The sequence below is a fragment of the Apus apus genome, chromosome 8, assembly GCF_020740795.1.
Source record: "Apus apus isolate bApuApu2 chromosome 8, bApuApu2.pri.cur, whole genome shotgun sequence".
Lineage (NCBI taxonomy): Eukaryota > Metazoa > Chordata > Aves > Apodiformes > Apodidae > Apus > Apus apus.
The window spans coordinates 6009525-7064329 of record NC_067289.1 but is presented as its reverse complement, the minus strand read 5'-3'; the positions used below and the strand labels follow the sequence as shown (position 1 = coordinate 7064329).

At 38.0% G+C, this 1054805-nt stretch overlaps 8 protein-coding genes across 24 annotated transcripts; 6 read left to right on the top strand and 2 right to left on the bottom strand.

Moving 5' to 3' along the window:
- Positions 1 to 203790: 203790 nt before the first annotated feature.
- Positions 203791 to 735196, bottom strand: CLSTN2 (calsyntenin 2). Of its 4 annotated transcripts, XM_051627052.1 has the most exons (18): positions 735155 to 735196; positions 650572 to 650630; positions 408339 to 408461; positions 291578 to 291773; positions 289682 to 289890; positions 283481 to 283630; positions 270023 to 270208; positions 264757 to 265005; positions 264056 to 264177; positions 239161 to 239323; positions 226473 to 226639; positions 222882 to 223030; positions 221288 to 221508; positions 219329 to 219499; positions 218585 to 218730; positions 217018 to 217135; positions 215266 to 215450; positions 203791 to 214642 (listed from the first exon to the last, which is right to left on the bottom strand). In XM_051627052.1, exons 1-18 carry the CDS (start codon positions 735175 to 735177, stop codon positions 214439 to 214441), a joined length of 2841 nt encoding a protein of 946 aa, XP_051483012.1. In that variant the 5' UTR covers positions 735178 to 735196; the 3' UTR covers positions 203791 to 214438. The 4 variants fall into 4 exon arrangements, with proteins under 4 accessions (XP_051483012.1, XP_051483015.1, XP_051483013.1 ...); XM_051627055.1 differs by lacking the exons at positions 650572 to 650630; positions 735155 to 735196 and adding an exon at positions 549622 to 549640 and having other exon boundaries at positions 203803 to 214642; XM_051627053.1 differs by lacking the exons at positions 650572 to 650630; positions 735155 to 735196 and adding an exon at positions 548812 to 548885 and having other exon boundaries at positions 203803 to 214642.
- Positions 657921 to 682430, top strand: NMNAT3 (nicotinamide nucleotide adenylyltransferase 3). 4 transcript variants are annotated; one of them, XM_051627056.1, is made up of 7 exons: positions 658223 to 658310; positions 664219 to 664290; positions 665405 to 665567; positions 666525 to 666661; positions 674859 to 675042; positions 678300 to 678409; positions 681671 to 682430. In XM_051627056.1, the coding sequence occupies exons 4-7, from the start codon at positions 666553 to 666555 to the stop codon at positions 682078 to 682080; spliced, it is 813 nt and encodes a 270-aa protein (XP_051483016.1). In that variant the 5' UTR covers positions 658223 to 658310; positions 664219 to 664290; positions 665405 to 665567; positions 666525 to 666552; the 3' UTR covers positions 682081 to 682430. The 4 variants fall into 4 exon arrangements, with proteins under 4 accessions (XP_051483018.1, XP_051483016.1, XP_051483017.1 ...); XM_051627058.1 differs by lacking the exons at positions 658223 to 658310; positions 664219 to 664290 and adding an exon at positions 657921 to 658102; XM_051627057.1 differs by lacking the exon at positions 664219 to 664290 and having other exon boundaries at positions 658225 to 658310.
- RBP1 (retinol binding protein 1) lies at positions 682329 to 697110 on the top strand. Of its 2 annotated transcripts, none has more exons than XM_051627061.1 (4): positions 682329 to 682416; positions 684255 to 684433; positions 693492 to 693593; positions 696834 to 697110. In XM_051627061.1, exons 1-4 carry the CDS (start codon positions 682410 to 682412, stop codon positions 696885 to 696887), a joined length of 342 nt encoding a protein of 113 aa, XP_051483021.1. In that variant the 5' UTR covers positions 682329 to 682409; the 3' UTR covers positions 696888 to 697110. The 2 variants fall into 2 exon arrangements, with proteins under 2 accessions (XP_051483021.1, XP_051483020.1); XM_051627060.1 differs by lacking the exon at positions 682329 to 682416 and adding an exon at positions 682433 to 683646.
- RBP2 (retinol binding protein 2) lies at positions 714884 to 724869 on the top strand. Its single transcript, XM_051627062.1, has 4 exons — positions 714884 to 715008; positions 719812 to 719990; positions 722992 to 723093; positions 724788 to 724869. Exons 1-4 carry the CDS (start codon positions 714936 to 714938, stop codon positions 724839 to 724841), a joined length of 408 nt encoding a protein of 135 aa, XP_051483022.1. The 5' UTR covers positions 714884 to 714935; the 3' UTR covers positions 724842 to 724869.
- Positions 735197 to 741315: 6119 nt separating the features above from the next.
- Positions 741316 to 756687, top strand: COPB2 (COPI coat complex subunit beta 2). Its single transcript, XM_051626385.1, has 22 exons — positions 741316 to 741450; positions 742937 to 743074; positions 743710 to 743796; positions 744210 to 744336; positions 745404 to 745552; positions 746662 to 746808; positions 748067 to 748166; positions 748321 to 748463; positions 748689 to 748888; positions 749452 to 749562; positions 750034 to 750122; positions 750204 to 750310; positions 750612 to 750755; positions 751453 to 751583; positions 751878 to 752085; positions 752313 to 752423; positions 753220 to 753434; positions 753696 to 753788; positions 753868 to 754048; positions 754167 to 754235; positions 755826 to 755912; positions 756337 to 756687. Exons 1-22 carry the CDS (start codon positions 741448 to 741450, stop codon positions 756430 to 756432), a joined length of 2736 nt encoding a protein of 911 aa, XP_051482345.1. The 5' UTR covers positions 741316 to 741447; the 3' UTR covers positions 756433 to 756687.
- Positions 756688 to 757124: 437 nt separating this feature from the next.
- On the bottom strand, positions 757125 to 762575 carry MRPS22 (mitochondrial ribosomal protein S22). Its single transcript, XM_051626880.1, has 8 exons — positions 762459 to 762575; positions 761937 to 762091; positions 761031 to 761195; positions 759571 to 759714; positions 758995 to 759078; positions 758203 to 758348; positions 757571 to 757679; positions 757125 to 757299 (listed from the first exon to the last, which is right to left on the bottom strand). Exons 1-8 carry the CDS (start codon positions 762568 to 762570, stop codon positions 757207 to 757209), a joined length of 1008 nt encoding a protein of 335 aa, XP_051482840.1. The 5' UTR covers positions 762571 to 762575; the 3' UTR covers positions 757125 to 757206.
- A 168057-nt stretch (positions 762576 to 930632) lies between these two features.
- On the top strand, positions 930633 to 932708 carry FOXL2 (forkhead box L2). The gene has a single exon (XM_051626266.1). It carries the CDS (start codon positions 930662 to 930664, stop codon positions 931577 to 931579), a length of 918 nt encoding a protein of 305 aa, XP_051482226.1. The 5' UTR covers positions 930633 to 930661; the 3' UTR covers positions 931580 to 932708.
- A 15536-nt stretch (positions 932709 to 948244) lies between these two features.
- Positions 948245 to 1054155, top strand: PIK3CB (phosphatidylinositol-4,5-bisphosphate 3-kinase catalytic subunit beta). 10 transcript variants are annotated; one of them, XM_051626256.1, is made up of 27 exons: positions 948245 to 948315; positions 953831 to 953988; positions 955856 to 955953; positions 982099 to 982272; positions 1002903 to 1003022; positions 1015795 to 1015980; positions 1017315 to 1017540; positions 1018941 to 1019164; positions 1021831 to 1022013; positions 1022273 to 1022443; positions 1023332 to 1023409; positions 1025940 to 1026191; positions 1026747 to 1026843; positions 1027203 to 1027333; positions 1029195 to 1029248; positions 1031151 to 1031339; positions 1035823 to 1035944; positions 1037767 to 1037910; positions 1038833 to 1038932; positions 1041385 to 1041563; positions 1042171 to 1042280; positions 1042591 to 1042669; positions 1048478 to 1048645; positions 1049122 to 1049245; positions 1050314 to 1050459; positions 1052014 to 1052146; positions 1052614 to 1054155. In XM_051626256.1, exons 6-27 carry the CDS (start codon positions 1015828 to 1015830, stop codon positions 1052749 to 1052751), a joined length of 3201 nt encoding a protein of 1066 aa, XP_051482216.1. In that variant the 5' UTR covers positions 948245 to 948315; positions 953831 to 953988; positions 955856 to 955953; positions 982099 to 982272; positions 1002903 to 1003022; positions 1015795 to 1015827; the 3' UTR covers positions 1052752 to 1054155. The 10 variants fall into 10 exon arrangements, with proteins under 10 accessions (XP_051482216.1, XP_051482223.1, XP_051482215.1 ...); XM_051626263.1 differs by lacking the exon at positions 948245 to 948315 and adding an exon at positions 951019 to 951241 and having other exon boundaries at positions 1035841 to 1035944; XM_051626255.1 differs by lacking the exon at positions 948245 to 948315 and adding an exon at positions 951020 to 951241 and having other exon boundaries at positions 982103 to 982272.
- The last annotated feature ends 650 nt before the right edge of the window (positions 1054156 to 1054805 follow it).

The window sequence follows — 1054805 nt, the reverse complement described above, 5'->3', positions numbered from 1 at the left end:
CTTGAAGGTATTGGGGTGCTTACAGTTGAGGCAGCTATGCTTTTGTATTTTAATATATTGTTTCTCTGACTTGTGAAAGCTGCAGCACAAAAGGCAGATGTCTTCAGACCTCTAAGGAAAAGCAAACAAAACCCTTTAGGTATAACAGTTGGCTCTTTTTTTTTGTACAGAGATACAGTTTAATCCACGGGCTACCTCCTAGTCTGTAATAAAGACTGGTGAAAGCCCTGAAACATGGTTTCAGAATTGTTGCAATTTTTCTTTGTCCCTAAGTTTTCATGATACAAATAAGTGTCTAATTCATTTATTAATTGTTTTTAATCTTACTGCATCTTACCTTGCTGATATTTGGGAATCTAACTGTTTTCCAAGCTAAGCTTCATGAATATATAATTTCTTGTAAAATCTGTGATGTTTCCCAGTGGCAGTGTGTGCATGCCATGTTTGAAGCAAAGTGTTTCTCTTTGTTTATTTTGATTTTTCTGCCTTGTAATTTCATTCCTTTCTTCACTGTCCACCTTGGGCAGAACCTCTTTACTGTTGAACTTAACTGTTCATGACCCCAGGGCCTACTCAAAAGCATGTTGAGGTGTGTGTCATGTTAGTGCCTTTCTGTTGAACTGACCTTGTTTGTTTTTAATTTAATGACTTCCCAATTATTAAGTCCGGTGCCCCTGAATGGCCTCATTCTGCACATATACACAAATAGACAAGACACCACTGCTAGTTTGCAGATTGCCTTTTTTCTTATGTGTCTTGTTTGCCTGTTAGAAGCAACTTCTCTTGGTGGTTCTACTGGGATCTCACTCTGGGAAAACCAGTGTGGATGCTTTATCCTTTAGTGTGCTTAGTTTAATCTGTCTTCTCAGAAGAATCAGCAGTATTTCAAATAAAAATTTGTTTTAGATCAAAGTTATTTGAGCTGTCACAAGAACATTTCAGAAGATTGGAATAATTATGAATTTTAATAATAGAGCTGCTTATTGTTGAAATAAAAAATTTCACACTTCAGTTCCTCTCACATTTTTAACTCTTGCCCGCTAAGAAGTGTTATATAGAACTATACTATCAGTGATCACACTGACATAAAATTATTAAATCTGTAATTGTAATTCAGAAACCTCTTCCTCTCTGAGATCCGTGACCTCTACAGCTTCCTACTGAATCTGAGCTGGAAAACAAGATCTGGAGAGCCTGGTTTCTTGCATTACTTGGTATTCCCATCCCCTACAGAAGTGGGAACAAAGGTATTTATTTGTTGAATAGTGGATGATAAATGGACAGCAGGGATAGAAAGCTCTCCTAGGATGTTGTGTCTTCTTTGTCGAAAGCTGAAATGAGTGATTTATTTCTTTTTTTTTTTCCTTTGTTTTTGTTGTTCAAAAACTATCTCTCCAGAAAGATCTCCTAAGCATTTGTCTTCTAAACATGTGCATCTCATTGAGCATAAGGAGTCGCTCCTAATAATTTTTAAATACTTGCCTTTTGGATCAGGAAACTTTCTGACTTGGAAAAAGAAAGGACATATTAGATCATGCCCTCTTCTTATTTCTTTGTTTTTTTTAATTAAGGCTTTAAAGTTCTGCTTGTTTTCTGGTTTTGGAATTTACTTGTAGAAATAATACTCTTCTTTTGTTTCCTTACTGAACCTATATGTTTTTGTGGTCTTGCTATAATTAAGAAATCCAGAGGGACAACTTGTGTCTTTTATGAGACCAACTGATTGAAATTCAACACAGGAGACACTTTTAGTCATGTGAACTATTCTTCTCCACTGAAATACAAATGCAAATTTTCAGTTAAATTCAGATCGAGAACTGTTGCTGCATAGAAATTTTAGATTCAATAACTATATTGGTTCTCTGCCCTCTTGTAATTTTTCACGTTCCTGAACCACCAGCAGTTCCTCTCTTTCTGATGAACCTGCCTTTCCCCTCTGTAAGAGGAACTAGTGACCTACTGAGTTTCTTCTTAGTGTTCTTCCCCTCTGTACTTGGAGGTACAAACTGCTTTGATGATACAATTGATTAAAATGCATAAGTTAAGCTTGTATAACTAGTTTCAAGTTGTAATTTGCTTTGAGGATCAAAGCTTCAGCCTGCATACCCTCAAAGCTGGTCTGGTTTTTAGAGTACAGCATTATTCTCATTAAAGATATTATCTTTCTCTGTGAATTGCCTCCTGTTTATATCCTTCAGTAATCATGCCTACGTTCACACCATCACTTCTACATAGAATATAACTATAAAGAGCAGATGTCATATATTTAATCAAGATCTTTCTCTTTCATGATTTTTCTGTTTAAAGAAAACCAAGATAAATGAGGTCTGAGAATTTAAATTCTTTGCTGTTTGCACAGAGCTCCCTTTTGAACGTTTCACTAGGCCTACACTTACTCTGCTGTCATGGAAAAACATGGTAGAAACTTCCTGTGAATTTCTATAATGGAGTAAAAAGAAGAGAAAATATTACCCAAGTTTTCTTTTACATACAGTAAAGAGAAGGAAAAAGCAGACAAGGCAAAATTGTTCCTTTTCTTTTTTTACCAGTTAGAAGGCTAATAGTGAACTTCCAATTTCAGTGCAATAGTTTTATTTTCTCTTCTGCCAGCCATTGCATCCAAACACAATTATTTTTTTGTCACGCAGCTCCCTAGTTTGCCCATAGATTTAAAACCAGTCAGATAAAGGCTCTTGTCTACGTAGCAGTCAGTCTTCTTCCTGCTAAAGCACAATCTGAACTCTTGGCTTCCCTTAGCCTACGTAGGCAAACACCAAAACCTGTGACTATGTTTCTTGGCTGAAAGCTCTCTCTCTTGGTCTGTAGTGGAAACAGGAGCCCTCTGCCCACAGGTCCTTGTGACTAGAGGTAATTTCTAACTCTATGAAGTCTCCAAAATCTGTGTCAAAAGTTCAGCTGGGAGGTACTTCTAGATTTATGTTTTTTCATTAGAACATGCAATACTGCAAGCAGCCTTTCCATCAGTTTGACAAGGGTCTCTAGAAAGTTACTCCTTTCTTTGGGTAGCACAAAAATGGTGTAGAGACAGACAAAAGAATTTATTAGTTAGGTGTGTTTCCAGGCTTTACTTTCCTTCCCATCTTCAACTGTGAATAGGGGTTTTTCTTAACGATTTTTGGCTGGAGTGTTTAGGATGCCATCACTTGTGCACATCACAGCTTTTATTTCAAATTGCAGATTTTTTTGGTCACTTTTCTTTAGCCAGCATCTTAGCTTTTAGACAGAAACTGTCTCCTGGCACAGTATTATGCCCTTTATGTTCCTCTTTTTTTTTTCCTTTTTTTTTTTTTCCTGTCAGTTCTTGGAATTTAGAAGTTATTTCACAATTACTTGTTTTCTTTTATTGTGGAGAAACTCCTTTGCTCTAATCCTTTTCTGCAAGAAAGCAGTACAAAACTATTGCCTTGAGGCTTGTCTGGAAGTGCTGCTCCCTCTCTTAGCAGAAGAGGTGTGGAATGGTAAGGAGAATGCAAATAAACCAAAATTTACAAGTTGCAGAGATGGGTTCATCAAATCTAAAAATCTACGTCTTGGCAGGCTAAGTTGGATCAAAAGTCCAGTTTCACTCTTAATAGGAATTGCTAAGCAATGCATGGGAAACACAGCTCCAACACATGTCTCTGAGTTCCTCTGTCAAACTCAAAGCAGATTTTCAGCTGTCAGTGGTTCCTAACACAAGAAATTCTAGGCAAGTGAAGCTGCTTTTGGCACCTGTAGCTCTCCCAGGGTCCCTATGCCAGATGTTTGCTCTGTCTCTGCAGCACAAGCAGAGCAAGGAGGTCCCAGAATATTGTTGTCTGCAATACACATTAAGGAACACAAAGAAAATTTGTGTCTTTGGCAGTCTGTGCTGCCTGCCCTTAGTGGTGAAGGGAGGGAAAATTGTGAAGGAAGGTTTTCTCAAGAACAGGTTTGTTCCGTAGCATCCACATGAGAATATAAGAATAGAAGGGGGAAAGAAATCAGATGTTTTCACAGATTTTTAAGTCTGGAAGAAATTAGCCCATTTAATAGTTTTATAAAAAGGTGACAACTTCTTAATTCAGCAAGTCAGACCCCTTCTTATTGGACTATGATGCTTAGCTAGAAGACAATAAATGTGTTTCTCATTCACCATTTCTTATTATAGCTTGTTCCAATTGTGCATACCAAACAACAATTATTGCTGAGATTTTTTTTCACTACCTAGGATTACCTAACTTGAGCTGCTACCCACTGGTAGCTCTTTTTGTATAAAATTAAAGAACTACATAGCACTCAGTATAGTCTTAACAGGCTGATACATACGCATTATAAATGAGTCACAACTTGATCAGCTTTTGGTAATCTAACCATACAGTTAAATATTAATAAGGAATTAATAGGTGAAAACAGTTTTTCTAAAGGTTTGTCAACCCTTGGTGCCGCATAAGTACTTCGAAATACGAAAAGATGGCTGGTTGATATGATGACAATGTACTTGAGGTTGCAAAACATTTCTGGGGTAGCTTCCATTAAGCATCAGTTTCTTCTTCCTACAGAGGCTGATCCTACCGTGCTAAAGGATTTATAGTAATGTCTGTGTATCAAGACACTGTATGAATTTACAGGTATGATGCTATGACTGACTTCTGTGCACACAGGTTCTTGGAAGATGCCTAGTTCTCACAGCTGGCAGCCTCACACGTATCTGTTCAGGACAAAAGGTTACATGTTTTAGCACCTTGGCAGGGTTACCCGAGGCTTTGTTAGTAGCACAAATTGAAAATGTGCTTGGCCAGATGAAGTTTGGCTCAGCACAGGTGATGAGGGAGGGCTCATGGAGCAATGCTGTGTGAATCACTGCATGCCAGCTGGCCACAGGCTCGCAGGCCTGCCTGCCACAGTGGGAGGCAGGAGGCAGTGGAGGTGGGCTTGGGATCATACACATCTCCACAGCAGCTACAGGCAAAGCTGCCTGCCCTTCTGTATTAGCACTTTCATGATTTAATTTATGTAACTACCATCTAAAAATTAAGCAGGAAATGCAAAACCAAAAGCATCATTATCATTACTTCCTCTTAGACTCTTTGATGATAAGCGTAAAAACTACATCTTTCTTTTCTGTCTTGGAAGTTTCTGCTTAGTTCTGCTTTTATATTTTCTTCCACTCGTTGATACCAAAAACATCAATATGTGTGGCAGGTCACTAGGTAAAACCTTGATCTCTGGTGAATTTTTGGTTTCTGCCTCCATGTCATACAGTAACATGCTGTTCCATAAAAACTAAAAACTGCACTTGTTTTAAAGCTTACAAAAGTGCATTTATATTTGTGTATGCTCACTTTGTTTCAAGGCCAAAAAGTTATTGTTCTGCTGTGTCATTTTCCCATGGTGTGGTTGCAGAGAGCAACTGCATCCCCTCGCCTGTCTGCTGTGTTGCTCACAGGTGATGTTGCTGTGCAGAGGCCCTCCCTGAGTGAGGGACTCTCCTGCCCTCGTGGCCCTTTCTTGGGCTTTGGGCGAAGTCCAGGAAGGCTTGATAAAACCCCCTTTCTAGGTTTGTTTTTAGATTGTACTTGCCTTATTCACAGGTCTGATATACTGGCAACACACAATCACAAATGTGAGTTGTTCCTCGCTCCCTTTTCCCTTTGAGTGTATTTCTATGGATACAAATTGGAGCATAGGAGGTTTAAGGTGAATATCAGAAAAATTTTTTTTACTGTGAGAGTGACAGAGCACTGGAACAGGCTGCCCAGAGAGGTTGTGGAGTCTTCTTCACTGGAGACATTCAAAGCCTGCCTGGACGCATTCCTGTGTGATGTACTCTAGGTGACCCTGCTCTGGCAGATGATCTTTCGAGGTCCCTTCCATCCCCTAGGATTCTATGATTCTAGACTGCCTGAGGGGTGATGGGCTGCAGGGCTGCAGGCCGGGGCTCCAATGCCCTTTGTCTTGCTTGAGGGGAGGTTGTTTTTTTTCTAGTGTGGAGCAACAGACTGGCCAAGCTGAAACTGAACAGCAGCCGTGTCTTTATGGGTCTTTCAGTTGAGAATGCCTGAAAAGATGAGGAGAAGTCCTGGCTTGCAGTGAGGACCCGTGAAGGTGCAGGGCAGTGTGGCCTGGAGGAGCCCAACCTGCAGCAGCGTTGCCCCTGCCTGCTGGAGCCATCCCGGGGGTGCTGCCTCCCAGACCCTGCCCGGGCCTGGCTGGGGGGAGCCGTGCCTAGAGACTGCCGGGCAGGGCACTCCTCGTCTGCAGAGCTGTTGGCGGCAGGAGAGCTCTGCAGCAGCAAACAGCCACAGCGGAGTTCAATGCTGCAGCACGGGGAGAGCAGGCTGTATAGATTGTGAGGTACTCAGATTTGGGAAAGGAATTGCCCCTCAAGGTCGAGCACCCAGAGGGTAAGTGTGCTGGTGGCCTGAGGGGGCCGTGGGCCTCGGGGCTGCAGGCCCGGGCTCAGATGGACTCCACGTTGCTTGAGGGGTGGTTGTTTTTTTTCCCGAAGCAGGGAAAGCTGTTGGAGGTGAAAGGTAGGGAGGAAGGAAGGGTGGGATTTGATTCAGGTGTGTCTGGGGAAGGGGTGGGGCAGCCCCGATGGTGGTGGAAAAGAAGTTGGGCTCGAATCTGGCAAAACACAAACCTGTGGTTTGTTGTAGCCTCCTGAAGTGCCAAATGGCACCTGAGGGGTAATGCAAGTGTTACTGCCTGTGCCAGGGTGAGAAACACAGCTTTTAAGGTGGAGATGAAGAGTAAATGTTTTCCCAGGGAAGAGTAACAGAGCAGATACTCCTGAAGTGGGAATCGTCTGGGATTCCCCTCAGAGGCAGCCATTTTAGTGCCCGTGAGGTGAGAGGCCGCCCCTCACACCTGGGGGGATGAAGATGCCCCTGGAATGTGCTTGGTGATGTTTGGCCTCCCTGGGCAAAATGCACGGTGGCTTTGATGGTCTGTCATGAACCACAGGAAGGTTTTGGCTGAGCAGTGATTCAAGTAGCATAAACTGCTTACAAGTCTTGGATGTAATTTGTCCCTTCCGTCTGTTCGCTCTTGTCAGATGTAAGTTAAAATCGAAGGGGAAACTTAGAAGTCATTCTCTACTGCTCAGCTCCAGCCAGGCACAGTTTTCATTTGCCCTTTTCCACAGCTGTTTTTAACTTCTCCACTCAGCTTTTTCTGGCCTTAACTGCATTGTAGGGAAGTGAGAAATGGGGCAATTGTTCCGGTATATTTCATGTTACTGCTGAACTTTTCTGGCATGTCAGTAGGTGTATAAATAAGGTCAGGAATCCAACTTGGATTGTGGCTGATGGCACTGTCTTCAGACTTTTTTCCTGAGTGAAATAATAAGTTGCTGTTAAATTATTTAAAGCTTATTCAAATTGATCCATTTTAGTGTGTAAGACCTGAAGAGATCATATGATATGGCAACAAGCCATAAGCTCATTGGTTACTACAGAGGGGAGATGCCCAATGTTGACACACCACATCAGCTGTCAGCAGTTCTAATAATCCAGCACAGCCTACTCAGGCAGACTGACAAATATTTTGTTTTTTCTTTTTTATTTATTTTTTTTCTTATGTTGTAATTTTCCAATTTCACTTAAGAGGCTATACTGTGATAATTATGTGTTACTAACTTTTGTTTAGTTGCATCAATATTCTGTATTTTGCTTCATGTTTTATAACACCCTATTTGTAAGTTATTACATCATGATTCATGTCCTGTTAGGTCTGTTGCTTAATTAACTCCAAAGAGTTAAATTCAGCATACATTCGGCATTTTTTGCACAGAAAGGTTGTGAATGCACTGAGCTGCCTGTCTTGGAAGACTGCCTCATAATACTATGTGGATTGTGGTGTGATTCATTTCACCTCTTCTGCTGGGTGTTTCAGGTTTCTCATAATTTGGAGTAATAGGAAATACTAGAAAATGTGGTTATTCTATGATCTTCTTTTCCCAGGTTTACTGTCATAAATCACCCTAAGAGCCTGTAGCTGCTGCTGAAAAGGGCAATCCAATCTTTTCCTCTCATCCCCAGAAATGATTGTACACTGCCTTCCCTGCGTTGGTGCTGGCAGTTGTGTGGGCATGCAGGCAGCAGAAGAGGAGCAAAACAAGTAACTTTCAGCTGTGTCAGCAAGTTGGTTTGACTTGCCACATATCAATGATTGCTGGTGGTGACACAGAAAAGGGCAGGAGCATACAGACATCAGTAGTGTAGGTTCAGATGGGTTTAATTTGAAACGCCATCTTAAGAAGCAGCATAAAGCGGGGAGGTATTAATCTTTTGCGCAGACACACTATATATTGAAAGAGACTTCTTTGTTGCTTTCATCTTTCTGGCCTATGGACTATTGCACCCAGTCATCTGTTACCACCTTTCTCTGTGCAGTGCAACTCAGTGCAACATCTCTTCCTCACTTTTCCATTTAATTAATTTTTCAAATGAGCTATTTGCAAATTTTCTCACTCTCCATGTGCAATTTTTAAAGGTTCCTGTTTTGTTGCTTATCCCACCTTCCTCAAAATAGCAGAGTACTTATTGAGCAGAGGGAAGTGCACAAGTTGAGGAATCAGGAGATTGTGTGTACAATCCTTTTGGTAACACTGGTATTTCATCCTAGTGTGTTTGTTTTCACTCTGACTTCTGTTGATCTTAGCAGGTAAGTAGACAGCTGTTACTAGATTAGCAATGGTAGCCCATTGTGTCTTTTTTGGACTCTCTCAAATCAATCTTAGTGCAAGTACTTACCTACGACCTTGGTTGAAGTTTTCATTTTACTTTGTTTTGGTTTGGGTTTTTTTGGTTTTATTTTGGTTTGAGTGCTCTGGCAGTTTCTGTGGCGATATGGATTTAGTTGAAAGACGACATAGATTTTCACTATGTTTATTTTTGGCTTTGTTTTCCTTACACTGCCACTCAGTGGTCAGTAATGTTGTGTCATATGGAGGTTCTAGTTTATGATAGGTGAGAAATTGCTATCCCAAATGTTCAGCTCTTTGTTTTGGGAAAATTTGGGATCCCACTAGAATCAAGTTTCAGTGTTCAGAGTAAGTCTTGCTACATCATCAGATGAAATCTTATTTAACCACAAAGTTTGCAAGCAATGCAGTTGGATCCTGTGCCAAGAACTGTTCTGCTGTAGAGAAACAGGATTGCACTCCTATTTAAAGAAATAAGAATCATGTAAGAGCAAAAAGGTTTGCTTTTTTCTTTTTAATTCTCCTCCTATTGATGTTGTAGATGTGTCTTAAGATCTTGTGTAACTTGGATGATTCATTTCTCTGAAGGCCAGTAAAAAAATGGGAATATCTAGAGGGCAACTCATCCTAGCCTGTAGTCATTCCAGCGAAATGAAAAAGAAAGATGTTTGGGAGGAGAAGTGAAACACTTTCCACATCCAAAAATTTAGTAAATTAATTTAGAACAGTAGTATTTTAAAATTGGAAAATATTCTAATTACATTTAGGTAATTAATACATTTGAATCCAAAGTATTATTTTAAAGGTAATCTAAGTATTTCAATTTTAATGCTTTCTTAATAGTTTGAATTTTTTTATTAAATTCAATGCAAAATGGTGAATAGTATTAATCAAGTAACAATCTGGAAAATTTTGCTCCTTTTTGTTTTCCAAAACCATCACATCTTCCTCATACGTTCGGTGTGTAGGGGAGTATTTTATGGGATGCTGCTAAACAGACCTAGCACTCCAGTTTTAAGGGAAAAATCACAAATGAGGCGCTGTTCAATCTTTTCTGGGGTTGGATGAAGAGAGTAGTGGGACCTTTGATCAGTTTTTGAGCTGAACATACCTGTATGTCCTCTGGTACTTTTCTACGATTATTTTTCAAGCTCTAAGCTTATTGAGACAGCTGCATTTTGTCATATGAATCCCTCTTCTTTGATTATCTGCATTTCATGAAATCATTTTTCAATCCCTGATTGTATAATAATGGACACATCTTCCAGCATGTAACTTTTTGAGGTAGGTAACTTGAATATCAAACATACATTGCTATAAAATGTTCCTGCAATTCCAGGTGCTTGTAAAAATAAGCACTAGTGAGCACAGGAGACTCATCAGACTGGCGCAAGAGTAGGGCATTCAGCATGCAGAGTCACCAGTGAATTGTGTCAGGACCTAAATTTTGGTAGTATTTTTCAATTATAAAAGTTTATAGATGCTTGGAGATAAGAAAGATTAATCTCTTAATGATAAAAGTGGCAGGAAACTGCTCTCTCCAGAGCTAACCTCTCCAGAGCCCCTAAAGAGGGGCAGTTTGAATGCTTCTTTCTCACTACATGTCCTTTACCAGCTGCATTTTGCTGATGGAGTTTTCAGGGTAGGAATATGAGAGGCTCAATAAACAGATACTTGGAGTGAAATCAGGAGGTAACTTTATGCCTGTGTCCTGGCAGCTGGAAGCACGTGAGGCAGGAAAAGCAGCACAGAAGTAAGGTAGATTTCTCTCCTTTCTAAAAAGAAGAAAAACGTTCAGGAAAGCATAGGAAAAGTAATGGATGTGAAGAACAATCACCACTGACTCTGACCTGGAAGAGAATACAGTTTGTTATAGAAAAAATTGTTCTTATTAGCCTATTTACAGGGTCATGTGTAGGAACGAGGATAAAAGGAAGAAGAAAGGGTGGTGCATTGAGTTATCCTGACAGACATGCAGAGTATGGAGCAGAGGTGGCAGCACTTGACAGTGATGTGCCCTTGTTAAACTGCTTTGGGCTGCTGCCATGCAGTGCTGGCTCCTTCATGACAGGAAGCATGATATCAGTGAGAGGCTGTGATGTTCAGCAGTTAAGATGAAACCCAGTCCCAAGACATCAAATTAAAGGAATGTTTAAGAGAAATGCTTCTTTTTTCATTCCCCTCTAGGCAATATTATCCAGGGGTAAACTGAAGGTTTATGTTTTGGAAGAAGGGGATGAAGCAGGTGGACACAGATGGTTTATGGTGGTTACCAACAGAAATCAAAGAAAAAGCTTGGACCACATATTTCTATGGTGATATAAAAGAACTGAATAAGGCTGCGATTCAGCGAAGCTTTTCAAAATAATCTCAAAATCCAGCCTCATTCAGCAACTGCTTGGTTTTTCAAAAAAGCCAACCTGCAAGTGAGCAACACAGTCTGCTAAATTGCTTGAGTGCTCTTGAAAACATCACACCATAACATGGAAGCACTGATTCAGGAAGACGTCCCAAGCAATGGATCAGTTTGAACAAGGGTTTGTGTCCATTTCTGAATTAGGACTGTAAACATTACCTCTGTGACAAATTTATTTTCACAAAGCTTAAAAACATGTTTAAATTTCAAGGTAATTAATTGTCTCTTGAATTAGGGTCTGGCTTAGCAGAAGGAAACACCCACAGCAAGTATGATACATTAATTGAAAACATCTAGAAATTGTTTTGGGAGAGACATGACTGAAAATCCAGAATATGGGCTTAAACTAAACTGAAAAGGATTGAATTAAAATCAAGAAAATGTTTGTTAGTTCAGGCTTTTTTCTTTACTTTCTCTCATGTGTCATGAACAGCTGTAAAAAAGCCAAATTTTGCACCTATGAGATGGAGAATGCACAGGTCCTGTGGACAATGAGCAGCAGTCATTGGAAAATAAGCTTCTTGAGGCAGGAGTAACTAACAGAGATGAGTGAGTAACAGAGGGATGGTGTTTAGTGTCTTATAATGCTGGTGGTACTCTCTATTTAAAACGTTTTTGGCTATTAATCATCCAAATCAGTGCAAGCTATCTTCTCTCAAAGTTTAAGCTTTCACAGTTCATGAAAATTTCAAGTTAGTCAAGCAAAATAATTCTGTCACCACTCTGTAACAAATCTTTAAGGTTTATTGAACACATTTGAAAATAGTCCAGGAGAACAGCTGCATAAGATTAATCATTCTCAGGGCAAAAGCTGAATTTTCCAGACCTGTGCATACAATTCAGCCTCTCTTTCTCAAATGAAAAGCCTGTTCCTATTAAAAAACTGAAACAAAAAAATGAACAATTAATTAAAAAAAATTGTCTTCCAGACAAAGCAGTGGAATAACAAAAATCTCTGGTAACAAGCAACTAAATTAGGACCCTTTTGAGTGTGAGCTGTGCCCCATCACTCTGCCTTCTGCTGGCTACTCAGTCCCCATTTCACTTAGGTGTTTGGCAGTTGGCATCTCCAAGTATGCACAACTGGTTCTTCTCGTTGTACCTGGTGGTAACCTCAGCCCTCAAGTGTTTGAAGACTGAAAGGGTCCCTGAAGAGGTTTGGAGCATAGTTTCATGGGGTTTTTTAAGAAGCATGCATCATCACTGCTTGCCTTATGCAGTCTGCATTAATTTAACATACCTGCTCTCCATCTTCTGGGTTGCCAACTGAGTGTTTCTTCACAGACTTGCCAAAAACAACAGAAGTTGCAGTTTATTTTTATTTCATCTGGTTTTGTTTTCTTTAAGGAAAGGGAAGCAAAGAAAGAGTTTATTTATGACAGAAGGAAATTATCTTTTTGCGGAAGTTCAGTGGTCCAAGTTACCCATTGGTTTTATCATTTCCACTCCAAGGGAAGGGCTTTCTATCCACTTTTCCCTTGTTTGTAGCTGTATCAGTGTTAGTCAATAGGAACACAAGTGTTGTGTGAGTGAAAGAAAGGTGTCTCTACTGAAAAAGGAAAGCTGGGGAGAGACTTTTTACAAGGGCTTGTAGTGAGAGGACAAGGGGTAATGGATTAAAACTCATAGAGGGGAGATTTAGGTTAGACATTAGGATGAAATTTTTTAGTGTGGGAGTGGTGAGACACTGGAACAGGTTTCCCAGGGAGGTTGCGTTCAAAGGCAGGTTGGATAGGGCTTTGAGCAACCTCGTCTAGTGGGAGGTGTCCCTGCCCATGGCAGTGGGGTTGGAACTAGATGATCTTTAAGGGCCCTTCTAACCCAAACCATTCTGTGATGATTCTATGAAACAGCAGCCTTTGGAAATACTTTTGCAAGTCAGCAATTTCTCCCTATGTATTAATATCAATTATAGGTTCCACTTAAAATCTGGAAAATTCCTTACTTTTTCTCCTTGTAAGAATGGAGCTCCTAATTCTGATCTTGCATGTGCCACTGATCTTCTGGGAATGACTCCAGAAATAAGAAGTATGAGAGCAGGCTGAGAACCCAGGGTGTGCTTGTACCAGAGTTCACTTGGTCTGGAATAATTTCCACTTGTGCAGACAGCGGATCTCTAACGGTGCACAGCTCACCACTTGGCAAGCTACTCTACTGAATTTTCCCTCAGTAAAGATGAGCAACTTTTTTTTTTTTTTTTTTACCTGAGAAATTCATGATGTGTGTGGTGCATCCATATGCAGAGGTACATAAAAATTTTCTGTATTTCAGCTTTCTACCTGCATGAATTATAATGTTTTTTTCGTGGAGGCTTATTCTTTTTGGATATATTCATAAAGACTACCTATTGAGGTGCACTAGTTTCAACAGGTATGAGCTAGCAGTTTGGTGGTTAATAGAATGAATGAGCATTCAGTGGAACGTATTTTACACACAGTTTCTCTTTAGAAAGTTGAAAAGCTGAAAGTATCTGATGAGCCTGAAAGCACAGTGACTCCAATTAAGAACTGGTTGGCTCTTGCCAGGCAAACTTTTTTTGCTGTTTGCTGTAAATAGATACTAAGGTGTCAGTGAGATAAAAAACATGCTGATCACCTGCTGGTGGTGTGTGGTGGTCTGTTATTTTGTAGTGTCATTAATTTTAAAGATATTCAAACTAGAAATGTTTTGCTTGGTTTTTTGTTTTTCTTTTAAATACAGGCCATAAACCTTCAGTATCTGCCTGTATTCTTAATTGCTAATAATTTGATGTGATGGATTTTTCCAGTTTGTTTCAAAGATCAGGAAAAAGAAAGGCATTTAAGTAAGAAATAGCAAGCCTGTGCTAGACTTTTCCAACCCAAGTCCAAGAACAGCAAGAGATCACATAAGAATAAGTATGAATGTCCTGCGTGCCATTCTGGGATTCAGGAACTTCAGTGCACCTGGCGCCAGACAGTGTCTGCATTTTCAGAGTGTTTCTCTGAATAAGAATGATCCAGCTGTCGAACACTGAGTGTGGAGAACTAAAAGATGAGCATGATACAGATGTACAAAACTCTCTTGGCAAAGCATGTTTCTGGAAGAGCAGAGTTTGAAATTAATTAAAAAAAAACCTCTCTAATTTTTCAGGACAAAAATAAACACAATAATTTTGGGGATAAGTCAAATACTTAACAGGAAACAATGGCATATCTTTAGGAGTAAGGAACTGAGCTAAAACAGGGTTGCATGGAACCACACGCAAAAACAAATTATAAAAATGTGTTGCTGCTATTACTCAGATGCTCTGTAGGTCGAATTAAAACTTGCCTTCAAGGAGCTAGACAGGAATTCTTTAACCCTACTGCTGCTGTTTATAGGCTGTGCTCTGTGCTAATGGCTTTTATGTGTGGAAAAGGGATAGAGTGCTTTGGGGGAGGTGCTATATGTAATTTGCTTTGATGGGAACTTGCTCAAATCAATGATAACAAAGCGTATCACTGTAACTTGTTCTTTTTAAATAATGTACTCCGATGTTTTACAAAGAGCAATGTTCTGCTTTCCAGCATCAAGCTCTTTGTATCCTGAATCTTGAGTATTATTATCTCATTATTATATCCTCTGCAGCCCAGCAACAAAATGATGGCAGGAAAGAGTAAGGATCTTTCAGACAGGTCGGTTCATGTGAAGGAGTGGCAAATACTAATGTTCATTCTGATGTAGTAATTTTGCTTTATGGAGCTGATAGTATTTTTCAAGGTAGTTATATTTCTATTATGTGGTTCAGGGTATTGAGGCTGGTTGACTTTCTCAGGGTCACAGCAGCAGGGCCAACAAAAGAACAAAAATCTTTTGACGGATACCTGTTTCCATGCTGTACTTACAGCTGCACAGGGCACAGACCTCTGTGCCTGAAAGGGATCTTTCACGAGCAACTGTGCACATTCATGTTCTTTTCAAAAAAACATTTTTATAGCCATAACAGTAAGAGAAGAAGAGACCAATGTAATCTAGGCAGCTTTAAGTTAATTTCCATTCCCTGTTTATCATTCATTCAAGTAAAATAATTGGCATTTAAAATGAGTGAGATCTGGAAGCACTGTATTCAGAAGCAAATTGAAGTGAATTTCATATAAAGGAGCTCAGAACAAAACATTTTTAAAGGTTTTTCAAACAGGCAAACTTTGCATTAAAGTTCTAATGTATACTAATATGTTTTAAATGTTTGCATCTCAGTGAGACTGCCTTAAATAATTTAGACTAGTGTTTGCTAATGTCTGTGCCAACCAGAATATAAATACATACAATATTCAATGCAGATGTGGTAGCCTTCTTTTCTTACTATAAATCTACTTACAATCAAATAATTTATGAGTTGTGGTGTTCGTAGTATACCTATGGAATAAAGATTCAATACAAGGAGGGAAAATAGAAGTGGCACTATGAAGTAGCAGATTTTTGTGTTAGCCTTTCATAGGTGGAATATATATATATATCTGTATAATGGAGCCCTTATTCATCTAGTTATATGGTGTCCCATTCCTTCCAAATTTACCCTGGCTTTTTTTTGGTCTAAATGTATTGAAGCTCTTTGCCTTGTTAAGTGCTGCTTACCTGTGAAAACCTGAGAATATGAACATCCCCACCAGTGTCATCCACAGCCTCACTGGCTCTCCCAAATAGTCACCTGCTCAGTTTCAGTCCTCTAGACTCCTCTTTAAAGAGTGGAAATAGAAAGATAGTCCAAATGATGACCTATTTAACATACCATAGATACCTTTCTTTAGATGTCAATGTTAGATTATTTTGCATCATCTGACCTCTATTAATGAGCTATGGACCAAAACAATTATTGTAGTTAGGTAGTTTGTAGTTAAGTAATAAGAATAAAATATATTTCAGTATAGTTTCAATGAGCACTATTTAGATCTAGGTCCTGTGCTTAGTTGTACCCTCCATTCTCATCCCTGAGTTATACATTTAAATATGTGATTGCATATAACATTGAGCCTTTGCAATTTCAAGATTCCTATTGTGTCATTCAAGTTAATAGGAATTTCTTGCCATCTCGTGTGACAACTGGACTAGATCCATAATGGCCTAAGTCTGAACTCATGGTGCTTTTGCAAATAGCCTGCCTCCCATTTCTGATGTGAGGGCAGTATTTAAGTGAGGCATTATATTTGATGGGTTTAAGGGTCAGGGTTTTGACTTGTTTTGTGTCAAAGGTAAATATATTTACTTTGCCTGACACAGTATAGTCTCTGATGTAACAAAGTTAGCTTCTAATAGAGATTTCAGCAGGTGTGTAGTCTGTTTTTGTAAGGTGTCTATGAACATGATTTGATGGAAGAAATTGCAGTAGAAAGCCTTTGTGATCCTTTTTCCATATAAATCCATTGTTGCAACTATTTCCTTTATTTCTTTTTGCACCTGGAGTATTGAATCTTCAGTTTATGGTAGTTTCTATAGAGAGATGAGTGACTGCTAGAAGGCAAAGCTGGATTTATGATACCCAGCTTCTATTTCTTACTTTACCTAAGGCCTTCAATGCAACCTTGGGTGAAGTACATAATCTCAGATGTCCAAAGGTACTTCTGAGCACATGAGCAAATCAAGATCAGTCATATTCTACTTCACTTCCCATCTTTCTCATTTATTCCAAGGAGGTCCTGAAGAGAAATAAACAAAATAAAGGCTTTGTGGTGCTCAGATATTACTGTCAGGGCAATTAGAAGAGTACTTAAGACACTGAAATTATAGTTCCATTCTAGGCAGTCCTTGACACAGTCTTAACAATCTCTCTTACAATGTAATTTTGTGTAGTTGATGAGGCTCCTGTAATGCAGAGCAGTCTGCTTTGTTATTTAAAATTCAGGAGCATTCTTCAGCTGCAGCAGCATCACAAGCCTTGCAAGCTGTTATCAACATTAACAAAATGTCACTTTCCTCACATCCGAAGAAAGAGCACGGTCTTTTAGCACAGTCTGCCCACCTGCCAATGGGTTTAGTGCTTTATCTACACAAGTCACTCACTCACTACCTTTCAACATGCTTATACACAGTTGCAGAGATGACTTCCAAGAAAAAGGTATCCTTAGCCTGAGCAGTCAGGTAGAGGCTGGGTATTTGTTGTTGAGTAGCAGGGGGTGTGCTTATTTTAGTACCCCATTTCTAAGTTAATTCTGTAAATGAATTAGAATGATGGCTTAAATGTTACCACAAGCAAATGCTCTCTTATGTATCAAAGAATGTTGTAAATCAAACCAGATTTAAAAATCCAAGAGCTCTTGAGAGCACAACTGGTATAACCGGTACAAAATAGAGTAGCAATAAGTAGGCACTCTTTACTGCAAATGTTTTCTGGTAGCAGAAAAATTATATTTATTTTAAAGTGAATACTAAAGTCAATTAAGCAAAACTCAATCTATTAAAATGACTGTTAACATTGTGGTTGTTTGCTTCTATTTATCCATTTGCAACCATAATTGAAACAGTTACCAGCCCCATCCCTTATAAGGTTGAGCATGGAACCACTTACTAAACACAATAAATAATGAACTCCTGCAGACTTGATAATTATAATTCAAAGGAACAGAGTATTGTAGGAAAAAAAGAGGCAAATCAACAGGAGTTGAAGGAGGCAGAAAATAATGAAAACTTAAATAAATTCTCTTTCCTTTACTTCATTTCTTCCCTTTCCCTATCATTACTATTTTCATCTGATGTGGTAACGATTATCTGAGGGTATATGAGAGTCATACTCTTGAGATTTTGGCAGTATGTTAATTTCCATAGTCATAGACTTCATTTTTCTTGCTATATTACAGAATTGGGTTTGGCAGTCTCTCGAGGAACTTCAGAAATGGAAGTTGGAAATGCATCAACACTGCATCAGTCACATTTTGCACTCTTGCCATGAGAGTAGAGCAGTTTTGGGCTGGGGTCCAGGTTCCAATGCTATAGGTTCTTGTCTTAACAGCTGTAGACGAATCATGTCAGTGTAATATGGTTGCATGAGAACATAAAGTCAAACACCTTAATCTAAGTGCCTGAAATCTCTTATGTATTTACAGGAAATGTCAAAAACATTAGCTGCACTAAGGGTTAGCTAAGACATTATTTCTCTGCCTTGCCTTAGCTGCATTATATTTTTTCTATCAAACAAGAGCAGTTGAAAAGACTGAAAAGTGTTGACTACAAAGCTCTACTGGTTGGTAGCTGTAAATAATCAGCTCTATCAGTATTGCTTCTTTTCTCATTCCAGTCTTTGCTGCTGCTGGACTAATATGCTGCACATTTAAAATATTTCTGGATCACATAGATGTTGTGTAGGCTCAACTCTTTATGAAAGTGGAAAGTTCTTGTTTGTTATGACCTCCTGTGCAGCCAAACTCTCCTGATTTTTATTTGTGAATGAGAATCATGTTGTTTGTGATGACTGAACTGCTTGCTGCCTGATTTGTTATTTTACCCTTTCATGATACAGATGATTTCAGAGCTGCGTGACTTACCTGTGATTTTCCAAACACCAAGCATGCCACTTCATTTTATGATAAATCATGATGGCCATGAAAATTGGTGAGATGGGCACAACAGCAAAAAAACTATTATTTATTTTGAAACTGTTAAACGGATTTTGAACACCTAGCAATGTGTTCAAATGTACAAGGGAGACATCTTGGGAGTAGCTGTAAAGTACAAACCTCATCTCACAACCCTCATCTGCAGTGGCCACTGGGGAAAAGAAATGGAGTTTTCAACTAAAATCATTGTGCAGCATTACAAAAGGAAAGGAAGATAACAGTAAATATTATTATGCCGTTACACAAATTATTTCTGAAATATTGCTTTTACTCCTGGTTTCTAACTTTTTTTTCCTTCCATTTACTTCGAAGTTGTGCTTAGGAATTCTCTTTATAAGACTATATTCCATGAGAGTCCTAAGAACAGCTAAAAACATGACTAAGACTTGTTGTATTAGTAGTCAATTTTATGTGCTTTTCCATGTACTTTTAAGTTCCTGGCTCTCTTCTTACTATAGTACATTTATGCAACAAATTGCTTTTGTCCTTACAAAAAACCCCAAGGATCAGCTTTGACACACAAGGATGTGGGTACCTTCTCAGAAAGACAATCAATACACTAGAAAATAGCTTTATTGAGAAATTTAATGTACAAAATAATCGCTTTGTCCAATTGTGTAGTCTGATAGCACAATGTATGTCTGTGAGAATGGGGAAGTGCTAATGAGCAGGTGTATTTGCTCATGTCAGTGAATGAATGCGGTGTAACAGTGGCCTCAGCTGAGCAGTAAAGAAAAAGAATTACTAACTCAAACCCTATTTTTTATTTTTCTGGAATGGACACAGTGGACTATCCTAATGTATAGCATGGTTAATATTGTATTAGTTCTCAGATTTGAGAAGCTGGGAAAATATGAATACTGGAAAATATGACTCAAAGCCATAGGAAGCAATGATTCTCCTCCATAAGAGATACCAAATTCCCAGTGTGTCATTGGTGTGTATTTTCACACAGGATACCTTTTACAGTTGCTAATTCTTAGCAGAAAACCAAAACTGACCTAGTTAATAAAGGGAATAGTCTTAGGTAGGGATTAGTTTCTATTCTTGCACATCTTGTTGGCCTTAAGATAGGGCAGTTAAGTGCTGAACACCCTCGTTCATCTCAGCTGGTAGGGAAAGATGTGATTTAACCTGCGTATTTCTCTTTGCCATTCCCCATCACTTCTGTGTTTGGTATTGTCTTGTATGTATGATTTCTTGGAAGGGAAAACCTAGTGGTGGTTTTAATTTGTTGTACCAAGAAAGACTCCTTACAGCCAGGTGAGTCTGTACTATGCTGGCCAAAACGAATTAGTCACCACATATAAGAAAATGGACATGGGAAAGGAGATTGAAGAACAATCAGTTTGGTTGAACCTTGCTTGCTATTTGTTCAAAAGTCCAGTGTATTTTCTAGGCATGTAGTCTATGTCTGTTGTAACCAACTGTCTTAGGGTTTGGTACTTCTAAAATGTATGTTTAAAGGCAGATAATGGAGACATTAAAAACAAAAATGATTTTGAACCGATGATTCCTCTGGTTCTGGTTTTGGTTTTGTAGGGATACCTGTTGCATGGTCTGTGCAGTAAAGTCAGTGTTCCCCTTCCTTACCTCCACTACCAACACAGCAAAAGCCAGTCTGTGACTCTGCTGCTATTCCACCTGCACTGCTAAGTAGCAGAAGAAAGTATTTGCTTGTGGACAATCAGTATTTAGTATAGCAAGAAAAGTGTAAGGAAGAAACTATCAACCTGCAAAAAGTTTGGTAGAGCTTAACCATCTGTCAAGCAGCAGGGACTGGTCTTGTACTCAGTGGCATCAGAGTTTGATTCCTGTTTTGCTCATATGCAGACTCAGAAGAGAAATTAATTTCTGTTATGTAACAGTTCTAAACCCCTTGGTGACTATATTGCTAGGTTTTGACATTCTTTTCCATGTAACTTTAACCTTTGCTATTTGTATGCTGTGTCTGCAGTTGCTAGTTGAAGAAAGCTCACTGAAATAAAAAAAAAAGATCAGCAAAAGAAAAACTGGCTTCATTCTGGCTCAAACCAGGACAAGCTGACAGTCCGACTCCTATACCTCTAGCTAGGAAGTGCTTACTGACCTTGACTAATAAAAATATGCCCTGAAGAAGTTATGATACTCCTTTACAGAGCCTGTAATGAATCTGGGGCATAGATTTTCTCCCACAAGTAATCAAGTCAAGTAGGTTAGTGAGACTGAGAAGTGCTTTGGAAGAAAAAGAAAAGTACAGACCTACAGTTCTGTGATGTGAGTGTTCAGACTTTAAATTTCAGGGAGCAATGTGAGTATGTGAGAGTGCAGGGAAGGCATTTATCCCTTCCTAAAAGGTTGCCCAGTTCTGTTGATTGCTAAAATAAGATTGGAAGGAGGCATGAGGTTGCACTAGGGGGATTTTTAATGGATTCTAGAAATCCCAAACTAAACAAAAACAAATTGCAGTTCTTGAATTTGAGCTTTTTTGTATGATTGCATTTATAATCTGGTAATTATCCCTGCCAAAGAGAACTTGTTTGTTTGTAAAAGTACCCGTGTATGTCTCATTGTTTTCAGAACAAGCACACTGATAGCTTAAAAAAGGCCATCTGTCTGATCTCGCACAGGTCCTGAATGCTGCAGAGGAACCATTTTATTCATGTACCTCTAACAGGAGAGGAGTGGAAGTGTCAGCCAGAGCTTTGCCATGTCATGCCTAGAGTATGCTGTGGACGCAGGTCATGAAGCCCTCTCCTGTCTTTGTCATACTAAGCTGTTGAGGAGAGCGGGGGGGGGGGGCACTGTCCCCACCCCCAAGATAGGGTGTTTTTGAGTAAAAGCAGCATATGGCACTACTGCCTGTGAGAGCCACAGTCTACTGGACCCAGTGTGGCTTTCTGCATTTCAGGGATGAACTGATAGTTTCAAGGTAATGCTTTGGACAAACAGTTGTTCATGCCCTGTGGAGCTATGGGAAGAAGTGTGCCCGCTTGGGGTGAGACTTTGTGTCTTGGTGTCTTACTGTGGCAAAAGTGACAGTCCTTTGATTGAATAGCCCTTTTTGTACATTTATGCTTGCTTTGCTAGTCATTCAGCTCTGCGTTTTGCAGTTCTTTCTGTGTATGCTGCAAGTTTTTTGTCGCTGTTTTGGTAATTCTAGAATGTATATTTTCCAAAGGTTTCCAGCTGTTGCTGCCATCTGTCCTCTACCACACCACATAAAATATTTTTTAATCAGCACTAGGTCTCTGTGGCCACAGGAGCCAGGGTGATGCTGATTCAGTATTGCTAGGGACAGGCAGACAAAAATGGGTAGAATGAGGTTACAGATTCTAGTGGAGATGAATTCAGAATGTGTACTATGCCCCTGTCAATCTTAAATCATGTTCCTCTGCATCAGAGATTTGGAATGTGCTATCAGTAACACAGGAGCACACGAGTGAGCCTGGGAGCTAGACATTCATTGTTAGAAATGAAAGATGTTTGACATTCTCTGTAAAGATTTCCTACTAAATTGCCTTTTACAATGCTAAACTTAATTCACACCATGCTAAAAGTGGCCCTGAATGCAGTTGTCCCTGGTGACTCCTTGCCCTGAGTGACCTCTACATCTGTCATTAAATTGAGTTTTCTCTTCAGTACTTTTAATCTTTAGTATTTAGAGTGAAACAGAAAATAATGCTTCAGAGCATGCAAGATCAAAAACTGTTAGATCTAGCGAGATAATCCCTCATGTCATTATACCAAATAGATAAGTATGGTGTAGATTGATCAGATCTCTCTTCACTTTATTTTGAGTTATAGCTTTTTTTTGAACTTTGATGAGAACAGTACTTCCCTCTACTTACCTCAGGTGCAGACCATGGACTACCTGATACAACAATCTCCTAACAGATGGCTGATTTCTTTCTGTGTTTGAATACATTTTCTTTTCATTCTTTGCCAATATTGTGGCATAAGGGATATTTCCACTGAAAGTTGATAAAATTCTCCTTGACTTTTATTGTTACAGTCACCTAAGGGGGTCAATTTATGATTTTCAGTGTTATTCCTTCGGACTTTTTACAACCTTAGCCAAATTCTTCATCATGAAGCTTTCTTGCAGCTATGCTCTTGGCTGACATATATTGCTTTGAATTAGCTTATTTTCAGAATATTAGGTCATTACAATGGCCGAGTGGCCACTGTGGCTTATGGCTCTCAGTTAAGTAGTTAGGTATATTGCCAATGACTTCAGCTTGATTCGGAATCAGAAGACCCTTATTCCAAGATTAAAAATATCCTTTCAAGAAGATAAAAATGCAATCAAATTGTACAAATGAGATTTGAAAAGTAGTGAGCAAAATGTCCCTACTTTTGTTACATATTACCTTGATTTAGCTAAAGCTAAGAATAATAGGTCTCTGGCTGGTTTAATTTCCTCTTAATTAATAGGACAAAGACTATAAAGAATAAATCTCATATCAATCTTGAACTCAGCTGCTCTTTAGTAAAAGCTTGTGGTCAACCACAGAGAAGGAAGAGATAGAAGTGTGAACTACAGGTTAAGGAGTTCATTACGAAAAATGATGTTTGGAAATATGAGTAATTAAATAAGGAGAGATGAGAAATTGTCCAACTCCTTTGACATTATAATATAAAGATTTCCTAAAGATTTCCAGCACAATTCACATTGCCAGGCAGCTGGGCTAAGTATGTAGCTGGGAAGCAGAAGGGATGAAAGGAGCATGCCCTGGAATCTCATGGGGACTTCGCAAAACCTTTCAATCCCATGTGTTGTTGAAAAGGGGCTTACCAAATCAATCTATGTCTTTGCCTCCCTGCCAACCAACAGAGCATCCATTTAGGATGTTTCCAAAGTAGCTTTTCAGGTTTTATAGAGGGGTAGAAGTGATCGTGATGTAAAGCCACTGATTTCCCTTTCTTTGCTCAGTGGTAATTCCACCTCTCCTAGAGGGGCACTCAGTCCTAGAACTATTTCTTTAATGTTTCTGCTTCCACCCAGATTCTTAACAGATGTCTAACGCTGAAGCTACTCTGAAGGGTGAATGAGCCCATGATTCTATTAGCTAGTTGGATTTTTTTATGTATTCCATATGGAAGTAAGAAAAATATTTTAACAACAGTATTTTAATGCTGACAACCATGTCAAGGAGAGCTTAGATTGCAAGGAGAACAGGATTGGTCTGTATGAACTCCTTGGAGGCCTGAAGTTCTGTACTCATGAAAAACATAGGAAACAAACAAAAACCTTTTGAAGAAAAATAACTTTGCTATAGTTCTTTGTTGCTTTGTCAGTTTGGTTGTGCACAAACTGAAGAATGGGAGGAAATGGGGAGATGATGGGTTAAAACAGACTTGTGAGAAAACTGGGTTGATGATAGACTTTAAGCCCACTATATATGTTATTGTCACTGGGAAGGGGATGGCCCTGGAACCTTGTACCTCACTGCCCTCAAGGAGGCAGCCTGCCAGCCACGCTGGGAAAGAGTAGGGGACAGCAAAAGGAACAAGAAGAGTTTTCTGTATAACACATGAGATTTGAAGAAGATTAGAAAACATGGCTAGTTCAGGTATTTTTCCCAACCCTAAAATTTTATTACACTCTTTACAGTTCAAATATATACCCAAACTCAGCCACAGCTGAATTTGTATTTCAGAAGCTACTCTATTGTTTCACTGGAGTCACCAAGAACTACTGTTACATGGTACTTGTTCATGTGGACGTTTGGTTATGTGAAGTGACCTTTCACATTCATTGATACTTAAAGGAATTCTTACTTATCAAGTTTTATATTTTTTTACAATTCTGCATTATAAGTTCATGATGTTTCACTGACTTGTTTGATTTATGTGACCTAAGATGGAAGGAGAAAACTCCACTCTTTATATGCCATGTTATTTTCTTCTGTCATCGAGTTTGCTAGGTGTAGGGCTGCACCATTTTATCCAGAAGCTGCTGTAAATTACACATTTCACACTTTGTTATCAAATCCCTACATTATTTCCTTGATAAGTTGCCACCTATGATTTATACCAATATAAATGGAATCAGAATCAGGTGTCTGTTCACACCTTTTCCTTTGCAGAAGGTGCTGCTGGGAAAACCCCATTTTTTCTAGTGCTCTCAAGTATTCTATATCCAATTAGTTTACATTAATGGATAAAGTTCTATTTAGTTTTTCCATGTTTTAATGCTATCAGATGAAATATTAAAATACTAAGACATCAGAGCACATTTTGTACAATGGTTCTGTATCTGGGATGCTGCCATGATTTTGCCTTCTTACCTGTTTCTACAGGTGAAAAAATGTCACATCAGATTAAATTGGGTTGTGTGTTCTCTGTTATTTTAGTACTTTCCTTTTTTATATATTACTTGTGGGTGGTCTAACTGAAGAATTTTGTTCTTACAGGGTATTTCCACATTTATCTTCAGTCAATTTACGATTAGAATAAGTCATCGGTACTTTGCTAAAATCAACATATATTTTTAAAGTTTTGTATGAATAATGGGACATTGGGAGGATTCTCAGCATCACAGAAGCATTTTGTAACAGCTGTGTTTGAAATCATACTCCGTTGATAAGGGCTTCATATTCACATGTACTTTTGTGGGTTGGGTCCCAGGATGGCACAGCAAGGATACTGTTTGGAGCTCAGCTGGAAAATTAGGTCTGTGATGCATCCTGGGAGATGTAGTCTAGACAGGAAGTTCTGGCTCTGGGCAGAGTGGAAGCCAGATGTGTTCTGGCACCTCTGGTGAATTTTGGCTGTTGCTTAAATGATCCCAAGTGAACTTCAGGTTGAATGCAACAAATAAAAAGTTTTCAGAAGAGGTTCATGTGAGCTGAAAAGTAACCCCTGTATTCTCTTACAGGAAAAAAACCCAAATTAAACAAAACTGTTAAGAAAAGAAAAACTTCATTGTAAAAAAAAAGTCAATTTTGCAGAATTTTCAGTTGAAACTTGGTCGTATTGTACTCTGGAAAGACTCATTTTCTGCAGCACTTTTTATGGTTTTCTTACAGAAAAATCCCCTAATTTGCATTGCCCAGTCTTTGAATTCAGTGATTAAGAACTGTTCCTGTTTTCCTGACACTCTTTGGAAAGTGGAAGGATATTTTTTTTTTTTTTTTGGGAATGGGAGACAGTCTATGTGGTCTATGGAGTCCTGCAGGGATGTAACATGCCATCTTCCAAAGAAGCAAGCATTTCACTGCCAAAGCTCCCTGAAGTGTTCTTCTTCCTGAGCATTGGTCTATCTGATTTCTAATCCAAGGTGTAACATCTGAATATAATTATCTAATATGGTGTATTTAGTCACAAAAATACCCTTTTGAGTCTTGAGAATGAGATTTCCTTCCCAGTGCTTCACAGTTCAATTCTATGATCCTTCTTGTGCAGTGCTTTGCCATGGGAAAGAGTAGAGCTGTGTGCATCAAAGACAGTACCTGCCTCAGCAAGGGTGACAGAATCAGGCCTCCTGTGAGTTCACTGCAGTCACAATCAGTTAATCCCTGTGAAATAAATTTGTAATTATGGAGGGAATGAGGAATTCTGTGGGAATAAAAACTTTCAGCAGTGCCTCAGTTCCTGCAGAGAGCTGAGTTTAATGCTTTGGTGGGAAGGTCACCCACTGTATGTGCCCAAGTGCATACATCAGTTGGTTGTGAAGATAACATATCTCTAATTGTTAGTGACTGTCCTCCTGGCAGGATTAGCTATTCTACAGAGCCCAGCTTGTTCTTCAGTTTGATGTAATTAGTTTATGTTAATTCTATGTCCCACCCATTAGTCTGGTAACTTACAGCACCAATTCATTAAAGTCATAATTGGTCATAATTTTTATTTATCAAGTTATTTTCCATACAGACTGAATATACTTAAACACTTTTGGGAGAGAATTTGTTAATCTTATTAGAAATGGCATATGTTTGAGGCTTATAGACTTACTAGAAATGCATAACAGGTTAAGAAGTAAGCTCTTTTAAAGAAAAAATGTCAAAAAAAGTACATATCCACAGATCATGGGCCACTGGTCCATGCAAACTACAGCTAACTTTGTTTTAACATAGATGAGAAATAAATTATAATTCTTTTATCTAAACATTTCCAGTAGACTGTTCACCCCCTGGTTTTAATTTATAAGAATAGCATTTCCCACTCTTTGTTCTCATGTAGCATCAGGAGTTATTGTCACTTGCCATAAAAAAAGATTCTTTTTATTTATTGAGTGCTTTTTATATAAAAAGTATATAAAACCTTAAATATCTCAGTCATGATATTTTAATTTGGTCAAAAGGGTATCACACTGTAGGAAAGAGACAGTGGTCAAGTTTAACAATATAATGCATTTGGAAACTTCATTTTAGTCTGCAGTTTACACTTTAACGATTCTGTAATGAGTTTGCTTTCCTCAGAATTAAAGCAGCTATTGGGAACCTGATGACATAGTTTCTCCGAGTCTGCCGTAATTGCAATGCTCATTTATTCTGTTCCAGTGCTTCAGCAGGAAACGTTTTAAAGAAAAAGGGGCCGAAGGTTTTCTCATCAGAAAGCACCATCTAGTGTTAGGTTTTAAAACTTCGGCCAAAAATACGAACAATGTAAAAAACAGCAAAACCGAAAAACTTCAGGACGTCACTGTAAAAGAAACTAAAGGTCTTGAAAGGAGAAATGCGCAAGTAATGCTGTTGGTTTACGGGACTGCTATAGTAAAAAAATTTCCTTGGCACTCGGAGTAATAAGTTCACTCTAGGGCCCTTCCAACAGAAGCTCTAGATGTAAAGTCTCTCCATCAATTGCAAAGATATAAAGTACATACTGGTTACTGCTGTAAAAATGCCTTAGATATGGTATAGCAAATGTGACATACAGTTACCTTCTTTGGCAAAATGACAGAATTAAATTTGAGGGTTAGCTAGAAGAAGGAAGTATTGGTATTTAGCTTGCCTGATGTCTTTTGATTCTAAAATGTTTAATACGTAGCAGAATTTTAAATTTCAGTCCCTGGAGACCAGACACATGCATAACAATGAGTATCAAGAATTAGAGCTAAAACCCACTGGAGTCTAGGAAACATTTTCAGTAACTCCTCTGAGAATTTTGGATATGTCCAGAAGAAATATGTGTGATTAATAAAGTAAAGCATGTTCTGAAGAAATTAGAGTCTCATAAATAAAGAACTGGCTAATAGCTAGGGCAGACTTAGCAGAATTCCTCAGTGAATTGATATCTTTTAAAGTTGAAATAAGCTGTAAAGTTTTAGAGAAGAATTTTTCATATGTGGCAAGATTTTGGCTCTGGAAAAGAATGAAACAAATGGATTGATTTCCTATGGATCCTTAGAATTCCAACAAAATAAATAAGGGATAGAAAGAAATTAAATGCAATGGTTTTAGAACTGGCTGCAGGAAAGATGCTATAGATACCATCTGAATCATGTTTATAAGTCTGTACAGTGACTTCAGTTTGGAATTTAATGGGAACATTGAAATTCAAATGTACTGGTGACACTAGTGGTAGATCAATTGCTATTGTTTCCTTTACTGTGATAGCTATTGCTTTAGAATAAGGTGATTTTTACTCTAAAGCAAACCTGGGGAAAAAATTCCGATACATTAAGCATGTAAAAAAGGTTGGGGGAAAAAAAAAAAAGTGAAAGCAATTTGCATTGGTTTAGACCAAAACAAAACTGAACCATAATATTAAAACATAATGTCTCAGAATATTTGGGTTTTTTCAAGTGAAATGTTATCTTATGGGTAAGAGGTGAAAAGGGAAGAATGTTCTTTTTCAGGAAAGTCTTGTTATTTATCCAAATTAGAACACTGAAGATAAGAGGAGAGGTGCTTCCCAGAGTCAAACAGCTTTGATGCCAGGCAGGGCAGAAGTAGGTTTTGTATTCATCAGTCAGTCTGTATTTGCAAACAAACACATACAAAGGGAGAGTTCACAAACAGAGACTGGTTTCTGCACGGGAACAATCTTACCATGTGGTAGTTGATAGAGACGTGATTCATGCACCTCTGTTGTCCTTTCCATTCCTGCTAATATAGTGACAAGGAAAAAGGTCAGAGTAAATTATAATGCAATAAAACACACTCTGATCCTTATTTTAGCATGCTTCCTGAGAACAGGTGAAGTATGGACTGAATGGCAGAGAGAAATCTGGTTGAAATTTGGGATGCAACCTAATTATAAGAGCATAAAATTTATTTAACATAATCTGCACTAATCCATATTGTTTTACATTAAAATATGCATTTAATCCCTCATGTTCTGGAGCCTTCCCTAAAACATTCATCTTAAGAAAGACAAAATGATTGTTTACAAAATTGTAGAATCACTTGGCTTGGAAAAGACCTTTAAGATAATTAAGTCCAAACACCAACCCTACTCTACCAAGTCCAGCACAAAGCCATATTCCCAAGCGCCACATCTAGATGACTTTTAAACACATCCAGAGATGGTGACTCAACCAGCTTCCTGAGCAGCGTGTTCCAATGTCTTGACAACCCTTTCAGTGAAAATGTTCTTCTGTGTGTCTAGTCTAAACCTCCCCTGGCACAGCTTGGAGATAAAATTGGTGAGTTGATCCCAGCTCTCCCAAAACAAAAATCTTTCTTAATGCTTCAGCTTTGTAATAAACAGTTTATATCAGGCTTATAGATGTCTTTTTGTATTTAAGACATTTTAATGACGTTTGTAGCTGGATTTGTACTTTTGGAATATGGGCAGAGTGTGTGTTTTGTGCAGAGGAAAACAGAAGAAATGGTCTGGTTTACATCTGGTTTTCTGCTTGCATGGAAGCTGTATTCTTTGTTTTTATCTCAAGAATGCAGGTTAATTAGAGAGAGGAAGAGATTTACTACAGCTATATAGTGATATATAATCATACAGATGGTATGTATATAGCTGTATATGGGTATGCATACAGTCGTTATCAGTGTTCTTTGATGTTTTGACCTGTAAAATTTTCCTAGAGGAATGGACCGCTGAATTGAAAATTTAAGTCTGCCGGGAAGGAATGTAGTTTATCCTAGAAATAGTCCATGGACCTACAGACGCTTGGGAGTCTGGATTGAGAACTACAGGTTTAAATACAAATACCTGTGGTGACATGATATGAGCACCAGATGGCAATAGAAGGACACTAGAAACATTTCAGTGCTATTACGCTTTTAATTCAGGGAAATAGAAAACGAAGGACAGTAAAACTGCTTTGATTCTGTTGTTTTGAAATGTTGATTAGTAGGAACAGATATCTTGCCACATATTTGGACAGTAGGTTTTGAGCAGAGTATAATTAGAAATTGCTTCAGACGTCAGTTTGTTTAAATCTGAAGGTGCAAAAATAAACTTAAAACTGCATTAGTAGCTTTATTAATACTAACAAGAGCATACAGCCCTTTCTTGTGAGCCACAGCCTCAGGAAAACGTGGAACAACAGGAATCACGTCCTCTCTGTTCATGGGAGTCCAGGGAAGTGCTGCCTTAATGGGCAGTGCCCAGGCTGTGCAAAATAAGCTGCACAGCTTGGAAAAAGGGCACCTGATCAGTTGTTGAGGCAGCAGATATTAGCATGGAAGCATCACTAATGTCACTAGTATGTTTCTGGTTGCATAACGCAGGTATACCCAGCAGTGAGGAAAACTGCTTGTCTCATCAGCCCAAAAGATGCCAGTGTTTTCCAGAGGTGCTCATGGGAATTAGGATGCAAAAGCTCTTGCAGTACAAGGAGAAGGGGTGCACCACTCTCTGGCATCACTCAGGTTGCCATCCTAACCTAGGAAATCTTGCAATAGTGACACCCCACCTCGAGTACTGTGTTTGGTTTTGGGCACCTAAATACAAGAAAGACATCAAGGTGCTCAAGCAGGTGCAGAGAAGAGCAACCAGGCTGGTGACAGACCTAGAGAACAAGACTTATGAAGAGCAGCTGGGGGAACTGGGACTGTTTAGTCTAAAGAAAAGGGGGCTGAGGGGAGACCTTATCACTCTCTACAACTACATGAAAGGACATTGTAGAGAGGTAGATGCTGGTCTCTTCTCACAAGTAAATAGTGATATAGGACAAGAGGAAATGGCTTAAGGCTACACCAGCGGAGGTTTAGGTGAGACATTAGGATTTTTTTTTTCTCTAAAAGGGTTGCCAGACGTAAGCACAGGCTGACTAGAAAGGTGGTTGAGTCACCATCCCTGGATGTGTTCAAAAGTCATACAGATCTGGTGCTTGGGGATATGGTTTAGCAGTATACATGGTAGAGTAGGGTTAAAGGTTGGACTTGATTATCTTAAAGGTCTTTTCCGATGTAAATGATTCTATGATCCTATGAAAAGAGTATTAAGTGTGAAGAACTGGCTAATGGCCATAGAAATTAGTCACTGTTGGTAATATTATTGAAAGAAGGTATGTGTGTAACTGAGATTTGGTTTAAATCTGCAGTTTTGAGGGAATGTGACCTACCATCTGGAGTCTTACTGGATTTTATATCTAAAGCAGCATAGAGTTCAGGAAGCTGAGAGCCCATGGCTCCAGCAATGCACAAGGAGTTTTGAAGTAGGATTCCAAGTGCAACTGGTTTTATCCCCTGTTGAAGCCCCTCCCCAGGATAGCATCAGCATTAGTTTTCACATGATCATCTATTTATAGCCATTTTATTGGATTGAGTGCCAGTTGTTTTGTTCTGAAATAGTAAAAAAGAGATTAACTCTACTGTGTTGACTTTTACATGAGATTTTTGTGTGCGCGCTTCTGCTGGTGAAGTCTGGTGACTCTTGCAGCTGTCTGAAAGAACTAGATTCATTTCAGTCAGCAAGATGCTTTCTGCTTCTGAAAGTCTGAAAAAGCTGAAGTGACACTTGCTAAATCATTCTCACCATTCAGTTGAAAACCATTTTCTCATTAAATATTATTCTCATTTTTTCTTGCAAGGCATACTTCCTTGTGTTAGTCGAAGAAGTGAAAAAGAGGTTGACAAGATTATTTAATTTTTGTCTCAGCTAAAATTATTTTTCCCCTACAGAAGCCTGTGGGGATCTTAAACTGAGAGTGAAGAAATAAGTTTTTCTGTTTATCAAAATCAGTTGCAACTACAAGTTTCAGTCACAATGAGGGTAAAGAATTAGCCTGTTATTGTGTTTAATACTGAAAAAGTAACCAGATATCTTTCAGGTGAATGAGTTAAAGGAGCATAATGGAAGTTTCAGTCAAGCCAAATTTTGATCTTTAATCAGGACAGCATTTTTCACCACAAAGACACACATCAAATATATTGTGTATAAATAAACACAATAATAACACACCCACACACATCTTGATGTGGACAGTTATGATGCATTAGTAGCTAATGTAAAAAAAGTCTGCAGTCTGTAAGGTGTTAAAATAAATCTGGTTGCACCTTAATTGGTAACATCTTTTCAAAGGTGGCATCTGGGTGCAGTAGAAGGTTACCTTGAAACCATAGCAGCATTTAAGATCTCTGGTTTGGTTAACAGATGGCAGATAGAAAGCTGTAAAAGAGTAAGACTGAATTAACAGGCCTGTAAACCATTTTGTTTCCTCTAATAATCTGGAAGACCTTGGTAGAGGTCTGAAAGCTCATTTGATTGCAATAAGACCAGGTGATAGGTTCTCTAAGGTACCATAGGGAAGACATTTTTCGGGATGCTGCAACAATAATATTAAGCAGCAAATAAAAAGTCGAACTCTGAATTTAGCTACTGGTATACAGTTTGTGTGGGATGCTCTGCACTTTTCATACGGCTCTTTTTCTGGCCTAACCTCCAACTGTAGGGAGCTGTGTCTCTGTTTTACTAGCTGTACTGCTACTTTACAGCATTGATACAGTGAGAAAATGAAAACCTTTTCCTTCCTTTCCATTATATGGAATATCCTGTTTACCAGAGGGTGAAAACACCTGACTTCTGATCTCCAGTGAGCCAGTCCCTTTTGCTGATTTAGTTTTTGTGGTAAACAATCAGCTTTTTGTACCTAAGGAATAAGAAAAACTAGAAGGAAGAACCCCTTAGCTTTTCTAAAAAAATAAGTGCTCCTTGTTAGTCTTGCATGGAAACTTGTTCTTAATTTTTTTGCTGACAATTTTTCTAGATTTTTTTGGCGAGTGAGCTGTATCAGCATGTAAACTGGACTCTTGGCTTATACACAACAGGATTTTCTTTCCCTAAAGCCATAAGAAGATTATTCCAAAAAGTGGAGTGGGGTCAGCAACAGTGTTTCAAACTGAAAAGTACATATTTTATCTGCTCTTGTCCATGTGTATACCTATAGAAAATCCATTTGGCCACAAAGGATTCAACATTGAGGCACATAAAGACTGAATGGGAAGGAGAACAGTCAGATTTGCTGCTCAGTTAGCTATATTTCCATTTTGATTTACCACATTTCCACTCTTTCTAGTATGAAAAAGTTTGGCTTAAAGATGGATTATAGATGAAGGCCTATTATTTTCTGACCCCTCTGTTGTTAGAAACATCTATCTTCTTTGTGGCATTCTGAAATATGTATGGTATAGATTTTTTATAATCTTTACTAAATGTGATAAACTGGCTTCAGTTAGAAGAGAGATACTCTGGAACAAGAAGGGTTATTTTGCGGCCTCATCTATGTTTTTGTTCTCCATTTCATGTTCTGAGTTCTGCATTAACTGTCTTCAGTTCAATTTCATGCACCTGCTAGATTATAGGAAAGGACATTAACACGAGAGAGTCATAATAAAAGAGACAATTCAACATAAAGCCCAATGAGAAGAGAAGAATCAGAGATGGACAAATAATAATTTAATAGAGCAGGATTACATACAATGTTATTTCAGATTGACCTTCTCTCTGGTCTGCTTTTGAGTTTGTTTGACTCCAAGTTATTTGTGCAATATGATGAAGACAGGCTAACACACTTAGGAGAACAAGAAAGCCAAAGCACCCTATACACCACAGCAGACTTGAATTCTTACTTTGCTAAATGTTGTTGAATTTACTTGCAATTTGAATATGCAGGGTCCTTTCTTCCTTATTATTTAGAAGATTATTCTGTCAATATGATAATCTGAAAAGCTTTTGTAAACATTTGCTGGTCAGGTCATTATAATCTTCAATAATAGATATTACTTTCATTTTACAGGTGAAGGTTTGAAACAAGTGGTTAGACAGCTTTCCTAAGGTTGCATTAGTCATTGCAAAGCTGGGCCAAAATGTTACATTGAAGCAAATAGCTTTTAATGTATGTAATAGCTGTTTATTTCTCACAGTATGTATCTCTCATTTTAAGCACTTCCAATGATACCAGGAGCTTGACATTATAGCTAAGAAGTTATTTAAGTACCCAAAAAATCATATTGATTTGGATTTACAGAATTGTTTTAGATTTAAGAATGAAGATGGGATTACAATACTTCACAAAAATTTTGCAAGGTTTGCTTATTTTTATCTGCTATTCTGTGTAGCTTTTTTTTTTTTTTTTTTTGTGAAAAGACAATATTTTGTTATAGCTGTACCCAGGATCATAATGAATCACAATATTTGTAAACCACAGTAGTATGGCTCTGCATGATCCACTCTCAGCCTCGTTAGTCAGAGTATAATAGATTTAAGAAAGAAGATATTTGCAAAACTGTTTTTTGATAAAGTATCTAAAGTAAAAAGTGTAAGGGGGTGTAAAACATACAGAATATATTTGAATTATTCATCTATGAAAAGTAAAGCTAACCCCCACCACTTATGCAAGTTTTTGAAGAGAGCATTGGTACTGCTCAACCAGTTGAAATTAGCAATTATTTTGCAAAATGGAAGGGTATTATATTAACAGAATGTATGTTCAGTGTTCAAAGAAGATAAGGACAGATTCATATATGGTGTGAAAACTAATTCCTTGCTTCTGAAGCAGCACATTATACCAGACAAATAGTTGAAGGGAGATTAACCTCTTGACCTCTAGAAAAACTCCAATATTATTTCTTGCTGATTCCTCTATTTCCCTTTACTATAGTTTAGAACAATTCAGGGTTGTAATACTCAGAATAAATATGTGCTTATTTATACAATACCAAAGTAGTACCTTTGTCAGGAAAAAAATAAATAAATTAACATTTCCTTTCAACTGCCATCTTGCTAAGGATCTTTAAATCACTGATCTAAGTTAGACAGGATTACTGACCCATGAGGGCGTATTATAGGAATATAGACACTGTGCAGGAATATTGGCCTCAGGTAAAGCAGAAAAAAAACAGATCATGATAAGGAAGGTGAATTGTGGTGAAACATGAATTTAGGCTACCTCACTTTCTTAGACATAGCTAATCAAAACAGAGAAAGGTGGACTGGCATCTTTCAGTGGGACCTGAGGTCTTTGTAGCCCTCTGCCAAGTTGCCTATGGTTAAACCTGGAGGAGTTTTATAGGGAATTCCCCCTAATCAGCACAGGCCAATGTGTCTCCTGCAAGGAGAGAGTGTCTGAGATGTACAGTTTGATCTTCAGCAATGCCTGCAGTGTCACTATGAAAGGCAGCCTGAGGTGAGCTCTGCACTTCAGATACACACTTTGAATTTTCTGCTAGAGGGAAAAGTCATCACAGGTCTTCCTTGTGAAAATGTATTTCTCTTTTCACATGCTGTTCATGCCTTAGCATGGCAAGGGGCTCCATTGTGCAACGCTTTAAAAATGAGCCACTAGGGCTCTACCTTTTTGTATTCTTTTTTGGGTGGAGCATGTTAGTCATAAACACATTGGTTTCTTGATGCTAAGTCAGTCTTAGGTACTTGACACATTTCTGCCAAGCTCAGTTAAAAATGGGGTGTATTTAGAGCCTTGGACAGGGAACCAGGTATCGTCACCAACTGGAGTGGATAAAAATGGCTTGAAAGGATGTTTTTCCATCTGTTTGCAGTAAAATCTGAAGACAATTATGGATCACCTCCATCACAGTGGAGTGTGCATGTATATCTTTACTGTGTTAAGATGAGTAGGTGAAAGGACTTCTCTAGCTAATGTGACTTGTATTTTTTTAAATATCAGCCCTTACAACTGGGGAAACTGTTCCTGGGTTTTCTCAGTGTCTGTTACTCTTAAGTGTTTGTTGATAAATGAAGGAAATGTGGACAGGTTGTTTTGAGCATTTGATTTTTAGTTTTTGTCAGTTGTTTTTCATTCCAGAGCCCTCCTAGTCCATTACCTACCTTCCCTTGGGAACTCTGAGGTGTTTAGAAAGAAAATAACAAGTGATGTGATTTCTGAGTCAAACATTTTTACAGAGAATGCTAAACATCTGGTAAACTGAGCAACATTTACAGTTTTTAAGTTCTAATATGGTGATCATTCTCATTATATTACAGAATCAATGACATCAAACCACACATAAACATGAAATTATTTTACATTTTTCCTTGATGGCACATTTGCTAATCTAGCTTTTTCTTTGACCAGAACTATTGTGGAAAGGAGGAAAAATATCTCATAGTAAATTCAGCATTTTGTAGCCACTGCCCTTTATATGTGCCCCAGGATTAATTGTACAGTTAGTTGAAAATCAAATTGAAAAATAAGTGAGAAGAATATATTAAGAAACAGTTTCCTAATGTATCCTGCAGCTAAGCTTACAGTGTAAAACAAATACTGTGTATTGATAGCACCTGAGAATAATGCATGTGCTAGAGAAAATTATATTGCAATATGCCTTGATTACCATCTGTTTGATTTTAATTAATTTCCTTAATTGAAGAACAATGCATTTTCTAATTACACATGAAAACACCCCTAACTATTGCAGTCTTTATCTACTGCACAAACTGTCCTGATAGACCCACTGTCTGTCTAATTTATAAAGCTTCATCTCAGTGAATATGGGCTGTTTGGCACACTCTTGACAATTACTCAAATTAATCACATGTGAAGTAACATTCCAAACTTGTAATTTAGGTGCAATAAAATTCTAACTGTGAATAAATCAGCTCATGGAGATACGAGGGTAAAACCTCCACCAGAAATGTAATTAGAAAACAATACAGTTGAAGCTAGAATCAAATTTAAAATGAAATGTACCATCTGAATAAATACTTTGGAGATAATGGCTTTGGTCACAAGAATGGAAATTAGTCTTCTTACTTTAGGCCAAAAAGGCAGTGTAAAATTAACTTATCATCAGGTAAACAATAAAATCCTTAAGTCACACAATCAAAACATCAATCCCAGAGGACAAATTTATTCTACTTCTAGCTCTATTGATATCTAACTAAGTTAAAGCCAAAATAAAATTGGCTCAGTGATTCAAACAAGAATTTTTTCATATTAATGTCCTTCTTTTCTGCAGACTAATGGAATAAATCCATCCAAGTATGCCTATCTTGCAGCTTAATTTTCTTTTGGATATAGTCCATCACAGTTCAGCAAGGTACCCTTTCATAGATTTCCATTTTTCTGGTGGAAGCTTGAGAGTGTCCTGAATAAGAGCAAGGAGGCTTGGCTCTTATCTGACTTATCACCTGCCTCATTTATGCAAGATTAATTCTATGCCAGCTATTTGAGTTTTTATGAAATGGAATCACATTTAGCTTTATTACCTGATCCTGTCTTCAAGGGCAAACTGTAAAACTGGACAGTGCGTGGGTTGGGAAGAGGAAGCAGTGGTTCAAAGCAAAGAACTGCAGAGGTTTTTTGTTCACCTTGAAGGAAAGTAGTTTGCATCACTGCAGCAAAAGAACGCCCTTATGAACACATGCTATTTAGTTATTCATTCTGACACATCCTCTCTATGTTCTTTGAGATCAAATTTTTTAAGTGACACATCTGGAAGTTTGAAATGCACAAATGAAAAAAGAATACAAGTATATGTTCATAGTAGAGTAGAATATCAGTTGATATGTCATTAAGAAGGTCAGTCTGGCACAGAATCCAACAGAACCTTTCCAGTGCATTTGACCAGTGCTTTACTGGGCAAGAGATCAAGTTTCCATGCATTATTTTAATCCTTCATTCTGTAATACTGTGATGAGATTAACAAAACTTGCACAGAATAGGGTTACTGCAGGTAAGAAATAGGAGAAAAAGGTCAAGTTGCAGCATATGCTAGAGCTGGAAGAAGTGTCAGATAGGCAAATTCAGGAAAATAGTCACCCAGAAAGCAATAAAAAAGGGCTTAATTTCTAAGGAGGGTTTGAACAAGGAAGTTGGGAGGAACAGAAAAACTGATGAATGACTGCCACGTACAAAGAGGGGAGGAGAGAGGGGAGAGACTGAGTATTTTATTCTGCATTTCTGTCCCTGTCTGAGATAGGAACTGTTGGAAGAGCTGACCTGTGTCATTACAGCAAAGTATGCGCTAAGTATTTATTTCTACATAGGTTTTTTATTCAAGAAAAAAAAAAACAACGACCACAGCATAAAAAAATGATCTCCAATGCATTCTTAGGATCTCAATCTCTTGTTCCTTGAGTACAATGTGTTTGGAGGCTTCCCATGTAATTCCTGTGCAGGTTTGAATTTATCTCCATTATATGACGTCTTCATTACATGAGGTCTATATGTTTGTTTGAAACCAAGTTTACTTAAATTGAAGCTTATTTTGACTCCCAATGTGCTTTTTATTGCACTTTCAGACTGTAAAACATTTCTTTTAGCAACTTGGAGTTCTTTGAATGTGTAAAAATGTTTTCAGTAACAGTACCAGGAAAGCTCTGAGGACCCAGGAAACTGATCTTCAGAAACAAATTATGTGAATCAGGGAGAAGAACCATTCTGTCTCAGAACTAGCCAGCCAGGTTGGGGTTTTGTGGTGTTCTCTGATAGTCCAGTTACACAATTTGACTAGTTGTCAAACTTTGGTGCTAATCTGAGTTTGCTAAGGAGGAGGGGAAAGGTAACAGGGTTGTGTCATACCCATGGCTGTGCTGGTATCCTGGATATCTGATGTAAAAAACATCTTGTGGCCTGTTGTTTCAAATCTCAGGTTAATAAAATAGTCACGGCCAAATCTTATAGGTTTAGTATGTAGTAGGATGGTAAGGGCATTATGCAATAGCAATGTCTTATTTAGCTGGACCTTATTTTGGCTTTTAAAAGGAAATACAAATGGCTTTGGCATGTATGTGCTGTCCCAGCAGAGAATTGCAGTCAACATAAACATCTTACTTGAAAATGCAAAAATAAAAATAAGGCTATTGGAAAACTACTTAACATTGATAAGCTTCACACTTCTGAGAAGAGAGTGGCTAGATAATTAATATGCAAGAACTTCCATGAAATGTATAATAGTACATCTAGTTGCAGTGGTTTTTTGACCAATAGAACAATAGCCATGCTTTTTGTTTTCTTAGCTGCACAGGAATCTGAAATGTGGCATCACTAAATGCATTTAATTAATCATTAATATTTATTAAAAAGTCCTCATTAAAAATGTTATCATTAACCCTTTTTAGAGACACCTGGATTTGCTCCATGTTTCTGCTGATTTCATTGCTGAACCCAATGAAGTTGCCAGTATCAACCTGAGTATTGTATTACAGCTGCATTGTAAAAGTATGTCCAAGTTTTCCCTTTGTGGCTGTTCACAAAGGATGTACTTGAAGGCTTGCTGGCAAACAATAGCTTCTTTGTATCTGAACTTTTTCAGTTTTAGTTAGTGACTAGAAACTCATTACATACTTCTAGGGTTCTCTGGCAGCTGTTACCAACCCTCCTTATTCTCCTTCCATGCCATAAATGTTCTATTTTAACACTAGTGTTCACAAGAATAATACTGACATTTTTTTCAAAGTGGGAGACCTGACTCCCTATTAGAAATACTATAATGGCCAAAAAATAGAAAGAAGAACCCTTTTATTTAATTCTTCGGTATCTGAAGTACAGAAAACGACTCAGGAGAATTTTATTGTCCTAGTTTTCATCATGTGCCTCATACACCATAAAGAAAGAACTAGGAAGATATTAAATCTGTCTCTTCCTAGGTACTGACTAGAAAGATGGTGGCCCAAATGTGTTACACACAGATTTAAGGAGGGCTTTACTGGGACTGGTAGTTGTTTTAAATGTTTCAGTAACAGTAAATATGACATTTCATTTGATTACTACTGATAATGTAACTTCCAATTATTTTATAACATTTAAACAAAAATTAAAATATTTGAGAAACAGGTAAGTCCTCAAATCTAGACGCAAACAGTCCATTGTCCCTGCATGGAGCAGAGCTTCCTGGGATGTTCCCTGTCACTCTCTGAGCACGTGCTCTTGCGAATTCACAGCTTCTGAACTAGCACATCACACCTCCTGGCTGTAGGTGAGAGTCCTCCCTCCCATGCTGTCTGTGCTTTGCCACTCTCTTGGTGGACACATTGGACACTGGGATCCCTCAGTTCTGTAATTGGAGTGTCAAAACTCTGTTACTCCAGCTCCCTCACTTGCTCTGTGCGTCCTGAGCCTACACAGCTCAGTGAGTGAGTGAGTGCTTGATGATGTCTCACACCAGTATTCGGAGTCTCGCATTCTCCTACATTGGTGTGATATCCTTTATATGTAGGAACAGAAGGAAAGTTAATTTAATTTAAGGGAGTAGACGTTAGTTTCAGGTGGTTTATGTTAGTATGCTGGGTGTCAGTTGATATTATCTGCTTCCAGTCTACAAATTTTTAATTTAGAAGTGTAGCCAATGAGCACGCTGTATATAACAAAATAGTCAAGTCCTTGCTATGTTATGAACAAATACACAGGTTGGACAGCTTTCTGGATCTAAAGAAGTTGGCAGACAATAGAATCCAACCATAGTAATGTGCATCATGCATAAAATTGCTTTAACTACTTCTCAGGAAAGTGACATTGAGGTACTTGGTGTACCAGTGCAAGGTAGCATTAGGGAATCTTTTAACCTCTATATCTAAGAATAAATCTCTAAGAATATTTGAAGACTGTCCTTCCCCATAGGACATTTTAGACAGTGTTTTATGAAATACACAATTTTTTAACCTTCATTTTGCCTTGATGCATTTTTGACAGAATCCTGCTGCTCTTTTGCTGGTGACTGGTGGGAGCTGGATGGGTGTGCTGCCCCAAGGAGGTTAGTGCTGACCTATCTGCTGGGTGGTGCTGAAGCAGCAACCTGCCAGCTGGAGCACTGCTGCTTAGAGCCTTTGTAATTTCCGTGATCTGTGAGCTGTGGTGGGTCAATTTCTTGTCAGATATGTTTGCACAGTTACCAAAACCATGGTAACTTTGTCAGCAAAATTATAAATAAATGTCACTACACTCTTTTTTTATATATGTGCAGATAAAGCCTGGCAGCAATAAGGATGCAGTAAAGCAGACTAACCAGTTCATTTTCAGGATAACTTATCTAATGAGATTTAAACTTAGGAAGATAATTACAGAGAGGCTGTATTTTAAATGGCACAATTCTAAATTATCTTTCAGCAGCTTTTCAAGACTGGTTTTGCAACAATCAGAATATTTATTCACTTTTTTCTCTGATAGTGCCTTGGGTTTTGTTTCCAAGGTCAGTGTCTTTCAAAGATTTGCTCCAAACCATTGAACTTTCTGACTCTTTTCTCTCTGAAGGAACAAAAGACAAAATTCAAGGCTCAACTGTAGAAGGGTTACATTTCTGGAGAGCAAAAAGTAGTGATGAATTGTGTACAAAATGGCTCTGGTACTCCCACTCCCTTCCCTTGGCAATTTCATTCAGCTGTCAGGATGTTACCTCAGTCACCTGAAACCATCCCAATATCAAAAATGAGGAAAACTTTCCAGCCTGGAGGTGTATGATATTTCATGTCAACAACAGAAGAAAATGGATTGACATGATTAACTACCTTTTGTATCCAGCCAGAGTTTGCCAGGAAGATAAAGAATGTTATTGATGACCAATTAATCTTTTCTTTTTGAAAGCCTAGGATGGGAAAAGTCTCTTTAGGGTTGATTTGCAGGAACATATAGGTGCTAAATCTTTTAGATGCCAGGATTTAGATATCACTAGCATTCACAAAAATCTCTACTCAGCTCTTGACTGACCATGGAATCAGCTGTCTCTCAGCAGTGAAGTTTGTGCTGGTGAAGCCCCTGTAAATTTTCTTCTGCTGGGTACATGTGTAATTACCTGATGACGCTGCCGTAGTCCATGCCTGTGGTGTGGCAGGATTCACCAGCAACCTGGTATCCACACAAGAGGCTCTTCATAATTGTTGTGCAATTCCTGCCTCATATAGAGTAGTGTGTCTGGAAAAAAAGAACAGTCCTGCCTTTGGCTAATTTGGAGAGGGGATTTGAGTGTGGATCTTCCACTTCTCCTGACAAGTTCTAGTGCCTGATGCAGAGAATGTCCTGGAAATAATCCCACTTCTCAGTTCTTCCCCTTCCCCTGGTTCTAGTTTATGTATAAAATTAAAAACTTAGAGCTTGCTTTCAGCTAAAGTAATCATAAAACTGTGGAGTCATTCTCTGTTTGCCATTGGCCCAAAGCATGCTTACAAGGGGCAGATTAAATCTACAACTTCTAGCAGTACAGACTGGGTGGGATCAACCAGTCACATCATTGATTTGGGCAAAGAATTTCAGAGAGACAAATAATAGTTTGGTATCCATCTTCTACTGAGGCAATTCAGTTGGACTTGCATTTAAGGGTTTTTTTTAGGTTTTGTAAAAAGGGGACGTATTTTAGCTTTTGATAAAAATCTGTGTTCATATGTGGTTAGCTCTAAAGACTGGTGTGAATAATGTATGTCTGTGGGTTATGGTGGAGCGTATTTGTGCTTCCAGATTATGGTTGGTGAGAATTCATAAACTACTAGCGATAAAATTAGAGCTAGAATACGAACCTTCTGTCTTGAGCTATGATTCAAGGAAAGGGTTCTGAGACTGGTATCTGGCACTAGGGCTGTCATTGAGAAAGCAATTCTGTGGTAGCTCATACAAATACGGTTATTTTTTCTGGCTCGGTTCTCTGGCTTATAATTGAAAGTAGATTTGCCTGTAACTCTCTGCTTATATAATATGAAAGTCAGATATTTGAATACATGGTGGTTTGGAGTTTTTAATCCGGCAGTTCTTACGACATAACAGAAAATACCCTATTCAACAACTCCTTTCTGTATACTCATTTTTTAAAACTGTAAACTCATACTTTTCACATTGTCTATAGCACACTGAATCTTTCAATCATGCTTCCACTATCAACTTATGGTTGAGTTACAGATGCAGTGGAAATGGTAACTATTTTAGAAACTTCACTGTATGTATTTCTGAACAAGAATTATAAAAAAAAATATTCTGTAATAAGAAATACAGTAAAGTGCACAGAAGAATTTGTGTGTAAAGCTTGCGTAATTCAACTATAGTTCCTTTCAGTCTATCCAACTACTCTTAGAGGCTTCTCCAAAACTGGTTTTATCTTCTGGGAGTGATTTTGAAACAAATAGTTTAATTGTTTAATTTAATCTTTGCTTCTAATGGAAAACCTTGCAGGAAGACAGAAATGTGCAGAAGTTGCAGTACTGAAAATGAGCAAGTAAAAATCTCTCATCTGAAGGCTAGTGCTATTGGTAAAATGTTATGCTTTACTACTCCCTGATGCAAGTTTAAGCAAAGGATTAGGCTTCACTTCACTCACTAACATTTCACATTTTATTGTGGAAAAAATGCATTTCCTTTATGAGAAGCACAGATGGCAGTGTTGAATAAATTACTGGAGGTGTTTCTTCACAGGAAAAGTGACAATTTACCTTGCTTGAAGTATAATCTAAATCTCAGTGACTGTCTCTCTCATTATTCAACTAGGTCAGTGACCACCTCATTGTGTTACCTTAAATAATTAAGAGGGTAAAGCTTCCGCTAATACTGGAGGACAGCAAGGATTTTGCACCCTGTATGAATTGAGCATGAGTGAAGTGCTTGCCAGGTAGTTAATCAATGTAAAGGGCTGCATTTTGAATCTAGCTTTTTAGCTAATCTAAAATGGTGCAGTTCTGTTGAATACATCGAAATGATGTATATTACATCAGCTGGGAATTCTTATTTTGAATTTCTTTCTGGAATGAAAATCTCTTCTCTTTTAAACTGAATTATTTCATCATTAGATATTACTGGAGTTTAAAACCATTAAAGGCATTTGCTGCCTTCCCAGATAGTTAAAATTAGGGGCTGACACTGCAATCCTGGATGTTGTGGGCCTGAGCAGTGCTGGTGGCTCTGAGAACAGAGGGGACTGGATGTGAGAGAAACAATCCAGCTCCATGGTGGTCACAGCTCAAGTTTCAGTTACTGTGGCCACCAAGTGCCCTGCAACATTATAGGATGAGTCCTACTGAAAGTTCTGCTCCAGGTTCAAAAGTGCAGCAGAGGACTCAAATGATTTTTTTTTAACTGTGACTGAGTCTGGTTTATTTTGTGCATTGTAGATGATCGCCTGTCGTGTTAAAGAAGCTCTGACTGAACGCTATGCCAGAGTAAAGATACACATGAAGAACTTCATTTTGTGTGCGTTCTCTGGCGTCTAGCAGTGGCTTATTTTTAAGTCTTCTACCATGTGGTTGAGTTTCAGGGAAACTGGCCAATTAATTTATAAGCCACAGGTTGACAAGTTTTCTTACTTGCAGTAGGAAAGACCCGGTTTCCAAAGAAGGACTCTGAATGTTTGTGGGTGAGGAGGAACGCTTGGAGTATGAGAGGGATCAGAACTGCAACAGCTCTGGTGCAGTTGCATGTCTTCTGCTTTGGGGGTAACAGCCAAAGGTATAAGAAGACTAGAAAAGGGACAGACAAGCTTTAAAACAAACATCTGCACAGAAGGGGATGCTTACCTTCAGGTGGCTGAGGATTCCTGTCCTTATCATCACTAGGTAAAATTTCTGCATTACAGCATCATTCTATGGAAATCCTTCTTGCTTATTTTCTCTCTCTTCATGTCATGTGCACACATAGACACAGACAAGAGGCCAGGTAATCTAGAAAATGGAGAATGCCACCTGTAGATTAACATTACCTCTCTTCTTATTCTATACGCTTTGTTCGGTACCACTAAGGTGCCTGCACTTCATTTAATGTTTTCAGCTCCAGGTACTCTACCTTCTTCATAAATCAAGGGAATATCAGGCCTTTCTCTTAAAAACATGTGGTGCTACCATATTCTGTACTCAGTGGCCTAGTATTTAGTGCAGGCATGATTGCTAATTTCTGAGATACAATACTGGGTTCAGAGAGAAGGCAGAGAACAAGAGCAAACCTGACTTTTCTAGAAAGAGGTCCACCAAGGTTTCAGTGAGCTCCAGTGCATTTTCTACCTTAAGCAAGGGTCAAATTATCAGGTATTTAGAAAACCTGATTTTTTTTGCTTATGTCCCAAATAGTGTCCTAAATCTAGGGCTAAATCTCTTCAAATTTGCCTAAATGTTGCAGTTGTGCAGGTGTTGTACTTTCCATTTAAAAAAGAAAAAAAATGCATCAGTTAAAGGAAAATAGATGTATACTTTAGAAATGTCAAATCCTGAACTGTCATGGGTGAAGGGTTTTACCCTGTGAAATCCACAGTCAGACTGAAAGTATGCTAATGCTAGCAGAAATGTAATACTGTAGCTTTTGTTCTTCAGTTTATCTCCTTCTCTCACTTCTCAGCCTCCTCTTATCTGAAGTATCTGGTGAATTGTGCTAGAGTGATTCATGCAGAGATGAAGTCAAGAAAAGTACATAATCCCATCTCTTCGTCAGGTTGTGCCAAAGTCAGTGTACTCATTCTGCACTTTCAAGGAAAAGAGCAGGAAAATGAGCAAAGACAGCAGAGTTATGAAAATGTTTGGCATTTAGTTTTTCTACTGTATGAAATTTTATCGGGCAGGACAAAGAAAGGGTCAATATTTTATGTTTACATGAAGCAATACAGGTAAAACATGAGCCTTTGGATTACTTATCTGTGTCCTATGGAGTACCTGATGGCTGGGGAGACATGCACAGAAGATCAAAGAGCTGTGATTTTTGCTGCAATATTTTCCTAGACAAAGTTCTTGCTTTCCTTAAGAACTGCATTTGTTGGAGAATGCAGTCATGCGTGGGCTGGTTCACCTGCAAACACAATCAGTGCCACTATCAAAGCTGTATAAAAAGGAAAGAGCTTTATTCACATCTACCTCAAAACTTCCTTACTCTTCTCTGTTTTTTTCAAAGTTGCAACAAATGTTCCTCAAGTCTCTTTACACTGCCAGAGTGGATAAAAAGACCTTACTGCACATGAGAGTCTGGATGATCCCCTCAAATACTTACACCTGGGGACAAGTCACATGCATATCAAGAGAATATAATGACAGTATTTTGTTCATCTATATACTGGTGATCTTTACATTCATTTTTATGTATAAATGCCACTTTTTTTTTTTTTTCTCTCAGCTTCTCAGAGAGTAATTGGTGATTTTTTTTCTCCTAAGTCATTGTAACAGAAAGAAATCTGTAGGCTGGCTTCTGAAAAATCAGTGCGTTCGGTGGTCATTCCCTGAATATGTGGCAGCCTGGCTGAAGGGAAGGCATGCATGAATGGAAGCTGATAAATGGGCAGATGAAGCTGCAAGTTATGCCCTTAAAAGTATGCTTGAAAAGATTCACATATTCAAGGTGGTACTCCGGGAACCGTGAGTGTGTGCTGCTTCATTTATTCCTGGAAATTAAAGTAGAAAAGAAGATGCTATGAGCAGCTCAATCTGATTATGATTTGTGATATGCTGTAGGACTTAAAATCACATGTGACTGTGGCCTTAACTGCTAATGAGTAAATGCTTCTCTGGGTTACACCTGTGCTGCTCCACTGACTCCATGGATCTGTTATGGCAAACTGGCAGTGGAACTGTAATAAAGTGCTTCAAATTCACTGTTGTAACTGAGGTGCTGATCACAACAGTAAGTGTTTTTGGAGAAGAAATCATAAGAAATAGGAACCGATATTTTGTTTATATTGCTTTTTTCCAGTTTGCTTTTTTTCCTTCTGTGAATAAACAGTAAAGCTATGAAATGTAGGCTGGATCTTAAAAAAAAATAGTCTGTGAACTAAACATAATAGATTTTGTTCCTTTCTCAAAAGAGTCAAACAATAGGGTGCAAGTACTGCTCAAATATATTCATTCATTTGTGTACACACACAGGAAGTGTGTGTACTCTGGATCACACTGGCTCAGAATCATACTTTGGCTCAGGATCTTGCATTATGGGATTTGAGAGGTTTGAAGCTGAGGCTATGGTAATTTCCTCTATTTACCTGGCTTTATGAGTTACAGGTGTACAACGTCCTGTTTCATCTTCATTTCTTTCAAGAAGCCCTTGATAAAATTCTTGCCAGCTCTGACAATAAGAAGCACTCCAGTGAATGGCATCTTTTAAATTAAACATTTTCGCTTACATCACTTAATAACAAGCTTTATGCCTGACGTTCCCTAGATTTTCCATCTTATATGTATCTTCTGTGTGTTTTGTTTCATTTGAGTCATTCTCATCACCGGAGGTCAGAGACATGTGCAAACCTTCTGCTTTCAACCACTCCATTGAATTCTCAAAGAATAAGCATTGCAGTAACTTAGCTATATGACTACCAGCTCTTTCAGTGGAGTAATACTTAGTCAGTGGGACTGCTAAATTAAGGCAGAATCAGTTTTAATTATGGTGTTATAATAATTAAAAAAATTACCTGCACACAATGGTTAGTACACACATGGGGACTGTATATGTTGATACTAATAATAGTACTCCCTATAGATTACAGAGCTGAATTGATCCCAGTTTAGAAATAGCTGAAGTTGTCTGATATCTGTTGCTTGGTCCCTGCACTACGAATAAGATGGTTTCCAGTGCTAAATATAAAAAAATCTTGATCATTAGTCATAACCACTGTGGCACAGTAAGGTTTTTGTAACGAGTTAATAAGAAATAATATGGTGATGCAACTGTCATATTTAATTAAATATGAATTACTATGGAGGATAAAAAGTTATTCCCAGCCCTGGAAACAGGCATTCCGGAGCTAGACTGAAGCACAGCAATGCACAGTAAATGCTGTTGTTCTTTGCTGTTCTGCTGATAAAAGAGGGACTTGAATTCCAATATCACCAGTCTGGCACTTATCGTAAGGATGAACAACACAAAGTTGGCATGAAGTATGTGGCATATTAAGAGGAGTTTGGTGTATAATGCATTTTACGCAGTTGGTGTAGTGCTTGATAAGAGAGTTACTTGCTGAGTTAATGCACTGTGAACCTATCCTGGATTACTGCTAAGTCCATTTGAGCTGCTGTATCTCCTTATTAGATAATTCCCCACTGAATCAAGTATGTTTTCTGTTGGATTCTAGCTTTAAGATAATGAATCAAAGTTGATTACAGTTAAATGTATTCTGATTAAATCAAATGGTTTGATGGGCAGTGTAATTTTATGATAGAAGTAATACATGTAAAGGAAAACACTCCTGCTTGTGGCACCCTGGCTATTTCCATCTGGGATGAGTGCCAAAGGGACTCATTTTCCTTCAGCAGCACAAAGCTGAGCTGCCTGTAGTTATGAACTCTCATCTACTCTGGGCATTGCTGCCACATTTACATTTTTTATGCTACTCTTTGGTTAATGTTGCAGGAACTGAACCCACTTCTGAGGAAAAGTGTGTAGAAACAGGAGTTATTCTAGAACTGCATTGCTGAAATTTTTGGGTGCAAATTTTGATAGCGAAGCAATGCTGTATTTCCTGACCCTCTATGCTTCACCACATTTGTGGCTTTAGCCCAAGCAGTCTTAGCATAGGAAAGTTTTAAACACAGGTGTCTCTGTGATAGGTAGATTGTTGCAACCAAAATGCCTGGAGGATTATTGCAATTTGGAGTTCTGCAGCAGTAGGAGCTTCAAGTGAGCTGTGGGCATCTGTGCAAGGCAGAGGATGAAGAGCTTCCCTGAGTTCTGAAAGCAGCAGCACCCTCTAATACAGCTTCCTTTGCAAAATCCTGTAAGCAAAGGGTGCAGAAATCTTTCAAGGAAGGAATAAACAGGGAGTTAGACAAGTACTGTGACTGAGTAATAGTAACTACTGATTCCAGCTTTTTTTAATCCTCTATGTTTATAATGGTTATTAAAAAAAAAATAAAATACAGCTAGCAGGCAGGATTCTCAAAGCTGCTCTAGCAAACTCAGTGCTCAGTTGTCATTAACAAAGACCAGGCTTCCATCTGCATTCTGCTCTTTGTAAAATCATCTTCAGAGATTGAAAAAGGATTATTCAGAAAATGTACTGGAAGGCTAAGACTCTTTAACCCTCACCAGAATTTACAACACTTGACCATGGATTATAGTGACTGATCAAAGAAGTTAAATGCTAAGACATGAGCGCACTATAAAGAAGATTTTGAGTATGACTTAAAGTTTTTGTAACAATATTTACCTGCTGACATGGTTTGTCAGGATGGGTGAAAAACCCTCTCCTCAGTGTGTGTGTTTGACTTCTACTTCTGTCTCACTTTTCATAGAAATAATATCCTGTATGAAATTGATTGTCTGAAATTTAATTTCAGAGTTTCTCTTACTGTACGTCCACACAGTAAGAATGCTATTTTTACTGGTCATCATGAAATAAATTTGTGTAAGGTGAATTACTGGATTGACACTGCCTTGAAATGCTCAGATGTTTTCTTTACAAAGTTCTTGTTGGGCAGAACTTTACTACTTCTGAAATGACTGAATTTAATTTTATAGCTGCAACATCTTGAATACATGTTAATGGGGCTATATCAAATAAAATGCTGTATGTCCCTGACCCTCTGTCCTAAGGCCTGTGATTCCCTAATATTTTGTCATTGCTTCAGCAAAATTTTCCAAAATTGCTACAAATACTGCTGGTGATAAAAGGCAGCTTCTTTCAGTACCTTTTTCCAAGTGCCTGGAGTGCTAGTTCATTTGAGCTTAAATTACACAGTTTTAACATGTGGAAGAGAGCAAAGTTACCTTATTGTATTCCCATTGCTTATTCACTTTTATTATTAAAAATTAAATTAATTTGATGATTAGTGCCTAGTTTAATTCAGTTGCTTCTGGTATTTGGACTAAAATATTAAATTGATCTCACCTGGAAACCACAGCAGACATAAAGCTGAAATTAGCATCAGCTCACAGAAGAGATAGGGACAGATGAGCTTCTTGTGAAGAACAGGGATTTTGTAGAAGAACTACTAGAATCATTTTGCAAAATACAGTGGAAGTCTTGTCACGTGCCTTGTCATCTTACTGATGTGAAATATTTTATTTTCCTTCTTTAGGATGTTTGTTGTAACTGGGAAGAGGAGAAAAGCATGAGCAGTCTCTTAGCAGATAGCTGGAGGACACTTGAGACAAGGATGGAACAGATGGTGGAATCAAAAACAACTTGGTCAGTGATATTTTTACAATACTTTTAAATCTGTATCTTTCTGGTGGCTCTAAGTCCCCCAAGGGTATATCTACACACAACAAAGAGCTAGGTGACCTCCCTTTAAACAAGGTGATTTCAGTAAAGGAAGTGGTTTCACTTTTTTATTGTGTTATATGACTTTTATAATGTATTGTGAAGTGTAAGCAACTTCAAAGAGATAATTGCTAGAAAAGCCATGTTTTGTACAACTCTTTGATGAAAGCATTAATGTACACAGGAACACACATGGATGTGGGGTTTTTTTTGCTTTATTAATGCCAGAGTCATCAGCACAAAAGCAATCTTTTACTTCTTTCTATATAGATTTGCCTTTTCAAGTCTCCTTTTTCCCTTTCAATTGAATTGTTTTTTTTGCTTATCTTTCTATTTTTCTTTAGCTGATGGGTATGATTCTAAACCAGTGTTGGCCATATTCTAGGAGTTTACCACCAGTTTCAAAGTTAACTTGAAATATAAAATATGCAGGAAATTAATGAAGACTTGAATTTTGGAAAAAGCCAGTAATCCTTATTTGGATTATGTATCACATGGTAATTTTATTTTTTTTTTTCCAAAAATGCAGAAAAAGAGATAATATGTACTCTTATGATATGCAAAAAGTACATTTTCAGTATCAATTCCATTGTTTTAATGACATTCATCCTTCTCTTTAATGTTGATGAAGTGACTGGTAAGAGGGCCTCAAATAACCTAAACTGTTTTTTCACTGTTTATTAATAAGAGTCTTCCTTCCATTGGGCAGGCACTGTTTTAATAAATTGACTGGCTAGATGCATAATTATTCCTTCACAAAATAGTGTATGGGTGGATCTCAGCAGCAGAGAAGGAGTTTACTTTGTTCAAACTCATCAATTAATGTATTATTATCTACTTATTTGAAGTATGACATTTTTATTTGCTTAAATACATCAGCAAAAGTATTACAAGTAGTGAAATTATTATCTACAAAAGGGTCCATTCTTTAGGAAAACTCTGCTTTCCCTTGCTATAATGAAAGCTTAGGTTTAGCTGAAGTTAAGATTTTACTTAACAAATCCTATTTTTTATTCTTCTATTTTTATAGTAAAATAAGGTTTTCCATTAATACAGAACATTACCACATGGCAGAGGTATTAATTAGTTTCTTGGTATTGTCATTGCTATTGAGATATTGAAGAGTAAGGAAAAAAAACAACAACAAAACAACAAACAAAAAAGACTGTGGTGCATTTACCTGGGTCAGCTGCCAGTTGCCCACCCAGCTGCTCTCTCACGCTCCATCCTCAGTAGGACAGGGGCAGAAAATGGGCAAAAAGCTTGTTGGTCAGGATAAAGATGGGGAGATCACTCACCAAACACCATGATGGGAAAAACAGGTTGGACTAGATTACCATTTTAAGATTAATTGAAACCCACTTTCTAGGAAGAATAATGTATTGTAAACCATGGGTGCATATCCTGTAAACCTGAGGAGAGGGTGCTGTGCACCTAAAAAACCTCTAACTCAGCATATGAAGTATTCTTTTATCTTGAGTTTCCTGTTTTAATTCACATCTTCTCAGGAGAGCACAGGTTAAGGAAAAGGACTTCTCTAAACCTTTAGCAAAACATAATTTAGTGTATAACTGGTTACATGTCCTTGTCTTTTATAATATACTAGATATTAGCTTTTGAGACAATATTGTTAGGGGTGTCAGTGCTTAGATATTGAAAAGGAGATCAGCAGGTTCCTTCAGATTAAATTTTATCATTTTATTTAGAAACAATAAAATAATGCAAGGAGGATTTCTGTAAATGCTTATGTTTTATACCATTTTTGCACATGATGACCCTCCTTGGGTGTTAATTATCTTTATCTATAGTACAGTTAGTCACAGTCATGGTTTGTTAGAAGATGTAGGATGGATCATTTTGGTAGAGTGCACAGTTCCACCTTTTTCTAAGGAAAATACAGAGCAAACATTTCAATATGACCAAAAATCCCAAACTGACAAATTTCAGGAGGGGAATGTGTGCAGTGATCACATTTGTAATGCTTAGGAAGACAGAGTAAAATGTAGCTGTTATTTAAATTTATGATGCAAAGCTGAACAGAGCAATGCTGTATTTAGAAACATAATTGGTTTTGGTGGCAACATGACCAAAGGAATACATGAGGGATTCTGTGGAATAAGAAGTGAAAGCATTGAGTAGAACTACTGCACTCTTTTTCATGCAGTCATCACATCCAGTATTTCATCTTCTTTGGCATTTTTGCTGATGGGGACAGGATGGAATGGATATTTATACCAGGTAGACTACTGATTAAGACTGTGCAAATGAACGGTATGTTTTGTCAGGGTATTAACACTGCTCAAGGTCTCTTGTCAGAAGTGTTTATGATGATGAGACAAATACAGAGCAATTACCATTTGCTGGGTAATAATTTGGCAACATTTAGAAAGTGGTAAACAGAAATGACTGGAGTAATGTATGAGTTGGAGCATTATCCCAAAAACCTATCAATGCTAATTACAGATTTGGTGCACCAGGTGATCATTCAGCAAACAGTTGCAACTCATCCTTTTTTAGTTTGTTTCCATGAGATGCAGTCCTCAGCATGGGACCATAGCTCTTCCCTGCCAGGCTCCCGTACTGTGCTTTCACCACTTTATTTTGCGCATGGATTTGTCTTGGAAAAACAAAATTATGAGAATTTTCTGGGCTTGTAGGAAGCCAGTTGAACTTCATCAGCTATCTTTAAAGGATGAAAACGGTTCTGTTAATAATGTTTGTGTTTCTAATGAGGACAACAAGGGATACTTCTAAAGGGAATTGTCCAGAGGACGCTTGAGATCTGTTCTCAGCTCTGTCAGATTTTCTGTGTTAGAAAATTTTTCTGTGTTATTGGTTAGGCTGTCCATGGTTACATCTCTCACTTCTAAAGAAGAAGATTATTACTGTGTGAGGGTAGTGACTGCGCTTGTTACTGAAGCCAGATACCTCAGTAATAAGGTACTAATAAATACTGACAATAGATGTGGCATTTTCAGGTAACACTGGTTAGGGTTGTGCTTGGGAACTGGTTTATTTTTAAATCATTATATCACAGTACGTAAATACCATGACATATTTATATTCTTAAGGAACAACTGTAGGGTGGGGAACCTCAAAACAACCAAAACCTAAAGAACACAATAAAACCCAACCCACTAAGAATAAAAAAAAATAATAATAAAAAAGCTAAACCAAAAAATACACGAAGATATTGAGTGTGGCAATTCTTACATTAAACTTCTAATGCAAAAAGTTTCCAGGGGACTGAACCATCTCACTTTTTTTACCTGGTTGCTTGCATCCTCCCCCATCCAGAAAAACTCTTAAGTGCACAGTTTGAGCACACCAGGAGAACTGCTGAAGTCAGTGAGAATCTGCATCTGCTCATCTACACAGGCTGGAGCTGTGATGAAGTGGGGACATAATTGTAAATTTATTTTTTTTTTAGTTGTGTGTCATCTCCCCTGCCCACCCCCACGCCCCCCGCCTTGATTTCCTGGCATTCTGAAATGTTTTTAATGACATTCACTGCCCTATGAAATAGAGTGTGTAATGACAATATTTTAACTATTTCAGATTTATATTCTTACATGTGGTTTTAACACAGGGATATTGTAAAAGGAGCCTTCCAAAGGTAGAAGAGATGTGCAGTGAGCTGGATCTCTCTTTATGATTTATTTTAAAAATATTTCTTTTTAATGACTGTGGTACTATACTGTGTGTTCTGATTTCTGAAGGTGGTTTTTGTGCCTTGGTACATTTTTTCTTAAATTATAGGTCTAATGATGCTAGTGGGAAGGTTAGGGCTTGAAGGAGACAAAGTATGTCTCCGGCATGATTAATTTCAAGTCTTGAATTGAAGCCACCCTGGTGGGCTGAGCTTTCAGTGTGACACTTCCTGCTTTCTGTGTTCCAAGGCCAGCCTTTCCCTCTAATAAATGTCACAGACACTTGTTTCTAGGTTGTTCCCCTCATCTGTGACTTTTCTATATCCCTGTAACAGTCTGTAAGAACATGGTTTAACTGACCTCATCAAATGTGATTTGCACAGTCTCATTAAACTTTCTTATGAAGCCCAATCCTGATCAGTGAAGTCTGCAGCACTTGACTGCACACTTTACCAAGGAAGTCGAGGCTGCATAGAAACATTGGAGCATTGAGTCCCAGTGTATGGTTTACTCACAAGTAAATTTGCTACAGGAGGGCTGGCTTGGTTCTTGCTGGAGCTGAAAAAGACCCATAACCAGCAAAATGCTCTCCTAAGTTCAAAAATTTTTTTCATTTATAAAGTGGGTGGATTTTTCAAGGTCAAAGAGTATTAGTTGTGTTATGTGTTAATATTAATGTTCTCAAGTTTCAATCTAAATAGTTGAAAATAGACTTTAATTTTTTTATTTTTTTTTTTTTAATTGCTAAGTATTGTGATTCGTGGTGCAGTAATTTTTTGTGAATTCTGAAGACTTTATCTATCTTGGACTTTTAGACCTAAGGTAGCCTACAAACTACTGGAGAGATTTACTATGTAAAAAAAATATTAGTCCAGTTGGTGGGGGTCCTTGCAATTAATCTAATACTTGTTTAAATAATTGGCTTTGTTACATGTGTAAAAAATGACAGTACTTTACATGCCTGAATTCTTTGCTAATGAGGAGTACAAAGCATACTATTGCCTGGTAAAACCAGAGGTAATCATGCATTCTCAAAATTTGCCCTGAATGTGCCCCTGAGAGCAGAATGACAACAGTGGTAGAGAGGTCCATAGCCAAGTTTGTCGCCAAAGACTACTTCAGAATTATCATCTCTTATGTTTTTTTTAAAGTGAACATAGGAGTTTTGAAGGCTGGGAGGAGAGTTTAAGTATCCTCCAAGAATGAGTGGCCTGGAGGAAAGGAGAGAGGGTGAAAACTGACTTTAAAGAAAGAAGTGAGAATGTGAAGAGAGAGAAGAAAATGCAGCATGCAGAGAAACACAGGAGTCTCTTAGGGCCCCTTTAAGAAGCTTAGAAGTTTTGTTTTGATACACCTTGCTGATTTTGTTAGATTTGCATTACTATTCAGTCATCCCACACATAATCTGGTGTTGCTGTGCTAATTGAAGTTTTAGCTCTCTGGCAGATTAGCCCTATGTACTCCTTGTAAATTGCATGTCATGTCATTGAACTGGAGTAAATGCTGGACAGTTGGCTGCAGACAGTTAATTGTTTTGGCCTTCTCCAGATCGTCGGGGAACCTTGAAGCAAATTATACCCCTTTATCTGTTTTTCAGACTGTAGTCTGCGTTTTATTTTTCTGGTTCTGGTAAGTGTGCATTCTCATGATGTAACCTTTTTGTTTCTGGTACTCTGTGACCATCATAAAATACGTAGCATCAAAATCCATCAAGAGCTAAAGCTGCTAGATTCAGTAAGAGCCCTGTATTGTATTATCAAAAATTGGCTATTAATATTTAATTAGCAGAGATTAATAAAACATTTGAATATTTGAATATTTAATATTATCAATTGCAGCTGATTAGAGAGCTCATGAATAGTGTGTAAAAATATGATAAGTTTAACAGTCTTCAGTGTTGTATGTGATGCTGGAAGGGCAAGCCTATGACTTTAGTAAGTCAAACCTGATTTGGTGCAAATCACACATTCATTTACCAGGTTTGTTCTTTTAACTGAACCCATCATAAATAATTCTAATGCCTCTACTTATCATTAGTGTTTTAATTAATTTAGTTTAGACTTTAACCAATGTGCAGAAAGCTTAATTTTTCAACAGGTTTATTCCTGCATTATTTATTTGGATAATTTTCCTTAAATAATTCTCAAATTGACCTCGAGGGAGTACGTCTGCAGGAAGACAGTATTAATTACATGTGGAAAAATTTTATTCATATATTCTGTCTCCAGAAAACCTGTTTCAGAAGAAGCCTATCTTTATAAAGTATTTATGTGGCAATTACATAGTATTTATTTATGCCTTTATGCGCCAAAATAGGCCAGTTTGTAAAAGTCTTGCTGGAATGGATTTAGCAATAACAGTCTGACACCACTAATGTAACTTCTAAAGTCTCTCCTCCCACTGATGGAGATTTTTCTCCCATCAGTATGTTTTTCCCCTTCTCTCCATTTTAGAGGCTGTGTTCTGGCACTGGGAAAAGTCTAGAAATAAAGAGTTACGTTAATTAAAGCACAAACTCCTCTGAGCTGCATTTTCCCTCCATTTTTAGCGCTGAATTAATGAATTAATCTCCCTAGTTCAGTGTTCTCCCTTCCCTACTTGCTTTCAGTTTTCACTGAGCCAAAAGTAGGTATTTTAGTGGATCATGCATTAAAGCTTATCTATTATGAATTTAAAAGCTTTCAGTCTTCTTTATAGAGTTCACTGTAAGGAAAGAATCTAGGTCTTATTACAGCTTGGCTGACGTGGGAATTCAGCCACTTTTCTGGGATTTGTATGGTCCCGAGTGGCATTCAGTGATCATTCTTTAAGTAGCAATAGATAAATGTCTTCCTCTTCTTTTCCCTGAAGCTAGTCTGTCCTACAATGTTATTCTGTCCTCTTTGCTGGGCAAGTTTCCAGCTTTTGTGAGAGAGGGATGGGTAAAAAAGGTCTTGCTAGAAATTATTATTCTGTTGACCTGCAACAACATGGGGCACAGCAACAGTCTGGGAATCAGTGTGAGGGCTTAGGGGGAGGAAAGCACCTTCAATACAGTTAAAGGTAACTCAGATTCTATCCTTCCTGCTGCCACACGGTGTTTCTGTAGAGATGAGCAATAGTGGTACAATTTGTGCTGAGTGCCCTCAAAAGCAGTTATGTGAAACCTGGGTAGTTGCTGAGCCGTTTAGAGTAAGTAGTGAGGTTTAAACAAGATCCAAGAAGTACTTTAATTTTCTTTATATCTTTCAGACAACTGATACAATGTTAACTTTTATCACAATTCTAATTACTATCCAAATGAGAATTTCAGTACAGATGTTATTTCCCTTTGTTTACTTAAAACTGTGAAAACTGAACTTGACGGGAGTGTAAGAAGTAAAATACCTGAATGTAGTTCTTTCAAAAGCAATCATCTGGGGATATCCAAACTGAACAACTTGTTTGAAAGGGAGGATGAGCAAACATTTACATATGAAATGTAAATTTCATACACAGTAAGAGGAGTCATCTACATTTAGGAGATTACAAGAGAAGAGAAATCATCTTTTACATAGATGAACTACAGTAAGTGCAAACAAAGGACAGAATTTACTGAACTCAGAAGACAGGAAAGGAGAGAGAAAAAACTAACTGGTTTTGAGTCAAGTTACCACAGTCAAGGCCTTTTGATTGTTTTAAGAAAGATGACACTGACCCAGAAGTAAGAGTGAACTCTCATAAAAGCACAACATAGGGAATTTTGTCTGCAGCAAAGGCTGAGACCCCTTTCAGAGGTGAAAATAGAAAATCTTGGTTCTAAGAGATCAGGGTAAAATCCTGGCTGTGTGAAAAAACTAGCAAAACTTGTTATCACTTTGAGAAGGGAGAGGATTTTTCTGTGACCTCTTGGAGTAAGCATTGAACTAAGAACCAAAACATTCTGGATTCCAGACTCCTAAGTATATGTGATGATAAATGCCTTCTTAAGCTCCTGTCCTCACTTCTGAACCTGCATATTGTTTCTCAGCAGCTGCACAGGACAGTTTTTGTTTGGTTTGTTTGTTTTTAATTCTAGGTAATATACAAACATTTTCAGTTGTCTGTGTCTAAATTATATCTCCCTCCATAATGCAAGTACCTTACGGAGAGAGAGACTTCTTCCATTTTTGTGTGTCACACTGAGTATGGATAGTGATTTTCCTTACAGTTCTGAAATTGCTGGTTATCTTGACTGAATGATTTGTCTTATAATAAGAATGCTGTTCTTCTGCACGCATGTCTCTGTTCCTACCTAGCTGGCTGAACCTCATACAAATACGAGAAAGGCCATTAAGGAATGCTGGACCTTAATGTGTCCTAAGGGTACTGTTTGTTTATGAATGTTTGGGGAGCTCACGGGCTGCCTATTATTTATTTGACATTTGAAGGTGAATCTTCTACAGCTGTTGGATAAAACTAGTAGCATTTAGTTGGGAGAACAGAGGTAGGTAGCTATGTACCAACCTGAAATTTGAGCAGCTGCTAAAATTGCATTCAAGGTATGGTGAGTCACATTTCAGAAGCTCTTCTGAATAAAATGAGCAGTAGTTCTGAGGCTTCACATGAGCAGTCTGCTATGGGGATTAAGTGACAAGAAAGCAGAAAAGGAAAGGAAAGGAAACTGGTATTTGCCTGATATTTGCTCTAAAATGAAGCTTTGCTGTAAAATGCAGACAATGCCTACCCAAACAAGTGATGTAGCTGCTTTTTCTTCCTTCCTTGTGCATCAAAATCTGAAATACAGGCCTCCAAGCTTGTATTTGCACATATATAATCTCCTCCCTTCAGATATGTGTCACTGCATACATTTTTTAAAGGTATAAGTGAGGGGAATTTAGGACTGGTTCCACAAGAGATATTGCAATGTTCAGTGTATTCTCCTTAAAACATCTTCATAGTGATACAGAGTTGTGGGCATCTAAGTTTCCTCTAGGTTTAGGGGTAGGCATCCCAAAACAGGGTGCACAGTAGTTGATACCTTGCAATGGAGCTGAATAAAATAAGATTTGTTCTGTAGTAATACCTGTTGCTGTATGTAGTGCCCAACAACTTGAAATAGATTGTTCTGTTAGATTGCAAGTTGGCACCTACTTGTAATTAAGATAACAATATTTCAAAACGCAAATATGGGAGTTGCCTCTTTTTATTCTGGGGCTTGGTGCATCCCACCAGGGATGTAGGAGAAAAACAGACATCCTGTTCCGTGTCATCACACCTCACATGAAGCAGTCCAGGATTTACTGCTTGCAAGTGATCAAGCAAGTGTGAACAGGACTTACCAAGCCAATAATTAGAAGATGAAGCTCTGGTGCCAGAACAAAGGCCCTACAGAATTTTATCTTCTACAGGAGGAGCCCAGTAGTGTTCCCTATCCCACGAGTCTCTCATTGCTTCTTGAAAAATCAGCAGGTACCTGAGCACCCTGTGTACAGAAGGCTGATACATCTCTACTGTGTTGCCCCTACTAAGCAGTCTACAAATTGGCCATACATCTTAAATATAGGAGGGAAAAGAATCTGCGTTTCTCATATGATTCAAAACGCAAGAAGACAGTAATCTTTGCTGTACTATAGTTTTATTCAGTGTACAGCATGTTAAATGAGCTTTAAGGAAACCTAACATGTGAGAATTAGAGAAATTCCTAGTTTATGTGTCACTTGGTACTGGCCACAGTAAAAAACCCCACCTGGTTTATGCAGGTCCTTGAGTGTCCTCATGTAAATATACACACATACAAACATTCACAGTTACACCCATATTGTGAATATAAACACACGTATATATAGAGAAGCCAGCAAGTTTAGGAGACATTTGAAGAAAAGTTTAGAAATTAACAAGAATGGATTTAGGCCTAAAATAAAAATTAATGAAGACTTAGATCCTTTGATTGGCTTTCCAGTCCCAAGTAAACAATTTGAATGACAAGATGATACTGTGTAGGTAATTCTTTCTCTGACTCCTGTTCAGGAAGGCACTTAAATATGTGCATAAATTCCATGAATGTCAGTGTGACTTAGCATGCAGTCATACTCATGCTTTAGTGCCTTTCTGCAATAAGAAGAGTTCTTTCGGTCAGATTTCTGAATGCTTTTGGCTCCCTGATTTACAGATATGACATTTTTACTGGTTATTTTTGGTTAATACACTAATTCAAATGTAAAACAAACCTTAATGAGGTAAATAGTTTTCCTATGGAGTAAAAGTAGTGTTTTTCAACTACCTCATAGTCTGAGTATTCAAATAAGTAATAGTAAACTGGAAAGTACCTGAATATTTTCAAAATAAAAATGTAAGAACTTGTTCAAATTTCTGAAAGGATTTTGAAAATATTTCAGATCATGAAAGCATTTTTAAACCAATTAATGTTTGGGGTTTTTTTCCCCCTTAAATATATCTTTATCAGGATTTAATTAATTTACAGTGATCTTGTGTAAAATTCAGATTTCTCTGTTATATCAAAAGGCAATCACTAGACCTGGTTAGAATTTTCCAGTATTCAAGTTCTCTACCATATTTATATCACATTCAGAATTCTTCTTAAACCTTTTCTATTTCATTCTTATCAGAACTAGAGAAAGGCCTTCATATGGTTATCAAGCATTAATCATTTTCTGGCACTGGCAGCCTGGCTCAGAGTCATACTACGGACCTATAGATGGATGACACCATATCCAGTGCAGCTGGGTAAATATCTGCAAAAATATTAATCATATAAATGATTGATGAATTTTTCTATCCTTCATTGAATAATTTATTTTCATGACAGGTATTCAATAAACTCTGCACCCAGCCTCAAACCTGCTCTAATAACTAGATACTATCTGTCACCTGCCAATGATCCACGCAGCTCCCCTGCCGGTTGGGTCTCATAGTTCTCCACTATAAGAGCAAAAAACCGGAAAGTTCAGTCTCCTTTTCTTCAATCTTTAAAATTTTTCAGAGTTAAAAAATTGGATGCTTATGTTAAGCTTTCTGACAAGTTGCTAGAGTCTGTGTGACAGATTGCATAATTCTGCTTCAATGCAGACATGGCAGTAACGCTGCTTGACAAAATAGATTCTTAGCAGCTGTCAGTAGATGGTGTCACTTGAGACAGAGTGTAGCAAGGAGGTTTCAATGCAGTCCACCTGTAGGCTGATCCTCAGTTACAAGAATCTATAGGTCCGGTTATCTATTATCTTCCTCAGAAAGTGGAATCCTACTTTTGTATGTAGCTCTCCTCTCCCACCCAGATATTTGCCTGAAAAATTGGAAGCGATCTGCAATCCTCATGGGTTCTAATAAGAACTTATCTTTGCACATGTCAGTGATAACCCTCATTTAGGCATTCACTTTTCTGTCTGAGAAAATATTTCATTCACACTTGAGTTCTTCTGTAGAAATTTAGGAAGAAACAGTTTTGAGGGTGATGATTTTTACTCAATTTCATGGCTGCTTCAGTTTATGCTAATTACAGATTCAAAGATTGTTGATCTCCAGAAGGATTCTGACAGATGTAATGTAGTTCATCATGACAGTAGGCTAAATTGTATTTCATTTAGAAGCAAAAAAAATGAAATAAATTATACTCTAATTTTTGTTCTTCTACATCATCATCTCAAACAGCTCTTGAGCCAGTATTCACTAATTTTCTCTTCCTTGAAGTGTTCCAGCTGTTGAAGATGTGCAAGTAGTTTTTTCACACTATGTGTTATTATTAGTTAGTCAAGAGCTGAGTCATCAGCTGGATGAAACCTTCTATGATGAACTTTCTTCTCCACTTTCTCTTTTCTCCTTTGTGCCTGTAAGTTTTGGACTTTCAGACTTGGACATTTTATCATCTTTGTAAAATGATGCACATCCTGAACTGAGAGAGAGCAGATGGGATAGAGTGCCCAAGGGAGTCTCAGTCCATCTGTATGCTTTTAGCTCATGTTTATGTACCTTATTTTAACTCTTCTTCCATATGTGATTTTTAGCGTGTTAGTATATGCTGTTCAGTGATACAAAGATTTGGGACATTCAGACCAAAATGGTGCATTTGAATTAATAAGAAATAGTGTCAGATTTAGCATTTGAATGAATGTTGGTAGTTTGTTGTTGTTGTTGTTTTTAATGAAATTTATTCAATCAAAATTGTGTTCATAGAGTTATACTAAGAAAGTTAGCTTAGATGTTTATTTATCAAGAATAGAAAAGTGATTCCATAACAGTAAGATCATTCATAGAGATGTAATTTCTTGTTATGTGTGTTAAGTTACATAGGTAGGAGAGTTACATGAGGCTGTGAGCAAGCAATTTAAAAGCAGCAAGTGGCTTACAATTATTAGCACAAGAAACTGTTTTCAATCTTCTTGAGATGCAAGCAGGTTTGTGACAGGAATCATCATCTCCTAATGTTTTTTTGAGTTGCTCCTTTTCATGGAAAGAGAGGATAGGTGGTCAAAATCATCATTACATCCCTGCATATGTGGATGTAGGAATAAATTTGATGTTATAGTTTCCCAATGCTAGTAATAACAACTGTAAGTGGATTCTTCTCAGAATGCAAAGTGCTGTTGCAGGACCACTTTCATTTTTATTATCATGTTCTACCTGCATTGGATCAAGACTAGTGAGCAATACAAAAGTGTAGACTTGATGTCCAGTGTTTATCTCACTGCACAATTTGCAGATCTAGGCTCAATTAAATGATTAATTGTGAGTTATTTCCTCTTCTGTCATTTCTTCTCTATGTAACAACAAACACTGGATTAGAGTTTATGCTCATTTTTGGTCTAATAAGCAAAAGATTCAGATTCCAAACCCAGTTTCCATCAAATTAAGTTTAAGAGTTTTATCTTTTTTATATAGTAGCCATTCCAGTTTGTGGCCCTGTGCCTACCTCTTGCACATTCTTTCTGAAATTGTTTTTGAAAAATCTCTCCCATCTTCCTAAAAAAAGTGCAATAACCTCTTCATGTAACTGAAAGCCCTTTAAACCTTATTCTTAATTGCTGAGAGATTGCCTCTATGCCTTTAAGATATATTGAGATTTATAGTTTTATTACTTCTGCACTTGAATAATGCAGTTTTCTCCTATCTGATCTGCCCAAGACATCAGTGAAAATATTTCAATTAATGCAAAATGCCACTGCTGTAGTTATTACTTGCTTGCAAAGCTGAAGTATGCTAGGGCTATTCTGAATTTTTTAATAATGACTCCTGGTTCAAGCTTTTTTGATTTTAAGACTTTTCACTTGACTTATAACAGACACTTTGCTGGACCTGGAGGTGCCATATTTGCATGATTTGTCCATATCTTTTCACTCTTAGTCATGTTTTGTTCTCAGCTTTGCTTCCCTGTATTCCACTGATGTGCAGTTCTGATTTGATGTGATCAGTATAAGGTCTGCATTTAGATTATGCTTCCAGCTCTAGAACTGTCTACAATGCAAAGCAGGCTATAGTGTCATCTCAATTATAGCAGGGCCAACCCAGTATAATTTGTCTAGTTTTTATGTTGCTTGGAATGGGTTTTCATTAGTTATATATCAAATTGACTCTCTGGAATGAGTTTATCAGTTTTATTGCTATTGCATTTGTATATTGATTTGTTCCTCTGAAGTGATGTGTTTGTCACAAAATGTGCAATATCTCCCACACTGTGTAAGGTCATAAACATTTGTAAACTGCTGAGACCAAATGTAGCTAATCTTGGGAGTATATAATAATTCTTTATCACAACGCAAAACCAATTGGAGTTCCTTTTGCTCAACTGAGCTTTGTGAAGGCCATGAAATGTTGGTTGTACACAGGCTCTTCCTGTTTGATCTTTGGACAGCTGGCTAGTTAATATGGGGCTGGTTCTTTTCAGCAGCAGCCTGCTGAGTAGCCATGAAGTGGCTACAAGTTTATGGAATGTTTTCCTAATATTATTTTGTCATGGGAATATTTGCTTGACTTCACAGATGGAAAGGAGGAGTTAAATTTCTGAGACTGCAAAAGCTCCATGAAGGACGGGTCTTCCATGATCCTTCAGTGCTCAAGATAATTAGCAGAGTGTTCTTAGCTTTATAGTGATGCTCATTATCATTAATTGAAAGGCCCAAACCAGAAAATCGATTTCATACCTCAGGAAAAAACTAAAACAAAAATGTCAACACATTTGCATTCTGCTAAGTCAGCTTATTTCTTTTTATCAAATAAAAATACATTATTATTCTAGACATTCAAGTGTTTGTTCTCAAATTTGGAAAATGGGAATTTTACAGGTCAATAGATACACAATAAAATGCCCATCAGTCAGATATAAGGAGCTTAGATGAGCCGCCTGGCCTGCCCAATACCCATGTGAGACATGAGTTTAATGAGAGGAAAGGGCTAACAGGTCTGCTGCCCTTCCTCCTTAAGTACCACCTCGTTTGTTCCTCCAGACCATGGAACACTGGAATAATTGTGTGTCCAACAAAGCCAGAGCAGAGCTGGATTTGACCCCTAGGAGCTCATAGCTACCCTTAATGATAGCTAGCACTGAGAGCTCGTTTTTAAGAAGAGACTCTATGCAGCATTGTCATAAATGATAATATGAAATGAGATAGGACAGCACAGGAAAAAAATTTAGAAAAGGCAGAGCAGTGCCCTGTAAACTGTTTATACTACTCTGTTATTCATGGTATTGAAAAGTGACTTACAAAAAATTCATCAGAATTAATTATGTATTTATCTTAAGCTTTACTTAATAAAGCAGTGATATTATATCATTTAATACATATTCATATTTAAGGAATGCCTAATTATTTCTTCTCATTTGTTTCACATTCACTAAATTAGGGAGGTCTGTTTTCTGTGAACAGAATAGGCTTCCTATATTTTTTCATAGTTTGAACAAAGCTGAAGAAAAACCTTAAACAGAATATTGACTGCTATCATAACCTTGAAGGACAACTCAGATTTGCTTTCCACAATTGCTTCAAATACAAGAAGAATACTTATCACAATTATTTCGGTTATATAAACACTCAGACCAAATATGCAATACAGTATGATTTCATATTACTTTCACAAACCTGGTGCTTTGAATGTGTCTCCAGTCTCAAACAGAACACTTTGCTCATTTTTAGTGCTGGTTAACATACTACTTTTCTCATTCTGCCTGTACAGAACTCATATGGTTCATCTCTGTCCCCTTCAATACATTTTCAACCCAAGTTCCACTCGGGGCGGGGCAAACCCTCAAAGATAACTAAGTTTTACACATACCATAAGTGCAGTTGGATACACGGCAGTAATGGACAATCAGTTTTGTAACTGCAGGGAAAGAATTAACATAGATTTGTTTCCTTTCAACATCAAAAACTCCTACATAAACAGTACTATATATTCATACCTTAATATGTATTAATACCTTACCTGTTGGAAATGCTTCAGTGAGACCTCACACTTTTATAAGAGAATCACAACTGGTTTTTCAAAAAGAGGTCCTCAGTATTTCCATTGCTAATTTATCTTAACGCTTAGAATCAGGACCAAGATGCTAAGAGAGTATATTAAGACAGAAGGAACATCTTAAGGTCATTTGGTCCCACCCATCTTAGAGGAAAAGTTCTATATTTCTGCTACCCAATTTTTAAACACCTTTTCTTCTGCTGATGTAGTCTAAATTTCAAGAAATGACTGAAGGAAAAAGATTTTGATCTTTGAAAGTAACCTTATAAAAAACAATGAAAAAAATAATCAGCATACCCTTTGATTATCTGTATTTAAAGGCTGGAACTTCAGCTGGCATTGTACCCAATTCATCTGCTCTTTCCAATTCATCTGAGTTTCTTGTCATAAGCTTATCTTGCTTTGATCTCCTCTAGCTCCTCAAATTCACGAGTGCAATCACAGCTGCCCGTAACGTAACAGTCTATGTTATCAACCAGATGTTTTTTGTTTAAAAGCAGTTTTATAGCTTGTATATGAGAGGCATGTATATCGCAGAAGTGCTGGGAAGACCTTGTCTTCAGGTATCAGATGGATGAAGATCACAGAAGTTTGCCCCATGGTCACATGCCCAGAGTTTGGCTCCAGAGGCACCAATTGTCAAATGCAATATATGTTCTTCCTTGATTTATGTGTTTTTAATGGCTTCATCTTGTGGTTTCACACTGGCTAATCACATCACAGTCCAAGCACGTTGTAATGCAATTGACTTTTTTTTCCCTGTCTCTGACTACATTAACAATGAAGAAGTATGGAAAATGCTCTACAGAATAGCTTACCCACCTTCACCTTCTCCCCCCCATTTTTAATTTTTTTTTTTTTTAACTTTTGCAAGATTACTTTTGTCTTTCCTTATAACTGAAGAGCTTGCTCCCTTGAGCCATTTCCTCAGGGAATTTTTTTTGTCTTTTTGCCATGCCATTTATCATTATTACTTTCTTCCTTTGCACAGTTTCTTTTGCAATTTATTTTTCTGTTCTATTTGTTCTGTATCTGTTCAGTTTATGGTGTTTCTTTTAGTTTTCAATTTATTCTTATTTAGATTTACACTTTGTGGTTTCAGTTATCTTTGCCAGACACAGAAATACTTTATGATAATCACTCTTTTTTTTCTTCTTCAAGGTGGTTCACTTTAATCCCCCTAGCTCCAATCTCAAGTGACTAATGTTTTGATCACTTATTGAATATGTTTTTATTTTATATTTCATTGTCTGTATCACTTTGTTTTGATTAATTTCACTGTATATCTTTGGTTTGTTTTCTTTTACCTCTTGTAGCTGTATGGTTTACCCCCCCTCTTGTTCATCTCCTAAAAATTCATAAAGTAAAATTACTAACCTGAAGCTTTTAAAAAATATCCCAGATGGTAACAAATGATGAACTCTGAAGTTGGCAGCTGTTAACAAGACCACAATGCCTTCTGCTGTTGTCTGCAGTTTGACACCTCTAAGTGCAGACTGATTTGTCAAACAGGTCAGTCAGTCACATATTCAGGCAAAAATATGCTCAGTGAAAATACTGCTTGAAGATTTTTATGTCTCTGAAATGTTGCTAGAGACTTGAGGAACACATTTGAAAACATTCAGGAATAGAACAGTTTTTATAAAGACCTATTGATGCTATCATATGTTATTAAATTCATATCAACAAGGGCCTCCAAAAAAATAACAAGCAGTCAAGTGCTTTCTAAGATGTGATGAATTTTGTAGCCTTTTCTCAAACTGTTCCTGCAGTAGCTGTGCCATTTTTGGCAGCTGCACTAATTAGTTTTTAAATGTTTGGTTCAGGTACTGCAGAGCTCATTGTACAGGAAATTACATTTGCTTTGTCCCTCATTTTTACCTTTTCGGGCTATTGAAGGGGTTGGAACTGTTTAGGTTAAGTCACTCAATAATCAGTTCTAAAAAATCCAGAATTAATGTTAATTTGTGCCAGACTAACTGGGATTCCCTTGATTTTGCTGATGTAGCTCACAGATTTGTTCCCTCTTTTATGTCTGGATTTCTCATTTCCTCTTCATTTCTCTTCATATTACTCAAGTAGTTATCTTTATAGTTTTTACTTCTAGCCAAACCAGATACTATTATAATTGACAGACATAGTTTTATGTTTTTCTCCCTGTACTTCTGCAGAATTTAATTGTTAAATTAGATACAGGAAGGCAATACATCTGGAAATATCTCTGTGCATTTTCTCCCTGAGTGGTTGAAGGTCTTGTTTTCAATTTGATTAGAAAAGATCAGTAAATGAGGAAAAATGGGAGCTGAATTTGATAGTGACAGAAGTGGAAGAGTTTGATTAAAGATGACCAATGCTTTGTTTTAATTTTCTTTAAACAAAGACAAGGTGACAAGTCACTTTTATTTGTACAAGAATACCCAGTTACCTTATCTATGCCAGCCACAATGATGAGTTTTTAGAACTGTGTGTGACCAGTAGTATCAGAATCTTCAAGAAGTATTACATTGTGATGAAAATGGCAGTGGCTGATATGCAGTGGGCATATGCTGAAGGAGTTATTAAACTAAAATAAATTTTTTATGCTGTATCATGATTATTGCACCAATGCTTCTTAGTATGAAAGTCAAAATTTTACGTGCAGATGGAGGTAACAAAATGAATAGTCTGACGTAGAGGGGCATTCACAGTCTTTTCCACTTGTTTCATAAAGGTAACTAACAACATTTAACTTTAAGCATGTGAAAACTGCAGTGTGGATGCTGATGCCTTCAGTCCTTTTCCAAGTCAGCAGGAACTATCCATGTGCTTCACTTTCCTGCTTAACCAGGACTAGGTGTTTGAATTCTTAAAAATTGATTTAAGTATATACAGCTGGGTATGTAGACCTGATGCCTGAGCTATGTTTGCTTATCACAGATGTATTTCAGTTGCTTATGATCACTAGAGGTAGTATATTTCTGATTAAGTGTCATATATTTTTAAAAGCCTTCTTTCCTTCTTTCATTAGATGTTGTGCAAATGAATCTTGAGTTCACATTGCTGGACATATTTACAAGTTCTCCGTGGCACAAAGGCTCTAAAATTAGACAGAAGTTATATTAAAAGTGGATTGTTGAACACGAATAAAATGTAATGTATGTTCTTTATGATGGTTTTTCCAAATTCCAAAATTTCTCATTTTAGAGTTCAGTCATTGGAACCAGGGACAAATAATTAACCCATTTCCATTTCAGTGGTTTCAATTTCTTTTGTATCAAGCATTCTGCTTTGTCTAGTCTATTGGGTTTGTGTGGCAAGGGTTTGGTAGTGGGAGCACTAGAGGGATGGCTTCTGTGAGAAGCTGCTAGAAGCTTCCCCCATGTCCCTTAAAGTCAATGCCAGCAGGCTCTGGGATGGACCCCATGCTGGCCAATGCTGAGCCCATCACCAATGGTGGTAGCACCTCTGGGAGAACACACTTCAGAAAGGGAAAAAAACTCCAAAGAAACCTGGAGCAGATAGTAGCCAGAGAGAGAATATGTGAGATAAACATCTCTGCAGACACCAAGGTCAGAGAAGGAGGGGAGGAGGTGTTCCAAGTGCCAGCCATAATATATGCACAGCAAAGTTTGTAAACCCTAAAGATGGTAATACTGATTCCTCAGGTTAGAGACTACTCTCTCTCTTTAATATTGCTTCTTAAAACCTACATGTTTTCTTTGGTCAGAAGAAAGCTGTTAAAGTCACTTTGAAGAGTAATCTGTTGCTTATATATTCTCCTAGAAATAATGGATTAGTGACTACTTTTAGATTACTTTTGAGTCATGCCCTCCTTGAAATACTACTGATGGAACTAGTTTTGATTTAATGCAACCTCCAGCCTTTAGAGAGAGATTGGTGGTCCTTCTTGGACTAGTCTGTGTTGCTCAGCCCTGGCACAATTCCCAGTGTGCAAGCTGCACTTGTTCTGAGTAGCTAAGATTTTTCAAGAGCTATTTAAAGAATGTAATGTCATCTTGCTCCTTCCATTGTATTACACTGGGTGTTAGGTAACTTATGTTTCTTTGAAAACATATTTATGTTAATATTAATTTCTGTAACATAATTTTTCAGCTTTGAGGTAAATGTGACTGTGAAGTTCACATCAGAACCTAGGATTTAATTTTTACCCCAGTTTCGTTATCCTTTTTCTCACAGAGTTAGAGCAGTCTAGGTGAGGACTGATCTATCTCTGCATCCCTTTTCTCTCGTATATGCTTAGGAAACCTTTATGACCTTGCTTAAATTTAGTGTCTTGACAAAAGAGTTAGCAACCAATAGCAAGTAAAAGATCTCAGATAAATGAAATAATGATATTCTAAAGAAAAGTGCTTATTCGTTAATCTGTTCCTTTTGTAATGTACATTTGTTTCCATGGGTTAGACATTTAGTGTCTAACTAGGAACTGACATGATAACTGTATAAGAGTTTTTTTTCTGGAGTCCATACTCTACTCAGCTTATTCCATAATCAGAGACTAGTGCCTGGATCATAAATATGAGCAACACAATAATTTAAATAATGTCTCATGTTTTAAAGTCCATACTTTCCATTCAACTTCAGGTTGAATTTTTATTTCTTGTTTTAACTTTTTTTCTTTCACTCAAGCATTACTTCTGTAGTTTCTCATGGATATTTAAATGCCTTTGGAGACTTTGCTAATGTGTACATAGAAGTCAAGGACCTTTGCAAAAGGTGCTTAAGCATATAACTCTCCCTCTCATAAAAATGAGTGCAACTAGGTAACCTCAATATTGCAAACCTGCTTCACTTTGTTCTTGACATAGATCCTATTTGAGACACAATGTCTAGCCCTGCAGATAATTGGTTTATGTCTTTCTGGGCAAGTAGTGAATTCTTCAAGATGACAAAAAGGTTTAGACCTTAAAAAAGAGGAGCTTCAGAAACATTTTCCAGAATGCATTTATGTGTTTGATAGTACCACTATAAAATTCAAATAACTTGAGGCATTTTTATTGTTGGTTTCATATGGCCAGAAAACCATAACAATAAAACTAAGGGTGAAAAAAATCAGGACAGTAAAAAGAAGAAAATTATTGGGAATTATTAAAAGCCATGTATCAAACCAAGTTTCCTTCCTGGAAGTAAAAACAGAAAGAAATTAACTATGGTCAGAACAGAAGAAAAAATTAAGAATCACATCCCAATTTTGATTAATTATTTGCAATTGAACATACTGTTTTGTGCACCCTTCCATCTCAGTAATGTATAGAAGCTGCTGAAAACTGTAGCAAAAGTCATTCTCTGCTTGCAGCAATTTTGCAGAGCCTTATCGCCTCTGATGCATCTGGGCCTGTTTACATTGGTGCTTTTGTAAAGTATTTGCATTAAAAATGATGCGTGCTGTCCATGATAGCATGGCACAGACTTTAGCTTCAGGATTTGGCATGATCAGATGACACAACTACTGATGACCAGCTTTCAGCAATTAAAGCCATATCATTGCCTCCAGCAAGCACTGTGATGTACTGTGGTTCTTTCCCTTTTAAATATAGTGTTAATGAGCAGCCTTACCCTTCATCTGTCTTCTGCCAAAGCAGAGGGATGGGTGAAGTACTTTGATTTTTCTTTTTTTCCCCTGGTTAGCAAAAATGCAGGGCTTCACTGCAAATCTGAATGAACATCCATAATCTTTGTTTTGCAGCTTGCACATATCTCTAGGTGTTAAAAGCCCAGTATCATTTCCAACAATATTAGAAACATTTTTATCTGCATGCTTTTAAAATTTAAGGTTTTTATTTGCTCAGTTGCTTGTAGGGTTGTTTGTTTGTTTCTATTGATATAAATGAAACAAAGTATTTTGTTTAACCGTCCAAATACTTTGTTTCAAACTGCTGCAAGATTCTGTTGCAAAATTTCTTCATCCTCTCCCTACAGCGAGCTGGCTGTGGCAAGCTTTGTTTACCCAGCTGGAGCTGGTTGTGGCACAGCCACGAGGGCTGCACTAACGAGGGGCACCTGTGGCTTCAGGCACAGCTGTGATGGCAAGGGGGGAGGCAGCTCCACGCCCGGGAAGGCCAGAAGGAAGGTGCTCTAGCAGGGAGCTGCTCAGGAACACAAAAGGTAGGAAGCAATTCAACAAAATATAATATAATACAATACATGGTTTGGGGATTATTATAGTACAGGTGCTTTGTTGAGATTGGAAGGGTTTAGGATATAAGTGTTTTCAGAAAAATGGTGACCCTGAGGAGAGCAAGAAAACTGGTAGCAGTTTTGCTGGTTTAGGAACACCTGGGAGAGGAAGGATTTTGCTTTCTGTGTGATAAGGTAGCAGTGATAATCATACAGATATACGACTATTGCTTGTGGTGTTGTTGCAGTGTTTGTGTTCATTTTCAGTTTTCACTTTTGCTAAAATACTTGAGAAATAACAATAGTTTTTCACTCCATTAGCTGGAAAAAGTGTGAGCAATAAAAGCAAGGTGCCTGAATAGGATTTGTCCTCTTCCAACTTGCTTTCCAGAATCATGTTTATTTTATACTTCATAAATAATCTAGCTTATTTGTAAATCACATTTTGTGCATGACTAATAAGTTCATTTTCCGGCCAATAAATTACTGCTATGATATAAACTCAGTTGTGTATTGCAAAAATAAAATAGTAATAAAAAAAAAGCTTAAAGTTTATAATTATTATGATTAAACTTTATTATTTATATATCAGAGCATGACATTATGGGGCACTTGAAAAGTGGAAATCAATGTGTATAAGTCACTCTCTGCCCTCATTCAATACTGTGTTGAACTGTAGAAATGAAAGACAATTGTTAATTCAATAAAAAAGATATGCTGAATATAGAATAAAAAATGCTGGTGACTCCTATAGGCCAGCTAATGGTATATATTTTAATGCTGAGCCAGCTAGACATATATATTTTAATGCTGAGCCAGCTAGAGCAGATACAACCTCTTGAAATTAATTTGTAGGTGTTTTTTTTTTCTTCTTTGCTCAAATTTTTTCTCTAAGCATGGTGTCTGTGTTAGACGCTTTGGGATATATCTTTGAGATATATTCATTTTCTGATCTTTATTTCCTGCAGTGTCTTCTTAATATCATCATACTTCCTTTTCTTCTTGTTCCTTTAGTTATTCTAACTGTGATACTTTCCACTAAAAAGTACTTTATCAGCCTCTCCCAGGTCATAGATTTTTTTTTTTTTAATTAACAAATTCAGGGCTCTCGGTGCCCAGGGCTCTGGCAGTAGCATGTGGCTTCCTGAGTGGCTGAAATGTGCATGTTCAGTGCATGTTCAGCCCTGTTGGCATTTATAGCTCCCAAGGAACAGCTTCAAATGGCACTGTACAAAGTGTAACTGTTGTAAGGAAATCTGATAACATACTGGTTAGTGCCATAATAACATGGCAAACTACTAATAAACAAAAATACACTTAGGAACAGGACTGAGGTATGAAATGTCTCACCAGCCAAGATGTGTACAGCCTTGCCTGGTTGATTTGGAAAAGACACTTTAATTCTGCATAGCTTCAGGTGTGCAGTGCAAGGTGTGGGTGAGGCAGCTGAGGCTAATGAGTGTTACTAAAATACTGCCAGGCATTCACTGAGCTATGGTAACTGTAGCCCCTATCAATTATAAAATAATAGAAATGAGCTTAAGCAGCTTTAACAAACTTTACATTAATCCTATGCAAATTTCATGATGATTTAAGTAAATACATTTCAATTGACAACAGTTTACTGGAAGTGATAAAAATTGTAGCATTTCCTGGCTGCTGTTAGCACTGGGATTTGCTTCACCTAGTTTAGATTAAATTGCCAATTTTTTTTCAGAATTAAGCTTGTTGTCTGTACTTGGTGGTGAGGGATATTTGGGTTATACCAACATCTGTTGGCGTGTGTCTTACAGATTGGTCATCCTCTGGAATTGGAATGTAGAGATAGCCAAAATAAACATCTTCAAGTAGATCTTAACTTTTAGACAGCTAAAGTAGGAGCCCCATTTGAGAGGGGCATGCATTGCTGATATGACTGAAAATGCAAGTTGTAAATAATAGTTTTCTTTTTTAATATCTTTTTCCAGCTTGTTCATCTCAAAGAAGCCTAATGAGAGGAAAAATGTCTCAAAAGATCAAGTTCCTGGAGGAGGTTCACAGTAAGCTCAGTAAAAAAACAACAAACAGCTCTCGGATGTCAGGTAAGGAAATTGGTTAAAAAAATTATTTACAGAAGTGGTTAAATTGTAGGATTGCTCTGAAATTGTTGATCCAAATATAAGGCTTTACAGAAATTGACCTCAAGTGCTATTATGTATTTTTATGATGCACCTGTGTGTGTGTAATGCTACATGCCATGCTTTATTCCCAGCACATTTTCAAGGATTGGATCAACTGCAAAAAGTGTATTTCCAAGTAGCTTTCTGATGGAGAAGAAGACGTGATGTATTGCCTGTTAGAAGAGCTAGTTGACTTAAGTATTAATCAGAAGTGCAATTAGTCTCTAAAGCTTGTATTTAATCATTGAAGCCCAGAAGTTATAATTTATACTAGTTAGTACTAGGAAATGTGCTGATAGCTCTGATAGCTCTCAGAGGGGTCTTCCTAAAGATTTTAAATGACATAAATGTTTGTTGATTTGACAATAGGCATCAGGGTATCTATACAGTTACTTTAAATATGCTTTTAATCACAAATAGTCCACTGTATAGGGGTGTAAAATAAGTTATGATTCAATGCTTTTCTCCCTCCTATATTAATGGAATGAAAAGTTATCAGGACTCTCACAAGGTAAGTGAATTCTGAAGATACTATTTGAAGTAGCAGTGTGTTGTGAGCTGCATATCAAAGTGCATTTTACATTTTTGAGTGGCTGTTTTAAGTGGGCAAGTGAATACAGTTCAGTATTTACAGTCAACACAGGCCTCTAAAAGTAAGGAACAACCCATGGAAAGAAAAAGTAAATTATTCTTCTAAAGTAATAGTAAAAAATGGGTAGTAACAAGCAAGCAGATAGCATATTGATAAATCATGTCGTGCTGAAGTGTGATCCATTCCTTCTCGAACAAAGCTTGCAAGGAACTGCAGTCAGCTTCTGTGTAAGTTAAACTTTGCTTATAATGACAAAACTATTACATGCTCTGCTGGAGTAGAAAATAGCATTTTTCTTTGAGCCTTGTAACTTTTAAAATTATTTTAATAAGGATACATTTATACATCCAAATCAATTTCTTATTAGAGCAAACCCATGCTTTTGAAACAAAGTTGACTTGTATAAAAATGTCTAGTCATGATTTAATTTTATTTTCCCAATTAATAAACACTGTCCAGTCATAGTGTTCAATCCCTAAATTAATTAACATGTCTATAATTCTAATGATGTACTTGTCAATCAAAACTGAAGGAAAAAATATGACAAAGAATCTTCCTGGCAAATAAAAAAAGGCTTATTATGTGAAGTGAAAGTAAACTGAAAACTGAAACAAAGTGTAATTATCTGCAGTAACCAGAAGTTTTTCTTTTTTTTCTCTTCATTTTTTTTTTTTTTTTAAGAAATCACCTTTACATAGTTTTTAAATAATACAGGAACCCTTTTATACTTGTGTTGGCTGTCCATGAGTCCTTCTCTGATACCATGTGCATCGTGCAACATGATCTAGCTACTGATCTCTGTTATAGTAGAGGCATAGTACTCTTGTGTAATAGAGGGTGAAGTAATTCTACTTTTCAAGGGATGAGATTTTTCAAATGTTATTGTGTGATGTAATTGTGTGAACTTTTGTATGCTTTGGGGTAGAGGAGGGAAGAAATATTCCAGAAAGCTTTCCTCATAAATTCTCATAAATTACTTTACAGATGTTTTCAGCAGACTCTTCTGAATGATCTTATCTGAATCTTCTTGTGTCCTAATTTAGTTTTCTATTTAATATAATTTTTTAAAAAAGGTTTTTTTCCTCTTTCTCTGCTCTTACTGTAAGGCTATGTTGAAAATGTGACACCCACCTTAGCAGTGTATCTTGGAGACAACCCTAAACTATCAGGAAAGGAAACCTTGTGTGAACTCATCTGAGTCCATCATGAATATACTACTGTGAGTTCAGAAAGTTACACTTGGAACATGACAGTCTGCTCACTTTGTTCAGACTTAAAATTCTTCCTCCACAAATTGTACAGAAGTGAGAAAGACAGTTTGGGATGAAGGATTTACAAAAAGAGGATGAAAACAAATACATGGCCTCAAGATTAATTGGTATTGTGAAGTATCTTAATGCCTCTGAAAATTGCCTCCTTGCATTATCATATGGCCAATACTAGATTAAATGAAATATTTCAATATACCAGTACAAAAAAATCCCTTGGAGGCTGGAATATGTACTCTCGGTCTTTTTATCATCACTGAGACATTACAGATCTCAAAAGAAATAGGAAAAATTATGGGCAAGGAAGATGACAATTCCATGGTTCATGTGTGTTTTTTCTCATACGTACATCACTATCATAGGCTGTTCTGCAAATTGCCAGAATTAAGTTTAAGTCTGAAGAGTTTAGTCTTGCAGCGTGACAGCTCTTGGTCTCTTCCTGTATCGTGAGTGGGTTGCATAGGCACCCCTCTAGTGTCACTGTATACACAAAATCCTTGGGCAACTCCATTCTGCACTGCCTTCACCCAGGTATTTTGTTTTAAGGATAATTTTAGGTTCAGGAGCAATCTTTGCTATAGCTCCCCTTAGTAATTCTAAATCAAATTTAAGTCTTTTAATATGGATTACGCACTGCTGTGACTGCTTCTATTATTCTGCTATAATGTTATGATCCTTTATACATAAGAAGGTCTGAACAGGTCTGATTAAAAACTGATGATCAGTAGTAGTTAGGAGTAGCCTAGCTACTATTTTGTTTTGATTTGGTATTTGGAAAATGTGACCCAGAGCTCGAAATAATTCCTGTTATGGACAGTTGGAACTTGGTAAATGATCAACAAAAGGAAAAAAGTATGAATATTTCTGAACATTAGAAACTTAATTAAAATAAAATTTGGATTATGGATCTATCAAGGATAAGTTGTCTGTTGAAGGCAGCCACATTTGAGGAAATGGAATGGATGGGAACTTCTTATAGGAAATCCCCATGAGATTTATACAGGTGATGAGATAACGTCAGGATCAACTGGGAATGATATTGAGATATTCTTTGTTCTATACAGATCCCATTTTTTCTTTGCATTCCACGAAGCCCCTTGGGGGTGAAGGGGTGTAAAAATTAGGCAAACATTGCTTCCAATAGTTTCTATAGCAATGTAGTGACCAACAGTTCTTTTCCTATGCAATGTTTGTTACCTGGCAAAATGTACTACCTCCTTTCAAAGTGCACCTTTCCTTGTCATCCTAGAGAGTGAATAAGTTACCTAAAGAAGGTGAGAACTACAAAGTGTGCAAAGGATTGTACTTGCAAGACAAAATTAGACTTTGGGTATGTATGAGGGAGAAGAAGTCTGAAGTTAGAAGTCTGGGAATGCATGCAGTTTAGTGTTAGGCTGAAGGTGCTTCAGTCAAATCAGAAGCTAAGAATTTAACCTACTGCTGTGAGGACAGCTGGTCTTTTATTAGTGATCTATTTAACTGTGTGAATTTGAATTGTGGTAATGAAAATGAATAACTGGCTCAAGTGTCTTACTTTTAAATTTTCTATTTAATGGATCTGTGTTGTACCAAGAAGATACTTATGCAACAAAAGCATTTCACTTGAGAATGAGTACAAGTTGAGTAGAAATACACTGAACTGAGAGGTTTTTTTCCTCCTAATTAAATGAAAACCCCCCAAACTTATTGCAATCTACATATTTCTAGCTTTTCCAGGAACCAAAAAAGTAACCATCATACCAGTACCTTTAAGTAAAAGAGAAATAAAATGTTTCATCACCATGGAACAGCCTGCCTATACAACCTAGTGTTGTCCTGCTGTTTTTAGGATAGCAGATATTATTAATGAAGTAATTCTGTATTCAGGAAAATGTCTGCAGCATTTCTGTAGTTCTAGATTTTAATTCAGTTTCAGCAACTCTTCCAGTCAAGTAACATCATGTTTGAAACAGAAACCAAGCAAAAAATATTTGCTTATCTGTGTTGCTTACTTCAAACCTTGCTGGATCACAACCTCATAACTGCAAGATTGAGGATACATGAGGATACTGGCAAGCAGAGCATTACTTGTTCTACTTGCATTTTTATTCTGTTCTGTCTTTCATAATGTTCAGGGATTTAAAATATTCCATTAGTGTCAGTGCATTACTTGTCTCTTTTAAGAGTACAGGGCTATTGCCACTGGACATGGCTTTGAGAATTAATTTCTAAATACACCAAATAGCTGCTTTCCTGCCCCCCCCCCCCCCCCCCCCCCCCAATAGGCAATGTGAACTTTCAGGGTATTAAAATAAGATAAAAATTAAGAGTGGATCACAGAATTCACAGTTGAAGGGAGCAAAAGTAAGTAATGAGCTTACAGGGTTTTAATGAAACTGTATAAAAATAAAATTGAGTAAGTACTTGAAAACTGATAAACAATTAGCTATCATTCATTAGGGGAAATGAAATCTATTTACATAAATGGAATAATATTCATGTTTAACAAGGAATTGCTCTAGTAAGTAGCTTCCATTTCAGCCTAGGCCTAAAGTTCAGTTGGTGTCAAACTTTTATTTGGTGACATGAATACATTGGATCTTCAACCTGAGTATTTTGGAGTACATTAACATTCAATATAATTCTCAGTTTAAAACAACATGGTGCTAATCCCTGTTTTCCTGCACTGTGCATGTAGACCAGTTTTCTGTGCCTGGCTTCATATGCAGTGCTGGAACTGTAAGAAATGATTGCTGAGATAACATTTGTTCTATGTCTATAAATCTTATCAGAACAAATATAGATGTTGACTGATTTGAATTTATGAAGTGTACTACTATTTATTCTTCCTAATGACAAAGTAGATATTTGCAATAAATAAGAGATGACATTCATTCCCTCTGTGCTTTTATGGGAGTAAAAGAAGCTTACAAGGTACTGGCAAATCCGTAAGATAAGGACATAAAAAACAGCTATTGAACACAAAAGAATCCCCTTGGTCTCTACCACCTGTTCTCAAGCCTTGCAACCAAATACTGAAAAAGTCTAGGCAGTCCAACAAAGCTTAATTGATCCCATTGTGATTGCTTGGTGCTATAGTACAGACCAAGAATAACTTTTCATAATATTTTAACATTTTCCAAGTGTCAATATGAAGAAGCTGCATTTTCTTGCCAAGTATATAGAGTTTGGACCAAAGCTCTTTTATATAAATGTTTTTCAGGGTAGTTGCTTATTAGGCTACATGCATATCCAACCAGGCCTGCCAATTTATTAAGTATTGACCTTGATATTGTGAACATATGTTCACAACATATGAATGAAAGACTGAGTCTATATGAAAGCTTTACATTATTTTCATTGATATTTTATCACCAATTAACATTTATTCTAATGTACTTTTCAAAATAAATGGCATTTACACATCATAGTTCTGTAAATAATATCTTCATCAGTCTTTATCATCTAACAGCTTCATTGTCAGACCTGCAAAAATAGCACTGGCATAATTAGATTCCTTACTTGAAAGGCAGGGTATTTTCAGTTGTGACAAATGATTCAAGGCTGGAAACTGTAATATTTCTTTATAATTTTAAAAATTATGCAGTCGCTGTCTATTCAAGGTGCCTGATACTCCAGAATTTGAATGAAATCTGTCATTATGTATTTGGGGGATTTCTTCACTTCCCTCTGTTTTCCAAAACCTGAATACTTTCTCTGTACTACCATTATCATTTCTTGCCCTCTGGCAGTAAGATCAAAATGAAAGTGGGAATAGAATAAAGAATGCAAAAGGAAGATGGACTGGGAGAAGAGTAGACAAAATGATTAAAGGGAAAATAAAAGGGATGACAGCTGTAAAGCTGATATGTAACAAGGTTAGAAATATTTTCATAGGACTTTTATGGAGGCAACCAAAGGAGTTTATTTCAAGTTACTTGAAATTCTGTGTCCGTGTATTGATTCAACATAATAAGAGTACTGAATTCTTCATTATATCTCAATAAAGCTCACATTCATTCAGTTCTGTGCAGGAAAGTCGTGAACCAGTTTGTCAAGAAATGAGACTGGACTAATGTATGTATGTACTAACCTACCCCTTAAAAGCAGCAAGGAGCCTCTCTCTAACCATCTGTCTGTCGCTGTTGTGCTAGTGAGCTGACATGGTCTTATCAGCCTGAAAGGACGGATGAAGGCAAGGTTCCACAGCAGGGATCAGACTCTTCTTTAACAAGTGGCTGATCCAGCACTACATAGAGAAAAAGGAACCTCTTCTGATCCTCTCTAGAGATACAGACTCTGAATGCAAAATTTGCATTTTGAGAAACCTGTATTTAAGCTATTTGCAAACTCATTTTCTGCATGCTTTTTGAATGGTCAGTCCTAGTCTGACCTTTTGTAAAGACATGAATTAGTCGTTCCTGCCTTTTGAGGAGTATCACTCAAGGAGCCTGGAAGAAGGCCTTATCAGCTGTGCTTATATCCTTATTTTCCTTGTGTTGCTGTCCATCATGTTCAACCTCAAACAGCTCTGCTGAGACTGCTCATAGATAAATTTCTTTCTCTAGAGAGGTAATTCAGGTAAAGTCAGGAGCAAACTTGAGAAAGATGAGTAGAACTGTAGCAACAGTAGAGATAAAATGACATGACTTGGTTGTTTCATTTTTATGTAGAAAACATACTTGAGCTTAAGGCACTAGCTGTCGGCTTCATAAAAGAACTGGGCATTGTAATGCTCCCTGCAGTTAGTTCTGGCAGATCTTTCATAAACTTTTTTCCTTGCTGGTATTTCCTTTGTTTAAGAGGGGACAAGAAATGGAATAAAGTGTTTTAGGTCGTGATGGACACAGGCAAATCTGTGTGCTGAAACCTGAACAGCTTTCACTTGCAACCTGTAATCCTACACAGTAAGAAACACCTTGTTTCCCAGCCCTGTTCTCGAAATAAAACAATAACAGTTGTATTGGTAACATTATTATGCCAGCAATTGCATACTTTTCTTATAAAGAAGAACAAAAGAGTGCAGATTTTTAATATTGATTAGCTGTACCTGTAATCTCAGTATTTCATCATACAGAAAACAATTGGCGACTTGTATATGTATATCTATTAAAAGCATGTGCTTTTAGACATACCTGCCCTAATGAGGCCACAGGGACTTCTTCTGGCTAATGCAAGAAATCGTGCAGTGCACACTATTTAAATTTATTATTTTTTTTTAATTTTTGAAGTCATGTATTATGAGTTCCCCCAGACAAAGGCTTTTTAATTTTGTTTTGCTTTTGTGTTGCTATCTCTTCAATAGAGTGCTGAGGAAAAACTCAGATTTAAGCATCCTTCACAGTCGATGCAGTGCATGTGCTGTGAATTGCCAGCTCTTGTTTGTTTTCCTTGCTTACTTGGACTTTTAAATCCCATGTGACCGTTTTTTCCTGAGTAGAAGGGGAAAAAGTCTTTTGGCAGTAAAAGTTTACTTGTGCTATCAGAACCCATCAGCAATTTTACACATTTCAGTTATTTCAAGAACTTGTCATCCTCTAATCCCTCTCTCCTCCACCACCACTTTCTCTGTGCTCTAAGGCTATGATTCCCTCTGCATCTGCAGCCATTTGTAGTGTTTTGTGGGGAGTACATCTAGACATGTAGGCAGGAGCAAATCCAACAGTTTCATTGGCAGAACTCCAGCAAGCCTGAACTGAATTCTGCAACAGCTGTGTACCTATTACTGATTTCTGCTCAAAATGCTGAGTCCTGAGCTGTATCTTCATGACCAGTAAACAGTAATATATGCACTGCTTGTCATTATCTTCTCATGAAAAATAAACAAACAAAAACAAAAAACACAATTAAAACTACGGAGAGATATTAGATTTCCGTAAACCTGAAGTCCACCTCAGAGAGAATGCACTATTTGAGGGCAAAGGAAGGAGCAGCTATGTCCAGCCCTTTCCTCTAGTCCCCTGGAAGCAGGGAGTTCATAATTGCAGTTAACGAGATACTGCCCTTTCCACTGTAATGATGATCTATTTGCTGTTCTCCTTGTCCATAACACACTGAGAAGGCATTACTGTAATTTCCTCTGTCAGGGGCAATGGTTAAAACACTCAAAATCTACTGTATGTTGCTGTTTTTTAGGATGGTAAAAAAGAGCTTCTTTCTCATTCTTTAATTTTCTGAATTTTGATTTCTCAGTGGTGTGCAGATTTTTGGTAATTATATCCCCATAGAAAACATGGCTAAATAATTACAGAAGCGGTAACATATGAACACCAATATATGAATTCCCAGGGTGTCTCAATACCCTTGATACAGCAGAGAGAGTCTGTCATCAGCACATTTTGAAGTGTTATAACTATCTTGCAATCCAGCTATTGTGTTCTGATGATTCCTAGTTCTGTTTAGGAATGTGCAATGCTCAACAGTGTCACATTTTACCAATGGCAGGGCAAACTGTGCTACTGCTGATATAATTAAAAAATATGCACTGTCACTTTTTTTTTTTTGGTTGTTTTCTGCACAGCTTGGCAAATAGTCTATTACCTGACCAAAGTTTCCTTTTCCACTCAAGATTACTTGGGATTAAAATTATCTAAGCAGTTTTGAGATGCTGCTCTTTGTTACTGAAATTGGTCCTGCTGTGGCAGGGGGGGCTGGACTCGATCTTTGGAGGTCCCTTCCAACCCCTAACATCCTGTGTGTGATTAGATAACATCGAAAGTCAAACTGGTGTGGCAAATAGAAATTGTGCACAACATTCTGACCTCTCAGCAGCTTTGCACATCTTAATATCCCAGCTCCTGTGTAATTTACAGTCATACCAGTGAGTGGAATTTGGGTACTTGATGACCAGCACAGTGCAATTAGCAATGTGACCTTGGAAGGTAGTTTGATTTGTTATCTGCTTCTGCTTTTACTGAGAACAGGGAAACTTGTTTCTGCCAATTTAATACATTAATCTGCTACTCATCAGCTAATAAGAAGCTGAACCCAATTTCCAGAACTGCTGAACTCCTGCAACTGCAGTTGAGGTAATTTACATCTAAAGCACTTAGTGTCTGTGAAAAAAATTAGTATTCAGTTGTTTAACATCACTTTGAGGAAGTCTTTAAAAGTTAGATTCGTTAGACTGGAAATGAACAATCAGACCAATGTCTCAGTGCAAGCACCAGAAGCACTTGCAGAAGCACTCTTGGGGGTGAAGTAGTCATCATGGCTGACCCTTTCAAAGCAGTATTGGATTATTAGAAGAGAAATGAGGTAACCTGAAGTTACTTGGTGTGAATAGTGTAAGTGGACAGCAGAGATGCTTAAGCAGCACAGAACACAGCAGGTATAAAATATGAGGTAGCATTTATTGTAATTTAAATATACTTTATGTAAATCCTAGTGTAGCATTTAGACTGCTCTTCAGAAGATACATTGATCTCAGGAGAGCAACAATAAACATTGGGGTCACAGAAGCAACAGGCTGAAATCCTAGGTAAGATAAGATCATACCATTCACCTGGAGTGCATTTAGAGGTAAAAAGACTTTATTATATGGTTTCTTTACTGGTTGTCTTCCCCCACTGCAGTTTGTGGTAAAAGTTTTGTTGGCTCCAGATGGAACCAGGATCACAGCTCTGCATTACCTGGTAAAAAATAGAATATGGAGGCATTGACCTGTTAAACAGCATAAACCAGGAAGAAATCACATTAGTGTTTTAGCCAATGAAAGCAATGAATTGGAGCTGAGACTGGTTTTAGTCATTTGGTGCCTCATGCTGACAGATGCTATGAAGGGAGTCAGTACAATTGGATCACTCGCATCCTCTCCCCACTCGCCAGCCAAGCTGCCTATGGGCACATCATATAGCCTGAGTGGGAAGCTGGGTGCCCCTTCTTCTAGCTGTTCCTTCTCTCAGCTTATTTCTGCTTTCATATTACATGGCTCATTCTATTGTTCTTGTTACTCATACTGTCAACCTTTTTTTAAAGTAATTATAGCTTGAGGGGGAATGGCTTAAAACCAAAAGGGGGTAGATTTCCAAGAGATAATAGGAAGAAATTCCTTACTGTGAGGACGGTGAGACACTGACACAGATTGCCCAGGGAAGTTGTGGAAGCGCCATCCCTGGAAGTGTTCAAGGTCAGGTTGGATGGGGCTCTGAGCAACCTGATGTAGTGGGAGGTGTCCCTGCCCATGCAGGGGACTAGATGATCTATAAGGTCCCTTCCAATCCAAACCGTTCCACGATTATGGTTTTCATCTTACATAGAAAGAAAAATTCTTTTTTAAAATAATAATTGAGTAACCACTTCAATTTGTAGAATAAATAAACATTTGTGCATTTAGCAATATTCGAAATTGTGTGCTTGTCTTACACGACTATGTTAATGTTATGAACTTTACAGAGAACAGCAAAGATCATTGGTGTAGTTAATAATGTACTTAAAGGTGAGAAGGAAAAATAATTTATTCAATGGAAAGGAAGGGCAAAGCTGATACTCCAGGAATATCAAATATGTTCTTTTTAATAAGGGATATGATAAAAAAACCCACCATCCTAAAGATCAATTCACAAAGAATTAATCTGTACTGATGTATCTTCAACTACTGTAATTTTCATAGAAATACAAATTTAGTACTCATGTCTTTTTTGTTTGCTTTTTTTTTGTTGTTTGTTTGTTTTGTGTTTTTTTTTTTTTTCTCTGGTGTCAAGGCATTTCTGCTATCCTATTAGTTTTAACTTCACTGCTCTGAAAAAGGAACTCAGTCAATACTATGGATAGATTCCATTGTGAGTCATTTGAAATAGGGAAAGTTCCTAAGCCCAAAAAGAGACAAAATTGTGACTCTTTCTAATACCATTTTAACATTTCAAAGTGGGTAATGACTGTTTTAGTGTTGTAGCTGAATTGGGTTAGTCGTGTTTTGCTTACCATTGTCATTAAAGTTTTGCTGAATGAATAGATTCACCTGATACCAGTCCCTGTGCTCATCATCAACTCATGCTGTGAGGAAGTATCAAAATTTCAACACAGGGTTCCTGTTGTGAAGGATAGTGATCTTTTTTTTATTATACTTTGAAATTTAATTTTAAACATTTTTTGGTTTGTCTGGCTGACCATTCTTGTTTGTAACCTGCAGTTCAGCAAGCCTGAGACAGAAGAGCTTAAATAGCCATGGCAGCAAATGAAATCACAGCATACTGAAAAGGCCAGAGCAGCACGGGTCACAATGATAATCTACAAAATACATGAGGCATTCAATTTCAAATACATCATTTTTCTGGCAGAAACTGCAAATAGCATAGCAAATGACAAGAAATGAATCCTTAACTATTGGAACAAAATTGGGGAAAAGATCAGACTAAACGTGTTACAGATAAAAAATTAACTATTTGCGTGTTATTCTCATCAGCTGCACTTGAATTACTGGGAGAGTTGGTTCCCCACAGTAGATCCCACAGTTTTGGTCTTCCCTTCATTGTTAACAGCCTTTCTCCTGTTCTGTAGCGAAGTATTTGGGTAATCACAGAAAGTGTGTGCATCAACGGTCTTTTTATAGGTGGAAGTTGTTCCAGGAACATAGATAACTTTCACAGTAGAACTTGTGTAATCTGGGGGAAAAGTGTTAAACTTTTATTGTTACTAAAAATGAAGAAACTGAGGTCTAATGCCAGGGCTGATGGGGAGAAGCATAGGCCATGCTGTAATGCTGACAGATCCTGTCATTTTGGTGGGATGCCTGTCCCTTATAATATTTGGTATTCTTATTTTCCTTTGCAGCTCATATTTCCATGACTGGTGCAAGCATGAGGTGTAAAATGTTGTTTCCTTTTGGGGACACTTAGATGCTACAAACAGAAAGCCATCAGGTCAGGGAAATACCATGAGTCAAATTGGTACAGAGACGAGAAGCAATGCTGAGTGACTTTGTCATGAGCCATTATGCTTTTATAGAATGTAACATCTCCTGAGACAGTGAACTGAAAGATGTTGCCCAGTAGGTTTACTAACTTTTAAAATATGTAGTGAAAACTATGTGCAAAGGGAGCTCTCTTTTCAGTGTTGACTAATGCAGAAGGACAGAGTGCTTCAAGCAGTAGTAATCTGGCAATCCCTTGTGCTCCTGGTGCTTAAAATGAAGTGGTGCCTTTGAAACAAAGAACACCAAAGCGCACCTTTGCCTTTATTTCACCTCATCAGTCTTGACTGCAGTTGTCAAAATTTTGGTGTCAATGGGGATATGATTTTCAGTTTACTCACTAGTGATGAAAAGAAAGCAATGACAGGTGATGGTTTGTTATCCTTGTCTTCTGCTGATTTCTTTATTTGGTAAGCAATGCCTTCTCTGGAGCTACATGGGCAGGAAGGGTGGTGCCAAGATAGTAAATGTGCCCTTAATATTGCACAACCTTAGTGCATGTTGGTGCTATGCTGGGCATGCTCAGCACTGACTTTTAGAATCACAGGATCATCATGGTTTACAGATTGGTAGGATGTGGTGACTGTTCTGCCAGACTTCTTTCCTCAGGGAAAGATTTCCAGCTTCTTTCTTTTCCTAACAAAAACTTCCCGTTTATCTGTTCTGTAATAAACTTCAAGCCTGCTAGGAAACCAGACTGTTCCTGCTAAGGGATTTCTAGATTTATTCCTGTTCTTACACCAGATGCAAGCATTTGTTAACTTGTGGGGTGGCTTTTGTATGTGAATGATTTATGCTCTGGTCTGTTCTGTGGTTTACTATTTGAGTTTGCCTTCCAAACATTACTTCTTGGAGTTACAGCTAAATGGCATTAACTTGCAAATGTGCATTCTGTAAAGTAATCCACATCAGTTTTGCTTTGATTTCCAGTGTTAAAAGTGGTTTACAGGGATGTAATTTTAGATGTAGGTTACTTCAGCAAACTTGCATTGCTTTTGCTTCTGTGGAGATTCTGATGCTGATGTATTCACACCAGCTCTTCTCTTCCTCTGTCACATGCCCCATTGGGAAATACTGGAACTAATTTTCTGTGTATTTATTAATCTATAGAAGAATTCACATGATAATGTAACATGCAACTTAAAAAATTTCCCTTTATATATTAAAAAATGTGTATTATTAATGAATGTCTATTTTTCACAATAGTTTTTGACCCTTGTTATTCATTATTAAGTAAAATTATCTGTTAAGTTCTGTGAATGTAATTTAATTTTATAAAATTGAGGTTCTCCCATTTTGTACAACATTACATAATGGCCAATATGTGATATTGAAAAGAAGAGGCATTCTGACTCAGAAACTTCTCAGAGGTGGATACATTTCTACTTGGGGCTCCTTTGTTGAGATGGGAAAGAGTAATGTACAACACAATTGTCCAGTATGCCAGCCAACATACTAAAAATAGAGCTCTGGTTTCTGTCTGTCTAATAATGAGCTTTCCATCCTTCTTTCTTCCAATCTAATGTGGGGGCACTAATAGTTTTGGCTTGTTTAAACCAACAAATAGAAATGAAAGAGAAGGTTACTGCACCCTATAAATATCTCAGGAAAACAAACACTAAGCAAGAACTCTTTAAGCTAAGGAATTAATAAGTATAAACTTTCTGAGAGTATGTTGAGGCTGGAAATCAGAACATGCTTTTAATCACCAGACAAATAAGGTTCTGGATCAGCCTTTTAGTTGGGAGGAAAAAGTGTAACTAGTATCTAAGAGGAACTTGATCAGTGTATGAAAGAGATGACCATCACAGATATATCATGTAATAAGACCTTACAGTCAAGGCAGTCTCTTCAAGATCTTCTGTTCCATTAGAAGTATCTCATTAAAAAATGTCCTTACCCAGAATTTTGCTAGGAAAGATGGAGTGCTTTCTGTTGGCTGTTTTAGCCTGGAATCTAAAATCCAAACCTAAAGATTTAACAATGAATAGTTTTGTTGTTATTTCTCACTTGGTCAAAGCTTTTACTTGCATCAAAGGGAGTTGTGCTGAGTGAGAGTATCTGGATATGTTACTGCATAATAAGTTCATGCCCCACTGTGACTGAATTTTCACTGTACATGAAAATAAATTAGAAATTTGTTTTGGGTAGATGAAAAGAATGTGAGATGCAGGTGTTTTGTTAATGTAAGTGGCAGTCACGTTCTTAAAGTGTGTTGTGCTGGAAAATTTACTTTACCAAGCCTTGACATCAAAGTGAATCTTTCTGGTTTTATATCAATATCAGAATGCTAAAGGGTCATTTGAAAGTAAGTCCACTCTGAAACCTGGAAAAGTTTCCACAGATAATTTGGGGGAATTGATATTAAAATCCAAAATTGTTCTGCTAAAATGTTCAGATCCAAATCTTTTTCATGCTCCTTTCCCTGGGAATGGATTTTAAGTGACAGGACTGGAGGTGGGCAGATACACACATTGCAATTTGAGCCTATCTATAGAATAAAAGTAAAGTTGCTTTGCTTTGGAAAGATTTGGGTTACACTGGCAGCTTCTTCTAAGTTTTCATTTGTATGCACAAATGAATTTATTCTAGAGTCACCTAGGAGACCTATACTGTAAAGTTCATCCCTGCGTCTCTTGTTTGTTATGTATGTGTATAACTTTTGGTCATATTTTTTGAGAGAAAACTACAGACCTGTGTGTGGGGGCATTTGTTTCTGTAAGATTGAAGACCTTACTAGTAGGATGTCACAGTGAGCAGTTATACACTTGAATTTAAAAGTAACTTCTTGCAAACTTCTGAAAGTTTCACTCTTCTCCTTTAGTTCACTCCCACCTTCAGACTTGTCAATTCTGATATTTCTGAAAGGAAAAAAAAGTCACAAAGGTTAATTGTTTGAATACTGTTAAGATTGCTCTTTATCGATCTTCCCACCTGGCAAGCTATCAGATCTTCTACAGAACTCAAACACACCAAAGCAAGGAAAGGGAAGAACGTCACATGCTGTTCCTTGCCTACTGAAATCAATGTTATGGGAATCCCTGGCCCTTCTGTCTCAAAGGGTCAGGCTTTCTTGCCATTTGCAATGGCAAAATAATTCAATGACATCAGGGTAAACTAGGGAAGGGGGATGTCAAGAATCTGTACAAATCCATGTCAGGAAAGGTACATAAAACAGGTATTCTGTTAATCAAGTAATATACTCATGGATTTTTATTTAAAAACAATCAGTACATGTTACTGATACATTTACTGCCACATCTATCATTTTAGGATGTAATGTGTCTACATTTGAAGACCACTTAAAGAATTAGCATTAATGTTAATTAAAAACATCAGAGAGATGGAATGCCCATTTATTGATGTTTACTTACTATTAAAACTTTGTTTTGTTATGAACATATTCGGTATTCCTAACTCCGCCTTACTTGATGCACAGATTCATTTTAGAAACAGCATAATGGACAGGAAGGGCAATCAACCATTATTGATTTTGCCCTGTTTAATAATAAGGAAAACAGACATTTAAATTATTTCATTCAAGACTCACTGTGAGTCATTCTGTTCTCTTCACTTAGTATTGCCAGCTCTCCATTACAGAGACCCTAGTTTCCCTTGTCACCCTGCCAAGCCAACATCTCTTCTGCTGCTTAGGGAAGAATATAGTACAAGCAGTCAATAAGCTGATGGAGCTTACGTTGCAGTGTTCAAGGGGGATGGGGAGCTGGAGAGTTCTGCTTTATCAAGTAAGGAAAAGGAAAGTGGAATTCTCCATTTATTTTGCAGTCAAGGGACAAACTCGGCTTTTTCACTTTCCTTGTTACATTACTAACTCTGAATAAATTTTTAATTTTCTCAGTATTTCTGCTATACAAGTTTGGATCCCTGTTGGTGAAGTCATGTCAATCCAGGACTGGCACATGAAGAACAGTGAATTTGTATCTGTCATTTGTTTTGCTTGTCTTATCTATTTGGTTTTGAGAAGCCTCCTGTGAAGGAACAGATTATTTTTTTTATTACATTTACTTATAAGAGTTCTAAGTAGGTATTTTGGGGGTGCTGATTCAGATGAGATTAATCTGACCAGCCTGTCCTTACTTCAGGTGAATTTTATTCAGCCAATGCATTGCTATATGCGGTGGATGTTCTGAGTTAAAGGTACCTAGTTAAAAGTACCTAGGGAGGGCTGCAGAATATAATTTTGTAACTGAGGTATACACTATTTCAAGGTGATACATGTTTGTCCCTCTGAGGCAATCTTTTACCCATGGAGTGATGGCAATGGTGACCCTTTACTTGATCCCCTTGATATAGGCAGGTAATTTCACGTAGCTTAGTGATGAGGAGCACCTTTGGAGCATCTTTTGGAGCTGATGCAGTATCAGTAGGTCTCTCTGGGGATACCATAATGGCAGGGTATTCCAAACTCCATGAGGGCCATTGCAGTTGTCATCTTTCTAATGCACATTTTAGTAGCCCCTAATGCACATTTACTCAATTAAGTCAGTATTAAATTAACTATTAAGTAATTAACTGTTTGCATGTGAGATCATAATGCTTCTCCTAATGGAGTAAAGTAGGTGACATGAGAGTTTTTAAAGTACATGTTAGAGGTTTTTTATATCTTCCTGATATACATGCATACCAGGAATTAAGCAAGAAAGAGACGTAGATACAGCATACGCTAGGAAATGTTTAGAGTGCTTAACTCTGACTTGCGACCTACTAAGTTTACTTCAATACATAAGTGTTGCTAGCAGCTTGCAGATCCTGTGAGGTTGGGTCCTCAAGCCCCTGGAGATGGCTGAAAGCCACTGACCTTTGATCAGGGCTGAGACAAGCTAGGGCTTCTTGTGACTGATTCCCACTCTGCTCTTTGGACATGCAACCATATCTGTCTCCTGTGGGTCAGTTGTCTTCTTGTCTTTTATCAGTGCCACTTCATAGCAGCAGTAAATAACACTTCTCTAAGTTGCTGGAAAGACTCTCTGTGAGACCAAGGAGCTCCTGAGCCCTTTTCCTTTAAATGTAAATAGGGCAAAGCCACCTTCTTCCTAATGTTTGCGTACAGAAATAAATGTTTACATTAAGAAACACATATTGGCTTTTGAAATGGAAAATTATTTCCATAAGCTTTGAATAAAATATTTCACTGAACCTTTAAAAAGTGCCTACTTCATTTTCCCAGCTTGCTTTGCAGAAATATTCTCCTTAATATTCAGTGAAAAGTAAATTATTCCAATTCAGTTTTCCTTGCTTTTAAAAGACTGCATTGTGCTTTTAAAATTATTTTAATATCACTGTTGTGGGTGAATTACTGCATAGGAAGATACAAGGAAAAAATCTCAAGGATTCATAAACCAGAACATGACCAAATTTACGTGACTAATACAAAAATTTTGTTTAGAACTTTCTTCTAATATCTTTAATCCTCTATGGTAGACAATATCACCTGGTGTAATGTTTTCACAAGGCTGAATTGGTGCTAATAGAAGCTGTTGTTTGCTTATCCTTCAAGTCAGCTAAATGACCAGTGTGGGAGCTGAAGTAGTTGAAAAATAATTTAGGTTGTGTTTTCTTTGTGTTTTTTTTTTTTTTTTTTCATAACCTTTGTCTAGTTCAGTCTGTTCACAAGAAAAGGTTTATCTAAACTGGGAAGGCATAAAGAGATAAAAGGAGTTGAACACAATAGTATGAAGAAATAGACACAGGAAGTTTTTAAAATAACTGTTAGCGATAGAGTAATAGTTGTCAAACTGATGTCTGGAACCATGTTTGTGTTGAGGATGTAGCTTAGATGGGCTGCAAGCTGCTCTCTGCTTCGGTGTCCCCTACACTCCAGCCACTGCTTGGGTATTTTGCCTGCCCCTTCCCCATTCTGCTACTTGATGTCTTTGCCAGACTATTGTCCCACATCCTTCTCTCACTCTGTGGCCTGAAACCTGTTTTATAATGCTTTCTTGAACTGGATGCCAGTGTTTCTGAATTTCCTACTCCTATTTAATTTAACAAAAAGAAATAAGAAAAGAGCTAGGGCATGTGCTGCCACTTTTGTATCTTCTTTCAATATTATTAACTATTTGTGCTGTATGAGTGACACAGGTTAACTGATCCTTGAAATCGTTGGATATAATCCATCAATAGGTTACACTGTAGCAACTCATTAGCTGAACTGCATTAACAGCCTGTGTACACACTGCTCCCCTGCTGTCTTTGGCAGTTGCTGTACTAGTGATGGTCAGCAGAGGAGTCCTATCAGCTGCTGTAAATTTGCTTACACTCATAGATTTTGGAGGTTCCAGGAAGAAAACTAAGCCTCTGTGTCCCCCAGTTTTTCTCACCTCCATCTCCCATGTACAGGAGTGCACAGTATATGCTTAAGGGATTCCTTCTTTTGGTAAAAAAATTTGTGCATTTGTAGCCTATATATGCTAACTTGGTGTTGTGTTTCATTTTGCAAAGAACATTCATTACCAAAATGCCAAAGTTCTCACTGCAGTAGCTCCAGTTTCAAGCTGTTCTAGGGACAGAAACTGGGACATGAAGAAAGATGAAAAATGTGCATTATCTTTATTTCACTGACAAGGAATCTTTTAATATTCAGCCACAGTCATAAATGGGATGTAAAAGATGCTTCATGAAAAAGATGCATAAATATTCACTGGAATATGGATGGTAAGTTTTTAAAACATTGCTGCATGTTTTGTATTTGATTTGACACTATTATACAGTTACTATAAGACAGCTCTGATATCACATTAAAATAAACTGCAGCAGTAAATACAGAATGAAAGAAAAATTAAGTCTTTAGTCATAGTTTAAAGTTCAGACTGGATGATAATAATATGAGAAAAAAAATAGGTTTCATTTCAAAGTCTTCACAAAAAATCCTAAACTGGATTGTACAGGACAGGATATTTTGCTAAACACTAATGCTGCAATAATTGATACAATGTTGCCACAATGTTGAGCTGTATTTTCACAGTTCAGTACAGTGCACTGCAGTGTGTTTTTGTGGCACAGGACAAGGCCAGGTAGAGCTGTACACTGGGTCCTGGCAGTGCCTTGTTATTATGATGCTGCAGCTGTAGCTAAAACTGTCTGGTGTAGTTGAGCTGGTGATGTAATTTCACTACTTCCAATTCCACAGCTATGTAGGGAACTTCTGTTCTGAATTCCAGGCCATATTGCAGGCAGGCCTTGGAGCAGAGATAACTTTTTCCAAAAATTCCAGGCAATCTAACAATACACCAAAGCTCCTGGTGGGTTTTCAAAGGAGCGGAGACTACTGATATAAGCAATAAGCTTTTGTCATCAACACTCAGCTCTGACAATGGCTTAGGTGAAACAAAATAGCAGCAATAGCTTAGAGAGGGACTTGTGCGCTATGAGAGCTTTCTGCAGGGACTGAGCTACAATTACAACAAAGGACACAATTGTGGGATAAATGTGTCAGCTAGTTTATTTCCACAGTATCATACATATCTGCAAATAGAAGGTTTCTTAAAGGGATTGTCTCTTAAGTCCCAGTGATACCAGTAAACTAGATAAAGAACTTTGAGATAGTCTCAGTAAAATGGTTGAAAAAATGTAGAGGCTCTGTGGAGAAGCTGCTTTGGTGTATTTAGTGACTGAGGAGAGAGAGGTTCTGGGTCCAAGGCCAAGTGAATTTTGTGGTAACAGGACAGCCAGTGAGTGGTAAGAATGGAACCTTCTCAGGGAAATATGCCTTTTCAGTGTGAGCCTGACAAAAATATGCAATATGCCAATATGCAATATGCAAAGCTAAGGTAAAAGATACACAGGATCATCTGTTCTATTGAGTATCTGCAGTACATTCCCCCACCTAAAATCTCTTGCTCTGAACCATAAGATTTGAGTCTTTGCCACAGAGATTCTGACAGAGAGTGTTATTGCCAAAGACAATTCCAAAAATAAAATTAGACATATGGTACTTGGTAATTATGAATGAGCATCCAAGATTTCAATTTGGTTTCGGTAAGTGCTCAGAAATCTGGGTGTTTATCCAAAATAGAATTAGGCAGATGACAAACGGGCTGGAAGTTTTCCCCAGATCAACTGTATCAGAGATTTGTAATCTTTTCTGGGCCTGCTAGGAAGAGTAATCTTTTTAATTTTGGGTCTTAAATAATTGTCATATAGTCTGTGTTCTATTTTTCATGTCCTTCTGTTGAATTTCAGCAAGTTATTGAACTGCACCTAATCTGTTTTTAAATACATTGTACATTCTTTGTTTCATGGGTTCATTGTTGAAGACAAATCTAAAATCTCTGAGCAGCAGAGTATGGTGGCTTTGTAGAAGAGGTGGACATTTAGCTCAGAATTGATCTGAGTTCCCATGAGGGTGTTGGCATTATCCCTGGTTTTCAAGTGCTAGGTTTTCAAAGAACCTAATTTTATAGAGAGAAGAGAAAGAAATTAAAAGAAAATAAATAGAACAGCTTCTGTTTAAACCTTTGAGATCCTATGGTTTATTCATTACCATCCCTTATTTAATCTAAACTAACTCTTTCACTCCAAATCTTTAGTGAATACCAATCTGGTAATTTTAAAATCTATTTTGTTAGCTTCTTGTACCATACCCTGTACTTGATGAGATTGTTTTTTCTAGGTGATGCTAATGTGTGCTTTTAAAAAACAATTTCATATTGGATCAGAGATTTGTTTATAATAACAAAAATTACAAAGTATGCATACATCTATATATACAGGCATAAAGAAATTTGTGAGTATGAGTAAAGAGGGAAAGAAAATATCAGGTTATAACATCATTTTAGTCTATTTCAGTATGACAGGAATGGATGATTAAGAATAAAAAAATACATGTTGAAATAGTTTTATATGAAGTGAGCACATCAAAGAAACAAACTGAGTTGGAAAAAAAAAATCAAGAAACCAAAGTTAGCAGTTCATCCACAGCATATAGGGAAAAACAAAGGGAATCCTACTGTAAATACATCTTTGATAGTAGTCATCTTCTGCAGTCCTTTTCTGAAGCCAAAATATAATGGTATATAATGGTGTGTCCATCTTCCTGTCCCATTCAACTGATTTCTAAATTGCAATTTTGGGTTCAAGGAGTACTTAAGGAACCCAGTGTGTCTTATTGATGTCAACCTCTTATTGAAATAATTTTAGTACTGTTCTCTAACAAACTGTCTAAATAATGGCACGGGAATTTACAGAGTGTAATCTAAGAGAATTTAGAAGGTAGTGATGAAAGCTTTTTTCTGTTTATTATCTGTCACACCAAACTGTAAACACTGGCAATAAAGTCTTCACCAGGTAGGTCAAACACTCTTACATCCCATCAGATGCTGGTTTTCTTTCTTTCTCTCTCTCTCTCTTTTTTCTTTCCCCTTCCCTTAGTGCTAGTGGAAATTTGCTCTGGAAAGACTCCAAAATACTTCAAGACTAACACTTTGATCTCTGAGATAAGTTAAATATATGGTATCTTCAGGGCTGACATTTCCAAACGCATCTCTATAAATAAATTGCATTGAAACTGACTCCCGTAAATTGTTCTTTACTTTAGTTGTTCTGGAAAAATCTGTTGGTTTAGACAGATCTGGGTTTGTTTTTTTTTTAGTGAGATACCATGACAAAGCCTGCTTTGTGTATAAGATTAACATATCAATATGTTTGCAAGAACAATTATTGTACTCAGTTATTGACAGTCTGAAAACTAATAATTATGTCACAGAGTCCTACAGTATTTTAATCTCATTTTGTATCCTATACTTGTTGCCTGAAATACCTAGTTTTATTGGCTGACCTGGATTAGTAAATCTCATTTTGAGAAATATTCAAATGATAGATGTATATTTGGTTTTTAAAAAATGTTTTCTTATACATGTGGCGTTTGTGAATGAAGAAGCAACTTTTTAAGTAGCTTTGAGAGAAATTGTGCTTTTATCCTATCCTTTTAACAGGGTAAATAACCTGTTATCAATAAAACACCTAAGAGCTGGAAGAGAAGCTGGCTTTTAAGGCAACCATGTTAAGATAAAATGCCAAGGGATTTATTGACATAGTTGAGGCAGATGTTTATAGAAGTGCAATCATTAATTCCTGCAAAGTGATAAGCAGTTATTAAGTTGGGCAGTGACCAATGAACGTGACATAGGCAATGTAAAGAGAAATTAGTTAGAAATGAATTCACATCCCATTTCTCAGCAACGGGCTAAAGCTATTTAGCACAATGTGTAAAAGTATGGATTCTTTTCACTTAGGTATCTAACTTGTGTGCCATATTGAAGACCAGGCAGAATCAATAGAATTTTATTATTTCCATATTTTTATAATCAATGTATTTAAGAATAAGAAGTTTAGACTGTGTCTCATTTGTTAGAGATCACAGGATTTTTTTGTTGTTGTTGTTTTGGTTTTTACCTTCCTCTGTATAATGAGATTCAGTTCACTTTGTAGGTTTACTGTGACATTTTCACTTCAAGTTTCTTTGCAATTACAGTAACTTAGGGCATTGATCATCCCATTGTTTCTCCTGCTAATTTCTTGTGGTACAGTATACTTGCAGTGCAGACATAAAGCTTTGTGGCAAACTTTGTGGCTTGCACATGTGCCTGGTGTGTAGATGATACTTCAGCATTTCTGGTACTTGATTATTTAAAAAAACCTCAAAAATATAGGGTGGGAATGGGATACCTTGGTAAATTTGACTAGGAGACAGTGAATTCAGAAAATGAAAATACAAGCTCCTGGGATGTAATATGTATTTCAAACAGTGAAGGTCTTATTTTAGCTACAGTATTTTATTTACTCCTGTTGCACTCCATCAGTTAAAGGCTTAGTTTAAACATTTTGTATCAGTAGCCATTAAGCTAAGATTTCAGTTGCACAAATGTGATCATTGAGGAAGTTACTTTACCGAAACTGCCAACAGATTATTTGAATTATTTCTTTAAAAATAACAGAGACAGTTGCACTCTCTGTGTGGAAGCAAATCTGATATCTGCCCTTGGCTAACAAAATTTAACACTATTTTTTTTAAGATTAGACTGATTTAATAGTTTGCTTGGGAATGGGTTTGTCGAGAAGAGCAAAAGATGTCTATATTGTGAGCAAATGAGAAGCACTTCAGCACAATTCACTGTGTAGATGTGCTGGGCATTTACCATCATGAGAGAATATACCCATTGGATCAGCTTTTGAAAGAAACAAGTCAGGGGAAATAAAAGATTATGGCACAAAAAGGTTTATTCATGAGAGGCTGTACCCATTGGATCAGCTTTTGAAAGAAACAAGTCGGGGGAAATAAAAGATTATGGCACGAAAAAGTTTATTAAAGCTCATTTGAAATCTTATTTGCAGCACATCCATTGAGATTCACCTAGAGTTGATTGCTTTTTGTTGTTGTTGTGTTGGAAAAGCCACATTTTAGAAGTCATTCTGTGACTGTGGGAAATGTAATCACCGGGTAGATAGCTAAGAATTTCTTAGGATACATTTTAACACTCATGACTGTCAGTAGTAGTGTTTTTCTTTGCTTAATGTGAATAAGTATCCTAGCAAACAACATATACTGCAAATGGAGACCTGATGTTTCAAACAAATAGAGAATGAACTATGAGAAATTTATTTAAATGTCTATAGCTTGTTAATTGGGACAGTTTTCTATTATTTTTTTCTGCTGTTAGCATAAACTTCTTATTTGCTGAGATGTTAAAAAGCACAGAAGAAATAATTGATTAGGTGTTTTCTTGGGCATGTAACAGAATTTCTGCAGCTGAGGGATGAGAAATGAGAGTGACAAGGATCAATCAGGGTAGCCTAATGGTTCCAAAATCCCCATTTTGGAAAATATTTGCTCTGTCTTGCTCAGGTCATCTGACCGTTCAGTGATGTGTCTTAAGGTCTCATTGGATCTTTAGAAAAACTTATTTGCTCCAGACAGAACTGTTACTGGTCAGGGGACAAGGCACCGAATTAGGCAGAGTCTCCACAGAGTCTCTAAGGCTCTAAAGCCTTAGAGCTTTTGCAATCAGGTTCTTGATGACTGCGCTGTCAGTTTTGACAGGTTTCACAGAAAATGGCACCAACAAAGTTCTCTGGTTTTATGAGGTTCAACAAAACCAACACAGAAACATCACTCCCATTTCCCCCAGATTCCCTTTTTCCAAAGTTCTATTTCAATTAATCAAAGTGAGTGTGAGCAATGAACACAAGGGATTAGTCACTGGTGTGTGTGAATACATGATGGGATTCAATTCAGGCTTCTATCTATGGGATCTCTTCCAAATTCAGATTTGGATTCTAAATAAAAATACGCATCTCAGTTCATGGGCATTATGAAATTTGCAAAGGCTTCTGGAATTTATATCAGCAGAGGAATAGTTCATTTCCCTGTAATCTGTTATGCAAAGGTTAAATCATGTGGCAAAATCAAATTGTCACCTTCCAAGGACAGTCACTGTTACATTTTTCTGATGTTGGCTGCTCTGATGTGTCATCAAGGAATTATGCAGTACCCTGCTGAAACCTGCTTTGCTTCTTTCTGGTATGGTCAGCTGTAATGAGGAAATATCAGCTAGAAAGCTGAACAATTACATCTGTAAGTAGTAATAGTAGAACTTGGAAAATGCAGCATTTATAAAACATTGGCAATTATTTATTTTGCAAAACATATACTAGCTCATTATTTGCAAATCACCTTATGCTTGCAGAAATAATAAGGGAAGAAATGCCACTATATGTAATATTTACAAGAATCTGATACTCCTGTTTTGTATTCAGGTTTTTAAGATTCCTCAGTCATATACTTTAAGATTCAGGAAATACTTATTCAGACAAGTTAATGGAAACCAGGTATGGAGCTTTGCCTCTCACACTGCCAAATTGCTATAAGTCAACAGTATTTATGTGCTATTTGCCAATATTTCCCTGACTAATCATCAGCCAACTTTCTCAGGTATAAGATGCCATTAGTTATTAGATCCTCTTTTGTACATCTTGAAATTTTGGCCCATGGGAATTCTGTTCAGAAACAGCTTTTTCCAAAACTCCACTCAAGTGGTATCTGTCAAGATTATATATACCTTGTCACATAGAAAAGGTTAAATTCAAGAAGGTTGCCAAGCACTGCCAAAGGATGTGGCCTTGTCACATGGCAAACTGTTGCATTTCCAAGGAAAGGTTCTTGCCCTCTGGGAAGAAGGGCAGGCTGGCTGCATGGGTAGCTAATGGGTGGCAGCACAGCTGGCTTTGCTTAGGCAAGGATTTACTGGTGTATACATTGCACAGTCATCCACCACACTGGAGGGGGGTGAAACTGATCAAGAATAGAAAGAAAAATCAATTCACATAATAAAGCTGCTGACTCCATGGGTGAATGATGGAATTTTTTTTTCCCTAAAGTTAAAATGCAATTATGCATAATATGGACCACAACAAGCTACACTATAAATTCAGAAACCATAAGTTAATTAGAAGTACAAGCAGAATTTCAAAGATAAATGTCATGACAATTATCTAAAAGTAGGTGAGATTATTCAGCTTTTCATTAAAAATGCTGTTTTTTCTTAGCCAGCATCAGACTAATGACACTTCCATTTGTCATTTTCCAAATGCTTTCTCTCTCTACCCTCTGGATAGGGTTGAGAAGGATCTCTTGCTGCTTATGTTACTCATAGCTGGAAAAAAAAATGTCGATCATGCAGTTACTGGGTGGATTTAGTTAGTGTAGTAATTTAGTTAATTACTAGGGAGAGTTAGGTAGTGTATAAGCTCACTGATCATTACCAGTAGCATTCCTGTTCTTCTCCAAACTTGAGGAAGAACGTTCTCCCTGATTTATGGCTTCTGTTTCTCACACTAAATGGATAATCAAGCTAGAAGACGGGTTGCTGTTGTCTTACAGATTTAGCTGGTCATTTTCTGTTCATGGTCTACTCTTCTCACTGGTTGCAAAGGAGGCGTTTACTTATCCTGAAGATCACCAAGCTTCTGCCCTTCAAATTTCTTGTCATGTAGCTTTTTTAGTTTATCCGCTTGAGGATTCATGACCACAGTAAGGTGGTTAGGTGCCACTGTTAAGATTTGTGACTTTCTGCTCCACAAGCAGCTAACTACCCTCCGATTCACTTGTTGAGAGGAGGGAAAATTAAAAATTCTGGGATATTTTAATTCATACATCCTTAAAGGCAGCTTCAAAATTAGTTCAGTTGTAATTCTACTTCCTTTTGGCCAAAACCCACGTAATGGGGAGCTACAGCCCAGCTTCCGCCCTCTCTTCTCCCCTTGCTGGAGCGGTGTTTGTCCCTCTCTTCTGCACCTTTCCTGGCTCCCCCGCCGGGCCGGGCTGCGCCTCGTGGCGGTACCTGAACCGGCTGGAACCGGCGTTTCCCGCCCAAGGCGGCTCTGGCCTCTCCTCACACAGGAGGCTCCTTCAGCCGCTGTGGCCAGCTCCTCACCACCTACACCCACTGCACAGTCGAAGATGAAAGGCATTTGGGAAGATTTTAGGTATTTTCGTAATACCTGGGAGGCCCAGGCAAGTCCCTTAATCTTGTGGTGCCAGGTGCTGCGTGGGTGATCCTTGCCTCAGCATCTTACAGTGACTTGGAGTGGGTTGAGAGGCTCTGAACACCTGATCTCTGCAGAATTTCTCTGAGGCCTGAGTACTTGCTGCTTCAGGATTTCCAGGACAACAGTCAGTTCTACCTATTTTTGGAAATCAAATTAAAGACGACTCAATGGAATGTTTGACATCTCGGTATGTAATGAAGTCTTTCTTTTGTCTGCAATATCTGGTAATTCATAGGATCATTTAAAGTGCCATAGGAAAAGTGAGAATTGTGCAGCAAAAGAGCTTTGTGGTAGACAGCTTTTAGGCATATATTTCTAGCCACAGGGTGCCACCATCGCACCAGCAGATTGAAATTGTTAAAGGAACAGAAAATCTGTCACCTGGAGATTAATAGGAATATGAACATGAACTACTTCAATCTGGTTTTCGAGCTAATGTTTATGCATTGATGTTATAATCACACAGTAATAATTTGCTACCTTTGAGAAACTCTAAGAGATGTGTAATCTATTTAAATTAGGGAAAGGAGTCTCCAGAGAATTTAACAATTTTCAGAAACCAGTCTTCATACTTACTAGCATCTGTCACGTTGTCTTGAGTTTGCCATTGCACTATGCCTATGTCAACCATAGAAGCCACTAGTTTTTTCACACAAATAAACAGGTAATTAGATTACATGTTCTGTTAAGTGACTGTTGTAAAGAAGCAGGTATGTCTCTGTGTTTAATGGTGTTCTCTGTAGGAATTAATAGCTGCTAGACCTAGAGAAACTAATTTGGAGGTTGTGTGGCAGCTCATCAATGTGATAAGCTGGAAAAACAAAAGTTGAAATATTGCTTTAACAAAAGCAGGACTTCACCTTAGTCAATGGTTTTCTGAAGCAATAACTTGTTTTCAGGTATGCTGACTGAGGGTTGATTGGGTTGTTTTCTGGTTCAGTAATATTAGTTAAGAGTGCCTACTGAAGTTAATGGATCATTCTGAGATTAGCCTGAGAGAGGACAAAAATTTATTCCTTATCTTACGGAACTCAATAAAAATTTGGATATTACATGAAAGAACTGCTGATAACTATAAAACTGAAAAGTTAAGGGAGAGGATGAAGTTTTTATGGATTTCAAGGACTGCTTAGAATTTTTCACTTGAAATTAATTGAATTGTGTGTTGACACAGCATAGGGAGCTGAAGCTAGAAACCAGGCCACTTACCAGGGAAGTCCCTTTCTCACTGGAATACAGAGTTAAGCATTTTATACTTTATATTGGCCCTCCAGGCCTTTTATTCCTGCCTGTCTTCACTTATGGATACTTTGCTGATAAAAATATCCAGGCACTCATTCCATAAGCAGCAAAACTGGTACTTTTTTAGTGTGTGAGACTGAAGGATAAAATCTTCAGCTCTCCAGTTTGATTCCACAGTTGAAGAAAGGATTCTGTGTCTGGGAGAGAGTCTCAGTTCAAACATTTTTAATTGAATGCAAGTCTGGTTTTGCAATAATAAAAATAACACCAAGGCCAATAGGAAAAAAAAAGTGCCACTCCCCACCAATACAGAAAATGTCATCACAATTGTCTGTTTAGTCTGATGGTCTTTCAGGTTTGCTTCAAAATTTCAGGTTGTTTCAGTGGCAGACTGTTGTGTTCCACCCTGCCGACATCCGTTTGGAGGCAGGTTTGGAATCATGAAGGTCTTTATTTGAAAGTTTTTAAAATCCAGGTCTTCCAGTTGCAAGATTGGTAGGTGTGTTTTATACTCTCTGAAATGTACACAGCTCTCTCAGAACCCTGCATTTTCCAATGTATGATTGTGAAACTCAAATAGTGTGTTTGGACCATGGGCACTGTCTTTTCCTACACCAAAGTTATGTTCACGTAAGTGTACATGGAAATTACAGATAATCTGAGAATGGGTCTGGAAAATGATACACTGAGTATTTCATCAATTGCCAACCTGCTGCAACTGATAGTGTTCTGGAATTTCAGCTGAGAAAAAAATAATTTCAGTAATTTCTTCTAATCATCTTAATGTCTGAACTGGATCTTTGACTTTCAGAGAGAACCTGAGTTTGAGCTAAGTCTTCATGGTAAAATTTCAGCCTGAAGGAGTTTTTTTCTGACCAAATTATAAACTGCTGGACAATAAATTTCATTTTGAAAATGTGGATTCACGTTTCAGTGCCTCGGTACTTTGCTTTTCCCTTTAATAACGTAGTGACCTATATGTGCAAAGTTTCTTAAAGTATTTCTTGAGGCAAGGTTTTGTGCCTTGGGTGTGATGGGATTTATTATTTTATGTAACTCACTTGGCTTCAGGAAACTTTTTGATTAAATACCTCTGTAACTGTACAAATGCTCAGAAAAGAGAGTTGATAAAACTAGGAAATTCTAGAATCCCATGAAGTTTAGGTATGGGCACACTACCTATATAAGCTGTAGCATTCCTTTGTGTATTTTTTCAGAATGGCTCTGGGAGTAACTTTATTCTTTATGTAGGAAAAAATAATCTCCAATTGTAGGTAAAATATGAAGTTTTTTTGAGGCTTGCAATGAGGGTGCAAATCACTCCGTGATGTGTTATGTCCTATGAGAAGAGGTCAGGCCAGAACAACTGTTTTTACACAAGCTATTGTATGAAAACAAAAGTTGAATTAGTCATTATCTTCCTTGAGTTAATAGGGACTACAAGAAGACAGAAAAATCTCCATACCCCCACACACTGTCAGTTGCTTATTATGTAGCACCTTTTATATGCGGCTTATTGAAATGAATGTGAATCTTCAAGGAATCAACCTGTTACATATTAAATAAATGTTTATTTGTTTCCTCTAAGGCAAATACAAAATAGTAGGATATGTGCTGTAAGTAGAGGATGATACCATCCTTACAACTAGAGGTTTTGGCTATTTCACTCAGAAAATGATAAATCATGTCAAGAAGGAAAGATCATTTTACTGCTTAAGAATGAAAAGAAAATCTGATTTTAAAATGTCAAGTTTAGGATTTATGAGCAGGATTTCCATAAACAGTCATTCAGAATGAATTGTATTGTTTAGGATCTATTTGCAGGCAGACAAGCTGAAAATATTTTTATGTACCAAGCAAGTTTACGCTATCTCTCATATCTAAATTGCTTTTCCACCCCACGCAGATAGGAACACACATAGAAGCATGTACACACAGATTGTTAGTGCTGAGTTCCCTTATGAATTAGTTACAAACCGTGACAACAGTGCAGAGACCAGAAGGGGACAGAGTTTGTGGGTTTTGCTGTGGTATCAACAGTGGTGCAGCCCACTGAAGATAATGGGAACAAAAAAACCTATTATGGTATTGCCCTACATGACACTTATAGTGACAATACTTGGAGGGCAACCAGGTGTTGGGAACAGGCCCTAAAAAATTTGCATATTTTGAGTCTTATCCTTCAATTATTTGAGAATATGGGATTTTCCACACTAACTTCCACGAGGAGGCAGGAAGAGAAGGAGCTGAGTGAAACTTAACTGGGCAGATGTATTTTTTCAGATTTGCTAAAGTAATTTGATGTTTGAGGAAGGAATTTCCCTTAATTTTGTGTCTTGCATATAATGGTCAGTTATGGCCTGGGGGTTTCTGTGTGTTACTATAGTGTGGGTATAACAACTAAAATGCATGCCATGAAGTAAATATATAAATAAGAGTAAATATACAAATATATGAATAATAGCTGCAAACTGTAAATAACGTATTTGATCCTTTGTTGGGTCATAGATTTTTAAGGTGCTAGAATGTCTACAACTTTATCATCTTTCACAGTATTCTTATAATTTGCTTTTCCTTATCCTTTCATTATTTCTTTTGACTTTTTGACATGGGATTTTTTCCTAAAGAGCATACCCAGCTGTCTGCACTGAGAGGTCCAAAACACCAAGATTTATGCACTTTGGGGGGATAGAAATGAGTATGAGCCAAATCAGTGCATGCAGTGGAATGGCAACTGCACTTTGTAAAAAATCTGTTTCAAAAACTTTTTTCCAACTTGCAAATCTCATTGTAATTGATGATGCAGAGATTTAAGGAAGATCATCCTATACATGTCCTCTGTGTAGTGTGATTCTTACATTGGCACAGGGCTGAAGGTGGTCTGAAGCAGGAGAGCTATGATGTGGTTGTGGTTTCAGAGAGATGTGTGGGGAGACACTGACATGAATTGCTGGTTTGCATAATTAGACATTAAATGCAAGTTCCACATTATGTTAAAGATAAGCCTAGGAAAAGGGAGCTTGTGAATTGGATCTTGATATAAGTCAGGATATAAAATACAAGTAAACAAGGAGGATCATGTTAATTTTTTAAATTTAAGGACTTCTGTTCACCCCTTTCATGCAAAGGAAATCTGTAATATTCCGATAATGTGGCCTGTAGCCTCTTGTGTTACAGCTTTGGTTTTCTGACATGTGCTTTGATCACCTCCTTTTTGAGGCTGTATTTGATCCCTCCTCTCTTTCACTGTGAGATAATTTTAACTTCTGTAGTACTTGTAGCTTTTCCTGAGCTCAAGGAGACTAGAACATCATCATTGACTGTCTCATAGGTCTCACAAAAGAAAAGGGTTTGAGTTCATACATCTTACTTCTATGAGAGGGATGCATTTGACTAAATTTCTTAAGGATGAAACAGAATAGCTACAATGATCTTGCTTGTACCTCTTCTGTCCTGTAGGATATTGTATGCAGTGGGGAGTTAGAAAGACTAGTTTAGATAATTAAATGATAAAGATAATTATTTAGTTACCCAAGCAGTAGTCATGCTTTCAGATGGTCACATACAAGTCCATCTGCAAGTTGGTGAAGGAACTGTGAGGGCTCAATTAAGCAAATAATTCAATAACAAATTCCACCAGTCTTGCTACAGGTTAAAGAACACTGTAAAAACAAAACTGAGTAAAACTCAACACAAAGGAAAAGTGGTAAAAAATCTGCATGCTTCTACAGGGATCAAGAACAGTTTCAGAATTCTAGTGTGCCATAAAATCTGGGGTGGGTTTGAAGCCAACATCTAACAACCACAGTTTTGTTGGTTGCTTTCTTTATGAAGAACATCAACAATATACACATGAATGATGCTATTTAAGTATAGAATTGTGAATAGTATGTGAAACTCTAGGGTATCCTGCCAACTCAGAGGCAGTTTATTTAAGAGTCTGGAAGTATGAGCCTGTGACAGCAGCCTGATGTAGAAGCTCAGTTTGGGTTCATTTATACTAAGGGGCAAAACAGAGAATAACTGCACCTTGATAGAGCCTTCAGCTGTCTGTAGGAGAGAGGCAGCAATCAAGAACTGGATGGGGAGGGGGAAGGAAATGATGGATTTCAAAAGCCTTTTAACCTCTGACTTCAGAGAAGAATGTGTGTCAAATCTAATGAAACAAGGTGAAAGATCTGGAGGAGTCTAATGGTGACACTTTTATAAGACAGAGAATAAAGAAGCTGTCTTTGCTGAATGGAATCTGACAGTAATTTCTCTTTTTACAAAAATGACAACTTGCTGCAGAAGAAAATAAAAATGGTAATGTGTATATATATACACATCAAATTCCCCTGACTCCTACAGCAAAACACTAGAAAATGGTAATGCTTGTGGCTTTCCATCATTTAGAGTCTATCTGCACTTGTACTGTTCCTTTTAACTTTTTTCCTAGCTTACTTATCCCTTTTACTGCAGTACTTCCCTATCATAAGCTAGCAGATCTTCTCATTAAATGGGAGAAACTAAAGTTACAGAATATGTTGCCTGTTTTTTTCCAACTACATCTTTTCATAAAATAGAAGTATGAGTAGGTGATTCCACCTGTAAATAATCAACATTTTTCCTGTCTTTCATTGTCTGGGCTTGATATCCTCTTCACAAGCAATTTTGAAGCTATCAGCCTTAACATAATTGTTTTTGCTGCTCAGTTGTTGTTCTAAAGATGTTGGTTTATTTTTCCCTGGACTGCCAAAGTTTAGTTGATACTGAACAAAAATTTGCCTATGATTAAGTCTATACACATCAGTATCTGTACTGAAGTGTGAGAAACATTTCCCATATAGTAATTTTCAGTGTTCTCCTGATTACTAGACAAACAGCATATTAGATTCTTAGTAATTTTGCCAAAATACTGGCTTTTAAAGGCTTAATGCCTAATAAGTGACATTTTATACGGACTTGGAGGTGGGAAATTGCAATCTAATGTCACAGATGTGGAAAATATTGAATAAGCAAATTCTTGCATATTTTAGTAGCACAGTGGGTACGTAATATGTTTAGAAAAAGTGCTTTCAGTTGGAACTGGTTGAAAATTTTGCAATCAAACAATCAACAGAAAATGCTGTTCTGTAAAACCTGCATTATTTCCTTAGAAACATTTATCCATGACACACTGTCCATGAATCCAAAAGAAGGCTTTAAGGGATCTCTGCGCTTTTAGCTTATTGATTCACCTTAAAATTCTTTGCAGTCACAGGAAACATCAGTTTCTCTGAATAGATTCAAGCTCTGAATAGTTTTGTATTTACTTTGGTTTTATTTTTATTAATAAGCTGCATATACTATCAAAGAATAGTGAGAAAATCCCCTGTGAGCTCAAACCTTTTGAGGGTTGTTTTTTTTTACCTTCTCTGCTCTAGGGAGTTAATACAATCCCATGTAGAAATTAAGATGAAATGGTGTGTGAATAGTTTCAATTATGGCTTTTGATTTTTAGTGAGTGTTTTGAAGCCTTTTCTACATAAAGGGAGACAAAGATGTGAACAAGGGATGTCATCCTTTGTGATACAACCAAAACACTTCATATGTAGAAATTGTTTAGCCAAATTTAATTCAAGAAGGGTGAACCATCTGGTTATTGAAAGAACCTAAGCTGATGCTAGGTTCTTAGAAGGTAAATTCTCATTCTCTGGGGTTTATTTCCCTTAACAGAAATGATAATATGTTGCAACACAAATGGTGTTAGATAACAAGAGCATGCTGAACCAGTCCAGGCTTCACACAGAATTGGAATAATGTTTCTAGCTATTTTATCACAAAAATACAACTGTCCTAAAGTTCGAGGTGTTTGTATTCTCTATACTTTCTGCTGCTGGATAGTCTGTAGAGACACCAAAAAAGTTCTTAGTTTTGTCCTCCTGTAAGTGTGTGAACCAAGTGGAGAAGCTGTTTTTACTAAGATTTATAAGAAATTAATATTAATTTGGATACTATGTCTTTTCTCACCTCCTTGATTACAGTTTCTGAGTTCTATTATAGGAAGCTTAACAAAAGTCAAACAAGAGGAGGCAGATCTTATTGGTACAGAAATGTTATCAAATTATGTGGACTGAGCTGAAGCATCCACATTCTCACAAACAGAAATTGGAAAGGGACCACAAGGCAATAAAGAGTAGTTCACACACAGGTCTTCTGATAGTAACCTTGATTATTTATTTCCCTTATAAGAGCGAGCTGCAATATGAGTGGGATTCATCAGATGCATCTACTGTTGATTTACAGATATTTTTTCTGGAATTCATATTTTAGATCTTGAGGTAAATGATTGTTGCTTATGATATATATTTTGTTGTTGTTGTTGCTTAGTTTTAGAAGCATAATAGAGTAATTTGGTTTCAAGGTACCTCCAAAGGTCTTCTAGTCCACTTACCCACTCAAACAAATACAGTGAGATCAAGTTGTTAATGAGCTTGTCTTGAAACCTCCAAGGATGGAGGTCCTGCATAACTACTCACATGATTAAAATAAATGAATGAATATTTTCTTAGGTCTAATTCGAGTTGTCTAGTTGGAATTTCTAAATTGTGTCCACAGCTTCTGGTCCAATTGTTGTGCACCTTCTAGAAGTCTGGCACTCTCTTCTCTGTACACAGCATATGAGCAGCTCCTTTCAGTCAGGCCTTTATAAACACAGACACTCTGAGTTGCTAAGAGAGGTAGCTTCATCTAACAATTAACAATTGCTCCTTGACTAGTCAACAATTAGATATTAGTGTTGTTACTTCGATCTAGGTTTTTATTTCCTGACTTTGATTCTGTCTCCAGCTGCTTTTCTTGGTCCTCAGTTTCTGTTCTGATGCTTGTTAATGAACTCTTGTCCTGGTACATATGGTTCAAAGTCTTGGATGTTGCTGCACGAGGCAAGTAAATGCAATATTAAAAAAAAACCCAAAATGCAAACAAAAAAACCGACCAACCAAAATATAGTGAAGTGTTATGCTTAAACCAGTAAGTACCTCCATCGATGCTTGATGGATCAAAGCTCTCTAATTTCATTTTAATCTGTAGATGTAATTGAGTTTTTGGTTCATCTTGCTTCTGTAACAAGGAGTTTTCCAGCTAAATGCATGATATTTTTACTATAAGTTTCTTTGTCTTAAAAAACAGCCAAGGTTTAGGAAAAACTGGAGAGAGATTAAACAGTCACCACAGAATTCTGAGAATTATATATGACATAGAAGGAAAACACACTATTTTTTTTAAATTGCTGGAAAAATGTTTTAAGAGAATTGAGAGGACAAATTGTTCTCAATTCAGTATACACCTGTATCAACCCTCAGGAGGCCTTTCTCTGTCTCCAAGTGTTTAATAAGATGTGTTTAAAGGAGTATAGCCTTTACCTAAAAGCACTGGTTAGGGGAAGAGTACCAGATATCCTGTCAGTGAGCAAATAGTTTGAAATCCTGCATCTTTTGATTCATTTGAAGGTAAGCTTTAACTTTTTCCTCTTTTGTTACATATTAGTTTTCTGTAAGCAGAGGGGCATTGTATATGGCAAAAGTAACTGATGGTAGGATGATAGACATGAAAAATTCTTGCACATAATGATAGAGACACTCCTACCTTCTTATAGTGGCAAAGTTCACTGAGGGCTAGGTCTGTCATGAAATCCTGAGGATTTGCAGAGCTACCAAGTGTACATTGAGCATGTGGGGGAAAAAAATGGGATTTTAAACAAAATGTATATATTTATGCATTTTTCAATGGGCTGCTTTTGTGTTTCCAAAATTATTTGATTTCTTGTGGACTAGAAATTGATCACATTAAGACACAAAGTAACCGAGAAAGCTGGCAGTGGAAGTAATGGAGTGCTACATTTGAATTAACTCTCTAGACATTCTATCTATATAAAGACTTGCTGCCACTTCTGTTTATAAAAGTCAGGACATCTCCCCGAGTGATAAGTTATGCATTCCACTAAAAAACAGTTGATAAGATATTTTTTTCCTCCATAATTTTCTTGTTCAATCAAGTTCCAGCAAGTTCACAAACAATAGTTTAAACCAAAGGCAGTCATTGTCACTCATTGATATTTCTTAGTAGCTGTTTTACTAGTTACACAGAGCAAGTTTGGCATGCTGTTTGCAATCTGATGTTATTGTTGCACTGACACTAATTAGTGGAAGCTGCTCTTTAAGAAAATTAAATACTTTTCTGAGTTTAAAGAAAAATCTCATAATCCCAGAATACTTTGTAAAGATAACTTCCTACCAATCTGAAAGAAGTTGTCTCAACACAGTTCTTAATTCTGTGTCTTAATAGAGACACCCATATTCACTTCTAGTTGACCTGTAGTGTACCTTTGCTGTATTCAATACCACTGCTCTCTTCAGCAGTCCCTAGCATTATTAGGAAACTAGCTTCTAGCAAAACTGAGCTGTGAAAGTAATGGCAAACTTAGAAATTGGAAAGAACAAAGCTGACCATAGCAATATTGTTACTCTTTTGGGTAATACAGATTCTTTTCCTTCAATCAGGAAGTGTTTCAGTAATGATCTCCACATTTTCCTGTCTCAAAGGATCTCATCCTACTATGTCTTAGAAGATCTATTTTATCAATCCACTCTTATTCTTACTGCAATTTGCTTGTTTGTTGCTTCTTAATTTTGAAAGAATATTTCACAGAAGCAGGTAGTTTTGGCTCAAAGTTGGAAAATACCCCATGCTATTTTATTGATACTGGACCTCAAAAAAAAAAAAAAAAGAACCCACAACAAAAAAACCTCTCCCATTCATTCCCAATGTGCTTTGGGAATAAAACATCTGTTTGAGTTTTTACCTTAATAATGTAGTATTGGTTAGGTACCTCAAATGCTGCTTTTTCATTGCTGCTTCTGTTGCCTACAGTGGCCCACACTACTTGCAATTCATCAGTGGAGTCTGAAAAAATGTTTTATCAGAATTTTGCCAGAACTTCCTAATTAGATGTAACTAAAATGTTTCATAGCTGAGTTTAAAATGTTCTTTTGTAAGCAACAGAACTAAAGAAGCTTAGTTTTCTGGAGAGTTGTCTCATGTTTTTATGGAAGCAACTTCATTCCTTCATAAATCACTCCATTAAATTCCTATGTTCACCCCATTTCTTTCACAGACCCCTACAAAATTCTCTAGAATATTCCCTGACACTTTGATACTCTCTGAGCCTTCTCATGTCACACACTGTTTTCTGGGCTGAGGACTGCTGTACTTGGGTTATGGAAGTGCTGACAGGCCAGCAAGGAAAATGAACTGAGCAGTTGATCTCACGCTCCGCATTTTCTTTTTTTTAATCTATCAAGAGATTTTCATAAAACTGAAAAATACCCCAACCCACCCAAAAGCAAATCCAAACACCACCACTCTCCCAGCCCCCCCCAAAAAACTCCTCACACCTCAACGCCACCAAAATTCTTTCTGCCTTTGACATTTCTTTCAAAGTTTGTGATTTGGCCAGTAAACTAAGAATGTGTGAGAGTCTGACAGATGAACAGATGATGTGATTGTGTAAGTCTACTTTCATTAAGAAAATGGGGCTGAAAAGTTCTCGTAGAGACTGGCTCATAGCTGACATGCCCTGACACAGTCAGCCTTGGTTTAACAGGCTATGAAGCTTTCAGCCCCCCGGCTCTGTCAGGAATCCTTTTGTGAAGAGGAAGAAAAAGTATTGAATTTTTATTTCAAATGGGAGCAAAACAACTTTTTGAAACCTGTTTTCTACATGCTTCCTGGAATTTTGCTTTCTGTAAATATTGGTGCATTGTTCACAGAAGAGAAAAGATGGAGCGCAAATGGTGAGACTGCCACAGTTTCTAATTTTGAGAAAACAGTAATTAGAAAAAAAAAGTTATTGTTTTGGGTTCAAGATTCACTAAGGTACTCTGGATAGTTTGTCTAAAATCTTGAACAAAAAATAAACATTTGAGGGAGCCAAGAACTAGTACATTTGTTTTCAAGAAAAATCATAGTATGAAAGTTGCATATATTTAAAAGGAAGTTATACATGTATATTATTTTTTGTTTTGAAAATAGATTTAACAGGTTTGTTTTTTTTCTAGGTATTTGTTTAAACCTCATTTTTCTAGATCACATGGCTTCAATCTCAAGCAGCACATTTGTGTATAAGATGTCTTAGAATGGCATCTGGGAGCCTTCATTTAGCTACAGGATCAGATACCACCTTTACGGTCCATCTCTTCTACGCCTTCTCTCTGTTGATAAAACTATTTCATCTTTTAAAGTGTGATTAAGAAAAATTGCAATAGAATGCACCATCTTTACTTCTTACCCTCTAACTGAAATTACCATCCAGTTTCATGTTTATATCTCTAAAAGTTGGTAGCATCTAAAGGAAGGTGAGAACAATCAGTCACACTTATTCTGCTGTTTGTAATTGAGGGGAAGGTTGTGATATTTTAAAAATTATTATACCGATAGACAATGCTATCTAACCAGAAAGTACTTGATAGAGGTGATCCTTACTCACTTTATCTCACCCTGCAGTAGTTATCTTGGGAGAAAAAAGTATTAAAAATTCTAGCTCTGGTATCTATGAGTCACATCTTGCGTAAATTGTGATACATATAGAATCCCTCTGCCATTTCTTGTATTGAAAATTTCATATCTCAGCATCTTAGTTTAAGGTAAGTTTCAAAGAGAGAGCAAAACATCTTCTGTGCAGCTAAAAAGGTTTTTATCTTCCCATAGCTTTACTTGTATTATTTTTTTATCCTCTTCTGTTTCCATATTTCAAGAGCAGTATTGAATAATAATGATGAAAAAATGTAGACTCAGCCAGCACTCTACATTAGGAATGTAGGCACTAAAGTCCTGAGCAGTGTTCTCTGTGTGTGTGTGTGTGCGCGCATGTGCAGAAGGCCAAGGTGCTTTTTTCCGATTATTTACTGGCCTGTTCTTCTTCCTCCTCATTATAAAACTTAAGTCAATTGTTTCTCATTCTTGGTAGCTGGTGGTTAGTCAGCTCTGCTGGTTGGCAAAAAAAAAAAAAAAAAAAAAAAATTATTATTGCTATTATTATTATTATTATTTTTAATTGTACGATAGTGTGTCTTCTATGTCAACTTATATTTATCTATGTAATAGCTCTGGTCTGATAATAATGTGTGTCTTGTTAAGAGAAGCTGAGATAATTTAAAAGTGATCCATTTACACAACTAAAATCACCTTTATAAAACAAAATATATTTTTTTATTTTCCCCTGTATCTATTCTCCCTTTAAAAAAAGTCTTTTTAGATGGTACCTGTGAATCACAAATGGATGGATTTCATTTTTCTTTTAAGAAAACTGTAATTTCAGCACACGAAATTTCAGCATGAGAAACGTTCAGGTCTTACCCCCTTTGCTAATATTGGCATCTTCTGTTTTTCCTCTGCTTTTGCAAGGTACGCAATAATTCAATTACTGCCCAGATGATGCAATTGGGCTTAGTTGAGCAGTTAATGCTAATGATTGCAGTTAATCCTTGCAAATAAGAGCAGAATTTATCCTAGTGTTTGAATAGCTGCATGTGTATTACTTTGATTTTTTTCTGAGTTATAGAGGGCGTGCGTGGTCACTTCAATTGTTACTGCTTGTGAGAGTTGGATAATGCTTTCCATTAAGTCAGAAATGTGAGAAGTATTTGAAAAATAAAATTGAACGAGCATGGGTAGCATTTTTATTTCCTTATCAAACTTCTGATTGTATTGATTAGGCTCTGATTTAATAACATCGTTCCTCAGGGCATAATTATATTTCATTGTATCTTAATCCCCCTGAGTTCTTTCTGGTGTACATAGCAAATAGATTTCTTAGATTGCAGAGAGGGAAAAAAAAAAACTACTGTAAAATATTTGTGCCATGTAAATGGTGTGTGAATTCAATGTCAGGCTGCAATGAAATACCAGTATACTTTGGAAATTGCACATCCCCAGACAGTAGGAAGACCTCTCAAAGAATAAGAAAATAGTAGTGATTATAGAAAAGCTTGGTGCCAAGTACTCTTTAGAAAGCAATCATGACTTTGTCTGGCTTAGAAAACACATTTCATGAGCTACAGTAATGAAATAAAAAAGGAAATGCATAACAATGTGAAGTCACAGCTTCATGTTAAAACCCAAATAATTAAACTAAATTGCTTATACATTTTTGAGGATCATTCTCTGAAGTGCATGTATTAATTTTTAGTCTTAATTGCAGCAGCAAACTGGTCCCAGCATTTTCAAACTCAGCCTGTATTGGTATTACAGATAAAATATAAGAAATTACAAAACGGGTCTGGACAGTTAGTGAAGCATCATTGCATGAAGCATGAGGACATTTGAGGGAAGGTGAAAAGGTGGCAGAGGGCTGCAGTCATTTGAAATTAGAACTGCATGTTGGAAAGAGTTGATGATTTCTCTTGTCACCTCTCTAGCTAGAAATTCAGGACTTCAAAACTCTTCATGCTCACTCTTGGTGATGCTTGCCTTTGATGCTTAAATGAGGGCCGGGTGGTATACATGAATCTGGTTTTCATTTGAATCAGGATTCATGTTTTTGAAGAGAATATCCTAATTATCTCTGGTGCTTTTGTTTCAGAGTATGCCAGCTGGTTAACTCTCAGATAAAACTAAATTAGGGGATGGTACTCAAAGAGCTCACCTGATGTGCCCCAAACACTAATGAGCATTCAGTCCTTAGACTTGGGTTAAAAATATTCTATCATAAAATCCCTAGAACAAAGTGTGGATACTGCATTCTCAGCACCAACAGCTTACCTCTGCAGGCCTTCCGTACTGATCTGCACTAATGTATGCTAGCTGATGTTGGAGAGCTAGCAATGAATTTGTTTGTGAGTGTGCCCGTGCGTGTGTGACATGGAAATGGATCTCTTATTTTTCTTTAAATAAGTATTTCCTCACAAATGAAAAGACTGTGTTTTTACGAAAGGATTTGAAAACTAGAAGCACTTTATGTCTTGCCTTTTGATCAGTTAATATTTGTCTAAACTATGCAGCATAGGCTCTGTGTATTTTATAATTACGGAAGTTTTTACAGTTTCTGTGAAGTTGCACTGAATTATCTCTTCCTTCGAGGAATAAATGCAAAGGGTCAAGGTGTTTTGAGAATTTATCTTACTTCCTGCCCTATTTAAGCAGCCTAAAAATATCACCTTCTTTAAAAATTCTTGGAGCTTCTAAAGTCAACTACTCTTCACCTCAGTTACAAATGAGAGCCTTGGGGTCATGTCTTAATTAGGTTTGAACTGAACTGCAGGCAATTTTCAGAGTTCACACTCGCTAGAGTGCAAAGTATTTTCAAATAGTTTTAAAGCATATCCATACTCACATTTATTGTGTCTTAGTAATAAGAATGAAAAAGGAAGTTAAAGTTTGGTTAAAAGTTTTTCTCATAAGATTTGGCAAGACAAATTTACCACTGTAAGTCACATAAATGTTTCTACTAAATGAAGTTATATCATAAACAAAAAGATTTTTCAGGGTTTTTTTTTTTTAGTTTCCTAAATCTCAAAGAAAAGGCTCAGAAAGACTTAGAGTAGAAAAAAGTTATGAACTATAAAATTAATAAATATTTTTTAGGAAAAAAAGAAAAGGAACTCTTGCTACTTCCTCACAAATCTCTTCCAGAGTAAACCTTTTAAGCAAAGCACCAATCACTATTTCTTAAAATTGCTGAGTGATTACTAAGTGAACTAATAACACCAAATGGAGTAAGAAATGAATCACAGTACATTGCTCTAATTATGCCCTGAACTTTTTTGGCCTGTCTAACAGCATTGAGAAAGCAATGTTCTGTAGATGAGTGTAGCATAAGAGGTTCTTGCAAAGCCAGCTGTCAGCATGTCCTAACCATTGGGGTGCCTTTCCATGGTGGCAGCATTATGGCCATTTTACAGTCTGGAAGAAGCCAGCACATGCAGGGTGAGCTTTCTAGAGATTTATGTTTCACTCATAATGATAATTTCTGAGTGCCCATTAAGCAAATTTGTGAGCTGCTGCAAAAATGTCTAAAACACTCCAAGGCCTAGTCCACCAATATTCACTGATACAGAGATAGGTAGTGCCTATTATTTTTTACACATCCCATCAAGAGACAATATTAACAAAACAAGAATTTGAGGATGGAAAGCAGCCTTCCTGCAATAACCAGATTACATAGCTTTTTACCACTGCCGACAAAGTAATGGCCTGATAATAATTTCTAGTGATATCAAAAATATCAATAAATTATCTAGTTCAACAGTAAGAAAATTTTCTCTCTATTCCTTAATTATTTTACATTACTGTAACTCCAGGCTAATTTTATGAATGATTGCAGAGTGATATCAGTATTAATATTGCAAACCAGATATAAAAGAATCACCCAGGTAACTGTGAAGTAAAAAAATTTTGTGAAGGTCATAACAAAACCAGGCGGCATCTTTTTTTTATTTCTTAATCTCTTCAGTATCAAAGCTGTTATGGCAACAAAAAATAAAATGTGTAGGGAAGCAAAAGTACCTTCTAGATCTTTTAACAATCTGGCACCTCTTTGATAAATCAGATGAATCCTTTGTATCTATTCCACTTACTGTTGAAGACAAGCACAAGGCAGGCTAGCTGAAACTCTCATGTGAACTACAAACAAAACACTGTGTGTTGGTAGCAGGGGTATTCTCAAGGCACTTGAAAACTATAATAATGACTGGAAAAGTGGTCATATTTACCTTAAAGGTTGCAGCAAACAGTCCCAAGGAACACTAAGTATAATTCAGACCACTTATCCATATGACATAGTGGTACCATAATTAGAAATACCCAATTCCAGAGCTTTCTGTGTTTCAGAGGACATCAGAGGTCACTATCATGAGCAACAGCAGGGCTATCTGTAAAATAGGCACTGCCTGTCTGGGCAGCTCTGGGATATGACTGTATTGGGACCCAGAGACTGCAGGACAGCAGTACCTTTAGAGTTTGTGTGTAAATCTCTGTGGGAACAGACAGTTTTGCAGAAATTGCAGTCTTTGGCTTTGCAGACTGCAATATTCAGGCTGCCTGCTGAACTACTAAAGAACAAATCAGTTGCCTGTAGCCAAGATGACTCACTATTATTCGAAGGCACATAATTTTTGAAAAACGTTGACCTCTCTGGAGCTATTCTGTGCCTATTCTCTGTGTTTGTGTAACTCCGGATACTTTTGACAGCTTGTGGTCTCTAAAGATGACAGAAAAAAACCAAATACAGTTTTTTATTATTTTTAAATAGGTTAAGCAGACATTAAAACAAGAAGTGCTGCCAGAATTCAGGCACTTTTCATATCTTAAATGTGTGAAACTACTACAAAGTTTTCATGCCAGAAAAATCTCCAGAGGAGGACAGAACCTTAAGCTCCAAGGAAGCAAGCCAGGAAGGTAGTTTAACCATGCTCTTTTGCTCTTTCTTTCTTAATAGCTTTTGCCCCATTGCCTTCTATTGAAAATACTGAAATTCTTCTTTTCTAGTATTTATTGCTTTTGTCACTAGAAGAAAAACTGTGAACCCAGTACTAAGACAAGCAAATTCTTGAAAGGGTTGGAAGTCAAGCTGCAGCTGTTTTTTTCCTCTGTTTCTTAATGTGAGTCTCTGTGGTTGCTTGCTGTAGTATTAGAGAAATATTTGTCACTACTAGGTCCATGCATTCATTTGCTAGGACCTCAGCCTTGTGGCATCCAGCTCATTGTTGGCTATTTTTTCATGCTTTTTTCTTGTAAGATATTTCATACTATTGTTTTTAGCTCCTAGTACTTTATGGATAGTTGTTTTTCACTGTGGCCAGATGTACTAAAGACTAAAAGAAAACTATCAGTCCCCTGGATGTGCAGGAGAGACCGAGTAGTGAATTAATTTACTGTACTTCTCAGCTCACATTATCTTGCTATAGTTGAGCAAATTCCTCAACCATTTTGCATGAAAGTACCAAAATTTAGAAAGGTGTACAAAGGATGAGTAATCTGCTATAGATCTATAAAAGAGATAGTATTCATTGCTTCTCAATTGAAGTCTGATAAATGACTTCAGAATTGCTTCCACTGTAGTGTAAATCAGATTATTTACCTGTTGTAATCTGAAAAATGCTGTGAAGGTGCAGTCTGCCAAGGGCACTAAAAATATGTGCTACTAGTGTAGCGTTTAAGGAAGAATTTCCAATCATTTGTGACCTGGAAATCTACATTAGTAAAAAGTTTTCATGAAGGAAACCTCAAAAGCTAAAGAATGTTTTTGTAACTGCTGTACACAAGGGAAAGAATTAAGCAGGATTTTTCTCCCTAGTACTCCTGAACAGATTAGCTATTCACATACTGTCTGGCTCCCAGCTTATGCCTGCAATCATTTGCTTTCTCACTCTGAGTATTTACTATGAGTTCCTCTTTCCCAATACCGTCCATTCAACAGTGCTGACAAGAAAAGTGCTCCACCACAGTGGATATCAGTGCCTTAGGAAATATCTTTTTAATTAACCTTTGTCATGTGGGTTGTGTTTATTCTAGAGATAGGTGATCTAATATTGAAGAAAGGCTTTTGAACTATAATTCACAGCAAGAAATGAATGGCTGGGATGTTCTGCATTCAAGCCAGTGTCATACAAATAAAAAAGGAAATGTCTGTACTACAAAAAGTAGGCTGAGCTCTGGGGAAGACTATATATATATATATATTTTTTTTTTTTTTTTCTTCCTTCTCCACTGATTTGTTGATGATTTGAGCAATCACATAACCAAAGAAAGGAAAGCTTACTCACCATGTAGTATAGCTTTCCTCAAATACCATATCCAGTAAGCACTAGACCTGTTTTTCTGTAATATGTTTGGCTCTGAGGATGAAAACATCAGAATTACAGTACTTACCAAGAAGGATCCTCCCTGAGGCTACAATGGCTTCTCAAGCCTAGAAAATGTGGATGGAGATCAGCTGCTTTATAGCTAAGAGTCTTCTGGAGGTGGTCTGGAAATGACAATGAGGTCATGAAGAGCATTGGATGCAAAGGGTGGCAATAAATAAGGACCAGGAAAAATTAGGATATCGGGCTCTTGATGAGCACTTTAACAGATTTATTTCTTGGAGTAGGAGAAGTTAGAATTAGTTTCATAAGTTTTGTAAACTCTTTTAATGACTGTGTTGGTTTTGGGATGTGTAAATTCTAGTGAAGCTTTCTGAGTTTTTAATGAGAAACATCAGAAGTGTCAGTTTCTTTTACTGTAAATAGCATGTGCTCATTGTCCACTTAAAATACAATCTTCATTGTTATTGCTTTCCATTTACATTAGTAAATATAACCCAGACATTCTTTTTCCTTAGTTCTATAAAAACAATTTTGAATAATAAAAAAAATTTAAATAGAGAAACCTGCCAGAAATGCTTCCTGTCTGTATAGTTCCTGTAATAACAATAATAAATGCTTGATGCTAGCACTGGGTTAGAGCAGACACAATGGGTAACCTGTGCTGCACCTTCTTAAAAAATTCTGCATAGAGCTTTATTCCATGCAGATTAAAGCAGAAAATTCTTAGATTTATAAAGCTTGATTTTCCATTTTTAAGGAGCACTTCCCAACTTGTATCTCCTTCCCTGCAGGACTTTTCTTATGTAATCCAGCAGTTTATTTAATATGAAGACTATTTTACAAGACATGTTGAAAATTTTAGATTTTCATTGTTCACTTTGCCTCACATAGTCTTTGTGACCTTATCTTCTCTCCCTAGCTCTGCTGATCAGCATTTTTTTTGCCTGCATCTTACTTTGTTTCTTGTAAGATTGTAACTTTTATGACAATTTCCCCTCTTTCTGTCTTTTTGGTGTAAAAAGAATTGTAGTTGAATTGAAAATTTTTCCCTAAGAGAGATTAATGTAACTTCAGGTTGTGATACAATATTTTACAAGTTGTAGAGAATATTTGAACAGAAAACTAGTATCTTCTTTTCTCTTCTTGTCTCTTGCCACACAGATAGTAATCCTGCTTTCACTGGTTTGCATGTGAAAAAATCCATAGAAAAACTGTGAAGGTATTTATTTTCTTTTTAAATATAGGCAAACTTGCAAAGATGAAATGCCTCCTCTCAGCTTCTTGCAGTGTGGCAAGACAGCAACAGATAGTGCATGTCTTCTACTGTAAGCTCCCATAAGCACACAAAAATTAAATGAGATTATTGCTGTTACTTTAGATAAAAAAAACAAGTAAGTGTGATAGAAAACCAGTATGCTGCTTTCTCTTTATGCAAAGAATACTGCTTTTTGGATGACATTTGATAGTGATTTTTCTTATATTTGTATGATGATAGAAGTTAGTATCTTAATATTACCTTGTCTTTTATTCCAAAATATAATGTTTCAGTATTTGGAATTTCAAATTTCTAATATTTCAAAAGGAATGTAGTATCAATGTTCTTTTCAAAGACTCTGTAGTAAGGTTGTTGGTTACTTATCTATAACTCCTGCCACGGCTTAGAAAGAATTGTGTGGGGTTTTCTAACACAAAATACATCTTTCAAGTCTTAATATCCTTCACACACACACACACACACATTATAATACAGAAACTATCTTAAGAAAAGGAACAGAAATTCTGCACAGGTTATAGTATCTAATATAGTTGGAATTGGTGCCAAATTTTTGTCCTTTTTTGACCAATTGACTTTTTTTTTTTTTTCCATTTCTGAAATGAGAGGAGAAGTACTATAGTATTATTAAGGTACTGCACAAAAATAAGTGCAGCCCTTTCAGGATGTTCAGGGGAAAAAAAAAAAAAGAGTTCCATATTGATTAATATAAATTAAAAAAAATGAATTATTATAAGGCTGTACTTACTCTACTCTTCCTTTAAAATAACTATGTGATGTCCAGAACTTTAAATTATGAGATTATTTCTATCTTAACAAAGATATGTCCTCTGTCCTGTGTTCCTTATAGTCTACAATTTTATTTACATGACTAAAATGGATTAATATAATTAAAAAATCACAGTTTAATTGAATAACAAATCTCACCAAATATGGTGACAGCTTTGGTAAAATGGTAGGACCTGGCATCACTGTATTATCCTTATGCTCCTATAAAGTTTACTGAAAATGCAGAATTACTATAAAGAATTACTTGCTGACAACTTTGTCTGTATAGTTTGTTCTGCATGATATGGAAATGTCCTTTTTTCTTTTGTATATGGATTTTATCGCCTTTAAAGAAAGAAAAAATTAACACATTAGGTTTTTTCATTATGAAAATAACATGGCTTGGTAGGCAGGAGTTTTAGAGAGAACATTTCTGCTGAGCAAATGACATTTTTCAACAGTCACTATATAGGATACACATTCTGTCATCTGCTTCATTTTTAGCCTTGGAAAACCAGCATAGGTGAAAAGAGAGACAGTGACTTCCTTTGTTGAGCAAATTTATCACTATGTGATAACACTTCTGCCATGAATCCTGGCAGTCATGCATAGCCATTTTAAGTCATTGACACTCTTCTTGGACAGCAGGCCACTGTATCTGTGACTGAAGAAAGAAGAGAACCCAGCTTCCCAAAGTTTTCTTTCAAGCATGCTGTTTATAGTTTCTGTGCTTGTTATCTGCAAAGCTTTTTGTGAAAGCAAGGATGTAAGACCTTTCTACCCTAATATATTCAGGCCATTCTACCCTAATATCCAAGTACATTGACTACAAGGAATGCTTGGAGAGGAGGAGAAAAAAGCAATGCATGGAGGGAAAAGAAAGTAGAAGGTTAAGGGAGGGAAAATCTTGCAACCCCCTCAAGAAACTATTCTCAAAGTAGAAGCTTGATTAGTGTAGAAGTTTCTTCACAGAGGTTCTGTGACCTCTGAACCTCATAGGTATTTTCTTCTTATTGAAAAAGAATATTATATTGAGTTGTCCAGCACAGGAGGAAAGCACCCCAGCAGCCAGCTCTCTAGGAATTCTCCTCTGACTGTGCAAGCATTCTTCTTTCTCTTTTTTTTTTTTTAATTTTTTTTTATTTCACACATCATCTAGTGCTCACTGTGTAGTGCTGCAAAATTAGTTTAATACTGATTACAGTGATAAACTGCCCAGAGTTTTCAGTAGAATCTGATTCAAAAAAAAAAAAATTCATAAAAAAAGAGGCAAACCAAACCAAAACATTTATTTTGTGGTATGGATTCTTTTTGGAGAAATTACTCAAATCCAAAAAAGCTTGTATTTAACTGTAATGTACATCAACAGCTCTTTGAATCCAACAGTGGCAGGAGCTCTATTGAATTCCAAACTGGCATTTCCCCCTAGTTATCTCATTTATATCTTGTCTATACCAAGACAAATCACTATGGGTCACATTCACCTGAATTTCCCCTGAAAGATAGACATGAACATCTTCACTCTTGCTTATAAAGAACTTTGGGGATTTGAAGCACACATATACAATAAGAATTTTAACTTCTAGAAGAGTAGTTCTGTTATCCTTTTGCTTAGGCAGACAAAATTAGCTATACTACTTAGGTATTATAGCTATACTATTTCAGTTTAAAAAGGGGAAAAGAGTTTTCAAATAATTTTTCTGATTTGTTTTATTTGTGAATTTTTTTCTTTGTTTTGTATTTTTTTCAGATGTTGACAATTTCAGATCCCAGTTATGTCAGTGAGCTTGCATACACAGTGTGATAGAATAACATGTTCTAAATATTTAAGTGAGTATACAAAGTTCTGTAGTTGGAATCAGGAGACCTCTGGGCTAGACACTGACAAGCCTAAGCCGTAGTGGCTCCCCTCTTTCCCACAATTATTCAGTGAAAGATAGCGTTTGTCTAGTAGCCATTATTAGGCAATATTCATATCACCTCAGTGAACTAATGCTATCTGTTTTTATACCTTTAACTGAAGTTATAATAAATGAAGCTTAATTCTAGGGAGTTGTAGGAAACAGGATCTCCTTCTTTAAAAGAGCTCCATAAATAAAGCTTATCTGCCTTCTAACTCCTTGTTCCTAGTAGTTCCTAGTTTCTCTCTTGTGAGGACTTTTTTATTTTGTTTTCTTGTCTTCTCATTTCCATCCCACAGTACAATTGCAATACAGAATTTTACCATCTGGTCCAGCCCAGAAAATCTATCTGTAGCACAGTGTGCTGCCACTTGCAGGTACTTTGCTTGAGCCAAATTTAGTGGTGTCATAAATGGTGTAAATTACATGCCAGTATATCAGTGTAAGTCAGCATGAAGGCAATTTAGATACTAGAAAGTCTAGGTTATAATAGGAAAGAATCCAATTTAGGTATGTAATATAATGGAATGTCATGTAACTAATCACTTTCATAAGTTATACATTTTGGCTTTAACACCACTGTTAGAAAGGCTCCATTTAATGGCATGCAACATAACATGGGATTTTCTATACAGAACCCCCACAAGCAGAAAAGAAAAACTTTTAAAAATTATTATCACAATGATAGGCACAAAACAAGGGAACACAAAGGGAGCTGGATGCATATTGTCTGAGCTATGCGAAAGAGTAGGGAAGTATTGTTACCTGTGTTATTTTTAAAACTCAGTAGATGGTTTGACGTAACTAATTTGATGAATTCTGATTTTAATTTCCATTTGAGAACTGTCTCAGGATACTGCTTTATGTTCTTAATCCCCCTAATTAAGCCCATTCCTTTTGTGTATACATCTAAACTAAAAAGTTACAAAAAAAATGGGGGGAGGAGGGAGTGGAGGGAGAAGTTGAAGTGGCCAAATGAAGCACACATCTTCTTAGGACTTTGAGACAAAGATCTTAGGTTCTGCAAAATGTGGGTGTGTTTGATCCAACTGTAGGCATCTGTTCCTTCCACAGACTCTGATGGGAAATATGTGCCTCCTGAGGGGTGATTTATCCCTCCTTACTCCAGTTGCCTGAAGCAGGCACTTCCTGTGACTGAACCCAGCTTTCTCTCTCCATTCACTTGAAAAGAAGCTCTGATTGTTACACCTGACTTGTGACACCATAGTGCTTTTTGCTTTTTCAGCCTGCAAAAGCCTATTCTAATCCTCTTGGTGTCATCTATGGCAATCTGTTTTACAGCTGACCTATTCTAGGCTTAACATACTGTTAGATAACCACGCATTAGGAAGTTGGTAGGCTCGAGTCTACTTCCCTGAGACAAGGGTCAGAAGAATGATAGAAGCTGTATCTACATTGGCATGAATGTGGCATAATAAGAGCAGGTCTGTGGAGTGAGGTGAACCTCAAACAGAGTTGATGAGAGGAATGCAGATAATAAGACCAGCCTGACAAGAGAAGTGATGCTGTGATTTGCTTGGTTGTACTTATGAGCAAACCAGAGTAATTGAGCAGGGCTAGAACTTTAAAAACATGGAATGTTGTAAGAGTCCTCTAATGCCATGGAGGCATGCTACGTGGAAGGATGATTTTTGGAAAACACTGCAACTTTGCCTCTCGTACGTGTGATTTAGCACTTAGAAATAAAGATAAAGTCTGGCACTTCTGCCAACCAGCTGGAAAGTCATTCTCATTGACTATACTCTGGGAACTGATAGCATATAGAATCAGCATTTTTTTTTCCTGTTTATTTAATTTTAATGTTAGTTATTCTCATCACTGCTTTATGTTGCTGTAACTAACTACAAGAAATTTACGTTGAGCATTCAGTATTTAACAACTTTTCCAGTCCCCCTCTTTTAAGTGGCACCTTCAGCAAATTGCCAGACAGATACTCTGTTTATGGCAAGATGATGGAAGGGCAACATGGTCAAAGCCAAATAACAGCAGGGGTCCACCTCAAGTGCTATTGCTGTGATATCTGCCCAGGTGCCTAGCCAAATAGACCGATTCATTTTTGGCATTAACTGTTTTTTGTGAAAGGTCTGTATGAGCATTCATGATGAATGAGGCCGAGGTTTAACAAATGTTCACCACAAGGAACAACACAATCTTGTGAGTCAGAGCCCAGCAGCAGGTGAAGGTCAAGGAGGAAATGTGCATTATTCTTAGACCTTTTCATGGGTTGACTCAAAAACGGAATGGTCTGGAGTGGTTCAACTTTGTGATGTCTTATGCATCTTGCCTGCTCTCTTATTACTGTGACTGAAGGTGCTCTAAGTAATTGATTTTCTAGAGAAAATAACACAGCTGAAAAGCATTGCTGCTTAGGGAAAAAAAAAAAGCAGCAAAGAAATGGTAATAAAATGTAATTTCTATTTATATCAACTGGTTCATTTTAAGTCAAAATGAGATTAAAACTGCGGACAATGATAAGGAGAAATACAGTCAAAGTGCTACTGCAGTGATAGTAATACTAGCTCTAACCTCTTGGCCTCTTATTTGTATCTTTACAGTCTTGTTGCCTTCTTCAGTAAACATAGGCCTGATATATCTATGAATAGCTGTATTCATTGCTTCAGTTTAGCTGTTTCTTAGAGAAAAATATCTGCTGCTTTCTCACAAAGCCAAGCTTTTCTGTAAGTTGTATGACTGTTTCAAAGATTTTTTTACAAAATGTTAATATTTTCTTCCATCATATCAATGTTTCTTTTGGTACCTATTTGATACTATGTTTTCCATGTCTTTCTCTTTAACTTGGAGTTAAAATTGCCAGGCAAACTATTGGATTATGAGGACATTTTTTGTTGGTAATTAAAATTTATTTTTATTAATAGAAAAAATACATGAAATTGACTTTCTAGATGTAAAAACAAAAATAAGGCTGCAAATATAAAACATGAGCAGTGATGCTAAAGGAATGAAATAGACTAAGAGACTGAACCCATACTTGCATTCCTATGCTGTCTATACCAGTGAGTGTTGGCTTGAAAGGCTGGCAGCAACTTAAATGATCCAGCTAATATGCCATTGATCATCTCAATGGAAATAGAGTTTGGCTGGAAAGACTATTGCTCTTAATAAATATGTGTTTTTGGTACAATCACAGGCAGAATAGATTTTTTAATATTTTTAACAATAAAACTAGCACTTCTCTCCCAAAATATTGAATAACAGGAGAGAGTCTTAGACCAGAGTCTGTCCTTGCTTGCCAGAGTGCCTAGACTATTAAATCTTCTGTCTTGAATGACTTTTTGTTCCAAATCAGTCTGTCAAAACTGATAATACCTCCTTGAAATACTTGAAATTCAATAAAAAGATATATTTCAGTAATAAAAGTTGTTTTTCAATAGAGCCATCTATTGATGCAGCAGAAACAAACAGGCCAAGGTTGTCATTTATGTTTGCAATCTGAATTTTTTTCCATTTTCAAATGCTATTTACTGATCATTAGGAGGTTAGAGAAGATGGAGCTGATTTTTTTCTCTGTTCCATTTCTGATTTCACCAGTGAAGGGTTTTACTGATTTAAATAAATAGAAGGATTAGCTGAAGGCCTTATACTTCTTCATGAAGCTTCTCTGAGTTACTTGGCATTGATTACTAAAATAATTTAAAATAGGTTGCACTGGCCTTTATCTTCTTCCTTCTGCTGAAAGACTTCTTGAAGTCTTTCAACTAATAAAGAAATTATTTGAGCATTTTCTGAGGGAGGTCATAGCTCCTTGCATTTTAAATGTTACTTTTAGATTTGTCAGTCAGTATTTCAACTGCTGATCAACAGTTGGATATATGACTTGAACTATGTATATACCCTAATACGAATTGCTTTACCATCTCAAGGATAAATTGTAGTTTTCTTCTGTGTGTCAGTAACTTTCCAGTGAGATTTGCTGGAAAATGTTGTGCTCTGTTTATGCAAGATTAAAAATGAAACTCTTGTTGCCGGTCTTCTGCCCATACAGTAAGAAAGTGAGTTGCTACTTCTTTGATCTTACGTGTTCAGAGTTCCTGAGTGCCACATAACAGTTGTGAATAAACTGCATTGTTTTACAGGTCATGGGCCAGGGTTACAGTGCTGAACACTATCTATCTTGTCACCATTTACTTTGCCTTTATTTAAATGTTTCTTGTACTCTTTACAGATTTAGTGTTTGCTTTTTGGCTTATTATTAATTTTTAACTGCTGTGTTGAAAGGCACTGTACTTGGTCCACTCAAACACTGTCAATTATAGAAATGAAGTAAAATAAACAAGCTGATTATGTTTAGCTTATACTCAGAAGGGTACTTTTCCTGAAGAAGATCTAAAAACTTGAGGGTTTTTGTTTATTTTGTATTTTTTATTTGGTTCTCTGAGCAAGAGAAAATGTACCTAGGAATATGTGCATTCTTCAAGCACAAGTTAAACAATACCATTTGGTAGAGACATAGACTTTTTTAATTATTTGAAAATTGTGAAATAGATCGCATCTGACATTCTTCTTTGAAAGCCACATATATTTGCTAGTGTGGGTAAGATGTTACATTGATTCTTTAATATCTCTGAAGGTAGTAAATATTTCAGAAAAATAAAGCTGATAATCCTGTTCTCTTAAGAAATATGAAACTCTAGCACACGCAGAAATGAATTTACAATCTGCTGAGGGAATTAATCTCTTGCTATTCCTGCCACAAATTCTAATGATGAGTCTGATTGACACTTTTTATTTTTTGCTGGATTAGGTTGGTCTCTGCCTCTCCTTATGAAATACATTATATTAGATACTAATGCCTTACATGTTTTTAGTCTTCTAAGTGTTTTTTCATTTCTAGATATTCCATCCAAGGAACCATACACCCATACTGACTGGATGTACATCCCTAGCAGGTTAAATATAAGATGGACACCAAAATTTCCAATACATGGTACTCCCAAACATGCTGAGCACAAGGTCAGAGAGTTTAAGAAAAACGTGATTGCTGTTCTCAGATTTATTTCTGCAATTGCAAACCAGTGAAGAGGAAATGAGAGTTTTCAAGCTCTAAACATTTGAAATGGATTTACTCAGAATTCACATATTCTTCAGTCAGTACTTTCGCACGTACAAATGAGATTCAGGTTTTTTTGACATAGGCAATAGAACTACCCTTATTTAATTAACTCTTTTAGTATGGCTGTCAGTCACAATGCCTATTATGCCTTTGGTTATTGTACTGTATTTATCCAGGAAAGGCACTGAGGTTACTAGTTAATTGTATGTGATAATCACAGAAATCTGGGACAGTTACAGCTGCTGGTTTTTATTTTTATCAAACTCTTCACAGATACATGCTGAAAAGTGTTCTTCCACAAAGAAGCTAAGGATTTTCATTGCTTTAATTTATGGGAAGTGTGAGCTGTCTTGAAGTTTGATTATTTTTCAGCAGGTGGGATACTCTGCAATATTCAGAGACCTACAAGATAAGCATGTGATGATTACTGAAACTGTTGTCTGATGATCAAGATTTTAATAGGGAACTGCTCAACCGAACACACAAGTTATTTTAAAAAAATTCAAAGGCAACCTACCTTTCATGTGTTTGCTCTTTACTGTAGTTCCATATGTTTACCCTCTTGGTCTCATGATCTCTGGATATGCACAGTTTACCTCTGCTTGCAGTTTTGTAACATTCACAACAGCAGCTAATTTATAGTGCAGAGAAACTTCATTAATTAGTTTTCCTTTTTCCAAGGTCCATTAGAACATGACTACGCTGTATATTTGATGCTTCAGTGATGAATCCTTTTCCCTAGTAGGAATTGCAATAGTACCTATTACTGTGTGAGAAATGGGCTAGGTTTGCTAAGATTTATTACTGATCACTTCAACAAAGTCAGATGCTGAACTTTGCCATCAGGATGAGGTGAGCTGAGACTAAGCTCAGTGGCTGTGCTTTGGTCTGAGAGAAAACAATGTAGAAGTAGTAATGTTCTATTAACTGAAATTTTGGAGGTTATAATACCAGAAAATCTTTGGGATGGACACTGGCAACTTGTGTCACACACAAACTATTCTCCATAGATGCCGGAAATGATACTGCTGGAAGAAAGTATATGTAATGTTTTGTTATTTTGGCTCCTTGGATCCCTTAGCAGTAGGTGATCTGTCTGGTTAATAAAGTAATTAAATGTGTCCTGCAACTGTTTGTCAAAATAATTTTGTTCAAGTGACTTAATAGTGTTCAGGTTGTTATTATCAGCAACTGAAATGCACTAACTACTAGATAACTGAATGAGAGTCCTAGCAATTGATTGTCACCTGCCACTGTTCTCAGTGGTACTGTTTTCACTGATAGAGACAATACCACTGCATGTAGGAGAATTTCTTCTGATTTTCTGCAGTAAAGATCAGAGCAGTTTAATGCCCTCAAATTCCAATTAGTGGTTGACATCCCATGCTAGAAAGTTGTCAGTAGCTTCTGTTGTGAAGGTGACTTCATTATCTACAATATAGCTTCTAGAACTGGAGACAATAGCTGTTTGGATAGATCTCTGAGAAAATTTATCTTTAATCTCTGAAGATCTGGTTTGCAAACATCTTGGTTTTGCTGCCTATTGGAAGAGCTGCTTTGTCTGTCTGAGCAACAATCAAATTAGGAAATAAAATACTGCATTGCTAAGGCTTAATGAAGATGTTTTGTGCAAGTTCCAGAAGAATCAGCAAACAACCAGGTTATGTAGCTCAAATCACAAACGAACATATCCGCAAGCGCTGAAAGATTGCTGCTGCCTGGCTTCCCACTGAACAGCTTATTACTTACAGAAATTGCACTTTTACATCACACTTTGATATACTTCTCTTTTCATGTTTGAATAGTGTTTGCTATTCCCTGTTTTCTCAGCTGTGCCTAACCTTGTCTGAAATATTTTATGTGGTAGTTCTCACCTTTCTCAGGAAATATGCCTCTTAGGGTGTTAACTGTTAATTTGCTCAAAGTCCTGGAAACTATCTGTGCTCTCACCTCAGTTTTGTGAATTTTTCTGCCATTATAAGTCAGTAACACTAACACTGCAATCTGTCTGAAGTTGCAAATTTACCAGAGTCATGTAAGACTGAACACCAGCCCGCTCCAGAGTCTCCCAGGAATCTGTGATAAATGAGTGGCTGGTGTAACTCCTATCAGCTTTGATGGTGAGTCACAGACAGGAGCTACATTCCTTGCTAATGCCACCAGCAGTAGTAGTGATTAAATTATTTGTTATTTGTTTATTTATTTTTAGAGCTAAAGTAAGCATGATGTTCTAACATACATAGTTGTAAGCACAATTAACTGCTACACAAAATTCTAGGTAGAATAGACTGAAAACCTTGCTCTGTCATCTACTTTCTGAAAACTCTTCCACTGTATGCCATTTCTTACCAGGTGGACAAGTTTTGCATATCAATCTGAAAATATAGTTTTGCCTCATTGGTTTGTGTATCACTCTGATATCAATCTCGATATATCCTTTATAAGGAAAACTAATAAGCACATGAACAAATGGTTTATACTTTGCTACATAAGGCAGGAAAAGGCCATGAAGTAACTTTTGTTGACTGTTGAGAAATAGACAATTTATAGTTAAATGTGTTGGGCCTTATAAATGGTTCCAGTTACAGGAGATATAAATGAGTTTGACAAAATACTCCATACAGATCCATGACAAAGGGTTCACAAATATCTTCCCTAAAAACCCAGAAAAGTTCAGCTGAATAAGTCATTGGAGTGCACTGACACACAACTCTGCCATCAGAAATTAAGCCTCCTGTGAAGCGTTCAGTAAGCATCCCCTCAGCAAGTTACAACTTTCAGTTTACACACTGCAGCTCTTGAAGAAAGCGTATATTTAGACAGTAACAGAGCAGCAGTTTCAGATAGGCAACTTCATCTTGGTTACTTCCCTGAGGCACCAGATTTGCCAATTTGTTAATGCCCTTTGCCCGTAGCAATTTCATACTTGGTTTGTCAAGCACATTTGTTATGGATGTTCAAGCAAAGACTGTAATAGAGAAAAATATCTTATCCTGCAAGTTCTTCTCTCCCTTCAATTCCAAAAATGAAGCTACAGCTTTTACATACCAGCAGTAATTGATATGTAACTCAGCTTTTTTTCATGTAGAGATATGGGAGAGGCAATATTACTAAAGGAAGGAGACGCAAAAGTATCTAAGCTTAAATGTTACAAAAGTCACAGGAAACGGTACTGTTAGAGGGAAACATACAAAACTAGAAGAGGTAAAAGCAAAAGGATTATGTTCTCAAGCAGTTCCTTTTCTTCTTGAACTGTGGGGCCCAGAACTGGACACAATATTCCAGATGCGACCTCACCAAGGCAGAATAGAGGGGGAGGAGAACCTCCCTTGACCTACTGACCACACCCTTTCTAATGCACCCCAGGATGCCATTGGCCTTCTTGGCCACAAGGGCACATTGCTGGCTCATGGTCATCCTCCTGTCCACCAGGACCCTCAGGTCCCTTTCTCCTATACTGCTCTCCAGCAGGTCAGCCCCCAACCTGTACTAGTACATGGGGTTGTTCTTCCCCAGATGCAAAACTCTACACTTGCCCTTGTTGAATTTCATCAAGTTTCTCCCCACCCAACTCTCCAGCCTGTCCAGGTCTCACTGAATGGCAGCACAGCCTTCTGCTGTGTCAGCCACTCCTCCCAGATTAGTGTCATCGGCAAACTTGCTGAGGTTACACTCTGTTCTCTCATCCAGGTCATTGATGAAAATACTGAACAGTACTGGTCCCAGTACTGACCCCTGAGGGACTCCACTAGTCACAGACCTCCAACCAGATTCTATTCCATTGACTGACCACAATTCTTTGGCTTCTTCCTTTCAACCAGTTCATGATTCACCTCACTACCTGACCATCAAGAGCACACTTCCTCAGTTTATCTACAAGGATGCTGTGGGAGACAGTGTCAAATGCTTTACTGAAATCAAGATAAACCACATCTACTGCCCTACCATCATCTATCCACTTAGTTACTTCCTCATAGAAGGCTGTAAGGTCAAACATGACTTCTCTTTGGTAAAACCATGTTGACTGCTCTTAATGACCCCCTTATCCTTGATATGCCTAGAGACAGTGTCAAGAATAAGTTGTTCCATCACCTTTCCAGGGATGGAGGTGAGGCTGACTGGTCTATAGTTACCCAGGTCCTCCTTCTTGCCCTTCTTGTAGACTCGAGTGACATTTGCTATCCTCCAGTCCTCAGGCACCTCTCCTGTTGCCTATGACTTACCAAAGATGATGGAGAGTGGCCTAGCAAGACCTAGGATGGTGAGTTGGAGCCTGGCAAGCAGCTTTCTCTATCCCTGTCCTAGCAGTAGGCAAGCATTCATAGCAATATATCCTGTTTAGTGTTTTTTATAACATTAGAATATTTGTAACAGTGACAGGATTTTTCTATAACTAGGATTAACCCATCTGACCTGGTTAACACAGACCATTTCTGGAAGTATTTTGCAGTTTGGTTGGGAGCTATGGGCCTAGAGATAAGTTGGAGTAAGTTGAACTAGAGCAAACCTTTTGTCCTTAGTTATCTGAATGTATTATAGAGTATAAATACTGAGCAGAAAAAATCTATATATAAAAAATGGAAACAGACTCTCTACTGTATAAATAGGCCCAGTATGCAGAATAAATCCTTCCTGTTCCTCTCGCTCAGCTATTGCTCCTGTTTTATTCTGTCTATTCCATAACAGTCTCTCTTGAGATACCCTATAAGGAGTGCTAGCTGCTCCCAATATTCAGCACCAATGTACTTTTGCCTTCAGAAAACTGATTTCTGCAGGTAAAAGCATACTTTGGGAGCAGCTATTGTTATTGACTGATGTTAGTGAGTTTAGACTAATAGTCTGTGCTTTAAATGACCCAATAATAGTGCCTCATCTGCAGCAAAGCAGTGTACCAACACTTTGACAATCAATGAGATCCTACAACAAGTAGTTTTTGGAGAAAAATAGGTATTTGAAAAGCTCTTGGTTCTGATTCTCAGCTGGTGTTTTTAAGCTCCATTCCATTGATCTTAATGTTTCAGAGGAGGAATGGAAGCTTTGAGATGCTGACAATACAAATCATGATGTGCACAGAATACTTCAGATGTAGCAGGCATATAAAACAGATACATGAAATATAATGTACGGTTCTGTTTTAATTTTCCATTGTGTCTTACAGGTCTCCTCACAATCATATGTTTAACATGCCTCCCCCCTTCATTCTTGAATTACTTAACATCCTAAAATAAGTCCCTTATTATTTCAGTCTCATGGAATCAGAACAATTGCATGGATCTGTGGTTATGGTTATACTACGTGCAAATAAGAAAGGAAAATGAAAGTGTTAGACAAGTGATTTAATAGTTCACTTTTTATAACTCCCGTTTTATAGCTGTTTCATGTAGCACTGACTGCACTGCACCAGATCAGAGCAACCTCTGAGGGAGGGGAAGGTCTAGAGTGCTGAACTTTATTTCTTAGAACTTGATCAATGGAGGAATATTAAAGCAAACTAGGAGACACAACTGTATAACTGCTTTTTGTGAGGGTTTTTGGTACCATTTCCACAGTCAGAAGACCAGGCAAAATCCTGTTCCTGACACTAACCATATGCTGACTTTTACATATCCTGATTTTGTTGCTGTTTTGTTTTATTACTTTACCCACTTACTTTGACTTTTTTTTTCTTTTTTCTTTCTTTTTTTTTTTTTTTTAATATTGACAGTAATATTAAAACAAACAAAACGTCACAAAAACAAAACCACCAAAAAACCCCCACAAAAAACCTACCACCATCCAGGGTCCACAAAATTCAGTGTAAAGCTTTCTGAGATTTCAGCATGTATTCACACGAGACCCCATTGCAGCTGCCTGGGTATTCAGTGGACTGATCAACTGCTGTTTTTCAATGATACTTGGAAAGTGTTAGGAAAGTAATTCTTTCAGCATGACTACTCCTATGAATATTCTTGTCTACAAATATTACAGGAAGGGGTTAGAAAATAACAGCCCAATCTGTGCAGTTTTCTAATGGAGTATGGTAGTAGTGGTATTTTAGAGAATCAGATGAATGTTGCATGGAGCAATCAATTGTCCAGTCTGCAACTTCATCATTTTTTGGTGTGATGAACTGGTTGTTTCATGGTGCAAGCCCTACATCAAATGCAATTATCACTTAATCAATCTTGAGCAATATAAAGTGTGTAATGGGGTAGTAGATCAATTAGGAAGTTAGATCACTTCATCAATGTAGTTGTACAAGATTATTTTAAAAACAGATCTCCTTCTTTTTATGCAATATGCTTCACATGTCTGCGGCAAAACTGAGCTCAGGTTTAAATTATACACACAACTATTTTATTATCGATATAGCAGTCCTGAAATTGAAGTTCTTTTATTTGACTGACTCAGTACTAACCTACAACATAACACAAATGGTGCATAGTGCCATTCTTTATGCAGTATTTACATCAAGCATTTGTTCTCATTTATAAATACTTTCTAAGCAATTGCTTGGTACCCAAATTCACCTTTATTATCTAGAGCTTCACCCCCTCAATTTGGATAAATGCAGTTTATCAGACAGTGCTAGAGCAGTCCATTACTGTGAAAAAGATCATCAATTGCTGAATTAATTAAAAGAAGACATCTACAATTGCAAAACATATTATGAAAAATTTCAAATTAATATAATAATGCATAATGTGAAAAGATAAGTCATTCTGGAAACGGAGATATTTTAAATTAATGGGATTTTTTGTGGCCTTTGAAATTGCTACAAATAAGTTTTTGAATGGTTTCTGGAATTAATATTGGTGTGGTGTGGTTTTATGTGATGTCTTAACTGTAGTAACTAATCTTATTCTTAAATCCTCTGATAACACTTCTGATAGTTCTTCTCTTTGAAGTAACTGCAAAGACATTTTTTTAATTATTTGAAGTTTCAAATTAAATGCATAGCATATAAAACTAAACAGATGCACAAATAAACTTATGGGAAAGCATTAAAAATTTGACATAAACTAGTAAAAGCAGGGGCAAAAAAAATCAGGCAAGCCAGCAGGAGCTGTCCTTTTGACTAGCAGCACTGAATGAAGTTATGACAAGGGGATCTTAGCATATAGTGTATTGTCCATTGACCTGATTGAAAGCCTATTTATAGGACACTGGGAATCTTTCTATGGATTTCCAGCTGATGTTTAGTCAGATCCAGTAACTTGTGGCATGTTTGTCTTTGATATAAGTGTTCTGTCCTGTGGTAGCTTGTCTGAAGTTTAACATTGTTTTTGCAGTAATCTAGACATTATTCCTATCTAAGTATTATTAGGCCTACAGTGGTGCTAAAATATCTTTGGTGCCACTGAAAAATCTCACAAACCCAAAAATTTACGAACATATGTATTATTGTAGAAATCCATTCTAATTTAAGATCTCTGTGAATTCTAGCACAAATTTCGCAAATGACTCTGTTGTTCTTCTGCCAGTTCAATATATGTGGGATGTAAAAAAGAAATACATACTTGAGTATTTTTATTCTTTGAGTATGTAATGGGTTTTAGTAATAATGTGTGGAATGAAAAAGGAAAGGCTATACACAGAGGTTTGCTTGATTTATCTGGTTTTTCTTCTTTTCCTTTCTACTTTGCAATAATATCTTCCACTCAATAAGTCAAACAGAAATGCTGGATCTCAAAATTGTCCTGAAAGTAGCTCTTTTGTCTGCAATTCCTTTCAAAATCTTTTGGAAATAATAATCGCTTACGTGTTCAAGCCCAATATCATTCTCACATTTTGTAGCTTTTGCTCAGATTGTGATTTTATCCTCTGAAAACTGTCTTTTCCAAGAAGAATTCCCATCGATGTGTTTCTATAAAGCTTCTTCGGTAGGTTCCTGGGTAATTATACAGCTATTAAACTCTTCAGCAGGAGAGCTAAATGGCAAATTAATTTAGAGAGTTTAAATCGTTCCTTTTGCTCTTCTGAATGGCAGGTTTTTAACATAGATTTTGCTATAGCACTTTACCACAGACACTCTGCAGTAAGGGATACATCTAGAGGAACAAGAAAAGTTGCTCTAGAGAGTAGTGCTGTGTGAGTGATAATATGAAAGAGATGACCAACGTAAGAAACTATGTTAACAACTGATATTTTGTAAGACCTGTTTGCTGTCAGGATAGCAAGCCAAATAGAAAATTAGTCTGTAGACAAATAGCAAAAAGTACTTCCAGGAGAGTGCAATTTGTCTTTTATAGCTCCTCTGTCTCCTGAATTATTAGGTTTGAGCTGGGCAGAAGAAATTCTTTGTATATGTAGTTGTAGCATACAAAGGTATTTGTATATACCAATATATATGTACATGTTTATAAAGAAGTAAAAATGACCAGGTTTTAGGAATAATTTAGAAGGTCAGAAGAGTCCAGCAACTCATAGGCCAGGTGATATCGAGGGATACCTGCCTGAGTTGTGTTCGAAAAAAATAGGAATGACCCCTGTTGTCAGATGGAGGTGGCAATTATATTCTTTCTATTACATAAACCAGTCTTTTTTCTTTTTCAGTTTTATATCTAAAAGCCTAAGTTTGAAGTTTGCCAATTCTCATGTCGTTTTTAATCTTAAACCATTCTGCTACTACTGAACTGTCATGATGGATCGGGGCAAATGGACAGATCTGTTCCACTTGCAGGTGTGAATTCAGCCTAGTGGCACCCAGCCACTACCAGTGCAGGGGCAGCAGCATCTGGGCAACTGTGGAAAAGCTGAGGACTGGTAGTGAGGGCTGGTAGTAAGGGCTGGCAAATGCAGTGGCAAGGGTTGACTAGCCAGGCAATGCCTTTTATCTTTTGCAATGATCAGCAAAAGCAGTAATATGTCTTTTGTGCAACAAATAAGTAGAAGTACTTTTTAGTTCCTAGCAAGCCCTGAAGCATCACAGTCCTGAGAAAATATTACTAATTATCAAGAAAGGGAACATTAATTGCAAACATTGGTACATACACTGGGAGCCAGAATTACTGAAAAGTTTAACAAGAAGTAAAGGTAACCCACTACAGTGAATGTGGCATTTAATGTACCAGGTGATTATGGACTGTATAGTGCACCCAACTGTATATGCTTTTTATGTGAAGAATACATTAGACAGCTAGGCAGTTTGGAAAGAAAAATGGAATGACTGTATTAATAAGGAAATCAGAAGGACTATATGTAAATAATAAATACTAATTTTAGCATACAAACAGAATTAATAAAATATTGTCATGTCTGTAATAGAGTTACCCAGCAATGTAATGCTTGTGAAAGATCAGGATCGTTTCTACATGACAGGGGCCAGTTGGATTTAAGGTTTAATAATTATATATACTGATTTAAGCTATTAACCCCATATTTCCAAAAACACAAACCCCTTTTCTGTTCAGATTGCAGTGAAATGAAAATATGACCTGCCATTTAATTTGGAAGATTACTGTAGGAGTAGAATCCTGAAAGTATTAGTATTTGGGAATAAAATATTTCTCTAAAGATTCAAAATGACAGTAGCTTCAGTTTTGAATCATATATTATTCCTGTCAATATAAGTTGATTCATCTGCAGGCTCAGTATTAACAGGAACATTTCAAACAAAGATAAATGGAAAAAAAATAAATAAAAATCTCACTTCTTAAAATGAGATATACTATGTATTACATGTAGTTTGTCAAGAAAATTGTGATAAATCATCCTTAGCTCAAAACAGAGAAGTGTGATTAAGTGATCTTAACAACTAGTGGCAATATCCATCCTAATTACCTCCCCTGTGGTTGTCTAGTATCTTCCAAAAGCATAGCCTAGCTCATAGCAAAACATTAGTACAATAATTGACATTTTCAAGCTAGGGCAGCAGACACCTAGACAAACTGTCTGCTTATAGGCTGCATTACAGTTTTTGTGCACTTGTATACTTTCTTACGTGTGGTGAGGAAATGTATGTTTCATTCTGTCCTTAAAGTAGTCAAGTTCCCAGAGGGGATGATTTTAGAAGAGGGTCCTATACTCACAGGCATCTGTTGAAAAGGCTTTACTTTCTCTTCTCCTCTAATAGAACAGCAGGAAGGGGCAGTAAGGGGCATAATTTTATGTTTAAAATTCACATTTGCCAAACAAAAAAATAGAGATAGAAAATGTTATTGTTTTCAGTAAAAACTTCAGGGCTAAAAGCTGTGGAGGTTGAAGAACTATGTAAAATGATTAATGATGCTGGCATAACAAAAAATGAATATACAGTGCCCCTGAATAAATTTGTGGTGGAAATTAAGGAGAATTGTGAATGGAATGAGGTTCTGGAGCAGCCATCCACAGGAGCAGAGGGGACAGGAGCACATTCGGTGGGAGGATGGATTTTATTATGCCCAGAGTTGTTTGATGTGGTTGTCTGCAATAACTGATTGGATGACTCTGTTATGTCTGATAAGACTTACCCCATCCTTTCAGAGTTTCATTTTACCCGAAGAAAGCAGCTGCCTTGGGAGATGTAAGCCAGGAGACAGTGGCAATTTTTTAGCTAGTCTGAATGTAATGATCGGTACTGTGATGAGGCTTTGAGTTTAATCTAGTACATGATAGGTAGAGGGTGACATGATTTAAGCATCAAAGCCATGCATGCCTTTTCTGACAAGTATTTGTTGACAGGTGTGCTAGAATATCAGTCTCTAGGAAGAAGATGACTTTCATCCTCCTAGATAAAAAATATCTCAAGATCTTGCAGCTAAGCACTGAAACATTATCAAGTTTGCTATCAGTAGTATATGTAATTAAATGCCAGAGATATTTATGAGTCTTTCATGTTTTAGAGTTTATGAATATCATTCTGGGTACTAAAACATGTGTCTGATTTGCTTCCTATTTCTAGAATTTTATGTGGTATTATGACAGTTACATCCCAATTTGAAGAAAGTTGTAAGTTTGAAGATTTATTTTTCCCCAAAACATTTTATTTCTCTTTTTTTCTTTCCTCCCCACCCCCGAATGCAATAAAAAATGTTTCCATGTTTTTAAACATTTTAGTATTTTGACCACCTATTCATGATACAGTTTCATAACTTGTTGTGAAATAATAGTGGAATATCTGAAGTAGATTAATTGAATATACTGACTTGCGGTTTCCTTGAACATTTATAGTGCTGTATCCTCCATTTGGTTCAGAGGCATTATGTCCAGTCTGTAAGTAGTATAGAAGAGAGAATAAGTATCAGTTTAGAAAATATATGGATTGCAAAAAATGCAAGAGGGATGAAATGACAAAGCTCTGGTACTTGGAAAGCCAGGATAGTATTGTCTTCTGGGATATTTTTCTGTAAACCCAAGATTGAAGAAAACCCCAAAATTGAAGAGATCATCCATGCTTATTGTCTTTTACTGAAAGCAAGACTTTCCCTGAAGTGAGATTTATAACTGTATTTCTCTAGTCCTAGTGGTGTAATCCCAACCGCCTCAGTGCAACCATTAATGTGATTTGAACTGTGATGACATATTTATTGGTATTGCATAATGAACTGCAGCATTTATCTGAAATTACAGTTTCTTAAACATCTGAGCTTACACTAAATAGAGTAGTTTAATTAAACAAGATCTCTAAATGACTTAATATCATAATCCAGGGAAGTGCTTGGTGAGGAACGTGTTTTTTGTTTGTGTTTGGTTTGGTGGTTGGTTGGTTGGTTTTTTTTGTGGTGGCAAATGGATCCATTGATTTTAATTCAGTACTATAACTCATTGCCAAAATTTGGTCTATAGTTAATGCAACTGCCATGTTGTATAATCTTTTTCTTCTTATTTTCATGAAAGAACGCTTCCTAAGAGCACACTTAAAGCATATGATTGAGTGCTTTTTGTTGCCTATTATAATTCTGTCCACGACTAGTTCTGAATATCTGATTTCTGGATAAAACTGTAGGTGTTGATTTTAAGTAAAGATCATTACATCTGACATCTTGTGATACTTCAACAGATTAGTCAAACCTCTTCATTCTTGCATTGTCACTGAAGCATTCTTGGCTTTCAGGTTCATTAGCTGGAACCCTGTGTTTGCAAGATTTACTTGTATTTCTGGGTGGAGATGTAACTGAGGTGGTTAAGAGAGTGAGATTGATTGAGAAACTGCAAAGGATTTTATGCAATATATTTAATTTGCAGACTGAAGATAATGCTATGAAAGATACAGCTGGGTTATGGGAACATTGGGAATATTTTTTTGTTATGTTTTTATTTTATTTTCAGGAAATTGGAATTATTTATAAGATATTTAAAATGTGAGAGAGGTAAAATAGAAATAAAGATAAAGAGATCACTATAATGTGTTTAAAATGTATATTCACACTGCCATACATGAATTAAGGTAGAATTTGGATGATTTAATCTATAATCAATGAATTTCTCAAACCTGATTTCAAGGAGAAAGTCCATCTTAGTGGGACTTCTATTTGAGAAAAAGACTAGCAGAAGATATTCCTTAAAAATATAAGATTTAAAAAGATGTTGCAACATGCTCATTGTTACAGTAGATAAACCACTATAAAAAAAGATGCAGTATCTGAAATAAACAGAGATAACTTGCAGGTGGTACTACTTCTAAAGGCAATGTTAAATTGCTAATTGAGGTGGTATAATTTCCAGTTTAAGACAGAAAAAATAAAGAGGGAGAAATATGAGGATATATGACATGTCACCAAAATCTACAGTGTCTGAAAGTCATGAAGTTGTCCTTTCTACTTAAGTAACTATTTCTCAAGACTTAGATACTAAATTGTTAGTTTGTAACAGAACCATGTGTGTAGGCTGTAAAATTAGTCTAGTTGCATGGAATTTACTGCAGAAGTGAATAGTTACTCCCCAGGACTGATTTTTTCTGAGAAAAAAAATTTAAAAGGCAAGAGGTGTTAGTTTCACTAAAATTAGCTGTTCTTGTCCTTGGTTGGCAACTGCCTACTGACAAAACCTACTCTTCTTGATCATATGTTGCTAGATCTTTAGGAATAACTTAAATATTGCTCGGATGTTTGCAAGCCTTGGAATATATAATCGATATCAATTGAAGAGTGGTATAGCCTACTAATGTTAATAATCTATCAAATTTCAAACATATTTAGAGGCTGTGGTTTATGGTGCCTGTAAAACCTAAACAGGTCTTTCCTCCTGCCTGTTTGTTGTGAAACTGTCATGCAAGGACACAGATCCTTGCTCAGGCCATGCCATGTGTGATTCAGTAGCTACAAAGTTAAGTGGCATTTTTGCTGTTAATAGATAGAACTAACTCTTAGCCTAAAGAAGAACAGAAATTCTATCTCCAGCTAATCAGTAGGAGGATTTTACTACAGGGAGCTGGGTGACTCATTGATCTGGTCATTTATATTCAGGGGCCTGTTACTTTAATGCAATTTACCTTTAATGTGCAAGTCCTGTCACCTGCACTGCTGAGTGCTCCGCGGTAGCTTTCCTACCCATCTCTCTTTGCTTTTGGTTCATCGCATCAATGTCATCTGGCAATTGATTGCCTAGCATTTGAAATACCTGTTTCACTGCCTGCTGCTTCAGCCTTAATTGCTGCCAAGTATTGCTCACTGAGGTGCACACTATTGAGCAGCAAGCAGAGCTGAAACTGGTTGGGTATATGTGGAATAGTATGAACTGTACAAGCCCTTCATTAAATTGAACTCTGTCCTATAAAGAGGACTACTGCATGTATATGGTATCTACCCTTTTGGAAGACTTCTTTGGCAAGAAGACTGTTGTTTTCTCTCTAAGACCAACCTATGTAATTAGTCAATGGATTAACTAATTTTAAAAGTTAAGCTATTTATTCCTATTTGATGAGGACTAGTGGAAATTGATTGAATTCTAGCTGAATACTAGCTTGGCAGCTTTGTTTGTTTGTTTTTCATCTGCACTTCTGAAAACAATATTTTTGTAGTATACAGACTACCTTAGGTTTGAAACAAAATTATTCAGCCACTGTAACTGTGAGCCCTGCAGTTCCCTACCAAACAGCAGAATTAAAAGCAACTGGGGATGGGGGCAGAGGGAAGCATATGACTTATTTCTCAGAAACATCGAGAGAGCATAAGATACCTAATTGAACCAGGAGCAAAAGCCAAGGAGGTGTTTGCTTCTGCCAGGCATGAATGAATACTGACTACTGATGAATTTTGTACCTAGGAGTAGTTTGGCACCTTAATTCAGCTTTTGGACAGAAGTCTCTTCAGATGTGCATCTCTGACAAAACATCTTTTCCCCAGTAAACAGTAAGAAGATTAATACAATTGAATTAGTTGTATTGGTTACCAAATACCCATTCTAACTGGTCTTGAGCAGGAATTTCAAACTCAGTATTATGGCACTTTTGAACTGAGAGTAAGGTCTGCCTCACTTATGCAAAGTATCTAGTTGCTACTTTATCTAATAAGACTGATGTTTAACATCATACAGGAATCCCTTTTATGTGGTTGCACAGTTGTGGCTGACAACCTCTGCTTTTACATAGCAATATAGTTTCAGCATCTGAAAATTCCTTCACCTGAGATTTGAATATCCTTCAGACAAAAAAAAAAAAAAAAAAAAAAAAAAAAAAGTTTTTCTTAGATCAGAACTTATACAAAGAAATTAAGAACAGGTAAGTGTTAACAGGGTCTTGTTTCTTAGCTGTATAGAAAATGACTCATTCCTGAGAGGTGCATAAAACACTGCAGAGAGGAAAGGACAGTTATTGATCTGTTAGAAGTGTTAAAACTAACTGCTTGCTAAACTGGAGCTTTAAAAAATCCATAAGGCTGAGAGTAAAGGTTTGAACCGCAAGGAAGATTTGGATACCCCAAACTGAGATCCTTTTCCCATATACAAAGTTCCAGCATGCGGGATTCTGAGCTGTGGACTTTGGGATCTAGGTGTCCTAATAATTTAGTAGCTGGTAACAGGAAGGCATAATTTTTATGAAATGTAAGAAAATATAGAACAAATAATTAAGGTTTTCCTTTTATTTTCTATAAACCTTTTTCTATGTCTATGGTAACAGCATTGTCTATGTTTGGATTGTATCAGTATGTTTTATCTTCATTTTTGTTCTAGATTTTATGTACTGTTTATGTCAGTTTCTGAGATAGCATTTCACTCTAAACCATGCATTGCAGTCAAGATGAGGGTCTGTTCTTACTGTGCCCAGACCAGTAGACACTCCTTGGTGTTACCAAAAAGAGTATTCTTCCAGTGAGGTGCTTAAACAGTGCAATAGTCAGTAATACTGAAGCTGATATGGAATGTGCATCTTCTGGAGATTTACCACAGATTCCTTATTATGCAGTAGGATAGAAGACAGAGCTCTCATTGGTTATGCCTAGCCTCCCAATAACCTAAGAGATATGGGATATTAGGGCAAGCTTTTTGTGCCCATTTTTCTCTTGGTGCTCTTCTTTCTTGTGCAAGTGAAATGATTTTGGTGTATCTTCACTGTTAGTGATTACCTAACAGCAGATTGTAGTTGATCTCTTTTTCTAGATGGAGAAAGGGAGAAGACAGAATAAACACAGAAACTTCTCAGTCCTTGTCAGGTTCATGTTAGATTCTTAGGTCCCAATATATTAGCTTCATTTCATTCTGGACTTCGCCTTATTTGTTTAGGTACCCTTAAATGTCTGCTGACAAAACAGGCACTATATGGCTAAACAAAAGAACATTGAGAGAGGTTTGTGAATAGGATTCAGTTAGAATTAAGGCTTAACAATATGGGTTAACAGAAATAGGAACATTTAAAAAATCCTTGATTGTGTTCAGGTAATGTTGCTTTTCATTGAAGTATTAGTAGAAAAAAATAGTGCAACACTATATTCTGGTATTAGTGTTACTGAAATTTCATATCTTTCCTCAGGGGCCTGAAGTTTGACTTCTAATCTGCATCTAATATTGAGACACAAATGGAATTTAGGTTAAGCCATTTTCGAAATTAGTTTCTAATTAGATGCCTTTGGTTCTGGTGAACATTGAGCATCCAAGCAGTGAGCATTCATTGTGCACTTAAAACTATTCAGAACTGCAGGTTTTGTGTAAAAAAAAAATATTTGTTGGAATAATTGCTCTAATTTAAAAACTAAAGATAATTTATGTGTATACTGAGATGCTCTATACCCACTAATTTTTTTTCTGAGAGTAGTGATATTATTTTAAGTGGAAAATTTGTTTGAAGTCCATTAAGAAAGGTGATTTTGGACAACTAATGATGATGGGGATGTTAATGAAAATCAGTCGCTCAGGTTTCTAGGTGTTAACTATCCTTGCACCTTGTAGGATAATGAAATTGCTAGTATTCATTGATCTATAAGGACATGCATTTTCCTAACCTGTGGCCTGTAATCTCCTTAGGTAGCATTTCACAGAGGGGACTCTGAGCTCAGCCTATGCTGATGTCTAATATACTTTAATGCACATGATGGGATAGAGCTTCTAAGGGAAAGAGTTTTGTCAAAATGTCTATCGATACATTGTCCAGTTAATGTGAAAAAATACATGTTTTCCCAGTGTGGCTTATTTGTTTAGTTAAGTACCATTCTGGCCTTCTGTAGTTTTTATTTTTTTTATAGAGTTTGTTTTCCTTCAAGAGAGATCTTTAGCTTAGCTTCAAAGTTTGCTTTGGCTTAGTATGGCCCTTGTCCTTAACTCCAGGTTTCACAACATAAATCCTATTTTTATGTCCCTGGTGCACTTTGAGATCTGGATAGTTAAATGGGATGAAGAAATTAATGTCAGTGTGAAGTGCTATATTGACCTTTACACTTCCTTTATTTCCTTCTGAAAAACTGTTTTCATCATGTTACTTCTCCAAAGTAGCTAGCACAGTGGATTCTGTGTGCTTGATTATTGACCTGTTGATGTTTCTGAACTGAAATAATCATACTTGCAATCCAATGCAAAATTAATTAGTATCTGTAGAGGAAGGAAATAGAACTGTGAAGGAAATACTTTTTAAAGCTTTTAGGGAAGCTGTTTTTCTAGAAGTTGGAAAGGAAAAGTCTACCAGAAAACATAAAAGAGTAATTTCAAAGAATGAGATGTTCCAAAATAGGATTTGAAGATATTAAGATGGTTCCTGTAACATCATTACCTAGTAAGACACCTTGAGTGCAATGGATTTTCAAGTCACATTCACATTTTATCTCAAGACATACTGAAAATTGGAAGTTTTTGCTCCAACTCATGGATACTAGCAATAACATATTTTTGTGAAATGTTTAATGGGCATGCAAATTCTGATTGAAATGGGAGTTTCCAAAATGAAAGCAACAGGATTTGGATGAAAGCATTTAGCACTTAAAAAATATATGTGTGTGTGTCAAACTGTGATTTTTAGCTTGAGGGAAAAAAAAGATAAGAACTGGATCAGTTATTTTATGACCAAAAGACAGCAAAGTGTAACTCTTTTACTCCAAGTCCATTTATTTACAAAGTGGGAAATTCAGCTTCAAGCTCTGTTCAGTTTGAAAAAGTAGCTGAAATAAATTGTGTTAATCATTGCTGCCTCTGCACTGAGCTGAATTTCTTTTCAGGTAGACATCTTTCAGTTTCCTTTTTTTTTTTTTCCAGGCTTAGTATTTTCATACATGTACAACCTCCTCCATGAGGTTTCTTGCTTTGATTAGTTAATGGTCACCATTTTAGAAGAGTTTTAAAAATAAAACTAGGCAACCCTCCCCATTCCTCTCCTCTCACATATCCATCTGGTATTTTCACATATCCATATCCTCCTCAAAATGTATCCACAAATGCCCCATCTCAAATTCTCTCTAGATCTGTTGGATTTCTCCATTATCTCTGTTGCATCTTTTTCAGAGAACGGAGTTCTGAAGCAGGTATCATAATCATATGAATCAATCTCCTTCAATGAATGCACATTGTTGTATGCCTTGTTGTACTTTTATGAAGGAAGTTCGACATTTAAATAGTAACAATCTTAACAGTCCAAAATTTGTAGCAAATTAGCAACATGTCTTATTGCTGTCATATTTGTCTCTTTCCTTTTTCTTTTCATAAATTGTACTAATCTTATATTTGCAGCTTGTCTGCTTTCATGGAACTCCAAAATTGTTATTTTGGTTTGTGGGTGATAAGAAACCTTTGCACACATCCAAAGAATGACATTTTAGTTAATTCTGCTTTCCTTCCTGTATAATACAATGAGCTGACTTGTTCCATCATATGGCATTTGTTGCCAAATACCTCTCATTTATTCACCTAGATTTTAGCAATGGTTAGAATTCAGTCATGTTTCAATGAAACTTGGGGTTCGAGTTTTAGAAAGAGAAGAAACCTGTGCTAGGCCATATTTAACACATGCATTTCAAAAGAGATAAATAACCTTTAAAATACATACAGAACAATTTTTGAGCAGAAATCTATCTATTTTGTGGGACACTCAAAAATATTTGTTACTAAATTGAGTTTAAGAGCAGTAAATAAGACCTCAGTGAGTACAAATCAGTTTAGTTTCCTTTTATCAGAATGGTGATTCTATTTCTACACTAAAGGTGATCTATTTAGTATTTATTAATAATTTTCAAGCCTTCTGATAGCCCCATGGCAACAGTGGTGTGAGTAAATAAGCTCTGGAGTAGGGGTTTGGCAGGGCTATGTCTTAGACTATGCCATGCTTCTGCAGATTACCTCTAGATTTGGGAGCTCAGAGCAGAAACAAAGCAAAGAAATCCTCCTGGGGGGAAAAAAAGTGGAGGGGTCTCTTTTCCTAGATGCATCCTGAATGACTTTGAGGAGGAATGTAGAATTTCTTTATTCTGCTTCTCAAAATCACAAGACACTAAAAATGGATGTTGCATATTATTAATGAAATGCTCAGGTGGGCTTCTGGGGAGAATTGTTAAGTCCCATGAATTCTAAAAACAAAGATATTGAATAAAAGACAATGACATTTCAAGTACCAAAGAAGGAATTCTTTCCAATGGGAGTGGTGAGACACTGGAACTTGCCAGAGAAGTTGCAGATGCCCATCACTGGGTGTGTTCAAGGTCAGGCTGGATAGAGTTTTGAGCAACATGATCTAGTAAAAGATGTCCCTGCTCACAACAGGATGTTGGAACTAGATGATCTCTAAAGGTCCCTTCCAACCCAAATCATTCTATGATTCTATGCATTTATGGACCTCTCCATTCTTAGCAGTTGTGGAAGGAAGAAGAGAATTTAAACACTGAACTCAGTCCCTTGCAACAGTGAGCAGGATTTGTTAGGGAAATTCCAAGTGCATGTAAATTTTTGTTTGTTTTGCTTCATTTCCTTCCTCTGAGTGCCCCCAATGCTACAAAATGCATTTGGTTTTAATTTAAGGATTTAAACTTAGGTTCAGATACATCACAACTCTTAGAATTACTTTTTTCCTTGAAGTTATGGTAATTTACTTTCTAGAAAGGAATGGCATAATTTGAATTCCAGCATGTGTCACTCTGAAATAATGGTGCATGGTAGATTACTCCTATATATATTTAACAAAGTTGTTACAGATCACACATCCTGGAAAAGAGACTATAACAGGAAGGTTGCAGATGGTAGCCTATTAAAACATATTCTTTAGCAAGCTTGGCTAGCCAATGAAGCTGAGCCAAGCAATGTGTTCTCAGAGGAATTTTCTAAAAGATGTTATTTACCTTCAAAAATACAAAATAATGACAGAAAGTAGGTTATGTTTGCCTCTTGAAAAGAAAGCCACATACACTTTTTTTTTAAACTCATAGCTATCCTGGGTGACAAGTCCAGTCCCTGAGTATGTAACCTGTAGGTAGGAATTTGGAGGCTGAGGAATAGAGGACTGTATAAAGTAGCCAAAAGGAGATAGATATGTTTATTTTTACCTGGTTCTCATCAGGTTTCATGATAAGGAAAATGAAGGGGATTTTGTCCATTCCCTATTTTTAATGAAATATTGAACATATAGTGATTATTTGCTAGATAAGTATAATTAGTCTTCAATTACCATGAAATTGTCATTAATTCCATTTCCAAATCTCTGACACTTTCAGTTTCTCATTCAGTGTCATGCTGACTAAACTCACATTGACAGAAGTTGAGAAAACAGCCCTTAAAGTAGGAATTATTCTTACTTGTTGAGCACCAACATTTACATTTGAAATTAGAGCTGGCTAGAAATTGCCATTATTGAGTGATGAAATGAATGTTATATGATTTATCTGTAGCTCCATCCAGCTCTTTGTGCAAAGCTTTAGTTGTAGGGTTTTTTATGTGATAAGTTGTGGTTAAGGTTGCTGAAACCCTGAAAATGCTTTTCACTGAAATACTGGACTTTGCAAAATGAACTTGGCTTTCCAGTTGCATTTCCATCTAACCAGAGAAGGAAATGGGAATAATGGAAAAGTGATTATACTATGAATAAAATATATTTTTTCCCCTAGTATATTAAAATAATGTACAAATAGACCTGAGTGAAACTTTGAATATACAAGTTGTATGGACTTGCCAGAGGTAATGTAGCTTTTCCAAATTTTAAAAGTTCAGATTAGCTCTGGTCTTTGTGCAGATAGTGACAAGGAAGAATGCAAACCCTCTATTTTTCCTCTGTAATTGTTTGCACAATAAAGTCTTAACAATTATTGCCCTCCTCTGCAACTTTGAAATCTTGAATTGTGAGACTTTCTGATATGTGGGAAAGTAAGAAGGGTCAATACCCTGCCCTCCTTCTGTGTTACTATGAGAGGGACACTAGCACTGTAGATGTTACAGCACTATTTGTACTATAGTAGAAGTATTTAGAAGAATTTATTTATTTATTTATTTAATTTTTTTGGTTTTGACATTATTTATATGCCTGTTGTATCTGTCCATGAGACAGGTTCCAAGCAATTAGAGTTTTCTGGTCTGAACAGACATGACTGAACTCTGCTGTTTCCCATGTAAATAAAATGTTGAATTACTGTGTTAGCATAATAGCAAATTTAGCAAATGCAGTGTAATAGGCTGGTTTCTTAGCCCACTCTCAGTGTTGAATTATTGGTGTGTCTCTGAGGATACCAAAAATAAAAACACCTCTACCCAATCAACAAATTATATACCTCCTCCTCTTAAATGTCCCCTGTTCAACCTTAAACAGGTGCTGTCCTGTACCTCTATTTTGGCAGGCCCTAAAACCTGCCAAAACCTGGGATATGAAAGCTCTGTACTATAGTTCTCCAAAGACCATTTTCAAGTGCTGCATTAAATATCATGGATGTTTCTATTTGTCAAATACATTGGTGCGTAGGGGACAGAAGTCATTTGAGTCTGAGAGAGAGCAAACATTCCTAGCCTTTGGATTTATATTAGCTTGGACTTTTTAAATTGCACTCTCAATCTCCCTTCCTCACTCAGAAAGAAATAATTTTTTACTTCTTCAAAAAAGATTCAGAAGAGGCTAAGGGTAAGAAAACTGTGAACAGAATTTTCTGTCTCTGATGGTCCAAAGAAACTCCATGTGGAAACATAAAACATTTCTGTAGCTGGACAGAATTGCTGGTGGATTTCTGAATAATACACAGTAACCTAACCTGGAACTTTCTGTAGCCCCTGAATTTTCCTGAGCATAGTTGTTCTGTTGTTAATTAAGAGTAAACTTAGCTGAGAGGACATTTTTTTTTCTTGTTTTGTTTTAGCTACTCTTAATGTGTTAACTAACTTAGACAATTAGATGTTTATTTGTTTGACTGGGTAAGCTTGTGATGATTTGATTTCTACTTTCATAACAAAGCTAGGAAATGAACAAGAGGTCATAAGAAGTTTATTTCTCAGTGAGTAATGCACTAGGAGAATACTTGATGAGAAAAGAGCTCTACAAGAGATAATCAGCAGAATTTGTACCAAATTGCTCCACAGTTTGATGCACTCACCCACTTCTAACCTACCACAATGCACCCTTAGGGGCAAAACAGGTTATAGAAGTGCAGAAAATGCAGAACTTCCTTCTGCTTTGCTCCCAGATGCTGTTCTCTGTTTTATCGTCCAGATAGAACTCTGTTTTTCACTGGTGATAATGAGGATGAGAAGTATAATTTACTGAAGTAGTTTTTTTTTGTTTGTTTGTTTCTTTGTTTTTAATTCAGCAGATAGAGATAACTTCCATTGCAGAGTTTTTAAAAGAATTATCTAAAGCATTTTCTTGTCCACAAATCAACTTCAGAATAAATCAACTTCCAGAATAAATCTTGGAACACTTGGGAAGGCATAGCTGCCCAAAAGAAAGTTAGGTAAGGGGTAATATTTTAAAAGAATATCACCTAAGTACATATAGTACATACAGGCAAATAATGGAAAGGCTCAATTCTTGTAATGAATATTATCTTTTTGTTTCAAGTTTCCACATGTTCCCCTCACAGGTTTTTAGAATAGATTTGTCAGGTTCACTTTGCACTTCTGTTAGAAAGTCCCTTTGCAGATGTCTGTCTTTAGTACCCTATGAATTATTTTTGAGAAATATTTTTTTTTACCTGATTGTAGACATTTATGGAAAAGTTAGGCAATGTTAGATACCAAGAAAACACTTGTGGGTTGGGTACCAAGAGACTCTCTGTGGGTGAAAAAACCCTTAAGCCATACCTTACAAAATGTTGGAGAATATCACTGGTTTTATACTCTCCTGTTTTCTGCTGATCACTATTAGAGACAGTAAATAGCATGTGCCAAGCAGAGCTTTTCTCTTACCTGACTCCTCTTACATAGATTATTTTGTAAGCTGTGATACATGACAATTCATTCAGCACAGCTATTGTAAACTCAGTCTAGAGTGCTTAGAATTCATGACAAAAAGCCACTGCTTCTTGAGCTTAAGGTGAGTTCTTGGAGCATCAAGTTCTGCATCATTAGTTTGAATTGTCTTATGAGGTTCAAAAATTGCTTTGAAAAATTGGTTTCTGGATGGTTAGGTTTTCTTATGACCCCTATTTTGACTTCTAACCTTCAGATAAACAGTGTTGGGAGAATAAGAGTAAGCTCATTCAGTGCTGTCTGTGCAAATCAGGTATATATTCAGTGACGTTAGCATGAAGAAATAGTACTTTCTTTGTAGGCTTTCTGTTGAAAAGCTGAACATTTGAAAGCGTGAAATTGCCAGCATATGCAATGTCATTTCTGCTCAAAGTGTTTTTCAGGGGGAGGGGGGGAATAATCTCAGGGAAATCACTATTGTGTCTAAATTATTTTGGGAATACAAGCTTCGAGACTTGAAAAAAAAAAAAATCGGACCTTTTTCCCTTCTGCTTGTTAGTCTTGTGAAACATTCTTACTTTCTTTGTGTTGCAGTACGATTAATGACTTGATCTTAGATTTACTATTCTTTGTTTCCTGTAATGAGCTACTAAAAGTAAACAATTCAAAAATCTTGTATTCACTAACACATTTAAGAATGCAAGGGCAAGTCCTGGAGATTTTTATTTGCAGACTACAATCCCAGAATTTATAGTCTGTCTTAGTTACTATTGTGAAGTGGGTAGGGGAAAAACAGGGCACTCTATTAAAAAGATTGATACATGGCTGGGAGACATCTTGACAATTGAGATTCTCTCTGAAGTGTTGTTTAACTTATGTATCGCAAAAGAAAAGCGGAGGAAGGAAGGAAATGTTCTTACAATTTTTTGAAGTACTGTGAATCTAGCAAAATAACAAAATGATTGAAACACAAATTCTCTTTAGCCATTTTACAGAGCTAGAATTTATGCCTGGAAACAAAATAAAAAATATTTCCTAGGTATTTGAGCTGTAGGTAGGCTATATGGCTACCATAGTTGGGTCTGCTCACTTTTCTTGTTGAGTCACTGGCTGGGACCAGACATTTCTGTTTTGAGTTTCCAAGCTGATAGGTTACGTTTCCTGAGACCTGCACACTCCATTAAATGTCCTTTTAAAGAAAAAGTCTTCCCTCTCTTCCCTAAGCTGAAGTGTACCCTACTGATGATTGTTGTTCTGTGTACTCTCTAAAACTGCTTGGTACATTGGAATCTGTTTTATCCGTTAAAAGGCTTGAGGTCTTCAGTAGCATAAAAGAGCATACTCATGATTAACTTTTCTATGTAAATTAATCCTTTCTGATCTCCAGTAATTTAACTTATGTCTTTAAGTATCCACAGTTTATGATTAAGAGATGTCTAAATTCCGTATTCTGTTCAGTATGTTAGCCAGCTGCATCTCTGACCTGTCTCCTCCCTCTCAGCTAGTTTATGATCTGTCCAGGAAAACAGAGATGCCACTGACCAGAACTCTGTGTTAGACTAATGTTGGTCTTGATTTCATCACTCAACAAAGTGGGTAGCTACCATCTCAATATTTTCTTTCAAATTGTTATTACTTGCTTCAGCCCAGCTGTTTGGTTGGCTGTGGCAGAGGCAGCTAGACAGCCATCTTTATTTTGTGATGTTTTGTTCAGCAAGAGACAAATGGTGGTGAAATTAAAAGATGGCTCATCTAATGTTCAATTACATATATGTCTTTCATTTGTTCATCTTGGCTTCCTGCCAAGCACAAATGGATGCTTATTGTTCCCTAAATAAATTATGCTGGTTCTGTGCTACTCCACAATTTGATACTTAGAAGAGTTCTGTGTTTATTTGCTGGCACAGGCTGCTCTAAAGATACTCAACCTTCTGTGTTTTGGCTTCTGTTACACTCATTAGCTTGAAAAGTAATTTTGCAGATATCACACTGCATTAAATAGAGGCAGGTTTTTATTTATTTATAGACATCCCAAAATTTACATTTCAGGGCATGCAGCTGAAAAAATCCTGCAGAGGGTGAGAGATGATACTGCCTCTCCACCCATTTCTGCAACTGAGCAGCAAGCAGTAGATAAGCAAAATTGTTCCATTCTTTGCCTTGTCTGCTTATTGAATGGAGGAGGGAAGTAAGTTGGGCTATAGACATCCAGTCACCGTGGGATCTGGCTGTGCCGGCACTGCACTGGATGTGAAGAACCTAAAACATTTTTGTCTCCCATGAAAATAAAGAGGCAACCCTGGAGAAAAAAGCAAAGCAAGCTCAGATAGAGATAGCTGAAAGGTAATTTGTTTGAAAAGAAATAGCCTCCAGCAGCCCCACAATAATAAAAATTTTAAAGCTGACAGGGTTGGGCTGATTCTGATCTCTTAGTGGTATTGATAAAATCTTGCTCTATTCAAGTGATCCAAGTTACTGTTTACATGAAATGGGAATTGGAGCTTTGCTTGGCTGTTGCACAGAACTGTGTACTGCAAAGTGCATCCCCTAAGAGCTGCTGGGTACAGAAAGCTGCTATTATCAATGGCTTGCCAGAGGGTGCAAAAGGATTTTGCACAGTTGATCCAAATTACAGTCTTACCCATCTACAGAGAAATATGCTAAAATGAATACCAGGTAGGGGAACTTCTGGGGAACTATAGAGCATGGGCAAAAACTCACATATCCTTGAAATAGGTGTAAAATGTAGCTGTCTGGGGAAGGCATGTTAAAAGCCATGAGTATTGAACTAATAATTAGGGTTTGCTATCTGTGGAGATCAGACCTTTAGACTTCTGCAAAAATCTAACAGAAGTTATAGATCGCAAGTTTCTAACTTCAGTGGGAAACAGGATCATGCATAAGAAAGCAGATATGTATTCCTTTTTTTTTTTTTTTCAAGCAAAAAAGCCTAGATCTCTGGTTTTGTTCTTTATCTAAATTCTATTCTGCTTCTTGACCTCTCTCTTTTTTTTTTTTTTTTTTTTTTTTTTTCATATTCATTTGAAGTGTTTATCTGCAAGTAGAGAACAAGAAGACTTTAAAGTACCAAAGAGGTACATGCATTTATTGTTTTGGGATAGGATTTAATTAGTGTCTGTTTTAAAAAGAACTTACCGCATACAGGTTTATTTTCAAAGCAATGAGACTGCCTTATCTATGCTAAACTTTGGAAAGTCTAAGCACATCTTTTGGAGGCAAAATGCAAATTAAGACCTTTAAATAAACCTTATATTAAAGGCAAGCAATTGTCTGGTGGCAAACATGGCAGTGATTAACAAAATATATAGCCATTAGGCAGCTGGTCATTTGGGGAAAGAGTTTCAGATATGACCACAAGATTTAGAAGCCCACATCATATAAAAAGCCATTTTGCATTTGGCTTCCAAAGTAATTTTTTAAAATCTCCTTACAAAGATTTAATTTACAAGAGTGTGATGAGAAGTTATAAAGCAGCAAAACTGTCATTAGAATTGTCACTGTTTCTGTGGCTGACAATCTGAAAAGACGAGTTAAGGAACACAAAGTCTATACTGGCATTTGTGACAGGCCACTGTGAACAACTGCAGACTGCTGCTGTCAATGAGAAGAAGAGGTGGGGGACCACCTCTTCCAAGAGTGGTAGTACTGGCAGCAGCTAGCATGATGATCGTGGAATTCCAGCATTTTCTTTTCCTGGATTTTTATCTGCATCCTTACTGTTTCTCATTCCTTCTCATATGGAAGACGTAGCCAAATCCTATATCTCTGGGGCAACAAATTTTTGCTTACTCTTTTGAAAGTCTCCAGGGAGCACTGAATTTCATCCTTAAAGGATCTCTTGACCCTTTCCTTGTGGCACAGTTTTATATGGTTTGCCAGGGCTGTTTAATACAGCAGTTTCATTGACAAGGCAACCTTTCTGTCATTCATCTAGGATCTTCCACCACCTAAACATGTACTCAAAAATATCTCCTGTGTTGTTCATTCTCTTATCTAGGGTAGTGCACTGTAATTCCTTCAATTGACTTATAAATTAAGATCCAGTTGCCAAAAATCAAGTTGCCAGTTTAGATGTTTGAGGGTAAGCTGCATTCTTCCTAGTTGCTATTCTAGAAATGCCTCTACCAAGTCTGGTGTGAGCTGTCATCCCTGTGCAGATGTGTGAGATACTTTTGGGTGCTTTCTGGGGCATCAGGAACATATACTGAGTCAACGAGTCAGCTCTTCCTGGGCAAAGGGATCATGCCATCTGTAGCAGGTTCTATGGTCACTTAACAGGGATATAGGTACTTCAGTGGTGTTTCATAGTGACAAATGGTTGAAATGGAGGAAGCTGAGATTCTTCTGTAAGCCAACAATCATGCTGTTGGGCTAAGAGAGAAGTTACCTCACTCCTAAAAAGCAGAGAGAGTACAGTTTTCTATTTTGCTTGTGAGGGCTGTGTGCAGACTTGGGAAATCTGCTTATAGTGTTCAGTAACACCCTATGGTTGAATAATCTTTTGTGGGACTTGAAATTTTGGGATATCTGTGGCTTTAGTTCAAAGAATTGAATAGTAGCTGCTGTCTAACAAAACTTTCTGTCACCTTTGTCCTCTTCATAGCTTGGTGCCGGGGCTCCTGTGACCTGTCACAGCCATTGCAGTTACATTCCCTCATGGAGTTAATAATTGTTGCACATTAATAATGATATTGCTCTAAATCCCCTACTTAAAAGCCTAATGACATATTTGCTTTAAAAAAAAGTTCTTCCAAGCTTTCTGTGATAGTGTAACTGGTAAAATAAAATAGTCTGATATTATGCAGTAGGAAAAGAGGTAGTTATTTTAAAAAATATTTATAAGTCTGCCATAGATGCTGCCTCTCATATGCTATGGAACTGTACTTCTGTAAAGTACAGCAGATGTTAAGTGAGCTTGTTTCTCTGGATTATTAGTATGACTGCTATATGCAGAAAGTACAATTTTCAGAAGAAAAAAAATAATCTATGTAGCATTCCAACATGTTAGATAAACCAAAGAAACTACTATGCTCAGTGTTTTAAGTACAGGAAATGGAGCAGTGCAGGAAGGTGTCGTTTGTCATTAAAACGCACTGAGTGGAGTGTCTGATTGCTGTCTCAAAGTTAAGACTTTACTCTTTAAATGTGACAAGGGACAAGAAGTCTGGAAAGGGGCAGGATTTGGTGCAACTGATAGAGGCAAAGGCTGTGAAATGCCATTGGAATCAGGGAGTAGCACCTACCATATTCATGGAAGGCATCTGCATTTTATGCACTGCAGCTCCTCAGTACACCCTTTACTGAAAATGTAACAAGAAAAAAGCATGAAAAAAGTACGGATTTTTTTCAGCAAGGCATGAAAAAATAAAGGTGGATTCAGCAAGAGATTTGGAACACCTAAAGGGTGTTTGTTAAATGACTTTTTACACCTTTTTGAATACCTTCTATGCCTTTTAACTTTTATCTTTGGAACACTTTTCCTCCTCTTTTGAAACCACAGCAAAGATGACACATGTCCAAAGATGTCAAAGAATACTCTTAATTTTCTCTTTGTTTCCTTTCTTTTAATGGCTGCTGCTTTATTCTAGCTTGAAAGCTTTTCAATCTGACTCTTCCATATTCTTACTCCACGTGTTCAGAGAGATTAGTACAAAGACAGTCTCAGTCCTGAAGGAACAGGAATTACAATTACTTGCCCGATGTAATAATGGCACAGCATCCCTGTTAGAAAAAGTAAGAAACATTCTACATACATCAAGTGGTTGCAAACTGAGCTAGAAAGAACAATGCACAGGAAAATCCAGTGCAGGCATTAGTATCACTTACCTATGTAAGTGAATATCAATATTCCATTTAAACAATCTTCCTCATAAGTGCATATGGTAACAAAACAACTGTGAAGGCAAGAAGGTTAAGGCAACTCTGAAGTACAGGAAGATTCTATAATATCTTCCAGATCTCACTTCATTCTCCTTGACCATTTTTATTCACAGCCTTGACTTAAAATTTTAAGTTATTCTGCATTTTGATCCAGATATTGTATCTCAAGTTTTCACTGCCATATTTTGCTTAGCTGGCAAGCTAGTTGTGTCTGGACAATGTTACCAGGACCAGTACCAGCAACATCATAAAACTCTACCTCAAAGAAACCCTTGTCCAGTTAGTTACAGGTCCAGTTAATCTGCAAAAAGAATTGTGCTACTTAATTGTAGTACACAATTAAGTGCTCTTTATTTTTGCCTACTTTCATTTTTTTTTTTTGCTTTTTTGGAAAGCCCCAGCTTGGCAGTGGGGGGAAATGTTAATTTTGAAGTGCCAGTGCAGCTGAAATTCCTACCCTGGCATGATATATATGTGGAAGAGATGTAATTTGTGGTCTTGCTCTGAAAATGCTGAACTTCCTTCTGGGAAGTTCATAGTACCCTCTTCTAACACACTAAAAGTAATGCAGGCTGACAGCATTTGCAACATGCACTTGGGATTTTATGCAGCTGGCATCCTGATCTCATTAGCATATATTAAAAGTATAATGAGAAAAGTCATGTGGATATGCAAGACCAGGATCAAATGATTTGATTTTCCATACAGATATTTAAATACAAACATAATGCATCTATTGTTTTCTGCATTGGACCTTTCCATGTAACAGATTTATATAACGTCTATAATAATACAACAACCACATTGGCTAGTGTAGGAATGTTATACAATTCCATTTATGCTTTTGTGTCTTTATAGGTCTTGAAAATATTTTTTAACAGGATAACTTCCATTAGATCATTCTCAACTCCTTAGTGTAAAAAATCAAGTCAGTAGTTCCAAATTCATATTAAAGTGTAGTGGTTACAAGAGTTAGAAAGATAGATTTTAGCTTTAAAAAACTGCATGTTTGGCAGAATGCGGGACAAGAATAAAGATTCTGGTGTTATTCTTTCATCTCTGCTGCTGGGGAGCCCTGAGGGAAGTTGTTTGTGTTAAAAGGTTCACATTTGGGTGTATAAAATTTGGCAGTTAATTGCTACTTTATTTCCTCACTTACTCAAATGTTTCTCCCCCAATATGGACTTGCTAATTTTTACTTCATTGCATGAGAAATCCTGAGGCTTTATTTATTGTAGCTCTATATTATCTTTGAAAAGTCACTATGCTAGTATGAAGTTAAAAGAACAGCAGAAAATGCATCTGTCTAGCCCACATTATGTCTGTGGCGGATGGTACATTCCTTTAATGACCATTATGTGAAGGTGTGATTAACTCATCTGACACTATAAATTGTGAGCTGTGAAGGAACAGAATCAAAAATGCCTAAGTCAGATTGTACATTCCAGTGGCATTCAGCTGATATGAGGAAACAATGTCACCTTACAACATCCTGCACAAATATTCTACATCGCTTATTTTCTCAAACTTATGAATGTTTCAGAATTTAAAATGTATTGCTTCCAGCAGTTTCTCAGTGTGCATAGTTCACTTTTACCTTTCTGAATGTTATTTTCCATGCAATTTCATTACATTCCCTGTATTTGTGAAGTTAGGTGCAAAGATGAAAATTGAAAGAAATTGATAAAATCCTAGTCTGTGTTCAGTCCCTTAGTTGCTACGGATCAGGTCTTATTTAAAAGGAGTGACATTGCTGTGTTACCTCAGAAAAAAGTGTGGCTGCTTTGCCTCTTAGTCCACATGGACATAAGCATCAACTGTCAGAAAAGGGACAATTCATAACTGTCCCGCAAGGGAAGAAGCAGTTCCACTTCAAGCATATATTTCTGATGAAAAAATATTCACTACTTTATACTGAAGATGTAATTGGTGTTTATTCCATGCTGTATGAGATAATGTTTCCCTCCCTGTTCATATCCCTTATTCTTTATTCTTATTCTTACTATATTTTAAAAGAGGACTGATCCTTGTTCTCTTCAAGTCTTGATAGTCCTAACCTGATATCTGTGTGGTATATATTCAAGAATACTAACTTTTAATGTTGGCTTTTGTACTGTAGGTAACTAAACTTTCCAAAAATTAGCAATTCAGCTTGTGTTAATGGGTTAATGTATAATTGGGAGTTACTAAAATAGGTCTTGACATAGTTTATTGTAATGGCTCCTTTGAGTCTATTTGCTCAAAGTCTATTCTACCTAGAGAAATTTTAATTCACTGATCCAGAGCCCTACAGACCATAATCACTGTGTCATTATGTGTAACCATTTACATGATCGGCTATAATAGGTTTTTTGGAATGGTTATAGCCTATTGTGTCAATTGGATTTTCATACATAAGTACTAGATTTGTGTGCTGAACAGCTTTCCATAGTATAACCTGACCTTTAATGGATGTTTTTTATTCAATTTATCTTTCCAGTTTAATCAATGGTAATGCTTTTTTATTGTACATATTTAATTTTGGAATGTTGAAAGGCTATTGAATTCAATCATTAGAGAAAATGTATCTTGTGATGCTAGTCCGCTTTTCTTTCGGAAAACATTCATAAATACTTGTGGATGGTTTTGAGGAAGGAAAGGAGGGGGAAGTAAGGAAAGAAAAGAGAAGTATGTCTTGTGTGCCACGTGCTCATACCTGGACTTCGTTTGGACATAATACAGAGGTTATTTGCAACTTCTGCATATGTCGTTCTAAGCAACACATTTCTTTTTCTTGGATTCTCTGTGAATTGTGTTCTTAGACAATTATGTCTTCTGTCCCATATCATTGCCATAACTTATTTCCTGCTATCTCTAGTGCTCCTCTTTTTGTTTTACCAAAACTTTAATCAATAATACTGCTCCCAGTATAGGAGGCCCTCTCTGTAATCCCCTGTAGATGTGCAGACCATTCTAAGATAGGCCTATTACATTCTTATGTTTATTTTCTAACAGATATAGTAAGATCAGAGCAGAGTGGCTGCCAGAGGACCTGTGCTAGATGCAGTAGCTGCAACCAAAATGACAGACTTGTAGTAGTGTATGCAGACATTTCCCCATACCTCTAGTTGTCGTTTGATCTGATTGTAATTTTCATCGTGGTTCTTGTGATAGCCAGGCTGTGATGTGGTTGACTTCACCTGCAAAGTGCTGAGGACTACTGTATGTAGTAACACTATGTAAGCAATGGATTTATTATTTATAAAAGTGCTTTTTCTTTCTGTATTTACACAAGCTGATGACATGCTCAAATTAGAGGGCCAGAAACTGGTGAAAATAAGTCCCAGTTTTTCTCTGTGTTCTGTACTCCTAACATAACGAAGTAATACCTGATTACGTTGTTCTTCTCTATGTCTGCTAATATTATCAAAGATTAGTTTAGTGTGTTCATTCTGTCAGTTACTATGTAGAAAATCAGAAAAAACCTCTGCTGCCTTCAAATGCTCCTAGAGGTATAAGCTTGCAAGTCAAGGAAAGAATGAAGAACTGTTGTCTCCCTTGGGATGGGAATATCCCTTTATAGGACGGAATGACCCTTCTTATAAAACTATGTAGTCCAGCAAAATTCATTCTCTAAAGGATACAGTAGGTCTTTCAATAAATTGCAGTGATTTAAGAGATTAATTGACTGCAGCACATAGAAATGTCTGTTTTGGGGGAAAGGTGTAGAATGAAATATGAGCAGCCTGATATGGTACAACCCAAAGTGGATGCATTCACAGTTGAGAGCTGCTTTTGAAAGCATCATTTCTAGCTAGCTCTGGCTTGCCTACATCAACTAGCAAGAGATGGGAAAAGGTATTGCTGTCTTTTCTTCATATGAAAAATCTCTGTTTCTAGCTCTTCGTTTTCACCATCAGTTTTAGATAGGTTAGCAGGGAATTTCCTAGTGATGGGAATGCCTAGGAAATGGTGAGGTTTACAGTATTCATTTTGTCTCATTTTCATATGCTTCGTTTTCTCCCTTCAACCCTTTGCCTGTAGCTAAATGGTTACCCTTGACTTATGTTTCAAGCAGCAGAAATATTTTGATGGTTTCAAGTGAAAAAAGGCAGAGTTGATGCATCAATCTCCACAGCTGCTCTCCATCTCTTTGAGTAGTAAGTTTGAGATAGCTTAGGTGCTGTGGAGGCACCCTGGAGCCAGCAGCCAGACCAGAGCTGGGATGGTGGTTTGGTATCAAGATTAGCACCTGTTAAAGCAAAAGAGCAATAAACACATGGTAAACTTAAGGCTTCTTCTTTGCTTTAAAGCTGTATAAGAAGTATATCATACTGAACTCCATATGCCTTTACCCACAGATGAAGAAATGGAGGAAACATTTTCTTTCACCACTTTTTGCTTATAGATACAAGAGTATAAACTGGTTTATTTGTGTAGTCTTTCTTGTCTAGGTCATACTAATGTACATTTTATAGTGATTAAAAGTCTCTTTGACTTCAGAAATATTTCTAAAATACTATACACTACAATAATTACAACTGTTATGATTGGCTGGGAATGAGAAATATTGTATACTATTTGAGGCAGAGGGAGAAACTAAAAGTGGATAGTGCCAAAGTAAAGGACTCATTAATGACATTTTGTGTATTTCTTAATTAAAAAGCTTAATTGAAATCACATAGTAACAAAATCCACGACAGAAAGATAAAGCTTTCTAGATTTAAAAAGGAAAAAAAAAAAAAAGCTATATCACACTTAAACCTAATATTTTCAAATTATCACAACCTAATAAAATTCACCCAAGGAATACAGAGAAATGTCTGAAGCATTCACAGTGTTTTTAGAAGAGTTTTATTGAGAACACATAAAAGATGCTCCTGGACTAGATGAAATTTAAGATCACAAAATGTAGAAGAAAATCTAAGAAATCTCATTTTGGACAAGAAATATTTCCTACAGAACAAGAGCTTTCTAGGGCTTGCATACCGGAGAAATCACAACATTTCATGTCCCTTTGCATAGATCTGAGAGTTATTAAATGAATTGCTACAAAATGCTTTGGAGGATCTATTTGTCATAGATATTAAGAAACTGCAACAGCATATTCTGACTATGGGTCTGCATGCACAGTCTTTCACAACCTTTTACTTATTCCAGTTATGTGAAGCCTTGTTGTCTTAGCAATTACTGTCATAGTTACTGTCATAGTGTGAGACCTGTCATTATTTGGAACAAATGAAAGTTTGGGCATTTTACAGAATGACTGGAAATACTAGATATGTTATCTGTCTCTGGCTGATTCCACTCCAGCCTTTCTCTGCTTTATCCTCATTCTGTAGCAAAGTAGTTTAGCATCAAGAAAGAAAACGTTCCAGCTGTTGGTACATTCTGGGGACTATTTTGTCAGAGCAAAATGGTTCTTCAAGACACAGCAATGCTGACCATGTACATAAGCTGGAATCTAAAAACTGAACTTCCATCTCTTGGAAATTACTCATAAATATATATTTTTAAAAAAGCATGTTTTCTGAAAGCTTATTTATGTACCTAGTGTAAATAAACATAGTACACTTTCTATTTAAGAAATTTTACAGAATAAATTCTCTTTTCTTCAGATTAATTTATGAGAATGTGCTGAAAGGCTGTACTGTACCTACAAGCAGTTCCCTTGCATCAGGTGCTGCTTGGGGTAATACACCATGGGTCACTTAAGTTATAGATTTTTCCATCTTCTCAATGAAATAACAATGCTAAAGATAAGGTTTCTTACATGTGTTGACATATTAAGATTATGACAGTGGGATGAATTTGGGTTTCATTTGATCTCAGTACTGTCTACAACATTTTACTATGAGAGCCGTCTGCTCCAAAGGGGGAGGTGAGATGAGATGAGATAGAAGAACAGACAGATGAAAACATCTAACTGGATTAAATCCTTCTTAGGTTAAAAATAACTATATTAAATAATGAGAGAGATAAAGGTGTTTTAAAGCTTCCTGAGCAGAAATAACAATGTATAGCAGAGACATTTAAAAAACACGTACAATAATAATGGCTGGATTATAAATAAGCAACATATTAAACAATGGTCAATGTTTCCTGTATCTTCTTATGGTTTGCAGCTCTGTAGTTCAATGTGAGCAATGGAAAAACAAACTGCAGGTTGATCTAGGGCCCACAGCAAGTACCTTAACTTTGCTGCGCTATTTGGTGAATAACTTTCTCTTAGGATACTGGTTGCAAGGCTTAATTTTTAATTCCTGGGCCTAAGAAGGCTCTATGCATGCAAAGAGTAGTTTAGTAAATTAAGTAATGAGATTTCCTTATGTTAAAGCCTACCTTCCCCGCCTCCCCTACTAAACAATGAAGACTAGAAGCTGATCCATTTAATTACAGTGTTGAGGATTGATCTCACCTCCTGAGATGCACATGCTGTTTTCCAGGGATCCCCGCAGGAGGTTGCAGTGCTTTCTGTGGTACTGGAGCAGCCTGCAACAGCACACTGATGTGGTGCAGGATGCTTTGCTTGAAGTAGTAGACTGAAAATAAGATGTCACAAATCTAGATCTTTCTGCATTGACTGTGTGTATATTGAGTATTGCTTGGCTAGCTCAATGTTTTTCTTTTCATTAACTGTTAGTCTCTTAGAAAGCTGCATCTAATTATTTTGTTATTAATGATGGAAATGTGGCTCAATATTATACTGCAGTGTTTTATAGCTTTACATTATGCTTTTGAAGTGTCATACAAAATTGTGGCTTCACATATTTTTTCTCTGAAATATTTAAAGTTTTCAGACCAAAACACATAGGTGTGGGCCCAAGCCAATTAACTCTGAGTTAAAGAGCTATGTTTTATTCAGTGATATATATCATATATCTCAGTTCCTTTCCATGACCAATATCTCACCTATTTTTTTTCAGCAATAATGATGTCTTCCTTCTGCTGGTTTTTCTTTCAATAATCTTTATCTTGTTGCCATACTATCCTTAGAATTTGGCTGATGACTGGAATCTCAAAGAAGCAGAGTATGAAAGCTCTTTTGAATAGGAAAAAAATTCTGGATGTTTTCTCACTGTTACTTCTGGACCTGCTTCTTCTGTGTTGCACACATAGTAACTGCTGGTCAACTTGTGTACACTGTCTGATCCGAAAAAAGTCAATCAACCAATTAAAATGAGTGGGGATAAAGCAGAAGAGGAGTAATAGCACAAGGCTTTTATATGCTGTAGATAGGCAAGGAAAATCTGTTTTCCTGCTACATGATGTTTGTAATTAAATGAAGAATTCAACCACTTTACTTGCAGACATGATATAAAGCTGGATGTTCAGATCTTTTGAGTAAGATACTACGAGTAGAGTATTTTTTGATAGTCAGTTTCATCCCTAGCACAGTTAGTCCTAGTTGGTAAGTCATATTCTTCCATTTATTTTCAGCTGGATTCTTTCCTCCCAGCTCTGAGAGCACTATAGAACTGTACACCAGAGATCTTTAGTAACTGAAAGTTAGTGGGTTTGTTTGTTTGTTTGTTTTGTGGTTTGTTTGTTTTTTAAGCTGGTTTTATTTTATTGAAGTCCTCCCTATCTTTCCTTGTATAACTTTAATTTTATTAGGTAGGTATAATGCTTTTGGTTTTGGGGAGAATAAAAGTTTGTTCTGCTTAATGGAAAGAAATTCCCTATTAGTTTTAACTGAGTTCCTGCAAACTCCCCAGAGAGTGGGAGAAATATGAAAGACTTCCTTTGTGTTCAGTAAGAATAGCTTGGGCATTAAAGCTGGTAAAATTGAGTCCTTTTTGTGCAAAGTGTAAGCCTGGATATTGTCAAGGTGATACTTCTTTCTGTGTTAAGGGAGTGCTTTATTTTCTATTCACAAGTGAGGGTGAGAAAATGTGATGTTCAACAAGTTACTGCCCCAGAGTTGCAATTTGTGTAGTGCTAGAGCTTGACTAATTAGCAGACGTCAAATCAGGGTTTTGTCTTAATTCTCATTTATTAGCATGTATTTATCCCTAGAAAGAGATTAACATAATTCTTCTTTTATCCTAACCATACTAACTTTTATTAAAATTATCTTATTGAAGTACTGTGAGCTTTGTGATGTAAAATATGGCCTTTCCATATAAATATGTAAATACAGAGCAGAAGAGCGGAGTATTCCTTCTAAATACCAGCAGTTGAAAAATCAGACCAATGTCAATCACACAAACCGATCTTTCATTTATTTTTGCTATGTCTTTCCTTGTTCTTTCATTTTCTGCTGTGGTTTCTCTTGAAAATTCAAAAGCACAGTTTTTCCTACAACACTCAGAAAATTAATCAGGTTTCCCCAAAGAAATAGCTCAGTCACAAGTTGGTGTTTACAAGAATGCTTTTTCCTTGAGTAATCTGTTGAAGGCTTCAGAATATGATTGCCCTCTACTGAACTTAAAAATGGGTAAATGTAAATGTAATTATTTTGTAAATTATTATTTTATTTAAGAAAAACCTGGAATAAAACTGTCAAGTTAACACCAGCTTTGTTTCTGTTCTGTAGACTTGCTATTTGAGTACCTTTGAACAGAAATTAATGGTTTCAGTGGTATCTGCATCTGTCACTGGTTTATACTAGACTGTTTGCCTTAGAAAGCTGAATTGGTATAAACAATCACAGTTTAAAGGAAAGAAACTTGCCTGCTGTTTCTATAAGCTTATTATACTCTACAAGTATATGTAAAAATGTGAGGAGGAAATATTGCATTCTTAGCAAACAGCTGTGAATCTCTGTCATGTTTCTGTTGGGGGAGTGGAAGGCTCTGGCCTCTGGATTCGCACTGAATTAGGCTTCAAGTTCAAACAAACCTGAGCTGAAGAGCTGTTGTGCTGTGTACGGTGTTCCAGCCTATTGTCTGCTCTGAAATACAACTATCACTGTAAAGTGAGGGGTCAAAATGACTGAGCTGCTCAAACTGCAATAGTTTGGAGTACATTGTACAGTCTGCCACTTTTTGTTGGTAAAATGGTTGTGGATTGGAAATTGTGTTGCCGTCTGTAGAGAAGCAGTCAGAAACAGTGTTTTTCAATTCTAGAATTATGTAGGGCAATTTTAAGTTGTTCTGCTGACTATATAATTTCATTTGAAAAAACTAACAAAACCCAACCCAAAAAACCCAACCAAACCCATAGGACAGTGTTTAAGAGAGGTAATTTCCAAATAGCCAATTCTTATTGAATTCTGAGACTAGAAAATGCAGCACAGAATGGTGCCGAGATAGCTGGGCAGTCACTAGCAAAGTCATTTTCCATTATATTGGTGAAATATAAGAAGAAACATAAAATAATCCTAGTGCTATTTTGTTTACTTAACAGAGAATAGCCAGAGATTTAACTGTAACTCTCTTACAGAAATGTATATATTACTCCGGAAAGTCAGACTGAGTTGTTTGGTTTTTTTCAGTACAGTACAGTGCTGCTGATTTCTGTGGAGTTACAGTTCAAGAATATAGATAATTTTATGCTTCACTTCAGAAAGGTCTTTCCTGCTCTCTCAGCTTCCATCTGCAGTTTGGTTTCTCTCTTCTAACTCGTCCTTTTTTTGGTAATATTTCCATTTAATGCATTATTGAAAAATCTGATCTTACTTTATTCCAAGAACAAGCAGATGACCTTTCTTCTGAAGATACCAAATCCTACTTGTATCAGACAGCTTAGCACTCAGTCCCACTTTACAGTAGGATGTATCCTCCAAGGCAGTGTAAGCAACTGTGAAGAACAAAGCAATTTGTTTTATGTAAGTAGCTGTTATACATAATTGTTCGTACTACAAGTGAGTCTAGGAAGCCCAGACATAGACTAGGACATTGTATGAACCTGAAGTTAATTCACTACTGAAAGAAACTGAATTTGGGTAGATAATGAGTTAATATGACACGTCTAGTGTCATCTTTCATATTTATTCTTGATAAATCACTGTTACCTCTTTTCAGCAGTTGTGCTAAATATGCAAAGTTAGGGGATAGATCATGTGATTGATAAATCCTTGATGGCATAAAAAAAAGCCAACAAAAATGAACCCCCCGCCCCCAAAAAAACCAACCAAACAACAAAAAACCGAAACTAAAAACCCCCAAATGCTGTCCACACACTTCTAATACGGCAATACAAGAAAATGAGACTAGAAGAAAAGTTCACCTTGTTTTCAAGAATATTTTGACTTCTTTTTTTGGTTGAAACTTATTTTTCTCAGTTTCTCTTTGGAAGTTCATCATCATAGAATGATGAAAGATGCAGAGAAAACTATTGTGAAGGCTTTTCACCTCAGGAAGCAAATTTGACTGTCTAGATGAGTCTAGGATGGACCACTTTTGTCAGTTTCATTTCTAACAGGAAGGTAGTCCTTTATCCAAATAATTTACAGTCTAAATATAAGTTAATAAACACTACATATGGTAGGCAAATGCAGTGGACCTCAATAAAACTATTTCTTTGCTTCAGTGATGAGACAACTTTTATTTCTGACTCTTCTGATTCCTTGTTTCCTGAATATGGTATCAAGAGTAGGTGAACTGCAGTGGGGTTCATAACATTTATAAAAAACAAGCATAGACCCAGATTCCACAATATCTAAACTGGACTTTTCATTTTGACTGTATTTGGACGGTCATTAGGCACTAAGTTGTCTGTACAGACTGAAGCCTGTTGTAGAAATTTTAGGGAAAGAGATCTACATATGTGGGAATAGCATTGTCAGTCATAATGTGTGGCAAAACAAAAAATGCCTTTTTATCTAAAGGTGGAGACTGGATCTTGGACTACTTACTAATTTCAGGATATTTAACTCCTGTCCTTGCATAGTGGGTGTAGCTGTATTTGCCTAGTAAAATGTGGGGAACTGATCTTTGGAGTGCATATTTGGCGGGGTGGGGAAGGGGGATGTGGCCAGTGTGATGAAACCTCAGTATAAGCCAAAGGCAGGCTTGAAATGTCTTGCAAAAAAGAAACGACGTAAGTTTTTACATTCAAGTTTAAGGTCTACATAGTAACTGCAATCTCTCTTTGCCATGAACAGGGATTTAACTGCTCTGCTGATAGTGGCACTGTCAGGTCTGCTTGTGACTGTAGTGTTAGCTTTATCACAGCCTTTCATTGGAAAGTTCCACCTTTATAAACCCACTTCCTTCTAATGAGTTCTTTATCTGTGTTAAGCTTAATGTACCTTTATTCTTCTGAACATCAATAACCATACACTGAATTCTTCATCTTGTTGCAATATTTTAATTAGTTTTACTTCCAGCTCCTACCCATCCACCCAGGCAGAGCTGTCTCTTATAGAACCAGATTAGGTACCAGCACTTTTCTAGTTCCTCTTTTATAGTGTCTTGAATCACTTCTAGCAATGAACAGTGAGTCTGGGCAATATCACCTCACTGGTATGCCAATAGGACATCTCTCAGTAATGAACAGTCTCTCTTCCTGTCAGTAGGTATCATTCTGAAATACCAAGTTACTGACACCTCTCTTGTGTTCTGGCAGCAAACCTGATACTTTCCAGATTTACTCTTTTGTTATCCCTAATACCTGCCTTAAAACCATACTGTGGTTTGTAGTGAATATGCATTTCACTGGTTTTATACACCTATTTGAGTCTATCAGTTGCTAATTCACTCTAGCTATGGAATTCAAACCTTTGCAGAGAGATGGGCTTGTGTTTTGTTTTGCTTGGTTGGTTTTGTTTTGTTTTTTTTCCTCCATTAAAGTTGGCCATTTTTTTACTTCAGAAGACAAAGGGAAGGAAGGAAATAAAAGCTTCAAGCCACCAAACGAGCGTTTTAATACCTTCACTTTCCTAAGGGAGAGTGGTACAGAAATGGTAAGAAATACTTTAACAAGGATATCATCTACGGATATTAAATTAATAATAATAAAAAAATAAAGCAAAGCCAAGAACATGACCTAGTGAGTAAACTTACTCTGAAGCAATTCTTTGAGGTTGAGAAATAGTTTGGAAGAGCTTTTTATGAGTAGTAAACATTTGTCAACATTGATGCACATAATTAAATGATTTTTCTCTAGGTTATTTCCTCCTACCCTGCATGGTGGACCCTTTCTTAAAAATATTTGGTTGTCCCTATTTGTCTCTTACTGTGTTGTTGTTTTTTTTTAAATAGAAAATGAACTAATTGGTCAAAATTCCTTGAATTAATTCAGTGAATTCCTGTACATCCATAGGTAACTATTTCATGTGCAGCAGAGAACACAGATATAGCCTTGGGTCACTACAGTGGCTAATTGCTTATAAATTGGCAAAGGGCACAATCCTCCAACCTTTTCCCCATGAAAGTTAGTAGCTTTTTATGTGAATGCTATTTGCACAACCTGGAAAATATTTCAGGAGAAGGAGTCAAGATTCAGATATCGGATCCTGTTCCCAAGCTCAAGTAAGGATGATTATGTACATTCCATCAGGTTGTAGCTGCTGAATGTGGAATGTGTGACATGGCCTAACCTGAAGAATATTTTTTGTTTCAAATAAGCCAAAGCTGAGATAAGTGTAAAGAATAAGAGTTTCTCAGCAGAGCATCTTGTCCTAATAGCTAAAAAAATTATCATTCCATTTAGACGAAAAAATGAGGAATAGAAAAAAGGTGGAGAAGGAATAGTTTTGGTAATGTCAAATACAGCAAAATTTGAAATACAGTGAAGGCATTGGCAATTCCATTTCAATATCCCATAATAGACCTCTGAATCTTTCCCAACACATTATTTCTCTTGTTTCCTCTCACTTCTTAGATCATCTTGTCTCTTTACTTTGTAAGATTTCCAATCTTGCCATTTATTCTGTATTTGTACAATGCCTTGTACCATAAATCCTTCACTATGGCTGAGATCACAGCGTACCACTTAATTTGGTTTTGGCACAGAGGAAACACTGCTTTTGTGCTGAATACTGCTAGTGTGTGCTGAGTAGAAATAGACAGTAGCAAAGACATGCTCCATTAAGACCCATGGACTTGCCAAGTGCTTTTTTTCAGGCTTAACAAGAACGTTCAAGTCCTTCTGTCTTGTTAAAAAAATACCACAGACAGTGAAGGTAGCTGGCAGAGACAGAGCTGTATAGCCTGGGGAAAGTAAACGCAAATAGATTATCTAGAGTTGTAATACAGGATATGAGATATTACTTTAAGACTCTGTGGAATTCATAGTTAAAGAAAAAAAAGTGTTTAGTGTTTTTTTGAGGAAATAAACATTTTTTGTTTTGTTTTGTGGGTTTTTTTTTGTTTTGTGTTGTTGTTGTTTTGTTTGTTTGGGTTTTTTGTTTTGTTTTTGTTTTTTTCCTTTGAAAAATAGCAAGAATAAGAGCAGTGAAAGTGTTGACTCTTCTAGCTGTACGTTGTGCAGGCTGTGGCTGCCCACAGTGTGTTCTATCTAGCCCATGCCTTTCTCCTCTCAGCAGCAAATTCTCTGTAACGTTTGTACAGCACAGTAATAAGAAGTGGTTTGGTTTCTTGTGCTTTGATTTGGTTTAGGTTTTTTTGCTTGCCTTGGAACTAACAAATAGTAACAAAAACTTCAACAAAGTAACTAAAAAAAGTTGGTAACAATTTTCAACCCAGTAATCTATATCTAGCTGTAGCCAAACCTTGAGGTGAAAACTGAATTGTCTGCTTCCTCATCTAAATTTTGTAACAGTTGTTTTAGAAAACATTCCCACTTTTTAAAGTTACTTTTGGTAGCTAATCTTTCAGTGGGAGGCCTGCAGACAGAAGGAAGTATAACATCAGCCTTGCTGGGGCATATTCACAAGAAAGGACAGAACTCAGCTTGTGGTTACGGCAGGAGGAGCTGATAGATCACAGAGAGATGCACCTTTTATTCTCTGAGAAAATTGTGTCCTTTTAGCTCTTGCTGTGTATTTCTAACCCTTCTGACCCTTTCTGCTGCCTTGTGCCCCTACTTCTTTCCTACAGTGGCAGTACAACAATAAGGAATGTATAAACAATAGAGTACATTTGCAGACTTTTGTGGAGGGCACAATAGATCTCCTAATCTGTTTTCTTTCCTTACAAGGGGAAGGGCTGCAAAATGTTTTGAATTCAGCACTAGCAGCATAATGTTCTTGATGCAGGAATTCCATTAATTCTGTAATTTCTTTGGAAGGGAATAGTGTGGAGAGCAAAAGACAAAGAAAGAAATCAAAATTATGTCTAACATGTTCTTTGATGACTGCTTTGCTTTGAGGCTTGCACCTTAGATGTAAATTTTAAAAAAAAATCCATCATACCCATTGATGAATTCTTTAAGACTTTCACTCTAATTTGATTTCTACCCATGTAGCATAACTCGATTTCTTACCTGTGTAAAAAAGATCAATGCAAAGTCGCTATTACTAAGATTTATTCACAGGTACACAATAGTTTATATCTGCCAAATTAAATCTATTGTGTCGAAAACAAATTTCAGTTGGTGGAAAGTTTGTGCACTGACTGGCTGGATACAGCTGTATCTGCAGTACCATTTAGTTATGGTAATTTATCAGTGGCATTCCTAAGTGATGAGACTAAGATGTTTCCTTAAATTGACAATGTCATTTCAGATGTGCTTAATGAAAATACAACTTTTTATTATTGTTGTTTGCTAGTTCCTTCAATCCCAGTAATGCCTCTGAGGCTTTTAAAAATAATACAGAACTCAAAAAGTCACACACCATTCTTTGCCTGTTTCTTCACTGCTTTTTTCTCTAAGGAGCTTTGCAAAGGAATAGGGTTTTCCTAAAAAAAACATTAAAGGTTTGTGTACTTGCTTATCTAAAGTTTCATTCAACTTTCAATGAAACAAAGATGAAAGCTCTCCATTTGAAGGACAGCAGCTTTTAAAGATAATTATTGTGATTACATGAGTGTGCGTGTATCTATATAGTGAATAATTTTCTGGGTAAGAGAAAAGATGGATCAGAAACACCAGGTGTCATAGCTCACCAGAACAAAAATGGAAGTAAAATGTGCAAAACTTTTCTTTGTGGGTTTGTTTTTGTTTTTGTTTTGTATTTTTTGTGTGTTTTTGTTTTGTTTTCTCTCTGTATTTCTATGGTATCTAAGTTCAGGTGTGATTAAAGGACTTCACAGCTATTGTCCATGTCCAGTTCAATCATTATTTCTTGAAGGGAGGCAAATGTAGCTAGCAGTTGTATAAAAAGCATCTGTCTGATTTTTCTGTATCACTAAGGTATCACAGATGACCCAGCTACAATGTAAACTGTTACTGGGCTTGTGTGTGTGTTTGTGCTTTTCTGTTGTTGTAGGTTCAAAAACTGTCTTTTCTTTCTTCTCTTGTAGCATATAGCAAGTTAATTCATGCTGGCTAGAAACTAGCATGTGATCTGGTGGGGAGACACTGAAATTGCCTGTAGCTCCCAACTTAGACCCGCATTGTTTGATTTCTGGAGATTGTTTTTGTGTTACTGCTACACTAACATGTCATTGCACTTTTGCCACGAAATTGACTATTTTTGAGTGCAGAATTTCTCATGGTACTGAATGAGTTTGATTGTTTTCTCTGTCAAGCTGTCCCAGTGGAATCTTTCCCTCACACCTCCTGTACTGCATCTGAAGAAGGACAGCTCACAAGCACTTAAGTTAGGAGGTGAACTGAGACCCTATGTTTTAAATGCCCAGATGTCATTGAATTTGGTACAGTAGAAACCTGCAGGTGTTTAGAAGCATTAAGGGGACAAGATACAGAAAATTCTTAGTGACAGCAGAGGAGAACCTAGATAAGTGTAACAAGAGCTGATAGTTTTGGTGGTGTGTTTTTTTTTTGGTGTGTGTGTGTGGTGTTTGTTTGTTTGTTTTTAACCAAGGAGACTACATGAGGAGAAAGAGAAGATGAAACTGATTTGGAAAATATGGTCTTTGGATGAAGTGGTGTAGGATACTTAAGATGGAAAATGCCGTTCAATTAGGTTTTTTACTTATATAGTAAAAAATATTAACTAGAAGAGTAAAAAATGTATTAGTAGGTGAGAAGTCAATTGTAAGAACTATATTTCCAGAAAAAGCCCTTCTTTTTCTATCTTTAGTTTGTTTGTGAATACTAAATCATCAGTGTCTCTCTCATATTTTAAGGCAATTGGGACTCTGAGGCACATGAAGTGAAAGTGTTTCAAAGCCCTGTCTTTCCACTTTTGCCCAAAGCCTTGGGAGATAGTACTGTTGTTGCTATCCCTGTTCTTCAGAGGGATCAATGTACATCTTCATGTATTTGATCAATGATGCAGAGGTGAAGTATTTCATTTTTAGCAAAATATGATGTTGGTGCAGCCACAGGGGTTGTTTGAAGAGAAGGCTCAGGGGATATCTTATTGCTCTCTACAACTACCCAAAGGGAGGTTATAGAGAGGCTGGTCTTGCTCTCTTCTCCCAAGTAACTAGTGATAGGTCAAGAGGAAATGGGTTTAAGTGGTGTCAGGGAAGGTTTAGGTTTGGATATTAGGAAAAATTTCTGTACTGAAAGGGTGGTGAGGCATTGCAACAGACTGCTGAGAGAGGTGGTGGAGTCCCCTGGAGGTATTCAAGAAGCCTTTAGATATGGTGCTTCAGGGTATAGTCTAGTGGTTGTGGTAGCTGGATTACAGCTGGACTTGAAGATCTTGAAGGTCCCTTCCAGCCTTACTGATTCTATGATTTGGTGATTCTGTGAAACCAGAACAAAGGTGTATTTTGTGGCATATGCAGTAATTTTTTGCATTATCCTAATATTTGTGTATCAAAATCTTAATATACTCTCCCAAAAGTGTGTGTATTTTATGTATTTTCTAGAAGTCTTGTAAAGCTTAATCCATTTCCATCTCTTTGTCTATTGGAAAAGAAAACCAATACAAAAGCAACATCTGTGAAAATCTGTGTTTTCATATACGTCTTTGTTCCCATTATCTGTCTGAAACAACAAATTAGTACATTATTTTATCCAGTGCAAATGTTTTGTTGTTCAGATATCCTGCCTGCTCATAAGAATTTAGAAGATGCCTGCAATTGGACCCCACATACATTTTATTCCAGTTTGCTGTCCTAATATATAGAACAGTTCAATTGGAAGGGACCTGCATGACCCTGTAGTCCAACTGTCTGACCATTCCTCTCTTTATTCTCAAAGTCAACAATTACACTTTCTGTAGCTACTGTACCCAGAAGGAACCACAAGAAATTGATTTTAAAAATTCCATTTAATGGAAGTTAGATGTATGAGTATTTGGACTGTTCAGAATTGCCCTTCAGTACATGGCTGCTGCTCCCAAAATAATGCGAGGACAATGTCCACATAGGCTAAGTACTGTATGAATGTGCAGACTGGGCCAGATCTGAAGAGTTCATAATCTAAAGAAGAAGCGAATGGGATGAATGTTTATACTATTGTGTACAGTTCTAGGCTTCCCAGTTCAAGGACAGGGATATGCTGGAAAGAGAGGATGATTAAGGGACTGGAACATCTGTTATAAAAGGAAAGGCTAAGAGACCTGGGGCTGTTTAGTCTTGAGAAAAGAAGACTGAAAGAGGACCTTATTAATGTCTATAAATATCTGAAGGCTGGATGTCAAGAATGGGCCAGTCTCTTTTCAGTGGTGCCCTGTGATAGAACAAGGGGAAACTGCACCAAGCAGCAACACAGAAGTTCCACTTCAACGTGAGGGAAAACTTCTTTACTGTGAGGGTGTCAGAGCGCTGGAACAGGCTGCCTAGGGAAGTCGTGGAGTCTCCTTCTCTGGAGACTTTCCAAACCCATCTGGACATGTTCCTGTGTAATCTGCCCTAGGTGTTGGTGCTGCTGCTGCTGCAGCAGGGAGGTTGAACTCTATGATATTTAGAGGTCCCTTCCAACTCCTATGATTCTATGATTATCTGAATAAAAGTAAGTGGAAAAGCTATACTTAAGAGCTGCCATAGCTTTGAGGACTTTTATATTAAGGGAATACATGGTCTACCCAGTATCTTGAAAGAAGCCAGTTATTGTGGTGATTTTATTCCTTATATCAATGACTTCTGGGTCTGATTAGAATGTTTTATCAATGTTACAAGTCTCTTTCAAAATGGTAGTATTGACTAAAACAGAGATTACTTATTGTTTGAAATTTGTTCTTAAAAAAAAAAAGAAAAAAACCCACCAAACCCTAATTGATTTCCTGCCCAGAGTGCAGCAAATCAAAGCCCTGTCTAAATCATCCCCATCATCAGTTCCAGTTCTAGTTACTAGGATGAAACCTTTCAGTCAAGATGTTTGCAGGACTTTTTTGTTGGTAGTGTTTTGGTAAGCTCTGTATTGATTTAGACAGGTTGCAGTCACAGTGTTTTAAAAAGCAGACACCTTCCTAGACCAAGGATGCTCTGTCGTAATTGCAGGGAACACTGGGATTGCAGGGAACACTGTGATAAAATTATCATCTTACATCAGTCATTTGCCAGAAAAATAAATGTTGGTTGCGTGTGACAGCAGCACAGTGCAGTGGAGTGTCCTGTGTTTCTCCTTTGGATCTAGAGCTCAAGTGCTTTTCAGTCTTCCTGTGCTCTCTCTTCTCCTGGCTTACCCTCCTCACTATTTTCTTTTCCTCACATGTAAAACAAGAATGTATTTCTAGAGCTGGGCACAGCATTGTCCTGTGTGAGTGTAGCTGAGCCTGTGTCAACCTACAGAGGAGTGATTGTGCAAAGTAAGACACGAGGCAGTGATTTGTGCACTGCTGGCAGCAGTAGCTACACTGCTGCAGGAGCAGTACTGAGGTTGTCTGCATGCAGCCACACAGAAACAGGGGATTTTTACTCTACACTGAGCCTAAAGTGAGACAGGACTTACTTGTACATCCATTCCTCTTCTCAAGCAGCAGTATTTGTTAATCTAAAAAGATGCACACAGTTCGAATTAGAATAACTTAGTATTTTGGAGCTTTGTGATATGAAAAGACTTATTATAATAATTGTAAATGTGTAACTGCTCAGGGCAGGTTGAGGGGAGGTGTTTTTTAGCAGTGAGAAGCTGGCAATGGGATTGAAATGAATTTTGTATTTGAGTAAAATCCTATTTGTGGGTGCAAGAGCTCCTGCTCCTTTTTTGAATATATCACTTGGGAGCATAGGAGCTGCCATATTGCATCAAACCTGTCATTTGTCTAGCACAGCATGCCCTTGCCAGCAGTGACCGAGATCAAAGGCTTAAGAAGAAGGCGAGGGAAACTTGTAAGGGTGCCAGGGTGAAAAACACTGATCTAGAGCAAGTGGGTTTTTCTGCCTCCTGATTTTTTGTTTTTAATCTGATGAAATGGATTGAAATAAAGCCCAAAAGCCATCCTCTATTTGTGATGGGATTTTAGGTTTTCCTTTTTAAAAATTCATAATGTCATAAAAAACTAAGGAAACAGCTTAAATAAGAAGGTAAGGGTGAAAAAAGTGTCCAGATGCATTAAAAAGTGCATCTAATACAATGTAGGAAGAAACTATTTTTCTTGTTTATTGTAGCAAGAAAATGTATGTACTGCTGTGTCTGCCTCCCTTCTTCTAGCCTGCAGTCTCTTCAAGCTGACTTTCTCCACAGTTGGTAAATGTGTGTGTGCTTCATTGTGATTTAAATATAGATTTAGATTCTGCTTCCTCTACATTTCTGAAGGGAAGTATCTCCAGAAATGCTTGAAAATTTCCCGAAATCTAGGGGAAATCTAGGAGCTGTATGTAGCCATAAATACTAAACTCATCTTTTGATGCAGAGCCAGCAGAGAAATCAGCAGTTTTCCATCAACAGTGCTGTGCTACACTTGGAAGTTCATGTTGATACTTAGAGTTAAAAAAAACAACCCTTATTTTTCTTGCAAAATTATTTTACTTCCCTCCACTCTGAACCTTTTTTATCAGATTTCTACTTTTTTAGGATACCAAGCAAACCACTGATAGCAGATAATCATGCTCTATACATTGAACCTAAATAACAAAGCATGAACAAATAGCTAATATTTCAAGGAAAAAGTCCCATGAGACTGATTTGTTGATTTGAAAGACAGGGGGAAAAGTGGTTAATATGTCACTCAGGAAAGGAATAGGATCTTTGTGGTTTTGGTAACTACTGTGGGTATTCTTTGAAATTGAATAGTAGTTGTACCTAAAGGTAAATATATTGTTTCTGATCCTAACACATATCCACCATTAGATTACAATATGGAAATAGTTCTAGCTGATATGGTGAGAACTAACCAATCCTTTTCTGCTGAAGTTCCTTAGAATTTGGGTTGAGAACTACTTCTACTAGATATCTTGTCCATTACATCTTAAGCAAGCTTTTTGTATTGGGCACGGAACTGAAGCTCCAACAGCAACAATGGTCTTCACTCATGTGGAATATTCTAAATGAAAGCAAATTTTTTTAATGTGACACCACTCCCTGGGTGGTGACTCCATTTGTAGGTGGCATCCTGGTTCCACACATATTAGGCTGGCATGTTTTACTCTGCTGTAACCAATCTCTGTATTTTATTGGTGAATTCCAAAGGCTTTTCTCTTTTAGACCCTCATTAGAGAGTTGTCTTCATTACTGTCAGTTTAGATTTCCATGAAACACAGTGGATCTTTAAAACAGGAAATAAGTAGTTAAAAGATTGCAGGGTAAACACAAATAGAGAAGAGGGACATGACTGAAAGAAGGAATCACATGTGCAAATATCTGGCAAAGAAGAAAGCAGAGAATGTAATAGGGGTAAGACAGAAATACAATACTGGCAATGAGTTGCATTCCTGCAGCATCTTCCATTCAGAGTTGTCTCCAGACACCTCAGTGATCTATCTCATCATTTATTCACCCAAGCAGTCACCTTCCAGGTGAAGGTGGGGAAAACAGATAAGAAAGATGTGGAGAAGACTGCTAAAATCTAGGGAAGTGAGGGAGAATAGGAAAACCTGGTTTTCAGGATGTTTAACAACACATCTCACACTCAAACAAGTCATGGCTCTGCAATGAAAGCAAATTTATGTTGTGCCTGGGACTTCATCTTGGGACAAACGGTCATTTCAGCTACAATTAAACTGGAAGACCTACCCCCTTTTGAACTGAATTTTGGGACTGGTCCTGCTAATGGGATTCTCAGTGGTGGAACTGCAGATCTAGGAACTTCAGTGTGTCATTGAATTCAGTAATCCAGTTAAAAGCACTGGCAGCTCAATACACATTCATCTGCATAGTGTCATATGCAGCTGTGCTCTGACACATGGTAGGATAAGAAGGGACAAACACTTGATCTTCAGCTACACTGATGTTTTTATTCATCACATGCAGTGTGCTGGGTGTGCATGGGCTGCTGGAGAAAATTCTATCCAAGTTGCTGCTTAGCTGTGTCTGGCTGCTGACTGATTACACCTGCCACATTTCATTTTTAGACAGGTTCATATTAACCTTCTATACTACAAAGTGTAGTCCCCTTCCACAATGCCCCAGACTGGATTTCTGAGAAGACACCTCATGTTCCCTCCTTAAAAAAGGGCAGAAGGACATACACTTTTTAGCAAAGTGATGCCAGATAATTTGAATATTCTCTATGTCTCCATACCTTGTTCCTCTACTGACACTTTTCCACCATCAAGATATTCTGGTGTGTAATTCAATTTTGAGTAGCATACGCTGCATGGTTCTCATGCATCCCCTTCAGATGGTGCATGAATAAAGTTGCATTACACAACCCAGCAGATACATGCATGTCCTTTGCAACTGAGAAAAGCAAATAATTTTTACTTGCCGAATTATTTAAAAATCCTTGCTTTGTCTCCCAGATGTCATTTTACTCAACTCATTCAGATTAAAATACTCCCTTCTTGTTTCTCCTGTTTGCATAACTTCATACTTGGCTTCACAGTTAGATCCACTGCAATTTTTTTTCTTGTGAAGTGGGGGAATCTTTCTGCTTTCACTTCATGTTCTGGTTCTGAGATTTATTTCCATTCTCTCTGTACTTTTTTTTGATAACTGATACTTTACATCATCTGAGCTGACATTCTATCACTTTACTTTGTACCCCATTTTACTTTATTGCTCTCTCACCCATGTGTTTAAATGCTTAACTAAGAATTTCTGTGACAAATTACTGTTTAATTTTCGCTTAATTACATATATAAAAAACCAAACCAACACCAAAATGTGCAATCAAAAAATGTAGGTTCAAGGCATTTGTTTCATAATTTTTTATTGTCTGGTGAAGAGTTAGCTCTAGATTTCACTTTTATAAATATTTCTATCTCTTGAAACTATCTATACAATGTTGTGTTGCGCCTCTGGCAAAACTTCAAGGATTAAAAACATTTCTGCCATTGTCTTAGTTTTTTACAAGCTATGTATGTGGTTGACTGCCCTTTCCATGTTCTGAAGGAAAATCCAGTACAGCTTGTAAGGATCCAGCAGATACTATGCAGCAACCATGAAGCTAAGCTTGTCTGAACCTTGCAATTGGTCAAATTGCATCCTGTGACTTTTGTTGCATACCTGTGTAGCAAGCAGAGCGTGAAAGATCTTTTAGGAAATTCATATCAGGGAATGGAAAAGATTGTTAGAATAAGGCAGAGATTAAAATTTTCCTGATGCAAGCACTATCTCTTTTGCAATCTGGTTAGATTTCAGCACTTGTCTCCTTAATGCATGCATGGAGGAGAAGCAGATAAAATATAATACTGAGGCACCTGTCCTCCAGCACTCCCATTTGTTGCTCCTGTGCTCTGTATAGCCATTTCTTTCTCTCCCCATGCCTGATAACTTCAGTCATCAGTACTTTACCTGAGCAGAGTAATATTTATGATGTATTTGATGAAGTATGAAGGTTCCTAGATGGGAATTACAGTAAAGAGAAAGCTGGAAGAAAAACTGAAATAGTTATTCCTTGCTTGTGCTGGTCTTGAGATACTTCAAACAGCACAATTCCTATTTTTTCCATTACTTGCACCAAATCTTTCGTTCAGTGACTTAGATATTGTCTGGTTTTGTCAATGAGGTTGTACTAAATTAATCTGACTGACAAATTGGCCTGCTATTTTATTTCAGCCAAATGCAAATGCTGCCATGGGAGTTCATAAATGCGTCTGTTACTTGATGTGTAAATTCACTCTCTGATGCAACAAAGATTACTTTTCAATTTTTACTCAACAGTTTTTGCATGGACTAGTGGGTGATATTTTTATTCATCTAGTGGAGAAACTTGTTATAATTCTTGATTAGTTCTTAAATATTAAAGCTTTTATAGTTTTTAGAACTTCATAGTTCACAATTATGTCTTTGCAAGTCTGATAGGGGAGCAGAGCTGAAAAGCTGGTATTTTTACTAGTGCTTACCTGCTGGTATACTGTTTTGGGGATCCATGGAGAGTGGGAAGAAATCAGATTTGAAGCTGCAGTACATTTTACCAGAGCCAATGACAAAGGAAAGCTGCTCAATTCCCAGAGTTTTAATCAAATCAGGTTCAAACTGGTTAATTGATTTATTAATGACAATAATTAACCAACAACCAATGAAGTGTGCGTTCAGGATCAGTACTAGCAATACAGAATAATAAACAATAATGTGAGATACTTAGAGAATGTTAATAAACACAGATTTGTCAATATCCTTCGATAACTAATCCAAGCTATTTACCATGGTGTTAGAAGTTTTGGGGAAAATGACCTCTCAGACAGTTTGGGCTCTCTTTTTTTATGTTTTATGCTCACACTCCTGACTTATTCGCTGTTTTTCCAAAAAGGAGGCTGTGTGAATTTGTTCCCAGTGTGCTGTCAGAGTAAGTGATATCAGCCCTAGAATCAGATTCCGTTCTACCTTCTGGCTCCAGAATAGAAAATGTACCTTGAGCAGAGCTATACAGCCAGATTGGAGCTTTTATTATTTTTATTTATCTAGCTCTATATTTACCAGAAGACTTTTTCCCCCTCCCTTAAGTACATTTTTACTGGCTTTCTCTCTAATTTATTCTATGTCCAAGGCAGAGTATTAGATTTTTTTTGTGTGTCTTTGTGATGTGAACCTTAAAAATTATAGATTATTCTATTTCCTGGATAGATGTTATTCAAGAGTAATAAAGCTCGAACTCATCACTCGTCTGTAAGTGTTCTTGGGGATATGGACATGAATGATGATTCTTTGTTGATGACCCGTAAAATTCCTCCAGATTTGGTACTGGAGATTTATATTCTTGTACATATTTTCTAATTCACTATTGCCAGTAATTCACTGTTCCTGGACATGTGGTCAAATAGCAACACATCTAGAAGCTTTTTCTTCAAAGCAGCAGTCTTTTAAGTCTTTCCTTGTTTACAAAGGCAATTTAATTCAAAAAAGGTCTCAGTGTTATCAGCTTACTAGAATGTCTTCAAATGTGTGTGTTCCTCATAATGAGAAAAGTAGTAGTCTTGTTTGGGGTGTAATTCATTATTAATTACTGTTGCAATATTTATCCATTTTTTATCCATCAACTATCTGAAGTTTCCCTTTATTTGTGATAAGCTTTGGTTTGTTATTCTGCATTTTATAACATGCTGGGATTTTTTTTTTTCTGCATCATATATCATAAGTTCCTTGGTACCAGTGGAAAACAGGAATTTTCTAGAATAAAGACACAAGCCCAGATTTTCAAATTCATGGATTTCAGGTGTCCTACTTAAGCATCCAGTAAAGTCTGATCTCCTGAGAGTACTGAACAGTTAGCCTGTAAGAATCAAGCTCTTTTTCCAGTGACTGTTGATTGTGACATTCCTCGCCCCACATGCTGCCCCACCTGCCCCCGCCCCGTGTATTTCATAATGAGAAATTAAGAAATTAAACACTAAATAATTTCATTTAGTCTTTCTCCCTCTTCATCTCCTCTTCTTAGCAAAATCCAATACTGCCCATATTCAATTTTTAAATTTGGAAATGAAAATGAAATGAAAAACCAAAATGAAACCAAAATTAAATGGAATTTTCTCTGGCCAATATTCTTTTGAACTGATGTGTTATTACTTATTCTTTTACTTATCAATTATTTCACTCTCTAAGCTGCAAATCCATGTTCTGAAATGTTAACAAGGGAAAGGAAAAGCTTCTTTCCATTACTTTTAAAAAGGATAGGCATTTATGGGTCCAGATTTTCAATATTTTGCACAACTAAAAATGCCAATATGCCTCCGCGGTTGAGGGTAATTTGTAGCTGCAGTTAACTAGGCATAAGATAAAAATCATGTTCCAGTCACCATATACATAAAAGTCACCATCTGTACAGGAAATTACCCAAAATCTGTGCAGGTATTTTTCAATTAGTAAAATAGAAGTTTTTTTCCTGTGTTTAAGACAGACAGAAATAATATGTTAGTCTCTGCTGCTGTCTCCATCTTCTTTAGCTAGAGTCCAGGTTTTAAGGAAACTTTTATGAGACAATGTGTCTCAAATGTTGCTCCAGATGTTCCATGTACACCATCGTGTTTATGTTAAACTTTGCAATATTTTTTCTTCTATTATATAAGTAAAGCAACTATTTTGATTTCAGAAAGTTCTAGTACCAAGTTCTAGTGGTTTGCTCACATGAGTAACGATTTTTTTCCTTGGTGGTTCTTACCTTCTTTTTATAATTCACATACCTGGATGAAGGCTGTTCCATATGTTTTCTTCTAGCATGATGGTCAAAATATAACCTTTCTGCATGAAACTTTTTGTAACTGAACTTACATGGAGTTTATATTGTTTACTTTGGTAGTCTGGGGCTCATATACAGTTCTAATATCCCCAGGGCATCAAATTCAGAGTAGATTAGACATAAAAAGACACAAAACCTACAAGTGTAATTGCAAGAATTGCTGTCACCTTTTGTTGGCTTCTATTAATGGGAGAGACTAGCGAGCAAGGTGAAAAAAATTCATGTGCTCAGTGGTGATGGTTAGATGCAATAATGTACATAGGTATTTTGTCTTCACTTAGCTACTCTTCAATGCTGGCAGAACCTGAAAATTGTAGTTAGCTCTTTCTGCATGGTGTGTTTTGAGATAAAAGCAGAGTGTGATAATTCATAAAACTCAAAAAAATTACTTTCCAATCATGGTGTATTATAGGAGCTATATAAAGAACAACAGGAGGATTAAGAATATAAAAAGAAAAAAAAATAGTTGTTATGCACATTTTAAGGTAAATTTGTTTGTGAGATATCAAAGGTCCTGTACAACATAATCAGAGTGGACATTCAGTCCAATGAGTGGAGTAGCATTGTGGACATGCAGCTTGCAGGTGGAATATCCTACTTGCTAGAAGGCACTCACTGCTCTCTGGTGAAGGTGAACAGATCCTTGATGTGTCATTGGTGTCCTTGCTGACTCTGAAACACAGTAAATCTTGGGAAACATCTCTCTGCTAGGACCATGTATCTGTTTGTTAGGCCCATATGAGTAATATTGCAAAGGGTTTCCGGGTCATGACCTGGTCCTGAACAATGTGATCAAAACTGGGTAAAACTCTGTAGGCAACAGAGCTTCTATTTGTTGAAGAAGAAATGTGGTGAGGATGACCTAAAGAAGCAGACAGCCTTAGAAAAGAAGGTAATCTGCAAGTCTAACACAGGTGACAGTGGAGCACTGTCTATATGCTGTCTGCTCCAAGAAACTTGTGAAAAGCCATCAGCCTGGTAGAAGACTCTTAACAGCCTGTCTGCTTTTGTAGCTTTTAGACTAGGTGCTGATTAGAATAAGGGTTCAAATATTCTCTGTCATAAAAACCTCTTTTTACTTGTGGGAATGAAAGTGACTCATGTTTAATCTGGATATACGGGAAACCTGGGATGATAAACTAGATATGTACAACATAAAAAGTGACTATGAATAAAACAATGGCATTCATAGTTTTGTAATTTGGCAAATTGCTATGAAGAATGCAGAAGTCCTGTTACAAAAAAATATGTAATACTAGTGTATGTACTGTGTATATTCTGAACCAGGAATCAAAAGAGGAATTTGATGAATGAGCACATACACTGATTTGTCTGAATGATGACAGATTAGTCTTTTAAAGATAAGCGAGTTAGAAATGCACTAATTTCCCTTATAGTATGGGGTGATATCCTAGGGGATTTAATGTTACACTAGGATGTGTTGAAACCTCCTAGGTGACTTGGGTTCTCACTGTGCAAGCTGCTATGCATGCATGTACTAGAAGTGGTACATGATTCGTTACCATTTGGCTGACACAAGATGAGCAAACAAGACTGCAATCCAGCAGGATGAACTGACAGTCTTGGCATCCTAGAGCAAGGTAGGGCTAGTGTAGTGTATGGATCTTGGCTGCGGGTTCTGTTCCTGCCCCCTTAAACCAACAGCATCAACACCACAGATTGATTCTGTGTTGATGGCTGACTAGGTCTCTGATATATAAGTGAAGTACAGCTGAAGTATAATTTTTACTAATTTGCTAAATAACAGCAACTAGCTAAAATCCTGAAAGTAGTAGAGGAGCACTGGTACATGTGATTCCCAAATAGAGCATTTGAAAGAAATAGCACTGAAATCTGACCTCAATTATATTTGTGTAAAGGTAATGTAAGACACCATTATCAATTGGGAATGGCAGAAGAATCAGAAAAGGAAATGCTTTTTCCAAGTTTCAAGAGCTGTGTCTGACTTTTTTTCCTTGCACAGTGTTGCATATTAAAAAAGTTACAGTCTGTTACTGCTGGAAATAAAAATTCAGGCAGAAGTGCAGGTCCTAAACATACCTATTATTAAAGTAAAACCTTAAAAGAAAATAATCAAAGCTATTGATGGTCCCTTTTCCTGACTACAGAAGAATTTCTGTAAAATGACTCATCTTGCCTTTCATTTAAATGGTTGTTTATCAGTGTCTCACAACACCATTTCATTATCAAATTCCAGCAGACTAGTGTTGGCTCATCAGCATGTCTCTTGGGTATTGCTTGGCCAAGATATCAAACAACTGGTATTTCCCAGCTTAGCTCCTTTGACACCACGAGTGGTATCATTCTTTGAAGTCATATTCTAGGTTGCAAGTCAATGAGAGAAAGGTGTCGGGAGATGCAAAGCAGCATAGGTACTCTGACTTCAGCTTCAAGGATAAGGTGTTGACTTGGAACCATTAAAAAAATGGGCAGTTCTCTCACTGTGCTTATCATGCTGTTTTGTGTGCAGCTTCTGAAGAACACCTCTTAGCTGAGGGGAAGTTCTGGAATTGAAAGTGTAGAAAAAAATCTGAGACTTCTCTCACTATCTACACAGCTGCTAATGAAAATCCACCTTATGGTTATTTTACTCATCATAAATTCTCTTCCCAGAAATGAAAGAAAAAAGTTGACTGTTAAACTTAATGTTATATAGCAGTTTTTATAGCAATTCCAGGGAAGTTGTTAAAACTGTTCCACCTTTCATTCTGGCAAAATTTATGTGTTGATGTGATTATGGTATGTTCTTAGCCATGTTTCTGGGGAAAAAACTGTAGTTCAAGCCATTCTAGATGATGTAGAAACATGGGTTGAACTAATCGGGTATTTTATTTCTGTATAGTGACTTTTTCTACCTAAATGGAACAGATTTCCTTTTCCTTTTCATGCAAGACTATCATGGGTAATGCCTAATAAGCTAAGCAGTGCCTTATAATGATAACCTCCTCATAGAGTTTTCATTCTGTGCATAGCTCAGGTAGTATAGGATCCCCTAAATATTTGCTTGGCATAGAACTTTCAGCAGCTTAACTTAAAAGATGGGGGGGGGGGGAAGGTGTGTATGTGGGTGGAAGGCAAGTCCTAGTTCTTTCTACTGAGATTAGATATAATTTTTCTTAAAAGATCTTCCCATCAATTGTATCCTATTAATGTTTTACAGTGAAGAAGAACATATTGTATTCATGGTTTGCAGTTTCTTGTTTTCTAAGAGTTAATTAGTTCATAGCACTTTGGTGTAGGAGATGATTTGTACATTATTGGAAGAAAAAAATCTAACAAGATTGCTCATTGACTTTAATTAAAAAATAACACCCCGGATATTACATGTCTCTCACTTCATAGGGGAAGTGTCACACAGTTCAAATTATTTCAAAATTTTCTTGCAATTTGCACAAGCAATTACTGTTTGAACATGTTCTTTTTCAAACTATTCAGGAAAGGAGAAAAGAAGGAAAGTATACTTTATCTCTTAGTAATTTGCTTATATTTTCCTAAAAACCACCAAATAAATGTTAAGGCTGCTTCTCCATTTAGACTATTACTGTCAGAAATTTGTTCAGATAGAAATGAATAAAAGCTATACAGTTAAAAGAATATAATTCATATGTTGGTCTTTCTAAATGGTGACTCCAAAGAAGTCACAGGTCCATACATATAGCCCTCAATGGTAGCTTTTGTTTTGTTTTGTTTTCCATCTCTGAAGTAGCTGGAAGAAGCTACCAGAAGTAGCATATTAAAAATAGACCCTAGAAGTAAGTTTTGTCTCCTTTTATCTCTGAGCTGTCTGTAAAAATGTTAGTGAAGCTGTGTGCACTATTATTAAATGACTTATATATTATTCTAGCCTATTAATTTGGGATAACAAAGCAAGATCACTTTTTCAGAAATGCCTTAAACTTCACTGAGTTATATATGCAATAACTCTAAGTATTCTGCTGCAGAAGCAGAGATGAGCTGTATATTCCTTTATGGTTTAACAGTTCCTTCATTTTGATGTATCTGGATTTGCAACTGAGAAAGGAAGCTACATGTAATGCTTCTACTGGCTTCCAAAACCTGGAGTTTGCAGAAGCTATGGACTACAAAGGGAAATGAAGGCATGACTGGATAATGAAACTTAGGCAGAACAGGTAGCAATAGTATGAAAGGACAGAAGACTGTGTATTAGCAATTTTGTCAAAAGCCCTGTACTATACACACTGTGGTTTCCAATTCCACACTTCCTGTTGCTGCATCTGCATTGTTACCATCACACAGACAAAAGCAGCACAAGCAGATGTGTGTTACAATCCATCTTCAGTCTGCTGCGTAGATGTGCTTCCAGCTCAATATTTAGGACCCCGAAATTTAGAACTGCTTTCTGAGTGCAGAAATTCTTAAAGTTTGACCCTACAATCCTTTGGGCTTTTCTTCTGTAAGCAGAGTTAATCATGGCATGTTTTAACCTAGATTTTGCATTTGGTCTTTCTGGCAGTGACTGTCATTAATAGGGTTTCAGTGTCAGTGAAAATGTTGAAATGCCACTTGGTTAGATGTAATGAACAACAATAGCACACTCAATGCAAATACATCTTAAAAATTTCTAATTTTCTTTTTACTTCAGCACTTCTCCCATGTTTCATTAGCTTTTGGGGGTTTTTGCTATTTTTATGGCTTGTTGGCAGGTGAAATTCTATTTTTGTTTTTTTGGCAGATGAGATTTTTTGTTTCTCTAAACAAGGGACATTATTGTTCCACCAAAGGATTTTTTTCTGTTGCTATTTTGTTCACACTAGTGTATGTCAAGCATCTTTTAATTTTTTTTCCATCAGAGGAAAACCAAATCAAATCTACATGTAAGTCAGAGCAAATTGACTGGAAAATATAAGTTACCGCTGTAGTTAAAAGTAATACAATGTTGTTACAGCTGTAAAAAGTAAAAAATCTGCATAGTAACTGAAAAGCATGTCCCATAAAGAGCCCGTAAAGTTACTCTTGCAAATGGCATTCAAAAATGAGTCTGTTCTCTTTCTTCAAATAAATACCTGATTTTCATTACTAACTTTTTATTAAAATGATAACAAATAACTAAAGCCATGACATACTTATTAAAAAGTGACTAGTTTTTGTAAGAAGCTTGAAATTAATTTTTCAATAATGAATTAATAATTAACAGAAGCGTAATTAATTAATGCTTCTGTTATGTGGAATAGAATGTAACTGTAAGAAACAAACATCTTGTGTTCTAATGGAATTGAACAAATATATACAAGAAACATTCATTTTTTGATTATTGTTTTTTCAGTAATAGTTGTCATATGCAGACATAACTTTTATTTGCTTTATTTTCTCTGACAATTTCAGCTCCATGCTTCTGGGGAAATAAGAAATCAGTTCCTTTGGCTTTCTAGCATGAAACATCAACAAAACAAACCATTACAGTACAGAGGGGCCCTCTCCAAGTCTATTCCTTCATGGTCATATTCCTTCATGGTCATTTTTTTTTTTCCACCTGACAGCTTCTGCACTGTTGGTATTAGACACTTTCTGCCTATGTAAATTTCCATCCTCTTTAGATCACAGTGATCAAAACCTCTGGCAGTAAGGACCATAACCTGGGTCTGTTCAGTACTCATAAGGCATGTTCATGGGGTCAGATGCATGAGATGCTCTAGCTCTGCCTGTTCTCTACCTTAGAAGGATGTGAGCCAGGTCCTTCCTCAGAGGAGTATGTAAGTTCACTGGCAGGCATCCCTCAAGCTTACTTAGGAGTCTGATTAATTAGGCTCACAGCTAACAGCTCTAACAGCTTTGGAACAGACTTGTGTCCCTGGCCAGGATGAATCTCTCTCTCAGTCCCCAAGCAGCCAGAAATGTGACTTAAACTGCTGCTTTGCAGATGAGGACTTTTCTGTTTCTGTTCTTATCTGGCCCACATAATCTGCAGAGTATGGTCTTGTTCTACATGTTTCTATTTTTCTGCTCTTGGAGATAGATAATATCAGTATTTCTTGTTTGTTAAGATGGATCTTGTTCAGCCATCTGCTGCAACACTGCTTTTGCTAAACTTCCTGGTGTTCACACAGTGATTTCTTGGCTGACAAATACTCATTATCATTTATTTTTGTTGAATTTTTGCTCTTTAGTGTATACAAGTTAAGAATGTGATACCTGGAGATGGAATCACCATTGAGGTAACTTGCTTTGACAGCTTTTTTAAATTCAGTTATGTAGAACTAATTGTACAGGGCTTTCTCATTCTATAGTAGAAAATAGGCTTGTCTTCATGCATGACAGCTGACAGCATAATGCAAAATGTCAGGATTAATTAGTTAACCTCTGATATCAACCCTTGCTAAAACCTTCCTGAGAGGTCATTGGTCATCCAAAGCAGCCATGCAAGAAAACACATAAGCATATTGCAACTAAGCTTTAGGGAATAATGTGCTAAAGTAAACTACAAAGTACACATTGGCTCTTCTACTATGCATAAGGGATGCCTTTCAGTAACCTCAATTCCCCTAAATCCATTTGTTTCCTGACTTTGTTACACACTTTCAGTCTTATGCGATTAGATTTCTGCCTGTCTACTCCTTTAGCATGGGCTTGTTACAAGCAATCTCTATGCTAAAGCTGTTCTTTTCTCTGGAGTTTTTTTGGGATTTTTTGGAGAATGCATATGGCACTTTTACTATTGCTTGATTGGATTAATGCATTTCTAAGATTTCTAGGGCAAATTTATGCATGTGCAAGTTTAAACTTTGGGTTCTGATCATTCATAACAGTGACATTTCATTCTGTTTGACTTCAGGGAACTCCTATTTTTAACACAAAAACAGAGTGAGAAAATACCAGAAGAGAACTCATTTAAAAGCTGAGATGTATATTGAAGTGCAGTCCTTAACCATTTGTAATTATTGAGCACTAGCTTTGGGTAGTAGGGCTTTACACTTCTGCATTGATAAAAGGATGAATGGCAATTCTGTTTCAATAAATACATTTTAAATACTGAGTTCCACTTGCCAGTTATGAATTTACAGTTGTATGGGTCCACCTGTTGCTATTTTTTTTTTTTCTGGCATCAGAGAAAATTGGAAATTATAGATTCCAGGAAACTAAATATGAGCCAGATCTTTGAACTTGGACTTTTTCCACTGCTTCAGTACCTTAAAGGGAAGATAAAAATAGGTGTATGTCCTTTTTGTATTGTCCTTCATCTTTCACTTTTCTAGTCCTTGCAAAGTAGTTTGAAACCTTAGATGCTGGTACTGTCTCGATTGAGATACTCTCCTAGCTAGGGTTATCTGGAGGAGTTAAGTAATGCCCTTGGATCCCTTGGGCCAAGAGAAACTCTCCTTTGGTTCCTAAAACCAGCCACCTGAAAGGCTGTTCTACAGGACAGAAATGAAGCAATGGAGATGCTATTAAGACCATTTGATTCCATCCACTTTCGAGACTGCAGTGGTAAAATAGTTGGTCAGGAATAGTTTGTTACAGTGACAGCCCTACAGAGCAATCCTGGAACTGCCAAGAGACTAGAACAAAGGGGTGCAGCGCAAAAGATTTTCAGTACATGCAATTTATATCCTAAAATAATTTAAAAAATAAATACAATGAATTGCTTTTCATAGTGCACAATACATTAATATTTTAACAATAGGAACTATAATCCTAACAATTATGCTATTACACAATTAGATTCAAAAGTTCCTGATTTTTAAGACACTTAAACAACTGAAAGTCAATTGCTAGGGAGTTTTCCTTCAGCCAGGATGAAATTAAACAGGTTACACTGGGAGCTAGTTGAAACCACAAGTTTAATTAATTAATGGTTCAGGGCACAAGACTTCTGATAAAGCAGACTCTCTGTGGAAAAGAAAAAAAACACACCAATAATAAAAGGAATTTTTCTTTTCCCAAGAAAATTAATCAAGTACTAGTTGCTTTTAATAGATTTTGCCCCTGCTGCCTTGCCCACCATTACCTGGTTTGCTAATTAGACTACATGTCATCAAGAGATGATCAAGCCTCTTTGTAAAAGGAGTCCTTGCAGAGACTGCATGACTGCCTTAGGCTGCAAGCTTTCAAAGTCAGTTATGGAGAGTGGAGCAAAATAAAAAGAATGGAGCTCAGGAGAAATTAATTAGTACAAAAGGAACATGGATTTTCAAGGAGTTCAGGTACTAAAATGAGGCTATAATTGTAATATTTTATTAAACTTCTTACTATATAGTGAATTTTCTCTCTTCATCCTTGTTAAAGTTACCAGTGTGTTCATGAAAATCAATGGACAAGCATTTATCGGCCAAATTTGTAAAACTGTTTTGACAAACAGATCCTTATTGGAATTAGGCTCCTTGATGCTATTGAAAGTCTCACTAGGTGCTAATCTGCATCCCTAAACAGTTTTAAAAGTCACCATATAATTGTTTTCATTAGGTCTGTGATCAGGTCTTCATCATCCAGGCTAAGGGGAAGAAAAATTTGGATTATTTGAATAAAGCACAGAGCATATGTGATTTAGACAGTAGAAAAACAGTGAGAGTGAAAAGCAGAAAAGAAAAATCCATAACAGTGATGCAAACACCCTTGAGGTTGCAGATCTCCAAGATGTCCCGGTTCATGAGTTCAGCTGTGATGTTAAGTTGGATGATATGTACTGAGACTCTTTGGAACATCAGAATAATTTCATTTCTAAAATAATTCAGTTTCTTTATAACAGTGAAGAACTGGTTGAAAATTAACCTGATCCATAGAAATCCAGCACCCACTGTTTTATTGAACCGTGGTACTGCGATACTTTTTTTCTTTTTAGATCATACCTTAAAATGACAGAAGTTGCAAACATTTTTTTTCTTATGCCCTTCCTCCTTGATTTAGAAACAGTACATAAATTGATTGGTTTATTTATTTATTTTGGTGGAGTGAGGAAGACGAGAGTCCTTTATTGGTAGGGCCAGGTAAATGTATGGTGTGTAGTTTTACCATTCTGTGTGGGAAGTGATCACATTGAGATGTGGGTTGGATATCTGCTGGTCCTGATTCTCTGCACTTTTGTACCTATTTTGTACTGGCAGCTAGTGAGTGGTGCTCTCACACGGTTGGTGGCCCTTCAGGTAGACGTGCTTGAACCCCTACTAACCTCTCATTATTGAGGACAAACTTTTCCTTTAGTGTATATTATTTAAGTTGCCTTGTTCTGCTGGTGACATCACCATGTCAAGCAGTGTCATTTGAATTGAAAGACCATTCCTGATCAAGCCAGTTTGTCAGTTGTTTCCAGTTGCTCCATATTTCATTTCCATTATTGATAAGTCTGTGAACAGAATGATTGCCAATTCTCCACGGTAACATCTGCTTAGGGGTATTCTTGGTTGGTGCTTGTTTGTTTGGTTACTTTTTCTCATCACAATTTGAAAAAAAAAATTATTTCAGCATTAGGGCTGTAACAAACAATTCAATTACCATGGCTTAACAGCTATCTGTCAGCTAAAGAATATTAATGTGTTCAGATGCATGTTTTTAGCAAAAAGCATTCTGATTATTTTACTCTGTGGATGATGAGTTGCAATTTTCTGTTTGTTCTATCTCTTTAGATCATGTGAGTTAACTCCAATAAATCACTTTTACAACTAATTATTAATTGCCAATTAATTATGAAAACTTTAGAACCCTAAAGAAAGCAGGAGTAACTGAGTACCTTGGGAATTTGTATTTGCAGATTTGTCTAGATCTTCATCAACAAGCTGTTTTATTGGCCTATGAAATGTAGCTTCATTTCAAACCTCTCTTCCTTTCTTGGCATGCTTCTGTACCAGGACCTACAAGGAAATAATGGAGCTGGCATCTGGGCTGCCTAGATATTTTGTTTAGATCCAGAACTTCAGACTAGTTTTAGGCAAGTCCTGTCTTTTTATGGACCTATACCAAACTGCAGGGATGTGCTGAGTGTGAGGGTCTGCCGTGTGACTTAAGCAATGTGGATTAGCTGCAGTTTCTTCATCAATGTTAATGTTTGCTTGTCATGAGAAAACGGAAAAAAAAAAATTATTTCCTTTTCAGACCAGAGGAAAGTAGGAAGGGGAAATTTTTATCTTGGTACTTAGCAATAAAGTGGAGGTGTCTGCAAGGTGCAGTTTTCCCTCTCAAAATAAGCAGTTCCAAGCAATGTGTAACAAATATGAGTTTGGGCTGTGAAAATGATGGGAGCACAGTTGAATTAATACTGGTACTTTTTACCTGCAAATTTGTTTCTCTTATGATTTCATTCTTTCAGTTATAAATCACAGGATGTTTGTTACATATTCTCTTACTTCAAGCACAAGTAGTTTAGGAATACCATACATAATGTGGCTATGAGCTGCTTGTGCTGTTTTCTGCATCTGAGGCTTAAAATAAGAAATGTCAACAGAAAAAATGCTTTATGTTAGACTTAGGGCTAGAAATAAAACAGGCTTTCAGTAATGATGCATGACCAGACTTATGCAAACATGATGAAAAGATCTCAGTGGAATTTTGCTCAAAAATGTTTCCCTTATGGGAGCATCCTATGGAACCAATTAAAAGTAAAACCACGAGGCTTCTATTGAATTTGCTCCAAACAGCTACTATAAGCAATAAAGAACAACTGCTCATTTTTGTAGATTTTTTTTTTTTTTAAAATCATCCTTCAGAAGCTAACTAATAATTGAATCTCCACTACCAAATCTCAGATGCTGGTCTTAAAAATCTGTGCAAAATTTTCCACGAGGAATTGATCTCTGTAGGTTTGATGATTCTGATAATATTCTTTATAACAGTTGTTAATTTCTTTTGTGATACATTTAAGAATTGAGTATTTTCACATAAGTTAGCTAAACCTTGATATTAAAGAGCCACATACTTCCAAAATTTTGGTTCCTTAAAATAACTACATGCCTATCCTTTAAAAATCCCCTCTACTATACTAGACACAAAAAACTGTCTGGGTAACAGCTAAGATGGCAATGGGTTACAATTTTTCTTAAATTGCTAAGAATGTCTGGTATATCCCAAAAGTTTGTACTTATCCCACTTGTTTGATATAAATCTTGCATTCCCAGTTCTCTGTCTACAAAAGTTTTACAGGACAAAAGGATTAGATGTTTTGTGATGGTTAATAGCTCTTATCTGGAAATTCAGTCATTGGAAGGAGATACAGTAGCTCCTGGTGGGAGGGCACTTTCCCAAGGTGGTCTATTCCCAAGGGTTAGTTTCTTTCCTAGCATAATTTCTTCCATGGTTTTCCCAACAGTTCTGTTCCTTTCCGTTATATAGAACTTAACATTTTCAGCTTATTACTTCTCTTTGCTGACTGTCCATGTTTCTTGTAAAACCTGTTCTTGATACAGCCTGATGTGGATAAAATGCACTATTAAGGGGCTTCTGACCTTGAGCACCCTATATCATCACATTCTGTTTCAGATTACTTATTTGGAAAGCTTAGGTAACTGCAGAATTTACTTTGGATATCTTAGGACAAGCTGGATGGTAGACTTACTAGAATGAGGGACTTGTCGGATGAGTAACATACTGCTGTTACAAGACTCAAACAACTGAGACTTGAAATATTCCTGGACTACCTACCTCTCTGTTGTACGTTGGGCAAAATAGGTTATGTCTTTGTAAAGTATTTAAGTAGCCAGGGAGCATGACTGGAGATACAAGTGACATTTTTCTAAGAAGAAATTAATAATTAAAGCAGGCATAATTGTAACAAATGTATGATAGAATGAAGACAAAATTAGTCTCAGATGGTTGGATTTGGTATGCAGTAATGAAGCTATGTACCTGTAGCGTACCTCAGAAGATACTGGTCTTTGACCCATTAAGAGTCAACAATCTTGCTACAAAAACAATAAAGTAGGAATGCTTTGAGTTAAGTGTTCCATTAAAGTAGAACATAATTTTTTCCTGGCTCACAAAACCAGAAAGTTAGATGTAACTCAAAGAAGACTCAGTGTTTTTCTCACATTTGTGAAAGCTGAGTAACTGGAAGCAGACTTGGCATTTGAATAGCCTCTTGATGAAACTCCCTAAAACTCAATCACAGCTCCTGTAAAGTACAGTTGCATGAAATGAATGCACTTAAACAAGTGTCTGGTGTCTGCCAACACTAATCAGGCAACATCGATCAGAGTCTTACACTGCACAGCACATGCACCTAATCCATGTGTCAATCACCCGATGGACCCTCCCTTCATATCCTCCTTTTCATCAGCTGCTTCTCCCTCTACTCCCTCAGTGTCCTGCCTCCTTTCCATAACTGTCTTTCCATAAACTGCCACCTCTGTATATGCTCTTATGGTCCCTAATCAAGGTGATACTGAGGGGAGTGTTTCTCTTATCCCACCGGACACGTGAGCTCAGGAATAAATTACGCCAAGGGAATAGCTATTCTGTGCTAACTTCCAAAGGGTGGCAGCTTGTTTGAGCAGTGTTTATACTCTCATAGAGATATAAATCTGACCCCACTTGAAAATGCTTTGGAATCAAGCCAAAACCAAGGCCCACAATTCTTCAAGAGTCTTTCTGTGAACTTTTTTCCTGAGATGAACAGGCTCTACTGCTTTCAGTTACAGCAAAACTTCCTCCCTATTGTAGAAAAGCAATTGCTACTGAGGACGTGACAAACCAGAGCTACCACTGCATCTGTAACTTGATTCTGTGTCAATTTTTAGCCTTAGGTATGAGCCTATAGGTTAGAAAACACTTGAGACATCTGCACTGTCCGTGAAAGAACAGGCCAGGCCAGTGTACAGCCTCCTCACTGCCCCATGGCTGGGCATCTGCATGGCCAGAGAAGGAGGCAGTTGAGCTGCTGGCAGGGGCTGTACCTGTTGTGCAGGCCACAGCACACATCTCTTCCGGGGTGTCTGTCTGACACCAGGCAGCATAATATGACTGCAGGTATAGCCTATGTGGCAATGGGCAAGTGTTTAAAGCAGACCCATTCAAATGAAAGTACCTCAGTTGCTCCTGGAAGTGCAAGGCAAGTTAGAAGGGCTATCTCTTTTAACTAGCAGGTTTTATGCTATGACTTGTAAAACAAAAATTAGTCTAAGTGAGAACAAACATATATTATAGTGCAGCGTTCATTGTGTCTTTTGCCTAAGCCTGAAACAAGATATTTAAAGGAAAAAACAAAACAAAACAAAACAAAAACAAGCAACAAAACAAACCCAAACCAAACAAAAATCCACCTGTGAGGGAATTGTCCTTCTCAAAGAGCCACCTGGTTCTGGGTGGATGAACAGTGGAAACAAGTGTTCTTCACTGTCCTGCTGACACTTCTAGGAATAAAAATAGTTCTGTTTGTCCTTCAGCACTTCATTGAACTGAGGCTTCAGAGCCTGGTTCACTTCGAATTCATGCTTAGTGAAGCATAAATTGTATTAATAGCAGCTATTAAATGTAGATAGCATAATAGAAATTTCAACTTGACACAGAGTCTGACAATGGCTGAAGTAGCTAAGACTGGCAAAGCCCAGTTGTGTTGCACTCCAGAGATTTCAATTCCATTCCTAATGACACTGCCCATGAATCACCACCCACATAAGCAGAAGCCTGTTTCTGGGTAAGAAAACTCCTTTACAAGAGCTGAAGGATGTTTCAACAACAGTATCAGTGAGGCACAATGCACATACACTTTCAGAGAAGCATGCTACAGAATATGGAAGGAAAAATTCCAACAACTGTTAGAGGCCAGTCTGCCAGCTTTGAAAAGCTAGGAGAATATTTTTAACTGTCAGCTGTCTATTTTTGAGGATAATTGAGGGGCTTTGGTATCTTGGATACTCCAGGGGCTTTCAGTATTTGCTAGGGAAAGACAGGAAAGGAAAAGCACCCAAAGGACTCTGAGTGGAGCTGATCCTTGTTTACTACAGACAGCACGGAGTCTGAGCTGTGTGAAACACAAGAGGAGTGTGGTACAGAGATACCCAGCCTGGCTTTATACTTAACCAGCTCAGGCACAGCAGGCTCGACTAGCCTAAATTCTGTGCTCTGCTAGCACATCTGTTCTGCTTCTTGGCAGACCAGGGAGTTAGTGCACCTGCATTTATCTGGCAGTGCACCTAAGTTGCTAAACGCTTTCCAATCAGCTGCCTTTGCATCAAGCCGTCTTGGGAGCTACTTCACCTATGGTGCTGTTTATTCACAGATAACCTGAGCTGATTGTACTTGTCAAGTCAGAGAGGCTAATGAGTGACTTACATCTCATACTCTGTACCGAAAGATCCAAAATACTTTACACAGGTAACTAATCAATGAAGCACATGACACAAGAAACGCATGTATTGTTTAATCTAATTATTGATCTTTGCTTGTTGACTGAATGAGAGCTTTAGTTTAAGGCTAGATACTTACTGAGAACTGTGGGAGAAGAAGAGGAGAATGGTATATAATGAGGCAAAAATTTTACGGATGTGGGTAAGCAGCATCTGATAACCCCAGCTGACAGTGCCTAGTTTGGATTCTTCATGTTTCTAAAGTCCAGAAGTCCAGTATCTTGCTTACTCAAGCTGTAAAATAAAACCAGGAGCAAGTATATTAATAGGTGTAATCTAGATCCCAGGGAAACAGCATGAGTTCTGTCATTCACAGGTTCATGTCCATGCCAGAACTCTCATTAATGTTATCACATTTAAAACTTCATGTTTTAGAAATCTCAAAAAATGTTTTCTCTAAAGCAAAATGGTATTTATTTTTAGAAAGTAAAAATCAGTGTGCAAAAAAAAAATTAATCTGTAATGAATAGAATGCTTTTCTGTGTATAAATGTCACATAAATGCAAACTGATCTCAATTGTCACAGATGCTGTACTGATGTGCACTAATCACTTCTCTTGCTCCATGTGCAGACTTGCACTGCCACTGTACAATCAAACATGTAGCACTCCCTATATTTAAGACTTAATTTTATTATTTTTTTTTGTGATTCCATAAGGGCCTGAGAAAGTAGGAGAGTTTCCCAATACTCAGGCCAACTGGCAAAGGTACTTTTTAACCTATTATTGTTTTTAACATCTGTATTAAGTTGTGCCTAATGTCCAAACCAAGGCCAGCTCTTGTTCTTGGCACTCCAGTGAGTCTCCTAAGCACTTCAGTGGTTCATTCCATCTCTTTCGTCCTCAAGGCTCTGTGACTTATTGTTTGTTACTTCCTTTAATGCTCCCTCATCCATCTCCACATTACAGTCATGTATTCACCATGGTTGCCTCTGATGGTCTGATTGAAGGATTTGTAAGATTTGCTTGCTGATCCTGAGTCTTCCTCCACAACTCACAGTGTTGCAAGTGACTTGGCAAAGTTGAGGCTGTCTTAGTGTTTATTGTTTTACTTCCCCCCCCCCCCCTGTTATTGGTAGGCTTTCCAAGAATGAACAGATTGCCTGTCAGAGTATGTGGCTGAATGTCTATCTGTCCAGTGGGTATTGACTTTCATTACTCAGGGTTTTTGAGTGAATAAGGCTGATGTTTCTGGATGAAATGATCAAATGATGGTCAAAATGTTTTTTAGACTGTGATGTTTCAATGTCCTGTGAAAGCCAACCTACATCGAAGTACCCCAAAATGCAACCACTTCCAGAATGACTAAGTGGACATGTTTCAAAATCCTTGTTAATTTCTTACTGTGTCACCCTTGAATGAAAACAGTAGTTAGGATTATTTTTCCCTGTGATTCCACTTAGAATGAAGGTATTTACAAAATAGTAAAATAAGTATCTGCATGATAAATGAATAATAAATAAAGCATCTTCACTGAAAATCAGCAAGCAAGATAACTTGCATGTACTCTAGACTTTTGATACAGCATAAATCAAATTGATGCTTCCTGCTTTAAATAGGCTTTGCCTCAAGAATTATTTTGGCTAAATGACTCAGCTTTGCCTTGGCATTTACTTAAGCAGCAGAGGACTAATATTCTGTAACAATACCCTGTTCTCTGAAGTGGGTCTCTTAGGTTTTATTCTAAATGGGACTAAAACCAGCTATTCAGGCCAAATGGCATTTATTTATTGTGACAAGAAACCTGAAAACAACAGTGTTACAATTAAACTGGAGGACCATATGGATACAGCCTTTGAACTAAAACTTCTGCTCGTGCTTCTGTCAGGAATTTCTTACAGTACTTTTCCACTTTCAAGTGTCTCACCAGCTATATGGTTATTGTCTTCTAAACATCAGTACAGTGGGAATGCGATGCTGATGGTTTTATGCTTCAACAGGAGCTCTTGTTCTTGCCTTTTAACTGTCTCTGGGACTATCATAGGTCTAATTTGAAAAAATAAATACAGTTGTCACATTCTACTAATCACTGAAATGAGCCCTTTTTTGGCATGAGAATCACCTTGTCAGAGTAAAAGGAGTCATTGGCATTTCGATGTTACTTTATAAAACATAATGTGCTAGAAGAAGCAGCTATGAGAGTTGTCCATTTAGAACTCCTCTTGCTGTTCTGCTGCACCTCATTGCTTGTTACTCTGCTTCGTTTTGTCGTATCGTGAGACGTTTCCCACCAGTATTATATTATTTTCAATTCTTGCTTGTGTAAAACTGAGACCTCCAGTATATACTGTGGAATTTAGGACCATAGAGCTAATTAAATATATGGTAGAAAGTATTTCTAGTTTGGTAAGCATTTTTAGGGAGTTTGTTGCTCCTCTTTACATAAAAGACACTTCATTGACTGAAATGCTTTACTAATACTCAGGTTAATGTTCAGCAAGTGTAGCACAGCTTATTCTGACAAATAATGGTCTTCTAGACCACTTCATTGTCACTACTATAATTATCTGCTTTTCCTGGACATGGCCTTTGGCTCTAAGGCAGCTGGATGTTGCAGTCAGATTGAGTCTGCAAATGAGCAGTGGAAGAACAAGATTTGCTTACAACAGCAATGTTTATGTTCTGCAGTAATCATATTAGTATAGTCACCTTGCTATACAAGCTTTTATGAAGGACTTGGCATGAGCAGGGTTCACACCATATATTAGAAAAGCTAAGTAAAAGTTATTTTAGTTCCATTTCATAGTTGGGGGAAGTGAAGCACAGAGGAGGATGAAGAGTCTTATGAAGATGACAGGCAAAAAGGGTAGGAAAATAGTCTAGGTTAGCATATTTGAGGCTCATCTCTATCTACTCTGACATGCCATGATCCAGGTAGCATTTATAGTTATAACTGTTGTTGCTGTTATCCGTTCTATATCCACTCTAATTATTGTTGTTATTGTTCTTGTTATCCATTCTATATCCATTCTCTATGGTATTGAATCCAAGGGTCTTCTATACTACAGTCTGTAAAATATGCAGTAGAAAAACTACTCTTAAAACCTGACAGGATAAGTATTAAATAGGCCACAACAGGCAGCTAAACATCAAGGAGACAATGGAGAGCAAGGAGACAAAGTTGAGCAGCTTGATAAGGAGCTGTCCTAAAGCAGCAATTTTCTACCTAATCTCCTGCAAATTAAATGAAACTGTGGCAGACAGTGTTTCCCTAAAGAAGAGCATGTGCTCTGAAGTGACTGGCTGCATCCTGGAACAGTCATGGCAGAACATTCTGCAGGTGGCTCAGACTTTTGGGACTGCAGATTAACAGCAAAATTTTGTTTAAAATATATGTAGAAAGGTATTGCAAAGTAAGGCACTGCAAAATCTAGGTCACTTGTTGAGAAATATTTTTACTCTCTTGAATATGTTCTGGAAGCCTGAAACATCCCTTTTTACTTCTCCCTACCTCAATGACCATATATTATCAAGGAGAGACCTCACTACCCTCCAATTAGAAGTGGGAAGCAAATTGTAACCAGGCCACATGGTCACATAGTGCTGTGCCTTTTCAGGGAGGGCTTTGTGAAGCAGATGCACGGGTATGGGAAGATAGTAGCCACCATTTTATTAATTTCAAACTTGAAGGTCTTGAGACAAGTGTGTGACATGCATACAGATGTAAATAGTTTCTTGGGTTACATTTTTGAAACTTCTATCCCCTACAGAATTATTATTTCTGTTTTGAATAATGTTTCACTTATGTGTGACAACAGATGAAAAATTCAGAAAATAAAGGGGCTCTGTTACCTGCAGAAAGAAAGACTATGGTTGTCATTACTGAGGGCTTTTCCAAATATTTAATCTACAAAGAGATTTATTATTTGGTTCTTGCTGGAGTTGCTAATAGTATAGCTAATTGAGATGGTGATTCTTTCTGACATGAGCATGTGCTTGAAGGAGTGAGGCAGAAATGTATTGCAGTTAAAAAGGCAGAAATCTCTCAATAAGGGGGAAGATACAACAATGTATGTAAAATGAAACAGTAACACCAGTTCTCTCCATTAACTGAGCCAACCATCTCTTCAACAGAAAAATACTTTGCTTGTTCAGAGGTTTAACCAAGCTGGAGTAATCACCCTGAAACTCTCAGTCTGAAACACTCAGCATCTCATTCCTCCCTATTTTATGTGGAGACATAAACTTCACAAATGAGATCTGTGGTTCTTGCTTTCTTCAGTAACTGCTGCACTGAAAGACAGCAAGAATACTTCCTTTGCTTCTGAATTGCTACAATCTGCACCCAAGCCTTTGAAAAAAGCAGCTAGTACAGCTAGGAATGGGTAAAAATAAAGCCCTGCTTACAAATTTTTAGTAATCTCAGAAACACTGTTGAACTCTTTCACTAAATGCTAAAGGTTTTGCTTATATTTCTGTATGAACTCTGTTTTAAGGATGACGTTTGCAAAAATGTGCTTAAATATTATCTTCCCATCTTTATCCATGTTTATGTTCAGGGAACTTATAAAATTATATTTTTTTTTTGTAAGGTCCAAATAGGAAGATATTTCAAACCCTCTAATTAAAACCACAGAAGAATATACCTGTTTTTCCTCACTCCAAGTTCTCTAGTCATTTTTGTGTCTAGTACACATCTCTGTCATTGTCTCTTTGTAATGCCATTAACTTGACTCTACGTGGCAATTTTCTAGGTCTTAGGAAATTTTGAGATAGCAGTGTTAATTTTGTTCTACCAAAATCTGTTACACAGATTCATTTTTCTCTCTGAACTTCTGCAGCAAATTTTGTCTTTCGTATGTGTTTATAAATCCTGTTTTGTCTGTAGTTGGTTTCTTTCTTTTTACATTTGAGCAGATATTTCTACTTGAGAAATTAGTGAGATTTGCACAAGTCCCAGCTGAAAAATTTGCTGTCTCTAGGAACTTCCCTGCTAGAAGTCACTCTTTGATTCCATTGCTGAGTTTTCCCCTAAGCCATTTCATGCAGAAGTAGACAGGGAAATTTAAAAACTGTCCATGGTTGTATTTACTAGCCTGTCTCATTTTGATGAAAAGAATCAGACTTCTTGCCTGAGGAGAGGCAGGAAGGCTGTGAATACTGCTGATCCAGTCAGGTAGCATTGTTGAAGCTAGGAGAAAATATTTGGCCATTGCTTTTTGTAAAAAAGCAATGTAAAAGCTGCTGCTGCCATAGTGACTGCAGGTTGCAGCAAACCTCAGAGACTCGAGCTGCTGCTGCTGGTCTACATTGGGCAGCTTCGGTGTAGGGAAACTGGAGTGACTGTACATCACAACCTCTAGACCACTAAGAATTCTATTGGCTGCTGTACTCTGCAGAATCATCTGCATCATGACAGGAAGGCAGATATGAGTCCATTTCTCCTACATCTATTCCTACTTATGTTTTTGTATCTCATATGTGTAATAGTATATAACTTGGCTCAGTTTTGGGCAGGAGTGTTGATCTGTTCAAGGGTAGGAAGGCTCTACAGATGGACCTGGACAGGGTGGATTGATGGGCTGGGGCCAGTTTTTTGAGGTTCAACAAGGCCAAGTGTTGGGTCAACAACATGTGTCACAACAGCCCCATGTAATGCTACAGGCTTGGGGAAGAGTGGCTGGAAAGCTGCCCAGAGGAAAAGGACCTGAAGGTGAAAGGAGGTTGTAGCAAGGTGAGGGTTGATCTCTTCTCCCAGGTAACTAGTGATAGGACGAGAGGAAATGGCCTCAAGTTGCACCAGGGGAGGTTTAGATTGGATATTAGGAAAAAAAATATTTACTTAAAGAGTGGTCAAGCCTTGGAACAGGCTGCCCAGGGCAATAGTGCAGTCACCATCCCTGGAGGTGTTCAAAACATATGTATATGTGGCACTTTGAGACATGGTTTAGTGGGCATGGTGGTGTTGGGTTGATAGTTGGACTTGATTATCTTAGAGGTCTTTTCCAACCTTAATGATTCTATGACCAACTACAACTTTTAAAAAATGTTGAGATCTACAATTGCTTGTCTGTACATGATCCATCAATATATGTCATGTAAGAGCTAAATACTATTTTCTGTTACTGTAATACCTGCTTCCATCTCACCTTCAAACCAGCACCAGCTTCTAGTTTCATGTTTTCATTGTGGTAGAGGACTAATGTTTAAGCAGGGCTATTTGAACTAGATGATCTTTAAGGTCCCTTCCACCCCAAACCATTCTATGATTCTATGAGTTTATGTATATTGTGTGTGGAACTGAGGAAAAAAAAAAAGGTTGAAGTCTTGTGTATCTGTTTTAGGAGGTTTTCAGCTTCCTAAATTGGGGAAGATTTAGCATGGTGTTTGGCTACTTGAGATACCTTTTTAGACAGACTACACCACTATGATTTGTTGAAGGTTTTCTAAAGCCACGAAGGAATTTCATGGAGGTTGTTAAAGAAACTGAAAAGGCAACAAAGGCTTGGAATTATTATTAGAAATTATTTCTATTAATAACATTATACAATAAAAGTATATAATAAGAAATAATTATTTGCAGAGAGTTATAGAAACCATGAAGATGCACTAGCTCATATTACTCCTGATTTTCAAAAGTTCTTCTAGAAATCTCTAAATGAGATGTGTGACAACCTTGTCTTAGTTATTAGCAGACAATGTTTTCTAGTATTTATTTATGGTCACAAAGGGAAGAAAAATACAGGGTGGTAAATTTTAGGTTCTTTTTTCTAGTGCACGCATAACTTGTTTTGATTCTTTCAACCAATGCAATTTCATTGTGATTCATTAGGTCTAGACTCAGGACTTCTGAAATTGCTGATAGGTGCTATAACTCTTTAGTTTGCTAGAAGCAAAATTCATGGTCAAAACCTGCAGTGGTTTGATTCTCTTTTTGGGTCTTTGCATAGTAGACCTCTATTAAGAGAGAGTGCCAGGAGTGAATGGTTACTCTAGTTGGGACTAATATGTGATAAAATTTTATTCTATTTATACAATTTTATTTTATTTGTTCTATTTGTTTTCTTTTAACACACGAAAAAAGCATAAATCCAGGTTGCATGGAAGGATGAAAGGAGAGGAAAGACAGGCAGGAATTGCTCTTTGAGGAGGGAAGGATAATTAGATTTTAAAATGATTTCTTTTTTTTTTTTTTCTTCTATTAATGAAACAAACCTTGGATCTATGCAAACTGATGATAGGCCCAGCCTTGCTTGAGTGGTGCAGCAAGCACAGCTATTCCTAAGTAATAATCCAGACCCTCAGGAAACTTTATTATTATAAAGTGAAAATGACCATATTTAATCACATGTTCCGCTAAAGGGAATAACCTTTCAGAAGTGCAGGAAGGATTATTTAAATACATCTTCTTGGCTCTCCTTAGGTAAAGAGAAAGTGGAACTTTATACCAAAATCAAGTATATATGAATTAGAGTATGAGGGATTTATGAAGTCCCGGCCACTGTAAAACTCACCCCTCCTCTTGGCTGTTAGCGGTGAAAATGAAATTGTGGACCAATAGATCTCAAAAAGGATGGGGTAATACTGCTTAAAGTAAAAGAATGAGGCATTTAGTCAATAAACAGAACCGCAGTAACACTGTAAATTTTTACAGTACAGTCAATTATGTTAGGAGTGACCTCTAGAAGTCATCTGGTCCAATCCCTACTACCTCCCCAGCTCAAAGCAGAGCCAGCTTCAAAGTCAGACCCAACTTTAAAGTCAGATCAGGGCCTCAACTTGGCAAATTTTTTATGTCTCCCTGGATGGAGGTTCCCCAACCACTCTGTGCCAGTGTTTGACCATCCCCATTGTGAATTTCTAATAGCAATTTCTCTTGCTGTGACTTTAATCTGTTGCCTCTTGTCCTTTCAGTTGTCTCTCCAAGAAAAGATTGGCTATTAGGTAGCTGAGAACAGCAATCAGATTAGATTCCTCAGTTCCCCCTACGCTGAGCAATTTCAGCTCTCAGCTCCTCTTCCTCTGTTTGGTACTTACAGTCCTGGTGGCCCTCTACTGCATTATCCATTTTGTCAGTGTTTTGAATGAGACACAAAGTTTTGGATACAGCTTTGCTAATGCCAGATACAGGGAATAATCACTTCTCTTGATCCATTAGTGTGCTCTTACTGATCAAGCCAGTTCACCAATAAAAGGGTACACTGCTGACTCCTGTACACCTTGTCCACCCCCACACCTCAAGTCTTCTTCCAAAAAGATTCATTCTACCCCTTCAGCCCCCAACGTGCACAGTTGCAAAGGGTTATTCTATTCCAGGTGTAGGACTGCACATTTGCAATTGCTAACATTTTGTCAGCCCGTTTCTCCAGTCTGGTGAGGTCTCTGAATGGTAGCTCAGCCCTCCAGTGTGTCAGCTGCTCCTTCTTTTGGTGTCATTTCCATACAATACATCAGTTAAGGCAGAAGTGTGTAACACAGCATGTAATCATCTTTGATATTTTATCATAATTTATCAGACCAAAGTGAAATGTGAAAATAGATGGCTGTTTAATGTAAATACCAACAACTCTTCAAAAGGTTCCCTGTTCCTTGTTTCCCTTTCCATATTCTCGGCAGAAGAATGAAAAGTTATGTAGGTGCTTTAAAACTGTACTGATCTTTTGACACATAGTATGTTCCTCTCTAGTAATTAGCAAACGAGCTAGCAGATACAGAACAAGTATTTAACCTTTGCCACCAGAGGTGTTAATGTTTAAGGGTTTTTGTTCAGAAAATGAGAACACTACATAGATTGGTGAAATAAAGATTATAGAACATTACCTTTTATGTGAAATTTAAAAATTATTTTTATTGGCCAATTCACAAAGTGCCGCAGTGACCACAAAAATGTATCTGGTTTTATACATCTACAGAAGTAGAGGCCAAGTTTTAAAATAACAGTTCTATTTCCATTATGCATTTAATAAGTCGTGTGGGAAACATGGATATTAACAATCTCAAAGTCAGAGATGACTGTGCAAAATGACGTGGCTTTTATGAAATACACCACAATGCCATGGAAGGGGTTTTGTACAGCTTGTTCCCACTGCATGTAGTTAGGTTTTGTGTACTTTATCATGTTTCAAAATTTACCATAGATTTTCGTAAAGAAAATGTTGTTTTTTTAAAAAACCCACCAAAGCAACAGATATTTGTATCTGAGTTCAAAAATAATTTGTATTTTATAGTCACTTTTTAAAGTACATATAGTAATTTACTTAATTATCTGCATAAATTGTATAGATTCATGCTTTCATAGATGCATTTAGCATCTGCAAAAAGACATTTCTAGATGTGTTTTATGATTGTTTCACATATACATTGTTATATATATAGTGAGCATCTCTCCTGGATAGAAGAGTCTGTTATTTTGAGACACACTTAAGGGGTTGCAACGATAGAGGATTTGTTTATTTGAATCCCATCTGGTATATTTTTTATTATAAATAGAAGAGGCCACAACTACACAGAGATTGGACTGCTAGGAAACAATCCCAGGCTGCAAAATACTTGCTACCAACTGCAGTTACTGCTCCTCAACAAGGACTGATGCAGCAACATGGAAGCAAATCTAGGAAATTATGAATTACGTGTGAAAAGCTCTATGCCATTGCAGGCTGATGGAGTATGGAATATGGAATAGAACTGTCCCAGCCTATTAGAGCTCAGAGTGGTTATATTCAACATGATGAAGTTATTTCTCAGCTCTCAGTAACATATATTTTGTAACTATACAGTTAATTCTAACTAGAAACAACCCCTTCCACCAAACTCCAGCAACATTTAAGGTGAATGTCTGATTCCTGCCCTGGTGCTCATCATAACTTAAGTCATGTTTTGCAGTTCCTTGCTCAGGAATTCCTCTTCTTTTTTTCTCTCCCTTTGCAAGCTCACCTTGCAAGGCTGAATCATCTTCCTCCGTAGTATATTAGACTTAATTTACTCAAGATATTTTGGAAAGGTGCACAAAGTGGTGACAGGAAGCTATAATGACACAGAGATTTGCAGAAAGCTGAAGGGTATTTCCACTGGCTTTTCTCATCCATTGTATCAGCCAATGCTTGTTTGACCTGACACCACTGATGGCAATTTGTAATTCCTTCCAATATTATTTATACTGTCTTAGCTGTCATTTATTAGGGACAGAGATATGCTGAGGGAAGTGTATATTACCCTTAAGTCAACACTGGAAGGCTTAGTGTGTCTGTTCTCCCTTTGCATCAATCCATTTAGACAGAGCAAATGAGGAAGACAGTTTTATTTCACTCCGCTCTTAGTGCTGCAGTGGGCCTTTGAGCACAGGGCTTTCAGTTCTGTTTTGGCTGACCAGTACTCAGAAAATATTCAGAAAATTGGCACAATTCTATTTCTTTGCAGCAGTTAAGATACAGCTAGAAATCTTGAGTACCTGCTTTAGAAAGTAGGTGCATTCTACCAGTGAGATTTGAGGAGAAATAGCTGTCTTAAAAGAATGGATTGGTAGTAGGTACTGATCAGTGTAGGGACACTTGAAAGCATTGGCACATGAATAACAATGTCTGTCTTCAAATTAATAATGACAATCTAATTTTTAACAAATTACTACTTTGTATTAGTGTTTGGTTGGCTTCAATGTTTATTGGTTGGCTTTGTTAAATCATACCGACATAGAAGACACTGTCAAATGTACATTATATGAGAACTTATCCATAGATTACAGCAAGGATTTTTTTTTAAAAATCAAATTTCAATATAAATTTATTATTTAACCTTTGACAGCTTACGCAGTGACACACACCAACACAGAACACTTTAACAGAGTGAACTGACCATGTCTAATTTAAGGAAATAGCAGTTTTTTTAGTTTCTGTATTAATGATATTTCATTAAAAGGTAAGAAATGTGAGACTGCAGGAATGAATTGGGAGGAGGAGGGATTCATAGCCTCTGTAATAAATGACCAAAGGCAATGAACTTGATAACTATCTAAAAATATTCAAAGGATATAAATCATGGTTAGAGGAATTATTTAGGGTGGTGCAAAAGGGTATAACTGGGACTAATGAGATAAAAATTACAAAAAAGATTATTTAAATTTATTATCAGGAAAAGCTTCTAATAGACTCTAGAATAGTCTCCCAGGGGAAGCAGTAGAAGCCCCAGGCTTAGAAACGTTTAAGTAGGTTGAAACATCCCCACCCCTACACTAGAAAATATATTCTAGGGAACAGTTCTGCACTGTTAGCATAATACTCTAGCTATACTACTTTTTCTTTCTGACTACTAACCTTTATTTCTATGATTTAATGAGTCTAGCAGCAACTTCTAAACACACTGAAATTTAGCTGGAACAGTTATTAGGAATTCTAACCATAGCATGTATTACTCTACAAAACAGTAACCCACTCTGCTGTATCTTTCCATCCTGGTTGTGATGACCCTTTGAACAGAACTGCCTGTTAATCACAATCAATTATTTACTCAAGATTCTGGTCGTCCAATATTTACAACAGAATGCAAAAAAAATCTTTTAAGATGTAGCTAACACTTTTTGTATCAGTTTGTGGAGAATCTAACAATAATCATGCCAGTGCTTGATTTGAGAATGGAGATAATAGCTTCAGCTCTCAGAATTTTCCAGGGATGATCATTATCCTTAATTTTTTTTCTATGTAGAACTTAAGATTTTAGTTCATGACCACAACAAACACCTCCATACTGGGAAACAGTAGGTGATTTTCTTGTATACATTATTATATACATATATGTATCAATGCACACATGCATGTGTGCATATACACATGGTCATCTCAGAAGCCTTCAACAACCTTCTATTAATTTTTCTTCTTGTTGACTGTGATAGCTGTCCGTTCTGGGCATAAAAGAGCATGTTTCCATTTTCTTACTGTTTGATGCTCCAGCTTTTAATCTCTCTTGATTCTGGAGTATTACATTCTAGCTTTTTTCACATCAACTGGAAAACTTAAATCTTTCTGTCTGCTATTCATGCATTATTCTCTCCCACCTCCCTGTTCACTCTTCCCGAAATAACTCAGTCTTCTAAGAGAACTGACTACAGCTAATCCATTCCACATTCCAAAGACCATGCCCACTTAAAACAACCATCCTCCTTCTCATCTATATGTGTGCACATGAAGCGGATTAAAAAAAAAATAATTTGTTTTCAATTGCAGTACTGAATTGAAATCACAGACTTGGTCAGGGTATTCTGATCAGGTCTTCTGTATCTGTTTATATATTTAGGGGAGGCAGCAGCAGAAAGAAAAAAGATGTAATTAAAAATAATTGGAATTTGTTAGGGTTTTTTGTTGGTTTGTTTTGTTTTTGTTTTTACCCTACAATGTCCTGAAAACTTTAGCCAAAAGTTATTTTATGGGCTAATACACCTAAAGAAATCTGAAAGATCTTTATATCCAGTTAGGAAGTTAAATGCCTCTGAAAACCCAAAAACATATCCAGATTTATAAAAAAACAAATAGGTAGGGCAGCAGAAAGGCCTTTTAATCCCATGAAATTTTCTAGGTTTCTAAAGTTTAAGGATAGAATATGATTGTAAAACCTTTGTCCCCCATTTGGAGACAGCTTCTCTTTGCCTTTGGCAGGCTCTGTGCACCTTGCCTAGTGAAAGCTGCACACTTATCCTACAATGTCCTTAGGTGGGAAAAAAATCCTGTTGTTTTATTCTCAGAACAGGCACAAATACTGACAATATATGACCCTGTAGCTTCGACAGCTGATCTATGCACACAGCTGATCAATGCACAATTTCCAAAAGAGTTAAGAGTTGAAAATAGGAATAAGGGCTTTTTCTGAACTGTTCCAATGTTTGTAACATTTGAAACTATTGTGTTTCTTCATAGGCAATAATAATGAAACTAGAGCTTAAAGGTCTTGACCATTGTGTCATTCATTGTATGTGTGGTGGGGGGGGGTGGGGGTGTTGTTCCACAATGGAGGGCTGTAACTAGAGCTGAACTTTTTGACAGTGCTTTACATGTGCAGGGCTGACAGTACTTTGCCAAGGATGGCAATATAATTATTCCTATTTACAAGCAGAGAAATGGAAACTGTAACTAGTCAATACCTACTTAGAAGGCAGCAAAATGTCTCTAGGGAAAAAAAGGTACCTGACCTGGTAACTGTCTTCTCATCACAGGAAAGAAGTTATGAACATACACCACTCCCTGGATTCATTTTCTTGTGTCATGCTTCAATAACGTGGGTTAGAATTGTTATTTTAAAGCCTTTGTTAGAGTTGTATGAAAGGAAAGCTCTTGCTTCCCTTTCACTTTTTACTCTGCTCAAGCACTGTGAATTTATTTTTTATTATCATGTTGTCTTTAGAGAAAAACAAAAAATCCCACCTTCTTACAAAGGTAATGAAGGATAATTACTTTTTGAGATATCCTCTGTAATAATGGGGTAATTTTCCTGATAGATTTAGCAGAAATATTTATTAGGATTGGATGAGTTAAGCGTATATATTTTACTCAGTTATAGCTTTAGTGATCACCCTTCAAACCTGCCTTTATTCTCCAACCTGATAAAATAAATAGTCTGGACTCCAGGAGAGACTAACCAAAAAACCCAACTCCCAAAGAGAGAAATACCCAAGTGCTAAAGCAAATAGTCTGATTGCCCCAAATGTACAAAGGTTGTGCAGGATCACTGTTGGCTTTTTTGTGCTGTAAACCATATTTATTTTATTTTGCAAAGTGTTGCATGGTTTGGATATAAGCATGGGGAGTGTTGGGGGTTTCTGGCAATGCCTAGATCTTTGAGGGAGGAGAGTGGCTGTAATTGTTGCAGCTGTTTGGAGTGGCACTTTCATACTATGTGTTTGCAGACTGTGGGCAATGAGGAAGTTGCATGAAGAGAGCTTGTCGCCCTTCCAGCTTAGCTGAGGAGGCAGATAATCTAATGTTAATATAATGGCTGGTGATACTAGAAGAAACATGAGGAAGATCTTACTTCTGTAGCACGGCATTATGTACAATTAATAGCAATATTTTTATTCAAGTCAATTTTGCTGTATCTGACAGTCTTTTTTCTTTATTTAATATTTTAAATTTTATTTCTCTCATCTCCTCCTTAGGTTTGTCCAATTGGTGTATGAGAAGTGCCTTATGCAGATACTAAGTGTAAAGGTCAGCAGCTACATGGGTCCTCCAGAGATGCGTTAATCCCAAGGCTTATGGTCAAAAGTAAGTGAAACTTGAAGATGAGTCTACTGCACATCCAGGTTTCTACTTTTATTGGTCAGTAATTTTTATTAGGGCAGACCCAGAGCTCCTTGGCCTTTTGTCTGTGATTTCCAGCTAGCTAGCAAGATGACTAGCATCTGACTAGGATCCTAAAAAGCCATAATTAGCCCATTTTAAGGGCATAGACGGTCTATACTTTGTTTCCAGGATTTCCAGACAATCTCAGAGCAAGTCTGGACATGCTGCCTGAATCCATGCAGCTTCATAGAAAATGACAGATAAAACTAGGGGTGCATTTCTACTCTAGATAATGTATTGTTTTTTATATATATATACATACACACCATATTACATAAAATCTGTATGTAGCCAAACTATTATATATATATATACACACACACACATATAATATTGTGTATCAGTTTGTTTATTTTTTCAAAAATTTGCTCTTATCACCATTATTTCTCAGTCTGGCAACTGTCAATACTTGTCCAAAATGTCTTCTAATGGATTTTATTTTTTTTCAACTCTAGGATTTAATCAAAAACCAATACCCAAGTATATTTAAAATATCTTTTTAGGTACCTCTTTTTTTGCTGGCTTGAAAGACATTTTGTCTAGTCTTATGTGGGGGGGGAGGAGATGGACTGTTCCCCACACAAGCATGACATTTATTTTTCTGCCAAATGAGCAGTTCTCTTGTTGTTAACCTATTGGTGGTTTCTAAGAGTAGTGTATTCAGTGCACACCATGGAAACAGCTGCAATCCAGAGAGGTGAAGCAAATTTGCCCCTCAAAACTAGTCATGATATCAGACACTGAGATTTTTAGCACTTGGTTCCCTTTGCCTACTGCTAGATTTCTGGAAATTATTTATATGGAAATTGCATTTTGCTAGGAGGTTTCATTGTGATTTTTCAATAAACAATACTGGTACTATACTGGTATGGAGATATTTCATCTAGTCAGCATGTGGGAATTAAAGAAAGAGAATTTTGTGAAGATGTTCTCACAGTTTAAGTTCCTTTCCCTAAGTATCCTTATCCTTTTGAAAATGTCCTTAATTTTTGGTATTATAATGTATATTTCAGGATACCAGAAGCAGCTCCTTGGGTCCATCCCAGCAGACCTTTCCGTTCAGTCTCCTCTTCTGCTAACCATGCACGGGGGTGATGAACAAGATGGTGCATGTGCTGGCACCGAAACTTCCAGAAGAGGAAGTCCCAACCTGCTGGGATCCCCACCAGGTAAAAGCATTATTTGCTGCCTCTCTGGTTACAGGTCACCAGTTCAAAAGCAGTTGAACTCCCACTGTGGGGGACTGCTGCTAGTTTGAATGTGCAGGTAGCATTTTAATTAGTATTAAAAACTGTTATGAAGCCTATGCATCTATTTCTAATTTGAACTGGTGTGAGCCAATGCAGTAAATATTGAGATGAAGCTCAACAATGGTGCATTTTAAGGTTTACTTGCAAAGATAAATGCCTGTGGAGACAGTACAAGTGAAAAAGAAATGTGAGCTATTGATCACAAAAAAGCAACTTAAGCAGTTACAGTAATTCAGCTAACAGTGTCTCACCAGCCTCAATTTTATTTGTAGGTTTTGCAGCTTTTTTTTTTTCTTTTCCCCCAGCCTTAGGTTAGAATTTCAAGAATTAAGTCATTTATTGATGTGCTGTCATGTTAGACCTCTAGTGTCACAGATTCCTAATGTCATGTATTATGGTTACCTCTTCAGAGATTTTAATTTTTTTTTGTGCACTTTCGTTTGTGTGTATCTGTGTGTGGGGTGTGGTTTTAAGCAAGTAGTTAGCATTCAAAAATAATTCACAGAGGGGAGAAAAATTGTTAAAAGTGATATTTTATGTTATTCTGCTAGTAGACTTTAGCTGATGAAGTCACTGCTGTCAACTTCTATACAAATACTCTAATTCTAAGGTTCATTTTTTGAAGACACATCTCATTCTCACTAAAATTTTGTGAAATGGATTTTTCTGTTTGAATGAAAAATGCTTCATAATGCACTCAAATGAGTAATCTAAAATAAATACAGTGTGATACATTTCAGTTTGCTGAATATCTTGCTGCAAACCAAATTTTAATGACAACACACATGCCTGTATTACTTTGCTTAGGTTTAAAAATGTAGGTTTATTTACAGTAGAGAAAATACTTTGTTTGCTGCTTGTGTAATATACCAGCAGGACATGAGAAGTTTTGCTTCCAGTAACAAAAAGTTAAAAAAATCTATTAGATGGAGAAATAGACTGATGAAGACATGAACATATAAAAGAATTAAAGGCTGTCAATAAGGTTGTAAATTGCTGTTTTCAGGATGCCCTAATATTTGCTGTGATAACATCAATATTAGTAATCAAGAAACTAAAAAAAAAAAATTAAGTTCATTTTTAAATATGAAATTTACTTTTAAATATGAAATTTACTTTTAAATATCCACTTTTAAATATCTTATTTTTTCTGAGCAGAGAGCTTTGCTGATACGTGATGACAAGCATCACACAGAGAGCCTGCTTCATTTCACTAGGAAAAAAGTAACACTAGGAAATTATTTAGGATGCTAGGAAATGATCTAACATAAAATCTCTGTTCAAGATATCAACAAATTTTAAAATTAATTTCCTGTTTAACAGAGCTTTTATTCCTGCTAAATAAATAATTTGTGTTTATGTGGCCTTGATTCTACAAATATTCTTTTAAGTTGAATACATGTGAGACACCAGAATAAAAATAAAAGAACTGCTCAGATAAGAAAATATCTATATTGCCAGTCTTAATAACAATTGTGTTGGCAATAACAATAATTAATAACAATTAATAATTGTTTTAAACAATAATTAATAACAATAATTGTTATTAATTAATAACAATAATTGTTTTAAACAATAATTAATAATTGTTAATAACAATTGTGTTGGCACAACCAAGAGAAGCATGAAGATCTCTAATTTTAAAAATAACTTGGAGCTCTTTTCATTTACTTTCTAGTTACTAAACTACAAGGTCTAGTTGTTGTCAGGCTTTCCTTGCAATTGTCAGGTGAAGAAACTGGAATTACAAGAATCCTCAAAGCCATAATATATTCTCTGCATTCTGAAGTTTAGGAGCAGCTAAAAATTTAGTATTAAGGAAGGTGGATACCCTCAAGTTTGCTCAAATTAATTTTTGCAATATCAACTCTCATTCATGGGTACTTGGGAAGGTCCTGTTGTGGCAAGACTGCTTATTTTTCTGGGAGAGAGGAAGCAGCTCATTTTAAACAGCAAATTACAAAAGCAAAAACCAAAAGTCAATTATGAAACTGTAAAGAAAAGGAGGTACTTAAAAAAAAATCACAAAACCAACAAAAAACAACAAACAAGCTACTAGGCAGCATTCACGTCCATGCCATTCTGTTTCCTAGTAGAGCAGTTATCCTAGCAAGTGCTGCATCATTTGGTATGCAGAGCATTTGAAGATCCAAAGAGAATTAAGGAAAGGGGACCAAAAACACACCACACAGACTTACCAACACATTGTACGTAGCTTTGCTTTTTCTACTCTTTTTTTTCTTTTTTCCCTTTTTAAACTGTTTAAGAAAAATATGCTGTGTTACCATAACAAACTAAAATACTCTCTCAGCCTCTTAAGAGTATAGTTTTGTTCTCACTTCTTTTGGTTCCAAGTAGGTTTTAATTGTTCCTGTTCTAATTTATAAAACCTTTTCTCAACATTAATGGCTTCAGGAGGAAGAAATAAGGGAGAGTTATAAGCCCAAAAGAAAGCTGACACTTGTGTTATGTTGTCACTTTCTCTTGTGCCAGGTGGGTAAGGGTACAGAAGAAATATGGCACAATGTTTTACAGAATACAGCCAGACAAGAATTCCAGCTGGCATTCACTAAAGGAAAAGGGAATATTTTCCTCAGGTAAAAATCATTGTTTAAATCCCAACCATACATAGCTATGGAATAATGGGGTCACTTATTTTCCACTACTTCAGTAAGATACTGCAGCAAGCTAATGAATTTACAAGACAGACCATTTAAAGCATCGATTTGCTGCAAATTGCTCAATCCATAACTAATGAGCAGCTCTACAGGTCTTCAGTTAAATCAATCCCATTAGAATTTACAGTTTGCATAAGATCATATAACTCAATCTGTGGACACAGAATGATTTTTTTTGTTATTATTATTTTTCCTTTTGTAACTTTCAGCAGCCTGTTGATGTTTTGTTTTGTTTTTTTTTTTAACCTCTCAAGTTTCTGTGTGTGGGCTGGATAAAAATCCCTGCCTTGAGGGTACTGACAGCATGCCTGAAAAAAATACATTGTCCACTTCTACACAGGCACACATGCATCCCGTGTCAAGTCCTAGATATTCCCCTACAGAAGACAGTTAACATCCAAGAAGGCAGGACAAGATGAAAAATGGCATTCAATTTCTGCCACCTGTAGCACTAAAGCTCTGCCCCCATTTGAAGGTGGATTATATTTCATACCTGTAAAACTGTGAAGTCAAATAGCAACTGTTATTTGGACGCACACAAGTGATTCTTCATAACAAGCTGCAGTCTCTTCTGTATGAAAAAAACAGCAAAGGCAAAAACCTCTATGGATGGAGTGACAGGACTTCTGTCACGTATCTGCGTTACAGAAACAGGAAACGGAGAACTACACTTGCTAACAGATCAGGTTCTGGATTACTTTATTACTGGTGCTACCAGTGTGTTTGTACCATGTTCCCTCTGGGCTTTGTAGAAAAGGGTCAGTTCTATCATTATGAATTACTACAACAAGGTCGTTTTAGGCAAAACAGTTATAGGCAAGCAGAAGTTCAAATCCTGTCAATGAATTCATAGACTCTGAAAAGACATTGTATTGGTTGTTACAAAAGAGCAACGTGGCTGGAGGGCGGCTAGTAGGGGAGTGTGGAATCATCCCACTCTAACTGCTCTCTCCTGGTGGCATTCTGTTTGGCTTCCTTTTGGACAATCACTTCCTCTTCCTCCTCCTCTTCCTCTTCACTTTCATCTGATTCAGCACTGGTTGTGTCTTCATCTTCATCTTCTATGTCTTCTTCCTCACTTTCCTCTTCTGTCTGGTGAGGCTTTTCATATTTCTACAGTATATTTAAAGAAATGAGAGAGACAGTAGAAGGAAAGTGCCTTCTTGCTAGCCAGTGGCTGTGAGAATGTGAGCATTTACTCCACAGTTAGAAATGCTGACATGCTGGGAAAAACCTGCTTTTTATCACTATGTGACTATTAGCCATCAAATATGATACAATTCAATAGCAAACATTTAAAAAAACCTACTTTAACAAGAATTTAATGTAAATAAGCCCAAAATTTAAGCCTGCAATATTAATTTATTTAACCTGCTCATCATTCCCCTCCTTTTAGTGTATTAGTGTTTATATTAAAAAGTTAAAAATTAAGTAACAATATTGTCTTGGGTACCTAAGGTGCAAATACAGATGGAGGTGATGTTGCACCCAAGAATTCTTCACCATCCTATGTACTAATTACATATGAGAACAAACACTAAGTGCTCAATTACATATTATCATGGTGTGTGGAGCTGAAACCTGAGATGGGGTCCTGAGTGCACATACCTACGACTGTTCCGCCAGGCCTAAACAAGTGTACTCTGAAAGAGGCTTGAAACTCACTGCTGAGTAAGTTACCAGCCCAGTCAGCACCTCCTGTCAGTATCATGTCAATATCATCCTCAGTTATGTACCTCCATGGGGTTGACAGTGATAGTGAGAGCAGAATCATCCCAATCCATTTCATTCTCTTTACTCCCTTCGCTGTCGGCAGCGCGGCGCTGATGAGCCATCCGGATGCGATAGACGCCCAGGGTCACGATGAAGACGAGAATGCTCACACAGATTATGATAACAACAGTAGCCACACTGGGAATGACTGGAACAAAAAGTGGAAAAGGAATGGGCTTATATTTGTGGAACAAATTACCTACAAAACACTAAATGCTATTTCTATTTTTCCCCTCAGCACCTTTTCTTTCGGCCTGTGAATCTGCTGTGTGCCAGGGACCACTGAGAGTGTTGGTAAGTGCCCACATACTAAGGCAGAGCAAACATGAATGGTGTTTACACATATCTTAAAATGAGCATTATAAATGATAACTAAAAAGTAAATATGCCTACCATTTGTTGTTTAAGCCACATCATTATTACAGAAGACAAGCAGTCAACCAATGCAGAAACAATTAGTTCTAATGTTTTTGCAATAAGGATCAGTTATTTACCTGTGTATTGTCTCCTTTTGATTACAGCTGAGGTGTTAACCTCAGTTGTGAGAAAAAGTGTATCTCACATCTTATCTTTTCAAAGGTTTCAAATAATTTGTACTGTGATTTAAATGTCAATCTCCAATAAATAAAATGACACATTGACACTCTATTTGCCTGTGTTACAACACTCCTTGTTGCACTCTCAGAAGCCTCTGTCTCCACCTTGTCACAGGAAGAAATCTCTCTGAACTACTCTTATATTATCAGGCCCATAATCAGGTTAGTGGAGAAGTGCTGCCTTTTCTGTGTACCTTTGCTACCTAGGTCCTGCAGTTCCAGGAGCTATAGTAGCTCTGTACCCCATCACCTTGCCCTGCCTGTAAGAAGGGAATTATGAAATCAGAACAATATTAAAATAAAGAAGAACAGACTAGATATCAATAGTTAATTTTGTAAGAAAATAAATTTCATTTTAGTAATATGTCTGTATGAGTGTACAGAAAAACAGAGTAATTTTCTAAGCACAACTGTATAAATATCTCATTATAACTATCTATACTTTACATCAGCTTTGCTTCTTTACATATGTATCTTTCAGCTAAAAGGATTTTTAGAATCCAGCAACTGAACAGATGTCTTTGTCCTGGATTTAACTTAGTTCAAAATGTTGCAGATATGGGTATATACTTTAACTCATATAGTCTAAAAAATATATTTCAATTCTTTATTTAATATATACTAATGCCCCTTGCACATAGCTATGTAGACATATCTTCTCTCCAGACAGTTCCTGACTAAGGTCTGGATGGCAGCTAATAGAATCACTGTAGGAATTATATATTTAAAAAATCACACAAACATGAATTCATTTTGCTAAAAAGGGATGGGAAGAAATTAATATGCCATAAAAATACAGATGTATAAAGACAATATAAGCATAAATATAACAGTTCATTACATTTGATACTAAAAACTAGACATTTTCTGAATGATGTGGGTCAGAATACATAATGCAGATTTCAAAAAAGGATACCAGTTTTTTATTAGAAGGTATCTCCTCGACAAGCAAGAAGATAATTCAATGTTACCTTCTTTCGTACCTCTGCACTGATCTCTGTGAGGTTTCACAAGTTTTAACTACTGCCTTCAGGGCTTTACTGGTTGACCAGGCTGAATCATAAGGGAAATACAGACATAGAAGAATCATTATGAGCAGTCTATAAAGTCATCACATACCTGAGTTGCGAACAGCACTTATGCTTCCCTCTTGGTGGTGGACAGATTGGAGAAACTGTGGTTGTACTATCATATGATTTACATGGTCCATGAAGTTGGAGCTGTGTAGAATATTAACCTTGCACAAGAGAAAAATAAGAGATCAGATAATAAAAAGTGCTCTGTATTCCAAGCCTGTTTGCTCCATACCTTACATTCAACTATGAGCTTCATCAGCAAATAGGAACATTATTAGATAGATGTTAAAAGCAAAATAAATTATTTTTTATGCCAGTTAAAAATAGACAGATTAATATATTTTCATTTCTAGCACTAAAAATGAATTCTAACATCTCTAGCTGTAGAATATGAAGTGAAATAGAAAATTTGCTTTTTTAAAAATGTACCTGTAAGTAGAGATTTTTTTTTTCACTATACTAATCAGCTTTGAGGCATTTCCTGAAAGTTTGCAGGAGATTTGTCACTCTGAACACTGACAGAGAATGTATCAAACTTGCTGAGTTTAAAACCAAATCAGTAAGAGAGAATTAGAAGAGGTTTCAGTTTTCCCAATATCTCTACTTCTAGACTGACTTTCTCATATTATAACATATCAGTTCTCTGTCCTACTGACAGTTGTAAGTAAAAGTCCTGAAGTCATGATCAGGGCTGCAGAATGCTAAGTTGAAAAGAATTTTCAATACAACATAAACATGTAAAAAACTTCAGAGCCAATTATTAAGTTTTGAGCTTATTGCTGAGGTCCTGTCCTATCCTGTAGTTATGTGGCACCTGGCTTCTAGGCTGGATAAGATGATATTTCAGAATAGGTCCGTGATTCCTGCTGAGGTATCAGCAGTAATTCCCAGTCCCTGAGTATTGTGCTGCACCAGACTTAGGAGCAGCATACAGAAGGTCACAAGTGCTACCTAAATATTCCTGAGGTAACTGACCATGTCTGCCTAGTGGAGCCAAGAGAATATGACAGATGAAGCCCATCCTTTGTGTTTGTTACCTGCATACTGACCATCCTCCTCAAAGGAATCTGAAATAATGTACATTAATTGGAATCATCTCCACCTGATAGAGAAAAAGTTCTAAAGCTTATTGTAAGGGGGTAGGTGCTTGGCAAAACTGAAAAGGTGAAAGCTGCAGGAAAGAAAAGCATGTCAGGTTAAGTTAAAAAAAAATTAATCTAGGGAAAATAATGAGGCTGTAATGATTTACTTTCAAGCAGTTCTATAAATCTTCAAAAAGACCTGTAGGAGATTTTTACACCATGGAAGAACAATGATGATGATCTTAATCTCCATTCTGCTTGAACAGCAGTAATTATCTTAGTGGAGTTCAAGAGAATGGTGACCTCTTTATAGGTGCAGTGGAACAGAGACACCCACATTGAGGAATGACATCAGGAGGAGTCAGCTTCCCATTTGTGTGGAACTTAGAATTCTTCCTCTATTTGATTATAGTTACCAAAATGTGCCAGTCATTTTACATATTTTAAATAAAACTCAGCATTGCTGAAGAGAAAGCCAGTGCTCAGCCCCAGTGCTGGAAATGAAGACGTGACTAAAAGCTTGCTTACCTCCAAGTTAAATTCATTGCTGGTGTAACGTCCATTTAGCTCTGAGCACTTGACTCTGAACTTCCTGTCCGAGGTGGCAGACGTGCACCAGTTCCGGTAGCGCACCTGCCGAAGAACCTGCTCGTAGCTGTGCATGCTGCCCACACCTGAAATGGTGGTAGAGATGTCATCATCCCAAGGAGATGCTATGTAACAAATGCTCAGTGCAGTACAGGAGACATCAAATGTTCACAGAAAAGACAAAATTTGGCAGAATGGACTGAAAAAGGCAGTGCAGCAGGTATTCCCTGATACAGGCTCCGGCTGGTACTAAATGATGTGAGAATAGTTTTTGGAAATGAATGAAGGTCCATTATGGAAAGGAAAGATTACAGCAGTAAAGTTTTAGAATAAATTATTTAGCAATTGAAAAAAATGGCCAATGAGTTACCAGCACTGTGCAGGAGGACTGAGGGATCTCCTCAGTCCTATGGTCCAACATGATGGTCCAGAAGAACTTCCATATTTAAAGCAGCAACAGGGATGCTGAGATCAAAACAAAGCTGTGCTGTATCCCATAGGACAAACACAGCACATCCAGAGATCAAACAGTGACTGTGCTTTTTGAGACACGATCTCTTCTGGAATATTTTATGGCTGGTACATCACAAATGTCTGTTTAACTTCTTACAAGTTAATCCTTTCATTCCAATAATGCAATTTTTGCTGGGAAGAAATAAAGCAAAGCAAAGTCCATGAACATACCATAGATTGAATATCCTGCTGTGGAATTTGTGGCATCTAGATGTTTTCCTTGAAGTTCCACATGATCTAGTTCTAAACACTCTTGTTCAGGATCTAGTTCTGCACCAATGACCAAAATATCACAGAAATCCAAGTTGTGGAGCATTTCCTCTAGTACCACGGGCTTATTGGCTGTGAACACATGGCATATACCACACACACAAACAAACAAACAAACAAAAAAAAAAGGGAAGAAGAAGAAGAAAGAAATTAAGATAAAGGATGACAGAACAGTGCAGTCATTGGATGTGCTTTGCATCAGGGCTTTCAGTTTTTGCAAAGACAGCTGAATTGTTTTTGCCAATATTAAATACAACACACACTTGAAGTGAATCAGAAGAGCAGTGTCTGCATCTTCAGGTGCTATGATGAAGGCCTGCAAATACCTAGTGAGATAGATAGCAAATACATTGCTCTGTAATAAAGGGCATTCTAGAATACTACCAGAAGGAGAAAACTGAAATTTGATCCTGAAAATAAAGTCATATAAACAGTTCTGTTTTTCAATACTGTACTGATACCAGGTTGGTATCACACATTCATTCTTTTCTCAAGGAAAACTGAACTGGAAAAATACATGTCAGGACAAGCAGCAGCACACCAGCATTTAAGCTTATAATGCAGGAATTTTGAGACTTAGAATTCAATAGTCTTTTGCAAAACATGATTATTCCTAAAGCCAATTAGTATCTATCCATTTTAACTGCCCTTACTGGAAATAAACAAGAGATGGCCCCTTAGAGAGCTGCCTGATTTTCAAGGAATTTAGTAATAGTTTAAGAAATGCTGATATGCTCTTTTTCAAGACCAGGAATCTCAAGGTGAAACTCAGGCTTTTTGGGTTAAAAGGTGCTACAACAGTAATTATGTCAATAATCGTATTGGGAAAAATTGGGTAGGCAAAATTAATGAACTAAACTGGAAGGTAGTAGTTCCTAATTCCCTGAACAGTTTTGGAGGTGTCATAACATTTAGGGACATGGAGCAACATACATAAATTTTATCTGAAGTGATGGATAATGATCTCTTTTTTGTATGCAAGAATTCATTACATGCTGTAATTGCATGCAGTTGATATTATGACATCATCCACTTTCCAGCCTTCAGAGGACAGACGAAGTTTCAGGCAAGTGACAAGCAGCATTATTACAGAGCGTGGCTTCAGGGAATCCAGGCCCCTACACTTGCCATCATTAGTGATTTTATCTTTTTAAGAGAGGTACATCTAGTTGCTGCTCATTCTAGTACAAGAAATATTGTTTAGAGTGATTACTCAGATTACTATTTCATTTACCTTGCACACAAACATCCAAAAGGAAGATTCCTTTATAGGCAATTGTTTAAAACATTATTTTCATTTTTTAACATTCACCTAGTGTCAAATAATAATTCACACATTGCTCAGCATTAAAACAAACTGTCATCATTGAAAAAAATCTTTGCAAATGACTGTATTTACATTATATAGGTGGGAAACTGAGGAACAAGATTACTTCCTCAAGTATCACTCACAAGTCAGTAGCAGAGCTGGAAACAAAAGAAAGAACAGACAAAACTCCAACTATTAGTCAATTACTGCTTTCCACTTTACCAGTACAAAATTCTGTTTCAAATAGTGGGATTCTAATGAAAATGTTATTCAACTGAATATGTGAAGAAGAGTGAAAATTAATTATTTTGAAGTAGGCAAGACACTAAATGGAAAAGCTGCTTTTTTGAAGCACATAGTGATCTATTACCAACTCATTTTCCAATGTGTTAAATATAATGTCTTCAGTACAGCATTGCTGCTGCCTAACATTGCCTGAGTGAATTTGGGTAAAGTGACTTCCTTTGTATTACTTGTTTGCACTATCCTTTAAAAAATGTAAAGGGTCATGTTACAGAGTAAGTAATAATATTTGAAAGAAATCCACAAACCTCTGTCATGTTCTAAGTCCACTGGATGCTCCATTTTAGTAACTGTGCTGACAATCCTGATGTCAGGTAACAAAACAACACCTCTTTCACTTTCAAACTGTGCAGCTGGTCTAGCAAAGTGATCCATCCCACTTATTGTAATCCTGGGCTCATTGGCCCGAAACACCATTACATACGCATCTATATCTGGGACACTGATGCAGACATCTTCACCAAAACACCTGAAAAATATATGATTCATTAAATGCATGTCACACATTGCACATCAGAGGTGTATGGCACCTGCTCTGCCCAAACCCCACCTGATCCTTTTGTATTGTTTCACATCAGTCTATTCCATACTTTGCCACTGCCACACATCAGGACATGCATCTGTACCACTGTGGACGTAGGGCAGCAGGGACAGTATCTCTGCCTCTCATCCCCTCCCACATTCACAGCTACTGAAATCATGTAGCAACAGCTTAACAAACAGATGCACGACAAGCTCAAGCATTAGTTGGGCCACTGTGAGAGTAACATTTTGATGCTTAACTGATATGTAACTAACCAGTCACTGGTTAAAAAAAAATAATTAGATGATAACAACTAACTTTAGTAAACTTAACATCAAATTCCTAAAGCAATATCTAATCAGTATATATCTTGTCCTGTGTGAATAAAAGGGCTTAATTATCTCTTGAAACTGGGCCCATCAGGGACTCATTCTAGCACCCCACAGTACTTTCTGGGGACAAAAGGGGCCTCTATTAGCGTATTCATCTGAATCAGCACTGTGCTTCAGAGGTGAATCTCCTGACACACTCTGCCTACTTCATATTGGCAGCAGGTTTGGGCCACCCTTAGTGTTCAAACTGTTCTGCTTCCAGGGTATCTACATCAGAAGATGCTGTCTCTCTAAATGCTGAGCATGATCAGCCCACAGCACCAGACCAAACCTAGCACTCGGTACTGCTAGTACACTCAGTAGATGAGTGTGCCAAGAACTGGTGTTTCTTTTTCCTCTAAGATCTGCTTTCACTGCACTGTACAACTTGCTGTAACTGAGAACTACTCCAGGGGAGCTCAGGAGTGGCAGATGGCTCTTTGATTATGTAGAACTGTAAACATTATTGTGCAGGTTCTGTCACTATTGTTGCATGAAAATGGAAGGACACAGATTTCTGTTTAACACCCAACACTAGTACTTCAGAATTGACAGACACATAAGGATGCACGCAGACAACGACTATTTCAAGCATAGCTACAAATACAGTTCTTGCAGATAGATCATCTGTTAAGTGTAATAGGCCTGCTTTGTAAAGTCATGGCTCTAGCTATCTAGGAAGAAGCAATAAGTTTGCTCCAAACCATGAAGAGAACACAAGAAAATTACATTAACAAGAAAAGTTTCTTCAAAGGATGATATAAAAAAGAAAACCATGATGGAAATGAGCATAAAAGTAAACAAAATTCATCCTTTAGTCTCAATAACATAAAAGTACAATTTAGCAATGTAATTAAGCCAACATTCTCCTTTTTTACATGTCCAAAGAAAAAAATAATTAATTAAAAACATTCCTAATCTAATCAGTTCAGCTGAAGTGTAACTTACTGGACTTGAGATGAGACTTTCAGACGTCGTATGCCTGCAGTAGGAAACTGTCTGGAGTTGATGTATGAGACCTTTCGGAGAGCTTGATTTATATTCTCGATGTCATCTCCTTCCATGACAAGGACTGACTGGGAAGGGTTGAAGTGATACTAGGAGAAATGCATATAATTAGTATTTAAGGCATCAGGTACAGAGTACAAAATAAGACATTTTTAAGGAATGTTGCACAGACCTAAGTTTAAAATCTAATAACTGAAGAAAAAAAAATTCTTTGTAGCTATTGTTGGCTGAATCCACATGTTGTTCCCTAAAACACACACTTGCATTAGTCATCTACTTAAATCTGAATAACTAATGGTGTAATTGATTCTATATTAAACTAACCCTGATTTGCTGCACTTTGCCTGTCTTACCAACATTGCTGATACTATTTCTGTGGCTGCAGGGCTCAAAACCTTAACTTACTATCATCATTATGATGTGATTTTTTTTAGATAAGACACAACCCCCATTCAAAAATATTGTCTTAAACCAGAGTAGCCTACAGAAGCATTTTTTTCCTGCTTTCTGCTGGATTTTAACCTGGGCTATGTTTCTGAGATATATTTCAACATGAATGAACAAAACAATTATAACATTTGCATCCTGCATCTTCATTAACGTCAGATACAATAGAGGGGCTTCTCCTTTCTCTGTCTCATGATCAATATGGGTGTCATGATTTAAGATGGAGCTTCTGTGTTCACAAACCCAGCTGCTCGTTTAGCCAACAAACCTTGTAAAGTCAATGGCTATTCTTGTAACCCTGATCCTTCCCCAGTCCATTGCATTGGACACGAAACAGTCTTCATGACCAAGGAACTCTGCTACTATATCTACTTAGTAAATGATTGATTTTATCTTCATCATAATTCATCCTGATTCCATTTTTTTTTGGTCTGTTAATTGGTTCAGCAAACCATCTGCATTGCAGAGAAAACCAGATTAACCCCCTTGGCTTTGCACCCTACAGCTGTCAGCACAAAACACAAAGACGTGCACCCTTCCCTCACATGCAGTTTCTTCCCAAAGTTGGACATTGATTATATGAACATGTTCTATTACTTACAGGCAATGGTTGTCTACACTTCCTTACAATGTAAAAAGTTAAAACACAAAAGAGCAAATAGACTGTGAAGATCAGAATGAACTCAGGGTTCTCTGTCGATCACAACACAGAGGACTGGGTTTAAAGTTTGTGCAGGAAGGTCATAAGAGACTGAAGGGTATTTTTTAACAAAGAGGAGGACTAACATGAGTCACAGCCTGCATGCACGTCTTTTCCTTTCCTGAAAGCTAGCAGTAGTAGAGAATAAAATTAGCAAAAGGAGACTCTAGCTAGCTAGTTAATAGCTCAGCTGCCAGAACAGCTGGAGTGCTGCCAGAGGGACTGGAGAAACCCTAATCTGAGCCATTTTTGTCTTTCTCATTAAGTAAGGCTAAAAATAGTGACAGTTTAGACAGGGTTTCTGAGAGCTGTTACAGATATCTGAAAATTAGGCTGCAGACAAAGTCCAACACTACTGTGTCAGAAACTGATTACAGCTGCATTGCTCTTTCGTAGGTGGCTAAAGGGTGAAGCTACAAGAGCCCAAAGTGCCCAGCAGAAACACCTTTCAACATCAGTTTGCCAACACTGAATCTGCTAAGAGCCATGTAAGTAGCCACACAGAACTTGTCATCTCTCCAACTGTCACACATGCTCGTCTGAGATCAGGTATGCTTATTTTTGACACTAGAAACCCTTCCTTTTTTTTCATCTTCTGTTCAAGGTCAGGTGCCAACTGTTCTGCCTTCATCTGAGCTGCTTTCTATCAGCCCTGACAAGAAACCCTCCCACATCTCTCTCACCGCTCCCTTCATTTTTGCCTCCTGCTGTTGCAATGACTGTTGAGCTTGCTAAGGAAGTAAAAATGGAAACAGTAACTTCAAAAAACCACTATGCCTCATCTGTACTTTGGAAAATGAAAGTGTTTTAAACTTTGGTGAAAGAGAGGAAAGGTGGAAAACAAACCCTCATTGTCCCCACTGCACTGCTAGCAGTGAGGAAGCCAAGCACGCATGCTGGAGCAGCAGTGGGTGCTATAACAGGGATTTTTTCTAACCCCATGAGATAAGACCCCTATTGTCAAGTTTCAGCATGTGAAAATAGGGCAGGAATTACTATGCTTTTAAGCACCATGGACCAAGAGTACTCTGCTTCAATTCATGCAAAATCCCAACAAAGAACTTACTCACAGGCACATACACTTGTGTTCCAGAAAGCCCTACCTGCTCTTTGTATGCGTTGCTTAAAAATAACTTGTACTCCTAAGTGTGTCATTTTGCATGTGAAATTCTTAATGATGTAGGATGAAGAAAAAAATTTCTTTGGGTCCTTTTGCTTGTATATAAAAGCTAGAGCTAGCAGAGTTCCTCCTTAACTTTGCACTTTCCATTTTTGGTTTTACTGTTGTTTTCAGGACACATATCAGTGATAATACACCATAGCAACTTATCACCTAGACAGACATTTGAGTGTGTATCAGGTCAGTCTCCTTACCTTGTGCAATGAAAACATTTAGAGCTAATGAAATGTAGTATGTGGCACTTCCTCTGCATGCTCAAGATCAAGTGTTCCAGCACCATCCTCCTCGCCACTGAAAACCAACACACTAAAAAAAAACATCTGTGCAGTTTCACAGGATGCACAGCCTGCACCTAAGCATCCTCCCAGATTGAATCTGAACCTCAGCTCCTCTGGAAGATGATATTGTCATTTGTGTGCTAGGAAACAGATGACAGGTGTTCCTGTGCCTTATGTGTAAACACTGTTAAGCTAATAATGGTATCAGCAAAGGGAAACTGAGAATGTACTTCATGTAAGTATTATAGAAGTTACAGTCAATATCATACATATGTATCCAAAAGAACAGACTTTGTCTTAATGAATGCAAACCAATCTTGCCATTCTGTTAACTGAAATAAGATTTCTCTCTGTCTGTTGTTTTTCAATTTTAGAAAAAGTTTTACATTATCAGTAAAGACAGTCATATGCATAATGAACATGGATAATAAACTAATTTAATTTCTTCACTTTAGGCTTTTTATTGTCCAATTTTCATGTCCCATAACATTGTTTTCCTCTTGGAACACATTTTCAGTACTATTGCATTGTAACTTCTTTTGGAGTTGCCTCTAGATGAAATATATTCCACTTATGTTTTCCATTGCTTTAGAGCTACATGAGATCAAAATTACATAACTCTTTGGAATCATGTCTATTTCTGTAAAACTACCAAAATAAGCATGAAAACATGACCTGGCAATTCTTATGGACTCTGAAATATCAGCAGTGCCTTACTTACTGAGCACCTACCTTTGCAATAATGGAAACATTTTTCTTTGCAGCATCACAGCTCCTCTCTTGTTCTGCTTTTTCTTTGCATGACTTTATGGGAAATTACACTGCTTCTGGAAGTACATTTGTACTGTGTGTACTCTACCTTGGGCTCTCCACTTCATAAATCAGGTCTACATTTTTATCAAAGATTATATCAGTTCATTCCTCACCTTTATTCCTTGGCCGAGACTCTCAAGAGAATTAATATCCAGACCTTCCTTGCAGGCTTGCAAACAGGAAATCACTTTCTGACTCTCAATTTTGCCTGGCCGGATAGTGAGACTAGCCAGGCTGCCATGGAAATACTGAGCAAATCTGGGCTTGGTGACTTCACCTCCTGCAAGAAAGAGAATAAACATTATTATTTATACCAATACACAAAATGCATATCTAATACTTCACTTTGTGATTTACCCCATTTTAATAATTTATATCCATTTTAGCCAAGTATATTTGATGTCCCATTTATTGTGACAAGTGGAATTGCTTTGTGGGTTGTCAGGTGGTACCTGGTAGCAGCCTGTGTTTAAGATTCTTTTCAGTATTTTTCCAGTATTGCATTCAGGTGTCTATGAAGCTGTGATAACACACTATGAAATGAAACACGGTTCACCAACCCTGTGTCCAAGAAAGCAGAGCCCTCAAATTGATGAGGTTATTAAAGTAATCAAATAGGAATTTTTAAAATAATGTTTAAGGTCCAACATTTATTTATACAGAAAATTGTATTTGCAAGTTTTCTACTACAAGATCACTTGCATAGTCCTTGCTTTTCTCCTCCAAAAAACATACTACCTGAAGTCCTCAGGTGTGCTAAGAGCGATGACTTTGTGTAAGCTAATTGCCACACTCTGTACAACTAGTTGTCCCTAAGGCTGTGGTGTAAATTCAGAGCAGTGAATGCAGGCCAAGGCACAGCTTCGAGTGCTCCCCTTACCCAAAGCAGCTCATCTGGTGCCAGATCAGGTCTTGTCGCCACATGCTGCATTTGGCCCACTAGCTATGCTCTCCTCACCTTCACTCTAGGTGGCTTCCAAGCAAGACTGATCTTTAGGAGCTGTCAATACAATGTGATCACGTACCGCCTGCACCAGTGATCATAGCATCTAATTTACTCTGCGGATATTTAGTGATTTACTCATCCTCCTCTAGGAGAATTTTTAGAGCTTGTCTTTTCTGCAAGCATTAGCTGTATCAGTGCATGTGAATTACTGCCCACCTTGAGCCTGAGAGTCACGCAACTGTGCAGCCGTGCAGACTAATTGGATTAGCAGTTGATAAGCTGTTGTAATTGGTAGATAACTCATCTCTACAGTGTCTGTAAGCTTTAATGTCAAACAACCTAGTTCTGCCAGGCAAGCTGGCTCAAGCTTGAACCTGGAGTTAGAGAGGTGTGTGTGGATTTGGGCTAGGCTAGGGACGAAGTGGCAAATTTTCTTTTGGCTGATGTTGCTACTAAAAAGCCTGAAAAACATAATTTATAGTCTCTGCAGTGTAAGCATTATGAAGGAGACTCAAGGTGTTTTATATTGTGAAGAAAATACACACTGCTGTACTTAGAGAAAAGAAGGTGCCTTAGCAGGCTGTTCCTTCACAGAAGTAGACATAGTATTTTGTTCACTTTTGTTAACACTGCAGCACAAACTGCCTCTTTTTACACCAAAGAAAGATCCTTAAGGAGAGATTATTCTTTCATTCATCCATTATACAGAGAATTTCCTCTAGGCAGGTTTCATAGAAACTAATTTATGCAACAGCTAAAGTACAGGATTAGTTTTTACTGTAATTTCAGCCTTTCAGATACTTACCAAGACAATTATTTAGTAAATAGTGCATTGCAGAGACATAAGCTTTCTGGCAAAAATGTTACATGTGTCTGTTTACACTGTCTCAAAAGTATATGTTGCCACTAATACAACAATGACGTATCTGGACAGAAAAAGGTACAACAAATTTAAAAAATAATACTAAAAAAAAAGGTAAACCTCTCTCTAAAAAGGAAACAGAGATAAAAACTTACAGAAGATGAAGGGAACCACATTGTGATTTGAAGTTTCAAACCCCTAACAGAATTCTGAAGACAGCAAGTTCCAACACTAATCCTGGAGCTTTGAAATTTATAAACCTACAGTAAGTCTGCCAGTAGATCTTAACAGTTCTGAGGAGATGCAAAATAAGAAGCAGTATCAGATAAGCTGATGTATTTAAATGTGAAACTAGCTCATTATAGTATATGAAGGAGTAGAGAAGAAGCTAGAAGAAAGAATTCAATGCAGTGGTTATGCCTGAAGAAACAAGCAGGATAAACCAGTTGAACTAAAGCTATAGAACAACACTGGTATTGGATTATTATTTTTTTTAAACTAGTTGTTCTTTCACTTTGGACTAGTTCTTCTCTGGTGTCATCGACAAAGCAATTACAATAACATTGCTAGGTCATTTACAATGATACAGTAATTGCCCATAAACCATATTAAATATACAGAGTATTCACTGTGCCCAAGCTGCACTTCAAAAAATGCTGGTGTACAAGGAGGCATTACCTTGCTGGAGATGTACAATTCTTGTTTAAAGTCATCTCTTCTGTGAGTCTGCCCAACCACTAACATAAAAGCATGGAAGAAAACAGGAGTGTTTCTAGACATAAGCTTTTAAAATGCTCTGCAAATACAGGCCCTACAAAAACAGTGAGAATCTGAAGAACAGGCTTACACATTTATCCTGTCCACAGGACTAAGGTTGGATTTGTGCAGATGTATAGATGGGTTCTGGACTGTGATACGATCTTTCTAATGAAGAGGCTATAAAAAAACCCCACAAGTATTTCAAGAAAATGTGATTGAAAAATAGCTGGCACTACCTAGTCTCATATTGTGTCAGCAGAGAAGATCTGCAAACTATGTCCATGTTTATGACAGGGTGATTCAGGCTGGGCTAAATGCATTAGAACAACTGATAGCAGAGTCTGAAGGGACACTCAGGGATGGTAGTGTCTGTCCCCTAGCACCAAGATCAGAACAGCTGCATTTAATCCATTCTTGAGAATGACCTGAGCTGTTCTAGACAGAGGCTCCCCAAGCAATCCACTCCAATGATCACTGAACCTTAGAGTTGGAAGTTTATTCCTAATAGAAATGTGAGCTGTCAAAATACGGCCATGGCTTCACTCTTCCTTTGTCAAGCTAAATGAGGCCTTTCCTTTACTTCTTCTGCCTAACACTGTAGACTGTGATAATCCCTGTTGCTTTTCCTGCAACTCCTGCTTATCTCATGTACTAACCATAACTGAGTGTTCTCAACATTATATGTTTTACATAGGACATGCCTGTTAATCCAGGGCAGTGTGAATACTAGCTTTTTCCACATGAAAAAACATCAGCATTCAAAGAGAGAATACTGTCTCCCACTATATTAGAAAAAACGAGGCTGCTAAATAAGCTTCCATAAGCACCTCTTACCAGAGTTAAATACAAAATTATATACCTGCCAATTTTAACCCTTGAAGGTGAATAGAAGTTATTATAGCTGACTCTTATCACAGCTGCACCTAATTGCAGCATGTTGATATTTGATATTCTTCTGCCTCAGTATTTTATAATCATCTCAGCTCAGTGGGCCTGTTACCTTGCTGATACATTTCAATTGCCAGTAATTATTAGATTGCGAATGGACAAAATCCATTGCAATAAAATTGGGGAGCAAAACCCAAAGCTCTCACTAAAATTGAAGGAATGGCCTAAAGCCAATCTGCTACAATCCTGTATTGTAGCTTTGATAAAAGGGATTGCTGAGAATATAGTATTTCCAATCTCAAAAATGGTAAGAAAAAAAATTATCAGAAAAATTTTAAAATCCTTAGCAACTGGCTGTTTTACTCCCATCTGTCTCAGTGTTTTATTCACGCTTGGTTCTACTATATTAGACAGTTTGAAAGCTGTCTTTTCCTTCTGCTTCTGCAATCTAATATTAATTATTCGAGCTCAGCTTATCAGTGCAAATTTAGCCCAGGATGGCCAGTCTCCAGGTCCTAGTCACTAAAATTCTTAGGTCCCAAGATTAAATAACTGTTTAATCCAGCATGAAAATGGTAAATCTGTAGCATTTTAAAGTAGAGTGTGCAATTTTAGCTAAAGCTGATAGTAACATTTTAACAGAATATTATCCAAAGTCTTATAAATACCAGTCTTCTCAAATTAAGATCCTTTCAGCCTGAGCATGATACATTTCACGCCTGTGCAGCTCCACACATAGCTGATGGCATCTCAGAGCCACTGACTTCCCTGGCCAGGGGGAATTGCTCAGTTCCAGCATCTGAATTTGGCTCATCCCTGAAATTACCACATGCTAAGAAAAAAGTGAGGAAAAGGCAGAAGCTGCTCCCAACAGCTCGTACTCCTTCCCTGCTACCTTCAGCTGGTGCCTGTGCTCACAAAATCACAGAATCACTGAGGCTGGAAAAGAACTCTAAGATGAGTCCAGCCTCTACCTAACGCCACCACACTGGCTAGACCATGGCACTAAGTGCCTTTGCTTGAACACCTCTCCAGGGATGGTGCCTCCATCACTTCCCTGGGCAGTCCATTCCAATTGTCTTATCACCCTCTCCGTGAGGGTGCAGCTTCAGGCCATGCCCTCCTGTCTTGTCACTAGTTGCCTGGGAGAAAAGCCTGACCCCCACCTGACTACAACCTCCCTTCAGGTAGTTGTGGAGAGTGATAAAAGTCCCCCCTAAGTCTCCTATTCTCCAGGCTAAACAACCCTAACTCCCTCAGCCTACCCCTATAAGACTTTCCCTCACACCAAGCCTCGCAGCACAGAGCCCTGGAGCACAAGTCAGAGGAGGATGCAGACAGCAGAGAAGGCAGAATGCTGCACCCACACAGCAGCCCTCCATGCCAATGGAAGCAAGACTCTACACATCACCGTGTTTGGCACACTCCTGTGTAGCTACAAGCACAGTTATAGCTGGTGCCTGAAACTTCAAACTCAACAGAACGAGCATAGAATTAACCTACTTAGTTATAGGTGAGAACATTGCAGAAACCTGTCCCACTTGTGGGCAGATCAGTCAGGATAACTCTGCCTTATACACATGGCTGAAAACAAATGCTTCTACTATACATGTCACCTTATCATAAACAAGTCATTCAACTCTCAGATGAATGACAACTTATGGGGGTTAAGAACTGTCATCTAGCAAGTGTTTTCTGATCCCAGCCAGGAAGTGGTTCTGTTAAATACAACATTTCAGAGTCCAGGGGAAACTGAAAATTCTCAGGGTTCACACTTTACAGGTTTAGGACACATTCATTAATGAAGCAGAGCCTATTTTCATGAAACCATTTTGATTTGATGTCTGTTTTTTGCTTTATTTTAATTTCACATTGAGTTGATATAAAGTGTGACAGAATTTGATTACCATTGCATTTTATAGTTGTATAGTTTTGACTTCAGAGATATAGAGGGCTGTTTGTATTCACTTACCAATCTCCAAAGAACGATCATGACTTTTGGTCAAAACAAATTTCTTTACTGAGCTCATAGATCGTATTTTAGGCCTTTTGACCTTCCCTAATAATAAGGAAGTAATTATCAGGGCAGTATAAGCACAATGATATTTTCACTGAAAATGATGAATTAAGAGAATTCCCAACTGAGATGTAATTCTTTTTAAGACATTATAGACTCTGGTTATATTGAGCCAGATAATTAAGAAAGGATTGATTGTTCAGGGTCCCAACATAAAAACTGAAATTAATCTGGAAGCAGCTGCAAGATATTAAGGCTCTGAAGTCCTCAGGTCCAAGCTCCAAAAATTATCCTATCTTTTTTATTGCAGCAGTTTAGGGAGCTGGGTTTAATTCCCTGACAAGTAGACTGGCTGTTAAATAGGATGAAACCTAACATAGATTTCAGGAGTAGTCCCAATTAGTGATTCAAGTTTTTATACTCCCAGAGCTTCTCAGCACAAAAAAGTTTTAGTGTTTTTTTTTTTTTTTTATGTCATTCAGACAAAAATTACTCAGAACATTACTTTTCAAACAAGGCACTCTTTAGGGTAGATATCATAACCTAATGACCTCACACAGACAGCTTTAGAATTTAAAGCATTATCTGAAATAAGTTCAAAGAACACTAAGAGCTACCTGATCTTAAGCATGCATAAGCTAATCTATCTCTGTGCAACAGATCCATAGATCAAAAGCATGGTATTATATGCTATTTAAGAAACTTTCTCTCAAGATAAGAAAAGCACTCTATTATCTCACAATTAGGTCAAAACATTTTTGTTATTTCTAGGATAATTGTGGGAAATTACAATAATGGAAAAATGTTACAATCATATATTGTAAATCACAGTCCAAGTGATGCTAATCTTGCCCCCCCCCAACTATATTCCTACTGTACAAATACTGTTCCTGTGTTGGTAAATAGTCTCCAGTGCAGAAATTCAATTAAACAAGGGACATATATCTATGCTGAGCTACTGACAGATTTCAATATAAATTCAGCTCCCCAAGAAAACACCTTCCTCCACTACACAAAGTTCAACAAGCAAAGATTCACTAAGTCCTTTGCAATTCACTCCATCCTGTTTTTGATGAGAAGGGCAATACAGAGAGGACACTGCTGTACTAACCAAAGCATCAGTACTGATCTTGAGCATCACACTATGTTGAACTTTGCCTAGGTGGTCTTGCATCAATTTGTTTGCTTGTATCCCTCCATAGAGGCCTCAGGTTGTCACCTCCAAGTTGTGATCCACTGGTGTCAGAATGCACAGCAGAGGATGGTCTTTATCTATTGAATATTTTAATTCCATTTTAGTAATTTTAATATTTTAATATTTTAATTTCCTACTATGGTTGGGTGCTACACGCTGCTGCTGCTACACTGCCCAAACTGTATTTGCCTCTCAGTGATCTGATTCTTCTCCAACTTTAAACTCTTACCATTATTTTTGCCTTGAACAGTAAGTCAGTTCTCAGCAACTTTGTGATCAATATGTCAGCAGTTGGACTCTATGCAAATATTAGTCTCCAGCCTAGGTTATGGAAACTGAAAAATGACAGGAGAATACAAAAGAAAAAAGCATATAAAACAGAAATTACTCAGAAGACAGGAATTACAACAGCCTTCTGCTATCTCCACAATAACAAAGTTTGCCTGACGACAGGTCTCTCCTAAAGACCTTCCCCTACACCATGTGGCCAGTGCAACTACACTGTGAAGATACAGTGCTCTAGAATGGGTGGCATTATGAGAAATAAATGATAAGCTACAATATAACCTTGTGACAAGTCATTATCTTCTGTCACTACTTTCCTGACAGAACTTTGGGAATGATACATAAAGAAACAACCCATTTTGGGAGGGAAAGAGTATGAACTCAAGACATTACATTTTCAGAGAAACCTGGAGGAAGCCTGTTTGAAGCATTTGGTACAAAAGATGATTAGACTATGAAATCATGTAACTTGCTCCCTTTGCCACAGAATGTTTAGCAATACAGGGATCAGTGTGAACCTATAAACCTTGGTTTAATAGAAGAAATTTCTCACTCTGTACAAGGGTCCATTTGCTATGTCCTCAGATAGACTGATTAAAAATAATGAACTTAGATGAGAACTTACTAGGGTAAGGTCCTGGAAAGTGCAGCTCTAGGGTAAGTTAACCTTAATTTTTTCATATTGTTTAGGATAATGAAACAGGATTGCAGGGAACTGTGTTCCCTCTGGACTGTCTGGAAGGCTCTCTAGAATCTTGAGATGGAAGGGAAAAGCTAGAGTATTTTTATTGCTAGAGAAGAAGAGAAATAGAAATGGGAACTGAATCTGAGCCTTGAGGAGCTCTCTCCTACCTCAATGTACCATGTCTTATAACATCCATTCAGGAAGACAGGGGTTCAGAGACAGTGCCAGGGTCACACTTCCCACATGTTCTCTTTGGTCTCTCTTTTGTTCTAGGAAGCACATGTAGAAGCAAGACAATTTTATCCTCTAGGTACCCATGAGAAATGGTAGATTTGCCTCAAAATTTCTTTCACCATTAGAGACAGAACAGGATTTTGTACTTAAATAACCACGCCTAAATCCAAATCACACCCTTCACAATCATCTAGGAGACCACTGATGTGAACATAAAAGGCCTTTTAAATAAGTTAAAATTAGGTTATAGCCTTAACCCTAAATATCTGCAGAGAAAACTGTCTAACTTTACCAGGGTACATAAGGCCTAATTTCAGGAACAGCTGTACCAGCACTCCAAACTCTTCCTTTCCACCCTCAGTTCACTAAGAGTCTAGTTTGCTCAGCTCTGCAGTCAGTATTCCCCTTCTCCAGGCCTAGTGTCCCTGAAATCACAGCTAAGAAGGAAGTTAGGATTTACTTGCATTCTGTTGGAGATAGGCTGCAACTGGTTAAGTTTCTGTCCCCTGCTGTCACTGCTCCTGGGTCACACGTAACTGAATCAACACAAACAGTTCAGCCTACATAATAACTCCCACCCTCAAATAAGCTAGCGCATGGAAACTACAGCAGTTTTAAACATGAACTACATAAAATAAAAACCTCCATACCAACCATTGCAATAGTACCTTATATCAGTGAGGTAGCTCTGCTTAGATCTTCCCTTTAATGAGCTCCCTGAAGAAAGAACCAGGATTTTTAACTTAAAAAGAGAGATTATAATAGAGTAAGGTCCAGAATAACTAATTTTAAGTAGAGAAAATTCATATTAGTTACGCTAGAATAAAACTTAAATAAGATTATATATATTTTTAATACAACTTCTCTCACGCCCAATGTGCCATTAAAGCTGGAAACTATTCCCAGGCTTGGCTTTAGGTAATTGAGTGACTTCCTGGATTGCAGGCACTTTAGCCAGTGCCTCACAGGCTCTGGAAGGGTTTTCTTCCATCACCTTTAAAGCCTGTCTCTCTGCTCTTCCAGCCCTCTTCACTCTCTGCTTGTCTCCAGGCTCCTCCCCACATACTGAGACTGTAACTTCTGCCTCCAACACCATCCTGACATTTGACAAGACTCTGTTCTTCAGGAAAAGGCTAATTTGTTCTCCTTTTAGGAGAATCCTAGCACTCAACTCACATACTGCATAAAATTAGGAACAAATAAATCAGGCATACTTTATACACTGCCAAGGCAATGGTAAAAATGTAGGAGAGACTTGGCAATTACAACTGGAACGCTGATGTAAAAAAATAAAAAAAGAAAAAAGGCAAATGGTTTTATGCAAATGGCACTGTCAGTACATTATAGGCTAAAGCTGAAATGTACCATGTAGATGTGAGAGATTGCACATTTGGTTTGTTTTCATGTTAGATTCAGGAGAAGAGCACTGAACTTAAACTGTTTTTATATTTCACTTGAACAGCTGAAGGCAGAAATAAAAGCTAACGTAACTTTTCATAATAGCTGCTATAAACAAGGCTGTAAAGTAAAAAAAAAAAAAAAAGAGTCTGGAATTGAAATATTAATAGTAAATATTAATCTCAAAGAAAAGAATTTTCTTCCTGTGCCTGAGACTCCTGCATGACATAACACCAAGAAAGACAAGAGTTTGAGAAAGATGAGAAGTACAAGCATCATCCTTGCTCAGGATGAGTATCAGTGAGGAAAGGACCAGGGCTGAAAGAGTCACTTGTCTCAAAACCTGGAGGATTCTCAGATTTCTAGAGAACTAGCAGAACAATTGACATTTTCCAGACCAGAACTAAAAATTGTCATATATGAAAGGGTAAATCCTTCACAGCAGGAGTGGATTTTCCTATTAGTGCTAGGAGAGTAAACAACAATTATTTTTATTCTTGATTTTTCACTTTGCCCTCTAAATATACTCTTCCTGCTCCCCACCAGTTCTTAAGCTGCCCCACAGTCATCACACCTTCCTTTTTGCTGTGAGCAAGTCAAAATTGCTGTGGTTAGAAAAAGGAATGTTATTTCTTCTGGTTCATTTTGTTGTCCAAGTTGAGATTGTTTTTCAAATAATTTGACTTTGATAAATGTATATTGTGGACTCAGAGCTATAAAATGGTCTAGTAAAGACAGAAAAAGAAGAGTTGTCCTTTCTGAAGAGGTTAGAGCTTGTATTCTTATTCTGCCAGTGCTTTGATGAAAAGGGAAGGACAAATTCTGAGCAAACCTGAGCTAGAAACTCGTCATATCCTCTCAACAATGAGAGAAAACAATAAGAGAATGGTCTGTAACACCAAAATCACTGCATATTTTTAGTTAAATCATAGATGGTTGTAAAGCATTTTTCTAATGCTTTGAAAACATAAAGGTTTAGAATATTCTTATTTCCCAAAACGTATTATCCTAAGTAAACACAGTAAACAGTTTCAATTAAACTTAAAATTGTTTGATAGATGCACTATTTCTTGAAATATATGGATTTTGAAAATGAACATTTTCAGTGGAATAGATTGGTCTTATGTTGAATAATTGCAATTTGACAGACTGGAAAGGAGTGCTGAATCTTACTAACAAAGGGACTTTCCATACTATCCATATAAAATAGTTTGAGGTGATCTAAACAAACTTATCAAATGATAAGCTTTGCCAAAAACAGTATCGTGAAATCTTGTTTCATATAAGTATTAATAGTTCACCTTTTTGCCTGACACACGGTAGTTTATCAGAATCTTTAGCACACTGTCTCAGCTAAATCTTGACATTTTAATGAGATGGAAAATTTCTTTCAACTTTTGGTGAGCTCCAGTTCTCACACTATTAAAACAGCAATAACATAATCTTGCAGTAAATACTGACAGCAGCAATAGGTAAAATTTCAGGTGTTTCACCAAAAAGGAAGAAGAATCTTATCCTGAATAGTTATTAATTAAGCCATCAAATTATTCAGGCAAAGAAAAAATTCTCTGTAAACAACTGCTACTTTCTATTTGTTTTACAGCTTAAATACTAAACATAGGCTGTGGTCTAAACTTATTGGGAGCCTATATGAAAAGTTTTTTACCTTAATCCTGTCTCTTAACAATTTGAGATAAAGAGACAAAGATGCAAATATTATTCTTATTCAGCTGTCTTGGAGGTAGATGAAACCTGCAGATGCAGCACTGTGCCAAAACTGACATAGCTTTTGCTTCTACAGGGCATGTTCCATGGATAAAGTTACTACTCCACAGTTCTCAAAACCTGGCACCTGCATAATGATTAATGTGAGATTGAGGTGAAGGCTGAGGGGACTGGATTCCCACCAATGCTGAGGCTTGTAGGAAAAAAACCAAACCACAAAACCCTAAAGATTGCTACTAGAGAGTGATAAAATCACAATGTATGAATGAAAGAAGCTAAGGGGTAGAAGTAATACAAATAATGCACAAAAATATTTATGTAGACCTATGTAGAAGAACCTCAAAATAATAATGAAGTAAGGGATTAAAATAAGATTTCTTTAGCACAGCTTCCAAGAAATCCTGATTTCTCAGAAGGCAATAAATACACAATCATTATTCACAGTCCCCGTGGCATTTGCTCAAGTCTGGAAAGAACTGAATTTACTCCATTCAGGAATTACATCTGCATTTTTTCACTCTGGAACTAAAACTGCAGCTATTCCTCCCAGTAAACTACCAGCTAAACTGAAGTTCTGATTTCTGAAGAGTTTGGGTATTTCACAATGTAGTTTTAGCTTAAAAGGACTAACATTCCCTTAGAGTAAAATGTATTCTGTTAAATATGTCTTTAATGAAAAATTCTGATACACCTGAAGATCATCCTACAGAGATGGAAGCCTGCACATGCAAATACCAGTTAGACAAGAATCAGTCTATACTTTTACAAAGATTAGTGTCCTGCTGATTAGCTAGCTATCAGAACACCTATCTCAGTAATCAAGATTCAAAACTTATCAATCTTGTTTTTACAAGTAGTGTGGTTTTATTTGCATGTTGTCATCAAAGTAAATACTGGATTTTTACCCCAACATGTTTATAATCTAACAGCTGGATTTGCTTCTAATACTAATTACACTGAACAGCTCTGCCATGCTCAAATGTCTAATTTCTGCAGAGATTAAAATTGGCAATCAAGGTAATAAAAGAGAAAGTGAGAAAACATGACAGAGTGGGGAAGAAACACAATCTGTGTTAAAACATTTTTTCCTATTTATACAGTTTGTTTGACACGTGCTTTGTGTTAAGTGAAAACAAGACAATGCATAAATAGAAAATAAACATGGAATGGTAATGAAGAGAACTTGCATGAGCAGATGAGGAGGAAAGAGGACTACGTGAGAGGTGTAAGGCAAACAGAAACAGTGGCATAAGGACCAGAAAAAAGAATGAGGAGAGCAGGATCACAAAGTGTAGAAAACATTCAAGTACAGCTCTGACTTTAGTTTTTTATTTACCCTGACCTTTACATCTATTCTAAAACAGGGTGAATTGATTAAATTGGTATAATTACTGGTGATACACTTGCAAAGTCATGAGCACAGGATCAGGCCATGAGTTGATCAGGCCAAGAAATTTGAGGCAGAAACTGAAAGTAAAGAGCATGAGTTTTTTAGAGTAATGTTTAGATAGCTTGTCTAAAGCTAGAGAATAAGGGAAACAAAAGAAGCGAAGACAAAAGATAAAGACAATCTTTCACATCAAATACACAAACTGTATTCAGCACTTCTTTAGATGATGGAAACGCAAAGCTTGTCAACATCCCGTCCATTTTATCCTTGGACTTATTAATTATTAGCTTTGGATTTACTTCTTATTTTATACCATCAACCTTTCAGTAATTAATTTCCTATGCAACCAGCAAGACAAGTAAGATTGTTTTGGTCTGAATTCATAATTCTACTCTCTAGTATTTGCTGTCATTTTACCTTGCCAACAAGCTCCAACTGTCAGCTGCATGGCTATGTGGGACGGGTGGATGGGCCAGTCGTTGGTCACCAGGTAAGGGTCATAGGTTGTTCCATCCATGTATAATGTAACAACAGGAAACTCAACATTGACAACATAGTAATGCCATTCTTTATCGCAAATCTGGAAGACAGAACACAAGAGAAAAACATTAAATAGCATTTATTGTCAGGTGACTCATTTTTACATCCCAAAATTTTTAAAAATTGCATTGTTTCTAGATAGAAATCATAGAAAAAAATAACATTATTGCAATTCATATATGACTAATTAATGAAAGTTAAGACAATCTTGATAGATACTTCTGGTATACTTGCAGAATATTTTTGATAAATAGAGGCATCCTAAAACACACTCTTTAAAAACAAGAGATGGATAAAATAGACCAGTCAGACAATTTGGTATTCGCTCTGTATTTTCACATTTGTAATACATAATACTAATTTCTTTAAGTATATATCAACTTTTGAGAATACAAAACTATAGGTAAGAGATACATAATTGGGATGTGTCAGCAAAGTTCCTGGGGATCTCTATGAGCTTCAAATTAAGGAAATATATAGCACTTAGTCACTAGATGGATTAATTATTATCAATTATTTGATTCAATTGTTGCTATTAACTTACTGTATTTGTTCTTAGAACGTTCTTTGCAATGCATCAGGACCTCCACACTGCTAGAAGGACTTCTGTTTTGCTCTGTATACACAGTTGGACAAACAGTTTATATGCCTACCTGATTTGGTCAAGAAACTCAAATCCCATGCTCATTTTTTTGGCCTTGAACTTTTTGCCAGATAGTTGGCAAAATGAGGACCTACACGGTTTCACTGATACACATCAGCATTGAAAAGCAAGAGCCACTGTTACAACACACTTTGAAGATGACACTATTAGTGTCATATCTCATGAATTTCTGAGCTGGACCACCAGGGATTACTGCAAGATGGTCAAATTTGGGTTTAGTTCAGAAACGTCCAGCTACATGAACCAGTGCCCCTGAAGTGTGTAAATATCAATGCCTGCCCAATTATTTTTTTTCTTTTGTTGTATCTCAGATTTAAAAGTTCACAGGAATAAATCACAGCAAATCGGTAGGAGGGGTGGGCTGTTTTTAGAAAGAAAGCAATAGCTACAATCATGCTACTTGCAGTTCTGCAGAGATAGTTGTTTTGATATATTAAGAAATGGAAGTGCTTGAACGCAGATATCCTTGCTGTTTCATACAGGCAAGCAGAAAAGTGATGGTTAAACAGTGCTTTGTCCTTGGCCAGGTTAAGTGCTATCTGCTGCACTATCTGCCCTTTAAAAGCAAAAGCTAATGTTTTGTTGCTGAAGACATTTCAACAGGAACTTAATCACTTCCATTTCAAATGGATACATTTATTACTGCAGACATCATAGCTCCACAGCAAGAGATAAATGCAGCAAGGGGCTGCTAGAGCCTTCCTTTTGTAAGCAGTAGACTGCACAAATGATTTCTGAAGGTTAAATGAACTGAAACCAAAATTGAAAGCAAATAAATTGGAAGACTGAAAACTTTATTGAACAAACAACAATCACAAATAGTATTATTCAGTCCTCCCTTCCAAGGAAAACCAGCTTGCCAAGTTTCCTGACCTAAGCAGCAGACTGCAAAATGCATCACAGCCACATTTGAAATAACCGCGTGCCCGAGACTGAGAGTCCTTGCATGACAAAAACTACAGGCCTCAATACCTGACACGTTTCAGAGAACTGATTTAAAAACCCAACCTGTACCACTTGGGATACCCCAAGTGCTATTAAATGAGTGAGCAGTCCTCCTCATATTTAAGCAAAGGAAGAGCACTTTAATAAAGCAAACACAAACATTTTGGTACATCGTATCCACAGAGCACGATAATGGGTAGCTAGGCCGGTTACTGTATTGCCTGACCAACAAGGCAGTTACATTTTTCAAAGAAAATGCTTTCTGGAAAGTCAAGATCACATACATTCCTTTATTTTTTTCTGGTAAATTTTGAAACATAAGTATAGACACCTTGGTGAAGTCAAACCATCAACTGCACACTTTTCCTTCAATTTCATCACTTTAACACATCAGGCTTTATTTTAAAGGGAATTTAGCCACTTCAAGTCCCAGCTTGGTGCTTCCTGAGATTTCAAGAGCACTCAAGTTGGTCAGGTGCTTAATTGCCATGCAATTTCAATACAGCTTAGGTACACACACTCATGTATATTCCACCAAAAGATCATTAAATATCTGTACTGGGTCCCATTGAAAATACAAGTAGTCTACAAGAACACAATAAAATTATTTTAAAACTCTTAATACACCCCAGTCACTCAGCAGCAGGTAGTATTTCATGCCTGGCCATTTCAAAGGAAACAAAATAATGAAACAAATATTTGTGAAGTGTAATTTGTTATTCTGTCATTTCAGACACCTTCTTCACCTTCTTAACATAGAAAGCCTTTTTTTTTTTCCCCCTCCATGCATTACACAGTGGCAATGGAATGTAATGTGATTGCAGGGAAGCCATAAAAATTAAATTATAGAATATACTAGTTTGGAAAATAAAGACATTTTCATCATCTCAAGTAAGAGCTTTATTTTTAAAAATCTCATTTATATAGCTATCCTAATGAAAAAAAGTTACAAATGAGTAGGCTTGGATTTCAAAGATTTCTGGATGATTAGGTTGGTCTAATCACTCTATCATGTCAGCCTGCCTCTAAAATGTATTAATCAAATCATAGTGAATTAACTAGCTTGAGATCTTAGTGCTGATTACAAGCCATTGCATTGGAATATGCTTTTATGAAACAGATACAAACAGTACAAATCTTCTGAAGTAAGTTTCCCAAGACATTAGAGCACTTAACTTAGCATCTTCTGTTGAAAAATGTCAGATTTTTCTGTTTTCTATTGCAATGTTTAAGAAAGGACTGAAACCAAAGTACTTTGATCTAAGAAGCACAAATGCTTAGAAACAGACTTTGTTGGTCTGCAGAATGTCTCTTTTTATGGCTTTGTACCAAAGGGCCAGGCATGCACACAGAACATGCACTTTGCAGCTTACACTTTTGTCTCTGGGGCATGCTAGTGAAACATGGAACATTCACCTGTTTGGCTGGATACACAGAGAGAACTTGTACCTCAAGATGTGTCCCAGTGCCTCAGTTCAACATGGAAGAGCCAGACCAGACTGGCAGCCCCCTGACTGCCTTCCTGCAAGTCCCTGAAGTAACGTTCAGCAGAGCACTGAGCTTCACCACACAAGAATCTCTGTGCACCCTGTCAATGCTACTGAGTCTGTACTTTTGAGTCTTTCCCTTTGGAGCTGAGAAAGCAGATACTACTTCCATCCTTCTGGTTTCTGTGATGCTGCTGAGGTAGTGTTCTCAGAATATACTCACATCCACAGAAAAAAACATCCATGAAAAAAAAACAGTAGGAAGAAAGAAGAAAAGCCAGGAAAGCTCTCTACTTACTATAAGTAGCACTACTTGGCACAGGTGTGAGACACAACCCCTTTCTTTCTGCCTAAGTGGTCTGAACAGTTATTTTCTAGGTTTGTTTGAAGAAAGCAACTTAATCCAGCTCTAAAAATCAGAACATGCCACTCTATTCACTACTTGAGGCCTTCTGCAGTCAACCAACCAACACCTCCCTCCCCTTACTCAGCATTTTACCACATCTAAAATACTGTGCCTCATTTTGGGCACCTGAATACAAGAAATACTTAGATAAACTGAAGTGAATTCAGTGGAACAAAAACGGCCAGCTCTTGCCACATGAAAAGAGGCTGAGGGAACTAGGCTTGTTTAGCCTGGAGTGGGCCAGCATTAGGGGGACAGTAACAGCAGCTTTCCTGTGCCTAGGGAGCAGCTACCAGGATGACAGAGACTGGGTTTTCAAAGTGGGGCATCCTGTGACAAAGAGACAATGGACATGAATTGAAACAAGACAGGTTCAGACTGGATATAAAGGAAACTTTCATTACACCATGTGGACAGTCAGGCAGTGGAGCAGGCTGCCCAGACAGGTTGCGGGTCCATGTAGATGTTCTATATTTATACCAGCTGTGATGAGAAATAAAAAACTGGAGTCTAGAGAATAAAATCTGTGCATTAACTTCAGAATGACAACTCCTGGCTACTCCAATGGACTACACAAAGTACACACTCAAGTCTGGAGGTGTTTGTAACTACATGATTGCAAGTTCTTTCGTAAATTACCTTCATGGTTTTGGAAAAGCTGTACCTTGGTGGAGGCTGAACAAATTCTGGCTAAGCATGGCCTCTTTGAAAACTTGCTGTGCCCTATTCCACAGACATTGTCACTTGTTTGTTCCACTTCATTACCTACTGCCAGCTTTACAATCCTTCTCTTAATTGCTGACAACTAATGTGGCCTGAGGGCCCCACAAGAGTAAGAACAGAACTGCTTTGCAAAACAGATTTTTGAAAATCCCTTTTTAGAAATAAACAACTCCAAATCCTAGATTCTCTGTGGAAAAAAATCCCAAATTATTTGTTTTAATCAGGCACTGAATTTCAATGTAAACTTACTTAAGACATAAAAGGAAAACAAAATAAAAACCCTCACGAAACAAAGAGGTGAAGTACAAACTGTAACAATTCCATTTTGAAATGCTAAATTGTTCTTTTTAGACTTTTCCTTCACTGGCATTTGGCTAGTATCAGCAGGGTGGTAAACACTTGGAGTGAAGCTAAATTACCTGTTCTGAAAGAATTTTATTTTTCAAGTATTTGAAAGAAGTAATAGAGGAATTTATCCACTCAGTATCTCCCTCATTCTTACATCTCTCTGATATCCTGTGTGTCTTTCAAGTGTTGTTTTTCCAGTACTTCTATTATTATTTTCACTTACTCGGAGTTTTAGCATTTTATCTTTTCACCTACAACATTTAATCTATTATTGCACTTTAAATATCAAACCAATAAATTCAGTACCATTAGAGCTTTAAAAATTATTATTTATTTTTATAATTCTGGTCAATTCCCTTTTCTGTTTTGTTTTTGTTAAAACATTTTGCTAACAAACCAGTCAGCTGACTGGGTCACATTCTTTCACTAACTTCTGCAAATTGGGCTTAATTCAGAAATACACAGAACTTGCAGAGGTGTCCAGATCTCCTCTGCTCTTTTCCTCTTATGGAAACATTCCAAGCATGTTTTTCATTAAACAATAATGTCAAATTAATTCACTCACTTCTGCAATTGAATTCTTATCAAAAGAGGTGACTTAAACTGAAAGAAGAATGTGTGCCTTTCTTTGTTCAACCAGACTTTACAGAATATAAACCATCCTGCCTGAACTGATGTGCATCTGCTGGAATGTCACTCCAGGATGTACTGGTCTTTGCAGAGCTGTAACGCTTTATAAGACCACAGAGCACTTCAGTAGCAATCTCTTCTTCACTGCAGTTGAATCCTCTGTCTTCTCAATAAATCTGTTTTCCACTGTTTGGTATTGTTTCAGTATATAAAATATTTAGGTCACTCTATAATCAAAACTGTAGGGGAGAAGGCTATTATAGTCATTTATAGAAAAATGGGATCATTAGGGAAAGCAGAACCACGTTCACACCGGGATTACAATACTCCAGCAGCTAGAATACTAAATACCTCTGTTTGCAAGGTCAGGAGTACATTTGGGATTCTAAATTGCATATTTTCATATAGTAGTATAATAGAAAATGAGTCATGCTAAGTGTGCTACTCTTTCTGTACAAAAATGTCCTCTGCAATAGTTATGCATGTCTAGGAAAATGCAAAGTCTACAAAATGTGAAGACGACACCGATTCCACTAATAAAGAGTTGCAGTGCATCACATCTTCATTAAGAAGGTGAATTGTCATTACACTTACTAATTAGAAGTTATTATTGTTAATCTTTGTTATGCCTTTATTAACAGCAACACCTTCTATTTGGATCTACATTTACTATATTTATAAAACTACAAGTCCTTCAGCAAGCAAACCATTTACCCCAAATGCTTTGTGTGCTCCTGTAAGAACAGGTACAGAGCTTATACACAAAACTGAATAATGCAGAAGGTTCCTTATTTGCAAGCACATCTGGACAGAGCTGATGGAGGTTGTCACTGTGAAAACTTTGTAAACATGCAGAGACAACCCAGGCTCTCCATTTTTATCTCACTTCACTAAAGAAGGCAACAAATGCAGGGAATCTCCCTTTGATCTTATGCTTAAAGGCACTAGCATTACCCACTGGGTTACAGCACGCAGATCAAACCCTCTGCCCTGTTCTGAAAGCAGCCATGTGCTTTATAAACTTGCAGTTGATATTTGGAGGGCGACAGGGATATTTTTTTGAATTTAAAAAAATACCACGATTTTCTTTCTGTCTCCAAAATAAACCTCTCTGAAAAAGCTTTGTAAAAATTTACAATGTTGGCATTGTTCTTTTCTTAGTGGTGACACTAAATAGACACTTAAATGGCCCCAAATATTTTGATATATCAAAATATTTTTATTATGTGCCTTTGATGTGTTTCTGTAGCATGGAGAGAAAGCACTGTACTGGGTCCAACAAGGAACTCAAAGCCAACAGCCTTAAAGATTCTGAAGGACAGGTTAACTACACCTTTAATATAGACTTAAAGAATAGTGCCACTTAAAGAAAGTGAGCCTGAAAAAGAGATTAATTTGGAGCACTTTGGCAGTGGCCTTGAAGCGGAAAAGTTGCATATATTTCCAATTTTTAAAAGAAAAAAAGTTGCATATTTATATATGCAAAAGGAAAGTAAACCTTCTTAAGGGTTTTAGGCAGTCTAGTCATTATGCATAAGATTGATGAGTTTTGCATGATGGCAAAGCAAAGGTGAGCACAGAAAAGGCTTTCTCCTGTCCCATTCTGGGGGTTTATAACTGTTGTCTCTGATGAATGTGAATTTGAAAGATGTTGAATGAGCTTTTATCTGTTACCTTAGAAAGTAATTTTGTTTCTTAATTGTTTTCCTACTGTCAGTTCTCATCTACAGACTTTTACAATTAAAACAAAAAGAAAAGAATATACCTTAGGGCACTGATTTTTCTCTAACTCTGTTGCTTTGATTTCTTCTAATAAAACTTTGCCTTAAATTGTAGTAGTTGAGCTACCTGCAAAAGCTGATAAAGTGATATAGGGAAATAAGTTACACAGTTGACTTTTTATCTCTTTTTCCCATTATCTATAAGCATCTTATGATTTGTGTTTTGTTGTGTTTTTTTAATTATCCCATCACCACCAAAGAACAAAAGCTATACCACTGAAAATGTCCTAGTGTAGACTGCCAATGTGTACTCTAGTGTGCAGATGCTCAGGATGTGCTTACTTTATTGGTTAGCTTTATGCAGGCTGTAGAGTAAAAATTTACAAATATGCACTTCCAATTGACTTTGTGCTACAAAATAACTTAACACAATATTAGCTTTGTGGAAGAGCTATTGAAAACAAACAAAAACAAAGTGCAAACACAGACTAATCAAATTCAGCCAGTAATATAAATTATGTCTTGTAGTCCCTAAATATCTCCAACTCTAAAATATTTATATTATGCACTGTGCTTTTAAAAAAACAAATCTTTGAGTTTTCCTTTCTACATTTATCCTTTAGAAGCTCCCTCACATGACAGTTGTTTTTTTTTCCCTGTTTGTAAAATCAATCAAATGCCTCTGAAGTGGCAATAGGTATGTAGTAATTAAGGCAGGCTGGAAGAAAAATACACTGTATATGGGAAAAGAAGGAATCAATATGTTCTCACCAGTTAAATTAACAGATGATACATTGAAAGGCATCATCACAATCTACAAACATATATTTGCTGTATCTTAAAAAACAAGTATTTAAATATAAACTCTTCTGTACAACATATTGATTTTCTCATGTTCCTTGCCTAAGTAAATACTATATGCAAATAAGTACATACCTAATCACATTCTTTCCAGACCAATGTTTTCAACTGTTTACTCACTGTCCAGTCCATGTGGTTTTTTTTGTTTCATGTTTATACAATTTAAACTTTTACTTTCCCTTAAAAAAAACAATTTTTCACAGACTGTTTAGGAAACAGCCCTAAGATTTGTTTGATGTTCTTAAGAAAATAGATGTAGAACAAGTTATTAGAATACCTTGAGTTCTGATATTTATTATGTAGTATGGTTCACCTAGTAAGTCAAGCAGGAGTGTGGATGTCCATTAAACAATTGAGAAAATGTGGTGAGGGAAGTACCGTCTTTTAACTTTTTTTCTTGAGAAATACCCCAAGAATACCAATTTGTCCAGAACTAATTCCTGAAAATACATCTATATAGCGTGCTTGCCGAGCATACCTCTTTATAGCTGCTGATGTTCCCATGGGAAGTGCCTTGTTGCATTTTATCAGAAATGCCTATTTCCCTCACAGTAACAAATAAAAGCAAGCCCTTCTCTCTTTCCTCCACCCTTTCCCCTACACGTACACTCAAATAAATGTAGAAGAGCAAGCACCTAGGAGAGCTGATTCTGTATTAGTACCAGACTTAGAGATGTAAGAAACGTTTTGATCTATGATTTTTCTGATATACGGAGATGGATTTTGCAGAGCTCTCTAGTATTTTTTATTTTGAGATTGACTGACACAACAAATGTCTTTCATCTCAAAGAAGAGGGGGAACAAAGACACCACAGTCACCCTGTGGCAACTGGGGCAAATGTTTTATTACTGAGAGTTTTAATCTGATTTGTCGATGTCTTGGTTTAGAAGAGCAAAATTTATTATCTGTTTTAGTCTAAAATATCTGTTCCATATGCTAGTGAGAGGATGTTAATTGTAGCACTGACTTCTTTGCAAGACACTCTCTCGGCCTCCCTAGTGCTGTTGGTGTTCTGCCAGGCAGACTAGATCACTGCCTTTCATTCTGTGCCCTTTTCTAATCACAATATCCATTCTATTACTCCATCATTTAATAAAGCCAACTTTATTCCAACCACATATGACATTTGAGTCATCTGGAAACCAACCTTCAGACTATAAAAACTTATAGGAATTAAAAAATGTAAGAATAAACCTATATTCATTAAAAGCAGGAAAAGAAAGAAGAGGAAAAATAATAATCAAATACATCTCTTAGCTTCTCATATTTGCAGTCCACTGATAAGATCTCCCATTATATTACTGCCGGTCCTTCTCCATCAGAAAACATTCCATTTGAAATATATCTGCCTATTCACCTGGAAAGATTCAGTGTTTCCATACATTCTAGCTTTTAGTAGTGCATATACATGTATAAACGTAAAATATATATAAATAGGCATATGCATATATACACATGCAGACTTTGGGTTTTCTTATTACAGCCTAGAGTGAGATAAATTTGAAAACAGGTTTGCAGAGCAGTTATGGATTTCCAATGTTTTAAAACAAAAAGGGAATGTTGTTTTCAAAATATCAACATGGCATAATTACTAAAATGAATAAACTCCAAAGAGGTCTTAGCAATGTATTTTCTTAGACCAATTTGTAGTATTCTACCAATTTTGAGTCTCTTATTCTAGTTGTAAAGACTTCAGTGTGATTTTACAGCTTGTATGACAATGGATTATAAAAATAAACATACAAGCCACCTATGACTAAAGGAAGGGGCCATGATTTAATTTACTTAATTGAGTTGTTAAAGTGGGGTGTGCATTTCAAATGTGTCTCCTCTTCATAAAATGGGTGGCTAAATTCCCTGTAGGGTCAACAAAAAAAGAGTATTACTGAAGACTGAAAGAGACCTCCAGTCTCCTCAGTTTTCAACAACAGAAAATCTTCAAAAGCTAATTTTGTGACAACTTGAGGCAGTTAAAATGGAAGTCCAAATTTAGCGTCTTGAGCTAAGCTGTAGTAACCCCCGACTGATCTCAGCTCTTGTCAACAGGCATAGTATATGAAAAAATATATTTGCCATCTGTTTATATTCATTGCACACTAACAAAAGCTAACTTCAGAGTTAATGTAGCTGTGTTAAGCATTACACCATTACAAAATTTTGAAATTACATTTCAGCAAAATGGTAAAAATAAAGCCCTGCATTATCTAGGAATACCACGTGCAGTCCTAACAATAACAATAAGCTTTCTCAGCTTCTCACTCTAATACAATGCTTAGCACAATTTTTCAAACTAGCCTCCTCTTTGTCAAACACCAGCAGACAACTGAAGTGGGAAGTTCCCATGTTTGTAGCATTGCTACTGGGAAAATTCACAGAATGCCTTCAGGTCAGAAAAAGAGGAAAGATCAAGTCATCATTAGACAGGAACTCTCTATGTACTGCACAAACCTAAATATAAAATAAAGTATGAGACCACATATTTCCTCTGCAATTCCTGCTCAGAAATACACCAAATAGACTACTGGATGCCACTAAATTTAGGAAAGCCAGGACCCATTTGAAATACCACATACTATAGAAGTTACTACTAAGGCTCATAAATCTCTGTGTAAAAAAACAAGTAAATTATGAAAGGAATACTTACTAAACTCTAACTCTCATTCTCAGTATTTGCTTATAGCTAATTTGTGGTGCTAATCCAGCAATAAAAAAAAAGACATATGCAGAAACCATCCAACTCTTTGCTACTCTATACGTCCATGCTCTAAAAATCACCACTTTCCCATCAGTGAATAATACAAGCTACAGTCTAAAATTAATTTTAACACATGCTTAAATAATGCTAAAACCAGAATGAGGAATGTTAACCTCAGGAAAGAAAGAGGCATTATACCTGCCACCATGAAATAGTGCAGTTTATCAGGCTCAATAAAATATTTCCTCGGTTCTAACAGGGTGGGAAACTGCTTCTTTCTAAAAGGATCAATATGCTGAGAAGCCTGGCCATACTCCTGAAGGGTGCTCAGTAACTGTTCTTGTCTCTCCAAGCATAAGGAGGTTGCACCAAGACAAAACAGGTTGTCACTGTTCAAAATAGGATGATATATCCTTCCCTTGCTACTGGTGTCTGAACAAATATAATGCTTGTTTCAGTCAGTTATTTAGACATGTTATGAAAGTACAGAGAGTGGGATTAATGCAAACTAGGCTCCAGAGACAAAGCAAACAGGCTAGTTGTTGGCTGTTTGCTTTTGAGGAGAAACACTTGGGCTCAGCTCTTAAAAGGAGATGCTGATGAGCCCTCCTCTCTCCTCCTTCCTCTCACACATTCCCACCTACACTCATCACTCACTTTGTTAGATCAAAGCACTAACGTCCCCTTACCTGGCTAAACCCCACAGGAAGGGCTGTGTTTTTCATTCATGAAGTAAGTATCAGTTCTCACTTAGCATCTGGAAAAACCCACAGTCCCTGGGTTGGGTAGAATGCACACAGAAGCAAGCCCACCAGACTGCTCCCCGGGGCTGATGATCTCTAGTGCTGAAGATGGTAGTGCTGGCTCTTTGAAGGCTGCCCATCACCTGGCAAATCCCTCTGCAAAGGCTTGCTGCCTCTGAAGGAAGCACTGGTGCTGCTCGCAGGGGTTGCTTTAAATGCACTCAGCAGAGGAAGGCAGAGCTGCCACAGACATTAAACACCCTTTCACCATTTCCACATTTTGGGAATGGTGATTTACTTGAAAGTAAAAGCATTTGCTGTGTTGCAGGTGCACAGTGCAAATCAGAGATAAAAGAACTCCTGCTCTTACACAGCTCTCACATTAAACTGAATCATGTAGTGTTATTGGCATGGGAGCCCACTACTGCGATAATCTGGAATATTGCTGTAGTCTGAGATGGAGAAAGGTAGCTACAAGGAGCTATACCTGCAGAAAGATATATATAAAGAGACACTCCTTCCCCATACAGATCAGTGTTATGTTTACTTCAGCTCCAGTAGCTAATTAGGACACAATGCAGAGAAAAGCAAATGCTATTTTGTTTTTATTGCAGATAAAAGATGGCATTGAGTCATATTTGGCTACTTTAATAATTTCTGTAAAGTGAAGAATGGTTCTATATCCATGCTTCTGTATTTATTCTCAAAGTCAGGAAATTATACAACCCAAATATTATGCATAGTCTTTTTTACTGAAATGATAACTGCTGAGCCTTAATTACATAGCTGGCATTCTGCAGACAGGCTGATAATATGTTATATACCATACAGAGGTAATTAGTTATCGGCTATATTTGTGACTTTGCCAGAGAATGTTGTTATTTAGTCAGCATATAGCTCTCTTCAGCACTAATCACAATCATGTTCTTAATGCTTTTATGGAAGGAAACAAGTCAGCATTGAGGTTCTGGGTTGACGTTAGAGACATGAAACAGAGACTGTAGGAAGAAATTTTCAATATCAGTGCTGCACAAACCCTAAACGTTTTATGGCTATCATTAAAGTAATTATCTGAAAGTTCAAACATTCATTCACAGTTGAACTGGCTGAAATTTTCCCTGTGAAGCACCATTTTGCTGACTGGAAAATGACTGCTGAATGACAGGCATCGTTCTAAAATAAAATTGCTATTGCTAAAAATGGGACAACTGGTTCTTCAGGAAAAAAAAAGAACACTATAAAACACAGCTTTTTATGTTTGCCAAAATGTGGCAAGAATTGTTCAGGTGTTCTCAAAATTGTGTATCACTTCTTTAAAAAAAAAAAAAAAAAGCAAAACAAATCTGATTATTGAAAGCATATTGATCCAATATGATCCCCTGAAGTATATTATAATAGAACCATTCCAAGTTATATGGACCTCTTAAAAAAAGCAGATACTTCCTCTTAACATCCTAGACCCTTTGGCAGGGTGAGAATGTAATTTGGGATGAAAACTGTCCCTCACAGCAGAATTCTGAAAATAAAAATATCCCTACAAAGTAAACTACCCATCTGATACACTTTTTAAAAAAAATATTATTTATTAAATACCAAAAAGAAAGAAGGTCTTATTTATCTACAGTTTTGCTGCATCTCATTTTGCTCTGACTCTGCCAATAGCAACTTCCCAGGTAAGAGAAGGAATGGCAGATACTACGTGATTCCATCTTCCTCAGGTATCTCAGCAGTTTCCCCCAAATGATCTCATGTGATGCTTTAGTAAAAAGACTTTTGTATGGCAGCATCAACCTCTCTTCTCTCCTTTCCTGTACTAATTTCCTCCTTCTTCCTGTCTATGGTCATCTTTTCCTCCTTTGTCTCATCTCTTCATTCCCCTGCATCTGGTAGTTCTTTCATTTTTATATTTTCTTACCAAGAACTAAAACTCTGTATTTCACCCTTGTACAATTCAGAGATCCTCATATTCAATATATCCTATTGCTTCACTGTTTCTTTTCTCCCTTCCAATACTTGGTCAAACCCAGGAGCCAGCTTTATGCTGTTTGAAAGGTACTCTCCTGATGGAGAGGATTAGATTGAATTTGCATTGCTTCGTTTGTAAAGTACTCATCAATTCATGATCAACAGCATCATTTTGGTGCTTGCTGCTACATTCCATTCTGGGACTAGAAATCACTTGTGCCCTATTCAAATACAGTGTGCTGAACCCTACATTTATAAAAGAGATTAGACATGCACAGGGATAAGGAAACAAAAAGGCTGTGAAATGTTCACGCACCACTAAGCATTCATCAGATTCCACACTAAGAAGTAACTATGACCATGCAGAGGTAAGCCAAGTCAATAGTAAATGTAACTCTTGCCAATAATTTTCCTGTGTACCATGATGTGAACGTGCATACTGTACACCAAAATGCCCCAAGAAGTCCTATTCAGCCTATCCATTGCTGTCAAGCTCATAAATCCCATAAATCATTACAGATAACTCCAAATGATAAGCAGAAACACACAAGGTCCAATTCAAACCTTAGATCTAGAACATCTGTCATTCCCTATATACTACAGATATTAAAATTGGGATTTTTGCATGCATGAGACACATCTTCATTTGTATGACCTTTTCCTTCTAAACAATAAAACTGAGACCAGAATTGGGTTTATGTACGTACAGCATGACATACAAATAGATTACACTCAGCAACTGAAGAATATTTGAAATATTAATGAATGAAATCTGTGTATCATTACTACCTTGGAATTTACTTTACTTGCCCAAGGCTAGTGATTGCTCTGCTTGGTTTATTATTAATATCCACTGCAGCATCACCAAACCTGAGCTACTTTATACCATAGCACAGGAAATAGGAGGACTTGTGTTCTTTCTGAAACCTAACTTTTATGCTGTGAACATAAATTATGTGAGGTGGCTCAGCTTTTCTGATAATTTAGTACAAAAACTTTATAAAAATTAACCTCACATAAAATTGGCTCCCTCTCCCTTTTACTCAGATAAGTAGCAGACTTACAGATATTAATGGGTGGCAAATAAAACCATCACTATAAAATAAGACTTTGCTTAAAAAAAAAAATTCCCAGGTTTGACTTTTATGAAAAAATTAACTTCAAATCACAAGATTACATGCAAAATACTTATTTTGATATCTAACCAAGTAACTATTGTCTATCTCCTCATGGAGGTGTGTGGAAGAGATCAGAATGTCCTTTTGGGATTTGTTTTTCTCTAGTATTTACTCTTACTCTTGAAGTATGACAAAGCATCTTCTGAATCATAATCTTTAAGTGCCTTTTTTTACAAACTTAACACTTTTAATCCTCTCACATTATAGCTCTACAAGAAAAGATACTGAAGCTCCTGAAAGGGCTTATATATCAAGTGCTTTGTGATGATGACTAAACGTATCTGAAGAGCGCGAAGACAAGATGCACTTATTGTGAGAAATCACAGTTACACTATATCTGTCACCCCAAAACCACAGCAGAAAGCACAGCTAATTTATTACCAGAGGAAAGGCAACTCCCTGGGGCAGCCAACTGCCCAAGTGTCTCTTTGAGAGCCACGAGCAGCACGTGCTCCCCTCACGTGTGCACCAGGCGAACACCCGCCCGCCCCACGCAGGAGCTGGGAATTTGTGTGCAGCTCCTGTTGCTGATAAGTTAGGAGGACAGCAGCAGTGACTGTACAAATTAATTATGTACTTTGATTTTGGAGTATGGCATATTGAAAAAAATTACAGATAAGCATTTCTTCTGGCTACTAAAAAAAATACGTTTGAACTCTGATTTTCTAGTTACGGGTATGAGATCAAGACACCACTAATGCCTGAGGTCATGCAGATTTCATACTCTTGCTCTAGACATAAGCTTCACTCCCAACACATACATCAATACATACATCAATAGACTGCATCGATAAGTCAATGTAGTAAAGCTTTCATTTAGTTCTCTGAGCTGATAATTAATACAACCAGCTGTACTGAAATTTGGAAATCATAGAATCAAAAGATATATTTTCAAAATTTCAATTACCTATTTCAAAATATAACTGTGAAAAATAAATTCTGTGCCTTCAGCTCAGACACAGACTCTCAGCAACTGACCTTTGCAGCACTCATCTGTTCTATTAAGCTACCATTTCAGTTTAAAATAAATACTTATTGTAAGATGCCCTTAAACTATAAGCACCTATATAACTATAAGAAATAAGGCACCAAGTTTACATCACTTCAAAGGATGAAGAGATTTTTTTGTGGATTATTCCAGTAAAACTTAGTCCATGTATATGTCCAGAAATGATTAAATGGCTTGAAGGTTTGCAGAAGGCTTCCAAATGCTACTAAGATGGCTAGACACCCAACTGTCAAGGTCCTGAGGAATGTGGCACCTACTTAAAAGTTTTTCACTATTGCTGACAAAAGAGTTCAAGCATGTAAGAAACCAGAGGATTACTTGAGCCTATATGAAAACCTGTGTGGTAAACAATTAAACAGGTTGTACTCTCCTCCTGAAAACTTCTAAGTCAAGCAATTAAAGGCTTTGCAGAAAATCTTCTCTTCTAAGACTCTACCAGGCTAAATGTGTTTCTTTTAGTCCAGGTCAGTTGTGTAACACAGAACTGAAAGGTGGGTGAAAACAGCAGGGTTGTGATTTAATTAGCTGGTGATTAATGTGGGAGCAGTTTGATTTTTGGCCAATTCTTGATGCCTGCATTCGTAAACAAAACTGTTTAACGTGCATGAAAACTGCACGTGAAATTTCAAATTAGAATGGCTTTTATATGTAAGCATGTGGATAGTTTAATGAAAACCACTGTAACTGCTAAAATACTTAGAGATAAATCCAGGGGCAAATTATGTAACAGCTCAGGGCTGTGTAGTTCTGAAAAACACAATTAGTCCACTTGAACTTCCTTGACAGCCAAGGAAGGGAAGAACAGTACTAAAAGGAGTCCAAGTACAACATCCAGAAAGGTCTCTCACGGCAGTTATCTGAAGGAAACTGGACATTTCTTGTTACCTCTGCATATAAAGTAGTACAGTCTCCTACTGCCTACACATGAGTTAGATTAATAAAATAATTTTCTGTTTGAATTATAATACACTTAACTGTGATCCCAGTTCTTCTATTTGCTTTATGCAAGCACTGGGCAGTAAGTTACTGCAAGAATCTTCATTAAATAAGCCACAATCAGTTAAATATTCAGAACATAGAAAACAAAGGCTGAATTTGAAATGAGGATGGCTCAGGAGTGCATCCAAATCCAGTGATGTCAGCAGAGTTGGCCCAGTGAGAGCTTGAGGCCACTTATACACAGAAGAAAAAATGCCATGCGGGCTGTGTATCCAATTACAACAATAACAGTAAATTGCTCTGAACAAACCTGAGTCCTCAGGTTAATTGGAGTACACAAATTGAAAGGGAAAAGGCTGAATTTCTAATAAAACAATCATTGTAAGATTGGAGAATAATTTAGCAAGACCCTGAACTCAGACTAACTGCTTGAAAAAAACAAAGTAAAATTCTTCAGTGCCTTGAACATCATTAATTGTCCATTTGGAAGAACACTAGTGCAGGACTTGGATAATCTGTGCAATAGCAGCCTGGGTTTTTTGTCTGGTTTTGAGCAGATGTGAATAAATTTGGAATAGGAACTTAACTGTCTGCTGTGAGGATACTTTAAAGCCTGGAAGGTATTGCTATTTTATGATAGTGGAACTTTGTGCACCAGATGTATCATAGAGATGTTTCCTTTTGGAAATTTACTTGCTGATGTTGGATTTTTATTACTTCAATATGCAAATACTAAAAATGTCATATTAATAAAAATATTACAGCTATCAATAATATTAAACCATGCCAGTAAATTTCCTGGAATTATGATTCAATAAAGTTGCACATTTTAACATTAAATTTGGGCAGAGAAACTTAGTTTCACTGGAAAAAAAAAACTGCTAGTGGAAGATTCACACGAGGATCCTGCTTTTGCCTGCCTAGGGAGCTTCTGTAGGGTTCATTTCCTGCTTACAAGGGATATGCGTTTCTAAAGTAAAAACTGCTGCTAAGACCTGAAATTATTCATAAGGATTTCCATTTTCTAGCCAACACTAATAAGGCTACTAAACTATAAACGGATTCACAATTATTTGTAATATAATTGGGGCCGAGATGCTGGTGAATGTTAAATTTTGAAGTAATCCTGGCTTTGTCATGCTCTGGCAAAGCTGATGGATCCAAGCACAACTCCAAGTCTTCATTTCTAACTGCTGGTATTGAATTAAAACGCGCACCATTATCCTGACCTTATTTGAAAGCTGCTGACATTCCCTGTACTCTTACAGAGCATATATTTGTTTGGTAAGAAAGCAAAGGTTTAGATTCTCAGCCAGTGCAGTAGCAGCTGCATTGAGAAGAACAGGGCAGATTTGCAGTGGAGGCACTGGCTGATAAGCTTTGCAGATGCTTAATGCAGCCCTCAGGATTTTTTTTTTTTACTTTCTGCAGCAAACAAACCCCTTAATATCATAATAGTTCAATATGGCAAATAGATCTCAGTTCTCCTGAAAGCCTCATGAATACAGAAAGTGTTTTCTACTATGTCTCAAGACAGTCAATATCTTAAAAAAGTAGAGCTCATTGCGAAAAGTGAAATTGATCTTTCACTAAAATCAGGTAAATCAAACATTTGGTTTACTCACCACAGTCATTCCTAACAGTAAGAGTTCAGTAAATAAGAAAACTGGTTTGGATGATCTAGGGAGATAGAATGGTGAGAACTGACAAGTCCATACTAGAGTTAAATGTCTCCTACAGTATTAGGTGTGGAGTTGTTTATCTGGTCACTTTCACATGATAAATTACTGATGCTTCATTAAACCATTTGCAATTATCATAATATATTTTTAAAATCTCAAGTGTTAGAAAGTCACACAGAACAAGGCTGGAAGGAATTTTAAATGGACATAAAAGTCCATCTCTCTTTGTCAAGTTTGCATCAAGTACATCCACTACAATCTGAATGCTAAATATAATAAAATTCATCTGGTAAAATAGAAAAAGGGGAGACTAGTGGATCAACTTCTATTTCTCTTTTTAGTATTTCAGTAGCAAAGAATTACATTTCTGTAAGATTTAGTTTTCTAGTCTAATAAGTTGCATTTATGGACAAAAATATGATAAGAAGATTTCCATTCAGTTTGATAACTCAGTGGTAGACTGAGTTCACCAAAATCTGTCCATAATGGAATCTACCATTTTATTTCATCTGCCAGAATTTCACTTTACTAATAATATTGTGCTCTTCTCAAACCAGCACCTGTTCTTGAGCTTTGCAAATGACTCCTTCTTGCCATTAATTCTGCTTTCGATATTGTCCAGACAAGTTTTCCCTGTAGGACCACACTATTTCCAACTGTCTACCAACCTGTTCCCTAAGAAGAGACTCCACTAACCTCAGAGGAATGCTCACCCCAAGGTGTCTTTCACACAAAGTCACCAACCTGGCCATGCAACCAGCTGCGTGTCCTGTGCCCTGATGGACTTCAGCAATCAATGATGAGCTTCACAAAACTCCTACATGCCATGTCTACCATTCCCACAGTACAATTTAAAAAAATCTTGGAATTAGGACTTTTTTTCCTTGTCTTACTTGGTGCAAGAAAACAACTGCATTAGAAAAGAAGGTATTTGGCTTTCAATAAGAACCTTTCTATAGCACGTATATTCACTGTCACTTTGTGGCAACACTGCAGTGAAGCATAAGAGTTTGCAATCTAATTTGCACGCAAGCTGTGAGCTACTTTTGTAGCCTTGAAACTTGTAATGTGTAATACTTATTTTCACAATAGGTTTAAAAAATAGGGATGGCTTAATTACAGCTTTAAATAGTGAAATTGCTTAATCATACTGACAGATAAAGCACCTGCAAGCCCTGATTTTGTACTGTAGCTGCAGCATGTCTTTGTGCTGTCATGCTGTAACTTCAATGTATCTTAATAAATTAGATCCATAGTTTATTCATGATGAAATAATTTTGTTATAATTCACCATTCTTATTGCTAAATTGCATTAAGCAAGCATGCCAGTTCAGTAATACTTGATGACTACAGTTAGGCAGCACCTTGTGTTTATTTTTTAACTGTGTAACTAGAAAGATTCTCAGTTATGCTGCTTTTTTTTTTTTTTTTTCCCCAATACATGCTTAAATACATGGATTTGTATGGTTTGCTATTGCCAAGAGACTGTCCAAAGGTGAAAAGTAAATCACTGGAAAAACACAGTGCTTTCTTCCTGAACTGCAGACATCCAGAAACCATGGCTCCATGGCATGGAAGGAACAGCTATCTCCTAACCTCAGTCCTACCTTATGAATTTCTTCAAACACCACCTGAATGCTTCAAAGCCAACCTGCTTTTCTTGAAAGATAAACAACACAGAGACCCTAGGAAACTGGCCAAGTACCAGATCTTGCTCTTCAGCCACACTTTCAAACAGTTTGTGCATTCAGAAAAAAGTAAAATATAAATATTATAAATAGCCACTGAATAAGAAAACAAATGTGACTCTTCACCATCACATATGTAGCTTGGTTGGGAATTTCTGTTGCAGGTTTTATATTTTTAGAGTTTCCAGAGTACTGAAGCAACAAGACAAGTTAACAGACACTTTAATCCAGTTTTTTTAGGCATATTAGTAACTCTGTATCAAGGTATTTTCTACATAAGAAATAGCCCTTCCCACAGTATGCTTTAAGAGCATAATACTTTTCATTATTTCATGATGCTACAGCCAGTTTTAAATTCTTTCTCCTTTTCTGCATTTCTTTCCTGTAATGTTGGGTTTTTTTTCTCATCTTAGATTTGATCTAAAAATTATTGTCTTAAGAGTCTAAAGAACTTGCCAGCTGCAGTAGTTCTAATTTCCCTAGGTAACAAGCCTTGCTATATATGTGAATAAGTCAAGATTTTGTTATTAGCAGTAATATTGCAGTTGCATTAACATATATCTATATATTAAACAAGCTTCTTTCAATTGCAACCTGAAATAATATTTTTGGCATTTATCAGCATTGCTGACTTGTCCTGGTGCCAGCACAAGTTGTTTTGAAGCAAGATGCTGAATAAAATTTTAGTCAAAATCACATTTAAAGATGGAAACCTGTAAATAAACTGTCTTAGAATAGAAGAGGCTATAGCGTAAGACAATATGGGTGCCGTGGATGTTGCAAAGACTTAAGTCCTGGAAATGTTTCACCTCTGTTGAAAGATTAGCCTGATGGTTTCTCACATACTGGCTCTGTAGAAAAACACCTTACTTCGTACTGTAGTTTTTACTGAAGATGCATGCATAGTGCAGTGCAGCTCTGCACACCAGTTTGTACCAAGTTATTAGGAGCATAAGAAACTCTTCTGAGGTTCAAGTAAAAATAAACACCTCCCTCCTATAAAGACACCTAACTTCCAATAGTGCATCTATGGAAACTATGGGACTGACAAGCTTGAGATGTTTTACCTCTAGGTGACACTCAGTGCACAGCAGCGACGGAAGCTTGAACCATCCTATCTCCTCCATGTACCCTTAACCCTTTAGGACTGAGAATATGATGTACTTTCCAGAAAAATTCACTCATTTTCATTGTCTCTGAGCATCTCAAGAAGGCTACTTAGAGCTTTCATGATGAGAACAACTGTCTTCTCAAAACTAGGTGCAAACAAGTCACATATTTCTAAATATCCAAAATAAAAGAACAACTGTCCCTCATACATGCTGTAAATTAATGAAAATAGCAAATTTAACTAAGAGAAGGGCCAGAGACCAAATCCCTTTCATTTTTTCCCTCTTACCATCTAACATCCATTTATTCAAAAGTCAGTTCCTGCTGTACCACGTCCTTGCACAAGACTCCTTTCTACAGGTAGAAGAGCCTATCAGGTGTGGTCAGTGCCACGCTTAATGCAAATGGAGGCCTTGCCTTGATCCTTCAGCATCTACGTGCACAGACGGAGTTAGAATGAATTGTGTCCAGATTTATCTAAACTTCTTTCTCTATATCCTGTTATGGAAGTAATTATTTGGGGGTTTTCCACAATGAAAAGCATTGCAGGCCTATTTTGATTCAAGGCACTTTACCTCATCTTAGAAAAGAAACTATTGCTTTCTGCCTATTTATCTATTTTTTGCTGACTTAGAATGACTCCATATCATGCAGTGCATTCCCTGTTTCTTAAGGGAATCAATAAAAATTTTGCCTGTGGGCTAGATGACTATTTTCAGGATGATAACATGAGCATAAAACAGAAAATAATTTCCCATTGTGAATAAAAAAAATAATTACATGAAAGAAATGTTATTCCCTGGCTAAGACCTGTTCTCCCACTCAAAAAAGTTTTCCTGTTCAGTTGATTTAAGGGAAGGAAAATACCTCTTGGCTTGACTATCCTCAATATTAATGGAAGAAATGTAAAATCCATGATGAACAGAGTGAGAAATACACTTTGCATTGGCCTATTTAATGCTATGTTTTCCAATGTCATCAAAGGCTCGAATGCCTTGGTTCATTATTCTAACTACTGTGTTGATTTGGTTTTGCGTGGGCTATAGAAGACAACAATTAAAATCAGCAGAAATTGAGTAAGGGAATTCTCTCTATTCTAACCAGAACTGAGGGGCACACAAGAACTGTCACTTCTTACAGCAGAAATTCAAGGATCAAAAGAGGTTTTTCCTGTGGATGACAATCAGAAGAAGGGGCACTAGTTCAAACCTTTACAACAGCTTTGCTAACAGAGCTCCCTGAAGTGCTTTGGGAAGTAGCTTTGCATTGAAAGAAAAAATAGTGAGATGAGTTAATTTATATCTTTTTAACATCTCCAGGGTGAAATTCTGCCCTTGTTAAAATCAATGAACATGTTCCCAGTGGTTTCAACAGAACTCCATTTCTAACATACATAATCTCACCAACTGTTCTGTTTTGCATTCCTGGTATACTTGTGTCAAGGTATTCGACAAGGCTGGACATAGCACCAGTGGCTGAAGGGAAACGTGATCAGGGATGTAAGTTAGGTTCACCAACTCTAAGCCTCTGAGAGTACTTCTGTGCTGTATGGAGCTCACAAAGCTCAGGCCACTACCTGACCCATCCCATATGCAGTTATTTCCTATGTGCAAGAGGAGGTTGCATAACCTGATCATTTTCTTAAAACTAGTCACATGGTCATGAGATGAGCATATAGGCATTTCAGCCTCCCAGTAGAGGAGAATCTTAGCAGAAATCATCACACCTTTCTAGAAAAGCAAAGAAACAGTTTGTATATTTCATATGTTCCTCTTAGAAGGCACACATTTATATTTGGCTGCCTAAATAATTGACCTTAAAATCACATACGTGTTCCTACACATTTAGGACAATTAGATGATGATTTAGGTGACCGACTTTTACTGTCTTTGGTGACAAATTTTTTTGCAATAGGTTCTCAGGTTAAAGAGTGTCCTATAGTTTAGAATGGAAAAGAAATTATTAAAAAGTTGACAAGCACAAGGCCAGGTCATACTGAAAGTAAAGTCTTAGGTATATGAACTAACTTAAAGGCACGACCTTCCCAGAGCCAGTGTGGCAGCCACTGTTACGTGGAGGCTTCAGCCACTTGCTAGGCATGAGAGCTCTGGTGGCTGCATTGTATTGAGGGCTTCAGATGCAGGCTCAGGTGCAGCTATATGAAATGTTACCTGCCTCCTTGTGTTCGGCCAACAGTGGAATCTGCAACTAAGATGTGTTCCACATCCACCTGCCACAGAAACGAGACCTAGAGAACTTAAATTTGGAATGACAATAAATTCACACTCTTGGTCAGAGCCTTGAAAGAATCAGTCTTATAGACTAGGTAAAGCCCATAGCCACTGGTATAACAAATTTTACTACTCTGCAGTAAGAATGATAAATGATTTCACTAGTTTAAGTTTCACCCTATTCCAAGGTCACCGGATTCTTCTCAGCAAAACCAAGCTATGGATTGTTGGCACCACCATAAAGTGAGCTCAACAATAAAGTACCCTGCCACATTTTACTCTACTCTGGCTGTTCTGTGCTTGGTAGCAACTCTTGAACAGTCTTCCAGAGTAATGTCTGCAATGTTACTTCTCACAGGGCTGTGCAGATGGTGAGAAACTGTACAACAGTTAGGTACAGCCTAATTCCTATGCTTTTCTTGAAAAACCATGGAATCTGAGGATATGCTGCTACAGAACGAATAGTGCTGGAGGTTGTATTTCCAGAGGTATTTCAATATCTAAATATGTAAATAATCAACTGGTAGGATTTTCAGAAATGTTTAGAGAACTAAATCTCCTTTTGAAAATCACAGAATCATCCTGGTTGGAAAAGACTTTGAAGATCATCAAGTCCAGCCATAACCTAAGTCTACCCATTCAGTAGTAGCTAGTCCGAGCTTTCACACTGACACTAAAGGAGTTTGTAGTGAGAGGACATTAATCCTTTCTTATATTAAGGATATAGAAGTTGACTGCATTCAACTTTCAAGGACAACATATTTTGCATAAAATTTGTATTATAATGAATGTAGATGTTTAGTATACAGTTTAGAAATTAAAAAAAAATCCATCTTCAGTGTTCAGAACAGCATTATCTGAGGTGACATCAGTTACTCATGACTTGTAATAATCAGTATGATTTAATGGAAATCTATCCCTTTCTAGACACTAAGATTTCATATCAAGAGCAGCACAAACTGATTCCAAACTGCTTATTGGAAATGAAAAGCAAGTGCTAAGGTTTCTAACCACATTCACCTTATTATAATGAAAAAGATCTCTTTTTATATGCATTTTGAAGGTGAATTAGGAAATTAGCCATTCCTATATCTACATCTTCAATATCGTAGTTTGGACTCAAAGACATGAACAAACTTGCTTTGAGAAAATACTACTTTGCTGAAGTCTGTCTTCTTTCATCCAAATGATCCTTATCCTGCTTAGAATTATTAAATCTATGAAAGGCAGTTCTTATCTCCTTAATAATAATTTCCTTGTGATATACTCTTCAAAATAAGGAGAAACTACATACAGCACAGCAGATGAAAGTAAAAGCCTGCAGATTAGATTTACAGTCTATTACCAATGCCTTTCTGTGTGTCAGCATTCTCTTTATTGAAAAGGTTTTCATCACTTCCATTGTGCAGATAAAGTATAGATTTTTTTTAATGATAAATGGAAAACTTCTAGGGAACTATATGCAATGTCATGTCTCTATCCATTGCCAAAGGATATAAAACTCAACTTACCATTTAAAATTACTCCATTAAAAAACCTACTGTATAAAATGACTCAACCAAATTAACTCATCTATCTCTTTTTATGTGGATCCCAATTAGAGTCAAAACAGTTGCAAGTTACAAAACAATTGCAATAGACATCCCATTTCCCAAAGCAGTTATGCTGGGATTTGGGTTGTTCTCTAGGATTCCTGACGGGGAAGAAGAAAAGGATGGGTTACAGGTAAGAGAATCCCACAAGTACCTGGTCCAGTTTCCAGTGGAACTCCGCGGGACGGAAGGTGTCGGCCTGATCAAAGTCCTTGCGCAGCAGGAACACCAGGCGGCAGTTGTGCACGTACAGGGCGTAGTGGTGCCGGTTCATCTCTGAAAGGAGGGACCACTAGATCAGTGACCTGACCTATCAGCAATTCAGGTGAACATGTTTGAAAGCAATATGCATCTAAAAGAAAAAAAACAACCAACCGGAAAAAAACCCAGCAACTCAACTGACTGTTCTCAGTATCACGGATCGTTCTGGTTCTCAGGGAAGGCATCTGGTCAGTGCCTTCCTGAATTACGCTGTATAGTTTTGTTTACGGAAGTGTTCTGTCCAAGTAAACAAAATCCAAATCAGTATTTAATCTAACTAGCTTCAATTAGGAATTGACTGTTTTTCTCAATATGAATAATATAAAAATTAAACTTAATTATTTTATCAACCAATTCCCATAAAATCTACAGATGTGTTCAGAGACATGATCCAAGAAGAGAACCAGTGCTTGAAACTTAGGTAGAGATTGGTCCCCTCAATAAGCTATCAAGCTGGCACTGCTTAGAGTGGCATCATCCCAGATTAATAACCTTTTTTCCCCCCTGCAGACCAAATTAACTGAGAAGATATGGTCACACTCAACCAACTTTGTTATGCCCCTTGCCAAGCATTTTTTCAATACACAGACTCACCTGTCTTGTCAGAGTTACAGAGAATAGTCTCTTTCTCAGCTCTTAAACCTGGACTAGGTCCATGTTTCATCCACAGAGTGATGGTGAATTGATCAGTTAAATTCTTGGGGACGATTCCATCTGGGATTTTGGCTCCTTGCTTTCCATCAAATTTAAAAATCATGTCATTGTTGTCCATGATAAGCCCAGCTGTCCAGTTCGTTGTTGCACTGGGAGATGGTAACAGGTCAATGGCACCTGAGGAAGCTCCTACAAATTTTACAGAATAAATAACATGATGAGAGACTGAAGAAAAAGATGTGAAGATTTATTTAATATAGGACAGGGTTCTGATTCACACACTTTATATTCCTTTTACTACCCAAATGATCATACTAGCAGCATTGTCAAGTCACATACACATTATATGAGACTGACCATTGTATGCCAGCAAGTATTCTCCAGATTGTGTCGCACGGAAAATGTTGGAAAATATTTTCAAGTTATTTTTCTTGAAACTCCTCTTTATGTTCTAAAATCCATTAGAGACATTTCTTCGGTTATTTCTGGAATTGCTAAGACTAAACCCAAATTCTCTACATTCAGCTGGGAAGCTTTACAGCTTCCCTCCCTGACTGCATGGAGCTAAGTGGTATGTGGGGATGACGTGTTGCAAAATACAGTACAGTGGTGATGAAGGCAGGACAAGTCACCTAATGTCCAGTAGACAGTCATGGATAGTCTCATGTTGGCATGAATGTCAATACATACAGGGTATTCACCTTAAAAGAGACAGTATCTTTTTAATGCCAGCTCAGGCAGATACTCAGTGGTTGTAACTCTGTGCTCTTGTCTAATGATAGATCTAAGACTTTTCAGTGGCAATAACCGTTCAGATTCTCTCCACACCCAAAAGTAAATAAGTAATAAAGTGGTCCCCAGCTACATGGTATTTGCTTGTTAAAAATGAGGAAAAAAAAAACCACACACACACAAAACAGGCATGAAAAACTCTGTGGTGCCAAGACCTGATCAAATAGCACAATTCCTTACAGCTCAGCTTTCTTACAATTAAAAATTCTCACTTGAAAACATGCAGTGAGGTACCTAGAGCCTTTACTTAACTGGTTAAAAAACATTAAGCACAAATGGCGCTTCCCAGAGTAAAAAGCACAACAAAATCTTTGTATTCTTGTTTATGCCTTGTTTAGTAAGAATATAGTGAACAAACTGCAACTGCACAAAAAATCGCAAGGTAAGATATCCCACCCTCTTTCAGCATCCAAGGAGAGAATAAAGATCCCAACTCTCTGCAGAAGTGTAGAATTTTAAACCAAGAATGTGTGTGATTGTGTCCTATGTTTTTTTTTTTTTAAAGTATTATAGTAATGACATGAAAATATTAATATCATTCAATACCTGAACTTCTTAGACAATTGTCCAACATTTGTTACTGTAAAATGAGGTTATTTTCAAGTGACAGTAACATCAAACCTAACATCTTCATATTTAGAATTTGAGCATGAAAACGAAGTCTATTTATTTACAAATTCTAATTCTGGATAATACACCACACTGTGCTGCTTAATACACATAGGTGTTACCAATAAGAATGAATTAAACTCAGTTTATCCAGATGGTACCATTTGGATAAAGTTTTTGGGTTTTGTTTTGCTTTTTGTTTTGTTTTCAATAGGATTACTTTTACTGGACAAAAGTAAAATGGTAAATTTCTCAATCAATTTCCTTTTTGTGTTAGTTTTTATGCTTGTTGTTTAAACTTACAGAAGGATCAGAAATAGCACCAAAGGAAATACTCTTTTAAGTGGGCACATGTATTATATTAGGTAAATTAGGGACTCAAAGAAGAAAAATACCTCACTCTTATCTACTCTGGCCATAAAAATTTGGACAGCTCTGTTTTCTCCACTAGAATGAAACTGTAGGAAAATCCCCAAATGGAAATCTCTCATATTGCTTGTTAGACTCTGATCCAGCAAGGTTCTCAGGTAAACTACCTTATTTTCCCAACTTAAGGTCAGGTTTGTGTAAGAGCATTTAGGTAATCAGTACCAAGCTCAGCAGGTTCTACTTTATCTGCCCATATTTTTATGGAGATTTATGGGTTCCTTTGGAACCTCATCCTGTTAGTGTGTGTAATCCTCTCCTGAGCACAACTACTGGATTACGTGCTTGGGAGATTTAGCTGGAAGAAATCACACTGTTTTGATCCTAATAAATCCAAGCAGTATCCCAAGTGGCTCAGCCATAAATATATACAGACATGGAGCAATACAAACAGGATGCATCTGGAGGTGTTCTCAAAAGAGTCTTATCATGCTACTGGATCAGTGAACATCTGAGCCTCCTGCAAAGCTACACAAACCTTGATACAGGAGAGAGGGCAGGACCCACCCTCCTAGCTGGAGCATGGTCTTGGATCTGACACTCAGTGTTTCCTTATTTCAGTTTTCCATCTGCCATGTATGAGAATTAGCAATCCCATTATTTTCAATTTTATCTACATTTAGAAGGAAAGAAGACAGTACCATAGCCACCCACCACATCTTATGCTCCTTAACTGCTTCTTTTTTTTAGTGAGATTTATTCTGGGTATGTTTTTGCAGTTCAAATTGTCTTTTATACATTCTTTACTTTTTATTATTGTCGGATGAGGAGGTGAAAAAACACTTACTAAAATGCTTTGAGGCACAACACTAATAACTCCTTGACTTTAAAATGAGTCAGGCATAATTCAATCATTTAAACTGCCCACCTTGATCATCAGAGTAAGCACACTCTGGGTTACTGAAAGGCAGACTTAAACCATCAATCATATAAAAAATGAATTTTAATGCACTGTTTTTAACATCTGAATTCTCAAGATTTCCAACAGATAAATGAAGAAATAAGCATAGCATTTATAAACTGGGTTCTCCTAGAGAAACAGTCTTGCATATTATATGGCACAGATGAATATTTGTCTGATTGCTCAGTTCTGCACTCTCTGCAATGGCACAGTGCTTTACTGGTAGAAAAAAAAGAAAATCAGGGTTTTCTTCCTTTTCAAGTAATTTATTCATCCAACCATTAGATACAATAAGGTAATTCAGGGAGAAAACAGATTTTTAGAAATAATTTAACCTGCTTTTCTAAGAATTCTCTCTACATTAAGGATGATAATAAATACTAAATGCTGACGTGTAAGCCAGTCCAAATTGCAGTTCTAACATACAGTTCATGGTCATTTACAACCTTTTTATCTAAGTCCTATTACAAGTTTCTACCCTGTTCTTCTCTATGAAGATATGGAAACCTTGGACAGAAAAATATATTACTTCAGTAGTGAGAATTTCCCCCCATTTACACATACTTTTACTTTTTATCTATTTTCTCAAGTGCTTTATATTCTGTTCCTTCAGAAAAACTGGAAGTTCAGCATTCTCATGAGACAGTCTGTGCCATATAATTGTGCCAGTTCATCTGTGCCATATAATTGTCTGCACATGGTGCAGAAAATTAATTAAGATTGGACTAGTCTTGGGAAGCATCTATTTTATTCAGGAGAAGAAGAGAAAGACTTGAAATCCTTTTTCCTACTGCTGAAGTGTCAGCAGGTAAGCGAGTTGAACCACATTCTGCAAACTGCACCCCTTCGACTTTGCACAACCTTCCTCAATAAGGAATTTTACACCAGCAGAAGGTGCCTACTTTCATTCCTACACTTAAAATAATAATATTAGCTGATATAGTTGCTATTAGTGTTTTATGTCAATGTAATAATTGGTGCTTTAGATCCTGTTCACACACTGCTCTGAACAACTGTGCCTTTTGCAGTTCAGGTCTGTAACAGGCATAAAGCAATGTTCTTTTTGCTGCTAATACAGGTTGTTAGAGGAGGCAACATTACTTGACTTCAGCTATAGCACATTTACTTTTATTAAAATGCTAGAATTTGATGAAATCAAGATCCTGATAGGTCAAACAGTCTTGCTCAACCTCTCAGTTTTAATGTCATTCATGTGATGAAGATACTGAAGTGTTGGCAGATGGGTTTTGTCTTGCTTTTCTAGGATCCCAGTCAGTTGAGTAAAGATACAGGATTAAAATTATTATTTCTGGGTTCTTAACTAAGCAATTTTTTTAGGTTGCAAATATTCAAATTTTATGAAAATGCTACTACTCCCACTCACCTTTACCTAAATTTCCCAGTCTCCACAGGTAACTGGTAGTTGTAACTGCAAACTATTTTTCCCTGGGAGCTGACTCTCCTTTTTTTAATAATTTAGTAACACTGGCTGAAAATTTGTATTTATAAAATTATTTCTTAAAGATTAGTCTATTGATCTTAACATATCTGCAACACTGTTGTGTAGTTATCAAAGCAAACATAAGCCAGAGCACCCCAAACCAAAATCCATGTGTATAAAAATAAAATAAAATAAAATAAAATAAAATAAATAGTATGCTTCCTACTGTATCTGAGACAGGAGCCAGTTAAAGAGAAATTTTGGAGAAGATGAGAATTGTTGTTCCACACTGTCAGGGCTTCAGATGAGGACTCAAAGAAGGATTTTAAAGGAGGAGGATCTCAAAAGGCAAAAGATAAACAGCATAATGTGTGGCCATCGCTTTGACATGCACAAAATCCTTAAGTCACAAAAATAACATCAGGATGCTCAAGTATTTAATCTACCTTGCAACATTAATTTGTATCTTTTAGACAAAGTTATTGAAAAGAAGGAAAAATGAAGGGAAGAATTAGGAAACCTTTCTCCATTAGGATACCTCTTTTCTGAAATTTTTGTTTCTTAACTATTTTTACTCAAATTATTGCCTCAAATGTTCCTTTAGTTTTTGTTTTGTTTTACTCTGGCACAGAACTTAGTAGCAAAACATAAAGCTGAGTCAGGAAGACTGAAACATAAGATGTAGATACAGTTCTCATCAAATGCTATGGTCTTATGATGGCAAATCTATACCTGAAGTCTCACTACACTATCACACCAGTATTAGTAGCAGAGGGAAGAAAGAATGAGAAAGTGGAATAAGGAAAGAGGAAAAAAAAAGAGAAGGGAAGAGGAGAAAGAGAGAGAAAAAAAATAGCCTAGGGAGCAGGTATGAAACAGTGACAATGAATGGAAAAGAAGAATGGAGCACCAGTCAAATATCCCCACTCCCTTAATTTTCATTGCTAGAATCCAAAGTGAACACGCTTACAAGTCAGAAGGAACTGGTGCTTTACTTGGAAAAAAATCACTATATGAACTGAAAGCCATATACATACCACATAATTTCTGCAGAGACTTTTCTGAGTACGTTTCACGATCACAGCCCTTTCCAATGGAACTGGTCTGTAATTCGATGGTGGTATGTATAGAGGAGACTGGTCCATCACATGTTTCTAGATGAATGCTGGGAAACAAAGGTGTGCTGCCAGAGCCAGGCTTGTACTCAATCCGTTTGTTCCAGTCTGGGGAAAAAAACCACAACAACAAAAAGATCCAAGAATGATTAAAAGAGGGAAGGGAGTTACATAATTTTACATGACACATTGTTCTCAAAGGTCATTGTCTAAGATGAAAAGATTTTGAACTTGGCATCACTAAGTTACTGTCTTAAAAAACTCTGGGTTTTGCTCCTCTTTGTAAAAGACTGTCATGATCAATTAAGTAATAGTACTGCTGCTAGAGTCACACAAGCAGGGGGTGCATACATTTCCTGACAGGAAGTGCTAATTGGTGTTGGTCTGGGTCTCCAAGGTCTATGTCTCAGTGACAGACTACAAGCTAGCTCTACAGGGATGAGGCTGGCTGCTGCTCTGAATTTGGGTAGATTTCATAGTTTTGTGATACACAACAAGTATCTCCAAAGACCTGGTTATATACATCAGTCTCACTGGACTGTGACCAAAAGCTAATATAAGACATCTGTAGTGCCACTTCTTGTCTTCAAATGTCTTTTAATACTGTGAAGTATTAATGAAGAAAAGTTACAGTTTAAAGGACTACTCATTCAGCCAGCTCTGACTAATCTGCTTTTGCTTATGCAGATGTCTCACAGCTCATAATATTTAAACAATCACCTGCCTTAGGTAGCCACCTGAACATGCCATAAATACCACTGAAGCATTTAGTTTTTAAATCCAACTAATTATGGCGTTTGCAACCTGCTTCAGAAGAAACCCAAACAAGTAGCATCAATTAAAACCATGGAATTGTTTGGAAAGGACCTTCAAAGATGACTTAGTCCAACCCCCTGCATGGGCAGGGACATCTCCCACTACAGCAGGTTGCTCAAAGCCCCATCCAGTTTGATCTGAAATCTTCCAGTGGTGAGGCATCCACAGCTTCTCTGGGCAACCTGTTCAAGTATTTCACCATCCTTACAGTAAAGAATTGCTTCTTTATATCTAATAGAAATCTACCTTCCTTCAGTTTAAAACTGCTACCCCTTGTCCTGTCACTACAGGCCTCAGTAAATAGTTTCCCTCTGTTTTTCCTTAAAGCCCCCTTAAAGGACTGGAAGGTCCTCCAAGGTCTCCCTGGAGCCTTCTCTTCTCCAGGCTGAACAGCCCAACTCTCTCGGCCTGTCTTCACAAGAGAGGTGCTCCAGCCCTTTGGCCATCTTCATGGCCCTCCTCTGGACATGCAGGTTCATATGTTTCTCATAGATTTTAGCCAACTTCAGCCAAGTTAACATGCAACAAAAACGAGAATGCCGCAATAATACAAAGATGCAAGCAGTTAATTATTTTGAAGTCACAAAACTATTCAGCTCTGCTACCTAATGTGTACATCTGTTCATCTGTAAAATTTGTCAAAAGTACTCTTCCATCTGCAGCTGAGGTTTCTCTGACTTTTTTTTAGTCCTAGATAAAAAAGGATGCCATAAATTCTAGGTCCTGGCAGCATATGAAATCTCTTAAAAAAAAAAAATGGACAGGGATGTTCTCTCTAAATAACAGTAGAAGGAAGCAATTTTATATATATATACACACATATATATGTATTTAGTAGGTCTTCCACTGTCTTGAACTGGATTAAAAATGTATAAAGTAATCTGGAAGTCCATGTGAACATTTTTAAATATAGAGTGAACGCTAATCCAGAGTCCAGGGAAATAAAATAGGATGCTGACAGTCACTGGTCCTCATTTCAAAATTCTCAGATTTCCTTAATGATTTTTAATCCACATGGTAAACATGTAGCATTTTGTTCTCAAGAGGAAGCTCAGATTTAATGGAAATTCTGAAACTATGTTTAGTATCTATTTTACTAAAATCTTTAGGACTGTATATAAGTGACTGAAAGACAACTATGATTACTTTATAGCCTGTACACACATCAGCTGAGTTGTTATTTTAGTAGTAATTCTCAGGTTAATAACATTAATTGCATGTTAATTTAGATTTGATCTGCAGTATTGCAGAATTTCTTGGTAATTGTCAACTGAAACAGTTCCCTTAAAATTTCAAGTATCATCATCAAAGTACATCATTACAATAAGAGATTTCTGTTCCCTATCCATTCCAGAAACTCAAGGTTAACACTTTTCCAATTAAACAGGAGGAGCAAATTCTTTCAGATACCTCAGGTAAAAAAATAAATTGCTGTTTTGTATACAAGATATTAATATATGAATTATTGATCTTTATAGTCTCCTAATTTCCAGTTAAAACATTGTATTTCTCTACCCAGAAAAATAAGGAGAGTCTCATACATATTTTGAACACTTCTGTCTATCTCCACAGCTTTCAGTTTTCAGCCACGTTGTCATTTCTCAACTCTATTAAATTAACTGGCACTCATGCAAAATATTAATTAGTGTGAGATATCACTGCATTATGAACAGTAACCTATCTGCACTGCACACACACCTCCAATTATACAAAAGATGTCCTACAGAAAACATGCTATATAAAATGTCTTTGCTCACAAGGAGGAATAATGGTAGACCTCTGTTTCTGCCACGTAAATGTCCCTTGGATTGGAAGAGATTTTTGTTTCACAGTCACCTTTCACCTTGTCAGAAATGGTAATTTGTACCCAGAGACCATGAACCCTGAATGTTCTAAATCACCTACATTTATCTTAGCTCTAACTTGTATCAACTAGACCTGAATTAGTGTCTTTTTATCTCGGTCCCCCCCTTGCAGAGTCATAGGCCAATCCTCATCCTAAACTCCACTAGCTCTTCTTTCACTGATTTAGTGTAGATGTATGAAATCCACCAAGGAGTCCCTCTTCCTGGTATTCTCAGGCAGGCACGAGGCAATACTGGAGCATGATACAATGCTGTGATAGCAGGACAGGCCTTAGAGGTAGCAACAGTTCTGATACAAATCAACTGGCTTATCAACCTAATAACCTGCCCCCAGGGCACTGCAGCATCCCAGAGATGTTGAAGGTGAGGCCAGAACCCTCTGTATCTCACTACCAGTGCAGTTAGTGATGTTGGAAAGTGCACAGAGCTTGAAAGAGCAGCAAGAAGTGGTGGCAAAGAGCTTATTGTGAGAAAACAACACCTTTCGTTTTGAATGTGGTGAAGATCGATATTTTTCTTTCTCCCAGAATAACAACTGGTATAGGACACATTCAAAAGACCATCACCTTCCCCTCAGGAGTGTGGTGGCACTTGTTCAATTCCCCTAGAACTGACTCAGAGGAAGAATCTTATGTAACCTGAGGCTAGAAAAGCCTCTGAGTTTCAGATATGTAAAAACTGTACCATAAAATGTGACTCATGTCTAGGGTTATGCAAACAGTCAAAAGCTGCCTAGTCCCATCTGAATTGGTAAATTGCACTAGATTAGCTAAACTCAACCAACCTGGTTCCTCCTTTGACACAAACTGTCATGCAACAACACTGTATTACAGTACAAATTTAGAAAGGTATGAACTGCCTGCCTAGTAGGAGAGAAAAACTAATCCCATGGGAAAAGCTGGACTAAAACTAGCCCAGTTTAGGCCTGCAGAAGACAGCATTTGTTTGGACTTTTTCATTAAACACGCTTTTGCTTGCTGCTTGTGGTATAACGCTCTTCCAGACAACATAAAACAGCCCTTGGTTGGATTATACCTACAACGTAACAACTTACAGAGTGTAAACATTACAGTGTTGGGTTTGTGGTTCAGATTTCATAAATTATAAAACAACTGTGTAAACCTGGATTTCAATCTCTGAGATACTCAAACTATTCCCAGATGGAAGTGGATCAAACTTAATTGACAGTTTGAGCCTTTAAAAGTAAATCCCAATGCATTCAATAAATTTTCCTTTTATCAGAAAGAGAATGTAAAGACTTGATCTCTACACTTCACAGTTTCGTACATTACTCTCTTTCCTTGAGATTCATGTATTATATTTTAATTCATTTCTAATGCTTGATGACACCAAAAATGATTTAATCTGATTTTTCCTTGAAGGAGTATGGCATCACATGTACAGAGGAGGTATGACCCGATTCCTATCTTCTACATGTGTTTGGCCATGAATTTTGATATCACCTCATGACATTGTAAATGATGGCAAGGTAATTAAAGACAATTGCAGCACAACTCCTACTATGCCAGTGGAATGCCCAACTTCTCTCATTTTAGACTGAAGATGTGCATCCTGGCAGCTAAATGTAAGATAAAATTTATGTAGTGCTATTAGTGAGTCTCTGCAGCATCTCTAAATAATAGCTGGAACATAAGGTTCCCAGAGCAAGATAACTGGTAAATCTCCTGTTTCCTCTACAGCATCCTCACATCTGTCCTATCTCTGTAGGCTGGATACTTGGATAAAGGTTATTCTGCTCATTTTTTATTATTATGGTTTTTTAAACTTATACACTTCACACCTTTGTTGAAGCCTTTTTTGTTAAACATTTTCCTCTCTATGAATTTGAAAATCTAAACCAATATACAATAGATAAAATTATCAATATAAGCAAAGCATTTCAAACAAAATCAGAAGTGGCTCTATAGTTTTGCCCCAAGTATTTTCACCATTTATGAAACTCCCTTTATCTTAAAAGCAGCAGCCAGGCAGCTCTGTTTGGTGTACATTTGGAAGAGCATTGCACTGTCCTCACAAAACTACAATTTTCTTTCAACATCATTAATTTACTGAAAAGTGTACAAGCTGCCAGAATATCTCATGCTGCAGCCACCTCAAAAAACACCTGCTATACAGTCGAGCATTCTCCACATGTGAAAGGTCAATAAATGGCCGTAAGACATTGCCAAAATATTCATACTTTGGTACTTGAATTTCTACTTTGAACTAAAGAAAGGAATTTTCTCTTTTTTTCCAAAACAAGCACAGAATAACAGTGCCTGTATATTTTCTCTTAGGCAACATCCTTTCTATAGTTATGGACCTATAAATTGTGCCAATCAAAAAAAAAAGCCCAACCCACTAAATATGCCAAAGGATTTTAATTTCAGATTTAGAAAAAACCCACAACAACAAAGCCCCAAGAAAAACTAAGGGATCACCTTATCTGTCCCACTCCCCCATTTTCTGATTAACTTTCCTCAAAACTTCTGAAAAAGGAAAATTTTTACTTGCAAAAAGTGAAATCTCAGCCTTGACCTTTCAGAAAATTCTGAATGGTGTTTCTTGACACAGATGGGAGGTGAACAAAAGTGAGTTAACATTCTTGTTTTAACTTTAAAGTATATAAATAATGTTAAAATGGAACATCTGCTATGCTTTGTCATCCCAGAGGGAAAGTTGGAAAAAGACCTGGTAGTGTATGTGTGCCTGACCCCCTCTTAAATACCTTTGTTTCTGAGAAGATCTGAACTACTTTAAATAACCAGGTCTGTTCAGGTTGTCTAAGCAGTTTCCCATTCGTGAAATTGATCATTTTACAAAACAGTGGATTTAGTGGGATGTCCCTCATTAACTGGCCACAAATCAACTAGTAAGCATCAGCAAAATGCTCCTTCCAGGATCCATCAATGTCACTGTGTGCTACCCAGAATATAATTTTCTAAAAACAATTTGCTAACTTTTAAAGGGTCAAGCAGTCACCACTGACAGAAAAAAATGCTTTTTCTCTTGGGAACCACGTATGGAACTTTACATCAGTTGCCACAACTCCTACCACTGCTAGCAGACATGTATTGTACTAGAGAAGTTATGAAAATTAGAAATTATGCTAAATATGAAACAAGATTTCTGTATCACCTAGGATCATGCTTCTTGTATATGTTTAATGACACACACAAATACCATAAATAACACACTTAAATACCATTTAGGATCTTTTAAATTAAATTGTATTTTCCCCCTGTTTTTAAACTGTGTATATAATATACATATATACTCACATATATATGAATACATATATAAAAATACATACACATACATATGCACGTATACATAAAATATTAATGGCTTTAACCAGCACCGCAAAATAATCCTCCAAGTTTTGGGTTGTGTTTTTGTTTTTTTGTTGGGGTTTTTTGTTTGTTTGTTTTGTTTTTTTAAGGCAGAAAAGACCATTTGTATCCAGCACCCCTAGTCATAGAACAAAATTACAAAACCCCCTAATAATCATTTCCAGGATTGACAACTAATCTACAATCTAGTAACACAGAAACAACAGGCCTGCTAAATCTGATGACACACATAAATTTAAGCATATTAAAGATGGTGAGTGATTTGTTAAGGAAATGATAAGCAGAAAGTCTGACCCAGTTAGGGCCTCTCCATAGCAAAGAGGACACCAACTGACTTCCAAAGCCCTACTAAGGCACCAGTGTTTGCTAAGAGATTTCAGTGCAGATCTCATGACCATTAAGAAACATCCATATACACCTTTTCTTTCTGCAGCATGCTGATAGTTTAAAAAACGAAATCAGAGACAGAAATTTGGAATACTGCAGGACAATGGAAAGTCTACTGTTGCAGGAGGTAGTGACCCATAAGGGAACAGCAGTTGTACCTGAACCAGTGACACTGAACACTCCATTGAGCAGTAAAACCTCCAGCCCTAATGGTGCCTAGTTATGCAGAATGAAAATGCAAGAACCTCAAAGATAGTAAACAGCAGAAGTTAAACTATTAGTTGTTGTGTGTCATTTGTATAATAGTAGGTACTTCCTCCTGGAAACTGGGTGTCAGAGCCCCAAGTGCACTAATGAGCCTCCACAAGCGTCTCTTGGGGCCTCCATTTGCACCCATGTTGGTCTCTCGCTCAGCCACAGCTCTGGCCATAGGGTCCTTTTATCCAGAAGTCAACCCATGAACTAGCTTTCTGGCCTGACAGCCTGGCCACATCACCATGGCACCGCCCAGTGACCCGATTCTAACTCTTATCTATGGATTGAATTCCTGAGATCTGCCTCCTCCCCAGGAATATGCCCGAGGATCTGGGCTCTTGGTTAAACCTAGCCCCATCTCTGAATCTAGCCAGCTTCCCTCAGTGGGGTAAGGGGTTGGCCCTTGATGATGAAAGCCCTGCCAGCTCTGTTATTACAACTGACTCCTGGCTTGCCTTCCTTCAAGCAGTAGCCCTGCTCAGCTGCTCCTTCAGACCAGGTTTAGACGTGGTTAAAGACTTCTAGTGTTTTCAGAAGGATGAACTACCACAAAAATATGTCATTATGGGAAGTGACAGCTTCCTAGTTATGTTGGAGAATGAGGGCTGTGAAAAGTGTTTACATCCTGTTCTTTCAAATAAATTCTCTACTAAGGAATATTTAAACAGCTTCTCAAATTCCAAAAGGCAGACTCTGAAACACTGCGTGGACTACTTACTGAAATCAATGAGTATGTAAAAACTTTTTTTGAAAGTCTGCAATTTCTGAGCCCATGGTGCAAGAGTATGTGGAAGTTCTTGTATGTGGGGCAAAAAAAAAATCATAGGGAAAAGCTCCAAATCTAGCTGGATATCCTGTAGTGCTTTAACTTCAACTTTCGAGCAAAGGAAACATTAATGGAAGTACCTGCTGTCAGCTACATCTCTGAGGTAAGAAATTGCCCCAGTGAAGCTCATGGAGATCTTGCAGTGAAAATTAAAAAAAGGAAGGAGTTTTTTTGTAGTTGTAAATCTAGAAAGTGGAATAAACGAGTGAAATTCCAGAGAGGTGTATGGAATTAAGAGTCTAGTTAAATTGAATTATTTTTTCCATCAGTTAATATGGGTAAGATGGACTTCAGTACTTGAATTCCAACATATATACAGAACTGCCTGAAGAGAGGGCAATAATGGGTTACTCTGAAAATGTAAAGTTCATGGTACACAGGGAAGCAACTAGTAAAGATCCCTGTGAATCTGCCTTGGGACTGTTGATATTTCAAGTAATGGCCTTGGCACAAAACCAGGATGGCGTTAATTACTCCTGCTAGCAACAAAACCAGAAGGCAATTCTACATTGGAAGTCAATACAGAAAGTGGATATCCCAGGCTGAGAGTAAAATGACCTTGGGAAGTGCTGCCATAGGGACATTGCTTTGTAGCAATGGTACAAAGTACCAGTTCATGCTCAGGAACTTCAACAAACTGGTGAATCATCACTGAAAAATGACATATGGAAAAAGAGCTGATTCTGTTAAGTCAATAACAGTCCATGAGCCACCAGCATGATACAGTCAGGCAAAAGAAAAGCAGACTTCAAGACATAAAGCACTGAGTTTCCAGTAAAAGGCTATGGTAAAAGAGAAACACATGGAAACATGCTATCTGGAGTTTCAGGAAATAGGTATTTAGCTGTAATACATACACAGAATTTGCTAAGGAAAGGAAAGGGTATCTTAAAATTCAGACTGAACAGGTACGGCTGCTTTCTTTAAATATGTCTGGTAGTCAAATGAAAAAATAATGCTAATACAAGTACATAAACAAGTATGAACTTAGAATCATAGAATTGTTTAGGTTGGAAAAGACCTTTAAGACAAAAAAAATCCAACTGTTAACCCAGCACTAAACCACGTCCCTCAGCACCACATCTAAATGGCTTTTAAAAGCCTCCAGGGATGGTGACTCCACCAGTTCCCTGGGCAGTCTCTTACCTGACAACCCTTTCGGTGAAGAAATTTCCCTAATATCCAATCTAAACCTCCCCTGGCGCAACTTGAGGCCATTTCTTCTTGTTCTATTGCTTGTTATTTGGGAGGAGAGACTGACCCCCCTACCTCGCTCCAACCTCCATTCAGGTAGAGAGCAAGAAGGTCTCCCCTCAGCCTCCTTTTCTCAGTTCCCTCAGCTGCTCCTTATAAGACTTGTTCTCCTGACCCTTCACCACCTTTGCTGCCCTTCTCTGGACTCATTCCAGCCTCTCAATGTCCTTGCAGTGAGGGGCCCAAAACCAAATACAGGATTGGAGGATGAAGTACAGGGGGACAATCACTGCCCTAGTCCTGCTGGCATCACTCTTGCTGATACAAACCAGGGTCCTTCTTGGCCACCTGGGCACACTGCTGGCTCATACTTAGCTGGCTGTTGAGCAGCACCCCCAGGTCCTTTTACCCTGGGCTGCTTTTCAGGCACTCTTCTCCAAGCCTGTAACTTATGTAAACTTTGAGCTCAAAAATCGAATGTACTTCTGTTAGCAGTTCAACTGCTTTTCAGCTGCTTTTCTGAAATGGGTATTTAAAGAGTGGGTATTCTACCAAAATGGTGCCATTCACATTAATAGCTGAATGTAAGCATTTTGCTATGATTACTTTGTTCTAAAGATTTATGGCAAATGCACGCACAGCAGCTCCAAGACTAGACTGGTATAACAGCTCTCTGCTGTGCAATAATGTAATTAAAAAAAAAAAGGGTAAATATAGTAAGACAACACAAGCATTGCATTTTACACTGAAAGTTATGTAAACAATATGAATAGAAATTGATTTATATTTATTGCAGGAAATATTTAGGCCTTTAAAATTGTTCCTAAAGACTAGGAATATTATTCTCATAAGCAAGGTTTCTGCACTTTACCACCCTCCTCCAAATAACCAATTGCTTTAGTAATCATATTGCTCATTGTTAAAAGCACTGACAGCTCAAAAGCCAATACAGTTTTGGTTTTTCCCTGTAATTGGATTTTACTAGAAAGCCCACACGAATGTCATTCTAAAATCACTCAACATCTACTGCAAATAGCATCTGAGAAGTATGTTGACTCAGAAGTGATCTAAGATCATGTTTCTACTAAAAGAGAAGATCCTGCCCTTCTCTGAACAAAAGAAAGATTACATTTCACCAGGAAAAGCAAGCTGATCTGACCTGTACATGGCCTCTGAACGACTATTCGACATTGAAGAGGTGGTAAGAAGAATGTGCCTTTTGGTGGTAACAAACTCCAAAATCAGTTTAGGAAGCTTTACATGCTTTAAAATAAGAAGTAAGATGCAATACCTCTGATACACTAACTATTGTATGGCACCCTAAATGAGCTAAAGGAAACACGGCCTAGATTATAGGCTCCTTACTCTTTCTTACTTCATGTTTTTTAATGAGCATACTATATGGACTTGCCAAGCATCTGTCAACCCTGCTTTAATAACACAGAAGTAATTTGATAGAAATCAGTATTTGTGACTACTACTGCAGTGAAAAGAACTACACTGGAAGTGAATCTAGAGGAAAAAGTGTATTGTTTGCTCTGTGTCCATAGAACTGAAACAAAGGCAGAGCCCCTTGAGGAATGGACAGAACACCAGGGAATGAGCTGAAGAAATTAGGGTGGGTTTTTTTAGCATGGAAACCTACTAATTGTGTTTTAAAAAAAATGAAACAAAAAATAGAAATAACTTTAATAATTTACCCATGATAGTGTCAGAAATACTAGCACCTATCTTTTCTTTATAATGTAGTCTCTTTAGTTACCTGGCAGTAAGACAGAACAGTCCATTGTTTGAAAATGATGGAAATTAACACATAGATAGCATGAAGATTATTTGTAGCATAGCTGTAAAAGTCAGTTGACAAAACTCACTGGCAGGAATTTCAATTAAAATAAGCGATTAGGAATTAATTCAGTTAATCAATTTACATTTTTAGCTTCCTTTGGATACTATTAACATTTCAGAGTGGTTTGGTGTCAGTTTGGGTCAAGTTTGTTTTACATAAACCTATTCTTCCAAGTCCCAGCCCCACACCATGCAGGTTATATGAAGGGCATCTGCACTGAAATTTATTGCACTGATCTTCTGGATACTGAATTTTCATTAGGCTACTACAATTTCTATTTGTGATAGTCACAGAAGGAACTCAAGTCAGTAACTTCTAAGAACTGCCAATGCTATAATTTGAGCATTTATTCAAGATAACACTGAAGAACAAGAAAAAAAAAAATGTAGTTTGACAACTTGTGTGTTATAATGAAAGCCTCAGAATATTAATATTTTCTGGAAAACCAGAAAGGAAACCATTATTGTGCCACCCTTAATCATCCAATCTTTTAAAATATACCATTTAAAGAAGATGGAGCATACCTGCTGACTGCCTCTTTGTGGGGAAATCACAAAGTGACAGACACAGGGAAGAAAGAATGGTTTAAATATCCTCCATTTCCAGTCTCCAGATTTCCTCTTTAAGTACTAGAAACACTATTAGTTAGCTTTGCTGCTTCCTCCTGCCCCCCAGCAACAGTTAATTTTTACAGATATTGGCTCAAAGTGGAAAATAACATCCCCTATGTGATTATCTTAACCGTTAAAAATAAGTGGGCATTAAAAAAAAGTCTCATTAAGAGAAATGTAGGGATTTCTGGAAGTATTACATTGCATCTCACTTTCAAATTATAATTAATGACTTAGTAATTAGGAACTAAAGTGGTATCTACCCAATTGTTTACCTAAAGACCTTATACTTTGAGTAGGCAAACAGTATCTGCTTGCACTTTGTGCCTGGAACTGTGCCAACAAACTGAAGCAGTCACCTGTTAGACAGATGGGGAGGTACAGTTCCACAAGGATGGCAGCATATAATATGCTAGAGCACATAATATGGAGATTTTTCTTATTTTTACCTTGCCTACAATAAAGACCCGTCTCAAAACCTTATCAGATCAGAAGAAAGTATATTTGTGCCAAGTTGCCACAGATATAAAAAGCATAATGAATGCTATCAAAGCTTATCCTTTCCTGCTCTGGACAAGCTGCCTAAACTTTCTTATGGACTAGATTCTTTTTATAAGGGTTGTTGCTTTATATATGCTGTTTTCTCTATTTTCTCACCATTGCAATAAAAATAACGAGGTGGCAGCCTCTCATTAAGTACCTAATGCTAACCAAACCACAAGCCACATGCAGTTCAGTCTTCTAGAAAAAACAAATTTTGCATGTGTGAAGTAACAATAACTCATTTCCAGCTTTTCATTAAAAACTTAAAATACCTTGTAAATGCTTCACATAATTTAAGATGAACAAAGCACCAAAAAACCCCAAACAACAAACCTTATTTGAGGTTGTTTCTATTATTATTATTCTATTATTGGCTACCTGGTGTCTAAACCCACCTGCTGACCACCTGCCTTATAATTGGTGCTTGAACTATAAAATAAGTATGACAATACTGGACAGTATAAATACACTAATAATAAGGTGTCTCTGCAAAAATTAACCAATACCTCAATAGAAATGAAAAAAATCAACAGTTGCACTCATTTTAATACACTTTCCAAGCTAGAGCATTTGAGATGACTCTATAAAATGGAAACAGATAGAGAGATTATTGGTTTTGTAGAATAGATCAAGGGGTTTTGAATAAAAGATGAGTTAGAAAATTTGGAAATAGTTCATAAGTAGCCCATTTATTTATTTTTTTTTTTAACAAAAATGTTCTTCATAATACTTGAGTGGGTAGGCAACTCGTACGTCCCTGAAAAATTAAAAAGTGGTTCTGCTCTAAGTGAGGACTGTGAAAACGGCATCATGATACTGCACACTTATTTAATTACAAGTCCTCTAGACCAGGGCTTCTCATTTTACAAAAAAAAAAGTTTTTCCTTCTAAGTATCAGTCTGCAAATTTACCTTCAAGTGCAACAGCCTAACTGAATTTTTCCTTCTCACTCATTTTCTTTAAAAATTACAATTACGAAGGTTAGGTTAGTCCTGAATAGCATATGCATAACGTGTTACATCCAGAAGGTTTGTCCCTAATCCAGCCCTCATTTTCATCTCAGCTCATAACAGTTTGTGGCATATCTTTCATCTTACAACATTGCCACCTGGGTTTTTCTCCATTTCAGACAGCCTAGACTGCAGGTCCCTAAAACCTTTGTAAAAAATCAATTCCTGCTGAAATGTCTCAATATGAAGACAGTAATCAGGATAAAAAAATGCCTTTCACTCCCACTGCCAGGTGAGTGTGCCTTGACTCATGCACAGGAAAGGCAATGCTGTACCTGGAGCAAGAGAACAACTCTGGCACACATGGGAAAAGTACCTTATCATGGTGGCTTCAAAAGTTTTATTTAAAGGAGTAGTAGGAGAAAAGCAAATCAGAAGCATTTGTTTAACATTGCAGTATAGTCAGACTGAATTATAACATAGCTTATTAGAATAGAAATTTGTCTTCTTTCTTTTCTAATCTGTTCTTTGTTCTGACTAGAGAAGAAACATGGCAAATGTAAACAAGTATAGCATTATTATCCTTTTTTTTTAATGGGTTTGGAATGATGTAAGAAGTAGCAACAGTTCTCTATTCCACTGCAATAAGCACCCTAGCTTCTTTACTGAGAGGTAGAGGGAAAACACCAAGAGATTTTAATATTAAATAAAAATATAAAACTATTAAGACTTACCTTGCCAGCCTGGTTTGCACACTGGTTTGACATTAACTCGTACCAAGACATCTTCTGTTGCATGTTTTTGTCCACAGTCAAAGGCTGTTACCATTATCTCATACTGGTGCTGTTTATCATAATTTAGCTTCTCAGTGTTTCTGATGTTACCTATAGATTCAACAAAAGATAACATTCAGAAGTTGCTTCATGGCTAATTAAATACAGACTATAAAATTTGGGTTCTGGTTAAACAAGTCCTTTGACTGAAGCACATGAGAAAACCACAGGCAGGACAGTTATTTTCTTTCAATACACCAGAGAAATAAAGAAGTTCTTGGGCAAATATAAGATGCTGGGGATATAACATGGGCAAATCTATATTAGAACAAAATTACTCAACGACACTTTCTAAAGAAAGAATAATTAGCAGTTGTATCCTGAAATGAAATGTATGAGTATGTGCAACCTCATTTTTCAAACCTTCCCAGAATACACTGCTCTGACATGACCCCCCATTCCTGAGATCCACTGCTGAACACCTCCTTAGCCTAAGGCTCTTCCTGTTTTCCTTAAAAAGAGATTTTTAGCCCTTTAACACCCTTTCCTGGGTTTTAAAAATAGGAAAAGCCCCAGAATCACCTTCTACATCAGAGCACTTAGCAGTATTTGGTATGACAGCACAGAGTTATCACATGGAAAATAAATCTCAGCAACCACAGAGATTATCTGCTGAACCTGACACATGAATCAAGGCGACAAATTACCTGTTTCCAGAACAAAGACATTACAACTTTCACAAGGAAACGGAAAGATTTTCTCAGAGTACTTTCTGCAGGACTGGAAGGTTATAGTGCAGAATGTGTGTTTTTGTAATTAACAAGTTCAGCATTTTAATTCTGTCCAATTCCACTGAAACGTAATTCTTGCTCAGATTGAAACTGCAGACTGTTTAATATGTTTCATGCTTACATTCAAGGCTGTTTGTTATAACATCTCTTTGAATGAAAACGTTTGTTCTAGAATTCAAGAAACAAACTTACTCTGGGTCAATCCTACACATAACTGCTTTTAAGCATGGATCTGCAAAAGCAAGTTGTTTAAGCTAAATCTGGAGTTGGGAGCACTCAAATCCTGGAATTTTGTCAAATACAGTGATCTGATTCCCATAGGTGCTTGTCAAAGTACCTGTTGTTAGGTATGCTGGCCTTGGTTAGGGGTTTGGGTGTGAGGTTGGTTTTGTTTGCTTTCATTCAAATGAATGACAGTAAGGGACAAGCAGAAAATTGCAACTTCTTTAAGTTTTCCACTAAACCTACATTAGTTGGACAGGTGAAGACTCCTGGAAGGTTTCTTTCCCTGATGCACACTCCTCTCTGTAAGAGCTCAATACTTTCCTGACAACTACTACGTTACAGCCAGCTTCAGTAGTTTAATTGAAACTGATGCAAAACTTCTCAGGCCAGGCCTGAAGGAAGGCTGCTTTTGCAATCATCAACCACCTTCTGGTCCAAGTTTTGTAGTTTAAATAGACCCTTCCAGCTGCAGCTATAAATTTGGCCTAACACCCTATTTTCTAGTGACTTAATATCTTTCCTCTCCCATTCTGAGCAGGGCACAGAGGGGGAAAAGCCCTATCACTACTTTTATGTCTCAAATGGAGAAGCAGAATGCCGAAGGCTAATATGGAAACAGTACTGTGTCCTACACGTTCCTTCACTCTCTCTCCCAGGCACCTCACCTTGCCAGGCATGGCATGTAGATAGCTCTTCCCATCACAAAAGCAACTTCAATAATGGTATCAACTACTTCATTATTTTTCAGTTAGTAATAGGCAAAACAATTTAATGTACCCATTTTATGATCTTGAGTTGCTTGATTAGTACCTGCCTAAGAATTTAATTAAAAATTGCCACTGTATACTTAATTATTCATTTCATATATTCTCAGTTTCCTTTCTGCATTAAATTATTTCTCACATTAATCTTTATACTTCTCTGTTGAGGTATTATTTTAGTTGATCAGCAGCAGAGATAATTCTTGAGAAACCAAAACTGTCTCAATCTACATCAGCAGACTGCTAGAATTTGTGTGGCACGTTAACTGTCCTCTAAGATTTATAAATCATTATATCATATTTGCATTTCACTAAACCTATCTTGCAAGATTTGTATTTCAAGATGGTCTTTTAAGATTTGGCCTGCAAAAATTCTGACAGGTGTTATTCTGGAAGATCATTTGGCTGGCTTGCAGATGTTAGTCAATAGTGTATTGATTTCCTAATTATTCTGTTCTTCTGTTACCTCTCATGCTTTATGCATCTTTGTTATTTTACCATTTAATCCATGCGATTAAAAAGTATCTATAGGAGAGAAGCACTATAAATACAGGCTAATTAAAGTTTTAGACACAACAGACTGAGAATTTCTATTTATATCTCACTTTTTTAAAAAAAGGTAACCAATAACATTAAAAAAGAAATGTTTAATGGAAGAATGAAATACTTTTCTACACAGTTCCAAACTAGGCCATTAAATTACTTCCCCCCCCCCCCACCTCCTTCTTCTGGTTTATCTGTATGGCTGCCTTTTCCTTGAAACATCCAGAGCTCTCATAGATTTTAACAGAAAACAAGACAAAACAAACAGATAACTGACAACACCAATACAAAAAAATCCCATCTAAGGAGACATTTGTACCTATTTCTTCAGGGTCAGTTTTGTGGATAACCTGATAGAGACCTCCTTCCTGTGTGTATAAAACAATCTCCTAGTTCTTATAAGAGATGAGGGCCAGCACTGTTACTTGAATGGCCTCTGCCTTCAGTCTGCTCATAACAGTGGCAGCTCAAAATTCCCTGCTGCCAAGAGTCCCAGGAGCTGTATTTCACCATAAGTCAATAAAGAACAGAAAGGAGCACTTTTCAATGATAATGGAAATTGTGGTTTAATAAACACATAAATAGCATATGCAAATGCTTAACTATGAAGTTTCACTCCTTTTCTGACTATATGTAGTTTGTACAGCTCCTAATGCAGATCTCAGTGCTGTAAAGGATGACTTTGTGAGATTCTGTCCACATCCATTTTCTATGACATGTAACCTTATAGAACCTGTACTAACCGGACAGACAGGTTAGTAACTCATCTTGATATTGAACTATATGACCATGCATTTCTGAAGTGCTTCCCAATAGTGGGTGGCAAAAATAATGAAACCCATTTTAGAGATGAGGGTAGGTCAGAGCCATGACAGAATCTGTAGTTAAATCTGAATTTGCTGATCATCTGACCATCATCCCTGGCAAATGCATAAAAATGCTGTTTTGCTGGCATTACAACAGGTCTGTGAATTGTGGTTTCATTTTTTTGTTACCTGGAAAACACATAAACAACATTAATATGATAACTGACTTTTTGATGGGGATTCTCTGCTAAGATGACAACTACATAAAACTGCATGCAAAAGTATCTTAAAACATATTCTATCTTATTACTTTAGTCCAAGTTCTTTGCATAGCAAAGCATAAATTTGTCCTTTGCCTGCTCATGATTGTATTTTATGACCAAGTGTTCATCACCTTCCAAGTTCAGCTCATCATATACAAGAGTCAATTTTATTAGTGCCACAGTTTCATAAGGCTAGGTAGTTTTCTTCACAAATAAAGGTCACCAAAGGTCAAAGTTGCCAAATGTAAATGGGAAGCTTTATATTACCTATTTTTAGGTGTCTAATTTACAAAGATCTAGAAGAACTACCCCTGAATGGGGCTCCCTGTGCCAGGGCTGGGTGCCTGTCTACTACACTTGTGCCTCATACAATTCAGTGATTTGAAGTACACTGTGCACTGCTACAGTCTGGGGAGTTTTCTTCCTTTCTTCAAATGTTCCCCAATGTGAAACTTAATTTTTCATGACAAGAAAATGCTCCCTGGATTGATCTACATACAAGAAATAAGTTCTGCTTAAAAATACAACAATCTGCCAAAAAAATGTTGATGGAATAGCATGTTTATCTTTCTAACGGCCTGTGATTGTGGTTAGTTTCATATGTTGGTGGTGAAAAAGTAATCCACCATCTGGCACTGAGAATGGCACATTTTCCTCACAAAATCCCCTAGTTTTGGGGCTGTCTCCAATATTAAGGCTTGATTCTAACCATCTGGTTAAATACTCTTTCTGGGCAATGAAATTCCACTTCTATTTCTGAAAGTTGGAAAAAAATCCTAAGTTGCAGAAGACACAATGACCTGACTCTCCCTAGAAGTAAGACCTACATTTGTTTATCACAATGGGTAAAACCCACTATAAACAAAATCCCAATCCGCAGAGTATTAATAGACAGTCCCAGGCATCTCATACATCTATTTTAATTCTCCCATAGGTAACAAAAACAGGCACAACACTCAAGAATTTGCACCAGAGAAAGTTTATATCCACTGGCACAGAGAGACATTCTCAGCAGTGAAATGAATTGGAACCATTTCTTTCACAAGATAAAAGTGCAACAACCATCTATTCTAACTCTGTCTCTAATGCCAGTGGGTTTAAGCAATTACCATTACCTAAAAAAAATTGCAAATTAGATTGCAATTACTGCTGATTGTGGCAGCACTGTTCTTTTAGTGAATAAATAGATTAAAAAGTATTAATTGAATTCATGACCAAGACACTGCTAGTATTACAACCTTATTCCAGTTATTCACTGCAGGCTTTAAAGTCATGTTTAAATCAATTATTGTCTCATGGTTTTTGCTGGAAAGCAGGTCCTGGGCACAGGAGGACAGAGATGACAATTCACATGCTTTTGATCATGCATCTGACTGTAAGAAACCCATGATCACTCATGAGCACTATGTGTGAGAGGAGCTGGAAAGGCAGAACCAATAGAAATGTCTGCTCTGTATCATGCTAATCTCAGTGTATTATTTATCCATTATATCTGTCACAAACTTGGTATGAGATTATGAAACTACCTGTGACTCTTGTTAGTAACTAGCCCCATACTGGCAAGTCATGTCAAGCTCTGGAAAAATGGTTTCAAACAGAAACATGAAGAATTTCCTTTTACAACAACATGGAAAATCTCACAAGTAGGAAAAAATCCACAAAGTTCTAGGGAACTGCACACAAACATCTACTTGCAAAGACCCACTTCTAGTAAAAAATCCTTTGTGCAGCTGTTCTATTGAAATATCACTGTGCCAGCTGACTCTGTTTACCTAAACACAAGCATACTAATGATTAGTGTACCTCCTACACAGTATACTTGCGTCCTAATTTATTATAACAAGATGGCTTTTTTCACCTATGTCAGTTACAGATTATTGATCCTAACAGGTTATATTATCTTTTGGTGCTCAGCTGTGCATTGTGCAAGAACTGCACAAATAAAGATGAATAATTTTTTAGCTGGGGAAAGGGTTTTAATGAAAAGCATCCCAATGACTGTTTAGAGAAAACAGTAACTCCATGCATGCTTTCAATTTCCAATTTGGCCAAAAATCAGATTTAACTTTTCAAAACGTATTCTCCTCCTACAGACAACATGGATTAAATGCTTCTGTTAGGAAAGATAAATTGGTGCTTTGCTGGGCACGCAGACGTGATCCTTGTTCTGGGGAAACAAGGTGGGTGAGCACTGGAATTTCCATTTTGAACTTCTGCACAAGGGTGCACACGTGAGTATCAATAACAAGGACGCTTAACTACAAAGTGATGCCAATATGGGACTGCTGAAGTACTTGAAAGACAGAGCTAATATATTGTGTTGTCAGAAGCAATCAGAGTATGGGAGGGAGGATCTTCAACACATTTATAATGTAGCCAAGCAGCCTCTCCTAAAATCAGTGTCAAGTTCTGTGCTTTTCCCTGGTAGAAACTTGACTGGGAAAAGCAGGAAGCTGATAGACAGGGCCGCCATGGTCAAAAATTGCTACACATGGAAAACTTTATATATTGTTTATTATTTTCCCTATAATATCATATACTTTAAAAAGGCAACTACAATCTCTTATCTTCCATACTGAAGAATAATGGACCTGCTTCAGGAAGCACCATAAGTGGGTAGATCTGGGGACCCACACCTTAGAAGCTTTAACAATCAATCAATAAAAGTTATATATGAGTTAAAGCTCAAGCCAAGTTATCAGCTAGTATCAAGAGTATCAAAAATTACTGCTATCTGTTTCAGAATTTGCAATTGTTCCTTTTCTATACTCACCATTTCTGTCAATAGCAAAAGGAACATCAGTTGTGACAATTTCATAGTTGCAGATCTGGCTGTACTGGGGGGAACAGTCCTCATCTATGGCTTCTACCTGCAGGATGCTGTCATAGATCTTTCCCTCTGTCACAGTGGCCTTATACACCCTCTCCTTGAAAGCTGGTGAAAACTCATTGACATCCTTTACCTGGATATGGACCACTGCCCTAAAATAGAGAAATAAAGGCAATAAAAATAAAATTTGTCGTGACATATCACCAACAGTTTATTTTCAAAACTCATGAGAAGTCTAAAAAACCATCTAAAAACTGCTAAAAAGAAATATTATTGAATTTCTGTGTTTAATTTGCCCAATTTAAGATTTTAATGTAGCACTACGTAAAAAACCTATTGTCACACTTTGTAGGGAGAGGGCTTCATGGTGCTCTCTATTAATAAAGGACTGCCTCTTAAAACAAACCCCTGCAGAAAGTCAATGACATCATTCTGATGTACAATCCATTAACAAGCAAAAAAAAAATGGGAAGAGAATTACAGTAGTCTTACATATTCATTACCTAAAATGGTCACTTTATGAACAGTTTTTGGCATTAAGTAAGCCTCTCACCTTCTGCTGATTTTAATTAATGGACACATGCAAACCTTTGAGGGTCAAAAATTACAGGCCTTTAGTTTTAGTATTTAAAGAGGCAAATCCAAAGGCGTTCCTATCTAGTTTGATAGGCAAGGTAACAGAAAGGCAGACAAGTGAAGGGACTTTGTAGATCAATGGCAGAGTCAGTGGTAAAGTTTGTGACTCTAGACAGTCTAGCTTAGCGTGTGGTTTATTAGAAAAAACACAATGAGAAAGTGTAACAAAGTCTTGTCCCAATGGGCCAGATTTCATTTGGTCAGGATTAAAACAAAATTTTCCACAAGTGGAACATGCTAGCTTGTCACTCCCAGGAGAGGGAAAAACATGGTAAAATTTAATAACATGAAGCAAAACTGTTTCTGCAGCTTGATGGTTATTTGATATCACAGGCTTCCTTCTAAATGTGTTTCTTCTTAAACATTCTGCAAAAGTTTGATATGCATTATAGAGCTAATTGAATTTTTAATTGTCATGTGTCCTGGCTGAGCAAAAAGAAAAATTATTACTATTAATCATTTGTTTAAATGACTCTCAGCAAAATGAACAATTTGTACAGCAGTGATACATCTATACATGAGTGAAATTAATCTTTAATGACAAATGGTCTGAAGCTTGGTTTCATGATTTGGAGGGGAAAAAAGGCACTGTGCCATTTAAGCTTATGCAGGGAATTAGCTCCAAAGTAAAAAGTACCACCTATTAACCTTCAATAACCCCTCTCTTCAGAGGATGTGAATTTCTCTGAGACTTGCTGTCCAAAAGCTGAGGTCAGAAACACACCATGCAAAGGCAACACTGCTGCAGCTCATATACATGCACACACTATAAGAAAGGGTGATTTTTCTTTTCTTACCATTTGGAATGAGAAGAATAGAGAGAAAACATATTTAGAATTTTTAAGTATCAATTTCAAGGTAGCTTCCATGTCCTGGATGATCTGTGTAATCAATGTATTTAACATGAAAGCAAGAATGGAAAAATAAACAAAAACTGAAACACATTTCTCCACTTGAACAGGGTTCCTATTAAAAGCTTCACCTGGCACCACTGCATAGTGGGTCTATCTGCAGAAGGCAAAAAATAATAATAAAAAAATTCTAAAAGAAAAAAAGGAATAAAAAGTGGATGGATTATTGCAACAATGGTTCATCTTAGTTTTATCTGCCTCCTCTCTAAAAAAAGGAGCTCTTCGATCTGATCAGTACTGTAGAGCAAACTTAGGCTAAAGAAAAATAAAAATTGTCCTAATTTTCACCCACTTGTGAGATTTCTTCCAGTTTGTTCCACCTGGTCCTGATCCACAATCATAGGCCTGGATGATGAAAGTATATTCCTTCTGCAGTTCACAGTCAATAGGACTTCTTGCTCGAAGACGACCTTCTCCAGATGTTTTGTTTAGCACAACAGCTTCAAAGGGCATTTCTTGTCCATGGATTTTAAAAGCACAGATTTCACCTGTGAAAAACAGTATAAAACCATCATAAGCAGAGAGGTCTAAGTCCAATGCACTAGAGTGACACTGAAGAAGTTAGTGCTCATTTGTATCACATGCTGTTATAGAGAGGGAAATGCGTGTTTATCATACTTCCAAAAGGGCCACTGGCCACATGCTCACAACACATGTTGTGATGAGTGCAGCACTGCTCATGCACCTCCCTGCTCCTATGTAATTACTAAATTATGTTTGAATGACATTAAAATGACTGCATTTAGTTAAAAAAAAAAAAAAAAAGGCAGGAAGAAAATTTGAGAATATTTTAGAGGTGGCCTTTCCTAACTGCTCTCACACCTTCCTTGAGCCACGAGGTACCAGGTGGCTGCAGATGTTCAGATTCTTGCAGTTTAATTTCCCAAAGAAAAACACTAATGATGCAGAACATGGGTACATTCAAAATATATCTTGCCTCATTTACAGACATAGATCATATATTTCAAACAGAGGTAGTTGAAGGAACACAGACAAGTGTTCCATTCAGACATCTCAGAACACCCATGTTCATACACTCAGAAATTCTTGGCAACAACTCACTCTGCCTTCAAACTACCTTCCGATACAATAGATCCATAGCTTCTCTCAGAGGATTACTATACAACGAAACACGATATAGCAAGGACTGAAAAAATTGATTTGGACATAAAACACAAAAAAAAGTCTTGTGAGAAGACAAGTCTGGAAGGGGGAAATCCCCCCAGTTTCTGGTGATCCTTTTTTAGCTTTCATACTGATGGCAAGGACTTGCACACTGAATTCATTTTTAGCCACTCACAGAATCCAACTTTAAAAATTAAATATTTATATAAAGACCAATGTGGCTTAAATATTTTTATGACACATTAAACACATGCTCTTTTATGAGCAAGTCAGTCCTGGGACATGCATTATAGATTCGAAGCTGTCTCCCACTCACATAATCCTATTCCATTTATTTCCAGTTTACAGTTGCTTTTAGAAACCTCCTTGCCAATCACATCTGAGTCAACTGCCAAACTCTAAATTACCTCTATGACCTCTAATTCAAGCCTGGCTCCTCTCTCTCTTTTTCTATAAGAATATACTGTTTGTTTTTTGAGAATAGAGAGTGACTTTATAAAAGTTCTGGAGTTGGTTAGTCCCATTATATGTGAGAAAGGAAAACATGGGGTGTGTGGGGAAGGTGGGGATTACATACTCTTAGAGTATTAATAGCAGCTCTTTATGATATTCTCTCAGCTACCACCACACAGGTTTCCCTTGATTATAATGGAAGCTGAGCTGTGCTCTGTACACTGACATTTAGGCAGCTGAGTCCCACACTTAATTGTAATCAACGCTATGAATATTGGAAATGGAAATAGAGCTGTAACAGCTATACCAAAGCAGAAAATTTAAGTACCATCTTATCACTGCAAGACACACACCTTTACAGATACAGAGCACTACTGTCACTAGGAATTATAAATTTCATCTTTAAACTATAACAGATACTATTTTTCATTACTAAAGGGAAATACATGGCTTTATATAAACCCAGCTGAGCTAACTCCAGGCTGACTTGATGCCAACAGGAACTACACCAAGTTTGTATTATTTACAGGGTTTTTTTTTCAAAAAAAGTTTGTTTAGAGATTGCAGTTTCTCTTTGTTTTTTACATCCAGCCTTCTAGGATTAACAACTGTACATAAGTTCCTCTGCTGGAATCCTGGAAGTATCTCCTGTGGAGCAGTGCTGCTGAACTTTTGAATACCTCAGTATCATTGGGACTGTTTACTGCTTCAACAAGTCTTTCTAGCATAAGCTGTAGCTACTGTTTGAATAAATACAAAACTTAAAAGGTTACTTTTTGAGGGAGGAAAGGGTAGTTGTTTGGGAAAAGAAGGCAAAATCATAATTAGAGATGGAAAAATACCTTTAAGACCAGAAAAAAATTAAGTAGGGCAGTAACAACTGGATATGCTTTTCCAGCTCACTGAAGTCCATGCTGTTAAACTCATACTGAAATACTAAATTCCAGGAAGTGATACTGAAAGTGATACTGAAATCATAAACAGAGAGAAGTGTTCATATCTTAATAAAATACAAAAAATATTATTTCCTCATATCTAATTTTATGAGCAACAAGCTCTGCAAAGCAAGAGCATAAATCTACTGCTACCCTTCCTATTCTACTCCTACTGATTTGAAATTGGAAAGCAGAGGAAACTGCACTTGCACTTCAAGTGATTCATTGGTGCCATAAGCTCACACTAAATGAACCAGACCACTCTTCTTCTGAAGCAGGGACCAATTGCTCAGAATGAAAAGATAGTTCTGTTGGTTGCATATATGCAGCAGTCATATCTGGGTTTTTTCCTGGCTCCTCAATAAGCTTCCATGGCAAATCACTTAGGCTGTAAAGGTGCGCAGCACAAAGCAGCTGAAAAACCTATAATTTTGCTTACATAAGCTTGTTTAAAAACTGTAATTTTTATAGACATGCTCTGATTATAGTGAGATACATGACCACCTTGCTTTGTTGGAAATTATACCACCACCGCTCAGATGCACACCACATCGCATTGTCCATTCAGATCTGCATGAGATCAGTGCCCTCAGTTTAAATTATGGAGAATTGATACGTTTATCTTTGAAGACTGCAACAAGCATCAAGACAGTTCAGAAAAATAGGTAAGAAGGAGATAAGGGTTTGTGCATATAAAGATATGCTTAGTTACCCAATGATTATACAGTTCTCAAACATTGCCTATTCCAGAAGCATGAAAATTGTTATTCTTTTCTCCCATGAATGAAACATATATCAAATTAACATTCTACCATAAATACCCTCAAATATTTCATCTTTTCTTATTTCTGAAACCTGCAAGATTGATGAAAGAAAGAAACCAAGAAGGTATGATTTTAAGAACAGTACCAAAAAGGTATAGTATTATAATTGATATATGGAGCTCCATGTCTGCCTGCAACAACGGAAGGCTTTTGTTAACTTCATGCTTCATGTCTGCAAGTCTCCTGTGGACTCAACAGTGCATCTGAGTATCACCCAAACACACTCAACACATAGAAACAGCTGTCCAATTTAGTTAGAATGCTGTAAGGCATAGCACAGTCTCCGTAACAGCTACATGATCACTACTGAGAAATATTTGCCTTGCCAGTTTTTACAATACCACATTACAATGAATTATTTGAAAAATAATCCTGCAACTGTGCAGTTAAACCTGAAAAAAAGCACATCAGTAAAAGGGAACTTCATCCTCCAGGAGCTAAGTGGGACATAATTACTTGGGTTCCAGATTTTTAGAAGGTTTTCTGACCTACGTTTTCACACGTCAATAACCATCATAAACACATGTATGGGCTGTTGTATTCACACACACTTCCTGCATTATTTGATTAGTGATCACTCGAGGCTGCAACACTTGCAAATTAGTGATTCCAGATTTCCTGCTGCTGCAGCAGATTAAACTCCACTTTGCTTCAGACAGTCATCTTTCAGTAAACACAGGAGCCCAGATGCTACCACTGCCCTAATTCCACGTCTGTGTCTGAAAGATGGATCATGAAGCCATTTCACCTCTAGATTAGTGAGGTCTACACTAAGAAAAAAAGATAACTTGGATCATGGAGCCATTTCACGTCTAGATTCATGAGGTCTACAGTGAGAAAAAAAGTAGATAACTTGCCTAGTGAGACACTGACCCATTTTACTCTGTATACTGGTTGAAAAAAGTGAAGCTATTTTTACAAGAGGGAGTTAGAGGTCTCTGCATGTAAGATTGAGAAGATTATTACAATGCTTGCAATGATTTCCAGCTGCTAAGTATTGCTGAGCTGTTAAAGGACAAATGCTAATAAAATACATACAAGTATCTAATGCTGTATAATGTGACAAGTTTCAGCTTAAATAAAGACCTAGGATTAGGAATGTTGGCTAGCAAATATGGACTGCTTACAGAATTCCTTACAGACTGGTAGACAAACCTAACACAAATATTTTCTGCAGCAGGATAGGTGTACTAATATCACCTGCTAGATTTGGATCCCTTGTGAGATATAAGAAAATGAGTAGCACCGTGTCACACTCAGATTAGAAAATCAGCAGCTGTTTAGTCTATTGAGAACTCATCAGACTGACAGAAAAACTTACTTTTTAATTAAACCATTCTCCCTGGGGCCTTATATCAGGGCAGACAATTTCTGAGATAAAGAAGCTTGGAAAATGTTGCATTTATTATTCCCCTGAATAATTTTAAATGTATTGTTTTGGGACATAGTTAGCTAATTCAAAACACATACAATTCATTTCTCTGCTTCATTTACTCAAAAGCATCAGTCAGCTTTGAGATTTTACACCAAGAACTTTGGACTGGCTATGACAAAATGTAAGCAGTGGACTTGACCACAGAAGTCAAAGGAGAGGCAAGTACTAAGAGCTAGGGCTGTCTTGCAAAATTGATAACCATAAAATAATTCCAAATACGTAGAGCAAAACAGAAATGCCTATTGGGCTCTAAAGAAAAGTGAGGCAGAAATAAAGGACTAAATACAGTCTCTAAAGACTTGTGTCCTTCTTCCAGTACACCAACACTGTAAGATAGCCATTCACCCTCTTCTTTCTCAGCTTTGTAACTTGAAAGATCCTGTTGGGGACAACGAATGCCATTAAAAAGTATTACAGAATCACCCAAGAGCAATGGGTGGTCATTTGAGGAGATGTGCAAACGAGTCTTCAGAGGCAGCAGCTCTAAGCTAGAAACCAAATAGTCACACTAGGATGGTGCTGACCTTGAATGAAGAGGTGCTGGTTCCTGGCTGCCTCATGGCTAGCGAGCTGGGATTGAGAGCACTCTGGATGTGTGGATATAAGAAAGGAATGCAAGATCTGCCTGTAATTTTACATTTTCTTTTAAAATGAAATGAGGACAAAGAATTTGTAATGAGAATTTGGATAATTGTGGAATTTTCACTGCACTGGCAGCCTACAAAGTGAGATAAAAGGGAAATAATGCAGTTTTAATCTTTTCACTGGCTCTTAAACTCTTGTTAACATGCACAGTAAAATATGTCAGAGGCACACTAGCTGTCTCAGCACTGCTTCACCTTATGCCAATAAAAACACACATGACAGAGACCACAGTGAGAGGCGAGGAAAGGGGTAAAGTGCTTGCACATAGCAAGTTTTCACTCAACTATTTACTTTGCTGTGGCCTTTTCTTACAGAGGAGATTAAATAAAAAGCTCAGGAACATTAATTCAATCTTGGCACGCAGCCTGGGCACAACGGTTTAATCTGCGCATCCTGCAGACATGTAGTAGAGCACTGAGTTTAATTGTTAAAAGAGTACCATATGGTTCCTCCTCATCACAGCACTTTTTCATTTGTTTTGACTTCCACTTGTCTTGTCTTCAAATAATCAGAAATATTCAGTTCCAAGTGTAAAGTCATACTTTGGATCCCTAGACATGATGAGTTACTTTGGACACAAATGCTTCTACTACAAAGCACCACCACAAATGAAAAATAACATAGTCAAAATTATAGCATATGGCCTTTTATCAGAATGGAAATTATGTAGTGAAGATAAATTAATCAAAAGAAAACACAAATGCAGATCTCTCATAAGAAGATCATTTACACTCTAATTTGTGTGGACAGTTAGAGTTGCTATAATTATTTCTAAAATATATATATATTCAGTTTGTCCTACTCCTACAAGCCTTACAACCTCCTCTTCTTTTTTTCTGTACAGTTTATTTCCTACCATGCGTTTCTAAAGATAAGAAATGGTGCCAGTTTACACTGTGCTGTTTTTAAGCAAATGGTTGCTCCCCCCAGCACTGACCACAGATCAGTCAGTAAACGGCTGCATTTTTATGCAGAAAAGGTTTGCAGGGAACTGTCACCCAGACACAGTTCATAAGAAAGCCTTTTTTTGGGGAATAGAAATCTGGGCAAGACTGCCCACCCACCACAGCTTTGTGTAGGATTGCCTTAGCCTACTCATGCTTAACATTTTACACATTGGAGGTGTGAGGACCTCAGCTGTGAGCTGCCCACCTCACTAGGTCCAGAGCTGCTGCTGAGAAACTGCTACTTGCTACTTTGTTCCTTATTTCCAGCTTTGGATTCTGCTAATAAGAGCACAAACACTTAAGCAGTACAAAATCTCACCTTTTTCTGAAACAATAACTTATACCTACTCAGAATTCAGTAAGATCCCTGCTTTAGAATGCATAAGGGTCAGTCAGAACAGTTCTTGATATATGCAGTGATTCAGGTAGGACTCCAGCCAACAAAATAATTTCAGAAGCACAGACCCTTGGCATAGCATTTCTAATGGCAGGGGGTATTGTGCATTAGTGAATCTTGGGCTGACTGCAAATGTTACTTTTCATGCAATGGTATGAGTAGTAGTAGTATAAAGTAAATTTTTCTAGAATCTTAAATTTAGTTTTTACACTTGCACTGATAGGAAAATAACTGTACTGGATGTTCAAATTGCACCTGCATGGAATCTAATGTTACAGAACAACCATTAAGAACTTCATTGTAAAAATAGGGGCTCTGTCCCTTTTCAGATTTTATAATGGCATATTTTATGTATATTATTTATTCAGTAATGCAAGGGGATTTTTTGCTAAACAGTAAATTCAAAGCCACAATGAGCTCAACACACTGGGTTTTGTGACTATCATCTAACACACCAAAATCCCCCACTTATTTGCTATGTCTCTTAGATGTTATCCTATTTGTTGCCCTCATCTTTCCCCTTGAGCAGGAGCTATACAGAGGACATATATCGTATTGTTCAGCAGCTTTGAAGAGGAGGTTAGCTTTTTTCCCAGTGTGAAATTAAAATGATTTGAAACTTTTCATGAAACCGAGCTGCAGCAAAATAGCTGTTTTCAGAGAAAGGTCAGATTTTCAATTCAATCCTCTCAAAAACCCCATCAGCACTGCAGAAATGACAGAACTATCAAAACATCCACAAAATACTTCTGCTTCAGTAAAACTGTATGTTTGATAAATCATATTTTTACCCACTCCATTATAAATATTTAATGACTTTGCTTTCTCCCTTTGAATTCTGCTCCCTCTCTGCTGCCCATTTCTATGTTAGTCTGAGATCTGTTGGTGACATCCTACCCAGCTGCATTTTGTGCCTTTTGGGTTTTTTTCATATTTTAGAAAAATTACTCTTGTTTCTTTATACTTGTAAGAAACTGTGCCTTATAGCCATGCCCAAAACAGGTAACACTTGTCATAGGTTGTAACAGGTGTGGAATTTCAATCTTGTTTGAAGTTACTACGTTCTAGGAACTTGGATTTCCTAGAAATTTCTAATCACTAGATTTCTTGCCCTCAAAATACACATGATTTTGTAAACATCTATTTGGGAATGTAACAGGGGTTCTTCCCTCACCTACTGCCCTAATTCAGCATCTGAAGGAGAAATTTCCTGTTCATGGAAAACTGTGCACCTGGGAATGAGTAAAACTGGACTAAATTCAATGGGAAGATTCTAATTGATTTCAACATGGAGCAAACCATGCTATGGACATATATTTCAGTTTCATCTCTACATTAAAATACTCCTGGGTTTATTATCTATTACTTTAAGTTACTTTACATTTTTGTTTCTTTTTGCATATTTTGCATGTTTAAGATTTAAGACTTCTGTGGGAGTTTAGAGGTATGAAATGAAGTATAGACGTCTTTGCAGAGCCAACTCTTTAAATGTTTCATAATGTGAACTCCCAAGGACATTTCCGTACCTGGTTTTTCAGCAAATTAGATACCACATTTAAAAAAAACCAAACAAACCAAACCAACAAACAAACAAAACAACCCCACAAAAAATAACACTAAAAACAACCAAAAAACCCCCCAACAAGATTAAGATTACCTGAAAAAAGTTGAAGTAAAAAATACAACCTGAGTCTTAACGATTAGGTACAAAATTTACATTGATTTCAATGGCAAAAGCCAATCCCTTGCTGAATATACTGGTGAAAACCATAACTGCTAAAGGCCGGTTGGTATCCTCGGTTAACTGAGTCACAACAAAGTTAAACCCTGAAGTACAGAAATGGACACAGATTTCTCAGTCACCAGATGCTGTTAAGTATACTGCAGATCTTGCTGAGAGAACAGATTATTTTTCTACTTAGTCTTCTGTATTCCATCCCCACTTTCATTCTAGAATATAAGAACCAAAGCTTATTTTTTATAAGGGGCTATAACTGAACTTTCATTGCAATTTACTGTTTAATTTGAAATTAATGGAATGAAGGATGCAACTATTAAAATACAACTTGTGCAATATAAAGCAATAAAAATGTAACACCATGCAAATTGCACAACAATAAATCATTTCAGCAATTCAGAATGTGAAAATAACTATGAATATACTTTCTATTTAACTGCTCCTTAACAATGTAAAGAAAAAAATAAACTTGCAGTTTCTGAAGTAAATTAAAATATTAACACACCTGGTAGAAAACATAACCAAAGTATTTTATCAATAAAGCCATTTTTTCAGTTAACACTAGACACTCTTTAGTGGTACTTGCATTTATACCACCAGGACTGGACAAGCAGAATGTGACGAGCTGTGGCAGTTCTGCTTTGGGAATGCTTGGCTCCAGCCCTGGGAAGCAAATGCTGTGTCAGCAGTGCTTTTAGAACAGACATTTACAGACTTGAATTTCTGGGTGACAAATGGTTTTCTGGAAGGAAGAATTGACTAAATGCTTGTCAGGGCATTTGCTTAAAACAGCTTAACTGCTAGCTCTGCCGTGAAAAGGCCTACACTTTTTGGAACATTTGGATTTCATTAAAAAACTGGTATTTTCTCTCCGTGAATATAATGCAAAGTTTTCTTGTAGAAATGACCAATAATGGCACTGTTATCTGTACTGGTTTGTTTTCTTTACTCAAAAGTCATACCTGCTTGCTCTCACAACACAAATAACTGCTTATAGTTTGTTCTCCTATTAGCCCTGCAGCACTTAACTAAAACTGAGTGAACTGGATCATGTTTCTGCTTGCACATAATTAACAGACTTGTTTACTAAAAGCCTCATTTCCAGATATATTGAGTAAATGCTGATCCTTTGGGCTTCACTGGAAACTGCAGGTGGATACAAAGCCCAAGTCCAGACCATCTATCACAACCGTACTTGAGAAAAAGAACATCATTGCACACATATTTTTAAGGGCACAGTTTGAAGACAGAGGGATGAGAGCCTGAGGAATCTTTATTCCCAGAAAATCTTAAGATAAAACTGTCTCTGTAAGATGTGGCTGAGCTTATAGATGGAACAGTTAGAAAAAGCTGATGATTTGTTTGCAAATGGCATAGGCGTAGGAAAATAATGAAACACAAAGAGAGACAAACAATACATTTTTTAAGAACTCAGTTACTCTTTCCTTAGCACAGAGCCCTGTTTGCAATGTAGGCTTTTTTTTTTTTTTCAAATTATGCACTTCAACTAATTTCTTACAGATTAAATTGCTCTTCCTGCGGGAAATCCCTTTCTGGCCCCATCTACCCAGTGATCTCTGTCCTACAGGAGCCTTTCCAAGGTCCTTCTGCCACCATGAACAGGCAGGAAATCAGGATAAAAAACCCAATACAACAGAATACAGAAATTAAATAATACAGAGAAGCCACCATGCTTGCGCTAAGGTAGACTGTAGGCTGCCTGTAGGACAGCTACACACTATCAGGTGATGGGGGTCACCTCCACAAAGCCTAGCAAACACCCAGGAACAACTTGGATTTAGAACCCAGAACTGCCCACTCGCCTCCCCTCTTGCTCTGGGCATGAGACTGTCCTGACTGTCCTGACTTGCTTGAGAACACCATGTTCTCAAGCAAGTAAATCTCACCTGATGGGAGTTCTTTGAATAGTCCAAAATGCATTAATATCAGATTTGGGGTTAAGGAAAAATAGGCAGGCTCAACTGGCAGAAAAGCCCAGCAAGAAGCATCATCATCCTCCCAGTATTGCTACATAATAAGTATCTAATGACTCTCAAAATTAATTCTTCAGATACTGTGATAGCTCACTTAGCAGATTCTAACTACTTAAACAGCCATAATTGTAGAGAGAGACACAGCCAAATAACCCTTGAAGAATTTTGTGTATTATAGGTCTGATAAATGAGATGGAATGAAAGGAATGCTATTGAAGCTCTTATCATCTTTGACAAGCTGTGATTTTCAAATTATCAAGTATGTCAACTTTTACATCTATAAACCACATTCTGCAAATGGGGTAAAAAAGCTTCCCAGCTGTGGCACTGGTACAAGTTTGTGTGATCCTATCTGAAAACAACCCGCTTGACATGTTTCAGGTGATGTAGCAGCTCCCTCTCTGCCTCCTCAGAATTCTGGGAATACTCAGATGAGAGCATGTTTGCATACATTTGTACTGCAGAAAGAAGGTAAAAAAATAGTAGGAATTAAAAAAAACCCCCACACATATAAAAAAAAGTCTGTGTGGTTTTCTGGGCTTTATACTAAAAATACTACTAACATGGGAGAACAAAGCCTTGAGTTCCTGCACTCCATCTCTTTTAAAAGCATTATATCCACGTGGAATTGCATCAAGCAAGGGTAGTGCTGCATAAGGCAAAACAAGAAACAAAAAAATTATGAAAACAAGCCTTGCAAAGAAATACCTGAGGTGTCTTTGAATGAACAATGAATAGGTTATCAATGAGATTCCTGCTCCCAGGCAGGGTTAGTGAACCATAACTTCCAGGCTGAGGTCTAAACCAAGATGGCAGTGAAGTTTTGAAAATCCTTGCCCTAAGAACGGAGAAGTCAGTTGTCAGCAGGTCGCTGATGGAGAAAAGGGCAGGAGGCTGATGCATGTGTGGTGTTGTCCTGCTATAGGTTACAGACAGATCTAGTATGACCAGTGATCAGAAAGATTATTATTCTAATCTAACCTTGCAACCTAAGAATAACTAATCTGTGGAATTCCACCACAAGACAGGTTCAACACAGACAGGCACAGTCAAATTCAACTGAGGCAAGAGACTGTAAGGGTCTGATGGGGAAGAGAGGGGCAATGACTAATCCAGATATGTCAAAGCCTCATGGATATAAAAAAATGGTAGTTTATGGTCCTACCTCATGTAAGGTAAATACCAGAATATAAAGCTGTTAGAGAGACCTATCTCCTGGAAGTGGGTAGAGAAACTACAGAACAAGGCCTGTATGCAGCTTATCTCTGACACTTTATGCCATTTTTAAGAAAAAAGCAGAAGTGTCCAGATTTTCAAGAGTCAGAGCCAGCAAAGTGATTTTACCAATCTATCAGGAATATACCAAGGAAGCAAATGTGCAATTTATTCTGTGCATGTCACGATTTCCTGAATTTAGACAGACATTTTTTGAACTAAAAGTTCATAAATATATATACACTTCTTTGAAATTCCATAACATTGTCAGCCCACAGGACATGTGGGGAAGATCTAAAGATGTCATTCATTTTGAATACAACGTGGCCCTTTGTGACCACTGCCATCAAGGGATTACCTGAGGCACAGATTGCAAGATCTGGTCCTGAATGAGATGCAGGTAGAGCCTATTCAGGCTAAAGAATCCATACAACTTAGAGGTCTTTGAATCTGCACTCTCTTCCCTCTAGGGTATCACCAAAAACCTCTTGCTATGAAATGCTCAGAACAATCTACAAAAAAATATTAAACACAAATGCATTGTGCAAGTGTTACAGACATCAGCATCTGCTCCACAGAATCTTTCAGGATAGCAACTTCAAAATTCTAAATGTTTTACTTCTGAAAAAGAATTTTTTTTTTTTTTTTTTTTAACAAGCTATACTGAACATATTGAAAATGGAAACTGCTGAGGCACAATAAACACCGGAGCTCCATCTGCAGTTTTACAGTGTCGTTATTCATGCAATGACTTTCCTTTAAAATACTTTTAAAGAACTACGCAGGTATTATAGCCGTTACATTTCTTAAACCTTTAATTTTTTTCATGTTTAGCTCTGCAGTGACAAGGGGATGATTAAAGGTGAAATGGATTATGTTGCTCATGCTTTGACAAAATTTTCTATTGTTATTTCTATTGTAGGTGAAAGGGACCTGGGGGTCCTGGTAGAAAGGAGGATGACCATGAGACAGCAATGTGCCCTTGTGGCCAAGAAGGCCAATGGCATCCTGGGGTGCATTAGAAAGGGTGTGGTTAGTCGGTCAAGAGAGGTTCTCCTCCCCCTCTATTCTGCATTGGTGAGGCCGCATCTGGAGTATTGTGTCCAGTTCTGGGCCCCTCAGTTCAAGAAGGACAGGGAACTGCTTGAAAGAGTCCAGCACAGAGCTACAAAGATGATTAAGGGAGTGGATCATCTCCCTTATGAGGAAAGGCTGAGGGAGCTGGGTCTCTTTAGCTTGGAGAAAAGGAGACTGAGGGGGGACCTCATCAATGTTTACAAATATGTAAGGGGTGAATGTCAGGGAGATGGAGTTAGGCTTTTCTCAGTGTTGACCAGTGATAGGACAAGGGGTAATGGGATCAAATTGGAGCATAGGAGGTTCAAGGTGAATATTCGAAAAATTTTTTTTACTGTGAGAGTGACAGAGCACTGGAACAGGCTGCCCAGAGAGGTTGTGGAGTGTCCTTCTCTGGAGACATTCAAAACCCACCTGGATGCGTTCCTGTGTGATGTGCTCTAGATGACCCTGCTCTGGCAGGGGGGTTGGACTAGATGATCTTTTGAGGTCCCTTCCAACCCCTAGGATTCTATGATTCTATGATTCTATTTATAAAGAGGGCTTCTAGCCCCCTTTTTGATCCATAGCTGTGTTGTTTGATCTCAGTTTCCCTGCCATGACTTGTAATGTCTCTCTTCTTCAAAAACATCATCACAATTGGTTCTGAGAGACACATAGGTCTGTTAAAAGCAGTCCTGCAACCCCACCTCCCTTTTTTCAGTGTTGTGTTTACATTCAATAGAGGTTTTAAGACAGCATGATTGTCTACACTATCCAAATTTGACCAAGTTTTCATCTTCTAAGGAAATCAGTATTCACACATTTTGAACAAAGTTGGCAGATAAACTCAGTCCCAGGTGCTGAGAGCATGTATTGGCTAAGCAGGACTTCCTGTGAAATTTCTTATCCCAATCTGAATAATTATTTAGGGTCATACTAGACCTGAGAACTGGAATACAGGTTCTCAGTTCTTCCCTGCATGACATTTTCTAATTCAGACATGTTTAAAATTCTTCTAATAACTTTAAATAAAGGAGAGTATTGTGAAAATATAGAAGCTAATGCCTTCTGCTGGACATACTCAGTCACAGGTTTATTGCAGAAGACAGTCCTTCATACCATTTCTTTGTGCAATTGCTGCGGTCAAAGCATTCAATAGGATCTAAAAGTAAGAAGCCAGAATTAATCCCCAAGTTTTAACACAGTGCATCCTATTTTAGGGCTCTCACAGAAGGATGTTGTCATATGGGAAGTTTGGGAGCACATACAAGATCACTCTTTCTTACAGTCTTGCAGTGGAGAAGAAACATATTAATCATATGGACATACTATTCTCTCCTCTGGGTGAAAGGACAATCCAGTGACCTGGCAACCTCACTCCCTGTTAGCAAGTGAAATTTTAATATGGAACTTCCCTTCTTTCTTAAAATCAAAACAGAACCAAAGCTCTTACAATGAGAAGAAGGTTCAGAATAATAGTTTAAATATAGAGAGGGGAAAACTAATCATTGCCACTAGACATATTCTGTCTTAGATTCTTTGTATGACAGATTAAGCAGTCACACCTCCATTCTGTTGGTAATTTTGGTAGTTCTTTTGATATGTTTGATTTATCAGCTCATTCCTCTCTGCTTCAGCTACCTAGTTTTCCATATCTGCCACTCCTTTGTCTGATGTCAGGCAAAAGATCAAAAGACTGAAAACAAAGAATAGAACCAGAGTGGGTGATCACACACAGTGCATTGCATCCAATTATTTCATGAAGCTGCTTAAATTATTAAAGTCCCTCTTCTGTTTATAACCTTGTGAAACTTTCTTTCCAGAATAGTTTTTTGTGGTAGCTGGTTTAAAAGCAGTAAATACAAATAATGGGGTGATGTAGTTTAATTGAGAATTTAGTCTAGGTTGACTTCTTACAGTATTCTATATTCAAACCTCTGAGTTCTGCCTGAATTGAATAGAAACAATGTCTCTCATACCAAGAGTACTAAACCAGGTTGCAGAGGAATTTACTTGCCTGCTCCAAAATGATTTTGTTCTCTGTCAGCATTAACTTAGCAACTGGACCTGACCATTAGTTTTCAATCTGCTCTAGCTGACCAAATTGAAAGGTGCTAATAAAGAAGCAAAAATGAGTGAAGAAAACACACATAAAGCAATCACAGCTGAAAGACTCAGTTTACTCATTTTCTCCTTCAACAAGTCTGTCCTGCTCAGAAGAACTCAAGCACATTAACACTTTGAAAATGAAAAATATAAGTGTTTGTTATCTTCTGAAAAAACAGGAAAGGAAATGTGAACGTGGAAGTAAAAAAAAAATTAAGCATGTATATGTAACATTCATAGCCAAAATGTAATATGGGGACAAGAAATTGCCAATCATTGCAAATGATATGACACTCTCTTTTCAATAGTATTTTTGGGGCTGTTTCCCTCTCCCCCCCCCCCCTTTTTTTTTTTTTTTTAAATTTATATTGCTGTGAATTTGCTATGAAAGGAATTAAAATGGTTCAATGTCCAACTGCCCACTGCTGAATTCACAGTATGGATGAATGTACTTATATATCTGCTTTGAGCCAGCTTCTCAAGTCTAGGCATTATGAATCTGTAGGCCAGAGAAAGATTTCTGCTTAGATTTTCAAATGATTTTTGTTAGGATGCTTTTCAATGACTCAAGAAAATTGCTCCACGGGAACCTCTGTCAGCCCAGCTTTCTATCTCAACACAGCTACCAAATAGGTCCTAATGTAGGAACATTATTATTAAAAAGCTAGGGGTTTTTTTGTGTAATATTCATAGACAGCTCAAACTACATGTAGGTGCAGAACTTGCAAAAAAAAAAATAAAATCCCTAGGAAAAAAGATCCCTCTGAAGATTTCCTTGAAACCAACTTTCAGCTTCCAACTAGTGTGTATTTAATATCCTCTTCAATATTACCCATGGAAGAATGAAATATATCAGGAGTTTTTCTTCAGAGAGAACAGAATCATCTTCTTCAAATAATGATTCAATACTCTGCTCTAAATACAGTTAAACCAGCAGTAAATACATCTTATCAGTCCAGCTACTCTGCATTCATTTTTCAGAATAGATTTCTGCTTATAATAGGATTTATTTTCTGGCAGTTTTGAATTCATTTATCCATACCAATTCCCCATAAAAGACTGTAAGCAATATTTTGCAGAATATGAAGTAAAATACAGCATCAATGACTTAAAATTAAATTAAGCCACTAGTGAAACAGTGAATTTTACCCAAATCACTGCCACCACAACTGAATTTAAAACCTGCTGGTTATTTGCTGTTTCAGAACAGATGTGCTTTTTTACTTTTTTAATCTTGGTGTCACTTGTTGTGCTTTGGAAATCTCTGAAGTCACAGAAAGCTCCCTGGGAAGATACAATCTTTCCTAATCACCAGGCTTCCTTAGACCCCTTATGGGATGTTGACTGGAAAGACAGAAGACAAAGAGATGCTTGTCCAAAAAAGACTGCAGTCCATGTGCAGGCTCATGTACTTCTGAGACTGCCTAATAGACAAACTGAGTCAGAAAGGGAGCCCCAAGTACAATTTTTGAAAGATAGAAAGAAAAAAAAAAAAAAAGGTGGGGGGGAATCCTCAAAATCAATTACAAAATCCAACAGAAAATTAAGACATTTGAGAAAAACTGAAACATAAAAACATGAAACTGCAAACTGGGCATAAACTTATATCAGGAATACTTGCACAGCACGAGGACCAATTGCATACACAAGACTGGGAGCAAGTAAGACTGAGAGCAAGGAAGCCTGGAACAAGCTTACCACAACAGTTACACAGACTATGATCCTCAAAAAAAAAATAAAATTGAAAGTACGCTGATAATTTCTATCACTCAGAGAATTTTTACAAGGTTGTTGTCACACAGCACATGTAATTTAAGACTGTGTATGCTGGGTGCTTATCACACAGATTAAATCAATGCCATTGTCACCTCTTCCAATTCAATATCACAGACATAGCTTGGTCTCCAAGCTGACAATGTATGAGCAAGAACAGGAAACAATCAAAGATTGAAGATTAAAGAAATTAAGAAACTATATCTTAATTGTATGAACTGTGAGCTGCTGAGTGTGGCTCAGCACTTTCAGAAGAGATACCTGCCAGTATGAGGTCCTAGACTGCATCTTCTATCCCTAAAACAAGCACATAGCAAGGAAGGTTCAGACCAGCCTTTGGAATTGGTCTTGAGGCAACATGGTATTTTTTTTTACTCTCAGACTAAAACAAAGCTTAAACTGGAACAGGACCATGTCTCACTGACCCGTTTGCACTTGAGAGTATTGCATCTCCTTGATTGGATGAAATTATCTTGATTGCAATTTATTCAATCTAAGGACATATTTGGACGCAGGCTAGTAAATATACTCAGTTGACTTGAGCATTTCTGTTGTTCTCCCAGTGATAGCTGTAGTTCCCTGAATGTATAATAGCAGACCGGTTTAGCTTTTAAACATTTCGTTTTTTAAGATACATTTACATATAATGGAAGACAGAGATGGTAAAGAATTTTTCATGAAGCAGACTAAATAAGACTTACTAAAGGAAGCAAAATTTCCAAGAAGTGATGGAAACTGAAAGTATGAAATGGGAAGAGAGAAAGTAGGAAATGAAATGTATTTCAAAATAACCATGTATTTTATTTTATCATTTAATTAGCTCCTCCATAATGAAAAAAGTGAGATTAAGTATGCAGTGCATTATGGGAAAACTATCCACAGTTTCAAAATTAAAGAGTGGAAAAATTAAATTTTCTCCATCTCTCTGCAAGTCATTCTGCACTATAACACGTATTTTAATATGCCTCACTATTCAGCTTCAAAGGAGTGTCCTTAACAGCAGAGATTCAGGTTTTTTGGGCAAGACAGATGAGAACTAGATGGAATGGAACCATAATGGAAATTCTATGCCAAAATATATATAATTCAATTAGCACACATGGCTGAAACCTCAAATGAAATTAATGAATTGCATTGTCCAATATGCCTTTGAAACGATATTTAAACTAAGTCATTATTAATGGAATAATTAATGTTCCAAGTAATTGACAGGCCCTGCTTCAATTGCCATTAATTTATTCATTTACATGACTGGCTGTTCTTTAGCATATGGAAACTGATTTTGATATGTCTTTTCCATTAGTCAGGAGAAGCTTAAGCAGCAGATGTATACAGCTCTTTAAAACCAAATTATGTTGCAGAAAGTGAGTCAATATTTGCCAGCTACTGGTTATGTTAACAACTCCCTCCCACAGTTCCACCACAACTGTGCCTTGGTGGATTACATCTTGGAACAATTCACTATATTTTGCAGATGGGAGAATGGGATCTTCATCCTTTTGAAAAGTTGATTCACAGAATTTAATACATTTTAAAAGAAACACTGAAAGGAATATTCATGTGACAGATAAATGGATGGGGAATCATACTTAATTATATTGAATCACAGTTTAAAATTGCTGTCTGCAAATCCTCTGTTGTACTAACATGCTGCAAAACCTTTTCAATAGTTTTTACGTAAGATACTACATAAGGCTTTACATTGCCCAATAACCCACTGAATTGAAGATTAACTGTCACCTCGTGGGCAGCACATAAAGACAAGCACAGTTTAAATACTTGTTGCTTTCTTGCATTTAGCCATTGGAGGGCTCTGAATGCAATGCTGTCATCACAAGATTCGCTCCACAAACCCAGGGAGGGTACAAGGAAAGGATGATCTAGCAGCTCTAATTTTTCAGGGGTTCATTCAGTATTCAAAGTACTATTGTGTTCAGTTGAAAAGGACTCCTTGCAATGTTTTCTCACTTTGCAGTAAGTCCCTGGCATAAGTGCAAAACAAGTTTCTCTATGTAAATGTCAGATTATTTGCTATGGCAAACTCCCACCTATGAAACAGGGAATGCAAATACAAAATTAAATATTTAATTCCATTATATTTAAGACAAATGTTTCTTTCTCCAACCCACCAAACAGAAACCTGGAAGAGCAGCCATCTAAACTGGGATTCATATAAAACTGCACAGTTCACATAGGATGTGAGGACATCCACAAAACACTGCAGTTCATCCTGGGCCATGAAGATCAGTAATTATTTCCCATGGTAATGCCATTTGCTAGAAGGTCCAGTTGAATACATGTAAAATGACACAGCAGAATGGGAAACCAGCCTGATGAGAATTCCCCAACCACTATGTCAACACTTTTGTTTCCATGGAGGAAGGAAGTAGAATATGGCCACTTTTAACTGGATGAAGCTACATATTTAAAACTGTAGCTTCTTTTCAGCATGAGAAAATGAAGTTCAAATGCTAGAAACAAACAAACAAAATAATCAATTTTTGAATTAAGCATACTCATGTATGAATATAATAAATTCCTAGCAGTTGTAATACTGAAAAAGTAGTTTGAAAGTACAGAAATGAACCATGAACTTTCATTATACTCTAACAGAGTCTGAGTTTCACTTTTCATCTTTTATAAACTTGGACTAAATCACTGCTGTCTCCAAAGATGTGCTAGAATTCGCTACGACTCTCACAGACCAGCAAAAAATCCAAAAGCCAGTCAGTGGTTCGGTTCATGGACTTCTCTACTGCAGTGATTTAATGTGCTTATGCACAGGTTAAAAATTCCAGCATGACTTTGGAACAGGTCTGAAGCAGGAAGCTTATTTGATCCATAAGCAATGCTACAGGCTCCATTTGGCTCTAGGGGGCAGCTCACTGCGACACAGAAGTTGATCTGAAGGAAAATCAAACTGAGGTGGCAGAAAGACATCATCCACACATAAATATAGCTGACATAATTAATCAATTCCTTAATTTCAATAAAGATTTGAGCTATATTTAAGTGGGATGTGATCTCAAGAAACTTATGCATTAGGAATAAAGTAATAATTATTTTAGCCAAATTACTTACACTTAGCATTTATTTTTCTCCTTTTATAAAGAATTGTATAAAAAGAATGTAAGGAATGGTAAGAACAGAAACAGATGGGAATAGTCATCACCAAACTACACATCACTAGAAGATCTAAGCAGGCCCCTGCTCTTGGAAAGCTTTTGCTGAGATACAGAATGAACGAGGAATTGCTGGAGATGGAAGGCAAGAGAGGCACAATTTCTCCCCCCTTACCTGAATAAATCAAGAAAGATCTCCAGAGGCTTGTCCAGCAAGAGTTTAAGTTAACTTGTTCTGGCAATTTTGGAAACAAAGCAAGCCTAGAAGAAAGGCAAAGACTTGGAGATGTGAGTTTATTGTCTGTTCCTGGTGGAAGGAAATGCAAATCAGCTTTTGTATTACTGGACTTTACTAGTGTGATTCTTGGCAAAAACTGTGAACGACTAAGACACACATAAATCCACAAACATTTCTCCCAAGCTGCCCAGATATGGAAATACTAGGACCCAAGTTGCCATATTTCTTCAACTACTATTAAAAACAAGCTAGTCATGGGTAACATTTGGAACCGATTCAACCCTATATTTTTAACTCAATAAAAGGGTACAAGCATATGTTAACCTTACTGGGAAAATGGCCACATCCCTACCTAATGACAGAAAATATCTACTTATTAGTAGTGGAAAATGTGTTTTCTTTCCGGTAGGTCTACATAATTAATCATATTGAAATCTAGTTTGCTTTCAAACCATGACAAATCTGCTATATTCCTTCCATGTTGAAATATATCACTAAGAGGTAATTTATCCTGAACAAAATTGTGTGGGAAATTAAGATTATTTTAATACCGCTGGGTATCTTAAAATCAATAAACAAACCCAAAGTATTCAATGCCCAGAAATAAGAACAACATGATTATCAGAAAAGAAATGTCAAGATAAAACCCTACATATCTGGGAAATGTTTTTCATCTGGTATTTACTAGCTCCTGACACACACTACTAGTGTAGTAATTTACATCTCTCTCCAGTTACATAAAGTCTGCAGAAAACACCATGAATACTTTGATTTGCTTTTGTGTTGCCAGCTGAAATTGAACATGAAGAGTACAATTATTTAATGTCACTAAGTTGTTAATTTTAGCCCAGCAGTGCCTGCCTGCAAATGCCTTTTAAAAATCAGAAATTGAACCAGAAAGAATTGTTTTACATTTGTGATTTATGGATTTAACAATAATGGAAATGTTTATATTTACTAGTTAAAAAAATAAAGTGCACAGGCAGTTTGCAAATTGCTAGTATAGTCACACTATGTTTTGTTTAGATATCAGAAAATAATAAAAAATATTCTGAGATGGAGTTTGCATTTTAGTTCATATTTGCTGACAAAAAAGTGACAGGTGAGACCTTTTTTCTCAAAAAGGAGTAAGCATTATTTTCTTTTACTATACAGTTACATTTGTAAGCATAAACCTGCACTAACAGCAATCTTTCCTTGCCACAAAAGGCTTTCCATTATTTCATTACAGAAGAGAACCAAACCAGACTTACTTTAACTTAATGAGAAGATGAGAGAAATATTTTGAACCTATATGAAACACCTGTAAAACAATCTGAGAAAAGAGCAATTTACTACTTGAAAAAACCTCACAGATAAATGTAAAATTATCAATACAATAATTTATTTACCTATAAAATGTGTCTCCTGTATAGAGGATTACTGATTGAGTTACTTTTGTTATTTGCCTGTACAGATTTTCTTTCCCTCTCTTGCATTTAAATTAATATGCAAGTATACTAGCATTTCTTTAATGAGATTGTATTTGTCAGCCCAGCATGTGGGACCACGTTTGACAGCACAGTGAAGTCGCCCCTCCAATTTTACCATCTTATTTGCTGCAAATAAATTTTAAGACCCCAGATTTTATCTCTCAAGTGACAAAGCAAGGCTGAAAGGCTCTTCTTTGATGACACCTAGTTACTGAGCTTGCCAAGTGACACCAACACACGGCCATGGCCCATCCTCACCATTAATTCTCAACCCCATGCTATAATATTCTTCAGTTATTCATAGAAAAATACTCATTGGAGTGTGTTGTGAAATAGATTGTGAATGGAGCAAGGCTAAAAATAACTCTTAAAAAAACAACCTCAAGACTTCATACTTTGACATGACGCTCAGGGGCTTAGCAAAGCCTTTTAAATGCCATTTTCACACCTATAATCAACCCACTCATGCAAATACAAATATTAGTTGGGCTTTGCTTTTAATTCTTATGCTCATTAATGTTCATTTCCCAGAGAACTATTATTTTGGTTTGGAAACTCACTGAAGAATCTGAGAGTATGTCTAAGTACAACGACAGGCATAAATTCATTAGTGACATGTCTTAGAAAGGTTAGAGGGGTTTTTATGTTGTTGTTTTTTAAAATTTGAAGGCATATCTTGCACATTTATTTTTTTTTGTATGAACTTAGGAGATTTGCTGCTGGTGCCAATGGAGCACAGGTTATTTTTTAGAAGAAATCATGGTAAAGAGCTATTTTTCATAAGAGAAATACTGTCTACCTCAGCTGAAGATGGGTTGAATCATTTTACAAGCCAGAAAATGTAACATCCCTTTCTCCTGTTGAAGGAGTGACGAGGTGTTTTCCCTACTTTTCCTACAAGTGTAGTCAAAAGGCAAAGGGAAAATAAATACACATATGCAGCCCTTCTTTGGGAATGGTGTCACGTGACAAGAGGAAGAAGTCATACAGTCAACTACAGTGCAAAGGCTCTTTTGAAATATAACTCACAAAGAAGGAAAGTTACTACTTACAGCAAGTAGTTAGTATAGTTCAAGATTACCTGGATACACCCCCATGAAATTAGATTCCTAGATTAAATGTAACTGAGAAAATATTGTTATTCTCAAACCTCTCTCATTTTTCTCAGTTATAGTTCAATACACAAACAGAAGTTGAAATTACTCAGAAAGCTTTGAATGTGACATGGTGTGATGAAGCACTACCTATGAAGGAAAATCTCCATAAATTAATTCCAAAGGCATTGAAGAAAACAATTTTGGAAACAAAACAGAAATGCACTCAGTTAAGCCCTCTTAAAGCTTTTAACAAGGTTGCTTTACAAATAATTGAAAGTGAAGTACTCAGGTATTAGGCAAAAAGAGGGCAAGTACATAAGAAGGTGGCACAGGAATATTAAGAATACAAGCTCTTAACATAGTCATGGGTCTTATGAATCTTTGTTTTCAAGCACAAAATGGCACATTCACAAAACACAAAATAAATTAAAAACTGGTTAAGAATGGATCCTCATTAACGCACCTTCTATTAAAATGATAAAAGTTATGCTGCTAGGCCAGAATTCATTCTATTGTTCATATACAGGACATTAAAAACATTCCAAGAAATAGAGAGTCAGTAAAATGAAACAAAGCATGAAATGATAACAGCCCAGACAAGCCTTTAGCACTTTGAATTGTTTTTTTGCTGTTTTCTACCTCTCCTCAGGTTAAAAGCATTCACAAATTCTAATTCAAGAACTTCTGAATCGGGAACAACCAGCACCAGGGATGGGTAAACAGGAAAAGAATATTGCTGCAAGGTAACTCATGTGCATTGCTGAAGAGGACTGGTTTTAAGTCCAATAGTTTTTTGCTTATCCTCAGCCATTTGGCTTGGGAGTTCCTGTGTAACTTAGTGGTAGGTGCTGGTGACAGTTGTGCTACATCCCAGTGCTTCCCTCTAGCTCTGCAAACTTCAGAACAGTTTTTCCATTATTATCCTTTTTCAGTCTTTTTTTTCCTTTTCATGTTCATAGAGACACAAAGCAACATTTAATCACAGTGATTCAGCAATCAAAAGTAGGCCTTGTCAAAGGGTCAAATATTTATTTGATTTACAAAGAAACCAAAGATTACTCCTTAGAAGTATTATAAAGCTTAATTGGGTTGTGATGATGGCTTAAAAATTCCTTTCATCCACTTTTACAACAGCAGCTCCTAGCAACCAGAGTCATTTCAGCCTGGCAATCCTACCTGCCAGGGCCCAGATATGGGACACAACCTGTGATAAAACTTGCAATGTCCAAGCAGGAAAATGCAAAATTATGGGCAATTCACTTCCTCTGTGTAAATAGCCCTATTTCCAGCAGCTGTAATTTTGAACTACAGAACTACAGGATGCCAAGTTTGTGTCAATCATAAGTAATCTTGGGATTAAATACATAACAAAGGCCCTTAAGGCAATCGTAGTCTAAAAGCCTAACATAGTTTTGATTTTAAATGTTAAGTCAACCAACATGTAATCAGTGAAAAATTTCAAAAGTATTCTGAAGCAGAGAAATTAAGCTCTTTCTAAAAATGTTGTTTTGTTTATTTTTTTCCTAATGTGCCTTGCTAACGAAAGTCACATTAGAATTATTTGGTTTTGTTTTGTCTTTCTAATCCTACATTCTTAAAACCTAATATTAACATGTCTTGGAGAGAGGCAATCAGTGGTAAAACTTCTCGATTCAACAAGCAAAAGAGACACGTACTGATATATTTCAAAAGGTGTACTGTGCCATTCTAATCTTTCATATCATTCTAATTTTGTTCAGCTTCCCCAATTACATTAATCACCTTTGACACCATCACAATACCTAACACCATTTTCCCATCCATCTCACATATTATCAGGAGAATCTCATAGGCTTCTTAGCCTGTTATTCTTCTGTCCTTGTCCTCTGTCATCAGAGACCACAAAGCAAAGACCTGCTTCTTATCTACTCCTTTTATCAACCTCAGTAACATATCCTTATGTTCCTTGATGAAAATTTTTTGCCCAGCCTGACAAGTCTCCATATTTCCTCTTGCAGTGTAAGCTTACATTATTTTGCTTTGCTTCACACAAAACCCAACCAAACAAAACCAATCTGCATCCTTCCCACCACTCGTGTATCCATACTGTTCCCTAGCTACTTGCCCTGATGATTCAGTATGCTCCTTCTTAAAGCTGAAAGTCTCTTGAAAATTCCACCCCACCCACTCCCAACATTTCCTGAGATCACTTGAAGGCAGTGCATCAGTGACCATTCCAAATCTGTAAGGGTTTGGGCTACAAGTCCTCCTGCCTTGAACAGTTGAGATTTGTCAAGCTTGCAACAATAAGGACTTCCCTAGAATTCACACTACATCACACATTCAGGTTTCATAAACCTGGGAGATTTCTTTTCTTCAAGACATTACTCCCCTACTAACTTTGTTTACAACTGCTCAGAAAACTGATGTTCTAGAAGTTAAAGTAAACCACATTCATTCTGATGTGCATTTTCTATTGCCTCAGTACTGCTTAAATATACAGGATGTAATTTTTAAAAAGCTTTTTAGCTTAAAAGAATACATCAAAAATTAAAAGTTGTATAACACATAGCACAATATTTTCACTTGTGAGCATATATGTGAGCAAACCTGTAAGTAAACTTCAGACAAGTATCTGACTTTGCATTAGAGAAGAGTCAATATTACCTAAATTGCAATTCAAACATTTTCATTTAATAATACATTAGGCAATATTAAAATAGTCATCAGTAACCTCAACTATATTTTAGACAACGGAACAAGTGCTGAGCACCAAATTTTCAACTGAAGCAGACTGTCAGGTTTGGTGCAGCCAGGGCCTGGGTTATGACTACCTGACAATATTTGCAAAATGCCTGATGGAAGTTCTTTTCAGTTTTAGTTAGTTACTTATGAAACTTATTTTCCCTATTGTTGTAAAAGCATGGATGTGGCACTGTTATAAATTTCATGGCATGTCTGAAGGCTGCAAAATCTTCTTGGTTCAACTGGAAACAAAACTACTTTTCTGCATCAAGTGCCATGAAAATTCTGAACACACTCAACAGCCACACAGCTGAAGTGGTTGTTTATTAAAACGGCTTGTGATGCATACTCCATGGCTAAACACAGCCTTCCAGCTCTACAGCACACAATGGCTTCCAGTGCCTGCTGCCAGTTTTTCATGCCTGTACATTGTGTTTCTTCCCTTTTGGTTACTGCACTTATAAATTTAAGTAGCATTTGAGGAGAGAAAGAGAGAGCATACAATTCTTAGCCTAGTTTGCAGGCTTGGCCTGTAAACAGGAAAGACTTCCTAAATCTAGCAAATTACCACTTGCTCTTGTGTAAAGGTGCAGCACTGTGTTAATCACACACTTGCTGCTGCCATTGCTCCTGGTGCTCCATGACTCCTGCCTCTGACACTGCCAGTGGCACAGCAGGACCAGCAGGGAGCTACTGAGGGGGTGTAGGTTCAGTATTGAAAACGCAGCCTTAGTTTCAGGCATCCTTTTCGAAGAGACAAATGTGCGGCTTTGTACAGCTAAGAACATAGCAGTGCTAACCCCAGCATGATACAAAATGTAAGGCTGGGATACATCATAACTATGGAGCTGAAAATTTGTTCCTACTGATGGTGTAGCAGGCAAGTGTTCAGGGGAAATGAAACAGAAAAATATTGCTACAATATAACTGTTCTCATGTGCAGCTGAACGCTAAATACAGATGGGAAGAAAAAATAAAAAGCTAAGAGAAGTGCAGAAACAAGTGAGGCACGTAGCAGCCATTTGACTTCCATCTGTCCTTTCACCTTTATTAAGTACATAGAATTTTACTGAAATTCTTACCAAGAGCATGCACTTCTCTTAACCACTTTTTCCAATTTTTCTTAAAAATGCCTCAAGTTACACATAGATCATACACACAGCAGTTACACTGTAAAAACATTTAAGGCTGGGTTAAGCCAGGCATATAAGTGTCAGTGCTTGATTTAAAGATTAAAATTGCATTGGGAAAATGAATCAATCTCAATAAACAAACAAGCATCATAACGCTAGTCATTAGGCAGATGAAATTAATTAATGGGAGAATGGAACAATTGATGAATAATTCCAATTTGGTACTCAAGATTTGAGATACTTATTTCCTAGGCCACAGAAGGCACTTGAGATTACACTGCACTGTAACTTTTATCATACAGCCTATTTCCTAAGTACAGACAAGGGGAGAGCACATAGATGATGAGACAGACCGCAGGAAGTTTGCACCTCTAAGTTTGGTGATGATACGAAACTGTGACGAATGGCTGAAAAGCAGGAATAAAGCAGGAGTTGGCCTTTGAGAGTTTCAACCACAGCCAGCTGCTCTATTCTGACTTAAATTTTAAAGGCAAAACAAAGTTAAAAGCAATTGTACACAAATCATCCTTCTCCCAATGTCACAACAGAATAGATCTTTTCTTTCAGTCTTGCTCTTAATTTAGGAGCTTTTCACTGTTTTTCTCTGCATTGCAAACAAACCATGTCCAGCCCCTTCAGTAAATCATTTTTTCTTACTCTCATAAAACTGTTTTTTTCCTGATCTTATCAAAGTAGTATCTAGCAATATACATATAGCAATTCCTATAAAATGGAAACACTGCACATACAAAAAGAGCCACAAGCCAGATCATCTTTCATCCTCTAATTGATTAATCTGTTGATGCAAAAGAACTGTGTATCCACCTATATCAAAATAATTTGTGAATTAACAAAACACCTGCAGCAAATGTTGTCTCTTCAGAAGCTTATATTGCTAAAACAGTTCATATCCTCTTTGTCCTTTAAGCCACTATCTGTTCATTCCAAACCAAGATAAAGAATTTGATTTTACCATTTTCATACTTTTGATGTAAAAAATAAGGCAATTTTGTCAACTCTTATGCAAAAGTGTTTCTGATGGGAGGCAAAACTGCACAAAATAGCAAACAGTTTTTGTAGGCAAAAAAACTTCAACAAAACACTTTGAGCAGTTTCACACAGCTCTGATGAATGCCATAATGAAAGAAAACGAAGTCAGGCACTACAGAATTGAGTTATCAAAAATCCGGATGAAAGCATGTGTTGTCTTTTTGTTACTGCTCTCTGAGGAAGCAGAACACTTATTTACTAGAAGAAGGGGTATGAGAGATCCTGCTTTTGGGAGTCAGAAGTAATTTAGAATGACACCAAAAAAGCATGTGTAAAACAAGTAAGATTTCAGAGACTGAGAAATAATAGAAGCACCAGTACACAATGATGTACTTCAAAGTGCTTGGATCAGTAGTAGTGAACAACTATGCATACAGAACAAGGTATCAGTTTTGCAGTTGTCTCCTGGATCTCCACCAAAAAGGTAAAAATGTGGGTTGTGTGTTTTGTTTGGGGTTTTTTGTTTTTTTTCATTTGTTTTTCAAACACACTTCGGGAAAAACATGGTGCCTGCTTTTACTTTTTTTCTATTAAAAATATGCTTAGAACACAATATGTAAGGATGCATTTTGAAGGCATTGCTGGATAATATTGAAAAAGCACAGCCTATACCATTAAAGTTACAGTATTGTTAAAAAATGCTTACTGATAGATTTGAAATCAGTTGAAATGTAGTATGACTTCAGCTACACCATTGCTTCCCTTTTTGTAAAGTGTATCCTTCAATATACATTTTAATGGACTTTTTCATATTGAAAATGCTTGCCTCTGCTCCTCCTCTCTTTGGCATCTCTTTAAGTATTTCCATTAGACAGTTCAGGGAACTCATTCTACTAAATAATTAACACATACCATGCAAAACTACTGTAGCAAAATTACACAGGTTTCTACTCTAACATCACATACATTTTAGTAAGTCCTTCACCTTGTTGGTTATATCACTTTGTATATTATTTTACAGTATGCAAATATAGTAGGGTGCAGGAAAATCAACTGGCTGCTGGATGCTTCCACCTTTATTCTCTACATCCTTTTATTGTGTACTATTTATAGTAAAACAATCATGCTGAAGCATTTTTATTCTTCTGCACTACAAGGAACAGAGCCAGCAACAAACTGCACCTTTTTCTTTTTTCACTGTGAGTGTGCACACATGGCCTTGCTCTTCTACTTATTAAACTTGGACATGGAGTACTGGTCTCCTTGTTTTATTTGTTTTCACAGATACTTAACAAAAGCTTCTTGTTTCTGTCTATCCATAGACATGAAGATGTTTGTTAGGCTGTAAGTCTGAATACTTTGCTACTGTTTCTTAATGGGCTACCAGTAAATACAGGGTATCAAACACTTCTGCGAATGTAATACAACAGATTAGTGTATATGAAGTGATCAATGTATCTCATAAGGAGATGCAGCTTCTCTCTGCACTGAAACCTCAGTAAATTTCGCAGCTTGATTTTCTTATCTCCTATGACAGCAAAGACTTTCATTACAACAATATCATTCCTCATCTTCAGGAGGAACAACAACAAGCTCACTCTTGATGAGAAATACAGATGGATAGACAAATAGTAATACAGACAAATCATTAGGATCAAGGGCTCTAAGGACTATTTGAAGCACTGCTTGGTTATGCACTGACAAACAGATCCAGCCTCTGTGCTTATCTATAGAAACTGCCAGCTACCCTTTCATTTACTACAGTGCATTTACTTAGCTCCCCATTTCAGGAACTCACTTTCAAGACCTCACTCAGTATCTTTTCTCCTTACACTGCTTTGCTGATGATGAAGCCTGTAATCAGTATCTGAGAGCAGAACAGTTAATCGAACTTTATTCACCCACAGCTGAGGACCACTGTTGGCAAAAACCCTCAGGTGCTGGATCCAGGCTGAATACTCCTGATGAATGAAGGCACTAATGTCCAATTGTCCCACTGATTGTGTCTTAAGATGCTGAAGAAATATCTCTCAATTACAGACCCTAATTTAGTTCTGCTGGTTACACTTTAAAATGAATATAATTTGCTTATCTGTAAGACCCACATAATAAAAAAATAGCAGTGAGAAGTCCTTCTTTCCCTTGGACTCTTCGTATGGAAAGTAATTTCTATCCCTACACACTGTACTTCTGTGAAACATGCCAACATCTTCACGATGCAATATATGATTTAATGCAACATATCTATATATGCAAATATTGCCTTGGTCTGTATTATATGCAGGGATCTCTGGGGAAGCACAGTGCTAAAGGTGAAGCTTCATTATGTATAATAACTGGCCAGAGCCATCAGCTCATCCATTCACTACTGCACCTGTCATCTGCCCATTTCTTCTTTCCCTAGCAAAGGACTTCTTTTGGATGGCTGCAGCCTAACTCTGGCTATGACAGCCTGCAAAACAAAACTTGTATGAGATAAGACCTCCACATATGGGGCAGGCCACTGCAGGTTATTCTCTTTGATTTATACACTTATGAGCCATGGAGCTGCGAAGTCCTGTACCACTTCCAAAAGTGACACTTCAGCAAAGGGTGAGGAAGCAGCAAAAAGGCACATTTCCCTCACACTCATTAATAGCTTGTTAAATATACATCAGTCTCTTCCAGTATTTTTTGCTTCAGACTGTTGCTCTGGGGGAGGGAGAAAAAATTACAGAAACAAAAGTAAACCATCTGATAAACACTGGTCTGCTTTCCAGACTGGAAGCCCTCTGGTGTGATAGGCCACACTCCACTCCACTCATTTTTATCTCCTTTTCAGTGCAGTGTTAATATAAGGCATATCTGACTTTTTCATGCACAAAAATAAGTTTCTAGCTTGCTTTAGGCAGTACTTCAAACACCAGTCAGCTGACCTGTCAGGAATGTGGATCAAATGTTGTTCACACTAAACTTAGTAATGTCAGGCAGAGTTGCCTTCTAATATCAGCTGCCAAAACATCTTCTGTTTTTCACCCTACTATCCTGTTATTCAAGTGTCATTTTATAAAATGTGACAGTTTTCAACCAAGCAAGGCTGATTCAACAAGAGTAAACTCGAGCAAAAGTACAGAGAAGACAAACTTGTAGTAAATAATCATACAGAAGAAAAATGTTCTCCAGACAACAGGATTAAATTTACAAATAACTGCTCATTACAGGCTATAACTCAGGATGTCTCCCCCTCTTCCCTCTACCAACTAATTCTTACACAAGAACATGGCATTTTGGATCCTGCTTCAGCACATAAATATCTTACAGTACATCACCTGCAGTCAATCCACTGTATTCTGCATGTTCACTCATCATTTAATTTCCATTACCTTTTTAATGGCTTCTCTATGCAGAAAGAGGAAATTACTCTGTATCAAAAACAAAAGCCTACTTGAACATAAATAATTATTTAATGAAGAAAGAAAAAAAAACATAACCAGAAGTAACAAAAGCAGCTCTAGACAGTCTTGCTTGGTAGATACAGGAGAAAACTAACAAGATTTTGTGAAGACTGATTATGCTTTCACTTCATTTAGCACTGGAGAACCATCCACAACAAATGACACCAATAAAAAAACTGAGAAGGAAGGAAGTCTGTTGCCATTGAGTAAATAAAGCAAAACACTCCCTTACTTAATTTACTAAAAAACACAGGGAACTATAAATTCTATATATGAAACACTGTATTTGAGGCAGGCTGTAATACCTTGCTCCCAGGATTCCTATCAGCAGTACAGAGTTTAAAGTTAAGTCCCTTCTCCATAACGTTTAATACAGTCACATGCCAATTCCTTGTCCAACTCATAATGGTTTGGAGGAAAAACACTGTTACCTTTACAAGCCTTAATGCAGTATTGAAGAAGGAGCAATACCTTTTTCTCATCAATGTCCAAGAGCTACATTTTATAGTCTAGGAATGGATCTATTGTATTCTTTGAGTCAAACACCACCTTCAAAATGTTTGGATCTGTGAGCCAGCTTGCAGCCCAGAAAGCCATGTCCTGGAATGCATCAAAAGAAGCCTGGTCAGCAGGGCCAAAGCAGGTGATGCTCCCCCTCTACTACCCTGAGACCCCTACTATGTCCAGCTCTGGATCCCCCAACATATGAAGGACATGGAGCTGTTGAAGCAAGTCCAGAGGAGGGCCATGAAGATGATCAGAGGGCTGGAATATCTCTCCTATGGAGACAGGATGAAAGAGCTGGGGCTGTTCAGCCTGTAGAAGGCTCTGGAGAGATCTTAGAGCACATTCTAGTACTTGAAAGGGCTACAGGAAAGCTCATGAGAAACTTCTGACAAGGACATGGAGTGATAGGATAAACAGAAATGGTTTCAAGCTGAAAGAGGGTAAATTTAGGTTAGACATGAAGAAATTCTTCACTATGAGGGTGAAGAGGTTTCCCAGGGATGTTGTGGATGCCCCATCCTTGGAAGTGTTCAAGGCCAGGCTGGATGGGGCTTTGAGCAACCTGGTCTAGTGGGAAGTCTCTGTCCATGCAGGGGGGTTGGATCCAGCCCTAAACCATTCTCAGATTCTATGATCTTACAACTGTCCATTCTCAAAAAAACTTCCTTTGTGTCCCTTTACTAACTATGGTAGAATCTGTCAGTTATTTAAGAGATTTACAATTATTTTTTTTTTCTTCTTAAGAATTAAAAGTATATCCAAAAAGTTATGAGTAAACTGTTTTTTGGACGGAGCATCAAATGGACAGGCAGTTGTGTGCAGCAATTGATTCAGAGACAGCAGCATCTTGCCTTGACACTCTTGAACAAATCCTACTTAAAAACAGAGTGGGAAAGACAACATTGTCTCACACAGCAAGATAGTAGGATGTCACCGGATAGATGAGTGAATGAAGACAGGGAAAAGGCCTGTGCTGGTATCTGAGCTCAGATGTCATAGTCTCAATAGGGTACTGAGTAAAAAGTGTGTTAGCACATCAGTGGAGACTCTGAAGGAATAAAACAAAATTAATCCAGCTGTGCTGCCACCAACATGCTGTTGTTATTTCCTGAACAACCCAATTATCAATAAAGTGCTTTTCATGGTCTTAGAGGTAAAAAGGGTCTCTTTATTCAATAGTTTTATTGACAACCTGGATGAGGGGATTGAGTCTACCCTTAGTAAATTTGTGGATGACACCAAGTTGTGGGGGGAGTGTCAAACTGCTGGAGGGTAGGAGGATGTTGGAGAGGGATCTGGACAGGCTGGATCAATGGGCAAAGGCCAGTTGTACAAGGGTTAACAAGACCAAGTGAAGGGTCCTAGACTTTAGCCACAATAACCCCATGCAGTGTTACAGGCTGGGGGAGGAGTGGCTGGAGAGTGGCCCAGCAGAGAGGGACCTGGAAGTACTGGTTGGGAACCAGCTGAACATGAGCCAGTAGTGAGTCCAGGTGGCCTGGAAGGCCAATGGCATCCTGGCTTGTATCAGGAATGGTGTGGCCAGCAGGGTTAGGGATGTGATTTTCTCCCTGTACTCAGCACTGGTGAGGCCTCACCCCAAGTCTTGTGTGCAGTTCTGGGCCCCTCACTTCAAGAAAGACACTGAGATGCTGGAGCGAGTCCAGAGGAGAGCAACGAGGCTGGTGAAGGGACTAGAGGAAAAGTGTTACAAGAGCCTGAGGAACCTGGGGTTGTTTAGCCTGGAAAAGAGGAGACTCAGGGGGGACCTTATCACTCTCCACAACTACCTGAAGGGAGGTTGTAGTCAGGTGGGGGTCAGGCTTTTCTCTCAGGCAACTAGTGACAAGACAGGAGGGCATGGCCTGAACGGGGAGGTTTAGGTTGGATATTAGGAAGCATTTCATCACAGGAATAGTGACCAGACATTGGAATGGACTGCCCTGGGAAGTGGTGGAGCCACCATCCCTGGAGGTGTTTAAGGAAAGACTGGATATGCGCTGAGTGCCATGGTCTAGCTGTTGTGGTGGTGTTAGGTCATAGGTTGGACGTGATGATCTCAGAGGTCTTTTCCAGCCTCAATAATTCTATGATTATTTGACAGTAGTGACAGATAACCTAAAAAATGAACTGTTTATAAACAGAGCTTCTTTCATATCTACTATGGCTTTGGACAAAATTTCACAATTTTAGATATACTTCCCCTTTGTGCAATATTTTTCCTACAAATGCAGTAGACTATTCTCAGTGGGCATGGGGTTCTTGATCTTATTTTTCATTAGTGATGGTGCAGGTGTAAGCTGAGCAAAGATTAAGCCCTGTGGTAACACTTGCTTTGGTCCAGTTGTCTTTCATTGACATCCCAAAGTTAATGGTTTATTTGGAGCAGGGTCCTCTTGCCAGTGAAGTTAACTGAGGGCAACATTAGACCAAAAAAAGAGAGGAAAGAATGGAAGCAAAAGAGGAGCAATGACAAACTCATGCTTTACCACTCTGCAGTGTGTTTAACCACCCTAATCTTTACTCTAGTAGGTGAATGCAAAAGAGACTGGCAAACACACCTTTACAGGAAATTGCATGATCAGTTGAGTGGGGAGGCAGCAGTTGCAGCTCGTAATTAAAAACAGAGTGGAAAGATTTTTTTATTAGTACTTTGAAAGCTAAAACTCAGAAGACAGACATAGTACACAAAGCACAGTTTGAACAAGTCAAATTACACAGACAAAAAGCACATCAAAAGCTATTATAATGGAGAAAACCAACAAACCCATAACATGTTTTTTGTATTCTAAGACTTTTTAAGACATTGAAAACTGCAGTAAAGAAAAAAATCAAGCCTCCACAGCATTTATTTCTAAACCTGAGGATTCGAGCTCTATTCTGTTACTCTACAGGTGACAAATTAAGGTTAGGCAAATAATAAAAGTAATTCTTCATGTTGGAGTGGCAGTACTAGCTATATTTAAAGCCAGGGAGACTGAAATGATTATCTGGAGAGGGATTTTGTTGTGAATTCTGACTGCTTGGGAGAGACGCTTATAAGGCTTTGTACCTGTTATCTTGCAAAATACATCTTACAAGTATATAGGGTCTTACCTAAGAGCTCCTTTTTTAGGCCCTGATGAAGCAAAATATTCTACTCAAGTTTTAGCTCACATATGCAAGTTATCCCATAGTTGCCATTTATTGCAAAGAGAATGTAAATAGTAATAATTTTCTTTCATTAAAAACATATTCTTTTAAATATTTATCGGAAACAAAATCTCATCCTTTCTCTCTATACAAAGTAACCCTGACACAATTTCCTAAATATACTATTATAGCTATTTCTCATGTGGCATTTAAAGTCAAAACATTAATCCCCTTGATAAAACAGCTAATCCTATTAAAATGTGAAGGTTGGAAATTTTAGATCTTATCCCTTATACAATTCAAAACTAGGTCTGAAAAGAAGGAAAGTTTCCAAACAAAAACTAAAAGAGTCAAAAATACCTGAAGAGAAAGGCATGAGGTAAATCCATTATTTGTTTCCCCTGAAATAAGCAGAACACTCTTTTAAAAGAGCGGGAAATGAGAACAGTGATTAGGGTTCTTTGTTAGTGAATGAAACTATATTTTCTTATTTACATTCTCTAATTAATACTCAAATACTACCTTGCATTCTGTGTGTTTCTAATGTTATAATTACTAATCATTGAATATTTAGGCAGAACTGTAAAATGAGAATGAAGATTCATGAGTTATACATATGCAGAATGGAAGTCCCTTTCTGTGGGAATTATCCTACACTTAGATCTGAATCTTTCTTCCTCTTAAATGTCTAAGAAAAACTGGAGCACTCCTAAGAGCTACATCCTTACTAAAACTATATATTATATTCAAGAAGACGAAAATGTAACAGTACTGTTACATTTATTTTACATTTTAGTTCATCAGTAATTCAGGTGCTTAAATTCTTCCATCAAAGGACCTAATAAACCCACTTTAGTCAGTTTCATGGACCTCCCTCACACTCCCCAGCGAAGGGAAAGAAAGCACCAGTCTGTGCCAGCAGTTAACAAGCAGAGGCCAATTTATGTGTGCTTAACCGCAAGGACCATGATACCTTTGTGCTAAGGATACACAGATAATGGTTCCAGGGAGGTAATAATTACTTTGTATTAACTTTTGAAGATGAACTTATGGTAAATCTACATATACGCAGGATGTGGAGATGTGAATGTAAACACACTCAGTGTGGTAAGCTAGTTGATAGTTTCCAACTCCCTGATGGCTCTTTGTTAGAATACAGAACCATTCTGCACATACACAGAGTAAACAGGACTGCCAACATCTCTGAACTTAAAATTATCTTAATGACCTTAAGTTCTGTTTTTACAGGGAGGTTTTGTGCAAGAACCCTACTGTTGCTGTATATTTGCAGAGAGCAGTAATTACAGGTTAGCAATTATCTCTCTCTCAGACAAACACTAATATGTACAAGTTAAAAATACTGTTCATATACATGTTTGTGATCTGGGATGATAAATGAATGACAGCAGACATTGCTAGGCATGATGTGCACAAATCAGGACAAAGAGAAAATGATAACCAGCAATACTAGGGACACATGAAGTTTAGAAGTTCTGAATATAACCCTCCATCTAAGTACAGCCACTTTCATTGCATGCTGGTATAACATTTGATAAGACCACTCTGCAAACAGTTTTCCTTCTTACTAGATGTTTGTATGTGCAGAACAGTACAAAGCTGGACTGTATTTTTCCATTTCTAATGCCTTCATATTGTTTTTACACATCCTCACTACAACTACTCTTACAAGATAATGGATTTTTACACCTGAAACTCTTCAATTATTTATACAATTAAAGAAATGACCTTAAATTGTATTCCCACAGTAAAACATTTAGGTATTTTCTGAGTCTATATATGCATATCCACTGGGGAGTCTCTGGTTAAAAATAAAATAAAAAATAATCCATAAAAGGATGACTGTAAAGAAAGAAAAAACAAACCACCCAGCATCAAACTGATTTAAATAACATTGCACTTTAGATTAAAATCCTCAGCGTAAGGAAATTTATGGAAAGTATTGGCACTACTGCTTCAGGTTAAGTCACTAAATAACCTCTCTGCTTTTTTTTTTTTTAATAGGTTATTTTTTCACTTTTGGCCCAGACATGATAAAACTCACATATTAGATTCTTCTTTTTCCTTTTTAGTGTTTCAGGTAACAGTTGGAGTTATGAAGCCTTTGAAGTATTAATGCACAGCAATCACTACTCACTACCAAAAGTTACCAAAGATGTGAAGATCTTGGGTAGTGGGGAATTCATAAACGTGGCCTGAAAAGCAAAACTGAGCAAACTCCCAGCTTTACTGTTCTAATAAATCACTTACTGGAGCAGAGCATTTTCACAAAATCCTGTTTAAAAAAAAAAATCCACAACAGCATTCAACACAACACACTAACTATGCTGCTAGCAATGCTCTTCCAGCTTATTGCACATACAGTCTATATCCTGGAACTTTGGACCTGAACTCCCCCTCCATCTTTTATAAGTGGGTATCAAAAATGAGAAGGATTACTGACTAGTTACGATGGTGAATTAATTTTATGACTTTTTTTCCTACAGGGGTGTCTTTTTAAGATTCTTCAGTAAAGAGTAACCTTAGAAACACCTTACACACTATGGAGGTTCTAAAGAAGCTTAATAGATAAGGATTAGGTGTGCAGAGAGTTGGGCAGACTCAGAGCTCCCATTTTAGGAAATCTGCTGTTGCCCTCCTGTGCATCTTTGAGAGCATCCTGCAAGTGAACTTCATAGCTTTCCTATAGGCAAATAATAGGAGAGCAATGCATGATATTTCAGTGTGCAGACTGCCCCAGATCAAACCTTTCTACTGCAGCTCTTGCTTTGTCTGCAAAAATCTGAAAATCAAGCCCCAAATGCCATATGACAAGAATCTGAACAATTTATTTGTTCTATCTACTACCCTGATAGCAATGCATAAAATGTATTTATTCCACGTTCTACTATGAACAGGTCAGAAAAGCAACTGTAGTCATTTGTTATAATAAGCACTCCTGGCAAGAAAACTAAGGCTAGAGGTTTGTCTCAGGCTAAAGGACAATATTTTCTTCTCGTGTCTAAATGGAAAGATATAATTGTCCAGAAAAAAAGACAAAAATAAAGAGACAACAACAGGCTCTTTTGAAAAGCACTCACAATAAAGCAAGTTAGAGCTGCACAGAGAGCTGTGCACCAAAAAAAGAAGGCAGGGTGTGTGGCCATATGCCCCGGCTTTGCCCCCAGGTCAGTAAGAGAACATATTTCAGCTTCTGTTTCCCTGTCTGAGATTGATGTCTCTTATAAATGAAGATGAATTAGAGCATCTATAAGTTTGTGTTCCAACAATTTCTGTTCTCCTCTTCTGTGTTTGTTCCAGTCAAAGCTCACCAATTATGTCCCTTTGCTAAATCCTGTGGCTTTTTGTTGTTGTTGGGTTTGGGTTTTTGTTTGTTTGTTGTCTTTTTTTTTTATTCCACTCCCCTTCTCCCCCCAAAGATTTAAACTGCTACACTACATTTAAGTTGTTCTGAATATGTAATCCATAGATCCCAGGTATCCCTGGAAGTGTTCAAGGCCAGGTTGGATGGGGCTTTGAGCAACCTGATCTAGTGGGAGGCGTCCCTGCGCACAGCAGGGGGGTTGGGACTACATGATCTTTAGGTCCCTTCTAACCCAAACAACTCTGTGATTCTATGACCTTGAGTAATAAAAACTAGCTCAGCAAGAATTTTTAAGTGTGCAGTGATGTTTCTTTCAAAAGTTTCTTAACTGTGCCCCTAGAAAACAGTTTTGTCTCTAGAACTCAAACTAACCAAGGTTACAATTATTTAAAAGGTTATTTTGAAAGGTCATAAACCCTCCTAAATATATCCATCAAAATCAGTTAGGCTGTCAAATATAGTAATGAAGAATATATAATTTTTTCAACATGTAACTACAGGCACTTCAGTACACTGCTTGTTGCTATGTAACTAAAGAATTGTATTCTTCACCTCTCTGAAGAAAATTCAGATTTAATAGAAAATACCTCTAGAACAACTTTTTTCTTTTCTTCTTAATTTTCACGAAGCATCTTTCAAGATTTATTTTTGGTTTGTCAGTGATTCTTACCATAGGAATCTTACAACAACCCACATAAACCTTTCCTGAGAAGGATCATCAGAAAGAAACTCTCTGAACATCATGAAATAAAATGCTTCATTTGACACAAAGTAAACAAACCCCATTTTAATAGAAAAGGGAACCTTGAAAAATAATACTATCAGCCTGCACTACAAAGGACAAAGCTGCATGATAAAACTTCTTTAGATATAAGGCAGAAAGGATTATTTCTCCAGGCAGATAAGATTAAGAAGGAAGAAAAAAAGTGAAGGAAAGAAAGCACAGACAGCATGAGGCTGGACTGAAAAGGCTTTACAGTGCCATGTGGGAGGAAGATGGAATGAAGCTTAACACAGCAAAGGAAAAACATCCAGGATACAATTTCTAGCAAGACTATAAATAAATAAATAAATGCTAAGCCACGTTACTAACAGAATTAAAAAGGGCCTTACAGCACCCATCCATATTCTTTCAAAGGTAGAACTTTAGATGTTGCTCACTTATCCTTGTCTACCAAAGACCAGCATTTTCTCTATCATTAACTTTTGAGAATTTTCCTTGAATTCAAACCACAGATGTAAGAAGATGTTGGAAGAAAGCTGTCAAGATGCAACTCCTTAATTCATTATATACTGCAGAAAGACAAAACACTCAACATTTGAAATTACCATATGTCAAAAGGCTCTTCTAATCTAAGCCTGTCATACTGGATGACTGGAACTCAAACTGAGAAAATTAAGCTCCCATTTGAGCATGTGCCCATTTAAATTTTTGTTTTTCAATAATGCTCTTAGTGAGGGATTTTCTCCCTGACTTGTAACAGTGAGAACCTTTGAACCCTCACTCCCAAAACCAAAAAACACAACATGGCAGCACTTGGAGACTTAAAGAGGTACTGTAGGTTTCTTTGACCCTAAGATTATTTACAGAAAGGCTGCAAACAGAGCCATGCTTAGCTAGAGCTTCCTAGTAATATTTTCTGACCATTTGGAAATTCTGGCAAAAAGTATGAAAAAAAACCTGACGACTTCTTATTCCAAAGGAGATTTTCCTTTAGTCACTGGTTTGATGCAACTTAGAAGTACTACTCTACTGAAAAACTTATTGGAACAAGACCCATCCCTTTACATTTCAGTACGACTGGAGCCTAGTTCAATCTAGGGACACTTTTAAAAGGATATTTCCTTTATTAAAAAAAAAAACAACACCAACCAACCAAAAACCAAACACAAACAAACAAAAAAACCCCACAAAAAATCAAAACCACAACCTCCCTCCCCCCCCTAACAAGATCAACCCATTCCATGAGATGGACAAAAACATACACAAATTAGAAGTTTTCTATGCATGGAGAAAAGTAACAGAATTTTAATCTTGCATTAAGGGGGAGAAAAACATCAGCGACAGATAGAATGGAAAGGCTTATTTTGCAGCCTGAGTAAACATACGGTAAATCACATAAAACAACAGTACTTATTTCTTTAAACTCCTTAACAGAATATAAGTGTCTCAGTAAAAAAGGAGTTTAACTGTCTCAGCCACTCTGTATTGACTGAATTAAAAAAAAAAAAACAGAAAAAGAGAAAGAAAAAAGAATCCCAGCTCCTCCAAGCCTTTGGGCAGACTGAAGGCCACACAGACCCACTCAGAAGCAAACAAGGCAGTAAGCAAAGTACTATCTACAAGACAAAGGCTGAGATACACATCCATGAAAGAATACAAGTAATAACAAGAACTGTAGCAACAGGTTTGCAAATGGCAAGATAATACTTTCCTTCCTTCAGGCATGTGAATTGAGTGTACAGAATATCCAGAGGCTATTTTTACAGCTAAAACTACCACCACTGCACCTTGTAGAGAGAGGGAGATATACCAGGAGATCCAATACAGCAGGCTAGAAGCAGCAATGGCTTAGACAAATACTTAAATAGGGCCAGATATTTTCCAGAAACTAGGAAGTTCGTTAATCTCAACTAGGAAAATTTTTCATCTCCCATCTAGATAAAATCTTTGTACCAAGCAGGCACGCAGTAGATGGCTTAGCTATATGGGTATTTACTTTGTTTGCTATATTTCAAATTCTAGATTCTTTAATAAATATGTCAGAGTTGCTTTCCTGTCCTGTACTTTATGCAGAAAAATCCTGCTAGATTGGTATCATAGTTACAGAGTTATAAGGCTAGATTTTGTATACACATTTTCTATACTCAGGATTCTGTTTTTCAGTAATGAGGAAATTCAAGGAATATATTTGGATTATAAAGTTTGGTGAGATTTTTTTTATCTGAACAAGGTCAGAATTACTGCAGAGTAAAGCACTTAATGACCCACCTGAAAGAGAGAACATTTTTCAAAATATGCTCTACAAAGCTGACAAAGGGATTTTCCAAAGCAAAGGCATCAGCTGCACTGGATAAAAAGAGACCTGAAGAGATTAAGAAGTGGAAGGACATATCTTTTTGTATTAAAAGGTTTTACCCTCCTCCTTTTCCATAAACACTAAGCAGTTTACCACAGAGCAAAAGAAACATATGTTAGATAATACAAAGTCAACACAAGAAGAAAAGACCTCAAGTTTCCAGTATGTACTTAACTCTCCTTAAGAAACAGATATAAAGTTTTAAATTTGCTTTCACCTTTTTCCTGTTATCATGTATGGAGCTTAAGCACACAGAAGTTCATTTGCTGAGCTTCAAGGTATTTTATTTCCTTATCTGATAAACAGCTTCCCACAGTTGGAGACAACATAATAACCAAACTCTGTTAAGAGAAAATATTGTATATTTTTACTCCTAAAGTAGCTTTTAGAGCCTGTACTTATGACAGGGTAAAATTAAGGATTTATATTCCTTTTATTTCTGAGGGGTTGATATTGTTACACTTCAGCATTAAACTTAGAACAATTCAACTGATGGGTACCATTTCTTCAGAATCCTCTCCCTCACAAATCACTAGTGGAAACTAGGGAAAAAAAAAAATGAATATCCAGAAAGAAAGGATGATGTGAAAAAGATTTTGTTCAGTAAATTACTGGTACTACAAAAAGAGAATACTCATGTATGAGGGCACTCCTCATTTCTACAAGGTTAAAAAGGGTGGTTCAGCAGCTTCCTTGATGCTTCTCCTTACTCTGGATACACACACTGCTTCCAAGACACTTTAATTCCACAACAAGACTCACTCAGAAAGTTTATAAGAAAAACCATTAGCAATGGTTAGCTCTATTTTTCATCCAGTACCTTAGTATGCAGACTGGATTCATGACACTTAACGAAACTGATACATAGTTGCTCCTCTGGTGCATACCTCAACTTGGAAGAATAAAATGTGCTTGGATCTTTCTCATGTAATACCTTCTTGAAGTTATTTACTGCAGCTTGCTTATCTCTGTAGCACATAGCAGTAAGAAGCTTATGGATTTGGTCCATTAAAAATGTGTTTGATCTATTCTTCTGTATTATATTAACCAGGAGATAAGGATTTAAAATCTGGAGATAGAAACGCAAGCTAAATCATATGTATCACCCAAATTAAAAGGTGAACACCTTATCTAGGTTATCTAGGCCCTGTAAAATTGTATAGGTCCAAAGCTTAACAAGCAACCCTATCTTGTTCTAACAGATCTTAAACACTAACAGCTCTGTAGTATGCATAGGGCCTTTTGCTGCCTTTAATTTTGGTGTAATTTAAGTCAATCAGCATTTTTTCAGCTGTTGTCAGTGCATCAATGGCAGACTTCCAGTAACTTGCCTTAGGGAAATCTATTCTATATATTTATATACATCATGGTGTTAAATCTTAGATGCCACACCTCACATAGACTTCAAACCCAAGTAGCTGTATGGGTACTAATAGTAGGTTGCACTGTAAATGAGTTATGTGTGAATAAACAAGCAAGGTCACCAATGAGCTGAAGACAGAAAACAGAACTGCTGGCTGTCACTCAAGTTTATAGGAATATTCAACTGGATATGTAATACTTGAGACCAGAGAAGCAGATTAGCGTAATAATGAATTCATTGTTTGTTTGAAAGTTGTTCGAAATTTCAAGGATAATATCCTGAATGCAAGAAACTAGAAGATGTGTCCATTCTGTGATCCAGTATTTATCATAGCAAGAGACCTAGAAGCTGCCACTGAGGTCACAATTAGACACACAAATGTGAAGAGGAACCATCTCCACACTAAGAACCACCACACATTAAAATCTATTGTCAATGCATCAGAAACATGTTAATCCATGTGTAAGAAAATTACTTTGATGCCCAGAATTTGTCTTTGCCACCAAGAGGAATTGCAAATGGTGTCCTGATGACATTTGTTTCTGTAAAAAGAAAAATCAGAGGGGAAAAAGACACATGCTCTCTCCAGGGAAAGAAAAATAGCAATTATATAAGCAGAAATGTTGTGACAGATTAATACCATTTCTCTATATCCTGAAGCAGTAATCTTGAAACAAAACCTCCAATTTTTTATTTTATTTTTTCATTATCTACTGGCTAGAGTGGGTATGGAAACATGTAGAGACAACCTTCAGCTTCAGATTTCGGGTTGACAGAGACTACACGTAGATAAACATAATGCAGAGCTGGTAGCTGTTGCCCAGCCCAAACCTAATAGGTTAATAGAAAATAAATACATATTAATTTTTTAGTATGAGCTTGCTCAAAAAAGAGAAGTAATTTGAGATCTCTGCTGAAATCAGACTTTGTTTTCTTTTATTGAATAGCTCACTAAGTCAGTGTATTCCAGTGGGCTTTTTCCAAGAGAAACTTATGATACTGACTTCCAGGAAGTATGAAAAAGATCTCAAAGAAAGCAGAAGAGAGGAGATATTCTATCTCAACTACCTTCTTCTGTGATGGAGAAACACAAACCAACATTTAATTTTCTTTGTGAATCAAAAGACTGAGTCATCCAGTTTGGTGAAGCATATAACAACTTTACATTTCATCTGATAATCTTCTACACAGTACAGGTTGACCCTGTCACCCTTTGCATCATGAGACCTATTTGAAGCAAGACTGTCATTCCTTAAGTCCATCAATATTTAACGTAAGTAGCAATGTGGCCATTGCTATCAGTAACATAGTCTTTCACAGTAGAGACATACTTTTAAAGTTTTATCAGCACTTATGAACAAATACATCTTTTGTCATTTTTTAATTTACAGTGTTATTAAATAAATACCTCAATGTTTAGACAACCAACAGGTAAAGTAGGGCTTACTGTAGTAAAATACAGAGAGCATAAAGGAATCTGTTCTTTAAACTTGACTTGAATATTTCTGCTTATGAATTTCTTTTAAGAGTTCTCCCTTACCACAAAGGTAAAAGGGGATTCAGAACACAATAGTGTTTGACCTGTACTCCAAATGAGGTCTCAGAAATTTAAACTTCCAATGTTCAGGTTATCCTAAAATTGCTACATTACTACTGAAATAGCACTATGTGTTTCGTTAGACTAGCAGTTCCAAACATTGGTTACTTTCAAATAGGCTTAACAAATCCATCTTTTCATATTAGCTATGCAGGCATCACTGAAAATCTAGTGCTACTGTATGTTTTATGTTAAGGCTAATAATGTATGTCTATCGATTCAGAGTACAAACCCAAACATAAGCAGCTGAACTGAAAATTATGTATTTTTCTCAAAATACCCCCTAAAATAGGTGGATTTTAATTTTTTTTAAAAAAAGAAATAAGTGATCTGCTTTATTGCTTTGTTATTTCAAAAGAATTTTAGCAAAGCCATTTCTTTCTGGTCAAGAAATCTTAAGTAAAAATTAATTAAGTATTTGTAAATCAACCTAAGTATTATCACTTGACCAAAAATTAAAACAGAATTGTGTAAGGAGGAAAGTATTTTGAAACCCTTTAGTACTATGCTGGCAACATATTCATATACACCCACATGCAGACATGTACAGCACAGACTGTTCACAGCAGAAGGAATATTACTCAGCAGACAGCACTCATTATAGGTTGCATGCTTTAAACATTAAGACGATCGGGACCAATCTAAAACCTTGACTGAAAACCTGTAAGCAGCAGACTGTGGGCTTGACTTTCACAGCAGAGGTGTATGGCACTACATATATAAGCTCCAGTTAAAAAGATAATGATTGAAGTTGAGAAACTTGCACTAGTAAAAGTGCTGCTGACAACATATCCTTGGAGGGAATGAGGAGCACCCAGGCATGAAGACAGAACAAAAACAGATGACTGGGGAAAAAATTTAATTTTATTAAAGGCCAAAAAGCTTTGAATTTTAGTGCTTTCACAAAATTTACCTTATATATAAGCTATGATTGCTGTCATCCATCCCTAGGAATATCTGAGGTGCATGCCCTCATGCCTGTAGGGCCTTATAAACCTTGAAATTTAAAATTTTGTACTGAAGTACATAAAATTACTTGCCACTTAATTAACCTCAAGATTATATATTCTCATTTAGGCAAAGTTAAATTCTTACAAAGTTGTATAATGCACAAGTTGCAACATCTAATCCTGAGAATCAGTTCTCTAAGTACGAAGCTTATTATTTCAGATGTAGATGTTAGTTGACTCTCTACTAAATAAAGGCTAGAGGTAATGAGCTCAAAATAAGATAAAAACCTCAAAAACACACACTTGCCTGATTATCCTTATATTTCCCCACATATGGCATGTTAAACTTCAAGTTTCAAAGCCGATATTACGCTTAGCTTTAAATCCTTGAAACTAGTTTACAAAAAAAACCTGACAGACCTTGAACAACTGCACCTCTTAATTCCTCCATAATGCAGCCTGACTGCTATTGACTTAAAGCTGCTATGTATTCTACTTAGCTTTGAGTATTTGAGTTTCTTGTATTATCCTCATTAATTAAACTGTTTTTGAGTTAGTGCAGTGACAGCTGAGCAGTACCTTCTGAATACCCAACCACTGTGTCCTCTTTATTGGTTTGTTTCCATGACTGCTAATGATCAAATTTTGCACTGGTGGATACTTCTGCCTCACTCCAGTATGGTTCATGCTGCTGCTTTCAGCACACCCACATAGTGCCTTCAATTGCCATGGAGCAAAACACTGAGGTGCTCACGTGAATTTTATCCTCAATGGAGTTCAGCTTACAATGGTACTTCAGCTATTTTGACATTCAAAAAAATTTTAAATGTTCATAATGGGTTCTATTAACCAGCCTTATAATATAAGCATTGTTTACAATTCCAAGGCATGGCCACAGGAGACACATCACTGCTGGCTGCCCTCACTGACATGACAGATCATCTTTCCATAGCAGAGCACAGACCATGTAACAAGTAATTTATTGGGGTTTATCTAAAAGCTACTTACTCTATTAAACTGATTGTTTTGTCTGTCTTAGTTGCAGAAAGACAGGTTCAACACTTTCCAGCTTGTGCAGTTTGAAGACTTTCCTTCTTGCAGTAAAGATTTAGAATTAACTGATGTAAACAGTGAAACTAGTGCTTGAATGTGGCTTCAAGAGTTGGTAAAGACTTACTTCCAAGCCATTTTTTAAGATCTGAGCACAGTAGCGCAGTGGTTTTCTGTAAGCAACATAGCAGAGTACTGTACACCAAAATTTTATGCATGAATTCATGCAGCTATTTAGACAGAGTACTCAAATGAGCTGCTCAGTTATTCAGAAATTGTGTCAAATTCAGTAGGTGACAGCAGTACAGTATTGAAAAGAAATGTTAGATACTTTTACGTGATACCAGAGAAAACATTCCCATTTAGTAGAGAACTTTCATAGAACCATAGAATGTCCTGGGTTTGAAGGGACCTCTAAAGGTAATCTAGTCCTACAATAAGCAGGGACATCTCGCACTAGAACAGATTGTTCCCATCAAGCCTGACCTTGAATGTCTCCAGGGATGGGGTCCCCACCACCTCTCTAGACAACCCGTTCCAGGCAATTTCAGCAAATGTTTCTTTTCTTTCCTGATGGGAACATCAAGATTCAGAAAATAAAAGGTAGGTTTTAATCCAGACCAGAAAAGAGAACTGAAGAACTCTTTTGCATTACATAAGACTCAGTTCAGTACCTTTATAGAAATATAAAGTAGAAAGCTTTGTTTTACTGCTGCTATGCTACATTTATGAGGGTATGTCAGCAATTGGATCGCTTATTATGGCTTTTAAGCCTTAAAACATGCTTCAGCTGGAAGTGTCAATTTGTGGTGTTTGACTGTCAGTTCAAATGTTCTGTGCCTTTTCAGATTTACAGGCACGTGGAATCAGAGATCAGAACAGGAAAGGTGCCTTCCAATACCCGAGTCCATCTTTAGAATAGAAAGCATGTACTGAATGAGAAGCCTGAAGGAGTGCTGTTGGCTTTTCATTTATTTTCTAGAGAACTGGTAAGCCAGGGACTGCATTTAATCTTTCAGTTTTCTTAATGTTCAGACCTCTTTTCTCATAAAAAATGTGGAAGTTACCTGATGTTCTTCCTACTACTGGGATAACACAAAATTCCACCCAAAATATCAATGCTACTTTTCATATTTTCTTTATTATTATTTTTTAATTCTGGACTAATACTAGATTTCCAAATAGGAAATATTCTGTGACGATAAAATGTTTTATTTTAGCAATCCATGCACCAGTTTACCTGATGCTAGATGACAGTTTAAGGGGTACAAATAATGTTTTCCTAAAATCACTTGGGAAAATAAGTCAGCTTAGGTTACAGCTGCCTATCAGCAAACCATGCTCCTTCACCAGAATGTTCAATACCCATTCCTGATGGAAAGAAACTTTCTGCTTTGTCAAGGAATCAAAAAAGCACACTTTCATCCTAATTCTCTTTCAGAATCACCCATGATTAGTTCAACAGAATTTTTTTTTTCATGAGTTTACTTTTATATCAAAAGATAGGAATCTCTAAAGTGCCATTCAAAGCCAACATGCCCATAAACAAATATAAATATCTAAGTATTTATTCACTGTTTTAAGTTCTAGTGAATCTTCTGTCCACATTAAGTCAAAATGCACAAATTCTCCCCTCCTTTTTTTTTTTCTTCCCCTGGCCAGATGTCATCACAAACCAGCCTGCTTTCACAGAGAATTTCCCACTGCTGTGTTATTCTAAGAATCAGCTTTTACTTGCAAAATGCTCATTATTAAAGTGGTCAAAATTATTCAGGGAAAAATAAAGGGGTACATTATGAACATTTATTTGGAAACTGCCTCTCATACACAGCTTTTGTTCATGAAGACACATGCCTCTGTCACCCTCAATATATTGTCACAATTGAACTCCAGATAAACACAAACTATTCTTTCCAAGATAATAAAGATCACATCAAATAACCTTTATTAGGGTTCAGAACTTAATCACAAATTCAAGCATTTAAATTTTGAATAATCACAAAATTCATATCCAACTATCGAGAAATACACCAAGCTGAAAATTAAAATGCTACAGACTGGAACATGAAACTGTAGATATCCCCGACTTCTCCATGCATATGAGATGTCTTCATAAACCACAGGTGTCAGCTTATAAAAGAGACAGTTTGGCCATACTGTCATTGCTATGGATATGATGTAAGCTAATAAAGCAGAATATAAGAAAAAGGGGAAAGTACAAGTGAAAATCAACCGGGAAAGTTTCTGGCACATGCTTGGCAAAAGCACTGTAAACTAGGTTTCTAAATTTATTATTTATAGTATGGAACTGATTTAATGAAAACTGAAATAAAAGGTTGAATCACTCCAAATACTAATGATTACAGAAGTTACCACATCCAGTGAGACTATTCATACGGCAGGTAGCAAAACTTTAGGCCTAAGCATTACAGATAAGTGCACTAGATTGCTTCACACTTCTCTGTTCCATCACCGCCAAAATATTGTGCAGGTGAGAGAAAAAGACAAAGATGAATCTCACAACACACAGAGAATTCAAAAAATACCCCAAAACCCCAAACTCAACACACACACACAAACACACACTTATAAAAAATCTCTGAAAATTAGAACCAAAGCCTACATGATGTAAGGTGAGCAGAGGGGAGCACCCCACCAAAGGCTGCATGGGGCTGCATCCAACCATACCATCCTATCACTGCTGTCACCACTGCTACAGTCTTCCTCACATCTTCTGTGGAAAACCAAGAGGAGACGTAGGCTCTGAAGCTTGCCACAAAGATGTGGGCTCAATAATAGTTCTCTTAACATCAGTACTTTAATCTCTGACCATCTTAGCAACAAATGGAATAAAAACCCCAAGTCCTGATTGTATTATATCCTGCTGACTGCATCCAGGTGGGTCTTGGATATCTCCAGAGAAGGAGACTCCACAACCTCCCTGGACAGCCTGTCCCAGGGCTCTGTCACCCTCACTGTAAAGAAGTTTTTCCTCATAATTTAAATGCAACTTCCCATGTTCCAGCTTGTGCCCATTGCCCCTCATTCTGACACTGGGAACTACTGAGAAGAGCCTGTTTCTATCTTCCTTGCATCCACCCTTTAGATACTTGTACATATTGATAAGGTCCCCCCTCAGCCTTCTCATCTCCAGGCTAAAGAGTCCCAGTTCTTTCAGCCTTTCAGGACCAAGCGATAAATCTTAGATAAAAGTTACTTTCTGAGTATATTCTTTGGAATCAGTACACTTGCATAAGTCATCAGCAATATCTTAATATCTTCCCTTTTCAACTTCTTACTGTGTGCAATACAATCACCTAATTTTCATAAAAGCTAGAGGACAAAACCACATTTATTTCAAGCTTGTTTACTGGTGCATTGCAAAATTATTATCTCTAAATACGTAGGGACCATCCATAAAATCTCATTGCACAGTTTTAAAAAAAAAATTACTTAAGAGCCAAGTACCGAGGTTTAAATACAGGAATACGTAAATAGACTAACACATTAAAAAAAAAAATACAAACACAACAAACCAAAACCCAAACAACTAATCACAGATAAGTTGTTGCAATATTTTTTGGTAAATGCTACGCTATCAATAGAGACAAAACATCTTTGTACATCCAACATGGTCACAATACTGAAAATCTCAAGTGATTTATACTGTTATGCCACAAATATGATGTACTACAAGATACATTTTAAGCACATATTAAAACAAGGTCATGGCCTTATAAAAGCTTCCAAAACATAGGTATTCATTCACAAAACCAAATAGGAATTTAAAAAAGAGATTTTCTTACTTCCTTGTCTCTTTCTTTAGTTGTAAAATCATTCTATCAAGCCTGCAAGAATAAGCCACAGGTATTTTGGACAGGAGTGAGAAGTTACATACTAGCACTGCTGTGGAAGCATCAGATTTCTGCCCAGTACTGCAACACATCACCCTGCCATACCAAGCTATGTGACACTATTTCAGAACTCAGTATCACACATATTTGTAATGACAAACCCTCAGAGACTAACTGAACAGTGGATTCTCCATCTTTACTTTTAGGCCAGGAAAAGGGGACAATCCAGTACTCCCCTGGTATTCAGAAAAAGGAAAATCTTTTGTCCATACCACTCTGCATTCTCAGATAAAATCAGAGCAGGGTGCTGGGAGCACTAAGCCTCTTTGTAGTCAGTGCTCTGCTTCTGTGTCTGAATTCAAGGGGTGACAAAGTGCTACAGAAGTTTGTGTCACTGGATGCTCATCCCGCCACCTCAACGTCCTCAGATAGCTCTTTGGCTCAGCTGGGAGGGGGATGTACCATATCACTACTTTAACAGTGCTCGTAGTGAGTACCTTTGCTCAGAGCAAATCCTTCACTCCCAGCAGTAAGTCTTGTTAAGTAATCTGCTGTACCAAGCAGTATACATACATCACACTTGAATTTCACACCTAAATCCTCTCTATGGTCTTTTAAAATCTTGCCAGGCAATATTCAATGGAAAATGTACAACCTCACTGTAACTTCACTGCAGAAGTCTTTTTATGTTTTTTTATATGATACATTGCACACTTAGTACATTTAACAGCAGGCCCCAGGAGACAACCTGTTTTGCACAGCTTAAGGTCAAAGTGTCACAAAAGCTCATAATGCAATTTATACCCACCTTATTTTAGCAGATATTTCTGCTGCAATGCAAAATGAGGCTTTGTAAAAATTAAAAGGTGCAGTTTCAGAACCTTCATTTCTGGTTTTCATTGCAGCTGACTTTTACAGACCACTCCCTGTCAGGTTTTGCTACACTCGAAAGATATATAATTTTGAGTCCTAATTATCAATATGCACAATGGTTTAAATACCATTAATAGGAATGGAATTATTTTCATTACTGCCAAACTGTTGTTGCTGCAACATGATGATAGCATTTCAAGGTCTGTGGGTTTTCTTTCCCCCATTAATATGGAAGAATAACAGAGAGAACAAGAGGGGCAGCAAGAGAGTACCTCAGCAATAAACATTCTTCATAATTATTGATCCAATAAAATAAAACAGCTGCTAAAGGATGTGACTTGTACCATATTTTATCACTTTTCTTCACTGCAATGAACACTGGTTTTAGCATTTTTACAATATTAAATTATCCTTCCATGTAATTTTGCTGGTATCAAAATGGGATTTATTATTTCTTCAAAGTCTTTGGAGTTAATTCATTTTTTTAAGTTTAAAATAAATATATATCTCAAAAAATCAGCATGAAAACTCTACAGGACAATAAAATAGCTTGGTTTTATAATCTGGAACTTTCAGAGTATCAGAAGAAAAACGGTGCTTGTCTTCTCCCATGAAACTAGCAGGAAATGAGGATAAAACTTGACTTTTTGCAAGATTTACTGCCAATTAGTCTATTCTGTCTGAGAAGTTTACTAGGTGGAAATGTACCCTAAGAGAGACAAAAATGTCAAGAACAAAATTCCTCAATAAATGCCCTGGCACATTTCAGAAAGTCAAATATTCGTTATATTACAGTGATTTTTTTTTTTTTTTTTACTATTTTAGTTTCATATTAGCATTTCAGTTCAGACCAGGAGTCTGCTTTAGCAGGGAATTTCCCAATGGCCTCATCTTACAACCCCTCAAAATGCTTTTGTCATCTCCTCCATGTCTTTTCTCACATTAATTCTTTCATTCTTTACAGGTAGCAGAAGATTTGCAGTGACTGAGACTCAGGACTGCCCTACAAATATTCACAGCAGGGGGTGCAGAACAACTACTAATTCCAGAAAGCTACATAATAATAGTCATAGTTCAGGTGACCCATTTTTCAGTAGTGTAATCTCAAAGGATACAAAACTAAACTGTCATCTCAAGAAGAATGCTCTTCATTTTAAAGTAATTTCTTATTTTTATTACAATATTTTTTTCTAACTTATTAATATATTTTAATGAAGGATGACAGAGGAGAAAAAGAAATAATAAAATCAGTGCAAATACTAGTCTACTACAAAGACACAGGGCTTTTTAAAGCCACATCATTTCAAAATAAAAGCTGGATTTCATCTGAGTGTCAGGACTCGCTCTCTAATCCTACCATGTGCAGCCTGATGAGGAAAGCTTAGCATTTTGATGCTAAGGAAGATGGCATCCTACATAGCACACCCCAGGGATGGTGCGTGATGGTCCATAATATTCCAACACAAAACTTGTATCACAGGAAAAGGCCCCTTGCCTGCCCACCTGCAGCAACCACAGTCTCTCATGGTTTGGGGGAGGTGAAGACTACTTATAGCACACAGGCAGCAATACAATTTGCCCTACTTTGCTTTATTTAGCCCCAAAGAGATAATCAATGATGTGATCATAATACTGAAAAAAGCCCCAACAAACCAAACCAAACCGAGACAGATGGCAAGATTTAGAATTACAGGAAGGCTTGAAGGAGATGGAGTAGAGATAAAGGAAATAATTTATCCTTTAGTAAGGCAAAAATTGTAATCATTTCAGTAATGTTCCGATTCAGGAAAGCATTTAATCACACATAGTTCTTCAAGGGCACACATGTTATGCTGAACGAGGGGATTCATCTCTGCAGTGTAGCAGATATCACAGCATAAGAGTGAAGTGACAGAATTCATGTCATATAATTTCTTTGTATGTAAAAATTGCTAAAATTGTTAATAGCTTTACAAGCCCTATGATTTTACAGCACTGCAATCTTTCATTGACTTACAAGATGTTCAACAACAACCTGATGAAGATTCTTCCTGTATTCCAGATAACAGTACCATCAGAATCAATGTGCTTCTACAATATAGGGAAGAGATTATGCTTGTAGAACTTGCTGACAGGCACCTGCTTCAGTAAATGTTTTCTGAACCACTCTAACCAGCCTATTGTGCTCCACCTCCTTCTATTCTGTTTCAAGGCCACAATGTGGTATGAGAAGAGCATGCCAGAATGAAAGTGATACCATTGTAGGAGAGGAAATGGTATCCAGTGTAGACCTGTTTGGAGAGCAACAATGATCAGAAGAGCACTTAAAGGGAATCTACCACTGTCAGCATCCTTGGTGCACAGTGTACCTGGGAAGAACACAGCAGTATGGCACCTGGAAGAGGGCATCTGGAAGTTCCTGAAGCAGAAAGGGGAAGAAGCTCCTACTGAGAAGCTGCTTTGTTGGATGTGAAAAGGTGAAGCTGAAGGATTCTTCACCACCTCCACTAAGAGACAGTCTCCCCTCCCTTCTTATGCATGTAGAATCTATGTAGCAGCTTAAATTCCCCAAATGCACAGGCATACGTAACTACCGAACCTACAGTTCAAAAATCCAAACATCTCCAAAATTGAAATAAAACTCATCAAAACTTTTAATCAGTGTTATGACCTGCTGTGGTATATACGATACGTGAGGTCTTAAGGTTTGGCTCTGATGAAGGCAGACTTCTGCTGTTGAGTGCAGAAGAGGATTCCCTTGGTAGAAATGGAACAGGCCCAACTGCCCACAGCTCTCCAGCTCACCCACTGAGAAGCACAGATCATGATACAAGGTTTTGCTGCACAGAATGTGTGTGTGCCCTGGCCTGGATTAAATAATCAGAGAGCAGATTGCTGACTATTCTGTATGTGCTGCTTCCTTCAATCACCCTCACAGTAAACAGAACAAGTGTGAAGGAAAATTTGCACTGAAATCCATGAAAGGACTTCCTACCATGTGGTCCTTCATGCCAAAGGGAGAGATGAGCCCCAGAATTGTGTGTTAGGTATTTTTATTTTATAAAGCTGACCTTTCATTAGTGTAATAGACTTGCCATGGTGAGGGATGCTGGAATAACTAGTAAAGAAAGTGTCCCTATCTAAAATAGGCTTTTATCAAAGAAAGAACAGATGGCTTAATAAAAGAAACCATTATGCAGCACAAGGATTTTCAACAATACTCTAATGATTCTCTTTACTATTGGAATTATTAATTTCCTGGGATATTTGTTATAAAATCTAGTTAAAAAGTTGGCTAGGCTAAGTACTCGTTTCCAAAAAAAAAAAAAAAGCTGCATTTTTTTACTCGACTAATTCAAAGCCTACTGCAAGAATAAAGCTTGGCGATATTGTCTTAGAACACTCTTCCATTTTAATATCATAGTTCTGATATGATTGTAGAAGTAGTAAGGTGGCTATATTCACTACTAACAGATGGAGAACATGGTCTTACAGTAAATTGATTGTAGGTTAACTCTAAGCAATTCCTTGAGAACAGAAAACATTGTTCTTTCTACTGGTTGTGCCTTCTTATGTAACAAGCCTCATTCCTGAAAAATCAAAGTCTTTGGTTCACCACTGAGGCATCAGTTAAAATGTTTAAGAGTTTAAGGTCTTTATTACCACTTCTACTATTGAAGTAACACTCCCACTATTGAAGTAGCACTCCCTAGGATTTAGACACTCAAAATGAAATTTTCCTTATCCCAAAGTGACTATGGGGAAAAAAAAAATAACAAAAATAAAAAGGAGCATGGCATACAGGTTGTCCCAAAATTAAGTTCTATGAAATAGCCTATTAATATTCACACAGAGAAGAAAACACTTTACTAGGAAAAACAACTGTTTTTTTTTAACCATTAACTTTCCTTTTTATCTTTCATTACATTCTTCAAATTCAGCTGAAAAGTCTGAATAAATATCCTAGGAGCTCCATTATGTTTGTTTTAGAAGAAAAACATTTTCTCACACTACTATGAGACCTGAAAAATAACATCATACACACAATAACACCCATGTCTGGGAAAATCTTGAGGTGCCTGACACATAAGTTACCTGGGTAAGTGCTTGCTGCATGATCTGGGAAACATCACCTCTTAAACGTCTCCACTGAAACTTCTGATTGATCCTGTATTTACAGGACATTGACAGTATCAAACTAGATTAGCAACTCTGAGATGTCCCTTTCATTTTCCATCAATAAGCTCCTCTAGGGAACAAAAAAGCAGGATATCTTCTCTCTCATAAACCTTTATTTCCATAGGTATCCAACAGCAAGGAATATTAACCGTACTCCAGTTCCCACTTTCCCAGCTGTTGAGTTTTTATCAGGAATTAAAGTATCCCATGGAGACATAAATAACCATCATATATTGTTCACAGCTAAGGCTAAAAATGACCGTATTTGTAGCAGGTGCACTTAAATAAATTACAGTAGACTGATGCTGTCAATTACTTGCTATCTTTTTCTTTATCTGGATAATCTGCATATACCTAGAACCTTCTAATGTAATTCTTAGAATAGGAATTAACCTGTGGAAGAGCACTGTAGGAGGAAGGAGTCTGACATTGCAGACTTTTCCTTGTCTTGGAAAGGGATGAAATGAAGACCAAACAGATGCTTTGGGGAAAGAAAAAAAAAATAATGGGGGAAGAGAAAAAAAAAAAAAGGTCCTAGTAATAGGGGATATAAATAATTCACTCTCAAGTTTCACCTCTGTTTGACTCAGATGAGAAACTTTGAACTCAACCTTCTGCACTCCATGTGAAATCTCTCAGCACTGGACACAATCTAATTTTCTTTTTCCTATAAATTCTTCTGCTAAAGGTATTTTTTATTTTGTTAATTCTGAGGAGAATGAGAAAGGTTAACACCCTCTACAGTCTACTGCTGAGGGCACTTACTTGGAATAGAGGAAGGGAAGGCTCAGTTTCCTGTTCCAATAAATATTTCATTATTTCTACAAATTACGGCCAGGGAATAAAGTGATTAAAAACTCACTCTGTTGAGCAGAGTACTTGAATAGTGGACACCTTATCCGAGTACTCCACAACAAGCAAGTCTCCTGAACTGCCTCCACAATATACTAAACCCTGCACTAGTCTTCACAATAAGACTCTCTTTGCCCTCTTGTGACTAGGAGGACAAGTCAAGATGGAAGAAACTTTTCCACTGAAAGTAGAGAATTGCCATTAAAATTGTTTAGAATTAATCTGCATTTTCCAATGGTTAAACTAATCTAGAGCTGCTGCATAATTAAACATAGATGGATTAGACTTTGGACTCATTCCATAGTCTGGAAAAACTCTGAAGACTATATTGATTTGATTCTATATTAACTATATCTAAATAAATGACTGATAAGGGAGCTACAGGCTACTTTTTCACGCCTCTTACAGAATACTCCTGCTCTCACAGACACTTAAAAAACCCTTCTATTTCTATTGATTTTATTGTTGCTGTTCCCATGTGTACACATTCTAAAATACAGGATGTACACCATCATCTATTCTCAATTTATATGTAAGTACTGAATTACAATACCCAGTCCTGGACTTGGCTTCTTGGCTCTAAACTATTTCTAGAGGTAAGTCAGAACAAAATTTTTTTTAAATTAACTTTACTATCTATTTCATTAACATGAGCATTTGGTAAACAACTGGCAAAATTGCCTTGAGAACATAAATTGTCTAAGTCAAAGAGAACAAAAAAAATATTATTAAAATTAGAATAAAATAGCCTGAACTGGAAGGGGAACAGCAGTGGAGATTAAGTATAGCGGTTTGCACAGCAAACACAGTTAACTTATACTGAGCTTGCTTTCCAGGCACCCATAAAGAAGAGAAGGTGACAATTCAACTCCTGCCTTTTGATTTCCTTTCAGTTTGCCAATTTCTACATTCTCTATTATATAGTTCTAGAACACATCTGTGCTGGACTTCCTTTGTAAATGGAACACATTAGAAGGAAAATTGAAAGTGTCATGTAAATCAGAAAAACATGCAAGTCTATTATATCAAGAAAAAATAAAAGAATATATGGATATATAAGCAAATATATGGCTGTGTATTTTATATTTTAATTAATAGTCTGGTTGAATAATGAATATATTCATTATCAAGTATCAAGAAAATATATTTGGATTACTATTAGCCTTCACCTATCACTTCTCTTTTTTGGCGCAAAACCACAGAAGAAAACCAAGGTAAGCCTAGTAACTCAATCTTCCTGCAAAATAAATACCTTTCTCTGTATCAAACCAGCAGTGGTCTACAAACTCACTTTCCAAGTGAGTTAAGAGTGTAAATGTTAGCAGCTAAAAATAGTATAAAGGACACTGAATTCTGAGACCCCAAGCAGTCTTCTGGGAAGATAGCTCTCTTTTCCCTTTTTTCTGTTTTCTTTCCAGTAACAGAGATAAACAGAAGTCTTAACATAAGATGCTAAACTTCAGATTCACAACCCTCATCAGACACTGTAAATATTGTCATCTAATCTGTGATTAAGACACGGCCTTGGGAAACAGCAAAATTACAAAAAAGATGAGCTGTTAATGACATTTCCTTAGGAGAAACTGAACAAAAACAGGAATAATGACATGACTCTGAGGTCAAAATACAACTTGTGGTTCAATTGATAGAATTTTACAGACCCAGCATAAGGAAGCTGTACCAATAGTTACAGTATCGTGCTGAAGAACATGTGGATTTTCCAGCTGGTGGTGTTGCACAGGGGTTAGCTGGATTATATCCCAACAAAAATTAAAGCCATAAACAGTCATATGGAAAATGGCAGCTCCGGAGGATTCACTTGAACTATTAAATAACCATCATCCATTATGTATGTAACTGGGTGTAGTTCCTTATAAATTACCACAAACTTGGATGACTACACAAGGTATCAACTACAAACTAACTGGTGTCCAAAGAAGTATAGGAATACCCAACATAATGGAAATGTCTCTAATACAGGCATTTAAGACCATGCAAGTCCGTAACCTTTAGGAGACACATGTAAAAATACTGCCCTATATCAACATGCTCTTTCATGGATAATATGTAGAAGAAAACGTACCTTCTACAGTAACTGAATAGTCTTTAACATGTTGGGTTATTTTCTAACTTATTTTGCCCTAGGCACCTTTTAATGATATGGTGTATTTTTCATGCAAATATTCCAGCTAACTTGATGACAATTCAGCAGTGTCCACTTTAATTTAAGATCAACAGAAAGCCTAGAAATTAAATTCATTATAGTGCACCACCTAAATACATTAATTCTACATTACAGTGTCTCTGAACTTTAGAAGAAAATGTCATTAGTAAAGGTAGAATTCTGTCTTTGATGTTCAAATCAGTTTGGTAAAACACCATTTGTTTTGGTAATTGCAGACATTACAGCTCTTGAGCTTCATTTGATAACAATTTGTTTACTTGTCTTTTAACACAGAGCAAATCAAATGTGAAACTTGTGACCATTATAAAGTACAAGTCCAATGCAATCTGTCACAGTTGGTCTACCCTACCCTCGTTATCTTCTTTGGAGTAACTTTTGCATCCTCAATTTAATCCTCCATACCTGAATTGGATTTTCGTTTTTTAATTCCTAAAGAGTAGTTATCAGATATGTTTCTGCCCAGACTATTCCCCTGAGATCTTCTTTCCAAACTGTATGGTGTTGCATGTCTTTCTATTATTGCTCCTTTAAATTTCAACTCCATGCACACCAGAATATGGTATGTGCCACCAAACATAAAATTCTAGTTGCTTTGAAGCCACTAAGAATATTCCTTAAAGACTTTAGTGGAAGTATTAGTTTCCATGTTTCAGGACTCTGGTGCCACCTTGCTCTGTTCCCACCAAGAAGAAATCCACCTTAGATTTATGATGAGTCTGCTGGTCTGTCTATATCTAACAAAATCTTTCTTACAGACAAGCATGGTAAAAGGCAGAGAACTGCATCAAGTACAGTCCTTTACAATATCACGTAGCCCTAGCACCCCTTCTCTCTCATCAAAAGCACTCCACAGCATTTCTCTGCCTTCACTGCATGTACAAACTAGGGAGCTCAGGTTTTCTTTGAAATGTAAACTGCCAGACACTTCAAGGGTAAGTGAAAATGAAACCCCCACAATGCCAAGAGTGCACCAGGATGGCAGATGTCTTACTGAATCAAACCAATACTCCTACAAATGCCATCAATCAAAAATACAAAAAAGAACAGAACCAGAAGATGATGACACCCTAAGGCTCTTATTACTGAAAGGACATTAACAGAAAGGGGCAGCTAAACAGGCACAGTACAGGATACTTCAATTAAAGACAATAATCTCCAAAACTGTTCTTAGGCTTCAATGTTTAAATGAAGACAGAATCTGGATAATGCTGATTCAACCTACTCAAAAACTTTTTTCAGTAAAAATTGCTAATCAACCATAAACAGAATTTATGAAGCAGAATTACAATCTTAACAAACGAGAGTCCAAAAAAGATTAAAGCTTCAAATGAGTAGAATTCAGCAAAGTCAAGTGACTACAACTACTGGTGTGCCTGTGGGATCCAACTCCATGAGTGCAATAGGCTGAAGGCAGATAATTTGGGGTTGCTGCAGGTAACACTGTACTATTACATGTAGAAACATCCATTCAAATATCCCAAAATACTATAGTCACCCCCATTAATTAAAGTAAGCACACCAAGTAACAAAATACTACCGACATTCAACTATTTCACAAAAGATCACGTCCCACTGCACCAATACTTTTCATCTTAAGCACTAAGAGAATTCATTCTTATTTGTAGAAAACCTAAGAGATCTGTCCCATAGGAGGGACTGTCTTTTTGCTTTCTATGCCCTTTGAGGATGAGGATATAAGAAAAAAAACTGCAGAAAGTTGAACAGTATTATTTCAGGCTTCAATTACTCTTTTTATGCTCTATTTGGGAGTACAAAAATTTCCCTGTCCCCTGTTCTTAATCCTTGTTAACTTTATTCCATTTTTAACTATTTCAATCCAGTATCTATGTATTACATATAACTAACTGCCTACAGATAACTACACATCAATTTTCCTGATATAATAAAACATTGATGATGTTGATTTATAGCCTTAAATAATGAAATGGTTATGTGAGGGGATGGTTGAGTGGCATTTTTATTTTATACAATAAAGAAAACTCTAGGGTGCCACTGGAGGAAAGTTTAATAGAAGAAAATTATTATCAGGCATGGAAAAATGTTACAGTACTGTAGTCATTCACATAACATAGAAATAAGCCTACAAGAAACTTGGTTTCAGTTTTATGCAGGTACAAACAAAACTGATCTTAAAATAAATGTTTAAATTAATTATAAGCATTTTAAAAAGCAGATATCAGGACTGTTCAACGCTGAGGACTCCACACATTGTTTTCCTCAGAACTTGACAAAGGCACTGCAATGAGAAACTGATTTTATTCTGGCTAATGAAGAATATATGTGTAAGCTATAGATAAAATGCTTTTATAAATACATCAAGTCTTCAATTGAAATTCCCACATTGTTCTGACAGAATAAATTCCATGAAAACGTAAGGCCTCTTCTAGTGTTCACTGAAAAGTATTTTAAGCCACAAACCTCAAGAAAATGACCTAATACTCCCATCATTAACCCTTCATAGCAAGGGTGTTACTACAATAACTTCAGAGGGCAAATCTAAATATAGACCTTCACAAAACAGTAATACCAGACTGCTGACCTTATTGTGCTGCCCATAAATGACCACATTGACACATTTTTAAGAGGCTCCTTTCTTCAGGAGTGGTCTGCTAGCTAAAGAAATCTCTTTCAGAGCAACACAGCACAAAGATTGTCTTGACTGATGTTTGCCATCAACCCAGAGACTTCCCAGTTTGCAGTACTAAGGGCTCCGAACCTCACCATAACCACCTTACTCCTACAACTTCCAACTACGTATTCTTGGTGTTTTATGAAAAACCAAAAAACAAAAGCAGACATACAAAAACCTCCACATTCAACCTCCTCTCAGAGAATGTAGCAACAAAACAACTTCCCTAGGCTACTTGACACAACAGTCAGCTGCTGTGGTTATCAGGCCACTCTGAGCCCTCCAAACAGCCCTGGGGAAAACACCAGCAGTGAGAAGGGAGGATGCAGCTTCCACAGACTTTGGGAGGACTCTTGGGGGTGGCTGGCTCAACAGTATTTTCAAGTTCTGCTTGCATTAACAGCAAAAATGCACCTATTTATTGCAATGGCTCTGAAGAATCAGGACCATTACAGAAATGTAATCTGGATTCCATCTCCAAATAACCAGGAAATGCCAGCTCAGTTTCAGTTCCAACAACATTTTATTGGCAATGTTGCATGAACCAGATTGAACACAGCTTGATTTACATCTCAAGCTCAGCTTGGAGCATCGACAAAACAACAATAACAAGAAATCCTGAAGTGTTTTACTTGTAAATTAAACAAGGGTATCCTAGAAGCACTTGCCTGCAACAAATGCTGTAATGAGGCTTCCTCAGTTTCAGGTTATTTAATCTTTAATCTTAACAAGTAATACTCATTTCCCTTATGGAATATGCAGAACTCAAAAGCTGACAACTGACCTACAGTTATGGCCTTTGTACTTTATTTCTGTCCATTGAAGAAAACAACTCAAGTCAAGCAAAAGGAGTTAATCATCCTTTCACACATAAAAAGAATCTCCATTATATTATTAGATACTAAATCTCAGAAAGAGGTAATTTATTGTAGATGGCAAAAATTGATGATGATAAATCCCCCAAGATGTTTTGTTTGAGTCTAAATGGAAATCAGAGGAATTGAAAAATAAATCCAAAATGTGTAATTTCAAGAACTTAAGAAAGAGATGGAAGAGATAATAAAAAAGCAAATTATATTTTCAGTCCACATAAAGCCCAGATCATTGTCTGGCTTAGTATGGAATCTAAACTTGCTCAAGCTTGGATTTTAATGAACTGGTATATGCACAGATAAATTCCACATTGCTCCAAGCACCCTTTCCAGATCACCATCATTGAATTACACGTTTGACTATACCCTTTGGCATGCAGCTTCTCTTTAAGAAAAACAGTTTCCAAAGTGAAAAAAAAAAAAAAAAAGACCACCGGTCTGTGCAAGAGTCTAAAAATATTCAAAAGAACTATTCCATTAATTCAGCTGTGGAGGCAGTAACCTCAGTTGGAAGAGCAATGAGCAAGATCTCAACAGCAACAATATTTTACAGCAATTGTCTGTGTAGCCTGATGAAGAAACAGGAATTGTATTTCATCCAAATGCTGTAACTTCCAGGGATTTGATCTGATTTAGGAGGAGTGAGCCACTTTTCCTCTCTCCCTCCTGAGCAATAAGAATGAGAAGTCTTCCATTTGTCCCTGTAGAGAATGGCAATATTTCTTAAGTCTCACTAAATTTTCCAAGACCCAGCAGTATTGCTTTGCTATTGCAATCTGAGCTGCTCAGGAGGGCTCCAAGCTATGGAGAGATTTCTCATCTCTTTTGCATCCTACGGCTAAAGCATTCACTCTCCTACCAGATTCATCTAATGCTGTTTTTACACTCACTGTGATTCTGTAGCATGGGTAGAAGAACATGTTTTTAAAATGCTATAACACAAATTGTTTCAGCATATAACAACATTACAGGAAAACTACTTTCATTACTTTGGGACACTTCTGTATCATTACAAGACTTATCTTATTATGTTAATGTTTTGCACTGAAGCTCTAATCCATCAAGGATCTCTAGAGCGATACAGAAAGGAATAAACAATTAACTACCAGTTAGAAACACTAAAATATGAGGTAAAATGAGAAGTTCTGGGAAAACAGTATCAACAAGAATTTAACAAATCTATTAATATTGATTGAAGAAATAGAAATGAGAGGTTTTTCTCTGGTCTTCCATAAAATGCAACTTACCCCACTTACAAATATATCATGTGAAGGAGGGGAAAAAACACCTCTGAGGATAAAACATTAGCGATTTTGTACTGTATTTTATAAAACGTTTCACCGTTTCAACACAGATTAGACCAGTAAAACCACCGCAGCATTAATATAAAGCTCTGCATGAAATAGTAGCACAGTTAGTAACTAAGGATTTTGGGGATTATGAGCATTTTTGTCCCCACTAAGCTCCTCAAGCAACAACAAAAAAAGAAATCACAACTTGATTAAGATTAATTTTGCATTTTTCTCCATACTCCTTACAGCAACAAATATTTCAGATTATTTCCCAGCAGCCTAATCTATAAAGGGAACAGAGTTCAAGAAAACACAGAAACATTCACATTTTAAAGACTGCACCACAGTATTTCAGAAACTTGCAAAGGAGAAAACCTGCAGAAGCACTAACAGTTTGTTGGTTTGTTTAGACTTAAAAGTACTAGAACACTTGCCATGATTAGGGTAATAGATGGTTTTAAACTACTGTACACAACATATATGAAAAATACTTAATTTTGACACCAGTTGTTTTGAACTCCACTGAAATGGTGGGTACATGATTATGAGTTGTTTAATTGAATAAAGACTGGTTTATAGGAGCAAAAGAAAACGCAAATAATCATGTTCATTTAATTCATTTGGGATTCAGTTTGTTTTCTGCTTCCTTGATATTAATGAAAAGAAATCCAATTTGTTCTACATGGCAAGATATGTAATTTAGATGCTTATTAATGCACAGTTCTAGTAGCAGCTAAGAAATGTTGTCTTTAAAAATGTTTGTTTTATAAGTCAAAGAAGCTGTAAATGTAACAAAAGAACCTGTTTTACATCAAAGTATAATAAAATTGGAAAAAAATGCTGTTTCTCACTGCGAGCAGGCAGACTTATAGATACTATCTTAACCTGGAAAGAGATCTTTGGCAATGACGTTATTTTTACCACATACACATCAATATAATATTTTTTAAAATTTATTGTAAATCATGCTTATGCTTAAGAAACAAGATTAAAAAGCCCTTTTATAATCTGTAACATTTCATTACATTACACAACCATGACCTCCTTGAAAAAGACATTGCTACTTTAATTTTTTTCATTCCCAATTACTTAAAAACAATTTTGCCTCTTCTAACAAGGACAATACTTCATGACACTGCCTGCATTCTTGCCACCCAAAGAATACTTCAATTGCTTCTAAACTTTTTTGCTGCATGTGTAGAAGTAGTGCTGCAAGCATTCTAATGCAGCTGTTGTGCACTCTTATAACACTAAGTACAAAAACTACTCTTTTGTCAGAACATCTCACCCTAGGATCTCAACAAGCTTTGCTACTTCATGATGTGCACATGTGTTCGGAAAGAAAGGCTGTATTTCACCTCGAGCTGGAATAGTCAGCTCTAGACCAAGGAGTGGAAGGGAACAAGACACCGGCTCCAGCTGAAATGCAGTACAAACTGAAACAGCAGACCAGGATATTGTGCCTTGTGAAAAATGCACTCTTGCAACCAAAAACGCTTAGGATTTATGTCTTGTCCAGTAGATATCTCCATATTGAGCACACTTCCTACTACTATTATGGATTACTGGATCAGAACCATTTGGCATTTGGAGAGCAATTTTCTTTCCTTAGAGAGTGCTCAAGTGTAAGAAATAAAACTGCACTTTGTGGAAGGCTGTGACCAAGATACTAGAAGAAGAAACAAAGTTCTTGATTTGCAATGTTTCCAGTTTCCTGGATTTCAGCTAAAGCATGTGAAAAAGTAGGCAGGACTGAATGGTGCTGCAATTCAGGGTGTGGGGAAGACACTTATGTTACTGGAAGTATTATCTATGCCTGATAATAACCTAAAGCTCAAAGATGTCAACAAACTGTAAGAAACTCTTTCCCCCACTGCTTTTGTCATTGAGGAATCTCCTTTTCATGACTTACACCAGCAATCTGTTTCCAAAGGCATCTCAATCTTCCTCAAAGCTATTTTGTCCCTTTTAGGAACACCACCAAAACACTAGGGTAACTGTGCCCACATTCTAGTCTTGTCAGAGAGCCTCAGAAGACGATGGTCCCTCATTCTGAGGAGTTAAGGACTGCTGATATTCTTTTCCACAAGATTAGCCTGCACAGGTACAAAAGATTAGGTTCCCATATTTCTTAAGGTACAGAGAGTAAGAGTTTGTGGAAGATAGGCAGGCAAAAAAAATAAAAATCAGTTTAGACTAACCTAAAACCTTACATTTTTCTTCATACACATCCTCCATCTCTCTTTGAAGAAATCAACATTAGCTTCATTACTTTTATATTCATTCTTCTACGACTGAGCCACAAGTTATAGCAACACAATTTCAAGCTAGATCCATACAAATGTGAACTGTGTTTTGAGAATGAAAAATAAATGAAGTGGTTGAGATGGAAGACAAAGGAGTTTTTATTTTGTATTAACTAGTCTTTTCATTTTAAACGCCTGTTTTGAGATTCCATCCAACTTCAAATACACTATGCAATAGAGAAATGCAACTGGAAATGTCCCTAAACACGTTTGCAGCACTTGGCCATCCACCTTGTTGATAATGCCTTTAAAATGTAAATCATGCTACAACTATCATTACTTCTTCTAGGGTAAAAATTCTTTTTTCTCTTCACGACATGATCTCACACAGCTCAGCAAGGTTTAATTTATCTCCATCATCATTATAAGCTAAATCACGAGTTTGTAAAATGTGTTGTTCGATCAGTATCTTAGATTATTCATATTATTAGAGTTAGTGCCCGAAACAAGATTCTTAGCATTCCAGTTATGACTTGTTTAGGAAATTGATATTGGCATTTTCTGCATCATTTGCTTTTTCTCCACTGAATCTGTCTTTGTTTCTCCTAAAGAAATTTCAACCTTATGGGAGAATAAAACTAATTAAAAACTGGCAAATTTAACTTCAGGTTAAATCTGAGAGTCTAAGCTTCCTCTTAGAATTTATGTACCCATGGATCTGCTAAAACAATAAACTGAAACCTGCAGTCTATCACAGAAAATAGTAGGGTGTCTGAGGTCAAGCACTGATTTATCCTTTTAGATTAGTATAGGTATAAGCAACCATATGCATTAACCTGACAGTTTTCCAAGACAAGATGGAAAAGAACAAGCAAGAATTAAATCCTATGAAACCCACAAAAAATACAGAACTTTTTTTTCTTTACAGAGACAGGACCCACTTCAATATTACAGAGATGACAAAAAATGCTCATTCTTTTCAGGAATGCATTTTAAACTACCTAGTGACATGCTTTATTTTTTCTTTTTTCCTATGTTAAAGTAGCCTTAACACTGCAATGTATCTGAAGTTTTGTCCTCTTCCTCAATCTTACCTGACTGCACGTGCTACTATTACGTAAGTAGGGAAGAAAATGTCTGCTTTAGATTTTCAATATGAAAGACAAAACAAATAAATTTTAATTTCTCAAGAGATTAAACTGCTGATGCAGAAGATCATTAGATACTATCTGCTCTTCAGTGGCCCTGGAGCTCAGAATCTCACAAATTTATAATCACTGGGAGTGAGAAGATGAAGAGAAAGGAAGAACTTGTATTGGGAAGGGGGGCACCAAAGAAATTAACAAAAGGCATATCCCTCCTTGTTTGTTAATCACATTTTATCAAATATAACCACTGAATTAGTCAGGTGCTACCCCAGTGATGCCATTTCTTCAATATTATAGGAATTTATGACCAAAAACTCCAAAGCAGAATTAATCTTCGCTGTCACATGTCAGCTGTCCTATTATCACTCTGTATCTGACTTCAATTTTAATTTAAAAAAAAAAATAAAATATTTTTGCTTCAACCAATTCAAACATCAGTTTCTCTCTGCTATCTTTTCCTATGGAATCTTTAGTAATTCTCATAGAAACATATTCACAATTATTAGAATTCACTTAAGTTTCATCAACTGAAAGCAAGGAAGGTACTGTATAGACAAAACCACAGAAACAATGCTGAACAGAACATGGAATCTGAAACTGGCATCTGTCCTATATTGGACCACAATCTGCCAAGGCAGCACATAGCAATTTACATGTTAATTCTTTTTTCAATCCTTTAGAAAGTCTTATCAGCATAGCTGCCACTCCCCCAGTCTCCTTGGATTCTTCATAACATCCTTGAACTTTTACTATGCTGATCAAAGGAGCTTGTCTGAAGACTACATATTCATCTCAATATGAAGACAGAAAGACCTAAAAATATTAGTTCGGTTTCCTTCCCGTCTTTGTCCTTTTTGTTTCTCTACCTATTCTCTTGCCGTTTGTTTAGCAAGTGTCATGTTTATCCAGACAAGACCATCTTTCACAACACTGCTCTGAGCCTGTGACCAATGAGGCAGTCAAGAGCACTGACCTAAAAAGTCCAATGTTAATTCAAGTTTGTCAGGTCACAAAGTGTCTGATAAGATGGTGAGCTGAACCTATGTTTCTCCAGCCGCAATACCACAGTTAAAGTTGGAATAAAAAAAACTCAACCACCTAACAAAAAAAGAGATGGATTATTTTCTTTTTTATCATATTCTTCTCCCTTTGCCTGCATTTGTCTTGTTTCCTCATAAAAGGTTTGATTCCAGTAATAGCTCCAGCCCTTCTCCAATAAATGCCTCTATCAACTATCCCTCACCCAACCACCCCTACAAGTAATGGTTGTTACCATCTCAAAATATGTCAAAGCTGGGTGTTATTACACACTGTTATTCCTTCTTTCTCTGGATCTTTTGAATTAATTTAAAATGTCTGTAGTCATGTACTAGCCTTGTGATTAAACTGGCCAAAAGACTGTATACCTGAAACTGCAAGCCATGCTTAGCTGGTTAGTGTCATAAGCAGTAGCACTGTGCAAATTAATTTTCCACATCTACACATTTAAACTGGGTAACCTAGTTAATTTTTCTTACTATATTCTACAGCCTAAACTGGAAATGGATACTCTGTTCACTCTTAATATCCACCATCATCTTATATAAATGCTTTAGCTAGCTCATTAGACATTACACACATTCACTTTCAAAAAAGTGCATGGAAATTGGCGTGTAAATGCCTTGAAAGTGAATTAACTGATTCTCAGATGTGGAACTAATGATAAAAAGAGTATTACCTACACTGCAGTTGTTAACGTTGCTGTAATTAGGATTTTAACAATCAGAGTTATTATCTCAATTTCAAGTCACCTTTTTACAGTTACATTAATTAGGAGAGCATTACAAGGTAAGCAGTAACATATGCTTTCCGTGAATAATTATTTTTTGCAGTTGTATTGCCTTCAGAATATTAGACAATGTGGGAAAGTAGCCTTCCGAAAGTGATCAACCTTATGTAACTTTTTAAGCCTTTAAAAACACAAGAACTTTCGCAGGTCCAATATATAATCAGAATATATTTCTGAAAAGGCATCCTACAGCATTTCTTAGTTTTCTTGAATGAGTGGTACAGAAGAGTGATACTTGCACACCTGCCTTTCCATACAACAAAATATTCTTTAAAGAAATAATTAAACCAACTGTGCAAGTTCTGTAGGCCACCTTGCACATATAACATACCCCTTTTAAAAACACAGAATTAGATATTTCTTTTTTAAAGTTATCCATGGAATGTAAGTATTGCCTGTCTACACCCCTCTGACTGACAGTCCAGCCTTTGAGCATAACAACTTGGTTCCTTTGATTCATCTGCAAACTCCACAGGAGTAAACTCATTAACCTCCACCAGATTACTGCTATGGATGTTGAGGATAGGTCCCACGTGAGACCCTGGCAGTGCTCCACTTGGTGCTTTACCCAGATACAACAGGATGAATTGGTTATCGTGCTCTGGGTCTGGACATACCCACCTATTTGCCCACCCACCCAGGCTGCAGCATGCTAACTTGGATACAGGTGTATTGTGAGAAACAATGCTCAATACCATGCTGAAGTCAAGGTAAATGACATCCGCTACTGTTGTCCCCTTGTCCACAAAGGGGGTTATTATACCATAGAAGGTAATCAGCTTGGTGAGGCATGACTTAAGTCTTGAAAAAACCATACAGATTATTACCAATCGCCTCTTCTCCTACAAAACCTCAGAAATGTTGTTCCCAGAGAACTCACTCTGTGATTTTCCTTGGGACAGAACTTTCCTTCGGACATCAGTGACACAAGCACTTAGACCACACCTTAAGTAGTCCATTTAGCATTATATAGCTGAATATGGGCTGTCCAGCTGTGAAATCAGATTCAGAACTTAAATAGGCTGAAGTGCAACCCATACTTTGCTATAATTTTTCAACAGTAAGTGTGTGCTCAAGCTATTTATAAATTACTGAAAGCTACTACTGAAAGCCTTAAGTGACAGGATATCTTTATTACATGCTACAAATATTTTTGTTAGCCATTAAATAACAAAATTTTTATGCCTCTAGCCATAATTCAATCAGTGTGACAAATATATAAATTTTTAAATTTACAGTATTATGACATATGCAGTAATTTTGAATGGAAAAAAAAAAGCCAATTTGTCCTCCAGGACAATTGGGAAACAATATTTTTCTTATTCTAACTACATATGTGTGATTTGTTTAAAAGACACATGAAGATCAACTGTCATTCTATAATATCAATATCCATCAAAAGACAACATCTTCCATCATCAGCTCTTTGGTACAATGGAAACAGAGCCTCTGGAATACAATGCTTTAGCAGGATAAATGACTCCCATTTTGGTAATAAATGTGTCAGCTTCACTTTAACGTTTATTTCCTATGAATGCCAAGGGGATGCTAAGACATTCATCTAGCAGTGGGAGGACATTATCCTGGTGCAACATTTGATTCTGACATTCCCTCTTAAATCATCCAAAGCCTATTATCAACATCCCTGACCTAATTTCCATAATACTTACACTCACAGCTTAAAGATATGCTTCCTTGGATATAAGATTGTAATTGCTAAATAGCACGCAGGAAGATTCCAAGATAAGAAAAAAAAATAATAATTATGTTTTCCATATTGTTTTGGAAAAAAGACATGCTGAAATGCAAAGCTCCATCTTGCAAGATGGGCACCAAGTACACTTGGATGAATCCTAGAAGATATTCACAGGATGAAGCCTTTTAGAGAATGTGTTACCTCACAAACAAATGATAAAAGAGTATGAAATAAGAAAGCAAGCATCAAATGTGCAACAAAAAAATGGGTCACATTTCTCATTATTAACATGTGATTCAAATAAGGGCCAACATCAAAATTTTGATCAGTTTGGTAAATCTGCTTTTTGAAGGCTGATAACTGCGTGGACTTTTAAGTTAAATCAAGCATTTATTTTAATGCTGCAGAGTTATTTAAACTCTGAAACCATTTATGTGTGCTCATAATGGTGATCCCATCTACAGAGATGAGCAAAAATAAAGTCTTTTGTAGCAGAAAACATTCAGCTGAATGCATTCTTCTGACATAGAATACCACTATGCACAGAATGTTGAAAGTATGCTCAATGTGTACAATAACATCACTTATCATCTGCAAAAAAGGCCCCTGAACTTCCCTTTCACATCTGTCACTTCGAAATTCAGCTTCAAGATGCTTTCAAACATTTAACTTCAAATAATTTTATATAATAAATTTGGAAATTGGTCAACCTGGATTTGGTTTCCAATTAAAAATAAAACAATAATGTGAATTTCATATTCACAATAAGACAGGAAAAATATAGGAAACAGAAAAAAACAGAATAAAACCAAGAAACTTGCTGCCATTGACAATAAAATCAAGATTTCCACCTGACCTAAAAATATTTTAAACATATGCATTTGATTTCGGTCTGTGCAGAAATATCTTCAGTTCTGCAGAATTTCCTTTAAAGTTAGTGTAAAAGTTGGAACTGTTCCTAGGGATGCCAGTTCCTCAGCAGAACATGCCAAAAGTGCATGCAGGAAAATGTTCATATCCCTCTTTCTGCATTTGGCAGGAGGGAGCTGAGTCCTCAAAAACTAGAGCTTGGTAAAAATAAGAAAACTTGATCCAAAGGTTTGATGTTGTTAAAAAGGAAAAAGACATCCTAAAAGCAAAGAGATGTGCTGGTTCATAAAATGTCAATGTCAAACTGACTTCCCAAGTGCTACAAGACAAACAAACTGGACAGTAGAGGTAGCATCTTTTGCTCCATGGATTGAAATACGCAACACCTGTGCCACTAAAAAGTTGTTAAAAATACAGTGACATTTTAAAAACCGCTCCTTTTATAAACTTTATTTTTTTTTCCCCTAAGATATCTATTGGGTTTATACATAAAGTCAACACGTACAGTACTAATATTAATTTCAACATTGTTCACAAATACTTAACACACAAGTAAGGCTATGCACAAAGAGATGTAGAAGATATAATACAAAGAATTTTAAAAATGTTCCCATGATATGTTTGCAGGAGTCTCTCCATCCATATAGACAAAATTCAGTTCTCTTGTACTGTAGAAGTCAAATAAGTCCTTAGTATTTTCTTATTTTACCCCATTATCTATATATATTTTACTATCTATTCAGACATCATACAGCCACAACTACTGTAAATTCATAGCATGGAGTACATGCAGTAACATGTGTTTCAAGAAACAGATTCATTTAAAAAAGGAATACAAGCTTATATATCATTTTTTGTGTTTTAATTCTGATCTGCAACTAAATTTTAGAATCTAAAACAATAAAACTAAGATACAGGAGGATGCAATAAATAAACACTAATCGGGACCACAGGATACTTTAATCTTAGGCATCTCTCAAATAATCTTAAACACCTTAGACTATGCCGCCAAGTATTTCTAAGAGATCATAAAGGACAATGTCATCATCATGATACAATTCATTGAAATGCAGCCACCTCTGGGATAAACACAATAGTACATACTCTCTAAAGTAGTTAAAACCTTTCAAAATTGCAGTGACATGGTAGGCACAAACCAAGCTTGATTTGCCTACCATCCACAACCATGCAAAATTCAGCACTGATAAAGTACAGAAGTCTCAATTTTTTTTTAATGTTAATATGATAGATTGCCATGACAGCAAAAACTAACTAATGCTCTATTGTGGTTTCATCATAAAACACACAGACAAATATTTCTGAAACCAGAAAGGACTGAAACTCACTGATTCCATACCATTGTCAGCATGTTCAGATTTAGTTATGCCCAATAAGGGAGTGCTAATACGATTAGTGAATGTCTGGTTTTCCTTGTGAAAGTCTGCCCCAGGACTTCAAAACAGAATGCATCTATAGATGCCTATATCCAATACTGGAAGCATGTACCGGCACACTTAAATGTAAAGAGCAGGGCTGGAAATAGATACTTTATGATTCCCCATATCACTTATCCCTTACCCTAAAACTAAGCAGAACCCCAAAGGTGGTGTAAATAATCACCTTCCCCTCTGCAACACTGGGAAGCAGCTACCACCCAACTCCCAGCACACCACCATGTTAAGTAGTGATATAAAATTTCATTAGTAATGTAATGAATACAAATTTTTATAGAGATGATTTATAAATATTTACTCTTAATTTTAAAGCACTGCATAGCAATACTATCAGTTATACCAGTAATTTTGTACTATAGCTCAAGGAGAATAGACAACATGTTTGTGTAATTCTGCTCAGATCAATAAGGCTTTAATAATAACTAAACCCAGAAAGACATAAAGAGCCTTCAGGGAACCCATTTTTATTATTAAGGGACTGCTTTTGCACCTAATTTAAACATACAATAGACAAACCATCACATTTCTGAAATCATTGTTAATTGCCTTGTTATGTATCTTACATTTTTAACAACTCTCACAAGTACAAAATTAAGCATTTGTTATCCATTCTCTGGAAAACAATCTGAAGTGTTTGACTAGTATATGTAATTTGCCCATACACATTTATTTTTTTTTTAATGAAGTATTTTCTGAAGTACTACAGAAGCACCTTCATTTTCATGCCCAGCACTTACTGTCTATGAGACTAATAATGAATCACTAAGATTAAAAATTATAGATAAATAATACCTCTTACACTTCCTTCTTGTACTGGCACTGTACTTTTAGGAAAGAAGTATTTTGAAAGGTGTAAGTTACAAATAAAATAATTATCTTTATAATTCACTTATGTATTCCCTTAGGACTCTGTAAAGCATACTTATGTCCATCTATCTGATCTAGACCTAAAACTCCACTCTGCATTAACCTTCTCATTTGCCATGTGATTTTTTTCTTAAAGCAGAGCCAAGGTTAATTTACAGAATAGGATGTGGAGAAAGATACCCACCACCTAAAAGAAAAAAGCATTTGCTGCTACACCTGTGGTGCTCAAATCCTCCAGAGCTCCAGAGACTACAGTCATGATTACAGTTTATTGCACATTATAAAATTGCTTATGTTTTTAAACTTTGGCAACTTGCTAAATTTTGTTGCTTTTCTTTCCACCTCTTCATAAAGATTCTACCTTTTATCCTTCCCTACCTCAAATTAGGTATTTGCTTATACCAATCTAAATATCTGTTTTCATTTTACTTCTGTTTATAAAGTTTTACCTCACTCTTCACTCAGTCACTTCTTCAGTATAGAAAATTTGCTACAGTTTTTGTTGCTTCTGAACAGTTTCTCCCACTCTTCTCTCATTAAAATGTTCTGTCCACTCTGACACTCAGCTAATCACAGAGAAGCAAAACAGATCTCCTGCTACCCAAAGCAATGAACCTGTCCTTTTTTTGGCTATTATTCACTTGAACAGCCAGATGCTGTGGCTGCTTGCACATACTAAGGTTTATTAGAGGAAAACTTTGGGCTTTACTTTTATTATGCATCCCTCTAAGTACTGGTAAACCTTGCTGATAAAATGCAAAGATTTTCTTCCTATATTCCTTCACCAAACTTACTGCCTTTGTGACTGGGAGAGAAGGAAGCCTGCTACTGATGTTTGGGTTCTTGTCCAAGTCCTCCTCCAGCACATCTCACAAGCTCCAACACTGATGGGATTTTTCCAGATAACAGCAGATTGAAGCCAAGGTGATTTCTGCAAGTTCATTTATGCTGACAGAAGTTGCTACAACAGACTTTGTTCAGTTTAACCACAGAAAACTGATGCCGAGTGCAAATCAAAGTCTTACTTCGGGAAGCTTGCTTAGTCCATGCCACAGTTTAGGGATATCAGGCTCCTCATTGTAAAAGAAAGGAAGAGTCTGTGTAAGGGGATGGTGAGTGGGGACACAGCACCTGCCAGGCAACACACACTAACTACCCTTTTCCTTTGTCCACAACAATGCCCAACTTGCCATGTTGGATGTCAGGAACATCCTGTTCCTGACACTTGGCTCCATGTATTTTCTTGGAAGAACTCAGACTCCTCATCAAAAAGGCTGCAAAATTAAATTTTGTGAAATTTTTGAAGGATCATGGGTTAGTTCTAACTTCAGACACACCAGACCTTGACAACTCAATGAGCTACTATGGTGCTGCCTGTCTGCAGACTCAGAAAACATTGCACTGGATACACTCAATTTATCATGTAAATGTTTCTGTTCAACACCATGGACTAAAAAGTTCCTAGTGTTCAAGAAAACCTAAAAGCAGTTGTCAGATTATTCAAAGTATGTAGCAGAGCCTATCTTTTACATAAGCCTCAACACAAATAGCAGGCCATCACATTTCAGAAAAAATCTCAGTAAAAACACACCTGAAGCACATAGTCAAAAGGAACATCAAAGTGCAGAGCAGCAAAAGTTTGCTCTTCTAAAATTACCAGTTTTCATTACTGAAGTACAGTGATGAGAAATACGTAAGACAAAATGTGAGATGCAGTCATGTAAATCGAGAACCATAAGCTATAGGTCTGGGAACCTAACATAGTCAGCTACAAAACACAAATGCTCTAGTTAGCAATAGAGAAGTCTTAGACTGCCAACTTTAATACTAAATTTCTGTCTAGGTCCTTCATTCCAATAGACATCAGGTGCTGGTATTTACTTAAACTTACCACTGCAGGTGTCTATGGCTATTGAGGAAAAAACAAAAATCACCTGCAAGTGTTCAGACTGTGAAATATATTGGCCTGAACTTTGGTTAAGTGTTGACTGAAAAAAGCTAAAGCTTATCATTTTATACACCTGCATTTGCCAACTTTGAGTTTGGTTGGTGAAGCAAAACACAAGCCAGGTCACAGTCTAACAATATTGTCAACCAAATTCTTCACAAACAATCAATTGCAGTGCCCCATGAAGTCAACACATCCAGTCACTATAAGCACAAAAATTATCACAGAGCAATCCAGGGTACTTTCTCACTTAGTGCAAGGTAATTCTTTCCACATTGCTGCATATTATTTGCATCACAAGAGCACAAAATTAAGGCTGTATGAAACTACAAAGAGAATTTCTCTAGGTAGGTGTAAAAGCCAAATACTGCAGTCTTCATAACAGGCTTCTTGTGCAACATCCCAGTGTGAAAACTCCAGTCACTTAGCACCCTACATAGATGAAAATGTGCTTCTGTTGTTGCCTAAATCAACACACTAAATAGGCTGCAAATTACATTAACATTTTTATGACCATTTTATATAGATCTCTCTCCTCCTCCAATTAAAGATAAAAGCATTTAAACTCCACCTCCACCACCAAGCTCTGCTCCTTAAAACATGTTCATCAATAACCTAGGGCTGGGTAAGATGAAGAAAAGCTTGTAGAAAGTGCAAAGTTAGGACACATTTCTCTTTGAAGCTATTCCAAGGTTCAGACATAGCACTTCATCCACTGTAGTAAGAGCTTTAGGAAATTGAAGCAAAAGTGAGCAAAAAGAACCCCTGTGAAACTTACAGAAGTAAACTTTCTGATAACCTACAAAACATCACTATGATACAGCTGTGTTTTTTTTTACAGAACCACTACCTTCCTCCTCTTTTCAGCAACATAAATAAACACAAGAGCAATTATTATATATTAAAAAACCCCAACAAACACAACTGACACACATGAAATTACTAAGGAAAACACAAGAAAAATACATTCCCCTCCCTTTTATTCCTTTTCTACTCAACATACTGCTGCTGACTACTTTCTCATCTTCCAAGAAAAATAGCCTTTTCTTGTCCTTGAAATACCATGTAACAACTATGTTCAATCAAAGCTCCACAAAACACAATGGTAGTTTTTCTCACATATTCTTGGTACAGCTAAGACAATGTACTAGGCCTGATTTTCTCCTCCATTTTAAGGGGTAAATAATCTGGTAAAAGAGCAGATTAAAAGACAGGTTCAGGGGAAATGCTAAGGACAAACATCCATCCTTCACTTCACCTTTACCCAAAGCCAACACAGCTCAGAGGCACAGGCTACGTGGTGGCTGCCCTGCATCTTCCCCCCCCCCAGCTTGATCTTCCCAGAATACTCACAAGCCTGCCTGAAAAGGAGTGTCTGCTGGCACAAACATTAAGCACAAAAGACTCAGATCTGGGTTGGTGCAAGGTGCTCCAGTGCTCATAGCACAAACATTAAGCACAAAACACTCAAATCTGGGTCAGCGCAAGGTGCTCCAGTGCTCAGAGAGGATGTCTTGCCTCCCACCAGCAAACAGAGCCAATGAGCCCCCGGGGGGCTGTGCGGGAGCCAGCACTCACCCCACTCACAGTCCTGGGGCTGCTCTTCCGCACTTCCCACTACACCACCTCCTACCTCCCCACCTCCACATAAGAAAGAAAAGTCTAGAAAATAAACCTGAGGACTCACCCAGCTCAACGTGGTGCACTGAAATCCAGGTTCGAACAACAATGAAGCCAGCTGCACCCTAGTGATTATAAGAGACTCCCACCTGTGCCCAGGCTTGGCCTCATTAGGAGCCAGGTGTTCACCCTGAAAGAGGAGGAGCCCTTGCCTCTTGGAAATCCCCAGCTGAATCTGCCTTACTTGCACCTGGGGCTGCTGAGTCCAAAATCTTCTCCAGAAGTTTTTGTGGCACATTTGTTTCCACTGAAAACACATATGAATACAACCACATTCAACAGCAATCAGACCCAGCAGATGGATGATATGAAATATTAAGAAAGTCTTACTTTACAGTAAATTTAATTACCATAAATGCTGTGTTTGCTTCATTTGCTAGACTAATACTTTACAGCAAAGCCACCAGTGAGAGTTCTTCAAATAACAGATATAAACCTTGCTGTCATTTCCAAGTGGGCAAGGGGTTAAACATTTTTTTTCAAAATTAATAGGGACTAATAATTCAGCATGCACATTTTGCAAAATCCATTATGTTTGACAGCATGAAGTGGGAGGCTACAACTGTCCTATAACAAGTGCAACTGCTCTAGGCTGAGCACAAGGTAAGTGATGCAGTATGTGCCCCAACTTCTTCAGTTCTGCCAGCAACAGGCTGATGGAAAATTCTCACAACCAACTGGCTGTGGGCACACTGGGATGCACCAGTTTCAGACAAGACCCCAAGTTCTGAGGTGGGAACACAACTTAAAGCCTCTTCAACCGATCTATATTTCTACTTTGATGAACCAAGGATCCTATTAGCTTGGGAAGTAATTTGGAACTCAGCATTGGGCCCTCTGGAAACAAAGCTATGAATTTTAACCTATGTTGCTACATGGAGGGAAATACAGTTTGTGAATGCTGCAGTTAATTTGTTAATACTAATTGCTAACCAACTCTTAAGTTAGAGAGAGTTAATATATTGCTACAAATACTTAACTGCTACCTGGAAGAAATAAACTTCTTACTCTTCAAATATCCATATGTCACATATCTTTGGTTCACTCTAAAAAGAGCCAAGTAGACTTTACTGCTCCCAGAAGGGACAGGCACTGGGATTTTTTTTTTATTATTTATTTTTATTTTAAAACTGCAGTGAACAAATGCTAATTATGTAATTCAGGCTTCTTGGAAAAGAAACCAGAATATTCTAAATATTCTTTATGGTTTTAATATTTTTAACTTCTTGCCACTAAGTGGGTGAGAGGGAAAACCCAAGGTGATCACAGCTGTAGTGCATTTTACATCGTCACAGCAAGACTTTGCTAAATGCAATGGACACAGGGAACTTTTAAGGGGGTTTGCATGGCTGGCTGGCCAAGGCAGTTTTATTTCTATATAAATTATCATAAAGGTGTAGATTTCTCGTGGGGTTTTTTTGTTTTGTTTTGTTTTCATTTTTTCTTCTGGAGTGCTTGCCCTCTTGCATGCAGCCTAAGTGCTATCTTGTTCCTGATGCATTTGGCACAGAGCACATCCTGCAGTGCTTCCCCAGCAAACACCTCACAGCATTCACTAGTTTGAATTTTTCAAGACAGACTTCTGCAAGCAGACTGAAGGAAGCCTCAAAAATGTATGTAAGCTTATCTGTAGGCAAAAAAAACAGGTGTGTTTGTAGGATAGAATCTTTAGTGGTTAAAACAATACCTAAAGGTTAGTTCACACATTCACATCCCTCCTTATTCTGGTAGTTTGAATGCAACCAAGAGAAAACAAGGAAAAATATACTCTCAAAGTTGTTCTGCTTTTTTTCCCCTATCCCTAAAAAATACACACTCTTGCTGTAGAAATCTGTTGCTTTTATACAGAGAGCAATTTTATGCATATATAATGTCTGCTTCTCACCACAGCTCTACCTTCAAATCATGCCTTAAAGAAAGGTGGGCAAATTCTTACCTTTGCATTCACTATGTATGGTGGCTAAATGAATTTAGCTTATATACCATTGTGAAGAAAAGACCTCTGAAATACACATTATGTCCTTCAGATGACAAGTAAAGCACTACAGAAAAGCAGCTGTTTTCAACAAATTGCCTATAGAGCAGACAGTTCTGGCACGTATGAAGGAACATACTTCAGTCTCTGATGGAGCTTAATTTGCTTTTGACTACTGCTAACCTGATTTCACAGCAAATGATTTATCTCACACTCTGAAATGCTCTATTGAGGAAAAAACAGGTCTTTTGGATATACACAAAGACATCTGAAAACACCAGTATACCTCTTCTTTACAGGTCTTCCTTCCTCACATTTCCTTATGCAAAGACTAGATAGCTCTCCAGTTTTGAGTTCTGCAACTGCCTTAACTCAAACATGGAATAAACTGGTAAGACTGAATAGCTGATAAGATCTTAGAATCTTAACCTTTAAAATATTACTTATCACATCAGTGACCAGAGGTGTTAGATGTTCAGAGCTCGAAGCAAGATGAAAAGCTTGCCTCCTAGCAATGTTTTGTGACAGCTCTTTCTATCCACAAAAAATTCTCATAACAAACAACCAAAACATCCTAAACCCACAACCACCAGGTTTAAAGGTCAGCGAGACTGGTTATTAAAAGAAACACAAGAAACCACAGGCACATCAGTAACTAACTGATGCATATGCTTTCAAATGCAAGAGCACTCAAGCAGAACTTGAATGTTGGAGTTTAAACTTGCCATCTAACATTAAAGGCTAGGCAACTCTTTGTCAACAATCTTTATTTCCATGTGTTCTAGAAGATACAGTATGACCCAATTCTTAGTTGGAATATTTGATCCTACTCTTTTTCTATACTTCTCTGGCTCCTTGGGAGCACTAAAGTAGGTTAGTATCATGAGACACCATGCTGTCCTTCATGTAGAAAGTTTTGAGCTTTGATTTCTGAAGCACATTTGCAATTGGAGGACAAGCCAGAGTGTTGCTGTGGCAGGTTTCTGATATGACAGGAACCTCTAGTCTAGGAAATTGCCAGTACTCACTGACAGAAATTAATCACTTTTGAGCTGTTAACACAGTACTTACTAGATCTGCCTCTTTCAGTCCAGCACTGAATCATGTTTGTATCCCTACCATGGTCTAACAAATATGAGCTTACACACTCCCAATTAAAGGGGAAAAGCTATTAGGAGAATAAAAACTTATTTAATTTTAATCCTTGCTCCAGCTCATTTAGCAAGCAGTTATGCTGTGCTGAACACATGCCCCAAACTTTGCCTTTCTAGGTTCAACCCATCTAAATTCGTAGATGGGGAACTGTGGCAGCTACACAGTATAGACAAGATCACACAAATACATTTCATTAATTTAGGATTTTTTCACAACCCTTTGTCTAAGGGCTATCTCCATTCTCCAATGTTTTGTAGAGAAAAAAAACACAAACACGGGTGTCATGCAGTACTATTGTGAATCAGGATTTTGTTCTATCTAGCTAAAGATTCCTGCCTTTCCCTGCACTTAGAACTCAAACAACGTCACTCTTTTAATACAGTTTAAGCAACCAAACTCTTACCTTTTAACTGCTGACGAAACGGAAGAAAAAAATGCTTCAAATCTGTTTCCAATAGAGATAGTAAACCTGCTACAAGGTCACTTTCAAGAGGTTCAGCTAACCTTTCACAGCATTAGCTAAATTTGGATTTACTCTTATGACTCAATATAGGAACTTCTCAGCTTGATGCCTTTTCAGCACAGAGTTGCTAGAAACATCATTACAATGACAAAGGCTGAAATTTTCAAATCTACAGAGGAACCTGGACTGAATTTTTTAAAAGCTGCTGTCCCTCAGGATCAGGATAAAAATTATTTCTGAAAGCCAACAGGAGTTGTAATGGATTTAGACACCTCTGGCTCTTACTACTCATTCAAATTAAAATGAAAGAAATCTCATTTAAACCCATAAGACACTGTGATTTTCAGCCTAAGACATGAGTAAGACAACTTATTTTTTTCTGACATGAAGTGTATTGATTTTGCTGTGGTCAGTTTACAAACAGTGCCAAAAAACATTACCTAAGATGGCACAAAGACTGAAAAACTTCAGTATTTCCAAGTTCTCCTTGAGTGGGTTATTTGAACTTTTTTTAATATTCATTAAGTGCAATACCTATTTCTTACTATTATTTATATTAAAAAGTTTCAGGAAATGAGAGCAGATATCTGTATTTTTTTTATGACACTGATATGCATTTCAGTTCTGACTGTCTGCACGCAATTAATTCAAACAAGTCTACTAAAATATAAAAATAATAAAACAATTAAAGAGAAAAAGTGGTACCTTGCCTACAGGCAGATTAAACATAATTTGACTACCTATTTGGGCTGCAAATTGGTCTCCTTCCAGCCCTTATCTTGATAAAAGCAAATAAAAAACTGCTAGAGATACCTCTGTAGAGAAAGTGCAGAATGAGGGAGTAAAGATGCTTGGAAATTAACATCATCAGGAGTTGTAAGAAAATGCTACAAGAAGCAGGAGATGCTGTTTGAATGCACTACAGCCAAAAGATGCACTTCAGATAGGTCTGGATAAGTAAACTTTTCTTTTGTTATCTGTTCTTTCTGCTTGGTATATAACTTTACATGAATTATGTTTAATTTTGAAAAACCTGTGTTTCAAGGCAATTTGGCTGTTTGTCACAGGGTCGAAGGATGGATTAGTGACTGATGTTGCAATTTCCTGTGTTGTTACCTGGGGAAACAGTGATGCAGCCTAGAAACTATGGCTTATTCTTGAAGACCTTTTTAAAAGAGAAAAAAGGTAGTACAGCCAAAACTGGAGGAAATATATTTAAGCCTTCCCAATCCAAAATCACTGCCAGTTATCAATGCAAGAGATGTGGGGGGAACCATGTGGACAGTGTTCTGTAATCCAAGTATCTTTATGATACTATGTCAGAAGACTGTTTACATGTGACAAATGGGAGAGGCAAAGAGTTAGTCACTCTTGCTAGATTTCATAACACACTTTATCATTCCATCTCTTTATTATTCTATTCAAGCACCTATTTTTTGGCTTCTTCATCTCATTCTATACAGTATGTTTCAAGCATGTTCACTGGGATGTGGGACCTGTTATAAAACAGTGAATAGTTTATCCTAAAAAACTGTTCCATGTGACAGAGTAAGCTAGTACTAGTGCAAGTTTAAAACTGCTTCACAAAAACTCCACCTTCTCCACTGGTACACTGAAAACTGAGACTGAATAAAAACAAAAGAGAAGATAAGATTAAATGGAAGTCCTAATGACATTCAGACTTCATGTTACTAAGTCCACGTAAAGTTCAACAAGGCCAAGTCCCATGTCCTGCATATGGGTCAGGGTAATCCCAAGCACAAATACAGGCTGGGCAGAGAATGGGTTAAGAGCAGCCCTGAGGTGAGGGACTTGAAAGTGTCGGTTGATGAGAAGCTCAACATGAGCCAGCAATGTGCTCTTGCAGCCCAAAAAGTCAATAATGTCCTGGCTGCATCAAAGGAAACCTGTTCAGCAGGGTCAAGGGAGGTGATTATCCCCCTCTGCTCCTCTCTCATGAGACCCCACCTGGAATACTGTGTCCAGTTCTGGATACCACAACATGTGAAGGACATGGAGCTGTTGGAGTAAGTCCAGAGGAGGGCCATGAAGATGATCAGAGGGCTGGAATATCTCTCCTATGGAGACAGGATGAAAGAGCTGGGGCTGTTCAGCCTGGAGAAGAGAAGGCTCCAGGGATACCTCAGAGCACCTTCCAGTGCCTGAAGGGGCTATAGGAAAGCTGGAGAAGGACTTTCGACAAGGGCATGGAGTGATAGGAGGAAATGGTAGATTTAGGTTAGACACGAGAAAGAAATTTTTCACTATGAGGGTGGTGAAACACTGGCACGGGTTGCCCAGGGATGTTATAGAAGCCCCATCCCTGGGAGCGTTCAAGGTCAGGTTGGATGGGGCCCTGAGCAACCCGCTCTAGCGGGAGGTCTCTGCCCATGCAGGGGGGTTGAATCTAGATGATCTTTAAGGTCCCTTCCAACCCAAACGTTTCTAGGATTTTATCATTCTAATTCATGCTCTATCTGAAGACATCCTATCAACCTAAAAACTTGTCAGAGTATTAATACTTCTTAAATGACCTCACTGTTGGAGTTTTTACATCATCTTCTAATATTCTTTTTCACTTTCAGTTAATGTCCTCTTGGAAATAGGTCAGCCTGAACAAGAGCACAGTATTGTAATACTCAGTGAGATCTAGCTCAACAAAAACAAGAGAAAAAATCCTTCACTTGATATCCAATGACAAACGTAACAGTGGTTTTCACAACCACTCTACTTAGAATGGTATCAACATTTTCTTTTTCCTATCTAATTTTCATTTCACCATGGTATTGCATCTTGCTATTTCCCACTTCATTGTTCTCCTATTTAAGTTTAATTTCCATTTTGTCTTTCTGTTACATCTATACTTTACATTATTTCATTCCAGAAGCACAATTTCTTCACCTTTCCCTAGTCTCTTCTACAGGTCTACTATTAGAAATCATAAGAAAATGGGAAGGAGTGTAATGACAACAGCAAGCAGATGATTTATAAGATTATAGGCTCATAGGCCAAGTCACAACCTGTAAGAAAATGTATGACATGATCTCTGTGTCAATGTTTCAGTGAGTTCCAAATGTTACGTTTGAAAAATTATGACAGGTGATAATTGACGGAATTAGTATGGTGATAAAGCTTACTGGAAATAGGATGATAGTATCTTTAAAGATTACAAAACAGGAGAAGAGGATTCACACAGAAAATAACCTGGGCTATTTGAGACCTCGCAGCCCACATAGCAGAAATCACTGCAGCAAGCTTCACTAAAAAAGAGGATCCTACATCTGGCATTAGGGCAATTGAACAAGTGAAAACCTACTGGCTCTCTAATGCATGGGAGGGATAGACTGGAAGGAGCTAATAGGGTCAGCTATTTCTCCCTTGAATCCTGAAAGTGTCAGTGTAGGTAGCCTCTACTATCCTTGAAAATACATGCTCTCTGTACTCCTGCCCGCAGTGCCTTCTAAGTGACTTTGTAATACAGCCATTGCCTATGAACAAACAGCTGATTCACACACTTTCAAGAGAAATCTCTCCAAGTTGGTAATTGCCAGTCAGCAATAGGTTATGACTTTTCATCCAGAAAGACTACCTTGCTTGAGTCTCCCAAAAATACAGCTGCTCCTTTTCAGTCTTTTAGGCTCAAGTTTTCTTTATTATTAATTTTTTAACTCTATCCTCTGTATTCAATGCAGAATAGGCCAGGAAAAAACATAGAGATTAGACTTAAGTGTAAAGTCTCTTAACTCTCACAAACCATACAGAGAGGTGCTAGTAGCAGTTTTTCTGAAAGATTTTCCTGAGAGGGAAGAACTCTTCCGATGCTTCAAATAGACCTGAACCAGCCAGTATCTCAAAGTCTCCTACAATGAACTTCAAGTGGGAAATAGGAAATGTTTATCCCTGAACACTATATTGCAGGTGTTTGGCCTTCATCCCCTGATTTTCTGGTGATTCCTAATAGAGGATTATCTGTTTTGTAAACCCAGCTAAATAAACACTGAATACATGAGCAGCTGGAGACTATTTCAGTAGTTTTACTTCATAAATATAATTCTGTTTCAACAAGGGGGAGGAATAGGTCATCCAGGCAGACTTATTGCCATCTACATGAAAGATGCTATGATCTGCTTCTTCATTTTTTCTGAAGCACAAGCTAATAGTTTTACCAAAGAAGCTAGATTGTGTAGAGGAACATCTTACAGGCTCAAAAGCACCAGGTTAATGAGCCTAGCTCACCTCTCTAACACCAGACTACTACTAGATTCAGAGCTTTATCCACTGACAGATTTATCAGAGTCCTGGGAAAAGAACTGAAGAAGTGTTTATCTTCCTCCTTCCACAGCACAGAACAGTATTTTGCTAAGATCACACAGAAAACTCTCCCCTAAACAACAACCTCCCAGTGCAGAAACCCTAAAAGCTGTTAGCATTCCAATCTCTTTTCATGGCATACAAGCAGGATAGCTACCAGAGGACTGCAATGTTTAACTTAGTATTATCACAGGTATCAACATAGGTAAACAAGTGTATCATAAACAATCCAACAGAACCTCTAACACTAATTTTTTTCAGAAAGCCATGAAAACTAGGTCATAAATCAGAAGGGCAAGCCTGCAAAATCAAGCAACTGAATGGAGTTAAGGCCATTGATAGCTATGCATATGTTCAGCCTCCAGTTTGCAGAGCCAGTGGCATTATTGCATTTAAGGGCAAAAATGAGTGTGAAATAGTTCCTCCCTTTATTTACTAGACAGTTCGTTCACTGCAGTCTAGATCCAGATTGCATCCCAGTGTGTTCAACCAGAGGGCTAGGCTTCAGCTTCAGGCTCTGTCTTGTGGCATAAGCGGACTCCAAAGCACATGAAATGGTACTTGTATGAACCCTGTGTAATATTTTTGCAGAAAGAAAGGAAAGAACTGATATTTAATGGTGGTCTGAAAACAGTGCAGATAGGGGTAGTTACATTATAACTTAATTTTCAGCTACCTTAAAAATAAATAACATAAAATTGAACATAACATTATCCACAAACATAAGTAATGCAACTTATTTCTGGGACTCTGCAGTGTCTCTGCTCAATAAAAAAAGGCAGACATGCCTCATTTCTCTAAAGTACAGTAGTTCATCCTTTTTGCTGCTTTCACTTCAAGTACTGTTATTTTGACATTCAGTGCTCACCACCCAGCTTAATGTAAAGGCATTAAGTCTAGGAATATGGTGAAAACCATCAGTCCTCCCACTTATTTTTATTAATTTGTGAAATTAAAATTAATTAAATACTTATTATATTAATTTAATAATCTCATAAAAAGGAATGTAATTGGTTGGGTTTTTTTACGAATGAATTAAACTCCATTGAACTCATCTGCTGACACATCAGCAAGGCTTCAAGAGATCATAAAAGCAGCTGACAGTCCTTGTAAACAGTAGCTGTTGCTAATAAGCCCATATTAAGCTCTCTATTCCACTGAATTAAGAAGTATGACATAATTTTAATGATGAAAGTGAAAACTGAAACAAAAACTATAATGCCAGTATTTTCTCTGCCAGTGGTCTCTCTCACTTGTTTCTGTTCTTACAGTCTGTCTAGCAAATTATGAAGGACCCTTACATTCAAGAGATGTGATATTAAAATGTGTGGCTTAGCAGAAACGAAGAAAGTAGCAAAAAATTCAGTTGCAAATCTAAAAAATAGATTACAGGGAATTAGTTCTCAATAGTTGTTACAATATGGCATTCTAATGATAAAATGAATTATAGATAAACAGCATACATAACAATTACAATCTCTGCCATTAATTCTTTAAAAAGATTTTTTTAAACTGTGTATTCATTGATCAAACAGCTTTGATGAAAAGGAACAGCTAAATCAAGCACTAGGGCTAGCTGCTTAGCACTGAATCTTTAATTGTGGCAATACTGTAAAATATGCCTACATGGCATACTGCTGTAAAGCTTGCCAAGGCTAACCACCATTTTGCCAGGATCCTCCTGCATTCATACAGAAATCCTATTATTTCTGAATTAATCAGTGATAAGAACACCACAAATAAAAAGACAATCCTTATTCTCGAGAGTTTATGAATTAGAAGGCAAACTAAACCTCATTTATTGGAATGAAAAAAAAGTAACAGTAAAAAACAATTACTAGGAGTTTTAATACTAAAGGAGCTCTACATTCCTCACATGTTATGAATGTTTCAGCACTTAATGGTTTAGAAGCACTTATCATCAGGGAGCTAGCAGTCATCAGAATCTCATTACTCAACCCGCCAGCATCCTGATTGCTATCATCCAACAATTTACTAAATCAGATATGAACATTTAGTGAACCACTATCATGTAAGTGGGAGCCCTCAGGGGAAACCACCCTTGCTATTCACTCTATACAGAAGCAATGTTGTGGATTTTTCTTCCCTTGTATAAAATATGCAAAGGTTTCTGAGCTGAGGTTTATAATGCACCATAACTTCTAAGCAATTGGGTTGGCTAGCAGCTGCCAGAAAGATTAGAGAGTTGTAAAATCTAGTCAACTCCCCAGCTAGTATCAATTAATTTCAGGAAGAACTAAGAAAAAATGTAAAGGATAGCCAAAAAACCCAGACATCTAAAGGATGAAATCACATAATGGAACAGTAAGTAAAATATAAAGAACAAAATTATTTAAGTCTATTTATAAGAAATTACTTTAGAAAGTTACAGTTAAGAGATAATTAAATATCTGAATAAAGCACACCTATAAAAGTCATGCTAACAAAGCTTTAGAACATGATATTTAGCTACAGATGATAAAAAGGCCAGAAGTTAGCCTTAGTATTCTGAATGGATTCTGAATCTCGATCTGGACTTTCTCATTGCATGACTTGCACTCAGCTCTGTCTTTACAATTATTCCATTTTCTACCATACTGCATTAGCACTTTAATTGCTCAATAACTGTTTTCCTTCCTGAAATGGGCTAGTGCAATATTCAGCCAGCCCTCATCAGCAGTCTCCCAGTGTCACTCTCCTGTCAGCCATCATCACTTAAACATGCTTCAGCTCTTAGGACAACACATGCATAAAGTAAATGCAATTTTATTTTACTATGTAATTTTAAGTTATTCTAACCAAATACATTTATGCAAACACCACTCTCTGAAACCAAGACAAAGATAAGAATTTCAAGAATAGCCAAGCTCTAATTGCTTTCATAAGGATAATAGCCTGTTACAAAGTGTCTAGTCTATGGTCTTACTGATCTCCATCTTAGAATATGGAATCCAGCTGCTTGCAAGTCTAGCAGGATCTGTTTAAACCTTTCTCTGTTACTCATCAAGTCTCAGGGAATATGCAGAAGAAATTAGCCTCTTCTACTTGCACTGGAAAGCTTTTCAAAAATGCACAGAAATTTAGCTTTTGCCTTGAACACCATCACAGCATTCCGTAACTACCAGTTTTCAAAGCTGATTGAAATGCAAACTGATACTGTGAGAAAGACCAAGATTATCATGTCCTAGAAACACAGATGGACATTTCTTGCATCTCCTTGTTGACTGGCTTGCATACTGAAAAAATCAACTTCTCACATCAGAAGTTGCAAATGCAATCCGTTCTGTCATCAAATGATGGATACTTAATTTCTGGACCAGGGCAAGAGAGGCCTATACTCTAGTCCTTGCCCAAACTATGAGGGAAAAAAGAGTAAATTGAAATTCAGCTAGACATATCAACGCACTAATGTCAGGATGAGTTCTTTGACAGTGACGTCAGAATAAATTATTGCATTTACATGGAGAATCATTTTTAATTGTACAAAAAGAAAAAATAAACACAGATGTCTCTGTGCTCTTTTGCAATCACACTTTGCAAAATAAATCTCAATCATGAATTGCCTTGTCAACTTTAAATGCTTACAGGCAGTAAGCCAGTGCCACCTTTGACAAAGAACTATTATTCTACCCCTCAGAAAAAACACACATCCTAAACAACATATGGGAAGCCAGTGGACCAGGAGTAAAATCAACACCTTTCAAATAGGATAGCAAGCTGTTCCCACAACTGAAAGGCCTAAAAATAAAGACATTTAAAGGTTCTGACACTTCAGGTATCAGCCCAGTGAAGCTGATGCACTCAGTTACACAGGGCAGTAAGACCATGCCACATAGTTAATTTGGACTGCCAGAAGTTTCTCTCTGAATACTGATAAATTCAAGACCTTTCTAAATATTTAAAGACCTCACAGATTTAATTGACTGTACCTAAGAATGATCCAAAGCTCCCAGAGAAAACTACATCTCAGTCAACAGAAAGGAACTTCAGGGTATACCTGAAGATTGCAGATAGAATACAGAGAATGCAACAGTCATAGATCTAATATCAGGGAATTAACACTAAGATGCTTGTAAGTACAAGATTTACTTTTGGAAAACCTAGACATGGCTCAGTGTTCAAAGAAAAAGACATGGTTTTTTTCCTATTTATATTTCTATTAAATTAAAGCATTCCAGGTAGTTTTCGTTCAAAACACAGGCTTCAAAAAGAAAGAAAGAAAAACATTTTGTCTTACAGAATGACACAAGAGGACAAACACAGCAAAGGAAACAAAACACGGCTACATTAGCACTGTTTTTACCATTACATGAAGTGTCTCTAAAAATTGCACCACAGAAAAACAGTGCAGATGGAGATATGCATGACATTCTATAAACATAATTTATAAAGTACATTATGTAAAAGTCTTTTTAACTCATTTGAAAACTTCTTAAAACAGAGGAATTGTATCTATTTTAAGGACAATCAATTAGATGCTGAAGTATCCAAACAGCCTTTTTTTAATGCTTTACATTTTGTGTGTGGTATCTGGGAAACCAGATAAAAAGCTGAGAGATGGCTGCAGTACTTAGGTTTTTTCCATTTCTTGTGATGTACTGACTATACTTTTCCATGGAAAAGGGCTTGTTACAACAGTGAGACTTCAAATTGCCATTTCTATTCTTGTCAAGGAAATTGTATTGCTCAATACCATACAGGAGACATCCTGCCACGTGCTTTTAACTCTTTAATACGATGAATTTCAAATTCTTCATACAATAATCAAAAGCAGGCTGGAAGGTGTCTTAAGAGGTTTTTTATTCCAGCTGTATCTCTAAACAAATGCATTCCTAACACAAGCCTTTTTCAATATCAAGCTAAAAACTTCCAATAATAGAAATGCCACAACGCTCTAACCCATCAAGTCTAGAGTACTTAATAATCTTTAGTGCATCAGAGGTTTTTGTAAAATAAAAATAGTAATAGATCAGAAGTTCCCCTGCTGGCATTTCAAAATACTACTCTTTGCCCTAGTCCCAATAAGCAGAAAAGCATATTTCTACCTTCCTCTTGCTGACCCTTTTTTATATCTGAAAATTCCTTTGTTCCATCAGAGATTAAGTATTCCACATGTTTTCTAAGATCAGATTTCTTGGGATCTCTGCCCATGCTTCTTATTCTCTAGATTCTTGACAAACAGCACATTTATGATGAAACCTAAAACCACAGTTTTATATGATGGTAACAAAGGTCTTATAAAATGTCTCAAAACTGGCAGAAACTTTACACTAGAACAATTTCATTGTGATTTACAAACACAAATCATTGCATTGTTGTAAGATGTGCTTTTTTTTCCCCCAGCTGTTTGCATGTGGTACACGGTACAGTTACTCATTGCACATGCTCATTCTTTTCTCTCCAGCTGTACTTACCATACTGTTCCTAAGAGACACCCTAAGAATGGCTGTAATTCAATCAAAGGAAAGACCTTTCTGACTCAGTATCTTCCTCTAGTTGTAACCAGTAGCAACTGCAAATAAGAACAGGAAATGAACAGAAGAGAGGAAAAGAACTGTGCCAAATCTTCCTGGTCTATAGCAATTTGTTGCTTAGGGACTTACTGGGACAAACACACTAACACTAGCAAGAATTTAGACAGTAGCAATCTGCTATTTTCTTTTTTATTTATTTATTTTATTAGTATTTTCCTATTGATTCTCTACATTTCATTGTCTTTTTTGATCACTGTTTTGAACTGTGTTGACAACGCCATGGAACTCTATCAAATCGCTTTTATAGATGACAACACAGCAGACTTGGTTCCAAATGTGTCTTCAGGTTTCTGACTGGAGACAGGGCTGCAAATCAGAGCTGCTCACTTATGAGAAATAAGGAAATTTTAAAATGTCTCTTAATCTGATGGAGAACTGCCAGGACAGTCAAAAAGAAGAAAATAACTTTTTTGACACTGATACATAACAAAATACACTATGAAGGACAACTGGCTATGGGCACAGTGTCCTGGTTTGAGCCTGAGTAAGGCATTTCACCTCCACTGATAGAAGCTGTCAGATTTCTGTTGCTTTACATGGGAATATTAAAAAAAGGTAAGCAAAAGATACTTTTATAACACTTCAACACTGTTAGTAGAAGATAACTGTTTTAATGTTTTACATGTTTTAATGTCAAAGGGAAAATTATTTTGGCATGGGTGTAGAAAAGTTCCTTGACTAAAACTACTGTAATTAAGTATGATGTAAATTCATCAATAGTATGTCAAAACCTGCAGGTTTTCAACTAAATGAATTAGCCAAAAATCTATTTTTGCTCTACTAAAACATTTCTAGAGTGTATTAATATTACAGCTATTTTTTCGTAAAAGGTTGCAAGGTTAAACACTTCTATTTTGTACTGAGAGGCACTTCATATGCTGAGAACTGACAAAATGGATTTAGAATGTTTATTACTTTTTCACATACCCCATCCATATGCTTTATGAACAAATACCCAATTATATTGATTACTTAATAAAAGCATTCATGTGAATGTTCAGAAATATCCTGAAGAGTAAGGACTTCAACTACACATAATTTCATGAGGATGAATGTGTTTGTTTGCAAATCCAACTGCATAGTCAATAAGTAAAGCTAAAATTACAAACAAATAAAGCAAATAAAATTTGCTATGTCAAATTTATAACAAGAATTAATAGATACATTTAAATAATAATTTCTGCAAATATTTGAAGCAAATAGTTTGATGAAGAGCTAATGCTAAGTGCACTTCCAGAATCAGGTTAGAAAAACTGGAATTCAGTTCATTCTCTGTATGCCTGAGAAGGTCAATGTAAGATTATGAAGGTATGAAGTTTGTTGACTGAGTGAATATGTTGCTTTAAAAAAAAAAAAGAAGAAAGAAAATCCTAATCCACAGACATGCATGTAAACAGCACTACCTAAGTTTAACGATTCTTTTCTTCAGTGCATTTCAAGAAGTGAGTAACCTCACCTTGCCAAACCCCTGAAAGGACTCTGAATAGGGAATTATGAAGATCTGGTTACATAAATTAAGAAACAGGCATCTCAGGCTTTGATATTTATTTCCAGTAAACTGATTCCAATTGGTTCTGAACACTTATTCATATACATATGTCAATATAAAAAACCAGAGAGATCAGCCTACAACAAAGTTAAATACAAGTTGTCTATAGCTTCAACTTCAACACTAAAAGAAACAGTGTTGGAGCAAAACTCTGGATTTCAAAACTTCTATTCTGCTTTAAGGCTTTCATTATTTTAATACTTCATTTATTTCTAGCATCACTGAATATCTTAAGGATATTCACAACCTACTCCTCATATAAAATAAATAATGTTTAATCATACTAAACTTTAATTTATTTCAGGCTTTATTCTGCCGATTGTTGTTTTCATATTTTGGCAGCTGGATAAATATTGCCATGTACACTTAAGGAAGATAATTCACTAAACTGATTTTTCTCCCCTCTGGAAGTAATTTTGTTTGTATGCTTGATCCTCCAAAATCTTAGCCATAACTGGAAACATCCCATTTAACAAAAAGATCGATTACTATAAATTAGAAAATTAAATATTTAGACATCCTTAGTAGAATGGATTATATATTAACTGTGTCATGTAATACAAGCAAATATCTACTCAAAATACATTCAATAGTATTTTCTCCAAATACTAAAAAGCTGTGAAACAAAAATTTCTTAGAATATCACCAAATCAAAAACATGCATAAGTCAGCACTCAAACTTATGCTTACAGAATAACTAACAGAAATCAGTTCTTTGAATCAGTGATAGGAAGATCCCTGAACATCACAGATTCACATCCCAGTTTACAGGATTGTTTAAAGAAATTTTTAAAATATAGCATGAGTAATTCAGGAAACTTTTTACCATAAAAGGCAGCAGAGAACCCCACTGAGACTAAATGGAGGAGGAGCTGAAAGCAGAGCCCACTCATCAGTAGGTGTTGTATTTACCTACTGTACTCTTCCATAACTATGACTACAGCCCTCCCTGCAAACTGGAGGTGACCACCTCTGAGAGTGCCTCCTTTTCACACATCACTGGTCCTAGTAAAACAGTATTTTTCTTTTATATCCACTAAGGACATGAGGGATTCTCAGCCCGAGAACTGTAAGGGGCAATACTTCCAAAACCGCTGCCTTTAGGATTAGTAGAAGGACCAACAAAAAAGCAATCACACAAAAACCACTACAGGTGGTGTCAGCACCAAGAAAGAATCCAGCAGAAAGAACCTAGACTGGTATTTCAGTTGTACTGTGAAAACACAGCATTTCTTCAGAGCTGTAATAACAATGCCCTTCCTAAAACCAGTAATTCATTCTGATTCTGTGACATTAGTCAAACCACCACAGGACAATCCTAGAAAATATATATATATAAGACTATTTGATTAATGAGTAACCCAACACAATAAATTACTGCTTAGTTTGGCTCAACAGATCTACCAGAAGCTGTTTGTAAAAAGGCAGCACCTCACCCCCTTCCAAAGGCTGTAAAAATTCCTGCGTGGCAAAAGACAGTACATAAAAAGAGCTTATTACAAGACACATTTATTATCCTTGTAACGTAAATGTACTCTTTCTTCCTCCTTTCCTCCCTAATTTTCATAACTTGGAAAAAATATTTGTTCTCAGTTCCTTAGCTACTTTTGTAATGGAGCCTTCAACTTATACCCAAAGCCACTTCTCAACATACATTATAAGACTTTAGCAGCAGAGAAGGGTATCTATTGACTTTCTAGTCCAGGTATTCTGTGGGTTCTTCAATGTCCAAGCTAACTGTTTCTACCTGCTGTGTCTTTGGGAAGAACTGTGAAGAGAGTCACTGTCTCACCCAGACTAGCCTGCAGAAGAGAGTGTTAAGGAAAACACTTAAACCCCCTGGTACGCACTGAACAATGAATTTTAAGACCAGGATACCTGCTTGAATTAATACTGTCCAAGAGTTCCAGGCCACATAGTTGCCAGTCATACGGATGCAAATCCCAACCAGATTTTCTTGAATATTACTGCTAGGTTCAGCAGATGGTTACACATTCATAAGAATTAGTCATGGCTTTAACAGAGAAAAAAATAACGGAGTTGGCCAAGAAGATGTTTATTTCTCTTTTACTACTACTTGTGCTCATTCTCAGCCACATTGGAAATATTCTTATCATGGATAAGCTGTACCGCTGCAGTTGTTGATACGTTTTGCTTTTACAGGAATTTGTTTGATACTCAGTTTTTCCCCTCAAGTGCTAGAAATTAGGAAAATTACATATCAGGGAAGTTAACCTCATATTTTCTGAGCACAGGAAGAAGATTATGCATTAGAAATACACTATTTTTACAGAGGAGACTGGGGGTAAAAGCCAAGGAACTGCTTTCTGTGTTTCACTAGAAGAAATGTCAAGTAGATCCAGGCCTTGAGTCATCATTAACAAAGCAGTGGGTTTAAACAGCTCTTTAATATTTAATTTTCTATATATAATTCTAAAGCAATTGCACTTTTGATACTTGCAGATCTATCAGTAATTTATTTGATTCAGTAACATCGCCACAATCATAAAATAGAAGATGCAGTGCTATTCCAGCAAAATTGGGCAGGCAGAGAAGAAGGTTGGGATTTTTTCTCCTCAGATTAAACTTTCGGTTGCATTTTTTTCTCAAGGGCAGTTTGGATGGTCAGTTTTCACCAAACATCCAAACAGCACTGTTCTGCATCACACACTTTGGACAGAACAAAAGGAAACAAAGTGACACATTTTATTATTATTTGCTTTTACTCATTAGTGTTCTAAAGCACTGAAGCTACTTTATTTAACAAGGAAGCAACTACTTCAGCTTGGGAACCAACAGACACATTATTTAAATAGGTCATAGGACTGAGTTTTGCAGCTGTCCACTCCTTCAAACAATCAGAAACATTACCAAAAACAAACACACATTTCCCACCCTTCTCTCTGAAACAAGGATCCACTGAAGTCAGTGTGTGCCTTAATCTTGTCAATTACATACTAAGTATGACAACATTAAACAAATTATTTTCCTGCTAATTAGCAATTCCTGCAAAGGGGCTTTTTGAAACAGGTATTTTCTTGATTAGAAGGGAGAATAAACTAAAAAAATTACTGGGACAGATGCATATGTGTCTTTGGGCCAGATCCATATTGTCTTCAATTTTATCAGTAGCACAACAGTAACTCACGCCAGAGGAGAGTCCAAACTGTTTTAATTTCAAACAGATCATGTAAATTTTAATTTATTTTTTTTTTTTTAATGGAGTTTAACTATTAAATGCACAAATAGCCTCTAGATTACACAAAAGAATGCCAAGAATGCATAGAGAGTTTGTTTCCTTTTCTCTGAACAGGAGTGTCAGTAGGTCTTAAAGAAAAGTCTGCTTTTCTAAAGAACATTCCTGAAGCAAGGAATTGAAAGCATTACAGTGTCAGTAACTGCTAACAGGTGCAATGCTGATAGGAGTAATCCTCTCTAGATATGTCAGTGTAAGTCAAAGGGTCCTGGTTGTATCAGCCCGAGATTCTAATGCTGGCAATGAGGTCACTATTTGATGAGAAAGTCATGACTATTACATTATTTTGAGGCAAGAAAAAAAAACCACCAACAAAACAACAAGCAACCAAAAAAACCCAAACCAAGAAAACAGACCATACATACACACACATATGTATTTCTGGTGTAACAGAAAGAGCAACCCCCATTTAAATTTAAAATCCTACCAAAATAAATGAAAACTACATTTCCATCACTAATGATGGAGACCACTGTAGCCAGAAACAAGCAAAAGACAGAAAAAGTCTTTGTGCATAACCCATTAGACACACACAGTTGTTTAGGCTCAGTGAACAGAAAATGAATAGCTGGGAATACCCTGCCCTTTGCAAAAAGGGCTCCGCACCCAGCAAGATATTATTCTAATTGTAGGAAGAGGAGTAACGCGCAGGCCCTCTAGGTTTTTCCAGGGTGATGGTGTAATGCGTTTCAAGGCACAGGAAACACATAGCACCAGCTTCTGCATAATTTATAACCTTGTTCACCTCCAAAACTTTCTGATCTAAGTGAAAAAACTGGTGTGACAAGGAAGCATAGCAAGTGAGTTCAGGATTATGTTCCTAAGCTAGTGGTCTTTTAATAGCATTTAAAAGAATCATGTAGTAACACTGAAGTCAGAATTACTGTATTGTCTAAATTTAAACAACTTGTTTTATAAGTACACACCATATGCTATGGAATGTTTGTGAAGAAAAACAGCATTCAAAACATTCACAGAAGCACAGAATGTTAGGGATTGGAAAGGACCTTTGGGGATCACAGAGTTCAGCTGTGCCACCAGAGCAGGACCACCAGAGAATCTAGAGCAGGGCACACAGAAGCCTGTCCAGACCAATCTTGAAAGTCTCCAGAGAAAGACTCCACAATCTCTCCAGGCAGCCTGTTCCAGTGCTCCATAACCCTTACTATAAAATACGTTTTCCCCCACTTTCCCTCACAATACACAGGTGCTCACAAAGTTACAAAGCTGCCATTCTTTAGGAGATGTTTTGTTGTTAGCTTCCTTTGGCTGTACATTTGTCCATCCACCACATGGAGCGCAGCAGCTCACATTTTCCTGCTTTGCTCCACTAACTCCTGCTGCTCCCCACACAGTGCAGAAACACAATGAAAGGAAAGAAAAGGGTTGTCTCACTCTGGAAAACTGATGCATTCTCATACTAAAGGACTGATTAGATCTGCAATAATTTGACAGACACCATAGCCTGAGAATTGTGAGTATAAGTTCTATTTCAGTGAGGAAGTTACAAGAATTTATAATTCTTAGGTAAGAACAGGTAAATGAGTGTATGAGAAAACAGGCTGACAGGTGAGGTGTGAGGAGAAAAAGCAAGCTAGCAGATCACAGCCTTTCTTAATTCAAGTTTCTGTTGACAACTATTGGAAGAAAGAGAAGGGTCCTCTCTTTCACTCACTCCTTACTTGCTTCCATTGTCGTCAGCAAAAAAGCATATAATGGCTTGAGTGCAGAAGACTAAAATATTCATTCCTATGCCCTAGATTTTTGCTCTGTGCACCCACCTGAAGTGTGAGAAGTTACTTATTTTGGTTGCCTGATAAAAAATTGATGAATTCTGATCAGTGCAAACCTCTTAAAAAGCCTATTTTTACTCAAGTGGAAACTTTGAAGAAAGCACAACAAAGCAGCTTTGGTACATTCAAAAAGCAGAAAAAGCACAGTGCAGTATCATGAACAAAACAGAGTTCTCCATAAATTATACTGAATTATAGCAGTTCATTCTTTCAATGTAATTCACACAAGACAAAGACTAACTCTGAATAAATACTGCGACTACTACATTCAAAAAACTACCTAAGACATGCAACATCTATTTCCTTTTGTGTATTCACATCTATTTCCTTTTGTGTATTCAGGCTTCTGTTTCAGAGAGTTTACCTAGTGACTTATCATTCTCAAAAATTAATTATGTTAAGATTAGTACAGCTTATTTCAGCAACTTTAATTGTTTTCCATTGGTTTTTGGAATAACAATTACTTAGTTTTCACTTTTTTATTCAAAGCTGAACTTTCATTGTTATATCTGCTTTTACTTCTCTTCTGGTATTTGCAGTTTTGCATCTTTATCATCTGAACAGAGTTCAAATCCTCACATTTCATAATAAAAGTATCTCAAAATTATTTAATTAAAAGTTGTTAGTATTTATAGTTTAGACTTGTAATCTAAAGAGAAGTAATTATCTTCTGTGATTATGAGTCACATTCAAGGCTGAGCATAAGAACTAACTTCATCTTCAGTACAGCAATTTCAAAAAATAGGCTTAGGAACTTATATGTTATTTTAAACAAAGTAGCTGTACTTCGGTCTCTTATTCTGGATCACAGAATAGTTTATACAGAAATTTCACTGTGGCTAAAATATTAGTGATAATTCACATTAAGTTAAAGTGAAAACTTTACTGCAACCTTAATTTCAGCATAGCTGGCAGTGTTGGCCTTCTACAAGACCAGCCCCAAGCTGGACACAGCCTATGGCTCCAGATGCTTCACCTGGTCATCTAGTGCTTTTGTCTTAGTGTTATTTTAAACCTTCACAAACCATCATATGGTGAGTCAGCTTAAAATGCATCAAAAGAACTAAAATATCACCATATTTTAACATAGTCTACGGCTTTTTGACTTAGTAAGATTTTTTTCACAACCTTGACATACATTTTTAGAGTTATTAATGAGTTTTCTTACTCCAAAAATTCTCTTGATGTTTTGAGAAATCAGATCTTTTTTCATTTTTCAGTTCTTAGGAAGCTGAGTCACCACCTCTTCATCTGCATGGTGTCAGGATGAACACTCATGGCTTTGTTCATCCATGGGCAGTTTATTCACTCCTTTCTATGAAGGTATCATGATACTGAGATAAAAACCTTAAGAACACATCAACACAAGAAGGTTTATTACCATACCTAATTCTGCTCAACAAAGCAATAGTAATAGGCAAGGAAAGTTCTAACCAAGATCACTTTTAACTGTACATCAGACCATGGCAAGGGAACAGAGAGAATAGAGAGACTCTAAGAGAAAGTTCTACTTTTTCTGCTGTGCTTCCATATTCAGTATAAAAGCACACTGTACAGTAAAGAGTAGGCAGTGTCTTCCTACTTAAATCTCACAGATTGAAGCATAAGCCTGTTTTGTTTTCAGTGCAGCAGCTGACTGCTGTGTGTTCAGCTCCATTCCCAACAGCATGTGGCTTCTTCAGTGAGACTGATAATAGGACAAGTGCTGTATATCCTATTCTGGCACACCCCTAGAGGGACTGGACCAAGATCAACAATGTATTTTGTAAAGGGCACTGAAAACCTGGCAGATGTCAAGAGGTGGGCCAAATGTGTTTCAAAGAGACACATTTTAATAAAAAATACTATACAATGCTTACAGGGCTTTTCATTGCACATGATTTCTCTTGCCTTTCATGATGCTGTTATAGTAGCAGCGCTCAAACACCAGCGGGTTTCCACAAATAAAGACAGCACGGAGTTAGCATAAATAGGCAAACTTCATGGAAGTCAACAGAGCTGCATGATTTTCCCCTTTTTGGCCCATGTACTCTTTTGGTGAGATACTGCAGGAGTGAAGCACTGGGAGAAGAGTGCATACAGAAACATAGACCCTCACATCCAGTGAAGTTACCAGTTGGGATGTAGATGCTTTGCTGTCCTAAAAAAGGAGTCCCAGTCCAAAATCATCTAGAAGTTGATATTAAACTCCTGTCATCTGAAGACACTTGTTAATATTAGTGTTATATTTAATTTTATTTCTGTACGCTGGATTCCAAATCTAATACATTAGCTGTTCCTGTCTTCATTCATAACTTTTCATTATCACACCTGGAACCTCTCCATGACAAGCATCTCAGTAAGGAGCTGATGTCAGAAATGTCCATTAAATATGTCACATGTACTAACAAATCAATCAAGTACCAAAGTGCTTTTTAATTTTTTTCTTTTCAGCAGCTGGCTAAAAAGGGATCTACCTGACTTGAGAAAAATAAAACACACCAGGCCTGAAATACTGTGGTAATTAGTTATATCCACTGCTGCAGAATAATGGTCACTTAAATATCTTTGTAATATAACAGGAATAAGTTAATTTTAAATGCTCGGATTAATTTTAAATTTAGTGAATTAAATACTTTTGAAATTAATGAATAAAATTTTATTTAAAATACAATTTCCTTATGGAGATTAATTTCTATAGTGGGCTAGTAATTGCTCTCATTCATTAATCCAAAATATTTTTCCTGCTGTTTTAAAACTGATACAAAAATGCAAGTAAATTATAGTACCTTATTAGTTTTAAAAATCAAGGAAAAATTAGAAATTTAAAAATTGAATTCCCTCACATTTTCAAAGATAATGTAAATCTGTTTTTCAGTATTTGTATCACCATGTTAATTGCACACAGATAATCCGGAGTCACACTCCATCAAGTCGTTAAAAATAATCAGTTTGCGGAACTAGCTATTTTTCTTTCAATCTTTGCATTATTTTCTGATCTTAACATATGAGACAAGGCTAAAAAAACCCCTAACTTGTGATATGAATTATTGTATTTCAGAAATAGTGTTTTATCAGTGTTTGTGTATACCAAATGTATACACAAGTTCATTTTGTCCAAAAGATGCTAGTATACAATAGAAATGTTATAAATAATGTGCATCATAAACATATACAATATACTTACCTATATTTTATCTATTCAAATCGTCATGGTTTACCAGTAAGAGCAGAAAGTCTCAAGTTCAGTGTCACGGAAGGACATGAAAAAACAAACCAACTTTTCAATCCACTAGACTGAAACAAGACACTGGGCAGGGGGGGGGAACTGGGGAAGAGGGAGAGTGAGAACCAGAGAGTGAGCAAGCAAGAGAAATCTTTTCCTGAAGAAGGACTGGGATACAAAAAAGAACACTGAAGTTGCCTAGATGGTACTGCCTGGAGATTTCACATTATTTAAAGACACCAGCATGTCCTCTGAACTCAGCTCAGCTGAGCTGATTATTTGGGCAGCTTTAGTGTTTGATACCACAGCAGAGCAGGTGACAACAGGGGCTCTGCGGCACCAGTGAGGTGGCAGAGTGTGTAATACAGTAAAAGACTAACACAAATGATAGTCAGTTTTCTCAAAATATTGTCAAGTCCACTATAATTCTGCACACACACCCCAGCTCATTGTCTCCTGATTAAAGAGCAATAAAATGTCAAAAAGCTGAAATTGTCTCCAATGGGAGCAGAATGAGGACAAGAGAGCACTTCACACAAACTTCTTGGCTGTACTTAGTAAGCAATTTTCTGCCCAAAATACCTCGATGACATGAGTGCAGGGTATCATTCCTGAGCCAACCTCCTACTTCCTTATTTTACCAGTTTATAGTAAATTATTCCTGTTCAACAAAGCTTGAGGTTATGTTACTGCTCCTGCAGTATTATTGTGGAGAAAAGGTTTCCATATTTTCTTTGAATACATAATTATCCTTTTATTTTTTATATGAAATTACTTTGTAATAAGATTTGTGATGTACAAAAAAACTTACATAGAACTTTCCTTCTAACTTCTACACTCCTCACACAAAACGTTCTGGTCTCCACTAGTCCAGCAGAAGAGCCTTTCAGATTAATCAACTGAATGTTTTTAATGCAAATAGCTACTGACTTGAAGCAGGGAAAAAATATGTATTTGTCTTAACATTTGTGTCTATCCCTGCTTAATTAAGCATTTACAAGGCATTTCTAAATCCCTGTTTGACTTTTATAATTTTTTTATTAAAACTTAATTAAATATTCCACGCATGTTAACTATGTAAGATACAGACAGAACAACAAGAAAAAAACTTTACAACAGCTACATATGACCAAATATCATTACTCAGAATAACCTGATCTGTTGCCAAGAAAGTCTGGCAGATGCAAATCTGTGTTTCTAATGGCATAGGATCAATGCTGTGTTTTGCTTGCTCAGAGCAGCAACAATGATACACTTGACTAACTAGAGAAGTAGCTTTTCTGCCCACTGCAGGGCAAATGGGGATATTTGCCCATTACAATGAGCCAATTAACAGTACAAAATAAACTGTAAAGAAAAACCTGCATCTAGTTTCCCTGAAGACCAAACAAAAAACACACAAAAGAGAGCTGAGGATTATGATCAGCAAGGAACTAGTCTTACAATACAAGTAAGCACATTATTGCAAAAAGAATTTAAAAGCTACACATTCAAGCAAGGAACAAAGAAAATCACAAGAACAGATGATGGCTTGGAAGTATGGCAATAATCTATCCATTACAAGAGAATTGCCACATCAATGTCAATTGTGAACAATGAACAATTTCTCTCCTGTAGCTTAAAGTATTCTGAAAGCAGCTTAATTTCAAATACATTAATTTTTTAATTTTACAACTAATTCAAGTAGTTTTGACCCCAATCTTACTGCTTCATGCAAATTATCTTACTAATTTCATGTAGTTAGATAGCAGTAGCTAGATCATTAAAACATGTCATCTGCACTCAAATTCCCAACGCTTCCATGACCAAAGCATTTTTTCTCAATCCAGTCCACCTGCTTCTGAAAACAGTCATGAGGATTCAGAACATTCAATTTAGGTAGCTCATCACTGAAGCTGTCCAGAGCCTGCCTTCTCCACCCAGTTCATGGAGTGGTTTCCAAAGCCCCATTGTCCAAAGACCAACTAAATTTTAGCCCATAAACTGTTCTCTCTACATTGCCCTTCAGCCTGAGAAACAAGAGAGATCCTGACATCAGAGAACATTTAAAATAAAGACTTGATATGTTTAATACAGACATGTCAGGCTTCACTTACAGATGTTACAGCTATTTCCAAATAACTGAACAAAATTCCTATGTGCTAGTCTAGTGTCACTGGCAAATAAGACAATCAGTGAAGATACCAAGAGATCCTCCTGATATCTGGAATTAGATTAGATATTTATAATTGTGCCATTCTTTTGGTTTGGGATTGTTGTTGGTTCGGTTTTTTGTTTGTTTAAATTAAAACTATTTGGTACGAAATTAATATTCACAGACTGCATACAGTTTTATTTCCTTTGGGAACTTTGACACAATCCAATCAGGAAGGTACCTTTAGTGTCATGGTGTAATTTTACTCATACCATTTGAGATGGCATTTTTAACTAGCAACCCTGATCAATGGGCATTTAGATGACATTTGAGTCTCACTGCAATACAAGTATGACACCTTTCAAAAGAAAGGGTTATCCTATTTGACATGGCACCAAGAACAAAGTAGTATATCATCTTTATTCAGAAAAGGACATCATTAGATGTATAAATATGAGCATTTATTTTCATGTATTTTATGTAATAATTACTGTTGTACAATTATTGTCTATGTCTCCATTAGTTCAATAGCATTATTACTGAAGTTCACTCATCCCTCTCCCTAAATGTGTCAGATTAAACATATAATAAGAATGAGAAATAATGACAGCTTGGTATAAGAATATCACTCATAATGAGCCAATAGGATCTATCCAGATCTGTGCAACTTCTCAGTTTTAAACATCTGTGTTTTCGTAAACACAGTGATACAAAAACTACCTCAAAACATCAGGACTGGTTATTTAATGAAAAAGGCTTAAGGTAGGAAGGTCAAAGAAAAAAATAAGGAAGTCGTCAGCAACCTTTAAAGATATTGAACTTTAAATCCCTGACCATAAGTACCTGTGAAATGTTTAGAACACAGTAAATAATATGTTCAGTGAAAAATGCAATTTTAGATTAGCTAACACTGTTCACGCATTTTCTTTCAAACCTGGTAGGTAGTTTTGGACTAGAAGATTCTGTACATTTGGTTTGTTTATGGCTTAAACTTGAAATGAGAGTAAATAAAAATGTATACATGATGATTAGTAAGGAGGAAATTTCAGCATAACACAGTAAGTGTAATAAGATCAAAAAATTCTTCAACCCACTAACTCAAAATATAAGACTCACTTCCCTAAAGAAAAGAGTAGGCATGAAAGCTAGTCTTAACAACTCTGGGAACTAAACTCTTCCGACTGAAGTTAAAAGCTTCATTTTTATTTCTTCTGTTTTTCATTGCAAAAGATAAAAAATAACAAATCAAGTTATAGCCCCAGCAGTAAGATTATCCAGGGTTTGGGGTTTTTTGTTTGTTATGAGAGTGTTTTGGGGATTTAGGTTTGTTGGTTTGGGGGGGGGGGGAGGTTGTTTGTTTGATTTAACTTCTGCTCTTTTATCACTTAAGCTTCTATAATGTCTGAAGATCAAAGCAATACAAAAAAGACAGAAGGGATGGTAGGTTCAGTAAATAGTCCATTTTCTCTGGTAATAAAGTCTTTCTTTTACAAAGCTGTTTAAACTTAAAAGTAAATTAATACATTGCAATAATCTGAAACAAAGACAGATATCCAACAGTGTGGCAATTTTGAATCCCTACCAGTCTCTTTGACAACCTCTCCTCCAAAAATTTGTTCACAACAACAGTTACCCAGAAAATTAAGTCCCAGTGAGAGATAAGGTCTCAAAATTAATCAAGGGCAGACAATAAAGCTTCTTCTTAATGTGGTATTCAACTATTTAAAGACTGCATTTTAAATACTGTAGCACATCTAATGGTATTAATTGCATATATCATAAACTGTCATATTTAAAAATACTAATAGAGGTTTGGTATTAGTGCCTATTTGTTTTTTATACACTCTCTAAAAAATAACTGAGAAAATGACAAATAAAAAGGTATTTACTTGATATATGTGGTCAAGGTTCACAAGGGACATGTGGCCTTTCATGACTATTATGTGATTATAGTCAACACAAAAGTGCTATACAAGATAACACAATCTGGATATGATCACTGCCAAGGTGTTCACTCAATACAATCTGAACATTTTGCCACAAGAGTGAACTGTTAGAGCCAGTCAGCTGCCAACTATCTTCTACACACTTTCTTCTGATTTATATGAGCACAAGACTCATAAAGAGAATTTATAGCTCAGCAGTCAAAGTTAAACAATTGGTGTTAGGAATTTTTACTTATAAGTTATACTTTCCAGACCTCCATTTTCATGTGTATTCTATATAGTCACAGTAGCTAAAAGTGACATAGTATTCTACACAGAAAGCTAAGCCTCCTATTTAGAAAAAAATTATTTTGAAATAAAAGTATAATTCCAATACAAAGAGCAAGGCTTCCACTAAATAGTAAAGCCTATTTGCCTATTTGACTCAGCTTAGAGAAAATAGCCAGATAAAGAAGAACATTGCTAGCTGACTTCAGCCAGGGTACTGCTAAGGAAATCCCCTTTTCCTTTCCCTTTTTGAGTGGTCTTTTCATTGCCAACACAGGCAACCTCTTCAAATCCATAGGAAGCCATCTATCTTTCTGATACAACAAGTTCATGTGTCTTCCCACCCACTGCCTCTTTAGCAATTCAATTTCTGAAAGAAACATCCAAAAATCATAAAATCACAGTATCATAGGACAATGCAGGCTGAGGGGGATCACAGAAGTTCTCTGAGCCAAGAGCCTGCTCAAAGCAGGGGCAGCTATGAACTCAGGTTACTTAGGGCTCTATTCACTTGAGTCTCATAGACCTCTAAGGACTGAAGTGGCATAGTCTCTCTAAGCATTCTAGTCCAATCTTTGACTGTCCTGGTGTAAAAGTTCTGCCTTATGTGCAGTTTGAACCCCTCTTCTTCCAGTTCCTATGTGTTATCTCTCCCACCACGAACTGTGTAGCCCCATCTTCTCAATCTCAACCTCACAGGTTCTGGGTGGCTACTGCTGTGTTCCCCTCAAGTTTTCTATTCCACAGGCTGAACAAGTCCAGTTCCATCAGTTTCTTCTCATGGGCAAGTGTTACAGCTCCCTGACCAGTCTCACTATAATGACTTTTATATAAAAGCAGGTCCATTTGTTTCTGTGAATTAATATTAGGTTCTATTTTCAAAACATATCATAGAATGGTTTGGGTTGGAAGGGACCTCCAAGATCATCTAGTTCCAACCTCCCTACCTTGGGCAGAGACACCTCCCACTAGACTAGTTTGCTCAGAGTCTCATCTACCCATCACTTCCAGGGATGGGGTTTCCACAACTTCTCTGGACAACCTGTTAGTGTCTTACCATCCTCACACTAAATTTTGTAACTTGTGGCTAAATTGTGATTATTATGGCCACAAGTTGACTTGTATTTTGTCTCTGTTCCTTGAATTCTATGTTGTACTAAATATGCGCAGTGCAGCTGCAGAATTGATTTCATTCAGGAAAGATGGAATAAACAGAACAACCTACAAAGAAACCAAGTCTCCAAAGACAAAAATAGTAAAAGAGGAAAGCAAGTATCACCTCAAGAGTCTAGTTATCTACTATAATTTACCAGTAAAGGCTGATTAACTGAATGAGATGGGCATATTTTTTGTGTAGACAAATACCTAATTGAGAGAAGAATTTATTTTTTTTAAACCAGCCTGAAGTGTCTTTTATACAGACAACAAACACAGGATGCAACACCTCAAAAAGTAAGAGGCTAACCATTTAGCAAAAAAAAGGTATCTTATGCCTCCTTTCTGCCAAGCTCCTTCTCATGCACAGTGATTAACAGTAAAGGTGTCTGTGTAACAGCTGAAATAAGGGTGCTGACAACTGAATGTATCAGATGTACTTGACTATGTCTGGTATTTCCACATGCTTTAGCTACATCAAAGCTATCCAGCCTCTCTGGATTAGCAGATATCTGAAAGCCTAGGCAATTAATTTCTTTAAGTCCCTTGAAGCCTGCAATAACAAAATTCCAGAAGAATGAAAACCCAGCAAAACCTGAATGTTATATTAGCCCTGTTGTTCTTAATACATCTCCTTAGAAAACCCAGCAAATCTTACAGTATTTCTCTTAACTCCTCCTCGCTATCTCACTGCATCTCAGTGGGATCAGCACCATTCACAACATCCCAGTGACATTTCTCTATGTGTGTAACATAAGAAAACAATTGGTCTTTACATCATGTATTGGGTTTTCATCATAATAACTGGACATTTTATCTCTTGATATCAAAACTATGAAGGCCCAGAACAAACACAGATCTATTTAATGACAAAAACATCTACCTTATTTCACTTGTTTAGCAAAAAACAGGACACATTTAATTTCTTCTTCACAAAAAGAACCTCAAGACTAAACACTCAAGAAATTATTTTTTAATTTTGAAAAGTAACAACCTTAAACATGTCTATACAATGGATCCTGCATCAACAGTCTTCAGGCTTTCTGTAAGAACGTATTTTTCCCTCTCTTTTCCCCATTGCACTATTTGCCAATAGTTTTCTCTTTGTGGCTCTAACTGCAATGTCTCAGTAATGGCAGCTGCCTTGCTGGTTGGGAGCTGATAGTGCCAGTGATGGCCATGTAGAGAGAGAGTTGTGTGACCATATTGCTGTATACCCAGAAGAAGTGTTAGCTCAGGTTCAACATGCAGACAAATCCAATTGTACAGGTTGCATCTACTGCAAGCTCACTAAATACATATTTCATAAAGTATTGTGGAACAGAAAATAATGACAACTGAGAAGAACAAATCCTTCTGGGGTGTGGTGTTGCACAAGGAGACTGTCCAGCGTTGCTGAGTCATTGAGATAAAAGCACTTAGAAGATTCTTTTTATAGTCTAAACACACAGAAAAAAAGGACAGTGGAGGAAAGCCTAGGCCAAGAGAACAACTTGGTTTGATCCCTTTCACACAGCCAGAAGCAGGAGAATTGAGTAGAAAATTGATGCCCTAAACTACCTGTCCAGAGTTTGATTTCTTTATATTCTCCTCCCCCCTCTTGCTTCATTAAAGTAGTTTCATGTGCATTTTTTTAGGCTGCCCTAGCAACAAAAAGAGCAACAGCACTTACAGGCTATTGAGAGAATTTATTCTGGTCCAGAAAAATATTTTTTCGGTTGTGAGTGGAAAGTAGCAGGTTTAAAAGAAAGTGAGGCTTCTCAACAACTCTCTCTGTAAGATAATTGCTGAACAGCAAGCAAAAGGAACTCTAAAGCTGTTCTTTTAAAAAAGTTTTTAATATTTAGAAAGCATTTCAAGCAAACAAGGTGTCCCTCTGCTGCCTTACACTAAGATAAGTTCCATTCTGAGAACTACATTTTAACATTACATTTTCCCAACTAATTTAGCCTATTGATTTTATTTTTAAAGCAAACTGGAATCCTGTAGTGCCAATTTTATTGCAGTAAACTTTGAAGTGGTGAAAATTCCCAGGTCCACTTGTTATGTTACTAACACTTCATGGTATTATGAATTACTTAAGTCTGCATATATAACACTTCATGCCTCTACAAATTTTATTTTTTTTTTAAATTCATGATCCTTCACCTAAGAATATGACAACACAGGAACACACAAGAAGAAGGAAATACAGAATCATAGAACTATTCAGGTTGGAAAAGACCCTTAGGATCACTGAATCTAACCAACCTCCCTATTCTACAAAGTTCTCCCCTAAACCCTAAACCATATCTACCATATGTGAAGAAGAGAGATGTAATTGAGTTAATGGAAAGACCATGCAAGTAATGAAAGTGTGAAGATAGATATTAAGGGGGAAGTCACACACTTTGACTCAGAATAGTTGTTTATATATTCTTTCACTTGAGTCCTCACACTACTTCTTTCAGCCCTCCCTCTGAAAGTCACTTATGCTACTGCAGCACTGGACATAAAGATGGCCAGAGATTTTGAATGCCCAGGTTGATATACCCATGAAAGCAAAAATGGACAGGTCAAGTTTACTGCTTCTTGAATACCAAATGATGAACACAAACTGCAACAAGGAAAAAAGGTGTGAGGGATATCATTCTGTTTGTTTCAATCTCTTCACTGTCCAGCTTCATGTCTTTGAATTATGCTTGCCGTCACCATTTTTCAAAACAATTTATAACAATTAATATTAAAAAAAGCTTATTTGTACCTGAAAGTTAAGAATTTAAGGGATTATGATAGTCACTGCAAGGACGACAAAGAGATCTAACTACAGCAGGGTTTTGTTACATTTTTTACCTGTTTACACATATTTGGCAAGCACTAATTTTAAGATATGACTGTTCAAACCCAAGGCAGCCCTCAGTGCATCACTTCCACCATAGTAGCAGGATTATTTATCATGCTTTTCATCCCAAAAAAGACGATTCAGTGGCAAATATTTATTTATCTGAATTACACGTGCTGCTAATCAGTATGAGACTGCTATTACCAAACAGTAAGTCTAATAATCTACCTTTAATCACTGAGTTTAGTTCTATGGATTCAAGACTTACCATCTCTTAGAAATGTCTCTAAAAAGGTGTTTATTAGCAATGCTTTATATAGCCTGCATTATTGTCACCATTGTTTGAGATACAGCCCAAAGATTTTTATCAATTAAGAATTGCTGATGAATTAAAAACATCTATTGTCACTTCCATTTCACTTTCTAGTAGTGCCACAATTTTTATTTTATTCTATTTTATAACTAGAAAAGTAATAGTTAGAAGACACTTTGAAATTCCATAACTGAAGCATTAGCAAAAGCTTTTAGAAAAAATTGATCGCTCCTTAATGGATAACTAGTTTTACAAGTGAAAGTAAAATTCGTAGTTCACCCTCAGTGACCACTAAAGAAAAAAAAACATGCATAAAAACTCATTAGAAAGTCATACAAAAAGTAAAATATTTTGAGGTAAAAAACACAGCATCCTTTGCATTAACAGTATAATTTCAAAAAATAAAATGGGAAAGCACAGACACTTTTTTAGTATTATTTTCCTATAAAATTTGCCTGGTATCACAGAATGTTAGGGGTTGGAAGGGACCTCAAAAGAACATCTAGTCCTACACCTCCTGCCAGAGCAAGATCACCTAGAGCAGGTCACACAAGAATGCATCCAGTTGAGTTTTGAATTTCTCCAGAGAAGGAGACTCCACAACCTCTCTGAGCAGCCTGTTCCAGTGTCACCTCACAGTGAAAAAGTTTTTCCTTATGTTTACATAGAATCTTCTGTGCTCCAGCTTGCACCTGCTCCCGCTTGTCCTATCATTGGACATCACTGAGAAGAGCCTGGCTCCATCCTCCTGACATTCGTCCTTTACTTATTTATAAAAATTGATGAGGTCGCCCCTCAATCTCCTCCAAGCTAAAGAGACCCAGCTCCCTCAGCCTTTCCTCATAAGGGAGAAGTTCCACTCCCTTAATCATCTTTGTGGCTCTGCACTGGACTCTTTCAAGCAGTTCCCTGTCCTTCTGGAACTGAGGGGCCCAGAACTGGACACAATATTCTAGATGTGGCCTCACCAGGGCAGAGTAGAGGGGGAGGAGAACCTCTCTTGACGTACTAACCACACCCTTTCTAATACACCCCATTGGCCATTGGCCTTCTTGGCTACAAGGGCACATTGCTGGCTCATGGTCATCCTCCTGTCCACCAGGACCCTCAGGTCCCTTTCCCCTGTGTTGCTTTCCAACAGGTCAGTCCCAAGCCTATAATGTTACATGGGGTTGTTCTTCCCCAGATGCAAGACTCTACACTTGCCCTTGTTATATTTCATTAAATTTCTCCCTGCCCAACTCTCCAACCTGTCTAGGTTATATATACTGGGGTTTTCTCTTTTAGAAAGTCTTGTTTTACTGGATTATTTATCCCCAGCACTAGTTCTGATGATTGTCAAAATTCGTATTTTTAAATTAAATTTTTAATTAAATTTTGTGATCTAGAAGCTTTGCAATTCCAGTCCTTTCCAGTTACATTTCTCAAGTATTCTGAACAGCCCAGTTGTTTAACAGCTGACACTTTTCCTGATAACTTCAGTTATAACCTTTTTCAATTAAAGAGTTTTTTTTAATTAAGGAGTCATTTAGTATGACACTTCAGTACTATAAAATGCCAGATTCTGTTCTGGTCCTCATGTGTAAGTTTGCACATCCACCCTAACTTTCCAAGGATCAAGTCTAATTTATAAAGGAAACTATTAAAAAACAGCTTCAATTTATTTCACATCTGTATTTTCCACAACAAGCCTAAAAGCACAAATAAAAATCATTAAATGACAATCACTTGGTTACTTTATTTACTTCTTTCTGGCTTTGAATAATTGAACATATTTAGGTGTAATAAAATTTATCTAAACATTCTCATTCATTACTTTTTTGTCTGTCAAAAGCAACTTACATTCACTGTCCATGCATTAAAGTCTAATTTTCTTCCTAACCACTTACTCTGCAATGACAGACCATTCAGCAGCTCCATTAGAACAGTCTGAATTCTTGAACCTTTAGTCTTCTTTAGAGACGTTAATGTTGCCTGCTTTTATGTCACTACTGTCAAAATTACTTAGAAAGACAAAGTTAATTGGCAAAAACTTTAAGAATAAAAAAGCCCACAAACCTTCAAACCCCTCATCTCCGAACTACAGGGACTAACCAACAGAGGTCACCGTCAGAGCGATTTTTTTTTTGTGCATTCTTAATCTGAAGCCTGAGTATTTATCACTCTACTGCGTGACAAATGAGCAGCATCCCTTAGGTCAAAACCAGCACCTCTGGAATCGGCTGTGCTATTGCCAATCTCTTATTCCACCTTAGGTTATGATCACTATGAAGGGATTCTTTCCATGCCTGTAAAAGCTACAATTTTAACTAAGTTACATTACGAAATGGAAACTTCAAAAATGTAAGTTTTAAAAGACAGCAGGTGATTTGTTATAAGCAACTGTAGTAGTTCATGGTTTCATTCATACTTCAGCTTTTTTTGATCATGCATCATTTTCAGAGTGAAATATTTAATACCCATTAATTCTGGGCATCCTAAATTCAACAGCATGTTTTAAATCTGGCTGACAGTGAGTTAGAAACATAAGACAGTATATGGATTCACAACTTGCAAAAAAATTTAAATTGTTTTAATATTGTACCAAAAAGATTGTTCTGTTACTAATGCCACTGCCTATCATTAAAATAAGCAAACAAGAAGGCTAGACAGCTTCAGAGTTAGAAGCTGAGAAATGGGATTTTGTGTTCAGCCCCTGGTGTAAACCAACTGACAACTGCTGGATTTGCTGTGGTGCAGCTGAGAATAGACAGTCCTCTGAACTGCTACAACAGCAAAGATGATTTGGGAGATCTTGTGGATGCAGTCTGCAGTGTAATAACTAACCAGACATCCTTGTTGGCTGCTTTTTTTACCTTCTTATCCTTTATTGTGGTTTTAGCACAGCCAAAAATAGTCAGAGACTGGGACTCCATCTGCAAAGGAAGTCTGAATTACAACTGTTTCTGAGATAGAGAGTACCTGCCTGTGTGGAGCCAGGAAGACACACACCTGAGCTTTTTTTCAAAAAGGCTATCTATAAATCTATTAGGCACATAAAAGCAGCTTGAAACTTAATGGGCCCAACTCCCTCTGGGGCCAAAATGACCCAGGTTTTACCTTGGTGCCACACATTGCATTCAAATGCACATGTATCGGCCTTAAAATGGTGGCACGGGGAAGAGTCAGGCTTTTCACTTTCAAGGTGAAAAGGACATTAATCATCTCATTGTTCTGAAAGTTACCACCTATTTCTCTCCTTCATGTCTGTATCAGTAACACAATGAACAGCTGAAGCCCACCCCCATCCCAGTGCTGTTTGAGATGCTCACAATGCTTTCAGGGAGCAACATAAAAGGTTGTTGCTGCAAAAATAGAATGGGAATAATCTGCTCTGCCTAGCCCTGGTGGATAGGACAAAAACTAAAGGGCTAAAATTGCATTAGAGAAAGTTCAGGTTATGCACCATGAAAAACAGTCAGTATGGTGAAGGCTAGAATAGATTGCCCAGGGAAACTGTTGCATCTTTGTCACTGTAGATCTTTAAGATTAGGACAAAAAGCTATTTATCAAGAATGACACAGGTATAATGTGCCTTGGGCAGGAAGATGGACTAGAGACATCCTGAAGTTCCTTTCAAAACTTTTTTTGCACAACATTGCTGATAAAACGGAGTAGCTGTTATGAAAATGCAGACAGGTGTCCTTTCCAAACAGCCTTCCAAAATTCTACAGCATTTTGTGAGGGTTTTTTGCTATCACGCAAATGGAACTTTGTCAAATTGATTCAGTTAATCTCACCTTGTTTCTAGCCAAACCACTCGTAGTCCTGAAAGTCAAATTCTTGAAGTGATTTCCAGCCTCATAACCAGGGTGAGATAGCTGACTGTTGTACGGCTGACCCTACAGGTTTGCGCAAGTCTGATTAAAGTTACAATCCTTCTTACAGGTGGATTTTATTATTATTTTTTAAAGATAAATTCTTCCAAAAATTTTCCTAAATTAGATAAGCTTGTATGTCACCTACAAAATATTATTTGAAGAGAAGGACAACCTGTTTCCACAGTTTCTTCACGTTTTTGGGATGTAAGTTTCTTTTTTCTTTCAGCGATACCATGGAAAATGCTCCAGGCTGCTGTGGTGAGCCTAGGTATTCCAAATATCTTTTGTATCTCAACACCAGTGTGTGTGAAATCCCTCTCAGGTCAGGACTTGAAAACCTGAAGTTTGGAAAACTACTCGCATTAGTTCTGGCTCTTGCCATTCACAATGGTAATTGCAAATCTTTCTTCAAAACTATGGGTCTGAAAAATTACTTACATGGAAAAAAAAAAAGTATGTTCATACCATGATAATTTTAAGAACCATAATTTTACAAATAAGCCAATTATTGCACAATTCATAGTAGATTTATAAGATAAAAAGAGACACCAAAGTCCTTTCATTGCAACCTTGTGAAAGTCTTCATGCTCCAGTTATGAAATAGGCCGATCACATTTGACAGCCAGCATTTTCACAGGCACATTTAGTCCTGTTAGTCCTCCCTGGAAACACTGACCGGTTAAGAGGGTAACTGCACAGAAGATTTTTCTCCTCTCATCACCCTTGATTTTACACATTAGACAGAGGTGAGAAAAAAAAGTGCTGGTTATAGTGATTTTCTCCTATGACCATTCCATGAATAGTGTCTTGACATAATGTGCACTGCTACAAGGGGTTGACAAGACAGTTAATAAAAGTCTTATCTTAGTAGCCATGGAGAGGAAAAAAGGCACAGATATTAGGAATAATATTAACATTTCCAGAAGAGAAAAGAGAAATACTGTTGATAATTTAGAATAGGTCTATGCCACTACTAACATTTAAACTGCAAAAAAAGCGAACTTGAGAATGGGTATAAAAAACAAACCAAAGCACTGTGGACAAATAAGAATCATCAATGAATATTAAATGTGTCTTAATAGCTTAGTTCTGTTTTTTGCTAAGTGACAAAGTAGTTATTAGGTGAAAGATTGTTTGCTTTGGAGAAAAATATGAAATGTATAAACTACTTGCGCACCAGGGCAATCAACAGAAGCAAGATGATCTGTACATTGTTCAAAGCATCCCTGAAAATACCCAGCTAAGAGCTGGGAAACCTGCATGCTTCCAGGCTCCTCTTGCTGAACTCAGAGCTGTTACAGTGAGTGGGCACAAACAGCCCCTTCTGGTTCCTTTAATCCAGGGCTGTACAGCAGACCTGTGCTTTCCTGCAGGAAACAACAGTTCACTCTCGTTATCTGCTGTTATCTGCTATTAGTAGTGCACACCTTGTCATCATTATAATCACAGGGACCACCATGCTTGCCTATCTAGAGGTATCACAGACCTCAACTCCTTGTTTTATTAAGGATAATGTAAACAACTTGGAGAGAAAAACTCAGTGAAGTTTATAGACTTCAATGCATGTCCCCAGCACATTAATTTTGACATGAAACTTTTGGGCTTAACACTAGTGCACCACCACTCTCCTTGCCTTTGCCACAAATCTAAGGACTACCTTCCCTTACTTCCACAAGTAAAGCATGATTCCAAAAGGACTACACTCAACCAAGCAAATTCTAGCAATAAAGAGGGAATAAATAGGTATAATTTACTAAATAAATGCATGAAATAAATACGCATTTCACCTACTGTGATCTGTCACCCCTTGCAATGATAAACTCAGTACCTTTTCTTCAGACTGTCACTAATGGAAGATGAGCACTTAAAAAAAAGGAAAAAATTAAGAAAAGTAGTAAGATTACACTGTCCTCAAAACATCTAGCTATGTAGCTATACAGGCAGTCCCTAGTAACATCAATAAGGTGCTTACTTGAAGATTTTTTATTTCTGTTGTTAGTTCAGTTTGGTTTGTATGGGACTAATGCCCATATGAAAACTGAAAGTATCTATACCAGCTGGGTTGAGGGGTGTTTTTGTTTGGGGTTCTGTTCTTGTTTTGATTTCTTGGAGGAGTTTCTTACATTGTTTGTTTTCTGGGTATTTTTTAAGTCAAATACACACTGCTATTATAGAAAAAAATGTCTGCTTTTATGAGCTAACACAAATACTGATGGAACAGCCAATCTACTGGTAAACTATTTCAGTGACTGTAGCTCCAGAGGAAGAAAGCATGTACTTTCAGTCTTAATAAGCTTGTTCAAGCAGATTTAAGTAGATATCTAAGCACAGGTCAGAAACTGCCCTGATATATTCTTGAATCTGGGCTAATTTAAAAAAAACAGCAGAGAAAAATATTTCAAAACACTATACATTTATAATTCTTTTTTTTTTTTTTTCCTACAGCAGTTTGACTAAATACTGAAAATATTAATAGAGTGATGGGAAAGGAACTGTTGGAGCTCTGATTCTCTGAAAATTGAAGACTCATTATACTGTAGAATGTTTCCCAGACTTATACAAAATGTAGTAATTGAAGAAATTCCACATTAGAGCCCTATTAAATGTATAGCTGCTGAATATTGTTAATGTTGTAGCTGTATCTGTTTTCAGCTTTCTCCTACTAAATGTACAAATTTAATTTTCCTTAAAGACCTATAATAAAATTAATGATATTACAAAGGCAAATAAAATTACATTATATTAAAGCAGAAATTAAAAACAGAAATAAGAAGTTACTCCAACAATTCAAAAAGGCATGTTTTAAAAAGAAGTACATCGTTTTTTTAAAAACAGGTAGGGAACCCAGACCATTCAAGGGAATTAAGGCTTTGATGAGCATTCTAAAACTACATCCAGATTGTAGATCAAGAGCCCAAATGTACAACTTTCCCTGGAGATGAACTATTCATATCAGAGAATGTACACCAAGTATTTTCCCTCCCAGACTCCATAATACTTCTTAAAATACAAAGAATTCAAATTCACATATGAAGAATCTAAATTACAACTACTGTCTAATGTAACCTTTATAACTTAAGCCAGTTTGTGCAAGTTCAGTATTTCAAAGGATGATTTTCTAGAAGAAGAACAAATCACCAAATAATGAAAAATATATCAACTGTCCCAGTTTAAAAACTGTAAATCCCCAGTGAGCAAAGAGTATGTCAATGTATCAGAGGGAACAGCAAGTGTGATTAAAATTCCTCTAAGGATCCCAAGGGAATGCAAGTAAAAGAAGTAAATATGAGATGGAACATTCATAGTAACAGAAAAATCCCCCCAAAATAAAAAGCATCTTTTCACTCAGAATCCATTGTCATTCCTTAATAACTGTACCTGAAGATTCAATATATAGGTTTAGTTTAGCAAGAAGTTTACATCAATGGTTTCCACAACTATTTGTAAGAATGAATTGCACATGTATGTGAAGTTACCATTATAAGAAAAAGTATACTCAAATACATTACTGATAACTGTTTACCATTCGAAGTCTCATTCCACACCTCTTGTTTTAATATATAGTTGCTTGTTGATGAATGCATTAAAAATTTTATTTGGAAACAAGCACTTTTTCCTCTGCTTCAAAAACTAGTATCTGACAGCTTATCCTGAGCACCTTTGTATGAAATCCTGCTCTGATTATAATGAGTACCTCCCAGTTAGAGGCTCTCTACTTATCTCTGAATGGACATTAATTATGCCTCCATTGGCAAGTGTTTCAGTGCTACAGAAACTGATCAACAGACAAAAGTGTTTCATGCTGAGGTTGCTCTATCCATACTTAAATGCTATTTGAGGCTTTAACCTCTGGCTAAATTATAGCTAACTCCCTTCCACTGAACACCCCCACTGTATATATATTGTTAAGGAATAAAAGTGTTCCATGCAATGAAGAACCATAGGGTACCAGAAGTGAAAACCAATCTTGATAATAAAACTGGGTTCAATATATACACTTGTAAATCCCAGTTTTGCAGGGTATGAGTTTATGCCAGTATATGCTTTGGGGAAAATGGTTAATAGCAATTTTTACTAGATGCTGTGAAATGCTGTTTGGGCCAAGTACTTTGACTTACTACTTACTGAAATCAACTGTATTCCATGTGAATAAGGATACTCATCTTTATTAGTTTCTTTCCTTATAAAAGATGAACGTTCTAAAGCAATTTAACGTGTGTAACAACTGCATCTAGGATGTTCATAACAGCTATCAAGCCTTAAAAATCTCCCTTTTCTTAAAAAAATATTTTTAACGAAGAAGGGAATTAAAGAGAAAATTTACTTGACATGCAAAGGTAGTGTTTTATGCTTAGGGAATAAATGTCAGGAAAATTAGAATAATACAAGTAAAAACTACTATATCACATACTTATATCACAGCAAACTGATAAAAAAATCTTCAAAACCCTCACTACATTTTCTGTCCAAGTCTTGGCAGTTACAAAGTACATAACATAACATTCAAGAAACTTTCAATGTTTGTTTGGGCCAGGGAGTGAAATAGAAGAGAGAAAGTAGGGGCTGTTATTACAGAACAAAATGAACTATGTATTACTACTTTAGGCAATTGTAATGATTAAATTCTCTAAAAGCAAATTCAAATTTAATTATATCATTCTAGTGCTTTCATTAAAAAATATGTTGATAGTGGAAGCCTGCTGCATTATGCTCTTTAATATCACTTCTTCAGACACATTCATTGTAAAAGACACCTCATTTCAAGGTTTATGGGCCAACACTCAAGTCTTGAGGATTCAGACACAGCCTCTAAACATATTCTTTAGATTACATTCTCTCTGCACAGCAAATTCATTCCTTATACATGCTAACAACTTCAAAAAGCAATCAATTCGCTCAAATGCTGCTGTTGATACATGTTCCTACCTGCAAATGGAACAGGTGCATCTTTGTCCAAAGCAACAAGAGGAGGATCCAAAATGACAGTGTCATTGTTTTCAGTTATGATTCCATGGTACGATGTCTCAATCCAGGGCTTGTGTTTGTTCACTAGAAAAGAAATAGCATGTCTAATTAGATCTGTGTTTTTTACATTAATTTAGCTCATATTATCTTTAAAGATAAATCATTTAATATACGCCCAATATTAAATTCACTACTCAAAGGCCACTGACAAGATCACAAAGTACTTCACAACTATTTAAATACCAAACCAAAATGATATGCATGTAATATCACAACCTATTGACGAGAAAACCAACACTTAGAGACATCCCTCCAATTAAGACACCAAAATAAAAAGCCACTTTCTAAAATGTGTTCCAAATAATCTGACTGACACTTTTGAAGGAATTGCTCACAGTTACAAAACTCTAATACAAGGGAAAGGATGTCCAGAGAAACACAACTCTTGTCAAGACCCAAAGGCAAGCAGAAGAACAGGTTACTTTTGCTTTCTTTACATTGAGGACCAAAAATAAACTTCTATGTTTTAATCACTTTGCTAAAAGCCACCGCCTCTTTTCCACTCAACCAGCTTTATGTCTCATGCTGAAATGGCTACTGTCATAGAAGCCAATTAAAAATGTTTCTATAAATACATTAGCAACAGAAGGAGAGTTAAAGAGAATGTCCATCCTTTATTGGATGTGGGGAAGCAAAACAGTGATGAAGGATGAGGATTAGGTTGAGGTACTTAACACCTTCTTTGCCTCAGTCTTTAGTAGTTGAACCAGTTGTGCTCCAGGTATCTAACCCTCTGAGCTGGAAGACAGGGACAGGGCAGAGAATGAAGCCCCCAGAATCTAAGGGGAAATAATCAGTTACCCGCTGCACACAAGTCTCTGGGGCCAGATGGGATCCACCCAAGTGTACTGAAGGAGATGGGAGAAGTGCTTACCAAGCTACTTTCCATCATCTATCAGCAGTCTTGGATAACCAGGGAGATCTCAGTTGGCTGGAGTGAATGTGACACTCATCTACAAGAAGGGCTGAAGAGTCTACAAGTACAGGTCTGTCAGCATGACCCAGTGCAGGGAAGGTTACAGAGCAGATAATTTTGAGTGCTATCTCAAAGCACATAGAGGCCAACCAAGCAATCAGGGCCAGTCAACATGGGTTTACAACAGGCAGATCCTGCTTCACTAACCTGATCTTCTCCTTCTATGACAAGATGACCCAATTAGTGGATAAGGGAAGAGACTTTGATACTATTTCCCACAGCATTCTCCTGGAGAAACTGGCTGCTGATGGCTCAGACTGGTGTAACGCTTTGCTGGGTGAAAACCCGGCTATGTGACCAGGTCCAAAGAGGTGTGGTGAATGGAGTTAAACCCAGCTGGTGAATGGTCACAAGTGGTGTTCCCCAGGACTCAGCTTTGCGGGCAGTCTTATTCAGTATCTTTATCAATGATCTAGATGACAGGATTGAATGCTCCCTCCATTTTTCTGAAAGATATGTCCCTCAAATACAGCTGTTGAATACTAGTCTATCACATCTTGAATTACATAATAATTATACAGAAGAAAACATTTTTAAAGTAGGGGATATACCAAGTGTCATCCAATCGTCTTAGTCCTGAACCCTTTCAATATGTGTCTCTCTTATGAACCATCTCCTCTTTACTGGGCAGTATGAAGATGTGTTTCCTTTTCCTTTTTATTTTCTAGGAGGCTTAGCTCTGCTATGCTTATAAATAGCATCTTACTCCTGCATCCACAATCTGAAACTTATGTCTTCGAAACTCCATAAGTAATACAGTGGTGTTAACCTAAACAAATTGCAATTCAAGGAATGTATTACCCCTGGCATGAGGGAGCACTCCACTAAGGAAAATCTGCCATGTTTTTACCAACTCCAGATGCAAGGTAAATTTTGTCCATATTAGTTGGCTGTGTGTACCAGACACTGATGAAAACATCTACTGAGGCTACAGAAATTATCTCAAAGGTCGAGGGCTGACACCAGAAGCAAAACCAAATTGAAGCAGATGGAATTATTTAAAAGAACTTAACTGTAAAAAAAACCAAACCAAACAAAAAAATAACAACAACCAAAACAAAAACAACCAAATATGTTTTCTTCAAGAGGCATCCTTACTTCACAGTGGGTTTACTCATTTTTGCAATAACTAAGCAATGGGAAGAGTAAAATGGGGATGTGTCAGGGAAAGGTGAAATGGAAAAGAGGGAACTGAAATCTCTTCATTGTGTATTGACTGTACAGGCAGAGGAGATAAGGGATAGTAAAGGGATGAAGGCCAAAAGTGTTGATATTGAAATATGAGAAGTGATGGAGGCAATTTCAGAGTTCTGTACAGGATTTGGGAGTCTAGCTTGCTGGGTAGTTGAAATATTCTGTATCTGTATCTGTTATTTGAATGTGAATTGCCTCAACATCCAGACACATAAATATGCTCCACTTGTACTCTGATATGACCCAAAGGCTTTGATTGACACTTGCTGTACAGAAGAAGAAAGGATCCCTTGACTGAAGGCAGATACAATTAAAAAAAAAAGAAACATTAAATAGGAATTTGCATGAAAAGGGAACTCCTTAAGAAAACAGTACCAAAGCCAACTTTTCCTTCCTCCTGGTTGTGCTAATTGTCTGAGCCCTCATAAAAAAACATAAAACCACCAAAAAAACCCAACAAACTCCCAAAAAGTCTTTCCTCGTACAAATGATTCTACAGACTAGTTTTGATGACACTTTTCCTTAAGAAACAGTCTTTGTATTCAGTGACTGCAATTCTACAAGCCTTATCTTTTTGCTATTACTGTCCCATGAGCAATAACAGTCAAAGGAGTGACAGCAACATAATTCCTTAAATTATGTCAGAGTGGGGAGAGAACAAAGTACATTAGGAACAAGTTCTACAATTTAGCCCTAGACTTTGGAGACTAGCACTGGAAGAAGAAAGGAAGAATAAAACAAATGCAAAATACCATAAAAGGTCAAATTATTCACAAGCTCTCCTGAGGTTCATCTCAAAAGGAAAAAAATATGATTATACAAACTATGTGTAAACTGTGGTGTAGCAATTACAATAATGTTAGACTGCTTGAAGTCAGTATTAACCAATAGATTAGCATACCTCCTATAACCCTATGGTAATCTTTGAAACAAGTAAAATTTAAAAATAATAATTTAAAAGTATTTAATCTGTCTCACTCTAGCTACTGATTCATATTTCAAGATACTTGAGAAGTACATATTTTTAAATACAAACTATATATTTTGATAGTTGTGCCTACTTTACGAGTATTTTTTTTTTTCTCCAATTGTCTGCTCTGTCCTTTTATAATATTAAACTATTGAAGTAAAAATATCACCTCCAACTCAGCCACTTACTCATTCCTTTTCGTTAGAGCAGGATGTGCAACTCAAACCTGACTTCCTGTAGCTTAAACAGTACTTCCTTATACCCTTCATTTTTCTAGCTCTAATTTCAAATAATTATTTTTCTTATCATAGAAAAATAATGTAACATGTTTGAGATACACTAACAGGTACTCAGATCCAGGGCTTGGATCCTGAGAGCCAGGCTGTATTCATGTTTAGGGGAACAAGTTGTGTTTTAGACAACATATATAGAATGTTGGTAGAAAATTACTGTAATCCCATGATCTGAGTAGGTTTTTAAAGAGCTTTACTTTATTTGACAGATATCCAAAACCATATCTGAAAAAAATCACTTTTTTCTTTTACATAATTTCTTAGAATTGAAAGATCTTAATGTAAATATATAGTTATCCTTCTTTTGATTCACATTTAGTTTAAAATGTCCCCCAAACTATGCTAAAGGTACATTATTTTCTCAGTTACATCAAAACCAGCTAAATTTGGGGTCAATTTTTCAAAGACTTTGACATGCCACACTGCATTTTTTTTAAACACCAAAAGTTTTACCCATGCTGTCTACTTAAGCTATACAAAAAACTATGTTGAAATAGAAAAAAGCCACTAAAATTCACATTATTTAAGAAATTATGTAGTTGTTACTCTATGTGGTGTGTATGAGAATCTCTTTAAGATTAACATGTACATTTTTGGAATTTTTATAAAAAACTGAAAAAAATTGCATTGTTTTGTCTTTTTTGCAAAATATCTTTTCTGAAAGCATTTATAATTTACTTTTTTCCTTGTATTTGTCTAGCTGGGCAAAAGCTGAGATCAATACAATACTTTCATTAATTCAAACAATCAGTTGAGATGTACAGATGAAATATACCTATGCTGTGGGTTGTTTTTTTAAAAATAAACTTGCCTCCCTCCCTATAATTTATTAGTCACTTATATAAAATCACAATGTAAATAATTATTAGCATCTAGGATGTGGTAATTGATCCTTTTCCTTATTACAGCTAGAGGTCTACTCATTAAAATGTATATGCCCCAATTACACTGCATTTTCATAGTCTGTCCTACCAAAGCTTATTGTTATAATTTAATTAAACAATCTTGCTAGAAAACTGCCACTCTGTGTTCCAGCTGCAAATATCCTTGGCATGTAAAACAATGAAGAAGAAAAAGGCAAAATAAAAAAATGAACTCATTCTGCAGAGTCTGCAGGAAATCTCATGTTGCACCAGTTATGTTGTCTAGGAAGTCAGTTCAATTATAAGCCCCAAAATTTAGTAAAATTAATAGAGAATGGCTGAAGATGCTCACAACCATAAAATATGTCCAACGCCAACATTCTACTTTGGTGCCTTTTCCCCATCCTCTGCAAAGTGCCGTGGGTTTTACCCCTTCCAGACAGCATGCTCAAAAACCCACCCTGCTACTTGGCACGTGATACATGGTTAGAAAAACAACCAAGCCCTCATGCCAACCCCCCTTACAAATTATGATGGCATCTGAATACACCTGCACCGGCTGCAGCAGAGACAGGACAACAACACAAACAGTGACACATCAACACAAGACAAAAAAACATCAACCACCTCTGCCCCCAAGCCCTTCGGCAATCTACTAAGGAACACTTTACTATGAGGATGGCTAAAGGTACACCAAACTTTGTCTGTCATGCCCACAACATTAAAAGACGACTGCCTGCTTTCTCAGACTGCAACACATGCACAGGGCTTTCTGACAGCAATCAAACTCTCTGTAAATTAAACCTTCCCAGTCTCATTCCTGTGAACAGTGCTGCAATTTTTCAGTGCAGAAGTATTATTACAACTGGACCTCAACATGGACAAAATATATGAGGACATTATCTTATGGGGAAGACAATCTTTAACTCAAGACACATGCAGGGTTAGAAACAGCAGGTGTACAAGGAATACAGTGAAAAAGTAATACCAAAATTCAGATGGTTTCTGACTTAAAATGCTTAGAAAATGTAAGTGATGCAAAAACAAGACCTTGAAAGAGAACTATACAAGGAAATGAAGTATTGGAAGCTGTAACTACTGACACAAGGGCAGAGTCAATATTGTCTAGCTGATTTAACTGCTGATTTCCAAACTTTAGGAAGTTAAAACTTCAGGTAGCCAGCGCTAAGAGTTAAGAATTGTTTTAGGAATGCAATTTTCCCCCCCCAAATAGAATAATGGATCTATTTTCCATTTAAATGTAATGATAATATGTTCTCTCATCTCTCTCTCTCTAGCTTAAATAAGTTGAGGATCCCAGTAAAATTGGCAGAAAATTTAGGCTTTCTTACCACTTAGTTCAGCTCTAAATACGTTCCTCTCTTTAACTTCAATGAGCTTCAGCTCAGCTTGTTGGAATCCTGTCTTTCGAAGTGTCAAAGGCCTTCCTCTAAAGAGCAGCCAAATTGAGGATCCTCAGGAAGCCTTTTAAACATATGCACGAAATCCCATTAACTTCTGTAGAATGCAAGAGACTGAAGCTCTTGCCATATGCCATCCGCACTACAAGTGACAAGTCCTTATTCTGTACAGTAAAAGAAAGACTATGCTTCTAATACCCTATTAGGAGGATAGTGTGCAACAAAACTCCTAACAATGCAGATGACACACTGACACCTGCAGTGCCCAACCATTATGGCTGAAAAAACCTCCTCCTCAGATCAGGGTGCTGTTGGTTTGGCAGTTTGCTGCTTCTTCAAGCTGGTACTTTGCTGTGTGAATGCCACAGTAAGACTTGTGGGGTCAACAAGGGCCATATTTCTAGGTCATGGTATCAAGCATCTCAGAGAAAAATGCTACAGAAAGATAAAATTGCTCCATTGTGAAAATCCAGTGGCCTTTCATCTGTATAGTTCTAACAGCCATGGACTTTGGATCAAGAAGTAGAAACTCTAAAAGGAAAGAGGGAGAGGTCAGAAGATAGAATCATAGAATGATGCTGGTTGGAAGACCTTGAAGATCATCAAGTCCAACCAAAGATGATTTTGACTCACAAGTGTGGCTTGTGTCATGTTCACTCTCACACGATCAAGCTGGAAGTTTTGAAAACTCAAATCCTTAAGAGAAAAAGGCTAGAGTCTCCAGTAACTTGTTAATGATAACTAGAGTCTCATAGACTGTGTTTTCAATAAGCAAGACCTGTTCACTGAGTTAAAACACGTGACTGTGTTGTGCACATGTAACACTGTAGCAAAGCAAATTTAATTCCTCCAAGAAACAACCAAACCTGGATTTCCAGCATTGCCTGCTCCAGAATGGACTGGGGCTAGAAACTGCAGATAGAAATGAAATCTAAAATCTCACAGAGTAGCAACTAAGAAGTTTAGAAAATAGGGAGATTTGCGGATTTAGGTCACTGAAGCAATCAGGATTATGAGTTTGGTGAAGGATTTAAGTTTTCCTCAGGAAGGTGGAGAAAACAGGGACATGGAAAAATGCAATTTGAGGGAAAGGACACTAAGCTAGAAGTGGAAACTGAAAATGGCTGGGAAGTAGAAGTAAATGTTTGCATTTTACAGGATTACATCTTTCTCAGTATTAGGAAAAAAAATATTGGTAGCTGTATGAACAGAAACAATGCTACGTTTCCTCACTTACAAAAGAAACTGAAAACTTTCCTGAAACTTTCACTTAAAGACTTTTTACAGGTTTTATCAAACACAAATTGTAAAGAATAAATTCATTATTCTGTCTCACATGTTTAGTTCTCCATGAGATGTCACTGCCTGAATTACTGAAACATGAGGGGTTTTGCTATGGGTTTAACTTCACATAGATAACTTCAAATCACAATGGTTTATGTGCTTTTACATAAAATAATAATGGGAAAATCCTGCCCCAATGAAGGCAATGTGAATTTTTACACTAAGCTCAGTTAAAGCAGAATTTATATGATTTATGATACGTGATTATGGGATGTGAACTCTTTGGAGAACATTTTAACTAAAAAATATAAGCAGTGCATCTCAGCAACGTTAAATTACTCAGCGGAGATTCTACAAAAAAATTTGCTTTGGTCTGATCACACTGCACAGCAAAAACCTATTTTGCACAAAACAAACTGCAGAAGAAAGTCCTCTGCCACTAGCACATTTTCTGCCCCCAAAAGAAGGTCTTTCAATAATGATACTTCCCATTAGTAAAATTTGTTCTTAGATTTAAAAAATGGGAACATTTGAGGTAGAGGACTCCTTTGATAGCAGTTCATTCTTATTACAAGCTTATTTGATCAAAAGCATCAAGTGTCTTCTCTAAGGGACTTAATAATATAAACCAGCAATCTACTGGCTATTTCTAAAGCAAAAACACATTCTGTATTTATTCTGACATGCTTGGAAGCTTACACAGCTATAAATATGCTTGATTCTTATGTAAATTTTTTTTTTTTGCAGTGGAGGAAGGATTTTGTTTTTTTTAACACTGACTAAATCAATATCAAACATTTAACGGGAACCTACTAAATGCTTTGGTCAACCCAAACCTTCACTGTTCAGAAAAAAGTAGTCTAGCTACAAATTTCATAAGACTACTTACAATATTGATATATAAAAGTTCTAGTAGCATTTTTACTTTTGACCTTTATTTCTGAAAAATGCATTTTAAATTTACATATGCATACAAGAATAAACCTTTACATTGTAGCTGTCACCTTTTAGGTAAGGGACAACATGGTTGTGTTCTCATGTTGTTTAACTGCCTCTAAGCCTACAACTTTTTATGAAAACAAAAGAGATTTCCTCTCCTTGATTAATATCAAATCCTTATTAATTAATCTATTGCTATTTGTCATAACAGATAGACTACAGAGAATGCAAACCTGAATTCTGAACCACCAAAGCCTATATGCCTCACTCTTCAGACCAGGAAGTTGCCTGTGTACTATATATAAAGGAAAAAAATTGGAATTACATGAGTCTGTCCCACAACAAGCCATGGGAACTCCAATAGCACAAATCTGATTCAGTTCTCACACATCAGTCTAAACAGTTACAAATCTTGGGAAAAGTACCTAATAGAATAAAAGTGTTTTATTCATGTCGCAAGGACAGAAAAAGGTCCTAAACAGATGAGGTTGTGTCCTCCTATGTATTGAGTTGTACATGAAAAAACATTTATCTTTATTACTAATGCTGATCTTTAATTCAACAGTAATTTCTTATAAGTAGCCCCATTCTCACTTAAAAACACATTAAAATTGTGATTTACAATAATTAACGCCTATATCATTTCATTTAACTTTCTTTAATATTTAATAACTCTAAGTTCGTTGTACGAAGCTGCCTCATTCTTAAATGTTTTTTCTTCTTCTTTCGTTTGGACTGAAAGCTGTTCAGAACAGATTTTTCTTTTATGAGAGTTGACAGAATGCATTTTAAGTAAACCTGAATCCAGTCTTTACTCCTTAAATAAACAATAGTATCCTCAGAATAGTTTTGTCAGATGATGCTATCTGCACAGGGATGCCAGCACAGTTGTTTCATGGACTGGTTATCAATACCTAACAGATAATCCAGATATCTAGAGCAAGGCTGAGCAGCATACAGATCATAGAATCATGGAATGTATTAAGTTGGAAGGGACCTATAAAGGTCATCTAGTTCATCAGTAAACATTTTTAACCAGACATTGTGCTGTTACAGGAAGCAAAAAAGAATTTAGTAATTATGCAGAAAAGCAAGAGTAAATTCCCTCATAGCACCATGTATAAACCTCACTGAGGAGTTACAGATCTTCAGGGTGCCCTGTTTAACTAAAGAATTTGCATGTATAATGCCTCATTGGTTGCCTGAAATATTAAAACCAGGAAATTCCAATTGCTGGTGTTTCTTCCTCTAAATGGTGTTAATTATGACATCTCTAAAATGAACACTATTACTACAACTAGACATTTTAACATTTGCTGAGCCGATTTTCAAATATACTAGTTTTTCAGCACCTTATAATTCAGGATATCAACATTTTTTTCTTTGTAAACAGCAACTTAAGTTTATGTTTTAAAATGGAAATTAAATGAATTTAGGTTTTATGCAGTCATGTCTCATGAACATCAGCAATGCTCTGAAGATAAGAATAGTATTTTGAAAAATTCAAAGTTGAAATCACTATTAGATTGTGAAGCTGAAAAAAAAATATTAAAAAATCTATGTAATTTTGTGCCATGCTATTTTGGTAGCACAGACACTCACTGTGATCCCATGCTTCTATACTTAAGTCTACGTGTTTGCAAATCTTGGAAAATGAGCTAAATCCTAATGCCATGGACTTTAAACAAGTAGTTTATTTCTTTCAAATATAAATACTGATGTTCATCTTTCCATTGTTTGCTCAAAATGACAGATTTCCATACAGCAGGGGCTGAAGGATATTCCAGTGGGGAGAATATTATTACATAAAGGACAGCTAGTGTTTCAAACTACCTGTCCCTTACTTAATCCAGTGAAATGGGATCCAGAGAAACGGGGCCTCAGGCTGTCTTGGAAGACACTAGTGATCTTTTTCTTTATTATAACCACCATTCTTACCAAATTAGCCACATTTTTTTTTTTTAATACTGATTGCATTATCAAAAAGAGATGCTTTATTCCCTAATGAAAACCAAGAAACTCAGATACTTCAAGGGAAGAGGGGAAAAATAGGCAGAGCGCAAGAAACTGACACTAATAAATTCTAGACACATTTATGTGAGCAATACTTGTGAAGCTGAAAGCTTAAGAGAAAGACGTTACCATGCACAGAAATATGGAGCTGAGAACATAAAGAAAACTTACAGTATGTATTTTCTAGATGGTGTACCATTTTAGGATTATAGTCAAACCACAAATGGACAACACATGTCAGAGTCACTTTTACACTGAAACATGCACACATTTGTTATATACAATTCACAGAGTTTCTTTTTAGGACATTCTGTATAATATTCATGTAATAAAATCTACAAATCAAGAATTAGGTGTAAAAATAATTATCAATAGTGTAGGCAGAAGTGCACTACAGAATCAAAGAATAAACTCCATTTGCAAGTATTTCCACATTTTGTGTTCAGATGTCAACTGAAATGTGCCTCAAAATAAATATATTAACTGACTATCCATTTTCACCCCAAACCTCCCTTCAGAATATGCCTTGAAATATTGACATTTATTACATGATTGCATACACTAATAAAGATAGCATGAATGCACAATGCAGATGGTAATTGATGGTGTTTGTCTCAGTCACAAGAGAGAGCAGCAATATAGTAAATAATGCACAGGGAGGATAACAATGATGAGGGAGTGTCTTCTGGTGTGGTATCACTACAGTGGGGTTGTATCCATGATGGTCATTTGTTTCAAATTTTCTGTTCTCTCAACAGTTTTTTGGGACAGGATCCAACCCATTTTCACTTCCGTACAGTGCCTCTTACTAATTTGTGGTCCTTGACTGAAGCTTATACACACTCCAAAACAAATAATAATCTGTCTCCCTCAAAAAAAAAAAAAAAAAGGTGTTTCAGAAATTTGAATAGTCAAGACCAATGTTTTAGCTATGCAAGACAGAAAAATGCATGTAATTACATTAACTATATAATCAGTATGTCAAGCATAAAGACATCCTGCTTTTCATAACAGTACTGCATTTTTCAGCCGTATTCTATTTACGCTTTTTCTCTAGTTAATTTGTTTTCCTTTTTCAGCTTAGTTTAGACCTAGGAACTGCCCCAAATTTTTTTTTTTTTTTAACTTCAAGACTCTTGATTATAAGAAGCTCTGACTTTATAAAACAATGTTTAATTTCTATTGTACGCTCCTCCTTATCAATGCCTTTATTTTTTTCCAAGGCAATCTTCTTTCAGTACTCTTTCTCCAGATGTAAACCTAAAGTTATCACTTATCATGCTTGAACGGTTTATTCTCTCTTCAAAACTCTCACCAATTTCTTCTACATTTCAACCAGAAGATGGCCTCTTACTTTTCTCTCCCTTCTTCCCCCTCAGCTTCCTCAGTGTCTCCTAATTTCTAGAGTATTTGAAACACATAGTTGATTTATGTAGGCATTAGGTTGCCAACAGCCTAGTTTTACAATACCATGCAAGCATCAGCAAAACATTCCCTCCTCATATCCACATTTATGTATTTAAATAGTGAATTTTGAGTGCAGTTGGTGCTCAGACTGAAAATGTGGCAGAACTTGCTGGTATTAGGAATGAGAAATAGCAAGCACTGAGCCCTGTTCCAGGCAGAGCTAGACCATGACATTACACCAAAAATTAATACATTCCTGGACCCATACAGCTCCAACCACAGCTCCAAGAGGCCTTTTAAATTTCAGCCTCTTTAGGAATGACAGAAATCTATCAATTTCCACCATGATTTAAAACAGTTTTCCATCACTGCTCCAAGTAACCTCCCTCGACAATTGCCCCTCTCACTTTAGCCTGATCCTATAAATGAGGAAGGGGATACCCAAATACAGGACAGAAACCTAGAGATCACTTGAATATATGGGTTACCTTTTTTCCCCTTCCTCTGCTTTTAAACACAACTAAAGCCAGCATTCTAGGCTCTGCACAGCCTTTCAGATACAAACATCAATGTTACTCAAATGTTTCTTTAGGTTTTTTCTCTTTCAAAAAAGATTAGTTTCTGTCTGTGTTTCTGCTCTACTCAGACAATACCAAAGTGCTTTCAGACTTGTGGCACACTATACAAGGGACCTCACAGTAAAGAAAAACTATTGCAAGACCGACCAATCTTCCTTTCTCTGCTATGGATGCAGTGTTTTCACATCTGCTACAGTGATTCCTAATTTGCACATCTTCCCAACAGCAGGCATTGAGATTAGCCACCTCCTCATTTTTTAGCACAGCTCCTGCTTGTCAGATGGCACATGCACTCCGGGAACAGGAGTCTCATGAAATCCATGTGGCCCATAAGTCATGGACCAGCCACTAGGGCTGCTGACAGGACTAAAGCATGTCAAGGAAAATAGAATTATAATGGAAAACTGCTGGTTTGCATCTTGACTTAAAATCTCATCCTCTTAGTGGCTATACCAGCAGACTACCAAGCAGACAAACAGAAGTAAAATAATCAATGGCTAAGACACAGGACATTGTCCCTTTGTATTCAGAAGCTGACAACTCAGCTCTGTTTCTCCACCAAAACCAAAATACATGACTCAGCGAAAACATCTGATTTTGAGAAACTCTTCTTCTCCCAGAAAGTTATATATATAATACTCGAATAATGAATTGCTCAGAACAGCTCAACGTGAGTACTCGCATAAGATATTATCTACATATCTATAGGCTCATTCAGCATTCATTTCTGTCTGCCTCATCTTAAAAACAGCTAAGCTTCTACTCATTACTTAGTATTCCTTGATAATTCCACAGATCATTTCTTAATTACTGCTACCTGCTGTAAAGAGAGTTCCCAGGGCTTTGGCCAGTGTAGAAAAACTTGTTTGACAATTGGAAGACAGAATGATAGAAGAAAAATTAAATTGTATCTTCTACATTTTTTGGGGTTTTTTGGGGTTTTTTTTTTAGTTAATTGGTTAATTCATATCTAACTACCAATCACTATTTTTCCATTTTCATCATTTCATCCTTAATTATCAGGTACTTCTATGAGTTGCTAATAAGTAAGATTGATTTTGACCCGTGACATATCAGCTTTTGTCTCAGAATGTTGCAGATGGGACACATTTTATTGCAAATTTCATTTCATGCTTTTTATTGCAAAAGGTATGGAACAATGAATGATAATTATGCATTTTACAGTTCATTCACTTCAAACTGATAATTTTATATTCATTACTCTGGTGACATGTCCTGTCAGTTTTACCCCACATTATGCACGTAATATCTATATTTAAACAAGCAACAGAATTTTGAAAGGGGACTTTAACCAAGTTTCCATTAGGCCACCAGCTTATTTTGCTACATGTGGATGCTGTCAAAGGAACACATGACTAACATCGCATTTCTGAAGTTTCTTACAACCAGCTTGAAAAACTAGGTTTGGGCATTAAAATACACAACTAAATAATTTCTATGAAATCTGAAGAAAAGTTTAAAGCTCCTGGACATATTTTCAAGAAATAAACTTCAATTTTTCCCAATAATTCAAATCTTATAGATTTCATGACACAGAAATCACTCTTTTTGGTATTTCAAAAGGTTGCACTGGTGATAGCCTATGACTACTTGACAAGGCAGGTAACAAAAGAGTACTTTTTCTCTGGACTTCCTAAACCAACAACTCCAGACAGTTTCTCTGTATCAGTTTCAAGTAAGAACTCTCTGGATACTCTTCTTCTGAGGCTCCTTTATTCAGAAATAATTGCTAATAATCAGAATCTTTTGTGTATTGATTGTGTGTTCAATGATATATTTGAAGGACACCGCTCTCACAAAATTTGTGTTGCTAATAGAAAAGCGGTTTGATCTTCTTGCCGCTACATAAATGAAGAGACAACACACTGTCATAAGTGGTAAGGCATCAAAATATGGATTTTTCAGGGGTCAACACTGATGGTTGCTTACTGCCTGATTTAGAGAAGCCATTGCTTGAAAAGTTAAAAAAAGGAATGAAGCAAATAAATAGAAACCCAAAAGACCTTACCCTACATGTACTAGCCCTTGTACAAAGACAGAAAGGTCTGGATATGTACTTTCCTCAGCTGACGTGTACATTTACAAATTTTATCTGAACTAGAGACATACTTGTAACTGTCCAGAGTCTCTCATGGATAAAAAACCTCACATTTAAATCCAGGCTTTTGATTACTTTGAAACATCATTCATTAAAGATCCATGCATAGTAATCCATGCAGTGACACTTAAAAACACTAAAACTGTTATAAATAAAGTATAACAAGAAACAGCAGAGTTAATTAAATGTTTGAAGCAAGCTTGGGAACCCAGGAAAATGCCTGCAGCTGCATAAATGCAGAAAAGACACCACACCATCATGTAAACACACATTAACGAGGCTGATGCAGTGATTTGGCAATTGGCTACGTTTGTATCAGTACATCTTCAACACTGCTCATCAACCTTCACTGATATAGCACAGATTAAAAAAAAAAAACAACACAAAAAACCCCGCACAAAAAACCAACCAAACAACAACAAAAAAAACCCATAAGAAAGCAGCAGAAAAGAAAAAAAAAACAAAACACAACAACAAAAAAGGAACACAAATGAAGGTAGTCCATGTTTCCTAAAATGGAGTGAAAAATACCATCTATATCTTTCCCCTAAGACATCAGACTAAAGGAGAAAAAAGGCTAATTTCACTTTAGGAAAAAAGGATGTTTTACAGAATTTATGTCACTAATAGAATCCACAAGCTCAATTCATTTCGTGTTTCAAGTAACTAAAGCCTCTAAAGGTGAAACTGCAATGGTTGAGCAAGAAGGGGCAAAAGAGGAGCATTTATATTTGACTAGTCTCAGTAGCTCCCAAACACAAAGGAGGAAAAATACTGCCATCAAAAGGGACATGTAATCTAGAGCAGGCTTAGCAACCTATCAAAAGCAACATCTTTTTCAAAGCAAAACTTTGAATGTCTTTACATCAAGGATGCCAACTTGAATATACCAGCAGCAGCAGCTCACTGTTCTACTCCCTTCTGGGTTTGATACAAGCTTGGAAAACAGCACGCTCAGATCATGGAGGGCAAACAGCAGGGTTCACATATGTGAGATCTTAAAGGAGCTCTACAGGAGCAAGGCTTTGGGAGCCACTGCCTCTCACAGACACACATCAGACAAGATTATTCAAATGTATCAAACATATTCATGTATTTTAACAAGATGCAGATGACAGAGAGAAATGATGATAAGCAAGCTGCCCTAACAAATGCTACACATATTTTCACCAATCTTACCACTAATACTATACAGCGCATTTGCATAACAAAGTGGTAAAAATACATGAGCCTTGAGCTCATGTCATTGTGAGGAGGAATGCAGAATAGAAGTCACTACATTTCCTAGGTATGGCTCTTGTTACTTAAACACTACAATAAATAAGCCATGTTAACAAAATAACTCATCTGCTCTCTTCTACCTTACACCAGAATATCTCTTCTTCCCTTCACAACTCTTTATTAAAATAAAATTTAACAAAAAAGAAAATGCTAAGATGACTGTGCAGATCACGTTTTCACTGGAGTAAGAATATGAAAAAACCCATGAGTTTTAGTAACTGATTCAAGGGTGACAGCAAATCTGTAAACACTATAAATTCAAAGGTTTGCTCGATTACAGCCCCATGTTTTTCAAAGGTAACTCTGCTCCCCAGCACAAGGACTTTGTGATCACTTGTGAATTAGGTGATGAACTATTTCAAATTTTCAGCTTGGCGTATCAAGTTAAACAATCTCCCTATAAAGCAGCATCTCAGCTGCTTTCCAGGTTCCTCCCCTTGATTACAACCCATCACTACTATTTAGAGTCTATCAGCATTTTGCTACCTAGGATTGAGGGGAGGGGAGATGATAGTTGGTTACTGGTTGTTTTTTTTTCCGTCTTCTCCATGGAACAAAATTGTTTCGGGTGGGTTTGTTTGTTTGTTAAGCACTGTTCACAGGAGTAGTGCATGTTCAGATAACTTAACAGGGTAGTATATAAGTAGAAGCTCTTCCAGCAGCCTCCATTCTTTCAGTCATCATGATCTTCGATTCTTATGGAGTCAGCTGAGCAGGAAAAGTGCAAGAGTTAAGGGCATGCCCAGTACTTGTGCAGGGAAAGCAATGCAAGAGAAAAGTTCTTCTCTTCTGTAACATCAAGAGGTGATATTGGCACATCATAGTGCAGGCAGCACAGTGCACAGATAGTGCCTTTTTAGTGGAGAGACTATCATCTCATACCAGCATCACGCCCCAAGCAAAGATAAGAAAGGCAACAAATAAGAAAGTGAAATCTTCCCATGCCCTCACCCTCCCCTGTCAACAGTGTCAGTTATCAATCCAACTTCATTTGGAAGATGTTACACATACTTGGAGAATTCTGCAGACTCAGAAAGCTTCTGTGCAACAAACAACACCTCAAATTCCACATCTCAACTCTACGACAGTAATCTGAAATAGTGTCACAGACTTGAATGAGATTACTCTAGTTGTATATATACCAGGGCCAATATACCAGCCCTGGTTGTGTTCTCATACACCTAGGAGCCAGGATTAAAAAAAACTTCGTGAATCAATCCCAATGAGACCTCAAGACTATGTCTATAGTAATTTGAAAATTTGTGATTTCCAGCTTCTGATACTACTTCTAGTTTTATCCTGTGGTCAACTTGCACTGTTTCCAACAGAAACATTAATGAAAAGCAGACATGAACCCTCTCACCAAGTACCCAATATTTCTGCTATATGTCTTCAAAACAGATTGTCATCTTGTTCTACATACATTATGCAGATTGAACAGGAACAGCAGTTCAGCTGCTTCCTCTTCAGAAGAGCAGAAACAGAAATCTGATATCCTCACCTTTTTTTTTATTCTTTCTACAGACCTTTCCTTTGGCAGCTAGACAACATATATGTATCTAGTAAGGACAGACAAGGAAATGGCTTTGCAATTCTTTCTCAGAACTTGCCACTAAATATATTACAGTAATTCTTTTAGTCCTTGGACACGAAATCATTAGGTATGGGCTATTACTTGTATTATCACTACATTACTAGATAATTATGAAAAATAAAAGTTCTAATCAGCATGCATATTGAAGAAGTGCAGTGGTTTGAAACTACCTTCTTTAACAGCCTAAGCATTAGCACTGACTAAAATGAGGTTTCTTCTGAACCAAACAAGGTTAAAATAAAAACCTTTTTTTACACAAGACATTATGACTGCTGATACACGGCTAAGCCAGCGTTCAGTTCCCAAGAGCATCAAAAGGATTTGCAATGTCATTCACAGAAGAACATTTTGCTACCTGAGAGACCAGTACACAGAAAAATATTTCTACCACAATGAGTCTCACAGGACTGGCAGTTTGGTGCATGGCCACAATGAGCTTTGTTATTCATCAGCTTTTACAATACGCAATTACAGAGCAAGTTAAAGTGTAGTAAGATTCATGGGTTGGGGTTATTTTTTTGCTTGTTTTTCTTTGCCTGTGTAACTTTTTTCCTGTACATCTGCCAGTCTTTGCATTCATTTCTCCTTCTCTGCTTCTGATACTGATTGCTGTATATATAGCTCTCTTCCTTACTTTTTAGATCACTATTTTGGTTTTTTATATCAGTTTTGGTATAATTTTATAACAGCAACAATATATACATAAAAATTTCTCCTCCACGTTCAGATGGATTGGGCTGAAGTATATTCAAGACTACATTAAAAAAAGAAAATGGACAGGCAATAGCTACAACTACATTTTATGCTTTTAAATTGTCCCTTATCAATCTTCATGTGGAACAGCAGTTACTACAAGAGGCTGTATGTAGACAGAACAGACCTTTGTAAAGTCCTTCCCTTGTAATTTCCTTTCATAGATCTCTCAGAACACAGGTATATAAGCATAGGTGTATTGTATCAAACTTGCACTGGAAATCTAACACTAAGTACTCTCATGGCAACTGCTGAAGTGAACAAAACTAACCCTAGTTTATGAATAAACATGCTTCTAAATTATAATAATTAAGAGTATATTGCAATCTTCAGAGTACATTACACAATTCACAACATTCAAAAGAAATCACTTGAGCCATAACTGAATTAATGAATGTTCCAAAACCATTCCAGTGAAAAGTCAAAGCTTTACCATCAGTTTGACTTTGCAATGAAACCACAAGTACCCATGAGGTCACTTGTGCCTCAGCAGGGAGGCAGTAACTCCAAGCGAAAAGCAGAAGTCTCTTAACTACCTCCCATCTTTCACAGCCCCAGTTCAGGCAGCTGACAGTACTGGTGTCAACCTGCATAACAAGGAGACGTGCTCTAGGCCCAGCAGAAACAAGCATAAAACCAACCAGACTAAATGCATCTATTGAATGTGGATCTGACAATAGAACAAAATTTGGCAGCCCAACCTGAAACAGGAATATAATTCTGTATGTGACCTCAGATTTCAACAACTTCATTTTCAGACAGGCAAAATCTGGACAAGAAAAAAAAAATCTGCAAGAAACGGAAACCTCAGCTGCCTCACAGCCCTCAGCTGAGGAAACCCCAGAGCGGCTGTCACATCTCACAGAGACGACCAACCTGAGGTAAATTTTGTTTTTAAAGATCTTTAGTTACTTCTAGGTATTCTCTAAGGCCTTAAGTACATCTCCCCAGATTCCAAAGGAATCTGAAAAATGTAAGGTTTATATTTAAGTAGCATGATACACAGATTTTGGATGAAAAACAACTGGACCGTAAACTTCGGAAAATTCGCTTACAAAGCAAACTCCCAAGAAGCAGCACAGTTCCTCCAGACCTCTTCACACCCTACTTTCAGTCCTCAAGCTGATGTTTAATCTCTAAAGAAACACCTCCCAAAGCAGCAATTCGTTGTATATTAAGAAAAAATCTATTAAAATTAAACCACCACAATTCATTACTACATTGTTTCCTTCACACACTGAATGGTGGCGAAAGCTTTCCTTGGAAGACACAGTGGGCATGCTGCTAGGAATTCTAGAGCCACAAAACCTCACCTTAAAAGGCACAAAACAGAGATGCCACAAAGCAGTTACTTACTGGTAAATAACAATCCTCGTTTCTTTCAGCAGAGTATTGAACAGTCCCCAGAGGAAACGATCTTTCTCCTTTTCGCGCTCTCTCAATTTAGACCTGTTTTTCCAAACGTAATTTGCAGGTGCATCCATTCTAATCCCTCAAGAAGCTGAATATTGCTTTTTTTATTAACAATAAATGGAAAAGTAATAGGTAACGGTGCCAGCTGTAGGCAGCAAGGTGTCGGCGACGGGGCTGCAGGGGAGAGAGAGCCCGCCTCTGTGAGGAGAGGAGAGACCGCGGCTGCCCTGCACCGGACACGGCCGGTTCCGGCCGGTTCCAGCCGGTTCTGCCGCACCTGCCCCGTGGGGCACAGCCCAGCCAAGCAGAGGAGCTGCTGCCCCGTGCAAGCGATTGAAGAATGGCCCAAGTGACGTCTGGCAGCAAGGGCTGAGGGCCAAAGGTGCCGACTCCACCCAGACAGGGAAGGAGCGGAAGAGAGGATTTGTTAGAGACTGACGCTGCTCCCCACGTCTCCTCCACCTCAGCAGCAGCTGTGGGGCAGGGGTCCAGGAGGCGGCAGAGGACTCAGGAATGAAAGTGAAATTGAACCTAGGAACATAAAAGGGTTGGGAAGGGAGGGAAGGCATGCTTTTAATTTGTCTTCACTTCTCACTATTCAAATCTATATGAACTGTTAATAAATTGAGTAAGTTTTTCCCAAGTCAAGTCTGTTTTGCCTCTGAAAGTAACTGGTAAGTGATCTTCTTGTCTTTATCTCAAACCACGAGAGTTTTCTGTATTTTTGCCCCCAGTGCTGTTGAGGTCCGGGAGTGAGAGAGTAGTTGGGTGGGTGTCTGGCAGCCAGCCAAGGTGAACCCACCACAGTAACAACCTCCAGAAACAGAGTGAACCAGAAGTCTGCCATTTGATTCTCTCCAATACTGGGATATTCCTCTGGCATCCAAAGCATTCAGCCTACTCAGCTGTGAGAAGACACTTCCCCCTTGGCAATGCAGACAACACATTCTCTTTAAATACACTCAACTTGCAAATTTTGATTTTATGCCCCATATTAAGTTGTCAGTTATTATAGCTATCATTTACCTTATTAATGTGCAGCAACTGCAAGATCAAAAAGTGACAGATGACACAAAGACATGACACAGATATGTGAGACAGAATAGTAATATCAGGCATAAAGGAAACTGAGATGAAATTGAGGAAAATTATAAAATCCCTTATATAGATACACAGTATAGATATCATAAATACTGTATATGTAGAAGAGACAAAACTAGAAAGGATCATGGATTATTTTTGTAACCATTGCTTTGCCACTAGACAAGGAACCTGCCCACTTGTTTTTTGCCATGGACAAATACTTGCCTTTAGGTTTCTCAGGCCACTGACCACAAAAGATAGTGTTATTTCCATTCCCTCTGCAGCAAGGGAACACAGAGAAACTAAACAGACACTTCACCATCCTCAATTATTTCTTGAGAAGCCCAGTCACATTTCCTTATGAAAAAAGAAAATGTTTCTAGATAGCACCATGTATTGAAAACAGGTATAATTATTTCTGGCTGGGAGTTCGAGTCCCTTCTTTTCCTAGATCTGGCTTTGAGGTGGAGGAATAAATGTAAACTGCTTTTCATATGCAAGGTGACAGTCATATGAATTAATTCACAGTAAGTCTCTACTTTCAAAACTGACTTGAAGATTACACAACACACAAGTATACAAATACTATTTTCTCTATTAATCTAATTTAACAACACTTTTAAAATATGTGATTGACAGAAATTAAAAAAAATAAATAACTTGCCTTTGCAGGAACTTTTTAATCGAAGTTAAGAGGCAAGAATAATGGTCTGTCAGTGTTAGGTTTCATCAGCCTCTAAGCTAGATCTTTCTTTAGAAAATGTAATTGAAATGGAATGAAATGTTTAACTGACAGAAAGATCTGACATCCCTTTTTTAAAAGAGGAAACAATGCAGCTAGAGGAAATTATGACCATAGCATTTACTTTCTACTGAAATTAATGTAACAGTCCCAGTCAATTTGAAATTATTAACCACACTGACATTTTAAAATGTATATTTTTTTAGCTTAAAATTAATGCTTTGAAAATTAGCTCCATGCTAAGCTGAAAAATAGTAAAACAACAGGAAAATTCTCATCTCTGCTATACATTCCTAATTGAACTGATAAAACTATAATATCTAGGGGCAATAAGAGTAACATCAATTCTTATCTAGGTTTTATACAACAGCATTTAGTTACAGTTAAAAAAATGAATGTGTGTTTAAACAGTGTTGGCCAAAGACTGTTGAACACACTCAGCACTGAAAGTTCCAGTCTTAAGTCTTTAATATGAGTTCACAGACATGGGCAAACATCTGTAGATTTTCCACATATTAAGACAGATGAATTTGCTGGATCAGTATCCGCATAGATTATCTGCCACGTAAGGTGCCAAACTGCCAACTGCAGAAGATAAGCCTGTCAGAGGCAGCTCTATTTGCATCAAGTAGATACAGAAGTGACATTTGTAAGCCTTCATACTGCTACCCTTTTCACTAGATTTTGTTTTTATCCAAAACTCTGTGCGGAGCACACTGGGATAACTTTTCAAATGGAGAAAGATGAGCATTAAAAAAACCCAGACCAAACGAGTATGTATTTCGAATTGCAGGCAGTACCCTGGAAAAACCAAAAACAATTTCATCATTCTTCTGTATCTGCCATTTGTAGCAAACCACAATTCACACCTGCAGCTGGGCAAACAGCAAATAAAAAACCCCAAATTTGCCAGAAATTAATACTCGCTATATGGTCTATGCACGAGCTACTTCAGTTAGCTCCAGGTGCATAAGACTAGCTGTTCTGATCTTGTCATACTAGATGTGATTTTAGTGATGTACCGATAAAAGCTACTATCATACCCATATGGAAATCAACCTTGCATGTGCTAGGATGGTAATGGGATTATCTGAGTAGGTTTACACAAAATATTTCATTGTAAAAAGGAAGGTTTTATTCTCCCCACTTATTGCCAAACATTGGAAATGTTTTCAGTTATCTATTCAATTATTCAGTTAGTCACAGTCACACTTTATTATTATTTTTCCTCTAGCAGGGTGGTGTTAACTTAGACTAAATCTACCCCACAAACACATATGTTTTCCCCAGTGATAGAATCAAGTACATGTGGCACTCACAGCTTGCTCACCTCTACAAGCATCCATCATTGTATCATGCTATAAGGTCACACTGTAATATGACCATTTAAATTGCATCAGGATTTAAAAAAAAAATAAAAATCCTTTAAATTATATAAAGAAAGACTAGGAAAGTGTCATTTTCACTCACAGTATTTTGAATTCACCCAGAGAATACATAATTGTATGTGTGGGATTTGTAAAACACTGGCTACATAATTAAAGCAAAATTGATATAAGCCTAAACGATGCTGGGCAGAAAAAGTTAAAAATCAGTTCAGTATTGCTACAATAACCCCGCAGCACAATGAGGGCAGTGGAGTAATGCAATGCATAAAGAGGAAGTACCTGTGCATGACAGGAACTTTCTTTGGCTTTACTAGTGATAGAAACATATTACAAAATTATTTCTTGAGAGTGTATGCTGTGCCCTTTCCCCCATCCTGGAGCCCCATTTATATTCAGTTTGAGAAGAACAGATCAATGCAGGCAGTATCTGCAGGCTTTTTAAACTTACACTGCTGAGGTTTTAGTCTGGATCTTTAGCATCCAGGAAAGCCTCTCACACACTAGCCTGTGGCTACTGCACAAACATAAACAGAGAAATCTTCATATTCTTTCACTCCTATTTCAGCACCCTAATGAGAGCTGCTGTGTATCCATGTTCATGACTTCCTTCTTCTCCAGGACAGAGAACAAAAGGAAATTATAGTTATATGTAATTTTAACATACAGCCCATGCATTAGTTTCAGGTAATATTATACTTGATCAGTTGCAATTTCCTAACTAGCTTAATGCCAGTGCTATTTTCACTCAAAAGAGCCAGAGATATCACTAGACATGCAATAGCAGATGTCCACAACCACCTTAGCACCTTGAAGATATATTCCTTATGCGTGTACCTACCACTGTAATGAAAACTCCTTTCTTGGTCAGTCTTGAGGGAAGTCCTCCCTCTCAAATTCCCACTCCTTTATTCTAGTGAATAACTTTCTCTAAAATATTAACTATGACACTTGCCCTTGCTGAGACTGGTTGAGATCTAATGTGCCATTTCAAGCCACCTCTGCAGTCCACACAATTATGTTCTTGTGCTCATATTACTATGACTTAATGCTTTACACACCAAAGCTGCAAAGGCTCAGTGCTCTGGGATTACCTGTATCTAAGAGAAGTCCTTTAAAATAACAGATGCTGTACATCATCACATTGGAAGATCCATAAGGAACTGTCATTCAGAAAAGAACTTAATCTCAGGGGATAGAGATTCACTCTCCTCATGCTTCAGTTACTGCTTACTGTGCTTACCATGAAGACAAGTTTGCCTCTTTTTTTATTTCTTCTTGTGTACAGATTGAATTGTCAGACACATCCATTCCCTTTCATGGCAGAATGACACACCAAGCAGCCCTGAGCACACTGACAAGGGGAAGAGAAGCCCTTCTCCTCCACAGCTGTAGGACGACAGAGGAAAGCAGGCAATGCAGGAAGAGTGTACGAAATAAGAGACATATGCATTTGGCAAAGATAGAGCTTCCTGGCTTTGGAAAACCATCAGAAATATTTTCTAATATTTGTATTAGAACAAAACCAAAGTATTTCAAGAATTTTTTTAAAATGCTTTAAAAAACCCCAACAAAAACAGAGAGAAAAAACAACAGAGCAGATGACATCATGAAGACAGTTTTAGCATGAAGGTACCTCCAAAATAATAATTTGGGATATGACCAATTAATATGAGACTCCAGATTCCACATATAAGGCTAATATACTTATCTCTAGCCTATGGGTTTGATGAGGATCTCTCTTCCAAATTATTACCTTCAGAAGAGATCTGAGGAAATATTCTTGACAAAAAGCTCTGGCAAAATTCCCTGTAAATTTTCAGAGTCGATAAATCAATGTTTCTGACAAAGCACACCATGTTGAAAAAATTATATAATCCACTTTTATGCAACACTTTTAGTGCTTCCCTTTAAGAAAATAATAATTTGTTTCTATAAAAATGTGCTTCCTCTGTAAGGGTTTTTAATTTTCACAGAAGTTTTATTCCATAGGTGCTGAAAGGTACTAAAAAGCTATAGGTGTTACGTCTAGGACTGGTATAACATAAAAGCAGCTGAGTACTGGTTTTGTGAACTGCAAAACAAAGCATTCAGAACACAGAACATTCAAATTCAAAATATATACTGAAAGGTTCAAGCATGTGAAAGACACAGATAACATGGTTTTCCAGGCCCACAATGAAGTATAAATTAACGTGATCGCTCCCCCACTGTATAACCACTGGACTCTAGTAGATGTACTTTATGGATGAGCAAGCTCCAGTTTGACATCATGCTCACCTTTCCATGAGCCCAGAATCTAGAATAGCCACCACAAATGCACTCTGCTAAAAATCCCAAAGCAGTAAAGCTTACTGCTGACAAAGTCTGAGTTATTACCCACCTGCCTGCACTCTTGATTAATGGCTCAACTACAACAGTTAAAAACTGACAATGGAGTTACATGAAAATTGCAAGTGATATTTAAAATGTTTATTGAGAAAGGAGGCTACGTTTGCAAACAGGTAATTTAATTTCCTTGCACTGCCTTGTAAACCTAAGTTTGTCAAATTAAAGTGAGATTTGTTTTTATGCTAGAACCCACTGGGAGGTTGGTTATGCTGAAACACACCACTAAGTGCTGGAGGAACAAAGAGGAATGTAAAGAATGTTTTGATATATGGAAACTGCATATTAAGTAATGCCTTGATTTTCCTAAATGAATATACTACAATGAAGAATATATCTTAGAGAGCCAAATGAAGATTTACCACAGACTAATGGGAAACTGCAAACAAAATTATAGCACTTCAGCCAGCTCACTCTATGTTAGTTTCATTGCTAAATACTTTGAGAGGATTTCGTATGCAAGAATCTTGTTGCTCTCTTTCAATAAGGCAGGTGCAGGTATCCTCATGCTGTAGACCATGAACAAACTCCAAATACATTCTTATCTTCACTCCCACAATGATTTGCTATTACCTTCTGCCAATTCACAGCCCAATGACTGATTTTCTGCTAGTTGCATCCATATATATAAACTATCAAAAACTAGAACAAAAAAGTTCATTTGACTCAAAGACTGTTCATTATCACATTACAAAATGAGTTGTTCTACTTGAAGGTTTCAATCATCTGGGATAAAAATTATTACAAAAAAAATATTGAACCTATATAATGATATATGAATATTCAAATTACTAAATTTCGGAAGTTTCTTCCCTTTTGAACCTCAAGCAAAAACCAGAAAGGGATGTAGAAGACGAAGAAGAAAGCACACGTTTCTCTTGAGCTAAGGTCTTCTCTACTATAAAGGTACTTAAGGTTCTGCCATTAAAGTACAAGATAATAGCAGTTACCATCTTAGCATCCATCTTCAAAACGTTCTGTGTGGAGATCTATACTAAAACAGGTAGCCTGAAATGAAAAAACACGCCAAGAGCAGCACAGTCCCTGAAAGTGAGAAGATGCCTAATTATTGGCACAGAAAGGTTCTTTGCACTTCCCTGTATGACTGTAGTGCTTTTCCTTCAGAGAACCAGCAGTGATTCCCACTCCAAATCAGTTCACTACACTCAAGGCTACCATAAGACATTCTTTACAAGCTGCCAGTCCATTTGATGGCAGGTTTTATGGATGCTTTTGATGAATAGGACATAGTATGAGACTGAAAGGAGCCAACTGAGTCACCAAGCCTAGATCTTCACTGAGCCAGAAGTCTTTTTATGTTACAATAGGACATTTAACAGAAAGTTCCACAAAGCTTCTACTTATTCCACATACCCATACTTAGCTCAAGATAAACAATATTGCCCAGCAGCCTTCAACAGCTGGTAGACCTGACAGAAGACCTCCCATGACAGCTACATTGCAGTACATGAGGATAACAGAGCAGTTCTGAAATCACCATCATGCTACATCACTGTGTGTTGGGAACTTAGTTAGGAAATATGAAAGGAATCCCAGATACTAAGAGGGCTACAGGAGTAAATCCCCACAAGATTCTTTGGTAATCAGACTTAGAGGAAAACTTTCTTGCTGACCCCAAAACATTAATATTATCTGTTAATTCTAAATGAGAAAAATATAACATTTAAGCACCTAGAACACTTTAATAACACTGTCGTAGTGTATTCTCATCTATATCCTGTGTGAAACTATAGTCAGTTTTTGCAATATGATCAAACCCCTAACCCCTCCTGATTGGAGTTCTTTTTGCCATCCCTCTCTCACTTCCTGTCATAGACAGAGCAGGGAAAAAAACCAAAATCCCATCTTTCCCGATATCTCAAAAGCATACACTAAAATCACATCTAAATCAGGGTGTACACATAATAATCCCATATGATATCAAGTTTGCTCACTAATGAAAATTTCAACAAGTACTTTTGGTTAATTTCTATCAATTGGAAATTTTGGGTTTAGTTTTAATATAGTACATTCTGAAATATTTTTCTTGGAAAATCAAAAAAGTCGTCTCAATAAATGCTTCTCGGAGGTTCAATCAAATAGCAGGAATGTCTCATCCTCACAGAGTTGCAAGAGCTTCAGCTGAGGATATTTACTTTAAGAAGTTTTCTAAATCTTAAATGAATTAACTGGAAAATAATGCACACATTAACCCACTGGAATTCTGCACTGCTAGGGTGCTTCCAACAAGTCTGCAAAGACTGCTCTTAGGAATCTTGTCATAGCAGATGGATTTCACTCAAATGGCCCCATCTGACATTTTTCATTCATCTGGTTGCAGTTTGAACTCAGAGAACACATCGGGCACATTTTCATCGAAATGTCTTGCTAAGCAATCCAAGAGATGAAAGAGATAAAGAAGATAATGCTCCAAATTTCACACTGGGCAGAGAATTTGACACAAACAATATTTAAATCTGGCAGATTCATTCAAGTTATGAGCTGGGAATAAAATGTTTTCCCCTCTCCCTCCATCCCATGAGCTGCAGAGGTATTTGGCTGAAGGAATTTTCCCCATCCTGTAATTTTTTATTTTCAAGGGTTTGGCCATCTGTCCACTATCAGGAGCCTTTGAATGAGAAACCAGCCGGGAAGCAGAGAGCCAATTTCACAATCATTCTCTTGCAGGGCACATAAGGATAGAAAGGGATAATTAAAGCTTTTGCTGGTTAACAATAACATAAAGCAGGAGGGGGGAAAAAAGCTCATCTGTCTTGAGAGACAAAAGCTGGTTTCAAACTATTGCCATCTGTAATTAGTCTATCTGGAAGAAAGGTATCTACCCCCCACACTTGGCAGCACAGCAGTTCAATTTTATACTTAAACTACCTGGGTCTATTAAAATACTGTCATTTCAAGCACATCCAGTCAGATGCAGAAGTTCCATTTCCAGTAAGAGCCAGTGAATAATACAGATGATGTGCACAGCTACAAAGGACAAACCTTCATTTTTTCATAAAGAGGCACCTCCCACAGCTTTCTCCTCTTTCAGATGCAATTCAGTATGCTCACACATCATATAGAGCTATTTTTCCCTTTTTCTTTATTTTCTTCTCTCTCTTAAGAGTTTCATCAATATCAGTGGAGTCATTTCTCAAATATAGTAGTAGGGAAGGATAAGTTTTCTGACAAGGCAGTGGTCACACTGTCTGTATGAGGATGGACTCTGGATCACCTATGTGTTCTATTAGCATAATAAAAAAAGCAGATTCCATTTGTGTAGAACAAAGGATTGTGCTTCTCAAGAACACATGAAAAATATAAAATCTGTTGAAAAAGTAACGGTTTTCAGGAAGACATAATTAATTTAGCAATAAAGTTGATGAGCTGCCAGCATTACCTGATCAGACTACAAGTCTTAATAAATTGGAAATAAACATCTATTGTCCAAAAAATGGCACAGAAAGCTGTAAGCTATCTAAATATATCAACTGTTAGGAACTCATTTATGATGTGAGCCAGTCTTACCGGAGCCTTGCTCCCTTCCTTGTGCAATGCAGAAGGGCAGACAAAGACCAAGGAAGGAGCCAGTAGCGTTGAGTGTTCACAAGACAGCAGTGAGCTTCCTCCTGCTGCTTAGTGACTGGTTGGGCATGGCACATTTCAGTTTATTTTTTCCTTACATAGGTCAACAAATAGCAAACAACATCCATGTCTCGTGTTGCCCCAAAGCTCACTCTTTTTTCCTCAGAAAAGGACTGTTCCGAGATGCAAAACATACATTTCGACACCAGTGTCTGCCACTATTTTTCCTTGACCACCTCAGACTAGCATCCTAATCACCACCTCAGATTTGCATCTGCACATTGGAAAAATCTTAGTGCCAGTAGGATGATGCAAGTATAAATTCAGCATTTGTACCATGGTGAGTCTCAAAGACCATAAGATAGTTGCACCCCAGAGTATACACAATGAAAAGAAATGGGTATGAACTATCTCAGAAAGCAATCCCAAATGCTCTGCATTAATGGAAGAATTGCTACCAATAATGACATTTTTGTTGGCATTTTAAAGCCATTTTAAATGTAGGCCATCTTATATAGACAGATACTAGAATATAAGCAAGCCAATGCCAGCAATAGTTTTGTGTGACAAGATCAATCATAGAGATCCAGTAGCTCAGGTAATCATTCTGTTAACTCCAAAGAATTGGAATAACTCAGTGGCTGAACTTTTCTACAACTTTGTATCACTAAGCTACAAAAAGATGCAAAGTATCTTGCAATGCACAGCAGAAATCACTTTTATAAAAATGAAAGAAGTGAGACGAAAAATTGGCAGACCAATAAATTATGAAGGTAAGATCACCAACTACTGCTAGAACTATACAGAAAAGCATGCATAGCACTTGTCTGTAGTAGGCCTAATTCCAGTTAGTAGTATCTCCATTTTGTGAATAGTAAATTCCTCTCATACTTAAAAAAGTATGAACCAATTAAAAATCTAACTCTATACAATGTCTCTCTATATAGACATAGATAACATATGCACATATAAAAGACTACTGTAGAAAGAAAGACGCAAGAGATTCACAACACAGAGTAAGGTGGATCACTTTACAAAATATACTTTTGAAAGCTCACCAGGGAGTACGTAGAGCAGTGGGTAACTGCTTGCTCCCTCAATAGTGCTGAATTTAGAAATGAACCATTCATAACGAAAATCCCTTAACTGTTTAGAGACTGCAAGTCTAGTCATACCATGCACTGACTACTGTATTAGTGATTTTTCATAGGACAGGGAATTTCACAAGCATAATTTTTGTTAGAAAGACTACTGTCTTTAGCCACTTAATGGCTGTTTTCACTTCCTCTTAAAAAGTCAATTCAGACTGGAAGAAAAATCATAAGGAAAGGTTACAATAATCACACAAATTCATTGACCATTGATTTTGTCAGCATACTGACAAACTCCTGGAGTAACCCTCAAGACCGTAGCAGGAAAAGACAAACTGAACAGTTGAGAAGTCTGGGCTAGTACCAAAGCCAAGGGGGAGATTTAAGGTAACACTAATAGTGAGGCAAGGAGAGATTGCAAACAGATTTGCAGACTTTTCTGGAAATTTTAATTTTTACTTTGGATAAAACTCCACACACATATCATGTGGTTCTTGGAATTCAGCCTAGACAAGAAGCTTCTTCCCACTCCACACTCCTATAAAGCAATGCCAGCTTAATTCACCTGCTGTAGGAAGTCGAGCTTGCTGTTAATCTTGAACTTTCTTCATAATTCGAAAATAACAGAGAAAGCTTTTTCCAATTTAGTCAAAACCTTATTTCAATAAGGTAGCTAGGTATGGTTTTAAAATGTTCACCTCTTTTTGGTCTGATTTAAAGCTCACTGCAGTCAAAATCTGCTTTTATGTTGACTTCAACAGAACATAGGTTGGGCCTTCTACCTTGCCCTATTCCAGGGAGCATGAAGGTTTTACAGAGCCCTCGGAGGTCTTTCCAAAAAAAACACAAAGCGTAACAATCTGGAGAGGAAGAAGAGAGAGGAAGGGAAGATGAAGGAAAAGCTGCTTGGATCAACTAACCAGCTATGCTTTGTCTCCTTCCATAGAGAAAACGATATGGCATCAGATTGTTATTTTGTAAGACTTAGGGGAAAAAAAGTAGGAATTATGCACTTCATCATCCACTTAATTTCTAACACTTCTACAGATTCATTTCATACTGCCCAGGAATGGGGGGTGGTGGCAGATACTTGTCCAGCTGCCTGTAGATCCTCTCAGCAACACTAGCATCATCCCACCTGAAAAACCTGTGTCGCATCTGACTTAAAATTCTTTGCCTTTTCTTCTTCAAAGCTGTACATTATCTTTCAGGATTCTGAAGCATAGTTTAAATTATGAGGATCACATCACTCTCAACTAGTACATATATAGTTCGGTATATCAGGATATTGCCCCACAGCATGAGAGAGATTTGTACAAAGAAATAAATGGTGCTCTCAGATCACTCGTTTGTTGTAGAACCCAGCACTGGGATGCTCACACAGATTTTTGAGTTCAGATTCAGACATGACGATCTCGTGCCAATCAAAAACTCAAAAGTTAATTATTTTAATTCCAAGGTTAGCACAGGTCACAAAAACTCAGGTCCAATTGTACTTCCCAAAAAAGATGAATGTAATCTTTTCATTCTTACAGCTTTTTGCTCTTAAGGACTACTTTTTTCTGTAAGTTCAGGTTAATATAGTAAGAAGGACATTGTAATGGCTTTTATCATTCAGAAAAATAAATACATATTAACCATAAGTAATACATGTTTCTGACAATCAATCACACAATAATTTCACCATCAAGTGTGAAAATTACTACTAATTTTGCAATTAAGAAATGCCAGTAACAGTATCCTAAAACAGTATTTTAACAAACAGGATCTCAGTGTGTTACATGGCTCCTAAGTGCTTCAGTTGCAAGAGAAGTCTGCCCAGTAATCACATCACTGTGGAACCAGATGCAGGAAAGATGGTAAAAATTGAATTCTGTCTCATAGTTCCACTACTGACTACTGAAAAAAACAATTTTTTCACAGAATCATAGCAATGATAATGAGGCCGGACCCTTTCACATTCAAATTACAGTATTAAATCACGTAAACGTTATTGCTCCATTTTAAGCATGGGGAAAATGAGACAGATGTACCTGCTAAAGGTCAACACTGTTACAGAATCAAAAGCCATGTGAATTAGGACCAGGCTCTGCCAGCACAAATTTGTTCAAGTACAACCAACTATTTGCACTGGGGTGTAAGGACTAAGCTGGGGGTGAAGGTTGTGGCTGTCTGGTTTTCAGTCCAGTACTCCATGTCCAAAATGACAAAGACAAATAGGTCCAGGCAAGCAGCAGATCAGCATAGTAGGCTTTGAGATACTATGTTTGTTCCAGGAACAGCATGACTTTGTGATCCAGCCTTATTTTGATTTTTTTTTTTATTTTGTACATACTTTTAAGCCTACACAAAAGTTACAGATAAGACAAGGTTCCATGTACAGACACTGAGAAAAGTTCTACAGCCCAACTCAACAGGATACGAAATCTATCATTCAAGACTAGCTGTACACAGTGATATATTGCTATTTCCTTTATCATACTTTGAAAACCACCATTTCAGTCCCTCATGTAAATGTATTTTGATTCTCATTTATCAAACAGCAGCAATGTCCCCTTCTGCTAAACTAAACTGCCTAATGTGCAGTGGATATCAGCTTTCCTCACAGCAGGCTGAACAACTAGGTGAGCATACTTTAAAAGACTTGATCACAAAAAGGATAAAGTGTTTACCTCCTACATTATCAAGATTAGACTGGTTTACATTACAATACCATTGCCAATTTGAGCTATAATAAAATTTCCTTATACCGTTTGTTTCACCTTAATATTTTTTATGGACAAAATGTGGAACAGAAGAGATTAATTGGAACAGAAATTATACAACACTGAGTAACTAAAAAAATTATCTAATTTTAAAGCAGATTAAATTTCACAGATTTCAAGATACAGGTCTAAGTCTTATGTCAATTTCTCTGTATAAGTAAAGGTAATACTGTATTTTTAATGGTCAATATAAAGTATCCTGCAATAATTTTCATTAGCATAATACTAAGCTGCTATCAATACATTTTTTCAATAGACATGTCTTTTATATTCAGTCTTTCAGTCTCAGAAGCATTTAGATAATTTCCTTCATAAAACAATTTCACTTAAAGGATTTTATCCACATTTCACAGTCTGCTCATGACCTACTTCTTTGTATTTGAACTAAAACTAATCATATTTCCCATGCACTTTACAGAATAATAAGATCAGGAACAGCATATTGGAGAGAATTGAAAAACACCAGAGAAGATACTTCCACGCTGCTTCAACAACCATGAGAAAACTCCATCCACGAGACTGAAATACTGTTTCTGCTTTGGTGGCATTTGTAGCTACCCCATCCACCCAGCTCAAGGATACATCTGCCCCCAGTGTTGTACCAGTGATGGCCCAGTCCATGTATAAACACAACGCAGCAGAACTGGCAAGAAACCAGCTTGAGTTTGGAAAAATGGCATAGCTTAATTAACACAGAACCGTGCCTAAGCAAACCAGCCTGGCTGCCCTACGACACTGGGAAGCACTTTGTAAATACCACTGCATGTAACCAAAATGAAGGAAGAAGGCAGAGCCTTGCTAGCCACGTGCAATCCTGGGTCATGCTATGGGCACTCCTCCCGAGGCTAGCTTTGCACTCCTGGCTCCCTCAGTCCCCAGCCCCAACCCTCTGCCCTAGCTGCCTGTGCCCAGCCCCAACACCTCCCAGACCTTGAGCATGGCCTTTCACTTAGCATCAGCTCAGCAACTTGCTGTGAGACTTAGGCCAGATTTTTAACAGTACTTAAAATCAATGAGATCAATGTGCTTCAGGAGGTCTCAGTAGACAATTACCAGCATTCTTAATAATTTCCAAAGGTCTAAAACAAACAAACAAACAAAATCTGTGGATTCTGACAGTCTTTCATTCTACAAAAGGTTCAATATTCACAAACATTCAGAAATTCAGCCTGGCATTGCCATCTATCAAAGAAATGGACAATTTGAGACAAAAAAATTTCAGGGTATGAAACAGCATTTCCCAGTAGAGCATACTGTAATCGCAGTTTTGCTGCTAAATATTTAAGTAAAATAAATTATGCAAGTTTGCTTGGAAAATGTAGCCTACAACACAGGCTTTTTTAAAGAAATAATTCCAGTGGCTAAGCCCAACTGAGCACCTTAGTTTCAGACAGATCAATACACAGCACAGAGATATAAATGCCACTAAACATCTGTCACTTTCAAACTTTTCTCAAATCTTCTTAATGATTTATAAAATACTAGCTTTTTTTAACACATGCCCTTGTTTCTTTAAAGTATATATAATAGGAAGTATAAAATTTTAGACACAGCCTTTGCCAAGTTGATCAGAAAAAACATCCAGTTTGTTGGTGATTAGTACCTGTTTTTCATTGACACTTTGACAGGGTATTGTAAGTACTGAACCAAAGGCTGTCCAAATTCTAGACCTTTTATTATCTTTAAAAAAGAACTATAAGATAGTTAGATCATTACTTACATTTTCAAGGCCAAAATGCAGGACCTTCTAGATTCTCTAAAACTTTTTGCTCATAAAAAGTAAAACTTCTTGCTCATAGAAAGTCAGACTACTAGCTTTTTAGCACTATGCTGATACAAACTACAGTGCATTACCAGAGTGGACTGAATGATTTATTAATACCCCAGGCTCTCTTTTTCTGTCCTGTATCTCACCACAACAGAATCTATACTGGATCGCAAATCATAACGACCTATGACCAAAACCCAAGGGCAAACCTGACACTTGTAAAGATACATAAATGATTAATGACTGAAAAAGGAAAGAAATGCATGCATTATTTGTTATATTAAATCATCTTTCTATGTGTGTTCTGTTTCAGGTTGCAACAGGAAAAATCACAGAGGAATACAAAAATCTTAGCTTGGTGTTTCTGGAAATGCAATATAGAATGATAGTCCACAGAGCAGCAGATTCAATATCACCACTCATGTTCCCATTTTTCACTTTGCCAAAAGAAGAAATCCTTCATTCTCCTTCCTAAGTGCTTTCTCCTGATAAGCAAAATCAAAAATTAACAAGAAACAAAGTATTTCATGAGGTTAAAACATTATTTTCTTAAAATGGATATACCACCTTTTAGCAATGCAAAAAAATACAATGCTCCCCAGCCTGGAATCATTTTTAGCAGTATATGAGCCTGATTTTGTCAGGAAAAGTAAATCAATCTGCTTTATCTAAGACTTGAGGAGCCCCTCTTGCCATTTCAGAACTGTATAGATGAGACAACTATGCTGCTGAAAGTAGTTATACCAAGGCCAAGTGCTCTTTATCACACTGCCTTTTAAAATTTGATATTGTTCACAATTATTTTAAAATTATTTCCTCCTTTGCTACAGTTAATGAACATAAAGTTTGAATAGAACAACCTAGAGCTACATTAAAAGGTTTTTATACTGTGGTACACTACAAGAATGCCTACAAAGCCATACTACTTTTACACTAAGAGCCTGAGCTTTTCATTCAATTTGGCACATTTAATGTTTCAAAGCCACACAGCTTCCATGAAAACATGACTGGAACAAAAACAGGAACACCTTCCATTTTTACTCAGTTCTGTTTGGATGATAACTGACAACAGCCTTTACCACCACTGCAACTGATAACACGGCACTTGCTGGGTACCTAAATACAGTTTTTTCCAACTCAGCCCAGGCTACCTTGTGCAATAAATTCTACAGCCACATCCCACTGCTCACAAGCAGGGGCTGGGGGGAGAAGCATTAACACAGAACACAAGATTCATGAGCTGTCACTCCACTCATCAGTGCAGGAACATCGAATTAATCAAAAGATCAGCAACAAGGCACACATCAGGCAAGCATCCAGATGGCAAAATTTCCAAAATGCATTACTTGTTTACAGGGTGATCTTCCAATATTCTACTCGGACACACAGTTCAGGGAAGATGGGCATATAATTCTATGCCAAGATAGGGCAAAATAAAGTATTTCAGGGAAAATTCTTCTCCCGGAAAGTGGAAAGGTACACATGCAGAACAGTGGATCTGTACTTGTTAGTCCTCCTCTTTCTTCTGCACTTCCCCCAACCCTTCTGTTCTGGGAAAAAAATCAATTTGATCATACTGTGTGCCTTCACCAATCAAGTACTGAGAGATAAGGGCTGTCAAATAGCTTTTTTTTCTAAAGAGCATCACTACCTCTCCATATTAATTAACCTCACTCCAAATTGTAATCCCAAAACAATGAATGTGGCTAAGAAAAGCAGAAAAAAATGAGTAAAGTGGCATAGGTGAAGGAGGGTAGGACAAATGTAAACATACACCACTATCAACCTACACTCAAGTCCCTCAATTTCTAGAGGGTCATCGAAAGGAAGATGATAAAAAAAAAAAAAAAGAAGGGGGGGAGGGTTTAATCCCTACTCAATCACATGACTTCAGGAGCCTCTTTCCTCAAGAGAGCTTGGAAGGTGGGATGCATCTCAGTACTCCTCATCACATGAGGCTTTTGCAGAGCCATGCGACCACTCAGGAAAAATTAGTCACAGTAAGGTTCTGCCTCCTATGAGATTTTGCCTGGTATTGCCAGTCTGCTCAGAAATGCTCTGCAAAGCTGCTATGACTTCTTCAGCAATTGGCATGAGTTTACTCATGCGCCTGTCACAGCCCCTCCTCAGCTGCATCCTCTGTAAACAGTCCTCTTTCAGAAGCATCTTTGTGTCTCAAAAGTGTTTTGCCAATTAACCCTGCCTACTGCGGAGAGACAATGTCACTCTGGTCTTTTGCAGCCATTGACTTCCCAGGACACTGACATTCCACTCAAAAGCCATAATTCTGATTTCAAAGGACTGAAGTTTCAGGGTGCTAGCTTAAGTTTGCAAAATTCAGTCCCAGATATGATACAATCAAGCTGAGCCAAATTACGAAGCTAAACTGGAAATCCATCCAACCATGCCCATGCCAAAATGGAAAGGAAAAAAGAGAATGCATAGGGAAGCACATCCAAATGAAACAGCCTCTCAAGTGAGATTTGTTTCCTGATGACTTCTACATTTATCTCTGCAAAGTAGTGTAAGAGAATCATTCCACTCTTTCCATTTGTGACTGTTAATTTAAAAGAGCATAATGATGATGGCAGGAGGTTCTGCTGGAGACCTCAGGATCAACTAGCAATTACCGGGAGTTTTTGTAGGTGTTAAAGACATCTACTTCCATCACCACCCTTCGCACCACCTCAACACTGCACCAGAACATCATGACACTCTCTTCTGCAAGATGTGGATAAACCATAGCTTTCAGAATAACCACAGGCATATGTTGTGCGAGTGTAATTACTTATGCACTAATATCTCAGATGTTTTTCGAAAGAAAAAAAACCTGTTTCCAGTTACTCAGTGGAAATGGATGAAGTTTCAAAGTGCTGAGGAACAATGCCCTTAAAAACAAACACTTCTCACAAATTTTGCTTTGAACATCAAAATTTCATTCATTCCTCTGAAAATCTGATCTCTTGTGTGTGTGTACCCTTGTCTCTTTTCATTTATTCTAGCTCTCCTAAAGCAAGTACAGCTCATGTGTTACTGTTAAATAAATTGCTTAAAATATACTATGTTAACAGTACTATTTCTTTTATATAAATAAAAACTGAATATGTAGTTTTAAGAGCTCTCTTCCCACATTTACACTTACTAGCCATTCTGTCCGATAAATTCATTAGTCTGTGAAAGTGCTCTAATTGTGCTTTTCTGTGTGTGAACTACTTCTGTGAATGACTAGTACTAAAAACAGTACTAAGAAACTTACCTTTGTACTTGCTTCTATCAATAAAGTTTCAAAAAGAAATCAAAGCAAAACCTAGACACTGACATTCTACCTTTCAATTCAAATAAAATGCTAAGCATTCATCTTAATGAGAATTATTATCTTATTCATACTTAATCAGAAAAGATTGAAGTAATTTAAATTAATGTAGTATAATTCAATAGGAAAACTTGATGGTTAACAAATGAATATTGAGAAAATCTGCTACTTGACCAGCATGTCTGTATTTTCAGGCTATTTAATGCAAACTTCCAGCAGAAGTGAGAAGACAGAGCTGTACATACTTTGCACTTGTAGATCAGGTTCCCACCTAAACAGCTGATGTGGATGAATAGTAGCTGTTTAGAAAAAGAAACAGACTTCTCCTAAGCAGTCACCACAATTTCTGTATGCATAGATATTATATTATTCTGAGGAAAATCATTATGTGTGTAAAAAGTCAAGTTCCTCCTGCACTAAAAGGTCTGGAAAATGAAACTGGGACCTTTAAATGGAACAATGTACTCACATACTGAATGAAGTATCTCTTGTACTCTCCCTGATTTCTTATTTTACACCAATGAATACACACTTCAGACAAGCTGAAAGATGTGGTCACCCTCGGGGAGCACATATGACTGAAGACAAGAGAAAACACCAATAGCTTGTGCATCAACAGTAAAAAACACCCTTTCCATTGCTTTTTGCAGATTCCCCACTAGTATCTCCCAGAACATTCAGAACTAAATACATGGATATCATCACTTTGCAGGAGTTGTAGTCCCTTGCTCTGCTGGGAAAGGGGTCACAGTTAGGTCCTATTCACTTAAAATAATCTGTTTTCTATTGCAGACACTGACATACAGGAGTTAGTCTGGTGTTGTGCTGCCAAAATGCACAAGGAGTGGAAGAACATGACATAGGAGAAGAAACTGAGAGAACTGGGTTTGGTCAGGCTTGAGAAGAGAAGGATGAGGGGAAAGAACATGCAGAAAATACACCTCAGTGCTGTCATTCATGGGCCTCATCCTGACTACAAATAGACTCTTTGCATATGACTTCTACATAAGCTCTATCAATGACTTTAAACACCAACCTACAATGACTATTTTTACATTTATAATTTTTGCAAGAATTAAGATTCATGTAAAACTTCCAAATATGCTGGCCTAATTTAAAAGCTTAAGAACTGAAGAGTTGTGAAATATGTAAATCCACCAAGAGATATTGGAGATTTTTGTAGGTCATGAACATAAGCTCAGAGCTTAATAATTACTTCAAATACACAAATCTCAGTTTTTTTCAGTCTCAATTATTTTGGATTGGTCTCCTGTTCTCTTTTGTTTCTAACTCATGCTTCCAAATCTCTAATAATTTTTAATTCAAAGATGTAAAGTGTGTCAGTCTTAAAATTAGTTTTTGATTTGTAAAGGAGGCTTAGCTCAAAAATACAAAAATGCAGCGTGTGCAATGATTACCACCTTCATTTAGAGTGGAGGTACAGAAATGGAAGTTACCACAAGATTGAAGAACCTTTTATATTGATTAGAGTTTAAAAGGATAGTAAGAAGAAAGAAGCCTGTGAACAGTTATTAGTACAGGGTAATCACCACTAATGAGTAATCATTAGAAAAGGCATTCTAACACCTTGAGGGATCCCAAACATGTAACTACATGAATGGAAGGAGGCAGAAAAATATGGAAAATGGATAATCATAGGAATTAGAAAGTTTACTCATCTCAAGACCAGATTCCTTTTTATAGAATAATTAGGCCATTGCCTTTTCTTTTTCATTTTTATAGTGATTTCAGGACAGTAAGTCTAATGAAAATACAATAAATAGAAACATGTGCCTTTGCAATTTCTCTCATTAATTAGCTTTTAAGTATATATTACAATTTTTGCACACTAAGCAATTGCAACTAACGTTTGTAGAAATTGGATCAATGTTGCCTTAAGGTAAAAATATCTGATCAGCTCCAACATCTGCATTGAGCTGCAATGCAATGCAAGCAGCTTTTATGCAAGTGTCCTTTATATTGTGTGATGCCCTGGGAGGCTTGCATGTCAAAACACACTTGGCTTAATTAAAACCAAGGTCAAATGAACAGTGTTTCTAGTTTATTTTACAAGTTAGTATTTACCTCAACTTTCCTACTATCAGCAAGTTGGGTATCTGAATTTCTGCTGTAAAATTAGTTCTGAACTTCATTTAACTTAATAAGGGTCATGGAGAGGTTAATATCTATTTAAAAGAATGAGATACCAATAGTGGGAGCTACACTTTCTCCTGATCTTCCTACACTATGTCTGAGATTTCACAGCTTCCTCAGCACATTGCACTTTTTCCTTCATTGTAGCAAGAACTGCAGATAATTAACAGGGAATACCCATTTATAGAAAACAGTGACATGTACACAAACCAAAACCAGTGACAGAACAAGAGGTAATGGTCACAAACTGGTACACAGGAGATTTAACCTGAATATGAGTAAATACTTCTTTATTCTGGGGGCAACAGAGCACTCAAACAGGCTGCCCAGGGAGGCTGTGGAGTCTCCATCCCTAGAGACACTCAAAACCCACCTGGACATGTTCCTGTGTGATCTGCTCTAGGGGATCCTGCTCTGGCTGTGGGGTTGGACTAGATGATCTCCAAAGGTGCCTTCCAACCCCTAACATTCTGTGATTCTGTGAAAAAGTAAAATATTTATAGGGGTTTTTATTTTTTTATTTACTATTCTTGCAATAATTAGAAAGTAGAAGGTAAGGAGTGAGAGGTCCAAAAACAGTGTAAGCAAGCTGGCTGGCTTATTTTCCTTACCAGGCATGCTTTAGAGCCTGGTTTAAGCCTGGCTTTACTTCTTATTGTGGGAATAAGAACCTGCAACTCAACTGAAGGTACGCATCGGTGGCCCAATGGCTGTGGCATCACAGCAGCTTTGTTGTGTAGCAGAGAGTCAGACTCCTATGGAAACCACATTGGACGTACCAGAAAAGTAATGACCTTCAGAAGCTAGGGAAAATGTCTCCTTGGAGATATTTTACTTAATCTAGGGAAGCAACATTGTACGGTCATGCCAATTTAAATCTCAGCTTTGCTATGGATATGCCCCTAATCACCTCCATTTTGGTAGACTTGAACCAAACCCCATCAACTAGCTTCACAGCTAAAATGTTGAAAACTGGATCCAGGCAGTATTGCGTAACACATTTAATACTTTTCTTTCATTACTTACATTAGTGATCTCCAGCCAAAATCTCAAGAGTGGCTGCAATTACACGGATTTCAGTAAAATGAGCTTGAAGATTTTTGAGCTATCTGGATATGAGACCATAAAAATGACTTGCTTTCAAATCCAGACTCAATTAAAGAACAAAAAGGATGATAGCCTCTTCTGTTTTTCTAACTCAGGCTTGGATTGTTAGCATTAATGAATGATACTTAAACCAGACATCCACAGAAAGATAAAATCAGTATATTTTTCTCAGATAAAATGGCCTTTAGCTACCTGTGTGGAAAAATCTTCAGATCTTTAACTCAAAATCTGTAATTATAAAAATAATGGTCCTTCAAGGTCCAAAAACCTGCACAATTTATTAAATTTGTACTCAGAAAATGCTCATGATACATTAAAGACTCAAATTACAAAATTACCCACTATCTGCATGCACACAATTTATGTGAGGTCACAGGACTCATGGTTTTTGGGACACCTGAAGACCCTCTTGCTTCCTTCATTGCTTAACCACCATGAAGGGTTGCTCTGGAGGGAGAGTGAGATTCTGCTGCATCTCCTTTTCAGGGGTGGCTGCCCTGTACTCCCACAGAGAAAGGGTAATTGATCAGTCTTCCAATCTGTGATGTTTGCAACTGATAGATTTCTGCCCTTAAATCCTTCTTACCCACCTTCCTTTCTTCCTGCTTCAAAGGTTAGTTTATAGCTTAATGTAATTTTTTTCCCCAAAAAAACCCCACCCAAACAACCCATCCTACAATCCTAAATAAAACCAAACCCAAAACAAAAATAAACACCAGAAACAAAACCACAAAAACCAAATCCAAACCACACCTATAAAATGCCAACCAAAATCAAACAACTGAAGCAAAACTCCAAAAAGCCACCATTTGCTCTCCATGCAGCAACTCTTCTGTGCCTAAGTTCTCTCTCCTACCCCAAAGGTGAAGTCTTAGTTTTAAAATGCTTTTCTTGTTTTCACATTCTTTGCAGAAGCAGGTATTTTTGTTGTCATTCAGTACAATTTACTTCCCTAAATTAACAATCCAAGGCAGACATGGCATAAGAATGCTCGGCTAATTTGTTTTTTAATTAGAAATTCATCATTTCCCAAATCATACTGAAGCCCTCATTCAATTAAAGCCTCTTCATTGACTTAAATTGTACCGGTATTGATCCTGCTTCTTGCCACACAATTCTACCATAATCTGGTTACTGTTCACTGTAGCCATCATATTTCTCTCTTAAATACATAATGCCACAGAAAACTTTCTAAAGATTTCTAACACACAGACTGAGCAATGTTATCCAAATGTTGAAAAAGTAATGAAAGAGAAGTGCAGTGTGGCTGGGCAGATGCAAGCAAAGCTCAGTTCCTCAGTGCCTCTTGGAGGGCTGACTTCAGTTTCCACAGATATGGGACACAGTCATATCAAACACTGTTCTTCCCAAGGATATAAAATGGCAGCCCACTTCAGTAACCATTCTCCATCCCAGTTTACTAGGCATGGCAACAATTACACCAGTAACACATCCATATGCACCACTTGGGACAGACTGCTGGGCCTTAGGCTAATGCACAGCTTTGAAACGAACACAGCATGTCCAGAGACTTTTAAAACAAAACAGTTGGGGCCTCCCAGTGCCCTTCTCCAGCTTCCCAGTTTGTGGGACTCTAGATCCCAACACTACCTACTACACTTAACAACAAAGATTCATTGCTCACAGCTTATTTCCCAGTGCTTTCCCAATATCAGTTTGGATGCTTCAGGTGATAACACTTCCAGCAAGAAACACCTCAGCAGCACTAAGAACATTTAAAATTCTCTTTTCCTCAGTGTTTGTCTTAATGACATCTCTTTACTGTCCCCTCATTGCTGAACACTAAAAAAATATGAGTTCTTTATCTGTGCTTACATACAAATATTATGTTGACAATTAGATTAACTATATTATACCCAAACCGCTTTTCATAGTTCCTTTTTGATCTTTCCTTCAGCTCCTCAAACTTTATGCCCTGCTTGCTTCAATTCTCTGTAAACTTTTACTTATTTTCGCCATGACTCTGGAATTTTTAGGAACATTCCCTGTGTGGCATCAGAACTGCCTATAATCTCATCTCTAAACTAAACTCGTGGTGCACTCTACCTACTAGTTTCTCCAATATTTATCTTAGAAATCCCCACCTTTTCTTCTGTTTTTACCTAACATTACACATGTATCATTTCAGTTCTCCAAATTGTTCCTATCCAACAAATCATTTCCCCCCCACAAGATTTCCATAAATCTATTTTATATCATCTTTTTTCCAGGCAGCAAGTAATTTTGATTTTTACCTCTACAACACAGATACAGCCTCTGCTTTTCATTCACTGAAAGATTCATACTGTGACACACATTTCCTCCTCCTGATGCTTAATAAAGTTAAAAAGTGAAAAATTATCTCATTTAGCACCTCACTGGACATTTCATGAAAAACGTCTAAACTACCTCAATCTGTGTGTGTGTGAGACCTTTCATCTGGTTTTCTAGAAGTGAAGCTGCCAAGTATTGGATCAGAACAAGGGCAAGTGCACGGCTGCAGCCTCAAGAGGCTCATCAGGGACCTAAGGCAATAAAGAGATACTTTTTTGGGACTACGAGAAGAGAAACAAACATAGAAGCAAATTCTGGCAAGCTCATCAATACGAACTTGCATCCAGAAAGCATACAGATTTTTAATATATTTCCAAATGTGGAAAAGAACAATGCAGTACAAAAGAGGATAAAACTTCTTAAAAAGTTGTTTTTACCTTTTTTTCAGCAACATTTAGGTTCTCCTTTTTAATTCTGAAAACTTAAGCTTTTAAGTGGACTTTACAGCTTAAAAATTGCTACTCTTTCTTCAATGGATCTACTGTACATGTTTTAGGCTGCCGGAAAACGATACTTTTCTTCAGCAAAAGTAGAAAGTATCTACCAATCTACATTGACCTTTTCTTCCTGAAAGTTCTTTTCTTACAGTAGTACCTATCATTGCTTGGTTATTTATCATACAAGCTGGTAAGCCTGCACACTCAAGGATGATCCTTTCAATAAAAGTGAAGTCTCATCCTCAATTAGTCCAGCAATTACAGTAATTATAAACAACTGCCACCCTCTAAGGAGGAAGTGATCACACATCCCCTCTGCCTGGGGAAGGACTGTGGCTGTGACCTTCATAGATGGGGAGAGTTTTCTGATGGATTAAGTTTATCTTTGCTTTATTTAGAAAATTTAAAGCATTGACATATAGCTGTTTCTGCACACCTACTGAAAGCAAAACAAGAGCAATTGACAGCATGGTGGGAAAGGCAGATGTCACACCCAGGAGACTTCTTTCCATTTTCTAACCTCAGTCCTTTGTTTGGAACTTGCTGTGTTCAGCGGCAGCGTTCATACTCATTGAGCCAGGGAAGAGGTACAAGTTTAAATTGATTTAGTATCAATTAGTAAAAAGATGTCATAAAGCAGCACTCAAAAGTCCTGCAAAAGCATCTACCTGTAAATTAAACTAAGTGAAGTCATTGGGCAAATTAAACATACGAACACTCAGGACTGCAGTAAGTAATCAATCATCAAGCCAAGCCATACACACTGTGAGCAAGAAGTTACTGGGCAAAAACTCACCCAAGGCAGCCAGCAGTGCTGGAGTGCTCAAATGCTCCCAGCCACAGCAAACACATGAAAATCCCAACAAAGGGATCAATCTAGAATTACTCCATATGTGCTACTGACACACAAGCAGCCACCAGTGACTAGGAAGGTATTTGGATATCTGCAGCCCCCACCCTCGATGACACAACCAAGTGTCAGGGCTCTGAAACATGTTTTTCTCTGTTGAAGGACAAAGACCTGTAGAATCAGTAGTTTGGGTAACTTTGGGCAACAAACATTGCTCCCAGTCATTTGTTTCACTTCTGTTTCATATTGTAACAGATGTTTGAGCAACTGCTGTGAAGGTCTTTTTATTCAGTTCATCAGAATCTACCTTTGAAATTCTAGAATGTAGTAGCCAAATTGCTTCAAAACCACAAAAATAGGTTTATTTGCCAATTTGACCTATTCCTATTTGTAAATCCTCCAATCTAGAGTCTGTAAAGATGTACTCCTTTTTGGTGTAAGTGAATAGTCTCACTGATTTAATGTATAAAGCTAACAAAGCAATGAATCCTTTCTGGAATCACAAAGTCAATTCCAAATTTAGATTTTTCCATTTAAACACTAAAGTACTGTCCTACACAACAGAGATTCAGGGAATATAACCAGATTCAGCATTTACATTCATGTCAAAACAGAGATTCTGTCTTCAAAAGCTTTTGCTTTTAGGTTCTCTGTTATGATCTTGTATTTCTGCAGTTTTATAATTGGATTTATTGACCTGAATTACTAGAGTGTAAAATACGAAGTTGTCTGTGATTGTAACATTTTTCAAAAAGAACAAGTGTTATAAATTAGTTGGTAATAAAATGTGTTTGTACTGTGAAAATTTCAATTAAAAATATTTCAAAACAATAAACACCTACTTCCTCAGTAGACAAGAACCACCAAGAGTAACATAGTATCATCTGGCAGATGTCTATTTCCTGCAGAAAACACAAATTTGGATAAAACAAAAATACTAAACTGGAAAGTTTGTTATGACTACTCACTTAAATGAAACAATCATTTTCCTTTAATGCACCTTCCTCTGGATAGAAGAGGAACACTGTCCCTTCCCAAACACTCCTTTCTCAAAACTTAAACATATGCTTAATTAGCAAGGAAAATATTCAGGATCACTTTGAATTCTGCAAGGCTGCCAGGGAAATGCTGCTCATTTGCATATGCCACAGGGAAACTCCCAGGCATTCCACCTGCTCAGATGGGTACCATTAAAAGTAATGCTATATCAGTTATTTGCTTTATCAACTACTTGCATGCAATCTCAAATACCACATATTAGAAATTAGTCTCTTATAGTGAAGCCCCTCTTCCAGCAGCATCTTTGTTTTCACTACATAGGAGGACAAGGTTTATGAGTTGGAAATAACTTGATATGCCTGTATTGTTTAAGCATCCAATTGTGACATTTTCTGAAAAGGGAAGTTCACTTTTCTATGAGAATGAACATTCAGATTTAACCCAAGACCTGTGTTTCTTTTAAAAGATTTTTTTCCAACTGGATTCTCAAATACTAGAAGGATCTTGTAGATCTCACCAGCTGCCTCAGTTTATACCAGCTGTTCTTCTTATGGAATACACAGAATGCAAGCTGATGTGGTTCTGCTTGTGAACATTACCTTTTGGAATGATCGATACTCAAGGTTTGTAGGGCAACCAAGTACAATTTGCAGGCACTTGTCCTTTACTGCTGTTGGCAATTTAAAACATCATAAGGGACAAAGACAGAGAGCCAGGAAGGATTCCAGTTTACAGGGGTATGCTGGGCTACACAAGGAAAGCATACACTCGTGAAAGCTTCATCTCCTTTAAGGAATAACATAGAACATTGCTCCAGGATACTAAGATGAAAGCCCTGTTACTGACAGACTAGTTTACTGTAGTTGTTTCACAATCTCAGGGAGATTCAGAGGTTGTCAAAAAGATATCATGGAGTTGTTTTCTTTGATAAAGATTTTACAGTTAGTTGAAAGAAATACCAGCCACAAAAGAAGTGAATTGTATTCAATATCAATTTAGTCTCTGGCAGTCTGTTTAGTCCCTAACGACCAAGGTAAGCTGCTTAGCTCATCTTTGAAAGGAATCAATTAAATATTCTTTGGTAATATATTAATTACAAAGATTTAAGCACAATAAAGAATCTATAAGGATACGCAGCCCTAGGAAGTAAGGTATTTTCAAACACTAAGTAGATAATTATTACTTTTATGCTGAGTTCAACCAAAAAAAATACTAGTTACAAATCATGCAAATTGTTTACACTTCCATGCCTATGAAACTTTCCAATATTTAACATCTCCTGGTCAGATGATCATTAAGAAACACACTGTCTGAAAGGAGGAAAATTCTTATAGATTATCTGTGACATTTGATCTATATATGAACTGAGATGCTTGGGCAGTGTATGTATTTAAGAACAAAACTTGATAACTTTACTATAAGTTTTCTTCTATCAAAACCCATATTTATGATTGGAACTTGAGTAAAAATAATTATGTGCTCTCAGCAATTCTGTCTAATATTTGAAGGGGATTTTTTCTTGCTCATTGGGTTGTGTTCACTTTTTACTGACATGTTATAAAACCACAATTCTCAGGAGAGTGGAAACTGGAAGGATATAGCAGAAGAAGTGATCAGTCTACAACCATTGTTTTTTCTTGATTTTTTTTTCCCCAAAGCATAGCTCACCTTGACAGCATGAGAGGCAGGACAGGCCTTTGGAGTGACCCGGCATGTTCTCATTTCAGAGCAGAGTAAGAAATTTCCTCTAAGGAATGAGATGAAACTTCAGTATTTTTGTGAATAGGGAAGCACAGGTTGTCGGTCTTCATATAGACTCCTGAGATACAGGATTGAAGTGCCAGCAGACTTCAAGAGAGAAAAACAAAACCACTCAGCCTAAAGCTATGAGGGCGAGTGTTGGTTCTAACAAATGCATGGGAGGATCATCTCTTTCCTAAAATTAGCTGTTTGAGAACACAGCTGTGAATGGACAAGGAACCTGTATAAGCAGTCTCTGCATAAACACTAATATAAAAATATTAGGAAGTTCGGTGGGGGCCACTTTTGTCAAAGCATTGTATTGGATATTTTCAACTTCTATTTCTTTACACGCAAATTGTTATAAGGGCCCACATTATTAAATCCCCTTCAACTAGAAATGTAAGTTAGATATAAAATAGCAGCCAAATTCAGCAATAATTTAACATAAGAGTTTTTCTGCTGCTAATCTATACAGCATAAGTTCTCAAAAAATAAAACCTGTTTCTGGGGAAAAGCAAGGACAGCAGGTTTATGGCCTGTTCAAGCCAGCACACTTGTTTGATGATCTGAACTTTGTCCTTAAGTGTCATGCAAATGGCCCAGAACTTACCACCCACAACCAGCAATGTGGAGAATATAACCAAAATAGAAACTAATTCTTTCAGCAAGGTAGAAATATCATTTTACTCATTTATTTTTTCTAGTTTCTTAGATAAAACTTAGCTTTATTTTCACATCACGAAGTGGTCTTTCTTTTTTCAGTACCCCCTGCTGAAAAGGTCAGATAGTAAGGATAATTAAGCCATGGAGTCACAGATGAATAGTTGGGAATGCTCTTCTATTTGGGAGGGTCTCCCAGCTTCACACACCTGCTTCTGCCCTACGTGCCCACTTTTGAACAGCCCCAGGAAAGCCAGAGGACCAGTGAGTCACCATACCAGCCCATCCCACAGCTGGCCAAAATATCTCTTGGCCCTCATTGCCACTTCCTCCATCTGGCACCTCTCCCTGAGTATAGGGAGTATCAACTGCCAGATTATTCCTTTCCCTTCATACATGTTATTTCAGTAGCCCTTCTCAAACTTCACGTTCAAATACAGAAAACATGAAACTATTTCACAGTTGTCTCCACAGCTGGACCCTCTCCAGTTTTGGCAACATCCACCTTATACTGGATAGCCCAAGAAGATGCAAGTTCTTACACTGAGATCACTTTTTCACTTACTATTTTGCTTTTTTTTTTCTCTTTGACAGTATCTAAATAATGTTGTAAGTATAAGGTTCCAAATTTACTATTAATTCTTAAACACGTACTAGGAAAATAAAATTAGTCTTTTTGGCATTTATTTTTCTTGCTAAGTGTAGTTTCAGGTATGAAACACAGTAAACTGCTCCACAGCTTTCATCTTATATGAAATTAGGTGTTGACAGAAACCCATTTAGCAGCTTCAAAAGCAGGGAACACAAAAAGCTCTTTGTTCTGACTCATGAGATGTAAATGACAAGAAGAGATGGGCAGACCTTTCAGCCTAGGAGGTGGGAGAGAAAGATTCAAAACCATTAACAGTTTCACAAGTTCAAAAATGAGACATTAACAGTATAAATTGCTTGGGGGTTTTTTTTGTTTTATTGGGTTGTGGGTTTTTTTTATGCTGCTGTTAAAGCAGGCAGGGGATGCTCAAAAGGAGAGGAGAGCTTTCAGAGGGAATTGAAATGTTTTGTAACACTGAAGATGATTTACAAAATGGCTAATCAGAAAATACATGTGTTTTCCTTTCAGAACTTACAGACCAGGTGTCTTGCTAAACTATACCCTACATTAATTACAAATCAGTATTATGAATTTTAAATATTCACATATAACCTACTTGCTTCTTACACAGATTTACATGATTATTAGATGTCTCACAGTGCAGGAATGTTTGGGAAAAACTGTGTTTAAAAGCACATTTAAATCTGTGCACACAAAGAGCTTCAGTTCTCCATATACTAACCACTCACACAAGCCTGAAACCTTCACTTTTAAGCATGATGTATGAAAAATCTCACCTCTGCTACAACATAGCGTGGCTGTTTGTTAGTCAACAGCAGAATCTGTCTGCAAATGCAGTATCTCAGTATTTACCATTGGTAGCTTTACTTAGAAACTGATCCATCAGACAATGGGAAGGAGTCTTCTGAAGAGATTCTTCAACCTTTTGCAAGAAATTAACACTTGACTCAGTGACCTTATGTATTATTTCCTTAACCAATTACAGAATTACTGTTTCTTTTTTTCTTTTCTAATGTACCTTTTTATCTTATGACCTCTGATACACTGAAAAAATGAACTGTGTAAATGTCTCTAAATTTATTTATTCGTTTATTCATCTTCAAGAACCATTGTTTCCTCAATTACCATACTGGAATAACCACAGATAGAACCGAAACGTCCTTTTTAGAAGGAGTACAAAAAGTTACATATTCCATAGAAATTCAGCTTGAACTGTTCAAGACTGAATAGAAGTCTGCTCTTTTTAAGCATTTTTTTTTCAGAGTTTCAAAATTGAGAGCAGGAAGGAATCTAAAATCCCTGCTTACCCAGGGTCTGCACTGCTCTGCCAGCCAGGAAGGAAACTCATAAGGCTTTCAGAAGATGCTTATATGAATAAGCCCTGGCAGAACGCTAGGTTGGTATCTCCCATTGAAAAACATTATAGTAGAGAAATGCTACCTAATTCTATTAACTGGTTCTAGTATAACCTCATTTGAAATTCTGTAACTTCAAATTCTAATAACTAAAACTCATGACTGCTTCTGGTATTTTTGTTAGATTAGGGACCTGCTGACTATCATGAATCTCTCCATCTCTGCCCTATATGAGCACTTCAATTGTCAAGTGACCCCTCAGCTTTCCATACAATAAAAAGCCTGAACAGATTGAGGTTATTATAAGACCCAGTATGAAGGACCTGTCTTACACCTTCCTCCTAACTGAAGGGACTTCAAGATGGGTATATTCTGCTGTACATGATAATTAATAATTTTCTTTAGCTATTGGGAACATATCACTGTTCCTCTTTCCTGCCTCCATTTTCCTTTTTAAAATCAATTTTAAAGAAAAAAGACAGAACACATTGTTTCTGTAACTACATCTGGAATGTCCTTTATCCTGGAAAGGCTGGATTCTTTCCTTCCTTCCTCTCTTCCAAAAAAAAAAAAAAAAGAAAAACATTCATTACATAAAATGCACTTTCTGGAACAATCCATTTTAACTTCACTGAAGTGTAGACAGCTCAGAGCACTAACTCATGTGCAAATGTTGTGGGCCCTGTCCAAAGCAGGATATTGATTTATTATACATTAAATTAGCAATTGAAAGTACACAGACTTCAAAGTAACAATAAGTGGAAGTTGTTTTCTAGGGCTGCAACTTTAATCCCATACCTTGAAAATTAAAAAATACCCTAGTCTTTTCATAGAGCAGTTGCTGGCAAAGCCAGACTAGTGGTAAGGAACTGTTTTCTCTACGGATCAACAGTCATTACTGTCAGAAGTATTTTTAGATTTTGTGGGGGGTTTTGGGGAGATTTTTGTTTATTAGAATTTTTTCTGTAGAGCAATTAAGTCAAAGCTTGATTGTGAGGAAAGCTTAATTTGCAAAGAGAAATACATATTTCTTGAAAGCTGATAAATTGTTTCTAATTGCAGAAAATGTATTATCTCAAAGATGCTGTAAACTCTTTTTGGGAGGAGGGATAGACATTTCTTTATGCTACATTTCCATCCCTATTGAACTAATTGGCTAGTGATGCTTGAAATTAAGATTTCACCTGTCAGGGTGACCTTGTAAAGGTCTTTGTGCAACCTATTTTTTAACACACATTCCAGGATAATTCATCAGAAAGGTCAAAGAACTAGACACAGAGCTAAAAAGCAATTAACAAAGGAACACATACACAGGTGGGGTTTTTTGCAGCTATGTGTTTTTAAACTAGGAATTCATGTCTTGTGCAACCCTCTGTTGGATATTTACTTGTCATACAGCTTTTTGAGATAGAAAGCTATTTAAATATATCTTTAAAAATTTTGCTTTTTAAAAATTCAATATGCCTAAAATACTATACAGTATACTCTATCTAGATCAACTCAACTACCATTTTTTAGAACGAGATCCATGTGGGTAGAAACAAGTCACATTACAGCATCTTGTACTAGCAAACATCAAAAGAGACACAGCTCATACTTCTTTTGGAAATATAAAAAAGGAAATAAACCTAGTGATTGCAACCACAGCACTTGAAGAGGAAAGGAAGCAAGGTAATATAATCTCCATGATTCAAGGTGGCACCTGATTATCTGAGAAGCCTATATTTGGTAGACTGAGATGCTAGAAACACAAAATGTATACTACTTCCCATTTAAATAAGAAATCCTCAGTACAAAAAATAGCTATATTTAGAAACAATAAAAAGCAAATGGCTACTATAAATTTGACTTCAAACAACCAAATATAATAGACAGCTCAACCATCTGACATAATGAACCAAGGTTTTTAATCTAGATCATAATCATTTTTTGCTGGTAGACACAGGAGGCATGATTTTGACAGAACACAAGCAGCCTTTGGTCACAACAGACCTTCTTCACTTTTACAGTATGTTTTCTCCCTTTTCAATGGTTCTGACAGAAACTGTACAATTATTTTTATGTACTTTAAGAGGCTAAGAGTCTCCTATAATTGCAGAGGATATTTCAATGCCATGGGAAAAAAAAAACAACACAGAAAGAATATACATAATCTCTACTTGTCCTTAAAAAAATTAAAGACTCTACAAAAGAAACACAGCCATTTCCAATCATGCACTTTCCTCATAAAGCTTCTGACTTATTGAGTTAAGTAAATGTAAATTGATTTATAAACTAATCAAAGGATGGGAGGGGAAGACAGAAGATAAATAAGCTCTAACCAATATTTATTTATTTTACCATGTCGTCCCCATTTCTCTGCAATATATAATGAATCCTAGCATGTATGCTGCAGCCTGCTTCACTAGGAAGATGAACACCAGTATCCATGACTAACACATAGCTGAATCACCTAACCGGCTTAGCTTAATTCTTGTTACACTCTTAAATTTAAGCTGAAGTTTTCTGAGTGTATGTGATACATGAATAATAGGCAATTACCTACAGTTCTACTCCTAAGACTTAAAGATCCCCATTAAATATCAGCATGTGTTAACTATTATCACAGTATTGTGCTTAAATTATAGTTGCTTTTAAAATGAAGCATTTTCTTGAAGACTTATGTGATAACAAAGTGTAAAGTACTGACATGACAAGTGGACCAGAATACATCTCTTAGGACAGGGAGACTAGTTAGCTCAGCTTTTTGCATTATTATAGTTACGCCTGGAGACTAACAGGATCAAAAAGCCAAGCCTAAGGACACTCTCCTACTCTTAGCTAGTCTGTCAGACAGCTCTTTCTCCCTCAAAGAGAACAGCTCAGAAGGAATATGGGTTGCAGGCTGATGAGCTGGCCATGCCAGAGGGTCCTTCACAATGAAAGATTTCAGCAAACTCTGCAGATGGCCATTAACAGAGCCCTGTCAGAAGTAACTGCAGGAACTTACTTCAACAGTGTATGTCAAGGTTTAACTTCGAACAAAGTAGAATTTATTTTAAGAGAAAACTGGAAAAAAACAGGGCAAAAGTTTTGAGCTGGCTTGATTTCAGTTCAGTACAGACAGAAATGGCAGAATTCTTTTTTTGTGCTAAGAGATTTGAAAACATCGTTGGGCATGTTCATCAACATGTCTTGCTGCTTTCAACTAGCTCCAGATATGCCAAAATGCTATGACCACTAAAATGTTGACTTTATAAAAAAATCTGAGTCTTTGTAATCTTTACAAAACAAAATGGGCATGTAAAAAATTTCACATCAAGAGAAGTTAAATGCCTTTATTTGATTCAAGGTTAATGCGTAATACCTAATGAAATTTCAGAACACCACAGGCATAACAGAAGCCACATTAACTCCTATAAATTCTCATTTTTATTGACTCTTGCAGCACTATCTGTTAAGTACAGGCCCAGAAAGGTGCACAGAAAGCCAGGTTTCCTTATACTGTGCAACTAGAATCGAGAATGTTCTAAACTTCCTATATTTACCCTCAGGCGCTACTAGAAAAATCAAGCCAATTGACTGTTATTATGTGTCCCTCCAACCTCCCTTTACTCTCAGGCAGACTAACACCTAGGCTGGCAGAACAGAGAGCTAAGCAAGTCAAGACTAAATCATAACAGCAGAGAAGTTTTCATTTCAGTATTTTCACATTTTCTTCACATTGAAGAGTATTTGGTTAGGGGAAAAAAAATTAAAATGCTACATTGTCTCCCTCTTAAAAACTATTCCTGTGCAATTTATTTCTCAAGGGGAAAAAAAAAGCTAAATCTGACATGCCATACTCCTTCAAAAGCAATAATTCATTACATTCCAGTAAATTATGACCTTGAGACCACTTGTGTAGTCATTACATTACCAGGCCATATTTATTCTACCCCTTTATGAAATGGAAGAAACACGGAAGCAGGGAAGGGTCTCTCTGTTCAAGCTTCTTCTACACTATTAACAAATAAATGTTTGGTTTGTATTTGGAATTTGATGAAGATCACTGCTGTCATTTTACATGTTTCTAGTGACATGTTAAGAAGAAACTGTTTAAGAGAGAACTAAGCTGACATTTGGCTTGCAAAAGCCCTTGGTTTGATCTAGCAGCTGCATTAATTCCACTGCAAACATCCTAAGCCCACAAAACCTGATGCTATTGTTCCCGAATTATCCATGAGCTTTGAATTAGCACACCAGAGACCTCCAAGAGGGTCACAGAGCATTGATTGTGCCTAGACTGGTCTCCAGTATGCTAATCAATGAAACATAATTGTAATGTCTCAATTAATTGGAAAGTCTCAAATAATTGGAAATTTCAAAGGAGTGCTGCAATTTCTACAACACAAAACTGGTATAGAAGCACACAAAAATGCCAGTCAGATGGGAGTATAAAAAATGCTCTAGCTCCAGCTTTTAAAGGCTTTTTCCTTTCAGAAACATCTTCATCACTGGTAGCTGGCAATTCCACTCATAATTTTCTGAATAAAATTACTTCAGGTTATGAATATTCAAGATTTGAAATTTCTCTTCTAATTTATATTGGAACAGCTCTGTTGACTTCTGGGACAGAAAAAAGGAATAGGAAATATGCTGTATGGATTTTTTTTTTCAGAACTGCAAATTTCAAAGTAAAAACAAATCCATACAATTGAGTTTACACGTTTCATACAAGGTTTAGAGAACATCCTGGTCTTACTGAAGAATAAGAGTTCTAAGAAGAATAAATGTCCTCATCTGTGCTCTCCTGACATTTGAAGTCTATCTAAGCCATGAGTTCAAATGACATATAGGATATGCCATTAGCACCAAAGAAAGCACAGGAGCCAAATCCCCCATCATCAGATGCCACTAACAAAACCACAGGAACGTTAACACAACGGTGGTTTTGATGGAAAAACAAGCTGCCACTGAGTTGCTGCCTGATTTTCAGGACAAGCTTTAAAGCTTGCACCAGTATTGTAAGGATGTACTGTTCCATCCTGCCACGTATCTCTAACACTATTTCTACAGAAGGAAGTAAAAAAACAAGGGGCTGACTATTCCTTTTCTGGACTTACTACTGCTGTCATTTTGACAGGAATAGTATCTCCTGTCTGTCCCACTTTTAAAATGCTGCTATTCAGCATGTTTTGTTGTAGTTCTTAAAGCCCCAATTCTTCCTCAAGAAGATCAGCTACTGTTCGTCATCTGCTTGAACACAGATCTTCATTTGAAGTAGGGATTAATTGCAATGAAAAGACTTCACTTTAAGATGGCTCATTTCAGGGTGCAGTAGTCTGACAAGAGAGAGAAAAAATTTCCAGCAGAGTGCTAAGCAGAGTTCGGATCAGCCACAGGATAACAAGATTCTGGTGCAGGTTTTATGATCTGTTGTGCCGATGAATGAATATTTTATTCTGTCCAGGGGGTTCCATCAGCAGCCAGAGTGCTGAGAACTAGACAAAATACTTCTGTCCTAAAAAAACTTCTTATCCAAGATGATGTTCTCTTTCAAGTGGAAATCCATGCTGGCAGGAAAAGGCAGGAGGTGACACCTGCAGCCAGCCTCACCAGGCAGCGCTGGGCTGACCTCCCTGCTAGGCTGGAACTGTGACAGTGCTCAGGGGCAGCTGTGGGGGGAAATGCTTTACACCTGCACTCGGAGGCACGGAGTAGGAAGACTGCAGGGAACTGTACTTGTTCAGTTCTTTAATTTATACCTTACTGAGCCTGGAGCTTTACAGTAGGTGCAGCACCTGACCAGGTGCAGAATGCGTCCCTGGAAACTGCCTGAAGGCTCTTCCCTGGATCCCACCACAAGAGGCCCTGCAGCTCCAAGCTGTACTTGGGCACAAGAAGGCTTTTACGTAAGGAGGAAAGGAAGGAAAGTCAGCCCTACACACACATAAGAGCACAGGACTGAACTGCCGTGCAGCACACAGCAGTGGCTTAAAGCTCGTGATAAATAAAGCTTTCCACAGCAGTCAGCATGGAGGGCAAACTGTGCTCTGAGCTACGCTATGCACACAAAAGCTGTGTCCTGACTTGACATCCACCACATATTTGGGACTTTGCTCTATCATTCATATTGAAAAATGAATTGCACCCACAATATCATGGATAATATAACAATGCAATGCCAGAGAGCATTAACCTACTTTGCAGTAAATATATTTCCTTTTTTATAAACGACATGAGAGATTACACCAGCTTAATACTATATGCAGTAAAAGGTGTATCCCATGAAGCACGAAACAGCAACCTCAAATAAAAGGTTTGAGTACAGTTTGCAATTGATAGTAAGCACTGATAAAAATACACCTTCTCCAACCATCCTTAACCAGCATTGACCCTAACAATTTAAGCATTCATAAGCATCTAATGTTGTTGTTTGGAGTTTTTTGTAACATACAAAAAGAAAATGCTTTATAATACCAAAGGAAAATGTTGGACTTTCAGTTTGAAAGGTACACATAGGAAGATGAACTTGAACTTCGTCCATACCGTGCATTCAAGGCCACTTAAACTAGGACAAGTTCTCTATGGTAATCACCTCCTACTAAACAATCATGACACATCTCTTCCCACCAAAGCAGATGAGTTCTCCCAAAGCTGGCACATTACAAGAAAAATGAAGTACTGGGAAAACCAGAAGCCCACTACAGAGAGTGAACACCACACATCAGCCCATCCAGCTAAATCATTAACTAAAAAATACCTAATACTGTATCTGGTTCTCAGAACATTCAGTCTATGTCACTCTACAAAACTACATTTTAAATAGCAATGGTGACAACTGCAAGTTGCATTTTATATCTCCATTTGATTTCCCAAAGGTGAATTTTATAGTGGGCATTCAGTTTTGAACTTAACCTTCAAAAGGAGAGAGAGTTAATTGCATGAGCTAAAACAGGGGAGGGGGGAATGTTGTTGGAGTTTTCTGTTTGGCTGTAGTGTTTGTTTGTTTTGGTTTTTTTTAATTTGGCAGTTTCTCCCATTAGTAGAAATTAAATTTGATGATGTCAAACAGTTTTACAGATTGTGACTTCGTTGAAAAATATTTTAAACACTATGTGCCTTCATTCACATCACTCCTATACCTCTTCAAACCACTCAATAACCCATCTGAAAACTTACGTCAAACTAATCACATTTTACCCTGTTCTAGCAATAGGACTCCAACAGAAAAGCAGCCCTGAAACAGACCAGCACTTTCAGTATCTCCAGAAAGAGTAAAAATAATCTTCTGCGAAGTTGTTAAATATTTTGCTTAGTTGCATTTTTTGGCACTTCTGAGAACAGCTTAAAATGCTAAGAACAGGTCCAGAATGAACAGCTTAAAACATAAATCTTGAAACTCACTATTTATTAATGTTTAACCATCCTAAAATATGAAGCAATGAACAACACCAGGTATGTCAGTCTCGCAACAGAAAGGAAAAGAAAATTGGGACCAGGGCCCAAAAAAGTCCAAGGAAATACCATATTTTTAATATGACTGTGATACATTTAAAAATATGTAAAGATACAACATAAAAAATTAAATGGTCCGGTTGTAATTAACTGACTTTGAAGCAACAAACGTAATTTCTATACATTTCCTAACAAACCTTTTATTTAGCCATTTATGTCATTTCACAGCTTCTCTCCCTGAGAGCTGTTAATGCCAAGCTACTTGCTGTGACAGCTGGTGAGGAAGCAGCTTTGAGTTTTCTCATTAAAAGTGCTGCTGCGTTAGTAGCCAAACACTTGAAAACATGACATAGTAAAATTTAATGATGGGGAAAAGACTTGGTTCCAACTTCTTGTTCAAGTCAAAACTTGAAGTTTTTCAGAAAGAGTAGTTTGTTACTATTTAAAATGAAAAAGTTGTAGGTATTAAAAGGTTTATCAGGAGTTAATAAATTGCTAAGAACCTGAAGGTAGAAAGTACACAGAGAAACAAATACACAGTAACCATCTGCAGGACAGCTCAAGTTACCAAAAATTTGTCTGTGCCCTCTCTTAAAATACTTTCTTCTGACCAGTACGTTTTTTCCACTAGCCTCTTACAGTACAGCTTTAAATTTATTGTTCATATTTTGCTTATCCTTTTGAGACAAAGACATATTCACATCACTATTTCCAGGTCCAAGAATTTAATGAATCATCCATCCCAACAGCTCAATTTCCTTATTTATTAATTTATACATTTTCTTTTTACCATTTTCAGTTTGTTCCAGTGATCTATTAAATTCTTGTCATGGACTTAAGATTAACATTCTAGAGAATCAGTTAAGATAGACAAAAATGTTGATTACTTTGATTCAAAATTGATGTGAAATATTTTAATCTCCTAGAAACATTCTAGGATTAAATTTAGTGTTATATAAGTTAAGCTTTTTCTGAATGTGGCAAGAAATAAAGTTTATGGGTTGTTTTGTTTTTATTAAATGTAAGTATCAAAGACCACATGTTGAAAAAATGTGGGGTTTTTAGTTCTTATAAGAATAATTTTACAGCTACACTAATTTGCCATCATCTACTCCTCCACACCCAGGACACAGGCTGAATAAGGGGGTGGGCAGCATGAAAGAGAGTTAGTAAGTAAGAACAGACTTGTACCATGTGGAAATATTACGACAAATTTATGATAAAGAAAGTTGTGTCTAAATACTGGATCTTTTAAAGAAAAGAGTAAGCAACCTTCATTACAGCCAATGCCACAGTCACAGGGCCTGTGCAAGCCGTAGACCTGATCATTACTAGAGCTGCTGCTGTGTCACATTATCTAAAATATAGTAGTTTTCATCCACCAGCTCAGTCTCTTAGGCCATCTCCAGCAACAGCTGGCATCAAGATCTATGCCATTCAATAGTGGAAATTACTTTATAAATGAAATAATCTCTCTCTGCCAAAGTCAATAGATAGTACCATAACCCAGATATCTAAGGTAACGTGAGGATAAAGAAGGGGATCACCTGGGTTGCGGCTCAGAGACAATGTAGTGTCTCTGAGACAATGAGAAAAAAATAAAAAATGTAATCTAGTTATCAATTCTCCATAAAATTAAAATTCTAACAAGTGAAACAAGCACCTTCAGCATGCTAAAAAGGAAAGTAAGGAAAAAAACACAAACCAACACACAACAAAAAACAACAAAACACCAAAGAAGTGAAGCTGATACTTTAATAAAAGACAACATGCTTGTTAACCAACATCTTTCTCTCTGTTTTCAAGAATCTTTGATAAAGCATAATCAAAGAAGCAATGCTTGGACATTGCTATTTATTTTTTAAAATAAACTGCCTTTTGGGAAGGTTTTTAAGTCTGATCAAAACCACCTCTAAACGATCTTTTATCTTGATTCGACAGAAGGTTGAGCTCTACTAGGAACAAGATTAGAAAAGCAAGATTCTGAGGAAAATGTCATAAGAGACATAATAGAGTTCATACAGGTATAAAAAACCCCACAATCTTCAAATATATGCTGGGTAAGAAACTTGTGCACGTAAGCGTGCCTGGAACTCACTGTCTCTCTGTTACCAGAAGATAGCCCATTCTAATGGACATTCACTAAATCTTTCTCTCTTAATGGAAAACGTTGCCTTTGGGGGACACGCTTTTATGACAACACTATTTCTTCGGAAATAAAACTCATCTCATTCTTAATTTAACAATGCAATTTTACTTGTGCCTGGTTTTCTTCAGGGAAAAAGAATAAAAGGCTGTGAATAGGCTACTAAAATATCCCAATCAGCAGTAACAACATGGGGCAATAAGTACTAATTAGACACACTCCAAGCCGTGCAATAATCCTCCTCTACCAACACAAATGAAATCAGCCTGTATTAACTACTGCTGCTGTTCACACAGGCTATACATTTGGTTAAGTTTTATGCAGCCAAAACCGAAGTTTTAAAAGGCTAAACAATAATTACAAGTTGCTTCTGCCTCCTGCATCCAATACTACGAAAGAAAGCACCAAATGAAAGCAGGAAACAGATCAGGAGGCATTAATTCAGGCAACAGAATCAATAGACAATATTTACTGGTCAGCAGAGTATCAGCTGTAGCTTTAGGACAACAATTATTGACAACAGTAATTCAAACAACTTCACCCATCCCAAGAGTTACTGGAACTCACTCTCCTTTTGCATTTATTTCTTTAATGGGAGCTCTGGGAGTTCTCAAACCCAGATGGCTTATTTAGGTGTTCCATTTCAGGCACCTGAACTTGCTGTGGTGCAAGCTTTGAGAGAAATTTATAGATGTTTTCCCCAGTTCACTGAACCTACCCAGAGTAGCAAGCAGGATATTTCCTGTAAATACTTGCTGGAAACAAGCTCAACACATACGTTCTTATTCTGCTGTTGAAAGCTGAAGTCACATATGTACAGCAAGGCCCAGTGCAGCAAGCCCTCATGATGGCAACTCAACTTATAATTAGGATGGTTAACTGAAAGCCAACTGTTAAAGGATTCTTTCTGTCCCATACATGATTTTTTAGTTCTTATTTCAAGAACATCAGTCCTAGTGTAGTTTTACCATGGACGAGCCTTCAGAAAGCTATCAGACATCACACTCACATTGAGTTACTGATGCACGTAATTTCAGCAAATCCATCACTGATACAAAAACCACCCTCAGTTTTCCAGTGACCCTAGTATATCTAGTGCTTCACCTATATGCCTGAAAAAAGATTACTACTTTTTTTCCCTCCCATTCTTATTTTGCTCAGCACTTACCTAGTGACATACCACCCCTGCTCAGAAAGGGCTATTACTTGCAAGAATTCCAGATAAGAGCATTCATTCAGAAGGATTCTGCATTCAGATGCAGATAAAATATCACAAACAGAAAAGTAAGCCTCTACTTTTTTTTTTTTTGCATGAAAATATAACTCTATTTCCTAAAAGGGTCAAGGTTTATCCCACAGTTGCATTTCTCAAAAGAAGCTTTATTACACTAGTCTCTGTACTGTCGTTCCACAGGGAAATGGAGTATTTAAAATAAATATGAAATACATTTTCTTATATTCATAAAATGATTCTGTAATATATTACTTATTTTCAGCTAGAACAGCGTTTTCTTATTTTACCTGCGAAACAGTTTTCAACCAAGGAAATCTATTCATGATCTATAGGAAGGTTTTAAGCTAAATTCTACCATCAACCACAGCCAAGCTCCTCACTATTTCTCCTGCCTCTCAGTCTCTACCCAGTGGGATTGTCCAAGCAACAGAACAATCAAGTCATCCCACCATTTCAAGCCCAGCGTGCTGCAGTAGGCACAACTCAGAAGGAACACAACTAATTGTTCAAACTGAGTTGTCAAGTTTTGGTCAGGTACAGTGCTTTGCTCATATGTGGCACTGGCTCAGATTTATGGGTTGGTTTTTTATTAAGCCCACATGTGAATTCATTATTTTTTGGTCTAGATAACACTGAAATGATTCAAGAAATTTCGTTCCCTTGTTTTATTAAAGGGTATTTATACTCCATGTCAAAAAATCAACAAGTCACTGAGAGGAAGCTGATCCCTGGCATACTAATTGTACAACTTCTAAACTTGGTTTACCCAAGTCTTGAAACAGGAAATACTTTTTTGAAGAATTAATCCCATTCTTCAAGTATTCTACACCACTCTCTCCCTCATAGCACATCCCTCTTCAAAGTGTTTTCAAGTGACTATGTCCTCCCCACACTTCTTACTGTTACTGACTCAGGGGTTAGCAAATACATAAATATACACATATTTAACTAGCTAGCTCTCTTCATTTACTCCTCCAAGGTTTGTTTGGGTTTTTTTATTTTAAGATTTCCACCTAATCCAAGTCACAAATGAATTCTAATAATAAACTATAGATTTCAGAAGCTATTATCTGCCCAGGAATCCTATGTAATAGTATCAGGACACCCATAATTCATTAGCTTCATCATTATCTGTGTTCCAATGTTAACAAAACACAACATTTCCTACAGGAAAAGACAGAATATAACCTGAATTTTATATACTTTACTATTTAACAGCATAACTTTAAACTAACAAAACCTGCATTATGCTACAGAGGAACTCTTGCCCCGCATTGATGTGACTGCAGAGCCCCATAAGAGTAAGTTCAAATAGATAATTATCCAGAATCAGGCCCTGCAGCCCACTGGGGACCACTGGCATGTCCACAGTTAAATACTTTTAATTTGTGTTAGCACTAGATAAATATTTCTTTAAAAACAAAAGACACAAAATAAACCTCATGTTTGGCTAGGGACTAGTAAGTTCTACTGTTGCATTTGGATGTATTCCATACACAGAACTCAATATTGACTACAGTTACATAAAATACATATGATGGAAGCAGGGTGCAATGGACTTCCCTGCAGTTCAAAGGCCTGCAGCAACTCTTCACAGTGCTTCACAAACCTTATTCTTGCCACACAAATGGTTATGGATCCTCAAACTATTAACAGCAATAAACTCCAGTTGATGTTTGAGTTTTGTGGGCCATGGTCTAATTCATTGGTGCTGAGGTAAAATCTAGCCAATAGGCAAAAAGTAGCAAGGCTCACCCTAAAATGCTCAACACTTCTACCACAAGCTCTGTCTTAAGCATCTCTCTTGAGATGGCTTGGATGCTCAGCAAGCCTGTGAAACAAGCTGATGCTTGTTTAAAGAGGGACCATGTATTTGTGCTGGAGCTATTAATAACCTAGACTTCCAGTCTAAAGTTTTAACCATGAGAAAATAGTCCTTGGTACACAGTGCCACAGTTGCTGCTACTTCTGATCATGATTTGCAAGCTTCTTATTGTTAAATTAACACTGTTTTCAGTGTGCCAAATGTGCACACACGGCACTGTAGAAGCTCCAACAGCTTTGAACAGTCTGCACAATTATGAGATGAAGTGCTGATTATGTTTTACTGTAATTGCTCTTTCTAGCAAATGCTTCAGCAACTGCAGTGGTGCAATTACAATATGTTTATGATCAAGTCTTTCACACCAGCCTGACATTTTAGGAAGCTTCACCAGTTTTTATTTTGCAAGGCAAAATATTAATATAATTATTTCTCATCCTTTTGTCATTTCAATACCAAATCAACATTTTACCCCAAAAAGAATATGAGAGAGACCTCTTAAAAATTTACATCTATACATACTGCTTTCCTGTTTTCCCACTCTTGAACTTTGTGAGCCCAAACTGAACTTTGCTTTCAATATTAAGTCCCTATGCCAAAGAAAATGCTTACTGTAACTTAAGCAGCTACCATAAGATGTCACAAAGTCTGAATAATGTGAGCAAGTTAAATTTGTGCTACCTCACATTTTGAATTTACAGTATCACTCAGATCTTTTTACTGATTCTGAGGTGAAGGACTAGATAACTGGATCAGGTTTGATGGGACTATGGAAGGTTGGAAATAATGTCTAGTTTTATTTTATTTCTATTAGTTTGTTAAAAAATACTAAAACTTGATGACAACTCAAAGGCACATTATTAAATAACAGACAGCAAACCAACAAAGAGCCCTGAGTTTTTCAATTCTGAGCTGAACATTGTCCCTTTTTACTTCTCAAGTTAATCTTCAGGCTAGATTAGCCTATACCAAGCTAACAATTTTTATGCACTAGTTTGCCATAGAGGTTGATTACAGCTAGAGCTTATATTAAAATGTAAACACTCAAACTTTTTTTTTTTTTAACACCTCCTCCAAGTACAAGATTCCGAGATCTGCACCACACTTCCACTGTGATGAAACATTCAATAATTATATGCAAAGCCAGGAGCCTCGTTCATGACACATTTTTTTTTTTTCAATAAACCCCAACACTTTCTATATATTTCTCAAACAGCAACAGCACCTAAAATTAATTTGTGAAGTCATCATTAAATTCAAATGCATGAAACAGAATCACTTGATCTTTTCAGATGCATCCTTCTAATTTTATAAAAGCCATTTCCTTTTACCTTGACACAACCAGAACCAGGATTACTATTTTCAGACAGATGATAATCAAGTCTTATAATAGAAAGTTTATTTTCTTTTTCCACTAAGAGTTATTTTTAAAGTTCTAAGTCATAGGGGAAAAAAAACCACAACAAACCTTTGGAAATACTTAAATCCTTCAACTGAATATTTAGATATATACTGGTAAAATAATAAATCACTGAAATGTCTCTCAGCTGAAGTAACTTCTAGTTTGAAAAAAACCTTGAAACATAAATGAATCACCTTCATTATGCAGTTGTACCAGGGTTTTATACATTTGGAGCTCAGTTATTGCAAAGAACGAGGTTCTTCAAAGTCAGTCTTCCACAAGTCATCATTTCTATACATTATATACTCCCTCATGTCAGGAACAACCATCCATGACATATTTGTCTGAATTATTTGGAGCCATTATGAGAAGAACTTCCGTTACACCTGCTTAGCAATACTTTTCCAGGCCATATGCTCTCAAAATAGCCTCTTCTGTGTCAAGACAAGGATAGCACAATGATTCAGTAGAAAGGTGAATTAAAGTCTACTTGAAATTTGTTGTGTAAATGTCCTCACATCATCAGGACCTCTTTATGTTTACATATACTAATTTATAAAAGTTTTGTTACTGGGGCAACAGTGGCCTACAGAGGAGTCCCATTGGAACTAAGTTGTTCAAATATTAGACAACTTAAGAGAAACTTAAGAAAATCAATAGCACTGTTTTCTTTCACATAATGTCATGCACAAAGCCTACAATATTCCTGTTCATATGACCATAGGTAATAAAGGCAAGTCTCATCATTCATGACTCCCAAATCCCAAAGACTATGATTGCTTTTGTAAGAAGATCTCACATACAGCATTTCCTTCAAACTTTTCACTTGGGCAGCATGTGAAGATGCAGGTGAAAAACTGCAACCTCCAACAAAAATCTTAATGAAGGTATTGAATATCTGGACTTGTTATACCAGCATTCTTCCAACCTTTGAAAACCAACAAAATAAAAACCCACAATTCTTCAAGTACAAAAGGTGATGTCTATGACATAGATCATTATCCCTTGTGCTTGATCAGTTGCTGAAATCATTCAGTGTTGGAAACAGGCAGCTAGCACCTGCAGCACTGTTTCAAAATTCCTAAAATTCAAATCATAAGTATGCATTGAGGCTGAGGGCTTTTTCATCATTACAGGAGTGCTGTTTCCTTCTTAAGTAAAAACAAAGAACAAGTCTTACTCATTTGTCAACTCTGAAAATGCTCCCCCTGATGAGAAATGCTAGATTAAAACCTACAGGGTCAGTAGATTTACCTCTAACTCTTCATTTGAAAAGAAAGAAAAAAAAAGAGAAAGCTCATTAGTACTTACTAAAATTCATTTCAGCTATGAGATAAACACTCTATACTTGCCCTTGCCAACTGCAAATTGAGGGCTTTTTGCAATGAAGATGATATATACATAAAAGGTGGCAATAATTACAGTCTTATTTTCATAACTGCTGAGCACATGCCAGATGTGCAAGAGCAAAGTTTTAGGTAGTATAGACTCCTAGAGCCAACATGAAATCAGAGGATTCCTGGCTTAGAGTGAGCAGATAAGCACTGCCATGACTCTCTGCACCTCTCTGTCCCACAATGACCCAAGTGAACTCTCCAGAAAAATTATAGGTTTTTTTCCACACCTGGGTGTAAAAACCAATATAATACAAAATACAGTAAGAAATCACACTTTTCTTGTTGAGACTGGTCTGCCACCCTACCACCCATTCTAGTTTTCTTAAAGCAAATAATCACTTCAGCACTGTAAAGAAAAAGGGTGAGATGAAGGGTGAAAGCAGCATAGGTTCTTTTAATACATGTCTAATGCCCTGTGTAGTCTTTCAGAAATTTAAAAGATGCAAGGTCTGAAAGACTTCTATATGGAAACAAGAAATTTAACTTACTAGAACTAAAAGTATTAGCTAAAGATTACTCCTAAAAGGGACACTCTTCTCCTTCCTAGTAAATCCAAGAGCCAAACTACTTTTAACTTGAGAACACCAGAAGTAATTTTCTGATTTACAGTCTTTAACACAAAGCTGTATCTTTATATTATAGTAATTTCTGCAAATACTTGGTAGATTATACTAAAGGAGGATGATCTCTCCCACCACTGAGCTCCTGCATTAGATTTCCTACAATGATAAACACTTTCATTTTAAATTTGAGCAGTAAATTTGCATTTATAGTTGAGAAACTCCTCCTCATCTTGCTCTAGGATTTCTTTCTCACATAGAATATTATATAAATATGCATTATTGAAAGAATTGCAGTTTGCAAATTCCAAAAGATGGAGCACAGATTATAATAACCATTGAAAGTTTTTTAAAAGACTTGGCACATTCCTAGGCATAAAACTTAATCTCAAAATGAGCAGAGGTGCAATCCCCAAGGAAAAAAAAATGTCATTATCAATTATAGGTAGAACTAAAGAAAAAACCCAGTCATATTAAGCATGTAATTCTGACCCTGCTAAGTACTTCAAACACTTTCCTTACCACTAGGGCTTTCATAAAACATTTTCATAATTCTCCATTTAATAGGAATGATGAAACATTTGTTTTAGGAAGTGCACTGCAGCTAAGCTTAATTCAAATTTCCTAATTTTTCCTTCCCATCAGGTTTCCCATGTCTAATGCACTCACCTTCCTTTTTGTCTGCCAAGTACGATACAACGTGAATTACAAAATGGAGCCTTCAAAAGGGTACGTGAATTCATGTGGTGTCACTGACAGAGGAACCTGACAGGACAGAAGACAAGGCCTCCCAAGAAGGCTAAAAATGCCCTCCTGTGACAGCTCAAGTGCCAAGGCACACTCCCCTTGTAGAAACTTGGCTGGTTGTGTTTGGGGCCAGCTCATGGACAAGAACTGCTATCAGGAAAGCACTGGAAGAGGAGCCTCCTTCCCCCAGGTAGCGCTGCTCCAAGTAGGGGCTTTCCTCTTCTTCACTGAAGAGGTCCCACTGAGCCCCACATGAGCTCTCCTGCCGTTGTGCCTCACCAGGTACCTTTCTGATGCTGAACCTGATGAAGCCATTATTTATTTCCATAGCTTTCAAAGCGAAGGAGGAACTGGCCAACTTTAGATGGCCAGAATATTATTAGGTATGTTTACTTTCCACACTTCACAAACTAATTGCTTGAAGGAGAAGAGAAGAAACAGAAGAGAGGAATAATACCTTTACTGCAGAATTCCTTTAAGGTGTCAAAAAGAAATGGCAAGCAAGCCAAAGACAGACTCAGAACATGTTAATGAGGGAAAACAAATGGAACATTAATATACTGCAGAATACTTTAAAAGTATCTGCAGGAATCTGAAGCCTATTATTTTGGTTACAGATAATATTACTCCCTGACTTACACCATCACTGCAGCAGAAATTATACCTTCAAACAGTAAATAAGAAGAAAGATAAAGATGTCTCAAATATACCAAGGCACCTGAGGCAAGAGCTAGTATGCTACCAGGGAAAGGGGAAAAACAAAAAATAAATGGGAAAAAGTGCCCATATTTTTAATTCTAAGCTAAATCAGTACATCTTGAACAATGACCACTCTCATCTAATAATAGTCAAAGCACATAGCTGTTACTATCTAGCTAGTTATTTTAGAGAATCCTAAATAAATTATTTCACTGTGTTCTTGTGTTTGTCTTAAGTGTTCTCCTGTAAGACAAATTTAAGGATTGTATTTGCCCAAATTTAAGAGTAATGCTGATTTTCAGGTAACACTAATATTCATGGACAGTCCCCCCCCCGCAAAAAAAAAGGTATTCCCAGTACAGAGAAAGGCAAAAAACCCAAGAACACATGTTGGCTCTTATAGTGCCAAAACACAGCTTAATTTACTTTTAAAAGGCATTCCAGTTAAACAGGATTAGTGATTTAAAAATACAGTTTGATCCCAGTAATTATATGGGTGGTATACTTTGTATTTGAAAATTAGCTTGTAACTGCAATGATAATGAGGCACTTCATTATCCTTGTACAGCTTATTTTTAAGGCAGCAAAATACTGCCCACATCTTCTGACCAAGACTGCTCTTGTTAATAAGTTGCTGAAAGTGAAAACCGTAACACAAGGGAACTACCAAATAAATTTTCCTTCAAATCTCCAATTAAAGAGGAAATGTAAATATGACTAATGTGCTCATTAACTTTTCTGAAAATATTATGCAGGTAATCTATTACTGAAATGTGCAACTTTGACACAGGGATGTTTTTACTGGGAGATTGGATATGAAAGGCAGCATCACCATTTTCTAATCTCTTCAGCCTGAACAGAAGACATGAGGCCCCTTCCAGTAAGTAAAAGCATCACACTCATTCATCTCTTCCTAAATGATCTGTCACCTGAACTAATACTCAGTTCCTCCTGAAAAGAAAACTCACATTATTTTGTCAGTTCCCCACTGTGGTATTTCACATAACAGCAAATCAGTTAAAACAAATGCTGTAGGGCAAATCATTACCTGGTAAGCAAAGACCTGCATCAGATCATCAGTTTATCAACAATTTCCATCATTTCTTAAGTTATAAAAGTCTGTTAAAAAAACCACACTTTGCTTACCTGACCTCTTATTTCTAAGGGCAAATTCTTTCAAGATGCCATATGTTTTCCTGACAATTTGCACAGGAAACAGAGGAAGATGACAGCAGCTACACCAGTCCAGCTAAACAGAAGGCCAAATTGAACCACGGCCTCTGCAAATGAGAAGCTGCAATAGCACATACGAGGAATTTGTGGGTCAAAGAAACTGGAAGACTCCTCAATTTCTTCTTAATCAGAATGAACAGATTTGTGTGATTATAACAATTTAAAAAAAAAAGAATTCTTTTACTGCCATATAACAACTTTCTAGATTTTAACATAAATACAAATTGCACTTGGTATTAAAAATATGGGCAACTAGGAAAATAAAGCTTCTCAGAGCTCTAGAAACAGCTGAATACGAATGCATTTGACAGGATGGATTTTGCAATTCCTACCCCACTCTTACAGAATAGAAGCTGTGTTCTACAGCTGACAAACCTAAAAGTGACCTTTTAATTTCATTTGAATATTTCCTTAATACATTCTTCTCATCCTGCTATCATATAGTTTGGTAATACTTTGGAACAGACTTTATGTGGACTATGGTTTAATATAAAGAACTTCTGACTGAATTTAGACAAGTTATGACGTTGCCTTACAAGTTTGACCCTAGAAAATTCAGTTTCATTGAAATTGGATTAATCCTAAATACAAAACAAAAAAATCCCCATAAAAAGGGGAAAAAAACCCAACCAAACAATAAAACCTAATCCAAACCCAAAAAAAAAAACCCAAAACCAAAAAAAGGAACCCAAACAATAAAACACCACACACTTCCCTGAAGTCATGAAGTTTACACAGCAAACAAAGAAAGAGACCTCTCACCTAGAAGTTTGCAGACTAATTAAGTTCAACATAGTGATTAAGGGAGGAATACAGAAGAGACAGAACCCATAGTTTTTGTATGTGAGAAAGAAAAAACTACCTTAGAAAAAAATTTTTGATCTGTAAACAAAGTTGAATTTAACAGAACCATAAATAAAACAAAGCACTGACAGAGTAAGAAATAAGGAACAAAAAATATGGCAAAAGCGATGCACTAAGACCAACTTGTACATTTTCCAAAGCAGCTGATAAACTGAGACCTCAACCCAAGAAAGGTGCAGTATACAAACCCCAAGTGCAATTTTTTTATCATTTTTCTGAGAAACTAACTGCTCTTTTTCAGTAACACTTGGGAATTTAAAATTAAAACAATTTATGTCAGCCGTAAATCAGTATTCTCTTAAATGAATATAATGTGATTTTTATTTTTTTTTTTACTAAATGTTGATTCTAGTGTTAGGCAAAAAATATATTCTTAATTTACATGTCTGTATTTGTCTGGGTAACTGTTGTTGCACAAGAATACTGTTCCCTTACGGAGGGAATGTCAATCTTGCTTTTACATTCACATGAAGATTATTAAAAATTCTAGAGTTCTTCAAATACTGTCTTCAGAATTGTTTTCATTAAAGTTCTCTGGAGGCCAGAATAGGACTACAGACTACTTCACAACTAATTTATCTGTCTTTTAAACAGATCTATACTGAAATAGCTTCTGACACAATACAAACAGAAGAAAATGCATAAACTGAACAGCATTTCTGGCAAAACATTTATTCAGTGTTTGCCTTGGTTTTGCAGGTGCCTTTTATTGATTGTATGAACTATTTTAACAGCTCTGGGCTGGAGCAGCTGAATGAAGGGTGAAAATGTGAGATATGCTACATGAATACTGCGCTAGACATGGAGCACACCAGATTCAATTCCTGCTGTGAAAACAAAGCTCAACATCACTGCTGAGAGGCACAACTAAAAACAATATCATGCATATCCCAGAGACATAGGAGAAGTAGTAGGACAGAAGAGATACTGCAAAATATTTTGGTCTCACTATACAACAACTATGAAATCAGTACAAATCTGTTTTTTTGATTTTTTTTCCTATATAAGTTATTTCATGCTTCTCTTAGAAATAAGGTTTATCTAAAGTATAGAACATAATTCTGAGTAGTTTCCTGCGTTTGAGCAGATCTGCCATATTTCAAGCAAAGTAATCCTTCTGTAGAAACAGGCACACAAAGACAAAATGTGAAAAAGCAGTCAAGCACGTACATCCTTCCCCAGGGCTGGTGGCTGCAGATTGCACACCACAACAGAAAGCATTAGTTTCTAAGTAGAAGGTGACTTCTTGGCAATTATTAAAAAAAAATTACATCCTATCCAGGGATTTAATTACTTCTCTAAATATTACTGGAACCTTGTCCACCTTCCACATTAGTCACAAGTACAGAAATTCATTTGATATCTTGAAAGGAGGCAGCTGGAGGCAGACATGCCAAGAGTCAGCACTGAAAAACTTCCAAGTGTGTGTATCTATTACAGAAGAGCAGGGAGCAATTAGACCAAACCATCAATTCTAAGTGTGTTAATAATACCAGATAAGTAGTCCGAACACAAAGGTGACAAAACCTACATTTCCTGTATATATATGAGCCCACATACAGCTTTTCCAAGAAGACAGAAGAGAAGCTGGTGCCAAAAGTGAGCAGCCCTGAGAACGCTCTTCCCTGGCACTGTAGCCAGGTGCCAGCCCTGCCCCTGCATCCCAGCACCAGCCCTGCCACCTGCCTGTCTTCACAAACTCCCAAAAAGAGTTTGGTGGAGAAATTTCATAAGACTTTTTTTTTTTCTTTTTTTTTTTTTTTTTACCTACAGTAAGATCCTAACCAGCAGGTTCTTAATCAAACTTGAACAAATAAATTAAAAATATAAACAAAGCCATAAAGAGTGCTTCAGCAGCTTATGATTTGTTTCAATATCTGCTTACCTTACAAAATTGTCAGCACGGCCTTTGGCATGAAAAAGCTGCCCAGTGCGGTAAATACCCATCAAAACAAGGAGCTGAAAGTTTACAGAAAAATTGCTAAGTAGGCTCTGCTTTGGCCTTCAAATTAGAAGAAATATGCCTCTAGCAGAGTTGTGCGAGTCTTCAAAGCAAGGTATTTTGCAATATTTTGCAGCACATACTCAGGAACTTTTGATAGGGACAAATGTAGATAACTGTGGTGAGATGTCAATTAAATCTATTAGATTTCAATTGACTTCGGATGATGCAAAGCCTCATCTTAACCATATTACTTAACAGATACCTACTTACTTTAAACAGGACACGAGGCTTCAGAAATATTAAATCTTGCAAATTCTAAGATTCTAGTTAAAAATTACAAAAAAACTTAAGAACTTGAAGTAGCAGATTTCAGTTCTTAGGATGTTTTCTGCAAAGCTGCTTGTCCCAGTGATCTCCAGAAGGTCCTGCAGAGTGCTACCAAGAGTGCTGGCAGCCTGCAGGTTTCTCTTGGCAAATGCAGAGGCAAGCTTTTCAGGATGCTCACAACACTGCTGCCAAGGACCAACTTATCTGCATAAAAAGGTGCTCTTACTAAAATAATATAAAATCAAAGCTACAAGGGACAAAGCAATGGAGGGGTTGGGAAGTGGTGGTGGAATTTCAAAGCGAGAGGGTGCAAATTAGAACATCATGCCACCCCATTTACCCAGGCTTAGCATGGGAGCAAAACCCTACTGCTGTTGTACCCAACACTTGATCTGAATCCCATCATCTCCCAGATTAAGCAAAACTTTGCAACTGTATTGAATATAGTCACACATAAATACTCATATTTATCATCTCATATTCTTTAACAAAACCTAATTTACTTGAGAATGAGCTAATCTCAGTTAAATAAGCTGCTGATGCGTTGTTAAATTCTACAAGAAGAATCACAGAAATAAATCTAATGAAGTATATCTCTATAGGAAGTTTGATTAAGGACGTAGCATTTTTGTTTCCTTGAAGAAGATTGACTGCAGGTAATAAAACCAAGTAGATGTTCTCTTTACCTGGTATTGTTTTTTAATTTGAATTATATATGTTATTCTTGTTAAATATATCAAGTACTTAATTTATTTTACTGTGAACTATTCACTGCCTACATTTGGTGAAACTGCTGCAATCTGTGTGGTACAGCAGAGGTGAAAACAGTATTTAGTATCTGTCTACAAGTAACTTGGAAGGAAGAGGTGAAATGTGTGCTCCATATTGAATATTTTGTGTGCTTCTGTGAACTAACTCTATAGGACTAATTGAACAATAAGTGTTTGAAGGATTTCACCTTTGAAGTGTGGGGTTTATCCTAATGAGAAAATGGAGAAGACAAGTTCCGCTGGTATCACAATATTCCCTTCATGTGCAACAGCATATTTAAAGCAATCCATCTTAATTAGCAACTTTCATCCACATACAGAAAAATGTGGCTATTTGTCTGATCTCAATGGAATAAAAATGTTTCCTTTTCACTGCAGGAAAGGATAAGTCCTTTATACTGGGCATACACTCCAATCATCACAAGACTTGAGTCACAGAAGGGGGAAACCACAAATCCTCCTCAGCTTTTCTTTCTATTGCTATCTATTAAAACCAGCCTAGGACGGTTTGTTATAAAGCAAAGGTTGAGAAAGCTGTTCAGGATTCAGGTTCAGATCTTTTGTTATACTTGTTATCTACAGCAGAAACACAACTAGTAAGAAAAGAACTTGCACAGTAATTTCAAGTTTAAGTCATTTTTTCCAGTAGGTTTTGGTTGTTCGTAATCAAGAGGAGGATGGTGAGAAAATTTGGATGGAATTGAATATGCTGTGTCAATAGACAAATTTAACTCTATTTGATAAATGCACTTTAAAGGAGAAATATTTCAGCTACATTTCTTATTGCATGGGATTTACATGTTATTTGGATGAATCTGTCAAGAACTTGACAAAGCCTGTTTTTATAGTCTTAAAAAGATACAAACAAGTTATTATGAAACAAAAGGGAGAACGTATTAAAAATATTTGTTCATTTATTGGTATTTCAGTAGTGAAAGAGAATGCAGAAATGGCTAACTTAACTGTGAGAGTAGAGGAACTTTGAACAAAATTGAAGATGTGCCTGGAAATATTCCTTTGAAGACAGTTTGTTAAGACAGGGTTAGCAGAACAAAGACCTTAGGATGTTCTTCACCAGTTTCCTGACTGGAGTACACCCTTGCATCAGATGAGTGGAATGCAGAATTCAGTGTTAATTATTTCCCCTTTCTTGTATTTGTCTTCTTGTCCTGTCTGAATTTTGCCAGCTGGTATGTTTTCTTGTGTAAGATCTTATGTAGATCGTTCTTCCTAAGACTGAAGATGCCTCTTTTTTGGAGGGAACCTTTCATGGATAACATGGAATAACAATATAAAGAGGATGTGTTTAGTCCCTCTGGACAACAGCTTAAAACCAAACTTATGTTGTTCTTTGAACTAAATGGTCTGCTCATACCTTCTTTTGATTAAGTGCATCCATGACATACTATGACAAAGATACTGGAACGGTTTTAGCAGATTATCTACAGGTTTCTTTAAGATTAAATACAATTCAATGCCTTTGTGAGAATTCTTCTCTTTGTCCTGAAATGCATTGGTCATTTGCATGAACTCTCTACAGAATTTGAATGTTGAGCTCCACCTGCATATGGCACAGCTGAAATTATACTACATCTTGTGCTAGTTACAGATGCAGGTTCCAAAAGATAATTTTGAGAATAAAATTATGTATTTAATTGGAAAAAGGTTATTTTAAATGAGTAAAGTTTCCTTCATGCTTTCATATAAATTATGTGATAGACCAGCCCTAGTAGATGCTGATTCTTAAGTCATAGAAACATAGTGAATTTATGTACCAGCTTTTCAATGTTGTTGGTATGATTTAAAACCAGAGTGATAAAACCCGTAGGGAATTAGTTGGCATTGTCTCCTTGCTAAGTAAATACACATGCCCTACTATAAGAATATAAACCCAGAGCACAGCTTTGTTCATAGTACGAACTTGTAACAATGCAGCACCACCATGGCCAGACCAGCATGACTATCTCCTTGCATGGAATAACTCTTGGTATAAGCTTAGTGAAACCAAAACATGCAGGTTCTACAAAGGAACAAAATAACAGTGGTAACATTAAATAATGAGAAACTTGCACATAATATCCAATAGGCAGAAAAAAGATACCAATCAAAGCCAGAGCTGGATCAAGACTGCTTCATCTATGGGGGAAAAGTAAAAGTGACAAGGCAGAGAAAGACTACTTATAAAAATGACAGCTTCCCATCTATAAAAGCAAGATACATAAGTACATAAGAAAAACAATTGGAAACAGTGTTACAGGTAGACAAGTTTTGGAGATAATTTTATTTATTAACTACTTGTCATTTATGATACACATGGCTGAAGTGACAGCAAATAATTGTATATAGCAACAAAGACTGCAGATAGTCAAGGAAGACATAATACGTAACATGTCCTAGAGACTGACCAAGCACCAAGGTAACAGGAGATAAAGGGCTTTTTCTTCTTAAAAATAAGTGTCATCCCAGATGAACTTAGGGAAGAAGCATAATGAAGTCCTGGAGGTTCCTTCCTGAACAAGACAACAGCAAGACTATATTTCTGGCTAGTCTAGAAAAGGGCAGATCTGTTCCCTATTACCTTTCTGTGTAATATTTGTAAAAATAAAGAATAAAATGTGTAAATTATAATTGGCTGAAAAGTCATCAAGTCATTGCCATCTTCTCACATATTGATAAGACTTCCCTTTTGGTTTTTAAAATGAGGTCTCTTCCTCCTTTCTCAGCTGATTCCATTGAAGATATTAACTGATTCCAGCAAAAATTTTGAGAATAATGTAGAGGAATTAACTCTTGATTAAGAGTTTATATACCTTAAAATTCCATAATCAGGTATTGCTTCTCCCTATATTTTGATTTATCAGCAATTAAATCCTCAAGCAACTCAAAAAATGGATTTAGGCTTTCATATTTTTCAACATTTTTAATAACCGTCTCAGTTCTAATAACCATACTCTATACTATTTCATTTTACCTCTTTCCTAAGACATCAAGATGGAATCAAGCAGTGTGTCAGCTGAAAAGTAAATTCTGTATGATCTTTTGTAATCTACATATAAATGCAGAACAGCCCTTTACAATCATTTTAGACACTTCCTCAGCTCTCACAGTATATGAGGAAACAGCTGGAAACAGTCTGTTCTACAGGGCAACTTGGCCTGGATATGTCAGAGATATAAAGTAAGAGGATCTAGCTAGTTTATCAGTTTTACCTATCACTTGCTCAACAGCAAGACTAGCAGCTGTGGAGGACACTGAACCAGCATATCATTCACTCAAAAGGACAAAAAAAATCAGTATCAGCTAGACACATTATGAGAAGCTAAAACCAAAAATAAAATAAAGGAGATAAGTAGATTCACATCTGCTTTAGGTATTATCAAGGTGAAAGGCTGGGGAAATACTTTAGAAGATGCTGGGAAAACAGAAAACCTAACTTGCAGTCAAGAGCAAGAAAACATTATATTGATCTAACAGATCTGAGAGTACATCTTGATTTGTTTCTTACGTGTCTTTGTTAAAAAGGAACTATGCAAGACAGAGAAGAACCTTCTCGGTGGTTCCAGCTATCAAATCCTTGGCTTTTTTACAAATCCAAATTAACCTTGGGAAGATGTTCCAATTACATTTTCCAGTAATATAAAGATCCAGAACCCATCCATGTTACAAAGAGATGATTGTCCATAGCTCACACAGAAAATGTCTCAATATGTGATTTTCTCTGTAGCTAAACAGTCCAAGAAGCTTCATTGAGTTTTCTGAAGAAACATCTAACATCACCTGCTTTTATTATGTGAAATAATCTACAGCAAGCACATACTGTGAAGAACTGTGCTCATGAACAAACTGCTGCCTTCGGTATTCTCTGTCATTGTGTTTTTAAGTGGGATTGAAAGAAGACAAGAGACTCAACATGCTATAGGTTTGAATAGCCTCAAGGGTTTGATTGTTAGGATTTATGTTGTGGGCAGAGAGCAGAAGGTAACATTCCAAGCTTGTAAAAACAATAAAAAGGAGGATTGCCCATGACATCAAAATAAGCCAGACCCTTCTCATAGTTCTGTCTATATTTTTTGATCTTAGGTGATATTTCAGTGGTAGGATTTCATTTTGATGTAGCTGATTTTATTGACAAGAAAAATAAATACAGTTGAAGTATGCTACATAGTACAAAGTTCTCCTCTGCTTCCAAGACATCCTAGTATCAAGATGTGCCAGTGATTCTCATGTGAAATACATTTATCCTCCCCAGGATATCAACATATGCTGTTAAGAATTAACTATCACAAGAAAGACAAGATAACTACAACACAAAGGACAGTAGTTTTCTAAACATGTTTTCCACATGTGCCATTACAGCTTAAACTGAGCAAAAACGTTTCTCAAAAATAGTGATTACACTAGAAAAAAAAAGTTTTAAACCACTTGGAGCTACTTACACATTACAAGATTAATATTCCACACAACTGGAAAACAAGAAGTGTGATGGCAGAATATCAGAAAAGTCAAAGTACAGTAGTTTGACATCTTCTGAGATATGCTAAAGGAACTTACAATAAAGCACAGTAACAAAGAACTAAATTTGCAGAACTGGAAATAAACTTTGCTCAAACTGCATTTAGGAGAGGCGAGATGCAAGACTTGCGTTCAGCTTTCCCTCACAGGTTCCACGTCTGCTCCAAAAATTTAAATCTACACATTGTATGAAGTACCATGACACTTTGCAGTAAACTATCCTGGGGCATTAATCACAGAATGCCAGGTTGGAAGGGACCTCAAGGATCATCTTGGTCCAGTCTTTCTAGGTACTACTATAGTTTATATGAGGTGGCTCCACACCCTGTCAAGCTGAGACTTAAAACTGTCCAATGTGAGGGAATCTACCACTTCTCTTGGGAGAATATTCCAATGTTTGATTGTCCTCAAGGTGAAAAATTTACCTCATCCAGTTGGAACTTCCCCAGGAGCAACTTGTGCCCATTGCCCCTGGTCTTTTCCATGTGACTCCTTATAGGGAGGAGTCTTCATCCTTTTGTAGCCACCCTTTAAGTACTGGAACATAGTAATAAGGTCTCCCCTAAGCCTTTTCTTCTCAAGGCTGAACAAACCCAGTTGTCTCAGCCTTTCCTCATATGGCAAGTTCTCCAGTCCTCTGATCATCCTTGTGGCCTCTCCAGCCTGTCTGCATCCTTTTAGAGTGGGGACCAGAACTGAACACAATACCCAGGTGTGGTCTGACAAGCACCAAGTGGGATGATGACTTCTTTATCTCTGCTGGTGATGCCCTTGTTCAACATTCTGTTCTTCATTCTTCTGTTATATGTATTCACATTTGTAAGTGGTCCTTAAAGACTCCATCAGACAGTAAGGAACATTTCAACGTTGTCAAATGTTAAATGACAATACTACAGCTTGCATTGAACTGTGTTAAAAATAAGGGGAACCCTCAAAAAGCCACAAAGACTATTTAAATACTTTATTTTTTTTATTCCCTTCCAGCACTACAGAAAGAAATACCCACAGGTCTTCTGCCTCCAAAAAGGTCCCTAAATGAGCCTTCATACAAATCATACCCTCTGAGATGTTTTATAATGAGACACAACAGAAAAATTATAGTATATAACAGCTTCTGAAATCTAACTACAGTAACTAAAAAGTCAGTAAATGGTTTTGTGCAATTCAGGATATTCAAAACTGAAAAATATAGCCTGAAAATGTTAGCTTAAGACATTTTAGAAATCTATGAGATGACAACAGCATTTGAATAAGATTCATCCTACATTGTTGGCACTCTCACATCATATTACCAGCATTTCCCCTAACGAGCCCTTACCAGAGAAACCTCGTCATGGGTTCCTAGGCAAATTCCACTGTAGAGCATAAGTGAATGAAGGAGCATGTGATTATCAGGAAGAATAATAGGATTTATTTAGAGTTGAACAAGGGCTTTCTTCTTGGAGCTCTGCAATCCCAGCTCTGTACAACCACCAGGGTGTAGTTAACAATTCCAGTGGTAGTGTCTAAGTTCAACAGGGTCATGGTCCAGGATTGCTCCCAGGCAGGGTGTATAATTAGTACCATGAGCCAAACAGCTTTATATTTTTTTTTAATCTGTATACACCTCACCAGAGGATGCTTATGTTGGGACAAGGCTTGCAAGTTCCTACATAAAAAAAATAGTTCTTCATCAGGATAAGCTCTGAACAGAGTCCTCTATCAGCACACATACAGCTTTATTTTGATTGCTGTGATGGCAAAGCATTTATATCCTGATAATATATTCTGTTGCTTTAAATAGATTTTTTTTTTTTAATCTCATTTATTTAAATACACTCATGTTACTATGTAAATACCCATGGTCTTAGTCTTAGGATTTTGTTCTCAGACATTTTCTTTTGTAGATTAATTATGACAGCTTTTCTGCTTCTCCCAACGTTCAAAAATACACTAGAGAAATCAGAAATGTGCACTCAATTTACATCAAAGAAATATGGTATGTAGTTACTGAGAACTTACTAGACCCTATGGAAGAGCTGCACAAACAGCTGTCCCTCAAATTTGCAAAACAAACAGACCTAAGCAAATACAAGCTATACAAGTCTCCACAGATCTCATGCCTTGCCTGAAGTTATCATATCTATTCCCTGATGTCTGTGATCCAGGGACTGTGTGTGACAAATTCATCTTGTCATCACATTGTTTGGAACAAAAACAGGCTTAGTTATTATTTCCCATCTTACTCTGATCTGAGAAGCCCTAAGCCAAGGTTCTTATGCCCACAGAACTACAGAAGTGCTCAAAGACAGCTGTGCACCAACTTACACAGCTCCATTTCTAAATTTAAGCCTTCCAGCTTACTCCTAGCAATGCAATTCAGACATTCAATACTCCATTGTTGTATAACTTCTTGTAGTACAGCTATACATTATTCTTGAGTTTTAACAACAGTTTTGCTCACCTCTACCTGTCACAGCTCTCAAGAGGCCATTCCATGTCCTGAATTTTTGAATTACACACTAACACCACCATCCTGTTTCACTGTGTTGAGTGGATATGGAACGGAGATCTTGCACTTAAACCACATAAATCAATGGGGCATTTCAAAAAGGTAACATGAAAAATTTATTATCCAATTTGCAGAGTTCACATATATTGCTTCCTAACAATAGCTTAACACCAGTGTATAACATACAGCTTTGGAAATAATTCATCATATTCTGAGAGGAATTTAGTTTGCATTCCAGAGTAACTACAATCTCAAGCTTGACTTCATACTGAAGCCTGAACCCTACCCAGCTCTGAAACCCTGCTTCCCACTTTTAACCTTCCGTTCCATACTGTCTCCTCCAGGCTCAACAAATGCTTGAGCCAGCAGCTCCCAGAAAGCTGTCACCAACATCATGGTTGACAAACCACTGGGACCAAGAGCATCCAAAATGAACTGACGTCTAAGATCCTACTTGTGCTAATAGCTGTTGATGTCTCTCAAGAAGGCTTTCCTAGTGACCAATATTATTTGCCTCTGTTCAGACAGGCTCTCCATCCAAACAAGCAGCTCCTTGTGATCCTTTGCATTAAAAGGACAGCAGCTATTATTTTCCTATGACTGCCTAAAGTGAAAGCAACACAACACGCTGGCACAGAAGTGGTAGTAATCGTCCAACATACAACTCCACAGCACTAAGGATCTATCCATCATTCAAAAATCAATTCAAGAGATAGGCCTGCTTTCAAATGAGGTACAAAAGCCACACATGAGCTGCATTAAAGTTTTAAGTAAACAGCTGAAAAGCACTGGATTCTACAAAGCACTTTTTAAAAAATATCTGTATTTTTCTGTTTTGGTTTTAATCAGAGATTAACTTAACCCCAATTACAAACGTATCACCTTTAAAAATCACAACCTGTTAGATGCATTTTAGTTTAAAACTCAAGCAAAGTATACTGTCTCTTCTCACAGCCTTGAAGGTTTCCTGAACTTTTTTTTTTTTTTGGCCAGCCTACTGTGCTGGGCACAATAGGTATTATTCCTTTTCTAATGCAAGAAAAATGGAATTGAGGAAGTAAAAGTCTACCCAGGTCAAACCACTAGAGTATAGTTAAATGAAGAAATTGAGAGATCTATACTCACAGGAAGTATCTGGTGATAGAGAACATACAGAGAATGAAGACTGAATCACTGCACAACCTGGGTGCTTTTTTCTTTTAAGTGAACACTGACCAGGGACTGCATCCTAAACAGCAACGAATGAAAGTTAACACTGGAAATCAGTCTTCAAATACATATCTACACTTTTCATAGATGCTAGCCTTTAATTTCTCTGATAATACTATTCTGCTAATATTGTTATAAAAAGATGCTGCAGTTAAGGTCAGCTTACCTCCTTGATTTTCAGGCACACAAAATTAAATGTGTTGGCCAATACATAAAGGACAAAAAATCTATTATGACATTTTTCCATATGTTGTTACTTTTAGCCAGCAACATATAATTTCTGGCTGGAAAATATATTTGTTATGGTGTGTTCAGTACTTCTCCCCTATAAATCTGTTCCAGTACATGACTAGTGGAAGCACTTCATTACAATACTTCATGCTACCAATATTTTATGGCAATGTATTCTCATGTCAAAAACAGCGAAGATGCACAGCTTGAACTCAAACAGCATCCATCAATACAGCATCTAGGTTAGAAACGTAATTTATTTTGTGCATCTACTGAACACTGATGGGGAAAGGGTTCAACTGTGCAAATAAGGCATTTTGTTGCCCATAAGAAAACAGAGTAACACTTAAGCATAAATGAAAACTATGTATTCCTTTGCTTAGACACTGAATGGACTTCTAGTCCACTGATAAGAAGGGAAGTCCTGCTTCCTCTCCTAAGTCTATGAAAATATAAGCTACCATAACTAAGCTACAAGATGCACAGATTGGTTGCTAAAATATGTTCCAAATTTTCATAGATCTTAATCTGGTAAGAATCATCACTTGTCAGGAAAACATGGGGACTAGTGTTCTACATCATGCAAACAGACCCCTGTAAGTGAGAGTATATCCAAATTTCTGTCACAAGTTCAGGTTGTTGCTAACACAAATATACGAAAGAATTCACCTTGGATTCCAAAGTAGTTAAATACTTTTATCTACACAGACCAAGTTTTTCCTGCAGTGGTGGGGGAGCAAAATACTGCCAACTGCTGGGCCTTCCCTAAAGGGGTGACCCAATAGCTGAGTGCACCCCTCATAACTACACTGTACTACTGTGCTCTCCTGGACTCACACTCTTCTAGCATGGCCCTCCTGCCAGGTGAAGAGGAAGCTGAGCTTCCAGGGAGAGCTGCTGCTTGTTTCCTTCTGCTGGATTACTTCTGTTGTATTTGCAATGTCTGAAGAAAACAAGAATAGATGAAAGCCACTGCAGTGTATCCAAGTTCACCTCATTACACATTTTGAGCTGACAATAGTTTCTCCCCTCCTCTTTCAGTTGAGCCTTAATTGACCAATGCATTTCCATGACAGCATGTGTTAGAGAGAGAAGAAAACTCCACGTACCAGGACAAATCCCCACACATTAGGACAATATGGTCAACAGTCACATCAGATAAATACTGTAAAAACAACAACAAAGCCATCTGCTACTTTCATGAAAACCTATTATTAAAGCAAATAATATTCCAGGGTATATCCCACTTGGGAACTAGCAGAGTCTCTCCTCTGAGACAGTCTCTCTACTCAAGTAAACACAGTGTTACTCAGGCTCAACTGAGCCTGGGGATTGGCAGCTAGAAAAGTGTTCCTGTGTTTCCACTTCATCTTGTACAGTGGCACCTTAAACCAGACAAAATAACAATTAATTCTATTGTTCTAACTACCTGAGGACATACACACAAAATAGGCACAAGAGACATCTGCTCAATAACAGAAAAGCTCAGAAGCATAAATCAAGAAAGCCAGGTTTGAGGCACAGAGGTTAAGATGACCAGGAAATTTATATCTGAACAAAGATGTAAATGAATGCCAAGAATTTTACTCCCTAGTAATAAAATTGGTTCCACTCAGCAGATACTATTTCAGAATACTGAAAAGCTCCCAAGATTTAGAGTAACCTCCTAAATTCACATTTTAGCACTAATTATTTCCCTTATTATTCAATTTCCTGGTTTTTTTTTCAGTAAAATATTTCATAAACTTAATCTTAAAAATTAAAATTTAAGATTAAAAACTCAGGAAGAAAATTTGCTTCAGGAAAGGATGTTTTGCATCACATGGATGTGTGTCAACTTGTCCCTGTATCCTACACTTTCTCTGAACCCAGGTCACATAGGAAATGACTGTAATCTGTCTTCCTTTTTAACTGGACAACCACTGTATGAGCCAATTTTATACTTTTAATTGTCTGTAGTGACTCATCTACCATAGCTTTCTGCTGCAGTAATATATAAATGCACCTATCAAGCAAAGCTGCAGCTACTGGCATACATATATTTTCCCAGAGCTCAAATATAACTTCTTGGGAGTAGCAAAACCAAATAAAAGGTTGAAACTGGAAAAGGGAAAACTTATCATGGATACTGTACCAATCCATGCTTATGGGAATGTTACGCAAGTATTCCCTACTGAGGCAAGACTTACTAACTAAAGTAATTCAGAAGTTTGTTGGAGATTATAAACAGTTACTCAGTTTGATACTTAAAATCCCTTCATTTTCCCCATTCAACCATACTTTCCCTTTTAGTAGCTAACAAGCACCTAGTTCTAATGATACCTAACACTAATGAAGGATTTTTTTTTTTTCCCCCTGGGCTTGAGCTCTGAAATTTGCTTTATCCTGTTAGTTCAGTAAAACAAAGGCAGTGAATATACTGTGCTCTCCAATTTTTCATCTTCTCCAGACTAGTGCCTCCTCTCCACAAACACAATCTGCTGCTTATTCAGTTGTACTTAAGGAAAGCTCCTGTTCATCACTGAATAAACCATACACAATTTCCATGGCAGCAACAGCTGTCAATACAAATAAATTAATTCTACACCTTGATTCCCATGATATTTCAAGCAGATTAGCAATGAAATTCACTACTCTTTTCTACATTAAAGTGATCATTAGTAACACAAAAAATACTTCTCTTGAATTTTCCAGGAGGTAGCAGCAACTAAGTTGTACACTAATTATTGTACATCATCACATCCTTTCTGCAGTGATTCCTTGATTTAAGTAATATTGCTCCTGTCCTCATGATCCCCCAAAAAATCTTTGTACTCAGCTAGAGTGGAAGAGTTCTCCCAACTATTTTCTTCCTGCAGCAGCTCTACAAAGATGAAATGAAATGAACACTTCTCCTAAACTGAATCCAAGTACTGAAAATTGCATAGAGGACCTTGGGATTCTCACCTCTCCTTCACTTCAAGCATTGGCAGTGCTCAACACCAGCATGGTTAAATGCTCCAGTAGCAGCTGACAGCACTCAGACCATGATCTCCAGTATTTCCTAATTTCACAACAACCTATGCAGACAGAGCAACAGCTTCACTTATGCTTCCTTCAGAGTCCAACATGCCATGAAATTTAAAAAAAAAAAAAAAAAATTCCTTTTGATTTTAAAATTGCTTTTTAACTGACACACGTTACCAAATATTAATAAATTTCTTTCAAATCTTTTTTTTTTTTTAATTTAGGCTTTAACTTCCCAATCTTCTTTGGACTACACTTTTTAAAATTGATATGACTCACCAGTGGGCTACAAATCAGCGATAGACAAAAATTTCCTTTGGCTTACCCTGAAATTTACTGCTTTGTCTCCAGGAAATCTTAAAACCTTGCATGACAAATGGTCCATGACTTAATAGCATTTTAGCATACCACAAGGGTTGAAGCTGAAGGTTTTAAGTATTGCTGAGCCAGCCCATGGTTGCATTAAAGACTGCAATTCAGAGCTGTAAACTACAGTTTTCTCATTTCTCAGTCGTAAGCTAAGAACTGATGTCTGAGCTCTGGAGTAAAACAGTCGTGCTAATAATTTTCATTTTATAGTCTGAGCTGTTTATCTGTTGCTTACATGTAAAACTGCAATCAAATCCATTTCAGAAAGGTCAAAGAAATTGAATAAGATAGGGGTGAGCATTCTGCATTTTAAGATGAGTTTGAAAAATCAGCATATTTTCTGGTGAAGTTGAAACCATTTGAGCCTCTCAAAAGGAGTGCATTTTGCTTTGCTTCAAGACCAATAATTAAATTTTCATTTGAGCAAACCTCAAAAATACAGAAATACTTAGCTACAAAGAGCACTCATGGCACTGTGATCCTGCTAGCTACCTACAAATTACTTTGTAGAAGCAGAAAATATGCAACTGGTTTTGGAGCTATGCACACTATTTGGCGTTCTCTTACTGCAAGTGTTTAAAAAACTAAATCTCTACCCAAGCCTACCACCATAGCTGGCTTTTAAAGGTTTTAACACAGCCACCATTCAGATTCTGTGATAAGACAAACCTACTAATACTCCACAGCTAGTACACATGATTCTGGCAATTGCTTCCCACTTCTGTTTCACAACAGCACAATGCTACAGTGCAGACAGAAAGGCTGTAAGATAATAATGGATTTTGATTATGGCATAGGAAACACACAACTCACTTCCCTTTTCTGTCTCAATTGTCTGGACAACTAATTTAGTATCTTGGTATTTCAGATTCCACATATCTCAAAGTGTTTTTGTGTATAAGATGCATGCTGTGAAGACTGATAGAACAGCAGAAGAGAAGCTAGCTCCTATGGTAACAATCTTAAATAAGAATTATTTATCAAATATATTGATATTTAACACTGTTAACATTCTAAAGTTCTGAAAAGAAATTACATATATATAATAACGTCCAAGCTTCCATTGCTCTCTGATTAAGATATAGCAGATGTTACAAAGAAAAAAGATAGGTAAAGACTTGTGGATTATTTTGCTTTATATATATCTTTACAGTCTTTTGTGATTTATAACACTGAGAACAGTCACTAGGTTTTTCAGCAGGGTGTGAAATGAGTAGGAAGTAAATTAATTTAAATCCTTGGGGATATAATATACCTGAAGAAGTCAAATCTTTACTAACTTCAAAATGGTCTAGCAGAACCAAACTGCTATCCAATTCATGTAAGATGCACGAGATTTAGAAAATTTCCTCTATGAAAATTATTCATAAAAGACTTAGATTTAACATTCAACCCCATAAAATTACAAACTCTGCATTTAGCGTGGAGATGTAAGACTTACTGTCACAGTATTTTGTTTAAAGCAATTTTATACTGAAATGTGACTTTACAAATACAACAAGATCTATGAATTTTATCAATTAGAAGACTGTATCTATTTCAAGAAATCAAAACTTGACACGTACCAGTTTAGTAGCAAGTTAACAGTGTGCAACATGCTAATGCATATGAGACCATTACCTTTGATATTTCAAAAAGGCATTTCTGATATAGAATGCACAGCATTTATCAGCTGAAAGGAGTCTGATTTTCCAAGACTTCATCACACATGTGGAGGAACACACTCCAGCATCTATCAACCCACTCATACAAAATTATCCATCATGTTTTTATAAATTTTGAGTCACCTTTTGGCATGCTATATTTCTTGTAGTCATGGAGCTCTCCATAAAAGACAGCTAAAACATCCATTCAGAGACTTCTTAGCTGAAAGACAGCTGGACACATTCCCCCTTCCCCACACAGACCACATCTGACACAAGCACAGCCCTTGTTTGGTTGGAGCCATGATTTTCTGTCATAAAAAAGTAGGAACATGAAGAGAAGAAAACTTAAAAACTTATGAAAAGCATGAAAAACATGAGCCAGGAAGTGTCCATTAAAATAAGCCTGAAAAATCAGTAATAAAAATGGAGACAAGACCAGAAGGTACCCAGAACTAGGTACAGAAGAGACATTTGCCCACTCTTATGTCAGCAATGAGAGAAGTATAAAACCACTAGGCATAGAGTGTGACAAAACATATGCTCAACCTGTAGGAGGGATTAAACATGCAAAAAATCCAAATTGACCAATTGTAAATGGAGATCACCTGCTATTTAGAGAACCATAATACTAGAATTCAAGTGTGTGTGTGTATATATAAACACTTGTTTAAACTCTGCTGAATCTGCCAAGGAACACAGCTTCAACTAAATAGTGGAGAAAAGAAACGGAAAAAAAAACACACCTTGTGAATTAAGGCAGTAAATTAAAAATTTTTAGTCTTGAAAAGAGGCAAACTAGTGTTTAATAACACTAAACAGACCTAAGCTGTCTGTAGGAGACAACACTTCTTACTGAGCACTTGGACAGTTCTGGCTGCATTTTTAGTTGTCGAGATAGTTCTAAAAGGCTGTCATAGACCATACATTGCTGTTCATCATCTTGTTGCAATGAAAAAAAAAAAAGGTTAATTACTTCAGTCTAGAAAGGGTATCAACGTACAAACAGAAAAAGGTCGTTATCTACAAAGGTATCTTAATTTCTAACCATGCTTTAGTGGTTATCATTGGTCACTACAAAGTAATGGAATTGCTGAAGCACGAGGCTGCCCAAGGTTTGCATCCCTAAGGAAGGATGGGCAGCCATGGCAGCCACGTGTAATACTGAGAGAAATCTGCAGTGAAGAAATCAGGTCTGGGATAATAGGGCAAAGGTGGAGCTATAAATTTAGTTCTACCCAGAAACAAGAAATATAGGACAGATAGAAAACAGGTCTGAATACTAAAGATGCTGTGGTAAATGAGGACCACCAGACAGGAAGATTACTAAAAATAGCTCTTGGTGTTATCTTCCAAAAATAGTTTATAATTTAATCATTACTACAATTGAATAAAATTTAGAAGCTTTTCTGATTGAAAATCAAAGGAGGCAAATTAACAGCAACACTGATGAATAATAAAATTACTGTTAACTCAGAAATCAAAAATCACAAAGATCTGGGGATCATCATAGACCTTTCCAAAGTTTCTGCCACCAGTGGTCTCTATAATTCTTTCACTTATGGCATTTGCTGCAAAAAGGCTGAGAGATGCAATAAAACATTATGAAATTCAAGGAACTCTTAGAAGCAGCTCATTTTGCATTATCTCGATCGTAACATGCTGGGAAAGCAGACCATTAATACTCTGCAAATAGGACTGGGTGCTGTTTTATTACAGGATGGTGTTCTAATTGTCCTTGCTGCTATAGCAATCATTCATACTGGAAAGCACTTAGCCCAAGACAAAATAAGAGGCAGTTGCTACACTAAAAGCTGTGAAAAGTTTCTTTAATATGTTTCTTTTAAATGAAGTACTTTGAGGAACTAATGTGAAGCAGATGTTTCTGAATTACTCCAGAGAATATAAAAGGCCTATTTCATCATGATGTGGAATAAGATATTACCCAAGGCAAATGCTGGTAATAAAATTTCCTCCCAGGATTCCTGTTGATATTAGGGATATTATCTTACACTAAATATAACAAGAGCTTAATTTTCATAAACGAAGAAAGTACACAAATTTGCTAGAAGGCAATAGCAAAGACATTAAAGCAACTCTGAAAAATCAACAGGTTTCCTACACAACTTGCAAGTTGCAATGGTTTCCAAAACTCTTCTGAACAATTTCCTCAACTCTAAACAACTCCAAAACTCAAAATCTATTCCAAAACTTTATTGTCTAAGAAACAGGGATTGCTTGGATCCTAGTAATTTCAAAGAAAGTCCCATAAATGTCACATCCTCTTCCACATATTCCTCAAGTTTCTAACTTCCCTGTACTATGATTAAAACTGGTAAATTATTTAGTAAAAAACCAAAGCTATTCGAGGCTTGTGGGAAATCTAATAAGAAGTCGTGGTATGAAAAGGTTGATGTGGATGCTAAGAGGACCACAGAACAAATTCTGAGTCAGCAGGGGGCTGAGGTGGTTGTACATGAACACTTCTACTAAAGTGCTAATTTTTAGTTAAAACATGGTAGTTTCAGGTGAGAGTACAGCCAAGACAGCCACTTCCACTGTAACAGCTCCAATAAATCAATTTGAGAGTTCTGTGTAGGAGAAACTAATCCTCCCTCCTAGCTTGGGTAGCCAAGGAGCCAGGCCCTTCCCTGCGCTTCCCCAGAGGCAGGTTGAGGAAAGTGGGCAGATCATTCATTGTCATTTACAGCCAGAGACATGAGCACCACAGCACTCAGAGCACTGCTCAGACACAAGTGGGCCAGCCTAAGAACTGGGAAGTCACAGTCAGTACCAGGGAAACAATTACCTCACACTTCTTTATGTTGAGCACGTCTGATTCAGCAGACAACCAGACCAAGTAATTATCCTTTAAAGAGGCACAAGGCATAGCAATGAATGAATATATATAGTCCAACTAAATTAGCTATAACAGTTTTTAATTTATACTCAAGAACCTGCAAACAACTGACAGTACCTTTTTGCAATGTCACAGAGGGCACTGCTTCTCATGAAGCTGGGATTCTACATGTTACACAGGTCCAGCATCAGGAAGTAGATTTGGACCAGAGAGCTTCAGTATAGGCTCACTGAAAGTAGTCCCTGCAATCCACTTAAGCTGCTGTTTGGAAAATACAAACACTTAATGATCTGCAAGCCTACCCATGAACCACAGAGCCTAACACCCATCAATACATTCTTTGTAAAGGAGACATACACATACAGTGCTGATTTCTCCTGGGCATCAGACCCCTGACCTACTTTCACACCTCACTTGTTAGTTTATTCTTCCAGCTATTTGCAAAGATAAGTGATAATACAAACTGAGGATTCTGATCCTCGAATCCATCCAAGTAAGTGGAAGCATTTTGAGTCCACAGAACAGGTTCCAGGGGGTTAAAAACATATAAAACCCTAATTCAATAACTAGAACAGAAAACCCTTTCCCTCTGTTTTGTTTTGGGTTTTTTTAAGTAGATACTGCTAATATGGCTTAAATACTTCAGTGCTCTATGTCTGTAAGATAAGATACAATAAAGCAGCAGCAGGTATAAGGTAATGTGAACATGGATGAAAAATAAACTGTTGTCACCTATTGGTGATGCAATATTGTCATACAATTTCAGGGATACTAATGCAACACTGAAGAATGGTTGCTGCTATATTGCTGCAGAAAAGTTTGTATGAAGATCACAAATTTGTTTTAATTTTTCTCTGCTTATTTGAAACAAAAAATATCACTTTTTTCTTTTAGGCACTTTTTTCAGCTAAAAATATTTTTTTAAAAAAATTCCATTCTTAGATTCAGGGCTACAGATTTTTGATCAAACATTTCTGAATTTTAATCTGAATATTTAAATGTAATGAGAAAAGCATTAAAAATCTGGGGAACAAATACAACCACATCAGAACACATGGTATCAAGAGAGTATTCATTATGTTGCAGTGAGAAATTAATGAATGAGTTGGCCTTAAACTAAATAAGTTATAAGCTTTCTTTTAAGGATGACGTAAGTTTATTACAATATAGTCTATGATCCTTTTTCTTGCATACATATATGTTGCTGAGGATCCAACAGAATTTAGTGAGAAACACTGACTGATTGGGTAAAAATTGCTTACATTTTTTATCATCATCTACCTCTTGCACAGTTTATAAAATACCTGCATTTTTATTTCCTCCAGACCTATTTTTTGAAATGCTATGATCCTTTAAATCATTCTTTCTATTGTATCCAAAGGCTTTAAAAATATGCCCATGCAGACACAAAGGTACTTTGTTGCCCTTCCTTTTGAGCTCTCAGCAAAAACCATCACTGGAATCTTTTTACAGCCACCAAGTGACTGACTTTTTACATCCAGTTGCTTGATTATTTTAGTAGGAATGATTAGTTGATATAAATAGAGGTATCTGTGTATTTATTTCCTCCAAATAAAGCTGAATATATATCATCCATAGTCTTGTGAAAAAATAGAAACATGGATTGATATGGTTGAACAAAACTTGAATTTTAGAATTTGATTCTTCAAAATACTCCAAGAAAAAGCACACACATTCAGATTACCTTGGGAACTGCTGTCCTAGCTCAAAAACAGATGCTAAATTAAGAGAGTACTAATTACAGAATAAAGGCCCAGTAAATCAGATTTGATGCTCTGGCACTGTTGTTATTGACATTCCTGTTATTTTATGAGAGAACAGTAAAGTCCTAGCAAGCAAATAATGTTTTGTACATCACGTTCTGGCCCTGCATGGTTGAACTTAACACCTTACTGCCATTCACTAGTAACAAAATCAAAAATTGATGACCCATTCGTCCACTTGTTTATTACTATCTTCAGTATAGTTCCCATGAATGATCACACAGTTACAAAAGCAAAGACATTTATAATTCACGTATTAGGAAATGCTACTTTCTAATAATGAACTAAGTGAATAACAGCTCTCAGTCCAGGTGGTGACATCTTGCTCAAGTGTCACTTTAAGAACCATTATCTCAAAGGTTAACAAGAACGGAGAAGCAAGGGCAAAGAAGGGCAACTACTTAAAACTGTTTCATAAGAAAAAAACATAAACAAAAACAAACAAGAGACGCAAAGAGATAAATTCTTATAATTCTGTTTTAGAAAAAACCTTTCCTGCAGTCCACATAGCTTCACATTGTTTTGCCACTCTTTCTGCTATAAAAAATGATGTCACTATCAGATTTACTAATCCCTCATATAGACACTATAGTTTCTTCCATTCTAAATTCAACCTAAGGATTTCCCACAACAACAGGTCAGACAGTAGTTAACTCACAATTAATTAGGCAACATGTATTCATGTATTACAAATTAAAACCACAGATTTATAGGGAAAAAATCAGCTAACAAATATTAGACAAAAAGCTATGCTCATTTCAGTAGCAGCTCACATCACGCTTCTGTCTTTACATTAATCTATTTTCTGGAAAGCAGCATCTTTAAAAGTATAGTTACACTGTGATAATCCAATATATAGAAGAAAAACAATTATTAAGACAGATCACACCTTTCCATCCCACAGATTCCTAAGATACTTGATAAAAAAAACCAGATACACCACTTGACTGCAATGTATTTTCTTACCTAGAAACTGCACAGTGCAGAACAGTAGAATAGCAAAAGGAGATTCTGGCAGAGGATGTACAGAGCCTGTGATTACACACAGCAGGATTGTTTGGACTCAGGGGTTTGTAACAAAAAAAAAACTGAAAAAAGGCTGTTCTCCCTTAATTTCTCTATGCAGCCTTGTACCGAAAAATAAGTTTTTCACATAACTTCTGTGCAAAATTACAATTAAAGAAGGATTCTAGAACTTTTTTGCAACAACTGTTACAGAATCACAGAATCCTAGGGGTTGGAAGGGACCTCGAAAGATCATCTAGTCCAACCCCCCTGCCAGAGCAGGGTCACCTAGAGCACATCACACAGGTTTTGCCAGGCCACTTTTGTCTGCTGTCCATGGTTACACCTGATCTTTCCCCATTTCTCTGTCAGGATGCAGATGGCTAGAGGGATCATTTGTTATGATTCAATGACATTGCCAACAGGCACAAGCCCCTCAGATCAGTCTCTGTGCTGTTCCCAGCAGTCTGCTTCTTGGGCTGAACCTGTCAAGTGCTGGCACCTGGGGTCCTACCAGACATCTGTTTAAATCAAGAGCCTCAAATTCCTGCTGATTAATTGCCTTTTCCTGTGCATAAACAGGAGTGTCATGAGTTAATCAAGGTACATGCTCAATTAAACTAATTGGTGTCAGGTGCACTACTTATATCAGATGCAAGGAGAGAGAAATGTTTCCCTGCTTTAGGACACAAACAATGCTACATGCAGCTTCATCTAAGTACCTGTTGAGAACAACACTGGGCAAAAATTCTACATACACTTTTGCGAACCACAAAATTAAACAGTCAACATACCTATACTTATCCTATCAATTACTTAAAAACATTTCAAATTAATTTGACTCATCATGAAACCCTGTATTACAAGCAGAAAATTCTAGCTGGCTTCCTGCTTAACATTTCTAAAGATTACTTTTTTTTTTAATATGCATAACTTGAAAACTGAAACTAGTAACTTCAATGTATTAGCTTTGAAGAATTAATACAGAAGTGACAACTGAACTGTTATCTTGTATGAATAATCATGACCTGAACTATTGGGTGGCTCCCAGGCAAGCACATCCTCTGATTACTGGTACTGACCCAGCAAGTCACGCAACAGACAGTTTCAGTCCTACAAGTTCTGCCACTGCTCCATTTGCACAGTCCCTTTGCTGCCCAGGCTTTCCTTCCCACAGCATCTCCAGTACAAATGCTGAATAAGTGATACATATTCCACTCCAAAAAGACATTCTATCCTATTCTACACTGAAGTGTGTCATAACTATTTGGTCAAGATCATCTCTCTTCATTCTGAGCAATATGTTTTTATTGGGTTTTTTTCAAACCTTAATGGGAGTATTGGTCAGTGCTTAGGATCTCAGATTATCACTGGTAATGCCAGAAAATTTATACTTTGGTATGTACCTACTTGTAAAAAAATCATGTTTAGAGTATGCCTGTTCTGCAGCTGATGGAGTTCTGCAGAAAGACATACCTGGGCAGGTTTGAGCTAGCTAACTCAGATGCTGCGAGGACTATATTCAGCACAGTGCTCAGGATGGGTTGCAACAACATGCAAGAAACGGGGTAAATACAGCACTTAGTAAGTGCTGAGCTCTGTGTTGCTGTGCCTGCAGTAGTGGCCAGGTGCAGTTGGCTGTTTCCAAGTGTGTCAAGCCTACACTTCTCAGGCAGTACAGGGCAGACTGAACTACTACTACAGGCTTTTTTCAGTGATGTCTACTGACAGAACAAGGGGCGATGGGTGTAAACTGGAACATAGGAGGTTACACGTAAACATCAGGAAAAACTTCTTTACTGTGAGAGTGACAGAGCACTGGAACAGGCTGCCCAGAGAGACTGTGGAGTCTCCTTCTCTGGAGACATTCAAGACTCACCTGGACAAGTTCCTGTGTGATGTGCTCTAGGTGATCCTGCTCTGGCAGGGGGGTTGGACTAGATGATCTTTCGAGGTCCCTTCCAACCCCTAAGATTCTGTGATTCTTTTATATATATATCTCAGCAATAAATCTACAGTGTTTCTCCAGAAAGCTAACCATTTAAAATATTTTTCAGAGACTTTCATGCAGCATATAAGAAAAGATCAGAAATAGAATATAAACTGAGCATCCAGGGACCCATGTCATACTCACATAAATAAAATAATATCCATTTTTAAACCTGGTCTACTTTTTGTACAAAAACACTTAATTCAGGACTGGAAGCTCATACAGATGTTTACAGATAGGACAGGTATGAATGTCAGACCAAATAAAGTTAGTTTGATAAATAAAAGTTGAATTTTAAGAGCTAGAATAGAAGAGCTTATGAGGTTTATATGTGAGTTTTAGAAGAGGGCATTGTACATTGTTTCAGGATCACTAGGCTAGATTACAGGATTGCAGGTCATCATTTCTACAGCCTGATGTTGCAAACCAGAAGATTATCACTGTCATGTCTACTTGAAGAAAATATGATAAATCAATTTAAAAAGGGCTCAAACCAGAATCCTCAACCCGGAATGCTATCAGTTTCATATCTCTGTAGTCATAAAGGTTTTCAGAATGAAATGCAGGAACATTTTTTATAGTCTTGTGTGCTCTTTAATACAGAGGTTGCTGTTTCAATGTTTTGCATGGAATTTCTTGGCTGCAGCTGGAGATATTTTGTGAAAACATTTTCAAGCTATTGGGCAGCTAATCCAGCTTTTTCTGGGAGTCATTGAAAAAGCCCTGATTAAACTACACATTTTTAACTGGTTTAAGTCAGATCGAGAGTGTTGAGATGACCACAGCCTCCGTTTCAGACATACAAGATGCTGCTGCAGAACCTTTAGCATCTGTTTCATGAAAGCTTTGGAACCCTCTATAGTCTCAATTGCTGTTTGACAGCAAGGTTTGCAAGAATAAACAAAGGTATTGCTCTGAGTACACCAGTTTATGTACCTAAATGGTCTGCCATTAGCATTTCTTACTTAAGAAGTAAGAACTTAGGAACTTGATATCATTATCACCTTTTCATCTTTCTCCTACTCTGCCTTGACTCTGAGTACACCAGTTTATGTACCTAAATGGTCTGCCATTAGCATTTCTTACTTAAGAAGTAAGAACTTAGGAACTTGATATCATTATCACCTTTTCATCTTTCTCCTACTCTGCCTTGACTTTTCTAGAGATCACTCCATCGCTGTAAAAGATAAAAAACCTCCATTCAGAGCCTAACTTTGCGTGAGTGAACACACCACTAGGGGCATCTTTACAGAAAGGAATTGCTTACCTGACCTCCCAGCATTACTGAACTGACTGAGGCAGCAATTACAGCACAGCACTGGTGGCTCCACGGAAAGAGCCTCACAGTTTCATTTACAGCTCATGCCAAAACCTAGGAAGCCCACTGCACGTTATCAGGTACCCTGAACAGCCCCTTTATCTATTCATTAAGAACATCCAGACACAGACATGGAACACTCTAATTGGGAGGAAATCTGGAAATCTACTACAATCACCTTCATTACAAAATATATATATATATCAAATTAAAAGTCTATTTTCCATTACAAAGTTACCACCAAAATGGAATCTTTCAGAAGGGTATTTTTAGAGAAGCAAAATTAATCCATAAAATTGGATAATATGGATTCTTTTCCCTCCTGAAATTTATACATAAAATAGCATTTGGAAGCTTTGTATTCTGCTAAACTTTCCTACTTTTGTCTCATACTTTTTCTCATTATATAATGGCTTAAAGAAAAACAACTTCCAGAAAGTTCACTTATATTTCTCTACATATCTTCTGCATGTGTTACAGCAGCTTATGATAAAATTTACATATTGTAATTTGTCTACTAAACGAGAAACTAAAGCATATTACAGTATTGTCGTCTTTCCAACAACTAGCAGCGAGTGTTGAACCATCCTTGTGAAAACTAAATAGTGTCAATATAAAGATACTTAAAAGCAATTAAGCAATATCATTATGTTCCCCTTTATCAGCAGCAAAGGATTTGCTGTTCTTTTAATTATACACAGCCTGTTTTAAGTTCCTATGTGAAAATAGGTCTTATATTTAAAGCCTGTTAAAGTCAGTCTCTTGCTTCTAGTGATCTTAGTATCTTCCAAATGATCAGCTATAGGTCTACATTTCTAACATATGTATGTGCAAATAAATACTCTCTCTACAACATTTTTTTGTGACACCATGTCATACACTTCAAAGACTCCAAGGACATTTATTGCCCCTTCTTAGAAGGAGTTGTGTCCACCATTCTTCAGTCTTCCCACTTTGCAAGGCAGATGCCTGTCTCTTCCATTACTATTTTTTCTTTCCACTTTCCTCCAGCTACCAACAGCTCTCCTTCTGCCCTCCTTCTGTATTAGCTTCCCATGGCTGCTACTCCTCCAGTCTTTCCAATTATACATCTATCAGCCTCCTCTCTCCCAGAAACAGAGAAAGTTTTTACTACTGCCATAGCCCACTACATCACATCCAAAGTGGCTGAAAAAAGGGTCAAAGGAATCACTACAGTGACATGCTACGTTTAAATCCCAACAAGGAAATACGAAGAGGGAGAAATAAAAAAACAGGTTCCATTGCCAGTGAAAAAGAGAAAAGCATGTTTCTCTCTATCTGTCATACTCCAGGGAGATCCCCATCTTTCTCAAAAAGCAAGTCACATTAGACAGCTTTCTCTCACCCTTATCTTCTTTCTTCAGTTCAAATCACAGACTGAATTTGCCTTCACACCCAACTACCCCAAGGAGAGATCTTGATTTCTGAGCTCCTGAGAAACCCACTGAAGGGCGTACTTGACAGAGGCTACATACACTGTCCTTGATGCACATGGAAAAGAACTCTCTCCAGTATGGTCAGCTGGGCTCCCCACTGCAAGCCCTAGTTCTGACAGCAAAATTAGACATTCACCGAGTTACATTAATATTTACCAGATGAACTGAACTTCATGAATTGAAATGAAAATGAACTGAACTCAGGGAATAACCAACTGTTTTTAAACAGGAAATTCTCATCTTTTCAATGACAAAATCAGGATTGCCTTCAAAAATTTATATTTTCTATTGAACATCTGCTGCCTTTACATGTCAGATGGCTTTCAACAGTATTGAGAGTTAAAGCCCTGATTAGCTGAAAGCTGAATTATGAATAAATAAATCCAAATGTTAATCTTTAAAGAGCATTACTGCTTCCTAAATCCTAGTCTGGGCTACTAAATCCCTTTATTTCAAATATAATTTCTGTAAATACCTTATGAAGAGATGCTTAAAAATACAAGTATATTTACAAGTTATGCACAAGTGTATACAAATTGTGCACAAAAATTCGCAACACCTGTTTATGCACTTAATCTTGTTAATTTCTAGCAAAAGAGAGGGAAATTCTGTTCATCTGAAGACAAGAAAATACTTCTTGAAAAGTCTTTTGATTACTTTAGTAATTTGGGGGTATTAAAAAACCTTACATTTGAAAAAACTGCACCTACTAATTATTTAAGAAGAAAAATACTATGTATATAAAAACCAGGCAATTCAGACAAAGCTCTGCTTCTAAAAACCCACAGAATTCAGTAGGTATCAGCCATAATGTATACGCTGATTGAAGTACAGAAACATACACATTTAGCTATTTCTGGCTCTTTAGCCATCTCAAGGTTTTGGAGAGAACATGGTTGAACAGAACTTAAATCTGTTTTTCAGGAACTATCAGCAATTGCAAACATATTTCTGTTGTAGTTTCAAAACTTTTTCCTTTCTTCTCAATTACCTTTTACTTCCTTTTGGGGAGATAAAGAAAGAAGCATAATGGAATGTGTGTAAATTTCCCCAAGATTTTATTTCCTCAAGTACACTATCACAGAAGATAAACTCCACTGTACATATAAAATACTTCAGTTTTACTATATGAAGGAGTTGCAAAAGAGCAGACAACAGCCAACAGAAAGTTTTCATCTAGTAACACTGAAAAAATAGTAACATTTTCAAGAGTGGCTTCACACCATGTCATCTTATGCAGCAGTATCATCATATCTTTCTCCTTGAGTGATACAATAGCTCATGTATTTTTCCAGATGCTCTTAATCAAGAATCAATTTAATTTGAGGGAAAAAAAGTGGATTTTGTTCTGCCTCAGGTACATTCATACACATTAATCATGTTTCTGTTGCACAAATAAATTAAATTTTTGTGTACTCTGTTGCATTTTCACAAATGCAATTAAAGGCAGGATATTTGAGAACAAAAGATGATGGATTTGATAACCACACCTTTAGGAAAAATACATATTTATGCCTTTTTATTCCCATGTTAAGAAACTTTTCTTCAAAATCCATGCAGGCAAAGGAAATAATTTTAAAGTAAGTCTCTAAAGTGGCACTATTCTTTAGCTCTCCAACTTTTGTACTAATAGTGCTGTTTGAAAGCATTCGGTTACCCTGAAGAGTGTCAAACCTGTATACCTAAGTGAATAACAATGAGAAGTAGTGAAGATTACCCTGAATTTTAAAAAATTGCAGGAGAAAAGATCACACAGAGGCCAAAAGGATTCAGGAGTCTCTTGATTGACACAGGAACATAAGGGCTCTCTCAGGGGCAAGACGGAGGTCATTGTGGACTCCAGAAGGCAGTTCAGAAATCTAGTCTAACACATCCTTGTTATTCCCCAGGGCCAAGCTGTGAAGCATTTCTTAGTAGTTCTTGATAAAATATGCAATTTTTGCTAATCCACCTGAAACCCATTATTTCATTTTGACTGTAGAAGATGCTTTTAAGTTTCACTTTTCCCCCACCGTATGAGAGGGGAAAAGACACGTAAATCTTCCTAAGAAAAGGATATACAGATTCCTCCTTTAACTGAGAAGAAAATACCATAATTTTCCCATGCAACTACGATACATAGGCCCCAAATCCTTCAATAAAGAAACAAAGAACACGCTTTAGAGTGTATCTCTCAAAGATAGTTGGGTAGGTGAGAACTAAGATTGAATTTGTGGATAGAGGAATTTATGCTACATCTTTCTTAACATGGTGAGCTCCTTTAACTGCCTGGACAAGCTTAATGTCTGAGTGGGAGGCTGCAAAATCCAGCGCTTTTCAAACCAACTGTCCCCAGTGGAATTTAAGTCTTTCAGGCAGATTCTAAAGCCTATTCAAAGAAATACATCTCAGCTCCTTGAAGTGTGCAAGGTGGCATTCAAACACTTGAAGAGCAAATTATGTTCTTTCTTCCTCCAAAATTAATGTGAAGAAATTCAAAAGGCTTCTAAAACAAGTATCTGCTTCAAGCTTCCAAGTACAACAATGGGATATAGCTACAAAGCAGGAAAGAGCAGGCACATAAAAAAACTGAAGAGCAGCAAAATGCAAATGAGTGCTCCATTTTTTATCCTAAACATGCAGGTCAGACTCAAGCAACTGAAACAAAAGCAAAATAGAAGTTCAGTAGTCCATGACACAGGGAAATGTGAACATCGATGATAATGTAAGCAAGTCCCCGAAAACTCAGCAGAAAACAGTGTTAAATAAAAGCGGCAATAAAAAAATTTAGGTATGAAGTGTAGCAGATGAAACAACAAGCTGTGCTTGTAACTCTATCACATGCATGCACATGTGTAGCATACAAGTACTCGCTCATAGGAAGACAGACCACATACAGAAATCACTCCCGGTATATGTCACCTCCAAATGTTACCTCCAAATTACTCCTCACTATAAGAGGGAAGAAGAAATTAAGAAAGATTGGAGTTGCCTACAGGATATGGTAAACTCAGTCTAGCTGATAGAAGAATCAGGCTTATGCTGAATGTTTCTATAACTGTTTAATAGGCCCATAATGTTTGGGACACCAGGGTAGGAAGTATTTAGGATAAGCTAACCAGTAACAGAAAGGCTGACTTGAAAGTTACTACACTGATTTTTTTAATCTCTTCTTTTAGATAAAAGTGAATAAAATTGTAGGTAAGTTTGAAAATTTAGTAACAGTAACTAGAAAGTAAGAGAAAGAAATAGTAGTTCAAAAAAGTAGATATACCAACAGAAGAACCAGTAATCAATGTTCAGTACCACCACCAATAATAAAAATGGGGTTTTAGAGCACCATGTAGGAAATGCTTCTCACACAGTAACAGACACAGAGCCCTGGAATTATAAAATTTTAAACAAAATAGAAAGATAATATAGTTAGCAGAAGAGATAATGCATTTAAAGTCAGGTGATAAAAGGCCTCAAATGCAATTAAAAACATAGTATTCTATTTTTCCTTAGCAAAACAAGTTAAAGTGGGACAAGAGCTGTTTTTTCTAGCACTCTTTTTCTACTTAAGCTTAAAAAAAATCCATATCAGATCCTTTCTCCATTTCCATCCTCACAAGATTTCAGTTGGGGTTTTTTGTTTTGTTGTTTTTGTGGTGTTTTTTAACAAAGAAAGAATAGTAAGAAAAATACTTCTCCAGCATGCTTATAAACAAAGCAGAAGCAGCAATTTAACAGCCTCTTCTAGATCAGACAAATGAGTAAAAAATCTAATTTGGAATGAAGACCTCTCAGAATTGACTGAAATAATCCTCAGGACATGGAGCATGCACTATTTTATTTGACATCCCTACCCAAGAAACTCCTCTGATTTACACTTTACTGTCTGAACAGGTGTGCAGCACAGAGGCAGTGCTAAGAATACTCATATTGCCAGACTTTATTCTTGATTTGCCTACCAAAAAGTCTCGGTCAAAATATCATGCAGTCTTCAAAGTTTATTTTAGAATCCCTAGAATAACATCTCTGGAAAAAACAAACAAACAAACACACAAACAAATACAAACAAAAAAAAGCAACAAAACAAAACACACACAAAAAAAACCACAACAAAAACCCCAAATAACTAGATATGAGGACAAGAACGTTATCTACTTTCAATGTAATAAAGCTAACATTAAAAATGAAGTGCACTGGTTACACATAGATGGCAGAGATAATTTACTCAGTAGAATTTTCCAATTTAAAAAGAAAAGGAAAGCAAGAGAAAAATTAAAATAATCTATCTTTAGAAGACAATGTATAGGCAAGCCAGTTACACAAAGAAAATAATCCAAAGCATAATTTCAAACAATTTAAACAGAAGAGAGAAGTTAAATATCTGATAAATAATTTTCCAGCCACCTCAAAATACCTGAAGCAGAAGTATTATAAGGAAGGACAAAATGGACAATTGAAATCAGTGTTTCCTGGGAGATGAAACGACAAGTAATTAGCACAAAGCTGTGGTGCAGCCAAGGAAACAAGTACTCTAGAGCCCTAATACCATTCATTCACCTTCAGCTATCCAATAATTCTAAAACTCAGAGGAGCACAGTGGACTCTTTCAGCAGAGCCTAGAGTTACCCTCTGTCCACTGGAGTTAGTAAACACTGATATGAGCAGAAGTAGTAAACCAGCAATGACCAAATTCTGAAACTCCTAAATCTGGTTGAGGAGAAAGGAAAGGGAGACATAATCCTTACCCATGTCCTTTGAAACACACTGAATTTCATAATATAAAATTAAATACGCTTATTTTATGAAGGATAAGGAGTACAAAATGATAGAAGAATGCTAAGGGATTATCCATCAAAGTAAATTAAAGGAAGGCTTATGTATTTTGTTAAATAGATGTATAAAGAAAATTCTGTGAAGTAGAAGAGAATACTTGCATGAAATGCTTTGAATAATACAGAAGTGGACATAATTGTTTCAGATGGATAAAGTCTTCCATAACGGAAAAAAGGCATTACTATTTTTTTAGGGGGTAGAAGGGCATACAAACACTGCTGCACACAAGGCCTACATAGTACTTAGGGCTGGAAATTAATGGACAGATTCTGCAGCTATAAAGCTAAAAAAACATATTACTTTGAACACTCACAGCAAAACTGCAATCTGTGGTACTTGAATTGTTAAGATCTCATTTGACTTTCATAGTTTGCATAAAGAAACAACTCACTCGGTTTGGGATTAAGGCAGGATATGTTTAATCCAGCTGTGACTGAAATAGCGGGTACAACTCTCAGAAGTTGTAAAAATTAAGTATACACCATACCCTGAATTACACTTCATTCTAGTTAAAAGTTTTATTAGATACAAACAGAGGTGCACACATCCATATGCAAGATCTTTATCTCATTACAGAAACAATTTTAAAACCACAAATACAGGTGCACAAATCTATACATAAGATCTTTATCTCACTATAAAAACAAGCTCAAAACAATGCAGAAAAACAAAGGGCTGTTTAAGAACAAAACAGCAACCAGAATGAGCCTTCTAGTGTTGTCAAATCGGACACAGTCAGAAAAGCAGTCATGTGCTGAAGACCCTCTAAAATTCTATTACACCTTTCTGCCGGTTCTTATCTGACTGACATTAAGCTTTTCATGAAATATGGCATTTCAGTTTCACATGCTATGCATGACAATAGAGAAGTGGGTATGAAGAGGTTAGCAAATGCACACCATAAGCCATAAGCAAAAGAGAAGATACCAAAGATACTTCGCATTATCTTGCGTAATTACCTTGCTAATGTGTAATACCACCATTAGCAGCTAACACAGGGCTGCCTATCAGAGAATGAAGGAACCTTATAAATAGTAAAGAGGGTCTGGGATTACTGGAAAGAAACACAAGTAGCTGAGCACAACACCTGCCCATGAACTACATGAAAAAAACCTGAGCTTTTCCTACTCATGCTTGACTGTCAGCTCAGACACCTCAGACCAAATACAATGCCATGCTTGTCAGGGAGGAGACAAAGGGAACAGAAGAGAGAGTAGCAGATTGGAAGATGCAAGACTGGACCCTAGAAGGGAATAATTCTTTTTTTTGGGACTGAGAAGACAACAAGAAGGTAGTGAATTGTCCTTAGAGATTTTACCTCCAATAATATGATAGGCAATTGATGCAGTTCACTAGCCATTAAACATCTATTCTCAGTTTAGAGACAAAGGGGGCTTTCAATAATCTTGCTCTTTGTCTCTGGCTTTTATCCAAGCTGAATAAAAGCAAATGAGCAACCCTCCCTTTCTTCTTACAGGCAAGTAAACAAATGTCAATTGAGAACTGCAAATAAAACATTAATCTTCAAAAATATTAAGTATTGCACAGCTTTATGTACTGTAGAAACCATCTACTTAATAACTTTAATCACTTTTTCTTTTTCTGTTTCAGAAATTTTTAAAACCTAATTACTATATTGTATCCTGAAAACATTCTGCAATAAGTCTTTCATATGCTGTGTATTAGTTATTTAGATAGAATTTATAGAAACATGTTGTACGAACATATACCCTTACATCACATGTAAATAATAATGAAAATTAAGAGATACAATTAATCTGTACTCTGCATTGTAACCAACACAATTGGTGGGTAATCACAGTGTATGTCTGCAGCTGGTATCACTGCAGTGATTTCAGCTCAAGTGGAAATACCCAACCTCACTTCAGAACAGTCCCCTGCAGCTTGATAGAACAACCTCCCAGCAGGCAGCCAGGGCTGCCCGAGATGCCCACAGCATCCAAGATGTCCACATAGTGGTGGCTAATGGGATAATGGGTCTAAGGGATAATGGCAGCAGAAGGATAGGAGAGATTCACTACATGTTAGATGACAGTCTTGTCCCTAAAAACATCTAAAGCAGCTTTAAGATATTAAATACCATTCAAAAACTGAGAGGTCATTTCACCTGTGAAAATCAATTTAACAGTTCAAGTACATGTTCAGGCAGTTACCCATGCTGAGTTCAGCACTGTCACAGCTTCACTCCTACTATTTTAGAGGTACTGCAGACAGAGCTGCACAAGTTGCAGTAACAACAGCAACAGAAGTCCACAGCCCCCCCGCCCGGGCTGCACTGAGCCACATGCTGCTGCAGAAAAGAGCATCTTCCCCAACCTGCATCAGCTGCTCCCGGGTCTCTCACAGGAGACCAGAAAACATAGCTGCCTTGTCCAGCTTGTAGTCTTCTCAGAAGATCTGGTGAAGAGCCAAGAGAAAAACAAGGTAAACCTACCTGGAGTTATTTTTATCCCTCATTTGTTCCTCACTAGAAATAGATACAGTTTCAGATGTTTCTTTTATGTCTGCCTTATGGCTTAGATAAATTTGTTTTCTTAAGCATTCCTAAGAATGAAGTAAACATAGCACTTCTTCCCTGCTTTACACTGACAGACCATTCACAACACCACACATTTCCTCTGGGTCCCAAGATACATATTAAAGTTAAGATCCCCTGAATTAAAGAAGTGTCAGCTTGTAGTCTTTAATATTAATAAAGTTAATTAAGCAGAAAAAAGACTTAGAGCACATTAAGGAAATAAAAATTGGCTCTACTGGTATATTTTCTCTGCAAATCCAAGCTAACCTTTCACATTCTGTGTGAAAAACTTTTTTTCATGTGTATATTCAGGGACTTTGGTAGCCGAATATTGCAAATGTGATAAAGACAGTGATAAATTTGTAGGGATAAATCAAAAGCAATCTAATTGTGTTGTTTCAACTAAAGCCAGCTCAATGACTAAGCTCTCTAAGGACATGGAATATAAAGTCTATTTCTTTAATGACTGTTTTCTATTTCTGCCACTCTTGGTCACCTAAGGAAATCCCAAATTTTATAGATTTTCCCATTCCAGAGATAATGGAATAAAAGATTTACCTTACTTGAGCAAAAATTACAATAATACTGAAATTAGGTTTTTCAAAATTTGGCTAAAGAAATTAAATATGTTGTTATTTCTAGTTGGTTGGTTTCAATTTTCCGTGGTTCCACAACAGCCATTGCAGCCAGGGCCCTGTACCCAAATGTTCCAAGTGATAAGGTACTAGATATGGAACCTAAATCTGATCCAGGACCTACTGTTGGAAGACATGGCTTTTTTCCAGCTTTTACAAGAATCAGCTTTGGTCCAAATGGACCAAAAGTGTTTATCATATATAATATTTATTACTTGATAAATTTCAATAGTAAAAATATTAAATAATCGCATAGAATCATAGAATGTCTTGAGTTGAAAGGGACTTCTAAAGGTCATCTAGTCCAACCCCCCTACAATAAGCAGGGACATCTCACACTAGAACAGATTGCTCAGAGTCCCATCAAGCCTGACCTTGAATGTTCCCAGAGACAGGGCCTCCACCAACACTCTAGGCAACCTGTTCCAGTGATCCACCACCCTCATATTAAAGAACTTTTTCCCATGTCCGACCTAAATCTACCCTTCTCTAGCTTGAAACCATTACTCCTTGCCCTACTGTTATATGCCCTAGTGAACAGGTCTTACCCAGCCTTCTTATAGGCCCCTTTCAGGTATTGGAAGGTCACTTTAAAGTCAACCTGGAGTCTTCTTCAGGCTGAACAACCTGATCTTCTCCCTACACAACCCAGCAACATCACTATACTCTTCCCAGGATACCTGTCCCCTCTTCCACTGCCTGTATAGTTCCATCTTGTCTTTTATTTTGACCAGCAGATCTCAATTTAGCCATGGTGGTCTTTGCCTTCCTTGCCTGATTTCCTACACCTGAGGATTGAGACCTCTTGCACTCTACAGAAAGCATCCTTAAAGATTTGCCAGCTCTATTCTGCTTTCTTGTCCCTGAGGGACATTTCCCATGGGGTCCCTACTTATTAATTCCTTGAAGAGCTGGAAGTTTGCTTTCTTAAAACGTAGAGTACTGGCTATGCTTTTCATCTGCCTGATACCCCTTAGGACAGTAACTGTACTCGTGCACGATCACTGCAGACCAGGCTGTCTTCAACTTTGATATTCCTGATGAGTTCACTTGCATTTGTGACCAATAACGTACCCCCTCAAGTAGGGCTGTCAATGTCTTTAGAAGTGTCATCGAGGCACTTCAGGAGTCTCCTAGATTGCCTACAGCTTACTGTGCTACTTTTCCAACATGAAGCACTCTCAACCATTAACTAACCTTTCATTTGAACCAGTATGCAAATACAGAGTTGTTTTTTTCCAAACCTATAACATATTCATAGTTCAAAACACCACTAATTAGCAAGCACATTATTCTATTTAAATAGGTTTAGGAGATGTGCAAAGTGACTTTTTCTTAATATATTCTCCCAGCCTTTTTGCCTAAAGACATCTATTGAGCATTAATTACTGAGTTTTGTTCATACATGACAGCTTAGTAACACTCAAAAGGTTCTGAGAAGGTATATCAGTTTATGTAATCTTTCAGTAATTTATAATCTTGCAAACACATTTGATATTTTTTAAAATTTTTTTTTTTTAATTCTATATGAATTAAAAAATTCTCTATGAATTCTACAATGCAATGGATTATTAAGCGACAGAATACAGACAAATGATTACACTTTCACACAATAACTGAAGAAACTGTGCACCTTTACGTCCTCCTGTCAGTGAGAATTCTTCATTTTTTATACTTTCTATCCGCATTACTCATGTTTTATATCCCTGCTCTAAAACTGATTTCTTTAAAGGACCTGTCCTCAATGCCTCCAAAATGTAATTTGTGATTGGCTACAGATCACTTAGGTTCCATCATGACCTATTTTATGAGGTTATTCCTTTTTGCAAGTTTCAGCAGGATTTGTAACCTCAATGATATTCAAGCAATACAGGTTTCAAGCAAAATTTTCTAGTATAAAGGATCTCCCACCTACTAATAAATTATGCTCCATCTCAGATTTGACCATGAAATCTTTTCTTTTCCAGGAGACTAAACAGGTTTTCAGAACTCTTTAAGGACTAGGCCAGAAAGGATATTTCCCAAACCAAAAAGAATTCAACAACCTGACCTGAATTTGCCCATGATAAGTTTGCAGATGTGAAAATGGACTTTAAGTCTTATAATTAACTGAAATTGTCAAAATACAACTTTCAGGTTTTATCTAAAGCATTTTTCAGAATTATATACACACTCAGAATACACACACACAAAATGAATTACTAATGTTTGTTGCAACACCTCATGCTCAAGTCTTCCAACTAAATCCTGGCAGATACTATTTATTCTCTGTACATAGTCCACAGGAATATTGATTCTGAAACAATGAACTTCATTTATGTTCACTCTTAAATTCAACAAGGGAGCAAACAAAGAAAAGTAAAGCCCATCTCTAACAAAGCTTTCTTCATCACAGGTTATTGATATTTGGAAACCATTATGCTGATCATATCTTACGCTAGTGTTAACTGAACACCCTTAAATGAGTTTACATAAACAACCAGCAGAAAAAAATTGCTTGTGATTCTTCAGTGACAACCAAGCAAGGTTCACAATACTGCTCTACCAAACATACGAGTATGTGGCAAAATAGTGTAGTATGTGGTGACCCATTTGTTTTCACTTGAGTCCATTTGTATTGTACAAAGGCCATAAGTAATTTCTGTTGGGCATGTCCCAGTAACAGATGGTCTCTGCATAGCTCAGAAGTCAGTCTCTCTCTCCCATAATACTGTTTCTCTTAAATTTTATTTGCTTTCACACAGGATGCACAGACATCTGGCATTCTGGTCTGGAGGTAACAACCAATCATTGCTTTGTTTAGAAAACATGTTTTGTACCTGAAAATATCTTCATTAAGTCAGTTTCACGGCACAAATCCTTCCCATAACACAGCAGCAGGTCTGGATGTACAGCACAGCTGCATTAGGAATCCTGGCATCAAGTGTAATGCCCAGCAGAGCAGCAGAATCAGTCACAGCAACAAAAACTTCCTAAGTCTGGAGAACACCAACTAAATCATTTGGAAAAGTTTTCATTGGCAAAACCTCCCAAATTTGTAAGCTCCATTGTTAAAATTATTACTTCAGACACACAGGCAATAGCTATGTTTTTTATCTGTTGTTTTTTTTTTTGACACGGGAAGTTAAGTACAAATTTGCTAGCTTTATTGGCTTGGGACTCCTTACCTCAACAGCTTTGCATATTCCTGTCAATTACTCCCTCTTCCATAATGTATATCTCATTAGGTAAGTTCCCCTTCTGTATTTGGAAAACAAGAGTCAACAGCTGTGCTTTACCAACCCAGACCACTCTTAAAAAAATTCCCCCACACACCAGGAGAACACACACTATCAGTTCCTCTTTAGAACCATAGAATCATTAAGGTTGGAAGGGACCTTAAAGATCATCAAGTTCCAAACCCGCTGCCATGAGCAGGGAACCCTACCACAAGATCAGGTTGCACAAAAACTCATCCAACCTAGCCTTAAAAACCTCCAGGGATGGGGCATTAACAACCTCCCTGGGCAACCCATTACTTATGCTGGAGTGAAAATTTATCCCAAATAATTTAACTAAGAATGCCTTAATATTTATCATCTTCTAGAATGTAAAAAAATCAATATATTTTGATTTTTAATTTTTTTTTTTAAGCAGTACCTCCACATTTGTGATGGGCTAAACCTGAGGATTTGAGAGGCACAAGAGTGCCTCATGAAGAACCCAAGTATCCACAGAATCAAATTCCTCTAATGTAGGAATCTACTGTAGTACAAGTGTAACTCAGTTGTGTAAGAAAATCCACTTCAGAAGTTGCAGTAAGATTTTCTTTTTCATCTCTTCTCTTTTGGTACTAAGCCAAAAATACACTGAAAACTTCATTCAAATTCTGCAACAGCCAGTGTCCCTCCAGCAGAGCTTGTAAATGGTGGGGAAAATAAAGGAGCTTGCAAGAACCAAAGATGTAACTAACTGCACTACTTGCTAACATAGACACAGTGTCTACAAACAGGCACTGATTACGTCTGTGTCGGCAAGTGGTATTGCACCATAGGAGACATCCAACCAGAGTAACAGTTCAGTCGAAGGACCAGAAATGAATTTTGCACTTGTCCCAGAGGACTTGAATTTAGACTAACATTAGCCAGACCCAAGAGGTAAAGCACCCACCAGCAGCTGGAAGCACTGGTTGTGCTTCTGAAGCACACCTTTCCCCTTAGGTTCACCCAAAAGAACATAACTGGCGAAGAGCAAGATCATTATGAAGGAAAGTCCAGTAAACAATCTCCTTATAATGATTCACTTTGAAAGTTCACCTCGCCCAAACAGAGCATTTCCCAGAGCAAGCAGATCCCATTACCTGGGGACCTCTTTTGGGACCAGTATCTTAGGCTTCATCCCTATGTACAGCATGTGGCTAGAGTAATCTGTAACTTGCCACATGTTAAAGTCATGAAGAATAGAAGAGGGGCTTTGGTTCATTAAAGAAAAATTTCTGAACATAGAAAAGTCATGCCTCAAAGGTAAAACAGAAACTTTTTTTTTTTTTAACTTTGAAACAGAATCAGATACATAGTATTCAACGAGGTTTTTCTCCTTAGCTCACGCAATGTCCTCTGAGCCAAACAGGAATCGTTTTATCTGTTCTATAGATAAGCTCTGTATGTCAAATTTCCTCCTCTTTTACTGGGAGAAATAGTTAGATTTTCATTGTTCTATTTTTCCAGTAGCATTGCTGTGAAACTGTTAGTCCTCATGAGTTTTCAAACACACCTTCAAGCCTAATACTCCTTAATTTACCACTCTAGCTCTACTTATTACCTCCTCAAATATAGTATCAACACTTACTATGTTCTTCTACCTATTCAAACTCTTTTTAGGCCAGCTGGGAATTTCTACATATTAGCTATTTAGAACTGGATTCTGCATAAAGCAGAGGAACCCAGAATATATCAGAAAACTTTTTCCTTAATTTCTCCCTCTTAAATTTTCTCATTTTTAATCCTGACTCTAGCAGCACTATCTCATGCTAGTGCTTAAGAATCAGAGAGCCCTTCCCTAACAACATGGCTTACCAACTGCAAAAAAAAAAAAAGTTTTGATATGCTGAATCAAATCTTAAAAACAGTTTCTAAGTAGCAGTTTTGCACTTGCAACAAATCTTAGACATTACTATGTATTACTTCTTTGTACAAGGTAACAGTACCAGCCTGTGTTTTCCTTAGGCTACTTTGCTCATTCAGAATCTAGAAGGATGAGTGCTGAGACCAGAGGGGAGCACAGCTCCCAGGAGGCTGTTGGCAGTGTAAGAACCCCAGTCAGCTCAGTCTGGACAAGCTAGTTAGCCTTTTCAGTAGTACCTGTCTGCTACCAAGAGCTAGGTTTGCATTCCTCACTACCTCTGCATGGAGTTGTACTTCAGATGTTTGCTATGAAAGTAATTATTCTCCTCAGAGAAATGATGTAATCATAAAGCAAAGTGCAAGATGGGAAACATTACCCATCATTAACTGTTTCCCTGCATGCAAATATGACACTTTATAAAATACAGCAAATCAACAGTTTCATATCCTGATTTGAACCAGCTACATTCCTTCCCTCCCCATTATAAAGGAACTAAGTGGTCCTTGAGAGGATTATTAAATAGACAATATATCTCCTAAAAGCATTATTAAAATTTTTATTTAGCAAAGTAATAGAACAGTAACACTGAAGGTACAGCAACAGACATTAATTTGATTCTACAATACAGTTCTATGCCAAAATTACAGACAATCACAAATGAAGTAATACCACTGAAATATGGCACAAAGACCCACCTAAATACCACAGCCTTTATTCCTTCCCATAGTATTTTTGCTGCTTTGCAAAAACGTTTCTGTCACTTGGTCAAATTTGAAGTCAGCAAGACTGCTCTCACATGGAAAGTTAGAAAAAGAGGAAAATTCTCACATCCATTAAGAGCTCAAGGAAAATCCTGCAAATCCAAACAGGCTAAAATTCATATAAAACGTTTTATTCTTTACCTTTCATACAGTGCCATTAGGGGATAGGCCCACCCATATATGTAGACACTCAGCTAAAATCCATATCATCTGCGTTACCTGTAAACTGTTTATTCAGATTTTCTTGCTTCTGTTGTGGTTTTGGGGCTGTGAGTGGAACTTGGTGTAAAACACAGCTGATAGCCCTGTTGTCAACACACAAAGTTATAGAACTCACTTTGTTATTCAGCAGTTCTGAATTTGATTCTCAGATCAGTGAAGTATCCTTGTTTCAATCACCATTCCAAGTTATTATTAGCTCCAACGCAGTGCATCTAGATGCAGTAGCTGACAACCACTACAAAATCTAAATCTCTTAGATTTGGTTTTGACTTTTTTTTTTTCTAGATTACAGTGTCAGCAAGAGATTGGCAGACAGCACAGTTGGAACAGACCTGCATCATTACATTGTGATCACAAGTAAAATACTAAAAGAACTTTGAAGTTATGCAAATAGTTCTTATATCACTGGAAAAATAAAAAGTAAAAAAAAACCAAACAAACAATACTTGAAACATAGCACTTAGGAAGGGTCAGATGCTTATTTCTCAGCCATTGCCTTGCATGGGGTTGTTGTGTTTGTTCTTGTTGAATCTCATACAATTAGCCCATCAATCCAGACTGTCCAAGTCCCTCTGTAGAGCTTTCCCACTCTCAAGCATATCCTGCCCAACTTGGAGTCATCTTTAAGAGAATAATTCTTTCCAGCTACTTTTAGATCTCCACAGAGCACCCAGAGCTCATACTAAGGGCTTCCTGGAAAGTGTTCACTTCTGCAGCAGACTAAAAGAATGAGGTGCTTCCTTTGCATCTCTAGATGTTGTCAGAAATCAGAACAAGTCTGTTGCAACATAAATGGATTGCAGCAGTTGGTATAATAATAAAACCTGCTAATTATGCAATCAAACTGTATCACAGGCAAATGCCTGCCTATTAAAGTCTTGCCAGCTTCCTATCTTTGGCACTTTACGTGTCCTACTCAGACTCCTTTTTCATCTTGCTGACTGGTAAAACAAATGCTCATTTTGGTTATACATCTTCCCATCAGTTTTAGTCATCTGATAGTACTCTACTTGATTACAATCTACAAGGCTATTAAAAAAAACCATCCATGTTATACAACAGTACCAGAAAAAAAGCTTCTTTATCTCTATAGGCTCAGCTAGCTTGTTTGAGATACAGTGTTCTTAAGGAAGGTGTAACTTGACTGAATAGCACCTAAATAAACTCCAGCCACATTTCATCTCTCATTTAAAAAAACACAACCCTCAGAGTTGTACTTCAGAGAAACCACATATCTTTGTGAATGCAATTAAAACTGAATTACCAAATGCAAGGTCACCATTTGAAAGAGCGAAATAACGGTGTTCCTTTCATTTAGTCTCTCTAAGCTCACTAACCATTTAGGTCTAATTAGATAAGGAAAGAGAATTTAACTGCAAGTCATTGACATTTTGCTAATTTCTGGTGTTCCCTTAGCAGAAGAAGAAAGCTAAAGTTATAGAATGTTAAGCTTACACCTTTCTAGAACAGCAACAAATTAACTATTATAGAAACTTAGCAGACATTTCAAATTATTATAAATATAGGAATAATAATAAGTTTTACCAACAATTGAATTCACTCTACTCAAAGATTTAACTTGGCAACTTTTCCTCAACTCTTTTTGATTTTGTAGACTACAGCAGCCACTTCACAGCTGTGGTCAGTCATGGAATAATTTTGTTCTCTTGCTACAGGATCCTCACAGCCTATTCTCATTTTGGAAGGGAAAGTAGCCTTGAAGACACTAACTTCATGACCTCAGGTGGTGGCATCATCCCCACACACTAAGAAAATATAAAACCAGTATTTGTTTGTAGGAAACATCCAAAGCCAATGCAGCAATTTAAATACGATGCTCTGGAGATCTAGGGACATACTGTCACATTCTATTAATATATTATGTTCTTACACCTATAAGTTATATAGCTGGAAGCAGTTTTGCTTTAAGATGATACTCCATAAATTCAAATGTAAACAATTTGCCACTGTTTTAGACTCTTTCTACTCACAAGTTATTGGGAAGGTAGATACAATTCTCAAAAAGAGGAGTTTTCATTCAAAAATCTTAATTACTTTATTGTTTGTGTCTTAGTTGTTGCATTTTCCTAGATAAGAACTTAGTAATGAATTACTCAAGAGACCCATTTCATGCACTGCTGGCATTGCCACCGATTGACATGATACAACATGAATTTCTGCACTATCTCCAGGTGATCCTGGCAAGTCTCAGTTGGACCTGCCTAGAGTATAACTGTGCAGTCAAGAATTTCCTTACAAATACTGACCCTCTCCTGCCTGACTGTAAATCCAGGGCAGAGCTCTGTTTGTCAGCAAGCCTCCTGGTGTTCACTGACACAACAGCATTCCTTTTGATTCTAATCTCCAAACAGTATATTTCCTTTCATTTGTCAATAATTTTTCCAAGGACAGGTAGACAACCCAATGCAGGTGCAAGCTTTAGGCTGTCTTCATTATTTTAATAACACCAAAATGACCTTTAACAAAGAATGCAGGGAGTCATTTGTGAACAGGGTTTTCAGGGTCTAGTAACTAATGCGTATATAATGGTGAATGATAATAAAGCCTTTATACTTTTTTCACAGCACTCTCACAGGAACAGTGAATAAGTAGATTGTTAATATGCAGTTTTATGACAAATTTCAAAAGAATTCCTAATGAGTGTACACCCAACATTAACCGAACTCCTTAGGCAGGAACTGTGTTACAAAAAGACATTTTTGCTGGCATATAATAAATAATAAAAAAGCTTGTACTGAACATTTATCTTTCACCTCTGTTAAATTTTTCATTATGGAAAAGGTAATACCTAGAAGTTAAGATCTTGAACTGCAGCAAAACACACTCACAAAAAACCTTTCAGAAATACAGACATATTAGACTATTTGTTTCAAATCTATTAAATTAGAAGAATCTTTCATTAGAAAATTAGAAAACTATTTTCATAAGGGTCCTTAAGTGAATACTATCTGATTATTGTAAATAAAGTATTTCCCCTCCCCCCTTTAAAATGCAGATCTTGTATCCAGAAATAATAAACATAAGCCACATGGTTTCTTATAGACCAATCAGTGAGAAAGGGTTTGTCACAGTTTCATTGACTACACACTTCAAAAGTATTCAGCTTATGGTATGTGTATACAAGTTTTACTTCCAACCACCTTCTTGGTCCTCTCTTTCTTCTCCCCCATCATCCCCCCCACCGTAAGATATGCTACCAGATCTTCCTGAAACACAGGTGGCTCCTCCTGTTTGGGCAGAAGGAAGAACTCATTTCCAGTTTAAAACCCACTTTAGGAAGTGAAACACAAGGTTCATAACATTTCCAACTCTAGATATATGGGGAACCATATTAATTTCTATTTAATTTGATCAAGTTTGACCTAGTCTCCCACAGCACGCCCACCTTCATTTGACCAAATTGAAATAAAGATGTGAACAGCTATAGATCAGTAAAAGAAATAAGGATAGGGTTACCTAGTATTCTCCTGCTCACCTAGGAAAGCTCTCCATGTAGTCTGGTGTCTATCAGAATGGGCCTGACTTTCTGATGTATCAAAACTTCACTGCTGCCATCACACTTCCAGCTGGGTCTTGTCTGTTCTAGTTATTAAAAGAAGTAATATTGTCATACAGGGACTAGAACATATACAGACAACCCAATATAGAACACCAAGTATTTATACAAGGAGGCTGTAACTGTAATATAAGTCCCAATTTCTGCTGCTGTAGTAGCAAACAATCTATCGTCTTCAAAGGCCTACATCATTAATGCTTCAAGAGAGTTTTAGGTAACAGATGTCAACTAATACTGAAATCAAACACTTGAATCTGAAGTGATGTGAAAGTCTTGCTTTGATTTCTCAGGCCTGAATTCCCAAATAGCGCTGAAATCCAAAAAACATATAAACACTTTCTGCAAATTCAAGAGAACAGTCACCAGTACCACTCCTGCTTCACACTGTTCAGTTCTTTGGAACTTGTACTTCTTTAGGCTACTGAACATGTTGAATGGGTCATGTTCTTCCACCAATTTGCTTCAGAACAGTATACACAAAAGTGTTAAACAGTTATTTCTAAGCTCTTGAGGACACAGTGATCAAGAATCAGTTCTGCTAATACCAATCCCATCTTAACAATGATCATAAGAAACACTTCAAAGACTGACTTCAATTTTATACCACTTATCTCAGTAACACTAAGACACAAAACAGTTGTGCTTATTTCCTTGAGTCAAAAAAGCTGTTGGAATTTTTCTACTGCATCACCCAGTAAAACCAACAGGAGATATGACACAACTAATGTTTTATCCAGTAACCATCAATCATGCATTAATGAGTATTGGAACTAAAAAACTGGTCCTAGCATAGGGTTTTAATGGTGACAGTAGCTCCAAGGACTAACCTAGCAACCTTCTACAAAGCTCATTTCCTCTCCTGTAACTTACAAGACAACACTTATGATACAACCTTACAGAATGACAAAACCAGAGGAGAAAGCTATAGGGCACCTGAGCCGTCTTCAAAGATTAATTGTATCTACTCTGAAATAAAAGCTTGCAGAGCAGTACTCATTTGTTTGCCTTCAACTTATTATCACCCCTTCATGACTTGCTGTGATATGACAGGAAATTGTTCAGACAAAATAAACATCTCCAATTTATCCTGTTTCCAGCCCACTACAGAAAGTATAATAACATTTTTAAGATCAATCTTAAGTTACAAGAATGAACTCAAAATAATTTAAGTATCAAAATTTTAATAAAAAGTTACAGAAATCATTTCCACTCGCATCTTTTCAGCAAGAGGATGGTGACTCTGCTTTAACAACTGAATTTTGGCACAAAAGCCACAAGCAGTCTAAAAGCTTATTTCAGTCTCCTGGTTATGCTGAGCAATTTTGGCAGCCAAGGTTTGTTAAATTATTCCGTTGCTAATAATTAACACTTAAAATTGTTGATACTATACAAAAAGTAAAACAAGGGATACAGGCAACTTGTGAATAGACTACATAGTACTGAAAGGTCAGACCAGTGATCTTGGCCTGCAAGCTCCTGTGCTGCTAGAGTGATCTACAACACAAACTCTGGTGTTTGAACAGGGTTTTTGCCCTTTCTTTGCAAAGAACACTTCAGTCTCTCATACCTAAAGCTAGATTTATTCAGCTCAGCTATCAAAGCTGCAGTTACAGATTTCTTCAGGTGGATCTAAAGGTCAAAACCAAGACTCTTCAGCATAGGTCACCCTTACTGCTCTTTTACTGTAAATCAAGGTCAAGAAACTTAATTTCCTGTCATGCAAGAATAGGAAACGGTTAATGTCACAGCTGACAACAATACTAGAGTAACAAAAATAGCAGCCATTGAGCAAATCTGGCAGTCACTTCCCTCCCCAAAGATAAATTTCTGGTGGTAAAAAATACTTGATATCAAGCTACCTTCTTATGCCACATAACCAAGACTGATATTATTTGAGATGAACTGAAACTATCCTTGTTTAGGGAAAATATTTATCAACATTATATTAAAATATTTCCATGTTTTCTAACACAGTCTTTCCCTACAGCACTTCAATTTGTTTGCCTATGATTATAAATTATAAACAAGTAGTGCATGTGAATTAAGCTCCCCTTCCCTCTTAGAGAAAATCAACCGGAATAATTAATTACCCAAAACATACCCCGTTGTTTCTGCAACAGTAGCACACTGAAAAGTTCAAAATTTTTCAAAATCACTATTTCAGAATCCAAACTTAAGCCAGGATCCAACTCTGCCTATTTAATCTTCTAATTAATAAAGAACAATTTATTCAATCTTCGAGATGAGCCTTCCTCTCTGTATAAATACTGATTAGGAAAAACAGTTCAGAGAATTTCTAGACAGTTCATAAAAGAGGTTCCTGCTACAAAGCACACACACTTGACACATCACCCAAGATTCACTGAGAAGCAGGCTTAAAGACATTTAGGCCTTGTATTCATGGTTCATAACTGGGAAAATTGATGGAAAATCAACTGAAGTTGAGATTTTAAAGCACACTGGTATAAAAACTGGAATTTGGGTCTGTTAGTTCTGATGTACTGTGTGTGGGAGTCACTCACTTAAATCCCTTTTTAGGCTCTGTGTCACTCTAGAAGTCCTGCTTACTAGACAAGTGCCATGGGGCATTGTTTTCCGTGTTAGCCAGTGTACCACAGGCAGCTGGTAGGGAAACTCCTCCACTGGGAGGAAAGGTGTGGTATTTCAGGAGTTTCAATAGGTATCCCTAGCTATGGATATCAATCACCAGACATAACATGGGACTGGATAGAACACTACTTCCCCACTTTTCCAGCATTTCAGGTTCAGTGGTTGCATAAGCAGCTGCAAGAACAAAGCAAACAGAAGGTCACTGCCAGCAACACCAAAGATGGCCCACAAACTAAGTGTAAGCCACCCCAGCAGACTGCAACCACATCTCTGTCAACTCATTTCAAAACAGAAGCATTGATGGTGTGCACAAACATGTATAAATACATTATAAAAGTAGACTGGTATTAGATTACATTTTGAAGTGGACATAGAAATGTATGTAATAAAACTATTAAACTACTCCCATTCCCCGTCCATCCCAATAATACATCATCATATTAAAATGAACCTCTTGTGCAAAAACTTGTAAAAAACCTAGATTAATCCAAAATGACAAGACAACCAATATTCACTGGGGAAAAAAAACAGAACCAAAAAAAAACAACAACTTGAAATTTTAATAAAAAAAGTTTTGCTCAGTGCAGCAACATTACAGTTTTTAATTAATCTTATCCTTACATTCTTCTGTTCCTTTTGATCATGTCATAGTGAAATCATTTCAGATCAATATATTGCCCAAGAGATCAAAACAACTCAAAGCAAAGGGTTATTTAGACATCCTATGTACTATTATTAATCTTCAGAACAAACTACTGCTCTGTGCACAAGACAGATATAATACAGGAACAGCCAGAACAAAATTGAAAGATATCTCTTAGTCCTTAATAGCTTCTCAGGACTTTCTGGTTTCTTTGCTACTACAGCTGACCATGGAAGGCCTCCATTATTTCACATTATTAGAAACAGTATTTAATTTCATGAACACTTTATTTAGTAGTGATTGAAAGTTGTGGTTTATGTCTATTCTTCTACTTTGTTTTAAGAAGGTTTTGAGAAGACTAATGTTCACCCTTGCAAATAACTATCTGTCCAGGGAAGGGGAAAAGAATTTCATGACTGAGAAAAGGAGAAAGATGAGACAGAAGGAGAATTCCTGAAATAACCAAACTGGAGCTAAACCTCTGTATGTCTCCCAAGAATGCCAGTTCTTACCTAGGTTTCTAATAAATCCCATAATAGTGAAGCTTGTCATTACAAAAACCTGCAAGTCTGCAAAGCATCTCAGTGTCCTTAGTATTTCTGCAGAAATCTATTTAAGTTATGACTTAAAAGTTCAAGTATATATATATTTTCTCAGTAGCAAACTGGCAATATAAAAACCCCTGTTTCAATACCAGAATTCAGTCTTGATTCTTTCCCCAAAACAGGTTGACGTTACTTTCTCAAATAATAATTAAAAAATCATTTGCTACAAAAAAAGTAGCTAGTTTGGATCAGTAAACCAGGACAGAGGCAATTCACAGTTTCTGGAACTAAGATCAGCATATCCAGAAGACCTGAACCCCAAGAATGCTTCAGAAAAGTAGAAGATTCAGAGAAAATTCCATGGAAGCTTTTTAAAAGACAGCTGTGTCAAGGAAACCAAAAAGCTACAAGAGAAAACCAACCCGATCAAACCATGTCAAACACAAGATAGAGCACTTCATATGGTTCACTTTAAAACTGTATTTACTTTTCCAGATTCAGTCACGTGTCTTGGTGCATTGCATAGTAACATCAGAGCTTATGACTGGGGGACAGACAGCAAACAATCAGAAGCAGACCACAGTGACTGGAACAGAGAAAGCTACATCAGTTAGGTCAGCCTTGTTACCTAAAGCAAGAACTGACCCTAAATGCCTTTCACTAGTTTCTCTATAATATTCAGTCCCCAAAATCAGACTAAGATTATCTTAACATTCACAGCAGTATCCTTTTTTTTTTCCCCTCCATGCTTAGTGTATATCATTATCCTAATCACAGTCTGTGCCCTCTCATCTGCTTGTGTCCTTCTTCTGCATTGCCCATGCAAAACATGAAAGCCTGTGCTTATTTGTGCTTTATAATGTAGGCATTTGTGCAGCAAGGTTCAACAGCTGTCATCTAATGTAACCTAGAATGTCCCTTGAGAAAGACAAGAACAATTCCATGCTGATAGTCTTGATATATTTTCCATAACCTCTACTTATGCCATCCTATCCAAGGAACTCACAAAATTTCTTACAATTTCTTGAAACAAAAGGCCTCCACACACATCTAAACAAAAGTACCAACAAATATAACCATGGAAACTTACATAAAAATACAGAAACCATGGACATAGAATAGGCCTCTGCTCTGGAATAGCTCATACATCGCCTGTTTTACTCAAATCATTCAAATTGAAGTGCAAATCATCCAGGCTAATTACAGAGCAGAAATACATACAGTGTAGAGAGCAAATGGTTCTTTTTCTTTCTATTATGAAACCACACCTCCTTTGCCACACAGATTTCTCCAGAAACTACAAATTTCATTGCTCTTTTCTAGTACCTTTCTGCCCCCGCATACCATGTATTTACACCTTAGCACATCTTCCACACTGAAGACACTGATACTGTTACTGTTTTTACAGCAGGACTTCAACCACTGGCAAGAAATTGAGTGTTTCTCAGAGGCTTTCCATTCTGATCCACAACAAACTTCTCTGCTGAAATTAAACTCTTCCTTCAGAAACCGCAAGTCCTACTTGAATGAGGACTACAAGTAATCCCCTACTATATAAAATGATATAATATAGGGCACACAGTACCTCTACATAACTGCAGGGCAGGATACAAATTAAGACTAATAATTTTCACTTTGACATGAAGCAAACAACAGCTGGGGGTTTAAATTATATCATCAAATTTACTAAGATGTTAGAAGCTTAACAGTATTAAGACTGATTTTCAATTTTTAAGTAAAAGAGTACGTATTTACTAAGGCACTACCAGATTTTAACAATTTAGGGAGAGATGTCAAAACTAAATGGCAATTGCCCCTGCTCTCACCCCTTCTCAAAAGTATTGTTATGCTGCAGGAAATGGTTCACTGATGGCAGTTTGTTAAGCAGAACACCTAAAATACATAGATTGATACTGGGAAAGTAGCTAAACAATTACATGGGAATTTTGATTACCATAGATATTTACTTTTATTAAAACCATTATTCAAATTTGGACATGGACTCAGCATTTCACACTGTGTTCAGACAACAGAAATGTTTTTACCTCCCAGCGGGCTACAAGCTAAGCTGCAGTTTTGTGGCACCGTGTGTGGCACAAGAATCTAACCACAGAACTATCCTGCTTATCATCCTAATCATGCCCCAGAAGCTGCTGCATTAACATCAATATCTGCATCAAACTCCAATTGTCTCTACAAATTCTCAGGCAATGAGCAATGTCAGCATGAGTAAGACAGAACTGCCCTGGCAGAAACCTATGGATTGTTACTTTGTTCCTCTTTTTCAAGATCCTGATCATATGAAGAAATACCTGTGTTTGATCCTTACATTTAAGGTGGGCCCCAGCTGACAGCACATGCAACTCCACAGAGCTGCTCACAGAACCCTGAGAACAACCCAGATCAGTAATTTATACTTTCTCATGGGTGCAAACAAACAAACAAAAAGTTTAAAAGAGACATTGGAGTCACGGAAGGTTCCCTAACATAACAAGTATATTTAGACAGCTAAAAGAAAAAGCAGTAACATGTTCTGTAAGATATGCTATGGAAACATGCAAATACTCATGAAACACTCTAAAACACAGCTACTTGTGAGCAGTGCAAAAGGAAGACATCATGAAAAGGTCAGTGTTGAGCGGCTGCCCATGAGGCTGGAACCACCTATCATCATGATAAGAAGCAGACAAGGGTAAGAAAAGATTCACAGGAAAGCTGTCCCACAAAATTCACTTGAAAGCAGCCCCAAATCCACTTGTGGGTGTATAGTTTTGAATTTACAGTGTTGTTACATACACACCTGCAAAGAAAAAGTTATTCAAACTAAACTTGCCCATCATCTAATTAAAGAATAGCTACAGTGACTGCAAAGAGTACAAATATTGCCCCATACTCTTCAATGAAATAATCTATTTTCCCACCTACTGTCAACGCTATCAAGGTAAAATCCCCTAGTTTTTTGCAACACAGCTACAAACACCCGAAGCAGCAAAAATGGGAAATTAGAACCTTTAACAAATTATTTTTTCTAAAGAGGAAAATGTATTTCTGTCCCACAGATTAAATAAATTCTGTGATTCAGATCTGTGAGAGCAATGGACTTTTCATTGCATTTATACAAAAATTCTCAGACAGGAAGCTTTGCTGATTAACCATTCAATGCAGTTGAATACTACTACAGCCTTATTATCCTGTGGTGGTGTCTGAAAATGAATCAGTTCTAGCCCACCAGTAAAGCCTGTAAATTTTTTTCAATTTAATGTGCTACTCCATACTTGTACAAATGACTAACACTTCTCTGCCCACTGTAATAAGAAAAAAAAACACAATACAAAAGCCACAGCCAATTTAATCAAAAGTAGCATGTCTTAAAGGTCATAAAATGAGTAGGGAGCTATAGGAAAGTGACTGGAAATAGAGACAGAAGCTTTCCCTTTTTGTTTATATACTCTGTTCAGATTTGTTTACTTTGGATGCTTCGTTACAATTTAGTACTTTACTTGAATAGTTATTTGAACCATGACAACACTTGATAGAAAGATGTTGGAAATGCATTAAGTTCTTACCAGAACATTACCAAATCATTTGGAAACAGTTACCTAAAAGAAGGACCACATTAAATGCAGCACTATCTGACTGGCAAACCACTACCAATCTTGATTGTATTTAATTAACTAATTCAAAATTAACTTGGTCTTTCGTTTAGTAGTATTTATTCTTAATAAAAGCTAAACTCGACAGTAGCATTCTGACTGCAAAAAAATTGTCTAACTGGAAACCAAGAAATATTATTGTGCTGACGTTGGAAGTAGGCAGGACAGAAGAATAGATCCCCCTAAGTCATAACAGAACAATCACCTCTAACTTCATGCTATATGAAACACTGCATGCTAATTAGCAAATAAAGAATCTACAAAGAGAGCAAATCTACAAATAAGAGCTGTAATTTAAGGTAAAAACAGTCTGTTCACAGATTTATACCAAAAGAAACTTGCAAGAGAAAGAATCTTCTTGCAGCAAACTGAAAAAGAGTAATTTACAATTTAAATGTATACTGCATTTTGAAAACAAGAAACATACAAGATGGGAAAAATCTTCTAAATTATTTTTTAGAGAATTAATTTTACTCTTACGAAGACTAAAATAAAGCTTTGTTTTAACCTCGTTCTGAGACCTTTTCTCAAACAAGGAGGAATCCCTACTGTTGCACTCATTGCTATATTACTCCCCCCTGTATTTTATGAAAAAAAAAATAAATTAAATTGGTTCACATATCATCTTAGACCCCCCCCATTTATCCTGCTAAAATTTTACCCACCAAATTTGATTTCACAAAGGGACATCAAGGGAGGTAAAAAGAAAGGAAACATTATACTGGGTCTTATTTCATACATCAATGCAAACAATTACTTATATTTCATGTTTTATCTGTCAGATACTCCTTATAAAGCAATATGGTACTTCTATCTGAGCAGTATTTACTGCCACTAACTGCTTTTTCTGTCACTTAGTGCTTTTTCTGTATTAATATTTCATGATATTTTAAGAAAACAAAACAAGAACAAAGTCAGCAGTAAAATAAGAGAGAGACTGAAGAGTAATGTCTGGCCTCATTTTATATTCATGGCATGTAGTTTAAGAAATAATGTGTCTGTGTTTCATTTTATTATGTTACTGTGTGACCTGCAGAATCTCAGGAGACTGGCTAAGAAGAGAGATTAACATTATTCCATTAGTGAGAAAAATCAATAATCGTAGTTACATGCTTTACGTAGGCTTTTCTAAAAGTTCTGGTTTTATGAAACCTTAATTCATACTAAATTTTTAGGGAGAAGAATGCAAAAAAAAAAAAAAATCTTTAGCTTTAACTAGCCAAAAAAAGGGAAAGAAAATTATGTTCCATTCAGAATCAAGGCCAAGAGTCTTGCTTTTATGCATAAATACATGAAATAAAGTAAACAGCATCTGTATTACAATACAGGTTGCCGTTGGGGGTTGGTGGGTGTTTGGTTTTTCACCCTTCATACACTCCTTATCTCTAAATTCATGTGTTTTGGGAATAACATCCATATTTTACACTATCTAGAAATGCTCAACTCTGAAAGCCTACACAAATGGGAAGGAGAGATAAAAAGAGCCAAGTGTTCTGCCAGGAAAAAAAATTAAAATAAATAAATAAATAAATAAAAATATTAGCCTGTAAGCCTTTCTCTCATTTTTGTTTTCTCAGGCTCCTTTAGCTTTTTTGGTAGAAGATAAACTTAACCATAAATTGGGGTGACAGGAAAACTAGAAAACCCTAAGAAAAATAAATATTCTTAAAGCTCTGAACTCCAGTTTCCAACCACTGAATAATCATTCTATGGTAAAATGCACTTTCATACCTCAGTAATGACCTGACACCCCAATCACCAACTGAGCTCCTACTGTGCCAGCTGAGTACTAGTGTATTTTAATGACATTGTAAGGGTATAATACACAAACACAAAAGGAAGTTACCTTGACATATATTGCAAGAGTAACTCAACAACCAAAAATTACCAGCAATTTTTACCATTTTTTTTTAAATTATGTTTCAAATGCACACTAATATTGCAATTAAGTTTATGGAAGAGAGTGAAACTACTTATAGCAGAGTATAAACAAAAAAAACCAAACAGTAATTTCTCAGATGGTGAGGGAATGCCTAGATTAACAAAACTCCCATCCTCTATTAAATACTGCAAAGCAAAGTCATGTAAGTTTGAAGAAAAACCACTGCGCCAAGCGTTGAGAAATCACTCACATATTGCACTGCTCTATTTCCCTAATTATTATTCTTTCATGTCCAGTTCCATTCATAAACAGAGTGCAAAGAACTTGCTTCTTACCCATCGGTTGCTATGGCACTATGTAAGAAAGCTGACAGAGGCCTTTTTCTTTGTTGAACACAGATGAGAGCACAGACCTGCGAGAGAGAAGCTGCAAAACCACACACTCCAGGAGGAGCTTTCATCCTTTGGACCATCTGGAGACCAAGTCAGTACACTGCTCAGATCTTTTGGCCAAGGCAGTAAACATGCCTCTCAGCCCCGGCTCTGTCAGGGTCTGTGAGGGGGAACTGGCTCTGGAGACCACTGCAGGAAGGCTGCAACCACTGCTATTAACTGCCCGAATGCTGGGTACAGAGCTGGCACTCCCTCCTCTCCAGTGGAGGGATGCAAGGTACAAACACTCTTTTTTTGAGATGATAAAAAAACAACAACAACAAAAAAAAAAAAAAAAAAAAAAAAAAAAAAAAAACACCAAAACCCAAAAAACTTTCTCAGATCTACCTGTGTCAATAAAACACAATGAATGAGGAAAATAATAATTTAAAAGCTACCAGAGTCAAAAAAGAAAAAAAACAACCAATATTGAACAAAAAAAACCACAACAACACACAAAATTGTTTTCAGGGATAGTACTAAATCCTGAGGGAAACAGTGGGAAGAACTTTTGAATGGGACTAAAAAAACCCATAGTGCCAGTATCGCTGGTACAGTCTCCACATCAGTGTTTGGAAATGCAATCTGATTTATTGTACTTAAAAGGCAAAGTCTCCAATATGCGCCATGAAGGACAGCTCCAGATTCTAATACAGCAAGGGTACAGAAAACAGAAATTAAGCAACCAGCTATCAAAGAGCCAACTACTTTGAGTGCCTTCAGCTAACTAAACCTCTCAGGATGGGTCATGTGGGCTGTGGAAGCTGTTTTCTTAAAAACGTTAGTTAAAAATAACAAAATTTTCATCTCTCTACTCTATAAATCAAGGTACTTTTTCATATTCGCTTTAACAGCTGAGCTGAGAATGAATGAATGACAATGTACTCCTTCTGCCACCATCACCCAGTTAATTTATGACAGAATTTAGGTAAGATTTTGACCTTTCACAAGAACAAAAGGAGCCAGATAAAGTCCATGTCCTGGCTCCATGTAAGAAAGCATGCATTGCTTGTTTTCCTTATCTCTCATCCCTCACTCCACCAGCTACATGAAGTTAAAGCATCCAAAGAAATGGCCTGGTGGAATATAGCAAATGACAAGCAGATATTCACTGAATGTAGCTCCTGTTTTAACACAGTGCACTATTTAAAATGGAAAGTGCATCACCTCTTTTATAAAGAATAAGCAGTAAAAGAAAATAAACTTCAAGCAGGATCCTGCCTGCAGAACATTACACAACCAAGAAGGAAGTGTGAGGACCATGGTCTCTCATGAGTGATGTCTTAGCCCTATACCCAGAGACACCTTTCCAGTGCCACATTTTCAGACAAATTCTAATGCAAAGACATCTTATTAAGAAATAGAGGTTTTAAAACCCCTTGAGAAACCCACATAATACTGTTTTCTATGGCCTTGGACCATAGTTTTGATTTGTAGAACATGCACTATTGTGATTTTCCAATTGAAAGCCCAGCTTCGATCCCTTTACTTTCAACTTCATTCACAAGCCACCCCACTGACTTCAACAAGGAAAAAAAAACAGGAACAGACATTAGCCATTGTAATTAATGAGATTAGAATCTGATGCATGTTAATCCCAAGAGCCATCTGATTACAGAAGAAACTAAAAATATTGTATAGCAAAAAGGAAGGCATGACTTGATGTTAAAAAGCTTGCTTTTTTACCAGCTCATCAAGAAATATGCATATATAAAATGCATAAGGCATATCTGGATTCTCCACACTTCAAACTATTTCTACATTGTGCCTGTAAGAACATCAAATTAAATATTAACAGACTATCAAATCCATCATTCTCATCTGCAAAAACAGTTTCCAAAAGCTAATCAATCCATTGCTCTAGGGATCCACCTGATCTACTTCTAAATGGAAATGGAACAGCAAATATGAACTTAATATACAACGATATATTCAGAATATGCAAAGTATGTCCATACACAGAAATAATATGGGGTATGTAGTAATATTTCACAATGTTTTCATTGAGTGCTTAAATCAGTCTTCTTCACCCTTCCTAAGACAGCAAACACTTCCATGAGTCACTCTTCCAAATGTATTATAAAGGAGCTAAGAGTACGAAAATCCTTTATTAGAGTAGAATTTGTACAAAAGACTTTGGGAAAAAAAACACATTTAAATTCTCATCAGTAATATATACACCTTAACTAAGCCTAAGCCTTGAATTGACTAATATCCCTCAGTTACTAGTGCAACATTTTGTATGAGACCACACAAAACGCATGCAGTGAATTTCCTCCTGTTATCAGCCGCATTCAGATGTATTAGTGACAAAACACTTTTAAACTCATCTTCTCTTCAGAAGGGAGAACCATACTGAGAAACAACCTTGTCCACTAAACAAATAGTAAGCATCTTATGCTCATAGTGTTGAAGAAAACACCAACTGCATTTTTTGTTTTCTAATAACACAATTTTTCTTCTGCAAAAGCTATTTTCATAAATCCCACTTCTAATTCTAATATCCTTGCCAATTGCCTCATGATATTAATACTTTTGTGAGGATGCAATCAAAAGTTCACTGGGTTGAGTTAGGAGTGACAACAATGATCTCCTGCGCAAAATGCTTTATAGCTTCATTTCACTGAACTCCATAAATAGTCAAAGATTCTATCACTGACTGAAAGGACCTGGCAATTAAACAGATAACCTAAAGAGGTTGTTAGCATCTTAAGTACAAGAGAACAACAAAAGGTCTAGGTAGGCTAAACAATTTTTTTTCCAGAAACACAGGAAAAATTTCAGCCTAGGACAAGCATAAAACAATACTCCATGGCACACTCTCCCATCCTCAAATAATATTAATCTCAAAGACCTCTTAAACCAGGACAATATAACCATTTTTGTCTTACTCTCCTGCGCATTACAATATATTTGCTAAACTAAGGGGTGGCTACAACTAATGCAATAATGACACTTCCCAACACACTAGAAACCACATTACTTGGCCAGGTACTAATTTGACCAATATAAGATTTGCAATCAGATTTATAATCTTGACTCATAAAAGATAAATTTCTTAAATAAAACAAACTCTTTGTTCTTCTCTACTTTTCTAAAATTTTAAAATATTTTACTCTCTAATCTTCAGAAGCCATCAAATATGCATACACCTCCCATTACACTTACCTGAGTTACAAAGAGGGCATAAACAAGCCCCAGGAGACATCAGCCCACCTACCCTGACTTTTCGTGTGCACAATTCACTATGAGGCTGCCAAGTTCTCTTGACAGTGCAGAAATCAGGGTATTTTTTAAAAATAAAGTAAAAACCAACTTGACAATTTGATAGGAAAGAGAAACATTAACTAGAGAAAGAGGAATAAAGTAAATTATAATTTCTATTTAGCTTTCCAAGCTATTCAGTTAATGTTGGTACTCAGGAATAGCAATCAATAGTGCATTCTAATAATTTGTTATGCAAATTAAACACTTCAGCCGTATTATCCCATCCAAAGTTAATACCCTTAACAAAAACTCAAATATATATATATATTTGCCCCTTTTTTTAAAGGAGAAGGAAAGAAATAACAGTGAATTGTACTGGAATTTGACCTAGTTCTACAAAGGTATTTAATTACATTCAGGAACAACTCCCACATATTGAAATAGAAGATTCTGATACTTAGATGCTTTTGACACACCAAGTTCAAATTCACAACAGTTTGTTCAAGAATTATGGCAAACTGAGTGAATATTATATGTAAAACGAGCTTATAGTCTTAGTATAATAAGAATGAAGCAAATATCTCCACTTTTAATTAAAAAAAGCTCTGAAAAATATCAGGAATACAAGATGGGCCATGAGTTCTTAGCTATTTCATATTTGTTACATAAGCAAAGAGTAAGAGCTGCTAGGGCTGCTGGTTCACTTTTCTGAACATAGGCAGGATTTCAAATACAGTCACATATAAATGAACAAAGCAAAATTTTACCCTTGCATGTTATTTCCACTGATATTTGAAAATATCACATACACAGCTGCATGTTAAATTTACAATACACAGCAATTTGTAAGTAGCATCAAGCTAGCCCTAAGGTATTGCAGTCGGAAGCTGATGAGAATATATTTTAAAATAACCCCATCAAAAGCATTCTTTTTTTCTCTGCTGTTCAGCTGAAGTCCATACTAATAACAGAACACGTTTATCTCCAGCAGCTGCCAGGAGTTTTACTGGTCAGGATACCCAGACATAAAATATTGCAAACATGACTGGTAAATCTTCAGCATTTCTGCAAACACATAGGAGCATGAGATCCCACATTCTTTGCTTGATTTTCAATCATATTACCTACTGTATTCCTATTTCAGGTCACAAAAAGTGCAGAACATTGTTTCCTGAAAAGGCTATGAAACATGTCCAACCTATCAACACAATGTCTCGTTCTACATTTATTTACATTCTGAATTTCTGTGTGCAAACTTGCAGATTAACAAGTGTCTGCACACAGAGCCTGATGCAACTCTTTCATAGTTAGCAGAAGGATCCACTGATTTCAATGTGAGCTGACATACCACTGAAGTAAATCTGCACTTCAGAATAACACTTTGCCCTTCCAGAAAAATCAGCATTTATTCCCATTTGTTATAAAACACTATTGAAGTTCCCCTGAAGCAAGTGTCTTCAATTACATTACTGCAGTGAGTAGTACAGAAAATGTTCAGTCACACTTCATAGAAACCATTTGGATACATCAGCTAACAATGACATATCCACTCCCTTTCTGCAACTTGGTGATCATGTTCACTCTCCATCAAACCCATCTTTAAAAGAAAATGCTGGTTTGAGTACATGACCCTGGAGCCCATGTGCAATTTGACAACCAATTTTAGGGGGACTAGGGGAACTCATCCTCCCAGCATAGGTCTGATTATTGTTCCGAGACACCTATCTTGAAAAAAAGCACATGAAGTGCCTTCCAGCTGAAGGACTGAAGTCACCCTCAAAGTTTCACTATGTACAACTCCAAAGTCTAGAACATAGCATATTACCCAGCTGCTGGGTCATAAAAAGCTGCTGGGAATTAGTTCCATTTAATAATGGGAAAACCAAATGTAAGATGACTTATGACTACTGGAATTAAAATTGTTACCAACTGTTCTACCACACATTTCAGATGAAATTCCTGCAACAAGCACCAAGTTCAGAGCAAAGCCCTACCTCACAGAACATGAACTTCATTATGTTTGAGAACACAAAAGGCTACAGGCTCCATTTAATTTTCTTCCTACTTCTTGGATCTCATACAGTTGACAAGGTGATGAATTTTGATAGACTTACTATATACAATAATATGCATTAGGAAAATATTGCCCAATTTAGAAAGTTCTCACTAATTTTTACATTTAGACCTGTGATTGGGATTTAATTTGTAGTAGCAAACATGAAGCCAGCCAAAGTATTACATGCCAACCAGGAAGAAATTTCTTTTTCTGTAACTGCAAAGGTCTTCAGTGCAAAGTTGCACAGCTTTTGTTGTATAAAGTATCCTATAAGGTACTATGACATCTCAGGATGCAGAGCAAGAAGCAAGAGTAGAATATGACACACAACATGCTGCTATCTCCTTTCTCCCTATGTTAGGAAGGACTATCAGAGCTCTTACTGCTGCCCAGGAACAAGGCAAAATAATTCACAAGCAGCAGCCCACTGGTGCTGCTCTTCCAAAAGTTGCTACTACACATTTCCTTGCTTGCCTGCCCTTCCATCATCAAATTTCTCCTACTGTGCATGCAACAACAGCTGAGAAAGAAAGTTGCTCATGATAAACACAAAGAGACTGCAAACAGCTCCCTTTACACAGATTACAGCCAGTGTTCTCCAGGTCCCTGGTGATTCAAATCCCCTGTATCATGTTTGGCCTTCAGTTTCTTCCTATGCTCAACACAGTCATTGCACTTATTGCTGCAGCAAAGTTAAAAGGTCAAAAGTGTTTTCTGGGATGATCAAAATTTATATCAGAGTAATTGCTAATGTGGAATGCTAGTTAAATCTCTAATGCAGAGTTAGCCTAAAAGAACCAAGTCAGACAAGATCGGGAGAAAGACACCCAAGGAACGTTTTGTGAGGATAAATTAAAAATCCTTTATGATGATGCTACAGTCTGCACTTTGTAGAAGGTATATAGAAATAGCTAAACTAATATTAAGTTTCCTTCTGTGTCCCAGTTTACCCCTCAGCTATTCTCAAGGTTTCATAAATCAAATCATTACCAATATTGGTAAGTTTTGCAATAATACATTGGGCTTCACTAGCTTCCAATGAAACAGAAGCTGGTCTATAATTAAGTTTCAATAACACACCTTCTTCCCTTGTTCTAATTTAGGATTTATGGACCTCAGCGAGAACCGCTCCTTGAAATATAGTCAAAGCAAGATTCCCTTAAGTCTACAGAATTTCAGTGTCTTCCCATAAATCTGAAGCCTTTGGAGACAGCTTAAGAACATCAAGCTCCTGGCTCCCAGCTCTAACACTAACCAGTGTTAGGGTTTGCAGTGCTGCAAGTGCTGAAGCCTTAGGAATCACAGAACTTGAATTGCCAATGCCTGCTTATCAAATTACCAAGCTTTTTTTTCTTCCTCTGTTGATCTCACTGTAACTAAATGCTCTCTTTTGTACAAAATAAGATTTATTTGGAACAATTATTGTGAAAAGACTTCCTCATCTACAGCCTTATTCTGTACAGAAAACATTTCTAGTGTTCAGTTTCATATACACCCCAAAAATACCAGATCAGTCTCATGAGCTGTTCTGGCAAATATTGAGTCCAGAAATGAGAAAAACTACACAGAACACTTTGCTGGACACTTCTGAGAAGTTAAAACAAACAAATTCCTGTATTCAATCATATCCTTAACACAGGACCACAGCCCCAGTTCATTTAAAATGGCACTGCTGATTTATACCACCTGAAATTTTATCCCCTCTTTTTAAAGGTGTACTTTTCCAGTTTGTCACTGAAAACATTGAAACTTACCATACTAATTTAAGAGGCTTCAGGCACTGAGACTTTTTAAAAAATTACAAACATTTGAAAGCATGCAGAGAGCCATTTAAGTTTGCAACTTGATAGTGATTTCAAACTAATTTGTATTTACTGACATTTTGGATTCTATACTTATCTTTATTTTATATTCAGATCAAGTTATAAAAGAAGCAATTCATATTGGACAGAATATTTACATATTATTATTAGAAACAGTCCCATATCTAGCTGACTGACACTTGAGGTCACATTGTTTCCACAAAAAATATTCTCTCATAGATATTTTTGCTAATCTTCACATGCAGCTCCAATACTTTTTGATTTGCAGATCTCTATAAATTTAGAGATGGACAGCTGAATGGTAATACAAGCATACTGAAAATAGACTTGCTTTTCTTGATTTATTTTATTTTTGCAGTCATTGGAAGGCATCTACAGACCCCACAACACCCAAAGACCACAGCTAAAGAAGGAGTGAAGAGGAAAGTGAAAAATAGTAAGCCTTAAAATATTAGTCTTCCAAGTATTTTTTTCTCAGGAACTATTTGTCTTATCTTGTGCCTTTTGTTTCAGCTAAACACTGAAATAATTGCACTTTGATCTTTCCATTCTATACATCTATACTGTTTACACACTGTTCTTCAGGAAGAAAAAGATGGAAGCCAACTAGAGTGCCCAGCACTTTTCCATTTATGACACTAAATCAACAGTTTATGAGCCTACCTTAGATAGATTTATAGGCCACTATGATAATGCAGACTTTTTAAAACAGCTTAGTATAAATCACACTGATTTGCATCTCTCTGGGTTTTATTTCTCAACACAAATTTAAAATTCTGTTAACCAGGATCTTAAAAGTTCATTGTTTTTGTGTCAGACTGACAACAATGGCAAATGCCATCTGTTCAGCTGTAGTTCAGAAATTATTGAAGTAGCTTGGAAAAGGGAAAAATAGTCCTTCAAACATGATTGCCATACAGTTTCTTCAGAAATACCTCAAATATTCTTGCCAATGCATATATTGACCTCTGCTTTAAGCCTTCATGAAACTAACTCCAAAAACAGATTTTAGAAACCAACAATGTTTATCACACAGAAAACTCAGACCATTTGTTTCACGAACCTGTATTTTGCAGGCTTGCTTATAACCAAGAAATTCAACCCAATTACCACAGTTTTGCAACCCAGCATAGACAAGGTGGAATGATGTTTACCAGCTAGTCAGATTTTTATTGCATCTCAAACAATCAGGTATAAGAAAAAACAAAACACAAAGTTAAAAGGGAAATGCTCATTGCTTCATTTGTGCTTGTAACCTTTTGTGACATTCCTGCATTATCTTTTCACTTCTCTGTCATATTACATGAAGGGCTTTTTATCTTCTAAGGAATGAAAGATTACATTTCTTTAGTCTTTTTCTTTCAGAAGCTAAGGTCTGAAGGGAAAAATATCTTGAAAGTCAATAAAAACATCACAAGTCATTAAATCCTTGTAGGCTGACAACAGTCACAGACACATGTAGCACATATATAAACATATACACCTACATATAGTATTTATAAGCATGGGCATATTTTAGTTTGAGGAGAATCTACTCAAGTCAGAAAACAAGAAATGTATCTCAAAATCAGTGAAGTCCTATTTTTCTCACCTCTTTTACTCACTTTAATCTGCTAGCAAATGGGTGATGGATGAATGCTGATCACAAAACACAGTCTTAATATTTAAATTTGATTACCATTTTATTCAACCAAATAAAGGTGTTCCACTGCATTTTAAGATATGTATAGGAAAGTATCAGTAAGGTAAATAAAATGTCATTCTTAATAGTTGGTAGAAAACCAGACAAGTATTATCCATATTTGGGATACATTACTTCAAGTGATTAGTCCGACTTAAAACAGCAACAAAAAAAAGTTTGACAGAATGAATAACATGGAAACCCTAGGAAACTGTAGCATTGTCTTTACTATACTCATGGCATTTAACTAGTAACAGACAGGAATCATGGGGATGGGATGAAGATAGTCAATGTGGAAACAAGAGGAAAGCAGACTGCTTCATTATAGGTATTTTGAAAGTCAACATAGCAAAGAATGACCATATTTAACTCTGCAGAATAGCCATCTTGGTCAACACTTCACTTAATAGTTTTAAGTTGAATGAAAACCACTTGGAAAACAACAAAAAACCAGGAACTGTTCTATTGACTCAGTGAAAGCAGTTATACCACAGGAAGCCATAAGGTAAAAGAGATTAAATCAAACATTCCTCCTGATTTGGATAAAGGCAACTATCAGCAGAAGAACATTAAAAGCTTTGAAAGACTGTTTACACTTATACTAAAATACACAAAGGATGAAACCTTGATTCTACCAAGAAACACTGCAAATCTCACATTGATTTAATGAGGGTCAAGATTTCCTGTACAAAGACCACACATCTAAATAACAGCATCAGCTGCTAGGAAACTGCAGTTCCATGCAAAACCATCTTTACAATCAATACAAAGAGAAGTCACATTAAAATGAATTGTAATTCAGCACATACACTTATTTTATCCAATTAAAGAAAATGCTTTTAGATAATAGGCAAAATCTTCTTTCATAGTCCATTAGTCCTAAATGATATATTGGTCAACCTGCACTCCCGGCTGAATGAATTTGAGGATACCTAGTCCCATAAGGGCCAAAAAAACCGGAACAATTTTACAGTGCTTCTCATTACTGCCAACTTTGAACATCTCAGCAAAAGCCACAGCAAAAAGCCCAAATAGGGATATTTCACCACCAAACATCAGAACATAAACAACTGTTATATTAAACCCAGCATTTTCTTAAAAGGCAGATCCCATCCATCTCCAAATCTTCTCCATCTCTCACATGATTTCAGGGGCTGGGGGGGGGGCGTGTAATTTAGCCCAATTTGTAAATTGTGTTTTACACATAGAACTTTTCTTTTTAAATGTCAGTTGAAAATGAGAAATGTCAAATTAACAGATGTAGTTTGATACATATATCCATATTTTAGTAATTAGAGCATTTACGCTGATTTTATCAAGAAGTCACTTGTAGCTTTAATGCCATATTATACTGTGTAATGTTTTAACAACTTACTCAGCTTACTCTTAATAACTCCCTTACTCAACAGCTACAAGCAGTCATCATATTCATTTAGAATGAGCTCTCCTAAAGTACACTTTATAAATCTACATTTAAACATTAAAAATATTTTAATTCCTCTCATTAATCTAGTAAACTAGCAGTTCATAAAAGAACACAAGACACAGAAGCATTACAGGCAACCTGTCAATGTCTGCTCAAAGCCCCACAGCAAACATGCACAATTCTCTCCAATGGGTCTAGTTGTTGGCACACTTAAAACCTTGATTAATATAAAACTAAAACAAATTGTCACTCTACAGTTCCATAGCCATTCAGAGGAAGCCAGACTACATGAACAAAACTCACGAAGATGTAAACAACATGGAAATGAAGGCTCAGTTTCTTTCAACAGCAGAGTTTACTGAAGAAATAATTGCACCAAAGCATGCTCAGCAAGTCTGCACATCCTAGTCAAGAATTTTGGCACACTCCAATCTTACACTCCAACCTCACGAGACATGGAACACAAAATGAATTGTGTCGTTTTCTTTCAGGTTTGTATCATTTCTTATACCCAACAGTTAAGTATGTAGGCACAGATGTATGTATACAAAATTAAAACTGTCTAAAATAAAGACAGAGTATATATAGAATGTGCTTTTATATACGTATTTTCTGAACGCTACATAAGTCATACTCCAGATATCTTGTCCTGCTGTTCTGCAAGAAGTAACTTGGAGTACAGGAAAGTGTGTGATGCTACAAAAAAACCTGTACATATTACATCATAAAGTGACAGACAAGTAACCCTGCCGCTACATACAGAGACAGATTTATCAACTATTAAAATCATGCCATATGCATCTCTTGCAAAATTCCTTCTAAATTATTTTTACGAACACCCTTTCCTAATCATGACAACTCCTCCATTTTTTAAATAACCACAACATAGTGAACTCATAGATAAACACCTAACAAGATCACACCGCAAACTTTAACTTTAGTCAGAGATTATTTTCTTTCGGTATTACAAAAGCCTTCCTCAAGTTTGACATTAGGCTTCTTTTTCTCACCTCTAGTTCTTTACAAACTGTCTTTTCTTTTTCACATACAACTTTGGCTCATGTTTTTCAAACTTGTCAACAAGGTTCACCTGCTCTCTGATTCTAAAGTTTAACAGACTCAGATTCCAGATTCCTAGTCACCCTCCTCTCTACCACAGCTGCCATTAGGAATGGTACCAATATGACATTTAATATGGGCTTGCTGGTGTGCTACTTAAAACCTACATTTGAGGAAATAAAAAAGTGTGCCGAGTCCCAAATAAACTAGGATGTTCTTTAAAATCCAGCATTAATCCCAAAAAAAACCACCACAAATTTATGTTCAGCAAGTAAGCCAGTTTGGTAAGGCACAACCCCCCACATTTACTGGGCGGTCTGGAGAAGACCACAGGAAGAATCATCCTGTAGAAGAACAAGGACAGTTGAAGCCAGTTTCCCTGTCTTTGACAATGGCCAACTGCAAGCACCCATGGAAAAAAAACCACACAAACAATACTGGTGTGGGATAGTCTATCCCAGGCTCCAGACATTGGTTGCATAAGAGCACTTCAACAAGAGGTTGTGCCTTTGTATGTTATGCACATCATAATTTTTTTTTTCCTTTCATGAAGCTACACAATCATTTGATGAATCCATCTGAAGGTTTAGTGTCTACAACACCCTGTAGCTTCTCCCACAGAGAAGAATTTGGATAGAAGCTGATGTGGCAGGTTGACCCTGGCTTGATGCCAGGTGACCACCAAAGCTGCTCTATCACTGCCCTCCTCAGCTGGACAAGAGAAAATATGTTCACGGGTCAAGATAAGGACAGGGAGATCACTCAGCAGTTATGACAAAGGCAAAAGTGACTTGACTTGGGGAAATTAATGTATTGACAATCAGAGTAGGGTAATGAAAAATAAAGCCAGATCTTCGAAAATACCCCTCTTCTTTTTCTAGACCTACCAATCTCACAGTTCTCTGTTGGAACCAACTCCAGCTGGTCCACATTCCCCAGCTGAATCTTGAATAAGGAATCTATCTTCTGCTTTGAAAAATATTTTTCCTCTTTATTTCTGTGTAATAAATCCAAATGGGTATGTTTAAGAGACTGAGAAACTGTCATTTGAGTACAGTCATTAGGGAAGGCAGAGGTAAGTCAAAGATCCCTTTGTATGTATCCCTGAACCACTATTTTCAGACTGCTCTTTTTTAAGGATACCAGAGGGGAGAAAAAAAGCAAGCCCCTGAGAAGAGCTGCACTTAGTTTATGGTCTTCTCCACAAACTACAAATTTGAGCCAATCCAAGTCTCAGCGGTACTGGGTTTTAAAATTTGTCTTTTAAAATTGCACTTACACAGCATTAAGTAATATTAAACATGTTTTCAATGTCAGGACTTTATTATTTGCCATATTTGTGAAAACAGCCTATGGACAACAGGAACTACACCTGCCACTAGCAATTAACTTGGTATAGAAACAATGCGTTTTATCTTCCATTTTCTCATTACTTATTTCACAGGAGGGAAGCTCTCTCTACTAAATGAAGTGCTAGCTACGCTACTCAGACACTCTACAGGAGCCAAGTAAGCTATTTGCCACCTTCTAATATAACCTTCTTGGAAACAAAAAAAAAACAGAAACAAATCACTTTGCAGTAACTAAGTCAAATTGAGGATCAAGAGCAAACCAAGACCATAAGCCTGAGAGTAAAGAATATAAGAGAGGAAGTGTTATTGAAGCTGCAATTAGACCTTTAAAATTACTTTCCCAAAATGTCCTGTCAATCTGACATAGAAAATCTGATACACAAAAAGTGTATGAGAAAATTTACCCTCTAACATTTTTATCAGATATGAAAGAACATCATCATGAATCTTTATTTTCAAGAGCCCTAGAAACAACAGCTGTTTCATAACACACACCAAGCTGTAACTATTTAAAACTGGCAATTTTCACTCTGCTTTTTTAATGCCTAATAGATACACAAGAGAACTGGATCATCAATAATTTTTTCCAGTTAATCAGTAAATAATCAAAACAAGGGGACAATGTCTCTGACATCTTGTAATCAGCTTTCACACACTCCTACAAATCTTCAAAAGGCAGAGAAAGAAAACTGAGGCTGCTTTCAAGTGTGCAATTTCTCCATGAGAAGGTCTATCCAGATACAGATATTGCTCTTGAACTCCAAGGGCTGTCACAACAACAACAAACCACACAACACCAAAACTGACTCCACACTGCTCCCACACTACTTAATGTTTCATGACAAAAGACATGCCTTCCAGAGTGTTTTATAAACAGCACACACTTGGCTTACAATTGAAAGATGCTTTGAAAGCTCTGAAGGTCTTCAGTTTCCAGTTTTGGGAGCCTTACAAATAACGCTATTAAAATTGCTAACAATACGATTATGGCTGGCAAACATTCTCTAGCTTCCTAATGACAACTTAAATACAGTTGTCAGTCTTCTATGCAGAAATACCTGAATACTAAAGCAGTTATCAAATAATCCAATTTTTGTCTTTCGAGACCTCTGAATCATCTCATTATCTTGAAACCCAGACTTCATTATCAGAAGAATCTTTTTTTCTATGAGACAGAAAAGATAGTTTTCATTAGTTGCTTTTCAATCAAAACACTTAAATAAAAAAAAGTGTATTCCTGAAAAGGAATATTCCCATCTCCTTTTATTGATGGGAACATGTAAATGGTTTAATAATTCCATGTCTTTTCCAGGATTTCTTAGTGAGCTATAGAAATTACAATTGCTTCATCCCTCATCTGCCAAACAACTTCTCATCTATTTTGGATAAGTTTGAAAAGAAGGTTATTATTTTTTTATCTCTCTCCTTTGAACTGCTATGAAAAAGTATTCCATTATTATTTACTGCAAAAAAACCCCTAGTGTTATGCAGAAAAATTCAGACACTGGGACCTGTCTTGCATGTTCTCAGAGATTTTCCTTCAATTTCTTCCCCCCAGGCTTTAAGCTTTCTTTTCACACAGGATATGCTGGCTCTGTTTCCCCGGGTGAGCTGTTTTTCTGTGGCTGATAGTCATATCAGATGTATTCACATAACAGGCTTGCCAAGTGGGACTGAGTGTTCCATTGATTTGGAAACATCCTGAATGACTAAGATTTCAAATTTTGCCCATGTAATTAATTTAATTGGAATAATATATTCGAAGTTGCTCATATCATCGAGATGCTTTCAGCAGTACTTAAAAATAATTTAAAAAAAAAAATATGTTTATGTTAATGATGAAGTTCAAAGACAGTCAAACTTAAAAGATTGAGTAACTGAGTCTCACAAAGAATCTAGATATGACAACCTTTTAAGGACTTCACTGAGTAGTTGAATAGTACATAGTAGAATAAGATATTAAATAACTTAAGAGCTCAACCTTTTATACAGATTTCTGAAGAGACAGGAAGGGAAAGTGAAATACTGCAGGTAGTATTTCTCCCTGCCTGCGGCCACATGCACCTATGAATTTTGAGTGTGCTGGGAAAAAAATCTTTCAGCATATGCTGCTTTACAGAACCGAAGACCATGAAAGACTGTCCACTCAGTTTCCAGACATCATTAATGCACTTCCAATAGTCCCGGGAAGTGTGCTTCTCCATCTCATTGAAACTATTTTTAAGAAACTATTTTTTCTGGACAAAACAGCAATTTTATTGGAACTGATGACAAAGATCCTAGGGTTAACAACCTACTAGAAAGCTAACAAAACCAGGAGTTACGTAAGGATGCTTAATACACAGATTAAGTTCTATAACTGACCATCTACTAAACATTCTGGCATTATGTCTTATGTTTGTTTTTCTGTGGAAAACTTCAGAGTCTTATTTCTTCCCTTCTATGGAGAGTAAACCATTTTTGCAACCTGGAGATACTTTGTGAAAAAAATAGAATATTTTTACAGAGTGATCAGTGAAAACCAGGACTGCTTCTCTCCTGGTCCTCAAAAACATTTGGGGAAAGAAGGAAGTGGGGATCATGGTTTTGCTTTTAAAACAAAGAGCAGCAGAGCACAGCATAGCAGATGAGATAGAATGAGATTTGGAATCATTATCTTCGATTGCCTTTGCTACTTTCTACAACAGGATGCTTAAAGCTTTGGACACTACATCCTACCTGCATCTCCAACCAGAAAGCATCCACCTTTAAGCTAAAAGTCAAGTTTATGGTTACAGTACCGAGCTTCCCAGTTCAGTGTGTGAGATACCTGCCAAAATGCCTTCTGTGGAATCCTATGGAAAAATACAGAGCAAGGACAAAGCAGCACCGAATTCTTACTGAAATAAACTTTTTTTCTTGCCTCTACTCATCAGGTAGGGGGGAAATAATGGAAGAGGACACAGAAGTACATTTATCAGATACTAACTGCATACAGTGCCAAGATATGTCAATTCATTTATTAAGCCTGCATTATAACATTTTATTATATATAATTTTAAGAAATAAGGTAAAGTAGTAAGTGAAAATTTAAAGCACTTAAATATCGGTATAAATGCGTTAAAACGTATGTTTTTAAATACTAAGTACTGGTAAACTGTGGCTACTGCTACCCAAAAATGCTCTCTGCAGCCCTCCAGTGGTCAAATACAAAAGTTGAACCCAACAAGAAAACAACTCCGATTTATCAGGTGAACTACCTGCAGCATTTAAAAAGGCATCTCTCACGAACTAAAAACTCTCATGCTTGTCTAAAGAAAATATCCATACAAAGGAGACAATCACCTCAAAATACAAAAGAAAGTAAACAACAGAAAAATAATTCCCCTCCATCCAAATGTCCCGTGTTATTTGCTGTATCACACACCGACCCAGAAAACACTGTATCCCACCAGGACCTCAAGGTCTACTTCGGGTTAATAACAAAAGTAGCAATTAATTTCCTGTAGTTACTCTGTACTAATCATACCGTGTAATCGAAATTTAAGGTAACGCTTGGTGGAAACAATCAATTTCCTCTCAAAGTTAGGACTCACGCGGTTGTATTTTTTTCAAAACAAACACCAAAACCCAAGCAAAAACTGAAGTTTTCCCTGCACTCTCCCTCTCACACACATACACAAATAAAGTTAAAGGACCATATAAAAGTAAAAAAAAGCGTTTTAAAAAATACATTAACTGAGACAGAGCTCTCAAAGCTAAGTTTTAAAAAAAAAAAAAAAACTTGGGGCTAGAAAGTCAGCCCAGACCTGAGAGAAAGCAACGTCAAGGGAAAAGAAGAGCCCGAAAGGCCAGCAGACCCCGAGCCGCCGCGCAGGGCCGGAGCCGTGCGGACCCGCCACAGCCCGGGGAGCGCCCGCAGAGCGGCCGGGCCATGGGGATGCTCTGCACGACCTGCGGCCCCGCAGACAAGTTGCTCATCGCTGTCTTCTCCCGATTTCCTCCCTTTAATCCCGTCTACTGGGAGGCAGGGGACCCCCAACCCGTGCGCCATCCTTGCCCTCCACCCGCGCCGGACTCCCGGAGAGATTCCGCAGCACCAGCCCCTCCCAGTGTCCCCCTCCCCCGGCCGACGGGCACGCCCGAAAAAGTAGGGGGCAACGAGTTGCGGGGAAGCGGCTGAGCGGCGGCTGAGCGGCGGCTGCCCGCCGAGGACGCGGCCCCGGCACCCCGCGCTCTCCCGCTCCCCCTCGAACTTTCCGCTCGACCGCGTCTGCGGGAGGAGCCCCTGCCCGTCCGCGCCCCGCGGTGACCGCCCCGCCCGGCCCCGCAGCACAGCGGCCACCCGACCCCGCTCCGCCCGCCGCGGGCGCCGAGGTGACACCGCGCTGCCCCAGAACGCGGGCGGGCGGGCGGGCACCCGCACCCCGGCCCCGCCGCTCCCTCTCGCCCCGGGGCCGCCCGCGGTACCTGCCTTTGGTGGCGAGCAGGCTGCCCAGCCCCAGCAGCAGCAGCAAGAGCCGCGCCGCCGGTCCCCGGCAGCAGCAGCAGCAGCTCCGCCGCATCCCCGCCGCGGCGCCGGCCCTCACCGCGCCACAGGCCGCCCTGCGCGGCGGCTCCCGGCGGCTCCCGACTGCGGGCGAGGCCAGGCGGGGGCTGCCGCCGCCGCCGCTCCGGCATTCGCCCTCACTGCCGGCACCGGGGCGGCTCCGGCTCCCGCCCTGGGACCGCGGCGACGTCACGGGGAGGAGAGGCACAAATATTCATGAGCGGGGACGGGCGGGAGGGACGCGGGGCTCCGCCGGGGGGGCAGCGCCGCCGAGCCCGGCTCTGAGGGGAGCGGGGAGGGCGGGAAGGGCTCGCGCACCTGCTCGCGCACCTGCTCGCGCACCTGCTCGCGCACCTGCTCGCGCACCTGCTCGCGCACCTGCTCGCGCCGCTTTCCGCCCTCGGGTGCGCGACCCGGAGCGGGTTGGCGGGATGGGGGACAGGGCGTGGGGAACGGCAGGAACCGGGGAGACGGGACAGGACAGCGAGGCTTTGGTGGAGGAGGCAAAGGACACCAGGCTGAGGCGGTGGCTGGACGCAGGGAAGAGGCCGGAGAAGGCAAAGCAACAGTTAGTAAATTTGGAGGAGAAACGGAAGACCTTGGAAACCCGAGGTGGCAAGAAAGCTTGGGAAGAGAGAGAAGAGAATGTGAAACGGTTTTGTTGGAGGAAAAGGACATGTTGCAAAGGTTTTGGTAAAGCGGAGAAACAAACAAGAAACATACAAGACTTCAGACCTCGGCGTGTAGCCGGCGCTGGGCGAGGCTGGGAGCGTGGGGTGGGCTGTGAGGGGGGCACGGCTGCCTGGGGGGGGCTCAGGTGGCACTCGTCTTCCTGACGGCAGAGGTCAGATACTCTGGAAGGAAAGCAAAGATAAGAGTGTAAACTACACTAGCTGTAAGGTATTAGCTACATAGGAGCTGTGAGAGCTACCAAGATTATGTCAAAGTCCCCTCCTTGCTTTAACTGTTGTCTTATTTGTGCCCTGTCCCATAAATTGCTCCTTAAAACCAACTAGCCCTGGAAAGCAAGTTCTCACAACAAATTACAGCTCTAGCCTGTGCCTGTTAACCACTTGGCTTTGTAGGGTTGTCCTTCTGAGAGAGAAAGTTCAGGCTGCTCTGATGAAACGGGAGCATTGCTTGAGTGCTGGGTGCTGAAGAGCAAGTCCATCCTACGTAACCCCGGGTAACACAAAAAGAACATGACAGGCATGGGGTAAAATCAGTTGGGTTTGGGTCTTTACCATTATTCTTTTCCATTATCTTTATAAGTATGGCAAGAAGCATGAGTCAGTGAGCAGATCACTTTGAGTAGATGGAATGCAAGCTTCCCTCCTCCTCCTCCTGACCACACACAGAAAAATCAGGATAGGGCACAGAGGCAAGAATCCAAGGCCATTTCCAAGCCTATGACATAACACTTCATTTCCTACAGAAAGAGGCCAGAAATACACATTTACTGTTCTGCTACATCCAGACAAAAAATGTTCAAGTTATACCAGCTGGGACAAACATCTAATGCTTGTTTTGATTGCTCATGGGATTAATTAGGGAATCTGCTTTCTTATAATCTCTGTTGTGAGCTGGAATAGAACAGGCATAAAGAAAAATTAGGGAAAATCACCAGGAAAATAATTTTGCATACCAGACAACTATGCACAGATAAAACAATTTTTGCCAGCATTCAGTTGTTCCTCCTCTTTCTACAGAAGATTTTTTGATGAGGGATTCAGCTATTATAAGTCACTTTTGTTAATCAAGAGGAAACTCCTCTATCCCTGAAGTGTTCAATGTTCCAAAACAGTATTTGCTACCTGCGCACAGGGAGGGCTACCTGCAGCCAGCTCAAAAGCACTTTGAGGATATGACACAAGGCTTGACCACGCTTCCTGGCACCCAGCTGGGATCACACCACGACATGCCTTGTGAAACCAGCCGTGAATACTGCAGCTGGTTTTTTTAAAGGTGCACTGCTGTGCTGAGTGTCTGGTATCCATCACCTGCAGGCAAATATCAAATTTAGCACAGAGAGGTTTATCTATCAACATGAATGGGAATTACAGGGTAAATCCATGGGATTTTGGCCAAAATATTTACAAACATTTTCAGCAGTCGCAGTGACAAAGACAGAAAAGGTGAAGAGGGAACTTTAACACCTATAGGATTTTAGAGTTTTGTTAATTTCAAGGAAGAAAAAAAAAAAAGGTAAAAAAAAAAAAAAGCAGCTCTGTGTCAAGCAGCAGCAAAATTCCATAATGCAAAATCCCACTTTCTGAAGGGTTAGGAATATCACCTATGTATGGACTAACACATTGAAATAGTGTATATAAAAATACAGCTTCATTATTCAAAGGAGGCTATTTTCATAGAGTGAAGTGGCAAGATGTGAGGAAGCTAAAATTGGAAAATATTGCTATCTATTTCATTTTTTACCCTATTAATAACAGTCCATAACATAACTGATTTGGTGGTAGTATCTAGAAAGCAGGTTTGCAAGGTAGATGACATACAGGAAGATGCATCTCTCTTCTCAGCCAGCTTAATGTAAATAAATAAGAAAGGTAACAGAAACTAGAAGGGACAAATGTCACCCCATTCCACAAGCAGGGAGCTGAAGTACAAAAGATGAAGAGACTTCACCAATAGATAACATTATATTGGTGTCACAGACAAAACTAATTTCAGCACTGGTACCTTAATCAAAACATATTCTCCTTTTTACCTGATTGTATTTTTTTATTGACAGGACAACCTGGGTGTTCTACAGTCTGTGATGGTGTCTTATGCAAGTGATGGATGTAGATGGACAGAAATATTTACAAACAACAATGATGATGTAGCACTATGCAGAGATTTGAAGTAAATACTTGCCCTTAAGTCCTGCCGCTTATGCTGCTTTGCTACCAGGTGTGTCCCTTAACTTCTACAGCCTTTACCAGGGTTTAAGAAAACAAGTTGAAAATTCTTTACTTATTTTACTCTTTTTCTAATTATTGAGTAATTGGAAGGAGAATATCTTTCAATTTTTGCTTATAAACATTTGTGACAGAACCATTACAGTAAGGAAATGTATTATTTAGTCCCAAACAGGACATGGCTGAAGGATTTACCTCTGACCTGAGACCCATCCAGTCACATGTCTAGAAACACCACTTTGTTCTGACATGTTTTATTGGTCTTATAAAACAGAAATTCTAAAACAAGAGGAAAAGGTCATAGCCATGCATTCACTGAGAATTATTGACATAGACCTGGCATCAGAGGCAGTCGATCAGAAAGATGCATTCAAGGCTGGAGATGTAAAGATTATTTTTATCATAATTTCCCCAGTGTGGATTCAAGATACTGCTGGAGGAGGGGATTTAACCCTGTCAGACAGGGTTTGCTGAAGAAGTCTGAGTAGCTCCAAGGTCATGGTCAATCATACCTCACGATTACCAGGATATTTAGGTGGGAGTTTTAATTATTATGATGATCATATTTTTTGAATTAAAGTTATATCATGGTGAATATCAGTTTTTCTAAGTAATACAGGAGAGGGAGCTTAGCAATAATTTTCAGGGCAGGGTACAAAGTGGTATTCTGCTATTGTTAAAGGTATTAGACTCCGTTAGCTAAAAAGCAACTTAAGCATCAAAAAACAAAGGAAATACTGAAAAAAAGATTCCTTTTCAACATTATAAAAGTCACTTTGTCATCCATACAAAGGATTTCAGTATATAAATGATAAACACAATTCAGATCCTATAGCAAACCCCATTGCAGTATTCATTATAACATCAGTATCAAATGATCACTCATGTGAACACTTACGTTCTTAATGCTTTATTTTAGGACTTCGCTCTGTGTTTGAATAATAGCAAAAATTGTAAGCACATAATGAAATTCAGTGCCTAAAACCATGATTCAAACAATATTAAACTTCATATGTAGTTGAAAAAAATAAATACGCCACAAGAACCTAGATTTGATTACATTTAGAAGTTTATGTATTACCCAAGAAAATTGAAATATTTTTTCCTGATGGGGGAAAAAAATAAAAGGGAGGGGAGCATATAAGCCATTTTAAAGAAGAGAAGTGATTTAGAAGATAGCATTATAGAGCATGTATTTTACTATCATACTTAAAAGTCTGGTATTGCAATTAAGTAGAGAAACAAGTTTCCACTTGTTTCAGTAGAACAGAAGACAAATTTGGTATTGCTAGTCATATATAGAAATGGTTTTTGTGTGCCAAATGCAGCAGCAACAACACTGATGTAATTTCTGTTTCTTTACAAGAAGTCTGATCTAGGCCTGAGGCCTTCCTGATTATTTGCACTTTTGCTCCTTGGGTTTAAAGCTGCTTTGAACTTTTAATAAATGCATAGGGTGGCCATCAAGTAGAACAGAACAAACAGCCTGAGAAATGAGTGTAAGTATAAATACTACTTTCCATATATGCTGCAACTGCTAATATGTTAATTAAACAGAAGAAAATATACTTCAATTATTTATTTTTAATAAATGAACCATCTGAATAATAAATGCATGTGTTCTGTAATCATTGGGAAGTTGTGGTTTTTTTTAACAAAAGGCTCTTTTGCAGCAGGAAGAATCACATGGAAGGTGGGGAAAGAACTGTTTTGTTTAAATAGCATTAAGAACCCAACCAAAGCCCAATAGCTATAATGTTGGAAATTAATACTGGTGACAGTCTATTGCATTGTCCCTTATAATTTGTGTATAATGTTGCAATTCCTGTTTAAGAATGCAGACTGGAACTCTGAAAGTACATGTAACCCTGCATTTTCTAATCAGTATAATGGAAAATGTCCAACTAGTTCCTCAGTTCTGATATTCGAAGCCTTTACCCTGAAATGCTCTGCTTTTAAACTCACTGCTTTTGCCATGCCCTTAAATTGCAAAAGACATCAATCTTATTTTTAGCTCCATGAGAGGCACATGCTTTTACTTGCTGTTTCTAAAAGCAAGAGTTGTTTTAAATGTATTATGAAACTTGCTTCGTTTTTACAGTGAGAGGTCACTAAATAAGATCATGTTACATATCAATTTCATCTCACTGAATCACATCAAAATAGCCCTTTGATAGACACCTGTATGAAAGACTTGTGTCTGGCAGAAAACAAAGATGTTAATTCAGCATGAGGTAAGACTCAGATGTGAGTTAATGTCCTATTACAGTCATGCTCCTGGATGTGCTTTGAAATTAATTATATACCAAGCCTTGACAGCACATTTTCTTTAACAATCCTGCAGGACTTCTTGCAAGAGTTGAGATCTTCCACCCAAATTCCTTCCTGGCTGCTAAGACACCACCTACCTACCTTCCCCGCAACATTTTAGTTGGACATTGTACTCTTCTGTGTTCACAGACACAAGGATTTTATGCACAGCAGTTTGTTGAATCTCTCAAAAGATCCAGAAAGACTATTCAGGTAAACAACTGATGGAATCCACAATGGAGCACTTGACTCTGTATTAGTCTTTTTATCATTTTCCTTCAATAAAAATAAGATTCTCACTCTGGTTTAATATCTACCAATGTGATAACACCTGCTAGATGTTTGCCTTTTTGTTTTCAGAGAGGAAATAAATTATAGAGTTCCTTTGTGTTATCTGCTTTGCATCGTCCATTCAAGACATTATTTCATATAATTAAGTTAGAACTCAGGAGTGGAGATCATAATTTTTTTATAGCATTAATGAGATTGTCGGCAGAGTACAAGAAAAATAGCAAATCTTTTCCAATTGTTTAATGAATATAGCACAGGTTTTCAACCTTGACATTGGATCTAAGTTGGTAAAGGTAAAAAATAAAGCGTGGAACAATGAATAAGTATTTTGTCCATAGCCAAAATGTAATTTCAACAAACAAACCAGGAACACAGCGAATAAATATTTTTTTGATTTTGTGCAGTGTCTCTTTGAATTAGTTTTTGATGCCTTTTTTCAAAGGCATCAAAACCAACGAGGTGTAAGCCACAATTAAGTCTACTGTTTCAGCTTCTGGCTAGCCAGAGATATTAACACCTCCAGCAGAACTACAGTTGAATCTTCCCACATCCATTCACCACAGATTACTTCGTCTTCTAAAAGTGTAGGCAAAGCAATCTTATATTTGCATTTAAACTGTTGCCTGCTGTTTTCAGGTAAGCTGCTATGTTTTACCTTCGGCTTTCCCCCCCACACACACACTTATTTTATTCTTTTGAGAAAAATTTCAATGGAAAAGTTAATGAATCATAAAAATGCTATTCCAAAATGCCTAGGATTTCCCCTTCTTTCTTTTGTGAGAATGGTCTCTGTGTCATTCCTGTTATTAAAAAGGAATACAAACTTCTTGCTATAAAATCTTCATCTCTCCTACCTGCATTTGAGCAATTGAACCCCACAAGCAATAAACCAGTTTTTATTTGGGTACTAATGAACTAACAACTGATCAAAGCTGCCACACAGGGCCACAGGACCCACATCAACACATGCCATAGCATTGTCCTACCCCATTAGCAAGGTGATAGATCAGCACCACACAGGGATGGCATCAAACAGAAGGTGGAAGGTTAGTGTAGGGTGCCTGGCACCAGTGTATAATGCTCTCTTCGAGTTATTAGATCATGACATTGGTGCTGCTGTACAACCCGCTGAACTAGGGCCTTTCTTTGGACCATTTTTTCTCTCTCTCTACTCAGGCAAAAATGTATGTAGTCTGCTGGAACACTATGTCAGCTCTTCATGGGATGGACTTCATGCTTGCGGAACTTGGATGGCAGCACTTTAGATAACTTCAAATATCCAGAAGAAATGAGAACATCAACATGCCACCAGAACTACAGTAGTCTTAGTTCTTGAAAGTAAATGCCATCACCTGAAGGCATAGTAGGTGAATTCTTTAACTCTTCAAAGCATTTATTTCTTCTGCCTAACGCTGCTTCTTTCTCATCTTACCTGCCTTCAAACCAACTCATCTTCTGCACAGCTCCATTTCACAGGACATATGTTCTGCTAACAGCGCAGTAAAGTTAGAGCTGTAAATTGGTGCCCCTTTGCTAGGTTTATAGCTCATGTTAATTTACTATGTTCTCCTTTCAGCTTTGTATAGACTTTCAGGAAGATGTGGATCAGTGTAGGGACATGAATATGGCTATTTTAATGTGTGGAGAGAGAAGAACAATAAATTTCCAAAGATGACCTTTGAAGCCAAACTAAAAATGCAATTTAACAAACTTTAAACAGTACTTAAAAGAAAAACTACAGTATTTCTGTCCATCCTAAGTGGCCTTTTGAGGCCACTCTAGCTCCCATCAGACTGCATGACAAGTTTGCTGTAGGATCTGTTTTTCACACCCTTTGCCTTTTTTTTTTAGAACTTTTTCAGTTCTCATGCCTTTTCCTAACCTTTAGTTTATCTTATTCACCCTCAATGTTTCCCGTATAAACTTTTCAATTAACTAGTATTTGCTGTTCCTACCTTCTTCTAGTTTCTATAATTTTCTTAACACTTTCAGAAGTTCTAGAATGAAGTGTCAGCCTCCCATTTAGTACAAACTAACCTAAAATCTATGAATTTTCCCCATTACATTTATAACATACATAAGTAATTTTAAACAAAAATTTAGACAGCTTCTATTTATTTGTCAAAGGCTAAGCACAGCTTCCCTTTACCAATTCACAATTTTCGAAATGAAAAAACACACCTTTGCAGAAAAGGTACATTCTAATATAAAAATGCAGTCAAGGCTTGGATTCACTACATGGCTATTAACAACCTTGTAACTGCTGCCTTTCCTGAAGATTGATTACAAGCTTATTATGCTAGACTGAATGTCAAAAAATGATGATGCAGATAGAGATTTTCCAGTCACTATAAAATTTCCTCCTCAAGCTAAATTTGACCCAGTTACTTTTAATAGCTGTTCTTTATTTTTTTGATTGATGATAACGTTTTATAATTTCCAACCTTTTAAATTATTTTTTTAAAAAATCATTTCCCATCTTATTAAAGTAATGTATCTATTTTGCTTTTTTTTTTCAAATGCAAATTTCTTGATAGTAACTATTTTAGATTTAATTCTGTTTGATTTGCGCTGCCAACAGCTCTTATATTTTGGCTGATCACTTAACAAGATGTGATATTTAGAGGAGCTAATCATTTCAGTAGGAACACAGGTAAAGCGCGCCATCCAGAGACATACGGAGCTCCAGGCATACTGGAAATGGAGAGACTGAGTGCTGGGAGCTGTAGCAGTTGTGGGTTCTCCCCCAGTATGGGAAATAATTTTACTTTCTTTAAGGATAAAGAAGGTAAAGATAATACATGTGCATTACAGGAAATCCAAGTACCTGGATCCTCAGCAATACCTCACATGATGCAGTCACATAGTTCATGGCTTCTGCTGTTCTAACTGTAGTACTTTCCTTTGTGGTAACTGAACTCTTGTATGTAGAAAAGAAACTATAGTGATTTTTGTGGTTTGAAACACAGTGACTAGATTACACTCAGATGAATGGAAACATGGATTGGAAACAAGTCAGAAAGGCTGTTACTGAAATTCAATGTTTCCAAAGATGATAAATAATGGAAAAATTACATCAGAGAGATTCAATCCTGAAATGCATCCTCATAGCTATCCACATGAATCTCTGAATTTCGACTTTAACAAAATTCAGCTGAAACCGAAGAAATGAAGTACACTCAGGCCCTTCTGAAAAATGAGTTTAAGAGGCCCAGAGAGGAATCACATAGACAGGGCAGAGAGAGCAGATTCATCATTCCAGGAGCCGAGATGAATTCTTAAAAATATAACCTTACTCATTTAGTTTTCTGAACTAAAGCAAATAAAATCGCCCAAGACTTGAAATCCTAGAACAATTCCAAATGCAGTGCTATCCCTTCAGCACTGATTTAGATGGAGCAATATTTTTCTCACTCACAGGAACTATAAGACACTCAAGGACAAATAAGCTACTAATTTAGTCAGAGAAGAGATCTTCAAATCCACAGTATTCATACTGTTTCTTGATAACTTGAACAGTAGCTATAGCAACATTCCACTAACCTATGTCTTGGCTCTCCATAAGGGTCTAGAGTTTGCAGAAGGACTAATCCTGGAACTGTGATAGTGACAAATATTGTAATTATTCTCAATTTCCCAAAATGATAAGTTTTAGTATATAAATACAACTTGGATAAGGAACTTTTTCCCACACATGAAATAGGGAAAACATCTCAAAGGCAGCAGCAAGAATTCTCCTAGATGCATTCTATGAGTGACACTGAAGTTTATCCAAAACTATCCTGCCTTGTTGACCTGGACTAAATGTTATATTAAGGGGTTGTTACCAGCAGATGACAGTTCTGGGCCCCTCAGTTCAAGAAGGACAGGGAAGTGCTTGAAAGAGTCCAGCGCAGAGCCACAAGGATGATTAAGGGAGTGGAACATCTCCCTTATGAGGAAAGGCTGAGGGAGCTGGGTCTCTTTAGTTTGGAGAAAAGGAGACTGAGGGGGGACCTCATCAATGTTTACAAATATGTAAAGGGTGAGTGTCAAGACGATGGAGTTAAGTTTTTTTCAGTGAAGACCAGTGATAGGACAAGGAGTAATGGATACAAGTTGGAGCATAGGAGGTTTAAGATGAATATCAGGAAAAATTTTTTTACTGTAAGAGTGACAGAGCACTGGAACAGGCTGCCCAGAGAGGTTGTGGAGTCTCCTTCGCTGGAGACATTCAAAACCCGCCTGGACGCCTTCCTGTGTGATGTGCTCTGGGTGACCCTGCTCTGGCAGGGGGGTTGGACTAGATGATCTTTCGAGATCCCTTCCAACCCCTAGGATTCTATGATTCTATGACAGTAACATAGAGACAGTAACACAACATACCCTATCAGTCCCATTTTCTATCATGTTCTTCAGAGCTAGAAAAATATTATGACCTGCTCCTTGACTGAGGTTTATATGACTTACTATGCCCTTTTCATCTACTGACTTTCTGGCAACACAACACAAGACCCTAGATTAAGTATATTTATTTTTTCTATAGCATATCATTAGTGAAAATGCTCTGGTTTGGAAAATTACATTTTGCTGGTCTTCCAAGTAATTGAGAATTGACTATTTGAGGATTGTAAACTTCAGCGAAGCTTGTGGTAGGCAATGAATTTGAAATGAGCGTATTAGCCCACTAAGTGACTCAAATACTACAATAAATGGACTAACAAAATAAAAAGGAAAAGAAGCAGAGCTTTTTTGCAGAGAGCTGCACTTTCTCACTATCTCATTAGAGTCTTGCTGCGGAGACTGCAAATTTCCCAGAGACATCTCTCATCACCCATAAATAGTAGGCAAGTATTGTTTAGCAGTTGCCTAACAAATGATTGGCATTTACATTCATCTGTCACTGGCAATGATAAATAGGCTTCTCTGTTTTAGTCACTTAACAGTTTGAAAAGGCTGCAATTTAGTTGTGATAATACAAAAACTCTTATTGACATACAAAATGTTATTACTCTCTAACAGCTCTGAAAACTTTTAGCTACCAAGTCACAGAAAAAGCAAAATACATGATTAAAATACCAAAACAATTAAGCAGCGTGAAATTGTTTCAGATGCCCATGGATCAACAAAGAATGGCCTGTACCTTAAGCAGGTTAAAATTAATCAATAAGAATGGTTGCTTTTCCAAAAATATTTTTAATAAGTACATAATTATTTTCCCTACCTTGATTGGAGGTTTGCAACATCAATAAAGCTCCTGGTAGCCATGCTCTGAATGCAAGATGAATGCAATTCATCAGAGAAAGCAAACCTCATAGTCTCTTTCCAAGGGGGCCACCAGCTCCTTCCTATCACCATGACTCTTCCCCAAGGAGCTTCCAAAGCAGCAGCAGGATTCTTTTGGGCAGTAGCTCTATGGCTAAGCAGAATCATCACCTCTGCTGAGTTCTAGGAAGGCTAAGTGGAAAAGGAAGTTACTGCAGATGAGCCATTGGAGCTTCTCGTTTAGCTAAGTTCTGTGGCCATAGTAAGAGTTTTGGCCTGGCAGAGGTAGGAGGCTGCTTTTCACCCAGGGACTGAGACATTACAGTGCCTGAGAGGCACTATGTGGTTGGGGTGGTAAGTATGGAGGTAGATGTTGGCCACCCACAGATTTCATCAGGTTCATCCAGCCTCACTGGAACACACCCACTCAGAAAAGACACCTCTCATAATTTAGTAAGTAAATGACATCATATCACATTGTGCCAAGCAAATTGACCAACTAGTTGCTTAGAATATTCAAAGCAAGCTTTCCATTTCTCAGCTCTTCCTACCTTACTAAATCAATCAAAGAAAGAGTGATTTTCTTGTATACTAAGCTCAGCAAAAGTTACGGTCTTAAGTTTTTTGTTTGACGTTGCTTTTTTAAAAAATCCGCAGTAAAGGTTCAACAGCAAACTAGGTAATAAGGTCATTAAAACAAAAGAAATATTTTTATAAAAGATAAAAAAGTAAAAGCGCATTTACGTTGCCACATTAGTTTGGCTCAGGTGCACTTGCCAAGCAAAACTAATTGTCCCAACCCACTGAGCTTTGATCACACTGTGAGGCCACCACAGAGAGCATGAACTGGCTTCCTGTCAAGTGAATGTGGTCCACAGGCACAGGTAGTGCACTCCAGCTCTTAACTGTTGCTCAGTCCACAGGACCAGACTAGAGTAAAACTGAAGGCTGCAGTTAAGTTAATGACATATGTATAGTGTGGACAAAAGGTTCTCAGCATCATAGCTTCATTGATCAGATTTCCTTCTATTGCACAGCGCTCCTTAGTAGGGTATGCAAAATTTAAGTGGAATTTGAACAAATTTGAACAACGATTTTGTTAATTTTTCTTGCAATCAAACATTTTAAAGTCCTGGATGTGGAAATACAGGAAATCCAGTTATTTTCACTAGGAAATCCAGGTATTTTTACTTTTCCATCATTATTCCTTTTACAGTTCATAGGTCCCTCTCCCCCATTTTCCTTGCCTGATGTATCATTTCTAGGGTTATCACTCAGAAGGGCCTCCTTGGTTGTAGAGTTTGCATTTATAATTCTCTCCTTACATGTATTCTAAGTAATAGTTGTGCACATTCACCACCTAAGATGTACAAAGTGCTGTCAAATATTTATCTCATTTGTTTAATTCCTTTTATATCTTTGCTCTAACACAGCAATTTCATAATCCCACGGAAACAAGCATTCCTGCATTCTATGTAACTTAAATACTGTCCAAGCACCTGAACATTTCAAACATATTTGAATTTCACATTCTGCAAACCCTTAAGTGATTAAAACTTAAATTCCAAATGTTTGCAGAAGTTAAACAAAGTCAACTTGAATTAAATTTTAAATCCAAATGACTAATGGCAGAAGTATTTTTATCATGGTTATCCAGCTTTGACCATTTTACCTTAGTGAACTTCAGCAAGGTAGCACGTAGGTAAGTCAGTTACCAATTTATTGTATGTATTTTTGTGTCCTAAATAAGTGTAAAAGGTAGTGCATTTGCAGAAGAAATTAATCTCTTGGGGAAAACAAAACAAAACAATTGAGCTAAATTAATTATGAACAAAACATATTCTTGGTAAAAAACAGCAGAGGTTGCAGTAACCCGAGGAGTACCGTGGCCTTTGTTTAAAAAATTATATGCAAGTCACTCTCTTGTTTCTATCAGTATCTTGTAATACAAATTACTCTTTGACAGAGAGCTGATATCTCACCAAAAACCACTATGAAAACATAATTACTATCTCTGCATCGTTAATCTGGAATAGCAATATGTTTCTGCATAAATGGAAGTGAGTTAGGAAGTTCTGCCAGTCTGTGGCCCCTCAGATGTACAATAAAACTGGTAATTAACAGAACAGAGACTTATATAAGGCCTATAAAGTTGCTCCATGGAAAGAGCAAGAGTTGGGGCCAGATTGTAATTCTGGCCATGGTACCACTTCCCTGGAAACTTCTCACAGCATAAGATACCCTGCAGCATTTTCCTGTGGTCAGTGCAGTTCTCTGTTCCCTGATCAACTGTCTCTTCTATTCTGACTCAGCCTTACTTAGGAATGGGAACGAGGGCAAGACCTTCCCTCCTCTATGCACTATCTTCTCTTCACTGGGATGCTCACTTTCCCAGGAATGTATTGTGCCCAGATGCTTTCCAAGGAAGACTTAATGCACCTTCCCCCCACCACCACCCTTTGATGTTTTGATTTTGGCTTTTTCTTTTTTATTATTTTTTTTCCTCTTATTTCTACCCTCCAGCATCTCTATATTATGCAGTGACAGAAAGTTAGGTACAAAAACTGGATGTGGTTAGTCTTTAACATCAGCTAATTACTGACTTGTACACACAGCATCCTGTCATAACATTTTATAGTTGTGCCTTTGCAGATTAGCATGCACCTTAAAAAAGGCATCTGATGAAGCAGCACATGATGAGACAGCTTTTGGGAATGGCAAGGTAGGAAGGAATGAGAGAAAAAATTAGGAGAACTAAAGTCAAGGAGATCAGAGGTGAAGGTATTTTGCAACTATTTGTATTTCCAGATTAAAGAGAGCTTTCCATGTGCAAGAACTACAAAATCTGACCCTTAAGAGAGTAACGCTATGTTTAAAAAATAAATGAGAAGATGTAATTTTGAATGTTGCCAGACTCTTCCAATACATCTTTTTCACTCACTGGAAAAGTTACTGTTCTGCTATTCCTGCTAAATTGTTTATAGACACCTTCACTGTATCCCTAGCAAATCTTTTGGTATGGTAAACAGGAGTGTAAATTGTGAGGAAAACTACCAGAAGATGCTCAGACCTTATGCAAACGCAGGCAGCAGATATGAGAGCTCTAAAACTATAACAATGGGGGAACTTCTACAGAAGATCTCTGAGCTAATCTCTAGATTATTGGGAGTTATTGCTAAGAAGCAATGCTCATTTCCCTGAGACCATTTTCCAAATACCGCAGGAAGTGCCATTCACTTGTTGGACTGTCACGTAGGAGAAAAAAATGAGACTGGTTCAATTACACAAGCAATAGCTACAGCTTTCATGTTCTTAATTATATTTTGTAGAACTAAGTATTGATTATTGAAATCTACTGAGGAAAAACTGTTAACTTGTCTGTCCTTCAAGAAAATACGCCAGCTTCCTAGATTTTAGTTCTCATAGTGCCTCATAACAACAGAAACAGCAGGACAGAAAAATGAATGGTGTGAACTGCCCACCCCCGCTTCATTGAAGTCCTGGTTTTGCTCTCCTGATAAAACAAGAGCTCTATTGTAACACAAATATTAAATCTGTAGAAGTAATTCAGTATAGCATTAGGAGTTGGGGCAAACCCCCGCCCCCCAAAAAAAAAACACAAAAAAACAAACAAAAAAACACAACCCACCACAAACAAAAAAAAACCAACACAAAAACAAACAAACAAAAAAAAGGGGCTAATTTCAGACTAGCACCGATTTCACTGAGTTTTGCCTTAAAACCTAATATCCAAAGGCTCGGAACAAAACTTTAAGTAAGTTAAATGAGGCAAAAAAAAAAAAAATCACTCTGATCCAGTTTGAATTAAATCACACATGTGAAACAAAGAGGAATTAAGTCCAAACTTATTTTTCAAAACTTTGTGTTTGCTTTATGTTTTGGGTTTTGGGGTTGTTTGTTTGGGTTTTGTTTGTTTCTTTGTTTAGTGTTGTTATTTTTAAGTTCAAGAAGGGCAAGAGTCCAAGTGTTCACTGGGCAAAAGTGGTGAATTGTCTTTTTTTATGGGGCTTTGTCATGAGGCATTTATAAGCAGTTACTTTGTGATGCAAAGGCTCAAGCTGAGCAGCACTCCCCTGCCCGGGCACAGAGCAGTGGATCTCCATGGTCTCATCAATGCTCCTAATTAAAATAGGTTCAGGAAATGAGCTCAAGCACTGGCCAGCTGGTCAGCCAGCTTGACTGTTCACTTGCTCCCCAGCCCCTTGCTGGCTTGTGCCAAGTCATAGTTTCCCAAACTGCAAGGGCACAATCCGGAGAACAGGTTGTGCCAGGGAGCATTCCCACTAGGCAGTGGGGACAGCAGCTGAGAGGAGAGCAGAGGAGATGCAAAGCCAACTGCACTGCAGAACCCACATATATATTTCAGAAATAATCTTGTCATGTTTTATCCTAGAGCTATTTTGGCTACTTGCTTTTCTGTAATAACAGATTATATTATGTGCTGTTCTTTTCAGGCATACATCATCTTTAAAGGTTTGGGGTTTTTTTTTCTGTATTTCAGCCAAGCTGCTAGCTTCTCCCAGTATAAAGAAGGCTTTACCTAAGTGTTTGCTAGGTGTTTACTGCTCTCACTGCAGCTAACAAAAATGTCTGTTGCTTGTAATGTTTTTGTTCCTTGTCCAACTGCTTCTATTGTAAATGGTGCATTCCTTTAAAGACACTGCAATGCAATGAATGTGGAGGTTTTAGAAAGCTAATTAACGTAACGTAACAATTATTTCAAGGCACATAAAACTGATAATTCAGAGAAGTAAGAATTAATTAGAAAACCAATATATGGAATATATTTGTAAATGCTACCCCATTACTGAGAAGCAAAAATGGGGATATGTCAGCACATAAGCTGCCAAAAAAGGATTATGACATTTTAAAAAAGATAGAATCACTTTCAAGTCCATTATTTCTTCTCTTTTAAATAATCTTTACATTAAAAATATTGCCTACATTCTGAGTCATATCAGTGAGAAAACCAATAAGAAAGGAAGGTCAAATAGCGAACAAAATTTAGCTTGAAGGAGAAGGAGGAAACCTAAATTGTCTTAACAGAAATCCAACAAAGAATCAGCAGTCTGAGAAATCAGTGGTCACACTACAGTCAAGGTACAAGGCAGGCAAACTGGAGACAGTATTTATCAGCAGGGCCTACTCATACAATCTGCATAAGGAACCTGTTGCAGCTAATTGTCTAAAGAGAAGCTATGCACTCAAAGACAGAGACAAGGAAATCCTCATCAATTTCTTGCCCTTCATGCCTGCTTCCATAGATTCACTAAGGATGCTAGAGAATCTCAAACATATTCTTTATTAATTATACTAAGGCAGCTTCTACTGAAGGATTTCAAAGCATCTTGTCAAACATTTAATTATGTCTCAAAGTCAGTCTCCCTTCAAAAAGGTGTCAGTAACTTTTTACAGAAGATTTTTCAATAATAAAAGGTTTCAGTGAGCTAGTAAGATCACACAGCAAAATCAGTAGGATAGTGAAAAACTGTTCTCTGAAGGCAGAGGAGGAGGAGGTCAGGAAACAGCCACCCCTGTACTCCTGTCTGCACCTGGGGCAGGGGGGACAGCTGCCTGGATGCATCTCTTCTTGAAACTGTCCCCACTACTAGCAGTGACCATCTCTTTCTTGTAGAAGGAAGCATCTTACGGAAATGGTGTGTGTTTCAGCAAAATACCTAGGACTTCCCTGTATGATTCTCTGTTGGCAAGGTTCACATGATCCTTTGATGAACAGAGGTGCATGTCAAGGAGGGCTAAGCAGGAGAAAGCACCTCTGTGGAATGCTCTAGTGATGCTGCCACTAGCACTGTGGTGTTCCAGTACTCCTGTCCATGCCATGAAAGGGTGTGGAAAAACTGCAGAGGGATTATGAAGAACCACAAGAATATCTAGAGTCCTGCAAAAATACGTTTTGCACTGACCAACTAGGAAATTCGATCTATTCATTTTGCTAAAACAAGTTAAGTTTGGAACCAGCTAAGCACAATCAAGATAAGTAAATTATAATTAAGCAAAATATATTAGAAAAATGGCCAAAAATAAGATTGTTTTAAAATATAATTAATTAGTTATTGGAACAGATGACCAAGAAAACTGACAAATTTGTCAAAACCCAACACCTTTAATGTGGGGCAGCTGCACACTGGGAAAAGAGCCTACTGGAAGCTGGGTGTAGCAGTTTTGGTCAGCTTAGTGATCATAATGATTCTGTGAGATCTTAAAGCTAACAAATCACTATGAAGCACATGACTTCTGTGCAGATGCTGCACAGGTCAGACCTTCCTGCTTTTGCAAATGTAGCATACCTCAAAAGACCCTCACATTTAAAGAGCAACATCAGAAAAAACTTCACATTACGGAAAATATGGGAATTAATGGTTTCTGTGATTTCTTTTAATTTATTTCCACATCAGTCCTCTTTTTTACTTTTCTTCTTTCAAGAAATTAAATAGAGATATTCCCTTGGTAATTATAATAGTCTCCTTCTTAGCTTTCAGACTCATCAAGAGGAGTATGAACCTCTTAGTCTTCATTGCAAACCATTATCTGCATAATCTGTGAACAGGAAAGCTTGGTAAATAAAAATTGAGAGACTGGAGTTTTCAGTCCAATCCATATAGCTTAGAGGAGTGTCACTGACAGAATCTGTGGTGTAAACCTGCTGTTGCATAACCACCCAAGGAAGGCCACTGCTAAGTAGATGGGCAAGACAGACTATAAGCAATCTCTCTTCTCAATCTTTCTTTTTTTTGTTTTCTCTAAATTGTTTCCATGGTGTTTTGTTTCAGCACTTTATGGTTTGTTTAGTTTTGAAAATGCAATTTTTGCCAGTTTTCCTAACAACTGTAGTTTCACACTTCCCAGCAGCGCAGGCCAAACAACTTTTGTGCACGTCCTCAGTGGTAGCAGAAGTCCTTTTGCTGCCACCAGAGAGGGGAAGGAGCCACTGCTCTTGGCATCAGCCAGAGAAAAAACAAAAAAATTAAAAATGTTATTTACCTCATTTTCAGCAAGTGTTTTGAAGGTACAGGTTTGCATTTGGTAATTCCCACGTGCCCATGGCAGGTGAACACTACAGGCCTCCTCAGATAACTAACTCTCCTGGGTATGCAAAGAGGAATGCAGTGGCCTCACAGGTAAAAAAAACAAACCAGGAAATTAAAAGAATGGGATAAAGAAAAAAACCTTAAAAGTGGTAAAATAGCAGTAAACATGGAACATACAACATTTTGTTCTGCTGCAATTTCTCTACGTAAAAATGTAAAAATAATATAAGTAGGAAAAAAAGGTAGTTTAAAGTCTGTGCTATTTTGGGCTCTCCAAATCTGCTATTCTAGAGGACCTGAAGTAATGATAATTAAAGAGTAAATTTATTCAGGGCTTTAACAAAAAATTATATACAGATTTCAATTTCACATTATCTTGGCCATGTGGCAATATCAGACTTTTATGCTTCAGGGATGTCATGAACACACATTAATAATTCACTTATTTTTAATCACTCTGCTTTAATTTTGGTTAATATGATAATCCAGAAGCCTATTTTCTTTGCAATAAAATATAGCTGTTACAAATCTAAGGAGATTACAAAGGTATATCCTAAGCCAAGCTACATTAAATAATTTAAATGCTCTCTTTCCATTTCCCATTTCTGAACTAATCCATTTAGAATTTATCTTAAGAAGAAGGAATAATTGTTGTTCTTCCAATTTATTTGTATTCCTGTCAAATACACAGTTTACTGCTGATACTGCCCAGGAACTTAAGTGTGGAAGGATTTGCAGATTCTAAGTATAATTAAAGTATTCACCTTGCTCCCCTGGGAACTTTGTCTCACAGCACAAAAATCACTTTCCTGCAAAGCAGGGGATTTTGTAGTTCTTTTCTTCTTTGAGATACGTTCAGAAACTCTCTTCAATATGTGGCAGCAGGAGTAAAGCAAATGATTGTTGGTACCAAATACCTGGGTGCAGTGTTTGTCATCAGGATGTTACAGGGATTCTCTCAGAAATGTAGTGATAAATGGAATTTTGGTAATGCAGGAGAATCTCCTCTCAGGTAGTTGTAGAGAGGGAGGAGGTCTCCCCTCCCCCTCCTTTTGTCCAGAATAAATAACCTCAGTCGTACAGCTCTACTGTAGGTACTAAGACCAGGGTTACAAAGGGGATTAGAGGACTAAAGGTGAATGGAGAACTCTGAAGACCTCTACAAATTTCTCCCTAAACCATTCTGAGTACTTCCCTTTAACTTAATTTCCCTTAAAAGAGGAACTCTTGTCTATAGCCCAGCTCCTATACAGGAGGCAAGAACTCAGACAAGCCTCTGAACTTCCATGCTGATGTTCCCTGGAGTCTTAACTTCTTGTTTTGTAAGGAAAATACCTCCTCAACCTATCTTTTACTATGAGAAGAGCCAGAGGAGATCACTGCAAGGCCAACTGAAGGAGGCAGAAGGTATACAAGGTCACTTCCTGTACTGTGCACTCACTGCATTTCTTTGGGCTTACCTGGGTGAAACACAGCAGGAAGATGGAAAGCTTAATTTGGCCACTTAAAAAAGAAATATTAAAAAAAGACAGTGATTATCTGTTATTGCTAGAATGCACATAGTCAGAGCGCTTTCATTCACAGTGCTTTTACATTGATAAAATGCCCATTGCCTGCTGGCTCCTGGTGTGTGTGACTGCCTGAGAAGACTTTTTGCTCCACAAGGCAGAGGTAGTCCATCTTTGGACTCCTCCAAGACAAGGAAGTTTTGGTCAAATGATCAGTAAAAACAAAACCAAAGGAGAGAAGATAACAAAAGAGGATCATTCTACTCAGAAGAACAAATTGAAATTAAATAAATGCAGTTCAGATTAAATCTACACTTTAACAGAAGACTTGAGTCCCTTGTATTCCCAGACCTTATTTTTTACTTAAAATTATATTTTTCTTAAATAAATAAGTGGGAAAAAAATATTTGTAATATATTGCTGCACAATGCAGCAGCAGTGCTCTGCAGCAGGAGCAATGACTATCACATCAGTCTTTGCAACAGTTCTGGGACTTTCCACTTTGCTCTATTACATCCTCAGGCAATAGTTGCTGCAATTGACACAGCAAGACCTGAATATTTTTCCATGGGTGACAAAGATGAGAATTTACTTTCCTACTCTCTTCTTCAGCCTTTCCAAAGAAGAAAATAGCACTTTAGTTAATATCATCAATTCAGGAGTATCTTTAAACTTCCATTACATTTGAAGATTGTAAAAGAAAGAAAATCTGCCCACATAATCTGTGGGCACTGACCATATGTTGGATGCTATAAAGAAGTAATAACTCTTATAGTAGTGCTTTATGGTTTCTCTTTTTCATCAGGACACAGGGTACTACACCCTTACTTTTAGGCAGGGCCAAACCTTATATCTACCTTGAGAAATTATGAGGAAGTTCACGAAGCCATGTGTAAACTAAAGCTGTGATAGGAAAAGAGGGAATGACTGAGCACTGGAAGAAAAAAAAAAGTCATTCTTATCTAAATGGATTTAAGTACACAGCACAAGTTCCCAAGAAATTCTGAAAATAAGAGGTCCTACCCTGAGGGAAATGCCAGGATGGGATCTCTACCTGTTTTCCTGGCAACTCAGGAGAATAAAAATCCTGAGTTCTTATCCTGTAGGTTTTCATGTTGGCTCACCACATGGATGAGTACATCCTCTGGGCTACGCCCCTACCCAGGTGAGTCAAGAGCAGTCTGCCTCCATGAAGCAAGTTATCCTGGACCTGGAGAGGGAACTACCACATTCTAGATTCTAGAAAAGCTGAAGACATGTCTGGAATCTACTAGGGATTATTAGATTAATGTCCCAGCTGTTTCTATGGATACCCCTAGGTTTAATATTTAGATTTATACAGTACTTTTTAATGACTGTTTTGGATATCTGCTTCATTTTCAAGCTTTCTTTTCTCCCAGGATATTTCACATCTAAACTCCCACCAACCAAGAGAGGTGTTTCATGCCACATAACAGTGGAAGCCCACTCAACCCCATGACTGGGCTGATCTAGAGATATGCTTTGATTATGTAGGCAAAACTCCCTGAAACCAATGGGGAGTTTTGTTTAGAAAAAGGAAAAGGACCCACATCTTGAGACTTACAGCAGATATAATCTCTTTTCTCATCTGCTCTACAAGATTCTACAGACAAAGATTTACTTTCCTGATTTTCCCTTTTTAATTTGTTGTTCTCTGTTCTAGCCTCATTGGCACCCATTAAACCACCAATAAAGACAATGGCTCCTGTATTTTTTATTAGAAATCATTATTTGCATTCAAGCTTCTTGAGGCTTTTTGTATTTTGCTTTGTGCTATGAGACTACTACTGGAGAAAAGAGTTGGATATACTGAAAAATAAAAATAATCAGAGGGATTTTTCCCTTTTCACAGTAACTAATGCTAATCTGTCTCAGAAGATTTAGAAAAGGAAGCCTGCTTTCAAAATACAGGAAAGATACTTGAAAGAGATTATTATCTTTTTGATATCCAAGACAAAAATGACTAACATACATTTTGGTTTCCAGCAGAGATTTAAAATTGATGCACAGTTCCTCATGAACTCAGGTACTCACACAAACTGTTACAAGTCAGCTCTGCATGAGCACCAGAATCCATTACTCTGAGTGTACAGAACAGAGAAAGCAGGAGTCTAACTCATTTGTAAAAAAAAATTTCAACTTCAATTTTTGCATGTTTTATAATAATCACAGCCTTTCCAAGCAGTGTGATAAGTTTGTGCATGTGTAAATCTCTGATTCCAAAGAGTAAAACCCAATAGGTCGCAAATACTAAGCCTTGGAAAAAATGTTTGCATAGAAATACAAATCCTCCTTTCTCAATAAAAGTAGTGATTCCTATAGTTAAGAATATTGAACAGCTCCAGTTATAAAACACTGTCTTGATTTTTTTGTACTCCAACAGCACTAGTTTTCTCAGTTAAAGGTTTGCTGGAATGCTAAAAGGTATTTGGACAAAATATCTGGTTTTCTGGATTTTAAAATGTACTCATACTGTATTTTTAAGAGTTTCTAGAACACCTCTGGTTTGGAGTACCTGAAAAGGGTCTGAAGATTAAGTTCTGTGTACTTTGAGCATGTTTATAGCAGCATTTCAGAGACTTAGCCTATTCTTCTCAGCATGAAGACTGCTGTGGTCAGCAGAGAGAACATGGGAGCGGGGACCCATCACTCTTGTGCTCCTCAGTCTGCCCCCTCCACTGGTAGGAAGGAAAAACAGTAAAATCCTGCTGGGAATTGGCCGGGAGAAGGGGCTAAGGGGTGGTTGTGATGCAAAAAGGGGCTTCAGTGACTGTTAATGGCATGTTGCCAGAGCAGGGTAAAGGTAAGAGGTATTGAGATAGCATGTCATTGAAAACTATACTGTTATACATAGGAAATGAAATTATGTTAAAACTTAATTGCAGCATGTATGAGCAGAGAAATATTTGACTTGGAAACTGTTGGAGCATGATGGGTACATGTGGGAGCAAAAGGAACAGAAACAGAGCAGAATACAAAGGAAAGATGTAATTATTATTTATTAAACCTTAGATTGGCTTGCAAGTTACTAAGCACTGTAAAATCTCAATGTAAGTGACAATTCCTGCATAAGCATTTAAGAATCTAAAAACGTAACACAGGGAAAGATGTAAGAAGCAAAACACTTCATTCAAATCTCCCCATCTATGTCAGTGGCAAAGGAGCACTTTGATTTGCTTTATGGGCAATAAATAACACAAAAACATAGAAGATACAGTAGGTCTGACAGGACTGTGCAATCCTCACTGGACAGCACACAAAGCTAATGAAACACATTGGCTCATTGCCTCCCAAGCTCCTCTACACCTGAGTATTCTCCGTTGAAAAAGGAAAAGGATGAAATTATAAATCATAGCTAGAAATATAATGAGTTTGGCACATCCTACATATTAATTCATGCAAAGCTTTTACAGAACTGCTTAAGTACCTAAAGAAATGAGCAAGCAGCATCTGCAAATTAATATTTCTTTTAGCTGCAGAACATAAAGTGCTGTTTTCCAAAAGCAATGAGTCAGGAAGGGACATGATGCATGAACATGAAGAGTTTAGTTTCCTACCACCTCAAATGAAAATGCCTCTCTGACAGCAGCTAACCATCACCCACAACAGAAACCAGACAGGACCTGGTTCTTTTCATGATCCTGATCCTATCTCCACAGAAGGAAAGGGGATTTTTGCTACCAGCTTTGAAGGGTGCAGAACTGCACCTCCCTTTAGTGCTCTTCATGCACATTCCATCATCTGAAGTATTCTTGAAATAGCATCTCAGGCAAGTCTCCTAAGATCTTGAAAGGTAAATATACTTTCCTGTGCCATACAGCACATTAAGTACCATCACGTTTTATTAGAGTTAACAGAAAAAGTGCAGGTCTGCATACCTTGTTGAAAACATGTTTTACATTGCAGGGTAATATTCAGTGATGTTATGTTACCAAACACCAGGCAACCTGACAGATACATCTGTTAGAAGTATAATTACACTAGATAACTTGTATTGCTGTCCCTCTCTGTTAAACAAAACAATGGATTTTCATTCAGAGAGGCACCTTGAAAGATAAATGGTAATAATGAAGCATGAAAGATTTCCTTCCTAGAGTGGTTAGTCTGAAACAGAGGAAACAATCACTTCACCCAGGAGGGATAATCCTTTGTGGAAAATTTCTGGTGAAAAAAATGTACTGCTGTACCTCATCCCACATATGTCAACAAAGAAACTATTGGTGTTGTGCTTAATGCAATGAAGGCCAACAAGCACCAGGAAAGGAAATGGAATCAGCACAGCATAAAACCAGGCACACGGTAGTACTGACAGGAGGGAGCTGAGAAGACAGGAAAACAGTGCCAGGAAGCAACAGTATGAACAGCAAAGGAGGACAGGGACCAGAAATTCAGTAACAAGGAGAGAAGATGGGGACAATTGCTCAATTAACGACAATGGGGGAGGGGGAAAATAAAAGTTTTGGGGCCATTTTTTTTTAAGATAGCCATGTTAAATGTTTGTCCTAAGGCCACAAACCCTGAAGCAGGCATCACGCTGACCCAACTGGCTCCTCTCTCCTTTGCACTTGAGTAATGCTGCCCCAGCTCTGCTGCCCTGAGGTCTCCCCCAGGCACAGTGACAGCTCCTGGTGGCACAGATTTCTACGTGGCTGTCTCAGAGAATGGACCAAGATACCCCTCACTTCACAGCTGGGTGGCCAGAGACATTTATTCGGCAATCCATACCTTGAATGAGCTCTAAAAGCACACACAGGTGTGTAAATACAAGAAAAACAACAGTTCCAAAAAAATAGATACTTCATTTTCAGGAAAGCCTTTGCAATCAAACACCCATGTCCATAAGAAAGAAAGCCCTTGATATCAACTTATTGGACTCTTTCCCTCCGAGTCTTACTAATAAACCCATGCTCCATCTTCAAAGAACACTTGCAAGCCTTTCATTTTTGGCAGATAAGCCATTTGATCAATATTTTCAACATTAATCAAGGCCAAGGGCAATTTTATTTCTACCCTTTCCCTAAATTGAGTTGGAATTTAAGCAACTGAGTTACTTTGCCTGTGGTGAGTAGGTTCAGCTGAAGGAGACAGAAGCTTTAGTAACAACTAATTCTGTTTAAATGATAATACCTCATATTTCCCTTACATGAACATCAGTACAGCAGGTAGCGTTACATTTTGTCTAGAAAAAAGATCCATTAAATAATTACATTTCTACATCCTGTTTTTAAAACACATATGCCTTTTCCTTACTTCAACTGATGACTGCTGTTGTCCTGATAATTTTTTATTCTGCAAGGTGTTTTATGCTCACAATATTCTCAGCGTGAAGCACTAATTAGAATCAGAAAACTGCTCTATTCTCATTGTCTTTTTACTGTTCACATTTACTGCAGGAAAGCTCTTCCTTTAAAAAGTGTGCCTTCTCTGGTGCTGACTAGAAGGCTGGGCAAGCATCAGGACTGTCACATCACAACATTCAGCTCTACCACAAGAAAGTGACTTCAGACACAGAGCAGTAGCCATCTGTCCTGAGCTGCAGATGGAACATGCCCTGGAGCTTTGCCTGCTCCCTTCCTTCTGTGGTGTTTTGTGTGTTGAAATCATACAACATCCATGATAGATGCTATGCAGCTTGAAGGCAGAGCACAGCTCAAGATCTGAGGATGCAGGATAGCTGCAGTGACTAGCACTTCTCTAGCAGTAGGTGTCAGGTATCCCTCAGCACCATATCTATACATCTCTTAAACACCTTCAGGGATGGTGATTCAACCACCTCCCTGGGCAGCCTATTCCAGTGTTTTATTACCTTTTCAGGAAAGAAGTTTCTTTTAATAGCTAATCTAAACCTCCACTGGTGCAACTTGAGCCTATTTCCTCTTGTCCAATCAACCTTACTGATAACCTTGTCTAGATGTGACTGTGGTCATATGAACACCTACGGTAGGATGTTCTCACTAGCACACTTCATACTTTTGGGTCAAGCAGAAGTCAGTACTTTGTTGCTGCCAGGAAAAGAATAAGGAAGAAAGTGCAGAGACTGTCACAGTGACTATAAAAATGCACTACCAGACTTGACTTCACCAGAAGAAAATGAAGCTTGGCTACTGCTAGCCCCATAGCAAACCCATAGGCTATGAGAAAGCTGTTTTGGCTTTATCCCTCTGCAGGAGACACTTGAGAACATGTTACACAACCTGTTTGGTTTTTTCCCCTTTGTTTCTTCTCCTGATAGTACTACATAAACTACACAAACATTCCTTTTCACAAACATCTCCAGAGCTAAGAGAAGCTGACTGAATGCTCTCTGCTCTGTAAACTCAGGTTTAAAACAATGGCTAGGACCTGCTATTTACCCAGGTGTAACAGCTTCTTTGTTAGAGCACTATAATTATCTGCTTTTATCATTAATACTTTGTCAGTGGTTAAAGCACAAGTGAAAAATCACTGAAATGCATGTCAGTTTATGGTTTTTAGCAATAAGGCATGTATTTTTTATTTAATATCCTCTGTGTGTATGGTATTTCCTTTAGATGTCTTCTGTTCTCTGACACACACATGGATATTCATAATTAAACATACCTGATCATAACTTATTCACATACAACCAATTACCTAAAGCCTGGTTTTTAGTGTTAGTACATACTAATTACTTTTTGAAGAGAGGCAGAACAAGAGTAGAACTTTGGCCTGAGGAAGTACCAGAGTAAGGTCTTTTGTCCTTTAAGTCCACTCTAAAGTGTCATCCAGCAAGTACAGAAAAAAATACACAGCTGCTTAATTTTGCTAGCCATCAGAAGGATACCAGCAGTCCTGCTGCTGCCAGTATCCTCAACTAAACTCCAAATAATGGAAACAGAAATTTTTCTGGCCAAAATCAGGAAAACTGTGTATTTCTCTAGAAGCTCAAGTATCCATGATACATTTGCATCATGTTGCAGAAGTACATGCACATAGACCAAACACCTCACACCGACACCAAGGCTGGCTGTGCATGCAAGAGTGCTGCAGACCAGGCCTCTGTCCTGAGAGGTGCTGAGCTGTAAATGCCAGGTTCAGAATAAAGAATATGAAGTCAAGATTGAACTGCCCCTCTTCATTAGGAAATACAGCCACCTTGTGACACTATTGTTTATTTACACATGGAGTATATCACTACATTATGTAAGTTTCACCCTATGTATAATTTGCCTCATAAGACTATTTTTCTCACCCCCCTGCTCTCATGCTCACAAAAAAGCTTGAAATGGAGCCCCTTGTGTTGTAAGAAGGTGGCCACTTTTGGAAGCAACAAGTAGCAACTGTCAAAACAAAACAGTCCATTTCACATCCAGCGTGAAGTAACAGCACAAAAAAAGAAAGAAGCAGAAATGACCTTATCTGAAACTATACCCATCCAGCTAGTTAGAATTCTTTCTGAGTAAAAAATAGAGTAGAACAACTGGCAAATGTCAGCCTCATTATCATGAACTCTTTTTAGTGGTGAAACAAAAATTAGCCCTTAGATCTTTTTTTCAACAGACCAAACCATTCTCTGTGTTAGAACCCTTTCTATTTCTTTTTAATAACTATCAAGTTATAGAAACACCTTTTCCCTGTAGTATTAAACACGTTTCAGCCTTAATAGCAATAAGCACATTATATTTATCTTTCCACAAACATTTGATGTTTAAATAGCTTGGGCATGATGTTGTAAAATATAGCAAGAATGAAAAAAAAAAAAAAGGAAAGGGGAGAGGAAGCTCAGCAAAAAGAACATTGAATTCAAAGGTAATTGCTTCTCTAAGATTCATACTGTTTTTCATATTGTCCTTTAGAATTACTAAAAAATGGAGCATTCCAGCTAGATAAAAGGAATCCTGAAACACTGCCTTACAATGCTAGTGCCACTGTTTAAAGCCAAGATAATGTTCTTCAGTCTTGAGTCTATAGTAAATGCTACAGATTGAGAACGCAGTTGTCCTTAACCTGATAGATCTCAACTGGAGCTTTCAAAGTAATGGCTTGGTAACAAGTCAGATCCTAACCTGTTGCAAATTATTGAAGCTCCAATGAAGCTAACAGAACTGTGCCACTTCATGCCAGCTAAGGCTCTGGCACAAGGTAATTCAATCCAAACATTAAGTGACTCTATCTTTCTAGCTGGCAATTGCACACTAATGCATGTTTTTACAAGTCCCTCAGCTGAAACACATGGCAGTTTCCCATCTTGGCTTTTTTGGCTCTGGCACCGTTTTAGTCATTTATTCTTTGAATTCCTCCAGTAGCACCCACCTCTTCTCAGTGACAGGGCTTTACATCTGAAGTTGTTGTCACAATCCCTCCCAGATACGACTCAATGGTTAACTGCTTTCTGGGATAGTGAAGGACCATAGTCCACTTTCCTTATTCATGTCATCATAATTTACCGTTTATGGGAAGAGAGACTGATCATGTATCCCCATCATCTATAGGTAATGCCCAGAAAAAAAGACTAGCTGTTGGTTTTTTGTTTGATTGGTTTAGTTTTTAACTTACGTGTGTCCTACAGGAGCCACCGGTGATTGTGATCTTAGGACAGGATAAACTGTCTGCATCTTTCCCCACCTTAATTTGTCCAGTTTCCTGAACTGAAAAAACCAAAACAACACAACCAAGACAGGTCTTAATTGTTAACCCACTTTTACTGAGGCACTAGCATAAAGACATTTGACCCTTACAGCTCATGTTTCTTTTTTCTCTAGTGTCTGCAAATATAAACATGAAGCTGAGTCTTCCAAGTTTCTCTGCACTCAAGATCTTACATCTAGTTTTCTCCCTGAAATCACAGAGATGTACAGGTTTTATGTGTCTCATGAGCTTGGTTCAAATACATTTAGGCTTACCCAGCTGTAAAAGTCCTGCTTCAGCTGGCTTCATCAGCCTCCACTGGGCACTCTGAGCTGAGAAATTCAGCTCCACATGGATGGGGAAAATGAGATTGGAACTAACATACATATTCCTGACAGCTAACCAGGGACTAACAAAGAGCAGAAGGCATTCTGCCTCAAGGCTCATTTGGAAAAGATCCCTTGGAGTCAATTCCAGGCAGCCAAAGCTACCTCACATGGCCTGTGACTCCTCAGAGAACAACATGAACAGTGAGCATAATGTGAGAATCTTACCAGGTGAAGGACACAAGGATTCCACTCAGTTATGAGTTTAAGATCAGTATATGAAGACTAAACAGAACATCCATAAGAAACACTAAAACATCCAATTCCATATTTGAAAAAAATGGGAGTGATGATATTTACTTGCTCCAGAGGGATTTTAGGAAGCTTAGTTTATTCTTAGTAGAGTTCTATGTGATTGTCTGATGTGTCCTATCAATGACAAGCACTATTACCTCTAAAGAACACAATCCCCCAATGTCCCTTGCGAACGTATGATTTATAGGACGTGCCACAGAGCAAACCAAGGGGACAACTCTGATAGATGCAGCAAACAACAGTCTGTAAAACAAAGGGTGCTGCAGACGTGGAGCTAACAGCCTGCAGAAATGGCTTCTAGAGAAGCAAAAAACAGGTCTGTAACACTCAACAACTGTCCTGACCTTATGAGGATGCTAATAAATCTTCCAGCATTTCTCCTAATATGTACAGTGACCATCTATCCTAGACCTTGAATGCTTGCTGGAAATGAGTGCTTACGTGACAATATACTTTTGATCTGGACTTGCAGATCCATTGATGATGTTATCTCCTCTCTCATTACAGTATCAAAAGAAGTCACAGCTGAAAACCCACAGAGTTTCTTGAAGTTCCTCTACTGGCAGTTCCTCTTCCTCTTCTTCAGTTAAAAGCAGCAATAGATTGTGCAGGTTACCTTCCTGAAGTTTCTTTTTAAATATTCTTTACAAGTATATAGGACAATTTTTTTCTTTTTTCTTAAGAATCCAGGAAATTCAAATGCAAAACCAGTCAAGGAATGCAGCTATCATCCTGAATCACCCTGTTCCTTAAATAGGATGCTCAAATTACTATTTCAAGTTACTTATTGCTGATGTTCCACCAGAAAACAGAGATTCATGATGCAAACAGACTTTATCATATAAGAGATTCACAATCATGATGCAGTATTTATAACAACAACTACTAGAAGCAGAAAAATCCACAGTAGCCTAACTCATGATGAGTCAGTAATAACCCAGCTTCATCACTAGGCAGAGACACAATTAACTTGTGACCCAGTAAGCAAGCAGCTGTGAAATGTTTTCATTTTTAAAAATCCACAACAAAACGAAATCAAAACCCAACCAAAGCCACCACAAACAATGAAACATGTTGCTTATAAAATGTTTACACTCAGTTTACAAACCTGCATAGTAATGATGCTTAAAGTACGTTTCTTCTGAATGGCTTTGAGATGCTAAATGCAAACCAAGAATTAGAGGACTTGAAAATAGAGAGCAGATAATTGCTGACAAAAAAAGATGGTAACAGCATATTGCACATATCCAATGAAATCCATATGGCCACAGCTATTTTCAGCTATCTCTGTAAATTTCATCTTGTGCTTTCTTCTGAGTTTATATGTTCATGTTTTCAATTAAACTTCCTGCAACTGTTTGTGTTTCATAGTGCAAAGAGGGCCACATTAACTTGGAAATAAAGTAAATTAGCAGTTTGAGAGCTTTGCTGCAGTCTGAGTGCAGTGAAGCACCCAAGCATCCTGGAAAGGTCATTAGGGAGCAAAGACAAGATTCTGGCTGGGGACTGAGGGTGTGAGAGACAGAGGGGGATACACAGTGTGACTGCAAAACAAAAGCAAAAGATTAAGGTGTTCTACAAAATTTCCTTATGCAAAATGTTCTAGATTTCAAGAGGAATAAATATGAGGCCTAGACTCAGTGGGGTTACCCAAGTATGTATCTGACTTATGGGGCTTTGCAGTATATTTTAAGATCTCTTGTGCATGTCATGACATTTATTTTTATGATCATGCCAGGCTCCTGCTCTGGAAATCTTACTTTGCCAAATTTTCTGCTGTAGCTCCTCCTATTTTAAGAAATAAAAAGTCAATTTTGTCAAAGATTGTAAGTAGAAAAACTTGGATTCTTTATTAAAAAAACAATATATGCAAACATTCTGCTGATTATTTCTTATTTTTTCTAACAGTTAAAAAAGATGTGAAATTGTAATTTTTGAAATATAAGCTGAAAGTCTTATGCTCCATTAACTTGATTGTAAAAACACACTTGATATGCTATCTGATAAACGTCAGTGGTAGCACAGAAACCTGGAGACAGGAGAAACACATCTCTCTCCCTCCTATCTTTCCTAAGGAAGTTCCTAGGCCTGCATGGCTTCTCAGCTTCAAAACTTCTCTATGATTGAAAAAAAATAATATGGAAATCTTGACATTTTAATACTAGAGGCCAATTTCCTTCTGATTTGCTCTTGACTCCTGATTTTATATATATATCTACACACATCTAGAAACATGTGCTTTCCCAGCTAGAACATTACATATTGCCTACACAAGAAATTCTGTTAGGACACTGAAGAGCATGAAGGTTAACATACTTAACTCAGTGCTCTGAGAAGAGGTGGTAAAGCTTTTGAGGGCAATTTGTAGCAAATGGCCACATGCCAAACAAACTGCTGTGCAACAAGTGACTACTGTCTTTGCTGATACCCCCCTGCTTCTCTGCCAACATCCTGCAGCAAATCGGCAGCTCCACTCAAGTGAATGAGGCAGAGATAATTAATATCTGCTGGGAATCATCTGCCTCTTCTCAGCTAGATATTTCTTTGGGTAGCCACTCAGAACTAACAGCTACTCTTGGAGAACTGAGGTAGCACTGTTCCACGTATACATATAGCCACTTAAATCTGTCCTGTCTCTCCAGATTACGGGGATAGTTTAAAACAGAATGTTGCCTAGCCTTTTTTCAAGCCAAAAAAATAATGCTTGCTTGTAGCAGCTAGGCACCATAAAAATTACAGCACTCCTAGTCTGAAAGCCAGCAGCCTGCATTATGACAAGAGCAAAAATGAAGTATAAAAAATAAGCGAACAATGCATTCTTCACCGTGGGGACTGAAGGGCCACTGTCTCTTGGAGTAACTCCCTCAGGTGCCAATATGAACAAGGACTTGATTAAGACACAGAGAGAGGGGCCTGAACAGAGGAAATCAGTTGGTGACAATCTATCTACAGGCACTCAGCACTTCATGGCAAGGCTGAACACAAAACATGGGTGCTGTGACAAGTCCAGAGTGCAGCTCACCTGCCAGCAGGCAATCTTCTGGGTCCAGATCCTACTCCAGCCAACTCCTCAGGCAGCCAGTACCAAAATTTCAGTGCTTATGTAGGAGGATACTCGTGTAACATACTGGATGAAATGGAGTAGTTTCTATCTTTTGGCCACTGAACATGCTATCTTTTAAAAGCACATTAAACACAAGAAATATTTTGAGGAAGATGAATGGATGGAATGGACAACTAGTTCCAGCAGCACTAATGCAATTCAGAATGTGCAAAAGTAGCTAAAAAGGCTTCAAAATGAATGAAAAAAAAAAAAAAAGAAAACAGTTATTAAGCTAGAAGTTTCTATCCCATTTCATCAAGCACAGGTACCACGTTCCCAGAATTATTTTCTATAAGTGAGGTAACTTATAAAGAGAAATCATCTATGCTATTACTTCTATAGCATATGGAGTAATTGCAAGCATGTGATCTGTGTAATACTTGGAAGGAGAACTTGGGACACAGAAGTTTAAACCATAAAATATTGTTAAAGCTTGGCTCATAAATAGATGCAAAAATATTTGCCATAGTTTTCTGATGTAGAAAGTTCTGTAGATAGGGTTCAGAAAGGTCAGTCCTTGCTTTGCAAAACTTCTTTATAAACACTTCATTTAAAAAAATTAACAATAACATGAAATGATATTGCAGTTATTGCATTAGTTACAAATATAGTTCTCAGTAGAGCTGGAGAACCCAGACCATCTGCTCAAAGTGCCAAGGACAACCATTCAGCAAATGTAAATAAAGATGTGCCATGAAAACCAGATCCATTGCAGTTTAGTAGATTTGCTGTTAAGAAGTGAGCCTTGGTTGGTTCCCAAGCCCCTGGCTTGCACAGCTTTATGAATGAAATGAGAGAGATAACAGTATTTACTAATGAGCCCTCACCACTGATTTGATTGTTCTTCTTGATATTTATTAACACGATTACCTCTGAAGGCAGAGAAAATAAATATATATTTTATCTAAGCATTTTACCTGGGCTTGTGCCAAGTTTAACAGTTGCCAGTAGTTGTAAAATAAGGTAGAATATTTACTACAGGCTCCATCAGCAGCTACAGCTTATGGAGCCTGTCCATGGCAAGCTGCTGAATTTCTCCTTGAATGGGTCTTAGCTAAACTGTAATGTACGAAATCATACCTTGAGTGCGCAGCAATCTGGGTTTGGGTTTTTTTCCTCTTCTATTTTAGATTTTGTTTTATTTAAATGTAGCATTTTACGTCTCTCTAGTAAATTTTTACAAAGATCTGAGAGAAAAAAACAATCTGAAAGATCAAGAAAACACACTCTTTTTGTTTCTATGGTTAGTTTAAATCGGTTCATGCAGGATTTGACAGGGGTCTATTAAATCACAAGCCAAAGATTGAAGTGGCAGTTCCAGTAGAACTGAAAGAAGAGAATGGAAGATAAAACAGCTGTGGTCAAAGAAAGGGTCAAAGCCTATCTACTGCTTTAAGAGCCTCATTCTTTTATTTGTAACAATGATTTTTAAGCTTCTAAATATGATGAGTGAAGAAGGATGCAAATGAAAGGTGCTAGATTGAAGCCCAATCCAACAGGAGCTTTCTGTGGTCTCAGTGCCCCTGGACCTGGCCCAGTATCACAATTACCGAACCGCCCCAGAGGTTCTTCTCTAAAAGCTGCATGCCCCATGAACCAGGTGATTTCAGTGAGAGGCTGACATTCACCTCTGAGGACTCTCCCTCTTCCTCCATTTCAGATTCCATGCTTTGGTACCATACATTAAGAGAGCAAAAGTAAAAACACAACAACAGCAACATCACATCAGATACAGTCCACTTAGCCAAGAAGCCTCTTTGCTCTAAGAGACAATTCAAGAAAGAATCTAAAACCAGGAAAATGTATTCTTATGGGTTCCAGCCTTAAACAATGGCAGCTTTTGGAGATAAAATTCAGATGCACACAGCAATGTTAAAAAAAGCTATTGATCCGCCATGACTTTGTTAAAGACGTTTTTTCTGGTTTTTTTAAGACTGCTGTCTGATAACTCAGAGGAAAATCCTTAAGACTTTTCGTGAAAAACACTGATATTTTTTCTGTATATATCTTTCTACTTCATATTTTTCTTCCTCAAGATATTATTGATCTTAAAGAACTCATATCCTCTCATACTGTGAGAAGCTTTTGCAAGATTCTCAGTGATACTTCGAGCTGTGAATGTCTTCATTTCTCCATTTCTTGCAAGTCCTATGTCATACTCATTTAATGATAACTGAAGCTGGATTAAACAACACTACCATAGAGCAAAGCCCACAGCACCATAAGAGCATAGGCTTTCAGACAAAAAAAGGTCAAAATCAATCAAAACAATTCCACCACTTGCAAAGAAGCAACTCTGCCAGAGTGACCTTAGAACCCCTAGTTGTACAAAATTAAGTGTCAGCATCTAAAAGTACCTAAAGATCTCTTGGTAAACCTCACACTAAACTCATGTCAAATCAGTAAGGAACGTGAACCAGGAGGAGAGTCTGTCATATTTACAAAAACATTGCTTATAACATCAGGTTTGTTTTTCCATTTCCATAAAATAAGTGATAAGATAGGAACATTGGTTGATGAGTAGCTCAACGTGAGCCAGCAATGTGCACTTGCAGCCCAGAAAGCCAACTGTGTCGCGGGCTGCATCAAAAGAAGTCTGTCCAGCAGGGCAAGGGAGGTGATTGTCCCCCTCTTCTCACAATTGTGAGACCCCACCTGCAATGTTGTGTCCAGTTCTGGAGCCTCCCGAACATTCTAGGATTCTATGAAGAAACAACATGGATTTCATGTGGCACCTGTCACCATTAATTAAAGACTTTCTTCAGTGTAAATGTTTCACAGCAAATCACTTAACTGGTCAAGTGAATGTGCTGACGATGTTGCTTTTTCTTCCAGGCTTCAGCCACTTTCCTCTCACCTAGAGATCAAGTAACCTGGTTTTCTGCCAAATATTTTTAATTCCTGATTTAGATCCAGACTGTAATGATTCTGCAGTGATCTGATTCTCATGGCCGAAATTATACATGAAAATAATTAAAACTACTCAAGAAAAGTCCACATCAGAGTTTTTCTGGTTTCATTATGTCTTTCTGTTTTTCTGAATTCCTTTTTTTTTCCTCCCATCTCAACCTGAGGAGAGCTTTTAGTTATCAGCCCTTTTATCACACTGGAATGGGGTAAAGGCAAGAAAGAAGAGGGAATGGAAGCAAAAAAGAAAACCCCAAACTATTTGGTACTGGAGAAAATCCAGAAAAGTAGGAGGCTGGCAAGACTAGTAAGGGTTTACTAAAAGCTATTTAGTAGCAAAGCTATTTGGTAGCAGAGTTGCTTACAAGAATATACCATATTGCTTTTCTAAAAAAAATAAACAAGAATAGAAAACAAAACCCTTAAAAATATTGTTAGATGAAAATATCTTTACATTGCCAGTTAAGGGACCAAATTCATTGGTGATGTTCTCCACTAGACCCCATTTGAGAAACTTGTTGGCAAAATTTCCATAAAAAGCACCTTCAGAAGACCTAAGGAAGGAAAGCCTGACTGTAAAGAATGCCACAGGAGTGGGAAGAACTCTCTGCCCAGGATCTCCTGGGTAATGTTACAGAGGAGCTTCAGCCACATGTTCAGTTTTATAAAAGCTTCTGTGGAGTCACCTCAAAACTTTCATCTGAAGGTTAAATTACATGAAACCTGTTAGGGGCAGCCCTAAAGTGAGGCTAAAGCCAGACCTAAATTTCATCTTGGGTGTAGCTAGAGCAGGTCTTTGAAGGCAAGGGAGGACCTGCAGCCCAGAGCACAGCCTGTCAGCTGCCCAAGGGCAGCAGGGCTCATGGAAACCGAGCAGCATTCAGGGAACTAGAGGTTTACAACCACTTCCGAAGGCTGCTTTTCTCTGCAGGACACGTGCAGCCAGAGAAAGTGTCAGCATGCACTTCTTCAGGTGCATGTCTGTACCACGGTGTGTGAGAGTGTCTCAGAGGAACCATAAGGCAGGTCTTTAGTTGATGCTTTAGCACACTGCCTTTCAGGCCAGAAAGGTGAATATGCTTTCAAAACAGCATCTTCGCAACAGCTTCTCTCTTTTATGATGCCAAAGAAAAAAGCAAGTGCATAAAATGAAACAACTAGAAAAAAAAAAGCGAGAAAGGAAATATACTATCCCGAGCTAAAGGTGTGACTCAGAGATTACACTGGAGCAGAGGTAGTAAAGAAGAAGTGTACAACAGAAAAAGTTAAGTAACTTCTTACATGGAGTTATATACACAAATGAGTTATGGTCAGTGACGGAGAGTATTGCACACTTAGCATTAGGGAAACTTTCTGGAACAAGAAAATATTTTTTTGTTTTCTTACACAGAACATTTGTTTCTTAATATTCCAGTCATCCTTCTATTCCAAGCCTCAGACTCAGCTGCTCAATCCAGCTATAGTGTTTTCATAACATCCCACCATCAGTAACTACGATGTTATGAAACGCCTCCCCCTTCCCTTAAAAAAAACACAGTGAGAAAATAAGACTCCATGGGTGTGTAAGAAAATGTCTTTCAAAATACTCTATTTAAAACAGCAACTAAAAGAGAACAGCAGCTGTACCTGGAAATCACAATGCTCCTCAGTTCCCCTCTTGTCCTCCAGGATGACCCAGAGGAGATCAACAGCAGCCAGAGAGGGTTTTCAGTCTCCAAAACCACAAATAGTTAATAATAATTAATCCCAAAGCTTTAATAATAATAATAATCCCAAAGCTCTCAACTTTTTCCAATATACATCTATGCATAAATACAGTGACACACTCACTGCCACCTGCTGCAGGGCACAACAGCACATGGTGGAGACAGATGGTACTTTCCAGACCTCTTATTTATGGCAAATGAAGAGCCTAAATAATTGTATGGGGATACTCTGCTGCACCCTGTTCAACTGCACGCAGGCTGTGATAACACCTTTTGCTCCCAAAGCAACTTAACCATTTCCATTATCCCTAGCCTTTACTAGGATTTTTTCCCTGACTGAAAAAGTATTTTTATTGTTTGCTTTAAAGATATCTGCACTTTCCCTTTAAAGAGTTATTTGGGAGTGCACAGAACAATTACTGCTAAGGTGTGCTGTTAAAGCTGATAAAGCCTTTTAGGCTGGCATGCAAAGAGCCTGTGCAGCAATCTGCTCTGATCTAAGACAGCCCTGCAGCGTCGCCTGTGTGAAGAAAACAGAACTAGGACACTGCATGCTGGAGACAGGATTTTTCTAGTTCTCTACCTCCCAGGATGGAAGAAAGATGCACAAACCCCTCAGCTGGGTTTGAGCCATTCATACTGCCATTTAGTCCTTTATGTCTGTGTTGTTGTGCATAATTGGTCAAATGGGAGATTAGAGACCAGAGGGAAAAGAACTAAGAAACCAGCCTGGAAGACAGGAGAGGTAAAACTGATGTTTCAGCCTTTCCACAAACTCCTTTACTTCTGTCTGAAAAAGTATCTTGGTGAGAACCTCCAAGGGAATATCTGAAAGTCAAGTCATGAGTTAGTGTCCTGCGTTTGCTCCATATGTCCATGAATAAATGGTACCCAGTTCCCAGAGAAGTTTTTGTGCAAATATTTTAACATAACCTATTCATCAGATGCTGTCACTTTGTATTTGCATGTTTCCCAGTAACAGACCTTTCCTTATGCTCGTTTTATATTCAAAACCAAGTAGGACATTAAGATTTCTGTATCAGAAACTTGGCCAAATAAAGAGCACAAGACACTGCTAAGATTTGATGGTTACAAGATGAGAAGATGACTATTTGGAACTCGTCCATAGAATTTCAGTAACCATCCCATCATTTACTACAATATTTATAGAAAGTAAACACGGGAAAGCAAGTGAAAGAAGTGAATTCATCAGGAGATTGAGCTGCAAATTCAGAATTCCTTCAATGATTTCTGGCACAAACATTGCATGCTGGAGCCAGCAGGAACTCTTGCTATACCCCTTCAATGTTGCTTATTTTCAATCTGTGTGAGGAAATGGTTCACATAGATAACAACCATGTTGCTTGTGCTAATCCTGCACCACCTGACCATCCTCCTTACACACAAAATGGACAGTTTAAAAAACATTAAAGAAAGATGTTCAGTGTTCAAGACAAATGAGATATTTAAATTAATTTTTGTTTGCATATTCATAAAGAGCAACAATTATTTAAGCCATGCATTAATAAACTTTAGGCACGTATAAACAAAGTATTTGAAAGGAACTAAATAATCTTATCATATTCATAGTACGGATGGCGTAAGAAATTCCAAACCACCTTAAAAGCAAGTGATCAGGGAACAAAGCAGTAGGTAAAATATAGATTAAAAACCATTGGATCATACATATAGCAAATAATTTCTCAGTTTATTCCTATAAGCAGATGGTTCTAAAAGAAGGCAACCTAGTGGAAAAGGTGCTGTTATGAACCTGCCATCAGGATGCTGCTGCACAGTGATGCAATGCCTGATATAAATATATATATATATATATAAAATATTAAACTCTTTCAATAACAGACCAGGAGGTAACACAAAATGCACCTGGGCCACAGCAGGAGCTGAAGGCTTCTCTCCACCTTGGTCATTAAGTTCTAGTTGCTACTGCAGAAAAAGGATTGAAAAAGTGAAGGGTTTCAAGCACAAAGGAAAGGAATACCAGTCAGGGAAAAAGAAAGGAGGAAAAAAAAAAAAATGAAGATAATATTAAGCACTCCAGAGAAGTAGAGAGTACACAGCACACTGCATACAGGCACACATGGTGCAGAAGGGAGGAAGATGTTCTCTTGTTCTTCTTAAGAAAAGCAATTTGACAACAATGAAAGCTAGGGAGCATAAAGCTGGCTGAAGGATGGCAACGAGACACAGATCCTGGTTTTGCAGGCAGAGGTAAGGTCATGGATCACAACACAGATCATGAACAACTTTCCTTTTTAATCTTGGGTAAAAGGTGAAGTGGTATTGCAAAACATTAATTCTCTGCTGGAAATCAGAATACAGATATCTATAATTATTCTCAACACTGAGGATTCCTGAGAGTTTCTAAAAGAAATATTTGTCTGCTGCTATAGACTGGCAGATTTAGTGATATAGTAGCACTATCTTAAAATGACACATCAGCCCAAGCATTTTGAAAATAACTTTCCAGATACTTTGCTACCTATGGCATAAGCTTAGAAATGTTTTGATGTAGTGGCCTTATACATCTACATTAATAACAAAAACCTGTTCTGAGAAAGCTAAAATTAAAAAGGTTTTTGCCTTCTGTGAAGCATTTTCTGATTGCATTTCAATTAGTTTTCAATCAAACTTGACCACATTCATTGTTAAATAGTACACATGCTGAAAATTTGTGGCCATTTTCTTTCAGCTGTGTGACAGCAGCATTTTTACTGCCCTATAAGTTTAACAATATATAACAAGATATGTGTCCTCCCACTGCTTTAGATCTCCACTCTTGATGTAGGAGGGGTAGACTGGTGCAGGTTGTGTCCTTGTTTTTCCAATTTCATGTTCAATCTGACAGAAGGAATAACTATACACTTAACATCCTTTTTCAGACACATGTTCCTTTTATCCCAAGGCCCAGATGCCTTTCTTTAGATTATGCTTCTCCTCCAGCTTTGATCTCCCTTTACAAAAGGCAGAAAGCTATCTGGTACAGGAATGTGAAACAATCCTGGAAAACAGTCTGTAAAACATTCTATCTTCCTTTCCTACCTTTATTTTTTTATGTCCTATTCCTTCTGTTCTTTACCATAGGTCTCCTAATAAAATAACTGACAAAAAGTAAACATTTTCAAATTAATTTCTTACACTGAAAAATCTTCTTTCCTCAGATAACCTCAGGGCATTAATAAGATCTGGTTTTATATTCCTGTCTTCCCTTCCATCCATTAAATCTAGATCAAGGGTTCTTGGATTCAGTTTGTGCAATCTTAGCATGCTGTTTTCTTAATTTAAATGCTTGTCTTTACTCCACACAGTCTAATACTGCATCTGTTCATTCCAAGTCTCCTTAATTCACTGAGTTGATTAAACGTTTTAAGAATACATATATTAAATATTCATAAGAATCACTCGTGTCCCCTTTACACCTCCCCCCCCCTCCCCAAATCCAGCTCTGGAGAAATATAAACAGTAAGTATGGTTGATTAGTGCAATCATAAAGGCGTATTTCTCTCTTTCTTTCCCTACATCAGAATATTTTTTTTTAACTTTTCAATGGGTAAACATCAAAATATCTGTTCACTTCCGCTCTGTTCTCATTGTTCCAGTTGTATTTTCCCCACCCACCAGAAGAATGCTTGACTCCTTGTTCTTAAGTCAGACAGTCATACTGCTGTGTATCTAAAAACTGGCCATAGTAATACACCTTTTCCTCCCTTTTGAAAAACTGGTTAGTCTGTGCTATAGATCAGGACAACTAATAGAATGGCAGTATAATAAAACCACTATTTGTAATTGGCATACCTCTTCCCTGAGCACCAGCTAATACCAGTTATTGAAAATGAATGGAGATTCACAAAAACACAAATACTGACTGAATCCAAGAACTGTCTCAGCATACAGAAAATGTATGCACTGAAACACAGGACTAAACCAGCACAGCTTAGTGGGGACCCACTTTCTCCCACCACCACGAGTGTCGGGGACAGCCCCCAGAAGAGCAGGAAGAGGGGAGCATGGCCTGGTCCTGGTCTGCCACAACCCACCTTCGTGCTAGAAATGGACACTTGCCATTAATGTCTGGTGTGCTAAGAGGCACCCCAAGTCACCCAAACTCTGCATGCACATGCTGGCTATGGCTACAGGTAGACCTTCAGTTGTTAAAAAGCCTGGTTCACATCATGTGGAGCAGAGGTGGAAGAACTGAGGAGAGACAGACAGCATCAAAGGTTCCTCAGGCTCAGCAACCCCCACAGTTTATCATCTAACTTCAGGATTGTTATATTCAAGAAAATTTCAGCAAAATCAGTGAAGCTAAACTTAACTCAGTCACACCACTGCACAAGGTGCAATTTGAGGAGCTTCTCTGAAAAGGGATCTGGATGGGCTGGTCTGTCTTCTGAAATAACTGAGTGCACCATCAGACCATAAGCAGGAAAACAAGTCAAGGGGGCATTTGGCTCCGGTGAAAGAATATTTCTTCCTCAAGCCTTCTGCAGCGCTTTGTAAACTATGAGACATCTGATCAACTGCTCAGTTCCTATAGCTCTGGCCACCAAGTACAGAATGACAGAGTGGGTAGTTTTAAGCTTTTTATTTTAGAGGTCTACAGTTCCATTTTTGTTTTGGAACAAAAAACACAAGTCAAATCACAAGCCATATAACTTGGCTCTAGAGAAGTAACCTAATTTCCTAGGCAGAGGGAAAAGCAATCAGCAAAGGCACATTCCTGGAGATTTCCAAGGCCCTGCAGGAGACACCGTTCATGCCAGAAAGAGTCCTTTCAACCCAGGACTGACTCCTGCATTCCAGTCAGGTAACTTTGAATTCAACTTTAGCAACTGAAAATATAGTCCTCACTTCCTCCCACATATTATACTTGCAGAAATAAAAAGTGACTCTAAGAGACTCCGACCTAAGACAGAAACCAGAAAATCATTATGTCAGACTTTCTATCCTGATGCTTTTTCTAACCAAAAGATTTATTTCCAGCAGAAACAGTTTCAAAATATATTCTTACACATTTTAATTTTTTTTTTCCTTTGTTAAAAAAAGATAATTAAATCAGTTTAGGAAGCTGGATGTAAAACAAGCTTCTTTGTATTGAAGTTCATTTTGCTGTGGCTTTGAATCCCCACTTCAGGAGGTCAAGTTGTGTTTTACAGCTCCTAAGTCTCAAGTATCCACTTTCCAGGAATTGTAGTAACATGCTACCTCATCCTGCAGCTACAGTTTTTCTGATATACACACTACGTTGTATACTATACAATTTACATTAATGGTAAAATTATTCAGAATCTCCCATGAGGTTCAAGCAACTACTACTGAATACTGATGTCATGCTTAAATACATGCTGTATCAAAGCAGTGAGTGTTTTTTTATTATTTCCAAACTTTGAGGTATTTTCATACTGTAACTATAGCTGCACCACAAGCACACAATTAGTATTTCTCTTCTGCTGTCACCTTCTTTACTTCCTCCTTGCCCCTCTCCTGCTGCTGTAATTCTTTCCCAGCTGCTATTCCAGCCAGCTCCCTCTGACTCAAAGCCACCACCTGACAGAGACATGCTTTAAAAGCTGCGTTTGTCTTCATTTCCATCAAGAGCAATCACAGCTGCAAGTTCCAGTACCCACAGAGGCTTTTAACTGTAACTTTTTATTAGAAGTGCTAAATTGGGAGTAATAAAAATTCCCAGTTTAATAAAAAGAGGAAGTTAAAGGCCATCATGGCTGTGGAGAAGCAGCATGGAGACTAGAGGTGCCAAATATTTGGGTTTTAAAAGGCTATGCTTTCACCTGTATGCTGTGATTATAAGGAAAGGCTCTCCAGTGTGATGCTCTGGACACAGATTTCTGCCCATGAGCAGAAGAGTACCACTGTGTATTTCACTGTACTCATATGAACATTGCTGCTACTCCTCAGATGCACTGTGGCTGTGTAAGGGTGCCTTTGGCACAGCAACTGCAACCAAAATGTACTGTCTTAGCTAGGATTTTCTAGTGCATTCTGCAGCCAGAGTGCAGGCCAGGCTCTTTGAAAGAGCAATGGATGTATCTATCGATAGGACTTGCTGGGCTTTGGGAAACTGGCTTTTCATGTTATTTAAAATCTGACCATTATTTCCTGGAATAAGTGGTGTTTTGTTTTTCACGAATAAGGTAGGCTTCCAAATTTGTTTTCAAACAGCAAGGGGTAACCGTGACAATTTAGGTTGAAAATGGATATCTACAGCCAAGTAGCAAAAAAGTAATTCATATTTCTACTCAAGTCACGTTAAAAACCCATACTTCCAGATCCAAACACTGCCATGTATCCCTGATTTGCTGCCTAGCAGTGTGTTATACTTTAAATATTCCACACATCCATAAATATTACAGGGGTTTAGTCTTATTTTCAGATGTCAGAACTCAATCTAATATTCTGTCTTTTTGGGAAATGTATTAGAACCAGTGATCACAGCATAAAATAAAACCAAAATCTTATAAAAAAACCCCAAACAAACAAACAGCCTCTAAGAGGAAATAATTAGTGCACAGTCATTAGTTACTCTGGCAAAGGGATGGTGCATGGTAGCATCCATCACCCTGAGCCAGGCCACTGACTCTCCTGGGCAGCTCCCAGCCAGCCAGGTGCTGGTCCTGCTGGGCCGTGGTGGGCTGCATGTCCCTCCTGGCTCCAAAGGAGAGTATCAAAGTGCTTTTTGAAAATCCCATCACCTTCATAGCAAACAAACGCTAAACACAACTCCCTGTGCAAGCCCCTGTGGGACTGACCTCATGAAGACATGAGGACAGTCTCAGCTCTTCACACCCCTGGTGGATGTTTATAGTGCATGGATTTCAGGAGGGCCTCACAGAAACCAACTCCTTGTGCTGAGGGGCTGTTTCTGACTCCCTTCTCCCCTCTCATTCTCCCACAAAGCCAGCTGCTTCCTCCTACCCTATTTGTTAAAGAATAATGAAGATTTACTCCAGCAAAATCCCCCCATTAGGCTTCCCTGGTGCATTTCCTCTCCCATTACCTTATGAGAGTCTCTCTTCAAGGAAAAAGCCCAAAAGGCAGTACAATACCAAATCATGCAGCACAGGTGCATCTAAACACCTTGCAGAAAGGCTGAGAACTGGAGAGAGTGATTACAACAGAATAATTTAAAAGCAGACTTGGATAATCCCAAACTGATTCTGTATTTGGCTCAAAACTGCTGAGTATTTTGAGCCTAATCTAAAAAATAATTTAAAAAAGCAAAAAAACTTCAAATGTCAAAAATCACAATAGTTCTGAAATGAACCTTTCCTCCTACACAGCTACACATGCCAACTACAGAAAAGTTAGCAAAGGCCTAAGAAAAATATAATGTAAGTAATAATTTTAATTAATTTAAAATAAACTAACAACTCTGCAACATTTATCTAAATAAGGACAATTTATTTCTTATTCTTGCGGAAGAAAGGAAGGACAGACTGGCTAGATTGTGGCAGCTGTCCTCTGCAATATTAGAGAAAGCTCTCAGTACATCATCTCTGCTTTAAAAATATGTTTTAAATGTTAGTTTTCGTTATTTCAGTATGCTAAAGCAAGGTTTCCTAGACTTCAGACAGTTGCTTTTCCCCATGCTGTAAATGATAACTAGAGTTTTTTGCCTTCTAAAGGTCCAAAGGAAGCAATCCTAAAATGTTATAAAAGGAATTTTACAGTTTATTTAATGACTCCATTACAAAGTGCTTATTACTGTGGGAGTACACTGAAGTTAACAGGCAGAAATTATTCAGAGCAATGTAGAATGCAGTATGAACAACGACCACTACAGCATAACACCAGTCACTGCTGGATGCTACCAGCAATTTACAAGAAATTGCTGGGGAGAAGGAAACTTCGAGGGAGACAAGACCAAGTGAACAAGCCTTGCAGCAGGTCCTCAGGGTCACAGAGGTGTGAGAGACAGAGTGAATTGAAGGACACAAACCCCCTGCTCAGGCAGCTCTGCTGTCACTCTTAGCCAATTCCCCTTCAGGGAACAAGCAGCTTGGATGTGGCTACTGCTGCCAGTCACGTTTTCTGTTATAATTGTCAAAATCCTCCAAGACGCCGTTCCCAGCACTCTTCTCCAAAGAAGCTTATGTGTATATTTCTGTCACTTGATTCTTCCACCCAAGAGCATTCCAGTCCAACCCTACTCTGACAGTATTTGCTTCATCCATTTTTGTATTTGTCACTTGAGAAGTTTCTATTCCCTCGTCTTCTAGCAACTGCTGGCCAGGACCCTATGTTAGTTCCTAACCCTTACTGGGTAATGAAGACAGCCTGTGTTGCAAAACATGATGGAAGCATTAGCAATATCTATGAAAACAGAACAGTGTCAACAGAAGCTCAGGTTCCTGGAAATTCGGGGGTTATACTAAATAAAAGAAGCAGAGTCAGTAACACTCATCTCCTTTCAACCCAAGTAAATGAACGTTACTCTGTTGCTTTTGATTTTTATAAAGCCCAATACCTGAAAATACTACAGTTATTAAAACGATTTTACACAAATTCCTTTTTTACAAATTAAGAAGAATTTCAAGAATTTCTGGCATCTTTCTTTTGATGAGTTTTGCTGATCTTCACTTGGTTCTGGGAAGTCTTTGCAACCAGGCTTTGGATAGGAGGATGGAGCTTTTTGATAGCACAATGGGTAGCACTTCTGTTTCAGTAGCAGATAAATAAAAATAGTTAGGGATTATACAAAGAAATTGATTTTCAGTAGAAAAGATATTGCTTTGTTGAAATAGATACTTTCCTACTAAATTTTCATGAAAATTTTATTAGAAAGGGCCCCTAAGAGTCAGGATTAAATTCAAAACCACAGCTTAAGAAGCTGTGTTGTGGTCCCTGAACGGCCAACACAAACTTACATGAATAAAAAATGGAAAAGGTCCTAAGGAAAAGTAGTTCATAGTTCCTGGGTGAAAACACTCCCCCTGATGGTGAGGTTTGGCCCCTGCTCTCAAGTCAGGCAGACTAGCCTTCCAGATTGCAAGTGCTCTATGTTTAAAACCAGAGTTTCAGATAATACCAAACATTGTCAAGGTTTAAACTATTTTTTTTTTAATCGATTTTTTTTTTAAATCTACACTATTTTCTGAAGTCCTTTTTTTGGGATTTCTAGAGCTGGTCAGTTGAAATTTTTCCACACGCACATAGATATATACAGAGTATATAGCCAGGTTCCCTTCCTCAGCTATCCTTATTTCTCAATGATGATTTTTCAGCACTCATTTTCTCACTCAGGCTGGCCTGACTCCCAAAAGGGTGGTGTTTCCTACTGTATCACAGTTTATAAAGCTCTCTGCACAGCCTGCTGGAAATGACAACTGCTGGATTTCTATCTGTAAAATTCTGCAAGCCTGGCAAGACCATTTAATTGATTTGTGGTCACGGATGAGATGCCAGGTGGGTCTGTCTAGAATAGGAAAAAATTTCATGGTGCTGCAAAAATGCAGAAGATGGAAAAAGCCAGGGACTGGTAATTCTATGTCAATAAATTTCAAGGTCATCTCCAAGCAACAGTATATAATTAAACAGCATAACTGTACCACTGGCAATCTGATCTTAAACATTCCATCTTAAAATTCTTTAAAATTAAAAAGAGAAGGAAGAAAACTGTTTTTAAAAATCATACTTTCAAGGAATTCTTAAGGCCTAGTTACAGGCTATCCAAAAAGCATGATTTTCCACCTCTGATCTCTTCTGTTATTTACAGCTCAGACAATTTATAAACAACCACAACTCTCCCTACTCCTTCCTCCCAAAAGAGTTCCTAGCATTTAAAATATGCATTAAAGGGCTAGTGATAAGATGTTAAATCTATTTTTGTCCTTGTAAATATTGCTTTGTTCAGGAGAGTTGAAGCATTTTGGAATCCAACTTTATTTGGCATTCCTATTTTGGAACAAGAATAGTCAAATGCCAGGCATAACATTCAAGCAAAGCAGGAGTCCCCTCCCAAGGCACACCACTAGTATCCTGCTGAGAATTAGCTCTGCACATAGCCCTTCAAAAATAGTCAGCTCCCCTTACTCTTGTCTCGTTAATGAGCAACTTGGTAAATAAAAACCATTACAACATGCTACTGGGAAAAGATACATGTCTCACTTATGTATGAATGATTTACACAGCAAAGGTGTTTCAGACCAATAACTCAGTAATAAAGATTAATATATTTTATGGAAATTTTATGTCATTCCCTTCTACCAAGAGCATCATTTTTATCACTCTTTCTGTGCCTATTGACTCCTACTGAAGAGCAGGAGAACTCTGAGCTAGGTCCCCAAGTTCCTTGTCTGTAACAGTTACTTAGGTAAGGAAAAATGGCACCATCTTCACTTTCTCTGGACTTTTACCTGTGGGAGAATATTATCATACCTGGAACTCAAAGGCACTACTAGCTGATTCTTCCCATTAGAGTTTTCCAAACTGTTTTTCCATTTGCTCCTATGTATTTTTCTAAACATTCCCCTTTGTACTCCCTTGTGCCAGACACAAGGGAGTATTTTAAATTGAACAGCATGTGCAGATGCATGCACGTATATGTTTTAGTGGTCTGCTTCTGTTTTTCTGTAAATAACAAGGCAAAACGAAATTTAGTCAGAAAATCCAAATGCTATTAATTAAATAGAAACATGGAATGTGATAACAGAAAAAGCCATGAGTGCTTGGGAAGGGCTATAGGAATACCCAATTGAAGAACACATCTGAAATACACAGGTTCAACTCAGTGGGGATAAATGCAATGCATTACAGTTAGGAAAAATCAACCACAAAAAGCCCAAAACAAAACACAAAACCCCCAAACAAATGAAAAAAAAAAAAAGCACAAACAAAACCAAACACCACAACAAAAACTACAAAACACAGGCCAAAACAACCCAAACACACAAAACAGCAATAGAGGGGAACAATGCAATAAACACCAGATAAGGACACCAGAGTTATAACAGATCACAAACTGAAATCAGCATTATATTGTTGTTCAAAGCAAACACCTTATTAGAAAACATGAAGTGTCACAGGTAAGATACATGAAGCAATTCCTCTTGGTAGTTTCTCAGTTGGAATATATCATCTGAGCACAGCATTTGAAAAAAAGATTCAATTTAACCACAGAATATCCACAGGAGAATGATAAGAACTACGAGGGACCCAGCAAGGTGTCACATCATCACAGGTCTACTGAAATATCTAAGAAAAACCTGAAAGAATTAGGATTATATCTTCTCTGAAATAGCCCTCCTCTATGATTCCAGTTCTAAACCTGTATGTACAAGATACAAAGAGGAAGAGGAGGAGTTAATAAATTGCTTATCCTCTGAGGGCAGAAGGATGAATGACAGGTTTAGCACTCAGCAAGAGAGATTCAGGCAAAACACTAAGAAAACTTGTGTAGTACGAGAAATGTGGAGTGGAGAAATATGATCCATTGCTTTAGCACTGAAGGATTTTGAGAAACACATTACAGGAATGTTTATCAGGAAAAACTTGGTAAAAGTTATCTTGCATCCTGGACAGTTATAGCCTAGATGATGTAGTGGGTTTTTTCAAGCCAAATCTTCCCATAATTTACTAGTATGTTTTCAAAAGCTGTGTACTTGTCTGAAGATTTCAACATTTACTCCCATCCACGGTAGTGAGATTCATCGGTGTTTTCTTCTTCACTTAAATCTTCTCTCAAAGCCATGTGCCACAGCCACCCATCTTTATAGCTGAAAAGAAAGCTGTCTGGACTGAACATACTTGCCCTTCTCCTAGACTGAGAGCAGCAGCACTGTCATAGGAACCCCAGCCTCTGTAGCATAAGGAGTAAGAAGCTGTGACTGGAAAACCAATCAGACAGAAACCTTCCACTGAGACTGGATGCTGTACTTATTTCCTTGGAGTGTTACCACTGCAATAATTCACAGCTATGTTCAGTGGAGCTACATAAAGCTTCTTGGCTGCTTTCAGGGTTTCATTACAAAACTGTAACCACACAAAATTAATCAAATATTTCAGCAGACCACAGACTTTTAGTATTAAGACTCTTTAATTAAATCTGGAGGAGGAAAAAAGAAGTATCTTAAGTAAGATTTTAAAAAAAAAAAGTGACTTGATGTGTAACCATTTCAACTGTTAGCACCTCTGTGTTTTATCAGTGAGATGTGTCAAACATAGGCTTGAATGGAAACTGGAATACAAATATCCAGATTGAGGAGATGGGCTTAAAAACTGAACCTGGATTTTTCATTTTACAAATGAAGACTCTCTGTAGTATTTGTCAAACTATGGGTGAAACATCTAAGAACTGTGCCAATTTCCCTATTTAGAGCAGTATTAACTAATAATTTCAAATGTTTTAAAGTATTATCTCCAATTTCTCCTTGTCTCTCTCGCCTCTATTTCTTTCACATTAGTTATTTTTCCTCCAAATTCCTGGATAGCTTCCAACAGAGTGGAAGGGTTCTCAGTCCTTACATTTTCATTTGTAGTTTCTCCGGTTGATACAGGCACTCCCTAACAAGCCATGCATCCCAAATACCAACTTGGGTAACCATTTATTGTGTAAACTAGAGGTACTTCATCTCTCCATTCACCCTCCTAATGTATCCATCCAGTGAAAAAGCATGCACTCCTGCAGAAGGAAGGTTGAATCACAAATCCTCTCCATTTGTGCTCAGAAAGTTTGTTTGTTTTCACTCTATTTCATACATCACAGGCTGTCTCCTGAATTCAAGGGCATTTTGCAAGTGGACATTGTTATGTAGGCCAAGGAGCTCTTAGACAATGTGATAAACTAATCAGCTGGACAGTGTCATTCAGACTAAAGAGAAGAAGAGAGCATGAGGTTTTGCTGTGTTCTTGAATCTAATACAAGGAATCATATTTAGAATTAACAAAGGTATGAACCCAACATTCAAGCCTGGATTTTGTTCTAATCTAGAGAATCAGCAGGATAACAGTACCTGGGTTTTGAAATGAACAGACTGAAAGAAAGTGATGAATCACCTGCTATAAAATGCATTTGATCCACATGCATGACTTTTGTTACCAACAGCTGGAGATACATGGATGTATTAAACAAGACTTACACACTTACATCATTGTGTTGGGGCACAGCAAGATACAGATTCTTTACATACTTCATTAACAATGCTACAAATTCAATGGGATACATTAGATTTGCATAGGACTGCAGGATATGCATTTTACAGGCTACAACATGAGGCAAGGGTTGTTCTTCATGCTTCTGTCTTTGTGGCCAACTCAGAAGTCTATATGCACTTACCTATCTGTGTCATTATCTCACAATAGTTCCAAGTAACCTTAACTTGCCCCAAATTCAGTTTAAAGTATAAACAAACTCTAGGCCAACCTGTAAAATCTTATTGGCTTCTCCTTAAACTGTCTGGCAAGGATTCACTCAGAACTTCTGTAAAGCATCTGGGCAGTCCTGGAAAAACCCTGCTTTAGGAAGGCAGATAGTTACTTCCCTAGCCACAGATAATAGAAACTACTCAGGTATGGTACTTTGTCTCTGCATACTGCTCAGGGTGGGGGCTAGGGTGGGTGTTTTGGAAACAAAAATAAAATCTAAGCATTTTTTACATGATGTATTTGATGGTCTTTTAAAACAAACTTCAGTAAAATGTACTTAATTCCAATTTCATATTTGTATTAAAGAGGTCCAAAGTTGTACTGGTCCTCAGAATCATAGCAGTTTTTCAAAATATTGGTATCTGTATATTGTCCAATAATTGATTTTTCCAATAATTAATTGTGTGTGACTATTGTTGGATTTCCTTATAAGAAATTAATTTGAAAAAATCCTAATGATTACATAATTCCAAAATTCCAGTAGGAAAAAATGTTCAGAGTAAGCAGAGGGAAACTCAAGTCATCTTTAAAAGGATTTACAACCAACAGAACTAGCATATGTTCTGGGAAATTGGTTTAACTGATTCACTCTTAAATAAAGACATCAAATCTACCTCTTGGCATTTCTATTGCAATCATCTAATTCTAAATTCATACCAAATACCTAATCAGATTTAAAAAAGCTGGGCACAAATTCTAATAACACCACATCAAGTACTCAGTTATTGTCTATATTTGTAATAAATTAAAACAGTTTCAATAACAGCTTTACACAAAACCCTAGCACTGTCTTATCCATCATCAGAAATCAGAACATCACATATTAACTGTTCCCTTAGAAAATATAAGCTAATCAGGAGCTGAGACAACACAGATCTTGATAATAAATGATGCAGATTCCTCATTCTGTCATCATTATATTTCTCATTATGTTGTCATTTCACTTTGAAATTGAGTGATGGAAATACATGGCTTTATCCCTGATATTATGGGTAGATTTAATTGGTGAGATTGAACTGTATCAGATTTCTAACCTGCTCTGCAGGAAAGTGCCCAGAAGAGGCCTCAGCAATCAAGAAATTAAAAGGTTCAGAAGATATCTTAAAAGCCTGTGATAGTAATTCTTTCTCCACTGTCCAGAATAGGATTTAAACCCATGCTTAAACAAAGCTACCCCTAGTTATTCCTCCCACATCAGAGAGAGGCATCTATGAGACTTCTGACCAATCACACCTCAAACACCTGAATTAAATACCAACTACCATTTAAAAACCCAAGTCAAGGAATTACTAATAGCAGAAAAAAATAGTTAAGCAATTGTAAATAAGGAATTGTAGCTTTTTACCCTCAAGATTTTGTGAACAGAGAAAGCAGCTATACTTTCAGTCAGTGCTGACAAAAGGCAAAGATGGAGAAGATTTTATCTTCTTCACAAAATGCATCAAGAATCTCAATACTCGATTTTCTGAGTGCATTCCCTGTACTGTAATGATGATACAGATAAATCTCAAGTGCCAGCCTTTGCATGCAGTCTGGTTGTGCAAGGTATAACAAAGTGACCAAGTTAAACCTTTTTTCCTCTATGCAAACTCAGAACTCAGTTTGATGCCTTAGCCCTATCCTTTATTAGAGCTCAGCTGGACAAGCATGCTTCTGTTTATTGCATTTTTGTCAAAACAATAACTCTATGAAGAACAGGATCTAATGCATTTCTTTACTCACTCTGAGTGTCCCGTTTTCAACAGTATAGCTAATTCGAAATTCTTCATCAAAAAGTATTATCTATTTTTTCCCCTAACTGGAGTTAGAAAACAAACAAAACCATTAATATGAAAATAATCTATTCTATTTTTGGTTTGTGAACATTAGAAAACATCGAAGAGTTCATTCCAGTTAAGCACAGATTAATTTTCTTACCTGTCTATTTTCTTTTTTTGGAAACCATACCCTAACTCCAAATTCAGATGCTCCTGCAGCTTCCCATGACATAATTGCTGAGTTCCTTGGTCTAATTTTCTTATTCTCAGAATACTAATACTGAGTAAGGAAATGCTGTGATGCTCATACTGCAATTAGCCCTGCAGGTGGGTTGCAGTGGCCTAGATGCAGGCATGCCATGCTATTTAGAGGTTGTAGGCTAACTCATTTGCCCACCCCACCCCGTTGTAAAGGTCTTTAACAGCCTTTAATTGCCCTAAGCTGGTACCTCCATCCTTGTGTCCTCCAGTTAGGAGCCCCATGTCAACTCCAGCCTGCACCTTCACTCCAAGATTAAGACTTGTTTCTGTTCCTGCTCGCTGCAGGGGAGCTTGTAGTCTGGCCAGCGCTGCTGCCATCCTTGCTTCCTGCTTGCCTTCCCTTAGGAAGAACTCTGTTCTTACTTTTCCCTTCAATGGTTAGCACCACACAGATGTTTGAGGTGCTCCTGCATGCCTGAATCTTACTCTATAAGCCTTTCTTTTTGTTTTGTTTTTTTTATTATTTTATTTTTTTCGAAAAACACAAGTGCTAGTATCCTACTCATGTAACCTTATGGTTACTCAAGTCCAATTGTACATTCTCAACACTTCTGCTCAGTTACTGTCTACCTGTGGAAATACCTCAGCTTTCTGACTCCATTCTCATTACTGAAGCTCCATGGTCTTCAAGCAGGCTCAGAATCCAGGCTTTAACTGAAATAACTAACCCTAATAATGCTTCCTCCTTACCAGCACTTCCTGGGGAGTTTCTTGGCTGTGTTCCGACTTAACAGCATTTTGAGCATCCAGCTTACCAGGAACTGCAGCAGAACCTAGATGCTTACCTCAGGGCTACAGGTAGCAGTGCACTGCAAATCCTGACTGGTTTTGTTGTCCCTGGATTACTGTTCACCCATGATTACACTGAAAGTGACAGTGTAGAAAAACTAAGTCCTCTCCCCTGAGCAATGGGCTGTAGTGATCACTGAACCATACTTCTGTTTAGCTTCCTTGGCAGAATATAAGTCTTGCCTTTCATTACCTGTTACTGAGTCTGAAAAGAGGAATAAAAAAAAAAAAAGACCAAAATTGGGATAAGAGGATGACAGTAATGCTGTAGTAGATCACTGGATTTTTAGCATGGAAATTCTACTGGCTGATTTTTCTGTGTTGTACTTGAACTTACACTGCAGAAGAACAGGAGGTTCTGGGGACTGGATAAGGGGGCCTTTTAGCACCAGGTCACTGCTGTGAATCCACCTCAGGTCAATAATAATGGCACTGTACTTGACCCTGTTAATTTTGCTGATTGCCTCAGTAGAGGTCTATAGAGAATCAACAGCTCCAAATAGCCCTACATCACAACTGCCATTATTCAAACGAGTTAATCAAGAATATTAAATGCCAAACAAAATGTGTGACAAACCTTATTCTCTCTAAGAGGCTACTTCTAAGACTATATCTAAGCCTATGAGTGGCATTCCTACAAGCAGGAAAAGACATTTGTCCCTTCTTCAGTGCACCTTCAGCAGATAAGCAGTCATGGTTCCATAGCTACAGTCTGGATAGACTTGTGCTTAAAACAAAGATTCATCTTATATAGCCAAACATGAGTTTCTTTCCTGAACAGCAAATTGTCTTAGAATAGAGAAGGATTTTTCTGTTAGTATTAGTTTAAGTTTATTAAAGGCTGAACTCTTAAAATATCTCAAGATTTCTTTAGTCTCAGTTAAGCTGCAAGGTAAGAAATAGACGGCCAGACAAGATTAACCATGCCACTCATCAGTAACACAAACAGGAAAAATAAATAGACAGACATCACCTCTGTATCTTTATGAGCCAGTTTTAGGCCATCTAGCACTACAAATACCAAACATTCATCATAATCATAGTTCTTGCACAACACCATGACAGTGAAAAGTAAGTTACATGAGTGTTTTAGCTCTGTGTGTTTTCTGAATTGTTCTGCTATCTTTTGAATATAGCCTGAACTCTGAATAAATTTAATCTCTAGTACTTAATATATAGAAAGAAACATTAGTCATATTTGCTCTTCAGCTATTAAGATATGTTCAACTACAACACCAGCCTCTTTTGCCTGGGGAAACATTCTGAGCTCTACAAGTACAGCTGAATAATGGCACTGCTCTTATGCCACATGCAAACATGGAAAAAGGCTGAAGTGCAAGAGGGCAGGCAGGTAAGGCTGAATATTTTAAACCTATAATATTAAGCCACAGTGCACGTACCAGAGTGAGAAGGGTGCCTTATATTTTAACCTCATCTCCCCAGCCACCAAGACTGGAGACTGGACAGACAACATTAGTAGTTGAGAGGAAAAAGAGCTTTGCACTTCTGCTAGAGTGATCCCGTCAGGCAAAATAAACCATCTGCACTGACAAACTTCTGAGGCAAGTCTCTGTGTTTTCTCCCAGCTGAAGGATGAAAACACAATTGAGGCCTGCTTGAGGAAAATGCTATGGAAGTGTCTCCTAGGGAGCTGGGATGTGTCTGATGCTTTTAAAAATGCAGGAGCAGCCAGTGAAGATAAAATCTAGAGAAGCATCATCCCCAGTTTTACAGAAAGCCAGTGACCCACTTTTTAAGATAAAGGTATCACCTGCAGGTCTAAGTCCTCCCAGATGCACAAGGCCAGTGAAGAACCAGAAAGAAAGATTTCCTGCAGGAGAAAATGGTACTGAAACAGAATTTGAAGCACTGAATGCAAATAAGCTATGGTGAGTAACAATGAGTAGCTGAGAACAAGAGCAAAATGAGCAAATAATAGACTAATTAGGACAGAATATGAAGAACTGCCATCAAGCACTCAGATACTGTAAATCAGGTCCCAAGAAAATCATGAGCTACTTAAATGTGGAGAATTTTCATCTGCTGTCTTCTTTTGCTGAGCTCTTGGAATCATTTCACACTTTTTCTCTAACCTATAGTAAATACTGCTTTTCCCTCATGAGTACTGTCACTTTTTGAAATATTGTCCTGTGGCCTCCCAAGAGGCTGTTCAGACTGGGATGTTTAGCCTGTAATAGTGATGCTTAGTAATTCTCCTCCTTGCTTCCCCAAAGGTGTTGAGTGCTGCAAGTCCATGGATTATTTACACAAATGGGGCTGCTTTTCAGTTTGCTTTTTAATATGCCTCAATATATTCATGCAGCTTTTCAAGCAACATCCCCAGCTTTTTAGTGGTAATAATATTCAAGTAAGTCTGCTAGTGAATTCAGGCAAAAAAACTGTCTTTGCATTAGTGTCTTGTTCTCATCAGTTAACTTTGTCAATTGGATTTTTTTATAAAATGTTTTACAAAATTCCAAGAATAACACAATCTTTTTAGACCGAGACATACTACATCTACTTGTGAAGTGTTGTAGAAGGCTGACTCTTTCCTACTATAGATACACATCCTAAATAAGGTTAAAATGTGCTATTTGAGAGACCTGAACAATTACAATTTTTTGGGCACTGCAACAAGGACAATGAATGTAATGAAACTAATTCTGGTGAATCACATTCAGCTTAAAGGTACCTATTTTAAAACTGGAAACGTGGAGCTCTAATCCCTTAATTTAATCCATCAGTATGGTAGCACATAGTGTGAATAGGGCACAAATGGCATAGAACATCAACAAAGATCTTTGCATCTATAGAGTATATTCAAGATTTGTAGTACTTAGCATTCTTGCACTCATGATCTTACTCTGAGAAACAGATTTATAGTAAAACAGATGATCATAGACCTGACTTAATCTATAATTTATGTGCAAATTGAGGTTTTCTGTGAATTTCAAATGAGCAGCATGATGTTACATTTGGTAGTGGCTTTTTCCTGTGTTAGTATCACCGTGAAACAAGCTTCTACAAGAGGTTACCAAGTTTCATCAGATGTCAAATTTGAAAATAAAAATCTCAGTACATACGGAGATTGCATATAACTAATAACATTTCTTTTTAACTTTATACTCAAGTATCTGAGTAAAGCTCTAAATCTGATTGATACCTGAATCTGCAGTGTATTCCAGATGATAGGCAGATGCAACCCTGGTGGCCAGGGTTCAGCCCAAATATATCTGTGTGCATGAACCTCAAGTGAGGAATACATGCTCTTGTTCTTCAAAGGAAAGGCCTCGGGATTAAAAATTTTCATATGATTCTTTCTGACTGCATCCTGTATGCACACAGACCTGCAGGAAGCACATCTGGGTTTTTTCAAGTCTTTTTCTATTTGATTGTCCAGTTTATCATAGTTTTCATTTAACGTTCCAGTCTGTTTTAAGAGTAAACTAATTCATATTGGAATCTGTTTTTTCCCAGCAAAGATGCAAGTTCTCAAAACATAAGGAATGTTGTATCAGTGGGGAAAAAAAAAAAAGCAAGACATGAATATGAGAGATGAATAGCTCATTAAGCAGAGAATGAGAGGACTTGAGCACAACCCTCAGCTGTGTTTCAGTATTGCCACAGAACCTATAGCAAATAAAATTATTTATCTGCACCTCTCCCTTTTTTATCCCTTTGGTTTTGACATCCATTTTCAGGGCTTCTACTACTGCCTGCATGGAGAGAATTGTGGGCTGCAGCACCCATGTCATATCACAAAATGACTCCTCCACAAAACATTAATACAAAAGCTACTGCTTTTGCCACAGTTATGGGGTTTTATTTGGGCTGTTTGTGGTTTGTTTTTTTTTTTGGGGGGGGGACAGGGGGGGTTTGGCAACATCGTCCACAAAGTCAAAAGCATCAAATTGAAGGCTCCCTCCTAGTCCACTAGTCACTCCTAGTTCACTAGATGAAATTCAGAGTAGAAAAATCAGAGTAGAAAAATCACATTCACCTTTTTGTTGCTCTACAACACAGTAGTGATCAGAGCTGAGCTTTCTTTTCATGCAAGCTAGAGTTAAGACTCTGAACATTTTACAGTAAATCTCCAATTGATCACAATAGTTCCAGGTGTTCTTAATGGCTTTAATATTTTCCCCAGTTACAAATCCATTGCCATCAGTAATCCAGAAGTTCTGTTGGTTAGCACTGAAAGGAGTGAACTAAACAGAACAAATGTGTCTAAACTGGACTGATTGGTCTGTGGTGATTCAGTATTTGCAGCAAGTACAATAGTTGAGTAGGGACATGCCATCTGACGTAGCTGCTCATGTGTACTCCTGTTATACCTGAGGGTACAAAACCTACCCTAAATACAATTATAAATTCAATAGACTCCAGAACAGTCTAGCGCTACTAGCGCTTATGCTCTTTAGTTACTAGCTAAAAACCAAAACTATGAACAAAAATCTACATCTATGGTGATGCAATATTTAATCTTCTCATTTTCAGCAAGAAAAATATTTTTATTTCTCTTTATAATGGCAATATCTACTTCCAGATCAGATAATCCCTATCATTTAATGACCAGCTAGATTAAGGACCTCAGGCAATGCCAAGAGCATCAACTCCTCCAGCCAGTAAGCAATTGCCAGGAAATACCTGTCCCTGAAAGCCATTACCCTTAATTCCCAAGTATTGCATGTGACTGTAGTGTTACACTTGCTTATACAACTCCAGTTTTGACTTTCTGACCTATTGGCTTTAAAATTAGCATTACATGTTCTATATGGGCTTATATAGCAGAAAACTATCCCTTAGCTAGAGGTAGCAGAGAATGTAGTGTCATTTTTTTATTAAGGAATTGGTCCTTGGTTGTGACTTACAGTTAAGGCAAGGCTGAAGTCCCTGTCTTCAAAATGAGACTGCTGTCAAAAGGATATAAGTGATTTTGACCCACTTCTCTGATTGTGTGGTTACAAAAGACATGAAATAGCCCTTTTCTTTCAAATACTGTTGTTCTGATCCATAGATGCAATTGATCTGGATGCTCTTTTAATTATAGGAGCAGGGTATAAAGGTAACATTCTCCTGAAAGAATTTTTTTACTCAAATTTGTTCCATCCTTGCTGATGAGTTGCATGAAATAACCTCACAGTATTAAAGTTGCTACCATGTCCACAACTTCTTCCTCTCTGCCCTTGCCCAGCTGTTGAGGAACATGCAATTTGAAGTGATCATTGGTGAGACAATTTTCTAAGCCTCAGTTGCGTGTGAACAACACAGCTACCAATTTATTTTTTTTTTATTCACTAAGGGGATTTTAAGATCCCCAACTATTGAAACTTACAGTAATTACATAAAGTCCAAGTAAACACTTTTAATTTAGCATAAACTACAATGTTACTTTAACAGAATACTTTTGTACATAATAAATGAAATATGCAAATGTGCTTCCAGTTTAGCAACATGAAGCCTTAGTATCTTTTAGCTTTCTTCAACAAACACTACTTATCCAAAGAATGAAAATACTTAATTGAGATATTTACAGTAACTTCCCACAGAAGCGCAGCTGCTATGTAGCATCTGATTACCTATACTCACAGTTAGAAAGCAGATCCAGCAGTTTGTGGCACTATTATTATGTGAAAATTAAAATTACAACTGCTATTTTTGTGGTTCAACATAGGAGGCCACACCAGCTATAATAAAAGGGTCCTGAATGGATCCTCATTGGCTCTGCAGCATTCCAAAGGGGTGGCCTAATCTGCAGACACCCTAAAGCACAGCTGAATTTGCAGTCCAGGCCTCTGCACCACCATCTGTTCAGCATTCTGAACTGCCAGGCTCATCTTCCATCCCCAAAATACATTTTTTAATGGCACAAACCTATTTCTTTATGAACAACTAAGGCAGCTCCAGGAGATGGATTATTATAAGATGCACTAAAGTCACTGAAAAGTTGATTGGATGTTCTGGACCAGACAAAAGAAAACAAGTCCATTTTCTGAAGTTTAACTCATTTAAAAGGCCTGGTGAAAACAGCCCAACTTATTATCCTCGGTAAAATGAACCAAATCCTGCTCTCCTAGTTCCACAGTGTGCACTTTATCACAGCTCTATATGAACATGCATGCAGATTATAAAATTACTGGTGTGTGCTAGCACAAGTAGCAGAAAAGCATTTAGCTCCATGGACAATTTTTGATAAACATTACCTGCTGTATCTTGGGAACAAAGAGGGAGTTGGAGGAAGAAGTGGAAGATGAATGGAGATTATAACAGCAAAACAGCAACAGAATTTCTCTTTCCAGAGTAACTAGCCAGGGTAAATTTAGTGCTACAAGCCCGAAGTGCACCAGTAAAAAAATAGATACCTTTTGTGTAGTCTGATGTTACATGGCATACTTCTGCTCTACTCCTATGAATAGGAGGTCACAGTTTCTACTGTGTACGATATGATGATATTTAACTAACACATTTACTATAGTGAAAGTGACCCAGGACCACCACAAGGAAGTTTTGCACTGGGGCAACCCCTGTTGTGCTAGACATTGCTGTACTGTTTCTGTTACCCCAAAACAGAGTACAACATCTGTTTCACTATGATGAGCTTTCTTTAGTGTATGTTTTGTTGACTACCTGACATGTATGTTAAGCTTTGGTTTTTATTTACTCAATATATATATAACAAAGTGGTGTCTATACAATGCAAATTAACTCTTCCTACATTGTGTGTAATCAACTGTGGGGAAAAGAACAAATCCAAATCTGAATACAGCACCAGGGTGAATGAAGAAGAAATTCTCCCCTCAATAAGCATGAACACTATAGTCACTATTCCCTTGAGTACTATCTCTCCAGTACTAAATCCCACCTACTTACTTTCTTATAATTTTATTCTAATTTGTCACAAAGGTTCTAAGCCCATAGAGATACTTCCATAACTCTCTACTGTGACAATTAAAAGAGGAACAGAATGGTGGTGTAGGCTTGCCCAAAATTACTTAAAAGCCCAGGTGGAGAATTAAAGTGGTTTCCAATACAAAACCAGTGGCACACCTCACCATGTCATAACAAGACCAGGTACCTCAAAAGTCCATTCTACAGTCAACAGCTGTTAATAGTGACTTTTGTTCTCAGTTCTCCCTTATAGCTGCAATGCCATTTAGCCTGGTCTTCTCAGCTGATATGACAAACAAATTCCCTATTTTCCCTAGCTGTGGCACTGGTCTTTTCTTCTCTGCATTCAGACAAATCTCAAAATCATAGGAATGGGAGACTTTCAGTAGCTCTAGGGCTGAACAACTGTAGCTCACGTACTAGTAGCATCCTGTAGTTATTTGTTAAGGGACATCAGTAACATGTTGGACTGTTGGAATGTCAGACTTCGGAATCTGACCACTCAGAGCTTGCAGGCAATTGCAGAAGTGATCTTTATTGGTGCTGTTTTTCTAAGAGCACCTAATGTGTATAATTCCCATTTTTTAATATAATGTTGTAAATCCAGCCTGGAGCAATTGAATGATAATTGGCTCCCATTTTTTTTTTAAATTGGGAAGTCAAAGTTAATACATCACCCTCTCCTCCACACCCCTCCCAGTAATATCTATTTTAACTCTTTGAATATATTATGGCTTGATTTCCGTTTTAAAATCACTCTTTGTCAGCTCTTGGCTTTCAGTCCTCACTTCAAGCATTCAGAGATATTCAACAGTTTCTTTCATCACGTCCACTTCATTTTTATTTTTTTTAGCCAAAGAACTTCCTGATGGCTTAAGATTATGATTTAAGATTACTACAGCAAAAGGAAAGTAGTGCAAAGATGAAGAACAGTACATAGCCTACCGGTCACAACAGAAATAAGGGGGTTTATTATAAGGGTTTATTAGGTGGAACATTCATTGTCTTACAGTACAGGAATTACAGAATTATCCTCCTCTACATAAAATGCATTTTTAAATCTAAAGTATCATCTATTCGAATCCCCTGTGCAATATGTAGCTAACATCCAGCCTGAACAGTTAGGGAAGAAGGTTAAATCCAAAGTACTTTTTATCTACAATTTGCTTTCACTTTTACATGCTTTTGTACTCTCCATTAACAACACTTTTACTAGCTGAAAGAAATGAGGACACACTACTACTACAAAAACAAAACAAACTACAAAACAAACCAACAACAAAACCCAAAAAAGAATGAGAACAAATTAATATTTAACTGTATCACACTGAAAAGAAAGCTACCTTGTAATATTCCTTTTCTAATGCCAGATGCCTAAAATGAGAGCTGAAAGAGTGGCCACTCTTGATAATATTCTTCCTTTAAGTGCTACAAAGCAATCATTACTGTCAGTGTATTGACCAAATATTTATCAGCAGGAAAACACAACCCTAAGGACCCTTTAGGAAAACAGCCAACAACAGAGATCCAATGTACTCTTCCCTAAATCTTAAACTGTTATCATCTTGACACAGATGGTCACTCACTTGTGAAACCACCTGTCCTTAGGAACACATAAATAAGATCAGGCTTTTATTTGTATTACATATATGAAAGACAATTACAAATTACTAGAATGTCTCATTGCAGAATATGGTGAGAGGCAAGCCAACACCTCTTGAAATACAGACTGGTGTCTGCTATGAAAGAACCTATGGAGTATTTGTTCCCCCATACCAAGACAAAGTTTACAGAGTGAACACCAATAAGCGCAGTTACATTATCTAAAGGCCACCTTAACAAACCCCATTATACTGTGCATTTTCCACATTCAGGCCTCTGCTGTTAGAAATTCTATCAGGGCAGCTGGAAGAAGGAAGTGGAAAAATAATGGGATCTCCATCCCCCTCTCAATACACAGCCAGCGAGAGTTTTTCAATGAACCTGATAATTTCAAGTCCATTAATTAGTCCTTTAATGATTAATTTATTCTCTAAGGTTTCTACAACTTCCATGACAACTTCTTTCACTCTAAAAAAACCCACAATTATTAGAGCCAGAAGGGAACAGCTTTACAGCTCCACTAAAACATTCAGATATCCAATTTATCCTTTCTGCAGAGGAAATTCTTCTTTGCCCTTGCAGAGCTTCCACAGAAGCAGCAGAATCTGGTCTTCAGAATAACCTAGTGCTGAAGAAACTCAAGTCTGTACCCTGAAATTTTCAGAATTTCCAATAAACACCCTTATTACCACGATCAAATTGGGGAAATGCATTAGGATTCAAAGTTTAATAAATTCAGTCACGTATCTAAATGACTTGCAGGCTTCTCCAAATGCATATCAGCCTGCCCAATATTAATTTACTAAGATTCAATTTACTAGGATTTAACTTAAAACATGAAACTCACTCATTTCCACAAATGTCTTTAAATGTTTGTTTCTAACACTTTCAAGCAATGGATTCAAGAAAACCTGAGGAGCTGCTCCAGTCAGTTAAGTCTGACTCTTTGAGGGCGGTGTTTTTGGAATGGCAATTATGTCATTTGACTGCTGCATTTTAACTTTGGTATTTACATAAATGCTGTTGCACTGTGAACAGGAGATATTAGGGATACAAAATTAGAGGCAGTCCAATGATATGCAAACCTCAGGTTTGGTATTTCCACAGAGTTGTCAGATTGATGCTGCAGAAGTGTTTTGGGACCTGTAAAAAGAATCCTGCATATCTCCTGAGAAAAATTATAATACTGCACGTTATCTAGGGGAATGAAAACTTTCTAAATTGCAAAACAGAGCAAAGATCAAAGAAACAGCACAGAAAATAAAGAGAAAAAAAGATTCATATTTAGAATAGCAGATTGAGAGGTCTCTGAGAGACTGTGAGAGAAAAATAGCAGCACTGATCTTTATATAGTAAATTAGTACAAAAAATTATGAAGATACATATAGCATAAGACTGATGTTAATTAACAATAATAATGAGAAAATCACATTTGAAATGCCAAGATTTTTACTAATTAGCACTACTGATTCTATCTTGCCCACAAATGCCCTAGTTATCTCACAAGGCTCAGAAGACTCGTGAACTCCATGTTCAGGAACTCAAAGCTGAGACAGAAGACAGGTGAACTTCAAACCCTGAAGTATCTTACTGATAAGACTTCCATGCCTCTGTAAAATCATAGGCAGTTTGGTGAGCAAAATTATTTCATTGTAACATTTTAATTAGTTTACCTCTTCTAAAGCTTTCTGACACGTGGATTTTAGAGGGATTTGAGGGACAGTGAAATATCTGGCAAGTAGATACTGCATCTAATGAGTTTGGAGCTAACCTGAGTTGGTTTGCCAAAAGAAATAAGCTCCTGAATCACTCTGCAAAATTCAGAAGCTGTGAAAAGAAACCTAGTGTTATTAAGATGTCCTCACTTTGCAAAATGTTATTACAATTTCTAAAAATCAACAACGTCTATGCACAATTTCAGTATGACGACTCCAAAATTTTATTATCATGAAGATATTACATGTCCTTAACACCCCTGCACAGAGTTGTGGGTTTGTGTCTACTTCCTATAAAATAACTACACCTCTACTTCTGGTCAGCTTTCAACTACCTAAAGACAAAATCCAACATGATGCCTCTCGGGTTTATTTATGCAGACCAGGTCCTGAACAGCAAACAAGAACATGAATAACGGTTACACTGGAAACAAAAGAGAAGCAACAGAGCTTTCAGTCCATAGGTAAATGTATAGTTACAATTTATTTTTGCAGAAGGAGCTACAAATATAGGCAAATACGGCAAATTCCTTTCCCACACACTTGAAAGTATTGCCAGTATTTATTCCCTTTTAATGTAATTCTGAGCTAGATCCTGTGACAGATTCCCTTTGCTGTGCCTTCTATACACATCTCTTATATTTTTTTAAACTTTTTCTCCTTCTCTCATGTCCCACAGACCTACTAAGATATAACAGGAATCCAGAAAACCTGGCATTAAGTGCCTATATTTGAAACCTCAAAGGTGAATGGATTTGAAATCTTAGATTCTTTTTGGTTGGATTATAAAGTCCAGCACTGCCAAAGACTAAACCACATCTCCAAGCACCACATCTACACAACTTTTAAATACCTCCAGGGATGATGACTCCATCATTTCCCTGGGTAGCCTGACAACTCTTTCAGTGAAGAAATTTCTTCCAATATCCAAACAACTTGTGCCCATTTCCCTTGTTCTATCACTAGCTACTTGGGGAGAAAAGACTGACCCCCACCTCACTGCAACCTACCTTTCAGGTAGCTGTAGAGAGCAATAAGGTCTCCCATCAGCCTCCTTTTATCCAGACTAAACAAGCCCAGTTCCCTCAGCCATTCTTCACAAGTCTTGTGCTTCAGACCCTTCACCAGCTTCACTGCCCTTCTCTGGACATGCTCCAGCACCTCAATGTCCTTCGTGTAGAGAGGAGCCCAACACCAAACACAGGATTTGAGGAGTAACCCCACCAGTGCCAAGTACAGGGGTACAATTGCTGCCCTAGTCCTGCTGGTCACACTACTACTGATACAAGCCAAGATGCTGTTGGCCTTTTTGGCCACCTGGGCACATGCTGGCTCATATTCACCTGCTGTCAACCAGCAACCCCAGATCATTTTCTGCTGGACACCTTTCCAGCCACTCTTCTCCAAACCTGTAGTCTTTCACAGGGTTGTTGTGACCCATGTGCAGTACCCAACACTTGTTCTTGTCGAACCTCATACAATTGGCCTTGGCCCATCCATCCAGCCTGTCCAGGTTCCTCTGTAGAGTTTTCTTACCTTCAGGCAGATCAAAACTCCTGCCCAACTTAATACCGTCTGCAAACTTACTGAGGGAGCACTCAATCCCCTCTTCCAGATCATTGATAAAGGTATTAAAGAGAACTGGCCACAAAACTGAGCCCTGGGGAACACCACTCATGACAAGCCACCAGCTGGATTTAACTCCATTCAACCACAACTCCTTGGGCCTGGCCATACAGCCAGGTTTGTACCCAGCAGAGTGTACATGCATCCAAGCCATGAGTTTACAGTTAGTTTTACAAGAGCTGAACCTTTGGTGACACAAAGTTGTAAGTATGTGTGTGAAGACCAGCTCTGCTCTCTCCAACTACAAGTGTGAGGATTTATTGGAATATTAAAATATCCTCTTTTTTTTTTTCTTAAGATTCCCCTTCTACATAGTCCTAGATGCAGCCATACAACTTTTTGTCTAATAAACAGTTTAAAACCACTTCCCATTTCTCAGATTCAGAAGCCTGAGGGTGCTCTTCAAAAAGATTTTTGAGCTGTCACTTTGTAGCTGGATGTGAACTTAACAACTGGGAATGTAACTGCTGTGTTACCTGCTGCTATTGCCACAGGAACAGTTGTCTGTTCAGCCTGCAAAAACTAGGCAAGTGATTTAAAACAATAATTCTTTCCCAAGTCTCATTTACTGTATTTTCAGCAGACTGACACCTGTTGCCACAGAAGCAGAGGCAGCTCAGAGTAGCAGGAAAGTCAGATTCCACCATTTGCTTACTACAGCTCTGTACAAGGGACAGACCAGGAGAGCAACGGCTTCATGTCATCCACACTTCTTTCCAGGTGCTTCCTTCTGTAATTCCATTCACTTCAAAAAACTGCCATACAAGCAATGGAAGATAAGACAGTTTGACTCAGAGGTTCTATGATTCTTTCACTTCCCAGAACACAGACAACATTTTCAAGAAGTGTCATCTCCATTTATTGTGCCTTTAGTAAGAATCAGCAACATGTTATTTACATCCACAGTCAAAAATTGAGCTCAGCTGTCTGCTTCCTATCTTTAAGCTGGACTTTGAGTCCCAGCTTGCACTAATGAATTTAAGGTATGTGATAACACAAGCAATCTAACATCTTTGGTACAGCCACCATCTTCTCGCAAGGCTGGAAGAGTATCTGCCTGAGCTCAGGTTTTCCCCTTTCATGGCTTACTCTGACTACAGATCCTGCAGATTAGGAGCCAACCTGCTAGAAAGCAGCTCCATGGAGAAGGTCCTTGGAGCCCTGGTGAACAGGCTTTGCATCTGGCAGCAATGTGCCCTTGTGGCCAAGAAGGCCAATGGTACCCTGGGTTGCAATAAAAGGAGTGTGTCCAGCAGGTCAAGGGAGGTTCTCCTCCCCCTCTACTTGGCCCTAGTGAGACCACACTCTGGAGTATTGTGTCCAGTTCTGGGTTCCCCAGTTCAAGAGGGACAGGGACTTACTGGAGAGTCCGACAAAGGCTACAAGGATGATCAAGGGACTGAAACACTTGTCTTATGAGGAAAGGCTGAGAGACCTGGGGCTGTTTAGTCTAGAGAAGACTGAGAGGGGACCTTATTAACGTATACAAACATCTGAAAGGTGGGCATCAAGAAGGAAGGGCCAATCTCTCTTCATTCATGCCCTGTGATAGGACAAGGGTGCAAAGCTAGAACACAGGAAATTCCACCTAAAAATGGGGAAACACTTCTTTACTGTAAGGGTTACAGAGCACTGGAACAGGCTGCCCAGAGAAGTTGTGGAGGCTCCTTCTCCAGAGACTTTCAAGACCTCTGGATGCATGTCTGAGTGATCTGCCCTAGATTCTGTGGTTGTCCTGCTCCAGAGGTCCCTTCCAATCCCTGACATTCTGTGATTCTGTGACTGTGCTTGAATCTCCACATGCAGTCAGCTGCTTCTTTTCAATATGCCAATTTTTTATCATTCAGATCTCAAAATCAGCAGCTGAGTTGAGCAAACAGAACCAAGTAGTTTACAGGACAGCAAAAAGAATGAGAGTTGTCAAGATCACCAGGGGATTAAACAGATGCAGTTATCCAGAGTGCAAATTAATAGTCTGGAGTCAGACTGACCTGAAATTCAGACACCAGCCCTGGAATAGTTTCTGCTAAGCACAGACACTTAAATATCAAAGGCTTTAATATATTTAAATATTCATTAAGTAAATCGTAAATATTTACAATCTATAAGACAGCAATTATTCTGTTCTTTTGATCAGAACCTTTTTTTTGTCACTGTATTTCTGTAAAGTCTCAAGAGACTTTACATACACTTTCAGTGCTCAGTTACCACAGAGTAGATTTAGAACAGTGATACCAGAGGCAAAATCCACAGGCTCACCGATAATGAGTTTTTCCTTAGTGGTTGCTACTTGTTGGTAACACTGGATTGCAAACATCCTACAGGCAATTAGAAATACAATACAATGTCTGATAGACTTATACTTGGGGCACCAGCTGCAACTTGAACAACAGATTGCTCATAGGTCAACATCACACTTTCATTCTGCACTGCTAATAAGGGCAGGTGAACCCTGAAACACAGAGGCCCTGCAGTACAATCCAAACACGACTCAGGCTTCACCCTGTACTTATTAAGTTTGTCAATGGGAACACAGTAAATGATTCAGTCAACAAGTTACTAGAATTTAATAGTTTATCAACATCATCTTCAATGCACAACTGAATGCTTGTAGTTACCTTCCCGCAGTTGTGAAGCTGTATGCATTAGTTTACACCACCCTTGTGAAACAACTAAGAGCACACCCACGGTGACCACAGGAACTGTGGTGAGTGTGTCACCACACAGGCTCAGTGGGCAGGGAACCAGCTGTTTTGCCAGGGGAACCCACTTGCTTTTGACTGCGTGTCCATACCTTGTACAGCACATTGGCCTCACTGGAACAAACATGTGGAAACCCAGAGACATTGCTGTGCACACTTTAGACAAGACACCAAGAAACATATTAATCAGGGAAAGATTTGAGACCTGGACTATTGCCATTCTGATTTAAATCAATGAGAGCACTAACTACCTGGGAAAACTCACCCTGAGTTTCATTTTAGGATGCTCAGCAGAGGAGTAGGCATCTTTTTTCTCATTTATTTTTTCCTGGATATTCAAGATTTTAAAAATTATCTATAAAACTTCCCTGTGTTTTCAACATGGATTACATTGTGCTCTTCACAGACTTTTACTGTGACACTTTTATGCAGCTTGCCAAATGCTTTAAAAGTCTGAGCTTCTGACCTCAGGTTCAACCAATTAAAGCGAATAGAGAATTCTGAAGTCATGAAAACCATAGGACATCAATAAAACATAAAGCCTAGTAGGTCAGTCCAGAAGTCAGCAGGTCCATTTGCCAGCCACTGAATAATGGCAAGTATAAGGAATGCCAATTAGCAATGGGAGCTTGTGGCATGAACAGGAAGAAAGGTCCACTCACCCCCACATTCACTGCAGAACAAAGAGAGGTATCCAGCTTGTCCTCTGCCCCCAAATCATAAAGACTAAGACTGTCCCCTAAATGGGCATTTCTGGTATGTCATCTTATTTTCCATGCCATTCTGCACCCACGTACCAACAACTTAGTCCAGTAAACAGAGCACTGGGATGATACGCAGGAGACTGGAGTTCTATTCTTTACTCAAGCCCTGTGGCTGAGCAACACTGGAAAAGACCCTTGTTCAAAAACCCTGCAAATTATATTGATCATTGCAGAGTGAGACTAACTGATGGAAACAAAAAAAATCTAGGTGTTGTTTTCCTAGCATGCAACAAACTAAAGCAATCATCTAAATGATAGGGAAAATGATGCTCTCACAGATTGTTGTGGTATCCAACTGTTTCCACATCTCAGCTATTTTAATTGCAAATTTCAAAGGGCAGGAACTTTCCTGCAGCTCACAATCTGAAAACAACAAATAATTAGAAACGGAATACGCTCCATTATCACCTACTTCATCAGCTCAGCTATTGAACAGAAAGAAGAGAGGAAGTGTCCTCATTAGCTCTAGAATAAGAGCTCTCCAAGTCTGCCTGAACCAGCACTGTTTGGGTGTGCATGTGTGTACATCTGCCTGTCAGAAAGAGGCAGTGTAGTCTTACATACTCTAGCTGGTAATAGGCCAGTAGATGCTACTACCATGGACAACTGCACCTGGCTTCCTTTTCCAGCTTTTTTATTGGCTATACATTTGCTTGCCTTTCTTCTAATATGAGCTTTTCCATCCTGTGAAGCATTTTGTATTGCCAATAGTATCTGGTAGTTTCAACAGGTTCTAACAGAGGATGAGTCTTGTTGTACTGTTAGAAACATAACAAAGACATTCTCTGGCCTTAAGAAGCTCCTGATCAAAACAGACAAAGTCTTCTTATTTACAATTTTTACTTAAATTTGCTAACTTTTTGTTCCCCACATCCCTTGTTCACTGTCATGCCTACTTTGTACTGTCTTGGACTGGATTCTGTCAAACAAAACCATTTTAGTTAGTGCCTATAGATGCCCACAACCAAATGCAGCACCTGCCTGGTGATCCCTGATCTGGAGCCACTGCTATACAGCTCTGCTATAGCAGAGGCTAACAAGAGCAAGTGTGCTGTGGACACAGGTAAGTGCTCTCCTCTGCTGGCACAGTCCTGGTTAGCAGCAGCTCCCAGCTTTCTGCCTTGTGCATTGGTTTTAGAATGAACACAGCCAAGGGTAGAAGCCCTTCACCTACACACCAGCCAGTATTGGAACTGAACTACCAGGCACCAAAACAACTACAAGTTCAAACTTTGGGGTCTAGAAAGAAATAGGAAATAATTGCTTAGAGTTAATTTATTACAGAAAAGGAGATAAAGAAAGACAACAGTTTAAGAAAATGTAAATTTCTTAAAGCTACCTGGATGAGATTTTGATACAAGTCACAGTGTAACTGGATGTTAGCAGATGAAAATATTTGTTGAGAAAATACTATGCTGTTAATTTAAGTTTGGCTTTATTGAGTAGCTTGTGATATAGTTATTTTTTCTTTTTTTTTGTAGTCAGTTATGATGTGCTTTATTGGGAGGGATTACTACCTGTTAGAAAAAGGTAAAGCATTATGAAGGGAGAGAAAGAAAAAGTAATCTACATGCATGTCACATTTAAGATTCTGTCTTCTTGAGGTCAAGACCATGTATGTGCATTTTAGCTGTCTTCCACAATGACAGACATGAGCCTTTTATGCAGTGCCATAACATGTCACATTTGTTTATTGTAAGGAATTCAGTAGAAACAGATCACTAAAACAACAGGCAAGGAAGCCCAGAGAGATCAAAGTTTGAATGGAGAGCTGACAGAAAACCACAAAGAAAATCATGCAAGGAACCAGCAAACGAGCAAGAACTCTGATGGAGCGGAAGGAGACAAAGCTGTTATCTGCACTTCCAGGATTTGCATTGACATTGTACCAAGGTGAAAAATGGTTTTAGTCATGGCTTTGGGGTCTATACTTGGGTCTGAAATCAGCCTATTCTGTTGATGGTGAGCAAGTCATTTCACTTTGCAGGGAAATCAAAATGTAGGGTGGAAATGGCAAGAACATCTTGAAACCAAAGCTATGGGGACACTGCAAGGAACTCCTGGCCAGAGTAATCAGTTCTAGAAAATGATGAATCTCTTTGCAAAGTAATGCTAATGTAATGCTAGGTTTTGAAAAATGTTGCAGATACACCAATGAAAAATGTCTTTAGTATTTTAACTAATAACATCTAGAAACATCAGTGTACATTTACTAAAAAGGCAGCTAAAACTGATGCTGGTTTATTGGCAGCAAATGGTGACTTATGCTGGTTTATTGGCAGCAAATGGTGACTTACATGTTGCACTTTACCACTAATAGGCACAGCAAAGTAATTATCAGCTATTTCCAGTAACATCCTCTTGTCAAATAGATTTCAAAACAGCACAAAGCCTTCTTTAAGAATGTAAGAGCCATTCTGTAATGGGAAAGGGGACATTTCTTTTAAGTCCCCATATGGCAAGAGACCTGTTTGTCTGAAGGAATACGCCTCCAAAAAGCTCCTGCACTTCATGAGCTGGGGATTTTTCCCACATCACCATTTGCTAAAAATGTAATTCTGTTTTGTTGCTTTGCAATGGAAACAATGCCAGATACAGGAGAGCCAGATGACCCAGGAGAATGGATCATCTCAAACTGCAGCATCCAGCCAGGTTGCCTCAAGTATTCAGAGCCAGTCTGGCAGCTTGAAGTATCCATCCTGGATTAGGTTGTTATTCTGGCAAGTCTACATGCTTTCCTTAGGAGCCAGAAGCACCAAATATTTCAGTAGGAGATAAATCCTTTCTCCTTTAAACAGCTAGCAATTTGTCCTTCGTTAAGTTAAAAAACCCACTCCTGACTTCAGCCCAAGATCACTGGGCCTTGATTTTTATATTTAATCTTGAATAATTGTACATGTTACTGATTAAAGGATTCTTAAATCCTTTCAAAATTCTATTAGGTTTTTTGTTAGAAAGTGTGACGTTCCACACTGAACACCCACTTTGTTTATTCTGGCAACTAAAAAGATTACCCATAGCTTGATACACAGAAGAAAAATTATTTCTCATTATTCCTTTAATATTGCCTGTCTTTTCTTTAATACTGACCACCTCTCAGATTTCAAAGCCTTGTGGGCCATGGAATACAGGTTTGCAGCTAGGTGCCTACAGCTTGTCCTGTGACAAAGTTAATGTGTAATATAGCAGCTCCCCAAGTGCACAGTGATAATGCAAGGTAAACATAGGCAGTTCACTTCCCCTTTAAATAAAGCAAAAATATCTGGTATCAGGCACTCCTAGTCCTGGTAAGACTAAGGGAATGTCCAGGCTAGAAGGTGGTGTAAGGTGGGTCATGCAGTCTAAATTTACAGCCTATTCTACTGAACACAACTTTACATATGCAGACAAAACTCCAGATGTAGTCAATTCATGCCTATCACACTGCCTACAAAACCAAGAGCAAGAAGCAGAACAATGAGCCGTTTTCAACATCTCATTATAAAAGAATTATAGAATATCAAATGGAACTTAAAAAACCACAAAAAACCAAACCAAAACAATTTAAAAAAACCCAAAAACCACAAAACAAAAAACAGAAAAAGGTGTTTTTTCTCCCAACACCATTAGATGATGGAGCTCACTGCATGACACTGTCTATGCCAACAGCTTACATGGTTGAAGATTTAGCCACATCACTGACAGAAATAGCTAAGGATTCTCAATTAACACCATATGATACAAAAAGCTCCAAAAGTGTATCAGTGAAGAATGACTGTACTTCTGTTATTATATTCCTTTTTATGGATCCACTGGCTGCATAGGTCCTCATGTGTTGCTTGTACCTTTGATCTGGCTTCATACAAGTCCTTAGGGATATCTTCTGTGCCTTAGAGGATTCTTAGGCTCTGGTTTGTGAGGCTCTTGTAACATGGGACCCCTAGCTCATTCATGGGTCCTACATTTAAGACTATCCTTCCAGCTAAAGTATTTCTTCAGCATTTTATGCATGACTTTTCCCTTGATGAGTGACCCAATAAATCAGACTTGACCCCAGAATGTAAAAACCCTGCACCAGGCTCTAATGCTATATAGTGATTCACACACACAAAAAAAAACACCACTTGCAAGCACAGATGTAAGGCACTGAAACTGTCCTTCTCTACTAATTCACACTTTTTATTCACTGCCCAGATTTATTTCTGACTGATGTCAGCACAGATCTACTGAAGATTTCTGTTGCTCAAAACCCACATAATCCTTACAAGCTGAAGAAACAGCACCAGAACAGCAGCAGTATTTGAAGAACCATTTTTGCAGCAGTTAATTCTTCAGACTAACAAGAAATATGGGTCAGGATACATCTAACTTGCAACTGACACAGCTGAGAATGAGGACCTACAAGTTCAAACTTTCTACCAGCCTGCTAAGGTCTAATTTTGTCCTGGATAAACTTGTATAAGGCAAATAAGATTAGTTTTTTTGAACTCTAATTCCTCATTTTTAACTAGTCATGCAATTCTCTAACATGGGTGCTTCAAATTCCTCACCAAGGTACTGGATCAGCTACAGTGATAAATTATGATTTATGATTTTTATAGTTGTGAGACCTTTCATTACTACACTGCAGCAAGCACATAGACATCATGAAGATCTTCTGGAAACCTGCCCCATTCAGTGAGTGACAATATGGAAGCTGAGTTCTCATCACCAGTAAGAAGGACAGAATCTGCAGATTTTGTGTGCAGCACCATCGTAATTGTATATACTATATAATGAAAACTGATTATTCTAATTTATATTTACACATGCACACATACACACAGGGGTGCATTGCCAGATCTTTGCATTATGAAATATTCATATTTTTGCTTTTCATTTTTCCTTTTTCAGGCACCAATATTCAGATGTTTTTTTCAATTAAATTCTGCAGTCACACATGTACCTATTTTAAATTTTCTCTGACAGGCCAAATTTTTCTTGAAGGTTTATTTTGTCTGCTTTTTTTCCTGCTTGCTTACCAGCCAGGCTCTTTTGTTTTTTCTTCTCCCAGTTTAAATCACAGAAAAATGAAGTTAATTCCTCATTACTCAATTGGTTAAAACCTGCAGTCTGCATGCTTAAAAATGTTTGACTCTCTCCCATTACTTCCCTAATGTGTAAATAGCTTCAAAAGCTAACAGCAGGTGGGAGTTGGTCCCAAAATGGAGGATTTTTTTTCCTTCCAGGCACTAAAGATTTGGCAGCTTTTGCTAGTTCAGAACTGAAATGAAGGTTGTCTGTAATATGCTCCTGTGTCCCACTTCAAAGCTATAATTTTCTCAGCATATGATGTCTTCTTGTCTTGCATCACCACATGATATGATTCCATTTATATAAATCACTACACGTTTAAAGGAGTTTCTTGAGATGACACTGCTTACCTTTGTCTCAAATTAGGTGTCTCCAGCAACTTCTAGTCAATATTAAAAAGTGGAAGGAGTACGTGTGAAAATGAGCATTATCTTTCTCTTGGCCAGTAGAGAATAATTGCTACTAAGTATTTTAGTCCCTTTTAATGAGAGTGCAAATTCAACCTGTTTTTTGGCCAGCATTCTCAAAATCCAAGTGACTCAGAAGACATGTTTAAGCCAGGTATAGATCTCTAAATATTAGAATTAATTTTCAGAAGTGCTGGACACTTGTGAATGCTAAAGTTGATAATGGCCACTAAAAACACCTAAGAGTATAGAATTCTAACAAACATTGAACTAGATTTAGATGCCTGACTTCAGCCAACAGGCTTTTTATTACCTTGAAAGAATAAGATGAATTTGTGTATGTCAAATACTTAGGTTTTCATTGACTTGTTGTCCAACACTCATTTTCTCATTTTTAACTATCCATGTCATTCCTTGGTCCTCCTGCTATCCCTTGCATTATAAATGCCTAGAACTCATAAAGCTGCCAAAACACACTTCAAATTTATTGACAATCAAAGCCAGTTTTCTTCAGGTATTTACTAATATAAGTAGGTAAAAAACCTAGGGTAGAAGTGCAGCTAAATCTTTCCAAAATTCTGATTCAGACAAGCAATGTTTTCTTAATTAACTTTCCTCTCTTCTCTCAGATTATATGTTGTATTCTGATTGTTTTTTTTTTTTTCTCTTTTCTAAGCCAAATAACCTTTTTGTAATGAAGTGTAGAAGGGTTCCCTTTTATAGTGCATTGCCTTGAGCAAATTGGCTGACCTGGCCAAAATTGCTACAGAGCTAGAAGTGCTTTGACTGAACTGTACATTAGTTAGGGCTATAATATAGTAAATATGCTCTTGATTTCAGAAACAGCCTAAGCATCAGCTTTTTAAAGCAATAAAAACTTTGGGGAGGGTTAAGAGATCAATGATATCTTGCCATTCTTCTCTCAGTCTTTCCCCACATTCACCATCTGATGCGCCACCATGCTGGCCTTGCACATCTTTCAAGAAGCATTATACAGAGATTCCTCAGAAAATGCAGAAGAATATACCAAAAAATGGTCAGTCTGGATGATCTTTTCCTAAGACTCAAGAACAGGCTCAGATAACAAAAATATTCCTTTCAGTTCCACAAATTCACTGGTTATATGCATAGATGGCCAGGTTGTGGGACACAAAGCAAGCTAAAGCACAGATTTCTACAAAACCCATGCCCAGTCCATGCAACCCATGTTTTTATAGATGCTGTTGCTCAAGTGTGGTCTGTCCACAGTATTCTAAGGCCAAACCCCAGTGTTCTTCATTTCACATCAAGCCTTGTGCATAAGAACTTAGATTCCACAAGGAAGAACTTGTCACCCTTGTCTGCCTCATACCAATCATGTTGGTATTGGTGTGTGCTATGGCACACACAATGAACATTGTACTTTCACCATAATTAGGTTCATTGGGTGTGTCCTTGAAAAGGGCACAATATCAGTCTTCTGCCTCACAGTGTCCCAGGACTCACTTATATCCAGGGAGCTCTGTGGAGTGCAGTTGAACAGTCTGGATGCAGTGCAGACAAAAACTTATGCATAGACTCAGACTTAAACTTATAAGACATAGAACAGATCCTACTGAAAACTGAACTTGAATCTTGCTGGCAGGAAGACCAACAGAATATCAATTGTGTTGAATTTTCTAACAGTTAGGATTTAGGTCTACTTTAGAAGACAAGTAATTACTAAAATTGCATGAGATCCAAGTTCATGAAAAGCACTGAATCAGCTAACAGTGGGAATTCCCTGTTATTTACATTTATTCCCATGTTATACACTATGAACTTGTACACATAACAGTGAAAGATTTGCCTATCAAACAAGTTTGGTTTTTTTTTAAATTAAGACTTACCATGTCCATCTTGAAAAAACCTCAGATATGACCTTTAGGTAAGACAGCTATTTTGATGAAAGAAAAAGCTAAAAAAATTTGACCTTTCTGTTAATGAAGAAAATAAGAGAAGCTCAAGGATCCAGTTTTCTAACACATAAAACAAGCCTAATAAACTATATACAATAGCATGTAAGTACTAAAAAAGCTGAGAGCTGCCTTATTACCTGAGATGTGACCACAAACAATATTCTACTGATGTCTAGCCATCTAGCTAGATTTTTGTTTATACCAGTAAAGCCTCACAGTTTCCAGAATTCACTGATACTACTTGAATTAAAGAAGACATTTTTTCTTCTAAAGATTGACATTGCAACCAGCTGGCACTGAAAAACGTTCAGACTTGGTGGAATCAGTTCAGATTCAGGGAGGTTCATCATTGACCTGACAAATTCCTAAGGCCAGTAGAAGTGGACTTTTACTAACAACTTTGCCTTGTTCTTTCTAAGCTACAGGAAAATGCAATGAGAAGTGTCTCCATATTGCTTTAATTTTTTTTGTAATTAACAGCAATCTGGAGTTGTGAGGCATTTTGGCTTTTTTTTATTTTCTATGTACACGAGTTTCAGGTCTTTCAACTCTGAAGAATTTCTTTGCCAAATTTCAGTAAGAGTAGAGTATTTTATGTCCAACTTATAAATCTTCACAAACTCAAACCTCTAAAGACCGACAGGTGTTATAATAAAGAAAATGCAAATGTTAATACTGTAATACAATAACAGTAGCTATCTTTTCACATCAATGGGCATCAAGTGAAGAAAAAGGCAAAACCTTCAAATACAACCTTTCAGTAGGTTTATCAACACATGATGAAGACATGGGTTCTCAGTTTGCATACCAATGTTTCAAAGAGGATCCAGCCCCTTACTGTGCTGAAATGAACTGACAGGATGGGAAAATTATGCATTTACTGTACAAAATTGAAACTCAAGAGATATGAGCACACTGCTCTGCTCACTGATACAGTGTGATACAGTGTAATACAGTGCAACGTATTTGCTGACTCAGCTATCTTTTTTGTTCAAAACTTTTGATTCCTCTTCCTGTACTACTTGCCATTTAATTTCACTGTCTTATATAATAAAGCCTTTTCCTAACGAGTGTCCCTGTTTTACAAATCATAACCACAAGCACGAAAGACAAGTAACCACCTTTTCCACTCAATTTCATTTTTAAGCGCATGTTCAAACAGAGGAAACCCAGATAATCCATCCTACATTCCTCTCAAAACTTGAAGGCTTGAATTTCCCATTGGCCAACACCTCAGACGACTCGGAACCAGACCAGCCATTCATGGGGACATAGCTGGTATTTAGGCTGAGAGCAATCTGAGCTGAAATGAACAAAAACCTCATAATTAGGATAATCAGCCTGCTGTTCCATGTTCATAAAATCAAGGCAAGTTTGGTGAGAACTGCAGGCTAAATGGAAAGCTGTGCAGAGATACTGCTGTGACAACAGCATGGAATTCAGGAATCCATACCATGCAGAGCAGTGCTAAAAGGGAGCTACTCCTGCTTTGTGTATTAGGCCAATAAAACTTAAACTGTTTAGTCAGGTACTTCTGATGTCCAGGCTTAGTCCAAGTCTGTCTGTTTCCCATCTTACATGGTTTCTCTCCCATCTATTGCCTTAAACATGCAATGTGTTCCATATTTCCACACAAAATGCAGCATCTATCTCTAAAGCAAACTTCAGCTGTGAAGACTGTGAGATGGACATAAACTATTTTTCACCATTTATCAAGTTATTTGACATCCCTTTGGAGGCAAATCTTTCCAGGCAGTTATGCACAGACACCAGAAAAGGCTTGATATATGATCTATGTGGCCAAACACATGTGGTGTACTTGAGCAGCAGGAACACCCCATTCCAATCACAGCAACTCAAACACATGGTTTTTAGAAGACCAATAAAGCTCCATGCTCCCTATTAAACAAGATGGGAAGAGCAATCCTATGAGTATAAACAGGGACACTTAATGTTGCAGCCAATGGCACTTTGGTACTTGTTGAATCATTTTAAATTGTGTAGCTTTACAAATGAAACAGATCATCCCTCAAGGTTTTTTTGAATTCTCCATCTTAGGTGCTCCTCACCTAGAGTACATCATCAATAAAATCTAACCTTTCAGGAAAAAAAAAATGCTTCAAGTTCACTGATTATTTTTCTTTCTTTCCATTTGCTTTTGAAGTAGAGGTGAAATATTGTTGGAAAAACTACACCAGGCCCACTTTTCAAACCGACTGCAATGCATATGGAATACCTATGGCTGCAGGTTTGTAGAATTTTGATAAATGAGAGAGCAAATACAGGTGTACATCTCTGTGACAATACAAGGAACACTATTCCAAAGATAGTTTTAAATAATAAAATATACTTCTGACTTCATTTGCAAGGAGAAAGCTTACAAATGACAGAGAGCAATGAAATCTAGTGCTGTCCAAACTTTAACCATGCTCACCCTTGCATTTAATTTAAGAGACATATTCTTGCCTGTTTAGGGATTATTCTTGCTCTACCTAATCCTGTTTTTAAGTACCACAAATGTGCATTTGAATGTGAAGCCAGCAGTATCCCCTGCAGAGGCTGCAGCTGTCACTTCCAAAATAGCATTTCTTTGGAAATCAGTAAACAGCCTCACCTTTAACAATCTGTTAGAGATCATATTCCCAGGGTGCTATCTATCCTGGTTTATGTGTGATCATTGCCCAATTTGTTCTTATTATGTTATTAGTGCTGAAAGATGTTTTCCATTAGATGATGCAAGCTTTCAAGTTCTTGCTGGCTAAAAGATTAAGTCAAAGGGAGAGTCATATTTGCAAATGTTTAGTTTTTATGTGTTTTGCACATTGGCTTTACTGTTTGGATTTTGAGGTGTCATACATGACATGAAATTCCCAGTCTGTCCAGGATTTTTCCTACAACAGCCCTTGTAACATTTTAATATGTAGCAAGAAAAAAAAAGTCTGATCCATGTATTTAGATTCAGAGCTTCAAAAACACTCCCAGAAAACAATATTCATTAACACCAACAGGTAAGAAAAAGCAAGTTGCACAAGAGGAGTGGCTGGTGCCATTTCTTTCAATAAATTGGTATTGGTTACCAATCCAAAGGAGTTGAGGGTGGTATTAACTGTTAGCTGCTCCCTCCTGTTCAATTGCTAGTCAATGGTCAACATGATCAGAGTTTATGCAAAGCACACTTCAAAACACACAGGTGTTCATATTACAAAAAGACTCAGAGCTAATGCCTGGATTGCCAAACACATTCAGAAAGTCAGACATTTAATAGCCATGGAAACAACATTTTTTTTACACTTGACTGCAGCTCTTCTCTGTTGAGATAAAAGCAAGCCAACTGGGTCCTGTCTGCTACCTGTGGTATTCTTCACAGACCTGCAAGAGCCTTCAGCTTCTAGACTGAATCTGGCATTTATTGTGGGATGCAAATTAATAAACAGAGTTAAAATGTATATCCTTAACTTGCTGAGGAATTCCTTAATGATACATTCAAATGTCACTTTATTTTATTTAATAAGGAAATAAACCTTAAATCACAACGCAAATGCCCTTGAATTTGCTAGTACTTTCAAAGCACATGTCTCAAAGTCCCTTACAAAGACATATAATCTTTTCCATATTACAGATGACAGGTGAGGTGTCTGCCTAGTACCATTCTGAGTCTATAGAAGACACAGAACTAGAACCCAGATCACTTAACTCCTTGCTTTCCTGCTATATATTCATGGTGGACAACCAATTTAATAGCATTTTTGTAGGAAGACATCTACCAGTTGTTAGTGTAAGTAATGGCAAAACATAATCCTTACAGGCCAACTACTTGTGCAATGTTATGCTTGCATTGAGCTACACCTTTATGAAGTGAAATTCACTAAAATTTTTCAATTTCTAGCTACAAGAATTAATTCCCTTCTTAACATTAATACCTTTGCCCTCAGAGTGAGAGCAGTAACACTGAACTTGAGCCAAACACAGTGCACAGATGTGGTAACTTCACTGCACATGCCCTGCACTTTGTGGAGAAGATGTAGATTCTCTGTTACCCCAGTCAAAAACTGACAACTCCATCAACTTCTATGAGATGAACACAAATGTCACCTGGGAATTTCAGATTGCACCAAAGCAATTCTATGTGTGAAACCATCCAATTATGAACTGCTATTTTCACAAGTACAAAGCTGTTCACGTATCCGTTAAAGCCCCCAAGTGCCTTCTCATTCCCTCCTGAAAAATATACTAAATTGAAAGGAGCTGTGACAGTAATAATGGGAACAACCTTAGCTAAGTCTAGTTCTCAGGCCTATGTGCTCATGGAGTTATATACAAAGAAATGAGATTTTTTTATATATATATTCTTCAAGGGAAACATCTTTTCCTTTCACTGGTTGATACAGCAGATTTTATCTTAGTGTTTGTACAAAAGGACTTTGGTGGATCAAAGTTATCATAAAGCTATAGTTTTGGATTAGACACTAGGGACAAAGTGTTAGCGAAATTAATTTTATACAGCGTTTTGAAGTTGCCAATCATATGTATGATTTTGACAGTTCATAGGTAATGGGCATGATCCTCAGTCCAAAGTTTCAGAGAAATAACTACAACCTTTATTATGTGTGAGACACATGTAATACAAAGTAACTTGAACACATACACTTTCCCTCCTTCCTTAAGTTTACTACAAATATTACTCACTTTTCCAGGCTTCATGAGACAAACTATTTCTTTATTCTCACACAAATTTCTGGAATGACCCATACTAATAAAAAATATACTGTCAGCGTTACATGATTAAACAAGTAGGACACCATTCTCAGGTCTTCAACGCAGAAAATACAGAAGCTTATTTTTAAATCATCTTGAGGGCATATCCAATACTGTGTGGGTATACAAGTCCATAGTGTCCCAAATAAATATTTCAACCTATTTGACCTGCACATGCCCTCTCACATTAGCAACTGAAGGGGAGAAGGATTTTAAAAAGTAATCCATCGTTTGTGACGGAAAGCCCTAAATAGACTCCAAAACTCCAAAAACGTCCATTTAAAATAAATAGCTGAACTGGCTTAAAACAATCAATATAAAATTATGCAAAAATGTACTTTTAACTGCAAAAGATTAAACAAGTCACAATTCACAAATCCTGTTCCTGTTTTAAACAACAGCAGCTCCCAAAACCAAGGGAAAGAACACTTCCTTTTGATGCCCCTTCCCACCACACTTATTTGGCTCCAGCAATCAGATTGGCTGGTTCTCATCTACTTCAACACATAAATTATTCACTGACTTGATTAACCCTAGTTATAAAGTCTAATTAAATTTAGGCAGCTCACAAGACAAATCTAAAAAAACTTGTTACTGTTGTCAGACATTATAGGAAAGAAACTCCTAGAGTGATCCTGCTGCACGGCAGGGGAGTAACATCAGCACTGTTTCTTCAAGGCTTGAATTGCAAAGTATGAATGACATGGCATCACTACATTTATCAGCTCAGTTACACTATTTTGCTATAAAATACATTCATGTATAAGCAAAGAGGTCCATAGCCTGTTCTGTTCCTGAAGGGACTAGTAACTACCAGCAGTTCTGGAATATGGTAATGCATTTTAGAAGGGCAGATATAGCCAAGGTAAAAGGGGAAGATATATAAATACTCAAAGAACAGTCATATTTAGAAGTTTAGAGGACACTTAACAATTGCCCAAGAGTATGCATTCCACTTGAAATAAATTTGAAAACAGGCATTTAAGTCACTGTCCAATGTGACAGCATATATTTAATTTCAACAAAAGGCTCTTACAAATACAAGTCTAAAGGCACTGGATTGGTCCCCTGGGTAGAGAGGTAGGATCTGTGAAAATTTAAATACATCACTGCAGTGATGCTAACCAGAAGGCTATTGTAAATCAGTTAGTGGTCCACTTAACAGTTTAACCCATGAGCTGTGCCATGTTGCATGCAGAGCTTGACCTGCAGGTCTGTGTTGTGCTGCCCACACACTTTGGCTGCAGAATAAACTTTCCCAGCTCATTGTAACAGAGGAGGCCACAGGCAGCTACTCTCAGTGCCAGTGATTACACCACCCACATGCCCTTGCTTTTACTGAAAACTGCCACGAGTTCTCAGGAGAACACCCTGTCTGCTTGACAGGAGAAATAATTAATAAATCATTTGCTTTTATGTAAATTCTGCAAAATCTAGAAAAAAAAAACCCAAACACATTGATGGGCAAAGTTTCCACAGATGGAATCTGCCTGGTGTGCTGCAAGTGGTGGGAAGTCCATCTGATTTCACACAATTTGAGGTTCCCAGTGTCCAAAGCAATGTAAGACTTTAAATACTATTCTGTTCTTCTGCATATAGCATTACGAGCAATACTTCATACTGGGATCATAATGAACCATCACCTCCTGATGCAAAATAATGACATGGAGAAAAATTAAATCCTTAAGGTTTCCTTTCAGAATTTCCAATATCCAAGTTTTCCCTTTGTCTCTGAGCATGCTGACAACTGCTGAGCAGTTTGAAAAACTGGCCACAGCTACTAATCATCTTTCCAGAAAGGCATGTTAAATGCCTTGCATCTTGCGTATGTAAAAAAAGAGTTAACTATTTCATTGCTGATACTTAGAGCTTAAACATTCAGTAAGGAGGCTGAATATAGTTATCCCAAAGGAAATACTGTATTTTCATATTCAGAACTAAAATAAAGATTCTCCTCCAACAATCATGACTGCTTCTTCTACCACACTACAGCTTTAGAAAGAAACACAAGATGTCACTGGGACTGTAGACTCTCCAAACTCTGTATTGTTTTAATATTCTTGAACTTGAGAGGGGAAGTACTGCATGCAAAGAACCTGCAAGGATGGCTGTACAGCTGATAAACTCAAAGACTGGAGAAATTCAGCACCAAGAACACCCCGAGTTCTATAAAAAAATCAGACTGTCATGATCACCGACTGAAGAGAACAAGGCATGAGGTAGTTACTGGAAGAAAATTTTCAATAATGTAAATTGTTAATGCCAAGATTTTTATTTGGCAATATCTGTGTTAGTCTCAAAAAGCAGTGAGCTTCCTCAGTAGATCACACACCTGTATTCACATCCTAAACACAGAGCTTCATTCCTGTGGAACACCTTTTTCACCCTAATAACATATTAGATTTTATTAATCACACACAGAAGATAATCAGGTTGGGTATATTTTAGCCTCAAACTCTCATCAGGTCCCTGTTGCTATTATTTATGATCCAGGAGGAGTTAAGTAATAGGAGTCAGAAAATTAATTATTATATATTCCTAAGGTTCACATATTTTGATATATTAATCCAATAACAGTATTCATATTTCCTAGAGAGAGAGAGAAAAACAGCATAGTAATAATGTAGAAATTTAGAAGAAACACAGAACAATAGATTAGAAAATAAAAATAAAGCAATAGATCTTTCAGACTCAAACTACAGATGGTATTAACACAACTGGAGATCAAAAAAACAATTTATTTCTCTTGGGTATGAACATTGTGCCACTTAAAATTTTAAGTCCTGTGCTCTAAACAAGCTCAGTACTTAGATGAATTCTGGGAAAAGGCCCTCAAGTTCCATTGCCAGGCATAAGTAGGCAGAGGAGTTTTAGTGCTTCTGTCTCTGCAGCATGGATGGGGGAAAAAAATACTTTGGCACTTGCACCAAGAGTTTGACAATCACTGTGCCTGAGACACCAAGTGTCTACAGCAGGGAGCAGGAACCCTACCAAAGTAGGAAGGGGATTGTTTCTAGTGCCAGGTTTTCTTGGAGGTCACTTTACCTTTAGAAATCTGTTTTCCTTCTGGCTGGAATATCCTTAGATGGGCTACAGTGCATTTTGTTCCCCTACTTAAGAGCTACATTTCAGGTTCTCAAAGTCTGAGAAATTCCTTGGCTTTTGTCCAACACAAATGCTCAAAGTCAACAGTTTTCCATAATAATTTCTATAATATATCAACACAAAACAATACTTCTGTATTTCTGATGAGATTAAATAAATCCAAAATGTTGTCTACTGCATAAATCCAGTTATGCTTGTTATTAAAATTTGCATTTCTAATATTAACTAAGTCTCCTAACAATATCAACACCCTTGTAATTTATGAGCTACACTGTGATCACATAATTGATCCTGCTGAACAGTTTCTCATTGAAATATCACTGCTCAGATCAGTGGAATACTTTGTATGAACTATTTACCAGACTGTAATCTAAAAATATGTCTCAAAAAGCTTTGAGAAATCTTACATTTGTTATTATAATGTATGAAGATCTGATGGATAAAAATTTATGATGCAGAAATGCAATATACCCTATCAAATGCCTACTCCTTAATATTTACATTCACATAATGGTCTAATGTAGAACTTTATAAAAACCTAGATATAACCACTTAGCATTTGCAGTACTGCACAACACAATGCTTACAGCAGCAATGGCCTGTATTACAGCTTCATAGATGTTTGGGATAACTTTGTCAGACATTACTTAGTCCTTTTCACTATCATATTCCAACTTCCAGTGTGTTCTGAAAAGTTAAGTATGCAGAGTGAAGTTTTCCACATCTGAAATTTTCTTAACATTTTTGGTAGGTTTTCATTTGAATGTCAAATAAAACATAGTCTTGCTATTTCTATCAACATGTTCTGGACTATTTACAGTACTTCTATTTGCTTGTAAGAATTTTATTTTTTTTAAGATCCCAAGCAGTGCCATTATGTGGAGCACAGAATGAAATTCAGCAAGGCAAAATTTCCAGTACCAAGTCGGAGCCTGTTCCTAGAGAACACTGTATAGTTGATCAATTTTTTACTTTTGAAAACACCTCAGTTTATATATGCTCAGATTTTGCTTGGGTGTCACATTTTCTAATTCCCCATTGTTCAACTTTTTAACTTGTGGGCATTTATTTTTAAAGGTTGGCAGTAAGCTTAGACTTCAGTGAGAATTTTTTGAGGATTGTATAGACAATGGCTTCCTAGCTATATACTGTGAACTGTCAAAATAATTTGGTAGTATGTCCTGATGTTTGTTTGGTAGACTATTTACCCTGCAGAATTGATTACAATTTATCCCTTCCTAGGCTCAAGCCCTTTGAGAAGACAAACTGTTCTGTGTCCGTCTGTGGCCCTACTATATGCACAAAAACTTAACAACATACAAAATACTGAACTATAAACATCAGCAGAGAAATTTCAGTAAGATATAAGCAATGGGCTTTTAGATACCTGTGAAATACAGAAGACAGGCAAAAAAGGATCATAGCAATAGCAGTATTATGAATGTCATGAACACCGAAAACCATTTTTTGACTGATCCACTGTGTGGATCAGTTTAAAAATTCATTCTACATAATTCAAGTACTCTCAAATCAACAGATTTCGTACATTTAATGTGCTACCAGAATTAGATTAAGTACAAGCGATCATGTGTTCCTGTGAACTGGAAATCCATGTTTATCCAAGAATTAAAGTTATCATTCTGGAACGTTGAAAAGCCTTATTTAAAAATTATAAAGTTCCTATCCATATCTGCTTGCCTGGATTTGCCTCAAAATAACAAGCCTCATAGCATTACCTCTCCTTCATGCAAATACCACGTCTCACTATGACTGAAAGGAAACAGAAAATGTATTTGCTAAAACATTCATTCTTAGCAGCATATTGGCTTTCCTAATAGTGTCATGCTATTTTCACACCCTTGTTTACAAACACAAACGCACTTGTTTAAGAAACACTAACCAACCACAAACACCACCATGCAACCATCACTGAAAGAAATTTACTTTTTAAAAGTAGTCTCTGATACTCTCATGAAGTAAGATCTCAAAACTGAATTCCTGATTTAGCTGCATTTTTCCATAATGAGTAAAAATGAAGGTACCTATTGATGCCAGGCACTACAACAAACCACTGTTGATACGGATCTTCCTCTTGAAAAAAAACAAAACAAAACATTAACTTTTATTCCCCAACAAAATCTTCTGGTAACTTCATGATTGTCAGGTTAACCTCTCAGCCACCAACTGGCTGTTAAGTACAAAAAAAATGGATACATACAACACAAAAGACCCTGACATTATCAGCCATGGAAACAAGAGCTGAAATGCTTTATGATGTTACAGGCATCCTGAGTCTGACACCATAACTGAGCTGCAGCTTATTTGTGATTCCCAATAAGAATATCCAGAATAAGGTACTCTTTGAATTAACCACTTCCAGTTACAGTCCTGCTGAAGAAAATGTAAATGGAGTTTTCATTTTTTGTAACTCTTGCCCAACACAGAACAGACTTCCTTTTTTTCTTGATAGCTTCTCACCCATGTTGCTGTAGAGGGTTAGACAGAAGTTCAGTTCATCAGCTCTAGACCCTAGCGTGGTACGTGTAACCAGACATATACTCTCATAATCCATCACACACCACATCACAACCTATGAAATAGCTAACTTCAAATGAGACGGTTCCATCTTATAGAAAGTTATTGTAATTAGTCTACGCGTTTGACTTTGTACAATTAAATATAATTCCACTTACATTAGTCATGTCTACAAGGTCATAAAATTTGTGGATGGCAAAATGAGAAAGTATTGCTGGTATTGGAGGAAGACTGGATCATAATTTAGAAAAAGTTATTCTCTTAAATCCATCTAATCCTTCCTAAATTATGATCCGGTGCTCCTCCAAAATTGGTATTATGTCCTGACTTCATGTCAGCCACAAATTTTGTAATTGCACCCTCCTCATTCTTGTAACAAGGTCAGTAATTGAAATATTAGACAGGATTGCTCTCCAGACCAAACTTTGAGAAACAGCACCAGTAAATTGTCTTGAGTCCGTTAACTTTCCCTTCAATACAATTCACTGAAACTTCTACTTGAGCAAGCTTTTTATCCACCTCACAGTTTTTGAATTAATCCCCATGTCCTCATTCCTCAATAATAATTTCCCTTGGGGGATTACATAAAACACTTTGCTTAAATTTAGACAGATTAGGTTCATTGCATTACCCTTGTTTAAGAAGTCAGCTATCTTATCTAGATATTAGTCTGATAAAAGTTGCACTTCATGAAACTGTATTGCTTGTTATTCTATTTCCATTTACCTCTGAAAACTTGACCACTCTTTCATTCAAAACGTGGAGTCTTGCACACCACTGAGGTCAAACTCCTGAGGTTATGCATTGCTTGGATAATTTTTACTTTTGTGAGGGTATCAGGTTTGTTATTCTACACTGTATGATCAGTCTATATAGTGGGCCACTGCAGAAGACATTGTACCAAGGAGACAGGGACTTCAGACAGAATCTAGGGAGAGATTTAACCACAGTCCTTGATATAGAGGACATTAGCATAAGTGAGAGCTATGGAGCCCAAGGACATGCTATGACATTAGTATGTGCTGCCTTTAAGACCACCACCTGTGCCTACTGCTCTAACAGGTTTGCTCCTGACAAGACGTCTAAGAGGATAATGCTCTCACTGAACTTCAATGTACGAGAAAGTTCAGAATTGTAAAAGACTGATAGCTTTGTTTACTTGGAACAATGGTCTAAAGATGTGAAGAACAGGGAGGCTAGTGAACCCCATCACTGACAGGATCCATGCAGTGAGCCACGATCAGCACAGTGGATCTCATCCAACCCTGCATACACCAGGTTTTCCAGTATCAGAATGGTTGTACAATTGCAGTAATATTTTCTATTATTTTTATTGTTCACACAGTCAATCAGTTAACCACCCATGAATGACCATGCCTTTCTTACTGAAATGCCACAAGAACCAGGACCAGCCTTAGTACAAAACATGATATTAAGCTTTCCCATACTTTGGTAACAGCAGTGCTACAGTAGCAGGAATCTGAAGCAACTGTATAACAAATTGACTTTTGCACTTGTACAAAAACCATCCTAGTTTGTATTTGTCCTCACAAAGATCTGCCTGCAGACATCATGGAAACTGTAGAAAGACCACTGAAATATTTGTAAGATTACTCACATAAGCCTTGTTATGATTTATTTTTATACATACATATTTCAATGAAGTTTTATTATCCAATTTATTTTCTAATTAACAGCAAGGCCCCACTTCTTTTGAGATTTTGAATACCATTGGATTTTTTGCTCCAATTCTTTTTTCCTTTCTTCCAGCATATTTAACTGACACTACACATACCTAGATGTAACACATTTCTCAACAATGGAAACACAACCTGGCTGTATGAAGTGCTGTCTTAAAGTGACTTGAAAGGAATTACCACCATCCCTTCCTCTGCTGAACTTAAGACACTATCTATTTCTGCAGGCACCGTAATATCCAGAGCCATGTGGGAAAGTCTAACCACTATAAAATATAATGAGTAGTTTATAGCTGCAGAAAATTCTGTAGGCTCAGGCCACAGCTTCTTTATGAACTACAGATGGTTAAGAACAAGTCAACAAGAATAAAACGGATTTGTCACAGCCTGCAAGAGCTCAAGAGCTCAACAGGTTATTGGTATTGATTTGGCATTCAACAGAACACTACCCTAACTCTTTCAAGGGAACCCAACTCAGCAAGAAATGCAGTAGCATCCTTTAAGTTGGGGTTGGAACAGTATAATGCTGGCAGAGTTTGAGTTATTTCAGTTCCTGCCCTTTTCAGTTTGAAGCATTAAGAATACAGACAGATAACTGAGGAGGAAGTATTATTTTTGCAAGATGGGAAGACTAGGCCTCTGACACACTTAAAAGCTAAAACTGAACCAATGACCAATCCAAAGTCAATGTGCATCAATAGTGGTAGCGTTCTGGACCAAAATCCTTTGAGACAAGATTGGAAGACACAAAGTGGACCTATGAAAATTACTTACTCCTAATCATTACATGCTTAATTTCTCTGTACTCCCACATGTAGTATAAGTGTAATCAGAGGTACCATAGACAACAGAGATAGATCAACAAGGCCGGGTTCCCTTTCTAATTTCTTTTAGTTTTTCATCCATTATATTTTTAGAAGCATGCATCAGAATTGCCCTAACAAAAACAAACAAACAAAATAATAATATTGAGCTCAGAAGCGAAGCAGTAGCTCTTGACAGCAATAGGAATATTTTTTTTCTCCCTTGTTCTTAAACAGATGTTGTGAAATACTGTACAGAACCAGGAAGAACACAGATCTCCTTCTCTTCCCTAATGCTTGACAAGGGTAGAAAGCAACAGGCATACAACACCAGCTGTCGAAGACAACAGTTTCAGTTCAAAGGAAACCTCAAGTTTCAGTTCTTGTACATCATGAAAGTACAAGACAAAGAATAGAATTTCCAAAGAATAGAATTTACTCACTATCAGACAGACATCAAAATACTTCAGCCAGAGGTGGTGACACATGCCATAGTGAAGTAAGGGGGAGAAAAAAGACATCTGTTCTTACAGGAAAAGGCACTTATTTCCCAGATTTTTGAGCCTCAAAGCAGTGCATGAAGGCTAAAGAAACTTCCCTCAAGCAACCAGTGTGCATCAACTAGAGAAGTTAGCGTAGGATATTCATCACAGTAGGGACACAACTGTATTGATTCTTTTTTATCCTCTCCATAATTTTCTTGGCAGGGGATTTTTACCAATTACACCTTAACAGCAATAGGATTCACAGGTAGTTGCTTGAGGAGCCTACAGGCACTCCCAGTCCTGAGGCTTACACTGAGCAGGGCACACTTGATAGGCATTCCTTCCATTCACATTTTGGAGACACAGAATAGCGGAAGCAGATTTTTCTCTTTTAAGTTCTAGAGCTGGTCCCTTCTTCATTAAAAAAGGCACACACATGCAAGAAAACCACAATTATATGCATTTCTTAACCTCAGTTTTCCTCAATACTCTTGAGAATTCTTTAAGTTTAGACCTAGAGGGCAAATATGTTTGTGCTCTAGATGTACAAAATGGGTAACTGCAGCTGCATTATGTGATTGCAAAGTTCTGAATCATTTAGGTAGAGCAAATACAGGAGCTACAGACTGATTATCATGTCTTCCACTCAAGTTTTATCTTCTAGAAATCTTTTTTCCTACTGTTCTGTACACAGATTCCTCCAAAAAAGTCATTGTCTCTGTATTTTCTCCATCTTATTCTCCAATCATTTTTTCTACGTGATTTGAAGTTACACGGAAAGAAGCCAAAAACCTACAGCTTTCCTTCAAGACTCCCTCCACTGAAGGCCGAGTTTTATGTTGCAGCCAAAAGCCCAAATAGCTGTTCATTTCCATCCCTACATCCTTCCATGCATATATTGCCCTCTCCAGCTTCCCATTCCCTTCCTTACACTGGTCTCATAAATGGGCAGTCAGGGTTCAGTGAATCACACATCATTTCCTTGATCTGATGGAAATCACTTCACTCTTCCCCACTCCAGCCCCCCTTACATTATTTTTCCTTAGGACAAACTGAGTGATCACCCTCACCAAGCAATCACAGAAACACTAGAACTGAAGGGGGACAGACCTACACCCTTTCCACAGCTGCTTTAAGCATGATGTGAAACTGTACATGGTGATCTTCACACCTTCTCATTTTCAATTCCCTGTATCAACATCCAATTTTATTTTATTTTTGTTCTGCCTCCAAAGAAACTACATTCCTTAAAATAGCAGTTGTCTGAAAGGAAGCTAAAAAAAATAGAACTAGCTTGCAGGTGTTCCATTGTTAAGCACTTACCTGGATGTCAACAGATTTAACAAACAGCATCATCATTTGTGTGACACTTTTCTGTCCCCTTAAAACTCATAGTATGAGACAACAAAAAATACAGCACAACACAGACAGCTCTAAGGCATAGGAATACAGGTTCATTTTAAACAAACATTTACTTAAAGTGTAAATAGATTATTTCCTCGAGGAGTTAACACTAAACACAATGCATCATTGGAATGATTTACCAGCATTTTACTTCCACTCATTTTTCATGTGCCTAAAAAATAAGACTTAATCTATAAGAAGAATTTATTTAGGCTGTTGATATTATAACAAAAGGCTTCTCCTATGGCTATATCTGAGTCCAACAGAGGTCATACATTTCATGGGCTCAAAGGCGAGAAGCCTTGAAGCAAGGCTTTTAGAGACTTAATTTGTGGTGCAGGTTCTCATCACTTTCTATTTTCTTCTATTTCTCTGGATCTTTTAAGTCTCCTAGCAATTTGTGAGTGTACATTGTGAACATGAGACCTGTCATGCTGCTCTATGATATAAAATGCCCAATTTCTACTAAATTGAATAAACAGAAATACTAAAAAGCTTTTCAATGTTTTACCAGTGCACTGAGCATTTTCCACATTGGTTCAGGTAAAGTTGTTCTAGCACTGACTTGGCAAACTCACAGAAAATTTTAAATCTGAGAGCACTTCCAAATTAAAACCTAACTGATTGCACTTCAGAGTGGGGTGGTAGGGGAGGGGGAAAAGCTAGTATTCCTACCAAAAAACATACTTTCACCCATTAGTTGCAAGAAGGGCTACTTCAGAAATACCTGAAACAACCCAACCTTTCCAGTAAAATAATGAAGAGCTTTGAAAACAGTTATCTCCTCTCTAATGAGAACAATTTGACCTTTATGAGCATATCAGTCCCAGATCCTTTAGTCCTGACATATTTCCATGCAGAAATTGATGTCCTGTATGTACCCTGTAAAGGGGTGACTTTATCAAAATAATGCAATATGATTGCTCTGGGGAAAGCCTACACACCCACATGGAGAGCACCCTTCTCATGTAAAGCCTTGGCAGCAATAAAACAGATTGCAATTTTATTAACTGTTGTCTCAGGTCTCTATGGGAAGACTACATCTGAAATAAGAACAATATCGTTTCTGATCAAATCACTAACATAAACTCATATATAACATAAAAAGAAACATTTCGTTACCTGTTTCATGCTGTAAATGTACTGAAACAGACAGAAAATACCGGTTTTTAACTCTGTAGTCCTCTGTATGATCATGAGACGGGTTAACTTTAGCTCTACTTGCTGGCTCCCTCTCCTGGTGAACACGAGGTAGTTTCAACACTTCAATAATGAGGAGGTGTTTAGTTGACCTGAACTACAAGCTGCATTTCTGATGCTCTTTCATTCACTCCTTCACATGAAATCCAAGTTCTCTCTTTCTGAAACTCCCCTATCTCAAAAAATAAACTTAAGCAATCAGTCAGGAAATAAATTATTTTTTTTAATTAATACACAAAAGACAATGTTTGCAGAAGCCTTCCTTCTAGATATTTCTTTGTCATTGACATCTAGCTGTGCTTCATTTGTGCTTTTTTAAAGATTTCTTCAAATGAGAAACAAGTGAGGATTTTCTTGAGGTGAAGGGAAATGACAGCCTGGTGAAATGAAGATTAAATCCTGCACATTCTGGGGAGAATTCCAAGCCAGGACAGCATGAGAAGTTGAAATATATCTACTGCTGGACAGTGGAAAAGTTCCCTTAGGATCCAAGATTTGGGGTAGGACTCATCCTTCTGTCCCCTACACTGAGGGAACAGAGACGACAACAATAAGCAATAATTATTCAAAGCCTCTCTTACCCAGCCTTATTAAATACAGCTATAGGAAATTCAGTGATCTGTCCTACCAGCTTTTTCTATTATCTTCCTCTACTTTTATATTAAAAAATATAAAATAAAGAGAAAGTCTAGAGTGCAAATGGATTAATTTAAGCATTATTCAGCAAATAGGGGTATCTTGAAATCACTGTTCTCCAGTTACGCAAACCACCTATTTCCAGGCTGTCACTATTTAGCTCTTACTGCTGAATTATACTGTGTGATTTGGAGGGTGGCATCCATCAGTTCCATCTGGTCTTCAACTCTTTCTGTCAGAAGAACCAGGAGTTACAGAAATCCTTGACAATTATCAAGAGAAACATGAGGCATGAATCCCTCAGTGATATAAAAATAAAGGCATCTATTTCTGGGTTTGCTATAGCTCCAGAGATATTTCATGGCTAGGACCTTCATTTCCATTTCTAACTTGAGTACATTTTCTGCTTCAACCTTCTTACACTGTCCTTAAGTATGAGAATTACTCTGCCCCAGTTCTCAAAGAAAGGAAATTTCCATAGAGTTTTGTGGGAGGGTGTTGGGATCCAGCAGTTTGAACAACAGGGATCCACTTCCCTGCCTTAAAGAATGAGAATTTCATAGTCAATTCCCCTGCAGTCCCTCAGATCTGGAGGGGACTAGACCCTGACAGATGACTTCAGCCTCTTTAGATGGTGCAATCTCAGCTCTCAAGCACACCACCATCCTACCCAGCCCTAGGCTTATTGTACGAGTAGCAGTCAGAGCTTAGCAATGTGTCTCTCCAGCAATTTGTTTATTATTTCATCATTATGTAAAAGCATTAAATAATTAATAACATCACATAAAAATCAAGTTTCAGTATTCTAAGTAAAGAAGTGAAAGACCAGCAGGTATAACAATTTGAAAGAAAGACAGAAAGCAATGTAGGATTTCATAAAGTAGGTGAAACATGGAATGCAAAGATAATTCCTAATATAACCTAAAACCAGATCTGAATCTGAGACACTAATCACCCATTACAAAAAAATACATATTTCTTCATTCCACCTGCAAGCCCTTGTCCAGGTCATATTTCTGCCTGCAGCACATCCCTCTTCCTCCAGTATTTAGTTAACCAAGCCAGCCAGAAGGCCTCAGGAATTACTCTGTAGCTAGCAAGCCATTTCAAAGTACTTTGATATAACATTGCAAAAAGCAGCAGACCAATGCCTGACCTCACATTAAGTGGATCTCAGCTCTCTACCAGCAGCTGTTCAGAGAGAAAAAGTCATCTTGGTGTAGAGCAGGCAGCTCACAAAAAAGTGCAGATTAAAGCCAGGGCTTCTACACAGCAAGGGTGGAAGACACAGCAGTTGTGCTGACCTAGTGACCTGCACTCACCAGAGGAGGTGGGATGGAAGGACAGTCAAGAAGAGAGCCACAGAGCAAATGTGAGCAGCAGGGCACTCTATGGCAGCTACAGAGGCTGTGAACAGCACCTGGACTCTGATTGGGAAGCAAGTTTCACTTCCGAACACAAACCTGTTTGAATGAAATTCATTAAACCTTTTAAAATATGAATGGTGTAGGCTTTGATTTAGCAACATTATTTTAATATCTGTAAGAGATGTTCACATCAAATTAACCAGCTTATTCTAATATTTCTTTTTCCCCTAAAAATGCAGAAGCTGGACAGATAGCTCTGTACAGTCAATACTAATGAAAACCAGTCAATATCACAAAAAGTAACAGCTGCTGATGTCAGTCATACCAGGACAACTTCATACATGTGAGATTATGCCATATTTGTTCTTACAGGAGATAAAAGATGAGATTTGCTGATGTATTCCAGAGGTCTGAGCCTCTGGAGCAATGCCCACCAGCCACCCCAGTGAATAGCAGGGACTGGGGCTCCTCAGTATGAATGAGCAAAGCTACAATATATTGATGCCACCAAGAGATGGAACTTCCTCAGCTGTACTACAGAACTGAAAACAACATGCAGTGACTGCAACATTTGCAATATTTTTTAATGTTTTATTTTGTGGAGTATAGCTAGATAATTTATTGTATTTTCCAATGGGGGCTGTTCACTTTTGCAAGTCATCTCATGATGTATTTGTGAGACTGTCTTGTTTGCTTCATCTTCATATCTTCTGTATCAGAAGGAATTTAGTCTCAGAGAACAACTCTCAGGGAGACTGGGGTAGCTATGCTGATGTGTGAGGAAAACCATGAAAAATAAATCTTCAAGACTTTAAAAAAGACCTAAAAAGCCAAGCTGAATCATAAATTCTTAGGTACAGAAAACAATATTTTACAAATGTTAAGTTGTTTATGTGCAATGAGCAATAATAATAGTCCCTATGGATCAGAATAGACCAAATAATATTACTTTCCACTTTAGAGAAAGAATTGGTTCTAATAATGCATCCAAAATTTAGAATGCAGAAATATAACTAAGCATGGTAATTTTCTTAGAATTCAAATAGTTAATTTTAACATATCTTTGTGGGAATTTAGTATCTTTAAATACTTTTAATATTTTAATTTCACATAAATTATTAAAAAGCATAAGTCAGCATATGGCAGCCTTCCCTACGTTTTGGATCATTTCTCAGTTAGGATAACTTGAATGTTTTCAGTGAGAAATAACTTGAATAAAATATGTTATGAATAAATACTGACTTAAAAATTGTGCACTTGACTTCCTGTATAATTAGATTCAGCCTCCTCATCTCTTGAAGCAGTTGTTGTGCAAAGGTTCTTACTTGTGTTTATCACAGCTGTTACAGCAGATTTCCAAGGGATGGCCTTTGAAATACCTTGCAAAATCTTTAAGGCTAAAGCACAAGATCTTCAGCTGAATCTAAGATTAGGCAAAATGCCAGTACAGCACTGGAAACTCCACTGTGTGCAGTTTCCTTCATTCAGCAGCTGCTCCCAGCATATTGAGGGAGCTGTTTTTGTGCAGTTTTCTTAACAGCCAAACATTCATTCAGCAAGATGCAACACTAAAACACCAATGGTAAAAAGGGGATGTTTCCAATTGAAAGTGACTGGATGCACAGGAAAGAGGTGGAAACCATTTCTCTATGTGATGCAGTTTGTTCAGCTGTTTAGGACACCTGTATTTGTAGATATCAGTGAGAATTTGGATGGCTGAAGCAGGAACTGACAAAGTGAGCCTATTCCAGCTTTCCAAATTAAGAGAGGGAGATTATACTGATCAGCTCTAAAGGGAAGAGACAAATACCTCCTACGTTCCTTAGGAGAGGCCATACTACTTATAACAGCTCTTTCAGCACTAACTGTATATGAAACTGTTACAGAATGGTCCTGCACAATTATTAGAAGCACAACATATTATTTACCTGTTGACACTTATGATAAGGGGAGAAGTATATTTTAGTTGTGAAAGAAAACTTCTGGTGATTGCAGATTTGGGGAGAAATGGTGAAAGATCATACATCAAATAAAAAACATACAGAATCTATAAGTCTAGTGTTTTCTTAGGAGTTTTCTCTGTTCACAGAGCAGATGAAATTTGTCCTCTCACTTTACCACCCCTTTCCATACTGTTACCTTTATACATATAATAATATCAGCTCTGCCACTTACGCTGAACTGCACAAGTATCTGTGAAACGCAAATCTGTGACCAAAAAAAACAAGGATCATTATGCTGGTCCTGCCCATTTGGGCAACAGTAGCTTTACCTAACATTTAATATCACCTACTTCCACATGCACACAATTTTTGAGTACCAAAGCACATCCATAATGGGCAAAACCGCAGACAGCTAACACAATGGGAATGCTGGCTCAGTGCTCTTCTATTGTGCATTGAACTGGAGTTTAAACATCACATAGAAGAATCCTTACAAACTAAATGTATTTTTTCAGAGCTGTACATTTCATTAAGTCAGTCTTCTCTCTGAAATAGCTTATTATTGTTCTGTTCTCCAGTGCATGAAATCTAGCTTTTCCCCACTTCATATTTTCTTTAGTTATGGGTTTTCTGTAACAATTGTATGGATTTCTTATTAATGGTGCCAATGTTTCATTTAGAATACTGCTAAAGAGAATTCTACATATATCCAAATCAAACTATATAGTACTTTCCATGCTAATCCAGTAAGCGTATCTGAGGAGCAAATGATCACTCACTGGACTGTCTGTACAAGCTGCATGACTGACATTTTCAGTGCTAACAAGGATTTTACTAATGCATAATTTTAACAAAGACATATATTCCATTACAGAGTCTACAGAGAGGTATTCACAATATTCTGGTTTTTGGTGGGTTTTCTTTCATTCTTACTTGCAGACACACAAACCAAATTACACTTTTTAGATGGCTTAGTCTAGTAGGCAGTATAGAAAGTCACAGAAGGGTACATGTGTAGAAAATAGATACCAGTAAACTTTATCCTACAAATGTTTGGTACCATTTCCTACTAATTTTGATATGAGTCATTTAAACTTTTCAAATCTTACCTCATTTTTTCAATATTAACTTTAGGTGTTGCACATTGCACAGCATAAGCATGAATATTGAATGACAGATATAAGAATTAATTGCCTGTTACTACTGCCAAAAAATGACATTCCTTGCGTATTCTTTACTGTGTTACATACTTTGCTTCTGGATCTGCTAGTCAAAAGCTATATTAACCCTTCCTTTGGCAAGGTGGGGGCAGCCACATTTTAAAATAGTTGCATTGTAATTTCTTAGATGCCTTCATGCTTCTAAGCCCGTACTTATTCATTTAAACCCAATACAAATTCATTTCTTGAATAAAGCAGTAGCACTGTTATTAACCTCACTGAATTGTAAGCCTTGGCAAAAATCCCATCTTTCCCACTATTGCTTTGATTCTAATTATTCATGTTTAAAGAAAGCCAAATAAGTAGGAAATGCATATGCAGTTCCATAAAGCCATTTCAGAAATAACAAGCACCTCCATCCTTACTGCAGAAAACTTCACAAGAGGAGCTCTTTATTGCCTAGCTCACAATTCAGCTTGACTATGTATGGGCCCAGGAAACTCCAGAGAATAATAAATTAAATGTTAATTATGTTCTCTTTAATGTAACCCTCCTTTAATATACATGTTTCAGGAATATCATATCCATAGATGGCTGAACTGCTCTTGGCTTAAGATGCTTTATTTTAGATGTGAAAAATATTTAAATCGGGCATTTTTTAATTCCACTCCCCCCCCCCTTGTGTTTTCTTGCAGCTTAAGACTCCTCTAAAGGAAAGTCCGTTATCTTTTTAAAAACACCAGGTGTATTTTTTCTTGTTCAGTCCTCTTCATCTCACTCCGACATTTCTTGCAAATTGCAAAGAAAATGAGCCTTTTAAAGTCAAGCATTTTAAAGTTGACACAAAGTACAGTTTTGGGGCTCCTTTCCCCTGTTTTACTCTGGCTTTCTTTCCTGTCTGAAAGCAGCCAGCTCTTTCTGAGGCTGTTTGAGCATCTTTGTCGTATACAGCAACAAAAAGTAGAGGTTAGAGACACAAATGTTTTAACCTTTTTGCATATGCAAGTGATATTTCCTCCAAGGAGACACTGCTCCTCTCATGTATAACTGCAATTTTATTTTTAACTAGTTCTTTATTCAATGCCATGCTTTACCTTCAAGGCTCATAACTTTTATCTTACAAAGAAACCTGTCATTTTCTCCACTGGGTTTTACAGTATTAGATTTCGAAAGACTGTTAGTCTGGCAGCTGGCACTGAAGTTGTTGCCTTATGCAACTCTAAGGGCTCTGTGCTGGTGTCACACTCTGTTGCCAACAAACACAACTACCAGGAGCAACACAGAGAAACTGAAACAGGAAGGAATGAAACACCAAATTTCACCAGTACATGAGGGGTGCAGACTTAGCATAGCTTCAACAAAAATAAAAATCCATTTGTTATGCTCATAAGTCTCAAACCAACCTTTGCAGAAAATGCTGGATAGGACAGAAGAAAGAGATGAAGAGTTGTTTTGCTATATTTTTGTCTCCTCATCATCTGTAAGATGAGCAGCACAAATAACTGACACAACAGCTACATGACATCACCCTCCATGATGCCATTATGCAATTTTGACCATGCAGGCACCATGATCTGGAGAGGAAGGCATAGCCCTCATGGAGAAGGGTTAGTCATGTAGAACCAACAACCAGGACTGAAGCTCTGCTAAGGTAAAGACACTGCAGCCTGGAACAGCTCAGGGCACGCTGGGACAAATGGAACTGCTGGTTGTTTTGTTTCTTTCTATTATAGATACCTAAGGGGGAGAACAAAGCAAGCTAACTTACCTGCTCTACACATTGCGAGTATTTTCAGAGCTGTTGTTTCCTTCTCCCCCCTCTCCTTTCCTAAACTAAGCAGCACTTGGGAAGTATCTTTTAAAAATGGGCTCAATCTTATTCTCCTGCTGCTGAAACAGCTACTTGTCTACACTAGCCTTAGTTTATAATTTTGACAAAATAAATATGCTAAACCTGACTTTTGTGTCTGTCTTGCTACATTAAGAAACCCACATATCATTATGATTGCATGTTTGGAGGAGTTCTCTTATTATAAAGATTTCACAGACTAGCATAAGCAGTCATTAGAGGAAACAGTAAAATTGCTCAGTAGAGCAGAAGGAAAATGAACCTGAAGAGAAAAATAAAAGAAAGTGGATAGGCAAAAACATAAAGCTAAGTGAAAAAACTTGGGCAAGTTGCAAGCAAAATGAGAGCTGAGCTCAGGAGGAAGAATTAGTCAGTGGGTCCTTAGTCACTGGAGCCACTAAGTTGGAATATTTCACTGTTTAAACAAGGGTATCTTTGCACACTTTCTTGGTCTCCTCCAAAGAAAGTTTTGTTCAGGGAAATAACTCAAAAAACACACTTTCCCCAAGACCCAAACAGGTAATTAAAAAAAAAAAAAAAAGGAAGATTTCCCAATAAGGTAGAGTAGTAGAAACTGGCACATCTCTCCCCTCTAAACAGAAGTATTAAAGCTACAACCAACATGAGATTACACCATTCTCAAACACCTGAGCTACCTCAGGACTTCCTCCATGACTTACTGAATTTGTCAGTGGAACTGTATCTTTTATTTCAGAAGACATGACAGAATATTAATGAGAAAGCTTTTGGAGCAATATCCTCCTCCTGACTGGCTTTTAACATGATAGACCACCATTGACTGAAGGACAGCTGGGCGGATGCAGACTTATTCTGAGGTTTATACCTGCAGCTAGAAAAAAATGAGCAAAAAAATCTCATTGACATAAAGGAGCCCCTCCTTCATACCAAGATAGTTTCATACTGTTCTCTCAGTACTCTGATAACATCATTAATCATAGAGGCCCCATAACTAACATAACAGCCTCTTCTTTAGGAAGAACAAAACAACACTGAAAGGTCAATAGTAGCACCAGCATGAATCATAATAGAAGGCATTTACACCTGCTGTGGTATCAACAATGTATTCCAAAAAAGGCATCAGAAGTTGTTTGATCAGTGACTGGAGCAGAGGGATAAATGAGCTCATCAGTGAAAGCCTAGATGACTGACAGCTATACCAAATGCCTTGACTAAAGGTGCTTGAAGTTCATTACTATTAATGGCGACTTCCTGCTTGGAGGCCTCAGTTACAGCACCCTCAGAAGAACGAATGGTTAGCAACAAAGATATTTCTTCTCAGAGCTTTGTTAGAACCTTGATGTGTTGGGGATTAGGATTTAATGATGCATTATATGCTGAGGATTTGGACTGGCAACTTTAACTACATTCATTTGCTACATTTTTGTTAAAATCTTTTGTTAAAGTGCACTCCATTTGAGTTCACTTCAAGAAGTTATCACAAGATACCACGCTATTTCAGGCAGCTGCTTTAAACACATAAGTGAGACTATTAAGTATTTCATATCACAAAGAGAAACACGATACACCAGCTTTTACACAATCATGGCATTTTCTCTTTGTGTGTTTTACTGCAGTAAAAGCTCCCACCTGTATTGTTCATTTGGAGACGTATTTAAACATCTCATGCAGAAACAGATGAAATATTATCCCACCTCTTCTGCAGACTGTTCTCACATATCAAGTAACTCAAATCAGGCTTTTTTTTTTTTTGCAAATAACCATATAAATCATTCTAGTCTGAATAATGTTTATAGATTGTTGACAATACTTTTTCAGTGCTTTGTCAAACACTTTTTTCCCCTGAATAAAATCTTCACTGTACATTTAGAGGAATGAACAATATTTAAAACCTCACACAGGTGGCATTCATAAGATATTTTTCTCATTATTCAGTAATAACTTGGTTTTTTTCTTCATTTTATTCCACCAAATTGCTATGAAAACAGTTGCCAGGACATTTATGTTGTAATGTTTACCTACCTTCATGTACGGTTCTCATAAAACATTATTTCTCCACAAAGTGGAACATTGGAAATTGGATAGATTATTTCTGAAGGGCAATGAAAATAATGTTGTTTACTGCTGTTTTTCTAGGTTTGTACATATAATAAGACTCTGAAAATAGCTCCTTGGGAGGATAAATAGAGTAAAGTAAGACCATTAATTGCACAGCAGAAGCAACAGCTCATTTTAATCCCCTGTTAATATAATTTTGCCTGGATTTTTTAGCAATAGACTGATTCTGTTCCTTTCTGGTGCAAATTATGCATCCTTTGCACATTTTGAGCATGCCTTGATAACCACAGATTCCATTATGTGTTTAATAATTGATTATGCAATAGAGCATTGATGCATTTTTGTTGGAACTAATTCACCTTTGTCTGTGTATCAGCATGAATGGACAGTGAATTACAGATATGGTCTTGAAATGTAAAGGCCATATGCTTTATTCATCTCAGGTTTCTTAAACTACATATTTATGACAGGCACTGCTTGGAAATTAATATCTTAACTTGTATATGCTAGTATATATACAAAATGATTTATTAGAGCACTGATTTATCAAAAAACACCTTGAACCTTTATCTGGAATACAGCATCTCCTGTAACAGCCCTGACCTTGAAAATGGAATTACTCATTGCTGTATTTGCAGAGATATGTGTGACATGGCATATCAACAAATAAAGACAGTGGTTAGAGTATTTAAAACAAACTTTAAAAAAGCCACAAACTATTATTGCTCCTGCATATTAATATCTCTGTGGCAGAAAAGCAAGGATAAGAAAGTCCCCACTATTCCATGCAGACCTGGTATCCCCACCATTACCAACTCAGAAATAAAAAAAAAGCTTCTGTAGCAAAGTGTTTGTTCACAAATACAGTATGTTCCATCTCACCAAAAAATAAGCATCTCCACCACCTCTGTTCTCTCCAAACAATCCTAACCAAGATCAATCAGCCTTAGCAGTTTCAAGCACAAACCTACTGATTTAGGCCACACAAGCCCTCTGAATTCAGGCAGTATTAGATGAAAACAAAAAACAGACTGAAAAAACAACCCTCTAAAATCTTCTACAAATGACATTTAACCTCGAGAAGAGAAAGCAGTAAATTTTCTCCATTGGGAAAAATTATCATTTAGTTATACAGTAACCAAACTACTTCATCATCTTTGGAAACCATTTATCTAAAGGTGAAGTGGGTCCATAGTCTATCAGTCAAGCCAGTACCATCACAAGCAATAAATCCAGATAAAAACTATTCATGTCACTTTGCCATAACTGAACTATTGGCTCAAGGATGCCTTTGAAGTTCCACTAACTATAACCAGTGCCTAATGCTTCAGAGATAAAGCAATAATGCTCTGAAGTAAGACATCAGCTGCTTTTATCCTGATCTGTAAAATCATATATATTAAATACATTAGCTGGTTATTCAGGCTTTTATAAGACACCCTCCTTCCCCCCACACAGTGATAAGACAGTGCTATCCTACAGAAAATTACAGATTAAAGGAAGTCTTACCCATTTCACTTATTCCAAATTTGCTTGTCTTGAGCTTCACCTTGGCTTTCTTCTTGTCCCTGTGGTAGAAAAAGATCAAGAGCTAATTAGTGAACCCTTCACAGTTTTGATTCCATCAGCGAACTCTGGGGAAAGCTTGCTTCTATATAATAATTTTAACTATTACACTACCTTATAACACATACAGGCTGACATATACCACCTTAGAATATAGTCTGACTAAATTACAGTATTCAATTTAGCATTTAAATACATTTAAGTTACAGAATATGCTATTGCTTTATCATTAGTATTATTAGTAAGTGTTTTTTCTCAGATAACAGCAGAGTATACTATCATTTCAATCACCGCTTTGGAAGTTTACATTAATTTTTCCTGTCTCTCCAGCCATCCATCCTGATTGGATGGGGCTTGGAGCAAGGGGATCTAGTGGGAAGTGTCCCTAACCATGCAGGGAGGTTAGAACTAGATAATCTTTAAGGACCCTTCCAACCCAAACCATTCTGTGATTCTTTGGGTTTAGCCTCTTCAAGTGCTCACATCAAACCACAACAAATTTTCTTCCCTTAATTTGCAACTCAGTATTTTTTCTAGGTCAGTTTAAGGAATCCTATAAACTCCAAATTATCCCTTATTTTGCAAGATAAGGAAGGCTACTGCAAACACTTCTAGCAACCAACACACAGCTACATCTTGAGAGGCATTTTGTTAAAACCGACCACAGTTTTGCCAGAAGTGTGACAGAAACACTATGGTAATTACTCTCCCATGAGAGCCACATTCATGGGGACATAATATCACAGCAATAACCCACACTTGCAAGTTCAAGGCACACACAACCTAATACACTTGTTACATTCAGTTTTCAGGCTGCTTACAGACACCCTGTGCATTCAGTTAGACAAATGACCTCTCAGTGGTGCTACCAACCCACCAAAGCAGAGCTGCTCTTCTCTGTTCAGTTAAGTGGTGTTTGCCACCCACCTGTGACTGCTGATGAGCAAGGTAATTGCTTTGCATACATGGAAATTATGTAGAGTCTTGTCAGCTGTGAGCTATTGGCTCGGCTGTAGCAGTGGGGCCACTGCAAGTGCGCCATTATCTTTTATTCCCATATACAGGAAAACAAAAACACAGAGAAGAACTTATCCAGGATTTTCAGGAATCTATATTTGTTGAGTTGTAACATGCTTGTAATGTCTTAAATTTCATTTTCCTTAGGACTGCTGGTTTGACTATGCAGCTATCCAAGTGTTAAACACCTTCATTCTTGATTGGATGCTTGTCTGTGATTGTGTCTCATCTGTTACTCGTGGAGCCCTCAACAGGAAAAGCTAATTTAGCAATTTTCTGAAGCAAACAGTAACTTGGAAGTTGTGGACTCAATTCACAGTCCAGTTAAAGTGCTCTAGATGTTTAACATGGTCCTCTTTTACTTAAGAATATTTCTACTCTTCTACGCCTTTCTTTATTGAGAATACCTTTCAGAAGTACCATTGATTCCCATTGATTTACTTTACTTGATGTTTCTTTAACAAGAGATGCTCTTTAGCTATTTATATCATGTTACAGCCATGATATGTTGCACTTTCACATCTGTACTTGTGGTTTTGTTGGGACTGTGATTATAGACGTGGGCAACAAAGATACTGCACTTCAAGACCTTAATTATATAGCATGTTTTTCTTTTATTTTTCTTCAGGACAACTAGTATTAATTTATAACACAGACAGCAGGGTTTTTTTGTTTGCACGTAACTGTTAAATTGTCACTGCATTTAGCAAAAAGTATCTAGGGAAAATGACAAACGGAAAATGCTTTCAACTGAAGACTTTGGGAGATAATGCAGGCTCTGCATTAGCTGGAAAATTACTGACATCTGATTGCATGAGGGACACTGTATCCTAAGAGGATACTTCACCTTTTAAAGGGCTTATTACAAGGTTGGCTATATGCTGTCTTTCATCAACAACAATGACAAGCAACAACACTGTTCTAAAGCTCAAGAGACATTTCAGCTGCTGATGGCTTCTAAGTAGTGAAAATAAACCAGCAGTTTCTCATTCCTGAGTTACTTTGTGGTCTTCTTAGTTGGCTCTCTTGATCCTCTGTATGCAGTCGAAATAATTTGTCAAATGCCCAACTCAGGACTAAATTGAAAATGCACTCAAATATACGTGGGAAAGGAAGATGGCTACCAAAACACTCATATCTTTAATGTAGTTTCCTCTCTCTTTTTTAATATGCATATATTGTCATTTGAATGTTGTCATAACATAGCTACTCTATTTTTCAATAATAACTAACAATGACAGTCACACAAGATTTTATGGCTCTCCTAAAGGAAAAAATCTTGACACAGCAGTAATGAAAAGTAAAAGAAACCCCTAGGCCTTCTTTTCACAGAGCTTCATATAAAATATTCTTCTCTGCAAGGGTTTATTTCACCCGTAATCTCTGCAGGAAGAACAGATCTACAAATAAAGTTAGGCTCTGCTGTCAGATTCTGAATTGCCTGTGTATGGACAGGGCAATTAGTGACTAGCAATAAGTCATCAGGTGCAATTGAAAGGAATATGCAGTCTGGCTTTCCCTTCCTCAAGAGGCACTTATCTTCTCATCTATTGCAGCTATAACTTGAAACTCCTCTGCAGCTGCCATCTGGCATGTAAGTGTGGATCTGGGCCTAAACGAGAAACAATAAAGATAGATGAAATCCTTGATGCTTTGTGCTGCACAATACTGCTTTGTAAAAGATTATTTAAATTAAATTATACTGAAATCAAGATTTTTAGCATTATATTTATGCCTCATCATATCATTTTAAAGTTTACATAAAACAGACTAAATAATCTTCTAGCCAAGTCATTAAAAACTAGACTGTTGAGGGCTGAGAGAGAAATCCTACAGCTAATGAAGACAGCAGAAACCAAGAAAGAGAACTATGCTAAGAAATAGGTACAATGTGATATTTACATCACATTTAATTTTTATAAAGCACAATATCATGTATTTTGTTAATGTGTACAAATATAAACAAATTGTTTTGGGTTTTTTTGTGATTAAAACCACATTGTGCATTGACAGTCCCTGAGGAGGATGGCAGTATCAGCTGCACAGGAAAGGCAGGCATTCAACTGGTGTTATGGGGCTGCAGTTGACCCTGCCCTCAGCAATGCTTTCCACTGCCTAGTAGGTTTGGCTTCCTGAGAGTAGAAGCACCATCCCTGTGCAGGCACAGAGGAAATACTTTTGGGGAAGAGTGACACTGCAGCACCTCCTCAAAACACAAGACACACACGACTGCCCACGTTGTCCACAAGCATCCTGGTGCACTAAGCTAAGGAGCAGTTATAAAGCAGGAAAAAACTCCCTCAATTTCCTCCTGACATCAGAAGAGGAAAAGAAAATGAACTTCCATGGGGAAAAAAACCTGTAACTATACTTTGCTCTCAGAAAATAGCAACAAACTTCAGCATTTCAGCAAACCTGTGTGGCTATGGCAGGAGGAATTAAAGCCTGGATTACCTCCACTACTTAGAGAAGGGAAAGGATGAACCTTCACAGCAATTCTCAGATAAGCAGTAAGGAAAACCACATATTATACCAGTTTTTCTATGTTACACAGCCCTGTCTGATGGAGAAGCTATTCTAAAAATAACAGAGCTCCCCAAAAGATGACAGCTCTGTCTACAACAAACCTTCAAGGTTTTGAAATTAGTCTTTGTTCTGCATTGGAAGAACACAAAATCCTCTCAGTAACTTTGCAGAATGGAATTGTGTCAAGACATCCAATTTTATGAAAATCCACATGCTTGCCAGTACTAGACTTGTTTTTTTCTCTCTGCCTACCCGTGCAAGAGATCAGTGAGTACTATACAGATGAAACTTTATCAGAATAAATATGCCACCATGATACATTTTGATGTTGACTAGTGCTATATTTTAACTAAAAGTAATTTAAATAAAATTATTCCACTCATTACGGGACTGCTTCCTGTACTTTAAACAGGATCTTAATACTGAAAACTTCATTTTTCCTCTCACATATAGCAGTGTAAAGTTAGAAAGGTTCTGTTTGGGCCAAGAAAGCAAAGGGAGTTAGTGTCCTTTATCAGCGCAGAAGTAACTGTTGCTTTTTGATCCAATTTAATTCTTGGTAAAAAGAGGTAAATAAAATGCAAACAAAATGAGCTGTTTCAACTTCACTAAAATTTAATATACAAGTAACTAAAATCAATGACAAAAATGAAAAGATAAAGCCTACCAAGATACAATTGATACATATTGAAGGAATTTTATAAACAGTGGAGGATTAAGGAGAGAGATAGAGAAAGAGAGAGAAAGGCCACAATTGAAAAGGCACATGTGACAGACTCTCTAATAAAAGAAAGAAATGAACCAAACATTCCATTCTGTTCACCTGTGACAAAAAACTTTTTTGATTGTCAGGGAACCTGAAATAAGCGAGAAATGTTTATTTATCTGCCTTTTAGTGTTTGTATTTTACCTTACAGATAAGTCTTCCTTTAAGCCAAGTTAAAAAGTTTTATTATTGTTATTTGAGGCCTTTAAGTTGTTTGTTTTGTAGGTTTTTGTTTTAACTTTGAAATAAAGCTTTGTGTTCTGCCCTGTCTGTGCCTCTGCCCACTTACCTTGTGCAGCTTCAGAGGAATATAGCACACTGGAGCCTGTTTTGCTTTATTCCTGTACTGCATTTCATTCTTCTGATTTCTACTGCTTGCCTCAGTAGTAACAGATTTGCTAATGTTTGCCTTCAATTCTAACAGCAATCAAGTAACTGAATTATTTTAATTTACAGGAAGTTAACATTTTCTTATACACCTCTATCTGTAATATTTGATTTAATGTTCAAACTAATCTTAACTGAAGCATTTAAGTATTTTAAAAATAAAAGTACACATATTTACTTCACAGATTAGGCTGAGTGAACAATCAAGTTGTTGTCCAAGCCAAGTCTTCAGGCTAAAGCTTTCCAGTTCTGTTATGGAGGGTAAAGGTTAATGAACACTCCTCTCATGTTTCTCTTCTCCATCTCTTCCCAAAAGACTTTTTTTCAGATTTGAACAACACATCAGTAAAGGCCAGATGCCAAGAACTAAAGATTATGCTGACTTGCCGTGCCGCTGTTCTGGCAGACCTAATTTTGCAGCCTCGATGGGCATAACTTTTTTAAGACCCTGGGAGCTTTGTGTCTCAAGAACAGCAGTGAATGCCAGATTTTCATACAGCTACCAATTCATAGCATCTGGAACAAATTTGGCGTGGAATTTCATTCTCATAGTTTTACACCTTCTAACTTATGTTTTAGTAAATACTAATTGAAGAGTAACAGAGTAGCATTGCTGCTCCAAACTCCCACTGGATCTAGTCCAGAATTTAAACCCATGAAAATAAGACTACTGTGATAAAGAGCAGAACCTGGCCCTGTGATTACTACTATCTTTAGGTAATTATCAGAATGTCATGTGATTTTGTACTGGTCTTGTCTAAATTTCACTACTGGAAGACAGACTTGAATTAGTTCATTTTTCACAATAATCTTGGAACTTTCTGTGGTCATTTGGTCTTTCCTTGCAGCGTGGCATCTCAGTGTTTCAGCTCTTGCAGACTTTCTTGTCTGCTACTCATCTCTTCCCATATCATCTCTTTCACATCTCTGCAACTGCAGGCATAGTTGCAATTTCCTCCACTTCAAGAGGGCTCAATGGAGAAGACAGTTTATGATCAGACCTACTGCTCCATTTGTTTACCACTAGCAAATTATTCTAGATACAACTCAGTTCAAAAAGTGTTTTATGTGTTAAACAGTTTCTTTAAAACTCTAATTTGAAATTGAAAGCTTATGTTTAAAGGCAATAAACAAGAAATGCTGATTACTAAAATGATTCCATTACAACAAAAAATGGTGAAGGACAGAACCTCAGCTAGCACAAAAGTTCCCAATGAGATCAGTGGAGCCACATGAATTTGTGTCAACCCAGACACTCACCCTTAGTTTCCAAGCTTGATGCACAATATGTAATGTTTGGATTGGTTTTCTTTTTCATATATCACAGAATCACAGAAACGTCATGGTTGGAAATGAAGTGCAGTGTTTTCTTTCCTAGAGGACCTTATTTTTTCTCAAACCACACAACAGTAAATCAAAATCTACAAAGAGGATGTTGTAATTCTTGCTACTACATTTCAGAATAAGTTTACATTTTCAGAATATGTTTAGAAAGTCTGGTCATCAAAAATAAATGACCTATTATGCACTAGGGTGTCAGCTTCATTAAGTTTTTTTTTTTAAATAGACTTTTCTGCCTCAGAGGGAGTTGGGGGAGTTATTGTTTCTACAATGCTGTAGAAGAAAGATTACTTATACACACACATCAGTTAATTTCAGAACTGCCTATCTGGCTTTTCATCATTATGTAATACCACAGGATTTTAAAGCCTGAGCACCTATAGTCTAGGCTGCTTATATGTAAGAAATTGTGCAGTCTTTTTGTCCAACATTTTCCCTTGTATTAAATGCAGAAATAAAAAAAAAAAAATCTTAAAATGTAAGTTGTATTCTAAAATAAAACCTCATGGTAACAGGGTAGGACCAGAGAAGAGCAAAGAAACATCATGGAGAAATATGCAGCCACACACGGCAAAGAACAATTTCAGCACTGCCCACACTGCCACTTTTATCACGCTAAGGCTTCAGCTCCCAGGATCATGTACTTGTGTGGGAAATTTAGTAGACCCAAGCCCACATCTATGTATGCTTAAAAGCAGAAAATATACCTTCTTTATATACTTAACCTGGATAATTTTGTTTTAAGCTTATGCCTTGTATTGGGAGCCTAATTTATTATTTCAGACTTGCTAAAATTGTGCCTAAAAAGAATATACACTGGTCCCAGCCACAAGCCAAAGACCCAAATGCTGAAACCTTGGCCAGTCTTCAGCAAGGACAACCAAAGGTCAGAAGTACAGTTCAGGGCTTCCATGTAGCTGGAAGTTCTTTGTTTGCCTGTGCATTTCACCCAGTAAAGTTTTAAAATACAATCCATGATCCTATTTTTTTTTTTTTTTTACCACAGTGTCAGACAAGAGCAATAGTTGTGCTTCCTTTAAATATTAAAACTAAGTAAATAAACAATAAATTAAAGATTCAAGAAGTAATTGGTGACATTCTAACACCTCAAGAATCTAGATTTTACATGCCTAATAATTAAAGAGAATAGCCAAATAACAAAACTCTCTGGACTTTGCTTTTTCCTAGAATCTGTAGAATGTGTTTTATGCCATCTGTGTATTTTGCAGAACACTCAGTGGCTGGATGGGGAAGATGGTGCCCCTGAAGCTGCTCATCAAACAACAACATTACTCCAAGCTTCTGAGAACACCACAGAATCTGCCAACTCGTGTCCGCTGCAAACTGACCTCACCCCAAAAGCAGAACCCTGGAGCCACACAGCCCACCCTTATAAATAGCAGCGGGAAGCCGGAAGTTTGGGATTATCACCTTCAGGTGAGCGAATAAAAGCGTTCACACATCACACTCCCTGCTCTCTCCCACCAAGAGCCGCCAGCCTCACGTTGCTTGGCTAAGGACGAGCCGGGATGCCCCCGGCCAAGGCTGGCAGCGCCGAGCCAGCCCCGAGCAGAGCGGCCCTGGGGGAGGGGGGAGGCAGCAGCCGCCGCCCGCGCCCGTCCTGGCACGGCCCAGCCCGGCCGCGGTAAGCACGGAGGGAGCAGGGGGAGGCTGCGGTGGCAGAGACGGGCGGGCGGTGGCTGGTCTGAGCGGGGCTCCTCGCCCGGCCCGGGAGTCCCCCGGCAGCTGACAGGCCCTGGCGCCCCGGCTCGGGCCTGCGCGGGCAGCTGGGCCGGCGGGTGTCCCGGGAGAGGGAGCGGGGCCGCGTCCCGGGTGTCCCGGGGAGAGGGAGCGGGCCGCCCCGCCGCGGGGCTGTGCCGGTGCGGGCCCGGCGCTCGGGGCCGGAGCCGCCTTCAGCCGGGCTGGGCTGAGGCCGCGAGCCGAGCTGCCCCCGGGCCGGGCCTCGGCGGAGCTGGGGACGCTGTGAAACATCTAGACCTTTAAACGCGGGGACTGCAGTGCTTGTCAATTGCACGGCAAGCATCTATCCAGGGCCACGGGTATATATTTAAAATAGCAAAGCTTTGTTTCTTGATCGGTTTTTTAAACCCCAGAGCACCTACTTAAGTGACAGTGAAAGTTAAAGAAGCGAATATGGAGTTACTTTGTTTCTTAAACTATCTGGCTTTCACTCTGTATGTTGTTTATCTTTCTCTTTTACTTCGCTCTAAGAGGTTGTTTCCCCCCTAGTGCCACAGCTGTTGTTCGGTTTTATAAATTTTCTCTGATGTTTGTTTTATTTAAGTTTTGTAGCAGTACAACATGTGCCATTAGTTCATTTTTCAGACATTATTTGCTACTTTAGTTACATTGTGTGATTCTAGCAGTAAATTAGCTTCATGCCTTTAGCTTCAGAAAGGCAAACTGTAGAATTTAGCTCAGATAGAATAAGCTGATCAGCGTTCAGATCATCTAAAAGACCTTTGAGGAGCCTAGAGATAGCTGAGGGGAGCACTGGGGACACAACAGGTGACAGCCCTGACAAAGAGGAATTTGAGCTATTTGATGTTCTGCTTTTTAAAATAAAGAAACAAATCAGATTTCATTGCAGTGATGATTTCTAAGGTTTTAATTCATTAAAAATTGAAGTACCTACTGCTTTATCTGGCATAGCAGATTAAATTAGCTGGGTGAAGCTGTTAACCCCCAGCTGTCTGCTCTGGCTATTGCCCTTAAGTGAGGCTGCTTCAATAGCACAAGCTGACCTCACAGCTATAGGTTTTTTTCCCCCATATTATTGGTTTAGTGTGATGCAACACTCAAAAAATGCTGTAGAAGCCTCTCTGCCTACCAAGCATTTTCTATTTTTCTTAGCAATAACAAGAAGAAACTAAGGAATCAGCCATATCTGCTTGACAAGGTATAAAGGAGATCTTCAAAACCAAGAAATGCTGTACTGTGTCAGACTAATGGTCTGCCCAGCCCAATGATCTGTCTCAGGCAGTGGAGAGAGGAGGTGCAATTTAGGGAAAGTGACCTGGCCTCTTGCTTCCCCATGAGTTCCAGCCGGAGCTGCCCCATTAGGTCACCAGATAAGCATGTATCCTCCTGGTGCATACTTTCACCTGCTGTAAAATGTTTTGTTGCTTTCACTGACTGCCCTTGATATCTAGTATTGCAGGGAGAAGGTTTGCATTCATGTTACTTGGTGTCTTCATCATTTTGTAAAATTTTTGTAGAGCCTCCCCCCCCAAGCTCCTTCCCTCCAAACTGAATAGTCTCAGATGTGTCTTTCGCATGTCTTCAACAGGGGTAGCTCCATGCACTTGACCATTTCAGCTGTCCTTCCTGAGACCACAACTGCTTATAGTGTTAAAAATGTGGGCCCATCCAGGATTTCTGTAGTGCTAAACAGTACCCTGGGTGATGGGCTCATTACATTTCCTCATGATGCCAAGTATTTTATTGGCTTTTTGGCTGCCACAAAAAAAAAACAGGAGATGCAGTCAAAGTTTTGAAGATGGTATAACTGTATGGTTATCAATGTTTATTTAAATTATTGTAAGAATTTATAAACATTTAGAGGGACAGTTGTGATGTGATGGCAGTGGTAGTTAGGCATCTAATTTCATTGCAGTTTTCAGAATCTCACTTCTTTTTCTTTGGATAAATATAAATCCCTGTACAGGTGAGATAGTATAGAAGAACAAGCAAAATATGTTGAGACAATAGGCAGGGCACTATAGGTGTTTGGATAATTTGGTTGAATTCTTTGGTTATAAAAGATGAAGCAAGTAGAAATTCTAAATTGATCATTTAATTAAAATACAAAGATAACAACGGTGTGAATTCTTGAGGCTATAAGCCATTTACTTAAACTACCTCATTGCTATGCAAAATCTTCAGTATTAGTAGGCAAATTTATATGTTACTGTAAGAAATGCACATATTGCTTTGCACTTTGATGACTTAAAAATTTAATTGCAAATAGCTTTCTCTCTGTCAAGTATGCTACACCTAGGGCCACTGGATGCTACTGAATTGGTGCAGAAAATCATGTTGTTTCAAAGAAAGCTTTATATATTCATTATTCATATCAACTATTGAGTCGGGTTTGTTGCTTCTGGCAGTAACTAGTAGCTGAAGTTCCAGAGGAAAATGAGAAGAGCTATCATGAGCTTAACAAATTTAGCAGTTCTGTTTTTTGCAGGCCTAATTGTTGCTTCCTGGAGATGGGAAGGTAAACCCTGAAACATAGAGAGATAGCCTCTTACTCAAGTTTTTAGTGTTATTTTAATTGTTTTCTCTGCTAAAAGGTGTCTTGCATATAACTGCAGAGCCGGTGGGATTTTCTTTGCTGATTACACAAACAGTGTCAGGAGTTAGTTGCTCCCAATACTGTATACCATGAATAGTGGGGTTTTTTTGAAACAGAAAGGTAACTAGTGGCATTATGGGAGTTGATGTTTTAACTTTGGTCTTGCTGAATGTTCTGGAAATCCTGCATTACCCTATTGTTTCTATATATGATTTACTAAACCCCTAGATGTGCTGCAGCAGCACTTCTAGGGGTTTCATTAGTTTGCTACTTTTTCAAGTCAGCTTTATAAGTACATATTTTAGTGATTGAAGATACTTTTTTTACCACTTAATTATCTACCATGTGTGGGCTCAAGCACTATTTCCATTACTAGATTTGTCTTAGGTGCTGCTGACTGTGTTTTGCTAATTGTAAGAAAATTGCAGAAGATGTTGATAGAAGAAAAAAATCACTCTGAATAGCTTCTCAAAAATAACTCTAAGTTTCAGTAAGTGTTTGTTTTGACAGACAAGTGGTGCTTTCACTAAATCAGCATTTTGTTTGCTTAAAAATAGCCACTCTAGGTTGCAGTTCTGCATGTATCCACTTTTTCTAGAAATCAAAATATTGTTCTTTGTGGATGACTGACTCATACATGCAAATAGAAGAGTGACTATTGGTTACTTAGAAGAGTTTATACAACTGTAGAAGAAAAAGCAGCTTATTCATCAGTGTGATAAGGGCACAAGGAATAGGAAAGGAGCTGAGTGTTAGATGTTGAGAGATCACTAGTGGTTATTGGCTAAGTAATTATAAAGATGATACTGCAGTGAATACAGGAAGATGTCAGGAGCTGATTGTGTTTTCTTGACCTTGTTGAAATGCTACAAACAGGTGCAGGGTCTGCTGATGTGTAATGTGTGCTGAGATCCTGTGTTACCCAGCCAGCACTGAATGTTGTTTGCCAAGCTGGTCTTTTTTTACCAGTTTTGTGCATAGTCTGCACTGGGTTAGTGTAGTGTCACTGGCTCTGTAACCAGATGAAACTGCTGCAGGGCTCTGTGTCCACATGTTGCTGAATGTTTTATGGGCAGTTGGAATGAAATGCCTTTTTTTCAAATGGGGAATTCTATTATTTTCCTAGAGAATACAGAGAAAGAACATACAGTTCTTTCATACAACTACAGTTAACTGTAGTTATACTGTAGTTTGTCTTTACCTTTGTTAGTGCTTAAAGTCAACAGGTAAATCTGACAACCTCAAAATATTTAGCAAACGCACATATATACGCATGTTTACAGGATGGGATTTTACTGTTGATGTGCATGAATGGTAGGTTTTGAATTCCATGTTGCTGAATTGTTGAATTCCATGCTGCTGTTCAGGCACTAGGCAGCCTGTAAGCATGACTATTTTGCAGGATGAGGGTTCAGATTAAGAATATTAAGAAAAATATATCCTACAGAATACTATCATGGGAGTATCTCTGTGAACATCTTCCCACCTAGACTCTGGGGGACAGACAGTTCTGTGTCCTGCTGTGTAATTCTAGCTTTAAACCTGCAGCAACTAACAGGCTTAAAAATCTGTGACTTGAATTCACTGACACTGTTTTGTGGGAGTTGAGAATAACATTTTTTAAGGTTGTGCTAAGGAATTATTCAGTTCAATTGTTTTGTACTTCAAAATCATTTAAGGTGATACCATGTTCATTATTAACTGGAGATTAAATTTTAGTTTGTATTTCACACTATGTGAGTCCTGTGGTCATTTTATTATTTATATTTTTCAGAGTTTGTCCATGTGCCCTTTTTATGGTGAATTTTTTTTAGTGCCTTTCAGGTGTAGTTTCTTTTTAGCAATGGAGCAGAAATGGTTGGGAATGGAAATAAAAACCAGAGAACTAGCTTTTTATTTGGGAGGAAAAAAAATAATTAAAAGTGTAAATCATATTTAAATTAATTTCAAAGCTGTAACTGATAAACAGGGCTTGTTGGGTCTCTTGTGAAAGGGAATTTCCCCCCTGATATAGCCTGAAATAAAGAAATTGCAAGAGTGAAGTATCATGCTGCAATTTGAAGGATTCAAATCTCAGGAGAGGAGAAGACAATTCTGCTGAGCCTTTTTTCTCTGTTAGCTGCCAAAACACTTAGAATTTGGGCCACAGACACACTGCAGTTTTCTCTGAAGTAAGTGGTCTGTGGATAGCTTTGTGGTCGCTACCATTTGCTGGTAAAATTGCTGCCTGGACAAAGCTGAAGATAAAAGTGGCAAGTACCCCAAAATTAATCTCATCTTCTATCTTAAGCAAAAGAATGTTACACATTACTAAAGACAATATTTGTTCTTATTTGGGCCATTTTCACAAATACATGTAAAAAAGCCCAGATTGTTTTTATAAGCTTGTGTTAAAAAGTTGTATAAGCTCCTGCTCTAGTGAAGGCTAGAGTGAGCTTGAGGGTAATTAGGTTTGGGGGTTTCTTGGTAGGTGATTTGGAAACTGTAATGGGACATGCATTTTCTGACTAAAAGTCTGATGTGGGGAATGGAAGGAGCAACTTCATACTTCTGATATGCTGAATTTAATAGAAAACCATGTATCATATCATATGCTTTGTTGATGGCTTTTCAGTGAAAGTCCAAGAAGTTATATGATCCATTGTGTGGCCCTGGAAAAGCTGATTTAGAGGATCAGTGTTTTAGGCCATGTGTAATATTTGTATGCATCTTCCAAAATCCTTGGCTGGGATGAGTAACTTTCTGATGAGCAAATAAAATATCACCAGAGATTATGTTTAATTTTTTCCCCTCACTCAGATACTTATGTTATATTCATTATTAAAGTGGAAGGTGGAGATATGCAGGTAAATGTTTGTCAGTATTGTGGAGGACTGATCTCAGTGACAGCACGTGCTGGGAACTTACTGACTGGAATACCTTTGGTTATGGCAGTGACTCCCATTAGTAACAACATGAGGAAATCTGATATCTGGTCATATTTTTAAGGGATATTTGTGTACTGTGATTTGCTACACTTTGAGTCATCTACTAGAATGTACTTTTTTTTCTGACTTGAAAATGTCTTGCAATTGTAACATCCTTAGTGTCACCTGGTGTATCTCAGCTGGGTTCAGTACAGCTACATGAATTTATATGAAGTAACGATGTGGTGCCGTAAAGTAATGGATGTGGGCAGCTTTGAACTTGTTCAAATCTACATTTCATCTAAATTAGTCTAAATTCACCCTCACAGGAGGAGATAGCACTTTTATCCTCTGCTAGGTTTCATTTTATTTCTGCTCTTTGAAGAAATTTTACCTCAAGGGTGAGTCTGTCTCAGTGTGCATGTATTGGTGTCTTCTCCTCCAGTTTACTAATTTAACAGCTCATGAATCAGACTGCACAGCTCAGCACTCCATTGTGCTTCTGATAATTAATCAGATATGGCTCTAATTACTGACTTTCAGCAGAACTTTACTGTGGTCATCTGTAATGTCATCCATTATTGACATGCTGTAGTAATATAGGCAAGAGAAAAAGGACGTGCAGCAATTTTCTAATTAAAATTATAATGATTTTTCCATCATAAAACCTTCATATAGCTTAAATATGGCCTCCTCATTTTGAGATATCTGTCCTTACATCTATAGCCACATGATGTAACATATTTTTGAAAGCTTTCTAAACTGCAGACACTCAGATGAAGACTATCTGGTATTTACAAGAAGACACCTTCCTGCCCAGAGCAGAGCACACAGACACAGAAGTGCTTACCAGAAGGAACAACACACAGTCATTGCATGAAATGGAAACATACTGTAACTTCTCCTTCACACCTTATGCTCTAAGTCATCTCTTTCATCATTAAAAACAATACCTACAAAGTTCCAAAGAAGCAAACCTTCACAATCTCTTGTCAGCTGTGCTTTCTTTTGCTTCCATTATTTATGTATTTTGAAGGCAGACAGCAGAGATGACAAGAGATGTGTTATCCTTTACTGATTAGAAGTACAATAAAAGGCAGTATATGTCATGTCAGGAGGAAAGCTGAACTAACATGTAAAGAACTAACATTTAAAGAGTTTACTGACTTTTCTTCATGTAAAAATCAAGCACAGGTTTTTCTTTTAAAAAACAAATTACATTTCAAAAATTAAGTCAATTTTTGTGCTCTGAACATTATAAATCTTACTAATACTGCTTGATAATAGTGATGTTAAGTGAGGTTTCTATCAAATGCCTTTTAACTACTTGAAAGCAGAAGGTACAGTCTTGCTGTAGAAATACAGACAATTATTAAAAATACTAATCATGTCAACCAAAAAATGCTTTCATACCTCAACTAGCATCTATGTTTATTGCTTTAACAAACTTTTTTTCACTAACAGGCTATAAGTTGTTTTTTTTAGACTTCTGAAATATGGTTGATTTTTTTGTAGTGGGATTTCAAGTGCATTGGATGTGATTTGATCCTTTGAGGTACACACATAGACATGGTGCTGATACAACAAACACTGGAATAGCAGAGCAGACTGCTGGAATCCTGGCATTTATGAGCAAAGCAGCAGCAAATCACTTCCATCATATGAAGATAGCTCAGAGGTACAGTAGTTATGGGGGATGGGAGAGCCTCAGTAGAAATGTAATGTAAAATATTACCATAGAATAGACTATTTCTGCTTCTTCAATAAAAGTTTGGCAGTTGCAGTATATGAATTGTGGGGAGTTTGTCTACTTTAGCACCAATATCTAAAAAATAGCAATTAGTACTAACAAATGAGAGAGACTGTAAAAAAAATATTTAATTTTTCCTATTAAAAATTCCATCTTCTTGAAGTATCACTTTATAAACTCAAGAGGACAGAATTATGTGAAATTAAGTGCTTGTTCTCGGAAGTTTTGTTTGCATTCCTTCTCTGGAGCCTGTGCTTAATCAATGTTTAAATGTTCTGGGAAGGAGCACGGTGATCCACTTGCTCTGCCATCCAGCAAGGAAACTATACAGGCAATTCCTGATAATCTGGCTAGCTTGCTGGCTGCTCACCAGCTGCTGCTGCTGCCTGTCTCCAAGGAAGTCAGACTTGCAACTTTGCATGTTGCCTGTGGGGTATTTTCATATGTTGCAAAGATGCATTATAAAACCTAACTTAAAAAAAAAAATAAATCTGCTTTTGTAGCAGGCCTCCAGGTTCCACAAGTATCAGTAGAGGGTCAACAGACAGAATGAAACCTTGTTTTCTGAAGAAAAGCAGATTAAAAATAAAAACCTTTAAAAAAACTGACAGTTTTCAATAATAGTGACAATATTAATTTACAGAAAAAATTTCTAACTATCTCTGTATGTGGAGAAACAGAATTTGTTGGTGCTTTCCATATTAATATCAAAGAACACGTTGGGTTTTCAGCTAGTATTCCTGTCTGCTGTGATGATATAAAGGACTGACCTGATACTTTCCTAGTGTTCTGAAAACAGAGCTCCTTCAAGTTTGAGGAACTAGAGCAGAGTGCTCCTTTACAAGTTTTCCTTTTATTTTAATGCTTTTTTATTTTATTTCTTAGGGTGGAATTTTAATGTTTTGATGTCAGGATGAGGAGCAAGATACCTCTCATTCTTCTAGCTTGTGGCTCCTTTAACCCCATCACCAACATGCATATGCGTTTATTTGAGCTGGCTAGAGATCACCTGCACCAAACAGGTCAGTAACACATATGTTGTGTTTTACTGCTAAAAGGAATTTTTTTACCACTCAACTATAGATAAGCTGTCACTTTACAGCTGGCTTATTTTTAGTATTGTTTATTGATCATTCAGTATTAGTCTTTCATAGCATTTTCAATATAGAAAGTTCAGCATTACCTTTTCCTGTGACTTGGTACATAAACAAGTATCATAATGAGCATTCATGCAAATAAACTGAAAGTTTTATCAGCAGTTTTATGGTCATATTCATGAAATAGGCTGAGCCTTGTGAAAGAGTATGCTTAACAATTTTGAAACTGAGAAGAACCATTATATTCAAATTTCATGCTTTTATGATACACTGTGTTTTAATATGAAGAAGTGTTACAGTTAGCAGTTTTGACAGCCGGCTGAAACTGGAGAAAAGATGAAACGTTAATTATTCATTATCCATCCTCACTAAGAGGTACAAGTTATCTCCCCTAGCAAAATAATTTCCTCATAAAGGAGATCAGAAAAGCTAAATGTCAGCAGGCTAGAAAGTTTTGGCAACAAAGGAGAAAGGTGAGTAACAACAGAAACTTAAGTAAGGATCAGAAGGGGTACTGACTAGCAATGAACTATAAGCTACTTAGTTGCTGAGGCTTTTATATTTTTTTCTATCTGGCAGGTAAAATATGCACATATATTTCTGGAAGGGATTGGAAGGGGATCATAGTTTATTATAACCTGACAGAAGCTCCAAGGGAGCTGGTTCAGTAGGAACAGGAACAGAAAAATAATAGTAATAAAAGGAATTTGGCTGTCAAGTTGTGGGAGGTGGGGAGAGAAGCTGGTAACCCACTGATCCCACTGTGCAGGAAAAGCAGCAGCTACACACTTGCCATAGACAGTGAGAATTCTTTTGACTTTCATGAGGAAGAATTACACAGCCAGCTCTGAGGGCTGCCTCTACGAGTCTCTGTTGTAACTGTAGAATTGTTTTGTTGTTCCCACAGGGCTAGAAATAAAGGGTTAAAAAGGGCTTTGAATCGGCTTTTCTCACTGTAATTGTATAACTGCTTCTGCTGCCCAGGTGTGGAAGGAGTAGAAAGGTGATGTGAAACCCATTGGTAATTCTGTTTAAGTCATATGTTATAGTCCAGTAACTTGTTTATTTACCTTGAAAGAAGAATTGAACTGGGAAATGAATTATAATTCTGTCTGAATTGCAGTTAATTGTCTGGTCTGCTCCAGGTTCTGTGTAGCAAGACTCCATCCCTTACTTAGAGCAGTTTACTTAAACAATTCTGGTGAAAATCTTATTAAAAATGAAATTTTGAAAGGCTGAAGTGGAAGTTGTGCACTACATTGCACATCTCTAACATCAGTGCTTAGTTCTGGATAACATGTGGCTTGCCTTTTGTCATCTTAATTTAATGTGTGGAGACTTACTGGTATCAGTGCTTTATGAATTAAAGAAGGGGACTTCATTTGTGTCTGGGTTGCCTACAGTGTTGTCATTACACTTTCTGAATGCTTAGCCCAGGATGTCTGCAAACCAAGAATCCTCAGAGAGCTTGTGGAAGCTTTAGCTATCCCAAGTAGAGGTAGCTTTCTTTCAAGTAAGTAGATATCTGTGTTTATATGTATGGATACATACCGATCTGATGTATGGACTTTCTCACTATGGTGCAGAGAGTTTTGCAAACAGAAGGAGAGGGCACCATGCTATAGAAATGGTAGATTCTGGATGCATGTTTTATGTGAGAACCATTCCCACTCAGGAAAGAAATTGGTCTTTCTCCCATGTTTTTAGTCCTGTTCTGCAGTTACGCAGGGAAGGAGAGGAGGAATTGGAGCTTATTTGCTGAGAAGCAGCACTAGCTGCAGACTGAGAACTGGAGCTATTGGGGGGCTGGAGGACAATGGTGCCACATGACTAAAGCTTGTTTGAAGTGAGATTATGGTCTGCCATATTCACATTGATTCCCTTCTGGGTAAGAACAATGCACTTCCCAGCTCACATGCACACTGAATGCCTGGAAAAGTAACTAGTATGAGCAAAGAATTAACTAGCATGAGTGGAAATGTTTCCTAGGCTGTGAGAATGACTTGTCTCGTGCTTCTTCACTATTTCTGCTCAATCAGAAATAGGACACAAAGGATGAGCTGTGCAGTAGCTTGGCTGGAGTCCGATTTTACCATTAGGAATGACATGACTATCCTGATTTGCATCCTCACTGACATCCCTAGTAATGCTGTCTGCCAGGTTTTTGCACATAATTTTAATTTCAAATGCTGTCCAATCTTATTTTTCATACATCACTATTTTAAATGGGGAATTTCATTGAGTTTCTGATACTTTAGACGATATCTGCAGCTTCGTTGCCACATGTCAAGTATTATCTTTTTGCTTTTAATATCAGTTGACAAATCTTGTCATGCTGCTTTTTAAATACAACAGACATAGCTAAGTGTGACTGAATAACTCTAATGATTATCTAGATTTTGTCTCTACTCCTGTAACTCTGACCCTTCCTTCACACATCCTCACACATAGCTAGGATGTTCTCAGATTCAAATTCTTGTTTTAAAATTGTTTCTTGAAACTTGCACTGATTGTGGCAAATGCCATTCCAGTCTATTAATGTCTAATGCCAGGTGCTTTATTTATTTTGATTCTATTCCTTATTTGACCATGAATTCCAAAGAAATATTAGTAGCATCAATGTAAGATGTTAAAACCTTGTTTCCCAAGTATTGCCAAGGGAGGATATCAACAAAGTTCCGGATAGGAGTGAAAGGAATGGAGGGCAAAGAGGGGTAAGAAAGGCAGAATGTTTCTGTGACATGACAGAGGCAATGTGAAGGACAATGTGTTACTGTCTCATGAGAAGTTGGTGAAAATGTGATGTAATCAATAGGTTGTGTCATATGCAGCACTGGGCAGCAGAGATGAGAAGTCCAAGGAGTAATTAGTCACCAACCAGCCTTTGGAATTCAGAAGTTTGATGTTCAAGGGCTTCATCTGATTAAACCATGATATTTTCAAGAAAGGAGTAGGAATAGGTTGTAACAGTAGCCAGCCAGCATAAATGCGCACTTCCATGTGTTTTCCTGCAACAGTTCTGATAACCAGGATTTGAAAACAGCACCAAGTAATCCTGGTTTGATCCAACTGTCTTGGTAGTGTGTTTAGCAATACAGGTATGTGACTGGAATAGGATCAGGTCAGCAGTACTTACTGACTACATATAAAATAAATATTGACAGGCATTAGTTAAAATTAACAATGTAAAGAATGAAAATGAAATAGATATTTGATTATTTTTTTTAATGACAAGATTTACAGCAGTGCTTGCTTAAATAGAGCACTACTTGGTTAATTGTATTAGGGTCTGCCCTTGAAAGGCACATGAAGAGGGATGCATGTGTGGCTAAGCATTCAGAAGGAATAAGAGCTATCAAGGGCTCTTGCAGAGGTACAGATTGAAGCAGCAAAAACATAAATCTTAAGACATCTCAAGATATACCGCATCCCTAAAGAAAATGCTTCCTTTTTCTGAATACTGTTACCAGTGCAGTTTTGGTCCTAACCTTTTTCTGAATTTAAGCAATCCTTTTCTAAATGAAAGAAGTCTTTCTGTTCCACAAGTTTTGTTGTCTGACTCTAAAACCCAGCAGGATAAGGGATGAGCATTTCCTGCTTGCAGTGGTATTTGAGTTATGCCCTGTATTTGACTTTGGAATCCTAGTCATCCTGTTTTGTAGCATCTCTGAAGAGAACCAAATCATATTACATGGCAAAAGTCAGCTTGGATGAGAACATTGCAGAGTAAGGTGTCCTGTGAGTAGAGCTTCAATACTTTATTATTCATGTTGTTACTCTCAAGATGGTGGTTTAAGCCTTCTTTTCTGGAGGAAATACTCATTTTCTTGGCTGTTGAGAAACCGCCTTTCCTTCTTTTTGTCCAAATTCAGTGAACTTGATAGAAGTGAAGTTTTATTTCTAGGTCTTCATACAAGATATTAATTATAGATGTGCTGTGTGGTGATCATGCAGCATGTATTTCAGACCTGATCATTGTGCATGCTCAATTACTCAACTTTTGGGGAAGAGCTTCTGAAGCCATGATGTATTTGAGTGGCTGTCTGACTGCAGAGGTAAATCTACATCTTCAGGCCCTGTACTTCACTCAGCCAGGTGGATATGATTTATGTTTATCTAGGTACTCATATGGCATCTGTCACTACAATTTTTGCACACCTCATCTACTTCAGTGAATGTATCTTTCAAGCACTCTGAAGTGGTGAAGGTAAAGTCATCCATCCTATGGAGAGCAATCTTAAAAGCTTGTCCATTGCTGCTCTGATGTATTTGTTGTTTATGCTGACTTGCAATGCAATGATTGCTGCAGTGTTTACTCCTTTGATTTTCCTTCTGTTGATTTCCCTTCACAGAAGGTGACTGAATATGAAGTAAAAAAAAAGTCTTGCAGATTTTATTTTCCTTTTTCATGCTTGGTAATCTTTACATACATGTCAGGGGAAAGTAAGGATAGGATGTTATCTTTTTGATATTTAGTCTGTAAATAGTTTTGAACACCTCAAATGTTTGGGATTACTTCTACCTTGTAATTAGGTGTGCTTTTGTTTTGGACTCTGAGCAAAGATGTTGAGATATTCCTCCCTACACTCCAGCTAATTAGAGGTTTTCTAGTATTTGGTTTTCAACTGAGGGGTTTTTTTGGTGTTTGGGTTTTTGGTGTTGGATACTTTTTTGATTATTTTTTTGCCTGTGCATGAGAGCATTATGGTCTTTGAACTAATGTCCATATCTACCGGAAAGGAAAAGGAGCATATTTGAGGTGGCATCATATTTAATTGATGTCATAGCAGCTACTAGCAAGTTTAACTGTCTGATGCTGTCATGACTCATGAACATTGGTACTGTCTGTTTATAGCGATGTGCTGTAAATATAAACTCTCATCTAGAAGATTCTGCCTGGGATAGTTACTTTGGTATAAAGAATCTGGCTGTATAAATGATGTGCCTAATTCTCCATTGTCATGGAAATGCAAATGAGGCTTATGTTTTGTAGGCACTGTTCAGCAGGGAGTAAAGTTTCTAGAAAATTTTGTTTATTTGACTGTATCTTGGAAAAGGATCAATCAGCACTCAGGCACAAAGTCCCTTGCAGCCTGCTCTGGAGATGGCAGAAGGAAGAACAGCAATAGGGTCGTTCATTTATGGTCAAGAAAGACCATAAAGCTGCAGAGTTTTCCAGTCTGAGGCAGATTTTCCTGTGATACTGAGAGGAAAATGAGTAGTGGGTGAGTTAAATGTATGGAAGTATTTATTTAATTTAGTTTTCTATAGTGGCTGTTTGCTTCTTATATATACTTTCTAATTGTAAATCACAGACTTGCTACTAGATGAAATTATATATTTTAAAACCCCACAAAAGCGCACACAATTTTATATGAAATTGTCACTTGACAATTTTTATTTACTATAAATAAACTAATTGAACATTACAAGTTGCCTTAGTGTTTGTAACAATTTACAGTGACCTTTATAACAAAATACTAAATACCTGTTTTCATGTCTAATACTACTTTGACATGTTAGAGGGACATTTTTTGTTTAATTACTTTTGTTATATTTAGCTTTTTAACCAGTTATTCTAAGTAGTCCATAGAGAATTTAAGTTCATAGCAAGAGGACATTTTTCACTGCTTCCTATAGGTACATTTTGAAGAACAGAGGCAATTAAGGGCCTGGAGGATTTTTACACATACTTAAGACAAGCACTAATAATGTACTTCGTAATGAAAATAAATTGCGTTCCAAAGAAGTAGAATTTGAAGATAATTCTGGACCAAGAAAGGTTTGAAACTATCTGTAATTTGTGGGATAAAGAAGTGCAGTGGAAATTCTTGGATTTTGTATTTGACTTTGGGGACTGTAAATGTTAGTAAGCTTATTTTTTCTGTTTCGTTTGTTTTCATTTCTGCTTTGGAACAAGCTGATATGGCATCAGAAGCTCTTATCTAATCATATTTGTGGAGTTCTAGGACAGGCTAGTGACTGAAATCTTTACAGCTCACAAGGATGCAGTAGTTCTTGGCTGGCGTGATCTCACACAATTTTAGTTTTTGCATTTAGTATATTCTGTTAAAATGTAAGTTAGCAATTTATATTAGTAGAAACCAAAAAGAAAGGAATTGAAATGTGGAAAAGAAAGTTGCTGTTTAAGAAAAGCTTCTAATATGGGTAAAATATCAATTAATTCAAACTGTAATTTTCCCTTTAAATGAAAATTTGTCATAACATGGTACATTATCAAAGTATAAGAGAATTGTTGATACATCAAGTAAAAATATTTCCCATTTCAGATCAAGTGATGGACTTAATTATATACACATCTTTGCATGTTTCTAAAAAATGTTATCTTTCCCTCTTGACCATTTTGCCTACAATGAGAATATTTTATAACAGGATAGTTTGGACTGACATTTTAAGAGGAGAAAGGCCTATAAATCTCATTGAATTTTAATGCTGTTTTTTAAGTCCAACTTGGTTAATTTATTTTGAAAATGTTACTGTGTTACAACAAAATAATTGTGAAGTTATTAATTGTAATTTTAAAATATTGAATTATGTGCCAGTATCAGAAATTGAGTCCAGGAGTATCATTTTCATTGCAAAGCAACAGAGGGAACTTGCTGCATCCTTTAAGTTTCTTTGTTGAAACAATTGAATTAGAAAAAGGAAGTGGTTTTCCCCTGTCAGTGTCATATTCACCATAGTTATTTAAAATGCATGTGTTACATTGGAAAAAAATTGTTTCATTTCTATTTATTTAAAACACCCTCTCTCTCCTCTTTCTTGAGGGATGCAGCTCATATCAGTGCTTTATCTCCCTGCTGATTTATTAAAATAAGAGGTACATTTTTGTTCCTGATTTGTGACCAGAACTGCAGTGTCTAACAAAAAGCTTGTGTTAATGATTATGTTAAAGCAGAAGAAAAATATGGGCTTGTTTTCAAATGTAATTAAGATGATCAGCCAGATAGAAAGGGTCTTTAATGGCTGCCAAGCTGATGTTTAGACCATAGTGCTGTCTTATTCTAGACTCCATTAGCCCTTTCTTTGTTCTGAAATCTTCTGAGCTGTCTGAATCACATTAATCACAGCTGCAGTAATGAGCTGTCAATCTTCCCTTAACACAATCAAAAGGTGCAATGATTTGGATAAATAACAAACATCAAATGCTTAAAAACAAAGCCGTTGTCAGGCATCCACTGCTCTGGCTATGTATGAGCTGCACTTACTGGAATATAAAACTTAATTATATCTAGTGATTTTTATAGTTTGCATCATAAATTACAAACATCTGTATGTGATGAAAGTTGTATGTTCATCCAGTTTTCCTTTTTGAATAATCTAGTGGGGTAAACATTGATAGTAATTGTGAGCAGTTCACGGAGGATCAAGAAGGCTGCTTTTTAATTTTTTTTTAATTGCTGTTTCTGTATCAAAAATAATACCTAGATCAGGTTGTTCATAACCTCTTATTTTGAAATTAACTATGCTCTGAGTTTGGACTAGATGAGCTCCCAAGGTCCTACCCACCCTGCTGTGCTGCATACAGCTCTGGAGCCCTCAGCACAGGAAAGGCAAAGAGCTGTTGCAGAGGGTCCAGAGAAGAACCATGAAGGTGATCAAAAGGCTGGAGCAGCTCTGCTATGAAGACAGGCTGAGAGAGTTGGGGCTGTTCAGCCTGGAAAAGAGAAGGCTCTGGGGAGACCTTATAGCACCTTCCAGTACCTGAAGGGGCTACAGGGAAGCTGGGGAGGGGCTTTTCATCAGAGAGGGCAGAGTTAGGACAAGGGGTGATGTTTTTAAACTGAAAGAGGCAGGGTAGATCTAGGTTAGATATCAGGAAGAAAATTCTTACCATGAGGGTAGTAATGCATTGGAATAGGTTGCCTAGGGAGGTTGTGGAAGCCCCCTCCCTGGAGGTGTTTAAGGCTAGGTTGGATGAGGCTTGTGCAGCCTGATCTAGTGGAAGGTGTCCCTGCTCATAGCAGGGAGGCTGGATCCTGGTGATCTTTAAGGTTCCTTCCAGCCTTAACCATTCTACGATTCTATTATTCTATTTTAAATTTTCAAGATTCCCTGAAAATTATCTTTTTCTTTTTCTTTCTTTGTTCTTTCCCAAAAGGAAGGTATCAGGTGATTAAAGGCATAATATCTCCTGTTAATGATGACTATAGAAAGAAAGGCTTGGTTTCAGCAAGGCACCGGATAGCGATGGCTAAGCTAGCGCTGGAGACATCCGACTGGATTCAAGTTGATCCATGGGAGAGTGAGCAGGAGACATGGACAGAAACAGTGAAAGTTTTAAGGTAATTAGATTTTTTTCCCATTCTTTATCAAGTTGCTGATTGCCAAAAATCTGTCAGGCTACCAGATCAATGCACAAAACTCACCTCATGTAAAACACCCAAGCAAAGCAGAAGATGTCTGTTAATGGCATCATCTGCTATGAGATGAAGAATTGGATCTGTGAGCAATGAGAATTCATATCAATTTCCTTCAGACAGGCTGCTTAGTCAGTATTGCCCATCTGGAATCTTTCCTTTCTTATTGCAAAGCAGGTGGACTTTCCCCAGACCAATGCAATACCCTGCTGTGCTGTACTTGTGCCATTGAAGTAACTAGATGCACGTGCAAAGCCTCTGCCAAGAAAGGGTCTTGCAAAATTGTAGATACCAGGAGTTCTGAAGCAGAGGTCTTGGCTGTAATGTTATCTCTCTTGGTTTTAATTATCTAAGCAGGTTATGTAGAGATCTTAATCAGAAGGAAAGGGTTTACAAAAAAAACCCTGTTCTTCAGGAGCATCCCTGTTCCAAATCAGCTTCATTGGCATTATTATGCCTGCAGGTCTATCTACTCACATGAACTGGAAAGGCAAGTTAAACCCAAGCCTTGTAACTGCTCATGTGATCTCCAAAATTACTGAGTTTGCTGTGGTTTTGTGCTGGAAGGAAAAACTAAAACCCATGTTAACTTGATGTAAGGACTTTGAAACATGGCTGTTTCCCATGTGGTTGGTTTTGGTAATAAATGCATTATGGGGCAAGATCCAACAACAGAAACTACCTGTGCTAGCCACTTCTTGGTAATGTAGATGCTGCAGAAGTTGGCAGATACTGTTAAAGTGAAAGACTTCATGGATGTCTTTCAACAAAACAAGTGTGCTGTAAGAACTATCAATAATTATTTCTATCCACATTTTCTAGGTTAGGTTCTCCCTGAAAACAGTTGTTTTTATAGCTTCAGGCTCTGAAATGTCCTGTCCAACAAATGCCCAGAAAGCTCTCATGGCTTGATGTGAAAGTAATTAATAAACAGACATGTTACTTTACAAGAGCATATGTAAGAATACTACCCTACATACTTAGAAAATAACTAGTGGAGCTTTTTAGTTCTGCGTTTATTTGCTTTGCTGAGTAAACATAGACATCCAGCTGCTTCTTTTGCCCCTTTCCTCCAGCCAACAGAATAGGATTGGAGCAGGAGGAAGACTAGGCAATGCTACCCTGTCTTTGCAGAAAACTTCTGTTCTTTTCTCTAATCACACTTTGATACTCCAGTGTGAGACATCTCAAAAGAGTCTGTCCTGCTGTATTGATTTGGTATGGAATTTTTCTCCTAAACTTCAGTTTGATAAAACTATTTTCCTCCAGAGAAGCAGCCACAAATCTTACAGATCAGGTAATCCTACTTAAAAAGGCTTTCATCTTGCACAGCTACAGCTGAAGTGAGCACTATTGGCAAGATTTGGTTTGTAAATTGTAAATCCACTTCAGAGTCCTTTAGGATAAGAAGTAAAGTAAATAAAAGCTGTATGTATAATTTTCTGCTCAGAATTCGTAGCATCAATGTGGTAGGGAAAGCCAAACTTCGTGTCTGCCTAGAAAGTGACCCTCTAGTTTTATAAAGAAATTTACATGTTACATGAGATGCCTGTTAAGGACAGAAATGGGCTTACATCATTTTTTCTGAAATGATGACCTGTATTAATGAGCTGAACCAGTGTCATAATCTAATGCTGAACCCTGTCCTTGGATGGGGAAGCAGCATCCTGATGAAATAGCACACGTAAGTATTTTGGCTTTATATTGTATTTTAACTGTCACATGTGAATATTTTAAAAAGGGGTTACTTTAAGGCTGGATCCTTACCAAATTATAAATAGGCAATGGTTTATTGTGGATTTGTGCTTCTTCACAAGTGTTGAAAGTTACTCTATAGATTCTTCCTTGGTCAAAGAACCAAGAACCAATTGCTGCCTTCCCTATAAGCTCCCTCAGGAGGGAAACCTTAGTACCAGTAGAAAGGTTTTGCTGTTTCAAGGCAAAGGCAAAAAACATTATAGTACCTCAATGTCTCCTCTTATCAATTTTGAATTGTACACTTAACTGTAGTAGAGTATTGTCTCCTGAGACACATGAACAGCCTTCTCCTGCAGTACTTTTTTACCTGAGTGCAATGAAAATGTCATATTTCATCAAAATCTGGGGATTTTGCAGAGGCTCCCAAATAGATATGATATAAAAGAATTTTAAGCAGCAAAGCTCTTATCCCACTTGTGGTGGTGCTATTAGTTGCCTTTTTATAGAGTATGGAAATGTTGGAGACTATCCCAAGGCTTTTCTTAGAAAGGAGGGAGGAACATGATAGAGCTATTTCCAACATAGCTGCTCTTCCTGAATATACTTCCTGGACAAGAAAACAGTATTTTCAGTAACCAAAGAACTACTCTTGTAATATAAGTTTGTTCATTTTGCAGGTATATGATGAACTAATTTAGAATTGGCAAAGATCTGTCTTAACCAACTTTCATTTAATTGTGCTTTAATTATGTAGTTATTAAAAACTTCATACACAGTTTGGAAAATGTGTGATAAACTGACAGATTGGTTTGTCCTTTTTAGTGTATCTTTAAAATAGCATAGCCTTCTCTGCCCCAGCACTTGAAGCTGAACAGACCTTTTGGCAGTTAAGGTTTTGCAGTGCTGGTAACACTAGTCCTGCAGTGAACTATTTGCCAAAAGTTCCTACTTTTGAATCACAGCCAAAGAATGTCAGTCCATGATACAAAGTTAGAGCATATTTTGAGTTTCTCAGGATTGTGATTCTTTTAAAGATGAAAACTCAGGGAACATGTTTTTGTGGAGAAGAGGGTGAGAGAGAGAGCAAGAATGTCTAACTGAGCCCATATTATAGAAATGTCATCATGAGAGGTTGTCTTTAATCAAGAAAATAAATGTAGTGATTGAAGTCTGATTTAATCCTGCTTCAAGAAAACCTCCACAATGTTTTAAATGTAATGCTGCTACCAAAATTGCTGTGATGGTAGAATTTCAAAAAGGAATTCCAAACCAGAATGCCATTACATTGATTGTGAATTCTGCACAATGTTAACTACATTGATACTAATCTCATGGTAGAATGAATATGCTAAATTCTTAATGAATTGTATTCAAATCCAAGTGCATAAAAGCAGACTGTGTTCTTGAATCTGAAAGTGCCAGATAATCGCTTTGTGCATCTCTGAGAGGATTACCTCACACAGAAGCCTTTATTTTAAATGCAGGCACCATTACAATGAATCACTCAGATTGCTCCAGTCCAAGCAGGAATTCATGAAAAATAAACGGCCCAAAGAAAGTTCTACAGAGGATTCCCTTTTTTACCAGCACTCAGGTTGGTTCATAACTGTAAACACAACTCTTTGTTTAGTACTGAAAACAATACACTTTTATCAGTCTAGACTAACTGATGAAAAAGTTGAACAGAGTAGCTGGTAAGTTTTGAGGGTTGGAACTGTCTGTCAAAAACAAGCCAACAAGCCATACCAAATGCCAGCATGACTGCTGGGCAGTTATTTTATAGTAACTCCCACACAGACAAGAGACTTATTTGGGATTTGTATTAATTCTTGTTTTTCTAAGCAACTCTTTAGTTGTGTCAGATGTATGTTCTGGCCCTGCTGGTGTTCCAAAGTATAGAATATATGAATACAAAAATTCACAAAATACAGGGATTACTTAGAATTGTAATTCTAGTATTAGACAATGGACAAAGTAGATGGATGCCACCCCAGTGATGCTGATGCATTGGTGTTCACTGCATTTCCAAACAGAAAAGTTTCTATTGATGTTAGAGTACAGGTTCTGGAAGCATTGTCAGTTTCAGGTTTCCTATTTTATCATATTCCCTGACCCCATGACTTGCGAGTTTACTGCTGGATTTTTTATATATTACATTTTTCCTTGTAGTATTGCAGCACTTTTGGCCATGAATCACTTCCAACCTGGCATTCTATGATTCTATTAATAATAAATTTAGTTGTTGAAGTTTATACAAGTTAAGTAATTGAGTTCCAAAAGATGAGTTGTTGTATCTTTATAGATGGTAGAGGAAAAAAGGTCTCAAGGCATTGGTGGAATCTCGTGTCTGATTGGGTTAATTATTTTTGGCTAGTGATAAATCAAATTATTCCACATTTCTACAATGAGGAAAACTAGTGTTTAAGTAGTAAAGACTATTTTAATTTTCCATTATAAAAAGTTTATTTAGCTATGATTTTCTGTAGCTATTTCAAACTTTACAGAATATTATGTAAAAATGGTCAAGAAAACAGATGTTTAAACATGTCTCTTTTCCAATAAAGTTTCTCAGTTTAGAATTTCAGTCATCATCACAGGTTTTCTCTACAGTCAGAAATAAAAGGCTTAGCAAAAGCTGGGTGAGATGGAGGACAAGCAACAGACAAGTTTCTCCTCTGTCTAGTACACAGTGGCTGGAATGTTTAATTTTTTTATATTTTTTATATTTGGCAGCTATCTGCAAAGAGCAATCTGTTCCTTTGAACAGAAAAAGGCTAGCATCCTGTTGTTACTGACTTTTTTTTGCCTTCTGCTTTGACTGGGCAGTGATATGGATTTGTATTAAACATATCACCCACCAGGAAGGAATGGAATGGTTTCTCGCCACTTCCTTTGGTCCCTAGCATGGTATGTTGTGGGGCATGGGGAATGATCAAGAGCTACCAAGAACTCCAGAGCACAACAGTATTCCTCCGCTTTCTCATAAATGTTGGTTGGCATATACTTGTACCCAATCCCTTCCCTCTCCCACCCAAAAAGCCCACCCTCTTAACAATGAACAGGTCATCAGTTAGCAAAGTGCCCTGGAAAGACCAAAGACAAATTTTTCTTAAGAGCACAGAAGTGGGGGACGTGCAGAAATATATTTGAAAAATGGACAGCCTTTTTGTAAAGCATACAATCTGTTAATTTAGTAACCTTCTAGTAACCTAGAACTGCAATGTGTCTATCCAGAGAACACTATCAACACTATAAAAACTCAGGTGTAATAATAGCTCTAATGCAGCTTGCGACAGAGTACTGTGTTACTGTGGAGGTTGCTGTTAAATAAAAGCAAGCTGACAAACCCCAGGTAAGGCTCTGGAAAGCAGGGGGCTAGAAAAAGTCTAAACATGGAACTGAGGACAGGGAGCTGGAAAGCAAGAGTAGGATCTGAGGGTGGAAAGACAAGAAGATTGGAACTGGCATGAGGAAATAAATGGTCAGAGGATGGCTTGAAAGGGGTGAAGCAGAGAAGATTGTCTTTGTCATGATAGATCTTCCAGGGTTGTGTGAATCCTCATGCTCTTGGTGTCTCATCATTCATTAGCTGTCAGAAGTATCTGGAACGTTCTTTCACAGTTTAATACTCTTGTAGTCCTGGTCCAGACAGGGATCACAGACAACTTTTGCAGGTGCTTTTGCTCTAACTCAAGTGTCAGAGATAAGAGCATTGAATCTAAAGGTTCCAGCCTTGCAGATGTGTGTATGGGTATCAAAATAAATTTTACTGGGTGCCTTGAGGGGAAGGGGTCTGTTAGAAAAATTTCACATTCCTACCAAATAGGCTAACTATAAACTCTAAACCAGCCAGAATTGTATTTTTCAGTATGTGGACAGTCTGTGCTGATTCTGTCAGGCATGAATGCTTCAAGATAGCCTAGTCTCATGCAGTCCTCCTGTAGTAATGCTACATTCAGAACACAGGAAGAGGCAGTGCAGCACCCCTGCCTTCCTTGTTGTAGGGTTCAGAAGGTACGTAGTGAGGGGTGTAAGAAGAGAAATGCTCACTGTAGCAAACATATATATATCCTAAACCTCTGCAAAGCTGAGTGTATCTTAAGGCACTTAAGGTATGCTTTTCAGGCATCATCACTGGTATGCTTCTTATTTTTCAACTCACTGATTTAAGGGGTTTGTATAAGACTTGCATATGTGCTGACCATCTAAAAGCACTTATAAATGTAAAATGAAGATAATACCTCCATCCTTCCCTTCATTTCACATGAATGCAAGGCTGTCAAAATACCTAGTCAATGTTTGTAGAATGCTCAGAGTGCTGTAGAACAGGCTTTGAGGAAGGGAATAGTTCTGTACTGGGCCTTAGGGCAGCAAATAAGAAATGGAGAGAAGAAAAAAAAAACTACTGGAGAAGTATTGTTAGTCATTCTTCAAGGTACAGTAAATTTGACTTAGTACTAGAAGGAAAATGCCATGGCCACGTGACACAAAATATTATCTGTATCATTCTGCTGGTTCAAATTTCTTTAAAATAAAACTTGGTCAAATAAGTAGCTCATTGTACCAGTAAGGGCAGTTAGATTAGATAGTCTGTCATGTCTTAGATTACATAGGTGCAGAAACCCAGGTGAAATTATAGGCCATTTTCTGGTTAACATGACAGTACACAAACATTGTCTTGGTGATCAATTGTGATCAGCCACATAAAATACAAGCTGAATATTTCTTGCAATGTTTTGAAAGAATACTGGGGTAAAAAAAAGAAAAAAGTGCTGGTTTAAAACCAATTTTAAGAATTAAGTTCCTAGAAAACCAATCAAATATAGAAATCTCTCATCCATTTTTGTCTTTCCAGTTCTACCTGAGTTAAAGCTGCTCTGTGGGGCTGATTTTCTACAGACATTTAAGACACCCAACCTCTGGAAGGAAGAAGACATTAAAGAAATAGTGGAGAAGTTTGGTTTGGTCTGTATTAGCCGTGCTGGCTCTGATCCTGCTCAGTATATCCATGAATCAGACCTTTTAACTAAATTTCAGCACAATATCTTTCTGGTGAAAGAATGGATTCAGAATGAAATCAGTGCAACACACATACGTTATGCCTTGTGCAGAGGATTGAGTGTAAAATACCTCATACCAGATTCTGTTATATCCTACATTGCACACCATAATATCTACACAGAAGAGAGTGAGCGGAAGAATGAAGGTGACTTGCTCCAGCCTCTGAAGTTGCATAAAACAACAGTAAACCCACTAAATGACTGATGCCTGTGGTTTGTGAAGTGGGCAAATGTAGCTTTTTTTTCATGTAAAGTTCTTGAGAAAGTTGTTTCTTGTTAATGAGGGGAAAGTACATCAGTCTAGCATTTCTTGAATTCATGTGTTGTTTTAAATTCATGATTGGGATGCTCAGCTGCATAGCTGAAAATATAAAGAAGAGCTTCCGTGTGAAAATAAAAGAAAAAAGATCTGAACAATAAATATTAATCTGTAATATTTAAAGGTCAAACATAGTACTTTCCTGAATTGTGACTCTAATCCAACAGACACTTTTAGCATGAAGATGTCTTACTGTTCTGAAGCAACAAAATAAAATGAACTGTAAGTTTTCTTTATATTTAAATATATATTGCTGGTCAACTTTTGACTTTTTAGAACCCTGAATAACTTTTTTATATTTTGATAATTTGGACAAGAGATGGAATTAATCTTTCTTTCATGCAGGCACTTAAAATGCAGGCACCATTCATGTCACTTTTCAACCTCCAGATTCACAAGTGACAGCCAATCCTCAGCCCCAGATTTAAAGTGGATTTCTTTGCTTCTCTGATCCAGAGTCTTCTATAAGAGTGGGTAATTGCCGAAGGCCTGGAATAGATTACATATCCAAGAGGAACTTCAGCTGTACCATTTGAAAATACACAGTGGAAAATAAGTGAAAATAGCTAAGAGGCTGTCTGAATATTTGAGCCCTGATGATAACCAGAAAAAATCCATTGTCTTATATGTTGGTTTCCTATGCTACTGATTCAGTCTATCTCATTGTTGACATAAGAAACCTTTAAAGAATATAGAGTCTCTGTAAAGTGCTAGTTTTGTATTGCAGTGTTGCTTAAATTGACTGAAAACATGCATTCAGTAGTGATGTGGCAGTTATCAATACACAGAATTAACCACTCCTTAAGGCATGTTTCCACCTAACTGATCCATTTTGAGCCCTCAGTTGGCCAAACAGCTTCTGCTGGTAGTTCTCTAGAATTAAGGAGTTTGTGGCACAGGCACAGAGCGCTTTCACTGAAAAGAAGACATAAAGCATTTGAAACGTATTTAAGAAAGAAGGATGATTTGCCTCAAAAAACATACAAGACAAGCACTTGTATAGCTTTGGCTAATATCCTAAAATTGACCTATTCAAAAGGAATTTTTTTCTGCATGGCATTGAAAATGGAGAGTAATATAGTTTAAATGGATCTCCAGATAATCAGGACCCCTATAGAAGTTACATGGAAGGTGAGTGTTTCATTCTGTTTGAATCAAGTCATCCGGCTGTCAGAAATCTCAGAGGTTCAGCCTTGTGGAAGGATTTAAAGGCAACACTTCAACAATAATCGGCTTAGAAAGACTTGCATAGCTACATGGTTCAAAAAGACATAAAAGAAAGCAGTTCAGACTCGCCACAAAGAAAGGCAGTGAGCTGTGTGGTGCAGAGTCAACACCCTGTTCTGAGACTTTGATTTTGACAATTACCTAAAGCAGGGATGCCTGCAGATTTCAATGGCTACTGGAAAATGGTCAGCAATGACAATTTTGAGGAGTATCTGAAAGCACTGGGTAAGGTTCCCTTCATCTTTCTTTAACAAATAAGCAATAAATGTTGTGTTTACATGAATCTATTTTTTATTGTACAGTCATAACTAATTTTTGTGAGAAATATTATTTTCAGGAATGCACTTTAAGAATTGCCTTATGCAAAATTGTTTTCTCTTCAGCAGCCCTACTTTTTACCATCATGAAGCTTAAATTAACAGATATTAAACTACACAGCTTGAAGAGGAAAATGGCAGATTTCAGACTTAAAAAACAACCCTAATTTGCATAAGAGTAAATAGACATAAATGTAATAAATAGAAAATAATGTACTTAATGCAATTTTCTGTGTTGCAGTTGATGTAAATTGCTAGTATTTCTGTAGAAATATTGAAGTTCTTATTTACTGTCAAATAAAAAAGGTATTTTTTTAGGATTCTACATAATCAGAAAATGAAAACATTGATTAATTGAAGTGAAAAGGATTAGGTTATGGACTTTTTATTGATGAGAAGTCTGGCCTGAAAGATCTGGACATTTCTTTATCTATGTTCATTTTAGTTCTCCCAGGAGGTACAAGCTTCTTTTTGTGGTAGATTTTTCTGAATTCAAGTAATTATTTTCTTTTTCAGATGTAAATGTTGCTGTAAGAAAAATAGCAAACTTGCTAAAACCTGACAAAGAAGTCCTTCAGAATGGGGATCACATGATTATTAAAACGCTCAGCACTTTTAGAAACTACATCATGGAATTTGATATAGGAAAGGAGTTTGAGGAGGATTTAACTGGGGTGGATGATCGCAAATGCATGGTAAGAATTAGAATTGTAACAAGGGGGGAAAAGAGGACTTTCACAGGCCACATCTGTTAACCATTTTGTGTGGCTGTTGCTAAGGTAATTCCTGTACTTCTCAGTTTCCTGAGATATGCACACAGTTTTTAGTGTGCCTTTACATTAAAGGAATGCTAATTGTAATCAGGGGCACAAAATAATTTTATCAATGGATGAATTGTAGCTTTAGTAAAAGTTACTTGGTTATACTGTGATATGTTAGTCAAAACCTCAGACTTTCAAAATCTCTTCACTGAGCAATGCTTTACAGTGAGGGAACGGCACTGATTGCAGGGTCAGCCACTGTTCCCCATGTGTAAGAATGGCCAAGTGCTTAGAAACTGCAGCTTTTTGTTCTTGTTCATGTTCCTGTTGTCCTTCCTTTCTGGGTGTATTTATTAGAGCAGACACATTAATTAGCCTACTGGAACAAATCTTACTGCAATCAATAAGCCAACACTGAGGACTCAGCCTTATGAGATCTTTTTGCTTGCCAGAGAGACAATATTTTCTAACTTATGACTGGTAAATACCAATTAACAGGTGAAAATCTTCAGAATGCCAAGTTCTTTCCTCTAAGTTTGAAAGCATGACACCTGCAATATCCTATAGTGAAGAAGCTGATATGCAAAAGAATATTATCTCAGGAGGCACTATAGAGGAGAAAGCACATAAAAGAGAATTAATAGGTTTCCATTCTTAGGAAGATAGTGCCATTTAAAATCAATAGTGTTCTCTAACACTAGGATATGAAAATATGCTTTATTTCTGATGACAGCAGGAAAGGGAAAGGTGGTGAATATTAAAAAAAAAAAGAATGGCTAGCTAGTGGGTGCCTCAACAAGCATGACAGAGCACGGAATACAAAATCCACAGAAGGGAAAAGCGGTATGTGTTTGTGTATAGGAAAGTCCCCCAGTGTCACAAGTCTCTATCAGGGTAGTGAGGCCCAGATCCACTGAACAATTAGGAGCCTAGAGGAAGACTTGGACTTAGATGGCTAAATTGCTATCAAAGACCGCATGTTCAAGACATCTGCTCAAGAGCTAAATATGTCTGAACTCTTCAGCATTTGAGTTGGTGAGGTACTGGTTTGTGTGTGCAGAACTGTCTCCTTAAATACCATTGAACTCCATCTAAAGCAGGATTGAAACATCCCCTCTTTGGTGGAAAGAATTGTGCTCTGAGGCTATCTAGCATGTATCTGCAATGAGTTCCTAGAGAATGTGTCAGACAACCACTGTGCTGAAAAATCAGATTCAGAAGACATTGAAAGGTGACCCTTGCCTAGTCCTGCTTTTGAAATGCTGAACAGACTTAACACACAACTTTTAATTTCCTGACAAATACCCTAAGTATTCCATTATTTTTAACAGGCCAGAGTTCTTTACCCTATATTGCTAAATTGAGTGATGGGGAAGAATTCAAAATGTTGAACCAGAAAGAAGAAATTAAAGAAAGATTATTCTAGTCACTACAAAAGCTATTTGATTTGGAGTGGAACCTAGGTCACTGTGTTTTCAAGGGTTGCTTAAATATTTCAACTGTTGGCTGTTTAGTGCAAAATTCTTACTCAGCCTTAGAAGCAGAAGATACCAGCATCTTATTGGCTTTAAAAAACAACAACAAAACAATAAAACCCAAACCGAACAAAACAAACAAACACAAAAAACCCAACCCAAACAAAGCAAGGGTTTTTGTACTCAATAAACCTGACTGTATGTTTATTAAAAATTATTAGGCATGTAACTCCACAAAAACTTTCAGAAATCTTCCATGCTCCTTTATGGCCTCCAAAAGCAGACACCAACTGCAGCTGTACAGTCAAGGTCACTGATCTCTCTTTGCCCTGTAGCAATGTATCATACTGTATAGGTTAATTTTCTTAGTAAAGATTTCTTTTCTACATGAGATGTGAGTTTTCTCAAAGGCAAAACAGTACAAGAAGCTGTCTTTCTGAGGCCACTTCCAAATCTGCTAACCATAATGTCACACAAAACTAAAACTGCCAGGTGTTAAGCAACAAAAGCATTGCAGTGATTGAGTCTTGTGACAGAAGGTGCTGTAAGAGATACTGGACCACACCCTGAGTGGTTTTATGAAGAAAACCACCATAAAAGCAAAGGTTGAATATAATTCTTGGTGTTTCTTTTTCTCATCTGTAACTTAACAAAACTGCATGCCATAAATGGCTTAATCTTTAACAGTCAGCCTGTGTAATAAGAGAGATACTGAATCAATTATTTTTATTTGTATTGTGGACTGAGCAGACCACTAAGCAAGTTTTATCCAAGTAGCTCAGTGTATGAGAAGTACAAAGTAACATGGATAAGCCAAATTACTTATTAAACATTAATCATTATAGCAGAACAATCATCAGATTAGCAAAAATAACCTTAGAAGTAATTCATCCAATAGGGATAGATAATTTTTTCTTATTTGATTTTTTTCTTTTTCTTCAGACTGTTATCTAAGTAGAGTTAATAGCAGTAAAAGTAAAATTAGCACAGTGAACAGGTTAAGTCTTCATATAATTCACTGAAACTGTGTTCACCTTTCAGTTATAAAACATGTCTTTCATTAAGTTAGGGTAGAGTTAGTAATTCCAGATTGCTACTCTCTGTGATGTGTAAAGGCTAAAAAGTTTTGCTGATACTTATTTTAGAAGCCAAAGGATTGACAGTAAGAATTGATACTCCTGTGATAGCAGAGGCCTGCTCCTTCATTTCAGTTAGGTTTTTTTTTCATTTTTATATTGGGTCGCTCCTGGAACTTCTGGGAGGAGTGAGTTAACTGAGCTGGATAGATCTTAGCCGTTTCTATTTGTCCTTTTTTGACCTTTAACTGTCACCTTCTTGTATGCAACATGGTTTTAGGTGATTCTGTTTTCTCAAGGGATATACGTAATGGCAGTTGGTGACATCAGGTCCTTCAAGATTTTGTTTCCATTGGGAAGTGAAAATTTGCTTCTTTGGAATCTTGAGAAACTGAAAAGCCATTCTAGTTTAGCTAAAGATGTAATTTCTCTGTTCTGTAAAACCAAAGATTAGAGTAGTTGGCCACACAAATATGTGGACACCAAAGAGATCGCTAATCACAGTGCAAGGTGCTTCCAAGAAGCCAGCTGACACTCACGTGTTTGTTCTAAGCATTACTGCAACCAGGTACAGAGCAAGCTGCAGCACCACCTGGTCTTCTAAGAAATGCAGACAAGACATCTGCTTTCACTTAGCTCCATAATCTGTTGTGCTTCTCCTGGAGCTTTTCCCCAGAGATTTTATCTCCTAGGTAAAAGTTTAATAAAAGTTTCTCTATGTGTTTGACAATTTTGTGAAGGACGTTTCAGCAAGTTTAATAATACATCATATTTAGGGTTGTAAAAAACTTGGCATTTTGATCTACAAAGGTAAAATGAAAGTTTATCTATTCAGGAGCATCTTTTATTCTTTGCAAATGTTACAAGGTGCACACTAGATGGTGTAGAAAGAAGTTGAGGACATTAATATTGAAGTACATTATTTCTTACATGATGTGAATTTTGAATCAGACCATGTGTTCTAAGACTTTTGAGAATTTTTTCTTCATTGTAATTGATAACATATATCAGATGTACTGTGTACAGAGACAGAAGTTTGAACTGGGTAACTGTGACTTTGGTGTTTGCTGAACTAAGTATTTGATCCTGCTGTCTTCATTCTCAGTGAAGCTTCAGTCTCATAATGAAATTTCCTTGATTTAAAAGATAAATTCTATAACTTTTAGTTGTGATTGACTTAGTGTCTCAGGTATTGCACTAAGTATAAAACCTTGTTTCATGCACATAAACTTTACTGTGGATAAAATTTACTGTGCACAGGAGGCAGGACCTTATTGAAACAACAATTAATTGAAAACAATCTCTGAAAATATGCCTCATTCATCACCAGATAATTTTGCCTCCCTTTTTCACCATCAGTAATAAACATTGAAGCTGAGGAAATATCTGCAATGTGAAATATGTGCCTGTAAACATAAGAATGACACTAAACAGAAAAGCCAGCCCTATGTACCATCACAGTGTATTTGCTTAATACATCAGTCAAAAGTTTTTTAAAAGAGTTAGCTGGAAAAACTTAAAGTCTGAAACAAAGGCTGAAGTTTCATGTTCTGAGTCTAAACTCAATGAATCAAAGCAGATTGAGAATGAGATAGCTCAGGTGCAAATATTTCTTCCCCAAAATTTTTATTTTTCCAATCATTTTGCTCAAGTAAGATTTTTTTTTTGCTTTATAATTTTTCTCTGCTGTTCAAGCATTTGAATAACACTGAATTGCTTTAGGTCACAATATCCAGAATTAATATATTTTTATAGAAACTAAGGGCTAGTGATCTGTTTTAAAAATCAAGGAAGATTCTATGTTCTAAATACAGAACAGCAGAATTTCTTAGGTAACTGAAAACACCATTAGTTGCATTATAATTGAGTATTTGGCTAAGCAAGGGAAGGATGCTTCAGTAATTCAGAGTTTTGTGCACTTTGGCATAGTAATTTTCTTGTATTTGAAGAAGTAAAGGAAATTACAATGACTGGGGACTGGTAAACATATAAAACAGCAAGAATTTGAAATTGAAGGTGGGAAATAATACATATTAATAATTTAGTTAACAAAAAATAAAATAAAAAAAAAAAAACAAGCAGAAGTTAACCCTGGATAAATTATCAAATGGGTGTTTAGGGTTCCATTATTAGAACTAATACAACTTTTAGTCATACTTAAAATTTCCTGGGGTGAGATAGAGTGAGATTTGGGAATTGTAGAATTCATCAGATCTCTCATACATCTTACAATATGAAGTATCTTCCTGAAAATATATAGTCATTTAAAGTTTAAGACAGCTACGTAAGGATTGCTTGTAGGCACCTGAACAATACTTCTGTCACCCAAACCAGTGCTAGTTACATGTGCCATATCCTAGTGAAAGGAGGCAAGTTGTTTGGAACTGATCATGCCTCTTTTAAATAACAAACATGCCTAATGTGAAACTGCTCTCTAGTTTGGGTTCAGGAAAAATGCAATGAAGTTTAGTCATTCTGGACATAATTTGATTTATACTGCTGTAAGGTCAGAATAAAGCCCTGTTATAAAATCACGCAGCTGATGAAGCTTATTTAACTATTTAGACAAGCTTCCTCTGTTCCACAAATGGAATTCACAGCTGTTAATCTAGTTTAGAGTAGGTATTGGAATGAAGACTTTGCTGCCAGAAAAACAACAACCAACAAACAAAATTCCAATCATGCAATTTCAGTAGGGATCCCCCACAGGGTGAGACGACTCAAAATACATTATGCTTGTCTAGTAAGATGTAAGATGAGCAATATATCTTTACTTGATCCCTCTGATTCAACTACTTTGTTTCTTTACCTCTTCAAATGCTGTCCTTTTCTTTTTGGCTTATAAGAATTTTCTCGTATACTTTGTTAAAACAACTATTGTTCTAGAATGACTGTAGCTGGGAAGTGGTTTTATGTCACTGCCTGTGGGTATATGTGAGACTTCTCTCAAATCTAGTGACCCCTCTCTCAGCAGTACTATAAGGTCCACGGCTTCTCACTGAAGTAATCTCTTGACTTTTGGAGAGTTATAATTTAAGGATGTAGTCTTAATGTAGTTTTCTGTTGATAGTTCTGACTTCTTAGAAAGAATAGTCCTCCAGTTAACCCCTCTGAGGCTCCAGAGAACAGAGGTCTGCTCTTGGATCTGCTTCAGGCTCTCTGAAACTCTGCTTCATTCAGTGTCTGCACCTCAGTTAAGAGGAGCTGTCTCCTTCTGCCTTGTTTTACACTGCATATTCTTTCAGCTTTACTGCTTATTACTTGTGATACACTCAGTACATTAGTGAGGTGATATCAAGTGAGATCTCTAGAATCTTTTGCCATATAATTTAAGATGTCATTAACTCCAGATTTTGCAATGTTGGCTTAATGTCCAAAACCCGAGACTGAAGTTTTGAGCTAGTTATTCACAAAACCACTTCTAACATATTGAAGCTTTGGTGGTTTTGGTTGGGTTTAGCATTTCAGCTTTTTGTGAATCCTAGAAAGCTCAAAGAGTTATGAATGCAGAAAGTGTAATCAGAAAGAATCAGCTGAAAACTTACCTAATCCAATTTTGAATGACAAACCATTAGTGTTATGTACAATTGCATCTTGCTAAAATTACACAGAGGATAACTTGATTATATACATTAATTTAAACAGTGTCTTAAAATCAATTCTAATCCTTGCACAAAGTGAATTGGATGTGCTGTTCTATATTTTTCTTCTGGCATAGGATATATACAAGTCTTCCTAGTTTTGTATTATTTGTACACAATTTTATTTCAGTAAGGAAAAAAAATCCACCATTCCTAAGAAATAAAACATGCCCAGTCCAAAATACTGATTCTACTCCTCCCAAATATTGTCACCTACATAGCGTGAAGCTTTGGCACATTTCTTTCCTGCTCTTTGGAATGTCACTACTCATTGCTTTCCTTCATCACTCTTACGAGCTAGGATTCAAAATAAGGAATTTGAACATTTATGATCTGATCCTGTATGACAGCAGCTTACCCTTGGATCTAAAATATGTCATTCCAATCCTAAGCCCCCTTGCTAGCAATGGAGATGCTGACAATCATAGAAGCATAATACTTCTTCTAGAATGGTCTCATCTTTTGACTACTGTGAACTTCAGTAAGCTTATCAGTCTGGTACAGAATGGCCACATTGTAACCAGCTTGTCTTTCAGTAATGATCTGAGCAAGTTTTTAATGGCATGAACACATTTCAGAGTCCTGTAGCTATGGATACCTATTATGAGACATCACATCTGCCAGCACCACAAATGGCTGAGAAATGAGTTGCATTGTTCCACCAACCATTTCCAATGAGTGAACTTTGGGAGCTATGTTGCTGCATTGCTAAAAACAGGAATGATGAAATGGGAGGTTAGATTTGTAAGTGCTTCTACCAGGTTGAATGAAGTTAGTAAGGGAAGGGAAGGTTGATATAGACTTTATCATTTGACCTAGCTACAGGATGGCTAAATACATATATATATATATAGCCTTTATCCAGCATGGAGATGGATATAGTCCAGGAATCCTAGCACTCATTTTTCTCTTGGGTCTGCTGTTGTTTTCTCAGTATTTTATCTATCTGTCACCAACCTGCCAGATGCAGATTTGATGAAATAAAGAGTTACAGGATGGAGAGATGTCAGACCCTGAATATAGTTGTAGCCCTCTAATTACAGTGTGCTAACTGCTGTGTGCAGAAGGTCCTAGGTAGTGACTACAACATTCCAGAATACCCCTTTGCAGTTACATTAGATGTTGTCTGTGATAACATTAGTTTATTCTATAAGTGCTTCATTTGATGAAAATTTCCCCTGCAGACTACTGCCAGAGGTTTATATACCAACATTTGCTCTGCAGTGGTATTTTTGGAATATTTTATGTTCTGACTCAAAGATTTGGAAAAGTTCAAAGGCAAGCATTGCTGTACCTTAGCTGTTGATAAAGGGTGGACTATTAGCAGCAGCCAGAGCCATATATAACAGACATAGCAACTCCAACCTCAACTAATATTAAGTGTGTGTCTCAACAGAGTTATATCTGGAATGGAACAACTTATTTCAATCTGAGTTAAAAGAGAGGTTTCTATTTTCCGTATTAGTTGTGTCTTTTATTATATGAGGTGTTACAGTTTGACCTAAAGAAAAGGAAGATGAAAATGCTACTGGTTAATCTTACTGTCACTAAGTGGTTGTTCCTGCTAACAAAGAAGAGGACATTATGTTCTCCTGCACTATATTCTGTCCTTTATAAACTTCCTAGCAAAGCAGCCACATATAAAAATCAGAAACTGTATGGTTTAACTTACATCCCTTCAGTATTTATATTTCTAAAAGGGAAGGCAGAGGATGGTAACCGAGAATAATAGCTGATAAAATAGTTTGGTTAACAATCTGTGGTGTTATACTCTCTGTGATTATGACCAAATTGCCAGAAGAAAGCCAGAGAAAAAAGTGTGTTGTTTTCTGAGGTGAAACAATTTTGATCTCCCTTGGAGACAGAAAAAGCTAACATTTTCCTGTGCTGCTACAATCATTTCTCAATTGCCCCCAAGTGTACTAACCTGGTGAATAGCTAGTAATTTCCACAACTGATTTTGAGCATTAGTAGTACTAATAAAGTTGGATCTTACTTTATTCTGGTATATTGTCATTGAATTCACATATAAATCCACAAAATTTAACTATTAAGCTAGCCTAATGATTGAACTGTGCTGAGCTAATACTCAATAATTCAAAATAAGTGTGATTCCTAAGCAAAGCTGCACATACAAATGCTTCATTCCACAGTATCCCTCATATCTACAAGTCATCGGCACAAATAATGTTCATTTTCTGATATATTCATCTTTGAGAATCATCAGAAATTTTTAGATATGTTAACTCACAAATGAAACATTTTTCACTTGGACTAGTAGCATTTGTTATCTTCTATCTCCAGATGAATGTCTACAGATTCAAAACAAATATGGAAGAGGATTTAAACTACGATGACCACGTTAGCTACAGCTTTACCAAAATGTGGTGCTCATTCCTGCATTAGCACTTTCTACATTACAAGGATATCGTTTTTTTCAAATGTTATCCACACCTTGGTTTAAATACATCCTTTTACAAGAGTGAACAGAAGAATTTCTGAATGCACATCCCCTCTGCTGCATGTGTCAGCAGGGAGAAAGGAGTGTGCTCTTACACAATGTTGATATTCTTTTTTTTTTTTTCTTGCGTTTAGACAGCTTTATTTCATCCTTCCAGGTTTTGACAGGAAGCTGGGCAGCGACTTTCTATTTAAGCTCGTTTCTTCTCCAGTTAAATTTTACAACACTTTTCAATTATTATTCTTATGTGATACATTAATCATGTGTTATGTTAGAGAGAAGTTTTCTGTAGGAAACTAATCATAATAACATTAACACTCAATATGTCTATTTTGTTAGACCACAGTATCTTGGGATGGTGATAAGCTTCTTTGTGTACAGAAGGGAGAAAAAGAAGGTCGTGGTTGGACCCAGTGGATCGAAGGAGATGAAATGCACCTGGTAAGATCGCATAACAGGTTTTAAATGCCTCTCTGTTAAACGGGTTAGATGTGTGCTTTGTTATCTTGGGTTACTCTGACATAATTCTGTATTGGTGCTACATTTGACTTGGTTCTAAAGCAACAATTTCATTTGGAGCCACTATGCTTTTAAGACCCTTACAAAGACTGCCTGATGTCAAAGCAGTACCTTCTGTGTTAACTGACAGTCCAGACATACTGGTTGGAAGTGTTTACACTGAGGAAGTCATTTAACAGGATGTCCTTCATACAGCCTGTGATACACACAGTATGGGAGCTAGTCAAATCATGCAACCATCAATAAGCTATAAGGGAAAAATACACCATTGTTCTTTTAAGATAATTACAGGCCAGGGTGCATAATAGCCTAGAGAACTAAAACAGCAATTAAGTTTTTGGAATGTCATGTTCTTTCAGATCATCATTTTATCTTTCTACATTTACAGGACCTGAAAGACGATGCCTATTCTTTTCTCACGTAGCTCTTTAGAGCATCCTTGCTTTCTCATCATTGTGCATAAAAGACAGTCTTCCTGCTGAGATAATAAAATCCAATCTCCATTTCTCTTCACTGTTCAGTACAATTAGCATTCAGCAGTCTAAATGGATGTTCTCTAAATATTCAAATCAATAGCAGAGTTATGAAATCTTTGCAAAAGTACCCCAAACACCTTATTACTAAACACAATTTTCCAGAAGTACTGGAAATTCCAGAAACCAGTTTGGGAAGGGAAAGTATATGACAGATCTTACCATCTGGACTACATGCTTGATATAATGCAGGTAGGGAGAAAGTTACTGTGTAAGCAATCCCTTTATAGCTGAGGTCATGGGCTCACTGAAAGTAGGGAGGAAGCAATAAAAAGGAGAGTCCAGTATGCATATTTCCTCTATCTATGCACAAACACATGGCAGTATTTCCATACTGCCTCCCAGCTTCACGACAGCTGGTGCCATGACACCAAGCATCAGCTCTTTCAGATTCTGTGCTGGCAAACACGTTGCAATTAACCATACAGTGTCTGGCCCAGAAGTTCAACTTACATCTTGCTGCACTCAAACATATTTGTGCATTCATCTGCACATGAAGCAGTAGCACAAGTTGCTCTTGAATTTCTCTGTATTGGCATCCTGGTTTCTGTCTCTTGTCAGCTTCACAGTTATCTCTTCCCATTTCCTGTCCCCAAAACCAATTTGTTTAGCCCAAATTTCTGTTATTCTTGCTCTGATTGATGCTCTAGCCATGCAAACTAGCCATGGACCTCCAGTCCAGACCACATTCTATACTTGACAAGAGTCTGATATTAAAAGTCATAAATTCTGATTCAGTTGCTCAAACATGTGTCTGGTGCCACTTTTAGGTACCCCAAGGTTACTTGACTTTTTCAGGAGGCCGTGAAGTGTTTTGTGTCATACCTGCCAGTTTATGCAGGCATCCATGCACTTGTTGGCAATTGTACAGCTTATCACCATCTGTTTCTCATGGTCACAACAGTCAGTACAAAACTACTTAATAAAGAGGAAGTAACCAAGTATTTCATGGGCCAGTTCCCAATATTTCAGTTTTATTACTTTTAGTATTTAATGAACTTAAAAAGGTGTCCTCTTTATTTCTTTGTATCCTTCTTAATGTAATTCTCTCCATTAAACATACAGTAAAAGAGTCCCATTAATATCTTATTTTTGACCAGTTAAGATTACTAGGTCCTGCAATCTTGAGAGTCCTCTGATACAATGGGCAGTTACCTGTAGAAAATTGATACTTCAATAGCTTTATGATCCTATTGAACTTTACACAATGAGCCAAGTATTAATTTAATTATTTCCACAGTTCTGTAGAGAGTAGTACCACATCCTTTAGTAGTATATCACCTTCTATTTTCTCCATTTCATTCTATGGTCTGTACTTGGTAGTTCTTTTTCCTCTTTAGATTCTATTTTATGTGAGTGACTTATTTGACCATTCTCCATTTCCTTCTGAGTTTTATTGCCCTTTTCTATTGTATTGATTGCTTCTGCTCTGTAGGTTTTTGTCACTGCCACCACATCTCTTAGCCCTTATTGCACATTCTTTCTTCGGGGCTACCTATATAGAAGTGAACAAAACAAGACCTAACTAAAATCAGTATATCATTCTGCTTGTTGCATAAATTCATCATGAAGCACTTTCTCTTACTAGAGACTAGCAATGTATGTCAATAAGGTCATTGACTCACTGCTGGGTTTTTTAATATATTATTTTATCAAAGTCCCCCATAAGAAAATGTGCATCACGTCTCAGGAAACTCTACCTCTTCTTTTCCTCAGAATTTTCTGAGAGCTTTATTTTAAGTCTTGTCTTGAAATGTAAAGTACATCCCCTCTGCTAGGTCATACATAACCTTCATCTTTATGTCCCTTAAGAAGTTCCAAACTTTTTTCTTCTTCCACCAAAAATGGTCAACACCTTCACTCATCCCCAGACATACTGTGTGCACTTTTCAGGTCTAAATTCAGTAGCTTCAGTAATGGAGAAGATCCAACTACTGTTAAAAACCAGTAGGCCTCACAAATCAGTGCCCAAGCTGTAGACATCATTGCACCTGCTTAAGTCCAGTTCATGATGATCCAATGACTAGCAAGAAGAGACTTTTGAAAAGCTCCTTTGGAAGATGAAGGAACAGTAGACAGCATTAGGCAGCCAGTATGATCAAGTTCTGTGAAAACTCACTTCTGTGCTGTGATTTATCAGACCTAGATCAAATAATCAGTACACAACTACCTTTCCTTTTCTAGCCATTATCACTGTATTGCTAGAGTGGATTTTCAGGTGATTTCTGGTGTTGCTGGTTTGAACTACCAGTCATCCACATACAGATTCAGAACTGGTTATTCAAATCCATTCCCAAATAACTGCTTTATGGGTCCAAAATAAAGATTTACCATTCCAAAGACCTCAACAGTTGTTTACACTGCAAACAGAGACTAACGCACCAGGAACATACTTGGCCCTTTAAAATCTGAGATCCCAAAATAGCTTCTCTTACTCCACCCTTCACCAGAAAACAAACCCAAAACAGCTGGTTTCTTATAGGATTAAAAATAGGCTAAAATATGTACAAGCTACCCAATCTAACTTGATAGAAAATTGTGGATTCAAATAAAACTGGACATTCACATGAATGTATAATACATGTGTCCTGTGTGAAAGTTATATTTTTAAATTATTTTCTCTTCCTAGGAAATAAGAGTGTGTGGAGTCAAGTGTAAGCAGGTCTTCAAGAAGGTACAGTGAGCCTACTGCTGATACAGAACTGAAGAACAGTAGAATTTACAGCCTTCGTACCAAATCTCCAAATGCCAATAATGAACATCACCAGTAATGAGCAAACACAGCAATGAAGATCACATTAAAACTGTATAGTTAGAATAAAATATTTTAACAAATCATTTTAAAGAAATAACTGCAAATAAGACTATTTTTAGAGATTCTAATTAAAGATACTAAAAGCTATAAATGTGTGTGTACCATAATTCTTGACTACACCGAAATAGGACTGTTTGGTATAAAACAAGACACTGGAGCTTGAGACCTAAATTTTTAGTTACAATGGAAATCACCCTTTGATAGCCTTAGTAAGGGACCCTCAGGTAGTCCTGTTTTGAAATGCTCAGTTCTTATAGGGGAGCAAATGAGTGCTGGTTTATGTGGCTTAACCTTAAATCCTGATTTCGCTAAAGCCAGTGAGAATTTTGCCATCAGCTCCAGTGGAGCAGTACTTCTCTGAAAGTATTCCACCAAAAAGAAAAACCTGTTTTCTCAAAATAAGTAATGCATGAGTCAATAGTCTGGAAAAGCAGTACTTACAGAAGCATGGCCAAGGGGCAATTCTTTTCTAAACACTTTAGCCAACAACTGCCCATTCTTTTATTTTTTTTCTTCTTATTCTGAAGAAGCTATTAGTAGGATCACTGCTAGAAGTTGTATATAATTGTACACACACCACACAAGATATATGACTAGCATTGCTTGGTACAATATCATGCAGATTTTTTTTTTACAGCCCATCGTGGTCCTTGTGTTCTCATGCAGACTGAGTATGTAACAAAGCACTGGCTTAGCAGTTTCCAATGCTAATTTAATCCCTAGTTATAGTAATTTGCAAACCAAATTATCATCTTTTCAGTCTATCAACACACCGGATATACTGTTAGCATCACCACTTTCACATCAAGCTAAGAAACACAAGGGTACAGGTCAGACCTCTAGCACATGACAGTGTTGCAAGTGTCTCCTGTAACAACTGTTATTAGCCATTTTCAGGGACTTAATCAGTGGGGAAGTAGCTATTGGAGAGTCTGACATCTTCTAAAGTGGGAACATACCTTTCTCCACTCTGCTGCTACTCATGTGCATAGCACTGCTGCTGCCTTCTTTGGCAACCCAGCACTGAGACCAAGAGAAATTTTAGACATGTAGATAGGAACAAATGCTGCCATTCTCTACTAACCACAATTTTAAAACATGATCTAAAGTGAAGCCAGTTTAGAAAAGCTAGCAGCCTGATCAAACATGAAGAAGTGGAGGTTTAGAAACAGGTGTTGTAAACTATAAAATTAGTACAGGGATGATAAACTTTCTGAAGTATGGTATTTCAACCGTAATATATATATTGTGAGTACACCACCAGATGTGCTGTAATGGACATCTAATTCAATTTTGTGTGCTTGGGGTTTTTACTTTACATCAGAAAGTACACAGAAAATATTATCCATTAAGACATGAGCATGACTATGCTATGAACAGGTGAAAAATACTCCATCTCCATGTAACTCCTTGTATTAGATTTGCAACAGCTGTGGCTCATACTACTTAGAATTACAGACATATGTAATGCAATGGTTTGAGTTCCCTTGCAATTTTTTTCTTAGCCATACATAATATTTATGCCTAAGGAAAACTCTGGGAATTATACTTGAACCTAGTCAACCCAATACACACAGAAGCTGCTTTTCTGTCATGTAAGAGTGTGTTCATCATCTAGCTACGTTTCTGTGCTATATGGATATGCCTCCTGACCAATATAAATCCCAGCAGCTAATGGTGATTAGGTTTACTTGTACTTGGAGTGATTCCTGGTAACAGTTCCGTAAGACAGAAAGCTTGTGATAGAGAGAAAAATATCAAAAAACTGGTGTATCTTAGATTAAAAATACTGCACAGCTTAAGTGAATAGCTGTCTACTTAATATATTTATCACCTTACTCAAGGCTGGGGATGTAGCAGTTGCTGAATTTCAGTGCATCAACCATTTGTTTTTCTTGAAAGATTATTGGACACCAAAACTTCTTTCCTCCAAGTTTCTAAAGTAGTGATTGCATAACCATGCACGCCCTCCAGATATCTCTCCATTCATCAGCCCAAAGGAAAGCAAGAGAACAATGAAAAATAAGGAACAAACTCAAACTTCTCATCTACAATAGATCTTAACTTTTTCAGACCACCTGTATTCTCCTTCTCATGTGAAAACTGAAACTACACAATAAAGAGATGGTCCACACCACTATCCACAATTAAACTTTGCATAATTATTTTTAGTGTTCAGCACTGACTGAGACCTTTTTTGAAATGGAGTTTCCCTTCAATAGAATTTGGCGGTTCATAACCCTTAATTTCATTTTTTGCCTGCAGCTCCCTGGCTCTTGTGTAACATTCAGAAACTCTTTTTGCAGATGGTTATAAGTGGATCAATTAACATCTAGCTAAGAAAATCCGATTGTTAAAAGCTATTATTATTGTAATCAAACAGACAGTTTTTCCCCTTTGGGTCATTTGGTACAAGGGCAAATTTAGCACCGTACTAACAGCTAATGGCTTATCAACCAAAAGGAAAGTAACCTACTTCCAGTTATGGAGAAAAGGCCAGCTCAGGAAGTACTTCCACAGTTCACACACGTAAAATATAGAAACTTCAGAAATATTTAACTTTGAGTACATTCTCTTCAAATCATCGCCATTGCTTGTCATTGTAATTGTAACCTCTTATCTCTACTTTTCTCCTGGAAAAGCAAATTTTGTTCATTCATTGCTGCCATGATGATGCTCTCCAAATAATGTGTATAAAATTAGTTATGCTGTTTCAATAAACCTTCAACAACTTTTTCTCATAAAACATAATTTAAAACTTGCTCCATAAAATAGCTGCTTACTGAATGCATAACATTCGACCACCACTTGACAAACGTTAGCCTCCCTGGCTACTTTTAAAGCTAAGTAGCCAAGACCTTAACAGTGAATTCATACCCAGATTTTCTCACTACTCTGGAATCAAAATTCATGTTGATTTTATTGATCTTCCATAGAATTTCAGCTGTGGCTTGCCAGTGCCAACCCTGTATTTCTGCTCAACTGCATTACTTCCAGATAAAGGATGTTTTAATTTTGTAAGGAAAGACCAGTGCTTACAGCAGCAAGGTGAACAGAAAGACAAAAAAAGGTGCATTTCACCATTTCTAAAAGTTAAATCCAGTCTCGATATTATGCTCAATCCAGAAAACTCGAGGTAACAAAAGCTGAAGAGGAAATTAGGGCCAATGTGTTCCATAAGCATGACTGTTCTACTTCTGTTCCCACAGTTTGAGATTTTGTGTTCATTTTCTAGGTGAATGTGGTCTTCTGAAGATGATTGGGGAACTAACTGCCACATTATGTAGTTTTGTGGCTTTTCAGTGAAGGGCACACACAGAAAGAATACATACTAGTCTTTATAGCACATGAAGGCACATTGTATATATGAATTGTCAGTGTTATGGAAGAAGCAGAGGTAACCAATTTTTTAGCAAGCAGGGTGCAACAGAGCAAAACTCAGAGCCTTAAAATTCAGGATGGCAAACATACTGTGGAAACAGAAGCAGCAGTGTATAATAAAACTATGAACAACCTGCTTAGCTTTGCTTACAATACAGAGAATTAAACAAACATCAAGGATAAACCAAACTTAATCTACCTGAGGTATGTAGCAGTACTACAGCTATAAGCTCACCCAAAATTTCTCAGCTATTCATCTGAATTTTACAGGAAAAATAAATAATTTGGGTTAGAGAATGTCAACTTCAACCTTCTGCAACACTGTTGATATGTTTTGTGCAGATGTTTTCATTACACTGGTGGAAAAGTGCAGTCCATCAATGTGCATAGGTATATGTGCAAATCAGGTATAAAATTCAAGTAAGATTAGAGGAAGTGCCAAACCTTGAAGTCAACAATCTTAATGCATGACAACACTCTGTTCTAGTACTTAAGGTAGCAGATGGTACACAACATCATCCAACAAGGTAGTTAAAGCCTACTGAGGACAATTCCAAAGAGAAGACTTTTTGAGAAACCAGCAGAAAAAAAAATGGAATATACTGGAGGACCTGGAAAATGAACTGAGTTTACAAAATTCTTGAACGTTGCAGGGGGACAAGATAATGGTGAGATGAATCTCTTGGGATCCACTTCACATTTTCATATTACAGATCTGTCTCTCCTACTTCACAGATGTAAGTGAAGATGTTTAATTCGCACACTGGAAGACAATTCTTACTTTTTTAGAGATAAGACAACTGCTAAGACCCTTTTTATAGCATGAAAGTTAGGAAATATCAAATGCTCTCTTTGCCAGAATTATACAAACTTTTTTTAAAAACTTCATTGTCCTAATCCAAAGTTCCAATCACTTTAGTAAGTTGTAAAAATAATTTATTAGTAGTACTAAACATTCTTAATGGCTTAAGTAGTAAAATCTTCACTCTCTCGCAGTGGACAGCAGATTAGCCAGATGAATGGCAGCTTCATAGGCTGCTCACAGAAATTACACTTTTGACTCCTATACCTCCTCTTCTCCTCACCTATTTTTCAACCTATTTTAGCAATACAGATTAAACATTTATTTTGACCTTCAGCTGCCTTTTTCATTTTATTTGTGATTGTTCACCATCTGATCTCCCCTTGTCTTCACATAACAAAAGCAGGAATAATTCAGGTTGTGTGCTGAGAATATTCAATGATTAAATAAGGCTTTCCCAGAGTAGAATATGAAAAAAGCTTCAGTAAGATTTGAAAACCATAAAGTATCTGCAAATGCAAAGATCAGGTACAGAACTGAAACCCTTTGTATCAACATGATCTGGTAAGAAAACAGGATGGTCTGTTAAGAGAATTAGGAGGAAGGGTAAGAAAGAGAGAAGAAAAATTAGCAGCACTAATATATTTTAACAAGTTAATTACGTTTGATCTAACAGCATAATCTGTACAGATGAAATTTTAATTCAGAAAAAGATTTGTTTTCTATTTTGTATGAATGAGTCACAAGGTATTCATTTAAGTGGAGCAAATAAAAGTATAAAACATTTATCTCGGTAGTTGGAAGACTAAATATTTGATATGAATGCAAATAAGATCTATACAAAAGATATATATGACTACAGACTAGAGGATTTTTTAATAGATACCTAAATATTTTTCTGGGGAAAAACAAAACAAAGCAAACAAACAAAACAAACCACAAATTAACCTGATTCCGTTACCTAAAGAAGTATTTTAATATTCATTTACATTATGAAATTAATTGTATTAATTAATCCTGTGAAGTGCCTTTGAAGTTGCTACAGAATTTAATCTTCAGATATCTTCTGTAGTGCATATATACAGAACACCACCCTTTGTCCCTTTGTGATTTCCACATAGTATGACTAAGATTATACCACAATGTTTTCTCAGCCTGTTCTGATCTGTAGCTCAAGCCAGAAGGTATCATCTCTGTATTTAATAGCATCCACTGTATTTTTCATTCAAAAAGATCTCCATTCTCTTTTGGGATCAATGTAAACTTTTGAAAAATACAGCAGCCTCAGTCAGTTGCTGAGAAAACAGATATTTTTGCTTGCTTGAACCTGCCACCTGCTATTATAATGTAATTCCTCCTAATTCTTGCACTGGAAGAGGTACCGAACAGCCATTCCCTATTCTGTCCATGCCACACTGATTTTCTTTACCCCAAGTACCTCAGTAAATGTTCTAACAGAATCAGAGTCACTAGGCTGATTCCAGTATATAAACTTGACTGTTTTCATTCGTAGAGGCTTTTGCTTAAAATATCAGATCACAGCATTCCCGTTTCAGTCCATACCACTGAAATACTCCATGGATAAAAATGGGCTAAGACCAGCTCTTTCAATCTGATCTATGGAAACCAAAATTAAAATAAGAGTTTGGATTGCAGTCTACATTCATGCAACAGCCTAACTATGAAAGATGTGGAAAAAATGCTTAGTGTGATCTATGTAACAGTTTTATTGTAAAATAAGCATGAGCAGGCTGAATGGAAAATACCTTACAACAAGGAAGTGCATTAGATTCCTAAAGAGGCTCTTGCAGGACTGAGCAGTGGAAAGCAGTAGTCCACTGGCATGGCATGAATGATGTTCTCCATTACATACATCATTTCCATCAATGTCTATCATTTGAGGGACTCTACTATATTAAATTTAACAGGACAGTAAAAAGCAAGACTTCTCCAGTAAAATATTAATAAAACTTCCTAGTATGTATCATATTGCATTATATACTTTTTTGGACAGTCTCATCAGTAATCGCATAAGAGATTCATGGCCCTTCATCCTTTCATCCTCTATCAATAACACATTTGTCTGGGAATACTATCTATATGGTACTGCTATTTTTATTTTAAGGAGGTTTTTAACCTCAAAGCAAATGTTTATTTAAGCAATTTACTCCTGTCTATCAAAAGTGCATACAAAACTAGAGTCCCTTCAGTACCATGAGGTTTATTACCAGGACAAGCACTGTCTCTATATTAATAACTAATAGTAAGTATCCACACTGAACACTTAAGTAGAAAGGCATTTCAGTTCTATACCAATCCCTTCAATAGGACACTCTGAAAATTAAGTTTCTACACTATGGCTATGGAGCCAGAACAACATTCCCTCTTTCAACGGCCACATTCTTATTAAAGAAGGGGAGGAAAGATGTGGCTATTGACTCTGCAGTTACTTACATCAGAGACCACTTATCTCATGGTACAACACTATTCCAATTCTGAACAAATTAAGAGGTCAGTATTGTGACAAAAGAATTTGAAATTTAAAATATTTTATTTAAATTTGACAGCTCAAGATTGGAGCAGAAGCATGAGCAGTTAGTTATTGATTCATAAGGATTACAGAGCGGCTAATGTTTAGAACGATGCATGTACAGAAATAAACAGAGGATGATTTTCAGCAATAAACTGCAAATCTGTGCAGTTCCTAAAAATGCTTTTACCAACATTGTGGAATCACTTGAAGAGCTTTCCTGTAACTGTTTGGCTGGTCTTTCTTTCCCCTCCCCTTTCACACAAAGCAACAGTACAGAAGTGTAGAGTTGAAATACAGGAAAAAGTGAAGAAAGAGCTAGAGCAAAATTGGACTGGAATTTGAAGTTACACTTAAACTGAAACATCCCTCTCTGTCCTAATGTTCCCACCAAATTTTTCTCAAGTTCTAGTCAGTGCAGTTACTACAAAACGGCAGTATTTATAATTCAGTGTAGTCACTATTATAATTTGTTAGGCCTTAGAGGCACAGCATATGCAGCAAGCTCACTGAAATTTAACATTCAATCAAGTGCAACAAAACTCACATCAGTTCATTGTTCCCTTTCTCTAATTCTAAGTCAACATGAGTCAATTTACCTTTTCTTAACAAGACACTAATGCTTATATCCATAACCATTACTATTTCCAACACTTCTATAAAGCTGTGCATGTTAAGGGCATGCAGAAGAAGTTAACACATTTCAGTAGTACTTCTGTGAAATGACTGTGTGATCTTTCACTCATCCTGTCAAGAAACATGCAGCCTTTCTTGATGCTGACATTTCCAAGTTTATTTTTGGAGAGGAAAAGGGGGGAAAAGCACCATGTTATGTATGTTACAGCAACACAACAAAGAACTTACACAAACACACTACCAAGCACCTCCTCAAAACACTCATTTTAGGTACAACAATGTAGTTCACTGCAATGCAGTCAGTCCTCTCCACTGTCACTGATACCAGAGACACTTAACTGCTCAGGACAAACCTTAAGGGCAGCATATGGTCTAAAATACCACTAGCAAGAAAGTGAGTCATCACTACACCTTTAATCCAACACATATGTCCTATTACTTCAAATATAAACACAGACACTTTCTCACTTCTTAAGAGATGCACATGGATTACTCTGAAATAATATGACTTGTTAGTTTTAGACCTATTCTACCCAAGAAACAGCAGAAGGCACAGAACAGACTTTCACAAAACTCAGCAGCAGTAACACATCATACCTACTTTGGCTAAAACCAGTCTCAGACATGGGGGCTGACTTACGAGCTAGACAAAAAAGAAGTGCAAACTAGATTTCACACTGCCCTAAAGGATGCAGAAACATATGACTCATTCCCTTTCAGGCAAGACAGAAATAAATAGAACACCAGAGTTCCATAGCAAAAGAGTCTCCAAAAAGTTTTATTTCAGCTCCTTAAGGACCCAAAACCCCAAATTTCCCTTAGAAATTTTCGGTGTTGTCTTTTGTGCAATGGAACACGAGGAAAATATCTTCCCAAATTTCAGAGAATGAGTTTTGCAACATATGTGCAATCCTATATAATGTATTTTCTCAAACAGCAAGTCTGCCTTATAGACATTTGAGGTATCACATTACACAAAATTCCACTTTCATTTCCAACTACCAGCATGAAGGCATATATTCTTTACTATATTTCCAAATATATTTTGGTGACCAAAGAAACAAATAGGTACTTAAACTGCTGAAGATGACTCAAAAGCCTTACCAAGTGCTTAACTGTTAGTTATAATGAACAGGTAACCAGTACCTAATTTGCTTTAACATCATGTGGATTTTTTTAGGAGAGGCTTTTTCCTCTATTCAGCCACATAAATGATTTGAAAAGCTGCCCCAGTGTCATGCAGCACTTCCCACTCCAGCTTGTGTAACTTCAGGAACATCTACTTGCCTTCTCGGTGACATATGCCCCTGAAATAATTGGATGGTTTTCTGTACAAAAAAACCCCAGATCAGTTCACATTAATCAGATTCTCCCATCAGACTCCAAAGATTTGAAGCATATATATCTAAATCTTAATGGTGGCAAATGTAGAGTATGTCCCCAATTAAAACAAATAACATTTAGTCCCCACTGCACAATTAAAATTTAAAAAGCCCAACCACAACAAATAGTGAAATCATACAGCTTTCAATAACAAAACTGACCAAAGGTCCACTACAGCTCATCTCTGAAGCATAAAGCCTCAAGACACTGGATCATGTGCCTAACTACAGGATGGCAGAATTTCTTGCCTGGTAATTCCTCCTCCTAAAATGTCTGTATAATTTAAGACCAAAAAAAATAAAAAGTAATGTGTATCCACAGAAAATGGCACTTATCATAAGAGGCATTTCTGTGTGAAGTAAAGCTCTTCCTGGACTTGCTACAACTTTTTTGGAGCACATTAGATGCTGTTGTGCAACATATGCATTCCATAGGACAGTGTTCACAAAACAGCTTGGGCAAAGCAAGAAGAATTCCTTCTTCATATTACTTTCCTTTGTGGTGCAAATGCTCCTTGTTTTTATAAAAGTCAACCTTGTAAAGCTGTATCATAGGCACTTCGGTGCTTATTTGCTGATAATTTTATCCCTTTGCAATGAATATATTTGCTGCAATAACACTTTTTTCACGCTTTTTTTTTCCTTGAAAGGATAGCCAAACTACCTGTAATTGCACCAAGGATCTCAACAGTAGGCATTTCCATGTTTAAGATTAGTGCAAATATTTTTACTTGTTGTAATTGGATACCTAAATTCAATCAACTCTCTGCATTTCAAATGTGCTTGAATGGGATTCTGCAAGGCACTGAGATCTCTACTTTGATACAGAAACTATTAAAACACAATGCTCTCCACTGACAGAAAGCAAAAAGTTGTGTAGATGTGCTGGCTAGATAAAAGGCAGATTACTCAGCAGCTTTCATGGTCAGGTACTAATGAAAACTGTGTTAATGGGGGGAAGAGGAAGAGTTTGGGCTGCTTTGATAAACCTGAACTTTCAAAGCATCTCATTAGACAGTCAATTTAATAAATGTTCATTTAATAGACACTATATAAAAGGTTATGATGATATGATGCCTTCTTTGAAACTTCAAATATTTCTGAATGCCACGCAGTAATATAACCTTTACTCACAAGTGAAGGATATGTTGTTAAACAGAGATAGCAAATCAGCCTTCAAAGGCCATGAGCATATTCCAATAAATGGCAGGCATAAAGCGATTTCACAACTGTCCATTAGCAAGGCTCATATACCCTCCAACCATTTTGTACTTTGCCACTGTCACTGTTACAACATGTTATTTGAGTCCTTAGGATTTGAATCCTGGCTGAAGAGAGAGCTATATTAGTCACAAGGAGAAAGGGGATTATTTTTCTGCTCTCATGCTGAACATTGTTCTAACAGAATTCTTTTTCTACCTTTAAATGCCCATTAGTTGTACTCTCTTGCTAACAGAACTAAGTGGGGCAGCAGTCCTCTCCCCAAACAGTTCATATTTGAACTGCAAAGCAATGGAGCAAAATACCCTGCTAACCAGCAAACTCTCTGTTCCCTGTCTTTTACCAGCAACAAAGGCAATGATAAACATCTTTCTTACAGATACAGAACTAACTACAAAGGCTTCTGTTAATGTCTGACAAGTTAGAAAAAACTACCCATATATCAATATTTTTACAAGTAAACATTTTGTTTCAGCACAGGACTTTGTTATCCCACTGTCACGAAGTGAGACTCCTCATAAGGAGTCTATTGGTACTGAAGAAATACTTCCCAGCTGAAGCTCTTTTTTTGGTCTTGCTATCAGAGAGGTCAAAGCTGATGCTTCACTCACACTGCTTTCACACACCTCACAGTCAGTGTCTGTACCCATAAAAAGGAGATACTTTTTTCCATTTTTTTTTTTTCTCTGCTCATACCTCAGATCACCTGGAAATTCCTATACCATCAAGTCAAACAACCAGTAACTATAACTTGAAATAGAGTGTGAAAGGGGAAAGTGGGAAAAGTCTCTAGAGACCAGAGTAGATACTTCCCTTTTGCATGAAGTACCAAACAGTTTCAGCAAGAGAAAGGTAAACATGGTTGTTCTGCCTTACTCATTCAGGTTCCTTATGTTCTATTTGGCAACATTCTAGGCAAGCTATTATACTAATTATATAGTGGATTACAGATATAAATTACCATATTTATCAATTCTCTACTTCAATTCAGATGTCCAGGGGCAAGATCAATAAATCAGACATAAATGATCCTTCCCCCTACTTCGCATGCATGTGCATCCAGTCCCTGAACCCACAGGGTATCACTGCTGCTAAGAACCTATCCTGTCAGACGTCTGGGAGAAATTTTAACTTCAGCAGTGTGCCCTGAGTTATATTGCTTGGCCCACCACCAATGGTTGTCAAATTGAGTGATTATCTACATGCTTAAAGAGGCATCTTGCAGTGTCAAGTATGTTGCATTTGCATTTTAGTAATGCAGAGTATCCTGATTCATTTAACTACATCAGACCGTATTTGGATTTTTAAATTATTACATTTTTTAAGATTACTATAAATCTCCATCTTATATGCTATTTCTATCAAATAACTGCCAACTTAAAGCCAGAAATTCACAAGGACAGACTGACATCTAAACACCACTGTTACTACAACAAATTATTTTCTAAGAAGTTCCAGGATCCACTGGAGAATTAAACATTGGCTTCGGTTCTCAAATTGGATACGGTAGAATGAAGCCAGAGCCTTTCCCACAGCAGGAGTGCTGTTACTGAGCTGGAGATGCAAGCAGAAACGAATAACCATACAGCACTGTTAGATGAATGAATTGGTGAGGTTAACAACACAGAGAATACTTTAATCAACAAACAGAGACTTATGCTTATGTCCTAAAAGATATGCAACAACCCAGGATGATAGCATTCAGTTACCTGGAAGATTTTGCTTCTGTGTTACTGAGTTAATATGTTTTCCAAGCTGAAGCAGTAAAACTGATTTATGGCAAAAAGAAAACATTCAGGAAAGAGATACATTCACCTATCTAGGAATTTTCCTAGGACTGGGCTAGCAGTTCTGTAACTGCTCTACACAGGTAGCAACACAGTGAAGGAAAACAGGCAGAATGTTACTGTGGGTTTTTCTCAATATATCTGGACCTAATTTACAGTTCTTTTGGGGCAGTGGCTTTAGGTTACTTGGGTTATTGCAAGACTTATAGGCCATTTAGGCCACAGTGAGTTCAAAATAATGCACTAACAGCAACAGCTGATATGGCTTTTTCTGTTCATCTTGATTCTAGAACTTCAAGCAAAATCATTTGATCACCAAATTATACCACTTAATGAGGTATGTGAAAACTTGAGGTCTGAGATACTTGAAAGTATCCCTATAAAGTGTTCTCTAGATGAGGTAAAAGGACTTTCTGTTTAATAAAATTGCTTCTTCAAAATGTTATTCTAATGGATGAGACCCTGCATTAAAATGACATTTCAGCTTTTATGGTCAGGAGTGAACAAGCTAAAGGAGATACACATTTTCTTAGCCAAATCGTACTTGTCATAGAAGCATCAAAGAAAAACAAACCTCACACTGCTTTCTATAGATTCTTTAAATTCAAAAACCATCAATCAGTATTCCAGTTCAATGTCTGAGTAATGCAACCTTTATCTGATGAAGATAAGAAGTGACAGTTGCAATTGTAAAACTTTGCCACAGAATAAATACAATTAAGTTATAGATTACAGTTACAGATATTAATGCATAGCTCATGCAGGGAATTCAGATCCTGAACAAAATCTTTGAAGGGAAAACTTAGGCAGCCTAATGGCAAAGACAAAGCACTTATACTGAGTTCAGGTTTTCAATCTCCATTAAAGTTAGCCCAGGAGGAAGCATGCTTTACTGGATAACATGAAGGGTTATACTCACTAACTTGCTCTGACCAACGGCTCATTTCATGGCCTTGGTCAAACCATGTCACTCTCTAAGTTTTTTTTGATTTTACAAAGGTTAATGTTTTTTACCTGCTAGCTGGAAGCCTGTGGATAAAGAGCATTGAATAAGTGCTCAGGAGAATTAATGAATGAATAAATTCTGTATTCCCCATTTATTTTGAAAATCAAGGTCAGCTTTATCATTGGCATTTATTTCTCTGCAGCATAATTTTTCATAATGCAAAACACTTTAATAAAAGTGAGTTCTCAAGCCAGTAGGAGCTACTTTTTTATTATTCTCCAACGCAGTAACATGATCACCAGCAACACTATGAAGCCTCTAAGAGCTAAGCCAAAGTCCCTAGTTGAAGGAGGCAGGCTTCTAATTAACAAAGCGTGCAACACCTACAACCAACTCCACTGGCAAAAGCAGAGGAGTAAGAAAGGTAAGAATGGCTGAAGACAGACAGGCATTGATGGAAAAAATAGAAAAAATATGTAATGGCAGAAAGCAAATTATTTTCTTTCTAAAAGAGTGATTAAAAACTTATTTTTTGTGCATCTCTGTTTAAATTGAAGGTAAACATGACAAGTGCCAAACTGGCATAATTGCAAGCTGTGTGTACATCCTCAACCTACCACAGCATTTTCAACCGGTCCCTACTGTTCTGTCAACAAGACATCAGACATGTTCCTCTACTGAGAGGTGAATGAAGTTCTCCCTTCTCTTATGTGTCAACAAAAACTTTGTTCCTGCAGATTTCTCTTTTCGCCTGAGCAGCTAAGAACTGGCATTAAATAGTAAATGTTTAGCCAACAAACATGTACAACTAACTTGTAAGCTTCCATCCTTTATCTGTAGGGTCCAGACCTGAACAAGCAAGCAAGCTTGAGTCAGAACCCAAAACTCTAATTAATTCTTAGGCACTGAGGTAGGCTTGTTATACTTCATTGTATCTGACCTGGCAAGAGGGCTTATAAGCTGGAAGTATCCAAGGTAGTTTAGTGCCATTTTCTATTGGAAGAGGGCAACCACTACCAACTGGGCAATTAAATATTATTTGCTGAGCCGGTTTTACAAATACCCTTTGGATTCTGTCCTCTACTACTGTACACGTCTCTCGTACTGCTCCTGCCACTTCTTAGTAAATTGCCTGCCCAGTAGCTGATGACTACCTTCACCCAGCTGAATCCCCAGGGCCTGCAAGCCATCCTACATACTGACAAGAAGCAGATTGCCTCCCTCCAACTTACTTTTAATTGTCATAGTGCAAGTACTCATCTTTGTGCTGAACAGAGCCCTGAGCCTGGTGAGATAGCACCTCTGACAGTATTTGTGGTAGCAGCCATCACTGAATATGTTTCAAATTATTAATTTTCTTAAAAATAAAAATAAGCCTGGTGAGTGCACATGTGCTAACAAGTTAAAAATAATACGAGGTGTCTGTGAACATGCTGCTTCTGTCTGAATCTTTCAGGGGAACTCAGTTGCTAAGAACAACGCATGCAGCTTGCCATGTGCTAAACAACAACCAAATAACTATAGGCAAAAGTCCCAGCTGTCAAGCAGGAGGAGTGTAGGGGCTGATCGGGGGAGTACAAGGCAATTTTCTCCTGTGTTAGATACGCACATTAGATAGTTTAAAAGGAAAATTACATGAGACAAAGACAGAGTGGTAAGAATGCTACCATCTCTTCAAAATACTGTGCCCAAAATTTCACAAAAAAGTTCTGTTTGACCAGTAGCTCTGCTCTTTCTGTAGTGTTCCTAACAGTGCTTTACAGCATAATCTGTCCCCGGGAGAGTGCACTACCATCTCTATGAGATAGCAAGAAGGCTGAACTTTGTTAAGCTACCTATATAAGATTTCTTTTCTGGGTAGGTCTCAGATACAGTGAAAGGAACTGGTGGCAAGGACAGAGGCAAGAAAAGCCATCTTTGTTTCTTCACACTCAGATAAAGAGTGAAAAAGATACTTAGGCTTTTAACAAGTCTTTGGATCTTTCATGACTTTGCTTTATTTCCAAGGTCTTACTAGTCAGCCATAAAAATGATCCCTGGCTTGAAACCTGACACAAGCTATGAGCTCAGAGCTTGTTTTTTTAACATATGTATTGGAAAACCTGAAGAAGACACTTCTTTCCCCAACTTCCCAGGGTTTCATACATGTTGTGCATAGCATCCCTAGTGATTTTACTGGTGGTCTTGCAAAGAAAGCATGCTAAGAACAAAATTATCATAACAGTTAGGATAGGGCACCTTTTCTTCATTTCCTCAAACTTATAATAGTGGCACAAGAAGGAAATTTCATTTGGCCATTTTGAGAGTTTGCTCTATGTATGTAGTATATAAACAAAAGCCACAAGTCAAATTGAATAATTTCTAAGACTTGAAGTGGATAATAAGTCAAAATGTTGAAGCTGCAATATGACAAGAGGCAGATCAGTAAAACTAGCAAGGCACAGACCCACAAACATGCTGAGGATACAGTGGGTCAGGGATCTGCAGGCCACAGATCCACATGGGGCTTTAAAAAACAGCATCCATACTCTCTCTTGGCTCCATAAGATTAGACAGGCATTTGAATGTGGTAGAGGTTATACTGCCTATCAAGATATTGATTCATAAACTGAAAATTCTCTTTGTAGAGCTTAACACAACGCTCTTTAAAAGCTCATGAAGCATTACAGAACTCTGTCAAGTCAATATTTCATGTTTTATTTATTCCTTGCTTGGCCAGTTCTTTGATTGGTTAAATTCAGTGTCTGAAGCCTCCTTGTTGCATATTTACCTGAAAAGGCTTGAAAGAGCTATTTCAGGCTAATAAAGACATGCTTAGGGAATTGCTGATACAGAGTTTAAATAATACACACACTGAAAACAAACAAAAAAAGTTCTATAAATAAACAGTAAGGGATGGGCATAAACAAAGCATCATTGTGAAAAACTGTACAATTATATATGTGTGCTGTTAATTAATTATGGCCTTACATGGCAGGATGGTCTCATCTCATAACTAATTTTCTCAATGTGCCTGGCTCTGCATATCTACAACTATAAAATCAGCAATTTCTTTAGTAGTTCTTAATGGATGTCAAGTGTTGATCATCACATCATACAGTTTCAGTCACTTCTGCATCTTACCAAAATGACTGTTATATAGGAAGCAAAGCACTTCAGAACTAAAATCAGTGACCTTATAAAATCTCTCACCATGAGCTTCTAACATATGCTCTGACTTTAGAAGGTGATAACAGGCATCCAGTCTGATTCGTTCCTCATAAATCCACCACTGGCCATTTGGAGATGTAAGATAAAACACTGAGTACTTGCTTATACATCAGTCATCATCCCTTTAGTACACTGAAGGACAGAATAACTTCCAGTTGGAAAAACAGTGCGATAATGCACTCCAAGATGTACAAGGGAACTGATGTTGCTTACACAGGTGATTTTGAGCGACTGACTTGGGAATGACCACCTTTCATTTTTCTTGGTTTTATAGAATCTTTTAGTGTTTTTATAGAATATTTTCATATTCATATAAAATGTATAAATAATAGTAATGTATTTATAAAAGTTGATGAAATTTCGAGGCTACGAGTGGAAGTATACAAAGATATGTAAAATCAAACCTGTTCCATAAGTATTAGATAGTATCAATAGAGATCAATGTTGTAAGCACAAAGATTTTTTCAGATTTCACTTTCAATATAACATAATTCACAGCGTTTCATCTAGAAATTCCTATAGTGGAAGCAAATAGAGAAGTAGACATGTCCAGTCCAATAACTTGTGATTTAAATGAGGCATATGTTTCAAAAAGCCACACTCTGCCTATTTAAAGATTTCAAACAGTGGTTACAGATTTTTTGGGGTAAACTGCTCTATAGACAAACTATTCTACAATAAAGAATGCAGATATCTTCTTGTGTGCCTTCACATAAGAATTCACCTCACTGTAACTTTCAGTCACTGCACTTTCAGTCACTGCAATTCCTTGAGCCTTTTCTGATAGAAAACCCTGTTAACATCTCATGTAGATATAGATCAAGATACTCTTAAATTAGCTCCTTAGTATCCCACAAATGTATTTTAAGAACTCAGCTGTCAACATTTTTAGTTTTTCTTTTTTAATCCCTGTATAATTTTTCAGCATTTGTGGAATTTTACCTTAAATTTTAACAAAGTGAAAGCATATAGAAGACAGTAGTTCCTCAGTTTACTTATGAGTTCTAAACCTTAATACTTTTCTAGTAAAATTTTTAATGATTTTCCCATCAAAAGAAAAAAAAATAATTGAGAGAAGTTAAAGTTAGGAGTTTTGAACTTCTAATCATTTCAGTTACTGTATCTGTAGAGCCATCTGTAAGTTTTCTTGACTAATTAAAGCCAAATAATTTAAAACCTTAACTTCTACTAATTTGCCTAGTGTTTACTTTAAATTCCAATACAGTTATACTGCACATTCAGGCTCTCCATTCAGACACATTCTGAATGTGCTTATTTGCACAACAAATTGGTGCTTTCCCTCACAACAATGTAATACTGCTGGATGAAAAATATTTTCCTAACAGAAACAGCTATGTTTCAGAGTAATTAAAAAATCATTTTTAGGGTAGGATTCTTACTAATTATGATTTATTTTTATTTATCTTACATTTGCTAAACTTGCTGTTAAAACAAAACTATGGAAGTGCAGTTGGTATAAGTGCAGCTACTGGTATTTCGAAAATCAAAGGAGATCAAAAATATTTTCCACAGAAATATTCCCTTTTCTGCCATGCCTTGCATTTGTTCTGCATTCAAGCCTTCCATTAATTTGAAATGAGAGTTCTGGGTATGTCAGCTCTGTAGGACTGGTTCTTCATAAGGAAATATGACACAGAGAAAGGAACTGAAAAAGAGAATTCACCTTGGAAACTTTAACTGGGTTGTACAGTTTGCTACTGTGTTCAATGTATTTCAGAGTTATTCTATAATAGCTAGTAGTTCTGTACAAAGGTCACTCTAAAATCATATCCTGTATTACTACATATTTCAGTGTTCCTTGTCTGCCAGCTGTTCAAATGAACTTTGTTAATGAAGGCGAAGTTTCCTAGGGTTATCACTCTGACCCTTAAACCGTATTATCTAGAAAACCATAAACCTTATAAAAAAAAGATATTAAAAGGTTTATAAGATGTTCTCATAGCAGAGCCTGTTTCCAGCCTCACCTTTTGATCTGAAGTTGGTGTTAAACTCCTGCCGCCATGCCTGCTGATTACAATGGAACATGGGAAATGGAAACCAATGAAAACTTTGAAGGCTACATGGTTGCTTTAGGTAAATGAAAAAATATTAACTTTATAGAGATAAAGAGAAAAAATTTCATTTATAAGTAAAATTATTCTAAAAAGTAACGAGACTGTTTCTGTAATGTGCATTGTGGTATGGGGTTACTACGGATCACATTAAAAATCAAGGAGCTGTACTTATAATTACTATAATCCAAGTATATAAGCAAGAGGAGAGTTGTAGCCAAAGATAGTAGTCTTTATTTAGATAAATGAAAATACATTGGGGGGGGGGGAGAAACCCAACAAAACAGACCTTCAGATACAGAAGTTTTTTTTATTCCTGGAATATACTTACTGTAACAGCCAAGCCACAACCTAGTTAGCTCTGTTAAAGAGGGATAGGATATTCTATATCACTAAAGCAACAATAGTGTTTAGTACCTAATTAGTGCTTTCAAATAGAAATTATATATACCAGTTGCATAGTAAAGGCAATAAAAACCATTAAAAGTATTTAAAGATAAATGGGCAGATATTCTGACAATTTTTGTGGGAGTCATCCCTATGTCCTTATGTTCTGATTTCAGTCACAGGGGTTCTTAAATATATGTTTACATGATTAACTAAACTTCATTTCATCTGACTATGACCATCACTGATGACAACAATAGATGTGTACGTGCAATAAGAGATGTTCTGCTCTTTAGGCAACTTTCATTTACTATTTTGTTAGCCTCTTTATCATGCAAGCCTGATAGCTACAGTTTGTATTTCCATTGTATAGGATATTAAGCATACTCTTCAGAGATGTTAAAATACTAAAACACTGTTAAGTGAATGCAAACAATATTCTTGTCAGTTCATATCAAGATCAAGTTTATGTTCTTTGCAGCATTATCTTTCCGTGTGCTGACAGATTCAATTTTTGTAATGACTGGAGATAATTTTATGAGAGAAATGTCTTCTTTTGCTGCACCTATTATTTTCAATATAAATTGCTTTTCAAGCATTTTTGTTCTTGTAAAGACAAGAAGATTTTGCTCCAGGTCATTATGATTAGCAAGTACTGTGCAGGAAATCCTTCCTCTACTTAGGTTAGCAAAGATGTAGATGTTTAATTTGCTAAAAAGAAGAAATAATAGAAGACATTAGCATTTCTCAATATTTTTTTTCAGTAAGCTCTGGATTAGTGTTGAAAGAAGAGTTATCACCTTTCCACCATTGTAGTGATATAGCTGCATTCCAAAAAACAACAAAAAATACGGGAGTTAAATTTATGCATGCAGGAGAATTGTAATCTTTAGCATTGGGAATCTCCTCCCAGCTCTGTGACATCACAGACAAAGGGCAAAACGGACACTTGTTTCCTTCCACACATGATGTCTATAAAACTTAAACAAGAAAACCAGTCATTAGAGTTGGCTAATTTTACCTAGATCGGAGGAGTCTGGCTGGCTCTGAATCGTAAATTAACATGTGGCAAAAATCAAACCTGTATTTTATTTTTATGCTTACAATTGATAGCACTCAGGGGCCCAACTGCGTCTACAGACTCCTCATTCCCAGATGCCTCATTGTTTTCTGTCTGGTGGCCATTAATTTCTATCTTCTGTTCAGCATTTGCTCTTATTTCTCTGCTTCTCTACAGCAGCTGACATCACTGTAAGAAAGATGCTAATGAAAAGGAGCTTTTTCAGGTCAAATACCTTGCACTTTTCATCAGAAGTCAAGTAAGACTTGAGGATTCTTGTGCATTGTTCATAAGGTGTTGAGTTAAGTTAATGCAGATCTAAATAACTTGTTTGCTCAGATTCCAAAACATTTACTTGTAAAGATGTAGATTATAAAAACAATTCAGTGCTTCAAAATCAATGAGTACACTATATAGCCACCTTCCACGGGCAAAGGAAATGTATTTGTGTGCATATTTCCTTTCCAAAAGGATTTGTAATTATAGTGATATTTTAATTTGGTTGTAGTGGCCTTCTCATTGTTGTTCCTTTCTTCCCTTCCAGGAAGGGTATCATCAGATGAGATTCCTTTATCGATTATTTCAGTCAAATTATAACATTTAACTTGTATTTGTCTTAAAATTCAGGAAAAAATTCAGGGAAAGGGATACCAGCTGCTAATAACATCCATTTCTTTGAATTTGAATTTACCCACTGTGGAATTTAAACTGTGATGTTAACTCAAATTCCATAAGAATTTAGCATCTAACTGTCATAATACAAGTATTAATTATAACAGCTTTCAACTAAGCTCTAATTATTATCATCCTTATTATCTGATCCTTTTAGAATAAGTAATCCATTTTTCAATTTTGTAATGCTTTTTGTACTAAAAATGCTAGCATGAGCTGGTCTACATTGCATTTCAGTCAGTGGGTAAATTATGACACTGTTATTATTGAATCGTTTGGATTTTTTATCCCTTTCTGATCATACATTTCCCAGTGGAAACTGGGAGAAAAATGGATGTCTTCAGCCTACAGTGGGGTCTGGACTACAGGCATCCAAGACTGTCAAACCTACTTAAAAAAGATAGTAACAGTTCATGAGAATAAATGGCTCACTCAAAAGCCTGAAACAAAGCAAAAGGAAAACTGTGTTAGAATAAGGAATGTAATATAGATATATTATTTTCCTGGAAAATACTTCCATTCATTGTCTATCCTGGGCAGACAGTAAAGGAGAGGTACTCACTGAACTTTCTGATAAAATTTTCAAACTACTTTCCCACTAAGAATGCCAAAAGTGGGTTGGGATGAAGGAGCTATTTGCACCTTTTGTCTGGACCTGCCCCTTCATAAGTACAGCCTGATTTTTTGTGTATACATCCATATATATATATATACACACAGTATAAGTTATACTAATCAAAAACTGACAATTAGTTAGGAAAAAACAAAACAAAACAAAACAAACAAACAAAAATCCACACCAAAACAATGCAAATATGCCTATGGCTGTAGGTGATTCTCAGAATGGAAAGAAATTACACGGAAAGGGTGAAAAGATCTCCTGCTGCTCTGTTTCTCACAATTTTACATGTGGCTGATATTTTACGTATTAAAGTGTTCAGGTTCAAAGCACACTGAGGTTTTGTTTTTTTTAAAATTCATCCATCCTTTTAATTAATGCATACACATTTCTAAACTTTAATTAAAGTATAGTTTTGCCCTTTAAGCCAGAAACTTTGATTTTATCATAAACATGTTACAAAGTATTTTAATCTACTATAATTGAACAATATATCATTTTTATTGCTTGTATTGTTCAAAATGCAGTTATGAAAATGATACTTTAATAAAACCTCCCCTGGTTTTTCTGCAGGAGCTACAAGACTAATGTATTAGTCAGAAATAGCATTTATTTAAAAGTCTAGACATTTTTTTTCCTCAGAGAGAACTAAATTTTATGTTACCTGGCTATAAATCAGACCCAGAGATACCTTTAATCTACCACACCAGATAAAATATACCCGAGAAGTCTTGAATATAAATACTGAACAAGAACATAATTCCCCATGTTAAAAAGTCACAATTTTTTTCAAGCCAATCCTCCTACTCAGCTCGATTAGTAATTCACAAGTAGTATAATGAATCTACCAAAAGAAAAAGGGCTCCATTAGTAGGTGGCATTGCTGAGCTGACAATGATTAGCTCACATGCGAAACCACTAAAGGATGGCTAACAAACCCAGACGGTTTTTCAATCTCTTGCAGAAGCATGTGAGCTTATTTCATTTGCATATAGCACCGTAATAAGATTCACTGCCAGCTGGTCAGAAATATTTATTGCAGATGGTAATGCAGCTGGCATTAGGTGGATTGTCTGGGGCAAACTGTCATCATGGTAATATATATATTCTCCTTTTGGTAACTTTCAATGCATTCAGTTGCAAGCAGTTGTTTACATTATAATGTTATTCTTCATCATGAAGAAAATAAGGATGTTAAGGACATCAGTGCTGCATAAAATGCTGAAAGAATATTAAACAGGAACTGTCAAATGCTGTCATTTGATACTTTTTGACTTTTGACTTTGGATTTGTCTCCCTTTACCATGTAAGCTGCAATATGTTTCTGTGACTGATGTCTAACAGCAGTGGATGTCAGGCTTTTATTTGATTGTTTCTTTTTTATTCACTAGGATATATTTCATTCTTTTTAAATGAATTAATTAACCTCTTGTATACTCCCACAGACTATGAGTTCATCCAAAAGTAACATGCCAAAATCCCCTTGATTACCTAGTCATTCTAACATGCCTATTTTCTGAAAAGGAATATTATTCTGAGATCCTTCTTTAGGGCCTGGCCAAAATTTGTAACCCTGCAGGACAAACACCAATACCCTTCTAGCCCAAGAGCTGCACGATTTACACTGCATGCTTGGGAAGAAAATGGTGATAATAGCACTCCTGGCATCTCACAGCCTAATGTGTGGGCCAGAAAGGCCATGTCAGTCACAGCATCCCTTGTTTCTTCACATCTGCCCAAAAAAAATGGAGGTTCAGGTGGTTTAACATGTCACCATCAACTACTGGTTGTCTGTTGTAGTTCTGCTGAAGACATTCCCACAGATTTCCTATGAATCCACATTTATAACCAGTAGAAAATCCTCCAATTGAAAGTCTAATTGTAAACACAAAACTATTTTTGTTTGAAATTATCTCTTTATCTGCAAAATTTTGTAGGTAAAAGTATCATTTGTGGAACTACGTTCCACATAAAATGTGGGCTTTTTTTCATTTTCTGTAAATGTAAGTGCTATGGGGCTTGGGGGTTCTTTTTGTAACAAATATTTGAGTTTTCACTGTGATACTCTCTTTTCTGTTTTTTGGCAGGTATTGATTTTGCAACTCGTAAGATTGCAAAACACTTAAAACAAACAAAGGAAATTACTCAAAATGGAGATAACTTTAAAACAAAAACACTCAGCACTTTCAGAAACTATGATCTGGATTTCACTGTAGGAGTGGAGTTTGAAGAACATACCAAAGGACTGGATAACCGAGTAGTAAAGGTAAAAATCTGGTACCTGATAACTGCTTACACTACAGCTGGCACCAGGAGTGAGCAGTTCCAAAAGTCAGCTGAAAAAAAATCCCATACTTTACAGACATCATAGGATTCTTAAAAAGCAGAAAGAATTCACATCCTGAGACAGTTTTCTTCCTTGCTACAAACATTTATTATAAATGCAAATCAGGATCATTACTCAGATACGTGAGGATAACCATTAATTACAAAATTTGCTTATAGGAGATTTTTACAGCTTTTCTATGATACACCTTTAGGTATTTAGAAAGAAGCAAAACTGTAATTTTACTTATGTATCTTCCTTGATGAAACTAAAATAATCTCTTTGAATTCAGGATGTTTTCTGGGTCAATATAAATTTTCAGTTCTGAATGGTTAGATTCACACTGTATTTTTAATCTGAGCCTGCTCAGCCTCAGTTGGACAGTTTAACAGTCAGACATTTTTAAAAATAAACCTACACTCAGCTACTAACCTTAAGGGAGCTTTGGGAAGGGACAAGAAAAACATGTAAGTCAAAGCTGCCACCTATAGTGTTGTCAGGCCCACTGGCAATAGTAGCCAGGCAAGGAGACCCACAAGTCCATGCTTGAATATCTCTTAGCTTATAGGAGTAACCTAAACTCAGAATTCCCCTAGGAAACTGTGAGAAGATGTTCAGACACTTTTCAGTGCTATGTATGGACAAGTAACATTTGGATAAAGGACAACATCGTGTGGTAGCCCTTGCCCTACCTCCTACAACAGAATCTGTTCCTAAGAGACATTCAAACGAGACTGGTTCAGGGCAAAGAACACATACGAGCACTAATCAAATTAACTTACTGAATTCAGCTTCCTATTTCTGTATTGATACTGCCTCTGTTTTACTTTCTTCTCACACCTAAAACCTTATTCAAGATTTTCAAAGGTAGAAAGGCGAATTTGTCTTCAATTTCCACTGTCTCCTTCAGAGTCTTACTAGTCTTGCATCACCTACCAGCCTTTGTCACCATTCATTAAATTCACCCATATCAACACTTCTGCCAGTTACCACAGCTTTATTCTTCCACTCAGCTCTTAGATCTATTGCTCTTCTCCAAACATATGCTGTCTTTCCATCAGTATCTTCTCAACAAACAAGATTTCAGAACTTATTGCTGAAGTATGAGAATCTGAGATCAAAGCTCACTGCCAACAAGACCTGTTTTATTTTGGCATTTGCCACAGGAAATTGGCAGCATGGACATGTTTACATTTGAACTGACATCATCCTTCACTGGAGTGGCACAAATTGAACAGGACACCTTGTTTATTCACTATGGATCACTCTTCACTCTCAAACTAACTTTGTGCAGTGTAATTCCTATGACTTCTTCCAAATTATTTCTCATTCACAGCACTGCCAGCCACTGAATAATAAGACTGAATTCCTAAATTGTCTTCCTATTAATTTCTTCAGTGAGTACTGGGTGGGGTATATTCCTGGGACAGAATTTGTGCTTTAATACCTTGCTTCCACATCTCTTTAGATCAGATTACTAAGGATCTATGGACTGAACAGTTGCGTCACTCCTTCAATCCATAGACTAATGTTCCTCTAGGACTCTTCACAACTAATAAAACCATTGTCTTTTTGTGCAAAATCATTTCACTTGCAGACTCTACTCTTCACTATCAATTATTTGCAAGGAAGGAAACACATCTTGTACATTTATAACCCTAACTGATTTCATAATTTTTGTGTAATATTCTTTTCTAAACAAAATTCACTTTTTATTTCTAACAAGAGGAGAAGGAAAAAAGGAAGCATGTCATGCCATTATTCTCTGAACTGCTCTGAAATAATTTTCTGGTCATTTTATTAGCAAAACAATGCCTCAAACACATTGAAGTTAGATGAAGGTAATAAAACTGCTAGGCAACATCTAAATGTAAAGAGGGCATGGATAATTTAAAGAGCATGTAGCTTAAAAATTCCGTAAATAAGACAGAAGTTAACTGAAAAGGAGTGAGTTTTGTCTCGTTATTAATAGAAAGCTCCCTCATAAGAGAAATAAATCATCCAGTACTGAACGAGAAAATGAAATTAAGTTCCCAATACTCTTGGAGCTTTTTAATAACTAAACTTCTACTGACTGTAACTGGTCTCTGATGAGGATTTGCCTATGATACATGGTTAAATGTGTCCCTAAAGTACAATGGTTCAAACCTAGAACAATACAAACAAAGTTGCTTTGAATGTGTTCCAGTGTATCCAAGTAGAGAATTTAGTCTGCAAAGAGAAGTTTTCCTTATGTACAGTCATCCTGCTCCTGGACAAGAATCAGCATATCCAATACCCTTTTTATTAGTGCTAGACACTGAATCACACCAAATCATGAAATGGTTGAGAATGGAAGAGACCTCTTGAGATCACCCAGTCCAACCCCTCTGCTCAAACAGGGTTAGCTAGAGCATGTTGTCCAGATTATGATCATATCTCTTTAAAGGTCTTTTGTCAGAGTGCATTAAATATAAATAAACTTATTGTATGAAATTATATTAATATATGTTTCCTCTTCCTTTTTTATCCAGAGCTAGAAAAGGTATTAACACAGTACTCGTTGGTATAAGGCCCCAGGTCTTCACTCATGAAACCTTGTAATCTTTTAGTTAATGGTTTTAAACAGCAAGAAAAGAAAAATACAGTTTGCATACATTGAGCAAATATCTGTCAGTTCACTCAGCAATTCACTAGTTAGTATGAACATTTTGTACTCATGTATGTGAAGAAATACATGGAAATGTCATCAAAGCGCTGCAAAAGCTTCACATTAAAACACTGTTGTCATCTTGAATGTATTTGGGTTTTGGTTGAACAGCTGATTTGGGGTGGTTTTAGGAGGATGATGTGGAATGGTAGTAAGAGACTCTATCTGTGTCTTCTAGTGGTTGGATTGAGTTTCTTTTAATGTATTCATAAATTTCTTGTTAACATATCTGAGTTAATCTGATTCATGCAGACACTAGTGACCTGGGATGGTGACAAACTGGTATGTGTTCAGAAAGGTGAAAAGAACAACAGGGGCTGGAAACACTGGATTGAAGGAGACCTGCTGCATCTGGTAAGGGCTGCTATACGGATATACAGTGTATAACTGAGACTGCAACAAGGCACAGTTTTTTCCATTTTAAAGGGTTTGTTACTTGTTCTAGTTAGAATGGTCTTTACTTGTTCTAGTTAGAATGGTCTTTATTTAGACAGCTCTGATCTCTGAACTCTAAGGAAATGAACCCTCTGCTACAACTCAGGAATACTAATTTTCTTTCCACCTGCTCCCAACTAAGTCATAACCCAGCAGTGTTTTTTTTGCTCCAATCCACTGCCCTCCATCTATTAACCCTTCTTTTTCCATTGTTCCTCTAACATCATATCATTCTTAATTAATCACTACTAAGAAAGAGAAAGAAAGAAAGAAAGAAAGAAAGAAAGAAAGAAAGAAAGAAAGAAAGAAAGAAAGAAAGAAAGAAAGAAAGAAAGAAAGAAAGAAAGAAAGAAAGAAAGAAAGAAAGAAAGAAAGAAAGAAAGAAAGAAAGAAAGAAAGAAAGAAAGAAAGAAAGAAAGAAAGAAAGAAAGAAAGAAAGAAAGAAAGAAAGAAAGAAAGAAAGAAAGAAAGAAAGAAAGAAAGAAAGAAAGAAAGAAAGAAAGAAAGAAAGAAAGAAAGAAAGAAAACCAAATGAACCAAACAAAAAAACCCAACACCAGTATGGGACAGATTGCAAGTAAAATATTATTATTTTTTCTAAAAGAAGCACTATGAAATTGTAGCATACTATGCTGTTATACAGATCAGAAACCTCTGGATATTCAAGAGGCTCCTGCAAACAACCCACACTGCAATTATTTTGCGCTACTGCTATAAAAAAAGTCAAAACATTCATTCATCTGAGTTAGTAAGATAGAGCCTAAAGATAAATTTGTTGAGAGAGGCCAGAGGAGCCTGTGCAGGAAAGAAGAAGTCAGGGAAGTCCAAAAAGATTTCAAAATCAATAAATACATAATGATAATTATTCCAGAATTTCTTGGGAGAGCAATCCAGAAATGGGCAGGATAATGTTGGATGGTGCAATAGATGGTGCAGAAGGATTATGGAGGAGAGTTCATTGTTCTGTCTCATGATTTGCATCCAGATATCTCCTCCTTCACAAGTTTACCCTACTGATAGTTGGTACCACCAACCACAGTGCCTCAAGTTTCTATGCTTGAAAGGTCAAAGCAATGACTAAGGAATACTTTCTGCCACCTAACTAAAAGCCAGCTGCCCAATACACTTTTTTTCACTCTACTTTAACACATATTCAAAAATTGACCCAACAAATGTTCTGCTTGCTGGCACCCTGAAAAATGGCTGGAGCATTTCTAAAGAAAATGTTTTCAACTTCTTGCAACATCCTCCTTTTTTATCTACTTCCTTGTTTCATTGCTATTCCTGAATTATGAGGTAATATGCAAATTATAAACAATTACAGCATATTTTTTTAATAACACAGCATGAAAAAGCCTTGCATTAAAGAGCAATTTTTATGTGTTTTTCAAGTTTATTTTTGTTAGAGCTCAAGTCAAGCTTCAAAATCTCATGACTGCGGCATGTGATGCATGCATGCTGATTGGTTACACATAGTAGTACACTGTTCTTTCTGTTCTCTTTTTATAAGCATATATTTTTAATGCAGTGGTAGTAATTTCTGGTGGGATCTGCTGTGTATGCTAAATACAACTTGTATCACTATATACTTACTATTTGTTTTAATACTGTAGGAACTGACATGTGAAGACCAGCTGTGCCATCAGATATTTAGAAAGAAAAAGTAAGACTGACCAGAAAGCCACCCAGATCTTCATCACACTATTATGCTGTTATGTTTTGCCTAAAAAGAAGAACAAAGTCAGATCTGCAGTTCTTCAACACTGTGAATGTATTTGGTGCCTGTTTATAGAAACAAATGCCTTCTATAGAAATAACATCAAAGAGTTACAAACATAAATTCCTTTGCCTTTCAGTCTGGAGTTAAATAAAAGTTGTTGTCTTTCAAATAAAGCTTTGTAATAATTTCCAGAGGAATCTCCTTTAGACAAGAAGGCTGAAAAATAGCAGTCACAATTATCTCAGGGACAGTATACCTCTCCACAGTGCTGCAATATCATAATACTTTTGGATGACTGAGTAAAACTGGACGTTCATTGACCTGTTTCTATTTAATTTAGTCCTGGGTCATTAAGTCCACAGTTTCAGGCAACAGAATGGCTCACTGAACATGATACATTCCCTTTCACGTCTAGGTCATTCCTTTGAATTTGGCCCAGGTCTATAGCTGCTAGTAGCTATCACGTGATAAATGTCTCATGGCCAATGTGAAATGCTGTAGCTCCTTAATATGGTCCTAACGTGGATCACTGACAATGCTGATAGCCTCCAGTTAGAACTGGCATCCTACTGACAATCACAGGGGAAAAGTCTGCTGCTTGAAGCAAACTCTACATTCAAGAGTTGCTCCATGATGTGAAAACTAAGGCACACTTAATGGCTATAAGAGGAAAACTGCAGAGTATACACTGACTGCATGTACCCTGTGCATAAAGAGTACTCAGCATGCTCCAATCTTCACCTTGTACCTACCTTTCAGAGACTTTAAAGAGAAAAATAACTTCCATACAACTCTTCTTGGTTTTAGTTAGGGTTTTTTAAAAGAATTAATGTTCTTTGCTAAAGGCAAGTTTAAGTTACCCGTGGATGGTAAGCACTGCTTCAGTAGATGGAAACTGAAATTATTCAACAAAACATGTGAACACATTCCAGAGAACTGAAGAATTCATATGCCTCATCTGTTTTTTCCCAAGTATATGAATTATTCTAATGAAACATATTCTATTTCACACAACCTTGCCTTGCAGATATATAAACTTTCACATAAACTTTGTCACCATTTCAATTCCCTCTTGTGCATAAGTCTCAATTTTCTGTTTAGTATGTGAGGAGTGGAAATCCACTTAACAGATCAGTGACAGGGAGTCAGAGCAACAATGTGGAAAAAAAACTTTGCAGAAAGGGAGGAACACATGCTTTCTCCCCGTCTCCAGCTGCTGCTTAGCCTACTCACTGTCAATATCTCAGGATAGGACAGGGTCGAGACAAGGTCACAGCTGAAAAAAAGATTACATCTGCAAAAATCCAAGTCTAATTAATATGTCACTAATGCTGACATGGCCATGGGCATATAAGCCCATGTGTAGGGATACCTATATGAATTAGACTTTGCTTCTCCTGATAAAAGTTGACCTGGTATCAAAATTACTACTTCCTTTAACTGAGCAATGCTCTAATGTTAGTTCACATAGAAGAAACTACATTTTAGGTTGGTAAAATCCTTATTGTTTCTTATTCAGCCCTGACCTAGGCTGTCCAGCAGAAACATATTTAATTCCTATTTCTAAGTCTCTGTTAGTTGCTAGGCTAAGAAGTACCACAGTTCATTAAGCTTTCAAAATGTTATCAGAGCAAAATAATCACTAGGAAACAAAATGTGCATGTTTTTATTAGTGACATTTCTCATACTGGCTTCTTGCCAGGAGTAAACCTGCACAATGCAGGGTTTCATAACTTCACACAAAATCATAAAACAAAGGAAAATCTTTCATACATCATGAAGAACTATGATTAATTCACAAAGGATGAGTTTGAAGGTGGAAATCAAGCATTCTTCAATTGATTTCTTATTATATTTACTAGTTTCATCTAATGAATATTGTTGGGAAGTAAATGAAGTAGGATATGATCCTATTTTTCGGCCAATTTTGGAAATGAAAATTCCATACTTTAGGGAGTGAAAAAATGTGCAAAGTTTTTTACCCTCCATAACAATATATACATCCTCCACATATTTATATGCAAGAACTTGCAGCATCCTTTACAACTGTATGCACAGCACTGGAGACAGAGGAGATATGCATTATGTTGCACTATAATTACTTCCAAAGGTATACTTGCTTGTATCATATTTGTGATGTTAGGTTGGTCTCTAAGCTGTACAAAGTCCCTTATCTCCTTGTGAGCAGATTAAATACTTGCACTGGAGGAATGGACCTTGCTGGTACATCAGAGCATATTCATTCACATTTTTTCAGCCCTCTGGCATGCAGTGCTGTCTCAGCTGTTTTGAAGGATTATCATTTGCATTGATTCTTTTCCTCTAAGAGAATATTACTCAAATACAGCTAACAGGAAGGGAATTTACCAGCAAGTTCTAATCCAGAGAACAGAGAAACCTGTACTATAACAAAAGTGCTTCCTAGTGAGTACACTACTGGGCAAAGAGTCAGTAACATTACCTGTCACTGGACTTTCAAATGACAATGATAAAGATGTGTGTGGAAGAAATATTTATGGTGGGATTTCCAAAAGTCATCTGCATTGAGCCAATTTTTCTTCCTAAAAATCAACTAGTGTTTCCGTATCAATTGTTAAAAGAAGAAAGCAACACTGCAGGCAAATGCTGTAGAATATTGTAAATGCTCCTACCAATGATGTTCTGTGGCTAGTTCCTGAGATGTTATCTTTCTTTTAAGCTCTAAAGGGTCACCTAGGTACTATGTGCACAGAACGGCTTTCAAATTTGCCATGAATATCCTATGTGCTCTGCTGATTTGCTGCTTGTGAAAGATGTCTGCTCCACTACCATTTGCCAAAAAACTCTGAGGTTTCTAAATAAGCATTAACTTCAAGATCTGATGAAGACAAATAAAATTTCAGGAAAGAAAAAAATAATCATTTTGTTATATTTATTTGTATTATTTTTAAGCAAAGACAACATATTTTACCTTAGTGGGGAGCAATTAATAGAAAGGATTTTTTCAGAAGGTTTTATTCCTACTAGAATATATTATTTTGAGGTTTATTTTGTGATTGATTTGAAGGGCAGAGGTTGCAGATATTTTAATTTCAGCTTGCTGATTACACTTGTTAGGCAGATGGTAAAGATTAGATGAAATCATTTTGTGAAAATCAGATTTAAAATAAAACCTACCAGACAAGATTTTCAATAGCTACAAAAATGTTGCCAGTTATTCTCTAAATACCACACTGGCTTTAATTATATCTCGCACTGCAGTGCTCCAGTCATCATTAAACAGAAATGGGAATGCAATAGATGAAAGTACATATTCCAGAGCTCTTAGAGGTGGAGGAATCCATGGAAAGATTAGGAGCTTTGCCTTATGAGATAGCAAACAAACTCTGCTTGGCATAAGAACACAAACATGAAAGGCTGCTAGTAAAGGAATGAGGGCACACTGTTATCTATACCCAAAGACAGGAAAAGAAAGACAAGGCAAAAAAATAGCAGATTTAAACTGTTTCATGGAAACTTCAGCTGATATCAGGCAACAGCTCTGCACTCAAAAGATAATGAAGGACTGGAGGAGGCTGGCAGATGAGCCTGTGAAGTTTCTATGGTCCAACCATAGTATCCACTTTCTTCTATCAGCAAATCAAGCCAAGCCTTTCATTATACCTGTAGTGACAGTTGATAAGAAAACTGTCAGGAAGATCTCAAAGGTATATTCTTATTGTTTGTATGAAAAAAAGAATGGCTGAGTACCAGGAGTAAGAGAAAGGCTACAGCATGCTCATGTTTACCAAGACCCAGAAAAAAGTTTAAGAACCACTGGAAATTCTCTTTACCTGTTCTCACATTACCATACTTTGGAATTCTGCTGGTTTTATTTTGGGTAACAGCCTGTCATAAAAAGACTTTTTGAAAATCTGATAAACCCTTTACAGAGTCTTTTCCTGTAAAATTAGTTATAACCTCAGAATTAAATGATGATATGACAGTTAAACAGGATATGTCCCTGTGAAAGCTGCAAAGGGTTTCCCTTTGAACTGGTTTTAATATTGCCCTTTGCTGCCTTGCATCATTACATACACCCAAAGTCAAGCATTTTCCTAATTTCTTAATAAACTGCTTTTTTCTGTCACCTCTTTTTCATTCACTTGTGAGTTTATACATATGCACCTTTACACAAACTCATGTATTTGGATTCAGTGGGAGAGGGTTCAGTAGCCTCATTTGGTATAAAACTGAGGCGTAGGTGTCCACCATATTTGTTTGACCATATCCCCACAGCTTTTGAACCAACTGCCCAGCGTAGATTGGTCAACAAAATCTGACAAAGGATAAAGACTCTCTAATACATAACAATTCTACAATTTTATGTTAAAATTAATGGCCAGATAGAATACCCTCAGTAAAAGAGAAGCTGAAGGTTGAACTTATGTTTATGAAGTCCCAGAAAAATCACTAAAGATAAAAACAGGATACATGCTTGTAACCATGGAAAACCTCTGGCTGGAGTTCATATCTTGATGCCATTGAATTCAATCATGAAACAAAATTCATAGGAAACCAACCTCCAGTATTTCTGCTGCTGACAGTAGTACTTGTTTTACTGAATACCTTATAATATTTAGTATTTTGCTACTTATTCAATTCTCTGTCTTTTTCTGGATATCTCTCTCTAGCATCTGACTACTCGTTTCTTGTGTTATTGTTTGTTGGATTTTTTTGAAATTTGCTCATCTTTTCCTATATGTGTGTAGGAAAAAAAAGCTTTAATAACTGAAGAATATGTATAGGTTTTCCTGGAGGTGATCTAAAGCCAAAAATTGCTTAAATTTTCTGGTGGCCAAACTAAAGCAATGCTCTTCCAACATGCTATACAATGCAGTAGTCCTAAAACCCAACTGAATATTCTAGTGTGTCTTTTCAATCCATGGATTCACTGAGGGAAAAATACCTTACTCCAATGTCATACATTCTACCTTGATCAGAGAAAGGCTCTTGAGCCTTTGTACCAAAAGTGAAAAAGTATTTTTAAAATTCCATTGGTGTGACAAGTAAGACAACAGTCTATTCTCCAAATCTATAATTTTATCTGTTCTTTACACTTTTTTAATTAAATGTCAACTTTTGAAATAATTATAAGGGCCTCTAATTGTAGATTGGAGCTGGTTTTGCAAGTAGTTTTACTTAAGTCCAAGCACTTTTGTGGAGTAGTTTATTCTATTCAGCCAGATCAGATCCTGAGTCAGGTCATACACAGTTACTGTTATCATAGACCATAGACTCTGAAGCTGCAAAATTTAACACATTCAAAATATAAGTGTCAGGAAAATGTGTATTACTATTCCCTGTTATAGATACCTGCTTCAAAGATTCAAAAACAAAAGAATGCAATAAACTTTTTGATGTTTAGGAACCAGGTTTTTAAGTGTTTTCCTTTCCACTTAGATGTTCAAAACATGCAACTAAAAATAAAAGCATGTGACATATGGCAATTTGGTATGTTAGCTCAAAAATATTTGAGAATTTAAATTTATTTATATAGTTATATAACACATATTTTTTACTTAAATCACCAACAGCTTAATCTAAATTAGACTCTCATTTTCTAAGCATTTTTGAGAAGCCAATATGAATAAAATAGTCCAGAATAACACCTGGAAGATGAGCTTTACTGGTTAGAGCATTAAGACAGAGTTGAATAGCTCCCTTTGTGAAATAACAGCCTTGGTTCTCTAAAAACACAGATTGCTGTTTGCTACTAATGGGTGCCTTGAGTAGCATTACAGCAAATTGCTTTCCTTGATGGCATAAACTGAATACACAGAAAACACGAACACTTAGTTAAAATCTTAGCACATCAAAAGTCACTAAAGGAAAATAACTGTTTTCTGGAGGAGGGTTTTGTATGATCATAATTGAACTATTTCTGTTTTAGTGAACTTGTGCCATTTAAAACAGGAAGCAATATCTGATTTTCTGTGCTGGTTGCATAACCATTCTGCAGCAGAGCAAAATGAACTTTGTGACTAAATCACAATGGCAGGAATGAATTAATTGTTGGCCATTGGGCTGGGGAATCCATTGTGGTCCCCAAAAGAAGCCTAGACATCTCCAGCCCTTACTGAAATTTGGGCTTCCAGATACATCTGCTCAGAACAGTAGGATTATCAGACTGTTTTGGAGACACCTCTTCACAGTTGACTGTCCTCACTTAACTTGTATTGTACCTGGACTGTGAGATTCTACAGGGGCAATGCAGTGCTACAAGATGGCATTTATCAGGAGACAATCTCATACCAACTGGCTGAATTAACTTTTTGCATGGAAGGAGTTAACGCAAAGGAATTGCAGAACACATTTTAGTATAATAGATTAAACCTCTGTAATGTTCCACTGACACAGCAAAAAATGCAAGATAATGAAGATTCTGGGCCCCAAGTTCAGACTTGGGTTTACAGGTTTTCATAACCTGTTTATTCAAAAGGATAAATCTCTATTATCTGTTGATATGATTGATGTTTGTCTTCCATTTCAAAGAAGAAAGTCAACCCTCCCAAAAGTCATAAATAAAGAAAATTAAATATATTTGGTTTACTGTATATCTCAATATAAACAAGCTATAACTAACAACATTATAATGACTTTTCAGATACGTGGTTTTTTTTATAAAGTATATGACAGAACTCTGTAGCTGTCCTAGTGAAAGTAATTTAAATAAAATAAGGCTTGGAACATATTAGGAATCTTCCAATGAAGCATAGAACATGTTTTGGCACATTGGAATAGGGTTAAAAAAAGACCTAGATAACTCACCTCTCACTGCAGATTTGTTTCCTAATGAAAGTAGGCAGAGATTAAAATTATCTCATAGAATAAATCAGAATCACTCTACTGGATATAAAAGCAGTGCAACATGTTAGCTAATAATCAGAGCCTGCAAAATATTTAGAACTCATCTAGTATTTTGCCTATATTATCAATAATAGTAACAATCAAGACTTCTAAATATATACAGTCTGGATACAATTCTTTAGTCACATATATATACAGTCACACATGTATACAGAGTCACACAGAGCAGTCAGTTTCAACCTGAGCAGATCACATTCCAAAACAGTTTATCAATTCTTAGATCAATGCAAGAATATTTGGGCTGCATGTTTTAGTTGTTTTCTGGATTCCACTTGGATTAAAGGACAAAATATGGAAACACCTCAATCAATGGGTCTCAGATTGTTAGAAGATTACAACTTGGTCTTTTCTGACTACTCCATTAGGATTTGGTAACGAAAACCATTACTACTCCTATCCTTTCCTGTCAGCTGCATCTTTTTTTTTCTATACTGTCATCTTCAGCATAGAAAAATTTCCTCAAAAGTCTGGCCTACACTGCAAAGGCTTATTGCCAGAAACCTCCTTTTGTCACTAAAACTGTAAATGTGAAGTAAGCTAGGAAGGCCCCGTTTTTGACTTGTCCAAATAAAATCTACTTTCCCAAACAACAGAATTCTCTCAGCCAACATACAGTCATCAAAAATACCATTGTCAAAATAACACTGACTCCCATTGTTATTTTATATAAGCTCTCAGATTCTATTTGGAGTCAGAACCAGTCTTCTGAGTTCCATCTCTGAGAAGCTCCTTAAACAATTCCATCACTAATTCCTATTACCTCTAATCTAACCAGGTTCATCAGTTGTCATTAAATAATTCACACACACAAAAAAAAAACAAAACAAAACAAAACCAAAAAACAACCCACCAAAACAAAAAAACACCAAAATCCAGATCGCATTTTCATTAAATCTTTTTTTAAATAATTGATAATTCTCCACAACAGTGGATACCATCTCATACAGTTACAAAACCCACCTAAAGAGGCTGGATTTTGTCAGCAAAACAGCCTATGCCAAAGTATGCACAGGAGCAGAGCAATGTCCTGTTGTACCAGATCTGATGTAGTAAGGCTTCTGTAAAGGGTGGCCTAGTGCAGCCTTTTGACAAAACTTCCTACTAAGGAAATAGTTCTTGTTGGTTAGCATTATACCAGGAACTGCTCACATGCAACTGTCCACCTACAAATGTCTACACTGAAGACTGCTTAGCCAAAAATGAGGAAATTCTCCATCTCTCATTGAAAGAGAGGCTGTTGTGATTTTCCTTAGATTAATGGCAAGAAACTGCCAGGCAGAAACATGAACATTGTTTGCTGCAGAGCAGCTGCTCCATCTTCATTTGTTATTCTGTGGTAACCTGCTTGTGTATCAAGGCTACAGAGACCTGAGGTTTATTAGTCCAGAGACTAATGAAGGAGGAATAAGAACTACAACACTTTCTTTGACCTTTGGTTAAAAAGAAGATTTCAATCTCTATCTAGCCTGCTCCACATAGGAATTATTTATGGATATAAACATGTCAAGACCAGGATCAGTGATAATTTTGAACAATGTATGTGTACATATCAAGAAATGGATACAGTTATGCCAGTATCAAAACACTATACAGAAATATAGTTTATTCCCCAACACCATCCTGGTAAGGAAAAATGTGCAGTAAACAAAACACGTTTATAGAGGCATTTATCCATACATGCTGAATGTCTATTAATAGGTGGTGTAAAGGACACTACACTATCCTGACCTGCTTCTACTCCTAAGTGACAGTTGTGAAGAAAAGGGACATGAAAAAAAAAAAAAAAAAAAAAAAATTAAGGGGTTTTGACTGTGACAAATGAATTATCAGTAGCATATAAGAAGAAAACTGATGAGGAAAAAACCCTAAAAAAAGCCAAACCCCCACAAAACAAGTTGAAATTAAAAGCAGCAGTGAAAAAATTAAATAGTTTTATTTACTTCAGTAGCAGACCTTCAAAATTATAATTTAAAAGCACGTGAAAAGCATTCTTTCCCATCCGGATTTACTAAAGAAACAATTTCACGATTTCAGGTCCAGACATCCTTCAGGAAAAAACAAAAAGCAGAGCTGAACAGAATCAAGGCGTCATCTAGTGGCTAATCTTTTAAACATACAGGAAAGGAGGGCATACTGTGGTTTTATTATCGGAGTTGTCTTTCCTCTTCACAGATTCAAAATAAAAAATACTGTCATATTGTAATTTTATATCTCCATATTAAATCGAATAAGCCTTTTAATTATTAAAACAAAACAAAACAAAACAAAACAACCAAAACCAACCAAACAACAAAAAAACAGAATTGTTAAGACAATCTGTGTAGTCTAAACCACTTCACAACTTTACAAGTGCTTGTTCTCTGAAGGGATTAAATTCCACCTACATATTAGATACGTATTATTAAAATTCCTAAGTTTTAATTCGGATAGCCATATAAAAATATTACATATCCAGTTTTGATAGGAGAATTCAGTGTGATCCTATAGGATATAAAAGGGTGTGCAGATGATGGCTATAATTACTAACTGGAGGGACGAGTGCAGTTCACTATGTATTAGAGAATGGCAGCATTTTCAAAAACAGCAGCATAAGAGGAGTTGAACCAGATAAACTCAGGGTTAAAAGCCTGAACTTCTTTAGCTTGAGCTAACACTCTATATTGATCCTCACTCATCAACAGATTATATAATTCATCTTTGAGAGTGAATTTGTCCAAAAGATGTGGTTGCCACAAATCCTATGTCAGGTTGCCTTTATGTGATATATTGACAAAGGATTGGAAGAGACATTCAAAGCTAAAAGCATTAATTGCTCCAGTTTGAGTTTAAAAACTGAAACACTGGACAAGGATGGTTTGATAATTGCAGTCTTCAAACTAGATGAAGAGAGTACAAAGCACATGCTGTTACTATTGAATTACATATATAACTGTATCTCTGAAAAATTTAACAATTCAGGTTCTACTAGAAGTGGGAAAACAAAAGGAACAGAGCTTGTGTAGGTCTTGTATACATAAATACATTTTTAAATTTGTCTCTGGCAATACCTTATTTATCTGTGATTATTAGAAAAGAGCAAAGATAATATCTAATACAACTTACATCACTGCCTGCATTCTCATATACGTAGCTTGCTGCTGTGTCATTGTGAAGAGAAAGCTTCAAATACATACATTCAGTGCTACAGAAGTGCCATGCAATTCTGTGATTGGTAATTGTCTGAACTACAATGCAAACTAAGAAGCCATGTAACTGTGCAGCTAAAATGACAGACCGGTCTTAACCTTTCCTTTAAAAACCCAAAATATTACAACTTGCGAAAAAAAAAAAAAATTGTAAAAATTAAAGTAAATTTTTTTAAAAGCCCCAAACCTGTTGACAGATCCATGTTCCATTTGCCAGGCATGCCCTGAGAGAATGTTTCTGGATTACAGTCACATTTAGTGTTTTCAAAACTTCTTCTCGCACCCTGTGTAAACCGGCCTGACCTGAAAACAAAATGGAGTCGCAGGGTTTTGGTTTTATGTGCCTAGCACATCACAAGCCTGGCCTGCATTTGAGCCCATGGTGAAACAACTGCTGTCCAACTATGAAACAAAAGACTGCTCATAGCAGAACATTAGGTCATGTGGGGTGAGCACCTAAGCAACAGATCTTAGTAGCAAGAATGACAGCTACTCTTTAACCTCTATTTCCTTCACTTTGTTGAGAAAATATACAACTCAAAGTTACTTGCAGTCCCAGAAAAGTAGTTTTACATCACTACTGTTTCTTTGAAACAGACATTAATGTAGAATATTTAGATATTAATACTGTTGATTTCAAGGTGTCCCTGCTCATGCAGGGGGGTGGGAATTTGATGATCTTTAAAGTCCCTTCCAACGCAAACCATTCTGTGATTCTGTGATTTTAACTAAATAAATGTGCTTTGACAATTTAATTCTGTATTGTTACATATGCAGATGTTACACCCGGGGCTGAAACCTCATCTTTGCACCTGGAAAACCCAAAACTGCCTGATCAAGAGAAAACAAACAACTTTCTTCATTCACAAGCTACAGTCAATCATCAAAGTCTGGCCACTAAACTTTCACATTGTCTAACGGTCCATAATGTTGTTCTTAAACTTCCTTTTATTACCACTTTATATCTGGGTAAAAAATAACTCTATGTCAATCTTGCCTAACATTAACTGAAAACAAACAGAGTATTTTCAGTTTTCCAGAGGACTGGCAACAGATTATTCTGGTATTAGGTAATACTACTCAATAACCTTTTTTTGCAAGCTTACAGAAAACCCTACACTGAATAATTTCCCAAGCACGCTCCAACTCTGTGGTCAGCAGAGTTAATAATAAATAATAATAGCATTTAGAAGTGAAAATAAGTTAATATTTTTGTTCTGAAATCAGTAATATAACTATAGAAATGTTTAAGTAGCTGTTGGAATGATACCCGTCAGACAAGAAGAATTTTAAAGGTTTTCTAGTTCATGTTATCTCAAGGCCATATTGGGGGCAAAATAAACTGCTTGCTGAATCAGATCATAGAAATAATTTGACAGATGAGTTTAAAGAAGAGGAAATAAAATAGAGTAAGTTTATCTGAAGCCTCAAAACTCAATAAAAGAACATTAATACCAACACTTGGCTATAGCACAAGGCACTGCAAATCTAATTTTTAAAAAAAAAGAAATTATATGCTCTAAACTTGGAATACCTGGGAGGATAGATACTGCTGCATTCCAAACCACTTGTGTGGTTTCAAGACCTGCCCTTTGTCACCGATCTTAATGGAAGTGGAATCATGCCAAAATTGTGACTATGGCCTCCAGAAAATAAAACACGAAGAAGCAAGTGTTAATAAATCAGAAGCACTAGCAGGACAATCAAGATCATTCCTCCTAAATGATTACATAAATGCCATAAAAATAGCACTTAGCTAATGAATCAAATGTACTCAAAGAAGCTGTAGTACAAGAGGGTAAGAACTGGAGTCTACATTATGTAAAACACTCTGTTCACTCTCACTGATAAGCTTTTTTTTGTCAGAGTTCCCTGTGTGTGGGCATCTCTCTCTTCATTATTACTATGCGGGTAGCTTCCTGTGGTTCCACAATTAATACTTCATGTTTCATTTTCTTCTTAAATTAAGTCCATATCAGATGCTGTTCAAAATATTGATATCCCGTTGTGAATTTTAAGGAAGGTGGTATTCTGTATTCCCTTAATACCTTTTTTAAAATGACTAAATCTTTCTACTCAAACTTCAAAAACTAAACCGACATAGGTCTCTTGCTCAGATGAAGAATACAACCAAAAAAAAACCTAAGGCCACATGGCCTTAGTTTGGCAGAACTGTAAGTTGAAAAGGCAGGCCCATTGTGAATGTGACAGGTGATACTATTTTAGGTGGTTAAAATATAAAGCTTCCAATCCCTTCTTTACATACTGCAATATCTATTTTCCCTGTCTGCACTTCATACATCTGATTGTATTTGAAGCAACAACCATGTTTTGAAGTTATCACTTTATGTACCATCAGGCTGCTACTGGCAGGTTGCAAGTTTTGGAGAGGACTGCAGTATTTTTTCTAATATGAACTCTATGGTTTTGAGAGTCCTGCTAAAATTTTGTATTTCTTTACTGGCATTTTAATTCCTCATTATCCTAGTGACTTTCATACTCTGATCTCTGTGTATGAGTCAGGAATGTATTCAAGGATAGTCCATTTCCAAGAGAGTGAAAAGAGACCAAGGCTAGGCATCTCAGACTGAAAGAGACCAGCTGCATTTCACAGCACTCCTGTATCGCTGATCTGCAACAAAGTGAAATACTATAGTTTCAAGGGAGCTTTTCATTCAGATTTATAGTGGTGTTTGTCTCACAGCTCTACCACCTACATGTTAATAACACCTTTTCTTTAAACCCACTGTGTTCCATCAATCTTTACTATCTTCCAAGTTAAGGCTGCAATGAGTTTTACTTCAGTTCACTGCACTGCAAGTATTAACTTCTGGCAATGAGGCAACTTCACATTAATTTTGCATATGAAATAAACACTTTACAATACTATAGAGCTGACCTAAATATATAAATGCTTCTATATATTCTAAAAGAAAATCTAATTATTCTAATGAGAATAATACAGTAATTCAGATTACAAGATAACTCACAGAATACTTAGGGAATTGATAAGCCACCCATAATACTACCTCAGAACAATAAAGTTGGTCAAGGTCAGAGATGCTGGCAAACTGAGCCACAAAATGAAATGGGATCCTGGCAGGTGTCACAAATCCCCATAAAGAAATTAAGCAACTGCTGAAGTCTGGAGAAACCAGGAATTACCTAACAGGGGTGGTGTCCTGGGTAGAACAATCAAGGTAAAGAAGTATTAGACCTTCAGGATGGAGCTGCCTATCGCAACAAGCGGCAGCACACATTATATTTATTACACCAGGTATGGATAGATCCATAGATCTGTTAGATTTTTCCCTGAATATGAATTTCCAAGCATATTGGATAAGCCACATGGATATGGCTCTTATTTCCAGAACTCTAGTCTTCACCTGAGAAAAAAATAAAGTGGACTGGTGTTTATTTTTAGCCTTTCCCTTCTCTCTCAAAATGCACTTGGTACACTAAGGATGAACTATTACTGCTTCTGATTGGTATCCCAAACTACTTTAACTTTTTTCTTTGGAAGAAAAATATTGTAGTATTTTTTATCTTTAAATGCTCTTTCCTGTTTCCAGAGAACTGTTTCTTGCCATACAAATTCAAAATGTGGCAGTAATTTCATAGCCAAAAGGATCTAAGCTGAAATCTCAGAAAAGTAAGGTAGAATGGATTGTCTATCCTGAGAAGCAAAAGCCTTCTAAAGAAGAAATTACCAGCAGGCTGAAGCAGTGCCATAGATGCTTCCTCCTTACAACTGTTGTATCTCTTGTTGCCATCCCATTATAGCTGTCACGTTTCTGACTAAAACACCAGCAATAAAAAAAAATGCAGAATTCCTCTATTACAGAACTCCAGTCCATTTTTAGTTTTACAAAATACAATGTGTTAGAATGCAATTGCTTCACTCCCAGCACTTGGGTGGCCCAACCCCTTGTTAAGAGCACACTTTTTTTTTTTTTTTTAAATAAAAAACTGTTCTTTTTTATGCTTTGTGTTGAGAACTTTCAAGAGATTTAAAAGCAGCTTTGCAGCTACAGGAAATGTGTCCAGCAAAACTGTATTACTGGTTCCTTCATTACGCACTTCATTACATACTTGTATCCAGAAATGCTGTTTGTGTTTAAAACAGGAAGACAGTAGCAGAACAGTCCTAGACACTGCACTGTAAATATTCTGTGCAGCTTAATCCTGCATTCGTAAGGAAGAAAGGCCTATAATTGCACTCTACTGATCTGTAGGCATCTTGTCATTTGCCCTACATCATTCCCTCTTCCCTCTTTTCCATGACTATGGTCTTAAAGATATCAAGTAGCCACAAAACTAACAGGAGACAGACAAACCCAAGTTTGTGCCCTTCCTCCAAGGTTAAGAAAATGCTAGATTTTTGCCAGGCCCAGGAGGAAATGGCCGAATGCCCTGCGTGCATGTATTTTGCTCCAGGGAAGCTGCAGCAAGTGCTACTATATAGCCAAGCCGGCAGGAGAGTGAAAGGTGCGATGGGGAGCTTCAAACCAGGCCCATGCCCACAGGAAACAAAGTTTCCTCTGTTCTAGTACTCTGGAATAAAACATTGTGTCCTCTTTTTTTAACCGAAAATGTCTTCACTAAATAGGCATACTGGGTCACAAACAAGAACCCTAAGTAGAGGTTTTGTTCTCATTTGTATCTCTATCCCAAGTCTTCTTGGAGATGCCCCAGCTACTTGGTATAGAACTCCCAGTGAAACAGAGGATAGCACAGGATATGTAAGAAAGAATATGAAAGGAAAACAAATACATAATAATTATTTCCTCCGTATACCCATTTAACTTCCAGTAATTTGTGGATCATGGTTTTCTTGACTCAGAACTGGCATCCTTGCATCTAACAGCTGTGAGGGATATTTCTTATTTTTAATTTCATTGCTTTATTTCATCACTTCTCTCCTACCATAACATCAGCCTTGGCTTACACACTGTGCCTCTGTTCTGCATTTGAGTTTCCCTATTATTACACCTTCCCAGGAGAAGCTAACAGTGAAGTAATTTCTTCCTTTCCCTGCTGTTATTTTCTTGACTAACAAGCTCTGTTCCTTCATCTTTCACTTACCTTCCTTGCTGTCTTTAATTCCCCTGAAATACTCTTACCTCTCTCCAGACAGGACCTTGTGGTGTTTTTCAAGGAAAAATATACAGTGTGTGCTTCTCCCCCCCCCACTACCTACATTCTCTAATATGGATATCCTTCCCCTACATCTTTTTTTTTTTTTTTTCCCGTGTTCCACCTCAGCTATCTATAAATAATAAATTAGACTCAAAAAGTCATGATTCTTACTTAAATCATTACTTCTAAGCAAGCTTATCCAGATTCTGCATCCTGGAATTCTGTACTCAAATGCTGTAAGCATTATTCTTCAACCATTAATACAATTAATTGGAAGTTAAAAGACAGCCTTAAAGAAAGCTGGGAGTCTAAACTCACCCATAGCTGTTGACAGCATTGTGCCCCTTTTCTTGCTTTACATATTCCTCTTCTCATTGACTTTCATCAGGCCTGTGCTTTTTTGCATTTAAAGTATGTCTCTTCTGTCTTGGCTCTCTTGGAGTGAAAATAACAAGAGTTGAAGTAATCTGTCACACTTTTGTTTGTTTCTGTCCTAACTGTAAACACTCCAGGGCAACGTGCTCCCTCTTACTGCGTTGCAGGACACAGGGCTCCTAATCCCCAGGTAAACAATTGTTTCAAAACAGGTATTTTCTGCAACTGAATTCCCACGAATATAAATGTCCTCCATGTTATTCCTCTCCTTTTTACAATGAAATGGGGAGTTTGAAATTTTTAATTAAAAGGTAGAACTTCAATCTGGCAGCAGTGCCAGGAGAAACGTTCTCAACAGCCGGGTCCTTGTGCTCCTTTGGTGCTTCCCAAAAGTCTCATTCCCCAAAACTTTTCTGCTTGATGGTGTTTGGGGTCACAGTATCTGTAGCTTTACCTGACAAAAAAGATTAAGCCTAAGGGAAACGTGTCACATAGCCTCGCACACGTACAAGGCCTGCAGGACAGGGGAGGCTCAGCCCTTCCCCACTGACTGGAAGGCAGGATCTGCTCCTTCCAGGGGCCTCCTGCGCGGCCCTGCCAGGCTCACCGCTGAGGACCCGGCCCCTCGGACCGATGTCGCCGTTACCCGCACGGGGCAGGGAATCAGAAGACCCTCCACGCCCCTGGGTCTGTCACGGGGGGCAGGGCCCAGCAGCTCCCGCCACACCCCGCAGGCCCAGGGCGGGCGGCCCTCCCGCCCCCGGGCCCGCCCCCACCGCCCGCGGCGCCGCCCCGCTCTCGCGAGAGCAGCGGGCTCCCGGCGGCAGTTCTCGCGAGAGCGGAGGGCCCGGAAGCTCCACGTCGGAGGGTCGGAGCCCGCTCGGTCTCAGCGACTGCGGTGCTGCCGCCGGTGCCTCCGGTGCTGCCGCCGGTGCCTCCGGTGCTGCCGCCGGGCCGCGCGGAGCCATGGTGAGCCCCTCGGAGCGCGGTGAGGCGGGGACCGGCCCCAGGAGCGCGGCCCGGCCGGGGTGGGTCGGGGTCCGCCCCGGTGGGTGCCGCGGCCCGGCGGCGGCGGGCGGCTGGGAACGCCGGTGCGGAGCCGGTTGCAGGTGGCCGCAGGGGAGGTACCCGGCCCTGCCCCGCGCAGCTGCTGCCCTGCCCGGCACCCCCGCGTCCCAAACGCCACCTGGAGGCCCAGGCCTGGCGGGGCTGAGCCCCCGGCACCGAGCCCGGGCGCCGCGGGGCCCTTCCGCACGAGCGCGGGCTCTGCCGAAGGGAGTGGGGCCTGGCTGCGGGCCGGGCGGGCCAGGGAGGGCTGTGCACGGTCTCTGGTGGCCCCGGGCTCTCCTGTTCCCATGCTAGCTGAGGAAGCCGTGGTGTTAGTGATTCAATTCAATAGCTGAATAAGAGGAAAGCGCTCGGAAGCCCCCAAGCATCATTGTGGCTGGAGCAGGGGACCAGATCCCTCAGGCTGTGTTACTGCTGTGGTCTTCTTCAGATGGACCCAGCAGCTGTCAGTCTTCATGTTGCAGTTAACCCCTTAGGTCAGCCCTTGTCTGGTCCTTAGTAGCAGTAGATGAGGTTTCAAGAATAAGCACAGAATCGCCTGCAATTATCTTGCCTGTTTTTCTAGTGTTTAGAGCAGAAGAAGTAAACCAGTAGTTTATTCTCTGATGTTACAGCCAGGAGTTGCCAATACTACACAATAGCTAGGTGTCTTTTTCTTCTTACTGTCTCTAATGTGTAACTACAGGTTTTATTGTTAATTTTACTGTGATAAAACACGTGAACCATTATTTAATCTGATGCTATCCATGTATCTGATAAAAATGGCAGCAGCATAAGGTGAGCTCAACAGTCTTTGAGTGTCTAAACAAATCTATAATTCCTGACATGTTTTAGAAAATCGCTTTGCTATACTTCATGCCCTTTAAATACTCTAGCTTTATATTGCCAGTGATGAAAGTGGAAGGTTAAAGCCTTCTTTATAAGGGAAAAACTTAAAAACTAGGGGGAGGGAAAAGTTTACAGCGTAGTGTTCCATTTGAAAACATAATGTTGAAACTGTGAATGGAAATATATTTATAAAGCACTAATGTTGTGTTCCATTGTCATAACTGGCTTTTCCACCTGTTTTTTAGATGAAGTAGGAAGATTAATTGTCTGTCAGTTGTATTAGAAGCAGATGCTCTTTGCTTTAGTAGTTCAGGAACACCAGGAAAATGTGCAGAGCATCCTTCTTTAGACTGTGCTGAAGACACTTTTTACAGTATGAAAAAAATTCTGCATTTCACAGAAGCAGATTAGGTTGACCTCATTCCATTGGTAGAGATGTGATGTTTCCAGAAACACTACTTTTATTTTAAGGCGTAACTTCACCTTTCCTTTTTCCATCGTATTTCTGTGTCAGTTTTATGTTGAATAACTTGGTATTCTCCATTTTTTCCCTCTCCAGCCTCTCCGACTTGATATAAAACGGAAGCTAACAGCCCGGTCTGACCGGGTGAAGAGCGTAGACTTGCATCCCACGGAGCCATGGATGCTGGCCAGCCTTTACAATGGCAGTGTCTGTGTTTGGAACCATGAGACACAGGTGATGATTCTGGTATCCCTTTATTATGAAATCTTCATGACTGACAGATGTATAAATTCTGGTTTTCAATACTGGATACCCAAGAAGAATCTTAAATCGCTGCCACTAATTGTACTGTTCCCTGTCTTATTACAAAAGTCACTGTAATAATGGACATGGAATATCTTTAGCTGTGACTTCAGTGGTGTTTCATTATAGTAAGTATAAGGAATAAATGCTATAAATCCGTTTTGCAAGAATTATCTCCTGTGTGGTTTCCTTGCAAACTAAAGCCTTTCCTTCTGAAAGGTTAGTTGCCTCTGTCTTGTACCTGTCATCTGTGTTTGTGAAGGTTGTAGGATCTATTAGAGCTTTACCTGTCTGCGGAGTATAGTTTAAAGTGGGCAGCAGCTCCAGAAATGTTCAGGGTTGGGTTAAAAATGGAGGGAGAACATAAGTGCGATGTTAAAGAGCAGAACAGGCAAGTGTCTCTCGTCTTGGACAGATATGTTCTTTTAAAAAGTGTGCATGTATGTGTTGTAGGGTTTTTGAAGAGTTGCCAAAGGCAGCATGCTGGACACTTAAGAAAAGATAAAGAGCTTATTTCGGAACTGGTCTTTTCTCTAGTGCTACAAACTGACTATTTTTATTTTTAGACTCTGGTGAAGACTTTTGAAGTGTGTGACCTGCCAGTGAGAGCTGCCAAGTTCGTGGCAAGAAAGAACTGGGTTGTTACAGGAGCTGTAAGCTATCTTCATCATGTGACTTCCATATGCAGTAGTACTTTCTCCTTATTTATTTTCATGCCATTCCTTTGTACATCACATAACAATATTATTTGATATAAATTTGTAAAAGAGAAAGGAGTACTTAATTACATTTTCCCATAAATTTCCTCCTTTAAGTAATCTTAGCAACTTCTCATTTCAAAGGATAGGAACCTCATATGCATGGAAACTGGATTAGTAACTGATGACAGTTACTCACCATTTTTGTACAGAAAAAAAGAAAGAAAATACATTTTCGTAAACATTTTCTTGTAGAGGATCTTCAGTCGTGGAATGTTTTGGGTTTTTTGTTTTAGCTATCCTGCATTGAATATAAGGTGTATTATACAGAGTCCTATTTTAATGGTGTCGTTTCTTCCCTTTTATAGGATGACATGCAAATTAGAGTTTTTAATTATAACACCTTGGAAAGAGTTCACATGTTTGAAGCACATTCAGATTACATTCGTTGTATTGCTGTGCATCCCACACAGCCTTTCATACTGACAAGCAGTGGTAAGAGTTCTTTGGTATATTTTTATATTTATTAAACAGCCATATTTAGGCTTCTGTTTTCTGTCTAGTGAGAGATGGCATATTATGCTTTTTCTACTGAAACAGGAACACTTGAGTAAGTTGCCAACCTGACAGTTGTCATTTCATGTTAATTCTTTGCCAGATGCATTCATTTTTTTAAATGGAATGTCAAGTGTACTTAACATTTAAAATATAATAGCTTTTGTTTGTGTCAGAGAATATCAAAGAACCTTGTTGCTTATTGTCTGCCAGAAGAAAGGTTATATATGTGCTAATTAGCTGATTTTTGAGTTTACCATGATAAAGTTGTTTTTAAAAAAATTACATAATGTTTTGAAGTATTTTTTCAGCTGACATTCTGACCTGGGGCAACAGATAACTTTCAGGTTTTTTTTCCTCCCCCCCAAATACTACTGAGTTCTCTGCTATTTGAGGTGGTCTACATTACTCAGGATTAGAAGGTCGCGGTATTCTGACAGATCTTGCCCAAGAGTATTTACATTGTCCCAGTCAGTACTTATCATTCCTGGAAACCTTGCTAATGCAGTCAGAGCTCTGCAAGAATGCAGAGAACCTTTTGAGATGCAAGCACCATGTTTCTGTGTTTTGCTGTTGAATATCATACACTTAAACTTGAAGTAAAGGTTCTGGGAAGCCAACTTGGTTGTCTTGCTTCCCCTTCCTTAGTGCTCATCAGAGCAGTTGCTGTAGAAGAAAGCATGGGTCTAATTCCTTTTAACTGCAAAGTGTTTTAAGATTAGTAATTTGGTAACCTAATTCTTAATCTCCCTTTTTTAAGACAGATGTATTTCCTACTTAGCTTCATCACCAGTTTACAGGACAATCTTTTTGAGAAAGTTGTAGTCCCTGTGGTTCTCTAAAGAAGGACCAAAAACCTTACAGGTGAAAAATGTAATGGGTATTAGTAGCACCTCCTTTCAAGGGGGAAAAGATGAGTGAGCTTTTAGCTTGGAGTTAGGTTTAAGAAGGTAGATACCAGAATATATTAAACCAACTGAAGCTTGTTATGTCTTTTTTTTTTTCAGATGACATGCTCATTAAACTCTGGGACTGGGATAAAAAGTGGTCTTGTTCTCAGGTGTTTGAAGGACACACCCATTATGTCATGCAGATTGTCATAAACCCAAAAGACAATAACCAGTTTGCCAGTGCCTCTCTGGATAGGACAATCAAGGTAGAGAAGCTGTATTTAAGGGTTGTGGTTTTTTTAATTCATTAGGTAATTGTCAGACAGAAACCAGTAATACTATATGGACAATGGATCAGAATTCTTAAAAACAGGTGCAATAATTTTTCTTGAAAAAAGACCTGGGTGTTGGTTGATTTACTGTGCACCTATGAAGGAATTCCATAAATTTACAAGATCACCTGTCACCTCCAATCACTGAAATGAGTTTGTCTAAAGTCAAAAAGTGCTGCATTTCCATTTGAATTATACAGATTTATTGGGGAGGGGTAATGGTTATTCTGTCCATTAGTCATTTGGGAGAACTGAAAAAATATATATATATGTGGGGTAAAGCCTTTAACTGTGTTCATTTAAAACATAGTAAAGGCACTTCTTCCATTATTTCTGTGTCCTTGGTTGTCATCTGTTGAATTGTTTTGGAAGATGTCTTCAGTCATCAGTCAGTGTAGAGCCTGAATAATCTCATTTGCTGTGAAACTTATTGAATATCTAGGATTACAGATTTACAGCCATCTGAGCAGTGAGACTTGCTCACATTCCCAATGAATTATCAGTATATTGGCTATAAAAAGCCTGTTTTCATTTCATACGTCCTCAGATATTGAGATTAGGGTGTTGATTTGATGTGATAATCAGGGGAAAATAGCACTATATCTACAACTTGACTCGATTCATTTAGAGTCCTCATTTAGCATGAAATTTGTCATTAAAGTAACTGGAAAAGATGAAATTCAGGATACAGTTGAAGTCAACCAGTGTATGCACAAATAGTTAATAGGTCACTTATTTAATTTCAGAAACAGTGTCTTACATGGTTTTATGTCCTTAAAAAAAAGTTGAAAGGCAACCATTTCATCGTTTTGATGCGTGAGCACAGTGTGTGCAGCTCAGCATGTTATTGGATTGATAGCTCAATAAGCAGTTTTTTCAGGTGCTTCACCTAGGAAAACAACCCTGTCTTTGGAATTCCCTATTCTGTATCTTTGGAACTGTAAAGTACATCTGAATGCCTGCTCATTTGGCAAGGCTGATCTGGCTGCAAAAGATTCGTGACTACCTGTGTTTGGGTTTTTTGTTGTTTTTTTCCTGGGAAGGTGTGGCAGCTTGGTTCTTCTTCACCCAACTTCACTTTGGAAGGCCATGAGAAAGGAGTGAACTGCATTGACTATTACAGTGGAGGAGATAAGCCATACCTCATTTCAGGTGCAGATGACCGGTTGGTTAAGATCTGGGACTACCAGGTATGTGTTCAACTCTTAAACTTCTGTGCAGGCTGCCATGGCAAAGCCATCAGTGAAGGAACAGAAAAAGAGACAAAGGACTTGAATATACCAACAGATTTTCCTCATCCTTCCCTTGGAAATAAGGAAATGGGGGGAAAAAAGACATTTTTCATTTAAAATTGTTAACCCTTGAGAAATCCTGCTGTGAATTTAAGCAACTTCAAAGTTAATTTATAGAATAAAGTTTCACATGAGGTTTCTATTACTAGCATTAGGGTTTTTTCTTGTAACATAGTAGTTCCTGCCTTTGGACTTCTTTATTTGTGGATTAAGGTGCTCCTCTTCTGTGTTGACATGTAAATATTATTCATGTACTTCTCTTTCCATCCTTTCACTTCTCATTTTTTTCCTTTTTTTGTTTATTCCCTTCCCTCTCTCCTCTGCACACTTCCATCCTCTGCCCATTTACACAGGCACAGTTGTGCATGCACACAGATGTGTATGCTTCTGCTTGACAGTTTGCAGGGGTCATGAGGTGACTTTTTTAAATGCTCTACAGGAAGGAGAGATTGAATCCAGGGATTAAATTCTGTTGCTGGAACCTACAGCTCATAAGTTCTTCCTGGGTACCAGTGTATGAATGGCCAGAAGGGTGTTAGGTAATACTTTCTGGCTGTTAAAGTGTATTGCCCTAGAGTAAATCCAAGTTCTGCAGTTAAAGCCAGCACTGTTCTTTGAAGTATGCACTGCAGTGAGGACTGTTCCATAGCAGTGCTTGACATTTTGCCACCAGGTACAGCTGCATACATGAGTTCTGTAGTTGAATCTTGGTGGTCTTGAGCAAAGTAGAGCTGTTAATAAAGACAGTGTTAGATCAGTCTTCACCCTTAATTAGATTTAGATAGATGTTTTGCTCTGATTTTTTTTTTTTTCAGTGAATTCAGCTTTCTATTTTGATGGAATATGTTGTGCTACATAGCTCTGAGAAAGCCTATCTTCTAGCAGAAGCCTGTCAGTAAACAGAGGAAAATAACCATGTCAAGGGAAATCGATGTTTTTTTTCTGGGGAGGAGAAATTCACTGAATACAATTGTTATTTTTAATGTGTCTAGTGCTGTTGTTTGAGCATCTTGGATATATATGTTACTGGAAGAAACCCAGAGAAATAAGTTTTCAGATAAATTTTGGGTTTGGGGGGAATTTTTTTAAGAAATGAAGGTAATAATGTAGAAACATGTTTATTAGCTTTACCTGTACTTCTGACTCTTTTTTGCAGAATAAAACATGTGTACAAACACTGGAAGGACATGCTCAAAACGTGTCATGTGTCAGCTTCCATCCTGAACTGCCTATCATTATCACAGGCTCAGAAGATGGTAATGTTGTGTTTTCTGATATATATGTAAAGGACAGGGGAAGAACTTAAGGGAGAACTCTTCTTGCCATGTAGCTAGACACCTGCTCTCACAGGAGAGAGAGAAAAGAGGAGAGAAGAGATAAAAGGCATGTACTCGTTTCTTTTTCCTCTAGGAACTGTGCGCATTTGGCATTCCAGCACTTACCGCCTGGAAAGTACCCTCAACTATGGTATGGAGAGAGTGTGGTGTGTGGCCAGTTTAAGAGGATCCAATAATGTGGCTCTGGGATATGATGAAGGCAGCATTATTGTTAAGGTAAAATTCATGGTTTGAAGTTGAGAAATGTTGATTCATTGCTATCCTGTGTACAGAGCAACTGATTTGTGATTCTGCGATGATTGATATATAAATGCTGAAAACTTGGCATTTTAACTGGCATTTTTAGATAGAGACAGAGTATTTCACTAGACAGGTTCAACTGAGAAGAAAACCAATGATGTATTTTCTGCATCTTCTAAATTCTTATGCTACACTTCCTAGCTTGGTCGTGAAGAACCTGCCATGTCCATGGATGCAAATGGAAAAATTATTTGGGCTAAACATTCCGAAGTCCAACAGGCTAACTTGAAAGCTATGGGAGATGCTGAAATCAAAGATGGAGAAAGATTGCCCCTGGCTGTAAAGGATATGGGGAGCTGTGAAATCTATCCTCAGACAATTCAGCACAACCCTAACGGACGGTAATAGATTTTAGAGCAAAATACTTAAACCCTTCTGATTTTTCCTTTTTTTTATGTTGGAAAACTTCTTGAATGAAAAAGTTGTATGTGTGCTGATGGCTGAGGGCCTGTGGAGAACAGCAGGTGTACTGGAACCAGAGCAATAGATGGGCTTCACCTGTAAGAGCTGCTTAAAAAGGCAAGTTGGACAGTCTAGGTAGGGGAAGAAGTGTGCCAACAAAATGTATAACATAATAGCAGCAAACCACATTCTTTTGTCACTTTGCTTGGATTGTTTTTTTGTCACTAGATCAGCTAAATTAAAAGAAAAGATAAAGGGATACAAAGTAAAAGAGCTGCTTGTAGAGAACAGAAGGAAGAGGGGTTAGCAAGTAGCTACATGATGCAGGGGAAAATCCAGTTCTGTGACATGTTTTGAATGTATGAAGCTCTTTTATTCTCTCTGCATTTGCAGTGATTACATTGGGCTAGGGGCCTTTGACTTTTCAGCTGATTTGTCTACTTGGTCGTGCCTACTGACCTGAACAAAGTTGTCTGACAAAAGCATCTCTCTTCTGCTCTAGGTTTGTAGTAGTGTGTGGTGATGGTGAATACATCATCTACACAGCTATGGCTTTGAGAAACAAGAGCTTTGGTTCTGCACAGGAGTTTGTATGGGCACATGATTCTTCAGAGTAAGTGTTGCAGATTTTTTCCCTTTTGTATTAACTTGAATTCACTGCTGCTCGTTTTCGGGCTGTACAAATGGTAGAATCATAGAATATGCTGAGTTGGAAAGGACCCATCAGGATCATCAAGTCAGACTCCTGTCCCTGTGTAGGGCACCCCAAGAATCACACCATGTGCCTGAGAGCATCATCCAAACACTTCTTGAACCCAGGCAGGCTTGGTGCTGTGGCCACTTCCCTGGGGAGTTTGTTCCAGTGCTCAACCACCCTCTGGGTGAAAAGCCTTTTCCTGATAAAACCTGTATGTAGAGTGAACTTTCAATAACTGTCCTGCTTTAAAATTTTCCATTTGCAGCACTCTGCTAATTTTTTAAGATAAATCAAATGCAATTGTTTTGTAACAGCTTATGATTTTAGTAATTTGACACTTTGAAAGTCAAACATCTTGTATTTTTTTTACAATGCAATCTCTCTTAGATATGCCATCAGGGAGAGCAACAGCGTTGTAAAGATATTTAAAAATTTCAAAGAGAAGAAGTCATTCAAACCTGATTTTGGAGCAGAAGGTAAGTATTTCCTTTTAAAATAGATGTGTCAGGGCATTTTTTTGTACAATGTCGATTTATTCTACCTTTATGTTTTTACAGGTATCTATGGTGGCTTCCTGTTGGGTGTCAGATCTGTTAATGGTTTGGCGTTCTATGACTGGGAAAACACCGAACTGATTCGCAGAATTGAAATTCAGCCCAAACATGTAAGTTTCTAGATGGGACTGAAGATCTTTACATGTCTGTGTTGCTTTATTATGTTGGTTTTTTACTAGTCTGCTGATTCTCTTGAATGAAGCCAAGCTGCCAATCATAAAGTAATAACTTCTTAATTTTATCTCAGTCTTTTGTAGCACAAGAGGGAAAAATCCCTGTGTATGTTGGCTTCTCAGGTGCTAAAGTTTCTGTTATTGCTAGTGTGTTTTAACCTTAATTTATACATCCTCCTTTCTGAACCTAGGATCTCTAAAACACTAAAAAGTGCCATTGTTGATTCTTATGATTCAGATTTTCTGGTCTGACTCGGGTGAGCTTGTCTGCATTGCTACGGAAGAGTCATTCTTCATTCTGAAATACCTATCAGAAAAAGTTGCAGCAGCACAAGAAACACATGAAGGGGTCACTGAAGATGGAATTGAAGATGCTTTTGAGGTACCTTCTATTTTTAAAAATGAAACAGGATTTAGAGATCACTGAAGCACGTCCTCACAGAGCATAGCAAATTTAGTCCTTAACATAGTCCTATTAAATTGTAGTTTCCAGAACACTGAAGTACAGTGTACACAGTATGCATCTGCCTGAGGAGCACTCTTAATAATTTTATTTGCTTCCCTGGGGAGTGTATCCCTGTTGGAATCCCAACAGAACAGCTCTTGATGCCTAGCCTTCTCTTCAGATATCTGTTTATTATTCTTACAGAGGTTATTTTTAAAACACACTTGGATGTGTTACATTGTCTGTTACATTGCTTAAACTTCTGCAGTTTTCAAGTTTTGAAATGTTACTGAAATTTGAGATCAAGTTAAAAACCCTCATGCTGTGAAATGTCAGAAACACAACCTTCCTGGTGGAATTTTCCTTCAGTTATCTTATGCTTAGTTTGATGCTTGTTTCCTGGATGTGTAATTGGCTTAGTTAAATATTAAGGCAGAGATTTTCTGTGTTACAGCATTTTTGTAAACCTAAAAGCGTTATTTAAGTACTTCCAGTCTGTAACTAAACTTTTTTGCAGCTCTCTCAACTGTTTACTTAGGTATAGAATATTAAGTTTAATTTGAAAATGCAATAGTCTTATTGCTATCTAAAAGTACCTTTTTAAATATCTAATGAAATCAAATTTAATTTTCAGGTTCTTGGTGAGATTCAGGAGATTGTGAAAACAGGCTTGTGGGTAGGCGACTGCTTTATTTACACCAGTTCTGTGAACAGGCTCAACTACTATGTTGGAGGAGAAATTGTCACTATTGCCCATTTGGACAGGTAAGTCACCGCATCAGATTGTCAGCAAGTGTTAAAGGTTCTTTCAGTAAAGTTGGGGCAAGGTCAACCATGTCACCTGCTTGCCATACTTTACTTTTTCTTGCATATCATGTTAATGTATGTTCTGAGGCAGTAACATAATCTTGGAGTGAATAAAATGTTATGTAGAAGTACATGTATAGTAAAATAATTTTTCATGTGAATATTCTTGCAGCAGTAAAAAGTGTTGGACTTACTTTATAGACTATTTGGTAGTGGATCTATTCAAGATAAATATTCTTTGTTTTGTTTCAGGACAATGTATCTTTTGGGATATATCCCTAAGGACAACCGACTTTATTTGGGAGATAAAGAGCTAAACATTGTGAGCTACTCTTTGCTGGTCTCAGTGCTTGAGTATCAAACTGCTGTGATGAGAAGAGATTTTGGTATGGCTGATAAAGTTCTTCCCACGATTCCAAAAGAACAGAGGACCAGAGTTGCACATTTTCTTGAAAAACAGGCAAGAAAACTACTTTTTATTACTGAAAACTCATACTGGTTTATTCACATTTCTAACTGAATTGCTAAGCAAAACCAGATCGTTTTATCTGTTAGCATAAACTCTTTGTTAATCATGCATATCTATTTGAGAAAACTGTAACCTTCTGTTCAAAGCAGCTTTTATTAGAACATGTAGGATGCTGTTTGACCTGACAGATCAGTCTTACTTTCAGATTTTTATTTCAGGGCTTCAAACAACAAGCTCTTGCAGTATCTACAGATCCAGAGCATCGCTTTGAACTTGCTCTTCAACTTGGAGAATTAAAAATAGCCTATCAGCTTGCAGTGGAAGCAGAGGTAAACATAGAAGTTTTGGTGACTGATGAATGTTCTGAGTATTAGCATGAGTCTAAGAGGCCCTTTAAGAAAAGACAGTGGTATGTGGGGACACAGCTCAGTCCCTGAGCACTTCATAAATACTTCCAACTTCTTTGGTGAAGCTCTCCTGCCTGTAATTGAAAGGCTTCTAAGGTGTGGGATGGGAACAGAAAAACATTGTCTGCTCAGGAAAGCTACAGGAACTCCTGGAGAATACAGAGCTCAAACCAAGATCCAAGCCTTCATCTCCAATATTGAACAGTGGGAGGAGGAATGGCAGGACTGAAGCTTCTGGGCCCTTGTTCCAGCCTTGGCAAACTTAGGCTGATGCACTAGGAAGATTGACAGGTAGTGGTTTGCCCCATAGTCATTATTCAGAGAACTAATCTCATCGTTCTTGTAAAATAATGAAGTTAGTTACAGACACAGATGTCTTTCTTAATTCTGAAGGTTAACTTGGGAGCTTTCTTGACGAGTTTGTTGCTGTGTAAGTTATTTCTATCTTCTCCCTCCTTGTTTAATATAAAACTGTTTTATGTAATGGTATAGCTGTGTAATGATCTGCATGCAACACTCACAGTGTCATGCTGTCGAGCTGCAGTAATCACAGAATCTTAAAGGGAAGACAGGTTAATGGTGGGATACAGTGCATTCCCAAGTCAACTTAGATTTTCATATTGAATGCTATGAAAAATCTTTAAATGCTGTTCAAAAATGTGAAGGTTATTTTTTGTTTTTTTTCTTTCCCTCCCTCTCCCTTTTTTTGTACCATTAGTCGGAACAGAAATGGAAGCAACTTGCTGAGCTTGCCATTAGTAAATGCCAGTTTGGCTTAGCCCAGGAGTGTCTCCACCACGCACAAGACTACGGAGGACTTCTGCTCCTGGCTACGGCTTCAGGAAATGCTAACATGGTGAATAAGTTAGCTGAAGGAGCAGAAAAAGATGGCAAGAACAATGTTGCATTTATGAGCTACTTCCTGCAGGGAAAGTAAGTAGCAAACATGAGATTCTGATTGTTCTGCAAAATGCAAAGAGAACCTCAGGTTCTTCAGATGGCTAACTACAGCTAACTGAAAACTTCCTGGAGAAAGATTGTGGCATGTGCCACAGGAAAGCTCATTCTATTTTAAGATGGCTGCTACTTGTAAAATCTGAAGTCAAAGCACTGTAATGTAGAAGCATAAACAGCTCATGTAATAGGAAAAAAATGTCTTTATTAAACTTACTGGTAAAAATCCTATTTCTTTAGGCTGGATTCATGTTTAGAACTCCTGATTAAAACTGGGCGTCTCCCCGAAGCTGCATTTCTTGCACGGACATATTTGCCAAGCCAAGTTTCAAGGTAATTTCAAAATGTCTGCAGAACATGTATAGTGTTGTGAAAATTACTTGTATATAACCAAGGTGATTTGTATCTCCAGGGTTGTTAAACTGTGGCGGGAGAGTCTCTCTAAAGTAAATCAAAAAGCTGCCGAGTCCCTTGCTGATCCTACAGAATATGAAAATCTTTTCCCTGGATTAAAGGAAGCTTTTGTTGCTGAAGAGTATGTTAAACAAAGTCTTGCAGACTTGCGGCCAGCCCGGGAATACCCCCTTGTCACTGTAAGTAAGAAATGGGAGCTCTTAGATTATTTACTTCTGTGTAAATTCAGCTGTAAACAAGTCAGTGCAACCACTTAAACATTGCATTAACACGTTTTGGTGTTTTTTCTACTTCTAGCCAAATGAAGAGAGAAACTTACTTGAAGAAGCAAAAGGCTTTGAGCCTTCTGGAGTAACAACACCTCAGGTCAGTGTTAGTACTAGATTATGGACTCTTAAGAGGTAATTCTGCTATTGTATGGGAACACCTGCCCTGAAGAATATTTCACTGGTAATAGACAAATTCTTGCTCTTACTGGATTGACTGTAAGCACTGCAGCTGAGTCCCAGGGTTTTTTTGCCTCACTCTCCTTAGTCTATTTCTGTAACTTCTCCTGACTTCTTGACTTTGAAGCGGGAGTTTTTATGTCTGTGTGGTTACTTGCATTGAGTGATCTTTTGTTAGTGTGAGCAATCATAGACTCTTACTGTTGAAGTCATCCTGCAGAAAAACAATTTCAGTTGCACATATAAACACTGCCTTATCTGCTGCTACTTGTTTAAAAGCTCAGTAGTTGGAACCTGGAAACTTGCATCTTACAGCAATAAAAAATGCTTTCTATTCCAGTATGCATAGTTATGGAATAGGACTGTTCTGTAACTAAGAATCCTGCTCAATTACTTGAAAATAGGTTCCAATCAGTATCTGAAGTAACTCAGACAGGTTTAGGTTTTTTCAACTACCTCAGTTGTTTAAGTATTATGCAGAAAACACATTATTTAAATATAAGGTATAAGCATACATACTGAAATTAGCACTTAAAATGCTTTTCAGAGCTTAAACAGAAGATGACATCTAATTCTTGCTCATGTGAAATACACTTTACATTTGAACATGAAAACAAAATCTGAGAGTTTCTTAAAAGACGTGTTGGCACAGCTCTTTGAGCTTATAAACTTGTAAAAGAACTGCAGTGGAAACAAACAAATTCACTTCTCTCTATTCCATCTGGTTTGTCCTCATAGAAGATGCTTTGCAAAACTGGATTGACAGTTCAGAGGAGCTGTCTTACTTTCAAGTAGCTTTAGTTACTGTTTGCTTCTTGTGTATCAAAACAAGAATCATTAAAGCTAAAGCAAACTTGTGTACACAGTTGTTAAAGAAGATAGAGAAAGTGTATTGCGAAAGTTAACTGAAATTAGAAGTGGTTTACACTGGAAGTTGAAAACAAGATCACTGTGGGTGCATAGAAATCCTTCAACAGTTGTCTCTTATAGCTGATGGTGCATATGGAAAGTTTTGTAGGAGATAAATTATAAATCAGAATAAAGTTAATTGACTAGTACCTTTCCTTCAGTAGTGGAGAGAGGACAGGTTTTAAACCATTGCAGGGTATGGAACATGAGGCCCAGCACCAGCACCAAGATTTACCACCTTTAATAAATGTGCTGTGGCAGCCTCAAGCAACCCTAGTCTCTTTCCTGCGGAGGACCTTGAAAATGACTGTGTAACAGCACTTCAGTATTTGAAATTAACTGATGCTTTCTGAAGGGTTGTTTTCATTGTATCTGTTCCACCATCTATGTTTTTAAATAAACTGGGTGGGGAAACAGTCTCTAGTGCAGGGAGGGCTAGAAGGCTTACTGACTTCTAAGTCATCTTAAGATATGGTCCTGAGGGAAATTTTGAAAGAGGAGCAGAGGGAGAGGAGGGGATTATAAGCCTTCTGTTGTTTGGTTGCTTTTGTTGAAAGAATTTAAATACAAAAGGACTTAAGGGATCTCTTTTTTTCTTTAGAAGGCTGAAGAACAGGTTGCATCTCCTAAACAAGAAATGAAAACAGTTTTGCAGAATTCTGATCCACTTCCAACAAGAGATCAAAAGGTACTAAAATATACTTCTATGAAGGGAAGGGCCAGCACTAAATACATTTTACCTTAAAGACTTCAATTAATATGATTAAACCAAGCCACTGGGAAGTGTCACTTCCTGTATTAATGGACCCAGTCAGCTTAGGACCAGTGCGGTGTCTGGATCCCTTCCTGTTGTGCACAATAATACAGACTAGTCCCTACAGCTTTGGGGATTTACAGGGAGTGAAGGGTGAAGGCCAAGCACAGCTCTGAGAGATGCTTTCACACCAAGAAGGCAGCTTCTCTCTGCAGCTTATTTTAAACATAGCTCACCTGACTGCCTCAGCATGGTATTTTGCAGACTGTGTGAATTTATCATACAGAGTCATGTCACGTGAGCTGGCCAACATGTAACCACATTAGTATCCTCTTCATCTAGTCTTTTCTTTTCCTAGACACTGCTGGACTTGGAAGATGACTTAGATAACTTGGATCTGGAGGATATTGATACTACAGATATCAATCTGGATGAAGAGATTTTAGATGAGTGAAGATACTTTTCAGATGATCTAACCAATTACTCCAAACAAAGGAATGAAATTCTGTGGACTATGTGCTTGAAGCTAACTTGATTTTTATACTGCAAGTGGACCATGTATGTGTAGAAAGAACAGTAGACCAAGCAACTGTACAAGAAAAATCAGCTTTGAGTATGTTGAAATTCAAGATGAGACCTGCTCCAGTACATACTGAAAAATGTTTTCATTTATCAAGCAATTCAATAAACTCTTTTAAACATTCTATTATTCAGTTCTCCACTTTCAAGTAATTCTTAACCTAATTTCACTGGTATTGCAGATATTTGAAACAGCTCAGTAGCCCAGCATTAGTATTTTAACCTGACTTTTCTTACCATATGCACTGAGGTATATGGTTACTTACTCACTGCTAGTTAGCTTGTTAACAGCCAGTTGCTCAGTTGCTCTTTCAGGCAGCACTTTAGCTAAAAGAGCTAACAGAACAGTCTTAAGGGACAGATGTGGTGTTACACACTTTACTAAATGAAGCTGTCCAAACCCTACACTTGCTTCAATAAGTAAAATAAATTGTGGGTAATTCCTGTCACTTGAAAAACAAGAGTCATTATGACTCCTGTAAAGTTATACTGAAACTCCTGTGAAAAAGCAAGCTGCTGTAGCAATTCTTACATATTCTAGTAAAAAAAAAAATCCTAGAGCAGTCAGTTGTTTGAAGTATTTATTGTGGAATCCTGTACACAAAATGTTGATAAACAGACTTAAAACTTAGTATATACTAGGTTTATTTCATGAAGCTGTAGAAGTAGCCATTGCTTCTTCATAAGCCTGGAGGGCCAGTTGTATATGACCTTCTTTCTGTGATTCAGTTTTCACAAATACCTGCAAACACATGAGGAGAGATATTAATGTACAATTAAGAGCACAGCTGCATAGTAAGATGTCACTGTTCCAGTGGTAATCAGCCAGCAAGACCCAAAATCCTGGTACAGCTGGATAGAGTTTAAGAAAAAAGAACAAACAACCTGGTGCACACAATGGTTCACAATAGCTGCTTGTTTAAATTTCTCCTAACCTAGACTACTAATGAGGTTTCTGCTGTTTAAAAGCTCTCTCTTCTGTAGTTAAGTACCCTTAGAGTAGAAAAGCATACCTTGATAAGGTCAATTCCTTGAAGTTTCCCTTCTTTAGCTGCTTTTGCTGATTGACATTCAGGATGAAGCATATGATACAATGTAATTAAACTTGTAGCATCCTCCAGCCTAAAAAAATAAACACCCATAGTAGCAATTGCTCTTAATACTTCAGGTTATTTAGAGAAAGTGTACTTTGCACACTACAGCTTTTGTAAACTTCTGCTTTCACTGAATATATAGTCATTAGAACGTAGAGCAAAACCAGCATCCTATCATCTATTGCCATGGCAATCTGCTCATGAGAAGAAAACCAGAAGCAAGTGGACATCTAGGCACACCAGGTAAGGTACATGGATGTATCCATGCAGCAGTTCAAGGCTAGAGTACTGTGCCAAAGGCAAACTTTCTAACACCAACTGCAATAACTAGCAGGTTTTACTGAAGTAATCAGAAATCTTTTGACACCTAGCCCTCAGGTGAATCTAAAACATTCAGGATCTAGCTAGAAGTTACAGATAACCAAAAATTGCATACAAATGAAAATTTGTATACATCTTACAGAAATAGTGTCTTTATTTTCAGACAATGGTACTTATTATTTCTGTTTATCTAAACAAATAGAAAACAACAAGTGATAAACACCACTTACAAGTCTCTGTTGATCATATCTATTAGTAAGCCATCTGTTTTCTTTCTGTTCACCAGATACCACACCATTCCTCCAAAGTGTCTTGTTGACCGCAGCAGATCATACTTGGCATGTTTCTCAATGTCATCGTATGTCCGATGATGAACCTGTACACAGAAAAGGCTTCAGTTTCACGAGCATAACTGGAGCGTGATGACAGTTTCTCCCCTCTACCTCAGTTTTTAATCTGTTTTCAGACCTCCCTAAAGCACAGGAGTAAGCCATAGGCTGGACCATGCTATCTTAAAGCATTATACATGTTATAATTCAGGGTAACACTGGGATAACCCGTTCTTAGTACTTAGGTATAGACATCTTTATGTTAGGAGAAAGCTAAATACTAGCTATGTCCTGAAAACTTGCAAAGGGACAATAACTAAAGTTATTCAATTTAAACATTTCAGCTCAAAGTACATTTTTGCACCTGGTCTTTGTCAAAAATACTACTTTGTGTACAGCGCTCTCAGGTTACCTACTTGGTCCTTTCAACACCTAACATAGCAGTTAGTATGACTTCAGTAGCAGAACTCTGATTGTGGCCACTTACAGACATTATAATCAGTTCTGTTAGATAACAAAAAAACCTATATAAAGACTATTTCTATGCAACTGTAGTTCTCTCTAAACTGCTGAAAATTACTTAAACAGAATCCTGATTTACTTTTCTGCAAGAAAAACCACAAAACTCAGGATAACGGGTAATGTTCTTCACTAATAGTACATTTTTACTTGAAAAATGGAAAGTGAACTCACTCTGATATAGTCAGCAGAATCTGGCTCAAACTGAGCAATGCACCTGTTAAGGATGTCCTCATGACGGTCTTGCTGAAACACAGACTGAAACAGAAGTTCAAATTGAGGAATAGATTCTGCATCACACCATTCCAACTCTCCAAAATCAGAACAGCAGCCACAACAGTTCTGTTCTGGGCAACACTTCCAGTGAGTATCCCATTAAGCACAAGACAAAATGGATACAGTACAGAAGTACATGCCTTGATGACATTAATAAAGTTTATCTTGGTTTTTGTTTCTGCAACAGCCATTCACATTTTCAGATTAAGGATAGAATTAATCAATGCTTAACAATTAAATGTGGATTTCTAGTATGACAGAAAATTTACCCCTACCCAGAATTTACCTGGACATAACCTGGAACTTAATTTATCTAAGTTACAATGATAAGCAGTTGTTCAAAACAGCATTTAAGCAGCTTGAACATTGGAGCAGAATGGCTTATTCAGAGCTACTCTGTCCAAATAACACAGTTTCACTATCAGAGCATAATTAAATAAAAATTATCGCTTTTCACAACCAAGAAGATCATACCCCAAGGTGTTCATCCTTGAATAGCACTGGGGGAATAACCCTGCGTCCTTCTTTTGGGAAGAATATCTGTATCATTCTGTCTCGTTCTTCCCAGGTTGCTTTGCGTAAGACTCCATTCGGTTCTCTAACTACAATGAAACGTTCCTGAAAAGAAGGTAACAAAAGAGAATTATCTCCTACAGTCTTCTCTGTTTGCAGCCAGAACCACTGTAAAAAAGATTCTTATTTGGTAAAGTCCTTCTATACCTAAGCTCACACTAATACCAGTTTCTAATTGATTGTTATTATGTGCTAGATTCATCATTTCTCCCTTGGTAACTGCTAATTAAGTGTTACATTTGCACCTTAACTTTACTGTATGACATAACTGTACATCCACCTACACCAAGAATCATAAAACTATTCAGGTTGGAAAAGACCCTTGGGATCACCAAGTCCAACCATCATCCTTGCTCTTATAAGTTCTCCTCATTAAACCATACCCAACAACATCACATCCAAATGACCCTTACAGAGCTACACTCTATGAAGTTTAGACAGGTAATACAACTAATACCCAGAAAAGGGAGTTAAGTGTTGCTGCTGGCCTGATTTTATGCACTTAGTAACGTTCTAAATGCAGAATGCAAGTGACTTGTGCTTCTCCAGCCTTTGTGAGGGCAAGTGCAAAATAAAAAATACTATAAACAAAACAATATCCTCAGATCTGTTCACAAGTACGTTTAACTTTGGGAAGCAGACAGGAAAGTTTGTTCAGACAAGGAAGTTTTCAACACATTGAAGCAAAAGAATAAACAGCAGGTTCCTGGAGAGGGCTCTCAGATGGTGTAACACAGATAGAAGACTTGGAAATTCATTTCACAGGACCATCACTATATGCATGTTTGAACCACAGAGTCTACTTAGAACCATAACTGCTTGATTAGAATTTTTCCAGCCTCCTCCTACTGGTAGTTAAGACAATCTAGATGTGTCATTATACGAATAAATCTTTATCCCTATACCCCACAATTCTATTTGACAATTGTTTCTTTGCAGCTTTCCTGTGAATTAATTTATCATCTACCTAGCTTTCCACCAATCTCTGCAACTGTGAAGTAGCTCCACCTTTTGGTCTATATGCAGTACCAAGTGATCCAATTCCACAGCAAACTTGTAGGAAGTATGGAAAAACTTAGCACTCCTAACATATCATAAGCACCTGCTTTTAAAATAATTAACTAACTATTGTACAGCTTTCCCCCTCCCATGCCTGCTCCTGAGAACTGGGATTGAATTTATCAGTATCAGTTAGAAATAAACGTTTAGAAATATATGTGTTTGCATTGCCTTGTACTGGACTGAATTCACAACTCCTCAGCCTTTTTGCAAACTGCTTAATGTATTTTATTCAAACCTAAAGCTTAATTTGAAGTTAAGAAGTGAAATGTCTTAAAATAAATTAATACATTATTACTTACACGATGTGGAATGGAGTATGTTAAATCTGTAAACACATATTTTGTAGTTTCCATTCCTTCAAGAAATCTGTCTTCTGCTAAGACATCATCAATTGGTTTTCGTTCATTCAAAACAGGGGGCATGGTTAGTTTTTCTTTAGCTTCCTCAATGGCTTTTCTTGTGGCCTTGAGGAAAAAAAATAGTATTTTAATTTTAAAATTAAAAAATAAATAAATCACCCTATTGGAAAGATAACAATTTTGGGACAAATATTTTCATTTAGACTGACTTTTTTTTTTTCTGCAGTTGAGAAGAACTGAGACACTAGTTCAGTCTCCAGGTGCATGGATCACGTGTGAACAGTATGTCACTACTGTAACTTGGGCAAATTCCTGAAAGAAGTTCCAAAACTAAAACCTCTCTATATAAAATACTGCAAACACCAAGTTTATGTCAAGTATCTTTCCATGGTAAATTTCCCCCAAAGCGTAAACCACAACCAATAGTTTCTGTGCAGTTACAGAAGGGATAGCTTAAGGCAGGCCCCTTTGTCACCCCTGACCAGAATCAGACAACAGGTAAAAAAAGTAGTTTAAGGATTCCCGGGGTTATAATTGAAATATCAGCTAAAGTCATTCAGCACAACTGGGAAGCATAAGGAAGGCAGATAATAAAGAGAACCTCTCACTCAATGAAAATAAAAGTATCCTGTTTCCTTCCACATTCCTTAAAAATCAAGAAAAATTGGATAAATAAAACTATTTAAAGTGAAGAAACACTGGTTTACACTGATGTAGGAAATTACTTGGAAAAAAAAGGAAACTGAAATGTTTCCAACAGTAGCATCAAAGGAAGCAGAAACGTGGTGTTACAGGCTTTTTTGCTAAAACCAAACCTCCTCTCAAAACCGAAGCCGAGCAGCCCACCTCTTCCAGCTGAGCTTCTGTCATCAGCTTGTACTTGGGCGGTTTCAGCTCCTTTTTCACCGGCCTGAAAACCTTCTGCAGGTCGAGCCCCGTCATTTTGTAGAGCAGCTTCTGGACCGCTTCATCCGCGAAGGACGGCTTGGCGGCTCCTCCTGCTGCGGGGGGACCGGCAGACGCCGTCACCACCCGCTGCCGGGAAAGCCGCTGCCTTCCCCTCACAGGAAAGCGCCGCACCAGCCCCGCACGCACCATCCCCGCACGCACCAGCTCCGCACGCACCAGTCCCCGCACGCACCAGCCCCGCACGAACCAGCCCCGCACGAACCAGTCTCCGCAAGCACCAGCCCCGCACGCACCAGCCCCGCACGCCGCTTCCCGCCCTGGCCGGGCCTCCTCGCTCCGGCACAACTAACCCCCTCCTCGCTCCCCCGCCCAGGGCACCGCAGGCGCCCGCCCGACCCCTCGGCAGCCCCGGGGACCCCTCGGCAGCCCCGGGGACCCCCGCCCCCCCCACACACGTACCGCCCTCGGCCCCCGCCTCCTGCCCCAGCCCCCGCCGCACGCGCCAGCCCCACAGCCCTCGCGCCAGCCGCGCGGGCAGCGCCGCCGAGCCTCGCGCCCCCAGCGCCGCCATTTTGCCCCCGCCCTGCCGGCGGTGCGCGCGCCGGGCCGCGCCTCGCGGGCCGCCGGGAAATGGAGTCTCTGCCCTCCGGCCCCGGGCGGCGGGACACGCCTCTCCCGGCCTTTCCCTGAGGGAAGGAGGCAACAAGCCACTCCCAGTGCGGCTGTGTTGTTAAAGCGCTGCTGGGGCGGAGGTGAGGCCCGCGTTAGGAAGGGAATCTGTTGTGTGTTGCCTGTCGGAGCGAGGGCAGCTCTGAGGGCTGTCGCGGGGGGAGAGGCCACCACCGGCTCCCTCAGCCGCGCAGAGGAAGGGCTCCAGGGTGGCAGGTTTCCTTGCGTAGTGTGTGTGGAAAAAAGATGTACTGACATGAATGCTGCCGTGATTAAACCCCTGGCTAACCGCAACTGGTCAGAGATTAGGCGAGGTACGAGGCGGTAGGTGAGTGCACTTCACCACCAGCTGCCTGGTCTGATGCCCCTCCAGCCCGGCAGAGCAGGCAGCGACCTGTGGTAATTTATACAAGATTTTTAAACTCGTGTGGCTCTACCTGGCACTTGCATGGTGACTGAAAGGATAGTCAGGTTTTCTGTCTGGCCCATAATCTGGAGGAACTCCAAAGGACGCAGCAAGTGCTCAGTCCTGAAGTACCTGTGCTCGTTCAGTGCGCTGGCTCCCTCAGTCGGTGGTGATGATAGGTTTAGTCTTCTGATGTTCAGGCAGCTTCAACATTTTTGTAAAGGAAGGAAATTAAACAACTGGATTGAAGCATAAAAGCAAAAGTAAGTTTTATAGCCAATAGATACTGCAGATCAGATTCGATGCTTGTGAACAGGGTGTATGCAATTGAAAGGGGTATGTTATTCCTTTAAAACAATAGCTGACTTCTTGTAAGTCTATTTCAAAGAGCTGAAATTTATTACTCCTTGAAGTTTATTTTCTTTAGCTGGTCTGTATCTTCTGCTGAGAATTTCAGTCCTATAGACTGTAGTTAGGGGTGTGTGAAATAGAAAGAAAACCCGTTATCAGTCAAGCCTCCATACAGGGGCCTGAATTTTTCAAATTTTAAAATGTTCAAAGGCACACATAAGATGGCTTATGACTTTCTGTTGAAACAGGAAATATTTTATCTCTGGGTCTGGAGATATGCAAACATAAGTAATGTGCTTAACTTCTGTAGATTGCCAGTTGTTTTAAAGTTTAGTGGGTTATTCATTGCTTTGCCAAATCAAAGTCTAAATTATGTTACTTTTTAAACTGGAGATTGAAGTCTTGCAGAAATGGAAGACTTTCTAGCACATACTGGTTTTCATTAGAATAAAGTTAAGCATCAGCTGAAAAATGTTTCTTTCTTTACTAGATCTTAATTGTGCTGGGGATTATTCCTGTTTTCCTCAGTCTTATTCAATATCCAAACACATGTGCTGGGTTGAATTTTATACTCAAGATTCTCAATATCCTGGATTTTGCGTTGTCAGAAAAGTTGCAAGAGGGCATAGTCCTCTCAAATTTTATTGGTACAATTAAGTTGAAATCACTGAGAACTGAAGAGTGCAAATGAACCCTTAATATTATTTTAATGTAATTTTGTGCATCATTTATTTAAATAATGCTAAGAAAATTAAAAATACTTTTTTTGAGGAAATGGAGAAGATATTGTTTTTCAGTTCCTCCTTGGAAGATCTCTGGAGTGAGAGCTATACCCTACAAGGGAATTGGGAAGTTATTTGGCGACTTGCCTAAAAGCCACTTCAGACCTGTTCATGAATTTAGATGGCAAGCCAACATTCATTTTAATTCACAGAAGTGCTTAGGAAAACAACAGAATTTATTAGGCTGTATCCAGGAGAGGTTAAATTCACATTAATTCTGTACTGGAGTAGTAACAGCTGCTGTAAGGATTAGCCTTTTGGCTGGTGGGATGAAAGGAAATATTAACTAACTATACTGTAGATGGAAGTATAGCAGGTTAACATAGTTTATAAAATAATATCAATTTATTTTGGATAAGTTTGTTTTAATTTTTTTATGGTTTATATTTGTACCAAAGTAACAATTTTAAGTAGGATGTTTTATAATGGTATACTTAAAAATACATCACCAGCTTGAAGAATCAGTGGTGTAAAAATTGATAATGAAATAAAGAATCTTTATTAAATTTTGTTACTATTTTTAATGCATCCCAGGACAGCTGCTGTTGGAAAATTACAACCATCTGATGATGGGTGGATGTGCCCTGTGAAACACATTGGTGGTCTAAGTCTGGATTCTATCGGAAAAGTGTCAATACAAAAATCACCTCCACAGTTGGCATTGATTTCCTTTTTGTTGATAGTTTCAGGAGAGCAAAAGTATCAGATGGCTGCTGAGAGTGAAGCAGTTTGGTTAAGATCTCAGGAAAAGGGAGGCAAATAGAGAGCTTAGGAGCTTGCATTGTTGCTTTGCCTATTTAATTGATAAAATAAGAAGCTGTAGTTTACCAGTCTTTCTGAATAATAAATATGTGAAATTATCGGTAAGAAGTTTTTAGGAAAGAAAAGTCTTCCTTGAAAAAAATACAGCAGAAAATATAAAATGTAAGGTTCAGTAACTGTGCATCCAGCTGCTGTAAGAAGAAACAGAGTGAACCTAGTCAGGCTGTGTACATGCCCAGAGTTGATGACATGACCTTTTTTAAATTAACAGTTGGTTCTCTTGTCCTGATAAGTAGTAACCTGGCAGGCCTGTGAAACATTTTCCTGAGGGACACAACGGACAAGGTTGGAAGCTCTTTTTACTAAATCCAGATTAGTCTGAAGAGAAATTATTTTTGACAGAATAGGCAGAGTGTGCTGAAGTAAGAGAGATGACAGAGATCTTGTTATATCATCAAGTTAGTCTTTAAACCTACATGTGGTAGGTTTTGTTTCCCCATGTTACATAGATGGAATAGCTATTTTTTTGTTAAAATTACTGGGATGGTCATTTGTAATATCACTGCTTATTTTCAGGCTTATTACCTGCAAGCATCTTATTTGCCAGCTTCTTTTGTTTAAGGGAGATAGTATTATTTTCTCTGGAATTGCCTTTCAAGATCTGTAGCTGTGTGTTTGCATTGGCATGCAGAACCCTGGGTAGCTTTTTTTATTATGGTGGTGAAGGTAATGAATGAGCCTTTGGTAATACACCAAAGTAGCTGTTTTCTATTTTAAACCAGCCTCAGATATCTATATGGCCTTTATTTTCAGATTCATTTTGATACTTGATAGCAGGGACAGATCAATGTGGACGCAGAACTCTATCCCAGGCTTCTGGGTCAAACTTACCTCTGAGGGCAGAGTTACGGGTAGTTCTGCTGGACAAAACCCATTTTTACAAATAATAACTGAGGTGCCTACTCAAAGTAATTGTGCTCAGCTGCAGTCATTATCATCCTGCACCAACAGCTCCCTTCTGTTGCCTACGTAAATATTCTTAGAGAGAAACATCATGCAAAAGTCTTGCAAGTTTGTTTCTTCAGTGCTGCCAGTTTTGACAAGTGCTAATAGTGAGCATAAGTTGAAGAGCAAATGTCCCTCTGGGTTTTATTTGTGCCTTACCTATTTGACATATCTATTTCAAATCTGAAGGAAAAACGACAAAGCAGAAAGGATTATGTGGGCTCTTTAATTTTAAGTTGTTTCAGAACTGTGCGAGTGTGCCATATTCGTATGGGCCACAGGGGGGCAAGATTGAGTTTTTAAACACGAAGAATGAAAGCGTCTTGAGTAGTTACAGTGGATAATGTAAATGAACTGTTTTCATTAATGACCCAGATTTGCCTCCGTCTCACATAAAGCTGCCATAATCTCACTTAATAATGATAAACTAGATATAAACAAGTACTGTCTACAGTAATTGAGATTACATACATTATTTATAGAATGGATATAAATCCTACTTCAGTTTATATTGTTTTCTTTGCTACACTGTAAGGGATTGAGCCAAAGCCCATTAAAGCCATTGGAAGTCCTCCCCTGACTTCAGCAAGCTCTGCATTGAGTTCCTGTTTTTCAAATACATTTTATTCTTCCTTTCTTCTCTTGTGATACTTCTCTCTTAAAAATGAATTGTCAGAAAAAAATAATAGTAAATATTCAGTATTATTCAAAGTAAGGTAGGATTTCAGTAATTGTTGTTTTTCCCCTTCTTAATTATTTTTTAATCTTCTCATTCCATCACTATTAAGGTCTGGTCCATCTGAATCCGAGCACACACCAGGACATTGTGAGCTAAATCTGGTGTCTAGCACAAACTGTTAGGTTTGGGCAGGATGGGACATATCTGAGACATTTATTTCCACAGCAGATGGCCAGAACAAGGATCCTGGCCAATGTGTTTGTTCATTCTTTGGGAAGAGGAGTGTTTGGAGGAGATAGCACCCTCCATTTCAAAGGTTCATTATTATTTTTCCCTTCTCTACTGTTGCTAAAACAAGTAGTCAATATCTTTCTGCCATAATTGTACTTTTATCTGTTTTTCACTGTACCTTGACACCTGACAGAAGGTTCTGAAACCTAGGCTGTCCCTATTAAACCTAGATGTGTACTACGTGTATTGCCTGGCCTGTTGTCAAAGGTTTCATAAAAATCCAAATCAGATGTATCTACTAGTTACACTTTGCTATGTTTCATCACTCTCCTGGAGTAGCCTGGAGATATGATGCAATAGGACTATTGTATCAACTTATGTTTTTTTTCATTTAATTAATTAATCAATTAATTTACCTTACACAGAAGCATATCTTCCTATTTATAAGCTGTTCTAATACCTATTCAATGGTAACTGAAAACTTTTTTATTCCAGCCTTTTCTCATAGTAGCTGATTTTATTAACAGAGACAACCACTTACTTCTTCAATTCTTTCAGAAGTTGGTGAATACATTTTTCTGCTGATGACTTGTTACAGTTAAATAGGCTCATTTTTTCCCAAATGGATTTTTAATGGAAACAAGCTCCTGTACTTTGCTATTTAAAGATATTTATTTACTTATTTACTTATTTACTTACTTACTTTGTTCTGGTTGTTGATAGGGGCAATGCATACCTTTGGCATGCTGTTGTATATTTAAATAACCTACATGACAGGGCAAAATTTTTGTAACCAGTATCTCATCCATAACAGCCTACAGGACTTTTTAACACTACTTGAAATAAAATCCCCTCTCTTCTAACGGTGGGCCTGTAGAGTTGGTTGTTGGTTGTGGAGGGGTTTTTTTGTGGGGCTGTTGTCTGGTTTTATTTTTCTTTTCTTTTGGATCCAGATTGTAATACAAATTAAATTTTCTTAGGCAAACCCACTGTGTGTTTAAAAAAGTCATTATAAGGACAGGATCCTGGGGGTCTGACAGAAAAGCTAAAACAGCTGTGCTCTCCAGTACAAACAACACATAAATCTACAGTATCTCCTCTTCATGATCAAATAAATGAAAGAAAAGGCTCAGAAAGTAAAAGATATTTTTATGTCACAGAAGCAGAGCTAAAAGAATTTAGTGTCAGTTTAAATCTCAGCCAGTTCTGTTAGGCTGTTACAATCTAAGGTTTTTTTTCTTTTAGCAGAAGTATTTTTATTTGGTAGCCAAACAACTTTATTTAACTGTTTGTTATGAAGGTTTTCTTTAGGTCCGAGTTTAAATAGCTATTCAGCTCTTTGGTGAAGAGTTTACAGGATCTTACAGTATCTTACAGGAACGGTTTCCAGTTGTGTTTATTCTTGATACTTGATACTATTCATGATCAAGAAAATCCTAGAAAAAAAATAGACATAGAATTAATTTGGTCAAATAGTTATCAGATTTTTTCCCCGTTTATGTCCAAGTAAACATCTTGACATTTATTAGGTTGCCCCCTAGAGTTAATAGGAAGACTCCCATCCATCTTTGGACAAGCTGTCTCGGTATAAAGTAGATGTCACTAGATGATTTCCAGAACACCGTGGGCAAAAATTATTCAGTTGGTGCTATATCTGCTTAATCCAGAGCTAAATATACACATACATTCATTACAGTGTTTTAAAACTGTGCACTGAGTGTGTAATTGCATTTATGCTTCTGGTTTTCAGATAATATGTATATGGGTAGAAACCTGTACACTGTGTTGCCACAGCTCTTTCTCTTAAGTACCCATAATCCCTGTGTGCTTAGCCATGCCATTTTGCAATGCATGATATGATCATTAACATATGTCAGTGTTTGTACATTTGGACTAGAATAAGTGCTTGGATCTTTATGAAGGCACATATTACATATCTAAATAAATAATTTAACTGGGCAGCTGGAGAGATCTAGTAGTGGCTTTATAAAACATTTTGAGGGAAAAAACCCAGCAGACAGCTCAGCATGCCAGGAGAAATATTAGTGGCAGGAACATAAAAAACATGGGCCTAACTCTGCCCCACACACTGTGTGCAGCATACCCCCATTTGTCAGAGGGATGAGTTCATCAGACAAAAAGTGTGGAAATCTTTCCTTGTTGGAGAAGGGAATTAAAACAGCCTTACAGCAAGCAAGTACTCTGAAAATTAAGATGAAAGGCTAAAAATTCTAGAAGTCCAAATGTTTGCATCCAGTTAGTTTGTTTTGTTTTGTTTTGTTTTTTTACAATTGCACAGCAAAAGGGGAATGTCTTGGTCCTCCCTTTTACTCACCCTATTCTAGGCTGCCTGATTCTGATACCTTTTCTTACCTCCATACACACACATCATATCTTTTCATAAACAACCTTAGCTTGTTATCTAAGTGGAAATAATGAATAATTTTCTTTCAGGTTATTGAGCTGAGTCAAGAGCTAGAGCCTCTGAGGGGAAAAGGATGGAAGCAAGATCTTCTCATTTCTTTCGCAGCAAACCTCACAGCATTTCAGGTAACTATGGGCTGAAGATGCAGTTGATATGTTGCCAAAACTGATCTAAGACCATCCTGCTCCCTCTGTTCAAGCCCTCCCTTAGACTGTTTTCCTTCCTGGAATCATTTTGGTCTCCATGACAGTCACCAGAGTCAGTAATATTCCTCTGAATTTTGATTAAAAACATAATAGCTTGGGACACATACAAATTCAGGATTTGACTCTGAAAGGGACCTTTACCATGCTGCATAGACAAGCAAATCAGATTCTGTCCCCTTTGTGTCTCTTCAACACCACAAAGGTTTCCTAAACCTTTCAAGGTATTACTGAGATACAGCCAATCCACATTTACAGTACAATTTTGCAGCACTGAAATAACTTCATTTTTCCTATGTGCACCAGTGCAGCAGAATTACTTCTAACCCAAGTTCCATTTACTTTGTAAGTAGGCAGTGGAATTTTTAATTGATACTTGAAAATTTAGGAGGCAATTGCTTGGAGGGTTTTAGTTAAGATCCAACAACTAAAAGGACAATTTGAATGCTGAGGCACCAGGAAATTAGGTCTGACTTCATAAGCGAAAGAGCAATATGAGATCCATATTGTATAGTTTTGGATAAATGTGTGTGAAATTAGCTATGCATTTGCTGTGCATATTTCAGCCCTAAGGACTGAATATTCGCCCTTAAAGCAAGGCATCATATTAATTAGTTGCTCATCCTTTTTCCCTCTCTTCTAATCTTTTTTTTCATTGTCTACCAAATCAAACTTCTAAATGCTGGCACCATATGGGATTCTGTGCAATATACTATATGCTCTAAATGTTATTATATCTCCTATTAATGACAGTTAAATGATGCTTACTTCATAGTCAGACATTCTTTTGCATTCTTCTAATACTTTCCTCATTGCTGCTCAAAAAGAAGAATGGTAGTTCAGAATAGTATCTGCCTTGTCAATTATGGTATGGGATTGTTTTATCACGTAGTAGTGTATTTCTGAAAAAGAAAACTAATTTGGAATGTCCTTTGGAAGTTCTTCACGTTATTCCCTGTATGGCCACAGAACACTAGATGGCACTGTGCGGCTGTGTGTCGTACACAGGACTGATAGCAGGAGTTTCTCTGAATGAAAGAATCCTCATCTTTCAAAAATACTGTAATATTGCCTTTTTATTATGAAAACAATTAAAACGTGTAAATGCTCGATTTTTAAACCCTGAAGGCACTGCAAACCTGCTTTTTCCTGCATTATGGTTACATGGGGAACATTTCTTAATGACTTAGACTGCTGTATACATTTGCTCATTTTTTATTTGTCTGCTCTAAACCTCTCCAATCGATTCATCTACCAAAAGGGAGAATTTTAAGTTGCTGATATCATTAGCATTCTAGTTACCATAGAACAGGAAGGAAGGAATGACAGCTTGTGTGTTGACCTCTTCTATCTCCTCAAATAACCTTTTACTCAGTGACCTGGTATTCATGAGAGTGGACATTTTAAAAATTAAGTGAAAGCAAAAAAGTGTAAGGTAGCAACAGCAACCTTATGCCCTTATTTTTTGTTAAAGAGTCATCCTGAAGACAACCAGTGCAACACTTGTTACTTCATCAGCATTTGGTTGGTTTTAAATTACTTCAAAAGAAGTGGTTTCAAAAATCAGCTCATGTGTTATTCAAAAGGGCCTAATCCTGCACAGGGTCTTTAAGAAAAAGATTTAGTGTGTTTTGGTAATGTAGTTAAATCACATCTAGTGTGCTGTTACTTTTCCATGTCATATTCTACCTCTGTTTCACTGAGTCTCTCTCTTCCCCAGCCTATGTGGGTCTTTTTTCATCAAGATGAAAATAATTCCTAGCTGGGAGCTGAGTTCTGTTAGTAGTTGCCACAGACTACTTGATGACTCTGGGTCAGTCACTTTCCCATTTTGTGTTTCTTAATTCCCCTAGTGTGAAAATCCAGGTTAACTGGATGGATAGTAAAAATGAAGTACTACTGTATATATTCCTACTTTCATTTTCACCAGGCCTAATGAAATATATTCACTTTAAAATATTATTCAAGTGTTTAATGAGTAGCTGTCATGTAACTTTGAGGGCTTTTTACCAGGTATTATTTTAATTTCTAGCAGAATTTTGCATTATCCATTAAGTATCTTTTCATTTTTTCCAAACAGCCCTACTTTTTAAAATGCTGCCTTGTTATCCAGCCAGTGTCACTTTGTCCTATGTTTGACAAAGTAAATTATGTCACCTTGCAGAAATGTAGGAAGAAATAATTTTTAGAAGACTGAAATGATGATATAACTTTAATGGGCCTCTGTACCATTTCACATGTGGGGTATTATTGCAGTACAAATAAGACAGAGATTTCTAATTGAGAATCTACCAAGAGTTTTACAGATGGGCATTATGCCTAAGACATCACAGAATCACTCTGCCTGCTGGTGTATTCTCCATAGGTCAGGAAGGCAGCATGTCTATGCTGTCTTGTGGCAAACACCAGCGGTGGTGGCTCCATCTTGGAAACATGGCTAAATGAGGGGGGAGAATAATGGGGGGAAGAGGAAGCCTGCATGGGAAGAATAAGATGTTTAGGGCTCTTATTAATGACCCTTCTTCACCCTCCGTTTCTTTTTTGTTGTTAGGCTCCCTGCTCCATGTTTCCTACTGGTGCTTTCTTTTGACACTTTTGACCCCTCGTGCACTTTCTTTTTTCCACTCATTGTCCCTTTCTCTCCTCTTCTTCTTTTCCTGGTAGAATGACATACCACTGCAGCATTTAGTTTTATTCGTTTGGGTCTGATACCTGTCCCCACTGAGAACATTTGTTTTGGGTACTCATAACCACTGTGTGTAACTGTAAACTGTTACCTCTGGTGTCTATAATCCTTTATTTCCAAATGAGGAACACAAACTAGCCCTTACTTAGTGAAAATGAGATTTGAGACTCTCTGCAGACGATCAACTGTAAAGTTAAAATTGAACATTTTGGAGAGCAGTACTAAAGTAAAACTAGCATCACCAATAAATCATGGAATAATCTTCCTGAAGTTTGAACTTATTGTCTTTCAATAATTCAAAATAAAATCAGAATCGAAACTAGCCACATAGCTAGATTCCTTTTACAAAACATCCAATCTCTTGGAACAAGCAAGTTTGTATTATTAGCATATTCTAACCCCAAAGTATGTCCCAAGTACCTTACAAGCCAAGGATCTCTGTTCCTTCCCTCTGACAGAGAAGTGTCCATATTCCTTGCTGGGTTAGAGTGTGGCGAGGCCCACCCACCTGCTCTGACCAACCATGTCCCTCAGAAGCACTGCTGCTTTCTGCAGGTGGCCAGGGCAGGAACTCCAGCCCACCTGCTCTGCTGCAACACCACTGCCAGGAGCCCACAGGGTCTGGCTAGATTGCGTTATGGTTTGGATTGGAAGACAACCAGTGACACAGCTAGTGCTTGGGAACAGCTGCTGTATTCTGAGATTTTCCTGATGATCAGAATGTATCCCGCCCTTACAGAACAAATTGTTTCCCACCATCCTTCCCATTGACAATACTAACTGTGCTGTGTCTGAGGAGGTGTCCATGCCTTAGGATTCCCAGATGGCAGGGAAAAACTTCAAAGCACCCTTTCCAAATCAGATTGTTTTAATAGTAGCAAGACTAAAGGCTCTCAAGTCTCCTGTCTCCTACTTATGTTTTCAATGAGAAAATGGCCAAGCAATAGCCAAAGCCTCTCACAGAAACAGGACATCCTGAGCTGTGGCAGATGAACTTCCTTTACAAAGTTGCAATGATGGTTTTCAACAATAGTTCTGTGTGTGTGCTTGGGGGGCTTGGCATGTGTACACACTTGTGTACACACACACACTGTGCAATGCTACACAAGTTTTTTATAATAACATGGAAAATATTATGGGATGTGTGTGTTTTGCTGGAAGAAATGTATTTTGTAAAAAGAAAAAAAATATTTACTCTGTTATGGCATAAGGCAGGATTAGGTAGAGAGAAAATTTCAGGATGTGGGTGGCCACAGTTGAAGGTTTTACAGCGAGTATTCTGTAAAATATCCTTGGAACATAAAATTGAAATAAATTACAAGTAAAGTTAATGTATCAGTGAACATAAACAAGTCTTGATGCTAAATAAATATTCTGAGGAAGCCAAAGTGCAATAACTAGAAAAGGATAATTATTCTTTCTCTCCTTCCTAGAAGAGATAGATAAGATTGTCTTGTAATTTCCTAAATATATACCAAAAAATAGCTAGTGTAAGATGCTAGTGAAAGGTGACAAACCTCTGTTGAAGATTATGATATACAAGAATCTAGCCTGGCTGAAAGCTTGTTCCATGGTTTCCATTAGACAGACTAAAAGAAATAAGTGGAAAAATATGTAAAAACTTTTATCTGCTATCACATGTAAAAAGATCTGAAAATGTCACATTTAATGAAGCAAAACAGTTACTATCATATAATTAAGACAGAAGTGGCAGTACAGTGTATTAATAATTGAGGAAGCTGTCTTTAGTTCATAGCTTTTCACACAAAAACAATGTGTGGCAAAATACATGGGGGAAAGTACATGAATGCAGTTTTTAAAAGATTTCATTTGCATTCCATACCTGGGTTCCATCTCAGGCATCATTAATTACCTGTGCCTGGGCTTCTTTGCCACAGAAGGTCAGAAAACCAGGAGTGAGCTTTACTGGGCTATTTAGTCAGCGATTGCAGCAAAAGGATGGCTTCTGACAGAAACAGGGCATCTGAGTACTTGGGCTTGTGTCACTAAATGGTCCAACTGGTGCTTATCTTTCCTTAACTCTCAGTGCTTTTTTTTTTTTTTTTCATCAAATAAATCGTACAAATCAATGAATAATTGTAAATTATAGCGATACGTCAATGGGATCACACACCACTTTTACATGTAAGATAAATCCTTATAAGAAAGAGGACTTTTTATTAATTGTCATAGAAGCTTAAAAGTATTCAGAGAGTACTTAAAAACCAAAAATGTTTGTTTTTTTCACTCCTTCACCCAGTTCCAGGTAATTTGACTTTGTCATGTTTCACATGAAGTAGTCACTGTTCAACTCATGTGTCTTTAGCAGCAACCTCTATGGTCAGCACTTCTGGCTGAGTTTGGCTGTTGGTTATTGACTGACCCAGAGGCAGACAAAGTGATTGGCAGCCATATTCTTGTGCATCTGCCTTTGCTGTAACTCGGCTTTGGTTGTAAGGAATTTCATGGTGTTTTATACCACGAAAAAAAAAGTGGAGAACTGTTGGAGGTGAACACTAAATATATCAAAACCCTTTTAGGACCAGGTTATATAGAAGGGATATTTAAATGTTGGGGCATCAACCATCCATGTGATTATTGTATGTTATGTGTTGTTTGGTTTTGTGTTTGTTTTTTTCATTTTGCATTTTTGTTAATAAAAAAAAGGCTGATTTGTGATAAGAATATCTTCTTCCCTTTGGAATAAGTATAATTATTTTATTTTGGCTAGTGGTATATAAGAGTATTATATATATTTAAACTCTCTCCTTTTTAGGATATGGACTTCCAGGAATTATTTTCCTCTCTTCATAGCTTAGAAAAAGCACACAAACTTCTTAGACAATCCTATGTTAAATAGCAATTAAGATAATATAATTCAGGAAGGCAAAGTGTAATTACTTCAACTGGAATTTGGCCAGAATGTACCCCACTATGATTAGAATTATTATTAATTAAGGTAATTCTCTACCCATATCCACCCTAAATCTATAGAAAAAGCAAGACCGTGAGTTGAACATATAATCTGAGTCAAAGGCATCCCTAAATAGCTGCCCTCAGGATTCCAGTAATCAGATATTTATGTAGAGAAATAACATGCTTTGGAGGAGATTTTTTTTTTGTTTAATGTTTGTGAATGTTAACTTCAGTTCATTTCTGAGGTGCCAGTTTTCTAGTGGGGACAACAGATGGACGCTCTTCTGATGTAAATTACCTGATACAGATCTGTGGAACTCAAGAGAAATGAGATTTTTCAAGGAATGCTGAGATAATAAACTCTTTTTATGACAATTTAACAAAATTATGTTGTTGTCAAAATGCAGTAACAGCACGAAAAAATATGTATTAAAACTATTTGCATTTTTGTCCTATGTGATAAACAATCTAGTCTTCTAATCCCTTCTGGTAAGTTTAGGTTCATGCCCACACTTAGAATACCCTAGTTATAACCACAGTGGCGCCCTCACTATCTCTTCTCATTTTAATTGTACTGTAATCCCAGAAATCTGTGTCAGAATTAGAGACCCATTTTGCTGTATGTTATGCAAACAAACATAAACAAAATTCGATTCTGCTATAATTGAGAGATTCTTCTAATGTTCCTATTATCACAGTATATAGAAGCCTTCCCAAGGTTGTCTAGACAGGATGACAAAGAATCACACTGAAAGGGATGTTTGATTTAGAAATTCTGTGTCAATATAGAAACTGCAAAAAGGTAAAGACTTCTGTTTTTCTTCTTTTCAATGAAGATGAGAAAAGTCTTTCTCATTTTGCATTTGCGAATCAGAACCTGGTTTTGACATTCCTGGGAGACAATGGAATGTGGGCAGAAAGTGTTTGTTGTTGAGGATAAATGCTGTGGTGTGCCATGTCAGTTGGAATCCCTAAGCCCTGAAGGTATAAACTGTAAATGCCACTTGTAGGTCAGTAAGACCAGTCTGAGGAAGGTTACAATTGCATTTAGCATACAATGATAGAAAGCAATAGGGAGAAGAAGTAGCAATGTTAGTGCTAGAAAACATGGATGTATGTGAACAAGATTTGTGTAAAGATAGATGGATTTGAATCCTTAAAAAAAAAAAATACAAGCTTAAACAAAATGCATATCATACAGAAAAAAATATTTCATACTCTTTTACTTATGAGTTAATTTTTGTAGAGATTCTGCTAACTTGCATCTTACAATCTGCAAAACAAGGAAGTTTACCATAAACTTAAATTCCCAGCTTTCTGAGAAGATTCATAAGGATTTTGATACAACTCCAAAGGAAAAAATTAATTGGAACAATATATGGCAATCAGATACATTTTACTGGGATAGATTCTTAAATGGTCTGTGCTGTGTCCAAGAACAATAGAACTTAAACTGGAGACGTCAGGAAATACCACTTTTATACTCTAAGTGTGAAGTATGTTTATTGTTGACCACTCTAGAGTTACTATGAATTTTAAAAGAAAAATTATGTCCAGGACATTTTTGTTCCAGTGTCCTTAGAGCTCTTAGGAAGATAAAAACACATTGTCAATTATTTTGTTGTGCTCTAATGCTGGACTTCTTTAGGATCAGTGGAACTCTTAATGTCTTCTGATTGATAATTAGGTCTGACTTGTTACTGGGTATGTCACTGCAGCTATGTGTAAGAGCTTGTCAAAAGAGAGAGGGTCGAATGCTGAGCCCAAATGTGGAGAAGGTCCTTTGGTTTGACATGGTGTTGGTATCTGCCCAGTGATTCTGCCACATGGAAGGTGATTGAGCTCTTCAAGGGTCATGTTTTCCTTGGGACTGAGGAGGAAGAGAGGATGATTGTGAGCAGGCAGATGCAACCATTGCAATGCAGTGAAAGAATTTGTAGGGGTGTGCTTTGCTTCCATATCAGAAGGAGGAGACTTAGAGTGGACAAAAGAAATGTCCTGAGGTTCCTGATATATTATAGAGCTTTGATTTTGAAGTTTTCATTCACATCTCAATTCAAATCTGATTTCAGTCCCGAACCTGAAGCTCAGGACACAAGGTCTTATCTTGCTTCCTGTTTTTAGTAGAATTGTGTTTATGGGCCAGAATAGAAACAGCATTCACTTGTTTCCAGTTAGGATTTTCAGTGGAATGACTGGTTTCTCACAATTGCCAGCAGATTTAATTGAGAGCAATGTTGGAAGAATAGCAACTGTGTTTTGTGGCCCAGATGGCCAAGAAGGCCAACAGCATCCTGACTTGTATCAGCAATAATGTAGCCAGCATGGTGCTTGTACTAGGCACCATGAGGCTGCTCCTCAAATCCTGTGTTCACTGTTGGACCCCTCACTATAAGAAGGACATTGAGGTGCTGGAGCATATCCAGAGAAGGGCAGTGAAGCTGATGAAGGGTGTGGAGCACAAGTCTTATGGGGGAGGCTGAGACAACTGGGGTTGTTAACTCTGGAGGAAAGGAGGCTGAGGGGAGACCTTGTTGCTCTCTTGTCTATTCTCCCAAGTGATAGAACAAGAGGAAATGGCCTCAAGTTGTGCCAGGGGAGGTTTGGATTGGGTATTAGGAAAAATTTCTGCACTGAAAGTGTTGTCAGGCATCACAGCAGGCTGCCCAGGGAAGTGGTGGAGTCACTGTCCCTGGAGGTATTTAAAAGATGTGTAAATGTGGTGCTTGGGGACATGGTTTAGTGGTGGGCTTGGCAGTACTGGGATAACAATTGGGCTTGATGATCCTTAAGGTCTTTTCCAACCAAAAAAAATTATATGATTCTGTCTCCAAAAAACCAAGTGCCTTGTTTTCAGTGGTTAAATGTGGCTTTCAGTGTCCTAGAAATTTAATCACGGTCTATAAAGGCAGTTTGCTACCAAAAGTTGTTATTTAGGATCACATGGAAGCAGACATGTTTTCATGTCTTTCATTTTTTAGGATGATTTAGGAGTTGTAGTATTATATTATGACTCTAGAGTCTGATTCCATTTTTCTTTTTCCCTAAAAATGAAAGTTTGAGCAAGTCATTCTTTAGTTTAATATTTGATACACATACTTAAACAAATCACTTTACTTCAGAAGCTTGGTAAATTCTTCTTCACACAGATCAAATTCAAAATAAGGCTTTTCTAGACTGCATTTTCCGTTGCTGAAAACACTTTTATTTGTTTCTCAACTACAAACAGCAAAGGTTATAGATGTATTAAGTGCTCTTTTAGAATCTGAGAATCTGTTAGCACCACTTAAATGAGTAAAAATACCTACTGTGATTAAATAATCATATTGGACAGAGGGTAGGAAATTCTATTGAGTAACACCATGTTCAAGGTATGTTCCACTTAAGTTGAGAAAACCATTGAACTGTCTCCTTCAGGTTTTGCTTCCCTTGTAGGCAGCAACATTGAGTAGAAACAAAATAGCTCAGAACGTAAGGGATAAAAATGGATCATCTGAGAGTACTAGGCAAGTGACCTAAAACACAGGATGGTTTATTGTTGTGGGTTAGTTATTTTACTTTTGGACTAGTCCTCAGAGAGCGGGTGGAACCCTCTCTCCAGCCAGAAGAACCCAAAAGGGTATGAGCTCACAACAGGAACATGTGGGATTTATTCTATTTTGCTCAAATCTGAAACACTAAGCCACCCAGGCCTGATAAATAAAACTGACCTGTTGAAATGACCACATTACTTTGGGTAACTGAAAACTCTGTACTAATTTTGTGATGTATGTGAGGATATCATATGGAAGAATTAGTATCTTAGATTTCCACCACTGGAGACTAGATTTCACAAGAAGAATGTGCTGTCTCTGAAAACTGCAGAGGTATAGTTGAACCTGTATTTTCCCCTTAGTTTTTCTTCTTGGAAGCAGGAAATGCAATGTTGGTTTGCAGTGAAAATAAATTGCAGCTTCCTGATTTCACTTGTGTAACAACTGCGCCAGTCAGTAGCAGGAGTGCATGTTCTTTTTATTCCCTCTCTGCTAGCTCCTGGGAAGCAGTGTGTTGCCTGCCTTAGTATTTGTACTTTTAGTGCTTAGCCTGCTTTTGATCATATTGTTTCACCTAACTTTGCCATTGCTTATATATAAAAGTCACACTAGTAAGATCTTACCTTTTGTGTTAACTCGCTGGCACTACAGAGGAGTTGTTGAGATACAGGTACAAGCTGCTCTCAGAGGAAAAAAGCCTCATGGCTGAAGTTAACCCCAGAGGACTTTCTCAAAGCCATGCAGGCAATCTGTGACAGATCCCAGAATAAATCCCAGATTTCTTGCCTCCTCCACTTGTGCTGTAACTCCAGAGCCTATAATTCCTTAGATGAGGAAAGTGTTTTCCAATATTATCTTTCTTTTTCTTGTGTACTGTTGCTTCAGTTTACTGCACTAGTCACTGCTATACATTAATGCTGTGACAGCTCATCCCTGTGATTCTTTCTTTGTTGTATTTTGTGGGATATGCACATGTATTGTACAGTGAACAGTATTAATCCTGAGGATCAATAGTATCCAGCATCTAAGCAAATAAAACTCAATAAAGGCAGATATGAGCTAATAATGGAGTATTTGCAGGTACAGATAATTTATTGTCTAATTAACTCTTCAAAATAAACTTCTCATACTTTTTCTTATCTAAATAACATTCAGAGCAGCAGGTTTGATACGTATCAAATGATGGCTGCCTGTACTAAAATAAGACATTTTTATAGAGCTAAATTATTTGAATAAAGAAATTTTAGTTTTGCATATACTACTTTGTACTCTGAAAAATTGTCGTATTCTGTCTTTCTTAAGCATCTGTCCTCAGAAATTAATAGATGCAGCACTATCATGGGAAAGTAATTCATTGAAGATCTATAACTGCAGGAGATGCTCTAAAGACTTTTTTTACTTTTACTATGGCTTGATAAATGGAAATCAGAGGAAATTGGTGTGCCCCTTAGGTATCTTAGATATTCATGTATTCAGATGCATTGCTGAAAGTCTACTCTTTTTTAAGATACTTTGCCACTAGGTTAAACTTTAATAGTTTTCATTCTGTGCTGCTCAATTTGCCTTCATATGGTTCTTCTTTAGATAACATTACTTGTACAAATTCCAACTGAAGCGGAATCAGTAATCTTTGGCCAGTCTTGACAGCACTTCTAATGCAGTGCAGCTATGAAATTTCATTCTGTCTTCTTGCTTTCTAAATTATATTTAAATAACTGAATAGAAACATGGAAACAACTCAGCTTTGCTAAAGACCTTCTTAATTTGAAGATTAACATTTAGAGCACATATTAAATGTGTAATAATTTTGAATATGAAATTTTTGTAGGCTTCAATGGAAAATTCCACAAGCAGTATGAAGGTTTTGCTTTATAGATGCTTAAAAGCTAAAAGTAATTTCCAGAATATTTTGAGGTATAAGCATTATCTCTTTCTTTTCAAAACAAGAAAAAAAATATCATCCCATGTCAGCCATTGTCATGATCTGCATCTGTCTTTAGAAGCAGAGCAAGGACTCAAAATTCTTTTTCTGCCCAGTGATGTCAAGGTCACTTTTGTTACTGAATTTGTTGAGATGGAGACTGAGTTCTAGAAGCTCCAGCTTAGTCAGGTCCTTAGGTACGCAGTGAACTTGCAGCGATGTATAGTGCACTTGAAGTGATGATACTGTACACAAGATAAAAGCTGCCCTTATGTCCAGGGGCTAAATAACAGGTACTTAAGATAAAACAGGCTGTAAAAACATTCTGGAAAAAAATATGCACTGTTGAGGTTAGAGTAAATATAACATGAAACAGCTGTAGCTTCTAAAACTAGTTTATTTTTAACAAAATTCATTTTTCTTTTTATACTGTGAAGCACAGTGGTATTATAATAGTATGTAAAACTTGGAATGCAGAGGTGAGAACAGCATCACCCAACTGCTTGATTTGACAGTTAGGTGAGATGTAGAAGACTAACTTTTTCAGTCCAATTGTAGTAATGTCAGCAAAACTGGCCACTAAACTAAGGTTTCACTGGGATGTTGTAGTACGCTAAAAGTGACACAAAATGATAGTTAGAATACGATTTTTGGAAAGGCCAGAGAGTACCTGAGATTGAGCTGCAGTTTGAAAATAGATTCTTATAGGCATCTTGAATATTGCACAGTTAAAGTCTAGCCTACTAAGTCATTCATTAAAGCCCCTTAAAAGTAAAGATGAAAAGAGACCGTGAATATATCAGGCTGAAAGTTTTAACTTAGAAGTTTTTGTATGTTCCTGTAAAAAATATGCAGGATTTTTTTTTCAGATTACTATAAATGGAGAAGCAGAAGTGTGCTAAGTTAGCTAGGCCTTTGCAGATCAAACAAACTCATGGGTCCAGAAGCAGCATAGCTGGACTTGCACAACTTAGAGAGCTGTCAAACTGAAAACTGGAGCTGACCCTGTACAGAGCAATTCTCACCACTCTTTCTGGAATGGTCAGCCCTGTGGAGTGAAATGCAAAAACACTGGTGGTTTTGCAGGAGTGCTAAGGGGCCATCAGGTTGTCATGTCGACTTATGCTGGGCTTGAGTTGCTTTGCGGTGCCACAACAACCTGAGCTGTTTGTTCAAAGTGTAACCTAACTAGTTCTGAGCCAGAGAGAGACACCCAAAGACAGCTCACTGAGCATCTGTGTGCTCTCCCCAGTATTCTGGGTTCCAAGAAGCTTGTCCATGAGTCAGAGATGGTTCCCTAAGAGGGCTGATGCTCTGCCTCATCCCCTGCTTCTTTTTATAACCAGGAGCAATGTGCACTCCTGTTCAGAGAGGCTTTCCTCTGCAGGAGTAATTTCAAATGCAGAAGTACTAGTTACCTCCAACTCACTGTTATCCCTAGTGGGTTCCAAACAGCTGTCTCTGCACCATGCAGTCTGGTAACCATTTTACCTGTTTTTTCTGTGACCTTTACTGTCCTAGTTCCAATTTCAACAGCTAATGAAGAGTCAGTTGTTTTAATGTAAGACTGGTTACCCTTTTTGGTGGGAAGAGTTACTCCTTGGGTTGGGTACCCCCACTGATGTCAATGTGTGTACTGATTCTGAATATACTGCCTTGCAAAATAAATCAGAAAATATCAAATTAAGGAATGAAAGTGCTCACTCGAGCCTATTACAAAGGCAAAAGGATAATGAAGATTTGGAGGATGGTGGTATACATTTTTCCCCCACACAGAGCTTTGATGAGCACAGAAGTGAAATGGCACAGATCCAGATACTGAACTCCAGCTTGAAGCAGAGTAAAACGGAAAGCTTTTAAGCCAGGTGGTTATCAAATTATTAGACTGTAACAAACCATTAAGAAAGTTATCACACAAAAGATAAAACTTTAGCCTGAATATACTTTTGAGAAAGGACATCATGTGGTTCATAATTAATTTTTCATGTTATGAGAGAAGACTCTGTTGATATCCCGCCTGTCATCTCCTGACCAGTGCTATATGCTGATCTCTTTATTTGCAATACATGGTGTATAAAGGAGACTAATAGTTCACTGCAGACTTCACATAAGGTGTGTGTGAGCTCACATCCAGCCTTTGAAGCATTCTTCCACAGCTGCTTTACTTCTGACCTGGGGATGCCAGACTACATGAGCTACCAGCCTAGATCCTAGTGGGTATAGAAAGAACCATGTTAGCCTTTCAGTCACTCTTACTAGGCTATCTAGGAGGGCAGTACTGAATGGAGGCATGGCTTAGAACTGCTGAGTAGGTGGTTTCACATACTAAGAAGGTTACAATCTAAATCTTCAAGGTGGATCTGTTGGGAGAGGGATATGATTATGTTTTCTCTGGTAACTGATCAAGAAACTATGTACTTTCTACTTAGAGGGGAAGATGCTTCCATTAGCACTTCTATTTACTTTCCTTCATCTCTCACCCCTGATTTATGGCCATGTTTACTATAATATATATATAAAATAGGATATAGTAGCCCCAGAAAAGGATAGAATAGTTCCAAAAGCAAGATCTGCATAGTTAATTTAGTGCAGATACTAGAAAACATGCCCTGGCACATGGAACAAATCAGTACTTGGGCTGTAAGCAAGACAGTCTTGCTAACAACAAGCCTTGAAAATGGCTGAAGTAATTTGTCTCAGCTGCTGATGTCCAGTACCTTGGAGACCTTGGGCAGTCAAGCTGGCAGAGCTGTTTCCTTACAGTGACCTCCTAACTCTATCCAGAATGAAATTTTTGTTCACTCTTCTAATTCAATTAATTACATTCACAGGAATGGAACAATCTGCTAAATGACTGTATTCATAGGATATTGTAATGAATTGACAAGTAAGATTAACAGAAGCAGAATAATGCTTAACTAATCATAAATTAATGGACATGAGATACACTTTTTGGTCTCATAGTACTCAGTGTTTAGTTTAGACTTCGAATATGGAAATATATTTAAGAGCTGTCACTCTATATGAATGAGGATATAGCTCTTTCAAGGTTAGAGACTTAGATGATACCAACAGTTTTTTTCTGGGCCATAATAGTCAATTCTGGGATCTCTTACTTTGCTCCTTACTCTTGATGGACAAAGCATTACCATTCCTCATGCTGCCATTGTACATTACCCTAGTGTCAACTTCTGATTAGACCTTGAAATTTATTAAGGGGTAACAGGCTGGTCACAGATCATCTTAAAAGGGGTAAATGAGTTTCAGATACACAGAGGATTTTCACTGACAGCTTGGAGCTGAACTGCTCTGTGTTCATTGGATAATTGTCTCTAGCCTCTTTTGTTATCCTCATAGTTTAAAACTACTTCTGTGTCTGCAAAATTATATGTAGCTGCAGAATTGTTGTAAAGATTGTGATGCTTTGTAAATCCACAGTGATATGATTAGCAATTTGTATCATTATTTTGACTGCAATTAAGACAAGTTAAAGAGAATATAAACCAGCTTCAGTTAGAATGTTACATCTCTCATATAAAGTGCTCCTCATTTATTCTAGTTGTTTACAATGGTTCTGTCTGATTAATGAAACTATATGTAGTAGTGGTGTTACCGTAAACCATTGGGTCTTTTTATGCTTACGGTTTTAGTGAGTCTGATTTCTTTGTGAAGAACAGCTGTTATGTACTTGGACTATCTGAGTTCAAAGACATAATGAACAAACCTCCCAGATCTGCAGTCAGAAAGCCATTTAGTTCTATGAGACTCTGTACTGCTTGCAGAATTAGAAATATCCCTAAGAACAGCTGGATGCATCTGGAAAGTTACACAGCCACACTTACTTTCTTCATCTCTCTACAGTTGTCGGTTTCTATCTTTATATTCTCTTTCCAAACTGATCTCAGATGCAAATCCTTTTTAAAATTTCCGTTTGATTTCCCAAATTAAACTTAACTGAGAGGCTTTTCAGGATTAAAAATAGAGATAGAATTTTGCAAAGTAAAGGGAAACTCAAATATTATTTGTTTTGTATAGGGATATAGGGGCACATGCATGAAGCATTAATAATGCATATAATAAATTAGTAAAAATTAAAATAACTGAAGTGCTATCAGTGATGTTTAACACAGGCCCAGAAGTTCGATGCTACATTTGCAGTGAAGGACATATACCTTAAATGGGTAGTATAAACGTTGTAACCAGAAATACCACATTACCTAGTCAGTCCATACAATCACAGCTATTCTGTATTTACAGGCTAAAATTACTCTTTTTCTCCTAATACCTATTTGTCCTTCTTGTGCATTCAATCATCTGGATGCCTGTTTCAGAGATGAGGACAGACCCTTATTTTGACACCTTCCTGATTTGCAAAGCCAATTCTGCTTGGCAGGGTGGAGCTGGATTGGTAATAGGTTTTCTGCAGTAACCATGAATCCATTCACATGTTGTAGCAAGTGATCACCTGAAGAGCTATATAACCAAAATTTACAAATAAAGCAGGGGTCTGGAGATTCACCTCTAGTAAGACCATTCCATTCTGTTGTCAGAGCATACTTTTCCTATATGCAGAGCTACTAAGGAAGAACACCAGTTTACTAGGTAAGGTTCTGTCTTCTGCAGGTGGATGCAATCTGTGAGCTGATGAATAAGCTGTATTTGGTGGCAGGAAAAGAGGCAAGATTTAAAGCAGGGCAGCTGTAGTGTTTTAGCAGAAAGCTTGATAGTCTACCTATTGCTTGAGCTTACTAGTTTGTTCGTATGTCAGCACTTGCAGTTTAAGACTCCTCAAGTCCTTAAGAGCATGAGCTGCATGGAATTGCAGTGATATTTACCCCCCAGATAACGCATGCAGTTCTACAATGCTGTAAAGACATCATCTGAAGCTGCCAGGTAGGACTTCTTTTCTTCAAGTGAATCTCTCTTACTCAATTAAATACTAGCATGTAGTAAAATCCTTTAATTGTTTATATTTTTCTTTATTTTGTTTAATAATTTTTAAAGGTGAATATTTAATCATAGCATTTAATGATTTTACAGGGATTTATCATTAAACAACGTGTATCCAGTGGTTTAGTATGGGCTGATAATCATTACTTTAGTATTCTGTGGAAAAGAACTCACTCTCCTACAATAATCTGTTATTTTGCCATTTTGTGAAATAGTTTAGTGTCCTAGTGACATTTAGTTAAATTATTTTCACAGAAGGTGAGCAAGGGTAAATGTAAAAAGTAACAGTAAATAATCAAGAGAAAATGCTTACAATACCAGCTGTATCCCAAAATACTTTAGACAGGTAACAAAAGAAAGTCTTAAGAGACATAGAAGCAGTATTCCTTATTTGTATTTGAAATAGGTAAAAAAAGAAAAATCTGTGTTTTCTTCCAATTTAAGGCTTTAAAATAAGTGCTGTGTTGCTTAGAATCACAAAAAGCATGTTTAGTTTCATTACAGTGGATGTTTTATTTTGGCAAGGTTTGTTGCTTCTACCAGACTGGCTTTCCTCATAAAAATCTTCCTGAAGCTTTCTTGTTTCTAGAATTGAGTTCAGGTTTTGTGTGACCTTAGAAATGAGTATTGACAAGGAATAGCCATGATAGCAGCATGAGTAACTTCTGAAAGACTGTCCCTTAACTGGAAGGGTCAACCCTTAATCCTCCTTTTGCCCCTCTCTGTGCTGTTATTACTCTCTCATCAGTGTGAAGGAGAAACTAGATCAGAAGCAAGGCAAATCAAAGCTACTTAAAAGTTATGTTTTAAGACATTCTTCCCCCTGAAGCCACTGCTCTCCTTCACTAAAGAAAAGGTTACTTTATATGCCAGGCTCTTTTTCTAAGCTTCTTAAAATGATAATGAAAAGAGCAGGGCATATCTGCTGAGTCAGCTGCTGCTTTATTATAAAACCAACTGTAAGGGGGTGAGGGGGGGAAGTATCCTGGCGTAGAGAGTTCACTGCAGAGTCAGTTCAATAAAACTTGCACTTCCCAGTTCTGGCAAAGCTTTTGGACATTTCAAAGGGCTTGATAAACGGCAATAGCCTTGTCTCCCACACATTAAGGCTTCATCAACGACATTACATGAAAAAAAGAAAAACCTGGCAGAACAGTAAAGCAAAGGGTAAGGTGTTCCTTAGATGGGTCAAGGTGCTCCAAGTTTCTCTTGCTCCACTGGAATAACTGCATTCTTTCTGGCAGCAGAACATCTGTAACCTCCGTCTGTGTCGAAGCAGCACATCTGTTCACAGTTATGGGTCAGTACCCATACAGGAAGCATAGTTGTACTGCGCTCAGAGATGCTGGATCCTAGCTCACAAAAAGCATTTTTAAAGCTTTAATTAGTGAAGAGACAAGAGGATAAAATTATGCAAATCAGATCCATGAGAGTTAAAAAAAGAAAATAATTGCTTTCAACCTGATGAGTATCTAGATAGAACTATCGTTGACAACGGTAGGGTTTCCATTCAATGCTCAAGGGGTTTTTTAAATTTATTTTAGTTAACTGCCCTGATTCTAAACAATACCGAAGAATAAAGTTTCCATCAATAATGCAGCAAAGCACAGCAAGAGCCTGTTGGGCTATCTGATTATATGCAGTCCATAACACAACATGTATTCTGAAGCAATTGCTGTCCTGTCAATCCACAGCTGTTGTCAATGTTTCCTCCCTGTCAAGGTAGCTTCTTAGCAATACTTCCAATTTCAGAATAGTGACGCATGCAGAACACAGTTTGCAGTAACATTAAAAATAGTTTAGTGTTGCTGGAGTTGCCCTGTAAAGAACACATTTATTTATTTTAGTTCTCTTGCCTCTGGAAAAATATTTTTAGTATTAAGGTGTATATTTTCAATCCTAAAGTATGTAGATGCACCTGTAAAATTATAGTATCTGGCTTTAATCAAGGTATTTTATGTCTGCCTAAACTGAAAAATTGAAATATTTCAGAAGAATAAGAGAAAAAAAATCTTTTGTCCTGTGACAGGAAAGAAACATTAGAAACCTAAATTTAAAATACCTTTGTGTTTCAGAACGTGGCCCAATGACTTTGTTCAAAAGAATTACTGGACTTGGATTGAAACATAAAAATATTAATCTAAAGTAGACTGAACTGATGTTTCCCCTTGGATTGGTTCTGCTTCTTGATAACTATCAAGCTGACCACCTTCTCCACTTTAAACCCATTTAATGTAGTTGAGTTTTATTGCTGTAACTTAGATGACAACATTGAAATTTAACTATGACATGTCCTGCTACCCAGCTGTTGGAAATATAGAGTTAGTCTTTCATTAAAAAGGAAATTATAGTTCAATTTTTCAATTTCTTCAAAGCATAGGCACATCCCTGCCCTGTTCTAAGGGCAATGAAGTTCTTGCTGAGTAAGTTGTAGCTAGCTCCTGAGAGATAATATACTATCCATCACTGAAAATTTTGTTTCTTCCTCTGTTGTAAGAAATTTGTCTAATGTGTCTGTCCACTTGCCAACCACATACTAAACACAAGAGTGGCACTACATTGCATTAGGCAAAACTCCTGCTCTGATGCAACAGGGTTCTGGGATTTCCTAACAACTAAAAACCATTACTGCAAATGTACATAAGTATGAGACGGTGTTCTCAGTCACTGGTGGATAAGTTGATGCTGCTCTTATTGTCAAAGAAACTGATGTTATTTACTAACCTGTCACTAATAAACCCTGTAAACATTGATCCTTACACATTCAAAGACAGGTCAATATTCTAATGAGTCGTCTTCTGGATCTTCCCATAAATATTTATAAAGGGTTTGGGTTGACTTCACTGGGGATAAATTCTGCATAAGCTTGAACTCAAGCCCAACATTTGTACAGTTACGTATGCAGAAGTTCTTCACATATTATTGAACTGTACAACTCAGTCCTTATAAGATGCTTGAATATGAGCCTTTTCCCTGTGTAAAACGTCTGATACATTCCAAGTACATAAAAATAAAATTAACATTAGTTATCACACTGAAACATGGTATAAAACTAGAAAAAAATCCAAACATTTTCAAATATGTATTTATACTTCTATTAATAATTGCAGTTTATTACTTACAAGGGTTTCAATTTATAATAAAGCTTTAAATGCAGGACAGTGGGATGAGAGGGAAGACCTTTCAGCAAGGATTCTGCTGTCTAGCATGTATTCTGTTGGTTTTGTGAGCTTAATCCACAAATATTCAGAATAATTTGTCTCTCAAAACTGGCTGCAGACGAAGACCTTAGTGCACAAGCCAGCTGATCCAGTGTATGGATTGCTACCTTGCACAGAAATGCAAACTCCTGCGTCTCTACTATTTGATGAACAGTAATTTTTCATGTCTTATTTGCAGTGCAAGCATATTTGAGCATGCTTACTTTTGAATGCATTGCTGCAGTCATGAGGTATTCAGCAGTTAAAGCTGACCTACTGCTTAGGCTGTGGCAGGAAGTAGTTTGGATCAGTCAACTTTCTGCAACTTTCCACAAACAAGCTAAGATACAGGGAGACTTTTTAGAAGCGAACACAATTGTATTTCTCTTCTTTGCAATTCTTTTTGATGGTAGCTAACTACATTAGATCTGCACTAAGTTAAACAAAAATAGAGACTATACACAAAATAATTATACACTTACTTGCTGGGCACAGATAACAATAGCCATGGTAAGTTTTTTTTTTTTAGAGGCTGAGCAGAAACACTAGCATAAGAAATGTTATTGCAAATATTCTTATAACACCAAGCTCAGAAACCTGCATAAGAGGCAACAAGTGCGTAGTTATAGGACAGAGTTCTAATAATTTCGCTGTCTGGAAGTTGAGGGGGAAGTAGAGACTACCAGTGACTGTAATAGAAATAAAGGCTGTTACCTGTGTTAACAAGCTTAATTCAGAATTAGCAAATAGAAAATCCCTGTGGGAAACTAAACAAAATTGATCAAAATATATTTGAAGGCTGTAAATCAGATTGAAGGAGTTACCATACTCTATCTAGTTAGATTCAATGCTTGTTTTAAAAGCATGTAGCCCGAGTTCCCTCTTTAAAAAAAATAAAATAAAATAAAAATTGTCTCTCAAAGACTAAGTATGCTGTCTGGCAGGAGATACCAAAATCTCAAAGTACACTCTGGGTTGCAATGGCCAAAAAAACTGGGGAAATAAGTTGTTCCATGTAAGTGTTTTTTTCAAAGTATTCAGAGCAGGTAAGTTTTCATGTTTGCTTTCTTGGGAATCTGGACTGTAATACTAGTTACTATCAGACATCTAGCAAGGTCCTTATTAACTTTGTGTTTGCCTGATCACCAAATAGAATCGCATTATATTGAGTGGAGTCATTCAGCAAATGGGACCAGAAAGTTTCACATGGGTGAACCACGCACCTGTAAGCTTTGTGTGGGGTTGTAAAATAAGTTACAGAAACCTGTAAAGATTTATTCAGTAAACACAGTAGCATGTGGAAAAGAAAGCTGACAAAATCGTTGAGGATAGTTAAAACCCTCTAGGCTATTATTTATATTGCTGTTTCAGGCTGGAGAGAAGCGTATGAGTGTTTTATCAAATGTTAGGAGTTTTCCCACAGAAACTGCTGGTTTTGTTGATAAGTGTTCAGCTGACCAGTTGCTTTTTACTCTAGCAAATTATTCTGTTGATTGATAGCTCAGCTAATTTCAGAAGTAGCCTTCTTGCTGCAGATGCAGCTGTGAATTCTAATCAACTGAAGCAATTAACTGCTATCTCTGTGACTGCAGAGGAGACAACTGGAGAACTAAATGTACTGAGAATGGGCTTCTGCAGATAACTGAGAAGAGTGAATTTGTGCCTAAAATTTACTCCCTATAACTTTCCCTTAAATCCCAATATTTTGTAGCTGCATTTGTCTCTGATTACTTGATCAAGCTTTCTGTTTTCACTATAGTTTATTTAGTTTAGCAATTGGTAAGTGGGATTAAAAAAGGAAGACTCAATGCTGTGATTAAGTTGAATAACCGACTTCCACATTTTTAGACAGGATACCATTTAAATACTCTATCCTGTGTCCCCAGTGGATTTTTAAAGATAGTCTGCATCAGGCTTTATTGAGAGCTTCATACCAGAAAAGGGCAAAGTGGTTACTGTGAAAGTGGGAGAGAAAAGTAAAGAAACATGTTCTAAAGCACTTGTTTTCAGTGAGGGGGAAACAAGGGTCTGACCACATGTTGTAATTTTATACCCCCTGAAACCTTTTAAAAAGCATAGTGTTAACTCTAATGTCCTGACCAGAACCCATCTTGGTCAAACAGAAAGTGCCAATACTAACTCCTGTTGTAGTTTCAGCTGCTTATGATGTTTTCTTAATTTGAAATCTCGGGCAAGCATTATTCCTACCTCTTACAGCTGCCACCCTAAAGTAAAACAAAATCCCAAAATAACCTTCACAACAGTAGTTGTTACTTGTTCTATATATTGATTTTTGTTATCTCATTTGCAAACTATTAAGAGAGGGAATTGTGCCAGTGTTTCAAGAACTGGGGCCTACCTGGCCTCCAGTTGTTCCTGGTCTTGAAAATAGGCTGTAAACTAGCCAATTACGGTTGACCAGAGTAGCTGAATTGTGCTGGCTTAGAACTGAACTGAAAAAAATTCAGGCTGTTGCTCAGTGGTTTAATCTGGAAGTGAAAGGAAGTGGTTATAGGTTATTATGAGTAAAATTTTGGGAAGTGTTCAGATATGCTCAGGACAATTTAAGAATATATACAAATACATTCAGTGACATCCTTATGGGTAATGTTCCTTGGTGATTTGCTAAAATTGCTTCTCAAATACTTGTTTGATTATTTGTTCCTTTTTTCCAAAAAGGGCAAAATTAAAGTTAGTAGGGGCATTTCTATATGCTAAAAGAACATACCTAGATATGTGGAGCTAATCTTGTTTTTGGAGCAGAGGTGAGGGAAATGATTGTGATTCAGTAATTACTTACTTCCTTGGTATAAAATAAAGCCTATGCTTATGCTACTAGAATATGCCTCCTGATCAAATTTAGTTTAGGATTGCTTTAATGTACCTATTTAGCTTCAAGAATTCAACTGACCATTTTATGGATCACTATTCCCTTTCAAAACATCTTAAATCTTAAGATTGTCTCACTGGTGCACAGCTCCCTGTTCCTGTTGGGGTGGGTCCTTAGGGTACCAATAGTGTGAGTGGCCCTGATCAGCCTCCTCTGGGGACTGCAGCTCCACACACACAGCTCTCACCCACGGGTCCAGGATAGCCATCTCAGCTCAGCCCAGGGCCTTTCCTCCATGCCTGTCTAGGTTGTAGGAGTGATTGCCTTCAGCTCTGTTTTCCCTGTGCCTGTGTCCAGCCATGCATGCCACTGATCCAAGCCATGATCTGCTGACAGTTCTTGGCCTGACCTTGGCCCTGCCTCAGCACTTTGGTCAGCCCAGCAAACACTGGGCTGTGTCTGACCCTGGTTACCAGCACTAGGACAGATACTGGTTTGTTCACTTAGGTTGCTGGTTAAACCTCAGACCTGCCTGTCCCCATGATCTTTGTCAGTGATCTGGCTGGCTGCCAGCTCTGGCACTGCTCCATTTGCCATGTTCAGGTGCTGTGGGGCTGGTAAGGCCCATGCCCTGACAGCTGCATAATTATAAAATGAGCTTGAGACTTCCTGAGTCACGGAATTCCGAATCCAGCAGTTGAAGACAGACATATTTCATTCAGAGTAGTCCGGAGAAGATGTATTCTATCTTCTCTCATAGACAGCAAGCTCTGCAACTTCCTCTAACATGCAATAATATCCATCCAAGACTTAGTGTGAGACAAATTGCATCGTGTCAGTTACACAGAGGAAAACAGGCAGTTTGGGAAAAGGCAAGCTTTTAAAATCTGGCAAATTTAGTCCTCATTCATCCAAAGTTAAAATTAACTGCTGTTGGATCAGTACTACATTTTCTGTAGAGACTGTTTTTCTGTTTTCAGCTTTTAAAAATCAAGACAGCTTTCCAGGAGTTGACTAATCTATGCATCCAATTCTTTCATTTAGTTCTGTTTGGAAAACTGGTTCTGGAAAGACTCGGAATTCTAAAGCTAAATTTATGCTGGGCAAGTTCCACTGTTGGCAGGAAACTTCCACTGGTGCAGATTTGACCTAGCTTTTGAACTCTTCATAAATAGCTTTGTGTATGCCAGCATACTAGCAGGTTCACTGCTCATAGACAGCCCAAAAATGATCTTTTCATTTGATTGCTTGTAACTGAAAAGCATTACTTTTTTTAGACACATAGATACTGATAATGTTTATGATAAATTTTGCTTCCTATTTGCTGTGACTGATGTTTACCTTATTGCTTTTTCCAAAAAAATAAACTAAATCTCCCATTCTGTCCCCCAAATCCATTATGTTTTATTTCCTGTCCTGGCACAGAAGAACTTTCAAGAGAAATAATTTCAGAGTAACTAAAATGCCACCTTTTTTTTTTTTTTTTTACTCCAACAAAAAGAGAGACATTTTATCTTCAAAATATTTGATCAAGATGTAACAAAAAAAAACAAAAAAAACCCACAAAAACAAACAAACAAAAACATACAACCCTGTAGAACAAAATAAATTTTGGAATAAATAAAAAGTTCAATAGGAGTAGATACTATCAGAATCGTTTTCTTGAAAGGAACTTGAAAAGCCTTTTGTAGTGTTTGTATTAAAGTAGAGGACACTATCTTCTTGGAAAAGTCCTCACATGGATAATCTAGCTATGCATAGCCATTGACTCACAAGCTGAAAGACACCAACTCACTTTTAACCTATCATTTTTTATTATTTTTTTATTAACATAATCAGGGATTTAACAGTTTATAGCAGTGGTTCAGTCAAGCACTGTCATTGTCAGTGATACTGATGAAAGGCACTCCTACCCTTTAAATTCCAGCAGTTTGCTCCATGCCACAATAACTGGTCTTTCGTTGTCACAAAGGGCACCGCCAGGCCAGGAATGGTGCCAAAGATCTGTATTTAGGAATAAACACATTCTTTTTGAAATGGCTGTTAAATCCCCATCTGAATTTAGCCTCTTCTGTCTAGACATCTGGAGTACTACCTTTATTTCTTGCAGTTGACAAACTGCTAACAGATACATAAAAACTCTGTAACTTAACTACTCGTGTTCTGAGTTGTGGATTCCCTTTTAATAATGAAAGACTTTTACATATTTTGAATGGAATATTGACATCTGTTTTGACAATCTTGGTTGAGTATTTTCATAGTAATTATGTTTTAAAAAGGAAAAACAGTTTGAAATGCTACTCCAGGCCGAGTTCCAACTGGGATAATTACATGCTACCTCCCTTTAATCCCTGTCCAGTATTGCTCTTTATGTTCCTTAGCTGTTGTCTTGAAACTGTTGTTCACTGCTGATCAACCAAAGCCACTCTTCCTTCTGGAGATGGTAATGTTTCTTTGCTGACTGACACAGTCTTCGTATATCATTATTTTAACCAAGGAGTCCTGGAGTTTCAAACTTTCTCAATTTTTATCTGCATTCCTGCAGGCAGAGCACAACTGATCCAGAGCAAATCCTACTCCAGCTTTTTACATATAGAATCATAGAATATCTCAAGTTGGAAGGGATGCATAAAGATCATTATATACTTGGTATACTTACATAGGTAGACTTTGCTTTTTCTTTTAAGGTAAGAGGAAACTGGAGTATACTCTTCAATGTTTTTTGGAGCAGTCCAGATATTTTATTCATTAGCAGTGGTTACTTTTTCTAAGCCAAATACCAGTGAGCCTGGTCTTTGCCTGAATGTGCTGTCCAAGAAGCAAGACAAACTGCTGATGGCTCACAGTGTCCTTGACCCACGACAGGTAATGCAGTGTGACCAGAGAGCTGGTTTATTTTGCCTGCTCAAAAATATCAGTGTCTCTCTCTCATCCTTGATTAGTCTGACCAATACATCAAATGATATCTTACCACACTAACCAGAGGTGTACTTTGAAGAGTGATCATGTTAACCCTAACTAGCATTTTATTATAGCTCTTCTTTTCAAAAGAAGAATGACTTTGATTTTTTGAACCACAAGGAGTATAGGAAATATTAAGCATCTTTCACTGTGATTTAGCCTCTATATCAGTAAATGGTCCAGCAGAAACAATAATAACCTTGGTTCTGTGGCACCTCCTCTGTATTTCATGGTTGAGATGGGAGTCTTGTTGCTGTCTCAGAGTGCGAAAGGCTGTTTTGTTTCCTTTAGCCAAATCAGTAGCCTTGTTTTCAGAACAAAATGTCACTGATGGGAATAACAGTTCCTTTTGGTGAGAACCGAGCTGGTTCGCAGTGTAACAATTGTGATAAATGTCGCCTCTGTGGTTTAACTGAACCAAAACAACTTGGCATTTCCAAGCAATTAAATTGCAAGCGATGAAGATTAGACTGGGTTTTTGTTTTGTTTTGCTTTTTTATAGAGAAAATAAAATTTAAAAAAAAGACAAAAATTGAATGCAGATAACTGAACTACAGCTGGGGCAGATTGGATTCACAGCATAAAACCTGGGCCACAGTCCCACGTGAATCTAAAAGGAGTGAGCTAGCAGCTGATAATGTAGGAGAAAGGGGACACAACCTTCATCTTTGGAATTTTGATCCCACTGATGTGGCATGGGCTTGCTCCCTTGTCACTTCCAGAAAGCTTTTTGCTATCTTTTTTTTTTTCCTTTCTATATATTGAAGGCAAGGGAGAACAAAACAGACTTGGGAATTGTATTGCAAATGGTATGGTGGAATGTGGAGGATGTGCTGTTTGAGTCAGTAGAGTGTGTGCAGTATTTAATCCCTTTGTAAATAGGCAGTGGGTTCAAAAGGGAAAAGCTGCTTTCTCAATACTGTGCTTTGTACTGTCTTTTAAACACTTCATGGATTTTGCTGGCATCTTAGAAGTCTGTGAAATTGCTTCAAAACTGTGGCTGATTACTGATTATTGTGGCTGTGTCGCAATAATCAGTACTATAAGGTTCTGCTTCATCTTTCTCTCTCTCTTCACTGTAGTTTTGCAGGGGTGAAGTTTCACATAGGTTGAACTGTAAACATGGTGACATTGGTATAAATCACTCTTATGTTCCAGTGACTTCCATGGAGCTACACTGATTTTTATGTTGGTTGAGGTCCACTGAGGTGATAGACAATGAAGGAGAGTGCAGGAGAATAGTCCAAGATTCAGAGGGGCTAAGAAAAGAAAAGAATGCAAAGAAACATTGAAGATGTGGTGTACTGCATTTCAAGAGTAGTTCACTGAAGAATCACATCTGGTACCATTGAGAAGGGAATTAAATATGTGCAAAAATTCTTGCTGGAAGACCAATGAACATGTTTTACCACATTAGTGGTCAGATTGGCAGGCAGTGTAAGACAATGGGAATTTTCCAGAGAGTATGCTGTCAAAAGAGAGGAGAAGGTATCATGGGCTAGGAGACAAATCCAACTCCTAACATAAATGCCAAAACAGACAAACTTATTGGAGGGAAAGACAAAGAATGTTATAAAAACACACCACATATAACAGAGAAAGCCATTAGAGTAATAATGCTATCAAATGAGTGTGTGCTGATTCAATAGCTGTGAAGTTAGTGACATAATATAGTAGTAACAAAGCCTTTAGCAGTTATTGGTGTATTTAAGTTTGCTGTATTTTAATGTTAGTCAGATGTGTAATTTACTTCTGCTTTACTTCTACTTAATTTAAGATGTTAACAAGTCCTAAAAGAAGTTATCCAGAGAATACAAAATTAATTTTTTTTAGCTCTGATCATAAGGACTCATTTAGAAATAAGCATAAAAGTTTAGAGAAATAAATACATAGCTTTAGCATCAACGGTAAGGTTCTTTGGGACTTATTCTTTGCCCACTCTTAGTTTATGGAGCCTCAGAGATCTAGCTTTGGGTTTTCAGTCAGAATTTTACGGTAATCATTTTAACAAAAAGTAAAGCCAAGGATGTTTCACTCTAAGCACAGTGTATCTAATATTAAAGGTATTATAATCTTCATTAGAAAATATGTAGCTTCCCAGACATTGATTATGAACATCATGCATCCAGAAAAAAATGTTGATTTTGCCTTTAGTTCATAGAGACATTCATCTGTTTGAAATCTCGGTGAATTTCCATGCTCGGACCAAAACTGGCACGTGCACCCCAGTATTCACATGTGTCTGCCTACACACACATCTGTCTAAAATAATGAACTGGAAATTTGCAAGCTTCAAGAGATTTTGTGAGAGTAATTTTGATATGCAGAGCTAGTCAAATGATTTTTTTTTAATAAAAAAAATCATCAATACAGAATATATTTCCTTTGCAAGCAGGTTTGCTTTTCAATTAAAAAAAAAAATGCAATAGCTTATTTTGATATTTTCTGAACTGAATAACTATTTTTAGTCTGAAATTGCTGTCATAGCTAATGATTCAATTAAGATTATTTAAAACCTGTGCAGAATCACTTAGATGTCTATCTCAATTTTACATGAGAAAAATTTCTGAAATGATCACATGACAAAATACCATTTCCACCTACTTCTGGTATCCATTTTGAAATTATTAAATGTAGTATGAAGTGCTGCCTTGACCAGCTACACTAGGAAGACTTTCACAAAAATCCTTTTATTTCAGTATTATGGGAGATAAGTCACTTAAATGTAAGCCTTACTAAATAGTGTAATATGCATGTTACTCTATAATTATCCCTATATTAAGTTCAAAGTGCACCTTCCAGTAAACTACCTGAGAACAAAATTAAAATACCAGAAATAATGTTCATGACTTATCCATTTATATTATCAACTTCAGAACAGAGAACCTTTTGCCCAGAGCAAATATATTTTCTTCTGCATAAAAAAAATGCAAATGTCTATTCAGAGTCATCAGAACAAGACAGACACTGTGATTGGTAGTAGACTAATTTGAAAAGGAAATAGGTTGATTGATTGCACCGTTTGCTCCCACAAATGACTATGTGACAATCATGAACTTCTGTCTTATTAATCCTGATAGTTTAGTCTTCTTGTTCTGAATAGCTAGTGAGGACATAGTACCTTAAGAATAATAACAAGCAGATAAATGTACAGAGAAAATGCAGTTGTTGCAACACTTCTCAATAGGAAATATGCCTAAAAAGATGTACCAATTAAAGCTAGTTTCCAATGTTTTTCAGTGGTTTTTGATAAAACATTAAAAAAAATCAAAGAAGAATGCGGCGTAATAACACTGGAAACTTTAATTATTTGGCTGTTTCTAGACTCCTACATCAGAAACCCGCTAGTTTGTATAGAATATGAGCTATTTACATATGTACAATATGCACAGCATGGTCTCAGTCCCAGAGTACTCTGGAATTTTTTCTTTGGTTTCCTTAAGGTGATTTCAGGGAGCCTCTGCTGATTTAAAGTATCTGCAATCTTGTTTATGAGAAACTTTATAAAATATTTAACTTTGGTAGCATTCAGAGCTACACATTACAGAAAGTATTGCTGTAAACCTGTAAATATAAAACTGGTTTGTCTGGCATTTCAAAAATATGTTTATAAAGTCACTATGAAAGTTGGATGTGTCTGCATTGCAGTAATTGACCAGTTTATTTCTATGGTACTGTCCTTGTTTTTCAAACACAAATGGTACTTTTGGTTGCATAATCTAAAATAGTTAAACCCAGTTCTCGGCAAGTGCCAAGAAGCATCAATGTACTATAATACACTAGGAGAAATTGTGTTAATCCTGTGAACTTTTTGGCAGAGCCATCATATCTGTAATATTTGCTGCTCTCTCTGTAATTTGAGCCAATGACTCAAGAGTTGAAAGGTGTGGTTGTAATGACAAGAAAAAGTGCCCTGATCTTAACAGTGTGAGTTTCAGAAGGTATAGCTGTTGGGTTTCTGAGGTTTGTCTTTTTTAATCTTACAGTATTTTCATGAAATATGGAAACAAACACAGTTCTTAGGTGAGATTTTCATACCTTTTGGGTAGTTTATTTCTCATCTGATGGAATTTTGCATGAAGATGTCTCTGTTTGTCTAAGATCACTTATCCACAAATTCCTGTATTTTTCTGGCACTTCGTTCCCTTATTATTACCTATTTTAGATTTCATAGTTCTTGAAGAGATGGATAGTTTTTGCATTAACCTTGTAACAACAGCACACCACGAGCACAGGGGTTGGGGTATCTGAGGTGTACCATTCCTGGTAACTGGCAGTGTTATTCCTAAGCTAGTATTAAGAGAACTTGATACCCAGTGTGCCAACCCATGCTAAAAATCTGGAGGTAGCAATCTTCTGCTGAAGTCCTCATGTTAGTGGATAGGCACTGACTGAGACAGATGGATAAGCAGAATGTGTAAAGGCTACAAAAGCAACTATTTAGAAAAGATGACAGCTATAAATACAACACATTGAACATTAATTTACAATGTTCAGCCTGTCTGTCCCACTTTTCTGTCTGAGACCTATGTTAACATTATACACTTAAGACATTATATCATTATTCTTATTTTAGTGCATTTCATGCCTACAGATTTAATATAAACAGAGGTGCTGACAGGAGCTTCAGCTTAAGCAGGTTTAAATGTGAATTTGACTTTATGATTTTCATCAGGGAAAAGACTAAACAGTTTAAGTTGATTAAATTTTCTTAAAGCTGCAGCTAAATATAATGAAAGCCATTTGTGCATTTTTTTGTAGGAAAATTGAGTGTCTCGGTGTTGGTGACTGACAGCTTCATGCAATGAATTCTTTTCTTGTGAAACAGAGTCAAAACAGTTTCCATTTTTCATAAACTTCGGCAAGGTAGTTTCAATTTTCTGATTTCTAGAGGAAGCATAGCTTTTGCCATTTAAGTGCCAGCTTAATAGACCAAACTATAGATGTCGAATTTCTAAAAATATAGATCATAATAGGTATGCCTTAAATACTATGTTTTCTTTTACTATGCACGTCACAGTGATAAATTTTTTTCTTCCATTTTTATTAAATTTCTCCTTTTTTGTTGTTATTTATGAAACATTCTGATTAGGGAAAGCCTATAGCTCTGATTCAATCTGAATAGCTATTTAAGCATGAACCAGTTTCCAGGCATGCGCAGTCATATGAAAAAAAAATGGAGTTGTGAACCTGGATACATATGTCAGGCTCCAGCTAAAGTTGGCATGTATTTACTAGATTCTGTTCTTTCACACGAGAAATGGAAGGTCCTAAGACCTTTGACTAGAAAGGGAAAACCATGTCTCTGACATGTCAAGATGAGTCTTGGAAAACATTTTGTGAAGTTTTCACGTATGTTGGGTCAGTTTTTCTTAAGTGCAGTACTTCAAAGAGTTTATATTGTATTGCTTATGGTTAGTGGTCATCCCTGTGTATTTTGTAGGCAGAGTAGATTAACAAACAGTGGCTCTTTTATCTTTTTAATCATTACTTAAGTTCATTAATATTTGGGAAGCCATCTGGAAAATCATAGGTGCTGTCTTTTCCTCTTGATTCTTAAAACAGCCTGGGGTTTTCTGCTAGAGAAATATAAAGCCAGTGTTGTGGTAGAGCAAAGCAGTTTAACACTTAAGAGGCTTCTAGGGAAGAACTAAGTGGAAGAAACTGTGAGCTTTGCCTTTGAACTTCTCCAAGAGTTTTGCAGCACCTGTCTATAAAAGAAAAAATAATATTGGCAATTGCAGAATTTTTTTCTGCATAGATCATCTGCTGTTGTTTCCTGAAATAAGTCCTGATTTTGATATATTTATACCTTGATGTTTGATCTCCATTTGCGTAAAGGCCCTATTTTTAGGGAGTGGTATTCAGCTGTGCTTCAAAACTGAGAACCACTCAGAGTTTGGGCATTCAATAATTCAAGCATTCCAAAATCAGTAATACCTTGGGATGATCCACTTGGCTGCCCCAAAACCGAAGTCTTTCCTTAGCTTTGTGCAAGCTGAGAAAAGACATGCGGAAAGCTCAGTGAGTTCTGTGTTGTCCAACTGGTGCCCAGCAGTCAGACTTTTCTTCTATCCTTCCTGCTGCTTCTCTCCCCAGGGGCATAGATTGATCTTCTGATGACTAAATAGGAAGACTTATATGCAATATGACAGCGAATGAAGTCAATAGAAAGCTTCTACCCTGAAGCATTTTTGTTTGTAGTGTTTGAGTGTAAACATCTTCGAGTAAAATGTTCGCGTGTATTACAACATGCTTCCTTGTCCACAGTTTATGAATGGGTTTAGGAACCTTCATGCTAGAATAAGCACCAAGGACTAGAACAGATGCATTATATTGCTGACTCTGTCAGCCATTAAACTGCAAATATTAATAATTTAAAGTATCATGGTAATATAATAAAAATTAAGGTTTTTGTGTTCTGAGTGTCCTCAATGTCAGATAATATATAAGGTCCCTGCTCTGCAAAAAAACCCCACATTTAAACCATATTCAAGAGAAACATCATATCCAAACGCAGACTTTTTTGTCAGCTTGTCAGTGAAGCAAGCATTTGGGATGCACTGTGGGGTAGATACGTTTTGAATGTCATTGTCTTCAGTGACTGAATGGAAAGAATACCTTCAGTATTCACAGTTGTACAATATTTTCTAATTGCTAACCATTTCCCTATCACAGTTAGAAGACTTATTTCTTGTGAACAGGTAACTTGGGGTCAAAAAACTAAATGTATTGTCCCAGTGGTTAACATCTGGGAAGGATAAGTGGCACTTGGACAGTCTAAGAGATCTTAGACTCCACTCCCACACAATTCAGTTTTCTTGGAAAAGGAAATCTAGTTTTCTGAAACTGATTCATCCTCTTCCTGTTCTTGCAAATTACAGAAATATGCCTGCTCAAAAACTCAACCCTTTTTGACATGTTCTTAGGACTTATTTAATATTCCTGGCTCCAGTGTTCTATTCCATAGAACAGGAAGTCAGAGAGAAATGCTGTGTGTTGTTGCAAGTTGTTTTTTTTTTTAAGTTTCCTGAAAAATCAGATTAGACATCATGGACTGTGTCACTTTTCAGTGCACATTACTAAACTTACAACATTTTGCTGCAAGTTTGATGTGTTTTGCTCTGTTGGTGTTAAAAGTCACACAAGTCCACTGATGTTAACTTTGAAAAATAACTTTCCATAATAAATCAGCTTAAATTATGTCCTGCTTATTTTTTCTATGTTGTAAGTGATAACTTGGATAACTGGTGGGTTCAAATGCTTGGCCACTGGTTCACTCTGACATTGTGAGAAATCACATCTCTGCTAATGTGCCTCAGTTTCCTTTCATCTCCCAATGTACTGATTATGCCAAATTTTGTGTTTAAAGCAAATTTAGAAGCTTAGTAGAACAAAATTGGTTTGTATTGAGTGTATTCTTATCAGTTAAAATTAAGGTTTTCTAAAATTAGACTTACATAGAAAATAAGAGAGATTCTCAGGTCTTTTGTGTCAACCATAGTTCTGTTAGTGACCAAGACTCTGCATTTAGATGGACACTGAAGTTCTTCCAGGTATGTTTGCAAATGTTCTCCTGATCAACACAGCCTTCATTCCAGCCACCACGTGAGCAATTAAATCTTTGTTTTTTCACCAGCTTAAAATCATCTTATTAGCTCTGTCATCCTCTAATATTTTAGGGCTTTTTTTTTTTTTTTTTAACTAGTTCCTTCCCTTCTTGGACATTTTTTGAGTATAAAATAAGACTATAGCAACTACTATACTTGCCAGGCCTGCCCTAGGAAATATCCTTGGGGATAACTGTCTCAATATTTGAAAACATATCCCTCTTGTGTCACTAGATTGCAAGTTTCCAATGATATCTTTGGATAGCTGCACTATTAGATTTATTCAGAAAGTCAGAGAGGTCAGTGAGTGCATGGGAAAGAGAATCAGTAGAAGCAGTAAAGGCAACTATATGTAATTATTAATTCCAGTAAGAGTTTTCATCCTAATAAAAATTATTCTGGAACCAATGCTTGGACTGTTGCCGTATAACTCTTTCTTGTGACTGACAAAGCTTTTTGATCCCACTATGTATCTCATTCAAAGTTCACCTTATTTTACTGGAATCAGTGCATTAGGTGGAGCGGCTTGAAGGAAAGAATATCCCAGAAGCATCAGCTCCTGGCTGTTCTGCATCCTTGGCTGGGTGGCACGCAGGCTGCAGTGCTAGAGAGCGGGCAAGTGCAGCGCCTTGTGGGAACAAATGTGTTGCCCTACCTGCTGCTGAGGGACTTGCCATGAATCTTGCCTTCCCATAGTATAAGATACCATCTTACATACACCAGCATGGTACAATAACAAGGTGCTTTATGTTGGAGAATAGAGATATGAAATACACATATTTAATCAAGACTTTGTTTAGTAATGGGATTCATTTATACATTCGGTTATTACTGGAGACGCTGTGAAAAATCTGGCAAAGTAACTTCAGTGGTAAGTGGATTTTGTCTTGCATAAAATGACCATCTCTCTGTCAGCTATCAAAACTGTGAAAGCATGCTTGGAGACACACCAAATACAACATTGCTATTAACGTCCTATTAACTTAGCCATAATTGCCTCATGAACTGTAATGTACAACTCAAATTGGCTTACTTAAGGGACAAAAATCTTCTGGTTTTGCTATGTAGACTAAAATACTAAGTAGTAAATAAAAGAAACATTTGTAATTATAAGGCAGTTCCTCTTTCTGTGAAGACTTTCAAGTGGAAAGTAATAGATGCAGGTTAAAAAAGAGAGATCAGTTGTGGTCTGTGACAAGACATGAAAAAAAAATTTCTTGAATCCAGTCCACCCACTCATTTGTAAAACATTCAGTCAACTAGATCTTAAACAAAAGGCAAAGATAAACAGCTGGACAATTAACAATTAGCAATAAAATTTGTCATGAATACTTTTTTCCCCTTGTGTGCAAAATTATTTTTATTGTGAAACAGAATAATTCTGTGTAGCTTTTTTTCATGCATATTTAAAAAATGCATTCACAGGAGCATGCTATTAAACAAATGCTTTAGCCTGCTTATTTGTACATGCAGTACCTTTCCTGAAAAGCTAAGGCCACACAGCCTGCTTTGGGGCATGGAGCCATTCTCTTCAGTTTGTGTTGTTTTCTTCTTTCGAATTATGTTATAGGTCTTATTTCAGAACCTGTGCTATACCTGGTGTAAAAATGTGAAAGATTGGGAGGACTGCAGAGAGCGTTGATTTTTAAATTACTTATAAGTTCTTACAGCTATCAGTTTTTTATTTGCATGTGTTAGTACATAAAGAGTACAAAAGCAGTTTTGAAAAGTCTTGGATGTTATTGCTGGTGCTCCCCCTTAAAATCCTATGGCAATTAATACAAAGACTGCCAAAAATTTAATCAGTACTGAATCTGATAATAAATCCTTCAGGGATGGGGACTAGTTGCATATAACTGTAGCACTTAGTAAATTATTAATATTCAGAATAAGCTCAGACTTCGCTGCAGTGTGGCAGATGTCCCATATCCTCTGCTTAGGCCAGGGTAGGTGTTCTATATCCAGTGTAAAATTTAGGAATCCCAAAGAGCTGCTCTTATGATGAAGCATAAGTGTAAACTGCAGGTTGCTTTCCCCTCAGTCTGTGTGCTGTAAGCACTTACTGAGCTCCAGCTACATCTCACTGCAGAGTCAGCTGTCTCAAAGAAAGGCAGAGTTGGTATCTGTGCAAGGTGGGATTAATTTGATCTGTGTTTGAGTGTAGGAAGTGGGAACATGGATAGCTGAGACATTCAGCTGTGTTTCCTTCACAGCTGTGTTGTCATTACAGTCAGTAGAGAGAAACAAGCAGAACAGTTCATCTGTTTCACATGTCTACTCAGGGTGAGAGGAATTGTGGCCTAAAAATGTCTGAGTGTACTTACTTTGTTTCCAAGCATTTTCTTCCTGAGGAGGAAGCTTAGGATCTTTTTGGAGGGAAGGGATTTTTCTGTGTTTTAAAGAAATATTAAAATGAAGAGGAAACTGGGAAAAACCCATGCATTTCTGATAAAGAAACTTATCTCCATGTATGAGATCCAGAACACTCCCTAATCCAGCAATGAATGCTGCACAGGTATGCAAGTGTGATAATAAAATTATGTTGACAACAAAAGTGTTAAAAACAATATCACTGAACTCTGAGACCTTTTATTATCACACAGCCACGAGTCCATAACAAGATTGCAACAAATGGGGGAGGAAGCAACAAAAACAATCTAATAAAAATATTCATATTTATGCCTAAAATGCCATAGTTTGTTACAAACTTCAGGCAAGAAACCTTATGAAAACTGCAAGTTCATATATGGACATGTGATGCTAGTAACTACAGGGGTTTATTTTATAAGCATTCACTTAACTACTGCACAACAAAAATGTAACACTTGACTATTGCTGTTCTCGCATTTCATAACAGTGCACAGAATTCTGTTTTTATGTTCTGCAGAATTAATGTAATGTCTACATTTGAGAGACTATATAATGCACTGTTCTACTGGCTTGAAGTAAAATGTCACTTGCATGTTTATTGGACTCAACCTTTTTGAAAAGGATCCCGTATAGATGCTTTTACAGTGTAGAGGCTTTATCAGGAAATACATCATTACTTCTTGGCTTGAGCAAACTAGGAAAGTATGTGCATTTCTGGATCTGCATTTTCCCACCAGCTTTCTTTGGTGCAATGTTTTCTAACGTCCTTTTAAGGTGAGAAAACAATTATTTTGTAATCCTTTCTTACTGGCTTAATGAAGCCCATGTACAGCTTAACTTCTCCATCTTTGAGGACAGTAGTGAAGATTAGGGGTTTTCTTACCTTATCCACAGGGTATGATGTTAATGTGAGATTTCCAGAGAGGAGTTTAGGCTCTTTTCTTCTACTTAGTCATCACATGCTTTCTATACTGCAAACAATCAAAAGTTTAAATTCTCAGACTTGTGCCTATCTCTGATCAGAGAGACTTAATTTTGCTGTTTACCAAACCCTCTTAAGAGTTTGCCCTTTTCTAAAGATCATTTTCCAAATAAACCACTTAGATTTCAATAATAAACCTTGATTCAGCCAAACACAACAAGCTCCTGCTCAACAGATCTTACTAAACTGTGACTTAGCACTGTTGGTAGCCAATTATTAAACTGACTTTCCATCCACATAGACAACCACAAGTGGTCTGAAGACTTAAGAGTGTCTTAGCCATGTATTTTAGTTAGACTGTACACTCATTAAGGTTACTTTCAGTAATGATACAAATCTAAGTTTTGTAGCAGGATTTATTTTAATAATTGCAATTTTTTAAGCATGTCTGTCATAAGCTAATTTCTATATAGCTGAACTTCTTGTTTAGTAATTGAACTGAGCAAATTAATTACGTAAGCACCCTCTCCATCTTATTCTTCTGTCTTCTGAGCTGTGCCAACTGTTCCATCCCAAAATAAACACCTATCAACAATTTACTAAATGTGTAAACAGCTTCTAATGGTGTTTGTGCTTAATTTTAATCAGAGGAGCAGTTCTGTAGAAGATTCATTTAGATACATAAGCCTGAATTCAGAGAAGCGGAGCCTTTTACACTTATGTTGCATTTCCTGAATGAAATCCTGTGACACTTTTGGCTCTGGAAATGCAGCTCGTAGGTCATTTGATATATCAGTTTGTGGAAACATCCACTTGTTCTTATGTGTGACTAATATGAATACTAACTCAGCAATATTTATTATATTGACTGCCTCCATAAAAAAGATATTATAGTGTAAGTACAGTAAAAAAATATGGCTTTCATAAAGTCTGTAAGAGCTGAATCAAGTATCTCCTAGATGGTGAAGAGATCTGTAATTTCATTTGTTATATTGGTTTATGCTTGGACATTCGTAGTTTATACACCAAGCTTAACTGAAAATAGTATGGGAAGAGATTATCGGAGAATCTGGATACCATCAACCACCATGAGTGAAAAACTTCACATATTGCAAGTGTAGGTGCAATTCAGTATCCTTGAACACATCTGTTTATTACCCAGGGTTCCTCTGAGGTATGATGGGCTTCTTCATAAGTAAATCCTTTTTCAGGATCAAAGCTTAAAGAACTTGAACTGTTCATATTTGTTCTACTAAACAATACATTAAAATATTTTCTTACCAGTGTGGAATGCAGCCTATCACAGCCTTTGATGAACAGCAGACAGTTGTTCAGCACCACCAATAAAGACCTTTTAGCATAATTTCTTATGCCTACATAAGCAAACAATTTGTCAAGCAGGAGAGAAAGATTTTGGTTGTGTGCCATCTGTCCATTTGAAAGCTTGTCCCACTTGCAGCACAAGCAATTTAATTCTGCACTTAACAGGGCAGGAGACACTGTTGCCAAAATTGCTATATCTCGATTGCCACATTATTTGTTTTTAATCCCATAGTTCTGTAATGAAGTTTTGCAGCTTTACACTCTCCTGAAAGAAAGATAAATACAGGCTGCCACAGTAAAGGAGGCCTGAGAAATCTGAGAAGACTGGTGCAAAGGTGTTTTCATTTGCATATTATTATTCTGAAAATCTGTTTCTTTTAATGTAAAATAGCAGTGGGAAGGTATGTGTAGAGAATTAATCAATGGGGTGTTCAGACAGAAGTGCAGAGACTGAAGAGAGGCAAGCTTTGTTGAAGTCAACAGAAAACCTTAAAAAAATCTCTTAGAATAGATGCATGGAAAAAAAAAAAAAGGTAGCATCCCTTATTCCACACCCTGTCAGCAACCCTTGTAACTTGGACATGGCCCCATATCATACTTAGAGCATATGAGGTTTTTGCAGCATCAGTACTTGGATATGATGTAGCTTAACAGAACCACAACTGGCACATTAGTAAAGAGGTAAGTCACAAAGTCTTCTTTTGCCTTCTAAGATGCAAATACGTTGTGGATACATTCAGACTGGCATCCTTAACAAGGAACAAGTATTCTGCTCCTTTAATTGAGGAGTTCTGGTAAACTTCTGTTGTGTTGCTGAAGCATGCAGGCATAGCTTGCAAATAGCTGATCTGTGACAGACAAGTCCCAAAATGTGTTTTCCTGTTATTTATGTGATTGTATGAGGGAAGCAAAATTCATTTAAACAGCAGGCTCTCAAGAATAGACTTACATACACTCTCATCTCAGTCTAGTCAAGCTTTATTCCATTTTATTTATTTGGGCAAGGCAACACATAGTTTTTCTGTGCTAATAATGCTGATTTCTTTGTGCATTTACAGTCCTTTGTTCCATATTTAGAGATCTTTTAGTTTTTTCCTATGACATGAATGATCTGCAAAGTCAAGTGATGAGACAACCTCTGAGATCGACAGGGGACTTCAACCAGCAAAGAAAGGCTGGTTATAAACATCATAGACTCATAGAATACCAGGTTGGAAAGGACCACGGGGATCTTCTGGTCCAACTTTCTTGGCTCTATTGCGAAGTCCCAGCATTTGCAAGTCCTGTGTTTAAGTTCTCCAAAAATCAGAGGCTTAAGAATTGGGAGGAGTTAAAAACACAAGATTTTGTGTTTGTATGACTTCTGGTTTTGAACTGCTTGGGTGCTTAGGGTTGGTACCATTAAGGTTTTTTCCCACAGCTGTGAACATAAGCAATTTTCTTTAAGAGTATAAGACTTGTCAAATTGCATGGCTTCACAAGACAGAAATACGAAACATTGTGCAACTTGAAGTACTGGGAATTTACAATGCTGAAATTAAGACCATGCTCATCAGTTTAGCATTGACATGGATATAACCATTGCAAAACAATTCTTATTGTGTATTTGGGATATCTCTAGGCATCTATGATAGGATTACAGTTTGTTGCATGTTGGCATTGTGGAAAAAAGAGCTAAACTTCAATTATCTGTCTGCTAGAACTCTGTCAATTTGGATTGGAAGTGAATCTGCAGCACACAATAATCATTTTCTCCAGTGCCTTGTTTATCCATTTCTGTTTTGCCACTGCTGGGTAAGGGGTTTTGGTAGAAAGCTACTGTATTTGGCAAAAAAAAACACAGTACAATGTATTTATATTGCATAAAACATAAGTGCAACTGTCTGCATAGATGTTTTAAATTGGATCAATCAGAAAGGATTTAGTGCTCTGGTAATAGCAGAGTCAACTTTTCAAGACAGATCAGCATTCAACAGTTCCCAGTGAAATTATCAGAGCCATTGCCCACCCTGCATGTGAGGCTCAGCCTTTACCTGGTGCATGACCAAGGACTTGAGCTATATCTGGTCTCAAGTCTAGGCAATGAACTTTTGCAAACCCCAGGATATTTCTCAGAGGCATCTTTTCAGAGGCAGGTATTGTATTGTCTCCTTCTGTCTTTCTCCAAAAAATTATTCCTGCCAATCATTGAAAAATGGTTTTAACTTGCATAAGAGCTGCTTGCTTCATGGCAAATTTTCCAATGCAAATGGTCCTTTTTATGAATTTTGCTGATACTGTGGTTGTGTAATCATTAGCAATAATGCCCATCTTCAGAGTGTTGTATGTAGTGATAGTTCTCATACTTTGTGATGACTCCATCATTTACAATGAAACAAAATTTCTCTTCTCTGGACACTGCTAGGATAATTTTCAGAGGAGGAGGAGGCAGCAGACCAGGTGAGCTGCCTAAGGTTATGGCTTTTGTCAGTAGCAGTGCTTGGACTTTCTTGTGCCCATCTCTCCAGATACATCTGCTACATGATCTATGCCTAAGTGTGGCACTGACAAGAAAGTCTGGATAGAGAGAACACTACGTAAACATTTTACAAGAAGCACACACTTTGTCACCCAGCTCTAAAATGCTTGTGAAACAATTGCTGTAGACTGCAGATTTCTGAAGTGTAGCCTGAATTAACATTAACCATACCTGTGCTCACATTCTTGTCATTTGCTACCATTTTGGCACACGGTAGATATGTTTTGAGGAGGAGTATTTGTATGAGGCTTTTATCAGTGTTCTCCATCAGAAATAACTGAGCTTTTGTTTAACTGCTGGCTTGGAGTGGGGATGAGGCTAGTGGTGGGAAAGTCTTGCTGTGGTTGTTGCAACTTAGGTATTGAAGTCTCAGTATACTGGGAATAGAGCTCTAAAAAAATATGTCACTGTCTAGGTTTTTTCTCCTTTTAATTGCAATTTCAGTTTCCTCCAAATTAATATTTTGGATCAGAGTTTTGGCAGTTTCCTCTGAATTTTCTTATGCTGCAGGACTGCTCCAAAGACCCAAATCTGCACATTTTACTTCAACAAAAGTCCATTCAGAAGGAACATGAATACTGGGGGGGTTTCCAACTATGTCTGCCATGTCTGCTATTTTATTTCTTTTTAACACATAGCCCAAGAGAAGTACCCTGTGGCCATATCTATGACATGAAGCAGAACAAGTAGGTTTGGCTGTCTGTTTTGTAACTGAAGCTGGACTGATTTCTACATTGTTGTTTATGGAGTAACAAGATGTCTAATTTGACTAATTTAATTTCAACCATTAAAAAACAAATGTGGGGGAAATGCAGTAACTGACAAAACTCAAATTATTATTTCCCTGAAGCCAAAGTGTCACTATGTAAAAATTAGGTTATTCTGTGATTAGAGATTCCAGGATTAGGTTTCTCTTTTCTTTTGTATTTGTTTTGGGGGAATTTTGTGTTCTTAACAAATTTTGAGGAAAATGTCTGAGGAAATATATTCAAATTTTTCCTCAATAAACACAAGCAAAGAAATGTCTTCTTTATTAGAAATGAAATAGAAAGCTTCTTGAAGTCATCTTTTTTTTTTTTCTTTTAATTATACAAAATTTGTCATCCAGGCAGCTATTTCTGATCAAGATACAGCAAAGTAAGAAAAGAAAAAGTTACTAGAAATCCTCTCATTTGCAGTGGACAAAGCATGTAGAAAATCAAGAGTTTCTTTAGAGAAGAAGACTTTGTTTTTATTCTCTACAGCCTATTTGTTTTTAAACAATTAACAAAGAGTACCAAAGCCTCCCTCTTCAAAAAAAGAAAATTCCCGTCTAAGCCAAATGTGATTTCTGATATGAAGCCTTCAGTTCTTAAAACATAATCAACAAACAAGAAATATTTACCTTTGAGCCTGGAATGGGAGATACAGAACTGTGCCACACAGTTCTTCACAACTTTCCCAAGAAATCTTATCGTTTTGCCTTTTACTTTTTTTAGTATTTGTATTTTAAGCATGTTTTTTATCCTGATATACTTGTGGGTATCAGTAATGGTAGTCTGAAGCATATGTATACTAAATATTCACTGAAGAGGTGTTGTTGTATGTCAGTGTCACAGTTTATATTAAAATAACAGCACACTTACAGGAATAGAGAGACCCAGGCCTGTTCCCATTCCTGTCACTGATTGCTGGGTGACCTTGGGCAAGTCGCAACCTCTGGGTTTCCACTTGACTTCTCTGTGCAGTGCTTGTGCTCAGCACTTTTCATTCATGGATACTTGCACAAGGTTATATTCTTCTTTGAGAGCATTCTGAAAGTTACTTTTCTATTCCCCTTCAGCCTGATATTCATGCACCCCCTCTCTAGATTTAACAAGCCAAAACACCCATGGGAAGTGTCTAAATGCAAACAATTTCAGTGTCTCTCTAACACCTACAGGGAATAGTTGTGCAACAGATAACCAGAATCTAAATAGTCATAGGCAAAAATTTATTCAAAATGCAATATATGGTAGGTGAGAGAAGAGAGCAAGAAATTTTGAAAGATGCAAATGCTCATTAACTGTTTACCTTTGTTTCATACTCACTGTGTTCTCTTTCAATGAGAATTGGTAGAAGTTCCCATGACATACAAGACCATGGTCTGGCCTTCCTGCCTTTTCTGTGCTATGTTCTCTGCCAGTAGATGGGGTTTTTTCTGATGCTGGTGTGCATGTTTGGATGTGGAAAGCTCCAAATAGGAACAAATATACACAGCAACACGACAAGAAAAGGCAGAGGCTGAAACTTTTATTCTACTTCAGGCTGCAGCAGGAGATTCTGAATTAAATGTTCAGGCAGCCTGACAGTTGGATTGAGTTTCATTTTACCAGATGGCCCTTCTGAATAAATGCTTGTTCCTCTGTCTTTTAAAGGATGAATTGTGTTTCATCCTCTATAAATAACAGGTACATTAAATACTTATGGTTGTAGAGAGTTTATTTTTTCAAAAAGCTCAAGGTGGACAGCTGAGGAAAGGCTTAGGAAATGGTATGCCCCTCTCTTGTGATTGTCCTCCAGCTCTGACTTCTGGTGTTCAGTGTTCCTCTCTCGCCTCAGCATCTGCCCCAGGAGCAGCACACACCTTCCCAGGGTTAATACAGTGCTGAGAATGTGGGTTTGCTCAATACAAACCCTACCCAAGAAGAGGAGGCTTCTGTATTTAATAGAGAGGTAGACAGCAGTGGAATAGAATGATTTTTCACATGAAGACTTCGGATTTGGAAAGACTGAGCTGTGGCTTCTGCCTTTCAGTTTCTGTCACTAACAACTTCTTGTCAAACTTCAGCAGTCAATATGTGTAGTTCAACTGCATTTCCTCAAAATGAAGCTAATATACCAAAGTATTGAAAATTAATCTGTTCATGCAGGAGTGATGCTTGCAACAAAACTGATAAATAAATACATAGATAAGTAGCTCTAAGGAGAAAAATGCTTGTGAAGCTTAGATAGCTTGTGAATCTTGTTTTTTCTCACATTGAGAATATCAGCTTAGTGGGGCATAACCACATGCCATGAAGATCACTGAGAAGAGTTATTATTCTTACGTTTACTATATATTGCACAAATATGTCTTTGTTATTGCATAACAATTAAAAAAGGAATGTTATGTGTTATTCTCATATGACACTCATCTATCTAACCATATAAATTAAAGCCAAACACATATATGTACACATCTAAAATTTATAATATTAATTTGATACTCTCTATGTATCTATCAGTTACATCCTAGCCATATTCCTGGGACTAAATTCAGTCAACACAGAACTGTAGCCCTGTGTAGCAGGTCACAGCTGGCACCCATAAACTTCTTGTGAGACTTTTTGTTCTGCATCATTTTGGGCTGTGTTCTGTAACTGAGTTTTAATTGAATTCTTGTAATGTTCATGATTTTGGCTGATTTTAATAGTTTGTTGTGTGGGCAACTGAAGAAATACTGTGGAGCTTCTTTAGGCTAGTGGTGTCTTCTACTGTATAATCTTATTCCAAAATTTGCACTACGTCTGAGGACTTGCCTGCTTGATGTTACTAAAATCAGAAAATGTTTTCTGTTGAAAAAGGTAGGAAAGCAATTCTTAAAAGTAAAATGTTAAATTGAGCTATAGATTTCAAATGAAACAGCCACCTCCCAACAACCAAAAAAGGAACTTAAACATTTTAGTCATTGCGATAAATGTAAAATCTCTTAGACTTGCAGTAAACTGATCTTATTCTAACTTTTTTTAAATCTGACACACTTTCACAAGAACTTATTCTCTCAACCTAGCCCTCTGACATAGAGCTAATTTAGAGAAGATTTGAGAGTATGATGCAATATCAGCTGCGTTTGCATAACTCATCACTGTTTTCATTGGAAATCTCTCGTTAAGACTCATATTACTGTTTGGAAACTTACTTGGTTCTTTCATTTTCAATGACTGGGCTGATTTAGTAAACTTATAAGTATATTAAATATGCTGGGAATAAAAAGAAACTTAAGATTATACTAGATATTAAATTATAGTATTATTTATATCAAAATGAAGATTTCTGGCTAGGATGCTAATTGAAAATTCCAGGTTTACAAGAAAACAACTTATTTTTGTACACAAACAAAAAAGAACTTAAAGTGCTTCTATTATTATTTTTTTTTCTTATGCAATTTGTTCCAAGAATTCAATTTTTCTGAATTCTTTCTTAACTTTTTGGAACTAAAATCTGAGCAGTTCATTTAAATGTGTTTAAACACCACCCATAAAATGTCTTATTATCATTTCAGTGTTTAAAAATGCGCATGTTCTACAATATCAGAGAAAAGCCTGAAAAAAACCTCATTGGCAAAAACAATATAAATGTTTTGCATAGCGAGTGCTTTATTTTAAAAAGCTTATACTCCTAGTATTCCCAGGTTGTCTGTAACTAGTTTTGTAGTTGAATTTGCTTCCTTACATTAATTTATTAAATTTTATTCTCGTTAAAGAATAAACCATCCACTTGTTTTCTATTAAAGCTATTTTACAGAAAAAACTGAAGTAAATTAGATCATCTTTTTATGTTCTTTCCCCTTAACTCTGTTCAGTAAGGCATTTTAAAATCAATAACAAACTGAAACTCAACAAACATTTTTCAAAATGGTATTTATATGTTTAAACACATTTTCTTACAATTTACAGTAGTTGAAATGACTCAGTTCCACTTAAAATATTTTTAAAGGTTCCATAGAATTCATATGAAGTATTATTCAGATCAGTCAACATTATACGTTGACTTCATGAAATACCACTAACCGAAACTGAAAACATGAGGATTACATTGCGCTTGTTCCCTTTACGTATTAAAAATTGTTAAATGACCATATATCAGAGAAAAAGAATAAAATTGAACTGCAGTGTATGCATTGAGGATTTAATTTAGATACCAAAGTTGGTGACTGCTAAAGCTGAGTCAGTAGAGTTTGTATTAATTGCAATTCGGCAATGTCTAGGGCAAATGTTAAGTTGAAATAGACAGCATTTTAAATCTGTTTTGCCATTCAGATGCATATAATCCACTGAGTTCTGACAAACCTGGGCCTTGTAGACCTTACAGATTCAGCCCAGAGTTCGACCAGTCAGGTTAAATTTCCTGACCCACTTCTGCTACTCTGATTGTGACCATTGCTTAGAGGAGGAGAAAAAAAAAAAAAACAAACCCACACAGACCTTCTAAAGGATCATCATGATCATAATTGAAGTTATATTTCCTTAGTGAAAATTCTTATTCAACCTGTTAATAGAGAAATTAACACACACACAAAAAAAAGGCAACTCAAGTTTTAGTTTTACTATTTAAAAGACCTGTATTTTTGAGACTGGAAACCACCTTCAGTAACAGCGTTGAACCTCGTTTGCATTGAAATAGCTTTGATAATTTTCTTCTTTGATTTGAGTTTTTTCTTTTCATACAAAGGGAAACTGCTAGGGAGCATTCAGAGCAAAGAAATAGAAATCCATGTAGAAAGGGAAGCATGTGTGAGGATGAGCACACATGTTGTGAGCGACACACTGAAAGAGATCAGTGTTGCCTCAGCAGCTTTCCCAAGCGACCGTGTTTGGGTACCAGCCTTGATGGTCGCTTCAAACTTCCTGTTGTTTAACAGTGAAAATCATACTGTGGTCCAGATAACTCATTTCAATTAGGCTCTGCAGGACAGTTACCCGGCCCAAACAGAAACAAAAACCTACTTTATATTTTCTTGGCAAAAATAAAAGCTAATCTCACATGAAACTTCCTTTTTTCTTCACCTGACTGTTTTTAAATACATGTAACGTACATATGCAATGTCGTTGTTTTGAACATCTGTTGTGAGAATAAAATAAGATTTTAATTTCTGGTATGCTATTGATGTTCAAAAAATGTAAGATAGAAAGAATTATTAGCTATCTGCTGGTTGACAAGAGGGCAGGATTAGGTTTCTTTAAGGGAATTACACTTTTGATGACCCCGCTACATATAAAACATGTTAGCTAATGGGGGTGCAGAGGGGGCAGATTTAAGTGTTTGATCAGGAAATCCTGCATGAGCATATTGGATGGAAATTTGATTAGTAACCTTAGTGACAAGGGGATCAGATCCACTCTCTACATACAATCAGATCTGGCAGTACATGCTTTTTTGTCTCTTTGAAGGAAGGGAACATTTGTACAGAATCAAGACAGCGTATTGGATAATTTAAAAAGCTGTTACTTATTGAAACCTGGAAAATCACCTTTTTCATTTTGTTTTGGAAATATGCTTGCAGTTATCCTGGTGTGTTTTTTCTTTTTTTTCTTTTTTCTTTTAAAGAGAGAAAAGAGTTGGGCTTTTAACTTTTATAAGAAATATTTTCTGAAAAAGGAAGCTTTTCCTGAAAGTAATTGTATTTTACCTCAGTATTTTAAATAACATAGGGAAAAGCACAGAATGAGAAAAATATTATTTTTCTCTATATTTACGTCATATTTGTGCAACAGTATCTTTATGCTTTTATACTGGTTGTAAGCATTAGAGTTGATTTAGTTTTAGAAGCCAGTTTATTTTTTTAGATCATTAAAGCATGCTATCATGTTTTTAAATATTTCTGTGTTTTTATAGCAAAGCTCTTTTATTTGTGTTTGATTTTTGAGGGGGCCTCAGACTGTAGAAATCAAAAGCCCTCCCTTTTCCTTGGTGAGAAGTGTAAATTGGGGATGATAATGTGGTGACGCTGATTCACACTAGCCAAGCATCTGGACCCAACTGTTTGTTTTATAAAGAAAGAAGGAAAAATGAGCTACCTCCTGTTTTCAGATACCTTGTGCATGAAAGGGTCCAATATTGTGTGTAGCTGCACAGTGACTTTTAGTGTAGAAGTAAACTGGTTGTACACCCTGAGAATAAAGCAGTTGACTGAATTTTTGTAGACCCTTTAGCTGTGAGAGCTGAATGTCCTCTGCTTCACATGAAGAGTTAGCAAGGTCTGACACAATGATGGCATGCAAGGCAGGAAATTTTATTGATAATGCACTGTCATACAGAGTAGAAGACCCAGGTTCAAATGCTGGCTCTGCTACTGACCTTAAATAAGTAATTTCCTATCAGTTTGCTCGCTCTTCTGCTGACCTATTCTGTTTTGATTTCCAGTAATCAAGGGTGGGATGAGGACTTGTAGCATCTACCACGTGTCAGTACAGCATTTAGCATCCACGGCTCTTAGGCTGTGGTCGGGATGCTACTGTATTATAAATAAGATTTAATTGTCAGGAAATCCTGGCACCTGGCACGGCAGGGTGTTCCTGTGCTTTAAGCTGGGTGTAAACTTCAGCTTTCACTTATTTGGTATTTTCGTAATTTTAAGGACAATAGTATGGGAATTCAGCCTTTGAGTTTGAAAAGGAAAAGCACAACAAATTTTCCAGTGTGTTGTGGAAAAAAATACTCAGAGTAAACTTTGCATTAAAAGTCCACTGCTAGAAGTAATTAAGTAATAACATCTGATGACACAAGGACTGTCATCTGTTTAAAGTTGAAAAACTGGAAAGCTCAAGGAGCCTAGATATCGGATAACAGGAGTGCCTGCTTTCTGGAGCTTCTTAGCAACTTCATTCTTGAGGTGGGTGAGAATTAACAGTTGAAAATGCTAATTTTTTTAAAAGCCATGCATTCAGGAAAAAATAGACAAATGACATGGGAATTGTTCTCAGCAGTCTCAGAATTTTAATTTGCATTGCTCCTCTGATGTCAGTGGAACATCTTTTGTTTTATATGTACATAAACTACAGGAGAATCAGACACTCTGTGTATTGTCTGAACACAGAATTATATACAGGTTGGGACACACTGAAGAATTTGCAATTTATTTTCTAAAAGTAGTTAAATGAATATTAGCCTTTCCAGGGAGCTTGATAACATTATTTTTCATTTCGCTTATAAAATAGTCTCATGAGAACAGTCAATACTTTCATCATAATTAATTCATCTAATAGTTAAAAAATAACACGCCCAGCAGTTTAAGGCCTCCTGCCATTACGATACAATTAATGTTTGAGGTTGTTTTTTTTTTTTCATTTTACTACTTGATGTCAAAATACTTAAAATTGTTTTCTCCCTATAGCTAATATCAATTTTTTTTTTTTTTTTAATACTACAGTCCTAATTACAGAGAGTTATAAAGGAATGACAAAATATAGTGGAAAAAAAAATATTCTGATTGGATTATAAAGGCTAACAACTAACCAGCAAAGTGGAACTTTTTTTTAACACCATCCAATGATGTCACCACTTTGAGGTTTCTCTGGGACTTTATTAAAATGTTTGTGACAGAGCCAATGTAAACCATCCTAAATCTAACACAGAGCTGAAAGGACTGATTTTAGGGAATGCGAAGATATGGATCATTGGGTCTGTCGAAGCGGCATCTTGAGCCAATTATTGGTGTCATCTTGAGCCAATTTAATCAATCCAAGGGGGACTCAAAGGGGGTGGGGGTGCAGGGTTGCAAGTGTTGGTCAAACATTCTGGCAGAAACACATTTGTTGTAACAGCAACCAATCTCTAGTGTGTTGACTTACTTCCTATACCTCTTGGTTTGTGCGTACTGTGAATAACTGATCAATCCCTTGAACTGCTTTTAGGTTTTTAATTGCTGAGTAAGTTTTTAGGTCATGTGATTGTACGTACACATGTGAGCTTAAATTTATTTAAGACACTTCTGAAGTGGAGGTAATTTAGCGTAAAAGAACCTGAAATACCATATAGTGTTACTTTCAAAATAGTAAAAGTATACAAATATATTTCTTAAGAGTAACATCTACTGACATTATCTGAGCCTCATCTTGTACCCAAGTAAGCTTGAGAATTGTAATTTGTATAATATAAACTGCTTGCACAGTGTAAAGTTATGCTGTTTGAGGAAAGCTAACCTACAACATTTATTAGCAGAAGACAAGTAAAGTAAGAAGTGTAGCTCTTAAAGCTTAATAATGTAGTTTTGTTTTATCCTGGCAGAACCATAGCAACAATTTTCAGTCAGAAAATATGTGAAAAATAATTTAAATTCTACTTGAAGCCTCCTTTAAAGAGTTTTGGTTTGCTTTTTTGCTTTAGCATAACTTACTGTCATGGTATGATTAAGAGTTTTATATTAGTTAAAATCCCACAGACTCTACCTCATTCAGTAACTTAAAAAAATCCTCATCATTGGAATTTTCACCTGGATAAGTATTTGCAAGTCAGGATACTATGCATATTGTCTTGTTGTAACTAAATGTGCGGTTGTAATTTATAATGCATTGATGCTTTCATAATATTGAAATTTTAGGTCACAAATCTTTCCTAATAATTCAGAAATTTGCATCTTGAATTATTTTAAAGGTAGAGCCATGGTTAACATCTCTACAGTAGGAACTGTAAGAGTAAAATATAAACAGATCTAGGTAACAGTAAGGACAAACGGTAGAAACAGCATACAGATCCAAGCATATAAGGATTAAAAATAGATTTCTTACATGTGATATATGTAGCATGTGTATTTTAAGTATGTCTCAGATTCTATATGAATATTCAAACTAAATTAGTGAGAAGGGGATATTTGTTTTTGATTAGAAGTCTTGGAAAAGCAATTTACATGTTTTGGAACTGTTAACACTGCAGCAAGTTATGTCACACTGTAGCACAGAAAGGACTGAATGCAATGAGATGGAATGTGAGATGAGCTGATAAAACAGAAGCTAAAATTTAAAGTAGTACACACTCAACTTTACTATTGCATCTTTGTTGCTAAAAAATATCTATTTTCTTTAACATAGCCCAGCGGAAGAGGAAAAGAACACTCAGTTAAGTGTCCAAAACCAACTTCTACCTTACTGTTCACACAGTGAGTGTGTTCTTTCCCTTCAAGTCATCTTTCTTTCTCACTGCTAAATGGACATTGTGAAAAGAATGAATACATTGAAGAATGTTTGCAGTGTGTTTACTTAGCTCTACACCTATGCTATTTCTTGGCATGTCCTTGTTGTCAGTGCATGTTTTTCTCCAGAATAAAGAAATCTTCAGATGTGTAGACAGACAGAAGGCCAGTTCCTTCTGTGTGTTAAGAGTATTTCAGATTAGATAAGCACGTTTCTGCAGCAGGATCTACTTCTCAGAGTAGTGCAAGGAAAAGGTGTGACAGGCGAGTGATGATGTTAAACAAAAATAAGGTGAATCATAACTACAATCCTTAAATAATTTGAGATTGGACCTTTCAAAGAAACGTCTTCTGCAAAAGTGTTGGTTTGCTTGACAGTGGGTAAGTTCTATATTTCACCAGCAGAAAAATGTTTAATTTTGAGATGCAAGGTATGTCAGCTTACAAGAATCACATATAAATTCCTTTTCTTCTATGCATTCACAGCTCAAAATATATTATAAATGTTTAGTTTGTTAGGAAAAGAATATTTTTGTTATATTTATAAATAGTATTATACTTCTTATTGGTCCTATCCAGTGTACCTTTTCATCTTATACTTATGATGGTTCAACTTCAGCTATAATCTGCTGGCTCTAGGTCTGTGACTTATTATTTGCTCTAAAAGATCAGGTCCAGAGTTTAAACGTCCCTAGCTGAAAGTTTATACCAGCCAGGACAGAAAATTATTCTCTATGCCTAGGTTGAAGTACATTAGTTCTTTATTGAATTAATTATGATAAGGATCATAACTTTAAACTAGGGGTGAGGTGCTGGCTTTCTACTAGGATTGCTTGAAGCAATTTTCATCTGAACGTTTTTGTAGAGTTATTGAGTCTGGCAGGTCTGAACTTTATGAGAGAGTAACTTTCTCCACAACTTAAAAGAGGTTGGACATTGATCCAGGCTAAGGTTTACCATATCCCATGTCTGTAGCCAGAAAAATTTGCACTGCATACTGAACAAATAACTACAGAACCAAATTAAACACATCTTATGAGCTTTTAAAATAAAAGCAATGCTGGGCTGTTCCCTGAGGGATCCATCAGGGAACTGAATTAATATTACAACTTTTGTTTGTTTGTTTGTTTGAAGTAGAAGTCTAAAATGATTTTTGGTCAAGAAGGAATTAGTCTACTAAATATGTGTACATGAGTCTATGAATCATGTATATTCAGCGACAAATTTTCTTTATCAGATTGGAAAAAGCTGGGCTTCAAAAGCAGGTAAATATGTTAATCCCACGATAACTGTTCCCCCACCCCTGCTTGGATTAAAAGGCCCATAAACAACAGAAGGAAATTGCCGATCTTTAAAACAAAATTAAAAGTAGTTAGGAAAGAAGAAAAACATTCTATTTAGGAAAAGCAGATTCCAATAGTTGTTCTGTTGTCTTGGGTCAAACACTCAGAGTTTGAGTAAGATCATAAACAAGAGGTCCTCTGGGAAAACTGTGGTTTAATTGCCTTACCTACAATTGCATAAGAATTCTACAGCTCAGATTGAATACAGAATTATTTGTTTGAGAGGGAGGTAACCACTTTTTCATCCACTTTGTATTGCATTACCTATGTTACACCTACTTTTTTCAGAGTAAGGGAGGCAACATGCTCTCAACTAACACCCTCAGTCATATAACTGCTAAAAAAAGTAAATACTAACTTAGTATAACATTTTTAAATTTGAGAGCTGTTTCTCTTAAATGAAGGCTGAAACTTAATTGAACTTTTTTATGTTATTTTATAATAGATGAATCCTTTAAATCTTCAGAAATTTCAATTATTTGTTTTCCCCTCTTTTATACTACTGAGTCCAATAACAGAAATAATGTCCATGATATTCTTTTCCTTCATCTTTATTTTGCTGCTTTTCCTAATTTCTGTCTAAGAAAGTTTAGATTAGCAAAAGGAGAGACAGTAACCTATAACAAAGCTCCTATACATTTTCAAAACTTTCTGGCTCTGGTGGTTTTTTTCAACCTTAGTAGCATTACTTTCATATATTTTTCTTTCAGTTCTGTATTTTTTTAGTAAAATAAAAATATCTTTTCTCTATTAGAAGCAAATAGCAAGAAAACTACACCAGATTTGACATAATAAATTGTACAGGAATAATATTGAAAGCTGGGGCACTCAAGTAGCATATACAATTATCATTTTAACTTCTAAGTATCATTAAAAGGTTTGTCACGAGATCAGAGAGTCACAAGAAGAATATGCTGATTTATTATAGATATATTGTAGATGTCTGTTATTGTTCAATGAATTAGTGTTTATGGGTGCATAAGACCATCTATAAAATGTTCTTGCCTCATTGAAATACTGAAATTAGTGGCAAAACTCCCTTTGTCTTCTATTGGCTTACTGAGTCTTATGTTACATTGTAAATGTAAGTCCATTTTATTTGATATATTGATCTTTTACATTGTCAAGTCAGTAAATATTTTAGCTCTGCCCCATTTCCCTTGATTCACTTTCTGTTGGATGTTCCAGCAATGCAAATGCAAAACCTACATTCCAGAGGGCAGGGTGTTCTCTAAGTTAAGCCAGCATGGGGCACACCATCTTCTGTCCCATAACAAAGGAAGTAAAACTGTTAAGAGCTTGCTGTGCACGTTAGAGAAAAAAAGAAAGAGGAAGAAAAAAAAATCATGCCAGCCCTTTTTGGGATCTTTCTGCCACTTCTTTAAATCCTTAAATCTAATTAAATACTGAGTGCTCATCTGGAACAGAAAAGACAAGTGTGATACCAAGCCAAGAAATGATGACCAAAAGCAGAAATTTTACCTTTGTGATATGGTCCCTTTTTAGACTGTGCTTGTGGGTTTGGTCATCCCAGCTCAAAAATGCATAGTAGATCCAGAAAAGATGTGGAAAGTGCAACAATGATAATCAAAGGCATAAAACCTGTCCCCTCAAGGGAGCTAAATAGAGTAGGATTCTGTCTTGGAAGGCATACTTAGGGAGCAGACTTAAAATATTACAGAGGTCCATATAAAATTTGTAATATTTTAAGTTCTATGAAGAAGGAGATTTCTAAATGTTTATTCACTGTTTTTCCCACAATAAAATTTAGGTGCTGTCCAGTGAACTTGTCAAGCAATATATTTAAACCAAAAGAAACATGACTTTTTTCATGAAGTTAGTAACTACACAGTGAAAATTGTAGCCATCAGATTTTTGCGGTTAAAACAGCATCTGGAAACTACACAGTTTTGAATAGAGTAGTCATCAGTGACATCTAAACAAAGTGCAAACTTCATCTCTGGAAGACCTTAATGATGAGAGGTTACGCCAGAGAACAGACCAGTTTCAACTTGAGGCTTTCTTCAAGACCATACTATTGGCAGCTGTGGAAGACTAAGCTAGACAGTCTTGTCAGGGGTGTTCATAGCTGCTACCACCATTGGAGTGGCCATTATCTTTCTTCTTATTCCAATGGCACTTTGTGGGGTCTGTTGTGCTTGGTCTTGAATATATTTTCAGTAGGTCTGATTTGTTCTGCATCTTGTTGCTCTTGACTGCACTTCCTGCCTGCATAGAAAACCCAGCTTTTAATGACCTTGGGTCCAGTACCACGTTCGATGTCAAATGTAAGGGATGATGATGATAATAATACAAGATAGAATTAAAAATGCTTACAGTTCGGTAAGAGTGCACTTAGTGTTTGAGATGCCCTGAGCAGTTCTTCAGAACAGTGCTCATTTGGAACATCAGTGCAATCCACCAGGCTGTAAGTCTTGTTGATCTGGCTGTTTCATGTATTCATACCCTGTTATCTCAACCTTTTGAGTTTGCTTCTTGCCTAAAGCCACAAGGCAAAAGGCCAGGGGCACAGAGCATGGTGCCTTTTTTAATCTGCTCTTTTCTGGCATCTGTATAAGTTTTATCTCCATTGTAGCTGGTCTTCAGAACTAATAGATTTATGTTAGCGAACTCTGAGGTTAACTTCTCCATTTGTAGCCAATTTCTAGCCATAAGGAAGTAGAACAGCATTTACAAAAGACAGTGGAATATCTCTGAATCCCATAGCACATAGACTCTTTATATGTTTTCCCTCTCATCTGTGGGTTGGCAGCTTTAGAGATTTTTGGTGCTATTTTGGTTGTCATTTTTCTTCCTGAAGAAAGTATGAGCTGGGGACAGGTGTTTTTACTTATAATTTTTACTTATAATTTGATAGGACCATATCTAAATCATCATCTGTCCTTCATAGTTCTCTATTTAGGCAGGCAGTTATTTTGGCAGCATTTTCCACTAAGTCTACCTGAGGGTATGACTGGTCTCACACTTCTGTTGCACTCCTTCCCCGTGCTTAAAGTATAACTACATTTTAGGCCTTTTAAATTTATAGTATATTTTCAAGTGTCTCATTTCTTGTAATAAACATAACCAAAATGACATTAAAAGGATAGGGTGTCTCCTAAGGAGAAGATGGAGCGTACACAAATGTATGCATTGGGTGTTACTTATTTATCCTTATTTATATTATATCTAAAAATCTGTATCACCTTATTTATTTTTATAGCCTTCAATTTATATTTATTTATACTTGCCTTATTTCTTTTCTGATGAAACATGGCTATAATCTCTAGTATCCAGTTATGTGGAAATAATGTGCTGTGTGCTTCTGGGTTGATGTCTCAATCATTGACAATGTTGTTCATTAATAAAAAAAAAACAGTTTTGCTTTTCTGCTTTCTACCTAAGTAGCACACCATCTACTGCTGCTGAGATGCATTTCCAAAGTTAGATAATTCACTGAATTTCTTCTATCTTTTTTTCTACTGCTAGGCATTGCCTTATTTTGAGATGGTTACTGCAATGTTGTTGACATGTTTGGGTTAGTTTTGGTGAACTCTGTCTGTATTCTGCTATTTTTCTTGCAATATTTTGAATTCAGTTTAGGAGGTACTGTATCAGAGCAGGCTGCTTCCACAAACTCCATTCTTGGACAGCAGGAATTTCTTTATTTGGCAAGTGTTCATTTCTGGGGTTTCTTATATCTCTTTCCAAGAATTTTGCCCTGAATTTCAATAATTATCAGATATTTGTCAAGGACTCATCCCTTGCCTATAACTGGCTTCTTAGTCTATGATTAGCTAAGTCTTTTATTACCACCTTTTTCAAATTTGCTTAACAATTTTCCTTGGTTTTCTGTATATCCTTCTGCTCAGGTCTTCTCATGCTGCTTTAATGCAATTAGTTAATAGCTAGCTTGCTCCTCTTGATTAACACAAGCGCCTTAAAGCACTTGCTATCAGAAACACAGATCAGTTCTGACTGTTCTCCCTATGGCTGTAGTCCAGGGTTTGCAGATTCTGAGTACATCTGGTAGAACATTTGCAGGCTGATTGCTCTGTCTGTCCACGCTGGTCAGGAGCTGTGTCATTGTGGCAGGATGAAGCTGGGCCTGAAGTAGCAAGTCCTGTTGAAACAGAAGCATATTTCAGTCCATGCTTCTGGGCCTTCCACAACCAATATTTTTTTGTGTGAGAGTGATTTTAGAAGTGTGTGTCCTTTGGTCATTTGTCAAAGATTTTGTTTTCTGTAAACTATTTCAACATATAAGGTGACTTTTTTGATAACTTGAGGAAACAATTCAGTTGATAAAAAGGCTGTGTTCAATAATGGGTCCTGTGAGATGTGTATTTCCCATAAAATGCGGGTGCAAATCTTCTGTTTCTTCATGCTTGAATAGTGGTGCCTCTGTCCAAATGGAGAAAGCTGAGTGCCCCGTATGCCACTGAACAGTTCTGAACCTCTGGCCTCCATGTTTTTGTGACATAAAAAATGGAGTTGAATAATCTCAAAGGTCCAGGTCTTAGCTGTCAGTTCTGCGCATTACTGGAAACCAGTATTCCACTTTAATTCCACTTCCTAAAGGTAAACAGAGGTTTCTCCAACACCAAATTTTCCTCAGATCACTTTGCTGAGGATTTCCCCTGCCTTTTTGCTGCAGCAATTTGTTGAGTGCATATATATGTGTTGAAGGGGCAGGAGATTAAACCAAGGCACTGCATCTTGCACTCCCCTAGTGATTCTGCTTCTTCAGGTTCTGAAAAAGAGGAGAAATAAAGGATCTTCCATTGTCACCATTTGACTCGGGTCCGACAACAATGCTCTTGATGCCCTCCCCCTCCATGAATATTTGTTTAGGTAATAAATATAAAATGATAACTAGATTAGTAGAGGAAGCTCATTTCTGTTGAGTTTTGCCCTCTATAGTAAGGAATTGATTAATCACAAATGTGAATTTTAGTTTCCGTTGTTTTATCACAATTTATTTCCATGCACTGAAACATGAGTTTTCTTCTTCGGCAGTTGCAATGCTTTTCTAGCAGACTGAGGAGGAATTCAGTCCTGATGTGCAAGGCACTTCCAAGCCCCTGAATTTTGCAAGCATTGTTACTGCATCCGATTTTCACATCAAATAGACAAAAAAAATATATATTTGAAAAGTCTCTCTGTACTTCACATGAAGAATTTTGGCAAAAGTGCTGCATAGGCACTCTGACAATCGATCTGCTTTTATGCAGCATTTAGCCTTTATCTTTTAATTCTGATGGTACATTGTCAACTTTGCCAGTAGGGGTTTTCTCCTAGCGCCACCATACATTTTTTACACAGAGCAGAAAGCCAAATTCTTCTCTTAATATATTTGTTTAGGCTTTATAGTATACTAATATTGTGTTATTGATGTTTCTAAGGCTGTTTTTCATGTTTGGAAGCTACCACTGCGTTTGATTTTAATTTTGATCTGCTTTTTGCACTCCAGTATAGATTAAGAGTTTAAAAGAGGCAGCAACCTACTTTAATGACATTTTTAAGTCTTGGGCCAGATTAATTATAGCATAGTAACATTTTTGCCTTAGTAACAGCTGAAGTGGATTGTGTCAACAAGATGGAATTTGACTGACTTAGGCTGTAGCACCCCCATTTAGAACTGCATGTAAATGATTATGGTTACAGAGAACATGTGGACAGTGTGTATTATGGTGAACTTTGCAGTGGATAAAAAACATCTGCCTTATTGAGCATCCTTTTAGAGTCAACCATCCAGGATATGCCTTTTGAAATCAGCATTCTTGATTTTTTTGTATCAGTCAAGGTAAGCACAACCTTAACCTTCCCAAGAAGCCATTTCTAGGTGTGATGCTGACAGGGATTGTGAACCTTAAAGACTAGGTAATCCATTGTCTGTTTATAGCACATGTGTACAGTCAGTTCTCTAAATTAATAATCTACCATCATGAAAGCATCAGAGTGCTCTGGGTAGCCATGTTTTTATGTAACTGCTGGAGGTGTGTTTTGGAGCTCACTAGACTGTAGAAAAGGCATGCAGACTATGTGTGATATGTAAAATTTACACCCAACTCTATGCAAGCTGTGGGCTCAAGAGCAGCTAAGACTTGGTAGGAAGCTTTCTGTGATGAAGCTCCTCTCCATGAGGACTGAATAAGGAGAAAGCTAACCTAGGTGGTTACATTCAAAGAACTGGACTCAAGTCAGGCACTGCCACCTTTTCTCAAAGATTTACATATTTTGAGGAGAGGTGACTTAATGTTTGTCATGTGTATGCTATGACTCATGTTTGGTGTTTGATGTCCGATTTAAAACAGCTTTAGTAATCAATAATAGATTTCAGTGAAAATAGCAAAGCCTGGTGAGAAAATACTTGTGATTTACCAACAATGTAAGTCCCTGGCACCATATCACTGTTAACAGAATATCCTGTTCGAGGACATTGCAAAATTATCCTACTTGTTTACATTTCTTATTAAAAACAACTGATAGAATGAATTTGAAATTTATCTTGCATGTTAAGGACAAGCCTCAACAATGTCAGCATGTTCTCACATTTAAACTCTTGTGAAAAAAAATAGATAGAAAAATAATATTAACTAACACAGAAAGTACTTTAGCCTGTATACTCGGATCAAATTCTCCTTGATACCAACTGTGAGACCAGACTGTATACTTGGTGGCAGTTATTGACACAGAATTTACTTGATGCCAGTAAGATTTGTTCACATAGAAAAAGGCTGTGGTCAATCAGAACTTCTAAGAGTGTGTTTAATGTAGCACTGAATTCACTGCTCAATGCTAAAAACACTCTTAGATGCTCTGCTGCAGTCAAGCACTGAGCAGAAGCCTGCCCTGCTGTAGAACTCAGTAAATAATTCACTTTTCCTCCATAATAATTTTTCTCTTAAAGCCAAAGTCTATCCAGTGCAGGTCCAGTTTTCACACTTTGCTTTGCAGATAGATACTTCTACTGCGACATTTCTGGTGGCAAAGCACAACATTGCTGGGAATGCTAAAATATCTGTAGCTGCTTTGAAGCAGAGTTTCATAATGTTTTATATGGTGAATATTATCAAGAAACAGAAGCTGAAGTGGAAGGTTCAGGCTGAGGCTGTTCTACAAGAACAACTGATTTTATGAAACATTTTTGCTAATCCTGTTCTCAGTCTCATGAGAACTGGACACAGTTAAGTTCTAAGCTAATGAGAAAGTGAATTATCCTGAGATAGGAGTGTGATCTCTCAGGGCTAGATACTTCTAGAAGCCTGAGGAGAACTTGTGTTTGTTGCTTGTGGTACCCATTGCAGGGAATGTATCTGAGCCAGCTCTCTTTAAATCCAGGTTTTCAGCAGAAATTAACAGTGAACAATGTTGTCTGAATGGTTTCTGTGCCAGAGGCTGAGGGTCAAACTCCCTGATAGTACATACTGGCAAAAATTTATCCAAATCTCTCTAGCTTTAATTTTAAATTTACTTCAACAGGAGTGTTACAGCTGACATCTTTTTGCCAGAACTGAGCCCAGGGAAAGGTCTCATGAATCAGAGAAAAAGATCTTTTCTGTTTCAAGTCTGTTTCTCTTAAAAAGGAAAGCTCCTTGGGGAGATACAGAAAAAAAGGCAGAATTAGAGACCCTCAGGTTTAAAATCGGAAATTTTGCTCTCAGCCACAGAGAAAGAAACCTGTCCCCTTGTTTGTATTTTCAGTATCAATGCATGAAATGTTTCAGTGGCTCTTTGAGGCGTAGCCTGTATGACTTTGCTAGATAACTGAGACTAAAAGAGGCCTGGCTTTTCTGCAGGAGTGCTACAAGTGAGTGACAGCAACACGTGGCTGTAACCCTAAACAGTATTGTGAGGGCCTTTATCCAAAAGCCAAGTTTACAGATTTTGCAAAGACATTAAACAAACACTGTAACTTTTAACATAAACACAATTAGGTAACATAAATATTTGTCACTTTCTTTTCATTTCACTCAATGCATATACTGCACATGAATCAGTTTACTCTTAAACAGCTATCTTTAGGATACTACTATCATTCTCATCAATAATTGAACTTTTCTGGGGCAAGTAACTCCCTTGCTTAGCATAAGGATGTCTCCTGAACTTACTACCTGCTCCAAAGGATTTCAGGATTTGTTCAACTTGCTAGACTGATGAGCTGTTAGGTGCAGACAGCTCCCTTCAAGGTTCAGACAGAGGAGATTTTTTTTTTTCTCACCATGTTGAATCTTCAGATATCAGGGCAAAGATACTTGCAATGTGAAAGTAAGCAAGGACTGAGTAATGGATATAGGAATTTCTTTCTTAAGCCAGCATACAGCATTACTATAAAAGCATTAATGTAGCATTACTGTAAAGCCTATTGTATTAGGATGTGGTCTTGCTGTGGAAACAGTTCAGGCTGTACAGTCAGAGGCACCGTGCAGATACACAGCCCTTGGAGAGTGTAGAGTCTAAACACAATAGGTGACCAAAGTAACTCTTACTGTCCCAACAACAGGGAGCCATACCTAGCCCCACTGTATTCCGTGAAGACTTTCAAGTTGCATATCACTCCTATGTGTAACTTGCCAAGGTTACAGAGCTGCAACTGAGCCTTGTAAAGCAAGGTTTTATCTAGAGAAAATAAGCATGTCTCCCAGAAGATATTCCTTACTTGACAAACTTTCTTAAATTTAGTCCAACAAAAAGCAAAATGTTTTATGGGTGTAGAAACTAAGGCACAGACTTCGTAGAGCAAATCAGTCCCATTAAAAAACAAGTTGATAACCATGGTGGCTCACGCATATACCTGCATGATGAGAAGAAATCTAAAATTCAAGTATATCTGTAATTCTCCCCTTTATCCTGCATCTATCAGAGATGTCATTCCTTTGTTTTTCCTGTTTTTCTTACCTTGCCAAACAAAGTGGATATTTCATTTAGTTCTATTATGAAAAGAGTTCTCTTTTTCTTCATACATACTGCATGGTTATTGAGTGTCTCTGGATACTTCAGTGTATTATGGCTTTGTCTGCATTAGAGAGAGCCTCACTGCTGAGAGATGACAGAGAAAGAATGAAAGTCACTGGCAAAGCATAAAAGACAAACAAGCATCCCACCCAATGTGCCCTTACATGGATCCAATAGCTAGTTGTCCTTAAATAGCACTATACATGGAGAGCTTCAAATGTTTTCCAGTCAACAGCTAAGTAGCCCTGAAACTTACCCCACAGGGAATGTAGGATCTCTCCACAGCAGGTAAATAGAGTGATAGTAATTTCACAGGAGAGTAAAGGAAAATAACTTCAGGTTGTCTGGACTCAGAATTGCGGGGCAAAGCTGATAAAGAGCTGAAATTCAGCTTTTGCAGCTCTTCAGTTGCATTCTCCATCACCTATCAAGGAACTGAACATCCTTACTAAATGCAAAAAAGCTGATTTAGAAGAATGGGTTTTTGGTCATTCTAACATTCAAGAGTTAGGAAATGTCAGGATTAAGCTTGCCTATATGACTTTCAATCATCTGTCTCTATATAAACATTTTTATACTGGTTTAAATTGCCTGATTTCATACTATTTTTCCCATCGGACCCTTACATTGTTCACGGGAATGCCTGGAATTGTGTGGGATGACTCTGGCTGGTGAATCAGAACGAGTGTTGTCTCTAGGCCTTCTTTGTTGTGTCAGCTGAAGGACGTATAGTGAATGATGCAAAGGTTAAAGAAATCAGATGACAGAAAATCTAGAACTGTTACTATATTTCCCCATATTAACACTCACAAGGGTCATCAGCAGACTGTGAAATAACTTTAGCTGAGCCAAAAGTTGCTTTTTATAGAAATCAATATTTAAAGAGAGATTTTACCCCAGGTGATTTTTGTGACTGCATAAAAACCAGTAAAACTATTTTCAAACTATGGGAAAATAAAGTTTTAAAAAGCCCTGGAAATTATAAACTGCTTTTATGACTCAAACTTATTCACACATACACACAAAAAGAGTCTTTTTGGCCCCAAATGAAGTGTATGTCTTTCCAGGCTGATTACTGGCTTTGGGGATGTTTCTTGGAAGATTGTATGCTGGAGATTAATAGGCTTAGGCTAAGAAACTCTCATCTATCTTAGGTATGTATATGACCTATGTTGTAATGATAGCTAAGGCTTTGTTGTACACATCCTTGCAATCCTAAAGAAATGAGCTTCACTCCCAATTAACAACAAGCATCAAGATTCTAAATGATTTTTCCAAGTTCACCCTGGAAGTTGATGTTAGACCAGGATGAGAAATGTAATTACTCATGTAATTACAAAATTCCTAAGACATATTGTCCTTACATTGATAACATAGGACAAGGGGTAATCGTTTTAAACTGAAGGGAGATTTAGGTTAGATATTAGGAAGAAATTATTCCCTATAAGGATAGTGAGGAACTGGAACGGGTTGCCCGGAGAGGTTGTTGATGCCCCATCCCTGGAGGTTTTTAAGGCCAGGTTGGACGAGGTTTTGTGCAACCTGCTCTAGTGGTAGAGGGCCCTGCTCACAGCAGGGGTGTTGGAACTTGGTGATCTTTAAGGTTCCTTCCAACCTTTATGATTCTATGTTAACCTGCAGTCTTTAAAACATTCATATTCATATAATGAAGGTGATATCATTGAGACAACACATCAGGTAGCTGAAGTTGCATGTCCGTTTACAGAGTGTATAGTAGGAGTAGCCCTGCTGAAGAAAGAAGCTTTATGTATGTGCTGCTGCAAATAATGGGGAGAAAGAGCATTCTGCTCTTGTCTAAGGACTTGGAAAAAGTCAGGAATTGCAAACTTCTGAGCAGTTACACTGACTACAATAACAGGTTGATGAGCACTTGCTTTGTCCAAGTCATGTGTTCTGTGCGGTTTTTTTCTCCACTCTTCTAAGGTGGGCTGGTCTCTTTCCCAACCTGCTGAAGAGAGGAAAGAGTAGGTGTAGTGCTGGGAACCCACAGAGGCAGTTTACTCAACATCAGGGGACCAAGACAAAGAGCTTCTTTGTTCTTGTTCATCAAGACAAAGAGCTTCTTCCCTCATTCATGTCTAGACTGCTGGAGGTGTAGGTCAAAAGGAGGTATTTCACTCTAAGAACCAGGAAAGTGTCAATGCCACAAGACCCATTTTTCTAGGATTCTCATTATAGAAAAGTGGTGAAAAGTGTCCCCACTTGTTTTAATTTGTGCGAATGCTGCTGCCATCCTCCCATGGGAAATTGAAGATCAACTGTATTAAGTGAGATCAAAATTCCGGTTAGCCCACTTTTCTGTCTGAAATTTTACAGAAATGCCAGGGGAAAGGATGAGAACACAGCAAGCATATATTTATCGTTTGTATCTTTGTTTATCTTTTGTATATTTTGCAAGATAATTTTTGGGCCAAAGGCATAGGATAACAAGGGAATGCAGCTGATTCAACCTCTTGCCCCTGATCTGAGCAGACTTGGATTAAGCTGGCCTTTATGTCCCTGGCTCACTGATGGAATTAATCACTTGTGCATAAAATAGTGAGAGTTTTATATAAATAATTAAGTCTAATCTCTTTCCTCAACTTCATTACATTGGCAGTAGTATTGTACAGCATTTAAAATCCTTCTACATTATATAGTTACAGTGTCCAGGAGTTACATTATGATTCCATGAATCTACTCACATGGAATCTTATGTCTTGCCAAAATTACCAAAATAAATTCTATGCAGAAGCCTTATGATGCACTCAGATGAAGTCCATAGTCTTATCTGGTCCCATAATTCTTAATACAAATGCAAAGACTGAGTAGGAAAAGTGCTATCCGCGTGGAAGCTGTTTTGGAAAAACAGAGAAAACAAGTGGTAACAACTTTTGTGGTTGTACTGATTCTCTTGTTTTCTGAGACACTGCCAAATCAAATTTGAAGATGGAGCTTTAAAAACAGTCTTTGGGAGCTTGTTGAAGTCTACCATTTCTTTAGGTGACTAAGTATGGACATAACTTCTTAAAGAGAGGATAAACATAATCTTCAATGCACATATCTACTTAGTCTTTCCAGTTAAGAGTTTGGTGACAGATGTGAAGAAAATGTGTACTTCTTCTGTATTAATAATATCAAGCAGTCACCTAGGAGAAACCAGCACACAAAGCCCATATACACAGTGGAAGTTTTTCTGTTGGTTTCAAATAATACTAGCTCAGGCGTATACTGAAGTAATGAGGAATTCCAATAGAAACAAAAAAAAAATCAGAATACATATATTCTGCATGACCCTGTTTACTCTCCATAAGGATGTTTAAAAAGAGTTCTAACATAGACACAATTAAATTAGCTTTATCATTGCAATGTATTCTATTTAAACTGGTTATTTTTGTTGCAAAAGAATATTAGAGTACTTTGTGCAGTGTGACTGGAAAAAATTATTTAAGAAACATATTTGAAATGCTGGAAACATGCAATATCCCTTAACTGTGGTTGGTTTCAAGCATCCTACTAGAGCTTTCAAGATAGCATCTGACTGGATGCAAATCAGGAAATAAAACTTTGTGGCATCACTTTATGTTTATGAGGCAAAACATAGACATGACTTTCATCTACCAATGTGACTGTAAATTGCTGTTTTCACCCATCCTACAGTTTATTTATCCACGGGCAATACTTAGCTGGACTACACACCTGCTCTAAGAGCTGTATGTACAGTAATAATCATTTGAAGCGATCTTCAACTCCTTGAGTATATTCTGCCAAGCAGTTTCAGGTTATTAAGCTGATGTAGACCAAATAGACCAAATATATAGACCTATATAAATAAGGTCTATATTTGCTTTCTGAACATCTACAGATTTACTTCTGCTGTATTTCCCTGTTCTTTCCATATAGGTTCAGCATATAGTATCTGTGAGGGCTGGATTTCTTCTTATTATAGAAACGTACCCACAACATCACAAGGTTTTATAGTCACCAGGCAGGATGTTTAAAACCAGAGAAATTACTGAGAAACAACATAGAGAATTTTGAGAAATGTAAGGAATATCTAATTTTAGAAGCTAAAATGTATTTGCATTTAATTAGACTGTTTTTCTATCTTGTGCAATAGATAGTGCCTCCACATGTGAAAAGAAACAAGCTGGAGTACATTTAAGTGTGGTCATCTGGTGTAAATCTTTTAGGGAACTAACTTCTGCCATTATGATTACTTTCCATTCTCACATACCATTTAGTACCATAGGAAGCAAAATAGTTCTGTGTGGTTGTAGTCTATCCAATATCAGTGTGTGTTACTGGGAAGTTAAAATCTTATCTAAGGCAGAAACGTAAATCTGCCAGACCTCCCAAGAATACTGAAAGCTTCTTTTTCACTCTCTGTTCTTTAAAGGGTGGAAGAGATAACATCATTTCTTTTGTATCTGAGAAATCATCCTTTCTGCTTATTTCTAAAAAGTTGTCCTTCTTTCAACTCCTTCTTCAAAGGAGAATTACTTTTCTGAATCCTTTTGGTTCCTTTTGTTATAGCCTTTCATAGCTAAATAAAAATAATTTCTTTTTTTAGGTGTAAGGACACAGAAATTATGTAGGATCCTGTCATTGGATCTTGAGTCTTTAAAAAAACTGTTTTCAGCTACTGACCTTTTAAATTCCATTTATTAGTGAGGAAATGAAAATGTCTGAAGGTTTGAGGTTTTGTTATTTTTTTAGTAAATATTATATGCACCTCACTTTTCCTAGATGATGTTATGCTGCTCAGCTTAATAGAGTTAAATTAGGGAAGGCTGGGAAGGAGAAAACAAAGCATGATAACAAAAAAAATCACATCACAATATATGCTTAGATGCTTGAATAACTGTCTAACCAAACTAGCAAGCCTTGAGATGCTTAAACTGGAGTCTTATGAGCAAAGAAAATGCAAAAACATTAAAGATATTTTGATAGGAAGGAAGATAAATTAATAACATCTCTAAAGAATGCCAGGACCATGCTACAGTAAAATTGTTTGTATCCTCACAGAAGCTTTAGCATAGGCACTGTACTGGAGTAAAAATTCTTTGAGCTCTTCAGGTGTGTTTTCCTTAGTAGGGAGGTTTTATGTAAAGACACTCCTGAGAACTGAAGGGCTCACTTAGTAAACAGCATTGGTGAAAACTTGGGGACCATGTCTAGTTAAATAACTATCTGAGAAACCTGTGTTGGAGGAATATCACCTAAATTTTTTCATTTGAGTAATTTATTCATTATGTACAAAATTAAGTTGCTTTTACAATAGTGATTGCTGATCTTCAGAAGGCAAGCACTTGTTATTTACTGAAAGTTGGGGTAATTCAGAGGTAATCCTTGGGAGTTGTCTCTCCTTCCAGAAGTTGATCCTTTCCCAGACAGCTGTTCATTATGACAGTGCAAAATCTGAGTCTGGCTGGAGGGCACGTGATTTAGTATGACATTTCCTTATACCACAGTATAGTTGGTGACTAATCCATCAGAAGAAAACATACTTGATGGAAGAGTGCTAGGACTCTGTTATGAAGTGAATTTTCCTGAGTGCATAATCCTAGCAAAACTTCCTACCACTGCTCAACAAAGCAGTGCTGACAAGAAGAGAAAACAACTTGTTGGTATAGGTTTTTCTATTCACAGCAAAGGGCTTTTTTTAATGATGTAAATTGCATCTCCCTTAAGGTGCAAATGTACTTTTGTTTTTAATCCAGCAGTCCTTTGTGGGCCAGCATCATGGAAGGGACGGCAAGGAGCTGTCTGGATCCTCTTCTTTTTATTCTAATCTTAAGTGCAAGACTTCTGTGTGTAAATCAGAGGATGAGCATGACCCCCCCTCTCAGGCAGCACAGCTCTTGTAATGAAGAGACGGAAGCACAGCAGGAACACGTTTGGCAATCTGGGATCTGCTTGTAGAAACAAAATGCCATTTTAACAGTTTCAAGCTACATGAGACTGCATCCAACACAGCCCTGTCCCTGGGGACTGACCAGGACAGTTTTAGCCCTTTTAAGAACAAAGAAAGTAAAGGCCTTGCTGCAGCAGCTCAGTGCCCTTTCACAGAGTTCCTAGCAAAGGAGTGACTTTTTCTTTATTTATTTTACGCCTTCAGCTAAGCTTTGATGAGAGGTTCCTTAACTCTTCTGTAAAGGCAAAGTTTCCTGTCTCATAATATTTAAGATGAAGACTGACTCCTTCTCCTATTTCCTTCCTACCGACCAAAAGGACACCCTTTCAAAGAATGCAGCCTTTAATCTGGAAGAGAATACATGTCCCTTATCTAGTCTTCATTACTTCTATACTAATGTTGCTGCCTGCAGGTAACAGTTTATCTCATTTAATTTTTTATACCCCCTTCTTTCACTTGTATCTTGCCACAGATGTATTAGGCCCTTTTTCTGCTGTACTTTTGCTTGTGTATCATCATGCCATTGTGGATAAGAATTACATCAGCAATGCCTTTTTTCATTCAGCATGGCAGCAATCTTACAGCATGTTCAATTTTAAATGAAAATCCCTTTCATTACCAGACTTTAGATACATAGGATCAAATTTCACACTAAAATGCTTCCTTTTATTTATCACTTTATTATTATATTCTAATACTATTACTAATAGTAATAATATTCATTCCATGTGAATTTCAAGGTGTAAGTCACTAGAGAATTTTTCCACTAAAAAGCCAATTCAATGGTTATTGCAAATAGTGGGGAAAAAAATACTTAAGAGTTCCGAGGATGCTGGGCTAAGCCTTTATTGGTCATATTCTTTGTATTAACCAGCTGTGAAATAAGACCCATTCTCTAGCAGCATGATATCCATGTGAGACGACAGATAGTATGATGAATAATCATTATCACCCTGTTTATTGGCCAAACATAAGGTTGATAGCCTGTAATTAAGTGACAAAAAAAACCCCACTAATTTAATGTAGACTGATACCCCTTCCCATCCTGCATGCTGAATAACATGCGGTTCATTGGGCCACTGATTAGAAAATGCTTTTTTCCCTCCCATGTGGCTTGTAATGTTTCTTTTCTGGTAATTAACATGAATTATACATGTCAAACTTTAACTTCAAAATTACTTGGTGTATTCCTTTTATTATTATTATTTTTTTTTTAAATTATGCTTCTTCACCTGTAAGCAGTAAAATACACATTTTGGATACATGTATTTTACTGTCTCTGCTTACACACATTATCAGCTTAACCCAAGTACCATTCAGGGGGACATTTGCCACTGATTTCAGTAGCTGTTGGGTCAGGCTCTTCATTTGGAGGAAATGGATGACAAATACTTTATAAAGAACTGTTTTGAACAGGTGAACAAGGTAGAAAGAAATCAGGGAAAGGAGTGCCCAAGTGCCCAGTTGTTTTGCTTAACATCTGAATAAGAACAAACAAGTACAATTTGCATGTGCATCATCACAGGTATATGGATTAGACAGCTCTAGAGCTGGAACGATTTCTACACATTCCTCTTGTTTTGTTGTGTTTGGTTTGCTTTTTTGACAAGTTACTGTTGGTTATTCTGTCTTTATTTATGGAAATATATGCTCCTTTGAGTCAGTGTTTATGAGAGTTTAGTCCTGGAGTCCAGGTCTCTTGTAGCTGTCAGTTTCATTAAATGCTAAAAGCAGCAGTGTTTTCTCTTTCTTGTTGTTCTATTAAATATGTTTCCCTTCCTCCTCAGGCCCAATTTGCAGAGTGAAAACTGGGTAAAACTGCTGTTTGAGCAGTTGCTCCTGTTCAGATTCACCTGCTTGTTACAAGATGGAGATTCCAAAGGCTCTATTGCTGTCTAAAAAAACTCAGGCTCCTGATGTTCACACTCTCTGGCACAGTTTTCAGTTACTTTTTTCCCAGCTATTTTATTATACCTTCTTGATTTTATGTGGGGCAAATCTGTGGAGGAAGGCTGGAGTTAGGCAGGGCAAAATTTTCTGAGAAACTCTAGTGGGGAAATTATGCAGTATAGCTAAGCAGTAAAATTACTTTTGCGCAATTGATGAGAAAATTTGGTTTTGGCAGTTTCCTCCATTAGTCATACTTACATTTAAAAATTGTTCTTGGGAAACGCATATTGCAGAATCATAGAATTGTTTTGGTTGGAAAAGACCTTCAAAATGATCAAGTCCAACCTTTAACCTAGCAGTGCCAAAAGTCCACCACTAAACCATGTCCCTCAGCATCACATCTACACAGCTTTTAAATCCCTCCAGGGATGGTGACTCCACCACTTCCCTGGGCAGCCTATTCCAGTGCCTGACAACCCTTTCAAGGGTGAAATTGTTCCTAATATCCAATCTAAACCTCACCCGGCACAACTTGAGGCAAAACACCTCAAAAGAGGATCTCAGCGAAAATGTTAAGATCCTATTGCTTCACATCGGGATAGCATGACACTCTGGGATTTAGAATGTTGGGACAGGGAGATAGGAAGAGCCAGTGGAACAACCCACCTTCTAAAAGGCAAGCTGCTGATTTGGGCCACATCACAGAGAACAGTAATCTGACATTGTGGCAAAGCTTGATCTGAAGTCCCTAGACATGGTGTGCCAGATGGTGAGAGACCCCTGTCCCAGGGCCTCTCTGCTAGGGTAGAGCAAAGGAGAAATCCCTGCCCAACACAGCCTCCCAAAGTCTTCCAAGCACACCTGAAACCCCATGTCCCTTCCTAGCCTATACAGCTAAGTCTTGATCTGGAATGTTGCCTTTTTTGTTTTCTTGAAGGACCTGTCCAACTGTAGAGATTTTTATGAATAGTTGTAAAGAAATTTTTAGCAACAAAGTCTCTATCTGTTTACATATATTGGAAAACTCATTGAAACTTACAGTGTGGATTGTAGCACTGAAAAGTAGTGATGCATGTAAAATAGTGGCCTGTTAATGAGGAACAAAATTAAAATCTAGCAGAAGTGTAGATCAGCATCCCTGCAAAATCCCACAGAGGAGGGAGGAAAGTCCAGTGTTAATCACTGGAAAAGAAAATGCTGTAGAATCTATAATATATGAATCTATTAAAAATTGACATATGTATACAGATGTTATGCCAAATATTTATAAAATAAAATAGAGTTTGTACTTTTCCAAAGCATGTTATATTTTAAGTACCTCTTAGAATTATGTTGCAGAGTTGGTATAAATTCTTAACACTACAGAATGCCTTGAAATGGATGTTTTCTTGTTACATTTCCTAAGACTAACAGGGAACTGGTTGTTACACATTTATGTTGCATTGTTTAAAACAGAATGTAGAAGATCATCTTATTTGGACAGAAATGATAGGCTTACAAATCATGAGATAGCTGTTTAACACTAGACTTATAACTAGTTTGAGTTCAGCAGAACTGTTTATAATGAATGCTAAGTTGAATATGTGCAAAAGTTTCTGCAAAATCAGCACCTAAGAATTTTAAGACCTCTGTACAGACCCAGATAATCTTACAAAGATGTGAGTAAAATTAGTTCTGTGAATACAGCCAGCATCTGTGGTGGTTTCCTGTATATCATATCACGATAGCTTTGATTAACCACAAATCCCTGCAATAACATTTCTGTTCTCCTAAATCCTTTTTCCACCCAAACACATATGATCCATTTTACCAGAACAATATATGCACCTTCTGATCCCTTTATGCATCTCCTGGGTTTGATGCACTAGAACATAGAGTTGATAGGAGTGGGAGAAGATTTCTTTAAAAGCATGCTCATTTATTTTTATATTGTATTTTGTATTTATATTATTTCTTTAATAAATAACATCACATCAAAAAGACACAGGATTCCTATCACTGATGTCTCATGATCATAGTAACAACATCATGAGGCCTCACATAATGTCTTTTGATGCAAATCTGAGGGACACTGGTGCAAATGGCAGCAAGAAAAGTGAATTGTTTCTCTAGTGCCATGTACTGTTGATCCTTTTAGAACATTTTTAGTTGTTTTCTCTGTGCATGTGATACAGAAAATGAAGGCATGAAATGAAAATACTTTGTTTGGAAAAGCTGAGGGTGCTGTTTGATAAACAGGACTAAAGCATTTGTAAGACTTGAACATTTCCTTTTTGGGTCAATGCCTTGTCATTTTCTTCCCTTGGGCTAAAACCTCAGGATGTTCTCAGGCATTCAAATCATGGCCTGAACTCACGTATGAAGAATGAGATGGCGAGTCTGATAGTGTGGTCATTCTGTTTCCTCTGTCTTCCTGTCTTGTTACACAGGTGTGTCCTTCCAGCAAAAGACCAATGCACATCAGACATTTTGCTCCCTTTCCTTCTTATGTAGGAGGCTGAGGTTACTCCCTCAAAACTGAAGTTCAGATGCCATCCCTAAGTCCCACATTTGATAATGTTATGGAAGCAAAAAAAGTCAAACACAGATTGTCCTCATCCCTCCCTCCATCCCACTATATACCTTCCTCTTCATACTCTTTAAAAACTTTTGGCACTGATCCTGTGCAGATTTGGAGATCCAGAGAAAGACAGAAAACTATGTCAGTTACTGAAGGCATTTTATCCCCTGTGGATCTTTGGCTGCAGAACACACTGTGAAAAGCAGCCAGGGCTTCCAATACAAAGGGTAGGTCAGAGCAAGGTGGGTTTGTGTCCCTCATCCTCTGCACTTCAAGTAGCATAACCGTGAGCTCCTGCTCCTTTCTGGGATAAGGTTAAGCCTATAAAAGCATAAGCTGAACAAAGGCAGCAGTTTTGTTTCAGAACATTATTTAATGTAGTAGCTGAAACTCACACAAGTTTTTCTATTTTTCTCATGAAATCCTCATTTACGATCAGTTTTTCATAGAACCCACTGCTTTGGGGATATTTTGATGCACACTTTATGGTCAACAGGCTGCCCAGATGGTCCCGTCTGGGACCTACCAGAGTTGGTGGAAACAATACTTTGAGCACTTACTTTGGTTTCTGCCAGTTCTATCTTCACCAATTAGTAGCTTACACTGACAACAGTCCTACTGTCTTCTGGGGACAACTAGTAAAATACCATCTTGTTCAGCATGACTAGAAGACAGCCTCAATATTTGACCTTTAGCTAACTGGAAGGAAGTGGAGTGGAGAAAGAGGAGAGAACTACAAAGGGCATCTATTAATGGATTCAAAGTTAAGATCCCCTTCTCTGAAGTCATTCTGTAGCATAAAAATAGTATTGAGATCCTAAACTGGTGAGCATCAGCTATGGGTCTTCAAACACCCATGGAAGGTATGTGTACAGCCAGGCTCATTGCATGACCTGAGTGTGCAGTGGTATGAGTCCAAGCTTTGAAACAAGCAGCCTGCATTGTGATGGCTTTATCATAGACGTTTTATCTAGGTGAAAGTAAATTTGTACTTGCTGAATGTAAACAAATTCATAAATTATACACAAGTAATTTCTATAATTAAAGATTGGTACAGAATGCTACTTAGATTATGTTATTTTCATTGATTCTCCTACTGTAGTGAAATGGAACTAACTGATCTCCCCAAATTTACAGATACACACAAACTTTTTTGTCATTTATGGAGATTAAACTATGCACATTGTATTATAAACAAATCATCTTACCCCTATGGACTTTATTTTAGTAGCTTCCCCTGGTTAGAAAGCTTTTTATAGTCCTATTGTGCAGCAGAGTAAGCATTCATCCTTACTGCCTGCTTTCAAAGCAGTCTGTCAGTTGTGATCAGACATGCTGTATGCTACAAAGCACAAAACTCGACCTGATGCCTTCTAACCAGGAAAGCAGTCGGCAGGAAGTTCCAGCTGAGGTTCACAGTTCCAAAGTCCACAACCTTCTAATATTTTCAAGGTTTCATGTGTTTTACACAGGTCAACACATGGTCTGCCTCTCCTAAAAGTTCACCAACAGTTTAGTAACATCATGAGCTCCAGGGTTAGGAGAGAGAAAAAAGTACATTAATGTAAAATGTCTATTGTTACTGTAATTTTTATAGCCTAGACATTTTGGTAAAATCTCACAAGGGATCAGGTTCTCAGCTGTGAGAAATACAGAAGGTTTCCTTTGAGTCACTGAAACAGTTAATTTACATCAGGTGAGTATCTGACCTAAATTTGTTTCAACTCTGATTTACCAGTGCATATGCAGCATTACTCTCACATATGGAATCCCATCACTGCTGTATCAAAGATGTAATTAAAAACCTGCCATAACAAATGTGCACTATGCCCTACCAAGTTCTTGTGCTGACAAACTGCCAGAGGGGGAGAGTTTGATCTTTTCTCAATGTGGCTTGCCTCTGGTCCTAAAGGTTTTATCAAAGAACTTGAGAGAAGCAAGTCATGATAGGAGTAGTAGAGAGAGGCAGCTTCAAGTAATCGGTTGCCAGGCTATCCGGCCTTCTTGAGTACAACTTGCACACTGTTGTAGCACCAAGCAAAAGATAGGCAGAGCAAAACACTGAGCACAGTTTGTTTTATGGTGATAGCAGCTCCTTTCTACTAAGAATGTGAGTAGCAGAGTTCTGCACCAGCTGGTACTTCTGGGTGGTCTTCAAGGCTAACTTCAAATACAGGCCAGTGCAGTAAAACAGCATGGAAGTGTCAAAGACATAAGTAACTCGGGTAAGGTCCTTATCAGCAGACAGGCCTCCATTTTTTCACCAGCTACACACTAAGAAGGAGCATAGCAAACCACCATTCCTGCCTAAAAACCCTAAGGCAAGGAGGCACATAAAGAAACAGTGTACACAGGGTATTTCTGTGAATAAATGTGTTCTCAGACTGAGTGCCAAAAAGTAATGATCAAGTGCTAATAAGTAGTTTAAAGCTTAATCTACTTCCCAAATTCATTATTCTCTCACCAAAACATAGCTGATACAAACATGCTGGATTTGAGTGGTGGCAAGCCAGAGCACGGTCATAGAAACTGTTTATATATATGAAGCATCCAATTAATTTCTTCAGTTCTTTTTTGTTTGTATTCCTGTAAAAGTTTTCAATGTATCTCTTAATGCCGTCACTCAAAACAAATTCCTATATAACCACTATCTGCATTATTTAATAAACAAAGCTGAAACCAAACCTAATCAGAGTAAGTAGAAAAGAACCCTTGATGTTGACGTGCAGGACATCACAATTCCCAAATGGCTACTTTAACAGAATTCTAAGAAACAATTTTGCCTAAGGACTATATCCAGAGTTCCCAGAAATCAATAGGAATATTTTTATGGTTCACTAGGATTTACATCTGACCATAAATGAACAGCATATATTGTAAAACATATCAGTTATTTACAGCAGGCATAAACTCTTGCTTTCTTTGCATGGAACTAATATATCATTGCAAACACACATGGAAGAAGATGGCTGCCTCTTTATTTGGAAAATTTGTAGAGCTTTAAATCAGTGGTGAAGTTTTCTACTGACTTTACTCGTGAGGAGCTGGGCATATATGAGTAAAACCAGTAGAAAACTTCGCCACTGATTTAAATAGACACAAAATCAAGTATTATATTAGGGACTGGTATCTGAAGTGATCCTAAAGATAAAATTCTTCCATTCAAAGGAGCTATATAAAATCTGAAGTTTTATAATTTATTTGCTGCCGTTGCTTCATAATTATTCAACTTAAAAATGAATGTTATTTTATAAAGTATTGCATTAATTTTACTAACAATATTTTTTCACAACTGCAGAACTTAAAAGATATACAGATTTCTTTCTGCATGACAGCTTATGGAAAAAAAAAAATAAAAAATCACCTGAGCATGTTAAAATGCAAAGACCTAAATGTATCTAAGATATATTCCAGCTGTATACAAAATGCCCTTAATCCTGTACTGAGAACTTGGCATTCAAACCAACAGCTGTAATAAACAGGACTACATGTTTTCATTTGCTGTTAGTGCCCTTTGCTTTTGTCTGCTGAGGGAAAGGTTAGTTTCAAGACAAAGCTTTTGCCGGGCAGACTAGCAGAGCACACTCTGTCAGTGTTATCAGTGTCTTTCAATGGGGAACATATTTAACTTGACACAAGAGTAAAAAGAAAAATAGAAATAGGACTTGTGAACTGAAGTAGAAAAATACTGAGTTATATTATAACTCTCTGGAACAGTGCAGTAGAATAAGCAGTGGTACCTTCAGTGTCCCACATCATGGAGGAAAAAATACACTGGGGCAAAGCCTGGATTTTCAGAGGTGCCAGAATTTCTGTCCAGATCCTTTACACAGCTGAAGATAACAGTACCCAGTAACAGTCTTTACCAACACCAGTGGGCTGGCAGGAGAAATCAAGTCTCTTACTTGATAGCTAAACACCAGTTTTCTTCTGAGACCCATGCACACTAATTCCTCAGTGGCAGTACTTGCATGGTTGTACAGCGGCATCACAGCTGTCTCCCAGATTTCTCTGATATTTATAATACTTCTTGTGTTCAAACCTGCCCTTTTTTGTTTGCACACTGAGAGCCAAAACAGCTCCCTTGGCTCAAAAATGAGGAGTACCACAGTTTTCTGAAGAGTATCAGAAGCAGCAAGAACAGGGCTAACTCCATGAGGAAGGAAAAGAGAGGAGTCAGGGGTGACCACAGGACAGAAAGTGTCCTCCCTGATTACAGTGCAGGCCCATGGCACCTGAGCAGGAGGTTTATAGCAGAACCCACTGACAGTCCCAGGCAGACCAAGGTGGTGAAACAGGTCACAGGAGTTGGAAGATTTGGTTAAAAAAATTTGCCTTGGACTGATCTGTTGAAAGTTTGGAAGCTTAAAAAGGGAAAAGACAAAACTCAAAAAATTTAGTCTACAAAGTACTGGAAGCAAAGAGGAGCTGAATTACAATGGAGAAGAGAAGGGAGTACATCAAAAAGATGTTAGTAAACAGGAGGGCACTGCCTAAAATGCTGCAGGGGAAGAACCTGCTAGTGGTCAGGACACAGGGAAGACACAATGGCAGCAGGAGGATGATAATGACCAGTCAGATGCTAAAGAGGAGTCAGTCAGAAGCAACAGGGAGCAGGGTCAGAGAAGACATAGGAAATCAGCTATAGTTTAGATTCAAGGTCCTTCCAAGAGACAAGGCTACAGCACAGAACCAAGGGCTACATAGGAGTGAAGAGCAGAAACAAATCTGAACTAGGTACGGCTGCAGCATAGATCAGAACAAGACCAAAACTGTCAGCCTGAGTTTAAAGGGAGTTTCTTGAGGAGAGGCTACAAGGTGAGTCAGGGAGGGGCAATTAAGGCAAATTAGTGTAATCACGGCCCTCATTAAGCCTAATATAGGTGTGTCTTGCCTAAAGAATGGTCTCAAATTCTTTGGCTGGCTGGAAGCATGGAGGGTTTCAGAAAATAGTGATTTTTTTACCTTACAAGGAATTTGCTAAAGATATAGGGTAAAATTTTAATTTTTGTAGTTAGTCATGTTTATGTGTCAGAATATTTATGCTGTGTCAAACTGAAGAAGCTTTAACAGACAGCAACAGTTTTCCTTCCTCTACAATGCAGAAAAAGGAGTTCAAGATTTCTTTCTAGGTATGCAAAGTCATTTATTCTTGTGTTTAAGTTTATGCCTTACTAGACTAGTAAAATTCTGTGTGGTTAAAAAAGATGTTTTGAAAAAATTATTTGAGCTCTGATTTCTAGTTTGTTTGATTATTTTTCAGATAATATGGGAGATGTACTTGTTTCACTACAGGGGTAACACAAGTTGAAGTCCTAGATTTTAGAAAAATTGAAATAAAGCAGGTTGTCACAGCATCATGTCTGCCAAAAGCAGACAATCACTGCCTAAGAGGGTATCAGAAAAAACAAATTTCAGATATACTAATCAAATGTGGAAAATCTTAGCAAAGAAGTCATAATTCAAATTGATACCAATGCCATTGTTCCTGCTACTGCACTAAGTTGAAAGGAAGGGTTAATGCAACTTTTCAAATCAGTGATGAGAGTGAAATAGATTTAAATTCTAGTAGCGTAACTTGAAATAGTTACTATTCCTTTTAACACTTCCTCTATCATGTTACAGGAGTAGAAAGGGAGCTGTTGATTGTAGGCCAAGTCATGGGAGAAAAGGCAGAAAGAACTTAAGAATCCTTTTTAAATGTTGAAGTTAATTACTTTTAATCTGGCATTAACTCAATTTGCAAAGTCTCAAGAGGAATAGCTTTATGAAATAAGTATTTGGTTTTATAGATGCTTTTTGCCCTTTTTTAAGGCAAGAAGGTATTTGAACAAATCCCCAGGGCAGTTATACTGTTGATGCAGAGTTCTATCCTCCAGTTCTAGGAATCAGATGTGCTCCTAAACAGTTCCTTCACTCAATTTAAATTTGTTACTGCTTTTATAATGCTGAAGTCCTGACACTGGAGTTGCTAGAGGTGCATAAAGGGATAGATAGCAACACATAAGCCACACTGTGGTCTGAGAGTTGCTCAACAGTTTCTCCTCTCCCCTAATGGCAGAAACTTCACCCAAAAGTGTCTCAAGGTTCTGGTCTGTCTCTGTTTTCTAAGGGAGGTACAATTAGAATAAAGGAAGAAAAGTTCTTTGGATTGGGTACCCTGTCAGCTAGGTCTGTGATTTCTTTCTTTGGCCCCTCTCTATAGCAGCTTAGCAAGGGATTTTAATACAGTAAAATTAACTGCTTAATTTATGATAAGTCTGTGATTATATTTTTTCTTTAAAGTGGAGTTTCTTGCACTATGTTAACATAGAATTAGCAAGAGAATCTTAGTGCTAATAATTTCTTAGCCTTCACTAAAACCAAAAGTTTCAAACAGTGGAAAAACTATATCTTCAGAAATAAGGGAAAACAGTTACTCCTAAAGCTTTTTTTGACTTTAAGAAAATGCCATCTGATTAATTTAAATATAATACAATTTTTGAGACTGAAGGTTATCTAGGTTAGATTTATTTCTTCAAATTAACAATGTATGAATACTACTTCAGAAGCCTGTGTTTTTGAAATCACATGGTCCATTTTTATGTCTTTATGTAAGTGTGGTCTGGCCTTAAAATTCCTGTTGAAACCCCATGAACAATGTTTAGATTACCCCTTTGTTATTAAGAAAATGGGGGATTTGGGTCTGAAATTATGTGAAAAATACAGGTTTCATGTCCAATTAGTAAACATCACACATTTTTAAGACTCAGTCCTATTTCAGTTACTAAAAGCACAATTACTATTACAAATAATTTTTTATAGAGTCTGTAAATATTGATTTGTTGTGATTTGTATGATTGTTGTTTCATACTTGCTCCTATACTAATATTTAGTGGGAAAGATTGCAGACAGTTACACACTAGGTTAATTTTAAGTGAAAAAGTATTCTTCTTGAGGCCGTGTTTCATTAATAAAAAATTGGAGACAAGAGTGTATGCTGGCTTGGAACCTAAATTTCCTCAGCTTGATTAAAGTTCTTCTACTGGTATTCTAATGCTCTTGAAGTAAACTGCAGCATTTCCTATTTCTGTGGGATGAGGCATTCACTGTTGCAAGTTATAGAACGCACAAATCCTTGAAGCTTGTGTAGTTTTGTTGCATTGAATGAACGAGGCTGCACATGAGCTTCAAGTTCAGATCACGAAGAAGAGGTCGCCCTGGGCTTCTTGCTGTCTTTGCTGGTCCTAGTCCCTGTGTCCCCTGCTAGTCAGTGTAGTTCTGTTCCTTTTAGATGCTTTTAAAATTGCTTTACAAGTCACCTTTCAACAAGAAAATATATTTACTAACATCTTATGCTTGCAAGTAGCATTTAAACATTTTAATCATATAAGCAAAAAGGTGTGAGTAGCATTTGGTAGAAAGGAAATCTTTGCAACTTGGGAAACAAGAAAATGAAAACTAACAAAATTCAAGTGAAACCTTTTAGTGCTTCTGTATTTGTTTCCTATCTAAGACTTAGCAATTATCATGGTTGAGATGTAAAAATGAAACAAGAAAACCCTCAAACTTTGTTTTTACTTGATCATCAAATAAATGCAGTTGTCATTTGAATGTGTCCAGAGGTGCTTGTGAGCAGCATGTTTTGTGCATTGCTAAAATGCCAAGTGAGAAAACTGTGGTTTACTTCAGGTGCTTGTTTGCTGCTTGAAGGTGAAGTAATTTACAAACTGTTTTACTGTGATGATGTCTGTAAGTGACATAAGTATAGAGTAACAATTAGCAGTGGCCAGACAAGTGTTGACACCAATTCCTAGAGGAGATGATTTACTCTTAGTGCTGACCCGTCAGTAAACAATGCTAAACTTCACCGAGAATCAACAAGTTTTTAGAGTGTAAGTGCTTTTGTTCATAAATGTTGCTGAATTTTACTTTCCATCTGGCCCAGGTCCTGGGGGCTTTATGGTTATGCCTATTGATAAAGGCCAGGTGGTCAAGTTTTGGGAGCTGTCTGTCACTTGTTCAGAAATGGGATGTGGCTGTAGTCGACAGAAGAGAGAAACAAAAGGCAGTGGCAGCTGGGGTGGGCAGGGGAGCAGAATTCCTCTCATTCCCAGCTCCTTCTCCTGTTCAAGCTCAGCAACACCTGGATGTTCCTTCGGTAATGGCTGCTCTGGGGATTCAGGCAGGGCTGTTGAGAAAGGCAGTAGTCTCTTTTATCAAGCAATATCTTGAGAGTGTTTGGTGAATACGTTGCACCATTTCAATTGCTCTGTGAGATACTTGTGGTAATTGAGCTATTCTGCCTTGAAAGGGCTGCTTGCTGGTTTTTGTCCGAGAACTTTCCTCTAAAATGATACATTCTCCTTTTCAGTAAGGGCTGGTCATATAATGTAGATAGTTACTTGCTATGTGGGCTTGTTAGTCTAGTGCCTGTATTAATTTCAAGACACATTTATCACAGCTGGCTAAATGCATTAGCTCATTTTTTTGTACAATGTGAATCCTTATCTTGTTGTTTCTACTTAATTTAGATGAATTGAGGAGGACAGAAGGCACCTTGGGCTCTTTGTCATACAACACACATGAAAAACTTAAAAATATGTGATGTAATTTTAATGGTGATCAGGATGGAAATTTTATTTGGGTCTTTGGGGTTAGTGAAGCCATGTTCTAGCAAAAGAAGCTTTGCTGAAGCAAATGAGGTGAAACCTATTTTACTGGTTTGAAGACAGTATAAACGTAACTGAAAAAGGTTAGCTGATACTTAGCTTCTTCAGTGTCATCCCAATGAACAGGTGGCCATTTACAACAGCGTTTGCTAAAGAGGTACTTAGGATAATATTTACTAACTAACAGAGCAGTGGAGAGAAAGCAACAAAATGTTTTGGTTCTTCTGGAATTTGTTCCTTGTCAGCATGGGAGGGCAATGGTCTCAGGGAGCAGTGAGCCTGCAGTGTGTTTTCCTTTCCATACAAACTTTGCTTCTTTAGGTCCTCCCAGAGAACAAGTGGTATCTTTTACTCTGATGGTAATGAGTAGATCCTTTGCTAATTAGCTGTAGTGGAAAGCAGATTAACATGTCTACTTAAGAGTCTTACTGAAACTTCACTCTGGGCTGAACAGTGATTCCTTCAAAGTTTATTGCTCGTAATTTTCCTTTTTTTGGTGAATTCTATAAAAAAAAATTCAAATGTTGCAAAGGTATTGGAAATAAAACTAGAGTGTGTGTATTATCAATGCTCTGTGCAAAGGATTTCAGGGATCTGGATTTTTGTGTGATTTTTTTTATGCTTAAGTGGTCCAACAGAACTCATTTCTCTCTCTGCTGGTGAAAACAATTTTCAAACACTGGCTCACTTTTACCTCAGTGGGAGAAGTGATTGATGTATGGCATATCTTGCATAGTACCAGAGATACTGACCACTATCCTTAACTCTATCTAGTTTTGAAAGCACATCCGAACAGTTTCCCTAGCTTAATGTTTCCATTCTTTTCCTTCCTTGATAAATACAAGTCACAGATTTATGTTTAGTAATTTCTCTTTTCTGATTTTGAATGTTCTAAAAGTTTGTCATTTTAATGTCTTATTAACTCTCCATTATTCCACTCATTTTTAGAAACTTAATGTTTCTGTACAGTATTTGATGAATGCTGGTAGGCTTCACTTCCAGCTTGAAAACTTTTGGAGCTTATTAGGCTTCATTATATTCAGCAGAGCCTTGCCATTGCTTTCTTTAGGAATGTAATCAAGTCCATTGTCTGAGTTTTCACTTCTTCTGAACCTGAAGGACTTTAAAATCTTGATCATGTGGGACTGAACTTAAAAGAAAATCCTGATTTGGTATCTTGTCAAAATCACAGACTGGAAATGCTTAGTAGGTGTCAGGGTAGAAGAGCTGTGTATCAAATGTTTGTGAAAAGCTTGATCTCAATCCTGACCTCTTTGAAATTTGGCCATCTGAGTATGCATTTCTTTTTTAGATTGAAACAGTGAATTTGTCAACAAACTTTGCTTTGCAGTAGCTGTGAAAATAGCCAAAGCATTAAGTATTGATAGTGATAATTGGTTAATAATATTTTTAGTAATATATTCAGCAAGAGGAGTGTGCAACAGTAAATGTTTTCATTGCTACTTTTGTAAAATATGAGGAGTAATTACAAATGAAGAGCACTGCCTAGTATTCATATTTTTTCCTTATTTCCTGAACTCCTTTAGCTATGGCTGCCCTATACATTGTTTTAAGAGTACAAAGAACAAAAGTGACACAGTTGCTTGCATATATGAAGTTGATTATTTGAAAGTTCGCAACTTATTTTAGGTTATTATATTGCTTGCAGTTAACTTTATTCCCTTGGTAAGAACTGTGAAAAATTTGATCTCTGCTGAATATACCACTTAAAATTTTATATATAATTAGTTACTCCACATGTAACTGTGACTATTAAAAAGGAAAATAATTTTATTGAAGCCTGTAGATTAAAGGTGCCATACAGACATGTACCCAGAACGGACCCCTCGAAACTCTTGAAATGTCAGATAACAAAAGAGCAGCATAGGAATATTTTGCTGTCAATTAGTTCGTATAATTGGCTAGTGTCAGAGGAATACTGTAAAACAGACTTGCAACACAACACCTATGAATGAGTAGATCTACCTTCAGTTTAGACACTAATTCAGGTCAAATAATGTAATTGAAAAGCTTACTTTTGAACTAAAAGCAGCATAAATTAGATTTCCTAATGCAGATCCTACCTACCTTTTATTGTTATAATTATATAATCTTACCTGTTACCGGCTAGATCCCAATTTCCCTGGAAAAATAAAATTAGGAATAACAGTCTCTGTTTTAAGTCAAGCTACGTGGTGAATGTAAAAAGAAAAAGTCTTACACAAAACCTGTATGCAAACTCTTGGTTATTCCTGGCATGAGATTTATTTCAGCTTCATCTTTATAGAAAGCAAAGGAACAAAAAGCACTGTGTGGTGTGAAGATGTGCAGAGAGAATATGGCTACATGTTGTCCAATGTATTTACTTAGGAATATGACTGTATTTTTAAGATAAGGCAGAAGTAATCAGGCATAGCATGTAGTAATGTGATCAGCATTCTGCAGTTAATTCAACACTTTTCAGTACTCAGTAGAAAATTAGCAGATTTATGTAAGTAGGTAGTTATAAAATAAAAATGGGAAACTACCAGAGTACATAATATTGGTTTGATTAGGAACAAAGTAAAATAAATGTAAATATTTATTATTGTACATAATAGCCATGTCTTTAATTTCATATTTGTAATAGAATATAATAGAATAAAAAATATAAATTTCTACAGTGCTTGCTATAGGAACAGGAAGCTTACAAAGATTTCAAGAACAGTAATTCTTCCTGTTAAAATCTGGGCAAGCCTACCACTGGCACTAGGCGGGCAAAACTGGTTAGGAAGCAGACCTCTTAAAGACTAGGGTAAAAATGAGAGGCTACTAGCAAATGTGAAACATGCTGTTAGGTTTTGGACCTTTCCAAGAAGTGTATTTTGAGATAAATGTGCAATAAAGCCTGTGTTTAATCTAGGAAGAGGAGCAGTATTCTACTGGTAAAAAGCAGAAGGAAAATAAATTGCATCATCTATAACCTTTGCAGTCATAGGCTCAGTGAACAGAACATCAAAACCAAATGTAAGGAAAACAAGCCTCTGTATTCAATTTACCTAGTGATATCCGGCCTTACAAGAAGCTTTCAGTATATTCGTTCTTTTAGCTACAGTGTGAAAAAATCAGCACTGAGTTCAGTCTTCAGTGAGTGAATATGTCTAAGGGAAAAATCGCTTAAAGCTAGATTCATGGTCTGTCAGAGTGACTGGAAATAGTCCCACAGACTTCAAGGGCTGTAGATCAGGCTTTTAAACATGTAAATGAAACTTTGATTGCTTTGGGTGAGAAATATTTCTGTTAATCATCCAGCAAAGTATATCTGATTATTTGAAACAGCAAATAGCCATTTGGTTTATGACAGAATACAATGCATGTTTGAGTATATCAAATGTGTTTGGAGTTAGTGAAGGAAGAATCTCAAGATGTTTGGGTTTGGTTTGGACACACATCCAAAACGTGCATGCTTAGCTAAAACTGTTCAGTCTGCAGGAAGGGCTTTTTTGAGGAATGAGCAGTCTTGATAGACTTTTCCAATGCTGAAGAGTCAAAAGTGCCAGAGCAGCCATGCTGTTGGCAAGAGGCAGGAGGAATTGGTGGGCAGGGACAGAGGCTTTTTTGAACATGCATGTTCAAAAACTTTAAAAACTAGTTCAGCTTTGCAAAGTGCTTGTATAGAGAAACTAGTTCAACGCACATCTTTATGTTTTCATGTAGGAGGACTGTATCGAGGATGCTGTCCACCTCTGAGACATTGTCTTCCATTTCTCCTGCAGGTGTGGCTCTAGGTTCCTGTGGGTCTTTGGTGGCAACACTAAAATTTCCGTTTTGGTGTGACATGTGAAAATCTTGACGGATGTCCTTCTCCACAGTTTCCTTCTTTCAGATGTGTGTGTGCATGGGGACGTGGAAGGAGGGGCTCAGGAAGGGAATCTGGAATTTTCTTTACTTTCCAATCCTGTTGAGATAAGGGTCTCCCCTAGCAGTGGCCTCATATCTCAGTGAGCTCTCCCAGCTGTGTGCTTGAGAACCTGAGAAGGGCTTTCTAAAGTTAGGAAACCACCATTGTGTGTACAGGAGAATCTGGCTATGGTTGGGCATGGTGAAACCCAAGAGGTATGAAAAACTCATACAGCCAGAAACACTTTCATGTTATGTCTGTTTGCTTTCTTTGGGGGGGGGGGGGGGGGGAATGTATTCTGCTGCTCACTTACTTCATCTAGGAATATAAATTTAGGAGAGCGTTTTCTTCAACATATACTGCACTGACACACTTCTAATTAGGCTTTATAGAAATATACCATAAAGCTTAAATTTTTTGTTCATGCAAAAAATCAGTATATTTCTGCTCATGAGATAGCATGGCTCATAGGAGATAGTAACTGACACAAATGGTGACAAAATGTCTGAATTCCCATCTTTCACTGGGATAAAATGAAGAAAATGCAGCAACTGTCACACCTTAACTCATAGATTGCAGCTGAAACTGAGCCCGAGTGTGTGCGCTTTTACTAAACTCGTCATTTAAAGAGCTGAAATGATGAGTCTGATAATTCATGGAGTTCTGTCACTGTACTGACAGAATCCATTCCTGATTTATAGAAGCTTTGTTCTTCTGAGCATTCCTTTCTAAAACTGAAGATAGCTAGTTTTTACTTGATAAATAATTAAAGCAAAAGTAGGTAAATATGTATCTTACTCAGGCCCATGATTATCCTGAGTAAACTAAAGACAGTCTTGTTTCCTTTTGAAAAGGACCAGAAAAAGTATTGTTCTGAAGACAGCTGTCACCTTTTATTGGTCTGGGTGCACATGTGTTTGTTTTTCTTTATGGGGAGGAGTAAAAGTCCTCTTTGGCAAGGTTTCCCTTTTCTAAGAATCTCTGATTATGAATGTTGTGCCTTAGCTATCCTCTGTCTCTGCTTCTGTGCCAGGGTTTATCAGAATGGAGGATGTTCTCAGTGGTGGTGCATTTTTTTTCACTAGCAATAGTTTTTCCTAATAGGGCAAGTTTGTAAGACTCATTACCTAGAAGGGAGTAAGGGAAAGGAAGTTTTAGTGTGATTTTTTTGTTTGTTTGTTTGCCTTTTTTGAAAAGGGAGACAAAGGATGGAGTTAATATAAAATCCTGCTCTCCAGTTAGCCTAAAAGATGACCTGCAGTTTTTGGAATTACGGTATGTTCAAAGATATGTCACTGAAATAATGTAATGCCACAGACATTAGGCCATAATGACCTAAAAAAGTATGTGTTTTGTAGTTTGCAGCTGGAGTCAAGGAAGGAGCAAAACCGCTTGAAGTGAGCCAGACTCACACATTCTGAAAACCATTATTACATTTAGAGCACTGGTTAGGAAAAATATTCATAGCTAACAGTTTGCCTTTGGTTTAGATTAAATGTCACATGATTAGCAGCTTGCAATGGTACAAGAACAGCTTTTACAGAAGATTTCTAATTTTTTCAGAGCTATCTGTGATCTGAGAGATCACAACTGTGATCTCAATCAAGGGTGGTCTGGAATTTTAGGGGATGGGGGTTTTGGCTGGGTGTTTAATTTTATATCTATTTTTTTAAACTAAGATAAGGACTTACGAGAAATGTGAGTTTATATGGACCACCCATAACAGGTGAAGGATCTTCTGAGTGTCTTGAAGCACTTGTTGATGATCAGAAGGTCCAAATAAGCGAGATGACTAGGTATGTGCTCAGTAGTTTACTGAATTAGGGGCTAACAGCTTAGATTTCAAGAGCCTAATATTATTAATCTTGCCTGTGCAAATTCTAGCCTGGAGGCCCCATGCTGCAGACAGCAACATGAAGAGTCAGTCACTGTTCATACTGACTGTGAAGTCAGTACACTTCAGATGTCTTAATTGCCTGCCCTGTGCTCCAACAGCAGGTAATTTTTCTGTGAGGGATCATATGTTTTTGGTGTCTAATTCATCATTGCTTGCCAGGATATATTCAGGTTTTAACATCAGAGCTGCCTTCTGGAGTTATATTTTATGTCCATGTGTTATCTTATTCTTCCTCAAAGAAGTTTTAGTTTTGTATCTAACAGTTGAAAAGCTCGTATTTTGAACTGCAGAACTTAATATTATAAATTATTTTTTAGTAAAAACAATCCCTATCTGCAAGAAAAAAATATTGGAGACTTAATTGGCATCTGTATTAGCCACTACCAAATTTGTCTGTAACTATGTTTTTAGCTGGTTTTCTGTGGAGTAAGTGACAAAGGATGATAGTTACTAATTTATCTTTATAAAGCATTCCACAGGAATGCTATCAGAGTGTACTTGACAAAATAAGCAATGATTTTAACAGCATGGGACAAGTAGTTAAATTCTACAACATTTCTTTAAAAGGAATTTTTAAAGCCCCTTCTAACACATCAGACAGACTAAGCCTGTAGGTACAGTCATCTTGCCGTGCATGCAGCATTTCAAGTCCAGCAAGCAGAATACCATAAATGCTCAGTGTAAATATGCATTGAAATGTAGAAACAAAAGAAAATTGTGTAAGTAGTGCCAGCTCTTTCCTGATTTGTTTTTCTTAAACATCCAAATACAAATTTTGCTAACACACAATCACATATTAGAAACTCATCAGTATGGACTGTTAGCCAGGACTGTGCTGGGTTTGTTTTATACTGCATAAAACACTAGCTGAGTTGGACTGGTTACCAGCTTTCTTGGCAGAGTCCTGAACTAAGGTAATTAGACAGGTTTTGTACTGATCTGGTTTCACTATTGCAGTAAGGTCAACCTTTTCTCTCCCAAGAAAATGTTAAAATATGGAAAGGATTTGGCTTTTTGTTTTCAAGGTTTCTATTGTGCTCCATGTCATCTTTGACTCAGAGATTAATGATGTTACCATACATTTTGGTAAAATGTTCATACCCAAGATTTCCATGAAGTTTATCATTTAAGAAAGCTTTAACTTCCCAATCCTACCAAATTTGCTCTAGGAAACACTCTTGCATTACTTTTACGCAGTAAATGGATGAATTGCCTGTTGATTCACCAGGTGCTGTCTTTCTGTACTTGCTTGTGAATGAAATAAATAATCCAATGCTCTCGCCTTCCTTGGTGTATGTTACTAATCACCTAATAACAAATTTGGGGTGTTTGAAAAGACCTACCATTGCCCTGCTCCATAACTGAGTGCAAATTTTAGTTTGAAGCTTTCCTGAAGATGAGTCTGCATTTTACAGAGCCTACCAATTTGTTCCAGTGATGCTGGCTGACCTAATAGGAGATCATCTCTTCCTACAAATCTGGCCCTTATTGCTTTATAAGATTAGACTCATCAGCAGTTATCTCAAAAGTGAAGAAGCTATGGTCAATTAAGTAAAAAAGTGGTTCTGATGTGGCTAAAAAATGTCCACTTTGACTTACATTTTTTTCCAGAGTGTTGATGCCGTGATGTTTGGGTGTTCTTGAACAGAAAGTCTTTTGTTTCTTCTACAGTAGTCTGGTTAAGCAATTCCAAGGATATTTTGCTCCAGAACATCTTTGGTTAATAAGAAACTGAAAGATAAGCTGTGTGATAATTGATAAGTCATTAGCAGGACTTCAGTTCATCAGATAAGGCAATTAATGGCTTAGCATTTCCTTAAATTGATGGTGTTGGGCTGAGTCAGTACAAGATGTGGGATGAGGAGTTCTTTCACGACATAGTTTGAATGCAGTACAGGTTTACATCCAAGTGTGTTTATTTTCTGAAATACATGCTTTTATTCATTTTGAATCCTCAGGTGGAAGTTGAGTGCTTGTGTTATGAAGAATTGATATTTTATTCAGTCAGGTTTTGTATAGCAGGAATTGTCATTTATTCTCATTTCTCTTACATATGCTAAACAGTGGCCTTTGACATTGGAAAAGTAATTCACTTTTTTGCTTTATAAGTGTTAGAAATGTTGATTATTAATTGGGCAGAATTCATTCCATTAGGAATTTTTTTTCAATTTTAAATTGGAAATTTTTTTGGCTGGTTGGAATCACAAGTGTCTCTTCTGATCTTGTGTTGTATAAAAGTTTGAGAGCTAGTAAAGACAGTAATATAACATGATTTATACATTCAGAGCTCTTAATATTAGTACTGAGAACTTCGTTCTGCTTCAAACACAGGCAACTTGAAATGTTGAATCTTTGAGCCAGTGGTTGTAAAAAGAACTGGGTCTTTTTTATTTTCAAATCAGCATACATCAAATTGAACAACAATGAAATGAGAGGTTTGGTGGAGAGTTTGTCTTGCAATAGTATTTCTAGGAAAGGTCACTTTTAATTAAGTGATTAAATAAGTCAGGAGCAATGTCTTAATTTGGGTCAATAGGCTGGTTGGTATTGATTTTGTGTACCCAAGATTCAGACACTTAGGCCTTGTACTACTGAGAGGAACCCCAGCAGTGCTGACTCCCATTGGTGTAAGCTAGGCTGGAACTGCAGCCTTAGTTCTCCACTTCTGAAGTGACTTAAGGGAGAGCAAGACAAGTTACTTTGGGAGCCTTTTTTTTTTTTTGCTCCCTCTTCATGTTGCTCCAATCATAGTTAGAATTTGAAAACACTATTGGTGAGTGGAATTGAACGTGAGTCTCCCAAAGAACCATTCAGAACCTCTGGTCTATAACAGGTTCCTGTCACCTAAGGAGATTAAAGCTCCTTGTTGTCTTCTCTCCATCCAATGCTCCCACCTTCTCTTGAGAAACATTCCTTAATGTTTCAAACTGGTTTTGATGAAGTAGCTTTTTCAATACAATAAAAAAGATCAAGTGCAAAGTTTCCTACTGGTTTTTAGTCTAATTGATTTTGGAGAAGAATGCACAACTGGAACTCAAATTCCTTACAGAGAAGTGAAGATAAGACAGCTGAATTGAGATACAAATTCTGATGGTATTGCTGTTGAAAAGCAGGCAAATTTTTAACCTATTTCTCTCCATCTGTAAGAGTAAGAGCTTGCTTGATCTACAGGCATGTCACTGGCATTGTGATACCTGTCAGCGAAGACTTATTGTATACCTCAATATCTCAATTTAAAACACTCATTTGGGAATTCTACAAACCAGACTACAAACTTTATTTTGTTCAAATATTGAATAAATGGTGCCTGAAAATTTATGACTGTCTACTATACTAGGAAGAGATCCTCTGCGTACAAAATCTTGCACCATGTTAATTACCATAGCCACTTTAAACATGATTCTCGGAGTAAAAAATTCCATCTGTTATGTTGTGTATGAAGGATGAGGACTAAACTTGTGAAACTTGTCATTTGCAATGGAAAAGTCTATACCAACTGCACCAGCTGCTTCCCTGCCAGCGTAAAGAGGAAGTGTAGCCTATGTCCAGAGGGTAGATAAGGATCGTGCTCACATTTTTGTACAACTTAAGGAGTTAATTGCAGTGCTTAAGGGAGCTGATAGCATCTCAGACTACAGTCTTGCAAGTGTCAGAGGAAGAATAACATTAATATGACTGTATGATTTAAAGAGATGGGAGCACATCCTCAGCTGATGTAAACCAGCGAAACTGGCGCTGCCAGAGTTCAACTTGCTGTGCAAGACACTGTCAGAAGCTACTGGGGAGAGCTTTTTAAAGCATATCGTCGCTGGAGCCTACTAATATATGTCTAGACATGTGTTAAAGCTTCCTCACAATTTGGTATTGAAGGTACAGCTGTTACATAAATAATGACTTGTTTTCATAAGTACTGTACTCCTGAGAGAATCCTGTTAAATTACTTGGAACATCCTAGAGAAACAGACAACTGAAAGGTGGCACAACCTGGCCTATGCTTACTAATTTTGAAATGCGGTTCAAAAGGTAATATTCAATTTTTATATCACTTTATCTGTAAAGCTTATTATGTGGAATGTAATATAATACAATCTCATTCATCTCAAACGATGCATATGAGGTCATTTGGGCTATATTGAGGGCACCAAGCTTTCTGGTGCAGCGGGTGGAAGAGAAGAGAGAAAGGAGGACAGGAAGGAGTGAGATGTTGATGTTACTAAATGTGTCTCAAGATCTGTCAGGTCCAGACAGGTCACTGGAAATCTGGAGACAGTGTTTTTTAGCTGGTGATTATGGCTAAATTAACTGATGGACAGAAGAGTAAACATTGGTTTTTAACTCTTCAGGCAGTTGAAATGTATTTACTGTACTCCCTGAAAATTTAATTGGAGAGAAAATGGTAAGAAAACATAGCAAATTACTATCCTATTTAAATTAGTAATTTGTATCAGCCACTCTTGGGCAACCTCAGTTGAAGGTCCTTGTGACAGGGCTTGGTGTTGTCATTGTCCTGTTACATCAGTAGTGATATGTAGTAAATGGCTGTTTCATCTTACTTGCCCTGGAAATAAGAAAGGCATTTACCTGAGTTGCAGCTCTTTCCCAAGGCACCTCCTGGGGCAGTGCAGCCATGTACCACAAGGCTGAGCCAAAAATGCTCTTCTACGGTAGGAGAACTGTAGCTTTGAACCTTTTAATCTTCATTAAGGCAACCTCTCCTATTTTAATCAAGTGCCTTACAAGAATTTTGTTTAGCCTACAAATATGTAAAAATTGAAAGAGCTCTCTGAAGTGCATACATTTCTAATTAGCAACGGAATAACCCCCTTCATACTATTTTCCCTTTACAAATAAGACAACTGCTGAAATTTCATCTTTATTCCTGAGTGCTTTAGGCAGTGATTATTCACAGTAACTACTGCTGTTTTCTTTCCATCTCCCAGATCAATCGATAGACATGATTTGTAGGAGCACTGTTGTCACTGTTTAATCCACAGTATATACTTGCAGGAAGGTAGAGAAAAGTGCACTAGCCAGCTTCAAAAGACTGTCACTTGAAGAAAAAATCAGCAGTCTTTATAGCAATTAGTGACAATAGAGGCACGCACCTGTGGTGAGGAACTTTGACTCAAAGAAGCTGATCTAAAAAACCTTTAAGCACTGTGGATTCCCAGCCTTAGATTTGAAGAACTGACAGAAATGACCTGTTCACCTTTGAGCTGGTGACCTACAGGTGGGAAGAAGTATTGTTAGAGGCATGTAAGCAGAATGTAAGTCTCTCTTGTTTTGATGTTTAAGCTATCCATTTCATCTTGGTGCAAAGAATAACAAAGAGGTGATCTGGCTGATGAAAGGTAAAACTGCACTTAAGTTGGCTCAGTGAGAAAGCTAACTTTTGCAAATAGTTTTACAAACTGCATGGTGGAGATGTGTTAATTCATTTGTACTTAAAAATGAAGTCAAGGATGTTAAGACTCCTACTGTCCTTACCTATATACATATTCAGTAGTCTCTGAGCCATTTTAACCTTGTTAAGTAACACAATTTTGTTATAAAAATTAATGATGCGCAACTCTTTGCTGTAGGAGTTTGAAGACCTAAAATTAAAACCTTGATTCTTGTAATTTCCCCAGTTCCTTCACCAAGGGAGAAACAAATACTTTGTGGATTGTGTTATTAGGGCATAGAGTGAGGTGGTGCCAAGGAAACCATGCGGCAGTGAAAGCACACTGCAAAACAGTTTAAGAGCTGTGTTGCTCATTAGGGAACTATTGACAGCTAAAAGTCAATGAAGTCTAAGACACCTTCTGACAGGAGCTGGGAGCAGTCAGCTGCTTCCATGTAGTATGTTCATGCTGGATGTGGCTATTATTAATATTCCAGGAGACTGGAATTAAAAGAAGTACAACAGTACAGCGTTGCCAAAGGTGAAGGTAAGAGCCATCAATGACTTCTTCAAGTACCTGAGATTTATAGAAATCTCTGAAGTGGTCCCTGTTGCAAGATTTGTAATTGGGTAGGAGGAATGGGGAGAAGGAGATGTATGATCAAGGGGAATTTGGCTAATGAAATGTCTTAGGCTGGCATAAAATTCATAAAACACTTGGGGAAATAATGTCATTCTGTATACTGTATTTAACATGCAGTGGTTGTTCTTAAAATAAGCAAACAAGTTTCCTAGAGAAACTAATGGGAATGCTCTTCATGGTTTTCGTATTAATCTTTCAAAAAGAAAGAGCACAGGTGTCCTTTTCCAATAACCTCCCCCTTTTCTGCCACTTGCTCCAAATAAGAGGCATATTTCTATATGGGATCTTATCTGATATAGGTAGAGAAGCTGTGTACACTTAATATCAAATCAGGTTCAGTTCATGCAAACTTCTCCATCGTGTGTGCTTATATACCTGTGGAGACAGACATGATCAACATGGTGAAATCAAGCTGTACATACCATAAGGCTAATGAGTGTCTGTATAAGAACTCCAGCAGAACAGCAGTTATTTGAGGTAGAGTTGGAGTGGCTAATCATTGCTTTATCCCTACCCTTTCTTACACAACATTTCTCAGAATTAGCAAGTAAATCATGCCTAGAATATATTTTCAGTATCCAGTGTCTTTCAGAATTGTAAGCCCTCAGCATCTTGCACAAAATACTCAGTATTTTTCAGCTGGGAAGCCCATATGTTTTTTAGGTGACAACTCACTGAAAGGGATAAAAGGGCCCACAAATGGATATGTGTATTAGTGACTAAAAATCAATCTTATTTAAGCATTAAGAATCAAGTCCCAAACTGAATTAAAATGGGCAGTATAAAGCCATTCAAAAATACTTACCAAGTTTTATAGGATACACAAAAAAGTCACATGAAACTGGAGTAGCTCATTTCAAAATCATTTTAATAATGACTGATCCATTTGAATTTAAGCAGATGAAGGATAAGCTGAAGCAGGGATAAACTGAAAAGGCCGTGTGCTGAATCCCTTCATTATCTATGTGACTAGAAACTACTGCACATTATCATCTGCTGTCTCTTTTTGCTATCTCCCTCTTTAATTTTCCTAAATGGCTGGTGCACTGCTGTTGAGATAAGGTATTTAATAAAGGAAAGGATTTAGATGTTCCTACAAGACCAGCCTGGGTTCCTTTTTTTTAAATGTCATCTTGATTTGTGCTTTTTTCTTCTCTCTAAGTAATAGGCATAGGGATTATGAAATCAATCTGGAAGCTAAATTCCACTAACAAAATCCTTGTATCCACTGGTAACTAAAATAACAGTTAGTTCATAGTACACTAATCCCAGGTGGTAACCACTGTGAGAAGACACATAAACTGAACCTCATCTTAGGTGGATGGATTTTAAAATAAAAATTTCAGAAGACATAGGGCTACATGTTTCATTTGAAATAGTCTAATTTTACTTATGACATTTTTTCAAAAGCAAAGGAAAACATTCTTTAATATAAAGAACCACCCCTAATAGATATGTACCTGCTACTTCCATGTCTTAAGACTTATCCTGTAGCCATCCCTTTGACTTAATCATGTCTAGCTGTTCAGTTTCTACCCTAGGAGTGTACTTTAAGGAATTAGTTCTAATAGTAAGCTGCCTTCTGGCATCATTACAAATGTTGAAATAGCATCTTCTCCAGATGTCTTCTGCACATGGCCAGGGGATAGACCTGCAGAGAGGTGGTCTGCACTGCACAGAAGGATGTGTCCACACTCACGTTTTGGTGTGGATCAGAAATGCATTTCTGAAGTGACTTTCTTGATCATCCCTGTTTATTGTGCATTGATTCAATTCACAGTCCAGTCTTGGAACTCACAAACATGGAAAATGTGCTTCAGAAGCAAGATTAAAATACTCCAGCCTTTATTGGGTGTTCAGTCATGGGGGACAGACTAGAGCCAGTCTGAAGTAACACCCTCAGACTGAGAATATCGGGTCCTCTTCATCAACTTCTTCACCCTGTAGGTATGTTCGTGTCATACAGCAAAACTTGCAAACATAGATACAGAATAAGGTTGACAGGAAATACAGGAGCACTACAGCAAACTGTTCATGTGCAGAATAGCTCAAGTAACTTTAACTCTAGCCCCTACATTTGTGTCTTATGGTAGTCTTCAATGTCACAATGGCACACTGAGTTGGTCTGCAAGATTTCTTGCCTTATTCAGTACATTGTGTTGACTTTTTAAAGGGGAAGGAGACAGTAAGTCATTATTCATTTCAGGATATTTTAAAAATTCACTTGTTTGTTGCCATAGAATGCTTTCCTGTAACTTCTTGCTTTACTAATGGTGACAAGTATTCTGGCATTACCAGTTTAAGTCTGTGGGAAGTAGGACCCAGGTCAACTCAGAGCCATGGGAGAGGGGTGTATGCTCTGGCAAGCCTGTTTCTATGCAGATTCCCACATCTGCTGTGCAGTGCTAAGGATATGGATAAGAGAGCCCAGAGCAAGCTCCCACTGAACTTCCCACTGCTGTACTGTGCAGGGATAAGGGGCTGCAGAAGTAGTCTAGCTGCATTTCGAGGGGGCAGAGCCTAAGCATGGCACTTTCCTCTTCCCACCTGAGCTAGTTTCGCTGCATGGTGCTGTGTTTGATCTGACTTAACTCTCCCCCTTTGTGACCCACTGTGCACTTGTAACCTACAACTGAAGAACAGCACTGAAACCTTGCTCAGATGGCCAGAAGCACTGAGTGAACCATCCCCTGTACCTAGGTTGAAAGCATTTAACTAGTCATACATACTCCAGAGGTTGAATCTTGTTATAGATATTTTAACTTTCTTGGTTTAAAGTATAAGCTAGAAGGGCCCCTGAGAAAACTGCTTGTTGCATTCATGTGGCAGATGGTACTGGGCAGGGAATGATTTGATTCTTGAACAAAGTCTGGAAGGCTGAGAAGACCAGTGTTGGTAGGTAGAGAATTATTTTCAAGTGCACTAGAATGAGCTCAGATAAAATAATACAAGAGCAGCACAGTGGTTACTTGATTTTCCTGAATACTAGGCCAAGGGCTGGAAGTTTAACCCACAAAAGTGAGGGTTTTTTCATACATGACATCTTGGTTATCAGCTGTCTCAGAAGTTTAAATTAGGAGTTTAATCTACAGTTATAGAAGCAGTTATTCTAGCATGTGAAAGAAGCATAAGCTTGCAGTAGCCTGTTCTGGAAATTCTCTGGTACCTTTCTGTAGCTGGAGGGAAGAAGTTAATGGATGCAGCTGCTAATTCTATAGTATTATAATGGACACTTTATTTTTGTTTAAACTCAGTTCTTACAGGGCTTGTGCTTATGCAGAGTAGTTGGTAGGAAAATTATTCAAGTTGTTAAAAAAGAATCGACAAGGAGCTAATTTTAGAGACTTGACCTCAGTTTCTACCTGGGAGGAAATGAGTGGGGTAAAAAAAGTCCAGAAGTGAAAACTTACAGGTTGACTACTAAATGCAGAACTACCAATACTGCTTTTATGTTTCGTTATTTTAGCCAATAACCAGGACGTTACACAATTTCAGGAAAGCCATGTTGCAGAGCAGAATGTTTTTCTCACTGCAGTGTATCAAGGACTTTTGTTGTCCTGAGTCAAGGTCCTTTGCATCATGCATGATGAAGCCTTAGGACAGCCATACAGAGTACAACCTCTGCTCCAGAGTGAGCACAGGTTCTGTCCTTTGTTTAAAACGATAGTGTTATTCGGTTTTCTACAAAATTGCACTGCCTCTCTTATCCTGTAGCCTACACCTCATCAATTTGAAGATAGTAATTGTCAGGGTGTTTTCTGCATTTTGTATATGGAGACTGCAATTTGATTCCATTGCAGAAGCTGATACAAAACCCAATCCATTATCAGGAATTGCATGTGCCCTTCCAAACAATTAAATGGTTGAAGAGTGGGAGGAAATAAGATATTATTTCCTTCTGTTTAATGGAAAACTGAGGGGTAGAAATGGAAGTGACTTACCCAAGATCTGACATTACTGAACTAATTTTAACTTGGATCTTCTGAGATCTGTTTTCAGGTATTATTTCATGGCTTCACATCAATTCAGACATACCTGAGCTAACTCAGAAGTGAAGGATATTTGTATAATTGCAGCTCTTGACCTGTGCCAATTAGCCACACTCTCAACAGATTGCACTCACACTGTGCAATCCAAACTAGCATAGCTGCAGCCCTGCACCATGCCAAGGGAACACATCACTGGTGCCTTAAACAGAAGGCTAGCCCTTTCTTCCCAAATCTGCTTGTGTTAGCATCCCACATCCCCCAGCCTTAGCATCTACATTATCTGAAGATTGTTTATGCCCAGAGAAGAAGGGCATAACGGGACAGTATCAGCTAACCAAACGTACTTTTTTCCCTAGACAGAAAAGAGGTTCTAAAGTTAACAAGTGCCTAACATTATGCATGCAGCAAATGGTTCATGGACTTGGCTTTGTACTACTGTGTAACTACTAAAAGAGCACAAATTTGGGTTCTAAACTTCAGGGTGGATCTGTTCACCTCTTCTGAAGTCTCTGCTATATTTGTGTGTGTTTGTGTTAAGTGGCAAATTTCAGCATGTAGTTTTGTTGTTTGGGAATATTTGGTTTATGGTGTAGTTCAGGCCATGTTGATGAAATAATTAAAGAATATGTGGATCTTAGAGTGAAGGCCTCTAGCTAAGGTCAATTGTAATGCTTAGGTAAAATATTAGGAATCGGATTTTTTTTTTAATTTTACAATAATCAGAACTCAGTGTTTTGAATACTAGATATTTATAGGCAGCTCAGTTAACTGTTGTTTTTACAAAAATACCAGATGCAAATAAATGTTTGGTTTTTTTAAGAGTAGTCTACTATTCACAAAAAATTTCTACTGGAAGTTATGCAGAATAAGTGGACCCAGTTATGAACTGAAATTGCTATTTACTGGTTTTGTTTGTGAGAAGTTACCACAGGCAATCAGCCATATCCTTAGCTTTAAAATTAGGGTGTTTCGAGGCAAGTATCAAAAGATAACTCCAGACAAGCACTGACATAGATCTCATTTATACTTGCCTTGGAGCTGGAAGATGCATGTGCTCTAGGAAAAGTGAACAAATGAAAGCAGAAGACGAGAAAGAAGGAAAACACGATGTTGTTAAGGAAAATTAAAGAGGTATAGAAGATAATCTAGCCAGATCTTGTGGTTCTAGTATAATACTGCAAGTACAATGCTCTGAGCATTTTGAAGCTTCTTTCATTATCTTTCTACACAATATGGTGAATTTTCACCTCTGTGGTTGAGATCCCTTGGAGTCATCACACCCTAACCTATTTTACTGCTTTGCTTTCAATATATTATGTAGGGGGTTTAGGTCTTTTTGCTTTTATCCTCTTGTGATGGTAAAGATAATGTTGGCTGAGTATATAAAAGTTAAAACAAGGCGTGATCTCAGTCTTTATGGAAATGCCAAGTATTTTCTGCTTTTGTTGCAAACTAGTGGTGGAATCATTCAAAAAACAACACACAGGGCTGAAGGTCTTTTAAAACTGCTTTGTCTTCTGTTGAATTAATAAACAAAGAAAAAGTAAGTATGGTTTAAGTTTTTCTTCTTGCTGCAAATTGTAAGATACTGTTGTATTGCATATGAATAAGTAGAATAAAATTTTCAGTGAAAAGATAGAAAAGTGTCTACCATTAGCAGATTGTAGGTCTCAGATTTGTTTTGAAAGTTTGTATCCTTGCCTAAGAAAGAAAACTACAGCATCGGGATTCTGGTAAGAGATTTGTGTTCAATTCTCTGAGCAGAAGCTCTTGTCACTGTCTTCATGTGATGAAATTGGTAAGGCTTGGACATTTTATACTAACAGTGCCTCAGCTTTTCTTTAGAAGTTTTAAGTATTCCCCTGTAATAACCTAGAAGAGTAAAGCTTTGAATGTTGCGGAGTTATGCTTTTGCATAGTGTCTTTGGAAAGTGCATCTCGAAAGAGAGGAGCTTATACTTGTAACAGAAGAGCATCCGAGCTTTCCAAATGAACACTGTTGTTTGCTGATGTTTGTAAACTCGAATGCAGAGGAGTCTGCCACTGTCACCTTTTCTAGCCATAATAATTAGTAACTAAAAAGTAACTACGAAATAAAAACAGGACCTAAGCAACCTTTTCTCAGTTTACCAAAAGTTGAAAATTGCACAAAATGGGCAGTTAAATTAAAACTGGTGGGGAGGTCTGGCCTATGGTTGTTTATATCATCTGCTGTTGAGAGTCTTCTTGTAAAAGTACATGAGGTCCTAAAACCTGGTAATTTAGCCTAGAAGTAGTACAGAATAACAGCTCCTTTTCCCTGTCAAGTAATTAACTACATTAAAAGCAGAAATAGAACTAAGGTGGAGTTGTCCTAATGATCTGAGTAAATCCTAGATGTGCTCTCTTTTGTTTCATTAATTAGAGGTTATATCATATCCCGCACTTCTTTAATAACTGTTTTGTGACTAGTCTTGAAAAACATGCTATTAATCTTTATCTCTACTACTTACCTGTAAAGTTAGAATAAATTCCTCAAAGGGAGTTTCTGAGTATAAATTAAGGTTTGTAAACCTCTAGTTCCCAGTGTTATTAATATTTTAAGAAAGCTGTTTCCAGGAAGATTTGGCTGCAAAATGCTGTTTGTTCTGAGAGCTTTATTTGGTCTTAGCATTTGTTAGCATGTGAGTTTTCAGAGTTCGGTGCTAAGTCAAACAAGTTATAGAACTGTTGTTATTATCTTACCTGAGATATATCCCATTATAAAATACTCTATAATCTGTGTCTCTCAAAGAATCAGATTAGTGACTGATTAGATCTGTCAAGTTTCATCTTCCAATGTGTTTTGTGCCAGATTTGAATTTGAGAATGAATGCTTGGAGTATTTTAAGTCAATATATGATACAATTGAGAGCTCTGTTGGGTAATTACATTTTTCATTTTGAGTTTGTTACCCTAATAAGTACAGTAGGGCACGAATGAAAGGTTCTAATATCAGAAGATTTACTACATGATGTCATGAGCTGCATCCCTCCCAGAAGAATTCATGTTAATTGTCACAAAGTCTTGCCAAAATCATGAGCAGTGTGCAGTAATGAAATCCTAATAGCAGACAGCTGGTTTTAAAGGCACATACCCAATGGCTTTAACATTTTGCAAGGAAGATGTGTTTCTCCTGCAAGGGCTAGCTCTAAACTTATGCCTGACCCACACAAGTGAGGGAAGGGCTGCACCAGCAGCTCTACAGAGCCATGCAATCTCTGCCTGTTCTGCATGTGGCAGAAAAGGGGCAGTAGATGTTTTCTCTCCCACATTTTTTTCCACTGTTTGGCTGATCCAGAGCCAAACATCTGCCTCTAGGTTAAGTTGAACTGCATCACAAAATTCTAATTATTCCTTACCTTCAGTGCCCTCACAGATCTTCTATTTTCCCAGGCTACAGCCCTGAGAAGGCCATTCTCTGATGCATGTGTTTGTTTATAAATAGCTCATTTCCATGTGGCTTTGACCTCTCCAGTTGGTTTCAAAACCTGTGCTCTGTGTGGAGTCAATTTGCTTCTTCAAGGCAGACATACTCAATCCCTCTGTTTCTTAGGATGGTGAAAATATCCCATGAAGTATCTTCTTTCTTGACTTGTGGATCATAGTGAAATTTGAGTTCAGCTTCCTACTAGTCAGTTTGTTCAGCTTCACAGCTGATAGTCCTGGACAGAGAGAAGGGCTGCTGTGACAGTTTTTTTGGGTTTAATTCTCAAAAAAAACAACAACAAACAAACAACAAAAAAAACCAACCCAAAAAACCCCCACCAAACTAACAAAAAAAAGCAAAAAGACAACAACAACAAAAAAAAACAAACAAAAAAAACCACCAGTTTCTGGGGTATCTCCATCATGCTGTAGAATTTTAATGTTGGCTTTCATATTGTCATCCTGACCATTGCATGGTTGAAAAAATTGTAATATCATCTGCTGGTGTGTTCAGGGTGAAGATAAGTGGAAAGGGATCTCAGTGCATATATTGTCACTGGCAGAGCGACTTCTGTGTTTCCCCTGAGACTGCTACAATACTGTCTTTGATGTTGCAGTGACAGGGGTATAAGTATACAGCATGAAGAATTGCCTCTGAGGTACTATGGATTGTGTGTGCAATTTTGCACTGGGACATACAGGTGTGTCTTCAGGTGAACCACTTGTGGAGCTGGTGGTGATCCAACATCAACCTTGTTCTTGAGCAGGGAAAAACCCAGCAGTTTTCTGCCCCAGAAACAGAACAGACGGTGCCTGGAGAAAAAGCCTCTTTTGTTATAGTAGGCCAAATGAGACTTCTGTCTAAAAACCCATTAATAAAGAGTGTAAAGGGAATGTTAGTAAGATGGTGAGGATCCAAGTGCGGGCTGCAGATTGCATGCTTTGACATGGGGAAATTTATGCTGCTGAAATCAGTGGATGGGTGATGTTAAACAGAAGAGACTCCCTGGGAATGAATAGATTTCTCTAGCTCCATTACAATTTTTTGAGAAATAGGTATATATATATATGGGAATACTTGATAATTTAGTGGGGTTTTTTAAATTATAGACAGTGAGTATACTGCACTGCTTAATTTGGGCAAATAGATCCCTTCCTACACCACACATCCTGGGGAAACCTGAGTTTATTTGTACATTTATATCTGGAACCTACTGGGTGTCTTTCATGTTTACATACCCTAAGCCTGCTCTAGAAGTGGGGACATATGTCAGCTTGGAGTGATACAAGGCTAGAACATGGCTTCCCACCCATGATGTCTTCAGGCTCTAATGCTCTTTGAGAACAACAGCCATCACAGTTTCATACACTGTTTGTCAAGACAAAGAGTATGTGCTCAAGATAGTACAATATTAAATCAGCCCAGTCAATTTTTTGCTGCCTCTTCTTTCTCTCTATAATAAATAATAGCATAAACCTTCCATGTTGCACACGTTTCTTAGCTATGTGTACTGTCATTTTTCACATATTTCTTTTGTCATATTGATAGCAGGTCAAGTAAAACAATATCAGAGCAGGGAGTGCAACAATTCTTTTTAAAGACGTATCCCAAAATAAAATAATAAAGCAGTCACTCCGTTGTCAGAGGCTTAGCTGTATAAACAGAAGGTAATATTAGATCATCTCTAAAATCTGCACGGGAAGAAAGTGGAGAGATCGTGCTGATTATTTTTTTTGTTTACACAGCACCAATGTAATAATTAAGAGCAGTAGCTTAAAAGAATGAACACATGGACATGAATAATAAAGGGATTGATTTTTCAGGGAAGTGAATTATAACGGACAGAATAGAAATTAAGTCTATTCAGCAAATAGCTTGGCTCCCAGCTCCAACTGGACAGGGGAAGCAGAAAGGTGGCTGCCTAATAGAATTACACTCCTCTTTACATTGTTTTTATGAAAACCTATATATTGTAATATAGATAAAGGTAGGTGTGGAAAGTATGCAGCTTGTATGTCCTGTGACAGCTCAAAACAAATGTGGAAGTTGGACATGGGGGGCTCCTTGTGCTCCTATAGCCACATTCCTGCTGTGTTGTGCTGTAGTGTGTTCATGTCCACTGCCTAGGCATGAGGTTCTGTTCTAGTGTTTGTACTGAAAATGTTCAGAATTAACTTTGAGGTAGAAGATCTATGTCTACTTGCTGAGGCACTGGGTGCTTGCTGTCTGGGAGACAAGCAATAATACACCTGATTTTATTTTATTCTTTTTGCCAGCAGAGAGAGGCCAGTTCATGGTATTTACTAAAAGAGGAGATTGTTTAAATCCCCTAAATGTAATTTTTGGTAATGGGTTCAGCAGTACTTTTGCCTCTGTTTAGTGTGAGGCATATCTTCTGCTTAGGTAGCTGCTCTTCAGTATCTTTGTATTAGAATAATTAGTGGTATTTTGGTAAATAGGAGATGGGGTGTATATGCTTTCCAAATGCACTTAATGTCTTTATCTGATTCCTGTGGGTTTCCTTACAAGCCAGAGCAGGGTCTGAGAAAAAAAAAGAGAGAATTGCTTGGAGACGAGAACAGTAGTGAAACAGCTTTTCATCAGACCTTCCAATACAATATGCAGCTGGGTCTGTCCACCTTGAGCCATGAGGTGATGGGATATGCAGGAACCCAGTTCTGTGTGGTGGTGTCTTAATAGTACCTTGTCTGTACTACTAATGCTATTTAAAGTCCATCTCATTTTTAAGGCCTTTGAAAGAAAGAAATATGGGCAAGCTCAAAACTTCTGCTTTTCTGTATGCTTCCCACCTAGGTGACCATATTTTCAGTCATAGCCTGTACCTGTGAAGGGTCCATGATTTTCTTGTGATCATGTAGAGAGGTTAGTCTCCTGTTAGGGATCAGCCTTGCCACATGAGTTCAGCCCTTCGTCTCAGTGTCCTCTGCAGTGTGGGCTGCAGTGCATCAGTTTTCCTTAATAAGCCAAACATCACCATCTAGAATGGAAGGAGTGTTTCTAATCTCCCCACTGTTAAGAGCTGGTATAATGAGAGGGAACAGAAATGACCTCTGGAGTTCTGTGCAGCCTGATGAGCTTTCACGAGGCTTTCAAATGCCATGAGTTCCATACAGATGACTATAAATAATTGCCTAGGTTGGCCTGACCTCGGGTTGTCTGAGAAGATGATCTGATAATGGCACAAGTGACTCTGATTCTGCTCTGTAGCTGAGATCCCGTTTAGGATTATACTCATTTAAACTCTCTGTAATTTAAGAAGAAAGCTTTCTGTGTGCGCCAGTACTGGAAACACATTCTGAACACAAAGGTCACTGATGTGACAGTTGAAATCATCTTGCAAAAAGTCACTTGGGACATGAGTTTAAGCAAAACTGAAAATTTACCTCCTGTTTGACAGCCCTGGTCAAAGTTGCCAAGTTTCATATTAACTCCTCAGTTCTGCAGACCATGTATCAGGCACATAACCTTTTTGCAGTACCTTCAATATGGAGCTTTGCATACTTTGGGGTACACATCGATCTGAGAGCAGCCTGCAGCAGAGCAAGTTGGGTGCCACCTCTTTGCCTTGAGGCATCCTTGCCTACTTCCCCTTTCAGAGGCAGGAGGTGAGTATTGGTTTCCAAGAATTACTATCCTCTTTCAGTAAATGTGGTCCAAGAAAGAAAGAAAGAAAAAAAATAACAAAAGCAGCCATTATTATAAGCTTGCTTAGTCACTCCTTCCATTTTTTCCTGACAGACAAACTATAAAGAACAAAGCTAAGTGACTTGATGATCATAAAAGTCTTTTCCAGCCTAAATGAATCTATGGGGTTTTTTTCTTAAACTACTGTTTTGCAGAATGCATAGTACTAGGAGTAGTTTCTCAAATCAGCCGTGCCTGTGACTTGGTGTGCTATTGCTGCAAATTTTTTAGATTTTACAGTAAATAATGATTTTTAGATTGCTGCAGAATGCAATAGCTTAGATAATGTGATGGATGTACTACTGGGAGGGGCACAAACTACTTCAAAATGGCATGCAGCCTGGCAAAAAAAGGAGAGCTGATGCTGCCCATTAAGGCATTTGCTGTTGCTGATGGTTATGCATGCAGCAGAAAAAGTATGGGAACTCCCTGGCTTGGAATAAAGAAATCCCTGAAGGTAGATAGTCTATACAGATTAAATGTGGCCTTATTAGGCCAGGCTGTTACTAAATTATTTTGTTACTGGTACCATCTGAAAATCTTTAAACCTCATACAAGATGAGGAGAAAGCTCCAGAGAGATCTATATATTATTTACATATTTCATTTCTTCCCAAATGCTTGTAAAAATAACTTAATATTGCTATTTTGAGGAATCTCCCAAGAAGCTCATGAAAACTGTAATTTTTTCAACACCAATGCCTTTTCTGAAAGACAGAGCTCTGCTTATCCCTTCTTTCCTTAGCCAAAACCAATCCATTCAGGGACATAACTGTACTTGGGGAAGCCTTAGGGCTGATTTCGTATTTGCTGTAGTAGTAATATGAATAATAAATCAGTTTGCACTATCATAAACAGTACCACTTGAGGGTGTGCAGATTTAATTAAAGTATGTGGCGATAAGAGAGGTTTTATAGGTGTGAGAAGAGCGACAACTGGGAAGAGGGCATTCCACAGTCCAAATTTTAGCTCTTCCTGTACTTTGTTGCTAGCAATAATTTGTAAACTATTAGCTGAGATTTTCAAAATACCTGTATAATTCATTCACCTCTTCCATTGAAGTGTAAGGGGTGATAAGTTTAAATACCATTTATTTGGGGGGGGAAACAGATGGCAAACACTTTCAGTCATTACTGAAGCGTACTATGGTACATTTGTGTGAGGCTAAAGACAGGTGAGATCTACTGTATGGGTAGGCAAGCTTCCAAGAGCATTAACATTTAATTTTAGGAGATGAATAAAAGCCTCAAAATTGGTCTAGACTTGGCAGGTAAGGATTGTTATGCTTCATCTTGCCTCTTGGCCAGAAAGCTCAGTAAGTGGGAGCTTGCCAGATACGGCAGTCTTCCCCACTACCTGAATTTAATTTAAACCATTCTGTGCAGCCCTGATTTTAATCCTTTCATTTTGGTTTTGAGTTACCGCTTATATGGCACAATGGAAATATTTTTTCAAACTTAAATTAGAAACATATTTTAGGAGACAAAAAAAGTGCTTGTCTTCAGTGGAGAATGAAACATCTTTAACTGTTAGATTAAGTATAACCATTGGAACATTTCACTTGAAAAGTTTTATTATCAGTAGAGAAATGTGGATTTTCTGTTATGTGCCTTTTGTTCCCTTCCCCCCTCCAGTCTGTACACATTGCACAGATGGTTTCCTCAGGATGGCCAAACTTTGTGATAGTTCACCAAAAAAAATGTTCTGAAAATAACTAGAGACAGAAATGTGATGTGTCAAAGGTAAAAATAAAAAAAAATAAATCAGTGTTCATCTTTATTTTTACTCTACACATCTAAAATAGCAGCGGGTTTTGTGAAGTTTTACTGAGTTCCTTTCATTTGCCGTAAGTTATGGCAACATTGTTGCTACCTCCAAGAGTACATGTCTCCACCATATCAGCATCAGCTTTTACTCTCAACAAAAAAAAACAAGAACAGAACAGGAAGTATAAATGCTGCAAACATCTGAACCCAAGTAAAAGTTGTAGAAAGTTGCACCTTGATCTTGAATTTTGCTGCCAAGCCTTGCTTCTTCCATAAGGAAAAGTAATAGGCCTAGTTGATGGGGAAGAAACATTTTTTTTCCTTTTTTTGATGTTCTCATGGTGTTTTCATAAGCTAGAAAAGCTAGAAAATTCCGATCTTTATGGAACTACTACAGCATGTGTATGAGGAGCATAGTGGAAACCTGAATTCAAGCAGTTAGCAGTGATCCATTGTCAAATGGAAAGCTATATTGGGTGGCATTGCAAAGAGATTCAGCATATGGCACATCCATCAAAGACATGGTTTAAGATTAGAGAGTATGGATTGAATCTGCAGATGACAGGATTCCAGTTGGGAAGGAAGACTGTGAGGTAACCCGCCCTGGATAGGAGTAACCTATTGCAAAAACAAGCAATGGTCCATGATACTAGTATCGGGTACTGCAGCTCCTTCATCCTTACGTCACATAGAATGTGCCTTGACACTGTAATACTGTTGAGAAGAAAGGCCTATGCTGCACTGGAATATTGGGGTCTTATTGATGAGACCTGTACAATAACAACTGTATTCATGTAGTGTTGTAAAGCATCAAGCTTGGTGTGTCCTGTTCTGGGCTCTGTGTTTCAGAATGGGCGAGTACCAGTGGGGGCCATTCAGTGTTGAGCACTGAGGATGTTTTGAGGTCTGGAAATGTCACTCAGGGCCTAAGTCCCTGTGATAATGCTGTATTAATATAATTTGTGCACTTTTTTGGCAGCAGGACATAAAATCAGGAAGGGCTGATTTCTGTGCAGTTGCAGTTAAAGTGTGAATACTTAATTCTTCAAAGGATCATTTAGGGCCTGCATCAGAAAATCTATGGGATTTTCTACTAGGCTGCTGTTGGAAATGTACTTGTTTCAGAGAAAAATGTATCACTATTTGATATAGTTTTATATCATTTTGAGACGTGTCTTTTGAAAAATTATTACTACAAATCCTGTCATTGAAATGTGTCACTTATTGGCTGCATCAAGTAACCACTTATTAGGTGATCTTACTAGTGCTGTCTTATTTTTTTTATTATGTGGATGAGGCCACTGGTAAAATGGGTTGTTTCTGTTGTGCATGGGAAATGGTGGAGGGACCAGATTTAAATGCAGCTTCCTTGAGTGCTGGTATGCAAAGAAGGTCAGTATGTCACTCGTGGGTGTTGGCCAGTATCACATCTGACATGATCATGTTTAAAGGCAAAGCAGAATGAAAGAGAGGAAGGGACCCATGGGGTATCACTAGTAAGGAAAGCTTATCTACGACACTCTGGCTGCACTGGCAAAGCGTAAAGAGGCCAAGTAGCCCTGCTTGTCCTTCCCTTCCTGTTGTTTCCAGCCCAGGCATGAGCTAGTCATGCCTTCTTAAGGTTTTGAGCAATGGGTTGCTTTTTGTAAGGAATGGCAGGAAATCATTTTATAAGATGGGGGGAGGGAGAAGTTTCCTGTTCTAGTTACTCCCTATATAATTCCTAAGCTAAAAAGAAGATAGATCAGTGGGCCAGACCACCAGCATCAGTGTCCTCATGTGTGTTCCTCTGACAGTGAAGGTCTAACCCAGATGCTCACATCTCCATGGATTTTATCTTCATCTCAGTAGGACCCCTAAGAACTCTACATGCATTTTAAGAATCACTAAGTTGTATCTTACTTTAAGTTACATGTTAATTTAATATGTTAATGTAATATAAAGAAGTGCTTTCAAGGTCAGAGCTGTGGGATTAGCTCTGTGCAGATGGGCTAGACTGTGACCTTGGGACCTTTTCTGGAACCTCACAAACATTTAAAGATGAATCAGTTTAAGTTCAAGTAAAGCTTATTTTGCAGTACACATAAAAAGCGTAACTGGGATCGATTATACCTTTGTCTTAAGTATTAATACTTCATTTTACTACTTTGGTCTGTGAGTAAATGGGCTTCATTACTCTTAACCCCCCGGACACCACAACAAATGCAAATAAACTCGCTCTGTGTGAGTGCCAGTGACTGAAGAGTGCATGCCCAAGTTAAGTTTAAAGCAGTGAAAAATCTCCATCACCTCTTTCTGCTCACTGCAGGGCAGCTGGGCGGCTACTCTTTTCTTGCCAGTTCTGTGCTTCCCTTCGGCACTACAAGACTGTAGCAAAATTGCTGCCTTCAGGCACTCTGAACTGAGAGCAAATGAAGATAATTCAGATTGTATTCTGAAGATCTAATGCTATCAAGTGGCTAAAATGCATAAGGTAGTTACATAAATCTTACTAATGCTTTGGATGTGTTTATCTCCTGATTTTTTCTTGACTTATTCTTAATGCCATTAAACTCAAAATACACTTATGCATTCCCTAAAGAATGTGTGCACTTGTTTATAGTTGATTAAATATATTCTACTCATTCGAGTCTGTGAATGGTAAACATAAATTTTGTCCAAAGCCCATGGTAAATTTAGACATTTGATAATTTAACAATCCTACTTGAGTTGCACAGAAAGTGTAATGTATTTAACAAAAGAAAAAAGACCATAAAACTGAAAACTACAACATTCTGTTAACATATTTAAATTCTGTCAGCTTCAGAAAGGAATACTTTCTAGGTAGTAGTCCATATTAAAAGTGGTACTGACTAAATCTATGCTATTAATGGAAAAAATTATAAACTCTTCCAAGGATATTAACAGTATTATTCAATACCTGAAGACAAATAATTTACTAAAGACATGGCATTTGTTTTCTGACAGAAGTGTGTATTTTTCTTAAGCAGACATCCTCAGCACAGCTCAGAAACCTCTTGGAAAGCACAACACTTTGGAAGGGTCCTGAGGAAGGATATGACAAGGTTCTGCAAGATGTGACATCTGGTAGATGGCCTGCTTCCAGTGACCCAGGGACCCTGGCAGGTAGTGTCAGATTCAGTTTTACTGAGGTCTATTGCAAATTTCAGGTGATTTGATTGAAATTGTGAATGTGCAGCTTTGTTGCTATTGGGAGTTAACTTTTCTATGCAGCAGTGGGCAGCACAGAAAGCTTAAATTCTATTTTAATTTTGCTAATTGTTACTTGACAATGCTGAGGGATTACAAATTTCTTTTCTTCAAAATCTGAAAGAGGAATTTAATAGGCTAAAGAGGTAGCATGTATCCTTAAATTAAGCTCTCTTTCTGCTTTCCAGGATAGGTGTCATCAATAGTCTCATCCTTTCTCGCTGTAAATTTAAAATCAGTGCATTTATTGTTGTGGTCTTACATGCCTGCTTTTCTATTCTGTAGTTAGCCACAAGTTTGTTTGGTGTTTTGTGTTTTTTTTTTAAATCCCCAAAATCATTAGATTCACCTAAAATGAACAACATATTTTACTGTATTTATTTTTTAGCATTTTCTATACCTTTTATCTGCAGTCACAAGAGCTAAAATATCTCACCTTTTAAGTGAAATAGTTGATGTTCACAATGTAGAATTTGCAGTCAACTGTGGCTACAAGAGATTTTCTCAAAAGTGCTAGAAATTGCAATAAGAAAAACTGAGTGTAGTAGAATTCAAACTGGTATTCTTTAGTAAGGCTGGAGCTATTAGGCAATCCTTGCAGTGCTGTTAAGCTGGCAGTAAGGGTGTTCAGTTTGAAAAGAGGGTATAGTTTACAGATGTGTGCGACAGAGGATGGGAATGTTGCTTGATCATCTGTACATTAAAAGCCAATTCCAGTTTCACTGTTCTGACTGTGTCCTCAGAAGTGCAGGAGAGATAAGTGAGAGAATATATTTTTTAAAAACAAATATTTGCAGCCTGGCATTGGGAATACAGCTGGTTACAAAGGCTGGAAAGTTTTGTTTGCTATTATAGTTTGCTTATGATTGTTTTGAAAGTGAGTTAAAGGAAAGCATTAGTCTTTTATCATTTCTGGTATTTTTATCAAGGGTTATAAGTTCTGTTGAGCTTCAGCTGCTTCTCCCTGTAACTGCTGTAGATAGGCCTATAGTCACATCTCATCTCAATCTGAGAAGCTAAAATCCATCTGAAATTAAAATCTGTGAGTTGAGGGGAAAGCAGCTGAAAAATCCATGGTTTTCAATTAAAAACAAATCTTACCAAGCCTCTTTCTGTTACGTTGTTTTGACATGCTGCCATGAATATGCCATTCAGAAATTAGTGTGTCCTTTGTGATTTATCCCAAGTCATCCCAGAAAATTTTCTTCCCCTGTTCTTTGTGGCTGAGCTACTCAAGCAGGGGAGGGTTTATTTGCTTGTTTTTATTTTGTTTTCTTCCTTAGATGCTCTGCCTGGAATTTCAAAGCAAAGGAAATTTTCTGTATGTCTTTAAAGGGGAGACGTTTCTGAGGGCAAGGGTTTGAGTGGATATTTCAAATAGCTGTGATAATTTCAGAGAAGACATCACTGTTAATAATCGTGAGGATGTATCTATCTGCCAATAGTTGGACTGGGTTGCAAATATGCATGCATGTGCATTGATTGAAATGTCTGACCTGAGCTTTTGTATCCAGAAATAAGTTGTTGATTGTCTCCCATTACACTGTCAAAATACCTCAAACACAAGTATGTATAACCTGTATTTTTTCAGCACACTTTCCTTATTTTTTCCTGACCTAAATTCTTGTAAATTGTTCTGTTCTTGATATAAACCCACTCTGTCTGTCTTCCCCCTTAGCCTCCAAGGACTTAGCCTGTGAGGGGGAAGTGTTTAAAAATAATTCCAGTTATGGTAGAACAGCCTGTATCCTTTCTATAGAGTAACTGACATCAGACTTCTGAGTTCACAAAGTGGTCAACAAAAGATCAGTAAAAACATCTAAGGATTCTGAAGGACAAACTTTTTTTTTTTCCTTTAAAGGGAAAATGTAATTTTCAAGCAGGAGTGTATTTTCAGACTGTGGAAGCCTGAATGGCACACATCTCTTATTAAAGTTAGTATAATTAAATATCCCAAAGAACCACTCAACTTCTTAAAAGCTTTCCCTCCAAACATACATGTAGCTCTTCTGTAATTCCAAGATAAAATATAGATTAAATATTAAAGGTCCTATGCATGTGTAGAGCTGAAGAGGAAAAAGAGGAATCTCTCATTTGTTTTCTTTCTGACTTAATGAGAGAAATGCATTCATGTGCTCTCTTCTGGAATGGGCTGGAGGTTGTATTTTAATCATGTATTTTGGTCATGTTAAAGTCAGGGGAGTGGACAAGATGTAATATAGGAGTGCAGGTGGAAAACTGCCCTCTGGAAAGCCCAGAGGATATTATGTGCCCCCAGGGAAGGCCCAGTGAGTGCCTGTGGTTATTGTGTGGCTGTGGCTTACAGGAGAGCATAAAGCAGGGGTCAAATTAGGAGATACACAACAAAAGCTGAAGAGGAGGTGGGGAAGTAGGCAGGAATGAGTTAAAGTAGAGAGGGAGTTAAGCAACAGCTCTGTGACTTGCTTCCATCCTAGTATCAGCAGCATTGCCACAGAGCTGGGAGACACCAGGAGGCCGGCTGTAATCTGGTGCTGTCCTGCTCAGAGTTACCTTGCACAATTTTCTCTTTGAAGTCAGAGGGATTTTGAAGCACGCACCTGAAGTATGTGGATGAGGAGAGGGCTTAGGCCCTGATCTGAGGGTCTCTGAAATTTCAAGGCAGAAGTTTTGCTACGGACTTGGAAGAGCATGGGCAAGGAGCACAGGCTCACCATTTCTTGGCCAGCTCATGGTGCTTGGCAGTACCTGAGGCAGGGATGACAATAAATGTTTGCAAATATTTGTTTTAAAAGTATTCACGTATTACTGTGGTACATACCCAGAGCTGGAAATCCAGCAGTACTGCAGGTTTTCCTTGACTTAATTCTTTTCCCACTATTTTTCAGAAACCTTGAGAGGGGCTTTGGAGACTTTTTGTAGGAAGTCATTTGAAAGCACCCCTGGATTGTTTATAATGGTGGCATTTTTAATATTTGCACATGCAATTGGAAACCCATCAGTTATGTTTTCTCAGTCTCTCCTATCTAACATAGCCAGAACTTCTTGTGAGTTTACATCTGCTAGGAACAATACTTTACACTTGCCAAATTTCTTGGGTTACTTTTGAAAGACTTGAAAGAATAATTTGCTCTTAAATAGAGGTTTTAATTTCTCTTTTCCTGGCATATAAGATTAGACAGGGAAAATAATACAAGATTTTTCCCTAATCATTGGCTACATTCAGACAGCCAGGCAAAATCTTTCTAAACAATATGGGTGTATTATTTCTTTTTGTTACATGCCAGTAGATTTTTCTATCTATAAAATCCTTTTCCTATTGAGAAGAGAAACTGCCATATCTGTGCTTGCCATTTTCTTCGTGCTTTCACTTTGTTTATAGAGTGTAAGTTCCTTGGGAAGGCCCTGAGAAAGCTCGGGTCCCTACAGAAGTGTCTCACTAGGCACTTCTCCCAGGTGCTGGGCTGCAAAGATCTCCTGCCTCTCCTCCCGCATTGCTCACTGTTTCACGGATGCCCCCTTCTGCCCTCCTTGCCTCATATCAGGGAAAAATACTCGCTCAAGACTACCCAGAAACCATATAGCATAGGACATGGAATTCGGGTTTTACCCAGTGCTGCTGGATATGTCCTGGGGACAGGTCCATCCTGATGGGTTTTTTATTGCTGAGTCCTTCATTTGCCATTTGCATGTTTTGCAAGTAGGGACCCTGTGGATGCATGAGAAATAAAATACACCGAAGGAAGGAGGTGTGAGTGATTTCACTTATAAGAAATCCTTGTGTCTGTGACCAAAAAGCTCTAAAAACATTTGGTTACACTGACTTTTCAGTTGTGTGCTCACCTGTGCATTTTTATCACATCTAAAATAAGCTGGTCCTCACAAAAAAATTATGAGGATATCTTTGAAAAATTAGGGTCAACCTCTATGGCCATTCTTGCTCACATAGCCCTTCCCCTCTCCAATAAACCCTTTTAAGTGATACAAGAATGCAGATACCCTTTGCCCTCCAGGAGCTCCTATTTGCTCAGCAGTGTCCATGCCACACTTTTCCTGTGGCAGACAGCAAAAGGGAAAGTGCCCCAGCTCTAGGATGCATTTCCCTGTTCTTGCAAGATAGATCCAGTTACAAAGATGAGAAAATGACCCAGATCCATGTTCTTGGCTGGTGCTACCCCTGAGGGTTCAGTTCCAGTTGGCTGCGTTTATGCAGCCCGCACTTTGCTAGGAAAGAGAGTGAAACTATCAGTCATCACAGGGGTTTTTTTAATTGATTTTGGGATGTGACCTTGGCACTGAACAATTTCAAATCTGAAGATCAGAGTGCCCTTAGAAACTTGTTCATGAATAGCTCTTCTGCTCAGCATCCTTTTGTGTATGCTAATTGCATGTAGCACACCAGGGACTCTTCTGGAAGAGGTGAGGAAGAGACATTCTGGGAAATATCTGCTTACGGACATGTCCTTCTCCTGCAAGGCCTGCTGCTCCCCCTGAGGAATTCCTGAAAGCTCACCACTGTGAAAGAAGGTTTCAGTCACTCTACTATCTTTGTTTTTAAACTATTAAGTGCAGTTACCACTTCACTTGGAATGATCTCTCTTCTAGGTCAAAGTCTTCTGTTTGTGTTGTAGTGATAGTTTGACATAAAATGGCTTAATGACTAAAACAAAAAATGTTACTATATTTCAACCCTCATATCATGAACAATCTAAGAATTAAAAAGCATAACATAAAATTGTTGTATTTTTGAAAAATTCATTAAAAGAACCCTCTTTGGGATCTGTTAACACTGATGTTTCAAATTAAATTTTAGTTTTAACAAAACACATATGTGCTTTCTAAGAAAAAAAAATCCAACCAAGTTTAAGTAAAGCCTTTGTATCTCAAGTTTTCTCTTATCTCCTGGTTTAGTTGTCCCTCTGAATAAAACTGCTTCTCCCTGCAAACAGCAAACATGAATTGACAGAGGGACAGCCTTCCCACCACCTTCTCCTCAAGAGATGTTGACATATAGGAGTGGCAGAAAGGAAGGTGCAAACAGATGAGAAACCCAGCTGAATGAGTGGGTTTTTAATCTTCTTGCACCTGTTTCCAGGAGGGAGTGTGACAGTGATAGGGTGCAGAAAGGAATGTTACAACCTGGACAGCAGGATGTGGGTGGAGGCACAAGGCCCAAGGGCTGAGAGGGATAGGGGAGGGAGGAGCAGGAGCTTGCATCATATTTCAGACCTTGAATTTGGAAGAACGGTGGTATTGAAGACAAAAATATTAGCAAGTCAATTTAAAAGCAGTGTTTAAGAATGGAGTTTATCAGAGAAAGAGAAGTATTTACCACAATATGAATGTAGCAACTTCTGAAATAGTTTAATTCCCAAGAGCAATTGCCTGAGATGATAGTAATGACTCTGCTGCATGGATTTAATGAACAGCAGAATGTGATCTTATCTTCCGAGGTAATTGCCTAAGCACAAAAATGGGTCTTTAAATGGGTTGGTGTAGTACGTTGAAAACAAAGATTGTCCCAAGTAGAATTTGCTCTTAGAGGATAATGCAGCATCGGCAGAGGTTCTGCCACAGAGATACTGACACCTTCTTAGAGACGAGGGAGTGGGCACAGAAGGAGTTGTTAGAAGCCTTTTCATCACTACTTTATTTCCAGTGGTATAGCCCTGATGTCCTCAGGGTTAGTGAGCCTGAACCCACGCTTTAGAAGAGCCTGGTTGGAGGCCAGGAAGGCACCCTGGATTTCCAGCTGTTCATTCCTCAGTGTGCATTTTCATTACAGTGCTAGAGTTGTAAAAAATAGCTAAAATATTCTGCTTTGCAATATTTCTGGAAATACGAACCTGCCCCTTCCAGCCTGTAGCTGGATTCTGTGCCAGGTTCTCTACTAGTGATGCTAGTGATGGTGACACTAAGGAGACTCAGGTACTGCTTAGTCCAGTTGCATTCACAGCCCTTGGAAATTAATGCAGACCAGTGATTAATTACAAATGGTGCTTAAAATCCCATGTTATTGCTGTAAATCCTTGGGGTTTTTTCCCTTTTGCTTTCTTTTGGGTGGACTCCTAGCAAGTTTGACAGGAGCACGGGACGTTTTTGATATATGGCATCAAGTCCACTAGTTCAGAAATCCCACACAGAAGCTTGTTTTTAGAAAGAGGGAAAATAAGATTAAACAGGACAGGGAATGCTGTTATGAAGGAATGAAAATATTTTCATTACCAGAGTATTTGTATGTCAACAGCTGATAGGGAATGATGTGAGACATTCCCAGAAGGACTCCCAGAGATTTTTCCTTGTGCAATAGACCAATTAGCAGAGCCCAGATTAAATGAGCAATGTCACATTGCTTCTTGTATTAAAAAAGTGTGACATTGAGAATCTTTTCCTGGTAAATATTTCTTCTTTTTTATCCTTGTGACTTTCATTATACTATTTCAACAACTCTGTTCCCAAGCATTATAGAGGAAAATGCTGGCTTGTCCAACACAACTTTAAGATGTATCAGTAGATTTCTCATGTGTAGTATATATTTTAAAATATTTATTAAGGAGAAGCTCTGTACACTTGCAGTACATGCACGTATGTGAAGAGGAGGGAGAGGTTAAACTGCTAACCCAGAACTTGTAATACTTTTAAGCTGACTTCATGAATTAATAAAGGAGGAAATGAGCAAATTCAGTTTCAGGTGCTGCCACACAGCTCTCCTGAAACAGCCTCAAATGGACCCAAAATAAATTGACTTTTGGTTGTTTCCCAATCTTAATGTGGTCTGGAGAAATTTTAATATTTTCCTAGAGAAAACAATTAAATGATTAGGTTAAAGGTAGATAAAAAATTAGGGCCATTAAAAATAAATTGTTTGCAGTGTTACTTTGTTTTTCTAAACACTTTTCGGATTCCACTGCAGAAGGGGTTTTGTTTTTGTGACAGGGCTGTTTTCAGTCCTTACCTGCCTCTGATTTTATGAATAAATGTTGGTTTGAAGTAGGTAGAGGAGATATTGCTATATATTTGTCTGAAGATTTACACAACTTAGATCAGTAATTAACATTTTTTCTTGGATAACCTGCTCCAGTTATTTATGTTGTAATTCAGAAATCAGATGGCTCCTTTGGAAGTGGTGTGATCTGCGTGACATCTCAGTTATCTGCATTCATTGAAAACAGGTAGAAATAGTGGAATCCTATTCTATTTTATGTTAGCATTTAAAAGACTTACATTTCACAATGTAGTCTTATCCATACAATTTCTTTACTATGTTCATCTGCTGATGTTTTCACCTCATATTTGTCTTCTCCCTTAAAGCTGTTTTGTTTGTTTGTTTTGCTAATTGCCTTTTCTAAATACAAAGCATGAGACCTGTTTCTCAGGTCAGAGGAACTTCAGAGATGAACAGTTAATTCCACTAGTGATATTTATTAATATCATTGCAATAAGCTCTAGAATAGGCTCAGGATCCTGCTGTCCAAGTCCCTATATGTACATACTGTAATCCTTTATCTGAAAAAGCTTATAGTAATGCCTGAGGTGGGAGTTACAAAGGCTCCAAGAGACCTTAGATACCAAAGAATTGCTTCAAGGTTAAATTTAATTCCTTCTCCTAAAGATTTTTCAGATTTTCTTCTGAGATTCATAGATCACTTCTTTATTGTTTGTCCCAGGGTAAAAGGATTCTAGCTGACACCACTTCTAGACACTGAATTCTGTTTGGCTATACCACCAGCTCTGAGAATTGGGGGATGATGGGAACCCCCCTTCTGTCATCAAATTCCTATGCTAAAAGGGAAGGTTGGATTGTGTCAAAAAACACCAGTTTCCTCCATCATCGGCTCCTCTGTACATACCTTAGGGTTTTCACAACACTGCTTGCTTCTTAGCACCTTTTTGGTAGTGCAGACTTCATGCATCTGTGTGTTTATTTTGCAGTTATTTTCCATTGGTGTGTGTATGCAAATAAATGTGTTCAGGAGAAACCGTTTTTCTTCTACTGTTCTTAAAATGTTAGTATCTTCTGTTTATGGAGAGCACCTCTCTAGAGCAAAGCTGAAATAATACAAATAGATGTGTTGTTTCTCCCCCCTCCCTTTCTCACTCAAAAGATCTCAGGAAGTGAGGGTGCTTCCCTGGAAATGGATAAAGCCCCCTGGATATTGCCTCCTGTAGGGAAAAAGGAGCAGGCCTATTGCAAGTGCTAAATTAATGGGCTGCTCCTTTGCATAAAGAAGGATGAGTGTGAAAATAAAGTTAAATGAGTATCTAATGTTGATTTTCTCACTGTCAGGTTTGAAATGGGCTATTCCCACCCATAAGTATTGCTGGGGTCACTTGGAAGAGGAGCGACTGCAGGGATTACACTAAGGGTGGGGATCCACAAACAAGAATGCAATGAATAGCTTGACAAAATTGTGCAGCACTCTACCCGTTGCAGAGAAGCCTTCACCTCTTGCTGGAGTTTTTTGGCATCTAGAAGAGCTTATCTTCAAGTAACATGTAGACTGTAAGGTGAATTGCAAAAGAGGAATGCAGACAGCTTCTCCTATCAGCACTTTGTTTTGGTTAAGACTCTACTGGAGTTTTGTAAAAATGCAATTGGGGGAGGGGAAACAAGACAAAGTCAGCTTGTTCTCTAGGTTTTCTTAGTTAATCAAACAAGCTTATTAGGAAATTAACACTTCTAGGTTTAGAAAAGAATTCCCATGCTATTTCAATTTTCATATGACTGTATCAGGCTGCCTGAAAAACCATCAAACAGAAAAATAAGCTCCTGCAGTGGAAACACAAAGATTGGGGGATAAAAGCCTGCATTGCCAGCAGTGGGGTGCCAGGTTTATTTTGAGAAGAGAATATTTTTAGGTCAGACTTGTTGTGGGTGGCTGTGTATATTGCAGCACTCTGGATTTTGGCAAGAACAGAATTTTCAGCAAATCACCTTTTCTATGAATTTTTCTGCTTTGTTTTAGGGTTATCTGATAACTTCTGCAAATATTAATTGTTCTTTCATGACTCGTACCAGATTATCATTGTTAGAATTCCCTACTTGCGGGGCTGGGCATCCTGTACTTTCCTTTCCTGACTAGATCAGTGTCCCCAGTGGAAAGGACCTCTTAGAAAATTCAGGTGTGATTTTCCATAGTGGATTAAAATGTGCTCTTGCTTTTTCTAGGTCATTTTTGCAGATAATTAACAACAACAATTTAAAAAAACTGCTTGATGAACTGTTTTACAGTTTCAGCCATGAGAATCACTATTGGCTTTGTGGACTTTGTCCTTTGCATGGGAGTCACTGTACCTCTCTTCCCAACATAATGGTGGTGTTTTCTGCCCAGAATAGGTCTTGAGTAGTCACCTTTATCTTTTTTTACCAGGCTTGACATCATAATATCTAGTTCCCTTCTTCCTTTGCTCCTGTCATTTCTCTCTCTTCTTAACCAGCTTCTGGTCCACAGAAGATTCAGTGGTTGTTGACTGTCTCCTCAACTGTTCTTATATACTTAGTGACCTTTACATTCTGTGGTTTTGCAGTTTATCCTCTGAGAATTAGGACCATATTGCACTTCTCAGGTAACTGAAGCATGCAAAGTAAAGTCTCTAATTTCAAAAGAATTATAGTTGTGTTAAAATATAAGGCGTCATTTTGGTGATAAATCCCATCCATTCTTCATGTGCTTCAGAGCCCCAGTCTGCTGGAAAGCTCATGGCATTCTGTGCACTTACCTGCTTTCTTGAAGAAGGGTGTGAACAAAGGGTGGTATGTGCAGTTTCAGGTTTTTTCCTAAGGACCTGAAATGCTAAATAAGCAAAATAGCAACCATCAGCCTTGCTGAGGAGGAGGGGCTGTAGGTATGTGCTCTAGTTCTGATATAGAAATCAATGAACACTTTTAAATGCTTAAATAAGGGGTACTGTGATCAAATGTGCTTTTCCTTACTCAGAAGTTTCCCAGCTGAGTTCTGCCCATTATCCAAGGAGGTTCTCTGTCCTGGTCTTTATTCTCCTCTCTAGGAGGTTCCTACTGAAACAGGATCGCAGTAAAATGAGGGATTATCTATTGTGGTCCAGTGCCTTTAATGAAACTATTTGAATGAGTAAGGGATAGTGTGTGGGTATGAGTCACCCTGGAACTACATGTTCTCTCCTTTGGGAGGAGGGGGCGGACAACATCTGCAAGGATACTAGGGAGAAGGTTACTGCAAGCAAACTTTGTTATTTGATCACTGGTGAAATGACAAGGGAGGGAAATGCTCAGCTCCACTGACTGGCAGTTTGTGAGCTGTATTTGGACAGGTACTCAGGTGATTATATCTGAGTAATACCAAGGAGCATTACAGTCGTTAACAAGACAAGATTTGCAAATTCCTTGTCAGCAAATGCCTTTAGGAAGTGTACAGCAGGAAATAAGGAAAGAGTCCCTGTCTCATAATCCACAGCAATTTCTATGTTGCCTGAAGACCTTTCTTTTACCCTGTGCAGTTGAGAGACATTTCCTGAGTGCAAATACTGCTTTGAGACTACTGCACTTGTGTCATTGTGTGATAGCAGGAAAATAGACTTCACTGTGGCATGTTGTAGGAGCATACTTAATATACAGATTGTATTTATAGCTGTGAAATTCAAGGAGTTGCTAAAGCTAAAAATGTAGGTACATAAAATATATAAATATTCCATCTTTCGTAATTGTATTATTCCAGTCTTAAATCTGAATGAGACAAAAGTGGAATGATAGCAATGAAGAAGCTATTTCCTAATCGCTGATATTAATGTTATTCCATACATACAAATACATAACTCCCTCCTACCCCATCATGTATTTTTCTCCTGAAAATACATTGTGTGCCAGGTGAACCTCTCATTTATTGTAAGCAATGTAAATCTGTGCAGTTTTCCAAAGAGCACTTAAAAAGCAAATGTTGAACAGAAGGAATTTTTTGCCAAAGCAAAGTTTGATTACTCATTTGTTCTCCTTGATTACTCAAAGTTTAGTTATGCACTTATTCTAATAACTCCTCTGAAGTCTCATGTGGTCAAACTATCCCTGTGCAAACTCATAATTCTGGATTTGGTTCCTTAGCTTTTTTTGCTTTTTTTTTTAGGATCAGTCTTTAATGGATTTTTGTTTTATGGGTGAGAATTAACAGAGAAATTTCACTGTATGCTTCTACATTCAGAAGGAATCAACAAGGTTTTACTTCACTTTTGCTGGAGCTGGTAGCCAAAAAGAAAGACACCTCTAATGCTTCACTTATTAATATAATGTTCAATCTTCTTTAAACTGATAGGGAGTCATAATTTAGCATTATAAAGTCTTCCAGTTTAACTTTTTTTCTTCATAATGGACTAATCCTGGAGTGTCTCTATCCAGGACTAGATTAGCTTTCTTGATGTCAGTAACCAACAGTAAATAATTTTGGGGAGTTAACTAGTGAAAGAAAAGCTCTAGGACTAGCAATCATTTGGCTCAATTTTCTCTAGTTTCCCCACTTTCATGCTGAAGGGTCTAATTAAGTGAGCCTCTTAACTGTCTGGACTGTTCATTATTTTTGTGTCGACTATATGAAACATTTCTCTTTTTAAGAGATAAATGAGAGATTGGTGTAGGCAAGAGTAAGAGTCTGCTGTCCTTGTTTTGCTTCCTGGCAACCAACTCTCATAACCCCCTGACTGGCAATACACCTACTCTAGAAAGCTGCCCCTTTTCCAGGAGCTGAAATAAATGCTTTAGAAGGATCACATTTTGAAAAAGTATCTGCAGGGTTTGTTTCCAGTAGGTACAATGGCAAAAACGAGACAACGAACACCCAACACTTCCAAATTGATTACATTTGACTAGCACAGCTTTTCGTGTCCTTCACTGACAGACACAGAAACCATGGCAAGACACAGGTCAGCCTGTTCCAACCACTGCTCCATCCATCCCTTACAAGGACCTCGCTTTGCACCTGTCCATGTCTTTGGCTCCTGCGTGGCCAGCAATAATGTGTAACACCATTCTAGTGAATTCTAGCTCAGGTTCATGTGCAAAGTCCAACATGTAGCAACAAAATTACCCCCAGGAGCACCCAGCTCCTGGGTTCTGACAGATCTGCTTTTCAAATCAAGAGAATAATTTACTGTTGTGAAAGTCCTCAAGCAGCCTAGAGACATAATGATCACCAAGAATACATCCATGAAAAGTCTTAATGCACATAAAAATTGACAGCCTAAAAAAGATAAATTGGATCAGCATAATAATGCCAATTCCTTCCAATTTGACTATTTTAACAAGTGGAAATATCCTAAAATACTGAAGATCTAGCAATGGTATTCTTATCAAAGAAATTCAGCATCCCTCTTGCAAATCTCCTTTCTTCTTCATGCTGTGGATCTCCTGAGTTAGAACAGCTGGATAGGGAACAGCTCTGTCTTACGGATGCTGCAGTTCAGATTAGATTTTATTAAGCTGAAATGAGAGACATAGCAAACTCTCCTAGGGAGTTCAGAAGTTCCCACCCTTCTAGTAATTGCATACTATACAGGAAATGGAGGTTAAAAAAAAATTACAAAAAGTCACTCAGGGTATCTCTAATAGAGTCATTGCCTTGAAATAAGTTCTCCTCTCAGAAATCCTCTGAAAGAAAAGTGTCAGGGAAGCTTTTTGGCAGTTATTGGTATTTGTCAATAAACAGAAGTGGAGGGAGGCAACTAGTTCAGAGTTCTAGTGCTGCCTCTGTGAGTCCTAGCCCTGTGCAGGGCACTGCATTTCATGTCTGTATTTAAAGCTAAACTCCCTCAGCCTCTGCCTGCTCAAGTCCTTGTAAAGATGTGTTGCTTTCTTCTCTTATCACAAGCGCTTTCCCCACAGATATCTCTCTAAAAAGCGCAATATTCACTATTCCTACGAAGTTGAAAGTATTTCATATTGTTAATCCAACATGCAAACAGACGAGCATTATCAATGTGCTGCTTTCATCTCACTAGAGTGATGTAAGATAAAAACTCAGCACTTGCCTGAAACTGGAGTTTCGGGTGGCTCTTGAACACACCAAATCTTTCTCGCTCTGGGAGCACAGCTGTGCAAGATGCTTCACTCCAACCACCTGGACTCAAACTAGATCTTAAAGGCAGAGCAACCTTTGTCCTTCTTCTTCCTCTTATTCTCTCTCACAACAACCAATAAAATAAAAAACCAAAACCCAACAATAAGTCTATGCTGCTGGCTCTTGAGAATTAGGTTGTTTTGGCAGTTGCAGATCATGACAATCACTATAAGAAGGATACTTTATGCTCAGTTTATGCTTTGTGAGATAATTCTCAAAAAAAACTGTACTGGGAGTGTTTCATCCATACTAATGCCAGAATGATCAGTTTCCTCTCCTGAGTGGAGAGAGAGGATCATCTGGGAAAGTTGAAGGAAAGAAAACATGTTTTGTTTTCTTCAGTGTCAGTCATTAACAGGTGTATAGTTGAGGATCAGAAGGTCCTGTATCATGTTCTTATTTCTTCTAACTGCCTATAATCTGACTCAAAATTACTATTAGCTTCACATAGGTTAAACAAGGCATTGTGTAACTTCTCAAAAGGGAGAAAACAATTGCTTGCACTTTATAGATGAGATACTTTAAACGCAGGCTTCACTTAGCCTGCACAAATTCATAAAGCTAACACTCCCCAAGGTCTGATATACAGTTTCTGCCCACTGAATTATACTGAAACTGCTTCATGGTTCTGTTGGAAACTGAACTCTATGTTGCAGAGTTTCCTGGACTTCCTTATGTTTGTCAGGTATTTCATGATCTGTCAATGAAAAAAGGTGTTGTGGGTTCCAATGTGTTTTATTTGGACTATTTTACAGAATATAAACAAGTTTGAAGATATTCCATTAAAATACTTGTCTTCAAGTTTAAATCATTACAAATGCAAAAATCTTAGGGAGAAAATAAAACTAAATTGTGACATTAATCTAATTGTACTTCCTTTGAGACTCTATTAGAATAACAAATTAGTTACACTACAGATCACTGTGCTATGAAAAATATTTTCTGTAGTTCAGTCTTTGTAGTAGACCAGCCAAAACTGGTCCATAACAGTCACTCTTCTGAGAACTGAACAATGCATGATACATAAATTAAGCAAGATAGGGTGCTGGTGGATTACATTATTACAAAAAGTACAGCTGTGTTAACTCTTGCAAGTGACTAGTAGGATGTTCAGGAGGACTTAATTTATACAGGACATGAGGTACCTTAAGTATATAATTAATAATGTAGATTTCAGATTAATATATTGGAATGTCCTTAAATTGACATGAATTTCTGATTTAACACTCTGTCAGTAATATTAATATCTGTCAATAATTATGAGAGTAATTATCAATTCTTATTCTATTTTTTTCCTGAAAATGTATGTATAGCTAACAGCAGAGCCATTGACTTAGCTGGAAGAGAATTTGGTGCTATATAAGTGGTAACACAAGTAGTCAGCAAATCTTTATTCTTTGAGTTACATTTTAGTCAAAAATTATGTTTGGAGGTTGGCTGCATGAGCAAACATGTCAGGTCAGGAAACACAACCGATAAACATCTCTGATGCACTAAACTATCTAAGGTAGATAAATGTGCAATACAGAAAAACAGGCTCAGTGCAAATCCATGCACACTGGAAGTGGAAGTCTTTGAAAGGCACTAGATTGATTTGGTTTATATTGTTGAATCTTGAAGAGACTGTGAAAATGTGAAATAAATTTATATAAAAGGTAACATGAAAAGCACTCAGACTGGAAATGTTAGGCTTCAGCAAAGTAACTTGTGCATTTCTGCCTTCACATTTGAAGCAAGCTGCATAACAAATAAAAATCCTATATTCAGTATACAGTATATTTACATCTTGTCATAAATTCAATTTTAAATTATAGACAATTATTAGAAAGAAAATATAGCCTGAAGTTTTACTTGGTGTCTCAGAATTCATTCTTGTCTTGCTGCTATTGTAGGTATAAATAGTCAACAAATATTAAAGGAGCATTACATTTGTATCATTGCCTCAGTGAAGGCTTTCTGTCATTATCAACTGCCTCATTTAAATACTTGGAGGTTTTGTGCTCCTTTGATATGCAGCCAATAACCAAATTCCAGAGGACTTTGGCCTGGCCCTTCTGTCCTCTGAGTGCTAGAAATGGCTAATAAAATATGCAGTTGAAATCAACTCACAGGATACTGCCTGTACAGAGCATTCAGTCACATATTTGACAAATTCAGCCAGGGAGGCAGATCTTCGGAATCTATATAATAAATCACATCTGATGGAGAGAAACAAGGTTTTGGGGGAATGGATTAAGATCATTTGTTGCAGTGATATCTTTAGTGTACTTAAAAGCATGTAACAAAAGTAAAAACACAAAACATTGTGGGCTGGGACCTTCTTATTCTTGTGTCAACCAGATGTTTGCTGGCCCTGTCTATTTAGACTGAACGTATCACTTTGGCATGTGTGGAGGAGAGGAAATGGTTGACATCAGTGAAAATGCTGCCTTTAGTGGTCTGTTTACTATCTTTTCCATCTGAAGCTGTTCACCCTTTCAGAAAAGCCAATGTGAGCTTATGGTTTGTTCCGAGGGATGGATCTGGAAAAAGCCCAAGCTGTGTGAGGAGTCCTTTTCTTCCTCCTAAGCCAGCGGAAGATTACAGGCTCTGTAGACCATGACCCTTAGATCATGGCGCTTAGATACTCCCTTGTCCCTCACATTCATACAGGATGCTCTTGCTGACAGATGATTTACAAGATGGGAGCCGTTGCAAGCATAGGAAGAGCTGTGGCTAAGTTCATTGCCTCACAGGAAGTCCAAAGCCCTGCACAGCACTTCGTGAAGGGACAGCGTGTATGTTTGCTCTGTTAGGCCAAGCCACACAGAACTGAGACCACAGCTGGTTGTGATGGCATGTGCCAGACTCAGGTGGATGTCACCAGATTTCCAAGTGTCTTCACCCCTCAAAGCTTCAGGGTTTTCCTGGGAAAAGGCTTATTACCCTGTACACGCTTTCTAGAGATTTAGGTGCAGCTCTATATCCATCCCAACAGATCACTTTCAACCTCGGAGACATTCCTTGCACTGTGAGAGCTTCATGGGCTGAGGACATCCAGGTAGTACTGAGAAGTTTGCTGGAGTTATATTCAGAAAGACTGTGATCTGTGCTTGAAAGCAAGGCATAGATTAGCTCATGGTTCCTGGGGAAGGGCAAATGTTCAGATGGACATGGAGATCAGAAAGAACAGAGAGTAGGTGGCTTAGGCTGGGTGTGCAAGAACAGCTATGCTACAACATATGTTCAGAATATTAAGATCAAATAAAGGAATAAGGAAGGAAAAAGCTGAATGTAGAAGTTGCTGAAGTCTTAATTGTCCTGGTCTTATAGCTAGGAGTAGCTGGACAAGTAGACTGACAAGGGATTGAGGAAGAAAGACACAAGAAGGTAAAACATACCTTATTCATCCATTCCACGCTGCTCTGTTTTATCTGCTTCATGTTGTGTCTTGCTCAAAGGTGTCTTTTTCCTGCCTTAGAAGTCATGGTCTATTTTATTATTTGTGAAAGATGCTCCACATCTTTGATCATTCTTTCTGCCTTTGATTGTGCCTGCTCTAGTTTGTCCTCTCTGAGATGAGGCCAAGCAACATGTTGTATTCAGTATATGAGTGAACTGTGGGTGTATAAAGTGACTGTTTGTCTGTTGCTGGTGCCTGAGCTGGTATTTTTTTAGAACCATCTATTTTAAAATACCTCTGTTGCATAGTAATAGCTTGAGACCACCACTGCATGTATAAAACTAGGACTATTTTTACTTTGTGCATCACTTCACACTTAAAAAACTTGAATCTTATATGCCATTTTATGGCAGATTATAATATTGTCATGTAATTATCTATGACTGCCTTTAGTTTTTGCTATTCTGAAAACTGTCTCATCAGGAAACCTCATGTCACTCCACCTTCTCTTCTAGGTTACATTAGACACCACAAGCTCTAGTGCAGATTCTTGTGGAAGTCCATAGTTTCCTGTGGAAAAGGACTCCTACTCTATTGTTTAAGATATTATTTAGGCATGTGAAGATCTACTGGGTTTTTTGTCCCTTATTAACTTAAAGCTCAGAGGGACAAAAACTTGTCATGAGCTTTTTGGGGGTGCAAGTAGGGTATATAAGTTAGATAACTTAAATCTGTCTTTACTGACTCCTGAAAACAGAATTTGGAGATAACCCCTTCTCAGAGAAGAATCCTTTATCTGTATATCTCATTGCCCATGTGCCTCATGGTTCTGTTCTTTAGTATTATTTCTAATGGTATCTGTGTCAGGTTTACAGTTTGCTGGATCTTCCTTTGCCCTCCAGAATCCTTTAAACTGGGTATCATCTCTGCTGATTTCCAGTTAACCACTGCAGTTTCACCTCAACTTGGGTTACAGCTCATACTTATCTCATACTTTCTACTGTTCAACTGTTCTATTGATTCATTCTAAAGTTTCTACAAGCAAGTAGCTGTATCATTCCTGATGTACCCTGCTAATGAAGGCTGTATCACACTAACATCCTTCACACTGTAAATGCTATTGTTATTAATTTAGTCTTTCTGCATGTTCTGCTCACTCTTTGAGTGAGCCTTTCACACTTCCACCCTAGTGTGGTCTTCTGCAGGGTTTCTGCTCTCGATGCATTTGAAGGAGGAGTGATTTTAATTGTTATGCTTGTAATATGTTGTTCTTTAAAGTCTTTTAAACCTGCATAAATATAGTTTTACCTTTGGCTTGTCTGACTTCTTTTTATTTTCTTCATTTATACACAAGTTTATATTTTCATAGAAAGTTTGTATTTCTAATATTGTAGCAGCCCATGAGCCCTTCCAATCTCTTCAGTCTTTCTCAAATGGGCATTTTCTATCACCCTACATGGTGTATTTAAATACTTCTATAGTCAATAATTTCTGTTTTACCTTCTGGTTTTACTTTTCTTTTATGAAGATTCATACTTTGTAATTAAAGCACTACTCTAATGGATGTTCTGCTCCTACAAGCACCAATGTGCTATATGTGTTAATGTTCTTGTTAGGAATATTTTGAACCAGGTGCTGTTCATGGCTCAGGCACAAGTAAAGAATTGTTTACGTTCTTGCGTATTTTCTGACCCAACTGCTAGATGAAACTTTTTTGGAGGGATGTTTTATTTATTTTTAATATAATACTAGTTGCAGGACAATTTGTAAATGTAATTAGAAATATAAGGGGAGACTCAACAAGAGTCCTGAGAAACTGGGTGAGAAAATCATATTGGTTAGACTTAGATTTATTTTTTTTAATGAGAAAATAAAATATTAAAACAATTTTTTAAATGCCCAACTAAATGATCTCATGTGAAACAAAATTATTAGTTTTCATTTCAAGCAATTTTCCTTTAAGATAAAATTGAAGGTGTTCTTGAGATTGACAGATAATTTGAATACAAACCTTTCATTAATAATTTTTGAATAAAATGTTTTGTTTAGAATCTTCACTTTTTTGGCATGAACAAGTGAAATCCTGACAAAGTCAAAAGCATTCTTTTTGTTAACACTTTTTCTTCCCTTTTTGCCTCAACCCAGCATAATCCAAACCTAATTGAAGTTGCTCCATGCCTTTCTTAGGCTCTGGCAGGGACTGAGAAATGCCAGTGTCACTATAAACTCCACTTCATCTAAGTACCAGGTGTCTTCTGAAGGGCTGGCTTGCATCCACCATGTGGGGAGAGGCAAGTGCACTTCATGGGAGCAATGCCAAACCTTGTCCCATTACCCCAGAGACTGCCTGATGACCTGGGCAGTGTGCTTGGCTGCTACACCCACAGCAGCACTCACAAGGAAGAGATGCTTTTCCTCATTTGTTGTCTGGGGAGCTGGTGGTACAAGCATGGGTTATAAAGTGCCCTGTAGGAATGAGTAGCCACTGGGTTAGTGCTGCTGACACATGGCTTTGGTGCATCCCATGGGTGGTGACTTGCTTTCCAAAGCCAGTTTCCCTTCTTTCAATTCATTAAGCTGTTTGAGCTGTAACCTGGGCTTCCTTTAGTTGTACAATGACACTGCTTTTTCTGAGTGAAACTAAGATAATAGAATATCGCTTATTTTTAAACTTTTCTCTTCACGTTTTTTATTTTACAAGGCTCTGCAGCCAAATGCTCTGGTTCCTGACTGAACTGGTACTCTACCTGTTTCAAGTTGTGTAGGTGGCTCTTCCTCTTTTGATGGTGTTTGAGAAGAATAGTTGATTAACTCTTCTTTCATCCACCACCTCCTGAATATAGCATTAAATAAATGTGCTTGAGTGAGTGTAGTATTCTCTCTGCTAAGTGCCTCTTATATTGTGTGGAGAGGACAAGTTTCTCAAGAATGGCAGAACTCAATGACCAACATCACCATTAACAGAGTCTGCTGTGATACAAGTGCTGCTTCTGTAGCTTATCTAGCAAATCAATCAACTGATGGATGTGATCAAAAGATTGAAAATATATCAACTAGCCTAAAAATTACAGTCCTGACAGAAACAGCCTTGCAGCATCTTTCTGAAGAGCAGAATTATTTTCAGAATTATTTGCAACATCTCCATGAGCCACTGAGAGAATTCAAACCCATACATGAAATTCGGATCAGCACCGGTGCCTGTCCCGGGCATTGCACATATTGAGTGCAATGGCAGAGTCTCTTTCCTCACAAACTAATCCAAAATAACAATGTTTCAAAGGGTTTTGGGGAATAATCCCTTTTCAGGTAATTAATGCAAAGTGGTTAAAAAAAAAAAATCCCTTTCTTCCCAAATGCCATTCCATCCCCCCCCAGAAAGCATTAGTTTGACATCTGCTACTGCTGCAACTCTGCCTGTTATTTGTCTTAGAGCCTCTGCCCATTCTTTTGCTTCTACAGCTGCTGCTGGTGTTTCCTCTTGGTGTTTCCTGCCTGCCTGGCCTAAATTCCATCTGACATCCTCTTGCCCCTCTGGCTCTCTGCCCAGCTGGTCAAGAGCTGGCATTTAGTTGACTGCAGCTCTCATTTCTGCAGTAGGAACATAAAAAAATATTTGGGTTTGATTTACTTTTGAGGACCTCCACAAGATCCTTTCATGATGGTAACGTATGATTTTTTCATGCTGACCTTTCAGTTTGGTCTTTGATCCAACTGAATCTTGTACCCGTGTGATAATTACCTATGACTGTTAAAGACTGCAAAGAAACTTAGGCAAATTTCCTGCTTCAAAGACCATGATGAGTTGGTTTGGTTGAGGAAAGTGGTGGGAGACGGATTTATCCTTTCTCTTCCAACAGTTTCATAGTCAAGATGACTGCACAATCTTACTCTGATAGCATCCCTAATATCTCTGCTCTTTGTAGTCACTTGCCAGTAGAGAGGGAGAAAAAATCCTGAAGAGAGACATGGGCCATTCCATCTTGTTCCTTCACCTTGGTGCCTCTCTGAAAAGCTTCAGAGAGGAAGCAGTCCATGTTGACTTGCTCCTTTACAGTGCTCTGGGAGATGCTTCCTTCAGACTTCAAGAAAAGCCAGAACTTCTTGGGAGCTGGGGTCTGTCTGGGCACTTCCATCAACAAAGATAAGGATTATTAACTGGATGTACATGGGAAGAGGCAAGTAATGGAGAAAATAGACTACTGATTAATATTATCATTTTGCTGTGAAATAGCACTTATCCCATGCTGTTTTGTTGTGTTTTTTTTTTAATTTGGAACCAAAATAAAACCTGGAGGAAGAGCTTACTTAGCTACACTGCAAGTAACCAGATGTTGGCTTGTGCACAGAAAATAATGGCTTTCTAAAGCAGCTGGAGAGAAGCACTGCCTCTACAATGTGATGCTCCCCACTTGTCTGTCATCTAGGTGCTGAGTATCTCTTTGCACTGGATGGTTGTAAGGTGTTATCTAGGGAAACAGTGCCATGCAGTCTAGTTTCATTTTTATACAGATGAAAGTATTCCCTGAGAAGCATATTGGGACTACTAGTACAGTACAGAGAATACCAGGGAGAGATTAAGTCTGAACTGAACACAGAGTGATATTCTAGCTGATGCATGGAGTAACAGAATTGTGCTCCACAAAATTGTGGCCAAGGACACATCTCCCAACCTAAAAACTGAGGATGCAGAAATTATAGGGAAATACCATCAAATTTAAAGGAAAATAACTGTTGCCCTCTTCCTTCCTCCTGAAGTTAACTAGTTAGATGTGTTGAAGGAGCTGAATGCAAGAAGAGACATGGATTGGATCTGAAATGTGCAAATCCCAGATTCTATAAAGAAACCATTTCCAGGTGGAGAGATCAGTCTGTTTGGAGGCACAGGGTTTCTTTCATGCAGCTGTCGTTGAATGATTATTTTTCAGTGCTTTGCTGTTAATCTGTCCACACCACAGTTAAGCAGTACTTTAAACATTCTAAGGATTAAGAAGCTAATTACTATGGAAAAATAAGTTTGAACTTAAGGGGAAAAAAATTGTAGCCTGTAAAGCATGTAATTTTTATGTGATTTCCTGTCAATACAATGTATTGGGGAAGAGGCAGAATAATATTTTGCCATAAAAAATAGTAAAAGGATGAAGACTGCTGAGCACTGTCATGTCACAGAGCACACAGTCCTTAAACCTATATCCATCGGAGATTTCTATCCAAACATAAGAAAAATACTACAGTGAAAATCCCCTAAATTCTAGGAATGTTGAGTAAAAACCTGAAAATAAAATATACTGGTAGTCGTGCACTGCAGTCCTGCAAAGATGGTGAACTTCCACCAAAACATTTCTTGGTGACTCTCCTACTCCTCCATTTAGTGTATTCTTGGGCAATGAGGCAGGAAATTACATTGCCTGTCCCAAAAAGTGAGTGCAAGAAGGGTTAACTTTAACTTCTGGGTTCATTCTTGGATGGTATCTTGGGAGTGTGCTTTACAATCTTAACTTGACACCTGTATATATATTTATTTTTATTGGAACATAGAATTACATTGGATTTTAAGTGATTCCGTTTGGTTTGTAAAATGATATTTTGTTTACATTGGTTCTTCTGGTTTGTTTTGAAAATGTTGCTACAGTGAGTTCTTAAATATTTTAATTAGCAGCACATTAAAAAATACTGTTTTCATGGAATTAAGTAATTTAGAACTAGTTAATGCCCTTCTGTATCACTTTAACTTGAATCTAGGCTGCTAATTCCATTGAATAACAAAACCACTGAATTTCCCTCCCTCTGAGTTGTACGCTCAGAAAGATGTTTGCTAGTAAAGTGCACCTTGAATGTCACTCAAGGGGAGAAAACTTCGTATTTTTTTTTTATAAAACTCTAAAATGCAAATTCACTTTGCTTGAGTGTCAATCATGTAGACTAGTGGGTTATCTGAAATTCCTCAGGTATCTACTGCTTTACACAATATTTCTGGTGATGTCCGATGAAACACTCTCAGAATGCCCCCACGATAGTATTCAAACAGAAGAATGCTTTTGGTTTTTTCATACTTGAACATTTGGCTTCCTTGATATTATTACATAAGAATGTGTCTTTAAAAAAAAATAAAATCCTTAAAGTATTTAGGTCTCTTCTCATTGCTTTTATTTAACATAAGTCATATTTTTGAGAAGTACCCAGTATATAAAAATGCATAATATACAGGGATGTCTGCAGATGTAGCCTTTACAAAAGTCTAAGGCACGTGATATGTACACTCGTCCATTCTCCATACAGTTGTGCTTCTGTCTGGCCTCCTCAAATGCCACCTTCTCTTGGATACTCATCCTCCTTCCATTTTATCTTGGTTTCCCCACATTGTCATCCTGTTTGTTAGTGCAGGTTTTGACCCTCCATCCAAATCTGTGCTGAGTTGTACCCCTGCCTGTTCAATTGCCTGGTTTGCTGCTTTTCTACACCTAGATGCAAGTTCTCTCTTTTGGCTGGTATTGAGCTGTGAAATCCTGATTGAAATCCCTCCTTCCCACCTTCTCTGCCATTCTTAGCCAAGTGAGCCTGTAGGAAACTATAGACCTGTCAGTCTGATCTTGGTACCAGGAAAAGTCATGGAACAGATCATCTTGAGTATTATTAGAAGACATATAGAGGATAACCAGGGGATCAGGCCCAGTCAGCATGGGTTTATAAAAGGCAGGTCCTGCCTGACGAGCCTGATCTCCTTTTATAACCTGATGACCTGACTATTGGACAAGGGAAAGGCTGTGGATATTGTCTATCTGGATCTCCAAAAAGCATTTGACATGGTTCCCCATAGAACTCTCATTAAAAAACTGGCTGCTCATGGCCTGAATGAGCATACGATCTGTTGGATCAAGCATTGGCTGGACAGTCAGGCCCTAAGAGTGGTGGTCAATGGAGTCAAATCCAGCTGGGCCAGTCACAAGTGGTGTCCTCAGGGCTCAGTGTTGGGACCATTTCTGTTTAACATCTTATTGATGATCTTGATAAGGACATAGAGTGTATCATCAGTAAGTTTGTAGATGACACCAAGCTAGGCAGGAGTGTTGATCTGCATGAGGATAGGGAGGCTCTACAGAGAGACTTGGATAGATTAGATCATTGGGCATATGTTAATGGTCTGGGCTTCAACAAGGCCAAGTGTTGGGTCCTGCACTTGGGCCACAACAACCCCAGGCCTGGGGAAGTGTGGCTGAAAAGTGTCTGGCAGAAAAGGACCTGGGGGTTCTAATTGACAAGCGGCTGAATATGAGCCAGCAGTGTGACCAGGTGGCCAAGAAAGCCAGTGGCATCCTGGCCTGTATTAGAATAGTGTGACCAGCAGAAGTAGACAGGTGATTGTCCCCCTGTACTCAGCACTGGTGAGGCCACACCTGGAGTGTTGTGTCCAGTTTTGGGCACCTCAATTCAAGAGAGGTATCGAGGTGCTGGAGCAAGTACAGAGGAGGGCAACAAAGCTGGAGAAGGGCCTTGATAATAAATCTTATGAAGAACACTTGAATGGCTTCATGCTGCAACAGGGTAGGTTTAGACTGGACATTAAGAAAAAAAATTTCACAGCAAGAGTGGTTAGACACTGGAATAGGCTGCCCAGGGAGGTGGTTGAGTCACCATCCCTGGATGTGTTTAAGGGCTGTTTGGATGTGGTGTTGGTGCATATGGTTTAGAGGAGAACTTTGTAGAGTAGGGATGATGGTTGGACTTGGTGAACCCAAGGGTCTTTTCCAACCTGAATAGTTCTATGATTCTATGATCTTCTGTTGCCCTGACTGCTCTCTGGCCTCTTCTTATCCATTTCCCTTGCAGAGCATGATAGTCTTACCACCTATGTAGACATCTGGAATTCAGACTTAATTTCTGTTTGGCTGCACAGCTACTTTTTAATGGGTTTTTTGTTGACTGTGCTGAGAGCCAAGGCAACTGACATCTAACATCAAATACGTAAAGCTGTTGGTCCCTCACATTGCCCAGATCTGCAGTTTCATTAATGGCTTGTTGCATGTTTCAGCTTTCTCCTGCTGCTTCCTCTACAGTCCCAGTGCAAGTGCAATTTTCCCACCCAGTGTCTCCTAGATAAAGAAGCACAGACTCAAAGTCCCCAATTTCAAATAGCTCCACTATTCCCTGATGCAATTCAAAACTGCCCTTCTTGTTTGAAGGCCTCTCCCCAGGATTTCTTGGGCTGACTCCAGCGTTGCTAAATAACCTCCTCTCTTTGCTTTCCTCTGTTCAGCTAGAAGTGGCCTTCTCTCTGACCCTGTTGCTTCTGCCACCTGGAGCAGCCTTCCTGTGTCTTGCTGCCTTTCTGACTCACCACCTACTTTTCAAATGCCATATGAAAGCCTAGAGTTTCAACCTTGCCTTTTAACAATCTGGAGCAGCTTAAGGAAAACAACCTCTGGCTGTTACTCAAAGAGGGTTCAATAATTATTTCTCTAACCCTCTTAAAGTTAAAAGGTTCACCACCAAAAACAAATAGGAGGAGGACCCCACACACTTTATCAATACTGGCTATTCTTTTTTTATCTGAAAGGTAACAAGAATAAAATAAGACCTTGACATATTGCCTCTGCTGCCTTGCACATAGCACAATTCAAAAAATAGTGTTTTTCCTCAATGTTCCCATCAACTGCTGATTCTTAATAATCATTTAAGACTAGGTGCATGTTAGGGCATATGAATTACAGAGACAACACTTCAAGTAGAAATAAAATTAAATACCCACTAAGAACAGAATGATTGGAAGGACTGGCTTGATGTGGATTCACAATTCTGTACTGCTAAAATGAAACAGTAACAGTGCTGTAAGCTCACTGCCCCACACCAGTGAAGTTCTCCCCAGTGGGTCACCACAGGACATGACACACTCTGCAGTTTAGTTCTTACGTGTTTTCCGTGCAGTACTTTCTGGCAGAAGATGTAACAGAACCAGAGACGAGGTGGCACAGGACAGACTTCAGGCTTCCTTACAGTTAAAGGCAGTTTTACTAAAATTAATGTGGCAGGCAAAAAAGCATTTGAGAACCCATTTCTATCCAAGTCCATGCCAGTGATCCTGGGGACAGAAGGGCGAGGAAGAGAAACATACCCCAGAGATCATGAAGTGGTTGTTAGTGCTTGTGCCCAACTTCATTTTTCCTGGCTGTTTACTGTCTTACTTTCATCCTTAAGCTCTTAAGGGCCCATTTTCCCTGTAACTTCATATGTTTTTCCCACTGCTGCTTGTTGCTTTTCTTGGGGCTGCTCATCCTAACCAGCCTAGAGCACCTTCTTTTTGTGTGTTTGGGGAAGGCAACACCCTGCTTCCAATTAGCAAGGCAAGTTGGCTGCAGAAGCCTTTTTCTAACTAGAAACACCTCTGATGCTGATGTTTGTATTTGGTGCCTACTGTCCCCAGTCAAGCCCAAGAGATTGCTGTGCTTGGAGCCAGTTATACAGATCTTGTCTTCATTAGGAAAAAGATGGTTTAGATGCCACACTAAAGTGTTCCAAAAGACTTGAGCTTAACACAAATCAGTTGCTGTTTTTCTAAAGGGGTTTGTTGACTTTGAATAGCTAAAAGAGATTGAAACAGTTGCTGTCTTTAAGACTGTAGCAGTGGTTAAAATCAGGAAATAATTGTTATGTGGCTCAGCCAGACTCAGTAGGCAAGTCATGTAGGCTCTTGTTTCTCTTCCTGCAGCCAGTTAAGATTTATTTTCCATGCATGCAGAACCGCTTTGCGTGAGCACACGGAGGCAAGCTCACCTCACCTGGGAAGCGTTGCATAAGATAGAGCATGTTGGGAAAATAGGCCTTGTAACTTTGAGCGAGTTCCTTATTTCTCTAAGCCTAATTCTTTGCAGCTATTCACCCTGTGCGAGTGCACAATGGGTAGGAAATTCTTTTGCCAATGTTGACACAGCCACAACTTTCCCCTCAGGCCACTTAGCAGAGCTGAGGCAGCCGCACGGCCCTGCGAGCCGGGTGCCCTGTTCTGCCATTGTTCCCCTGTGAGCTTCCTCCCAGGAAAGGGCTCCCCGACCAAGCCTGGGTGTGGTACTTCATAAATGCACCCCGTCATTCTGGGAGGAGACATCAAATTGGACTTGAGATCAAGCGTGCATTGCGAAATTCTATTTCATAGCTGTTGCTTGTTGTTCAATACCGTGGGTTATTTTATTACCAAATTTCTTCTATACATAGGAATGTCACTTCATTTTTCAATAGAAACCTTCTCTTAATAAAGAGGAGGAAATGTGAGGAGGAAAAACTGTGCAACTGCAAGGGAAGAGAAGAAAGGTGTCATCGTGTAGATCTGAGTGGTTAAATGAGGTATATTTTTTGCCCATAGTAATCAAGTTTTTCCCGCAGCAGGCTAGCCAGATTTATCTGGTATTTTAATTCAGTAACTGTCCTTCAAAGTATTATAGTTTTCCTGTTATCTTTTATTACTCCAAGCATTGCAGCCATTGATGTGAACAGTTGTTCCTCATATCATTTATGTTATTAGCCATAATATATGCCAATCTAACTTCCTGATAAACCTTAATGTAGATACATACCCTTAGCATCTCTTTAATGTTTCTTTCAGATACTTCAAATACTCATTCTCTGAATTAGAATTAGCTTACAGACTGCTATTATATTTAAATACATCATTTGCATCTCTGTGGGCAAGTGCTAGTTTGGTTGCAATTATTGCATTGCAAGCCTAGGGCTAGAATGAGGTTATTATTTAAATAATGCACTAAAGGAAGGACACCATTTGGTTTGTTTTGTTAAGAATCCTGGGGCAATATTTATATAAAACCACTGGAGGCTCATACAAATGACACCTGTAAACGCTCCAGGGAGAATGTTTCTCTTGGTCTGTGCTAGAAACCCCAGTTTAAGAGTCATTAGCAAAGTTGGAGAATTACAGAAAACTTCCCTCCTAAACCTCTAATAAGATTCAGCAACAGCTGAAGCAGCTAAGAAGTATCACTCATCACTGCTCCAAAATCTAAGGAGAGTGGGGGGGTTAAGAGGCTCTTGGAAACTTTTGAAATCATTGTTTTCATGCTTTAAGGGTTATATTTAACCTTCATTAAATGTTCAAGTAAGCGAATATTTTGGTTCATTTAGTGGGGTTCAGGTTGCAGTACAGACCACCATTTATTTCTGCTTTAATCTTTGCACTCATGGAAAAGGTTTATTAAGTTTAGACACTGTTTAATCTCTTTCTTTCGAGCCTGTTATTTTAAAACCAGCAACGGAAAAGCTAACTTTAAAAGAAAGTCCTATTTACATGTGATATAAAACAAAACTGTGTTAATATTAACATTTCAGAATATGTAGGAACTCATCACTTTCTATTTTGATAGTTTGAATCAGTAGGCTGGGAAAATTCCCAGCTTATTATTGGATTCCAGTCATGGCTGACATGTGCAGAACAGTTACCTCAAAAACCTTTCAGCCCGATGTAGCACACACTTCAGGGCTTTTCTGTTGAGGGGGAACCCAAAGTGAGATTGTTCAGTGACTCCCTCCCAGGTCATGTTCTCGGATAAAGGCTGCACCCAGGCTGTCTCATTCAGGATTTCTGGAAGGTACATAGCAAGATTTAGTTCCTGGAGTTTCTCAGCAGTTTATCTTTCCAATCAACTCTACCTGCTGGAGTAGGATTTGATGGTGTGAGCTTGCAAACTTGGGACATGAAAGAAGAATTGAAATTGTTTTAAACTAGCTAGACCCGCTTCCAAATAGCTTGCCTGGTGTTTTCATCCTGCCAGAGATTGAAAGCTGTGGAGCTCCATAACTCACAAGCAAATGACAAAGCTATGATTCTTGCCCTGAAGCAGCTGCAATCCAAGACTCTAGTCCTGTGATCAGGCTGCCAGGAGCCCTCCAAGGTCTCGGTGCTAGTACTGCGCTCGGAGATCGCTCCGTTTTGAGACTGGAACCAAAATGTGTCAGAGCTGGATTTCTTAAGGTAGTTTGGTGTTGGACTGCCACAGGCTGGGGAGACTAAATGCCTCTAGACTCTAGCTGGGAGTTTCTGAAAATAAGCCCCTGTCTCTCAATTCAAAAGTAACATGAGACTCTGCAAAGTTTCCATGTAGCCAGTGGGAGCTGGGATCTGCTCTCTGCATGCAAGAGGGCTGGATTGGCTTCAGCCAGAGCCGGCACGCTCTGCAAGGGCGCCGTGCTGGAAACAGCATTCTGCTCATTCTTCTGCCTCTTTGCATTAGGGATATTTTCCAAGGTGAAGACAGTCTGTACTAGCAGAGAGAGAAAATAGCGGGTGAGGTTATTTTGGCCTGTGCTGGTTAGGAAGTCAGACTGCATGTTACGTGATCACCTTACAATCTATAAAATTAAATAAAGGACTAGCGTTAGTGGAGCTTACTCTGGGACACAGAATCACAGAATCATTCTGGTTGGAAAAGACCTTTAAGATCATGCAGTCCAACAATAGCCTAACTCTTTTGAGTCCTGACTCTATTGTTTATTCTTTCTAATAAACTTACCTATTAGGACTATAAAAGTGTGTGTATGACCAGCTTGAACACATACATGGCACTTGCAGAGAGCTGTTATTCCAACCACTTATTTTACTGCATCTCCAATTAGGCTCAGGTCTTTCTAATGTTCCTGTACCCCCCATTAATTCCAAGTGCAGAACTTTCCTGGAGCTGCCTGGGAGTGTCAAGTTCAGCTTTTGTGTAAGCACTGGCAGGCGCCAGGAGCAACTGGCTCTGGAGCAGTTTTGAGTGCTGGGATGTGTGGATGGGAGACACATGGCAGGGAGGAGACAGCCTGACCGTGGGGTGAGGCACGAAGGAGAACCTCTGTAAACAAGCCTGGGGTGTAGGGCTGAGCTTGGCTGCAGCCAGGGAGAAGAGGGATTTGCCTTTCTCTTCAAACTCTTGAGTTCCCCCCCATGGCTGGCTAATTTTTTGCTCTTAAAAATGTAAGCCTAATAAACCAAAACAACCACCAAACAAATCTATTAACAAAGTTGTTTGCATATAAACTCCATATTCTGTCTTGCTTCATCTTCAGTGTTTTTGCTGTACTTTTGAGATGTTTGTGATTTCTTCCTTGTTACGGGCAGTGTTAGAAGTAGAGTTGGGTGATTCTGTTCAGCTTGTTATTATTATTCACCAAAAATACAAGTTCCAAAATCCTTTTCTAAATTTACAACTTCTGATGAATAAGAAAAGAGATTTTACAAAAAACATTTCTTGAAATATTTAAATAAAGTTTACATTTTTTTATTTTAAAAGACATTTTTATTTTGGAATTAAAATAATTCTATAGACTGGCAAAACCTACAAATCTTAATCTAAGTTTGACTTCGAGTCAGACAAATATTTTCTTTAACTGGGGGGGGGGAGGGAAGCACAACACTGAAACAGAAATTGTTTTCTCTAAGTGCTGAAAACAAGGGAAAAATCTAAAAAATCTATTTTTAAACTTTTAGTTTAGTCAGTGAATAAGACTTCTTTTGTTTCAGTTTTCACTCTCTGGAGCTAGTGACATGATAAATCTTCATCCAGTTATGTTCAAATAATTAAGACACATTTTCTATATATTACGTTTCCTAGTAACACGATAGCTTCATTTGTGCATGATGCTACTGGAGGTGAATAATTCTAATATAATTGTTAGTGACTGTAGAACATTACTTGCATAGACTTACAGATATAATTATTTAGAAAACAAGGATGGAAGGAGTACACCAGAGATATTTTTTTCTTTTTTAAATTGCTTTCATTAATGAATATTAATAAAGTAGAGATTGGAACAGAGACTACAAGTCAAAATAAGTTCTGTCCTGGCAGGAGCAGGCTCTGGCTGCAGCAAGGCACACTGACTTACACTGCCTGACAAGCTGGAGAGATTTTGAAAGATTTTTACTGCAGCAACAGGGACATAAGCCACTCTCGGATATAAATTCCAAGCAAATTGTATGCATGAATAAATCACACCTGTGCTGTGATGTAGAGCCCTCAGCTCTACCCATAGCATTGCTAAGGTCGTACAATCAGTGAGCCGCTTATTACCTGTTAACTATTCTGTCCTTATATAATGCCTATTTTTAGCACTAATTGCTGAGTTCACAAAAGCCTCAAAAGTACCTCTAGTGATCAAGTACTGATTATGTACTGCACATGAATTCAAAGGTCCCATTCCATAGCCTTGATTTGACTTTGAAATATGCACACCGTTTCAGACAGCTTTTGAGTTTAATGCAATCTGTTTCCCCTGAAGGCAAGCAATACTGGAAATATGATTACAATAATTGTATTATGAACATGGCATTGTCATGATCAAGTGAAGGGCTCCAAAATGTAACTGATAAAATTGTAACTTTGACCTTCATCTTTAGCTTAAAAATTTGATGCAGTTCAAATATCACTCTGTATTAGCCTCATTAGCCCAAAAGCAGGCCTAATAGTGCAGTCCTCACTCCCATGAGTCACTTCACAGACAATATTCATGTAAACAAGAGCTGTGGGCAGGGAGAAACAGGATCCATCTTTTGATGTCGGTTTAGAGCGTAAAAGACTAAATCCTGTGCTGTCACAGTTCCATCAGTTCCCCAGAGTCAGAGCAGCAGAGAATTTGATTCAAAATTCCTGTGTAAACATGCTGGAGCAAATTCATGGTTGATGTAAATGGTCATAACTTCCTTGATTTTACTGACTCACCAAAACCAATGAATTTACAGCAGTTTACGCCATACAAGGATCCATCCTTTTCATAAACATTTATGCAGTAAATGAGAAAGTTACAGTAATTTAGAAAATAGTTTTAAATGGTGCTCCTAATTGTAAAGGAAGATAGTAGACCCCTTCTGCTTTGTTTTCTTATCCTCTGACTTCATTCAGGTCCTAATTTGAACTTCTCAGCTCAATATGGAATGAAATGTGTAAGTTGTACCAGTCCTGCCGTTAGCTTCAGTTTGCAGAAGTGCCATTGATACAGACTTCTACATTTATTTTGGGTGAAAAATGTCTATTTAAATTGTGAGATCAATCATCAAATTAGATGTGTGACTGCACACATCGTTCCAGTGTTTATTTTTTTTTTCTGGCACACTTGTGGCTCTTTGGGTTTGAAGAATGTAACTCAATTGGAATGAGCCTCAGTGATAAAATGGTCATCACACAAGATGTCTTTGTGTTGTTTTGAAATGTACTATTACAAGGCATTTTAATAAACTTTGTTTTTATTTTCCTTGATTAATAACACATTTGCTTGTGAATTTTCTGGGATGTTTGATTCATGGTCTTTCCTTTCTTTTCCTTAGAACTCCTTGGTGGCAGCAGCCTACAGGAGGCCTTATGGGACTATCCCATGGCGATCTGACCTGGTTCTGCCTTTGTCCAAGTAATTTTAGTCGCACTAACACTTTTGACCCCTGGTGTCATTGATAAGCTCCAGAGCACCAAATGCTGGGTCAAAAAAGTTTTGAAAGATCTACAGAAAACTAAATGCTTAAAGCCAGGTGATTGATATTTATTTGTTTTAATTATAAAAATAAAAAAATCATCCTCCGTCACTTTCTCTTTTCTCCATACTCAGATAGAAAAGTTGTTGTATTGATAGATTGATTGCTGTGTTAAACACTGTCCAGTGATGCAAAGGAGGATAGTTCTGTTTCAGACTTCTCTGTTCAATTACTTACATGATTTTTTTTAACCACAGCATCAGCTGCATGATTTTGTAGGAAAGACACAGCATCGTGTAAGGCATTAAGCAATGGCAGTTGATCATTTTTGCTAATATGGTTTCACTATAAAATACTATCATCTCCTTTTGATTGGCATTTGCCTTTCATTGAATTGTTTGGCTAATGCACTGCTTAATAGTTTCATTTCCCTTTTTTTTTTTTTCACTGAAACTGGCTTTTATCTTTAAACTGTTTTTATAAAGCAGAAAATTGTCTTCCTTTGAACTTATCCTCCAATGTCATAAGAGCTGGGAGCTGACATGAATTATGCTGTGAAAATACTGACATTTAGAGTTAGGTACCAGCATGTACTAAAATACAGCCATGCATATTGTATTCAGGAATCTTTTTTAACACACTATTATTAGTGACAGGCTCTTTGGTTTGAATGCCTTTGATAAGAGAAATTAGCATGCTGTTTTTCCAGTGTATGTATGGTAAATTCTTTTCCCTTTTGGGGTCAAAAAATATAAATATTAAAGAAAACCCCAAGTGTCACTATTTGCAAGGTTACAATGTTTGTTATTAGAACTGTGGAATATGTTCGATCTTTTAGGCAAGATAGTGTGAGGGACCCATGAAAGGACAGGAAACATCTATATTTGCTGGCAGCATGCCTACATTAAACATACTGCTCACAGTGCCATCCTGATGGCACTGTGGGGAAGGACAGTTAAGCTATGCAGTATGAAAACATGCCATCATATCTAGATTTCATAACATAGCACGTGTAAGTCAGTCAGGAGTTTAAGTTAATTAGATGAGGTTCTTTGCAGGAAGCCAGTCTGTGGACAGCTAAAAAAACTGAGCCTACTCAGTGGAATTAGGTCCCTAATCTTAATCCCTTCCCAGGAGAAGCAGCAAAATGCAGGAAGCACTTTGCTCAAGGCTTCCTCTGGGTCCCCCAGAGATGTCCCACAGAGAAGCCTGGTTTTAATGCTGCATTCCTTAGCACAAATAAAGCACAGCTTTACATCATTACTCATGCAAGACTTGGAAAAGAAACTCTTATTGTACCCTACAGCATAGGTATAGTGAAGCAGTAGGGATGAGTACATTTTCCCTTTTACTTCTTTAATATAATGGGATTGTGCCATATATGAAGAAAAAGTGGACTTTTGATCTTAAGTAGCATAATACAATGATAGAATTCTGTGCCTACTGAAAAGGAAGCTGAATTTAGCACCATTTATTCCACCTGTATAGAATCATACCAGGCCTCTAGCTGTTGCTTGTATCAAGTTTTAATTCCATCAGGCAACTTCACTGATTGTGTTAATAGAGATTACTCTTCCCAGGAGTATATAGAGAGCTTGGAGATGCTTTTAATCTCCATGTTTGTATTATCCAAGGAAAAAAGATCCAACCAACCAAAAAGCCCCCAGCTTTTTATTTTTTTGAATCTAGTCCATAGCTCCTGGAACTAACTAAAACAAGAGAAAGAGAAATCCAATGCATTTGTAAGTAATTCCAATTAAGAATAGCAGATTTGGCCAGCTGAGGATGCCTGGGCTGCGTATGGAAGCAATTCGTCTGGCTCCATCCACTGCTGTCTGACCCAGCTGAGTGCAGGCTGGTCCCCAAGGTCTCTGCAGGGCAGTGAGGAGGGCAGGTGGCCTGGTCTCCCTGCAGACCCTCGGGGTTAGGTGTCACTCACTTAGAGCATATATAGCCTGCTTCCCTTCCCTTGGGGACCCCAAGAGCCACCATATCCAAATCAGAGCACTGTCCCAGGGCAGTCCCAAGCCCCTGCGTTTAATCTGGGAGACTATGGGTATGTGAAAAGGTATGAAGGAAAGAGCAGGGGACAGCAACTGAAGAAAACTGGCCCCTGAGCTGAGCCAGGCAGCACAACTGTGCTCTCACTTAGGGAGAGGGTCAGGGGCCCTCACGGGACCCCCTTTAGGCTTTACCTCTTCTGTGCATTGTTGTAGTGGGTGAGCTGCAGCCTCTGTGCAGCCACAGGAGCATTTTGAAGTCATCCCTAGAAACCCTGCAAATGCGTAATCATGAAGTGATAGGGAGGGTGTATAGGTGTTGGTTAAGTAGAAATAATAATTTAAACAATAATTGCACAACCATCATCACTCATCTTTACTAATTGCTTCTAGCCAAAAGCAATTATCTCTGATAAGGTTTCTGCTATTTGGAGGCAGCTCTGGATTTAAAACCACAAGATAAAGTGATTATATTCAAAAGAAACTTTTGCTACCACAAGATACTAAAAAGAAGGATCTGATGCAGTATTTCTTGCTTGTCGTATCCCCATGCTGCTGCTTGTACTCACCTAGAGTGGACCTGATTCTTGAGCTATACTGACCAGGAGGACATAAGAGTGCAGGGCTTGCCTACAAAGGCTTCCCAGCCCTCCATCTCCATCCTCCTCCTCACAGAGCCTCATCAGACTCAGCCATGATGTGCTCCCTCTGTAGGTTAATGCAGACCAATCGAAAGAAAGCACTTATAAACAATGTTGTTCTGGTAAACATACTTTATTGTCTTTAGACATTGATTTTCCCCTTGGTTTTCTGAAAGTTCATGTCAAAATACTGTGAAAGACATGAGACATTTTCATCTTTTTTCCCAAAACAGGAAAAAAAAGGACGAATATGCCATAAAAAATAAACTAATCTGGGCAGATGTGCTTTAGGTTTGAGAAAGGAAAAGCAAAAAGAAATCAATTTGTGATATGTTTTTCCAAAAATGAACTATTTGGAGGGAGAAGAGTTGCTTGCTTAGAAATAAAGAAGGATTAGAATTATTATGGGAGAAGAAATTGGGAAAATGAAGGTTGGAAGAGCATGAATGACTGCAGAGACATAGCAAGGGTGGAGCAAAAGCACACTGGGAGAGACCCCAGACCTTCACCTTTCCCAAACCACTCACAAAATGCTTATAAAATAATGCAAAAAGAAGAGCGGATAGAGGGGGAGAAGTCAGTAGAACTTGCAGGCTCAGTAAGTCATATGAAAAGAAGGTAGGAGAGGTTGAAAGGAACAAAATTCCTCAGAAAAAGAGGGGTGTGTTCAGTGGTGCAGGGAAAGGCATTTACTCAGTTTTCTGCAAGAGTGGTGGGATGTGCAAGGCACAGGATATAGGAAGGGGATGGAAGGGGTGGAAAGTCAAACCTGAATATACTGGTGATTAAAACCCTGTCAGAAGAAACTCATGCGAAAGATGTTCAAATTAGGAAAATGAGAAGGCTATGAAGAGGTAGAAAATGAAGACAAGTGGAGAGACTTCCAGCAGAAGTCTGTCTCTCTGCTACGTTTTCTTTGCTACTTCTCTGAGAATTGGGAAAAAAGATGGGAGCTTTGTGTGTGGGTTGAATTTGTGTTTAGGTGTGTATTGAGAGTGTTCAGGTATTTAAAGCTGGGAAATAACACATGGTCTCTAAGCTGTATGAAAACAATCAGATCTATTTTGCACTCATATGCCATCTCAGGGATTATGGCAGGAAACCCATTTTCTCATTCCATCCAGTGAATCTTAGGTGATGTTTTCCACAACCCCTGAGCTACACACCCCACTGCCTGTGCTGGGGTCTGTGTTCTTCAGATATCTATACCCTGAGAATCCTTCCCTAGTGTTTTCTATACCACAAATGTGGGGTTTAGACTTTTCTTGGTAGGAGCATAGTGCCATCCAACTGCTGCATCTTTCGAGTACTCTGAGGACTCAGAAGACGGATTCTTGGACACCCCCTTTGAAAACCCAGAGCTCTCACTGGTAGAAAGGGTGCCACAGGCTTCCTGGGTTTTGGGCTTGGGGATCTTCTTCTGAGCCTTCCCAGCTCCTGGCAAGATCAGACCTTAAATCTCAAGTCATCAAGCATTAATCACTACTAGTGCACTCAAATGATTCCTCTAAAGTCATCCCACCTTTGTTCAGTGCTGACCCACCGAGTGGAGGAGATTAACAAAGTAGGAGAAAAGGCTGCAAGTTGAAGGGCAACCTCAGAGAGGTACAGGCACCAAATTGCTGTCAGGAATCCTCTCTTCCACTGCAGTGGATGGATGCTTTACATTCATACATCACTTCTGCATAGTGAAGACATCTGTGAGGGGAAAAAAAAATTAGTCCAGGCAACTAAAGAGCTTTGCTCTGAACGGGTCGCATTCCAGCAGGGAGAACTGGCTGGAGACTTGGCTTGTTAAGAGGCTCCTCTAGGGACTGGAAGCTCTTTCTTTACAGTTTGAAAACCTGTATTGTGTAAAATTGTTTAATGCTTACTATTCAATTGATTTTAAAGTGGATAATTATCACTGAGTTTTAAATACACAGAGATTGTTGTTGGAGCTATAGGTTTTCTTTGTTAATACTAACATTAAATATTTATTCTGGATAAGGATAATCTGGTAATATGGGGAAACACCTGTGATTGAACTGCTGTGATAAGGATCTTTATGCTTCTACTGCCAATATTTTCACAAACCTCACTATATTCAGTGGTAAATAATTTGAATTCATTTTCCACTTCTTTTGTCTCACAAATTTGAATGTATTTGATGCATGAATCTTTACAATAAGATGTAAACCCTGATTCATGTCTTTAAGGATCTATACTAAATTGTTTACAGAGTCCTGCCTGACAGAAGCACTGTTTTTTTTCTTCTAGCATTAATTGGGTCATGATAATTGGGTCGCTTTAGGAAACACCAGAGCAGGAGAAGGCAGATGGAGACAGTATGTGAGGAAATCCAAAACCATGCACAGATTTAAAATTTTGTGAAGCTTCAGCAATACACTGTCTCACTTCAGTGAGTATTACCAACAGACAGTTCCTTGCTGTTTGCTTTGACAGACCCTTTCATGTGGCTTTTTAAAAGCTATATAGGGGATAAATTTTATAACTGAAAAGTGGAGAATGAAGTTATGTGCTCCTCCCTTTGACAATACTGTACGCAGGGAAACTGATGCTGAATACCTTTTTTATGTGTATATGAACGTTAGATGCTTCTTCATCTAGTGTTACATTTTTCAATGGGAAATATCTCATAATTGTGTTTTTAAAATGTCTTACCGACATACCGTGCATAAGTTTGGTTACTTCAAATATTACTTTGCGCCAAAATTACTTACATTTTTAAAAATCCTTCTTGAGAAAGGAACAATTCTGTGGTATTGATATTTTTAAAAAAAAAGAAAGCAAACACAAAAAAACTAGCCTTTTCACAGCAGTTGTCATACATTCTTGTAAGCATCTGATTAGACTCTTATCTACATGAAACTACTGCACTTCAGTGAACTATTCTGAGCTCTGTTTTTGTAGAAATAGTAATTTCTAGTACTTTTATTTGCTGTTAAGTTCTGTGTAAACCTAGACTTCATAAAGTCAACAGTAAATTTCCATTTGCTTTAGGGAAGCTTAGATTTCTCTTTCTCAGTGGAAGAAGAAATTTCTTTCTCAGCCTTGTGCAAAAACCAGAGGCAGCAAGTGCTCTCTGTCAGGGGAGTTTAAAGAGAAAGCAAGTGAACTGCAGTCTCAGCATGATTCACCTGTGTGTGAGGGACCTGAAGAAACTGTGTGTGAGGAAAAGAAGCACATTCTTTAGTTTCTGCCCTTCTCTGAAAATCCACGTGATCAGAAATTACCCGCATCCTGAATTGTTTCAGTCCTTTAAAAGCAATTGCAGTCCACACAAGGGGTGACATTTCCAGAGCAGTGTGTGCTGCCCAGTTCTAGTCCCAGCACTGCCCTTACATGTGCCGGGGCAGGAACTGGGTGCTTTCAGGAAGCTCAACATTCACTTTCAAAAGTAGACTTTGCAGCAGAGCCCATTGAACCTCCAACTCAGATTACTGTGAAAGAATTACAGACATCTCCAGCATTTTCCCCTCTTGCACTGTTTTGTGCTGGTACATGTGTGCAATACAAACAGGAGTATTTACTTGCTTCCATTCAAGCAGTGTAACGCCCACTGAAAATAACTTTGTCATGAAGTCCCTGCTCTGGGTAGGAGTACAGTTTTGACAGCAAAGAAGCTCAGTGCTTCTGTTTTCCATATTCTTTTAGCTGCATTATGATCCCAGAATGCATACACAGCACTGAAAGGCAGTAAATACTATTTTCATTATAGTAAAAGCAACAAATAACACTTCCATAATAATTTCCAGTGCATTTTAAATAGCTTTTTGATCAAGTTAAATTTATTTGAGATAAAAGGACCATTATATCGCTGCTTAACCTACAGATGGTCTTGCTTTGTTTTAGCTTGTCTTAATACTGCTTTAAAGGCTCCAGTGAAATCTTTCAATAGACTACTGAATATCCAGAGAGCACGGTGCGACTTTTCTTCTGGCTTCCAGTTCTGGTTATGTTCTTCTAAAAAAGCTTGTCTAGCTAGAAAACATGGCCAGTTAAAGAGTGTCTTTCTGTTTTTCAAGACCTTCTTTCACATACTAAACTGTGCAGTAACTACTATTCTTGTAACTGGTAAGTGCAGGCTCTGGGACAAGCATTTTCTATTGTAGTTATTTATTCCGGAGCTGTGGTGTCTGTATGTAGCTCTGTTCTCAAAGAGGAATAGGCAGATGAAACCTAATATGTAGATGAAATCTAATAATAGCATGGAGGTTCTTCTTTTTCAGTTCACTGAATTACACTGTAAATGGGCTTTAAGTAGTTAAGTTGTCCTATGAAAGCAAAGGAATGCAATGTTCATGGAGTATCAGTAACAGGTTGGCTGCTTTTTTCCATGGTTGTTTCTAAAGACTGTGTGTAAGCCTGGATTATTACTTTTTTAGCCATTGTAAAGCAATAGAGGGAATTTGGAATCTCAAAGACAAAATGTGCATCTTGTTCTGGAGTTGTTTTTCTGTTTGAGTGAAGGGATAATCTTATTCTCAGTCAAATTATGGCCAGGTCCTTAAGGAGGAAAGACAGCAAGAGTGTTCCCAGCACCCTTAGGACAGCAGTAGCAGCAAATGGAGAGCACCACATCTTCAGTCTGCAGGTGGAAAGTAGGAAATAAGCTGGGTTAGGGAGCAACATCTAGATTGTGGTTTTCTCTTTAAATCCAGCTTGCTCTGATGATGTTTCAGTCTGAAGAGGGCCATGAGGACTGCAGTAGCCTTGCAGACACATTTCAGAGAAAACTTCTAGTGACCATGTTCTGCAAAGCAGTCTCTCTGCCTGCTGCACGGGTTGGGTGCTGGCTGCTTTTACAGTGTATGATTGCTAGTGCAAGCAAGTGTGGCAAATACTGAAGTCTGAATAAATCGTTTATCTCCCATATACCTTATGTAAGCTTTGTGGCTTACAGTATTTCACAGTAAGAGCCTGAGGGTTTCCCTGTTAACATGAAGTGTTACAAGCCATCTAAACTTGAAGATAGTTGACAAGTAACCTAATCAACATAAACCATTTATTTTTAAGCAACAGCTGAGAAAAGAAAAGCAGTAAGAGATTTTTTTTTTTGTCACAAATAAAAATTCCAGCCACAACAAAAAAAGCTGATAGTAACTAATTTAGTGTGCTTCAGTAGCTGTCAAAGGATCCACTCTGAGAGGCCTGTTTTCCTACAAAACTGGTTCCAGACAGACAGGAGGAGGATGTCTCTATCCTGGCTAGCACCAGGTAGAAAGGTTTGCACTTCCTTTTGTCTAAACCCTTGCAGCCAGGCTGCCTTTAGACACGGGCAGGCGGGGGCTGAGGGACAGGGCAGCAGGACCCCGGCCATCCTCCGCCCCAGCTCTCCATGGGAGCAGCTGAGCCCACCATGCTCCAGGGAGCTGTCCCGCTTCCTCCTGCCAGGGCCGGGCGCTCCCTTCAGCACAACCCTGCGCTCCCCGGGGGCTCGGCAGGGCTCGGGTAGGTCACTTTATCCTCATCATTTTTATCTGCTTCTTTGTCTGACAACATTCAGTTTTACTTCAACTGAGAAGCTGAGAAGCCGGGAATACCTGCACGCGCTTTCAGGCTCTTGTATGTATGACACTGGGGCCAAATACTTGCAGGGGAACATTCTGATTTGACAAGTTTCTTGTTGTTGTACCGACATTTGCTTAGAAAACCTGCAGGTTTTCAAAGCTTGCTTGTAGAGCCCTCATGAAATTATCTGGGAACATTTGCTGATATTAAACATTTTCTTTGTTTACTTTAAAAATGACAAGTTTACTTATCCAAACTCCTTTTTCTGTTTTGCCTTAGCACTCATTTACATAGGAAGGCTTAAAAAAATAGCCAAGAAATTAAGTGAAGATGTGAATGTAAAACAAATTACTTTAACGGCATTAAAATGCTGTGTAGGAATTCTTTTTAGAATTCGAGTGCTCTAAACTGCCTTTAACTTAGTTAACTTGAAAGCCTCTTGATTGTGAATAAGTTGGGGACTGAGGCCAATTAATTAATCCACTTTAAACATTAATTCAGTATAATTTCCTGAGTGTGTGTCTGTAGGCAATCCTGAGGAGTACAGGCTGCAGAAATAGAAGCTAATACAGATTGTGCTGTTTTTCAAAGGGCTTTGGTTCCCGTCTAGGTCTGGAAACAAGTAGCTGTGTTTGAAAAGTTCTGCAGTTCAGATTATTTTTTTTTAAGATCTGTTTCTTAGAGTCACAGTGGTACCAACTGAGTGCTGAGAGCTCCTTAAAATATGTATTTGTGCCTCTCTGTGTATGCTCAACTCTCTAAAACCTAGTCCCAAGCTCTTTAAAGTTTCTGCCGTGTTGATGAGCAGCTGGGTTTGTTACTGTCCTCTCCTATAGTCCCAGGATCCTCTTCATCAGACTTTCATTAAGCATTTGTCTAAGAAAATTCAAGTTCATTAGAGATATTGTTCATGTCAGCCGTCCCAACTATTTCTGAGAGTTTTTTTTAATCTAATGCAGTGGAATTTAGAGAAATCTGTGAGCTTTGTAGTAAATCTTCAAGGGAAAATTCTGTTGGCAGAATGTAAGGCACATACCGATCATCAGTGGTAGATGCTGCTTTGGTATAATCTGTGCTGACCTCAATAATATATAGAACATAACTTAGCAGGGTTTGTGATCATAAATGCTGTAAGCTGTGCATCATGCTGCAGAAGTGCTGTGTGCACAGTTTCTTCTCCAGTGACCACTGGAGAATTCTAATTTATCTTTTTCCAATCCAGAATGTAATTGCATCACGGTTAAAAAAAAAAAAAAAAAAAAAAAAAAAAAAAAAAAAAAAAAGCTCCTCTTGAATTTATACCAAGTATTTAATGGCAAAATCACAATTTTTTATTCCACTTAGCCGTTTGGCAGTGGAAAGGCCCTACTGTGTTCTTTCTTTGAAGTCCGAAAAAAGTCTGGACTAGGTTTATTACTTGGGGAAAAGAGATTTGCCTTGTGTAACAATTATTCTCCTAATGCCACGGGACACTCGGGGTATGTTGTGTTTTCCTGGCAAAAACATTTAGCTCATCTTTTGTTTTTATACCAATAGCTGCTCAGATGAGATGTGTAGAATTTGGAAAGAAAAGGAAAGCACCTTCTAATAAGGGATTGTCTTCTCATTAGCTCTACTGATTTTTCAAAAAGATTTTGCTTTGTGTCATGCATTATAATTATATGACAGGAGAACAGTGGAGAATATGGCATAGTATTTCCCATAGGTTTCCTTTCTGAGATAAGGAAGATAAACATTCTGCTTTGCTTCTCCAAGAAGGACCAAAAAAAAAAAAAAATCCAGCACCCTCTGCAGTTTCCTGCGAGGCAGTTGGATGTGAGCTGCTCTCCGGAGCCGAGGCTTTCCACCGCCAGACAATGCTGTGTGCCGTGCGGGGAAGCTGGGTGTACAAAGTGAGGAAGCCCCCCGGACTGAGGTGTGTGTCCTCGGCTTCCTGCGAATGTGCCTTATCGCCCAAGGGTCTCCGCGCACTCCCGCAGCTTTATCTGCGCAGCCCCGGGGGGTGGGGGGGCGGCGGCTGTTTATTTTTCCAGGGCGCTCTCTGTTCTGGGGGAAGCCAGGGAGGCCTTTAATTGGATCTCTCTTTTGTTCCTGGATTGCTGCTGCTTCAACAGACTCAGGAGGAGCAACAGCGGGCCCGAGGTCTGGTTTAGGGTATGTGTAGCTTGACTCTAAATGACCCACCTCTGGTTCAGCCGTGACACCCGGGCCAGGGAAATATTTTGCTTAGGCTGGCTTTGCTAAAGCAGGGACAGAGGCTCCAGTTACAGAACGAAGTGAGCAGCAGCGGTGCTTTCAGTTTGCTCCACTCTCTACTGCACTTCCACAGTCTGAATTGTGCAAAACGGGAAAAAATACCCAGACGTTGCTCTCCGATACCAGCTGGGGGGCATGTGCTACAGTTCCCAAAAAGCCTGGGTAGGTGAGAGATTTAAAAGCTTTGGAAGGATTCAACAGGAAAAGCTGTAAAATTGCAGTAGTGCTGCCAGTGTTGGTGGTTAACAAGATAGAATCAACCATGGAGGGATGATCTCCTTAATAACTTCAGAGCTTTGCAGTTCCCTGTATTTTTGCTTTCTTGTTTAACTTTCCCATTTGTAACTTTTTAATTATTCTCAAACCAAGTTTTGTAACGCACTGACATCTGCTGTGTGTTTGACTAATGCAGCCGCTCAAGAACTGAAGCAAACCTTGCAGCCTCCACTAACGGGACTCGAGAAATAAAGTATAAGAACAGGGAGAAGGAGAATGGGAGAACCTGGTATTTTATTATTGATACCAGGAGATAAGAGGGAATAAGCCACCCTGCTTATTAGAAGATCCCCAAGGATCTTCTAATTGTTCTATTGGAATAAATGGCACAAAAAAAAATGCTCATTTCAGTCATACAAACAGGACTTACCACCATTTTGAAAAAGCCACCGTTGCTCAGATTTTCCTATCTTTGGTCTGATCAGTGATAATCAGATCTGTGGTAATGTGGTGGGCATAGGATCCTGATAAACAGCTTTTCTGCCAGCTTTCAGAAGCACTGAAATTGAGAGGAAACAGCATAGCAAATAACTCTCTGTCTGCACAATGAACACTGTGTCATTAACAACTGCCTTGTGAGACAGGAGCAGCCTTTAACCCACCAGCAACTGGTTGTGTACTGTAGCAGGAGTTTCTGCACAATAACATCGCTTTTAAAACAGACCAAACTCTAAAAAGACTACCAGTCAGATAGCAGCAAAACTTACTGCTGCTCTAAAACTTCCCTGAAACTTTTTATCTGATGCTTGATTTTTGGCTGGGGTGTAAGACAGCAAGGGTGTGTTCCAAGGTAGCATGGGACAATCATATCACCTCTGTGAGCTGATGGTAAAGCCACAGATGGCCTGTGCATCATTCAAACCCAGGTCCCAGCCTGTGTTCCTGCCCAGGATACGTTTCAGCTGGACATTTCAAAGACCAAGGGCAGTACTAATTAGAAATACTTTATCAAAACAGTTTGAAATGAGAAAGAGACCTTTGCCCAAAGGAATAGTTAGGCAGTTTTGCTTTTTGTCAAAATGTGATGGTATTTCTAATGAAAAACTGAAGCCATGCTGTGATTTTTGTTACATTGTTCAGCTTAAAATAATTGTTTATAAAAACACACTTAAAAAAAAAAAAAGTGTTTTACTAGCTTCAGGGAATAATCTCTTCTACAACAAAGACTGGAAATCTAACAGTCTCTCTGGAAAGGGGAGATCCTCCTAACAAATGGTTCCTCGAAATGAAGACTTACACCAGCTCTGTGTACCAATGAGTGATGGGGTTGTCCCTCTCATTGGTCCTTCTGTAGGTAGCATTAAGGTAGTAAGTATCTGAGGTAGGCAAGTCTCTGTGCAGAGGCACTTGAGCAAGAACGGATATATGCCTTTATTCTTTTCCTGTCCCCAAGCTGGCTGTAAAATGTGTTCTGTAAACATACAGTTTACCAGAAAAAAACTAGGCTTAGCAAATGTGCCATGAGCTGTAAATTCTTCTTTTGTTAATTCCCAGCAAATGTGCAAAATGGCTGCAAGGCTGTGACAGTGCTGGATTAGCACCTCACCCAACAGAAAGAACTGAAACAGAAAAGTACCTTTTCGTTATGAAGAATCTTGAACAGTAGGGGAAATCCTGTTCCCCTGCAGATCAAGAGGGAAATTCCTTTTTAGCTTCGACAGAACCAAAATTTAGCTTTGAATTATTCTGAAAGTCTGTTTAAAAGCCCTGATGTTTCTATCACTTTGCAATCTTCCCACAAGCAGAGAAAAGAGATACAGCTCTTTACATCTTTATACAGAGATACAACTCTTTACATCCTTATATCAGTTTTACACTTCAGTGGAGGGTTTGCTGCTGGGGTGGTAGTCTGAAACATTTATTGGAGGGCATGTAGCATAAAATGATTGCTGACTTTTTTCCTTTTTTATTTTTGCTTCAATGGGAACAATGTCTTCCTTGAAAGTCTGTGCTGAAGTGCCCTTCACTCATTATTTGTAGTGCCTTTTATGCTTAAGCTCTAGATACCATATTTTCAAACCAATATAACTGACATCAGCAATCATGATCAGTATTTGGATACGTGAGTTCCCTGGTGCATTTAAAGATCTTGTGTATTACCTAATTCCGAGAAAACGCATGTACAAAAATGTGACATTAAATGACTAGTTAAACTCTGCTTTATGCCTTCCAGCAATTACACTGTCTGTAAAATACTTGAAGTGCCAAAATGTGACATGCTGCTCAAATGCCATATATTATTCCAGTCATAACATCAACTAGGAGAGACTGATCCTTTAAAGAGAGTTGTAATTGTTGATGAACTAACTTATCAGGTGAAACTGGGCCTATATCTCCTCACTGGAGTGTAAGCCTGTATAGGGCTGCATTTGTTACTTGATATGTACTGCACATTTTCAGAGCTGCTCTCTATAAGGATGCTAGGACACACAGAGCACTAAAAGTTAACAAATCACTCAAGGCAAAAATCTTTTTTTAAAAAAATAATAATAATAAAGACAAGAAACAGCCAAACCCCTTCATTTCCTCTGCTATTAATTTAAGTCAGATAAAATCAAGGTTTAAAAACCCAGCCTTTCACCCTGCCCATTAAAAATGAACTGCAGGAGAAGAACAAATTGTAATTTTTTAAAACTAATATTCAAAATATCCACTGAAGATTTTAGCATGGATTCATTGCAATGCATGCTTCCATATTTAATGGCATTGCAAAAGCTAAGCCAAACATGAAGCCGTTGAACAGAATTCACTCAATGCAATATCAGTTGTGTGGCACACTGGCTAGTAGCCTTCCTATGCAAATAATATCATTTCATGCTTCATATGAGACACCTATGGCACCAGGAAGATGACTGATATGGAGCTAGCTAGGTACCTAACAGGACAGGGAGGAAGTGGGAGAGAGTTGTATTTTGCAAATAATCATGTTTTGTTGTCAACTAACTTAAGTGATGTTTACATCCTGAACCCTGCTGTGGGCATCAGGGTGATTCCCGTAAGTCCTGAGGGTATTTGTCCCCCATCACAACCGTGCCTCTGGCCAGAGTTCTGCAGGAGCTGCTCTGGGAAAGGTCTCCAGATGATGGGCTGAATCTTTGAAGTTTATGGCATTCCTCACCCTTCCCAGTCAGCATAATCTCTGTGTACTGTGCTGGCCAGCCCTGAATCCCACCAGTGGGAAGATGTTGGTGTGTCCTGAGCTCCATGTGGAGCCGTTGCTGTCTGACCAGGTTGTGCTGGCTGCCACTGACAAAACCTTTGGCTTGAGCCCTTGGGTCATGGAGTGGAGTTATTTGTGCCTAGCATAGGCTGGACTTGCCTGTGGGACTTAAAACTTCTTCTTTCTTATAGTGGGTCTATCTCTTTTTTTTGTTGCAAGGGATAGCTACAAAATGGATGAAAAGGGAAAACAAGTTAAAATGAAATTATATGTAAGTAAACAAACGGTAACAAAATGAACAGGCTGAACTTTCATCTGTATCTCAACTGGATTCAAACCAAGCCCCTTCTGAGAGTCTAAGACAGTTTGGTTTTGTTTTGTGTTGTTTTTTTTTTGTTTGGTCTGCTCTGCATTTCCTTGCTCTCATTGCAACCAAGAGTAGAAATGCTGAAAAAACTGTGAGCAAGTCTGATATGCTGTTTCTGGCCAGGTCAAAAGTAGGACAGGCTGGAAATGTCATGAAAACTTCCATGTTTGGTAGATTTCCAGTTCAGGTTTGCATACTCAGAAGGCTGGAATAAGATTGAGATAAACAAGAAGACCTCAGGGTAGTTGTACAGACAAAAATCAACTTCAAGATTTTAGGTGGCTGAGCTCAAACTGAAAAATTCAACTTCTTGAATGTTTCTGGTTTTGCTGTGAAGGGCAATTTAATGTTTGGGGATTTCATTGTGCTTCTAAGCCCATGGTTGATTGAGACAATGCAGAGGCTTAAAAGGCGTCTGAGGGTCAAATCCACCTTCTGCTAGCACCACAACCTATGTCTCCAGTGAGTGCTTGCTTTCAAGTTATACATTCAAGTATGGGGGGGACTGTATGTAATCTGAAGTTGACTTTGGCTACAGCTTAGCTCTTTTCCTCCAAAAGGAAGAAAATCACTTCCATCACACCACTTTTAACCTGATTGTCTAGAGATTGTATGTGGTTTGATCCAACAAAACAGATTTCTTCTCAGATCAAATCTAGTTATGTAATTTGCAATCTTATAATCTTTTTAGGAACATAGTAGTTACATATAAAAGGAAACAAACTTGTGCTTTTAATTGTTTTAGAGTGCAGCATGTACTCAGTAGAGGCACAGCCAGAGATGGGGGATTAAATTGCCAAGTGCACCAGTTGCAACTGGGGAGCTTAGAAAAGAAGTGGTTTTAACTGCTCCAGTTCATGCAGGCTGCACGTACAGCAGTGTGGCCGTTCCCAGTATTCCTCCTGAATACAGGCTGCATCTAACCCTTGTTTTTAAGAAGAGGTGGATGCAGTCTGTAGTGGCATGGTAGTCCTCTCACCCTAACTCTGTGTTCTGGAACTGACAGGGTATTATTCTCTGGGTGTTCCATTCAGAGCTTCTGCTCAATAAGCAGGTGGGGGAGAATCCTGTGTGTATATGGAGTTAGTCACAAATTGTTTATATAGGTAACATGTACATAAACTCCAGATGTGGACAGTCTATTTTAAAACAAAAGCACCCTGTTCCGGGCTAACCTGGCCTCTTCTACAAGTTCTGGAAGAGCTTGGGACATGACCACTTAGCTTTAATCAAGTCCAACTGCTTCATGTGTCTCAGGAATGGAAAAGGAGCATGACTTTCAATGTCATAATGCAGATAGCAAATTCTGTGTATACATGTGGATTTTATTTTGTACTGTGTTGCTCCCAGGGCAGCATCTCCCTGCAGGAGCCTGCAGAAAGTGGACAGAGAGCACTGAACTTGCCCCACACAAATTTTCAAGAAGCTGCTAAACTTGAATTCACAGTACATGGATGTGTTACCCAAATTTAGTGGCCTGAGTGAGTCACCATGAGCTACTCACTCAAACTAAAATTGGCATAGCTGCAAACATGTGCAAGCATGTCCCCATCTGGCCAGGTCTGTTGTAGGGGAGGGAGCCCTTGGCATGAGATGGAGCATGAGTGTCCCCATAAACTGCCACAGCAAAGCACTCCTGGTCTCGACACAGCCAACCAACAGGGTCAACTGCTGGAGCTCACTTCAGCCTCAAGCCTGTTGCACAGGCACTGCAGAGTAAAACACCTCTGCCAATATGACTGTCTAAAATGACTTTTGTCAGCAGCGTTTTATCAGGTGAGGAACTGCTCTTCTCCCAATACACTTCAGTTACATTGTTAAATTAATGCTGGTGGATCTATGACTGCTAAATTTAGGGGTTTCAACTTGTAACCTGAACAATCTTTTCAAATGTTGTTTCCTCAAAGCAGGAACATCCTAGACCTTGGATGAAAACAGACTTCAGTAGATTATATAAATTCACAGAGAATCACGGCTATAATTTGGGACCCGTGTTCCAGATAAGTAATAGAAGACACAAACTTTCTTTGATGTTCCTAGATTGGTTGGAAAAAAATTTCTTTCCCTGCTTGGATCTTTAACAGTGCAATTTTTTTAAACAGTCTAAACAAAAGGGTTTTTATTACCTAAAAATGATCTGTTAAACAGCGTATCTCTGTAGCAACAATGGGAGAAGCCTGCTTTGGCTCTAATTTTGTTGTACAATGCTATTAATTTGCTACTTCAGGGTGATCTGGACATGAGTGGATTTGTACGGTTTGGGGTTTTTTTTTTCCGTTTTTTTTTCTTCCCACCCATGCTTTGTAGAAAAATAAGCATCAATTTCGAAGTGCTAGAAAGAGCAGCTTGCTTTGGAAGTTGTCAGACTCTGATACAAACGATCTTTGCTTCGAGCTTCCTAAAGAGACATAATTTCTACTCCGTCTAAAAAGAGGAGGCTGGCTTGTTTGTTTTTATTTGCAGCATTCGGCAGCATTGCTGTAGGCCACTAACTGCAGGATGGCAGTAACACAGGATTATCCTGCAGAGCCGTAACTAGTGAATCCATAACAGCCAACCTGAACTCTGCTGCGGGCTGCCATTTAATACCACAAGAAACTGTTTGCATTTCATCATGTAACCGGTTGTGTGAATTCAAGAACCTTCCCTGGATCAGGCTGTGTTTTCAGATGAAAGAAAGGAACTACCAAATGGTAGAGTGAAATATATAGTTTGTTTTTCTGTAGGCCTGTCCTCTAAGCATAAGCAAATATACTGTAGTGAAGGCTCTGGCTCAGGCTATGGAAAAGAAACCTAAAAGAGAAGGGAAGTAGGAGTATAAGAGGGAAAAAGGTTAGGGCTGCCTTTTTTGGTGAGAGTGATTTCTTTCATACTGAAGCAGTAGGAATATGGTCAAAATGAGATGGGATGGTAAAAAGTGTCTTCATAGTGTCAGCTGAAGAGGAAAATCTACTCTCCTGATCCTAAAACCTTTCCCTCTAAAATTTCCACTGGAGTGGGTATAGAATTGAGCCCATTTGTGACTTTTCCCTTAGGCTCTATTAGATGGGCTTTTATTCAATGTGATTTCAGTCCAGATCATAATAAAGTTGCTCTGTTCCTCATGAAGCTCACATTATGGATGTACAGCCATCATGGTCTATGGACTGCTTAGTTTTTCCTGTAAAAACAGAAATCCTTGTGCGGCTGGGAGCTTGTAAAAACAAGCCTGAAGCTACCAGAATTTTTAGCTTTACAGTATAAACGAGAAACTAAATTCTCCCCTGCAAAACATACATGCACCTATATATGCTCATGGTTTTGACAATGAGACTCATTCATGCAGAAGAAGACACTTTCCAGGTGAATATTTCATTCTTTTGGAGTCACATGCCAAGTAATGTAATTTAAGGGCGTTTATTAAATGTTCAGGACTGTGCTGCTGGGGATCCTGAATAGACGGGAAAGTAGAATTGTGTGTGTTTTGGTGTCCCTAGCTGAGCGAGGTGATCTGCAGGCCAAGTAAGAGGCGAGGTTCGGAAAACGAAAGCTTTTTCAAGCCGGGGTTTAGGGTCTAAAAGGGGTGACACGTGTGCAGTTTTGTCTCACATAATGGTTGCGTTGAGGTTGCAAAGGTTATTATTCCTGATAGTCAGTGCTGTCTTCAGATGTCCTTTGGAAAGGGAGCGAAACGGGCCCGGGAGAGGAAGGGGAGGGCGGCCGGGCCGGCCCGGGCTGGGGACGCTGGGTCCTGCGAGCACCTCCGCGCGCAGGTAATGCTGAAAACACCTGCTTTTCCCAGCCTGCTAACGGATTAAATCTGATGCATTTTTATTGAGGCCAGAATATTTTATTTCCCGCAGTACATTTTGTTAATTCTCACGAGCGCCGGGGCACAGGACAGACCCTCACATGCCGGGTTTACGTGTAACCTCATTCTCCTGTGCTTGTTACGGGAATAAATACTCCACGGTCTTAAAGGCTAACAATATTTACGAAAAGAAGAGCGGAAAAAAATTGAAAAAACTAGAAATACTTGCAACGGTAGCAGCGTGACTGCCCTGTCCCGGAGGATTTGGTGGTTGCGCCGAGGAAATGAACGGCGCCGCGGGGACCGAGGGTGCCCCGGCCCTGCCCGGCTCCCGGAGGCCCCGCTCCGCCGCCAGTCCCGCTCGTAGGGGAAACGGCGCTGAACGAGAGCGCTTTGGGCGGCTTTTAGATCCGTGTCCGCGCCGTTTCCATGCGAGCCAAGTTAGCGGGGATTAATGTAGTTACCGCCGCGGTGTGCTGCGGCTAGAGCGGTCTCCGAAGGTGTTTCCTTACGGCGTCACTAGCCGTGTGTCTGTACCCGGGAGCTGAGTTGCGGCATGCCACCCGGAGCGGAGCAGAAGCCGCAGGACACACAAAGGGGCTGTGTCGCTTGTCCCCATGTGGGTCTTGGAGAGGGAGGAGGGAGTCCTGCCCCGGTGGCTGCCGGCGGCAGCTTGGCCGAGCGGGACGCTTCGGGCTAGGGGCGTCCCGACGCTCCCCGGCAGAGACAGCTTTTCTCTCCAAAAGGAACAGCACGTTTGGGAGACGAAACCTGCCACATTTTCAAGCAAACCGATTCTAAACCTTCCAGGTAGAAATCGGTTCTGCTGCCTGCACGGGGGTAAGTAGGAAAAAAAACACCAAAAAAAACCCCAACATTCAGACTACTGGAGTCTTATCAGCGCTGCAGCCGGAGGCATGGCTGTCGTGGGAAGCAGTGTCCGGGCTGGGGGGACACGGCGTGGGGGCGGCGCCCTGCCCCGTGTCCCCGCCGCGCTCCCCTGTGGCCTCGGCGGAGCCCCCCGTCGCTTGCTGTGCCTTGCCCCGCACCGCCGTTCTCTCCGCGGCTATGGGGTCAGCCGGCTTCCCAGCCGGAATGCCGGACTTGGGGCCGCGGCGGAGGGTCCTACGCTCTGTTTAGGAAGGGGGACCTGGCCCGGCTCGGTACCGGAGAAGCAGGGCTAAGCCCTGATGTGCTGCCCCTCCCGGGGCGCTTCTTAACGGGTTTGCACGGCCGCGGTTGAGTCCCGCTTTGCCCGCCTCCTTCCCCGCTTCCCTGCACTGGGAAAAGGCTGGGGCCGGGGCTGTTCTGCCCTAGTGTGGAGAGCGGGGAGCCCATTCCCCTCCGCCCCTCAGCGTCCAGCGGTGGGATCTGCCCCTCGCCGCAGCGACCCGAGGGCCGGGCACCGGCGCTGTGAGCCCCCTCCTGCTTCCTCTACCCCCGGGGACGACTGCAGGCCCGGTGCAGGAGCAGTTTCGCTGGTTCCTTCTGCCCTCCCTTTGTCCGGATTTATTAGACTCCTGCCCTGTCCCGGGAGCGGCGGCCTGCGGGGCCCCGCGCACCGGCATCGGCGCGCAGCCACCGTCCGGTCGGGCCGCTCCTCGGATCCCCCGCTTCTTCACCGGGGACCTCTCTTCCCGTCCCTGTTACTTACATTCCTCTCGCTGCGACATTTCTGTGAGTGCACTCCGCTTAACTGCAACTACAGTGTCTAGACTCAGCTGTAGTGGCGGGCTCCTACGTTTTCAGGTGGCTCTTTAATGTCCCAAGAAGGGTTTAATTAGCATCGGGGAGAGGGGAGAGCCCGTCAGTGCCTGCCTGCCCTGTTGTCAAACGGTCAAGTAGCCGCACACGGGGCTGCGCGCTCACCTTTGCCGCTGCTCGGCCCGATCGCCGCTCCCAGCGCTGGGCTGAGCTTCTGCCCTGGTGCTCATCCGAAATCCCCTTTCGTGCGGCTGTCAAAAAACCCCAAACTAGCCCCTCAGATGTCAAATGTCTTCTGCGAGCGAGCCCTGGTAAAGGGCTGCGCGTCTGGTTTAGGAGTGAAAAGGCAGGAATCTGCCATTTGGCGGAGGTGATGACACACGCAGCAGTGCTGTTACACCTGCACCGGGCCTCGCCGCGGAAATGCCTGAGAGGGAGCGCCGAGAGAGAGCAGCATGGGTGGCCAGCAGAAAGAAGCTGGCTCGGCCCTGGGGAGCCCGGCCGCCCCGGCCCCGGGAGCGCCGCCTCGGCGGGGCACAGCTGGCTCCGGCTGCCCCACCGCCCCGCGCGAGAGAGCTGCTGGGGCCGGCTGTGGAGGGGAACCCTTGGTAGAAGCTTTCCTGCCGGCCTCAGCCCTCCGCGGTTTCGCTTGTGTGCGTTAGGGGAGTGCTTAAGGGGAGGCGTGCGCTGTTCCGCGGCTGTGTGCGGAAATATAGGGGCCTCGTTGGTGTGACCGAATTTACGCAGTCCAGGTTTTAGGGCATGCCTTTCACCGCCGATGGGCGATGAGGAATTCGTTATATGGCTACAGGCGAAGATGCAGAAACGTATTTAAACCGAGAAATAAAATAAAAATAATCTATCCTCGATGGGTTATTTTATTTCTCGGTTAAAATACGTTTATACATCTTCGACTGCCTTCACGCACAAACAGCCTCTCCTGAGGAGGGGAAGCAGGAACACCTTGTGCCCTTGGCCAGGCAAGAGGGACTGAGTTAGATGCGGGAGATGTCGAAGCCCACGGGTAGCCCGACTGCAGAGGCCGGCTGCACCGGGCACGCTGAGAGAAGCCAGCCCTCCAGCTTGCATTTGGTTGCGAAAACTGATGTAGCACGTTGAATGCGCGGGGCGGGGAATAGCGCTTGTGCAGCGGTTCACGTTCAAGAACGGCAGAAACGAGTCTTACGGCCGTGACCTGCTGGCCCGCCACTCGACGGGCCCCGAGGTGTACGTGGAGCCCCTCCGAGGGCCGCTTCTGGGCAGTCCGAAGGGAAACACCGAGTTGTACTTGAATACGGGAGGGGAGGTGAAGTCCGTGCAGGCAGATCACCGGAGCAGAGCCGTACAGGCAGCAGCGGGCTCACCGCGGCACCGGGCCCCGAGGGCCGGGCGGGGGCGGCTGCTGGGGAGCGCAGGTGGCCCCGGCCCTGCGGAGCTCGGCCCGGCTCCTGCGGTTGCCGGCGGCCGCGTTGTCCGGTGGGCAGGTGGGGTTCAGGGGGACAAACGGGGCCAGTTCGCCCCGCTTGTCGGGATTGGGCCGAAGGCTCCGTTAGAAATCAGTGCACGGCATCCCCTGGCCGCTTGCTCACCTCTTTACCCGTGGTTGGAGCAGCCCAGTGTTTGTGATTTATTATTACACGACAGCTCATGTGCTCGGGCCAGCTGAGGTTGCCTTTCAGCGGCTCGGGGAGGCTCTACCTGGAGGCAGAAAAGGGGAAGGAGACGGGGAATGTTGGTGCTCCAGGAACTGTGTGAAATAAGCCGGAACCCTCCAGGGGAACGAGCAGGAAAGTTGCCTGGTGTGTCATTCCCGGCCTCGCCACCCTGCCCCGGCCCTCGGGGCCGCTTTCAGCCCAGCAAGCGCGTTGGGTGCCTGCGCGTACTTTGCGGGGAGGGAGAAGGAGCGACGCGACACCTCTTGCTCTCTGCCTCCTGCAAATAAGGGCTGCAAGAACCGACTTGCAGGGAGCGGCAACAGCCTCCTTGTGCTCCCCGGGCGCGATCGGTTGGCGGGGCCCAGGGCCAAGACATATAAACGCAGCCGCGTGTGCGGCTGGACGTGTGACAGCGCCGGGCAGGGGCGAGCGCCTCGGCTGCGGGCACACCCCCTCGCACCCACCGCCTCCAGCGCGGCCCCTGCCCGGGCGGGAGGGTAGCGCAGCTCTACGGGCCCCGCCGAGCTCCCCGGGCGGGCGGCGGGGCCTCGCTTAGCACCCCCCGGACGTATGTGTCCCCCCCCGCCCCCGGCGGCGCGGCCGAGCCGGGGCGGTTCCGCGCCGCTCCGCGGGGCCACGTCGGGCCGCGTGTGCGCGGAGCTGAGCGCGGCGCCGTGACTGCGGGGTGAACTCGGCCGTGCCCAGCGGCTCGGCGGCGATAGGGGAGCGGGATCCTGACGAAAGCGGAACTCGGCCGGGCCCATACAAATCAGAAAAGAGCCCGGCCGCCGCGGCAGAGGGGAGCGGAGCCCGCGGGGGCAGGGACGCCGCCGCCGCCGCGCTGCACGGACCAGCGGCGCCGCGAGAGGCGCCTCCCGATCTCCATCCCGGTCCCGGCTTCGATCCCGGTCTCGGCGAGTCCGCGGCGGGACGGCCGCCAGCACCGGACTCGGCACACGTCGCACCGGGCAGCGCTCCGCATCGTGCGGCGTTGCGCCGCGGGCTGCGGACGCGGGGCACCATGATGAGCAGCTACCCGGACGGCGAGGGGGACACAGTGGCATTGCTGGCTCATGACACCAGCGGCAGCAAGGAGCCAGAGCGGGGCAAGGAGGAGCTGAGCGCCGACAAGGGCCCCGAAAAGCCGGACCCCTCGCAGAAGCCCCCGTACTCCTACGTGGCCCTTATCGCCATGGCCATCCGGGAGAGCGCGGAGAAGAGGCTCACGCTGTCCGGGATCTACCAGTACATCATCAGCAAGTTCCCTTTCTACGAGAAGAACAAGAAGGGCTGGCAGAACAGCATCCGCCACAACCTCAGCCTCAATGAGTGCTTCATCAAGGTGCCCCGGGAGGGGGGCGGCGAGCGCAAGGGCAACTACTGGACCCTGGACCCGGCCTGCGAGGACATGTTCGAGAAGGGCAACTACCGCAGGAGACGAAGGATGAAGCGGCCCTTCCGGCCGCCCCCAACCCACTTCCAGCCCGGCAAGACCCTCTTCAGCCCCGACACCTACGGCTACCTCTCCCCGCCCAAGTACTTGCAGTCCACCTTCATGAACAATTCGTGGCCGCTGGCGCAGCCCCCCGCGCCCATGCCCTACGCCTCCTGCCAGATGTCTGGCGGGAACGTGAGCCCCGTCAATGTGAAAGGACTCTCGGGCCCGGCCTCCTACAGCCCCTACTCGCGGGTGCAGAGCATGGCGCTGCCCAGCATGGTGAACTCCTACAACGGCATGGGCCACCACCACCACCCGCACGCCCACCACCCCCAGCAGCTCAGCCCGGCCAGCCCCGCGCCACCCGCGGCCCCGGCCGCGAACGGAGCCGGCCTCCAGTTCGCCTGCGCCCGCCAGCCCGCCGAGCTGTCCATGATGCACTGTTCCTACTGGGAGCACGACAGCAAACACAGCGCCCTGCACTCCCGCATAGACATCTAAGGGAGGCTCCGGCCGGCCGCCGCTGCAGAAATGCCTTTGCCCGGGCCCCGCTGCCCCTCTCCGATCCCGCCGCGTTCTCCGTCGCTCTCTGTGTCTCTCCTTCTCTCTAGCTGCGGACTTCCCGCTCTCTGTGTGCAAACTGTTGCGGTGGGAAAATAGTAGCCCAGCTCCGTATGTATTGTAAGTGTAGGAGCCGTCCTACGAGGAGCAGAAAGCAGTGTGTAAGTGCGGGAGCTTCCACAGCGGGGCTGCGCCGGGCCGGCTAGCTTGGATTTACCGTTCGTTTCTCTGTTGGTGTGTGTGTGGTTGTGAGGGGGCCGGGCGGGGAGCATGTAATTAAAAATAGGGTGTTCAGCCCTCAAAATTCTGCTCCGCTATAATTCGGCCGTAATCTTTTCGGACTCACCGTTGGAGAGAGTAAAGCGGAGCTTGTAAATAGCGGAGGCATTTCCACGCGTGGCAGTGCGGGGCTGTCGGGGCCTAGACACTGCCGTGTGCCCGCGGTGCTCGTCCTCCTCCTCCTCTTCGTCTTTTTTTTCTTCTTTCTCGGTCTGCAAAGCACTGCGCTTCTTCTGAGCTGTGGCTTTCCGTCAAAATAGTACTTACGTGGGAACTGCTGTAACAGCAGGAGATGTGCGATATTGCTGGTTTATTAGAAACCAACAAACAAAACCTGCCAGGGTCACTCGTTAAACGTTTCGGCAGCGATAAATATATTTTTTAAAGGAGACAATGTCCTCTGAGGTCTTAAAAGTAATTTTATACAGGTCTAAAAAAAATTTTTGATGTTATTAAAAAAAAAAAAAGACGGTTTCCTATAAATTGGAATATTTTCCGTGTGCATATTATTATTAATAATGAAAGTTTAAACTATCTTCGTTTTTTTGACCCCGAACCTGGCCCAAAATTGATTATTCGGTAGGTTCTGCTTTTGAATGCTTGCCCTTTTTCTTAAAAAGTTTTGATTCTTCAATTTTATATAGATTAATGTGAAAAAAAAAATAGCGTTTATAATACAGGGGCCAGTTCATAGCGATTTTATAAATGTTTATGTAAGCTGATAGATGCTGTGGCTTAGTACCAGTTTGGGACCAACTTTTCTAGAGTGAAATAGCACTTTTATTGTACTTTCTAGCATTGTAAAGTCTCCAATAAAACGCCTTTCCTTCTTTCCACATCGTTTTATTTCTGTCCGCTCCTCCGTGCTCGGGATCGAGAATCGGCAGCGGAGAACAGGGCGGGCGCCGTGGGCCGGGGACGCTCCGCTCTGTCCGGCCGGTTCCCGGCGGCGGGCACCGCTCCCGACCCCGCGCCCCGGCAGCGGCTTTGCAGCGCGCTCCACAGCCGCGTACTGCCTGCTCGGCTGCCTTAAATACGTGGGCTGTGCTTGGACAGTGTCTCGGTTCTGTCTCGCAGCCGTGGCGGACTACGCACCGGCGGGAGAGGTCCGGCGGGGCCGCGCCGACCGGCGCCCGGTGCTGTCTCGGCGGCCGCCGAGGAGATGCGGCGACCGATCCGCTGGCGCGGCGGGCGGGCGGGCCCGGCAGCGGCCGCGCTCCCGGACGCCGGCAGCCACAAGCACCTCGCTCGCGGGCCCGGCTCTCCCGGGGCTCCTGGAGAAAGAGCCCTGTGGGCAGTGCGGGGGGCTGTTGCCGCCGTACACCCCGGCTCTGCTTTCATTTCTTCCGCGCCTGCCCGAGGCCGCGGCCCTGGCCGGCACAGCGGTGCCCGTGCTGTGCTGGGAACCGCCGAGGGTCTCACTTTCCCCGCCGGGCCGCTGGCTCTGGCAGCGGAGCCCCGAGGCCTGGGCCTCGCTTCAAAGCCCGCCTGCGCTCGCAGGCAGCGGCCCCTGAGCGGACGCCGGTGGGCTCAGATGGGTACGGAGGCGGCGAGGTGACCCCCGCCCGGAGCCGGTCCCAGGGCACGGCGGGTCCCCTTAGACGCCAGCTGGGGCCAGGCCTGTTGTTCTGCGTGCGGGAGTGGGGATGCGGGTGTTCTGCTTGTTCCGGGTTGCGCGGGCAGCCTGCTCCCCCGTAGAGGGGGTACCAGTAGCAAAACTCTGTACCGGGGATCAGCATTACCCTCCTGCTACTGGGGACCTGCGGCAGGGCCCACGAAAGACCTGCTGGGTGCAGAATGGGCCTTGCCTGACACTCTCCCTGCCTACCAGGGCCTACAGTGTTCTCCCCGCAAGGAAGGAAGCAGCAGCCTCCAGCTCGGTCGCAGAAATCAGTGGGGGGACACGGGGACCGGCGTCCTCTACCGCAACGCGGCGCAGCGGGCACGGCCAGGGGAGAAGGGCTCCAGGGCCACCCACAGGGCCAGCCTGGCCTCTCTGTGGGCTGGAGCCCTTGCTGTGCCCTCTGCCCCTGGTCCCCAGGCCCTGGCCCGAACGGGAGGGCTTTGGGACCTGTGAGGCGGCCGTGGGGCTCTGCTCCTGGGCAGGCAGAGACGGGGAGCTGCGGAAAAAAGAGGTCACTGCGTGGCCCCAGTGTCAGGGCCGCTTCGCGCTGTGTGCAGGGCCGAGTGGCTGCCCTGGGGGCTGGGAGAAAAGAAGTGAGCCCAGAGCTTATACGAAAACCGATGAAAAGGAAAGCGGAAGGATGGTTCAGGCGGTGAGCGGCCCAGAAGCTGCCAGCATACATGGGACACGGCCCGACTCACGCCTTTGCTACCTCTGGCTCTGCTGGCCGCTGCCAGAGCGGTCCTCTCTGACGTCCCCGGCGCCCGCAGGTGGCAGTTGACTGTAGAGGGGACATGTGGCATCATTCACAGACCCCCAGGAGCGGTGGGCGAGCATTTGACCGCTGCTCCGTCATAGGCTGCCTCTGGACAAGGGCCTCTCTGCCCAAAAGAGCACAGTGCGGGAGGGTGGAGCTGCTTGGGGGCAGACAGAGGTGCCTTCGGGGTCCCCGACCTGCCTTCACCCTCCGGGGGTTCTCTACTGGGGTTCCCCGGGGCCTGAGCCGGCCAGGGGAGAGATGCGGGCGGGCAGGACTTGGGGAGGCCGCTCACCATGCCAGGCTGGGGGGTCTAGCCGTCTGCCAGGCTCCTTGTACCCGGCCGGGGCTCTGCTCACCTGCACCCCGACCACTCCTCCCCCCGCCCCCCGCCGCTCCCTGCAACAGCGCGTCCCCTAGTCAGCCGCTGCCGCCGTCGTGCCTGTAGGATGTTTTCACGATCGTTTTCTGTATTTTATAAACAGAAGCTGCACTGAATGTAAACTCGCGTGTTTTATTAAACAGCCACTGAATCCTGGCCACGGCTGCTAACCCTTCCCTCCACCCTGCCCTCAGAACCGCCCGAGCAGCCCCAATATGGACCATTGCCCTTCCCAGGCCCGATGGGACGGAGCTGACGTGGCTCCGGGGTCTGCTTCCAGCCCGACCGTGCCCCCGGCATCGCCGCGTTGCTCTACCCTTAGACCTTCACAGAGGGGACGGGAAACCAAGGCGACAGTCCGGCCGACGGCCCGGGCTGTAATGCCCGCGCTCTGGCAAGACTCGTCCTGCCGGCAGCAACGCGGCTCTGGAGCGGGCTGCCGGCGGTCTCGGGAGGGTGGCTGCCATCACATCCCTGCTCACTGGGCAGTAAGCACCGAGCTGGTGCGGAGCCGCCGAGGACCTCACTGTGCGCTGGCAAGCACCCAGGCCTAGGCACGCAGGGACTGGGCGTCCCGTGAGAGACTTGTCCCCCCGCGTCCCCAAACCACTGGGCGGCCTTGCTGCTGTGCAGCATCAGGCCCTTATCCCAGGACAGCGGCACTTGGGACGGCTGTACCGACCCCATGTGCAGCCAGCCCTGTGGGCACGAACGGCGCAGGTCAGGAGTTGTCCACGGCGGCTCCGCGGTCCCTCACCCTGGGCTGCCCCGTCACCTCCTCCCGCGGCTCCCACCTGCCGCCGTGCCGCGCCACCAGCCTCGCCGGCCCCTTAGGAAAGCAAGGAGCCTGGAGCCCGTCTCTTGCGTTTTCTCTTTATGTAAGGCCTGTCTCCACTGTATAAATGACGGCAGGACGAACGCTCCGCGAAGCAGGACTCGATTCCCGGGACAGCAGAGCGGCGCGGAGCCTCCTCCGGCCTCGGGGCCGCCGCCCGCCGCGGGGCTGCTCGGGAGGCCGGAGCCGGGACAGGGGCTGGGGGCAGATCTGTCTGAGCTGCCTCCGCTGCTCTGTTGCAGCGGCCCCAGGTTTATGCAACGCTGGCGAGAGATAAAAGCAGGAGAGCGAGAGCTGTTTTCTCCCTTCACGGAGCGGGCGTGGAAGCCGTCTGCCTTAGCCACGGCCGGCGCTGGTGCGCGCTGCCTGTACCCTTCGGGGAAAGGGAAGGGTTTGCTGCCCGGGGCTGAGCGGGCTCCCACCGTCCCCGGTAGCTCCAGCGTCTGGGGCAGTGCCAGGCCTGGGGGCGGTTTGGCGGCCACAGGGCTTTTTTTTTCTCTCCTGTCTTTTGCGCGGCCCTCGAGCCCGGGCCGGGCCCAGAGAGTGGCAGAACCCTCGGCGCCGAGAGTGCTCCCCGACGGCATGGCACGGCACCGCTGCCCGCTGCTTGCAGCCCGACGGGAGTGTGGGGGCAGCCGCCCGGGAGTGGGGCGCTGGGGTACTCCAGAGGAGGGCAGCAGTCCCGGCCTGGGGCGCCCCGGCTCTTCTCGTTGTGTCCGAGGCTCGTGGGCGCCAGCGGCTGCGGGCCGGGCAGGGCTGTGCTCCGGGAGGACACACACACACAGCTTTCACCTTGCGCCCCCCTCCCGCCCAGGCAGCGGCGGCTGTTTAATACCGCCTGATTCCTGGTATTCTTGTCCGTGTTTTAAGTGGTGAAAAAGTCATTTCCAGTCCCATGGTCCGTGTTTCACCCTGAACTCATTGAAAAGAGAGTGCGGGGTCAGGACTGTTTATTATACAACCAATTAAAACAGGAAAATATGCAAAGGCTTCATTCAGCGAGATCCGGCTATTGTTAAGCCGAAAATGATATTTTTGTTTCAAAAATAAAAAAGTACATTTGTTACTTTAAAAATCTCCTCTCTGCGTGTGCGACGGACGCGGTTCCCGGCCACCTCTCCCTGGCTGCTCGTCCGCTGCGTCGAGCTGCGGGCCCGGCGCTGCCGGAGGGCGGCCCAACGCGGCGGGCGGTGGGCAGGTAGTGGGGACCCCTCATTTCCCCTCGCCGGGGCTTGGCCGGTCCGGCGGGGTCCGGTCCTGCCCACTCGCAGGAGAAGCTGGTCAGCCTCAAACGTAGAGAGCCAGCTTGGTGCGGGAGGGCACCCGCAGCCAGGGCGGTGCTTTAGCCAATAAAAGATGAAAAAAAATACTGCAAGGACAGAAAAAACACTGTTGTGGGCGACAGACAGGGCCAGGATAACCAGACCGCCTGCCTTGGGCACACCCCGGAGGCCGGGAGTTGGGGATGGAGCCGCGGTCTGGGGATGGAGCCGGGCCTCAGGCGGGGCTCCTGGCTCTGCGGCTCCCCGGCGCCTTCTCCATCCACCTATGCGCACTTCCATAGAAGCCCGTCCCTGGCTCTGCGGGTCATCTCCGCGTCTTGGCAGGACTCTCCTCTGCGGCGGTGAAACATCTGCCCCGCAGCAGAGATGCGGCCCTGCGCAGGGCAGGAGGATAGGGAGGGGGTAGAGGGGAGTGGGGTCCTCCCGGCGGGGCTCGGCGCCCACCCGCCGGCCCGTTCCGCCGCCCAGGGCCGCCGCGGCACTGCCGGCAGCCCCAGGTAGCCATCGGGGATGTACTTAGCAGCGGGCCTGGGAAGCGCTCACCAAAACAATCGCTCAGGCTGGCCTAACCCAATGAGTTTATTTTAGTCCTTGAGCTGTATTGAAAACATTAGCTCTGCTTCTTGTGGTTGTTTACAGTATGTTGGTCTCAACATCACAGCCGCCCTTCTGGAAGAGTCTTAACAGGACTCAGGCAGCGGGAAACACAGAAGTGACTCGGCAAGCATCATGGTAAATGATTAATCAGATCAGAGACAGGAAGGCGGAGGTAATCAATAAGTTTTCACTTATAGTTTACTTGGATGGACATATTTTTCCTTTTTCCTTCTATAGTTAAGAAACCACATGAGTTTTTATTAGAGAAAGAAGCAGCTGCATGATTTGGTGGGCTGGTGGGAATTCGTTCAAAATCAGCTTCATATCGCCTGAAGCAGAATTTGTCTTTCGAGAAAATCTCGTGCTTGTTCCTTCCCCAGCACACGGAGCGGGGCGGCGAGCACCGGAGCTGTGCTGCGCGCCGCGGGAGCCCGCCCGCTCACCCTGCAGGGACCTGCCCGGTATCCCGAGGAGGGGCTGTACAGGAACATGGAGCACAAATGTATTGTGCAGGGGAGGGGAGCCTTGCTCTCCCTCGAGTTGCACAGCGAGGAAATACTACAAGAAATCTCCTCAGGTGGGATCTGAGAGGAAGCACTGGCTTTCCCTGCTCTGCTTCGGGAGGGAATACAGCCTGCTTTCAAGTCCCGGGGTCCCGAGCTCGGTTTCCCCGGAGGGCGAGGGCACCCAGCCGGCCCCGCAGCCCGTCCGAGCGAGGAGCCTCCTCCGGCAGCGGCGGGGGCTCCTGACTCCCAACAGGTCCTTGCAATGACCTGCATTGCAAGGTGTTGCATGAAGGGGTCACCTACCGTCGTTTAATATTTTTTTTTTCTCTCTCTCCCCAACGGGATTTCACCCCTCACACTACATGAATAGCTAATTCGGAGCGATTACGAAGAAACAGGACGGAATACACATTTCTCGTTTACACTCTCTCTTTTCGATTACATTATGCAGCGCGGGAGCGGCGCAAACCGCACCAGCCTGCGGTCTGGCCCTCGAGAGGGCATTTCGCTATCAACTCTGGCACTTGGCTGGGGCGGCAGTGTCTGAAAAACCGTGAGGTTTGGGGAAGCGGGCTCTGGACGAGTGTGGGAAACAGGTCCGTGGCGAGGCAGATGCCACTCCTTCGGGCAAGTGGTGCGTGCCAAGATCGGGCGTTAGAGGCGGGCAGGCGACCCTGCCGCTCGGAAGAGTCTGTGACCTGTTGTTTCAGATACGGTGCGTGTTCCCCCGTTTTTTCCCAACGATAACAGTGATTTTTCAAATTATTATCGTTCTGTTCTGTGAAAACCCAAACAATCAATAAAGGACAGGGCGAAGCTGAGCACAACACGAGGCGTAATGTCCTAAGTTATCAAAAGGGGGAAGAAACAAAACCGGATCACTCCCTACTCATCTTTTTTCAGGTGTTGCTTTTAACAAGATGTTCAGGAAAAAAAGTATCAGGCACATGTTGTTGACGATGTTTCCTCCGCTCCTTGCTTTGGGAGGCAATATCGCTTGGTGCTTATCAGCGACTGTGGCATCTGATACACGACTCCTAAGGCTCCTGGCGCTCACGTACGAATAGTGACTGTAGTGATAAGGCTGCCCGGCAGCCGCCCCTCGCTGCAGCCCGCCGAGGCCTTGGCCAGGGTGGGGGGACTTGTCAGCCCCGACACAGACGGGGCGCCGGTAACAGCTCGCACAGCCCGGACGGCGAAGCGCTTGTGAAGCGGCATCGCCCCGGCAAATGTTCAGCGCCGCTGCTGCCTGGCTAGTAGAAGCCCCCACACAAACATATACTCTCCGGGCCCGGGGTGGGGCTGGGAATGGTTTCGGGAAGGGGCAGGTCTCAGCAGGCTGAGGTTTGGACAGCCGGATTTCTCCCGTGATTCCTTTTCAACAAGGTTTTCAGCCCGGACCCGCTGCTAAGGTTGCGCGCTGCCTCCCAAACCATCCTCGAACGAGGCGGGAGGGATACACACCCACTGGGAACCGCAGCTGAGATCCCCACTAGCACCAGTGGGAGATGCTCCCGGAGGCACTTTATTCGTGCCTCACGGATTTCCACGGCAACGATCTGATGTCCCCGCTGCGCGGCGGGTAGGCGAGGCGGGCGGGCAGGGCGACTTCTCTGTCCCCTGGCCTCACAGGTGCCTTTCTGGTTCCTATGATGCCTCCAAGGTACGGGGACGTTTTTTAAAAAAGAAACAGGAGGTTTTAAAAATTGGCAGAAGAATCCGTGAGGTCTTTTTAAACACACATCGTTGACCACATCTCCTGTAGAGGAACCTCCCGCTCTGGCTTCCGTGCTTGCAGTCCTCCTGAACAGCCCTTCTCTCTTTTACTCTTTCCACAAATCAGTGAGCTTGCTTTGGAAGCCTCCTCGTTTGCCTTTTTTGATAAACTACGGTTCAGTTCAGCCCAGAGCAGCCAAGTGTTGTCTGGGACAGTCACCAGTTGCCCTGGAATAGAAATAGGAACCACTTGTTTAAACATCCTAAGGTCCCAAAATCTCTACGAGCCATCACAGAAGGGGGTTTTTTTCCCTTCCCGGAGCGAGAAGGGAGCAAGGGGATTACAGGGAGGAATGTCTGCTCAGGCTGCTACAAGCACTGTAAGATTTTGGGTTTGTTTTGTTTTGTTTTCCTCCCATCAAGTTTTCCATTCCTTGAGGAAAATTTTTCAGTATCCGAATCGAAGTTCATTATTCCAACTTGTTGTTGTTGTGTTTTTTCTTAGCCCTTTTTCATGTTTTCATTTAAAAAGTGACAGATTTGGTAGAACTCTCAACTGTTTCCCATTAGAGGCGGAGAGTTCACCCATGTGCCTTTCTGATGTTCCACATTACATGTTCTGGAGTTTAAAGCAGAAATACACCCTAAGTAGTTGCAGTTGGCCCGATGCGGGCAGCCCTTATATCTTTATCTCCCCCTCCGAGCGCTCGCCGTGACTCCGGCGGCCCGGCCCGCCGGTGCCCCCTGCCGGCCCCGCACCGCTTCGTCCCGCACAGCCCCGGCCCGGGGGTCGAGCCCAGCCGGCAGCCCGCGCGGAGGGGCCCTGCCCGGTGGAGGGGCCCTGCGCGGTGGAGGGGTCCTGCGGCTGCCCGCTGCAGAAGGGCGGTTCGCTGCCTGCCCCGGCCGTGGCCCAGGTGCTCTCAGCGTCGTCCGGCTGCCCGAATATACCCAGAAAAGTCATGGTGGGCGGGAGGGGTTTCCCAGCTCATAGGACGCTCTTTCTTCGGTCTTGAAATGTGAGGAACGCCTGGGATATAAATACGCAGTCGCACGTTTCTCCTTTAGCCCTCTCGATCTCCTCACTTTTTTTTTTTTTTCTTTCCTTTGCTGCTGCTCTTACTCCCATTGCTCTCTCTGGTATTCCAGGGGCTGGCCATTCCATCCTGTTAGCAGCCTTGTACCGTTGCCCTGTTCCATATTTGTCACCATTGTTCTCTCCTTTGGGAAAATGCCCTTCATGTAACAAGTCATGCCGAGCCCTTGTGTTTTGAAGTGCAGCCCTGTACCAACCCTAGTAAAGCAGAGTGCAGGGCAGTGCTTCGTAGGAGAGTTAGGTGTCAAGTAATCTTCATAGACAGATTTTCTTGTACATACCTGCAGGATGCAGCACATTCTTATAAAAAAATCCTCCATTGGCAACTGAGACCTTGTGACAACCAAAAATAGTTTTGTACACGTGTACTGAAATTCTTTGTGATAACCCTTCATTTTGTATTCCTTAGACCCAAGAAACTACGGTGTGGTCCATTGATCATGAGCAAATGATCACACCTGTGATTGCAAAATGTGAAATGAGAAAGGAAAAAAAAAAAAATGTAGGCTATGGAAATACCCCTTTCCCTACATCCCTCACATTTGTTAATGCATGGGCACAGGACAGCTTCTACTATATAGCAGCATTTGTCATTTGTACAACAACATCACCAGGGCTGTAGATCTCAGTACAGCAGAGTCAAAGATGCTCACAATTTATTAGATCGTGCATAAATTCTAATATTCTTTATATGGTCAGTTATTGGGTTTTATTTGAATAAGAACCAAATATTTATAAAGTATTAGAGGAAACAGTTTGCTGAAGACAATCAAGTGCAGTGGGTGATTTCTGAGGGGAAGACACTCATCTCACATAGGGAATTCCAGGAGTGGCAATTTTCTTTGTGGTTTATCTTTATCACTGTTGTTATAATTGTTTACTTTTAAAACAAGATTTGGGCATTGCTGCAATACCACAGTATATGAAGCAGCCCCAGCTTCTGGAGCCCCCAGACAAAATATTTCTGTGATGTTTTCAGACTGCTGGCTACCTCAGATGGAAGGGCTCATGGAGAACTTGTCAGGAATTATGCTTCAGCACAGTAGTAACAAGTCGGTGCAGCCTCATTGTATTAGGTTTGGATTTCTACTTCTATTGACATATTGGGTTAATAGTACCTTTTTTTTTTTTCTTTACACATATCCTGTGCTTCACGTCACTGTAGTAGAGAACAACTGTCATGATTTAACATTTGTAGTTTTTTCCCAGAAAACTGAATGAGATGGATCATTTTCTGGTGGTCACTTACTATTTTCTGGGTAGAAGCCAGAAAGAAAACACATCTACTTGAAAACCCAGGTGGGGCAGGAGTTGGGTGGAAAAGATACAGCTCGGTGCATGGTTGTATTCTCAGACTACTTGAAGAAGGGTGCCTGTGGATTCAGCACCAGTGGATCTGACACAATGTGAGAACTGTGTTTCTGTATCACTTACATTATAGTTGAAATGTGAAATGAGCTCCATGTGGCAGCAGCCAAAAGAAAGAAAAAGGGAAAAAAAAAACCAACCAACAACAAAAAAAGAAGCTCTCTCCAAAAGTTTCAGTTATCCCTTAAGCTATATTACAACATAGACCACTCTAATTGAATCAGTGTGAGAACTTTTCCCCTCCATTTAGTTCAGTGTTAGTCTCTGTCCACTGCTCCCTGGAGATGCACACATTTGATACAAAGATGTGCTGGGGACACCCACACCTAGGGTAGGATTTTAACATTCATTTTAAGGCTTAAAGTACTGAAAAGGAATTATCAATTCTCACACGCCTTTGCCAGAACCCATGATGATTTTCTCCCTCTTCTCTCCCCTTCATTATAGACTTAGGACCAGGATGTGACACAGAAAAGGTTTTTTTCAGAGTAAAGGCTACTAGATCAGCTCTGAGGACGCAATAGATTAATTGTTCATTTCCAGGGAGTTTGCTGGGATGAATCAATAAGCCTTAGAAATACTGGCAGCGTCTGTGAAGAGTCGTTGTCAAGGCTGATGTGGATGGAGAAGGAATATGGTCTTGATGCTGCTCAAACTCCAGTACCCTGTTAGTCCTGATGGGCAGTTGCCTGTGAGTGCTTCTTTTACACCTGTGAAAGGAGGCAAGCAAAGCCCACTCAGCATTGTGAGTCCTCATATGTTATATTTACACCGTATTTTTTGAAGTATGGAGAAAATCTCTGCATGTTTCAAAGTAACAGTGCTATTACATAGTACAAAATTAATTGACAGCTCAGAAAGCAAAAGCAATTGATACCCAAATCCACGTCTGTTCCATAAGTATTCACACGTGCGAAACAATACGTGATCCGCAAAAACATGTGGCTCTTGTATCCAATACATGGAATCAAGTTAAATTATGAAGACTTTGAAAAGGTCCTCAGTTTAAATGTACACGGCTGTCTGAAATGTCCAGCTAAGTTTAGTGCAACAATTAAAAACAGATAGATTGTCAGGATGCATAGACAAGAGGTAGAGTTAATTCAGTATGAAAGAAATGAGTGACTGGGAATGACAGAAGAGCAGAAGCAGCAGGGAAGGAACAAGAAAGAGTGGAGAGACAAAATGCTAATAAAGGGGGTTAGGGAGAGCCAGGAATAGAAGGCAAGGGAAAAAAGAAGTGGGAAAAAAAAAAAAAAAAAAAAGATAGGAAAGAGAAGGAGAACAGCAAGAAAAATAGTGACATATTACTGTCTAATCTGACAGCTTTCACTTTAGGAGAGCAAAGCCCAGAGCAGACCTAAAGGCTACTGCTTACTTACTGAAAGTATGTGGGAGGATCTTTCTTTAGTGATCATATATATTTTTATATATACATGCATATAGTTATATAAATAAAATTCCCTAGAAATGGCAGTCTTTCTGGGGATCCCCCACTGTTCCCTGGAATCCCAGTTTTCCCCACGCTGCTGCGCATCCAGCAGCAGTACTGCCCTTCTGAGCTGCTGCACTGTGAGCCAGGGCTTTCTGTTTCAGTTTGCTGCTGGTTTCTGTCCTGCCTTCTTGGAGCTGGAAATGGTGTTTCTGGCTCCCCAATTCTGTGACCCCTGCTGAGGTGAGAACCTGATATGATCCTGGGACTGTCAGCTGAGCTATCACCATTGTTTGCAATCACTGTTTCCTTATGTTGATATTCATGTAAACATTTTAATTTTGAACTAGATGATCCAAACCCTGTCAAATGTTTTATTGTTGAATTAAACAGGGTTTTCTTTTTTGTTGTTTTGCCTTGTCTGTCCCTCTATGTGCCAGGTCCTAGTAAAATGACATAACTTTTCACACATTTGTTTGAAAGCAATGATGCTTGATCATTTAACAATCTCAAATATTCATCAGAATCTATCTGCCTCCTTTAAAACAAGCCCTTTCTTATCTTAACATTATCTTTGTTTGGCTCTGGGACTACTTTGACCATCAGTTAAATATCTGTGACTAAGACAATTCATACTCTTGCCCAGTAAACTGTGCTTTGCTATATGAAAAATAACACCGGCAAGCAAAACTGTATTGGATATGATAATCTATCCAGCTTCAGGAAGGCTGTCTCAGGCAGACAGAAGCACTAGATAAGGTTTGTGACTGATGCAGATTGGTATGGCACACATTTGTCCAGAGAGCTGAATGTCCCGAGGAAGTTCTGATGGTTGCTGGAGCAGGTGTGCTACCAGACCTCCCTGCCACCTACCTGTCCATGCACCAACCAGGCTGACACTTCTCATTAGCCCAAGGGGATCTTCTTAGCTGATCATGACACCAATTTCAGAGTTGCTCACTGTCCCTGTGTGTTTTCTTCTCTTGCTTGGGGTCAGATTGTCACTCCCACCACACCCAGCATGTTGAGGATAGTGGAAAATTTCCTCCTCCTGCACAGTGATTGATTTGTTGCTGGATGTCTATGTGGGTGAGAGTACCCATAAGCTGGCTCCTCTGCTTGCACTGATTCCTGGTTTTGTGTAAGCCATTCCAGCTTCATTTTGTCTTGCCTTAAAGATTCTCCCTGGAGTGTGAAGGGGGTCAGACTCCCTCAGTTTTCTTCCATACACTGTGGGGATCCTTCTCTTTGCCAAAGGTATCCTTAGGTCCCCCCATGATTGCATTGGAGCCTTTTTCCTCCGGGGGGGCACCTTTTTGAGCAGTCAAAGGGGTCTGTACATTTGTAGTTCAGCAATGGATACCTTATTTCCTGATGCTTTTATAAATGGCATCACTGCATTTAGTTAGTGACCTGTATGCTTCATTCCTATGCCCTGTTACAGTTGGCATTGTTCAAGTCACCCTTCCTAGAGTACAGTTTTCTAGTGCATCAAGTATTATATGATTAATCGGTATTTTTCTGGAGGGGAAAAAAAAATATTTTTTTTTAAATAGACCATTTATTAATGTCTTTTCTGATGTTTTGGATACAAATCTGAGTTAAATTTTGCTATTCTCCCTCATAATTTCCCTGTTTCATTTCTCATCATTCTAATAGTCCTGTTATGAAGACAAGAAACAGAAACATGGATGTTTAACACTTAACAATGTCTTATTGTCTCATTGCTTTTGGAAAAGGGAATGGAGGAGGAAAAACCTCCCATATGGCTATAAACAAAACAGGAGGAAGTGAGTTCACTAGCCATGGGAACGCACAGATCTCCTGCAAAGGAGATTTTTATTTCAGTTGAGGGGAAATGCACCACTGCTCTGGTACTGAACAGTTCTTTTCAGCAGGCTGCAACACTGAAAAACTTGTCAGGAAACCCTAAATGTGTCTTGTGTACCTTGGGAGCATTTCTGATGAGGCTGGTGATGAAAATGGCTCATAGTCTACCAGTCTATGGCATATTAATACTGAGTTCTGAGTTGCATACTTGCTAGGGAGAAAGAAACGTCATATCTTGCCTTTTCCAGGGGTGTAATTTTTAGTGTCAACTGGAGTCCAACCTCTTCTAGTCCATAGTACCTCCTCATTTGTTGCTTTCCAACCCCTGACTTGTCCATGTCTTGTGTATTCCTTTATCTTGTCTTCATCTCTGACCTGCCTCTGGACATTACAATGACCTAGACATCAGCTGGGTTAAGGGCTAGGCAGACTCAAGCCACCAGGGATCAGGGTTGTCATTAAATATAGTAAAAAAGTGGAAGTTAGAACTTCTGCAGCAGCTAAGGGGATGGATGGTGTAAAAAAAAAAAAATCCCTATGTTTTCATAAAATAACAGAAAAAAAAAAAGAGATAGCACGAACCAAACCAACCATATAAAGCTGCTTCTACAGTCTGAGGCAGAGCCAAAACATGATTGCAGAACTGGGGATGAAATGGTTAACAAACATACCCCCCCCCCCCCCCCCCCCCCCCCCCCCAAAGTCTACAATTTTACTCATCTTTGTAGAGTAGCAAATAAACAGCAAACAGCTAAATGAAGTACAGCATTATGGTCATCACTGCATAATGCAGAAAATGAGTCATATCCTCAGCTTAGAGCCTCAAGTGAGTAACAGAAGTGGGTGTAACATCATCTCAGCATGAGCTTTCTTGGGCATACTTGAAATATCGGGTTTGATTAAGCACAAATATAACTGAGCATCCTAATTTTATTCCCTTCCTCTAGAAGATGGCAAAAGTTAGCTGGACTTAACACCGATAGATGGGGAAAAAAAGAGTTTCAGGACTGTTTGTGCCATACTCCAATTTCAGGTCATCTCTTGTCTAATGGTCCAGATGGAAGAGTTTATCCCAAACCCAGTGAGATACGCAGTTCTTTGGAGCAATCAGCCGCGGCAGCTCCCTCCCAGCAGCGCCGCCCGCCGAGGTGCTGCGCTCCAGGAGCAGCAGGAGCTGCTCCGTGCAGCACGAGTGGGCTCTGAGAGCCGTGAGAGACCCAGCTTAGGTCGCATGTTTCCTTGAGGAGGTAAAAATTGTCACTTACATCTGCACAGAGATCACAGCTAGAAATGCAGGTGTGAAAAGGCTAAAGTTTGTACATGCAAATGAGAGACATGAATTGCAGTGTTAGTTAGTGCTCATATTATTGCAGACCTTCTGCTGAAGAAAAACCCCTGGAGACTCTCTCCTTGTATGCCAGAGAGCCTAGTTCCCACTAATATAGAATGTATTTTGGCTAGGACAGTGTGGAGAACTTGCATTTACAGTGGAACCTTGACTTAAAAAGGAAAGAATATATAGAAAATATATAGAAAGAAGCATCAGATTAAGTACAGATTTGGCAACAAGGATTTTTTTTCCAGCTCATCATGGAACTCTAGAAAAAGAAAAGAAATATTACTAATAAATTCACAAAATAACCTTTTCTTTCTCATACAGTTAGTTTATTTTGTTCCTATATTTAGCTGCTCTGGCAGCTTATAATTTCAACATTAGGAAAATGTGAGAGTATTTGAGTAAAGTGATATGCTGAAGTCAAGAGGCTTCCTGCCAGCAGAGAAGGAGAACTGAGACCTGCTTGTTTAAAGGGTGCTTCTGAGGGGGTTCAGCTTAACTTGGTGCTCATCCCATGGTGAAGTTCTAGTTTGATTCCAAACAAATTTGTCCTCATAGTTTTTTCTACAGCTGCTGTAGCTGACTGATTGATGCTCAGAGCAGATTTCCATGCCCTTGGAAGGAAAGGGAGCAATGGGCCAGTTTGGAGGATGTTTGATGCCTTTGCAGAGGCCAACATGGCAGCACAAAACAGCCCGTGACATTTATTCTTAAGTCTTCTCTAAGAGGAGGTAGACTTCATCCCTAGTTGGCAGAAAGCTCCAGCTGTTTTCTTAGATACCTTGCAGCAAGGCAGGACCTGAGTTGGTGCAAGGACACGTGAACTCCCACCTGAGGTGCCTTGCGTTAGGTTTTGGTTTTGGACAAGATGCTGCCATCTGAACACACATTTTCTCCCTTGGACAATCACATTGCTTAAGACCCAGGGTAAGGTAGTGATTGTATCTTCTGCTATGAGAAAATGTTCATGTCACAGCTGACTTCTGACAGCTGACTTCTTCAAGGTCATATCCTTATTATTCAAGCCAATTGGGAAATTTTCATGGAGTGATTTCCTGGCCTTCCACTCCACTTCCATTTATCAGAACAGAAACTTCATTTTATTTATTTTTTTTCATTTTCAAGACTCTTGTATGTCAAAAAAATTGTTTTCCATCCAGAAGGAGGAAAATAATCTTGTGATCCCAAAATTTTTGGCTGACTTGGGTTTTGTGGGTAATACAAAAGTGGAGAAGGAATGCTGCCAACTGGCTGTTTTTAGCAGCATGAGAACCAGCACCAACCATGGGGAATGGCCCTGCATCGCTTTCATTTGAGTGACTCAGCAATACCGACGGTCAAGAACCCATCCCGACTAAGGTGGCAGAGCCTTGCTACTGCTGCCGACTTAGTCCAGTCCCCACGGCTGCGTCACCGGTGGCTTCCCTAGCCGTGCGGCACAGGAAGCTGTGAGACAATAGCTGCGGCCGTAGGAAGCTTTCTAGCCTCACCCCGGCTTCCTCCCGGCAGCGGGGTATTACCTGCCTGGCCGCTTCTCTCCGCTGGGTTCACCTTCCTACAGCCCCTCTGCTCTGGAAGCTCTGGTTTGGTGAGAGGGAGCCACATTCAAAACCCGGCAGAAATGAAATTGTTCTCGAGGTATGTATTTACCAGTGCATTGCTGCAAGCTCTGAAGAAAGCTGTTGCAGTGTTAATAGCTCTACTGCTGCCAGATGAAAGAAGGAGAGTATTCAGATCAAATGAAACAACAGATGTTAAAGCAATTTCTGCCTTCTCTGTTATATTGCACATCAACAGGAACGTGGTAAAGTGCTTTTTTGTACCATTTAGCATCTGACATTTCAGCACAACTTGTAAGTGTGCATTAGGAGAGTGGAATGTTGCTATATTTGTACTTGCAGAGTTGGAATGAGAATAAAATCTGGAGCGATGCAATGTGCACATCAAATGTTTTCCAGAGGGGCTGAGGCTGAGGAAATCCAGCACAGTGAAGCTTGAGCTGTCTTGGAACTTCAGGCTGCAAATGCTGGGAGGCAGAGAGTATATTGGTTTTGAAATGGAACTGAAAACTGTTGAAACTTGCAGCTGCTTCTCCAAACCCAGTTTAATTATGGGATCACAGATACCATTGCAAAATACTGAAATAATGTGCCTGATTTTTGCAGTTACTCTCCAAATATGTTACTCCTTTGTCTTGTCTCCTAGGATATCCATGATCTCTGTCTAGTCACTTCAGAAGGGACCTGTTGTCATTGCAAGGGCTATTTTTAGGGAAGATGGCTTTTGCTGCTGAGAGCTGGTGGGTCCATGATCCAGCTCTGTTTTGTTGAAGCCGTGGTACTGTGCATCATCAGCATGATCTTCCCCCATGCTTCTATCAATTGTTTTCTGTTAGACCCTATCATGACTGTTGGTGAGGTCCCTGGAATCACCACAAGCCATAACCAGAAAAGCTGCTGTCTTGTGCTCTGGGGGCACGCCAAGGGCTACCTCCCACCCCTGCCCATGGCCCAGAAGCCTCCTTCAGCTCATCCCGCAGCCTTCAGTCTAGACCTGAGCTATGTGACAGGAGTGCTGGTCTCCAGCCAGGGTCACACCTGTGTCTGGCCATGAACCCTGGATCCCAACAGACTATTTCAGTCTGCCCTCAGGCTTGCTTTGTCACTCTGGACCTGCCTTGGACACCTGAAGGGGACAGGTGTATTGCTAAAGTGGTGAGGAAGCAGCAGCCTTGGCTGCATTTTGACACGGAAGACAGGGAGATAGGCCTAATGTTTAACTTCCCCATCCTTCTGAAGACAAATTATTTCTGTCTAGAGATGAAGGAACCCCTCTGCATAAAGTGCAGAAACTCTGTCGTGGTAGTTTTGTGCAGGGAGAAACAGCATGTCCTAGAAGGCTGACATGAATGGCAGAGGCAAAAATTGTATAATTCCAGTCTGTTTCCCCCTCTTTTCCAGTACTTCTCAATTAGCTTGTTTGAATGTTGTCTTTCTTTTCTAGGTTCCTTTCTCTGCTCCTGCCTGGACTCTACTTTGTCTCTTTTAAGAGCAACAGCAGTTTTCAGGTGTCCTTTGCTCCTCCTTCAGTCTCCTGTGCTTTGCTGCAATGTTCTCTGTTTCCAGCAGAGGCTGCTAGGGCTGCCTTTGCAGTTAACAGGGTTCCCAGGAGGTGCAAAGGCCTTAGACTTTGCCCTTTGATGGGAGAAGCTGAATTGAGCATCTTAGACAAGCCCACAGCTCCCAGGCGTTTTCCATTGCAGTTCACCTACTTCTCAGGCTACCCTGTCCCACGGTTAAGCTACAGAGTTGCGTGTCCCTTCCCTCCTGAAGTCCTGTCCTATCCCTTTCACCCTCTCACTGAGCTACAGAGGCAAACTGGGTCAGAGCTGCAGAGGGGCTGCAGCCAGCCTGCCACCCCCTCACCCTGCAGTGATAGCCCAAAGGCAGTTGAGAGGAGATTGGGCCAGAAAAGGCACATGTAGGTGAAAGCACAGACACAGAGGGAAAGGCTTTGGACATTGCTGGAGCCTGCATATTGTAAGAACGTTAAATATGTGTCGTTTTTAAAGGAACAGATGGGTAGATACATCTCATTTTATGGTAGCAGAAACTTGTTTTTTACCCCAGACACGAGGAATTTGTCTTTTGGTAGACCTAGAGATCTAGCAGTGAGCACTGCTTTGCAGCTCAAATGTTAAGGGCCAGTTAGCCAGGGAGCAGAGCCCGGGGCTGTCACCAGGCACACACGGGCTGACACCAGGCTGTCACAGAGCCTTGCCCCCTCAGCACTATGGTACCACATCTGGGCTTCTGGGAGTAAAGGAGAATCCGCCACAGGCATCTTCTCTGTGCTGGTGAGCCCCAAGCTCCTCTGAAAAATCACTCTGCTTCCAGACTGAGTACCTGCCTTGGGCCAAGCATGCTTTCCATGATGCTCTCCTGCTGTTTTGCCATTTAGGCTGGTTTATAGTGTTTTATTTCTCTAAGTGATTCTGTACTAAGACTTCTGTGTGTTGGCTGAGCAGAGGAATGAAACTCTCTGTATCCTCAGTTACCCCACCTGTTCTCTGTTCTGCCCGTGGAATAGCGACTCTGCAGGTCAAAGGACTTCAGGGATATTATCCCTGATTGCAGCAAACACGAGTCCCGTGCGGGCAGGCGCTGCGGGGCGCTGAGGGCCGCCTCGGAGCCCCGGGCAGCCCTGCGGACCCCGCAGCCCCCGCAGCCCCCGCGCGGGGCGGCCCGGCCGCCGCTGCCGCTCCCGGCCGCCAGGGGGCGCCTGGGGCCTGACGGGGCCTCCCCGAGGGCGGCCCAGGGGCAACGCGCCCGCCCCTCCCGCCGGCAGCGGCCCGGGGGCAGCAGGGCCGGGGGGCAGCAGGGCCCGGGGGCCGGGGAGGTGCCGGGGGGGTCAGCCGGGCCTCCGAAGCCACCGATCGGCCGGGCCGGCGAGGGCGGGGCCGGCAGGGACCCCCCCGTGCCGGTGTCCGTGCCCCGCTCCGGGCCCTGCGCTCCGCCTGCCGCCGCGGAAGCCGGCTGGAATCGCGGCGTTGCTGAGGGCCCCGGTACGTTTTTCAGAATATTAGACTTAAGCTACAGTGTATTTGTGAAGTGTCTGATAAAGAACAGCCCTGCTTCTGCTTGGAGCAGCTGGACGACAGCAATGCTCTGCATCTTAACAGTGCGTGAGGTCAGAGGTGTCAGAGCTCGGGAGCGGGCCCGTGTGTTCCTGTGGCACCTTGTGCACGCGCTGCTCTCGGTGGCAGGTGAAGGCCCGAGGGTGTTGCTGCCAACCTCAGTGGAGCTGAAATGTCAGCTACAGCTTTTGTTGAAGAGAAATGAAGTGTTAAGGTACAGCACTTGTGAGTTGCTGCCTCTTGGGCATGTCATGCTGTATTTGCACAGTGCTGAGATCCTTAGGCCTTCTGGCACATTCTTCAAGGGGATCTAAAAGGTTCATTTACAAAAATCTAAATCTTTACTACCCTTGCCCCAAGTGGGATTGAGCCCCTTTATAAATACACATTAAATCCTTTTTTATACAGAGGAGTCTCAGCTCAACTCAAATCTTGTGGGAAGGAGTTCCATAGGTTAGTTACCTGCTGTATGGAAAGGGATTTTATAATTTAAAATATTGTCTTTCAAGTTATATTGAAGTCATCTTGTATTTTTAAAGGGGATAACCAGTCAGCCTAGAGCTGACAACAGGTACTTAATCTATATGCGTTAGTGTCAAAACATGTTAAGCATAAACAAGACTTGCATTACTATCCAGTCTTGTTAATGTCCACACTGTCTCTGGACATTATCTTAAATATGTGTGTGAAAAAGTATCTCCTTTCCTCAGATCTGAGTTTTCCACACTTTCCTTCCATAACCCTGTGTTCAAACATGAATACAGGAAAGAGTCAAACTTCTGCCTCTTTTTATTGATCCTGTTAATTCCAGGGTGTGCTTAGATCAAGTTTTCTTTCACTCACTTCTATGTCCTGAACAATCCTGACCTTTCAATATTTGCTTGAGTTTTCCCAGGCCCTGTATCATCAGCATCTCTGTGCAGATTAAGTAGCCAACAGTGTGAGGGCTGGTGTTTTACCCTGAAGCAGGCAAGGATGTAATCTCCCTTCCTTCCTATTACCAGCTAGTACTGCTCATGATATTTTTCCATCAGATGAAAGAGTAGCTGTGTAATTTCACATAATTACAGCTGTACAGTGCTCACATATTTCAGGTTCCTACAAAGATACTTTATTTTTTCACTGTCCCAAACCTAAAACATCCAGACACCTTCCTGCCCTCTTTGAACAGCCACGTGATCCCCTGAAGGCTTTGCAAAACTGTTTGCAGTAAAATCCAGGTAGAAGTTTTTTATCAGCACAATTAAATGTGTGCAGCAATGGCTGAAAACAATAATGCCTTATTACTTTACTGAAGTACAAATATCTCATAAAAAGCCTAGACTGGGTTAGCATTTATTTTTTCCTCTGTAACTGAAATTTGGCTTGAAATGTTTCTAACTACAGCCAGAAAACACTCACAAAACCAAGTCCCTCAGCAGTAACTCATTCACCCATTGGTTCTCCAATTATTTCTTTGATGACTCTTACTTGGCCATGTATGGGATGGGGTGAGCAGTGGAAATGACAGTCAGTGGTACAGAAAGGAGCACTGATGAAAAAGCAGGTTCAGCTATTGCTGAACAATTTGGAGAGTGCTTGAGACCACTGTATATTGGAGAGTGAAATGTGTGTTTCCCAAAGGAGTAGGAGGGGATGTCAAAGTATCTGCGTCTTTAAATAAGCTGGCGTCCTGGTTTTGTTACCTTTATTTAAGGTTATCCCAACAGGCCAGATCTCAGACTTTACTGAAGTTTGCTTATGTAATGACTGGGTTTTCTTCCTCTTTGGATTTTGTCCAGAGAAAGTGGAGAACAGCTATCAGTGAGCTTCCAGCAGTGCTCTGAGTAGAGGGTATGGCCAGCGCATATGAAGATAAGATAGCATTACTCATTATAACAAGTGGCAAAATCTGGCCTGTGGATATCACCACTGTTTTTCCACTTATACAGAGTATTGGTCATATGCCAATAGAAAAAGCTGCCAACTAAAATGTTTTAAGAAAGGAGACATTGTTTGAAACCTGGCAATAAATGTTTTTCTTCTCCTGAAATATAAGCTGAACATATATAAAGAAGACTCAGAAGAAGTGTCTAGTGAGGTTTTAGCATTTTGTAATCATATGGCTGGATTTGTTAACATTTTCCACACTTTGTTCTTAAATAGGTAAGCATTGTAACTAATACTATTCAGTTAAAACCAGCAATTAAACACTGAAAACAAGATGCTGTAATGCAGTTGGATAAATCCATTTAAAAGGCAATTGTATAACGTTAAAATGCCAACAGCATGAATTCTTTGTTGGTTTAAAATTCCTTTGCTGTTCTGCCACTTTCTTTGTTTCTTTATGCTCCTGTGTTTTCTTGTAACTGAAAACATCAGATGACCACTGGGAATGAATATGCAGGGTGCTGCCTCCCAGGATGTGTAGCTGCAGCCTCTAAGCCCAGTGTTAGGGCAGCAGTCGGGATCCACGTGGCCGATTGTTTTGCAGATATAATGGTGGCGTATTTATGGATCTCTAAACTTGTTTTTCAGGATCCGTGGCTGCCTGCATATCGTGAAGCTCGCTGGTTAACAGAAAGAAAGCACTTGTCAGGCAGCAGCAATGCGTCAGTGCAAAATGGAATTCGCAAGACTAAAGTTTACATGAGGCAACAACAAACTCTACTGTGCTGTTCTGTTAGGCAACAAAGGTAATTTGTTATGCAACATAATGAGGACTTGTGTGTGCTAGATGGCAGTGGCTCAGTTGCAGGGCGTTGACATCAACAAGCACATGCAGCGTGCAGATATAAGAGAATCGCTATACATAGCAGAGAGGTCAAAAGCTTTGTTGTTATTACAGGGTTTTTTTCCAACTTACAAAAATCACAGAATAAGCAAACACACTGACAGCAGTCCCACAGTCCTTTATGGTCTGAGTAGGACCTTCATCATTTCCTTTTGGTCTGTGTCTTAGACCTGACCATCAGCCCAGGGGCCACAAGGTCAGGGCTCACAAGTGTCACGCATTTCATGTGGCCCTGACACATTTGGCAGGTCTCCTGCCAGACTGCAGAATGACAAGGGAAAAGCAAGTGTAGGAGATGCAAGATACGCTCTGTTCTCTTTGCTGCTGCCCAGAAGCCCATCATGTCTAATCCCACATGCTCCACTTCTGTTGTTAGCATATACACACCTAAGGGCCAGTTATCCTTCCTGTAGGGAGGAGTGGTCATTCACCTGTATTGCAGGTAAACTGCCAGTGAGTGGGCTGTGTATAGAGCTGGGAATAGAGCCACAGCTTAAAAAGCAGCAAGGTTCTCTGCTTTGCCATATCACCTTTCAAAACAAATCGACCTGCTGGTGTGACTTGGCCTCTTGTTTCTGATGAATGAGGCTGCTCGCTGCCTCCAGAGCTGGGGCTAGACCCAAAGATCCTGTATGCTGACATTCCAGTGCTGTCTCACAAATGCTTGTGTAATCCATTGCTGGGTATATGTTCTCCTGGCCCACACTGAATGTTTCCCTTGTCATTGAGCTGGAAGAGAGAGTCTGGGAGCAATCTCTTCCTGAGAGCTGCAAGGGAGAGTCTGGGCTTAAGCTTCACTGATACATTCATGCAGGAGAAGTAAGGAATCAAAACTGTCTACACTGTCAGTGGCAGGATTGTTGGAGTTCTGACTGTTCCAGTGACTCAGCAAGAGCCTGAGCTGTTTAATACTACTCAACAAGGAGCCCAACTACTTAACACAGTTATGACAGCAGTACAGTTAAGGGTAAACCACTGAGTTCACCACTACCTTAGTCAAGCTACTTTACCTCTTGGTGACTGACACTACATAGGAGCATCATCACTATGAACTTACTTTCCAGTGCTTGAGGATTTAACCAGACCGAAGTAGCTAAAGAAGAGCTGTGAATGAAAAGCTGTTTTAGTGAGTCATGGTGTAATGTTGGACATGACACTCAGGCCAAGGTTTTCAAACTAATATCTGATAGAGAAAAATTTTTTTTGGTGCCAAACAGGCACCCACACTTCATTTCCAGAGATGTCAGGTACCTGCCATTCAGCAGCAGCTTCCTTGCACTATAAGGCAGATGGGGTTGTCTGGCCCTGTTTTTCTTGTGTACTTTTTAAAATCTCTTGAACAATAGTGATCTATCCTCATGGAGGTATTTTAGGAGCCACTATGATACAAATACTTTGTGATGGTATGGTATTTATTGATTTAAGCAAGGTTCATTTAATTACCAACAAACAGTTAAATTAAGTCTAACCAAATGAATATTGCATCATAAGAAGCAATAAGATTCCATACTGTGACAATAAGAAGCAAACAAACCAACCCTGTCTTTCATGCAGAAGATGCTATCTAGCATTTGCATAGATATTGTACATGTAATTAAAGACATCCTTAACGTGTAATACTGTTATTACAGCCTTTTCCATTTTATAGCAGTTGGTAGAGCTTGTATGAACAGATACAAAAATATCCCAGGGACTCTAGAAAGCATTACAGTGACTTTGCAGACTACTGTCTTAAAACAAATCCCACACGCATTCTTGCTCTTTCACAGGGAACCTCTCGCTCGCAGCTGTCAGCATGAGTGCCCTTTTGCATCAAGGAAACGCTGAGCATGGAGCGGCCTGGGAGCTGCACAGGGGAGGCTCACAGGTGGGTAAGTGGCTGGCTCTTTCTGCAGTGCCAGTGCAGTGTGTTTCAAACTCAGTGAGCAGCTTGGCAGAGGCTCGGGGTCGTGGTGAGGTGAGGTGCTGTGCCAGACAGCCCAGTGTGAGCCGCCCTCCCAGCGGAGCTGCGCTTGGCTGCACGGCGCGACAGAATTGTGCAGAACTGTGCTACCCCGTGTCCCACCTGCCGCAGGCTTGTCTTTCCTCTTGAATGCAGCTACTTCTGCTGCTTCGTGCCTCTGCAGCCCGGCTTTCGGGACCATTTCAAGGTCAAGGCTGTGAGTGCAATGCTTCCTCTTAGACAGCAAGCTCTGTGGTCCAGGGGTGATTAGTTACGATACACTGGTGCGGTACCTAGTGCACTGACACATTACTTTCTGCAGCCCTTGCAACCTGCCCAGGAGCCACACAGTTCATGGGCCTTTCATGCATCTGTCAGCCCTGCTGCCTGTCCCCCAGGGTCCCCAAGTAGGCAGCTGGGCTACCCGAGCCTTGAGACTCTCACCCAGATACTGTTCACAGAGAGCAGCTGGAGTGACTGATGCTGGGGATTAAAGATTGCTTCTGGGGCTTTCTTCAGCTGGCTTTTCCTTTTGCATAGGCAGCAAGCAAGCACCCACCTTCCAGCAGTGCCAGCACCTAGAAACGCTTTCGGCAACCTTACCCATTCCCAAGGCGTATCTGTCAGCACCTCTTTCTCTCTCATTTACTCCTTCATTTCCTACCCCTGTAGCAGAGGATGCCCCACCACTTTCTCAGCCTCCTTGCCCTGTTCTGTAGAGTTCTGTATTCTCATTCCAGTACTACAGTCAGGTACGGCAAGATGAAGGAACAGCTCGGTAAAATTTATCTGAATAAAGTATCACACACAGAACTGCACAGAACTTGCACCGTTTCCATCAGCAGCTTGCCAGAACATAAATTAGTATGATTGTTGAAAAAACAAGCTAAGAAGGATTTTCAGATGTAAGCATTTGGACTGAGATATGGTATTGTGGCAGATGGATGTGTGGAGTTGTACATTTTAGGCCTCTTCTTCACCATCTTCAAGGTTCTGTATTAGGGTCAGGCTCATCTGGATCGAGACAGTGGAATTTACTTCTTGGCAGGAATCTTGTAATCCAATTCTCCCTGTGTGGATGGTGGGTTTTTTGTGCAAATGGTGTATCTGTAGTGCTTTAAAGTCAATGTTGTGCCCAAACTGCACCCAGTTAAGCCCTTTTAAAATTCAGGAAATGTGTCCACAGCAGGATTTGATTTTAATGATTACAAGAACAAAAAAATAATAGCTATTCCTTTAGTCTGCTTGCAGCAGACACTGCTCCAAGTGAATGTCAGGGGCAGGATGAGTGGGACTGTCAAGACTGTGGAGGAGTCATAGGGGACCGACCGACTTCAGAAAAAACTTCTTTCCTGTGAGAGTGACAGAGCACCGGGACAGGCTGCCCAGAGAGGTTGTGGAGTCTCCTTCACTGGAGACATTCAAAACCTGCCTGCATGCATTCCTGTGTGATGTGCTCTAGGTGAACCTGCCTGGCAGGGGGGTTGGACTAGATGATCTTTTGAGGTCCCTTCCAACCCCTAGGATTCTGTGATTCTGAGATTGTGTGATTCGGTTGACCAAATTGGTGTTCTTTATACTGTAATCTAAACAGGTTCAAAGCAGGTGTGCTAGAAGTGCACTAAGTGCTAGGGCTCTATAAGTGCTGTTAGTAAGATGAAACTTTGAATTATGCACTTTGAAAGTCGAGTATCTAATGAAAAATTAAAGAATGAAATTAGTGGGAACAAGAGAGTTCCCACCAGAGCAATAACACAGTCCCTGAAAGCAGCCAGCAGCCTCTGTGGAGGCAGTTAGTGTGCTCACTTCTCACAGCTGCTCACACATTCTCCCAAGACTGTGGCTTGGCTTAGTTTTCATTTTGTTTGTTGTTAGCACAGCCTGTTTTGAATGTGGTCTGAGTAGAAACAGTTAAAATCTGAGGATCTGCCTCCGAGAGAGTTTCAGCTGTGATTTCAAAAGTGGTCATGCATTGCTGACAGCAAATGGCTCTCCACTGGTAGTCAGTCATCTTATACTTTTACTTTCAAACATGTTAGCTATAGAGCGAGAAACACTCAGAAATCTGTTGTGTTTGCAATAGGCAAGGGTGAAATAATAGGTAAATGATAGGTTTGTAATAATAATAATAGGTGAAAACAAAATGCTGAGCACCCCCATTCCCCATTCTCAGGGTCATCCCGTGCCAGGGAGGGAAGAACCCTACGGAGTATTTCCAGACACTGGTGTAAGCACATCATCTGCTCTGTGTGTGTAGGTGGGGTGGGTGGTGTTTTCTGTTTTGGGGTTTTCTTGTAAGATTCCAGATCCTTAAAGTTACGTTAATAAAATAAAATGTCAACCTTAAAAAACCCTAAGGAAGCAAGCAAACACCAGTTGCACTCCTTATAAAAAAAGTAAAGAATTTAAGTTAATAATATATTTCAAAATACATTTTTTGCCCTAACAGTTGCATGGAAAAAACTAGAAATGAGATGCAGCTGGAAGCTAATAGTTGTTCAGGCAGAAAATAACTGGTAAATAATATGAAAAAGTCATACTTTTAAAGTAATTTGCATTATTTTTAAATGCAAAGTATTGGTAGTATAACCTCTTTAATTGTGGAATTTAAGACTACAATACTGTTTTTTCCTCCAAATAATGTTATAACAATAGGTAAAAGTATGTTTAATGCTGTTAGTTGATTAGAATTGGGCAAGAATAGACAAGCAAAAGATAAGGAACAACACAAAGCCAATTCCTTTTGGGTTTTACAGGACCATCAGGACATTCTCACTGCTTATCAGAAAATATGTAAATAGCTCCTGGCTCCCTTATTTGATCAGACAGTGATAAGCCTTATTCCAGGAAATTCACCTTTCTCAAGGTGTGTAATGAGAGATGACAGTAAAAAGAAAAAGCAAGAACAATCAAAGGCAATACTAGATAATGACAAGTATACAAAGATCCTGGGAAGTGGTGAGGGAGAGGCATGGATTGTCAGGATCTGAAGAATGCTAAATATTCTGATAATTGGGAACGGGATGAGATGAATCTGTGGTCAAAAGTATTTAAGTTAGGCCAGGTAGACAAGCTGTCTGCAGGCTGAAAAATCCAGCTATGGTAGTGGATATTCAAAATAAGATTTCTTCACAGCAAGGGCAAGACACTGAGCAAGTCAGAATTGTCTCTGCCATCCCTTAGTTCTTACTTTTGCCCTGCCAGGTGATGCTTATGTGCTGTGGCTGTGTTCAGTGCATGGGAAAAAGCCTTGCTGGGAGAGCATCATCTGTGCAGGAGTGTCTGATGGAGGTCGGAAGAAGTGAAGTGTTAGCCATGCTTTGTGGGAGGAAATTGGAAGTTTGGATTAAGGAACTGTCTTAGGGACACTCAATGAAGAATTAGAGCCAGCAGTGCCTTTGCTGCTGGTTGTTCTCTGGGATTTTTAAGTTGACACATCAGATCCCTAGGCATAAGTAGTTATATCCTGGTGTTGAAAGGAAGTAGTGTCCTTTTGAAATGTGATTGAACCTACGGATGCCATAATAGCTGCTCGTAAAGCGCTGTCAGAAGTCCATCATGGAGAGCCATACCTTGCTCAAAATCTGTCAGTTGTGATGCAGATATAAACTCAAAAGCACCAGCAGTCTCTGAGACTTACTGGTGGAAAACACTTCATGAGATCCTGACTGAAATTGTTTCTCCTGGTTTTTCCTTCTCAGCTGCTTATAGAGTTTTCATCACATTTGCTGTTGATTTCCACAAGTGTTAGGATAAGTGCCTGAATTTAGATTGTTAAACGACCACTTCCAGATACAGCAGAGTTGTGTGTTCAAGGGGAGAGGAACCAGCATCCTGCAAGAAATGGCAGGACAGCTACTACTAGCTGGATTTTGTTCTCCACTGATGGGGAGGGAGGGCTTTGCTCATTCCAGGGGACAGGGGGAGGGAAGAGCTCTGGCACTAAGAATCTACAAAGCAAATCCATAAGCTTAGTCTCCAGAGGAGCCTGGAAAGGAAGCTCCAGGTGGAGGCTGCCTTGGGCTCCTTTGTTTTGTGGCTTTCCTGCCCTGCTGAGATCCCTATTTGTGCCCAGCACAGCTGTAAGAGAGGGTTTGCAGTCGCTATTGTTGATTGCAACCTGTTGCCCATACCAAGCATTAAAAGAATGTCAGGTTTCAAAAATACAATGTTGCCCCATTTTTAGCATATATTCCAACTTTGTAGCTTTGAAAATTCTCATTAAACCTTTCTGCAAGTACTAAAATTTACAAGAAACCATTAACTCAAGTTCCTTTGCTGATGAACACCAATCTTACTGCTTGATAACAGCCAATAAGACAGAAATACGTGGTTTAGCTTGCCCTGTGGGATGTTTCAGGCCTTCTGCTAGGTCATCTTTTGGATTCAGGCTTTTCTTAGAAGCCATGATTGCCTTTGGTCCCAGTGATGGAGGCCACACATTCTGTGGGGGCTGCTTACTGTCTTCCTTTTAGCTCTGACGGTGTCTTACATCTCCAAGCAGACACCCCCTGGCCTTCCCACCAAATACAACCTGCAGACCATAGCAGCAGAGCTTTGTGCTCTGACACCTGCGATGATTGGATTTCCACATCTGTGAATAGTACACCTGATGTTACAGGTTTTGATTTATTTAAATACCATCTCCCAAGCAGCGGCCCAAAACCTGGTGGCTGTGCTGCTGGTGAAGGTTGGCATATGATGCTACTGAAGTGCAGAGCAGAGTGTTTTGAGTGAAGGCATTTTTGAGGGCCAGAGATCAGCAGGATGTCTGTGTTGGCTGTGGGTAGCTGCTTTCTGCTGGTGCATGAAAAATCTGCAGCAGTGCTGTGCAGGCTCGGGCAAGCCAGGGTATCCCCTGCTCTTGCAGGGAGATGCCTGCAGGATGGTGTGTGTCAGCCTGAGAGGCTGACAAGGGACTGCTGCCTGAGTTTCTGTGGTAGGTAGAGGCATGTGGCATGCGTGACATTTGTGAGGAAGGCAGGCATGGAGGGGTGGGCAGATGCACCAGCACGAGATCTGGCTGGGAAGAGGAGGTGTGAGATGACAAGGATGCTGTGTCCTTAACTGGCCATAGCAGACCTTGGCCCTGCATCTCCCCCCTCGGTGTCAAGTATTACCTGGTCCTTTCCAGCCGGGTCTTCAGGGGGAGTTGGACGCTGGCACACAATGAACCAGCAGATTTTAGTGCAATAATCACCTTTCCTGAAGGAAGTAGATAAAGAGGGAGAGTGGAAAGGAGATAAAGGGGGAGAGAACGAGGAGTAGCTGGGCAGCATTTAGCATGGCTCAGTGTTTCACAACCAGCTGCAAAGTCATGGCTGAAAAAGTCATGTTTTAAACTTTGGGGACTGGCCTGCCCTCCTGCCCAGGGCGACAGGAACTTGCCCTTCTGGGGCACCTGCAGGGCTGTGTATGGCAGTGCCAGGCCGGCAGGGCTGGGGGCTGTGGGGCTGGCTGGGCTCCTTTGGGGCCGGCAGGGCTGGGGGGCTGCAGGGAAGTGCAAACGCCAGAGGAAAAAAAAAAACAAACAAAAACAAAAACGGAACTTGCTTGAAGCCCGGGGGAGCAGGGTGCCGGGAGCCCCGGCGCAGCCCGGGATACCCACTGTCACATAACGTTGAGGTCTGGAAGCGCCTTTGCTCCGGGCCCGGACCCAGCAGAGGCGGAGGGGCCGGCCGGGGGCGGGGCGGTCGAGGGGCCGGGTCCGCCCTGTCGGTGCGAGCCTGCGGGAGACGGGGCGCCGGCAGCACAGGCGGGTAGGACTGCTGGGCTTGTTTCTTCTTTATTTAAATGTTTACCTTCTCCCTGACCTCTTCCCAGGACTGAGAGCCTCCGGGTGGGCTGTCCCGTTTCGCAGCCAGCCGGGCGGTGAGTGCCGGGGCGGGCGGCTTTCCTCGGCGCTGGGCTCTGCCCGTTGGCAGGGCGGGATCAGGGGAACCGAGCGCTCCTCGGCCCGGGACGGCTGGTACGGCGACGAAAGCAGGGCTGAGGGGCCAGAACAGCCCGGCTCTCTGCCCTGGCAGCGCCCGGCCGGGCATCGTCTTCTGCTCCTCCCTGCCTGGCTTACCGGCTGCTGCCCTGCTCGGCTCTGGCTGTGTGGGCTCTGTCGTGGTCCTCTCCCTCTGGCTGGAGCCTGGGGCTGTTTCGTTATGTGAGAAGCTCCTCTGTTCCACTTCAATGGAGGTGGTTGAGCGGCTTCCCAGCCCTTCGTGGTAGTGCATCCCCAGGAGGTGAATCCCCCCCCTCCTTGGAGGGGCTTCTAGGATCTCTTACCATTTTCGGGTGTGAGGGCATGAGAAGTGGGGTTGAGATTGAACAAGTTTAGATGCTGCTGCATCAAAAAGAAGCCAAATAACAACAAAGAAAAAAGCGCCAAGGAGATGTGACTAGAAGGGCTAATTTACTGGAAACCCCTGGGAACAGGGCCTCCAGTAGGGAAACTTTCAAACCCCAGGAAGATCTGGCAGCTGCTGGGACGTGGAGAAGTGTGGCTGGCAGTGTGTCTGAGGCTAACACCTCCTGCCAGCATGTGTCAAACCGTTTAGGGTGTTAATGGGAAGAGCTCACCAATTAAAACAACATTTCATGTCTTTTTCCTTAAGTGTTTTCCATATATGCTGTTCTGAACTATAACCTCAACTTTTTTAAATGATGTAAAGCATTAATGTTGCCGGTCTTCTGTAGCAAGGTGTTTTCCTCAGCTGTGATTAATCACTCTGTTTTTCTGTTCTAATTAAGCTGCTCACTTGGAGCACGGAGACAATCAGTGTCTCATCATATGAGTTGGGCTCAGAATTGTCAGTATGTTTGTCCCTTAGATTGCATTCTTGGCAGACTGGGGGTATTTTCAGTTTCAGGCTGTTGTATTTTACTGTTAGTTGTAACATGTGGGAGGTTCCTTGAGTCCTTGACTGTGTAAGCAGGCTGGGAGGGGGCTGATAAGCGTATGTGCATGTGGGTTTAGTTCCTGTAGACATCCTGTAAGAGATCTCAGACAGACAGCTACTGAGGCACTATGGACTATCCATTGCCCTCGGTTCAGAATCCGTATTAAACATTTGAATGTTTGTAATAGTTATTATTTGTAATGTTTTTTGTACACTAAACACAATTGATGTTGTCAGGGCGATGCACAATATTCCTTGATGAGCTTAGTCCTTTTGGCAATAAGAGTGGATGGGTATGGAGCTGAGATGCTTGAGAAGGAAAAGAAATGGAGAAGGAATAGCTAACTACTTGCAGTTCCTAAGCATGGGAAGAGTCTGGCAGTGCCAGACAACAACAGGAGCTCCTGTTGTTGGGGCCTCCTGTGTCCTGGTGTAATTGGCTCCGTCTTTAGCAGTGGCAGCTTCCAGGGGCCTCAGAAATGGTGATAAACAGACCTGATCCCCAAATACATTATTTTGCAGAAAATGGTAAAGCGTAGCATACTTGCCAACACTTGTTTTTAGAGTTTTCAATACTTTTGATTGACAGCTTTGACTCAATCACAGACTGGCTTCCCTGGCTGGGCCGTATCTGCCTGTCTGTGTCATCATCTCCCCTTTGGGTGAGCTCACATCAGCCTGTGGGAGGTGTGCTCTGCTGGGTGCGTCCAGGGCCACTGAGCCGCAGCTCCAGTGAGGCACAGCTTCAAAACAGAGTTTGTCTTGAAAGACAAAATATAGTAGATCTTGTGGGTTTAGAAATAAAATACTGGGCAGACTGAGTGCCTTTAGTGGAAAGGTGTTGTTTTGTTTTGTTTTGTTTTGTTTTCCATGGAGAAAGCCACAATTTTCAGTAGAAAAATATAATGGAGTTTTTGAGCAGCCCCGGGCAGCAGTTATTATGATCCAACATTAACAGAGGGATGGGAAATGAATGCAGTCAATCTTGTCTGTTTCTCGCTTCGACAGCATCCATGAGTGGAACGCCAGGATGATGTGGCACTTTCTTCCCTGAGAGTAGGTGGCCTGTTTAAATCTGTATGCTTCACTCCAAAAGCCTGCATGGTGTACGTGGTAATACTAGTCCCTTTCATGCCTTGCTGAATCTTGTACTGTTTGTACACTAGTTGCCTATTTCCCAGGCTAACAGAGCAGGGGGTAGCCAGGTTTATTTTCCATACTTTTGAGGCATATGTGAAACTTTTTAGGACCTGGGAGTTCTGCTGGAGAGCTGTGTGCTGTACCAAGTGCTGTTTTCAGGGAAAAATGTCACGAGCAGGTTCTAAACTTTATGCTCATGCATGCTGTGTTCAGAATAGCAGATCTTATTTTCTGCTTGGTGTGATATTTCTATAACTTGGTGGTAAATTTTAGCAAAACTTTTCTGGCCTGTCTTGCAGGGATCCCATTTAAGTCTGTCAGATATTGTGGCTGGGAACCTTCCTCTGCAACATCTGGGTATGAGCAGTGCTGGAAACAGGATCCTAGGCAAAAATGAACTTTGTCTATGAATCATTGTGGTTTTTCTAATGAGATCAGTTTGCCACCTGCATCTCTCTGGGGTGTGACTGTATTTTAGAGATATTACATATGTATAAACAGCCTTCTGACCTTCCTCACTTCCATCTTTTGCTTTATGCTCCATTTCCTTCTCTTCCTGTTCATCCTCTCTCACAGTCCTGTGTCCTCGCAGACGTTCCTTATTGCTGGCTTGAGACATGTTGCCTATTGACTATTGTTTCTTGGCTACTTCAGGCAAGAGAAGGAAAGAGCTTGCACAGTGAGATGGACAGCTTTCAGGACTTAATGAGCACCCCCTAAACATCACAATCAGTTAAGTTCTGATTTGTTTGAAGGCATCTCTGTACCCTGCTTTTAACTGTCTGAGCATTTGTGGGGGCTCAGCAGAGCTCAGTGGTGGAACCCCTGTGTGTATGCATTGAATCATCTTCTCCGTTTCATCAACAGAATGGGCTTTATTAAAGAGTTGTGAATAGCGACACCAGTGACACTGTGATCCAGGAACTCCATTGGCCTTGACAAGGTAATGCTTTGAGAGATAGAAACTCCCATGAAAATTGAAGATAAACTTCATATATAAGGAATTTGTATTCAAGGCCTGAATATTTGGGATTTTATTTCTTATTAATTGTAGTTAAGTCAAAACAACGTTGGCACTGAGGCTTCTGTGGAAAGGTTATTCATGAACTAGTAATTATTTTCAGTCTGCTTGGCATAATGTGAAGGATTATTAACATAACCAGTCTTGCAGGTGATGATACATTCAACACGCACTACTTCTACGTTTTAAAGAGGTTGGTTTTCATTATTAATCTTTCACATAGATGCCATCTTCCAGCTGACACAAATTCCTTTTAGAGCTGACTTAAACCTTGTAATTTGCCAGGAATTTAGGATAGCTTTTTCTTTAAAATATAAATTGCCCCCTTACTAACTTAGCAACCAAAACCAGAGCTTTAATTTAATCTTGTAGAAAGGAAAACGTTGTATTAGCAAAGCATCATATTATCCCAACATTGCAAAGTTACCTTATGTTAAATTCTGTGTCTTACCAATCCATGTTAACAGGAAGGACATGTCTGTTAAATCACAGGATAACTTTTGTCTTCTCCTTCAATTGAACACCCTCCCTCTCCAGTATGGCCAGGATAATTATTTTCTATTGTTCCTGTATATTTACTTGAAATACTGAGTGTAGCAGCCTGAATCACAGAGGCCTGACTGAGAATGGACTTAATGTTGGTGCACACATTTTGGACCAGCTTGTACTTTTGATCTACCTACAGCTTCCTTTGTTGGGTTACTCACAGCTCTGATGTAGTATTGTCAGCATATGTGCCAGCATTAAATTGCTTTTGTGGCTTTGATGGACATCTGTTTTGGTGAATATATATTAGTTTCTTGCTGGAACTAGTATCCAGGTTGAAATGAAAGACCAGCTATGTAATCTTACTTACTGTACTGCCTCTGTTGCATGTATTCAGGTCATGTCTAAGTGTGTGTTTGCTGTGTGGTACCATACTGTATCAACTGCTAAAGTGTCCTGTGGGTTCAATGCCTTTTGAAAATGGAGCATTAAAACATAAGTTCATGAGAAAGTAACATAACAATGTGAATACCTATATTGACTGAGATGTATATGTGAGAGAAGTTAGTCTTTTACTTAGTCTAAATTGAGAGCTACTTATGTGTATCTGTAGGAAATAAAAAAAAACAAAGTAATATCCCTCACAGTATTGTGTTTATTAATAGTAAATATCTGTATCTTTTCCTTGGGTGAGTGGGTATGGTGATGTTGTCTGTAGTTAAAGGAAATTAATCTGTTCTTGGTTTAGTTACTTGCTTGTTTTGGGGCATCTGATGAGAGAGGGTCACTTCAGATGGTTAGAAGCATTTAAGTGATTTTATAATGAGAGCACTGTTCCTCTGAGAGAAACATACGTTTCAGTGTCCCGCCCTTACTGCTCTCTTGTCAGTGACTTACTGAACTTTCCCTGGCCTAAATGAAGTTTTGGTGCTGCTATTTGTGTTAGCTGTTTTCATTGTAGACACAATTTAATTTATTTTATTTTAGTTCGTCTGAAGTCTGCTGTGCATTGTTCTTTTGATACAGATGGCTCTGGGGAGCTTGAAATGAGCCCTCATGAAAAATATTGTTTATCCTAAGCTGAACTTGAACACAGCCTTAGTAGTCAGAGCAAAGAGTGCAGGGCATGCCCTACAAGCAGTGATGACATGCATCATCTCCACATGTCCCTAAGTCTTTTTGCTTCCAGTTAGATAGACAGAAGTGTGTAGCAATATAAATAATTGCTTATATCCCTCTTTTCTACACACCTGGGCAGTTAAAATGCTGCAGACAAGTAAATATAAAAAAATAATGTCCATTTCTTGTATTGACTTTTAGCTCAAGTAACATTTCAATGGCAACTGAAATTTTCAGTCAGCTTTTGTGATGTGGTCCAGCAAGTAGCAGTGTAAACTGTATTTCAAAATACCAATTACAGAGATCAAAGAGATGGCCGAGAGTAGCTGGTGTTGTCAGTACACATTACAGGGCTCCTTCAGGAATCCCGCTGATGTCCAAAGTCCGCAAAATGTCCTCTTGACTTTGTTTCCTAAAATATATGTTCAGATAAATTTCCTTTGCACTGTAACTGAACTTCCAAAGTGATGGTGGCCTCCTCGGAAGGGCTCAAACTTCAGTTGGTACTGTAAGGAACTTTCTTATTCATGACCTAAGTGACTTTATAGTCCTCCTTTCAGTTTTTTTTACTTGCTTGTTTTTTTTTCAGCTGTGTGTATTACTTACAGTATTTGCACCCTGTTTTTGGTGAGCGAGATGGGAACACGGAAATCCCTTTTTTCTTGTTCCCCAGCTGCACAGCCAGCGTATTGTAATTCCACCTGTGCTGGCAGGGCTTTCCTGTTTGAGAAGATTAATTAGAGTTGAGTAACTCTGAGTTCGTCTAAGAGAAACAATTTTTCTTTCCTGTATGGCAAGGGAGATTGCAATCTTCTGAGGCTGTAAACTTGTTCAGCCCTACCAATAAAGCAGTTGGTACCATTTAGAGATACCGAACTGTCTGGTTTCAGTTCTCTTCTCTTACACGAATGTGAATCCAAGGAGCTGCTGTGGTTTCCTTTACCTCTTGTAGAGTGTGTTGTCCTTGTTGCCAGTTTCTCATCCAGCTGCAAGTTTGCCTCTCGCTCTCATAATCTCTTCTTTCCAAGGCAAAAGTCTCCATCTGTATTTTACTGCAGCTCAGAAAATGACTGGTTGACTTCAAAAGTTTAATTCAGCAAGTGCACAAATCAGCTTCCAACAGAGCTGCCTGGTCTGGATGGCTCCAAGTATTCATGTGGAAACAGTTTTCACTCTTTTGTTGGTTTTTGGTTTGGGTTTTTTTTTTTCTTTTTTTCTTTTTCTTTCTCCCCCCTCTTCAGCTGGCTGAATGGCCAGCACTTGTGCCTCACCCAGTTAGCTTGGCCTGGTCTGGTTCCAAAAGACAGAGGGTGAGGAAATGGCCGTTTTCCTAGTGAATTTTGCCTCTGGCAATTTTTCTCATTTATTTGTCTCACATTAAATTGATGTCTTTCTTACCTTGTTATGAAACATATTTGAACATAGCTTGCTTAGTAGGGCTAGATTCTGGCTTTTTATTCATTTTGTTAAGCTGTTACTGGATGTGTGGTACCATAAGATAAAATAACTGAGCCAGGACCTGCAGCAAGGCTGAGGAGTTCAGATGTGCCCCATCCTTTGGGATTTCTGGCACAGTTGTGTAGTTACGGTTTCTGTCTACTTCCTAGAGCTAAAATATTAAAAGTAATCCTAGATAGTTTAATCTGTATCTGTTCCTGGCCTTTGCTTTACACTGGGAACCCTGAAAACAGGTAACACTGTAATTTTAAGTGGTCTTAGGTTTTGCTGTTTGGCATTTTTGTGGTTTTTTTGTTTGTTTGTTTTGTGGGTTTTGTTTTGTTTTCTCCTGGACTTTTCATTAATGGTTTGTTTGAGGAAAGCAAGATGGGAAGGTCTTTTCATAGCTGAGAATTGCCCAGTTTCCAAAATGCCAGAACTTGATGTATTGGATCTCTGAATCCAACATGAGGTTACAAGTGAACATGAAATCAAGATGCAGTAGGATGGGAAGAGTGGAGAGACAAAGGACAAGAAGGGATAAGAGGAAGAAAAAAAATGAAGGGGATAGTGCATTATCAAAAAATAATAAGAGAGTGGAGGAAGTTTATGAGGGACATGGAGATTTTTAATCTAGTTTCTAATTTAGGCAGAAGCTATAAAAATAAGTATTTATATGTCTCTCATATGACTTGCTTTGAAGGCTAGTAAGATTTTTCGATGAATAAAACTCGTTGTTCCTCTCTCTGACTTGTCATACTCAATCTTTTAAAATAGTTACAATTCAGCAGCAACTGTAAGAAGATATTTGAGCTGGTCTCCTGATTCTACCCTAGCATCCAAAACCAACACACCAATCAATGCTTGATAAAAGCTGTAAGAAGTGTGGTTTCTACACATGCCGTGGACATACAATTTACTGGAGATGGCAGAGCAGCAGAATGAGATGATGTCCCATTATATTTTCAACAGATCTCATCAAGACCAGATCTAGCACTGTTGACTTGAGAGTACTGTTGATTTGAGATTAAGAAAAAAAAAAAAATTCTTAACAAACACTTGGGAAATAGCATTCAAGAGTTGTATTTTTTTCTCTCTCTCCTGCTCTATGTTTAGGTGGAATTTTTGCCACAAACCAGACTTCTGTGAGTTTTTTTTCCACCATGTACTTCGTTTGTCTCATGCAGTTTTAAGGATTTAGATTAAAAGATGTCAACACAGCTAGAGAGCATTTTTTTGATCTGATGTAACAAAAATGATTAGATACTGATTTTAAAACTCACACTGGCAAAAACTGGAAAAAGAACTTGACAAATGACAGGCCTCTGCCAAATACCTTTGAAAAGGTCACACTCAGCCAGCCAGTTTGGAGAAACACTATGGAAAGAAACTGAGTTAAGCTACTTCTTTAATAAATTTCCCCTTAATATCATTAAATGTACATCAGATAGGAAAAACCGAAAGGAAAAAGGTGAATTTGAAACCTTGGAAAATCACAGTCAACTGGATGGAATGGCTGTAAACAGATGGGATGAATAGGAAAAGAGCAAAATGTACAGATGCTGACATTCCCTGAGCACAGACTGGTTTGGAAGAATGGTTGAACTCAGCAGGATTGCTCACATACATAAGGTTATGTGTGTGGGCATGTGGAATCAATCACTACAGACCCAGAGTGCAAAGCAAATTGTCATTTTCTGTGCATTAAAAAGGTAGATTGTGAATTAAGTTACCTGGTATTTCAGTGTCTGTCAAAGAACTTGAATGAAGCATTCACAGTAATGCAGAATTGGCAATAAACCTGCTAGAGAGGCCTTTATTTGTAGTCTTCTGACTTTAGTAGCCTGAAATCTCATCCCAATTTGCTAATCACAAAGCACTTTGCTAATACACAGATTACTTGTTTGCTGTTGGGTGAATTGATCATTCATATCAGCTGCAACAGCATATTCCCATCACTACAAAATGCAGGTAGAAGAGGGAACTCCTTCTTCATGTGAAGACTGGGAGGAGCAGTGTTCCCAGAGCTGAGGTTTCTGATGGTCTGCAGGCAATGCCATGGGTGCACCAAGCATGCAGGGTAACTTGCACATGCTCTCTGAGTGTGTGTTCTTCAGTCACAGAAACACAGAATTGTTCTGCTTGGAAAAGACCTTTAAGATCATTGATTCTAACCATAACCTGACTCTACCAAGTCCAGTGCTTAAACCATATCCCTCAGCACCATGTCTATATGTCTCTTAAGCACCTCCAGGGATGATGATTCAACCGTCTCCCTGGGCAGCCTATTTCAGTGTTTTATTACCCGTTCAGTGAAGGAGTTTCTCCTTATATCCAATCTAAACCTCCCCTGGCACAACTTAGGACCATTTCCTCTTGTCCTGTTGCTTGTTAGTAGGGATAAGAGACCAACCCCACCTCTCTCCAACCTCCTTTTAGGTAGCTGTAGAGAGTGATAAGATCTCCTCCCCTCAGCCTCCTTTTCTCCGGGCTAAACAACCCCAGTTCCCTCAGTCACTCCTCCTAAGACTTGTGCTCCAGACCCTTCACCAGCTTTGCTGCCCTCATCTGGACTTGCTGCAGCCCCTCAATATCCTTTTTGTAGTGAGGAGCCCAGAACTGACCCCAGGATTTGAGATGCAACCTCACCAGTAGCTCATCTGTAGTGGTGCATGGGGTTGTTGTGCAGGACCTGGCACTTGGCCTTGTTGAACCTCATACATTCGGCCTCAGCCCATCGATCCAGCCTGTCCAGATCCCTCTGTAGAGCCTTCCTACACTGCCCAACTTAGTGTCATCTGCAGATTTACTGAGGGTGCACTCGATCCCCTCATCCAGATAATTGTTAAAGATATTAGAGAGAACTGGCCCCGACACTGAGCCCTGGGGCAAGTCAGTGTTACGGTAAGAGCTACCTTACTGTGGGTGCCATTTATTCAGAGTTTGCCCAGAAGGATTTCTTTCAAAATGCTTTGTTTCAGGCAAGATGTGTAGCATGGGACACCAGTTTGTCCTTTTACATTCCAGTACAAAAGCACCTTTCAGGTGTATCTTAGCAGGGTGTGGAAAACCAGTGTAACACAGTTAGTGTGCAGCCGGCACGGGAAGGGGCAGGCCCCGGGGCTGTGCCTACCGGCTGTCGTGAGAAACAAAGCACCTTTTGTTGAGTCTCCCGGCATTATTATTCTAATTCAGGGTTTACACAGCCCCACTTCTATATCAAATACTAATTAGGGCCTGTTCACATTTTTTCCTCTTTCGAGGGAGGTTATCACCTGATCTTTAGCAACTTGAAATAATCAGGTTTTTAATAGAGTTCATATGGCCAAGGTGCTGTGGAACTGCATGTCTGTTCCCTCAGCTGTTCGTGTGGAGGAAGGAGAGAAAACCACAAAATAAAGTAAAGCTCAGGTTTTCAAGGTATGTTTATAGTAAATGATAATTTACTTTTACGTTCTTATGTTTGCATAAAAGGATTAAGCAACAAAGTGCAGTGGCAAATTCTTTAGTAGAAACCCTGACATCCTGTAACAGGACCTCATTTTCCATATATGTGTGTATTTCTTTTTAACATATATCTATGGAAAATGGTAGTTTGAGATGTCAATAAGATTAGAATAAATGAGGTACTGAACTCTCTAATACTTTACTCAAGACTTTTTCTCAAAGGAATATTCAGCATTAGAGTCGTGATTCAAAGGTTAAGTACACATCTTTAAGTTAAATTATTAAAGGAAAGCACACAAATGTTTAATTATAGTGTTTTAAAAGGTTAATTTGGATAGGTTATATGAAGAAATTGGCATAGGACGGTTTTTAAGTTTATAGGGTGTATTTGAAAAATAGAGACTTTTTTCACTACAATATGGAGATGATTTATTTTTCTGTATGTGGCTATTCTAGGTGTTGGATCCAATCCTTGTTAATGGTGCTTGAGAACAAAGATGGCATTTTTAAGTTGGTACTTGATACTTTTTGCTGATGTGAAACACCCCTCTAGTCCAAACTATAGCTGATTAACCCTAAATGGAAGTTGTACTTGAAAAAATAAATTTTAAATATAGTTTAATTACATGGTAAGCGTGTGCTTGAAGTTTCAGTTTAAATGATTCTGTGTTGGTACCAGTTGTATAGTGGCATTAGGAATCCTGTTGGATTTGCATGGGATAGCTAAAGGCAGTGTGCTCTTGTTTAACGGCATTACACCACTGCTCTGCCTTAGCAGCTCACTGTTGTTTCAGATATGGATCAGTGCAGCTGTGGTAGGCTTGCCAAAGCCCTCTGCTCCAAGCACAGTAGTAGTGAGGACACATCTATGGGTAGACAGGTATGTAAACATTTTCATATGCCAAATGTGCATGGGCTTTCATTACCATCCAAGTCTTGGCATTCCATAGTCATCTGCCAGACAATGAATCTGCTCCCAGCTCTGTGGTGGGATACGATAGACAGGACTCATGCAGAGAACCAGGAGGCTGTGCAGGGGCTGCTGGCTCCTGCCAGACCCTGCTTTAATAACAGCCAGTTTATGGTGGGTGTCAGGCTGAGCTCTGCCGTTTATTGTGTGTATCAAAAGTCACAAGTCCAAATTGCTGCAGCATTTCAGGGAGGTGTGGATTATATACACCTACACGTGTGCAATGTGCACTGTGATGAGCCCCCCAGGAAGCCCCTCTTGTTCCAGCCTGCAGTGCCATGTCCTGCTCGTGCCACGTGTGGCTGGCGCGGAGGCGGTGGCAGATCCTGGCCTCTTCCTGGGGCCCCACAGAGATGTCACAGGAGAGAGCTGGGGGACACACTGATTGTTTGAGGGTGGGGGGGGGTGGAGGGCAAAAAGGGAAGTGCAAATGTATTTATTTTGCTGTCCTCACATTTCTCCCTGTATTGGAAGTTCATACTTGAGCTTTGGTGCCTTCAGTGCCTTGACTGAAAAATAAACATCTTTTCAGTTTAATATAATTTCTTGAAAAGTCTAAAAGCCACTGGTCTTCCCAAGAGTCTACTTAGCTCTGGCAATAATATTCTTAAAAGTCTGGAAATTAGAAGTTTGGAATAATTGGAAATTATTAGTCTTTAAAAAAAAAAAAGTTTTTTTCACAGTATAAAGAGGAATTAAGAATGCAGTGAGTTACTTTTTCTTAGGAAAGCAGCTGTGGGTAGCCAGAGCTTTCTGCAAAGGTGTTTGCAGATGGTTTGGTCTTTCCAATAGTTCCTCTTCTCGGGGGGAACTAAGAGCAGCAGGAAAGTAACTTTCACAAACCTTGCTTCAAAACACTCTGTACTGAGCACGGCATTCCTATGATAGTTGTAATGCAATCATTAACTCATTGCTGAATTGCTGGAAAGAATTTTCTGAGCAGGACAGGCTCGTTCTGGCAGTTTTTGCTTTGTGCTTGTCCTGATCAGTCCAGACATAAAAGTAGGCCCACATCAGTTACTGAGATGTGCACAGTAGTTTCCATGTTACTGTGACCTGATTTTGCCACAGTGGCCATAATTTCTATTTCCCTATACTTTATTGTCTTTGAGCAGTCAAAATGTTGCAGTTTTCATAGAGAGGTGTGAAGCCTACTAAGAGCTGCTGGCCTTGGGGTTGGGAGCTGTGATATTGAATACCACTAATCCATTACTTCTCATCCAGATGTGCAAGATAAGGCAAAAAAAGCTGCTGCTGTAAGCAGGAGGAAAGAGAGGGCTTGGAGAATGTTGTTCTCTGGTATTTCTCCTTTCCATGTCATGTATTGCCCAAACAGAAGTACTTTTCTTACTAGCTGCAGTTTGTTTCTGGGTGCAGTCTTGTTGCAACTCAAGAATGAAGCCCAGAGAAGCTAAATTCACTCTAAGACAATCTTCCAAAAAGTTGTATTGGAGCCAAATGGTCAGTAAACATCAAAGCAGGTTATTAATCTCCTGTTCTTTGGATGTTCTTGTGTCTTGTCATGCCATAAGACTCCATGTATGGCCATTGCTTATGAACTCTTATCAAAACCACATTAAAACCCCCTGTTAGTTTGCCATACTTTCAGCTTGAAAGATCAGTTGAGCTTTTTTCTTTTCAAGCGTCCTTGTGTACTGAGAAGAATGTTTTTCATGCTCAATGAGACCCTTGGTTCTCAGTAATGTTTAATGCTGCGGGTGTCATGTCCTCAGCTGGCTGCAAGTTTGATTGCCAGGAAAACGATTCACTTGAGCAAAGGGAAACAATCCAGCTTGCCCCACAACTCTCAGTCCTGTGCAGCTAACAGACATTGAAACAAATAATTTATACTTGGAAAAAGTTATAGAAAATGCATGACTTTACCTTCCTACTCAACAGTTCTGTTCAAAGTTTTTGCCCAAGCGCTTTTCAGAGTGGAATTTGGTGGTGTTTCCTAGTAGTTCCTTAGATACTTGACCCTAGGTCAGTCTCTCCTACAGAAAACACTTTGGGAAAGTACAGATTCCAGTGGAAAATCCCAGAAATTTCCTTGGGCACTTCTTCTTTGGGACTAATGGTTCTCAATCTCATGGAGGTGATTCAAGAGCCCATCTCCATCCCAGTGATGTTTTGGCCTTTTGCTTAGTTGGCTCAGAACTGCATCTGCCCCTGTTCTGGAGTGTCATAGACAGTAAAGGAAAAGGAATTATTGGCATATGCTGTGCAAACACTGTGCATGCCTAAAGCAAGACTAAATTCCAAGGGGACTTCCTTTACCAGATTGAGAAGGACTGTGGCTTCCCAACACTGTGCTCTCACACCCTGTGAAAAAAATGTGAATATACATCATCTCAAAATTGGGGTGTGTGTGTAAATACTGTTGGACAATTCATGATGGGAGGCTAGGGTTTCATATAAAACATACTTGGAGGCATGAGAAGAACCCAACTTGTTTCTGATTGGAATTTGTTATTTGTCCTTAAATGTGTTACGGGAACTAAAATGTTTTTGGGACATCAAGTTACCCTTTGCATAAGCTCTGAGGCCATCAGAGGCTTTCAGAGAAGGACATCTCTGAGTAAGGCTTCATTAGGTAATTTTTCAAGTGTTTTAAAATCTATATTGGGAGATAGGGAAGGAGGAAGGTTCCAGTCAGTGACTGGTAGGAAACACTTCATTAATATTAAGCTTTAGGTGCAGAAGAACTGAGGGAGTTGTTTTTCCATTATCACAGGGGGAAGCAATACCAGTTAAGCCAAGGCCTGCAGCAGAAACATTTACTGGAAGTGTTTACATGTTACTTAATACCTTGACATGCATTATTCAACTTGTGTAATGTCAGCTGGGGTGGAGCAGGGAGGAATGGGTTTGCAGAAGAATTTGTTTGCTCCCCATGGAATATTTTCCTGAGCTTAGCTACCTTCTTTGGCAATGACGTACATTCCAGGAATTAAAAAAATGCTCTTCAGCCACGTTTTTACGAACTGCTGGAATGTGTTCTCTTGCAAAGGTGACCTAACCTTGTCCAGATGGCCAGCCCTCTCTGAGGGCTTCTTCATTGCAGAGCAGAAGTGCAACAAAAGCCCCTTGTGAGCCCCCTCCGAGCAGGAGAGCTACACACTGAGTGGTGGAGCCATTGAAATGGATGCACTTCTCCTCCTGGAAATGAGAGCCCATGTTCCCTTCTGGGGATAGATGCAGCAAGTACTCTCTCCTGAGCAAACTGCTTCTTAAGCATCTGCTTCAGTTCTCCTGACGTGTCTGAGGGACTTTCTGAACCACAGCCAAATGGGCTGCACCATGAGGAAAAAGCAGAAGAGTTCTTCTGCTCATATTAGCCATGTCACAGCGATATGGAAAAGGAGATGGGAAGGAGAAATTGATTGGGAAGCCTGAAGTTAAGCTGGCATCTCTCTGCTTTCCTCTGTGTTTACTTAGTATCCACACAGACAGTAATTTCATGATTCACCTGCTCAGTGATTTGTTTCGCTGACAAAGTTGCGGTAAATACAGACTTGGCATCATTTGCATAGTTGTTTAACTATTAAGGCAGATGAGTCATATAAATGGAGCTTTCAGACTTGTTGTGATAGATTGTCAGACAGAGCGGGGGAAACACACACGTATTTTGTTTCAGTTAATCAATACCTGGAAACATTGTTGCAAAAGCAATTTAGCACAAAGCCTGGATTTTCCAAAATAGTAAGGCTTAATTTGTTAGTTTTGAAAGTAATAATAATAAACCACTTTTCCTCTTAAGCTACAAGACTTTTTTTTTTTTTTAGTGGCATCTAGCCAGCTTTAGTAACTTCAGTTATTGAGGACTAAAAGTAAAGATGATGCATCCGTAGCTCAAAGAAGTTGTCTAAAATGTAATTCCTAGAAATACTGTGAATCTTCCAGATTCAGGATGACCGGATTTCCTGTCAACAAAAGGTTGTGAGGATCATGGCTTCAGAAGATGGAATATTTCCAGAATCTCTCCTGCATTGGTTGTGCAGTGCCCATTAAGTGATACTTTGTGGGCACTGCTCTGAAACATGTCAGAGTGCTGGTTTTTCTGAGAGGGGAACTCATGGCTCCTGATCATGGAAGTGAAATAAATAGACTCCTGAGATGAAAGTGTTTCTGCACTTAGCTGCACTAACAACAGGTATTACAGCAGAGGGCTGAAAATTCTTGGTTCTCACTGATCTTAGCGTGTCTTAGTGACTCTGCTTGCACTGATCTTAGTGTAGAAGAGGAGTTTTATAACAAAAGAAACATTTATATGATTAGAAGCTCATGAATTAGTATTAGAGAGGTTTCTAGACACTTAAAACATCCTTAATAAGAAATCTATTAATGCCTTTTGCATGCCTACCTGCTACACATATGCATTTTTTATAGTCCTTTTAAAACCAGAAGCTTATAAGTAGTATTAAAATTATAACACATTTGCCAGAGGGAAGAAAGTTCAAATCTGAGATCTTAAATAGGGATTCAGAATAATAGTCCATTTGTAGTTAAGAATTGATCTTTTTAGATTAATGATGTTGCATGTAGTATTTGTTAATTTTCTTGTGCTTTCTGATTTTTTAAATTTCACTGTAACTTCTTCATTTTGCCCTGATGTGTAGGCATAGACAGATACAGATGGACTAGCTTTCCAGTAGCATCATCATGTTTTCCCATGGGCTAGTGAAGTGTTAACACAGTACCTGTGTCTTATGGTAGCAGTAACATATCACATTTGCTTTTATCTGTTTCTTTGGTTTGCACATGACATAGAACTTGTGCAAGATAAAGGGTTATTTGTTTCTGAGCAAGTCTTTCATAGTTCACAAATGGCACATGACCAAACTCAGAAGTGATGTTCATTGTGTGCTGCAGGTTAGTACATGTATTTAACTCAATAACTACATTTATGTAATTTAGGGGCTAAAGACTCTGTGTTTTCTCTCTTATGGCAGTTCTACACACAATGAAGTCTTGCTAACCCTGACTTAAACCATTGTGACTCGACAATGAGCTTCTCAAAGCAAACTTGACAAAAAAAACCAGTTGAAAGTCTTCTGCAAGGCCAAATTCAGAAATAATATAGCACATTTGATATTCAGAGTTATTAAAAAGTATGATACACTCAATACTATTTGTGTTCATTGTTAATTTTCACAGTGGTTACATCCATTCTGTTATCAGAAGGCCGCTAGAAAATAATGAGGTAAGGAAGGTGAGAGAGATATGGTTTTCTTTAAGCCATTTGTGTTCCAGTTCCTGTAATGAATCTCTTCCTAGTCTTTGCCTCTGGCTGAGAACAGTAATACAGCATTAACCCAAGAGATATAAAACATGCTGTGCTGTGCTTGGAAGGGTGTCAGAAACTCCTCCAGGAAGGATGAGAAGGTATTTTACTGCCTTTTCAATTGTTGGACAGTCTAGTCCTAGTAAGCCTTTTAGCAAAATGGAACTACTAAAATAACAGTGAAGCTCGATGTTTGATTTTCATAATTAGCATATTGCAAAGATGAACTGGTAATTTAGCTGTATCGGGGCAGGTACAGCAGCTATTACACTTGAAGTGCTAGCTAATACATTACAACCTGCTGGACACTGAAGCCTATTTTTAGTCAAAGAATAAATAAGCCAGCTGTGCCCTACTTTTTGTCAAAATGTGTCATGGGATCTTTATATTTGATTAGAAAAGTCAGCAGAAATAACACAAGGGAACTCAGTGCCTCATCTAAAACCTGCCAATTCTAACAATCCAATGCTGCTTTTTATTGCAAAAATATGTTAATATCAGGTATGAGGTCAGACCCAAAAGTGGGCAGAGGGGATTATAGCTGGTGGGAGACTTGCCTGTGTGGTGTGTGAGGCACAAGCTGTTCAAGATGCTTTTGATGAAAGAAGGTATTTTGTACTAATGAGTGGAACCACATTTGCAAAATCTGTGATAGGAAACTGGAAAAATGAAAAACTATGTGAAGATATTTATAAATAGAGATTGTAGCAGCAAAGTCAGACGGCCATCCCAGGATGCTGTTCATCTTTGTAAAGTCCTTAGTCTTCCTAATTCTGAGCAATTTTTTTTATCTTCACTGGCTGATAGAAGACGGATGTCCACATACTTCATGAACGAGCTGTATTGTAAAGTGTGGCCATACCCAGAAACCTCTGCTTGTTGTGAGCAGATGCAGAAAATAAGCAACCACATATATACTTGCTATAGTATAGAATCTGTGACAGCTAAGTATTCTCAACCCATTTCTGTACAGGTAAGTGATAGAAAAAACCGCTGCTTTGTTGCAATAGAATTGGTATAAATTGATGGAGAATGCCATCATTTAAAAGTTTCTGCCTAAGAGCTCTTGATCATGGAGTTCATCTGATTTGGAAGCAAATTAAGGATGTGCCTTCTAGGTGTAGATTTACAGGGTAGGGTTGGAGGGTTCAGCTCTTGCAGCCTCAGTACAGAGGGCCTCTCTAATTCCTCCAGCCCACATCCCAGATTTCAGGAGTCTAAGAGAAGCAATCATGCTCGGTGGGATCAGAACCAAAACTGCTACTCTGAAAGGAGAGCCTTGGTGGGTTAAGGCTTCTCTCCAGCTTGGACCTGCTGCTGCCCACCAGCTCCTGCAGAGGGAAAAAGGGGAAGGAGCTGAGCCCACTCATGCACAGCAGGGCTCTGCCTGCCCTGACAGGGAATCAGCGGTCACCCTGGTACTTCTGCTGTGCTACAGTAGCCAGGGCAGGTCAGGGAGGCTGAGGAAGAGGCCCTCTGTTTCAAGTTGCTTTATGTCATTTAAGTTAGGCTTAAAATGAGAGGCCTCATACACTGAACTCAGTAGGGGGAACAGGACAGTGAGGGGTGGGGATGCTGGGTGTGTGTGGGTATCGGTGCTGCTGGCTGTTTGAGGTGCTGCTGTTGGTAACAGAGTGGTTTGCCTCTCTGGCTCCTGTACATGTGCTGTAAAGTTCTCTGAGAACTTTTCCACTGAAATTGACACATATTAAATAACTTAGTTTACCAAAGCACTGTTAAAAGCTGCTTGTTCTTCCTGCAGGCTGTAGCTTCATTAGCCAAATTCAGCATCCGTTTTGTCTGACATCTGCATTTGCAGTCTGGTACTGAATGTCACTCAGTCCATTATTTGCTGCTGCCTCCCCCTTCACCGGGGCCACTGTGAGAAACAAAGAGAAGCTTATTATAGACACACACGCTGGTGCAGGCGCAGGAAGAGACCAACATACTGTACAGAACACCTCTGAGGGGATGTTGTGCTTACAAAATTGAGCTAGCGTATTAGGCTGAGTTTTTCACCATGCTGTTAGCACTTTATTGGTGCACCCTGAGAGGCCCTAATGGCAATGGCCAGCTTTGATTTCACAATTGCTCTAACATCTGCAAAGAGAGGGAAGGTCCAGTCCAGCAGGCCACCTTTTATTTATCAGCTGAGATTGTTACAGGATCATTCTATCCACATACCATATCTTCTCTATCATATCCTATCATTTCTGTGTGTTGTAGTACTTTAACCTACTGCATAAAATCACCAATAGACTTAGTAAACATACTTTTCACATGCAAAGATTTGGAATCTCTTAATATCTCCTTTTTAGGTGACGGGATACAGACTTTGGCAGTTAAACTTGATTCTAGTGATTTATTTTTCTAAACACGTGGCTTGAAATAGTAGCGCCAAAATTACTCACTCGCTTATTAACAGCTCTTAAATTTCAGTGATTAACAAGAGATTCTGTCCCCCAGACAGTAACAACCTACTACCCTAGTCAATAGGGGACATTTTTTTTTCAAGTATAGGTGAAGGAAGAACTTAAAATGGCAGGTGAAAGTTTTTTTTCATTCCAGGTAATCTATTTTTTGAATGTTATAATCCAAACTGGCTTTCCTCTAGTGACTACTTTGGAAACTGGTGTGTTATTTTTCATACAGAAGATGTTCTAAAGCCTTTTATTTGGATGACAGTAGGCAACATGCTGACAAAGGAATGACCATGTGGTGTAGAGTGACCATTATTCTCTCTACCATTGCTCACACAGTTTTGCATGTAACTCATTTTTTTTCAATGAAAAGAAATACTCCTAAGAGATTCTCATGTTACTCTGTATTCACCTTGAAACATTCCTAAGCATTAGCTACCCAAAGCTGATTTGGTTTGTAGATGTTGTCATTGTATCACAGTATCAGACATTAGCAAGTTGCTGTGAGCATTACAGTTGGGTAGTATGTTATTTCTAAGCATCTCCCACTCAGTATTCATCCGTCTTCTGGATCCTTTAGATTTACTGACCTGAATGTTTTTCAGACCAGCTTTTTCTGCTTTAGGTCAAACAACCTGCACTTGCATTTTCTTTCTCCCGCTGTCTGGGTCTGCTGGCACAGTTCTGTGGTGTCTGCAGATATGCAGAAGACTTGTGTGTTAGTTCCTTTCTTCTGCTCACTGCAGTGACACAGGGCTAAAATAATGTAAACCCAGAATGCTGAAAATGACATATTTTGAAGTGACCACGAATGTGCCCCAGGTGTACAGCTGTTTTGAATGCAAAGAGGTGACTCAGATACAGCCTTTTCAGACAAACCTCTTTTGTTATACTGAGAACACACATAACAATAGCCTGGGGAGAAATAATAGAACATTTGTTATTTTGTGAAGGGGGGCTAAAAAAAGGATCTAAAGATAAGGAAATGGAAAATTAAAATTATATTTAAATTCTGGGGGTTTTGTCTGCCATGTAGGGTATAAAGCTGTTTCTTTAAGATGTTTCAAGACAGGTTCCTTATCCATATTGTGCACACTGTCCATAACAACTCCGTGTGCAATGAGAACATGAATATCAGGCAAGTTGATCAACTATAATTTGAAATATGTTGATAATTACTGATGGAGATCTCTTAACTCCTACTGCTAAATACTGATGTGTAGCATAGATATAGCAGAAATTGTCTATACAAGACAATTTTTAAGTGCTTGGGGCTTTATGCATAACAGACATTTCAAGACATTATTCAGTTGAAAAGATGGCAGTGCAGTAAACAGGTTTTGAAGTTTCTGGATTGTAGCCCTCTGTCTAGTAAATCACTCTCATCATTGTTGATTTACACCATATAAAAACTGTGCTGGATCCTGTAAAACAACAATCTAACATTGCAAGATCCAGAGTAAATAGCTCTTTTCTAAAAAACATTATCTAGCCTTTCCAGGCACAAACCCATTTGTCATCAGTGAGGCCAACTAGCAAGCCAAGGTTTGAAGGCCAAGACTGTCTGGAATATTTAATGTCAAAACCACAAGTATTAGAATGGTTTGAAAAGTTACATATCTGGAACTTTTTGCACTACTGGATTTCATTAGTACCTTATTTTTCAGAAATACATTTCAGTAGCAATGTAAACTTCAAACAAAAGAGACAAGCGGCTCAGTGTGCTGAACTAAACTTCATTATATAGGTCATGATCCACAGAGATGATCCTGTCTTTGTATGATCTGGGTGCTTGCCTGTTAAACCCATTACTTTAATTTGAAACCTATTGGTGTTTTTTGTTTTGTTTTATCCAGGAAGAAGGGAAGTCAAGTGAAGTTACCGGAGTCCTGCAGGATGAAGCAGCAGTACTGATGTTCGAGAACAATGCCTGTAGTACTGAGCACCCTTAAAAGAGCTGGTTAAAAGCAGGAAGAGGAACTGTTAATTGATACATACAACAGATGGGCTGTGAAGGCAACTGACACACGGTAGGCAAGCTTTCTCATTAACTTCTGCCCCTCCACTGAGATTTGCCTAGACGTGGTATTGTAGGCTCCTTGTTTAGGCAAAAAATCCCATTTGCTGAAATAAGTGGGGACATCATTGTCCTTCCCATAAATTGCCAGTCAATCCATGTTGTAGTTGTTTTGTTTGTTTGGAACAAACAACTAAACATCTTCTAGATGTTTTCTAATCCGAGTTTAATTATTTTTTAGTGCCTTGAGAATTGGTAAGTGAAGTTGATGAGGAAGTAAATCCATTCGTCTTTCTCTTTTCAAAACAGGAATAACTGGCAGAATGAACGGATAAAAATAGACAAGGCTAATAATACAGAATGATTATTAGCGTAGGGATGTTAAAGTATGCTTAATATGATCGTACTCTTTTTGGATGTGGACAGGGATATGCCTCTCCCTGTTTTCATTCAAGGCAGTAGGAATGTTCCTGCTGATTTCAGTGGGTGGGGTTGGAGCTAGCTTAATGCAAAACTAAGTTGTTTCATTACTTCTTACATTCTACCTTGGATTGTTTCTGTTAAGGCTTAGGAAACCCACGTCTTTTATATACATACAGGTCAATGCAATTATTCCTAGGCAGCTCAGCACCAAGACTCTTAAAATGAGGACGTATCGCGGCAATCATTGGCAAGGCAATAAGCTGCTATAATGAGGTCTTCCCTGCTGATTTTCAGAAGCCGCTTCGGAGCAGCTGCTCTGATGGGCGCTTTTCAGCGGGAACACAGGCGGCTGCCCCTTGCGGTCCCGAGCCGCGGCTGGCGTGTCCGAGCCCGGCGGCCGGAGCTGCGCGGCTGCGCAGGCCGGGGGCAGCAGCTCCGCCGGGCGCCGGCGGTGCCCGCCGCTATGACTGAGAACCGCGAACAAGCGGGGGGAATCTACCCGTAGAAACGGGGGCTGGGAGGCGGCGAGGCAAGCCAGCCTTGCAGCTCGCACAGGAGTTTCAGCGAGAGGCTCCGTGGCCCGGAGCCCCGGCCCGGTGCTCAGTGGAGCCGCGGCCGGGCCGTCTGGCGCACCCCGGGGCGGGCGGGCGGGAGGGCAGGCGGGCGGGCCGCCAGCTCCGCAGCACCGGTCAGAGCCGAGGCGGGTGCCCGGGCTGCCCGGGGCAAGGCAGGGCCGTGCGGGGGCCCTCGCCACCGCCCCGCAGCCAACTCCGTCCTTCGCGGAAGACGGACTGGGAGCTCCCGGCGGGGCGGGACGGGCTGCGCCATTGGCCGCGGCCCGCGGTTCGATACCGAAAGCTCCGCGCGGGTTGGCGGCCGGGGGCGGGGCGGGACCCGAGGGCGAAGCTATTGCCTTGGTAACCCCCGGGCCCCCGCTCTGCCCGCCCAGGAGGCAGCAGCGCGGCCGGTCCCGGCGTGAGGGAGCAGGCTCCGCGCCACTGCCAGCACCGCCGCGCTGGCCGGGGGGAGGCGCGGCAGCCGGCAGCGGCGCTGCCCGGGCAGGTGGGCGTGCGGCGGCGGGCCGGGGTGCGGGGGGGGGGGAGGCTGGGGCGGCCCGAGCCGCCTGTGCCGCGGGGTGCGCGCTGCGCTCGGAGAGGGAGCGGACGGAACGGACCGGCGGGGCACCCGCGGGCAGGCAGGTCTGCGTGGCGGCTGGAGGGGCGGCGGGGCTTCCCCTCAGCCGCCACCGCCGGTTCGTTTCGGTCCCTCCCCGCCCCGCGGCGCCGAGCTCCGCAGGAAGAGGGCACTTCTCGGCTGCCGCCCGTTGCGACACGGGAGTTGCTCAACCGGGCGGAAGGCTCTGCCCTCCCCGTGGCGCGGGGGGGTTCGGCGGGGCGGGCGCTGCCGCCGCGAGCCGGCCTGGCGCGAGCCGCAGCAAGTGTCTGGCGCGCGTCCCGCGCGGCCCCTCAGCGCGCGCGGCCTCTCCTCGGGGCGGCTGAGGGAGCCGCTGCGAGGTACCGCCTCGGGTCTTGTGTCGGCTTGGCTCTGGGGTTGTTTCCTGCAGCCGAGAACTCGTTGTAAGTGACTGGTTTGTGATTTTTAGGCGCTGTTGAGGCTGTTCGATCCTTCTGGCTGTTTTCAGCTGCGTTTCTAAGTGCGGCTCTCCTTCTGAGCCGCAGGAGTTTGTATGGAAAAGCTGTGTGTGTGTGTGTGCTGTCATCGCATACTTTCTTAACCGGCAACTAAACTTCTCCGCAGACGAGGACCTGTTTCTGTGTAAGGGGGGAATAAATCTTCATTAGTCCCACAGAGTTCCTGGAAGAGAAACGGAAACCTCTCGTGCCAGAATCGCTGGTTTGTCTAGCTCCAACACGTGTGCTTACACACTGGTGCTGGACACCTTCCAAAATCAAGAAAGCATAGTGAGTTTTTGGCCAGAACTTACTGCATTCACAGACTTTTCTTGTCACCGGATACATCGATGCGTTTTGTTGCTTTGGGATTGAGAGCTGTAGCCAAAGTAAGTGTTCCGTGCTGTCTAAGTCAACGATGCTGTTTTTCTGTTGATACTGAACTTTATTCAGGCTTATGAAGCTCTTGATACTGGGCATTACTAGAAACCCCACTAACACATTATTTATGTTTTAGGGCAGTAGTTTGGGGTTCCGGGTTACATGAATGCATGAAAGATGTTGTAGAAATTTGATCAGCCTGTGGTTTGCAGTGTTAGCTAAAGACTCCCATAACTGTACGTCTTCAAAGTCAAAATATAACTTTATAGCACACTTGCTTTTAGGAAGATTGCATTTAAAGAAGTACTGAATATCCAAACAGTTGTCACCAGGTTGTGCAGTCTTGTGGAATGCATTAAGGGGGCTGGGGAATCAATCACCAGGCCCCTTGGAAACTTCAACCTAGAAGCTTCAGTTCAGGCTGATGATGGTTTTTCAGGCTTCAGAAGTTTCATGCCAGCAAGCAGTGCTTTTCAGAAGAGAGAGAGAAAGAAAAGGGCTATTGAATAAAAATTCATCAGTAACTGTTTTTTTTTGCTTTTTTAAGAAGAAAATTGGGGGTATTAGTAATATCTAATTGTTTTGTTGTGAATTGACTTGTAAACATGTTTAGGTGGGGTTTCAGCCTGTAATTAAATGTTATTTAATATTTTTTTTTGAAAGGAACTTCCTCCATACATGGTCTTCAATTATTTTTCATTGGTATCTATTTAAATATATGTTTTTCTTGAATAAAAATCGCTTCCATTAAGTCAGGTTTCACTTCCTTGGAATATCTGATGTCATAAATTTGCTAGTTCTCCAATTGTCTATAGACTTTTGGTGGAACTCCCAAGTTCTAGTGTAGAAAAGTCTTCTTAAAAGAGAAAAAAAAATATTTGATTCTTGTGATATAGTAAAGAGAGAATGTGTCCTGCCTCTTCTCCCTGATTTCACTGCTCGTTTCCGTTTCTTGTCGGTTGAACATAGAGTCAACAAATGTTGCAGACTTTTAATGTTTGTGTATGTCTGTAATATGCTCTGTTTAGCAAATGTGAAATTTAAAACCAAAATCCAGAAACATACAAGCTGTCAGAAAGCAGGGTGCAGGAGAAGTACTAACTGTTGTTATTTAGAAGTTGGGTGGAAATGCCTGCTGGTGTTTTGGCTGTTTAGCTGGAAAGCTAGTATCCTGTTTCAGTGAACAGAGGCACAGAGTTCAAGCAGCTTAAGTGCTTTTTCATAGATCTAGAGATACATATGGAAGCTTTGCCCTTGGTTCTCTAAAAGGTGCCACCAGTTAACTTATCTGAAAATAAATACCTGATAGGTTGTTGGGCTGTGGAATGTGGCATTGTATTTTATGCAAAGTCTATGAGGCCTTTTTGGTTTGAGGTGGACTTTCTGACTTGCCGTACTTGGTAGCAGCAGACCATTAAGTTATGAAGTTAACCCTTTTTCACAGCTGGCAGCTTCTGTGAAATCAGTCCAGGAGAGAAAAATCTGAAATAAGCATAATTTACACAGTCACATAGGAAAGCTTGCTTGTTTGGGTTCTTTTAGTAAATGTATGTTTGTACTCAAACTGATACCCTTGGAGCATTGATACACAAGTCTCCATTTGCCTCAGAATATGAGGACTTAGAATCATGGAAGGCTAAAAAAATTAAACAATTTGGTTTGTGGCAGTGGTGTTAGTCATTGCAATCACTCACCATGTGAAAGTTTCTGGTGGCAAAAATAATCTTGCATTAAAAAGTTAGCAGTTCTTAAAAACTGTTGGAGAGTGAGACTCTCATGCAAATGCTTGTGGATATGTAGCTACCAAAATAATTTAATTTACAAATTGGTTTAAGAAGATTAAAGGAACAAATAGTGACACTGTGTCAAAAAAAGCTTCCTTTGATAAGTACAATTGGAACAGTTACACTGTCTCCCACTGATAATTTTTTAGACCGTGGGGGGATGGACCAGATGGACATGCACATTGTTTCTTTCTTTTTTGTTTTGGGTAGCCACAGCTTAATAGCTAGTGTGCTACAGAATGTGACCTCTCATAAACTTGGTCATCTGCAAATAGAGGACCCAGACTGACCTTAGGTACAATCTTTGCTACTTCCACTTCACGGCTTTGGCTGTTGGCCATGAGGGGAGTAAACTGCCCCATATCTTTCAGTTGTGTCAAATTGGGAGGTGAGGAGGTGGCAGCTGTGAGCGAGCACTCTGATTAATGAGTTTCTTACCTTAGATGCTGTGGACTTAAAATTGCAAATGATATGAACTCAGGACTAATTTTGTGGTTTTTGGAGCTAAATCTAGGTTTATAGAAACATTTTTGTATCTACTTTAAAAAGAGATAATTATGAGTACTACAGTTTTTCTCTTGATGCAAAATGTACTTAATATAAATTTGCTATTCATAGCTTACTTTTGTTTATTTCACAGTGGTCAAACTGCATACTTTTGATAAGTAGTGTTGCATTAAATTTTTAATATGAAACTGAACTGTAAAGGGTGCTCTTCTGTTTCTAGAATATCTTGATTTTATTTGCAATGCTAATTTGATTTTTAGAGTAGCTTTGTAATTTCTGCATCAAAATATCTTACAGGAACTCCATCAGATATCAATGTCTAGTCTTATGCTTGTGTAACTGAACTCCACGTGTTGCTTTAATGATGAACAGTTTTATGTAAGTTGGTAAATGATCCCCAGATTTGTTACTAGTTCACTTTTTTCCTTAACAGAAAATATGAGCAAGTGAGGTATAGTTCCTTGGGACAGGAGTGAAGTGAGTTGACCTGATAGGGTAGATCTGCCTCTCAAACTAAAGCTCTTCTAAGAGATCTTAAAGAACTGTGAATATTGCACATAAAATAGCTGTACAAATACGTTATTTTCCCACCAGGAACTATGATGATTGAATGGAAAGGATATGCCCTGTAATGAAAAGAAAAATCCATATCATGGGTTTAATTATTGTGGCTGTACGTGATGGTAACTTTCTTTTTTGCATGAATTTACTTGTAAGAGGGGAGGAGGTGATACCCCTATGACTTCTCATTTCTTTTTATGAGAGCAAGGTAATCTGTATGCTCTGTTGTACTGTCTTTTAAAGCCCACTTTTGGGGACTACCAAGAGTTAGACTCTTCAACCTTTCCACAATGTTCTTTTGAGACTTTTTTTCTCTGATTTCTTGTATCCAGAGCAGAAAGCAGAGGCTTTTGTTCATTCATTAATTTGGAACTGATGAACATTTTTAAGCGATGTGGAGTCCATTAGGAGCTTGCATTGTTTGCTCATTCTTAGGGTCATTCCTGTCCTCCCTGTGTCCCCAGGCACCATATATCCACTGGATTAAAATAAACTATGGGGTGATTAATAGATGAGTTAGATGATGTAAGTTTAGAGTTTGCATCAATTGGCAGAATGTGTGCAATAGCTTGTTTGGATAGTAGAGGTAGATAAGTTTTGTAGAAGACATGGGAGTGTTGTCATTAAGTAAGAATATTAGCATGGTTTTGGTTTTATGGTACAGTATTTTTATGAATAATCTGCTAATTTTCAGTGTTTCTAAAAGTCCTTTGTTATCTGAGTGTGCAGAAGGTGTATTTAACAAAGCAATGAAATATTTAAAAAGCATAAGAAGAGTGAGTTTTTGATGAAGGTTCTGTATGAAATGTGTGATAGCTGGCATTCTGTGAGATTGACCTGGCATTGTAAGAGGCTCACAGTCCTGCTGTCAAGAAGCTTGTGACAGATTTAATGTGGAAGACTTGTGCAGCTACAAAGTACTAGAAGCTGTTTAAATCGGAGTAGGTAGGTGATGAGAACACCATTGTAAAAGATCTCTAGAAAATAGAGTAACTGGTGACATTTGTAGGGCTTGAGGTTCTTTTGATAGCTAGCTATTGAGCAATGCCGTTTTTAGCTTCTGTAAATAAGGTGCTTGAGAGGTGGATTATGGTATTGCTGTTTTGATATTGAATGTTCATAGCAGAAGAATATAAAGCATGCCTGATTTTAAAAACTGACTGTGTTTGTGTCACTACTAATAACCCCCCAAAAGACTTCAAGTGCCACCGTACGATGGTTTTCTGTCGGTGATGTGTGTATTGCTATTTAGTATCTGGAGGCTGTAAGTTAGTCTGTGGCTTGTTTATACACACACAGATACAGACACACCTACACAGAGAACAGAACCATGTAAACAAAGCTAAATGTTGACGGTAGAAACTCAAAGCTAAGTACAAAGTTGATGTGGTAGAAAGAAGCACAACATATATTGGACACTGTATCCCGTTCTTGATTGACTTCACTTCTCAGGTTCCTTCCTCTGTTTTTGAAAAGCACTTTCATCCTTATGCCCATACTTTCCCCCTATTTAATCCATCTTTCAGTATTGCTGGGGTTTTTTTGACTGTTTTGTTTTTTTTTTCTTATAGTTTGTCATTAAATTTACTATTCTTGGCTTCTTCCTTTTTCCCAGCTTCCCCATTCTTTCCCTCCTAACTCCCAGAGAAATTAAGGACCTGTGTGTTAACTATATAAGTATTCACTCTGTTCAGTGTCTTGTCTTTTTAGATTGCTGGCTCTCAGAGGCAAAGACAAGTGTTTCTAACAGTGCCCTGTGGGTTCCTGTGTAAGGGTGTGTATTAGAAATAATTTATTCTTTACAAAGTATGCTATTCTGTAAAATGGAATTTGCAGAAGAAAGGACAATTTGTTGACAGCTGTGGAAAGGATGGAAACCAGTAGTCAGAGATGAGGTCTGGGCTAGGAAACTGCTGTGCTGAGCACTCAGTGGTCTGGGACTGGAGGCACGCCAGGGAGATGTGAGCCTTGGTGTGGCACGAATTGAGACACTGAGAGGCCTGCTTTTGAATCCTGTGTGTTTCAGTGCTTGAAGATGGCTGGCGATGTTGTTTGTTCTCTGCAGGTGTTGGGATGTTTGGTTATTTGTTGTAGGTTTTTGTGTTGTGGTTTTTTTTGTTTGTGTGGGTTTTGTTTTATCGGTTTTTTTCCAGTTCTCTTTTGGACTTAAATGGGTGTTGCTAAGGGAGGCAAGGCCTTTGGGATTCTCTCTTGTGTGTGGTGTTTGGAAAATCATATGGGCTTGGAGTATTTGTAGTTCTAGCTTTTAGGACTGTGTTCCTTTCATTTCAGTTGATACAGAGCAGACTCTCTGAATCTACATTGTCTATGCTCTGCTAAGGATGCAGCTCAAGATGTCAGTGAGGATATTAAGGAAGATTGTTCGAGTCATAACCAGGGATCCTCTGGGCAAAGAGGAGTTAGTACTTGGTACCCAGACAGCAGTAGAACAGAGATAGTACGTAGCATGCAGTCTGTGTAGGCACAATATGGCCAGATGTCAGTGAGACACAGCAGAATAGTTACTAGTTAAGTCTTGATACTAATATATGGAAATCTACAAGAGCAAAAATGCCAATAATGAGTCCAAACCTAGTAGAAAATACAGTTTGAAGAAAGCTTTACAACAACCAGAAAGGCGGTTGTAGTGAGGTGGGGTTTGATCTTTTTTCCCAGGAACAAGTAATGGGATGAGAGGAAATGGCCTCAAGTTGTGCCAGGGGAGGTTTAAATTGGGTATTAAGAAAAATTTCTTCACCAAAAAGGTTGTCAGGCTCTGGAACAGGCTGCCCAGGGCAGTGGTGCAGTCACCAGCCCTGGAGGTATTTAAAAGATGTGCAGATGTGGTGCTGAGGGACATGGTTTAGTGGTGGCAGTGCTGGCTTAATGGTTAGACTTGATGATTTTAAGGGTCTTTTCGAACCAAAATGATTGTGTGATTTTATTCTTTCATTTTTCTTGTGTCATGTTTGAGTGGAAGTCTCATGGGAGTCTTACATGCCTCAGGACATTAGGTTTGAACCATGATACCAGGAGGTGAAGAACACTTGTCTCCATATTTTTAGTTATTTACTTGTAGCAATAATTTCAGTGTGAATGGGTGTGTGCATGTGTGTGGTGAAGTGCTGTCTTGTTTTTCTTTTCATGGGAGAACTGTGTTTGGGGATCTGTGATAAATGGTGACTGGAAAGTGAGTAGTAGTTTCTGAACCCTCTTGGGTGAAGAGAGGCATCATTAGTCTGGCAGACTGTCAACAGCAAATGGTAGATTAATTCTTGGCACAAAAATCTTGCTAACAAAAGAAGAGGCATTCCTTTCTGTTGTTAATAATAAAAATGAGGAGGGGTTGATTGTCTGCACTCGTCAGGCTGATATTGTTCAGCTTTTTTTTAATATCCACATAAGACAGAGAATGCTTTTGACAGAAGTCCTTTTATCCTCTATTAAAAATAAAAAAATACTTTTCAATGTACAAATAGTCTGCACCCATCTATAAAACCAACTTTTCTTTAAACAGTAACTTTATTATGATTACAAACGATGTATAAAGTATTGCAAAATTTTGAATGTTGTTTAAAGATAAACCACTCTTAAAATGTGTGTTAAACTGTATGGAATACAATGAGTCTTCACCCTAGGCCAGTTTTACTTCCCCAGCTCTTCAGAAGTACTGTTTTACATCTACTTCCAGCGGTAGTGACTCAAGGAAGCAATATTATTTTATTTTAAAAAATTTTTTACTACACTTTCATTAGGTGATCTCTATAGGCTATGTGGAAAACTAGTAAGCCAACATAATGAATCTAACTTTATTTTTTAGCCTGAGTAAGAATAAAAGCATTTTTCTATACTGAATTGCTGGTTTCAGTGTTAGGGTGCCATTTTTTAATACTCCATGCCATTCTGCCTAAGTTCCTAGAGTTCAGCTAACACAAGTACATAAAACTTGTTTATTTTTATATGCAGTCTGTTTTGATAGCTGTAGTGATTCCTGCTTCCTTTGGGTGCTGTAAATAAATCTGGTGTATGGAGAGATACAGTGATTAAGAATAGCAGGAAAATACTGCATTAAAAAAAGCTTATTTAGTGGGGGTTGAATTCTTCATTAAAACCAAAATTTTCAAGAATGTGAAAATACAACTTTAAAAGTTAAAAGACCACAATCGAGGTACTTCCTCATCACTTCTCATCTGAATCTGTAGTATTTTCAGCAAGATTTGCAGCATCTCTGCATCTTGTGAAACTGAATATTTTAAATAAAGAACTCTGTGATTTTTCCTGTACTCATTTTTGTTTAAATTGGAAGCTTCAACATTCACTTATTTGGGTGACAAATACTGTGGGTGAGCACTGGCTTGGGATTTGTAATAATTAGATTCTCTTTCCAAGTGTGTCACACAGCTGCTGTTTGAGCTTAGAGTTTGGTTATCATAGTATGTGTTCATCTGTGTGTTGGGGATGAGGCAGTTACTTTTTCTTTCTTTGATGTCTTTGCTTGGTAAGCTTTTCTTATGTTTATGTCCTTGAACATACATAGTGTCACTGTTACAGACCTAAAAGTATATGAAATGCTACTTAAAGATAAATTCAAATGCTTAATTGAAAAATACTTTGTAGCAGCTATGGTAATTGAATAGCAAACAGATTTTATGTGCTTTGTATTAAGATGGAGAAAGGGTAAATGTATTTTTTTAAGTGGCCCCATTGAAAAAAAATCTGTTTAAGTGGCCACTTAAAATCATCCCAGCTGATGCAGAGCCTCGCTTTGCCTGATGCCTGTGAAAATGATATCGTTGAAATAAAATCCTCTTTATTGTATTTTTTTTTAAATGAGAAATTATTCATAAAGAGTAAGTAGATTACTGTAGTAGAGCAGCTTAAGTATTTTTAAGGCATCATATGAAAAAATTAAAACGTTAGAATCTTTAGTGTATTGTTGTCCTGGGAATAGAAATTGGAATTATTAACCCCCTTCTATTTATAGCTTTCTTCTCTGTGTTAATATTCCTGTTCCAGTTAACTTCTAGGCACATTTTATGAGAAGGCAGAGCAATTCTTGTCTTAGTTTATCACTGCAGCTAATAATTTTAGTGTCCTCAAGCGACATTCTTTTAAACATCAATTTCAGAAAACATCTAACTCTGTTTTCAGATTTATTTGTGCTTTGATAACTTGTCAACCATTATTGCATGCAACTGCAGGATTTAAAGAGGCCTTCAGCATTTTGGTGGCTCCTTTTTTCATCTTATCACTACTTGCCGATTTTAAAAATACTGGTATATCGCTGCTTAAGACTGATCTTTTAGGGTTATTGACTCATGAGAACAAGAGATGCAGGCTGTCTGCACTATACTGATAAAGCTCACAAGAGCCAGACCTAATATATAACTATTATTATGAAAATTTTCCGCCCTCTTGGTGCCAAAAATCAGTCCTTCATTGTTAATTTAATTGAAGCTAGCTTGTCAGGAAAGTATCCTACTTTTACCGTGTTTTTAACAGTATTTGTGGAGTACTAAAGGGTTTCTACCTATGTAATGGCAGTTTTCTTGAAAAATAGGCAGTGGTTGGTGAGAGGTTGGTGACTCCTTTCTATGAGGAGTCTTCAGAAGCAGCAACATTCCTGAAACTTTCAAGCTTAAGCTTCTACTTTTTTGCTATTAACAGACCCATTTAACCTGAAGAAAGAGTCCTTGGGGTGCAGTGCCAAATCAAGTGGTTTAAAGTGTTGTTTAATTTTCTGTGGTTCTGTGATACACTTTTATTCCTGTGATTTATGTGTGAAAAGAAAAATAGGATTATAGAGAGGCTTTGGTTTTGTTCTGACTTACCATGGGAGAGAATTTTAAAGGAGTTAAGGCAAATATTTTTGAGTGGTTCCTCAAGACTTGCACCCCTTGGTAAATAGCTCTGTTGCTGTCAAGTGTGGTGGTGAGAAATTTTTGTCATGATTGAGCCATTATTGTGTGAAAACTGAAAAACCTTTGCTTTCATCTGCAAGAGCCTCTTTTTTGATTTCTGACTTTGTCATATTTTAAGAATTGCTTTCTTAGCTACAAATGCTGTTGCTCCAGTGCTCTTTTATGTACCCAGGTTCATGTACATTGTATACTACTACTCCTTCTGCTTTTTGGAGGTGAAGCAAGATGCTCTGCAAGGGAAAGTTATTCTAATTTAGTGAAGTGATCATCAGAAGCAAGTCTCTCTCCTGGTTTGCTCTGGGAGATGGAGGATCTAGTTCTCATTTATCAGAGAGAGAGCTTTTTAGGGGCCTATTGACAGAAAGTGATGTAAATACTGATCTCATAACTCAGTAGTAGTAAGAGGATAAATATATCTCCAGAATGGATCTGCTGCCTCTTCTCAGTCCTTCCACACCTTGCCTGTGCAAATGGAAAGTCAGAGAAAGTGTCATTTTCAGTCCAGCCTTCATCAGATTCCTCTTTAGTCCTGTGGTTTTCAAGATGTTACACGGAAACTTAAGAGGGTTGTGGTTCATCTCAGTGTCAGGAATTGCTTTGCAGTTTGATCATATTGAATATAAAATTATCCTTAACCTGGATAAATCAGTTCTTTTCACTACAGACTAAGGTACTCAGCTTAAGAAGTCATTCAGCTGTGTTAGAGTTCTGCCAAGCACATTGCTGTCTTCATGGAGGAAGCTTGTTCCCCAGTTACTTCTGTGCTGCTGTCATATGGGGTCAGAGCAGTTGCTATTCTTTGTGCAGAATTCACTGAGAGGAATACACATGGCAGTGCACTGAAAAGGGTCCTTACAGCAAGTTACAGCTCTGGTACTAATATAGCTCTGTTCCTTCTCAGAATGTAGAAATAAATTCCTCACTGCAGTTTTCTGTGATGGCACAAAAAGCATTTACTTCAGTCAGATATAAACCTGTTTCATTGATGAGGGAAGCTGCAAAATGCCATGTAGTCTAAATGACTATGCTGAGCATTTAAGCTGATGAAAATAGAGGGGTTGTTGTTGTTGTTTTTCTGCATCAAGTGTTTAATTTGAGGTGATATGTCTAAAAGCAGTGTGAAACATAGGAATACTATTCAGATCTGACTTCTGGATCCAAAGCCAGATTTAACTATTGATTTGATGAGAGGAAGGTCGTATGTTGTGTTTTTTATTTTTTTAAAGGAAGCACTCCCCTGTTTCTAGCCTGGGAATAGTGCAAATTTAGATTTCCTATATTATGTAATATTGTGAGTTGTGCTGAAATTACACTTCATATTTTTACTTTTTTTTTTTTAAATTTCTGAACTAACTGGAAACACCTGCCCAAAACCCAGCCTGGTAGCTGCATAGTTATTAAGTTAATCGTCCTGGTTTTGATATGCGGGGACTCTTATACACAAACTCAATTAAGTTTATTAATATGGAGAGGAATTTTATTTGATTTTTTTAATGTTGGCAATGCTAGCAGATATTTATCAGCTCAAAGAAGACAGAATCTTTGATAGCCACACACTTTTCTTGTTGAATAATGGATGTACCAAACAAGAAGGTTATAGAACTTTTATGTAAAGAGGCATTAAGGTAGACCATCTACCAATATATATTGCATAGCAGCTTTCATTGTATTGAAGAACAAATAGTTCATGAAAGGGATTAAATGATCTTGCTATAAATATAGATATTAATGCAAATTATTACCTTAGAAGCTGGAATATTATTAATTTTATATTAGAAAATTTTGTCTCAAAATCACTCCGATGTACATTCTGTACTGTAAACTGTGTACTAACTGACATTGTACTGCTAAACTTAAATCCATATGTAAAGGCTAGAAGGAATAGTGGTATTCCCAAAGCTTCTGTCATTTCAGTGTTCCAGAGGAAATCTAAGAAGCTTAATAGATTTGCTTTTTGAGCACTGGATACACCTGAAGGCAAACTCCCTCTCTTCAATGCTTGAATTTTTCCTACTTCACAAGAAATGTTTTTAGTGATTACTTTCAGTTTCATATAGTATTTACTGTATACATGACATGATGAAATACTGTTGATATTTATAATGTGGTAATACTTGGAATCAAACAGCAAGGTGGACCACAGCAGCATGTCTTTGAAGTACACTTAGCTAGACGGTTAATTCATAATCTCTTGCAGTCCATGCTTTGGAGTTTGCTTTTAAACTGGTATCTGGAGCAGACTGGGAAGCAGCTTCACAAAATGGCTTATAACAATTAATTACTCTAAAATTTGTTTGTTTAGTCTTGCCATTTGACTCTACTAGTGTGTTCTTATTTATATAAAATAAAATATGCACACACAAAAAAGGCAGAATTTGGGAACTAAGTAGAAGTAAATTTGCAGTTTCACCATATTAGGCATTTTATGGAATGCAAATGGGAATGAAACATCAGCATGTGAAAGTAGTGAAGAAAATAGACTACACAGAAGAGATCACAAGAAGCAGAAATCACAAGTAGTCCTATTAATAATGTTTCAAGTAACTAAATAATGGTGATAAAATCTTTGCTGAACCAAGATTAAGACTCACAGTTTTGTTTCTTTGTTTAAAACGCAAGTAAATACTTACTTAGTAACATTTGGGTGGAACCAGTAGGGGTTTTTTGCAGTATTTTTACATCTGTGACATGCTGGTGAGTAGAAAATACGTCAACAATAAGAGCCATATTTGGGTATCCTGAATCCTGAGGAAATGCCTAGTCAGGGAGAGCTAACTGTGCACCTGAAGGCTTTCAGAGTAACCAGTTTAAGAGAGAAATAATGGGGAAGGGCTTAATAAGCTTCAGAGTGTCTGAAAATGGCCGTCAGCTCATTAATACAAGATTTATTTCTCAAACAATGATAATGTGGAAGTAACTTTGTTCCGTAACAAGTCCTTGTGTTCCATGTTTTGCCCAATAATTAACTTAGCTTCAAAAGTAGGTTTTAACATAAAAATATGGGGCATAATTGTGGTATGATATAGGACCAAAAGAATGCATGCTTCATTGACATCTCACAGGTATAGGCATTGCTGTGCAGCTGGCAATTAATGCCCCCCTCCTTGAGACTTCAGTTTTTTTGAAATGCTGCTTTAGATGTAATTAAAATCTATGCAGAATTTTAAAAATTATTTTTTTACTGCTTGCAGTATCTTTTAGTATTTGGAAAGATGAATTTTAGTAGTATGACTGCTGAGGGTGCACAGTGATTGCAGAGCAGGTGATTGGCAGTTCATGAACTTTTGCAGACACCTGTAGATATTACAAGGGCTTGTGCAGGGTGGTGGATTTGTTTGCACCTGCCTAAACTACTGCTTGATGATTAAGCTAGCCCAGCCTCAAGCCTTTGAGCTTCACACTTCGTGTGTGTGTGCGTGCGTGTGCCTGTGCACATAGGTATGGATTTCTTGGAAGAGCAGCACTGCTCTGTGATCACAGCTCCCAGGTCCTCACTTGTATAAACCAGATTTAGTGAACTGAAATTAGAAAAGCTGCAGCACTGGCTTGGAGGTGTTCTGGGGTTCTGGGGGAGGTGAGGGAACTTACATTCTCACTTGGATGAGTCTGTTCAGTCTAAACTATTGATTTCTTTGACACCAACTTTGGAGCTACTGAATCAGTTGGGTAATGACTTGTACCCTAAGCTGGATTTGATCTGGAAATGAGCTGGAAAGTGTCACTTATTTGACTCAATGTTTATGAATTATTATAAAGCAAATCTATGCACCTGTTTGTGAGTCAACTGAAATTTTTATAAATGGTCATGTGCGGCCTGGAACTTTGTGCTTTTCAGCTGTAGATTGTCCTCAGATCTAGTAGTACATTCTCCAGCCCAGAGTCTCTCCCAGGAGGTTTTGGTATTCTGTGGCTGTTGCAAGTTATCAGCACTGGCAGCCGGCCCTCTCTAACACTGACCACATTTGCAGGGTCTCCCACTTATAATCTTTGCTCATCTTGATTTCAGCACACTGCTCTCACATCAGAGACTAATTGGCTGCCTAACAGAAGAGAGGGGAAAAATGTGCCATCTACTGAATTTTTTTTTTTTAACTTCATTAACAGAGGTGTGCTCCCCTTCTGCTTTGCCCAGAGGCATTTCTTTTGAAGGTGGAAAAGCAGAAAAAAGTCTGCATGAATCATTCTGGTAAAATAAAAGTAAAGTATTTTTGTTTAGATTTTGTTTGTTGATCCTAAATCGTGCAGATGATGCATTGCCATCTAGAAGTATCTGTTCTTTGCTTCTTTAGTTGATGTTCCTGCATTTTCCAGTGTCAGTAAGAACTCCTAAGTCTTCTTTTTTTTTACTTTTATAGTAAGAACGAAAGATTGTAATTTGCCTCAGAACTTAAATCACATTGAGTTCTAAACCACAGTGAGCAGAAGGATTACTGAGTTACTTAACCCTGAACAGCATCAGGATGTATCACTGAAAAAGGGATCCTACCCACCCCAAAATTAAATTCAAATGACAGTAACTGCCATGCTGTTAGAAACCAGTAATTTTTTAGTATTCTCACACTTGTAAACTGAAAGGAATTCAGCATCATTCATAACCAAGTGAAAAAAAAAAATCTGATTTATTGTAAAGCGTATGTGTTTGTGTGAGTACAAATTTCTTATACACAAGCCTGTTGGGCCCTGAAGGGGATTTCCTAGAGGTGAACCATAGCTTGGTTAGGCTGCCTCTCTGGGCAGAGTGAACATGGCTGTGTTACAGGGTGATTCATAGCCATTGAGCTATGCTCCTGCTCTGAATTACTCACTGGAGAAATGTAATTATGGTATCGAGTTCTTCCTAATGAAGACATGTGACTGTATTTAGCTTCAAATGATGTTTCTATCTGTTATCCATTTAACTTAAAGAATAACACTGACCCATATTTTTTATTTATTCATGAAAATGCTTTGTGGTCTTTCTTTTGTCCATTTTATGGAGCAAGAAAGGCTGTAAACTGACTTGCATTTCTCATTTGGCTTAGAGCTTGGTATTCTGCAGTTTCTCTATGTTTTTGGTGTGGTTTATTTATTTTCTGTGGGTATTTTTATATGATGAGAGCTTATAGCTATGTGTCTGGTTTGTTTTGTTTTGAAAGATTTTGTACAAGATAGGTGGGTTTCATAGAGCAACTGTGTTTTGCATTTTCAAGTGATGCATTTGAGAAAAAGTCAAGGCTTTCTTTTTTAAAATGTTACTGTTTTTGATGAACCGCCACCACCTGTAAAAGTAAAACAGGAGGAAGAACACTGCTGTGTATATAACAGTATGCTGTCCAATGTCAATTATATATTTTGTCACTTGATAGTGCAGAAATAAGTGCTACCTTTAGAAGTTCAAAACTGGTCTCTGCCATTGAAGAGACTGCAGGCACTGCATAATTAGTGTGATGCTTAGGAACAGTTATACTGTTTGGACCAGTCTGCATGCAACACTTTGTATTGGTAATAATTTTCTCAGGTTCAGGCTTTAACTTGCATTTTCAATATTTGTACTAAGATGTGCAGTATGTGGAAGAGGGAAGTTGCAGTGATTTAGCACTACTGCAGTAAGTCTTTTCTCACTATTTTAGCTCCTGAACTTCAGTTGTAATGGCTTAATTACTGATAGTGAAAGTTGTTTAATTTTGTGCCTCTTATTGTTGAAACTTAGGACTGAAGAAGGATGGGGAAGAATGTTTTGTATTTCTTAGTATTTTTTCATTTGTAGATATTTGGTGTATTTAATGATGGTTAATCCTCTTCTTGTCTCAGACTTGGTGAAATGGTGAGTTTCTTCATTGCTGAGTGGATGCTTACAGCAGCAATTTCAGCTTGATATTCATTCTTTCCGTTTTAAGTGCTATTGAGAGCATGAAATGCATGAGATGGCTTGGAGGTAGCTGAAGAAAAAAAAGATACAATATGCCGGTGATACTTTCTCCATGTATTGCTGCGCAAAACATCTGCGGGTGCTCTCTGTTCTGGTCCTGATGCCTTCCCCACTGCATTCTTCCTGAGTAGGAGATATATTTGCAAAAAGGAAGATAATAAACTGTTATGTCATTCAACCCACTCAGAGTTCCTTATCCTTCTCTTGGAGTATCGTCTCTAACAAATAGTTTCTGTGTATGCCCTGGCAGGATTCAGAGGAGCTTGTCTGATGGGACTAGAAATAGTTATAGTGGGAAAGACCCTTTTTTTTAATGTCTTTGTAAGCGGCCCGCTTACCTGGCTTATAATTGTTTCTCTTTTACATTAGATATCCCACAGAGCTGTAGGCAGAAGTCTCTTGTACATTTTCCCCCTTTCTTCCCTTGTGGTACAATTTTTCTTTGGGTCATATGTTCAGAAGTGTTTATGTGGACATAAAGTTGTATAGCAGTTAGCTATGGAACTGTAGAAAATTTTACTGTATTGTCACAGGCATTTTGAATGCCACCACGCAATTTTATGATTCCTGAATTATTCTGTGAGATGGTTAAAGCTTTTTTTTTTTTTTTCAAGAACAGTTATGAAAGTGTAATGAAAATGAAACAAAAATGATTGTTTTGCAAAATGCAACTTCTAATGCAGAACTTGCAAGCTGAAATGGAATAGGATTTCTGTTAGGTCCCTGGTGGTACTGTCTGTAAAAGTGGTACAAATGTAAACCCAAGGACAAATACTCGAGGTGGTTTTGTGTTGTGTTTTTGGTTGAGTTCACAGTCAACAGAGACTCATGGAAGAGGCCCAGCTGGTAACATGCAGGTTACAGTTCTATTTACCCCACATTCCCGAGAGATGCAGTGGGGGAAAGGTGTGTGCTCATCAGAACACTTTGTGTTCACTGCTTGAGGCCATGGCTTCAGTCCTTTCTGATCTTTGCTCTGTTCCCAGAGATTATGTAGTTGGAGTTCTCACTAGCTGTTTATGGTAGTTAAAAGGCTAGCAGAGTTTGTACTTTGGGCTGTTGGGTAATATAGTCACCAACCAGCCCTTGAAAAATTTTCCACTCATACTTTGAAGGTAGAAGGTGTACTGACATAGAAAGGTTGACCATGGCGTGATCTGCCGTGATGCTGATAACGATCTCTCATAACCTCTGTTCTGCTGGTCTGAAAAATGAGAAAAGTTGGTTAGCTAGAAAAATTAAGCTGCATGTTGTCATCCTGTAGTGAAGAGTTTGTTTCTATTGCTTGAAAATAGTAGTGGATATACAGTTTGTCTGTATACATGGGAGATGTTTAAAGACCATTCCCTTAGTGGTCCTCAGTCTAGTGTGTCAAATTTACAGGGGAGATGTGAACTACTTTGAGAACAGAGGGGAAAAAGGACAGAGCTATATGGAAGTGAGCAGAAATCTATCAAACACGTGACTGTGGAGAACATAGGAATTGATAAACTGTGACAGGAGCTATCCACAAAGTACTGGCTTGTTAAATGTGTACAATTTATGGACTCTAGATATCTTCTGGGTTTTATACATGTACCTAACTCTCAGATTGGTTGCCAGTGCGTTGACCATTGTGCTAATATGTACTGCTTCTATTTCTCACCAAGTTCTGAAGAAGGCATAAGGAGCATTATCTTTCCTTGCCTGGCCAGTGTCTTAGAGATGAATGCATAGCAGGAGGTTGAATCTGTCTAAGATGGGAGTGATTTGAAGCATGGTAGGAGCCAAGGAGCCATCTCCTGTTCCAGGTCACAGTTTGCACTGTCTGGTGTGAAAAGAAAGGAAAGAATGAGACAGAAGAAGGCTCAGAGCAGAAACTGCAGGACTAATGTGCCTGCCTGCTTTCTTGTCTGGTACTTCGCAAAGTGCTTTTTTTTTTTTAGTGCCAGCTTTTGGTTTTCTTTTGTTTTCAAATGCACTCTTAGTCAAGAAATCAGACAATACATCTGTGTTAGACATTGTTCCTATTTATTAATTCAATAAAATGGGTAGATAGTATAGTATAGGGAAGGAAAAAGGTCATGGTTTTTTCCAGTGTGTCGGTGCTGCTAATAGAGAACTAGGATTGCCACAGCAATTAAAGATTGCTTCCTCAGATGGAACTTCTGGTAGTAACTATTTATCTTGTATCTATCTATAGTACGATGTATTTCACACCCCTGCCCAAGCTCCTGCCTTCTGGCCGCTAGCTTTTGATTCTGATTTTTTTCATTCCATAAACAAACACATTGACACGGCTGGAAAAGATTAATGCCAGACTGGCACTTTCGTACCAGCACTGGTACTTTTGTCCCTGCATTTTCTAAATCATGTAAGGTGGTCTTAATCTTTCTCTGGTTTTCCTTTTTAGCTGTTGCCTATTGTAGGCTCTTAGGCTTTAATCATGAGAAGTTTCTGCACTAGTTCATACCTTGATGCACCACAAGGTTGTTTCCAAAAGGTTGAGCATGGAGCAGTAACTTAGTATTTTCAGACTTAAGCAGATGGGCAGCAACTATTTTCCCCTCAAAGCCACTGAGGAAATCTAAGTTGTTTCACAGCGTTCTACATGCTGATCCCTGGAGAGATTCTGCATGGGACAGAGGAATGACAGCCTTCCTGATCACTGTGCTGCCCTGAGTTCCTATAAGCAGAAAAACAATTGTTTATGGGAGGAGGAGTGTAGTTGCATGCCTTGTGTTTTGTGGCTTGGCCTACAAACCTGTAGATAATCAGATATCAGTAGATATCAGTGCAAACTGATAGTGCTACTTTGTTCTCAGAGGGAGGTTTAAATATTTTTTTGTTTATTTCCTTTTGCTGAGAGCCTGTTTTGCAAAGTAGAGCTAAATGGAGATGATGACTTGGCTCTGTGGAGATATTTTGTCCTGTACATCTGCAGGATGTTGGGAAGAGGAGACTTACTAAACCTTTCTCCTGCTGTTTCACAAGTTGAAGTATGAATAGGAAGATGAGTTCACTTGTGTCATCAACTTAAATTCTCCACAAGAGAACTGCTGATGACATTACATTGTTCTTTAAAACAAACAAAAAACCATAACAAAAACCAGCTTACAGTCAAGCGTAAAAGAGAAGATGAGGTTAGGAGAATGAAGGCAACTTTGTTTCCCATGCTTTTGTCTTTGATTGCAATAAATATCTGTTGATCTAATCCAAATTAAGTGTACAAAGGTTTAAAAATATTTGTAGCAGCTAAGAAATGTTTTTAGCTATGTAATTCTTGATAATGACAGCTATATTACTAGAATGATATCTACATATTTTGTCCTTTTTACTTTCTGGTAACTGAGTGTTTGAGGATTTGACAATAATTTAATTGTTAGATTGTGTAATTGTTAATATGGTACTGTAGTATTTTAGGAGAATTAAAATGTATGGTTAATTAGATATTTCTGCACAAAAATTTTATGGAGCTAATAAACCAACTCCAAATTGCTGATTTCTGTATTTGGTTAATTACATTATGACATGTTTTGCTTTTTTAGGTCACATTTAGGCCATCTTGTGGAATCTTCAGAGAAAACACGGGTAATAGTAAGAAAATGATGCTTAATGAAAGTACCTTCACTCCACAGTCAGACTGAAGTAGGAACAACTTTGCTGGAGTAAGTACTACAGTTTTTTGTATTTTTGCTTGTAAAGTCTTTACCACGGTTCTTAAACTGTTACTGTGTTTAATTTGTTACAGTTGCATTAAAAAAATAATAACTCCAAACTCATTTCAGTTGATCAACAGGTAATTGGACATTCTTTTGAACTCTTATTGAAACATTTCCTATCTTGGAAGCAGTTGTATCTTAGGAGATTTAGATGGGCTTCCGAATTTTCCCTTTGTTCTGTGTGTTCTGAGTATGGTTTTGAGCAGGAAGTGGCCTAGTATAGATTGCGTGTAACCCCTGATTTGCTGGTAAAAGTTAAAGCCCTGCCTGGATCTCCCAGGGAATTTGAAAATATAATTGGGTTTTGGCCATAACTTTCATCTCCTGGCACTTTCTGTGTGACTGATATTTTTGTTGTCAGTATTTTAATATTTGTCTTGTATTGCACTTCCATCATCCATCAAACTAGTTTAAGTCTTGAATTTATGGAACTCAGAGATGTGTTTTCTTCACTGTTTATAGTTAACTGCTAGCTTTTGTGAATTCTAGACTGAGATATGTCTCATGGTAGAAGCTTAGTTACCTAGATCAGGGACTGTCGATTGCATTCCTTTTGGTACTAGATAACTAAACATTTATGTACTAGTACAGTGTAATTCTTAAATCCTGTGTATTTCACTTCTTTGAGATGGGAAACGTAATCTTTTGTTACCTTGTTTGCATCATATTGTAAGATGCTTATACATATTCTTGTAGGAATCACTGGAAATACACTTGACTGCATAGTTAGGAATGAAAAATACCTGGCCACCTAGAAGTAGAAGGGAGTGGGAAATTGTTTTAGTTTACAACAAGTATATTTTTGCATATTGCCTTATTGCCAAGAGGAAGTGACTCTTCTTAGCTTCTTCTTTAAAAAGGGATGTGTACATGCTGTCATCATTTGAGTAGAAAATGTCTGTGAAAACAAGTCAGACAAGCTAAACTTTTTCACTTGGTGATTTTTCCAAAGGGTTTTTAACTGGCAGAATAACACATTTGGATTGATAACTTTTTTTAAAGGTAGGAAGTAAATTACTAAAAATGTTCAGTTAAACATTAATTTAAAGAAGTTGATGTGTGTGTATTAGTTCAATTTATAGTAAGTAATTGAAGAAAATGCTACAATTTAAAGTTAGCAGATGTGAATTTCTATCAGTTTGTGATCCAGACCTTATGTCAAGCAGTGAGTGAAAATACTTGTGAAAGGTTCTTGTAGCACCTGATACTTCAGTTCTGACCTCTGAAGTTTTCAGAAACTGTTTTGTGTGAAGTTTTTGAGTCTTTTATTAACTTGTTAGACAACACAGTAGAAATACAGGCACCTGCCACAAAGTCCAAATAAAATATTACCTATTTGCTGCTTCTACATCTATTTCAACCAGTTAATTCTTGAATCCAGTAACCAAGTTACCAAAACAGATGGGCAATAAAGTAACCCCACACAGCAGTCAGGACTACTTTTGGCTTTATTAGCATTAACTAATGGCAAGAGTATTGATTTTGTGCCATTTTAATAATAATTCTTTATTACAAAATGACATTGTATTTCAAGTTTTTTTTATAAACATGAAGTGTCATGAAAAAGATGTGTAAAATAAATCTAAATATTTGCATTAGAGTTGAATTGTTGGTTTTCTTTCAATGATTGTCCAGCACTGAATGGTCCTGTTTGTGTAACAGATGGCTGTGAGCAGCTACCTCTGAATCTGTGTAGTGAGTGACATTGAAGCTGATTTTGGAAGAAAACCAACTGCATAAATCCAGACCAGATTGTTGTACGTAAGAAACTGACCCAATCAAGAAGAGTATCTAGTCTGATGAATAAAGTAACTTATTTTTTTTCCTTAAAGGGCATCTTTCTAACTTTTAGTACCCGTGGCATCTCTGTATATGAGACTTATGCATAGTCTGCTTTTGTGATAGCTCTGTGTTTTGTCTATGTGCCCTCCTTTTAGGAGAAAAATTCCTTCCTAATTAATTTTCCACTGTTTTTAATTATTTCACTTTTTTACATCTCTTTCTAGATGCATACAATTTGTCTGCTGGAGAATAACCCTCTTTCCTAGAGATCTTAATTGAAATATCAAAAATAATTGAAAAGTGAATGGTTTAGTCCCTATGTGAAGAGGTATCTATATATAGGAAAACCTCAATTCCTAGTGTTAACTTTTTTTATAAGTAGGCAGTCACCTAGCTCATAATATAGAGACGTAACATTTTAATAACTGAAGGAAACAGCTGGCTGCTGGTGAAATTTGGTGGTCTAGGTCCACTTTTACAATTCAAAAGGATTAGTAATGCATCTTTACATTAGTAATGCATCTTTTCAGATTAATGACAGACACATTACCTCATGTTTTGGATAATATCTTGGGCTGTTATAAAGCCAGACCTTCAGGCTGTACGTCTGCCTATGTTTAAGAACTGTAAAGTGGCAAGCCAGCCCTGGGGCTGGAAAAAGCTTTCAATCTTCCTTCACTCATCTTGCTTTTGTTTACATCTTCACTTTGCTGGAACAAGCAGTTATGCAGCTCTGTAGGAAACTGTCTGACACACCTGTGTAAAAATGACAACTTTATTCTGGGTTAAGCTTCTTCTGGGTTGAGACTCAGCTTTTTCTCCTCCTTTCTCTTTCAGTCTGATTATCCAGTCCTCTTTCTTCGCTTGTGCAAGTTCCACTCACCTGCTTTGTTTAAGCTTGATTTGTTTTTTAAATATCCATGTGAGCATCCCATAATTTAAATGTTTAGTAGAATCTTTTTCTAATATTAGAATTCAACATATAATAACATTTCATGTTAACCTTCCCCTAGTACATGTAACATCTACAGTGATGTGAATTATCAAAATGGAATTATTGAGGTTGTGAAATAACCAGGTCTAATCTTCCAAAGAGTCTTACTATCCTGGAGCATTCTGTACAGAATGCATTGGTCTTCATGTCAGGTCTCACTCTTCCTGCTGCTATTTCAAACTTACCAAGTATTTGTGAGAGCTGTTTGCAAGTTTTCCTGAGGGTGAATGTACCAGGTATGTTCTCAGAGCCCAAATGACACAGAATACTGAATGATTTGACTGGGCCTTCTGGTTCATTTGAGCTTTTATCTTTGTTTCCATGACTCTGTTAGTCAAGGTGTCAAATCAGCTGCTACTTTTATGACAGTGCTTTTCTTCCATTTATTTGTGTTGCCTTCCATCCTGACTGTGCAGAACTGGATTCCAGTGAGCTCAAAGGGGATGCTTTCTTAGAGTGGCCCTAGTTTCAGTGTGATTCAGTGATCAAATGCTTCTAAAGACATTTTCACACAATAGCATTTAAATGTGAAGGGAGTTTTTATTCTACCTGAAATTCACTTTAACTGTATAATAAAAAAAGATGGCCTCAAACTCCTCATTTTTATATTTATATATTTTTAATGTAGCTAGTGATTTCAAGATATGCCATAGGATATTAATGAATTACCTGTGATAAGCTGTTATTTTTGTATTTTATGTTCATGATGAATGATGTGCTGCCTGTGAATTGTCTGAAGTCTGTCAGAAGCCTGAGATTTCATTTTTATTAATGTTTTCACTTCATCAGGAATAATCTTTGGAGGGAGCAGGAACTGTGTTTACTTGCCTGAGTGTAAAGTAAAGAGGAGTATGAATTTCCTTTTATCCTCATTGTTCAAATCAGTTCTGATAAGTCTTGTGAATCTGGAATTCCATTTTAATAATGTTGTTTCCTACATGTAGACTTGCTTTGCAGGAAAATGCTTTCTGAAGACAATCTTATTTACAGCTAGTTTTAAAGTTACACTTTCATTGAATCATAGAATAATTAAATAAGAAGGGATGACCAGAAGTAATATAATCTAACCATCTGTTCAAATCCAGTTGCTTAAAATTAAATTTTAATTTAAAGCCAGTTAATATTTTTTTTTTATCTCTACGTCCTGTTGAAGGCAACTGCAAATTCAGGTGCTCAGCATTTCTTGAAAACTGGGACACTTGTATTTAGAGGCATTAATATCAAAGTAGAAACTTTATTGTCGTTTTAAAATACTGTTTTCATATTTTTAAAGCTTAGTGTGAAATGCTATGGGTACAGTAGAGGAATAACAGAATATGAACAGGCAAAAAAAATCAAGGACTATGGAAAAAATAATTAAATACTCTGTGGTAAATTAGCTATAGTTCATGAGGAGAATGAGACTATCTAGACTTGAACAGCTGAGAGACTACTCTTCGTACCAGTCTGAGCACTGAGAGGGACTGACATTTAAATAAGGCATTTCATGTTTTCTATGCATAGATATTTTTAGAAAGCTAAATAGTGATATTTTTATTCTGATTTCTGGAGGAATCCTGACTAAGTGGACACTTAATTTTCCATTCCATAGGGCTAGCTCATGTGGCAGTTGAACTAAACTGCTGGGAAATATTTGCAGTACCACATGATCTTTAAAAATAACTTCCCAGGCTACACTGTAAAATTCTTAAAATCTTTCCTATTGTAGATAGATAACTGTGACATTCCTGGAGTGGAAATATCTTAGCTTTGCTGATTTAGGCAGTTGTATTTATAATCAAGTTTGTATCTACTTTTTAAATTTGTAAGTGGTTTAGATTGAAATTCACCTGTGCAGCAGAAGACCAGAACTTTGAGTGGGTTCATTCTTTAGAGCAAAATAGGAATTTCAGTGGCATTCAATGAAAAAACATACAGAATAAATTTTGTCAATGTATTAGAGCCCATCTTTAAAAGAGGGGTACTGTCAATCCTGTGTGAGGTTTATGAAGAGAAAATACAGTTCTTAGTAGAACGTGTTGCTCAGCGTAGCTTTCTCTTGTCACGTTGAATCTTCAAACAATCCCTAGATTGCAGTTCTGTGTTGCACCTCATTTCATCCCTGTGACCGCCCCTGGATGGTAGCAATGTTCTCACCCCACCCTTGCTGCAGATACGGTTCCTGTTGGTCACAGGGTGAGGCCAGTGGCTCCCGAGTTGATGGAAAACTAGTTATGTTTGTTCCTATTGTGTTTCCATTGTGTGGCTAGGGAGGTGGGGGCAGCCAAGAAAGGGGAAAAACTGAACAGCCGCTACTTCTGACTGCAGACTGCCCTCACCCACAGTGAGCTGCAGAGGTGAAACCATGCAGGAAACAGTGACTTAGAGGAGAGTCAAGCTAGTGTCTGGAGTGATCCTGTTGTAGTCAGTGTAAATACATTGGAAGTCAGCAAAATGGGAGTGCTGCACAACAGTCGGGAACTGCTGCTAGGGTGTAGAGCCCTTGCCTTGGGCCTGTAAGCTCAGAGGCTCTGGCAGCAGCTGTGAATTTGTTACAATTTTAGGAGTAGAAGAGGATGTAGTTCTATAGAGCCATGAACTGGCACACTGATCTAATGTATATATTTGACTTCAGAGTCTTCAGAAGAAATCAGAATTCTTCTAAGTATAAAGACAGGAGTTTTTCCTTTGCTTCTTTCTTCAATGTCTCCTGTTTTATTTATATGACATAAACCTTCCTGCATATTCTTATTTCTTTTCCATCTCTGCTGCTGGATTATTTTCAAATACTTGTTTTCAAATATTTCCTTTATAGCTTGCTCAGCTTTTTATAGCACTAGATGTTTACGTAGTTAGAAAAACGATTACAATGATTATATTGTGTAAGTGCTTAGTCTTTCTCCTACTTAGACTACGTGATATGCTGCTGCTGTTTCCTATAAAATTACTGTGGTCAGATTGTCATCAAGTCTGTTCTGGACAGTAGAATACTGTTTAAACACTGTTCTTGTGTGTCTGGATAGGGTGGCTCTTTTCAACTGCTTTCACTGCTGCAAGACTTTTTTTTTCCTTAGCCCCTTGACTGCCACATGACAGAGCAAGCAGTAGATAAAAAGCTGTATTGATCACAGTGATGATAATCTTGAATGTGGTGCTTAACAGTTGTAATAACTTATTATATAAAGAAAAAATCTGGATAAGCAGAGTGCTTAGTTTTTGTGTAATCAAAACAAGTTATATATTTACCCCTTATGTAAATATTCATGCTTTTTGTGAAAAGAAAAATAAATCTAGGTTTGTATTTAGCCTGAAGAGTTGTACTTACGTGCCCTTAAAATTCACCCTTCGTTGAAAGAAGTGGTGTTAAAGAAATGTTTTTCATGAGGAAACTGACTTTTTCATACACAAGTGTTTTCTTCTCCCCACCCCAGAATTTTTGATGTCTACTTGGAATAGCATATTTATTTCATCCTGAGAGAACTCACCACATTTCAGGGATAGGTGACATGATTTCAGGTGTGCAGTATCTCTTCTAAAGAATTGTCTGAAGACTGTATTTTCTTAGTGCTATGAGGCATCTCAGGAGAATATATGAGAGATGATAGGCTGTCAAAATTTTCCTCTAACACTGTGTTATGTGGGTGTTAATACTTACCAGCTTCCTTGTTTCTTGTTAGTATTCTTTTTGATTATGCTTCAGGATAATAAATTTTGCATTGGATTTTACATTGGTGTTGTTTTAATAACAGAAAAATACACCTCAAAGGATGAGTGTCAGGGGACTTGTGAGTTCACAAGTAAAGGAGAATTTCTAACTTAATGACAGTGTGTGAAATTTCATAATTGTTTCATTCTTCAAAATGTTGGCTTTAGAGCAGCTTACCTGACACAGATGAATGTTAGGTGTTGATAACAATCCATGTGGATTTGCAAGTACTTTCTGATGCCCAAGTCTTTTGCTGATAAAATAAATTATTTGCAAGAGGAAGTTAATTACATTGTTACTCCATGTCTAGGTTTTTTGCAGTGCCTCCAGACATGCTTCTTCCCTCCCAGCATGTTCTTGTTTGGCTCTGTTTCAGGATAGCCTTAGGAAATCTCTGTCATGCTTCACTTTGTCCTTTGTATCTTCTTGGTCATCACTGTTTTATGTCAGATATTTGTACCTCCTCTATTTAATTCCTTTACATCAGCAAGTTAACCACATGACGCAGGTGAAACTGAGTTCACTAGCTCTTCCAGCAGTGGTGAGAAGCCTTTGCAGCAGGGTGGTCCTGGGCTCTCACTGCTGTTATGTCCTGAAGGAGTCATGATGGAATTGAGTTTGCCTTGAAAGAGGTCTTCCCAGTGGATGACTTAGTAAGGGAACACAATCCCGACTTGTAAGCACAACTTCTGGAACCCTGTTGAGCCTTTAGTCTTAAAGATAGGTCTTGCAACTCCTGGGGAAGCCAGTGCTTCTGCCTGGTGAGTGACACTTGCTGCAAGTATTGCCTACATTGTTTTTCCAGACTGCTGTTGTACCTGCACTGTATGGCCCTGGTACCCATGGTTCTACTTCCATGTTTTGGTTAGGGGAAAAAAAAAATAATGGGCTGCAATTCCCAGGAAAACATATGTAGTTTACTTTGATACTCATCTTTCCTGAAACCCTTTTAGGAACTGGTGGAAAAGCCAGCTGCTTCTGGTAGCCCCTTTTTTGTTGTTTGGTTTGGTTTTGTTTGTTGTTTTTTTGTTTTGTTTTGTTTTCTTTTTTGCTTTCTTAGTGGTATCTTTGGTTAGATGATGAGATATGTTTGTTGGTGGAGGGGAAGCTACGAGGTCTTTTTGCTTCTGAAACAAGGCTATTTTTACCAGAGCAAATTCTTCTGTCTGCCTAGATGGCAAGTCCTTTAAAAACAAAACAGCACACTCCCCTTAAACCCCACAACAAAACAAGAACAGTGGGGAAGAACCAGGCACCTGGGGAACACATTAGCTGTTCTTAGTAGCAGTTCAGTGACTGTGGTGTTGCCTGGTCTCTCCTGCCAATCATATCTGATTATCTTGTAACTAAGCTCACAATACAGAGGAAAGACAGAAAATGAAATTATGTAGCATTCACATTGATTTCACAGAGGAAATTCTCACCCTCTGCAGGAATCCATAATGAAGACAGAAATAGCTTACATTGCTTCTGTGGTGAAACAGCCTGATCTCTTGGCAAAGCTGTGTCAAGACAAGTGAATGTTTATGGAAGACATCAGTGATGAAAATCTACATAATTTACAGTATGGCGCACTAGATTAGCCCCTTTCCTTTTACCCAGCAGGAACTGTGTTAGTGTGAAGTACTTGTTTGCTTTCCAGATTTAGGATTTTAATTGTCCTTTAATTTGTCTTTGTAGCTATTGGTGAGCCTGGCTTTGTGTCGCACAGCTTCACTTGGAGAGTGCTATCAAAACCATGTTATGGCACAGTGTGGAGGCTTACAATTTAGGTGTTGACAGCTTGTACTGATAGTTGTTTCACTTCACTCTTAATGAGAGCTGAACATACCAGATGTGCAGACAGAAAAATCACAGGCAGTTGTCTTGCTTTGTGAAATCTTGTAGGGCTTCCTGCTTGTGTACATTAAATAAGCAAATACAAGGATGAATGTTACATTTTATTTATCCTTTTGTCATTCTGCAGATGTTCTACTAACCTGTGTTCATTGCCTTCTATTAGTCTGAGTGCCTTTTTCAGCACTGCTGGTACATTGAAATACAAATTAAGTGCTTTTGACATTAAAAATGTGTATATGTGTGTATATGAATCTGAAATACATAAATCAAAGTTCAGTGAAATTTTACACTTCACATGGGAAGGTTTGAATGCTGTCTGTCAATACTACATACTTGTGACTTAGAAAAGCATTTAGTACTGGGCTTTGCGGCTATTAAATTCAAACAATAATTTATTAGATACTTGAGTAGCCAAGATTTAGTACTGCTTTAATGACTTCCTTCTCTTCTATGATAAGTTGTTTTTACTGTGGCAGTATGCAATAATAGCTATGAGGTTAGCGGCCTGAAATGGCTTTTTATTATTATTCTGATTGTTGTTTTCTTCCTTTAGCTGGAAGTTGCTTAAAATGTCTCTGGTGTTACTGCTCCCAAGTCAGATGGCTTTCTGCCTTTGTTTCAGTGACTAGATGTGATATGGTTGGTTAGTCACTGGTGCCATCACACATTTTACATTTTGGCCCATGACTTGTTCTCACGGCTGTTTTATGTTGGCAATCAGTGTTATTCTCAGTATAAACACTTGTTCTCTCCTTGACCCCTGTGATGTCAGCTACTGGTGGCAACTGAGTGCTGACTGTAAAAGACACTAACCTGTCTCTTTGAGGAAGGAAGTATTAAGTAAGTGCCTGAAAGCAAGAGCAGCTTCCCAACGCACTCAGGTTGGCGTGATGATTGGTCTTCTCTTTTTAACTGAAAATTGAAATGGAATTTTAAAAAGATTATGATATCTGTATTGGAGATCAATAATTATAAACAAGTTATCTTACAAGACTTTGGTAACTTTGATACCAAAGTTGCTTTGGTAACTTTGATACGTTGTGTTATCTAAATTACAGGATATGTAACACCATTTTGAAGTCTTGATTTGTTGAACGTTTTAAACTCTTGCTGCACTAAAATGGTTTCAACAACTGAAAATGTAGTGGAAAAGCATCCAAAAGAGGATGAATACATAAAAGATCTTAAAATTAATTACAATAGAAGTTAAGAACAGAAAGACCTACATATAAGAGATTAATGTTTTTTGTCCTGCTGTACCTGTTAAAGTAGTGGATTATAATAGTAATACCACTTTATTTTAACACATTGACTACAGAAATTAACTGAAACTATACTCTGTCCAGCCAGATATGAAATATACTTAGTTATAGATAATTTAAATTATTTTTCTGTGATTACTATTGTCAGTTACAAAAAATTGCAGCCAAGATTTTGAGTAAAAGTAGCTGGATGAAGGAAAAGAAATAATATCCCATTTAAATAGTAGCTTGTTAAAGATACACTGATTGTTAATGAGGAACTACACATTTTCTGTAGATTTTGGGGGGGCAGATGCTATGTTATTCTGATAGTGTAGTCTGTGTGGCATGATGGGGTTAAATTTTATTTCCTTTATCTGCTTTAAGAGATTGCACACTATGCTAAACTTTCCACGCTCATTGATAAATGAAGGGGTGGATTTGTAAAGATCTGGTAATTAAGATAAAATATTTTCATACCTGATTTGTTGTCACCAGGTCTGCACTCCCGTCTCCAATTCTTTTTGTTTTGATTCAGTCTTGTGCAGTGTAGTGGATTTTATTTTTTTTGGGGGGAATGGGTACCTGGTGGTGATGAACTATTATTCAATAATGTTGATGACAGAAGCCCCCTACCTTGCTTCGTTTGAGGAAAAATGTTTTTCTTATCTATTTTTGCTTTTTTAAATTAGAGATTTTTTGTTTGCCTTCAATGAAAAATGTAGTACATTTTTTTTAAGCAAAATATTAAGTGATCCACATATTTAATGTGGTAGCAAGATGTGTTGGCAGCAGTCATGCTTGTGTAGGTCCTCACAACTTTGCAAAGGCTGAATGGAAAGGTTTTGAGATGACTTGAGTCTCTATTCAGTGTATTTACATGGCAGTTAGAGGTGAGATTTAACACAGCTCTGGTACCAAGTAGCTGTTTGGAGCATTCAGCTGGGCTCCATGCAGGTTTTGGACTTACTATTCCACTAGTTACTGGTAAGCTTTAGGAGATTGTAGTTCTTTTTGTTCTCCTGGAGGTTTTACTCCTGGGTTTCTCCAAATGTCAGATGAGCAGTTCTGGATATTTAATGGCAACTGGGGAGTTGAAAACCAGTACTGAGGAATGAGGCAGAGATGGACTCTGAATGTTTTAAAGAGGTGATTTAAAAGGTACTGTTTAACAACAATGATCAGTAAAAGTTAGCACTGAAGAGCCCTTTATAATACATACAAAATATTAATAGCTTGTTTGTAAATAAAAAAGTTATGCTTCCATAGTAGTTGATTTCTTGTGCTGCTGGCATATTCTGTTATCCATTGGAGGCACAGTCATCTTTCTGCTTATTTCATTGCAAGGTGTTGGTATCAAGCAAGGAGTTACAGAGAGACTTTCTGAAGTACCACTTTAGTATTTCTGTTCTCAGTTAAGGATGATGATGCATATGACAGTGGATTAGTTGATTTTAAAGCATTACCAATTTGTAAAAAGTTCGGTTTCTGTGAAACAGGTGTAGCAAACAAATATAACTCACCATAAATAAAGAGTTAACTTCTGCGTACGGTAAAGTTTGGATATAGAAGCTGGTGGTGTGACATTTCCTAAGCTGTTTTATGAAGAAAAAAAGATAAGCTTGAGAGGGAGGGAAATGAGGCACCTTTGTTATGAAGCAGTTAGTCTCCTGGAGTTTTGTGGCAGGTTCAACTATAGTGCATTATAAAAAGATTTCCTGATTACTTTTGGGGGAAAGTAGCAATACAGTGCTTTGGAATTGCAAAGCTGTATTCGTAAATGCACATACATTTGGAAAGTTTGCACAGTGCAGTAATTGTCTGTAATTAAATCGCTTGACCAATTTAAGCAATCATGTACTGGATCTAAGTATAACTTTGTGTGTTTAGCTCCTGTAGAAAGGATTACCTTTTGATAATGGTTTTTGCCTGATGTCTTAACAAAGGGGAAAATACAGTGTAAACGACCTTTTAGCACTGTAGTCAGCAGTAGGGACTGCATTTCAGAAGGCTGGTTTGCTAACTTATTTTGTCTTATTCCATTTGCCCATGAGCTTGTTTGAACCTGCTCTGTGATGTATGAAGAACAGCAGCCCAGTGTATTGGTTACAACCTGCTTTTTCTGCTGGTGCTGTAATAGGGGAAATAACCTTCAGGTAAGCAGAACAGACCCAAATTCAGAGCAGGGGAAGGATCTAGAAGAGAAGGGAAAAAGTGATAAAAGTAGTGGCAAGCAGTAATAGTAGTAGAGTTTCACATTCTGCTTTATTTTTTTGCAAAAGATGATTTCCTGCATCTTGTGTTGTCCAATAAGAATTAGAAAGTGTTGAGTAACTCATCTTTATTGGAGAAGTGCTTTACAGTAATGTTTTACAACACTTCCATCCCTTCATCCGCTGAAGAGCATTGTCTGGATGAATAGGAAGGTAAATAAATCAGTGAATAGTGAACGGAAAATGCATCTTGGGAGGGTGGTAAACAAACAGTGAAACTTGGTAGATCAGAAAAACTAGTGGTAGCATTAAAAGTAAATTAAAAAGTCTTGAAATTCTAAGGACAGGTAATCAGGAAGCCAGTGGAGTGTGTTGAAGTAGATGGTCATAGGAGATGTCTTTAAGGGTGGAAGCAAATTACAATACACCTCTTTAGAGGGAAATGTAACTTTGTAATAGAGTTGAAGAGGATTTTCCTGCTATTAATATAGACTTTCAAGTTGGATATGTCACTCTGACCACATTCATGGACACCTAACAGGAAGTTTGCAAAAACCAAGTTAGGAAATACACAATGTGTTTTCATATTAAATATTACCATGTGTCATCCAAGAGGTTTGCTTTGATTGTATTTTATGCAGGTAAACAGTTTTAGAGGAATTCTAAAATGATTTTCTGTCTTTGTTTTAGCTAATTTCTAATTAATTTGTTTTTTCTCTTAATACTTTGTTTTATTGATATAAACTTCTCAACAAGTGTTCTTTACCAGACAATGGTTTTATAGTACGAAATGGAATTAATGAGTGAAACTATGCTTATGTGTTTGCAGTACTGCCATTTGAGATCCCAGACTTGCAAGCTGAGCTGTAGAAGCAGGCTTATGTAAACTTTCCAAAGGCTTTAAAATGTGTGTCTAATTATAGAAGGTTAAGTATACTGAATTATTTTTTTTTCTTTCCCTAAGGCCATGTGGTTATGATATTACTGAGTTTCCATAATGCCTCCTGCCGTGACGGACAGCCTTGACATCTGGGCAGTGGATTCACAGATTGGTGCTGATGGCTCAATATCTGTGGACTTCCTGTTGCCCACTGGAATTTACATCAACCTGGATGTCCCTCGAGATGCCACCATATCTCATATTAAACAGGTAATTTACCAAATAGTCAATTAACTTAGAAGTTAACTTCTGTTTGGAATGAGTGCTGATATTTATGTTCCTTTTGGCAAATCAAGCAGTGAATTTGAGCAAGCATAAAAAATAATGTATTGAAGGCATGTGCATAGCAGATGGATTAATAAAGATGTATATGTGTCTGGTTTGGAATGTTTTTGGGCAGATGGCAAGGTTCATAGAAATTCTTGCTGATGGTTACACTTCAGAGGTTAATAGCTCTATCAATACTGTATTGCTACATCTAAATGTTTTTTTAACGTGTGGTTAGTGCATTGTAGGTTGATTTAACATTTCTCTGATTAGTATGCAAACAGGAGATGCTGTGCCTAATTTGATTTTTAATTCAGAAGTCACAAGTTGTGCTCCTGCTTCTTTTGATTGACACCAGAGATGGGCACTTTAAAATAAACATTTGTGCCTCTTCTTGAAGGTTGTGTATAATTGTCTTGTTAGAGCATCACTTAAGAAATGAGGGAATACTAAAAGGAAATAACCCTAGGTACTAAATAATAATCTACTGACTTTTCATCAGATAATGGCCATGTGAGGGTATTTAGACAAGTTACTATGGAATTAGGTAGTGGGTGAGTTACTAAACAAAGTAATCTGCTCCTTAAGCATAATAAACTTCTAAAAGACAATAAAGAAGTGTGATTTCTCATTATCATATTGTTTTTCCTTCCTGTTCCATCTGACAGCATTCACTTGTTTGTAGACATTTTTTTCTTCATATCAGTAGTACCTTTATATAATTCATTGTACTCCTGATTGGAAACTTTCTAGGCACTGAAGTATTTTTTGTATGCAGTGGTACACTTAGTGTTTTAGAAGAAATGAGAGTGCCACTTGAAGTGGAAGTGATCTGAGAAATAAGTTTTGTGCTATATTCAAATACTTGAAATAATTCTAACTGGAAGGTGTAATTGTTTTAGTAAAAGGGTAACCTGGTCAAGGGGAGGTTAGTTCATGGGCAAAACAACAGAATAGCAACTTCTCTGCAAATAGGATGAGAGTCAGGATGAGGGTTAGTGCTGCCCTTCTCCCATTAGCTCCTAGTACTTGTCCCTCTGTGTTAGTTACCCCTGGGATATTTAAGCACACAAACTGCTGCTTAAAAATAAGCTCAAGATAGAGAATACAAACTAGACAAAGTAAATATGTAATGACATCTAGGGATAAAAATGAACCATGTTAGCGAACATGTTACTTGTATTCTTTTGGGAATGTAAATGGGTATTAATGTTACTTTCAGGGCCCTCATGTATGTCCATGCTTTCTTGTTTTGCTTATTTCTTTTTACATTACAGCTATTATGGAAGCAAGCACATGCCTATCCACTCTTTCATCTCCTCATGGAGATTGACTCTTACATGTTCTCATGCGTGAATCAGACTGCTGTACATGAAGAATTAGAGGATGAAACACGGAGACTTTGTGATGTTAGACCCTTTCTTCCTGTCCTTAAACTAGTAACAAGGAATTGTGATCCAGGAGAAAAGTTGGATTCCAAAATAGGTGTCCTTATAGGCAAAGGTAATTATGTTTCATTTTTTAAAAAAAATTAGGGTAAATGTTTTGTATGAGAGTCTTAATTGGGCAGGTAACAGGGCAGGGAATAAAACAAAAATTAAGTACTTCCCTGGCAATTTCCTTTTCTCAAACTAATACTGATGTAGGTTAATAGATGTTAAATACTAGATAAAACATTTGAAGCTTGTTGAAAGCTACTTTCTGTATTGAATTTTGGCACTGTATTGTATTCGTACATTAGTCAAGACCAAATTTTATCTTGCCAGATGAGGGAAAAATCTACAATACTATTACTCAGTGAAGGAAAGCATAATTCCTGAAAAGTGTTTTCATAAAAAGTCTAATAACCAACTGGATGCACAGAAGGAACTAGAAATTATTATGATTTTGTTATACATGGTTTCTGAGTTGGTTAACAATATCATTCTTGGTTTTGCTCTCAATTGTGGCACTGATTTTCAGCAAACAATGAAAAGCTATTTTTAAAGGTTTCACAGTAACTTGTTCTTGATGTTATTTCAGAATTTTCAGCTTTTAAATCTACTCTGCTTGGTTATACAATCAAGATTGACAGGGTCATGTGAGATCATACCTCTTGTTTTAAAACAATGAACCATTGTTAGTCTTTTATAAAGACTGCAGGTTTTGTTTAGATTTCAGCAGTACACTGTCTGCCTATTTGTTAAAACAGACAATGGAAACAGTTAGCTGGTTTAACCATTCTGACAGATTCTGAGAGAGATTCACAGTCTTTCAATATTTTGCTTTTTATTGCTATGTGAGATCCTTCCTTATGCAGCCCCTATTCTGTACCTTGGCAGTCAAAAAAGTGTTTCTATCTTCTTCTTTGTGTAATTTGGACAATGTCCTTCAAAATTCAGGAGAAGAGAAACACTTGCATGCCCTACTCTTCCTTAAGTACCAGAGAATCTCAGCTGTGTATTCTTTCTTTACATGTTTTGGAAAAGAATCTGTACTGGTCTTTGATTAGTCAAAATTTCAGTTGTGTCATTCTGACTTGACTGGAAGATTTTAATCACACAGAAAATAAAAGAATAAATTTATCTATTTACAGTCCTGCTATCCTCCTTTTTTGACTTCTAAACAAACAGACAAAAAAGTCTTTCTGTGGGATTAAAAAAAAAAAATTTGCAAAAAATTCTTCACTTGTATGACCTTTACAATGTATTTCTGGTGCTTTCTTTGCTTTTGTGAAGCGAGACTTAAAACTCTTCCAAACTATCTTGAGCTCAGGGTGAGGTTGGATTTTTCATTTTATAGTACCTTGGCTTTTCCATTTTATAGTACCTTAGAAAGGTATTGGTTCTTGCTGTTTAAATGGAACTCTCATGTCAGGTTGCATGGGAATTGTGCAAGTAATTTGCTTGCTTTAATTCTTTCAGGTCTCCATGAGTTTGATGCCTTACAAGATCCTGAAGTGAATGACTTCCGAGCTAAAATGCGGAGAATCAGTGAGGAGAAGATTCAGTCACTTGTGGGTCTCTCCTGGATGGACTGGTTAAAGCACACTTACCCACCTGAACAGGAGCCTGTCATCCCAGAGAGCTTCCAAGATAAGCTCTATAGTGGAAATCTTGTAGTGGCTGTTCATTTTGATAACTGCCAGGTAGGAATGGTTGTTCATCACATTTCATGTACTGTTCTTGATTCTGATCTGAATTAGCACATGGTTAATCAAGGATGTAAATTAAATAGAATACTAACATTACGGAGTTTGTTTTAAAATGCAAGTTCTTTCACTAGGATCTTTGTCTTTTGAAAGAAGGTGAGGGCAAAAACCTACAGTTGTAAACTTAATTTCTGAAGTCAAATTACAGCTGTACTTCTAAAATAGAAATGTACAACTTGTATATTCTGTATTCTTTCACATTAATTTAAGTGTAAAGCTTAATTCAAAGTTCTCAGGATTTGTTTTTGTTTAGCTGTGTTGCTCCACTAGGGTTCATTTTTAGACTTGGGGGATGCTGGTGAGTGGAAAGCACCGTATTCAGCACACTCTGTTCGTGATTCACTGTTGAACATCTTCGGGGTTGATCTGCTGATTAGTTTGAGGAAGACATTTTAAATCATACAGAAGTCAAGTTGAACATCTGTAAACAGTTACTCTTCCATTTGCTAGACAAACCAGTAGCTGAGACTTAGAGTTAACTTTTTGTTTCAGGTAACAAATCTATAACTTATTTTTAAAATAAAAAAAACCTTAATTTCTACATAAAATTACTTAGCTTCAGTTTTTTGATGTTGAAGTTGTTATGATGCTATTCAAGCCCAGTATTATTCCCATTATTCATTTTTTGCACTGTGTCTTTTGGGTAACAGTGAGGGATCAGCATTGAGAACCATAAAAACTCAAAAGTTTGTAAATACATCAGGGTATATTTGGTGTCCATTTTGACCCAGGTGCTAGATACTGATTTTCTAATTATTCAGATAATTTTATTTACAAAACTGTGTTATCTCTGATATTATCTTTTTTAACTTAAAAATAAAAAAATCCAAACTGGTAAATAATATCCAACTCAGGAAACACTAAGTCCAAAGGTGAATACTATGTTTGGTCACCAGTAACACTAGCTGATGTTGGGATGCATAGCTGTTTTTATGTCAAAACCTTTTTCCAGTCCTCCTTGGTTTAGTAGAGAACTTGTAGTTGTCCAGGAGTGAGAAAATCTGTGTGTTTGTCAGCTTTTGATTGAAGTATTTTATATATAGGTTAACAGTACAAAAGCAGTGCAAAAGCTCATGCTGGTGAAGAATGTATTTGCCTGCCACTGTAACAGCTTAGGCTGCTGACTTTTCAAATGTTTTGAATGCTTCTGCTGCCAGTTCTGACCTTCAGAGCTGTTAACTGTTAAAATCTGAGCTGCTTTTTAGAGCAGTAAACTCTGTTCCAGGCTTTACTACTTGCACTGAGTATTAGAGTCATCTCAGGAGAATTAAATAGGAAGGTATGGGGACTGTTGTGTTCTTTCTGTAGGAAAGCTGCAAGATTTAGAGAAGGGAATATTACAATACTTAAATATTATAATACTTAATGCTAAAGTATTAGAATGTGTGGGTGAGCTGTAAAAGCTACCTAATGGTCTCTGGAGCAAGAGGAAGAGGCTGATCCCCATTTCTGTGTAAAGACCTACAATTTAGAAATAAGGCAGCTGTCATAGAGCATCAGCTTCCTGGGAAGAAAAAGTGTAATTCCCTGTCTACCCACTGCCAGTTATGACAGGAGAAGAAAGCCTTCACAGTGTGGTGGCTTTCTGAAAGGGGGAAGCTGATGTGAACCATGCAGAAACTGAGAAAATACAGAATTAGTTTTGCCTGACTTTACCGAGTTAGATTGTTTCCATTAGGGCAGCTTGGCTTCTTACCAGTAAACTTCTATATAAATAAAGCTCAAGTCAAAGACTGTAAACCAGACAGCACTTAATGTTTGTAAATAACTGCTTTTTAGAATGTTTGCATTTTCAGGAGTGTGTGTATGTAAATTTTTTAAAAAAAGACAACTCACTGAATCAACCTTTGCAAGTAAATGTGCATAACATAATAATGTGGTAGATCAAGGGAGATGACAGTTTTCACAGAGATATTTTACATCAGGAGCTTTAATGAATTTGAACTTTTAGAATGTATCAAGATTAGAAGTACTTTAGAAATACATATATAGCCTATAAAGGTGTGATTAAAAAATGTATTTGAAAATGGAGAGAATTCCATGTTGTATTCAGCATCCTACAGGTATTGGCTCCTACCCCTCTTTTCTGCACTCGTCCAAATAAAATGATTTTTGGGACATAAATCACATTAACAGTTTCTTCTGCTTCATTACTTGAGGCTTTATTTTTCTTCTGAGTACTGTGGTACCAAGAAAGAGGATGACTTGCTCGTGGCCAGAAAGAATAATTAATACATAATTACTGCTAAATATTTGGAAATATATGCATGATTCATTGTCTTCCTGATTCACATTCTAAAATGCAAGCTTCTAGATCTGCATCTTGATCTAGAAGTCTGTAAATTGCTGTTGAATCAATGAGATAAAGTTCTGTGTTCTTAAAAATACTTCTGATACTATAAAAGTTTGGGGATTGATAATATGTAAGCTTTTAGGGTGACCATTGCTCTGATTGCACTGAGGATGTAGACATTAGCTGCAAGTTTTAAAGTAGGCTGTTTTTACCAGTTAAGTATTTCTTCTTATTTTGTATGCTGTGATTTAAACCTTGTACATCTGACTATGACAAACTTGGCATTCATTATTCCTCTGTGTTTTGTTAGGATGTCTTTAGTTTTCAGGTCTCTCCTAACATGAATCCCATCAAGCTGAATGAACTGGCAATCCGAAAACGTTTGACTATCCATGGAAAAGAAGATGAGGAAGTTGATCCTGCTGACTATGTGCTGCAAGTTAGTGGAAGGCTAGAGTATGTTTTTGGTGATCACCCATTAATTCAGTTTCAGGTACATGAAGCTCTTTGGAACTTACCCTAAAGTTCTCCGGTGCCTTGGCCAAAATTTGGCTTTCCATGCCATTGGATAGTCAGCTATGCTGAACAGTAATACACTTCCTCCTCTTGTCTGTAGCCCTTTCCAACTTAAAATAAATGCACATGCACCATTTCCTTTGTATCTTTGATGTATATTATTTGTTTATTTGATTTGAAAGTTGCTGTGGAAATAGTCTGTTAGCTGATGATAACTGTTTTCCATGGGCTTTTAGTACATACGCAACTGTGTGATGAACAGGACTCTTCCTCAGCTGACTCTGGTTGAGTGTTGCACCATAAAGAAAATGTGTGAGCAGGAGATGATTGCCATAGAAGCTGCCATAAACCGGAAATCATCCAACCTTCCTCTTCCTCTGCCACCAAAAAAAATGAGACCAACAATGGTGAATTGATATTTTGAATATCTAATAACCTAAATTAACAGGGACTTGTGAAATATAAATAATTGCATGGGATTTGTGCTGCTACTGCTGTTTTCCAGTGTAGGTCACCTGGGTCTACTCAGAGCCTCCTGTTTGCGAGCAGGTTTATGTCAGAAATAGCAGACCTTGAGGCTTTTTGGAAACTGCTTACCTTCCCTCATCTCATCCATCCTTCTCCCACACCATGTCCTTTCCATTGCAATTGATTCTACTTTTAATCACAACCCAGAAGAGTGGGTGCTAATCTGTTTCCAGTAACTGTAGAAGTTATTACAGAGAATTTGGATGCTCCAGCTTCAAAGCCATGTTTAGTCTCCACTAGTTTGGATAGCAGTGGTCAGTGATCTTTTGTATTAGCCCAGATGTCTTGCATGGTATTGCCACTTCAGTGATGGCAACTTATGCCATAATATACATCTGAATTTTATTGTAATATGGTGCTTCCTTTATTGCTGAACTTACAGCCTTACATCAGAGTTATAATTTACATACTGTTGTTCTAAAATGTGGGTAGACCTGGCTCTATTACACACTCTGTATATATTCAGAATGAAGAAAAAATTCGAAGGGTTATTCTGAATTGCCAGCAAGCAGCATTCAGTGCCTCTTCTCACCTCCATCCCACTCAGCTGGGTGTTTTTATAAATGTTTCCTCTGTAGGGCATCTTGTATGCTCTTGTAGTTATGATAGCAAATTGATTTTTTTAAAGTTTAAAAATTCTATTTTAAAAAATACATCTTTTTTTAGTTTGCATTTATGAGTTTTGCTTAAAATGCGTAGCTTATAAAATAGGCCTACATATGTTACATGGATTTAGTATCAACTTGTGTCTTTGTTTCCCTTCTCAGAGTGTATGGGATATTTCCAACCCTTTCAAGATTACTCTGTTAAAGGGTAATAAACTAAATACAGAAGAAAATGCCAAAGTAAGTATGCTTAGTATCAGAAGTTGTTCTGTTCATCAGTTTAATGATACTCTGTTTAGTGAACTCAAAATAATACAGATCTCAATTCAGCAAAACTGTAGCATTTTTAGTTATCCCCAGTTATGTTGGTAGCATTGGTTGAAACCCTGCTTTATTGCTAAAGTATTGCTTTTTTGGCTGAAGTTGGACATGTGCATTAGAATATTATCAATAATCATGGATGATATGACACCAATGGTCATATGGTACTTGATTTTTAAAGTTGCTTTCTGTAGAGTACTGATATTGGTATGAAATGAGCTTATTCAATCTAAACTTTCATAAACATCTGACAAACAGGAGTATGTTAAACATTTTTAAGTGGAGCATAAGGTATCTTTGTAGTCCAGAATATAGTCTGTGTGCCGAAGCATGGACTGCATGCTTCTATACAATCTGTCTTTTATTTTCTAAACATGCTGAACAAAAAAAAAGCTGTTGTAACACTTCCTGTAAAAATGTACATGACTGGGCTACTGACTGTTTTACAGACCACAAGTTGTTAACACATGGGAATTTATTGCACAACTACTTTAAAAGCTTACAAGGCACTTGCCTGGGAGGTAGAGCAGTATTAATTTCCTATATTTTGATTGGCAATCAATAAATTATATAGCCAGTCATGAAGAGGAGGAAGAAATTAAATTAGCCACTGAAGTTTGCTGTTCTGATGCTTTATTCAGGATACCCAGTGCATTATTTTCTTTCAAAAATATTGTCACAACCTCCTTTTATATTAAAAGGCTACATTTTACTGCATAGCTAAATGACCCATAGCTACAATTTTACTAGCTGAGACACTGGCTGTGGAAATGGATGTCTGCAAAAATAGATGTTTCCCTTTTCTTTGTCTAGACTATTATTTAGCTAGTTGTGATATCTTCTGTAGACTCTTAAAAGCTTTTAAAAGTAAAGGGAATGGAAAAAAGGTGGTGGATTCCAGAAGCAACATGGGAATTGAGGTGTTCTGTGGTTTTTTATTTTCTTTTTTTTTTTTCCCCCATACTTATGAAAAGCAAGTTTTGGTTAACTTCATTATGCTTTTAGGGGAAAAAAGACTGCTTCTAAGTCTTGATAACTTTAAAGTCCTGTAGTTACCCAAAACTAAGAATGAACATAGTAACCTTGCAAGTTGGTGCATGTTTCCCTACGTTTTCTACACTAGTATGGAATTGTCACTGCGGACAAACTGTTTCCTAGTCCTGATCCTAAGGCTGTTTGATTCACTGCCATTGTTCTTTCAGTTTCATTGTGCTTTGGATCAGCCAATATTCATCTGTTTTTGCTGAAAACACCAGCAGGGTTCATAAATGCAGTGTTTGTAGTGGGAAACAAAGCATTTATCAGATGGAAAGCACTCTGCTAATGTGAGCTGGATGGAGAATTTTCACCTAGAGCACAAGTGACTTCATTAAGTTGTCCAACACTCAATTTTCCGACTGGGTCACATTTGAAATTGCTTTTCTTTTTGTCTTGCTCTTGGGCTGCACCATTGGTACATACTATTTCATTAGTAAAAGGGGAGTGTCAGAGTGAAAAGAATTAAATTGGGATTCACAGGATTAGAAATCATAGAATTTGAACTAGCCAAAAGGCTAGCAAAATACCAACGTGTTCTAACCATACAGTGCTTGTTGCTATCAAATTGACTTGATCATTCATGCTTTTTATATTACGAAAAGTCAGAGAGGTGTGGTGGCACATAACTTTGACAGCAAAGAACAATATTAAAAATTAGGCAAAGAGGAATTCAAGCCACATCTTAGCATTGACCCGTCATGTGTTTAATTTCAGTGCCAAAACTCCGGTGTCTTTCTCTTCTTGCCCTTCTCCTTTTCCTTATTTTTATCATTAATGCCAGCTGGTTTGTTGGTTTCTGGGTGCTAAAGACAAAACAGAATTCCTGAAATTCTGTAGGTTGTTGTTATTATTACAGGTGATTTCTGATATCAGCATCAGCAGTTTTCCCTCTGTACATTTTTTTTAACCGTTTTAAATTAAAAAAAAAAAAATTTTCTGAAGCTGAGAAAACTCAACACTTTTCTCATTTAGAAGCTTAAAGTGATTCTATCTGGAGATTTGAATTTGTACTCAGAAAATTACTTGCCCTTTTCATTCTCATTAGTTGTTTGTTTCGTGCAATTTCCTTCTCTGTTAATTAAGTTAGAAGCATTTGTATATACATGTATTGTATTAGTTACTGCAAATGAGCTGTTATGATTAGTAGTCATATGTGGTAATTCAGTACTGAAAAAATTGGTGGCCAACATTATTTAATCAAACAGATTTTTATTTGACCAGAAACATGAATAGCAAATGAAAAAGAATTTGTTCTCAAGAATTGTTTGGTTCATTTGAAAACCTCAAAATTAGTATTTCTTTTTAGACAGAAATATTGATGAGATGCATATATGTATGTTACACATAATATTCTATGTAGAATTGTGTAGGTTCTGTGGCAGGCTTAAAATTTCTCACTCCTTCATTGCAGGTTCATGTTAGGGCTGGACTTTTCCATGGTACAGAGCTCCTTTGTAAAACTGTTGTAAGCACAGAAATATCTGGGAGAAGCGACCATGTTTGGAATGAAGTATTAGAGTTTGAAATAAACGTCTGCGATCTACCAAGAATGGCAAGGCTGTGCTTTGCAGTTTATGCTGTGATGGATAAAATGAAAACTAAAAAGTCAACCAAGGCAATGAATCCTTCCAAATACCAAACCATTAGGAAAGCAGGAAAAGTGGTAATTATTTCATTGTTTTTTGTGAGTGAACCTCTGAATTATATTGAAATGACTATTAAAAAATCTTGCATTGTCCTCAATTTAATGCTCAAGAATGCAAAATGAAAAGAAAATAAATTAAGAAAAGCATATGTATCTTGGTATGAAACAAACTTTTCATACCTTTAAGACACTGAAAAAGGCAAGACAATTTTGATTGTGGGCCAGCTGGCAAATGGCTCTTTGAAGAACTGTATTTCAGAAGTTAGTTTTGTTCTGAACTTTAGATGAGTTGTGATTGAGATAAAAAATGAGTGTCTAGGCTCACATTCAAGGAAATGGACATTTTTACACTGGTAGAGTGATATGCTTAATGTTAAGTGTTACTGTCCTCAGGGGTACTGCAGCAGCTACTGGAAAATGCATGGGTTTAGCTGCTTTTCTGAAAGATACCACTATTTAAAAAAAGAAAACACAAAACCCAACCCTCTCAGTTTTACTTAAATTGTGGTGCTTGCTGCATATTAATATTCTCTGGTATCTGAGTTTCCTTTAAAAAATTGTTTCCTTTAACAGCATTATCCTGTAGCCTGGGTAAACACCATGGTATTTGATTATAAAGGACAGTTGAAGAATGGAGAACTGGTACTGCACAGCTGGTCGTCATTTCCTGGTAAAGTTGAACTTTCAAGATTTAGACTTTAAATGCTTACAAAACTGAAGAAGAGTAGTATCAAATAGTAGAATACTTACTGTATGTGTGTCCAATTCTCGTGTCACAATCTCTTTACTACTTGGGTTTTTTATGTGGATAGGTACATAATGTGTCTTTTTCCTGAAAATATGTTGATGTAGGAAGTATGAGTAGTTTATGCTGGAAATGCAGTGCATTGTAGTAAAAGTGCTGTGGAGCAAAACATGCTTCTCTCCATTGTATGCAGCAAGCAACTTATAGTGTCTTTGCCTTTCAGTTTTTTTAATTTTAATGCGTGTCTGGCCTATATATATGAATTATTCTCTCTGATGTTTCAGATGAACTTGAAGAAATGTTGAATCCAATGGGAACTGTCCAGACTAATCCATACACTGAAAATGCCACAGCTTTGTACATTAGATTTCAAGAATTTTCAAAACAGCCTATTAATTACCCTCCCTTTGATAAGGTAAGGTATGACATAAAGAGTAGTCATGAATGCTTATGTGTAAATAACTGTTTCTTCTCTTTTCAACACTGCTTTTTACACTGAATTCCCCACTTTCTGCCTTTTTGTTACCATACTGCAGTGTGTTAAACCTGCACTGGGTGAGAGTGCCAGTGCTCTCACTTCAGGGTTTTCAGAGAGTATTTTCAAAACATACACGTAAAATAGCCTGTACATAGCCTCTTGAGATTCAGAAGCATGGTAAGTTTCCAGTATTAGTGATCTTATAAAAAGCTAAACTTACCTGCCATTCTGGAAACCATCAAACTGTGTTTGCCTGTGATCTGTGAAGAGCTGTCATTCTTTTGTGCAAGCGTTACCCACTCTTTGGGACACTTCTTTCCTCTGTGAGCTAAAATCCTTTTAAGGATAAACAGATTCTTAATACTGTATGAAAGGGATTTGTCAAGGTCTATTCTTGAATTAAATCCACCTAAATTTTCCTGAAGATTTCTACAGTGTCTGTCTAGAATGGAAGTGTATATTTGGAATATACTGGGAAAATCAGAAGCAACCATAGACCAACCAAGTCTCATCTAGGCAATTCTGAAAAACAGATTCTCAGCTGATATAATTCAAGCCGCTATGATGTTAGTTCTGATTCAACAGGACCTTCACCAAGAGAATCTGTCAGAGATCAGTTACCTTGCTCTCTTTTCCGAGGCAGAAATTTCTATATGCCTACAGAAACTTAATGAATTATCAGAGTTCAGAGCTCAATGATACTGCAAAACAGTTGCTACTTGCAATTTCCTGCAAGAAAAAAAACTCAAAACAAACAGAAAATGGAATGCCAAGTCTTTATTTTAAGAAACAGAATGTGCAAAGCCAGATGAATCTTTTCAATCATAGCATCAGTCCACTGCGGTGAACAGCTGCTTGGGTGAGTGAGGAAAAGTGCCTTTAGAATTGCTAACAAAATTGTTCTCTCATGCAGGAGTGATGTCCTGGGCTGGTTAGTGGTCAGTGCTGCTGACACACTGAGGGGCTCGTACTTCAGTCCAACAAAGCTGGATTTCCAGAAATGTTCAAAGTTTATTTGCAAACAGCGTAACTCTAAAAAGCCTGTGGAGGCAACATCAAACATGGCATTAGGACCTTGTGGTTTTCTTTGTGCATGTTTTCATGCACAGTATGTAAACAAGCTTTGTAGCCATGCAGCAGATGTAATGCATTAATAAGCATTTCATAGAGAGAAAGAAAGTTAGTAGATCTTTTTAAGGATTTTAGCTGCTGGGTGTTTCTGCTCTGATTATTGTAGTCCTGTTGTTTCTCATATTGCCTGAGTGAAGACAATACAAAAGGCTGGCTGAATCTGTGTCTGGGGTGGTGGTATATTCCTGGGTGATGGGAGAGGCAGACCTCTGAGGGAAAGAAGATGGTGGAGTTCCATAGACTTCTTTCTTAATCGGTATTTCATTTTATGAATTGTTCCTCAGAGCAGCAGCATCTGACAACTGTAGATATCTGACCAGCTTGACTGGTCTAATGAGCTGAGGCAATCACCATTCCAACATACCTCTGGTGGCTACAGTAGAGTGCAGAACATAGTCTGAAAAACTGTATTTACATCTATAGTTAACTACCTTCATGATTTATTACATAAATTTCAAAAACTAGGTAGAACATTCAAAAGGAAAAAAATAAAGTAGGCAAGAGTAACTCAGAGCTGAGCTGGGGAAATGTTGCTTTGGTGTTAACAGAAGGAGCAGATATCTAAAAGCAAAATTTCCTTAATCTGCTTCATTTTGGGAATACTTACCTGTGCAATGCAGTCAGATTTGGTTTTAAATCTAATGTATTAAAAAATATCTTTTTGCAGATACTTGAAAAGGCAGCTGAGATTGCAAGAAGCAGTGACAATGCTGCAATGGCGGTAAGCATCTGCTAGAAACTTATCAAGTTAACTTTCTGAGGTTTTTTTGTTTTCATCTTCTACATCTATCTATAAATAAATAAGTCAGCTGCTCAAATAACAACAGTTCAACATGTTTTGGTTTTGTATGTAATTCACTTGGTGAACTGCCTTAAAATTCAGGTATATATCCATGTTTTCCAATTTGTTTTAGACTTGTTACCTTTTTTTTGTCAAAAAGGACAATTGCTTTACAAACGGTGGATTTGGGACACAGCTAAGATTGACATTAGATCTGGAAAACATTCCTAGGCTGCATAAATTATTGCTGGAGAATTGCTCAGTTTTATTAAGTATGACGATTTGCTTGATTGTTAGATGTTTCCAAATAAGTTGCCTCAAAATTGGCATTGATCTGTAAGAAGATGTTTCTGAAATATGATTATTATATGCTGCTTATGAGGAATTGGATTGTACTAGCTGGCGGAAATATTTTTATAAGATCACCTAAATCTGAAGGCATTTTCTTTGTATTATATACAAAAAATCAGAAGATTGCAATTTAAGATATTGAAAGCACAGTCGGATCAATGGTAATAACTGCATTTTATATAAGAATAACACAGTTAATTGAAAAGTGTGTCACTTAAAATACCAATTGCCTGAAGTGCTCAGGAAAAGTGAAAACTCACTGCTGCTTTGGGTGCTACAAGTTCGTGTACAATTACTTGGAAATTTTAAATAGCAACATGCTAATTTAACAGTATTGTGACTTAATTTGAAAGATCAACATTTTACCAGATACAAGAAGCATCTTATTGTCAAGTCTGTTTACTTTGAAACAGAAACAGAGGATGCAATTAGTTTTATGAAACAAGCATTGCAATTCAACTAGTTTTTTAAAGTCTATTCACTCCTAAAGAATTTAAACCTGGGTGATATTTTTAAATGAAAATATTTACTTAAACATTTCAGTGTAATACAAAGCTCAGGCACTTACAATTTCTAGAAGTTGAACTGAAGTTCTGTATGCAACATGTATTTCTTTTGTCAGGTGGGAAACATGCAGAATGTTATTTGAAGAGAACTCTTTGTTTCTGCTGTGAATCCTAATTGATTGACAGCCATTTCTTCTGAACTTTCCTTTGCCTTTTTTTTTTTCCATTAGTGTAGAGACATTTGGCCTCCTTCTTAATATTATGTAGAAACTTCTTCAGCATTGTGAAGATAAATTTGGCTTCAGTATTTAAGGCTTGCCTTATTTTTTTTCAAAGTATGTATTGAAACTAATTTATTCCCCTCAACTACTACCTCCTTACCCAGAAGCAGCAGTTTCTTTTGTTTCCCATGGATTTATGGAATGCTGTTGTAGCTCATTTCTGTAATTTCTGCCCTTGCAATTTGCATGAGGGCATTTAGAGAATCAGTACTAACATTAGTGTTTCAGAGATACAGAATAGAGTGAAATGGAGAAGACCAGTCTGAATTAGAAGACAAAAAAATGTGTGTGTATACTTAGCAAATGTCCTTCCTTCTGGTTATTGTTGTAAATTAAATAAAAAAGCCCCCCAAAGCATGATATCTATCTATCTATTGAATTTGCTTACTTGGAAAACAAAAGCAGAAAGTACATGTGTCCTAAACAGAAGTATTCCATGTTAGAGTTGGAAAATAGAAATATTGCCATCTAGTGTCATTAAAGTTTAGTTACTTTTTCAGAAACTCCTGTACACTGAATTTTGAGTCTATCAATTACAGTTCTTACGGCTTAAGAAATCTGAAATCTCAGAGAGGCACAGTAGTCATTCCCCTGTGTTTCATGAGATTTATCTCATCTTCCTTTTGTAGGATTTCTAGTATTTAAGCTAAAACATAAGAATCTTACTAACTCTATCAAAACATGATGTATTTCTCATTTTCTAGGGTCGAGGTGGTAAGAAGTTTTATATTGTGCTAAAAGAAATAATGGAAAGAGATCCTTTATCTCAACTCTGTGAGAATGAAATGGATCTTATTTGGACTTTGCGATATGACTGTCGTGAAAATTTCCCACAATCGTTGCCAAAACTGCTGCTTTCTGTGAAATGGAACAAACTTGAAGATGTTGCTCAGGTAAGGGAAAAAGACAATGGTGGGAAACAATGCTGGAGTTAAATCACGAGTAAATAGGATTTCTTTCCCAAGTATAGACATTTTGAAATTGCACTGTTATATAAACCAAAGGTCATTGTATGCCTTCTGTGGCCTGGACACATAGAACACGTAAGCAAGAACTTAGCATTTATTAAAAAAACCCAGAAAACAAACAAAACCCAAAATGTATCTAGGAGGTCCTCTGAATGATGAGAAAGGCTCAGCAATAATTCATACGTACTTTTAAAACCTTGTGCTGAACTTTGATCTTACGTGCAAGGAATTTCACAGAATCAGAGTCATTTGGCTTGGAAAGGACCTCTTGAGAGCATTTTAGTCCAACACCCTGAGTTTTGAGGGCCTCCACTGATGGAGGCTTCACAGTCTTTCTGGGCAACAAGCTCCTGTGTTTGCCTACACTCACAGTGAGAACTTATTGTATAAAGTTATTTAAAATAAAAACCAAAACCCAGCAGTTTTTTATGTTTGTCAATGAAGATTTGAAATAAAGCTTTTTATAAAAATTGTTTAACTGTTGAAAAAGTATAAAAATGCAACATCTTAGACTGGGTAATTAAACCTCATTGAGACAGACAGATGGTTTCTCAAAGAGATGGTACCCACTAGTGGTACAACAGATTTCTCATCATGTTGACTGAACAAATAGTGTCTCTTTAAAGTAGTGGTAAATAAATCACAACTTGAAGACCAGTGCTGGGATACAAGGTTATGTCTTCATTAAAATTGAGTGGTTTGTTTGCTGTACAGATATGCGAGGTTATTTCACTGTACTCTGAAGAAGTTGGTGTAGCTGCCTTTTTCTGTATGGACCCAAATAGAAAGCAGCTCTTGTGATGCTCTTTGGGAGTAGGTGGAACCTTGTAAATTTATAGGGAGATCATTCCTGCTTGATAGACTGACTTAAAAATAATAAAAGAACCCTGGATTTGTATTGAAACCTTTTAGGCTGATGGTGTACAGGGCAGGCTGGGTAAAACTCTAGCAGTCTGGGCAGTGTTACCAAGCACAGCACTCAGTCTACGTGTTTTGTTCATCCACTTATGGAATTACATGTTTAAATGATGCTCAACTACTTGCAGAATGTTACACTGGGATGGTATCTGTGTCCCTCCATGAGTCTTATTTTTGTAAAATTCTAAATTAATTATATATATATTTTTAAAACCGTTGAGCTAAAAAAACATTTGCTGTGAAGGATTAAGACTGATAGTATAAACATCTAGGTTAGTATTCCCACCTTTTGTTTGTTACAAGCTGGGTGTTCTTGGAAGAAAGGAAACCACTCCATGAAAACTTGACTTCATCAGTTCATTGTGATTTCTGTGATTATCCAGTCAGTCTGAATCTTAGTTTACCTCCAGCATAGCATTTATTTTCCATTACATTCTTTCTACTAGCTAGATGCGTATGTTCTATGAACTTACAAAAATAAATGGCATGTCATCCTAGCATATTGTCTATGCAGTGAATACTACACTAACAAAATGTAGCACCCACACCTTTCTTGCTCACTTGTGTTCTTTCACATGCAAGAATCCTTTGTTCCTCAGTAATCCCATTATGTACTTCTGAATTTATTGTTCATTATTAAAAGTTATCTGGAAATATAAACAGTAGAAGTAAAAGCAGATATTTGTTTACTCACTGAAATATGTGAAGGAAAAGGCTGTCTGATTGCTTGCTAGGGGTTTTGAAATACAGCCTTTGGTAGCAGAGTTTTGAAAAGTTACTTGGAGTATGGATATTAGCTGGCAGCTCAAAGTCCTTTAAATTTGGTGATACTAAAAATATGTATAAAGCATTTTATTTAAATGGCTGAAAATACTTAGTCATCTTGGTTGTTACTGTGTACTTTCTGAAAGGAATGTAGTATTTATGTTTGCTTATATACAAACAATAGTGCAGTTTATATTTTAATATTGATTTTGGCAGTAAGAATTGTCTGTCTGAAAAATAAGATCTTATCCGTAAACATGCCAGATATTTTTGTAATACATAGACATTTTAGTATTCCCAATTACTTACTTTTTCAGGTAAGGCAAGACAGCCTCAAGAATTGTATGAATTCCAAAATTAGCAGGATACATAATTTACCTCATGAAAATTAAACATATGTAGCAATATCTGTATGCTACAGTATTTGTGCTGGTACAACATGTATGCTGTGGTCGTAGTATTTCAGTAGAAGTCTTGACTCTTAAGGCAAAAAAAGTTAAAAAACCCACCAACCCAAACACAGAACAAAAAAACCCATCCCTAAACCCCACAAAACACCAATTGTTTATAAGAAAATGAAACAAAATAAATATATTCCTGTTCCTGTTAATACAGCTCAGAAGTAGTAAGGGGGTTTTTTAGAAATGGAGTATTATATTTGATTGCAGACCATTTTTCATCTATTTCCGTGGTCCTTAAAGTCTCTCCCAGCAGAGTCATAGAGTGGCAGAACTTGTTAGCAGAATTCACAAGCAGTATTTATTCTATAAGCAGAATGTAGCCATTATTAAAAAAAAAAAAAATCCACCCACTTTTGGTGAAGTGACACCATCACTAATGAGAACTAGAAAGAGGACAGATAGTTTTTGAAATAACTGGAATAAAAATACTGGCTTGTGTTTAGTTGTATTATCTTTTACAGTAAAATTGTCATCTTAGGAAAGAAATAGTGGTTGTTTCTTTATAGAGAAAATATTAATACACCAAGGCCAAATCAGGTTTTCTCTAAACATTCAGGTTGTTCATCTTTTCCTCCCAGCTTGTCAGAGATGCAAACCATGCGAGAAGTGAGCAGTGTTTCCTGAGGGCAGCATGTTAACAAGGTTGAAATTGCACAGAAAGTGCAAGAACTTAACACATATTTTGAAACGCAAAATGTCTTTGCAAATGGGATGTACTTGGAAGGTCTTCAGTTACCTCTCTGTAGCCAAAGCAGACGAGGGCATTTCATGGTGCAAGCTTCCTTTGTCCAAGTACAACAAGTGATTCTGATACCTTCTCTCCTGTGCACTTGAGAAGCATGCAATGCACCTGGGGTGTGGAGCAGGTTGGGCTGCACTTCCCTCTTAATAAATGTTCCAAGGCAGAACATGAACAGAGCAGTAGGTACTTTGGAGTTTTCTTGGCTGTTTCATAGGTTGTTTAGATACTACGTCCTCTAAGCTTGTATCACTTAACATTTTGTCATTGTTATAACCTCTGAAATAATTTCAGCAGTCAAAGTGAGGAGGTTTTCATCTTCAAATTTACAGTTCATGTACATGCTGTGGACTTTCAAAATTTGTGTGATACATGAATCATGTAAGGCTACTTTGACTCATCTTTTCAGAGTGTATTTCAGGTTCTCCATTAATTTTGATAATGCATTATTACCAATTGTTTCTGTATTTTTGTTAGTTCTGCATCTGATTTAAAGTAGATTGTCTAGGTGTTCTGATACATTTGTTGCGGAGTTTCTTCCTGCGTGTCTGACAAGAAGAGCTGCTGCTTGCATTTTCACTGTCTGTTCTGTGGTGTTAAGTATCTGCTCAGTGTTAGTATTTCTTTCAGAATTCAGTACAAGCTTTCATGATATGTCAGTGTTGAGGGCTGTAGTTCTTCTTAAGGACTGGAGTCATTGACCTGTACTGATCATTGACCCTTACTATGGGTTGAACGGGTTTTTGCATGGATGTTTCTGGGAAATGATGACCTTTGTATTTATAAAATATTGTTAATTTTACCTTATACTATTTTGAACCTTGCATGCATTCATACCACTATTTGCCTATGAAAACAGTGCAATTGTTTCTTTCCTCCACTTCCCAAATTGTAGCATGGCCACTGGCTTTGCATTGTGATTCATCTGGGCCTGTTTTTTGTCTTCTGAATTTCCCAAAACTGCATTGATGAACCAGTTCAGAATGTGTCCCCCTAGGTGTTTAAATAGTGTTATGAAAATGCCTGTTAAATGCAGGCTGAGATTATGGACCCATATATGTTTGTCATACTTGACAGCTGAGGTGCACGAATATTTTTGGTAAAGATATCTCAATGTAAATGTAATGGAAAAATTTTATTATTACCAAAATGCTTTATATTTATGACATCATTCACAAAACATTATTTAAATATTTAATTAAAACTCTGTTTCTACAATGTACATATCTGGGCTTACCTAATTTTTTCTTGCTGTGCATTGTGTCTATGTGTAAATAAACAGATTTTTCAGATTAAGTGTAAATGAGACCTTGTGCCAAAATAATAACCTGGGTAATTTTAAAGTGTAAGAAATGTAACCAGAAGGGGGCCCATTTTCCCATTTTTAAAATGTATTTTTTTTCCCTTCCTCCAGACCAGTCTGTAACCTCCTTCTGTTAGTATGAGTGCTTTTATGGGCAGTTACACCCATCTGTTTTCTTAAATCATTACTTTACTTGTGACCTAATAGTCCTCTTTAAAACAGCTTCAGGCTCTCCTTCAGATATGGCCCAAGCTGCTGCCTAGAGAAGCATTGGAACTGTTGGATTTCAATTATCCAGACCAGTATGTCCGAGAATATGCAGTGGGTTGTTTAAAGCAAATGAGGTGAGTATATTGCATTACTTCAGCATGCAAGGTTTTCTGAAGTGAAAAACTGCCTTCTGTTTGCTTACAGGAAAGAAAGAACTCAAAGAGGAAAGATTTATACACAGTTTGCCATGAATAGATGGCCAAATAAAGCAGTCTTAATTTTCTACATAAGCACATTGGCAGCCAAATAAAACCTTCTTATTCTGACATATTGTATTCAATTATTATTAATTTCCATGTTGCTAAGAGAACACCAGTGTGCCTTTGCTTCAGAGGGGGTTGTGTCTTCACCCCTGTCTTGGACAAAGGGAGAGCAAGATACTGTGATAAGTTATTAATAATAAAGGGAGAAAATATTACCATAGTCAAATACAATAAAAGCTGCCGTCCAGCCACCTCACATTCTGAGTCAGGTATTGGCTGTATAATTTAATAGAAATGTAAGCTTTAGCATATCATACAAAAAATAGAACAACTGATTTATTTTTTCTTCACAGTAGTCTTTGCTATCTGCAGTTCTTCCTTTATCACATCATCGTTGCTCTTCACTGTGACCTAGGGCAAGATTTGTATAACACTGTCATTTGCAGCATTACTGCTTATTTCCTGTCCTTGAATTCTAAATTCTCTGTGGTGACTGGTTTAATGATTAAATTTTTTTAATGGTCAAGGCTAGACCTTTGGGGTTAGGAAAAAAAAAAAAAGAAGAATATTTTGACTTATTTCAAATGGAAACAAGCAATTTAGCTGCTGGGCTACTCTAATAATACTGAATTGTTACATCTGGAATTAATTCCAGAATTCTTAGTTCTGGCTCGGAAGTAAAATAATGTTCAGTTGGATGGTTGAAATTAATTTTCAACTTCTTTTAAAAGTCTGATAAAGACAATGGGGAAAAAAAACTGGAGAGGTGATCCTGTTAGATGAGGTTAAAAAATAGCCAAAAATAAATACACCACAGCATTGTTGGAAGTTTTTACCAAGGTACTGAAGTTTATCAGATTAAGATGGAAAGAATGAAAGAATTCCGTATTTGCATCTCTTAAGTCTTCAAGTGATGGACAGAAGAATTTCTGCTCTTTTCCTTCCATCTTAGGCAGAGCATTTGAATTCTTATAAAAGAACAGATATGCAAATGTAAAAAGTCAAGCAAAATTCACATTTGTTCCAGAGTAACTTAATTGTCAAGCGTGATTTTTTTGTGTGTGTTTTTTTGTTTCTTTGTTTTGTGTTGTTTTTTGTTTGTTTGTTTTTCTGGGAAAGGAATACAGGAAAGAAAAGGAAATGGAAAGAAAACAAAAAAAAAATACTTTAGCCAAATGGATCATTCTATAGGTATATCTTAATAAATTAACACTTTTTAAAGACCTGTTAATTTAATTGCTTTCAGTGGAATGAATACTTTTCTCCTCCTCCTTTGTAGGCAGCGTAATTTGGGAAGGTATTTGCAGTTACTCTCAGGTCATGTCTGTGCCCACTGCAGCTGACCGCTGGGTTACAGCAGTCCTCTGTCTACTTCCAGAGGTCCAGCTCTGCAGTCAGGGGTCCACTAGTTGAAAGGAGTGGGTGTCCAATCTGAAATAACTGGGAATAATTCACCTCCCAAGTATTTAACACTCGGGCTGAGATCCTGATCTTGTAAAAGCCCATGACAGAACAGGTTTTTATTCACAGGTTTGAGGTGTAACTTACTGGTGAATTGATCCATCTGGTAGTGGCACTGAGATTTATATCATTGTCCTTCTCCGTGCAACTGGATTTGTCACATGCATCTGAATTTCTGGAATATCATAATTTAATTACTGTGTTACTAAACACTTTATTTACTTCTTTCTAGTGATGAAGAGCTGTCTCAGTATCTCCTTCAACTTGTGCAAGTCCTGAAATATGAACCTTTTCTTGATTGTGCACTCTCCAGATTTCTATTAGAGAGAGCACTTGCTAACAGGAGAATAGGGCAGATGTTGTTTTGGCATCTAAGGTAGGAGTTTTTTCTTATGTCTTTTTAAATTATTGAGCCCGATTGGACTTTCAGAAATGATTTCTTGGAGATTTTTCTAAACAAGCCATTATTGTAGTTCCCTAGAAGTCCTCTTTATGTTTCTTTATCTTTGGCATTTATAGATGAGAGTCTATAATTAATGCTTATAATTAAAAATATATATTACTGTGGTTTGTAATCTACTGCTTGACAGAAGTATTCCAAACTGTATTCAGCTCTAACTATCTGATAAGTTAGGTTTGTATATAACTTTAGTGTTTGTTTTGGCTTGTGTGTGCAGCAAAAGTACAATATTTATACCTCACAGTTGGGAAAAATTTATATTATTGTTCAGAATCTAACAGAAAATAAAAGCAACCAGTTCCATGAATGGCAGAAGCCTTTCAGAATGGACTGTAGGTTGATTCTGTCTCCAAAGTACAATTGATTATATTATTTCTAAATAAAAAGAGCAGGAGCTACATTAAAATATTTTAGACGATCATTGGGCTCTGGTTAAAGTTTAAGCGTTTTCTTCCCCTTCAGGCAGATTTTGACTTTTCTTTTACAAAGATTTAAGAGCACATGGTTTAGTGTCAGCCCAGGTTGTCAGGATCGCCTTCTGTGGGTTATCAGTCCTACCTTCTTGAATAGAAGGGGTTCCTGCAAACAAATATCCATTCACTACCTCTGAACGTTAGTGCCTTCAGAACAGTCCTAGACCTTGAAGCAGGTGGCATGCCTTGAACCAGCCAGTCCTCAGAGTCTTCAGCACATAAGTGTTCTTTCTTAAATCTGCCTTTTTGTTTTATCTTCATCAACACGAGGTGTTAGTTGGTTTGGTTTTTTAGATTATTCTTTTTGTTTTAATGATTTGAATGCTAATCTGTAAATGTCTGATGAGCAGCTCTTCTCCTTACAGGTCAGAGGTTCACATACCTGCTGTTTCAGCACAGTTTGGTTTGATACTTGAAGCTTACTGCCGAGGAAGTGTTGCTCATATGAAAGTGCTTGCTAAACAGGTACAGACTTCCCTTTTCCTTTACATCTTGGCTTATCCTGGCTTGTATGGCAGATACTTATTCCAGAGCTCCTGTGGGGCATATTGGTTGCCTTGACACAGTCCAGCTGTTGGGGAGCGGCGAAGAGAAGGAAGCATGGGTGAGACAGAGAAATAAAAGGGATTTTACTTCTAGACAGGTGATGGAGCACTCCTCCCTGGCACAGCAAGCAGCTAATGCTGTGGGGCCTCAGAGATGGGGACCTAGTTCTATAGTGTTCCAAGATGTACAAGATACTTTGAGCAGTGTGCATGTGTTCTGGGTAGGACAGCAGGCTGTCAGGATGATCAACTGAAGGAGGGTTTCTGTGCACTTGAAACTTGTGACCTCTTTTCCCCAGGAAGGGTAGCTTGTTCATTAGAAACTATGACCTTTCTATCTAAACTTTATCTAGATTACTCCAGCTTAGGCTTTTGTTAAAAGGTGATGGGAAAACCCCCAAGGTGGTAGTATAAAGTAGTACTCCCTGGAAACAGAGATGTTGAAATAAACAAGATACACATTTTAGTGTTAATATAGAGATACCATTTATAAGAAGAAAAATATAAGAGATAGGTTTGTTTTTTAATACCCTAATAAGTATGAGAGGTTTGCTTTTAAATTAAACACTAGTAAGTTTATTGACAGATCACTGAGGGACACAAATCATGTGTGAAGTCTCTAATGCAGTTTTAGCAAGTTGATGTAGATTGCAATCATGAACATTTTTGAAAAATGATCTTTCTTTGAACTTAATATATTTGCTGTATCAAGCCACAAAGACAGCTCAGTAAGATAACTTGTCTGTTATTTCTAACAGTTTGAGAGTTTCTGAGTGTTATTTCTAAGTTTTGATGCTGTCTAGATTGAAACTGCACTTTGAGAGACATATGGAACAGGAACGTACTGTTGTGCTCTGTTAGTGCAGTTCACAGGACATTGAAAAGCCCATTTCTTACACGTGTGCTTGTTAGTATTGTCAAAATCATAAAAAGACTAGGTGATGAAATGCTTTAAGCAATAGACCTAAGGTCAGTAAAGTTTTTGTGCACTTCACAGGAAACAAATGTCAGTACAATCAAAGAAGGGGCAGAAAAATTCCCAACTGTGCAAACACGGAAGAAATTCAAAGTAGAAATACTTCAAAAAGTTCCTGTTTGTACAGCACAGGTTCCATTTTGTTCCCGTGTCACTGATGTTTGTACAGCTCCTAGAATAGTGGAAAAGCAGAGCACTCTTGGTTTTGACAGATGGCTGACCTGGCAGGTCTCCACTGCCTCATTTTTATAATCAAACTGCGTACAATTTCCACAGCATCCTGCCTGACAGGGTTCAGTCTGTCTGTACAAGTGGTAAGTTTTGACTCAGCACCTTGTAAGATAGACTGAAGTTTCCTTGTATAGAAACCAACTTCTGTAATTATTAAATGTATGCTATTTGATAGAGAATTAAGTGTATTACTGAGCTTGTTAGCTGTGGCTAGTGCAAATACAGCTGATTGTTATAACAACTGTTTTGTATTTGACTAACAAGTTTCTTAAATGTAGGCACAATGTAGAAATTACTTCTGTTGTATGTGCTACATAGGTTTGTTACCAAAGGGCTTTTTTCTGTTAGTGTTATATACATTTACATCACAAGTTTGTTTCTTAGAAATCATATACCAGTAGAAAACTTGACAAAACGGAAGGGGGGAAAAAGGGTTAAACCCACCTCTATCAGTTGCAAATAATTGCCTTTGTACACTTTTGAGGTAACAGTGTTGCTTAGATGCTGTTATGATTTGGAATACCTTAACTGGTGAGAGCATTTACCTAATACCAAACTTCAGCAGGATTTTAATGAATAAACATTTAAGACTCTCCTCTGTAAAAGTTAAGTCTGTGTAGTTATGTATGTGGAAATGGTCTGCAAATAGTCATGAGGCCATAGCATGTTGTATGCAGCTGCCTGCCTGTGCACAGCAAGGAATCTGCATCCAGAGCTCATCTCAAGTCACATTCAGTTCTTGTAGTAGTATGAAGCACGGGGTGTTTTTATTGGCTTCAGTATGGTTATGGATATAGGCACGTATACGTATCTGCTTTGTTGAATTGGTGGGTGAAAATTGTATTTTGAAGAAGGAATTTGTGTAAATGTATCATACATTAAAATACCTCATGCATTTTTTTTTTTTTTTTTAATCTTCAGTCATGCTGTAAAAAGTGATTTGAAGCTTAGGAGCTTTCATTGCGTTAATGTCTGTGTTACATAGGAAACAGTGACTTAGGCTGTTATTTTTTTGTGGGGGGTGGGAATGCCACCTTAATTGCCATCTGTTATTTCAATTTTTAAAAAGTTGTAGAATTATTGAATTTTTTTTTTAATGGGATTTTGTGTTGTATTATGTGTGAAATCAGAATAATAGCTATTAAAGATAAAATATTTCTTTCAGGTGGAAGCCCTTAATAAAATGAAGACTTTAAATAGTCTAATTAAGCTGAACGCCATGAAGCAAAGCAAAGCAAAAGGAAAAGATGCAATGCATACATGTTTGAAACAAAATGCTTACAGAGAAGCACTTTCTGACCTCCAGTCTCCTCTGAATCCTTCTGTTATACTTTCAGAACTACAGTAAGTCAAGAATGAGTGAATGAAATTTCACTGTAGCCTTTGCACAGAAATAGTAAAGCAGAAACACACATGCTTTAACTTCATGTGGCTGTGTGGCTCTGAGATGTGCTGTCATAGTGACAGAAGATCTGTTGGAAATATTCCTAAGGCTAAGATACCAGTTAAGTTAGAAAATGTTTGTGATCCACCACAAAACTTAATACGGTCTTAGTCAATGCATTAGCAAAGATTCATATATTTAAATATAAGCCTAAAAGCAAATTAGGCATTCCTGGCTTCTGTTTATAGCAATAAGCACTAAAAATTTTAACAGCACTTAAAGTCTAAAAATTGATGGGCAAGGATATAAAGAAAATTTCTGAAACTGTGGGTGCCTAATGTAAGCATTAGATATGTGTATGCCAGTCATGGTATATAGGAGATCTATAGGAGATGTGTTCATAACTAAGTAAGCACTCATAGTGTAGTAGCAGAATGAAAGCAAAGATAACATTTAAGTATTTCCAAACTGGAAGTCTGTGTGTTCTGTTGTGTTTTGAACAACATTTAGACCTTTTCAGTTGAATTATTCTTATCTGACTAAAAATTTTGTTTTGTTTTCTTTTAGTGTTGAGAAGTGTAGATACATGGATTCTAAAATGAAGCCTCTATGGATAGTGTACAACAATAAAATGTTTGGAGGAGATCTTGTAGGTATCATCTTTAAAAATGGTGATGGTAAGCAATGCTAAACATTTAAGTATTTGTCCTTTCCCTTCTTCAATCTCACACTTGCACTTAAACTGTGCTGCTCTGTATTTGTATAAATACAAATGTGGTTTGCTCTAACATCGGCAAACAAATGAAGCATCTTTTTCTGACTGGGTTCCAAAGAATAGACTTTATCACTCATGATGCTATAATTATGGTTAATCCCACTTTAACCTTTAGGCTTGATGACTATTTTTACATACCTTTTTCTGAAGATCTAATAAACATTAGAAAGTTTGTCTACAAGAGACTGAGAAATGTCAACCTTTCCTTATAGATCTCCGACAGGACATGTTGACACTCCAGATTTTGCGTTTGATGGACATACTTTGGAAAGAAGCTGGTCTGGATCTCCGGTAAGGATCTCATGAGGGCTAATTTATTTGGATAGAGAATCTACTTTTAGCAGTAAAGCTTTTCTGATTTTAAAATACCTTCCCTACTGTTCTCTTTTCTAACCATGTGTATCAGTGCCCAGAGGTTTCAGTTGCCACAGAAAAGGTGAACAGGCTATAGAAAGCAGTTACCTTAACTAATTAGATGGCTTTTCTTTGCATTCACTCTCTGGATGGCCCACACTATGAAATGAAATGAATGATGGAAAAAGTTGAGTGAAACTTTGGGGGTTTTGTTTATTACCAAGCAGAATATTTTTCCTAATCCACTGTATCTCATGTGATTTATCTGCATTGTCATGCTGATATAAATTCCACTGTTCTCCTATATAATTTACTGTTTTCATCCTCTGAATGTCATCAAGATAAAAAGCATTGTATGAGGTCAGGAGACAATTCTTGAGAGTCCAGCAAGCAGGTTTTGTGCCATTTTTGTTTGTTTGTGTCTGCCATCTTTCCAAAAAGAGTTATTTCATAAACTTCACGTGTAACAAACTTAACTACTAATCATCACTGATTTTCCAGTCATATGCAAAAATGGTGCCTTAGAGATGGTGGGAATTGCAGCTCTTAAGTTCTAACACAAATGTGCAAGTGAGGCACAGACACAGACCACAGATCTGCTGGCCAAAGGTTAGCATCTGGGGATTGTATCTGGAATACACCATCCAGATTCTCTATTAGGTAGAGCTAATAGGCAAAACCCTCTCTGTAAATTAGTCAGCTTTAAATACTGGTAGTTTGGGGGCGTAGGAGACTTTATTATAGACTTTCACTGTCTGGTTGAGAATTACCAGAATTGAGGAATGCACAAATACAGGTTCTTCTTTTTAACATTTTCTTATTTCTCTTGGTCTTATTTATTTAGGACTTTTGTGGTGGGTGCTGCCATGGCCACAAATGAATGTATTACTGTCCAAATGAATTTTATACATGTGATCCATTTCCTGTACAATTCAACAGATGAATGTTGGTCTTATATTAATTTCTTAACAGGCTTCATGAAGACGAGGGTCTTGGGAGAGAAGTTAGTTGCTTGTGCTTCTCTTCTAGAAGTGCAGCTGCACAAAGGAAATGGTGATGATTTGGGACAGTCACTATGGATTTACCAAGGGGTAAACCATGCCTGACTAATCCAATTACCTTCTTTGAGGGAGGGAAAGAGTAGTGGAAGTCCTTACCTTGACTTTAGCAAGGCTTTTGAGTCTGACTCCGATAATATTCGTGCCTCTTGAGTTAGAATGTTGGGTGGAGGGCTACCTACTCTGCCTGGAGGTTGATGACAAGTGAACTATCACTGGTGTCTATATGAGAATTATTTATACTCTTAGCCTTGTCAGTATCCTGCAGTCAGACATTCGTTATTTAAATATGTGTGTAAGAAAAAGCTCTTCCATCTGTTTTATGTTTACCGTCTGCTACTCTCAGTTACTGCATGTTTTCAGTTGTAATTTTGAATCCTGATAAGCAGTGGATAGTCATTCAAGAGTAAGATGAGATTCTGTAGTAAGACGAGGTTGACAGCAAAGGTGGTATATTTATGAACCACTACTATATTGGGAAAAAAGATACTGCAACTTCCTTAAAATGTAACTTTTCAGTACCATTTCCGTGAAGTAGATCTAACCCAGCAGTTATAAAGTCAGTGGAGAAAAAGCATAATGTGCTTGTACTAAGTATTAAAGAGGATTTTATGGTGTTGAACTTGTCTGTATTTTATGCTAAAGCTTCCATTTCTGCTTCCCTTGGGCAGGTTTTGTGAGGCTGTAAACTTCCAGTGGAAACAAAATCTCATCTATTAACTATTCTGTTAGGGCAGAAATGCTGTGTTTGAGAGGAGTCTTCTCATTTGTTCTGCTGCTCCTGCAAAGCCTTTGCATTCTCTTCTTGATAAAACACTATTTGAATGCCAGAAAACCATTTTCAGATCAGAAATACTTTTGTATCTTCTAAAGCTCTTGCTTTTTTTACCCTCATCTGCTTCCCAAGATAACCATGCTTTCTTTGTAGGAATACTAGAGTATTCCAAGGAGAAACAGTATCAGGCATTGTTCAGTGTTATCATCCAACCCTCTAGTATATGGGGAACTTTTCCAGCCAAATCTGTGCACCACTTTTAGTTAACATAGTTCTCAATTTCTAATGTCTTTTTAGAAAAAATATATCTAAAGAAGGTACCGGGTGTCACATTATTATAAAACATGTGAGGTCATAAGTTAAATTTTGTATGCCTGTGAAGGAGCTATAATCCTTTGTGTTTAAGTGTTGTTTATAAGACTAGAAGTGCTTATTTAAATATTACTTGAAATACTTCATTTAGATTTTTTAAACTCAACTGAAATTTTTTGTGGTTCAAGCATAATACTGGGAGCTTCATAAGGCACGTAACATCAGCATGCACAGAGAAGTACAACTATAAACTTGTTACTTGTGCTGCTTATAGAAAGATTCCTTTGAGTGAAGTATGGGATAAGGCAGGAACATGAATAATATAAATTGTTTCTGGAAGTGTATGTATGCAATGAAGTGGCTTGAGTATGTGTTAAATTGAACATCAATTTGGGGAAACTAGATAATTTATGTCATTATAAATAGACTGTGAGGAGACTGATCTGGCATTTAGGGGCAAGGACAACCTCTGGCAGCTGTGGAATCCCAGATGAGGCATTCTTTGGCTGCTGCCTTCCCAGAAGCTCAGTTTGTGGTTCTAGCCTGGGCCACACACTGTGCCTAACAAACAGGAATAGTGATTAGGAGTCATCACATATGCTTTTCCAGACTAAGGTATTTTTTTAAACTCAACAAAGGAAAGCCAAAAAGTGGCTGTTATGTCCAAGATGTTTCTTAAAACTCTCAGAAGAAAAAAAGCGGAAAGGAGAAGTTCCCAGGGAGAACTGAAGTTGGCCTCTTCCGTTTACTTAACTAGGAGCATCTTCCTTCCATCCATTCTCTCACAGTTATGATTGTAAAATAAAATTCTGGAATTGAGGCAGGGTTACAACTCTGTCAAAGAGGGCAGTTGCCAAGGGAAGGCTCTGAAATGGCCTTAATTGAAAACAGGATTGGACAAAATAGCACTCTGAATGCCTGGAGCATGAGGAGGCAGCTAAGAGGGTAAGGCTTTGTCATCTCCATGTTTACAGTCCACATACCCCTCAGGAAGAGGCAGCTTCAAAATCTCGGAACTAACAGCAGTGGTGATGAGTTCTGTTGTGGAGCAAACTTACTAAGTTAAATAGTATTTATATTCAGGTTGCATCTGCAAAGTGACAAATTGAGACTTTAGGAGATTCAGTCCCCCCTGAAAAGTTACAACTTCTCAAGCTATTTTGCGTTAAAAAATTCTATTTCTGAAGTCATGTGTATGTGCATGCTCATAGTAATTACATAACTTTTTATTATTCCTATGAGGAATGTTTAAATATTACAAATACATGTCATAGCAGAGGAGCATAACATCTGTCTTGCCAAGCATGCTGTGGGGCCTGCAGTGTTCCATCTCTTAGGAGAGTGATCCTGGCATCAAAAATTATTTCTGCTGCTTTACCCATGTTACAGCATTGAAATTGTGTTAAGGGAGAAATTAGTAAAGTAACAGAGCACCAGAAATTCTGGAGATTGATCTATGGTGAATGACCCTTGCTGTGGTAAATCATCACAAAAGTATTTAGTTCATGGTTACTTTTTGGACAAATAGAGGGAGTTCTCCAAACTTTTACATTTCACTCTCTATTTATAGTGAGTTTTCATATTCACCTCCCTTAGCCTGTGTGCAGTCTGATGTTAAATGGCTGTGTATGACTGAAGTCAGAGTTCACAAACATACTGAAAAATGTATTTGTTACAAGTCTAAATTATGTCATTGTTTTTAAACCACTGGACCTGAAGTTACAGAGAATGCATTAATAAATTACCAGAACTTGGTGTTGTGTTTGGAAAGATAATGCTTTGGAGAATTAAACTCTTGAAGTAAAGAACAGTATTAAATGGAGTGAAGAAGAAAATTTTCTGTCCTGCTCAGAATTGCTGTTTTGGTCTGTCCGTGGTCTTTACTGGCATTAAAAAGCAGGGAGCATATCCTGCTGACAGATGTTGAAGTCAGAAAGACCAGGATGAGATGGAAAGGGCCCAGAGGATTTGTCCCCAACTTGACTCCTGTCAAACTGTCTCTCTGACAAGGATGTTTTTTCCTCCAGTTGCAAGCACAGAGTCCTCAAGGGGCTGAAGGCTTTCATCATTGCTTGCTTTTGAAGGGGAAGTTGTTGGCCATGTGCCCAGCTAAGCTGCAAGTAGGGTGGGTTGAAATGCGGTGGAAGGCGGCCAGCGTGCACTTTAACCTGGCAATACTTGGCTGAACGTTTGTCATGTCGTGATAAGGATGGGCAGTGCTTCCTTCTATCATGAATGCTGGAGCTTGGCAATTACAGACACCCTGCTGCTCACAGTGAGAACTCTCTGCCCTGGAGAGTGCAGGGGCTTTAAGTGGGAGATAAGTTAGAATAGATTTTTTGTTTTGAATTTGAGTGTTCTCTAAATACCCTGTTGAATATGGTTTTCACTTTGTTGCCAATAGGGAAGAATCCCCAGCTATACGGTTATTACTACTTGTGCTGCTTTAGTTGTGTTATCAGTGAGCTAAACAAACAGTCCAGTTATTAATAGCTATTATGCCAGCAGTTCTGACTAATGTAATCTGGCATTCTGTTTATTTTTCTTCTATGGCTTGAGGTAATAGGCAGTGTCAGTTGAGATGTGGTTCTGCTTTGTAGCAATCAATATCTGTTTTGCATATACATATTGATGACAACTCCACCAGCAGTGCTTTTTATACATACACACACACATTTGAACATGTCCTGTGTTTTTTTTTATACAGCTTTGTAATTCAGTGAGTGTCAGCCTGTAGCTGCTGTGCTGCCATTGGATTTGCATGGGCATCCATTCTTTTATACATGACCAGAACTGAGATAAGATTCCTGACCTGAGGTGCCTGCACCAGAGTAGACACCTCAATTTGTGATGCCTTTGAAGAGTTTGCTTTACATTTCCATTGCATACATTGAGCTCTCATCTACATTGCAATTCTATTTAGCATTTTGAGCATCTGGAGTGAGGAAACAGTTTGGAAAAATATAAGTATCTATTTAGCCATATCTCCTTGATTCCTATCTTTAACTGTGTCTAATGTAATTATATTGTTGTAGATATTTTTATTAGATAAAGTATATGAATGCACAGGAATATTGCTGTGTATCAGGTGGGTCAAAAGATGTATTCCTGGTTTTCATTAGGCTTCTATGCTTAAAATTAGTAAAAGTTGAAAACCATGTTTATATTTTAAAGTGTTTCTAGCATTTTAAGTTGAAATAGGAAGAAAAGGGAAAAAGACAAGCCTCTTTTCTGTTTACATTAAAAAATTAGTGTAGGATGAACGTGTGTAACTTGCTGTCTGTTTAGCCAGAAGAGTAACAAATGAAGACAAAGGGCTCCCTCTAGGGTTTTTCCTAGAAAATTACAAGTAACTGTGTTTACTAGTAAAAGGGGAAAATTAGGGTCGCTTATCATTTAGTATTTTTACATATATATGTATGTAAAGGGAAAAATCAATGTTTTAAATGTATTGCTGGTATTTTAATTTGGCAAGCAATATCTGTACGATAACCTTTGAGAGTTTAATGTTCAAGTTAGCATGAGTATTCAGCCCCACTCAAAATACTGATACATGACTCACTATTGGTGTTTTTAACATGAATTTGTGTTTTCTTTCAGAATATTGCCCTATGGCTGTTTAGCTACTGGAGATCACTCTGGCCTTATTGAGGCTGTTTCTAGTTCAGAAACTATTGCTGACATTCAGTTAAATAGTAGCAATGTTGCTGCTGCTGCTGCCTTCAACAAAGATGCTCTCTTAAACTGGCTGAAGGAATACAATTTGGGGTAATTTCTGCAGTTACTTTCTCACCTGTAGTGTAAGCTACAAAATTCCTGTAAGTTTCTGCTTCAGTATTCAGGAATGTGTGGCTCTGCTGGCAGGTTTGTTACTACTTATTTTGCTAGTATGTCAAATTCTGACTGAGATTCATGGAGCCCCTGGAATTCAAACAGCTGAAATTCTGGCATTTGCAGCATTTTGACTGTATGTTGTTGAGTATGTTATAGTAGATTTGGCAAAACAAACAGACCCAAGAAAACTACATGGGTCTCAAGTTTTCACGTCATTGCCTTTCATAATATTTGTATTTCTGCTATTCTCCATAGCTGCTTTTTACAGTATTTTCTCTCTCAAAAAAAGTCTAGTTTTACAGCATCCTAATGGGCTTCTGGTTTAACCAAGTAAAAATCCTTTCTGAGGTCCAAGCAGAACATGAATTAGCAGTAGTATCCACTAACCTTGTGTGTCTTTGTGGTTATAGAGATGACTTGGATCGAGCTATTGAAGAATTTACTCTGTCTTGTGCTGGCTACTGTGTAGCTACTTACGTATTGGGGATCGGTGACAGACACAGTGACAATATCATGGTCAGAAAAAATGGTCAGGTAAGAATCTCTTCTGTGGGTAGAATAACTGCGATATCTCCGTTGTGCAAGAATTGTCTGGAGAACTTCTAATTTCTTTAGTGTCTCAGTAAAATTAAATCCACACAGTGTTAGAACTGATGTCTTTGTTTACTGAGAATTGAAGAGAGCTTCAAAGAGAGGACATGTGAGACTAGTGGAAGGACTGACCAATGCCTGTTTAGTAAGCAATTCTGTATCTAGTGAGGCTGTTCTACACAACTTTTTCAGACCATCCAAAAGCCTGTTAATAGTTGAGGTTCACTGAAGTAGTCTTAGAGTATCTTGCAAAAGACCATACTTAAAAATACACTACCCAAAACTGCAGTTCATGTAACTCTCCTGAAGCTAGTTTCTAAGCTCTGCAGAAATGTTTATTGTGGCACTGAGTACCAGCAGGATGCTGTGACAGCCTCAAGATCTAGAACCTAGGTAAACTCTTAAAAGATGGGGTTTTTTGTTTAATTATTGCTTTCTACTGTATCTCGGCTGATATTATTTAAATTATTCTGCCTATAAAACTAGCAAGAGTTACAAAAAGAGTTTTAAAGATGTTTGCAGGATTCTTTTAAGTTTTTACCTACTAGAAGGAAGCTGTAATGCCCTTTTCTTAGACTCTGAAATGGGAGAACTGTGACAGGTTCCGTAAGATTAATCTAAGTTCTACTAGCTTTACTGCTGACCTTGTGTAGGAAGCCCTTGGATGTGATGAGGTTGAGCCTCAGGGGCTCATCACTGGCCTCATTTTTCTGTCTGATATTACTGACAAGATGCCTATTGGTAAGTGTCAGAAGCTTAAACCTGAGATAATCTTTTGCACAGTGGTTTGTAGCAGCAGTCACTCATATGAGCATGGATGTTATCACTGACTTCAGCATAAAACTAAATACTCCGAAAGGGTTGAAACCATGGGCTGTGGAGAGCAGCATTGTGAGTTAACTGTTCTTGATACCAGCATCCTGTAGAGATATTAGGGAAGCGAAATGTTTCACCAGAGAAACTAATTTTCACTTTTGTTTTTATTTTGTTTGTTTGGTTGGGTTTTTTTAGCTCTTTCATATAGATTTTGGGCATATTCTTGGAAACTTCAAGTCCAAGTTTGGAATTAAAAGGGAACGGGTACCTTTCATACTCACCTATGATTTCATTCATGTTATTCAACAAGGAAAAACAGGGAACACTGAAAAATTTGGTCGGTGAGTATTATTTTGATCTCTTCTTTTTAACTGAGATGATCTCTGTTGATAATTTCCTCCACACCAGAAACCCATCTGGGTTTGGTTTGCTCATTTATACTTGTGTGGAAGTGTGCTAACGTGCATCTATAATAGTGTCTACTTCTCTGCCTGGGCTAGAATATATATATAGATTATTTCATGCATCAGAACCTGCAGCTTTCTAATAGAGAGATACAGTTCCATTTTATCTCGTCCAGCAGGGAGGTGCCAGTTTCTTCTGGGATCATCTTTTTTTTACCTTCTGCAGCCCTGGATGCTAGGGAGGAATTCCACAGGCCATTGTTCAAGTGAGATGAAGCACTGGACTTAAAAAACAGGCTCACTCTGCCTTTCTGTCAGTTCTTTTCACTCAGTGTGCTCATCAATCCTGGCCATGCTTGGATGCTTAGGCATCCACAGCCATGTGCTTATAACCCAAAACTTTTGCATGCCCCTTCCCATCATGGGTTAGGGAGCTACAGTGGAACACAGAAGCACATTGCAGGGAACACTACCCTCTGTGATCCCACCTGTTGAGGTTGATTCTTCCTTTTCCCTTCAGTATAATTCTCACCAACTGACAGGAGGGGCATTCTGGATGTTTTGCTCTTACTTTGCTATCCGTCACAGGAAGCAATTATTGACAAAGGTCTAAAACTAAGTACCTTGGTATGGCTTGACAAATTGTACAGCCTTCTGGTAGAACAAGCTGTGCATGTATTTGTCATGGTGTGTCTAGGAAAAATGGAAAGCAGCTGCCAGTGAGTGATCTATGTCTGTCTTGGAGAGTAAGCAAATCAACCTGTAGCTCCATTTTTAAAACTGTGAAGTAAAAGCTGTTAGGTGACTGTGCTGTTGCAAGAGCTGTAGAATATGGAGTACTTTAAATGGCAGTGGGATTCCATTTGCCTTTAAAAATGCCTCAGAAGACAATTTATTCTTTGAAGTATAACTTGTCATCTTAGTCAGAAGGGAATTTCCATATTTTGTGTGGAAATTTACAGACTAGATGCTGGACAGTGGCACACTTCGAGACATTGAGTAAGTTCTCAAGTGTATGCATGATTGATCTTTATGCCAGATCTGACAACTCAATTTTGACCATGTTTGCAGGAAGGAATTGCCTTACAGAGACAGGCTGGATTGGTAGGAACTGCTATAGAGCTTTTGTTTATCCCCTGTAGGTCCACTATATGGGATCATCAGGGCATTTCAGCTAACAGAATCTTATGGAGATGGGACACTGGCATTACCTTTGCTATTTTTTACTCCTTCTGAAGAACAGCGCTGTTTTTGAAGCTTTTGATATTTTTGTACCAATGCTTCAAGGGCTTGTTGGAGAGAGATGGGACTTTTTTGTGGGAATGCATTGAAGCTTCTGTAGACATCTCTGTTGTCCTTTCAATTACTGCCTTCCTAGGATGTGTGTGTTAGTCCAGCTAACAATTTTTGGCAATTGCTACACACATTTGTCAACTGTGTAAGTTCTCACTCATTGTCTTCCTTGTATGTGCTTTGTGGTTGGACACGAAGGTTCCGCCAGTATTGTGAAGAAGCCTACTTGATCCTGCGGAAACATGGAAACCTATTTATTACACTCTTTGCACTGATGTTAACTGCAGGCCTTCCAGAGCTGACCTCTGTCAAGGACATCCAGTATCTCAAGGTGAAGTAAGATTTACAGCTCAGCAGGACTTAGCATTTTTCCAGTGTGTGAATTTTGATTCCAAGATGAATACATTTAAACTGTTTCTCATTTCTCTCAAGTTTTCCAGTTCTCAAAACTTCCATTTTCAGCTATGTAGAACAAGGTTTGTAGTCAGTCCTATGGTCAAAGGAAACTTCCTCTCAACCACTCCGAGTGGTTGCATCTTGTATATAGTAATTTTGGGGGTGTTTTATGTCTTGATTCATGCACAAGGATAGATCCGTAAAGGTGAACATTATTTGCCTAATTCTTCTTCAGTTTCATCTTTAGACCCAGAAAATACCACTGATATATTGCTCAATGAATAATAGGTGAAACACTGTCAAAACAGAAAAAAATCAGAATGTGGTTTGTGTTGAAAGGTGAAGGAGGCCCTAACTGTGGTTTTCAGAGTTCCTAATGTGGTTGTTTTCCTGTGATCTTAGGACTCTCTCGCCTTGGGGAAGAGTGAAGAAGAAGCACTAAAACAATTTAAGCAGAAGTTTGATGAAGCACTCCGGGAAAGTTGGACTACTAAAGTGAACTGGATGGCTCACACTGTTCGGAAGGATTACAGATCCTAGAAGATCTTTGCATTTGCACTAAGCTGAATGTTACCTGCATAAGTGTTTTTAAAGGAGATCTGTAGTATGGACCAACAAAACTTACTTTAAATAAGAAAGAAAACAAAACAACAGCAACAAAAAAAGAAATGGGCTGAAATAATTTACTGAGTCTTTTGCACTCTGCTTCTGAATGCTTGATTCCAAGACTGTCTCTACGAATAGTGAACATCCTGGATAATCAGTTCCTGCTGACTTTGCACGCTGAGAGCTACTAGGCATTTTTAAGAATTCTTTGGTACTTTATGGAGGTGTAAATATTTGGTTTTATACGTTAGGGTAATAACATACTCTGGCTGTTTGAAGACTTCTGACAGAACTATTCTTTGTTTAAAGTTGGGAGTTGAAGAGTAAAATTTTTTTTATATCCTAATCTGGCTAAAAATGACCATATTGTGTATATTTTTCATACAGACTCTGCCCTACTGGCACAGATGCATTAATTCTACTGTAAATAGCAACCACAGTGTCATTGTACTACAGGGAGCTGCTTAATGTCTTATCCTGCTGCCAAAAGAAGAGTAGATATTGGTAAGATGGGCATAGGGGGAAGGAGAGTTGGGGTTGGAGAGACCTTTGAAAATGCTGCAGTGTCCAAATGTTCAGGTTGCAGTTTTGCTCCCCTGACATGACACACACAGAAGAAGCCCTTTGGTAAGAGGAGCATTAGGCCAATTCCAAACATGTCTGAGAATCCCTCATTGGTTGTGGTCTCCCATTCAGCCTCTGGGGCTTTGTTTTCAACTCCTTAAATGCACACTGATTTCGGGTTCAGGAAGAAGCTCCTCACAACTGTACATTGAAATCTGTATCTCAGATTAGTTGTGCCATGCAAATGTACCGACTTATGTGTGGGCAATTTTCATTAAATATACTACATATAGTGTTTTTTAGGTCATACATACCAAAAAACCCAAATGTTTGGAAAAGCAAGTGTTTATGGGAAAAGGCCATTCCATAAAACACCAATGAGGAGTCATTAATCTTTTATTTCTGTATTTATTAAAAGCTTGCGGTAATGTCGCTCTACCAAGATACACGTGTTGAAAATGGTTGCTGAAGAAACTGGATTTGTTTTAATTTATTTAGTGAGGTACCAGGCTTTTAGGTGCTTAAATGGAGAGCAAAATTGTTATGTGCAATAGGGAACTGCTGGTTAAAAGAATATACTGTTTCTGAACATCAGCAAGATAGACTTTTAACTACTGCTTGTTCTCCAAAGAACACTGGTAGCTCTCAATTCTTGTCAACATTTGAAAGAGAATTAAACATATATATTTACTTTTTGACTAAACAGTTGTTCTGCATAGAAATGTTGTTTTATGTAGGAATTTATTAAAGGTGGTTTTACTTTGTTGAGAGTGATTTATTATTTTTGTTTTGGAGTTTTGTTGTTTCTTTCAAAGGTGAAGAACCTTTCTGGACCCAGGATGGCATTTTATGTAGTGGTTTGATTCTCTTGTCCTCACCCTTGGGGCTAATCAGCCTGAGAAGACCTTTCCTTGTAGAATGTTGTGAAAGTAACAAGTGGTTTGTGTTTTGTTTTTATTTTGTTGTTTTCTTAATACAGTAGTGTGCCATGTCTCCCTTTCTAGATTTTATTTTTAAAGCAGGTGGGAGAGAGGGTATAAAAGAACTACTTTGCAAGTGAAAACTCTGAAAAAAAAGTAATTTCATCCTCAGCTAATTCACAGCATATAAGTTTGTATAAGTAACCATTCCTGGACATGTTATATTTTTGTGTGAGTACTCAGTCATCTCTGGTATGCTGTCTTGCTGAGGGAGACGTAACCTTTCCCAGAACTCCAGCTAAAGTTGTCAAGTTCAGCTTGACAGCTCGGGTCTGTTGTGCAAAGTATGTGATAGGAGGGAGCATGATGGCATCTCTGTATCCGTAGCTAAAAAGGCAAGTAAGTTCTGTGTCCCACCCTGGACTTCTGGTGGAGCTTTGAAGAAGTCCTTCCAGTCTGTGCCTGAGTCTGCAAAATGGAGGAGGCAGCACTGATGTCCTGATG

Coding starts and splice junctions, on each gene's coding strand:
- NMNAT3 (XM_051627058.1), top strand. CDS start 666,553: ATGAGGAGCAAGATACCTCTCATTCTTCTAGCTTGTGGCTCCTTTAAC. Junction 675,043..678,299: donor GAAACAGTGAAAGTTTTAAG/GTAATTAGATTT, acceptor TTTTAAATGCAG/GCACCATTACAATGAATCAC. Junction 678,410..681,670: donor CCTTTTTTACCAGCACTCAG/GTTGGTTCATAA, acceptor TTGTCTTTCCAG/TTCTACCTGAGTTAAAGCTG.
- CLSTN2 (XM_051627052.1), bottom strand. CDS start 735,177: ATGGAACATGGATCTGTCAACAG. Junction 270,209..283,480: donor GTGCAAACCAGGCTGGCAAG/GTAAGTCTTAAT, acceptor TTTTTTCCCCAG/ACTGGAACAAACGGATTGAG. Junction 239,324..264,055: donor TCCACTGGAAACTGGACCAG/GTACTTGTGGGA, acceptor TCTGTCTTCCAG/ATTTGCGATAAAGAATGGCA.
- COPB2 (XM_051626385.1), top strand. Junction 750,756..751,452: donor GAATTGAAGATGCTTTTGAG/GTACCTTCTATT, acceptor TTTAATTTTCAG/GTTCTTGGTGAGATTCAGGA. Junction 754,049..754,166: donor GGGAATACCCCCTTGTCACT/GTAAGTAAGAAA, acceptor TTCTACTTCTAG/CCAAATGAAGAGAGAAACTT.
- RBP2 (XM_051627062.1), top strand. CDS start 714,936: ATGCCTGCTGATTACAATGGAACATGGGAAATGGAAACCAATGAAAAC. Junction 715,009..719,811: donor AGGCTACATGGTTGCTTTAG/GTAAATGAAAAA, acceptor GTTTTTTGGCAG/GTATTGATTTTGCAACTCGT. Junction 723,094..724,787: donor AAGGAGACCTGCTGCATCTG/GTAAGGGCTGCT, acceptor TTAATACTGTAG/GAACTGACATGTGAAGACCA.
- MRPS22 (XM_051626880.1), bottom strand. CDS start 762,570: ATGGCGGCGCTGGGGGCGCGAGGCTCGGCGGCGCTGCCCGCGCGGCTG. Junction 759,715..761,030: donor CATACTCCATTCCACATCGT/GTAAGTAATAAT, acceptor CCTTCTTTTCAG/GAACGTTTCATTGTAGTTAG. Junction 757,300..757,570: donor AAGGAATTGACCTTATCAAG/GTATGCTTTTCT, acceptor ATGTGTTTGCAG/GTATTTGTGAAAACTGAATC.
- FOXL2 (XM_051626266.1), top strand. CDS start 930,662: ATGATGAGCAGCTACCCGGACGGCGAGGGGGACACAGTGGCATTGCTG.
- PIK3CB (XM_051626256.1), top strand. CDS start 1,015,828: ATGCCTCCTGCCGTGACGGACAGCCTTGACATCTGGGCAGTGGATTCA. Junction 1,031,340..1,035,822: donor AACTTGAAGATGTTGCTCAG/GTAAGGGAAAAA, acceptor TCTTTAAAACAG/CTTCAGGCTCTCCTTCAGAT. Junction 1,052,147..1,052,613: donor AGGACATCCAGTATCTCAAG/GTGAAGTAAGAT, acceptor CTGTGATCTTAG/GACTCTCTCGCCTTGGGGAA.
- RBP1 (XM_051627060.1), top strand. CDS start 683,574: ATGCCTGCAGATTTCAATGGCTACTGGAAAATGGTCAGCAATGACAAT. Junction 683,647..684,254: donor GGAGTATCTGAAAGCACTGG/GTAAGGTTCCCT, acceptor TTTCTTTTTCAG/ATGTAAATGTTGCTGTAAGA. Junction 684,434..693,491: donor TGGATGATCGCAAATGCATG/GTAAGAATTAGA, acceptor CTATTTTGTTAG/ACCACAGTATCTTGGGATGG.